This window comes from Anabrus simplex, chromosome 5 (assembly GCF_040414725.1).
Source record: "Anabrus simplex isolate iqAnaSimp1 chromosome 5, ASM4041472v1, whole genome shotgun sequence".
Taxonomy (NCBI): domain Eukaryota; kingdom Metazoa; phylum Arthropoda; class Insecta; order Orthoptera; family Tettigoniidae; genus Anabrus; species Anabrus simplex.
In genome coordinates this window covers 56,370,161-57,314,958 of record NC_090269.1, presented here as the reverse complement: position 1 = coordinate 57,314,958, position 944,798 = coordinate 56,370,161, and the positions used below count along the sequence as shown (strand labels likewise).

Here is a 944,798-nt window from a genome sequence, read left to right as displayed (position 1 = left end):
ACATCGCCCACTTTGTGGAATCATCGCCATTCATGGAGAAAGGGTGATATAACGAAGTGTACTATCACAATGTAGGATATATTACCTAGCCGATTAAACTTGCGTCCAGAAGCTCCATATATCCTTGATTCAACCAATAACCTGTGCCCTGCTGTGTACAATCATCTTTGTTTGTCTAAACTACAAAAAAGGGCATTCATGATGATCATAAACAACCCAGAGCCTCATTTTGACGTCATATACGGTGACTGTAACATTCTCCCAGTCCAATTTGCATGCCCGTTGCACTCGTTCCATGTCGTTTATGCTAATGGCCCCTGGCTAGAAGAAGGCGATCCGTTAGATGTGGGCTACCATGACCCATAAATGTGACCACGACAAACATTCTTGAATAGCGTTGCATTTGTTGACCTGTAAAATTCTCGGAACAAGAGCTAACAGACCTTCCTGCTACCAAAAGTGTCTTTAATCAACAAATATTTTCATTTATATTACATTTATACATAAAAGCCCACAAATACCGCATCTGTGTTACCACTAGATGTACACTTTACAGCTTTGAAGCGAATAGCCCCTAGTATTGTCAACGGTCCTTATGTACAAATTTTCCCGAGTGATGTTCAAGAATTCAAGGTGATTAGCGTACTGATGATAAAGAGGAGTTATGACTAAAATTTTGGGCAATTTGCGTCCCAGAGATCGAATTTTCATTTTTCGGCTTGAAAAATTCTTCACCTCATTCTCTTCCAAAATGTTTAATTACTTACACCCTACTACCAGTTTTGAAGTCGGGCTGAGTGGCTCAGACGGTTGAGGCGCTGGCTTTCTAACCCCAACTTGGCAGGTTCGATCCTGGCTCAGTCCGGTGGTATTTGAAGGTGCTCAAATACGACAGCCTCATGTCGGTAGATTTACTGGCACGTAAAAGAACTCCTGCGGGACTAAATTCCGGCACCTCGGCGTCTCCGAAGACCGTAAAAGTAGTTAGTGGGACGTAAATCCAATAACATTGTACCATTTTTGAAACTCTTACGCCATTTTAATAACAAAGCAGTCGTGCGTTTAGAGGGCAAATCCAAACCTTCAATTCCTGTTTTCTCAATTTTATATTTTTCAGCATTTTGCCATGTACAAAATGCTCCTTGCACAATATTTTCTCACATATTCCGGTGAAACTTACAGTAAATCTTTCAGTATGTATAGGAACTAAAGTTACTATGCCTTTTCACGTTCAAGTGAATAATACTACCTTCTTTTGCTCTGAAATTCCAGTGAAATCGATTGTTACAAAATTTCTAATTTAGAGAAATTTGAACATTTCTACCTTCTGCATTTCATTCCTGGAAACAAAACTTAGTTTAACCGTTAATATGTGTTATAAGCCAGCTGTCCAAACTTCAGTTTTAAAATTTAAAAATATGACGCAAGGAACATTTTCTCTGCTACATAGTAAAATACAAACAAAATCGACTGATGAAAAACTTATATACCAATATTCTCAAAGCTTTGAGAGACATTTCGTCATAAGATTATGTTTTAGTGGTTGAAATTTGATTGTAACAGGTAGAAAACAGGAATTTGTAAATTTCGGCCATGATTCACCTTAATTGATGCCGAACCGCAAATTGTCCCAACACCCCACATATATGTAAATACACTTTGTAACTCTCTGTAATAAACATCATTTTCAGTGTTTCGGCCATGATTCACCTTAATTCAACGATTCCCTTTCATCCATGATTCCCCTTAATTTAACGATTCCAGAGAAATTTGAAGTACTTAATTAGTTCTACGGCTAGTATGCGAAGTTCAGTTGAAGGGTTAATTCCAAGAAAAAGACGAGCCCAAAAAAGTAAAATGTTCAGAAAGGTAAAAGAATAGTATAGCTTCATTTGTATTAAATGAAATAAAAATTGCTTGTAGAACTATTATTGTCTCGTTAAGAGCCTTGCATTTTCATACAAAATAAATATATTTTAAGAGGAATTTTGAGAAAAAACTGAACTTGGCTGGTTTTTGCCGAAATCTTAGTTAAATGAAAAACAACTTTAATCCTCAAATATGATTATTTGTTACGTAAATTGTGTCAAATTTTAACCGTTATCAATATCAGCAATTTCCTCTGTAGGTTGATCTTCTATGTGCGATTCCAGTTGCTCTAATAAAGACGAATAGCATTGGCGAGTTCAGGGCCCTTAAGGTATTGTATGAGGCTCAACAATTGTTTTTTTTTCTTAGCAGGCTGCAATCCAGGTGGAGCCAATATTGATCTTATTGAAGCACTGGGACTTCTTGCTACTACACAAGTGGAAAAACTTGGTTGAACATGGAATGAAACAATAATGCACATAAATATTGAAATATAAGTATCAGCAATATTAACAATAAATAATATTATCTGCAATCTTCACCAATTGTTCACTTTCGAACAATTTTTCCAACATGATTTACATGCCCTTCATCTCGTACTTTTTCATCCCTTATAACACTTTTTTTTTTTTTGCCTGGCTTCCTTTTAAGATGTGGAGGGCCACATATCAGGAATAGTATAATCCATTGTTTAATGACGTGGATGCGAATACTAAGCAAAGCAGCAGGAACAACGTACACAGTTTTAACGCAGTGGTGCAGGTGTTTAGGCCACACTAACATGCAAAAGAGTAGATATTGGACTGCCTAAAACCCTTATATTATGTGTAGAAATACAGTGAGAAATTAAGAAATTATCTGTAGAAAATCTAGAGCTCACGTTCTGACCATGTTTATTTAGGTTTCCAACCACGTTGACGTATCCTTGTCCAAATGTCCTTCGTTCTCTTAATGCCCTCTGACTAGGAAAGTCGTTTCGCTGGTGTGACCTCATCTTCAGGTACCCTCCAATCCTGGAGGTTTTGTTTAAAGATGCGTCTATCTAGGACAGGGCCTCTCAAACGCCCAAAATCTCACGCGTGCAGAACGAGGCGCAAGAGCTCCGTGCACTGTGCATCGGTACCGCTCGGTGCCGCTCGGTATGGCTCGGATCAACGCTTCGTCTCTGGGCTACTCGGCTATGCTCGGCTCTACTCGGCTATACTCGGCTCAACTCAGCCCGGATTGTGAGCGCTACGGCGCAAGTGGGGGAGAGGGAGACAGGCGGAGCGAGCGAGACAGGCGTGAGGAAAGAGAGAGTAAGCGCTATTGCTCCAAATCGAGGAGTGGGGGGTCTGCACTCTGGTCAACCAAGCCAAGTCGTCTTTTGCACCGTGCACAGTGCATGCACCACACGCATGCACCCTGAGAGGCCCTGATCTAGGACATTTTGTTCCGTTATCCCGCTCAGCCTCAAATCATCATCCACTCCTTGGTGCCGTCTGGGTTTACCTTTGAGATTTTAAACTTGTGCTAGGATCTGTTTCGTCAGCCTGATGTCAGACATACGGAATACATGACCGAAGAAAGTCGGCTTTCTTTTCCTCATGGCGTCCGTTACTTTGCCCAACTTGCTACGCACTTCTTAATTTCTTATGAGCTTCCATGTTCCTTCCTTTCTAACGGGTCCTAAGATCTTCCTCCCTATCCTTCGTTCTAGTTTCTCCAGTTCTCGTTTTGAGGTTTTATTTCTCAAGCTCGGTGTTTCTGATGCATTTGAAACTTCTGATCTTACAACTGTCTGGTAGCGACGGATTTCACCTCGCCATGATAATGCTCTCTTATTGTATATCTCAGGAGTTTTCATGCAGATATTCTGCAGTCATTTTCATTAATTTTGCCTCCACACCCTGTTTTTCATTGTTCTTCATATCTAGCCCCTCACCTAAATATTTGAAATGTCAACTTGTATTTATATTGACTGTGTAACAAATAAATACATCGTAAAAGTTTATCAATATAAAACTCATCACATGCATAGGTATCTATAACCCATATCCAGGACAAAACTTTCAGCAAGGAAATAAAATGTTCAATGTGTCTGTTGTCGGCTTCTTCAGAATAACATACAGTAGTTACGTCCTGATGAATGTGTGTTACATATTGCTGAACATGTTTAAGAGCGCGATTCTCAAAGTTGAAAACATCCTACGCATATGAGCTACGAATTATAGGTAAACAAGTATAATAAAGTATGAGAATATATTCTTTATTTATTCCTAAAAGTTACAATCCTTTCCTTAGTCATCGTTATCCGGTCGATTAGATTATCAGTTTGCCTTTGTCAGCCACTACGAGCGCTAATAAGAATCAATGCAGAGTTTCACATAAGCCCTTATAAATACATTCAGTGTGGACATTTTTCAAAACATGAAAAAATGCCTAAGGTTATTGAACCAAGGAACACATTATAGAAAGAATTATGTAGATAAGTTAATTTGGCTAGGTAAGGTAAGGGTGTATTCTGCCCGAAGGCAGGTCCGAAGCCGACCCCCTGGTGTAGGAGTAGCGTGATTGCCTCTTACCCGGAGGCCCCGGGTTCGATTCCCGGCCAGGTCAGGGATTTTTACCTGGACCTGAGGGCTGGTTCGAGGTCCACTCAGCCTACGTGATAAGAATTGAGGAGCTATCTGACGGTGAGATAGCGGCCCCGGTCTAGAAAGCCAAGAATAACGGCCGAGAGGATTCGTCGTGCTGACCACACGACACCTCGTAATCTGCAGGCCTTCGGGCTGAGCAGCGGTCGCTTGGTAGGCCAAGGCCTTTCAAGGGCTGTAGTGCCATGCGGTTTGGTTTGGTTCGGTTTTGGCAGGTCCCAAACTCCGCAGAGGTGTGCCTGAGCCGGAGTTTACGTGCGCTAGGGTGGCCAGTTCCTTTCCGCTCCTCCATTCCCTTACTCCCCCCCCCCCAACAGCGCGTGGCAACCCATCCAACTCCTGACCACGCCCAATGTTGCTTAACTTTGGAGATCTCACGGGATCCGGTGTTTCAACACGGCTATTTGGCTAGGATTCGAATCAAAAATAAAACGAGTAAAGAAACAAGCGATTTTAGGATGTTTTTCCAGAACTGCATTTAGGATGGAAGTAATTTCCGAAATTTTGGGGTTTTAGTTTGACAGAGATATGCAAGACTCACAATTTGAAAACTTTCCAGGCCCTTTAGCCCGTAGTGTGGGGGCCCCTACTTTGTATGCTAAGAAATATTTTCAACATTATAAACCACTGCGGCCGCCTGTGTGGTGTAGTGGTTAGCGTGATTAGCTGCCACCCCCGAAGGTCCGGGTTCGATTCCCGGCTCTGCCACGAAATTTGAAAAAAAGTGGTACGAGGGCTGGAACGGGGTCCACTCAGCCTCGGGAGGTCAACTGAGTAGAGGTGGGTTCGATTCTCACCTCCGCCATCCTCGAAGTGGTTTTCCGTGGTTTCCCACTTCACCTCCAGGCGAATGCCGGGATGGTCCCTAACTTAAGGCCACGGCCGCTTCCTTCCCTCATCCTTGCCTATCCCTTCCAATCTTCCCATCCCCCTACAAGGCCCCCGTTCAACATAGCAGGTGCGGCCGCCTGGGCGAGGTACTGGTCATACTCCCCAGTTGTATCCCACGACCAAGAGTCTGAAGCTCCAGTACACTGCCCTTGAGGCGGTAGAGGTGGGATCCCTCGCTGAGTCCGAGGGAAAAACCGAACCTGGAGGGTAAACAAATGATGATGATGATGATGATGATAAACCACTGCACTAGGAGCGAAGAAATGAAAGTGAAAATATTCTGGTGAGAGACAACTGTTGATTGGTTAATGTTCCTAATATTCTTATACCGGATTGGTTATTGGAGCCATGAGCTAAATAGTCCAAGAAATACCACAGCATTCTGAAAAGAATGTATCTTTTGCGTGTTGTCGGCTGCCGATTGGCCCCATTTATATTATTCTCCCACTTTTATATGGATAGTTCTGTAGAAGTACCATTTGTAAATCTCGACCTCCTGATGTAGAATGAACGCATGTCCTTCCGAGAAAATCAAATGCATCTTTAACTTCTCAGTTAGCAATCTTACTCAGTAGTAGGCTAGTGTTCAAATCATTTTCTCGGAAGCCATGAAGATCACCATTGTTCCAATAAGTTAACACGTAGCACCAATGAACAAGTGTCCGGCTACTTCGCTGAATGGTCAGAGTAGTGTTCTTCGGTTCAGAGCGCCGTGGGTTTGATTCCCAACCGGGTCGGAGATTTGAATTCACTTGGTTCGGGGCTGGGTGCTACATCGCTGCAACTCACACGCCACACACAACACTATACTCCACTGCAATAACGCACAGTATCCTACACAGGGCAGATGCCACTTATCCTCGTCGTAGTGGCTCCCTTACAAGGATGCACCAGGCTAGAAATAGCTACACGAAATTGCTATTATTAGTGCAACACAATTCACACCCGCAACACCACAGGTGTGCAAAAAGCAGTAGAAGAACAAGAGGAGTAAAATATAGTCCAAGAGTTTCATAGAAATGATCAAATAATGTAAACAATAGCTGTATTGTACCCAACTTTCATACTTATAAAAAGAATACAGTTGAAGACTTATTACTGAAACAACGTAGCCAGGGAACAATAGCTAAGCCTATTCGATATGAGTTTTCAAATATTTAGGAATTTTTGCTCTCTTACTACAAGTAATTTTATTTTCACAGTGGGTTTACTACCAATGCCAAAGTCAGCAAGGATGGAAAGAACCTGTTGAGAGGAGAACTTATTTTCCATACTTTATAGAAATATCAAAATCTAACATTGAAACATTGATTCTAGTAGAAACAATTCAAAAGATTTTCTGGCAAGAATAATCTGAAACAATGTAGTATGTAGTATATTTAAAATACAATGATAAATTATGTAAAAATACGCTCCAGTTTTCTTCAAACCTGTAAAAATATGGGTTATAACCGGAAATATCGATAATTATTACAGAAATTAAAGTTTTTTAAATCACTCCGAATACCCTAATTCGTACATGTATGACAAAATTGTGAACTGTAACAAGAAAATAAATATGCATTTAGAAATAAATACCAGCCCTAATTATGACATGAAGAAGAGACCTTCCTAGCGTTTGGCAACACTCTGAACATTTTGCGTCAGTGACATCTAGCGGGGAACCGCTGAACTCCGTACTAATACCAGTATTCATAGTTACTGTATATTATTCAGCCCGTTAATAGGCTTCCTCTTTGTACGTCTACCTCAAAACCACCTAGACGCTTTTGATTGAACTTTTAGGGGAGTAATGTTTTCTTTTGAAGTTGGTGGTCCTCCTATGCTCCGTAAGTTGTGACTACCTGCGACCAATCAGCAGCCAGCACGCCGTAAATAAATGTATTCCACAGTCGTCTTCTAAGGTCTAACTGATTCCTGTCTGCTAAAGTACGTCGGTAGATGCAGAGTGGGTTGTTGTCCCATATGCTCTGTACTCTGACCGGCCAACCGAGCAGAGGAAAGTTGGCCACGGCTCTGCCGTGGCTCTACGCCTCTGCATTCGGGAGACGGGCCTGGGGCACAGTGCCGGACTTCACGCCTGGTTCCACCCGTCGACTGTCCTGAGAATGGTTTTTCGTGGTTTTCCATTCTCCTGCACTAAGGCGAATGCCGAGACAGTTCGTAGTATAGGCCGCGGCCGCCTACCCCCTCACCTTCTCCACACATCTCCTTGACCGTAAAAAATCTCCCGGCCTGAGAGACCCTTCAGGGGAGGAATGAAAACGTTTAGTAGTACAGTATGCCGGCCCCGTGGTGTAGGGGTAGCGTGCCTGCCTCTTACCCGGAGGCTCCGGGTTCGATTCCCGGCCAGGTCAGGGATTTTTACCTGGACCTGAGGGCTGGTTCGAGGTCCACTCAGCCTACGTGATTAGAATTGAGGAGCTATCTGACAGTGAGATGGCGGCCCCGGTCTAGAAAGCCAAGAATAACGGCCGAGAGGATTCGTTGTGCTGACCACACGACACCTCGTAATCTGCAGGCCTTCCGGCTGAGCAGCGGTCGTTTGGTAGGCCAAGGCCCTTGAAGGGCTGTAGTGCCATGGGGTTTGGTTTGGTTTGGTTTTAGTAGTACAGTAGTATAGCTGCTAAAGTACATCCACCGTCACGTCACACGCCTCAAGATTTTTTCGTCTGGGTGGCTCTCACCTCATCAGCACCTCAGCCGGCCCAAGAACAATCAACAGGCAGACGCCTCTCCGCTCCAACATGGGTACCTGCCTCATTACGGGCGTGGACATCACTCTCCCGGAATGCACTATTCTCACTGAACTTCGCAAGTCTGGTTCCCCAGTCCAAAATGTTGTCCGGCTCCGGGAACGATCCACTGCTAAAATTTCCACGCAGGTCCTGGCCTATCTACGAGATCCCGATACAACGACAGCCCTCGTAACCAGCGGCGCCATAATCCAGGGCAAACTTCGTGAAGTGGTACCTACTCCGCACTACATCGCACAGCAGCTGCTCTATCATCCTTACACCTTTCCCACTGTTCACGCACATCCATCTCGCACACCCCAGCAGTCCCCACAGCCCCCCATCTCCATTTCGTCTACATCCACCAATACCACTACTATTACCTCACAACTTCGACCCACACTCCCTTCTATAATTCCACCCTTACTACCACGCCTAGCCACCCTTCACCCATGATGTCAGCACCCATCACCTTCACCTCCCTAACTGCCAATCTTCCTAGTTCCCAGCAACCCCCCAACAATCACATCGAGGTCAATACCTCTGCACAGCCTGCTTCTCACAGGACGACCGCCGCTGCAACACCAGCTCCTCAGCCTCCATCTCCGAGCTGTGTTCTTCGAGGCATCGACCCTACCATCACGGAACAGGACATATTGGGGGAACTCCACATGCTAGGCGTCCCGGCACTTCCAGTGTTCCGTATATACAACAAAAGTGATCCAACGTTCATGGTACGCCTCCAACTCCCGTCAGATGAAGACGTCCACCAACTAATCACCTCTGGCGTCCGCCTCCGTCACCGGCACTACCGCGTAGAACATTCTCTCTCCCCACCCCGTACTGTGTGTTCCACTCCCATCAATTCTCCTCGTCGCCCCCGACCGCACCCGCCACCCAGCCCACCCCCGCAAATGGCTTACCAACCTGCTCCCCAACCCACATTTTTTCCGCCACCCCTCCAGATACTAGACCTTCTTCGCCTTCTCGCTACCTCCATTACCAACATCACAACCACCCTCTACTACCTCATATTACAACGTTACCCTCGTGCTCCTTACTAAAGCTTTCAACCGAACCGCAAACTGTCCCAACACCCCACATATATGTAAATACACTTTGTAACTCTCTGTAATAAACATCATTTTCAGTGTTGCGCGCCCGAGATACGCAAATCAATTTCTCGTAATTCTCAACAAAGGGAGACTAGCAGGGGTTTGCTATGGTGGGTGCGCTGCGGGCTTCCTCGGTGGGTCTCCTTGTGCGGTTGCGGCTGCCTCTGCGCCAAATTCTACAACTCCTTTATTTACGTATGTACGACACATACCTCTATATTTTTTTTTTCGCTTCTACAACATCCTAATTCACTGGCTGAAGAGCTGCTTTGTTCAGCTGGCGGCCCGCCGTCCCCTTACGGGGCGCAATGAAATAACCGACTTGATGATGATGATGATGATGATGATGATGATGATGATGATGATGCTAAAGTACAGACATGTCTTGGGGCCATGGCAAAGTAAACTGATAGGGTGTTGCAACATAATATACCTATAAAAGTCTGTTGGCAGACGGAGATCCTTCTAGTTGAGCTATCATGCATAGTTTACGGTAGGAACTTCTAATTTTGCTCTTTTAATTTTTTATTACGGTGGATTCTTCTCCAGTTATCTTATTTGATCAAAACAAATATAGGCCAACTTTTGCCAATAGACTTTTAAAGGAAACACAAGTGTGAACCTTAGTTTCCTTTTATCAAATTTTATTTACTGCTAGTGGTAGTCTTTTTTATTTAACGGTTTCTAGTATTTTTCTATTGTAACTTTCTCTCTCCCGCCTAGTCGCAGTTTAGCATGGGATTATCCACCGCGTCATCGGGCAAATGCGCCGCATTAGATTTTGTAAACATGAAATTTCTCGGGGAACGTGAGTGATATTTCCAACATCCCTATTCTCTTTGTAGTACCAGCGTCTTCCAAATTTAGTTTTCTGCGTTGTCCCTGAATCGAATTTATTATGGTCTGTTTGTAATACGAGCTCTACTCCTTTTTATACTTCGTATATCGGGAATCTCTCCCCCTTTTTAATGTGGAGTTACAATAATCTTTATTATATTTTTGAAAGGTAATGAGCTTTGACACTGTGCTCGATCTGTACCTGAAAGCAACAAGGCCACCCTTATTATTCTGTTGAAAATTGGGAACCATAATTGTTCATTGGAACATTCTACTGCTGTAAGAACATTAAGCCTGTTATTCATTGTAACGATTTATTATTATTGTTATTTGCTCGCAATTATTTTTGTCAAATTATAACGTCATTGCGCCTAGAAATACTGTTCTATTGAATGACAATGTTGAGGGGAGAAATACTGACGCGCAGCTCATGTTAAAGCACTAATTCTGAAGGTATACCCTATAGGTGTAAACAGTATATGTACTATATTTATACTTATTCCGTTATTAGTTTGTGTTTCATTTTAGTATTTTATTTTATTTAAATTTATTTTATTTGAATATAGATAAACAAAATGCAGGGAAAACTGCAATCAAATTGCCATTACTGGCGTCTATTTGTACTTAAGATTTAATGTGCTGTTCACACTTATTCCCACAACTCATCTCTTACCAAACATATATATTTCATGCCTTACTTTCCATGATTTTCCTTTGATATGTCAGTTGCTTTAGCTGGTGTCAGTTTATGACTAGATTTATTTCTTTTGTAGATACTAATTCTTAATTTATTTTATGTTTCTGTATTGCTACTTTTATTTTATTAATGTTTAGATATTGAGTATTTTAGGTCATAAGTCCACTTCGAACTTGAAAAGGTAATAATGTGCGGGAATTTCCGTTTGCTGCTTTACTTCTTAATAATATTTTATATTTTTATTTTTAGATATTAAGTTCTTTCTGACATTTGTTATTTTTTATAATGAATGTATAGTGACTAAGCCACCTGAAATTGGATAAGCATTTCTGTTGGTGGTATGAAATAAATAAATAAATAAATAAATAAATAAATAAATGAAATAAATATATAAATAAATGTATCAGAACGGAAATTCGTTGACATGATTCATGCAATACTGAACCTTCAGAACATTTCTGGGCAGAGTTCTAAACTGAAATATTATCAAATAGCGGTTTTTCTAGGCGCAACGACGATAAATTAATCTGTGGTATCTACACGACGCCACAGAAGATGACTACCGCAGCAGTAGTCGAAACGTCTGGGAGAAGCGAGAGGAGTGGACCACGGCATAATAGCCCGGAAGATTTTTATTATATTGACACCGGCCGTGAAAGCCTTCATACTTTAATAATTTCATATTATTGTTAAATTGTTGATAATGTAGAGAAAGACAAGAAAAAAGGGAATAAAGATTAAGATAATAGATTCTATTTTCTATTGCATGTATGCTCTTTTGTCTTATTACCTCGTCCAGCCCTGAGGTCCTGCCGTTTCTTATACCCACACCCTCTTGATAATAATAATATTGTCTTTATGTTCTATTTACTACTTTTGCGGTTTCCGGATACACCGAGGTGCCAGAATTTTGTCCTGTAGTTCTTTCACATACCTATCTACTGTACATGAGACTAACGTATACAGTACTACATTTGAATACCTTCAGTATTGACCAGTACTGCGCCCACTTCTTCATGCACCGAGCTCGATAGCTGCAGTCGCTTAAGTGCGGCCAGTGTCCAGTATTCGGGAGATAGTAGGTTCGAACCTCACTGTCGGCAGCCCTGAAAATGGTTTTCCGTGGTTTCCAATTTTCACACCAGGCTGTACCTTAATTAAGGCCACGGTCGCTTCCGTCCCACTCCTAGCCCTTCCCTGTCCCATCGTCGCCATAAGACCTATCTGTGTCGGTGCGACGTAAAACAACTAGCAAAAAAAAACTTCTTCATGCACCATTTTCATGTTAGTTCTCTTTATTAAGTGCACTGTATTCATTTTGAAGTGAAATTGAAATCTTCCTAGTTCTCTCTTTTCACCGCCAGTTCAAGTAGTATAATTACAAAATAACACTGTGGTCTTGATGTTGAGGTCATATCTTCTTTAACTAAAGTGAACAGCGTAAAGCCTGTAGCGTACTTACTGCTTGGTATTCTGGTACAATTCTGTCTCCCTTCCTTGCTCTGTTTACAAGATTAAAACACAAAAGCAACGCAATAACTAGCAAACAACGGCATTATCGTGCAAGAAGAGACAATTTACAGCAGGTCTTAACATCGTGTGCAACATTAAGCCACTTAGTTTTAATATCCGTACAGAGCTGGACACAAGAAACTGATACAGGGCTGTGGCACTGGAAAGATTGTTTTCAGACTAACCTTGAGTTAATAATAATTCACAAACACAATACTTAAAAATAAATTTGTGAAATCTATATATATATAAGCAAGTCGGACTGGAGCGATGTATATATAAATATTTAAAAATGAAAAAAGACGTGAATTAATGAGGCACTTCCAGAAATCTCAGAAATTTGAAACTTGGTACGGGGGAAACTGATGACCCCAGGATCCCTAGAAAATTCGGAAATTCTCAAAATTCCCTGAAGGGGGCACGCTGGGGGGACTCAAATTTTGGGCTCAGCATAAGAACACAGTCGTATAGTACATCCAAAACGATAACCTATAGGTTTCGTGGGCTTAAAAATTTTCGGGAATTTCCTCATTTTTATCCCCCATCCCCCCTAATCAAGATGGCGGCACAACCTGTCAGACGAGGTAGACAATTGAAATTTGGTGAAATTATAGCTTTTGGTCCCTAACTGACGGGAAAATTCCAATATGTTCAAATTCTTCATTTTTACCCCCAAATATATCGAAATATGGAGGCAATTTTAATGACTGTGCAGACATTCCTTTTGAGCTATTTTTTGGCTAAACGGTAAGTCGTATCACAAAACGGAAGGCACAATGTCGCTTCAGTTTGGAGTGATCTACAACTTTGCTCCTGTGACATTTTGTCGTATCTCTCTCCCTTATACGTTAAATTTGGCCGTATTTCTGGATTGTTCGTAAATTTGGTGAATTTTACAAGTATATTTCATTGTTTGACACACTTATAAGAATGATAGGATCATCACGTTGGGTGCGCACAAGGGCACAATTAAGGGACATATGTGTACCAAATTTCATGATTCTAGCTTATACATAAGTAGGCAAAAAGTAATGTAAAATGTTAAAAATGCACCCAAATTTCACCCTATTCAAAATTTGAACTCAATTTACCCCCTTAATATGGGAGATACGAGGATATGGTTTAAAAACAAACATGTAGAGCGATGAATGAGGCGTCTGATGGCGCAAACCGTTTCCTAATATCATAAACCGTTTAGGAGATATGAAATTCGAAGTGGAAGTCTGCACTTTTCAACGTGCTCATGCTTATCCGTCATCTATATATATAAAAGCAAGTCGGGCTGGAGCGATGTATATATAAATATTTAAAAATGAAAAAAGACGTGAATTCATGAGGCACTTCCAGAAATCTCAGAAATTTGAAACTTGGTACGGGGGAAACTGATGACCCTAAGATATGGCCAGAAAGTTCGTCTTATCGTACAATCCGTTTTTCGATTTGATGTACCGTTTAGCAGGAGTTATTCTGTAAATGATGGTTAACATCCTTATACTTCCGTATGACGACTATATTCTTTCATTGACGTCGATTTGTAGCAATCTAGAAAGGGTTTGTCTGCCATTGGTATTAAATACATTGCAAATCGATAGTGACTGTCAGAAGGAGGACTTCTGCTATTGTTTTCAGTCCTCCCCACATCGACTTTGACAGGCAATAAGAATGGGATCGTCCTACATCTCTTGTGCACTATTTTAATGCATAATTCCCTTCTTGATTCGACTAGCAGAACTCTAGGGAGCGTGTCTTCCATTATAAATAAATTGACCCATCTAAAATGTGACTGACGATAGGCATAGTGGCCTGCTATTATAATGGAATCTCACCCACTCGGTGTGACTGGCAGGAAGCTGACTGGCATTAGAAAATGCGTCTGCCATTATAAAGATAAGAACGCAACTCACTTTTGACTGGCAGTAAGGAAGGTCCTTGCAAATATAATAAAAGTTCCTCAACTGTAATCTATCTGGAAGTAGGAAATGGGGTCTGCCATTGTAATGAAACCTCCCCAAATCGATTTTGGCCGCGCACTAGGCAATGGGGTCTGCCGTTAAATGAAAATTACTTTCTTCGTTGTGAATTGCAGTAAACAAGTGGACTTGCCGTTATCATCGCAATTCCGCAAATCACACTTTCATTGGAAACAACGTCTGTGGTTTTCACAATACTGATTCTCGGATAAAGCAAGACAAACCCAATTTAAAAATCTTATTCACTTAATGTGCACTAATTTACTTCGATATCCGTATACAATGTAGAGTACCGTAGCGAAGCACGGGTACATTTGCTAGTATGTGTATAGTTTTAAGCTGAATTTAAGTTTACGTAAACAAAATCTACAGCTCTAGCCTTCAGGCAAGCAACTCAATGTTGAAAATATCCTAGGGATATGAGCTACGAATTTTAGGTAAATAAAATAAAATAAAGTATGAGAATATATTATTTATTTATTCCTAAAAATTACAATCCTTTTCTTAATTCATCGTTATCCGGTCGCTTAGATTAGCAGTTTGTCTTTTTCTACCATTACGAGCGCTAATGTGAGTCATTGCTTTGTTTCACTTAAACACCACTAGGAGCGCTAATGAGAGTCATTGCTTTATTTCACTTAAGCACCACTACGAGCGCTAATGTGAGTCATTGCTTTGTTTCACTTAAGCATCACTACGAGCGCTAATGTGAATCATTGCTTTGTTTCACTTAAGCACCACTACGAGCGTTAATGTGAGTCATTGCTTTGTTGTTTTGTATTGTTGGATGCGCTTGAGAACGGTTGGCTGTTGAGAGAGCTCTTACATTATTGTAGTGATAAAGTAGTGAAAACCTACTGAAATAGCTGAATTTTGTGTATATCTGATTCATTTAGTGCTGTTTATATAGTGGTTTTTAGTGCTTGTTGGTAGAAATTGGGAGTAGTGATATTTATTTAAATTTTGTAACAAGTAATTCACTTGGTCTTCAGTAAATTACGTTTTTCTAGGTTAAGTAGGCTAGCTAGGTGTACCTTGTTTCGAATTTAGGTTTAGGTAATAATATTAATTTTCAAAATATTTGTAAATATCTGTAGGTTCGTTGGTTATACTTACAAAGGCAGATTATCATAAGGAATAGTACCGTACCGGCAACTTCTGCAGCAACTTCTATGGTATTTCGTATAGATATCCGTTCAAACTATCGCGAAGGTAATAATTTACTACATAAAAAACACGATACGCCTGTAAACTTCCATTTAAAAAGAAGTTAAAGAGATTACACGGTAATAGTTAACAGTCGTATTGTTATTGATTATTGTCGCTCCTCATATTCAAATATTGCATTGTTGGTTACAGTCGTGAACAATCAATCAATCAATACTGATCTGCATTTAAGGCAGTCGCCCAGGTGGCAGATTCCCTATCTGTTGCTTTCCTAGCCTTTTCCTAAATGATTTCAAAGAAATTGGAAATTTATTGAACGTCTCCCTTGGTAAATTATTCCAATCCCTAACTCCCCTTCCTATAAATGAATATTTGCCCCAGTTTGTCCTCTTGAATTCCAACTTTATCTTCATATTGTGATCTTTCCTACTTTTATAAACGCCATTCAAACTTATTCGTCTACTAATGTCATTCCACGCCAACTCTCCGCTGACAGCTCGGAACATACCACTTAGTCGAGCAGCTCTTCTTCTTTCTCTCAGTTCTTCCCAACCCAAACATTGCAACATTTTTGTAACGCTACTCTTTTGTCGGAAATCACCCTGAACAAATCGAACACAAAGGGTCTAGTGTAGTCAAGTAAATATAAATAAAAATCAGCTGACCTTGTTTTCCATTCATTTGTACTTCTGAGTAGGTAATTAAAGTATCCGTAATTTATATTTCGCTCCCTCGATCTTTCAGTATTTATGAGCGGTTAGCTAATAATAATAAAGTTCATATATCCCAGTAATTGCAGTTCAAGTCCCTGGAGTAGTAGTAGTATTGATAGAAATATTTGAGAAATTACTGTAGACAACCTCGTATTTTTCAGTAGGTCTAATTAAGGACACTTATTCTCCGTCCCGTGGAGTAGGGACCAGCTGTAATAATCACATAACCACATTTCAGTAGAATTGTAGTGAAGATAAGGTATAATATATTAGATAGTATCTTGCCAGTTATATTCGTGTTTTTCTTCGTGCACGGCAATCCTTTCGATACTTAAGCATTTAACCAAACGCAGTGTAGTGTAGTGTAGATACATTATAGTATAGATACAGTACATTTAGATAGTGCCGTATCTTGCCCGCTATATTCGTGTGTTACTTTTCGTGTGTGTCTATTAGACCGTAATACTAATAATAATTTGCCTAAGCATTTAGCTTCGTTGGTAATCTTTGAGTACAGTAGTTCTTGTAAATTTCATTTCTGTTGTGCTTACCCCTAGTTTAGTGACATACGGTACGGTACCGGTATCGTAATTAGGATACGTCTGAAAGTAGTTTAAAATTACTGTAGTGTACTGTACAGTATTATACGAGTAATATCCTATTAGAATTTAGTGTGATGATTTTATTATTGTAAAATATTTGTGCAGTATTGGTGTAGTAGAGGTATCCGTAGAAACTCTTACTAAATAGGCTTAATTGCAGTTTGGAATTGTGTAGTTCTTGTGTAGACTATTACTTTCGATATTCAGTAATTAACAGAAGTTTTTATCCTGTCAGAGGTTGTAGGATTAAAAAAATAGAGCACGACTAAGTAGTATTGTAGTGTAGTCGTATATTAATTACCTTATTGTTGTGTACTATCCCAGACAATGTGTCCCTCCGTTCATTTATTTTTTGCAAATAAGTTATTTTATTTTTAATTTCATTTTTCTCCCCGTAAAGAATGGCTAAGGAGCGTGAGTGTACTTACTGTGGGTGTGGCGAGGCATTGAAGGGTATGAGGGAGGAGTTGGAAAGTTTGAGGGAGATAATTAGGATTCTCACAGAAGACGGGAAGGAAGATAGGACTCCCTCAAACAATGTACAGGTTACAGTAGGTGTACAAGAGGGAGGGGAAGGAAAGGGAGGAGTTGTAGAAGACAGGTGGTCTAATGTTATAAGGGGAAGGAGATTGCAGGCTAAGGGCTCTATTCAGGATCAGAATTCAGGACAGGTGTCTGTGCGAAATCGGTACGAGTCACTCCAGGTAGAACAACAGAGGGAAGATGAGGGACAGGGAACTGTTGCTGGGATGCGTGGAAGTAGGAGGAAGGGAAAAGGTAGGAAAGGGAAATGTAGAGTAGAGGATAGGAAAAGACAGGTGGAACAGGGTCATGGGAAGGAGAAAAGGGAGGAGGAAGTGGCTTCTGCAGCTATCAGGAAAGATAGGGCTGACCAGGAGGGGAGGGGATCAAACGAGGTGGGTAGGGTTGAGGCTCTGGTCATGGGGGATTCAATCGTTAGACACGTGGGGAAAGTGTGTGGAGGAAAGGGTACCAGGGTAGAGTGTTATCCAGGAATTAGGTTGAGGCAGATGTTGAGGAAAGTAGAAGAGAGGGAGGAGGGGAAGGAGAAGGTGGTAGTATTTCACGTTGGTACCAACAACGTAAGGCAAGCTGATATAAGTACCAACATAGTTGGAGATGTGTGGGATCTGGTAAATGCAGCACGGGTGAAGTTTAAGAAAGCGGAGATTGTTATTAGTGGAATACTGTGTAGAAGGGATACTGACTGGAGGGTGATTGGGGATTTAAATGAGACTATGGAGTGGGTATGTGGGAAACTGGGAGTGAAATTCCTAGATCCTAATGGGTGGGTAGGAGATAGGGATCTGCGCTCAGATGGCCTTCATTTAAACAGCAGTGGTACGTATAAGTTAGGAAATTTGTTTGGAAGGGTAATAGGGAGGTACATTCAGGGAAACGGGATGGCCTAGGGAGCGGCGATAAGGGAACAGGGAACTGGAAATCAAGTAGGGATGACATAAAATTGTTAGTGTGGAACTGTAGAAGTATTGTAAGGGAAGGAATAGAATTAATTTAATAGATATATATTTACCAGATATTGTAATAGGAATTGAATCATGGCTGAGAAATTATATAATGGATGCAGAAATTTTCTCACGGCACTGGAGTGTGTATCGTAGAGATAGGATAGGAAGGGTGGGAGGGGGAGTGTTCATTCTCGTGAAAGAAGAATTTGTAAGCTACGAAAAAGTTAAAGATGTGACACATGAAATTCTAGGTGTAAGGCTCATTTCTAAAGATAATAGGCAACTTGATATATTTGGAGTTTACAGATCGTGAAAGGGTAGCACTGACGCGGATTCGGAATTATTTGATAGGATAGTCAGCTATGTGGGAAACGACATGGAAAGAAATGTGATTGTAGCGGGAGATCTGAATTTGCCAGATGTCAATTGGGAAGGAAATGCGAACGACAGGAAGCATGACCAACAAATGGCAAATAAGTTAATATGGGAAGGACAGCTGATTCAGAAAGTGATGGAACCAACCAGAGGGAAAAATATCCTGGATGTCGTGCTGATAAAACCAGATGAGCTCTATATGGAAACTGAAGTAATAGATGGTATTAGTGATCATGAAGCTGTTTTGTGGTAGTTAAAAATAAATGCGATAGAAAGGAAGGTCTTAAAAGTAGGACTGTTAGGCAGTACCATATGGCTGATAAAGCAGGCATGAGGCAGTTTCTAAAAGGTAACTATGATCGGTGGAAAACGGTAAATAAAAATGTAAACAGACTCTGGGATGGGTTTAAAGAAATTGTTGAGAAATGCGAAAACAGGTTCATACCATTAAAAGTGGTAAGGAATGGTAAAGACCCACCTTATAATAATTGAGAAATAAAGAGACTAAGAAGGAGGTGCGTACTGGAAAGAAATATAGAAATGGCTGTGGAAGTAAGGAGAAATTGAAGGAACTTACTAGAAAATTGAATCTAGCTAAGAAGGCAGCTAAGGATAACATGATGGCAAGCATAATTGGCAGTCATACAAATTTTAGTGAAAAATGGAAGGGTATGTATAGGTATTTTAAGGCATAAACAGGTTCCAAGAAGGACATTCCAGGAATAATTAATGAACAAGGAGAGTGTGTATGTGAGGATCTTCAAAAGGCAGAAGTATTCAGTCAGCAGTATGTAAAGATTGTTGGTTACAAGGATAATGTCGAGATAGAGGAGGAGACTAAGGCCAAAGAAGTAATAAAATTTACATATGATAACAATGACATTTACAATAAGATACAAAAGTTGAAAACAAGAAAAGCGGCTGGAATTGATCAGATTTTTGGGGATATACTAAAGACAATGGGTTGGGATATAATACCATATCTGAAGTACTTATTTGATTATTGTTTGGTCGGAGGAGCAATACCAGATGAATGGAGAGTTGCTATAGTAGCCCCTGTGTATAAAGGAAAGGGTGATAGACATAAAGCTGAAAATTACAGGCCAGTAAGTTTTACATGCATTGTATGTAAGCTTTGGGAAGGCATTCTTTCTGATTATACAGTACTAGACATGTTTGTGAAATTAATAACTGGTTCGATAGAAGGCAATTCGGTTTTAGGAAAGGTTATTCCACTGAAGCTCAACTTGTAGGATTCCAGCAAGATATAGCAGATATCTTGGATTCTGGAGGTCAAATGGACTGTATCACGATTGACTTGTCTAAAGCATTTGATAGGGTGGATCATGGGAGACTACTGGCAAAAATGAGTGCAATCGGACTAGACAAAAGAGTGACTGAATGGGTTGCTATATTTCTAGAAAATAGATGTCAGAGAATTAGAGTAGGTGAAGCTTTATCTGACCCTGTAACAATTAAGAGGGGAATTCCTCAAGGCAGTATTATCGGACCTTTATGTTTTCTTATATATATAAATGATATGAGTAAAGGAGTGGAATCGGAGGTAAGGCTTTTTGCGGATGATGTTATTCTCTATAGAGTGATAAATAAGTTACAAGATTGTGAGCAACTGCAATGTGACCTCGAAAATGTTGTGAGATGGACAGCAGGCAATGGTATGTTGATAAACGGGGTTAAAAGTCAGGTTGTGAGTTTCATAAATAGGAAAAGTCCTCTCAGTTTTAATTACTGCGTTGATGGGGTGAAAGTTCCTTTTGGGGATCATTGTAAGTATCTAGGTGTTAATATAAGGAAAGATCTTCATTGGGATAATCACATAAATGGGATTGTAAATAAAGGGTACAGCTCTCTGCACATGGTTATGAGAGTGTTTAGGGGTTGTAGTAAGGACGTAAAGGAGAGGGCCTATTTCTGGTAAGACCCCAACTAGAGTATGGTTCCAGTGTATGGGACCCTCACCAGGATTACCTGATTCAAGAACTGGAAAAAATCCAAAGAAAAGCTGCTCGATTTGTTCTGGGTGATTTCCGACAAAAGAGTAGCGTTACAAAAATGATGCCTTGTTTGGGTTGGGAAGAACTGAGAGAAAGGAGAAGAGCTGCTCGACTAAGTGGTATGTTCCGAGCTGTCAGATGGCGTGGAATGACATTAGTAGACGATTAAGTTTGAGTGGCGTCTTTAAAAGTAGGAAAGATCACAATATGAAGATAAAGTTGGAATTCAAGAGGACAAACTGGGGCAAATATTCATTTATAGGAAGGGGAGTTAGGGATTGGAATAACTTACCAAGGGAGATGTTCAATAAATTTCCAATTTCTTTGAAATCATTTAGGAAAAGGCTAGGAAAACAACAGATAAGGAATCTGCCACCTGGGCGACTGCCCTAACTGCAGATCAGTATTGATTGATTGATTCACTTAAGCACCACTACGAGCGCTAATGTGAGTCGATGCAGAGTTTCACTTAAGGACCACTACGAACGCTAATGAGAGTCATTGCTTTGTTTCACTTAAGGACCACTACGAACGCTAATGAGAGTCATTGCTTTGTTTCACTTAAGGACCACTACGAGCGCTAATGAGAGTCATTGCTTTGTTTCACTTAAGGACCACTACGAACGCTAATGAGAGTCATTGCTTTGTTTCACGTAAGGACCACTACGAACGCTAATGAGTGTCATTGCTTTGTTTCACTTAAGGACCACTACGAACGCTAATGAGAGTCATTGCTTTGTTTCACTTAAGGACCACTACGAGCGCTAATGTGAGTCATTGCTTTGTTTCACTTAAGGACCACTACGAGCGCTAATGTGAGTCATTGCTTTGTTTCACTTAAGGACCACTACGAACGCTAATGTGAGTCATTGCTTTGTTTCACTTAAGGACCACTACGAACGCTAATGAGAGTCATTGCTTTGTTTCACTTAAGGACCACTACGAACGCTAATGAGAGTCATTGCTTTGTTTCACTTAAGGACCACTACGAACGCTAATGAGAGTCATTGCTTTGTTTCACTTGAGGACCACTAAGAGCGCTAATGTGAGTCGATGCAGAGTTTCACTTAATTAAGCACTTATAACTACATTCGGTGTGGATATTTTCAAATATAAAAAAATGGCTGAGGTTATCGAACTAAGGAACGCATTTTAGAAAGAATAATGTAAATAAGTTGATTTGGCTAGGATATCAATCAAAAAGGAAACAAGCGATTTTAGGCGGTTCTTCCGGAACTGCATTTAGACCGGAAGTGATTTTCGAAATTTCTTTGTTTAGTTTGATAGAGATACCCAAGACTCACAATTTGGAACCTTTCCCGGCCCTTTTTCCCCTCAACTTTCGGCACAATTGATGAAATTGCTTAATTTTACGTTTTTCGTCCCCCTGCTTTGTCTGCTAAGATTTGTTTCCAACATTAACAGTTTAAAAAAAAAATTAAAAATTATTTGCCGAATCTATTGACAGTATCTGAGCAGAAAGAATAAAATTTGGGAAGTGTTTCTGGATACCTTTACCAGCGCAGGACAATTCAGTGAGTTGTGACGTTTATTTGGGTATGTCAGGCAAGACTTCATGCTACAGTGGTGTCAGTTAAGTCAAGGATGTCTGTAGTTCGAGCGTGGAGTTCTAGACAACATTAACAGTATCGTAGCATTTATACTTATTAATACTGCTAATGGCTGGTTGCACTAACACATCAAAGGTTTTCGGCGACGCAGAGACGAGAAAGGGCTAGGCTGTGGCCTTAATTAAGGAACATTTGCCTGATATAAAAGTGATATTCAGAACTGCCGACGGTGACATTCGAATCTACCATTTGCTGGGGCTGTACCTTAATTAAGGCCACGGCCGCTTCCTTGAAACTCCTATGCCTTTTTTATCCCATCGTAACCATAAGACCTATCTGTGTCGGTGCGACGTAAAGCAAATAGCAAAGAAAAAGAATCCACCATCTCCCTAATCCAAGCTCACGCTGCGTGACCCGAACCACACAGCCAACTCGCCAATTTGCTCGATACTCAAAGTTTTTTAGGTTTTGCTGTACGTCACAGCAGCACAGATAGGTCTTATGGCAACGATGGGGTAGGAAAAGGCTCGGAGTGGGAAGGAAGCGAGCCCAGTCTTAATTAAGGTGTGACTATTATACAATAATGGAGGTTTTAATACAGTCCTCCTGTTCAATACAATGCCATCTCTTTTATGAGGGAGTCAAATTTTCATTAATTGACCGTACATGTTTCGACCCTTGGATTTGACTTTTGAAAATACAAATGTTACAGTCAATCATGTGCTTAACAAAAGCTTTAGGACATATTACATTAAGTTTTACAGAGAAATCTTTAATATTAAAAATTCTATCCCATAGCTCAAGGCTATCAGGATCAAAAGTTTATACATAGTGTTGCCGTAAGTCTATTTAAATCTAGAAACAAATTTAGAGTTCAGTTAAAATGATTTTAGAGTACGTGTTCTATAGTTCAATAATCTGTTGTACGAAACACAGTACACCATTTTGTTGTTGTTGTTGTAAGGGTTTCGAATATTAAAATATTGCATAGTTCAAGGTCATCAGGAGTAAGATTTGTGCACCGTGTTGGGATATCAAGACAAGAGATCATATCTCAAATATCACTTGAGTTTACAGTGGTCGCACCGCCGCAACCATCGCCTGCCATCCTTCAACTGAACGCCATCCTGCTGCTCGCTGCGTCATAGCAACGTCACCACCACGTCTCCTTCTCGAAGGAACTTAGTAGGCCTATTTAAATTCTTCTAGTGCCTTCCACGCTCGCACTACATAATCTCAGGCCACTCCATCCGCAAATTAGTCCAGTTTAGACTGCGGTGTGGCGTGGAGGGCAGCCAGCTACCTTGCGTGTGTGTACACGCCATTTGTTTCCATCTTCTCTACGCTTCGAGACAAAATATGTGAGCAAAGGCATTTATGCTTGTGACTATGTGTTCGGACCTTCACTCCCACTATTAGTAAAATGTTTTCATTCCTCCTCTGAGGGGGAAGACGGGCCTCTTAGACGGTGACGCCGTCTCTCAGGCCGGGAGATATGTTACAGTGAAGGAGATTCTCGGAGAAGGTGAGGGGGGTGGCGGCCGTGGCCTATACTAGTAACTGCCCCAGCATTTGCCTTAGTACAGGAGACCGAGCTCGATAGCTGCAGTCGCTTAAGTGCGGCCAGTATACAGTATTCGGGAGATAGTGGGTTCGAGCCCCACTGTCGGCAGCCTGAAGATAGTTTTCCGTGGTTTCCCATTTTCACACCAGGCAAATGGTGGGACTGTACCTTAATTAAGCCCACGGTCGCTTCCTTCCCAGTCCTAGCCCTTTCCTGTACCATCGTTGCCATAAGACCTATCTGTGTCAATGCGACATAAAGCCAATAGCAAAGAAGTACAGGAGAATTGAAAACCACGGGAAACCATTCTCAGGACAGCCGACGGTTAGTGCCAGCCATGAGGTCCAGCCAGGTCCCGTCTCCCGAATGCAGAGGCGTAGAACCACGGTAGAGCCTTGGCCACCCCTCCTCTGCTCGGTTGGCCGGTCAGAGTGCAGAGCTGTTGGACCACGACCAGCCGTGGCCACTTATGGGCCGAGACCCACTCTGGATCTACCGACTTAAACTCCCACTGCCCTTCAGGCTGTAAGTTTCCTTAAACTTGCTGACTAACTTTTGAAACATATATAAAACAGCATTTTACTTGAAAATCTGAATATATGCATTTAAAATGGAAATTATGAAAATTAACATTCATTAAATAAAATACACACTCGTCGAACCTTGTACTCACACTTACTTGTTACCTGCTTACTTACACATACGTTATTTGAAGGGCGCCAGCTGTCACTCAGTACAGCAATAATAGAATGAGACTCTTGACTATCTCTAGGGTGTGGGGTAATAAGCTTACTTTTGACAACATACCATATAAGTTCTGGGAAAAGGAGATTGGCGTTCGGTTTCCCCATTAATTTTGAGGTTAAGATATTTTACTTTCATTGAAATAAAACTCTGAATTCGTTTGATAGAACAATATATATTCTTTAAATAATATATCAAAAAATAGTGAGTCTTGTTGCGATAAAACAGCTGAGAATATGAAATTATGACATTGCAACTGAAAGAAACTAGGCATGAATTTGAATTCTTCTTGACCGGACATTTAACAATTTATACGAAATATTTCCCTCACTGAATCACTTGACTGTACCTTCAACACTTTTAGTGTAATTACGACGTATTCCTTTGCTCTGGTGTTTACTGTAGATGTGTCACGCCTAACTTGGTGATACATCCTTGTGACTGCTTCTTCTCCATATCATCTGACTTCTTTGTAAGTCAATATGGTATTACCTCTTGGTAGGTCCAGGGTTGCCCTCTCTGACTTCATGGTAAGCCCTTGCGTCCGTGTCTTCCACTAAGTGAAGGACCAACCATTTGGTCTCACTCTCAATGACCAATAATTAATGGCTCACTGAGTCTTCACCATCTCTCGTTCACACTCGTTCTCTGACCAACTAAGGCCTCTTGATCTAGTAGACTTCTTCACTGTACTGCATCCGTATAACTAATGACTGACGCTACAATATGCACCCACCTTATATAGACGTTGGTTGACACCGCTACGTAATCTCCAGAAATAACAATGACATACTCCCACAACGCGGCAAATATTACACACAGTGGTGAAATAGCCCGGAGGCGGCTGACTGTCTGAGCGCATATTCTAAATAAATACGATGACATAGCCATGGAGTGGCGATGACTTGGCAGAATCGCCAGTAGTATAGCAATATAACAACGTCACTTCCAATCTCTGATATATACAACAATTCTCACTGTACAGGTATTGAGTGTTATTCTACATATACGTATATATGCATACATCTAAGTACAATCTTGCAAGCAACAGGCAATTGCAAAATCGAATTGAATAAAACGGATAATTACAATAATAGTAACAATATCACAGATAACATAATAATACGGACATAATAATAATAATAATAATAATAATAATAATAATAATAATAATAATAATAATAATAAAATACAGATAAAATCATACAATAATAAAAATACAGATATCATCTTGTAACGGGATTTGAACCGTTTCAAGGCTTTATAACCTTGGCTGGCTTCGAACTCTTTAAGCCATCGGGCAGTAGTGGGCCATCTGCGAGTGTGATGTTGGGTTTTCCCCCGATCATACAACTATAAATTTGGAGCCTGGCGATGACATGTTGTTGAAAACTTCGAGAATCACTTTCTTCACATATACTACGTGTATGATAATTCCAGCACTTTGTAGTTATCCTCTCCATAATTGAGAGTTTACTTTGAAGGCCGCTACCCTCCCATCTCGTACCCAGCTTGCGTTCCCTTACCGTTACATTCACATGGTTCTGTTCTTTAAATTGTTTACGACGTATCAGCCCTTGATACTTGGACTCTGATAAGAGCAATTACATGTAAAGTTTATTGTTCTGTCACCTTCCAGACTTTTTTCACATTAGTGTTGTATGTGGCTGGTTCAAGTTAACTTTATGTCACTTGCAGTTGATTTTAATGTGGTTGTCGTTACAATCTGATTCTTAAATTCTTTGGGCCTCTTTGCTATTTGTATTTATTTGTTGGCTCAAAAATAAACACTTTTATTCACCCTGTTAAATCATTATTTATATTCGCCGCTTTGTGTGATTTCTGTACCTACCACGGATACCTCTGAATCCCCAGCCGGTTAAAATAATCGAGTCGCTCGAGAACCACCTCCGTCTTATAGTATTTCTCGGCCACCACCTCGCCTAAATTTCTCCCCCCACAAATATAATGCGTGTGGGTCGGCGGACCATCTTAGGAATAAGTGTCCTGTATTAAAAACTAATGGACCTAGAAATGGAGCATCGTCTTCCCAAGGATGTTTCAAATGCTGGTCGTTCACATACCTCGCTAAAACTGTAACTCATCAAATGGAACACCTACATGCTCTACTTCTAGTTCTATCTCTGATAACCCGAGCACAGGAAATGACTAGCGTGCACGGCTGAGTCGCCACTATCAGCTTCTCGAGTCCTAGCCCAGTTTAAGTATGGCATCGAAGTTTCTGAGAAGGGAAGGCACTCTAAAATATCTTTTGAAGGCCCTAAAGAATGTCTCAAAATTGCCTCTGAGACTCCAGGATTTGTGCCCTTCCTCAAAATTGAAATAAATAATGAACCGGTCAAGGCCATTTTAGATTCAGAAAGTGTTGGCTCCATTATTTCTGAAGAATGGTATTCCAAATTTAAAGTTTGTTGTATATTTTCTGAATATATTTTTTCTTCTGTAAAATGTGTTTCGGCTAATTCTTCTCCTCTGGAAATTCTAGGATTTATCCGGGCTAAATTCGCATTTCTAAATTTACATGGAAGTTTAAGTTGTTTGCGGCTAAAAACTTGTCATGTCCTGTGATATTAGGGGAAGATTCATGTCAAACTCCGGTCTTGCACTCGATCTTCAAATTTGAGAATAATTTTCATATACCTCTTTTGAAATGTAATTCGGTATCGTCTTCTATGATTTCCCCTACCCAGACCTTAGACATCTACCTGAAGATCAGGCTGGTCACATTCGTAAATTATGTCAGTCATTTTACAATGTGGTGCAACTGATTTAATTCAATACAAGACCGTGGTTACGGGTTCGGTTCCTGTAAGTTTTCCTCCATACGGGCTATCTCCACCTGAAATGAATTCCCTCAAGAAAACCGTAGACCAAATGCTGAGGAATGGTATCATTCGACCCTCCAAGTCGGCGTATTGTTCATCCATTTTTCTATTACCGAAACTTCAGGACGCCTTCAGGCCAGTAATTGATTATAGGGTGTTAAATCGTAAGATTTTTCATAATCAGTACCTCTACCCGACTTCCATTCATGTTTTTCTTGGTTTCGTAAGGCTAAGCTCTTCACCAACCTCGATATTAATCAAGCCTATAACCAGATACCTCTGGCGGAAGAATCGTAATATCTGACTGATTTCGCTACCGATTGGAATTTGTATTAATACAATCGCGTACCTTTCGTGCTTCTCACAGGCGCGACCGTTCCTACTAGGTTGCTAGATAGGGTCTCCCCCGATATTAAATTTCAATATCTCTACCATTATCGAGATGATGTTGTTATTTTCTTTGAGACCTTTGAAAGAACACTAAGCTCATCTCGAGGAAGTTCTGAAACGCAGTCGTAAAGCCGGATTGACGGTCAAGTTGTCAAAGGTAACTTTTGATAAACCATCTATATCCTTCATTCGATCATTCCAGAACGCATGCAATTCGTAACTCTAAGCCTCCCAAAGATGTTAAAGGGGTTGCTAGATTCATCAGCATGGTGATTTTCTTTAGGAAGTTCATCCCGAACTTTGCTAATAGGGCGGCACTCCTAAACCACCGCCGTAGGAAAAGTATCAAGTTTGAATGGGGGCCATCGCAGCAAGCTCCGTTTGAGGATTTGAAATAAACTCTCTGTAACGCCCCAGTCTTGGCAATGCCTAATTTCTCCAAGAAGTTGATTATACAGACTGAAGCCTCGTCATCTGCGGTCGCTGCGGTTCTACTTCAGGAATCTGAACTCGGGAGGCCGCCAATTGCCTATGCATCCAGATCCTTGTTACCTCAAGAAGCCAAATACTCTATATACCAGCTAAAATGGACTGGCCATCCTATTTGCTTTGGAAAAATTCCGCCTTTACCTTTAGCATGTTAAATTTGAATTAGAGACCAACAATCAGGCTCTCATCTGGGTTTTGGCTAGGCCCCGTTGTACCGGGCGAATCGCCCGTTGGGTGACTCGAATTTCAGCTTTTCAGTTTGACGTGCAACACATTCGAGGATCCGAAAATGTGGTCGAAGATAGATTAAGCTGAATGTTTTCTGGCGATTTTGATTCTGTTGACCCTGGGGAAAGTCCTTGAGCTTATATTTCAATCCTCCTAGTGTAAGCGCCATTTTGACTGATGCCCCTATGCCATTCCATAACATAGCAAAATATGAACGTGAAGATCCGGTGCTGGTTCCTGTTATGGAAATCCTTTCTTCTGAGGAACATGTTTTCCCTTATCTTTTGAGGATTGGGATTCTCTGTTGCCCTTCGAGGCATGATCAGAAGATAAAAATTGAGGTTCAAGCTCTTGTAGTGCCTGTGATTTTCAAGTATTACCATGAGACTCCATTAGGGGGACATCTGGGCACCTTCCAAACTAGAGAGCAGATAAGGGAAATGTTTATTTGGAAAAGTATGGACAGCAAGATTAGGCAACTGGTTAAAGCATGTAAGTCTTGTTTGATTAGCAAGCCCACGTTGTCTACTAAGGTTTTGCTATTGTCATCATACCAAACATCTCGCCCTATGGAGCGATGGTACATAGAATACGTCGGACCATTCCCTCAGTTAGAGGGAATGGGAATAAATTCATTATTGTGTGTGTGGACGGTTTCATACGGTTCTCTTGGCTGTTTCTAACTAGACTTGCCACTGCTCAGTCCACTATTTCTTGTCTCAATACTATTTTTGCATCTTTTGGACCTTGTCAATATATATTGTTTCTGATAACGCTAATTTATTTCGCCTCTAATTTATTTCGTAAGTTATGTTTCGATCTCTCTATCTCATATGTCACGACGTTGCATACTACCCACAGCAGTCTCTAGCTGAGTGGGTTAATCGCAATCTTCGATCAGTCCTGATTGCTTTTCACAACGAAGATCATTCTCGTTGGGACACTTCCTTACTCTGGTTATCATTAGCACTTTACTCGGCCGTCCAAGAGTCACACAAGTTCTTTCCCACATCTCTTACGTTTAAGTTTCTACCCAACACTCCCTTGTCCAATTTGTTTTCAATAAATAAACTTTTACCAGAGACAATAGGCTCAGATAACATCCGGGATCTGTGGAGAATAGCCAAAAATAATCTTAAATCCTCTCATGAGAAAGTAAAAAAGAGGTAAGATCATGGGCGGAGATCCACAAATTTAAAAGTTGGAGATCAGGCCATGGTTAAAAATTGTGTTCGAGCAAGCTAGCTTGCCCCCAGATTTCATGGATCTTGTGTTATCTTAGATATTCTTACCCCCCTCTCACCATCTTGGTGAGTAATCCTGAAACAGAAAAAAAATTTCGTGTTCATTTGTCTCAAGTAAATCCTGTGTGAACACTGTTGTTTTTCCTTATAGGCAATGAAGTGATGGCGTTGCCGATTTAATTATATTTCTTTCCTTAGCATCTTATAAGTTTAAGTTTTAGGTAATCAAGTTTAAATAAGGAGGCCTTCTGCACCTGTAGCTGGTGAAAATTTGTAGGTATTTGAGTTATACTTAATTTCCACTTTTTAATCCTTTTGTGAAAACCTTCCCTTCGATAATTTATTTACTTTTCTGCCATTACCGCCCGAGCCTCCAAAACTGAGTCAGTCATTCCGTGCATTCGTCTTACAAAACCGCCAACCTTAACAGATCCACATGCAACACTGTCTATAAGCCAGTTGCTGTCGCCCAGAGATTCGATTGTTACAGTGCCCTACATTCACCTTAGGCCACGTCGTGTCAAATGGCGAGGGATGCTGGCGCCGTGAATGGACCCGCCTCGTTCCGGCCAAGTCCTTTCGTATACGGCCGACTTGGAGACTGTCATCATGGGAGTAGCTTGGAAGCTGAACCCCAACCGCTCACTCTATCATTGGGTGAAAATATCCTACTTGGTCGTTGGCGACCATCAACTTGGCTGCTCCTCTCAATTACGGGAGAATGGTATCTTAGGGTATTTGGGGCGTCCGCGGGACCCCATCCGTCAACTTCGTACGCAACTGACCGGACTTCTACGACTTTTTAGATAATATCAGGATTTCTTTACTTCAAGAACCAATTAGAACAGACTCTTTATCAAGATATTTTCCTACTTGTATATATATTTTCAAAAATGTAAGTGTTCTTACATGCAAGATTTCAAAACAGTTCAAACTGTGGTGAAACCTTAGGGGGTGGATGTCTGTCCTGTGGGTACACCTTCTCCGTCCCATTGAACTGCGGGCCGTCAAGAAGGCCATCTGTGCTATGAATCTTGAACTAATGTAATACAAGATATTTGGACCTTCAACCATTCTATGTCTCTACCTTCGGCCTAGGTGTCCCCTCTGGCGGGATTAAGGACAATTAATTCTTGAGGGAATTTCAATTTTCAAAATTTGTTAACCGTAGTTTTTCATATTGTTTTAGTATGTCAAAGTTGTCAACACTCCTTCGGTTTCTTTCTTTCTTAGGTATTAACCAATCAGGAATGTTTGAAATATTGTTCTAGACAGTTAAAATTAAGGGTTTGTACGGGTATCCAGCCTATCTGTGAAGAGTTCTGGAAACTTCCCCTTTGAGATGCTATAAAAGCTGGGCGCTTCGGGGCCGTATTGTCATCTTCGTCGCACCGGTCTAATGAGTGTGGCGTGTTATTCGGGGGCAGGGGCTGCCTATCGATACTTCTTTTTCTTAATGTAAAGTCCTAAACTCATAGTTTAAATATAAATTTGCGACAAGTCTGAGGACTCTGTTCAAATCCCTGCTGGGAAACCTGTAATTTACGGGGGGAAAAGCGTTCACCCTCAGTTGATTCCTATTCAACTTGGTATGGGGTGACTAAAATTTTCTAAGCCTCCAAATTCTTCACACGATTTCGACATTTCATATTTCTCGTTTAGTCACCCCTCTGTGATATTGGCTTTGCCTCTGCAACTTCGGGCCATAAGCTCCTTGAGGATGGTAAGAGTTTTTCTAAAGGAAGTGCATTGTTTCCCCTCCTAGCTTTTGTTCATGGCCGATCATGTTGAATCTTTTATTTTTACATTAAGGCTATTTACTATGGGCACTCATTGCCCCCGTTTGAATTGGAATTAGACGAATGTGTAAAAGTTCAGCCGGAGTGAAGTTAATCAGGCATACTTTTGTAAGAAGCTTGTTCGTCTGAGAGGCTGGACGGTAGTAACTTTTGGAGCTCAGTCTTCGAGAATGTAAATGAGTGGATCAAACATGCTCTTGTAAAAGTTTACCTGTTTAGAGCTATAATGCGCATCCCTTGTAAATTATTCTGTAGATAATTTTCTCTATTGTACCTTCTTTTTGGACTTATAGCCCGTTGTTGCCATCAGAACTGACGAGCTATTTAATTGTTATTTATTCGAAATCACACTTTAAAGTCAAAAAATAAAAGAGCGAGAGATATAAAATTTCAAAATTTAGTGCTTTAGCTTACGCTCTTGTCATTTTCCTGTCCACCCATTCACCACGGCAACTTCTTACACCTCTCTGTTCCACGATATTTCCGTATCAGTTATTATAATTAATCTATTCGCAACAGGTACATTTGGTGCCATTGCATTTGGTCGCAGAGCGTATCAATTCTTCTTTATTGTTACTTTCACCGTCTCAATTGATATCTGTTACCTTACGCGATGCCTGGCTTACTCAAGAGTGGCGAATGCTCGTTTCTACGGAGCTAGCTCTTTCTTTGGATGTAGCTTTCCAAAACTCAGAACTGCTTTCATTTCTCCTAGGTTCATGACTGTCCTCATACAGTCATAACACCAGTAGGGTGTTTTAGAATGTCGCAGAAGTCCTGGAGACATATTCGACTCTGTAGCTGACGTAGATTTTCAAGAGCATTAGGGACTTAGAGGTCCGGTAACTTCTGACCCATCCCATTACGTCAACTTGCAATTTTCATGGATGTAACTGTACGGTAGAAAGTTCAAACATGTCTCATTTTCAGCTGGTGGCAATACTAGCCCGAAAATTTATTATCAACCCCAACCCTACAATTTGGAAAGTTAATGTCGAAAATGTTCATTAACTTGATCTAAAGTATGTTTCGAAGAGTTTTCTCTCATAACTTCTTCCGGTAGTGCATTATTTTCATTTGCACTGCTTAATTCCTCACAGCTCAAAAATTACTATCTAATATATTCGTCAATGGGTAGTACAAATGTTATTAAAAGTTCAAATCGTTCATGTACAACCATAGCAAGTTTATATAAACTATGCGAAAAATATGAAGGTTCGTGGACACAGACATACACAAGAACACGAACTATTCATATTAGTCTTATTTTTTGCTTATAAAATTATGAAAGTAAACAGACAAGGACTTCTGAGCATACAATTTTCATATCCAATTTTGATCCTTGAGTTCTGATCTGTCGTCGATAATTACAAAAGAGAAATACAGCGTATGATAAACCATTTAAAGAATTATGAGTGGTCACTTAACTTCAAAGAAGCTTGTCAATAGATAAGATGCAGTACGTGATATTCCACGAACTCCGAGGTGGACAATGGACTTGCAGTACACTGGATATATTGACTTCCTTATGGAGCTGTAAAATGCAGCTGAGAAAAACTTTCAATAAGATTCCTTTCCGCCCTTGTGTCTTCTTCACTGTCTACAGTCTAGATAAATTATTGCAAGAGCTCTTCTTATTTGGTGGATGAATTTATTAAATGTTTTAACAAGTAAAATAGCACTTCTGTCGACCCAGAGTAATAAATTATATTCTAACACCCTTTGCAGCGGTAACGTTGGGTTTTATGAGTTCTGTGTGCTCCAGAACTAACACAAAATCTCTCAGAATAAGTTATCTGAAGTATATTTGAGTTGACGAATACTCATAGGATAGTTTGTGTTGTGGAGATAAATCAAAACATGCCATATGACTGTGACAATATGATAGTAGACACAGAATAAATCTACCGTGATTTAATAAAAAAATGTAGAACTTATGGAATACATACACAAATTATGTAACGTTCAAACTAAACGTACACATGGAATTGAAGCCTGCCTTCAAAGAACGTTGTATATCAGTATTTGGACAAGTTGATATTTTCATGGATTAATCATGTAGGCCCTATATCATCTAAGGAATAATTTGGCACCAGAAGGTTACTCTATATTCTAACAAATGAGAGAGAAGTTTTTGTTTGAAAATTGGCTTTTATGGAAGAACGTTTTACATCAACATTCATGACCGACGTCTGTAATCTGAGTGCGTCACCTTCATCGATGTTGACACTGAATAAAAGCAGCAAACGAAAGATTAATCAGCTTAACTGGAAGGAAAACGTACACAAACGATTGAGGGATAGTGAAAGAACCTTTACATCCACATCAGGGCGTGTAGTAGAAGAAAATCAACGTCCAATGCAGGTAAGGCAAGAAGGTTCTATATCACGTAGCTGGTTGTTTAGGTAATACATTCGCGTAACGTGCTTTTCATAACAATATATTAGATAATATGTTTACTATTCAACAAAATAGTTTATTACTAAAATATTTGTTTCCTTTTAAGCTAGGGTGTTTTAAAGGAGCCAAATGACAAGCAATTCTGTATGGACTTGCCAATTATAAGACCTGGAGAGTAATGTTTGCAGGTATTATGGTAATTGCATGTTTGAAGTTTATTATCTGTGATAGTTAAGAGAGATGGGATGCAGGTGTGTTGTCTCAACAAAGTACATATTTATTTTAACTTGCATAGTGTACAAATGACTTCTGTTTTTGTAGGATATATTAGATTGCTAAAATACATCACAGCTTTCCAACTGTGATAAAAGGACCATTATGCCTATATTTCAAGGCTATTTGATTTACAACAGTATACCATGTTTATTCCTTGATGCTGTATTTTTTGATAAAACAATGCATGTCCCGATTTCTCCTGTATTTAAAACACCAAAGTACTACAGAACTCATGATGTAATATACAACGTTCTAACTATCTGGTGATATATAACATTCTAACTATATGGTGATATACAACGTTCTAACTATCTGGTGATATACAACTTTCTTCCATGGAGTTTGTCCTTTTCTGACTGTAATCCTTTTAAGATACCGTTTACAGACAAACATATTATATAACTAAGAAGGAGAATGTAAGTTCTACTTACAGAAAGAATGAAACCCAGACCTCCATTATATAAAGAACTTCCTGGATTTATTTTTTTATTCGTGTAAAGTTGCCAAATGTAATAGAGTATACACCTTTCTTTGAGAGCAGGCTTCAATTGACCTGACCTGACATGTTATAAATTAAATATTTTATAATATTTAAGTTCATCAGTCTGCCGAAACTAATTTTGAGTGGGAAATTTATATAAACTACCCTCATTAAAACATATGGTAACAGTATTATACCTGAAAATGAAATAACTTAATTAAAATGAAATGACATCTTCGTCCTTAAAAGAACATCATCAGATTCTATCAAATCACTCTCAAGTAATTAGAAAAGTGTAAACGGTTATCGTTAATTATGTTTAAATACTTATGAACTTTTTGGGTTGGAGAGTAAACAGGACTTCATTAAGATAAATTCCAGATTCAAGTTCATAAGTATTTAAACAGAAACAAGCATAAATGTTTATTTTTTCTAAATACTTGAAAGTGATTTGATAGAATCTGATGATGTTCTAATTAAATTGGTCATTTTTAGGTATAATACTGTCACCATATGTTTTCTTGCAGGTAGTTTATAAATGTATTAATAAAAATTAGTTTCGGCAGTCTTTATAAGACGAAACTGAAAAGAAATGGCTTGAGGTATTACAAAAAATCAAATATTCTAAATATTCCCCACTTTCGGCCTCTGCTCGTCTTCACAATCAGTTTCGAACTAACAGACAGACACACAGTCACAATTGGAGCATTGTGAACTGCTACATCATTCACAGCAGTCGAATTCACCAAAGACTTGAAGTATCTCTCCACTGGGTTTAAGTCAGGAGAACCTCGGGGCCAAGAAATCAATATGCTTCTTATTCAACATTATCATGAAAGAAACTTTAAGGACACTTATCAAATACCGCTACTTATGATTGGAATAGCGGGAATCATTTGTATAGGTTGAAGACGTTTGTTGAATAAAATCAATTTAACCACGACATGGTTTCACCTGTAGGCTAATAAATGTAATAAGTATTTCGAATTTCAGTTCTGACAATTAAGACACTTGGAGTTCAATATACTATAATACAGTAACGAAAAGGTTCAGTACCAGCAGGTTTTTCGGCGTTGTCATCTAGGCACGATTTCACTGTCATTTGTTTCTTTCTCGCGGACTTCTCGCAGTCGCGTGATCGAGCGGTACACAAGGCTGCTAACTTTTTAACTTGCGAACTAGTTGTACATTGTTAGGTGAAAGCATGCCGGCTAGTGACAAAGCCATTGGTCTGGATTGATTAGGTCCGGCTAGTGAAAAAAGCATTGTTCTGGATTGGTTAGGTTTGTTTAGTGACAAAACCATTGGTGTGGATCGGTTAGGTCCGGCTAGTGACAAAACCATGGGTCTGAATTTGTTAGGCCCGGCTAGCGACCATACCATTGGTCTGGATTGGTTAGATCCGTTTAGTGCCAAAGCCATTGGACTGTGATGAAGCAAAGGAGATCTGGAGGCGTAAGCCCTAGGTTAGGGTCGCCAAGTGGCTTTATAGGTTCCATTTAGTAGCGTTTTCATTGTTCGCGGGTTGGTTACAGAATGCAATTGTCTTGATTGCTGGGAATGACGTCATATCCGATTTTTTATCACATCCAATGGAAATGATAGTGCGTGCTTCAGCAATGGAGAATGGCAGGTGCTAAATCAAATGAGGTTTTAATTTGGATGTACTTCTGGGGGCTGGTGGGTGCTTTCCTGGCTGTCGCAGTGAACACATCTCTCCTCTACAAGGTATTCCACATATGATTTGTATTATATGAAATCCAATACCATGCTATAAAATTTAGGCTGCACTTACTGAATTTCTGCCATACACTAGAAGCGGATAAATCAGCAATTGTGCATTTCAGGACCTCATATTGTTGTAACACTGCTTTCTTTCCTCTATATGCGGATTAATTTTCTGAAGATTTGCCCAGGTGCTCCTTATACCCTGCGGAAGATATCGTCGCATTCCTCTTTAAAAGGCGGTTGGTCAGCCGTGAGCACTGCGCTCACATGAAGGACACATCAATGAAACAGGCTGTCTGAAGGATCCGCTGTTGGTCTCTCACAATATGTTCGTTAGTTCAACATACAGCAAAGGTAAGGTGGGAAATGGGTTTTGTATCTTAGCTCAACAACTAGCGAATCCACAGACATTTCAAAACAAATATGAGAGTAGCGCTCGCGTCGTGACCAGTGAAGGATTAACAAGACCTGTGTACACTTACATCCACCAGACTCCCAACTCCAGATTCCAGGTTTGAATCCCGGTTATTTCTGGTGGAATGTTCGCTAGGACCACCATGTGGCAGCAAGATATAAATAGACAATAGAGCGGTGAGTTTCCGATCCCAAGTTTCTGGATTCAATCTGGAATCTATCTCATGGATTTTGAAAGTGCTCAAATACTCCAGCCTCGTGTCAATTGATTCAATGGAACATAAAAGAACTCCTGCCGAACAAAATTCTGGAACCTCGGCGTCTCCGAAATCTGTAATAAGAGTTAGTGGGACGTAGAACAATTTACATTCTTGCTGATGGTCATTTTGAAAAGATTATCTCTACTACCGCATGGAATAGACCTATGGATGCCTGCCCATTTCTTTATGTTATCCAATAGTCTTTCCTTTTATCCCATTCCTTAGATGTTCCCTTGCGAAATCAGTTGCAATGGATAGTAATTGTTTCCTATCAACGTGCCGGAAAATGAAGTTCCAAGACCAAGAAGGAGTTTAGCCAGATAAACAAAATTCGGGAGGCATGTTTGCACATTTGAAAGATAACACCTATTCAAACTATTCGACGAAGAGTGGTGCTAGTTGCGCCACTATGACCTTGTAAAGTTAGTCACCGTCTGGTGTTGACGTTGTGAGGTATGTATGAAACAAACGTGCCTTTAAGGAGACGAAGAAGGCAGTACCAGTAGCTTACCGAATTTGAATGAGGCCATGTAATAGGGCTACGAGCAGGCTGATGTTCTTTCCGCGATATTGCAGAAAGACTTGGCAGGGATGCACCCACCATTCATCAGTGTTGGCAGCAATAGTCACGGGAAGACACTGTCTCAAGAAGACCGGGGTCCGGCCACACACGGGGCACTACGGAGATTGAAGACCGTCGTATTGACCGCATGGCTATCGTGGATCGTACTGCATCTGTAGCAGCCAATACAGCTTCAGTTGGCACCAGAGTGACACAGCTAACTGTAGCAAATAGATTACTTGAGGGACAGCTCGGAGCCAGATATCCAATAACGTTCATTCCACTAACTCTAAATCACTGCCATCTGTGACTTCGGTGACAAGGTAGAGCTCATTGGATGGTGAATGGAGATCTGTTGCGTTCTTAGATGAGAGCCGTTTCTGTCTTGGTGCATGTGATGGCCGCAGGTGTTGTGAAGAAGACCAGGTGAGCGCTCGGAATCAAGCTGTATGCGTTGTCGACACACCGGACCTACACCAGGAGTTACGATCTAGAGACCGATTTCCATTGATAGCAGGAGCACTCCCGTCGTTATCACAAGAACCTTGACAGTGGATTTGTACGTCAGACTGGTGATCGAACTCTTTATCCTGTCATTCATTCGAAGTATTCAAGGGGATATTTTGCAACAGGATACCGCTCGTCCTCATACCGCTGCTGTCACTCAGTGTGTTGTACAGAGTGTCAACCAGTTACCCTGGCCTGCGAGATCGCCAGATATTTCACCCACTTGGCGCGTATGGGACATCCAATACAAGCATTAATCGTTGCTGATTTGACTGACCTACTGCAACAGGTGCTAAACTCCATCCCACAGAATGATATACGGCACCTGTACAATATAATGCATAGACGTTTGCATTCTTGGATTCAAAATCATGATGACTGCAGCGATTATTGGTGCACCACCATTCCACATGCCTTCTCGCGCATACTTGAATCTGTGACCTGCATTCCACTAAACTAATATTTTCTTGGTAATGCGATTTCATTTTCCGGTAGTGTATTTGATAAAAGAATATTTTGTAAATTTCGGTTTGCTCTCGCTCTCTTCAGGACGTTTGAATTTGTATGATTCTAAGTTCAAAGTTTACAGTACTTCTGTGGATCAACACTTTACATTGGCTTCAGGCTGCTTCACTGAGCTGGTATTCAAAATCCATGTATCCTCACGATATAATAATATTAAGCAGCAATAACCCTCACGATTTAATGCCGTAATTTGAGATCCAGCTTGTCATTGCATAAGAGAGTTCATTCGGTTAAATACAAAGAAAGATTCAAGATATATACACCTCAAAAATGTTGGTATACCGCTAAAATGAATTTTCTGAGATATCCCATGGCGCATTGACATAGGTGCGTTATTCGATAGACTATCACAACCCTGAAATTCGACAATGTTTACTGCGGGCAAGCTTTCTGCTTGCATACTAGTCATGAGAACTTACCCAGGGTGCTATAGCGAAAGGTGCATTTCCCAATATCAGCAAACGCTACAGTCAGTTTGTATTCAGCCTTGCAATGACATGCCACGTAGACAAATACAGACGTATGACAGAATTCAGATATAGGCTTTAATTTCAGCAGGCCATACAGAGCAAGATGTTGTCGATCGGTTAAATGCCACACAAAGCAGAGTATCTAAGATGTGGAGAAAGTACAGAGAGACGGGAAATGTGGATGATAGGCCTCGTTCTGGCTGACCTCATGTTACATTACCAGCCCATGATTGTTATCTCCAAGTGTCGACTCGCTGGCGTTCAACATAAACTGCCGGGGCTTTTAGGAATGACCTCTCCAGAGTAACAGGGATTTGTATCGCAGACCAAAAAGTACGCAGAAGACTGCATGAGGTTGGTCTTCATTCCACAAGGCCAACAGGAACCTTTGCACTGAACCAACGGAACCGAGCTATCGAAGGAACTAGGCACTTGCTCATTAACATTGGACCACTGCAGAATGGGTTAATGTCAAGTTCACCGATGAAACCAGGATTGGTTTGAGATCTGATATCCGACGTACAAGAATGTGGAGAACATCTGGACAACGTCATCGATACAGACATGTCCAGGAAGTCCATCCATACGCTGGCGGAAGTGTTCTGTTCTGAACAGGAATAATGCTGGAAAGGCAGACACCTCTCATTCCCATCCAGGGTGCACTGAATGGCCCCCGTGAAGTGCTACAACCATTTGAGTGGCCCTTCCGAACTGCAGTCGGCGATCATTTCATCCTAGCAGATGACAATGCAAACACTCGCCATCATGGGACAGTGTTGCGGTATCTCCAAGGACAAAACATCTGTCGAACGGATTGACCTGCACAGTCCCCAGACATGAATGAAATTGAGCATGCATGGGACATGCTGAAAGTGTCCATTTTAGAGCGTCCACACCCATCGGACAACCTTCAGGAAATTGCTGAAGCTGTAGCAGAGAAGGGGGACTGTTTGCCACATGACAAACTTGATGACCTCATATGAAGCATGCAACACAGGGTGGAAGAGCTCATCCATATTCAGGGTGATCATACCCTTTACTTAAGACTGCCAGCACCGTCCGATTGAAGAGTGTGTTGTCGTCTGAACTTAATTTCGAAAAATGTCTTTTGTTTTGCTTGTTCCGTAAATATTGTTCGAAATGTTTGATTAGGAGGTAAATATGCTTAATGTGTTAAATATTAATTGTAAAACTACCAAATGGTTGACTGTAAGAATCCAATACAGTCGTACGCATGTTATTCCAAACTTTTGATGAGCAGTGTATTTGGAAATTCACCAACGACCAAGATTGAATTCATTATAACTTACCACTCCTTTCATGCGTTGGTATAGAATAAAACATTGTAATATATTGTCTAAAACAAACAACAATAATGAAGACAAGTTCCCTACCATCTCATCAAATTTCTATATATTTCACAACAGATCTATGTATCTGAAATTGTTCTTCTCCATTGTCTAGGGTCATTAAATACTCCACGATGGTTTTGCTGTGGGAATACACACGTGTTTTACATTATCTGTAAACTTAGGTCATATAGCTGTGAGCTTGCATTAGAAAGATAGTGGGTTCAAACCCTGCTGTCGGCAGCCCTACAGGTGGTTTTCAGTAGTTTATCATTTTCACACCAGGTAAATGCTGGGGCTGTACCTTAATCAAGGCCACGATCGATTTCTTGCGATTTCTAGCCCTTTCCTGACTCATCGTCACCATAAGACCTATCCGTATCCATGAATATAAATTAAATTATAAATAAACTAAGTCCAAACTGTCAGGTTTCTGGGCGAAAAAATACATACATACTGTATAATACAACATTAGAGACTATTAAGTCTTTCAGCGTTCAGTCTGCAAGCCTCTGTGAATGTACTCTTCGTCCCACAACCCTCTATTTGTAACTAGGTCTGTGACCTCATTTAGTTCTAAATCTCTTATCTTCAAATCGTTAGAAACTGAGTCTAACCATCGTTGTTTTGGTCTCCCTCCACTCCTCTTACTCCTAACAGAGTCCACTATTCTCCTAGGTAACCTATCCTCCTCCGACTCACATGACCTCACCACCGAAGCCGGTTTATACGTACAGCTTCATCCATCGAGTTCATTTCTAACTTAAACTTTATTTCCTCATTCCGAGTACCATCCTGCCATTGTTCCCACCTGTTCGTACCAGAAATCATTCTGGCGACTTTCATGTCTGTTACTTCTAGCTTATGAATAAGACATTCTGAGTCCACCCAGCTTTCACGCCCATAAAGCGAAGTTGGTCTGAAAACAGGCCGATGTAAAGATAATTTAGTCTGGCAGCTGACTTCCTTCTTACGGAATACTGTACATCGCAACTGCGATATCACTGCATTAGCTTTACTGCACTTTGAATCAATATCACTTACCATACTACCATCCTACGAGAACACACATCCTAAATACTTGAAATTATCTACCTGTTCCAGCTTTGTATTCCCAACCTGACATTCATTTCTCTTGGATTTCTTATATACTGACATCAATTTATTCTTAGAAAGGTTAATTTCCATACCATACTCATTGCACTTATTTTGAAGACAAAATTGAGAAAAATATGTGTCATAAATGTATTGTATTATCCGTTAGTTGTGATTCTTGACACAAGGAACGTGTAAAATTTTTACTTCCTCTTTGGCTCTTTGGAAATTATTTTGAATGGTTTTAATGGTGATGACAGCACCTAATTGCTCCTTTACATTCCTTTATGTCTCTTCAGCCGGTTTCCAGCCCCTTAAATGATGTGTAAGAAGTTTTTCTTTTGTCAGCAACTTTCTTAGCAGTTTTTGAATACAACACTTTAAATACTCAATTCTTCCAAGGAATGAAATGTAAAATACCCTTTCAAATACTTTAAATGAGCCTCTTTCACAGTAATTACGAATGAAAAGCACGCGCTCTTCGATTGTGTGTATTTTGTTCACAAGATATTCGCGTCTGTGTTGCCGAGATAAGAAAATGAAATCCACAGGAAACGTCCCAACTCATCGCAAGTGTTAGATATTGTTTTGAGTTGGTGAAGGTGTGTGTGTGTGTGTGTGTGTGTGTGTGTGTGTGTGTGTGTGTGTGTGTGTGTGTGTGTGTGTGCAAATTTACAAGACAAACTATGTGTCAATTGCAATTTAATTGACAAAAGCTTGGGTCCTCAAGCGAGAGAATCACCCTGTGTGTCTCCATGTTATCTCATGATAATGTTGGGTGCATAATAGGAAACTGAGTTTGCATGCCAGTTTACGTACAACATATAGACAACAGGTAATCAATGTACTAAATCCATCTGAAACGAAACAACATGAACCTAATGCCTAAATTACACGATGCCAATCGGCTTGCCATTGGCGTTGCAAGTCGCTAGTAGCCAGCGATAGATATCTTTTAAAGAATGAGTTCTGGTCTCTGGACAAGCCAGTATATCAATAGTTGTCCAGGCCAGTAGTTGAATGTTTGAATTGATTGGTAAATGGCGTCCCCATAACGCAGATTCAGAAGCCCACGCCTCGTGTACACATCCCTTTACACTCATAAAATTATTTCAAGACGTTGTAGATGGTACCACACACTGCAGGAATTACATTAGGAGACACGATAAAACGCTGATAATTTGAAAAGTGGTTCCTAAAGCCATAAGAGATAGTGTAATCTCTAACTTGAGTCTCGCTGGCAGTGCATACGCATCACATTATGAACCGGTGTCGTGAAACGCAGTAGTTCCACAAATTTGGATAGTATAAGCCTTATCAAAGCTTGATATTCCTAAGAATCTTCATGAAATTGCAGAAGCTTCCAGAGTGTTTTCCGCATCTAGTCTCGGACCTATATTCGTCCTTTTCTCCTTCTCAGCTCGATGACAAATGCCAATAACTTCGTCACTCAACACCAAAGCAAAGTACTTTACTGTTTTTCAAATTAAAAAGGTTTCTCCTTCAGTCATATCGACCGACTCGTCCACCTGCGACTGTCTTTGCTATCGCTGGCACCATGTAAACGCCGGAAGAAAATCTGATTGTCTATACAGTCGCTGGACGCTAGTCATATACCCAGCTACTGTGCAACTGGCATACCAGTCACGGAAACTGTGTAATTTATGCTTAAGTTACATTTGAACCTTAACACGGTTGTACCCGTAATGTTGTTTTACACTATAAAAAATCATAGTTTCCTTTGCCAACTTGGACTGTATAAACCTGGTCATTAATGGCGTGTGAGCTCCGAAGAGGACTAGTGCAGGTCTTTCGAGGTGACGACGTATAGGCGACATGCGAGTCTACGAGAAAGGAGTCCTACCTACGATGAATTCTAATGATGAAGACGGCATACACGCCCAGTCCCCAAGCCATCGAAATTAATCAATGAAGGTTAAAATACCCGATCCGGCCGGGAATCGAACCCGAGACCTACTGGACCAAAAGCCTGCGCGTTAAACATTTAAACCTACGGCCACTGAATTAGGCAGGTGAAAAAAACTGTGCTGTTGTCGATATGAGAACGTCGAAGCGGCAGATGGTCGAGAGTCGCTTCCTCCGAGCACGGACTGGCAACGCTGATCTTGCAGTGCTGTGTAGTCGAAGCCGGCCCGCTCCAGGTCCACGTATTCTTCAAAGTAGCTCTATTTTCTACATTACGCAGTTCAATATATAGTATTAAAGTATTGAAAGTTATATTGCAAACCATAAACAAATATCAAAATATTTTAGTAAATCTGATACAGATTAATACGTAATCCAAAAGTGCTGTACTTACCGTGTATGTCCTGCGCTGGCGCGTGCGACCCGGACGACCTCAGCCAGGGACTTTTATATAGCCACTTTCCAAGCCATTTTCCAGAAAAATTAGAAGACCAATGGACACGTGTTTCAGATAAACAATTTAAGTTAGACTATTTTGTACATTTTTCCGCACACATTTTATTGGCTGAAGAAACAAAAATGTGACCGCTTACTGAAAATTTCAATACACAATTTTACGGATTTAAATTTACTTGTTCAGGTTTTTATTCTTAATACTTATTTAATTGCTTTATATGGAAGATCAGCAGTCTTCATGAAGTTTGTAGTATAATTTGTTTTGCAACATTGGAGGAGGTAACATCAGGAGCTTGGAAGAAACGCACTCTGAAATGATCTATTCAGTTGCAACATTGGCTACAGCGTAATTTCTCTGACCGTCTAATTTGGTGGCCATGACTATAGCCATGGAGCCGGACATAAACCTCTTAAGTACTGTATATCCCCCAACACGGGCACGGATGTATCATTCGATGAAAACCATTCCACCCTTATTGTTTAGTTCTTCTCTAAAATCGAATTTCCCTTCGTATTATCATTATCACTGCAGGCATTCAGTCACTGGCAAGTACCATGAAGTCTTCTGAATACATCAAGATAATCTATTATGAATTCTTAGATAGCTGAAGAAACTAATTGAAAAAAATTCCAAAAGGTACCTAGTCCAAAAATAAAATTTTTCAGGAGGGAATAACGCTCAGAGTATAAGCTTTTAATTGAAAATTTATTTTAGCATTTTTGTTACGTTCATATAGAACAAATTAATTCTTGTAGAAATTGTTTCTGTTAAAACGTTTGTAGTTTAAAAATTATTCAAGAAAAAATATTTATTTGGTACTTTTTGGCACTTAGGTCCACTTTCTTCAACAAATGTTAAGTGTTAGTACTGCTGTTAAGGAAACTTAACACATAATTTAACATAATGGCCGTCTCAACAAGAATTGTTAACTCTAATAAATTGTTATTACTTGTGTTAAATTAACATGGCAGCAGCGCTGTGTTAAACCTCTTAACAGGTGTTAAAATTTCAAAATGTTCGCACGTAGAAGACGTAAGTTTGAAGCTTTACTGCTGTACGAAAACTAAAAGAAAGTTTTCTAGAGAGATACCTAATTACCGAAGCCGTAATGAACAATATACTAGAAGAAATTGAAAATAGGTTAGAGTGTCCCACAATTTGAAACTCATCAGTTTTTCCAGTGAAGCAGTTGCTTGTAGTTCTTAGATATTATGCTTCAGTCACTTTTCATGAAATTGTAGGCGACTATGTTCATGAGTATAAGACAGAAATGTGTAGAATTCTGCAAAGAATTCCTGCTGTTATTGCAGCATTAACAAGGCATCACATTATTTTTCCCGCAGTAAAATAATGCCCGGAAATAATTCAATTCATCAATTATCGCATTTCCCCGATGATATAGGAGCCTTAGATTGCACTCGAATAAGAATATATTGAATGTTGTGATATAACAGTGCGTTCTTTCATTCTTCAACACACTTGCATACTTCCAAATTAAATCTATAAAAACATTTGTCTCGCATTCATCATAATAACGCTTTTGTTGCCTCTTACTTGACATGTTTACGTCTTAGTGGTCTCCGCTAATCATAACCTATAATAATGTCGCATGTGTGACAAAATACTATTTCAACACACAAGCGGTTTATGTAAAAGAAAAAAAGACACTCAGCGCCGAACGCGTTCAGAAATCTCACGGAACGTGTTAATTTGTCTTAAACAACTGTTTCGCAATAAATGTTGGAAGTGAGTTCATGAAACACGGTAATTTAACCGAAGTGTTAAATTAATAACAATTGTTAGTTAACATTTGTTATGTAAAATTAAACACAGAGATGAAGACACCAGGCCTTAAAATCTTAAACACTTCTACCTGAAAGCATAAAATCCACTGCAGTCATCAGAAAACTGACTGTATTTAAATGCAGGGTGGTCGGAAAGAACTTGAACCGGGTATATGAGTTTAGAGGGTTGGTCATAGTGATAAGTGATAAGTAATTTGAAAAAATATGTCGATATCTCGAGCTGTTGTCATTCTATCAACTGCTGAAGTTAGCCAATCACTTTGCTACGCGGGCGATTTCTAACTGGCTTTGGGAGATAGTGTTGCTAAATCTGCATGTGGGTTATGACCGGCTTGAGAGCGCCAATAGAAGAAATAAACTTCTCCAGGGGAGGGAGTTGAACAAGGACCTCCATTCTGATAGGCTCGGCCCACAGCAAGCACGCTACAGTGGCACTGGCTGAAACTCACCGTGTGCTAGTGTTTGATGCTCATTTCTCGGCATGGCTCTCAAGCTCGACCAAGCCACACAGCACCGCCTTGTATAGCCTATTTGAATTCTCCTGCGAAGCGATCTGATTGGCTAAATTCAGCAGCTGATAAAATGCCAATGGAGCGAGATACCGATGTATTTTTTCAAATTATTTATCAATTATGATCGACGCTGCTAAAGGCTGTTAGAACGTATAATTTTGCCCAATTTCAATTTTCCAGCTCGTGTGGCAGATTGTGAGGCAATCTTAATTTAGGGCGAGGGGGGTATAAAATTTAGGACTTTAAGGAAACTATAGCTAGAAAATATGCATATGCTCATTATTACCCCTTAAACGGAAAGCTGTACGAAAATTTCACCAAAATAGTCAATGCACGGACACACGATTTGATTTATATAGATAGATAAGGAATCTGCTTCACGAACAATACCTTTTGGGCTATGTCCGCTGGACTTAGCCTGCAAAACCGACCTTTCATGATATCTCCCTTATTAATACTCCTGTCGAAAAAATGCACATGTGGAAAAATGTTTTAGAAATGCATTTGCACCAAGTTTGGTCGATTTCCAGTCAGGTTGGTGTTGTACTGTATATATTGTGGGAGAGTAAAATCACCATTTCAGTTGCCTATAAACCCCCAGTCCATCCGGAAATTTGAAATGGTATTGACCTTAAAACCTACCTATGGACATATGGATGTTAAATATACAATTTGATTCAAATATCTTAAGTAATTTTCAAGCTATAAGAAATACGATTTACAGTCACCCGCTCTTGAGTTAAGTCCGGTGGGACTTGCACCGAAAAACGGTCCGTTAATGATATCTCCCTTAATAATCCTCGTATCAAAATTATGCACATGACAAAAAATGTTTAGAAATTAATTTCCATTAAGGCAGGTAGATTTTCATGAAGTTTGGATGTCTACATTTTGTGGGAGTGAAAAATCACGGCTTCAGTTTCGTATAAACCCCCAGTCAGTTCGGGGATTTTGAAACAATATTTGCCCTAAAACCTACCCAAGGACAGGTGTCTTCTATATATTAAGTTTGGTGGAAATATATCCAGTAGTTCTCAAGTTATAGACAAACAAACAGACAAACAGACACCAAAGCTGAAAGGTATGCAATGGGCATTGTTACACCTGAAACGGATAACTGTACGGAAATCTCGCCAAAATAGCCAATGTACAGACACAAGATAGTTACGATTTTATTTATATAGATAGATAGATTGTATCATTGATCACAAGTAATATACCGTACCAGTAGCTTCTGTTAGTTATTAACTTCTGAGCAAATGCAACGTTATTTCTAATGCCCATAGATGCACCAATAAAAATCACATTATGATATCACGGATAATCTTCCTACTATGAACGATAATAGCAAGCCATACATGTTGAATGGGGTGAGGGTGCAATTTTAGGATAGTATTTTCGTATTTTCATTTCGTTAAAATCAATTACATAATATACAATATATTGCATCTGGGAGATGAGTACCTAAGTACTTATAGAGTGGTACAAACCTTATTTGAAGGACTTTTCAGCGACTGTCTGCATGAATTACACGGCTTTTTATACACATGCACTAACCACAACAAAGCGCGCGCGGGCACTGGGCCGTGGTAAACTGTTTTATCACTAGGGTGCATTTCATTAGTTTTCCGCCGTATTATTAGTCAGACGGTACTGTCACTGCGGCTACGTAGTCAGCCATTTTAGAACAACGATTACATCACTTTCGTAACGTCTTTGTTCAAGCAGAAGACAGATATTTGAGGGGGTGATAAATTATCATACCAGTAACCGATAAAGGAAGAGACAAAGCTTCAGGTGCACACGTAAACCCTGAGCCCTGTTTCATAAAACTAACTAATAATATTATCTAATAATATTATCTAATAATATTAGAACTCGTGAAAATAATTATACATACATACATACATACATACATTATCATTATAGATTGTTATGCCTTTCAGCGTTCAGTCTGCAAGCCTCTGAGAATTTACTAAACGTCGCCACAATCCTCGATTTGCAACTAGTGTTGTGGCCTCATTTAGTTCTATACCTCTTATCTTTAAATCGTTAGAAACCGAGTCTAACCATCGTCGTCTTGGTCTCCCTCTACTTCTCTTACCCTCCATAAGAGGGTCCATTATTCTCCTAGGTAACCTATCCTCCTCCATTCGCCTCACATGACCCCACCACCGAAGCCAGTTTATGCGTACAGCTTCATCCATCGAGTTCATTCCTAAATTAGCCTTTATCTCCTCATTCCGAGTACCCTCTTGCCATTGTTCCACCTGTTTGTACCAACAATCATTCTTGCTACTTTCATGTCAGTTACTTCTAACTTATGAATAAGATATTCTGAGTCCACCCAGCTTTCGCGCCCGTGAAGCAAAGTTGGTCTGAAAATAGACCGATGTAAAGATAGTTTCGTCTGGGAGCTGACTTCCTTCTTACAGAATACTGCTGATCGCAACTGTGAGCTCACTGCATTAGCTTAACTACACCTTGATTCAATCTCACTTACTATATTACCATCCTGGGAGAACACACAACCTAAATACTTGAAAGTATCGACCTGTTCTAGCTTTGTACCACCAATCTGACATTCAGTTCTGTTGAATTTCTTACCTACTGACATCAATTTAGTCTTCGAGAGGCTAATTTTCATACCATACTCATTGCACCTATTTTCAAGTTCCAAGATATTAGACTGCAGGCTTTCGGCACAATCTGACATTAAGACCAAGTCGTCAGCATAGGCTAAACTGCTTACTACATTTCCACCTAACTGAATCCCTCCCTGCCATTTTATACCCTTCAGCAGATGATCCATGTAAACTACGAACAGCAAAGGTGAAAGATTACAGCCTTGTCTAACTCCTGTAAGTACCCTGAACCAAGAACTCATTCTACCATCAATTCTCACTGAAGCCCAATTGTCAACATAAACGCCTTTGATTGAATTTAATGTTCTACCTTTAATTCCATAATCCGCCAGTATGGCGAACATCTTTTCCCTCGGTACCCTGTCATATGCTTTCTCTAGATCTACGAAACAAACATACTTTCCTATTCCTCTCCTAGCATTTTCCAATTACCTGGCGCATACTGAAAATCTGATCCTGACAGCCTCTCTGTGGTCTGAAACCACACTGGTTTTCATCCAACTTTCTCTCAACGACTGATCGCACCCCCCCTTCCAACATGCCAGTGAATACTTTGCCTGGTATACTAATCAATGAGATACCTCGATAGTTGTTGCAATCCTTCCTGTTCCCTTGCTTATAGATAGGTGCAATTACTGCTTTTGTCCAATCTGAAGGTACCTTACCAACACTCCATGCTAATTTTACTACTCTATGAAGCCATTTCATCCCTGCCTTGCCACTATACTTCACCATTTCAGGTCTAATTTCATCTATTCCTGCTGCCTTATTACAATGGAGTTTATTTACTATCCTTTCCAATTCCTCAAGCATAATTTCACCAACATCATTTTCCTCCTCCCCATGAGCTTGGCTGTTTGCAACACCACCATGATGATTTCCTTTTACATTGAGAAGATGTTCAAAATATTCCTTCCACCTCCGCAGTGATTCCCTGGGATCTATTATGAGTTCACCTGAATTACTCAAAACACTGTTCATTTCCTTTTTCCCTCCCTTCCTCAAGATTCTTTATTACTGTACAGAAAGGTTTCCCTGCGCTTGACCTTGCCTTTCCAGGTTATTACCAAAATCTTCCCATGACTTCTTTTTGGATTCAACAACTATTTGTTTCGCTATGTTTCTTTCATCTACGTTCAAATACCTGTCTGCCTCGGCCTTTGTTTGGAGCCATTTCTGATAAGCCTTCTTTTCACGTTTACAGGCTGCTCTCACTTCATCATTCCACCAAGATGTTCGCCTTTTCCCATCTTTACACACAGTTGTTCCTAGGCATTCCCTTTCTGTTTCTACTACAGCATTCCTGTATGCCACCCATTCACTTTCTATGTCCTGAACCTGCTTACTGTCTACTGTTCGAAACTTGTCAATAATCATATCCATGTACTTCTGTCTAATTTCCTCATCTTGGAGATTTTCTACCCTTATTCGTTTGCAGACAGATTTCACTTTCTCTGTCCTAGGCCTAGAGATACTTAGTTCACTACAGATCAGATAGTGGTCTGTAACATCGAAACATCCGCGAAAAACTCGTACATTCCTAACAGATTTCCTGAATTCAAAGTCTGTTAAGATATAGTCTATTATGGATCTGGTACCCCTAGCCTCCCATGTGTAGCGGTGAATAGCCTTATGCTTGAAGAATGTACTCGTAACAGCTAAACCCATACTAGCACAGAAGTCCAGCAAACGCTTCCCATTCCCATTAGCTTCCATATCTTCCCCACATTTACCAATCACCCTTTCGTATCCTTCAGTTCTATTCCCAACTCTCGCATTGAAATCGCCCATTAGCACTATTCTATCCTTGCTGTTGACCCTGACCACGATGTCACTCAATGCTTCATAAAACTTGTCAACTTCATCCTCAACTGCACCCTCACATGGTGAATACACGGACACAATTCTTGTCCTAATTCCACCCACTAACAAATCTACCCACATCATTCGCTCATTTACGTGCCTAACAGAAACTATGTTGCGTACAATGGTATTCCTGATAAAGAGCCCTACCCCAGACTCTGCCCTTCCCTTTCTAACACCCGTCAAGTACATCTTACAATCTCCTATCTCTTCCTCATTATCTCCCCTTACCCGAATATCACTTACTCCTAGCAGATCCAGATGCATCCTCTTTGCTGACTCAGCCAGTTCTACCTTCTTTCTTCCATAATCCCCCATTAATATTGATAGCTCCCCATCGAATTCCATTTCGTTCGCCATGTTGTTTCCAAGGAGTCCCTCGCCTGTCAAATGGGAGTGAGACTCCATTACTCCCATAGGTCCGAGGCTTGCTTAAAGTGTTCTGAGCTCGGTAAATTCATGAAGCAGGATGCTGCCCTACTTGCACATAGTCCAAGTGAAGATCTCTCCTCTAACGGGTTATGGACCACCGGTGAATTGTTTAGTCCTAGCCACCTGAGCACAAGGAGGGCTACGACTCAGAATATGTCCGAGATGTCCACTCCCATTCCATAGCAACTGGTATCCCGACTCTCAGGACCACTTACTAGGCCACTCAGCCGTTGCCCATGGTTCACGAACTAGGACGTGACTACAGTAACCCACAAACAAATTCTGTTGCATAAAGCTTTACACATGACTAATAAAATATCTTCACTCATAATATTAGTTCATTAACCAGTTGATACAAATGATGATTAGAATAGGTTTGTTGCATATGTTCTTGGTTTGCGTTTGTTCCGAGCAGTAGGCTAGTGCTTGACTACAAACGGCTATTGATCCATATATGTTCGATACGCTCACTTGATATTTTTGTTTTCGTGACTGGTTCATGTGAGAATGGGTAAAGGAAGTGAAAATAATGTGAGAGAAGAAAGTTTCATTGCGGGAAGTTCTTGACTTAAAGCGTCAACTATTCGCAGCCTATTGCACGCTCTAAAACCCTTCTTGATCTCTTTACATTTTTATTTGATGTGTTTTAAAAATCTCTATTGAGATGGACTAACATGAGCCTCTGAGCGAAACTGCACCAGGGAAAGTTCTCCAACCATTAGACATCTTGTTGTTCAAGTCACCGTAGCATGGCTGACACTATTAGGCCAATTCGCACAAATATTGTAGAATATTAAATTTGGTTCACATAGGAACATTACGTTTAAGGAATGTTTCCCATACCAATCAACAAATGCTGGTCCACAGTATACACTTATCAAAAACACAATGATATTGTGTATCACTACCAATCCGTTGAGTGCAATCTGAAGCTGCTGTTCTGAGGATAATGCTTCATTCCTTGCAGTGGGACATTCTAAGATATTACCAGTTCTATATAGCAAATACTCAAAAGTTCTGTAATCTATTCTAAATCTCTCATTGTATTCATATTTTGTTACATACCAGTACGGGTTGTGTTTGGCCTAAAATTTACTGGACGGCGAATATTGGAACCTTTCCCACCGTCCCCCATGACTCATGGGACCATGTGACAACAAACCAACCCTTTCGGGTCACGAACACATGGGACCATGCTCCACGGAAGTCGATAGTCAAGGGACCTATTCGGCCTGTGCCGATTTACCCTCATTGGGATTGTATCGTTAATCCACTCACATGAGAAGTTATCGGCCATACAGCACAGCCAGGTCAAAGCTACTCTCCCGTTCCTGAGGTCTGAACACGGACTCCTCAGGGTCGAAGACCGTTCGCGGCATGTAGAAACTATCAAACTTAAACTATCTTAAAGGCCTACAATGAACGGAAGAGGTTTTTGGTTGCTTGTTTTTCGGTAGAAATAGGCACAAATAAGTTTTTACCATTTTACTAAGGCGCTCGTTGAAATCTATACAAACACTATGACATCCTTGGTAAACTAATATAAATTGACAAATTGAATACAATTACTTGGCAACGGTAAAATCCGTGCTACCATCCATCAGCTAACTTCATCCACATTCCATTAGAATATCTATGTGGATGACCACTGTTCCTAATAATATTTCAGATGAAAGAAAACTTCCATCCGAACCAACAATCTGATGGATACCTAATTTGACATAAAACAAAAAAATACACATCCCCGGGGGATGACCGTACTCGTAGACATACTACGTTTCTACCTCTGGTTTTTGTTGTCTACCACCCGTTGAACATTAAAACTGTTGAGTGTTACACAAAAATTAAAAAATAACAAATATTACCTATTTACAGTTACAATTACGAACCATTTTCCTCCAAATGCCAGTATCCCCTGGGACCGAATCCCACATCACTAAGTTAAAATTTACTTACACTAACCCAGTTACACCCCAGAGTGGTCGTTTATCTTACATCTACCGCCACCAAATATCTATACATGAATAAAATTATCCTGGAGAAATAATCATATGCTTTACTTAAACCATGGAAAGGAAAAATGAGGTTACGCGTCTCCATGAATTAGAAGAAAAATGAAATAAAAATCAAACGAACACTGGCTTGACAACGAACTCGTCACTTACAACAACTATCAGTGAAATTTCACGAAGTCTAAATTCGGGCAGAAAAGTACTTAACACAAAACAAGATTACACCCTGAAAAGGAACATATATTATACACCAACACAAAAATATAAATGGCTGTATTTCATCTCGTAGAATCCGCTACTTGTGTGAGCAGCCGTCCTGTCTATGTGCAATCGAGGTTCGAACTGGAGACTATGTTCGTCTCCAACAAAGATCCTGCAATCAAACCCTAATTTACCCTACTTATATGAACACTGTCATACAACGAAAACATCTGCATTGCTTCGTGGTCCATGGCTTACGGCATATGTGGTAATTACAGAACTCTACTGTCATTATTTCTCAAAGGAAAGGCAGACTGTTAGCACGACCAACTCCTTCGCTTGTGCAGGGACCTACCCTCACAAGTCTCTCCCCTCCTCCTCGCTCGTAAATTACAGCGGTCATCCTTTCCACTGTCTGGAAGTTAAAGACACCAACCAACCTGCTTACCCTAGGACATTGTGTCTATACAATTTAATTCATTAGAAACTGGCGCAATCTATTCATTGCTCAAGCCAGCCCACATACTTTCAATACACGAGAATTATTTCTCAAATTCAACCGTTAACTCACATCAAATTCTCTCATATCTCTGGAGGTCTGGGGTTCAACTCGTATCTTCTCTCCCTCCTAATATTCACCACACGTCAGCCACCGACCACAGCAATGTTCCCAGTTCTCTGCCTTCTGAGGCGAGATTGTGTACCTGACATACTCTACCCTGTCGCTCGAGATATATCGGTATAAAATCACCGATCAAATTACTTTAAGAAAATAATAATAATAATAATAATAATAATAATAATAATAATAATCCTCTAACTTGTTGCTCGAAATATATCGGTATAAAATCACCGATCAATTTACATAAATAATAATAATAATAATAATATTCAGACATGATCAAACTCAACTAATAAATCTCTACTTTATTAGCCAAACTAATGTGTAGGGGGGCCGGGTTCGAACCTCCGCACATATCTTCTCGAACATCTTCAGTTACAGCCAAACTTATACGGTAGCATGCAAAACGAACTACTGTTTCTACCTTTATGAATTGAGTGCTGTCACTATTCCACATTAATTTCTGTATAGGCACATGTTAATGATCCTGTCACCTGCTAATCCCTGCTCGTCTTATGCAGTCACGTAGATGAGATCTACGGCATTAACCTGCTCAATTTTCTACTTATTTTCCCCCTCAAATCTTTCTCAGCACTCATAACAAAAATATATAGTATAGCATGCACATGCAGGCTCTAAAAGGGGTCCCAAACTCCATACATCCTTCCTAGTTCACTCCCTTCCCATGTCTACTTAAATAAATCAAATTGAACAAGGGGTCTTCCGACCACTCCGGGTTACTTAACCTATCAATTTACATCATCATTAACCCTATCTTTACATTAACTCTATCTACAAGGGGAAATACTAACATTGGAAGAAAAATAGCTCGGTACTCAACAGTTTTGGTGCATCTTGGCCCGTCCGGAATTCCGGGGGCCTGCCATCGGTGCTCACTCCATGTCGCTGGCACGTGCAGTCCTGAGTTCTAGGAGTTCGATGACATTGCTGGAGTAATCCATCTTCCTGGTAAACAGATCACTGAAATTATATTTTCACAATCTTGCTCACTTGTTGATCACTCGACACCATCAAACTTCCCCTCTATCGTTCTATGACCGATGCAAGTTACGTGATGCTAATTATTATGAATACCTCAGCTAGTCTATTTCATTTAAATTAGGCGAGTTTAACATTCAACGATCTCCTCATTCCCAAATATATCACCTCCTACTTCCGTGATATAAATCAACCGTTCTTCTCCTAATTTTTTGTCTAGATCGTTCAGATCCTGTACTTATCACTCCCCGTTACTTAGTGTGATAATTTGATCCTGAAATCCTGTTCTCAATTTTACATGGATTTATTTTATAGTATTTCTTCATACGACGACTGTTTTTCTTTTGAAGCAGAGTTTCCCAAATCCCAGAATTATACTCCTCGAAAAATGAGCTCCCTCACTGCTACAGACATCAACCTCGCGATAAGCGTTCTCCGTCCGGAGTTTGAACCCCACGGCGTACTCAACTTTACACAGTCACAACCATCGACAGAATTACAAGTATTTAGAGTTTACTTCGCGATCGGATGTCGCACAAATATCTTTGTCATACAGTTACATTTCCTACCATCACTGCACACTGGAAAAGATCTTTAGAACTTCACTCGCGTTTTCTTGTGTCAGTTATTCAGACAAAGAAGAGGTAATTACCGCTCGTGAACCGACCGTTGTTCTACCTCTGAAGCTCGTTCTAGACTAATGACTCCCCCAAGGATGTGCAACAACTTATAGCAAAGCCGGGAATAGGGGTGGCTAGCGGACCTTGCCCCCACTCTTATTTTGACCTCTCCTGGATAAACCAGCCTGTTGAAATCAGCAATACGCTAGATCGTGTGACTAGGTTACGCACAAGTGCGCTATGCCATGCGGAGTTGATTATGTTCGGCGGATCTGCAGTAATTAATTAATAAGATCGGAGGGGAAATGGTGAATCCCCAAAGACATCTGGCTTCACCCGCCGCGTCAGTACGCCGAGTTGGTTACGTAAGCTGTTCTTAAGTGCCTTTACCTTGGAGAATATCTTCTACAATAACTCCTGATTTTAAATTTTTGTCAATATTCTTTCTACCGCTCTGACGGATGCATTGTTGTTAACCAAGCCTTATTTACGCCGAAAATACATTAAAATTGGCCCGATCGCTTTGGCATCGCTGTACGCTGGCATTTGTTTTCAATATGGAGTCGCTAAAATAGTGTTCTTCTGCTGCTCCTTCTATGACGTGTGCCTAGTTCGGGGGTTCTTTAAGCCACCCAGTGGGTGTGTAAGGCGCCGCTCTGGCGGGCGTCCTATTGCACAATCTGATGCTTCTCCCAACATCCACACAAAGAAAGCTTGCTGCCTGCTTCTTTACCAAGCATATCATTTGAAATAAATATTAATTGTGCCGATACGGTCACAATATCTACACCCGCTTCTCATTTCTGTTTGTATATGAGTCGACCATTTCGCTGATCTTCACAATTTTATGCCAAATATTAAAAAATAACTCACTTTAGTTTCACTAATAATATGGATTATGAGCCAAAGTACACTCATGGAAACAATCCCAATAATATAAGTAACTTTTATTAGTCATGTTGGCTATGGATCAATTTACTAATATCATTAGGAATATCTACTAATAATTTTGACTAATAAATGTGTTACTAATATTTGTATCCAATAACCCTATGAAACATATTACTAATAATATAAGTGAAAATGTTTCATGAAACAGGGTTTGTTCACAAAATATTAAGGTTAGGACCTGTCAAGATGGCAGCAGTGAGGTTAGTGACGTTCTCTTGTCCAAAAAATTGAGGTTATGGTCCGTCAAGATGACAGCTGATGACAGCTGTCAAAATCACGTGGCTTTCTTTACTAACAATAGCACGTGCTCGTAACGTCGCTGTCATGTGGCCAGGGTCAATGAGCTTTTGCCGGGGTAAATGAACTCGGGTGCTGACTCAGCAGAAAAAATGTCTTATCTCCGGCTCATAAACTTGTCCCTTCAATCTCACGGGTATCTTTTGGTTCCATAGCACTCCTGAAACCACTTTCCATTTTCTCTAGTCAGCCTGAATCCGGCTGTTTATTTATTTATTTCGCTATATTTTCCCTCTCTTCAAGAAGTTCTTCTCTGAAAACTAATTTCTCTTTACCTAAATATTGTATCGTAGCTCATTCATCCTACTGCAAAGCATAAATCAGTCTTTCCTTCATCTGGCGTTACTAATGGTTTCATATGTGGATAATTATTATCCTCAACACACTGGAAATACGCCAAATGAGAATGTGACAATAAGGCTGCAACGACATTTGTATTACAGTGCAATATGATTTTCTTGTAAAATAAATGAGATCGTAAGATCGTAATTCCCACACATACTGGTTCATTTGAATTATACTCTGCGGTGTGCAACAAATATTGAATAATATAATAATTTCGTGCGGTCTGGTGCAGACCTTCCACGGCAGACCTACCGGCAAGGGCGGGCGGCATCTGCCGTGTATAGGAAACTGCGTGTTGTTGTAGTGGAGGATAGTGTTGTGAGTGGTGTGCGAATTGCTGGGATGTTGGAGGCAGCACAAACATCCAATGCGGCCCCAATGCGGGGGAATTAACCACATTCCCGGCCGGGAATCGAACCCGGAAACCTCTGAACGGAAGGTGAGTGTTTAAAGTGTTCTCTGACTTTCGGTAAGGGCTAGATCGAGTTTGTTATTTTATGATCTTCCTCAGCCTCTTTATATACAACTTGCTTTACGTCACATCGACACAGACAATGGAATAGGAAAGGCCTAGGAATGGGAAGGAAGCAGCCGTGGCCTTAATTAAGGTACAGTCACAGCATTAGCCTGGTGTGAAATTTGGAAACCACGGAAAACCATCTTCAGGGCTGCCAACAGTGGAGTTCGAACCCACTATTTCACCGCACGGCCAACTCGCTGCTTGCTCTGTCCCATCTCCAGCTTTTACAATATGAAGTGGTTGAGGTGACACCATTCAGCAATATTCGTTGGATCAGTCCGACAAGTTTTCTGGTTTTTCAGTTAAATATTAGTTCTAATATTTTTCGTTTGGCCCCCTATTTATCTTCTGTGTGGGTTATTTTGGGGCATCTCAGTTCTTGTCTGATAAATTACAAGAGTCAAGCCACATAAAGGTTTAAAAAATCTGCATGGAGAGTTACTTTCCCAAAATAATATATTGTAATTATTGCTAATTAGTAGTAAGGATTAGTAGTAAAGATTTCAGGGTAGGTGACCGGTCACGTTTATGAGTGTGATTTAGTTTGAATCTTATTAAGTACTTTCGCTAATTTATTGGAGCACAACTCGTTTATTAATTTATTTTCTACCTTTTGAGTTACCCTAATTGATTTGACACCTCAGTGATTAATTTATTTCCTACCCTTTGAGTTATATTAATCGATTTATCATGTATGAATTAAAGTTACCTTGTGTTACAAGAATGATGTTGATTTCATTTCTTTGAATCAATTCAGCACTGTCACTGTTTCTTTTTCTTAATTTTGTCTACGGCCTTGAGCTTACTTATCCCGCTTCCCAAGGTATGTGTTTGTTTCTCTCCCATTTGCCTGTCATTGTGATGTGTGGTAATTATTTTCCCTTGCATTCTTATGTTTTTCCTTCGTGTTAGCTTTAACTCCCTTCGAGGGCTAACACACTACCAACCTTCTTGCCTGGTGGATTCCCATTGGGTGTGTAAGGTGAAGGCTCACCTTCCTAGGGGTTACAGGTTCGCCCTGTGGACGGTGAGAAATTCATTCATGCGTACAGTTACGTCGCGCATTCCTATCTACGAAATGTCACTGTAAAATTTGTCACAAATGGAACATAATAATTTCCTTTACACAGTTGAAGTCTAAAATCTGCGGTAAATTAAGAAATATTTCAGTTTTGGAGAATATTATGTATACCTACTTTACTACTTTACAAGTACTTTTGGTGCTACGCTCACAGTAACACACGTATGTCTTTTGTTTGTCTTACACTTTCTACAATTTCGTGTGTGATGTCTGTGTTCACTGAAGATCTTTGCTTTCGTTTCATTGCTTCAGTTGTCAATGAATTTCCTGAATTGTATCGCGATATGCAAGATTTAATAGGCGACAAAAATCTATGGCCAATGTACATAAGAAGAATTCTGTGGACTAGTGATTTATTGGTCCAGGGATCATACTATTTTCGTTCGAACAAAAATGAAATATATATATTGGTCCAGGGATCGTGCTATTTTTCTTTCAACAAAAATATTTTTTGTGGTACTTACGATATTTCTCTGTAATGTGCAGCCCCAAGTTGTTGAATGCGTCCTTAGTTGTTTTTCCGTAGAGTTCCAGCCACATCACTATAACATGGTCATTTGCCTCATTGAAGAAAGAAATAACATCGTGAATGCTGTTGACCTCCATTTTACTGTTTGAACTGGCCGCTCTAGTCATATGGACAAAGATAATGAGAATCCACAGACATAGCACTCCCATTCCTCGGTGCTAGCCCTGAACCTCAAGAAATTAACAAAAGACGGCACCAGCAGCGGAATACGACATAAAGGAGTCGTGTCTACAGGCCTTAAGTATGTATTCATATTTCTCTAATAACGACGGTATTTCTTAATTTACCGCAGATTTCTCACTTCATTTAAGTAAAAGCAATTATTATGTGCCATTTGTGTCAAATTTTACAGTGACAATTCGTAGATAGGAATGCGCGACGTAACCCATGCGCACTACTCTGTATTCATGCATTACAATCAACATTCTCTACGGCTTGACATTATATTCCACCCCATGTATGTCTCTAATTTCATCCCTTGACTCACATAACATTTAAATCTTGACTTCCCTGTATTTACATTTAAAACTTATCTCAAGTGGTTCTCACGCCTTTAAACTAAACCTCCCATCATAACACAAGATAAAATTAAATGAAACGAAATCACCCAATTTCCCTTCTTTTAATCCCTATCATTAATTGTACCGTAAAACTACGGTTTTCCAAATCTCTGTAATAATAAAAATCCTACTGTCTACCATTTACAAAAGAAAACGTTCCCTCTAAAACATATACGTGAGTTTTTACATGCTAAGAACCGGTTCTACTCATCCTTCGACCATCATCTCTCCTCCATCGTAAGGTATCAATCCGTACTGATTCTACTCCATCATGACGCCATCGCTGGTTCCCCTTGAACCAACTGCTCCTTGGATGCTGGGCTGGACCATGACGTCTCCCGGTCAGGATACGGAATTCTGCTACTGCTGTGGTCCGTCGGTGATTTGACCGGACTCGTACAGGTTGCACGAATTACCTGGTGACCTCATGACTGTCTGTAACGTCACTCGGATCTTAATTATTTAACATTTGACTTAATAACGTGTTAGTCGTTATGACTGGCTATCGTGATATATTCTATCTTTTAGGATTGTGATTTTTTTCACTACTTCCCACTGTCTTTCTAATGATTATTTTCACTCGCGAATACCGTTCCGCGGATGTCCGTCAGAAACTCTCGCACTTTAATTTCGTTTATCTAATGCGACGGTCTTCGGTACTCGGACGCACACGTATTATGCCTTGCTCATGTCAATCATACTGATGACATATCCTCTACACCTGTTTACTGCTACGAATACCCCCAGGCTACACCGTGTCCCTTCTGAATTATCTTCTTACGAGCTGTGTGAATACCTTAATTTTGTCTTCATAACTGATTCCCGAATTATTTATTTATTTATTTATCGTATGATGAATCTATGTACACACATGTATACAGTTCAGGATAAATGTGCGTAGTCACAAGTCCGTACAATACTATAACTCTAGGTCTAGCATTTTGACCCAATCAACTGCTTCATCCGATGTGCGGTGAATGTCCATCAGCGTTCCTTTGAAAGCTCGAATTGGGCAGTCAGCAACAATGTGGTGGATTGACTGAGAAGATGCACCACAGTCACAATCTGCGGACCAAGTCCAACCCCATTTGCACAACAGATAACCACATCTGCCTTGTCCAGTTCTTATCCGATTGATGATTCTCCACTGTCGTCTTGGAAGATCAAATCCTTGTACTCGTTTGGAAGGATTCTCAACAGATGTTTATTCACTACTGAAGACTGATCCCACTGGGCTTTCCATGAACTGTTAACATGAAAAGAGGTTCTTTCAAGATCCATTGCTGTACGCCAGGGTGGTTTCCTTGATTTCAGTCGTTGATGTTCAGTGTGCGTAATATCTTGATGGATGGGTAGTTGGGGGTTCTGCTGAATGTTCTTCCAAACCTTTAGCTTCTGATCGTCTTACGAACTACAGTTACAGAGTAGGGGGAAAATTCCAGGCTTTAAATTGGTAGCGTCTAACTATAATCAAAATTATGGCCTTGCAACTTATGTCAGGAATGATATAACAAATTCCCGAATGACTCCGTACATCATAAAATAATACAAAGTCTGCTTCTGAAAATAATTTCGAGAATGAGTTCAGAATTCGACTGAGTCAGTAAATGTCTCTGCGAACGTTACGCATGCACGAATTAACACTGCAACTATCAAGAAGTGAAAATCAGAATTCCAATGCAACTACTTTCAGATTGCCAGTACGAATACGAATGGAATGCCCCAGAATACCAGGATTCTGTCTTTTAAAAACTCTCTCCGTTGTTGTTTCCATGTGTTCCATTTGTTGTGTCCTCTAATCGCATCCACTCTGGTTCCTTTGATCCCATCTCATTGGTTGGTTAGTCTGGCGATGGTATCTCCATTATTCTCAAGCCCAACTCTTAATATTCTTTCCGCTGTACCATGTATCTCCAATCCCGTCGTATTTTTATCGCCTCGGCTCCGTCATGGTGTGAGGGTATCGAATGGCTTATTTTTTCGCATAGTGCCGTTTTACGATCTTTCTTCCTGCCTATCTTCATTTTCTCAAAGAAACCCTTCCTGGCACTACACTCCTTTCAAGACATCTCCTTTTCTCGGCTGCAAAGGTTTTCTACCGGATTTCTAAAACATTTTCTCCTTGGGTCGAGCACACTCTCCCATTTCAATTGTCTCTGCGCTTTTGAAAAGAGCGCTCTCCGGACCGTTAAGTTTTACAGCCACATTTTCAATGCCTGACAAAGCCTCAACCCTCTATCGTTGCCCCTTCTGGTCTGGCCTTCCTAATTCCCTGGGTTTCAGTACTTCAATTGCATCAAATATACTTTACAATTATTCTAGTCCAATTACTCAGTATATTTTTTATGAGCGTGCCAGCACTGGCTCAATCTAAAAATAAATCCAGTTATTCTTCTGATATACTCACACTTATTTCACGAAAAGCTAAGGTATAACATTATCTCAAATTTCAAGATACCTTTCGTAAAGCAAGGCCCAAACACAGTTACTGGCACTAAGAGAAATACTACATTTATATTCCGTGGATGTACATAATTCTACCGCCTCGACATTACCTAGGAAACTGAATGTAGGCTTCTTGCAAATTAATTGCATATACTATCATAGTTCTTCGGTTTAATAGCCGGTAGATTGAATCACACACCTTTACAAGAATGAGTAGCTAGACAATAATTTCAACACTATTACGACCAGTCAAGCCAAGCGATGGATTTGAGTAGCTGGACATTTGAGTAATATACCACAATGGAAATGGAAGACAGCACCACTTGAGATATACGATTTTGACCTAAACATAAATGTAGTTATTCTGATTTATCCACACTTATTTTACGAAAAGCTGACAGAACGGTATATCAAAGTTCAAAATACCAGTCGTAATGCAAGGCCCAAATACAGTACAGTTATTGTCACCATCACAAACACAGCAATAGCAAGGCTATCTCCGTATAGACCATGAAGGCCCATGGAAAAGTAGAAGGTAAAGGCTTCCAATATTCTTAATTTCGGCACTGGCGGTCTCTGTCCCGAGGAGTACCGTTGTCTGGCTGGAAGTGAAAGAATTCTTTGTAAATTTCTCGGCATTCTGAACCCACGTCTTTCCAGGCGAACCAACCTACAACGTAGCCAGGCAGTCCCTGCAGAATGAAAAATAGCACAGGTCATTAGAAATATAAATATATAGCTGAGGACCAAAGTTGTCTCGGACGCCTGATATGAAACAACAAATTCAGCAACAGCAACAACAACTATTTGATATTACTACTACTACTACTACTACTACTACTACTAATAATAATAATAATAATAATAATAATAATAATAATAATAATAATAATAATGGCAACTGTAAGGCCTTTGCCTAGTGATAGGCAATACCTTAAACGTCTGAATACGGTGAATTCTTGTGGAGATAAGCTGAAATTCCAGAAAACTACATAATTTTGAAGATTGTTAACAGATGTCACTCCTTTAGTTTGGGGTGCCACCTAGGGATTGGAATGGATTCTCTTTAGTAGAGAATTGTAATAGTTGTGGGTTGGCACTCTCTGGGTTACTACTGGCAGCAGGCGAGCTGGGGCAACATCTAAGGTAGGTGGCTATCTTATCCTGACATGTGAATTTACTTGAGTGTGGCGATGGGAAGATACCGCCACTCCACTCTAGCATGTAACATAAGATTGTGCCGCAGATATTTTATTTTAATGTAGGATTTTCTAAATTACTTTTGTAATATGTAGGTTTCTAGGTTTTCTTGCTACGAATGTAATCATCCAAGCAGGTATCATGTCTTAAGGAAGGACGAGTGTGAACCTTCCTTTCCCTTATTCGTTTTTGAGCTCTCTTGAACCAAGTTTTCCCAATTTGTTATTAGCTTTTTCAGTTTTTATTTTCCCATTGCTTGGTTACAAGCTAGAATAGATTATTCACTGCGTCTCCGCGCCTTCTGCCCCATTAGGTTTTGTTGTGATCATGTCAAGGGATTACTTGAGTGGGTTCAGTATCCCGTACCCTTGTGTTTGGCCTATTTTCCATTGAACTCTACCTTTCATTATAGCTAGGGCCTATAGTATGAACTTCTCCTACTGTTTCTTCTAGATACTTCTTATCCAAGTTTTGATTCTGTTGCTTCCCTGCAAAATAAGGGCAGAAAGCGTCAAAGGTGTATAAGCTTTAAAGGTTTACCTTTTCCCTCTAGAAATTCATTAAGAATGTGCCTTGGTGTTTATACAAGGCCCCTAGGGTCTTGATGGTTGGGAGTTGGATCTCTCTGATGAGTGTAAATTTAACTGTATCTATCAATTGGAAGCCTACTCTTCCAGGTTGTGCAATATACCAAGGATTTGTCTTACAGTGGTAAAGGTTCATAACTCTTGAGAATTGAGAGATCATTCTCCGCGGTTATTAATAAAGTTCTAAAGCTTGAATTGTAAAATGTTTTGTAACTTTTCGTTGTTAAAATCGTTCTAGATATTTATTACTAATACCCGTTGTTATCTATTGTTAATGATTATTGTTATTATTGTTACGGGGTATCTGTGGAACAGCAGAGGTGAAAGAAGGTGCGGGCTGGAATGGATCTAACTACAAGTTCGAAAGATGAATTAAAATTTCAACAAAGGTTATATTTTAAAAACTTAACAGTGGTGACATAGAATTTGAAAACTTAACAAGTCAACAACAATCCAAAATCAGGTACAAAGAAATCACAATATTTTGGGGGTTATTACAAGATCTGGGCTTCGAGCCCCAAGTATAATTTCTGAGCTCTCGGCTCACAACAACAAAATACTAAAGGGCAGAACACCCTTAATTACATGGAGCATTAGCTCCCAACCTTACATCTCAAGCCTCTCTAAGGCCTTTTTACCACAACACTATAACGAGCTGTCCCGCTCTCTATCTGTCAAGCCTATTAAAGGCATACCCTACCTTACAAATCAATTGCCGCTACCGCACCAAATGAAACAGGGGTATTAGTACCCAATCTACTGGACCTCGGCCGAAAAAGAACAGGATAATTAAATGGCCCAAAATACAAAATGACTGGAGGCGTAGCTTGCACTCCTACATTACACTATTAAAACCTACTCGGCTCTAGGCAGCTTACACAAGGGCTAATCCCATACCAGGGAGGTGACTCGTATAAGAAAACTGTATTACATTAAGAAAGAAGAAAATCGGTTATGAAAACGTAGTCACCTCAAAACAATATGAGTGGGAGCTCGAAAGGGTTACGCACTCTCTATCCCAATTTGTAGTTAAAGAGACGGAATTTTTACCAAATGTCTTTACATTTTAAAGGTAGGTTACATGAGAAAAGTTTCGAACCTGCCCCGTGGGTTAAACTGCTGAGCTAGCAAGGAATAAAGTTATTAAACGGCCATTACCTTGTTGATGAACTGCTGCCCGAGAAAAGAGGCGCTTCCCGCCCCCTGCTACATATTCACACACTAAGCAAGATGTCGATGGAGTGGCAACGAGCCATTAACCTCAGCAGTTTTATACCCACAAGGAAGCTTCGAGACCTTTCATAAAATAAAAGCGCCACACCCCCTCCCTTTATTCGCTAACATCAAAAGTTACACACAACATGAACAAGAAACCTAGGATTGGAGGAAAATTAATTTAGAAAATTCGGGATTGGCTGAATTCAAAACTGGCGGAAACAGAGATCAATATTGCCAATCCAAAAAAATGAAAGAAAGAAATGTAACAAAGAACAAACTTATGGATACAAAATTTCTTCAAAAAACAGTCCCTTAACTTCGCACCAGAGTGCACAATCGTAGTCTTCTCTCTGTAGAGACATCTAGAAGAGAATGTCCACACTTCTTGATACAGGGCAAAACAAACACAAATCGAAATAGACACCGTTCAGAACACTTCAAAATTACAGAATTTACAGTGGTGACATCTTCTGGGCAACTGTAGAGTTGCTTCAGTTATTAAAGTTCAGGGTTTCTCCTGTAGGGGATTACCTGTAGGCGCACAATTTAAATTTGCGGGGTCGGGGTGTACCAACCGGTACAGTTATTATTATTGTTATGTTTATTGTTGAAAAAGAAACGAAGAAAAGAAAAGGAGACGTTTAGGAAATACATTCAATTTTTTTTCTCTTGTGGAAATTTTATCCACGGTTCTAGGCCCTGCCGTTTCTTCCCCTCTCCCGCCCTTGTGGGGAAATGATATTATTATTATTATTATTATTATTATTATTATTATTATTATTATTATTATTATTATTATTATTATTATTATTATTATATTCGTACGAAATATTTGACCTAGACTATTGTGAAAATTCAACAGTTTGCATGAGTTTACTACGTACAAAGTAGAAAAAATATTAGGATTTTGTTATGTGCCTCCCTTTCCTGAACAGATACTGTATATGCTGACTTTGGTGTGCGTGAGGACAGTGAGAAAATCTGTGAAATACAACCATGTATTGTAATTACGTAATGAGAACGCATGGCCCACAGGTGTGCACACATTGCAGAATGGCTGCAACGTAGAGATAAGCCAAAGTACTGGGCTGCACCACAGCACAAATTGCGATGTGCCTTGCACAAACTAACAACAACCGGGTATGTATGAATTCTTTCAACAGGGTAGTCAGATATTACTACATCCCGATAAAATCAATGTACATTCACGTTTGTTGTATTTTACCAGTTCCAACAAAAACACTTTTAATTTTGTTTGCAATAGTCAGTATGACCGATTGGCCATGTCAGTCCTTCAACACGTAATAAAATCCCAACTTTTTTCTAGCGGTTGTGCAATTTAAATAACTTTAAAAGATAATAGTTATATATTTTTAAGGGGGAGACCTAGCTTAACACGGGGGAAAATAGGCCAATATTCATTCGATTGTTTTATATGCTACAAACGTTGTTGACAATTGCTGCACATATCCCAGTATTGCCATGCTTCAGAACAATCAGAAGCAACTTCAATAATGTCAAAATTCTAATTGTAACATTTTCAAATAAAATGTTCAAAATTTCCCGCCTTTTTAACAATATATCACGGTTTCCTTCATAACCCTCTTACTGATTCACGGATAATTATGAATTTTTCAGAGTTTCCTTCCATAGTGTTGTACTACAATATGTACCTCGTTCAGATCAATAGGATTTAAATTAGATTTTATATAACATTTTTATTTTAAAAACTATAAATATTTTCTGGTGCTCGGAATAAAAACGTGACAAAAAATCCAAATCACAGTCTATGTTAATGATTGAGGTTCATTTTGTACCTGGAGTTTTGATAAATACTTTAAGAAAGGCAAAATACGAAAATTCTTATAAACTTGGAATTTGTAAGGGAAACAGTGATATATTGTTAAAAAAGGCGGGATATTTTGAACATTTTATTTTAAAATATTAAAATTATTAAAATTCTGACATTATTAAAGTTGCTTCTGGTTGCCAGGAAGCATGAAAATACTGGGATATGTGCAGCAATTGTCAACAACAATTGTAGCATATTTAACAATCGAATGATTATTAACCTATTTTTTTCCTTTGTTAAGCTGGGTCTCCCCCTTAAAACTTAAAATTCATAACACTGATGTCTATATAACTGTAGATGACAGGCATAAAAAACAGAAACGGATGTGAGACTTGACATAAATGATACGTAAATAGCAAGCATCTTATGTTATTTTATGCAACTTATGTTGCGCACCGCCGCCCTGCTTTAAGCGTGTATACAATGTTATATGAAATCATACATTATGAAAGATGCTGTAAATGTCGTCCTTCCTGGGTTATACAAGCAATGTATCTAGTAACCACATTCTGGTTGACGCAAGAGAGTTCTGCCACTGTAATGTTTCTGACTTCATTCGTAATGTTTCCTTTCAGTTCCTCCAATGTGTGAGGATTTGTTCGATACATTTTTTCTTTCAGTTTACCCCACAAGTACACACTGGTGGATCTGGAGAACGAGGGGGGAAATAGACTAGCACTGATCACTCTGTCTGCAAACACTTCCGAGATTGTAAGAAGGGTATCTTCTGCTGTATGAGCAGGAGCTGAATCTTATTGAAACTACCCGCGCAATTTTTCTTCTTCCGTTAACTGATGGAAAAACGGCGTAAAAATCTCATCCTGGTACCTCTCTGGTTTTACTGTCGTCTCAAAAAAAATAGGCCCTATTATTCATCTTGCACTAACAGCACACCAAACACCAATCTTCCTATCATAATAAGGGAATTCATAAACACCATTAGGATTTTCTACACAACAATAGCGAGAGTTATGACTGTTCATGTGACCATTAAGATGAAACCAGAAACTTTACATACGAAAATACGATGTTGCAATGATAACTACCTCACCATGTTAACAGCTGAGATTTATACTGGTGACTCATGCTTGCCAGGTCGAACACGTGCAGGCTGCTTGCAAGGTCAAGAACTAAGCGCGCGTCTCCCATACTGCAACTGCCGTAGCGCAGAGTACAAACACATGCGTTCGGTCTGGACCTATATGAGAAACCTTGTATATCGGCAAAGACATGGGTAACTTGTTAAGGTAGCGTGTGGTCTTCGTGGTCAGTATCGTTGAATAACGATGACGATGCTGTAGCGAATTTTTGTTACAGTTCATATTAAAAGAATAGTAAAAACTGAAAGACGGAAAATTACGTTTATAATAAGGTTATAATGATGCTGTCACGGTCCGTAATAATAGACATGATTGTTACGGGCTTTTCCGTGGGTCAGACGGGGAAAGAACCGTTGGTCGAACACTGGACAAAAGCACACTAAGAAAATTTAAAGTTGGAATGGATTTTCAATCCGCCTCTGTGGTGTAGTGGTTAGCGTGATTAGCTGCCACCCCGGAGGCCCGGGTTCGATTCCCGGCTCTGCCACGAAATTTGAAAAGTGGTACGAGGGCTGGAACGGGGTTCAATCAGCCTCGGGAGGTCAACTGAGTAGAGGTGGGTTCGATTCCCACCTCAGCCATCCTGGAAGTGGTTTTCCGTGGTTTCCCACTTCTCCTCCAGGCGAATGCCGGGATGGTACCTAACTTAAGGCCACGGCCGCTTCCTTCCCTCTTCCTTGCCTATCCCTTCCAATCTTCCCATCCCTCCACAAGGCCCCTGTTCAGCATAGCAGGTGCGGCCGCCTGGGCGAGGTACTGGTCATTCTCCCCAGTTGTATCCCCCGACCAAGAGTCTGAAGCTCCAGGACACTGCCCTTGAGGCGGTAGAGGTGGGATCCCTCGCTGAGTCCGAGGGAGAAACCGAACCTGGAGGGTAAACAGATGATGATGATGATGATGATGATGATGATGATGATGATGATGATGATGGATTTGCAAGTTTCCCTTTCCTTTGACTTCCTAATGTCTTTGAAGCAATACCAATTTTAAAAACAATAACAACAATTAGAATTTAGGAGGGTATTTACAGAATCATAAATTATGTACAGGAAGAAGGAGCTCCCAATTTACCACACAAGACTTAAAGTTTTACAAGTATATTGAGTCTTTTGTATGAGATCAATAAGACTTTAGCCTTTACAAATGATGTTACCCCCCCCCCCAGGAGGAATATCGAACCTTACATTGTTGAAATAGATAAATAAGCTGTAGCTAGTCCGGCACCGCGGTGTAGGGGGCAACGCGTCCGCCTGTCATCCGGCGACCCCGGGTTCAATTCCCGGCTGGCTCAGGGGTTTTTAATTATAAATGATTAATATCCCTGGACTGAGGACTGGGTGGTTGTGTCGTCCTTAATGTTTCTTTCCTCACATTCAACACTCTACACTTCCGCAATTACAATTACACGCAGGTTCATATCATATGGTGCAAGTTGGGGCAAGAGATGTCTATAGGTTGACACCTCGAACAAATAGCACTTTTTTAAAGCTGGGGCTTCCAGAACAAAGTTACCCCCAACTTCAATAGTTACATGTCATAATGGTCTCGAACCCTGAACTTTTCAATGTAATTTTGTTTAATGGTCGCCCAGATTCAGAATACAATTCAGAAAAACCTTTTGAAAAGCTTAACAATTTTCATATTACACACGCTGCCCTTACTCATTAGGGGAGCAACACACAAACAGCGGATCGAAACATCCAGAAATCACTCTAGCCGAAACTCAAACTATTCGGCCAAGAAAAGGACCAACAAATGTTTATTGAAAGGCCGAGTAAAATATCAAAGGAATGCTGAACACCTCAAGCAATTCCGTGACATGACTTGTCATAAAACCTAATGGGACAGATGGCCTGGTAATACATAGGATAAATCATACTACGTGGTGATTGAGACAGAAAGATGTGAAAAGCCGAAACGCATGATAGAAAATTTAGAGTTAAAAAAGCTTAGTCACCAGAAAGAGAAGTGAATAAGGGAAACGAGGGTACACACTCGTACATCCATAACACAGTTGCTACTTTCCAGTTGACTGTTGAAGGGAGCAGACGTGTTTGTGCAGTGATAGTTATTTCCTTATCAGCTTGGCGAGCAGCAATTGAGACATGGGCAAGCAGGTAGGGGGTTGCGGAGTGCGTGCTGGAATGCTGACCTGCAGCAGGCACTCATTACTATACTACTTGTTATAGGAGGCTTTGAGTTAATCCCGGGCCCTGTTCGTGCAGCTTCAGAAGAGGTGGTGAACGTGAACGTGAAGTGTATGGATATATGAGGAACCCAGTATCTGGTGCTAAGTTTGATACGTATGGAATGTGGTATCATTTCAAGTGTGGTAAGCTACAGGCCATGGACAGTGATAAGAAAAGGATGGCATGTAGCAACTGTTTTATTACTGGGAATGTGACTAGCGACAAAGCAAAAATTGACCAACTTCAGCGGGAATTAAACGGAGCAAATCTCATAATAGCGGAGCTACAAAACCATTTACAGGCAGTTTATATGAGAAATGTAGGCACCCATTCACCTGTAGAGAATATTAAACCGGTAAATTGTATGGTGATATGCGATTCTACCGTACGGTATATAGCACAGGAAAATAGGTCAGTGAAAGTGGTGTGCCTACCGTGAATTTGAGTGGAACAGTTGAACAAGAAAATAGCGGATGAATGCGGCGTGAATGAGGAAGTAGTAATTCTCCATGTAGTAACTAATGATTTAAAAAGGCAACGGACTGAATACATAATGGGAGACATTTACGATCTAGTAAACTCGGCTAAGAAAAGGTTCTCGAAGGCATATGGTGTAATTAATGGTATACTGTCCGGCTCCATAGCTGAATGGTTAGCGTGCTGGCCTTTGGCCACAGGGGTCCCGGGTTCGATTCCCGGCAGGGTCGTGAATTTTAACTATCGTTGGTTAATTTCGCTGGCACGAGGGCTGGGTGTATGTGTCGTCTTCATCATCATTTCATCTTCATCACGACGCGCAGGTCGCCTACGGGAGTCAAATCAAAAGACCTGCACCTGGCGAGCCGAACGTGTCCTCGGACACTCCCGGCACTAAAAGCCATACGCCATTTCAATGGTATACTAAGGAGACCAGAAGTATTATGGAAGAAGATTGGCCGGTTGAATGAAGAGTTTCAGTGGGTGGCCGAAAGTTCCGGATCACTCTTTGTACACGGCAACAGTTGGATTGACAACAGGGGCTTGAGCAGAGATGGGTTTCACCTGAACCAGCGAGGAGTGGTGAGACTAGGTGAACTCTGTTTTAGGGTTACCGAGTCTCTTTTCAACCAACCGGATGACGGCGCAGAGTGGGCAGTCGAATGACGATCCATGACGGGAGCAGATTCGATGTAGCTACAGCGACAACGGGACCACCTACAGGATATTGTAAGAGGCAGTGATACCGGATCAGGTAAATTTCTTAGATTGTTGCAGGTAAACTACTGAAGTATTGGTAATAAAACCGAAAAATTCGAAAACTTAGTTGATGCGAATGACCCAGATAAAATTCTGGGAACGGAAAGTTGGTTATGGGATAATATATATAATTCAGAAATATTCAGGTCAAAATTTCTAACGTTTAGACGGGTTAGACGGTCTAAAGGAGGGGTAATTTTAATTTATGTTAGGTCAGAGCTAAGCAGTACGTTAAAATGGGTTCTCTATGACTGCGATATAATTGGGGTGGAGGTAAATAATGCACCCAATAAACAAAATATAGTTATTATTAGAGCATATTGCCCGCTGAGATCACTCAGTCGTCTTTCAGAACAGACATGTGCTACGGGAAAAGAATTATAATTGCAGGGGGTCTAAATCTACCGTCAGTAAACTGGGCTGGGAACTAAGGGGGGCCTATCACAGGAAGCAGTTACCTTGTTGGTGCGGAATAATGACTCTTCTCAAGTCGTTACAAGGAACACATGCAAACGAGCACTTTTAAATGTTTTTCTAGTCAGACCGGAAGACATAGTTATATCTTGTGACGTAATTCAGAGGATTAGTGACGACAGTGCAGTGGCACTCATCTCCCTTGGGGAACTTGTAATACAAGCCATGTGCAAATTTCTAAGATTATTCGGTGCTACGCGAGGAGAGACTCCGTAGGTTGTAGGTTTTCAAAACTATTCGAGATTGTGCTATACTAATTGGTTAAAGGAGGGCAAGGGGATGGACGACATTTAGCAGAGTTTCGAAACCATTTTAAACACTGGACTGAATAAATTCGTTCCCAAAAATATAATTAGGGAAAATTCAGATCCGCCGTACTGCACCGCGACTATTAGGAAGCTTAAACGTAAGACTAGGAGAGCGTTCAACAGAATAAATAATAATGATGCGCGCAAAGCGGAATAGAGAAGTTTGGTGAAGCATTTGCTAGCAGAAAAGAAAGTGGCTGAAGAGAAATATCTTGACAATAACCTAAATGAAAATCGAAATTCCTGGAAGCCTTTCTTTAAAAATATATACGAAGAGTGAAGAGAGAAAGCAAGTCGATTCCTTCTCTTTGTATAGGAGAGGATTTATTACTGCGGAAAGGTTTTTAATCCGGCGGCACCTTTCTTCGGGGACAATTTTCAGAAAACGAATAATGATTTCCAAATTAAATCATTATTGCGTAAAGGTGTTTACAAACTCAGAAAAAATAAATCTTGTAGGCCAGATTCTATTTCCGGTGGAGTTGAAGCGATCCTACCGTACTTAATAAGAATCGTTAATATAGCACTGAACAATACGAAGTTTCCTGAGAATTGGCAATCGGCCATTGTGGTTCCTATTCACAAAAGGAGTGACAAGATCGTCTTGAATAGTCACAGACCGGTAATTTTGGCGTCAATCGTATGCAAAAAGTTGGAGCAATTAATAGTAGGTTATTCGAGGCTAAAATGGAAATAGTACAGTATTTACGGGGCAGCATTGTTTTAGGGAAGGCTTCTTCTGCGAAAGCCAGCTCTGTTCCTTATATCAAGATATATCGGTTAAGCTCGACAATGGGTCAAATATTAATGCAGTAGTAATTGGTTTTGCTAAGGCATTCGATCTTGTGCCACATAACATCCTCCTTAACAAATTAGCGCGTACGCACATTTACATCAGAGTGGTGAAATAGATACGAGAACTCCTCAATGGAAGATCTCAGAGGATGCGCGTGGGTGAAACGTTATCTTCTCCAATAAACGTTACGTCAGAGTAGCGTTATTGGGCCAATTCTTTTCATACTTTTCATGAATGATATGTCCGATTCGATAAAATGGAGGTGCTCCTCTTTGCTGATGATTGCGTCATATACCGGGGAATAAAGACAGAGGAGGACGAACTACTGCTTCAGCAGCATTTAGATGCGGTTGAAAAATCAAGGAAATCAATGAAAATATACCACGGAAGAGGCAAGAGAATGGTTCGGTAAAAAAAAAAAGAAAGGAAAGAGGGATTATGAACTTGGGAGGGGGGTAGGAGAGTTGTTAAAGTTGATAGTTGTAAGTATTTAGGTGTTACTATTAGAAAAGACTTAAACTGGTCAGAGCAAGTGGGAAATGTAGTTAAGAAATCCTGGAGATCGTTACATTTTCTTATGCAGAATCTCAAGAAAACTAATTCTGGTGCCGAAAGTATATAAAAGTGTGGTAGGCCGATTCTTGATCCGCGTGCTGGGATCTGTGCAGGGTAGGTGTAATGAATTCCCCAGAAAAAGTTCAAAGACGAGCAATGCGTTTCGTAAACGGGAATAGGAGGAATACCATTAATTGTGAAAGTTTTGAATCTAGAAGAACTAGAGCTCGCCTGTGTGGCCTTTAATAGGTTGGAACCTCCCCCGAAATATCAAGAAATGTTCACAAGCACAAAATAATGGCCAGAAACCAGCAAGTTTTCCTTCGTAAACAAGACCATAAGGGATTGGAATAAATTTCCTGTAGCACTCTTTGATATATTCCCTTCCGGTATCAATCGTTTAAGAATATCATTAGTGCTAGAATAAAGTGAAAAGTAAAAGTTGTAAATGACGGACACTGAATTTGTGATTTTCTGCTGGATTTCGAATGTTAAACTAGTAGTATTTCTTGTAATATTTTCTTTCTATGGAATTACTTGTTGTTGCGGTTGTTGTTGTTGTTGTTGTTGTTGGGTAATTATATTTTTAACTTTACTTTTTTATCACTTGTAATGTTAATCTAGTAGTTAAGCCCAACCTATAGTATTGTAAGTTGTAGTGTTAAGCACTGGAAATACTTAAATTGTGTGTGAATTTGTATTGATGATGCTGTACTTATAATGTTAAACTAGTAGTAATATTTTCTTTCCATGAAATTATTTATTGTACTATTGTTGCTGTTGTTGTTGGGTAATTATGTTTTAACTTTATTATTACACTACTGTAAGTGACGATTACCACCGGGATATTTCCCAATTGCGATGTACTCGTTAATAATAATAATAATAATAATAATAATAATAATAATAATAATAATAATAATAATAATAATAATAATCCCCATGAAGGGTTTACACCATATCCGTAGAAAAAATTGAAAAACAGCATGATAAGACCTAACTGAAAATGAGAAAAATCCTACATTAAAATCTAGGTAAACACAGCATGGCCTAACAGTTATGTGTCAGAGGTCAAAACTGGTATCATCCCTTCACCACGACAAATGTCATATATTAGGAAAATTTCTGCCTAAGTTACCGCCGCTACTTCCCTAGCCTCATCCACCTTCTCCCAGGAGGAGACCTCACTTTATGTTGCACTCTCCAGGTTCTAAACAATTCAGGTAAACGAAAGATTGCAAATATTGTTCTTGATTTTGTACTTCAAACTGGTTCAGTAAACTAGAAAATGAAACTCAGGAAAGTAAGGAATCTCAAGTTACCTAATTGCAACAGTCAAGTTTTAGGGAGGAAGGAGGTCTGAGATTGCTCTTGGTAAACTGTCAGAGTGTAGTACATAAACAATTAAAAATCGGTACGTTGATGGAATCTTATAATACTGATGTGGTGATAGGAGTGCAATCGTGGTTGAGAGATGGGGTGGGTAATAGCGAAGTATTTCCAGAAGGGTATACAGTCTATCGTACAGACCGAGGAGATAAAATGGGAGGGGGGGGTGTTTATTCTGGTGAAGGAAACTTATTGCTCACATGAATTGTTTACTGATGAAAGGGATGAAATATTAGGGATAAAGTTAGTTTGTGGTAATATGAAGAAGGTAGGAATTATAGGAACATATAGGCCTGGAAGAGAGGAAAGAGACATGGAAATATTTGAGAAAATAATAGAGTATACTCATAAAAGCAATAATAATGATATGGTAATAATTGGAGGAGATTTTAACTTGCCTGAAGTTGAATGTAATGGAGCTGCAAGTGAAGCCCATGAACAGAAACTGGCAAGTAAGTTAATTTAGGAGGGGGGGATTTACACAAGTAGTACAAGAACCAACTCGTCTCAATAACTCACTAGATGTATTCTCGGTTAAACCATGGAAACTTGTTGATAAAACTGAGGTAATTGAAGGAATAGGTGACCATAAGGCTGTAATAATGGATGTAGGACTGGTACCAAAAAAGCTTAATATAAGGGTCACACTATTTTATGTTACGAATTTCATCCTTGGTCCGTATTGAATGGAGATTAACAAACAATAAAGTAGAGTGCAATAGATCCACATTTTCAATACAAAATATGCTGCTAATTTAAAATTACAACATTACTTTATTTGGTACAGGTTTCAGCGTCTCAGACGTCATCATCAGCCAAAATTGGGCAGGTAAATTAGCAGCATATTTCGTATTGAAGAGGTGGATCTACTGCACTCTACTTTATTGTTTGTTAGGGTCACATAAAGCAATAAATTGTACATAAAATCTAAAGTTGATAAATTTGGGACATATCTTAAATCGCAATTCAGTTGTTGGATAAGTGAAAGGAATAATGAGGATACACTTTGGACAAATTTTAAAGGAATCGTTTGGGAAGGAGAGAAGAGATTTGTACCTGTTAAGAAAGGTAAAATGACCTCAGACCCTGTTTATTATACAAGGGAAAGGAGAAAATTAAAAAGAAAATGTAGAATAGTAAACAAGAAAATCAAAGAGGGTAGAATATAGAAACTAGAAAACAGCTAATGAGGGAACTTAATAGAGTGAAAAAGGAAGCAAAATGGAATACTTCAAGAGGGTAATGGCCTCAAAAGTAAATGGAAAAATCTGTATTCATATAATAGGAATCTAAAAGGAAAAGGAATCCAAATTCTCACAATGGTGGGAGAAGGGGGTAAACACTTTTTAACAGATATTGACAAAGCAAATCTATTTAGTAGGGAATTCAGAGATTCAGTAGAAGATTGTCAGGAGTTAGAAACCTAAACAGAAGATAGAGATGGAGAGAGACATCAGGAAACAAGAAGCTTCTCATTCACAAATGAGGATATTTTCAAAGAAATTCAACTACTTCAGCAAGGAAAAGCAGCAGGAAGTGATCAAATTACTGGAGAGGTATTAAAGACAATGGAGTGGTACATAGTACCTTATTTAAAACTTACCTTTGACTATGTCATAAATAATAGTGTAATACCAAAGGAATAGAAGGAATCTATAATAATACCAATTTATAAAGGAAAGGGTGATAAAAGGAAACCTGAGAACTACAGACCAATCAGCCTGACGAGTGTAGTTTGTAAACTACTGGAGAGTTTAATGGCAAAGTACAGCAGAGGGGTATCTGATGATAAAAATTGGTTCAAGAGGAGCCAGTATGGATTTAGAAAGAAAATTTCTCGTGAAGCACAACTGGTGGGATTTCAGCAGGATTTACCAGATCAGCTGGATTCAGGAGGCCAGTGAGATTGTATCATTCCAAAGCCTTTGACAGAGTGGAACATGGAATATTATTAAAGAAATTGGATGGAATAGGGCTGGGCATAATGGTTATACCTAGGATACGGGCATTTCTAAATTGAAGGCTTCAGAAAGTCAAACTAGGAAATAATGTATCACAGGAAGAGAATGAAAGGGAATTGCACAGGGTAGTATAATCCGTCCATTACCTTTCTTAATATACGCAAACGATTTAGGGAACAATATAACATCAAAAATAATACTGTATGCAGATGACATAATTGTTTGTAGGGAAATAAAGAACATTGAGAATTGTTTAGAATTACGAAGGGACTTTGACAGTATCCAACAATGGGTTGAAGAGAATAATTTGAAGGTTAATGGAGGCAAATCAACTGTTACAACATTTACAAACAGGAGCTTTAAAACTGAATTTAAATATATTTTGGATGAGGTAATTATCCCAAAAGATGGCAAGTGCAAATACTTAGGTGTGAGATTCGAAAGTAATTTGCACTGGAAGGGTCATGTTGATGACATTGTTGGGAAACCATACAGGTCGTTACATGTCATAATGAGGCTACTGCCCGGCTCCATGGCTAAATGGTTAGCGTACTGGCCTTTGGTCACAGGGGTCCCGGGTTCGATTCCTGGCAGGGTCGGAAATTTTAACCATAGTTGGTTAACTTCGCTGGCACGAGGGCTGGGTGTATGTGTCGTCTTTATCATCATTCCATCCCCATCACAACGCGCAGGTCGCCTACGGGAGTCAAATCGAAATACCTGCATCTGGTGAGCCGAACTTGCCCTCGGACACTCCCGACACTAAAAGCCATACGCCATTTCATTTCATGAGGCTACTTAAAGGTTGCAACAAAGAATTGAAAGAGAAAAGTTACTTAAGTATTGTTCGTCCATTATTGGGATATGCAAACAGTGTTTGGGATCCTCACCAGGAATACCTAATAAAAGAAATAGATGGCGTGAAGAGGAAAGCAGCAATATTTGTTACAGAGGATTTCAGGAGAAAAAGTAGTGTATCAGAAATGTTAGAGAAACTTGGGTGTGAAACTTTATGTAAGAGAAGGGAGAAAACTAGACTTATAGGAGTATATAGAGCCTATACAGGAGAGGAAGCACGGAGAAAAATCCGTGAGAGGCTTCAGTTGGAAAATAAATATATCGGCAGGGCTGACCACAAATGTAAAATTAGAAGGGATTTTAGCAGAAGCGATTGGGGTACATTTTCATTCATTGGGAAGGGCGTGGAGGGGTGGAACAGTTTACCAGGGGTAGTGTTTGATCCTGTTCCAAAATCTTTACCGATATTCAAGAAGAGAATAAACAGCAACAGAGAAAGGAAATGAAATATTAGAGGGCATTCGACCAGTGCAGGTTATTGTAAATAAAAGAATTTGGGAATAAATTGAGGCGTCTAGTATCAAAACCGGCCAAGTCACAAAATTTACGAAAATGAGTTAAGGTTATAAATTTGAAGTAGAAGTATAGCACTATCAGGTGAAACAAGAATATGCTTTAAAATCGTCCATGTCTTCATGTTATAGAGCACTGAATTCTCGGTCGTGCAACAGAATCGGCCAAGTCATGCAGCCAGTGAATTCAAAACCGGCCAAGTCAAGGAACGAGCGACAATCTTTATGATGCAGCATTATTATCTGGAATCTTGTGTTGTTACATTAAGCAACAATGTGATAATATCAGTAGGCAAAATCGTTCCTTGTAATGTATATTCTTTGAAGTCATAATATTTTGCTTTTGTTCGTTTGCAACACTGATTTACGTATTGGCGGGCTTCCTACCGTCATTGGCGCCAAAGCAATCCCATTTCCGGTGTGCTCGTATTTTGTCATTATTGTATGCTGTAACGTGGATATTGTTCCGAGTGGTGAACTGAAAGATTTACTTTCATACCTTGTTAAATTTTACAAAATTGCAACAAAAACGGCCAAGTCAAAATTTAAATTAACAAAAAAGATGGGTTAACTATGAGCTAGATTTCTCAAAACAGCGGAACTTAAATATTAAACCATTAAGGATATAATTGTGAAAAAAAGTATTTTCTGACCATCATTGCTTTGTCTCTACAGGTTTTTTGTCCGAATTGAAAAATATGCCTTGAGTGACTTGGCCGGTTTTGATACTAGACGCCTCAATTAATACCATCCCCTGGTCTATGGAGACTGGACAGCCAAAGTAGGGGTGAAGTACGGTGGGGACCGCTACGATAGCTGTGAAGGCCCTTCAGGAACTCTGAAAAGCAGTGGCAAAAGGGGCTCTGCTTAAGGCGCAGCAAGTCGTTATGCTACTTGGTTCAAAAATGGGCAAAAAATATAAAGAAAGAAAGAAAGAAAGAAAGAAAGAAAGAAAGAAAGAAAGAAATGCAATGTAAATTTTAATTTTTATAGCAGTTGTACAGTATTATTTGAAGTAATTCCACATACCATTTGCCACTCATGTAGACACCTCATTTGTAGATAAATTGATTTTGATTTGATTTTGATTTGATCCTATCATGCCAGTCATATTAGGTTCAAACTCACAGTATATAAAGGGACAGGCTGGGTGCTGATTGGTAGAAAATGGCGTAACCAGTCACTAGACTCATTGGTTGAAAATGACGTAGACAGGAAATAAGCTGTTTAGTTGATAATGATATCACAACACGGAAGTAGCACCATAGAAACAAAAGACACTCCACCTGTATGGCCACCCCAATACAGAAACAACTCCCAACTAAGCAAACACAACAGTGATGAAATCTTATAATAAACCAGTAAATTAAGTGGAGGTAGTTGATTTCATCTTGTCGCCGAGAGATTTCATCACTTGCAGGCGTTAGAAGGATTGCCTACAACTAGGGAGTGGCCTTACTACTGTTACAACGATAATGTACCTCTTGCCGTGTCAAGAAAATACGGTGAAATCTTTACGTTTCGCAGAGACTTTGCTCTGCGTCTTCAGAAGAAAATCTCGTCTGTTCATGAGGAAGACTTCCGTACGGTAATAACGAAGATTTTGAATTTGAGAATACTTTACCGGTAGTCTATGGTACTCTCGTTCGTCACCAGATGGCTCACTATGCACTAGCCTTCCGACTGGGAAGTGACGACGCCATCTTAGCTCTAGTTAAAATGTTTCTCGTTCAATACCTATGTGCGTTGCGAAATAAACAGCAAAGTCATCAATGACTCAAGAACGAATGTGGTTGGAGAAGTGCACAAATAAGAAAAATACCGGGCGAGTTGGCCGTGCGCGTAGAGGCGCGCGGCTGTGAGATTGCATCCGGGAGATAGTAGGTACGAATCCCACTATCGGCAGCCCTGAAAATGGTTTTCCGCGGTTTCCCATTTTCACACCAGGGGCTGTACCTTAATTAAGGCCACGGCCGCTTCCTTCCAACTCTTAGGCCTTTCCTATCCTATCGTCGCCATAAGACATATTTGTGTCGGTGCGACGTAAAGCCCCTAGCAAAAAAATAAGAAAAATAAAGCTCATTTTATTTTATACCTCTAATATTGTGTATTTCCTTCATCATTATTACTGATGCCTTATAAATGATAAAGTTTAATTTTTTAATGGTGTGTGGCTTCAGGAGAGGCCTGGTGCTGGTCTGATGCTTGTTGTTTTAAGGGGCCTAACATCGAAGGTCATCGGCCCGATGCTGGTATTTTGAGTTGATACCGAATACGCGACCTGCAAGTCTATGAGTATTGGGCCCTACCTAAGATGAATTGTAGTGTTGAAGACGGCACAAACACCCAAACCTCGAGTCATAGAAATTAACTAATGAAAGTTAAAGTCCAGGACCCGCCCGAGAATTAAGCCTTGGACCCCATGGACCAAGCCAGCATGCTAACCATTTAGCCATGAAGCCGGACAATGATGAAGTGGTACTATACTTTTTCATCAACTCCATTAATCTGTCCCTCATGAAAAAACATCCACAACCTGTTTCCAGTCATTCGACCGGGTCAGGAAAGGAACGAATGAAGTGGCAAGGATAGGAATTGTGCAGCTGCCGAACCCTGTCGCACTTATTAATGACTTAGAGATGAAATGAAATGATTTTGGAGAGTGTTACTGGAATGAAAGATGACAGGGGAAAACCGGAGTACCCCGAGAAAACCTGTCCCGCCTCCTCTTTGTCCAGCACAAATCTCACATGGAGTGGCCGGTATTTGAACCACGGAACCCAGTAGTGGTGAGAGACCAGCGCGCTGCCGCCTGAACCACGGAGGCTCTGCCAAATCTTTTTCTCATAAAAGGATAAATTAGGCTACTTGTTCTTCTCCGCGCCACATTCCTCCCGTAGCCCACAGTTTGAGAAACACAGTGCTACGGCGAGGAATGTTCACCCCACCAATTGATGTCTGCAGATGACACTAGAACATGCTGTTCGTGTAATTTGCCAGCTGTTGTCACTTGATATGGCTATTACACGGAAACTCCTCCCCTCCTGCAGGCCTCTCATACAAAGCCAGATTCAACCATGGACACTACAGACAACGGCTGCTGACCACAGAATTACAGTACTGCTCTCACGCTGTGGATGTCGCAGAGAGATATCTCGTGGAACAAACTGAATAGTTCACCACCAGGGTTCTCCAACATTATCACAGTGCTTATTAAAAATGTGATTGACATGATGTAGCTCACGTTTCGAGTAGCAATGCTCTTACAAACAGAGGATCAGACTTTCAGAACACAGACTTACTTCACACACGTGTAGAACAATTAACTGCTCTGGCATACATTGCGCCTCTCAAGCTTTTTCCTAGAAAGTCAGGCGAGAAGTTACAAAAACGAGTAATTACCTTTTAATTAAATTTGTCTTTAAATCGCATGCTTACTTACTACTTACTGGTTGTCGCTACAGACCTTGTAGGTCCTTGGCCTCCTTTATCACCTGCCTCTCTCTCGGTCCTCAGCTTTTCTTCTCCAACATTTAACTCATTTTTCTTCTCTTTAGCCGTTTCTCTCGCCAGTTCGTAACCAAGGTTTCCAGTCCTGCTTTATTCATTCTTAAGGTATCCGTAACAGTTGTTCTTTTACGAGGTAGGGGAGTTAACCCTACGCTCAACCCCCAACCTGAAGGACCAGGGTATCACTCTTAGTCTGGATCAGCACCTTAGACCTGTGCGGCTTGGGTGGCCCTACCAGGAGCAGATGCTCCCGCCGGCATAGCTCTAAGGATCATTTGACCACGCAAGGCTCCAATAAACACCCGGCAAAATATACTTTGCCTTCGTCATGGTGGTGATACCTTCGGGAGGTTTTAAATTACGTGTCTTTCGTAATATTTTGTAATACCTGAGATTTATTTTATAATGAATAATGGAAAATTAGGTACAATATAACACAGATTTCTTCTTTTATCTACTGCTTCCATTAGATTCAAAAATCATAATAATTAATTAATGTTATTGCCTTTATGTCCCACTAACTACTTTTTCGGTTTTAGGAGATGCCAATGTGCTGGAATTTTGTCCCGCAGGAGTTCTTTTGTGTGCCGGTAAATCTACCTACACGAGGCGGATGTATCTGAGCACCTTTAAATACCACCGGACTGAGCCAGAATCGAACCTGCCAAGTTGGGGTCAGAAGGCCAGTGCCTCAACCGTCTGAGCCACTCAGCCCGGCGATTCAAAAATCAAAATTACCTTTTATATAATAAATAATGATTAAAATAAGTTGTGCTTATGCTTTCATTAATCGCTAGAAGTGCTTGATTAAAACATTTTATTATACATGATGTATGATATTCATTACACAAACCATTAAGAGATCAATTACAACGGCATACCCTGCATCTAAAAAATGCAGTCTTACTCACACGGACACGGAATTTTCAATTCTTTTACAAAGAAATGCACTTCATTTACATTCAAGAAAACTTCCCTGTTGTCAGATAATTTCGACGCAAACTATGCGTATTTCATTATATTTGAAAATATTGGCCCAGACAAGTGACGATGTAAAATTGAATGGAGTTTATTAGCATCATGGTTAGTGTGCTGGTATTTTGTCACACGGGTTCTGGGTTCTATTCCCTGCAGGATAGCAAATTTTAACCTTCATTGGTTAATTTCTCTGGCACGGGGGTTGGGTGTATATGTCATCTTCATCATCATTTCATCCTAAGCACGACGCGAAGGTCGCCTACGGGAGTCAAATCAAAAACCTACACCTGGGGAGCCGAACATGTCTTCGGACACTCCTGGCAATAAAAGCCATACGCTATTTCATTTCAGTTATAATGCATCACATGGCTGTCATATAAGTAGCAAGAATTATTGCTAGTACTAAAGATAGGAACGATGGCAGAAGGCATTCCCAATGAAGACATAAAGGCTAATTTAGGAATGAACTTGACGAATTAAGCTGTGTGTATGCCTTGGTAAGGCAACTTGAGTGAACAGATGACGACAGGGCAATAATGGACTCGTCTATGGAAGGTATAGAAGCAGAGGGAAGCCTAGGGGATGATACATAGATAGCTAGATAAATAGATACAATTTATATTTAAAGAAAGGTAAGAGGTGCAGCAGCAGTAAAATCCAATCAATTAATTAATTAATTAATTAATTAAAATAATTAATTTAATTAATTAATCCATCAATCAGTCATAATCGACCTGTATTTAGCTCTGTCGCCCATATGGCAGATTTCCTATCAATTCTTTACCTAATCTTTTCTTAACTGATTTCAAAGGACTTGGAAATCATCGAACATTTCCCTTGATAATTTTTCTACTCCCTAATTCCTCTTCCACAAATGAATATTTGTCCCAGTCTTTCCTCTTCAATTTCAACTTTACCTTCATATTAGAATCTTTCCTACATTTGAAAGCTCCACTCAAGCTTATTTGTGTATATATGTCATTCCACGCCATCTCTCCAATTACAGCTCAGAACATACCGCTTAGTTGAGAAGATATTCTCCTTAAGCCCAAGTTTTCCCACAAGTTACAAAAATAGGTAGTTATGGAGGAGCTTATTCTTGAAGCAACCTGCGGAAGACGGGAACAAATGCAGCCAGTAGAGATAAATTAGGTTTCTTTTTCTTTTTTTTTCTAGTGGCTTTACGTCGCACCGACGCAGATAGGTTTTATGGCGAAGATGGGATAGGAAAGGTCTAGGAGTTGGAAGAAAGCGGCCTTGGCCTTAATTAAGGTACAACCCTCAGCATTTGCCTGGTGTGAAAATGGAAACCACGGAAAACCATCTTCAGGGCTGCCGACAGTGGGATTCGAACCCACTATCTCCCAGATGCAAGCTAACAGCTGCGCGCCCCTAACCGCACGGCCAACTCGCCCGTACAATAATTTCACTACCGTGCGCTGCTTCCTTCCTTAACAATGTACAACTTGCTGCAAGGTACTATTAGGTAGATTTTTATATTTCTTCTCGTCCTTTTCTCCTCGTATGTATCTTTGTTGTGTATGTATAACAACATTTCAAACAGGTTGTAACAAGTGGGAGAGGAATGGGGGTGGGGGGGTGGGGGAAATTCGCAATGAAGGTATAAAGGCTAAAAATAGTCATATTGTCCTAGGTTTGTCCCTCTCTGTGGTGTAGTGGTTAGTCTGATTAGCTGCCACCCCCGGCGGCCCGGGTTCGATTCCCAGCTCTGCCACGAAATTTGAAAAGTGGTACGAGGGCTGGAACGGGGTCCACTCAGCCTCGGGAGGTCAACTGAGTAGAGGTTGGTTCGATTCCCACCTCAGCCATCCTGGACGTGGTTTTCCGTGGCTTCCCACTTTTCCTCCGGGCAAATGCCGGATGGTACCTAACTTAAGGCCACAGCCGCTTCCTTTCCTCTTCCTTGTCTATCCCTTCCAATCTTCCCATCTCCCGCAAGGCTCCTGTTCAGCACAGCAAGTGAGGCCGCCTGGGCGAGTTACTGGTCATCCAGTTGTATCCCCTGACCCAGAGTCGGAAGCTCTAGGACACTGCCCTTGAGGCGGTAGAGGTGGGATCCCTCGCTGAGTCCGAGGGAAAAACCTACTCTGGAAGGTAAACAGATAAAGAAGAAGAAGACTAGGTTTGATATGAAACTTATCAATATCCCCAAAATGTCCAGCTCAACGCCACAGTTCCCAGTGAGTGCCTTCGCTTTCATTTTGTTTGGTGAATTAGTTAGTTGTAATTGTCAGTACATTTTAATGAGTCGATTTTTATTTTATTGTCAGTGAATATCATGGCTTTTAGCGAGATATTTTCCTTCAAAACGAATGCATAAATTTATTTAAGTGGTTTCAGATTTGCCAGTTACTACTCTTCTTGACTATTCGAACATTCTTCATCCAGTTTAAATTTGAACTGTTGAGAAAATTTAATTTCCAAAAATATAACTACACCTGAACCAACTTCGATGTCACTCTTGCTTCCATCCGTGAATACTTGAAGGATTTAATTTTCAGATTTATTGAATTTATTGATTGCGATGTATTCTGCTGAATGTCATTTGTGTTCAGTTCCCATTCCAAAGTCTATCAGTTGTTTCGTCGCATTTATTTCAAAGCCTTGTATGATTTCGCCGTCTTTTCTGCTTTAAAACAATAGTTTGCAGTCCCTTCACGATACACAGTGCTTCGTTAGATACAGTCCGGAAACCCTTCGCGACTTTGATGTTAATAAATCCCTGAGCTCTTACATAAATTTTTCTGATACATTCCTGTCCCATTTATTTATCCGTATGGATGCTCCATAGAGCAGCAGAGGTAGTATTGGTCTTTTATCTACAGTATTACCGTAAGAGACTCATTTTAAAGCTCCCAACATACAAGAATTTTTGATGATTATATAATCTCGGGAATAGAATTAGCTTTTGGGTGGTTAGACCGTGTGCGTTTGCAGGGTTCCGCCCAAACGTGCCATTTGGGCTCATCAGTTGGATTGGCACGCCCCTCCGAGACTCTGCTCAGCAGTGGCAGACCAATTTGATTGCTTGACAAATTTTCATTCCCCACCCTGAAGGGGTGGAGCGGGCCACCTAGAAGGTTACGCCCTCTCTCTGGCCAAGAGATGCGGGGGGGTTGGGGAGATGTGTGGGAGGAAGGAGTTGGGGAAAGGATGTGAGAAATGAAGATGAAAGGGGAATGTATGGCCATTGGGCTAAGTTTTATTGAATTTCATGACTGATTACAATATTGTTTAGACAAAGGTACATAGTTAAATATATAGAAGTAGATAAATAAATTCAACACGCGTATAATTTTTCAGTAGTAACTTTTTCCTCTACTTTTCTTAATTATAATCCTACGTCTGACATACATGACTAATATTAGATTATGAATACATGTACAGGAAAGGTAATTGCGTGGTTCTGAGTGCATATACACCCCTATTTTATTCTTGATTTGGTTGTCCTTAGTGCATGGCAATATAACATGGAAATATATGTTATTGGATATATGTCTGAGGCTGAAAGTACCATGAAAAGGGCTATACAAGAGTTTCTAAATGTGTAAAGTTGAAATGTGTATTTAAACCGGAATGTGTTGTGAGGAAGTGTAAACTGGGCGTCCGATTTGCTACAGCCTGGAGATGGTTGAGAACTAGCGATCTATTGTGTGGGTGAATATTGAGCAATGAAACTATTACAAATCTGACCAGATCTTCAATTGTAGGATGGGAAAAGAGTGTACGAGTTGGCGTGGTTGGTGGGTCGATAGTGCGAACAGGGGCTATTAATTCAGGGTGGTTTGGGAGAGGTGCGGAACGGCCTCTACACCGGCGAGAATAAACTGCATGGTTGCCACCGCAGGTGTTACACCGGGGGGTTTGAATGGTGTTGGGGCACTTATTGGTAATGTTGGGTGCAATGCCCGCAGATGGGATGGTTTGCTTTGCTCTGGCCTGTTGTGTGTGTTGATTATAACGGAGACATTTTTCACATCTGAGAGACTATGGAGGTGGAGCGCTGGAGGGCTCGACTTTATGATGATGGCGATGGATTGAGACACCATTGGCAAGTAGTCTGTCCACGTCGGCAGGTGTTGGTAGGACGATCCGCACCGTGAATTTTGGCCCCGCCGTATTCCTGATGCGGAAGGCCCTCAGAGCTGGTATTCCCTCCGCGCTGAGCTCGGTGACAATCGTTTCTTCTGCGAGTGAAGGATTCTCACCACGGATGATAAAGGTTAGCTGATTATAACAGATTGGTGGATGTGGGGGTTGAATGGGTGGTGATGGAAGGGGTTGAAGAGTGGCGTTTGATCCGAAGGGGGTTAATCCGATTTGGGTGGCGAATTGATTATCTGCAGTGTCTCCGTTGATTCGGATGATTATTCCTTTTGATGTCTTCTGGATATCGGCGACGTCGTCTCGGCGCAGGTTGTAGTGGAGAAGCGTGGAGAAAATGTCTTGGGGTGACTGAAGTTCTAGGGGAAGGATTGGAGAGGAGAAATTCATGTGTTCCAGAAGGGGTTGGCTTGAGAAAACGAAGGTGGGTGATGGGTCGTCTAGTGTCGGAAATGGAGGAATATTCAAGTCGGAAACTGGTGGTGGTAGTGGTGGGGGTAGTAGTGGTAGATGGCGGAGAGTGCTGTACTCTGGTGTCCATGGGAAGATATGTTTCGTATGCTGTGGCCAAATCCTGTGCTGGCGCTGGTGCTGAATCCACTGCCAGGCGACGTGGTGCTCGTTCCTCTCTGTGGGCTGGACGAGTGACCCTCCTCGTAGATGGTGCTCGTGAGGTGTAGGGATGTTGAGCTGACGTCACAGGTAGAAAGCGGGCTTCGTAATTCGGAGCTGCATGGCTGGACATCAGTGCTGTGTGGAAATCAACGGCGGCGGTGTCTGCAGCGAATGGTCCGAAGGTGGCAGTGGAGGTAGTGGTGGTGCTTGTAGTAGCAGTAGTAGTGGCAGGAAAATGTGGCGTGTATGGGTACATGGTTGTTGAGTCAAGTCCCAAGAGAGATGTAAAGAATGCCGCGAATGCGAATCGACGCTGGAATATAAGCTGATCCACCTGCAGTGCGATAAAGCACGTCCCGAGGTGACACCTCACTGATTAGCTTTCGTCCACCTGGCTAGTCCACAATTCTCAAGAGGCAATAAACCTCCGTGGCTGCTTGAAGTGTTGCAAACAGACGGACCGCGAAGGATCGCAGACCAGCTGCGTGGTCCACCGTGTCAGCAAGTAGGGATTGCTGACCTGCTAAAGGAGAAGTGAATTCTCCGTTTTACAAAAAGATCTACTCCCCATGGAGATACAATTCCAAAAATAGCTTTCGCGACTGCAGATCTTGAAATCTGGGGAATAGAACCAGCTCTTGGATGGTTGGGCCGTGTGCGTTTGCAGAGTTTCGCCCAGACGTGACATTTGGGCTCATTAGCTGGATTGGCACGCCCATCCAAGACTCTGCTTAGCAGTGATTTTGACAATATGTGAAATAATCCTACATTTCACTGCTACGCGATACGTAAGGTTAACCTTACATTTGGTCATTACCCCTGTATATTTTATCCTGTCGTCTTGCTTCAAGGTGATGTTAGATGTTTATACATATTTTTGCTTCTCGTCGTGTTCTCCTCCTGTGTATGTTTGTGTGTATGTATAATAAAATTTCAGAAGGGTTGTAACAGGGTGGGGGCAATCTCAATAAAGGTATAAGGACTAAAAATATTCCTAGTGCCTTAGGTTTAATATGAAACATCAATTTTCCCAAAATTCTACATACAAAGTGGTAATACCTCAAACAATCAACAACTTCCAGCAATTTATTTCACTCATATAACATGCCTTGAAGTAACTGGCAACTGATCGTACATATGAACACATTTAAACGGAAATTTTAAGTTACAGTCCGAGAATACACAAACTATGAATTAAGATGAGTCATTCTATTTAAGTGGGCTTGAACATTGAAGTACATTATATACCAAACTCCATATTATTAATTTTGCCTCTTTTTCTGGCTGTGGAATCCCTATAGCTTAGAAGTGTGAGTTATATTGGGATGGATTACGTCTACCCTTCTTCTGTTAATGTGAATTTAAAAAGTATAGTTTTAATTGCTACCGGGACAGTTCCAAATAAATGGAGAAGAGATTTAACTTTGATTCAGCATGTGACGTGATATAAAATTCAGAGGAATGCTTTTAAATTCCTGCAAGTCAAGTCGTAAATGAATTTTTCTCGTCAAGTACAGTTACAAAGAGACTTTCGGGAAAGCGGAATAAATGGGTAAATGTAATTCATGAACAAAAATAAAATTCTAGCGAAGAGAAACGATGTCTTTGCCGTATTCAGCCAGATGTCGGTCACGAGACGTAGTCAAAGCCTAGCCTCATTCCGTATTCCGAGACGGAGCTTAGTTTCCAATTTCACTGCCTGCCTTTCGTTGCTTCTTCAATCAAGAACTGCTGGTAGTTAGTTTTCTTCTACTCTCTCTCCATTACATTCAACTTCCTCCCTTCTCCTTTCAGAATGATTGATGAAATCATGTCTTAATAATCTAATAAAAATGTGTACTTTAACTTATTATATTGCATAAGTTGGAAATGTTTGACGATCTAACGGCCAAACAACTAGACTATAAGTGTATACAGTATTTAATATATAAAACTGGAAGCTTAGCCGAAGTGTAAAAGATTCCTCGTCATTTTCCTGGTTGGTAACTTTTCCGAAACCTAATATCACGAATATCCATATCACGGACCCAGTTTTCCCGATTTTAATACCCCGAAGGGAAGAACATAAAACATATTTTAGTTACTGGTTTGTAATTGTATTACTTTGAATATTTGGGGTGATGGGATACATGTCCAAAGAAAGAAATGTTACAGGCCAAAATGTTTCACGATTCTTAAGGAAAACATTTAGACCAGTGGTTCGCAACCTTTGAGGGCTTGCGCCCACTTTTCATCCGTAAATTATTTCCCGCCCCCTAATGAATTAATAATTTTTTAAAGTTCAGATTTTCTGTTAGGGTTAATATCTTTTAAAATGTTTTATGGTGATATTATTATTATTATTATTATTATTATTATTATTATTATTATTATTATTATTATTATTATTATTATTATTGTGAGTGCTTAATACATGATATTACATATTTTATGTAATAATTATAATGCAATCACTTTATGAAGAAAGTCATGTATAACATAAGTAATAATAGAACAAGAGAATAAAAGAAATGACAGTAAATATATTGCGGAGGATTCTGCACTCACTGCAATTAACATTTTATACTGCATCATTTGATTTGATTATGTAAGAAAAATTAAAAATGTAATTAATTAAAAATTAATTAAATTAATGATTAATGAGAGGATTGGCACTGTTTTTCTTTCACAAGTTTTTTTAATGTTTCGTTCCAACTGTGACAGCGCACACCTCAGATCACTTTCAACATCTAGCCGTGCACGACATTTTGATTCGATGTAAGCTGGCGTAGATAACTCAGATTCACATAGATATGTTGATGAAAATTGCACAATAAAATTTGAAAACAAAATAGAAATGTTAAAATTATTTCCTAATAATTTGCCATACATTCATATTTAACGGTTGGTTTATTTCCATTTTTCCACTTTGTTACTACATTTCTTATAGACGTAGAAAAAAGTGTATGTAAAAATTAAACTTCAATCCTTTTTACTATAATTCATGATAAAATTCTTGTAATTTTATGTTTTTTTTACGCAGTCATTACACAATTCAGAAACACGAATTCCTTGTTCCAACGTTATCATGAAGTATAATAATTTCAGTGAAAAACAGTTTTTCTACCTGTACGATTTGACGGTGACGAAGGTAACGTGTTGGAGTAGATTATTTTCTTTGTCACAACTTTTTACTGTTTAGCGAATTCGTGTGTGATTTTCACTACTCACCACGCCTTTCCTGAAATTCTCCAACGCCTCCCCACGGGGCGCGCTCCCCACGTTGGGAACCGTTGTTTTAGACAGAAGTCACAGCTAAAGAGTAAAGTTGCGCTGAGATTGCTCGCAAGTATTCCGACAAGTAGCCCTTACCCTTATGTATGCCGTAATTTTGCACAATACCGTATCCTTTATTCTTGTTTGAAATGTTAGTCTTATTATTTTTTGTTTTGTTTTTTAGTAGTATTGAGACTGATTTTATTTCTTCAGCGTGTACAGTCCAAACACGTCCTTCCAGAAGGATTCTTTCTAGACTTGTAATCCATCCAAAAGTAATTGAGATGTATTTCTGCCGGATTCTACTATTTCGGGTTCTGGCAATTCGAGTCTATGAAAAAATTGCCCATTGATATCTAAGCAACACGGTAACGTGTGTACATTTTTCGCAATTCGTTGCAATTTTTAGGTATGGCATTAGCTGCAGACATGACAAAAAAGAGCCTTGACGTGGGAATACTTCAAATTGAACGCATTCGGGAATGACGCTTTTGGGAACTGGAAGTTTGTGAAAAGGGTAATTTCTGAAATAAACTTCTGAAAAATGAACAAGAATGATAGTAAGAATTGCGAAGATAAACAGAACAGGCGAGGAAGACATAGATGAAGTAAAGAATCTAGAAAAGAACAGAAAGTATGAAATGATATATAGGTTAGCTGTCCTAGTCTTTGAAGCAAAGAAAAGAAGGATAAGTATGCGAATATAAGGAAGTGATGGTACATTGGTTTATAAACCTAAAGAAGTGTTGAGAAGGTGGCAAGAATATGTAGAGTGCGCTTGCTTGGCTCACCCGGAAGGAAGTCCATTTGATTTCCAGTCAGGCGCTCGATACATTTGGGAACATTACTTCCATTTCTGGTCAGGCACATGACTTTGATCCTACATCAGAAATTAGTAACAGATAAGGAAAAGCAGAGGGCTTAGATCTAACCTCTCGATCCCACTTGGTGGCGAGGTTAGTAAATCATCCAATCCTCTTATGGACTTCATGACCTGTACAGAGATGGTTTCGTTTTACTCAACAGTAGGTGGTTTGGTTTATATTCGAGCGATTTTAAAGGGTTTCCAATTTATAAGCTACCCAGCCGCCGCCACCATCGATCGTGTTCTGTTGGATCCTCAGCACTATAGACTCTTGCCCGACATCGATGTTTTCATTTGAAACCAACTCCATCAGCGGACAGGCATATGAATTGTGTCCCATTTCTCCATGCAACCTTTCCATGGAATAGACCGTCCAGAGTGCACGGACGACAAAGTTGGAGACGTCTCTTCAACATTCCAAATGCACAGAGGTCCATTTGACTGGCATAAGGGCTCTTCAGAGGAATGTCTTGAAAGGCAATTACGCCAATTCCTAACGTCCATTCCATTACCTGGTAGAAATGCAGAGATGTTCTGGTAATATGACTACAGGCCTTGTTCATATTCCTCCGCACCTAGTTTGAGTCCACTCCACGCAATGGTGGAATATCTCTCCGATATGCGCCATAAAGTATTCCTGGAAGCATCTTGCATTCACTATCAACTTATCCACATAACTGAATCCAGCGACAACCATAAACCTACGTAGGAAACTAGTCCAGCAGTGTCGAACAAAGCTACTACGCCTCTTGGCACCGATGTCACGTATGCGATTGCCGAATTGTGATCACTACCAGTGAGTTGGACGTATGCTTCATCCACTGCGACGACTGCCTTCCATTTTGACCCGGGCACGGGTTTTCATACAGTTTCCTGCACTTCGTCTTAAGTTCTGCAATGTGACGTGGTGAAAGGTGGTGTTCGCGGGCCTTGCGTACACACCTCAGCTTGAGGCGCATTCGGATGATAGTGTTCACGGTTGAAGGTGCAAAGTGATATACCTAGGCCACATCACGTTGGTTCAGTGGATTTCTGGACACGCCAATCGGCGAATCCCCGAAGCGCTATGGGTGACACTTTCTTTGTGCGTTTAGTTGACGAATGTTTCGCCAAGGGCTCCTGTTGTGTCTGACGGGTCACAGTAGCTTGAACCGTAGTCACCCCGTGTGTTAAGCCGTTTTCCCGACACTGTTTCACTGTGCGTGTGTGCGAAAAATGAAAACTGAGTAGGGCCATAGCATACCGTTCCCAATAACGGCTGATTTAGGCACCATTTCACGACACTCACACACCTCAGGTCAGATACATCACTGCTAACGACAGCAGACTCGCAGTTCCAACGATACTAGCGTTACGGAATAAGTCGGATATCTACCGAGTGACGTCCTGTACTCAAAGTTCAAAATGTTATGTCCATTTGATAATCAAACCGAACGTGTGCAATTTTTACAGTATATGTGTATATTTGTTGTATGTCGCACCGACACATATAGGTGTTATGGCGACGATGGTATAGGTTAGGACTAGGAGTGAGAAGGGAGCGGCCGTGGCCTTAAGATATGAAAATGAGAAACCACGAAAAACCATATTCAGGGCAGTCGACAGTGGGGTTGGAACCTACTATCTCCCGGATGAAAACTAATAGCTGAGCACTCCTAACCGCACGGCCAACTCGCCCGGTGTGTGCAAAATTTATTCCTCTCCTGGTGAATCTTGTGATAAAAGTGATCAGGCAAACCAGATGACTATTTCTACTCGTAAAATTCTGTGATAACGTCCGGTTCCACGGCTAAATGGGTAGCGTACTGGCCTTTGGTCACAGGGGTGCCGGATTCGATTGCCGGTAGGGTCGAGAATTTTAACCATCATTGTTTAATTCCGTTGGCATGGGGCTGGGTGTAAGTATCGTCTTCATCATCATTTCATCCTCATCACGATGCGCAGGTCACCTACGAAATAAACGAAAGGGAAGCTACGCCTACAGTGATTACACAATCTAATCACAGTAACGGAGAAACAAATATAGAGAATGTGAATAATGGAGGCCCTGCTATCATTAATATAATTAAAACATACGATGACAGGCCAAAGCATTTTAATAACACGGCGAACATCTCACCTAAACGATTTCTTAGGGAGATGGAGGATTATTTTAAAGAACATAACGTTCCCGAAGAGAAAAGACTAAAGGTTGTAGAGAGCGATTTAGATTCAAATCGTAGCCTGTGGTTCCAAGCATTTAAGTATACATTCCACGAGTATAACGATTTTAAGACGGCTTTCTTACGGAGATTTTGGAATTCAGAGCTGCAGCAAAACCTCCGTCTAGAACTCTATTTGATAAAATACGCGTCAAATAGTCAAACTAGGTACAGTGACTATTTTGCCTATCAGTTCAATCGTTTCCAAGATCTAGATTCACCACCTAGCGAGCTAGAAACCATTAAAACAATACAGCGACAATTCCCACCGGAAATTCAAAAATTGTTAGCTGCTGCCAACATAGAAACTGCAGTGAAGATGGAAGATACTCTTAGGCAGATAGACATGACCACAGTACCACACACTAGTAGGATAATTCGGAATGTAAATGGTGAGGAAACCATTAATAAACTAATTCAAGAGGACATGAGCAAAAATATATCCGATGAACAAAAGAAAATAAGTAGGAAAAGGGAATGGAACAATCGAGAAGATAGATGGAGAGAAGAAGAGAGATGCAATTGCAGGAAGAATTCCTATAACCATGAAGCATATACCGGAAATAGAAGACAGATCATATATGCAGTACAGAAGTCAGTGTAGAGAAGGAAGAGGAAGATATAATCCTAGAAGAAGAACGGAGTACGAAAGAAGAAATGATAGGGATAGTCGAGACAAAGAGTATTACAATAGAAGGTACATTCAAGAGTGAAGAGAAGCTCGAGATGACAATGATAAATGGGAAAGAGCAATACGAGATCAGGACGTTAATGCAGATGTAGAGGGGCTGAAAGTTTCGGGTTGCAGATGTACAAGAGAAGGAAGCAAGAGGAGCAAAGACTCAATCCGAACATTAAAGAGTTCGAATGTAGAAGAGAAGAAGAGAGGATTACAAGCAAAAACAAAAAAAAACAAAAAACCGCCAATTTCCGGATAGATGGAGAGATAAAAAAAGGTTGAGGATGCAGAAAACCACACAATTCTCAGTTATCTAATTGCACAGGAAGATTCGTGGGAAATAGATTCAGAAGAATTAATGAAAGATTTGTCGGCAGATTCCAGGAGGAGAAAATATAGTTTACCCATCAAAGTGGCAAGAGTCGGTGGGTTAAGGGTACACTGTCTTGTAGATTCAGGTGCCAGCATCAGCGTATTATCCAAAGAATTATTCCAAGATATGAATAGAAACATGAAATTGTTGATAATACCCGTATCAAAGGTCAAAATACGCGGGATAACACCAGATAAAACAGTGTAGTGTGATATCCAAACATACCTCGAGATCAGTATTGGGAAAATGAACTTTGAACACCCATTTACTGTTACGAATAAGATCAAGTATAATATAATACTGCGAATAGATTTTTTATGACAGCGACTGGAATGACGATAGATATGGAGAAGCAGGAAGTGAGATTCCCTATGTATGGCAAGGACACAGGAAATGGCCAAGAAGAAATTAAAATAAATGAGGATGTTTACATAGCTAATGACATGAAAATAGAGGAAGAAGAAGTAGGTACTCAGTCGAGAATACACCACGAAATTGAGACGGAAGAGAAGGAGATAGGTATGATACAGGAAGAAATACTGAATGGTATCGAGAGAGTCATGGCCATAGAAGAGGAAAACGAGACACCAAACATTGCAGAGGCGATTGCTAATGCCAAAATTTTGCCAACGGAGAAATCGAAACTACACGAAATCTTGCAGAAATACTCCGATGTATTCAGAAACAAGCCTGGACAGATACCGAGCATGGTACACCATAATGTACGCCCAACAAGACCATGGGACGCAGTAGATGAGTCACACATCGATCAGAGATTAAGTCAAGATGAGATCAACCAGCTGGTTAGAGAGAGGATGTACAGACAGTCTTAATGAAGGCTAAGAAGAGTTCAACACAAGCGATTCCACCTTAAGCTGAAGGAAGGTGATCTCATATTAATTAAAAAACCAATAGTTTCCAGAGTATCGGCCAAGATTTTCTCAAAATTCACGCATTTATTCGACGGACCGTTTGTGATAAACAAATCATTTAACAATAATGCCTATGAAGTCAGAGACATGGATGACAATGCCTCTAACATGAAAATGTATTTCAAGGAATAGTGAAAGAGAATGTAGCCAAACGTCCCAGATAAACAAAGAAATATGAACAGGCACTACCTATGGAATGAACGTGACATTATATCGAAAGGAGAAAGAAAACACGCGACCTGGACGCGGGAACGGCGCAATATGGAACTAAACGAGACCACAGAGCTAGTTGCAAATAATGGCTTGTTGAAGCACTTCTTTCTTTCTTTCTTTCTTTCTTTCTTTCTTTCTTTTATTCTTTACTTACATTTGTGGCGAAGTTAGGGCTCATGGCCCACACTTACATTTAACCACTTTCAATAATAACGCTGGATTGTAGAACAATAATTAATTTCAAGGATATTGAAAAATGAAAGTAAGACATAGTAATTAGTTAATTCACAGAGGCTTCTAGAATGAACAGTGAATGACACAACAGTCTACGCCTTGTTTTTCTTGGCGGCTGTAAAAGTTTTCTCTTATATTAAACGAATGTTTAAATAACGTGAAATGTTAACTACTTACAGTTACAAGGTGAGAATAAAAACTGATCTATAAAATTATGTTGACAACAAAACAGTATAAGACCATTTTACAATAATAATATTAATTTTCTTCTTCTACCTCTGTTCCCACACCTGTGGGGTCACGGGTGCTAACTGTGTCGCACATGAGGATTTGACTCTGTTTTACGACCGGATGCCCTACCCGACGCCAACATTACATGGAAGGATGTAATCACAATTGCGTGTTTCTGTGGTGCTTGGTAGTGTAGTGTGTTGTATGAATATGAAGAATAAAGCGTTGGAACAAACACAAACACCCAGTCTCCGAGCCAGAAGAATTAATCGAACACAATTAAAATCTCCGACCTGGCCTGGAATCGAACCCGGGACCCTCTGAACCGAAGGCCTCAATGCTGACCATTCATCCAATGAGTCGGACAATAATAATAATAATAATAATAATAATAATAATAATAATAATAATAATAATAATAATAATAATAAAGACATTACAACTCTGTTACCAAACCTGAAGCACTATAGGGTTAGGAAACATTGAACATTGGAGGCAGAAAACTTACTGAAGACGTACAGAAACAGGAGAGGAAAAAATTGAGGAAAATCTCTTGTCCAGTCTACTCAGAGGGAATCCGGATGAAACGCAAATCTCGGGAGTTTTATCAACATTCTGAAAAGATCACCGAGTCCATCAGTAAAAGGCGCTTAAAGTTCTATGGTCACATTCTCAGAATGAACAATGATAGGCTCACCAAGAGGATTCTCAACCTTATTCTCTTCATGAAAGTCAAGAACAACGGGCTTAGTGAAATATAAAAACTTAAGGAAATTCGCATCCCACAGGAAATTACGTAAGATTGACTCCAATTCAAAAAACGAAGAATGGAGGAAAATTTTCGGTGCCCAGATAAGAGATTTTCGGAGGAGAAAACATCAACATCTGCTAAATAAGTTCTGATGATGATGATGTTTGTTGTTTAAAGGGGCATAACATCTGAGGTCATCGGCCCTAAATAAGTTCTATCGCGCTGTAAAAAAATATATATATCCTGACTCTGTCCGGTGGTGTTTTAAGGTGCTCGAGTAAGCCAGCCTTGTTTTGGAACATTGATCGATTCATTCATTTACATCGATGTGAAATAAGCCAATGGCACTTCCCGTAATGATAGCCAATATTGAAGGTATGGAAGAAGATTATAACGACGGATTGTACTCGTAATATTATATAACGTATTATTTCAATCAATTACTGGAAATTACTCGAATGCTCTTCACTCTAGCAGAAAGAAAGAACTCTAGACATAGATCCTACATTTTAATCTAATGAAAGCCCGGAATTTTCTTTTTAAAAAATTAGATGTGATAGAATGCCACCTCAAAAAATTCTTTCCTGGATTTTAATTACCTAATACAAAAAAGCAAAGTCATCTCCGTACAGGCCATGAAGGTCCTTGGAGTGGTGGAAGGTAAAGGCTTCCACTATTCGTAACTTCGGCACTTGATGGGGTAGAGTGATTAGCTCTACGCCCGGCCGCCTTTGCCCCCAGGAATTAAGCTGGTACTCATTTTTGGTGTAGGCTGAGTGAACCTCAGGGCCATGTGCACCTCTGGAAGTGGAAATCTCGTTTATTAAATTTTACGACTTCCTGACGGGGATTCGAACCCACGTCCTTCCGGGCGAACCGAGCACGTCTTTACCGCCTCGGCCAGACAGCCCCTAATTACCTGATACAGCCATGGAAATATATTACGATGGGATTATTAGATCATGCAGTTTTGTTTATCGTTTCTGATCAGCCTCGAATAGAGCCAGTGACCCTGGTGTTACGCCACTTTAAACATCTTTCACCGCCTATTTAACATCGCAGTAAGCTACGTTGGTTTTTGATAGAAAAGGGCTAGGTTTGTGAAGTAAGTGGTCATGGCCTTTATTAAGGCTCGTGTGAAAGTGGGAAACTGCAGAATGCGATCCTTAGAACTACCAACAGTATGATTCGAACTGAAAGTCCCCCGAATACAAGATTTTTACTTGTTTATTGTTATCACAGAAACGAAATGAAGTGACGTATGGTTTTTAGTGCCGCGAGTGTCCGAGGACATGTTCGGCTCGCCAGATGCAGGGTCTGCAGTGGCGTTCTACATTATACCTTTTCGATATAACAGACTGTCATGTACAGGTATATTTCACAGTCTCCTGCTTGTACAAAACATAATATCCATCCCCCTGGCTCTCTGATGTCAGATTCAGTGAGGCCATCTTTATTTTTCATTAGCTTCTGCGTCCAACTCAGGTATCGCTGCAGTTACCGATATGGATTACCAGACATTCGCTTGACACGTGAGTCCCCCTAGCTTTCATTCCTGTACAGTGAAGTCGATGTGAAAACAGAACCTTGTAAAGATAGTTCCGTCTGATAACTTCTTCCTTGCTAAATACCGTTGATCGCAACTGCGAACTCACTGCTTTAGCTTTCCTGTACCATGATTAAGTTTCACTTAATGTAATACCATCCGGGGAGAAATCACATCCTAGATACTTGATATGATCCGTCTGTTCCAACTTGTTTTTCCCTCCTTGAAATTCAATCTTCATAGGTTTCTTTCCACTGACATCACTTTAGTCTTAAAAAAGCTATTATTTTTTTGTCGCAGTCCCTGCAACTCTTTTCAAGCGCCAGGATATTAGACAGCAGGCTTTCAGCACTGTTTGCTATTAATATCAAGTGGTTCATATAGGCCAAACTGCTTACTACACTTCCAGATAACTGAATCCTTCCCATCCATTTTATGTCTTTCAGTGAATGATCCATGTATACTATGAACAACAAAGGTGAATTATTACAGCGTGAACATCCGTAACGATTTTGAACCAAGAACTCGTTCTATCATCAATTGTTTTATGTTTAGAATTTGCTTTACGTCGCACCGTCACAGATAGGTCTTACGGCGACGATGGGATAGGGTAGGCCTGGAAGTGAGAAGGAAGCTACCGTGGCCTTGACCAAGGTACAACACAGGCATTTGCCTGTTGTGAAAATGGGAAACCACGGAATACCATCTTCAGGACTGCCGGCAGTGGTGTTCAAACTCACTATCTTCCGAATGTAAGATGATAGCTACATGACCCAAACCGCGCGACCACTTGCTCGGTACCATCAATTATTACTACGGCCTGATTATCAATGTAAATGCCTTTGATTGTCTGTCATAACCTACCCGTAATCCCATAATAATCCCACAATCCTCCTGTACGGCTAAATTTCCTTCCCGTGATACTCTGCCATATACTTTCTCTAGATCTGCGAAACGTAAACATAACTGACTATTCCTTAAAAAGCATGTTTCACTTATTTGACGTATACTGAAATTCTGGTTCTGTGAACTTCTCTGTGGTCTGACACAACACTGGTTTTCAAATAAATAAATAAATAAATAAATAAATAAATAAATAAATAAATAAATAAATAAATAAATAAATAAATAAAAAATCCACAATCTGTTTCCAGTCATTCGAGCGGGTCAGGGATGGATTGAAGGAAGCCCCATCTAGCGGCGAGGATAGGAATTGTGCCGGCTGCCGAAGCCTGTCGCACTCCTCTGGGGCAATGATTAAGGACTGACAGACGAAATTAAATGATATTGGAGAGTGTTACTGGAATGAAAGATGCAAGGGAAAACCGGAGTACCCGGAGAGAAACCTGCCCCGCCTCCGCTTTGTCCAGCACAAATCTCACTTGGAGTGACCGGACATTTTCAAATAAATAAATAAATAAATAAATAAATAAATAAATAAATAAATAAATAAATAAGCGTTCGCATTTATACGATATGCAAAGAAAAGTCTTGTTCCGTATTTATTGAAATTGCGTATTATATGAGCAAATAAGAGTGGTCTCTTTGTTTGTAACTCTCTCAAGTTAAAATATGTGCTCTGAATGACCATAATGGGTATCACTTCTAGAACTGGCTCGTATGTATGAATATCTTTTAATTTTAAAGCGTACCTTGTCTTTGAGGTTAGTACTTAGCAAGTAGTGGTTGTGGAGATTGCTTTTGAAGTGTCCGCTACGTGAAAGGAGAGAAAAAGCAAGCCTTGGCCTCCACATTCATCTAATTAAAGAACCACTCCTCGCGTTTCTATTTATATTGGGCACGTGGGGCCTTGAAAGCTTATAAATCTAAAGAGATATATGAGAGATATTACAGCACAGAATACATATTCCATGTTATGACATCAAGGGAAGTTCTGATGAAATTGTGTGTTTGAACAAGTTATGAAGTAACAGCCAAAGGAAGGCCCTCAGATATCACATTTCCCATCGGAACGGTGAAGCACTTAGAGGAGGAGACTTGAATGTTCCTTTGCTACAACGTTTACTTCCGCTACAAAACACATGACCATGATTCTGAAGTGAAGACAAATTTTCGGACCGTTGGTTGAAAGAGGTTCCTTAGAGACTCCACGGAATGATCACCTAGTACCTGGAATATTCGGATGCTCCCAAGAACAGGAACTGACACCACCGGACCTGAAGTTCAGTCTTGCTTTATTTCCATTTACCTGAGTCAGGCTTCTGCCCAGCTCCTTCGCTAAATGGTCAGAGGGCCGTGGGTTTCGTTTTCGGCCGGACCGTGGATTTTAACTGCGATTGGTTAATTCCTCTGGTTCTGGGACTGTGTGTTTATGTTCGTCTCAATCTACATACAACACACCACACTACTAACCACCTCGGGAACACGCAATAGCGAATACATCTCTGCGCATAAGGCTATCATCAGAAAGTGCTTCCGATTGTAAAATAGAGCCAAATCAAGATCAAGTGCCTACCTCACTAAATTGAGATGAAAGCTAGAAATAAGAAGATTCGAGCCAAGCTTTTTACTCTCATCTCTCCTATCCGACTTCCCTTGGTCAAATATTGTTCTTTTCCAGACCGAATGGTTTTAAGATTGAGAAGCCTAGGGATTATTTCGTTTCGTCGCCCTTAATGGACCTTCCTTTTCTTTTTGCCGATACGTCCTCTCTTCGAACGGTCATTCCTCTTTCTCTTCTGATAAGAAGGTGGTTATCTAGCTGTACCTATTAACCCTTAACATAATCACGAGCGAAGTGGCTATGCGGCGGTCACTACCTGCACAGTCCGAGTTGTTTCTCATTCTACCGTCACCGAAAACCTTCAGGTGAGCGAAGTTGATCCATTAACAAACACGGGCATGCTGCGTCGGAGGCGTGGCTGCAAGGTTTATAGCTTACTAGCTGGTGTACAAGTGCTTCACTACGGAATTCTACATTGTGTTCAGAATTCTAGATGAAGTTATGTACACGTCGTGAATAAGATTTTATTAAAATGCATAATAACACAAGTATTTTAAAATTAAATTTTAGGTGTCTTTCCCTGAACTACCATTTCATCCAGGGTGAATAAAATTCTTTATAGCTAAGACTGTAGTTTCTTATTCCCCGAATTGGACAGCCCAAGTAGGGGACTGCCTGTAGGGGTGAAGTACAGTGGGGACTTCGAGGGCCCTGGGACCGCTACGGTAGCTGTGAAGGCCCTTCAGGAACTCTGAAAAGTAGTGGCAAAAGGGGCTCTGGTTAATACGCAGCAGGTCGTTATGCTACTTAGGTTCCAAGATGGGTAAAATATAAATATGTAAATAAATTCAATGTTAATTTTAATCTTATACCAGTTGTATAGTATTATTAGAAGTAATTTCACATACCGTACTGTACATGAGTTGACTATGTTTGTAAGATATTATAAGTAGAATTTTGTAAACAATATAAATTTATTAATGATGATGTGTGTGTTTAATAGAAAAAATTATTCGCGTAAATTGTATAATATTGTATTCTAGGAAAATTTTCTTCGTCTCCTGTTAATTTAAAATTTAGTGTTTGACAATAATGTATTTTAGTGTACCATTTGCCACCGAGGTAGACACCTCATTTGCAAATAAAGAGATTTTGATTTGATTTGAATTTACTCACCGATTTTCATTAAATTATTGTCACTCATTTTCTTGTATCTCCGAACTGATATGGACTTAGCATCAAAAATCATGAATATCTCCGTTATCATAGCCGGTACGGTAAAAATGTATGACATGAATGATCGTAAATTTAATTTTATATAACTTAAGTCACGTGGTATTTATCGATAGGACCACTAATAACATACATATTTGAGAATTACATTTTAGGCCTTCCCCTAAACTACCATTTTATTCAGCGCGAATAAAATTATTTATATCCTAGATTGCAGTGCCTCATTTTCCAACTTTACATACCGACTTTCATCAAATCCTCCTCAGCCATTTTCTCGTGACGCGTGTACATACATACAGACAGACAGACAGACAGAAACGACGGATAATTAAAAAGTGCATTTCCTTGTTACTGTGGACATGACCGAAACACAATCATTTTTAAATTCTGAGCAATGTACAAACAAAACTCTTATTATATAACTTCCGGGAGGAACCGAATTTGGTTTTGCAACAATATGGAAGTTTCAAGTTCTTCCTGTCGCACACCACTCAGCCGTAACCAAAAACCATTGTCCATTGTCCAGAAACACAACACAAAGTGTTTAGTGGCAGCTTGCCAAATCGTGTCAAACTCGGCCACCTGACGCGGCTCCTCCAGTGGGTCCTGGTCATCCTACACGAGCTGCAGGGGGTCAGCGACGAAGTGCGAGAGGTCCCGAGAGACTGCTTCGTCATGTACAGCCGACTGGCAGAAGTTCTGGGCTATACGCAAAGCTTCATTTTCTTGCATTGCTGGTAATTTCTGGGACGTTCGTTTGCACTTCTTGGGCTTGATAACATTGTTAATAGTATTTGTTACCGCGATTTCGTGGCGCAGAGACGAATAGAAAGCGCCTGGGTTGAATGGCTGAACGGGGAGTCACTTAGAGCAAACATTTACTTTAACAACATTTGGAAATGTTATTTTCTTTCTTAAAATTCAGAGGGAGAAATGTAATGATATAACAAAGAATAATTGAAATATAGCTTGGGCATATTTTCATAACAACCAGCTCGTCAGCTCCAACAATGCATTGGACTTAGAAGTCCTTAATTAGGTACAAAATTAATTGAGAGAACTCCCAGTCGTTAACTTACATATGAAAGAGCCTAATTGCTCCTAACAGGTACAACATTATGAAAGAGCATAGTTGTTCCGAGCAGGTACAATGTTATAGAAGTCTCAGCTCCAAAAATACAATAGAGGCTAGCCTTCATCAAGCAATCAGTTGCTGCTTACAATCTCAAGTACACTCGGTAACCCCTAGGGTGACCCCACGTCAAAGTGTTCATACATCGGTTGCCCCATGGTAGGCGTATCTATTACAAAGTTATCACAAACTAATCATTAGTTTAAGTACTGTTCCCAAACGGAACCAAAACGTAGACACGGTTACCCTAAGAACTATAAACAATAAACAGGGGCATAATTACCCATACTACAAGGCTTTAAGAATAAAAAGAGAACGTTATACACAACAGACCATTGACAAAAGTTCGCGTTCACTGACATGGATTGGCATAGACAAGGCGCGCGGTTTAAGTAGACGAGGAAAGTGCACCCCTGGTTCCGAACATTCTGGAAGAGATGAAAACATACGTGGGATTAAGGCCTTATGATTCAGAGTCTAATCTCATGCGAACACGGGTGTCTGAAGTTGGGGGGGGGGAGTTTTATGAATCGAGACAAGATTTCCAAAATTAAGAAGCTGAAAAGTTGAAGGGGAGAGATCCAAGGTTTACCACTCGTGCTCCCTTACATCAAATGCTTTCCCAGTAGATAGTATAAATAGAGTCCGAAGACTGCGCAGAAATTCCTACATTTTAGCCCGAAGGAAAAGATTACACATTAGATATTAAGAAAACTGCTGAAACATTCCCCTTGAACTACCCGCAAGCACAATCACATGTTTAGGTAAATTCTGTCATTATCTTATAGCGCTGGATCTTCTTCAAGCCGGCCGCACCCCTGCCTCCTGCATCTCTGACCTCCGTCAAATCGCACTCTCAATATCCGGAGCAACTTAGACAAGACGGCCCTAAAGTGCTCTCCTTAAATAGTTCCTTGGGGGTAAGTCCCAGATTAAATTAAAATACAAAGCGCTAATAGGCTAAATTTCCATACACTCAACCGGGTTTGTTACAAACATGTGATAGACAGATTACATTCGGGGAGGAACCAAGTGAAGTGTTGACACCTTCGGTACATAAAAATCCATTTTCAGAACTACAACCTCAAAATATCTTCAGCAATTATTTTGTATTTAGCCATTATATGTCACTAGAAAATATATGGCAGAGCCATCTAACCACCGAAGAAGAAATTTTTTGAAAGATTTTAAAAGTTCGCGTTCACTGACATAGATTGCCATAGACAAGGCGCGCGGTTTAAGTAGGCGAGGAAAGTGCACCCCTGGTACACTTTAGATCGAGAGTTGACTCTAGGTGGGCGAAATTCAGTTTTTCCGTTGATCTGAAGTATAGGCTATGCATGTCAACTAATTATCCCCATTTATCCGGGCTTGGGACCGGCAACAGCAACTAATGAGCTACTCAATTCACCCAGTAGCTACTACAGGCGACCTACAGTTATTAATTTCTTTCTTGATCTGTTTACCCTCCAGGGTCGGCTTTTCCCTCGGACTCAGCAAGGGATCCCACCTCTACCGCCTCAAGGGCAGTGTCCTGGAGCGTGAAGCATTGGGTCGGGGATACACCTGGGGAGGATGACCAGTACCTCGCCCAGGCGGCCTCACCTGCTATGCTGAACAAGGGCCCTGCGGGGGATGGGAAGATAGGAAGGGACAGACAAGGAAGAGGGAAGGAAGCGACCGTGGCCTTAAGTTAGGTACCATCCCGGCATTTGCCTGGAGGAGAAGTAGGAACCCACTAAAAACCACTTCCAGGATGGCTGAGGTGGGAATCAAACCCACCTCTACTCAGTTGACCTCCCGAGGCTGAGTGAATCCCGTTCCAGCCCTAGTACCACTTTTCAAATTTCGTGGCAGAGCTGGGAATCGAACCCGGGCCTCCTGGGGTGGTAGCTAATCACACTAACCACTACACCACAGAGACGGCCTAGTTATTAATTTAATTACAATAAATTAAGTGCCATGTTGTTGGACGTGAAGAACTGATTGTATTATTATTAATACTATTATTTTCCTCTGACAGACCGATAGAGGGATCTAACGTTGTGATAAAATAAGGTGAATGTATTTGAATTTACAGACTTAAGTACCACTTAAAGCTGAAGTATTTCTCATCATTGACTTAGGAAGGGTGTATGTTAGTTAGTCTAGTATTGTGGACTGACTATGTCTGTACATTAGTTTTACTGGGGTCTGAGCGCTGCCTCCGTTCAGTATTACGGAAATGCTGCTGAACTCGCTGTATCTCTGCAGATATTATAGCGTATGTCCCTGCGGCTTCTTTGAGGAAACTGAGCCTCATATTATCCTATTAGCTGCAACATTTCCCTAGCGTCCTGCACGACAAGACTCAATACAACAGATTTCCGCCCTTCCCAGACGGTTCACCCATCCTTTAACACACAGGATTAAATTCTGTGTGTAGAGAAACACCGTATATTTAGTGCATGTAACAAGGATGATATTGCAATTATTCCTCCGCTCTTTCAGATGCCTTTTTTCTTAAACTGGTATTCTAGCTGTTCTTGTGTACGAAGTTATCATGCACTGAATAGGTATAACCTCCATAAGCCGCCAGCGCCAGAATAACTTTCGTAACAATGATCAGCAATCTCCCTGTGTAAGTTATTTTAATACATTCATAACATACTCCTCCTGTCGAAATGGATTTGTGCCAATCAAAACGAAAATAGCTATCATATTTATCTAGATCATACGACCCTCGTGAGCTCGGGAGAGCTCAAGCACTCTCCGTCATTGTCTATAACCAGCAGGTGTCCGTATACTAGAAGGTAGATGCAGGGTTTGGAAAAATTGTGTCAATACAGCTTCATCTAATGAAATGTTCTCTATTTAATTTTAATGCATGGATAAGTCGTCAGAGCACTTGCTCCAATTTTTGCAGGTAATCTAATTGTTTAAAGACGGATATTGTCATAAAAGATAATGGCTCCTCTCAAAATCTGTATGTAACTTTTGGTGTCATGTCATGCTGCAGTCGTGTTACTGTTTCTGCGTGCCGTACGGCTCGATTTTGTGATTATAATAATTCCTTCCGACCTCTTTTCAACTCTTATACAATATATGAGCAAATATAAGTCACTGATCTCTCGTGTTAAAAAGAACAAATCTGTGAGTAAGGGTATTCAGCCAAATTACCCACAGATATTGAATATCGAATCTGCACAATAATCAATCTGCTGTGATAAGAATCGAGGGTTTTGAAAAAGAAGCAGCAATCCGGAAAGGAGTGAGGCAAGGCTGCAGTTTGTACCCCTCCTTTTCAATGTGTATATTGAACAGGAAAACAAAGAGGAATTTGGAAAAAGAATCACAATCCAGGGAGGGAAAATCAAAACCCTGAGATTTTCCGATGATGTTATTTTATCTGAAACCGCACAAGATCTGGAGAAATTGCTGAATGGTATGTACATAGTCTTGGGGATGGAGTACAAGATGAAAATAAATGCGTCCAAAAAATTAATGGAGTGCAGTCGAAGTAAGTCAGGATATCCAGAAAATATTAGATTAGGAAATGAAGTCTTAAAAGAAGTAGGTGACCGGGCGAGTTTGCCGTGCTGTTAGGGGCGCGCAGCTGTGTGCTTCCATCCAGGAGAAAGTGGGTTCGAATCCCATTGTTGGCAGCCCTGAAGATGGTTTTCCATATTTTCCCATTTTCGCACCAGGCAAATGTTGGGGCTGTAACTTAATTAAGGCCACGGCCGCTTCCTTCTCACTCCTAGCCCTCTCTTGTCGCATCGTCGCCGTAAGACCTATCGTGTCAGTCCGACATAAAATAAATTTTTAAACAGAAGTATATGAATATTGTTACTTGGGTAGTAAAATAACTATCGATGCCAGAAGTAATGAGGAAATAAAACTCAGACTGGCACAAGCAAAGAAGGCCTTTCTTAAGAAAAGAAATTTGCTAACTTCGAGCATTCAATTTACTATAAAGTTTTTTTCCTTACCTATTTTGCAAGTTGCTGAGAATCTACCGGACCGATGTTAAAATTTATTTCGCCATTTGAAAGATAATATCATTCTGGGTAACATAGGCTATGCATCATCCCGGAATGTCAAAGGGTTCCCGCCAGAACCGTGATTTAAGCGGGCAATGACAGCAATAATGAATCTCGAAGTTTGTATGTTTTTATATATATAGATTTGAAATTGCGCACAAATGTGCAAGTACAAATTATGGAATTCAGTCTTTACTGTAATCGACTATCGAGTATCTCTTCTCGCAAACAGTTGTATGATACTTGTCACAGTATTTTCAACATAATACACACACGCACTCAATATTTGGCTCATGAAATTTGTACACAATTTTTGACGAAAGCCATGGATTGCGTGTCTTGTCAAAAAGGATCTTAATGGTTGGTTTTCGCTCGTCCAGGCGGCCTCACCTGCTATGACGAACAGGGGCCTTTTGAGGGGTTGGGAAGATCGGAAAGAATGGACAAGGGGGATGGAAGGAAGCGGCCGAGGCATTAAGTTAGGTACCATCCCGGCATTTGCCTGGAGGAGAAGTGGGAAACCATAGAAAACAACTTCGAGGATGGCTAAGGTGGGAATCGAACCCCCTCTACTGAGCCCTTGTACCACTTTTCAAATTTCGTGGGAGAGCCGGGAATTGAACCTGGGCCTCCGAGGATAACATCTTATCACACTAACCAAGGATAAAGTATGCTCCAAAACACAGCAAAACTTTTTACTCGAAAACTATTAAAGATATACGAAGAATATTCATACTTTTGTCTGGAAAATCGAATTTCAGGTGTACTTGGTGCACTCCATTGCTTGATAGGACTAACTGATTAGGCAGCGTAATCAGTTTTAAGCAGGTGCGGCTTCATGATACGATCTGCAGAGCTGCAGAAACACCAGAATGAAAGAAATGATATACAGCTACTAGCGATCCCATCCTTCATATTGGTGTTGTTATCGAGCCAAAGATCGATACTCAATCAGATACCGGTGATCTGGAAACCCTGTTTAGATCTGTGAACGACAGAACATTAGGAAAGGACACTTAACTACAGCTTTCTCCGACAGGAGGCTAAGAGTCGCTCATAATGTTCTGTATGAACTGCACGCCTTGCAGCACGGCTGGCCTATTCACGTGTATTGGAGGAGCTGTGTCGCTTAGACCATAGAGTTAGTAAATACTACACTAGTGGTAGCACCGGCGCCACCGTCTGAGAGAGAATCACAGTAGTGAGCGGAGCAGCTTGAAATCTTAGCTGTTTGGCATAAAGCTCGTTCCGCTGTTCTCATACAGAACTTTTAACAGTGTGTTTTAAAATGGTTTAAAATTCTTGCATATCAACATTCTGATATACAGCATAGTCTACTTGTGATGCTACTGTCCAGTCGAAAGAAATCCCAAAAAGCTTAACTACAGGAGAAATGATGCCTTTGCTGACGAGATGTAGTGTTTACAGTGCATTATGTCTTCTAGTATGGGCTATATCAAATTTGTTACTTTCATTGACCTGTCTCAGTCTCATCCTTGGCTTTGACTATATGAAAGTGACTGAGGTATGAGTGATGCTAGTAATACCAATCCTTATGCAGCCAGTCCCTGTTATGAATGGTGTGAAAATATCGCTCATAGGGTCGGTTGGTGCATGCATTTCAGTGGGCTTGGTAGACTGATATGTAATAGCAACTGCTGGCTCGGTGAGGAAAGCAACGGGAAACTACCTCACTCCTCATTGCCCTAGTACGCCTCTTCAGTGACGCCCAGGCTGTTTATGACAGCTGTTGGCGGAGCTGCAGAGGATTAAACCAGCCTTCGGGCTGAATACCCAACATACATACACAGGAGAAATGCGTGATAAAAAGGACAGTGTTCATTTGCGATTAAATCACACAAAATATATTTACTGTTCATGTTAAGTCTTCAAATAACGTACTTTAAGATTAGGGGTACGTATATTTCTCTATATTTTGTGTAAATTGCCAGGACTTTAGGCATAATTTTATCCAATGGACGAAAACATTCTCTCTCGTCCCAAATGGGCAAGTGTTTAGGCCTAAAAGCCTTGGCGAGAAGACAAATGATTGCCATCGCTGTTTTTTAAACACATATTTTACTAACTCTATGGCTGAGAAGTCCCAGTTCTTGGAATCGTTGACACTTCCTCCCCAAACGCGGCTGTAAATCTTGGACTATTACCCTCTTTGCTTTGGGACGACTTGTCTTGCTGGATATTAAAGGAACGATCTGTCTTGATGATTTGTATTGAAATGTTACCACTCCGGGTTGGCACCTTGCTGTCAGATAACGTTGTGGCCGAGAATTATTTCAAGGGTTTAAACTGACCTTCTTTCGACAAAGGTTTTAATACATAGTGTTTCACTCTTTGTAATACAGCTGGCAAGATGAGACAAGCCGTAAAATAAATTGCATCAGTAACTGAATGAACATTCTACAGGTAGTCTAATCATAAATATGTTTCTCCGTAATCGTAGTGAATTCGGAGTTAGGTAATAATGGAATTGATAACAGGAACGTTATTGTTATTACCATTAGATGATGCCCCCGCTCCCCGCTCCATTAAGAAAGCCGGTTCCCAAAGATGTATTCAGGTCTCGGAACCTTTATAAATAAGAGTGTGTCGATATTAGATCAAGGCCTCTTTTTTGTAACATTTTAACTTCTTTTTTTTTTTTTTTTTTTTGTTGTACAAGTCAGTTTTTTATATCTATGTCACTCGAAATCGTGGTCTTACGAATTGAGATGTATGTTTACCTGTGTTTTTTCTGTATATTTTCGGGAACTTCGAAGCTGACAGGACATTTCTGCAGGGTTGGAGGACATATGTACACGAGCTCAGTTGGCCCCTCCCGTATGCAATAAGAATTTAGATTTGTCTATTATAATGGACTTGGCGTCACAGAACAGAACCACCGGGCGAGTTGGCCGTGCACGTAGAGGCGCGCGGCTGTGAGCTTGCATCCGGGAGATAGTAGGTTCGAATCCCACTATCGGCAGCCCTGAAGATGGTTTTCCGTGGTTTCCCATTTTCACACCAGGCAAATGCTGGGGCTGTACCTTAATTAAGGCCACGGCCGCCTCCTTCCAACTCCTAGGCCTTTCCTATCCCATCGTCGCCATAAGACCTATCTGTGTCGGTGCGACGTAAAGCCCCTAGCAAAAAAAAAAAAACAGAACAGAACCACCAACATAATTCAGTACAAGCCGCCACTGGTTTCAAGGATCCCGAATGTGAGTCTTCCTCTGACTTATTTGAAATTTTGTTCGCTGCATAGCCCACTTAAAAGATAGTAAGTAGCCTGTGTGTTAACCAGAAGTATCAGCCATAAGCTCGCCAAATTTGACCTCCATCAGTCAAGTTAACTGTCTTCGAAACTCTAGTAACCTATACAGTTAAAATAGAACAGGCAAGAGAACAATTCTATTTAAAAGATCTACGGCTGAACCTACCACTACCTACTACTAATTTTGCAACTGAAGTGATCCAGGGAAGAAAACAAAAACGTGCAGAAATACCTCAAGAATTCTACGCTACTGACGCAATGATTGACAGGACGAGGCCCTTGTTCATCATAGCAGGAGAGGCCACCTGGTCCTCCTTGCCAGTTGTATCCCCCGACCCAAAATCTCATGCTCCAAGACACTGCCCTTGAGGCGGTAGAGGTGGGATCCATCACTGAGTCCGAGGGAAAACCAAGCCTGAAGGGTAAATGGATTAGAAAGAAAGCTTTATCCTTGGTCTCTTTGTCTTGGTTTTGTGACCAGAAGTAGGCAAGTGAGCCTGTCATTAAAAATAATATGAATATACCCCAACTCGAATCTGACTGGTAGCAGGCGAGTGGCCTGACATTATAATGAAAACTCCCCAACTCGATTGTGACCGGTAGTAGGCAAGGTATCCTACCGATATAATTTGAATTCCCACACGCGGACATCACCCGAGGAAGAGAGTATGGCGACCACCCTGTTGTGTTTCTAGGGTAAGGCACAGGGCCATGCAATTTGATTAAATCTTACAGCGTGTAGTCTTCTTCTTCTTCTCATTGGATGTCGGCTGTCATCAGGGCGATCTGGTTCTTGTTCTCAGCAACTTGGAAAAGAGTGGAGGTACCAAGCCGATACCATTCTCGTAGATTCCGTAGCCAAGATATTTTCCTTCTTCCCCTACTTCTCCTTCCTTCAATTTTATCTTATATGATAAGCTGAAGAAGTCTATATTTATCATTTCGAAGTATATGGCCAAAGTACTCAAGTTTCGTCTTTTTTATGTTCTGCATTATCTCTAGCCCTTTGTTCAGGCGTTGGAGTACTTCAGTGTTACGTATTCTGTCAACCCATGATATTCTGAGCAGGCGTTGGTATCACCACTTCTCAAAGGATCGAAGTGTTTAGGCGGTGTTCTCTGTTAGGGTCAAGGTCCCGCCACCATAAAATAAGACTGAAAGTACACAACACCGAAATAAATGGAGATTCAGAGTGATAATAAAGTCCCTGTTAGGTAGAAGTTTGCTCATTCCTTTGAATGCAGTCCTTGCCTGTTCAGTGCGGGACTTAATTTCAAAAGCATTGTTCCGGCAGTGACCAAGTATGCTGCCTAGATACTCAAAGCGTTGGGCTTGATTCAGTGACGTGCCAGCTATTGTCAAGCTAACAGGTTGAATGACATGTTTGTTTATGACCATTACTTTGGAATTTTTCGTGTTTAAACGCAGACCTACCGCAGCACTGTGTTCGACCACATAGTTTAGTAATGTCTCCAGATCTTCAGCACTTGTTGCAAGTACAGTATCATCTACACATCGCAGATTATTTATTCTGATCCCATTAACAACGATGCCCTCCGTTTTCCTTCTAGTGCTTCATATAAAATTCTGTATACAGTGTAGAATTTCGTAGCGAAACATGGGCACGTCAGCTAGTGTATACTAATATAATAAAGAGAAATGGCGAATGTTGTAAGTTTGTTCATATCTGGAGGGTAATCTCAGAAACTACTGTACCGATTCTTAAAAAAAATTCACTAATAGAAAGATACATTATCCCTGAGTGCTGTAGGCTATATTTTTTCTAAACAATTCGAGGGAAGGCGACGGGGGAAGATATAAAAATAATAGGCTAATATAGGCGAAATTTTAAGCCCCTTGACGCAAAGAACAAAACTCGGTAAAACCTACGCGCCCGAAAACCACCTTTTAAGGCCCTAAAACCAATCGTTATGGATATATTGGCACCACACTACCCCTGCTCTAGGAATCGGATAAAGAAATGAACAGCCGTAAGCATGGCAAGGTCAGGTCCAGATTCTACAGCAGCGGGATTACGCATGTACGTCTGGGCATAGCTGCCAACGAAAACTGGTACACATAATCCCTGAGAGACATTGGCTGTATTTTATTTTCAAAACAGTTCGAGAGAGGAGGCGACGAGGCGAGATATAAAAATAATTGGCCAATACAGGCGAAATGTCGAATTTGTTGTACAAGGACGAGACAAAGCTCATTTTAAGCCCCTTGACTCAAGAATAAAACCCGATAAGCACTACGGGCCCGAAAACCATGTTTTAAGGCCCTAAAACCAACCGTTATGGAGATATTGACACTACACTACTCCTGCTCTAGGAATCGGATAAAGAAATGAACTGCCGTAAGCATGGCAACATCAGGTCCAGGATTCTGCAGCAGCGAGATTATGGCATGTACGCTTGGGCATAGCTGCCAGCCGAAATTGGTACACATAATCTCTGAGCATATCTCACAAAACTTAACATGTTGCAGACGTGAAGTGGTATTTACAATATCTTTTAAAAATAAAGAAACATGTATTATTTTGTTTCCTGAAAAATCACTTGTGAGGATAGGGAAAAAGGACTGAAAAGTAGGTTGGCGTGAATTTTTAAGATGAGCATATCTACAATACATCTCAAACTGAAATGATTATAGATGTGAAAATTGGTATTTTTATATATAAAAAATAAATTAACAGGTATCATTTTGTTTTTGGAAAAACAACTTAACGTGGGGGTAAAGGAGACTGAAAAGGGGGTTGAATTACTTTTATTAGGATACTGATATTTCAAGAACTGAAGATCTTACAGACGAAAAAATTGGTATTTGGAGTCTCCTTGAAAAAGAAAGAAATACGTATCTTTTTGTTTTCGTAAAATCCACTTAATGGGGGGATTGAAAGGATTGAAACATTAGTTGAATTATTTTGTATGACGATACTTATATCTTAAAAATAACTAAATATGTTACAGACCTGAAAATGGGTATTTGGAATCTCCTTTAAAAATTAAATAAACACGCATTTCTGGGGGGGGGTATCAACTTCGAGGAGGGCGGTGAGAAATAGGAGTTGAATTATTTTCATGAGGATGCAAATATCTTTAAAACTGAAGGTGTTACAGTCGTGATAATTGGTATTTGGAAGCTCATTTATAAATAAAGAAACGCCTCTTTTTTTTCCGGAAAATTCACTTAGGTGGGAGCGGAGGAAGGGCTGATACAGGGGTTGAATTCTTTTTCTGTGGATAATTATATCTCAAAACCTGAAGATGGTACAGGTGTGTAAGTAGGTAATTAGTATCTCCTTTAAAAATAAGGATTTTTTTTTACTTGAGAGAAGACGTTCTCATGTGTACAGTTCTATGTCGCATGGTCATCATAGCCCCAAAAGGCAATACCATAAACGTGGTTTACAAAGAGTTTCTGGGGTAAATGAAGCTCAATTTTTCGGTTAGTTTTTATACTTTAGGGATTTTCGGATAAAGTCTTAGTACGATGCCGGGGAGCGATTACTTTTGTACTAGGAGGTACACCTCTACGTCAAACCAATAATACAACAAGTTAGTACTTTAATCAGAAGACGTCACCACCGAAATATTATGTACTTTTGTTATTTTGCAGTTGCCTAACCTGAGTGAATTTATCCTTGTTTTGTTTGACATTCATCAAGAAGTTTGGACATTTTTTCACAGAGGACACCACTAAAATCTATGATCATGCACCCTGGTGCGAGGAGTAAGAACTTATAATTAAAAGAAGTTTTGTATCCGTAAGTTTTTTTTTTTTTTTACTGATTCATGTCCATTTATTTTTGGGTTCGCAAGTTTTCCCTTTTATTTCCGTTAGTTTTGAATCTAGCCAATCCCTAATTTCTGTAATTAATTTTCTACCAATCACAGTCTCCTTCTTCAATTTTGAGTGTAACTTTTAAAGTGACCAATAAACGTGAGAGGGTGTGGATAGTTTAATCTTGAATGATCTCGAACTTTCCCCGAAGGTTTATAAACTGCGGATTTTCTCGTTTCTGGGCCACTTGATCGTCATCTTATTGAGTGTGTGTGTCATCAGTCCGCAGTACATCGACAAGGTAATGGCCACTTAACATCTTTCTTTCTTGCTACCTCCGCAGTTTAACCCGAGGGAAAGGTTCGAATCTTTAACTATGTAACCAACTTTTCTAAACTGTAAATCTTCTTTCGGTTAATGTAAAAACTTCACAAAATCTTTTACTGTAAATTGGGGATAGAGAGTGAAGTACCCTCTCGAGCTCCCCTTCATCTTGGTTTGAGGTGCCACGTTTTTGTAACCTTTTGTTTTTGCAATGTATTAAAGTGATTTCCATGCGTGCTACCTCAGTAGGTTGGGAATAGCTCCTGTTTTATCGGCCAAGCGCCCTATAGGTTTTTAAATTTTTGGAGCTCAGTCTTTGCCTCCATTCAAATTGTACTCGGGCCGTTTATTTAACCTGTTCTTTTTCTCTAAGGCCCTGTAGGTTGGGTACTAGATACCTCTGTGTAATAATATTTATATTTGTAAGTAGTGTCTTGTAAGGCCAGAGATTATCTGATTTTCATGCAATGTTGCCTTGAGTAGGCTTGAGAAACTGAGAGCCTGTTAGCTCTTTTCGGCTTTTGATAATTGTAAAGTGTGCCTCCTGAAGGCTAGATGTCGTGATTTAGGAAGCAAGTGCTCTTGAATTAGGGGATTTCTGCCCCTCATTAAAAAATACCTCTTCCTTTGGTAAAATTGTAAAACTAGGGGCTTAAAGCCCAAAGAGTTAAGGTTCCGAATCTTGGACCTTTTTCTCAATCTTCTTCAATGATTATTACTTGTACCTGCAATATTGTCATAAAATCTTGTCATGTGTGAAAATATAACCTTCAGTTTAAGTTTTAAATTCAATTCTTGACATTGTAGTTAGACCCATTCACCCCGGCACCTTCTCACCTCTGTGTTCCACAGATACCCGGGAACAACTTTCATCAAATTACGAAATCCACGCGAGAGAAGCCGCGGGTAACTGCTAGTACAATATAAAATGGTTGCTACTTCGTATAAGAAATGGAAATTTAAATTTAAAGATAAGCTCGATGTATCAATAAATATTACTTAGATATCCGGATCCATGGCTAAATGAATAGCATACTGACCTTTGGTCTCAGGGGTCCTGGTTTCGATTTCCGGTTAGATCAGGGATATTAAACTTAATTTTTTTTAAGTCCTCTGGGTCAGGAGGTGGGTGCTTTTGCCGTACTGAACATTCGAATTTCATCTTAGGTTGGGCCTCACCGTCACAAACGTGCAGGTCGCCTATAGGGAATCAAAGCGAAAGACCTACACCAGGTCTCGGGAAGCCATGCGCCATTATTATTATTATTATTATTATTATTATTATTATTATTATTATTATTATTATTATTATTATTATTATTATTATTATTATTATTATTATTATTATTATTATTATTATTATCTACTGAATCTCCATTTGGCCGACTGAGCACTGTTGCTGGTTAAGGTCTTGCTTACTGTGCCATTTATATGAGTCTTTAGATATGAGAAATCCGAATCAATTAGTATTAATTAGAATGTTAAAGAATTGCATTTGAACGCTTAGGCGTCTACTAAGCTCGCTGTTAGCTGAAGAATGTTTTAGCCTCCTTACGCACGCTCTGGAATATTGCAAATTAACTGCCGTGTCTGGGGGTCCTAGCTCCCTCCAGTGGCTCATGAATGATGAGACTTCGGGAATTATTCACGTAAATGATCATTCCCATGCTTAAACACTGTAGGTTAGCAAATACAAAACACGACTCAACAGAACCATTATAGAACTGTCACCACGTCTCTTCGGAGGTAAATATTGGAGTTCATCAAACTAGAACAAGACTTGAAGTACGTCTCCCGGGAATAAGGGTAAACATGCCAATGTATTACTAGTTGCTATGGAAACCCGAGAGTGGGCTTCAGTTATATAGAGTAGAGATATCTGTTGCAAAATACCAGATCAATAACCTGCACAAACCTTGAACAAATAGTGCAATATTTTATCAGCACGCCTACAATTGGACTTTCCGCACCAGTTATTATACTGGTAACATATGTGAAATTTCAAGTGTAATAGTGACTGAAGTATGTATACTTTACAGGCTGTTCTGATGAATGTTTCATTATTTATAAAGAAGGTATAATGCATCAAAAAAGGCATAAAAGTCCTGAAAACACGGGTCCTAAAACTAATATATTCTGAGAAATATGCAAATGCTTACCAGGACTGTAACAGCAGTATATCTTCCACTCTGAGCTCTTTGGAAGAAAACAAACGAAGAAAGAGAATCAGCCGTTTGTCACTATGTCTTACGCAATATACTTTTCAGTTTGCATCAATAGACCGCTTAAGTAGACGGCAATACGCAGAATTCGTAAGATAAACTATTCCTTACTGCCATGTTGCCAACGGTCGTAGCCGTGTTGAACACCGGATCCCTCGAGATCTCCGAAGTTAAGCAACATTGGGCGTGGTCAGGAGTTGGATGGGTTGCCACGCGCTGTTGGTGGGGGTAAGGGAATGGAGGAGCGGAAAGGAACTGGCCACCCTACCGCACGTAAACTCCGGCTCAGGAACACCTCTGCGGAGGTTCGGACCTGCCTTCGGGCAGAATAGCCCTTACCTACTGCCGTATTACTGTACCAGTCGGGTAAGTTATTTTCGTATCTGTTAAATCGGGACATGTTTTGTTGTAACAGTAATAGTGTATTGTTGTTTTTCCCTGTTTAATAATTTATTTAACTATAGTTTGTTTTTCTTTGGCCTTACAGCATACAAACACATAATGGAATCCTATTATTCCACACAAAAATGGCAGATGTGATTGTCTGCTATGGGCAAAGAAGTGGAAGTAACTTGCAGGCACGCAACTTTTACATTGAAAAACTCCAGCACGCAGGGAATCATCTGTTAAGATCTTCAGCGACTTGGGGAAACGAGATCCCTAACACCACGAGTTGTAGGTATTTGCAGACCTCGAACAGTTCACACGTCTAATATGGAACTCTAGGAGACAATTCTGTGTTCTATCCCCAGTGTAGGTGAATGGCACAGTAAAAAATTGAAATATGCAGATAACACGGTTATATTTGCAACAAGTGCCGCTGAACTGTGTAGAAAATACTGTGTACCTGCAGGCCTGTATCTAAATACAAAAAAGACCAAGCGTCATTTCACCAGCCAACCTAACATTCACATGTACAACATTAGAGAAAGTTTATAACTTCAGATATCTTGGCTATTTATCTAATCACAAGTGGGACAATTCAATGTAATCTCGGATTGAACAGGCAAAAAATAATGAAAAAAATCCTCTGCAGTAGGTAATTTAACATAAGTCTTCGTCCCCGTATTATTGGGTGCTACGTATTATCAGTACTGTTATCTGTCTCTGAGGTCTGGACATTAATAGCCAGTTCTAGAAAAAAATTACACTCTTTTGAAACATTCTTCTATAGATATCTATTAAAATTATTATGGGTGGATAAAGCGCGCAACACCGAAGTGCTTGAACGACTTCTTTCTTCTTTCTTAGTCCGTTTACCGTACAAGGTTGGTTTTTCCCACGGACTCAGGGAAATATCCCACCTCTACCGCCTCAAGGGCAGTGTTCTGCGTGTGAGACTTTGGGTCAGGGATACAACTGGGAGGAGGAGCAGTACCTCTCCAAGGTGTCCCCACCTGCTTTGTTGAACAGAAGCTTTGTGGCGGATGGGAAGATTGGAAGGGATGGAGAAGGAAGAAGGAAGGAAGCGACCGTGGCCTTAAGTTAGGTACCATCCCGGTATTTGCTTGAAGGAGAAATGAGAAACCACGAAAAACCACTTTAAGGATGGCTGAGATGGTAATCGAACCCCACCCTACTCAACTGACTTCCCGAGGCTGAGCATTACTTTCTCTCGTTAGGTGTTTTTTTAAACCAAGACTGCTGGGCTGCGACCATTGGAATGTAAGTCTTGAGTGCATTTTGAATGAAAGGTTGTGAAATCTTTCTATTAAATAAATATAAACTTTGCCGGCTGTTGAAACTCATCTTCAGGGTCGTTGCCTTGTGACAAGGAGATCTGAATCACTTGATACCTAAAAAATTAATATTGGAAAAGGAGTCCATCTGGTAATTTCCCCCACCCATAGAAATTAAACAGAATATATATTAATCTCATACAATATACTTAGTCAATTAAACCTGTATTTACCTAGAAATCCGAGCAGAGCTCGTCGTGATACACCCTTGAACATATATAACAAAATAAAGAGAATATTGATATAAATAATAAATGTCTTAATTTATGAAATAACTCTCTCTCAATAACTGGTACTCAGTTTATTCCGCAACGCAAAATATTCACACGCAGTCATGACTCATTTTTCAAGAATGGACTCCACTTTGCTGATGGCGTTGGTATAGTTTGAAAAGGCCCAACACGTTACCTTACGTAGACTCTCCGTAGAATTATATATGGCTAACATTCATAACCATAGAATGTTGTTACACTCCAGCATCTTTCTCCCTGGTTCCTTCAACAGCAGATCTCGAACTCCCAACATGGCATGGGACATCTTCCTCACAACTCGTACAAAACACCTCTCAGATTACCACCAGTATCACTTCTGCACACTGCAAGCTGCAACTTCCAACTGCCGACGCGTGCTTGCACCACACTAGCCCAAGCCAACACAACAGCATCTTAAAATAGCCCAGTTCCTGGAATTTTCCACCTCAGCTCCGTCAACACGAAAACCCCCGCTCGGAGACTCGTCACGTACACAACCGGGAGATAAACTGAGTGATCGAAACACACTAGTCCCAAATAAAATATAGAGAGTATCCATAATAACGAGAGTTCCAAAAAGAGGTACTAAGCCGCGACGGCTAAATACACACATAAATGAAATATACACATGAATAAATAATAATAATAATAATAATAATAATAATAATAATAATAATAATGACAATAATAATAATAATAATAATAATAATAATAATAATAATAATATCTGACCGGGGTTTGTCAGGTTACAATACTCCCCCTTTGTTTTCCAACAGATGCAAATGTTGGCAAAACAACACAAATCAGGTGGCTGATGGCCCAAGGACAGCTCCTCAAACTACCCATCAAATATACAATATACAACATTAGGGATCCCGATGGTATCTCCTCAAATTGAACACATTATAAGTTCCAATACATTTCCTATTAGCATCAATTAAGGAATATGCACACCTCCCTATCCTTCTCGCAACAATAAAAGGACCCTTAAACAATTGAAAAAACTTAGACATGGTCTTATCCTCAGCGTTAGATGGGTGAGGCACTCGCAACAATACTTCATCTCCTACCTCTAAACTATCAGAGCACCTATTCTGAACTATCCTCGCACGTTTCTGACCAGACTTAACCAGCTTCTCCCTAGCAAGCTGTACAAATAGATCCTGAGGAACCTCCTCCACGCTCTCCAACCTCAATAGGAACAATAACCTGACTACGAATACGATTACTCTTAGCACCAGCTGCTGTGATAATAAATGTGTTCCTCACAGGAATCTCCTCAATAATCTCACCTCTGCGACGAGCTTCCTCACAAAATTTAAAATTTACACAAGACTTATGACTCCCCGAGTCTACAAGCAATTTCTCCTTCACACCCCATATGGTAGCCTCCATAGCTGGGTTGATCAATAATTCAGACGAACCACCTTCCTTAGCACTATCCTGGTCACACAACAAATCCTTACCAACATCAATCTCAAAAGCCTCCCTGATAACATGGATTTGCAGATCAAGTGGGGATCTCCTAACGGACCTATTTAGGACATCCCGTTGGAGTTTAAATTCTGATTCTGCTGATTACCACTATTATTACCTCTCTCATCCCTTCTCCCCCTATCATTCAAATCCCTAGACTGATTACTAGAATTAAAATTCCTACTATCTTGATTCCTGAAATTAATCCTGGTTTCTTCCTGCCTATTCCCATTACCCTGATCCCTTCTGCTATAGTCATTCCCATTCCTACGATTACTTTCAAATGCTACTCCTCTCCTGTGATTATTTTCCCCCACACTCCTATGTCCTACCTGCCTACCCAAAGAATCGAAACGTTGCAACAGCCCTTCCATTCCCTTAATGGTCTTAACCTGCTGGATGCACATGGCCAACTGAATATCTTCATTAAAATGTCTAGCCATCCTCCTAACAATATCCTGCTCTGGCAAACTCTCTTCTAAGTTCTGACTAATAGCCACGTGCACAAGAAAATACTCCGTACGAGAAATACCCTCATTACCCTTATACTTCCCAGCCATAATCCTATCTCTTTCCCTACCCTGAATCTCCTCATCCCAAAACTTATCCATAAACAACTCCCTGAATCCTCTTAAACCCTTAATCTGACCTCTATAAACATCATACCAACTCCTAGCTTCACCCGTAAACGCACTTGCTAACATATCATCTACCAAGTCCCACTCTAACACACCTTCTTCCAAGCTCCTAGTAAAACGTTTCTCCACTACCTTGAGAAATTCCAGAGGGTTAAACTGCTTACCATTAAACTTAGGCAGCTCAATTTCCTTAATAATATGCCTTTGTATGCTAGAACTCTGAACATCACCTGAGGACCTGACTGATTGAATCTTTTCGTCAACCCTCTGTAATACATCTGCCTTCCATACATCAATATGACTAGCGTTCTCTCTGACCTGATGTTCAATTACACCTTGTTTACTTATCACATTGTGAATACTGTTAAAGTTTTATCCTGACATTTAGAATTATTTTCAACAAGTTTAGCTTCAAGATTATTAGCAACGTTACAAATTACTCGGTTAAATTCACTTTTATTTGATTCAGATATACCCCTAATTTCTTCAATTTGCCTATCATGCTCAGACAATTTACCATTAATTTCTACACATTGATAGTTTAATTCCTTCCTCATCTCCATAATACCTGAATCGACTTTCTCACTTAACCTCTTTACTTGATTATCCATCCTATCACTAATTTCCTGAACTTGTTTTTCAATTTTAGCAACATTAATTTCCATTTTCTGATTATTATCCTCAAGTTTACTTTCAAGTTTCTGTGTTAACTCATCATTCTGCTCTCTAAGTTTACTTTCAAGTTTATTAGTAAATTCACTCAAAATATGAACTAATTGGTCTAGCTGCTGGTCACTATTATCGCTACTCTGCTCCGATAGAGATGATGAAGCATTGTCCCCGGTTACCATCGAATCTAACACAACATTTAAATTATTATCGCCCATTGTGGCTTCACTCTCTGAATTAATCATGTCAACGGTATATTTTGCTCCCCCTGTACTACAATTAATATGCACTTTCCTTTCCACACTCCTATTTCTTAATTTTAACAGATTAATATTTTCTCTCGTCCAACTCATCACCTTGCGTTTCCCACATACGCAAAATTTCCACAAGACATATTATACACTCCACAGCGAACAAGAAATCTCCACAACAACTGTACATATCATGAAATTTGAGAGCAACTATACCATTTCTGTGTGCATACCCTATCGTGACTCAGATCAGTCTTGCCCCACGTTGCTAGCGACATTGAAATCTTTCTATTAAATAAATATAAACTTTGCCGGCTGTTGAAACTCATCTTCAGGGTCGTTGCCTTGTGACAAGGAGATCTGAATCACTTGATACCTAAAAAATTAATATTGGAAAAGGAGTCCATCTGGTAATTTCCCCCACCCATAGAAATTAAACAGAATATATATTAATCTCATACAATATACTTAGTCAATTAAACCTGTATTTACCTAGAAATCCGAGCAGAGCTCGTCGTGATACACCCTTGAACATATATAACAAAATAAAGAGAATATTGATATAAATAATAAATGTCTTAATTTATGAAATAACTCTCTCTCAATAACTGGTACTCAGTTTATTCCGCAACGCAAAATATTCACACGCAGTCATGACTCATTTTTCAAGAATGGACTCCACTTTGCTGATGGCGTTGGTATAGTTTGAAAAGGCCCAACACGTTACCTTACGTAGACTCTCCGTAGAATTATATATGGCTAACATCCATAACCATAGAATGTTGTTACACTCCAGCATCTTTCTCCCTGGTTCCTTCAACAGCAGATCTCGAACTCCCAACATGGCATGGGACATCTTCCTCACAACTCGTACAAAACACCTCTCAGATTACCACCAGTATCACTTCTGCACACTGCAAGCTGCAACTTCCAACTGCCGACGCGTGCTTGCACCACACTAGCCCAAGCCAACACAACAGCATCTTAAAATAGCCCAGTTCCTGGAATTTTCCACCTCAGCTCCGTCAACACGTAAACCCCCGCTCGGAGACTCGTCACGTACACAACCGGGAGATAAACTGAGTGATCGAAACACACTAGTCCCAAATAAAATATAGAGAGTATCCATAATAACGAGAGTTCCAAAAAGAGGTACTAAGCCGCGACGGCTAAATACACACATAAATGAAATATACACATGAATAAATAATAATAATAATAATAATAATAATAATAATAATAATAATAATAATGACAATAATAATAATAATAATAATAATATCTGACCGGGGTTTGTCAGGTTACAGTTGATGATTGCGGCAGTGAATGGCGTGTGAATGGACAAGTGATTGTGATATGTGTGTGTGTCGGGCTCGTGGCCCAGTGTGCTCCTTTGTACTAACTGTCAGAGTAATTCTTATTTTAACTTTGATTTCGGTTAGGTCAGTAGTATGCACTTTTTGCTTTGTTAATTTTCAGTCTATTTAACAGAATTCACGTTGTAATTGACCGATGAGAGCAAGAGGGGAAAGATTCCACTTGATCCTACTTTCGGGAAATCGAGTCAAACTTCATAGCAACCTAACTAAAAGGTGGATGAAAACAATTACAGTTACAAACTTATTCATTATAACTACGTGGTTTCCCACTTTCACACCAGGCGAATGCTGGGGCTATACCTTAATTAAGGCTACGGCCGCTTCCTTCCCATTCTATCCCTTTCCTGTCCCATCGTCGCCATAAGATCTATCTGTATCGGTGCGACGTAAAGCAACTTGCAAGAAAAGAGTAAATTAGTAAGGATAATACACAAACAATGTTTTCACTGTTAATTACAAGGGTTTTTGTTTTAAAAACACAAAAATGGGTTATACAAGTTACAGATATATTTACATTTCATAAAATAAACTAATTCTTCACCTTTTAGTCTTTGCAGAGTTTCTTAGTCCTTACCGTCATAATCATCAGTCCGACTAGTGATAGCTAGTGATGGGCAGTCTGAGACGGGATCTCGAGATTTCTCGAGACTAGCGCAGGCACTGTTTCTCACGAGAAATTTCGAGAGATCTCGAGAGCGTTGTCCCCGCATTGTGTGGCGAGCAGCGTGTCATAGGCCTACAAGTAGACGGAGCTGAATGTTGTTTGTGCCGAGTATGCGAATAGCCAACCACGGGCCTTCTCCATTCCGTAAATACGTGTCAACAAGCGACTAGGGCGTTCATTTCATTCATTTCTACCGAGGTCTATTTTGACGCAGTATAACAGTTATTAAGGATAGGCATTCTGGCATTGTATGCAGTGATAAGTAAACGAATGAGTAGGCTAAGTACAGAAACTGATGGCTACTGCAGGTACACCTACCCGGATCCTTGAGGCGTGCATTATTCGAACTCGAGACGGGGCAAGATGCGCCTTGCTGCATATGCAACCACCATAACCCATGAGTGGAGCGTGTAACCTAAAATGCCAGGTTTGCTCCAGTTCTTTCGACAGGGTAGTGATGGGCAATGCTCGTGAGATATTTACCGGGTTACTGGCGCATGTTGATTGGTGAAATGTTTTTCGTTTTCATATCAAGAGACGCGTTTTAAAATGAAGAATAGCATGACTATTTCAGCTCATTTTGTCAAAAAAAATAGTTGAATCTTTCCCTTCCTGGTTTCACCGATTCAATTACTGTTCTTGAAGTAAGCTCCAGTGGGAGAATTTTCTTATGGAACATCATAAAAGATATTTATATTTATGAGACATACGGTACTTATCTTCCGAACCCAATGGAGTTACATTGGTGTTATTACTCTCATGTGTCATGTGATTCAGCAGTTTACTGTAATTTGTTCTGTAACTACGTTTGAGCTTTGTAACGTTTCGTTGTTTGGTTTGTGTAAATGTCTGATTAATTACATATGATAAACACTCTTATGGTTGTACCATATTTTCGATCCACCTTGCTTCCTCTCTGGTTATTTACCTTTCCCTAAGCACTAATGCTAGTACTTTCTCACACACCATGGCTATCCCCTGAACGGTGAGCTCTGCTTCTGTGGCAATAATCGGAAGCTAAATGCCGTTACTAAGACAGACTGATTTCCATTATCCCGACTTCTTGAACACCTGATCTGAAGCTCAGTGGTTCTCAATCTTGGACCTGAAGTCGGGATATTGGCATATGGCACAGCGCTCGGAGGACAAGGAAAAGACGGCGTTCACTATCAGCCAAAATCTGTGACAGTTCACCGTTATGCCCTTCGCACTGTGTAACGAACCCGCGACTTTTGAGCGAACAAATCGAGCCCGTAGTGAGAGGTCTTACACACGACGCCTGTCTGTTCTACCTGGATAACATCATCGTGGTAGGACGCATGTTCAACGTGCACCTGGGAAACCTCCGGATAGTGTTCCAGGGAACACGGATGCTCACCTGAAACTGGATCCCTGGAAGTATCAATTATTCCAGCAGGAGATACGTTCTCTGGACACATTGATTTAGTCGAGGACATGAGTCCTTCGAAGGATAAAACGCGTACTAGGCAGCAGATAAGCACTTTAAAGAGTTGTTTTCAAAGTTTAGTTATACAGTAAAACTTGCTCTAAGCGGAGTCTCAAAGGACCTTTATTTTTTTCGAATTAGACCAAGTTTCCGCATTGTACAAAACATCGGGTTTCTTTGCTTAAAACACCAATCACCACCACCACTACACAAAACATGATATATTATACAGTAATTTTAAATATTATTTAGAGCTTACCTGTATCTGCCAACGCGTTGCGCTCAGCTTTCCAGATTGATGTACGTAATACTGTGATATAATGATTTGTTCTGATTTGTTAATTATTATTACATACAGTATGATACACAGTACATTATTTTGGCACTATCACAACACTATATTACACTATTTAACAGCACTGGATATACGCTCCTTAAACCTATTTCCATCACAGCTCTCTATACAGTACTTCCCAACACTAAGCTTTCTTCTACAGATCAAACAAAGAAGTCTGTTTCCTCTTCTTCCTAATCAAGTCTTTCTGAATGCAGTCCTGAGCTGAGTACATTAGTTTAAGAAGCATAAAATAGTTAGATGTAGTAGCAAATCTTTCTTTATGGCACAAATGCAAATTCGTGGGTTCGAATCTTGTTTTGATCTTCATCTTCTTGCTTGTCTTCTTCTTCCGCCTCCTCATCTTCCACAGCCTTTATCACTGCTACAAGGGTTGTAGCTGATTCGAAATTGTGATGTGTCTTCATTTCTTCATCACTTCGAATAAAGTTCCCTGGTTCGCGGTGAATCTTTCTTGCTTGATACAAGCTGGATCTATTGCCGATACGTTTCCGAGCGCTTCGTTCATTCCATCATCTGTAGCACTGTACCTGTTTATCTTCGAAGACGGATTACTGGCCTTTCCCTCACAGAAATTCCTGAAGTTTCCCAGTGAATAAACAGAAAGGTAGGTGGTCTGATGGCAGGGATGCCCAACATGTGGTTCAGTTTGTCCATATATTGACACTGATCGTACCAGCACCAGGAGTGCACAAATATTGTACGTAGGACTACATCAGTTCGTAATATTTTCCGCATTATACAATAAGATTTTAAAATATCTTTCATTATTCGTTTACGTTTCCTCGTTGAGGATATTTCGCATTATACAAAATCCACTGTTTCAGCCCTTCAGGCAAGCAAATGTTGAAAATGTTAAGCTACAGGATATATTCTTTATTTATTCCTAAAATTACAGTCCTTGCCTTAATCATCGTTATGCGGTCGATTAGATTAGCAGTTTTCCCTCATCTACCACTACGAGCGCTAATGTACGTCGTGCAGAGTTTCACTTTAGCCCTTATAACTACATTCGGTGTGGACTTCTTCAAAAATCAAAAAACGCCTGAGGGTGTTCAACCAAGGAACACATTACAGAAAGAATTATGTAAATAAGTTAATTTGGCTAGAATTTGAATAAAAAAGAAAACGAGTAAAGAAACAAGTGATTTAGGCCATTTTTTCGAAACTGCATTTCGGCCGGAAGTGATTTTCGAAATTTGTTTTTTTAGTTTGATATAGCTGTCAAAGACTCAAAATTTGAAACCTTTCTGCACCCCTTAGATCATCCAATTTCGGCACAATTGAGGAAACTGCTTAATTTTACGTTTTTCATAGTATGGGGGCCCCTACTTTGCTAAGAAATATTTTCAACATTAACAGAGTACAAACAATGTAACGCCATAAGCTTCGCCAAGACCAAGGAAAAGTTCCGTAGTGGACAAGTTCCGCTTTCAGTAAGTTTTACTCTATTTTAATATAAACTAGCTAAAATACCTGTTCTCCTTAGGGATTCATTCGCAAGGATCAAGGTGGTTAAATTAAGTTGTCCCACAAGTATATGAGTGTCTTACAACACGCTCTTGTAGACAATATTTAAGACCTTCTCATCGCTACATAAATATATAGGTTATGCGCCTTCGACAGCACGCCGCATAAAGCTGACCATTAATTAAGTTCTTGTGTTCTAGATAATGGTGAAAAATCAAATATGAATCCTAAACCTACACAATATTAAAACGATAGAAACACGGTGTAGGTTATTCATTAGTGAAGACTAAAACAGCCAAACATGAATTTTCTCTAAAACTACTAGAATTACAAAGAAATGCATATGACTGCTTGTAGGAAATTGAATTTCCCATTTTCAGACCAGACAAATGCTGGGGCTGTACCTTAATTAAGGCCACTATCGCCTCACTCCCATTCCCAGCCGTATCGTCTCCGTAAGAGCTATTTGTGTCGGTGCGGCGTAGAAAAAGTATTACGTTTAAACTGAACGAAAAAGTACAAATACTATCGGAAACCAAGCTGGAGTGCGAGTTGTACCACAGGATATGAATGACAATTCCAGCGCCTTGGAAAATATATAGAAAAGAAACAAGAAAAATAAAATAATAATAATATTATTATTTTATTATTAACTAATACATCTCAACTGGGAAATATCCAGGTGACAATGGTCATGTACAGTAGTGTGATAATAAAGTAAAATTAAAACAAAATTACGCAGCAACAACAACAACAACTACTACTACAACAACAACAACAAGAGTACAACAAGCAAATCCATGGAAAGAAAATATTAAGAGAATTACTACTAGTTTAACATTCTAAATCCAGACGAAACTCACAAATTCAGTGTTCGTCATTTACAACTTTTATTTTCACTTCAAATTAGCACTAGTTTTGATACCGGAAGGTAATCTGTCAAAGACTGCTTCAGGTAATTTATTCCAATACCTTATGGTCCTGTTTACGAAGGAAAACTTGCCCACATGCGTATTTTGGTTTCTGGCCATAATTTTAAGCTTGTGAACAAGTTATTGACCCATATGACGGCTATTTTCTTCAATTTTCTTTACGTCGCACCGACACAGAGAGGTTTTATGGCGACGATGGGATAGGAAAGTCCTAGGAGTGGGAAGGGAGCAACCGTGGCCTTAATTAAGGTACAGCTCCAGCATTTGCCTGGTGTGAAAACCATCATCAGGGCTGCCGACAGTGTGATTAGAACCCACTACCTCTCGGATGCAAGCTCACAGCTGCGCGCCCTTAACCGCATGGACAACTCGCCCGATATATTAGGAATCATAAGTCTTCTAATGCTTACAGTACGATAGAACCTCTCATTATAAAAACTACTGAGGCTGCCAGTGCAACAACTTCACAATTCTGACTTTATAAAGTAGTGGATTATGCATTAGTCTTTTACTTTTATTTGGTCACTCCATTCTCGACGTTCACAATACGTCGATACTGGAAGCAGGTCGATGTATGAAGATTTTCCAATGTGTTGTATGTGGATGAATAATACATGAAGTCGATCAGACGGAGGACGCCATCTGACTTCCAAATTATTAGAGTTTAACCACAGTCTGAGGACTGAGGGCAAATTCTGAATGCACCCCACCGCTGTCTCCATATCGATATTCCGAGTCCGTCTGGGCCCTTTGAGAGATTATGTGAACGTCCATCTAAAGCTTAGAACAGATGAACCCGAATTATATCTACATACAAATTGTATCCTCTATTGCTACGTACGGAGTACCTGGGTCTAGATGGAATATTTAAGAAAATCTTCCGAACTTTGTGTTTGCGTTTGATACTTGTGAAGCAAGAAAATCACTGTTGTTATTTCATGTGCGAGAACGGCTTATAACAAGAGCTCGGAAGTTATTCAGCCTTGTAGACACGAAATAGTCATGCAAATGCGCTTAAAATTACCGAAAAGTATCCACGGTAATATTAACGCACTTATTGCACAGAAAAACTAATAGACAAATTAAAATGTATTCTTATCTGTTAGGTGCATCCTTGGCTCAGGCGGCAGCGCGCCGGCCTCTCACCGCTGGGTTCCGTGTTTCAAATCCCGGTCACTCCATGTGAGATTTGTGCTGGACAAAGCGGAGGTGGGCCGGTTTCTTCCCCTGGTGCTTCGGTTTTCCCTGTCGTCTTTCATTCCAGCAGCACTCTCCAATATAATTTCATCTGTCAGTCATTTATCATTGCCCCAGAGGAATGCGACAGGCTTCGGCAGCCGGCATAATGCCTATCCTCGCCGCCAGATGGGGGATTCATTCATTCCATTCCTGACCGGGTCGAATGGCTGGAAACAGGCTGTAGATTTTCATTTTCATTTCTTATCTCTTGACACATTTTATTTAGCATTACGTGCACAAAATATAACAAGAATACGAACTGGAAACTGAGTGTTTCACTTGGCACACTTTACGTGGCATTAAATGCACAATATGTAAAAAGAATTTTGTAAAGGCCATCTGAAGTTAGGGAATGTCTCGCTTCAGTTACTTGCAAAATCATTATTCTAGGTCACACAGTTCTACGAGTGTATTTCTACTTTGAAACGTTCCTGGTAAGTACGTTCTCAGGAAGTGGAAAATTCTTCCCTTCCAACACTACGTCAATTATAGTTTGTAAAGCACAGAGTCTCGCATTCTTATCAAATATAATACTTCATTAAATAAAATAAGAAAAATCAAAGTTTTGTCCAGCGATAGTCTGCTAATTCTCGCAGTAGACGGTAGAACCTCTCAACATAGAAACTACTGAGGCCGCTGGTGCAACGACTTCATAATTCTGACTTTATAAAGTAGCGTGCTTTTTACACCATTCCTGTTACCAGCATCTTCCTTGGCTTCCAGAATGTTGGCAAGAGTATCAGCAAAGGCTGAGCGAGATGTTTCATGCTTTCTTTATGATGGTCGGAAGGAAACTGAAATAGATTTCAGTAATTAGTAGTTCCTCTGCAGTCCTTGTCAGCTCTACACAAGCTTCGCCTTCTTTATGAAGCAACCTCACATTTACCATCATCTTAAATAGTAAAGAAAGGACGCTAGGACGCAATAAACATGAAAGAAAAGAAAGTGGGAACGTTACATCACAATACAGTGCATAGCTTTTTGTAAACAGGAAAATGAGTGCCTTCTTTATGTACAAAGATTAAATACAAAAACAAATTCCTGTGTTAAAACAAGCAATTTATTTCCTCGTATGTGAATAATATTTTGACCAGAAATATTTCATCATACTTCATAATGTATAAAGTTAAAAAATCATGAATCTATTGGAAAATGTATTAAGATTGAATGTTCAGTGCAGAACATAGTGAGTGTACGTTTTTCTTCTTACTTTTTAAATTATGAAGATAGAATTTTTACAGTAAAATTAATTAATGCACTTAAAACATGCCTCCATCTATCCGAGTGCCCTCCAACCCCACCTCCGAGTGTTAATTACATCAGAAGGAAAAGGAACGCCTTCCATCATTTCCTTGCGTATCGAAATTCTTTGAAGAGCGTTGAAAAATTACCTTCAACTCAGCTAATGACTTCATTTACATTCTGACTAAGTTTCCTCAGTCTCTCTATGCTACGTGTATGCAGAACAAGACACATACTCCACGATAGTAATCAAACCTTTAGTTTTGTAAATGCCGTTATCATACCGATTTGAGTATCAGTTGGGTGCTACGTAATCGAGACGGCAATTCAGCTGGAATAGCATGAGTTCGATTCTCCGCTAGGACGTCGAGAACTCAGAACTAGACTTTCACTTGGCTCTGTGATTCACTCGGCGTACATCAAAAACGAGATCAGAAGTTTCTTCTCGCGGTGAGGGCTTGCCACTTTATCCCACTTGGTGCTGAGGTTACGGGCAACAGAAGCATTTACCTTCCTCTCCTTCAAAGGGTGAAAGCTGGTGTCAGCACATATCCTGCTCTTGTCAAGTAACATCAAGGGGTTTGGCAATGGCTTAACATCTCCTTTTGACGGACCAATCAACATCAACAGCGTTATATGACCTCACTCCGTATGAACTCTGTGCAGAGGCTTTCAGCCCGCAATATCGTGATTAGAAAATGTACACAACCATCTCTTCTAATCTCCCAGCCAACATTTCCACCAACAGGACCTTAACTGGCTAGCCATTGTATCAGATCATATAGACCAAGTGGACATTATTTTAATTAATAACACTTTCAATTCGCCAACGGTTGTAGCCGTGTTTAAACACCGGATCCCATGAGATCTCCGAAGTTAAGCAACATTGGGCGTGGTCATGATTTGGATGGGTTGCCACGCACTGTTGGTGGGAGGGTAAGGTAATGGAGGAGCGGACAGGAACTGGCCATCCTACCGTACGTAAACTCCGGCTCAAGCACACCTCTGCGGAGGTTCGGACCTGCCTTCGGGTAGAATACACCCTTACCTTACCCTTACCCTTACTTTCAATTCCTGTAGACAAAATTCAATTTCAATAACGTTTAATCTCTTCAACTTTGTGAATTATCTGTATATTAAAAGAGTTTACTAAAAACACCTTTGGCAAATCCGTCCGTTGCTTCATGTTTGTGTTGTTCTTTCCAGGAATTACCTGTCGGTGAATCATGAGACATTGATAGGTCTCTAAGTTCAGCCAACTTTGTTTAATCATAAAGTGAAATAATGAAATGACCACTCCAATAATTGCAGGCAAAATCTTACACTAACCCGCAATACATTCTGTACTTAGCACGTTGCTAAGCGACTAACACTTTCATTAATTTTCTGATATATGGATTTCATACTTGGCAATGTCATTGCATGCAGCTATGTTTGATTACTACCCGCGCGCGGCTGTGAGCTTGTATCCGGGAGATAGTAGGTTCGAATCCCACTATCGGCAGCCCTGAAGATGGTTTTCCGTGGTTTCCCATTTTCACACCAGGCAAATGCTGGGGCTGTACGTTAATTAAGGCCACGGCCGCTTCCTTCCAACTCCTAGGCCTTTCCTATCCCATCGTCGCCATAAGACCTATCTGTGTTGGAGCGACGTAAAGCCCCTAGCAAAAAAAATGATTACTACCTGTCAAGCCAGAGAGTATACACTTCCTCTGATACAGAAGAATACTATTCCTTGCTAAATACTCGTTTATTCTCTAACCCTTCCCAGTAAAGGATGGCAGAGCGTTCCTAATGACTTACATGTTGCTAAGAGAAAAAAGTCTACGTACAAACAGACCCTATCAAGACATACGCCTTAGACATTATCTGGGAACACCTATGTACGCTAGAAAGAGTGAAGGGCATGTGTCTTAAAAAATAGTCCTTCGAGACTAACCTATGAGCTCACAAGACAACCGTTTTATATAGAAAAACTGTGATTAAAATTACCATTGCCTGCCACGACACTTCAAGAACTACCATTTATGTAAACACTCAGTCAAGAGGCTGTTCAATCGCAATGGCATGTAAACTATTAATATATTATTTCAAATTCAATTCAGTTCCACGTCGACAATCTCGTCCACAGATATCCATACGCCATTTTCTCCAACATTTAATGGCAATGCCCCAATGACCTGAAAGAATGTCGAACCGACTATAATTCAAAATGTACCCTTCAAATTAGGATTCATACGGTTACCTTTCATATGAAACACATCATTTCTTCTTACAGAAATATAAATACGACTGAAATATAATAATAATAATAATAATAATAATAATAATAATAATAATAATAATAATAATAATAATAATAATAATAACGTTCATGTCAAGAAAGATCTTAAAGAACTGGGCCTACAGGCATAAGATGCACAAGACCGAAATCTTTTCAGAGCAGCCATCAAGACTTTTGGTACTTTTCGGGATTAAAAAAAACGGGCAACTGTGCGAAATGGACAGAAGAACGTCGTGCTAAACACAGTGAGCTAATGAAGACGATGTGGATCAAGCGAAAAATGAACAAATGCCAGAATGTAAAGTGAGGCTTATCGTAGTGCATAGTTGGCCGATTAACGAATTTGAATGAATGAATGAATGAATGAATGAATGAATGAATCATATCACCAAAATTGAAATAGTCCTTCAGTTTTTCTACAATAAAAAGTTTCAGTCTACGCGCAATTAATAACTTCTGAACTCTAAATAATACTGGGCTTGGAATTGAAGTAAGGAAGGAAGTTAAGGATTTTTCATCGATTTAAATGTGTCAACTCCAGCAGTAGCTGTTCAATAATATCACGAAATGTGAAGTTGCCTGTTACTGACAGGTTCTCTAGATGCTTTATCAGCTACATTCATATGACCGACATCTGCGTCTGAGCGTGCAAGATTTCTTACACCCGGTACCATTCGACTGAAGCTTTCCTTTGCATTTTGTTACATTAGGCAACGAGTTACCTATCTAAACCTCTTCCCCAATTTCTTCACTTTTTAAGAAGTGAATACGTGAGTCGTTCGTTTTAGAAAAACCATTTTCGTAACTAATTATTAAATTAGTACTAGGCAACAGATTTTTATAACAATACTTTTTTCGATAGAGAGAATTAGATATTGTCAGTCTATACAATAGTGGGACGTAAAAACAATAACATTATTATTATTATTATTATTATTATTATTATTATTATTATTATTATTATTATTATTATTATTATTGTTACGGAGTTATCTGTGGAAGGCAGAGGTGAAAGAAGGTGCGGGGTGGAATGGGTCTAACTACAAAACCGAGAAACGAATTAAAATTTCATTAAAGGTTATATTTTCAACACAGCCAAACTTAACAGATTTGATATAGAATTTGAACATACAACAAATAACAACAAGTTAACAAATCAGGTACAAAACTAGTAAATCCAAGATTTAGAGATATTTTAACGATCTGGGCTTCGAGCCCCACCTTTTACAATTCCTGAGCTCTCAGCTCACAACCACCTATTACCAAAGGGCAGAAATCCCCTTATTGTATGGAGCACTTGCTCCCACCTTTTAACCTCAAGCCTCCCAGAGGCACTTTTCAAACACAAGAAAGAGCTGACCCGCTCTCAATCTTTCAAGCCTATTAAAGGCAATAAAAAGCTTTACAATCACTTGCCATCGAGGCGCAACTTACACGAATTAAACATGGGTATCTCGTACCCAGCCTACCGGGGCTTAAAAGAAAAATAATAGGTTAATGAAATGGCCCAAAATATCAATATGAATGGAGGCGTTGCTTGCACTCCTACATGCAACTTGTTAGAACCTAAGGGGCACTAGGCCGATTACACAGGGGCTATTCCCACACTAGGGAGGTGACTCTTATAAGAAAAATAATTTAACACATTAATGAAGAGAAGAAAATCGGTTATGAAAACGTAGTCACCTCAAATCCAAATTGAAGGGGAGCTAGAGAGGGTAAAGCACTCTCTATCCCCGATTTACAGTTACAGTAGTAAGAAAATTTTACATAAGCCGACACTAAGTTACATTTTTAGACAGGCAGGTTACATTGAAAAGGTTTCGGACCTTCTCCGAGGGTTAAACTGCTGAGCTAGCAAGAAATAAACATGTTAAACGGCCATTACCTTTGTTGAAGAGCTGCTGCCCGAAAGGAAAGGCGCTACCCGCCCACTGCTATACTTCCATACACTAAGCTAGATGTTGTTGAAGTGGCGAAGAGCCGTGAAAATCAGCAGTTTTATACCCTCATGGAAGATTCGAGACCTTTCATGAATAATTACGACACACCCACAGGCGTTTATTGCCTGACTAAAATTTACACATCAAAATTAGAGAAGAAAGACACGATTGGCTGAAAATTAATGACAGATATTATTGATTGGCTAACTTCAAAACTGGCGGAAAGAAAGATTTATATTGCCAGCCCCCAAATGAAATAACGAAATTTAGTAAAGAACAAACTTATGAATACAAAATTTCTTCAAATAAAGTTCGCACCAGGGTGCATGGTCATAGTTTTGTAGAGACATCTATCAGAGAATGTCCACACTACTTGATAATTAGTAAACAAAAGCAGTTCGAAATTAACACAGTGACATCTTCTGAGAAACTGTTGAGATAATTCAGTTTTTAAAGTTCCGAGTTTCTGCTGTAGGGGAGTACTTTAAAGCGGAAAATTCAAAAGTGCGGCGTAGAGGTGTACCAACCGGTACAATTATTATTATTATTATTATTATTATTATTATTATTATTATTATTATTATTATTATTATCATTATTATTATTACGTAAATTAACTTATTCACTATTTGAAAGTGAGGAGATTTATAGGTTTATAGCATATTTCGTATGTGTAGACTTTTGTGGAGTTCGTTTTACTTTGCTTGTACTAAGTTCTGCTTCGTGGTGTTGACATGTAATATGTAATTATCCTCAGTACGGACTACAGACTACTGCAAGAAGACAATATATTACAAATGTAGTAGTAGTAGGCCCCCTGTGGGTGGGGGTGGTAGAATAACACCCACGGTATCCCCTGCCTGTCGTAAGAGGCGACTAATAGGGGCCCAAGAGGTTCTGAACTTTAGAGTGTGGATTGGCGACTACGGGGCCCTTAGCTGAGTCCTGGAATTACTCCACTTATTTGTGCCAGGCTCCACACTTTCATCGATCCTATCCGACCTCCCTTGGTCAACTGATATTATTTTCCGACCCCGACGGTATCAGAGCACTCGAGGCCTAGGGCGTCCTTCATTTTCACGACCTTCGTGGCCCTTGTCTTTCTTTGGCCGGTTCCCTCAGTTTTCGAAGTGTCGCATCCCTTCCATTTCTTTCTCTCTGATTACTGTTATATAGAGGATGGTTTCCCAGTTGTACTCCCACCACCATCAGCAGTAAACCAAGGTGGTAAAGGTAAGCTGGATTATCCTGGAGGACGTGCGTTCCATTCCCCGTCACGAGATAGAATGATTTTCACTTCTAGATAGCCACATGATCCTGAAGTTCACTTATCCTACCCAGAAATCAGTACCAAGGAAATTCCTTCCTGTTAAAATTCCTCAATTCTGTCATAGCCCTTGGACCGCCAGCGTATATTATGACTCCGAAAATACAAGCACCCATCATGTTTCACAGGAATCTGCCCCTTCCGAAACTCTGCATTGCCACTAGGTTACAACTAACTGCTTTACACAGACATGTGGACGAGGCAGTTATATTCACTGGCTGTACAAAGGAAAGTCGGTATTCAAACCAAGAATTCCGCTGATTCCTACGAACTATCCATTCCAGTTCAAGAGTTTGCAGTTCCCCGTCAGTCCATCAGCCACAGGATCAGACATTGAAAGTTTCAGGACTTGGCCTCAAGTCGAGCTGCATTTCATACGGTCAACTGTACGTCGCATGCTTCCGTGTTAGTAGCAGTAAATCGCTCTTCATTTGTGCTTACGGTAACATAACGATGCACGTGGTGTACAAAGAATCATTAGATTAAATGGCTGGCTCCAAGTATGAGAGACGATCAAAAAGTTTCCGTTCGAAGGCCGCACAGTCCTGAATGGGGATGCCAATGAGGCACTCAACCCACCGACGCCCCAGGTTGAAAATCCCCGTGCGGTAAAACACCGTGCCCTGCTGCGTGAAGAAGTCCGTAACAGCCTGTTGCAAATCCTCAGCTGACAGAAAGCGTCACCCCTTCAGGGCCCTTCTGAGGGGACCGAAGGCGTGATAATCGCATGGGGAGAAATTAGGACTATAGGCCTCATCCACCGCCCGCTCGTTGTTGTCCGTAATGGATGAGGCTGGCTTCCCAGATGGACCAGCGTCTTGTGTCGAAACGCGACCCACACGGAACTTGGTGCACCATTCCACAACGGTGGTTTTCAACAGACATGCTGCCCCACGGGCAGTCTTCATTCTCCGATGGATGGCCACCAGTGTTTGTCCTTCAGTAGCCAAGAACAGATTAACAGCACGTTGGTCCTGTTTGGACGCACTTGGTAATAACATCGCCATAGTTCACGCACACACCTCGGCACGACACGACTTCCACACTAATACCTGCATATCCGTGCTTATACACCCGCATCGGAGTCGTGCTACGTTGCATGTCCGCTGCGGTGACGCCCTTAAATGGAATCTTTTTGATCACGCCTTAGGTCTCGGTCTCATATGTAAACGCCTAAAAATTCATTATGCCAGCAACGCAGAAGTTACGTATCCTTTGTGAGTATCATCCTCATACGTGACATTGTTTCAGGCTGTGATTTGCAAGAATAATAGGTGATAACCATGTTGCCTTTACTTTCGACAGTAGGTAACAAAAAAATAACATTCGCCTTAGTGTAGTGTACCTTCATTGTGATGAACCCGTCCAGACAGGTGGGTACAGCTAGTACACGCAAGCACAGAAATGGTGTCCCGATATAAACAAAGCATGGCGTCCCCCCATCTCCTCACTTAACGCATTGCTGCAGGTAGACAGCCTTCTACAAGAATGTTGTGATTGAAATGGACACAGTGGTGGATGTATAGCAATACACTCACTGTGCCTTCAACACTGCCCACTTACTCCCTTCCCCTTCCTTTCAGTACTAGAGTGGGGCAGTGTTGATTGTTTATGTCGGGACACCATTTCTGTGCACGCGTGTACAAGATAATTTTGCTGTCTAACAGATTGTATGCTAGAACTTTATTGGAAATATATAACAATACATATACAAGTATCTATATAAATAAAATTGTTTCTGTTTGTCTGTTTGTCTGTCTGTTTGTCTGTTCCACCATCACGTCGAAACGGCTGGATAGATCTCAACCAAACTTCATATTTAGAGTATACTGACCCCGGGGAAGGTTTCGATATGCATATCATTTTTAAATCTTTGAAAAGACGGGGGTTTTATAGGAAAAACGGTTTTCCTCCATTTTCTCTTATACTATTATAGGCAAAATATCGAATTTGTCGTATAAGGACGAGACAAAGCTCAATTTAATCCTCTTGACGCAAAGAACAAAACTCGGTAAGCCCTACGGGCCCGAAAACCATGTTTTAAGACCCTAAAACCAACCGTTACGGAGATATTGGCACCACACTACCCCTGCTCTAGGAATCGGATAAAGAAATGAACTGCCGTAACCATGGCAACGTCAGCTCCAGGATTCTAGAGCAGTGAGATTATGCATGTACGTTTGGGCATAGCTGTCAACCAAAATAGGTACAAATAAGACTTAATATCTGGGAAAAAAATATACTGTTGTGTAAGGCACTCATAGGAGTCCTTTGGGCGGGGATGGAAAGGGGGTGAAGAACGAGTGTAAAAATCTATCTATATAAATGAAATTGTTTCTGTTTGTCTGTTTGTCTGTTCCACCATCACGTCGAAACGGCTGGATAGATCTCAACCAAACTTCATATTTAGGGTATACTCATCCCGGAGAAGGTTTTGATATGCATATCATTTTAAAATCCTTGAATAGACAGGGGGTTTATAGGAAAACCAGAATGGTTTTTCCACCATCACGTCGAAACGGCTGGATAGATCTCAACCAAACTTCATATTTAGAGGATACTCATCGCGGGGAAGTTTTCCATATGCATATCATTTTAAAATATTTGAATATATGGGGGGTTTATAGGAAAATCAGAATGGTTTTTCCACCATCACGTCGAAACGGCTGGATGGATCTCAACCAAACATTGTATTTAGAGTATACTAATCCCGGGGAAGGTTTTGATATGCATATCATTTTAAAATCCTTGAATAGACGGGGGGTTTATAGGAAAACCAGAGTGGTTTTCCCACCATCACGTCGAAACGGCTGGATAGATCTCAACCAAACTTCATATTTAGAGGATACTCATCGCGGGGAAGTTTTCCATATGCATATCATTTTAAAATATTTGAATATATGGGGGGTTTATAGGAAAATCAGAATGGTTTTTCCACCATCACGTCGAAACGGCTGGATGGATCTCAACCAAACATTGTATTTAGAGTATACTAATCCCGGGGAAGGTTTAGATATGCATATCATTTTAAAATATTTGAATATATGGGGGGTTTATAGGAAAATCAGAATGGTTTTTCCACCATCACGTCGAAACGGCTGGATGGATCTCAACCAAACATTGTATTTAGAGTATACTAATCCCGGGGAAGGTTTAGATATGCATATAATTTTAAAATCTTTGAATAGACGGGGTGTTTATAGGAAAACCACAGTGGTTTTCCTCTATTTTCTCTTATACTATTGATTTTCTGTAAACTTCGTTTACCGTACGTGAAACGTCTCTTCATTATAAACAACTTTCGTTATGTTCATAATTTACCTTACTCTTCACATGACGGAGAAATTTACAATTTTCTGCTGGTATCATGCTCTGCATTTAGTGACCGACAGACCGACAACGAACCTACAGGTTACCATGGCAACGTCTCTGACTGCATGCCAGTAGGGAAGTAACGTATTGCCATTTTCCTCATCATGCTTTTAAATTCGTGGTTGTTCCTTGGGTAGATGGCAAGAGAGGCATCAATCGGCTCATCTGCGGGATATTGGCGGAATATCGTTGGAGGTTATAACCGCCCTCGAATAGATTAAGTAATAACACCATTAGTCATCTTCATATTTGTTTACCTAAGAATCACTGAACCTAAATTTCTCCTCTGTTAGCGCTTTATTATATCCATAACTCACGGCATTTATTTATTTGTCGTTATCCGGCTGTCCTCAGTTATAATCCATTTTCTATTAGTTTCAACATTCTTAACTGTATTATTTTCTTCCTTAATTACGCCGTATGTACGTGAATGCTAGAAACTACTGGATGCATTTCCACCAAGATTCGTATTTAGAATACACCTGTCCTTGATAGGTTTCAGGGCAAATATTGTTTCTAAATCCCTGAACTAACTGGGGGTTTATACGAAACCGAAACAGTGATTTTGCACTTCCAAAAAATATACACAACAAAAGTTTATGGAAGTCTACCTACCTTGGTAGAAATTAATGTCTAAACCTTTTTTTCTCATGTGCATCATTTCGATACGAGGATCAATAAGGGAGATATCATTAAAGGACCGTTTTTCTGTACAAGTCCCATCGGACTTAACTCACGAGCGGGTGCGTGTAAAGCGTATTCCTTACAACTTGAAAACTACTGAAGACATTCGAAACAAAATTTATATTTAGCATCCACCTGTCCAAAGGTAGGTTTTAAACGTAAATAACATTTCATGTTCCGGAATGGACTGGCGGTTTATAAGGAACCGAAATGGTGATTTTACTCTTCCACAATATATACAGAACAAGACCAACCTGACTGGAAATCGACCAAACCTGATGGAATTCCACCTCTAAACCTTTTTTTTTCATGTGCATTTTTTCGTCAGGAGGATTAATAAGGGAGATATCATGAATGGTCACTTTTGCAGGTTAAGTCCAGCGGACATAGCCCAAAAGGTGTTTTACATGGAGCAGATTCCTTATCTATATAAATCAAATCGTAACGACTGTGTACCTCTACACTGACTATTTTGGCGAAATTTTCGTACAGCTTTCCGTTTAAGGGGTAATAATAACAATCTCCATAATTTTTGATTTCCTGAAAGTCCTAATTTTTACCCGCCTCGCCCAAAATCCACATTGTGGCATAATCTGCCAGAAGAATAAGAAGATAATTGAAATTTGACAAAATTATACGTTTTAGCCTGTAACGAATGAAAAATCCTATATCATTAAATTTTTCATTTTTTATCCCCGAAGAATATCGAAATATGCAGGCAATTTTAATGATGGTGCAGACCTTCGGAAATTCCTATCACGTAACGGATTGCACAATCTCCGTTCAATTTGGAATGATCTACAACCTTGGTCTTATGACTTTATGCCGTATCTGTATCCCTTTTACGTTTGATTTTTCTCTATTAATCGATGTTAAGTCAATTTGGAATTTTCACATGCATTATTCATACTTTCAATTACTTATATGAAATACAGAATCATCAAACTCTTCACGAAAATTGGCCCACTCAGTAGCCATATGTGAGCCAAATGCTACGTATGTAGCTGTCACATTATTATCCGAAAAGTAATGTAATGTGAGATGATCTTACAAAACCTTTACCCTGTTCCACGTTTCTAAATCTGACCCAAGAATAGATGACATATCATTGGACCAGCCATTTAGGCCACTAAATCCGGCGTGTCTTATGGTATAATCCTTTGTCGATATGACGTACGTTTAGTAGCAGTTAATCTGTAAATGAAGGTCTTCAATATTGTAAACACGCATATACTTTCGTATGTCGATCTATATATATTCACTGATGTCGATTTAGCGATCGAGAAAGGGTCGGTCTGCTATTGTAATCACTACTCCCCACACCGACTTTGACTGGCAGTAGGAAAGGGTTCCTTCTCCAACTCCTGTGTAACTGTCATTAGTAAGGAAGGCCTACAATTGTAATGAATAGTTCCCTTCTCGATTTGACTTGCAGAAGGTAAGTGAGCATGCAGTTTTGTTTAAAACTCCCCTACCCGATTGTGTTTGGCAGTAGGCAAGGGTGCCCGCCATTATAAAGAAATGTACTCATCTAAAATGTGACTGGCATTAGGCATAGTGGCCTGCTATTTTGATGGAAACTCACCAACTTGGTGTGACTGGCAGTACGCTGGCTGGCAGTAGGAAAAGGGGCCTGTCATTATAATGATAACTGCACAACTCAATTTCGAGTGATAGTAGGGTAATTGCCTGCCATTATAATAAAAACTGTAATCTGTCTGGAGGTAGGAAAGGGGGGCTGCCATTTTAACGAAAACTCCCCAAATCGATTCTGTCCGCATAGTAGGCAATGGGGCCTGCAATTATAATGTAAACTTCCCAACCTGATTGTGAATGCCAGTAGGCAAGTGAGCCTGCCGTTATATCACAAATCCGTAACAAACACTTTACATTGGAAACGTACGGGGACCTCCCCATGCTCTTTCTCGGATAACGCTAAGAGACATGCAATTTTAAAACTATCTTATTTACTGCATGTACACTATTTACTTCGATATTCGAATACAATGTAGAATACCGTAGCGAAGCACGGGTACATTCGCTAGTCATAAATACAATTTGTCTTTGACGTTCCCATTAGGCCTCACCTTCTATTACACTGACTGACAGAGCAAATGCAACACCAAGAAGGAGTGGTCAGAACTTTATGCCAATTGCAGGGTAGACTGACGTCACTGAGGTATGCTCATGATGTGAAATGCGCCGCTGCGCTGCGCACGTAGCGAACGATAAATGGGACACGGCGTTGGCGAATGGCCCACTTCGTACCGTGATTTCTCAGCCGACAGTCATTGTAGAACGTGTTGTCGTGTGCCACAGGACACGTGTATAGCTAAGAATGCCAGGCCGCCGTCAACGGAGGCATTTCCAGCAGACAGACGACTTTACGAGGGGTATGGTGATCGGGCTGAGAAGGGCAGGTTGGTCGCTTCGTCAAATCGCAGCCGATACCCATAGGGATGTGTCCACGGTGCAGCGCCTGTGGCGAAGATGGTTGGTTGGCGCAGGGACATGTGGCACGTGCGAGGGGTCCAGGCGCAGCCCGAGTGACGTCAGCACGCGAGGATCGGCGCATCCGCCGCCAAGCGGTGGCAGCCCCGCGCGCCACGTCAACCGCCATTCTTCAGCATGTGCAAGACACCCTGGCTGTTCCAATATCGACCAGAACAATTTCCCGTCGATTGGTTGAAGGAGGCCTGCACTCCCGGCGTCCGCTCAGAAGACTACCATTGACTCCACAGCATAGACGTGCACGCCTGGCATGGTGCCGGGCTAGAGCGACCTGGATGAGGGAATGGCGGAACGTCGTGTTCTCCGATGAGTCACGCTTCTGTTCTGTCAGTGATAGTCACCGCAGACGAGTGTGGCGTCGGCGTGGAGAAAGGTCAAATCCGGCAGTAACTGTGGAGCGCCCTACCGCTAGACAACGCGGCATCATGGTGTGGGGCGCTATTGCGTATGATTCCAACTCACCTCTAGTGCGTATTCAAGGCACGTTAAATGCCCACCGCTACGTGCAGCAGGTGCTGCGGCCGGTGGCACTCCCGTACCTTCAGGGGCTGCCCAATGCTCTGTTTCAGCAGGATAATGCCCGCCCACACACTGCTCGCATCTCCCAACAGGCTCTACGAGGTGTACAGATGCTTCCGTGGCCAGCGTACTCTCCGGATCTCTCACCAATCGAACACGTGTGGGATCTCATTGGACGCCGTTTGCAAACTCTGCCCCAGCCTCGTACGGACGACCAACTGTGGCAAATGGTTGACAGAGAATGGAGAACCATCCCTCAGGACACCATCCGCACTCTTATTGACTCTGTACCTCGACGTGTTTCTGCGTGCATCGCCGCTCGCGGTGGTCCTACATCCTACTGAGTCGATGCCGTGCGCATTGTGTAACCTGCATATCGGTTTGAAATAAACATCAATTATTCGTCCGTGCCGTCTCTGTTTTTTCCCCAACTTTCATCCCTTTCGAACCACTCCTTCTTGGTGTTGCATTTGCTCTGTCAGTCAGTGTAAATAAAACGCTTCCTAGATCTGATCGCAGAGCCACGGGCTGGAGGTTTTGAAGTGAGAAGCCAAAATCGTCTTTCTCTCACACATTGCAATTTGAAAATAGACGGGAAATATTCAAATAATAATTTTTTCAGAAGGAAGAAAGTAATAGTATCTGTTGACATTTTCTACTATCTTGTTTCTCACCATATTTTATTACTGTACTTATTAGAGGAAGCTGCGACCATTTGCGAGAACACTAAATGAAGAGAAAGAAAGATAAACTTCTGTGGAATGAGAGAGGTAAGCAAGGAAGGGGAATGCGTATTTTAAGGCATCGATTTTCCGAAGCGGTCGGATATTGTCTTTTGTTTTGCCTTTTCTTCTCGTCTGCAGTGAGATAAAGGGGAGGGGGCGAGGAGGGATATTGTCCGTGGAGGGATCGAGACGAGGCTCATGGGAAACGTTTAACCTAACTTAGCCACCTGAGAACGGAGTTTTAAATTGCTTACAAGTCAATTTACGGATGCACTAGTGTGTGTAAAACTGTTAAGGAAATGATACCGTAACCTCAAGAAAATACTTAGCAGAACACAAATTTAGTGTAGAAACAAAAGGTTTGGAACCTTTAAACAGAAGAAATGAGGCACATCAAGTGAACTATTACTACTACTACTACTACTGCCACTACTACTACCATCGATAATCTACACGTAATAGTATAACTTTAAATCTGTGATAGTTATATTGATGAAATAAATGTGTAAGTCATCCAGCCTAATATTCTACTAGTCGAGCATGAATCCAGTTTCGTCGCAAAGGATGACGGGGTGCGGGTTCTCCTTCGAAATGGAAGGCATGCTACTGAAGAAATTATGTGTACATGAGAAAAATATTTTAGAAATATATTTCTATTAAGGATGATTATGGATATTTCATGGAAGAGTAAAATCACTGTTTCGGTCTTCCTATAAACCCCCAGTCCTTTCAGGGATTTTAAGTTTGAACATCAACATTTATATTTAGATAGTTGGACTATATATGAAGTTTGATTGAAATCTATCCAGTAGTTTTCCAGTTATAAGAAATCAGCTCTACGCGCACCCGCTGCTGGGCTATGTCCGCTAGGACTTCGACTGTAAAACATTCCGTTAATAATATATCCCTCCTTTGTCCTCCTATCAAACTCAAAAACATGGGGTGCTCACCTGTGCTAACCAATGAAGAGGAAGAGACGTTAGCAGTGTGGATAATATCCTCCCCTAAGGCGGGACTCTTGGTTAGTAGGGAGGATCTTCTGGATGACGTCCAGAAACTATTGAAAGACTTGTACAGAAAGAGTGATTTTGAAAATTATAGGCCTGCGACGTCCATGGTATGAAACTTTCTTGAAAATAAATACCAGTATTTCTACGAGTGCCCAGAACCTAACGATCAAAAAAACCTTTTTGACAAGGGAAAGTTTATAAAAATGGTTCTCCGACGTATTTGATCACTTGGGAGAAAGTGGTGTGGAAATAATTTTATTGGAGCCAAACCTAGTACACACGGCAGATGAGGTTGCCGCCTTTGTAAATCCTCATGGAAATAAAGTGGTTGGTCTGAACAGAACGAAAAGGTTTTTTTAACAAATTAATCCGAATGAAAAGGAGTGTATAACTGTACTCAGTACTACAAACTCTCATGGACAGTTCTTGTACTGTTCATCTATGAATGAATCCCCCAGGAATTGGTCAGCAGAGTCCTGGGAAGCTGGGGTTTAGGTAAATATGAAAATGACTGCATGATAGGAGCTATTTTCTTGGAATGATATGTTCCACCCTTGGTTGGCAGAAAATAACATTCCGCGACCGGTAGTTCTGTTCGTGGACAGGCACGTATCACACCTGACTCTTCTTTAATACCGTCACTGCCGTACGAGGAACTTTTCACTTCAGGTACTGGCATCCTTAATTCGCTTCAAACATACGCCATCTGTAGGGAGGCAAGATCACTTTTGGGGGTCAAAAAGGAGTTCTTCTTAAATCTGTTTTTCTCCAGGAGTAAGTGAATCATGAAAAGGCCAGTTTCATTCTAATAAATGCCTTCCTTTCACCCTACTATCTCATTATCATTAGATATAACAGTACTTTGTGTCAACTCTTTGTCCGAAATTTTCTGGGGGGTTTTTCACAAAATTGAAGACTGAAACAGAAAATAACTGCATTTTTGCATTATGCGGAAAAAATACATTCAGAAACCTCCGTTAGTTTCAGGAAAGTAAAACCGTGTATCGTAGTGTCATATTTTTTCGGTAATGGTAAAAGGAAAAGACAGAGACATGTCCGTGATCGCTTCAGGCAGAATAGGAGGTAAATATCTCCACTAATAACCTCAGCACTGAGTGGGACAGAGTAGTTTATCCTGTGCCTGGGCGTATTTCTTCGAATCATGAACCTGTTACTTACCTCTCTGGTGTCTTGCTCCGTGACTAAATGGTTAGCGTGCTAGCCATTGGCTCAGGAGGCCACGGGTCCCATTCCCGGCTTGATCGGGGATTTTAGCCTTAATTGTTTAATTTCAACGGCTGGATGGCCGGGTGCGTGTGACGTCTTCATCATTAGAACTCATCCCAGATAGGGCTCCATCTTCACAGGCGCGCGGGACGCCTATACGGTGTCAACTCCAAGGAGCTGCATCAGGCCTCTTCGGAGGCCACACACCAAAAAAATTCTTTGGTGTGGCTGACTGACTGTCCTTTTAAAGCTGAAGGCAATGTGAATAGGAGAACGCTGCTGCATGCTAAATGAACCCAGGCCCATATTACTCTCCATATGAGGAACTATCGTTTCTACATTTCCTCGACTTCCTGTCTGAAGGTGTAATTGAGGCACTAGCCTGGGATTCACAACGAGCGGGTGCGGAATAATCGGAAAAAGTGAGTCTTGGGCTGGAAGTCAATAGCTTCCGAGGCCAGGGACTTACGTCATCCTCAATTTTAATCTCAGCACGCGAGGGTATAGAGGTAAAATTTCGGGAGTTCGAACACTTACACGGCGTGATATTTGCACGGAGTGACACTTGCACGGAGCCCTTCACTCTGCCTAACAGTACTTGATGAGTCAGAAGTAGGATGGTGATATTTGCACGGAGTGACACTTGCACGGAGCCCTTCACTCTGTCTAACAGTACTTGGAGAGTCAGAAGTATTATGATGACATTTGCACGGGGTGACGCTTGCACGGAACCCTTCACTCTATCTAACAGTACTTGGAGAGTCAGGAGTAGGATGGTGACATTTGTACGGAGTGACACTTACACGGAGCCCTTCACTCTATCTAACAGTACTTGGTGAGTCAGAAGTAGGATGGTGACTGTTACCGTGGTTTAGTGGATCAGCAGAGGTGAAAGAAGGTGTCGGGGTGAATGGGTCTAACTACCAAAATCAAAGTTAATTTAAAACTGTAACAAGGTTATATTTTTCTCTTTTTTTTTTTTACAAGAAACAATGCAATAGGTACAAGTAGCAAAAATTAACTCTTGGAAAGATAAGATTGGTGGTGTAAACAGAACTTTGGGCTTCAAGCCCTCTCTACATTTTTTGAGCTCTCAGCTCACAAACACATATTTACCAAAGGGCAGAAAACCCCTAATACCTGGAGCACTTGCTTCCAACTTTGAACCTTAAGCCTCCCAGAGGCACTATTACACACTGGAAAAGAGCTAACACGCCCTCAGTTTTTCACGCCTATTCAAGGCAATATCAGATTTTACCATTAATTGCCATCAAGGCACGACTTACAACAATGACACGGGGGTATCTTGTACCCAATCTACTGGGCCTTAGCAGGAAAAGAACAGGTTAAGTAAATGGCCCGGAATACCAAAAAGAATGGAGGCGTATACTTGCACTCCTAAATACACATTTTAAAACCTAAAAGGCAGATGGCCGATGAAGCAGGGGCTATTCCCAGACTATGGAGGTGACTCGTATAATGAATAAATTTAACCCATTAAGGAAGAGTAGAAAATCAGTTACCAAAACGTAGTCACCTCAAATCAAAATGAAGGGGAGCTCGAGAGGGTACAGCACTCTCTATCCCCGATTTACAGTTACAAATATATGAAGTTTTTACATAAGCCGGCACAAATTTACATTTTTAGAAAGGTAGGTTACATAGTAAATTTTTCGGACTTTTCCCGCGGGTTAAACTGCTGAGCTAGCGAGAAATAAAGATGTTAAGCAGCCATTATCTTACTGAAGAATTGCTGCCTGAAGAAAGAGGCACCTCCCGCCTCCTGCTACACATCCATACACAGGGTTAGATATTAAACATGTGGCCGAGAGACAAGAAAATCAGCAGGTTTTATACCCTCGGGGAAGGTTCGAGACCTTTCATGATTGATCAAGACACACCCACGGAGTTTTATTGGTTAACATCAAAAGATACACACAAAATTGAAGAAGAAATACGGGATTAGCTGAAAATTAATTACAGAAATTATTGATTGGTTAACTTAGAAACTGACGGAAGGAAAAGATAAATATTGCCAACCCAAGAATGAATGAACAAAATTTAGTAAAGTAAAAAATCTTATGAATACAAAATTTCTTCAAATAAAGTTCCTTCAGTCCGCACCAGAGTGCATGATCATAGTTTTTCTGTAGAGACATCTATGAGAGAATGTCCATACTTCTTGATAAATACTAAACAAAAACAAGTCGAAATGCACACAGTGACATCTTCAGAGGAAAAATTTAAGTTGGTCTAGTTCCAAGTTCAGTGTTTCTCCAGTAGAGGAGTTCTAATTGGAGCAAGATTTAAACGTGCGGCGTAGAGGTGTACCACCCGGTACAGTGACATTTGTACGGAGTGACACTTACACGGAGCCCTTCACTCTATCTAACAGTACTTGGACAGTCAGGAGTAGTCTGATGACATTTTCACGGAGTGACGCTTGCACGGAGCCCTTCACTCTATCTAACAGTACTTGGAGAGTCAGAAATAGGATGGTGACATTTGCACGAAGTGACGCTTGCACGGAGCCCTTCACTCTGCCTAACAGTACTTGGTGAATCAGAAGTAGAATGGTGATATTTGCACGGAGTGACACTTGCACGAAGCCCTTCACTCTATCTAACAGTACTTGGAGAGTCAGAAATAGGATGGTGACATTTACACGAAGTGACGCTTGCACGGAGCCTTTCACTCTATCTAACAGTACTTGGGCAGTCAGGAGTATTATGATGACATTTTCACGGAGTGATGCTTGCACGGAGCCCTTCACTCTATCTAACAGTACTTGGAGAGTCAGAAATAGGATGGTGACATTTGCACGAAGTGACGCTTGCACGGAGCCCTTCACTCTGCCTAACAGTACTTGGTAAATCAGAAGTAGAATGGTGATATTTGCACGGAGTGACACTTGCACGAAGCCCTTCACTCTATCTAACAGTACTTGGAGAGTCAGAAATAGGATGGTGACATTTGCACGAAGTGACGCTTGCACGGAGCCCTTCACTCTATCTAACAGTACTTGGTGAGTCAGAAGTGGGATGGTGACATTTACACAGAATGACACTTTCATGGAGCCCTTCACTCTGTCTTACAGTACTTGGTGAATCAGAAGTAGAATGGTGACATTTGCACGGAGTGAGACTTGCACGGAGCCCTTCACTCTATCTAACAGTACTTGGTAAGTCAGAAGTTGAATCGTAACATTTGCACGGAGTGACACTTGCACTGAGCCCTTCACTCTATCTAACAATACTTGGTGAGTCAGAAGTAGGATCGTGACATTTGCACGAAGTGACACTTGCATTGAGCTCTTCACTCTATCTAACAGTACTTGGTGAGTCAGAAGTAGGATGGTGACATTTGCACGGAGTGACACTTGCACGGAGCCCTTCACTCTGCCTAACAGTACTTGGTGAATCAGAAGTAGAATGGTGATATTTGCACGGAGTGACACTTGCACGAAGCCCTTCACTCTATCTAACAGTACTTGGAGTGTCAGAAATAGGATGGTGACATTTGCACGAAGTGACGCTTGCACGGAACCCTTCACTCTATCTAACAGTACTTGGTGAGTCAGAAGTAGGATCGTGACATTTGCACGAAGTGACACTTGCACTGAGCTCTTCACTCTATCTAACAGTACTTGGTGAGTCAGAAGTAGGATGGTGACATTTGCACGGAGTGACACTTGCACGGAGCCCTTCACTCTATCTAACAGTACTTGGCGTGTCAGAAATAGGATGGTGACATTTGCACGAAGTGACGCTTGCACGGAGCCCTTCACTCTGTCTTACAGTACTTGGAGAGTCAGGAGTAGGATGGTGACATTTACACAGAGTGACACTTGCACAGAGCTCTTCACTCTATCTAACAGTACTTGGTGAGTCAGAAGTAGGATGGTGACATTTGCACGGAGTGACACTTGCACGGAGCCATTCATTCTGCCTAACAGTACTTGGTGAGTCAGAAGTAGGATGGTGACATTTGCACGGGGTAACATTTGTACGGAGCCCTTCTCTCTATCTAACAGTATTTGGTGAGTAGGAAGTAGGACAGTGATAGTTTCACGGAGTGGCACTTGCACGGAGCCCGTCAGTCTATCTAACAGTACTTGGAGAGTCAGAAGTAGGATGGTGACATTTGCACGGAGTGGCACTTGCACGGAGCCCTCCACTCTATCTAACAGTACTTGGTGAATCAGAAGTAGAATGGTGACACTTGCACGGAGTGAGACTTGCACGGAGCCCTTCACTCTATCTAACAGTACTTGGTAAGTAAGAAGTTGAATCGTAACATTTGCACGGAGTGACACTTGCACTGAGCTCTTCACTCTGTCTGACAGTACTTGGAGAGTCAGAAGTAGGATGGTGACATTTGCACGAAGTGACACTTGCACGGAGCCATTCATTCTGCCTAACAGTACTTGGTGAGTCAGAAGTAGGATCGTGACATTTGCACGAAGTGACACTTGCACAGAGCTCTTCACTCTATCTAACAGTACTTGGTGAGTCAGAAGTAGGATGGTGACATTTGCACGGAGTGACACTTGCACGGAGCCATTCATTCTGCCTAACAGTACTTGGTGAGTCAGAAGTAGGATGGTGACATTTGCACGGAGTGACACTTGCACGGAGCCTCGATTTTCATATACTCCGGTATTAATAGACACGCGTAGTGCTTCTCATAGCCTCGATTGAAGAGTTGGCCTACCTACTCGTTGTAAATTGTTGAAATCATACCATTTGTTTCCCTCGCCTTTTTTTTTTTTTTTTTGCTACACTTTTTCTCACTTCATTCGCCGCTTCATCCGGATTGTAAACATGACTTGACTCGCATAAAACTATAACACTTTTTTGTTATTCTTCCTTTACAACCGGGCTGAGTGGCTGACACGGCTGACTTTCTGAGCCCAAGTTGGCAGGTTCGTTCCTGGCTCAAACCAGTGATACTTGAAGATGCTAAAGTACCTTAGTCCCATGTAGGTAGGTTGAAGGGCATGTAAAAGAACCGCTATGGGAGAAAATTTCAGCACCTCAGCGTCTCCGAAAACCGTAAAAATAATTAGTTGGACGTAAACCAATATTGTTATTATTATTATTATTATTATTATTATTATTATTCCGCTACATTTACTTTTCTTGAAATCTACGCGGTAATACGTTGGTTGATCCTGATTGGTATAGTCCACAATGTACTGATGCCCACTGTAAAACAACAAAGGCTTCCTCTTGGTGGTCTTCGTTAACTCCATAGCTGTAGAACAATTGTCACCAGTTCAACATCTAACACTAGTTGCCATTAGGTATCAACTGTAGCAATGAAATCTAAAGGCTTCCGCCTATCTATCTGTCTATCGCATGAGTATTCCCCTCTTCTGCTTCTGCTTTCCAACTTTTCTTGGGCCTCCGTGCGAGTGTCACTCACTGATGACATACGTACGCTTAGAAATTTCCAGGAATGTCTGGTGTTCCGTGCAAATGTCAACACATTCCATTTCCGTCCAAGTGTATCCCCGTGCAGGTGTCACAACTTTAAATTTCGTCCCAAATATTCACTAATATTCCTCTATATTTAAAACTTAATACACAGCTATTTTTGCATGTTAGTCTCCAAGCACAAAGAGCTTGGTCTTTTTAGAGTGACGTGGGAAGATCATCTTCAGAAATTTAGAACATGTAACGTTCTTTGCAGAGCCAAGAACATTTATACTTAAAAAATACGCGACCTGACGAATGAAACTACACACTGTTTACAGGTTCTTCACGTTACCGGTGTGAATCGAGAACTGGCATCGCGGTGCTCTTTACCCCAGAAAGCGATCGGTGTGGAGATTTATAAAGAATATTCTTCTGCCAACAACTGGATTCATCATCATCAAGGACTCGCATGCAGTCAGTGGCGAGATTCGTTCAAAATGGCAATAAATGTTTCTGCTGTACGATTATTTCGTGCAGAACCCAGGACGGTTACCTCTGTCGCAGATGCTCAGGGGAGAAAGAAATACTGTCACATGTTTTGAATTCATGCTCCTATGATGAAGTACTGAGGAGGAATTCACATCACAATAAAGCAAGACCTTTGAATACAGAAGAGCTCTGAAAGAAAAACTTTATATGCATAAAAAAGTTCACGGTATACCCTCGCTGGCAGTACGCGGTAAGTCGACATGATAACCTACAGAAATAACAAGGAAGGATTCACTATCGATTCCACCGTGCGATTCGAGCACCATACGGGGCAGTCGGGGTAAGTACATCTCGAGAAGTAGACAATCTACGATCGGACAATGCCTTTCTATCAACAGAAGTACCAGCCTGCCAATATTAAAATGATCGGATGGTTGGAGCACGTGATATCGTCCCAGACTTCTTTACAAAATTCGGGGAAGAGTTTCAGCTGCCTGTGAAAAGCGTCGATAAAATTGTCGTTGCTTCAATTCGAAAAACTGAGAACAAGCTCATATCTCATTTGTACGGACCTGCTTGATTTCATGATATAAACATACCATTTTTTCTTAAAACATATATATGTAATGTATTATTTTGTCAGTTGAGCAACCCGTTCATGCGGAAATTTGTTGACATCGACAATAAATTATTATTTTTTACGAAGATCGTTTCATAGGTAATGTCCACAATGTCAACTACATCATATCGTCCAATAATGCTGCAATACGGGAAATTCGTGATGCTCATTGGAAAACCGATGCAATACGCGTCCCAGTAAGTAAGTAAGTAAGTAAGTAAGTAAGTAAGTAAGTAAGTAAGTAAGTAGACTAAGTAAACTCGTGTCATCATCCTGTGGTAGTGTAGCTCTTTTCAGGCACACATCCAATGTAGTTGAGCTGGATGTACCATTTTAACCACTTGCCAGTCCGACTCGTTGGCTGAACAGTCAGCGTACTGGCCTTCGGTTCAGAGGGTCCCGGGTTCGATTCCCGGCCGGGTCGGGGATTTCGACCTTAATTTGTTAATTCCAATGGCACGGGGGTGGGTGCATGTGTTGTCTTCATCATCATTTCATCCTCATCACGACGTGCAGGTCGCCTGCGGGTGTAAAATAGAAAGACCTGCACCTGGCGAGCCGAACCCGTTCTGGGATATCCCGGCACTAAAAGCCATACGACATTTCATTTCACCACTTGTCAGCCCTCCTGGCATTCCTAAATTTCTGACGGAACGTGGAATCGAACCCGATCCCCCGAGGATGGAAGCTAATAGTGCTAACCGTTACGCTACAGAAGCGAACTGCGGTTCAGTGTTAGTATAAAATGGAATCAGCGCATATGTGCTTAACGGAAAGGGGACAATCGAAAGATACGCATATCGGACGTTGAGTTGTAGCATTTCATTATGTAGCAACTGAACAAAAGCGTGCATTACAAACAGTAAACGCTCTTCAGAATACTCCCTGAGGGCGTCAACACATTGTCACCAACGACAGGGAAGGCAGTGAATACCACTTGTGGTGTTGCTTGCGTCAGTGTATACGACCTGTCACCTGCCATAGCGAACCTCTCCGTAAAGTGGATTTCATGCTACGGGTTCTTCGGTTTCGGAATGAGATCAGAGTCGCATGGGCTGAGATCTAGTGAACAGGGAGTGTTTCCTAATACTTCCTACCTCTGCCGCTGTATAAGGTCCCTGTCGGGAACCGCAGTATGGGCTGTGGCGACATCATGGATGAGTATGACATTGTCGAGCACTGCCAGGCATATCTGCTGAAGTGTACTACGCAAATGGCCATGCAGAAATGTAAGGTAGCACTGGGCATTGATAATGTGGTCTTCATAAACTGGATGACAGTCAAGAACATCTTGGATATCATACGACAAAATGAGCATAGCCTTCTTAGGCATAGATTCCTTCGCACCTCGCTTCGTCGTGGTTAACCTAGAAAACGTCATTATTTAGTTCTCGTGCATGCGCTCAGACCGAGGTTACTTACATGAATTAGAGTAATGTGACTGAGCACGTCGTTCCCTTCACGCTGAAATCGCTCCAGGTGAATACGAAAGATCTCGTATCGTGTCCACTTCTACACCTTCGTTAACTGACATGGCACCCACTTTGAACTTCTTGCACACGTGCAGGTCCTGTTGAAAATTGCGGAACACTGTCGACCCAGGCATACTCGTGTGTGTAAATAACTCCTGCACAGTCCATCGTCAGTGTTATGTTAAGCACTGTCCGTTAACGGCCACGATACGTCGCTATGGACGGACACGAGACGTTCACTGTTCATCTGGTCCTCAGTTGCTACGCGCCCACGTTGGAAGGCCGCCACCCATCGTGCAACAGTTCGATATGCCAACGCCCTACAACTCCTTGTAGCTGTGCACGATACTGGCCGGCATTTATGCCCAGAGAACTGCCGTTTTCACGTATAACTGCTGCTCCAGTTTACTTACATCTATGTTGAAACACACTGGCTGTGTCTGATGCTGGTACCAAGTCACTCGTGCCCACAGACGCGTTCTGTTGCTGTCCATCGGTAGCGTGTGCCACAGGGTTTCCAACGTAATGCGGGCCTTACCGTGCTGCCACTTCTTCAGACGGTGTAACACCATTTTGCCATGACTGATGAAACAACCTACTTTACGGCAATGTAGAAACTAGGTTCACATAGTACTCATCAGCAGGTTTGCCACTCATGAAAAGCAGAACACCATGAAAGAATCATAAAAAACACCTGCTTTTCTTTACAATATATATTCTTTGCGGTGGCGCTGATGTAGATACAGGATTAACAATCCACTGTGCTTTATATGAAATGTTCACGATAAGCGATGCATCCCTCTCCGGCATCTGAATTCTTATTCCGATTAATTTTCCTTACACAACTAGTTCTTCAAGACTATTTTCTCTCGTAAATCCATGTCCAAAGAACTGTAGGCTTCTCTGTCAAACAAAGTTGCAAAGTCGATTCGGGATACCAAGCTCTTCGATTATGGAGCAGTTTTCTCCATCCAAGGTACACGTAACATCCTCCGCTAGCACCAAAGTTCAAATGCAACGATGCGCTTTTTGTCCTTGGCCTTCACTGCGCATGATTCACAGCCATATAATAAAATGCTAAGACACAAACCAGACGTTTCTTTGTGTTTTTCATGATTGCTCGGTCACGCCAGATCATTCGGACCTTATTCACAGCAATTGTTCAAGAACAATTCTTCTTCTGATCTCTTTCTCGCATCTGCCAGTGTTGTTCAGCAAGGAACCAAGATAAACAAGTTCATTAACTACATCTGGGCCTAGAACACGACCACTAAATTGTAGCTTCTTTTCTCTATCAACAACCATCACCTTGGTTTTGCTGCGATGCACGTCCAATCCAAGCTGAAGACTTTCATTTTCTACCCGCTACAACCTACACCCTACACCCTAATCTGCCGAGCAAGGGAGGTTTGTGAGGAGGATAAATTAAACGGTGAACTTGAGTTCCTAACGTGAACACTTCTGAGCAATGGCTACTCAAGGAAACAGATTGACGAAGTGCTACATCCTAAGCCAAAAAACAGATTGTCACCTGATTCTCGTCCTTTGAGTCTGGCCTTCTTGCCATACGTACAATCTGTCACGGATAGGATTGGCAATATTCTCAGAAAGCACAATTTCAAGACCCTTTTTAAGCCTAATATCATCATAGGCGATTGTTTGCGATCTGTCAAAGATCCTATTGGTTTAAACTGCACTGGAATATGTATGATTCCTTGCTTTTGTGGATCGGTTTATTTTGTCCAAATATGTAGGAAGGTAGCAACAAGGGTTAAATAACATCGCAGGCACTTACGTCTTTGCGAGCTAGAGAAGTCTGCTGTGGCAGAACATGCCATACATAATGACCATCAAATAACTTTTTTATGCAACTTCTGTCATTTATACAGTAAAGAGAAATATGTTATTCCTAGAATCATTCGCGAGGCGATAGAAATTGCTAAACGCCCGAATAATTTTAACAAAGGTGACGGCTATATACTGAGTAGATCATGGCTACCCTCCATAGTTAACTTGCAACATCTTTCTCCGTGATTCTGGAGGCCCTGGAACGAACTATATTTCTAACAGGGTCTCTCTATCTTGAGTCTGGTTACTATGGAGTGACAGGTGCCATTATGCTTTGTTACTGCTCTGAAGACGATCCTGATCGCAGGATAATTAATATTACACGACCTAATATCCCCAAATATATATCATAATGTCATCTTCACTGCTTGCCAATAGAATAGCATCCTCAGCAAAATGCAGATTCTGTAACATCCTTCCTCCAACTGACACCCAATCATGCCAACTGTCCAGAGCCCTTCGCATAATGTATTCTTCGTTTATGTTGAACTGGTGGAACAGAACACAACCTTTTCTCCCTACTTTTGACACTCTGAAGGCCTCCGATAAGTCAAACCAGCCAAATGTACTTAATTAAGACCACAGCCGCTTCGTTCCCAATCCTAGCCCTGTCCTATTCCATCGTCGTCATAAGACCTGTGTGATTCGGTGCGATGTAAACCCGATAGCAAATTTCTTAACTGCTGCTACGCTAAGCCTGTGTCGAATATGTCCGTTTGCACGTGGTCATAATGAGTCAGCTACGCATGCCCATCTGAGCATTTTGATCTCCCTGGTATGAAGGATCTGCTCGTATCTCCTAGTCACTGGACGACATTCTACAACATAAAGGGTTGCCGGGTTCACTACTATCTTCCCCTGCATGTGGTGGCGATAAAATAACACCCACTGTGTACCCTACTTGTCGTAAAAGGCGACTAAAAGGGGCCCTAGGGGCTCTTAACTTGGGGAACGTGGTTTGGTGACCACGGGGTGCTTAGCTGAGTCCTGGCATTGCTTCCATTTACTTGTGCCAGGCTTCTCACTTTCATCTATCCCATTCCGACCTCACGTGGTCAACTATTGTCTTTTTCCGAACCCGACGGTATTAGGTTTTCGAGGTCTAGGGAATCTTCCATTTTCACGCCCTCGGTGGCCCTTATCTTTCTTTGACTCATACCTTTATTTTTTGAAGTGTCGGATCCTTTCCATTTTTCCCTCTGGTTAGTGTTATAGAGGATAGTTGCCTAGTTGTACTTCCTCTTAAGACAATAATCACCACCACCACCACCGCTGCACTACGGTCCTATAATCTTTGACTTGAAATGTTCAGTCATCCTTCGATCATAGAGGACGTCGATGACTTGTCTCTATTTGAACTATTCTATAGATTTTCAGCGATGTTGTCATTGTCTGAAGTGAACACTGACACAAGGTATTTAATGTGCATAGTCGTCTGCAATTCCCGATTGTCAACGATGATTTCGCCGTTGATTCGGGGGCTATATTCAAGGCTCTCAATCTTTTGGAGGTTGATATGGCGAAGGACGAGCCAGGAATCGATCCAGGGGCCTCCAGTATGAGGCAGAGACACTACCCGTACATCTCAGGACTGGCAATCCTTGTTCAGCAAGGAGCCAAGATAAACTGCAGGAAATTCTAATCAGAAGATTTCGTAGCACGCCGTTCTCAGTCAGGGTTTATTCAACAAAACGACAAGTCAATAAAAATGTTATTACCTCGTTATAGAGCCGAAAATATTACTACTAAGAAGCTCCCTTAGAACTATGAGAACAAACCTGATTTTACTCACCTATTCATAGCTTCGCTTCAATACGTTCTTTGCGATGCAGTTTATATTCATGACTTAATAACGCTATGCGTTTAACATCCATTTAACTGCTGATAGTCTTTAAGAAGCGCTTGAATACTGCCTTGAAGGGTTTACAGCCATTCCCAGCGCCAGCCTTATGCGGAGAGATATATTTATTACTGCGTTCTTTATGGTGGTTGGTAGTGTGGTGTGCTATATGTAGAATAAATGTGTACTAATACGAACACGAATACCTTGTGCCCGAGCTAGAGCAATTAATAATACGCAACTAACATCCCCGATCTGGTCGGGAGTCGAACCCGGAGCCTTCTGAGCCGAAGGCCATGACCCCTACAATTCCGTCAAGAAGCCGGACCATCAGATATTGCATCAATATACTCCATCCATCCATTATCTAAAGGCTAAGCCTTGTCGCTGCAGCCACATCCCACGATCTTCAGCAGTCCTTTTCATCGTGACACAGGAAGCAAAACCCAGCTGAGTGATTATGTTCCTAAGGTATGAGAGATAAGGTCTTCTTCTCAACTTCTTCCCTAGGACTTTTCCTTCAAAGACATTCTGGAGAAAGATGTCATGTCGTAGGACGTGTCCAAGAAATTTAGCTTTCCTCCGCTCTATTGAATAAATTAAGGTCCGTTTCTCAGCTACGTCATTCAAGATTTGGATATTAGTCTTTTTTTCTGTCCAACTCTTCCCTGTCAGTCTTCTCCAGAACCACATTTCCTCAGCTTCTAGTATTGATTGTGCTTGTTTTCCCAGGTCTCACACCCGTAAGTTAGCACACTCCAAACAAAGGTTTTAACAAATTTCTTCCTGGTTTCAATTCCTATGTGCTTATTTAACAATAGATTTTTCCTGCTTTGAAACACTTGTTTTGCCATAGCAATTCTTCTTTTGACTTCTTTAAGACACTGATTATCATTGGTAATAACACTATCCAGATAACAAAATTCTTTAACCTAATCTATTTTTTTCACAGCCTAATTTAATGTTTGTTTTCAATTCAGTCTTCTTCTTTTGAACGATCATCATTTTCGTTTTCTTTGTGTTTATTTTTAGCTTGAACTTCTCTAACGTGTTGTTTAGTATACCGAGCATCCTAGTCATTTTGTGCTCTGAATCAGCTATTAATGCAATATCATCTGCAAAGCGAATACTATGAATTTGTATATTATGTAAAGTAGTAAATCACTTTTAGTACATATTCGCGTTACCATTATTACTGTCACACCTATGCATGTGTCCCGCACACAACCGGCCTGACGGTAAAATACAATGAATGGAGCTTTGGCAGGGATTTCAGTGATAACTCATCTGAAATGGTGAGCTGGGATGTGGGGTTAAAGGAAGGACACTCAGAGTTTGTTAAATGCTCTTACAGTAGACAGCTGAACAAATAATTTCCCATCTTATTAAGTTATGATTTTCATAGTTCAGATAAACTTAATGACAATTTAGGTGTCTATCGGAAAGCAGTAAAATTAACGGCATTGATTTTCATAAGTTAAAACATGATTAACTGCTTACGAAATATAGCCCATTTGAAAATATTGTGTAGGAAGAAAATTCCGTAAATATTTCAATATATATTTAATATGGAATAGGTTCAATTCATATTCTGCGATAAACTATGAGAGAAAAATGTGAGGATATGTTAACAGATGTGGATAATGATAATGATGAGTAATTTATTTCAATTTTTCCCCGATCTGACTAATTTTTCAGATCGTAAGTAAATTATTTTATTAGTGATCATATAAATCTGTCAGAGAGAGAGAAAATTTGAATACATTTTGTTTTGTTTTTACCATTTGGGAGCAATCAATCAAAGTCGGTTTAGTTTCTTAAAACTATATCAGTTTCCTGTCCTATAAAGTGTTAAACAGGATTTTATTATACTTTTAAGTCGCACCGACAATGGGAAAGGAGAGTGGGAAGGAAACGGTCGTGGCCTTAATTAAGGTACAACCCCAGAATTTGCCTGGTGTGAAAATTGGAAACCACGGAAAACTATCTTCCGGGCTGCCGACAGTAGGATTCGAACCCACCATCTCCCGAATGCAAGCTCACAGCTACGCGACCCTAACCGCACGGCCAAATCGCTCAGTAAATGAAGGGATCTTAAAGATTATTATTATATCAGCATCTTCTTCCATATAATCTTATCTCCTTCCCTCTTTGTTTTATTTTATATTATTTCTATAAAATACAACCAATGCATTCTTGCTAAACTATAAAAGTAGGGATAATTCTCAAACATCAAAAATTAAGTTCCCAGAAGTGAACTATAATTTCACCGACTGAGAATATATCTTCAAGAATGGAAAGTATTCAAGTTCTTCGGTCTTTTTCAATCGTTAAATTACCAGTGTTCCACCACCCCCACCCCGAGAGTGGCATTCTGAGGGATGAGTCCGCCCCCATGCTGGGGTGAAACACTGCTAATTTCACGACTGAATACACGTGAAGTACGAACTCATTTCCAATAGAAATCGGTAATTCAGACTGTCGAGGAGGAGATGCTTTGCTGGTGTGGACATGCAGGTAGAATGGGAGATGAAAGGAAACGGAGGATAATGATAGAGACAAGACCGGAGGGAAGAAGAAGAACAAGAAGAAGAAGATGACGCACAAGGCTGGAGTGGGAGGAATATGTGGCTAGATCTGGAAGAACATTACCAGAGTTTCGTCACCTTGCTCAGGATAGGAAAGCATATGTACAGAGGCTGAAGGACGCAGAGGTGTACAGATTCCGCTTTCAACTTGCCCATAATTGCCTGGAGAGCAGGCAAGCAAGCTGCTCACATGTAAACTACATTACAGGCTGCAGCACTCCTGCCGAGGTCATGTTCAGCCCAACTTAGGCAGGCAACTTGGCTTTCTTTCTTTCTTTCTTTCTTTCTTTCTTTCTTTCTTGTTCCTACTGTGCTACAAAACGATGCACTAACGAGGGAAACCCGTCAAGTGTAACAACCCAATTTGCCAGAAATTTCGCTCAGCGAAATAAGCGAACTCATATTTTGGGTTATCTGCAGACACTCGAACATTTCCGAGAAAAAGACAAATTTTCTGACGTGCTTTACGTGCCTATTAGCGCGAAGTAAATTCAACCGACACGGTGGGACAGTGGCTATCGTCGCGACCTCGCACTTTTGCGCCACGTGTTTAAATCCCAATGAATTGTCTTTCTGGGTTTTTTATGTCATCATCATCATCATCATCATCACCTGTTTACCCTTCAGGTTCGGTTTTTCCCTCGGACTTAGCGAGGGATCCCACCTCTACCGCCTCAAGGGCAGTGTCCTGGAGCTTCAGACTCTTGGTCGGGGGATACAACTGGGGAGTATGACCAGTACCTCGCCCAGGAGGCCTCACCTGCTATGCTGAACAGGGGCCTTGTGGAGGGATGGGAAGATTGGAAGGGATAGGCAAGGAAGAGGGAAGGAAGCGGCCGTGGCCTTAAGTTAGGTACCATCCCGGCATTCGCCTGGAGGAGAAGTGGGAAACCACGGAAAACCACTTCCAGGATGGCTGAGGTGGGAATCGAACCCACCTCTACTCAGTTGACCTCCCGAGGCTGAGTGGACCCCGTTCCAGCCCTCGTACCACTTTTCTAATTTCGTGGCAGAGCCGGGAATCGAACCCGGGCCTCCGGGGGTGGCAGCTAATCACGCTAACCACTACACTACAGAGGCGGACGTTTTTTATGTTTCATTCATTTACTTTTGCCCATTGATGATTTCTACACCAATGATTTTGTTCAACAAATGTTGAAATATCGTCGTCCTTTTTCGTCTATTAATGTTCTGTCTGGTAAATAAATGTTCTCTTCTTCTTCTACCGCCTTATCCCACATTTTGAGGGGTCGCGAGCGCAATCTGTATTGCACATGTGAATTTGGTCCTGTTCTACGGCCGGATGCCCTTCCTAACGCAACCCTGTCTGGAGGAATGTAATCACTATTGCATGTTTCTGTAGTGGTTGTTAGTGTAGTGTTTTGTATGAATATGAAGATGACAGTGTTGGGACAAACACAAATACCCAGTCCCCGAGCCAGAAGATTCAATCACACGTGATTAAAATACCGACCCCGCCGGGAATCGAACCCGAGACCCTCTGAACCGAAGGCCGCAACGCTGACCATTCAGCCAAATAGTTTAACTGGTAACTGAATTTTAAACCATCAATTGCGTTACGTGAATGATGTTGATCCACGAAATATCACTGTAATAAGTTATTTGTCACAAATGGAAAATAGTAATTGTTTTTACTCAAATAAAGTCTCAAATCGGAGGTTGATTAAGAAATAATACGAAATATTTCGTTTTAGAGAATACATACTTTACTGCCTTACAACTATTTCTGCTACGTCGCAGCGCTTCCGTAAATGTTTTGTTTGTGTAACACTGTCGTGTGTGATGTCTTTTCACACTGAAGTTCTTTGGTGTCATTTCATTGATTTTTCTCATTCGATGTAATTTGATGGGCTGTAACTTATGTGCCCTAACTGATTCATTAAACGACTTGTTGGTCCAGGAATCATGCTATTTTCCTTTAAATATATATACAGTATATATGTATTTGTCCAGGGATCATGCTATTTTTTTTCAACAAAATACCCTCACTCCCATTCATCGGTGCCAGCCCTGGACCTCAAGGAAAACAAAAGCAGCGGGATGCAACATAATGGAGTCCTGTTTACAGGCAGTAATTACGTATTTAATTCTTGCTAGTTACGACGATATTTCTTAATCAACCTCCGATTTGAGACTTTATTTGAGTAAAATCAATTAGTATCTTCCATTTGTGACAAATATTACAATGATATTTCGTGGATCAACATCTTTCACATAACCCATCATTGCTCTACAATCATTGCAAAACAAGGATATCATGACTTGACGCGATGTAATAAAAATCCGCGCGTTGATTCATAATCAGTATTGCAAGCATCAGGTTTCGGAAAACTTTGCGTTATGCGTCGTTTGTCGCAAACGTATTGCCAACGGGAAATCTTCAGTAATGTTAACGACGTTTCTTTCCCGAGTGACATTACCACCCAGAAATGTGGTAAACCTGCCTTCACGCAATGCTCGTGTTGAACAAAATTCCTATGTTTCAAATGTTTCTACGATCGGTATCATCCAAGGGAATGCACCGTATCTCCCTGAAGCGTCAATATAAGAATGAACTTACAAAACATTTTAATCTTGTAAAATGCCATCATCATCATCATCTACTAAAAGCAATGCCTTGTCTCTGTAGCCACATCTGACGATCTCCTGCTAGCCTCTTCATGTTGCTATATGAACCACATACCAGTTCACCGACGGAATATGACATCCTTGGTCGTCCCCTGGTTTGGAGAAGAGTCATGTCTCAGTACGTGTCCAAGGAACTTTGTTTTACTCTTCTTTATGCATGTACATACATACATACATACATACATACATACATACATACATACATACATACATACATACATACATACATACATAAAAATTAATAAATTCTTCTTCTTAACCTGTTTACCATCCAGGGTCGGTTTTTCCCTCGGACTCAGCGAGGGATACCACCTCTACCGCCTCAAGAGCAGTGTCCTGGAGCTCCAGACTGTGGGTCGTGGTATACAACTGGGAAGGATGACCAGTACCTCGCCCAGGTGGCCTCACCTGCTATGCTGAACAGGGGCGCTGCGGGGGGATGGGAAGATTGGAAGGGATAGACAGGAAGAGGGAGGGAAACGGCCGTGGCCCTAAGTTAGGTACCATCCCGGCATTTTCCTGGAGGAGAAGTGGGAAACCAAGGAAAACCACTTCCAGGATGGCTGAAGTGGGAATCGAACCCACCTCTACTCAGTTGACCTCCCGAGGCTGAGTGGACCCATTTCCAGTCCTCGCACCACTTTTCAAATTTCGTCGCAGAGTCGGAAATCGAACCCGGGCCTCCGGGGGTGGCAGCTAATCACATTAACCACTACACCACAGAGGCGGACTATAATAAATACATAACACTTATTATGAAATCCAGATGTTATTTTACAATCAACATAACGCCCTTGAATGAAAACCTACAACCTGTTTTCCAGTCGTTGACCGGGTCAGAGATGGAATGTATGAAACCCCCATCTTATGGCGAGGATAGGAATTGTGCCGGCTGCCGAAGCCTGTCGCACTACTCTGGGGCAATGATTAATGACTGACAGATAAAATGAAATGATATTGGAAAGTATTGCAGGAATAAAAAATAACAGGGAAAACCGTAGTAGCCGGAGAAAAACCTGTCCCCCCTCCGCTTTGCCCAGCACAAACCTCACATGGAGTGACCGGGATTTGAACCACGGAACCCAGCGGTCGAGAGGCCAACGCGCTGCCACCTGAGCCACGGAGGCGACATAACGCCCTTGTATCCACTAAATTGATAAGAAACATTCGTGTACCAATCGTCAACGAAATGAACCTAAAAAGAAAAAAATCATCAGGATTTGAACACGGAGCGCAAAAGCGCGAAGCCGCGGCAATAGCCACTGCGCCACCGTACCAGTTGAACTCACGACGCTCTAAGCACGTCAGAAACTCCGACCGTCATTTTGTTGATAAAACGGTCGAGTGTCTGCGGATAAGACGAAACATGTGCTCGCTTATTTCTGCACATCTTTCGCTGAGAGAATTTTCTGGGAAATCGGATTGTTACACTCGGCGAGTTCCTCTCGTAAATCCGTATTCACTTCATCCTCAAGATCAAAAAATTATCAATAACTTAACTAGTTCGCCTCTGTGGTGTAGTGATTAGTGTGATTGTCTGCAACCCCGAAGGCCCGGGTTCGATTCCCGGCTCTGCCACGAAATTTGAAAAGTGGTACGAGGGCTGGAACGGGGTCCACTCAGCCTTGGGAGGTCAACTGAGTAGAGATGAGTTCCATTCCCACCTCAGCCATCCTCGAAGTAGTTTTCCGTGGTTTTCCACCTCTCCTCCAGGCAAATGCCGGGATGGTAACTACAGTAACTTAAGGCCACAGCCGCTCCTTCCCTCTTCCTTGTCTGTCCCTTCGAATCTTCCCCCTCCCCCCGCAAGTCCCCTGTTCAGCATAGGGGTGAGACCGCCTGGACGAGGTATTTGTCCTCCTCCCCAGTTGTATACCCCGACCCAAAGTCTCACATTCCACGACACTGCCCGTGAGGCGGTAGAGGTGGGATCCCTCGCTAAGTCCGAGGGAAAACCAACCCTGATGAGTAAAGAGATTAAGAAAGAAAGAAAGAAAGAAAGAAAGAACTTAACTAAATAAAAAATAAAATAAATCTAGTTTCTTTAAACATATTAAGGACCGGACAAATTGGATACGCGGTATGGGCTACGTAATTGTGAGCTTGTATACGGGAGAAAATAATTTCGAATCCCACAGCCGACAGAGATAGGTCTGATGGCGGCTATGGGATAGGAAAGGCCTAGGAGTGGGAAGAAGCGTTCGTGGCCTCAATCAAGGTACAGCCTGGTGTAAAATGCGAAACCACGGAAAACCATCTTCAAGTCTGCCAACAATGGGTTCGAACCCACAATCTCCGAGATGCAAGCTCACAGCTGCGCGCCCCTAACCGAACGGCCAACTCGCCCGTTGCATCATCCCTCAACAAGCTCCAAAGACTGTGCTAAAGCAAAGGTGGTGAAATTCAGAAAGGGAGGAAAATTGCGGACTACCGAAGTGTTCAGTTGTGACTGTGAACAACTTAACACTATACTTTTCTTTTTTTTCTCTTTCTTTCTTTCTTTCTTTTTTTCTTTCTTTCTTAATCCGTTTACCCTCCAGGGCTTGTTTTGTCCTCGGACACAGTGAGGGATCCCACCTCTACCACCTCAAGGGCAGTGTCCTGGAGCGTGAGACTTCGGGCCGGGAGACACAACTGGCTAGGAAGACCAGTTCCTCACCTAGGTGGCCTGCTATGTAAAACAGGGGCCTTATGGGAGGGGGATAGGAAGATTGGAAGGGATAGGCAAGGAAGAAGGAGAAGAAGAAAATAAGATCTCATGTTTCTCTGCCATTAGCGCTTTAGGATTTTACTTCATTTTGTAAGCCTACTACACGCCGTGCAAACATCTCAAGAAGAAGAGATGCAAGATCAAGTAGAAGATTTTTACGCTTCTTTGCTATCGAAACAAGTTACGTTTGTTCATAGAAACGCTACTGCAGAAGCACGTATTACATCAATATAAGTCCGTACACACATCTACTGTCTGCATGCAGGCTCAAAGTTCACAACAATCCTCTGTTACCCCATGTAGACGTAAGATACTGTGAAGATCCCAAACTACTCGTAAAACGTTCGCAACTGCTAAGAGTCTATCAAGATGCTGGTTACACATAGTATAAAGCAGATATATTTGAAATAGAGCAAGAATTACGTTGTGCAAGTATTATTGAATAATAGCTCTTCCAAAGTGAATACCTTACCTGTAAGCTCTCTCTGGACAGCACAACAGCCTAAACACCTTCCTACATTCCCAGCCCTCACCCTCACACTGACCTAAGTCATCCTTCTAAAGCATATAGTGGATCAAGTAGCTATACTGGTACAGACTCTTTTCCAACATTCTCCCTCAGGGTGTTAACTCCGCCTCTAGCTGTACAGCCGGCCTCAAGCCCAAATAAAGGAGGAGAGACATCCTAAATACTAGAAAAACGTAAACCCTTTTGCCCTTTAGCCCTTTTACCATTTAGTCATTTAGCCCTTTTGCCCATTCGCCATTTAGCCATCTTGCCCTTTTGCTATTCAGTCATTTTGCCCTTTTGCCATTTGGTCCCTTTTGCCCTTTTAGCCATTTAGTCCGTTTACACTTTCGCATTTAGCTCTTTTATCCTGTATGCGGTCACGCCCTCGCAGAGGGAGTAGAGTACTTGCTACACTTCTGTAATGTAGGCTTACAACCTCTGTTGCTGTGTTAATCGAGGTTCCTTATCTAACATCCCGGTTGGCTTGTAACCCTCACATCCGAGGCTATAACAAGAGACGTCATATGATATCTTGTAGGGCAATTTTTCAATGCAAACATTGTAGAAGAGAATTGAAGAACGCTTACAATGCTCAACGTTACGAAGCCGCGTGTAATGTAGCTTCATCGAGAATAAAATATAAAGAGTTCAACCGTATTCAAACAAATACTGGTTTATTTTTAAAAGTACACCTCTGCGAGAGATTTTTAATTCTCCCTTGTTGTCTAGGCCTGCTACAAGTTCTGTTACTAAGCACACATTTCGAGATAAAGAGAAGCAAGATGATGATGATGATGATGATGATGGTGATGATGGATGATGATAATAATAGTGATAATAAAAAGAAGGAGAAGAAGAAATTAATATCTCAATGTTTCCCTGCCATTAGAGCTTTATGATTTTACTTCATTTTCTAAGCCTACTACACGTTCTATCGCCGTGCAAACATCTCAAGAAGAAGAGATGCAAGATCAAGTAGAAAAAGTTTTCAACGCTTCTTTGCTATCGAAACAAGTTAAGTTTGTACCTAGAAACGCTACTGCAGAAGCACGTATTACATCAATATAAGTCCGTACACATCAACTGACGGCATGCAGGCTCAAAGTTCACAACAAGCCACTGTTACCCCATGTAGACGTAAGATACTGTAAAGATCCAACCTACTCGTAAAAGGTTTTCAACTGCTAAGAGTCTATCAAGATGCTCGTTACACAGAGTATAAAGCAGATATCTTTGAAATAGAGCAAGAATTACGTCGTGCATGTATTATTGAGTAATAGCTCTTCAAAGTGATGACAATACATATTATCTCTCTCTCGACAGCACAACAGCCTAAACACCTTCCTACATTCCCAGCCCTAACCCTCACCTAAGTCATCCTCCTGTAACTTATAGTGGATCAAGAAGCTATATTGGTACAGACTCTTTTCCAACAATCTCTCTTCCTTAGGGTGTTAACTCCGCCTCTAGCTGTAAAGCCGGTCTCAAGCCCGGAGAAAGGAGGAGAGACATCCTAAATACTAGAAAAAGGTGAACGCATTTGTCCTTTAGCCCTTTTGCCATTTAGTCCTTTGGCCCTTTTGCCCTTTAGTTCTTTAGCCCTTTAGCCTTGTTGCCATTTAGCCCTTTATCCCTTTTTCCATTTAGCACTTTAGCCCTTTCGCCCATTTTCCATTTAGCACTTTAGCCGTTTTGCCTTTTAGCCGTTTTTCCCTTTTGCCAATTAGTACTCTTTCCCTTTTGCTATTTGGCCCTTTAGCTCTTTTAGCCATTTAGTCCTTTTACCCTTTCTCCATTTAGCTCTTTTGTCCCTTATGCGGTCGCGCCCTTGCAGAGGGAGTAGAGTAATTGCTACACTTCTGTAAGACAGGCTTACCATCTCTGCTGTGTTAATGGCGGTTTCTACCTTCTAACAGCCCGGTTGGCTTGTAACGCTAACACCTGCATACCTCCAAGCTTTAACTAGTAGATGTTAAAGGCCTCACAGAGCGAGAGAGTACTGGCTAGACCTCGGTAACCGAGCTCGATAGCTGCAGTCTCTTAAGTGCGGCCAATATCCAGTACTCAGGAGATCGTGGGTTCGAATCCCACTGTCGGCAGCCCTGAAGATGGTTTTCCGTGGTTTCCCATTTTCACACCAGGCAATTGCTGGGGCTGTACCTTAATTAAGGCCATGGCCTCTCCCTTCCCACTCCAGCCCTTTCCTGTCCCATCGTCGTCATAAGACCTATCTGTCTCGGTGTGACGTAAAACAACACACCTCGATAAGACGACATTACGACCCTCGCTGTGATGTTAATGGCGGTTTCTACCTTCTAACATCCCGGTTGGCTTGTAACCCTAACACCTACATACCTCCAAGCTTTGATCGGCTATCTTTCCTCGAGAGCCTTAGTGCAGCTCACCCGGTTTTGTCCCATCACAGCCCATGTATACGCAAGAGCCGCTGCACTGGACTGAAGTTAGGAAGGGCATCCAGTTAGGAGGATGAAAGCCCGCATTAGCCCAATACGCTAAAAAACCAAGCAGAGCTCTCCCCAAGTTAGTGCCATAAAAGCCCATGTATCACCACTAGCTCCTGTGCTAGGCTAAAGTTATGAAGAACAGCTGGTTAGAAGAATGAGCGATAGCCCAACTCCTTAACGTTAGTCTAATATAACCAATGTACAGCGGCTATGTTGCCTAGTAGCCACTGCCTCAGTTCCCAAAAGTTAGGCGATAAAACTAATGGGCCACAAGTTACAAGTTAAGCCCCTGAGGTAGCTCTCTAGAGTTTGGTCCATGAGAATACAGTATATCAGCCATCTTGCATAATAGCCCTTGCCTCAGTTTCCGAAAGTTAGGCTCGTAAAGCTAATAGGTCGTAAGTTACTAGTTGTGAGCTCTGAGGCAGCCCTCTAGTTAGGTCTATACGAATTAAGTACAGCAGCCATCTTGCACAACAACCCTTGCGTCAGTTCTCGAATGTCAGGCTGATAAATCTAGTAGGTCATAAGTTACAAGTTGTGAGCCCCTGAGGCGGCCCTCTAGTTAGGTCTATACGAATAGACTATAGCAGCCATCTTGCATAGCAGCCCTTGCCTCAGTTCCCAAAAGTTAGGTGATAAAACTAATGGGCCATAAGTTACAAGTTTAAGCCCCTGATGTTGCTCTCTAGAGTTCGGTCCATGGGAATACAGTATATCAGCCATCTTACATAGTAGCCCTTGCCTCAGTTCCCGAAAGTTAGGAACAAATAGGTCGTACGTTACAAATTGTGAGCCCTGAGCCATACCTCTAGTTAGATCTATATGAACAGAGTATAGCAGCCATCTTGCATAGCAGCCCTTGCCTCAATTCTCGAATGTCAGGCTCATAAAACTAATAGGTCATAAGTTACAAGTTGTGAGCCCCTGAGGTAGCCCTCTAGTTAGGTCTATACGAATAAAGTATAGCAGCCATCTTGCATAGCAGCCCTTGCCTCATATTCTCGAATGTCAGGCTGATAAAACTAATAGGTCATAAGTTACAAGTTGTGAGCCCCTGAGGCAGCTCTCTAGTTAGGTCTAAACGAATAGAGCATTTCATCCATCTTGCATAGCAGCCCTTGGCTCAATGCCTAGACTCAGCTAAAGACCCCGAGTTCAGTAACCCATGCTCCCTCAAGTCAGGTGTCCGTTTTAGTAGCGTCTTTCGACAATATTCTATAAGATGACGATATCCTATTGTCCCAGGGTATCAGAGGTCGTAGCGCGTGGTTAGAGGTGAATTGCGCCTGGCTGCCATTTTGCCCACTTGCCCCTGCGCCAGCTCCCCAGAGTTAGTCCCATAAGAACCCGTGTATAGCCGCCATCTTGAGCATAAGCACCTGCGCCAGGTCTCTCTTATTATAACTACAGTACTTCCCGAATACTGAATACCGACCGCACTTGGCAACTGCAGCTATCGAGCTCGGTAATGTTAATGCTATGTTAGTTATTGTTATCTTGCATTTACTTCCTATTAACCTGGTGAATCTAAAGTATTGCCTGGCTGGAAAATAAATGTGTCCGTGTAAAATTTACGGGACGAGGATAAAGCATGTTTGAATCTTCACATGTGCGTATTCAGAGATTCTGTGCTTGCTATTAATACTGTACCGGAAGGTACACCCCAGCTACGGACATTCAGAAGAAGCGCCTTAATGAACTCTATCTATCCAACAAAACGTGAAACTGCTACTGCAGGAAGTTGGGACAATAATCAGAACATGTCACTACTGAATAATTGAGAAGTTTGTAATTTCTAAGTTTCCTAAACTGATGGGATTTATTTTGTTTTGTTTTGGTGTACTTCAAGAAGTTTAAACTTTCCTCCATAGATGTCATTACAAAAACTCTGGTCATGCACTCTGGTGCAAGGTGGAAGAACTTGTAATTTAAAGAAGTTTTGTGTTTCTAGGTTTTCATAACTGAATCAATGTTCATTTATTTTTAAGTTGGCAACATTTCTTTTTCATTCCGCCAGTTTTGAACCTGGCCAATTAGAAATTTCTGCAATTATTTTACAGCCTATCACAGACTTCTTGTCGCTTTCTGAATTGTCCAAGAAAAATTGAGAGGGTGTGTCCGGATTAGTCCAGAATCCTCTCGAACCTTCCCTTCAGGTATATAGGTTGCGGCCTTCCAAGTTTCCTTGTCCTTTGATCGCCAAATTTCTAAGAATGTGTGTTAAGACAGGAGGTGGGGCGCCTCATACTTCGCCAGGCAGTTCAGCAGCCCAGGTAATAACCATCAGTTTTATCTTTTTGTAGCTACCTCCGCCGACTTACACGAGGGGAAGGTTCAAATTTCTAACTATGTAACCACCTTTTTCTAAAATGTAAATTTTCTTCCGGCTAATGTAAAGTTTCATAAAGTCTTAAACTGTAAATCTGGGATAGAGAGTGTGTTACCCTCTCGAGTTCCCCTTCAACTTGGTTTGAGGTGACTACGATTTTGTAACTTTCTTTCTTTCTTGTAATGCATTAAATTAATCTTCATTCGAGTCACCTCAGTAGCTTGGGATTAGCCCCTGTATCATCGGGCCGAGAGCCCAATACGGGTTTTAATTTCCTAGGAGTGAAAGTGTACGCCTCCATTCAATTCGTGTTCGGGCCATTAATTTTACCTGCTTTTGTTCTTGTTGCTTTTTTTTTTACGAAGGCTCAGTAGGTTGGGTACTAAATACCCCTGTGTAAAAGAAAATGTAAATTGTAAATTGTGCTTCGAGAGGCCAGAGATTGTAAAATTCTGTGTAATGTTGTCTTAAGCGGGCTGTTAAAATGTGGTTAATGTTGGAGCGCATGTAAGCTCTTTTCTAAGTTTTCTGTAATAGTGAGGAGTGCCTCTGGAAGGCCAAAGTGTAACTTTGGAAGCAAAGTGCTCTTGAATTGGGGTATTTCTGCTCTTGCCTAAATGATACCTCATTTAGGAAGTTGTAAATTTGTAAACTATTGGCTTGAAGCCCAAAATTGTTATTAAAATTCTGAATCTTGGATTTTCCAATTCTTGAAATTGTCACTGTACCTGTATCCTCATTATTTCACTGAGTGACAAATTTGTGATTTAAAGAGAAATATAAACTTTGTTAAAGTTTTAAATTAATTTTTGATGTTGTAGTTAGACCCATTCTATCCAGCACCTTCTTTCACCTCTGCGATCCACCAAAACACGGTAACAAATACATTATAGTAAGTTATTTTGATGATGCTATAATTTACACTGAATTGGTGATAGCTTACGCGTCTGCTGAATCTTTGACTGCTGCAAATAAATTAATTTGTCTTTCTAACAGGAAAACTAATCTCTGGTGTGGTCACGTTCGTTCGTTTGTTTGTTTGTTTGTTTGTTTGTTTGTTTGTTTGTTTGTTTGTTTGTTTGTTTGTTTGTTTGTTTGTTTGTTTGTTTGTTTGTTTGTTTGTTTGTTTGTTTGTTTGTTTGTTTGTTTGTCTGTCTGTCTGTCTGTCTGTCCAACCCTTGTCTCGTTTCTCTACGGAGTTGGGTGTGAGGTGAGATGAATCTGTCGTGGTGGGTTTTTATTACCGGAGGCCCTTCCTGACGTCAACCTCATCAGAGGAGTTAATGACATGAAATGAATGGCGCGATATATGATAGTAGGAAGGGAGAGGGTGAAACCCGGTGCAGGCACATAGCCTACTCCTGTCGAATAGCACCAAGGGGATTGCTCAAGACTTAACGTCTTCATCCGACGGACGAATCACCATCAACAGCGTATATGCCGTCACTCCATATGAGCACTGCGGAGTGGTTTGGAATTTAATCCAGGCTTTTGGCACACAATTAGAAATTGTATACCATCACTTCCCCTACCGTGCCGGCCAACATTCTGATGGTGATTTTTTTGGCCCAACGGGACTCGAACCGGCTAACCATGATGTTAGACTGTTTAGACTTCAATGCCTTAACGATCATGGCCACCAAGCGGGCTCTGCTGTGGTCACGTATAAGGAATAATGTTTGATAAATTCAGAACAGCCAGCACTGAAATTGAATTTGTTTGGTAACGCTACTTCGCATTTGAAAGGGTAACCAAAATTTATAACGGTCCTTTTCAGGGTCAAGAAATACTTTTCAGGTAGTTAAATCCTAGCCCTGCCCTATCCCATCGTCGCCAAAAGACCTGTATGTGTCGGTGCGACGTAAAACTTTGTTTATGTAACTTATATAACTGTTAGGTTCTTCAATCTGCCGAAACTATTTTTTATTTTTATTTTTATTTTTTTTTGCTAGTTGTTGTACGTTGCACCGACACAGATAGGTCTTACGGCGACGATGGGACAGGAAAGGGCTAGGAGTGGGAAGGAAGCGGCCTTAATTAAATGGGAAACCAAAGAAATGGGAAACTACGCGAAAAAGAAAACATAGTAACAGTGTTATAATTGAAAGAGAAACAATTAAATTAGAATGACCGGGCGAGTTGGCCATGCGGTTAGGGGCGCGAAACTGTAAGCTTGCATCCGGGAGATAGTGGGTTCGAACTCCACTGTCGGAAGCCCTGAAGATGGTTTTCCGTGGTTTCGCATTTTCACACCAGGAAAACGTTGGAGTTGTGCCTTAATTAAGGCCACGGTCGCTTCCTTCCCATTCTTAGTCCTTACTTTCCCATCGTCGCCATAAGACCTATCTGTGTCGGTGCGACGTAAAGCAAGTTGTAAAAAAGAAACCTAGGATGGCGTTTCGTTCTTAAATGAACATCATCAGATTCTATCAAATCACGTTCGAATATTCATGTTTATTTCTGTTTAAATACTTAGAAACTTGAAATCTGTAACTTACCTTAATGAAGTCCTGCTTTGTCTCGACTTCAGCATACAGCAAACACTTGCTTGTACGAAAGCGTGACGGACAAAGGAATATTGACATCCCACAATTCAAGAACCACTTGTAGCTCATGCCCATGCAAGGGACAACTCCTAAAACAGACTTAGACATTCCCGAGAGGTAACACGACCGTACCATACTTCAAACATACTTTATGTTTACTAGGGCGTGTCGAGAATAATTGAGGCCTTTCTGGCAAACTCACATTAAGATCTTGCTTTTAATATGAAACAAATCTGTGGCAGCCACACACATTCCCGCAGGTTTTCCTTGCTTTCTTTTTTTGAGTTCGCCCGTCTTTCCCGTATGAAATAACGATACAATGTGTCTAGCGCACAGAGTTAGGGCAGACACAGACCCCACTCCGCCATGCTGTCCCTGCTCCCTACACCTCTTCATTTGATTTGCTCAGGTTTAAACATAAATCTAGTTTAATCGTTGCCTCACTTTCTTTATCTTAATTTCTAAACTATCCCATTTATACAAGATTAAAATCTCAAGGTCCCAGCCCCGTGGTGTAGGGGTAGTATGCTTGCCTCTTATCTGGAGGCACAGGGTTTGATTCCCGGTCAGGTCAGGGATTTTAACCTAAATATGAGATCTGGTTCGAGGTCCACTTAGCCACAATTGAGTTATCCGACGGTGATATGCGGCCTCGGTCTAGAAAGCCAAAAAAAAAAGCTGAGAGGATTGGTCGCGCTGACAACGCGTCACCTCATATCTGCAGGGCTTGGTAGTCAAGGCCGATCGGGGCTGTTGTGTCATGGGTTTGGCTTTGTTTGGTTTGTTTTGATACCTCAATAAATAAATAAATAAATAAATAAATAAATAAATAAATAAATAAATAAATAAATAATAAAGAAAATTAGGTAGATGAACTGATGTTCAGTTTGTCCAACACAAAAATCTTTCAAATGTATTGTGTTTCCTCGAAACAAGTCTTTCTGGCTCAATTTAAAATTTTGGAATCACGTATTTGTCTTCCTTGTTGAATTTTTAGCAATAATATGTTGACAATATGTTACTAAAGTCGTATGAAAGGTCGTTAGTTCGTCAAAATAGAGACTCGAAAGGAAACATCCACTAAGATAATTTTCAGATACATTTCGTTGGAGTCTGGTCTCCTTATGGTTAGGGATATTTCCACTTATATGTACTTTATGTGTTCTTTCACTTTCCACTTTCTTCTTGGCAATATTGTCGCAGCTGCTTCTCAGAGAAAGTTTAATTGGTTTTCTCTTTTCTCCTCCACCTCACCAGTCCCGGTGCCTTACAAGACTTCAGTCCCAGTCGGCTCCAAGTTTCGGAGAAACACAAAACAGTTACGAATAAAATTAATGAGACAGTTTTCTATCAGTAAAAATTTTCCCCGGCCTTGTGTAGAAGCTGGATAAGCAGCTTCAGGCTCGGCTGGCCCGGGCTTATTTCTCAACTCTGACATGGAATTTGAACAAGGAGGATAATAGACAAGTGAAATTGCAACCATTCTCCGAAGTAACTTGAGTGTAGGATGGTGAACGAGTACTATGCCGAACTACAGTTTGAATGTGTCTATTATACAAGCGTTTTCAGAAAGAAATTTCCCACGGACGAGGTATAAATGGACGTGACTGTGGGATCTTGGGAAAAGGGGGAAAATAGAACGTCTGAAAACCGTAGGATAATTGTGTAAACAACTGCTAAGTCCCCAGTTAGAGTATGGTTTCAGTCTATATCACCCTAACCAGGATTACTTGACTCGAGAATTTGAAAAACCCAAAGGAAAGCAGTACAATTTGTTCTAGGCGATTTCCGACAAAAGAATGGTCTTAGGAAAATGTTGCAAAGTTCGGGTTGGGAAGACTTTACAGTAAAGAGACGAGTTGTTCAACTAAGCGGTATGTTCAAAGCTGTCAGCGGAGAGATGGCGTGGAATGATATTAGTAGATGAGAATGTTTAAAAGTAGCAAAGATATGAAGGTAAAGTTGGAATTCTGCTATTGGCTTTACGTCGCACCGACACAGATAACTTATGTCTTATGGCGACGATGGGACAGGAAAGGGCTAGGACTGGGAAGGAAGCGGCCGTGGCCTTAATTAAAGTACAGCCCCAGCATTTGCCTGGTGTCAAAATGGGAAACCACGGAAAACCATCTTCAGGGCTGCCGACAGTGGGGTTCGAACCTACTGTCTCGCGAATACTGGATACTTTAGTTGGAATTCAAAAGGACAAATTGAGACAAATATTCATTTGTAGGGAGAGGAATTAGGGAATGGAATAATTTATGAAGGGAGATGTTCGATAAATTTCCAATTTATGTGAATTTTTTTTTAAAAAGACTGGGTAAAAGCGTGATAGAGAATTTGACATCTGGGTGACAGCACTAAATGCAGATGATTGATTGATTGATTGATTGATTGATTGATTGATTGATTGATTGATTGATTGATTGATTGATTGATTGATTGATTGATTGATTGATTGATTGATTGATTGATTGATTGATTGATTGATTGATTGATTGATTGATTGATTGATTGATTGATTGATTGATTGATTGATTGATTGATTGATTGATTGATTGATTGATTGATTGATTGATTGTGCTCTTAGTTTTTCGTTCCACGTCTTAACCTGTTCTTGAATCTGTTGACGCTCCTCAGCACCAGGAGGACATTGTCAGCATACAGGAGTGACCATGGGGGGGGGGGGGTGACTGTATATCGGAGGTGACTGTGTCCATACACAAAATGAATAGAAGCGGTGATAGGGCCGGTTCCTGGTAGATACCAACACGAATGTGGAAAGACGGTGAAATTCCAGCAGGGCACCGGACGGCGCTGGTAGAACTTTGATAGAGCAAATTCATCCAACGGACATACTCCTCAGGGACGTCATGTGATCTAAGCGCATGCCTAATCACTCCGTGAGGAACGCGGTCAAAGGCCTTTTCCATATCCTGGAAGGCAATGTGGAGTGGCCTGTTGTTCTTTTCTCGGTATCTTTCCATAAGTAACCGAACTGCATAAATGGAATCAATCGTACCACATCCTTTCACAAATCCACGCTGGTTCGGAGTGACGTTGACAATACTCCGTAGGCGCTGATCTATGTTGCGTTCGAAGAGCTTCATGGCATAACATAGTAGGCGAATAGGCCGATGGTTTGCACAATTATTGACGTCGCCCTTGCCCTTCCGAATAGGCACAGTAATACTTGTTGACCAAGACGATGGTAGCACTACTTCTATGATAAAATGGTTGCAATCAGTTGTCCGAGCATTTTCCATGTCGTCAGACCCAGTGGCCTTTCCAGGTTTCATTTTCTTTATGAGTTCTGAAATTCCGAAGAAGTTCTAAGTGAGACAGGTCCTGAGATTAGTGTATAGCTACAGTGTAAATTGATGAATAATGTCGCACAAGGTCTTGGCTAATAAATGACAAGTTCTTTCTGTCCTTCCAAATTGTAGAAATCATTGAGTGTCATACTCCCAATTCCATCGCGATGTTTGTTTCTCCATTTTGTAATCGCCAAATTATGTGTGACTTTTCTTCGATGTTTTCCTCTCACGACATCTCCACTGCGATGCTTGCCTTGAATATTTAACAGACAGACTGATCTGAAATCTACGATCTACAATCTACTGAAAACAAGAGTTTGAAAATAAGCTTTACATTGTCGTCAGCAACCCCCAAATGGGCAACAAACAAAAATCAACATTGGGTGTTATTTTCGATACATTTAAGCGAAAATGTGATTTTAAAAAGTCCGCCGTTTTATACGATATGTCGTAATAACCGATGTCGCAATAAACGGTGTCCCCTATAGTTCGTGTTGACGAGGAGAAGGAGGCTGTCTATCATCCATGCATACCTCACCTCAGTGAGAGATATAACCTGAACACTAAGACGTGAACGTTAAAGGGTCTTCTCTTGGGAGCTCGGGGAATGGTTTTCAATCATGTGGTGGTAACCATACTGAACGAACTCGGCGTCACTGAAAATGAAATAGATCCTGTATGTATGTATGTATGTATGTATGTATGTATGTATGTTCAGTCCTCAGCCCTAAAGCTGGTTGGATCCAACTCCACCATTAGCTGTCATAGATGACCTAGGCATCTCTGAAGAGGCGTACTAGGGAAATGAGGAGTGAAGTAGTTTCCCGTTGCTTTCCTCACCGAGCCAGGAGTTGCTATTACATATCAGTCTGCCAAGCCCACTGAAATGCATGCACCAACTGACCCCATGAGCAACATTTTCACACCATTCATAGCAGGGACTGGCTGCATAAGGAATGGCATTACTAGCATCGCTCATACCTCAGTCACTTTCATATTGTCAAAGCCAAGGATAAGACAGATCAAAGAAAGTTACAAAATTGCTCCAGCCTATACTTTTTTTTTTTTTTGCTATTTTGCTTTACGTCGTACCGACACAGATATGTCTTATGGCGATGATGGGATAGGAAAGGCCTAGGATGGGAAGGAAGCGGTCGTGGCCTTAATTAAAGTACAGCCCCAGCATTTGCCTGGTGTGAAAATGGTAAACCACGGAAAACCACATTCAGGGCTGCCAACAGTGGGGTTCGAACCCACTATCTCCCGATTACTGGATACTGGCCACACTTAAGCGACTGCAGCTATCGAGCTCGGTCTAGCCTATACCAGAAGACACTGCAAACACTTGGTCCTGCCAGCAAAGGTATGAAATAGATTATATTTCTAGAAAGAATCTGTCAATAGATTGTAAAAGGATAGTGTAATTGTAAGTATTTCAAATCTTTGTATGTGTGCCAGTTTTCTTCTGGTCCATTGCCATGTGGTCATCCAGAATAACCAACAGATATTCTTATTAGAAATATATTATTATTATTATTATTATTATTATTATTATTATTATTATTATTATTGTTGTTGTTGTTGTTGTTGTTGATGTTGTCGTTGTTGTTGTTGTTGTTGTTGTTGTTGTTGTTGTTGTTGTTGTTGTTGTTGTTGTTGTTGTTGTTGTTCCGGAAGGTACACCTCAAATCCGCTCATTTAAAAGAAGCGCCTTAAGGAACGCTATCTCTCTAACAAAACGAACAGCTACGGCAAGAAGTGGGGACATTGACCAGAAGATGTCACCAGTGAATTATTGAATAATGTGTTATTTTGAAGTTGCCTAAACTGACTGGACTTATTTGGTTTGGTTTACGTCAAGAAGTTTAAACTTTTCTCCATAGATGGCATTATAAAAAACTGAGGTAATACACTCTGATGCATGGTAAAAGAATTAATGATTTAAAGAAGTTTTGTGTTATTATGTTTTCTCAACTAAATTAACTTTCATTTATTTTGTTATTTCAAGGTTTGCATAACTTCTTTCTCATTCCGCCAGTTTTTGAATCTGGCCAATCACTAATTTTCTGTAAATATTTTTCTGCCAATCACTGGCTTCTTGTAGGTTTTTGGTTTACCCAATAAAAATGAGAGGGTGTGTCCGGATTAGTCCAGAACCCTCTCGAACAATCCCCTCGGGTATATAAGCTGCGTCCTTTCAGGCTACCTTGTCTTATTGATCGTCGTCTTACTGAGTGTGTGTTAAGACAGGAGGCGGAGCGCCTCATTCTTCGCCAGGCAGTTCAACAGCCAAGGTAATGGCCACCAGTCTTATTTTTCTGTAGCTACCTCCGCAGACTTACACGAGGGGAAGGTTCAAATTTCTAATTATGTAACCACCCGTTTTCTAAAATATAAACTTTATTCCGGCTAATGTAAAATTTCATAAAGTCTCAACCTGTAAATCGGCGATAGAGTGTGCGTTACCCTCTCGAGTTCCCTTTCAATTTAGTTCGAGGTGACTATGATTTTGTAACTGTTTCTCTTTTCAGTAAAGCGTTAAATTAACCTTCATTCTAGTCACCTCAGTAACCTCTGCATCATCGGGCCGAGAGCCCAATTAGGGTTTTTAATTTTCTACGAGTGCAAGTGTACGCCTCCACTCGTTTTGTGTTCGGGCCAGTAATTTAACCTGTTCTTCTTTCCACAAGGCCCAGTAGTTTGGGTAATAGATACCCCTGTGTAAAAATTGTAACTTGTTGGTTGGGCCTAGAGAGGCCGGAAACTGTAAGGTTTTGTGTAATGTTGCCTTGAGTAGGCTGTAAGAAATTGGGAGCGCAATCTCCTTAGTTATAGTTGGAGATCATGTAAGCTCTTTTCTGAGATTGCTGTAATATTGAGGGGTGCCTCTGGAAGGCTGTAAAAATTGTATCGGTTGGAGCAAAGTGCTCTTGAATTGGGAGATTTCTCTCCTCGTCTAACAGCAATATTTGCGATGTGGTAAAACTTGTAAATTTGGAGCTGGAAGCTCAGCATTGGGAATTTCCAAACTGCGATTTGTACCTGTAACCTTGTTATTTCACAAAGTGAAAAATTTGTTAAGTTTGTGATTTGAAAAGAAATATAACCTTTATTTTAAAGTTTTAATTTAATTTTTGATATGGTAGATAGACGCATTCAGGCCCCTTCTTTCACCTCTCTGTGATCCACAAAAACCCGGTAACTTCTTCTTCTTCTTCTTCTTCTTCTTCTTCTTCTTCTTCTTCTTCTTCTTCTTCTTCTTCTTCTTCTTCTTGCGTTCCAGCCTTCTGAGGACCACGTTACAATTTCAGTTGTTCCTCCTTAGTTGTTCTTTCCTTTTCTTCCAGTATTCTTTCATTGTTTCACTGTGTTTCTTTTTCCTGTCTTCAGTCCACTTTGTGCCTGTTTTCTGTTCCTTCCTCCCTTGGAATTTGTAAGACTTTCTTCCTAAAAATCTTTCTTTCCAATAATTCTTCTTCTCGTATGTTGTTCCTTTCCAGGTCTTTCTTGACTTCTTGAATCCAGGTGGTAGTTGATTTCTTTTCCCAAAGGTACTTGAAGATTCGTTTAGTTAGCCTACTGTCATCCATTCTGTAAATGTGTCCAAGAAATAGCAATCACCTTTTTCTTATTGTTTGTGATATGTTTTTTACGTTCTGGTAAATTTCATTGTTACTTCTTAATTTCCAAAACTCTGCAATTCTTAGAGGACCTAATATTTTCCTTATAATTCTTCTTTCTAATATTTCTAATTTATCAAGCTTGTAGTTCAGTGCTAGACATTCGCTGGCATAAAGGCATTCTGGTTTCACTAATGTGTTGTAGTGCTTTATTTTAAGTTTTCTTGATAAGCACTTTTTGTTGTAAGTATTCCTAGTTATACCGTACGCTCTTTCCATCTTTTGTATCCTCTCCTCTATAGCAGATTTTTCTAAACCATTTTCTTGAATTGTCTCACCCAAATATTTGAATTTCTTTACCTTTTCTATCTGACCAATATCCGTTACTAAAAACTTTGGGGCACTTTTTATATTCGTCAAAAATATTGTTTTCTAGGCAGAGATTCTCAAGCCTGTCATGTTGGCTGTCTTTTCAAGGAGATTGACTCGCATTGCAGCATCTGCAAAGCTTTCTGAAAGTATGGCAAAGTCATCTGCAAATGCTAGGCAATTTATTGCAACACCTTTGTTCTTCCCCAGCATGAGTGGCAATATTTTAGATTCTTTCAGTTTTTCATTTTCCGGTAACTATTATTATTATTATTATTATTATTATTATTATTATTATTATTATTATTATTATTATTATTATTAATTATTAATTAATAATAATTTGTGGAGCTGCTATAATTTTGCACTTCTTGTCTAAAATGTTTTTAGGTCTCTTCCCTAACAACATCAATTCAGTCGTGAAAATACGTTACCAGAATTCCTAGTGAATACAAACTTCAATCAGTCAATCAATACTGATCTGCATTTAGGGCAGTCGCCCAGGTGGAAGATTCCCTATCTGTTGTTTTCCTAGCCTTTTCCTAAATGATTTCAAAGAAATTGGAAATTTATTGAACATCTCTCTTGGTAAGAACGGTTGGCTGTTGAAAGAGCTCTTGCATTATTGTAGTGATAAAGTAGTGAAAACCTATTGAAATAGCTAAATTTTGTGTATATCTGATTCATTTAGTGCTGTTTATATAGTGGTGTTTAGTGCTTGTTGGTAGAAATTGGGAGTAGTGACATTTATTTAAATTTTGTAACAAGTAATTCAGTTGGTCTTCAGTAAATTACGTTTTCTAGGTTAAGTAGGCTAGCTAGGTGTACCTTGTTTCGATTTTAGGTTTAGGAAATACTTTAGGTAATAATATTAACTTTAAAAATATTTGTAAATATCTGTAGGTTCGTTGGTTATACTTACAAAGGTAGGTTATCATAAGGAATAGTACCGTAACCTCTGCAGCAACTTCTCCGGTATTTCGTATAGATATCCGTTCAAACTATCGCGAAGGTAATAATTTACTACATTAAAAAAAACCACGATACGCCTGTAAACCTCCATTTAAAAAGAAGTTAAAGAGATTACACGGTAATAGTTAACAGTCGTTGTATTGTTATTGATTATTGTCGGTCCTCATATTCAAATATTGCATTGTTGGCTAAGTTGTGAACAAAGGTTGTAGTGTAGTCAAGTAAATATAAATAAAAATCAGCTGATCTTGTATTCCATTCATTGGTAACTTCTAAGTAGGTAGTTAAAGTATCCGTAATTTATATTTCGCTCCCTCGATCTTTCAGTATTTATGAGCGGTTAGCTAATAATAATAATAAAGTTCATATATCCCAGTAATTGCAGTTCAAGTCCCTGGAGTAGTAGTAGTAGTAGTAGTAGTAGAAGTAGTAGTAGTAGTAGTTTTGATAGAAATATTTGAGAAATTACTGTAGACAACCTCGTATTTTTCAGTAGGCCTACTTAAGGACACTTATTCTCCGTCCCGTGGAGTAGGGAAAATAATAGTAATCCACCAGCTGTAATAATCACATAACCACATTTCAGTAGAATTGTAGTGAAGATAAGGTATAATATATTAGATAGTATCTTGCCAGTTATATTCGTGTTTTTCTTCGTGTACGGCAATCTTTTCGATACTTAAGCATTTAACCAAACGCAGGGTAGTGTAATGTAGATACATTGTAGTATAGATACAGTACATTTAGATAGTGCCGTATCTTGCCTGCTATATTCGTGTGTTATTTTTCGTGTGTATCTATTAGACCGTAATACTAATTATAATTTGTCTAAGCATTTAGCTTCGTTGGTAATCTTTGAGTACAGTAGTTCTTGCAAATTTCATTTCTGTTGTGCTTAGTTTAGTGACATACGGTACGGTTCCGTAATTAGGATACGTCTGAAAGTAGTTTAACATTACTGTAGTGTACTGTACAGTAGTATACGAGTAATATCCTATTAGAATTTAGTGTGATTATTTTATTATTGTAAAATATTTGTGTAGTACTGGTGTAGTAGAGGTATCCGTAGAAACTCGTACTAAAATACTGTTGTTGTTGTAATTAGAATAGGCTTAATTGCAGTTTGGAATTGTGTAGTTCTTGTGTAGGCTATTACTTTCTATATTCAGTAATTAACAGCAGTTTTTATCCTGCCAGGGGTTGTAGGATAAAAAAATAGAGCACGACTAACTCTTATTGTAGTGTAGTCGTATATTAATTACCTAATTGTTGTGTACTATCCCAGACAATATATCCCTCCGTTCATTTATTTTTTGCAAATAAGTTATTTTGTTTTTAATTTCATTTTTCCCCCCGTAAAGGATGGCTAAGGAGCGCGAGTGTAGTTTCTGTGGGTGTGGCGAGGCATTGAGGGGTATGAGGGAGGAGTTGGAAAGTTTGAGGGAGATAATTAGGATTCTCACAGAAGACAGGAAGGAAGATAGGACTCCCTCAAACAACGTACAGGTTACAGTAGGTGTACAAGAGGGAGGGGAAGGAAAGGGAGGAGTTGTAGAAGACAGGTGGTCTAATGTTCTAAGGGGAAGGAGATTGCAGGCTAAGAGCTCTATTCAGGATCAGAATTCAGGACAGGTGTCTGTGCAAAATCGGTACGAGTCACTCCAGGTAGAACAACAGAGGGAAGATGAGGGACAGGGAACTGTTGCTGAGATGTGTGGGAGTAGGAGGAAGGGAAAAGGTAGGAAAGGAAAATGTAGAGTAGATGATAGGAAAAGACAGGTGGAACAGGGTCATGGGAAGGAGAAAAGGGAGGAGGAAGTAGCTTCTGCAGTTATCAGGAAAGATAGGGCTGACCAGGAGGGGAGGGGATCAAACGAGGTGGGTAGGGTTGAGGCTCTGGTCATGGGAGATTCCATCGTTAGACACGCGGGGAAAGTGTGTGGAGGAAAGGGTACCAGGGTAGAGTGTTATCCAGGAATTAGGTTGAGGCAGATGTTGAGGAAAGTAGAAGAGAGGGAGGAGGGGAAGGAGAAGGTGGTAGTGTTTCACGTTGGTACCAACAACGTAAGGCAAGCTGATATAAGTACCAACATAGTTGGAGATGTGTGGGATCTGGTAAATGCAGCACGGGTGAAGTTTAAGAAAGCGGAGATTGTTATTAGTGGAATACTGTGTAGAAGGGATGTTTGTGAAATTAATAACTGGTTCGATAGAAGGCAGTTCGGTTTTAGGAAAGGTTATTCCACTGAAGCTCAACTTGTAGGATTCCAGCAAGATATAGCAGATATCTTGGATTCAGGAGGTCAAATCGACTGTATCGCGATTGACCTGTCTAAAGCATTTGATAGGGTGGATCATGGGAGACTACTGGCAAAAATGAGTGCAATTGGACTAGACAAAAGAGTGACTGAATGGGTTGCTATATTTCTAGAAAATAGATCTCAGAGAATTAGAGTAAGTGAAGCTTTATCTGACCCTGTAATAATTAAGAGGGGAATTCCTCAAGGCAGTATTATCGGACCTTTATGTTTTCTTATATATATAAATGATATGAGTAAAGGAGTGGAATCGGAGGTAAGGCTTTTTGCGGATGATGTTATTCTCTATAGAGTGATAAATAAGTTACAAGATTGTGAGCAACTGCAACGTGACCTCGAAAATGTTGTGAGATGGACAGCAGGCAATGGTATGTTGATAAACGGGGTTAAAAGTCAGGTTGTGAGTTTTACAAGTAGGAAAAGTCCTCTCAGTTTTAATTACTGCGTTGATGTGGTGAAAGTTCCTTTTGGGGATCATTGTAAGTATCTAGGTGTTAATATAAGGAAAGATCTTCATTGGGGTAATCACATAAATGGGATTGTAAATAAAGGGTACAGATCTCTGCACATGATTATGAGGGTGTTTAAGGGTTGTAGTAAGGATGTAAAGGAGAGGGCATATAAGTCTCTGGTAAGACCCCAACTAGAGTATAGTTCCAGTGTATGGGACCCTCACCAGGATTACCTGATTCAAGAACTGGAAAAAATCCAAAGAAAAGCAGCTCGATTTGTTCTGGGCGATTTCCGACAAAAGAGTAGCGTTACAAAAATGTTGCAATGTTTGGGTTGGGATGAATTGAGAGAAAGAAGAAGAGCTGCTCGACTAAGTGGTATGTTCCGGGCTGTCAGCGGAGAGATGGCGTGGAATGACATTAGTAGACGAATAAGTTTGAATGGCGTTTATAAAAGTAGGAAAGATCACAATATGAAGATAAAGTTGGAATTCAAGAGGACAAACTGGGGCAAATATTCATTTATAGGAAGGGGAGTTAGGGATTGGAATAACTTACCAAGAGAGATGTTCAATAAATTTCCAATTTCTTTGAAATCATTTAGGAAAAGGCTAGGAAAACAACAAATAGGGAATCTGCCACCTGGGCGACTGCCCTAAATGCAGATCAGTATTGATTGATTGATTGATTGATTGATTGATTGATTGATTGATTGATTGATTGATTGATTGATTGATTGATTGATTGATTGATTGATTGATTGATTGATTGATTGATTGATTGATTGATTGATTGATTGATTGATTGATTGATTGATTGATTGATTGATTGATTGATTGATTGATTGATTGATTGATTGATTGATTGATTGATTGATTGATTGATTGATTGATTGATTGATTGATTGATTGATTGATTGATTGATTGATTGATTGATTGATTGATTGATTGATTGATTGATTGATTGATTGTAAGTTATTCCAATCCCTAACTCCCCTTCCTATAAATGAATATTTTCCCCAGTTTGTCCTCTTGAATTCCAACTTTATCTTCATATTGTGATCTTTCCTACTTTTATAAACGCCATTCAAACTTATTCGTCTACTAATGTCATTCCACGCCATCTCTCCGCTGACAGCCCGGATTATACCACTTAGTCGAGCAGCTCTTCTTCTTTTTCTCAATTCTTCCCAACCCAAACATTGCAACATTTTTGTAACGCTACTCTTTTGTCGGAAATCACCCAGAACAAATCGAGCTGCTTTTCTTTGGATTTTTTCCAGTTCTTGAATCAGGTAATCCTGGTGAGGGTCCCATACACTGGAACCGTACTCTAGTTGGGGTCTTACCAGAGACTTATATGCCCTCTCCTTTACATCCTTACTACAACTCCTAAACACCCTCATAACCATGTGCAGAGATCTGTACCCTTTATTTACAATCCCATTTATGTGATTACCCCAATGAAGTTCTTTCCTTATATTAACACCTAGATACTTACAATGATCCCCGAAAGGAACTTTCACCCCATCAACGCAGTAATTAAAACTGAGAGGACTTTTCCTACTTGTAAAACTCACAACCTGACTTTTAACCCCGTTTATCAACATACTATTGCCTGCTGTCCATCTCACAACATTTTCGAGGTCACGTTGCAGTTGCTCACAATCTTGTAACTTATTTATCACTCTATAGAGAATAACATCATCCGCAAAAAGCCTTACCTCCGATTCCACTCCTTTACTCATATCATTTATATATATAAGAAAACATAAAGGTCCGATAATACTTCCTTGAGGAATTCCCCTCTTAATTATTACAGGGTCAGATAAAGCTTCACTTACTCTAATTCTCTGAGATCTATTTTCTAGAAATATAGCAACCCATTCAGTCACTCTTTTGTCTAGTTTGTTTCTCCAAGAGAATCATTCACACTCCAACAAAGCAACACAAACACAGCGGTGAAGCACGTAGGTACCAAGCAGGATCTAATCCCGAGAGAAGGTGTTCAGCTGAATGAATTGGAAGAATAAGCTTAGCGCACTTGACAGCGTGAACGAAAGGCTTTAAGTGCAAAACAAATCTATTACAGGAAATTCCTTCGATACAGCTGACAGCGTCCCGCCTTAGCTCGACTGGTGGTAATCCTGCAGTAATTTCACAATCTATTCCCTCTTATTCCTAAATCTCCTATACAAGTCCATAGGAAGAGACGAATTCAGAAGTGAGACACAGACTGATGAACCTCGCTTGGAAGCCTCAATATTCCTTGACGTCTGCGTATGTTGAAAGTTCATACTGATAGAACTAATGACATATCCTTCAAAGTTGATGTTATTGTGAAATTAAGAGCAAGATTAGATACGAACGACCGCAAATGAGTATATAAAGACACTCTATTTCTCCTTTCTTACGACATTCCTTTTACTTCCCAAAGTAAAGCAAAACTACCTTCATACAGTCCACTGAAGGCCCTTTGTGGTGTAGAAGGTAAAGGTTTCCACTATACGTAACATCGGATCATACTAAGTGGTAATAAGAATAATAATAATGTTATTGGCTTTACGTCCCACTAACTACTTTTACGGTCTTCGGAAACGCCGAGGTGCCGGAATTTAGTCCCGCAGGAGTTCTTTTACGTGCCAGTAAATCTACCGACACGAGGCTGTCGTATTTGAGCACCTTCAAATACCACCGGACTGAGCCAGGATCGAACCTGCCAAGTTGGTGTTAGAAGGCCAGCGCCTTAACCGTCTGAGCCACTCAGCCCGGCATACTAAGTGGTATAGAGTGATTAGTACAATGGCCGGCGGTCTTTACCCCCGGAATTCACCTCGGAACACGTTTTGGTGTAGGCTGAGTGAACCTCAGCTTCTCCGCAAGTGGAAATCTCGTTTCAAAATTTGTCTACTTCCTGGGTCAACCGAGCACGTCTTGACTAAGCAGTTCTTCTCACTTAAACATTTATTTGATTACTAGCTGTGGACATTTGCCGATGACGTGTTCTCAGGATTAACGTATAACAGTATTGTTTAGCGCAAGTGCGTCAGAATTAACCCCTATGGGTGGAGGCGGTAACACCCACTGTATCCCTTGCCTGTCGTAAGAGGCAACTAGAAGGGCCCCAGAGACTCTAAACTTGGGAGTCTGGGTTGGCGAACACGGAGCCCTTAGCTGAATCCTGGCATTGCTTCCACTTACTCCTGCCAGGCTCCTCACCTTCATCTATCCTATCCGACCTCCCATGGTCAACGCTTGTTCTTTGCCGACTCCGACGCTATTAGAGTATTCGAGGTCTAGGGCATATTTCATTTCTACGCCCTTCATGGACCTTGTCTTTCTTTTTTCCGATACCTTCATTTTTCGAAATGTCGGCCCATTTCTTCCCCCTGATTAGTGTTAATAGAAGATGGTTGCCTAGATGTACTTCCTCTTAAAATAATAACCACCACCACCACCACCACACTATGCTCTTATAAATTTTTGACATCTTCCCTGGAGGCAACGACGAACTTGGTTGGTTAAAACTAAAACAACGCCGTAACCTTCATGCCTTATGTCTTCTCCACCTTATTTTCAGTTTAACTGGTTGTCATACAAACACAATTTTGGAGCCTCCTCAAAAACAGACAAACTCTTATCTATACCATCCCACCATACAACATGATTCACAAAGTCTTTTGTTGTTTCTACAACACGACAGTGGAATAAGCTACCTAGCTCTATCAGGGAAGCCATCCCTGCCAGTTTCAGAAAACAGTGCCACCAATATCTTCTCAACAATCACTGAAGTTCCTAAATAGTAAATTGTTAGCAATAGCAATTCTAAGCAGTTATTTGATTATATGGATCTACTATGCAGTAAGGATTCAGTTGCATACATGAATATTTTTGTAGATGTTTTATTGCTCCGTGATAATTGTATTTATCATCACCGTCTATCACCTCAATACTTTTCTTTTGTCTGCAACTTGCTTTACGTCGCACCGACACAGATAGGTCTTATGGCGACGATGGGATAGGAAAGGTCTGGGAATAGGAAGGAAGCGGCATTTGCCTGGTGTGAAAATGGGAAACCACGGAACCACGGCAAACCATCTTCAGGGCTGCCGACAGTGGGGCTCGAACCCACTATCTCCCGATTAGTGGATACTGGCAAACTTAAACGACTGCAGCTATCGAGCTCGGTACCTCAATGCTTAATCTGTATTGGCATTCAATTAAGTTAATAGTTGTAGGTACATTTTATTTAATATTATTGTATATACATTATATCTCATAATCTGATTAGATGGTAGAGGAAGCCAAACGACCCTAATCTTGCCAGAAAAAAAAGAAATATAATATATTTACAGTAATCTCTTGGCAATATTATAATGTGGTAAATTAATTTCCCAGAGAGTTCTAATGATGCCTAATCCCCTTCAATTTCCTGGCACGTACACATGTCATTGACAAAGTCGTGTGCTAAGCTTAAAATTTATTTAACTGACGACCTAATTAGTTTGTCCATATCATCTAAACATTATTTGGAATCTCCCCAATAGTTATTTTCTATTTTGTTAATGATACTTGGCCAAATAAACTTATGTATAATGTTCAGTTTTTTTATCAAATTGTAGTAGAGTAAAAAAATTAATCGTGGCTTAAATTGTGAATAATGCCTCACTTATGAAAAATAATTTCATGGGAGAAATTTACGCCCAGGTATTTGATAACCTTGCCGTCTTCCAAGGATGCAATGGAATTTCCATAAGGTAAGGTGAGAAAACCTCTGCACATTGTACGCCACTGTCAGCATCACTTTCACCTGCCCTGAATCCTGACGCAGATTTTCTGACCGGGGTGATGATAGATGACCACGACCCCATTTCCAAACACTTCCACCTAATGTTCTGCACGACAATGCCCACAGCCACATTGCTGCTCCTGTGAGGGAATTAATGGCGCAGCGGAGATGGGAAGTCTTGAAGCATCCACCCTGTTCACCGAATAGATATGTTTTAGTTATGTTCCATACATGAGACGCAATGCTTGCATTGGCAAAGACAAGGTATATCTTCTTCGCAATGCACAACTGCGATCAAGGTGTCCTGCAACACTGCTGTGGTGTGATCCGTTTCAGGAAAAACATTGAACACTAATTTCTGCTCTTTCACAGGGTGTGAAGAGGTTGAAACGCAGAACCATGTCCTGGGTTACTGTCTTAAAGGCGAACAGACGATGAACACTCGACATCACATGGTTTGGTCTCCTATCGCAATCAACTTTAGAAAAGGAGACACTGGAAATCTATGAAGAGGTTCATTGTTTGGTGGAAGATGGCAGCAATAAACAAGTGGGTATCCTAATCATTAATAGGCATCTAAAGAAAACTGTTATTCTCGATCCAAGCACACGGTTTCAAGAGAACCTTCAGAAGGCTATAGAGGTTGATGATGAGAAGCGGGCCAGTAATCCCCCCATGCATTCCTCACTTGAGTGAGAGATATACTGTAAGGCAAATTATTATACATGAGAGGTGAGGACATGTGTATTTTGTATTATTACTAGCTGAAGATAACCCGCTTCGCTGGGTTTTATTGTTCATCCGCGTTCTCTCTATATACGGTAATACTGAAGGCGTGCAAAGACCACAACTTTTGTGTTCCTTCTTTTATTTTTTTCAGGGTGCATGAATATCTTACATTCTAAGTCATTTCATAAAAATACATTCTTATACACTACATTTGATGTCTTGTTTTCTTGCGCATGCACAAACAGATTTCCTGCTTGTCCGATACAGGAGAAAGCAACGTAGAACTGATCATGTGGGAAACAGGAATCCTTCAAATTAACTCCGCAATTGTAGAAAGTTTGACCCTGAGCCTTATTGATATAGTCATAATATAAGCGAATCTAACTGGAAATTGTAATCGTTTGAAACAAAATGACAAATCGTTTGAGATCATTGAAATTCTTGGAATGAAAACCGAGTTTCCTTAGGATTACTGCCTCAATGATATCTGGTTCAGTAAGTATCTGCTTTATATTCAAGAATTAAAGAAAATACTCTCAGATACACTCAAGCAGCAAACTATTATGATTCTGAGATCACCATACTATTCTGAGATACCCTTCTGAGATGTTATAAAAACCAAGGAATAAAATTACAGCCTTCTAGAGTACATTCCCACTCTGATCCTTCCAGTAGGCCTACATTCTCACTCAAATTAAAACATTCAATGACGAAGTCAGCCACTTTCAAGCCCCACATCTACCACACCACCACAGCTACAGACACGCAATCACTACAGTGTACGAAGGAAGAATAAAGGCTAATACCACACATTGACACCTGTGGTCTGCAATAGGTAGTTGTGGCTGCAAGGTGAGATATATGGACACTTCAACACCCACATCTCCAACACCACCACACCTATCAACACCCACCCACCATAGTGTACGATTGGAGACTCGAGGCTAATACCACACAAAATCACCAATGGTCTACGGTGGGTATTTATGGATGCAAGGTGAAACATACGAAAGAATACGTCTATTTGTATATATAGTCGACCATTTTGAACCCCCACATCTACCACACCACCACAGATATCAACACGCAACAACTATAGTTCACGATGGGAGACTCGGGGCTACTACCGCACATAAACACCAGTGGTATGCGGTGGATAGTTGTGACTGCAAGGTTAAACATATGAACACACACGTCTATTTTTATATGTAGTTGTCCACTTTCAACCCCCATTCTACCACGCCACCACAGCTACCGACACGCAAACACCATAGTGCACGATGGGTAACTCGAGGCTACCATCACACACAAACACCAGTGGTCTGCGATAGGTAGTTTTGGCTGCAATGTAAAATATACGGACACACACGTCTATTTATATATATGGAGAGAGAGAGAGATTTGTTATATTTTCCATCATGAGCGTGTGCCCTTCATAAGCAATGAATCAGAAAAAGACGGAAATGCAAATAAAACTGACCTTATGTTAATAGTGAAATATCTCGGGTGTTGGTCTCCATACCACATACAGGGCCTGTCATATAAACTCAGACCGAACGCACAGTGTTTGTACTCTGGGCTACGGCAGCTGCCTCAGCCAAACTTATGTCGCGCGGCCGCCCTGCTTTAAGCGTGTATGCAGTCTTATAAGAAATCTTACTTTATAAATGATGGTGGAAGTGTTGTCCTTCCTGGTTTATACAGACATTGTATCTGGTAACCACATTTTGGCTAACGTCGGTGAGTTCTGCCACTGTAAAGTTTCTGATTTCATTCGTAATATTTTCTTTCTGTTTCTCCAATGTGTGAGGATTTGTTCATTACACTTTTTCTCTCAGTTTACCCCACAAGTAAACATCACACACTCCTTGATCTGGAGAACGACGGGGAAATAGACCAGCACTGATCACTCTGTCTGCAAACACTTCCAAGATTGTAAGAAGGGAATCTTCTGCTGTATGAGCAGAGCTGAACCTTGTTGAAACCACCCACGCAATTTTTCTTCTTCCTTTAACTGAAGGAAGAAGGGCGTCAAAATGTCATCTTGGTACCTCTCTGCATTTACTGTCGTCTGAAAAAAACAGGCCCAATTATTCGTCTTGCACTCACAGCACACCAAACACCAACCTTTGTACCATAATGAGGGACTTCATAAACACCATTAGGATTTTCTGCACAGCAATAGTGAGTGTTATGACTGTTCACACGACCATTATAATGAAATCATAACTTTTACATACGAAAATACGGTGTTGCAATGATAACCGTCTCACCATGTTAACAGCTGAGATTCAGACTGGCGACACATGCTTGCAAGGTCGAACACGTGCAGGCTGCTTGCAAGGTCAAGAACTATGCGCGCGCCTCCCATACTGCAGCTGCCGTAGCACAGAGTACAAACACCGTGCGTTCGGTCTGGGTTTATATGACAGACCCTGTAGTTATACACCTCAACTCTTACTCCAGCGATTCTCCGCTCTTGGTTTATCGCTTTCATGTTTTGAAGCGCAGGGTGGAGATGTGAATCTCGCGCCGTACATTGTGTCTCTTCGTTCTATTAAAGCTTTGAAAAGTGGAGTAAGTTGTGATTTCTCTCTGGATATTTTCCAAGAGGAGAAGATTAATCTCTAGCGCACAGCTGATAACAAAATTTTTTTAACTAGGCCTATGCAAGTTCTTGAAAGTTAATGTATTCAATCACAGACAGCAATAAGCAGAGATGTTTGGAGGAAGTGATCCATAGTCGGTGTCAGGAGCGTTAAGATGCACGGTAGATCCTGACACATCACGCGAGATCACTGACAGCTGAAGATAAACTACGCTGTGTCTACCTGTACCTCGTGTCACTCCATGGCTAAGTGTGTAGTCCTGTACTGATCAATCATATCTCAAGAATAACTGCTATGTCTCTCCCGGTACTCTCTGTGTGTGGGGGGGGGGGGCGGTAGAAAAACACCCACGTTATCCCCTGCCTGCAGCTCTTGTTCTTTTCCGACTCCGACGGTATTAGGTTGCGAGGCCTAGGGAGTCTATCATTTTCACGCACTTTGTGGGCCTTGTCTTCCTTTTGACAGATACCTTCATGTTTCGAAGTGTCGGAACCCTTCCATTTTTTCTCTCTGATGAAATGGCGTATGGCTTTTAGTGCCGGGAGTGTCCGAGGACATGTTCGGCTCGCCAGGTGCAGGTCTTTTGATTTGGGCGACCTGCGCATCGTGATGAAGATGAAATGATGATGAAGACGACACATACACCCAGCCCTCGTGCCAGCGAAATTAACCAATTATGGTTAAAATTCCCGACCCTATCGGGAATCGAACCCGGAACCCCTGTGACCAAAGGCCAACACGCTAACCATTAGCCATGGAGCCGGACTTCTCTCTGATTAGTGTTATATAAATGGTTGCCTAGTTGCAATTCATCTTAAATAATCACCACCAACAGTCCCCTACCTGTCGTAAGAGGCGACTAAGGGGCTCCGAACTTTTCAGCATGTGTTGGTGACTGTGGTGCCCTTATTTGAGTCCTGGCATTGCTTCCACTTACTCACTTTTATCTATCCTATCCGACCTCATTTTGTCAACTCTTGTTCTTTCCTGACCCCGACGGTATTAGGTATCGAGGCCCAGGGAGTCTTTCTTTGGCCGATATCTTCATTTTCCGAACTATCTCTTTCATTTTTCTCTTAGATTAGTGTTATATAGAGGATGGTTGCCTAGTTGTATTTTTCTCTTAAAACAATAATCACCACCACCACCTTTCCTAGAACTGAAGAGAAATTAAAAATCAACATGTACTTCACTGTTTTCTGCAGGAAAGTACAAAGAAAATTCCAGAAAGAAAGTGTTCCTAAACTTTTTTTTTTTTTTCAAGTCGGTCGGGGACCACTGTTTTGCTACGTCTTAGTTCGGGTTTGGGATCTACAACCCTCATGCCTTTCCTCATATTATCCATCCACCACTTCAGTGGCCTACCACGGAATCGACATCCTCCTGGGTCAAGATGGAATGCTGTTTTGGCCACAGAACTGCATTCCCTTATGACGTGGCCATATAACCGAAATAGGGCTGCCGTCCGCAATTGGGGCTACACCAAATCTCTAAAGAATTTCTAATTGTGTAAGCGGGTATGATCATTAAGATACCTAGTCAAGAAACTAAAGTATTTCGAATTATTTAAGTGAGTATGAACATGAATATGCCTAGTCATGAAACTAAAGTATTCATAATTATTTAATCAAAAATGAGTATGAACATGCCTAGTCAAGTATTCATAATTATTAATAATATTTAATCAAATATGAGTATGAACATGCCTAGTCAAAAATCTAAAGTAGGCTATTCCCATTTATTTAAACGAGTATTAGTATAAAGATGCCTTGTCAAGAAACTGAAGTGTAGCTATTGAAGTAAGCATGAACATAAGATATCTAGTCAAGAAATATTAAAGAAATTACGGACAGTCCCGGTTTTGACGTCGCAAAAACTCGGTTTCCGTAAGTTCAAAATCCAACTCTTAACATGAAGTCAAAATTATTGTGATGCTTGAAAAGGGGTGCAAACAGCCTCGACTAACGCATCTGAGAAGGGAAGTAGGTTGAAATTCCAGCCTTGGACAAGCTAGAAGCGTTTTTATGTGGTTTGCACATTACTCCAAGCGAATAACGAGGTATTATTGAGTACACTATTTGAAGTAAAAACGATTGGGTACTATGTCAAAATATATTTGGTAACGTCGATAATTAGGTTTTTTTTGCTAGGGGCTTTACGTCGCACCGACACAGATAGGTCTTATGGCGACGATGGGATAGGAAAGGCCTAGGAGTTGGATGGAAGCGGCCGTGGCCTTAATTAAGGTACAGCCCCAGCATTTGCCTGGAGTGAAAATGGGAAACCACGGAAAACCATTTTCAGGGCTGCCGATAGTGGGATTCGAACCTACTATCTCCCGGATGCAAGCTCACAGCCGCGCGCCTCTACGCGCACGGCCAACTCGCCCGGTAATTAGTGTAATAACATCGATTGAAGATATCTAAACAATAGTAAAGTTCCGTGCGATACGTGTATCAAGGCACTTCCATCATTCATCGTGAGATGTATGAGAACAATCGTCAGAAAAGTGATGTAATGAGCAATCCTAAAATTATGTTCCTGTAACTGTTAAACATGCAGAGTGATTTGGGTCATTTGTTAGTGTCTACATTGCGATAAATATCTATTTAAGCGCATAAAACTTTATTTAAATGTATAAATTATGTTTTATTTTACTTCTTGGTTCGATGTATCTCTTTGGTCGGCAGAGAGTAAAAGGCTACGTATGATCGTCGGAACAGACAGCAGAGGATGTGAAACTCTTTGTGTTCTACTACATCGAATCGGTATGTAGACCAGAGGTCACATGTCCAAACATATGGCAACTTCCTGTGAGGGTTAAAGAAGTCGTAATGCCGCGCTACGTTTTCTTTTATTCTTCGGCGGTGTTGGAAGGTGGTTATATTTTATAAAGAGTGACGAGATGTTGGTACACTGCCATCTATCATATTATCGTTGGAGACCTTAATAAAGGCCAGTTATAGCCCTTTCCCATCCTCCTGTCGCCGAAAACCTTTTGATGTGTTAGTGCGACGTTAAACCAGTAGCAAAAAGAAGTCCTGGAAGATATGAGCAAAACCTTCAGGGACAAATTCAGGAAAATTCTGCAAAGGAACTCTGGTCGGAAAGATGTAAAATGAATAACTGATGTTTTCTGTGGAACTTCTTCAGCTACTACATTAGAGCTGTCACCAGTGGAAATGGTGGAATTTAAACATTGTTTGAGCACATCAGCCAACGGCCGTAGCCGTGTTGAAACACCGGATCCCGTGAAATCTCCGAAGTTAAGCAACATTGGGCGTGGTCAGGAGTTGGATGGGTTGCCACGCGGGGGGGGGGGGCAAGGGAATGGAGGAGCGGAAAGGAACTGGCCACCCTACCGCACGTAAACTCCGGCTCAGGAACACCTCTGCGGAGGTTCGGACCTGCCTTCGGGCACATCATATGAGACGTTCTCTCCATTTAAATATATCCTGACTGAAATGAGGCATAAATTTCCTCTCAGAAAACCTTTTAAAAATAAATTGTAGCCAGCGGTAATGTAACTGGTAGCTGCAGGTGGCCGGATCCATGATTTACCTCAAAATCTTTTTTTTTTTTTTTTTTTTTTTTTTTTTGCCTGCATTTTCACGATCAAGCCTTTCTTGTACACTGTGAGACATGTATACATATTGATAATGTCATTTATTTATTTATTTTATTTATTTATTTATTTATTTATTTATTTATTTATTTATTTATTTATTTATTTATTTATTTATTTATTTATTTATTTATTTATTTATTTATTTATTTATTACATAAATGTCTGCATAAACGAAGATAAATGTTAAGACCGATTCTGTTGTTTTTTTTTCCTCAGTAAAGCAATCTAGCTCTTATCATAGAATGATGTAGCCTGGAATTAAATTTCCTATTGCAGATCGAGTGCATTCCAGTGTAGTTCTATAATTTGTCCGCTCAAGCGGAGGCTGACCTGTTAAAACTTTCTCTGCAAACTTCGTCAACCACTCACATGGCCTTGTCACATACAACTTTCACAACTCTCCGTGCCCTGGAAATTGGAAGGAGACCGAGGAGAAACTTCTTTTAAGAATAGCCATCAATAGTTGGACAGAAGTGTATTTTGGAGATTAAAATTATTGAGTCTATTAAATTACTATCTGAAGTAATGAAAGATACCTTATTCAGAAGTATCGATAAAGTTCGTGTTAATGCTGTGTGTTGAACATCCCTCCACCTCCTGTCTGGCTTAAAATACGTTGAGACGTCGGAATGTTTCCAGTACTTCGTCGAGACAGTAAATATATTCACACTGGTCAGCCGTACTTAAGCACTCCGAAATGAATACCAACTATTGCCAGGATTCTTCTCAACAACGCAAGACGAGCTGACAAACAAATACGCTAACAGTTTATTACTAATTGACAAATTGCCACTGAGATTAATACTCCGCTTTATGCAGCAATTACACTGAATACAATGCGCAATGATAAAGAGAAATAAGCTAAAATAAAAAATAAAAAAATCCACTGTTAAAAATTAACATTTCATTCTAAAGGAATGCTGGAAGTAAAAAGAGCACTATTTCTTCCCACACAACCACCCAATTAAATATAAATCAATATAAAATCAACAATTGCCAGCAAGTAGAAAGCAGTTTTAATTTTAGCCTGCCATTCTTCATAACAAGCCGATTTATGGCTATGATCATCCAGTAATGAGAAATTGTTGTTTCAAAAAATTTACAGTAACTTTTTTCCACAAATATCATATGGAATAAAAGCTAGGTATACAGATTAAAGCTAAGTTAAGACATATTAAAGTTTGGTAACGATCAGATCAATAATTTTGAAGTTATGAATTTCCAAAATGAGCACTCCGTTGGAATTGGAAACAATACCGGCACTTTTTTTATTCAACCTGCGTTAAAATGTTAACACTGTACGGTAAAAATGTCTACTCCACATTATTGAACGTAGAATAAAGTAAGCTGCATTTTGGTGTAGCTTGTTTCTATGTGAGACAACGTTTTATTAACGTATTAACTTGGGTGTCTATACTTTTTTCCACAACAGTAAGTGATAAATCTAAGGTTGTAATAAACTGGGTTGAAAAATTACACATAGAAATGAAGCGTCAGACGTAGACAGCTCTTCAGGTTCAAATATCGAAGGTTTAAAATGCTATCTCCTTTCAGACTGTTGCCGGGTTTTCGTGGGGGACAGAGGTGAAAGGAGGTGCGGGTATGAATGGGTCAATATAAGACAGTCAGAAGATTAATTTAAAAATTTAAAATAAGAGCTATATTTCTTCCTCTGCTATTTTTTGTTTCTTTTCAGATATTAAAGTTTAAGAAACAATTCGCTAAGCGAAAACAAGATTTCAGGTACAATAATGAGATATACAAGTAATACAATAAATAAAAAGAGCCCTTTTGCTCCAGGAAAATTACGTTGTATCTAGGAGACTACTCTCCAATCATTACACCTTTCCAGCCTTCCAAAGGCACCGTCCAATATTTACATTAACACCTCTACATTAATAGAAAGAGCATCTATGCTCTATACATTTTACACTTAGGAACCTATTTCCACAAACGTCCGGGCCTATCAAAGGCACAACCTACGTTTTACAAATTCAAGCAGTAGTCACTGTCTTATATGTTCAACAGTCTAACATCTTTACACAAAAGGAATGATATACAGTTTAACAGGCGCATCGAGTACCCATTCTACCAGGACTTTGTGAAAAACAACAGGTTAATTTACTGGCCCAACAATCAAAATGGTGAGGAGGCGGACACTCGTGCTCCTTGAAAATTGAAATGAAAAGTTTAAACACCTATTTGGGCTTATGGCCCGAAGTTACAGAGCCAAATCAAACCCCATGGCACTACAGCCCTTGAAGAACCTTGGCCTACCAAGCGACCGCTGCTCAGCCCGAAGGCCTGCAGATTACGAGGTGTCGTGTGGTCAGCACGACGAATCCTCTCGGCCGTTATTCTTGGCTTTCTAGACCGGGGCCACTGTCTCACCGTCAGATAGCTCCTCAATTCTAACAACGTAGACTGAGTGGACCTCGAACCAACCCTCAGCTCCAGGTTAAAATCCCTGACCTGGCCGGGAATCAAAACCGGGGCCTCCGGGTAAGAGGCAGGCACGCTAAACCTACACCACGGAGCCGGCTCGAAGTTACAGAAGCTAAGCCTATACTACTGAGGTAACTAGATGGAGAGAATATTTAAGTTACAAAGATCACATACTGAAAAATGTAACAAAATCATAGTCACCTCAAAATCAAGTTGATAGGGAACACACTCCCTGATTTCGGTTAAGTTCCTTTGGATTGTTTAGAATTTAAATTAGAAGTTTGAAAGTTATGTTAAGAGATTGAAATTCACATTTAAAGTTGAAATTTACATTTTAAAAAATTAAAGGGTTACATTATTAAAGATTGGAAACTTTCCCCTCGAGCTAGCTTTCAAAGACTATCACCAAGACTGCCATTACCTTGAGCTGACGGACTTCTCGACGATGGCTGAGGCACCGCCGCCTCCTTTATAAACACACACTCTGTAGACTGGGACGATCAATAAGACAATCTGGTCTGAAAATGTGCCAGCTTTTATACCCGAGTGGAAAGTTCCAGAAAACACTGGGCTAAGGCCCGACACACGCCCCAATCTTGATTGGGTAATTAAATAAATACAAGACACAGTTGATTGGCTGAAAAATAAATATACAATATTTTCTATTGGCCAACATCTTAAGTTGGCGGGAAGAGATAGAAGTGTTGTAAACTTGAACACACCAAAAACAAAGAATAATCAATTCAGTTTAGTAAACCTTAAAATATTAAATTACTTTACAATTTTAGTACTAAATCTTCACACCAGAGGGCATAACATAAGTTTGTAGTAGAGACATCTGTAGGGAAATATCCAAACTTCTTGTAATAGTTGTTGCGCGTTTTAGCTTGTAGATGGCATTCTCCAAGGCGTTTCCTTTCATTGAACGGGGCGGGTGTACCTTCCGGTACACAGACATTATATAGTTTTAGATTAACATACTTTAAAAAAGGAATTCCGTGTTTGTTAAAAAAATTACTTGCAGAATTTAGAATGAAATAATTTTTCCACCTAGAATGAATTCAGCGAACCCGCAATGGACATCCTGAAGAAGGAAATTAGTACAACTGGAATTACATTTGGCTTTAACCAGGCTAGGATTACAGAAATTGGAATTCGGAAACCTCACCTCAGTTGGCCTAGTATAGCACAATAGTCATCTCCAGGTTCTTAGGTGTACAGAATCGTTGCAATACATCGATATACTTCTCCCGACATCAATGGAAAGAGTTCATACGTGAAGAGAAACACTCACATCAAAATGTTCTCCTTTCAGTATTTCACTTATCTTGCACATAATTTGATACCCATGCTTTTTAGCACTAGTTTCACTTTTCATTTCATTTCATTTCATTTCACTTCATTTTCACTTTCTCTCATTTCAGATATGGTTCAAATACATGTATTTACTAGAAAAATGTTAAAGAGGTGATGGATAAACTAATGATGATTTGAATTGAGAATGGGCAATAAAATGTAGTCGTTAGGGTGCCCTGAAAATGGTTTTCCGTGGTTTCCCATTTTCACACCAGGCAAATGCTGGGGCTGTACCTTAATTAAGGCCACGGCCGTTTCCTTCCCACTCCTAGCCCTTTCCCGTCCCATCGTCGCCATAAGACCTATCTGTGTCGGTGCGACGCAAAGCAACAAGCAAAAAAAAAATGTTGTCGAAATAAGGTTAACTTGAAAACAAAGCCGTAAGACCAAAAAAGGCTTTTAAAAAGGGCCAATAAGGCAAAATACGCCAGAAAAGGCAGAAAAGGACGAATAAAACCCACTATTTTCTGTCCTGCTGGCCAGGGCAGTTGTTGTACACCACGTAGAGAACGTTGCGTCGCTGCAGTTATATGTGGACGTGCATTGTTCTGGTGAAAAAGCACGCCACCTTCCTGGCAGTAGCACGGGGACAACTACCTGTGCAATGTATCGGGCACTGGTTGCGTTGCCCTGCAGAAACACCAACTATGACTGTGAGTTGTAATTGATGGCCCCTCACATCATGAAGCATGGGGTGGAACATGGGTGCCGTGAGCGAATGCGCTCTGAAATAAACCGTTCACCAAGACAGAACCTACTCTCGTTACTGAAGACAACAGAGCGCCATTCCCCTCTCCAGTCGACTCTTTCACGACACCATGCTTGGCGGTGTCGTGGTGTCAGTGGTATCCTGGCCAGAGGCCCGCGTGATTGTAATCCTACTGCAAGCAGACGGATCCCAATAGTCCTTGGTGACACAGCAGGTGCAATATGTGACCAGATTTCGTCCCTGGATGATGTTTGGTCGGCCACTGCTGGTCGCAAAATGCATCGATCTTGACGTACCCCTGTACCACGCGGACGTCCGAAGCCTCAAATTTCCACAGACCACTGCGGAAAGTAGTGACACACCACCGATACATTGTACCGAACATGTGCAGCAATCCATCAATACGTCCATCCAGCTTCCCGCAAGCCCACAATGCGACCCCATTCAAACGGCTGCAGTTCTTCAACAGGAGCACGTCCTTGTCGTCGGGGCATGTTTGTACCCTAGAATGAATGTTGCAAACACTGTTCACCTCTAACCTCAGCACACTTACTGCCTGCAGAGTCAAAACAGAGTGCGCGTGGAGAGGCCTCCTGAGCGCCATCTGATCGCCGATGCCCGTGACAAACGAATCACTAACACGATAACCCCTCAGTATGCACATATATTATACTCCGGTCCCACTGAACACAGTCCTTGAGGATGTTGCATTTATTTTTAAATTATTTCTGGAAGTGTAGGTTAGAAGGCAAACTTACTGAAGTTATTAACAAGTATACTCTAGCCCGGACAAGAGTCCTGCTATGAATTTGCACAAACTTTAGGGGCCCGGACTATTAGAACCCCTAGAAGTTATGTTACTCTCGCTACAAAACGGAATAGTAGGCTAAACGACACATCCTACTGGCCCAATTAGCTTGCATTCTAACCTATTACGGCCTAAACATCCGAGCTCTACTTATTACACATCGATGATAACAGTTCACGTAATAGGACCAATTTTCACTACTGCTTTTAAAACACTGAACGAATTACTAAGCTAGGGCGCTTTCAACCGCTTGCTACACGGTCGTCCTCAATAACTGATTCTCGGAAAAAATCACTGGCATATGTGTTATGCTTGTGGTTTAAGCACAGTGTTTCTCAACCGCCGGGCCGCAATCCGGTACCGGGCCCAGGCATCAATTATACCGGGCCGCGAGATATTTCTCGGAATTCGTTATTTTACTTGTATAGGCATTTCTCATTAACAAATATTTTATAGTGGAAAGATTCTTCGGATTGTGCCGAAAAGTGCAAACCCAAGTCATCTCTAAACTCATAATTGTAAAATCAATCAATCAATACTGATCTGCATTTAGGGCAGTCGCCCAGGTGGTAGATTCCCTATCTGTTGCTTTCCTAGCCTTTTCCGAAATGATTTCAAAGAAATTGGAAATTTATTGAACATCTCCCTTGGTACGTTATTCCAATCCCTAACTCCCCTTCCTATAAATGAATATTTGCCCCAGTTTGTCCTCTTGAATTCCAACTTTATCTTCATATCGTGATCTTTCCTACTTTTATAAACGCCATTCAAACTTATTCGTCTACTAATGTCATTCCACGCCATCTCTCCGCTGACAGCTCGGAACATACCACTTAGTCGAGCAGCTCTTCTTCTTACTCTCAATTCTTCCCAACCCAAACATTGCAACATTTTTGTAACGCTACTCTTTTGTCGGAAATCACCCAGAACAAATCGAGCTGCTTTTCTTTGGATTTTTTCCAGTTCTTGAATCAGGTAATCCTGGTGAGGGTCCCATACACTGGAACCATACTCTAGTTGGGGTCTTACCAGAGACTTATATGCACTCTCCTTTACATCCTTACTACAACCCCTAAACACCCTCATAACCATGTGTAGAGATCGGTACCCTTTATTTACAATCCCATTTATGTGATTACCCCAGTGAAGATCTTTCCTTATATTAACACCTAGATACTTACAATGATCCCCAAAAGGAACTTTCACCCCATCAACGCAGTAATTCAAACTGAGAGGACTTTTCCTATTTGTGAAACTCACAACCTGACTTTTAGCCCCATTTATCAACATACCATTGCCTGCTGTCCATCTCACAACATTTTCGAGGTCACGTTGCAGTTGCTCACAATCTTGTAACTTATTTATCACTCTATAAAGAATAACATCATCCGCAAAAAGCCTTACCTCCGATTCCACTCCTTTACTCATATCATTTATATATATAAGAAAACATAAAGGTCCGATAACACTGCCCTGAGGAACACCCCTCTCAACTATTACAGGGTCAGACAAAGCTTCACCTACTCTAACTCTCTGAGATCTATTTTCTAGAAATATAGCAACCCATTCAGTCACTCTTTTGTCTAGTCCAATTGCACTCATTTTTGCCAGTAGTCTCCCATGATCCACCCTATCAAATGCTTTAGACATGTCAATCGCGATACAGTCCATTTGACCTCCAGAATCCAAGATATCTGCTATACCTTGCTGGAATCCTACAAGTTGAGCTTCAGTGGAATAACCTTTCCTAAAACCGAATTGCCTTCTATCGAACCAGTTATTAATTTCACAAACATGTCTAATATAATCAGAAAGAATGCCTTCCCAAAGCTTACATACAATGCATGTCAAACTTACTGGCCTGTAATTTTCAGCTTTATGTCTATCACCCTTTCCTTTATACACAGGGGCTACTATAGCAACTCTCCATTCATCTGGTATAGCTCCTCCGACCAAACAATAATCAAATAAGTGCTTCAGATATGGTACTACATTCCAACCCATTGTCTTTAGTATATCCCCAGAAATCTGATCAATTCCAGCTGCTTTTCTAGTTTTCAACTTTTGTATCTTATTGTAAATGTCATTGTTATCGTATGTAAATTTTATTACTTCTTTGGGCTTAGTCTCTTCCTCTATCTCGACATTATCCTTGTAACCAACAATCTTTACATACTACTGACTGAATACTTCTGCCTTTTGAAGATCCTCACATACACACTCCCCTTGTTCATTAATTATTCCTGGAATGTCCTTCTTGGAACCTGTTTCTGCCTTAAAATACCTATACATACCCTTCCATTTTTCACTAAAATTTGTATGACTGCCAATTATGCTTGCCATCATGTTATCCTTAGCTGCCTTCTTTGCTAGATTCAATTTTCTAGTAAGTTCCTTCAATTTCTCCTTACTTCCACAGCCATTTCTAACTCTCTTTCCAGTCTGCACCTCCTTCTTAGTCTCTTTATTTCTCTATTATAATAAGGTGGGTCTTTACCATTCCTTACCACCCTTAAAGGTACAAACCTGTTTTCGCATTCCTCAACAATTTCTTTAAACCCATCCCAGAGTCTGTTTACATTTTTATTTACCGTTTTCCACCGATCATAGTTACTTTTTAGAAACTGCCTCATACCTGCTTTATCAGCCATATGGTACTGCCTAACAGTCCTACTTTTAAGACCTTCCTTTCTAACGCATTTATTTTTAAATACCACAAAAACAGCTTCATGATCACTAATACCATCTATTACTTCAGTTTCCCTATAGAGCTCATCTGGTTTTATCAGCACAACATCCAGGATATTTTTCCCTCTGGTTGGTTCCATCACTTTCTGAATCAGCTGTCCTTCCCATATTAACTTATTTGCCATTTGTTGGTCATGCTTCCTGTCGTTCGCATTTCCTTCCCAATTTACATCTGGCAAATTCAGATCTCCCGCTACAATCACATTTCTTTCCATGTCGTTTCCCACATAGCTGACTATCCTATCAAATAATTCCGAATTCGCATCAGTGCTACCCTTTTCCGATCTGTACACTCCAAATATATCAAGTTGCCTATTATCTTTAGAAATGAGCCTTACACCTAGAATTTCATGTGTCTCATCTTTAACTTTTTCGTAGCTTACAAATTCTTCTTTCACCAGAATGAAAACTCCCCCTCCCACCTTTCCTATCCTATCTCTACGATACACACTCTAGTGTCGTGAGAAAATTTCTGCATCCATTATATCATTTCTCAGCCATGATTCAACTCCTATTACAATATCTGGTAAATATATATCTATTAAATTACTTAATTCTATTCCTTTCTTTACAATACTTCTACAGTTCAACACTAACAATTTTACGTCATCCCTACTTGATTTCCAGTTCCCTGTTCCCTTATCACCGCTCCCTAGGCCATCCCGTTTCCCTGAATGTACCTCCCTATTACCCTTCCAAACAAATTTCCTAACTTATACGTACCACTGCGGTTTAAGTGAAGGCCATCCGAGCGTAGATCCCTATCTTCTATCCACCCATTAGGATCTAGAAATTTCACTCCCAGTTTCCCACATACCCACTCCATAGTCTCATTTAAATCTCCAATCACCCTCCAGTTAGTATCCCTCCTACACAGTATTCCACTAATAACAATCTCCGCTTTCTTAAACTTCACCCGTGCTGCATTTACCAGATCCCACACATCTCCAACTATGTTGGTACTTATATCAGCTTGCCTTACGTTGTTGGTACCAACGTGAAACACTACCACCTTCTCCTTCCCCTCCTCCCTCTCTTCTACTTTCCTCAACATCTGCCTCAACCTAATTCCTGGATAACATTCTACCCTGGTTCCCTTTCCTCCACACACTTTCCCCACGTGTCTAACGATGGAATCCCCCATGACCAGAGCCTCAACCCTACCCACCTCATTTGATCCCCTCCCCTCCTGGTCAGCCCTATCTTTCCTGATAGCTGCAGAAGCTACTTCCTCCTCCCTTTTCTCCTTCCCATGACCCTGTTCCACCTGTCTTTTCCTATCCTCTACTCTACATTTCCCTTTCCTACCTTTTCCCTTCCTCCTACTTCCATGCATCTCAGCAACAGTTCCCTGTCCCTCATCTTCCCCCTGTTGTTCTACCTGGAGTGACTCGTACCGATTTCGCACAGACACCTGTCCTGAATTCTGATCCTGAATAGCGCCCTTGGCCTGCAATCTCCTTCCCCTTAGAACATTAGACCACCTGTCTTCCACAACTCCTCCCTTTCCTTCCCCTCCCTCTTGTACACCTACTGTAACCTGTACATTGTTTGAGGGAGTCCTATCTTCCTTCCTGTCTTCTGTGAGAATCCTAATTATCTCCCTCAAACTTGCCAACTGCTCCCTCATACCCCTCAATGCCTCACCACACCCACAATAAGTACACTCGCGCTCCTTAGCCATTCTTTACGGGGGGAAAATTATAAATTAAAAAAATAAAGTAACTTATTTGCAAAAAAATAAATGAACGGAGGGATATATTGTCTGGGATAGTACACAACAATAAGGTAATTAATATACGACTACACTACAATACTACTTCGTCGTGCTCTATTTTTTTTTTCAACAACCCCTAACAGGATAAAAACTGCTGTTAATTACTGAATATCGAAAGTAATACACAAGAACTACACAATTCCAAACTGCAATTAAGCCTATCCTAATTTCAACAATATTTTAGTAAGAGTTTCTACGGATACCTCTACTACACCAGTACTACACAAATATTTTACAATAATAAAATAAGCACACTAAATTCTAATAGGATATTACTCGTATACTACTGTACAGTACACTACAGTAATTTTTAAACTACTTTGAGACGTATCCTAATTACGATACCGGTACCGTACCGTATGTCACTACTAAGCACAACAGAAATGAAATTTGCAAGAACTACTGTACTCAAAGATTACCAACGAAGCTAAATGCTTAGACAATTATTAGTATTAGGGTCTAATAGATACACACGAAAGATAACACACGAAAGTAGTATAATGGGAGAGTTCTGCCGCCTCCTCCTCCTCGCGCGGCGCGGGAAATTTGAATTCTGGCGGGAAATTTGAATTTTGGCGGGAAATTTGAATTTTGGCGCGAGATTTGAATTTGTAAACAAAGCCACGTGCTTTTTGACAGCTGTCATCGACAACAACGCATCGCTAACCTCACTGCTGCCATCTTGACGGGCCTAAACCTCAGTAGTGCCAACTTAACCTAACTAGCGTGAGGTAAACAAAGCCACGTGTTTTTTGACAGCCACGTGCTTTTTGACAGACAACAACGCATCGCTAACCTCAGTACTGCCATCTTGACGGGCCTAAACCTCAGGATTGCCAACTTAACCTAACTAGCGGGAGGTAAACAAATCCACGTGTTTTTTGACAGCCACGTGCTTTTTTGACAGCTGTCATCCGCCATCTTTAAACCACAGAGCACTGTGCTGCCCTCTTTATCGTAATAGATGTAAAATTCGTCACCTGTCATCGGCAGTGCTGCCATCTTGGCGGGCCTAAACCTTAGTGCTACCAACTTAACCTAACTAGCGCGTGGTAAACAAAGCCACGTGCTTTTTGACAGCCACGTGCTTTTTTGACAGCTGTCATCCGCCATCTTTAAACCACAGAGCACTGTGCTGCCCTCTTTATCGTAGTAGATGTAACATTCGTCACCTGTCATCGGCAGTGCTGCCATCTTGGCGGGCCTAAACCTTAGTGCTACCAACTTAACCTCACTAGCGTGAGATAAACAAATCCACGTGCTTTTTTGACAGCTGTCATCCGCCATCTTGAATCAATAGAGCACAGTGCTGCCCTCTTTAGCTACTTACCTTTGAAATGTGGTGGCGGATAATTTGAAAAATGCTTTTTGACAGCAGCCATCTTTAATCTAGAGAGCACCGTGCTGCCCTCTTTAGCTAGATACCTTTGAAATGTGTTGGCAGGCAATTCCACATGACAGCAGCCATCTTTAATCAAGAGAGCGCCGTGCTGCCCTCTATATGGTGGCGGCAAATTCTACATGCTCTTGTTTGGAAACAAACTCACGCGCTTTTTTGACAGCCGTCATCCGCCATCTTTAATCAACAGAGCACAGTGCTGCACTCTTTAGCTAGATACCTTTGAAATGTGGTGGCGGCAATCTGAAAAATTCTATGTGCTCTTGTTTGGAAACAAAGCCACGTGCTTTTTTGACAGCTGTCATCCGCCATCTTTAATCAATAGAGCACTGTGCTGCTATCATGCGGACAATTTCATCAGCTGTCATCCGCCATCTTTAATCCACAGAACACCGTGCTGCCCTCTTTATGACATGTAGTAGCGGGCAATTTGAAAAGTTCTGTTACCTGTCATCCGCCATCTTTAATCAAGAGCGCACCGTGCTGCCATCTTTAGCTAGATACCTTTGAAATGTGGTGGCGGCAAATTGAAAAATTCCACGTGCTCCTGTTTAGTAAACAAACTCACGCGCTTTTTTGTCAGCTGTCATCCGCCATCTTACATCGCAAACCTCAGTGCTACACTCTTTAGGTACATACCTTTGAAATATGGTGGTGGATAATTTAAAAAGAAAAATTCTACAGCAGCCATCTCTCGACGCTAATTGCACAAGATGGTGGCTATACATGACTCCTTAAAGGTGCTTGTGCAAGATGGCCGCTATACATAGGTTCTTATGAGACTCCCTTGGGATGCTTGCGCAAGATGGCGGTTATACATGGCTCCTTATGAGATGCCCTAGGGATGCTTGCGCAAGATGGCGGTTGCTCTTATGAGGCGACTTAAGGGTCCTTGCACAAGATGGCTAGAGACGCCCTAAGGATGCTTGCGCAAGATGGCGGACACAAGATGGCGGCTATACACGTCTCCTTATGAGACGCCTTAAGGGTGCTTGCGCAAGATGGCTGCTGCTCTTATGAAGAAAGCTAGCTTAGAGGCTAACGCGTCGTGCTAGTTCGATTCATTAAATTTGGGGCTTAAATGCAAAATGTTAAATATCTCGAAAGCGGTGCATCGTAGAGCAAAACGGACAAAAAAAATTCTGCCCAGTACCTCGGTTCGCAGTACGAGGAACAAGAAAAACATAGTCTAATGATGAGATCAACGGTTCGGTTCCTACTTAGGCCCTTTGGCATTCGCTCTGTTTTAGCTTGTATTGAAGCAAGTATTCGTAACATGATCAGGTTTAGCTATGGTAGAGAGTATAACGTGCCGTGCAGGTTCGATTCATTAAATTTGGGGCTTAAATGCAAAATGTTAAATATCTCGAAAACGGTGCATCGTAGAGCAAAACCTGATACCTAGGTTTGCAGTATCAGAAACAAGAAAAAACATAGTCTAATGATGAGATCGACGGTTCGATCCCTACTTAGGCCCTTTGGCATTGGCAGCTATCTAATTCTACAAGATGGGGGCTATACATAGCTTCTTATGAGGCAGCTTAAGAGCGCTTGCACAAGATGGCTGCTGCTCTTATGAGACGCCCTAGGGGTGCTTGCGCAAGGTAGCAGCGACAAGACGGTGACTATACACAGCTCCTTATGATACGGTCTAGAGGTGCTCACACAAGATGGTGGCTGCTCTGATGAAGAAAGCTAGCTTTGCATCGTGCAGGTATCTTTACAGCACTAAACCTCGTACCTTTGAAATGTAATTTGAAAAATTCTACGTGCTTTTTCTTAACAGCAGCTATCTTTAAACAATAGCGGCTATACATAAGCTGTTAAGGCCTCCTCTTATGTCAAGGCATAAACCTGCATCGGGATAGCTAGAGTAAGCACGTGCTGCAGTGATGACGTCATTATGCATGTTTAGACTTGCAAATCACTAAAGAAACATAACAAGACTAGAATCGAACACTGCACTCTATGCTGTTAACTTTATCATGTGATCGGAACATTGAATGAAGTGTTTAGAACACTAAATAAGTGATCAAGACTAAAACAAAACACTGTACTCGATACAACATGTCAGGGGATACCTTTGTTCTAAGAAGATTACATTACCGCACATTCCTTGTAGGGCTAGAGAGGCAAGATCATGATTATGATAATAAGGATAATGATGTTCATCAAAACAGTAGTAAAGAGAAAGTAGAAGAAGAAAATCTGAATGTTTCATTGCCATTACAGCTTGATGATTTTACTTCATTTCCTAAGCCTACTACACGTTCTGTCGCAGTACAAACATCTCAAGAAGAGATGCAAGGTAAAGAAGAAGGAAATTTCAACGCTTCGTCGCTATCGAAACAAGTTAAGTTTGTACCTAGAAACGCTACTGCTGAAGCACGTATTATATCAAAACAAGTCCCTACACATCAACTGTCTGCATATAGACTCAAAGTTCACAACGAGCCTCTGTTACCCTATGTAGATATAAGCTACTGTAAAGACCCCAACGTACTGGTAAAACGTTTACAACTGCCAAGAGCCTATCATGATGCTGGTTACACACAGTACCAAGAAGATATTTTGGAAATAGAGTATGAATTACGTCGTGTTGGTATTATTAAGTAAGCGCTTACCCTCACCTAAGGCATCCATCTGTAGTATATAGTCGATCGAGTAGCTATATTCGTATAGATTATTTCCCAACATTCTCCCTTCCTTAGGGTGTTAACTCCGCCTCTAGTTGTAGAGCCGGTCTCAAGCCCGGATAAAGAGAGGAGAGGCACCCTAGCCCTTTAGCCCTTTAGCCCATTAGCCCTTTAGCCCTTTAGCCCATTAGCCCTTTTGCCCTTTTGCCCATTAGCAATTTAGCCTATTAGCCCTACAAGGAATGTGCGGTAATGTAATCTTCTTAGAACAAAGGTATCCCCTGACATGTTGTATCGAGTACAGTGTTCTGTTTTAGTCTTGATCACTTATTTAGTGTTCTAAACACTTCATTCAATGTTCCGATCACATGATAAAGTTAACAGCATAGAGTGCAGTGTTCGATTCTAGTCTTGTTATGTTTCTTTAGTGATTTGCAAGTCTAAACATGCATAATGACGTCATCACTGCAGCACGTGCTTACTCTAGCTATCCCGATGCAGGTTTATGCCTTGACATAAGAGGAGGCCTTAACAGCTTATGTATAGCCGCTATTGTTTAAAGATAGCTGCTGTTAAGAAAAAGCACGTAGAATTTTTCAAATTACATTTCAAAGGTATGAGATTTAGTGCTGTAAAGATACCTGCACGATGCAAAGCTAGCTTTCTTCATCAGAGCAGCCACCATCTTGTGTGAGCACCTCTAGACCGTATCATAAGGAGCTGTGTATAGTCACCGTCTTGTCGCTGCTACCTTGCGCAAGCACCCCTAGGGCGTCTCATAAGAGCAGCAGCCATCTTGTGCAAGCGCTCTTAAGCTGCCTCATAAGAAGCTATGTATAGCCCCCATCTTGTAGAATTAGATAGCTGCCAATGCCAAAGGGCCTAAGTAGGGATCGAACCGTCGATCTCATCATTAGACTATGCTTTTTCTTGTTCCTGATACTGCAAACCTAGGTATCAGGTTTTGCTCTACGATGCACCGTTTTCGAGATATTTAACATTTTGCATTTAAGCCCCAAATTTAATGAATCGAACCTGCACGGCACGTTATACTCTCTACCATAGCTAAACCTGATCATGTTACGAATACTTGCTTCAATACAAGCTAAAACAGAGCGAATGCCAAAGGGCCTAAGTAGGAACCGAACCGTTGATCTCATCATTAGACTATGTTTTTCTTGTTCCTCGTACTGCGAACCGAGGTACTGTGCAGAAATTTTTTTGTCCGTTTTGCTCTACGATGCACCGCTTTCGAGATAATTAACATTTTGCATTTAAGCCCCAAATTTAATGAATCGAACTAGCACGACGCGTTAGCCTCTAAGCTAGCTTTCTTCATAAGAGCAGCAGCCATCTTGCGCAAGCACCCTTAAGGCGTCTCATAAGGAGACGTGTATAGCCGCCATCTTGTGTCCGCCATCTTGCGCAAGCATCCTTAGGGCGTCTCCAGCCATCTTGTGCAAGGACCCATAAGTCGCCTCATAAGAGCAACCGCCATCTTGCGCAAGCATCCCTAGGGCATCTCATAAGGAGCCATGTATAACCGCCATCTTGCGCAAGCATCCCAAGGGAGTCTCATAAGAACCTATGTATAGCGGCCATCTTGCACAAGCACCTTTAAGGAGTTATGTATAGCCACCATCTTGTGCAATTAGCGTCGAGAGATGGCTGCTGTAGAATTTTTCTTTTTAAATTATCCACCACCATATTTCAAAGGTATGTACCTAAAGAGTGTAGCACTGAGGTTTGCGATGTAAGATGGCGGATGACAGCTGACAAAAAAGCGCGTGAGTTTGTTTACTAAACAGGAGCACGTGGAATTTTTCAATTTGCCGCCACCACATTTCAAAGGTATCTAGCTAAAGATGGCAGCACGGTGCGCTCTTGATTAAAGATGGCGGATGACAGGTAACAGAACTTTTCAAATTGCCCGCTACTACATGTCATAAAGAGGGCAGCACGGTGTTCTGTGGATTAAAGATGGCGGATGACAGCTGATGAAATTGTCCGCATGATAGCAGCACAGTGCTCTATTGATTAAAGATGGCGGATGACAGCTGTCAAAAAAGCACGTGGCTTTGTTTCCAAACAAGAGCACATAGAATTTTTCAGATTGCCGCCACCACATTTCAAAGGTATCTAGCTAAAGAGTGCAGCACTGTGCTCTGTTGATTAAAGATGGCGGATGACGGCTGTCAAAAAAGCGCGTGAGCTTGTTTCCAAACAAGAGCATGTAGAATTTGCCGCCACCATATAGAGGGCAGCACGGTGCTCTCTTGATTAAAGATGGCTGCTGTCATGTGGAATTGCCTGCCAACACATTTCAAAGGTATCTAGCTAAAGAGGGCAGCACGGTGCTCTCTAGATTAAAGATGGCTGCTGTCAAAAAGCATTTTTCAAATTATCCGCCACCACATTTCAAAGGTAAGTAGCTAAAGAGGGCAGCACTGTGCTCTATAGATTCAAGATGGCGGATGACAGCTGTCAAAAAAGCACGTGGATTTGTTTATCTCACGCTAGTGAGGTTAAGTTGGTAGCACTAAGGTTTAGGCCCGTCAAGATGGCAGCACTGCCGATGACAGGTGACGAATGTTACATCTACTACGATAAAGAGGGCAGCACAGTGCTCTGTGGTTTAAAGATGGCGGATGACAGCTGTCAAAAAAGCACGTGGCTGTCAAAAAGCACGTGGCTTTGTTTACCACGCACTAGTTAGGTTAAGTTGGTAGCACTAAGGTTTAGGCCCGCCAAGATGGCAGCACTGCCGATGACAGGTGACGAATTTTACATCTATTACGATAAAGAGGGCAGCACAGTGCTCTGTGGTTTAAAGATGGCGGATGACAGCTGTCAAAAAAGCACGTGGCTTTGTTTATCTCGCGCTAGTTAGGTTAGGTTGGTACTACTGAGGTTTAGGCCCGTCAAGATGGCAGTACTGAGGTTAGCGATGCGTTGTTGTCTGTCAAAAAGCACGTGGCTGTCAAAAAACACGTGGATTTGTTTACCTCCCGCTAGTTAGGTTACGTTGGCACTACTGAGGTTTAGGCCCGTCAAGATGGCAGTACTGAGGTTAGCGATGCGTTGTTGTCTGTCAAAAAGCACGTGGCTGTCAAAAAACACGTGGCTTTGTTTACCTCACGCTAGTTAGGTTAAGTTGGCACTACTGAGGTTTAGGCCTGTCAAGATGGCAGCAGTGAGGTTAGCGATGCGTTGTTGTCGATGACAGCTGTCAAAAAGCACGTGGCTTTGTTTACAAATTCAAATCTCGCGCCAAAATTCAAATCTCCCGCCAAAATTCAAATTTCCCGCCAAAATTCAAATTTCCCGCCAGAATTCAAATTTCCCGCGCCGCGCGAGGAGGAGGAGGCGGCAGAACTCTCCCATTATACTACTCACGAATATAGCAAGCAAGATACGGCACTATCTAAATGTACCGTACTGTATCTATACTACAATGTATCTACACTACACTATACTGCGTTTGGTTAAATGCTTAAGTATCAAGAGGATTGCCGTACACGAAGAAAAACACGAATATAACTGGCAAGATACTATCTAATATATTATACCTTATCTTCACTACAATTCTACTGAAATGTGGTTATGTGATTATTACAGCTGGTGGATTACTATTATTTTCCCTACTCCACGGGACGCAGAAAAAGAAAGTGTCCTTAATTAGGCCTACTGAAAAATACGAGGTTGTCTACAATAATTTCTCAAATATTTCTGTCAAAACTACTGCTACTATTACTCCAGGGACTTGAACTGCAATTACTGGGATATATGAACTTTATTATTATTACCTAACGGCTCATAAATACTGAAAGATCGAGGGAGCGAAATATAAATTACGGATACTAACTACCTACTCAGAAGTACAAATGAATGGAATACAAGGTCAGCTGGTTTTTATTTACTTGGCTACACTACACCCTTTGTTCACGACTGTAGCCAACAATGCAATATTTGAATATGAGGAGCGACAATAATCAATAATAATACGACTGTTAACTATTACCGTGTAATCTCTTTAACTTATTTTTAAATGGAAGTTTACAGGCGTATCGTGTTTTTTAATGTAGTAAATCTAACCAAATAACATCTGTGTAAAAAATGTGAATGACCAAACCACATACCGCGAATTTTCCGACGCAGAAATATTTCCAACATTCGGAAAAAAGAATTCCGTTGTTTATCAGCAGTCATAAAAATTACCTATAGGTCCATTCTCCCATTAACGTTTTTTCAACCCGAAAACATTGCAAAAATGAAATGGCGTATGGCTTTTAGTGCCGGAAGTGTCCGAGGACAAATTCGGCTCGCCAGTTGCGGGTCTTTTGATTTAACGCCCGTAGGCCACCTGGGCGTCGTGATGAGGATGAAATGGTGATGAAGACGACACATGTACCCAGCCCCCGTGCTGGCGAAATTAACCAATGTTGGTTAAAATTCCCAACCCTGTCGGGAATTGAACCGGGGATCCCTGTGACCAAAGGCCAGCACGCTAACCGTTTAGGCATGGAGCCGGTTCCGAAAACATTAAAATCAGTTTAATAGTAGACTGATCCCTCTCTAAAAGTACTGGAGAGCCTAGGAAATGCCTAATGATCCTAGACTCGTAGAAGGGAAAATCCTGACATTCATCTCTCCGAGGTAGAGAGGGAGCAACGTTTTCTGGAGCAGCAAGCGGCTAACGGATGCAGGAACCGAGAATCTCCCGGGATAAGGAGATACTCTTTTACCAAAAAGCAACAACCTCCTCAGGGGTTGGATGAGCGGGTAGAAGGAAGAGCACTCTCTTTCATGTGGGATGAGAAATTATCCCAAAATGCGGATGAGCGACAGGTTGGCCAACGGCATGAGGATGCAGAAAGCAACGAGCAACTACTGCATTAAAGATCTTCGGATACCCTCTAGAAACACACCATGGTTGTGTTCAAAACAAATGTTTCCGGAGATAGTCCCCATTCGGATCTCCGCTGGGGGGGGGCAGTTTTGAACAAAGGTATGGTTGAGAAGATTTCTGTCGGTGAGAGTATTAAGATATGTATATAGAATGTACGGACACGGGCACGAGCAGGAAAAGTTAACAATGCAATCCAGGAAATGAAAAGTATGGGGGTTAATATCATGGGTGTGAGTGAAATGCGATGGCCGGGATCAGGTTATTGAAACGTTGATGAACACCGAGTGTATTATTCCGGAACATCTGATGTACAGCTCCACTTTGGTGTGGAGCTTATAGTATCTAAATCAGTTGCAGTGTGTGTTACTAATTTTGTTCCAATCTCAGAGAGACTCATGTTAGTTCAACGCCAAAATTGAGAGAGGTTCTGAAGGTGCCTTCATAGGCTCATATGGTCTTGGTGAAAGAAATGAAAGAGGGGAACGGCTTAGTACATTTGTTGGAGAACATGGATTTGTGATAACAAATACATTATTTACCCTTGTACCCAAACATCTGTATACCTGGAAGTCTCCGAGAGACTCGCCTGGACATATTGTTAGAAACCAGATTGACTATATCCTGGTAAACCAAAGATACAGAAACAATTATACTTCAGTGAAAACATACCCTGGCGCTGATATTTACTCATCTCATAATCCTTTAGTTGTTGTTTTTAAAATTAGGTTGAAGAAAACTTTAAAGAAAGTGATTACGAAATATGATTTACGAGAACTTAAACAACCCTCCACTAGAAATCAAGGTGAACTACAACTAAATAACGTACTAAGCACTGTACCTAATAATTCGTGCACTGAAGTGAAAATTGAAAAATTAAAATACGCAACGAAATTAATTAAAGATAATCATCTGCGAACAAATTTTGTCAAAAAGGAGACCTAGATGATTGATGAGATCCTTAAATTAATGGAGCGTAGGAGGATACCAAATCGTAACACTGATGAACATAAAAACACTAATAAAGAGAACAAGAATAAAATAATAGTAGCTAAAGGAAACGAAATGAAGGAAAAGTGTGCTGAAATAGAAGCGTTACAACTAAAACCTGACATCGTAAAACATCGTAAAATTAGGGAGCTGACAGGAAAATTCAAAACAAGGACAGCAAACAAGCTAGTAGACAGTGAAGGAAAAGTCATAGTCAACTTAGAAGAAATTAAACATACATAGAAGGGATATATAGAACAACTGTTTCTGAACAACCGACCAGAATCTCCACAGCTAAACTGTGAAACAGGACCAAGTATTCTAGTACAGGAAGTACGAACAGCAATAAAGGTAATTAAAGATGGCAAAGCCTCAGGCCCAGACAACATCAATGCAGAATGTTCTAAAATTTTTAATGAGGACAATGTGAAGTGGCTGACCGTAGTGTTCAGTGACATCTACGATTCTGGGAACATTCCTTATGTGTGGCTAAACTCAGAATTTATTGCATTACCTAAAACAACCGGTGCTAAGTTATGTGGCGATTTCAGGATGGTAAGCATTATGAGCAGTCCCTTTAGCGTCTGTTAGTTTCTTATCGTGTAGTCAAATACTCAATGATTTTAACTGTATTATTATTATTATTATTATTATTATTATTATTATTATTATTATTATTATTTTAATTGTATAATTACACCTTACTTCTTTTTAATTGTAATAACTCTAATATTGTTCCTCTGATGAAAGTTTTATTGCATAGTATTGCGCGCGGCAAGCGGGTGAACTATACCTCAGTGTCCATGACCTTGGCAAATATATATATAATCTGCGCACTTTTTCGCGATAGATTTACGCCCTAGTGCTGAATCAGTCGACTACGGTTATCTTCGAGATACACAAACTAAGAATCGCTTATCATCGCTGTGCGACATCTGGCGTACACTTTAAGTACTCGTACTGTTGTTTACACAACAAAGCCAAACTATAGAATTCATGCTAGGAACACGTTTCGCATCGGGAAATGTTATATAGTATTATATATTGTGTGTGTGACACAGTTGTTGGCGTAAGATATAAAGGTTTAGACAATTCACATTGATCGATCATATTATCGATTCAATTCAGATTTCATTTCCATTCAATTGGCAGTGTTACCGGAACCGGCAGTGCTCCCTTCTTACTCCTCAACAGAGTACAAAAATCTATCACTAAAAAGTGCGCGTACATACGCCTGCTACCCTTCCTCGCAGCACAGGCAAAGTCTCCACTATTTGCTGTGGCGTTATACAAATTCGTTAGCCGGAACGAACGGTATTTTGTGCGTATTTCCGCTAATAATTTTGTTAATAATTAAAGAAAATAAAGGAAAGAATTTGCTGATAAGACAACAGGGTTGTACAAATTGTTTTTTAAATAATTCCTAGTTTCCGCTGACTAAAATGGAACAAAAATGTAATATTTTCTCCAGAAAGTGTGAGGGCTCCACACACACACACACACACACACACACACACACACACACACACACACACACACCGTGCCCGTAATCGCCGCTACTGCTGTCCACGATGTATTCACGACAGCTAACCTCCAATTGAGCACGCAAGTCAACACAGCGCCATCTTATCACAGAGTATGAGTGAGATGTCATATTTAGCACAAATTTTCCCTTATTTTGAAGCACTATTTCATGAAAATTACCTTTTAGATTTTCAATTTATTTTTATTTTGTAATCGTAAGTTAAATACTCTCGACGATATACGCGCTTTATCCAAACACTAAAAGCGTCTTAATTTTTTTTTTCATGTACCCGTTGTCAAGGAACGTAAGTCTACCTTAAAATGAGAGAGCAAGTTCATATCGACAATTGTAAATGCTCTTCCGTGTAGCGTGAGTGTCTGTAGTAGATTACAGGAGTGAAGAGGTTCATTTCAATACTTTTCGTAAAGAAATGAGCTTGCGTTCTTATAGCAATGTATATAATATTATGCTACTGACAAATATATATATACCGGGCGAGTTTGGCCGTGCGCGTAGAGGCGCGCGGCTGTGAGCTTGCATCCGGGAGATCGTGGGTTCGAGCCCCACTGTCGGCAGCCCTGAAAATGGTTTTCCGTGGTTTCCCATTTTCACACCAGGCAAATGCTGGGGCTGTACCTTAATTAAGGCCACGGCCGCTTCCTTCCAACTCCTAGGCCTTTCCCATCCCTTCGTCGCCATAAGACCTATCTGTGTCGGTGCGACGTAAAGCAAGTAGCAAAATATATATATATATACTCCAGATAACGAAGACTGATTGCCTTCCGTTACGTTACCATGCTTTGCTGTGACCTAGACGAAGCGTCAGTCAAAGACAGTGGAAACTCATTTAAAATACGGTACCATTTATACCTAGACTACTACGAGGGGCGAACGCAAGATCTCACACAAGTCTGCACACCCGACAGGAGCTCACAAAACTTCAATGGGCTGTTCTTCCTCATCCACCCTACAGCCCGGATGTCGTGCCTTCTGACTTCCATCTGTTTGGCCCAATGAAGGATGCATTCCACGAGAAGTACTACATGGATGATGGGGAAGTTATCGATGCCGCGTGACGTTACCGACATCGACCAGGCATACATGCCCTCACATTACGGTTGCATAAGGCCGTAGAATTGAACGGAGATTATGTTGAAACCTAGGGTATTGTAACAAAAGGATTGGGAATAACGGGGTGTATTTGAATCTTCAATAAAACTAACCGGCTTGTAGAAGGAAAATTGGTTGCATTGTATATTGAGCTCCCTTCATATATATAGAAGCCAGTATTCTAACACACGGTAATAACGTAAGGAAAACAAATGGTGACATATTTCCCTATAGGAAAATCAAATTATCATAAATAAGTCATATGTCTCTCGGTCGTGGTTGCTAATTTCAGATGACTGCCAGTACGGTTACTAGGTAACATTGTCTGACCATCCATCCATACGTTACATCACAGCCTGCACGTGTGTTAGGTTACACTTCTGCCACATATTTTGTTACATGACACTACAGTATTTCATTACACAAATTTTTGGCTGACAGATTTTTTTAAAGATTTCATTGTTCCGTATTGAAAGTATTAACGTTAAAAATTGAATAATTGAAAAAGAGGTTCAACCTATTCAATACATAAGAGAAAGAAATGTAGTGATTACATTCTTATTTAATAGTAATTATAAATGGGACCGGTTTCGACCCTAGTCCAGGTCATCGTCAGCCGTTCAAAACATAAAAAACATGAAAAACAATGCATATGAAAAAGAAAAAGATTAAGTGAACTCTGGATCGGTATAAGATGAAATATAAGTTGATGATGGGGGTAGAAATTGTGAGTCACTTAAAAGAAAAACAGTACGTAATATTATGAATGGTAGTACGGCACACGCAATGATAGATAAAGTCTCACAATGTTTATGAATAGTGGAGAACGGTCAAATGGGTCAGTTTTTACACACCGTCAGGTACAAAGTCACAACACTATCGAACAACATATGAAGATCCATAAATATGTTGAAGTCGAAGACGAATAGATTTATAGAAGCAAACTGCCAGCTCCCGGTGATCAGCGCGGCACACTCAAGGTCATGCGCTGTGGTCTCGAACGCCAAAGTAGAATGGAGAATATCCTGAAGATCCGGTATTTGCCTCGGCTGCGGGAAGTTAAGTACGTATATATAGAAATATACAACGCAATTCAGTATAATTGAATGAGTAATTGTGCTCCTGCTGAGTTCTTAACGTACTTAACTGACCCATTCTACTTTGGCGTTCGAGACCACAGCGCATGACCTTGAGTGTGCCGCGCTGATCACCGGGAGCTGGCAGTTTGCTTCTATAAATCTATTCGTCTTCGACTTCAACATATTTATGGATCTTCATATGTTGTTCGATAGTGTTGTGACTTTGTACCTGACGGTGTGTAAAAACTGACCCATTTGACCGTTCTCCACTATTCATAAACATTGTGAGACTTTATCTATCATTGCGTGTGCCGTACTACCATTCATAATATTACGTACTGTTTTTCTTTTAAGTGACACACAATTTCTACCCCCATCATCAATTTATATTTCATCTTATACCGATCCAGAGTTCACTTAATCTTTTTCTTTTTCATATGCATTGTTTTTCATGTTTTTTTATGTTTTGAACGGCTGACGATGACCTGGATTAGGGTCGAAACCGGTCCCATTTCTAATTACTATTAAATAAGAATGTAATCACTACATTTCTTTCTCTTATGTATTGAATAGGTTGAACCTCTTTTTCAATTATTCAATTTTTGACGTTGACAGATTTATGTCAAAAGATGACCAAGATTTAGTATGGTTGCCATGGTTACCACGATGTCGCTTTTCAGTCCACCGTAATTGCAGATAGACCCCCGAATAAAAACATGTTATCCATGTTAATAATCACACCGCTACCACTTACTGTATCTATATTATCTTATAATACTGTACGCTCCTCGTCTTGCCTAGTACGCCTCATTTTGGTGCTGCCATTGGTTTTTGTGGTTTCCTTATAACCGCATAACTTTTGGTGGTGCTATTTGAGGATCCAACCAGCCTCTGGGCTGATGACCTAACAGACAGACAGAATACTGTACGTCATTTTCAAGCCAAACGTCGTCTCCATTTTCCAGTGTGGCTTTCTTGAATGCAGAATTTGTCCGCATCTTGCTTGCTGTATTCCGTTAGCTATCCCTCGTTGATGTTCCCTCACATTTCCCTCTAAAACGCGGAATATTACTTCAAATATTACTTCCCTCCCTGTCTTGTCGTTTGCCACATCTGCCCTGCGTTTTGCTTGGCTTAGGAACACGTTGCGCTCGCTTATGAGGAGTAATTCTAAGTTATTGTTATATTCCCTTTAAATGAAGGAACTTGCTCTGGACCGATCTACCACGCAAGAGTCAGTTCGTTAAAACCAATATTAGTAATAAAATATGGAGAAAATCGTGCTGAAAGAAAGGACAAATTTAAGAACGATCATAAGACCAAGATTTCAGGATAATAATATACATCAATAATGAAACACTCTACAAGAAAATTGAAAAACCCTCAGATACTATGCGAAAAATGAAGGATAAATTTCTAGGTCATCTTCTCAGAATGAACTCTAATAGATTAACCGAACAAATTTTTTGACATCTTCCGTAACCGCAAACAAAAACCCAACTGCCTTAAAGAAACTGAAAAAGACTTAACTTAGTAAAATTAAAACTTACAGAAAATTCACTATTCGATCGAAAAGTTAAAATAATAACTAAATATAAGGTTCCAAGACAAATCTATATTAAAAGCCAACCCTATTATTTCGTAAGACGAGAGGAAACGAAAATCTTTTTTTTTTTGTTGTGCTATTTTGCTTTACGTCGCACCGACACAGATAGGCGACGATGAGAGAGGAAAGGCCTAGGAAGTGGAAGGAAGCGGCCGTGGCCTTAATTAAGGTACAGCCCCGGCATTTGCCTGGTGTGAAAATGGGAAACCACGGAAAACCATCTTCAGGGCTGCCGACATGGGGCTCGAACCCACTATCTCCCGATTACTGGATACTGGCCGCACTTAAGCGACTGCAGCTATCCAGCTCGGTGAAACGAAAATCAGAAAGAATGAAGAAATACTGGGCACTAAGAAAAGAACAACACACAGAGAAATGATTGATTCAACGAACTCCAAAGAGGATGAAACGAAAGAAGAAATATGGCGAATATGTTTTAGAAGGCGATAACTACCAAAATAATTTCGACAAAAGGATCACTATATAAAAATTAACACGGAATCAGCTTATTATTATTATTATTATTATTATTATTATTATTATTATTATTATTATTATTATTATTATTATTATTATTGTAAAATTTTATGCCAAAGAACTAACTTAGAAGTACAACAAATATTTAACTTGTTTTGCGGCACGGATATATATATATAAGTGATGGGTGCAATGCCCATTTGCTGGCGGACGGTGTCGCTTGTGACATGATGCAGAAGTCTGATGGCCATCGACTAATGGAGCATACACATTTCCATGGTGTGTAATCGGCGCTCTGTAGCTTTGTCGGCTGATCGGCATTCAGTATCGTATAAAGTAACAGGACGTACTATCATGCGGTATATTTAGAACTTCAGATGTAGTGGCATCCTTCTGTCAGAGTACGCCTGTGACTTCCCACCATCTCATCCATGCTGCCTTTATCCTACTTCGCACTTCATCACGTATCCCATCAGTCTGTAGGCGACATCTTAGATAGCTGGAGCTTACGGTATTCGTTAAGATAACTCCATAACTTGAACTGAGCCGTTGCTTGGAATGGTTCCCAGGTATTGCGTCTTCTTTTTGTTCAGCCTAAGGCCGTATTGTGAGAGACGGCTGTTCCAATCTTCAACTCGACGTTGCAATCCACTTCTGGTGGTATTTGCAAGTACGACAACATTTGCATATAAGAGAGTCCAAGAGACACACCTCTGCAGGTCCCGTGTAACTGTGTCCATGATAAGAACAAAGAGTAATGGGGACAATGTGGAGGATTGATTTACACGGACTTTCGCTGGGAAATATCACGGAAGAAACTGCCCGAAGCATCACTTGCACAAGCAATGTGTGCCCATTTCAAGCACCACCTACACCTTATCTAGGTTTCTCCCTGTCGATCGTACGAGAAAAGGCCTGCACAATAGGCACTCCGCAACTTCATTACCCTCACTTTCTTTTCCCCACTCGTCTTCCGACTCCGGAGGCACAATGTCGTAATCTTCTTCGGGTGATGAAAATTTAACCGCATGCTGTTTTGTCCATTTCTTTGCTTTTGTTCTTGTTGTTAATGGCTGCATTTAATTTCGTTTCCATGAAGTTAGTTAGTTTTAAAGCTCTTTTGGCTTGTGACAGGGTGGTGATGGAATTCATTGATTTCTGCAGCATGAGTTGGGATTTTGTATGGCGAGATGGTAATCTCATAAGATGTTCTGGCTCCGGAAGAAATTCTTTCTTTCTTTCTTTCTTTCTTTCTTTCTTTCTTTCTTTCAAGTTGAGAGGGAATACGAGAGGGTATCGCACTCTTTTTGGCTAGTTTGAAATTTACATTAGAAACAGAAATTTATATTTTTTGGAAATTTAAGGTTACATAATTGAGGATTGGAAACCTTCCCCCTCGAGCTAGCTTTCAAAGGCTATTACATATTTAAAAGGTGGCTGACATTACCTTAATCAGCTGGAAAACTCAATGATGAGCGAGAAGCCTCCGTCTCCTCTATTAGCACACACTCAGTAGACTGGACGATCAAGACGAGGTCACGCAGTCGTCACAAAAATCTTCATTGTGTGCAACAGGAGGCGAATTGGACGGTAATTTTCACATTCTTCTGGGTCACTTTCTTGCTTAAAAATGGGCACAGTGACGCTTGTTGCTCAATCACCAGGAACAGAGCCAGAGTGAACTATAGCACTGAAAACATTGGCCAGCCAGTTGATCGTGGATTCTTTTAATTCCTACAGCTTCCAGAAGTCTGCTGGATGATCACCTGGTCCTTGTGCTGTTTGGTTCTTCATACTTCTGATGGTGTTGGTGACTTCCTCTGGTGTGATGTGTGAAATTGGATCTGTTGTTGGATTACTTTCTGGAATAGGAGGATGTGGGGACTCAGTGTTGGAAATCTCTTCAAAGTGTTGTTGTCAACGTTTGAGGATGTCCTGTTTGTCCTGTAATCGCTCACCATCTTTGCCTTTTATGCACACATAGTCCTCGATATCCTGTGCTGACTTTGTTCTAGCTTTGGTCAGTTGGAAGATAGTTTTCTCTCCTTCCTTTGAGTCCAGTGTTACATACAGGTCATTATAGTGACTGCGCCCAGCTTCAGCGACAGCTTTCTTAGCCTCACATTTGACTATGACATATCTTTCCCTGCTCTCTGGAGTTTTTTGTGAAACTTTCAATACGGTCCTCCTCTGCGAACCATGTGACCTTGCCACGGTAAGGAGGCTTGCGTGTCCCAATGATGCAGATAGCCGAGCCGCAGGTGCAACCATATCGGATGGGTATCTGTTGAGAGACCAAACTAACGAATGGTTCATCGAAGGGGGGGTAGCAGCCTTTCGGTAGTTGCAAGGGCGGCAGCCTAGACGATTGACTGATACGGCCTTGTAATAATACTCAACATGGCTTAGCTGTGTTGATACTGCTACACGGCTGAAAGCAACGGGAAACTACAGCCGTAACTGCCTCCCGAGGACATGCAGCTCTCTCTGTATGAATGATGTACTGATGATAAAGGGGCGTTAAGATTTTTTTCATCTCCTCATCCTGCTTCTCCACATCCTGAGATGTTTGCACGGTGACAAAATATGTAGCAGGCTTTGATGATGAGGTGGAATTAAAAAGCTATTATAGAGGTGTGTCGAGCTATGTTTTCAAAAAGAAATCTGTATATGCTCGAACATGTTTGGGCTCTTTCAATGTACATCGAATATTGTTCAGTGCATTGATGTTGTGTTGCATAATCCCCTTGCTTGATTTCAATGAAGCGTGTCCTGAACACCATGAACGATCTTCGAGTGATGTAAAACTACTATAGTCTACTAGAGAAGTTTCTAAAATGGGTGTTAAATGCATAGCATGACTTAATAGGTCATGAATATGAACTGCATCGCTAAGAACATAATTAAAGCGAAGCTATCTATAGTAAGTAAAATCAGGTATGTTCTCATAGTTCTAAGGGAGCTTCTTAGTAATAATCCTTGTGGCTCTATAACGAGGTTACAAAATTTGTATCGACTTGTCGTTTTGTTGAATAAACTCTTACTAAGAATGTAGTGCTAGGAAATATTCCGACTAGCATTTCCCACAGTATGTACATCCATATATGAGGATTGCCAGCTCAGGGGTGTAGGGTAGTGTCTCTGCCATACACTGGAGGCCCCAGGATTGATTCCTGATTGTCCATGGCCATCTTAACTACCAAAAGATTGGGAAGGAAGTGACCATGGCCTCAATTAAATCCTAAGTACATTTTGGATGCTACAAGGCTGCCAACAGTGAGGTTCGAATCCGCCCATCTTCCGAATGCAAGTGATAGCTACGCGGCTCAAACCGCACAGCCAACTCTCTCTATAATAAGTAAGAAAGTGAGAGAGGTTAAACTCCGGTGGTACCACCAAGCTTTCAGAAGCAATGACAGCTGCGGCAGATGCAGCCCTCCATTTTGACTCAGAATGGTACACTGGCCATGTGGAAGGCCTGTGAAGCGCTGGATATGTAACACCAGGGAGGATAAGATTAGTAAAGGCAAGGCCAGTTCAAACACAATGGGAGCTGAATCAGCATTTTCCCACGATTTTGGTGGGCGATTTGAGTTTTGCTGAATCAGCTGTTTTGCCGGATGCAGGCAAGGTCAGTGACCTGGAGGTCCTAGGATTTCTCGCCGCATGGCTTGGTAACCATCAAGGTCCACGGCAGCCACAGGCCCTGAATAACTGGATTGACATGGAACAAGCTATTGACTTATGCATGACACCCCGTCCTGTCCCCCTCGAATAAAAAGTAAAAAATTACATCATGTCATTCCACTCAGATCGAGAGGAGTGACCACTGCTGGACTCTCCAGCGGTCCACCACCATCGAGCATCAAGCCTGAGGAGAACAGCTTAGAAGATCCGCTATTTTTTGGTGGACCAAGGAGACGGTCCATGGGCGAGGCCCTCTCTCCTCCAAATTTTGGTGGACTGAGGGCGGCGGTCGAGACAGGGGAGAGTCCATTCCCCCAAACTAGGTCACTAATATGACCAATGGGGCTCCTCCAGGTGGTTAGGTTAGGTTGTGACGTCATGATGTCATGACCTTGCTGACATCTGCACCACACAAAAAATGCTGACTCAGCAGGAAACGAGCAGTGGTGTACATGGACTTGGGCGTACAACCTGCCTAACCCTACTACCTACACAGGTGCCTTATGGTATCCTGCAACACATTCGGATGGATAATGCAACTGCGCTTCTGGATCCGGTACATTCGTACACTAGCAAAGTTGACACTTATGTTGCCTCATAACTGCTTGATCAGCGATATCTCTAGTGACCAGGCAGACCAACAAAGTGTGTTTCAAACTGATGAATGTATTCCTGAGAAACCCTTGTCATGTGAGGTTGAGCATTACCTTAGTACCAATTTTAGTTTTCATAGCTTCATCCGGATCTCATTCTTCTGTTATCCAGCACCTTAGGAATTTGAAATGTAACACCCTATTAATGGCATTTGCATCTGATGTGATAATAGCATAAATTTTGTTTTCAGAAATTTTATATTAAGACCAAACTCACCACTTATTTCATTTTGCCTGTGGACCTACAAACCTGGAAGCTATCTTGAACATATTATTGAGAATACGCCTTCCCTACTAGGACTCAAAATAATCAGAGGAGCATGAAGTTCTCAAGAAAAGTTGGCAGATTTCCCCAGAATCTCCACAATCCACACAGGTGTAGGCTGGAGATAATTCCATGCCATCCAGCTCCATAGTTGGCACGCTAGCTATTGGTCCAAGGGGTCCCAGGTTTGATTCCCGGCTGGAATAGGTATATTAAACTTAATTCTGATTACTCTGGGGCTGGGTGTGTCTGTACAATTTTCAACATTAAAATCATCACACTTAGGGCTCTATCCTCACAAATGTGCAGGCTATAGGTGTCTATACGAAGGACCTGCACCAGGCCTCTCCTGAGGCTACATGCCATTATTATTATTTCATGCCACCAAGTAGCTTGGTAAACCTTTTTGAGGTGGAAAAAGATGGTGATCAAGTGCTCCTTCCATAGCAATGCCGTCTGATGGTGCTCTACAGTCTGACCAGTTGATCGGTGGCAGAACGATGAGAGTGAAAACCACATTGGTAGGTAGTCAGCAAACCCTTCTCGCATGAGACCCATACAAGTCACCATTTGTTAGGCATATTGGCCTATAGCTATCCAGAAGCCCTGTATCTTTAGCTAGCTTGGGAATTGGTATCACAATTCCCTCACGCCACTGAGATAGAAACTCTGTTTTGCTCCATATTCTATTGAATAGGTTGAAGCTATCACTGAGACATTGATCACACCAAACGCTGGAGCATTTGATTATGGATTTTGTCTGGTCCAGTAACTGTCTCCCTGCACAGGTGAGTGCAATCCGCAAAAGGCACATTATAGGAATTCGAAGCATTAGAGGCACAAGAGAAATGTTGAGTTTCTGCCTCACTCTTCATTGAAAGCAAAGCAGGATTATATCTTCCAGAGCTGGAGATATCTGCAAAATGTGATCTGCAATGACGTAAAGAATCACAGCTGCATGTGTATTAATGGAGATTCCTGGTACTGTCAGGCTATTGTAGACTCCGATGATACAATGGATTTTATCTTTAGTTGTCATGACGGAGTACGTGCTGTTATGGAAGATGCATACTTTTCCTAAGTAGCTTTCTCACTCTCGCAAATCAAAAGCAGGCCTTGGCATGCAGCTGATTGATGTAACATGATGGCCACCGAAGGATTCTGGCGATAATGCTTAAAAGACAACCAGTGATCACGTATGGCTGTTGCAATTTTGTCGGTCTACCATAGGACCTGTTTCTGGCAAGGATGCCGGAAGACAAAGGTATTGTTTCCTCCGTAACAACCAAAATTTCAATTGTCAGATTTAAATATGATTGTCAACAGACATCAGCACCACAGTGGCAATCACTGTGTGTTACAAAAACTCCGGTCAACTTGCCCAACAAAGTAGGCAATGCTTCAGTAATTCAGACTGTCTTTGATTCAAAAGCCTTATAATTATGGGAAAATGATCACTGCCACAGAAGTTATCATTAGAGATGGGAAATATAGACACAAATAGGTTCAAATGCAAATGTATTTGAACAAGGCGCAAGTATAATCTAGCCGCTCTATAGTTATGCCGGTGAGTTGCATAAATTTTAGAGGTTCTGACTGTTCAAATCACTAATATTTATCCAAATCTCACTGCAGAACTACTGTGCGGGTAGAAGACACTTGTGCCTTGTACATTTGCACTCTAAGGTATTCATGCCTATTATTCCTGTCTCTAGTCATCATGTACTTACCACCGTAAGGGAGAAAACTAGTGCACAGCTGAATAAGATGACATCCAAGTGTGAGAATTCCTCATGTGTGCTACTGAAGTGAGTAGGCTACCCTGCATTGATCACACAAAGAACAAACTAGTTGATCAAACACTCGATAATCACCCACCTAACACAGGAAAACAGAGAGACTGTAATCCAGTAGAATTACTGGCAACAGAGTACATAATGCTATTCCGTTCAGCTGAGTATGTAGCAGCACTTCTTCATCGAAGATGTCAGGAAAGGTCAGGGTACAAACAACCATAGCTGCCCTGACATCCACAGTTAGTCGGTCCTTGGAATAAAAATGGTATCCTCTCATGGTCATGTAGTGGCCAGGTCTCAGATGCAATTTCTGTAGCAGTTTCCTCCTTAGCCCACATGATTTTGCGGGTTCCGTTTTAATATTTTCCCAGCAAAACCAGCTCTTTTTTCCATGGCAGTATGGCTTGCAATGATTGTGCGAGTTCCACTTGTCATACCATAACTGTTTTTGTTGCTCTTCTTGGCCATTGGAGAGCAGGAGAAGCCATGAAACTTTTACCAAGGATAGTAGCCATGTGCTCGGAGAGTAAGTAAATTATTTTATATTTATTTTAATAAGATAGTATCCATTTTTATATTTATCCTCTTTTATAAATTACCTAGATTTATGACTATGTAATTGAGATTCACTTTTATTTAACAGGTGTCACAATATACTCCTGAATTTATAGTAGCACGATCATGCTAGTTAGGTTTATTGTAAGTCCGGCCCCGCGGTGTAGGGGGCAACGTGTCCGCCTGTCACCCAGCGGGTCAGAGGTTTTTAATTGCAGTGATTAATATCCCTGGCCTGGGGACTGGGTGTTTGTGACGTCTTTAATCTTCCTTTCCTAATACACAACATTCCACAACACCACCATTCCAATTACATGGAGGCTCATATAATATGGTGCCAGTAGGGGCAAAAGATCCACATGGGTTGACGCCCCGAACAAATAGCATTTTATAAAAAATAAAAATAATAATAAACAGGTTTATTGTAAGGTCATGGCAAATTCTATTGCCAATACAGCTGTTAATATTGTTGCTTCAAAAAGACTATTGTTAATATTAAATGCTACTTGTGAGTTAATGCCAGCCCCACGGTGTAGGGGTAGCGTGCCTGCCTCTTAACCAGAGGCCCCGGGTTCGATTCCCGCCCAGGCCAGGGATTTTTACCTGGATCTGAAGGCTGGTTCGAGGTCCACTCAGCCTACATGGTTACAATTGAGGAGCTATCTGACGGTGAGATGGTGACCCCGGCCTAGAAAACCAAGAATAACAGCCAAGATGATCCGTCCTGCTGACCACATGACACCTCATAATCGGCAGGCAGCAGTTGCTTAGTAGGCCATGACCCTTCGGGGCTGTTGCGCCATGGGGGACGGTGTGAGTTAATATATGATTTATTATAATTACGGTATGTCTGTAGAGCTAACTGAGGATAAATTACTTCAACTACTGGACGAGTCTGACATTGTTGAGCTGTCCAGTGACCAAGATGAATTAGTGCCCACATTCTCACTCTCCAATTCAGTACACAATGATGACACATTAGATTATGATGTTGGCTAGTTTACAGGGAAGAGTGCAGAGCTAACAAAATGGCAGGGGCCGATGACCTTAGATATTAGGCCCCTTTAAACAATAACCATCATCATCAACATCATCATCAACAAAATGGCAAAGAAAAGGATGTATGATCTATTACAATTTACAATTGCCATTGCAGAGGCAATACAACTCCAGATAGAAAGAGGCAACAAGAAGAGGAGGAGAAGGAGGAGGAGAAAGAAGAAGTGTTGCCTCCTAAGAAGAAGGCAAGGATATACACACCATCACCAAAATCAGTGGCTGACAAGCGCTATGATGGGTATGAACACTGGCCATTAGTTAGCGACATTGTCTCACCAAGATGTTGCCAGCTGGAAATATGTAAAAGTTGCACAAAAAACGTTCATCAAGTGTGACCAGTACCTTTGCTTGTCTAAGGACAAACAATGTTTTGGACTTTATCATGTAAAGTAGGTTGAATCTGAGCAGTGCCTTTGCTTGTACAAAAACAGACTGTTTCATACTTCAACATGTAAAGTAGATTTTTGTGCTTTTTTATGATAAAAATGTGCATTCTAAGAAATGTTTTCAATTTAAATCATACTATGTCACTGACTGATTTATTGTTTAAACCTTAATGAATGTGATTGTACCTGTGTAATGTATAACATTTATTTTACTTGAAGTTGAACAGTGTTAAACTGTCAAAAATGTAAGTCAGGTTCAGAACTATTTAACCCTAACCCACACAATCGTGCTAGTGCTTTTTTGAGAAGGTGATCATTATATTTTTTTTTGTTATTTTTCTCTAAAACTAGATCCCAAACATCCTTGAAGACCTTAGTAAAATTATTAACTCTCTTGATGCCAGGCGGTAGTGCAAGCACCCACCCTTTAAATTGCCAGAGCCGATCTGGTCGGCCTTTAACAATTCAGTCGGAAGTTGCCAGAGCTGATTACATCAGCTGGCTTAAAATTCTGTGATATATATAATTTTGAGGCAACCTATAGTGACGTGCATACTTTTGTCACAACCTGTAGTAAAGGGGTTACACGTTATTGTGTGCCTGGCCTTGCTTTGGCAGTTCTAAGAGGGTGTTATACCTTTCACAAGAGTTGTTTCCTGTGTTTACAAATACTGCTAACCAGTCAGTAAGAGATTGCTCCTTACAGTGAGTGGATTTGTGTCTGCAAAATGGCAAGTTGTTCACGTGATACTTTTTCAGCAGGTATTGATGACAATAAATTAATGCAGTATTTGGAACAATGCGAAGTTAACCCGGATGATTTATCAGATAGCGATAGGGAATTTAGTTCAGAAAGTAGCGACGAAATTATACCGGACACGTCCGCGGAATCACTGCAGCTAAAGAAGAGACGTTTAATTGTATCTAACGGTATTAAAGCTACTCTGAATATGGTGGTAGATGAAACTAGTGATAACGAATATGATGATGATGTCTCTGGAGAACATTTTGTAGAAATTTGTCCCAATGAACCCGACAACATTCCTCAACCTCCTGTCTCCTTAAAGGAACTTCTTGGACCTAAACATGCCCCACAGTCTGATTCTCCGCCCATATTATACTTCAATTTACTTTTCACTTACTTTCTGCTAAACCTTATACTCACATATAGTCCTCTATCATTACATAAATGCCGGTCTCCGCGAGCCAAGAGTAGCGTGCCTGCCTCTCACCCGGAGGACATGAGTTTGATTCCTGCCCAGGTCAAGAATTTTCGCCTGGTCCTGAGGGTTGGTTCAAGGTTCACTCAATCTAAGTGACCCTAAGTGATTGAAATTTAGAGATATCTGAGGGTGAGAGGGCGACCCCGGTCTGGAAAAACAAGAATAATGACTGAGAGGATTCGTCTCACTGACCATGCCTCACCTCGTAAACTGCAGGTATCTGAACTGAGCAGCAGTCGCTTGGTAGGCCAAAGCAAATCAGGGCTTTAGCACCATAGATTTCTTAATTTCGTACATTCTGTTGTATTGTAAAATTATTTTTCTAATAGATACTTCAACCGAAAACGAGAAAATAATTTTTCTGAAAACAAAAACTATAATATCAACTATTATTTTTTACTTATTTAATAATTGAGAATTATTTTAATACTGTGTTGTCCGCATATAGAAAATTTCTTGTCAGTATTTGCCAAATATCGATACATATACGCAAATTTTATCAGTGAGTAAAATTGTCTTGTTTTTACTAGTGACATATGTTTGAATTTTTTTTTTCTCGTTCAAATTAGTTATTCTATACAATTGTATTTAGAAATACATTATACATAATTACGTATATTCTTTATTATTGTAAATTATTTTTTTCAAAGTAGATATTCAGAGAGAAAATGCAAAAATGTTTTTCTCTTCCTAAAAATAAACATTATCAACAACTATAAATCAACAATAAAATGTTTTTGACTCTTTATATCACCCTAACCCAGTTTTTTATTCTATGTAGTTGATATGTAGAAAATTCCATGCCGGTATTTGCTATACACCGGTAGATAGACGCGAATTTTAAAATACATGTATTTCCACTGAAAACGGACTGGCACTTTATAGTAGTAGAGTGGAGGCGGAGCTCTGGCCTCTTCCAGCTGATAAGGAGCGGTCGACCACATCGGCTCTTGGCTCCAAGAGGGTTAAATAATTTAAAAAATTCTCATGGAAGGGGGTAAACAGGCAATGGTGGCCGCAAGGAAGGGTGTCACTTTACTGATCACTGATAACTTTTTCAGTTCCACCGCAATAGTGCTATTGTGAGGTTCAAAGGAATGATGAAATTAGAACACTTGCTTATCCTATTTTCATTGACCTCTCTACCATCTCTCGCCATTCTTGTCACTGTCACCATCTATGTTTATTATTGGCCCTGCTTGTATTCTCCTCAGCAAAGGGAGACAGAATGTTGAGCTCTCGGTAGATGATGAGTTCACTGATTGGGAACAGTGAACCTTCTTCCTGGGAGAACTAGGTTCCCCAGAAAGGGATCAATCAAGATGGCATCAAGACCTCTTGCTTTTGCTAACCATTGGTTAATCTTTTGAGGAGAGCTAGCAGATAGTTTGCCAGGGTTCATTGGGGTTGCAGTGGCTTCTGATTGGGTTCGAGAAGACTGTGTAAGGGAGTGCTGAGGTTTCCCTTCCCCTCCTTTTTGTTCAGAACTTTGGTAGGAGGGTTGGAAGAAGATTATGCAGCCCTAGTTGGAAAGGTCCTTTCCCACCCTGGTGAGAGGGGGCTTCCCAGACGAACGTGCCGAGAAAGAATTCTTCCCTAATGACTTCGGCAAAAACACACTTGCTAATGAATTCTGTACATTCTGGACTTGATTTTGATCCATCAGTCACTACTGATCTGCATTTAGGACAGTTGCCCAGGTGGCAGATTCCCTATATGTTGTTTTCCTAGCCTTTTCTTAAATGATTTCAAAGAAATTGGAAATTTATTGAACATCCCCTTGGTAAGTTATTCCAATCCCTAACTCCCCTTCCTATAAACAAATATTTTCCCCAATTTGTTCTCTTAACTTCCAACTTTATCTTCATATTGTGATCTTTCCTACTTTTAAAGATGTCACTCAAACTTATTCGTCTACTAATGTCATTCCACGTCATATCTCCAATGACAGCTCGGAACATACCACTTAGCCAAGCAGCTTGTCTCCTTTCTCCTCAGCTCAAATTTTTGCAACATTTTTGTAACACTACTCTTTTGCCATAAATTACCCAAATAAATCAAGCTTCATTTCTTTTGATTTTTTCCAGTTCTTGAAACAAGTAATCCCGGTGAGGGTCCCATACACAGGAACCATACTCTAGTTGGCGTCTTACAAGAGACTTACATGCCCTCTCCTTTACATCCTTACTACAACACCTAAATAGCCTTATAACCATGTCCAGAGATCTGTACACTTTATATACAATTTTGTTTATGTGATTACTCCAATGAAGATCTCTCCTTATATTAACACCTAGGTACTTACAGTGATCCCCATAAGGAACTTTCACCCCATCAATGCAGTAATTAAAACTGAGAGGACTTTTCCTATTTGTGAAACTCAAACCTGACTTTTAACCCCGTTTATCATCATACCATTGTCTACTGTCCATCTCACAACATTATGGAGGTCATTTTGCAGTTTCTCACAATCTTGCAACTTATTGTATATTGGCAGGACTGATCCTGGCTCAGTCCGTTGGTATTTGTATGTTCTCAAATATGTTGGCCTCATGTCGGTAGATTTACTGGCACATAAAAGAACTCGTGCGGGACTAAATTCCGGCCCCTCGGCAGCTTTGAAAACCGTAAAAGTAGTTAGTGGGACGTAAAGCCAACAACATAATTATTGATTATATCCTTGGAAACAGACTGACTGTGGTAGATCTTGGTCCGGCAACCAGCTACAGGAAATAGAGTTTGGCTCTTTGTCTGTAGGCTGGTTCGGTCTTACTGAATGGTTATCTTGTGGTGCAGAAGCTACAAAACTTGCAAGTGTTATCTGCACTTTCGCTGCCTTCTCAGCAAACCAAATAGAGAATTCCAGAAGAGCCACCGATGTAAACTTCCTTTGAGCCTCTGTATAGTAAAGTTTGTCCAAAGTCTTCATCGCTTGGATAGTCCTTGAAGCAAGAAGTATCTTCACCTGTGCAGTTCATGCACATATGTGGTCAGTAGTGTAGCTAGGTCGACCGATGAGGGGGGGGTGTTATGGTTATAAAATGATGATAGAACATAATGAAGAGAGAGAGAGAGAGTGTGTGTGTGCGCATGGCATCCGTAAGTATCATTGTAAGTACACTGATATACTGATTGCAGTACCGATAAACTACAAAATCTTATTTTAAAATACAGAACAAAGACAATATGATCGAAGTCAACAGTTTTACAGTGAATGGTATGTTCAGATTGCAATCTAAAATCCAATTTTGGAGGCTTCTTAGAAAGTATATTCAAGAGATCATTTGGTTTTATAATTATGTCTCTGTGAATGTTCAAAACAGTCAATCGATTGAGTTGACTTTTACTTGTTTATTGTCACTTTCTGTTTATTTTCCTTTGTAAAATTTCCATGGGAGGGTTCTAATCCCCAGTAACCACTCCCTCCCTTGGCTACGCCCCTGTATGTGGTAGTGTACATTCTATACGGCACATTCCCCTTTTCCACATGTCCCACATGTTTCTGACAATGAACAGAGATATGCTCAAATCTCTGGCAAATTACAACATTTCTTAGGAGCTGGTATATACGGCAACACACCAAAACTTTGATCCGTTCAGGCAGTGTCTGTAAGTCAAAAGTAGGAATGAAAACACCTATGTCGTGAAGATTGCCACTGACATGTCCCTTTAGCCACTTAACATCAGATCCCCCCCATGCATCTATTTTTTTTAATATTTTGGAATGTTTAGACCCAGATTTCATTAATGTTATTGAAATATGTTAAAGTTTAAATTGAGCACCACAAAACAAATTAAGTAGATGTCTTTCAATACATTATGGTAGAAAAATGTATATTGCAATCTGCGCCTAAGGCTAAAATGTTTTTATACTAATATGAAACAAAATAAAACAAAAATGCATGATTTCACAAATGTTACAATTTCAGAATAAATGAAAGTAGGTTGAGGTTCTAATATCTGATGTCTGAACAAAGACAAGTGAGTGATTGCCAGAAGTAATTAGCTCACTGCTGGGATGGGTTTTTCAGGATTATTACTGTCTCTACCTGGGAGACCGGGTTGCTGAGTACAGCGGTTGGGGTAAAAGGTGCAGTGAGGTCTATGACCTTCATTCTATACAAAGGGTATTCCACTTGTATTATAATGCAGACATGATACCGAGCAAGAAGTTTTGTGAACACTAGTTCACATTCGGTAAGTTAAAGATGATTTTGCACAGCTACCACTGCCGTCAAACCGTCGAAATGTGACTGAAATATGACGTTCCTATGAAAATAATTCAAAATAAGACTTATGACAAAAAATAGCCAAAATTTGTATTTAAATGACAAATGAAAATCACTTAATTGAGGCGATAATCACCTGATTTGCACCAAAATCCAATCAGGCAAGAAAATACAGACAAAGAAAAAATATGACATTTTCTAAACATCCAAGCCCTACGTTTTATCATTAAAATCACACATACATATACCATCAGCCTAGCCAATACTTAAAATTATATATTAAATGTTTATTTCCACATTACATCACATACATGTTTCAGGAGCATTAATTCTCTCTTCTTCAGCAGTTATACAAATTGCCCAAAAATCTTAGACCTATTATCTATAACATTATATTATACACCATCATATAGTTAACCCTGACAGTAACACCATACGACTTTCTGACGTGTCGTGCGAATGAACGCCATCTAGCGCTCAAACGTAGGGGAGAGTTATCCCCTCCACCACCACTATTCCTCGTTCATTCAGTCTGGTGAGAGATCCCGTCGGTGCTGCTTGCCTGTCTGTCATGCGCGGTGAGTTATGTTTCCTTTCTTAAAACCTAGTGCGCCAAAATGACGTGTGGTGTAATTTTAACGTAAATATTCACACGTCTTTCTTATGTAGGGTGTAACTTACATGCAGTGATCTCCCACGTCATTTTGATGTACGGTGTTGTTGTGTGTTTCTATGCACGCACGTCAGGTATGCAGGAATAAAAAGAAGTTAGAAATATTAGGTATTAGACCACTTCTTTTTATTTCTGTATTTAGTGCATTCTCATCATTGTAATGTTAGATTATTTCTGTGTCTTTACTATCCTATCTCTCTCTCTCCTACCTTACATGCTTCCTTCTACCACGCGTTGTTGGCTTCAATATCCTATCCCCATTCTCAACTCTGTTTCTTTCTTTTCCGTTTTTTCCCTTTAGGTATTTTATTTGACAAACCATCTAATGGTTTCATTATTTTTCATTTGTAGATAACAATGGACAATAAATGGAAAATTACTACTGAGGAAGAAATTGCAGCTGAGCTGGAAAAAGGTCTTTCTCCTTCAGATATTGAAGACGATATAATTTCTTCAGAAGATGAAGACGCATCACAAGAACCAGCTGATTTTGAGGTGGAGACAGATGACTCTGACAACTCTTTGGATGACCCTGACTACGAGCCCAGAGATGAAGACCTCATTGATGAGGATGAACTTCTTGCAAGAAACATTAGGAGATTTCTACAAGATATGGAACTGGATGCTCCTGGTAGTTCCAAGGGTGGTAGACCAAGTAAGAAGAGAGCATCTGGACCATCTACAACTAAGCAAAGCGTTCGTCCTGAGGAACTGTCTGCAAACCAAGAAGTGAATGGCACACCATCACCTAAAATTACATTTTCGGGTACCAAAGTTCTTGGAAAAGATGGAACTAAATGGAGCACTAAACCACTAACTTCATCAAACACAAAAACCCGCTATAAAAACCTCGTAAATCTGCGTGTTAAAACTATGTGTAACGCTGCTGATGCGAAAGAGCCTATCGAATGTTTTAGAGCCTTCATTTCTTCTGACATTATTCAGACAATCTTACAACACACCATTGAAGAGATGACTGCTGTTAGAAACAGTGAATCTAACAAGTATTCCAACGAAGGGCCCTTCACAGATATTGTGAGAGAGGAACTGGAAGCATTTATTGGCTTGCTCATTTTGTCTGGTGCTACCAAAAATAACCACCTACCAGTTACTGCCCTCTACGACTCATCATTGTGTGGTAACAGGTATCAAGGAACACTATCATTGAATCGATTCCGATTCCTTAGCAGCTGCCTAAGATTTGATTCAAAGGATACACGACAAGAGAGACTGAAGAACAATAAATTCGCTCATATATCTGAAATTTGGGACGTTTTAAATGAAAACTGCAAGAATAATTATCAGCTGAGTTCATATCTGGCTATTGACGAATAGTTGGTTGGTTTTAGGGGTAAATGTGGTTTTAGAATGTACATTCCCAGCAAAACAAACAAATATGGCCTCAAAATCATTATCCTATGTGATCAGAGCATTAAATACATGGTGAATGCAGTTCCATATCTGGGAAAAGGTTCAACCCCACCTGGCATTCCAGCCGCTACATACTTCACTTTCTCGTTGAGCCCATCAAAGGATCCAAACGAAACATCACAGGGGACAACTGGTTTACGAGTGTTCCATTAGCTGAAGAACTTCTCCATGACTACAAGTTGAGTTACTTAGGCACCATCAAGAAAACCAAACCCCAGCTTCCTGTTGAATTCGGGGATGTGAAGTTTCAGAAACGGGAAGTTGGATCATCCTTGTTTATCCACAAGGAAAATATGACGGCAGTTTCGTATAAACCAAAAGCTAACAAACTTGTTACTTTGATCTCAACCATGCACGATGATGACGCTGTCAATCCGTCGAACAGAAAGCCAGAGATGATTTTGAATTATAACGACACTAAAGGTCCTGTAGATTCCTTCGATCAAATGTGTCAGCTGACGAACACGGGGCGCAAAACAAAGCGTTGGCCCATGTGTATATTTTATAACATGTTGAATATAGTATGCATCAATGGATATGTTGTGTACCTCTATAATTTTTTCAAAGGAGGAGGAAACAGGAAACCTATGTCCCGATTTCAATTCATGGTTAGGCTTTCTGAACAGCTTGTTGCTCCTTGGTTGGCAACAAGATTGGAGAAACCAATCCCTAATCACCTTTGGGAGATAATCAGCAAGCGTCTTGGTATCAGAGAAAACCAGGCAGGTCAGAAGTCTGCCAACAAGGCCTGTGAAATGAGGAAGTACTGCAGCCTCTGTCCTTGGAAGATAAAGAGGATGACAAAAGTAAGATGCGCGATTTGCGAACGTGCGATTTGTGGCGAGCATCAGAAGAAAATTTGCCCAAATTTTGAAGGCCAGCGAGATTAGTGGACGATAAACAGTGCTGAGCACAGTGAAACATGCCTAATTATTATGCCATAATTAGAAACTTGTGTTTAGTTAATTTTCTGCTCTTGTGCTTCAGTTTCTGAAATTCTGTGTTGTATTTGTGTATGTACTGATAGTGTTTGAATCCTGATTCCTTTTTGAGTATTTGTATATGGATATTCACCTTCAATGGACTCAAATTTGCTTGTACCATGGACACGCTATTTTAATATTTTGTGTTTTTTCTCGTTTTATTGTAGTCACTTCTTACAACGAAAGTTCTTAAATTGTTCAATATCAAATGTTAATATAGATATTTGTATGCTAGCTGAAACAATTCTTTTATATTTTTAGTCCTTCCATTTTCTTGTAAGTTAAAATGATCGAATTCAATAAAACTTGCAATTGGTGCGAACTATTTCTAGAGCATAACGCCCACCAAAACGTAACTTTAAATAATAGGCTTTGAGTGACACGTCTCCAAGAAGTGTGGTGTAACTAAAGCGATATTTATAGACGTGTTACTGTCAGGGTTAAAAATCTACTTATAACCTGTAAAGCAACTCTTTCTAACATGTCCTAGTTAAACTACAATCTCTGTTAATAATGAAGCAATACACTTTCTTCTACTTACAATCCAACCTTGTCAAAATAACAACTTTTCCTCACTGTGCTAAAATAAGTGTCTATTTCACCCAAAACCTATTAAAACCTTCCACTCAGAGTTTGCATCTTCTACCAAATGCAGCTTCATCCTCTGCTATCAACTGTCCTTGAGCCAACACCAACTAGATATGTGTCTATCCTATCACCATTAAAATGTCTGGCTCCATGGCTAAATGGTTAGCATGCTGGCCTTTGGTCACAGGGGTCCCGAGTTCGATTCCTGGCAGGGTCGGGAATTTTAACAATTGGCTAATTTCGCTGGCATGGGGGCTGGGTGTATGTGTCGTCTTTATCGTCATTTCATCCTCATCACGACACGCAGGTCACCTACGGGTGTCAAATCAAAAGACCTGCATCTGGCGAGCCAAACTTGTCCCCGGACACTCCCGGCACTATTTTTTTTTTTTTTTTTAACCATTAAAATGTCAGTTAGCTGTACACATGTAAACACAATTGACCTTGCTTTCTGTTATTGTTGTAGGGCAACATGCAAGCCAGTTAAACAATCTCCAAACCGGATCATTACTCTTATCTCATTCCCTCAATGGAAAATTTAGTCATCTGTCTATTCACTGTCAGCTGTTCAAAACACATTTTAAATTTTAAGTTGCTCTCTCTTCGACTTCCGTTATGCTAGTATCACATTAAAAACATGATATCATGAAGGTAGTGGCATTTCATAAATTTTGGCAGCGTATGTGTGGAGTATCTGCTGAGCACTTTTTTGGCAAATATGGAACTCCCGATTCAGTGAGTGGGCTGGGAATCAGGCTAGTACAGAAAGTTCCAATTGCCAGCCTAACTCCACTATTGTCTCGTTGCTGAATCATAAGCCACAGTACCATAGATACTCCCACACTGCTAGGTAGTGTCACAAGCCATTTCTTGGTCAAAAAGTACAGTGACCAAGTGCTTCTTCTGAAGAAAGGCCTCCTGAATGGCGCTTTACAGTCAAACCAGGTGATTGCTGGTAGACCGATGGGATCGAGAAACCACACTGGTAATTCGTCAGAAGACTTCTCTCTTCCAAGGCCCATACAAGTTTTTGTTTCACTATCACATCAAAAAACAGAGACCATTTGTAAGGCATGTTGGTCTATAACTATCCATGAGATTTGGACCTTTACCTAGTGATGGTGATGGTGATGGTGATGGTGATGGTGATGGTGATGGTGATGGTGATGGTGATGGTGATGGTGATGGTGATGGTGATGATTATTATTTTAACAGGAAATACAACTGAGCAACAATCCTCTCTTAACACTAATCGGAGGGGAAAATGGCAGAGGTCCATCACTTTGAAAAATGAAGGTATCAGCAAAAGAAAGGGAGGGGCCACAAAAGGCGTGAAAGTGAAAGGACTCCCTAGGCCTCGAAACCTAATACTGTCGGAGCCAGAAAAGAACAAGAATTGGCCAAGGGAGGTTGGATAAGAAATTTGAAAGTGAGGAGCCTAATACAAGTAAGTGGAAGTAATGACTCAGCCAAGGGAACCAAGGTCACCAAGAATATGGTAGAGTTTTGTCCACATTTATTGCAATGAAGGGGTATGTGCCTTAATGGAAGACACATACTTTATCCAGTTAGCTCTTACTCTCTCTCAAATCAAATCAAAAAACAGGCTTTAGCGCATAGATGCCTAAATGCAATATGATTGGCCATCGAAGGATTCCGATGTTAATGCCTAAATGCCCACTGAAATCACCTATGGCTGTGGCAATTTCATTGGTCCACCATGGGACCTGCTTCAGCAAGGGATACAAGAGGAGGAAGGTATTGTTTCCTCTGCAGCAGCTAGAATTCCAGTTGTAATGGAACAAACAAGGTTGTCAGCAGACCCCAGCACCTCATCAGCCACCAGTACACACTTTGAACATTTCAGCCAATTTGCCCGACGAAGTAGCCAGAGCTTTGGTAGTCCAGACTGCCTTTGATTCAATTGTGTGAGAAGTCTCATGAAATGGTCACTATCATTGAGCTTATTGTATACTTGCCAATGTAACAGGGAAATTAGCACACAGCTGCACAATGTGCTAAACACACAAAGATCGAACTGGTTGATCAATCACTCAAGAATCCTCTCCCCCTAGAGCAGAAAGACACAGGTCTCTAGAGGGTATTATGAGCATTCATGTCCTCCAGCAAAAGAAATGGATGAGGCAACTGCGTGATCAGATCTTGCAACTCATGTACGTGAAGATCATAGTCCGTTGGAAAGTACACATTGCATACTGTTGTGATGATAGCCAACAAAGTGTGAACTGCAACTGCATGCAACTGAGTTTGTGGTAGCACTCCTTCACTGAAATCAGTGGTATGGACCAGGATACAAATCCCCCAGTTGCCCCATAATCCACAGCTACTCAGTTCTTGGAATAAAGGCAGCATCCCCTCACAGTCAGTGTTCAGGTCTCAAACGAGATTCCAGTAGACAGTCTATGTTGGCTCTATAGATGGAAATCAATTCACGTAACTCAGTTAGGCAACCAGTATAACTTTTGCAGTTCCACTACTATAGTGCCATTGCGTGGATCGACAGATGATGAAATCGGGACAATTGCTTGTTGTCCTTTCGTCCAGCAATTTGCTATTTTCCGCCATTGTCGTGAGAGTCACCATCCACATTTACTATTGTCTCTGCCTCCATTTTGTTATCATTAGAGGAAGATGTGGATGCTGAGCATCATATAGATGATGTGTTTGCTAATCATGAATGATGGGCCTTCTTCCTGGGAGAACTATGTTCCCCAGAAATGGACTGAGCAAGAGGGCACTGGGGCCTCTCGCTCTTGTCCATCATTTGTGTCTTCTTTGGATGAGCGCTGGCAGTAGGTGTGCCACGCTTCTTTGGGGATGTGGTGATCACTGATCAGGTTGAAGAAGGTTTCTTCTCCAACAGTGTAAGTGCTTAGGCTTCTCCTCCTTTTCAGTTTGGGGTTTGCTAGGAGGAATTGAGTGTTTATTTTCCAGCCCTAGTTGGACAAGTCTATCTGTCTACACTGGTGGGGGAGGACTTCCCAGCCGAAGGAAAGAACCCTTTCCAGATGACATCAGCAATAACGCACTAATTGGTTTCCCAGGAGGAGGTACTGGTAACTTCTTGGGACCTATATTGTCCTTAATTTCATTTTGTTGGTGGCTACTTATGATTATCAGTGCTTGCTTTGTATTGGTATTAGCTAGAAAACTCTCTGGTCAAATCCGCACTTTTGTGACCTTTGCAGCAAAACAGAGCAGCCGTGGAGTTGAACTTCCTCCAGGCGTCTTGATAATACAGCTTATTTATAGTTTTGATCTCTTGGATCATCTTCTTCTCTCTGAATGTGGAACAATCCTCAGACATTGGAGCAACCACGCCTAGACAGCAAGTTAATGCACACATACTTGCATTTATCCACATATCACATGGGTCAATGAAACCTGACAACGCATTCAGGTGCGGCCAAATTTCTGGCCATTTTAACACCTCATAGCACCTGGTATGTACAAGCTAAGAGAAATAAACGGTACATTGTGACCTTTATACATTCAGGCAGTGACTGAGCATCAAAGGTCAAGATGATAGCAACCGTATTGAGCAGCTTATCATCGAAATACCTCTTTAACCTCTCACAACAGTTCACACCCCGTCATGCAAGGTGCCTGATCATGTCATAATAGGAAACCGTAACCAAATCCCTGTGGAAAATAACTCCTTTGCAGGAGTTCAGGGCACTGTGCTTCTCAATCGTGACTAGCATTTTCCGACAATGTTGGCTTCAAGTAGCCGTCTAGACTGCTCATCCATATATATCTTGATCAGTACAGATCCTTATTGGATATTATCAATTTCCCACCTAACTCATTCCTGATTGCCAGTGTTTCAACCCAGTATGCTAAGTTGGGCTCATCAGTTGTTAAATAGCATACCTACCAAGACACATGGCTAGTGCATACCGTGGAGGGCAAACAAAACAAACAAACAAACAAACAAACAAACAAACAAACAAAGAGTTATTTCATTCCCACCTCCGATACTATGGAGGCGGGCAGGCCACTAGCTAAACATGTAGCCTTTGGGCCAGTGAATTGAATTTAATGTTTAATTGAAGAAAGCATGTCATTGGAAGTATATATTGTATATACATATAAGGAGGGGAAGGAGTGGCACAGAAGTCACCGCAGCCTGCAATGGGCACCCCAGAGCAGACCCGCCCCACACCCGCCATAGTTGGCCCCTGCTAGTCCCCTATTTATTGATCTTCAAAGACAATACATTTTCATAGACATGTACAACAGGCTATATTTAATATACAAAATGATACAAGTATAGATATTGGCAATAAATAAGGTGTTTAAGTTCATTGTTTTGGTATTGTTTTAAATATCATTCACTAATCACTTGTTCTTAAGGGTGGGTATTGACAACAAAATGTTTGGTGCTTTTGGACAGAAAAATCACTGAACATAAAATTGCAAAGAGTATTGGACACCTTTATACAATATAAAATGCATATAGTTGTTGCGACGAAAGTGACAATACTGGGGCCCGTAATGCGACACCAAACAACATCATCATCCTAAACCATCTCCAGTTTCCCGGGTGTGGTATATAAGCCTCCCCCATCTCATCCTGTCCTTGTACTGTTCCTCCTCCACCAACTTGTCCCAATCATGACCTCTCAGCAGCAGTACATCGTTCTTAACTAAATCTATCCATTTCCTTCGTGGCCTTCCCACAGGTCATCTTCCTTCTACTTTTCTGTCAGATTCCTTCCTTGCAGTTCTGTTAACTGGCATCCTCTTCATGTAACCAAACCATTTCAATCTTGATATCTGAATCTTACTGAGGAGAGAATCATCTATTCCTACTTCTTCTCTAATTTTCTCATTCCTAATCTTGTCTTTCCTGGTTTTCTGAATCATAGTGCGTAGGAATTTCATTTCAGCTGCCTGGAGTTTGGAATTTTCTCTATTGCTCATTGTTGTGGTTTTGAGACTGTATGTAAGAATTGATGTACCATATAATAGGACTTGTACAATGTCTTTTTTTTTTTTTTTTTTCCATAGGTATTTGCTCATCCCACAGCAGGTGTCATACCTGGTGGTAAAATTGTGTTGCCTTATTGATTCGACTGTTCACCTCATGTTTTGCTAGGTTGTCATTTGATAGAACACTACCCAAGTATTTGAAAACTGGAATGCTGTCCACTTGGGCTTCATTTAACATGCCTATTGGTTCTGCTCCTTCCCCATACACTTCCTTCACCACTGTCTTGGTCTTACTGATGTTTAAACCATATTTCTTTAACTCCTCATTCCAGCTTTGCATTCTCTCTCCAAATTCCTCTTCTGAGTCATTCCAGATTGCAACATCATCTGCAAATGTGAAGGCTTTGATATCTCCATGTTCTTTCCTTTTAATAGATTTCATTACTACATCCATCACAATAATAAATAGAAATGGCTGTCCTGCTGCACTCCTCTCTTTGTTTCAAACCAGTCTGACAAACCACCTCCTGCTTGAAAACAACTAAACAACTTCTATTCCCACTATACAACATTTTCACTTTGTCTATGAGGCTGTTTCACACTTGAAGTTTTTTCATGCATGGCTAAATTTTTTCCCTTGGTACACTGTCGTAGGCTTTCTCATTGTCCAAACATATTAGAAATAAAGGCTTGTCTTCTCCCAGTATTTTTCCATTAGCATCGTAATTGCAAATATAAGGTCTGTAGTTGACCTTCCTGGTCTGAAACCATACTGCTCTTCTTCCAAAATTGGTTCAATAATATCTCTGATTCTGGTCTCTATTCTTTTTTCCAATATTTTCAGAACATGGGACAGTAGTGTAATATCACGATAATTAGTACATTTTCATCGGTTTCCTTTCTTGAACAGAGGTACAATGATGCCCATCTTCCAGTCCTCAGGAATAGTATTTTCCTCCCATATCTTGTTGAGCAGTCTGTATTTAATTCCTGGAATTCCCGCCACTTTCAGCATATCTGCACTTAGTTCATCTATGCACACTGTCTTTCCTTTCTTCATGCTCTTGAGCGCATTTTCAACCTCAAGCCATGTAATTGGTGGTTCAGTTGACTTGGCTCTCCTCTATCCGTTGTTGTGTTTTCTGTATCTCCATTCAGCAAGTTTTCAAAATAGATCTTGAGTTCCTGTTTAATTTCTCCCTCTTCTTGTGCCCGATTTCCATCATCACGTTCTATTGCTTTTATGGTGTCGTGATCCCTTTGCTTGATTTTCACTACTCTGTATAGCAATTTCATATTTCCTCTACTGTCCTCTTCCAGTTTGTCTGCAAACTCATTCCATTTCTTCTCTTTTTCTTCCCTTACAATGTTCTTTACAGCAAGTTTCTTGTTCCTCTATACTCCTTGGAGTCTTTGTATTCCTTGTTCATTGCGTTCTTGTCCCTGTTTTTGTTTTTCTTTGTCCAGTGCCTTCTTTATATGGTTTCTTTCTTTCACCGCAGTTTTCACTCTATCATTCCACCGTGGTGTCTCCTTTTTTCTTTTGATGGAACTTGTAACTCCACATAGATTTTTGGCTTCTTCCACAAAGGTGTGTTTGAAAGCTTTCCACTCTTCATTAACGTTGGTTACTTCACCCTTCGGCAGACTCTGTTGAATCTTTAGTTTGTATTCTTCCTTTATTTGGACTTCTTGCAACTTCCAAGTTTTAACCCTTAGTTTTTCATAATAATTTTCTGCGTTTCATCCGGCTCCATGGCTAAATGGTTAGCATACTGGCCTTATATTACGGTATTTTAATTTTTCAATATTTTGTGTAAAAATGTACTAAGTGTTTTCACACGGTAATATTGAGGTTGCTTCTTCCTAATAGCAAAGCTCTGGTTTTCATTTATACACTAACTTTTACCTGAATATTTTAGGCAGTTTACTAACAATCTCTGCCTGGAAATAAATATTTCTGTATATGTAAACTGTACTGTAGATTCACAAAGTTTACATATACCGGTACTTAAATAATTTACAATGGAATAAATTATAATACTCACGAAATTGTCTGTTATGTTGGTTAGCGCTTTCGAGGGATCAAGTTTATATGGCCTACCTACAATTTATAAGTGACACACATATTATATTACACTACAATATGTGTAATATTTACAGTAACTACAGTCTTCACAGTGTTATGTCTTTTACAGCTGTTCATTATGATACACACAGAAGCAGATCATATTATGTAACCTGTCTCGGCTTCACATAATTTATATGATTACATTCCAAAACGCAATTGTTTTCTTGGTATGTGAACTTGCCACCCTAGCCACCCTTTCCATAGCAGGAGGTTCTAATCAATTGATACTTTGCCATCAGGGGTATAAGCTTCCAAAAATTTTGCTAACAGGTGGTCGAATACTGGATTTATCTTGTATATTTAGGGAGGAAGTTGTCCAGTATTCACCTCATTGTCAGAGATATGTAAAAAGCTGTGGAGGGAATTTTTTTTTTTTTTTGATTCGTTGTGCCCAACTTTCTGCGTGTTTCTGTCCAGCCTGTATTTTTTCTTGTTGGTTTCTCTGAAATGTTATGTTTGTTTACTAAGCTTCTAAATTTCATTCTATCTTGAATGGTTTCATCCTCAATACACATTTCTTGTAGATCTTCATGAATTTCTGCTAACCAGGGTTAGAGCTAGATTTAGAATTTTCTTTGTCAGCCTGTTGTTATCTATTCTGTGTAAGTGTCCATAGAATTTTAGTTGTCTCTTTCTAATGGTATCTGTGACTTTTTCTGTGAATTGAAAAATTTCGAGTGGTTTCTTTTTCATCCAAATTCCATTTTCGAACTTTGGTCCTAGGATTTTTCTGAGAATTTTCCTCTCTTGTTTCTCAATGCTTTTCATTTGTGACCTGCCGCCAATGATCAGTGTTTCAGATGCATAAAGTACCTCTCATTTGATCATTGTATTGTAGTGTCGTAATTTTGCATTTTTTGATATACCGTACATCTTTTGTTGTATATGTTCCATGTGATTTTGTAAGCCCTTTGCAGTTTAGCAGTTCTTTGTTAGCTTCCTGATTTAACCTTGCTGGCTGAATAATTTCACCTAGATACTTGAATTTGTCTACTTGGGAAATTATTCCACATTTGGTGATTAATGGTTGATTGTCGAAAACATCTTGAGGCAACCTCTGAGGCTCAATACCTTAGTTGTAACTATGAGATTGACAAAGATCAATCTCCCCATTATCGTCAACTTACTACCATGATGGCAACGTCAGTTAATGATACTACTACCCCAGGCCCTAGTATTCATACTATGTTTTCTCAGTCATCGGATTCTGGGGGACCGAGAACATCATGCAGGAATGTATCAGAGGGAATTAATATTATTATTATTATTATTACGGAGTTTCTGTAGAGCAGAAAGAGGTGAAAGAAGGTGCTGGGTGGAATGGGTCTATCTACTGTATCAAAGATTAAGTTAAAACTTTTCACTTAGTGAAATAACATGGTTACAGGTACAAATAGCAATCTTGAAACAAGAACTGGAAAACCCAAGATTAGAGAATTTAACAGATTTGGGCTTCAAGCCCGTAATTTCTAATTTTACAATATTGCCAATTAGTGTTTATATAGACAAAGAGAAATCTCCCAAAACAAGAGCACTTTTGCTCCAACTGATACAAATTTACAACCTTCCAGAGGCACCCCTCAATATTACAGTTGAATTGGAAATCACAGAAAAGAGCTTACATGCTCTCCCACTTTAACCAAGGAGACTGTGCTCCTAATTTCTTACAGCCCACTTAAGGCAACATTACACCAAAAATTCTTACAAATTTCTGGCATCCCTAGAAAATGAAATATAAAACCCTAATTGGGCTCTCGGCCCGATGATGCAGAGGCTAATCCCAAGCTACTGAGGTGATTAGAATGAAAGTTACTTAAATGGTTTACAGAAAAGGGAAACAGTTACAAAAACGTAGTCCCCTCGAACTAAGTTGAAGAGGAACTCGAGAGGGTAGCGCACTCTCTATCCCTGATTTACAGGTTAAGATTATATGAAATTTTACATTAGCCAAAAGAAAGTTTACATTTTAGAAAACAGGAGGTTACATAGTTAGAACTTAGAACCTTCCCCTCGTGTAAGTCTGCGGAGGTAGCTACCTGGGCTGATGAACTGCCTGGCGAAGAATGAGGTGCCCTGCCTCCTGTCTTAACACACACACTCTCACAAATTTGGTGATCCAAAGACAAGGTAACCTGAAAGGCCGCAGCTTATATACGCGAGGGGGCGGTTCGAGAGGGTTCTGGACTAAATCCGGACACACCCTCTCATTTTCATTGGCAAATTCAAGGTACAAGAAAAGTGTGATTGATTGAAAAATAATTACAGATAATTCCTGATTGACCAGATTCAAAAACTGGCGGAATGAGAAAGAAGTGTTGCAAACCTTGTAATAACAAAATAAATGAAAGTTAATTTAGTTGAGAAACCTTAATAACACAAAACTTCCTTAATTCATTAATTATTTTACCTTGCACCAGAGTGCGTTACCTCAGTGTTTGTAATGACATCTATGGCGAACAGTTAAAACTTCTTGACGTACCGTATGTCAAAACAAAACCAATAAATATAGACAGTTTAGGCAACTTTACAATAACACAAATACTCCATAATTCAATGGTGACATCTTCTGGTCAATGTCCCAACTTCATATCGTAGCTGTTTCACGTTTTATTAGAGAGATAGCGTTCCTTAAGGCGCTTCTTTTAAATGTGCAGAGTTGAGGTGTACCTCCCGGAACAATTATTATTATTATTATTATTATTATTATTATTATTATTATTATTATTATTATTATTATTATTATTATTATTATTATTATTATTATTATTATTATTATTATTATTATTATTATTATTATTACATCGTTATGCCGTACTCAGGAGCACGGTTGAACTTGCTTAGCTGATGTGTTGGCCTTCTTTTCCTCCCAAATTCTCTTCATCCTCTCGCTGAGCTTCTTCCTTCGTTCTTCTGTCCAAGTTATAGTAGCTCTGGTTTTGGGTTTGTCTTCAAAGTGGTGATTGTCGATTTTGGTTCTGAATTTACATCTGTCCTGTGCAATGTCTTCTGAGATGTTGATTTCCTGGAGATCTGTTTCAATTTCACGAAGCCAGCTGTTCTTGGTTTTAGACGAAAGGGCCAGGTTGAAAATTCTTTTAGTTAGCCTGTTAGTGTTCATTCTGATAATGTGTCCATAAAATTTCAATCGTCTTTTTCGAAAAGTGTGAGAAATTCTTTCAGAATGACAATATATCTCCTGGGATGATTTTTTCTCCATATTCCATCTATACAAACTGCGCCAAAAAAATTTCGTAAAATTTTCCTTTCTTGTTTCTCAATGTCTTTGGTTAAAGATCCACCACCAATGATTAAGGTTTCTGAGGCATATAACGCTTCAGGTTTGATCACTGTATTATAGTGTCTAAGTTTTGTATTCCAAGATATTGATTTTTTATTATACCTGTTCCAAGTGATCCTGTATGCTTTCTGTAATTTGGACATTCTTTCTTTATTTGCTTCGCGGTTTAAACCAGAGGGCTGAATAATTTCTCCCAAATATTTAAATTGGTTCACTTGAACAATTTTGCCAAATTTAGTTATCATAGGTTGTCCATCTAAGTATCGTGAGGCTCCTTCCATGTACTGAGTTTTCTCATATGAAATCTGAAGTTCCGTTTTGATGACAATTTCATTATTATTATTATTATTATTATTATTATTATTATTATTATTATTATTATTATTATTATTATTATTATTATTATTATTATTATTAATGCTAGATTTGGTACAGAAGTAGGGAACTGATGGAAGCCTCTTCAGATATTGTTTTGAAAAATTCATTTATTGTTTTAAAAATTATTTATGTTGTATAAGATATTGTGTTTGGACCTGTGAAAACACAATTATGATTTGAACTTTAAAGAATAACTATTTTGAAAATATCTTTGTTGCTCAAAGTATTATTATTGCCGGTAATATGTGAAATATTTTGTATAAGGTATCTGCGAGTTTTAATGTTTTACTTGTGAAAAAAGCAGTACTTACACGTGCCGTTTTTGTGGCAAAATTGGTGTTGCGAGAAAGGAATATCTCGAACATTAAACAGCGGAAATGTAGAGACCTTTAATTAACTGTGTTTTAAAATTCAAAAAAATTGATCACAAAAATTATTATTGTTATCATTATTTCATTTACGTAATCGAACAGTAACAAGGTTACAATTATTATTATTATTATTATTATTATTATTATTATTATTATTATTATTATTATTATTATTATTATTATTATTATTATTATTATTATTATTAACATGTCCGGCTCAATGCTAAATTGTTAGCGTGCTGGTCTTTGGTCCAGTGAGTTACGGGTTCGAACCCGGATGGGTCGGGGATTTTAATCCTCATTGGTTAATTTCTATGGCTCGAGGGCAATGCGGCGTCAACTCGAAGGACCTTCATCAGACCTCTTCGGAGACCACACATTATTATTCTTTTTTATACGTTACGTCCAACTAAGGAGCGCGTGTGAACTTATTTAGCACAACGTTTCTTCTTATCTTCCCAAAATCTCTTCATCCTTTCGCTGTGCTTCTTTTTGCGTTCTTCCATCCGTCCTGTAGCTTGTCTTTTGGGTTGATCAGCAAATTTGTGTTTGTTTATGAGGTTTCTGAATATTTTTTTCTGTCTTGCAAGATTTCTTCATTAATACCAATTTCCTGAAGATCTTTGCTTATTTCTATAAAGCCAGTTGTGATTTTTTCGAGATAATGCGAGATGTAGTATTTTCTTTCTTAGCCTATTGTTATCCATCCTGATCAGGCTCGAGAATTTTAATCTTTTTTAATGGTATAGGTAATTTTTCTGTTACTTGATAGATTTTCTGTGATTTCCTTTTCATCCAAATAACATTTTCACATTTAAGTCACAGAATTTTCCTCTCTTGGTTTTCGATGTTTTTTATTTGTGATCTCCCCCCCCCCCCAGTTATCAGCGTTTTTCATCTGGTTTGACAACTGTGCTGTAGTGTCGTAATATTGCATTTTGGGATATATATGCTTTTTATAATCTTGCAATTCTTTCTTTGTTTGTTTGCTGATGTATCCCATTTTGTTGTATAATTTCGCCTAGATATTTGAATTTATCTACTTGGAAGATTTTCCCAAATCTAGTGATTAAAGGATGGTTGTTAAACCTGATTTTGTACCTTCCACATACTTTGTCTTTTCATATGAAATCTGCAGACCTGTATTTCTTGTTTGTTGTTGGGCAGGACTGCCAAGTCAGTCTGCAAAGGTGAGGCAATCAAGGTGAATTTTATTTTTGAGAAGTCTACAAATATTGATCCCTTTAGTTTCATTTTTCTATTCTCGAACCACTTTTTCCAGAACCAGATTGACTAGTAGTGGTGATAATCCATCACCTTGTCTGACCCGTTTAGTAATTTCGAATGGCTATGAAATTTCTCCGAAAATTTAACTTTCGCTGTTGTGCCTGTTAAAGTATGCTTGATCAATTCCCTTGTTTTTCTGTTGACTTGAAATTCCTCATGTATGTTGAATAGAGTCTGTCGGTCTATTGAATCATCAGCTTTTTTGAAGTCAACAAAGGTAATTATTGTTTGTTTTCTTTTACGAATTTTTGAAACAGTTATTAGGTTTAAGATTTGTTCTGGGCATGATTTTCCTTTTCGAAACCCTGCCTGATATTCTCCAATGAGGTGATCGGTTTGTTTTTCTAATCTATTCAAGAGGGCTTTGGAGAAATGTTGTAGACGACTGATAGTAAGGGAATCCCTCTGAAATTGTTTATATCTGATTTATCCCCTTTCTTGAGGAGTGGGTGAATTAGTGCACATTTCCAGTCTTCTGGAATTTTCTCAGTATTCCAAATGCTCTGTATCATTTCTTGAATTGCGTAAGCCATTTTCTCACCACCTGTTTTCAAGATTTCACCAATTATCCCATCTCCGCCTGATGCTGTATTATCTTTCAATTCTTGAATTATTTGGTTGATTTCTTCTATAGTAGGAGGTTCGGTGTCTGGATTTGGTATAGGTTTCTCAAAGGTTAATTGGCTTTGTTGTCTTTTGCAATTTAATAGAATTTTAAAGTAGTCTGTAAGAATTTTGCAGTTTTCTCTGTTATTTGTTTTTAATGATCCGTTTGGACGTTTGAAGCAAAGACTGGGCACTTGGTAATTTTGGAGTTCTTCTTTAAAATTCCTGTAGTATTTCTGAAGTTGTTTTTTCTTTCTTTTAAGTCTTGGTTTATTTCCTTCAGGCGGGTTTGGTCTTGTTTACGTTTTTCTGCTCTAATAATTTTCGATGTTTCCTTCTGTACCTCAAGGAATTCTTGCCATTTGATTTCAGATTTATGAGAGTTCCATATTCGTCATGTTTTAATTCTTAGTTCTATTGGTTTGTCACATGGGTCATTCCACCATCTGTGTTTCCGCTTTCTAGGCGGAGTGCCAGTTTTCAGGGATGCCTTGAATACCGTATTTTTAGATTACGGTATTCCAGTCTGAGGGAATCTTTGATGGCAAATTTACAAAGGAACTATCGGAATTTAATTTGAAAATTCTGGGTCAATTGTTGGCGTTTTCAGTGTTTTCATTTTGGACCTGTTAGGCGGAAACTTCACTTTTACTATGTACAAGTAATGGTTTGAATCTATAATGCCTTTTTTGACTTTAACATTCATGACTTCTTTTTGGTTTTTCCTGGTGATGGCTACATGATCAATTTGAAATTAGCCTAGATATTGCCTGCGGGATTATTCTAACAAGTTGAAGATAGTGGGGATCGATCGAAATCAGTCTCAGGGATACAACTAAGGTATTGAGCCTTAAGGACGGTCTCCACTGATTAACATTTAACACCAACATGTTAAATTTAACATGTTACAATTGACATGTATATTGTGATTGTGTCTTCCAATTGAATTTGCATGTTAACTCAGAATGTTGAGGTTAACACTTTTAACATGTTGGCGTGTTTTCCGCTCCAAGTGGAAAACATGTCAAGTCAATTCGTTGTTCGTGAGATGTTGGCACAGCTTCGGCAACTTCCTTGCCGTTTCCATGTCAACATATAGCCAGACGACGCAAACGACGTGCTTCTCGTGAAGCAAGATTATAGTTACAACACTCCGCAACACTCATTCTCTTTGTTATAAGCTACAAATACAGTACCGGTACCGGTACGCGCACGTGTGTCGTTCTCTCTGCACTATACTAAAATTTATAGTCAGAAATGCAGTGGAGCAAGATTATTTTGGACTAAATTAATGAAATAGTAGAAAGGTCTTTTTTGTGGGATGTCTCATCAAAGAAATACAGAGATAAAACGAACAAAGCCGACAGTTTCCAGGAACTCTAAATTATCTATAATTATTCCTGCAAGTGCATAAAAAACTAGCGTCCCTCCGCTCCCTGTAGAGTGGAGTATTGCAAAAAAGAAAATCAGAAAAAGTCGGAAGTCGGGGGGCGGGAGCGGACGAAGTTTATACTTCAAAGAGGTTTGCTTTTGAAGCAATGAGCAGGATGAGGGGACACAATGTATCTAATAACTGCATTTCTAAATCATAACAAGAAGCAACAGTGGTAATAACAAAGGCCAAATCCTCTTCATCTGAGTCCATTTTCCTTGTTTGAAAATACTAGACACCACCTAAATGTATTACCGCAAATTGATATGATGAACTACCTATATATAAACAAAGAAAGTCAAGTTTAACATGTTTATTAAGTGTGGACACAATGTTAAATGAAACAGTATTCAACATTTAACATTTAACATGTTGATGGTGTCACCAGTTAACATTCAACACTTTTAACATTTAACATGTTGTTGTTAAATGTTAATCAGTGGAGACCGGCCTTTAGAGGTTGCCTCAATATGTTTCCTGGCTTTTATTTCACGGCTTTAAGCCAACCCTCATCCTTTACCCGGGCTTGGGACCAGCAACAGCAACCACTAAGCTACTCAATCCACTCAGTGGCAACTGCTGGCAGGATTATTATTATTCTTTCTGGGTAGGGCCAAAAAGTGTGTTGACATTAGTTTTAGCTTGAAGATTTTGCAAAAGTCCATTCTCCATTTCTGTTTGTTCTGTTATGTGCTGGACGTAATGATAATGTATTTCTAATTCTCTCTTTATTGCAACAGGATTTACAAGCATTAAAAGCGGAGAATGATATTTTAAAGGAGAAGGTACGTTTACTGGAATCGAAAGTACCGGTACCAGTAAACACTCTGAACACAGGTGGATCCGTGAATTCTAGCGCGTGGTGTCAAGTTGCTTCAGATTCTAGGAGGAAAAGTGTACAGTTAAATAAGGACAACTTTGTAATTGACACCAAAGATAGATTTTCAGCCCTGAAGGAAGTAAGCGATACGCAAGGTATCCGTATGGGAAGCAGTCAAACGTATAGCGCAAAATCCGTTACGAGAAGCGGCAAAGTTAGGTCTAAAATCCCACACAGTGCACCGGCGAAAGTGTCGAACATTCTTATATTTGGTGATAGCCGGGCGAGGGGAATTGCGGAGAAAATGATCAATGAAGATATTGCAGCATCGGCTGTCATCTATCCTGGGGCCCCAATGAAGAAGGTATTGGAAAACACGGAGCAGGCGACAAGAAATCTCGGAAGACGTGATGCAGTAGTGATCATCGGCGGGACGAACGACGTAGCTCACAACGGCGCTAACAATGTCATTTCTGAACTTAAATGTACACTAGGTAAGCTGACTCATACTAACATCTTTGTAGTGAACGTGCCCCACAAGCATGATTTGATTAGAGACTCGTGTGTGAACATTGAAGTGGACAAAGTTAATACAGATATGGTTAAAATTTGTAAACATTTTCGTAATACACAGGTAATTGATAGCAGCAGTTTCGAGAGCACTGTTACAAAAAGCATGGCCTTCATCTAAATAAATCAGGTAAACGAAAGATAGCAAATATTGTTCTAGATTTTATTAATCATAAGATATGTACTGTAAAAAAAGGCAACTCCCTTGAGTTATAACACTGACCAGGAAAACTAGTAGAAAGAGCCAGCTGTACTTCAAGCTGGCTCAGCCAACTAGAAAATGAAACTCAGGAAAGTAAAGAATTTCAAGTTAGGCTACCCAATTGCAACAGTCAAGTTTTAGGGAGGAAGGGGGTCTGAGATTGCTCTTGGTAAACTGTCAGAGTGTAGTAAATAAACAATTAAAATTCGGTACATTGATGGAATCTTATGAGACTGATGTGGTGATAGGAGTGGAATCGTGGTTGAGAGAAGGGGTGGGTAATAGAGAAGTATTTCCAGAAGAGTACACAGTCTATCGTAGAGACCGAGGAGATAAATAGGGAGGGGGGTGTTTATTCTGGTGAAGGAAACTTATTGTTCACGTGAATGGTTTACCGATGAAAGGGATGGACTATTAGGGATAAGATCAATTTGTGATAATATGAAGGAGGTGGGAATTATAGGAACATACAGGCCTGGAAGAGAGGAAAGAGACATGGAAATATTTGAGAAAATAATAGATTATATTCATAAAAACAATAATAATGATGTGGTAATAATTGGGGAGATCTAAACTTGCCTGAAGTTGAATGGATTGGAGCTGCAAGTGAAGCCCATGAACAGAAACTGGAAAATAAGTTAATTTGGGAGGGAGGATTTACACAAGTAGTACAAGAACCGACTCGTCTCAATCGTATTCTTGGTTAAACCATGGGAAATTGTTGATAAAACTGAGGTAATTGAAGGAATAGGTGACCATAAGGCTGTAATAATGGATGTAGGACTGGTACCAAAGAAGGCTTAATAAGAGGGTCACACAAGACAAGAAACTGTACAGAAAAACTAAAGTTGATGAATTTGGGACTTACCTTAAATCACAATTCAGTTGTTGGATAAGTGAAGGGAGTAATGTGGATACGCTTTTGGCTACATTCAAAGGAATCATTTGGGAAGGAGAGAAGAGATTTGTACCTGTTAAGAAGGGTAAAATGATCTCAGACCCTGTTTATTATACAAGGGAAATAAGAAAATTAAAAAGAAAATGTAGAATAGTAAAGAGGAAAATCAAAGAAGGCAGGGAGAGTAGAGAAAGTAGAAAAGAGCTAATGAGGGAACTGAATAGAGTGAAAAAGGAAGCAAAAGAGAATTATACGAATGGCATTCTTCAAGAGAGTAATGACCACAAAGGGAAATGGACAAAGCTGTATTCATATATCAGGAATCAAAAAGGAAAAGGAATCCAAATTCCTACAATGGTGGGAGAAGGGGGTGAACACTATTTAACAGATACTGAGAAAGCAAACCTCTTTAGTAGGGAATTCAGAGATTCAGTAGATGATTGTCAGGAGTTGGAAACCGAAACAGAAGATACAGAGGGAAACAAGAAGCTTCTCATTCACAAATGAAAATATTTTCAGAGAAATCCAACTGCTTCAGCTAGAAAAAGCAGCAGGAAGTGATCAAATTACTGGGGAGGTGTTAAAGACAATAGAGTGGTACATAGTGCCTTATTTAAAATTTATCTTTGACTATGTCATAAATAACAGTGTAATACCAAAGAAATGGAAGGAATCTATAATAATACCAATTTATAAAGGAAAGGGTGATAAAAAGGAAACCAGAGAACTACAGACCAATCAGCCTGACCAGTATAGATTGTAAAATACTGGAGAGTTTAATATCAAAGCACATCAGAGGGATATGTGATGATAAAAATTGGTTCATGAGGAGCCAATATGGATTTAGAAAGAAATTTTCTTGTGAGGCACAAATGGTGAGATTTCAGCAGGACATATCAGATCAATTGGATTAAGGAGGCCAGTTAGATTGCATAGCCATAGATCTTTCCAAAGCCTTTGATAGAGTGGAACATGGAATATTATTAAAGAAATTGGAGGGGATAGGATTGGACGTAAGGGTTACACGTTGGGTAAAAGCATTTCTAAATTCAAGGGTTCAGAAAGTCAAAGTAGGAATTAAAGTATCGCAGGAAGAGAAAGTTTGGAAGGGAATTGCACAGGGTAGTATAATCGGTCCGTTACTTTTCTTAATATACGTAAATGATTTAGGGAATTATATAACATCAAAAATAAGATTGTATGCAGATGCCATAATTGTTTATAGCGAAATAAATACCATTGAGGATTGTTCAGAATTACAAAGGGACCTTGAGGGTATCCAAGAATGGGTTGAAGAGAATAACATGAAGGTTAATGGAGGCAAATCAACTGTTACAACATTCACAAACAGGAGTTTTAAAACTGAATATACTTTGGATGGGGTAGTTATCCCAAAAGATGGCAAGTGCAAATTGAAAGTAATTTGCACTGGAAGGATCATGTGGATGACATTGTTGGGAAAGCATATAGATCGTTACATATCATAATGAGGCTACTTAAAGGATGCAACAAAGAATTAAAAGAGAAAAGTTACTTAAGTTTGGTTCGTCCATTATTGGAATATGCAAACAGTGTATGGGATCTTCACCAAGAATACCTAATAAAAGAAATAGATAGTGTGCAGAGGAAAGCAGCAAGATTTGTAACAGGAGATTTCAGGAGAAATAATAGTGTATCAGAAATGTTAAAGGAACTAGGGTGGGAAACTTTAAGTAAGAGAAGGGAGAAAACTAGACTTATAGGATTATATAGAGCCTACACAAGAGAAGCAGCATGGAGAGATATCCGTGAGAGGCTTCAGTTGGAAAATAATTATATCGGCAGGACTGACCACAAATATAAAATTAGAAGGAATTTTAGCAGAAGCGATTGGGGTAAATTTTCATTCATTGGGAAGGGTGTGAAGGAGTGGAACAGTTTACCAGGGGTAGTGTTTGATCCTTTTCCAAAATCTGTACAGATATTCAAAAATAGAATAAACAGCAACAGAGAAAATAAATGTAATATTAAAGGGCATTCGACCAGTGCAGGTTAATGTAAATAAAAAATGTGTGTGAATAAATTAATTCCATCCCCTCTTCTAAGGAGTTTGGACAGCCAAAGTAGGGGACTGCCTGTTGAGGTGAAGTACAATAGGGAGTTCGAGGGCCCTGGGACCGCTACGGTAGCTGTGAAGGCCCTTCAAAAACTCTGAAAAGTGGTGGCAAAAGGGTCTCTGCTTAAGACGCAACAGGTCGTTATGCTACTTAGGTTGCGGAATGGGTAAAGAAAATAAAAAGTAAATAAATGCAATGTAAATTTTAATCTTATACCAGTTGTACAGTATCATTTGAAGTAATTCCACATACTGTATATCAGTTGACTATATTTGTAAGTAGTACAGGAGATATTATAAGTAGAATTTTGTAAACAATGTAAGTTTATTAAAGATGAACTGTGTGTTTAATAAAAAAAATTGTTAGTTTAAATTATATAATATTGTATTATAGGAAAATTTTATTATCTTGTTAATTTAATATTTAGTGCTTGACTATAATGTATTTTAGTGTTTAGTGTACCATTTGCCACCGAGGTAGACACCTCATTTGCAAATAAAGAGATTTTGATTTGATTTTTTGATATAATCCTACAATGCTTCTAAATTTCTTCTCTTTACCAATTTGTGCATTGAAACCTCCTAACAGTATTTTGAAATGGTGTTTTGGTATCTTATTTGAAACTTCCTCCAGCAGTTCCCAGAATTTATCTACCTTACGTGGATCTTTCCAAATGTGATTGTTTGTGGGAGCATGGGCATTGATTAATGGGTACGCTTTGTTTCTCGATTTGATCGAAGGGAGTGATGTTTCAAAAGGAGACGTGAAATTGAATACTCAATTGGCAAGGCTTTTCTTGACTGCGAAGGCTGTGGCAAACCGCAATGGAGTTTTGGGGAAGGATATTGCTGGCTTCCCTTTATAAATTCCGTAGTTCCCTGATTCCATGTGATTTTCGACCGCATATCGAGTTTCTTGTATTGCAAGAATTTGAATGTCAAATTTGTCGAGTATGTCTGTTAGTTGTTTTAATTTTTCACTTGTAAGTAATGTGTTGATGTTTAAAGTAGCTATGAAGTGTTTTCGCTTCGGTGGAAGAGATTTGGGAAGCTCTGATTCAATCCCGCATGCTGTTCTCGGTCCCCCAGAATTCGATACCGAGAGAAACTAGTACTTGTACTAGCGCCTGCAGTAATTGTTTTGTCAGCTGACATTTCCATCATACTAACAAGTTGAAGATAGTGGGGAGATCGATCGAAGTCGGTCTCAGGGATGCAACTAAGGTATTGAGTTTCGGAGGTTGCCTCAAGATGTTTCCTGGCTTTTATTTTACGGCTTTAAGCCAACCCTCCTCCTTTAACCGGGCTTAGGCAACAGCAACCAATGAGCTACTCAATCCACCCAGTGGCAACTGCAGATAATATTATTATTATTATTATTATTATTATTATTATTATTATTATTATTATTATTATTATTATTATTATTATTATACGTTTCGTTGGAGCCATCTAGGACCACGTTAAGTATTGTTATATTTGGGAGTTTTCTTCGCTTTCTTTTGAGCCCAGAATCCCCTCATTCTCTGTGAGTGGGCCAGCTTGCATTTCTCTGTCCAGGTGGTACTTTTGTCTTCTTTTTGGTTGCTTGTCTCGGTTTAGCCCATTCGTCAGTATCTTTTTGCGGAAGAGATCTCTATTGAAGGCGTCTACGGTTTATATATGCAGCATTCGGAGGTCTTCTTTGGTGTTCGTAAACCAGGCCATTATGTTTTTGGGTTTGGAGTCAAAAAAAGTGAAAGATCTGTTTAGTCAGCTTTTTGCGTTCATTTGTTTGAGATGACTATAACATCATGTCCGTCTCTTACGATTTTTTTCTGTAATTTCCTCTATTTTACTGTACACTTTGTTGAATTTTTTAAATAATGGGTGCCATTCTTGTAATTGGATCTGATGATTCTTCTGGTGATTTTGCGCTCTTTTTTTCTCCAGTTCTTCGAGGAGTCCTTTATTAGCATTTAGGGATAGGGTTTCGGCTGCATACATAACTACTGACTTCAGAACAGTTTCATAATTATGTAGCTTAGTACTTTGAGAAAAAAAATATGTTGTAGATTGAGCGTGACATTTGATAGACTATTTCAAGTTTGTGTACGGTACTTGTTCCGTAAGTGCTTCTTTGTTCAGTCTGTTTTTCATTTACGATCTCATCCAGACACTTAATTTTTTCTACTCGGTTGATCTTCCCGTATTATGTCTGGAGTTTTGCTGGAGCATATTTGATGTTAGTCATTACTTCAGTTTTTTCAAAAGATATCTGCGATTTCTTTTAGATGGTCTATTTACATCCTAGCAGTTTCTACATCATTGGACAGAATGGCGATGTCATCAGCAAACGCTAGACAGTTGATCATGATCCCCTTAGATTTTGTTCCCATTCTCAGAGGACTATAATCAGCTTATAATAATTTTGTTCGCCAGGTCCTAATGATCTTTTCGAGCACGCAGTTAAAAAGCATCAGACAGAGCCCACCTTGTCTGACTCCTGTTTTGACCTCGAAGGAATCTGATATGATAGGCATCCTAGGAACTTTGGAATTTGTGTCATTCAGGGTGGCTCTATTTAATGCCAGCAGTTTCAGGTCAACCCCAAATTTGTTTAGAATATTTAGCAGATCCTCGCAGTCGATCGAATCGTGGGGCTTCGTAATGTCCACTGAGACTGACCTGTACTGTTTGGACCTGAGATGATAATGCCTATTTGATGCTCAACTTGGCTTATAATAATTATTATTATTATTGTTTCCGACTCGATGTCTGAATGGTCAGCATACTGGCCTTCGGTTCACAGGGTCCCGGGTTTGATTCCCGGGCGGGTCGGAGATTTTAACCATAATTGTTTAATTTCACTAGTCCAAGGGCTGGGGGTATGGATGTATGCTTTGTCTTCATCATCATTTCATCCTCATCCTCCTAGGAGGCGCTGGCCAGACCTTGAATAACCATGAACCACGCTCGGATTGCGTATGCAGACTCTGTGACCAACACTGCGAGAAACATCATGCCTTACAATGCAAGCTTGCAATGAATAATGGATATGACCAGAGCCATCTACAGTTAAAGCCGGAAGGTACGCTTGGCAACGCTGTATCTATCTGTCAAGCGGAGGCCGAGAGAAAAGGGGGCGTGTCCGACTTTGAATTGACTTCAATGATATTCAGCGCACTTAGACCAACATGGTGGTTATAAAAATATACACACTGTGAAAAATGACACTAAGAAACACACGCATCATGAAATGCACTCAGTAAAGTTAGAAATACACATTTTACATGCATAAAAACAAAACCCTTTAAAGAACAGTACTCACAAGCTGAATATTTATGGAGTGTTGACAGCTTCCTTCGTTTACTGATTTTATCATCACTGCTGGCATAACTCTTGTTCTTAATCTGCTTTCTATAATTATTCAACATGACGTTGCAAAATGTGGACAATAAACAGTCTATTAGACTATTATTGTCATGCCCACAGTTACCCTGTTCCAACCAGAACTGTTGATTTTCATCTCTCCCTAAAGCAGCTCTGGATAGAGGGAAGATAACTTCTTTGTGATTTCCACAATCCAGGTAGTCTTCCTTGTAGTCTTCAGACAGCAACAAGGTAAACATTCCTGTCACTGTTACAAAGACACACACAACACAATCTGATGGCACCACTAACCCACCTCTCTGAAGTTCTTCAAAATAGGGGCCATCTGTTTCATTGCACTGCAGGAGACCTAAACATGTGTCACAGCTTATACTTTTGGATATTGCCCTTACTGCATACCCAGAAATGTATATTACACCTGACATCTCAAAATGCCCATCAGAAATGTCACATGATAAAAGTGAGTCGAACTTTTTTATCACTGCCATATTTAGCCTAATATCATCTGTCTTGGTGGAATGAGACATTTCTAACTGGCTACAGTCAAACTGCACTTTTCCATACCTAGATGAGTGCAAGCCCAGAACACTCTTAATCCTAATTTTCTTCTCACTTTCTATAACTTGAAGTGCAGTAACATTGTAGTTACATTCACTAAGCTGTCTGTACTGACCAAACCTTCTTACCAGATTGTCACTCTGAAACTTCCCTAACAGTAAATAATTTGGTTTCACAGCTTCAAATGAAAATTGGATAATTTTTAACAGGACAGTTGTGGTATGTGTTGTATGTCCGGCGCTCTCTTCTCGCTCCGCCAGCCAGCTGCACGCGCGCCTGTGTATCATTCTGCTAGCTTCGACGCGCAGCCCTCAGTGCGCGTGCCTGACCATCGAGTGTACTATAAATAGGAGCTCCCTGCCTGATCACTTGCCCACTTGCCCCGGTGTCCAGCTCCAGAATACACCCTACGTCGAGCACGGAGGCTACTCCTCTTGAAAATGTGCTTCGACCAGGTGGACTGAATTTCTGGCAGTACGAGGTTTCACCTCTGGTCACCGCTCCCTTACCTGTTTCCGCTGCCTATGTTCCGTAATTCTTTTACAAGCCATTTTCATTCCCTAACTTATGCAAGCTCCCTTAGTTTCGCTAGGTGGAATTTCTTCAATCAATTGAACTTGCTTTTTAGGAATTCAGGCACTTCAACAAACAAGGACTCTCATGAACATTTATGTTAGTGTGCCAGATAGTTTTCGACTATCAACGTGTCAATTCACAAAGACTATCTTTTCAAGATAGAAGTGTATATAAAGACTGCAAACCTGTACATATTGTATAAAGACAGACTTTTCTCAAGATTCAATATTCCTTTTTGCTTCAAAATAAATTTCAGTTATTTGTGTAAATATCATAAAGTGAAGCAATAAAAGTTGTGTTTTGTAAACTTCAACCTTGGTTACAACAGTATGTACCAAAGCTCTTGAAGTGTCAGTTGTTAAGTGACCATAAACCAAATTTAAATCATCCCAACTGCTTACCCACTCACAGAAATGTTGAAGAAATTGAATGTGGTCATCATCTAGTTCAGTAAAAGGCATTTGATTGTGGTCCCTCTTGCAAATTCCTTTAGTTAGACTTTTGACGTTTACAATACGCCACCACTTAGTAACAATTTCTAAAAAAAATTGCAGTGGCATTAGAATCTAGTTGACTGGTTTTTAAAGCAGCTATGGTGGTGTCATGGAACAGATCACCAACAAGTAACACTTTCTGCCTATCAAGATTTTTGGGATACACCGTTTTATAATTAAGTTTAAAAGCTGTAGCAATCAGGTTGGATGCATGACTGTGGTACACATAAAGGTTCCTTAAATCATTAAAGCACGCCTTACGGATAATCTGATCTACTTCAAAATCAGGGAAAATAAAAGTTTTGTCTCTGTCTTTCTGATTCAGCCAGTTATTCCTGATGTTCTTAAATATATGTACAGGATCAAACATGAGAAATATCTGTAAATTCTTGTGTTGGGGATTTGGTACACAATATGGACTTTGACTTCCTAACAATGAACACATACTGCTAAACATATTCTTATTTATCCTATTGTTGTCGAATTGTTCCCTTAAGAAAACAAGGTTAGATGAGAAGTCTGTGCTTTCACTGCTAACCTCACAAAACAAAACTCTATGAGCTTGTCAAGCATTTTAAGTACATTACTTTGTACACATTCAACACTAACACTACTAGCAGTGGCTCCTGTATAATTTAGTAAATATTCATTTAGCTGAGACCACTTGGAGATTTTACCATCAGCTAAACATTTAATTTCTTTGACTGACACCTGATAACTATTAACATATACAGTCACATGCATATACTGGTGAATTTTTAGTAAATTACTTACATTTGGCAAATCATCCAGATTTAATCTGTATATGCAAAGAAATTCATTACAGATACTGATCTGCCATACTGACATGTCAATTTTGGTATGAAGAAGGGATCTTAAATGATTTAAGTCAGCTATTAAGTCATCTTGAAGCTTTGATTCCTCCAAATCTGTTTTCCTCTTGTTTTCCCTACTCTTAATTTCCAGTCTCCTATCTTCAGGATCTTTTCTTTTTACACTCTTTGATGACAAATATTTGGACCAATTTGGGAAAATAGTTGGACATGCATTAGGAAGAAGTTCATTAGGTTTAGGTGGTTGTACAGTTATATTGCCTTTACTATCACAAAACTTTTCCCCTTTTGAAAAACTATCATCTGTGAAATGTTTTATACACACGACTGAATCCTTCCCAGGTTCCCAATTATCCCGCTTAACTTGACGAATCCATTTTTGTTTTAATTCCTCATCAGAAGGAAACCTAAATGAGGTAACATAACCATCCTTTTTGATGTCATAGTTGCTACGACACATAGGAACACAACGTTTTCTGGGCATCTGCAAATACACGAAACGTGTTATTAATAACCCAAATTCGGGCATGCCTTCACGTATTTCGATAATAAGTTCTACGTATGTCACTCAGTCACCTACCTTGTTACATATACTTAACATATCCATGAAAAATACAAATAAACACAACGTGAAGTTCACTACACATCAACATACACAGATAGCTCCCGCGCTTTCGCCTCCGCCTCCGCTGGACGTTGCCAAACTTACATGACTCCGGCTTGTAAAATATAGACGGCTCTGGATATGACAATTAAAAGTGCAAACGAACTTGGTACAATAAGTGGAAAGATATTTTATTTACTTCTTATATGGCCATTATCCTCCTGCTTCCACTGGTGTTTTATAGTCTTTCCACCTTGATTGATTTTTCCAAACCTACATTGAAGAGCTATAAGCGTGTGAAAGCGTGTGTTGTGTAAATTGTTGTTTTGCCGTATCGCGAGTGAATTCCCTTTAAGGGAGGATTTTGGACTGGGCTTAATGTGTAAGTGCCCATAACCATCAAGATAGAAGAAACATTTACTCCCTGGCCTGGCAGTAAGTCAGCATTACCAACCCTATGACGCTCATATTCACGTTTCAGACCATCGTGTATGTTTACCTTATTCTCTTTGTGTTTACCGTGTTTTACACTTTGTCTGCATGTTTGTCTGTTTGAGGTTAAGTTAGGACCTTGTGCACCATTCACGCCCTTTGGTATTGTGATTTATTGAATAATTGTTGACCAGATGGTAATGAATCCCGGGAAGTTGATATAACCAATAATATAAACGTAATTAACTCATAATAATGAATAATATTCTACGATTTCGTCGCATGTTACCCACTGTACAATGTATGTCTTTCATTTTTCAACGGGTAACTGAATCAGAATTAAGACTCAGTTTTTATAAAACGGCATATGTGAATGAATCTTATTATCCTAGCAGACGTGTGTTTTCTACTCATTGTAGAGATACAGGCAATACAGAATCTGAAGTCAGTGATTGTGAACCTGTGCCAAATACGGAACAAATAGACTTAAACACCGTTACTAATGGGGATCCAGAGCTGGAAAAGAGATTGAAGGTGTTATTTCTGGAAGTGGAAGTGATGCGGCAAGAGGGGGATAAGGTTCCTGCTAACTTAAATATTAATCACTGGAAGGAACTTATCAACATGGCAACCAGATCAATGAGAAGAAAATATTTGACATTTCTGTGGAAAAATGAAGTGAAGAAGGCAAATGAGCAGAAAAAGAAAGAAGAGAAGAAAAAAATCAGGGAGGAGGAGTTGAATGTGCTGAAACAGATTGATGATGGACATATTCAGTATGGTTTGTCTCGGAATTCTATTTTTATGCGTGTGTATGACTCGACAATAACGCAGTTTGATAACAGTAGACTTATTCAGGCTATGCAGTTTGGTCAGAAACTTGTTGTAGACTGTGGTTATGATATGCATATGACTTCTCGAGAGTGTATGAATTGTGCTAAACAACTAATGCTCCTGTTTGCAGAAAACCGTTTTCATCGGGACCCATTTAATCTATATTTCTGCAACATCGACCGTAATGGTCATACAATGAAAGAATTACATAAATATATCAATACTCTTTATGATGACCATTTCCCTCTTAACATAACCGAGAAAAGTTACTTAGATCTTTTCCCAAAAGAGAATCTTGTGTATTTGACACCTCATTGTCGAGAAGAGATGCTTACATTTGATCATGATGCTGTGTATATTATTGGAGGTATAGTAGATAAGGTTAATAAAGAACCATTATCCTTAGCTAAAGCAAAAAAGGAAGGACTGCGCATGGCAAAATTGCCTTTGGATCGTTATCTGACGTGGGGCTCAGGAAGTGGTAAGTCTTTGACTCTAAATCAGATGATTCAAATCCTTCTTGACTTGCGGTTCACTGGAGATTGGAAAATAGCTCTTAAGCATGTTCCTCGCAGGAAAATAACCCAGGATGATGGGAAGTTTTATGGACAGTTTAACAAAAAGGGACTTTCAAGAAATAAAGTTTTTTCGAAGTACAGGACAGCATCATTTAATTGAACGTGTGTGTTTATTTACCATATTTTCTGTTATAACCATAGAAAACTTTTAATTAGCCTATTGACAATTTGCTAGGTTGCTGATGTTGGAATTAATTGAATAACTTCTGTCTTATTTGCATATTTGTTGAGAATACAGTCACCTGTGATTACAGCACAGTTTAATATCATACTGTGCTCCCAGCCTCCTCTTACCTTTTAAAGTGATACGCTTAATTTTTATTCGTATTGAACTGAGATTTCAAAGTTTTAACAAGTTCTAAGGTTCACCTTATTCAATACTCAATTTGTTGTATCGATGTAAATTACAACATATAATGTTTAATCAGAGCTAGTTTCGACGCTATACTGCGTCATCATCAGCTGAACAGAGGCATGGAAAATTGGCAGCCATATAAACATTATCAACATTAACATTATCACAAGTTAAAATCTTATAATAATAGGCCTACAATTAAAATGAATATATATTTACACATAAAGTATTTTCCTGTCTGTATTATTATAAGATTTTAACTTGTGATAATGTTAATAATATTTTATTATTATTATTAGAAAAGCGCACGAATGTGCATTACAAAGATCATTGACCGTTTTAGTCTTTGCTATAGTCGCATAGAGATTTGTTGTTGTTTTTACATCTTGTGATGTGATACATGTCACAGAACTGATCACACAGATTTTTCATTTGGGTCGTGATAAGACATATTTTTACATATTTTATGGTGGTACCCGTGTACTGCTAGTTTTATTATCACATGTCTTAGCTTCTGGTTGGCGTTCGTCCAATTTCGATCCAACATGGCATCTGTGCTGTAGAACTCTAGCGGAATTTCTTCTCTCTTCTTGATTGCCAATTTTCCATGTCTCTGTTCAACTGATGATGACGCAGTATAGCCTCGAAACTAGTTCTTATTAAACATTTTATGTTGTAATTTACATCGATACAACAAATTGTTTAGTACTGAATAAGGTGGACCTTAGAACTTGTTAAAACTTTGTCCCCTTACCTTGCCATTGTTTTTCACCTATCTTAACTTGTTTCTGGTTAAGTTCATGAACAAAGAAAATATATTGTAAAACTTATTGCTGTTAACAACCATTTTGAGTGCAAAAGAATTTATGCAATAAATACACTAAAATTAGGCTATCATGAATTTTGTTGTAGGTGACTATAATTATAAGGGCTAGGAACATGTATAGTACGCGAACCTTGTCTTGAGCCCTGAGTTCCATAGTGCTGAATGGGAACTAGGGCTCAAGAAAAGGTTCGCGTACTATAGGTAATCAATCAAGAAATGTATTATTATGGTAATGTTCTATAACTATGATTGTTAGGGTCAAAATTCCCTTTTATTCACAGGTGCAGTTTTGAAAGTTGGCTTCGTGGTTTGGGTCATACAGCTGTAAACTTTTATTCAGAAGGTACTGGATTTGAACCCCATTGTCAACTGCCCTGAAGATGGTTTTCTGTAGTTTCCCATTTTCACACCAGGTTGATGTTGGGTTGTACCTTAATTAAGACTACAGATGTTTCCTTCCTAATCCTAGCCCTATCCTATCCCATTATTGCTGAAAGATCTGTCTGAGTTGGTGCAATATAAAACCAATAGCAAAGGGAAGTTTGAAAAAAAAACTGGAAACTCTGTCCTTTGTGTACTTTACCATCTGTAGCCATGTGCAAATCTGCCAACTCCATAAAATAATCCACCAAAAATTGAGAAGGATCGTGTTATAAATTATATAGTAGGTCAGGGTTTCCCAAAGTTTTTGTCTCGCAGGCATGCCCAAGGACCCCTCAGCCACAGAACATAATAGGCCTACTGCATTTAGTAAACAAAAAAGCAGAATTTTATAATATCATGTTTGATATTATTCATATAATTTAGGACTAATATTTACTTAAGAAAATATATATAGTTAAACCACCAAATCAGAACACACAGGCCTATTACATACTAAAAAGATTATTAATGGAATAAATGTGAACATGTTTCAGCTCTCAGTAATCACATAAATGGGATTGTAAATAAAGGGTATAGATCTCTGCATGTGGTTTTGAGAGTGTTTAGGGGTTGTAGTAAGGATGTAAAGGAGAGGGCATATGAGTCTCTGATAAGACCCCAACTAGAGTATACTTCCAGTGTATGGGACCCTCACCAGGATTACTTGATTCAAGTACTGGGAAAAATCCAAAGAAAAGCAGCTTGATTTATTCTGGTTGATTTCCGACAAAAGAGTAGCATTACAAAAATGTTGCAAAGTTTGGGCTGGGAAGACTTGGGAGAAAGGAGACGAGCTGTCAATGGAGAGATGACATAGTAGACATATGAGTTTGAGTGGCGTTTTTAAAAGTAGGAAAGATCACAATATGAAGATAGAGTTGGAATTCAAGGGGACAAATTGCAGCAAATATTTGTTTATAGAAAGGGGAGTTAGGGACTGGAAATCTGCCTCTTGGGCAACTACTGTAAATGCAGATCAGTAGTGATTGTAGAGATCATTAGCACAAACACGTAAATAGGATTAATTTACGTCCCACTAACTACTTTTATGGTTTTCGGAGATGCCGAGGTGGCGGAATTTAATCTTGTAACTTATTTATTACTCCAGACAGAATAACATAATCTGTAAAAAGCCTTTTCTCTGGTTCCACTTTTTTACTCATATCTGTATATATAAAATAAGAGTTTTGTCTGTACATTGCTCAGAATTTAACACGTTGACTGCCAGGACACATAGCAAGAAATGTCCCGGTGGCCAAAGCATTTTTTCTTTCATGCATGTAGTAAATAAGCAGTAAAGCAAAAATCGAAGTGATATTTCACTTAAGTGTTCAACTTACGTACGAAATACAATAAATATTCCCAGCACCCCGAGGTACCGCCGTGGCCCCTCAGGAAAGTTCACTGCATGGTTTTGCCTAGACGGCCAGAGCGGTACAGTCTAGCGGTACTAGAAGCTTGCATTGCTTGATAGTACACATAGATAACAGAGCGTGCCACGATTTGTTCGTTAGCACTTAGGACTACAATTGCAAGGCACTCATTGTTTTACAGTAGGGTGTGTGTGAAATACTTGCGAGATATTTCTAAGTTATTTTACCAGAGAACGGAGAGGTTAGTTATAGAAATGAAACCGTTTTCTTCTCGAACTCGGAAGATAATGACGCTAGCTCTTCAGTATGAGTAGTGTATATGTCATACTGATCGATTACGTTTTGCAACACAAAAATCTCTTCACCTAATTAAATTTGAAATATATTCATTTCGTATTTACTCCTTGCCAAATGCTCAATGGTAATGTAAAATGTTGCTATGGTGTCAATGAATGTTGTCAATTTAGAAAATGCAAATAAGCTCCTGTTTACGCTATATTCATTGCGATATGCGAAGAAATTAGCTGAGGTATGGGTGCAAAAATTTGGAAGGGATCAGTGTGGCCTATTGATTAGGTAGGCATAAGCTTGGGGTGAAAATGGAAAATCACAGAAAAGCATAACCAGGTTTCCCGACAATAGGATTCCAACCCAATCTCCAAAATCTTCAGCTCGCCAGTTAGCTAACCCAGCACAGCTAAGCGCATGGCTAAACTGATTGGACAAATACTCACATATTGCCAATAAAAGGAGGTTGGATTAATAAAAAATATATTTTGGAAACCAAGCACGCCAGGATTTGCTCCGAGGCCATAGCGGTATGCTAGCATAGCGAATTCAACAGCTCAGCGGTCCACCGGCCCAGCAGGGAAAGTCATATAGCAACACCTGTCAGCGGTACTTTGTACCGCCGTGGCCTCATGAGACACTCACTCTGCGGTACAGTGTACCGCTTTGGCAGCCAACGTGTTAAAAAAAAATGGTACTGCTGTATTGGACGTGTCCACAGTAACAAGGAAATGCACTTTTTAATTTTCCATCATTTCTGGCTGCATGTACTGTATGTACAAGCCTCCGTGGCTCAGGTGGCAGTGCACCGGCCTCTCACCACTGGGTTCTGTGGTTTCAAATCCCGGTCACTCCATGTGTGATTTGTGCTGGACAAAGCGGAGGTGGGACAGGTTTTTCTCCGGGTACTCCAGATTTCCCTGCCATATTTCATTCCAGCAACACACTCCGATATTTCATTTCATATGTCATTCATTGATCATTGCCCCAAAGGCATGTGACAGGCTTCAGCAGCCGGCACAATTCCTATCTTCGCCACTAGATGGGGGCTTCATTCATTCCATTCCTGACCCGATCGAATGACTGTAAACCATAGATTTTCATTTTCATGTACTGTATGTACGCGCATCACGAGAAACAGCTGAAGAGAATGTAATAATGATCGGTATGTAAAGTTGGGGAATGAAGCTCTAAAATCTAGGCTATAAATAATTTTATTCACGCTGAGTGAAATGGTAGTTTAGGGGAAGGTCTAAAATTTAATACTCAGATATCTATGTTATTAGTGGTCCTATCAATAAATAGTACATAACTAAAGTTATATAGAATTATCCGATCATTTATGTCCTATTCATTTTTCCCGTTCCGGCTATGATAACGGAGATATTCGTGAAATTCAATTTTTGTTGCCAAGTCCATATCAACACCAAACCACGAGAAAATGGGTGAACGGAATTTAATGAAAATTGATATGTAAAGTCAGGGAATAAGGCACTGCAGTGGAGGCTATAAATACTTTTATTCACGCTGGATGAAATGGTAGCTTAGGTAATTTTATTTTTAAATACTTGTATTACTGGTCCTATCGAAAGGTACTACATAATGGAAAGATGTAGAGAATACAATTTCAGATCATATATGTCATATAGGCAACAGTTTTTTCATACCGACTATGATCACAGACATGTAAATACTCTCATATTTAGGCCCGTATTGAAATTTGTTGTAAAATAATAAAAATATTTGTTTTCCACCTATTCAATGCATAAAATGTTTTTGTTGCTAGGATTTTATCCTTGACATAATACTACAGTTGGGACATGTTTCCCTCGTGTGCCGAGCATCCTCAGCCATTACATTGTCTCAAGGTTAAGTTATAATCTTGATGTACTTATAATTAATCATAATTATAGTCTTAACACTAATTAGATAAAAACATTTTGCTGAAATGCAGTTATGATATACAATATATAAATTGACAGTTTAGGTATGATTAAAATAACAGTGCCGAAGTTAGAGTAAAAGACTTGATTCATTAACACTGGTGTCTAAAACTCAATGGTAACATGACACAATGAGATTCTGGCTAAAAATTACATTAGTCTATATTCTTGATTAAAATTACAATATTGAGTGAACAACTGTGTGTACTAGTAGTCTTGATTAATAATTAAGTACAATTAATTATAAGTACATCAAGATTATAACTTAACCTTGAGACATTGTAAACCGAGCTCGATAGCTGTAGTCGCTTAAGTGCGGGCAGTATCCAGTAATCGGGAGATAGTGGGTTCGAGCCCCACTGTCGGCAGCCCTGAAGATGGTTTTCCGTGGTTTCCCATTTTCACACCAGGCAAATGCCGGGGCTGTACCTTAATTAAGGCCACGGCCGCTTCCTTCCACTTCCTAGGCCTTTCCTATCCCATCGTCGCCAAAGACCTATCTGTGTCGGTGCGACGTAAAACAAATAGCAAAAAAAAAAAAGAGAGACATTGTAATGGCTGAGGATGCTCGGTAGACAAGCGAAACATTTCCCAACTGTAGGATTATGTCAAGGATAAAATCCTAACAAGAAAAACATTTTATGTATTGAATAGATAGAAAACAAATAAATATTTGTATTATTTTACATGATCACAGAGTCGGCAGAAAACTAAATGTGAAGCCCTACAATATCGAAAGCTTATAAAACTGATCAATAATACCATTACATTCACATTGTTGTGATGTGTTTTACATCTTCTGCTGCCACTCATCTCCGATAGATAGGATTACTGCTGCGTCCCGAGTAAAACAGCATGCTTGAATATTGGCGGAAAGTAGCTGGGGAGTTGGATAACTTTGCACCTTCTATCATTGTCCCATCAATGATGAGTACTACAGCTAGCTATAGCAAGGAAAATTGTAAATATGACCAACAAAATGAGAAAAAGTCGTGATGTAATGCAATTAAAGGAGGAAAATGGACTTTTTACATAGGATGGCCTAATATCACAGTCAAAAGAAAACTAGATGTGAAGGCCTACACTAACAGAATCTGATTCTTGGCTTTCTTTTATACCGGAAGGATCAAGATCATCGATAATACAAAACAATATTAAACTGCAAGCGGCCACAGAGAGCAGGGAAGCCAGTTCGTGACCACAAAGCGCTGACAGGGAGAGGCATGTCCTCTTAGGCACCTCAGAATCAGGAGAACAGTGTGAGGAGTGGACAAAAAATATAATCATGCACATGCTGAGTAATTATCCCGTCATTAGGTGTTCTGGTCTCATTGCCTACACAAAAGGAAATCAATTAGACCGGGCGAGTTGGCCGTGCGCGTAGAGGCGCGCGGCTGTGAGCTTGCATCTGGAAGATAGTAGGTTCGAATCCAACTATCGGCAGCCCTGAAGATGGTTTTCCGTGGTTTCCCATTTTCACACCAGGCAAATGCTGGGGCTGTACCTTAATTAAGGCCACGGCCGCTTCCTTCCAACTCCTAGGCCTTTCCTATCTCATCGTCGCCATAAGACCTATCGTGTCGGTGCGACGTAAAGCCCCTAGAAAAAAAAAAAAAAGAAATCAATTAGTGGTGGGTGATGGAAAGTGGAGTTGGACATGGTCAGTGGATCAGCTAAAGGAGATGGACAGCAGCACCAAGAGGACGATGGCCGAGGAAGAATGCGAACGTAGCGGACTGCTGAGCTCAGCGAGACATACTGAACCCTTTCTGGCCGTGGATATGAAGCCATGGTGAAAGCAAAGTTCAAGTATCCATGACAACAGATGTAGCAACGCCCAGGGCCTGTGCAGGATTCGTACGCACACTTCTCTGCACCCTTGATCTTGACAACTGGATTTCCTGGGTTTACAAGTTCGAGGTCCTCATCTTCATCCTTGTCTTCTTCTTCTTCTTCTTCTTCTGGATCCAAATCGCCTCCATCTGGTTTATCTTCTGGAAGTCGCCTTGGTTTTATCACATATAATAATTTTCACGGCCACCTGTTCGAATTGAAATGTCTATGATATGTGAATCGTGGCTTCTGAAGTTATACCATACACCAAGTTTGACCTAATCTAATCCATCTCTCTTCTGAATTTACTTCGATGTCTTCTTATTCTTTGGGTATTATGGTCTTCATTGGTCATGTGACTTCCAGGTCTCTTGCATTTAATTGTATACTATTTACAATGAATTATAACTAAGATGAATTTCATTTACATATTGTACAGTTTATGCTAGACCACTGCTCACTATTGGTCTCGCTCGTCTTCTGTTCGTCCTCAGTAATAATATTCAATAACATGGGATTTAATTGACTACCCCTGGCTCCAGTTCTCTGAGCATAAAATTCAAAGCTTTTCTTTTCTTCCTCTTTCTGCCAGATTTCCCACAATGGTATCGGTATTCCCTGTTCCGTGATCTGTTCTTATGTCCTGCATGCTGTACTGGTAGCCATCTCATTTCTCTTCCTAAAGTCGCCTCTCTCTTCTTTGCTGTCTCGGTTTCCCATTCGACCCTCGGTGCGGTCTGGAATGACATCCTATCATCGTACATTGCGTACCTTTCTTCTTTTTCTTCTTTCGGCTAGCATTCTTATACGAGGTAGACTGCTTTGAGTGCGCCTTAGACTCTGTGCTAATTTGCTGTCTGCAGTGTTTAGGTTGACTTCCTTCATTCGCTGAATCAACCATGTCAGTCTCTTCGATAATCTTCCTCTTCAAAAGGACTACACCGAACGTCTGCTCACGCCTCTCTGGGATACGCTCAGCTCCCTTGAACTTGTCCTGCCTGACCTCTCCAGTTCCTGGATGGATGTCTTCCTGACTAGTCTCGTCCTGACTGCTTCTCATTTCTATCATGCGATGCCTGACTTATTCTGGAATATACAGTCTCCATCTTCTTTCCTTGTGTTGTCACTCGACTGTCAATCTCGATGATATCATCCGTGAATTTAGCTTCAACCTCTTTGAGACGCTCAACTACCTCACTGACTGTATCTTCCAATTTATCACTTCGTTCAAATACCTGTCTAACCTCCTGAAGTTCTCCTTGCAGTCATCCTGCACCTTTCTTATCTGATCTGATAAGTCAGCATATTGTTGTTGCATGAATTTCTGATTCTCCTCACAGTTCCTATCCACCCTCGCGTTCAATTGCTCCCATGATCCTTATTCATCATCATCTTCAATTCCTCCAACTGTTTATCTCTGTCCTCGCGATACCTATTCACCATCGCCTTCCTGTCCTCATGAACCTTATCTGTTTGCACCTTCATCACCTCACGATTCTTCTCCATTTCCGCCTTCATCACCTCAACCAGCATAGTTCTCTTGGCTTCCATATCCATTGCAATTGTAGAATAAACTGGGCCCCCTTTAACTCGAACTCAGCACTAAAATCATCTCGTCAAATATATAAACATGCATAAATTTACCAAAATTTTAAATCCAGCTTCGGAAATTTCTCTATATTATTATATCAAAAAACTTTAAAGCCTGAAAACAGCTTTGCTATTGAAGCTGGCTATTATTGTAATCTATTTCACCAAGGACATACCTAATTTTAACCCGTGATCTGAAAATTTTGAAATTTATTATTATTATAGCCTCTTAATTAAATTATTAAAATACCAGCTGTATACACAGATTCATTGGGGTTGAATTTTTATGCCAGCACAATATTGATTAATGCCAGTAAGTTAAGTCATCCTTCCAGCGTTAAGGTTGATACAACAAGAACAAAGGTTAATATCATCTCAAACTATCTGCATGAACCTAGTTGACTGCCATTTTGAAAAGATACCCCCACGAATGTCCAAAATGTCTTTAAATTTTCTAGTATTGTAATTGAGATTAATTTCAACCAGACCTCGCGACTAGTAACCAAGAATAAATCTGCCTGAAGGGTCTAAATGTTCATCCTTCACCTCATCATTGGGAAACTCATTTGGCTGTTTCCCAGGATATAACTATATCCTAAATTAATTGGGTAAGTCTTCTAACTTGAGTGACCGTCACGGCTATTGTCCACTTACCTGGACCTGCAACTGTATTTCATTTGCCTTCACTACATATTAAAAGTTAAATTAAATACGTCGTTCATTCAAAAATACTGGTCCAATTATTAGCGTCCCATAATATGAGCTAAAGTAGCGCTCCTTTAATATTTGGCCAGTCCTAAAATTCCAATATGGCATTGCCATTATTTTGCGCCCATATTGCAAATGTCAAAGAATAGAAAGTGCTGAAAATGCATGTGAAAATCCTACGAAAATGCCTGTAAAATTGCCGAACACGCTGGGCGCCATTATGAACCCTTTTTGGCCTGGGATACAAAGCCACGGTAAAAACAAAGTTCAAGTATCCATGACAACAGATGTGGCAACGCCCAGGGCCTGTGCAGGATTCAAACGCACACTTCTCCGCACCCTTGATCTTGACAACTGGATATCCTGGGGTGGTTTGTCCGAATCTAGAAATTTATATCTAGCTTACAGGCTTAAGGGTGTGCAGGAAATTCAGGACACACTATTCTACGGCAAATGAAATTCTTCCAATTGGAACAAACTAAAATTTAATGTCCTTGGCAAAATAAAAATAATACTTTGAGATAAGATAATATACATGTTTACATAAGTCTCATACCACAGATTACATGTAACTCCGAAATTCATAAATTATCAAAAAATAATAATTTACCGGACGAGATGATTGTTAGACATATTTATTCAGATAAATGCATCCCCAATATAGTATCTAATAATTACTGTAATTACAAATGCATCAGCGAAACCTACATGACATTCCCCTCGACACTGGGAACCAAGTTACAACTAAACAAGAAAAACACTTGAAACTGGTTGAGTGGTCAATGCCCCTCCTTTACCGTTAATAAACAAAACAAAAAACGAAATGAAATTACATACATAATAGAGTTGCCCACTACTCGAGATAGAGAAATACGAACCCAGCATCATTACGTGAGTAAAGTCAAAATTTACTCAGAACACACAATCAAATCACTTGCATAAGCAGTCAAGAGACACAAAGAAAAACAATTAAAAAATACAAATTCAATCACTGGCTGTATGTATATATCTGTCCAGGTCAAAGAAACCTGGGCGACTTCATGTTGGTTGTGCTGGGATTCCAATTATGGTATCGTAGTGGGTTGCTGAAAGAAAAACCCTATCTATTTTATTTGCGAAAAGGGTTCCTATCACCTAAATTAATCAATTAATTACCTGGGCCTGTGGCCGAACAATTTCTTTGTATACGTAACAAACATAACGCATTTACAACTCCCTTGTAATAGAGAATAGGACTTTGGCCTTTTACCGTAATACTGATCTCCCCTCAGCCATTCATTTTAAAGCGACAGCCGAAACAGATGGGAAACCATGCCCACCTGTCTTCTTTCGCTCACAAGTTCCCTTTTACAATCTCAACTCTGCAAGACCTCACACAATACTCTATTCTCATTCTATTGAAAACAAATCACATACTTTTAAACTTCTCATATAAATAACCGCAGCAATACAAATCACAACTTTAAATAACTAGATCATTAACAGGGATCTTCCCACTGTTTAATTCATACTGACACAGACTCAAGAAATACAGATCGGGTTTCGCGACCTGAGCACGCCGAAGAGCCGCAAAGAAACAACGTTCTTAAACTCAATGATCAGTCACATAAGAAATATTATATACTTCTTTAAAATGCAGGGGAATAGAGGAATTAATATAAAATGCTTCCTTACAGAAATCCCTATCTAAATAGAGATTGTAAATTCGAATCCCAGCGTCATTCATAATACATCATTACAGCATACCTGTATCCAAGGACCTTATGCTACAAATCTACTACTAATTTGATATTTAAAAGAAAATGTATCAAGTGCATTCCTACTTCAAAAGAAAAATACATGCATTAATTATACTCTATTTAGATGCAGTGACTATAGGCCTGCTATATATTCCATCACCTTAATCTTTAACCTAATGCACTCACAAAGTAAATTTTAAAGTGTCTATTCTAAAAATAATAAAAACTGTACATCTAACCCACTCCCAAAATGAATAACACGATCACTGTAACCCAATGATTAAAGTGGATTAATTACACTTATTCCCCCATGATTTCTAGCAAATCAACAACATTAACTCACTCAACAAGCTTCCTACGCTAAGCCCTTAAATATAATTGTTTTTTAAGTACATCCTAATCTACTATTTACCAATTTACAAGCTTCGCATTCATAATTACTGATAATTGAATGATGCACTTATCCTAATACTTCCATGGTGCCTTCCGTTCGAGCCTTGGGTAGGCCCATGCTGGGAGACTTCAGACCTCCATATCAGCAACGATCATCATTGGTATACCAAGGGTCCAGAGCTGGGTAGCTGTTTCTTGGAACTTGGTTGATATCTCGTTCTCCACTGAAGACACTGTTACACCAACACAGAATATTATCCACTTGTTAACTTAATGTTACAGTCACCCTTTATAGTGATCTCAGGGCTACCATCATTCACAGAAGTTATGCCCCATTATCTATTAAACAATAATCACAATCCGTTTTAAATGTCATAGAAATTATTCCATATTTGTTCGCTCTCAAACACATACATTTGTGAACTGTTTTCTGAATACAAGCTTATATCTTTCAAATCATCCCTGCACAAAGGAACTAATTCTGACGTGGAGCAAGCTCCGAGGCTATTTCCCGACTGAAGTGGGGTGCGCTTCCAGATGGTCTATTTATTAACACTAGCACAAGATGGCTGACCCGAGACTCCTCCCAGAGAGAATATCAATCTGTTCCATTGATACTGCAAATATCAGTGAAGTAGTGCGCTCGAGAGGTAGCTAAACGTATTCCATGAATCTTGATTGTATGCGGAAACGAATCCGATCTTAAACTTTCTTGCAATATCCATATCATCATCCCTGCCTTTTAAGCAATTACGGGATTCCCCGTGACAGGCCATGTGCTCCGTGTATTGCGTGGGGACACTTTCTTTATGTGATAGAGTCACTACTGCGTAATTTAAATTCCACGGTATATTTAGCATACCCCTTTCGGACAATCTCTTTACATAGTTCCGCAGATGCATGTGGTGTCATTTTTACTCCTAATCATAGTATAATTTGAGGTTCAGATTTAATCTCGCCCCAACTTTTCGTCCCGTTAGGCTGTCTCTCCATGTAAAATTTGTGTGCGGAATGTTGGCTATATGCGATTTTCACCCCCACGGTATTATCACGCGGTATGCGATCGAGACCTGCCCTCTTCTGTTCCCGTCACACAGTTATCTCTATTGCACTCGCTCCTTGGATGGAACTTCCCATGGTTTTCAGTGCTCACACATTTCCCCTCTCGGATCCACGCGCGCCAAATACAGAACATGTTTAATAAAATTTTGAATGTATGTGCCTGGATCACTAATTCATGGCTCTGATACGGCACAATACGTCGAACGAGGTAGTGAATCAAACTGCTGAGTCAGACGACACCAACAGGAAGAACAGCTGTGTCGACCTTCAGCGGGAGGAGAGGACAGAGACTGGAAGTAAGGCCGCATCACCCAAACGTAGATGGATGAGCTTGAGGGACTTTTAGCCAAAGAAAGGTAATTTAAATGAAGTTTGTGACAGGGAAAGAGTGAGTGCACTAGCGGAGAGTTCTAGTGAACTAGGAGTAATCAGGGTTACGAGGAGTAAGACTGGCACTCAGAGTGAAATGCAGGGGAGAACACTATAACTACAACTCAAAATAGCGTGTGTGAATATCAAAGGTTTTACCACTAAATTAGGGAATAAATCTTTTAGAGAATTGATGGGAGGCTTACAGGTACTTGCTTGAGTAGAAAGCTGGATGGCTCCGGGAAGTAAAATAGAAGTAGAATAATTTACAGTCCATTCCGAGGAAAAACAAAAGAGGGTTCGAAGAGGTACATGTCCTGATGGTATAATGACTTTAGTGAGGGAGGAGGAAAATGAAAAAAAAATAGAACACATTGAATCGGGAATAAGGAAATGATTTGGTTAAAAACAATATTTTCTGAAGAGAGTGAGCAAGATTTGTGCATTGGGTTTGTTTACAACCTGCCTGAAGCCTCTCCATTTGCTAAAAACAAAAAACTTTATTGATGAGTTAGCACTGGAAATTAATGGGGTACAAAATCGTTTTGAGGATGTAGGCATTGTATTGATGGGAGGCTTCAATGCGAGGGTTGCTGCGGATCAGAGGCCGTTGTATGACAAAGATGCAGAGGAAATATATATTCATATGAGAGTAAGTCAAGATAAGGGATTTAATAAAAATGGTGAAAAATTATTAGAGTTGTATGGTATTGAAGAACTATATATTTTAAATGGGTGGTGGTGGGGTGATGAAATGGGGAACCTGACATGTATAATAGAGACAGGGGGCAGTGTGATTGATATAGCAGTATGTTCATGGAATGCGTTGCCTATGGTTAAGGGTATAAAGGTCTAGGAAGGGGGAGAGTCACACCATTTACCAATTATTATCAGAATATACTAGTGTCCAAAAGTTAAGCATAAGTTACGAGTAAGTAGGGCAACAGGAAATAGACCGCAAATCGCACGCCGTATGCACCTACCAACCTTACGTGTTCGCTCTGTATAGGAAAGAAGTGTTCCCTGCTTTGACTAGCGTCATAACCGCAAGGTAAACACAGCCAGTGCCAGCGCTCCATATTCCTTCAGTCGTGTTTGCCCTGTTATAATGTGTGGAGTGTAGCCTCGTGGTGAACCTGACTACATAATAGCACGACGACTCCACTTGAACCCTGTTTTGCAGGGTAGGATACTCGGCCGCCTGGAAGCAGGCCAGACACAGACCGAAGTCGCCGTATCCTTGAATGTGCCACAAAGTGTCATTTCCAGGCTTTCGAAATACAGGAGATGTTAGTCATAGGCCAGTACCAGGTCAACCAAGCAGCCCCACAGCAGGACCAATGTCTGGTCTTAACCGCCCGACGAAATCGGAGTGCACCTGCAAGACAATTGTTAGCAGAGCTTGCAGCCGTTTCCTGGCAAACTGTGTACTGGAGGCTCAGAACAGCAGGGCTATTTGCCCGACATCCAGCAGTGTGCGTCCCGCTCACTCCAGCACAGAGACGGGCCCGTTTACTGTGGAGCCATCAACATCAAAACTGGACCATGGATGAATGGAGGCATGTGCTCTTCACAGATGAATCCCACTTCAGTTTGCAGAACAATTAAAAGAAATAAGTTTCATAATGATAGATCCGTATTGAACTGTGATTACAATAGAGTAAAATAATATATTATTATTGGTCCACCTTTTCAATACAAAATGAAAATTACATAGGGACTAGTTTCGACCTAGTAATAGGTCATCATCAGCCTGAAGTAAATTAAAGCGTAAATATCGAAGGAAACATAAACAATGTAAACACAAGTACAGTCTTTTTAAAGGTACATACCATGTGGGAAATTGAGTAGAGATATATTAAAAATAATAACTCTTCCAATTGACGAAGCACTGAGCGGAAGTTATGTAAAGTTCGGTGCGCCGTATATTATAAAAGTCCTCTGTGCACTAAATGATGTAATAAAGAAGAATAGTAGGTTGAATGCTGGCTTCTTCTTAGCTGTTGTATATTCGAAGAAGATTACGTCGTATTTTATAAGGTATTGATAGACGTCAAAATATATGGATGTTGGAAAGGCTCTTCAGTTTTTTGGAACAAGGCAATTGTTGCGCGTGGAGGCTTAGGAAACCAGAGAAGCGCTATATTATGTTAAAAAATAGAGATCCTTAAAAAAGTCCCGTGCGTCGTATAAATTGTGGAAATGGAAATCGAAAAAACTTGGTTCTTAAGCGATAATGTTGTTCATTCAGAGATCAATTGAAAATAAAGAATCGTAACATTGTCTTCTCAAGATGTTTATAAACTAGAATTAATAGACGATGCGAAGTAGGATACTAGGAGAAAGCTCTTCTGCTTCTGGAATCTTGAAGGACGATGGATGTTTCACGAGGTGGAATAACATATATGGAGTTAAATAAACGTGGATATAAATTCGCAGTTCAATGCGGACCATAAATTTGATTCTGAATAAAAGACAGTAGGAATTTTTTTAAAAATATGTCAAAAGGAAAATTTAAGCGTGATGTGATGAGCTGAAGAGAGAAACGGAGGTAGGAAAGGATCAAAGGAAATTTTTAGGAGGTGAGGGAAGAAAAATAAAGGTAGGAGAAGAATATATATATATATATATATTTTTTTTTTTAAATATAAGCTGAAGAGAAAAACGGAGGTAGGTAAGGATCAAAGGAAAATTTTTGAGGAGGTGAAGGAAGGAAAATAAAGGTCTGAGAATTTTTTTCTTTTTCTTTTTCGATTTCCATTTCCACAATTTATACGACGCACAGGACTTTTTTAAGGATCTCTATTTTTTAACATAATATAGCACTTCTCTGGTTTCCTAAGCCTCCACGCGCAACAATTGCCTTGTTCTAAAAAACTGAAGAACCTTTCCAACATCCATGTATTTTGACGTCTATCAATACCTTATAAAATATGACGTAATCTTCTTCGAATATACAACAGCTAAGAAGAAGCCAGCATTCAACCTACTATTCTTCTTTATTACATCATTTAGTGCACAGTGGACTTTTATAATATACGGCGCACCGAACTTTACATAACTTCCGCTCAGTGCTTCGTCAATTGGAAGAGTTATTATTTTTAATATATCTCTACTCAATTTCCCACATGGTATGTACCTTTAAAAAGACTGTACTTGTGTTTACATTGTTTATGTTTCCTTCGATATTTACGCTTTAATTTACTTCAGGCTGATGATGACCTATTACTAGGTCGAAACTAGTCCCTATGTAATTTTCATTTTGTATTGAAAAGGTGGACCAATAATAATATATTATTTTACTCGATTGTAATCACAGTTCAATACGGATCTATCATTATGAAACTTATTTCTTTTAATTACTTAGCCAACCAGGCAAAACGTAAAGCCTATTTATACTTAGGTTTAAAAGTTAAAATAGCCAAATTAGGCAAGGATATCGAGTTTCTTAAACAATGTATTACGTATAATTTGACACCTAATTTTCTCAAAGGCAACTTAAAAAGATTTCGACCTTCACCTCACATTGCTAAGACCCAAATTAAAATGAACAAAATTTGGCTAAAAGAAGAAATTAAATTCCTATACAAGAAAAAATCTTTCTTAAATCATAGATTATATGAAACTCACCTCGTAGCTGCAAATTCACTTTCAAGTGTTCAATGGAATTTATTTCAATCTCTAATTGATAATAGACTTTTCAACATATTAGCTAAGAAACAGAAAACCTTGGATAAGAAACTTAGTATACTAAAAGGTTCTAAATCTAATAACACCCTTGCTGCTAATAATAGAAATTCCTCTAGCACAACGATTCAATTTCATCCACCAATTATTAATTTATCCAATGTTCCTCTGAATGATGACGATAATTCAATTTTAGCCAAAGGTCCTAATCACAATTGGCCTAATCTTAATAAACTTGACACCTCTACTACTATGATCTTAGAATCTGAACTAGCCATCAGTAAATTACCTCTCGAAAAACAGGATGAAGTTAGGTTCGAAGTTAAACGTAAAATTAATGACATTCTTAACTCAAGTATGAACCCCAACATCCCTATCAACATTAAAGAATCATTCATTGATCAAAAGTGATTACGCGCTCTCAAAAAGAAGATTTCTGATAATAATCTTATTGTCACTAAGGCCGATAAGGGCAATACCACTGTTATAATGGAAAGAAACAATTATATTAATACGACTAAAGAATTCTTTTCTGATAGTTCGTTCACTGTTGTTAAAAAAGACCCTACTCAAAAAATCCAACGCCTTCTTAAACAAACTCTTAAAAATACTTCATTCCTTTTAACTGAACAAGAACAAACTAAATTTATTAGCATGAATCCAAGTCTTCCAACCGCTAAAGCCCTTCCTAAGATACACAAACCCGGCATCCCTATCCGCCCGATCATCAATTACAGACCAAGTCCTCTTTATAATGCTTCTCAATTCATTCAAAAGTTTCTAAGAAGATATTATCATTTTTTGTCTAAAAAATCTATTAAAAATACTACAGAGTTGATTGAGAATCTTAATAACTTTCATATCCAACCTAACCATTCCTTCACTCTTTTGACGTTGTTAATATGTATCCTAGTATTCAAACCTCTAAATTATACCCTATAATTGAAAACAATTTAGGCAAATACAGCCACCTAAGTGCTTTAGAAATACAAGACTTTATGTCTATCCTGAAATTGGTTTTAAACAATAACTATTTCACTTTCGACGGTATTATCTACCAGCAGGAAGGTTTGGCCATGGGATCGCCGGCTTCGGGCATCTTAGCTGAAATCTACTTAGATTTTTTAGAACATACTAAAATTGATAATAATAATAATAATAATAATAATAACTTCATTAATATTCTTTTTTGGGCTAGATATGTTGATGATACTTTGGTAATTCTAGATGAAAGCACAACAGACGCAGCTTCCACTCTTATCAACCTTAATAATATCGACCCACACATAAAATTTACGCTCGAATCTGAATCTGAACAAAGAATAAATTTTTTAGAGTTAACCATCATTAGGCAACTATATTCCTTAAAATTCAACATCTTCAGAAAGCCTACCCAAACATCTTCCACTATTCATCAAGTTTCCTCTCATCCACAAATCCATAAAAGAGCGGCTTATAATAGTATGGTTCATCGAGCCTATACGGTCCCAATGTCTGAATGTGATCTTAAAAAAGAATTGAACAATATCCGTATGATCGCTAAACTCAATGGTTACAATAGTTCTTTCATTGAAAGTATGATCAATAAATACAAACATCGTCCTATAACCACTCTGAAAAAAAGAAAAACCAAAAATTTCTTCATTTTCTACCTTCACGTTCAATAAAGATATTTACAAGGTCACTAACGTTTTTAAAAAACATGATGTTAAAATCTCCTTCAGAACCAACAATAATAACGCTAATGTCTTACACAACTCATCATCTATTAATAGAACTGATCCTTTTTCAAAATCTGGTGTATATAGGTACAAATGCAACAGCTGCAATTCTTCTTATATCGGACAAACAGGAAGAAGCCTTAAAATACGATACCTTGAACATGTCAATGCCCAAAAACACAATAAATTTTCTGCAGTTGGTCAATACATGAATGATTATAATCATAAATTTACTGACATTAAGCAAGATATGACAATTCTCAAAATTATGAATAAAGGACCCCTCCTTAACATAACAGTGAATTGCTTTATAAATTTAGACCAATATTTCAATCCCAATTTCAATCTCAATGACATTTCCAAAAAATCAAACATTCTTTTTGACCTGCTAATTCAACTTTTCAGACAATCAAAATCTAATATTAAAGGTCCGATTGTTCATTCTATTTTTAGTACTTTTCTTAATCATTCTTCCATATTCCCACATCCCTCAGCCCCACCTTAAAAAAAAAACTTCTACCTTTTTCTTCCTTCACATCCTCAAAAAAATTCCTTTGATCCTTACCTACCTCCATTTCTCTCTTCAGCTTATATATAAAAAAAAAATTACTTCTCATACCTCTATTTTTCTTCCTTCACCTCCTCAAAAATTTTCCTTTGATCCTTACCTACCTCCGTTTCTCTCTTCAGCTTATATATATATATATATATATATTTTTAAAAATTTTTTAAAAATTCTCATACCTTTATTTTCCTTCCTTCACCTCCTCAAAAATTTTCCTTTGATCCTTACCTACCTCCGTTTCTCTCTTCAGCTTATATTTTTAAAAAATGACCTTTATTTTTCTTCCCTCACCTCCTCAAAATTTCCTTTGATCCTTTCCTACCTCCGTTTCTCTCTTCAGCTCATCACATCACGCTTAAATTTTCCTTTTGACATATTTTTAAAAAAATTCCTACTGTCTTTTAATCAGAATCAAATTTATGGTCCGCATTGAACTGCGAATTTATATTCACCTTTATTTAACTCCATATATGTTATTCCACCTCGTGAAACATCCATCGTCCTTCAAGATTCCAGAAGCAGAAGAGCTTTCTCCTAGTATCCTACTTCGCATCGTCTGTTAATTCTAGTTTATAAACATCTTGAGAAGACAATGTTACGATTCTTTATTTTCAATTGATCTCTGAATGAACAACATTATCGCTTAAGAACCAAGTTTTTTCGATTTCCATTTCCACAATTTATACGACACACAGGACTTTTTTAAGGATCTCTATTTTTTAACATAATATAGCGCTTCTCTGGTTTCCTAAGCCTCCACGCGCAACAATTGCCTTGTTCCAAAAAACTGAAGAGCCTTTCCAACATCCATGAATTTTGACTTCTATCAATACCTTATAAAATACGACGTAATCTTCTTCGAATATACAACAGCTAAGAAGAAGCCAGCATTCAACCTACTATTCTTCTTTATTACATCATTTAGTGCACAGTGGACTTTTATAATATACGGCGCACCGAACTTTACATAACTTCCGCTCAGTGCTTCGTCAATTGGAAGAGTTATTATTTTTAATATATCTCTACTCAATTTCCCACATGGTATGTACCTTTAAAAAGACTGTACTTGTGTTTACATTGTTTATGTTTTCTTCGATATTTACGCTTTAATTTACTTCAGGCTGATGATGACCTATTACTAGGTCGAAACTAGTCCCTATGTAATTTTCATTTTGTATTGAAAAGGTGGACCAATAATAATATATTATTTTACTCTATTGCAGAACAATTCCCGTTGCACATTAATCTGGAGAGAACCGGGTAGCCGATACAACCACAGGAACATTGTGGAACGGGACCAGTATGGTGGTGGTTTCATTATGGTATGGGACAGCATCATGTTGAATGGCCGTACGGACCTGCACACTGTTAACACTCGGAGATACAGGAATGAGGTACCGAGACCACATGTTTGACTCTTCAGAGGTGTGGTTGGTCCAGACTTCCTCTTAATGGAAGATAATGCCCGACCACACCGTGCTGCTCTGGTGGATGAATTTCTGGCTGGGGAAGACATTCTTTGCACGGATTGGCCAGTGAGGTCTGCAGATCTGAATCCTATAGAACATGCCTGGGATGCATTGGGAAGGCGAATTGCATCTCGTCAGCCTCCACCAAGGACCCTCCAAGACCTTCGTATTGCCCTTTCAGAGGAATGGGATCTACTGCAACAAGAGCTCTTGGACCATCTGATAGAGAGTATGCCACGTCGCTGCGAAGCATGTGTGGCCGTTAGAAGTTACCATACACCCTATTAACAGCATATTTTGTTGTGGAAGGCATTGCCAAGTTTTGTTAGTTGTTGTCAAATGGGTACCTTAGCTATCAGAACCTTTCTGAGATTGTTTTTTTGGACAAGTTGTATGATATATGGTGTGTGAGTCAACTTCCGTTTGTTCAGCAATCCGTCTGACATTCCTGTCAGACGGTATGGCCTCGTTTAGTGATTATGCTTAACTTTTGGACACTAGTGTAGAATATATAGAGAGTAATACTTTAACAAATTGTATGAGAAATTGTAAAGAAAGACCAATTGCAAAATACAGGTGGAAGGAGGAGCTAGGGAAAGAATTTATGAATTATTATGAAGGAGAAACATGTAAAATAGTGAAAATTGTAATAGACATAATAATTGAGGATAATCAAACATGTGGGGCAGTAAAATGACTAGAATTCCCATTAAAGTGGCAGGAGAGAAGATGCAGGTCAAGGAGGTGAAGAGGAAAATGGAGAAGGGATGGTACAATCATGACTGCAGACATAAAAATTTTTAAGTAATGAAAGCACTAAAGGCGTACAAGAAACGGGGGAGACAATCAGAGAATGGAATTCTGCACTAAGGGGAAAGAATATAGAGAACTAGCTGTACTACCCGGCGTAGCCCGGTTGGTTTAGCACGTTTACTTTTAAGATTAGTATCACCAGTTAGTTATGTTAAAGCGAATTTTTATAGAATTCCTTTCTGAGATATGGATTTTTACCATCTATTATATAGTTTCAGAGTTACTTAGATGTGTTTGATTTCAAGTTTTAAATTATTTCATTTTTTAATAAAATTTGGTCCTTGTGGAGCTCGAATTTATTGGGAAGTATTTGATCCTTTCAAAAAGAAAATAAGTGATAACTTCATGTATTTATCTGTAACGGTATAGATATGATCTATACGATTTCAACTGTCATTGAGACTCTCACCAATCAGCCTTCAGACCCCAAATGCAGTGGATTCAACACTAATCTCGGTCATTTGAGACTATTTACTACAAAACCCCTTTCAGTGTCCCGTCCCAATGCAGGCTGAACGTCGACTTAAACGATATTCAGAGGGTCACAACGATGAATTCAACATTAATATCGGTAATTTTCTATTATTTTTAAATAATGGAAAATGTCATGCCCTTCCATTCCCCACACCCAGTGGGGATTGGTGTTTCATTTCCATAGTATTTTTTTTCCAGATGGTAAGTCATATATGTACCAAGTTTTGTTGAGAGCTATTTTGGAATATACCCACATTCATATATCACAGTTATTTTTACATTTATTTTCACCCCTTCTCAACCTCCATACCAATTGCGCTGAAGTATGACTTATCCATCCAGGGTGTCACAGTTCAACTCAGTGAACTCGTAAACATTAATATCAGTCATTTTTGTTTATTTTTATATTTCACCACCTCCACGAGGAGTGCTACTGATGTTTTATCCAATAGTATTTTTTTTTTCAGACAGTCATGTGTGTTCCAATTTTTTATGAGGGCTTTGTTGGAAGAAACACACACACAACGACGTCCAAAGTATCAATTTTCGCCTCACTATCCCAAAATATTTTCGATTATTTTTACATATCAGCCCTTCCCACCCCACCCCTAGGTGTGGTAGGTCTACCATACCTGTTCGCAGTTTGTCTCATGACAGTAAGTCATAAGTGTACCAAGTTTGGCTGAAATCTCTCCTATAGTCCAGAAAAGTATGGATTCAACACTAATATCGGTAGTTTTTAGTTATAATTATATTTCGCCCCCTTCCCTAGGGCTTCTAGGGGTGTCTTGCCCCCGCAGTATTTTTTTATAGATAGTAGATAATATCTGTACCAAGTTTAATTGACACCTGTGCTGGAACATACATACAAACACCCAAAATCTCAGTCATTTGCACATTTTCTTTCCTTCACCCCTTCTCACAACCCTGTTGATTGGGGCTCAACTTGGACTTAACGACATCCAGTGTGTCACTATTCATTTCAGCGATCCTGAAAAGTATGGATTCGACTTTATTTTTGATTAATTTCATGTCTCACTCACTCCCCCCCCAAAGGGTGCTGAACTCACTTCAATAGGGAACACTACGAAATTCTTATCTCTTAATGATGAACATGGACTTTTAAAAAATCCGGAGTGTCACTATACATCTCAGTGACCCCGAAATCTATAGATTCGTCACTATTTCCGATTAATTTTATATCTCATTCCCCCTCGCCCTCCACCCCAAAGGATGATGAACTTTGAATTTTAAAAGTTCTGAAGTGCCACTATTCATCTCAGCGACCCCAAAAACTACGGATTCGACTTATATTTTCTATTATTAGGATTATTATATCTCATTCCCGCCTCGTCCCCCCCACTAAGGGTGCTGAATATGAACTTTTAAAAATCCGGAGTGTCACTATACATCTCAGCGACCCCGAAAACTATGGATTCGATACTATTTCCAATTATACTATTTCCCCTCATCTCTCACCCTAAAGGGTGATGAACTTGGACTTTAAAAAATTCCGGAGTGTCACTATTCATCTCAGCGACTTCGAAAACTATGGATTCGACTTCTATTTTCTATTATTATATATCTCACTCCCGCCTCGCCCTCCCCCCTAAGGGTGCTGAATATGGACATTAAAATATCCGGAGTGCCTCTATTTATCGAAGCGACACCGAAAACTATGGATTCGATACTATTTCCGATTATTTTTATATCTCACTCTCTCCTTGTCCTCCACCCCAAAGGGTGATGAACTTGGACTTTAAACAATTCGGAGCGTCACTATAAATTTCAGCGACCCCAAAAAATTGTGGATTTGGCACTATTACTGATTATTTTTATATCTAGCTCTCCCCTCGTCCCCTACCCGAAAGGACTTTTTAAAATAATCGCGGGTGTTACTATTCATCTCAGCGACCTCAAAAGCTATGGATTCATCACTATTTCCAATTATTTTTATATCTCATTCCTCCTCGCCCCCCACCCCAAAGGGTGATGAACTTGGACTTTCAAAAATCCGGAGTGTCACTATTCATCTCAGCGACCCCGAAACTATGGATTCGACTTCTATTATTAATATTTTTATATCTCACTCCGTTTCGCCCTCTCCACCACAAAGGGTGCTGAATATGGACTTCAAAAAATTCCAAGTGCCACTATTCATCTCAGCGATCCCGAAAACTATGGATTCAACACTATTTCCAATTATTTTTATATATCATTCCCCCCTCGTCCCCACCACCGCAAACGTTGATGAACTTGGACTTCAACAAATTCCGGAGTATCACTATTCATCTCAGTCACCCTGAAAATGATGGATTCGGCTCTATTTTCTATTATTATTATGATTATTATTATTATTATTATTATTATTATTATTATTATTATTATTATTATTATTATATCTCACTGCCCCCTTGCTCCCACCCTAAAGGGGGCTGAAATTGGACTTTAAAAATCTGGAGCTGCAGTGACCCCGAAAACTATGAATTCAACACTATTTTCGATTATTTTTGTAACTCAGCCCCCAAGCGCCCCCCACCCCCGCTCCTCCCTTAAGGGTGCTTGTGGTGTCTTTCCCCCATGGGGTTTGTTTCCTGAGTCATAAGTGTACCAAGTTTGATTGAAATCGCTCAAGTGGTTTAGGAGGAGATGCAATACATACATACCCACCTATAGACCTATAGATTACATAGAATCGCCTTTGCTCGTTGGGAACCCCCAGTTGCTCTTCGTTAGGAGGGAGGTGTTAACTCTTGTCATTCCATTGTTGATATTCTATATTTTTAACAGTTTCTTAAATATTTTACATGTCTAATACACAGCTGCATTATTCAAAATGGGCAGACCTATCAATGTTGGTACTATGACATTGAAGTACATTTCGATCACGGCATGTTGGATTGCTATTTCAAAATAATAGGCGTAAGTATGCACCTCCTATCAAGAAAGGTACTTTGTAAATCATTGCGGCGTGTTTTCATCCTCATATATACAGCAAATATTATCCTCATCACGACATGCAGGTTGCCTACGGGCGTCAAATCAAAAGACCTGCACCTGGCGAGCCGAACATGTTCTCGGGCACTCCCGGCACTAAAAGCCATACGCCATTTCATTTACTGGACTATCATGATATAGCATAAGCTGCTGTTGCCTAGCGACAATCTGTCCATCAAGTCGATCCAGTCTTGGTGCGGCTTTGCAATTTAACAAAATTACATAAAATTACTCATAATAATAAAACTACCTTACCAATTTTGTTCAAACCACTTCATAATCCCTTTCAGATGTTTTTTTTTTTTGCTAGGGGTTTTACGTCGCACCGACACAGATAGGTCTTATGGCGACGATGGGATAGGAAAGGCCTAGGAGTTGGAAGGAAGCGGCCGTGGCCTTAATTAAGGTACAGCCCCAGCATTTGCCTGGTGTGAAAATGGGAAACCACGGAAAACCATCTTCAGGGCTGCCGATAGTGGGATTCGAACCTACTATCTCCCGGATGCAAGCTCACGGCCGCGCGCCCATTTCAGATGAAATAAGAACAAACTGTGAAAATTTCAACGAAATCGATCCAGTAGTTTTTGAGTCTACTAACGTCAAATACACCAACATCCAATTTTATATATATATAGATTATTGTATATGGCAAAATTAGCAGCAAAAGTTGGACTACAAATCTCATTTTAAAAGACAGAAATGATGCCATCCTTCAAGGTTGAAACACCAACTATCACAATGAATAATAAATTAAGACTGTAAATAAACTCAAGTATCTTGGGGAGATTATTACTTGGAATTTAAACAAGAAAGTATCAGTAGAAAATAGAACAACTAAATTGAAACAAGCACAGTGTATCACTTGCCAACGTACAAGACGAAATCTCTCTCGATAAATGCAAAATTCAAACACTACAACTCCCTTATTAAAACAAGCTACCAATGCTAGTGAAACACTAATCAATTTGAACACCAAATCAACAACAGATACATTACAGAAGACAGAAAGAAGAATCCTTAGAACAATCATAAACAAAAAACACCAAGTAGATGGACAATGGCGATTATTATAATACCTAATGAAGTTGAATAGCAGGAAACTGAGTCAATAATAGACACAATGCGGAAAAGGAGGGTTGCATTTTTCTGCCACATATCAAGACTACCAGAAACCAGGGTACTGAAACACCTTTTCAACTACTTTTGGAAAAGTAAAACCAAGAATAATTGGTTCAAAGAAGTCCAAGATGATTTAGATGAGTTAGGCTTGACAATGCAGCAAATTGGAGACCGAGAAGAGAAGAGGATCCTGAGAAACAGAGACCTTAAATTTAAACTAAAAACTTTTACACACAAACAGTACACCATAACTGACGAAGAAAGGGCAGCCAGGTCAGAAAGAATGAAGAAGTCGTAGGAGCAGAAGAAACATAAGCCAAATTTCTAGTTAATACTCTGAAGTCTTAAATGTATATGGATTGATTAAAGTGCTCCAATAATTAATAATTAATAATGACATCATGACCACGAACCTACTACACTGGCATAGCAGGGGGGTGGGGGGGGAGGTGATACTCCCACGTGGCGCGTCCCAGGTGGCGGGTAGCGGGTCCAAGCTGGCTTGCCGGCGGACTTGAGAGAAATAAAATACCTATCACGGACTAAACACACAACCCCCTGTGGGTGGGGGATGCAAACGAAGAATACACCCATGGTATCTCCTGACTGTTGTCCGGGGCAACCAAGGGATGATTGTATTAGAACCATGAAACCACTTGTGATTAGTACCACCAGGCGGGGAACACCATGGGTTGCTTTTACTTGCGTGTAGTACCACTATGTTAGGTGCAAAATAGGTTTGTGGTTAGTAGCAACAGAGTGAGTTGCCTGCTTTTACAGTACCTGTGATTAGTATCACTTTAGTAGCGACACCATGGTTCTGGCTTGCCTATGATTAGTACCCACAATATGAGGAACACCAAGGGATAGTGCGAGTCCCTGTGGTTAGTACACGTATGTGATGAACACCATAGGTTTGTGTTGCCTGTAGATGGTGCCGCAATGTGCAAAACACCATAGGTCTGTATTACATGTGCAAATTTCATTTTCTGTGAGTAGTACCATAATATGTGGAATACCGTGAGTACGCTACCTTTGATTAGTACCACAACATGACAAATAAGCGATAAGTACCATTATGAGGAGCCGATGACTTGGATTTTGGACTCCTTTAGACCACAAGCATCATCGATTCAGTATTATGCGATAGAATCAGTCCCTTGGTCAGTAGTGCTATTGTTTTACGTTAGTTTCTTTGAATGTGAGGCAGTGCGGGTCGGATCCACTGATTGTTTTAAGTTCATATCCATCCATTCATTCTTCATCCTTATGTTTTGAATTCTGGTCAGTGGAGGATTTTCGACTTTTAATTTGTCATTACCTTTCATCTCATTTCGTACCATTAGGGTCCAGTGAACTAGATGTTAGGCCCCTTTAAACAACAAGCATCATCATCATCATCATAAACAGAAGTACAGTTAGGTGGATATGTGGCAAGCAGGAAGCTGCTTAGCAAACTGAAATAAGTCGTACTGACTGGGTGGAGTACAGATGTACAATATTATAGGTTAGGATCCACCTTTCAATACTCCGTAATAAGATGGTAAAAAGTAGTTACAACCTGTTTAATGGGACCGGTTTCGACACATTTTAAGTGTCATCATCAGCCAATTTGCGAAGATCTTAAAACAACTAGCACATTGAATACAGGCAAAAAATTAACATTGTATCATAACGTAGCAATTCAGTAAATGTTCAAAACACAATAATCACAGTCAAGAGAGTAAACAGAACATCACTATCTTGCGCCGAAAACAAATATAGCTGAAGTTCATAAGCAGGTCAAATATTCGCTTATGTAAAGTCGTTGCTAGGCAGGTCTTGTAGGCATTTGTTTCTCCGGCCGAAGAGCAAAAGGTGACGTGAATGAAGACCTAGGAAAACAGTGTAGGATTTAATTTCGTCAAATTTCAAAGTGGATATATAGGGTTTATAAAATAATTTAAAACGTTAAAAAAGAATAAAGCCAAATAAAAAATATATTTAAAAAATAGGAAGAAATAATGAAAGAAATACGAGGTTCAACTCGAAACAACTTGCCGTAGTAATTGATAAAGAAATGATAAATAGAGAAAGGGGGGGGACGTTAATTAGAGGGTGGTGATGGTGGTGGTGGTGGTGGTGGTGGTGGTGGTGGTGGTGGTGGTGGTTATTGTTATTAGAGGAAATACAATTGGGCAACAATCCTTAATATAATACTAATTCGAAGAAAAAAGAAAAAGAACCGACACTTCGAAAAATGAAGATATCGGTTAAAGGAAGACAAGGGCCACGAAGGGCGTGAAAATGAAAGACTCCCTAGCCCTCGCAAACCTAATAGCATCGGGGTCGGAAAAGAACAAGAATTGACCAAGGGAGGTCGGACAGGATAGATGAAAGTGAGGAGCCTGGCACAAGTAAGTGGAAGCAATGCCAGGACTCAGCTAAGGGCCCCGTGGTCGCCAACCCACGCTCTGAAGTTCAGAGCCCCTGGGTTGGCGACCACGGGGCCCTTAGCTGAGTCCTGGCATTGCTTCCACTTACTTGTGCCAGGCTCCTCACTTTCATCTATCCTGTCCGACCTCCCTTGGTCAATTCTTGTTCTTTTCCGACCCCGATGCTATTAGGTTTGCGAGGGCTAGGGAGTCTTTCATTTTCACGCCCTTCGTGGCCCTTGTCTTCCTTTAACCGATATCTTCATTTTTCGAAGTGTCGGTTCTTTTTCTTTTTTCTTCGAATTAGTATTATATTAAGGATTGTTGCCCAATTGTATTTCCTCTAATAACAATAACCACCACCACCACCACCACCACCACCACCACCACCACCACCACCACCATCACCACCCTCTAATTAACGTCCCTCCCCCTTTCTCTATTTATCATTTCTTTATCAATTACTACGGCAAGTTGTTTCGAGTTGAACCTCGTATTTCTTTCATTATTTCTTCCTATTTTTTAAATATATTTTTTATTTGGCTTTATTCTTTTTTAACGTTTTAAATTATTTTATAAAACCTATATATCCACTTTGAAATTTGACGAAATTAAATCCTACACTGTTTTCCTAGGTCTTCATTCACGTCACCTTTTGCTCTTCGGCCGGAGAAACAAATGCCTACAAGACCTGCCTAGCAACGACTTTACATAAGCGAATATTTGACCTGCTTATGAACTTCAGCTATATTTGTTTTCGGCGCAAGATAGTGATGTTCTGTTTACTCTCTTGACTGTGATTATTGTGTTTTGAACATTTACTGAATTGCTACGTTATGATACAATGTTAATTTTTTGCCTGTATTCAATGTGCTAGTTGTTTTAAGATCTTCGCAAATTGGCTGATGATGACACTTAAAATGTGTTGAAACCGGTCCCATTAAACAGGTTGTAACTACTTTTTACCATCTTATTACGGAGTATTGAAAGGTGGATCCTAACCTATAATATTGTACATCTTATTTCTCTATTCAATACGGAACAATAATGAAGTTTTTAACTTTAAATGGGTGGAGTACTATAAGAAATTATTAGTAGGTGAAGACAGATGGAGACCGAAAATAGAAGGGAGTGGACTATCAGGAGGATTGGGATGTACTGTGCCTTCGTTAGATGAGGAAATATCGGTAGAAGAAGTAAGAGAGGTCTCAGAGAAAGCTAAGAAAGGGAAAGCAGGAGCCATTTCAGGGGTATCAAATGAATTTTGGAAACAAGTGGCAAAGTACAGACATATGGTAGAAAGCAGTTAAATTATTTAATAAAATATTTGAAGCAGAAGAATTTCCAAAATCTTGGCAAGAGGAAGTGATTTGCTCAATTTATAAAAAGAAAGGAATGAAATCAATCCCAAATAGTTATAAAGATACTTTAAGTAAAATATACACAGGGTTGCTGGCAAAAAGGATTATGAAATGGGCAGAGGGGGCTCGATATTGGAGAGACTCCAGTCGGACTTCACAGAAGGGATGAGAACATCTGACAATATATATGTGGTGAGAACAATAATAGATAAATTTGTAAACAAAAAAAAAAGAAGATAAAATTGTACATCACTGCTATTGACTTGGAAAAAGCATTTGATTCTGTGAGTAGAGGGGCTGTTGTGGCAAAGATGGGAAGAACAGGGATGACACACAAAATGATCAGAGTGGTGAAAAGCATATACTCGGAAGTTAGGTGCTCAATAAAAGTTAAGGAGGGTAAAGCAATTGGAGATACTCTCTAAAGTAGGGCTGAAACAGGGTTGTAAGTTGTCCCCTGTACTGTTTTTACTCTTCACAAATGATATATTTCAATCGAAAGGCTTTACATAGGGTTTTACCCAAGTCTTGAGAATCAGGATATTACAGGTCTCAGTTTTGCTGATGACATTCTCCTACTCACGCTGATTCCTGCAAGTATGCAGAGTAGTATTAATGAAGTGATAAATTACTGCAAAGATTGAAATTTAAAAATTAATACACAGAAAACAAAGGTAATGGTGTGTAAAAACAAGGCTATAAATAGTTATAAAGATACTTTAAGTAAAATATACACAGGGTTGCTGGCAAAAAGGATTATGAAATGGGCAGAGGGGGCTCGATATTGGAGAGACTCCAGTCGGATTTCACAGAATGGTGGATGGGTGAGGCAAAATTAGAAGCTGTTAAGAAAATAAAGTACGTGGGTATGATAATAAGTGGAAATGGGAAATGGTCAGAATAAATAAAAAGAGCAGAACTGAAGGGTATGGGTTCACTGTCAGCTATTAACATGTTAGACAAAAAGATGCCAAACACTGATTACAGGGTGCATAAAAATGTATTTAATGCAGTAGTTAAATCAAAGGTATTGTATGGAGCAGAGATCTGAGGAGTTGATGAAAACATTTCTATACTTGAGGTAATCACAGGTAAATTTGCCAAATTAATAATGGGACTACCCAATTGTACAACCAATTGTGGTGTAAGAATGATGTGCAATGATATAAGCCTACAGGGAGACTGAAGTTGAGAGCAGGAGGCAAAGTGTTACAGATACCCTACCAACACCAAATGAAATATCAGAACCAAGGATACTGGGTGGATGGTGTGAGAAATATTTTGGAAATGGCAGGAATGGGGTACTACTGGGAAAGCGATTGCCTAGAGCAGCAAAGAATATCTATAAAAAAAAAAAAAAAAAAATAGTCCTAAGAGTTAAGGACATTGAAAAACAACAAATCAAACTCAAGCTAGCAACGGAAGTGGACTGCTGAGTGGAGTGTGCAGAGTAATGGTTGGTGTGGAACAATACCGAGCACGATAGGGAGGTGGCAATGGCGATTGAAGATGAAAACAAATGAGAAAAGGGAGTACAAGAGTGATTTATGGAAGACAGGAGAGATGGTGCTGGTGGCTGTGTTGGTAACAATGATGTTAGTTATTGGGGGCATGGAACTTAACCCCGGCCCGAATTCTAGAGGCAATATGAGCTGGGACGATACAGAGGCTATTAAGGGAATAGTGAGAGAGGTCATGAAGGATGGTTGTACAACAGACCAACTAAAGGAGATGTTCCAGAACCTGTCAAAGAAATTTGAAGAGTTGGAGAAATGGATAAAGGAGAAAACAGGAGAGGCAAAAGCTAAGATGGGATGTAATGAGGCAGAAATTGTGAAACTGAAAGAGAAAGTCAAAAATCTGAAAGAAGAGTTGACGAAATTGAAGAAAGTAGAGGCGAACAGTTGTCAGGAACGTATGAAGAAATGTATATTCACATATGGTATGAAGGAAGATGTAAAAGAGGCTAAAGTAGATCTCATATATAAGGTGGTCAAAGTAATTCAGAATAAGATGAAGATCAACTTTAGCGAAGTGCATATTTACGACGTTGAAAGGGTTGGAAAAGTGAGAGGGAATAGGCCAATCAGATTGAAGTTGCTATCAACTTTGATGGCGGAAATCATTGTGAGGGATGCGGACAATTTGCAAGGAAAAAAGTGCGTGAGAAGAGATATGCGGAGTGAAGGCAGTAAGTGCACAAATACTTTAAGGAGATGGAGGGCAAGACATTAAGGTCTTAGAGAGGATATCAGGGGCCAACAGTTGATAGTATTTAATGGGAAGTGGTTGAGACACTGGCCGGTGGCAAAGATGCAAATGATCGATGACAAGCTAAAGCGAGAATAAATTGTGGAATCAAGTCAAGACAACAGGCAGGCAGCAGAAAAAAAGCAGCACGGGACAACGAAGCAAGTAAGAAATGCATGCCAGAGGTCAGTGTACCAAGCAGTCCAATGAGCAGTTCAGGAACAGAAGTGGGGAGTCCGCAAGTGCTGATAGAAGATGACTCACAAGAACCGGAAGGCTCAAACGTAAGTAGGCAAGTGCATAATAAAGAACAAGGAGCACTGAGGAAATAAGACGGCGAGACGCCCTCAATTAAGGGGAAAGTTTGAGTCTAAAAGACTTATGGGATAAGAAAAGTAAAGTTGTGGAGGAGAAGGAAGACAAGTTGCACTCCAAAGTACAAAAAAATAAGGATTAGAAATAGAAGAGGATAGGGACATAATACCCACCTACCTACAACCTGTTTTCCAGTCATTGACCAGGTCAGGGATGTAAGGAATGAATCATATATAGGCTATTAGTACGATGGGGTCGCCACTTCCAAAGTGATTTGTTAAAGACTGATAGATGCTATGAAATGAGAATGGAGAGTGTTCTTGGAATGAAAGATGACAGGGAAAACCAGAGTACCTGGAGAAAAACCTGTCCCGCCTCTGCTTTGTCCAGCACAAATCTCACATGAAGTGACCGGGATTTGTACCAGGATATCCAGCGGTGATAGGCCGACGCACTGCTGTCTGAGCGACGGAGGCTCTGGGCCATAATAATGAGAAGTAAAAATAAGGGGGGAAATTGGGAGGGACAGGAGGGTAGGTCATACATAGACTGGAAGATAGGGTTTGTAAATATTGAAGGGTTATTAAATAAGCTAGGTAATGAGGTAGTAGAACATGGCTTGAATTCAGGAAGGAGATAAAACGGAAAGGGTATGAGGTAAAGTATAAATCCAGAAGCAGAAAGTGTGGAAAGGGGAGAATTCCAGAAGGAATAGTGTTATTGATAAAAGAACAGATTAGTGAGCTAGTAGAGGATATTGAAAATCAGATGGAGGAAGTAATCTGGGTCAGGCTTAGTAGGGGGAAGGTACAAGGGAAGGAAAAGAAGATATGTCTGGCTTTTGCATATTGTGGTATGGTGGTAAGGAATGATAAGAATCCACTATATTATAACAGAGAAGTAAAGAGACTAAGAAGGAGGTGCAGCTTGGTATGAAATAGAGTTAGAAATGGTTATGGAAGTAAGGAGAAATTGAAGGAACTTACTAGGAAATTGAATCTAGCAAAGAAGTTGGCTAAGGATAACAGGGTGGCAAGCATAATTGGTGGTCATTCAAATTTTAGTGAAAAATGGAAGGGTATGTATAGGTACTTAAAAGCAGAAACAGGTTCAAAGAAGGACATTCCAGGAATCATTAATGAACAATGGGAGTGTGCATGCGAGGATCTTCAAAAGGCAGAAGTATTCAGTCAGCAGTATGTAAAGATTGTTGGTTACAAGGATAATGTCCAGATAGGGGAGGTGAGTAATACTAAAGAAGTATTGAAATGTATCTATGATAACAATGACATTTACAGTAAGATACAAAAGTTGAAAACTAGAAAAGCAATTGGAATTGATAAGATTTCTGGGGATATACTAAAGCCAATGGGTTGGGATATAATACTTATTTGATCATTGTTCGGTTGAAGTAGCTATACCAAATGAATGGAGAGTTGCTATAGTAGCCCCTGTGTATAAAGGAAAGGGTGATACACATAAAGCTGAAAATTACAGGCCAGTCAGTTTGACATGCATTGTATGTAATCTTTGGGAAAGCATTCTTTCTGATTATATTAGACATGTTTGCAAAATTAATAACTGGTTTGACAGAAGGCAGTTTGGGTTTAGGAAAGGTTATTCCACTGAAGCTCAGCTTGTAGGATTTCAGCAAGATATAGCAGATATTCTGGATTCAGGAGGCCAAATGGACTGTATTGCAATTGACCTATCTAAGGCATTTGATAGGGTAGATCATAGAAGACTATTGGCAAAAATGAGTGCTATTGGACTAGAAAAAAGAGTGACTGAATGGGTGGCTATATTTCTAGAAAATAGAACTCAGAGAATTAGAGTAGGCGAAGCTTTATCTGACCCTGTAATAATTAAGAGGGGAATTCCTCAAGGCAGTATTATTGGACTTTTATGTTTTCTTATATATATCAATGATATGTGTAAAGAAGTGGAATCAGAGATAAGGCTGTTTGCAGATGATGTTATTCTGTACAGAGTAATAAATAGGTTACAAGATTGTGAGCGGCTGCAGGGTGACCTCAATAGTGTTATGAGATGGACGGTGGGCAATGGTATGATGATAAACGGGGTTAAAAATCAGGTTGTGAGTTTCACAAATAGGAAAAGTCCTCTCAGTTTTAATTATTGCATTGATGGGGTGAAAGTTCCTTTTGGGGATCATTCTATAAACATTTTAATCCAACAAAAGTTAATGGCTTATTGACGCAAACAAAATCAACTCCTCCCCTTACTTCTGCTAGACAATCCCCTCCACAATCTACTGCAGCTATCAATGCACCGCCTACCTTAACTTCCCCTTCCCACTCCCCGCCAAAACGGTAATCTCATCCACACTCACTCATATACTACAAGAAGTGCAAACAGAACAACAAGTAGTTCTCAAATATGCAGCAGAAAGAAAAGTAAGTGACAATTCTTCCAATAAGAAGTTATACAGAAATACCAACAAGCCATTATGGAACGTACAAGAACATTTTAAATCCAATATCACATTAGAAAGTGTTTCATCAACAAGTTTGTTCACGAACAATATTATCCTATTGACAATATAAAATTTATGCCAATACATTTGTATAAATGTTAGTCCAGCAACGAGAACAAGTCAAATGTCCATAATATAGACAATTATCAACTGCAGAAAATTGTCAATATACTTTACGAAGTTTTAACGACAATCATACAAGTTAAGCAACATGAATCAATACAATTAGCCAGATCTCAAAAGTTTTTTATTTTTTATTTAATTTTTATTTTTTAAACAATTTAAAAGATGTTCACCAGATGAGTTTCGTCAATAAAATGTTAGACTTAGATAGATTTTAAACAAGAAGTTTTAACTTAAAGACATAATTTTATTGTTGTGTGACTTTTAAAATGTTATAAGATTTGTCAATTAGTTTTATAGGAATAATCTTGATCCAAAAGAATTGTTTCATGATCTTATACAACATTAAGTGAATGATAGTTGGCTGATGATGCTCACGAGAAAGGAGTGAAACATGTACCATATAAACATCTTAATAAATATGTAAGTTTGTACTATGTTTTCATTGTATTGAATAGGTGGTAATTAACAAAATTATAAGAATTTGTATCACAAGTAGATCTTCAATTCGGACAAAGAAGATGAAATTTATAACCTGCAATGTAATGGCCAACCAGGCTAATAATATTAAGAACAGATTCATTAATCTTAAGGTTAAGATTAGTAAAATCGCGAAAGACATATGGTTTTTAAAAGAATGCTTAAAATCCAAACTAGTACCAAAGTTTTTGAAATCTGTACAAAGACGAAACTTATCTATGCCAAATTTAGTAGACACTCAAAACAAAGTAAACAATTCTGGCTAATGAGCGAGATAAAAACACATTACAGAAAAAAGTTGTTTTTAAACTTACAACTTTATCATACACACTTAGAAATCTCTGAGCTTTTAACCCTGTTAGTATGGCAATCAGTACAACAATTTACTAATGAGAAACTCATTGGTATATTAGAAAAGAAACAAAAAACTCTAGAAAACAAAATATCACATTTAAGAGAGAACAAAACAAAATCCGAAAAACGTAATACAAGAATAAAACAAACTAATTCAAACCTTAAAAACATCCCAACCACTGTAAATTTATCAGATATCACCTTTACGGATAGTGAAATGAGCTTACTGAATAAAGGATCAAAATTTAATTGGCCTAACCATCATCAAATAGAAAATGTAATAACCACTGTAGCTGAAGTAGAATCTAATATAGGGAAATTGCCTTTAGAATCGCAAAATGATACAAGATTCGAGGTTAAAAAGAAACTTCCAACTTTAGTAAAAGAAATAAATAACAACTTAAATCTCGACCTCACTAAACAAATCAAAGAATTAAAGACTAAAATCAACGAAAGCAATATTATAATAACCAAAGCTGATAAAGGGGAAACTGCAGTTATTTTAAATAAGTATGATTACATTAAGAAAACAGAAGAATTTTTTTTTCAAATGGGGCCTATTCGATAATACAGAAAGATCCTACAGTCAAAATTCAACGGAATCTAAAGAAATCGGTTAAAAATTCATCTTTCCTTTTTAATGAACTAGAGTGTCAGAAGCTGATAAATATGAATCCCAAGATACCGACAGCCAGAGCCATGCCCAAAGTCCATAAAGCTAATATACCTATGCGACCTATAATCAACTGCATGAATAGCCCAACGTATGAGACTTCTAAATTTATACATCATTTTTTTTAAAAGCACTATAAATTTCTGTGATAAGCTCTCTATAGAGAATAACATCATATGCAAAAAGCCTTACCTCTTATCCCACTCCTTTACTCATATTATTTATATATATAAGAAAACATAAAGGTCCGATAATACTGCCTTAAGGAATTCCCCTCTTAATTATTACAGGGTCAGATAAAGCTCCACCTACTCTAATTCTCTGAGATCTATTTTCTAGAAATATAGCAACCCATTCAGTCACTCTTTTGTCTAGTCTTATTGCACTCATTTTGCCAGTAGTCTCCCATGATCCACCCTATCAAATGCTTTAGACAGGTCAATCGCGATACAGTCCATTTGACCTCCTGAATTCAAGATATCTGCTATATCTTGCTGGAATCCTACAAGTTGAGCTTCAGTGGAATAACCTTTCCTAAAACCGAACTGCCTTCTATCGAACCAGTTATAATTTCACAAACATGTCTAATATAATCAGAAAGAATGCCTTCCCAAAGCCTACATACAATGCATGTCAAACTTACTGGCCTGTAATTTTCAGCTTTATGTGTATCACCCTTTCCTTTAAACACAGGGGCTACTATAGCAACTCTCCATTCATCTGGTATAGCTCCTCCGACCAAACAATAATCAAATAAGTACTTCAGATATGGTACTATATCCCAACCCATTGTCTTTAGTACATCCCCAGAAATCTTATCAATTCCAGCCACTTTTCTAGTTTTCAACTTTTGTATCTTACTGTAAATGTCATTGTTATCATAGATACATTTCAATACTTCTTTAGTATTACTCACCTCCCCTATCTGGACATTATCCTTGTAACCAACAATCTTTACATACTGCTGACTGAATACTTCTGCCTTTTGAAGATCCTCACATACACACTCTCCTTGTACATTAATTATTCCTGGAATGTCCTTCTTGGAACCTCTTTCTGCCTTAAAATACCTATACATACCCTTCCATTTTTTACTGAAATTTGTATGACTGCCAATTATGCTTGCCATCATGTTATCCTTAGCTGCCTTCTTGGCTATATTCAATTTTCTGGTAAGTTCCTTCAATTTCTCCTTACTTCCACAGCCATTTCTAACTCTATTTCTTTCTAGTCTGCACCTCCTTCTTAGTCTCTTTATTTCTCTGTTATAATAAGATGGGTCTTTACCATTCCTTACCTCCCTTAAAGGTACAAACCTGTTTTTGCATTCCTCAACAATTTCTTTAAACCCATCTCAGAGTCTGTTTACATTTTTATTGACCGTTTTCCACCGATCATAGTTACTTTTTAGAAACTGCCTCATGCCTGCTTTATCAGCAATATGGTACTGCCTAGTAGTCCTACTTGTAAGACCTTCCTTTCTATCACATTCATTTTTAACTACGAAAAAACAGCTTCGTGATCACTAATACCATCTATTACTTCAGTTTCTCTATAGAGTTCATCTGGTTTTATTAGCACCACATCCAGGATATTTTTCCCTCTGGTTGCTTGCATCACTTTCTGAATCAGCTGTCCTTCCCATATTAACTTATTTGCCATTTGTTGGTCATGCTTCCTGTCGTTCGCATTTCCTTCCTAATCGACATCTGGTAAATTCAGGTCTCCCGCTACAATTGCATTTCTTTCCTTGTCGTTTCCTACATAGCTGATTATCTTATCAAATAATTCTGAATCCGTGTCAGTGCTACCCTTTCCCGGTCTGTACACTCCAAATATATCAAGTTGCCTATTATCTTTAGAAATGAGCCTTACACCTAGAATTTCATGTGTCTCATCTTTAACTTTTTCGTAGGTTACAAATTCTTCTTTCACCAGATTGAATACTCTCCCTCCCACCATTCCTATCCTATATCTATGATACACACTCCAGTTCCATGAGAAAATTTCTGCATCCATTATATCATTTCTCAGCCATGATTCAACTCCTATTACAATATCTGGTAAATATATATCTATTAAATTACTCAATTCTATTCCTTTCTTTACAATACTTCTGCAGTACAACACTAACAATTTTACGTCATCCCTACTTGATTTCCAGTTCCCTGTTCCCTTATCAGCGCTCCCTAGGCCACCCCATTTCTCCTTTCTAACTTGAGTACTCTACCTATTGCGCTGTGTTTCTTGTTTTGAATAATGTTTCACATGCATATATAATTTGTGGCAGGGTGACTGGTTTTGTTGTGTTTGAATTTGGTTGCTACTGAGAGACACATTTTATTATACGTATTCTTGGTAACATGCTCTGCTGTAACCAATTCATCTATTCTATTTTGCCATGCTGGTTTCTTGTTCAGGTTATATGTGATTATTTCACCTAAATGTTTATATTTTTCTACAATTTTTATTTCTTGGTCTCCCAGCTTAATTTTGTTTGCAAGCTGAAGTTGAGTTAGAATAATTTCTGTTTGTTTTTTTTAAATGATTTCTTCAAAGCAATATTTTGAGCTATTTCCTGTAAAGATTTTAATTGTTGTTTTGTTTCCTGAATATCATTGGCCAGAAGAGCTAGAGCATCAGCAAATCCCAGACAGTTCAAGTTTATGTTACGTTCTGGGTCTCAATTTTTATATATTTTGAGTTGTTCTTGTACTATTCCCTCATAACATACTCTAGTGCACAGTTAAAAAGAAAAAGATGACAATCCGTCACTCTGTCTTAAATGAGTTGTTATGAAGAATGGTTCAGAAAGTTCTCCTCTGAACTTAATTTTAGAAATTGTATTAGTTAGATTAAGTTCAATCAACTTGATTAGCTTTGGGTGAAGTCCAAAATGTCTTAAAATTTTTAATAACGATGGTCTGTGGGTGGAGTCGTAAGGTTTCTTGAAATCTATAAATGTTATTGAAAGGGGCTTGTTTTGTTTTCTCTAATATGCCATGATTAGCTTCAAAGTTGTTATTTGTTCAAAGCAGCTTCTCCAAGGTCTTAAGCCTCCCTGGTATTCACGTAACTCTTGATCAAGTTATTCTTTCATCCGATTTTATAGTATCTTAGAGAAAATCTTATACGTGCAGTCAAGAATGGAAATCTATAGTTATCTGGATTACTTCTTTCACCTTTCTTATGAATTGGATTAATTATATTTGTTGTCCATTGTTCTGGGAAATTTTTCTGATAACCAAATCTTATGTAATATCATATGGAGGAATGTCTGAGTCACACCGCTGGCATATTTCCACATCTCAGCAAAACCTTGGTCTTCTCCACACACTTTGTAGTTCTTCATTTTGTTAAGCACTGTTTCAACTTCTTTTGCTCTAGGTGGGTTGTTATTTTCTGGTTTAGTTTTCATCGGGGTATGTGTATCAATTAATAAGAGCTTTTCAGGTTCATCACTGTTCAAGAGCTTGTTAAATGCTTCCACCATGATTTCTGTGTTTTCCTTATTGTTATGCGCTATTTTTCCATGTTTATTTTTCAACAATAATGTGGGGAGGGGTGGTATTTTTGCAATTGTTTACCAAAGGCTTTGTAATAATCTCTAGAATTGGTTTTGTAATAATTTTCTTCAATAAAGTTTAGTAAATTTTTTGATATTATCTCTTAATTCTTCTAATAGTTTGGGTGAATTCTTTTCTGACATTCTTGAGGTTAATAGCGTTTTCTTCTGTTTTGTAGGCTTGAAGTTTCAACCAAGCTTGATGTCTTTCTTTATGCATTCTATCACAATCAGAGGTCCACTAGGCATGTCTTTTCTTTGGATTTAATGAAGATAGATCTTCTGTATTCTGTTTAAGAATTTGTATTAGGTCATCTAAATTGTCTGTTAGTCTTGTAGTTCCTGTTCTTTGCCGATATTGGGCATCGTGGATTAACTGACGAGTGTCGTATGTCCTTTTCCCTCAAACTCTATTTTGTCTTTTTCTTCTTAATGGAGTAAATTTAATCCTGATTTTAATTAAGTAATGATCTGAACCAGCGTCCATTCCTCTTAGACTTTTGACATTGTGGATTTCCTTGTGAAAGAATTTGTCCATGCATACGTGATCTAGCTACCATTCCCCTTTTGTTCAATCAGGATGTTTCTAAGTTTCAAGTTTGTGTGGTTTTCTTTTGAAATATATAGATCTGGAGAAGAGTCCATGGATTCTACAAATTTCTATGAGTCTTTGGCCATTTCTGTTAGTATACAGTATTTATGAGGAGCCCACTTTCCTACTACATCTGGATACTTTTTTTCCTTACCCAGTAGAGTGTTAAAAGTCCCCTATAAGGATCTCAATGTTATTCATATTTATTTTATTCATTGTCTGATCAAGGAGATCCCAGAAATTATGAACTTCTTGCAGAGTTTTTGTTCGGAAATTTTTTACACTGTTAGGGGCTTGGGCGTTTATGATGGCGTAAAGTTTGTTTGTGGTTTATGACATTAAAATTGTAATTCTCTATGAGATGGTTTTAAAATCAATTACGGAATCTAGTATTTTCAAGTTTACTATAAATCCTGTACCAAACTGGGGCAGCATTTCACAACCCTTTGGCTTGGCTTCCCATTGTACACTATATAACTTTGAGATTCAAACGGATCTTCAGTTAAATTTCTCATTTCTTGGAGCTCTAACAGAAGAATATTTTGCCTATGTAATTCATCTGTGAAGTTCTTGAGCTTTCCGGTTTTCAGTAAGGAGTTTATATTATGCGTTGCAATGAAGTTCTTATGCTTATGTTTGATTCTATGTTTGTATCTTTGGTTATATGTATTATTGAGTGTTCAAATTCATTCTTGTCTTTTACGTGACTACCCACCAAATCCGATGTCATCTGACATACCTGATCAAAGGTTATCAGCCTTAAGTAGAGCAAGCTCTGATTTACAACTACGGTTGTTAGCCGCAGAAGATATTTATTCAGCCGCCACTAACATGTGAAACAGATGCTGTTGGGGTACCCCCACTAACATGTGGAACCATTGTGCTCTTTATTGCTTCAAGATGTTTATTTTCTGGCCGTAGTTTTTCGGCTTAAAGCCAACCCTCCTCTTTTTTTCCAGGCTTGGGACTAGCAACAGCAACTACTGAGCTACTCAATCTACCCAGCAGATACTGCACATTTTAATAGAAAATTAATTTATTCTGATGGAGGCATCTGTAATGAATCATCGCACATACACAAATTCAAAATGATGATATGTAAGGCACGGAAATAACAGTAAACAAAGGACGGACCGGTATTGTCCAGAATAATATTCTTAAAGGATGTAAAACACATCCTTCTCAAGTTCTCTGGGTATTGGTTAGAGCAAGCCGTAGGTTGCAGAGTGCACAAAAGCTTGGGCAAAGCTCGAACTCTGATGTCATCTGTTTGAGCAGCTCGAGCCGGGCTCAAGTACATCACTACTGACAAAGAATCTGTTTTGGAGGAATGTGCCAATGAGCTTTTCGAGATGAATCTTTTGTAAATTGGTAGACCTTTTCCAGAATATTTTTTCTGGGCAAGAATTTTTTCCATATTTTCTTGAATGTTGGTCACCTTTAATGACTGAATGTGTCATATATCATGGTTAAATCAATGAAGGCTATCTTGGTAATAAACCTCCCTCTCCGTATTGAAGTTCAAAACTTGGCTGCTACATGATTTTCCTGGTCTAAAACATGCATGTTTCTTGATGATATTGTTGTCAAATACAGATGTGCAGTTGGACATCAAAGAACAACTTGCCCTAGAGTTAGACTTCCCTTACCCAGAGGCCACTGAACCGACTGAGATTAGGAGGTCTCAAGATTGATGGTTATGAATTTCATGTTTTTGGTCCGTATTGAACTGAGAATAATATATAAGTAATAATAATAATATTAATGTAAATGTTTCCACCTTTTCAATACAATATATTCACAAAATTACAAAATTATACGGTACTAGTTTCGACCCATCCAGGGGTCATCATCAGCCGTATTGGAGCAAAGATTTCACCACAAATGATCTTTGCTCCAATACGGCTGATGATGACCCCTGGATGGGTCGAAACTAGTACCGTATAATTTTGTAATTTTGTGAATATATTGTATTGAAAAGGTGGAAACATTTACATTATTATTATTATTACTTATATATTATTAGGTCTCAAGATGTAAAACTAACCTTCAGAAATGGGGACTGCCACCTGTGGAATCCAAAGCACTCTATGAATAAGGTGATATCCACAATCCGGCACATCTCTTCTGCAACAGACTAGATGAACTTCTCACTCGATAGTCTCAAGACTGACAGCCAATCTCGAGAAATTCGTTAAACCTCTCGAGTCGAAGGAAATAGCACTGCGCTCTCTGTGCGTGTGCAAACCACATATTATGAACATTTTTCTTGTGAAGCGTAGAAAGCCCCCCACTTCAAAAAATGGTTAAAAGTATACTTTCATCGACCAGTAATACAAACACAATATAATACATTCAAAGAACAAAGTAGTGACTGGATGCAGTGCTATGCTAAGTCCAAGAAAGTGAGAAAAAAAATAAAAAGTACTGTATATTGGGTCTTCTTTGTTAATATTAACATAACTGCTTATTTGTAAAAAGAAATAAAATAGAACAAAACCCAGCTTAGGAATTCTTCAGAAAGAGAGAAAATGTATTTGCATTTAAATAAAAATAGAGTATTTTTATTCTTTTCAATTATGCTTTCTCTTTAACAAATGTATTAACCTGTAAAATTATTACTTATTTTCAAAAAAGTAACGAAGAAGGATAGAATGGAATTTAAGCTATAAACGCATCCTGCGAGGTAGAAGAGCAACTAACTGATGTTCGACTGCCCTGAAATGTTCATAAGCAAATCACGCCTGATGTATTTTTGCTTTCGAAACTAATACACTGTAAACAATACAATGCACTTATTTTCTGGGACATATATGAAATACTCCCATGCTTGTAATTTTCTTTGGGTAGCAATCAATGTGCGCTAAAAATATTTCATTAAATTATGAGCAGAAGGGTGCAGATCTTTCCCATCCACTGTAAATCGGAGGTTCAGGCTCATATGGAATGACATATCATGTTATCTGCCTCATGCACTGACTGGAGTAAATCAGACCTTGCACTACCTTTTTGCTCGCTTGCTCATATAACTCTGATATGAACTGAGGGGCAAACCACCTCCTGACTCATCTGGTCAACTGTGACGTCATAGAATGTTATTGCTCTCCATGTACCACGTGGCGTAGTAAGTGTACTTACAATTCTGGAGACTCTCATGTGTTGTGTAATTAAGACACCGAGAAGTTCTCAAGCTTCTTGAGACATCCACTCTCGTTTCCCAATCCGAAGTTGAACCCTGCACTGTTTGAGAACTCTTTGAAGCCAATGACAAAGCCATTGTGGATGCTGAATTTTGGAAAAACCTGACTTGACCTGGACACGGAAAGAAAATATCAAAGAAGTAGCACCAAGTTCCATCTGTAATGATCTCATACAAGAAAGTTGGGTCACTATTTTTTTTTTTTTCAATGAACATGCAGATATATGTATCTGTTCTTCCTCTTCAGAGATTAAGTGATGAGGGACCAGGTGCTCACACATGCAAAAAATGTTAAAATCCTGTCAGTATGTGCTAGCAAAAGATGGCAATGGATGAAGCAGTTATATCAAGAACATAGTAAGTGAATGCGGACATGATACTTAGGAATGAGCCAAACTAGGATGATATGTTAAGCAGGTGGTTACCAATTCCAGAGTTGTAGTAGAATAATGTTCTAAATGGTTTGATGATGATTCTGGTGAACACACTGTGCCACACAATTAACAATTTCATGCTTCCATACAGTCGCACATCAACAAGGGCACTTATTATCAGCAATGAATTTTTGGCCCTCTTTAAAATGACCATCCAATGATCTCAATATCATAGTGTCACTGTGTACGATCATTAGCATAGTGGAAGTTTTTGTAGGTCTTATTCCCCAAACACTTCCGAAATTAAAGATTTGCAAACCTCAGTTTCTTACTTTGTATCACAAACACAACAATATAAGAACATGTTTATGAGGATGCTCTTCTAATTATGGAAGGGAGCAATGGTATGATGCATTTCAGACTCCATTATTTTAACCATATGCTTGTGACTAGCTGGAAGCATGCAGTTTCCCAACTTTCAGATCCTATTTCAACATCATTTTGATCTTAAACAGTTGTTGATTCTGGGGCAAAATTTACCTAATATATAGCAATTGGAATCTAGCAATAAAACAACACCTCTTGAAGAAATTTAAAGGATGAACAGATTTCTCCTTATTCTACACTTTCTATTCAACTGAAGATCTCTCAAGAATGACCCCTTTCAATGAAAGCTGATGTCTCCACCCACTATTGAAGCTGAGAAGCAGAACAAGCTCATGTGAGACTGAGAATTGTATCTGGAAGAACCCAAACTGATGAGGACAAAGACAACGTCAACTCCGTACAGGCCATGAAGGCCCTTGGAGGAGTGGAAGGTAAAGGCTTCCACCGTTGTTAACCGCGGCATGTGATGGGGTAGAGTGGTTAGCTCTACGACCGGCCGCCTTTGCCCCCAGGAATTAACCTGGTACTGTTTTGGTGTAAGCTGAGTGAACCTCAGGGCCATATGCACCTCCGGAAGTGGAAATCTCGTTTCTTAAATTTTACAACTTCCTGATGGGGATTCGAACCCATGTCCTTACGAGTGAAGCGAGTACGCCTTTACCTCCTCGGCCAGGCATCCCCTAAACTGATGAGGAGAAAACCAATCTATTGCAGAGAGAGTGTGTGTGTGGCTGTTGAATTTGTCTTTGTCCTTTTGTAGATTATCTTTGTCTCCCCTTTTTGTAGTTTCTTCTACTCATATTGACACTTCTGTAAGCTAAAACCTAGCCTTTGTAACTTTATAAATATTTGTTGCATATTTGTTTACTTTAAAAGTTTTATTCTCTCATTAGGAATATCTGATCTAATTTTGTCAGATACGAGGGCCATTTCAAAACTTCTGCAGTGTGCTTGCGTGTCCGTTACAGTATCCTGCTCCATGGCTAAATGGTTAGCATGCTGGCCTTTGGTCACAGGGGTCCCAGGTTCGATTCCCGGCAAGGTCGGGAATTTTAACCATCATTGGTTAATTTCTCTGGCACGGGGGCTGGGTGTATGAATCGTCTTCATAATCATTTCATCCTCATCATGACGCGCAGGTCGCCTACGGAGTCATATTGAAAGACCTGCACCTGGCGAGCCGAACATATCCTCAGACACTCCCGGCACTAAAAGTCATACGCCATTTCATTTAATTTCCGTTAGAGTGGAATGATTCCCGCGCATGAAACATCAGTTGTGAGCCAGACTTTCAGCTACCACCACATGTTTTCAGTTGTTATGATAATTGTGGTTTGAGTGAGAAACTGTGATTTCAATTGGAGGGAGAAAATAACTTAGGTCAAATCTCACATAGTGAACAGTGCTCTTACGTCAAAATTGAAAGTTTGCAGGGAAAAAACACCTACCGAAATTCACAATGCTCTAGTTAAAGTTTGTAGGGATAGTGTACTGGATCGAAGCACAGTGTCACGGTGGGCTTCCCGTTTCTTTGAATGCCGTACAAGTACTAAAGACAACCCAAGGAATTGGCAGACGGTAACTGCAACAGACTACACTTCCATTGTCATTATTGACACTTTCCAAGATCGACGCAAAACATGAAGAAATCGCAAATGAAGCCAACATGTCTGTCTCTTCAGTGTTCGGAATCATAACTAAGGAACTACAGCAAAGTCTCTCCAAAATGGGTACCTCATCATCTGAGTGAAGAGCAAACAGCTACTTACTTACTTACTTACTTACTCGATGGCTGTACGGTCCTCTAAGGACCTTGGCCTCCTTGACCACAGCTCTCCAGTCGTCCCGGTCTTCAGCACGCCTACGCCACCTCCTGACTCCAACGGTCCTCAGATCAGTCTCCACATCCTCCAGCCATCTCATCCGGGGCCGACCTCTCCATCTCCTGCCCCCAGGGTGTCCTGTCAGTGCTTTCCTTGGAAGTCTTCCCTCCTCCATCCATTGTACATGCCCTAGCCATCCAATTCGTCTCATTTTGATTGATGTCACCAAGTCCGGCTCCTTATACAATAATCTTATTTCTTCATTTGTTCTGATTCTCCATAAATCTCCCTCCTTCACCGGTCCAAATATCTTCCTCAGTACTTTCCTTTCCCACACATTTAATCTCCTCTCTGTGGCCTCAGCCAATACCCATGCCTCACTCCCATACATAAGCACTGGTTTAATTATTGTTTTGTAGAGTGTCAGTTTTAATTTCCTGCTTAAGTTTTTACTTCTCAGAAGGGGATACAGTGCCCTGTAGGATCTGTTGGCAGCCTTAATTCGATTTACAATATCTGTCTCAATTTTATTTTCTGATGTTATTACTGAGCCAAGATATGTGAAGCTATTTACTGCTTCAAAGGTGTAACCATCCACTTGGAGTTTTTCAGTGTTTCTTCCATTTCTCTCCGTTACCATATATTTAGATTTAGCCTCACTTATCTCCAAGCCCAAGGACCCAGCCGCATCTTTCAGCTCCCTCAAGGCAGTTGTAAGAGCCTCGTTACTTCTAGCAGATATCACCACATCATCTGCATAAGCCAAAATTTGGATCAGTCTATTGTAAATATTACCACCCGGATTAGTAGTTACTGATCTTACAACGTTCTCCAACACTAGATTAAATAACACTGGTGATAAGGGGTCTCCCTGCCTTAGGCCTTCTTCGGTTCTGAAAGATCTTGACAGACTTCCCTGCATTTTTACCTGACTTCTGCTGTTCTCCAGGGTCATCTTAGTCAATTTTATTAACTTCTGTGGGAATTTAAACTCCTTCATTGTTTCCCACAATGTCGATCTCTTAACTTTGTCATAGGCTTGTTTAAAATCTATAAAAAGATGCCCTAGTCGAACGTTGTATTCATATGCCTTTTCCAGAGTCATTCTCATGGTGAAAATATGGTCCATCGTCGATCTTCCAGGTCTGAAACCAGCTTGGTACTCCCCTATAATTCTTTCTGCTCTACTACTAACTCTCTTTGTTATGGCTGTAGATAGGATTTTGTATACTATACTCAGTAAGGATATACCTTGATAATTCTTGCATTGCATGCATGACCCCTTCTTATGTATAGGACATATATTTGCTAGTGTCCAATCCTCCGGCATTGTACCAGTTTCCCATACCTTTTTTTATTATCTCGTGTATTTTCTTCACCAACACTTCTCCATGTTTTACCATTTCTGCTGTTATGAGGTCATTCCCTGGGGCTTTACTGCTCTTCAATTGTTTTATAATATCTCTTATTTCTTCAATCGATGGTGATCCTATATCGTCTTCATCCTCATCTCCATTCTCCTCATCCCTCTCTTCCTCCTCACACTCATCTCCATATTCGCCCTCCTCATCTCTCTCTGAAGTTTCCATACGGTCTGATCGTTCTTTCTCTTCATTTATTGGTCTGACAGAAAGTAATGTTTCAAAATGTTTTGCCCATTTTTCCAGAATTCGTTCTTTCCCAACAATGAGTCTATCAGTCTCATCCTTAAGCATATTCACTCTTGGTTGATATCCCTTCTTTACTTGTCCAACCCCATGGAAGAATTTTCTGCCTTGTTTGTTTTCAAAATTCTTCTGCATTTAATCCACTCTCTCCCTTTCTTCTATTCTTTTCTTGTTCCTTATCAGTGTCTTTGCTATTCTCTGTTTCTATTTAAAAACTGCCATATTATTTCGAGTGGGTCTCTGTAGCATTCTTTGTCGGGCAAGATTTCTCTCTTCCAGAACCTTATCCACTTCTTCGTCATACCATTTATTTCTACTCTGTTTCCTTCTCTCTCCAAGTACTTCCTGCGCCATTGTATTTATTGCTAGCTTGGTTTCCTCCCACATTGTGTTGATGTCCAACTCTCCGTTTCTGCCCATCTGTAGCTTTCTTTGCAGCCGGTCTCTATACTCTTCCTCCTTCTTCTCATCCCTTAACAGTTCTACATTATAGATCTTGCTCTGCCCAGCTCTGTCCCTGGGTTTAATTGCCAGTCTTTCTCGAAACTTGATCCTCACCAGTATGTGATCTGAATCACTGTCTGCACCACGCATGCTTCTCACATCCATTATATTGGAGGCATGTCGCGCATCTATCAGCACATGGTCTATCTGGTTCTTTGTCAGACCGTCCGGTGATATCCATGTCTCTTTATGGATCTCCTCATGGGGAAAACATGTGCTCTTAATCACCAGCTCCTTGCTAAAGGCAAAGTCAATCAATTTCCACCCGTTTTCATTTGATTCTTGCTGTTTACTATAATATCCTGCCACTGGGTGGTTTTTCTTTCTCTTTGCCTACTTTGGCATTATAATCCCCTAGGACAACTTTAACATCATACTTGGGCAACTTGTCATATACTTGCTCCATTTTTCCCCCTGTGGGTGAGGGCGGTAGAATAACACCCACAGTATCCCCTGCCTGTCGTAAGAGGCGACTAAAAGGAGCCCCAGGGGCTCTGAACTTTGGAGCATGGGTTGGCGACCACGGGGCCCACAGCTGAGTCCTGGCATTGCTTCCACTTACTTGTGCCAGGCTCCTCACTTTCATCTATCCTATCCGACCTCCCTTGGTCAACTCTTGTTCTTTTCTGACCCCGACGCTATTAGGTTTGCAAGGGCTAGGGAGTCTTTCATTTTCATGCCCTTCGTGGCCCTTGCCTTTCTTTGGCCGATACCTTCATTTTTCGAAGTGTCGGACCCCTTACATTTTTTCTCTCTGATTAGTGTTATATAGAGGATGGTTGCCTAGTTGTACTTCCTCTTAAAACAATAATCACCACCACCATCACCGCTCCGTTTTTTCATAGAAATGTTCTTTCTCTTCCTCATCGGCATCCTCTGTTGGGGCATGGACACTAATTAGTGATATGTTGGCAAATCTCCCTCTCAATCTTAACTGGCATAGTCTGGGGCTTATTGCTTCGTATTCAATCACATTATGACTGACCGATTTCTTGACCATAAACCCTGATCCTATTCTATTTTCTTCCTCCCCACTATTGAACAAAATATAGTGCTGTAGATCTGTCACCTCGATTGTCTTCCATCTTATCTCCTGTAATGCTGCCACATCTATCTGATATTTAAGTAATTCCTCCTCCAATTTTCTACTAGCCCCGGTCTGAAAGATACTTCTCACATTCCATGTTCCAATATATCCGTATCGTTGCCATTTAGCACGCTTTAGTTGTCGTATGTTTGGGACCGTTCAGTTATCTTGATTTGGTTTCTGAACAATATGTAGTTTTGTGGTAGTGGAGTTGTTAACCCCATGTACCAACCCCCAACCTGGAGGACCAGGGTATCACTCTTAGTCTGGATCATCACCTTAGACCTGTCTGGCTTGGGTGGCCCTACCAGGAGCATATGCTCCCGCCGGCATAGCTCTAAGGGTCATTTGACCACGCAAGCCTCCAAAACACCTGGCAAAATGTATTTTGCCTTCGTCAAGGTGGTGATACCATCGGGAGGGCAAACAGCTACTAACCAGATGAAAATCACACAATTGCTTCAATGCTACGAGACAGAGGAAGATGAAACATGGATTCGAGATTTTGAGCCAGAATTGAATTCTCAGTCCTCCCAGTAGAAACATCCCAACTCTCTTCCGGAAAAAAAAGCAAAGAAAACAAAAAGCCATCACCAAGAGTCCAAACAAAGTCAAGTTGATGATTATGGCTTATGACAAGAATGGAGTGATAGCAACAGATAGAGTGCCCCTGGAAACCACTGTAACAGGGCGATACTACATGGACGTTCCTGTGAAATGTTTTGTGGCCAAAGATTCACCAAAGAAGGTCCAACACTTTCGCAGCTGGATTGCTCAACCTGCATGATAACACACGACCGCATACTGACGTACTAGTACACAGAGTTGTGGAGAATTATGGATGGGAAATTGTTCCCCATCCACCCTACAGTCCTAACATGAGCCCACCAAACTTTGATTTCTTTCCAAAACTCAAGAAACCAACCCAAGGGAAACATTTTCAAACCATTCAGAAGTCTTCCGATGCAGTGACCGGAGTAATCAGACAGATCAACAGAGATGGCGTCCTAAAGGGAATACAATACTTGCCGAAACGCTGTTATTGATAAGAATGGAGATTACATTAAAGACCTGTAATTATTTGTGAAATAAAATTTTTGAACCATAATTTTACAGAGTACAGAATTTTTGAAGTGACCTTCATAATAATAGACTTCCTCACTTCTTCAGCATTTTTTACAATAAAGGAGAAATTATACTGTGTACTTAATAATGGAGTTTATGTGAATGAAGATGATGCTATGATATAGACTTACTGGTACTAAAGAGAGATACAGTGAAATCTCGATACAATGATATCTTGCAGGTTATAAATTTCATTTTTGTCCGTCTTGAAGATCTACTTGTGATACAAATTCTTATAATTTTTGTATTGAATAGGTGGTATTAAACAAAATTATAAGAATTTGTATCACAATGATTCCTTGCGGACGCAAAAAAAATATTGCTGTAGAGGAGTTATCGTTATAAAGAGAATTTGTAATAACACCTTCTCGTGTCAATTGTTGAACAGATCAAAACCCAGAAATTGAATTACATAAATTACCTACCTCATGGTACCATTTAATTTAATTATTACAAATGCAGTGTATACGATTTGCGAGAACAGAAACACAGAAAGAAATATGAAATTACAGTATTGTACCTTACCTATGTTCAGCAGAGTACAGTCATGTTGACAAAGTGCAGTAATTACATTTTCGTACACTTGCAGCATCTATTATTCACACTATGCAGCACTTCACTATTGTAAACTACTTCACTTAAAGAAATCTGAAATGGTAGTATTTTTTGACAGTTTTCTTTACACAAAGTGAAACACACAAAGACCTGATCGCGTCGAGGTTCACTAAGTGATTTTCTGGAACACATGGAACACTTGATAGAAAATTCTGCAGCGCTTCACAAGATGCAATAGCTTCTGGAAGAGTAAGCAATGGTTTGTTACATTGCTTCTTCTCCTTCATATACCGCCTGGATTCCCTGAATTTCCTCCACAATTGTTTCATCTGTGAGTTCAGAGAACACAAGGATTTTGTCATCAACCGAAAGGTATTCTTCCGCTGCTGGAACATTCTCATCCTCACCAAGCTGTTTGCCGTAGTTAGGAAGAACAATACCCAGTACTTTCACACTCACGTCATACTCAAAATCAATAAGATAGAGTTTGAGGGATGTTCCACCATTCAACACATTGTAAACTATATTAAATTCTAAGAAGACTGGTTTCGACTCCCTTGGAGTCATCATCAGTTCCTGTTGAAAATTAAATCAAGGGGAATCTGATAACAAATCATCGTAATAAAAAATTTAAAGGTGATTGCCTGGAAAATACATCAATGGGTTGCAAGACATTACTTTGAAATGCAACACATACATGGCAAGCAGCACTTGGAACTTAAAAAGTTCCTAGTTCTGGCCTAAACTGTCCTGCGTTCATGGAACAAGTAACACAGGAAACACATGCACTGTTGAACACTTGACATGGACGCTTATAGTGATATGAAACCTTGGCTCTCTAAGAGCGTTCCTGGACTTGACAGTTCTGTTTCTAACTGGATAAAATACACACACCTTGAAACAAATGTACAAAGACATGGCTCTGGTCTAGACTGTCGCGCGTTCATATCCTACGATAACCTACGATACTCAAAATCGTCAAAGTCAACCTCTTCTTCAAGTGAAAATCCTGCCTTTCTCCAACAATTCCTCACGGTCTCTGGTTTCACTAGTTGCCAGCTTGCAGCTATCATGTCATATGCTTGTTTTATATTAAGCTGTTGCGCATTTGACAGATATCTTTCTAAGTTTGTGATAATCCTCTCGACCAAGTTGGTTCTGTAGTACCCTTTAAGACACTTTATTATTCCCATATTTAAAGGTTGCAGGATTGAGGTACAATTTGCCGAGAATTAGAAGATCTCCACATGTTGCAGGACCGGTAGTTGCTTACGAGCTGCACAATTATCCATGATGAGTGCGATGTTCCTTTTCTTCTTCTTCATTTCAGCATGCAGTTTCAGAAGCCACTCTGAGAACATAGTAGCGGTCATCCATGCCCTCTTGTTTGCATTGTAGTCAACTAAAATTTGAAATGAGAAAACTCATATTGAGGCACAGTGTACAGTACAGTGCACATAAAAAAAATAAAAAATAAAAATAAAAAAACCCCAGAAAATTTGACAGATGTAATTTTGCAAAGAGTGATTTTAAGATGACTTTCCTGGCAAACTTTTAACAATTTTGAAGCATCTAGGCTTAAGACTTCTTTCTGTTATGAATGAGCAGAGCTTGTGCATTCCTGTCTGGTTCACACACAGGAGAGCAGTTAAACGGTGCTTGGATTTTTTGCCTCCACTGCATTTCTCTCCTTTCAAAGACAAGGTTTTCTCAGGGAGAAGTTGATAGAAAATTCCAGTCTCGTCAGCATTATAGATATCTCCTGGTGTGTATTTCTGTGCTATTTCTTTCATAGCATTACTTCACCAATGATTAGCGTCACCTGTCGCAGAAGACTTCTCTTCTCCTTGAATTGATTTAAAAGTTATACCATGACGATCTCTAAACCTGATAAGCCACCCATTGCTGGCTCTAAAGTCGTCTACACCCAGCAGGTTAGCAAACTTTCTAGCTTGGGCACTAAGTAGCGGCCCGTTAATTGGAATATTGAGTGCTCTTTTCTCACTGAACCACTTCAACGTTGCAGCATCAACGTCGCTGTACGTCGCACTTTTTATGCACCTTCTTCCAGAATTTACAGCATTTGATTTTAACGCTTCCTCGATCTCTTTCATTTTCTTCCAAAATGTAGCCACTGTCGATTGCAAAAGAGTGTGTTTTCTTGCTACGTCTGTTTGTTTCATTCCTCCATCTATTTTGTTAATTTCTGCTGTAGACTTATTTGTTTCCGGGAACGTGGAGCCATGCTGTAAAGAATGCAGTAATGTACGTACAATACAGAAAAGAGCACTTCAAAACACCTGTGCTACCTCCCCAGGGCAAAACACGACTGCGGCAATGACAAGTCGCTGGAATGTACAACGTGTCAAAATAATGTACAGTTCTGTACACTAATGGGAGCGTTATGGTTTCTAACAGCTATTCCACAGCTACTGTATTATTGTTTAAATCCTAAAGGAATGCATTCCTTCTAGACCTTCTTGGAATTCTATACCTGATGAATTCCTAGAGTTGCACAATAAACCTACCCTCAGATAAGCAGCTACCGTATAGTATACAGTAATTACTTGCTACCTTTGCTTACGCAACTGAAAAGTTCATTCTTCATTACACAGTTAGAGATGGTCCTGATAATTTTTGTGCTTAAATCATTGTAGTACAGAGGGGATGTTCGTCGGAGGGAACTGAAAAAAGTAGAGAGATTTTTCGATATAGAGAGTATGGTTGCATCGAGAAAAAAATAACATTATGTCAATGGGTTTTATGCCGGGACCACAATATTTTATCGTTATAGAGGGGATGATCGTTGTATCGATAATTGTTCTACGAGATTTCACTGTAGTTAACATTTTAAAATCCTGCTTTGAAAGTAATAAATGGGTGGTACTATTACACTGAATGTCCAACCCTTGTCCTGTTTCTATATAGGGTTAGGTATGAAGTGAGATGAATCTTCATAACAAGTTTTTACGATTGGATGCCTTTCCTGGTGTCTATATCATCAGAGGTGTTAATGAGATGAAATGAATGATGTGATATATGATGTTAGGAAGGGAGAGAGTGAATTCTGATAGTGGTGTTTGAACCCACTATTGCCCGAATGCAAGCGCACAGCTCCACGACCCTAACCGCGCGGCCAACTCACTCGGTCTCTCTTACACTCCTGAACTTCTGTAACACAAAATGAAATTTTCTTACTATACTGAAAAATAAACTTTCCCTCAGACAGGAACTTCTATAGACTAAGAAGGGAATGGGATTTAAAACACATGACAACCATATATTATTGTACAGTTAATTTATTTTTCTTGACATACACCCTTATTGCACTAGTAATTTAAGTTTTGCTACATAGCAGAAATATGAAAGATTTTTACAAGTGACTAGAATAAACACAATAGCATAATGCTTCTAATACAAGAGTCATGGAATAAGATATTAGAAGAAATGTTTTATTTTAAATACAGTTTCAAAAGATGGTTTGAATTTTAGAAACATCAGTAACAAAAATTAGATCAATTATTTAACCCAATGGAAGAGATACTGAACAACAAAAAAAGGTATTAACAGTCATTTTCCTCTCAAATTTCACAAGAGTTTCTTTATTAAAATGCTCTTACTAGCACAGAAGACTGGAAATTTTATGTTTTGTCTTCAAAAAGAAGATTTTAAAACTGGAGAACGTGGACAAATACACACCATACACACAGACAGGAACATAAATACAGGTTTTCAGATATTTTTCATGTGTATTTTTCACACTTCTACTTACAAAGCTCTGAAGAAGTTAATGGTATTAATACAGAAAATGTAAAAAAGAAATAGTTTATGAAGACAACTTCTTAGGGAAGTTAAAACATGCTTTCCTTCCACATTCTAAGGACACATTTAATCATTTCTTTCCATACATTGTCATTTAAAATGTAAATAAGTAGTTGACAGTGAAGAACAGTAACTACAATAGAAAACAAAATTATGCTCTGCTTGTGAAAGATTAACAGAATATTGTACGGCTAAGGACACATCTATGTGGTCTACAGGAGTTGATGGTACTAATAAAATAGCCTAATGCATCTGCTGTGGATACTTTTAAATGTTCCAACTTGCCTACATTTGTGTGTGCCTATTATTATCAGTCAAATTCATTTTGAGGCATTGTAAGCTCTTGATGTGGTTTCAGTATGGATTTTCTACACAGTATTCCATTATTAAAATATAATTTTTAGAATTTTAAAGCATTTTCAGTTCACAATGTAAGGGATAAATTGTTGTCAGCTGTTCTAATACAAATGCAAACTGAAGAACACTTTTTTTTTTTTTAGATGACAGGCACTATCATAATATAAGGTTCATCTTCATTAGTCCGCTTAACTTTACTGAAATTTGCAAAATAACATAGGGCCTAGGTCATTATCTAATTTAATCGGTTCCAAAAATACAAAATACTCTGAAAATACAACATATAACAAATAGGAGGATCAGGTAACGAATATTCATTATTCTTGTCATTGCGAAGTAATGAGGCAATATTTGGTGACAAATCAATCTATATGTGTGACCATGTGCTTATTCAGCCTTTTATTACATATAAGCCATCTCGTACCTTGAAAGTAATTTAAGCTTATAGTGTTATTTGGCCCCCTCTCTATTTCATGGATAATTCAATGCCCTGACAATCATCCAGTATCTGAAGTGCAAGGTGATGAATCATTGTTACTGTTTCCATTAGGACTATCAGTAGAGGAACTGTTGCCACGCTTCAAAGGCCGACTAATGCCTCCTGAATCACCAGAACATGGATCAGGATCACCTAAATATGATTTAAAATATCATTAATATCAAAATAATGTTAAAGAAATTTGACAATAATGGTACTTGTAAATTATGATAGAATTAATGCAAAACAGAGCCCATGTACTTTTATCTTGCCAATTTGTGATATATTAAGCCATTTCTTTTCAGTTTTGACTCAGTTACTTTATAACTGTTAGGTTCTTCAGTCTGCCGAAACTAATTTTTGAATAAATAAATGTTCAACTTTAAATAACAACTTAATTTATACAATTTAATTATACCTGAAAAAGAAACAACTTAAAATTAAGTTTTTTTAGGTATACAGTAGAATCTCGTTTATCTGAAATAAAGGGGGCGGAGCCACTTCGGTTGACACGTTTTTTCGGATGACACATGGTAAATATTTTCAGATGTTAAATGTCGAAATAAAAATGCATAAAATCTGTTAAGCAAAGGTGGATACTGTATATTAACATTAAAATGTTTACATAATGTCACTCATTGTATAAAATCAGTGATTTTCTTCTGAATTTTCTTGGTGCAGCGTTGCTGTGCAGCTATGTCGTGCCACCGTTTAATCAACAATATATCAGCTGGTGTAGATTCATTGCATTGTTCAACAAAGCGCAAAGCAATCTGAAATAATGAAACATTTTTTTGTTACTACTGAACTGAATACTGTATACAGTAAATTTATTACATTTCTGTAATTAAAGCGTGTGGTACTGTATTTTAATAACAATTCGAGATCAATCTTCCCCCAAATGCATTGAATCCATCATCTGCTGTAACTCGGTTCTCAGAACTGCTATTGTCAAGGTCGGAGTCGTCTGCATAATCTTCACGACGAATAATACAGTAATAATAATAATAATAATAATAATAATAATAATAATAATAATAATAATAATAATAATTCCTGCTTGTTCAAGAAAAAATGTATCATGGAATGAACTAGAGGGTAAGAAACTGGTTTGTTTTATGCTACATGTACATTCTGGAATAAGTCATAATATTAAAATACGGTTTGTGTAGTAGCTCTCAGCACATATAGTAAGAGAATTACTAATATCAATGGCTAAGAACGAGACAGTAAAATCAAAATACTAAAATACAATTTTGCCAGAGCATTTGGGTAAGTCGGGTTTCGGTTAAGCAAAGTTCGGTTAAGCGGGGTTCTACTGTACTTCTTTTACCATATGTTTTCTTTTCCAGGTAGTTTTTCAATTTATTTATTCAAAAATTAGTTTCAACAGACAGAAGAACCTAACACTTATTTATAAATTACCTTGCTGATGCATACAGTTTTCTTTCTTGTGGCAGAAAATACATTACCATCAATCAAAAGAAACAAAAGATAAAGAGAAAAACAATTGAATGTTACCATTTCACCACCTGACAATAAAGTATAAGCTCTGAAACACATTATGGAATACAACTTAATAAAAACTGTGACTGCTAACAGCAATAATTATTTCAAATCAACCTAAGATTTATTTTTACATGTAGTTCAATTATCGCTTACCCAGATCAGCAACTGAAGAGCATTCTCCACTCTTCTGCAATCCCATTTTTACCAGATCTGGCTGTGTGATACTGGTTGGAGGTTTTGAATCCATTTTATCTTTCTCTGCACTAAATTCCTCTTCTGATTTACTTACTCTGATTTTCTGCTCTTCTGCAGCTGTAAAAGTATCATTTAAAATTCACCAAGTTCTTCATTCACATGATAATTAACAAACAGTAAAAACCAAAGAATTACTTCTTTTAAGAACTAAGCATAAATATGAGTGCAGTGATGTTATAATGACGATGATGAAGATGATAATACTGGCAACAATGGTACTGATTGTGGCAGTGGGAAGGTGCAGCATTTTAATTTGACTGTTTAAAAAACTCATTCATTTGGTTGTATCAGAATTATCATTTAATGTGGATTTTGAAATTTGCATCTTTGGTCAAATCATTTTGTAACATACTATACTAACATGTGCAGTCCTGGAAATGTGTTTCCTATTTGACAAAACTTAACTTTTCCAGAACATTTTATTCTCACAGCGTCAGCAAGAAAGAAGAGAAATTTATTTGGTCAAAATAAAAATGTTTTCTGTGGGTAAAGTAAGGTCCTGAGGATTAACTCTGCTTTCTGATTGGTTTCCTTTGGTGCTTACACCATTTCCTGTTTCTCGATCTCGGTGGGAGCGAAGAAATGTCTGTTGTCTTTACTGGTTGACCGAGTTAGCGAGTGGACATGCTCTCACCGAGCTCCCACGTTCATGGAATCAGGCTATCTTAGGGTAAGCAGTCCTTTTTCTTTCATGTTTGGCTGTAATATCTCTTAAATTTTAAATGTAAAACCTTCTTAATTATGCAGGAGTTTTCCCACGGATCTTATGTTTATCACTAAATTTTTAATTTCCTGAGGTAGTTCTGCAACTATGGTAGGGATGTGGCGACCCCATCGCCCAGTGGATAACCACTGCAATTAGCCTCCCGAGTATTGGCGGGTAAACCATAAATCTTACTTGACGTGAGGAAATGCATGTCAGGCACCGACCAACTAGTGCATAACAAAATATTAACACAAAGATCCATGATAGCCCTAGCAAGCCAGCGTATTAACATTGCCTTCAACAATCAAATGAGCCTTGGATCGAATGTAAAACCAATACCAAACGTGACAAAGCTTTTGTGCACATCTGTCAAGTATGATGGCCAAAATGGCTCCGATGATAGACAAATCTGTTCAAAGAAAAATGTTAGAATTGAGACTATTAATGTAGTATCCTTAGATGCAAGAATTCAAGAAATCACACGGATAATGACAGAGAGAAACATACCGGTAATGGGACTAAGTGAAATAAGAAAATAAGGGAGTGGTAGTAAGGTGCTGGAGAGGGGATATAAAATGCGGTGATCAGGAAGAGACGAAAGAAGAAATGGTGTTGCAATAATAGTGACTAAAGAACTGGTCAACAAAGTACTCAATGTGGATTATGTTTGTGACAGAATAATTAAAGTTCAGTTAATGATGGAAGGAAATATCCTTGATATAATCCAGGTTTATGTTCCTCAAATAGGTTATGAAATAGATGAAAAGGAAGAGTTTATTACTAAACTGGAGGATGCTGTAACATCTAACAAGACTGTGATTATAGGAGACTTCAATGCTAGAGTTGGTAATGATAGACGAGGATATGAAACAGTTCTAGGAAGCTACGGAGATCACAGAAATGATGAAGGGGAGATGTTATTAGACATGTCTGAGAAATAAATGGATCATTGATAATGGACGGTATAAGAAAATAGATAGTCACAAGTTCACCAGATACAGTTGGAACTTGCAAGAGAAATCCATAATTGATTATATAATAATAACAGAAAAAAATCAGAAGATGCTTGACAGACGTGAAAGTGATACCAAGCATTAATCTTAACGGTGACCACAGACTATTGGTGGGGACATTGATAAAATTCAGAAGGGGTAAATATGGGGGGAAAAGACAGGCAAAAATCAAATGCTGGAAACTAAAAGATAAGAGAAAACCAAGAGATATATCGGGAAAAGATTAAAACCCAACTTCCTAAAGATGAGAGGAAGATGTTGAGGAAGAATGGAAAAGGTTCAAACAGGCTTTAGTCAAAGCAGCAGAAGAAACCTGTGGAAGGACATCAACAAAAGTCAGACACAAAGAAACTTCATGTTGTAATGAGAGAATTGCAGATGTAGTCAAGAAGAAGAATAATGCATGGAGAGAATGGTTCAGAAATACATAGCTGCCAACTTTTAGAAATCAAAAATAGGAAGATTTTTTAATTCTTGTATTTCATCATATATATTGCGCAAAGGTCTAAGTGAAAAATAAGACAGGATGAAAGGCATGCATACTTACAGTTACAATGTGATTTGATCATTAAAGTTAAAATTTTAAACTAAAAAACATTAAAATGGTTACAAGAAAATGTACCCTAAAACCAAACCAAACCAAACCCCATGGCACTACAGCCCTTGAAGGGCCTTGGCCTACCAAGCGATCGCTGCTCAGCCCGAAGGCCTGCAGATTACGAGGTGTTGTGTGGTCTGCACAACGAATCCTCTCGGCCGTTATTCCTGGCTTTCTAGACCGGGAGCGCTATCTCACCGTCAGATAGCTCCTCAATTCTAATCACGTAGGCTGAGTGGACCTCGAACCAGCCCTCAGGTCCAGGTAAAAATCCCTGAGCTGGCCGGGAATCGAACCCAGGTCCTCCGGGTAAGAGGCAGGCACGCTACCCCTACACCATGGGGCCGGCGAAAATGTACCTCAATCACTCTAATTTATGACACATTCATACGAATAATAATAATAATAATAATAATAATAATAATAATAATAATAATAATAATAATACAGTCGAACCTCCATATTTCACTATTCTAGAAATTAGGTTAAACGAATTTCTCGATTTCTCGAAGCAAACATTTCCTCCCTTGAAGCAAAAAATACTATGTAACTCGAATTTTGTGCAACATCAACTGCGGTTTGTGAGAAACAGTTGACAAGTAAAGAAAGGGTTCCGGTGAAGCTGAAAACTAATATGATGGGAACCGGAAAACTCGAACTTCTAGTGATCGCCAAAGCCTCGCCGTTTCTCGGGTGTCAATTAATTACCGGTCACATACGAAATCAATCCCAGAAGTCGCGGATGACAAGCTCCATTTACGAAACTCGCCTGCGTGATATTGACGAAGTTTCAACGTGTAAGGAGGAAAGGTTAACCGCAATAAACAGAAGAGACTAACGGATATTTCCCAAACGTGTTAACGGAGCTATGTTTCTTATTTCACTACTGTATGTACTGTATGTACTGTATCCTGTCTTCTAAAAACTTACTATAATAAGGGTTATAATTAAAGTGATGCTGTAAAAGAGTTTCTTTGTATATTTTTAAGTACCTGCACCGTTAAACATAACGTATTCAGTAAAAGCCCGTAGATACATTTGATTGAATTATGTGCTATACATGCTCAAAAACGGTATTCTCGAAATTTCGATAACTCGAAATGAAATGTATCTCCCGAGGTGATTCGCATAATAGTTTCTTTTATTAGACTGTAAAATGAACGATAATGTAATTTTATAGGTATCTCCGAACACTTGGTGATAACGTTTGTTATGTTTTGTAGCCATAACGTGAAGAGAAAATACCAGAAACTGTCACCAACACAACTCCCTGAAATACATTCAACTCATTAAAATTATTAAGTAAGAATAAACAAACATGCAGTGAAGTACCGATACGCGAAACTAGCATGTACAAGACAGATCGGCATGCTCATATATTATTAACATACAACTTTGACACGGAGAAAAGCATATAACCGCTAGAAAAAACACGTGGCATACAATTCCAACGAAATTACGCACAGAAACGATGTTAATAGTGTGCGAACCACACGATAAGAAACTCATTCTTTCGTCCCGATTAACTGAGTTGCTAGTGCTCGCTAGCCTCTCTTGCTTGTAGGACGATTGCCGTCCCGAATCCCCAGCCGTAAAGCACACATGCTGCTGTAGAGAGCTGGAAACACGATACACGAACGCGACGGACTCACAAAATAAAGCATCAAAATGCTTGAAAATTAGGTTGGGCAAATTACACAAGCACATAAGAATGTATCCTTTATCCTAGGGAAAGAGTATTGACTGTACTGGAGGTTATATTGGTCAAAAATAGGAAGAATTAAAAATAAATCGGAAAATTGGAAGACGAGTTAAAAAACGGAAAGTTTCCGGGTAAAACGGAAGGGTTGGCAGGTATGGAAATAGAACGGAACATAATAGAGACAAACGGAAATGACTAAGCAGGGCAGCAAGGAAAATGATAGCATTGGCTAAAAAGATATCCTGGGAAAAATTTACAAAAGAGACAGAAGAGGAATTATAAGAATGACAAGAAAATATTGTATCACATATTAGGTAACAGAAGGAAGCAAAAAAAAAAAGTAAATACATCAAAAGTCATCAACAAAGATGGAAAGCCTGTGTGGGAAGAAAAAGAAGTTTTGAAGGTATGGAAAAAATACTTCTAAAATCTATATGAAGGACAAAATGAAACAAAGGAACCCAAAGAAATAGATGAAGATAAAATAAATATCACCATTACAGTGGAAGGGAGGAATAAACGGATCAGATGAAATAGGAAGAGAAGATCTACAAATGTCGGATGTAGAAAAAGCTGTATTAGAAATGAATAATGGCAAAACTCCTGGAATAGAGGACATCGCAGTAGAAATTATTAAAGCTGCAGGACCTATTGGAATGCAGTGGCTGTATGAAATAATGAGGATAGTATGGACTGACAGAGAGATTCCTGATGATTGGGCAAGGGCAATTATTGTACCTATTTTTAAAACAGGTAAATAAGGCACCTTGTGAGAACTACAGAGGAATATCATTACTGTGTCACTGCATGAAGATTTATGAAAAGATAATCTTAGAAAAAAATCAAGAGCAAGATAGATTCACAAGTAAGAGAGGAACAACAAGGATTTAGACCTGGAAGATCAACACTGATGCCATTTCAGCTAGACAAGTAATAGAAAAGAAATGGGAATTTGGGAAAGACATCACAGTTGCATTCGTAGATACATAAAAGGCTTATGACACAGTTAGAAGAGAAGAGAGACAGAAAAAGCTGAATAGAATGGAATTGTCAAGAGAAATGCAATTCAGAATTAGAAACATGTATAACAAATGTCTCAACTGTGTTATAATAGATGGCAAAAAATTAGAATGGTTTAGAACAATGAAATGAAATGTACTTTCAACAGTGATCTTTAATATAGTGATGGACAACATTATGAGGAAAGTTCGCCAAGGGTCAACAGCAAATGATATAAAAGTCATAGCATATGCAGATGATGTAATGATATGGGAAGAAAATGAACAAAAATTGGAAGAACAACTAAATACCTAGCAGAGGGCAATTGAAGAAGCAGGCATGGAAATAAGTTTAACGAAAAGTGAGGTAATAAAAATCAGTAGAGAAAACATAAAAATGAAGGATGTTAAGAGTAATGGAAAAATTCTTAAAGAAGTAGATGCTTTTAATTACCTGGGAAGTAAGCTAACTTGGGAAGGAAACATCAAGGAAGAAATTTTGGAGAGGATAGGAAATTGCTCAAAATGTTATTACTGTGTATCTGACATAATTAGAAATTGGAAAGTACCTACCAAAGCAAAAATCATGATATATAATTTGTATTATTTGCCAATATTCACCTATGGATCAGAATGTTGGACTTGGACAAAAAAAGAGCTGAGTAGATTACAAGTGACAGACATGCACTTTCAGCGAGGGATCTTGGGTAAAACAAGAAGGGACAAGATAAGAAATGAAACCATGCGAAACACGCTACAGATCAACCCTCTAAAAAAAAATTTGAAGAGAAATAGGCTGAAATGGTTCATCAAAAGAATGGGACAAGAAAGATTACCAAGAAGAGCTCTGGAATGGACAGAATCTGGAAGAAGACCAATTGGAAGACCACGAACAAGATGGGGGGATCAGGTGGAGGATGACGTAAATCGAAGAGGACTACAGTGGCAGACAGTGATGAGTGATAGAATGTGGGGGGGGGGGGAAAGAAGATTGGAAGAGGCTCTGTGAATGACTTGTATAAGCAGAAACGTATCAGGAAAAAGTAGTTCTGCAACTAACCTCACTTACTACTTTGTTGGAGGCAAAACGCTTTTTAGCCTTCTTTTTTGACCCCCTGTGGGTGGGGGCGGTAGATTAACACCCATGGTATTCGTCTGTCATAAGAGGCAACTAAAAGGGGCACCAGGGGCTCTTAACTTGGGAGCGTGGGTTGGAGACTATGGCACCCGTAGCTGAGTCCCGGCATTGCTTCCACTTACTTAAGCCAGGCTCCTCACTTTCATCTATCCTATCCAACCCATCTTGGTCAACTCTTATTCTTTTCCGACCCAGATGGTATTAGAACACTCGAGGCCTGGGAAATCTTTAATTTTCATGCCCTTCGTGGCCCTTGTCTTTCTTTGGCCAATACCTTCATTTTTTGATGTGTCAGATTCCTTCCATTTTTCTCTCTGATTAGTGTTATATAGGATGGTTGTCCAGTTGTACTTCCTCTTAAAACAATAATCACCACCACCAAACACACCACCTTTTTTGTTTTAAATTTTAATTTATCCACTGGGTTTGCTGTCCATTAATTCTTTTTCACCTTACAGATGTACTGGAAATTCATTCTAACATTCATCTCCTGAAGTGTTTTAGTTGATGATGCATCATTGTTTTCTTTCACAGCTTTGTTTGTGTAAATTTTTTGTCACCACTGAATTGTGTAGAATTATGAGACTACCATTCAGTGTCATAGACGTGAATTATCTGAATAGGTTCTGACATGTTTTCTTTCAGTGCCAAGGCTGGCACCGCAAGTGACACAAACTTGCCATGCACGAGGAGACGTCCTAACATATTTTCTCTCTATTGGAACTTATTCTTCCCTCAGCAAGGTAGATTTCCGTGAGTCTCCCATTAGAACAATATCAGGACCGTGGCAAGTTTGCTTTCACCTTACACTTCAGAATTCAATCTCATCCAAACTACTCATCAAGATTAGTAAAAGCTTCTTACACAAAAACGGCATCATTATTATAATACACTTAAGAAAATGGAAATTGCAACACTATGAAGGCATTGGTCGTTTGTGTTGATTTTCAAGATATGGAACGATGCCATGTAGGTATGTAAACGATCAAAGTTTCAGACCCATTGGGTTGTTGCTACAGGTCTCCCCACATGATTGGTAGCGGAGGAATCAACTCCAGTATATGGACTCTGGTGTAACGTAGTTGACTTGCAGTCTGTGCAGTGAAGTGTTCCCCGTCAAACATGCCTCGACGACAGAGAAGAGCACGCTATCAACAACTGTCGCCGTTTGAGAGGGCTCGGATAATTGGGCTGTGTGAGGCTGGATTATCGCTAAGGACTGTCGCTGCACGTGTTGGCCGACAGGCATCTATGGTACAACGTGTATGGCAACAGTGGTCAAATGAAGGTACCCACACTCGTAGACCTGGCACAGGCCCAGCGCGACGGACAACTGTGAGAGAGGATCGGCACATCATTCGGACGGCCCGGATGGAACTCCATGCAACAGCAGCGCAAATTCGAGCAGCTGTGGCACCCCACGTTACACAACAAACAGTTGGTAATCGCCTGCGTGCAGCTGGCTTACGAGCCCATGTCCCTACAGAAGGTGTTCCACTGACCCCACAACAGCGACGTGTAAGGCTGGCCTGGTGTCGAGAAAGATTGACGTGGGTCGACGAATGGTATAGGGTCGTCTTTAGTGATGAATCGCGCTTCTGTCTTGCCCGCAGTGATCGCTGGAATCATGTGCGCCAACGTACAGGGGAGAGGGGCCGCCCAGATCTTATTATCGAGAGGCACATATGGCTAACACCAAGCATTATGGTCTGGAGAGCTACTGGCTTTAATGTGAAATCACAATTAGTGCTTGTTGAGGGCACTATGACTGCTTGACAGTACGTTGATAGGGTACTCAATCCAGTGGTTGTCCCTATGATGGTGAACATTGCTAATGGGATGTTTCAGCAGGACAATGCCCGGGTTCACACTGCATGCATCTTCAGAGAAGCTCTCCACGACATCAAAACCTTAGAATGGCCCACCAGATCCCCGGATCTCAGTCCTATTGAGCATGTGTGGGACATGGTGGGTCGACAACTGGCCAACTGTCCTCAGCCACCCACAACTCTGGAACAACTGACCCGTGCAGTGCAGCAAGCATGGGCCACAATTCCTTAGGAAGCGCTCCAGGACCTTATTGACTCCATGCCTCGACGAATTCATCAATGTATTGCAGCTCGTGGTGGGCACATCCTGTATTGATTGTTGTCCAAACTTGCGGTCAGAGAGACCTGAAAGTGTAATCATCGAATCACAACCGAACACTCGTCCTGCATGTTCAATTGCAGCAATGTAGCACCACTCCTTCTGGGTGTTGCAATTTCCATTTTCTTCAGTGTATAATACTTTGAATGACTATTATATCAGCATACCAATATATTTTATCACAAATTTAAAGCTTAATTATCATAATTCTCCAAGGCCATCCTATATTTTACATGTAAATATGCTGACAAACAATAAGAAGTTAATTAACATTTAGACTATTTTAAATAGATCATGAATCCATGTGAATGATTATAAATATAACTTGTAGGGGGTTTCAATTATACATAGTGTTATGTGATCTTTGATTATACATAGGACATTGACCAAGAAGATAAAATAGGGTTATGAATTAAATACATTTTAAGAGGTTAAAAAAAAAAAAAGTGAAGCATTGAACTTTATTGAATAGGTTGTCAGACAACATGTAGCTTAAACAACATCCAAATTATTTTTAACTTAAATCTGAATCTTGTGAATTTTCATAAATATATTTATGTGATGTTTTCTTTTGTATTGAATCATGGTTCATGTTTGTGGGTTACTGTAGTCACGTCCTAGTTCGTGAACCATGGCTAACGGCTGAGTGGCCTAGTAAGTGTCCTGAGAGTCGGGATACCAGTTGCTATGGAATGGGAGTGGGCACCTCGGACATATTCTGAGTCGTGGCCCTCCTTGTGCTCAGGCGGCTAGGACTATACAATTCACCGGTGGTCCATAACCCGTTAGAGGAGAGATCCTCACTTGGACTATGTGCAAGTAGGGCAGCATCCTGCTTCATGAATTTACCGAGCTCAGAACACTTTAAGCAAGCCTCGGACCTATGGGAGTAATGGAGTCCCACTCAAATTTGACAGGCGAGGGACTCCTTGGAAACAACTTGGCGAACGAAATGGAATTCGATGGGGAGCTATCAATATTAATGGGGCTTATGGAAGAAAGAAGGTAGAACTGGCTGAGTCAGCAAAGAGGATGCACCTGGATGTGCTAGGAGTAAGTGATATTCAGGTAAGGGGAGATAATGAGGAAGAGATAGGGGATTATAAAGTGTACTTGACGGGTGTTAGAAAGGGAAGGGCAGAGTCTGGGGTAGGGCTCTTTACCAGGAATACCATTGCACGCAACATTGTTTCTGTTAGGCACGTAAATGAGCGAATGATGTGGGTAGATTTGTCAGTGGGAGGAATTAGGACAAGAATTGTGTCCATGTATTCACCAGGTGAGGGTGCAGATGAGGATGAAGTTGACAAGTTTTATGAAGCATTGAGTGACATCGTGGTCAGGGTCAACAGCAAGGATAGAATAGTGTTAATGGGCGATTTCAATGCGAGAGTTGGTAATAGAACTGAAGGATACGAAAGGGTGATTGGTAAATGTGGGGAAGATATGGAAGCTAATGGGAATGGGAAGTGTTTGCTGGACTTCTGTGCTAGTATGGGTTTAGCTGTTACGAATACATTCTTCAAGCATAAGGCTATTCACCGCTACACATGGGAGGCTAGGGGTACCAGATCCATAATAGACTATATCTTAACAGATTTTGAATTCAGGAAATCAGTTAGGAACGCACGCGTTTTTCGGGGATTTTTCGATGATACAGACCACTATCTGATCTGTAGTGAACTAAGTATCTCTAGGCCTAGGGTTGAGAAAGTGAATTCTGTCTGCAAACGAATAAGGGTAGAAAATCTCCAGGACGAGGAAATTAGACAGAAGTACATGGATATGATTAGTGAGAAGTTTCGAACAGTAGACAGTAAGCAGGTTCAGGATATAGAAAGTGAATGGGTGGCATACAGGGATGCTGTAATAGAAACAGCAAGGGAATGCCTAGGAACAACTCAGGCGAACGTCTTGGTGGAATGATGAAGTGAGAGCAGCCTGTAAACGTAAAAAGAAGGCTTATCAGAAATGGCTCCAAACAAGGGCCGAGGCAGACAGGGATTTGTACGTAGATGAAAGAAACAGAGCGAAACAAATAGTTGTTGAATCCAAAAAGAAGTCATGGGAAGATTTTGGTAATAACCTGGAAAGGCTAGGTCAAGCAGCAGGGAAACCTTTCTGGACAGTAATAAAGGAAGGGAGGGAAAAAGGAAATGAACAGTGTTTTGAGTAATTCAGGTGAACTCATAATAGATCCCAGGGAATCACTGGAGAGGTGGAGGGAATATTTTGAACATCTTCTCAATGTAAAAGGAAATCATCATGGTGGTGTTGCAAACAGGCAAGCTCATGGGGAGGAGGAGAATTATGTTGGTGAAATTATGCTTGAGGAAGTCATAAGGCAGCAGGAATAGATGAAATTAGACCTGAAATGGTGAAGTATAGTGGGAAGGCAGGGATGAAATGGCTTCATAGAGTAGTAAAATTAGCATGGAGTGTTGGTAAGGTACCTTCAGATTGAACAAAAGCAGTAATTGCACCTATCTATAAGCAAGGGAACAGGAAGGATTGCAACAACTATCGAGGTATCTCACTGATTAGTATACCAGGCAAAGTATTCACTGGCATCTTGGAAGGGAGGGTGCGATCAGTCTTTGAGAAGAAGTTGGATGAAAATAAGTGTGGTTTCAGACCACAGAGAGGCTGTCAGGATCAGATTTTCAGTATGCGCCAGGTAACTGAAAAATGCTACGAGAGGAATAGGCAGTTGTGTTTATGTTTCGTAGATCTAGAAAAAGCATATGACAGGGTACCAAGGGAAAAGATGTTTGTCATACTGGGGGACTACGGAATTAAAGGTAGATTATTAAAATCAATCAAAAGCATTTATGTTGACAATTGGGCTTCAGTGAGAATTGATGGTAGAATGAGTTCTTGGTTCAGGGTACTTACAGGGGTTAGACAAGGCTGTAATCTTTCACCTTTGCTGTTCGTAGTTTACATGGATCATCTGCTGAAAGGTATAAAATGGCAGGGAGGGATTCAGTTAGGTGGAAATGTAGTAAGCAGTTTGGCCTATGCTAACGACTTGGTTTTAATGGCAGACTGTGCCGAAAGCCTGCAGTCTAATATCTTGGAACTTGAAAATAGGTGCAATGAGTATGGTATGAAAATTAGCCTCTCAAAGATTAAATTGATGTCAGCAGGTAAGAAATTCAACAGAATTGAATGTCAAATTGGTGATACAAAGCTGGAACAGGTTAGATAATTTCAAGTATTTAGGTTGTGTGTTCTCCCAGGCTGATAAAATAGTAGGTGAGATTGAATCAAGGTGTAGTAAAGCTAATGCAGTGAATTCGCAGTTGCGATCAGCAGTATTCTGTAAGAAGGAAGTCAGCTCCCAGACGAAACTATCTTTACATCGGTCTGTTTTCAGACCAACTTTGCTTTACGGGAGTGAAAGCTGGGTGGACTCAGGATATCTTATTCATAAGTTAGACGTAACAGACATGAAAGTAGCAAGAATGATTGTTGGTACAAATAGGTGGGAACAATGGCAGGAGGGTACTCGGAATGAGGAGATAAGGGCTAATTTAGGAATGAACTCGATGGATGAAGCTGTACGCATAAACCGGCTTCGGTGGTGGGGTCATGTGAGGCGAATGGAGGAGGATAGGTTACCTAGGAGAATAATGGACTCTGTTATGGAGGGTAAGAGAAGTAGAGGGAGACCAAGACGACGATGGTTAGACTCGGTTTCTAACGATTTAAAGATAAGAGGCATAGAACTAAATGAGGCCACAACACTAGTTGCAAATTGAGGATTGTGGCGACGTTTAGTAAATTCTCAGAGGCTTGCAGACTGAATGCTGAAAGGCATAACAGTCTATAATGATAATGTATGTATGTATGTATGTATGTATGTATGTATGTATATATGTAAATGTAATCTTTATTCTATAGGACACTGACCAAGAAGACAAAATAGTGCTACACTATATACAGAAATTTTAATAAGTTTCAACACAAGCTATCCAATGAGCAATTTAAAGACTGCTTCAAGAATTTTCAAATAATTTCTAAAATTTTCTCCAAGTTAGTTAAAAATTGACAAAAATGTATTTTTTAATCCACATTATAGTCTGTAAGAGAAAATCGGGACCCGATGAATTTATGATTTTGGGTCGAGGTTTAGGCTGATGATGCCCACAACTAAGGGTGAAACATGTCCCCATTTGATTGTAATGTGTAAGTCATAAGCATTCAGACGAATGTAATGTATTGAATAGATTGATCATTTTAATAAACTTGATTGTTTTAAGATGGTACACACTCCAGTTCCATGAGAAAATTTCTACATCCATTATGTCATTTCTCAGCCATGATTCTACTCCTATTACAATATCTGATAAGTATGTAGCCTATCTATTTGAGCGATCTGCATACGCAGAAATGTATCAGGAAGAAGAAGAGATAAATATCTATTAAATTACTTAATTCTATTCCTTTCTTATAATACTTCTACTGTTCAACACTAACATTTTTATGTCATTCCCACTTGATTTCCAGATCCCTGTACCACTATCACTACTCCCTAGACTACCCCGTTTCCCTATATGTACCTCCCTATAACCCCCTAATAAAATTTTCTAATTTACATGTACCATTGCGGTTTAAGTGATGGCCACCTGAGCGCAGATCCCTATCTCCTACCCATCCATTAGGATCTAGAAATCTCACTCCCAGTTTCCCACATACCCACTCCACACATCTCAGCAACAGTTCCCCATTCCACATCTTCCATCTGTTGTTCTACCTGGAGCAACTCGTACCGATTTCTCACAGACACCTGTCCTGAATTCTGATCCTGAATAGAGCCCTTAGGCCCGGTTTCATCAACACATGTTAGTGCTTAACAAGGTGTTAAATCATTTTAACATACGATTTAAGAAAATTTGCGTTTCATCAACAAATGTTAACATTAACAAATGTTAAACTGCGTATTAAAGTTAACATCAGCCATTTCCAATGTTAAATGGCTAACATTAGCATTTAGCAACCTGTTCCAAAATGGCTGCTGTGAATCTCGCTTTCGAGGCGGAATTGCTCTATTTAGATCTTTTACAAAACAATCCTGATCGAAGAAGAGTTCAGCGACGTAATGACTTTAAAAATTTGACGGATCCGAAATTTCTTCATAGATACAGGTTATCGAAAACAGTGTTGCTAAGGTTGTTGACGAAATTCAAGTGAGGTTAGAATATCCTACGAAGAGAAACTTACCTCTTTCTCCAATGTTGCAGGTACTGATAATATTACGAGTTTTTGCTACTGGTTACTTTCACATAATGGCCGGAGACAATGCTGGAATTTCTAAAGCCACTGTTAATAGAGTTGTTTGTCGAGTGTCTGCAGCAATAGCATCCATGAGAAGGAGGTGTTTAACATTCCTTTTAGTAGAAGAGCGTCAGCAAATTATCCGCGACTTCTATGAAATAAGCCGTTTTCCTGGTGTTTGTTCTACGTGCAATAGATTGCACACATGTAAGAATCCAATCACCTGGAGGCAATTGGGCCGAAATATATCGTAATCGGAAGGGATATTTCTCTGTTAATGTTCAGGTGATTAATGAGCCTAACCTCCAAATCAGGGATATACTTGCTAGGTGGTCTGGTTCTGCGCACGACAATACAATATTTAATAACTTCCATATCGGAGCACAGTTTGAAGAGGGACAATTGACGAAGTGATTTTGTTAGGTGACAGCAGATACCCGCTAAAAAAGTATCTGTTTACCCCATTGAAACCCTCGCGGACTTTTCCCGCGCCTCGTCCTTTTCTTTTATCGTCAAGCCATCTGTGCGCTTGCACTCAATAACTTATATATATATTTACTAACTAATTCGATTAACAACTCTTTTTCGAAGGAGGAAAAATTAGAACTACGATTCCGTTTCACTTCACGCGCCATATTTTACAGCTGTGCTCAAACAAAAGCGCATCGGAGCGCGCTGTAAAACAGCATGTTCGTACCACTGCCTCCTTGATTCGCACCAGTTCGCAATATTGGGAGAGTTAACAGTCGATTAGTTAACATTTCACAAGAAAAGGTTGATGAAACGCAAGAAACCTAACAAGATGTTAAATTTCTAACTCCGAATTAACTAACTACTTGTTAGTATATATTTAACATGTGTTGATGAAACCGGGCCTTAGCCTGCAATATCCTTCCCCTTAAAACGTTACACCACCTGTCTTCTACAATTCCCCCCTTTCCTTCTCATCTCTCATTTACACCTACTGTACCCTGTACACTGCTTGAGGGAGGCCTACTTTCCTTCCTGTCCTCTGAGAGATAATTATATAAGCAACATTGTACAACTGTACGGAATTAAAAATTATCATGAAATTTTCACAAAATTACTGCCATGTTTTTAACCATAAACACTTTATTTTATACTGTTTGAGTTATCAGTCCATAGACTGATTTGATGCAGCTCTCCATGCCACCCTATCCTGTGCTAAACGTTTCATTTCTACATAACTGCTGCATCCTACATCTGCTTGTCATATTCATACCTTGATCTAACCCTACAGTTCTTACCCCCTACACTTCCCTCAAAAACAAACTGCAAACTGTCTTAACATGATGTGTCCTATCATTCTATCTCTTCTTCTCGTCAAATTTAGCCACAACGATCTCCTCTCACCAATCCGATTCAGTATCTCTTCATCCGGGATTCGATCTATCCATCTCACCTTCAGCATTCTTCTGTAACACCACATTTCAAAAGTTTCTATTCTCTTTCTTTCTGAGTGAGTTATCGTCCATGTTTCACTTCCATACAATGCCATGCTACAAACGAAAATCTTAAAAAACATTTTTTTCTAATTTCTACATCAATGTTTAAAATGAGCAAATTTCTTTTCTTAAGAAAGGTCTTCCTTGCTTGTGCTAGCCTGCATTTTATGTCCTCCTTACTTCTGCCACCATTAGTTATTTTACTACCCAAGTAACAATATTCATCCACTTCCTTTAAGACTTCATTTCCTAATTTAATATTTCCTGCATCACCTGACTTCATACGACTGCACTCCATTATTTTTGTTTTGGACTTATTTATTTTCATCTTATACTCCTCACCCAAGACTCCATCCATACCATTCAACAACTTCTCCAGATCTTCTGCAGTCTCAGATCTAATAATAATATCATCAGCAAATCTCAGGGATTTGATGTCCTCTCCTTGGATTGTGATTCCCTTTCAAAATTCTTCTTTGATTTCCTTTACTGCCTGTTCTATATAAACACTGAAAAGGAGTGGGGACAAACTGCAACCTTGCCTCACCCCTTTCTGGATTGCTGCTTCCTTTTCCATAGCCCTCGATTCTTATCACTTCAGACTGATTTTTATATAGATTGTAGATAATTTTTCTTTCTCGGTACCTGATCCCGATCACCTTCAGAATCTCAAATAGCTTGGTCCAATCAACATTTTCAACTGCCTTTTCTAGATCTACGAACACCATGTATGTGGGCTTACTCTTCTTAATTCGATCCTCTACGATCAGACAAAGTCAGGATATTTTATATATTTATTACAAATTTAAAAAAAAATGAACACATACCAAAAAATCTTGCCCCAGCTATATGGTGATGGCATCACTACTGCCTCTAGTGTCTGCCATCATGCACTGCTGAAGTGGAATGGTTTGTGTTGTGATTTACTAGGTTCAGAGTTATCCTCAGGCTCTGAAGTCCTTAATCATTCCTTGAATGATATTTCTACACTATCAAAGTGTTGCTAAAAAATTTGTAATCCTCTGTTTCACCATTGCAGTGAGTTATGTTTTCAGATCAATCTCTCTTATGTCAGACTCATTTGTAAATGAAGAACAAGAACTCGTTTGTTTAAGAAATCCAAACAATTCTCGGCATCCGTTGCCAGCAGTACATTTCAAAGACATCATCAATACATCTCAAGTCACCTTTTTTTGAGTAACCAGTATTCAGATGTATATAGAGAAATAGTAAACAATAGAGTATTAACAAGATGCATCTTAGTATCTAATCTGAGTTTATGACTCTTCCAGATTTTACTTAAATGTGCCAGAGCAGTTTTTGCCATTCCAGCTCTCACTTAATCTCTTCAGTGCACTCATCAATATTTTGTTATCAATGAAAAACTACTCAGTCCATTACTTGAAGGTTGATCAAAATTAAAATGGAATGTTATGTTAAAGCAGATATTTTGTGCACTTCACAACCAAAATGTTATCTCTTTCTTCTTCTTCTTCTTCATTTAATCAATCAATCAATCAATCAATCAATCAATCAATCAATCAATCAATCAATCATTGTCATCCCATGGATCATGCATCTCCATTCAGCTCTATTCCGAACAGCTTCTTTTAATCTGGCGATCACCGTGGCAGTAATCCTTTGACACTATATAACCAACGGGATCATGGCTTTCAGTTCCTCTTTTACCACCCACCATTCCGGACATCCCTTTCCAGAGAGGTACTTCTCATCATGTGGCCAAAGTACGACAGATTTTGCCTCACTATACTCCCTTCCAAGGAGATTTTAGGATGAACTGGTCCAAGATTTCCTTACTTCTAATTCTGGATGTCCACAGTACTCTCTGTAGATGCTGTCAGCATAAAAAGAAAGTACAGATGCTTGGAGCCTTCTCCTGTCAGCTTTCTTCAAGGTCAATGTTTGGCAGCCATTAGTGGCTATACAGCAAACGACAACAATGACCAGTCTGTATTTGGTTTTCTTACTGATGTCCCTGCTTTTCTAGATCTTTTTCAAGCTTAAACAAGCAATCTTGATGAACATATCTAAGAAAATCATTTGAAATATTGGGATCTTCACAGTCTATTTTCACTCCAGTACAGTGATGTATACATTTTAAATGTTTTCATGTGGTCAATATATTTGATGCAACAGTTATTACCAATAGCTTTCTTATATACTGTTTACATAACCTGCTGGTAAAAGCAAGTTTTAAAAGTGAGTGTACAATGAAACTTTTATTGGAAATTTTTTTTTTTGCTAGTTGCTTTACGTCGCACCGACACAGACAGGTCTTATGGCGACGATGGGACAAGGAAGGGCAAGGAGTGGGAAGGAAGCGGCCATGGCCTTAATTAAGGTACAGCCCCAGCATTTGCCTGGTGTGAAAATGGGAAAACACGGAAAACCATTTTCAGGGCTGCCGACAGTGGGGTTCGAACCTACTATCTCCCGAATACTGGATACTGGCCGCACTTAAGCGACTGCAGCTATCGAGCTCGGTATTGGAAATGTATTCTTAATCATATTCTCTTTTAGCTTACCTGCAAATGCTTCAGGGTACTGGTTGGCAAGCTTAGTTTTTAAAACTCTCATTCTCTTAAAAATGTTTTCCAGATCTTTCTTCATTTCTAACAGGAGTTGAGTGTGTTTCTTAAACTCTGTTCCAGCAGATTTGAGTCGATTCACTGATAAGGCATTGCAATTCGTCAGCATTTCATTGGTCTTCTCAAATCTTTGTAACCTGTAATGATAACACCTTGTATGAAATATTTTGAGACACAATAATTTGTACACTGAAGAAAATCAACTAGGCTATTACATGGTGAAAATCAGAGTTATACACTACAGTTCATTCTTTAAATTTTTTTTTTTTCCATCACTAATGTACTATTTGTTTTAATAAATTATGTGATCTGCAAGCAGACATTCTGGTTATCTGAGCAAAAATAAATTCTTAAAATTGTTTGTTAGCAAGAACTTCAAAGATAAGCCTTTATAATAATAATAATATGGCCTGGCCTACCATGTACAGGTATTTGATGCCATTTACACTGCCTGTGGGTCAATTTTGATGTTCCATTTTATTCTACTGCATGGTAGAATAAACTGGATCTCTCTTGGGCAATCTATATCTGGGTTTTAATAAATTTTGTTGGGTTAAACGCCAAATATATCACCAGAGATCTTTTACATGCCATTCATACAACACAGAGTGCCAAATGTACCCCTCCGTCCTTCAAAAATCTGACAACTTCTGCTGGGTTTGAACCTATGATCTTGGGATCCACAGGCTGACAAACTACTACTGATCCATAGAGGGAGCATTTGTGATAAAACAATATTAAACATTACAATAGTTCCATATACTTACTCTAGAATAAGTATGGTGGACCCTAAGAGCTAGTTCAAAAATTTCCTCCCTTTCTTATTAAGGCTAGACCAAGCATGAAGCATGTTAAAAGTCTCTTTGAACCTAGTTACAGAAGACACTGGACAGCCCATGCACTGGGCTGTTTGGGAGGACTTTCCTTTCACACCAATCATGTAACAGAAAAATGTTACACATTATACATGATCTGAGTTCAGACCGGCGTAAGCCAGGTCAGCTTCTGTTCTTATAGTTGTAGGATGTTTTAGTACGAAAGGATCAAATATCTAAAATAATTTTTAAGATGATGAATTTTTTTTTTTGGTAGGGGCTTTATGTCGCACCGATACTGATAGATCTTATGGCGACGACGGGATAGGATAGGCCTAGGAGTTGGAAGGAAGCGGCCGCAGTCTTAATTAAAGTACAGCCCAGCATTTGCCTGGTGTGAAAATGGGAAACCACGGAAAATCATCTTCAGGGCAAGATGATAAATATTCATACTACTTTGGCAGAGAAGTGTTTGGCTTTATTAATATGAATGATTTATCCTTTTATGACAATATACTGTGTTCCTTCTTCACTAATTTTCAGTGATGATTCTGGATGATGACAACCTAACCAAATGGCACGTCTGCTAATTTTCAGTGATGATTCTGGATGATGACAACCTAACCAAATGGCACGTCTGATTTAAACAGTATTAAGGTTGGGCAAATGACAGTTTACCTCTCTGTGATATGAGCTTCATAAAATATAACACAATCTTCTGAGAAGTCCTACTAAATTCCAATAAATATCTCTCGACTCCTATAAATTCTTTTATACAAATTGAAATATGGCTTTACCTGTATAATATTAGGACAGTAAAATAGACATTCAACTACCTAATTACCAATGAGCACCTTCAAATTTATTTTCTAATGATAACAAAACAGAATTCTACACATACCAATTGCTAATACAGTAGAACCTCATCAATCTGGACCCCATTAGTCCAGACTTTTACACTTAATCCAGACAGCTGTTTAATAATAATAATAATAATAATAATAATAATAATAATAATAATAATAATACATAAATGCAATTACAGTATAAAGCTGAGATACAAGAGCAAATTTGTAAACTAAGCAGAGGAGGAGATCGTTGAAAGTGTGATCGCTGCAGAAGGCTCTGAAATGGATGAATATGACCAGGATGAAGCAGGTGATACTATTAACCATAAGCCAAAACTTAGTGAAATTAAAGGCCATCCAAACCTTGCCATTAAATATGTTGAAGATAACAATGATGAAAACATATCTGCACATTACGAACATTTGAGGCATCTGCAAAAGTTACAACAGAAGATCAGCAGTTTCTCCAAACACGTAAGCATGTCAAGTGTCGTCAATGAATCTGTGCCTTGATTGCTATGATCTAATTCTGTACTGCACTAGTTACAGTATTCTGTATTTTGTAGAGCCTAATACTGTATTGCATTATATCTTGTATACTAAACAACATTTGTATTTTTAAATTTAAAATACTGTACTTTTTCTTTTTACTGAACAGAGTGTTTAAATAAGTACCTTGGTTAATTTCATAAGTTATTTTGTTTAATCCACACTCATTAATAAGGATAACCTAGAGCCCCAATTAGTCTGGATCAAAAAGATTCTGCTGTATTTAGCTGCCACAAGTGGGGTTGACAATCCCATTAATTTGTCCCCTACACCAACTGTCACCACTACCATTACTGCGAAACGAATATCACAGAGACCACTTAGTGTTAAACTGTGGCTATGAACTTTGAAGATGAAATATATTTTTTTGTTCTTATTACTGATAAGTGAAAGAAGAGGTCAACAAGCAGAACTCTTGCTTTGGATTATCTACAAGGAAATATATTAACATTTTAAAAGCCATAACATAAGTCAAGCATTCAACTTGTTGACTTTCCAAATTCAAAAAAGCTACAGTGGCAACATATAATTAGATTAAGCATTCAGTGTTGAATTTCAAAGTACATAAAAGCTACAGTGACAAAGCAAAAGTCTCCTACACATTTGCAGATAAACTGTGTGTCAAAATTGCTGTGCAGGCAGCCCTAATATTGTTAACAATAGTGCCCCCAAGTTAATTTTTATTAGATATCAGCAAAATCCTATAAAATAGACAGAATTAGCATTATATATTTTTACAATGAGATAGGAGTATCGTATTGAGATTCTGTCTGCACAGGAGTGTTACCATGGCTCCGAATAAGTGATTATCAGAGGCCAAGTCAGGGTGGTAATGTGGATTTTGCAGCCCCAAAACCCCCAGCTTGGCAATAACAGCAGATGTCTCATAACTTGCATAGGGGTGACCACTGTCACATTGCAGGTGAATGCCTTTTGCCCATTTCCCTGGTCGCTTCTTTTGAATAGGGTTGCTACAGAGATGTGTGATGCTGTTGATAGGAGTCTCTGCTTCCAGCAGTCAGGATGATACCCTCCATGTCCTAAAACACTGCTGCCACTTGAGGGCACTTTTATATTGGTGCTTGTGTACAAAGCAATCTCATCTCTTCATCTCTGAATGTGATGAATTTGTTGTTGAGGATGACCTGCTTACTTGTGTGACAGTTCAAGTTCCTTCTGGAACTGGTCCTCTTCTCTGTTGATGTATGGCCACTTGTCTAGTCTTCAACCCAGTTGTACAGGGTGTTTTGAACTTGTGTGTTTCAATTCATGTTCCTACCATTCTATACACAACTTGTCACTTATTTGTTCCTGTCCATTACTTATTTCAACCCAAAAAAACCAAACCAAACCCCATGGCACAACAGCCCCGAAGGACCATGGCCTACCAAGCAACAGCTGCTCAGCCTGAAGGCCTGCAGGTGATGAGGTGTCGTGTCGTCAGCACGACGGATCCTCTCGGCCGTTATTCTTGGCTTTCTTGACAGGGGCTGCCATCTCACCATCAGATAGCTCCTCAATTGTAATCACATAGGCTGAGTGGACCTCGAACCAGCCTTCAGATGCAGGTAAAAAATCCCTGACCTGGCCGGGAACTGAACTCGGGGCCTCCGGGCAAGAGGCAGGCACGCTACTCCTACACCGACTTATTTCAACCCAGTGGGTTCTTTTTCTCCTAGTGTGTTTGTCCTATGTTTCTATTCTCTTACCACCTCTTTATCTTTTTGTCTCTTCTTCTTTCCTGTGTTTTTCCAGCTTTATGGTGGTGGTGATTACTGTTTAAAGAGGAAGTACAACTGGGCACCTATCCTCTTTTAACACTAATTAGAGGAAAAATTGGAAGAGGTCTAACTCTCCACAGAATGAAGGTACCAGCAAAATAAAGTCAAGGGGATGAAAATGAAAGACCACCTAGATCTTGCATACTGTTGGAGTCAGAAGAGAATAAGAGTTCACTAAGGGAGGTCATATTGAAAGACAAAAGTGAAGAGACGGGAACAAATAAGTGGAAGCAATGCCAGGCTCAGCAAGGGACATGTGTTCGCCAACCTACGCTCCCAAGTGAAGAGATCCTGATCTCCCTTTTAGTTGACCCTTGTGACAGTAGGGGATAACATGGATGTAGAATATAGCCTCCCAGGGGCAATTGCTGGCTTTCTGCTTAACCCACACCAAGACTGAAGATGTGTCAAGAGAGCCCCTTGATGAGTGCTGAATAAGCTTGGAAGCAGATACATGCTTGTCTTTTTGTATATTGCTCAGTCTTCCAATACTAAACTTTCATTGTGTTTATCCTATTATGTGTTCATACCTCTTTTACAAATGAATTTGTTATAGTTTATGAGTTTGCCATGATTTTATTTTGATCTCTAACAACCAATATGTAATTTACATTCCCTCTATGTTTTAGGTACTCCTTGTAACAATAGCAACCTGCAAATCCTGTGGGAAGATTTTCCCAGTTCTAACTGAAATTAGGTGTTTTTTATAGGCCATATTTTCTTCATTTCCTGAGTGCTGGCCTATCATGTTCCACATGTTGTTCCTTGAAATTTCTTGGAACTTCTTTTCATATTAATGAAGAAGTTCCTAAAATTCACAGCTTTTAGTTGGTGTAAATGTATCTTCTTTTCTAATGTTACAACATTATCATAGTTGCACAGTTGACATCAAACTCCTGCGTAATAATAGGCACTGCCAATAGAACTAGCTAGTTCAGTGTTGCCTTCACAGGACATTGTATACACAGAGGCTTATACCATTCAGAAACAAGCATACATACATCTCATGTACAAACTTGCAGAGTATAATGCGGTTAGAGAAGGATGATTTCTGAATCGTCATCTGCCAAACAGGAATACGCTTCAGAGAATAGACTAGTGGCTGGCAGATACTGGCTCATTCATGAAACGATGATTGCATGCTTGACCCTGCTGAACTCACTCTGTGGCTTTGGAGGAGTGTCTTCTCAGTCCCATCGTGGAGCATCCTAGTGACGCATCTGGCAGATAGCAGCAACAGACGGTGTGACACAGTACACTACTGAATGTAAAAATATTTTATGAAAACAACAGCTTTTGTCGTATCACCTTCAGAGACTACTGAGACTGACTTCCTACCTCACTTGGAGTGTTGTACATGGTTTCTGCAGGTGTATGGTTATGATCAGTACTTTTTAGCATCCGAGTTGTTTACTAATAAGGCAGGCTTCACATGGGATGGTATGCTCAATTTTCACAATACATATCACTGAGTTGATGAGAATCCACGCCATTGTGCAATTGCGCCATCAGCAACAATTCAGTATCAATGACAGGGCAGGAATAGTTGGTGACTATTTAATTAAGCTGTACATGCTAGCTACATGATTTATGGGAGCATCTCAAGACCAGTTTATCCAAGACCCATCAAGGATATTGTAGTGCTTCACCAACATGTGAAAAAAAGGTTGCCATCAAATACGTGCAATGCCTGTTTGAATATTTCAGTCAAAGACGTGGGATGTTGAGGCGTTCATTCAAGCACAACATGGACATTTGTGCACTTGTAGAGCGACGTACCTGCCGGTACACAAACATAGCTACAGCTATCTAGTATCAAACATTTCATTTTTAGGTTCCGTATTGAATCAAGATTTACATTCAAAATTGTTAGGTATGGGGATCACCTATTCAATACAAGAAATAGTGATAATTATAAAGTCATCACATATTCATTTTATTTGGGACCGGTACAAGAAATAGTGATCAATATATTGCCGAAACCGGTCCCAGATAAAATGAATATGTGATAACTTTATAATTATCACTATTTCTTGTACTGAATACGTGGATCCCCATACCTAACAATTTTGAATGTATAGCTACAGCTACTCAAAATGGGATCTGCCAGGTCGAGCTATTATAAATGTACCATGAACACAAGGACCGTTCTTCAATCTGCTTTGCACATCCCTCTTCCCACTTCCTTTATTGGTAGCCTGGCTTAGCTTCCTCGTATATCGTACCAGTTAACAAGATCGTTGAGCAATACATAAATGTTAAATAAAATATGCCTTAAATGTCAGTTTAAAAGTATTCTGTAATCACAGTAGGCCTACTAAACAACTTGTGACACTAAAGAAGTGGAGCTCTTGATTCTTACACCATTATGTTCACAGATACTGGGGTTCCACAAAATTAACAGCAGCTCCTTAAAAATCCAAGGTATCAACAAGAAAGGTTTCATAACATTTATAAATGCTATATATGGTATTACTTCATCTATGCCGGCCCCTGTCCACCGCACAGAACCACACATTATCACAAGTGGGCGGCCTCTGTGAATAGCATGGACCTAGCGCTGCACTTTTAAGTGATGGATCTTAAAATTTCCTCTGCCCTGGGCAACAGCAGCCATTTAATCTTCCTATGTCAGCAAGAGATTCAAATTTGGTGATAGTAGCTCTAGTTCTTTCTTTATATCTCTCTACCAAATTTCAGGTTTGTTCATAACAGATAAAAGAATATGCTCTCTTTTGTCTCAATATCAAAACATTACTTTAATTAACTTGATTAATATAAATTTAGCTTAATGCTGAAGTTCATATATTGCAAAAATAGACCAGGCGGTTCTTCATACACTCTTAGCTACAAACATCCATTGTGACAAACACTGTATCAATGCATATTCATAATCAAACTGTTAATACGCAGTACATACACAATTGCCCTACCACTTTGAAACTTCTCGACAGCACCTGAATTCGCAAGTGTCTCCAATGACGGAACCGATGTCACCTCAATTCGCAAGTGTCTCCAACGACGGAACCGATGTTTATTATCAGGCCTTGAGATTTGAGATAGACGAATGAGCAGCAGCCACGCTTACCCCTTGCACCTCTTACCCTGCATCCATGCGACTTCTCGTCAGATGACCATAGTATTCAGTATCGAAGTTGGGCTCACATTCCTTCTGCGCCGAGATTAAGTATTGCTCAGAATACATTCCTTCCTCACAGAAGTTTAGAAACAACTGACCTCTTTCATCCCATTCATACCAAACTCCTCCTGCCCTCTGCGTATGCTAGATGATGTGCTAGGCAGTTGGTTCTGCGCAGATCATTTTGTGTGTGGTATCATAATGCCAATATTTCCAGTACAACTATGGAATGTCAGTAAATTATAAACAATCAACAATGGAACATATGCTTCATAAGGACATTTGGTGTTGTTTTGAGGCATAGTATCCATGCTCTTATTACTTCCCACATATCTGGGAACTTCCTATAGATTTTATGAACAATACCAATGCTGATCATCAAGATTTGTAACTCAATAACCAATAACGAGAACTTAAGGAGAAAATTACCACAGGGACATACCCTAAAATCCTAATGGAAAACGATTGCCAAGTAAAATATGACAGAAACAAAACTGATTCCGAAATCTTCGTAATCAACTCGCCTATGGTAACATCTGATAAACCAGAGGGAAGGATCAACAGGGCGAATGAACGAACGGAAGCAAGGAAGGAAGCACCAAAAGCCCCCGGTTCAAAGCCCTCTGAAGGAGAATATACCAGAAGAGATTCAGGCCCTGCAACCCCTGCTCATTCTTCACCCAGAAGAGGACCCAATCAGGCAAGATCAACAAATGACAACGAGCACATTTAGACAGAAGCTGTAAGGAGGTATGCACCAACAACCTCAGGCTCAAAGGCCCAATCATCAAGCAACCTCAAAGCCGGATCAAGAAATGCCTCGCTATACATGGGGAAACTGCATGAAACAACAACCACAGAAGATATAACACGACATATGAAAGACGAAGGAATCCAAGGATGCATAACGTGCAAAGAGTTGACAACACTGGGTCGCAATAAAGCTTTCCTGATTGGAATAGACTTTCAGGAAAAGGAAAAAACTTATGAACTGTCCTTCTGGCCGAAAGATGTCACAGTGCGAAGATATCGATTTCGCCCCTCACAACATCACGGCGTCTCGCTCAACAGAGGATACTAAAATGGGTACCAGACAAAAGCTGACCATCCTACTATGGAACATCGAAGGATTGAAAAGCATAGCAAAGATCTCTACTAGTTAAGTACTTTTCACAAGTGATATAGTTATCCTAACAGAAACCTTTTTAACTGAACCCATGGACGTTCCGGGCTACTACGGAGTGCACACTCTGGCAACCCAAAAGCAGGAAGGCCGACCCTCAGGGGGTGTATCCTGTCTTTATAACAATGAAATGGGCAAAGTAATGAAAACACACACAGAAGACAACATGGTTATTTTCTTCACAACAAATATCACAATCGCAGGACTTTACAAACAGCCACAATCATCAACAGAAGATGCGCTTGAGTCAGTTGCCTGAGCAGTCTCTCGAATCAAATCTGAAGAAAATGTTATAATTGCTGGGGATCTAAACTGCAGGCTAGACAAGCCAGACCATAAAAGCGAGTTAATCTTCAATCTAATGACAGAAGAGAATTTCAAACTAGTAAACAGCAAAGACCTTCTAACGTACTTTGCGCACAACGGTGCAAGTGCCATAGATCTAGTGTTTATCAAGGGAAGATCACTAAGCTCTATATCACAAGGTGGAGTCTGGTCGTCGGCCAACACACCACTCAGGAAGCACATTCCCATTAAGATATACACTGAAATCAAATCAACAGTAAAGAAAACACAAAACACCAACACAACACCCACAATGGCGAGAAAAATAACTGAAAACAGGACGGAGAACTTACGGAAGGGTGCGGAGGAAGCGATGCACCACCTTAAAAGCAACAACCTCGATCTGGCTGTGAAAACCATATAAGACAGCATTAGGTCAGTCACTGTCCCCTATAAGAAAAGAAATGCGAAGCCATGGTTTGACAGGGAATGCTATGAACTAAGACGTATAACACTGCAAGGACATTAAAGAATACTCAATGAAACGAAAAAAGTACAAACTCATTCTAAAAGATAAAAAACGACATCATCAGGAACAAGAAGCGGAACAATATTACCCAAAGGGGCGAACAGAGATCCATTCGTTGTCTTAAAACGGAACAAAGTCCAGCAAACCACGACAATACAAATGGACGTGTGAGAAAACCATTTCAATAACATCCTCAACCTGAAGTGCACCACTCCAACCACAAGTGTATCAACACGAACAGGAAGTCAACCAAAGTTGCACCCAATCCCAATAACGACTCATGAGGTGAAACAAACCATATCAAAAACCAAAAGCAGGAAAGCTGCTGGTCCTGATGGGATCTACAATGAACTTATCAAGGCTACTGAAGACATACTCCTAGAAGTGTGGACTAAGTTATTTAACGCGTGTCTAGACAGCGCACAAATATCTGAATCTTGGAGGAGGTCCACGATAAAAGTAATCTATAAAGGAAAAGGAGACAACATGGACCCAAACTCATTTAGAGGCATCGCCCTAGAAAACAATGCTTTCAAGATCTTTATGAGAATAATCACAGACCGATTAGTGAGGGAAACGGACCATCTCCTCCCTGAACGTCAGTATGGCTTCAGAAAACATCGCTCGACACTGCAGGCAATAACGAACCTAATAACCTAATAAGTGAAATAGAACAGGCCTTAAGATTTCCAAACGGAAAATACTACGCAGTATTCATCGACTACACAAAAGCCTTTGACACCCTAAACAGAAAAGTAGTGATTGAGAAACTAGCACAAATTATTGGAGAAACACACAGCATTACAGTCCTTCTGAAGAACATCCGAGAATACAACATAGTTAACATAAGTAATGGCATCTCTCTTTCCCAAGATATTTACCAGATCAATGGAGTAATGCAGGGTGACCCAATTAGTCCAATACTATTCAACATTGCAACTGCAGACATATCGAAAATAGTAGAATTCAGTGAAACAGTATCACAACACATTTATGCTGACGACATGGTAATTGGGTCATCCAACTTGGAAGACCTTCAGGAAGCAGTGAACAAGCTGGAAACATGGGCAGAAGAAAATGATCTGCAGATAAACGAATCTAAGACAGTAATGATGATCTTCAGAAAAGGAGAAAGAGCTGCAGCAAGGGACAAAATTAAATTTCAGAACAAAGACCTAAACATAATGAATTCCGTCAAATACCTTGGAATAATCTTACAAACGACAATCAACTCCTACAGAATGTACATAAAAGAAAGGGCAATAAACAACCATCAAAGCGATATATAGAATTAAAGACCTCCAAAAAAAATTTCTTTAAAAACAGCAATAGAGCTATTTCATGCTGCAATAAGCCCAATTGCCACCTATGGCATCAAAATTATTTGGGAAAAGTTGTCTATGGCTGACTTTAGGGCTCTAGAGAAACTAAAAGCCAGATTTCTAAGGCAAGTATTAGGTGTGCCTACAAACACAAAGTCCAGATTAGTGTACGAACTTTGTAAAGAGCCGTTCTATAACAAGGATCTAAGAATCAATCTAGTTCTGCCATTCACAAGACAAAGCGCAAAAATAATTGAAGAGAGAAGAATGAAACGAGCCCAAATTCTATGCCACCGACGCCATGCTGGAGCGAAAATGGACAGAAGCGAACTACGAACAGCGACATGTGGTTACAAGGATGGCAGTCCATGGCTACCACTATAAGCTATGTGCGACTAAGCGATTCCATGAGGTGAACGACGTGTGTGTGCGCTCTTTATGTGAGGAAGTGTGTGATCGCTACCACATACTTAAGTGCAAAAAAGAACAAGATCAATCAACGAATACAGTAAAGACAATTAACTATTAAACTCTTTGCACATTTGAGCGCATTTCACTTATTATTATTAATAACCAGTATAATACACAAGGTTGGTGTTCCTAGCTCCTAATATCAAGTACTTCTTAGTATGTGAAATAGTGATAGACAAAGCATAAACCTTGGAATATATCTATAGAAGTTAAATAATTAAATTCACTGTCCATTGAGAAGTTGGAATATACTGCACTTAAGTGTCAGATATAACTGGTCTACATTTCATTGTGACAAATCATCATTATGGAATGGCACAGAAGACTAAAAAAAGGGAATTATTAATAAAAGACATTTAATGACAAATATTTTAATTCCCTGTGTGACAGAGAAATCGTAAAATGACAAAACAAAGAATTTATTACATGCAAGTTCACTGGATGGACAGTGAAAACACTAAATTACTTATGTGTTCCACTTATACTGAATTCAACACTCAACAGAGATCTTGGGGAGTATACAGAAGTAACATTTATAGAAGTATGAAAGTGATCAACTTTCTACTACTGAATTGGTAAATTCAAGACACAGTTTAATAGTTAAATTTCAAGAAGTACAGTACTGAAGCACCTCTCCCAGTATATAATAAGTTAGTATTAATTAAAATTCGATATCATTGCCAGGAAAACCTCTGAAACATGCATTATTGGTCTGTAAACAATCTTCATTGGCTTCATCAGGTGGAACATCAACATCCAATTTGTAAATGTTGTTTTATACACGATAAATCTGGATTATCTCATCTCACTGCCCATATACAAAAGTTAACAATATTCTAAAAATATTTTTATTTTATTCCCCCAGCCCCTAAATCTGCCTTACATCGCGCTAACACAGGTAGGTCTTAGGGCGATTATGGAATAGGAAAGGACTAGGAGTGGAAAGGAAGCGACCATGGCCTTAATTAAGGTACAGCCCCAGCATCTGCCTGGTGTGAAAATGGGAAACCATGGAAAACCATCTTCAGGGCTGCTGACAGTGGGGTTTGGACTCTCTATCTCCCAACTAACAACTATGTGACCCAAACCACACACCCATGCCATGCTGGAATATACCTGACGAAGCAAAATACACGAAGTACAGAATTATAGTTTGCTTCATACATGAAACCACGTGTTCAGTCCATAAATTTAGCTGTTCCGGTTCACTTGTTAAACAAGGCTTTAAAAGTTGACCTGAGAAAAATGGAAAAAAAAAATCTTTGTACACTGATATATTAAAACGTCTGTTATATACAAATGGCACAGTTTTTTTAGGGTATCATGATGTGCTGACCAAAAGAACTGCAATGTCGGAATAAACTTAGGACTGAGAAAGAGCGTGACATTTGAAATCCGAATTAATTCATGGTTGGGACAATGGAACACATGTTGACTTTCAGCTCGGGTGTAGAATGGAAAAGGTTAGCAATACTGAAACCACATATTCAGTCTATAAATTTAGCTGTTCCTGTTCACTTTTTAATTGCAGCTTTAAAATGCTGACCTGAGCTAAATGACAAGAAAATCTGAGTACTACATAGTTGTGGGCAAAGGAATAATAACATAACTTACAGGACAAATGCCTATCTCTTATTATAGGCAATTTCAGATTCAAAAGAGTGGAGTAGTTTCAATTAGTAGGAAAATATTAGGAAATTAAAATGAGAATCCAAAACATTGATAAGGCATTTAATTCTCTGTTATGATCTCAGTTTCTTACAAGACACACAGAACTAAAGATTAACAACATAAATGACATGCCAAATTTTAATTTATGAAGGAAGAACATAACTATAATCAGAAAAGAACATTTTACACGTTTTTGAAAATGCATTTTACTGTACGATTAGTAGGGTATACTGTACTCTAATATGTGATAAAAGTACAAGGAACACAAACTCTCTTACAAAAAAGTCTCCAGTGGGTTGTACATTTTAAGAGTGGGAGAAGAGACCTCATAATGCACCAGAAAGAACATAACTAGCTATGGAAAAGATCAATAGTGAAGAACTGGCAGGGAATTTTACAAGACAAAATAAATGGTGGCATACAGTGTGATCGATAAGGGTTTGTATGTCCCAAAGAAATCTGCATAGAGAGGTAGTATATACTTCTGTTATAGTACTTTTTAAATTTACTCTGTTACCTGATGAAGTGCATTAGGATCAATTATGTAAGTGATTTTGTCAGTTTGTGGAAATATCACACTAAATATAACTTACTAGAGTAGAAGGAATACTGGAAAGAAAATTGAACTATAAATTATCACAGTATTCCAAAGAAGATGTGGGATGTTTGTGATTTTTTGCACAACTGTATATAAATAACAGAAAACTTTCCAACAAGAGTACAGAACAGAAGATCTAGGTAAGAGTTATTTTAAAAATGTTCACTTTAATTTTCTAGTAGGCTGGGCCATTACTGATATATCCACTATGGAAAACTTTTTGAAAGTTTTCACCAACAAAAGTACAAATACAGTAAAACCCCGGTCAATCAAAATTCAGATTATCCAATATTCCTCCAAAATTGCAAAAAAAAACACCATGTTCTGTAATGCATGGAAATAATCACAGTATACAGTATTTAATGCCTTACTTTCTTTAAATGTGAAAATTATAAGCAACCGTTGTACCAGCTATAGCATACTGTATATTGTACATTAAAACCTTTCTTTTTAAAGGAAGACAGGAACTATAGTATGTGTATGTGTTATTTTAGGATGCCCTAAGATTTGTTGAAAAATGTAGTGAGTCAATGCCGACTGACATCCTTTGAATGAAACTATGGTGGGACATTGCTGCTCAAAAACACTAGGAGGGACGCAAGACTAAGTTTCAATGAGTAATTCATACTAAGTACTGTATATAGTGATGTACTGTAATTCTAAAAAATGACATTTTAAATTTAATAAAGGATATAAGAATAGCCTATAAAGAGAGATTTGAATTTGTTTGGCCTTCAAAACATCTCAGAATTACATACTGTAATTAGATTTAAAAACAGTAATAATGTTCATGGCTTAACCTCCTCCTACTTGTCGTAAAAGGCAACTAAAAGGCACCCCAGGAGCTCTCAACTAGCAAGCGTGGGTTGGTGACCACCGGGCCCTTTAGCCGAGTCCTGACATTGCTTCCACTCAATTGTGCCACGATCCTCACTTTCATCTATCCTATCCGACCTCCCTTGGTCAACTCTTGTTCTTTTCTGTCTTCAATTGTATTAGAGGATTTGAGGCCTAGGGAGTCTTTCATTTTCACACCCTTTGTGGCCCTCGTCTTTCTTTGGCTGATATCTTCATTTTTGAAGTATCGGACCCCTTCAATTTCCTTCCCTCTGATTAGTGTTATATAGAGGATGGTTGCCTTGTTGTACTTCCTCTTAAAACAATAATCACCACCACTCATGGCTCAAGCGAAAAATAGTTATCCGAAACAGACTCCCCAAGGGTGTAATGTAATTTTTGTTTTTGCTGGTGGTTTAATGATGCACTAACATATTGAAGGTTTTTGATGATGTAAGGATGGGAAAGTAACACGACTGGGATGATAGTGGCCTTGCCCTTAAGGTACAGCTCCAGCATTTGTCTGGTGTAAAAATGAGAAATCACGGAAAACCATCTTCAGGGCTGCCGATGGTGGGATTCAAACGCACCATCTCCTGAATGCAAGCTAATAATAATTTTATCCTGGGACGTTCTTCACTTGCCAGAAAAATGGGGATAGTTTGTTATTTCAAGACTTGTGGCACCTATCAAAATACTGGCCCTAATAATTACAATAACAAGGGTTTCCCTGGTACAGACAAGTGTGGGGCAGTGGTAAATAATCCGACTCTATAAAGGGGCCAACGAATTTGGGTGCTGGTTCCCCAGTGGAGGAAATACAAAGAAGCACACATCAATTTGTTCTGGGTGATTTCCAACAAAAGAGTAGAGTTACAAAAATGTTGCAAAGTTTGGCTGGGAAGACTTGGGAGAAAAGAGACTAGCTGCTTGACTAAGTGGTATGTTCCGAGTTGTCCATAGAGATGGCGTGGAATGACATTATTAAACGAATTTGAGTGGTATTTTTAAAAGTAGGAAAGATCACAATATGAAGATAAAGTTGGAATTCAAGAGGATAAATTGAGGCAAATATTCGTACATAGGAAGGGGAGTTAGGGATTGGAACAATTTACCAAGGGAGATGTTAAAAAAATTTCCAATTACTTTGCAATCATTAAAGAAAAGGCTAGGAAAATAACAGATAAGTAATCTGGCACCTGGGTGACAGCCTTAAATGCAGATCAGTAAAGAAAGAACATGATTTGAACTTGAAATGCCACTGAAATCCAGCAGGCAGAGTCTGTTCTCCAATTTGGGGCGAACTCATTGGAACCTGGCAGTTGGGTACAACATGCCTTTGGGTGTGGCAAGCCCATCGTAATAATAGTCTTTATGAATGATCAAAGCAGGTCAGAACAAAGACTGAAGGAGTTCCCCAGAAGTGATGCACATCTCTTGTGTTTCCAGGAAGATTTGAGATGTGAATGGAGGTCAATGATCCACAGCCTGACCCAGGAGCTCCCTGGACAATGGTGACTAAATAAGAAGTAGTATACATACTAAAACAGCCACCAAAACAACGATGATTATAAGATATCTTTCAATATATTCAATTACACCATACAGGGGGTGGCCAACAATATTTTAATTAATTTTTTGCTACTGATTTACGACACACTGACACAGACACATTTCATGGCATCAAAGGGGTAGGACAAGCCTAAGACTTTGAAGGAAGTAACCATAGCCTTAATTAAGGTACAAACCTAGCATTTGCCTGGTGTGAAAATTGGAAACCAAGGAAAACCTTCTTTAGGACTGCTAACAGTTGGGTTAAAACCCACCATCTCTTGAATGCAAGATCACTGTAAGGCCTTAAAGCTAATAGAAAATAACATAACAACAACACTATTTTTATTGAAGCATGCTCTATATCTTTACTCTTTGACATGTGTACACCAGAGTGGCCGTTCATGGTTTCCACCATAGATTCTGCATCCTAAGAGGATATCACCAGCCATCAACCCATTGTTTGTGTACTCTCTGTGGTCAGATATGCATATTTTGTCTTGTCAGGCTAGAACCAATTGTTGGTGATAAACATTTTGAATGATCTGTAATATCTTCATACACAGTGCATTTCATAAATATTTAGAATTTGTATGTTTGACAAAGAAGCCATTCCTATGGCAGATGGCTTCTAAGAACAAAGTAGAGTAAAATTATGAATACCGGTACTGACTGACCAATATACGCATACAGAAAATTAGGATTGTTAATGTTAATGGTTTAAAACAAAAAATCTATGACCTATCTCAAAAGTCTCAAGTTGTAGACAGGAAAACTATGTCGTGGAAATGCAACAAGATTTGAGCAATTATACAGAGAGTTATAGGATTACTCAAGCTGATAGTTACAGCCCAGTTAAGCCATGAATATAAGAATAAATTGACAAGATCTGGAACCAAGATGACCATTTGTTTGAATACACAACTGATTAGGGAAGAAACAAGTTTGCATAACCTTCTGACTACAGTAGATAATAGTGCATTTTTTGTAGAACAAAACTTAATGAAAATACACACACATAAAAGTGCATTTAAAGTAATTTCCAAGAAAGGATTTAGGATCCCTCCTTGAGCACAACCACAGAAGCTACAATGACTGTTAAATGCAGTATATTGGAGGGCAATACATTAAAGACAAAATTTAATTTGACATCTTTTATTCGATCAAAGGCAAGATTTCAACAGAAGTACATTCTTGTCTTTCATATGAAACTAGTTCTTCCCCAGAACTTGAATAAATATAGAACATGATTAATATTACAGTAATGCATAATCCATTAAATAATTAATATGGTTTGCAACAGAACACAAGGTAAAATTTTCCTCAGAACAAACAACACTGTCTTTCAAAACTTAACCAGCTTTGACATTCTAAAGCATTCTGGATTTACATATTGTATCTTGGACCATGGAAGTCTCAATAAAAGAACAGTTCATTTTAGCTGATAAACTGACACTGTAAGGCAAATACATTTGCCCGATTTAAAATTTACTTCAGCACAGATAAACCAGCAAAAATAAACTTCAGTGTGGAGGCTCATTTGAAGCCTTATACACTTTTACGTCTCTCTTCTGAAAGGTTTCTTTTCACATAACAGCTCTCTTTATTTAAGATAGAATCCACGTTATATGGAGATAAATTTTCACTCACACTTTTCGCACTGTTTTTTTCTTAACAAGGTATGTTTGAACAATAATAATATTAAAGTTTTCATATCTCCAAAGAGAGAAAACAGAGGGATGTTGGGTGTAATAAATTTTTCTATTGGTTTTACACTGCAATGACTAGGGTAGGTCTTACGGAGATGATTGGATGAGATACATCTAGGACTGGGAAGGATTTGACTGCGATCTGTGGTGTGAATATGGAAAACCAGAGAAAACCATCTTCAAACCTATCGACAGTGGGGTTCAAGCCAACTATTTTTTGAATGCAAGCTCATGGCTACACGTTTCAAACTGTGCAGCCAACTCGCTTGGTATGACCAAATTTAAAGAAGGGTCCTATGTAGATATGAAAAATAGGATATATCAACATCGGTCCAACAGTGCTTATTTCCTGATTTACCTAACACTCAATGCCATTAAGAATGTTGTTATTTGCTGGAATTATGACACACTCAGCTGGCATCCTAAAATCAAATGTTGAATACAGTCCTCGCATAAAATTCTCATCAAATTCAGAGCATGCTCTGACATTACAAACATAGCTCCTCAATTCCCTACCAGAATTGCAGCAACACTGTACTCTTCAGTCAAGACTGTTTCACATAGATACCACATTGGTCTTTTAAATTTAATTCAAGAAAATAAATGTAATGGCGGACTCTAAAATCTAACCCGCCAAGTAGACAACTCTGAAAATGAGTATTTTCACACCTATACATTGCACGAATAAGCTAGTCCCTCTATGATCAACACCCTTCAGAAAACCAGCATTCCTGACATCAAACCATATCAATGTCAGTAAACATTAACAGAGAAAAAAAAAACAACCCACCTTTCTAAGTCTACAAAAATTCAGAATATAAACAAGATCTGAAGACAGAAGGGCTGGAATGAAAAAGTTAATAAATTGAGGCAAAACATTTGATAACTATTCAAACATGAATAATGAGAAAACATATGTGTTAAAAAAAATGACAACCTAAACAAAATCCACTGTAATGAATGCATTTCAGAACGATATAAAACAGACTAAAAGAAAATAATTGCATCTTCACCCAGACAAAAAAAAAAGGAAAATTGATAATAAGAACCTCAAACTTGCTGCAGCAAATTCTCTTCTCAAAATACACAAGGATTCTTTCACTGTTTGACCAATAATAAATTTAAGGAAAGTCTTCAATTACAATCTCAGCAATCCTAAACCCCTTAGGAAAGAAAATCCCAAGGATGATAGGTCAGTAAATCCACTGACATACAAATATTTAGGTTGAATGAGTGCCTAGGAATGCAATTTTGTTTTCACTTTTTGTTAACAATACCAAAAGTACATTGAAAATGTTTATTGCCTGAAGTACCAAAAACAAAACTATGACTTCTTCAATTATACTACAACACTTTCTTAACATAATTTACTGCAATCCAAAGATTTAGCCATGGGATCAGGTATAGTTGAAAATATATTTTAGACCAACGTAGAAAACAACGTTCTATGAACATTAACGAGTTAAAGAGTTATTACTACAATATATATGTACATGACATAATATATTTCTCTGTCATAAAAATCAAAACAGTCTAGATGCACTCAATTCTTTACATAATCTGATGTAATTCTCAACGGAATCTGAAACTAATGGATAATTAATTTTTCTGGACGGCAGCATAACCGTAAATAATGAGTATGTTTCATAAGCTCTATGCAGGAAAACCATTCAAATGCCACTAACGATAGACAACAAATCAATTCCATATCACACAAACAAGCTGTTCCAACAAATCTGATAGACTAAAAAGTGAGACAGAAACAATAGATTTTGCTAGTGGCTTTACGTCGCACTGACACAGATAGGTCTTATGGCGATGATGGGATAGGAAAGAACTAGGAGTTGGAAGAAAGCGGCCGTGGCCTTGATTAAGGTACAGCCCCAGCATTTGCTTGGTGTGAAAATGGGAAACCACGAAAAACCATCTTCAGGGCTACCGACAGTGGGATTCGAACCCACTATCTCCCGAATGCAAGATCACATTGCAAGAGACTATCCTCATTTTTTCCGTATTGAAAGTCTGTTAAAAGGAGAACAATAAAACTTTGATTTCCACCTATTCAATACATTAAAAGCAATTATAAAATTAGGATCTCATCCTTATTTTATTGCTTAATTGTTAAAACATAGGACATGTTTCATTCATATTTTGAACATCTTTAGCTATAAATATTCTTACAAGGTTAAATTGGTAACATTGTTCTAGAACTTACACTTATGGTTTGCCGTTAACAAACTTATCCACAATAAACTTTAAAAACCTCTTAAATATAAAGCGTTTATATATTACGTCGTCTTATTGAAAATAATATGTCTATTTGTTGAGTTTGAAACTTTAAAACCTTATTCTAATATTTAAAATACAATACCATTAGTTAGTCTCTGTATAAATACATTTACAATCTGTTAAATTGCTGAATGTCTTAAAATTATTTGTTGTATACACATTAAAACATTTTGTTACAACTGGCATAAACTTTTTCACATGTTGTACCATATAGAAATGAAATCTTAATACACTCTTCAAAACACCTGACTTTAGGCATGAATATTATTCTTTTCGTCCATAAAATGACAAAACTGATGTGCACTGTTGATTATAGGTTATGAATTTTGTCCTACTTTAAATATTTAACATCAATTTTTTTTTTTTTCCCTTTTCGAATTCACGAATTGCTTGTAGTCTTAACCAGTGTAGGGCAATCCTACAGACGTGAGCAAGGACTCAGTCAAATGGTGACAGTCAAGATTTGGTGATATGCAAGCGGTAATTTCATCCAAATTTACGTAAGTACGTCTGTTGACATAACCCTTCTACTCCTGCCTGCATTTACGCTTGGATGAACTACCAAGATGTCTCTTTGAAAACTGCACTGTAACATATTTATTTATATCAAATATAACACAATATTTGCACTAGGTACATAGAACACAGGAGTGCAATAAAATACGGTCAGCACTGAGTATTCTGCATCCATACATATTATGATAACCTGCACAGATTTGTAAGCAATAATAGATTTTAAAAATACTACATTTCAAGAATACAATTAAACCTTGAAATATCCAAGGGGCCACAGAAAATCACCTGGCAGTGAAAAACCCTACTTTCCTCATTTTTATGCCAGAAAAAAATCATCTTTATGCAGTTTACTCTGGTCTCGGTAAGCCCACTGGGCTTTTGCAATGCAATTCACGGAGGTTATGAGGCTCACCCTCTGTAGTTTAATGAGCTATGGGTATAGTATTTACAAGTTTAACTTTTTAAGTAGTTTGGTTTGTAGATAGAATGTCTTTCAATAAAATTATTTAAAATTACTATTTTAATCATAACACTAATTCTGATGCAAAAATTGATATTGTTTGTCCATACAAGGGAGACACTAAACTGCAGTTGCATGTCTTTCAAGAAGCAAAATACATTTATCAAGGCCTCTTGATAACTATTCATGCTAACAGAAAAAGAGTGGCATGTTCAACCATACTGATAAATTAGTCTTAAATAAAAGTTAATATTCTTACAGCCAATCAATACTATTTAATAATTATTTTTAAGCATACACGTTTCACTTTGATGAAAGGCTTCTTCAGTGCGTAATTATTTTGAGCAACACCATAAACAGCTAAATGTTAAAACAGCTTACACTCAGCATAGTTCAAACATGTATAAAAACAGAGCACATTCTAATTAAAATTGAAATTAAATTTACAGTGAGAATCTGTTAAGTTATTAAATCAAACTAAAATTGAAATTAAACTTTAAAAAAAAAATAGGAAACTGAAAGATTATAACACTATTTTCAAGGTCTTGCACCTATCACCATTTAACAAATTATAATTCTTCTTCTGTTCCTGTTTCCAGTCCTCTTCCAAGTTGCAATACAAATCAAGGACCTCCATCATTTCTTGTCCCTCCAGCATTATTTTCCTACTCGCAATATTTCTTCTGTCTTTCCTAATCCCTTCTTTGTGGATCAGTGTTGGCCTACAGATCACAAGTTCAAACCCAGCAGAGGTAGTTGGATTTTTTCAAAGGGCAGAAAAAGAAGTAATTTGACACTCCATGTCATACGGAGCCAGCGTGTAGAAGATATCTGGCGACACATTTGGTGTTTACACGAGAAAATTCATTAAAACTCAGCCATAAGCACCCAAGAGAGTTTCAGTTTACTCTGCCATCTAGTAAAAGGAATGTTGAAAATGACAAGCAGGCAGCCAGATGGCATCAAAACATGCCTGCAAATGTAATCTGAGACCATACGATGATGTTGATGATTCCTCTCTTCCTTGTACTCTCCTGTACCGTATCCATCCACTTTCTGGTTGAGGCCTTCCTTGTGGTCAACTTTCCTGTTGGTTTCTCTGTAAAAAATTTCTTTGGAACTCGGTCCCCTAAAGGATCAACAGCTTTGAACGGATACAATCTCTTAAGTGGGGTGATAGTCTCATAAGGTAAGTATCAGGTAAGACAGGTTGAAACCTACCTTAAAATTGTTTTGACACAATCGTACTGTAAGAGGATAGTGTGCGGAGAACGGCCTCCAGATTTAACTGCAGGGCTCCAAAATTGTATACCGAATCCTGGTATGCAAGCATGATGGGTGGTGCAGCTGGACATCCCTGAGCCAGCTCGGAGTTGTGGTGTGGCGTGCATGCAGTCTCTCGATCACTCTGAAGCTGTACTGCTTCACTCACTAAAGTATAGCAGAAATGACTGGTATAAACTGCATGATGATAACACAAGTTTTTTTGTACACCAAGCACAACAAATTAGAACTTCACTGTCGCACTGTTATTCACACGTTTCTTTCTTCTTTTCCAAACAATATTTAGCGGGCACTATGAACTTGGAAGGTTGCTCTCTTGTATAATTAATGGCATACAATGAATATTTTATCATATTCTAAAATTGTGGAGATGAAAATTGAAATGTATGAAGGTCTCCAGAGTAAGGATTGTGTGTTTAACATCATTATGAGAGGTTAGAATTTCTGTTAATCAGTGGTAAAATGCTTTCCACTGCCGGAAGAATTTGTCTAACAGTTGAATTATGTTGGTGGTACCTGGAGGAAACCGAAGCAGTTCAACTGTTTTGCGTGGAGGGATGTCTTCATGACAAGTTGTATCACTGTATGTGGTCCACAAATCGAAAAGCAGGGCACAGCTGTCTTCAGAGAATGGAAAGAAGGTTTCTCTAAACCATATTTTCAGTTCTGTTTTCCTCACCTTTCCTGATTTTGTGGCAATGACAACGATGTTATCTGCTTTAAACTTAATTTTTTTTAAACCAGAGAAGTGAAGGTTCCGGTCGGTTCCTGCAGTACGATAAATAATTTAGGGAACAAAGAACCGTCCATACTGATTGTTGGTATTATGGTGTATGAATGTCTAAATGATTGGCTATCGTATTCGTGTGTTTCTCACCTACAAAACATAAAGAGTCCTTTTCGATCGCACTTCACGCTCGAACCTGCTTTGATCAGTGTTGTAAAAGAGGACGAGGTGTAATGGAGAATCATTCTCGAGCTGTCTCCAGAAATTCTTCTGCAGCCTTATTCTTTTGATTTTCGTCCTGAACATGCGAACGGGATACAAATTTCGTAATTTTCCTACTCCCAATTGTATTGTTTCTTAAAACTGCCGATCCAGGTATGAGAGATGGAGAAATTACTTTTTTCGATAGATAGTTCACGTGCAACTTGCAAAGCTCACAGACATAGACATAAATCTTCATCACTTACATTTTGCCTTCCCCTTCTACCCTCCTCGAAACGGAAATAGAGTTTTTCATACATATTTTTTAAAATGTTCAATCGGACTTTCCGACATACCTGTATTTGATATAGATGTTGATTCCCATAGGGAATCTGAAATATTTGTCCCAAATGAGTAAATTTATAATACCAATATAAATGGTCCGTTATTGGACATTATAAATTTTCCAGCTAAATCATTCCTGGTTGCCAGCGTTTCGCCCTCATTCGGGATAAATATTTCAGATTCCCTATGGGAATCAACATCTATATCATCTGATGGCCAAGCAAGCATCAATTTTTGGTAAAGAGACAAAGTCATTCATAGTGCATTTACATTGCCGGTGGCTCCAAGTAGCCTACGCACTGGCCACCACGGTATGCACTAGCCAGCATCTTGGTAGGTGTGCTAGGTACCAACTGATGAGTGCAACCTAGCACACACAAAAATTAGTCCGGGAGATAGTGGGTTCGAATCCCACTGTCAGCAGCCCTGAAGATGGTTTTCCATGGTTTCCCATTTCCACACCAGACTAATGCTGGAGCTGTACCTTAATTAAGGCCACGGCCGGTTCCTTCCCACTCCTATCGTCGCCATAAGACCTGTGTCGGTGCGACGTAAAGCCACTAGCAAAAAAAAGAAAATGTTCGTGTGCATGCATGTGTTTTATTAAGCACTGAGCCAGTAGTTTCAAATTTATTCATAATTACATTAATCTGTGCTCATGAAGGTGGCACTTTACCAGGAAATTGCTGAACAAATGTATCGCACCCACGTGGAGCAGACTCATACTTAAAATAACTTTTACATACAAAAATACGGTGTTGCAATGATAACTGTCTCACTATGTTAACAGTTGAGATTCAAACTGGCTATCGATGCTAGGTCAAACACGCACACGCTCCTTGCAAGGTCAAGAACTGTGTGTGCACCTTCCATACAGCTGTTTAGGTCTCCGAGAGTAGAAACACCGCTGGACGGTCTGGGTTTATAAGAGAGATGCTGTATGTGGTGGGGTACAGTGGGGAACAGAACGTGCTAACAGGTTACACGAGGCAGGACTGCAGCTGGCTGCAAGTGCTGACAAGTACCAGTTCACTAAATCGTAACTGATGCTTTTGCAAAAAGTTGTAACGGTGGCCTCTGCCGTCACACAATTGCACAGTTACCGTGGCCCATCTCTATCATCGTTATCATCACAACATATGCAAGCCGAAGTCTTAGCATGATTCATAACCCAGATGTACACATGAATTCTGTGACCAGTATCATGCAGTAAGTCGTAAAAAACGTGCAAGTTCCATCATGGACTTCTGCATTAACTGAAACTATTTAGTTCTAAATTAAGCACAATATGGGTGCATACATCATTCTCCTTTCCCCTTATTCAGCTCCTGCCAGGTCGGGGCATTTACGGCACTTTTCCACCTTCCTTTCTCCTTCCAACATTTTGTCCCAGTTAGGTGTCTTCTTCTTCTTGCAGTCCTCTTTACTGAATCACTCCACCTTGTTCCAGGTTTCCCTCTAGCTCTTTCCCTCAAACTCTCCATCATCTGTTTTGGTATTCCTTTCTCCTCCATTCTCTTTACATCCACATTTACGTGTCCAAACCATCTTTATTCCTATTAATTCTCTCATTTAGGTTTCCCATTCTGACTTCCTTTCTCAATGTCTGTCTTTGTCTTTCCTATCATACTTCTTTAGGTATTTCATTACGCTGGCCTGAATTCTACACACTTCTCTACCTGTCACTGTCCAGGTTTCAGCCGCATAAGTCAATATGGGTGCATAATACGTTTTGTACATTATCTCTTTACACTTCCTTGGTACTTCCCTATTCCAGACAAGGTTTCTTACACTCGGTAGAACGCATTGCTCTGTTGCGCCCTCTTGCTAATCTCCATGTCCAGCCTTGTATTCTGCATTAATTCACTCCCTAGGCATTTGAAACAATTTCAAGGTTTTGACCAGCAATTTTTACAAATAAAATTGTGAAAATCAATGTGTGCATTATCATTTAATAATATTAAATATAGATTACCAGTTCCTCCTTCAGCACCTTGGCATCTTTAAAAACAGTTCAACTAACTTATGGTATAGAGGTTATTTGGGACAAGTTGACAAAGAACGATCCTAGGACATTGGAAAGGGTCAAGGCTTGCTATCTGAAGACAACGTTGGGCGTATCTAAATACACAAGATCAAGGCTCTTCTACGAACTCGCTGGAGAACATTTTTTAATCGAGACGCTGAGACTAAAGTTTATCCTACCTCAACTGACAGCTGGAAGAGGCTAATGGAGGGGAGGCAAGAGAAGAAGAAAGAAATCTGGTTAGAGTTTTACTCCACTGAGGCCATGGTGAACAAGACTTGGGTGGATACAAACCAGGCGCTGCAACACTTTGTGACCTCAATGGCTGTAAATGGATTCCATCACAGGGTTTGCAATTTGAAGTCTTTCCACGACCCAAGCAACATGTGCTTGTGTGAACTCTCCGATAATCACTGCGATTATTATCACGTTAACTGCAAAAAAACTAAGTCACTCATTGATTTCTGTACGTCTGATTGTCTTTAATAAATGCACAATTTGTGCTCTATAATAATAAAAACAGTTCAATTAGCAAATTAGTGGGATGTACAATCAGTAGATCAAAAAGAAAACATTCTCAAGATACAAGATGTACAAGGAAGTGATCCACTGCAGCTTAATACAACAATTAATAACAAAGTCTCGCATCTCTCATGCATGCATGATTTTTTCTAAGGGTCAACTTTCTTCCAACTAGCTACTTCAGTTCTCATAAGTTAAACTATATGTTACTTTCATCCTAGCTTACTGTATCTTTTCTATCCTCACACCTTCATTCTTTTGAGGTACAGAGATACCCTTTACCATGGCAAGATTTAGTTACTGCCTTCTGAATATTAATCAAATAAAACACTTATGTTACAAGTATGCCAGGGGTTTGTAATACTCTCTTCTACTTTGGTAAATGTTCCAAACGTATAACATTCTGGTTATCAAATATCTACCCCCAAAAAAATAACAAAATGAAGGAAGTAAAACATTAGCAAGGCTTCATACCAGTGTAAAGTGTTGAAATTTCAACTGTACCTAAAACAAACAGAGAATTTACCCAAACTGCAGAAGCAATTTTCTGTTACAATATAGGATTATCCGCAATACATTTCTTGATAGGATTTAAAACAAACTTTCTACAGAAAACTAAACCAATCCGTGGTCGATACAAAAGCCTAATATTCTAACTTCTTGTACTTCACTTTACATTTACAACACAAGTAAGTATAATATGAAATTTAAACAACAATCACCACCACAAGGAAAAACTATCATCAAGCTTTCATATCATTATGAAGTGCTCATTAAAAATTTTTGCTGTATTGACCAGTTTTACTGATGAATTTCATAATGTCAGCACAGAATGTATCCAGATATAGTAACAGTAGCAGGTACACCCTCGTTTGTCACAATATAGCTTATAGCCTAACATCCAATAAAGATTATAAGATATAAGAAGGAACAAAAAGCACATTAAATGTATGAAGTCCTTTAACAAAACTGTCAAGTATCAAAAGATTAACAACAATACACAAAATCACACATCTTAGACCTACTGTCATAATGTTTGATGATGATGCTTGTTTTATAGTGCAGGAAATGATACTGTACAGTGGTATGCTATTGAGAGTAAAAAATAATAGGATAAGAAATGAACCTGTTCTATCTTGTTACACTGCTGCATAATTCATAAAAAAATTCTTGACCGGATTCAGGGCATGTGTGAATTGTAGACCTAAACTTCGAAGCATTACAACTGGAGTGACCTCTGAACTATATAGTTTCTGGAGTCCATCTACAGCAAGCATAATTGGAACATTGTGCCTCTGTCTAAGCGTCTCATACTGATGAAGATGTGACAAACTCCCAAGAGCTTTGCCCTCGCCAACAGCTTCACTAAGCATTTCTGATAAACAACATATATCTCCAAAACCCAAATTAACTCCTTGGCCTGCTAGCGGGTGAATTCGATGGGCTGCATCTCCAACTAGTGCTACTCCTTTTGCCACATAACATGTAGAATGACCAAATCCTAAAGGAAATGCAGCTCTACTTCCTTCAATTACACCAGTAACACTGGGTGGAAGTTGACGAACTGCATTTGAGACAAGAAGAATGCTCCCCAAAATAGAATCAAGAAAACGAGTTGAAGCATCTACTGCTTTAATTCGTGGGTACTGTTTCCATAAAGCTTCATTAAGTGCATCTACAAAGCATTCCTCAGAAAGTTTCAATAAGTTTTGGGCTTGCTCATTAGGTATTGACCACACTAATGAACTTAACTCATCAGTCAAGGGTAATAAAGCTACAGGACCCGTGGGCAAAAATCGTTGCCATGCTACCACATTCTCCGTTGGTTCAAATAGACGAACTGTAGCTACTATTCCCATCTGATTGTAGTTCCATGATAAATACTGTACTCCCATTGCCTTGCGAACTTGTGAATTGGCACCATCAGCCCCAATCACTAAACTGCAAGCAAATTTAGAACCATTCTCCAACTCTAAGTATACTAATTCATCATTTTCAACAGATGTAGAGTTTTTTCCAGGAAGTTGATAGTTCTTCACTCTTGCTTTGTGAAGCACGGTAACATTTTTAGCAGACTCCAACACTGTATTAACAGCTGCTAGAAGCACATCATTTTCTACAATAAATGCAACATCTTGTATCATATTGTCGTGATAAAATGTTATCATTGAATCTGATAATGCCTCCCACACCTGCATCTTCTTTACAGGCTTATATCTAGCTTCAACAATGTGTTTCCATGCTCCAATTGAAACCAAGAGATCCTTAGTTTTTTTATTGAGCGCAGAGACCCTGTTGCTGTATTGAAGCTGCAAGGACCATTCTCGCTCCGGTGCTCCTTCTAGCAGTAGTATTTTCTTGTTGGCAAGTTTAGAATTGTGAGCCAACTTGCAAGCCAGAGTTGTTCCAACCATCCCACCACCTGCAATTATGATATCATAAAATGATACTTTTCCTGTAGTTTCCGCATGTAGTTTTCGCTGAAAAGCAACGGAATAACGCCAAAAATGAAGGGCACTTCCATGACGAAGAATACCTAATGGCCTCATTGTGTTGGAAATCAATGTAGCCTAACTGACAGACACCTTCCAGAGGTTAAGAAAAATAAATACCACACTATACAAGACGTCTTATATCAGTACAATCGGTTCGGAGGCACCCCAAAATGCAACCACTACGATTACAATTGATGGGAAAATCAACACTACACATCGTTTACTAACATTTGCTTTTGAGCCCGAATCATGGCCTCTACATCCTGCTGGTCAACGATGCCTGCCAGTCCTTGTATAAATACTTCAGGGGCGGTATAGTTTTGGAAACATTCAATACTACCAAGATCGCTTTCAGGTGTATTCTCCGCCGCCATAGTTTATCCACAGACCACAGAACACTTTATAATAGTTTTAATACAAACACACAAATAACGTTAAGATGAAGGATTCGAATTCCCTAAAACAATTACAATGGTAAGATACCACCAATTTGGTATGCTCAGCATGCCTCAAGCATACCAAAAATAACAATTATTTCATGAGCTTCAAATTGTAGCTTTATTCGCAAAAGATACCACACACAGATTTCGTACTTTCGTCCGTTTTCGTCGTATAGTGATACACTTAGCACTATCTAACGAGATCGCATGGAACAATTTATGATCTGTATTTCCCGCCTCGTTAATTCAATGTGATCCCGCGTGAATCATTCATGGACTGAATCACTGGAAAGTTGATTCCGGAAATTAAATTGATTTCTAGCTAATTAATTTATGGTGATGAGTTTCAGACACTTGCATCGTACATGTAGCTCTCTTCTTTAGTCTCGAAGTATACGATCACCTGAGAAATTTAATTAATTTCTGAATGATACCGAGGTCATTTAAAGATCTTCAATAATTATCCCGTAAATTAGTTCGAGCGCTGTCGAATTCGACAAAAGAAGCATTGACATTTTCTTCTATATGCTGCCTTGCAGCCCTGCTTCGCGTTCCCGTGCCAGGCATCAGCCCGTCGGGCTATGCTCAATGAAGTACGCCCACTCTGTGCGAAAGAGGATGGATTCTCAATGGTTGGATGTGTACAGTGCGTAGGATAATTCGTGTGATGGAGGTGTTAATCCTCAATTAATACTTTCGAACATGGGTCTTCAATAACATGGGGACGGTGTGACAATTGAGGATATGCCCTCTAGCGAAAACAACTGTACGAACAATCAGGAGTTGGTTAAAGTGACTTGAAGGGTAGGGAACAAAATGGCTTCCGGGGAAAGCATTGACGGTATTGAAGTGGCAGAAACTTCATTTAATATTAAGAACAGTGAAGATCACAAAGGAGAGACAGAAGATGGAAAGGATGAGGATGGTAATATTTTTATAACTCAATATATCATTCGCCCAACTTCTTAAGTTAGGGAACATGTCTGAAGGCGTGACATAAAATGACATTTGAATGCACATCAACTTAAGAATTTTAAGTCTTCAATAAAATTATGTATTATTTAGTTGGTGTTGATACTGCAGCATTTCCTAAATTATGTATGCTTCATTTGATTACGTTTCCTCCTGCTGACCTTGTGTTTCTTTTCTAGGAAACAAGATTCGTCTTGTCGTTTAAAGGGATATTTCATCTTAGTTCTGTCCAATATATCGGTCCGTTTTTGGTAGTTTAGTGACGTTCAAAATGTTTATACTTATTTTGAAACAAGTATTACCATCTCTACCTGTAGTTTTATTTTTATGATAAAGCTGTGGTTATTTAAATGGAATTATAAACTGTTTTAAAAACAAAAAAAAAAAAAATCAATCGGAAGTTAAAGTGACATATCCTAGATAGGTTATGTATGAACTAGATATATCGATGGCTTTCTTTAAAAACCTCGTAACTCCGAATACTCTTCCTATCCATTATATTCCTTAAGAAAGGTGACGCCTCCCAGTCCCATATTTATATGCAGTCCAAAAGAATAATTTTCGTTATGGTCATTTTCCTCTGCCAATTTGTAAAGGAAAATGAACCTTAAATACATTATACTGTAGGAGTGTGTAAATTTGCCATGCAATCAACATCCCCACAATACGGTACGGTAAGGTCCATTTTCCTTTAGGCATTAGCAAAGGAAAATGAACACAGTGAAAATTATTCTGATGGACTGCATACAAATATATGACCTGATGGACTGCATACAAATATATGACCGGGAGGCGTGACCAGTCTTAAGGAATGTAATGGATAGGAAGAACATTTGGACATACGAGGTTTTAAAAGAAAGCCATCGATAGTATACATTTTTTCTTATTTCTTAGGAAACTTATCAAACGACATTGATTATGGCTCACAGTAAGTTATGTTACAAAATCGTCAGTGTTTCAGACTTTACTCTAGCATACTTTGGTGAAAAAATATCACATGGGATGTTGGCAAAATCAGCACCAGACTTTTGACATGAAAAGCTCGAATTTCTGTGTTCATTGCCAACATTATGGATAAAAACTGTTTTGTAGAATTTGGGCGTAGATATTACTAAAAAATTGCATTGTTTCTGTGGGTTTTTTGTGTATTTCATACTATTCCAACCATCTTATACGCCAGGTTGTTCTGGTAATTATTTGTAGACTGTATTCTGTTTTTGTGTCGGTTCTCTTGAATACTGTTTCATACTTCTATATGAAGTTTTTTAGCAGTTTTTGTCTAGGAAGTTTGTGGATAGGCTATATCATAACTACTTGCAGACTTTATGACTGTGTGTAGCTCACATTATCATCCCCTTATTAATTGCAAGCAGGCCATCAGCCCGCCTGGTGGCCATGATCGTTAAGGTGTTTAGTCTGTATGGTCTGACACTGGTTAGCCAGTGCAAGTCCCGTTGGTTGGAAAAAGAAAAGTCACCAACAGAATGTTGGCCAGCAGGGTAGGAGAGGTGGTGATATATAATTTATAATCGCTAGATTACTTGCCAAAAGTCTGAATTCAGTTCCAAACCTCTTCGCAGTGTTCATGTGGAGTGAGGCATATGACACTGTTGATGGTGATTTGTCCATCGGATAGATACATTGAGCCATGAGTAGACCACTTGGTGCTAATAAACAGGAGTAGCCTATGTGCCGGCACAAGGTTTCACCCTCTCCTTTTGGGTCTGGTACATATTCGCGTTATCTCCAATTTGGGTCTCAGAAATTTTTTAACCTAAATGGCTAATTCTACCATGTCCAAAAAAGAGACTATATAGTATCCTTTTTAGTGTTCTATATGGCAGGTAATAGTACAAAAACCTAGTATTTTCGTACCTCTACTCCTTCCTTGTACTCTAATGAACATATCTAATAGCATATCACAGCGCCTACAAGTGAAATGGAGATGGCATGAATGTGTACCGTAACCCTCCTTTTTTACTATCATATATCATGTCATTCATTTTAACTCCTCTGATGAGCCTTACATCAGGGAGGGCATCCAGTTGTAAATTGTAGATTCTTCTCACTTATACCAGACCTTGTAGAAAAACGAGACAAGGGTTGGACATACATGCAATATGCCTTATACATTACTTCTTTAGTTAGCATTGATAGGCTGTTTGTTTTCAGTGGTCAGTGTGCGTGATGAAATGAGCAGTCACTGTCATATAGTGTAAATGTTTCTTTATGATAGCTTCCGCACTACTAATATAACACTTGATACTAGTTATTATACCTGTCTTTGGTGGGTTAATTTTTGTACAATGTGCAAAAAGTATATCTTTTATCATTCCTGTAGGAATATGCTGTCCAGCAGAGGTGAGTTGCTACAGAAGAGACAGACTACATGTTAATTGACAATAGTCAGTATACTGCTATTGTTGATCAGATTTTGGTGCTATTCGACAGGTATAGGCTATGTGGTAACACTGGGTTTCATTCCCTCTCTACACCATCTCTCACCCAGATGCACAGGTTGCCATGGGAGTCGCATCGAAAGACCTGCTCCAATTTCTATAGAACACTTTCCCGCCTTGTCAGTATTTTACATATTTTATTATATTTAATTACCGTACATGTTTCGAGAGCTAACTACTCTCTTCTTCAGCGGTGCCAAAACATCAAAACTAAATCTTTGGACTTGATACATTTGTACAAAGTTATCAACAGAACAAGAAGGGTCAGGGGAAAAAAGCAGGAGAGTCAATATTTGTACAACTTGAGAAAAAGCAACTTTTGTGCTTGACTTCCCTAGTTCTTTCCCCTAACAGCGAAACTTTGAATGCTAATTTCTCCTGACTCGCCTGCTTTTTTTTTCATTTCGGACCTCTCAAAAGATGCACATGATCACTCTGAAGCGGACTGTAACAATATCTCAATTTCGATGAAAAAGTGACTTACCTGGATTTTTCCCCCGACCCTTCAATTATATATAAATCTTGAAATTGTTAAAATATTTCTTTGTGTTTCAACTTTTACCTACTTACTATGTCATCCATTACAAACTTTAAAATAGAAAATTTCAAGTCATAAATTAATAAAACCTATTGAATTAGTCACTATATGCTAAAATTTAAAATCTGCTCTGCTCTTGGAACTTACGACCTTATTTACATTACATACATACATACATACATACATACATAATCATTATAGACTGTTATGCCTTTCAACATTCAGTCTGCAAGCCTCTGTGAATTTACTAAACGTCGCCACAATCCTCGATTTGCAACTAGTGTTGTGGCCTCATTTAGTTCTATACCTCTTATCTTTAAATCGTTAGAAACCGAGTCTAGCCATCGTCGTCTTGGTCTCCCTCTACTTCTCTTACCCTCCATAGCATAGTCCATTATTCTCCTAGGTAACCTATCCTCCTCCATTCGCCTCACATGACCCCACCACCGAAGCCGGTTTATGCGTACAGCTTCATCCATCGAGTTCATTCCTAAATTAGCCTTTATCTCCTCATTCCGAGCACCCTCCTGCCATTGTTCCCACCTGTTTGTACCAGCAATCATTCTTGCTACTTTCATGTCTCTTACTTCTAACTTATGTATAAGATATCCTGAGTCCACTCAGCTTTCGCTCCCGTAAAGCAAAGTTGGTCTGAAAACAGACCGATGTAAAGATAGTTTCGTCTGGGAGCTGACTTCCTTCTTACAGAATACTGTTGATCACAGCTGCGAGCTCACTGCATTAGCTTTACGACACCTTGATTCAATCTCACTTACTATATTACCATCCTGGGAGAACGCACAACCTAAATACTTGAAATTATCGACCTGTTCTAGCTTTGTACCACCAATCTGACATTCAATTCTGTTGAATTTCTTACCTACTGACATCAATTTAGTCTTCGACAGGCTAATTTTCATACCATACTCATTGCACCTATTTTCAAGTTCCACGATATTAGACTGTAGGCTTTCGGCACAATCTGCCATTAAGACCAAGTCGTCAGCATAGGCCAGACTGCTTACTACATTTCCACCTAACTGAATCCCTCCCTGCCATTTTATACCTTTCAGCAGATGATCCATGTAAACTACAAACAGCAAAGGTGAAATATTACAGCCTTGTCTAACCCCTGTAAGTACCCTGAAGCAAGAACTCGTTCTACCATCAATTCTCACCGAAGCCCAATTGTCAACATTAATGCCTTTGATTGCTTTTAATAATCTGCCTTTAATTCCATAGTCCCCCACTATGGCGAACATCTTTTCCCTCGGTACCCAGTCATATGCTTTATCTAGATCTACGAAACATAAACACAACTGCCTATTCCGCTCGTAGCATTTTTCAATTACCTGGCGCATACTAAAAATCTGATCCAGACAGCCTCTCTGTGGTCTGAAACCACACTGGTTTTCATCCAGCTTACTCTCGACGACTGATCGCACCCTCCCTTCCAGGATGCCAGTGAATACTTTGCCTGGTATACTAATCAGTGAGATACCCCGATAGTTGTTGCAATCCTTCGTGTTCCCTTGCTTATAGATAGGTGGGATTACTGCTTTTGCCCAATCTGAAGGTACCTTACGAACACTCCATGCTAATTTTACTACTCTATGAAGCCATTTCATCCCTGCCTTCCCACTATACTTCACCATTTCAGGTCTAATTTCATCTACTCCTGCTGCCGTATGACAATGGAGTTTATTTACCATCCTTTCCACTTCCTCAAGCATAATTTCACCAACATCATTTTCCTCCTCCCCATGAGCTTGGCTGTTTGCAACACCACCAGGATGATTTCCTTTTACATTGAGAAGATGTTCAAAATATTCCCTCCACCTCTCCAGTGATTCCCTGGGATCTGTTATGAGTTCACCTGAATTACTCAAAACACTGTTCATTTCATTTTTCCCTCCCTTCCTAAGATTCTTTATTACTGTCCAGAAAGGTTTCCCTGCTGCTTGACCTAGCCTTTCCAGGTTGTTACCAAAATCTTCCCATGACTTCTTTTTGGATTCAACAACTATTTGTTTCGCTCCGTTTCTTTCATCTACATACAACTCCCTGTCTGCCTCGGCCCTTGTTTGGAGCCATTTGTGATAAGCCTTCTTTTTACTTTTACAAGCTGCTCTCACTTCATAATTCCACCAAGATGTTTGCCTTTTACCATCTTTACACACAGTTGTTCCTAGACATTCTCTTGCTGTTTCTACTACAGCATCCCTGTATGTCACTCATTCACTTTCTATATCCTGAACCTGCTTACTGTCTACTGTTCGAAACTTCTCACTAATCATATCCGTGTACTTCTGTCTAATTTCCTCATCCTGGAGATTTTCTACCCTTATTCGTTTGCAGACAGATTTCACTTTCTCTACCTTAGGCCTAGAGATACTTAGTTCACTACAGATCAGATAGTGGTCTGTATCATTGAAAAATCCCCGGAAAACTCGTACATTCCTAACAGATTTCCTGAATTCGAAGTCGGTTAAGATATAGTCTATTATGGATCTGGTACCCCTAGCCTCCCATGTGTAGCGGTGAATAGCCTTATGCTTGAAGAATGTATTCGTAACAGCTAAACCCGTACTCGCACAGAAGTCCAGCAAATGCTTCCCATTCCCATTAGCTTCCATATCTTCCCCACATTTACTAATCACCCTTTCGTATCCTTGAGTTCTATTCCCAACTCTTGCATTGAAATCGCCCATTAGCACTATTCTATCCTTGCTGTTGACCCTGACCACGATGTCACTTAATGCTTCATGAAACTTGTCAACTTCATTCTTATCTGAACCCTCACATGGTGAATACACGGACGCCATTCTTGTCCTAATTCCTCCCAGTGACAAATGTACCCACATCATTTGCTCATTTACGTGCCTAACAGAAACTATGTTGCATGCAATGGTATTCCTGATAAAGAGCCCTACCCCAGACTCTGCCCTTCCCTTTCTAACACCCGTCAAGTACACTTTATAATCTCCTATCTCTTCCTCATTATCTCCCCTTACCCGAATATCACTTACTCCTAGCACATCCAGATGCATCCTCTTTGCTGACTTAGCCAGTTCTACCTTCTTTCTTCCATAAGCCCCATTAATATTGATAGCTCCCCATCGAATTCCATTTCGTTCGCCAAGTTGTTTCCAAGGAGTCCCTCGCCTGTCAAATTTGAATGGGACTCCAATACTCCCATAGGTCCGAGGCTTGCTTAAAGTGTTCTGAGCTCGGTAAATTCATGAAGCAGGATGCTGCCCTACTTGCACATAGTCCAAGTAAGGATCTCTCCTCTAACGGGTTATGGACCACCGGTGAATTGTATAGTCCTAGCCGCCTGAGCACAAGGAGGGCCATGACGCAGAATATGTCAGAGATGCCCACTCCCATTCCGTAGCAACTGGTATCCCGACTCTCAGGACCACTTACTAGGCCACTCAGCCGTTGCCCATGGTTCACGAACTAGGACGTGACTACAGTAACCCACAAACATGAACCAATTACAACCAAGAATAATACTATTGAAAAATTTGAGCTTATAAAACTGAAAATGGTTTATTTATATCATTATGTATTAGAAAGGCACCTGTTTGTGGTGAAAATGTTTGCCTAATTTTGTCGTTTTCAAAAAATTTCAGTATTTGCTATTTTTTATTTTGTCAACAGTTCTTTGAACTGCATTCACACAAATGCACAGTCTGTCCCAGCCCATATTGAAGAGCTTAAAGCCCTACTTCAAGACAGCAACCTGCATCTTGCTGGAGTGAGTGAAGCATGGTTCAGGAAACCCATGCTTAGTAGCATGGTAGATATAAACGGATATCATCTATACAGGCATGACAGAGATGACAGGAGAGGAGGAGGAGGAGTAGCTTTATGCTGTAGAGACGATACCCGTTGTAAAATAGTTTACACTTCTGGCCACTCTGCTGAGCCGAAACCTAAGTTCATGTTTGTGGAGGCAAGTAAAGGTATTAATTGGTGTTGTCTACAGGCCCCCCTGAGTAGGGCATATGACTGACTTTGAAGACATTCTATATCGACTATTACTGAATTATGAACACGTATTAATATCGGAGACTTCAATACTAACAGCAGACAAGTGAAATGAAGCAATTGCTAAACATATTCCAGTCGTGTAACATGACAGTGTAACAACCGACTAACCACCTCCTCATCTCATACCCTTCTTGATTTAATGGTTACGAATAACTTTCATAAAATTTTGCTTCATGGTCAGATTCCTGTTCCATGCATTTCTAAGCATAACTTGATATACCTGTCGTATTCTCTTAAAGTACCAATATATAAAACTAAATATCACTTATAGAGATTTAAACATATAAATATGAATGACTTTAGACTGGATACTTGCAATTCTCCTTGGGAGGACATAATTAACATAGATGATGTTGATATGAAACTACAAAAGTTCTATTCCCTCTTACTTTTTCTCCTCATTAAGCATGCTCCGAAATGTAGAGTTAAAGTATCTAGACCTCCCTTACCATGGCTAACTGATGACGTCAAACGCATGATGTCGCATCGAGATTCATTACATTGGCTATATAGACAAACCAACTCTCCTGATGTTCTTGAACAGTATTGGTCTCTGCGCAACAGAATTAAAGTATTGATCCGAAATAAGAAATTCTCTCACTACCTACAGCTAGCCAATAATAATATGAATGCACGAAGCACGTGGCGAGAGCTTTGCTCCATGGGAATAGGGAAACTTGTACCTGACCATTGTAACCCAGATATCACTTGATGACTTAAATAAACACTTCTCTGACGTTACTTCTCTGATGTTAAGCACCAACCACAGATTATAACTCATACAATTAACACATTACTGACTAAACCGCCATCAAATAGACCAATGTTCAAATTCATTACTGTTAATGAAACTGAGGTGAAGCGTGAACTGCTTTTGGTCAAGCCAAATGCCACTGGAGTTGATGATCTCCCCATCATCATTAAACGCATTCTAGATATTATTTGCCCAGTAATTACTCACATATATCATTTCTGCTCCAGTTCTGGAACATATCCAAGGATATGGAAAGATGCAATCATAATTCCGGTACCAAAAATGTCTCCAGCTATTTCCCTATCAGATTATCGACATGTGTGTATACTTTCATCTCTCTCCAAACCCTTTGAATGGATAATCCATCGGCAACTAAGGAGGTATCTTAATAAATATTCTTTGTTTGACCCATTACAGTCAGGCTTAAAAATGGGACACGGCACGACTACTGCCCTATTGAAGGTTACATATGACATTAGATACGCAATGAGTGAACAGAAGATCACATTACTTACTCTTCTTGATTTTAGCAGTGCATTCGACATATTCGGCATATTGCTAGCCAAATTAAAATCCCTTCATCTAAATCAGACTGCTTTACAACTCTTTAGCTCTTACCTCACAAACCGCAGACCAGTCGTTATAAAGAATAAGACTTCTCAATGGGCAATGAAACACGCAGGAGTACCCCAAGGCTCTGTACTTGGGCCATTGCTTTTTATTTTATACATAAACGACATAGCACCTCGACTGAAATATTGTAATTATCATATATATGCGGATGACCTCCAAATATATTATCACACAAATTTGGGAGATATTCGTCTAGCAACTGATAGAATGAATGCTGGCTTACAAAATATATCATTATATGCTTGTAAAAACTCTATATTAATAAATCCCTCCAAGACAAAAGCTATTATAGTTGGACAATTGAAACTAATAAACATGACAAAGTCTTTAGACATCCCTTCACTCACTCTATCTGGTACCAAAATTCTGTGTGGAAGCTCGGTAAATAATCTAGGTGTTGTTACAAGTGAAAACCTAAATTGGAATGAACACGTCACACGTACCTGTAACGGTATATGCCTCACTCCATCCTCTGAAATACCAACATAACATTTTACCGCTAAATATGAAAGTCAGGCTTATAAAAACATTAGTTCTCCCTTTGTTCTACTATTGTGATGCTGTATTCATAGATGCAACGAAAGAACAAATTAGAAAATACAAAGCACCATGAATTCCTGCATCAGATTTATATTTTCGTTACGCTACGACACTCATGTCACACCTTATTACAAGCAACTTTCCCTCCTGAAAATTTGAAGAACTCTGAAATCTTCATGTAGCCCTGTTGGTGTACAGATCACTAATTGAGAGAACTCCCCTGTACCTGTCATCAAACTTAACATACCTTTCCTCTTTTCACCCGCATAGTACACGCTCTGTTACTACACTTGCCATTCCCTTTAGCAGGTCAGCTGCCTATAATCGCTCGTTTATTGCGACAGGAAGTAGATTACGGAACTCTGTTCCAAATAACATCCGAAGTAGAAACTCACTAAAGTCTTTCAAGTCTTCCTACAGAAGGTTATCTCTTAGATGCATAAGCCCATGGTGTGAATCTTGATGAGTGAATGGTGGTGTATGGATGTGTGTATAATTTAGTTAATTTTTCTTTAATTTAATTTAATTTAAACTTATTTATCATTGAATTTCATTTAGTAGTTTGACAAATGATATGCTCATATTGGTATAATTATGATGATGTATTTATTTTGAATTTATGATACAAATTAGTTTCTTTTCAAATATTTAATATTCTCTACGGTTTTTCTGTACAATGACGTTAAGTGTAAGAGAGGACCGTGAGTCCTAACTTCACCACTATTAAAGACAAAGAAATAAAAAATTAAAAAAAAAAAATTATTACTTTTCAGCAATAAAAGCAAAATAAAATATAGTAGCATATTTGCAATACATCATCATATTTTATTTTAACTTATGTGCAAGAAACATGAGAGTTGTGCTTCTGCTGAAAACACACATTATGTATTTTTCATGCCAGGGATAGGAGTATAAATCAAAAGTAGCTGCATTTCAGGACATAAGTTTGAAGTTAAAAAATAGAAAAAGAGTGTGTGTTAATTGTAGAGGGTTTGAAAGGAATAGGCCTACATCAACATATATAGGAAAATTGTATTTTCATTTTTTAGTAATAGTTTTCTTCTGCTAATGGTTGAAAATGAAATCCGTAACTTGTACTATGAAGGTCCAACATATGCCTTTTCCCAATATAATAAAAAAGAAAAGAAATATCAGTGGCAGTTGTATGAAAGGTTAAGTCCAAGAGCCAGTAACTAACTCTATAGACTGTAAAGAGAGTTGCTATGGAGGTCATTCAGGCAATGTATTACAGGTTTTGTACATCTGTCAGTATTTTTTGAAAATTTAACCTGTTACTTGGCTTACTTTTATCCTGGAAGGAAGAAATCAAATCATGATCAGCAATAATACAAAACAGTAGGAAACTCCAAAGGGCCACAGAGTATAAGGACATCACACAGTGGGCCAGAATCCCAAAAAGCTGTCAAAATATAAAGAATTGTTTAATTTGTACCGAAGTTGGTATTCAAAGGTTATCGAAATTGCTGATTAAGAATATGGTATCAAAAAGTGGAAAAAGAAAAAAAAAACAATAGTAGATCCAAGATGGCTGGCAAATATTGATGTAATTTTATTCATAAGGTAATTTTTTGGGAATTTTTGAGGTTGCTGATGAAGATTATGAATTCAAAAATAAAAAGCAAAAAGGTGGATCCAAGATGGCAGACAAATTGATGAGTCTTTTTATTTATTTAAAAGTCAATATTTAGGGGTGGTTGTAAAAATTTGAGTTCAAAAAATGGAAAGTTCGAAGAAAGGACCAAATAGAGGATAGAAGATGGTATAAAATATTACAAAAATAATTTTATATGTCAGTTACAGTTATTCATTGATTAAATTGTAACTGTAATTAGAAGTTGTTGTTGTTTTTCTTCTTTTCATCTTCATCATCTTCTTTTTCTTCTTCTACTCCGTCTTCCTTGTATTTTATCGCCTTGGATGGACTTGACAGTGAAACGTCTTTCACAATCTTTACAGCGTCTGAGTGCTCCGATGATCAAAGACTCATTTGTGCAGTGAAAGATACTTCAGCAGGACTGAACTTTGCACAAATCTCCTCAGTTCTTCTTCTTTTGAATGTATACGATAATGTTTCAAAATTTCCGTCAAGTCGACGTGTTGATTTATTCACAGTTGCAGGTTTCGCATCAATTGGAAAATATACTATTGTATTTAACCAGCTTTCGTTCTTCTTGAAAATACAATGGTTAATAATGTTGTCGTTGATCTGCGTCCTCATATTTGCTTCTTAACTCTGTCAACAAAATCAAAATGGTAGGACTCATATCATCGGGAATTGTGATTGCATGTCCACTCTTTGCTGTCAACGACTTTTCCAAATGTTCTATGAAAACTTGCAAATCGTTTGACAAATATTCCTTCATTATTAGAAATATCTCTTTTCTTGAAAATCTGTTCATGAAACCTGGTGGATCAGATGAACATGATTTTTTTTAAAAAAATTCTATGTTATACTTCTTATTTGTTGATAATTTATTTCTTTACCTATATATTAAAAAAATGATGAAAACTAAAGTCAGTCAGTCCAGTCATTCTATCCGGTCGATTTCCTTCATTCTTTTCTTAACTGAAAGGTATTCATGCACAGATTTGTCATCAGATACTATAAATCACTTAACTTCTGCTTTCCTCAAATTATTTGATTTTTTCAATTTTTTGTCTCCTTGAAGCAATTATAGCTTTGGCTCTATTTTTGAGGTACGGAGTTCGTTTTGGCCTAAGAACACTCAGTAGATCAAGCTCTTTCATTTCAGCTCTTAATTATTCCAATTGGTTGATTCTGAGGAAAGTTATGAGTGCACATTCAATTTGACGTCTCATTTCTTCAACATTTTTTTCCTCATTGAAGCAATCATATTTTTCGTTCTAATTGAGGTACGCGGTCTGTTTTGGTCTAAAGACACTCAGTAGATCAAGCGCTTTCTTTTGAGGTAATAACTACTTAAATTGGTAGATTCTGAGAAAAGTTATGAGTACATTTGTCTCCATGACGAAGATCTTTGATGGACTTTTTAACAGTTCGGCGCGTAGTGTTGTTCCAAGGAACGTTTAATTCAATTTCTTTGTGTGATGAATTTTCAAGTGTTTTGTTGACATAATATTACATTCTATTACCTTCCATTACCACAGCAGATAATGTGCTTTATTTTATTAACTCGAAACTTTGCAAATACATCCATGAGGATAGTAACGAACACCACCATACTTTGTACATTGCGGGTGGAGCCAGCGACAAACTGCTAGTTTAGTATTTACTTAATATTTAAGTTACAAAATTTATTTATATATGAAATTTTAAATTTTAATTACCAGTTCATTATTCACTTATTTATGATTTAATACTTCTTAGGCATAATTAATTTTTTTTGGGGTCATTTTTCAAGAGTCTCAATAACGACATTTTGCAAGTGTTGCTTAAAATGTGGCCCAAAACCGGAGTTGGCCGTGTGGTTAGTGGCGCGTGGCTGTGAGCTTGCATCCAGGAGGTAGTGGGTTCGAATCCCACAGTCGGCAGCCCTGAAGATGATTTTCCATGGTTTTCCATTTTCACACCAGGCAAATGCTGGGGCTGTACCTTAATTAAGGCCACGGCCGCTTACTTCCAACTCCTAGGCCTTTCCTATCCCATCGTCGCCATAAGACCTATCTGTGTCGGTGCGATGTAAAACCACTAGAAAAAAAAAAAAAGAAACGGAGTTGGTACTAGTAGGTGGATTTGAAGGTTAATTTACAATGGTAATAATACGTAGTTACGGACACAGTGCAAAAGAAAGCGGAAGTTATAGAATTCATAACTTACCTGTATGTTTTAAGCACATTTTACAATTTTCTTGTGCATTTTCCAGGATTAAATTAATTAAAAAATGTGTAATTCATGATTTAATAATGATATAAATGTTTTTTAATTAGTACGTACTGCCTGGAACACCTTCCATATTGAAAATATTTGCTTCACTTACATAGAACACAAATATTTATCTTTAACGACAAGACTATTTTGTAGCCTGGCCGGCTGCACGCGCTGCTAACGATGAATTGCCGTGTTTGACCTGAAATATAACGGATGAAATGAACAGCTGATCGTCCGCACAACTGGCTTTCAGTAGTTCCAACATTACTGCAGCCAACCTGATAGTCCAAAATTCCCATCTATATCTTTTTTTTTTTTTCTGGCCACATTTTCAAGATTCTGGCTCACTGTGCGTCATGACAAGCTGCTGACAGGGAGACGCATGCCTGCACATGTGCCTCAGAATGTGGGGAACAAAAATATAATCGAGCACTTTTTCTTTCTCTTTTCCCTTTATGCCCTCGCAGGTGTCGGGTCCTTCAGCCACTTCCCATATGAAGTCTGGTCGAGTGCCAGTCTTCTCAGTTCTGCTGGAGTCTTTCCCCTCTTTCATGCCAGGTCAAAGACATAGGTGTCCCACTCCAGCCTCGGTTGTCCTGTCCCTCTTTTTCCCTCTGGTCTTGCTTGGAATATTTGTTTAGGCTTCCTTTCCTCTTCCATCCTCACCAGGTGCCGCCACCAGCCAAGTTCCTTTCAATTAAACTGATCAGTGGTTCTTGGTTAAGACACTCTTCACTTGTCCTAGTATTTCTAACCATATCTCTCCTTGTCCTTCGAACTGTTTTACGCAAATACTTCATTTCTGTGGCAGTGAGTCTGCTCTCTAGATTACTCTGCAGTGTCCAGCTTTCAGATCCGTACGTCAGCACTGGAAGATATACTGATTTGTATATTCTCATTTTTGTTTTCCTGGTAACTTATCTCTTTTCTATGATGGTATTATTAATATTATAATATAGATTGTTAGCTTTATGGATTCTGTGATTTATTTCAGAATCCACTTTCCCATCTGCTGTTATGATGCTGTCTAAATATTCAAACTGCTGAACCTGTTCTAAAATCTCATTCTGCCACTCCATGTTAAGGTCTTTTTTGTTCTTCCCTTCTTTCCTAGTAAGATGCATAACTTCACTTTTACTAACATTAACTTCCATTCCCCTGTCTTGGAGTGCGTACCCCCATTCTATCACTGCCCTCTGTAATTTATCTGTTGCCAAAAGTGCAATATCATCTGCGTATACTAGTGCCTGTATCCACACTGGTCTCATCGTGAAATTTCCAACTTTGCATTTACTTGTTTTCCTCTTGCATTGTTTAATAACTTGATCCATGAATATTATAAAGAGTAGAGGACTAAGCCCGTCACCTTGGTTGACACCTCTTTCCATAGTAAATTCCTTTGAGGTTTGACCATTTATTCTCACTATACCTCTAACCCTCCTGTATATACTTTTAATCTGTAAAGCCATCCATAGCTCTTCTCTTGGTACTCTGCTAAATGCCGACTTCAAATCGATAAATGCTGCTAATAGTTCTCCTTCCCGATTTAAAATCTTTTCTGCTGCATTTCTCGAACAGAAGATCCAATCTTGTGTTTGCCGATGGTGTCTAAATCCTGTCTGTTCTTCTTCCAGTTCTTTCTCCACTTGCTCTCTAAGTCTCTTCTCTATTATAGTTGAATATAACTTCTGGAGAACTGATGCTAAGCATATTGCTCTGTAATTATGACAGTCAGTTGAGCTTCCCTTCTTGTGAATGGGAACTATGATGTTCCGCTCCCAATCTTCTGGTATTTTCTCAGAGTCCCAAACTAATTTGAAGAGATCCCAGATCCATTTCTCTAGTTCTCTTCTTCCGAATTTCACAAACTCCGGGTGAATATTATTTCAGCCTGCTCCTTTACCTGTTTTGATTGCCTTAATTGCCTCATGCACTTCCTTCAAACTAATACCTTCTTCCTTTTCCCTCTCTCCACTGTTATCCTCTACCATTGGTGTCATGCCCACCATTTTATTGCTTTCCCTAAAGGTTTCTGAGCAATATTCACTCCACACTTCCAGGATGTCATTTATGTTGGTTTTTGGTCTGTTATTTTTATCCTTAATGTTTCTGATTTTCTTTCCCCTCTTTTCCTTCAGGCTTTTCACCACATGCCAGAACTTTCTTTGATTCTCCTTATAATTTTCTTCTGTTTCCCTTCCGAACTGTTTCCAGGATTCCTTTTTAGCTTTCTTGAAGTCTCTCCCTGCTGCATTTCTTAGTTGTATATTCCTTTGTCTTCTTCACTCTTGGATTTCATATTTCTTTTCCATGTTTTCTTCTTGGCTGCAACCTCTTCCTTTACTGTTTCGCTCTACTACCTTGTGTGTATCCTATTTACTTTGACTCTGCTGATTCTGCACACCTCTGTAGCTACCTGGTTAATCGTCTCTTTCATCACCTTCCATTTGTCTTCCATGTTCCACATACATGATTTTGCTCCTTGTGTATGAGTTTTTTGCTTAACTTATTCTCATATTCCCATCGCTTGGAGGTATTCTCTAAGGCGGATACTTTCACTTTGACATAATTCATTTTTGTTGATTCTCGTATACATCTGAACCGGGTTTCCATTACCAATAAACGATGTTCATTGTTGAGTTCCGGACTGCGGAATACCCCCACATCCATTACATCATAGTGGGTATCCTTTGTGTACACATAGTAGTCTATTGTACTACGTACATTTCTGCTTATTGCCTCCAAGGTAATTTGGTGGATCTGTTTATGAGGGAAGAAAGAATTCCCTATTCGCATTTCATTATCTATGCAGAACTCAAGTATTCTCTTCCCATTGCTGTTCGGACTTCTCTCTGCCCCATACCTTCCCAAGCCTCCAACTCTAGCATTCCAGTCCCCCATTATTATCACTGATTCTATGGTATTTCTAGCTTTGTCCAATGTCCTCTGGAGGGTAGAGTAAAATATCTTCTTTTCTATCTAATCACTATCTTCAGTAGGAGCATATATTTGTTTGAGAGCAACTTTTCGGTTATTTTCCAGATCCAGATCTAATCTCATTATCCTTGGGCTCACTGCCTTCCAATCCACCACTTTATTACCTAATTGCTCACTTGTGATAATTCCAACTCCTTCTTTAGCTCTACTTCTCTTACCTACTTCTGAATATCTCAGAACATATCCCTGGTCCAGTTCCATCTCCCCTGTTCCCTTTTTCTTCACTTCGCTGATCCCGAGAATTTTGAGTTTGTACTTCATCTTCTCCACCACTTCCACTTCCTTGCCTGTCAGAGAGGTAATATTCCAGGTTCCGATTCTCACATTCTGTTTCTTGCCAATTCGTTGGCTTGTGATCCGTCCAGCTTCGAATCTAATATTTCTCTTAACTGTTTTGAAATTCACTCCACATGGGTAATTAACCCTGTGATGGAGCTAGGACAGTGAGAAAGCTGCTCCCTTAAAGCCTCTGTCCTTGCTTGATTTTCTTTCTGGTTTACTCCCATAGCCTTTGGGTCAAAACCCCATCCACAAGGCAGTGGATTGCCTCAGTTGATCCACGGGTGATTCAGTGATATTGTGAAGTATGACTCATACATGAATACTTGTAGAACTGTAATAGTGAGGAGGACATTAAGAGATATTACGAGAGAGAGCCATGGATCTTTTCATTCTCTTCATTGTACAGTCTATCCACACGGGTTGTTTCAAATGGTACAGTCTGTTATGACGATACGTGAACAGTTTTTCGGCACAAATTAAAGTTTTCTAGGCTTTAATAATACTCAAAATAGTCAGCGTGTTGCAACCTACACTCATGATATTCAAAGTTGAAACAGTCCAAGACCATTACAATGTAAAGTAGCCGTGCTAACTTCAAGTTTGTTATGGTTATTCACACGAAAATTAAGATATTTATCAAGTTCAAATATTGGTGAAATATTACAAGTCTTATGACATTGATGTTATACACACGTTAATTTCCTAAGTTTGAATGTCTTATGAATTGCAAGTCCCACAATTTATAAGTTACTCACTGGTATTCACAGAAACTAAATGCCAACTTGCCGTCGAAATTATCTAAGTATTACGATGTCCAGCGGTATGAATACCAAGTTCGACTCGTCGCGTGCAGCATGACATGCGAGCCAGCTGTATAGAATGCGAACTGAATTGCTACGGTTTGGTCTGCTACTTATATTCCGTACGAACCAAGGCTGCTTGCCATGTCACTGGGGGAAGCGTGATTCCTTTCTCGCCTATATCTCTTGAATGCCGTGATGGATTATTATTGACATTTATGTTTACGTTCAGAGCATGAGCTACACGATGATGCATGTCTCATTTCCATAACTTTATCGGCTAAAATGTTAGACATTTCCCTTCCAGAGAAAGGCATGCAACATCTGGCAGTGACGTCATCTGCAGGTTCCTTGCTCGTGACGTATCCAGCTCGCCACGAGGAACTTCGTATTGCACTCGCACAAGATGTCGGGCACACGAACATATATTTCTGCTGTCCCTTTTCCATATATTCCGGCAATTTTAAAATAATGTAGCAGGCTGGAACAGTTCCTGGTACCATACATACATACATACATACATACATTATCATTAAAGACTGTTACCTTTCAGCGTTCAGTCTGCAAGCCTCTGTGAATTTACTAAACGTTGCCACAATCCTCTATAAGCATCTAGTGCTGTGGCCTCATTTAGTTCTATACCTCTTATCTTTAAATCGTTAGAAACTGAGTCTAACCATTGTTGTCTTGGTCTCCCTCTACTTCTCTTACCCTCCACAAGGGAGCCCATTATTCACCTAGGTAACCTATCTTCCTCCATCCGCCTCACATGACCCCACCACCGAAGCCGGTTTATGCATACAGCTTCATCCATTGAGCTCATTCCTAAATTAGCCTTTATCTCCTCATTCTGAGTACCCTCCTGCCATTGTTCCCACCTGTTTGTAGCAACAATCATTCTCACTACATTCATGTCTGTTACTTCTGACTTATGAATAAGATATCCTGAGTCCACCCAGCTTTCGCTCCCGTAAAGCAAAGTTGGTCTGAAAACAGACCGATGTAAAGATAGTTTAGTCTGGGAGCTGACTACCTTCTTACTGAACACTGTTGATCGCAACTGCGAGCTCACTGCATTAGCTTCACTACACCTTGATTCAATCTCATTTACTATATTACCATCCTGGGAGAACACACAACCTAAATACTTGAAACTATCGACCTGTTCTAGCTTTGTATCACCAATCTGACATTCAGTTCTGTTGAATTTCTTACCTGCTGACATCAATTTAGTCTTTGACAGGCTAATTTTCATACCATACTCATTGCACCTATTTTCAAGTTCCAAGATATTAGACTGCAGGCTTTCAGCACAATCTCCCATTAAGACCAAGTCGTCAGCATAGGCCAGACTGCTTACTACATTTCCACCTAACTGAATCCCTCCTTGTCATTTTATATCTTTCAGCAGATGATCCATGTAAACTACGAACAGCAAAGATGAAAGATTACAGCCTTGTCTAACTCCTGTAAGTACCCTGAACCAAGAACTCATTCTACCTTCAATTCTCACCAAAGCTCAATTGCCAACATAAATGCCTTTGATTGATTTTAATAATCTACCTTTATTTACATAGTCCCCCAGTATGGCGAACATCTTTTTCCTCGGTACCCTGTCATATGCTTTTTCTAGATCTACGAAACATAAACACAACTGCCTATTCCTCTCGTAGCATTTTTCAGTTACCTGGCGCATACTGAAAATCTGATCCTGACAGCCTCTCTGTGGTCTGAAACCACACTTATTTTCATCCAACTTCTTCTCAAAGACTGATCGCACCCTCCCTTCCAAGATGCCAGTGACTACCTTGCCTGGTACACTAATCAATGAGATACCTCAATACATACATGCCAACTTTTCCAATGTAGGCGGGAGACTCCTGATTTTTGACAGTTTTACTCGCCTCCCGGTTATTCTATTATTTCTCCTGATATTAGCTTATTTTTTGGCGAATTTAAAAAAAAATTGTTTTCAAATCCCGCCATTTCACCTTTGTACGCCAGTGGCCAGAAGTCCTTCGCTTATTGGCCGCTTCATTGACGTTTATAAATACAAGAAATGTGTTTTTTGAAATCTGTATATCGCGACGCGTATACCGATTGTGTGCTCTCGTGTGCTAAGTTCATATTCGTTCACGTCAGTCTAGTCGATTGTAGAGACTAGTCGCTAAATTTGGAGTCCTTTTTAGTAATTTAGTGGCAGAATTTCAAAGATAGTGACGAGTGACTTTTCTAGTGATTTTAGGAGCCATTTGGAGACATTTATGGCGAATTTTAATTTATTACTTGATAAAAATAGCATTGCGCTTTGCATAATCTCGTGGGCGCATTATGTAATATATTAATCTGTGCATTTGTTACGTAATGGCAGCTAAGTGTATGACTGTTTCGCATGTGTGGAGCATGAGTACATACTATATTCGGAAGATTTATCAGAGAGCGATCATCTCGCTCGCATACTTTCTGCGAGGGAATAGAGATGTTCATTTTAGCCTTGTAGCCTCTTATAGCAACAGTCGGATTTTGAGACAATAAGTGTTATATATATCCTGTATTGTGCAAGACATGTAGAATAAGCAGTTTGACCAATTGTATCTCCTGATTTTTCCTGATTTTCATATCTAAATCTCCTGATTTTTGATTTTGCAAAGTTGGCAGGTATGTCGATAGTTGTTGCAATCCTTCCTGTTCCCTTGCTTATAGATAGGTGCAATTACTGCTTTTGTCCAATCTGAAGGTACCTTACAAACACTCTGTGCTAATCTTAGTATTCTATGATGCCATTTCATCCCTGCCTTCCCACTATACTACACCATTTCTGGTCTAATTTAATCTATTTCTGTTTATTCACCATCCTTTCCATTTCCTCAAGCGTAATTTCATCAACATCATTTTCCTCCTCCCCATGAGCTTGGCTGTTCGCAACACCACCAGGATGATTTCCTTTTACATTGTGAAGATGTTCAAAATATTCCCTCTACCTATCCAGTGATTCCCTGGGATCTATTATGAGTTCACCTGAATTACTCAAAACATTGTTCACTTCCTTTTTCCTTCCCTTCCTAAGATTCTTTATTACTGTCCCAAAAGGTTTCCCTGCTGCTTGACCTAGCCTTAGGTTATTACCAAAATCTTCCCACGACTTCTTTTTGGATTCAACAACTATTTGTTTCGCTCTGTTTCTTTCATTTACGTACGGATCTCTGTCTGCCTCGGCCCTTGTTTGGAGCCATTTCTGATAAGCCTTCTTTTTACGTTTACAGGCTGCTCTCACTTCATCATTCCACCAAGACGTTCGCCTTTTCCCATCTTTACACACAGTTGTCCCTAGGCATTCCCTTGCTGTTTCTACTACAGCATTCCTGTATGCCACCCATTCTCTTTCTATATCCTGAACCTGCTTACTGTCTGCAGTTCGAAAATTCTCACTAATCACATCCATGTACAGTACTTCTGTCGAATTTCCTCCTCCTGGAGATTTTCTACCTTTATTCGTTTGCAGACAGATTTCACTTTCTCTACCCTAGGCCTGGAGATACTTAGTTCACTACAGATCAGATAGTGGTCTGTATCATTGAAAAATCCCCGGAAAACTTGTACATTCCTAACAGATTTCCTGAATTCGAAGTCGGTTAAGATATAGTCTATTATGGATCTGGTATTCCTAGCCTCCCATGTGTAGTGGTGAATAGCCTTATGCTTGAAGAATGTATTCGTAACAGCTAGACCCATACTAGCAAAGAAGTCCAGCAAATGCTTCCCATTCCTCTTAGCTTCAATATCTTCCCCACATTTACCAATCACCCTTTCATATCCTTCAGTTCTATTTCCAACTCTCGCATTGTTTTTTAAAAATATTGATGCATTATTATTTTTTACTTATTGTATGGCTTTTAGTGCTAGCTGTGCCAGAGGACATGTTCGGCTCGCCTGTTTCAGGTCTTTATTTGATGCCCATGAGCAACCTGTGGGTCTGGATGTGTGATGATGGTAATGAGTTAGGGAGAGGGTGGAACCTGGTGTCGGCATGTAGTTTGCTCGAAGTTTTATGTCATCCAACAGGCGAATCACCATCAACAGCGTCATAAGCCCTCACTCCATATGAACATTGCAGAGAGGTTTGGAATTCAATCCAGTCTTTTGGTACGCATTCTAGTGATTAGAAATTGTATACCATCACCTCTCCTACCCTACAGGCAAAGGTGGTTTTTACTAATGAAACAACTTCTGAAACATTCTGATGGTGAAATTCTTTCAACCAACAGGACTCGAACTAGCTAACCACTGTCAGACCATTGATGCCTTAACGATCATGGTCACCAGGCAGGCTTATATTGGAGCAAAATCAGAATATGAAAAAAGAAAATAGTCCTATACAATAACTTGCCATGTTCATTGTATAGGCTGTGCTGTTGAAGGAAATAATGCAATATACCCAAACACTTCATTCTGTCATTTGTGTTCCATAACATAAATGTGAAATTATTTACTAAAATATCTTTCAGCATGTATAATCTTGGTTGGACCCCCAAATACATTAGAGGTACTTAGGCAGACTGGGCATCTCAGCTTAACATTTGCAGGCAGTCCAAGGGTACACAAATTCCTTATTTTCCAGAAAAAAGAAGAATAGAAAAATGAAATAGAATGGCGTATGGCTTTTTGTGCCGGAATTCCCAGGACGGGTTTGGCTCACCAGGTGCTGGTCTTTTGATTTGACGCCCGTAGGCAACCTGTGCATCGTGATGAGGATGAAAGGATGATGAAGACAACACATACACCCAACCCCCGTGCCGGGGAAATTAACCAATGATGGTTAAAATTCCGAGCCTGCCGGGAATCGAACCCGGGACCCCTGTGACCAAAGGCAAGCGTGCTAACCATTTAGCCATGGAGAATACAAAAACATAAAGATAAACTTGTATTTAAAAATCTGTTTCACATTTGTAGCGCATTTTAGCCCAGCCTTGTGGAAAAACTGGACTAGGGTTAGACATACAGTATAAATTGTGCATTTTGAGTAAATTTTGCACTTTATTCCATTTTTAGAATGCATGAAAATGTGTTTTGCAGGTTTTGACAAATGAAAATACAAGCCTGTAAAGCATTTTGTATAATAATGCAATTGTAAAAACTCACCACCCATACTCGTAGTATAAAGCACTAGCATTTTGTGAATGGTCTCAATTCAGATAGCATACAGGTGGAATTTATTCTATAAAAGTGTATATTTAAAGTGAGCAAGTTGGCCATGCCGTACAGGTTCTATAACTGTGATCTTGCTCTTGGGGGATGCTGAGTTTAAATCCCACCTCCTACAGTCCTGGTTGTGATTTACCATAGTTTCCCATTATCACATCAGGCAAATATTGGTAAATCACCTTAATTGAGGTCATGGCTGCTACTTTCCCATGCCATCCCATGTTTGCTGGAAACCCATATAAGTTAGTGTGACATTAAACTACCAGAAAGAGAATCCAACTGAAATGTTGGCAGTAAGTGTTGAACTTAGTGTTCCTCTACCAGGAACCAGTTTCAGATAGTAACCATATTCATGACTAAGTCTCTACAAAATAGTTTGCTCACTGAAAATGGTGTAAAATCTGTGTGATTAATTATGCATTAAAAACAAATTTTAGTACATGTATCTAAATGAGATATATCTGTTTCAGATAAGGAGAAGACTGGAAATATACCACCACCATTGGATGTAAGTATTAATCTCGTATTTGTACATTTTGCTTATATTCTTAATCTTTTGGCTACCTTTGGTCAAAGAAAATCAATTCTAAATATTTCTTATTAATCTAATCTGAGGACATGGCCATTACATAGGAGGATTGAAGGACTGGTAAGAACAAAATAACTGCAAAAAATGGCTTACTGGGTATTGCTGTTTAATTTTATTTATTGCATTATGGTAGATTTTGTGAATTTCCTGGCCAAGTCTATCTAAAAAAAATATATATTTGGGTGTGGAATACTTTAAGTGTGAATATGAACTGTAAATCTCCCGACTAGTGGGGAGACCTTTGTAAATGCTGCTGTTGAATAAATATTTAAGAATTTTATCAAAATAGAGTTATAGATATACAGGAGAGGACTTGTCTTATTTGAAAACTGGAAACTATCTACCCATTCACATTAGTTTGTTAGAAATGAAATCTAGACCATTTCTATACATTTCACTTGAAAAACACAATACATCACTAACATCAGTGAATCTCCTTGTACACTGCATCTGGAGCAAGGAACGATCAAGAAAACCAACAGGTTTAAGTTCCTGGGACAGTGGCTGGAACCCAATCTCTCCAAAGGAGTAGCGTTATCAACTTGGGTTAATAAGCTAGAACTGGCATACCAACTGACCAAGAACGCCTACCAGTGTCTCTCCCGTAACACTAAAATGAACCACTACCAGAAAGCCATCTGGCTTGAGGCTTTATCTTCTTTAGAATATCTAATATTCAACAGGAAGGGACTCGCAGACAAGCTCGAAATCCAGGAGATAAAAATATTGAGGTGGATATTAGGGCCAGCCAAGGAAAGAAACGTAGAAAAGGCAATCCATCCAAGTGATAAATATCATTATGGTTCCGTATTGAAGATACTATACTTGCAGGATGCTAATTATTATTTAACCACCTATTCAGTACATTACAACACAAAGATGAATGTAACTCTTTGTAATTTAAACATTGATTTATGAATATCTGATCCGTTAATAACGATTATATTTTATGCAATTAGGAATCGATCATTGTTGTCTTAAGAATGTGAGACATGTTTCGCCCTTCATAGAAGGCATCATCAGTCACCTTGGGAACAAGAGCAGCGTATTAGTCTGGGTTCCAGCTTCCCTAGATTCCTGGTTGCTACCAGAACCAATGGGCACGACTTCAAGCTGGTTAAATTCATTCTTTTCAGTCGACACATTGAAAGTGTATACGGCGAACTTGAGAACCTTAAGAAAATGCACAATGGTGGTTTGCTTCTAAAGATGAGCACTGTGCTCCAAGCAGATTGGTTGCTTAAGTGCGAGCACGTTGGCGACATCCCCGCCAAAGTGGAAGAGCACAAATCCTTGAATCTGGTTTGTGGAGTTATTTTCCACCATGATCTCATTCTGAACACTGACGATGAATTGATGGAAGACATGAAGCACCGTGGCTTGACCCAACCCGGCGTATCACAAGCAAAGTCAACGGTGAAGACGTTGCCACGGGTGCGTTCATAGTCTCCTTCAAATTGTCAGTGTTGCCAGAGAAAGTCAAGGTAACAACCTATCGTTGCGATGTGAGGCCGTACATCCCGCCTCCTATGCGATGTTATCAATGCCAGCGATAGTCAAGGTAACAACCTATCGTTGCGATGTGAGGCCGTTCATCCCGCCTCCTATGCGATGCTATCAATGCCAGAGATTCGGACACATGGTATCTCATTATTCGAATCGGTCTGTGTGTCGTACATGAGGAAGAGTAGCTCACGGCACGGAGGAGTGCACAACTCCGTACAAGTGCACTAACTGCTGTGGTCTTCATTCTCCTCGAGATCGGACCTGTCCGACTTATCTGAGTGAGAAGAAGATCCAGGTGATCAAGACTCTGGATGGTCTTTCCTACCAGGAAGCGTGCCTTAAGTTTAATTCTCTGAATGCACTCGTCAAGACGCTGGACTTCAGCATGATATCACAGTCTCTCCCAGGTTCCTCATTTTCAACCGGAGCACCTCTCCAGAAGATCGCTGCGCCCAAGGCAGCAGTTGCTCCTGTGAGCAATGCCGTAAAGAGAACGAGCTCGAAGGCGGGTCCATCCCGGCCTTCGACCACCAATAAGCCTATGCCGGCTAAGAAACCTACACCGGCACAGCAGGGAAAGAAGACAATGTCTCCTTCCCTCCCAAGGTCAGCGGATGCCGTGCCTAAGCCAGCGGAGGCGGCATTGTCGACCAAGGCTGGGAAATCACCTCCCAGCCCGTCTAAACAAGAATCGATGGTGGGGAAGAAAAGCGCCCTTACCAGGCGTTCTTCCACTTCTCCTACAAATGGGGCCTCGCCCTCCACCCGGAAGGTCTGATTCTGCGCCAGGGGGTTTTCCTCCTGGAAAACCTGCGCGCGCTCCTCTCGTAGGAAGAAACCCCGCCCTCGGACTACGTCGAAGGAATTCAATGCATGCATCACCTCGTCTGGTGATGCACATAGAGCATTTATCTCCATCTTCGGATGGGGATGTGAGTGTAGGTTAGGTAGCATTACGCTGCTTCTAACCTAAACCTCAGAAGTCCACACCCACACTATGGCACTGTTACAGTGGAATTGTAACGGTTATGACAGGCATCTTGCTGAGCTACGTCAGCTCATAAGTGAGTACGCAGCGAGTATAGTCTGTATTCAGGAGAAAAACTTCAGACCAGGTCATCATACGGTTTTGAGAAATTTTCGACTATACTCAACAGAACGACATTATGATCGCCGGGCGCTGGAGGCAGTAGCTGTTCGCGTTCCGCTGCCTGTCATAGCAACAGTGTGTAATGTTTATTTTCCACCAGGCCAGCCTCTTAAATATAAATGATGTCACTGATCTTATAGATCAGCTTCCACCTTTCTTCCTCTTATTGGGCAATTTTAACACCCATCACCCCATATGAAGTTCTTGAGATGCCTTGCCCCTGGGGAAGAGAGCTGGAAACATTAGTAACAGAGCTGGATTTATGTATTTTGAAAACAGGGAAACCAACTCACTTTAGTGTATGTTACGGCACATATTCTCGCATAGACGTAAGTCTATGCAGTCGAACGTTGGTTCCGCTGTTCTGGTGGAGTACACACGATGGATGATCTCTGTGACAGTGACCATTTTCCCATCATCCTTACTTTGTTGAAACACAAATCCGTCGAAGCTCCCCCTCGATGGATTCTTAAACATGCTGATTGGCCAAAGTACACATCACTAGCTGTCTTTAATGACTATATCAGGCGGAAAGTTGGCAAGGAAATAACTTGCATCACCCGAGTTATTCCTGCTGCTGCTGAGGACTCCATCCCGTCCTTCTCGAGAACTCCTCGCCGAAAACTCGTTCCTTGGTGGAATTAAGAAATTGCAGCAGCGATCGTGCCCATAAACGTTATCGTAGGCAGCCTACTTGGTAACATTTAAGAAACTCCGCGCTAAGGAGCGAGTTCTTATTCGCCGAAGTAAGAAGGCTTCGTGGGAGAGATATGTGTCTATGACATCACTCCATCTCAAGTGTGGACTAAACTTCGACGTATTTCGGGTATCCAAGGACCATCTTCTGTACCGGGAATTTTCATTGCTGGCAGCGTCATCACTGAACCCCTCTCGATTGCTCTTAAAGTTGAAAATCAAGAATTAAAAGAAAGACTGCGATCGCTAGAATTTGAAACTGGCCATTCTTCGAGTGATATACCAGTACCAGTAACAAACTCGAGCACGTGGTGTCAGGTAGTTCGTGGATGGCCAGCTAAGAAGAAATCTAGAACTGAATTTTCGGAAATAAACATCAGAAATAGGTTTTCTGCCCTAAATAATTTAATTCTGGAAGAAAGTGATCGCGCGTGTGAAACCAAATCATCGCGATCCGCTGCGGTTGCCGTGCCGAGTTTAAAATTTAGGCCTAGAATTCAGATTCAAGACCCAGTTAGGCCTAAATCAGCGAAGGTAGCTGTGTTTGGTGTTAGCCAAGGAAGGGGAATTGCGGGAGTGATTAACGACGAGAATATAGCAGCAACCGGAGAAATATATCCAGGAGCTTCTATAAGCAGTGTTCTGGAAAACGTAGAAGCAGCAACTAGGAACTTCGGGAGCGGTGATGCAGTGCTTATCATCGGTGGGACGAACGACGTAGCTCACGACGACGCCAAGAAAGTAAGATCACAACTTAAACATACACTAGGGAAGCTGACCCACACTAACGTCTTTGTAGTGAATGTGTCCCACAGGCATGATTTGAGTAGACTCGTGTGTGAACATTGAAGTGGACAAGGTCAATACAGATATTGTTAAAATTTGTAAACATTTTCGGAATACTCAGGTTATTGAATGCAGCAGTTTTGAGAGATACTGTTATACAAAACATGGTCTCCATCTAAACAATTCAGGTAAACGAAAGATAGCAAATATTGTTCTAGATTTTATTAATCTTAAGATATGTACTGTAAAACAGTTAACTCCCTTGAGTTATAATACTGACCAGGAAAACTAGTAGATAGAGCCAGCTGTACTTCAAGCTGGCTCAGTCAACTAGAAAAAGAAACTCAGGATAGTAAGGAATTTCAAGTTACCCAATTGCAACACTCAAGTTTTAGGGAGGAAGGGGGTCTGAGATTGCTCTTGGTAAACTGTCAAAGTGTAGTAAATAAACAATTAAAATTCGATACATTGATGGACTCTTATGAGACTGATGTGGTGATAGGAGTGGAATCGTGGTTGAAAGAAGGGGTGGGTAATAGAGAAGTATTTCCAGAAGGGTACACAGTGTATCGTAGAGACCGAGGAGATAAAGGGGGGGGGGGGGGTTATTCTGGTGAAGGAAACTTCCTGTTCACATGAATGGTTTACCGATGAAAGGGATGAAATATTAGGGATAAAATTAGTTTGTGATAATATGAAGGAGGTGGGAATTATAGGAACATACAGGCCTGGAAGAGAGGAAAGAGACATGGAAATCTTTGAGAAAATAATAGATTATACTCATAAAAACAATAATAATGATATGGTAATAATTGGGGAAGATCTAAATTTGCCTGAAGTTGAATGGAATGGAGCTGCAAGTGAAGGCCATGAACAGAAACTGGCAAATAAGTTAATTTGGGAGGGAGGATTTACACAAGTAGTACAAGAACAACTCGTCTCAATAACTTACTAGATGTATTCTTGGTTAAACCATGGGAAATTGTTGATAAAACTGAGGTAATTGAAGGAATAGGAGACCATAAGGCTGTAATAATGGATGTAGGACTCGTACCAAAAAGGCTTAATAAGAGGGTTACACAAGACAAGAAATTGTACAGAAAAACTAAAGTTGATGATTTTGGGACTTACCTTAAATCACAATTCAGTTGTTGGATAAGTGAAGGGATACACTTTGGGCTAAATTTAAAGGAATCATCTGGCTTGGAGAGAAGAGATTTGTACCTGTTAAGAAGGGTAAAATGACCTCAGACCCTGTTTATTATACAAGGGAAATAAGAAAATTAAAAAGAAAATGTAGAATAGTAAACAGGAAAATCAAAGAGGGTAGGGAGAGTAGAGAAACTAGAAAACAGCTAATGAGGGAACTGAATAGAGTGAAAAAGGAAGCAAAAGAGAATTATATGAATGGCATACTTCAAGAGGGTAATGACCACAAAGGGAAATGGAAAAAGCTGTATTCATATATCAGGAATCAAAAAGGAAAAGGAATCCAAATTCCTGCAATGGTGGGAGAAGGGGGTGAACACTATTTAACAGATACTGAGAAAGCAAACCTATTTAGTAGGGAATTCACAGATTCAGTAGATGATTGTCAAGAGTTGGAAACAGAAACAGAAGATAGAGAGGGAGAGAGACAGAGGGAAACAAGAAGCTTCTCATTCACAAATGAAGATATTTTCAGAGAAATCCAACTGCTTCAGCAAGGAAATGGAAGGAATCTATAATAATATCAATTTATAAAGGAAAGGGTGATAAAAGGAAACCAGAGAACTACAGACCAATCAGCGTGACCAGTATAGTTTGTAAAATACTGGAGAGTTTAATATTGAAGTACATCAGAGGGATATGTGATGATAAAAATTGGTTCATGAGGAGCCAGTATGGATTTAGAAACAAATTTTCTTGTGAGGCACAACTGGTGGGATTTCAGCAGGACATATCAGATCACTTGGATTCAGGAGGTCAGTTAGATTGCATAGCCATAGATCTTTCCAAAGCCTTTGATAGAGTGGAACATGGAATATTATTAAAGAAATTGGAGGAAATAGGATTGGACGTAAGGGTTACACGTTGGATAAAAACATTTCTAAATTCAAGGGTTCAGAAAGTCAAAGTAGGAAATAATGTATCTCAGGAAGAGAAAGTTTGGAAGGGAATTGCACAGGGTAGTATAACCGGTCCGTTACTTTTCTTGATATACGCAAATGATTTAGGGAACAATATAACATCAAAAATAAGATTGTATGCAGATGACATAATTGTTTATAGGGAAATAAATAACATTGAGGATTGTTCAGAATTACAAAGGGACCTTGAAAGTATCCAACAATGGGTTGAAGAAAATAATATGAAGGTTAATGGAGGCGAATCAACTGTTACAACTTTTGCAAACAGGAGCTTTAAAACTGAATTTGAATATACTTTGGATGAGGTATTTATCCCAAAAGATGGCAAGTGCAAATACTTAGGTGTGAGATTTGAAAGTAATTTGCACTGGAAGGGTCATGTTGATGACATTGTTGGGAAAGCATACAGATCGTTACATGTCATAATGAGGCTACTTAAAGGATGCAACAAGAATTAAAAGAAAAAAGTTACTTGAGTATGGTTCGTCCATTATTGGAATATGCAAACAGTGTTTGGGATCCTCACCAAGAATACCTAATAAAAGAAATCGATACTGTGCAGAGGAAAGCAACAAGATTTGTAACAGGGGATTTCAGGAGAAAGAGTAGTGTATCAGAAATGTTAAAGGAACTTGGGTGGGTAACTTTAATTAAGAGAAGGGAGAAAACTAGACTTATAGGATTATATAGAGCCTATACAAGAGAAGAAGCATGGGGAGATATCCGTGAGAGGCTTCAGTTGGAAAATAATTATATCGGCAGGACTGACCACAAATACAAAATTAGAAGGAATTTTAGCAGAAGTGATTGGGGTAAATTTTCATTCATTGGGAAGGGTGTGAAGGAGTGGAACAGTTTACCAGGGGTAATGTTTGATCCTTTTCCAAAATCTGTACAGATATTCAAGAAGAGAATAAACAGCAACAGAGAAAATAAATGAAGTGTTAGAGGGCATTCGACCAGTGCAGGTTATTGTAAATAAAAAAATGTGTGTGAATAAATTAATTCCATCCCCTGGTCTAAGGAGTTTGGACAGCCAAAGTAGGGGACTGCCTGTAGGGGTGAAGTACAATGGGGACTTCGAGGGCCCTGGGACTGCTTCGGTAGCTGTGAAGGCCCTTCAGGAACTCTGAAAAGTGGTGGCAAAAGGAGCTCTGGTTAAGACGCAGCAGGTCGTTATGCTACTTAGGTTCCAGAACGGGTAAAAAAAAAAAAAAAAAAGTAAATAAGTAAATAAATGCAATGTAAATATTAATCTTATACCAGTTGTGTAGTATCATTTGAAGTAATTCCACATACTGTATATCAGTTGACTATATTTGTAAATAGTACAGGAGATATTATAAGTAGAATTTTGTAAACAATATAAATTTATTAAGGATGAGCTGTGTGTTTAATAGAAAACATTGTTAGCATAAATTGTATAATGTTGTATTATAGGAAAATTTTCTTCTCTTGTTAATTTAATATTTAGTGCTTGACAATAATGTATTTTAGTGTACCATTTGCCACCGAGGTAGACACCTCATTTGCAAATAAAGAGATTTTGATTTGATTTGATTTGATCTAGCTAGTCATTTCGCGGATGTATCTGGCTCTGGGATTACCATCGTGATTTCCTCGCTCTGAAGCGGAAGGCAGAACGTCATCACCTTAGTTTTGCCACTCAAGCTTCAGAGGACTACATCGTGCCCTTTACGGAGTGGGAACTCCGCAGCGGCTTAGAGCTTTGCAAGGACACGTCTCCTGCACCAGACAACATCCATACCCAGATGTTGAAACACCTTAGTGATGATAGTCTACTATATCTCCTTCGTGTGTTCAACCGAATCTGGATAGAGGGTGATTTTCAGTCTCATTTGCGAGATGGCATAGTCATTCCTGTCCTCAAGCCTGACAAAGATCCTAAGTATGCAGGAAGTTACAGACCGATTTGTCTTACAAACTGCCTGGCTATTTGAGTGGATGGTAAATCGCCGACTTGTGTGGTGTCCGTCGGAACAAGGACTCTTGTCCGAGTACCAGTGTGGATTTCAAGCTGCTCGATCGACCACTGACCACTTGTATAATAACGCTACCAATACTGTCGGGGCGACAACATGGATAATATATTAGTTTGATATGCCACAATGAAATAAAATGTACCAATATTGATAAGATAACGTTAGGCAATCAAACGTGGTTAATAATATATAATAAGAAGTAGGCTATGATGAGGAAAATTGTGCAGTAAGGAAGGAACTAGGCCCAAAAGTAGATCACCAGAATAACAGTGCAAAATAATATATAAATATATTTTAGCAACCATAAGTTAACAACCAGATAAAAATTTGGAAATGGAAGAAAAATCTGAAAAAAAAAAAAAAAAAAGATGTGCCACATTTACAAAAGTATACAATATGCATCGAAACCAGAACCCTGAAAAGAAAAGGGACGCATGGGAAGGGAAAGGGGACTAGGATGAGAAGGGATCTTCTTCACCGGGTAATTGAATAGTTTAGCAGTAGATCATAAATGAGAACTGAAGAAGCTTTCTTTTTGCAAATAGTCCGTAGTGCAGTTCATAAGTAGAAAAAGTCTATGTGAAAGTTTTTAAAGCGAAGCATTGCCACTCGACTGAATAAAGTATTTATAACAGGCAAATGCCAGAATGAAGGTAAAGTCCAAATGTAAACAAATGCGTTATAAGCCTTGCTCACAGAGTTGTAGCAGATAATGTCCAGCTGAAGTTGACATAATAACACAACACACAGTAGTTAGCGTGTGTAATCCACCACTCCGCCACGTAAGCCCGACTCAGCGATGGATGGGTGGAAAGGGCAATTTAAAGAGGAAAGGAAGTTTCCAGAAACGAAGCAAAGGCTATACACACTAGCGAGTTCTAGAAAGGAGGTCACGTGGTGCACAGTACACAAGCACGGCAAAGTGTAGCACAGCTGACGTAATCAGTCGAGTTGACAGTAGATGAGCAGTGTACATCATGCGGCGAGCGTGGAGTAGAAGCAAGCAGTGCCAAACAAGGTAGGGAAACGTAGAGTATATGCGGAGATCGTAATACTTGGTACGCCTGGAGAGCTCTATCCAGGATGCGTTTTTCCGCAAACTGCATTTGGTAGCTGTTTTCTTTGCCTTAGAGAAGGCCTACGACACCGCATGGTGATATTGTATCCTTTCAGTCCTGCATCAGTGGAGCAAATACCCATGAAAACAAAAATGAGATTGTACAAGTCCTATTATACACCAATTCTTACATACAGTCTCAAAACCACAACACTGACCAATAGAGATAATTCCAAACTTCAGGCAGCTGAAATGAATTCCTACGCACTATGATCCAGAAAACCAGGAAAGACAAGATTAGAAATGAGAAAATTAGAGAAGTAGGAATAGATGATTCTCTCCTCAATAAGATTCAGATATCAACAAGACTGAAGTGGTTTGTTCACATGAAGAGGATGCCAGTAAACAGAACTGCAAGAAAGGAATTTGACAGAAAAGTAGAAGGAAGACGACCCGTGGGAAGGCCACGGAGGAAATGGATAGGTTTAGTTAAAAACGATGTACTGCTGAGAGGTCTTGATTGGGACAAGTTGGTGGAGGAAGAATGGTACAAGGACAGGGTGAAATGGAAGAGGCTCATATACCACACCCGGGAAACTGGAGATGGTTTAGGATGATGATGATGATGATGATCAGTGGAGATTCCGAGGTAATTTGCCGGTATTTATTGGGAATTTTTTGTCGCTCCGTCTATTCCGTGTCCGAGTAGGGAGGATATATTCGCAGTACCACGTTCAGGAAAAAGGAGTCCCACAGGGATCGGTTCTTACCGTCACTCAGTTCGCGATTGCCATAAACGGTATTGTTGCTGCTTCTGGTTCAGCAGTAATACAGTCGCTATATGTTGACGATTTTGCTCTGTACTATAGTTCGCGTAATATGGCAGTCGCAGAGCGACAATTACAGCAAGCTATTAGGAGAGTGGAGCAGTGGACCTTAGAACATGGCCTTCGGTTTTCCACTGCAAAGACTGTTGTCCACTTTTGTCGTCAACGTACACTTCACCCTCCTCCTGAACTTTATCTAGGAAATGTCGTTTTGCCCGTAGTTGTCACTTACCGATTTCTTGGGCTCCTTTTCGATAGTAGATTATCGTGGGAGTCACACGTGCGGCAGTTAAAAGTGCAGTGCACTAAGAAGCTGAATATCATGAAGTTTCTTAGCGGCACTAATCGGGTTGCTGACCGCACGGTGCTCCTACTATTCTATAGGGCACATGTTTTATTCCGGCTAGACTACGGCAGTGCAGCATATGGCTCAGTAAGACCATGCTTCCTTGCGAAGCTGAACAGCATCCACCACAGCAGGGTTAGGTTGGTGACGGGAGCTTTTCGTGCAAGCCCCGTTGCTAGCCTGCTCGCTGAGTCAGGTGTGCTGCCGTTACACCTGAAGCGCCAGCAAATGCTTCTTCCGTATGCTCCAAATTTGCAACAGATGCCACTTCATCCAAGCTATCCTTGGATATTCAACAGTGGCAACCATTTGCTGTACGCTGCTTGCCCTCGAGCAACGCGGCCGGTTGGAATATGCTTGGATAGCAGTCACAGTTGTTTCACGTATCTTCGATTCCTTGTCTTGTCAGACAACCAAGTGGGGTACCTCCGTGGGTAGTACAACGACCTATAATAATCCTGGATCTGCACACTGGCCCAAAGGTAAACACGGACCCTTCGATTTATCGGAGGCTCTTTCTGTCCGTTGTTGGCCGGTATCCAGGCTCAGTCATCGTTTACACGGATGGCTCGAGAACAGACACTAAAGTGGGCTCTGCGTTCATTGTCAACCCTGATAGGTTTCTTTTTGCTCTCCTGGAAACCTGTAGTGTGTACACAGCAGAGCTCTATGCTATCCGTGAAGCTCTGCGGTACGCACTGTTCGATGAGCGCCGACACTTTCTTGTGTGTACTGACTCCTTGAGTTCGCTGCAGTCTATTGATACCTGTTTCCCTCGGCACCCTTTGGTGCAGTGGATCCAGGACCTGCTGGCCGGGTGTTTGGATGCCGGCACCAGAATCATGTTTCTGTGGCTCCCAAGCCACATGGGTGTAGAGGGAAACGAGTTAGCAAATAAGGCGACCAAGGAGGCAGTTACACTGCCCCCGTTGCCGTACAAGGTTCAAGCAAGTGATATTCGCTCTCAGCTGAGACATCTGGTTATGTCCCATTGGGAGATGGAGTGGCAGGCCACTGCTCTTCCAAATAAGGTGAGAGTGATAAAAGGTACAACAAAGGTATGGAGAACTTCCCTTCGGGCTTTGCGGAGGGAAGCAGTGGTATTATGTCATCCTCGGATCGGCCTGACTCACTCCCATCTATTGAAAGGAGAATCCCCTCCGGCGTGTACTTGCGGCGATCATCTTACCGTGGTACACATCCTTACGGAGTGCGTGGACCTGGTCTATCTGCGCCGTAGTCTAAAACTCCCATGTACCATCTCCATCGTCCTGCAAGATGACGAGCAATCAGCAGACTTCGTCATCCACTTTGTGAGGGATAGTGGTCTTTATCGTGTGTAACGATGTCCTTTGTCCTAGTGTATTTGTGTTAATTGCGCTTTTATCCCATTGACTTCATTTTACTTTGCGTTGCGTATTTTATTGTGTGTTTTTAACGTCTAACGTAAATTATATATATCTGTACTTCCAGGCAATGCCTTATTGCTTTGTTTCCTGTATTTTCTCTTATTTTATTAGAAAATAAGGCATTGTGAATTAGATCCACTGATTGCTTTAATTTCATACTCATTTTTCTTCATCACCATTTTTTAAAAAACTCACTGGATACATTTTAAAATTTTAACTATCATATATCATATTGTCCATCTCGTTCCATTAGGGGCCGATGTCCTTCGATGTTAGGCCCCTTAAAACAACAAGCATCATCATCAGACCACTGATACTAAGCACCATAGCCTATATGTCCCTTATACAACTAGTAATCAACAGCCAACGGCTGATGTTGTTACACACATTAATACCGAATATTGTATTCTTTTCCTTAGACTAATCCTATTGTAAAAATGTTAATATTAGATCTTAGTAATTATACTTTAATTTTAAATCAGGAATCAGGTGCCTGATTTAATCTTGAGGACTACGAACCTACTACACTGGCGTGGCAGGGGGAGAGGTGATATCCCATGTGGCGTGTCCCAGGTGGCGGATAGGGGGGTCCTAACCGGCTTGCCGACAGACTTGAGGGAATTAAAATACCTCTCGCGGACCAAACACACACCCCTGTGGGTGGGGGACGCAGACAAAGAATTCACCCACAGTATCTCCTGCCTGTCATAAGAGGTGACTAAAAGGGGCGACCAAGGGATGATCCAGTTAGAACCATGAGACTATTTGTGATTAGTACCATCATGCAGGGAACACCATGGGTTGCATTTACTTGCGCGTAGTACCACTATGTTAGGTACACAGTAGGTTTGTTATTAGTAGGGACAGCGTGTGAATCAGGAGGTGGATCCTACAGTACCTGTGATCCGTTCCCCTATATGAGCGACACCATGGCTCTGGCTTACCTATGCTCAGTTCCCACTATGTGAGGAATTCCACGGGATAGTACGAGTCCCTGTGGTTAGTCCACTTACATGAGAAACGCCATATGTTTGCGTTGCCTGTAAATAGTACCGCAATGTGCGAAACACCATAGGTCTGTGTTACATGTGCGCATTACAGCCTGTGAATAGTACCATAATGTGTGGAATACCGCAAGTCTCCGCTACTTTTGATTAGTACCGCAACATTACACACAGCATGGTTCTACTTTCCTAGCGATAAATACCATTATGAGGGGCCGATTACCTGGATTTTGGACCTGATTCGACTGTAAAAATAATCGATTCAGCATCATGCTATAGAAGCAGTCCCTTGGTCAGTAATACTATTGTTTTGTGCCAGCTTCTGTGCATGTGAGGCACTGTGGGTCGGATCCACTGATCGTTTTAAATTCATATCAGTCCATCCATTCATTCTTCGTCCTCATGCTTTGTATTCTAGTCAGTGAAGGATTTTGGACTTTTAAGTTGTCACTTCATTTTGTCTCATTTCGTACCATTAGGGGCCGATGACCTCGATGTTAGGCCCCTTTAAACAACAAAGATCAATCATCAATCAATAATCTTGAGGAGGTACAGTGACTGATAATGCCTTCTATGAAAGGCAAAACATGTCTCACATTCTTAAGACAACAATGATTAATTTTTAATTGCATTGTAATGTATTGAATAGGTGGTTAAATAATTAATTAGCATCCTACAAAAGCCGAGGTTAGGCAACACCGTTTGAAGTAAGAAAATGGAAATGTTTGCCACAAGCCTCTGGAGTGATGCTATTACAGTTTTTAAGAATGAAATTGAATATGCGTGGTCAGGCTATTGGAATTAGAAAATACATGCTAAAGAGTAAGCCGTTGCTTGGAAAACATCCGCGAAAATGTTTAAACATTTTAATGTGTTTTTGTGCGAGTTTGGTATCTTTCCCGACTTTTATGGAAAATCAAGTATGACGTTAAAAGAACAACCTTAAACCAAAGCGGTTTTTGCATTCACTGACTAAAATCTGTCAAAATGAAGCACAAACCGTAACTACAGTACAGTGTGTAGGGTAGATATCTCCTTGTTTTATTTCTGTCACTGTGTAAATAATGTTTAATGGTACAATTTATGTTGATACAGGCCAAGATCTCTGGAAAAGGTGTGCTTTCTACTGAAACCTTGATTTTAGGTAAACCTCCATTTAAGGTTAAAATAAAGTCAGGTCCCTGTAAAAACGTTAAATAGGGGTTCTACTGTATATGGATATCTTCTGAGTGCACTGTGTATTGGTTCGTAGATGAAGAAACAGATTCTAGAACCTTAAGTTCGGCTGCATTGCTGGCACATCAGAACTGTCAAAGCTCCTTGTTGTAGTAGTAGGCCCTACATGATGGTCTGTCTTCTGTGAGCTTCTTGTTCTGATCACTTTTATGAGACTCGTGCCTTTGTTGCTGTTCAAAATGTTGTGGACCCTTGTGAACAGTGTGTTGCCATGTTGTCCAAGTGGTCACTATGTCCTCCCAGTTGCTGATGTCATTTTGGCTTATCTTCTAATTAACTTCGGAGTGTCCCTGTATCACTTTTGATATCCTACCTGATTATGTTGTCCATTTTATTAAGAATACAGCACTTGCTTTGGAATGTGTGTTAGGCATGTGGGCTGTGTGGCCAATCTGTCAAAATTGATGTTTGATAATCATTACCTCAATATCTGTGGAATTGGCACATTTCAAGACATGGATGTTCGTTTGATATTTCTGCTATTTTACTCCAAGTATTCTTTTAAGAGAACACTGTTGGTATTTTTCTAAACATTTTAAGTCTCTAGTTAACCCTGACAGTAACACGTCTATAAATATCGCTTTAGTTACACCACACGTTTCGAAGACGTGTCACTCAAAGCCTATTATTTAAAGTTACATTAAAGTTATAGATGGAATGAATAAGGAATAGAGGTGGTGGAGGGGATAACTTTCCCCTCCTTAAGAGGAATAGATGGCATTCATTCGCACAACACGTCAGAAAAACGTATGGTGTTACTGTCAGGGTTAAAGTCTCGCATCCATAAGTAAGTGTCGGTTTTACTAGGGCAATGTATGTGTAGCTTGGTCTGTACACTGAGGGTCATGGTTGTCAAAGACCCTCTTAAAGAGACTACTGAAAGCCACACCAGCACATCTGAGACAATACTGTATTTCAGTATCTGTGTTAGTATTTATTAAATAGGGAATTTTTATATATGAGTAGGACGTATTGTACACTACCAGTTAATGTTCTGTAGACCAATTATTTGTGTGGGGAGTTAGGCCAGGAAAGAGAACAAAACCCACACTTGTTAAATTTGTTAGTACATGAATACATTGGAAACAATCACTCATTGCCAACGATGAGGAAGACTGTGAAAATTATAAACTGCACCATTCCTCATAAGACTTGCAATCTCATGCTACACTAAATTGGCATTTTCTTCACTTGTACAGAGGCATTACCCATGCAGTGTTGCTTTCAATTTGGGAGTTGAATTATCAACTGAAATACCCACTACTTGGGTGTTTGAATTCTTCCCACCTCCAGCACTGTAAATGGTTCTTGATCGAAAGGGGTTTGACATAATATGCTTACGATTTTGTGTGTTTTTTATATTTTAAATTCCACCTTTTCAATACAATTGATTTTATATTGTTAGAAATTCATATTGCTACAACATAATTTTATAGGGACTAGTTTCACTTGGTTTCAAGCATCCTCAGCCTTTGTAATCATCTCAAGGTTAAGATCTGTCATTGTTAATTTGCTTTGACAAATTTGTGCTAATTATAATTCTAAAATTAAGTAGTAAAATACATAAACATAGGAATTTGTGAACACATTGATAGTTTAACAATATGAATGACAATACTAAAATTGGAATATCCATTAATTCTAAAGACATTGATGTCCAAAACACAGTAATATTTTCATAATGACAAAAATTTGACTAAATTTGTTTTCAAAATTCTAATTTATTAAAAACAATTGTGAATTGATCTGTTATGCTGGAGATTTTACACCATGTCTGACGGTCCTTACAACATCGCACGCAGCTCTGTATTGACCACAGAGGTCGTCAGTTCGAGCAGGTGCTATGTTAAACGTTGAACGACGTAACTGAAATCCTGTCACATGTTTACTAGCCTCTCCCAACCCAGCTCCATACCATACCCGTGGCCCTTTTCAGATCCAAACAAACAAATCAGTCTGCGGAAACTATTAAGTATGCAACTTTGTCACATCCCAGGTACTGGCTAAAAAAAAAAACTAAAAAAAAACAATCCTTTCTAACAGTCGAGCACTGTTCGCTTTCAGATCTCCGACAGCACCCCTGCGAAGTGAGCTATTGTGGGGCTTGACATGCAGCGGGCAGTTCTTAGTCTACATAGAACCTGTTACTGGTCTGTTTGTACACCTCCTGTTATAAGGTACATGTTCTTTGTATCTGTGCTAGTTTTACAGGTTCATTCGGGGTACTCATAATGAATTAATAGTGGCGCTCAGTATTCCTGCTGTTTTCTAGCACATATCCACACATCTGATATCTTTATATATTGCCCTGGGTTAGGAAGAGGGACCGATGTATTTCAGAATTGTAGTAAATATGGCAAGTTGCATAAAACTGGATCGCAAGGGGTGGGTGAACCACCCAATATATATTCACATGACTGGATGAGCCACCATCAAGTAGAGTCGCCTACAATAGTACTTTTTTCCCCCTCATACTGACACATCTTGATTATAATCTCCATGATCAGATTTTCACTGTATCCATCTGCAACTTACGTCTATAATAAACATAGTTAAAACCTAAACTGTACGGATCTTATTTCCCTACTTTTCCAACAGGTTATTGGCCTAGTTGCAGACCACTGATGTCACGTCTCCAAAACCTCAAAGACTGGAGTTGCATCAACAACACTGAACAACTCTTCAAGTTGGCTAAAGAAAGGGGTGCTTTCTCCAGGGTGATCACTATAGGGGGAAATGCGTCCGCCTGTCACCGGGCGGCCCCGGGTTCGATTCCCGGCTGGGTCAGAGGTTTTTCATTGTAATGATTAATTCCCCTAGCCTGGGGACTCGATGTTTGTGTCGTCCTTAACAGGAATGTTCCTCACATTCAACACATTACACTTCCGCCATTACATAATACACACAGTTTCCACACATATTGTGCCAGTAGGGGCTAAAGATCTATATAGGTCGATGCCCTGAACAAATAGCATTAAAAAAAAAAAAAATCTTGGGGACCAGATATGACTCTTGCAGGAGGATAAGAAGAAGAATAGGCCCATAATGCATGTTTGGAAAATGATTGAATGTGTGGTGATAAAAATACATTGAAAATTAGACTTGTAGAAATATTGCCACGCACGGTTGACAAGGTTGAATTATACGTTACACCAAGTGTCTTCTACAACAAAATTAGTGTGTGAAGATGACCACTTCAAGTATGTTGTACATCAAGAAATTGTCAAAGGATAATTTTAACACAGAAAATTCACATGCAGGTTATGTTAGTAAAAAATCGTATATGGGCTTACGTAGGTGGAACAAGGGTTAAGCCAGAACCTTTAGCTGGTAACGCAGCATTTTCAGAATGAGAAGAACATGACAGTCAGGCAATCTTATCTTGGCGATTCTACCTTCGGAATTGAATCAAATAAAAGTGTGTGTCACTTCGCGCAAATTGTGGCTAATACTAGAGTCGATTTACGAATCGAAGGGGCCTCTGCGAAAGGCAACATTTTAAAAGCAGGTCATGCTTCAAAGAATGAGTGAAGATGGAGACATATGTGATCATGTATGGAGATTTTTTTATGCTGTTGACAAATTGAATGATATGGATATGGGAGTCAGTGATGATTTATTGTCCATACTACTTCTGTATAGCTGACCAGTCAGTTTTTAACAATTTCAATGCATGATAGAGACTCGCGATGAACTTCCAAAGTCTGAGGTATTATGCATAAAAATTGTTGTAAAAAGTGATGCGAGGAACAGTGACTGAAACAGCGTAATGCAAAAGGCTATGACTGCCAAACAAAAATACAAGATCAGGAATTATAAAAAGCCCAGACGCAGAATGAATAAAGGGGAGAAAAAGGAGGATCCACATTTCTTCATTACTATCATTGTAACCCAGCGAGTTGGCCATGCCATTAGGGGCGTGCAGCTGTTAGCTTGCTTCCGGGAGATAGTGGGTTCGAACCTCACTGTCGGCAGCCCCGATGATGGTTCTCCATGGTTTCCCATTTTCACACCAGGAAAATGCTGGGGCTGTACCTTAATAAAGGTCATGGCTGCTTCCTTCCAACTCCTAGGCCTTTACTATTCCATCGTCGCCGTAAGACGTAAAGTAAGTTGCAACAACTATCATTGTAAAAAGGTGTCATAAGGACAAGGAGTGCATATTGAATAAAAATGATCATGGCAGTGCTCATAAGGCTGAAGGGAGTACCTCGCTACATATTACATCAGAATTGAACTTGTGCCAGTTCGCAACGGACCGCGATGCTGGTAAAATGTGGTGCCTCAACAGCAATTGCACATCACATGTGTGTGAAAATCTGGACTATTTTTTTTGCTAGTTTCTAATGATTTAAAATTAGCAAACAGGTCCACGACAAGAATAAGTGCAAAAGATGTTGCGACAATGGCAGTGAGCTTTGATGGTCATGATAAATGTTTTAATCTATATGCTGAATATTTTAGCTTCTAAATTGATGTTTTGGTCACTTTTGGCTCTATCTGGTGGTTGTGTGCAGAAACACAGGCATCCAACCAATCCAGAGTTGTCATCCATATCAATTTATATTGGTTGAATGCGATCTCGAAACCTTATTGCCAATAGGAAACATGCATAATTTTCAAATATATATTTTTTTTAAAAGTACACCAATGAAATAGTACGTAAACGTATTACATTGTGGTAAGTTGCCTTGTTTTCTACCATTAAAAAAAATATTTAATAGTGCCTTTCCGCAAGGCGAGTGAAATGGCCTCTGACGTAAGCGGCGCGCTGTGACGTCACGATCCAGTACCGCACGCAGCTCTACCAGCCGTTGTGCATCAGCCGTTGCTAAAAGCCGATTGTTTATTATTCATGATTGCATATAACTTCGAAATGACAGAAGAAAGGTTCAAAACAGCACAGTCAGACAATCTACCATGCGCAGATGTCATCATTCTTGAAAAATAGTGACTTTTGTGGCCGCAGAAATTCGCGGATAAAAAGCAAGTTTGTAAGTGGCGTCTTTTACATACATGCAATATACTGTAACCCATATATTAGGATAACAATGAACCTGGATAGATATCACATCACTTTCAACATTTCCTTCTAGACTGATTCCCATATTAAAGAATAACATTACATTTTCGGGCTTTCAGCGTTAGTAAAGTAAGAAATCGGATTTCAACACTAACATAAACATGTAGGTAGCATTATAGTACTAGTCCGCCTCTGTGGTGTAATGGTTAATGTGATTAGCTGCCACTCCCGGAGGCCCGGTTTCGATTCCCGGCTCTGCCATGAAAGTTGAAAACAAATAGTAGGAGGGCTGGAACGGGGTCTGCTCAGCCTCGGGAGGTCAACTGAGTAGAGGGGGTTTCGAATCCCACCTCAGCCATCCTCGAAGTGGTTTTCGTATTTTCCCACTTCTCCTCCAGGCACCCAAGGCCACGGCCGTTTCCTTCCCTCTTCCTTGTCTATCCCTTCCGATCCTCCCATCCTCCAACAAGGGCCCTGTTGAGCATAGCAGGCGAGGCCGCCTGGGCGAGGTAATGGCCCTCCTCACCAGTTTCATCACCAGACCCAAAGTGTCACGTTCCAGGACACTGCCCTTGAAGCGGTAGAGGTGAAATCTCTCGCCGAGTCCGAGAGAAAACCAACCCTGAAGGATGAACTGATTAAGAAAGAAAGAAAGAAAGAAAGAAAGAAAGAAAGAAAGAAAGAAAGAAAGAAAGAAAGAAGGAAGGAAGGAAAGATAGAAAGAACATAGTACTATAGGGCTATAATCTATCATTCCCAAAAAAATATACATTTATGGTTGGGACAGCTGGCCTACTGAGAAGTGCTAGCATTAGGGGCCTAGGAAAATAGGAACAAGCCCAGAGAGGAAGCTAGGTGGACCGAGGTAACGGAGCTGTAAATCCATCCGTCTTTTATTCACTGACAACACATATGTACAACATTATAACTGAAGCACTCTTTCAAAAGTAAACCAATAAACTCCTATTGGCCTCTTACATACAAGAGAGAACAGAAGATCCATTTTCCCCAGAAAATATAATGGAAACAAGTAGTACTAGAAAGTAATACTAAACGTTAACATTAAAGAAAAAGAAACAGCCTTCAACTGGCCATAGGCCCCTGGACTACGAACCCGGCCCATCCAAACAGCACAGCACACACAGAAGCACAACTCAGATCTACTTACACACCCATTCGCGGCCACAAGCATTAACCTCTCACTCAATACACACACATTCAACATTCACTCACAACTTACGCTCCGATGTTCGCAGCCCAGAATCCTTGGGTTCGAAAGGAACCTCCCAGTAGTTGCTCAAGAGAGCGACAAATAATTAGTGAGAATCTAACGCTGGATACAACCAGCCACCAAGACTACGTTGAGAAGGGAAGGGGAAGGGACAGGAGGGGGAACAACCAATGTAGAAACAATACACTTGACTCACAGTGCAGGCGCACTTCAAGTGTCTGTAAGAGTCTTGTGAGAGAGCGTAATAGAAGTTTCTCGTAACGCAATTTCTTAAATACATGAAAATATCTCTGATACTACCCACTTCCGGGGCCCATGAAAGAGAAACATTAAATATCTTTGTGGAGGGAAAAAGTTAAGCATGATAAAGATGACTTCATCTAGTTTTCACAAGTCGGGCTGAGTGGTTCAGACAGTTGAGGTGCTGGCCTTCTGACCCCAACTTGGCAGGTTCGATCCTGGTTCAGTCCGGTGGTAGTTGAAGGTGCTCAAATACGTCAGCCTCGTGTTGGTAGATTTACTGGCACGTAAAAGAACTCCTGCAGGACTAAATTCCTGCACATCGCCATCTCCGAAAACCGTAGAAGTAGTTAGCAGGGCGTAAAGCCAATAACATTAATTACATTTGGCTTTTAACAAGCTGAGTATATCAGGCAAGAAAAGTGTCCTGGTGACATTTTAGTCGTTCAATACAGGAATGTCTTTGGGTGCTGTGACTTTTACTTTTTTTTTTTGCTATTTGCTTTACGTCGCATGTCACATATAGGTCTTATGGCGACGATGGGACAGGAAAGGCCAAGGAATGGGAACGAAGCGGCCTTGGCCTTAGGTACAGCCTCAGCATCTGCCTGGTGTGAAAATGGGAAACCACGGAAAACCATCTTCAGGGCTGCCGGCAGTGGGGTTCGAAACCCACTACCTCCCGGATGCGAGCTCACAGCTGCGCGCTCCTAACCGCACGGCCAACTCGCCCGGTATTTTTACCCTTCGGTTTATTGACTTGGCTTGTATAACCTAAAACTTAGGCAAAGTTGGATGATATTTTAAACACCAACATCACTATTTTCACCTGTGTGCAATTATGTTATTTATATCATTAATATTATGATTATTATAATTGAGCATTGTTAACTTATAAGACCCCAACAGACAAGCATTGGTTTTTGTGTAGTTATACATTTGTTAAATTCACTTTATTTCATTTCATGATGTACATGCCTATTTTTTGTTATATTATAGAGTATTTAGATATAGCCTAAATTTCTTTACAAATTAAGCTCTTCAATAAAGACATAAATAACTGTCGCATGCCAAGATAAAAGGGTGGAATTAGAGGTGTCAAAATGGTTCATAACCCCTTTGATTTATTATCTTGACTTGGATCGCCCAAAACATAGGTTAGGTTTGGAGAATACTTTAATAAACGGCATTAATTAATGCACTGTTTATTACTTTCATATTCCAAGATGTAATTGAAGAATTTAAATAAAGCATCATACATTAAAATTTAAAGTTTTACCACTAGAACAGCTGACATGGAAAAGTGATTGAAAATTCAAACAAATTCATCTTACGTTAAAATCTTCAAAAAAATAAACTGTAGACTTCTCCGATATATCACCAGCATTTCTCCGGCTCGCCAAAATCCATTTCTCCCTAGTTTTAGTGTCTTTGGAACATTTATAAACAATTTGTTTGGGATGGTATGCGATGTGCTATTGCACATCGGAACTCTACACCATTTATAAGTTTTCTGCCTCATTGTCTGCGCAGGATTCATTTTAAGTCTAAAATATACCACTCAGATTATTATCCAATGTATAGACCTCGAATTTAACTATACCAGACACTAACATAAAGTAGAAATACGCGAAGTGTATCCTGCTTCTCACAGCACACTATGTGTTATTTCGTTTGCTAATTCAGTCAACCTGTACGATGACATCAGGCCAACGAGATCGCGTACTTGCGTCACGTGATAGTTTTGTGCATTGATTTAGATTTTTATCATGTTTGGAGTTATTATTTGTACATTCTGATCACATTTTTGAATTCTGCATGAAATTTTGAATCAGATTAGCATATTTTTAATTAAAACCCTGGATCATGCATGTTCCCTATTGTATTGTGGACATTCAGGATGTGGTTAAGCTATCCCACTCGGCATCTATGGTATTTGGTACGGTTTGTGATCTTTTGAATTTTCTTCAATAATTTTGTGGCGTACCAACAATCGAACACCTCGACAGCAAAACAAGTGACGGCACAACACCGTAACCATACAATTTCGATTGCCAGCACAACCACAAGAAAGCCTAGAGACCATCCCAGTGCGACATCACGCCAACTACTTAGGATAGGTCCTGACCTAAGCACAAGGAGTCTAGGAAGCGATGGGAATCTGGGAAAACCAAGGTCAAAGTGACCAACAGGGGAGCGGATCTAGGACAATACAAGGACGAAAACAATTCATGAGAAAACCCGTAAAAACCATAAATAGTTTAAACCTCATTAAAAAATTTGATGAAGAATGAAATTAAATTCAGAGAGAAACACAAATTGATAAAATGGAATAATTTCATTAACTGAAGAAATCAAACTGAAATTAATCTTAAATTAATCTTAAATAGTCTTTAACAGGATACTCTGTTAAAATATGAATAACTTGTACATAAATGAAAACCTTTAGAGTAAATAAGAGCATCTTGTGTATGTATTACAAGTAAATTTAAATCATGGTTCTTGATGAACGTCATCAAAACTACATTTACACTATTAAATATTTTACACTCTAACTGCAGTTCATTTTAAACCAACCTTTTTAATTGAACATTAATATATGACCACACCTGTTGAGAGTTCTCAATAACTACGGTGAAATAGAATGGGGTCCTTATAGTATACCTAAATTTTCTACTAGAAGATTGAAGTGCCTAATAAATTACAACTCCTGTTTAAAAATAGGTCACACCATACAAAATTAAGAAAAATTAAAAACAGAAGGGGAACATCCCAAACAATCAATTTAAAACACCTTGAATGGTAGAAGGAAAAAGAGGAAACATAAAATGTTTGCAAAATTACCACCATCACAAATAAAAGCTGAAAAAATATTGCAGAGATCATATTTCTTAAATTTCTCAGTAAAGGTTATTCAATATGAGGTACTTGGAAACACTATCAGCATCAATCAATGACTAGATGTATACACAACTCAAGCGTCTAATCAACAATGCTTTTCGGAAGACAATGACAAACTCATAAGGGTGACACAACACTTATCAATACTCATCATCTTGCCCAAACAATCGTATTACCGTTATAAAATGATGCAGCAACAATGACAACGATAGAATTTACGAGAAAATGAACAAACCCATTACGTTTAAGAGAATAAAGCCCCAAAAGAATGAAAAGCACCCTCTAAAAACTGTGAAAGTACTTAGTGGGACGTAAAGCAAATAACATTATTATTATTATTATTATAAATAGCACCTTCAATAGTCTGTTGAAAATGAGTTTGGCTATATAACAATGAAATTATGTTAAGTTGTGCACAATATTATTTTTCAAATTTTAATAATAATTGTGATATTAGATACTAGCTGCACTTGGAATAGTCTTTTAAGTTATAATACTAGGCAACATCAGCCAATTTCGGTGACCACACTTCATAGAATGTCACTTGGGAATTTTGAAAGAAACACTTTTAATTCAAATCACATGGTGATATTTGCCTTAGTTGAAGAATAAATTAAATCATAATAGTTTTCCACACCGATAAAATTGAGTATTAAATAGCAGAGTTTTAAATAACAGGCCCCAAAGCCTGTTCAGCCCCATAACTGGGGCAGTAAGTAGTCATTTTGTCTAGCTGGAATGGCTAGACAGAGTGTCACCCCAAACACAGCCATACTTGACGGTAGCCTGACCGCAAGCGCACTTGAATAGTTGACAATACAAGGCAGAGTCACGGAATAACAAGCAGTAGAAATTACGCCCTGTTGTCCAGTCAAGAGTTCAGAGGTACATCAATTATCCAGTTATAGCCAATAGCCGCCTTACAGTTCATGATGCATTGTTAAATTATACATTTTAAATTGTGAGAATAAATCCTCACGTACTAAAATGTCATAGTTCGTAATAATTATAACAATGTTCCTTAAATAGAATCACCACAGTTTGTGTTTTTTCATACTGTTATTTCTAGTCTTTATCTCTCTAGTATAGTACGGTATAGCATAATTTACCGTTTACCGTAGCATAAGTCAGTTCTATAGTTTTTAAGTGCAGCTGTAATTTTATATGTATCCGTGTGTGTTGGTTAGTTTGTCTACGTATTCCATATCTCAGTGTAGTTCGGGAAAGATAAGTAGCAAGAAATTGACTCTGAGATCAGTGGAGTGTTCCCTTTGTAGGCCATAACCTCCTTTCTGTGCCATCTATTAGCTGTCGGTTATTTATTTCCTCATTCTCTTTTATTCTTAATAATCTATTCTTGTTTTAGTGTCATATGTTGGCAAGATTTTACAGTATTACATTTTACGCGGGCTATGTGCTGCGGTTGTATTGCATCAGCTGTTCTCGCAGCAGTAGAGCGCTGGCAACATAGGTAAGACAATGCTCACGTATGTTGCGAACTGTTATTTTAGAAGCAAAGCTGTGCATAGCCTATGTAATACGTTACATATTTCTGATCTGCGTACTAATCTATTGTCAGTGGGGAAGATCATAGAAAAAAATGGACACCGCGTAGTGTTTGGAACATTCGCTTGAAATATAGGCGTGAATGATAGTGCCCTATTCATTGCACATTGAAAAGACTGGCTTTATTACATTACTGTGTCATATACTGAACAAGGAAAAATTGCCCGAACTGAAGGTAGTGCGAAAAAGGTTTATTATGGACTGGCACAATCGCTTGGGATATCTCAATATAACGGATCTATGTGAAGCAGTGAAGAATAAAAGGAATTGGTCATTGACACTGAAGAGGATTTTGAATGTGAGTTCTGTCTCCAAGGAAAGATGATTCATACCCTCATTCAAAGAAATCTGATAAGAAAATGGCACCGGGGAACATTTGTGACCCTATGAGAGTTTCCTCAAATAGAAATGTGATTTACTTAGACACATTCGTTGATGTGACTGGATGGTATGAAGTGAAATTTCTTCAAATGAGGTAGTTAAAGAATTTCATAACTTACAAAAAAACAAAAAGGTGAAAATTTTACAATCTGATAACGGTAGGGAATCTATTACAGAACTATTTAAAATAGTTTTACTTGAGTCTGATAACCTTCACAAAGATGTGAATAGTATCGATCTCTATCCTCTCCTAGCATGTAGAAGCTGTGAAACTTCTAGTTGTCCTTTTGGTCTCCTACCAGCAACTTCTAGCGTGTAACCTGTCTTCGTGATAGTATCAGCGTCTGCCCTTAGTACACATCCATACTATCTCTGGAGATCAGACGCTATTTGATGATTGTGGGCATTTCCTCCAGGTCATCCTAAGTGTTAAGGATAATGCCTTCATACACATGCAGTATCAATTTAATGTGACCCAGCCCATTCATTTTCTATGTACACCTGCATGAGGTAGATTTGAAGACCCATTAAGCACACAATGTAATACTAGTGTATGAATTCTGAATCTCTGACCAACATGTTAAAATTCAATACTGTGACCGGGATTTGAACCATGGTATCCAGCGGTGAGAGGCTGGCACACTGCCATCTGAGCCACGGAGGCTTCTTTCAGATGACAGTACGGTAGATTTTTTATTTGAGATTATCTTTCATCCTCTGGTCACAAGTGAAGCTAAAGGTTTCCACCTAGTCAATAGTATGTATTGTCACCGTATAAAAGTTACATATATTTGATGAAACTAGTTTCAGACTTGTTAGAGACCATCATCAGCCAAAATCAATAAAAGTTAAGGCAAGACATGAATTATAGACAAAATTTAGGAAGCAAGTGCGTATTGTTGAAATTCAGTGCGAGACAAGTAAAGATCTGGATTTCATTTCCTAGGTTCTACTATAGCTCCTTTAGCATACAATGATTTCTGAGAAAATAGTCGCAACATAATGTTGTGCTTCAGAGCAGATGACTTCATCTCTGCTGAAATGGCAACCAAGGATTCCACTTCCAGCTGTTTTGACACTTGTAAATAGTGTGGGTATTGGGCTGAATGCTCAGAGCAAAATAACATCTCAGTTGACAACCACTAGTGAAATCCTACACTTGTATATCATAGTCGATGTACTATTGTCCCTTCTTCCTAAAGCTTAATTTCACTACCACCTTGTTTCAAAACTATATCAGAATTATTTCCTTTTACATTGAGTAGATTTTCAAAATATTTCATCTGTCCAGTGATTACGTATGATCTAGAATGAGCTCATTGGATTTACCCAAAATGTTATTCATTTCCGTTTCCATTTCCTCTTTTAAAACTGGTCTGAAACAAAATGTTCAAATGGTAGAGAGAACTAATGAAAGTTCATTAACAAAGATATTTCTTATAAATCAGTTTCATTCATGTTATCTATTTATCTATTTTCGATGAAAGATTTTATCTCTTCATCTCTTCATCTCTTCAAGAAATAAGTGCTGTAAACCTTATACTGATCAGTCAGCATCGAGTGAATTATCCCTAGAGCTTCCATTTTTCTTTTCTGTATTGAGGAAATGAAAAGGCTTATTTTAAAAGGAATTACAAAAATAACATGTGTTTCATTTAAATACTTTGAAATTTAAGGCCACTTTCTTTTCATCTTTATATTTTTTTCTTATTTGTTAGTAATCCACCAGATTGTTTAAATGTATAAAGGATAACATTTATTTTATAGGATCATCATAAAAAGTATTTTAATGTTCATACAAAAGAAGCTTCCAGTATTTATCTTTGTTTTGCTGTTACTTATATCAAAAACCATACTGAATTATTAGTTGGAAACTGTTACCTCTACTACAGTGGTAACACCAAACAAGGCACAAACAGAGTTAAAAGGGGAAGGTAAGAGCAAACTATACAATATAAGAAAACACTACACACTCGGAAAAACAGTAGCTGGCATTACTCGTATCTCCAACAAAACATGTACGAAATATCAGTAGGGCCAACTAGTGAACAACAAACTGGGAAGTTGAAAAGGCTGGGAACCTACCAAAGGCATGGACATGGCTTAGATAGCGGATTCCGAAATCAATCACCGTGATCCTTAGTTTTTAACAATATTATTTACAAGATAATTTTACAAATACATTCCAAGTTATGAGCTATAAGTTCAGTGATATACATAGATTATTCGTAGCAGTGTAAATTCAAATTTCAAATCAACTGTACATCCAGTTATCAATGCAGTAGTACAATGCAATTTACAGGTTATCCAAAATCTAGCGTACCTCAAGTGATACAGAACTACCAGAGGCAACCCCCAAGGGAAATAATGTTAAACTACAATATACATATTTTAGTGAAACAAGAAATGGGAATGCCTCAGAAATGAACACGTAAGTCCAGCTGAAAAACTAAGGCGTCATAAGTAACTAATTTGGTGAATCTAGGCGAGGTTAGGGCAGACTCCTGTATGAAAAGCAAATCGGAACATTACGGAAATTTTAGCAGGAAAGGAATTCAAGAATGCTTACCCGAGGAGTGTGCCATCCCGGAAACCGGGATGCGTCAACCAGATAGGCTGCTCGCAGACAGATAAACCGAGACCGACAGAATTCAGGATAGAGAATTCATTCGAACACTGCCTCGCTCACTATATATAGGAATTACTGGCCTTGGAGGCAGCCAGTCAGCGTGCATGAGTTCCCTATCGCCACCTAGACTCACCAATCACAACCTTACTTTCGATCGCGAACTTTGACTAACATTCTAGAATAGACAGAACACACTTTCTAGAACACAAACCAACAAAGTAACACACCCTGTACAAAAGTTATGTAACTTTCTGGATCTTTCCAGGAACTATAGACAGAATTCTACTATTTACAAATGCCTATGTTACAACATCATACAGTACAGGTTAGGTCAATAAAAATAAAACAACATATCTTATTTTTCAAACAAGGTCTTCAAAAAAATACATTCCACTCGCATTACACAGTTCATCTGTAACAGAAACTATACTCTGCATGGCTTTACTTCTAAATTGACATTTCGCAAAACAAATGAGCATCGCCTTACCTCTGTTACCAGCGCGCCATCGTAGCGAGAACAGCTGACTCAATACGACCGCAGTAAACAGCCCTCGTAAAATGTAATACCATACTAAGAAAAGCTAATGAATCTGGATTGAAAACAAATTCAGAAAACAACACTTTCTAGCAACATCTGACAGTAAAAAGAGAATATATTAAGAATAAAAAAGAATGAGGGAATAACTCATTACTCATCGTTAATGACTGGCACAGGAAGGAGTTTATGGCCTACGAAGGGAACACTTCACTGATCTCAGAGTCCTTTCTTGCCACTTGTCTTTTCCGAATCACACTGAGACGTGCTAAAAGTACACTAACCAATACACGGATGTAAATAAAACTACAGCTATATTCTCATACACTGAACTATTAAACCTGTATTGTACTATATTAGAAAGATAAAGACTAATATGAAAAAGACAAATTACTGGAGAAAAAAATCAAAAGATCGTGAACCGTACCGAATACCATATACGCTGAGTGAGATACGTTAACCACGTGGTGAATGTAAATTTAGAATTGGCAACTAGGATTTCAGACAGGACTCTGCCGATATGAATGGCAGTTTGGGATTGGTTAAATGTCTGTGTTTCAGTGCGTAAGCACCAGACAGACATCAGAACGTCAATTTGGAATTAAAGTCGTGCGGAGTATAAACACTACATTTGTTAGCCTTAGTATAATGTCAGATAATGTTTGAAGGGGATGTGCTGGTGTTCAGTACAAAATACTGAATTTCTTCTCTGAGTAGAATATCAACATTAAGAATTCTTTGTTGTGATTTCATAGTTTTGAATATTTTGATGGTAATTGGTAATAAATACATTCTATGCAATTAAGCAACTTGTCATCTTAGTTTTCTTCCCCTTTTTTAATATAAATTTTGATTTCCCATGCACCAAAAGCTTGCTGTTTCAGTTTTTACAAAATTAGCAGTTGATCACATGACTTGAAGTTAATAACTGTCTAGCATCCGTACATGTGTACCAGTTTTCAATAAAACCAATGATATAAACTTGTAAAACCATCACAAAAGTATCTGCTTCAAAGAAGCAGTTTGATTTGCACTTATTCAAGATGGAGGAAATGTTCATCATTATTTGTACAAAGAAATGCTTATCCTTCATTATTGTCATGTGATCTTTGTAAACTATCCTAGACAAAATCTCTTTCCTTTCATTTTTATTTTGCACAGAATAAGTTATCTTACTTTTCCTTTTCTTTTCATTATTCAGTAAAGAATGGCTAAGGAGTGCAAGTGTAGGAACTGTGGGTGTGGCCAGGCATTAAAGAGTATGAGGGAGGAGTTGGGGAGTTTGAGGGAGATAATTAGGATTCTCTCAGAGGACAGAAGGAAAGTAGGACTCCCTGAGACAATGTACCGGTACAGGATGCAGTAAAAGAGAGATGGGAAGGAAAGGGGGGAATTGTAGAAGACAGGTGATGTAATGTTTTAAGGGGAAGGAGATTGCAGGCTAAGGGCTCCGTTCAGTATCAGAATTCACGACAGGTGTCTGTGAGAAATTGGTATGAGTCACTGCAGGTAGAACAACCAAGGGAAGATGAGGAACAGGGAATTGTTGCTGAGAAGTGTGGAAGTAGGAGAAAGGGAAAAGGTAGGAAAGGGAGATCTAGAGTAGTGGATAGGAAAAGACAGGTGGGACAGGGTCATGGGATGGAGAAAAGGGAGGAGGAAGTAGCTTCTGCAGCCATCAGGAAAGATAGGACTGACCAGGAGGGGGAGGGGATTAAATGAGGTGGGTAAGGTTGAGGCTCTGATCATGGGGAATTCCATTTTTAGACATGTCGGGAAAGTGTGTGGAGGAAAGGGTACCAGAGTAGAGTGTTAATCCAGGAATTAGGTTAAGGCAGATGTTGAGGAAAGTAGAAGAGGAGGAGGAGGGAAAGGAGAAGGTGGTAGTGTTTCACGTTGGTACTAATAATGTAAGACAAGCAGGTATAAGTACCAACATAGTTGGGGAAGAGTGAGACCTGGTAAATGTAGCACGGGTGAAATTTAAGGAAGCGGAGATTTTTATCAGTGGAATACTGTGTAGGAGGGATACTGACTGGAAGGTGATTGGGGATTTAACCCTTTCCGGGTCACGGCGCAATATATTGCGTCTCACGGGAAGTGCCCCAACAGTTACGGCGCAATATATTGCGCGTCGAACTTTCGAGCATCATATCTTCGCTTCTCTTTGACATTCAGCAATGATTGAAGAATTTGTCGTATCTGCCATCTATCGGCTACCTTACGGAAGCTTGCGCTAATTTGTATTCTCTTTGGGAGCACTGTTAACTTAAATTTTTCATGTGAATGTCTACCACACTTGCTAGTCAATGCGATCTGATAAACATGGCTGCTCGCAGGCATGCGGAAGTTTTGAAAGGTGATGAAAAAGTATTTGAAATATTAATGAATGATTAAAGTGAGGGTTCAGATTTGTGTTAACATTATTTAGAATGTGTTGACGATATTGTACCCGAAGTTTCAACTGTTGACGTTGAAGGTGTAAGTGACAATGGTGAAGAATTATAACAAGCTTCCTCGAAGAGGCAGAAACGAAATGTATCAAATGATCATTGGGTCTGGGGAAAAGAAACGGGTAATAATAAATTTTTACCTACTGATTTTGGCTATAAGCCTGATCTTACTGGAATCCAGGACCAATATTTGGCTGAAAACTCTCCAGAACTAGACATTTTCAAATTTTTTCCGCATACTTCAGTGAAAAAATTAGTCATAGAAACGAATTTGTATCACTCGCAATACGTAGAGAAAAATTAGGTCATTTATTCCACATCCCGAGCATCAAAATGGACTGATATTACTGTCGAAGAAATGTATTTAGTTTTAGCAATATGTATTAAGGGTCATGTAAACAAACATAGCTTAGAAGAATATTGGTTAGTACCCAGCCCCTTGCTTTGAGGAATATCACACAAAAAAACTTTTAAGCAGGCTAATTGTGTGATATTGTTGGTTTTTCATTTCATTCATCTCTATTTTATCTATTTTTGTGAATATAATGTCCAATGAGTGTGTTTTGCTATTTATAGAGAGATTTATTTATGTGCCTGTAAAAACCTAAATTGTGGGGTATGTGAGCGTTTAGAAAACCTGACCTTGAAAGGGTTAAATAAGACTATGGAGTGGCTATGCCTTTGCTGGTGGGACCTAGTGTTTACAGTGCACTATGTCTTCTGGTATGGGCTAGAGCAATCTTGTTACTTTCATTGATCTGTCTCAGCTTTATCCTTGGCTTTGTCAAAATGAAAGTGACTGAGGTATGAGTGATGCTAGTAATGCCATTCCTTCTGCAGCTAGTCCCTGCTATGAATGGTGTGAAAATATTGTTCATAGGGTCAGTTGGTGCGTGCATTTCAGTGGGCTTGGCAGAATGATATGTAATAGCAACTTCTGGCTCAGTGAGGAAAGCAACGGGAAACTACCTCACTCCTCATTTCCCTAGTACGCCTCTTCAGTGATGCCTAGGCCGTCTATGACAGCTGATGGCGGAGCTGTTGAGGATCCAGCCAGCCTTCTGGCTGAGGACTAAACATACACAACATGGAGTGGCTATATGGGAAACTGGGAGTGAGATTTCTAGATCCTAATGGGTGGGTAAGAGACAGGGATCTGCGCTCAGATGGCCTTCAATTAAACCGCAGTGGTACATATAACTTAGGAAATTTGTTTAGAAGGGTTATAGGAAGGTACAATCAGGGAAATGGGGTGGCCAAGGGAGTGGTGATAAGGGAACAGGGAACTGGAAACTGGAAATCAAGTAGGCATGACATAAAAATGTTAGTGCTCAACTGTAGAAGTATTGTAAAGAAAGGAACAGAATTAATTTAATAGAAATATACTCACCAAACATTGGAATAGGAGTTGAATCATGGCTGAGAAATGATATAATGGATGCAGAAATTTTCTCACGGAACTGGAGTGTGTATCGTAGAGATAAGATAGGAATGGTAGGAGGGGGAGTGTTCATTCTTGTGAATGAAGAATTTGTAAGCTATGAAAAAGTTAAAGATGAGAAACATGAAATTTTAGGTGTAAGGCTCATCTCTAAATTTTGAAATAGAAAGCTTGGAACTGAGGAGGCAAAAGGATGACTTGAAGTATCAGTACAAGACTGTGAATTCTGTTATTGAGAACCCTGACTTTTTATGCCTCTTGAGCTTCCACGTGCCCCGCTTTAATGCGCGGGCAAATGTAACTTTTCATAACAAAAAAGTCAGAACAACCGCTCACAAAAATTCCCCACTCTACAGGCTATGCAATGTCCACAACAGTGCAGTTCAGAAAAATAATTCCTTAGACCTCTGTGTACCTCTAGACCTGTTTTTACAACAATTCAACATCTCTGCAAAAACTCTCTAATTTGTAATGATGATTTGAACCACAAAATGTATTATAAACATTGTACATTAAGCTCTATCCCATAAATGTAATTATAAGTGTTAGAACTAGAAGAAAATAATAGTTTAGATATGAAATTATGATTTTTATTTTTTATTTATTTTACTCTTTCATGTAAAGATTAAATTAGATTAGATGTAAACTACTGTTCCTTTCTCATTGTAAATATAATATTAGAATAATAGGCAACCGATGTCTTTGGAGTGTACAGACCGGGAAAGGGTAGCGCAGATGCTGATTAGAATTATTTGATAAGATAATCAGCTATGTGCGAAACAATAAGGAAAGGAACGTGATTGTAGTGGGTGATCTCAATTTACCAAATGTAAATTGGGAAGGTAATGCGAATGACAAGAAGCATGACCAACAAATGGCAAATAAGTTAATATGGGAAGGGCATCTGATTCAGAAAGTAATGGAACCAAATAGAGTGAAGAAAATTCTGGATGTGGTGCTGGTAAAACCAGATGGGCTCTATAGAGAAGCCGAAGTAATAGATGGTATTAGTGATCACGAAGCTGTTTTTGTGGTAGTTGAAAATAAATGTGAAAGAAAGGAAGGTATTAAAATGACTATTTTAGATATGAAATTGATTTTTATCTACTTGTTTCTTGTAAGGATTAGATAAGTAATATTATTTCTTTCTCAACGTAAATGTAATATTAGAATAGTTTAGATATTAAGTTATTAGACTGATTGAAACATTTAAAAAAACACGTGTAAACATCTGCCACTGTAATTGGGATTAGAAATCCTGTAGTGCGCAGTAAATAAATAAATAAATATAAATAAATAAATAAATAAATAATAGGCAACCAATGTCTTTGGAGTGTACAGACCGGGAAAGGGTAGCGCAGATGCTGATTAGAATTATTTGATAAGATAATCAGCTATGTGCGAAACAATAAGGAAAGGAACGTGATTGTAGTGGGTGATCTCAATTTACCAAATGTAAATTGGGAAGGTAATGCGAATGACAGGAAGCATGACCAACAAATGGCAAATAAGTTAATATGGGAAGGGCATCTGATTCAGAAAGTAATGGAACCAAATAGAGTGAAGAAAATTCTGGATGTGGTGCTGGTAAAACCAGATGGGCTCTATAGAGAAGCCGAAGTAATAGATGGTATTAGTGATCACGAAGCTGTTTTTGTGGTAGTTGAAAATAAATGTGAAAGAAAGGAAGGTATTAAAATGAGGACTATTAGGCAGTACCATATGGCTGATAAAACAGGCATGAGGGAATTTTTAAAAATAACGATTATCGATGGAAAACGGTAAATAAAAACGTAAACCGATTCTGGGATGGGTTTAAAGCAATTGTTGAGGAATTTGAAAATAGGTTTGTACAGTACCTTTAAAGTTGGTAAGGAATGGTAAAGATCCACTATATTAAAATAGAGAAGTAAAGAGACTAAGAAGGAAGTGCAGGTTGAAAAGAAATAGTTAGAAATGGTTGTGGAAGTAAGGGGAAATTGAAGGAACTTACTAGGAAATTGAATCAAGCAAAGAAGTCAGCGAAGAATAACATGATTGGCAGTCATACAAATTTTAGTTAAAAATGGTAGAGTATGTATAGGTACTGTTCCAAGAAGGTTTCGGGGGATGTACCAAAGATCTTCAAGTTTTAAACTTATATTTATATAAATTTATATAAGCATATAAGTATTCTCATTCAGTTCAATAAAATTTTATGTATTGATCATTTTTATAATATTTCATAAGTTTTCTTTATTCAGGTGATATGGTGTATTAGGACACAATACTTCTTTGAATCGTAAAAGCAAAAGATTGTTATATTGTTTTATTCTTTGAACTGACCACTAATGAAGGGAATGATTGACTTCCTGAAACATGTATAGTTAAATAGTTTTCTTTCATTAATAAGTGTATTGACAAGGCGGATTCAAATAAAACTATTTTAAATAATTCTGTAATACATTCAGACTAGTCAATACAGATCAAACAACCATATTAACCAATCATGGTTAAGTTTCATCAACAGTCATCAAATAAGTACGCAAAATTACCAACACGCAACAATTAATACTGTGAGATAATCCAAAGATCAAGAAGTACCAAATAAATAAAAGGGAAACACAGCCCTCAACACAACTTACCTTCATCTCATCACATGAAGCTACCTACAAGGATTAAAATTGAACTGCTAGAAAAGCAACAAACTCTCAGCACTTACAATCCCAAAGTGTTGTAACTCTGTCTATGCAATGCACCAAAAACAAATACAAATAGAAATGATATATCTACATATATCCAACAAATGACATGGATGAACAGAGATGACAAGGCTTGGTAACAATAATTCTAGAACATTTTAGCACTCAGCCAATAGTCCCCATAATTGTTTTGGTTGAGCAAATTCAATGTAGAAAACATGACCCAACCCAGAAACTGATAAAAAACTGAAATGAGTCTAAACTATAAGCTTAAATGACCTGTGACAAACTAGAAGACCCCACAATCAATTAGCATGAATCCGTATTAGGAAACTGACAGGGCATGCTCTAAGACAGGGATGGCGAACCTATGCCACGTGTGTCACTAGGTGACACGCGAACATGATTTCGGTGGCACACCACATGCACATGTTAACGTTTCTATGTACGTCTTGTACTATAGACTATACATATCTCATTCATGGTATATTTACAGTGTTGCAGGTTTAAGAAATATATACCGAAAATCTAAATCCTAGTTTCATTCGGACGTGCATTATGGCAACACTTCAACACTGATATGTCTGGAAGTCAAGTGAGATAAATGTCAGATGCGTCCGACGAAGCATTCGCTCACCCACATCAGCCAATTAGCGAAGTTTGGCTTGTGCATGGTTGCCAGCATTGCCTAATTATTCGTAGTGTGTAAATGTTTATTGTTTCGAATTTTGTATGACAAATAGTTGCCAAGAGATTATCTCAACTTCGAGATTTGGAGAAACTATCGCACTTTATTTCAAAACCTCACATTGCACAAATGAGTGCTATTACGGCCAATTTTTTTGAGTGATTAGATATTGATAGTTTAGAAACGCAGTTGACTGAATTTCAAGAAAGCAGTACATCGGTGGACAAATTCCTACAACTTGGTGAAGAATTGGTGAAAATCGAGTGTGCTGTTGATGATGAATATTCTTTCCAAAAGCCAGAGAACTTAATACTTGAACAGCGGAACAGCCTCCCACAGATGTATTCGGATATGAATAAACTTGCTACAGCGTTAGTTACTTTGTTTGGTTCATCATAGGCCTGCAAACAGCTATTTTATACAATGAACGTGTGAAGTCAACTGTTAGAAACCGTCTTAGTTCAGACTAAGTGCTTCTTGTGTGTTATCGAAGACAACAAGTTACGACCTTAAGATAAATGACATGGCTACTTCGATACAGCGACAAGTTTCACACTAAAGTTGAGAAAGACATTTCACTTAAAGTCCTTCGGCAATATTAATATTTTTGATTTCTATATTCAATAACACTCAATGACAAAGTGTGTTACAATGGGCGCTTATTATATTTAAATAAAAATAATGTTAGGTATTCTTATAACTTACATATTAAAAATGTATTTTTGCGGTATTGGCAAAATACGACCACGGAAAATGCAAAGAAATGTATTATTTTACGGTATATGTGTAATAACATGTTATGAAACATAATTTGGAATTAGGGGTGGAAGTCAGTGGTGGGTTGGGGGTTGGTTGTAACCATTCCAAAGGAAAATAACAAGTGGCACAATATACAGTTGAGAAAAATAAACCAGACATAAAATGGCACACTAGTTGGAAAAGGTTCGCCATCCCTGCTCTAAGAGGTCCCATTCTCAACCAGAATCGAACCAAGAACAATTTCCAAAAACCAAATAAAACTTGTGTAACAGAACGTTATAGCAAGTCATACGGTGGATAACAGAGTTGAAAAGATGAACAAAATGCAACGCATTCAAATATTTGAATCAACACAGTACGTACCTGATTGTTGTAGCATTGGATGTCAACATTACTACAGTATCACAGTGTGTGTGAGTTAGATACAACACTTGAATTAACACCAAATAAAAACATGTTTGATGATAGAGAGCCAAATTTAGAAGACCTGCGGGATACATTACTGGCACTCTAACCAAAAAATTTTACATGGAAAATTTTCTTTGCATAACTTTTTTTCACATTATAAAGGAGACATTCCAAAATTCAACCAACTGATTAATAAATAAAGACAATAAAAAATTCTCATACCAGCATAACAGCAGACTTTAGAATTACATTTCCTGGGCTCAAGAGAACCTTCACAACCCATCAAAGGCTCGTGCAAACCTAAGGTAATAACCTCGACCCATAATATGGTGCTGATTGTTTTAAATATCTCCCTATGGGCCTGCTCATGAGAAATTAAACCTTCAGCACAGTCTATCTCAGCATCTCATAATCTTTCCTAAGTTAAGGAATTCCAGGATGTAATAAAAATAACAACAGATGGCAAGATATAAATGAACATTGATGACAAAGCTTGACAATTAATTGAGGCACCTCCTTCCATTGTCACCGTAACCAATAACCTACGATACAGATGATCACTGCTGAGTTAAAGACAGTCAAAAACTTGATATGTAATTTGGAAAATAAACAAAAAGCATTGTATGAAAAACAATTTAACAAATAGATGATAAAATAAAATACCAGGGCATATTAGCCGTACAGTACCTAGCTAAAAACAGATCATAAACAGATCACATAATGGAGTGTGGTCATAATCTCATTCTGCTTCTGTTGATATGTTAAGAGCTTCATACCAGAAGATACACACTCCAAAAATGTTAATAATAATAATAATAATAAAGAGGTAGTAGAACAAACAGGCTAGTGGATATCCTTTGAAAAGACGGAAGTAATCAAACATCAAAGACAACGCAACCCAATTGAACGTCAAATATGGAACAATAAACAGTGTGCAAATAGAACAACTTGATAACATAGCAAGAAAAGTTGGATTGCAAATTTCATATGAAAAAACAGAAATAATGCCAGTCTTCCCTGTTACAGCACCAACCATTACCTTAGCCAATACCAAACAAATTAAAATTGTGAATAAGTTTAAATATCTTGGTGAAATTATAACTTGAAACACCAATGAAAAATCATCAATAGAAAGCAGAACATTTAAGTTAAAAAAAGCACAACGAATTACATGGCCAACGTACAAGAAAAAATCTTTTTCAATAAATGCTAAACTTCAACATTACTGTTCCGTCATTAAACCTGAAGCGACTTATGCTTGTAAAACACTATTTAAATTGAACACCAAAGCAACAACTGATACACTGCAAAAGGTTGACAGAAGGATACTCAGAACAACCATTAATAAAAAACATCAGGTGGATGGACAATGGAGATTATTGCCTAATGCAGTGGTTTATAGGGAAAGTCAATCTATTATAGATACGATGAGAAAAAGAAGAATTGCCTTTTTCTGTCATCTTTCTAGATTAAATGATAATAGGATAATAAAACAACTATTTAATTACTTTTGGAAAAGTAAAACAAAAAATAATTGGTTTAAAGAAGTTCAGAATGATTTAGAAGAGCTGAATATTACAATGAAGCAAATTGAAAATAGAGAAGAAAAAAGGATTCTCAAGAACAAACAAATAAGATTGTCATTAAAAACTGTACAACACAAACAATATGTCATATCTGATGAAGAAAGGGCAGCCAGGTCAGCCAGAATGAAGAGGTTTTGGGAAAGGAAGAAGATGATGCAAGCTAAATCTTCAGTTAATTCTTTGTTAACGTAAATGTATTTGGGTTTGATTTAAGTGCTCCAATGTGGGCGTAAACTATGTAAATAATAAATAATAAACAGTGTGCATTAGTTTAAATACCCTAGTGAGTGGATCCAATCAAACAAACTAGATACAGAGGCCTTAGCAGCCAGAACAAAGAAAGAAAATGGAGACACCACTGTCATCGAGCTGGTATCTCTCCATGCATCAGAATGCCTCATCCTCTGAGGAAGGTGCGCTTGCTAAGTTAGAGCAAAAAGGGAGAAAGATTCTGCACAACATACTTGGCCCAAACTACAAAAACAGGATCTACGTAAGAAAATGCAGACAATAAATCTACTCTTAAGATAGTGAGGATCACAGACACAATGCGCAAATGCAGAGCTTGCTTCTGCGGTTATTTATGACAGATGGTCGACTCAATGGACAAAGCACATTTTTAGCAATTTTGATTCAAAACCAAAAACAACAATTCCTTGGTACAAGAAAGACCTTGAAGAAATGGGCCTATGACCAGATGACATGCACGAACAATACTCCTTCAGAACAAGGATGGTGTCATTTAGAATTGTCCGGGATGAAAAATGGACGACTGGTGCAAAGTGGTTGGATGAATGCCGTGCTTGACACAGCAAGCAAATGAAAACCTACTGGATCAGTCGAAAATTGAATAAACGCCAGAATGTATAATGAAGCTTATAGTCCCAAGTTGGCCAATTAACTAATAATAAATAATCATAATCTCTCTCATCTTCAGTTGTCTCATCTTTTGCCGTCCTTAGCCAGACATGCTGCACCTAAGATGTTCAACCCAGTTATACTCGTGAAATGTTTGACCATCGAGTGGGAACGCTTCTATGATCTCTCCTGCCGGAAACATATCCAAGAATTATCAGTTCTTCTATGCTATCATTCCCACATTGCATAGTGTATCCAAAGAATTGTAAACTCTTTGTTTACATATTGATGATAATCTGATCTGAGGTTGAGCTGCTTTATAATGGAATCATTGGTGTGAAATGCTGTCCAAGTTATGTGTAACATTCTCCGCCAGCACCACATTTCAGAAGAATAGATTTTCTTCAGGTCTGAAGCATGAAGAGTCTACATCTTTGCTCCATAGAGGAAAACTGAAAATACCGGGGTGGATACTACTCTCATTTTCAGTGAAATGAAATAGTGTATGGCTTTTAGTGCCGGGAGTGTCCGAGGACAAGTTCGGCTTGCCGGATGCAGGTCTTTTTATTTGACGACTGTAGGTGACCTGCGGGTCATAATGAAGATGAAATGATGATGAAGATGGCACATACACCCAGCCCGTGCCAGCGAAATTAACAAATTATGGTTAAAATTCCTGACCCTGCTGGGAATTAAACCCGGGACCCCTTTGACCAAAGGCCAGCAAGCTAACCATTTAGCCATGGAGTCTGACCATTTTCAGTGGTAATGAGATAACGATCCTTCCAAAATGGGACAAATTCGTCTTTACATTTTTGGCCATACCTGTTCTTCTCTTAATCTTAGGAGCGCAGCTATCTGAACTGGAAATGACTGAACCAAGGTATAGCATTTCTGAAATGTTCTCCAATTCCTTGAAGAGGTCTGTGCCAGCTAATTTTGTAATTCTTTGTTTTGTTCATGTTAATTTGTTGTCCCATTTGAACACTGACATTTATGACACAAGAAATAAGATGAGCCCTGTCATTTCCTTTTCATCACTATCACTGATTGCAGTATTGTCTGCATAATGGAGGATGGATATTTTCTTACCACAAACAGGAAATCTGTCGTCGCTTTCCTCAAGTTCAGCTCTCATTATGTACACACCATAGATACTTAAGAGCTCAGGTGGCAATAGACAGCCTTGACAGACATCTTTTGGGATTTTGAAATTCCCATACAGATTGTAATTTATTTTAACCATAGCTGAATTGCTTCATACAAATTCCTTATCAGCCAAACCAGATGTGCAGGAACACCCATTAAAAAAAAAAACAGAAACAAAAAACAAACCTTGCCACATTTTCTCCCATTAAACACAGTCAAAGGCCTTCCGGTAGTCTAAAAACAGATGACAGAGGATGTTGAATTTCTCTGCTTTTTTCTATCAACTGACTAAATATATATAGCAGGATCTTACTTGCATGCAAAATGAGGTTTAAGATTCTGTAATTGTCATGTTTGGCTGTGGAACCCTTCTTGTGCAGAGGATGAAATTGGATGCAACACATTCAGCTGGCCAAATGATATGTCTCCAAATAATAATAATAATAATAATAATAATAATAATAATAATAATAATAATAATAATAATAAATGAAATGAAATGGTGTATGGCTTTTAGTGCCGGGAGTGTTCGAGGACAAGTTTGGCTCACCAGATCCAGGTCTTTTTATTTGAAGAGCGTAGGTGACCGTGTCGTGATGAAGATGAAATGATGATTAAGATGACACATACACCCAGCCTGTGCCAGCAAAATTAACAAGTTATGGTGAAAATTATGGCTTATATTTGAATGCCTCGCATTTGCAGATGATATAGTCTTTTTTGCAGAGAATTTGCAAATTGCAACTCAGCAGATTGAAGTCTTCAAAGAAACAGCGGACAAAACAGGATTGCAAGTATCTTTTGAGAAGACAGAGTACATGAACATAAATACCACTGACCAAACCTGGACAATGAGGATGAAGTATGGTGACATCAAAAGAACTACAAAATTCAAGTACCTAGGAGAGTTCTTGACTCAAACATGAACGAGAAAGCAGCAATTCAAGAACGTGCAAGAAAGATGGAAACTGCATTTATATTATGGCAAAACACCTACAAATCTAAGTCACTTTCGTACTAGGCCAAATTCAAGCACTACAGCACGATAGTCAAACCTAAATGTTTATACGCAGCTGAGACAAAAGCCACAAAGGGATTCTCAGATTTGGAAAAGAAGGAAAGGAGGTTCCTTAGAAAGATTCTTTGACCCAGAAAATCATCAGTCAAGTTTACATTTTACATGAGACCAAACCTAGAACTATACCAACAATTTGAAAACACCACCACCACAATGAAAAAGAATAGATTGGCGTTCTATGGACATATTAAAAGGATGGGATCAGAGAGACTCGCCAACAGAATCCTCACCTTCCAAGTCCCATGGGTAAAAGAAGTCCACCGAGATTTAGAAAAAATGTGGAATCATGGGAGAAGATATAACAAACAGAAAAATCTTCAGGCAGAGAGTTGCGGAGGTGAAGGACCTAGCTGATGAGAAAACAAGGAAGAATAGAGTATTCTCGGCAGAAGAACGAGCATGTGCAAGCCAACGGATGAAGGAATACTTACATGTTATATGACATGTTATATGTTATATAACATGTAATATGACAGCCAACCAGGCAAGATGTAGATTAAATAAGTTTCTCAATCTGAAAATGAAGATTTGTAAGTTAGTAAAGGATATAGTCTTTCTTAAACAATGTCTGAGACTAAAACTAGTACCTAGCCCAAGCCATAATATAACCCAAAGTAAGGTAAATGAATTATGGCTTAAAAATGAAATCAAGGCATATTACAGGAAGAAATCCAAATTGAACTTGCAATTATATAACGTTCACTTGGTGGTGACACAGGATTTAGCCCCATTAGAATGGCAGTCATTTTATCAACACATGGAACACAAACTAACATTCGCACTTAGTAAGAAACAAGATGCATTGAATAAGAAATTCTATCATTTGATAGACACACATATACGTCACAGTAAACAAACGATGCAAGAACAAATTAAAGGCCCATCGGACACTGTTACTCCCACAGTAGTTAACTTGACCAAGATACAATTTGCGGAAGGAGAGAATGAGCTACTTAAAAGGGGTCCAAAAAACAATTGGCCTAATAAAGATAGAGAAATAGACTTCATTAATACTAGCAGAAGCGGAAGCGAACATATCAAAACTCCCACGTGATATACAAGACGAAGTAAGATTGGAGTTAAAAAAGAGATTGCCCAGATTAGCTAAAGAGATTTATACCAATTTTGATCCTAAACAACAGAAAACATGAAATTGAAAATTGAAGATAACAATATTACAGTAACCAAGGCTGACAAAGGGGGTGCAATCGTTTTGATAGATAAGGATACATATATTAAAAAAACTGAAGATTTTTTGATGATAATAATAAATACACAGTAATGACTAAAGATCCATTAGCTAAAGTTCAACGCAACTTAAAGGCCTTACTTAAAAAATCCACATCTCTTTTTATCGAACAACAACAACTAAAACTTGTCAATATGAATCCTAGGCTCCCAGAAACTAGAGCTTTGCCCAAAATACATAAAAAAAGATGTTCCGATTCATCCGATAATCAATTGCCGAAATTCTCCCACGTATAATTGAATTTTCTAGATGTAACTGTTAATCATAAGTATAACACTTTTGATTTCCAAATATTTGGAAAACTGATACAATCATCTAAAACTATAAACAATTTTTCATTACACCCGAATTCACATAGACAAGCATCTTTTCACAGTCTAATTTACAGAGTACTTAGAATCTGTCTATCTCCCAAGAATTTGAAGAAAGAATTTAATTATATTAGGTACCTTGCTAAACAGAATGGTTTCAAAATAGAAATGATCAATAAATTGATCAATAAAATTAAGATAAAGTTATCCACGAATCTGATACCAGGAAAAACAAAAAACAGTATGCTACATTTACTTTTAATAATCCAGCTATACACCAGACTACTAACATATTCAAGAAACATAATTTTAATATAGCTTTTAGAACTACTAATACTAACCAATCCATATTCTTTAATCGTAAAAAAGTTAATTATGACAGAAATCGTTATTTGGGATCTGGAGTATACAGACTCAAATGTACACAGTGTAATTTTTTATATGTTGGGCAGACTGGGAGAAGCTTCATGACAAGATACATGGAACATGCTTAACGCGGAAAAACATAGGAAATACTCAGCAATGAGTTTGCATATGAGGGAAACTGGTCACCGATTTGAATCCATAGAGAAAGATCTAGCGATAATTAAAAACATAGAAAAAGGGAGAATGCTGAATGAACTAGAAAGTTTGTATATGTATTTAGACCAGACATATAATAAGGAACAGAATCTTAATGGCATCACGGACAGTAAAAGATTTTACATGAATTAACGCCAAAATTATTAAAGATAGCTCAAATAAATTTAGGATACCTAATATATTTCATTCTTCATACTCTAGTGCTCCACCCATACCTACGGATATTAGGCCTACTTCCAGCAAAACAGATAACTCCACCCCTTTGTCAGCCTCGTCTCAGTTGACTCCACCCATCCTCTCCTCCCTTCCACGCTCCCACGTTCCCCCATTCCTTCTCCTCTGAGTTCACTACCGCCTCTGCAGCACAGTTATAATACGAGACTCAGAGACAACAGAAGGGTGGCTACCAATGCAACAGTAGATGACAAATGACAGCTTTCAACAAACATGTAAGTCATCATCTGTTCCTAACAACGTACAGTGGAACCTTGGATTGCGAGCATAATTCGTTCCGGCAACATGCTTGTAATCCAAAGCGCTCATATATCAAAGCAAGTTTTCCCATAAGAAACAACTGAAATGCGGATGATTTGTCCACAACACAAAAATATTTATTCGCATACCATTTCTGAAACAACATATAATGTAAAACAAATTAAAGTGCACTTTTTCTTACAACAGAATCATTGTTGGTGTGAGGGTGACAAGAGATGACATGAGAAGAGTTACTGTGTAGCACAGATTTCACTAACGGAATCACTGCTATCTGTTGGCTCACTGGAAATGTTTTCTTTTCGCGCAACTTTAACGAGGAACCTGTCCAATGACTGTTGCTTTTGTCTCTTTTTGAGGATTTCACGAAAATGTGACATTGCATTGTCATTGAACTGATTCATCGCTCGTACTGCTACTGCCTTATTCGGGTGGTGTTTTTCTACAAAATTTGCACCATTTCCTACATTTTGCACTTCTCCCAAATCTCAGTTGAAGTGAGAGATTCCATTGACTTTTTCTCCTTCTCTTTTCCGGACGAGATCTCCTCCATAACCTCTTCCTGCTGTTCGTGATGCAGATCCACGAGTTTGTTGGTGGACAGTTCCTGGCTATGTTCTTCCACCAGCTCTCGAATGTCCACGTCATTCACCTCCAACCTCCAACACAGTTTCATCGACAAATGTTGGCTCATTTTCACCAGTAATCCCCTCAAAGTTCCGTCCAAAAACATAGTCAGGCCACAGCTTTCCACAAGCCGAAGTGAGAGCTCTCTGGGTGACTCAATCCCAGGCTTTATTGATGATCTTCTGGCAGTTCACGATGGGGAAATGATTTCTCCCAAACTCTTGGAGGGTAAGGTTTGTTCCTTTGGTCACTTCGAAGCATCGCTGAAATAGTGCTTTGGTGTATAGCTTCTTGAAGTTCGAAATGACTTTCTGATCCATAGGCTGGAGTAGTGGAGTAGTGTTGGGAGGAAGGAAGTTAACCTGGAGGATGAGCAGGAGCATTGTCCATAACCAGCAAGACTTTGAGCGGCAGATTATTTTCTGAAAGGTATTTCTTCACCACAGGACCAAAGACCTCGTTCATCCATTCAACAAAGGCACAGTGGAGGGGAAAACCTAGGCACACGTGGCGCTCGTATTGCGGAACGTCACTCACTTATCAAGTTACAATTTATTTAAAATGTTTGCTCGTCCTGCAAAACACTCGTAGACCAAGTTACTCGCATTCTGAGGTTTCACTGTAAACAGAATTCTCTCCTTGCGTTCAACTTCTTAATCCTTCCTTTCCTTCTCTTACAGAGAATGTTTTCCAGTATCTACTGACATTTCCTGACAAGGTCTCAGACAATAATATTGCCTACCGTTGCTAAGGGCCCCTTCTGCAATAATTCAACTGATGCTTCAGTTTCACCTTATGCTTAAGATTTCATCAGCGCCCTTGAACATGTTGTATTTATGACATTCATTTTTGTGCTTGTGTTTCACGCCCTCATGTCGTTGGCATTATGTCATTGTTACTTTGGTATTCCACTAACAATTTTAAATGAACCATTTTAATTAGAATTTTTAACGAAATAAGTTTTAGTCTCTGACAAAATAGTTTATGGTTTAATCATTGACAGTGTTTCCATTAACATATTTGTATAATGTATCATTTTTCACATTTATGTACTGAATTTTAGTAACTGGCTAAACTTTTAGCTTCCATATTAATATAAGGTGTACTTTTGAAGATTGTTTTTAGGCTGAAGATGCCCTAAATTGAGGGCGAAACATGTCCCATTTAACTGATAGTCTGTTTATGTAACAACCACTATAAGTGGAAATTAAAGTATTGAATAGGTGGATTAAAGAACACCTTATTATTTATTGATCTGAAGGAATACTGGCAAAAGAGGAAGGAGAAAGAACTTGAGAAAGCAATGGAAGTTGTGTAATCCCAGCCCATAGATGGCTGAAATGAAAAGAAGAATAATAATCAAGAGCCTGCAAACAAACAAAAAATGGTACAATTGACAGAGTCCCTTACTTTAAATACCTCGGAGAATTTATTGAACCGACAGGCCTTGAAAAGATCTAACAACAAACTCTTCTCCAAAAAATTAAAAGAGCATTAGCGTTAGTTCAAAACTTCTACAATAAAAAAATCCATGTCAAGACATACAAAAATTTGGCATTACAACACAGTCACAGTCACAACAGAGGCACTCAACAGAAAGCAAGAACTTGAAGAAATCAATAAAAAGAAGAGAGGAAGATCATTAGGAAAATCTTAGGAGCAAGATACACCCAAGAAAGTCACAGGTTACAATCAATCAAAACAGAAAAATTCTCAAACATCAAAATTGACATTAGGAAAAGACAAATGAAATTCTTTGGCCATCTGACTAGATTACCAGAAAATCGATTGACAGAAGGGATAATAGATTATGTAACCTCGCTTAAGAACTCAATACCTGGCTTAATGAACTTCGAAAGGACCCCCAAAATGCAAACAAAAGTTCAACAGACATCCTAGAGAGGGATATCTTTTGACACAAAGTAAGCAACTGGGAAATTACATCAGAGCAATCACAACAGAAACAATACATTCCAAAGTGGTCGGCAGAACGTAAACAATCCTTCTCGGAAAGGATGAAAACCCATTGGAAAAACAAGAACGTCTTCCAATATTGGGAGAATTTGCTAATAATAATAATAATAATAATAATAATAATAATAATAATAATAATAATAATAATAATCATCATCATCATCCAAAATTACACCATGTGATGGTGTGAATTACGTAGTAATGTTCTTCCGTCACAGAATCCTTAAGACATCCACGGTGATTTGTTCTCGGTGCAGTGTCTGCATCGGGTAACATCTAAGTATCTGCCTGGAATGGTCTGGACAGCCTCCACATTTGTAATTATTTTTAGATAGGTGATCCATTCAGATATGCATAATCCAGCTTTGTTAAAAGCCATTTGTTAGTCAGGTACACCTGCAAAGACAATACGTTTACCTCGTCCAGCTAATATCTTCCAAGTTTCAAATTTGCGAGTTCTTAGATCTGTACAAAACGTCTTAAATTATATTTTTGACGGGACTTCAGGTTGCAGAAGATTGAAATGTTTACATGAAGCTTGGAGTTATTCATGAAGGGGCTGTGTGACATTGATGTAATGATTTATTTGCTTTAATTAAGGAAATACATATGTTACAATGTTGTAAAAAAGGCTTTTCATGTTGTTAGTGTTCATTCAAGGCCTGTTGTATTCTTGTTACAATACAGCATACTATTGGAAATATCTGTAGGCAAAAATAACATTTCCTTGACAGAGCTTCAAATTAATATATCATCCTCCAAGAACAGTTGTGACAGTTGTAGTAGTGTCATTTGCAAAGAATGTACAAGTTTTTGTCATAAATATTGATTAAAAAAAAAAAAAAAAAAATCTGATCATGGCCTGACATTGGAGAAGACACTAAAACCTCCCAGTCTTTTCAAAGTTTCATTATTATTTTACCCTGATTAAATATTATGTCATAACTGAAAGTACAGTAACTTCCAGATATTTTGTGGTTTCATCAGGTTTAATTGCTTTAACTGAAGATTTGGAATCTAGCTTTCTCTGAGTCTTCCTTTATTAATGTTAATCATTGATGATTTTACAATATTTAATTCTAGGCCAACTTTATACAATTGAAATGTGGCCATCCTGACCAATTCTTGAGCATCTCAAAGTTATTTAGAAATGATTTCTATGTCATCCAGAGCTGAAATGGTTATATTGTCAATTTCCTGTGTTACTTGGAAACCATATTTATTCAAGCTCTGACAGTTCTTTTAAGATAAAATATATTGACTTATAAAACAGGCGATCCCTGGAAAACTCCTTTACTAAAGTTGTAGATAATTGACTGTTTACGTGGATCCTGGTAGAATTACTTCTTGCTGGGTTCATATTGAATTCACAAAGGCATATAGAGGCTGAGAATCAAGACAATCCTATAGATTGTTAATGACCCAAATTATACAATGATTGTGATACATCTAACATCATTAATGTAAGGGTTCTACCTCCCAACTTTGCTTTCCTCAAACATCCACCAATTAATGATGCATTTAAATATGTTCCAGGTTTACTTAGAAATCCTCTTTGATTTTCGTTGAGTAAACTATATTGCCTTAATGTGGAATCTATCACCCTTTCCAGAAGGTGATGATTAACTGCATATTGAGATAGGCCTCCAATTCATTGGGTCATTTTGATCTCCTTTTCCTCTGTATAGCCTGCACGGTAAGAATAGTGCGTGCTTCTCTGAAAGCCTCTGGAACGATATTTTATGAATGTAATCAGCAACAACGGGAGAATTACCTCAGAATAATTGGGGAGTTTTAAAATTCTTACTTGGTTTCGAATCGCACCATTAATAGCCCTGAATGTGGTTTTCCTTGGTTTCCCATTTTCACACCAGGTAAATACTGGGGCTGCACCTTGATAAAGGCTACAGCCTCTTATTTCCGAGCCATAGGCCTTTCCCATCCTTATGTCACCAAAAGACTTGTTCGTTAGTGTGTCGTTAAACCACTAAAAGAAAGAAAAAGGTTCTTACTAATACGTTGTCAGGTCTAGGGGATGTATCTGATCACATGCTTCATAACAGTTGTTCAGTATCCCTCATTGAAAGCTGAAACATGTGATCTATATCTGCTTATTGAGAAATAGACTGAGAAGAATCATAATATTCAAGTACTGAACTGTTCTCACTACACCATGTCTGTTTAATCTGTTTAATACTTACTGAGCATGCTTATTATACAGTTTGGGTCACGTAGTTGTCAGCTATCATTCAAGAGATTGTGGGTTCGTACTACACAGTCGGCAGACCTGACGATGCTTTTCTGTGATTTCCAATTTTTGCACTGGGCATATGCTGAGGATATAACCTTAAGTCCATGGTCACTCCTTCCCACTCCTATCCTATCATCGCCATAAGACCTATCTGTGTCAGTGAGACATAATGCAGTATGTAACAACAACAAGAACAACAACAAGAAGTTAAAATGTTATTCACACATCTTTTACATTAATTGTGATCTTCATATTGATTGAGATCATAATTATACTTTTTCTGTGTGTTTTTTCCTGTCCCCCTGAATGTCTTTCTGGGTTACTATTTTGAACAAACCTATCATTAGCTACATGAATTTTCCTTACATTTTAATACATATTTTACTGCTGAATGTTTAAGCTCTGTTAATGAATTCTTCCTTTACCAATATGAATAATCTTGCTTCCTTTCGAATCTATCCGGTTTCTACAATAAACACTCCTGTTCCAGGACAAAATTTCTGTATTCATGAAAGAAATGACATGTGGCCTCTGGAGAGGCCTGGTCCAGGTCTTTGGAGTTGATTCTTGACAGGAGACCGTTGTGTCTGTGAGAAAGGGATGAATTCTAATGCTAAAGAAAAAAAACACACACACCAAAGCATTGGAATTAACCAATGAAGGTTAAAATCTCTGACCCGGCCGAGAATTGAACCTGGGACCCCTTGGACCAAAGTACAACACACTAACTGTTTAATAATAATAATAATAATAATAATAATAATAATAATAATAATAATAATAATAATAATAATAATAATGCTACTTGCTTTACGTCCCACTAACTACTTTTACGTTTTTCGAAGACGCCGAGGTGCCGGAATTTTGTCCCGCAGGAGTTCTTTTACGTGCCAGTAAATCTACCGACACGAGGCTGACATATTTGAGCACCTTCAAATATCACCGGACTGAGCCAGGATCGAACCTGCCAAGTTGGGGTCAGAAGGCCAGCGCCTCAACCGTCTGAGCCACTTAGCCCGGTCACTAACTGTTTAGCCGTACAGCCAGACTATCTGTAATATCATTTCTCAGCCATAATTTAACTGCTATTGCAGTAACTATTATATTTCTTAATTATATTCCTTTCCTTGAAATACTTATTGGTTCAGACCACAATCCTCTTATTGCGAATATGAAACTTGGGTGACCATAAAGAAGTTGGTGGAACAAGTACATTGACATTGGAATGCTCAGAAATTAAAAAAAAAAAAAATGAAGTCAGCTATGTGATAATTTTTAGATAATGGACTATCACAAGGATCCATCTATTCCTTGAAATAGTTTTTAGAAGAGATCCAGATACTGTTTGAAGCTATCCGAAAGATGCAGGGGAAAGAAAGGATCACAGACCATTACTTTAGATCTAATGAGATGGATAAGGCTAATTAAGAATAACGAATATGGAGAACTTCAGAAAGGAATCCTCATCCTCCTCTTCCTTTGCTTATATCCAGGCCCTGACAGGTTGGGGTATTTATGGCACTTCTCCTCTTTGTTGAATTGATCCACCTTGTTTTAGGTCTTCCTCATTCTCTCTTTCCCTCAAACTTCATCTCTGTCTGTTTTGGTGTTCTCTTCTTCTCTATCCTCTTTACATGTCCAAACCATCTTAGTTTATTCCTTTAGTTCTCTCATTTAGGTTTTCTATTCAGACTTTTCTAATGTCTTTGTTTCTCGCTCTGTCTTTTCCTTGTCTTTCCCATCATACTTCTTAGGTATCTCATATTGCTGGCTTTAATTCTATTCTCCTTCCTTACTTATCATTATCCAGGTCACAGCTGCATATTATGGGTTCATAATACAGTACATTTTGTACATCTCTTTACACTTCCTTGGTACTTCCTTATTCCAGACAAGGTTTCTTATACTCTGGTAGAATGCATTGCTTTGTTGCACTCCCTTGCTAATCTCAATGTCCAGCCTTGTATTTTGCATTAATTCACTCCCTAGATATTCCAAACTGTCCACAATTTCAAGGCTTTGACCACCAGTTTTCACAATGCCTTTCCCTTGTCTTTCTCCTCTTGATATCACTATGGTTTTGCTGCTTTCTGTGCTGATTTTCAATCCATACATTTTAATTTTCTCGTTCAGTGCATTAAAGTCTCCTTTTACTTATTTGCTGTTCGTTCCCCCAAAAAAAGAATGAGAGCCAGAATGAAGCTAGTTCAATAGTACTGGATAACTGAAGGATGTGGTGAACTGAATGAGAAGCAGGATTTCCTCAGTATCCTTAAGAAAGTTAAAGAAGTTATTGTAATTACAAGTAATCATGAAAACAAATATGGCTTCCGAATGAGATAGCTAAATCAAATTCAGGAAACTCAATCATAAAAAATTATCAGTATTTCGCCCCAGTGCGGCATGGGCTTATCAGTTGGATACCGTACCTTCCCAAGACACTGGCCGGGAGGGCATATATAGCAAGTGGAGATGAAATTCTCTCCTAGTACGTTGGCACTGAATTGTGCTTATCACATGTGTAGTTTGCAGTGGTGTCGCTACCGGCGTATTAATACTTGAGACAATTAAAAACACAATACTGGAGTTCATTGATAAAAAGTTTGTGAATTCACCACAAGATGGCAAAATATATAGGCCTATCACTTTGATTGATGAAAAGTTTGTAAATTCACCACAAGATGGCTAAATTATAATATTAAGATTAAATACACTAAAGATGATAACTTCACATTTGAGCTGCTTGCGGGGCATCCACGCAACAATCTCGTTGAGAAGAATGTAAAGTGTGTAGGTGAAAAGTAGCTGCATCAAATATGGTATCTTCTTGTCAAATAAATTTAGATTTCCTCTAATGTTCATATCATATATATATAAAGTAATAAATGGCTTAAAAAGGTATTTTACAATAAAATAGAATGGAGTATGAAGTTAAAGAATGTGATTGGAGGAAGGGGATGAGGGAAAGTTGAATATTTAATATGTAGGGGATATAAAAATGGTCATAGATTGGATATTTTTGTTTTGAAGTTTTATTGGGAAACTATATCAGAAAGGTGTTAATTTTGCCTGAGATTTCATTTAGATTAGATTTAGATTAAGGGTTGGATTTTGGTTTTGGTCAGTGTCTATTAATAAGTTTTTGTAAATATTGTGCAGTATTTATTAAGTCACTAATTTATTTAAATGATATAATATTAACATTGCTTTTGAAACAAACTATAATAATTCCCACTTATTTTTCAACACCCATACCATCAACACTTCAAATAAATTTTATATTTGGGAATTTACAAACTTACCTGTAGAGATTGCAATGCCAGTTACACAGACCAGACAGGTAGAAACTTTCCAACAAGATACTTAAAATATTTTTGTGCCTCTAAATATAATAAATATTTAGCTATGAGCACATACATGATCGATTATGGACATTCTTTTTCTATAATAGATAAAGATATGGAAACTCTTTATTGCGGTCACAAAGGCAAATTACTCAATATTTATGAAAACTTATTGACATTGACCAAAAGCAAAACCCAACTCTTAATTTAAATGAAATCTCAGATAAAAGTAACACCATTCTTGATATATTTTTCCAGTACAACTTCAAACCAAAAATATCCAATCCATAACCATTTTTGTATCCCCTACCTATCAAATATTCAACCTTTCCTCACCCTCTTCCTCCAGTCACATTCTTTAATTTCATATTCCATTCTATTTTATTATAAATACTTTTAAACCATTTATTATTTGTTATAAATTTAAATGATATGATGAACATTTGAGGAAATCTAAATTTATTTGACAAGAGGATACCACATTTGATGCAGCTACTTTTCACCTATGCACTTTGCATTCTTCTCGACAAGATTATTGCATGGATTATTGCAGCTCAAGTATGAAGTTATCATCTTTAGTATATTTAATCGTAATGTTATATATTTAGCCATCTTGTGGTGAATTTATGAATGTTTGATCAATGAACTCCAATATTTTGTTTTGAATTGTCTTAAGTATCAGTACTTCATTGATGATATTTATTTCAAATGTATTTATGTTAAAATCATTTCATACATCTATATTCTAATGTGCTTTTAATCTTATTTAATTGCTTGTATGCTGATGGTGGCTCCAAGAGCCAAAACATGTCCACTTTTGTTCCATAAATAATATTTTTAGATTATAATATCGTGTTTGGATTAGGTGGTGAAATAATATTTTATGTTTTCCCCCAAGTTATTGGAATTCATAGAAGAAATATACTTATGATTGTGTTGGATACATCTGACAAACCTATCTTAGATGAAGAAGAAATGACTAATACATGAAAATCATACTTAGATCTTATTCAGTATCCTCAGATGCGAAGTGGAATTTAGTACAGTAAATAAAGAAGGATGCGTTTTAATATCAGAGTATTACATACACTGTCATTGGCAGAGCTTGTTACTGAAGACTATATAGACAGGATAGTTACATTGTTCAACATTATGAGCCAGTATCATTCTGTGTTGTTGGTTGAAACCTATTATACTGAAGACCGACCATTACAAATGTGATTACTGATTAGTCCGCCTTGTATTCCACAAGTTAAAGATAGTACATACCCATATATAGAAAAATATGAAAATGATGTTGATCAATTATTAGATTGGATTTAGAAGTAGGTATAGGGTGCGAGTGGCTTCAGGTCTCCAAGTTTGCCTTCAGAGATAGGTTTTCCATATTTCCACAAAGGTACTAATGCCTGATGAAAGGGAACTGTAGTGTCCTGTGGTCGTCCCAGCCTGGACTTATTTAGATTTACTTCCTGAGATTCACCATCAAATTTAGTTTTGATGTACATAGTGAATGGCTGCTATTACAAGAGCTGGATCTTTTAGTTATAGCCGGTTTATCCTGCAACCATGGACATCCGTTTTCCGATTCACAATCATTTTTTCAGAACTGAAGAACAGCGTATTTTCCATCTGGTGAACAACAATGGTGTTTTTCCGTCTGCAGTTTCTCATTATGTTTACATAGTGTGGAGTGTATAAACGGTGACAAAATTTGAGGGCATGCTCAATATCTGCAAAGTCACTGTTTCATTATTCTGATCTGGAAATCACTTATTTGGCACTTATTACCTAGCATAACATGTTAAAACACTGTTACAGTGAAGCCTTCACATCTTCAAATAAATATATCAATACAGAAATATTGCTTTCATTGCACACTGCTGTATTTGATACTGTACAACAATCTCGTTTTGGTACTAACCTTAGAAAGTCTTTCTAGAGAATGATTCTCTGACATAACCTTTTTAGCAAGCTGCATTAGTAGCATTGTCCTTCTCCTTACTTTCGGAAGTAGGTACGTGATACATCGCTGAACTTTGTCATTTGATAAACCACTCATTGTATCACCACGTCAATAACTTAGCACTATCGAAAACGTGGGCTCCCTCCCTGTCATCCGTAACGCAATGTAAGGAATGTGGCACTTGGTCTAATGATAAAAACTGGAATGTCGCAAGTCTACTGATGCGGTTTACAGTTTAACCGATTCCCGCAATGTTGCTTAGGTTTTCAGTTAACTGACAGGTGATGCCGTCTTGTAACGCAGCAGGGAATTTATTATCAGCAGTTCAAGCTTTCCTCTGCTAGATAGTGCTAAAATGAAAGTTAAATAAAAGGTTGAATAAAAATAAAACCTGAAACTGCCAAAGAATGTTTTTGGCCATGCGGTTAGGGTCGCGCAGCTGTGAGCTTGCATCCAGGAGATAGTGGTTTCGAATTCCACTGTCGGCAGCCCTGAAGATGGTTTTCCATGGTTTCCCATTTTCATACCAGTCATGCTGGGGCGGTACCTTAATTAAGGCCACGGCCATTTCCTTCCCACTCATATGCCTTTCCTGTCCCATTGTCGCCATAAGACCTATCTGTGTTGGTGCGATGTAAAGCAAAAAAAAAAAAGAATGTTTATGTATGGCCAGAGCTATTATATGGAGCAGAGCCCATAAGAGACAACCCATGAAACACCTTGAAGCACTTCAAATGTGGTTACGTAGAAGATTGCTCCAGATCTCTCAGGTGACATAGTTACTAAGAAGAAAGTACAGTACCAAGTGATCTCATGCAGAAAGCTGCTAACAACTTTTGAATGCAGAAAAATATTTTGGACATGTTCAGAGGACAAAAAGGCATCCTGTTGTTATCCTTCAAGTGAGCAGAATTTCAGCATTGTTAAAGATAGGCATGCAATAATGAGGAGTGGTAGTAGTGGTTGACAATGTAATATTGTGTTCAGCCACACAGCTTGGGTCATGTAGCTATCAGCTTGCTTTCGGGAGATAGTGGGTTCAAACCCCACTGTTGGTAGCCCTGAAGATGGTTTTCCATGGTTTCCCATTTTCACTCCAGGCAGATGCTGGGCTGAACCTTAATTAAGGCCACGGCCGCTTCCTTCCCATTCTTGGGCATTTCCTATCCAATCGTCGTCATAAGACCTATTTGTGTCAGTGCGATGTAAAGCAGAAGTATCCAGAAGTTCATGATTCTTGTGTAAGTTATCTGATTTACCGAATGAATCCTGGCTACCCTCTTTCTTGTTATACAGAACTTATCCTTTGGTATTTCTGGTTATGCTTTTTGTCAAACATCTACCTCGGTCCCTAAATTTTGCATGACTATTTCTCAGATTGTTTTGAAATTTTCTGCATACTTCATGAGCAGAGTAATGAATTATGAATCTCTCTTTCAACTTATATTTTGCTTATGTTATAGCATGCACATTGCACAAATGGATGACAAAGACTGATGTACCTATAAATCAGCAAGACATTGTTTGGATCACAAACACTTAGAGACTGGTTGAACAATTTATCTGTGGTTACTTCCAGTTCCTATAGCCACAGCTGGATTGCTTTAGCTGCAAAGGAAATCAAACATGCTGTAGAAGTTCAAAATTTTTATTGTAGATGTTAGAACTTGCCTTGCAATTTATTCTGAGTTATGTGTTTATTCTGTAATTTGTTTTTATGATGTCCCTATTATTCAGATTTTTCTTCCCCTCCATGAATTCCCTGTTTGATTTTATGCTTCCACTTTAAAGATCTTTTATTCCTGTCCTTAATATCCTTTAAAATTCTTTCAGACTCCCTGAACCTTGAGTTTGTGGTGCCTACTTCATTACTAGAGGAACTGCTTCTGGATGCTGTAGAAGATTTAAATTTATTGAACTGTTATTACAATTATTCATGATTCTGATGGAGAGCATATAATGGAAGGAGAAAGAAATGTAAATATAGCACGTGATAGTGAGCGGAAACCGAATGGTGTTTCAGAAACGGAAAGATCAGCCGATGTTACACAAAGTACAAAGAATGAAAAATCCAGTTCAACTCCTCTATCTGATATATTGATGGATGAATCCTCTGATATGTGTAAAATAGATCATGTTGGTATACACCTACCAAATAAACCTCCCAGTGTATTGGCTTCTCATAAAAAATTAGAGAACATTGAATATAATGAAATTATTTTACCATATGCCCAAACAAGTTCAGCTGCAGAAACATCATCTGGTAGAACTGATAATTCTACTTTTTTATTCAATCCAGCCATGACGGTCAAGCATGAAAGAAAATTTTCATTTGACTCTTTGTATGATCATGGCAGTATAAAGCTTCCTAATTCATTGTCATTAGATTCTTTGATGGATTCTACTGTGATTGATTCTGTTAGAAGCATATCTAAAGATTCTCTAGAAGAACTTCACTCTCAGTCTTTTGTCAAGGCAATATCATTGGATTCATTGCGAGATACTCTTCCTGCTGAACTCCCAAAGACACTTCTGCAATCTGATAATCTGGAGCTAACAACTGAAGACCTTGAGAAAAAAACTAAAGAGAATGCAGGTGAAGACTCTGATCAGTTATCACCTGATGCTTTGGAGGAGCAACATGAAATACCTGTTCCCGTACACAACGCAGTAAGTGATGTTGCTTCAACTTCCCAAGTTTCTGTATCACATTCTGTTACAGAGTCTTTCATTAATGTGTTATGTGATGCAGGTCTCAATAAACCCTCCTCTCACACACTTTCCCCAGGGACTGTGGGTGATGTAGTTAGTGTCCAATGTATGTACAGTATGCCATGTTCTAATGTTCCTAAGGCATCTGGCATAAAATATTCGAAGAAAAGATATTCTTTGCAAGATATTTCAACCATCTATAGTCTGGAGGGTACCATCAGTGAATCAATACATGGTGCTGATTTGGATAGTGGTGATGATTTTGATGATGCCAAGAATTTGATGCAAGCATACCTGCAAGTTATAAGTCATAAATCAGGTGATAATTTTGTTCAGAAGACTTCAAGAAGTTTGAAGCCAAGTGAAATTAAGGTTGATCCTGCTCGTAAAATACTCGAAGATTGCATAGCATATGGACCAAATGCAGAATATTTCCTGGAATCTTCTAGAATTTGGGAAGATAATACCTCTGCATCTACTCCACTATTTCCAAGTGCAACTGGAGATTCATCTCTGAGGGCTTCCGTGCCATTGGCTATCAGTCTTGCTCAGGCTGTACTTCAAGGTTGGCTCCGCTTTCAGACTCGTCAAGTAGGTTTTTCATTTCAGATTACTTTTATTGTTGTGTAGAATTTCGTTGTATTTGTATTCAATGTGTCTTGCTCAACAGCAGGAAAAAGAGTTGGATGTTTTGTAGATCGTTTAGCTAATTGTAGTTTATGTATACTGAGTAGTATTGAAATGTTTGGCCTAATATCTAATACCTGGCTATTTTGTTTGTGTTTCAATAAGAATTTGTGAAGAAATTGCACATTTCTTAGCAAAAATTCTCATCATGGTGAGAAACATTATCTGATATGCAGATAAGGCAGTAATGTTCACACTTCGTCATTCTAATCACGCTTAAAAACAGCCAGAATTCCTTTAGACATGCCAAGTTACAGATAACTATTTTACATTTTAAATGTATGTTGTACCCTATAGAGTTAGATCAGTTTTGGCTAGAATACCTACTGTAAATCACACCATCATAAGTCTCCAATGTATTAACTCAAGATTGGTATGAAATAGTGGTGGATGGTGATTTTTGTTTTAAGAGGAAATAGTGTACAAGTGGAATATAATGATTTGGTAGTTTAAGTTAGGTTATAAGGTGGAGAGATTCTGCAGCAAAAGGAGTGTTCCTGAGATAGGATATTTTCTGTTTTTGTTGATTTAATTAATAGTATAGTAGGCATAGGGATGTGGCGACCCCATCGCCCAGTGGGAAACCACTGCAATCAGCTACCCGAGTATTGGCAGGAAAACCATATCGTTTGCGGGGTATGGAGGAAAGCGTACTCCCAGTCCTGAACAACTAGGATGAAATAAGGCAGAAAGGCTTCCCATAAAATCATCCTTCATCTCTCATCTTCACCTTTCTAAATAACATTTAGAATTGTAACTTTAGGATTTATCCTCATCTCAAGGTGACACCTTAGACAGTTGACCATGAAAAGTCTTTTGAAGAAGAATTCCACCGACTGCAATCATATATTGCAGAAAAGACAGCATTCGGATGTGGTTGTATGTCATTCGGAAGATTATTATGGATCGGAGCATCTGACAACTCAACAGCCAGCATCTATACAAAAACTTCAAAGAATTAAACCTAAACAAAGCTCTTTCTTTTCGACACACAATGTTCACTCTTTGTGCCAAATTGGAAAATTAAACATCGTCACTGACATCATGGATAAACATAAAATTCTAATCATGGCCCTTCAAGAAATAAGGAATAGTGATCAAGACTCAATAGAATCACAAGGGTACCGACTGTATAAAGGAATCCCTAGATTACTAGTGATAAAAAACTGTCTGCAGTTTGGTAATGGATTTCTAATAAATCTCATAAAACCCATAAAATCATCAGACAAACCAAACGCAAACATCTTAAAAATACCTTGCAAAAGATAGAAGAGAGTTTTAACAAAAAAATAACAAGATTATTATAAAACCTTTGACAAATACCTTGAAAAATATGAGCCCCCAATATTAATGCTGAGAGATAAATCAGGAAGGTTTGCCCAGTAAACAGAAAAATGCAGAGATCCTCGCAGAGACATTCAACAAACTTTTAAATTGCGATGACCCACTGGAAACGTTGGAAGTAAATACTGACACACCTATTTTAACCACCCCAGATCTAATAGATCCTCCACCTATCAATGAGGCAGAATTCACAAGTAAGGAGGTAAAAAACGATAAGGCATGTAGTGAAGACCTAGTCTTTGCAGAAATCTGGAAAAAACTCAGGGAAACCATCAATCATAAATCTGCATCAGCATCTAGTCAAAATGTGGATCACAGAGAAAATCCCAGAACATTGTATCTCAGGTGTAATCCATTATTCAAAAAAGGAGATAAAACTAATAAAGACAATTACAGAATAATAACCCTTTTGGACTGCATTTACAAAATTTTCTCCCGCATAATTTACAATAGGATAAAAACATTCTGGAACCACAATGTGGAGAATACCGAGGAGGATTTTGCCCATATAGAAGTTGCCCAGAGCAAATTCTCAGCCTGAAACTAAGAATGGAATATTACAAATACAGAAATAACCATCTGTTTATTTTATTTTACTCATAGATTTCAAAAAGGCTTATGATAGTATACAAAGACCCACTCTTTTAAAAATCCTCAGTTCTTATGGCCTTTATACTGAATTAACAAAAATTATTGAACCTGACTTTAACCAAGACAATTTCAAAGGTAAAGTTCAGGGGAGAAGTGCCAATTGCCTTTACAATGAATACAAGCCTCAGACAAGGTGACAGATTATCCTCACTGCTTTTCATTGTAGCTCTAGATTACATCATGAAAATTTGGCAAAAAGAAAACCCAGCTGAAATCAAAATTGGAGCAAACTGCCTACAGTTTTTAGTCCTTGACATGGAAGAAGTCCATGCTCAGATCACCAGTCCCCCTTTGGATGGGGGATGCAGATGAAGAATACACCCACGATATCCCCTGCCTGTCGTAAGAGGCAACTAAAAGAGGCCCAAGGGGCTCTCAACTTGGGAGTGTGGGTTAGCGTCCACGGGGCCCTTAGCTGAGATCTGGCATTGCTTCCACTTACTTGTGCCAGGTTCCTCACTTTCATCCATCCCGTCCGACCTCCCTTGGTCAACTCTTGTTTTTTTACAACCCCAGCAGTATTAGAGCATTCGAGGCCTAGGGAATCTTTCATTTTCATGCTCTTCGTGGCTCTTGCCTTTCTTCATCTGTTACTTCATTTTTCGAAGTGACGGATCCCTTCTTCCTTTTTCTCTGTCTACCCCCTGTGGGTGGGGGATGCAGACGAAGAATATACCCACGGTATCCCTTGCCTGTCATGAGAGGCAACTAAAAGGGGCGACCAAGGGATGATTTTATTAGAACCATGAAACTACTTCTGATTAGTACCATCACGCGGGGAACACCATGGGTTTCCAGTACCTGTGAGTCGTACCCTTGTGAGCAACACAACGGGTCTGGGCGTTGCCTGTGATTAGTACCACTATATGAGTGACACTGTGGGTCTGCATTGCCTGTGCTTAGTACCCACTATGTGAGGAACACCATGGTAATACCGGCGCCCGTGATTAGTACACCTAGGTGAGGAACACCATCGGTTTGCGTTGCCTATGTGTGGCGCCATTATGTGAGAAACACCATAGGTCTGCGTTACCTGTACGACATCCAATACTTGTGAGTAGTACCATCATGTGTGGAACACTGTGAGTCTACGCTACTTTTGATTAGTACCCCAACAAGACGAATACCATGGTTCTCCTTTACTAGCGATAAGTACCATTATGCAGGGCCGTTGACCTGTATTTTGGACCCCTTTAGACAACAAGCATCCTCGATTCACGGTTGTGCTTTAGAAGTGGTCTCTTGGTCAGTAATACTATTTTTTGGGTAGGATCCACAGATTGTTTTAAATTCATATCCATCCATTCATTCTTCATGCTCGTCGCCATAAGACCTATCTGTGTCGGTGCGACGCAAAGCCCCTAGCAAAAAAAAAAAAACAACATTCCTCATGCCATCTTTTATTTTGGTCAGTGGATGATTTAAAACTTTTCATTTGTCACTTCATTTCGTACAATCAGGGGCTGATGACCTATATATTAGGCCCCTTAAAACAACAAGCATCATCATCCATTCATTCTTCATCCTCACGTTTTTTATTTTGGTCAGTGGAGGATTATGGATTTTTAATTGCCTTTACATTTTGCCTCATTTCGTGCCATTAGGTCCCGATGACCTAGATGTTAGGTCCCTTTAAGCAACAAGCATCATCATCATCATCATCAGATCACCAGTCTCCAGAAAACTGCATTAAAAATAGGATTACAAGTATTGTTTGAGAAAACTGAGATCATGCCAATGAAACCCCTTGACATAAATGAAGTTGTCATAAATGATCAGAAAATGAACATCGTCCTACAATTTAAATCATCATCAATGTCCCGCTCCAGTTGCCCGGGTGTGGTTAACAAGCCTCCTCCACTCCTTTCCGTCCTTCCACTTTTCCTGCTCCATTACTTCTGCCACATCCAATCCAGCTTCTCTAATGTCCGTCCAAATCTGATCCATCCACATTCTTCTCGGTCTTCCAGCTGGTCTCTTTCCCTTAACTTCTCTTTCCAATTCTCTTCTTGCTACCCGTTCCTTTCCCATTCTTTTTACATGTCCGAACCATCTCAGTGTTGCTTTTTGTATCTTCTGTACTAATGGTTCTATATTGAGCTCTTCTCTGATTTTAATATTTTGAATTCTATCTCTCCTTGTCTTTTTAACCGATGTTCTTAAAAATTTCATTTCTACTGCTTGGATCTTACTATCTTGTCTCTTAATAGTTACTAGCATTTCTAGTCTGTATGTTACAATTGATATGAAATACTGTTTATATAATCTTAATTTCGTTCTCTTGGGTACTTTCACATTCCATAAAAGCTCTCTGACTTGATGATAAAATGTTGTATGTTTACTTAGTCTGTTATTAATTTCAGGGTTGATTTCATTACTTCCATTAATAATGCTACCCAGATATGTAAACTGTTCTACATTCTTTAACAGTCTTTGTTCACTTGGCTTCTCTTTTTCTCTTTTCCACAGTGCATGACTACAGTTTTCTTTTTTCTAATTACCATCCCAAACTCCTTCGGATTTTCATTCCAAACGCCCAGTCTCCTTTGTACTTCCTTTTTTCCCTTTCCCCAAATCACCACATCATCTGCAGATACCAAAGCATTCACTTCATCACTACTGATACTCTGTTTTACACGTTTTATGATTTTATCAATATAATAAACAATAATGGGGGGCCGATGACCTTCGATGTTAGGCCCCTTAAAACAACAAGCATCATCCCATCAAACAATAATGGTGACAGTGTACTTCCTTGCTTGAGACTTTTTATTTTTATTTTTATAAAATGTTTCCGAGTCACCACTCCCCGCTTGTACACTGCTTTTACTCTCTTGATACAACATTTTTATCTTGTTAATTAATGATTTTTGGTACATTCCTTTTCAGTAGTCATTCCCATACATGTTTTCTCTTAACTGTATCATAAGCTTTTTCCAAATTCAAACATACGAAGATTTCCTTGTTCCTTTCCAGATGTTTTTCCATTATTGTTCGCACTGTAAATATCAAGTCTATTGTTGATCTATTTGGTCTAAAGCCATATTGTTCTTCCTCTAACTGTGTTTCTATTATATCCCTAAGTCTTTTTTTTTTTTCTGTGACTTTCTTCATTATTTTTAGCCCATGTGATAATAGGGTTATACCTCTATAATTTTCACATTTCTTCTTATTTCCTTTTTTGAACAGTGGTACAATGTTTCCTTGTTGCCAACCTTCAGGTATCCTTTCATCCTTCCATATGGCATTGAGGGCTTGGTATAGCCACTGTAGTCGTCCAATGCTTCCTGCTGCCTTAGTCATATCGGCATTGAATTAGTCTTTTCCACTTTTCCACCTTTGGTCATTGCTTTCACTGCCCTTTCAAGTTCCAACCATGTTATCGGGTTCTCTTCTTTTTCTCCATCTTTTATTTCCATTTTCTTATCTGAGCAGTCATCCGAGCAGTCATCCTCATTATAAAGTGTTTCAAAATAATTTGCCATCACCATCTGGAAAACCTTTTTGTCATGTGCTATTGATCCATCTTCTCTCTCTAATGCCTTGATATTTTTCTTGATTTATTCTTTTCGATTTTATTACTCTGTATTATAGTTTCTGATTTCCTCGACCATCTTGCTCAATTTTGTTGGTAAACTCTCCCCGACATTTCTCGTTTTCTTCCTTGATACTCCTCTTTACGTGTAGTTTCAATCTTTCGTATTCCACATGTAACGTTTCTATCTTATTCTCACCCCTCTGATATGTTTTTTGCTTTTCATTATCCATTTCATTCTTCACCTTGTTCCTTTCTTTCATTTCTTTTCTATTTTGTCTGTCCATCACCGTGTCTCCTTTCCCTTAAACTTTGCTTTTGTTTTTCCTCATACGTCAATTGCTGCTTCCACATATGTCTGTCTTAAATTGTCCCACTCTTCTTCTCTACTTCGTATTTCCATGTTAGGCAACTTCCTTTTTATACAATCTTGGAATGCCATTCTCTTATCCTTCTCCTTCAATTCCCAAATCCTGATCTTCGGTTTTTTCTTCAATACAATTTTAGGGATTTTAACTTATTTTAATTTCACAATTAATAATCTCTGATCACCCTCCATACTTTCACTGGGGATTATCTTCGTATTCATGACTTATCTTTCCCATTCTCGGTCTGTTATAAAATTGATGAGTGTTCCATACTGTCCATCCCAACTATATCGGCTGATCTTATGGCTATCCCTCTTCATAAACCATGTGTTCTTTATTATCAGGTTATTTCTGTTACAAAAGTCCAACAGTTTCTCTCCATCTTCATTTCTGTCGCCATACCCATGTGGGCCCAGAACATACTCATATCCCATTCTATCAGTTCCCACATGAGCATTCAGATCTCCCATTATCATGATCCCATCTCCAACAATATGGGTTTCCAGTTCATTGAGGAACTCTTTTTTTTCTTCCATGCTAAATCCTGTCTGTGGAGCATACACCTGTACTATTTGTGATTTGTATTTGTGATTCTTAAGAAGGGTGGTAATTTTAATCTTGTTCTCTGCATCTGTAATTTTGAGTCCAACTGTTTACAGATCCTCTTGAATTTCTTCATGGATGGTTCATGGTTCATGTTTGTGGGTTACTGTAGTCACGTCCTAATTCGTGAACCATGGGCAACGGCTGAGTGGCCTAGTAAGTGGTCTTGAGAGTCGGGATACCAGTTGCTATGGAATGGGAGTGGGCATCTCGGACATATTCTGAGTCATGGCCCTCCATGTACTCAGGCGGCTAGGATTATACAATTGACCAGTGGTCCATAACCCGCTAGAGGAGAGATCCTCACTTGGACTATGTGCAAGTGGGGTGGCATCCTGCTTCATGAATTTACCGAGCTCAGAACATTTAATCAAGCCTCGGACCTATGGGAGTAATGGGAGTCCCACTCACATTTGATAGGCGAGGGACTCCTTGGAAACAACTTAGTGAACGAAATGGAATTCGATGGGGAGCTATCAATATTAATGGGGCTTATGGGAGAGAAGAAGGTAGAACTGGCTGAGTCAGCAAAGAGGATGCATCTGGATGTGCTAGGAGCAAGTGATATTCGGGTAAGGGGAGATAATGAGGAAGATATAGGAGATTATAAAGTGTTATTGACGGGTGTTAGAAAGGGAAGGGCAGAGTCTGGGGTAGGGCTCTTTATCAGTAATATCATTGCACGCAACATTGTTTCTGTTAGGCACGTAAATGAGCGAATGATGTGGGTAGATTTGTCAGTTGGAGGAATTAGGACAAGAATTGTGTCCGTGTATTCACCATGTGAGGGTTCAGATGAGGATGTTGACAAGTTTTATGAAGCATTGAGTGACATCGTGGTCAGGGTCAACAGCGAGGATAGAACAGTGCTAATGGGCGATTTGAATGCGAGACTTGAGAATAGAACTGAACGATACGAAAGGGTGATTGGTAAATGTGGGGAAGATACATACATACTTACTTACTTACTTACTTACTTACTTCCTCTTCATGGATTAGGCTAATAGCCTGTTCCGACCTCAGATTTCATTCCATCTCTTCATAGGACGACCAATATCTCTTCTTCCTGTAGGATGGTATTCCAGGGCAAGTTTTGGGATTCTGTCGTTATCCATCCTCAGAACGTGGTTTTTCCAATTTATCCTGTTTTGGAATATTCTTTCATTCATTGAGAATATATTTAATTTTTGTCTTATCTCTTCATTTCGTATTTTATCTTTTAGGGAGTATCCTTTCACTGATCTTAGGAATCTCATTTCAGATGATTGTATTTTATTCCTATAGCTTATTTTATCTACCCATGTCTCACTTCCATATAGCAAAGTTGGTACAACCATAGTCTTATAGAATTTAAGTTGAGTATCTTCTCTTACTTTTCCTTTCAGTGTTCAGCGAATTGTCCCACACATATATTGAAATCGATGAAGCTTCTTCTTCACCTCGTCATCATCATTAAAAGATATTTCACAACCAAGGTACTTAGAATTTGTGACTTGTTCTACTGGTTGATTGTCGATTACTATCTTCGCTCTGATAGGATATTTCCCTTGCCATGCCATAACTTTGGTTTTTGTTCTGGATAGCCGAAGATTATAACTTTTACAAATGGTGTTTAGCTGATGTATTGATTTCTGGAGTTTATCTTCATCATCCTGCAGGACAAATTGATCATCTGCGAAGAGCATAGTATTTATGTATGTGTTTGTGTTCAATTTTATTCCAGAGTGCACAATTTGTTTCCAATTTCTGATTACTTCATCTATATATATATTGAATAGTGTTGGAGAGAGGCTGCATCCCTGACGTACACCTTGATTAATTAATATTTCTTCCGTTAGTTTGTATCCTAAATCTAACACAATTCTCGTCCTTTTGTACAGACTTTGGATAACTTGAATAAGATGTTTAGGGTATCCATTTTTTACCATTATATTCCATAACTGTTCTCTATCTACCCTATCAAAAGCCTTTTCATAGTCGACAAAAGCGACATAAGTATTCAAGTTAAATTCTCTTCTCTTCTCCAGTATCTGTTTGAGGCTAAATATATTATCTGTACAGGATCTGCCCTTCCTAAATCCACATTGTTCTTCCAATAAGAGATTGTGTGCAATGATTTTAAGTCTATTATTTATTATTTTAGCATATATTTTATAGCCAACATTTAATAAACTTACTCCTCGATAGTTACTGCAAAAACTTCGATTTCCTTTCTTGAAAAGTGATATTATTTTAGCTTTTCTCCATTCTTCAGGTATACTTCTTCTTTTCCAACAAAGATTAATTAAATGTAACATTCTAAATTTAAGAATGATCCCACCATATTTGAACAACTCCATATTTATGTTGTCTAACCCTGGTGCTTTTCTATTTTTGAAAGATTACAGAACAGTATTAAGTTCTTCTATATCTATTAGGTCAATTCCTTCAATGTCGATATCTATATCTTGATTTTCCTGACTCTCTCCATACTCTCCGTTATACCACAATTCTTTGTAGTGTTGTATCCACGATTCTTCTTTGATTACATTTATGTTAGCAGTTTCTCTTTCATCACTGTTGAGGTGCTTCATTAACTTATATGCCATCTCTTGCCTACCATGGATATCATCCTCTATTGAGTTTATTAACCTATCCCATGATTCTTGCTTTAGTTTTCTCGTTAGTGACTTGACCTTGTTCCTGCTGTTTTTATATTCTTTCTCATTTTGTGGGGTTCGATGCTGTATCATTTTCAGGTATAATATTTGTTTTTGCTTGACAGCTTCTGAAATTTCTTTATTCCATATTTTAAGCCCAGTTTTTCTCCTAAATTTCTTCTTCACTCCAATGGCTTCATCTGCTGCCCGCTGAATTGCTGAGGTTATGATTTCCCATTCTTTGTTAATATCAGTACTTGTCGGAATCTGACCTAAATACTGTTGCAGCCGATTTTGATATAAGTATTTTATTCCATCATCCTGTAGTAAATATACCTTATAGATCTCTTGGTTTCTGTGTATATTTCTATTCAGCCTTTTCCTCCATTTAGCAAGAATTCTGATTTTTGCAATGACCAGATAATGATCTGTATATAAATCACTTCCTCTATGTACTCTGACATCTGTTACATCTGGGCCTAACTTTTTATTGACCATTATATAGTCAATAATTGATCGCTGTCTTCTTGCAGTCCATGTGAATTTATGTATATCTTTCTTCTCAAAGAAGGTGTTAGTAATTTTTAATTGATTATAGGATGAAAATTCTATCAATAATTTACTATTTTCATTCAAAGTTGGTTCACCTTTATTTCCCACTATTTCTGCAATTGGTTTGTTTCCTACTCGAGCATTGAGATCACCAGCCAGAACAACAAAGTCACTTTTACATATGTTATCCAACACTGATTGAAGAACTTCATAAAACTGTTCAGATTCTTCCTGTTTGTTTTCTTCAGGAGCATACACGGCTACCAAGGTTAATTTCCCTCTCTCTACCTTCAACCTCAACACCAAAATCCTTTCATTTATAACGGTGTAGCTTTCTATTTTGTTTTTTCACTTCCTGTCTATTAATATTGCGACTCCTGCTGCAGCTCTTTTATCCTGTGTAACTCTGTTATAAATCATAGTGTATTTATCAATTTCTTTTGTACCTTGTAATTTCTTTTTTGTCTCGGTAATTACAGCAACATTGATTTCTTTCCTAGCCAGCTCTCTGTCCAGTTCTTCTTCTTTTCCTTTTATGCCTCTCACGTTCCAAGTTCCCAACTTTAATGTATCTCTAATTCCAAATCGTTTGGCCTTTTATCTTGCCTTTGTCGTCATCATAGAATCCGTCCGGTTATTCATCTGAGATTTATGAGTGAGGTAAGTTTTTAAGTGGAAGAGTTACCAGCCCTTCGCACAACCCCCAACCTGGAGGACCAGGGACTCTTCTGTAGGGGTTACCATACCTTAGCCGAGGGACCCAGTTTTAAGGCGCCAGGTACTCGCCCTCACCCATCCCCATGAGGGGTAGGATTTGCTGGTTACATTGACAGATGGACTGTCAACTAAAGCATTTCTTGAGTTTTAATGGCAGCACTTACTCGACATCAGTGCAACCCCCAAGACTCAACAACCAGCCATTGACCCTCCTCCTTTACCAGGCTTGGGACCAGCACTAGGAAATCTGAGTCATTCCTAGTGGCGGAGTTATGTGGGGAAGATATGGAAGCTAATGGGAATGGGAAGCGTTTGCTGGACTTCTGTGCAAGTATGGGGTTAGCTGTCAGAAATACATTCTTCAAGCATAAGGCTATTTACTGCTACACATGGGAGGCTAGGGGTACCAGATCCATAACAGACTATATCTTAACAGACTTTGAATTCAGGAATCTGTTAGGAATGCACAAGTTTTTCGCAGATTTTTCGATGATACAGACCACTATCTGATCTATAGTGAACTAAGTATCTCTAGGCCTAGGGTAGAGAAAGTGAAATCTGTCTGCAAATGAATACGGGTATAAAATCTTGAGGACGAAGAAATTAGACAGAAGTACATGGATATGATTAGTGAAAAGTTTCGAACAGTAGACAGTAAGCAAGTTCAGGATATAGAAAGAGAATGGGTGGCATACAGGGATGCTGTAGTAGTAACTTTGCCCGAAGCCATTTACGCTTGCGAAACTTCGTTCCAAATTAAAAATGACAGAAGAACTGATCAGCTCCTCAAAACTGAAAGAAGAATTATTGGAAATTGCATAAATAAAAAGTACTAGGTTGAAGGAGCCTGGAGAATCCTCCCCAGTGAAACTGTCCTTCGAGAGATTGACCCAGTTACCAGCATGATGAAGAAGAAAAGAATCTCTTATTTCTTTCACTACTTAGGATTACCAGAAAACAGGATTTTACGACAACTAGTGATGAGAAATCTGGCAAAGAAGACAGGTGGCATTGGATCCAAGAAATTCAATAGGATCTCAAAACAGTTGGACTCAAAATTACAGATTTAGAGAACAATAATAAAATTACCACCCTTCTTAAGAATCACGAATTTTTAACTGAAGTGATACACAGAAGGCCTGTAGAGATTTCAGATGAATTAAGAACACTGCGATCAGAATGAATGAAGTCGTACTGGGCAGATAAGAAGAACCAAACAGTACAACCTTCAAAGAAAAAGTGTACATGGAATACTCAAATGGTTCAAGGTGGCCAATAAAATTAATAGTAATAAGTAGTATAGTAGCTAAAATTTAATGTTTGTCAGTATACTAGAATTTATCTTACTAGCAGAGCATACCTGTCATTGATTGTATAATATACATATAAAACTATAAAGTCCACCTTAGTCAATAAACGGTGTATTATGATTATTCTGATGTAACAGACCATATACAGTATATAACCACTGTCATATGACCACATGTATGTATGTTCAGTCCGTCAGCGATGCCGCTGTTGGGATCCTCGACAGCTCTGCCATCAGCTGTCATAGATGGCCTAGGCGTCACTGAAGAGGCGTACTAGGGAAATGAGGAGTGAGGTAGTTTCCCGGTGCTTTCCTCACCGAGCCAGAGTTGCTATTATATATCAGTCTGCCAAGCCCACTGAAATGCATACACCAACCGACCCTATGAGCAACATTTTCACACCATTCATAGCAGGGAGTGGCTGCATAAGGATTGGCATTGGATATGGATTGCTCATACCTCAGTTACTTTCATATTGTCAAAGCCAAGGATAAGACAGAGACAGATCTATGAAAGTAACAAAATTGCTCTAGCCTATACCAGAAGACATAGTGCACTGTAAACACTGAGTCCTGCCAGCAAAGGCATAAAATTTGTATGACCACCAATTATGCGTGCCATCATGTTATCCGTAGCCGACTTCTTTGCTAGATTCAATTTCTTAGTAAGTTCCTTCAATTTCTCCTTACGTCCATAACCATTTCCAACTGTTATTTCGTTCCAACCTGCACCTCCTTAGTCTCTGTACTTCTTTGTTATAATATAGTGGACCTTTACCATTCCTTACCACCTTTGTTTCTGTACCTTTTGTTTGTTCTTGGTACAGTATTGCTTATTCTATCTTGGTCTCTGTCTCGGGCGCTTGCTTGCCTGTGAGGCAGCCATGATTGTTTCCTTTTATTCTGTCAGGCTATATCCATGCCTGTATTTTTTCCTTTTGATTTAATTCATTTTTTTGGTCCAGAGACATTTCTCTCTCTGGCAGGCTATTATGTAACGTTTTGGTTTTACCCTTATTCCCCCTCCATTATGCATGGAGCCTTTTTTCGGATGAGCTATGACTATTGTTGTGTGGATAATGAGTGCAAAGAGGAATATGCTGTGAATGAAGTAAATCTCGTAAAAAGAACGACCTAGTTGGGCCGTGTGAGCTGTATAATTACCTGGACATGATGTAACGTGGTTACTTTTGAGGCAACAAGTTTGTGGCAATATTTATTTCTATCTTGGAGTGTAAAAACGCCGCACTCGCGCTATAATGTTCAGACGTCCATTGAACGAGGTATGCTTATGATACAATCTTTTGCCCTTTTTTTAATGTTTTTGACATCACAATTTTACCTTTCTTTTTCAATCTTATTTTATCAATAAACCTCCATTTAAATTTTATTTGGATTTTATTGCTGTATTTTAGACTGATATCCTTATTCATCAATAATATGAGGATCATTTCCAGCTCAAGGCTGTTCTCTGCTAGACTTCTCTAGTCGCGGTTCAGGCCTCGTTTTACCCTACGTGCGCATGATTTTACGTCTTAGAATATTGCTAGTGAAGGGGAGCATTGCATGGGTAAGGTTATGTTAATTTGCATAGCTCTAAACATTATCCCAGAAATGCGACAGAGAAGTCACCATACATCATTTCTCATGTGAAGACTGGGTTAGGGAATTTTCATTGTAATACCAGGCTCTATTGCCTACTATCAGTCACAAAGAAGTTAGTCAGTTTACATTGTAATGGCAGACACTCACTCTCCACCTGCCTTTTTACATCTTCAGAAAGACTGATTTTCCCCAACTGAAATTAACATAATTGATTGCAATGATGTCGGTAGGAATGTCACAATTATAAGCAATGTTAAAATATGAAATACTTGATCAAATGAAAAGAACGCTCATTTTCTCACTTTTAACGAACCGTACTACACTGCCGATCTAACAGTCCAAATTTCCAGAGCTGGAATGACCAGGCCGCAGACTGCCATGAACACTTCTCTGCCATTATTCCGTTAAGTGTGCACACTGCTCATTCCAATCAACGAATAGCTGGAATACTATGATAAACCGGTGTGTTACATACCAGTAGTATCAGAAAATGTATGAACCAGAGAAAACTCATGTTAAAGAAGAAAGTTGTCTAATTCCCCACCTACTTCCAACCAGTGTTCAGGCAGGCTGTTATACTGGGTACACAGCAGTCATCCCACCCATTGGAGATGAGTAGCAGCAGAAGAGAGAGATTATCACAACAAACAGTGGTCAATGTAATGTTATTGTTAATCAATTTCATGAGCTTTCGATATTGTTGGCCTTCAAATTTAGTTCTCTACCAAATCTGTGATAAAATTGCCTTCCCCTAAACTACCATATCATCCAATGTGAATAAAATTATTTATAGCCTAGACTGTAGTACCTTATTCCCTGACTTTACATATTGATTTTCATTAAATTCTGTTTACCCATTTTATTGTGGCTTGGCGTTGATATAGACTCGGCAACAAAAATCCATATTCATGAATATCTCTTGTTATCATAGCTGGTATGATAAAAATGTATTATATAAATTATTGGAAATTTAATTCTTTATAACTTTCATTATGCAGTATTTATCGATAGGACCACTAATAACATAAATATTTTAGAATTAAATTTTAGGCCTTCCCCAAAACTATGATTTCACTCAGTGTGAATAAAATCATTTATAGCCTAGATTGTAGTGGCTCATCCCCAGACTTCAGCTGCCGATTTTCATTAAATTATCTTCAGCCATTTTCTCGTGATGCGCGTACAGACAGACAGACAGACAGTTAGACAGAAATGACAGAAAATTAAAAAGTGCATTTCCTTGTTAGTGTAGACATAAACCGATACAGAAATACCATTCTTTTTCAATTTTGAGCCTCGTACAGACAAAACTCTTATTTTATGTATATAGATATACAAAAATAGAACCAAATCTTCATGAGTAAAAAACAAAGAAGGAATATTACTGGTAGACAACGATAAGATATGTGCTCGATGGAAAGAACACATAGAAGAACTGTACGATGATAAGGACTTCAAGAATGATAATGAAGACATCAATGACTGTGGAAGAGAAATGCAAAGTCCTCCAATCATGAGACATGAATTTGAACATGCCCTTCAGAGTCTGAAAGAAGGAAAAGCAACCAGTGTAGATGACATCCCAGCAGAATTACTGAAAAATTTAGGTATCAACATGAAAGACCAATTATTCAGAGTAAGAAATGAATGCTACGAAAGAGGAATCTTGCCAGAAGACTACACACAATGCAGAACCATTACCATACCTAAAATAGGAAGGGCAGTGGACTGCACCAATTATAGAACACTATCAATATTAACACATGCCTCCAAGATACACATTAACATAGTTAAGAACAGAATAAAAGGAAAAGTAGATAAGTATGTTGGAGAAGACCAATTTGGATTTAGAGAAGGCAAAGGAACAAGAGAAGCAATTCTGGCCTTACGCATGTTATTGGAGAGAAGGATGGAATTAAATAGAACAACTACCTTACCTTCATTGACTTAGAAAAAGCTTTTGACAATGTGAACTGGGAACTGCTGTTTAGAACTATGAGGAAAATAGGACTGGACTGGAAGGATAGAAGAATGATTAATCAACTCTATCTGAACCAAAGCACAAAAATAATCATCAGTCAGGTAGAAGAAAAGGCCAGGATTAGGAAAGGAGTTAGACAAGGTTGTCCCCTATCACTGTATTTATTTAATACTAGCTGATGTACCCATGCTTCGCTACGGGATTCTCAGAAAGACTGACTTTGTGGTTTTCTTAACCTGAAATCAACATAGGTCATTACAAAAACGTAAGTATGAATGTAGCGATTAAAAGCAATGCTATCATATAAAATACTCGATGAAATGGAAAGCCGCACGTTTTATCACTTTTAATGAACAGTGCTGCGGTTAGATTGCGGTGCCAATCTAACAGTCCAAAGTTCCAGAGCTGGGATGACCAGGCCGCAGATTGCCATGAACACTCATCTGCCATTATTCCGCTAAATATGCACACTGTTCACTCCAATCAGTGCCTCAGAGTAGGGATTGAATAGCCCGAATGCTATGATGATCCAGTGTGTTACGTACCAGTAGTATCAGAAAATTTATAAACCAGGGGATTGTCATGCTAAAGAAGAAAGTTATCTAACTCCCCAGCTACTTCCTATCAATATTCAGGCAGGCTGTTACACTCTGTACGACTGGGCGAGTTGACCGTGTGGTTAGCGGTGCGCAGCTGTGAGCTTGCATCTGAGAGATAGTGGATTCGAACACCATTGTCGGCAGCGCTGATGATGGTATTCGTGGTTTCCCACTTTCACACCAGCCAAATGCTGGGCCTGTACCTTAATTAAGGCCTAAGGCACTCCGAGCCCTTTCCTATCCCATCGTCGTCATAAAACCTATCTATGTCGGTGCGACGTAAATCAAATAAAAAATACTCTGTACGCAGCAGTAATCCTATCTACCGGAGATGAAGGGCAACAGATGACACAAAGCACATCACGACAAACAAAAGTCAATGTAATGTTATTGTTGATCAATGCTATGAGCTTTCTATATTGTAGGCCTTCACATTTAGTTTTCTTTCGACTCTGTGATTTGTAAAATATTTTATACCATAAACTGTAGTTTCTTATTCTCCGACTTTACATACCGATTTTCATTAAACACTGTTTACCTATTTCTGGTTACTCGGCGCTGATATGGACTAAGTAACAAAAATTCAAAATCATGAATATCTTTGTCATCATAGCCAGTACGGTAACAATGTATAAGACATGAATAATAGGAAATTTAATACTATATAACCCTAGTTATGTAGCATTCATCGATTACACCTCTTAATAAGAAATATTTGAGAATTACAGTTTAGGCATTCCCCTAAACTAGCATTTCACTCAGCGTGAATAAAATAATTTACAGCCTAGACTATAGCGACTTACTTCCTGACTTTGAATACCGATTTTCATCAAGATAGGACTACTAATACAACAATATTTGAGATTTATATTTTAGGCCTTCCCCTAAACTACCATTTTTCTCAGCATGAATACAATTATTGATAGCCTAGATTGTAGCAACTTATTCCCCAACTTTGCATTTTCTTTAAAATACGACCACTAATAACAAATAGTTGAGAATTCAATTTTAGGCCTTCCCCTAAACTACCATTTCACTCAGTGCGAATAACATTATTGATAGCCTAGATTATAGCGACCTATTCCCTGACTTTGCATACCAATTTTCGTGAAGATACGACCACTAATAAAATAAATATTTGACAATTAAATTTTAGGCCACCCCCTAAACTACCATTTTTCTCAGCGTGTATAGCCTATATTGTAGCGAATTATTTCCCATCTTTGTCTAGCGATTTTCATTAAGACACGACCACTAATAACATAAATATTTGAGAATTAAATTTCAGGCCTTCCCCTAAACTACCATTTCACTCAGCATGATTAAAATAATTTATAGCCTAGATTGTAGCGGTTCATCACCCGACTTTACATTCCGATTTTCATTAAATTCTCTTCAGCCGTTTTCTCGTGATGCGTGTACAGACAGACAGACAGACAGACAGACAGACAGACATTACGGAAAAGTAAAAAATGCATTTTCTTGTTACTGTGAACATGACCGATACAGAAATACCATTCTTTTCAAATTCTGAGCAATGTACAGACAAAACTCTTATTTTATATATATAGATGTTCATTGAGGAAGCTATTCAGATCATGAAGGAGAAGACAAAGGGAATAAAAGTCAATTGTGAAAGGATACGTTGTATTAGATTTGCAGATGACATCGTATTAATTGCAGACTCAGAAAAAAAAAAAAATGAATAGAATGCTGAAAGTCCTCTCAGGCACTCTTAAACTATGGAAATTAAAAGTAAACAAATGGAAAGCGAAAGTAATGGTAGTGTGGAAAAATATGGAAGAAATTAAAACCAATATAAAAATTGATGTCAGAATTGATCAGGTGAAACAATTCTGTTATCTTGGTGGTATGATAACAGAGGATAATAGATGCTTCCTGGAAGTAAAGAGAAGAATAGCATTGGCAAAACAGGCATTTATGAGTAAGAAACACATTTTAACCAGCACACACATGAATATAGATGTCAGAAAATCCTTTGCAAAATCATTTGTATAGAGTACACTTTAGTATGGAAGTGAGAGTTGGACTCTGGATAAATTAGAAAGGAATCGACTTGAAGCTGCTGAAATGTGGATATGGCAGAAAATGACCAGAACGAGCTGGAGGGAAAGAAAAACCATCCTGAAAGTCTTAAGGGAAGTTAAAGAAGAGAGAAGATTTTTAAATGAAATGGAAAAGAGGAAGTTAAAATTTATTGGACATGTCATCAGACACAATACTTTCATCACTAACATACTTGAAGGGAAAGTGGTAGGAAAGAAAGGGAGAGGAAGACCTAGGATGAAGTATTTGGACATCAAGAAGAGGTTAGGTTGTGACAATTACATGGAACTGAAACATACAGCCAATGAAAGAAAAGAGTGGTTGCATCGACAAGGCATTAGCCTTTAGAATATTGATTGATTGATTGATTGATTGATTGATTGATTGATTGATTGATTGATTGATTGATTGATTGATTGATTGATATCAAATGCTTTTTAACATTATAACACTTCAAGGCTGAAGAATGACCACAGGGGCCAAAACATGTACCTTTTATGGCTTAGTTTCTTGAAGTTTAAGACATGCGGGGTATTGACTAAGGTGGACCTTATAGTTGTATATCTTCTTACACAGCCAATACAGAACAACACTAAACATGAGATTCTGATACTGCGACTTCTGTTTGTACACATCATTTACTTATAAGCGGTCGTTTCTAAATAGCTAGTAATGAAATTATTTTAGTTTATCAGTCCACTTTACTGGGCATTCTCAAGTGCTGTGTAAGACGGGGAGAAGAGATACTTTGCCCACGATGTGTTCACCAGGGTTCTTTTACATGCTGATATACACAACATTCCTCCATACCTGGCTTCATTCCTATCAATTGGGATGGTGTGGTATTGTCCACCGAGCAGATTATTAAGGTACTAAATCATTGGTTTCAAGCTGCAACAACTCTTCACACTCTGGTATCCAATCTGTGAATTACCAGAAACAACCAAGAACCAAGTGAATAGAGCTTTACTGGCAGGTGCCTTAACATGAAAAGGCATAATTTCTTAGAGAACCATTACAGTTACAAAGAAAATGGATATGACTTTATAGAAAACTGAATTTTAAGTCCACATTCTGGGCTTTATGTTGGTTTCTAGAAGATCAAACATGCACAAATTCAGCAAACACATGATCCTACTTATTAATGGCTACAGTTTGGAAACAATTAATTATTGAAAAATTAGAATAGACCTGTATTAGATTTGAATATCTGAGATGCATCCATTCCGAATTTCAGCTAAATTGGTCATACAGTTTTGGTGTGCTTAAGCAAGAAAGAAATGGATACCATCTCATTTTAAACTATTATGTTATTTGTTTAAAAATACACTGTCTGACAAAAAAATGTTAAGCACCCAGAAGGAGTGGTCCAATATTATCCCATTTTGGTATACATGCATACCATTGATGTGTGTGTAAATGATTAAATTTAAAAGGATCTGCAATGTGTAAAACGCCCACCAGAGTGCATTCGTGATGGCACCGTCCTGTTGTTAAGTTATTACCAGTCAACTGCTGTGAGTCAGACATTTAAGCAGGATCTGCAGAGACGACTACGTACAGTACTTAGGACCCACAATGCCTCGCAAACGCATTAGACAACCTGTCCACCAATTGACAGCATTTGACAGAGGCCGCATTGTGGGACTGCATGAGGCTAGTTGGTCGTATCGTGCAAATAGGTACATGAGGGCACCCATCCACGTCGTACAGGTTCGGGTCGGCCAAGAAACACCACCTCGAGGGTGGACCGTCGTATGGTGCGCCAAGCATTGTGGGATCCCGTAACTTCGACACTCACCATCCGCAAACACGTACTGGAGATTCTACGATGTCTTGTGAGTTCCCGCACAGTGTCTTGACGACTTGCATCCGCTGGATTGGGGTCCTACCGCTGCATGCGTCAGTCGCCATTGACACCAGAACACCAACGCCTGCGTTTGGAATGATGCCTTGCCCGGGAGGCATGGACAGAGGACGACTGGTGTCGCATCATGTTCAGCGATGAGTCCTGCTTCTCCATAACGTTCATTGACCATCGTGTGCGGGTTTGACGGCATCGAGGGCAGAAGGCAGATCCTGCCCCTATTGTGGAAAGACGCTCGGGCACCATGGTGTGGGGAGCCATACGATATGCATTCAGGTCACCTCCTAATAGTGCTTCGACATACTTCAACGGCACGGCAAATCATCACAGACATTCTGTGTCTGCACGTCCTACCCCTTATGTCACAGCAACCTGGGACAGTGTTCCAACAAGATAATGCATGTCCACACACAGAACGTGTGTTTATGGACTGCCTGGAGCATGTTGAGATCCTCCCGTGGCCTGCAAGGTACACGGACCTCTCCTTCATTGAACACATGTGGGATGTCATTAGAAGGGGTCAACTCCGTCCCAGTACTAACCTGCAGGATCTGAAGGGACAGCTACAACAACTGTGGACGAACTTGCCTCAGGAGAGGATCCAAAGGCTGTTTGACACCATTCCGAACCGCATAAGGGCATGCGTTAAGGCCGGAGTCTAAATTCTGCCCAGTAGTTTTGACATGATGACATTTTGCAAGAAAGAAAGACAGACATCGTTTCATATTTATTATATAGATAACATTTTACTGTTATTAAATGTTCATAAAAATATAGAAGATAAACATGATATGTAGATGAATTATTCAATGATTTGTAGACATGATGAAATACAGAATCCAGATTTATATGGAAACTTTTCTTCTTGCCTTTCAAATAATTGTTAGAACTTTCTCCCAAATGTATCATTAAGAAGATGCTGTACCTCCACTCAGTTTTTGTGTTATTTATAACTTTAGAGGAAAGAAAATAGGGGATAAGAAAACAGCCTTTCAGTTAACTAAAGATTCAGAACATAAGTGATAACAATTCTATCAACCTGTCCAAAGAAACTGAAGATTGAAGAAGTTGGTAGTTGAAGAAGAAACAGGTCATGTTCTCTAAATGAAACTCGAGGCTGCAGGAAAGAAATTGTGGCAACAGAGCACATCCTGTAAGTAGTTAGTGCCAGCAACAGAGTGTAGGAAGCAAAATTTTCGGTACATAAAATTCATAAGCAATTTATTAATGACCTTAAAGAGCTTTTTAAGACTTAAAGGACCTGACGGACAAAATGCATCAACTGGTTTAATACATATTTGAGACTTTCACTGTAGGTATCTGAAGAAAAAAGAAATTAAAAAAAAAAAAAAAAAAACATATTTTTGCATCAGAAGCTTGATTGCATTGTTCCTTATGTGCTTGCCTCCTTTGATCAAGGTAAGAGGGTGGAATCACAGCATAGTTGGTTGGCTTTAAAGTGTGTTAAAAGTGAGGGACCTCTATTGGTAGATTTACCGGCACATTAGAAAACACCTTTCGATGACAAAGTTCCAGAACTCTCAAGTCTGTTTAAACTGATAATGAAATGTATTTAATACACAGCATTAACTGATTTTAGTTCATTTAGGTACCGTACTTGCAAGTTTTTGTGACCAGCAGTAGAATTGTTGCATGGCAAACTACGTCTCTCCTTATCTTGCCTAGTATGCCTCATTTTGGCATCACCATCGGGTATTGTGGTTTCACTATAACTGCATAAACGTTGCTGGTTCCATTTGAGGATCCAACGAGCCTTTGGGCTGATGACCTAACAGAATATAGTGACTGTTCTTTGTCGTATCAAACCTACTTGAGATTATGTAGTTGCTGCAAGCATGGGGAATTTATTAAAATTATAAGTTCGGGAGATTGTGGATTCAAACTACACTGTCGGCATCTCTGACGATGGTTCTCCATGGTTTCACACCAGGCAAATGCTGGGAATGTAACTTAGTTAATGCTATGGCTGCTTCCTGACCACTCCTAGCCTTCCTACCCCATAGTCACTGTAAGACCTATCTTGTGTCGGTGCAACATAAAGCAAATTGAAAAAAAAAAAAAAAATTAAATGAGTAATTGGCATGATCTCTTGAAATTTGAGTTAGTAAGAGTCTCATAAAAATTACTAAGATTGTCAATTAAAAGAACGGGTTGGTTGAGAATTTTGACACCACTGATAGCTTGTTATACAAGGGAAAACAAGTCATGCAAGACTTATCAGATGGCTGTTCCTGTCTAATGCTTTCTTTGAAATCTCTGCTTTTGAATAATGATACCGTATAATAAACAGGAAATCGATTTCTATGTAAATACCTATCTCTGTACGAAACTAAAATTAATTATATTTCTGATTATCTTTACAAATCATGACATATGGATTTGAAAAATGCAGTGTTTATTTTCCATATTTTGGAGTTCAGCACATATATTCCATATTCTTAGTCATTAAAATCAGTATAGTCCATATTTGGGCTAATAAGTATTAAATTAAGACTGTGTCTGCCCTGTAATTTCATAACTCAGAAAATCTCATTCATCAACAGTGTGCCAGTGGTTTCCCGATTATTTTTTAATTTGGGCATTCCCTTTCATTGACTCATACCTCCATCTATTTCACTACCTGTCATTCACAGTTTAACAGTGAGATGGGTCATACGTACCACTATGTCTACAAGTACAGTGTGTTCAGTTTTATATTGATACTCGTTGAAGACATCAACATTGTTAAAATATGACTGAAATAGCAGAGTCAACCAGTTTAAAATTAAAAATGTATGTATCAGAATTTAAATTCAAATATTTGCCTCTATTGCTAGTATCATGAACACTGTCATATTCCATGAAGTCAGTCTTTTTTACTCCCTGCCTTATCAAATCAAATCAAAATCTCTTTATTTGCAAATGAGGTGTCTACCTCAGTGGCAAATGGTACACTAAAATATATTATTGTCAAGAACTAAATATTAAATTAACAAGAGAAGAAAATTTTCCCAAAATACAATATTATACAATTTACGCTAACAATTTTTTCTATTAAACACACAGCTCATCCTTAATAAATTTATATTGTTTACAAAATTCTACTTATTATATCTCCTGTACTACTTACAAATATAGTCAACTGATATACAGTACATGGAATTACTTCAAATGATACTATACAACTGGTATAAGATTAAAATTTACATTGCATTTATTTACTTTTTTTTTTTAACCATTCTGGAGATGTGTGGAAGTAGGAGGAAGGGAACAGGTAGGAAAGGGAAATGTAGAGTATAGGATAGGAAAAGACAGGTGGAACAGGGTCATAGGAGGGAGAAAAGGGAGGACGAAGTAGCTTCTGCAGCTATCAGGAAAGATAGGGCTAACCAGGTGGGGAGGGGGTCAAAGGAGGTGGGTAGGGTTGAGGCTCTGGTCATGGGGGATTCCATCGTTAGACATGTGGGGAAAGTGTTTGGAGGAAAAGGAACCAGGGTTGAGTGTTATCCAGGAATTAGGTTGAGGCAGATGCTGAGAAAACTAGAGAAGAAGGGGAAGGAGAAGGTGGTAGTGTTTCACGTTGGTACCAACAACGTAAGGCATGCTAATATAAGTACCAACATAGTTGAGGATGTGTGGGATCTGGTAAATGCAGCATGGGTGAAGTTTAAGAGAGCAAAGATTGTTATCAGTGGAATACTGTGTAGGAGGGTTACTGACTGGAAGGTGATTGGGGATTTAAATGAGACTATGGAGTGGGTATGTGGGAAACTGGGAGTGTTTAGACCCTAATGGATGGGTAGGAGATAGGGATCTGCGCTCAGATGGCCTTCACTTAAACCGGAGTGGTACGTATAAGTTAGGAAATTTGTTTAGGAGGGTAATAGGGAGGTACATTCAGGGAAACGGGGTTGTCTAGGGAGCGGTGATGAGGGAACAGAGATTTGGAAGTCAAGTAGGGATGACATAAAAATGTTAGTGTTGAACTGTAGAAGTATTGTAAGGAAAGGAATAGAATTAAGTAATTTAATAGATATATATTTACCAGATATGGGGGAGTTGAATCATGGCTGAGAAATGATATAATGGATGCAGAAATTTTCTCACGGAACTGGAGTGTGTATCACAGAGATAGGATAGGAATGGTGGGAGGGGGAGTATTCATTCATTCTGGTGAAAGAAGAATTTGTAAGCTATGAAAAAGTTAAAGATGAGAAACCTGAAATTCAAGGTGTAAGGCTCATTTCTAAAGATAATAGGCAACTTGATGTCTTTGGTGTGTACAGACCGGGAAAGGGTAGCGCTGACACGGATTCAGAATTATTTGATAATCAGCTATGTGGAGAAACGACATGGAAAGGAATGTGATTGTAGTGGGAGATCTTAATTTACCAAATGTCAATTGGGAAGGAAATGCAAACGACAGAAAGCATGACCAACAAAAGGCAAATCCGCTAATATGGGAAGGACAGCTGATTCAGAAAGTGACGGAACCAGCTAGAGGGAAAAATATTCTGGACGTGGTGCTGATAAAACCAGATGAGCTCTATAAAGAAACCGAAGTAATAGATGGTATTAGTGATCACGAAGCTGTTTTTGTCATAGTTAAAAATAAATGTGATAGAAAGGAAGGTTTTAAAAGTAGGACTGTTAGGCAATACCATATGGTTGATAAAGCAGGCATGAGGCAGTTAAAAAAAAGTAATTATGATCGGTGGAAAACGGTAGATAAGAATGTAAACAGACTCTGGGATGGGTTTAAAGAAATTGTTGAGGAATGTGAAAACAGGTTTGTACCTTTAAAGGTGGTAAGGAATGATAAAGACCCACCTTATTATAATAGAGAAATAGAGAGACTAAGAAGCAAGTGCGAATTGGAAAGAAATAGTTAGAAATGGCTGTGGAAGTAAGGAGGAATTAAGGGAACCTACTAAGAAATTGAATCTAGCAAAGAAGTCGGCTAAGGATAACATGATGGCAAGCATAATTGGCAATCATGCAAATTTTAGTGAAAAATGGAAGGGTATGTATAGGTGCTCTAAGGCAGAAACAGGTTCCAAGGAGGACATTCCAGGAATAATTAATGAACACGTCCACACCATATTTTGTATTGTTGTACAAGTCTACTGTTTCGAGAATCCTTTTGGAATTAGATTGAAGTTCAACTTCTGAGTACAAAGTACTGTATAGAAGGACATTCTTATTTCGTTTACCTACTAAACTGTAAGTGTGTCATTGGAATGTTTCAGGAGAGTTGAGTCGTAAAGACTAGCTTTCATTGGCTTCACAGCGGTACGGATTTCTCTCCTTGAGCATCTAATGGATCCAGCAATACTTGTACCATTACTTTTCAAATTCTTACCAAGTTTCACTGTTGTAAAAAGTTGTCTGCAGTCACGTTTCGCCCTTCTTTCGAAATGGCTCCATCAACTTCATTACTACACTTTCGGAAAGAATCTTGTCCCGTGGTCTGAGGTTGTCTTTTTCTAAGTAAGGAAACCTATTGCACAGAAACTTTGAGTCCCTGTCCACAAGAAGCCAAAACTTGGTTCCAAATTTATCTGGTTTGTTGGTTATGTGCTGTAAGAATGGACACCTTGTTTTGCTTGGAAAAAGCTGCTCATCAGCAGTCAGATTTTCACCTGATATATGTCAGTTGACAATTTTCAATGAGTTTGTTCCATACTTTGATACTAATACAAATTTATCAGTCTTCAAATGTTCTGATCTTGTAGTTCTGATGTCGAAACTCTAAAAATCTTTGGATTTCTTGAAAACAGTTCCTCTGCATTGTTTCACTGAAGAATGGTGGCCCCCCAGTTCATCAAGTTAAGTGTTACTGGCTCCAAGAACACCATGAGTATACACTAAGGCAATGAATGCCTCCAGTTTTTCTGAACTTACACTCCACAATTCATCACCTAGAACACGTTTTGCTTCCGTTTACATACAGTGTTTGATGTGTTTCAATGTAGATTCATCAATAAAAAGATGCCATGCACTCGCTACACTGTCGTCAGAAACATACCGCTTTGAATATGGAGTAGGTCCTGAATTTTCTTTCAACATGTTGTGACAGGCCATCCTGCCAGGTGTAGTCTTCCCAAACTCTCCTACAGTCCACTCCGTGATGCCATCTGTACCAAGTAGTGTATTACATGGTCCTAGGAGGCTTGTGTTGATGGGTCCCCTCTTATTTCCAGCTTTTCGTATAACATTTTCTGCTGCTGTAATAGAACAATAATTGATAACTTTCATTTCTCGGCCTATACCAGGCATAATTGCAGTCTAAATGCTGAATTTCAATACCAAAAATTGAAATGTTGACATCAAGATAATGTATATTATTATAACTCACCTGCTTGAACAATTTGGTTTTCAGCATCCTGAATCACTGCTTTCAAAATGGACACTCGGTTGGTAGTAATCTTCGTCTGAGGCTTCTTCTCATAGGTCCTCTACATCTGGGTCACATTCAACTTAAGACATATCATCTGGAATGTCATGCAGTAGAGTGAGCAATTTTTCATCGGTAAGGGACGGTGGTCTACAAGCCATGTTGTGTGACAAGCTGACGAAGCCGTGGAGCCAGACTGCCGAGAGAGATTAGTGGACAGTTGTCCCAAGGTCGTGATTGGCTCATGGAGAGAGGAGGGGTGAGGGATACCTTGAAGGGGATTGTGACAGCGGAGGAATGTTCGCTACTTTCAGAGGAGAGTGACCCATCAGCTCTCGTAGCCACCTTTCGATAAATGAATAAAGAAGAGAATGAACAATGGCCATACATAGAGTATCAGAGATTCATTGTTGTGCCTATATTATTGCAGGGAGAATAATTATAAACAAATTTTATCTCAACCAGAGGAATAAGCACATGTTCTAACACATTTTATTATGATAATCAATACAGCGGTCAAAATGACCGCTCTAGTGGTTCTAGTGTTAACTTGAACAGGACCTATCACTATGCCTTTAACCCCCTCAAACCTAACCGGCAATGCAGCACACCTAGACTCGAAGGTGATTATAGGGAGCCTTCCGGAGTTCCACGGGCGACTGGATGAGAACCCGACTAGCTTCTTCGAGAGATCAGTCAGTCTGTTAGGAAGGACTAATCTACCAGAGGACATCTTCGTGGAACTCATCACACCACAATTAAAGGGGCAAGCTGCTACTTTGTGGAATAACTTGAAGGGTCTAAATTTAAACTGGACGGACTTCAAGAGGGAATTCCTCACCAGGTTTAATTCCGAAGGGGTGAAGAGCTTCGTGAAAAGGAAGCTACTGACTTAGGCACAACCCACTGGCATAAGAACTAGCACCTTCGTCCTACAGAAGTACAAACTCTTCAAGCGTCTGCACCCGGAAGGAAGTGAAAACGAGGTCTTACCAGACATCACAGAGGTACTCCACGATAAGATTCGACCCCTAGTGAAAGTATCACAACCGAGATCCTTTGATGATCTACGCAGAATCATGGCCCAGCTGGAGGAGGAACACAAGAGCAAAGCTACGGAAGAGACCGCGCAGTTAGGGAGTGCTACCAGTGTGGAAGAGCGGGACACCTGAAGAAACAGTTCCCAGCCTTGACGTCGGAGAAACCAGGTCCGGCCCATTCTGGATTAAGGGGGGATGGGACCGGGAACAGAAATGCGTCTCAAGACCTGACGGATAAGCAACCCTAGTCAAGTAGGAGAGGGATTGGTCAGATAGTGAGTAGAATACGTGAACCCCGCCCAGCTATCATCTTAAGGACTGGCAGTGAGAATTTTTCAGCTATACTCGACAGCCAAGCAGGCCATTCATTTGTCAATGGGATTGTCGCCAGATTACTACCGCCTATGAAGTCTCACCATCTCAAAAGTGTAGTGGGAACAGCAGACAGGGTAACCTATTCCATTCAAGGACAGACTAACCTAACCTCTAAATGCATGAACATGCCTATTGTAGTTGACATTGCATTGATTCAGAACCTGATACCTGACATCATATTAGGTCACGACTTTCGTGGTGGAATACAAGGTGATCCTAGACTATGCAGCTCATGAAGTCTTTTTGGGAAAAGACAGACATCTGAGGAGGGTCACCTGGCATGATGGAAATATCAGGACTCGCACGGATAGGGAAGTCGACGTAGATTTGAGAGATATCCGGTTAACACATCTTCGACTGCCTGAAAAAGAGGAGCTGAGACACTTTCCGGAAGTCATCACCAATAAAATAGGACGGACTACCAAGGTTCCGCACATCATTGAATGCAGGGCTTTCTCACCCATCAAGCAACGTCCATTTCCAATCAACCCGGATAAGCGCAACTTCATCTTCCAGAAGATTCAAGAGTTGGAAGGGCAAGGTTTCATCGAACCCTCTACATCCTGTTGGTTTCACCTATCGTCCTACCGAAGAAGAAGATTGGGGAGTATCGACTATGTGTGGACTTCTGCAGGTTGAGTGAGAAGACTGTTAGTGATGGTTACCCCATGCCTGACCTGAAAGACTTGTTGAAACAAGTAAGTGTAGGGTTTTCGGATCTCATCTCCGGATACTGGCAACTGGAGGGCGAGGATAGTTCTAGACCATTGACTGCCTTCATGACACTGATAGGCTTGTACCAGTTTGCAATAATGCCTTTTGGATTGAAGAATGCTCCTACCACCTTCATGTTACTGACGGATAAGGTATTATCAGGATATGTTGCGAGTACATATAATTTAATCTTTTTTGCCAAGTATATCTCTACAGCATTTTAATTCACAGCAAGAATTTTCAAGAACACCTTGTACACATGAGGAAAGTACTGGAACGACTGAAGATTCGTGGACTGATTTGCCAACTGGAGAAGTGCCACTTCGCCCAATCCCGTGTAGAATATCTTGGTCATGTCCTAACATCTGAAGGCTTAGAAAGGCAACCAGAGAAGACTCGAGCTATCGAATAAGCTGAATGCTCGCGGACCAAGCGACAAGTACGTCTGGCTTCAGCTGCTGGTAGCTGGTCGTTTGCATTTATCTTCTTATACTCTCGGAGTAAGGTGTGTTTGCGTTTGAGTTCCGCTGATGGAATGTGACTCGGTGCTGGTAACCAGCTGAATGTTACAGATAGGAAGAGCAGGACCTGTTGCCTGGCTGGCCAGGTCACCAGACTTAACTCCATTAGACGTCTTCCTGTGGGACCAGCCCGATGATCTTGAAAACCTTAGAAATCTCATTATGGTGCCTTGCAGGTCTGTTAAATTTACCATGCTGCAACGTGCCAGAATGTCTGTTCAGCGACATGCGCGAATGTACATTAATAAAGAAGGTCATCAATTTGAGCGCTTTGTTAGTGAACTGGTGTTCAGGTTCTTGGATTCCTACTAACTGATCATTACATACTCGGTTCAGAAAGTTTCCAGAATTTATTGATAACACAAAACAATATACATACAAACACTATTGCACAGCATCCCCTTTAATATAGTTTCCTTCTGGAACTCCACACTTTTGCCAACGTATGTAAAGTATGAGTTCAGGCGACAACAGTTTTGGAACCAAATTCCGGAAAACGTGATACATGTTTAGATGTTTGTGAAGAATTTCATGGACACTTCCCACTGAAATTCCGACCTCTGTTGCTATCTGTCCTACACTTTTCCGTCCATTGTTCCTCACAGAATTACACATGCTGCACATTTTCTTCATTTGTTGCATTTGACGGACGGCCACTGGGTGAGTCATCTTTGATGCTAGCATGCCCATCAGAAAAACGTTTGTGCCACAAGTAAACCTGGTATTCATTGCTTCTTTGCCATAAGCTGCTTCAAGCAATCTCTACAGGAGATTTGTGCAACAACACACTAAACTTGATATTTGAGCATTGTTCTGCAGCCATCACTATTAAATGTGACGAATAAACATTCACACAGAACAACACTTCGCTATAATGCAACAGCAACAATCACTATGGTCACAATGATCGCAGGAACTTAACGGCGATGACATGATTGTTGACAACAAAAGTATTCTATGATATGTATAAATACATACATGTTGAGGTACCATTCTGGGAACTTTTTGAACCTAGTAGTATGTCGTCATCAAGTCTTACTTATCAAACAATCCTATGCAGACCCACATAAATACTGTCACCATGGATTCAAACATTCATTGCCCACAGATTTCTTACCTGGTGGGTTATTGGCACATTCTGTTTGGGCCAAATGTACGTTTCAGCATGAAGTGTTGAGTGAAGTAGGAGATTGTCATGTGTGAATGAACATAGGATCCAACATGGCATTGTGTAGCTGAAGTTTTCCCATAATTAATTTGCCGTTTATATTTCTGATATCTTGATTTGTTGTTATTTTTAGGGACTCTATGTTTAACATGGGAAGTAAAATATTTTAGTGCAGAATTATGATCTCCTACATATATTTTTCACATCTGAAAACATTTCTCAGAAGTGAAAAATGCATACAAGAAAGGCACCAGATGTCTACAGCATTGCATTATTTTAAATTTTCCTCTATTTCTTTTAATTTCTAGTTCTTAATATGTATTGTATACATACATAAATGTGTGAACTAAATTTTGTTCAGATTGAGCACTATTTACAACTTTTCTTAGTTTGTTTCATTTTGGTTGGCAGTCCTGCAGAAATGAATGCTATCTCCCATGTCCTCACTTTCCCATGAAGCCAACACTCAACAAAACTTGCATGTACAGTATATCTAAATTATCTTTCCTTATTTCCCTGTCACTCCTCATTCTCCTAGTATGCCTCTTTAGTGACACCTAGGCTATATATGACAGCGGAGTTGTGGAGGATCAAACCAGCTTTTGGGCTGAATACTTAAAAATTCAATTGTTACTGTTTATGTAAATGAAGCATATTTCTTACAGATGGCTGCAGCAGCTGCCCAGAACTCTTCTGGGCCCAAGACGCCTACAGGCATCAGCCGCCATAAATCAGAGCGGGAACGAAAGATTGGGCACAGGCGAGTTGGTGTTGGTGGTGAAATCACGTATAAAAAGGTTAGTACCAGTCGGTATATTTTTATTCTTCTGAAAGGAAATATTTGTGTGGTTAATATATACATTTTTAATTTTGTTAAAACTCACTTTGATCTTAAGTTCTATTAAAACATCATACTAATACTGACAGCTAGCAATATCAGACGTGGGATTGGCAGTTGCTTTGGCAACCCGTACATGTTTCCCAGTGTAACCCGTCCCAGATAATTGTGCACCTTCCTTTCCCTTTGACCTGCCTCTGTTTTCTCTTTTCATTTATATGCTTTGTGTGTACTTTAACCTGTGAAGTAAATATTTTCAGATTGAGCACTTTTTACGTCATAATTTGTTTACATGTTATAATTCTCATATTTAGGTCCGTATTGAAATGTACAATGAAGTCAAATAAATAAACGTTAATATTTATTTGACTTCATTACATAATTTATTGTCGAAAGGACAGCAGCAGCTTGAAAGATATTACCAGTAGCAGTGGTTAGAAAGGAAGGAAGGAAGGAAGGAAGGAAGGAAGGAAGGAAAGAAAGAAAGAAAGAAAGAAAGAAAGAAAGAAAGAAAGAAAGAAAGAAAGAACTTTGTGAAAAGCAAACAGAAGTAAGGGGAAGAGAGGTTGTTGCTGGACCATCACATACATGGTGGAAGTGAATGGATTTTGGGGTTGATGTTGCCAGTACATGCATAGTGTTAACGCATATGACCAACAGTGGCTCCTTCCCACTGAGAATAATTGTTTTGTGTGCTTTTAAAATAAGTACCTAATATGATCTCATTACAGTATTTTTTTTTAAGTGTGTGAAATATTATGTTCCACTATTACCTTTTATTTAGTGCAGTGTAAATTTGAGTGTAGTACAGCGTGGAAAAATTTTGCACATAACCTATGGTTATTATTGAACTATGTCACAACCAATACGAGGTGTCGATAGGCATAAGTGAAGGCAACTGAGAATTCATTCTCAAAAAGAAAAATGGAGAAGTAGCTTTGTTATATTTGATCATGCTCACAATATAATTTCACAATGTAATTTACACATTATGCAAATATTTTGAAGCTGCAAAAGGAAGTAGAGGGCCAGTAATAGACTTGAATAAAGTTGTAGAAAGAACAGCAGCAGCTTTAAATATATTACCAGTAACAGTGATTAGAAGAAGGAAGGAAAAGAAAGAAAGAAAGAAAAAAGAAAGAAAGAAAGAAAGAAAGAAAGAAGGGGAAGAGAGATTGCTGTTGGACATACAGAACTAAAAGCAGCAGCCCAGACTCAGCATTATGCTAAATGGTTGATCAATTTGGATAATTTTTAGTTAGGCACAAATCAGTGGAATGTGTATGCATAATATTATGAAAGGAAAGAACATTCAACTCTCTGAAAGTTACATATTAGTCAAGGAGATGGTAATTTGTTTAATGGCAGCAAGTCATGCCTCCGAATGTTACTTCTTGAATTTAATTTTCAGTTCAAGAAGTATTCAAACAAACTCCTGATGGAGACACCAAATATTGAGGTGAAGGCTGTTAGAAATGCTATTACAAATGTATTGTGTGACTCAATAAAACTCTTGTAAATGTTTGCTACACTTTAACTAAAGGGTAGAGAGAGAAACAGTGCAAGGCACGATTCAAGCTCCTTTGGTTAGAGGGAAGTAGACTTATTGTCCTAACTTCCTGGGATTTTATGCCAAACAGTTTCCTCATGTTCTGTGATAAATGGGGCTATGAGGAAATTAATGCTGCTTGCTTAGGAACTGGTTTGAAAACTGACTCCTTTTGAACATTGCCCTGAAATCCAGCATCACTACGATTATTGCTCTATATCATTCTGCGATGATGGACCATGCAGCCCAGAAAAACTGAAATGCTGACTTGGGTGAAGAAATGTCTGGCTTCAGTAAAGGGACACATCACCATTGAACCTGGTATTTTGAAGTCTGAGGTAATTGAATTGGTGGCCACTTACAAACCAAAGCCAGTTTGTCGTTGGTGAAATGACTAAAATGATTGGTCACCATGTTACACTCGTATTGTGTCCTTTTCAACCCCATTGATAATATGGACCCAATAACAACAGTGGGTTATGGTAGTTTTGAAGAAATGGTCACATCACTCAGTTTTTGTTCCAGCTTCAGTTCCCAAGTAGAAGGTGGCATTTCTTTAGAAGTGCTTCCTCTGGCTTCGTAACATGAGTCATTTTCTACAGTGATGATAAATTTTGGTTTGGTTTATTTTTAGTAGAGCAACTGGCATAATTCTTTACGTCCTGTAAAAAAAAAAAAAAAAAAGACATCTCTTTCAAGTCGGTATCAGTATTGCTAATTCATATGTAACTAACAAGGGTTTCTTGTGCTCATCATCATAATGTTAAAAGTGCTTTTTATTTTAAATTATCATCATTGTCATCATCATCATCATCTTGTGGTGTAGGATACTGGAGTCAAGTCCTAGTTGTGAACCATGGACAATGGCTGAGAAGCATAGTAAGTGGTCCTGAGAGTTCAGATACCAGTGATTGAGGAATACGAGTGGGTATCTCGGGCATATAGTTGAATCATTGCTGTCCGTGTGTCAAACTGTTATGATTATCCTTTCAACTATGGTCCCTATACTCTTACAGGGGAAATTCTCATTTGGATTACATGTATGTAAGGCTAGCACCTAACTTCAAAGAAATTTACTGAGCCTGCACAGAATGTTCTTAGCCTCAGAGCTATGGGAGTTATGGGCATCCACTTCCATGTGATAGGCTGAGACCCCTTGGAAACAACTTGATGAATAAAAAGGAATTCACTGGAGGTACAGTAAAACCTGCCTGTAGTGCAACCTTCATGAACGGGAAAATTGTCCATATCAGAAAACTTTCTCTGTCCTGTGAATAATGGTTTAATGTTAATGTAAATTTAGCTGTATTTAGCGTAACCTGCTTGACGCAGGAACAAAAGGATACTCTGCTATTACAACCGAAAAAGTATGTAAATTTCCTTCCTAACCCTTTTCAGTACTTCTTCTTCCTCTTTGTATCTGTTTACCCTCCAGGGTCGGTTTTTCCCTCGGACTCAGCGAAGGATCCCACCTCTACCGCCTCAAGGGCAGTGTCCTGGAGCTCCAGACTCTGGGTCGGGGGATACAGCTGGGGAGGATGACCAGTATCTCGCCCAGGCGGCCTCACCTGCAATGCTGAACAGGGGCCTTGCGGGGCGGATGGGGAGATTGGAAGTGATAGACAAGGAAGAGGGAAGGAAAGGGCCATGGCCTTAAGTTAGGTACCATCCCGGCATTTGCCTGGAGGAGAAGTGGGAAAGCACGGAAAACCACTTCCAGGATGGCTGAGGTGGGAATCAAACCCACCTCTACTCAGTTGACCTCCCAAGGCTGAGTGGATCCCGTTCCAGCCCTCATACCACTTTTCAAATTTTGTGCCAGAGCCGGGAATTGAACCCAGGCCTCCGGGGGTGGCAGCTAATCACACAAACCATTACACCACGGAGGCGGATCCTTTTCAGTACAGTGGTGGAAATTGGTGTAAAGGCGTGTGGGGGGAGAAAAGTTTATTTACTTATTTAGTATTGCATGCATTTTTCTCATATAGTTTACAATCAAAGCATACAAAATACATTCTCATTTTACCTTTAGCGTTAGTACTTAAATAAATAAAAGAACGACGATCTAGGGGTTGAAGTTAGTATAAAGGCAGATCCACTGTTTGGCTTGTATCATTGATAAATATAAACAGTTATAGCATGGAAGTGTGTCTGCAAACTTCGTACAGTTTACATGTACAGCACTTGTAATAATGCCGCTCGGAAAGCCTCTCTCAGGTGAAGAGCAAGCAAGTATTAAGGCTTACAAAGAAGAGGGCCTGTGTAATCACCAAATTACTAAGAAAATTGGGCATTCATGTTATGTTATTGATAATTTTGTCAAATTGGGTGCACAGTATAGACAAAATAGCAAATATGGTCGGACAAGAAAATTGTAAGCATTGGAGAAGCGTTTGATTCTCTGTAAGGCAAAAGTCAACAGCTTGTGTTCCTCTCAAATTGTGACTGATTTGCAGTTACCAGTCACTTCTAGTTGCATTAGACAAATCCTGGCTGATGATGTGAATCTTTCATTCGAGAAACTGCTCTATAACCCACCTTCAAACATTGCTCATAAGGAGGCTAGATTGAAGTTTAAGGAAGAACATGTGTCGTGGACCTTAGAATGGAAGAAAAAAATATTCAGTGATTAGAAGAAGTTTAATTTGGATGGGGCAGATGGTTTTCAGTATTACTGTCATGGTCTCCATAAAGAACAAGTTCAGAGGAGTAGAAATTTTGGCGGTGGCAGCGTTTTGATCTGGGCAGCATTATGTGCTAAAGGCACTTCTGTAATAGCTTGGCTGCACCCGAAAATGAAATCTGATGATAAATACAGAAATGCTGGAGTTCGAATTGGTTTGTATGCATGAGGAATTTTATTTTGATAATTTAATTTTCCAGCAAGATAATGCTGCGATTCACAGATCTGCCAAATCAAAGAAGTGGTTTCAAGATAAAGGAATTACTCTTGTGAGCTGGTCATCAAGAATTCCAGATTTAAATCCAATAAAGAATTTATGGGGAATCATAGCAAGATGTTTGTATTACAATGGACAGCAGTTTGTGACTGTGGCTGAGCTACAGTTAATTATGTCTAGGTCTGCCTTAATACCAATATAAATGGTCTGTTATTGGACATTTTAAATTTTCCAGCTAACTCATTCCTGGTTGCCAGCGTTTCGCCCCCGTGTGCTAGGCTGGGCTCATCAGTTGGTACCTAGCACACCCACCAAGACAGCTTGTCAATACAATTCAAAAATGTATTATATATCTAAATCATCAAATACATATATCCAAACACACATACATGTTTCGAGAATATAAAATTCTCTTCTGCTTATGGATAAAATCACATGCATTTGGAGACCTTATTTAAAATTATTTTATGTCGTAACAGATTACGGACAAAATGACAATACAACATTAAAAGTTCAAACATGAAAATCTTTAATGATATGTCCAAATTCTATAAAACATTTGTATGTGGTATGTTAAAATTGAGCTAGTTGACTGTTGATCTAATGTATTTTGGTGTGGCTTTATATATGGTCTTTCATAGTCCCACCGCCCTTCTTGGGTCTCAAGTTGCTATGCTTAGTGTTGACACAGTCTGCTTATTTAACACAATATCTTAACAGAAATTAATTCTATTATTTGTAGATCAAGCCTGCCAGGTTAAATTGGACTTTTTCATTTGTCTTTAAGAAAAATAAAAACTAAAATACAATGGTTCTAAAGGCAACGTGATGAAATGAGAAGCCAACGTTGAAATTAAAAGGACTTACTTTAGATGCAAAGGCCTTGCAGGTGTGTGGGCACTATGAGCTCATTCGGCAGACTGTATAGCTGGTGGGTTGAACATTTGTAGGGGTGAAGTGGGAGGAGTCTGCAGCATAGAAGGGAAGTTGACCTTTACCGCCCATTTGCGCTTTTCTTAACCCATCCACTTGCCTTATAAACATCAGTTCTGGACCTTTAAATTACCATTTAAATGCTGGTGTTTATAAGGTCCATGGAAGACTGTGCTTAAATGATATCACTGCAACTACTGGCTCAAATGTCGTCAAACTTTCATAGAAAAACTCAAAAATTATTATTTCAATGGAATGTGCTACATTACAGTGATAAATATGAACTATGCACTATAAAGTCACCTAGCAATTCTTACGGTGCGTCGGAACATTTATGTTCGTAATATTTACATCTGCTTCTTCAGTCGTATTACTATCACTAATTTGACTAAGCACAGATAACGTATCCACATCACTACATTCACAAGAAGAACTTTCAGATATATTCTAATCTTCTTCACAATCACTATTCAGTAAAATATCCACGACTTCTCTCTTGGTAATAGCCTCGCGCATGCTCATCTTTACTCACTGAATACCCATGACATCAGCTCAATGCTATCTTTAATTTATGTGGTTAATCCCCTAAACATGGCACAAATATAGCTGAAGAGACTTCCTTCAGATATAAAGAATGATTGTGATGCCATCTGTTAAGTTTTTAATGTACTACCTTCCCATTACCATCAATAAAGCAGGATGCTTCATTACCCCGTCGATTTGACAGTTAAGTAAGCCAGGCACAGGCTCGCGCATCCCGTCGATTCGGCGGTTAGGTGAGCCGGTGGGTGAATTGTCCCCCTTCTTGTTGTCTTTTCCCTTTCTTTCTCTTTCTAGAATATTGGATTGCTAGTTTAAATAACTGATTATCATCTGCCATGTGTTTGTTTAGACTAATTTCCTTGTCATGTTTCTGTAATTTATACATTTCTAATTTCTTGAGAATGTTCATCTGCTTATCCTTATTTAAAGGGTGTAGCAGAACCATATCACTTTCAATGTTCGTGAACTGGTGATTGTTATCATGCACATGTTCACATATGGCAGAGTATGTGGCATATTTTCTTACATTGACATGCTCTTTGTAGCGTACTGCTACGCTTCTACCTGACTGCCCCTCATACTGTTTTTCGCACTTTTGGCATTTCAACCTATATACTCCCGATTTACTATAATTACTGCTTGTGTTCACACTGTTAGAATTGAGCAGGATTTTATTATTATTGTTGTTATTAGTCCTAAAAGACACATTAATATTATGTTTTGCAGACAGTTTGGCCAGACTGTATGATTGTCTATTGATATAATTAAAAGTCTCAAATTTCTTCTTTTCTTTCTTGTTTACAAAGAAAGTTTTAGGTTTATTCATGATCTTACTATTGATCCTATTTACATAATTTTTGGAGTAACCATTTCTTTTGGCATTGTCATATATGATATTCATCTCTTTATTGAATTCATTTTTCTCTAATTGTATGTTAACAGCTTATTCTCAAGTGTGAACGTTAATAAATTAATAAATTTGTTAATTTCCACCTTGCTTAAAGGACTGTGTGTGTAAAATTTATTTGGGGCCGATGATCTCGATGTTAGGCCCCTTTAAACAACAAGCATCATCATCATCATCATCATCAAATTTTATTTGACTACATTAATTGTTTCACTGATCAGAAGTTTGAATACATATCCTTGACATCGAAACTATGGATAGTATTGTCCTTAGATATTGTCATGTTGCAAAGACTAGTTTTTGCATTAAATACATTAGGTCAACGGTCAACCCTCAATTTTAACATACCACATACAAATGTTGTATAGAATTTGGACATAACATGAAAGATTTTCATGTTTGAACTTTTAATGTTGTTGTATTCAAAGTTAAAAACTTCATAGTTGTTCAGTATTGAATTGAGAATCACAAGGGTAAATTGAATTTAAGGGTTCCACCTTTTCAGTACAATACAATTCTGTTACACGTTAAGCTTCACGGCACGCTGTGAAAGGCCTCACGTTCCGCATCAGACTGAGAAACCTTGGTCCTGCACACTAACATAGGACCCACATGTTATACAGCTGTCCACCTTTTGACATGGCGCTACAACATAGGCAACAACAGTACAAAAGTTCCATCCCTCTTTGAGACTAATTTTACCATGTCACAGCGAGTCAACCATAAAAATTTTAATATGTTTATCAAGTTTTAAACTCAGATTCAATCATAAACTCAACATTAGAATGAGTTATTTCTACACCTACATCAAGATTACACAAGACTATTACGTCGCTAACGCATTGTAAACACGTCTACCTATTTTAGATATAATTTGTACTTTTAAGTTTGAACTTTCATTACATGAGTTGTTTCAATGTGTGTACATTGTTGGATGTACTGTATATATATATTTTTGTCCTCTCACTTGGTTTATGTGATAGGCTGATGATGACACTAAAAAACGTATCGAAACCAGTACCACAGTATAAACATGCTGTAACATAATCCTGTTCAACAGAATTGTATTGAAAAGCTGGAACCCTTAAATTCAATTTACCTTTGTGTTATTGTATTGTGATGTTATCCGTAATCTGTTAGGACATACAATAATTTTAAATAAGGGCTTCAAATGCATGTGATTTTATCCATAAACTGAAGAAGCGAATTTTATATTCTCGAAACATGTACTTGTGTGTGTATGTATATGTATTTGATGGTTTAGATATATAATACATTTTTGAATTGTATTGACAAAGCAGACCTAGACATAATTAAATGTAGTAATTAAGTCAATACGGACCATTGGTGGCCATCATGGTCAAGCTAATAGATATAGTGGCTGAGCTGAAAACTCCAATTCGATTGGAGTGGACTTCAATCTCAGAAGAAGTGATCACTGCTCTTAAACAATCAGTGCCCAGGAGGATTTTTGTAGTTATTAAGAACAATGGAGGTTCAACTAAATACTTGGTCATTGCTGTGATATGTTTACTGTTTAAGTTATGTGCCTTTATATCAATTCCCACATAGGATATGTTTTTTATTCTTCAAATACAAATGCTAAACATAAAATGAGAATTTATTTTGTATGCTTTGATTGTAAACTGCACAGGAAAAAAATGTATGCAGTACTAAATAAGTAATTAAACTTTTTTTCCCCACATAAAACTACGTGCTTTTATACTGCCTTTATACTAATTTCCACCACTGTACGTGTGTATTCCGAATGGATCTAACATGACTGAGATAGCATTCAGCCAGGAAATGTCTGTCTCTGATCTCGATGTTGTAATTTGGATCACAGAAGCAGTGAAAGGAGTGTCGCCAAATAAGAGGCATTTGACAAGAGTACTAAGGGAAAGGACGTTAACTATACTGAGGGATTATGGGATTAGCTTTTTCTATTATTATTATTATTATTATTATTATTATTATTATTGGCAATCAAAGGTATGAACCTAGGTGTGTTGACAATATAGCTGTAGTAAGATTTAATGGCAGAATGAGTTATTGTTTCAGATCGAGGAAGTGTGAATGCTTTCACAAAGCCAAGTTTGTCTCGCACCCTGACGAAGGAACCGTAATAAACTAAAACACTTATGTACTACAACAAACTCTCGAACAGTGTAATAATGTGCTACAACACTCTCTCGAACATTGTAATTATGGTGATGTCAGTGCAAAAGATTACATGGCCTCTGATCTAGAAGTTGAGACAGAGACAGTATTAGAAAACAGAAATTGATGGTTATTATGACGAGAACACCGACAATTATATTAGACATGTTTGCAAAATCATTAAGTGATTCGATAGAAAGCAGTTTGGGTTTAGCAAAGGTTATACCACTGCAGCATTCCAGCAAGATATAGCAGATACCATGGATTCAGGGTGTCAGATGGACTATATCACGATTGACCTATCTAAGGCATTTAATAGAGTAGATCTTGGGAGATTAAGCGGCAAAAATGAGTGCAATTGGCCTAGACAAAGTAGTGAATGAATGGTTGGCTATATTTCTAGAAAATAGAACTCAGAGAATTAAAGTAGGTGAAGCATTATCCTGTAAGCGTTAAGAGGAGAATTCCTCAAGGCAGTATTATTGGACCTTTGTTTTCTTTTATATATATATATATATGATATCAGTAAAGAACTGGAATCAGAGGTAAGACTTTTTGGAGACGATGTTATACTGTATAGAGTAATAAATAAGTTACAAGTTACATTCTGTAACCAAGATTTTTGTTTTGTTTAGATATTAGGAAAAAGAGGTCAAATGATATATAATTGTGCAAGATTAAAAGCAGTGTCCATTATAATGAAAAGCATGCTGCTTATCCAATATGTCCAATCATTGAATTATGATTTGGCATGGTCTTCTATTTAAATGTGCTATTCTACCTTTGAAAACATTCCAATATTTGTCCAGAGATTGACTGATGAAAGCTTTGTTTCAAGAGCTAGCTGGAACCTGGTCAGTGCCCAAGCAATAGAAATGACCTTTGAGAATTCAGTTGGTAATTACCACTGAGCTTCTACAGTAGAATATTAATACTAAATGTTTTACTAGCACACTCAGGATTCCTGTGCATGGATGTTGCTTTCCATAGCTAATGATGCAGAGTGGCTGAGGTTGGTTTTGGGATCTCTCCTCTGTGCCCCGTGTTACTAGCTGTCAGAACGAGCATGTTGTTTTAATGGAACTAATAAAACAAGCAATAAGTATATTAAATTTGATTTTGTGGTGGTACTGTTATGATACTGTGTTCATGTTAAGTTTGTTGCTATACATTTTCTTTTTCCTACTCTGCAACAGATCCAGACTTCACAGATTATGGGCTCCATACAACTGGGAATCCAGCATGCGGTGGGTGGATTGGCATCAAAGCCAGAGAGAGACCTGCTCATGCAGGACTTCATGACAGTGGAGACCACCAACTTTCCATCGGAAGGTTCTAACCATACACCTGCGCATCACTATTCGGAGTTTAGGTTCCGAACTTATGCACCTATTGCATTTCGATACTTCCGGGACTTGTTTGGCATACAGCCTGATGATTTTTTAGTGAGTTTTTTTGCTAACCTGTTTCGTTTAATATGCTCATCCCAGTATAATGTATTCATGAGAGGATATGCGTTATTCTGTTGTGCAGTTTCCACTGAAGATTGACCTTTAGAACGACTTTGTTGGGGAAAAGGTTTATCTTGAATGGTACTTAACTAAAATTGTGTAGTTGGAGTACAGTGTGATGCTAGTGTTTGTATTCATAGGTAATATACAGCCAATATTTATTTAAAATGTCTTATAGTTAAAAATAATGAGAATAAGAAGCTAGACTGACTTAAAGGACAGAAACTGTAATTTACTAGTTTAGTAGTTGGTACCACTTTTTATCTGTAGAATGGTTGACTTTTCTCCTCCATGCACTGAGTATGTATGAAGCCTGCTCAAAAAGTAATAAAACTTTGAATGTGCCGTCCAAAACCAAAGCCTTTTTTCCAAAGTAACTAGCCATTTGCCACACATATTTGAAATAGTTATTACTCAGTAGCTGTTAGTTTGTGAGTTGAGTATGTGTTGCAATTGTTGAGATGTCTGAATATTACAAGCAGCATATCGACATTCTCTTCTGTTTCATACTGGGGTAGTTGTTGATAGTTTATGGTGATCAGACCACAAGTTGTACGTAGACTGGCAAACGATCCTAGGGTTTGAAGGACCATCAACAGTCAAGACATGTTCAGGACAGTCTTTTATATCATGTGACATTGCTCACGTTGCGCAAGTTCATGAAGTCTTCATTCTAATCATTGTTTAGCAGTTTGGGAAGTAGCAGAAGAATGGAACAGCTCTAAAGGATGGCTTCATGCAATTATCATTAAAAAAAAACGATGAATGTATTGGAACACTTCAGAAATTGTTCAATGACTCCTGACCATTTCCAGCTGTCAGAAACTTTTGTATCTTGCTAATGAAGATAAACTGGTGATGAAACTTAGGTTTATGGATACAAGATTGAAATGAAAATACAATCCTCTTAACTTGTGAAGAAGCAGCTGCTGGAGTATCCATCATAGCAATGGTATCAATCAATCAGTCAATCAATCAATCACTACTGATCTGCATTTAGGGCAGTCGCCCAGGTGGCAGATTCCCTATCTGTTGTTTTCCTAGCCTTTTCATAAATAATTGCAAAGGAATTGGAAATTTATTGAACATCTCCCTTTGGGAAGTTTTTTCAATCCCTAACTCCCCTTCCTATAAACGAGTATTTGCCCCAGTTTGTCCTCTTGAATTCCAACTATCTTCATATTGTGATCTTTCCTACTTTTAAAGACATCACTCAAACTTATTCGTCTACTGATGTCATTCCACAACATCTTTACAGTGACAGCTCGGAACATACCACTTACTACATGTGATAAAATTCATTTTTGGGTTCGTATTGAAAGTATTTGTATTAAATAACACTGGTATGTTTTTATTGTTCACCCACCTATTCGATACAATACAATCTTAAAAATTAGGACTTTGTTCTTATCAAAATTGTTAACATAAAATTAATACATTGGTTGGTACATGTTTTGCCTATCAATGGTAGGCATCATCACCCATATTTTTTACCTTAGGAATAGATCAGGTACCTGATCGGAAATGACTTATGAATACTGTTAAAAATTATGTCTTGTAAAATGGATTAGAGATTGTTAAACAACTATTACAATATAAAATGTAGTATACTATTACTTAACAATATATTTGTTAATATTTGAGTCTAAACACATGACAATTATTGGAGGATTATGACTTAGGTGGTTGGTTCTTGATATTAAAAGATATTTAACGTCAAAAATTTCATTATTGGCCTGTATTGAAACGAGATTTACAGTCAAAGATAAGGGTAGAATTTTCCACCTGTTCAATACTATAAAAAATGTGAAATAATTAAAATATCACATTTTTATTGTCATTTTTAGGTACTGGTTTCGGCATTGTATATGCCATCATCAGCCTAGAATAAAGTAACAAGGACATTCAGCTAGTTACATAGGAATATTTATAATATATGTATGTACAAACATAAACCTTCGAAAATACCTTGTAATTTACAATTGCGTTATATCATAAAACATTTGAATAGTTGAAAAACAAATGCCTCCTAAATACCTCCTTATAAAGTTGTAACTGTGCATAAAATTAACAGTAGCACCAAGTTTCATATAAAATCTCCTTTTTAAATTATATCTAAAGAGCTGTTAAAAATAGACTACTGACCTTGGAACAATATATAAAACTTTTTAAACATTCTGTCATAAGAGATCTTAGCAAGAATACACTATCAGCTAATTTTGTTCTAGAGTATTGATATACAATATAAATGGGTAGAAGACCATTTTATTGCCCAATTTTTGTATTAAAAAAAAAAAAACCAGTTGCTCATGGATTATGATCAATAAGCCATCATATATTGGTTGGATTGTTTAGTGTCGAATTAAAAACTTTCACAGCATATATCTTGCATGGATTTTACTGAAATAGCTTGACTTAGTAGTGTGTACAATAGTTTTAAACCTATATTTCAGTATTATATTCAATAATGTGAGGTAAACTTGAGGCCGTAAGCTGACAGGCGAGATTTTGTGAAAAACAATGTTTTCAGGTGGATAAACGTAGCTCTGGAAAGATCTAGAATCAAACGTACCTAAAAGAAAAATTTTGAACTTTGTTAGTATGACGAAAACAGGGGGCAAGAAAAGTTCTAGGCATATATAAGATAGAAACTCACCTCAAGCACCACGTTCACAAGCGAGGAGTTAAATAGGAACTGCCGAGCAGAGTGTCGGGCAACAAGCCGCGAGCTTCAGCGGTGAATCGGCGCATGCCCGATAGGGGGAGGGGATGTCGCCAAAACAGGCGAGCACAGGTCGGGGGGGCGTGGATTCCGGTAGAGGTAATATGCCAGCGTGTTGCATACTGTTTTATATGTTGGTTGATCTTTTGGAATTTTAAGATTGTTAATAACTGAAATAAGTATATCAAATAGGATAGATCATTAAGATTAAAATTAGAGTTGTAGTATTGGTCCAAAAGAATGAAACATTGCTCTGTTAGGTCTAAAAGAACACCTTTATTCATTATTTCGACAATGTCTATTTCATTGTTGATGCCGTAGAAGCTGTGTTTGTAATCATGTGTATGCTGTCCTATTGCTGAGAATCTTTTGTATTTAATAGCATTAACGTGTTCGTTATATCTGATTTTGAAGGATCTCCCTCTTTGCCCAATATATACACTGGAACAGTCGTTGCAGTGAAATCTGTAAATGCCTGACTTATCGAAAGGGTTGGAAATGTTAACACGGCTAGAGTTATGGAAAGTATAAAGATTTCTGTTGTTGGTTTTAAAGGCGATTTTAGTATTTTTCGTTTTGAATATGTTGTTTACTCGGTAAATGTCAGGGTTAAATGTAAAGGTTGCATATGTTTCTGATTTTGTTTTTTCTTTCTGTAAAGAGGTTCTGGATCGGTGTTTAAACTTATGTATTATACATTCTATAAAACTATGATTTAAACCATTATGAAGTTCAGTACAACGTATAGTATTGAGTTCTTTGTTTAGATCTGCTTTTGACATGGGTACATTGTAGGCACGGTGTACTAAGCTGTTATAGGTGGCACGCTTATGGCTAGGGGGATGTAAGGAATCTTGTTGGATGGTTATAGCTGTATGCGTTGGTTTCCTGTAGATTTTATATTTAAAAGCTAATGGAAGTCTGGTAATAGTCAAGTCTAAAAAATTGAGGGCCTTTTTAACTTTGGATTCTGTAGTGAACTTAATATCCGTATCACTGTCATTGAGGTGTGCTAGGGTGGTAGATGCATCGGTGATACGTTGATCCTTGATAATGAACGTATCGTCTACGAACCTAGACCACAAGATTATGTTGTTAAATTTCTTGTCTTTTTCTATTTTAGTGTACTCTAAGAAATCAAGATATGTATCGGCTAGAATATCGGATGCCATGAACCCATGGTTAGTCTGTCCTCTTTGTATATTACCTTATCGAACATGAAATAATTGCTGCTAGTTACAAGTTCCAAAATGGGCATAAAGTCCGCTATTTCAAATTGACTAAGCTGGCTATTAGAACGTAGGTTTTTTAAAATAATTGGTATAACCTTTTCCGGTTTAATATTTGTATACATGCTGGTGATGTCGAAAGAATGCATTGTATGATATGGTTGTAATTTAAAGTTGTCCAGTCGTTGGATTAAATCAAGGGTGTTCTTAATGGATTTGTTTGCCTGAAAAGTGTAATGCTTACTCAGAAACTGTTGAATAAATAGAGCTGTTTTATAAAGTGGATTCGGTCTGAAATTTACTATAGGGCGTAGAGGGACTCCATCTTTATGGATTTTAGGTTGCGCTTTAACAGTCGGCAGGCCAAGGTTCATATTAATCAGTTTGTTCTTTTCACTATCCGTTACTAAAAAATTTGTTCTTAATAAAAGGCGGGTGGAATTTGGATAAGTGTTGGGTTCGTGCATTATGTGAATTTCTGAGCGGCTTGTTGTCTGCATTGGCTTTATTGAAAAGAACTTGAAATTTATTGTCTAAGGTGCGTTGCTTCTGAGAGAGAACGGTGGTTAACCTGTCTTGAACTTTATCTTGAAAGATATTCCATCGTGCCGTTGACAACTTCGTGGTGACTTCGAGATGGGTTTCATACAGGCATTGATTAAGAAATTATTTTGCTTACGTAAAAAAGTAAGCTAATTTTGGAGTCAAAGTTCGTTAGTTTTAGGATGTACTTTTCTTTGATGCGGTAAAACGTTCCGTTTATTGTTTTTGAAACAATTTGGAGTCAAATTATTTATGATGCACTTCTTAATAAATTTGATGTCCTTGCCCAACCTTCCTATCTTGACACGTAAGCTCATATAAAGATGAGCTTTATTCTTTGCCTGGTCTTATTTAACGTCAAAAATTTCATTATTGGCCCCTATTGAATGAGATTTACAGTCAAGGAAAAGGGTAGGATTTTCCACCTGTTGAATACTATAAAAAATGTGAAATAATTAAAACGTCACATTTTTATTGTTATTTTTAGGTACCGGTTTTGGCATTGTATATGCCATCATCAGTCTAGGATGAAGTAACAGGGACATTCAGCTAGTTACATAGGAATATTTATAATGTATGTACAGTATGTACAAACATGAACCTTCTAAAATACCTTATAATTTACAATTGCATTATATCATAAAACATTTGGATAGTTGAAAAATAAATACCTCCTTATAAAGTTCTAGAAAAGACATAAAATGTTCTATATACATTTCTGTACATTTCTATCTCCTGGCGTAGTTAGATGCTTGTAACTGTGCATAAATTTAACAGTAGCACCAAGTTTGATATAAAATCTCCTTTTTAAATTATATCTAAAGAGCTGTTAAAAATAGACTACTGACCTGACAATCCAACCAATATATGATTGCTCATTGATCATAATCCATCAGGAACTGTTTTTTTACAAAAATTGGGTAATAAAATTGTCTTCACCGAGCTTGATAGCTGAAGTCACTTAGTGCAGCCAGTATCTAGTATTCGGGAGATAGTAGGTTCTGAATCCCACTGTCGGCAGCCCTGAAAATGGTTTTCCATGGTTTCCCATTTTCACACCAGGCAAATGCTGGGGCTGTACCTTAATTAAGGCCACGGCCGCTTCCTTCTCACTCCTAGCCCTTCCCTGTCCCATCGGCGCCATAAGACCTATCTGTGTCGGTGTGACGTAAAGCAACTAGGAAAAAAAAAAAAAAAAAAAAAAAATGGTCTTCTACCCATTTATCAATACTCTAGAACAAAATTAGCTGATAGTGTATTCTTGCTAAGATCTCTCATGACAGAATGTTTACAAAGTTTTATATATTGTTCCAAGGTCAGTAGTCTATTTTTAACAGCTCTTTAAATATAATTTAAAAAGGAGATTTTATATGAAACTTGGTGCTACTGTTAATTTTATGCACAGTTACAAGCATTTAACTACGCCAGGTGATAGAAATGTACAGAACTGTATATGGAACATTTTATGTCTTTTCTAGAACTTTATAAGGAGGTATTTGGGAGGTATTTGTTTTTCAGCTATCCAAATGTTTTATGATTTAACGCAATTGTAAATTACAAGGTATTTTAGAAGGTTTATGTTTGTACATACATATATTATAAATATTCCTATGTAACTAGCTGAATGTCCTTGTTACTTCATCCTAGGCTGATGATGGCATATACAATGCCAAAACCAGTACCTAAAAATGACAGTAAAAATGTGACGTTTTAATTATTTCACATTTTTTTATAGTATCGAACAGGGGGAAAATCCTACCCTTATCTTTGACTGTAAATTAAAAGATATTACAATAAAGATGAAAACCAGAAAGCACATTCTGTTTAATTGTCAAATGGCGTGTTTAAAACTTGAGGAAAGTTGAGAATTGGTAATGGCCATTGGTTCTTGAAGTTAATAGTATTTTCATTTATATGCTTATAAATTGTGAAGAATTTTCATAACTTATAATTTGGAGGATCCAGAAGAATGACTGGACCTAAGTGGGCAGGATGTTTCTCATGAAGGGCTTCCAATACAGATGCTTCAGGCGTGGTGATATTGTCATCAGAAATAAGCAACCAAACTGCTCCACGAATGTCACAGACGGCAAGTTTCTTCTCCATGCTCTTGAAATTGACTGAACTGAGAAAAGAGTGAGACTTCTGATCATGTACAGAAGGGCAGTGTATTGCATCACGGCGGACCTCATTCCAACATCGAACTCCCAGTTTAACCCACAATGTAAGGTTGGGTACTTTATCTGATTTCTGAGAAACGCGGAGAGCAGCAAAAGGAAAAAGATCAGTCCAGGCACTAGTATCATTGGTATCCACCACACGGCAAACAACTTTACACAAGGCGTCGGCTACAGTTGAGCAAGCACCTCTAGGCACACGGCGCAGAACAGGGATGCCAGATTTTAATTTAACAAGAACCGGAACAATTTTTGATAGTGACAAATTCTTCAGTTCCGTACTGTTAATAGGTTTACATCTCAAGAAGCCGTGTCGATTATCCTCCTTGATGTGGGGTGGCTCAGAATTTCCTCTTTAGTACATGAATATGTAACTTACTGATATGGATCGCAAAACCTCTGGAACCTAGAAAGAATTTACAGCAATGAAGACAAGGTGTTTATACATCTTGACAAATTACTAACACAACTTGTATCCTTGACAAGCCCTGCTGAAGCAACTTCATTGTCCTTCATGTTAAAACTGTAATCAGATTCTCCTTGTGATGTTCTCATGGTCTTGAAATTCGGCACTGTGTGTGAAGTTATTCTGACACAGCGCTATTAGTATGCTAAAGGAGAAATAAAATGGTGTGTCATGGATTGTGCAAGAGATAATTGTGATTAGTGCTATGTATGAAAGCCGGTAACATTCAGTAGTTTGAGATTTTGCCCACTAGCTGATGCTATTTTGTTTAGTATTTCTCTTCTCTTAGGAGTGCAGTTTTGTAGATGATTATCTTCAAAGTCAGAGAAAAACAAAATTGCTGCACTTCAAGCTACGAAACAATTAAGAAGAAATTAACAGAAATCTCGTCACTGATGGCACAGGTAATGTAGATAATATTATTACATACGAAAAACTCACTTATACACCAGGAAATGTTAAATGCCTCTAAGAGAGCAACCATTGGTTAAGTAGGTCGTGTATCAGAGTAGTAATATAAATTATAACATGCCATGCTCACTGCCTTGTAATTATACTTAATTTATTCATTGTGAGCTCTGTACCCAGTTTACCCCCAAGTGATGCAGTTCTTACAGAAATAAAAGACAATGGCTCCAATAGGAATATTCAGTTTTTAACTCAGTCATCCCTAAGTGTTTTTTAAATATTTCACAGAAAATGAGGCTGCCCTGTGCTTGAATGAGTCATTTTCATTTAGTGAGGAAGGAGTTATGAAAGGTTTTAACTTTTGCCTTCAGTTTCATACTCTATATGAATGAGTCGGTGAGAGATGTTATAATTAAGGGAATGACTCCATGATTCGAATGACTGAATGATTCAAACCCACTGTCTACCAAATGCAAGCTCACAGCTATGCAACCCTAACCGTATGGCCAACTCGCTTGGTGCCCAACTTGCTAACAAGACTGCTACACTCGGCTTCTTTTCCTGCTACACATTCGGCATGTGATTTTCACTCTAGAGGCCCATCAACACTCCCCTCTCCTCTGTGGCCTCAAGTTACTGTGCATCATCTTGTTGAGTTCCTGCTATATCTCCTGACCAGTAATTGACATACTTTAATAGCTCACAACGATCAGTTTTGCTCATCACTATTGTCGCTTGTAGCCATGCACATTTTTTCCTGTTGTGATATTGATTCTTTGCCGCCGCCACCGCCACCATAATTCATTGTTGAGCTCATTACTGAGCATCATAACCCAGTTAATAGTTAGAGAGTGGTCCTTTACCTCTTTCTCTGACCTCCCTGTGTCACTGATTGTCGATCCAAGGTATACAAAATCGTTCACTACCTCCATATCTCTCAACCGGCCTGTGAGCTGAACGTGAATTGCTTGGTATATATTATGTTGCCATAATTCTCATTCCAATACATCTAGGCACCTCAATTGCAAAACTGATTACTACAGTAGACAGACTGAACTAAACTGTTTAATGTCATGAGTCTATCATTGATTGATTGTTCTATTATATATAGAATTGCGGCTGCTGCTAATGACATACTGCCCTCCTTTTCCATCTTGCCTAACCAAAAATATATCCGTGATGGATCAACAAGAGCTTTTAAGCATTATCGTCAATGGTCTATTGTTGCCAACCATGATGCCTTCAAGGCCTGGTGTTTGATTGAAGAGAGTGATATAACTACTAGGGAGGAGTATGCATCAACAATGCCAACTCAAATATGGTTGACACTATGCCTCATCTTCAGAGTCTTATCAGCAGCAACAATAGTTTTCATTACTAGAGATTTTGTAAACAGTCCTTCAGTCATTGCTGATCATATTCCAGATATTTTGAGGATGGTTGTTGTATTGTGCCTTCTCTTAAAAAGTAATCACTATCACTACCATTCCAGATATTTCTTGCTCTAGGAGATATGACCAGGATTCCTCGCTGAAAATCACAAAGTAGTGACCTGCTATCTGTCCTTTGTCGCTGCTTCCTCTTATATAAACTTTTTCAGTCTGTCGAACACATACTACAAATTTAAGATCATTGATAAGCTGTTAAGCATTATTGTCAACATAAAAGTTAAGGCAAGACATGAATTATTCTGTAGGTTAAATTTATGAAGCAAGCCTGTGTTGTTGAAATTCATTGCAAGACAGGTAAAGATTTGGATGTTAAACACTCATCACAATCTCATATCTTGTGTAAGTTTCAGTTTTCTCCCAATTTGGAGAATACACTTCACAGAAGACGAGGAGAAACACTTAAAATATTAGCACTTGAAGAATCTTCTAGAATTCATTTCAGCTGAAACAAGTATGAACAGAATGATGTTGATGGGAAAATGTTGAGATTTTGTCTGATGACTGTCTCTATCAAGACCGAAACTAGTTTCATTAAATATATGTAACTTTGTTAAGGTTACAATAAATAGTATTGAATAGGTGGAAACCTTGAGCTTTTGTTTTACATTATATTGCTCTACAGTACAGAATAATATGAAATTTATTGCCTATGAGAACAGGATTATGCCAACCGGGCTTCCGGTGGTGTTGATATTTTTATTCGTTCTGACACCTACAGCGAAGGGGTTTCATTAAGAACCCAGCTGTAGGCAGTAGCGGTATATGTTTCATTGCCTATCTTAACTACGATTTGTAATGTTTATTTTCCACCAGGCCAGCCTTTTAATATAAACGATTAATTGATGTTACAGCTCAGCTCCCACCTCTTTTCCTTTTATTGAGCGATTTTAATGCCCATTACCCACTATGAGGATCTGAAATGCCTTGTCCCTGAGGAAAGGAGTTGGAACAGTTAATATGAGAGCTGGATTTATGCATTTTGAGTACAGGGGAACCAACACCTCATTTCAGCATAGCTCACAGTACCTTCTTCCACATTGATACTAGTCTGTGCAGCCAAGCGCTCGTTCCCCTGCTTTGGTGGTATGACAGCGATGACCTCTGCAGCAGTGACCATTTTTCTGTTATTGTTGCTTTGTTGAAACAGAAATACATTAAGGCTCCTTCCTGATGGAGTCTCAAATGTGCTGATTGGCCAAAGTTCACATCACTAGCTGTCTTTAACAACTTGAATAGTCAGAGCATAGATAACAATATAACTTACATCAGACAAGTTATTCTTTCTGTTGCTGAGGAGTCCATTCCATGTTTTTCTGGGGGTCCTCAACAAAAAAATCTTGTTCCTCGGTGGAACGAAGAAATTGCAGCAGCTATAAAAAAGCAATGTTGCGCCCATAAATGCTATTGTGGACAGTCTACTGTGACGAGCTTGGTAACATTTTAAAAGCTCTGTGCATGCTAACGTGCGGGTTCTTATTTGACAGAGTAAGAAAACTTCGTGGGAAAGATATGTGTCATCGATGCCATCACATACACAATCATCTCGGATATGGACTAAACTTCAATGTATTTCGGGAATACAAGGCCATCCTCAGTACCAGGAATTTACATTGCAGGCAGTATTGTCACTGATCCACCCAAGGTTGCTAACCATCTACCAAGTCATTTTGCAAACGTGTCTGGTTCCGGGAATTACCATCCTGATTTCATGGTTCTGAAGTGGGAGTCACAACGTTTTCATCTTAGTTTTGCCACTCAAGCTTCAGAGGACTATATCATGCCCTTCGTGGAGTGGGAACTCCTCATCGCCTTTGCACTTTGGAGGGATATGGCTCCTGGAACAGATAATGTCCATAACCAGCGAGGATAGCCTCTTGTATCTTCTTGGGGATTTCAACTGAATCTGGATAGAGGGTGAGTTTCTGTCACACTGGCGAGTGGAAATAGTAATTCCTGTCCTGAAGTCTGACAAAATTCCTAAGTATGCAGAAGGTTACAGACCTATTTGTCTCACTAACTGTCTGTGTAAACTATTTGAGAGGATGTTGAATGCTGACTTCTGTGGTGATTTGAGAAAAGAGGGCCTTTGTCCGAGTACCAGTGTGGTTTTTGAGCTGCCCGCTGACCACTTGGTACACCTGGAGAGTTCTATCCAGGACACATTTCTCCAAACCAGAATATGGTGGCTATTTTCTTTAATTTAGACAAGGCCTATGACACAACATGGCAATATGGAATCTTGTCAGTCCTGGATCAATGGATATTCCAAGGTAACTTGCCGGCTTTTATTACGAATGTTTTGTCCCTCCATCTATTCTGTGTCAGAGTAGGGAGGGCATATTTGCAATATCATGTTCAAGAACATGGAGTCTCATAAGGATCAGTTCTCAGTGTCACTCCGTTTGCGATTGCCATAAATGTTGTTGTTGCTGCTGGTTTAGCAGTAATAGCGTTGCTATATGTAGATGATTTTGCTATGCATTATAGCTCACAAAGTATGGCAGTCACAGAGTGACAATTAAAGCAAGCTCATAGGAGAGTGGAACAGTGGATCGTAGAACATTGCTTTTGGTTTCCAGCTGCAAAGACTTCTGCTGGAAGTGCACACTTCACCTCCATTCTGTGCTTTTATTCGGAGGGCAGTCGTTGCTCTTCCTTAAGTTGACACATACAGATTTCTTGGTCTCCTTTTCAATATTAAATTCTCGTGGGGGACACGTGCATCAGTTAATAGTGAAATGTGCTAAGTAACTAAATATTTTGAAGTTTTTTAGCAGCACTACTTGGGGGGGGGGGGGGGGATCGCACGGTGCTTCTACGATATTGTAAGGCACATATTTTATCCAGGTTAGACTTCAGCGGTGCAGCATATTGATGTATTCACAAAGATGCACACAAAATGCTATCAGTTGCATACATTAATTTATTTTCAACTTCACATTAAACACACACATCAACAAACCACCAGTTTTAACAACTGCCTATCACGAAGCACAAGGAGACTGCCGTCTGGAAACAGTTGACTGCTGACTGTCACTTAGCATGTCTGCATAAACACAACACAGGAACAACTCCTGTTAAACAATAACTCAACTCTACCATCGAGACTGTCTCTTCATATAGTTTGCCTGGCCAGGTTTCTAGAAGGATATGTCACAACATATCTTTTAGTAAATTCTAGAGTGCCTAATAACATGGTTTTAGAATGCTCTTTACATTATAACTATCTAATATCAGAGATACGTTATTCTGGATGTTAGTGTGTTGCACAATATTACTGTGGATTATACATTGTACATACAGCTAATAATAAATTATATACTATTAATTATAGGTTCTTACATTAACTAAACTCATATACACTGACTGACAGAGCAAATGCAACACCAAGAAGGAGTGGTTCGAAAGGGATGAAAGTTGGGGAAAAAACAGAGACGGCACGGACGAATAATTGATGTTTATTTCAAACCGATATGCAGGTTACACAATGCGCACGGCATCGACTCAGTAGGATGTAGGACCACCGCGAGTGGCGATGCACGCAGAAACACGTCGAGGTACAGAGTCAATAAGAGTGCGGATGGTGTCCTGAGGGATGGTTCTCCATTCTCTGTCAACCATTTGCCACAGTTGGTCGTCCGTACGAGGCTGGGGCAGAGTTTTCAAACGGCGTCCAATGAGATCCCACACGTGTTCGATTGGTGAGAAATCCGGAGAGTACGCTGTCCACGGAAGCATCTGTACACCTCGTAGAGCCTGTTGGGAGATGCGAGCAGTGTGTGGGCGGGCATTATCCTGCTGAAACAGAGCATTGGGCAGCTCCTGAAGATACGGGAGTGCCACCGGCCGCAGCACATGCTGCACGTAGCGGTGGGCATTTAACGTGCTTTGAATACGCACTAGAGGTGACGTGGAATCATACGCAATAGTGCCCCAAACCATGATGCCGCGTTGTCTAGCAGTAGGGCGCTCCACAGTTACTGCCGGATTTGACCTTTCTCCACGCCGACGCCACACTCGTCTGCGGTGACTATCACTGACAGAACAGAAGCGTGACTCATCGGAGAACACGACGTTCCGCCATTCCCTCATCCAAGTCGCTCTAGCCCGGCACCATGCCAGGCGTGCACGTCTTTGCTGTGGAGTCAATGGTAGTCTTCTGAGCGGACGCCGGGAGTGCAGGCCTCCTTCAACCAATCGACGGGAAATTGTTCTGGTCGATATTGGAACAGCCAGGGTGTCTTGCACATGCTGAAGAATGGCGGTTGACGTGGCGTGCGGGGCTGCCACCGCTTGGCGGCGGATGCGCCGATCCTCGCGTGCTGACGTCACTCGGGCTGCGCCTGGACCCCTCGCACGTGCCACATGTCTCTGCGCCAACCATCTTCGCCACAGGCGCTGCACCGTGGACACATCCCTATGGGTATCGGCTGTGATTTGACTAAGCGACCAACCTGCCCTTCTCAGCCCGATCACCATACCCCTCGTAAAGTCGTCTGTCTGCTGGAAATGCCTCCGTTGACGGCGGCCTGGCATTCTTAGCTATACACGTGTCCTGTGGCACACGACAACACGTTCTACGATGACTGTCGGCTGAGAAATCACGGTACGAAGTGGGCCATTCGCCAACGCCGTGTCCCATTTATTGTTCGCTACGTGCGCAGCACAGCGGCGCATTTCACATCATGAGCATACCTCAGTGACGTCAGTCTACCCTGCAATTGGCATAAAGTTCTTACCACTCCTTCTTGGTATTGCATTTGCTCTGTCAGTAAGTGTATATATATGTACAGCACGTTTCATGACATAACCTCACAAATAATGCGATCGTCCGACTACGTAAATAATAATAATAATAATAATAATAATAATAATAATAATAATAATAATAATCATAATAATTAAAATACCTGGAGGACCAACTGAAGTCGGCCGAACAGGACTTCCGCAACTACAACACCAGAGATTTTTACAGCATCTTCCACAACAGATTAAATGGGTACACGCCCAAGAACCTCTGCTTCAGAAAACAAAACAGAAAATTGGCACTCACAGATGACAAAAACACCAAGGAACTCGCCAGATACTTAGAGTCACTACTTAACTGCCCAGAACCAATGGAAAGGTTTACACTTAAACCCCACCCAAACCCAAACCCAGCCCAGACTCATCCCCACCTACACAAGAGGAAGTACACCAACACATATGACGACTGAAAAACAACAAGGCATCCGGAGACTACGGCATCGTAGCAGAGCTTCTTAAACATCTAGGAAAGAATTCTCTCCAAGAACTCACACAAATCATACAAGAAATTTGGACAAACGCCCTCCTCATTCCACTTCACAAAAAATGTGACCAAACAGATGTGAACAATTACAGGGGAATTTCCCTGGTGCAAGTCGCATACAAAATCCTCTCCGCAGTCCTCCAAAGAACACACGAACAACTAGAACCACTCATAGGCGAATACCAAGTGGGCTTCAGGCCCCACAGATCCTGTGCAGAACAGATACTCAACCTGAAAACCATCTTGAAACTACGACATACAAGAAGACAACCCACAATCTGCACCTTCGTTGACTTCCAGAAAGCATACGACTCCATTGACCGGCAATCCCTCTTCCAAACACTGAGTGAATACGGACTGGACAACAAGACTCAAAAAATCATCAGACTAACTCTCACCAACACAACCTCCCAAGTAAAATTCATGGGAAATATATCTGAAAAATTTCAGATAAAAACCGGTGTCCGACAAGGAGATGGACTTTCCCCACTACTCTTTAACATAGCCCTGGACAAAATCATGAGAGAATGGGAACAAGCTCTAAAAGCTCAAGGAAATTGGCAACCATTAAGTATGACAAGAAAACATGTAAAAATCTCCTGTCTCGCTTTCACAGATCTCGCGATCCTCGCAATAAACAAACAACAGGCAATCAGCCAAGTCGAAACCCTCAAGAAATACTCAGAAAAATTCGGCCTACAAATCTCCTTCTCGAAAACCAAGGTCATGTGTAACCACTGCAGCCTCCAGAATATGAACACGAAATTTGGCACAATCGAAAAAGTAACCGAGTTCCGATATCTCGGAGAAATTATAGTACCAGCAGGAAAAGAACAGAAGGCCCTCGAGGTCCGCATCCAGAAAATGAAGAGAGCCCTCGGCCGAACGCAAAACATTTACAACAAAAAATGCCTTTCAATCTTCACCAAAATTTGACATTACAATACTGTGATCAAACCTGAAATACTATATGCGAGTGAAACACTGGATCTCCACAGGAAAACAGTACTCGAAGACATCCTGAAAGAGGAATGTGAAATCATCAGAAAAATTCTCGGCTCAAAATTTACTGATGAAGGATATAGACTGCAATCGCGTACAAAAACCGAGCAGCTCTCAAACCTTGCGGCCGACATCAGAAAAAGACTCCTGAAATTTTACGGACACATCAGATGCCTTCCAGAAAACAGACTATCAAGAATCTTATTTGAGGCAACAGAAAACATCAAAACAAATAGGTGGACAACAGAAATCCGCCAAGACCTGGAAAAATCAGGAATCGAAGTGGCCGACATCGCTGACCGAACCTGCTACAGAACGAAAATCAACAAGTGGGAAGTAGTCAGGAAAAAACCACAAGAAGAAGACAGGAGCTAAGTGGACAGAAGAACGAAGAACCACGATGAGAGAAAAATTGAAGGCTGCCTGGCAAAGAAGGAAATGCACAACTTCTAGGTGAGCTTTGCGTGATCAGTTTTCTGGTCTTTTTCACATCTAATAATAATAATAATAATAATAATAATAATAATAATTTGAGCTTGATACTGCATTATTTACCCATGGGTTAAGGAATATTGTTTTCAAGTTATATCCGTCTATTACACTTGCGTCAATATGGATCAGCAAGGCAAAGCGTCCTTGTGAAACTGAATAGTATCCACCACAGCAGAGTTAGGTTGGCAATGGGAGCTTTCTGTACTAACCCCATCGCTAGCCTGCTTGCAGAATCTGGTGTGCCGCCTTTACAGCTGAGACGCCAACAAATGCTATTATCCTATGCTGCAGATTTGTGACAGATGCCACTTCACCCAAGCTATCCCTGCATATTCCATAAAGCAAACCGTCAGCTGTATGCTGCTTATCCACGAGCACACAGCCAGTTGTATATGCTTGGATAGCTTTTACAGATAGTTTCATCTACCTTCAGTTCCTTGTCTTGTTAGACGACTAAGGTACCTCTGTGATTAATTCGACCTGAAATCATCCTGGACGTGCATACTGGCCCTAAGGTAAACATGCACCCCCCCCCATTTATCGGAGTCTTTTCCTGTCGGTTGTTGGCCGGTATCTGGGTTCAGTAGTTATTTACATGGATGGTTCAAAGGCATGTAGGCTGTGCATAAAGTAGCTGATAATGGGAGGTTTCTTTTTTCTCTACTGGAAACACGCAGCGTGTACTCAGCAGAGCTCTATGCTATCCTTGAAGCTCTGCAGTAGCCTTCGCGCTGCCCAATGAATGCTGGCACTTTGTGCTGTATACTAACTCTGTGAGCATGTTTCAATCTGACGATGCATATTTCCCTTGGCACCCTCTGTTGCAGGGGATCCAGGACCTGCTGGATGGGTGTGTGAGTTCTAGCATCAGAATCACATTTTTGTGACGCCCAAGCCATATGGCTGTAATATTTGTTCTCAGCTGAGACATTTAGTAATGTCTCATTGGGAGCTAAGTGCCAGACCACTGCTCTTTCATATAAGCTGAGAATGATTAAAGGAACTATTAAAGGATGGAAGACTTACCTTCAAGTTTCTTGGAGAGAAGCAGTGGTATTACATCATCTTCGGATCAGCCGTTGTGTAGTGACACACTCCTACTTACTGAAGGGAGAGGTCCCCCCATTGTGTACTTACGGTGGTCATCTGACCACAGTACACATCCTTACAGAGTGCGTGGGCCTGGCCTATCTGCGCTGTAGTCTAAAACTTCTGAGTACTATCTCCCTCATTCTAAGAGATGGCGAGCAGTCAAGAGTTACTGTTTTATGAGGGGTAGTGGCCTGTTTTATCGTGTTTAAAAGTGAATTTGATATTTGTTTTTAATTTTTATGTTATTGTTAACTAGTTTTGTATTCTATTGACTCTGTTTTAGCCTGTCTTTGTATATTTTAATTTTTTAAACATAATTTGCATGAAATATATTTGACTTCAAAGGCAATGCATTATGTCATTACATTTTAATTTATTTTAAAATTCAATTTTACAAGTAAATAAGGCATTGCAAATGAGATCCACTGATTATTCTAAATTCATATTCATTTTTCATAATCATTTTTTAAATTCTAGTCAGTGGATAAATTGTAATTTTCATTACTATTAGTTTCATCTCTCACCATTAGGGGCCATGACTTAGATGTTGTGCCCATTTTAAACAAGCATCATCATCGTTGCTTCTATGAGTCTTGGTGGTGAGAGAATTCTCAGCAATGTGGTTCCCACCCTCATTAAACTGATCCAATTGTAGAGTGCTATTTAGGAAATATTTCTTTGAAAGAATTCCCAGACATTAGGTTTTACAATTTAGAGGAGAGCCCATGGAATTACCTCTATGTGGGTAGGACGTTACAACTTTCTACACCGGGTGAGTTAGCCATGTGGTTAGCAGCGCGCAGCTGTGAGCTTGCATTTGGGAGATAGTGGGTTTGAACCCCACTGTCAACTGCCCTGAAGATGGTTTTCTGTGATTTTCTATTTTCACACCAGGCAAGTGCTAGGGCTGTATATTGCTTAAGGTCACAGCTTCCTTCCCACTCCTAGGCCTTTCCTGTTCCATCATCACCGTAAGACCTATCTGTGTCAGTGTGGCATAAAGCAAATTGAAAAAAAAAAAACCCCACTTTCTACATTAAATATTCAACACAAGCTATTTATATGCATATTGCATAGCTTCTCAGCTCACACTAGGTGGGACCGTGAGGTATTTTGCATACTTTCATAGAGAATTTTATGTCCCTCTGACTGTTTTGAATCATATTGAGGAGGGTGTATTCTCATACATGCTTCATAAAAATAGTATTGCTGTCAGAATCTGTAGTGAGTGTTAGTGTTTGCTGTTGCTTATCATTGGGTCTGTTGGTAATTTTACTCTGCATTTCAGCTCTGGAAGGATGACAGTTGCTGCAAGACGGCTGCAGTAAACAGTTCAAGTTTTCATGTGGGCTGAACAACATAGTTATGTTTTCAAACCTTCACTATGAACATAGGCTTGAAAATTGCCTAATAGACTGGTTGCAATATGCATAGATAGCTTGTGTTGAATATTGAATGTAGAAAGTTGTCTTATCCTGCTCATAGTGAGGGAATTGCACGTTGTAAGTTTCTCAGGTGGAGCATTGATAACCTTCGAGGCTATGCAGAGCAGTTCTATTGTTCTGGGAATTGGAGTGAGTGACTAGTTAACCAGTTGTCATGGTAATAAAAATCTGTAGTATGGAAGTCCTCTTTCCAGTCTTAATACAGGAAGACAGTAGTTTCTTGTGAGGTCATAGTAGTTCATGGAATCTTCTAAAGAGAGATTGTTCTGTTTCTAGCTGTGGAGTAAAATTTACTGCCAGGAACATTAAATCTCATTCTAGTTGACGAAGCTGCTTTTGCTAATGTCATTTGCTTTAAGAGTGACAGTGAGCCTTTTGGGTACTTTAAATTAAGAGCTAGTTTTCACACAGGGAATGTGTCTTTTCATTTGATGTGCAATTTGTTGTTTTGGCTTTTTGTAAGTTTTTTTCTTTTCTAAAAAAGCCAGTGATTAAATTTTAATATGAAAAATGTTTAAATGAACATACTAATTCTTAATCTTTTTAACCCTTCTGAGGGGAAGATACTAGGCTATTTAAAGATATGGTGTAATTTTATTATGCAAACATCATTATAGTTTTAACATTTTATAAAAGTAATAAAATTAAGTTAAAATAGATGATAATAATAATAATAGCTTATTAGAAACACACATTGCATCTCTTGCAGGTATTTTTATAGTTATTTTCAATAGTTCCAAGTGGTATATTTATATGCATATTTCAAATATAATATTATTGTATTCCCTGCTCCATTGGTAACAATTGTCATCAAAAGTCTTTTTTTAGTGATGAAGTTAGATCTGGAAACTGAACTATAAAGGTAAATGTAATTCTCCCTCATGTTACTCTTATGATGTAGCAGTTAATATTGAATTTTTCCTGTTCAACAGATTTCTATGTGCAGTGCCCCTCTGAGAGAATTGTCAAATCCTGGTGCCAGTGGAAGTATATTTTACCTAACAGAAGATGATGAATTCATCATCAAAACTGTACAGCATAAAGAGGGAGAATTCTTACAGAAACTGCTTCCTGGTTATTATATGGTAAGAAATATTTATTGTTGAAACATGTTTAATTTTCTTCTGTTAAGATTACAGCAGGATTGAAAGTATAACATTCCAGCTATATGTAATAACTATAGAAGGGAGGAAGGAACAGTAAAATGTGAACTTCATTGAAAATTCAGCTTTAATATTGAATTGTTTATCCTGCTGTGTGGAGGTAGAGTTTTGTTAAATTTTCCTAGATTACATGAGGCCAGGCAGTGTGATTTTATCTATATTACCGTATTTCACCACGTAATCACCACATCCTTCATTATCAATACAAAAATTAGATTTTAAAATTTCATTGCATAACTGTCACATGTTCAAATTTTGTTCTTCAACCCACTTAAAAGGTAAACAGAAGTGCAATGTAAATCGCGTATGAAAGTGCAATTTAAATACATGTATGGTGTATGGGGTATTAAACAACACAGTCACATTTGCAAGATGTTGGTACCACTTTTGCCAAATACATTGCCATGGGCAATGCGGAAACTACCTCTGAGGACCGGGATCCCGCCATGTTGATGAGCTGTGATCATGTGACATCATCAGATGAAACTGCTGTTCCAGCTCAATAAGTGCGGGCCGTGAAAGCATCAATGGCAACAGAATAGTTTGTGTTTTTAGCTTGTCTTTTAATTTCTGCCAGTACTTGCTTTTAATCTGTGAAGCACAATAATCTGAAAAAAATATACAAACTGTTAACTTTCAGTTCTGGCTTTTCTGTTTGAAATGTCCATGTTGACTGCTTTGAATGCCTTAAGTCATCATTTACTACTACATAAAATTCTGTCATAGTTTGCAACAACAAGCAGCAGTTGAAAACTGTTATCAGCAGTTGTAGCCAATGGACACTTTGTAGGGCCTATTTCATCTGGTAATATTAATCTGTAATTTTCAGTACAATCTTCCTGAATTATTGCTTCACATTTTGTTAGATTACTTTTTTTTTTTTCAAAATACTGGGTTTGTTCATTCTTCACAAATGCATATCTTTTAGAGCTTGGAAGAATACTGTTTATTTTTGTCTCAACGTCCTCAAGTGATATTTTGTTCTCTTTTACTTGTAGCCTTCACACTTTTTTCCACTCTTTCCATTTTACCTAGGGGCCGATGACCTTAATGTTAGGCCCCTTTAAACAACAAGCATCATCATCACCATTTTACCTGCTGAGGAAAATAGCAGTCAGTTTTCAGTAGGACATTGTCATGATAACCTGTTTCACAGTGATGTGACTTACAACATTCACATCTTTTCATCAGTGTTGTGAGTCAGTGAAATACTGGAATGTCAGAAATATTTAATTCCCATGTTGTATGCAGATGTGCACATTTTGTGAAGGGTATTACTAACAGGCATGACATGTTTTGCACATAACTGATGGAATTTGAATAGAGAGATCTTAATTTTAGATTCATTCATAAAAAGTTTATGCCCCTGGATTAATCGTGATTAAAAACTGCTTTTGTTTCTGAATTAGAGTGCTTGCGGATGCATATGAATCCGCTCCCTTCTCAGGAGTCTTATTTTTGTTACTCAGATCCCTTTTTTCAAGAGCTTTCTTTTTACACCATTTTTATACCCTGAAGCATGTCATTTCCCTTTTTGATATGAATATGTCTTACGGCTCCAGGGTTATCCGAAAATTTGTGTAACTCGATCAAATGTGTGACAGAAGTTACGTTACATTAGTCATTACCATAGACGTTAGTCACCAAAGATGCTGTGGATTTGGATAAATAGTGTGTGTTGAAGTAGAAAGTGTACCATCAGTGATGTCACGTTAGTCATTACCGTAAGCCTTGGTCGGCAAAGATGCTCTGTGAAATGATGCAAATAAATCATTCGTTATCAGTATTTGAGTTTCATTTATTGAAAGACATGTTCATCATCATTAGCTTTTTGCAAAGAGAAAATATTTTTTGTTTTTTCCTTCATAACAATTTCTTATTTTATGAAGATTTCACCTCTTCTTGCCTTTTCATGCAATTTCTCTCTCTTTCCTAAATAATTCTTTTCACTTTTCAGGATTTTCAGTGTTAATTTTCTCCTGAAATTAAGCAACTCTAACAGCAGAAGTTTTCTTCTAAGATTGTCACCCCAGAGGTTGGCAGCAATTCTGTAAGAGTCACCAATCTCTTAAGCTCCATGTAGGATTGGCAGCCTCGGTCCTCCATTATTTGCCTGATGTAGTTCAATCTAGACATACCTCTATAATTTCTTCCCTCCACAGAACCCTCAGAAGTCATGGCTAGTAGATTTCCATACCTAATTGTGTGTCCAATCCATATGTTCTTCATTTCCCTTGTGTACTGTGTCAAGCATGGTGTCTCCTATTCTTCTCAGTACTTCTTGGTTGCTAACTCTGTCCAGTATTTCTTGAGTATTCTTCTGTAACACCATAACTCTGATGCTTCGATCCTTCTTTTGCCTGTTGCACCTAGTGTCCAGATCTCACTTCCATAGTGGAACATGCTCCACATGTATCTTGTACAGTTGTCTTCTTAGTCTCAAGTTATTGTTGTTAGAAGTGAATAGCTTAACTTTCTTATTGAAGGCTGTCTTTCCATTGGTTAATTCTACTATTTGGATCTCTTTTACTTCTACTATCAACCGTTGTTTTGCTTCCTAATTAAGTAAACTCTTCTATGTCTTTGTTTCTCATGCAAATTTATTCAGCTTTGATATGGTTGCCTGCTTACCACAAGTATCCTTCTCTTGTCCGTATAAATTTACGATATTGTACCCAATTAGAAAGCTACTATCGATTACTTCCAACATTGTATTCAGTTCCTCCTTGCCTGCTGCTACTACAGCGGTATCACCAGCAAACTAAAGCACATCCATTTTCTCCCCTTGGATCTAAAATTTCCTCTTCTTTGCCATAGTTTATCTCTTATTTCATCTCGAGCAAGTGCTAGCTTGTGACCCATTGAAGAATACTGGTGAGAGGGCACGTCCCTGTCTTATACCTTGTTTGATGTTTGCTTCATGGTCATGCCCGCCACATCTTATCATAGCCACTTCTTCTCTGTAGAGACTCCAGACGACTTGTCTGTCCTTGAACATTACTCCTGCTACTCTTAGCATTTGAAACATCTGGCACCACTCAACCTTGTCAAATGCTTTTTGTAGGTCAACAAATGCAAAGTATGTGACCTTGCCCTTCTTTAGATCCCATTATTCTGCAAGCAGATATAATTAATTTTTGATATCTTATTAAAAATGAAATAAGGTACTATGAAAGTAAACATAAATCTGCACTATAAAAGTTATTTAAGGCTTCCTTCTGGAAAAATTGTAAGTTATTCTTTAAAGGAATAGATGATTTGGAACTTTAATAATGATAAAAGTACAGAGTCAAGTCCACTTTGTGTTCAGCTTTGTACAGTCAGCTGGGGGGTATGTTTTACAATATGGCCTGTAGTTTCCACTCATTGCATCAGTTGCTCTCACTATCCTCTCTCCCTTCTCTTTCCCCCTCGTGACTTGCATACAGCACTATAAAATTATGAGCAACCCCTGTGGGCGGGGGACGCAGATGAAGAATACACCCACGGTATCCCCTGCCTGTCGTAAGAGGCGACTAAAAGGGGCGACCAAGGAATGATTGTATTAGAACCATGAACCTACTTGGTAATTATTACCATCAGGCGGGGAACACCATGGGTCGCCTTTACTTCAATCATTCAATACTGATCTGCATTTAGGGCAGTCGCCCAGGTGGCAGATTCCCTATCTGTTGCTTTCCTAGCCTTTTCCGAAATGATTTCAAAGAAATTGGAAATTTATTGAACATCTCCCTTGGTAAGTTATTCCAATCCCTAACTCCCCTTCCTATAAATGAATATTTGCCACAGTTTGTCCTCTTGAATTCCAACTTTTATCTTCATATTGTGATCTTTCCTACTTTTATAAACGCCTTTCAAACTTATTCGTCTACTAATGTCATTCCACGCCATCTCTCCGCTGACAGCTCGGAACATACCACTTAGTCGAGCAGCTTTTCTTCTTTCTCTCAATTCTTCCCAACCCAAACTTTGCAACATATTTGTAACGCTACTCTTTTGTCGGAAATCACTCAGAACAAATCGAGCTGCTTTTCCTTGGATTTTTTCCAGTTCTTGAATCAGGTAATCCTGGTGAGGGTCCCATACACTGGAACCATACTCTAGTTGGGGTCTTACCAGAGACTTATATGCCCTCTCCTTTACATCCTTACTGCAACCCCTAAACACCCTCATAACCATGTGCAGAGATCGGTACCCTTTATTTACAATCCCATTTATGTGATTACCCCAATGAAGATCTTTCCTTATGTTAACACCTAGATACTTACAATGATCCCCAAAAGGAACTTTCACCCCATCAACGCAGTAATTAAAACTGAGAGGACTTTTCCTATTTGTGAAACTCACAACCTGACTTTTAACCCCGTTTATCAACATACCATTGCCTGCTGTCCATCTCACAACATTTTCGAGATCACGTTGCAGTTGCTCACAATCTTGTAACTTATTTATCACTCTATAGAGAATAACATCATCCACAAAAAGCCTTACCTCCGATTCCACTCCTTTACTCATATCATTTATATATATAAGAAAACATAAAGGTCCGATAACACTGCCCTGAGGAACTCCCCTCTCAACTATTACAGGGTCAGACAAAACTTCACCTACTCTAACTCTCTGAGATCTATTTTCTAGAAATATAGCCACCCATTCAGTCACTCTTTTGTCTAGTCCAATTGCACTCATTTTTGCCAGGAGTCTCCCATGATCCACCCTATCAAATGCTTTAGACAGGTCAATCGCTATACAGTCCATTTGACCTCCAGAATCCAAGATATCTGCTATATCTTGCTGGAATCCTACAAGTTGAGCTTCAGTGGAATAACCTTTCCTAAAACCGAATTGCCTTCTATCAAACCAGTTATTAATTTCACAAACATGTCTAATATAATCAGAAAGAATGCCTTCCCAAAGCTTACATACAATGCATGTCAAACTTACTGGCCTGTAATTTTCAGCTTTATGTCTATCACCCTTTCCTTTATACACAGGGGCTACTATAGCAACTCTCCATTCATCTGGTATAGCTCCTCCGACCAAACAATAATCAAATAAATACTTCAGATATGGTACTATATCCCAACCCTTTGTCTTTAGTATATCCCCAGAAATCTGATCAATTCCAGCCGCTTTTCTAGTTTTCAACTTTTGTATCTTATTGTAAATGTCATTGTTATCATATGTAAATTTTATTACTTCTTTGGCCTTAGTCTTCTCCTCTATCTTGACATTATCCTTGAAACCAACAATCTTTACATACTGCTGACCGAATACTTCTGCCTTTTGAAGATCTTCACATACACACTCCCCTTGTTCATTAATTATTCCTGGAATGTCCTTCTTGGAACCTGTTTCTGCCTTAAAATACCTATACATACCCTTCCATTTTTCACTAAAATTTGTATGACTGCCAATTATGCTTGCCATCATGTTATCCTTAGCTGCCTTCTTTGCTAGATTCAATTTTCTAGTAAGTTCCTTCAATTTCTCCTTACTTCCACAGCCATTTCTAACTCTATTTCTTTCCAGTCTGCACCTCCTTCTTAGTCTCTTTATTTCTCTATTATAATAGGGTGGGTCTTTACCATTCCTTACCACCCTTAAAGGTACAAACCTGTTTTCGCATTCCTCAACAATTTCTTTAAACCCATCCCAGAGTCTGTTTACATTTTTATTTACCGTTTTCCACCGATCATAGTTACTTTTTAGAAACTGCCTCATGCATGCTCTATCAGCCATATGGTACTGCCTAACAGTCCTACTTTTAAGACCTTCCTTTCTATCACATTTATTTTTAACTACCATAAAAACAGCTTCATAATCACTAATACCATCTATTACTTCAGTTTCCCTATAGAGCTCATCTGGTTTTATCAGCACCACATCCAGGATATTTTTCCCTCTGGTTGGTTCCATCACTTTGTGAATCAGCTGTCCTTCCCATATTAACTTATTTGCCATTTGTTGGTCATGCTTCCTGTCGTTCGCATTTCCTTCCCAATTGACATCTGGCAAATTCAGATCTCCCGCTACAATCACCTTTCTTTCCATGTCGTTTCCCACATAGCTGACTATCCTATCAAATAATTCCGAATCCGCGTCAGTGCTACCCTTTCCCGATCTGTACACTCCAAATATATCAAGTTGCCTATTATCTTTAGAAATGAGCCTTACACCTAGAATTTCATGTGTCTCATCTTTAACTTTTTCATAGCTTTACAAATTCTTCTTTCACCAGAATGAACACTCCCCCTCCCACCATTCCTATCCTATCTCTACGATACACACTCCAGTGCCATGAGAAAATTTCTGCATCCGTTATATCATTTCTCAGCCATGATTCAACTCCTATTACAATACCTGGTAAATATATATCTATTAAATTACTTAATTCTATTCCTTTCTTTACAATACTTCTACAGTTCAACACTAACAATTTTATGTCATCCGTACTTGATTTCCAATTCCCTGTTCCCTTATCACCGTTCCCTAGGCCATCCTGTTTCCCTGAATGTACCTCCCTATTACCCTTCCAAACAAATTTCCTAACTTATATGTACCACTTGTGAGTAGTACCACTATGTTAAGTACACAATAGGTTTGTGAATGGTAGCAACAGAAGGTGAGTCTGTAAGGGTTTTCCAGTACCCGTGATTAGCACCATTGTGATAAACACCACAGGTCTGGGCGTTGCCTACGATTAGTATAACTATATCAGAGACACCGTTGGTCTGAGTTGCCTGTGATTAGTACCCACTATGTGAGGAACACCACGGGAATACTGGTGCCCATGATTAATACATCTAGATGGGTTTGCATTGCCTATGAGTGGCACCATTATTTAACATCATAGGTCTGCATTACCTGTGTGAAGTACAATGCTTACGAATAGTACCATAATGTGTGGAACACCATGAGTCTACACTACTTTTGATAATTACCATAACATGACAAATACCATGGTTCTACTTTAGTAGCAATAAGTACCATTATGAGGGTCCGTTGACCTGGATTTTGGACCCCCTTAGACAACAAGCATTCTTGATTCAGGATTGTGCTTTAGAAGCAGTCCCTTGGTCAGTTTATGATAGTTTCTTGGTCGGATCCACTGATTGTTTTTATTTCATATCCATCCATTCTTCTTCGTCACGTTTTTTAGTCTGCTCAGTAGATGATTTTGAACTTATAAATTGTCATTACATTTCGTCTCATTTCGTACCATTAGGGGCCAATGACCTAGATCTTAGACGCCTTTAAACAACAAGCAGCATCATCATCATCAGTTATAAGCACATGGCATGCTCCAACGTAGCACAGCTACTATAACAACTCAAGGTTCCAATCCCAGCGTGGACTTTTCCCACCACCAAATGAATACACCGTGGTAACACCAGGCAATGAGCTCACCAAGTTTGGCCGAGCTAGCTTTCATGCTAAATGCTATACTCAGTTTTGACATTGCACATTATTCATACATATCAAAAGAGCAAGTGCTAGCTTATGACCAGCATGGCAATTTTGGCATTCTTGAGGCAGCAATTCAGTGTGGCTTTTTGCTTAAGGCTGCACAGAGATGAATATAGCAGTGTTGGTTGTCAGATGACATAGGACGTTTACCGGGCAAGGATTTAAAGCAAGTTTCTACTAGGGAAGATGAGAACAGGTTAGTTGAAACTTCACCAGAGAACCTGTTCTTAAACTTTGTAGAGCTCATGCAGGTGACCAGTTTTTCTGAATGTCCATTCATGGCCTGTAAACGATTACGAGAAGACAGACTCCACTGCAGAAAAGCCTCCACCAAAGAGTCTCTCCCCGATAAAGTTGGAAAATGGCTCAACGAATAGTTTGCCGCAGAAGACAAGCAGTTTTTCTCTTCGATGCACCTTTGCCATGATGGAGTTAAATCGTAATATGGGTCATGTGATTTTCTCTGACGAGACTTCTTTCAGTTCGGTGGAGGCCGAGATGCTTCATATTTACAGGCCACGGGGAGCCCATTATGGACAAAACGTATATAGCAGTATGTTCATGCAGTGGCCGCATGTCTGTGTCGTGTTTGAGGTGGGTATTGTCTGAGCTGGAGTGCTTCATTGGATAGACGACCATCCCACATCGGACTAATACATGGACATTCTGCAGAATATTATGGTTCCAAGTGTGTGTGTGTGCGTGTGCGTGCGCGCATGCGCGCTTGACAACTCCCCAATCCAAACAAGCAGCCATGTTCATGGCTGGTTTTAGAGCAGGTCTCCATTGAACTGCTAAATTGGGCCCCTCGGGCTCCAGACTTACAACACCATAGAACATGTGTGGAGAAGGAGGGAATGCCATGTTAGTGTATGCATAAGTTTTTGCCATTTTTTGTGGTAAAAAAACTCATAATTTTCAAGGAAAATTAATTTTTTGTTTATTCAAAATGTTGGCCATCGTCTTCTACACACTTTGCCCATCTTTCAGGTAGGTTATGAATACCATGCCAGAGAAACTGGTTGTCTTTTGTGGCAAACCATTCGTTAAGCCATTTTCCAACTTCCTCAAAATTGCTGAAGTGCTGCTCTGCGAGCACGTACACTATTGATGCGAAGAGGTGATAGTCAGATGGCACCAGGTCGGGGGAGTACGGCGGGTAAGGAAGGATGTCCCATCCAAGCAATTTCATGGTGTCTTTCACTGGTTTTGCTGTGTGAGACGGCGCATTGTCGTGTAACAAAATCACTTTCCCATGTCTTCTGGCCCATTCCGGTCGTCTTTCGGTCAATGCGCGATTTAAATTAATCATTTGTTGGTGATAGTGTTGTGCATTAACGGTTTTACCGTGCTTCAAGAATTCATAATACACAATACCGCTCTGGTCCCACCAGACACAAAGCATGGTCTTCCTGCCGAAGCAATTTGGCCTTGTGTTGAAGCACTGACTTCCCCAGGTAACAGCCATGATTTTCTCTGCTTCGGGTTTTCAAAATAAATCCATTTTTCGTCACCCGTCACTATTCGGTACAGAAATGATTTTTTTTTCATGGTGTTGAAGCAGGTGGAATTACTCAATACAGTATGTTGGTTGGTTGTCGGCAATCAACATCAAACAGCAGTCCCACACAGAACCACACACAAGCCGGCCGGGCAAGAGAGAGAGATAAACAGGGCAGAGAAAATATTTCGTACATCAATAATATATGGATCGCACGAATTGTCCGGCTACATAACCAACATATTGAGTAATTCCACTTAAAAACCAAGCCCTGTTTAACCACACACATACGTATTCAAGCTTCCAACTTGAGATGACAGACTTAATTTCAAGATTTAATGCTGATTTTAGAACACTGTGATCATCATATTAATTTTTATTTTGAGTATCAAAACTCAATGGGATTTTCATCATTTAGTAATTGGTCTTAAAATAATTTTTAACACCATGAACTGTTTTTAAAACTATGTTTACACGTGACAGATTGAGTCATCTTGACTCTTAAACATTTTAAGGATAAGTCATTGTTTTATAGTGTTAAGAATATCATGTGTTTATCATAATATTTTAGGCTGAAGGTGTCTCACAAGGAAGACACAAAACATGTCCCTTTTGAAAATAAAGTAAAACGGAATAACATTGTACTGTATTGTAAAGGTGGGGTCACCGAGCTCGATAGCTGCAGTTGCTTAAGTGCGGCCAGTATCCAGTAATCGGGAGATAGTGGGTTCGAACCCCAGTGTCGGCAGCCCTGAAGATGGTTTTCTGTGGTTTCCCATTTTCACACCAGGCAAATGCTAGGCTGTGCCTTAATTAAGGCCACGGTCGCTTCCTTCCCATTCCTAGGCCTTTCCCATCCCATCGTCGCCATAAGACATGTGTCAGTGTGACGTAAAGCAAAAAAAAAAAAAAAAAAAAAGTGGGGTCACTCAATTATCAAGACCTTGTAACTTGTTGAGGCTGACAATGTAGATTAATTATTAAATTTATTTCTTGTGGTTTGATTGGAATGGTTGTAAATGTATGGTTTGTCTTTTGCACAAGAAAAAGTTTGCAATGAAAAAATTAGACACATTTAAACGCACACCATCTCGAATATCAAGTAATCCGTAGCAACAGTAACAATATAGTAAACCAGTAGCAACTACAAAGGATGTATCGATACTTGTTACTGTTATCACATAGATAACATTTATGTCACATTCACATCAGAAAGAACCATTCACAATTTGAGTTTTCCTGCATTGATGTTTTAAACCTTAAATTTGAACATGACTTCTCTGTCCTTCATTTTTCATCTTTGCCAATAAATACTACATGCACTCTAAAAATACTACACATTGCCATCTGCATCACACACATGTTGTGGAAATAATTGCTATCTTTTGTGGAAAGTGTGTTGTGTGGTCAGCATAACTGAGTCTGCAACCATTGCACTCTGTTTACTTGTTTATTGCATACTGCACTCCATTCAGTTTAAAATGTTACTAAGACAGTTTTTATTGAAAATTAAATGCATCCATTAAGTAGGATTTTTTCTTCCAATTTTGTAAGGGATAGATTATGGTGCATCCATTATGCAGTGGCATCCATTATGTGTATAAATATGGTGTTTGTAATGACATCATAGAATTAAACAAACACCATATAGTTAAATAAATACACTCATGTTCATAAAAAGCAGAACACCTTGAAAGACTAGAGATAGGAAGTACATATTCATAGGACATGTTCATTAGTATGTTCTGCGGAAACCATTAGCATTTCAATCACCTAGGTTCATCTTCATGTGTCCCGTTGCCTAGTAGGCACTGGGTCCTCCATGGGCACTGATAACTTGTTCCATGCGTGATGGTATCGACACGTATAAGGTGCGAATGGTGTCCTGGGTTATAGCTATCCATGCTGCATTCACCTGGTTCCACAGTTCATCTTTGGTGGTTGGCATTGGGTCACAGCGCCGCACCATCATTTCACTGTATCCCACACATTTTCGATTGGCGACAAGTCCGATGATTGGGCAGGCCAGGGCAACAGTCTGATATCCTGTGACAACAAGAAGGCATGTGTTCGTGCAGCAACATGTGGTCGCTTATTGTTTTGCTGAAGTATAGCGTTTGGTTTGTTGTGCAGAAAGGGTATGGCTACGGATCGCAGGATGTCATTCACATAGGTCAAACTGATCACAAGCACGTACCAACTGTGATATGTGGTTGTACCCAATAGCACCCCACACCATAAGGCAGGACCTCTCAAATGCCCAAAATCTCGCGCGCTCAAACCGAGGCGCAGAGGTTCTGTGCATTGGCTCGGTTCGGACCAGCGTTTTGTCTCGGGGCAACTCTGCTACGCTCAGCTAAGCTCGGCTCAACTCGGCTCGGATGGTGGAGCACTGCAGAGCAAGTGAGGAAGGGGGAGACAGGCAGAGCGAATGAGATAGGTGTAGGGACAGAGAGGGGCGGTGCTTTTGCGTAAAATCCAGAAGTGGGGGTCTGCACTCTGGTCAACCTAGCGAAGTGGTCTTTTACACCTTGCGCCGTGCAATGCACCGGGGCATGCACTCTGGGAGGCCCTGCCATAAGACCTTGAGTTGGCGCTGTATGTCTTGTGCTAATGCAGTCAGTGTGCTGCCTCCTCCCCCCCCCCCCCCCCCCCCGTCTCCAGTGAACCAAAATGCGGGCAGCCATCATTTTCAAACAAACAGAACCTGGATTCGTCCTAAAACACTATCTGCTGCCATTCTCGTCCCCAGTGACGTTCCATACACCATTGCAGTCTAACATGTTTATGCACATTAATCAAAGGTAGGCGGAGAAGTGGACGACGCGCCGGTAACCCAGACCATCATAAACGGCAACGGACTGTCACTCCTGATAGTATACAATGTGTTACACTGTTCCACTGTTGCACTATAGCCAAGGAGGATGTAGATCTGCCCTGTAGTGCCATGCGGATGAGGTGTCTATCTTCTCGGGGGGTGGTTTGAGTGGTGCGACCAGAGCCTTCTCATTGTGTTCTACAGCCTGATGAACCATTCTGTACACACCCGCTACACTGCCGGCACACTTTGTCCCACACGACCAGCAATTTTTCAGATGGATGTATCATGTTCTCTCATGCCTATAATGCGCCCTCTTTCATACTGACTAATTTGACGGTACAGTTCTCGCATACATCTGCAAGGCATCCTGCGTGAAATTTATTTAATGCTCAAACTTGAGTGTACATTTCTCTATTAATTAGTGTTTGAGAGTTCCATTGCAATCCTAAGGGTTAAGGTATCTATTGTCAATGTTGTGTTCATATTTATTGTTCTCATTTTCCTTGTGTATATTTATAATGATCTCTGTTTGCAGAATCTGAACCAGAATCCGCGCACACTGTTGCCAAAGTTCTTTGGCCTATATTGTTACCAATGTAACTCAAAGAACGTCCGGTTGGTAGCTATGAATAATTTGCTACCATCTTCAGTGAAGCTGCATCAAAAATATGATCTCAAGGGTTCAACATATAAACGTAAAGTGAGTGGTGATATACTGCATTATCATTTTTCTTGTATTGTATGGTCTGTATCCAGTGTTTTCTTAGCCTTCCCAGATGTCCTTCTCTTCTGGCATAAGTCAGAGAGAATTTATTTAGGTATCCAGCTATAGTTCATCTTATCATTGTTCTCTGGCCTGGCTTTGTCATATATATGGGCTTGTGCCATACTTTGTTCTTTAGACAGTATTGAAAAGAAACAGGTTTTTATAACTTTTTAAAACATTTTTTTGTTTAAACCACTTTTTTCATTGATATTATATGGTAGAAAAAGCTTTTCTTTTCTTGTTAATATACAGTACCGGTCAGAAGTTTAGGACCACGTAAAGAAATTACAAAATGTCATCTAGAACCTATAATTGTGCCACGAGACCTCTGTAATTTTCTTTCTGAGCTCTCACATCTAGAAGGATATATGTCGCCTGATTTCATTGAGTTAGTCCAAATACTATGTAAGTTACGAATTTTTAACTCTTGGAAGGTCACACGAAAAGATCAAAATATTTTGATAATATAATATATATAATATAATATATATAATATAATATATATAATATAATATATTGAGCCCTGACAGCAATCCCTGTGACCATTTTGCACATCTTAATTCTGTATCTCAGTGTTGGGTTATGCCGCGGCAAAGCAAAGCAGTCGGAGATCCATGAAGCCTCCACTCTAGGGACGTGCAAGTCCGACGAGTCGGGTCACAGGTTTATATAGTGGACTGTTATCAGTGTGGTTTAAACGTAGAAAGTAATCGTCATTTTCTGCCTAAAAATTACATGAATATTCCGCAACAGAATGTTAAGAGATCTAGGATATTGGCATATTCATCAAGATACGTTGACTATCATTTCATTTTATCCTAAATTAAATAACTATCCTAGTATTCCTACGCTACATCAAATGAGAACTCTGTAAAAATGTTTCATTTATGGAAGGATTTTCCGTTTAATGACTTCAAATAACTTCGAATGTCAATTACATTATGAGCAAATTATTAGCAACACAAACGGATATAGAAAGGAAAAAAAATAAATGTTACGTTAAAATTGAAATAAACACCTAACTTCATGCTCTTGTTACAAAGAAATTATAACATCGTCAATCAAGAGAAAATCGAAAAACAAAAAAGACAAAGTGTCCCTCTGCTGAAGGCTTACAGTGAAAGATCTATTATCCATCACGCATTTCGAAATAAATAACTAGGAATTATAGAATCGGCCACTTCAGAATGCTGTTCCTACTCAAATCTCTAATAATATACCGTCATTCTAATTTAAATCATCGCATTATTTATTGGTAAACTGTCTACCTAGCAACTTGAAAACACCGTTATTCTAAATTCATAAAATCATCATAAATGCAAGAGAAATGTTTGAAAGACACAGGATCGTAACATAATATGTCATCCATCAAAATCATGCATTTAAAAGACAGACTCGATCCTCTCGAACATTCATCGAAGACTGCACCTAGATAAAGGACATCAATAGACATTGCAGCATCTACAATAACCTTCTCTAACTACGTTGATTCTGCACCTCCGGATTCCACTGCGACGTTTGGCCTGAAATAACTACATCAGCACTAGGCATCAACTCAAACGATCTACAAAATATCCAACTAGCAAAGAAATGATTTACTTACCATAGGAGATCATATTTCCTTTACGACATGACCCAATATCTTTACGTTACCGATTATTTTGCGAAGATCCTAAACATCCCTTTAATATCGTGCGCTCTGGTCAATCTTGTATTTAAATAGGATAAATGTGACGACCATCTATTAGTGTTCGTGAGTGCAAAATCCTATAACATTATTCTAAAATACGGCCTCGTGCCTAAATAAATCATTCATCACAACAACATTCAAAATTCACGCATGACCAACACAATTCCTAACGCCAATGCCATCATCAGGACCTTCACATTACATCATCATAAAATACGCAATCCTAATGACACGTCTATAACCATCCACATCTCTCTATCCATGTACATATTTTCAAAGATCCTACCGTATCAAACACCTTATCACGTCGCACAAATCGTCATGCACAGCGAATTCACAATACCTAGGAATAATCTATTCAGGCAATTACGTCAAAACTATTAAATACGTTGCCGCATTAACACCATATCACCACAATAATATCACACTTCCATTATCAAACACTGTATTTCTGCACAAGCACATAATATTTGAAGACCACAGAATCGCACGTCGCAAATACAAAGCTCCTCCGGGGTATTTTGAGCCATGAATTAGGTTAACGTTCATCACAGTAACACCATTACGGTACCAATAACATCGATGCCGAAAATCATTCCGTAAAACCTTGCTAGCAAACATTAAAAGAAATCTTACACGACCCATCGCATATTATCACAACGTAGATTGACTCACCGCACTAAACGCAACGATCATAATTAATACAACGCCATGATTAACAAATAACGGTCGCCTTCAAGTTGAAAATTATACATGTCAAATCGACATTAAAATAAATACTACTCTACATCTAAAATAAGCAACTACATGGCGGAATTTATAGACGATATTCAAGTACTCATCCTGGGTTGTTGCTCCACGACGGTGTCACCTTCCGTGTTCAGCTCTCACTTATTAACATTATCCATTAGTGTCCATCACATTCCTGGCCAGATCCTTCGAGGTCCCTTTATTTTAGTTGTTCATGTTAATACGTGCAGTCATCTCATATGTATAACCAATAACTGACGGTTCCATGTTACCTGAAACTCAGAGATATCAATTAGGACAGGGTCATACACCTTGATACAATTTTACAGTTCAATTAATACACTTGCCTTTGCTCTTTCGATAACAAGATATCTTGTTTTACAATATGTGTTTATAATATGCCAATATCACGCTAATATATCTCTTCAACACAATCTTTTCCCCACGAATTTTTGCTTCCGATCCTCCTAAGATACAGATTGAGAGTCAACTTCCTCAGAGACAAAACAAATTCTACAACAACATAATAATCGCAGACGGTTTGCTTTTTAGAATTCTTCTATGCTTCTAGCTCCCATATGTTCTTGACAATTGGAAACATTTGACACATAATGCGTAACGATCTCGTATAAATCAGCTGTACTAGCAAAGGAACTTATTTAATAATTGCTGCCTTGTATTTAGGTTAGTAATCGACTGTTTCATTCTTCATCTCGATCGTCGAATCGTGCGAGACTAGATGTACAAGGTATGGCCCTCTCATATAAACTTATTATTCACACATTTCATGGCCCTCAGTAACATTCTGTCATTGATATTCTGCCGTTCATGCATTTCAGAAACTTTACTTGAGGAATGTGTATTATTCATTTAATCCTGTCCTATGTTCCACGATGTTTAATTGTCTACCAATATTTCCAAGGCACCACGGGGTTTAGAGCTTGTTATCAATCCGCCGATATCTTCAATTCAGCGATGCCGTTCACATAATTAGACAAGTCAACTGAACTCAAATTCACCTGGAGGTGTGATAACCGAACATAAGATTTCATTGACATTATTTCTCAACATAAACTTCCAATGTGTTCACCAATCTCATCCTGACATACATTGGAAGGTTATAATATTTTGATAATGTACTGTACACTCTAATTGGTTGCAAGTATCACCACCAAGATTTTTTTGTATAAATATAATAATTCCGAAAATATGCGGCACCTCTTTTTTTTTTTTTCTAACCAGGGCCAAATGGTTGATTTTTCTTTGCCTTTGTCATGTATGGCCCAGGGTCTCAGGACGAACTATTGGCGTCAAATTTATCTGCCCTGATAGTTTCATTTGCACTCTGCGGATGGCATCCAAGAACACATTCCTGATGACGATAGCCCACACTGAGACGTTTGACAAGAACAAGGAAAAAATGACCATTTTAGACTGATTTGAAACAAACAAACAAAAAAAAGCACGAAAGTCGGTGCTGCATTTTTTTGGAATTTTTCTATTTATACAAAACTAACCCTCAACTATTGCTAGATCTATAGAAGAATCTTGGTAGCGATACTTGAAACCAATTAGAGTATATAGTTTATAATATTTCAAAAAATGTTTTCTTTCTGATGTGACCTTCCAACAGTTAAAAATGTATAATTTATACAATACTTGGCGTAAATCACTGAAATCAGGCGACGTATACCATATTAGATGTGAGAGCTCAGGGGAAAAAAAAAAAAAAAAAAAAAACAGAGGTCTAGTAGCATAATTTTAGGTTCTATATGGAACTTCATTATTTTTTAATGTGGTCCTAATCTTTTGACTGGTACTGTACAGTACTTGATCATAGCTGCTGCTCCCTCTCTAGGACTCACTCAGCTATCTTTCTTCAGAGGGCAACACACTTAGGGTAGTATCACAAGGCCACACCTAGGTAATGGAACTGTGCTTGGACCAGGGACTTAGCAAAAGTTCTTTGGCCTTAACTATAATCATAGCAGCAGAGGTTATGTATAAGCAACATGGGATCTTGAAATTATAAATAGAAACTGGAAGCTCAGGCAACTGCAGACTAATAAATCAGTGTATTCTTTAAGTTTAGGAGTGTTTTAATAATGGTGAAGGACCTACCGCTTCATTTGGTCACCCCCTGTGGGTGGGGGACGCAGATGAAGAATAAACCCACGGTATCCCCTGCCTGTCGTAAGAGGCGACTAAAAGGGGCAACCAAGGGATGATTGTATTAGAACCATGAAACTACTTGTGATTAGTACCACCATGCAGGGTACACCATGAGTCGCTTATACTTGCGCGTAGTAGTACTATATTAGGTACCAAATAGGTTTGTGATTAGTAGCAATAGTGTGTGTTACCAGCTTCTACAGTACCTGTGATTAGTATCACTTTAGGAGCGGCACCATGGTTCTGGCTTGCCTGTGATTAGTACCCAGTATATGAGGAACACCACGGGATAGTGTGGGTCCCTGTGGTTAGTACACGTATGTGATGAACACCGTAGGTTTGCGTTGCCTGTAAATGGTGCCGCAATGTGCGAAACACCATAGGTCTGTATTCCATGTGCGAATTTCATTACCTGCGAGTAGTACCATACTGTGTGGAATACCGCAAGTCTACGCTACTTTTGATTAGTACCGCAACATGACAAATACCATGGTTCTACTTTCCTAGCGATAAGTACCATTTTCAGGGGCTGATGATTTGGATTTAGGACCCCTTTAGACTAAAAGCATCATGGATTCAGTATTATACAATAGACGCAGTCCCTTGATCAGTAATACTATTGTTTCACGTCAGTTTCTGTGAATAAAAGACATTGCGGGTCGGATCCACTGATTGTTTTAAATTCATATACAACCATTCATTCTTCGTCCTCACGTTTTAAAATTCTGGTCAGTGGAGGATTTTGGACTTTTAATTTGTCATTCCATTTTGTTTCATTTCGTACCATTAGGGGCCGATGACTTACGTGATAGACCCCTTTAAACAAGCATCATCATCATCATCATTATCTTCATTTGGTCATCTTTGGACTGGATGTCAGTGCGCTGCCAGTGATATATAGGTCAGTGAGACAGATCACATTTCGGCTTATCTTTTATTTCCTGTTTCTAATTGTAAGCACTATGGATGAAACTCAGCATAAATTGTCAGTTAAGCAAAGAGGTTTGGCCAAGGCCAGCTTAAAACTAATTGTGAACTTCGTTAAATCATTCTAAGACAGTCAAGATCTAGAGCACATTTGTAACCTTCTAGATCAAATGAGAGATAGATGGCAAAAGTATGACAAATTTTAGCCTGAGCTTGAACTATACGATGGCATACATCATGGCACAGACAGGGATGATTTTGAAAATTCTTTCTATGAACTTACGATTAAGATGACTGCACTTTTAAGGTTGGCATCATCTACTCTGTTCCCATTTCAAGTACAGACAGTCATTTGGCACCTGCTTCTGCTGCTTGTAGCAACAATGGTGTATGCTTGGCTACTATCAATCTCTCCTGCTTTGACGGTGACTGATTTCTGCTGAGATCAAAAGTTCCTCCCTCCATCCTCTTCACCGTTGTCTTCAGCATTGTCATACCTGACAGGGGGAGGAGCAACAAATATGTCAATGGTGCCTGATGATAGAATTTTGTCATCATTATTTTTCCTAGAGTTCTAAGAGAATTCAGAGAGTCTTGTCAGCATTTTGAATTTTGTAAAGTAAAGAGATATATAAGCGAGTCCAATACTTGATCATTTGCAATTACAGTGTATGAGTGTATGCAAATAACCTCAGCCTTTGTGGGCGAGGTTAACTTCCGAAAGTAACCAGGGGGGGACCTGACCCCTACAGAGCGCGTCCCCAGGTGGCGGATTGGGGGCCCCTACAGTATGTAGGGCTGGTTGAAATACCCAATACAACCCATAGACCAACAGGTAGCCCAATTCCTGGGGCTTCAAAACGCTGGGGCACCCTCTCTCCAGGAGTCATAAATGTGGAGGGCCCCTGCCCTGGGCTGTGGGTGAAGTCCTCAACAGCATCTATGGTGGAGAAGATGAACTTCGGTACGGTGGAGATGGCGGAAGGGGCAAACCCATACCGTCTGTACTCCAGAGGAGCGGCTACGAAAGGCGCCTGTCTCCATGTTAGGGACGGCCTAAATTTGAACCTGGCAGTAGGTATAAAATGCCTTTGGGTGTGGCGAGCCCATCGTAACAATAGCCTATATGGATAAAGCAAATATGGTGCCTCGGAAAAGGTTAGCGCACCCCCCTGCTAAAAGCGACGCGCAGCTCTTTGGGTGCTGAGAGAACTGTCAGAAGTGGATAACCAGCACCAAACTACATTAAGATTGCGACAGTAAATGTCCTGACACTGACGGGAAAGACAGAAGAACTGGTGGACTTCATGAAAGAAAAAGATATAGCCATGCTTGGACTGTGTGAGACCAAGAAGAGGGGTATGGGAGAGATTCCTCTGAAGGAATGATACAGGCTGTATTACAGCAGAGGACCTGAAGCAAAAATTGGAGTGGCCATCATATTTAGAAAAGAAATCCAAGAATATGTCGAGTCTATAAAATGTGTCAGTGATAGGATGATAGTGATGAGACTCCAGTTTGAAAATGGCATGAAAGATCTATTCCAGTTGTATGCCCTACAAACAGGTTGGTCTAAGTGAAATCAAATGGAAAAGCTGAAACACGAGAGTGGTAAAGGATAGATATAAATTATTTTGGAGTGGGAATAAATCAGTAGCAAGGAATGGCGTAGGTTTTGTCTTCTCTAAAATCATCAGTGGTATATCTCAGATGACACGTTCATCAATTGGAGACTAATCAAAGCCAAAGTGTGTCTAAAATGAGAAACGTTAACTGTAGTTCAAGTCTATGCTCCCCAACAGGGTTGTAGCAAAGAAGGAAAAACAGCCTTAGAAAAACTGGAAGATATCATCAATGAAGAGAACCTGAAAACTGGAAGGTATCATTGATGAAGAGAACCTGATAATAATTGGGTATTTCAGTGTGCGGGTAGGGACTGATAGGACAGGTTATGAAAGAATCTGTAATATTATAAATTATATATGAATAAATAACTGAAATAATTAAGGTAATTGAAATGAAATAAATTAATAAAAATAATTAATCGAAATGTTCGTAATATGGGCGCCAGAGTTTACCAGAATGGATCCCTCAAATTTTAATAAAGCATGATAATTATCTCTCCCAGGGTGTTTACATAAAGCTTCGCACCGGTACATCTGCTTCAAGCCTTACCTAACCTTCTGATAACGACTAAATAGGTAGGAACTGCACCTAGGTTCATCAGTAACTCCACTGATTGTAAAATAACTAACTATATACTAAATAACATCCATGCATGAGCACCTCATCAACACAAATAACATCCGTGCATGAGCACCTCATCAGCACACCAAAATATACATAAAATACACACACAAAATACTGCTGGAAAACTCCATATTTACTACAACAACAACAAAAACTATGGGAAACCATAAACGAGGACCAAGCTACCATTTGCAGTCAGTCCGTTGAAAAAGCACATCTATGTATATAAATACCCTTGCTGTCTCTGTGTATCAACACAACTTGGTTTCTCACACTTGGTTTAAAGATACTTTCACTCGAGCAACACACGCTTGTTTTCCAGGCCATAATTTGTGAAAAGTGAGATACAATACCCCATAGCTTTCACCAACATACAAGACACCAAGCCGCCACAAGTGATATAATACCATGTGCCTAAGCTCTCCACAGTTTCGTAGGTCAGTACCACACATCACATTCCACAAAATTTCACGTCAACCACGTTCTACAAAAGTTTTAAGGCAAATCATCCTTCACCATGAATAGACCTCAGCTCCCTCCCCCCAAATGATATTTGTTTGTGGCGTTGACCTCTGGCGATCTTTTGCCACTACTGTCACTATACGAGAGAAACCTGCGTGTAAGTGGAATTGCGGAAGTGTAGTGTGTTGAATGTGAGAAAAGGAACTTCAAGGACAATGCGAACACCCAGTCCCCAGGACAAGGATATTAATTGTTTACAATTAAACACCCCTGGTCTGGCCGGGAATCACACCTGGGGTCGCCGGATGACAAGCGGACACGTTGCCCCCTACACCGCGGGGCTGGACTCAGCTTCCCCCTACTCTCACATGATGCATCGAGATTGATCTTGGCCATCCAATCATGAGGGAAAGATCCTCTTGGCATACCAAGATCACCCCCCAAACCTCTTCCGGGTTCCAGGACAATAACAACAAGGCCACCTCATCGGACTCTGGGCTATCTACATGATTTGCGCAATCTGCTTGTACAAAACAAATTATTCATATCACATACTGAGCCCTTCCAACTTAAAATATTAAGAATAAATATACAAATGAAATAATAATCATAATAATGATAATAATAATAATAATAATAATAATAATAATAATAATAATAATAATAATAATAATAACAATAATATATCTTCTAAATACAGTGCGAGGGTGTGATGTACACTGACTGACAGAGCAAATGCAACACCAAGAAGGAGTGGTCAGAACTTTATGCCAATTGCAGGGTAGACTGATGTCACTGAGGTATGCTCATGATGTGAAATGCGCTGCTGTGCTGCGCACGTAGCGAACGATAAATGGGACACGGCGTTGGCGAATGGCCCTCTTCGTACCGTGATTTCTCAGCCGACAGTCATTGTAGAACGTGTTTTCGTGTGCCACAGGACATGTGTATAGCTAAGAATGCCAGGCCGCCGTCAACGGAGGCATTTCCAGCAGACAGACGACTTTACGAGGAGTATGGTGATCGGGCTGAGAAGGGCAGGTTGGTCGCTTCGTCAAATCGCAGCCGATACCCATAGGGATGTGTCCACGGTGCAGCGCCTGTGGCGAAGATGGTTGGCGCAGGGACATGTGGCACGTGCGAGGGGTCCAGGCGCAGCCCGAGTGACGTCAGCACGCGAGGATCGGCGCATCCGCCGCCAAGCGGTGGCAGCCCCGCACGCCACGTCAACCGCCATTCTTCAGCATGTGCAAGACACCCTGGCTGTTCCAATATCGACCAGAACAATTTCCCGTCGATTGGTTGAAGGAGGCCTGCACTCCCGGCGTCCGCTCAGAAGACTACCATTGACTCCACAGCATAGACGTGCACACCTGGCATGGTGCCGGGCTAGAGCGACTTGGATGAGGGAATGGCGGAACGTCGTGTTCTCCGATGAGTCACGCTTCTGTTCTGTCAGTGATAGTCACCGCAGACGAGTGTGGCGTCGGCGTGGAGAAAGGTCAAATCCGGCAGTAACTGTGGAGCGCCCTACCGCTAGACAACGCGGCATCATGGTTTGGGGCGCTATTGCGTATGATTCCACGTCACCTCTAGTGCGTATTCAAGGCACGTTAAATGCCCACCGCTACGTGCAGCATGTGCTGCGGCCGGTGGCACTCCCGTACCTTCAGGGGCTGCCCAATGCTCTGTTTCAGCAGGATAATGCCCGCCCACACACTGCTCGCATCTCCCAACAGGCTCTACGAGGTGTACAGATGCTTCCGTGGCCAGCGTACTCTCCGGATCTCTCACCAATCGAGCACGTGTGGGATCTCATTGAACGCCGTTTGCAAACTCTGCCCCAGCCTCGTACGGACGACCAACTGTGGCAAATGATTGACAGAGAATGGAGAACCATCCCTCAGGACACCATCCGCACTCTTATTGACTCTGTACCTCGACGTGTTTCTGCGTGCATCGCCGCTCGCGGGGGTCCTACATCCTACTGAGTCGATGCCGTACGCATTGTGTAACCTGCATATCGGTTTGAAATAAACATCAATTATTCGTCCGTGCCATCTCTGTTTTTTCCCCAACTTTCATCCCTTTCGAACCACTCCTTCTTGGTGTTGCATTTGCTCTGTCAGTCAGTGTATGTACTATCACATAATGCCCCCCTGGTGAATCGATATCACATATTATGATTCACCACAAAACAGAACTTCATAAATAATCCTAGAATGATACAACTGAACACGAAAATTACTGTGATAATTGCATCTACTTCATTGTATTCGCACATGTAAAAATACAATTTCTCCAAACAATAACAATAATATGGATGTATACAAAAAGCTCTAATTGTTTCATACATCCTTGAACACAATCTCTTCTTACTACTGAACACTAGCTCAGAATTGATAATATGAAGGTGGATCAAATGTAAACAGGATTTTTGTTCCTGAACATCAACAGTTGGTGGGACTAGCTCTGCGCTTCTGCTATTCTTAGGCGGGACTATTTGGAGTAGGGAGAGCGTGCTGTTAGATATTTCCTGCCATTTCATCAGTAACTCTCATAGTGTTGGTGCAACTGGTGCACCCCTCCACTGTGCAACGCATAATTATAACATTTTTTGCTCATGAAGGAATTACAGTGGTGGAAATTTGCCAGAGATTGACTGCACAGTTTGGTGATCAAACATTGTCAAGGATGCATGTGTTTGCCTGGCATGAAAAGTTCAAGGAATGACGAGAACATGTGGAAAATCAGCAACACGATCGCTGTTGTCGGACCAGCATTACCGATGAAAACATTTGTGCAGTTGAAGACATTATTGATGACAATTGACGGGCGATAGTATCAAAAATTGCAGAACAAATCTGAATGAGTTACAGGAACTCAAGCAATCATCACAAACAGTCTACAGTTTCGTAAAGTGTGTTCCAGATGGGTACCTCGCCTTTTGACCGAAAATCTGAAGTTGAGACATTTGGAGGTCTGTCAGAGGCTTACAGCAAGGTTTGCAGAAGATCGTGATGCATTTTTGAGTCGGATCGTCACATGCGACAAATCATGGGTCCACCACTATACTCCCAAATCCAAACAAGCCAGGAAGGAGCGGCATAGGAAAGGGGAGACAGCACCAGTAAAAGACAAGGCTCGACTGTCAGCTGGCAAGGTTCTTGCAACCGTTTTATTAATCGGCAAGGCATTTTGCTGATTGATTTGATTTGATTTGATTTGATTTGATTTGATTTGATTTGATTTGATTTGATTTGATTTGATTTGATTTGATTTGATTTGATTTGTTTATTTATCATCAACAGAGTTATTGATTCTCCAATTACATATGATATAATACATTCAAATAATAACAATATTAACAGAACTTACTACTACCACTAATTATAAATAAGCAATATATAATATATTGTACCAGTAAAAGAGCCCGACTCTCAGATTAAATTTTAAAGTAGCATGAAATAGAGTTCTCAGGGCAAAAAACTGGATTAATTGTAGCTAGGGCTCGGTACAGGAGGTAGGGTCCTATCTACAGAAAAACTTTGACTCTGATTGTATAAGTGTTTATTCAAATAAGTCATGAATTTGCACATCACCTCTAAGTAGGAATGGACTGTCTTCCTCGTATTCCAATAGTATGGCTCGGGTTCTCCAGCTCACCAAGCCAAGCTGGTTGAAGCACGTTCCAGAAGACTCCAGGGATTCCAGGGACTCCAGATACTCCAGACAGAGGCAGCTGGACTGTCTGGATTGACGGCAAGTAGAGATGTCTCGAACTCTGAGGCCCGGGTTGAACCCCGATGATCCAGGCGATGTTGTAGATAGTCATGTACTACCTCAGCCCAATGAGACTGAGAGGATTGATGTTCCCAAGGTCACTAGTAGCACTGAGTCCATGAAAACCTTGGATGATTAACTTATAAGCAGAATTCTTGATAATTGTACATCAAGACTTCCAACACTCCTAAAATGATATGAGTGGTATTAATAATTTTAGAGTTCATCACTAGGAAAATCTTCGTCTCTGAATAACGTTTGGCAACGAAAAATACAAGTCCCTTCTTGTGAAATTATAGTTAAGCTCAAAGTTCATTACTGGCGAAGGTGGAAGTCTTTGCCTAAACTCGAACAAAAAAACACAAGTCCATTCACTTGGAAGTCTGAATATATTTAAAGTTAATCACTGGTGAAATTCATAAAGTCTTTGAGTGACCACTGACGGAAACACAAGTTCATTCACATAAATAAATTCACAGACGAAATTTATAAGTCTTTAAAACCAATACTGGCAAATGTACAAGTCTTTGAGTAAATGCAAGTGAAATCCTAACTTTGTTCAAAGCCGTTGGAAAGTTAAAGTTCATCACTAGCAATGTTAATCAATCACTGTCTATTAGAAGAATGAGTTCCTCAACAGTTGCAAATATTCCACGTAAATAACACAAGTCCATTTTACGAACACTTAGAAAATTTCCAATCTCGAATACTCGTAAATAATACAAGTCCATTCAGTGAACACTTAGAAAAATTCCAGCTTCGAAGATGCGTAAATAATACATGTCCATTTAGTGAACACTTAGAAAAATTCCAGCTTCGAAGACACGTAAATAATACAAGTCCATTCAGTGAACACTTAGAAAAATTCCAGCTTCGAAGACGCGTAAATAATACAAGTCCATTTAGTGAACACTTAGAAAAATTCCAGCTTCGAAGATACGTAAACCATTTAGTGAACACTTAGAAAAATTCCAGCTTCGAAGACACGTAAATAATACAAGTCCATTTAGTGAACACTTAGAAAAATTCCAGCTTCGAACCCATGTAAATAATACAAGTCCATTCAGTGAACACTTAGAAGAATACGGGTCTCAAACCCATGTAAATAATACAAGTCCATTCAGTGAACACTTAGAAAAGTTTCAACTTCGAAGACACGTAAATAATACAAGTCCAAACACTTAGAAAAGTTTCAACTTCGAAGACATGTAAATAATACAAGTCCATTCAGTGAACACTTACAAGAATTCGGGTCTCGAACCCATGTAAATAATACAAGTCCATTTCCTGAACACTTGTAAAATATTCTAAGTTCAATTACGAAGACTTAGAAAAATTTCTACCACACTCAAAGTCTTATGAGTCCACTTTATAAAACTTGGAAGAATCGTCCTCCCACACTTGTATAATGACAGAGTTCCACGATGATAGTAGCAGCAAGTGTGTCCCCGCTGACTACTCAGGTGAGACTGTGTGAATAGGCTATAGTAGGTCCCCTTTTTATTCAATCCGGGATGTCTACGTCATAATACGGTTTGATTGAATATCTCCTGAATCCCTCGATGGATTTTCTTGAAACTCGAGCATTGGGACGTTTAGGTGATCCCAAACAAGATGACATATCGCTCGATTCGCTAGCATCATTATTATAGAAATTTCAAAATTTTTTCAATCGAACTCTCTAGAACAAGTGACGTGGAATCCAGAAAATACCAGTCAAGGCTGGCAACACGTGTTGAGACGAGCGGGCGGTCTAGCTAGCCCCTGTGGCTACGTCACAGCTCGCAGTTGTCACACACTCGCTAGCTGGTCCTCGCTGCTGGTAAACAAACCAGGCGCGCTCGGAACATTACGCGTGGTAAATAAACGTAACATATACTCAAAAAATACTTATGTACAGGTCGTAACCGGTACAATATACATATTTACAAAACACATTAGGAAGGAAAAAAGACATGTTTTGAAGTGACCGAAGGAAGGAAGTATAACTCAGTTACTAAATGGGCAGAACAAGATACAAGGAACACTCTGTCTATGAAGTGTCCATAAGATGTCTGCGAATTTCACTAGCTGACGAGTGAAATATATCCGCTATCCCGCCAATTTCGTTCAGAGATCTTAGGGCCTGCATAAACCAAGAGTTCCTGTGTGATTCCGTTCTGCACCTGGGTAAGTGAAAGGTGACAGCCTGTCGGGTATTGCGGGAAGGAACATGAATTGGTAGCAACTGGAGTAAATTGGGACAGTCAAGGAAATTACCGATACATTTGTGTATGAGACGTGCGTTGACATACCTGCGCCTAGTCCTAAGCGACTCAATACACATATTTGTACAAAACAAATCATAATCTGTCGATGACAGCTTGATACCCAAACACTTTTTACTAATCCATTTTGAGAATCTGATCTGTACTCGCTCTAAGGCATTAACTAAGTATTGCTGTGAGGGGATCCACACTTCAGAGCAGTACTCTAGACTAGATCGTATAAGCGAAAAATACAGGGTTTTCAATGGGACAACAGATTTAAAACTCTTGCAATTTCTTTTGAGGAAGCTTAACGTTTTAAATGCCTTGTTAACGATATTTAACACATGCTCATTGACAGACAGACCATTTTGATTACTAAAAATAATACCAAGATCGTTAATTTTATTAACACGCTTCACTTCTTGATTCCCTACATTATAATTGAATACATTAACTTGCATTTTTCTCATGAAGGATATCGCACTGCACTTTGAAATATTTAGGGTTAAATGCCAGTTTTTGCACCAATCACTAATATTATTTATATCAGACTGTAACAATTCGCAATCACTCATCTTTTCGATTACCCTGTAGATTTTAAGGTCATCAGCATAGAGCAGGTAGTTGCTCGAATGGATTTGTGATGGCAGATCATTAATAAATAGAAGGAAACATAAAGGTCCCAGTAGTGAACCTTGTGGGATGCCAGACGTAGGCTGATAAGGGCGAGAAATGATACCCTCGTATTTTACTGTGTACCTTCTTTCGTTAAGATAGCATTTAAACCATTCAAGCAAGCTTCCATGAATGCCATATGCTGACAACTTAGTCAGAAGAGCATTATGCTGCACTGAGTCGAAAGCCTTGGAAAAGTCCGTGTACACGGCATCAACCTGCTTGCAATTGTCCAGAGCGCTAGATATGAAGTGGGAGTACACAGCAAGATTGGTGGTAGTTGAGCGTTTCTGGACAAACCCATGCTGGTTAATATTAATTAAACCACTGACTGCACTGTACACGGCTTTGTATACGACTCTTTCCGCTACTTTGGATATGAGTGAAAGAACTACTACTGGTCTGTAATTGACAAATAAAGATCTGTCACCTTTCTTAAATACTGGAATAGCGTAGCCTTTCTTCCATTCCGACGGGAAATTGCCTGTACGAAGAGACCAGTTGATTATCGTAGCTAGTGGGGTTGCCAGCTCCTCAGCACACTCGTGTAACACGATTCCTGGAATTTGATCTGGACCACAAGACTTCTTCGTATCCATCGACTTCAAGATGTTGCAGACTTCCGATGCCGAAGTTACTACTGATGATAAATTAATTTCCCCTAATTGTTCGGTGTGAGAATTACAGGGAACAGAATTTCTTTCAGTGAGCTAATTTCCTTGTCTTCATTAATCATCATAGATTGTAGCCGCCTAGATTTTGATTTGCAATTAATAAATTTCCAAAATCTTTGTGGGTGTCTGATAATATCTTCCTCAACAGACCCGACATAATCCCTGTACTTTCTCCGCTGCATTTGTTTGTATTCCTTTCTTAGCGCCGCGAATTTGATGTAATCTGAAGGAAGTGAAGACTTTGCAGCTCGTTTCCTTGCTCTTTCCTTTGCCCGCATTTTTTCTGTAAGTTCGGAATCATACCAAGAGGGAAGACGCCTGGTCTTCATTATGCGGGAAGGTACGGTGTCCTGAAGAGCGCTGTGCAGTAAGTCATAAAACAAGTCAACTGCGGCATCAAGAGATGGGCAGGATTCGAGCAAGTTACACGGACAACGGGATAAGATATTTCGTAGATGGGGAAAGTCTGCTTTTGTCCAAACGAATAATGATTTTGTAGTCTGTGGTAAACGAGGAACACGGGAAATATGAAGTCTGAGCTCGAGCGCAGAATGATCTGATTGTACTAACTGTTCTGTTGCTTCACACAGGGTATTATTAGTGACTTTTTCAGACATGAAAGCAAGGTCCAGGAAGTTATTTCCTCGTGTTGGAAAACCGCAAACTTGGCGAAGGTTAAATTCGTTAGTGATCTCTAAAAGAAAGCAGGCTTCCTCGTTGACATGGGCGAGAATAGGATTAATAGATCCCGAATCGTCTGACGCCCAGGCTAATTGGCTTATATTGAAATCTCCGCACACAATAATAGTGTCATTTTGTTTTGCTATGTGATTGATTCGAGCCAGGGTTTCTCGGAAGTCTGCGAGCCGTACTTTCACCTCGTCCGGGGGCAGGTAACAGCAGACTATGTATAGCGCTCGGCCAGGGGATAGCGTGGCTTTCACAACAACACATTCCCAGTTTCCCGTTAAGTCAGGTCGTTGCACTGGACCGTACGCAGAGTTGACTGCTATTAAAACTCCTCCTCCCTTCTTCTTACTAGTAATGATATTTTGCCTATGTTGGCGGAAAATAACATAATTGTCATTCAGTATTTCACTATTGTTGATTGAAGAGCCGAGCCAGGACTCCGCCAAACACACACAGTCGTAATGCATGTCACTCAGAGCGACATTAAAGTCCACGAGTGATTTCTTAAGACTACAGACATTCTGGTAGTAGATGCTAAGGCTGGTATTTACCTCCGGTCCTGGGTTCAGCTGGACATCGCCGGCAACTGCTAGTAGTAGATCACTCAGCGTCAGGATGGATGTGTCACTGGCCGAAGGTTTGTGCTTTACACGCTGACTGGACACCATTCTCTGCTGCTTGCCGTTAATACACAACACGTGGGCACTTATTTGCAGCTTATTATTGGAGAGTATATCTTCCCAACAAGTTACACCGCACTTAACATCAAAGTATACGCTAGTCGGTTCAATTTCATTCACACGTAACCGCGATAAAAGCACTTGGACCACAAGAAACACGCTTATTATCAGGAACACACTTACAACACGCCTGCAACCGTCCGCCATCTTGCTGCTGTTGAACAAGGCAAGGGTTGCATATCGCCGTAAAAGACGAGACCAACCAATTCGACAAGTCATCCTCCGCCACGACAATGTGCAGCCTCATACTGCAGCTCTGTCTCCAAGTTACAGGAAATGCACTGAACTACACTTGATCATCCTCCTTACAGCCCGAACTTATCGCCCTGCTATTTCCATTTGTTCAGATCGCTTAAAGAAGCTCTAGGAGGACCCCACAAAGAAGAAGAAGAAGAAGAAGAAGAAGAAGACGAAGACGAAGACGAAGACGAAGACGAAGACGAAGACGAAGACGAAGACGAAGAAGAAGAAGAAGAAGAAGAAGAAGAAGAAGAAGAAGAAGAAGAAGAAGAAGAAGAAGTCGCCCAGGTGGCAGATTCCCTATTTATTGTTTTCCAAGAGGATACAGATATTGATTCCCACAGGAAACTTGAAATATTGGTCCTGAATGAGTAAATAACAATTTTTGCAGTAAACTCATTCTTCATTACATATAAAATAAAATACAAAGTTTGTACCATACAGTAATTGCAATGTTCATAAATACATTACAGTATATTAACAAGGTACTAGTTTCGACCCTATATGGGTCATCTTCAGCCTAACTAAGATACTTATGGATATGCCGAAGTCGTAAGACAGAATTACATTGTGGAAATGAGATTTAAAAGAATGAACTGTATGTGATGTGGCGATGTACATATAAAATGGTGGATTGAAGAACTGTTGTAGATGAAATAATGTTGTGCTTATCAGTAACAAATAAAATTTTAGGATTTACATCAAATACAATTAGACTGTAAGAACAGTTATCGTACAATTATTACAGTAATGATTGAAATATGCCCTTGTTGGTGAATACTCTAAAATTATATTTTAAAAACGTAAAATACTGGTTGTATGCAAAGTTCAAATGCTTCTATTGAGTTCTAGAATTCCGAGTGCATCTTCAGGTGGAGAATTAAAAGTTGAACATTGGCGCAGAGGGTATCTGTCTTGCTTGAGGTCCAATATATCTAATACAGAAGTTAAATGTATATAAAACCATACAACATTCTTGTAATATAATGAAATCTTGCTGTACTGTGAGGAATATTCCCAATTCAAGTTCGAACCAATAGAACCTGATGATGAAAAAGTTAAAATTAACGCGAGATATTTTTAAAGGACGGGAATGGCGAAGAACGAGAAGATAAAACGAGTACTCGCTTTGCGCGCAATGTGAACAACCTTACCGGTGGAGTGCAACTAAGAGAATGAGAATGGCATGGAATAGGAGGGGAAGAAGTTAGTGAAGGGAGGAGCAATCCAGCGAGTGACGTGCGAAGGGAGGGGCGGGGAAATGGGAAGTGGTTTAAGGCGGGGCCGGCGGGTGGGAAAATGGTGGTGATTGTATTGGCGGAGGACCTTGAATTGACTTAAAGAAAGATTTTTGGTCTGCTAACTTGTTTTTTTCTGAAATCGGTAATAAATCAATCAAATAAAATATTAGACTTTTCTGTTATTTCGTTGAGGTTGTAGTTAGCATTAAAGTACTGATCCAGTTGTATATAAAAATTCTCGATTATATTAAGCAGAGGGCCCTTGTTAACTATTTCAAGAATGTCCATGTCTAGTTCAATGTTCGTGAATTTACGATTGTAATTGACCATATGTTGGCCAATAGCTGAAAATTCATTATATTTGTCTGTGTTGATGTGTTCCAAATATCTTATATTAAAGCTTCTACCAATTTGCCCTACATTAAGAAATATTAGTGCAGGAGTTGCATTTAAGCCTGTAAACACCTGATTTTGCGTACTTGTTGACCTTGTTGATGTGTGACGTGTTATGTAGAATGTGTGTACTGTTATTATTGGTTTTGAATGCTATTTTTACGCCTTTTTTCTTGAAAATATTAGTGATCTTATGAATCTCGTTATTAAAAGTGAAAGTAGAAAAGGATTTGTATTTAGGTAGTTCTTTTTTAAGTGTTGTTTTGGGACGAAATTTATGTTTATTGATAATACTTTCTATGAAGTGGCTACCGAAGCCGCTGAATTTTGCTATACCACGAATAGTATTCAATTCAATGGAAATATCTTGCAATTACTGTATGGTATTGAGTAGGTGGAACAAAATACAGTAGAGTCTCGATTATCCGACTTAAACGGGACCTGGAGTACGTCGGATCACCGAAAATGTCGGATAATACGGAGTAACTTTGAAAATTAACTAAAACAAACAGGAAGGCTATACTGTATTACGTACTATGTTTTATGGGATTCTATTTATTGACTTATTAATTCAATTGTACACTAGATGCAGTACTCTTTTCTCACTACGCCTGTAGACATGTGCAGACGTCTTGGCTTGGGCTGCAAGAGTTTTGATGTCAGCATCTTGAAATTCAGCCCAGTCTCATCACAATTAAAAATCTGATCACCGGATAATCCTTCAGCAAGAATTATTTCTTGAAATTGTCTTTTAAATTTCACAACCTCATCGGATTTAGCTGACAGTTTTTCTCCACAGATATTAAGCTTCCCAATGCCGTACCGTATTTTCAACCGATCAAACCACCCAGCACTGGCAGTAAAATTAGGGTCCCTTATTAAACTCCTTCTGGATATACACCACAATTTCTTGCAGAATGGGGCCAGATATTGACAAGCCCTTTTCCTGGTTTTTAGTGAACCAAAGAAATAGTGCTTCACTTACTTTTTCGTACTCACATTTTTCATTGTTTTTTTTCTAATTTTCAGTGCATCACTTGTTGCTCTGGTAGAGCACCACTTTTCAATTTATTCCCTCGTATGTTTCCAGTCTCCCATTTTAACACGTCCAACACCATAATCTGAAGCCATTTCTTGAAGCGTTTCCCCTTTGTCCAGTCTCTTTAACCCACTCTACTTGTCTTCCACAGAAACAATCACTTTCTTACGTTTACTCGCCATACTCACAGAGGATTTGAAAACTATAACATCCGCACCCAACCAATACTACATTGAACAATCCTACCGCATGACTGCCAGGGCTTGTCCCACAGTCGCACCCTCCATACCCCGTGTCACAGAATTACATCCACCTAAAGTTCAAATTAAGACTAACAGTGTCGGATAACACGGAGTGTCGGATAAGCGAAGGTCGGTTGAGCGAGACTCTACTGTATCTTGCAATTACTGTATGGTATTGAGTAGGTGGAACAAACTTTGTATTTTATTTTATATGTAATCTTAATTCAATATCGAACCAATAATGAAGTTTATAACCTTGAATCATTCTTGATTGCCAGCGTTTCATCCCAGTACGCGAATTTGGGCTCATCAGTAGGTAGGTTTGCTAGTTACCAGCTGATTATCCCACATTGTTACACTGGGGCAAAACGCTGGCAACCAAGAATGATTTTACTGGAATATTTATAATTTCCAGTAACGGACGATTTATATTGGAATTTTGATTGTGCAAAGAATGAAGAGATACGAACAAACCTAGGATTAACTGAATCTATGGAGGAAAGACTAAGATTATCCAGACTTACAGTATTTGGGGATGTTAAAAGAAGGAATACAACAAAAATACCACGTGCTTATACGGAAAGATGACTGACATACAGAAGACCTGTTGGAAGACCAAGAAAAAGATGGATAGATCAACTTTGGGAAGATGTGGAGAGCAGAGGATGGAGTTCGGAATTTGTCATAAACAACAAAATGTTTTTGGATACACAGCTTTGGAGAATGTTCATTTATGACCAACCTACCCAGCATGCTGGAAGGGTTGTTCAATTAAATATGGTGCCACCGAGGTTAGTTGACAATTTTCTTATTACGGCCTCCAGTGCAAAGTTAAATAATATGAGTGATAGCAAATATTGTTGCGTAAGATCTTGATTGATCTGGGAAGAATATCTGCCATACTGTGTGTTTGGTCCGCGAGAGCTGTTTTATTTCGCTCAAGTCCCCCGGCTAGCCGGTTAGGACTCCCCCCTATCCACCATCTGAGCATCTGAGATGCATCACATGGGAGTATCACCTTCTCCCTCTGCTACAACAGTGTAGTAGGTTCGTGGATCTGTGAACCTACTGTTGAATATTTCAAAGAAAATTATCACCTTTCAGATATATCAGTTGCTGGTTTGATGATCGGAGTGAGAGGCACCAACCTGAAATGTTTTGTAGACTTCTGTAAGCAGTTTGGACTTTCCGAAACCTTCATCACTACCATGGCAATTAGTGCCCTGAAAGATTCAATCTCCACTTTCAGGAACCATGCATATGGAGTTTAAAAATATATCTCTTGTCTTTCTTTCGAACTATGATTATTTATCTATAAAGTATAGGTTAACCCTGGAGATGCTGTTGGAAGAATTTAAAATCTAACTAAAAGCCAAACACTGCTTGATCACTGCCTTTGTTAACATACTTGCAGATATACTTTATTGACTTCACAAAATTATGTAATACTATGTTATTGTGGGCATTGAAGGTTCAGGACAAGACAGGATTATACGGCACCACCCACTGATTATCAAGATCCACGCCATTTATATTAACTGTAAATCTGCCATCAGAATGAGGTCATCTGCAGTTGTGGAGGTAGCCATCACCTGCAGTTTGAGTATCCTTGGTTAGTGGACGTGGGTATCTCTTGCAACAAGAGCTGCCAATCATATATGGGTGAACCTTTGTTCAGATTTCCACACGGCCCATGAATCATCATAGACCTTATGATTTCATGAAGGACTGGATCAAATTCTGCATCAGAAATCTTGGTGCATAAGATACTGTCGATTAGGGCAGGCAGGATTCTGTCTTGAAGCCACAATAAGATAAGGGTGTGAGGCAAACCACACTTCTGCCACTCCGCGGTATACATGTAACACATACTTAGGCCTAGAAATAGATCCTTTAGTCAAGAGATGTATCATCTTCTTTTACTTCTATATGAAAAACCTGGGCAGTAATGTCATGTCTGTCTTGGGTTTTTTATGTGACATTTAATCTCATGTATCTTAGTCCACTTTGGATTACATGTAAATGTGATGAACAGATCAGGACGACCATACTGATGTACATTTCTTAGAGGATCCTGAGCCTGTTTATGCATGTAATGAGATCCACCAGTAAAACTTGAAGATAACACAACCATCTTGCCGAGATCAGGAACTTGCCCATCTGCTTTGCACGTGGCTTCCCACAGGTGTACGTAATTTTCATATCGCATTTTACTTTGGTTGTGTCTAATGAAATTCCATCTATTTCTGTCTTGGCGACCTTGGAGATGTAGAACAAGGTGCATCGATTCAATAAAGAGGAGTGCAAGAAGAAGAAACCTGGACTTGGACAAAATAATGGAAGAGGAATGGTGGAAGGAGAGCGGAAGGTGAAGTGCCATAAATGCCCAGAAGGCATGTACGGTGATGGTGGTGGTGATGATGATGATGATGATGATGATGATTATGATGATTCATGTCTTAACTATTTCCTTAAAGTGAATGATGAAAAGGTTATATATGGATAAATGTTTTTGAAAAATGAAAAATATCTTTGTATTAGTTTATTGTACCTGATTTAATGATCACAATAATTCTGCTATTTTTATATTATATGAAGTCCCCTAAACCAATAAATGTCCATACATTGTATTGTATGTAATAACAATGTGGTAGTAATCTGTAACCAGTTGCTATTTTATTAGTTTTTTAATCCAAGAAAGAAACCTGTCCATTTTGGTGTGTGGAGAAAGTTATCACTAGGTTCTTTTGAATGGGCATTGATTGACTCCAAATACCGTGAGGTAGTTCTGGAGTTCTCACTAGCAACTATTCATACTGGTAAAAATTCTCTGTGCTGATTTCCTTTACATTCAGCTGTGTGCTTATGAATTTGTTTTTTTACACTTCCATAAGTTTTGAAGGCTTTCCTTACTGGAATGTACATTTTTAGGCTTCAAAATCAGAGCGACAGAAGAATTCACCTACATATAAAGATCTGGACTTCATGGAACATCATCCAGAAGGCATAGGTCTTGAGGCTGACACTTATTCTGCCCTTGTGAAGACAATTCAGCGAGACTGTAGGGTAAGTAAATAACATTGTGGAATTACTTTTAAGTTATGAGAAAGTACATTAAGAAAATGAAGTTCACTTTCTAAACCCTGCTACTCTTAAGTACTTTAAGAACTTGCGTGAACATAATCTCTTGGTAAATGTTTCTTTCTTGTATTCCTCCATCTCTTTTATTCCTGTTGTGGGAATGACTTCTTAGAGTATTCAACACCTCAAAAAAAAAAAAAAAAGCGTGGGGCTTGTATTATTTCTGCCAATGAAAAAATAGACTGAACTAGAAGGACCGATACTCCATTACCATAAGCAGAAATATCTGGTAATTATATGGGGAGGTAGTTGATGATACAGATGAGTAACACTTGCTCTTTATTTATAAAACGTGTAATTCTATACTCAGAGTCAACTCAAGTCCTAAGCGGTCTCTTTGATGTTTATAGGTTATTTAAAAGGTGCTTACATTACCTGCCAGGTTCAGGACGAGAACCTTGATAGAGAAGGGGAAAGAGGGGTAGTGCTCACATGCCGAAGGATAATTTCCTCATTTCTTCAGTTGACGAACAGTTTAACATCAAAGAGACTCCTTAAGACTTGAGTTGATGCCGACTATATAAGAACAATTGCTTCTGATATGAGAGAATCGGCTATCTAAGAAATTTTCTAGGGAACGTTTGGATGAATTTTATCAGTATTCATAACATATCCTGTGGGGAGGCTTTTCTTGTGTTCCAAGTCGGTGCTTTCCATCTTAACACAAAGGCTGCTAAGTATTGCCATATCGCTTGGGAAGTAATCTCCCTGTAACACTGAGCAACGTCAAAGTACTTGGGAGTGAGTTTGGACCGCACTTTCACCTATAAGAAGCACTGCTCCAACATCAAGCAAAAGGTGCAAGCTCAGAACATTGTGGTGCATAAACTGACAGGCATCACATAGGGAGCACAGCCACGTACAATTAGAGATTGAAGGAGTTTACTAGGGAATTGAATTTAGTGAAAAAAATCTGCTAAGGATAACGTGATGGCAAACATAATAGGCAGCCATATGAATTTCAGGGAGCAATGGCAGGATATGTATAGATACTTCCCAAGACAAAAACAGGTTCCAGGAAAGACATTCCAAGGATTATTAATGAACAAGGAGAGAGTATATGTGAGGGCTTACAGAAGGCAGAAGAATTCAGTCAGCAGTATGTAAAGATGGTTGGAGATAATGTCCAGATAGAGGAGGCAACTATTACTGGTGAATTACTGAAATTTATCTATGATGATAGTTGACCGTAATCCAAAAAAAGGAAGAAAACTTTGATAGGGCATAATGTAAGACATAATACTTTACGAGTAGCAATGGAAGGTGATAAAAGGAAAATGAGGAAGGGGAAGGAGGCGATGTCAGTTATTAGACAGCATTAGAAAAAGAAAGGAAGTTTATGCAGAAGTGAAGAAAAGGGCACAAGATCGAGAGGTATGGAGGTCACAGCCATAATTGGACTTGCTGGATGGCTGAACAACCAATGATGATGATGATCTATGATGATAAAGACATTTTCCAAAAAGATACAAAAGTTGACTTATTTGATTACTGTTTGCATGAAAGAGCAATACCAAATGAATGAGGAGTTGCAATAGTAGCCCCAGTGTACAAGAGAATGGGCGACAAACATAAAGCTGATAATTACAGGCCAGTCAGCTTGACATGTGTTGTTTGTAAGCTCTGGAAAAGCATTATTTCTGATTATATTAGACATGTTTGCAAAGTTACTAACTGGTTTGATAGAAGGCAGTTTGAGTTTAAGAAAAGCTGTTCCAGCGAAGGTCTACTTGTAGGATTCCAGCAAGTAATAGCAGATATTTTAGATTCAGGAGGTTAAGGCCCGGTTGTATAAAGACATCTGACTGGAGATCAATTAAGAACTTAGTTCTGAAAATGAACTGAGATTACGACTTCATCGCGTTGTATAAAACTGAACTCGGTTTACACATGTGTAGTTCAAATGTAATCGGAGTTCAAAAAATTGGACGTGGCAACACCGCAAAACAAATGAAATACGAAATAGCTCGGCCCGTTGGATAATACTTAAATAGTGGGATTGACCTGGCCGTGACTGTCAACAAATGAAATACGAAATTGCCGTGACTGTCGAAGATGAATAAGAAGAAGAAGATAATATTGTAATCGTGCGAAGTAAACATGGAAGGAACTTCACACAGAAAGAAAAGGGCGATCTGGTGGATATTGTACTATCAAGGTACAAACATATAATATAAAATAAAAGAACCTATATGGTGACATCAAAGTTAAAAGAGAAAGCCGTTGACTTGTCAATGTTAAAGAGCTCTCCAACAACCATTTGAAAACTTACTGTAGCATAAAACCTAAGTGTTGTTAGGAACATACACATGGGTGACAGGGGATAATTTATTTGACTAGGTTTTTGTAGTGTGTCCCTTAACTTTAGTTCCAGTCGTTCCACAACATGTTTCGATAAACGAAATCTTATTTTGAACATTTCACACAATTCAATAATCGGATTCCGTCTGTGCCGAAAGACGCGAGGAGCTCGTTGTAAAATCAACTCTTCATCAGACGAAAAGTCGGAATAATCTGACATCCCTGCTAAAGAAAATATATATGCTTTGTTTTGTAAACTTGAAACATAATAGAAAACTAAGTAAGAACATGTTGGTATAACAGTAGGCTATTGTTTATATGATATTCACATAACCTCACTTCTGAAAAAATCGAGCGATCTTTAGCATTATTTAACTACTAGCATTCAATATATTTATAACACACCTCGATATTATTAAGCTACGGTATTCTTACGCATATACGATACAAGGAAACACTTCTCAAGTCTTCAGGTCTAGTTCAATGTTTAATATGAATGATAATGATCTAAGTTCAAGGAGATTAACCGACAAATATTCGTCAGTCAAATCTGAACTTAGATCAAGACGAGATGATCTTCGGTTAGCGTTTATACAACGGAAAATTGAAGTTCAACTTGACTGGCAGCCATTTTTCCTCTTTAAACTCAGATCAAAAGTTTTATACAGCCGGGCCTAAATAGACTACAACGCTAACCAAGACTTTTGATAGGGTAGATAATGAGAGATTGCTGACGAATACAAGGGCATCAGACTAGACAAAAGAGTTGTTGGATGGGTAGCCAAAAAATAGAACTCAGAGAATCAGAATAGGTGAAATGTTATCTGATCCTGTAATGATATGGAGGGGGGCCCTGCAGGGCAGTATTATTGGACCTTTGTTTTCTTTTTATATATATATAAATTATGAGTAAAGAACTGGAATCGCATATAAGGCTATTTGCAAATATTTTATACTGTATAGAATAATAAATGAGTTGCAGGTTTGTAAGCGACTGCAGAGGGACCTAAACAGTGTTGTGAGATGGACGGCAGACAGTTGTATGATGGTAAATGTGATGAAAAATCAAGTTGTGAGTTTCACCAAAAGGAAAAGTCCTTTCAGTTTTAATTACTGTGTTGATGGAGGTGATAGTTCCTCATGAGGAACACTGTGTAAATACTTAGATGTTAATATATGATCTTCATTGGGGTAATTGTATTAACGAGGTTGTTAGGAAAGTTTATAGATCTCTTTACAAGGTTATGAGAATATTTAGGGGTTGTAGCAAGGATGAAAAGAGAGGGCATATAGGTCTCTGGTAAGACCCCGATTAGAATATGGTTCCAGTGTATGGGACCCACACCAAGACTACTTGATACAAGAACTGGGAAAGATCCAAAGGAAAGCAGCACAATTTTTTCTGGGTGATTTCCGACAAAGAAATAGTTTTATGAAAATTTTGCAAACTTTGGCTGGGGAGATTTGGAAGTAAGGAGACGAGACCCTCTACTATGTGGTATGTTTCAAACTATCGGTGGAGATATGGCATGGAATGACATTAGTAGACAAATAAGCTTGAGCGAAGCTTTTAAAAGGTCTTAATATGAAAGTAAAGTTGGAATTCAAGAGGACAAATTGGATCAAATATCCATTTATAGGATGAGGAGTAAGGGATTGGAGTAAATTATCAAGGGAAATTTTCGATAATTTTCCAAGTTATTTAAAAACATTTAAGAAAAAGCTAAGTAAACAAATGATAAGGAATCTGCCACCTGGGCAACAGTCCTAAATGCAGATCATTGACCATTTATTTATTTATTTATTTATTTATTTTTTTTTTTTTTTTTTTTTTTAATGTTGCTGACGTCCGTTTAACCTTCTAATCACACTGCACGTGTCCACCGGGTGGTGCTAAGTGAGCATCAAAATACTGGCAACCAGACAATCCTCGAGATCTCTTGGTAAATATCACATCACATATCAGAACTTGAAGAGCCTCCATGGCTCAGGCAGCCGCACACCAACCTCTCACCACTGGGTTCCGTGGTTCAAATCCCGGTCACTCCATGTGAGATTTGTGCTGAACAAAGCGGAGGAGGGACAGGTTTTTCTCCACGTACTCCGGTTTTCCCTGTCATAATTCTTTCCAGCAACACTCTCCAATATCATTTCATTTCATCTGTCATTCATTAATGATTGCCCCAGAGGAGTGTGACAGGCTTCAGCAGCTGGCACCATTCCTATCCTTGCCGCTAGATGGGGGCTTCATTCATTCCATTCCTGACCCGGTAGAATGACTGGAAACAGGCTGTGGAGCTTCATTTCATATCAGAACTTGATTGATTGATTGATTGATTGATTGATTGATTGATTGATTGATTGATTGATTGATTGATTGATTGATTGATTGATTGATTGATTGATATCTTCTCTTACACTCTGCTATTCTATTGCTGAGTATGCTTGCGCAGTATGATATAGATTTAGCCATACAAGACAGATGATTGTTGCATTTAATGAGACCTGTCGCATCATCACAGGCTGCCTGTGGGTGATTTTCGACCTTCGGATAGACTACACTGCCATGTTGGAATTGCACTTCCTGACATTAGTCAGGAGATAGTGTCAAAGAGCAAGTAGAAAAAAACTGTAGCATCTGAAGCTCACCCTCTACATGGTCACCAGCCTGCATGACCATGTCCAGCTTCTGGAGAAAGTTTCCTCAGAACAGAGGCTCTTGGGAGGACAGCATACCAAGTCCGACTTGTAAGTGGTGAGGGAGACTTGATAGTTTTGGAGAATATATGACACAACATGAGGAATTTCCTCCTGGTCATACAGTACGTTGTTTGACATGAAAAACATTCAAGAAATTGTGCTCATGTGTTACAAGATGCAAATCTAACCTGTTAAAGTGTGCTTTTCAAATAGACTCAACGTTATGTGAATGTGGGTCAAAACAAACTGTGTCCAACAACATGCACTATGGAAGATGTTATGAATTTAACACCTGACACCCTGAAAGTTGCTCATTTCTGGTTGGCAGCTATATAAGATTGTTCATCCACCATATTTGTCATTCTTGTTAGATTCCTTCCATCAGGATCAAACACCTCTGAAGGAAGGCCTCATATTAAGCAGTCAGTTCACCAATGCAGCTAAATAATCTTTTAATGCTTTCGGATATAAACAACGCTTACGTGTTTAGGGAACTTTTAATCTTCGCTGTCCAGTAATCTTGCAATATTAAATGGGCTACGAGTCGAGAACTACTGAAGATAAAGTTATGGGAATTTTACTAGTCCCCTCGTGAAACTGTTCTCTATATTTGTAGCTTTCCATTCTTCTTATTATATCATTAACTAGATGTAATATCGTTGATGGGACAACCACTTAGTGTGACATGTTCGTCCACCCCTTGTATTGTTCCCCAGATTCTGAAGCACATAAATGGGCATGGCTCTTCCAGTCAGCAGCTTGTCTTGACGTACCTTGCTCCTTTAAAAAATAAAAATTATTATTATTACTGATCTTGATTTAATCCCTTCCTTCCAGTGTAAAAGAAAGCCAAGTATCAGGTTATAAAAAAACTGACAGGTGTACAAAGCCTTTAAAACGGGGCTGGAACGATCTCCACAGCAACTCTCTTCACAGTCTATAGAGCTAATTACTGGCTCTTGGAAAACTTTCACACGACAGCCACAGACATTTCCCTTATTTTTCACTTTCGGAAAAGGGTATAGAACAAAAGTTCACCGTGAGCTCTTTTTGTATAAGACTAATCGTAAGAGATTAATGAGTCCTCTTAATACTGCTACTCTCCTATGTACTAATCAAATAATATGTAGTTTGGTGCACTTTCTGGATATCCTTGAACTCAAGTACCCAGTGTAAATAAATTTCCTAAAGCTGTTTTACTCTGATGTTCTCACGAACATCCAAACAGACAGACTGAACCCACTTTCGGCTTTTGTTTACCTAATCCAAGATAGAATCAAAGTACATACTGTTCGTCATTCTTCATCCATTCCGTAACTTTGATTTCACCAGCTTCTTTACACTCGGGTATCTGCGAGATTAGTGCCCGGGTGCACCATACTCGGTAAATATCAGGCGTTCTGAAACGGTGGTAAAACTCTTACTGTGGTATTGTCATTAACCTGTTGCACCACTTCTAATCTGCGGTTTCCTGATGCTTGTTTTTCTTGCTATTATTCCCCATGGAAGTAATTCAAAGCAGTATACAGAAGTCAATTGTCTGTAATTTATCCAGAAGGCAGTGAGTGATATTTTCAACAATCACGCGTCTCTAATTTATCCAGTTCCCAGTTGTTTACGTTTTATCGTGGAATCGTCAGCTGTCTTTTTAGGATGAATATTATTTAAATTATTTTACACTGGTATAAAAAAAAGTATTATCATTTTTCTCCTTGCCAGCATCATTGCAGTCATTTTTATCATATCTTCTATTACTGCCCTTTATTTCTAAGACAATATGGAAAAGCTGATATGGAAAATGAAGGGCAAATGAGAACTCCAAATTTGAGTGCATTTGAAACTGAAATGCTCACCGACTTAGATTACTTCTTGGCGAAACGAGATTATTTCTATTGGAAACTCGAATTGGTCACATATTAATTGTTACAAGGACGCCGCAGTCTCTCTCTCTCTCTCTCAGTAGATCTCAGTAGAGGGGCGGCACTGTATGATGACATATCGGGAATAAGCAGGGAATGAAATACTCTAGTAAACTTATTTTAAATTTAATTGCCGGTAACATAAAATAACGCTCGGATTTAACGGAGCCTCAAACTTGCAAGACTCTACTGTATGTAACTACACATTTTCCAATACTCTTCTAGCAGTGGGAAAAGAATTGAACTAATTACGAAAACTGGGGGATTACTGCACCATTTACGAGGACCAGAATGCAGAAATGAAAACTGCTGAAAAGCAGATCCAGTCCTCCAGAAGTAGAACTTCCCAAAACTCTAGTGAAATGCCAGAAGGCCTATCTTGTCATTAAACGAAAACAGCAGATAAATTTTTGTACAGTTAATCATCATTTTTTTCATACATGGTGAACACCACATGACATTCAGGATTGAAAAACAGAAGTATTCCCATAAGAGCACCATCTGCATATTCTGCAGGTAAGTTTTAACAGAAAGAGCAATCTTTCACCCAGGTTGCTGTGTGTAATTAAGGTGAATTTTTTTAAAGAGAAATATTTACTGTACAATATGTTGTTTTATTTTGCCGGCTAGGAAAATGACGGGACTTTCTATACTGCAAGGTGCTGGGAAAGAGTATGTCTATAAAAGGCCATAGTCTAATTGGAAAAATCAACAGACCAGAAAGCTATTCACCCTTGTGCAGGTTATTGTGAACAGAACAGTTTCATTAAAAAATTGCATTAATTACCAAACCACTACAATTGTAATTAAACCAACCCTCCTCAATACTTTGTATGTCTTCCTTTAGCCTTAGAAAGCATCTCTACCATTTTAGGGTACCCATTGCCATTTCTTAATGGATGCAGTACTTTTGCATCCATCTCTTGGCACTGACCAGAGCAAAGTGTAGTTTCCACTGAAATCCTGGTCTCATCCATCTCAATGACAACATGGAAGCTTCTGGGTTATGGTTGGTGCTGAGTAATGTTAGAGCATGACTAGTGTATCTGAGTGTTATGAAGGGTGTTCTCTATAGGGTCAGTTGTACTTCAATGGCACTTTCTGGCACAGTGAAAAAAGCAATAGCAAACTTTTTTCTTTTTTTGCTACTGGCTTTACGTTGCACTGACACAGATAGGTCTTATAGCGTTGATGGGATAGGAAAGTGTTAGGAGTTGGAAGGAAGCGGCATTGGCCTTAATTAAGATACAGCCCCAGCATTTTCCAGGTGTGAAAATGGGAAACCACCGAAAAACCATCTTCAGGGCTACCGACAGTGGGATTTGAACCCACTATCTCCCGGATGCAAGCTCACAGCTGCACGCTCCTAACCGCACCGCCAACTCACCCGGTCAATAGCAAACTACCTCACTCCTCATCTTGCCTAGTTTGCCTCATTTTGGTGCTGCCATTGATTTTTGTAGTTTCCCTATAACCTCATGACCTTTGGTGGTGCTCTTTGAGGATCCAGCCAGTCTCTGGGCTAATCACCTAACGGACAGACCCTTTTAGACATTGAGACCACCAGCACTTTGCACTTTCCTTCAAAGTCTTTGTGTCATGTTACCATACATTAACTAGGCTGCTAAGTAGTTTTTCTTTGGTCTTTCATACCAGGAAGCACGCCTTAAGTTCAATTCTATCAGTGTTCCCGCCAAGACGTTAGACTACACGAAGATGGCACAGAGTCTTCCAGGTTCGTCCTTTATATCTTCGACACCTGTTGCAAGCAATTGCTGCGCCCATCCTTGCGTATTATGCCCCACAAGATTTCCATCAGGTTCGTGTCAAGGGAGTTTCCCAGCCAGTCTAATACTTGAATCCCAGATTCCTTGATAAATTATATCACCTTCCTGGAAACATTACAGCTGGCACAGTCCTTCAGGACATCATTTCTGCAGCTCTGGCAATGCTTTCCTCTGCAATGTTTCTATATACTGTATTTATCACTGTTCATAATCTCTTGGCAAGGGAACAAGGTGCCATATAAGGAAAACATCTGGCAGAGCATTTTCTTGTCTGGATGTGTTACTTTCTGATTTGTGTCTGGGGAAGAGCTTATAATTGTTGGCTGTACTCTGATACCATACACAAAAAATGAGATTCGTCGGAGAAAGGAACCTTTCACCAGTCCTGGACAGTCCATTTTCTATAATTAGTTGCCCACTCCAATAGCTTTTAAGTAATTTTTGGTGTCAAGTGTTTTTGTTTTTAAATACAGTTCTTCTAGATTTCCAGACTGCCTGTAAAAGCCTTCTTTGCACTGTGGAACTGTTTTAATACCAGCTGCAGCAAGGTCCTTCTGCAAGTCAGATCTGTTTTTCCTGGAATCAATCTTGCTTTTCTGATAAGATATTCATTGTCTCTCATACTAGTGGCTCTCTTTCTTTCACAGTACCCTTCCCAGTTAGCACAAACAGAGCCAGTCTCCATCTTCATTTAAAATATTTTGTTGACACCAAGTGTAACATAGAGCCAAGAATCCTAACTTCACCACTTTATACAGACACAAATAAATAAGTCATCATCATCATCATCATCATCAACCAACTCCAGTTTCCCAGGTGTGGTATACGAGCCCCTTGCATTTTGTTCTGTCCATGAACCATTCTTCATTCACAATCCGCTCCCAATCCTGACCTCTCTCCTCCACATCCTTCTTCACCAAGTCTGTCCACTTTTCTCTAGGTCTGCTCTCTGGACTCTTTCCCCTGATTTCTCTTTCATACTCCTTTCTTGCAGATCTGTTGGCACTCATTCTTTTCACATGACCAAACCACTGTACCTTAATTAAGGCCTTGTTCGCTTCCTTCCCACTCCTAGCCCTTTTCTATCCCGTCGTCACCATAAGTCCTATCTGTGTCGGTGCGACGTAAAGCAAATTAAAATTTTTTTTAAAAAAAATCAAGATTAGGGTAAAATTCCACACTTGCTTGGACATGTATGGGATGATATTGATCTCTATTGTAGTTGAATAAAAATGTGAAAAGCAGGTTGGCCTTAATTCTTGTACATGTTAACCCTTAGCCCTCTTTTTCTTCTGAACACTGCTGCCTCTCCAGCTCCATTTAAGAATCTGCTTCCAGAGGGATAACAGAGAGCACAAACATACTGACAGCATATTTATAAAAATCAGCTAAAGCAAACACAAATTAAATATAATACAAGTACAATACAGTATTCAGGTGGAATTTTCAGCATTTTCAAACCTAACATTATCTCAGTCACTTTTTGTCTGTAATAGTGCATTGTGTGAAACTTCCCAAAACACTCACCGGGATGTAATCCAGGCTTTTTTCTGCAGGTATTGCTGAAAAAACCACTCTTGCATTGTAATTTAGGCTTAATGTTCATTGCCATATTTAGGATTACGCCTAAAAATGCTTTGAATTCAGGAAAAGTAACATCTATCCACGACCCCCTAATAGACTCACGTGTGAGAGGCCTAAACTTTTGAATGTTTACACTAGCATACCGGTTAGTCTCGCGCACAATTTCCGACAATAACTTGTCAGTCAAAGGTAATAATTGGAAAAAGTCAAATTCATTCAACCATGCGGTTGTTTATAACCTGACATACCTATGAATGAGCTTTTGAAATCCGAGTCAGTGTCGCGGTATTTCCTCCATCCGTCAGAAGCGGTACCAGCATTGCCATTCATCATCATTTTCTCATTATTCGGAATTTTATCACTCAACTCACCAACACTATCTCATTCCGCAATATCAACGTTACTTTCACCTAAAAGTCTGGTGATTTCTTTCTCACGCTGCTCGAACGTCCCCATGTTGCTGAGCAATGTTTGTTTACAAACTCACATGGTCTGCAAAGAATCTGCACAAACCCTGATTTCAGAGAGATTATAGCTATACATGATTTCAAATTTTAGTCGAAGGTTTGCAGTACCTTACTGTCCATGTAATTCATGCACGCGTAACCCGACAAAGGAGTTATATACGGAAGAATGTCATGTCGGGCATTGCCCGACATAGGACCTATTCAGGATATTCTCGTTGTCGGGCATGGCCCGCCACGCGAGTGCTAAGGGTTAAACTTTCATATTATCAAGAAAATATAGTTCCTTTGTTGTGTGGTTTATAATACAGTTTTCCAATCCTGATTAATAGTAGTTTATCAGATGTTTTTAAATAAAGATTAAAATTTGCTATTTTATGGGAACCTGTTGCTGTTCAAGATTGGCATTGGGAATTTTCTTACAGTGCTGGCCAAATACATTGACAATATTTCCTTTAACAAAGTTTAAAAATTGTTATTAATCCATAGTCTCTTTCTTTCAGGCATACCTAATGACATCCATTATGTGCTGTTCTGCAGTTGCATTGACGTTAAGAGTTTTGTTAAATGAAATAAATCATTCTGTATACATTGTACATATTAGTAATACACCATACATGCTGTAATAAAGCAGAATTTCATTAAATAGTATATTTATAAATCTGCTGTTTTTATTTTTCATCTCTTTTGTGTAACAGATTTATACACTATGGCAGATAGGAGAAAGTAACAAAGGTGCATTATCTGCCATATATCTGTTGTTACAAAGGAAAGATATCAAGTTAGATAGCTTTTCTATTACAGTGGAAATTAAAAGTAAAGTACGGCATCTGCGAATCTATAAACCCAACATTCGACAAGTCCATTCACTATCTTGTTTTACTCAATATAAACATAATTCCATGTGTTCAGTTTTTTTTTGTTTTGGTTTCAGAGTTTCACATAACAGTATTTCTTATGAAATATCAACCAAGTGAAACTATTTGCATGGAATGCACCTGGTTCAAATGATCATGCTAATTAATGTTTGTTTTTTCATTAATACTTATGCTGGTGGCAGTGATTGAGCTTATAGCCTAGCTTCCTTTACCCAATATCATGGGCTCAGTTCTTAGCAATGAAGGCAATTTTTTGATGATAGAAAAATTCATAACATACGGTACTCAATTGTGCTGTTCAATGTTGTGGTATACAGTTAAAAAAAAAAATGTCCTTTGAACAATGTTATAAAAGTTTTAGAAATCCAAGTAGTAGTATAATATTCAGGAAGAAAGAAATTCGGCTTCTTGATTTTGTTACTTTCCATCCTTGCCTTTGTTGAATTACATATTGAGGAACGAAGTAAGGAATGCCTATGCCACTGAACATCATTGTTGATATAATCTTGATGCAGTGCATTATTCTTGTACATTGTGAGAATGGTCTTTAATGGCACCAAATATCAGGCTGAGGGATGTTGATACCTTACTCGGTTGTCTGTATGAACTTGAATATCATATCATCCGAGTGAAGAATAAACCACCTCTTCTTCTTTCTCCATATATCTGTGTAGTAGTTGGAAACCACCTCATCCATCCTGTCCTTTCCTTCCATGTGCTTCATCATATTCTGCAAAAACGGTGGAGTGGGGCTGAATGACTCGGCTGGTTAGAACACTGGCTTTCTGAGTCTAAGTTGACAGGTTCAATCCTAGCTCAGTCCAATAATATTTGAAGTTGCTCAAATATGTCAGCCTCCTGTCAGTAAATTTACTAGCATGTAAAAGATCTCCAGTGAGACAAAATTATAGTTCCTCAGTGCCTCCAAAAACTGTAAAAATGTAGTTTAGTGGGATGTAAAACCAATGTCATTATTATTATTAAAAACAGCTGGTTGTCTTGCATACACCCGTTTCTTCTATATTTGGCAAAGTAAATTTGAAATTTTACATAGTTGTTGGTCGTGTGATGGTAACTCTCGGGATTTACATGAGATCTGATCCACAAGGACAATTTCATTTCAAAATCCCACATGCATTGATTGATATTTGAACTACGATGACCTTGATGAGAAGCTAGTGACAATCACACCTGAGCTATCATGCCCTCAGTCAGTTTGGAAGTACTGCAGAATGTTACATGCAGGTTTTTTACTGTGATAGTATCATTGACTGAAATTTTAATAGTTGAGTTGCAACTTAGGAATTAGAAAGAGTACATATTTAGGCTACCAGCAGACATGAAATAGTTCTGTAAATACTAGATGTAAATTTTTAAAATCTAAAGGAGAGATGTGTAATAATATCCTTTTTATTTCTTGTCTTATAGCATGTGTAACATTTTACGGTCAAGAGATCTTGCTAAAACCTTGTATTTATCCTTGCGGTGTTGTCACTGTAATGTTATTTAACTAACATGTATACCGGTATTTCATTACCCTGTTTATTTCATATCAATCTGTTGTGTAGGAAATGTATATTTTAACTTTCTGTCCTGTCCATCTGTTGATTATATGAATTTATATTTGTGAACAGAGTTTAAATGAAACTTTTCATCCTTGCCACTCTGAATAATATAGCTTTGGGCTAACTCATGATTGGTTGTGTTTATCCCCTCTCCTGGCATTCACAAACATGAGCAGGTAAACAGAACAAAAGAAAATTGAGGTCCCATCACCCAGATACTGGTTATCACAATTCCGTAAGTGACATGAGGGAGACTGAGAAATAATATGATCATTTCTTAAGGTTAATATTTGGTAAAGGCTACTACATGTAACTGCCTTATGATGAAGAAACAAGGAGGTTCAGCGAGCTAAGCTCAGCTTTTTAAGTAATATTTTTGTTGGTCTCAATATACAATTAAATATCAAACGGTGAGACAAGATTGAAAAATGACCACAAAATAAAAATAAAAAGCTAAAGCTAAAACAGCTAAAAAAGTTAAAACATCCTAGAAAAGATGAGAATTTGGGGTACAGAACCCCTTAAATTAAGATCAAACCATGTTGCATCTGTACAGGAAGATATCGACACAAATTCTAATGGCTGCTAACAAAATGCCAGGTCACATCACGTAGACCTTCTTGACAATGCCATGAGAGGGTATAAATACAACCAGTCGTGAGTTATTCCAAAGCCATGTTACACAGAACAAGTATGAAAATCTCATTTCCCCTCAGTTCACATAAATATACACAGAACAAGTATGAAAATCTCATTTCCCCTCAGTTCACATAAATATACATATCATAAAGAGCTAATTAACAAATGGATATGGCAAGAAATTCAAATATACATATAGTACATGACAGTGTGACACATAATAGGGTAAGGGTGTATTCTGCCCGAAGGCAGGTCCGAACCTCTGCAGAGGTGTGCCTGAGCCGGAGTTTACATATGGTAGGGTGGCCAGTTCCTTTCTGCTCCTCAATTCCCTTACCCCTACCAACAGCGCATGGCAACCCATCCAAATCTTGACCACGCCCAATGCTGCTTAACTTTGGAGATCTCACGGGATCCAGTGTTTCAACACGGCTACGGCCGTTGGCATAAATATGGTAATGAAAGATATTATATGTCAGTTACATAATGTGTTGTTACATGTTGGAAACTATCCAGTATTCATTACAGTGTATGCAAAACATAAGTGCAGATTCTGCTACTATGTCTATATGAATGAAAATAATAAAACACTTACGGAAGGGCACTGCCATTGCCGATCTTGCACAATTTTGCGCTGCAAAAGATGTTGCAAATCGAGAACTCGACCATTACACAACAAACAGCTTGTGCTGCTGCATATATGCCAAAGATAATAATGCAAGAAACAGTATATTTAAAAAGATGCAACATTTGATGTGATACATGTCAGCTGTGAGTTGAAATGCATTACTACATGAGTTACCAGGTACCATACTGTTGAAATTAAAGAGATAGGCAGATAAAAGCTGCATCAGGTCATATAGGTAATTCTTACTCTTTATAGAGATCAACATAAGAAGTTGCATAGCCTTGTATTCATTCACTAAGCTTGTGTTAGAGACCAGTAGGTATACTTATTCATGACTGGGCTATCAAAGGACTGCTTCAGGAATGAGGTCTGCATGCTCATTGGTCTGATGTCCGGCTATATGGTTAGCATGCTAGTCTTTGGTCCGAGAGGTCCTGGGTTTGATTCCCAGCCGGGTTGTGGATTTTAAATTTCATTAGTTACTTCCTCTGGCTCAGGGGCTGGGTGTTTTCGCTGTCTTCAACATTAGAATTAATCTTCACAGATGCACAGGTCACCTATGGTGTCAGTTCAGAATTTAATGTTACTCAAAGAATTTAAAGGTTTGCAACACCTGTTGTCCATCGAATGGTTAGTTGGTTTGCGATACGACGTGCAACCAAGAGAGAAAAAGAATAAGGCTGTTGGTGTTATATTTAACCTTCTTTGGGTAACTGGTGTTAGAATTTGTCAAACTTACCCCGAATATCCAACACAAATATCATTAGCCTTAACATACAAGTCACAACTAGAAATTTCTAGTTCAAACACGATGCTACAGTGTAAGAAGACAGTTCACATTCTGTGTTCCAAGTTATGGGAACACAAAAAAGAACAAAGACATATTTTTCTAGTCATCAATTATAACATGTTTTTAGAAATATTTCCTAGCCATAAGTTTTAACCAAAATAGACATAGCTAAGTTCTTAACCTCCCTCCCCACCCCCACCCCCTCGACCCTTCCTACGTTTTTAAAGATCTAACCTAAAAGAGTTTTTAATATGTTAGAGACTGTTTTAAGATTCATATGGAATTACATGTGCCTGTACTTTTATGAATTTCTACCTAAACCAAAAAATGTTGCTGATGTTGTTTAGTCATTCTAAACGAAACATGTACTACTTGTAAATTAAATTTGCCAAAGGCAAAATAAAAAGTATCGATTAGGTGTAACAATTTCTCTGCTTGATTTGTTGACATACCACTTAGTTGAGCAGTTCGTCTCCTTTCTCACAAGTCTTCCCAGCCCAAACTTTGCAACATTTTCGTAAGGCTATAATTTGGTCAGAAATCACCCAGAACCAATTGAGCTGCTTTTCTTTGGAATTTTTTCCTGTTTTTGAATCAAGTAATCCTGGTGAGGGTTCTTATACTCTGTAATACATGTATGTTACCAGTTCATGTTTCATTTCTCTTGAACTATCATCAGCTGGCTGGTCATTAAATTGACAAAAGACATTCTAAAAATTACTAGTTGGGGGTCTTACCAGAGACTTATAAAATCTCTCCCTTACATCCTTAGTACAACCCCTAAATACCCTCATAACCATGTGCAGAAATCTATATCCTTTGTTTACAATCCTATTTATATGATCACCGCAATGAAGATCTTTCCTTATATTAACACCTAGGTACTTACAGTGATCCTGATAAGGAACTTTCACTCCACCAACGCAGTAATTATAACTGAGAGGACGTCTTTTCCTATTTGTGAAACTCATAACCTGACTTTTAACCCCTTTTATCATCATACTATTGTGTGCTGTCCATCTCACAACATTGTTGAGGTCTTGTTTTTGCTGTTGCTTTACTTGTCTGTCATTGCTTTATATTAATAATCTGTAGAAATGTACATAAGATCCTTAAATTTAATAATAATAAAATAATAATAATAATAATAATAATAATAATAATAAAATTGCATACCGCTATATGCAATTATATTATTATTATTTTATTCATATTCTACGTTTCAAGTTATGGGAACACAAAAAAGAACAAAGACATTTTCTAGCCATCAATTATAACATGTTTTTAGAAATATTTCCTAGCCATAAGTTTTAACCAAAATAGACATAGCTAAGTTCTTAACCTCCCTCCCCACCCCACCCCCTCAACCCTTCCCACATTTTTAAAGATCTAACCTTTCCCTTTCTGTAATCTGGGACATCAGATGTTGGTTGGTTAAAAACTTTGTACTTTCACATTGCTTGGTGTTATAATGGTTGGATGGCCATAGAGAGTGTATGGTAGTACTAACTTTTTAAAACAATAATGTTAGTAAGAGATTTCCCATATTTAAAAATATAAGTTGAAAAGGTAGCAAAAACATGAAACTTTCCCACTTTTACTTTTATTTCCTAATATATTAAGGGTTCCAAATCCAGTGAATGTCTGACAGAATCAGATTGAAAACCAAATTCATACAATACTTTGCATACATCCATCATATCACTAATCATTTGATTTTTTGTTATTTAGAATAATGATGCTACTTGCATACTCAGTATTTTTAAAGTAATGCTTATTTTATAATAACCATTATGCTAAGTAGTCCAACTGGTATTGAACAACAGTATAATACAATTTACCAATTAGTGTTCATGGAGTTCTTAATGCAGTGTCACTAATCCAGAGAAAGACGACTTCTTGATGTCTCTGAAAGAGGAGGTAGATAGGAAGTAATTAAGATTGTGCCATGTAAATCAGACTTTTTGATTTGGAAGGGAAGTAACCTATCCTAGGTGGCTCAAGTTGCTTGTTTACATTCATACCAGTTGATGGTTCCTGAAGATGAATTGTTTGTAACAAAAGAACGTTATAATCAGGTCATCAGAAGTTATAATGTATAGTTTCATACAGAAGGACAATGAATTCTCAAACCCAAAGAAGAATGAAAACTAGAAGGCTTCTTTTGATAAATTTTGTTGTAATTAACGAAACCAACAGGTGGTGGTGGTGGTGGTGGTGGTGGTGGTAGTAGTAGTAGTAGTAGTAGTAGTAGTAGTAGTCTCTTCTGTACAGTACTTACTACAAAAGCTTGCTTTCACACTTAGTCACTGTTATATGTCAGTTCAGTAATAGATCTGTATAAACAATTTTTCATTAGTTTCATGTAGGGGTTAGAATTTTTTTTGTTCATCACCACCTTGTGTTTATGAAACTTGATGATTCTCAGTTTATTGTACTGTGTAAAGAATTGATTGTGTTTATTCAGGTAATTTACTTGAATACATGCTTCAGAAATTGCCCCAAGTAATTTTGAGAAGTCCCTTGAGTAGATGATTACAATTAGAATAGTCACTATAAGCTACTGTAGCATGGGATCAGATCTCTCAGCAGTGACTTCCTAATATGTTTTGCTGTGAAGATGGGTGATTTTTTTCCTGGCTTGTATTCACGGTCTGCACTACAGCAAAATCCCAAAAGATTATGTTATTATTATTATTATTATTATTATTATTATTATTATTATTATTATTATTATTATTATTCAGCCAATCATTTTCTGGCCATCTTCTTTGATAGGTTTTCTATCTGAAATTGAAAATGAAAACCTACAACCTGTTTTCCAGTCATTGACTGGGTCAGGGATGGAATGAATGAAGCAGATATAGGCTATTAGTATGATGGGGTCACCACTCCCAAAGTGATGTATTAATGACTGATAGATGCTATGAAATGAGAATAGAGTGTGTTGCTGGAATGAAAGATGACAGGGAAAACCGGAGTACCCGGAGAAAAACCTGTCCTGCCACCGCTTTGTCCAGCACAAATCTCACATGGAGTGACTGGGATTTGAACCACAGTATCCAGCGGTGAGAGGCCGACGCGCTGCTGTCTGAGCCACGGAGGCTCTACCTATCTGAGATTATCATGTCTAATTAAAAAATAGCAAAAAATGACTCTTAAAAAAAGAAATAGAGGCAAGCTTTGTTTAGTGACATGGCTTTAGGACTGATGTGAATATATCGTCACGCGTTGTTTAGGGGTATGCACTTGCGTCCTTAGTTCAAAGAATACTCTAGAGATAATCATACAGAGTAGCAGTGTGTTTTACCTCATCTGTTTGCTGTTTAATTCTGTGTCTGTCGATGTTGGCCCTTTGTGCTGCGGTAAGTTGGGTATTGTTGGATTCATCTATACAATATCTATTTGTGGAGATCACTTCTCTAGATTTCTGCTTGTACTTCTTGGCCAAATACTTTGTTGTGTATTTTCCTGAAATTTTTCATTTATACTTCTCAAATTTTGTGTATCATCTTGCTTTTTTTTTTTTTTTTTTTTTTTTTTTTTTTTTTTTTTTTTTTTTTTTTTTTTTTTTTGTCCAGCTCCATGTCTAAATGGTTAGCATGCTAGCCTTTGGCCACGGGGATCCCGGGTTCGATTCCTGGCAGGGTCAGCAATTTTAACCATCATTGGTTAATTTTGCTGGCACGGGGGGGGGGGGGGGGGCGTATGTGTTGTCCTCATCATCATTTCATCCTCATCACGACCAAGAAAACATAAAGGTCCAATTCCCTCTAGGAATTCCCCTCTTAATGATTACAGGATCAAATAATGCTTCACCTACTCTAATTCCCTGAGTTCTATTTTCTAGAAATAACAGTAAATAGATGTACAGTGACCACATTCAGATATTCCTAATCCATTAAGTGTTAAACACAGATCTCCCTTTAATGTATCACAACAGTGTTATAGAGGTTCTGCTCTTTTTCTGGTCTTTCAGAAACCAACCACTCAGCATGAAAGTGATGAGAGCGATCTGTAAAAGGTTTGTTCCTTGACAGCAGCAGCTGTAGCAGTAAGATTAAACTTCCAGTATTTACAGCAAGTTTGATTTACTAACTGACTTTTAATGATCTTGACAAGATGACCATGAAATCTGTCCAGTAGCATGGCCATCTTCCATAATAATACTCCACGATGCCAACCCTGCACTATTCGAATCCAGTGCTCTATTGTAGGTTACACACCATAAACCTCATGATGATTTTTCTGTATTGGCTTACAAATACTCATAAGAGAAAATAAATATATTGTTTCACCTTTCAGTACACTTTTACAAACAATTATTATTGACACATAGTGGAAAGACATTTATTTCACCAGTTCATGTTTCAGTTCTCTTGAACCAGTTGGCTGGATCCATTTGGCTGAAGATGACCCAGTGTATATGGGGCCAAAACTAGTCCCAATTATATGACACTATACAAGCTAATGGTATTGAATCAGTGGACCCTTCTGTACCCTCTGATAGTGATCAATTGTCAATACGGACCATAATGAAACTCACAACTTATGACTTCTGGAGATATGTCTGCACAATATGGCGACAAAATTCTAATGTGACAAGTCATATCCACACCTCCTTACAAGGAACCATGAATTCTGAATGGAAATGTCGAGGAGCCATGTGAACAACCACCACCACCACCACCATTTTGCTGAAGCGTTAATGGGTTAATGAATGTTAAAAGGTAAAATACGGTATATGCCTGATGTTTGAAAACGCTGTATGGGTTATTTTTCATAGTATGTACATGTTAAAGGATGGACAGTGCAATAAGAGAGAATAGCAAAACGATACAAGGATGTTCTGTAGACCAATATGAAGAGGCGCCGAATTCACCTTCGGAACCGGGAGGATGTAGTGTCCGATCGATTGAAGTAGCAATAAATTTTTCCCGAGGGCCCATGACATATTGAACAACTAAAATGAACTGAGAATGCATCACTTGCATTGGATGATGTGTATTAGGCATGTGGGTGATGTGACTGACTCATCAAAATTGACGTTTGATAATCAGTGCTTCAGTGTTCATGGTATTGGCCTGTTCCATTGCTTCTTTTTTTGCTTTACGTCGCACCGACACAGGTAGGTCTTATGGCAACGATGGGACAGGAAAGGGCTAGGAGTGGGAAGGAAGCGGCCGTAGCCTTAATTAAGGTACAGCCCCAGCATTTGCTTGGTGTGAAAATGGGAAACCACGGAAAACCATTTTCAGGGCTGCCGATAGTGGGGTTCGAACCTACTATCTCCCGAATACTAGATACTGGCCGCACTTAAGCGACTGCAGCTATCGAGCTCGGTCCATTGCTTGTCTGCCAATTTACTCTTTCTTTAAAGTATCTCCTGGAAAGTACACCATGCTGCTAATTGGATTGTGGTTTACATAGGTCATTTTCCTAATATTATGGAACCTGTCGGTGCAGTTAAAATTTTCATGTGGTCTGAGGACTTGCAACAATTCCAGTACACAGATAATTATGGTAATGATGATTCGAAGAGTTACAAACCTGTTACTCAAGCTAACCCATTTAAAGGTGGACCCATTGATAGAAATGAATGTATTATCCACTATCAAAGCATTTAGGCACAGCTTAGAGAAAACTTATCTTTAAAAATTACCTGGTGGTAAAGACAAACTTACCAAATCAAAGATTTTTAAAAATTTTAAAAAAATTAAAAAAATAAAAATTATTTTGAATTGCACTTACAGAAAATGCCAAAAAAATAAAGTGCTCTATGGGCCACAGTGTACAATCTTGCTGCAAGAAAAGCTTTTCTTACTGGAAGTTAAACAAAAGCCTTGATACCTTCTATTATGCTTGCCAGATATTTGCATAGATTCGGTTCAGTATTATTCTGAGGCATTCAGTGCACCATTTGACTACATTGTTCCAAAACTGCTCATGTTGAACTAAACATAGAAATTAGCAGTGGCAGATTTTGTGTGCCATTTCATTTGTAGAAGACAGATAAAGCTGCAGATAATGAGGAGGCTGAACATATCTCCCAGGAAGTTTATGGAAGACCTCGTAAAATGTTTGGACCTACTTTGCATTTCATCCTGTATCGGAAAGTAGTCTCCAGAAGAATGAAAGAAAGAAGGAAATAGAAAGTGGTACCTGAAAAGCTCCAAGAAAATATGCCAAGGAAGGAGTTAGTTATAAACTTGGAAGTTTTTGAAGAAATCCTAGCTGTCGTGTAAGTGAAGGTGTTCTGATATTCTTGAAAATAATTTACTGATGATGGGTTTGAATCCCACTGTCGGCAACCCTGAAGATGGGTTTCCGTGGCATCCCATTTTCACACTAGGTTAATGATGGGGCTGTACCATAAGGCCACGGCTGCTTCCTTCCCACTCCTACTTCTTTCCTGTCCCATTGTCACCGTAAGACTTATCTGTGTTGGTGAGACATACAGCCAATTTAAAATATATATATATATTAAGTGGCAAAGTGAAGGCCCTCTCTTACATTTAACCACGTCTTTGGTTATAGACTAGATTGTCTGTTCTTACTTACAAATTAATAATGTGATGAATGTTGATTGATGATGGTGGGAGAAGAGGTTTTAATGCTCAGTCTGCTGTGAAGAAAAAGGGGAATATGATAAAATGTCGACTAACTTAATCCTGTACGTAATTAGATGACTATGGGTATTAACATTTTTAAAAAATTTTCGTAGGTAATTAATAACATAAGCATCATTGGTTCTAGAGTTACATGTAGATTAGCAATCTATGAGACTTCATGCATTGTAATACAAGTATAAATTAGTGGAAATACTTACACTAACTACTTTGTCATTAATTCTCACTTTTACCCATGCATTCACACAAGCTGACTATGCAAGTGGAAGGAAATTTCGGCGTGGGGCCTTCAGAAGAGGCTAATGTCATGTAGTTTCTAACTCTCAGTGGGAGAAAAATCCATAGCCTAGCACCAGACACAAGGAATGAACGGCTGCACAGTGATGTATGATTTATAGGTATAAACTGTACGAAAAGTTGGATCAAGTGTAACGCTGATAGTGGAGTAGTGTAGCTAAGATCGAAGGAAAGATGCTGCAGTGCTGCTTCATTCAAAAGTTGGGAAATGAGTGTAGCGGTGTTGAAATACCTCATTTGCTTAATTTTTAACCAGCCAAGTGTTTTGTAATAGTGGGTAATACGAGTTATAAACTTTACTGAACAAATAAAACAGATGCAATAGTTCATTTGCCTTCTGGAATTTCTTTGCTTGTTTCTCAGCAACATCAACTGATACAACATCACATTAGTTGAGTATAGGTAACACAAGCATATGAATTAATTTTATTTTCATATTGTGTGGAAGTAGTGACTGGTGAATTTTGAGTGGACAAAGCAAAGTCTATGCTTTCCCGCAAATATCTGTTATTTGTTCATTCCAGTCTAAGGTTTCATCTATAATGACCCTGATACTTTTCAGACTTTTTTAGTGGTATTAACACACTATTGATCATCAATGAGGTTTACTTAAAATATTGATGCAGTGTGTAGTCATAGATTTAGTTCAATTGTCAGGCAAGGGCAGGCTGGCTGGAAGAACTTCACTCTTCTCTTAGGTGCATGTTTGTCATAAAGCCAATGGATAATAGAATTAAATAGTTGTACTTTCTTGTCTGTATTATCCATCAGAATTACCAGTACATTGTCTCGTTCATTGTTTAAAGTGTTATGTTTCAGTTGCTGCCATTCATCATTTTTTAAATCTCTGTATGTTGCGTGGAAATGCGTAATAAGCTAAGTAAATAAGGTCATATGCAGAAATGTCAGGGCCGGGTATTTGGCTATGTTTGAGGATTTTTTTGTAAACAAATGTTGGCCCTTTAGTTGGTGTCTATAGTTGAAGTACGAACAGGATTGGTTGGTTCAAGAGGCAACACATTCATGACACAGGACTTGAAAATGTTTATTTATTTTACTTTATCAGGGGTCAGCGTTAATAAGTAAATGCCAGGCTTCATGGCTCAGACATTTGAGGCGCTGGCCTTCTGACCCCAGCTTGGCAGATTTGATCCTTACTCAGTCCGATGGTATTTAAAGGTGCTCAAATACGTCAGCTTCATGTCAGTAGAATTTCTGGCACATAAAAGACTGCCTGTGGGATTAAATTCTGGCATCTCAGCTTCTCCGAAAACCGTCAAAAAGTAGTCATTGGAACATAGAAACAATAAAATTAGTAGGCAAATGTTGAAGTCACCCAAAACAAGTTTGTATTCGTAAAATAGTGTAAGTCTCATTAGGCTGTCTTCTAGACCTACCATGCTTCCTGCCCCTGCCTGACGTAGTCTGTATACTACTGCAATGGGAACTTTGACATGTTAACAACAATCTTGATGAACCTGAATTCACTGGCAGAATGTACAGGTGAGGCTGACATATGTTTAATCTTGCTCTTTAAATCAGACGTACAAAACAAAACTACTCCATCATTGATTACAGTAACCCTCCAATGCTACCATGCTAGATGAGGTGGACTTTTGCAAGCAACTTACAGCAGTAAGATGTATAATTCCTTTCAAAAATATTTTTTCAGCTCTTCTAGGTGAGAGACACATTCATAGGGCACAACATAGCATCCAAGGAAAAGCTTTGAGTTCATTCTCTAGTATTCTATGAGTAGAACTTGCAGTAAGGACAGTGGCATGAGGCAAGAGTAATGTTACTGGGTTAGGCGAGGAGGAGGAGGAGGAGGGAGTTGGTCTGTTATTTTCTGGACTTGGGTCACCATTTGAAGGAGAGGAAAGTAACTGACTTTCCTACCTCAAGCATAGTGTGAGAGAAAATAGCATGTTGCTTGCCTGGACTTCCCGATACGCAACTGCCAGCTGATTCATACAAACATACCATCTCGTGCACACTTAAACTTAATACACACAATGGCGTCTGACATTTCTTAGAGGGAGGTCCGTTTACTGCCTGCCATGGCGGGATAAAGGGAGTGGGCGTATAGTAGCTATGGAAACGAGGGTGGGGCGACTGCGGTTGCTGTGGAGATAAATCATCTGGCCAGCTCGTCTTGCTGGGAGTTGCCAAACCTCTCACTTCACTTTTGAGTTAGATCTTGTCGCAAGCAGTTCAGTGTGAGTGGCATTCTATTTGCAATCACTGTAAAATTATCAGCAGCCTGTCAGGGTTTTCCAACGTCAATGCAGCAAGGGGACTGCTAATTAGGGCGTACTCCACACAACTGTGTGATAAGGATTCTCCCAATCCGTACCCTCTCTCTTGAACATTTTTTTGAGGTATACAGAGTCTATACTTTTTAACATACTGTAATTATTCCACCTGTAGACATCCATCGTTGACGTAGCTTTTGTTGTTATGCTATCTGCGTGCTTACTTACGACATGCAGGTCAACGAGACGAAGAAAGGCAAGCCTTATGCTTTATATAATGGATACTCTTACAGAAATTTACGGAAAAGTCAGAAGATTTAGTGACATGGGTTTGTTTTGCCGCTGGATTTACATCGCAGCGACACAGATGGGTGTTACGGTGACAATGGGACAGGAAAGGGCTTGGAGTGGGAAGGGAACAGCCGTGGCTTTAATTAAGGTACAGACCCAGCATTTGCTTGTTGTGAAAATAGGAAACCTTGGAAAACCATCTTCGGAGCTACCGACAGTGGGATTTTAATCCACTATTTTCCGATTGAAATATAATCTTTTTACGCTATCATTATAGAATTATCATTTTTTCAACTTATTTTAATCTACACATTTTCTTAACATTAAATTCTGGAATCTTGTAGATCTAATCAGAGCGTACAGACAAAAATTATAATTTTATTTATATAGGTGAAAGTAGGCTGAGTGGCCGTGCATTTTAATGCGCTACGGCTATGGAGCCAATCTCTCTGCATTCGGGGAACGCGTGGGTTCAGATCTCACCGTTGGCTGCTCTCAGAATAGTTTTCGGTGGTTTAATATTTTCACTTCGAGGCAAATGCCGGTATGGTTCCTATCCATAGGCCAGAGCTGAGTCCTCGCATCCCTTACCCAATTTCATTCACCATAACACATTTCGTCTTCATTAGCTCCTCAACTGAGGTTGGTACCGGGAAGGGCATCTGGCCGTAGAAACATGCTGTATAAATTAACCTCATCTCATCCCGACCCGGTATCAAGAAACGAGACTGAGGGGTAGACATACAGACAGACAGACAGACAGACAGACAGAGGAAAGTAGGTTAATTATATTTTGAGCAGCTGCTTACTTAATGTCTCAGTATGAATATTTGAACAGTTTGAGCATTATGTAAGCATTAATTTAATATTAATATTGTCCCCTATTGTACTATATAAGAAAGTGTAAGTTAACTGTTAAGTATGAGATGAGCTACATTTGCCTCCAGGGTAGTACTGTCGAAGAAGTTAAGTGTTACAGCAAAATCGTTTGTTTTGAAATCGGAAAGTGCAAAATTCAACAGTTTCAATACGCCCATCTTTTGTCCTACTTCTTAAGACTCATTTAACTGACTTCACACCCACAACCATCTGGTAACTCTAAATAAAAGGTTTATTTGAGTCCCGTTAATAAGCACATCAGACTCAAACAGTAAATATAAGTAATTTAATGAGTTTCAACATACGATTCATAAGAATCCCAGTTTTGCCTGTTACTTGAGGGATGTCTTCCTGTACCAGTCCTTCAGTAAGGAATTCCCTCACAGCAACCTGACTGTTTGTATGTCACTGATAAGAGTGATCGCAAATGGGATGACACTGCCTGGGCAGGTAGTCTACAACAGATCACAGCGGTCAGAATGAACGAGGGAACAAGTGAGCCGGAAGCGAGGGGTAAGAGAAAGGAATGCTGGAATGGGCAACATCGTGAAATGGCACATGCAATGCTCCTCCCTCCAACCGTAGGTGTCAGATACCAACTTTGGTTATTAGAGGTATAGTTCAGCAGTGACTTAATATTTACCTCGCACCACTGGATTACAGCATTCAGTTCTGTATATGTGGTTAGATAATTCTTGTTGTCAACTGTACGTATAATTATTCATCTTGTCGTTGGTGTAGGTGTTCTGCCTGTCAGAACATTCTCTAGCATAGTTGTTATGTCCTTTTTTTTTTGTGGCAATCAATGATTCAGTGATGATAGCTTAGTCCCTTTCAGCTTTCTTTTCACAATCCAGACTAGGTCACGGTGGTGGTATCTAATGGTTAATTATTGGTTCCGCATTGAATCGAGATTCACAAACACCTCGTTGTATAAAACATACACAGATGTAGGCCTAATACGAATACCAGTTCACGTTTGTATAAACATTTTAGCCATAATATGAATAATTTTGTAAATTATTGGTATATTTTACTAGAGATGTAAAATTTTGATGTATTTCTTACGTCTTTGTTTTCTTTTCTTGGCTGATGACGACATACAATTTTGTCGAAACTGGTCCCATATGACTAAATAAATGAAATGTGAAGTTTTAACAGACTTAATAGGATCTATCACATAATTTTCTTCATCTAATGGTTAACCTGTTACCGGCAACCTCAGCATTATTAGTAGATCTGTGTTGGCGGCCTAATCTGTGACAGTAGTCTATACTATCTGCATTGAACTCTACACAGAGCCGGTTCTTTATTGCGGCCAGAGCCTTTTGCTATAAGTTTTCGCCTGGGTTTTCACTCACGCTGTGAAGTAGCAGGCGGTTTCACCTACTGTACAGTGATGCCTTGTTTAATTGGGCGACCAATTTAAATGAAATTTCTTTTAATGTCACGTAATTCTACAGAGAGAGGATCTCAGATCTCAGAGCTGAGCCCAGACACCACATTATGCAGGTTGGCAGCACTGTTGGTACAGTAATCTCTCAAATTCGACATAATGTGGGCTGAGAGATCGAGTAAAAATATTAAGTTTATATGATTCTCATTTTATGGTATATTAAAATACTGAAAGCTTTTTCACTTATAGAGGCCATTACAAGTGATGAAATTCATTCTTCAGGTTCCATATTGACTATGATCAGAAGAATCTGTGTGTCTACCTATTCACTACATATATAACAATCTGTTAGATTATTTTACATAATTGTGTTACATGTTTCGGTTCCTTGAGCCATATAACTTCACAATTATTGACCAAGATGTAAAACAGAAGGGAGAATTTTTAGTTCACCTACAGTATGTTACATAGTTGTATTTGCCCCCCTCCCTCCCCCGAGAGAAATGCTGCCAGTACTCACCATGTACGTGCTATTACAGCAACTTCCACACTTTGAACATGAACTCCAATAAACCCTCGTTGCCACCATCCACTTCTTTCTCTTGCAGAAGGTTTTATTATATATATATATATATATTGTACCCTACAGGGCACATCGACTCTGCAGGATCATACCTACCTGCTCACCTGTTCTTACATACGGGCACCAGCTCAGCTGCAGTCGGCAGAAGTGGTCGACAACTGGGTTCTTATGACGAGTGGATCATGGGGAACTCATATAATAACATTAAACTACGAAATGAGGAACACTTTCACTGCGATCAGAATTTTTGAGCATAAGTTTGTATTCACAACTCAAATTATTTACAATGATTGCACCTGGAGTGCCCAAATAAATGCCCCAATGGCTCACATCTACAGTTTAAAAGGAAACAAAGAAATTACAATCTGGATGATGACGTTATGCTGAGGTTTGTCGATCTGTGAACCAGGAAAGAACGGATGTGTCCCCCACATGGAAACAGCATCATTACGCCTACGGCATAAAAATGACATGATGGTAGAATTCAGGATATCCGCAGAAATTAGCGCTATTATGAAAGTTTCCTCCCATATCGGGATATTTATATACACAAAAATAGCAGCGCAATAAGTATAAAAGTAACCTCAGATAACCTACTCTACCACCCTGTATTACATATTTACCTGGACGTGAACCCAGGTCCACCAAGCAGAACTTTGTGTCAACAGGGCAATCATAACAGTTGCATAGTGCCAAGATCACATTAGTAAAATACGCAACCCTAAGAATGCGAATCAAACAAGAAAGGAAAAGGAGGTAAAATGGTTCAAATAAATGACGCACTGTGTTTGCAAAATGCTTCTCTGCCAAAGGAGAATGACCTACCTCCAGAGCGATTTAAAAATGGCCGAGCTCACACCAACACAGAGCAGGCGAACATTGACCCGAGTCTGGTCTGGAGCCTCCCCCTACATCAAAAAAACTTGTAAACAAACTACCGCTAGACCTCGTACCCTACATTCTTTCACAAAGGGACTTTCAAGCTTCTACTCATAGCAGCAAATGGCCACAAAATAAGTGAGGAAAGACACATCTCACATTATGCAGCTGACTTCAATTAACCACCCACACGGGTCGCAGTTGAATCACATAAAGTGTTCTACCATACTATCACATCAAACCATCACCGTCAATATGCGGCGCGTCAACAGTAACCTTGGGGGTCAGAGGTTCAAACCCAACGTTTGACAGAGTAGCACAGAGTCGAATAGCGTTAAAACCTGCGCCTCCGCTATAGTTTACGCCCGTCTAAGGCACGTAAATAGAGCCACGTATCTAAATAAATACCTTCAGCATGCATGCCTTACATTACGCAGGTATGTCTGCCCTTCCCCCTGGGATATAATGGGAATTACACATGGTGATTCTAATCCTACAAGGAAAATGTATTTAACGACTGACCCAAAGGAAAATATCCGGTCTATCGTAATCAAACAATACGTATCAACTAGGCACACTACCTCTTGCCGCGTTAACAAAATTACATCATTGTCTGCTTTACATTTTTAAAAAAATCTATCTACCCTTACCCTTTAGATATATCAAAACAATCTTAATATGCAGCCTGATGGGCCACAATCAAATCCTATATTAATATTTACAAGTTTAATTCTACTATCTCTTTTTTTTTTTTTTTTTTTTTTTGCTAGGGGCTTTACGTCGCACCGACACAGATAGGTCTTATGGCGACGATGGGATGGGAAAGGCCTGGGAGTTGGAAGGAAGCGGCCGTGGCCTTAATTAAGGTACAGCCCCAGCTCTACTATCTCTGCGTGACTCCCTAATTCTATTACATGTCTAGAAAATCATGGTCCACTTATCTCGTTACGGTGACCTTCTCTTCTCCCCCTCCGGGTAGGCTATAGTGATTTAGCCCATCATGGTGGAGGTCTCGTCCAGGGTCGATTCTTGGAGACCGGTCTTCCCGTCCCGCTGGTTCATGGTGCTGTCGTCTTCTTGAGGGATGCCTCGTTCAAGGTAGCGTCTTCGAAGCCACGTTCAGAAGTTCTTGCACCTCACTTCCCTCGGAATACGTCTCGACCTCTTACTACAATGAAATGTTTACTTTAAACACAACACATCATTCTGGACTTTCGTTTATGTTGAGTTAGCATACAGCTCTAACACTTTGCAATATCACAACTCCTTGTCCTCAATTCTTGTATAACCGAATACTCTCTAACTTGTGCACTATGCCATAAACTATTTTCAGCCCTAGAAAACTATCTACTCAGTTATTGTGTTTTCATGCTCGCATAATTCGGATTCACAAGTCTATCAGAGGATGGATACAGACCTCCTTAGCCTGTTGTCCACACTTCCTCGGCACCTCGGGAGCTTCGCCCCTACCGCTACTTATCGGAGTCTATAAGTACGGCGTTCCTTTGTTGTCGATACAATTAGCCACATGCGACCTCACTGATAGGTATCTGAATATTGTCACATCTAAGAATCTACCACCTGTAACTCTGTAGATCATCGATTCACTGGATCAAAGTTACCGCACTGCAATAACTACTGACTGTCTTTGTTCTGAACAAAAGGTTTCTGGCGCAGTCTAGGCAGACGCGCGCCGCGTACTGGCAGCAGTATGATCGTCGACTGGATGCCCCTTTCCATAACTCTCAGCTCTTATAGGAGGCAACATACCAAAGGACGCCCGGGGATCCACTAAGAAACAACTTGAGTCTGGAATGCGGCCACTACAGATCTTTGCACGGTGGTTCTGCTTGCTGCGCGTTTATTGATCTCATTATATATTAATAAACCTTGAGGTATCTATGGCTTCGTAAAATTCTGGCAATTATTTCCATCTTTTTATTTTCCTGAGAAACCTTCAATTATACAAATTAGGGCTCTATTCCCGTAGTGTGGTGACCCTGTCTGCTCTCGCTTAAAATTCTGTTAGGTTGGCGCTGGGACTTCCCATAACAAAATCTTATCTCTCTTTCTCTCTTCCACATATACTCTTTCTCACTCGTACACAACCACACTCTGCCTGGGGAATTACCTTCTAGATTACCGCGCTCTGTATAGCATCACGCCCTCACAAGCGGCGTCCTACTGCGCAATATTTTTACTGCGTTAAATTTCCATTCTCGCAATTAAATAGAATGGTACAATATATGAAAGTGTCTAACGATGTGGAGTAGATTTGACAATTTCTACTACTTCAGTGTTCCTTATTTTACTCATACTGAGCAAGGCTGCGCGGTTTGGGTCATGTAGCTATTTGGGAGACAGTGGGCTCGAACCCTACTGTCGGCAGCTCTGGAGATTGTTTCCCATTTTCACAGCGTCCCTATAAAACCTATCGGTGTCGGTGTGATGTAAATCAAATGTAAAAGTAAAAAAATAATATATAAAAAAACTCATTTACATAAAGTAAATACTAATTTTGAATAATTATCACACTGATTTAACGTTCAGTAGATATATTCAAAATTCACATGAACACCTGAATATTGCAGGGTGGATATAGAATGGTAGTCGGACATGGAAACAATCAGGAAGTGAACAACTTTGTTTTTTTCCGGCTACGATACCAACCCATGAAGCCTATGAATCATGTAAGGATAGTACCAACTTGCGAGAATTAAAACCGAAAATTCAGTTCGTGAACTCGGTACCATCTGCTGAAATATTTCCTGCCGGTTTTTAAAAACATGGGGAAGAAAGGTGCTGGGACTGCATACCATTGCATACCGGCAGAAAGAAAAGCACTTGTTATACATATTAAAATTATTTTGTTCTATTTAAAATAGCATCCTTTATTGAATAGGTGTACATACTAACTTCATACACCAGGACTCCATCTCTGATCTCTTCTTTTTTACAGCAATATACTGTTTTTCATCCACTTCTAAGGCCATAGTATTTTATTTTTATTTTTCTGTTTATCCAGTCTATCACATCCAGTTTCATTTCCATAGTACCATTGTTTTGTTTTCTGTTTCCTCTTCTTCTCACTTGACATTTTTTTAAAACAAGACAGCACTCAACTTGAAAAATTTCCGTTCACTGAATTACATAGAAATGACAAGTCCAATTCTTGGAAAGTTTAACAGAAAGAAATTCATGCAGGTATTGCATGACATTCAATCTTTAAATTCATGTTGCAGTGGAAAGCCCACCCCATACAACAACGTGCAAAAATAGAAAGGAATGCAGTAACTGATTAGTACCAGTAATTGACACGAGCTGCCCCACCTTCAAAAGCTTCTACCTGGTGGTAGGTAGGAATTTCCCTGCACAAGTCGCTTGTCCCAGAATGTTGTTACATATTACAGTATGTTCCAAAAATTACTACTCCTAGTCATACAATTCGGCCAGTTTAAGTACAGAAATAAAATAATAAGACTGATATTTTTAAGACTACTGTAGTACCAGTTATGGCTTCTTCCAAGTGAACTTGGAATTGTGACATTTGCTTTTCAAACTCCAAAATCCTGTTTTTTACTGCCTTTAAGGCCATAATTGTTAAATGACACTTTAACAGTAAAATAATAACACTTGCAGTTAGCAAACAAAGCTTATCTTGCTGTCGCAACAGGTGGATTGCAGAGCACTTTCACCCATGTCTGAGTATGCCTGCTGCCTGCCGTACATTTTCACCAATATTTTCTAGCATCAGTAAGCTCCTTAAGACTAGCACGTGGGGTTGGACACTTAAAAATTGCCACTTTCACCATGTTCCATGCTTGCTCAATTGCATTTATGTCTTGGGACTATGCAGGCCAGTCTTGAAGATACTGATATGCTGCAATAGTATGATGCACATTTTATATTAAAATCTTTCTGAAGGAGATGGCCTACATCAAGTCCATAGGCACTAACCATATCTTTAGGATCTCGTGAATGTATCGTAAATTACTAGAGTGCCATAGGTGGGAATGAGAGTAGTTCATTGTATATTATTCAAACTCAGAACATGACACTTCCACTAGCAAATGTTTTAAATAGGGCTATATTACTGGTTTCATCGCGAGTTCCCTCATACTGTCGTACTTCTGGTGTCAGGGCTTAAACTAATTTCAGTCTCATCACTGGACAGTATATTCTTTCATTCTTGAATGGTCCAGTGTGGATGAGCAAAAGACCCCTATTCTCTCAATGAGGTTGGTTCTCTTTGCACAGTTCAAAATGTCCAATAGGCCTTCTGCTGTAGATACCAATGCCAGCATAGCGTGATAACAGGACAGTGACCACTCCAAGGCCTGTTGTTCACATTGTCCATCTGTCTGTTTCATCCACACTCTTCACACATAACTTTGAGTGACTAGACAGTCAGTAGCATCTTGAGTCGTAGGTTTTGCCAAAGTAGAGCTCTCGTGTGTTGGTGTGGTTGTTTTTTATTTTTATTTCCGTCTTTTCATCTTTTAGCTTGTGTGATTAATGTGAATACTTTTAAAATCTTGTATCATACTAAACGGCTCAGATGGTTATGGTGCTGGTCTTCTGACTACAGTACAACTTGGCAGGTTCGATCCTGACTCAGTCCAGTGGTATTTGAAAGTGCTAAAATACTGTACGTCAGCACCTTGTCAGTAGATTTACTGGCACATAAAAGAACTCCTGTGGGAATAAATTCTGGCACCTCGGCGTCTCCGAAAACCGCAAAAGTAATTAGTGGGATGTAAAGCAAATATCATCATCATCGCCAAAATGTTACATAAACAAAAATAACCGTAAACAATATTTAATTTTGTTCCTTGTTCTTGTATTGTACAAATTAACAGGTGGTTATCAGGGGAGGGACGTGAAACTAAAAATCCAAGCAGTTCCGAAAACAGTTAGTAGATGTTAGGGCAACAGTGGAGTCAACACTGGAGTAGAGTGTGTCTGTTCCAGAGGTAGCAGTCTCAACTGTTTGCAATTCAGTTTGCAACCCATCCCTAGTTACTCTTTATATGGGCCGATCAGAATTTTATGGCATTGGAGCTATGATAGACCGGACTTGGATTATGGCCAATTTCGAAATGGGACATATCTTTATGAGGATGGTGGTGCATGGATTCCATCACCTCGTCTGTAAAACCACATCATTTCACGAATGAAACGCGGCGTGTGAAAGTCAACTTTGTGGAAAGGGTTGTGAAAGCTATTGTCTGGAATTATGTATTAAAAGATCAAAATCAATAAGAGAGTATCCAAATCAAACGAACTAAAAGTGTAATTATGTATTATACTAATCTTCTCTCTTACTTTGTTTGGCTGTTTGGCTGCATTAAAGTTATACATATATGTATGGGCCAATGGGAGGTTCTAGCAGTTTTCACTTCCACATTATTCTGTTCTTACTCCATTGTAATCAGCTTCCAGCTGCTTCTGGGTGATTCTTTATCGCGAGCCTGAACAATTCACCAATGCTATTGTCCAACTCGTTGGCTGAATGGTCAGCGTACTCGCCTTCGGTTCAGAGGATCCTGGGCTCAATTCCTGGCCGGGTCGGGGAATTTAACCTTCATTGGTTAATTCCAGTGGCCCGGGGGCTGGGTGTTTGTGCTGTCCCCAACATCTCTGCAACTCGCACACCACACACAACACTATCCTCCACTACAATAACACGAGTTACCTACACATGGCAGATGCCGCCCACCCTCATCGGACTGCCTTACAAGGGCTGCACTCGGCTAGAAATAGCCACACAAAATTATTATTACCAATGCTATTGTTTTGCTTGCTACTGGCGTACCCACATTGCTGCCACTCCGCTGACCTTGTCTTCTCTTGCCAACATTCCTGCAATCTTAGCCTTCATCGGTATAATAATAATGTAATTTCTTACTGTACAGTTGCTAAAGCTATTAGAATTTTGTCCCACTGGAATTCTTTAATTTTAAGCTGCAGCCTTTGTCAACGGAGGATAAAGTAAGAATAACGGAAACTGTTGTTGAACAGTAGATACTGTGGTGAACCCTCGTTTCCAGCCTGCCATCACAGCAACCAACTGATTGCACCCTTGGGATTAGCTCTAATTTATCTGCCAAGATTGTCAATAGTTTTGTTTGCTAATATGCAAATGTGCTAGATATCGATCTGTCGCCAGATTTTGTGTGGAATCTTGAGTAACTTTTTCTCATTGTTTCCTTTCTGGAGATTGACTAGTAACAGTACTTCATGAAATAGGTGTCATTTTAGCAGCAGCACTGCATTAAAAAAGAAAACTTATATTCATTCAATGGTTAGTGATTTAACTTATAGTGATGCTCTTAGTGTTGGGTTTTATCTGTTGTTACTTTATTCTTAGTTATATGAATCTTTTCTGTTCCAAGGCACATTGCAGGGACTCATAACAGCAGGTGTTCCCTGTATTAGGGTTGTTAGCCCTACGTAAATTCCCTGACAGAAAAACTTAGCATTCTTTATACAGAAGAATCGGAGTCAAACTTTGTACTTCTCAGCTTGTGCTCAAGTCTTTTGTTAAAAATCAATTAGTTTCTTACCTTACTCATTAATATGTCTGCTAATACACACTTTGCTATGAACACATCGAGTTCTGTTATGTCAGAAAAGTGACAAGCACCGAGCTCGATAGCTGCAGTCACTTAAGCGCGGCCAGTATCCAGTATTCGGGAGATAGTAGGTTCGAATCCCACTGTCGGCAGCCCTGAAAATGGTTTTCCGTGGTTTCCCATTTTCACACCAGGCAAATGCTGGGGCTGTACCTTAATTAAGGCCACGGCCGCTTCCTTCCCACTCGTCCCATCGTCACCGTAAGACCTATCTGTGTCGGTGCGACGTAAAATAACTAGCAAAAAAATAGTGACGAGCAGTGTTTAAAGCGATCTGTGAATGTTATACCTTTTAAATTTGTTCTGAAAGCAGAGAAATCTGCTCTTTTATTGGCAAAGTATAGATAAACCTCTGTGTATTAATTAGCCCGAAAATCTCGAAGATAATACTGTACGTACCTGTGTATAGCTTGTCATCGCATATATCATGCACCCTAATTTTCAAAATGGAATTGAGGGAGGAAAATTATCCCCTGTTTATATTTCGCATTGATTTTCCCGCTTATCGGTATAAATACAAAAAAGGTACATCCTGCGGCGTGTTTGCCTGCTCTCAGCTCAAGATTTATCTGTGTCTCATAATCCTACCCTTATCTTAGTTGCAGTAGCTCTCTCCCCTTGTTTGGTGAAAGGCAGGTGGGTAATTCCGAATACTACAGTATCCTTGGCTAATTAGCTGGATGGAATGCGAACTGTTGCACTGGCTGCTATTTGAGTTTACCAGTGTACGGTATGTGTGAGACACAAGATAGAATCCAGTGTATTATGCCACCATAATTTGCTTTCCAGTATGACTTCATTTATAGGTGAATTATGGAGAATCATTCAAGTTTTTACGGCAAGTTTTTAAATTCGATGATTCAATTTGTGGAGAAACATGCTAATCATGCTGTGGGCCGAGAATTTGTGACAGAGTTTAATGTAACTACTTTAATATTCATTGAGCAGTTTCAAGTAGACCTGTGATTGTGATTGACATGATTGTAAATCGATAAAAATGGGTGTATATCATGATAAGATGTTTGAAATAGGCATAATATATTTCTTCTTTTTCTGTGGAGTGAAATTGAAGCAGAAATGGTAGGAGAGCATTTTTGCCTATGAATGGAATCCTACAAACTTTAATACTTTTGTTAGTATTCAATAACATGTTATGGAACATAATACTCTAGTGTCCAAAAGTTAAGCATAATCACTAAACGAGGCCATACCACCTGATAGGAATGTTAGATGGATTTCTAACAAATGGAAGCTGACTCACACACCATATATCACACAATTTGTCCAAAAAAACAGTGTCAGAAAGGTTCTGATAGCTAAGGTACACCTTTGACAACTAACAAAACTTCTCAGTCTTCCACAACAAAATATGCTGTTAATAGGGTGTATGGTTACCCCTAACAGCCACACATGCTTTGCAGCGACATGGCATGCTCTCTATCAGATGGTCCAAGAGCTCTTGTGGCAGTTGATCCCATTTCTCCGAAAGGGTAATGCAAAGGTCTTGGAGAGTCCTTGGTGAAGGATGACGGGATGCAGTTCGCCTCCCCAATGCATCTCAGGCATGTTCTATAGGATTCAGATCAGCAGACCTCACTGGCCAGTCCATGGGATGAATGTCTTCCCCAGCCAGAAATTAATCCACCAGAACAGCGCGGTGTGCTCGGGAAGTCTGGACCAACCGCACCTCTGAAGAGTCGAAGATGTGCAGGTCCATACGGCCATTCAAAATGATGCCGCTCCATACCATGACGCCACCACCACCATACTGGTCCTGTTGTATGATGTTCCTGTGGTTGTATCGGCTACGTGATTCTCTCCAGAGTAATGTGCGATGGGAATCGTTCTGCAAACTGAAGCAGGATTCGTCTGTGAAGAGCACATGCCTCCATTCATTCATGGTCCAGTTTCGATGTTGACGCCTCCACAATAAATGGGCCCGTCTCTGTGCTGTAGTGAGCTGGATGCACGCCGCTGGACATCGGCCAAACAGCCCTGCTGTTCTGAGCTTCCGGTACACAGTTTGCCGGGAAACAGCAACCTCTGAGACGGCTGCAAGCTCCGCTGACAATTGTCTTGCAGGTGCACTCTGATTTCGTCGGATGGTTAAGGCGAGATATCAGTCCTGCTGTGGGGTGGTTACCCTTAGTCGACCTGGTACTGGCCTACAACTAACATTTCCTGTGTCTCGAAATCATCTCCAAAGCCTGGAAATGACACTTTGTGGTACATTCAAGGATATGGCAACTTCGGTCTGTGTCTGGCCTGCTTCCAGGAGGCTGAGTATTCTGCCTTGCAAAACGGGGTCCAAATGGCGTCGTGCCATTATGATGTCACGTTCACCCCGAGGCTACACTCCGCACACTAAGACAGGCCAAACACGACTGAGGGAATATGGGGCGCAGGCACTGGCTGTGTTTACCTCGCGGTTACGCCGCTAGTCAAAGCAGGGAACACTAGTTTCCTATACAGAGTGAACATGTAAGGTTGGTAGGTGCATATGTCGTGCGATTTGTGGTCTGTTTCCTGTTGCCCTGCTTACACGTAACTTATGCTTAACTTTTGGACACTAGTGTAAAATGTAATCCATTATGCAAAATTGTGAGACATTATTACTTTTAAAAATGCCCATTTTCATTGTAATCAAGTTCGGTTTTCTAAATTCCTGCATACAGGAATTCCTGCATTGTTAAGCTCGAATTTTCAGAAACAAGTATGAGATATACACGAGTAAATATGATATGTGCCTGTCATTCAGTCGTTCTTGTACTTGGTGTCTTAAAAATTCTCAGCCAGGAAGTGAATAACCCCCAACCAGGATGATCCAGGTTATGATTAGAAATCTTAATTATGTTGTGTAATTTGATGATGTATGCCCTTGTTTTAAGACATTAACGTAAATGGCTTTGATCATAGCTCCTGTTAAAGTATTTGTTTTCTAAGTTCAGAGAGCCAAAAATATGATTGATCTTGGGACTCAAACCAGAGTCCTTTTTTCCCCAGATGTGTACTTTAACTGATTCCACAGGATGGTCAAGACACAAATGATACTCTTGATGTTGCATTGGCTTTCTTTGAAGACATTTATGAAGAAAGGACTGGAAATGATACCTTAAGAAGACCTGCATTCAGCAGGAGGTCCCAATACTTGGAAGCAGGCAGCAACTTGGTCTTGGTTCTATTTCTGCAGAAATAAATGTTGGATAGTAAACGCATGTACCTATACAAGAAGAGGTCAACTCCCTAACTGCCACAACGGCTACCACACAGTACATGAAATGCCAGTGCTCCCTGCTCCCAAAACTGCAACCAAAGCTCAGTAGCCATGAAAACAACAGTTTGCTAGATATTCATTCATTTTGATTTTTGTTGCTAAGTCCATGTCAACGCCGGACCACGAGAAAATGGGTGTACAGAATCTAATGAAAATCAGTATGTAAAGTCTGGAACTGAGATACTATAGTCTAGGCTATAAATAATTTTATTCATGCCGGATGAAATGGTAGTTTAGGGGAAGGTGGCTAAAATAATTTTTTTTAAATACATGTGTTATTGGTCCTATCGAAAAGTACTTCATAACAAAAGTTATAGAGAATACAAGTTCTGATCATTTATATCTTATACAGTTTTGCCATACCGACTATGATAATATTAATGAATGTGGATTTTTGTTGCTTAGTCCATATCAACGCCAAATATTGCTAACATGGAAATATTGTTTGTGTTAACTGGCAATGGTTTTTGTCATGATTGTCTTAAGGTGTAAAACAGTGTGGTCATCAGTCCATATCAACAAGGATAATTGTGAAGATGATTATAAAAAGTGAGAAAAAAATTAGTAAAGGAACAATCGTTTGAAGAATCGTTTGAAGAATAAGACAAAGGGAGTTATGAAAGAAGGAACAATTCCCTTTACATTAGATGCCCTAATATCACAAAGTTGGAAGAAAACTAAATGTGAAGGCGTACCATATGGAAAGCTCATAAAACTGATGAACAATAACATTACATTGGCCATTGTTGTGATGTGCTTTGTTTCTTCTGGTGCCACTCATCTTTGATAGATGGGATTACTGCTGTGTCCCGAGTAAACCAGCATGTCTGAATACTGACGGAAAGTAGCTGGGGAGTTCGATAATTTTGCACATGCTATATGATTGTCCCGTCAACGACTGGTACAACTAGTCTCTCAATACAGTATCCTGAGTCCACCCAGCTTTCACTCTCATATTGTAAAGTGTGTCTGAAAACAGACTGATGTAAAGGTAGTTTTACTTTCTTCTTCTTCTTCTTCTTCTTCTTCTTCTTCATACAGAATACTGTTTGTCCCAACTGCACATGATAGGTGAGGCCATTTAGAATTATTATTCCTTTTATTTTTGTCTTCAAGAAATTGTGGAAGAAAGATCTTTGCATGCTGTTTGCCAATAAACTTCCCTTTGAAATTGATGTGATCGGATTACTGCAAAATTGTTGTACCGAATAAGAATTTCAATGAAGTTCTATTCTCTTTGCACACTTTTTCTCCATCCTGAATCTTTGTATTCATTGCAATAACTACCTTTGTAATTATCAGCTTTATCATGTTATAGTAAATTATTAATTTTCTTATCACTGACAAGATATGTCTGTTGTGCTGTTGACTGTATTAGAATAATATGTAAACTTGTTGTTGGAAATTTCCTCTATTTGAATTATACTGTACATTAAATTACTCATTCAGTCAGTAAACATATGAATACATTTTTTTTGTGAGAGCTGAAGAATTTATGTGTATTGAATACATGCTATGTTCCAGGTCCTGGAAAGTTTCAAAATTATGGATTACAGTTTATTGGTGGGGATTCATAATTTGGATCAAGCAACACGGGAAAAGGTGGTGAGTAATGTTTTTCTCTGTTTTCCTTTTACAATGTTTATTAGTCTTTGAGAAATGACTGTTAAACATCTATTCATTGGGTTTGGATATTTCCCAGTGAAATTTATTATGGACTAAGTGCAGATCTGCCAATTAAACCATGCATGCATGCTATAGTATTTGTCAATAGTGAACAGGGAAGTCAGTGTTCAGTGGTTCCCAGATCACCAATCTTTATTTGAAGCGCTGCAGCATCTGTCACTTTAGTAACTCCAGATAATTACTATTGCACATACTGCTAAGCATAATGAATGTGACTGAAATAAAACAGAAGCAACAAGTTAGAAGTAAGTCAGGGTTCATCCAAGATTTTGGATTTTTCACATCACTTCTCAATCTTATTTCATAATTCAGTGAGCTCCTCTGACTGGTGTTCTAGATACCTCAGTGCCTGTAAGAGTATCATCACTCATTCACTCACTCTGTAGGCTTCTGAGGGACATGAAGTTCCCGTGCCGATCTCACAGTCCTCTTCCATCCTTTTCGATCTTGAGCCCGCTCTTCCCAGTTACCGATTTGGAGGGCCCGGCATACCTTGATCTCCTTCTTCCAGGTGCTTCGGGGTCTTCCTGAAGATCTTTTTCCGTTAAGAGATCCCTTGGTGCTCATCATCTGTTTAAAATTACATCAGGTTGGTTTTGAATTAATTCCTCATCAATTCTTTCATGAAAAGACATAAAAATCTTTATTTAGTGATGAAATGTTCTTAATTAGTTCTTATTCTTATTCTCCTTCTTCTTCTTCTTCACATCCTTTTTAAAAATTTTCTTGGGGATGGCACTTCTGTGGATTTAGTGCAGTTTTTAAGGCCAGATACTCTTCCTGAGGCCAACCCAATATGGAGGGATGTAATCACTATTGCACGTTTCAGTGGTTGTTGGTAGTGTGGTGTGTTATGTGTAAATGAAGGGAAGTGTATTGAGAGGAACACAATTAACCATACCAGTTGAAATCTCTGAACCAAAGACGAGTACACTGATCATTCAGCCAAGGAGCTGGATATTTTTCACAATAGAAATTTTCAGTTTTTATTTACCTATATACATATCAACAAAATAAACATAGCATTGTCTTCAATGGTATCTTACTGTTGCAATAGGTGACAGTCTTCTATCACAGCAGTCCGCTTTTTCTCATCATTTATTCCCTTTAATATTTCAAGTATTTGCTACAAGGACATGCCCTGTAGTTGAAGAAACATTTTATGCATTAGATAAATTATTGCAATCTGATTTTTGTCATTCATGTCTGAACCAGGCAGCACGGGAAGCAGCCTCGGTGAGTGGTATTCATTCAACAGCATTTGGTGTTACTTTGGTGTTTGTTGCTAGTTGTTGATAGTGTTCATATTGTCATAAGTCATAAGGAAACAATAACTTTGTCTGCTTTTGTAATTCCCATTTTATATTTTCCCGAAAAGGAAACTGTTGGCCTATCATAATGATATCATCTTTTGTATGCTGAACTGTGTGGTTGAACTGTATACATTTCATATCAGTTTTATCATTTTTCATATATGCCTTGACCAGGCAGCACGACAAAAGTTGGTGAGTCGGATTACATGATATGTAGTGTTTAAAGTAGGATAGAAATATTTTAATTATGAAATACCTAATTTATTCTAGTATGAACTTACGAATTTTCAAAAGAGATTTAGAATAATATGAGTGTTTTTTTTTTTTTTTTTTTTCTGCTCTCTTGGATCAGTCTTTTTCAGTAGAATTTCACTTAGATATCATTTGAATATTTGTAGCACCTTCATGTGTACTAAATATCTTTCTAAAGTATCAGATATCTTCTTAATACCTCTTTAGAAATCATAGATATCTCTATTCACTTCCTTACAGTAGTTCTTCACTTAGTTCTCTCTCCATGTAAATAAGGATGTTTTTGCAGACATTTATTTTCCATTAATTTTGGGATGTCACCAGTTCCTTAAAAGTATGATGAGGCTAATCTTCACACCTTACTTGTTTGCAAAATAAAGTACTCGTGAATGTTTGAAACAATATTTATCTCTGTGTGTGTGTTTTTTTTTTCCCCCCCTAATGGCTAAGCACTTGGATACAAGTCCATCGGCCATGATGGGTGGTTTGCAATCTTAATTTATTTATGTGCACCATCTTTGGTCTGAGGTAAAGATCATTGCATGATTGGGTGTGTTTCTTTGTCAAGTGTGATGACTGCATGTTATATCATAAACAATGAATTTCATGCTGATCCATATTGAAAAGCAATTACAAGTAGGAAAACAAATGCTAAATGGTTCCACGTATTCAATACTTTTATTATGTAAGAATTACATTAATTCAGTTTGGGGCTAGTTTCAGTCCCTGAGGACCATCTTTAGCCGAATGTTATAATTATAGTTCAGTTCTTATCACTTTCGACTTGACATTTGAGCGCTGCCTTTTGGCGGAGGCTAAGTGAATTAATAAACAGCCATTCATAGGTAGCCGATTGCTGTGATAGTGCACGTTAGACTCTGGTTCCAGTTACCAGTGTTGTTGTTCTGTTGTTTACTATAACCACGTGCTATAAACTGAGTATTGTATTGTGCTCATTTCTTTCCGTGGTCTTTGTCAGTTCACTCGGTCATTCTTGACAAAGCACCAACACTATCGGCTGGAAATAATAAGTTAGTTGAGCAGTTGGAGGGGCACAATATTTCGGTTTGCGGTAACATAAAGGAGGGAACTCGTGCACCTTGTGAAACAAAAAGCCCTAGTACCCAGTTTACGTGATGGATGAAATAGCCAGGAGATTGAAACCTCAACAGGTGATGACTATGCCAATAGTGACTCAGAAATAAGTGGTGTATTCCCCTTGTAGGATTTTTTTTCCTTCCTAAGGAGAAATTGAATCTATCACCAACGCGAGCTCTCGTAGATATTGAGTAGAGATTTCACATTTCCACGTTTTGATGTGAATTCACCGCCACTGCGTCATTTTCTATTTCCTTTGTCAGGCATGTTTGTACCAAGCATTCTAGAATGTTCAACAATGTATATTGTTTTTCTTTTAAGTTCATATGATTAAGAATGTTGGATGATGAACATCAAAATATTATGGTGTGTCATTAGTTTTCTTGGTACCAATCTCGTTAAAAGATATTGAGTAGGTGCAGATGCTACCTCTTTGTAGTTTTGTTGTTGGACATGCAGTGATATAATACTGTTGACTGATCGAATGTGTAGAGCCAAAGCGTACCGCAAGAATACTGTGAACATTTTATCGTATTTTAGTGTATTATATGATACTAATGTTTATTACATCCATATCATAAAATGTTCCAGAATGCTTAGTATAAACATACCAATGAATGTATATAACGATTCACAAATATGAACTGAATTTCAAAAGTGTACCTCAAGAATGCCATAAACATTTTACGTGTAGAAATTCTATTTTACCAAATTATCTATTACTCACGAACAGTACACTAGAATTTTATGTAACATATACATGTCATAGAATATTGACGCTTGTTTTTAAACCAGAAGACACATCATATCATTGTATATTTTATATATTGTATATTTTAACATTATCACTTACATCATGTGACACTCTTCATTAGATTTAGTTATGTTTTTATAACATTATATATTAACTTTAGATCTCATGACCAGCTGAGGATGACCTCTGTGAAGGTCGAAACCGGTACTGCTTAGTAATAAGATATAATAAAGTATTGATAAGGTGGACGGTACCCATTCTTTGTGATTGTAAAAACAAGTAGAGCGTTGGTATCGCTGTCAAATGAAGGCACTGACCACGACCGTTGCCAAGGTCTCCATCCATATTGTAGTCCAACCATAGCTCTCCTACAGACTCAGCACAGCCCACCAGCTTAGTGAACTGGCCCAAGACAGGTGAAGGTTTATTGGCTCAATACTGCAGACTGCCACCATCAGAACTACCTTCCTGTTCCACCATCAGACATTAGTGGCCAATAGGTGCGTTGCCGGCTCCAACCAGATACCCCAGGTTGAACAGAGTCGGTAGTATTGCAGTCACTGGAACACAAACAAACGCAGCAGAAACTTGGAACTGAAGAAATAAGGCCACTGGCCTGAACTATCGAAGACTTAAAATTGAGTTTCAAGGGTGGTTTTTTTTTGTTTAACAATAACAAGACTCCTTAGGGAGTTTCCCTCTCAGAGTTCTGGGATACCCCAGCCTCCTTGGCAAGTGTTATTTCAGAATTGAAAATAATTTAAAAGATTAAAAGGAAATCTTCCAGAGTTTACCCTAGTACCAAAAACATTACAAAATCCCTAATTATGCATATGAATAAAATTTTAATGTTAGCCAAAAATACATTACATTAAGTTATACCTAACATGGTGACAGCGACCATGCTCATTACAATTAATATTCTTAAATAACCTACAAAATTGCCAAAGTATCTGGCCGGATGTTTACCCCAAAAACAAAATTTTATTCATAACTAAATCCCTTATAACTACTAAATTAAGTTACCGTGTGCATTCTTAATCACCCAACATTAAGAAAAGAACCAAACAGGTAAAAGGAAGAATTTAGAATGTTGCAAGGGAACACAAAACAAAGGAATAAGTACTAAATTACATTAGCTTGCAACCACCTTCAATGAATTGAGGTTAGTAAGTCACTATTCATTTACCATATCATATACTCATAACATGTTTGCATTGATAAACTCGCATTACGTATTATGTACGTGTCACACAAGTCAAATTAAGGCGCAATTAGGCCAGGAATACCAAATTAAAATCACATTACTTTACCAAGAGGAACTCAAAAATGAAAAACAAAAGCAATGCAAGAGTGCGCATGCAGACATCCAACTCACTGATGTAAGAAATAAAAAGGTACAAGTACAACCTTCATACTAGAGATTACCAGATAACCACATGACACACAAGACTACCAAGCTGATCTGTCCTCCGACATACACACAGGCAACATCAAACCACCAAAACAAGTGTGACGATCCCTGAATCAGCATAACCAACCAATGGTAAAAGGCACGAACGATCTCAGTACTGACCCCACCACACATTATTACCAAATATAGTTCACACATACACACACAAAAACACCCGTGCGATGACACATCAAGAAAAATAAAAATTCAGAACATGACCTCAAGTACACTTTAACTTATCACACGACAATGAGAATCTTAGGGCCAATATCGTGCTCCCAAAAGAGGAATAGCCTCTCAGCACCTTAAGCCCTAAGTCTCAGTACAAACACATATATGCCTACCCAAGGCGCCCAAGACAAACACACGAAAATGGTAGGACAGATACAACATGGCTACCCAATTTCGAACCTTACTCAGTTTACAGAATCCCATACTTCTACAAATTGAGTACATACATTTTTTTTTTTTTTTTTGCTTGGGGCTTTACGTCGCACCGACACAGATAGGTCTTATGGCGACGATGGGATAGGAAAGGCCTAGGAGTTGGGAGGAAGTGGCCGTGGCCTTAATTAAGGTACAGCCCCAGCATTTGCCTGGTGTGAAAATTGGAAACCACGGAAAACCATTTTCAGGGCTGCCGATAGTGGGATTCGAACCTACTATCTCCCGGATGCAAGCTCACAGCCGCGCGCCTCTACGCGCACGGCCAACTCGCCCGGTGTACGTAAATTTTGAAGACATGAACCCGTAATGCAAGAAACTTTTAACACCAATAAAATTGAACACGACAAAACAAGCAGAAAAATTAACTGACTGGTTTAGCTAAATCGCGATACCTTCAGAATTTCACCAGTGACAAATTTAAAATAACAGAAAGGAAAATCTTGACAACCTGCAGACCTATTATGAATTTAACAATTTATAGCTCAGCATAAGGACACCAAAATGAACATTTGCAGAAAATCTTCCTAGAATTCATTCTTACAATCACAAGGGACATCGTTCTCCATCCAGGCACCTAATACCAAGAAAACGATTACGAGGAATCTCATACCAGATACACTAGATTTCGAACATGTCACAAGCACAAGTGCAGATCCGTAACCCATCAAATTTGCCCAAAATGAGCCTCAGTGAACAGCTGGTCTATTAATTTAAAATAACAGAAAGGAAAATCTTGACAACCTGCAGACCTACTATGAATTTAACAACTTATAGCTCAGCATAAGGACACCAAAATGAACATTTGCAGAAAATCTTCCTAGAATTCATTCTTACAATCACAAGGGACATCGTTCTCCATCCAGGCACCTAATACCAAGAAAACGATTACGAGGAATCTCATACCAGATACACTAGATTTCGAACATGTCACAAGCACAAGTGCAGATCCGTAACCCATCAAATTTGCCCAAAATGAGCCTCAGTGAACAGCTGGTCTATTAATATGGTGACACGTTTCATCCTATAAGACTATCACAGTCAAAGTAGTACCCTTCCTAGGAAGTATAGGAACACACAGGTTAATAAATATACGTGACCAGGAAACAGACACTTACACGATGGAAAAGCACAAGACAAACTAGGAAACTTTCGAAATTTAGCAGCTGGTCTGGAACTCGTCCCCGAAATAGTCCCATACCTATTCAGAAACAAACCCAGATCCAGCAAAAGACCAAAAACAACACAACGTGACCGGAAATTTAAATCTATACCGATCTAAAATACGACGTAAAAGTTAATTTTAGAAGGTCTCACACGAAGAATTGCACCAAATATACCACACCAGACAACAAGAAACCAAATTTAGAAAATAATTTGCCGAAACACGAGATTTACGAACAGAAAAACACTTGAAGATATAGATGAAAAATTACAAACCTTAACTTCAAAATTGTTGGTGAAAATTTACCAAAAGAAAAATTACAGAAAAACTAAGGAAACACCATGCTAAAATTTAACCAGAACACAATGATCACTCTGACATTTCACACCTGATTCACACTACAATTTATGTAGTCTGGAAAAAGAAAATGGAAGATTACGACACGAGAACCTTTTATAAGATTGAAACTGAGCGCTTATAATCTCGGAGTAAGTCGAGCAATCATCTATTTTCAACACGTACGCAACTCAGCTGTTCGGGAGATAACATTAGGTCATGCACGGAAGTACAGTACATAGCATAAATTAATGACATAGCTTAAAGCAACAAGTAATCCCACAAATGTTACTGTCAAAACACACGTATCGCAAAAAAAACTTGACATAATCAAACATATTGAAATTTATCAAAGAAGACTTTCGGAAAGCGAACACAGCACACGAAATGTGAAGATATCACTTTTCTACAAACACGTGGTCAAGCAAAACCTTGCCACACGAGAAAACTTAAAATTTATGGGGGGGAAAAAAAAAAAAAAAAAACTTGTTACAAATAGTGATGCTCCATTTCCTCCAACCGTTAATTAACACAGCAACACAAACAGCACAGCGCTGAACGAAAAACACCTGGTGCGTAAAATTCACGTAAGAATCATGAAAAACAAGAACTGGGAATTAAGAATACACATGTAACCTTATAACCTATATTCAAACTTAAGATTTAAAATTAATTTTAGAAAAGTTAGCCGAGAATGATCATTGTAAGCCCTTTATCCTTCCATAGCCACGCTCTGCTACCAATGTTACGGTCAGCTCGAGACTACATGTACACAATAACAAATTAAAAATAATAATAATAATAATAATAATAATAATAATAATAATAATAATAAAAATAAATGTTAATAAAATGTGAATGAGGAAATAGTAAATAATATAGACACTTAATAATATGACTAAGGAAATAGAAAATGACGCAGTGGTGGTGAATTCACATCAAAACGTGGAAACGTGACAAATATCCATCAATACACAGTATTAAATCAAATACAGGGAACACTTACAGGCCTAAAAATGACAACTAAGAGAGAAGAGTGGAAGGTACCGGAAGCCCTACGAGTTCTATGGGAACGTTTGGCATTATGGGGGAGAAAAGACTTACAAGAAACACCCTCTAGCTCAACTATATTAAAAATAACAAACGAAAAATTACCAAAACAAAGTTAAATCACAAAGAAGGTGATACTTAACGCTTTTGACAAACTGATACAATTACGAATCCAAAAACACAAATGAATGGATTGTTGAATTTAAAAAAAAAAAGTGAAAGACTTGAAATTATAAACAGCGGGAATCTAGGGCAATCTCGGACACGTTAAATTTAAAACTTTAAAAATGACATTAAGCAAGGAAACACCGAAAAATAAAATTAATTAAATTAAATTAAACGAAACCAGAAAACATTGAGAATAACATTGAAATAACACTTACCGCGGAAAGGCAAGATTTCGCAAGGGAAGCCCTCGAGCTTGCGCTCGCTAGGGTAGTCGGATATAAATGACGTCGAGCTCACGCATGATTTTTCCGAATCCAGCCAAAAGTCCTGAAATGGCCCGATCACAACCGACCAATGGGAAATAATTTCCACTAGATTCCCTATATTTTCACCAATAGGAAATCTCGTTATTCTAGCAAATGAAATTGCATGACCATATGTGGTCATATTAAGATAGTTAGCAACTTCTCGAGATTTCCTATTGCAACACCTATTTCAACAGCAATAACCGCACATGCGGTATAGGCTGTTTTGAATTAAAGCACCTTTACATTTCCACTTCAAGTTAAAACGTCCCAAGTGTCTTTTTGCATGTTTGCTGACATTAATTAAATTACCAATTACAGAAAATTTACATACAAAAAAAACACAACAATTCTCATATCTTGCAATGTTCATTTAAAGTTCCATATTAACTTGATGTTTCCCTAAAAAAAAAGTTATTACAATTTCAAAAATATTCCAGCATTTCACCACATATTGCATTATACATTTCCGTTCATGTTGTGTATTGGAATTCAGCTGTTTGTACTCGTAACAGTTTGGCACCAATATCTGATTTCTGGTCGAGACTCATAGAAACGGAAGTATAGATAAGTCATATAACCATTGCAAAAAATGTGCATAAGAGTTAAAATGAACTATGCTAGAATACGTCTTCAGATATTAACGTATAAAAATTCTTAGGGTTGAATCATTTTAAAAATGACACTCCTGAACATACGGAACAAAATCATATAATAAAAATTAAGCCTAAAACATGTTTTATTTTTTTATCATGCACAACTTATCTCTATCATTTTTAAAATGAATCATCCGTGTGCTGTTACTTTAATCCTATAATTTTGATAGAACTGAAATGAACTTTTCACTCCATTTGGATAACATGAAAATGCATTAAGATTCAACATTTGTTACATGAACCTGTACCGTATGTTCAGAAATATCATTTCAAATGTTTCACGTCAAATCTCCTGTACAAGTCAGTCTTTGATGATGTACTCTAATCTTGTTAATTGTTAAGTATCGGGCAAGTTGGCCGTGTGGTTAGGGGCACGCAGCTGTGAGCTTTCATCCAGGAGATAGTGGGTTCGAACTCCACTGTGGGCAGCCCTTAAGATGGTTTTCCGTGGTTTCCCATTTTCACACCAGGTAAATGCTGGGGCTGTACCTTAATTAAGGCCACGGCCACTTCCTTTCCACTCCTAGACCTTTCCTATCCCATCATCACCATAAGACCCGTCTGTGTCGGTGAGACATAAAGCAAATTTAAAAAAAAATGATTAACCTCAAGAAATAAAACTTTTAACATTGCGTTAGATTTGAAATTAACTTGTCACTCCATTTGAATAATTACAAACATGTTTTAAGGTTAATTTCTATTGGTGTTCAGCAGTGTCATTTTTAAAATGTTTCAACCCAAAGATTTTTTATATGTTAATGTTTTATATGTTAATATAAGTTATGTTAATGCATTCTGCATTTTTATAGCAATGGTTATATGGCGTGTCTAGTTATAACGTTCGGCTGGCGACTGTCTTCAGAGACTGAAACTAGTCCTGAACTGAATTAATGTAATTCTTACATTATAAAATTATTTAACAGGTGGAACCATGTAGCATTTGCTTTCCCATTTGCATGTTATATGTTGTGTAGTGTGTGTGATTATGATATTGAGGTGGGGAGAGAGTAAAACCCAGTGTCAGCACATAGCCCACTCCTGTCAAACAACACCTTGGGATCTGCTCAATGCTTTATGTCCACATTCGATGGCCAAATCACATCAACAGCATCCTCTACGCTCGTGCTACACGAGCACTGTGGAGAGGTTTGGAATTGAATTCAGACTTTTGGCATGCAATCTAGTGACTGGCCAAAATTCTGATGGTGACCTTCTTCCCCTCCCCCACTTACTGGTGACTTGAACCTACTAACCATTGTATCAGTCCGTAAATAAAGACTTTAACGATCATGGCCACTAGGCAGGCTACAATAATTTTTGGATTGATGTGTTCATGGCCCATAATTGTAGGCACAATAATAAGCTATTGGGCTTTTACCATGTTGGAAAACAAGTGAAATTCTTTACATTTTGCAAAAAACTTTGCATTTTCAGAAGAAAATCTTGTCTGTTCTTGAGCAAGATTTCTCTAATAATGGTTTGAATTTAAGAATGCTTTACTGTTGGTCTATTGTAAGTGGTACTTTAGTTTGTCACCAGATGGTTCACTGTACGCTAGCCTTCCGAGTGAGAGGTGATGATACCATCTTAGCTCCAAATTCAGACATTTCTTATTCCATCGTATGTGCGTTGCAGAGTACAGTAGAAAGCAAGGTCATCAGACAAATTGGTGACAAATGTGGTAGAAGAAATAAAATAAAGTGCAATAAAAGACTGACAGGAAAGAAGAATAGAATAAAGCTGTAGATGGAAAGAAAAGTGTGTAGCAGAAAAAAACAAGTAAAATGAGTATGAGTCATACTACAACAAGGTTGGGATGAGAACTACCTATGTAAATCTTTAATGGCTGGCAATCACGTATTACTTAATTGATAGCCATGTCCCTGTTGTCCCTGTTGAAATTGTTAGAAATTTTACATATTTTCACAGCTTCTCGAATATTCTTAGACCTGTAGTGTTTAGTGTGGGTAAGAGGTCAGACATCTTGGAACACGACATCATGACCTGTTGATAGGGCGTACTCAGCTGTTGCCAACTTGTCTGGCTTATTGAAACGGATATTTTGTTGGTGTTCCTTGTTATGAGTACCAATGGACTGGCATTTTTGACCAGTCTTGCCGGAAGTACAGGGAATTTTGTACATCGCAGGGTGTAATAATGAGTACAATTTGTTCTTGCTTTTAACTAAACTGTGAGCATTTTTTGTGATGGTTCCAAACACGGTTTTTATATTGTGCTTATGGAGGACCTTGGCAATTCAATCTGTGGTATTGTGGGTGAAAGGAAGGCAGGCAGTTCCCTTCACTTCATTCTATGAGTTTTGCTTTTTCGTCCCTCTGGGAAGCAGGGCTCTACGAATCTTTGTCATTTTAACCATTACCCTTGAATGTGACTTTGAGTGTGTCCATCTCCACCTGGATATTTGATGGCTAACAAATTTGTTTCACCTTGGTAGTGATTGTCATGAGACTGCCCTTTTTTTTATGCTGGATGGTGGTGAGAATCTGCATGAAGATAGAGATTTGTGTGGGTAGCCTTATCATAGACAGTGTGCCATAAGAAACTGTGCATTTTTTTCCCTAGAACATCCAAGAAAGGAAGGCATCCGTCCAACTCCATCTGCATAGTGAATTCAATTGAAGGATGCTGCTGATTTACGTGGTTTAGAAATAAGTAAAGTTTCTCAGGACCTCCTATCCTGACCACAAATGTTTCGTCAACATACTTCCACCAAATAATCGCTCTGTTCGTGGATTTCTTTCTCCCTATCTTTGCTGAGTTTAGAAACCTTCCTAAAAGTATCCTCCCCATAGAGGTTTCTAATATTTAAATTGATGCTGCTCGATTGACTCAGTCAAGTCTCTCATTGAGCATCTGTTTCCTGAGGATATTACTTCGCTATGTCACCACTGAACATGTTTGTATATTCCGGGCTTGTAGGCCTTGGTCTAGGTGCATATTATGGTCCCGACCACAGTCTAATATTCACAGTCGCGAAGCTTGGCTCATTTTTTTCATCCATGCAACTTCAGTGCTCCGCGTGGCCAGCAAGTTTCTGCTCTACTGAGATGTGTAAGTTGTGTATAATTTGCAAGGTTAGTGTGAGGTAGTTCCATTACAAGCGATTCATTTTCTGTTAATTTAAGATGGTGTTCATGAAAGGAGATGTGTGTAGCGCCGTAAACTGCTCCAGTAAAAAGAAGATGACACCAGAGCTATCATTTTTTAGGTTTCCTAAAAATGCTGAAATTTTAAGGCAAGGCTACCGTTTACATTTTCGCATAATAGACCAATATTGTGAAGATGTATAAATATAAGTTCAAATAAGTAGGTTTTTGGTTTGTCAATTATACAGAAGTATAACTCATTGGGTGAAATCCACCAAATTATGAAATTAAATAACATTTTATCCCAATCTTTTCCTCTTACACGTAGCAATATTTTAATTTTCAGGTGTAGAAAATGGCTTGTAAATAGTAAGAGGGCTGATTTAATGCAGAAAGATGTGAACTGTTTGTACATTAAAGTAAAGTTATGCTCGAATCATTTTGAAGACAGCTCGTTTATGTCAGTCGAGAAGAAGAAATTAGTGTGGAATGGAGTTCTAACTGTATTTGACATTCCAAATAAACCTCCATGGATTTCCTTAAAGTGAACATTATTGATTAGAGATGATGAACCCATGTCGAAGAAGAAATTTTCTTGTAGGCAGTCAAGAGGCGTTGAGAGAACAGAACCTGTTATTAGGACAGAGACTGCTTCAGACATCATACCATCTGTATCACGCAATCCAGTGGAAGTGTCAGTGGCAGAAGAAATTCATAAATTGAATGAAATTATGGATAGCCTGAAGAAGAAGTGGAAATATAAGTCAACTGAAGTGGTTCGTTTGCAAGTGTAGGAAGCTAAAGAGGTGAACATGCAAATGTCAAGGTAGAAAGCATAAGGTAGCTAGGAAAAGTGTTCTCTTGGACAGAGAAAAACTGAAATTTATAGGTTCTAAATACCTGACGAAGGAGGCACTTAATGTATTGTTACATCAAATTAGGGAAACCACTAAAAAATAAGTTAGAGTTAGATGGAATGAGAAAATTAAGTTACTCACTCTAAACTTACTATACTGTAGTCCGCAAGGCTGCTGATTTCTGTCATTACTTTGACCTCCCCTCAGTACGAACACTGCAGAAATACATGGAGGGTGTTTGGATTAAATGTGTATTAATTGAAGGTATTTTCCAACTACTAAAAGAAAAAGTAAAATCTTTTTCAGAACATGAAAGATTAGTGAATATTCAATGGTTTAAATGCCATTAATGTGCATCATGGTATATGATCCTGCTAATTTATTTATTTATTTATTTATTTATTTATTTATATATTTTTTTAAATATATATACATCGAGTTGAGCCTCCATGGACTGCGTGGTAACTACCAAATTCATTTCAGTGTCTAGGTCTTGTTCTTGTTCCGGCTTTGATTTCCTACCAGTATCTTCTGAGCCCAGCCGATGAGTGCCTGTTTATGCTCTTCAGACAAAGGTCCTTTCCGTCTTCTGGAAGTTGGTGCCATTTGGAAACCTTGATAGTTGTTCACCAATCTTCTGAATGCGTTCCTGTCATGAATTTCTTGGTTTGAAATACCAACTGCCTCAGATCTTTTTCGCATTCCTGGAATCATCTCAGCCTTGTTGCCTTAGATCGAATAAAATTCCATATTATTTTTGTTAGTCGAGCTAATTTATTTATTTGGGAAACCAAAACAGTGAGAAGCCAAATTACAGAGTTCCGCAATGAAAAATACATTTACAATGGAGTAGCACAGTGCAAACATTAAAAAATTAATGGAAGAACATTGAGGAAAAACATCAAATGATAAATATAGAGGAAGAAATTAAAAACTAACAAAATAACTGTAGAGACACAACGTTCAACAACAAAACATAATGGCAAAAGAAACAAGGGAAATTACAGATTGAACATAAAAACTAAGAGAAGAGCTTACAACTAAGCACAGTAAGATAAATACAGATATAACACATAAGTAATGGTATAATACAGTAAAAAATAAATATTACATTATGTACAAAAGAGGGGACAGCAATGAGAAGAGAAAAAAGGAATATGAAGAAAATGAACTAGGTTAAGTTAAGGAAGAATCGATTAAAGGAGGCATATGAAGATAAAAACGTCCAAGTTCCTGTCAGAAGATAAAGAGTTGAGGAGGGTTGGTATGTGGATAAATAAAGTTCTTTGAACGAGAAAGAGGCGGGAATACAGAATATGAAGGGGCGGATTAACACTTCATTACATGCATAATAATTGTATCGCGGTTACACGTGTGGCGGAGATTTCCTCATCATGCACAAATAAGTGAATAAATTGTGTCTCTTTTGTTCTATTGAAGAAGAAAGGGCCTAAAAATCTTCCTCACAGTATGTTGTTTACTTAAAGTTATTTAATTTTTGTTATGACCTAAATTAAAATAAACGAGATGGGGAAGTAATATTCCCTCACTCATATTCCTGATTTTTTTATACGTCCTAACATGCATAGGCGGAGATTCCCTGCAGTGTTCATTTTAAAACATCTTTGTATTTTTGTAGTTTTTTAATGTATAATAAACACTGCAGTAAAATTCACATCAATAAAGAACAAGTAAAATAGTAACAATAGTAAAAAATAGTAAAAGTAAAATACAAAAAAGCGAAAATAATTAGAGATATGTCACCATCTAACCCAGCTAGCATGTCCCTGATGCGTTGTTCTTCCGTTTCAAAATCCATCCTATGCTCTAAAACGTACCATTCCTAAAATGGAATATAAAAAGAACAATGAGTAATAGGTGACCGTATAACATGAACAACACCAACAAAAGTCAAGAACATAACTTACAATAGTCACACATGGTCACATGCATAGGCAGGAACTCGCCGCCCGTGAGAAGAATAACAAATGTCTACTCGTGTACACGCCTTGGCAGCGACTAGCAATGACTCCACTCTGCGCCAACGATGTCCTGGAGAACAAACCTTCATGCATCTCAATAAATTTCAAAATTCACAAAAACGTTCAAACAGCGGGCAATCCCCGCCCTGCGTCTAACGGAGTGATAATCCTGGTTTTGCAAGTTGAAACATGTAGGGAAAAGGATGCAGGTTCAGGAGAATGAAATAAACCATTAACAGCATTATAAAGGGATCTAAGGTCGGCTACTTTCCTGCAACTAGATAACTGGCAAAGGTTTAACTTATCCAGTATCTGATTACTGCTCAAGTTTCGACAATCAGATAATCTGACTCTAACAATGGCACAGAAGAATGACTGCACACGGTCATTGTGATTCAGATTAGTGGGTGAAGAGGTAGACCAAATGGGAGACGCAAATTCAATAATCGGTAGGATGCAAGATGCATGTTAGGCTCGGAGGGCGTGGATATCGGTGATGTCAGAAATCTATACAACAAACCGAGAAGTGACATTGCTCGTGAGGTTATCTTTTGTATATGGGGACAAATAACAATTTACTGTCAAGCAACACTCCTAAGTCATTTTGTTCTGTTAGAGTTGGGAACAGGTTACCGAGGAGGGAGTATTTACTATGAATAGGGGATTTACGAAGCGTGATCAAAATAGAAGAACGGTTGGTAGGATTAGGCTTAAGACACCATGTAGAGCACCATTCAGAGAGTGAGTTAAGCCCACTCTGTAAGCCATTTACGTCTGACAAAGAATCGATTTGTTTGAATATTTTACAGTCATCTGCGAATAGTAGAATTTTACAAGAAATTGAGGAGATAGTATTGATGAGATCTTCCATAAATAGGACAGTAAGAAGGGGACCTAGGACACTACCCTGCGGGACCCCAGAATGTACCATAACGAGTCGAACTGAACCCATCAAGAACCACACGCTGAGTTCTGGTAATGAGGAAGCTCTTCAGGAGAGTTAGGGAGTGAATATGGATATTAAAACGTTCTGAGAGTGTATAGGAAAGATGTGCGTGGTCTTAACCAAAACCCCATGGCAGTACAGCCCTTGAAGGGCCTTGGCCTACCAGGCGACCGCTGCTCAGCCTGAAGACCTGCAGATTATGAGGTGTCGTGTGGTCAGCACGACGAATATTCTCGGCCGTTATTCTTGGCTTTCTAGACTGGGGCCGCCATCTCACCGTCAGATAGCTCCTCAGTTCTAATCACGTAGGCTGAGTGGACCTCGAACCAGCCCTCAGGTCCAGGTAAAAATCCCTGACCTGGCCGGGAATCGAACTCGGGGCCTCCGGGTAAGAGGCAGGCACGCTACCCCTACACCACGGGGCCGGCACGATGTGCGTGGTCTACAGTATCAAATGTCTTTGCAATATCAATGTAACACATGTCCAGCTGAGAACTGGCATAAGAGCAGACGTTGCACAATGGACAAGAACAGCCAGATTAGTTGGGCAAGAGCTAACAGGAAGAAAAGACAGTATCATAGGGTTTGAAGATTTAGGTGATGAACGTACACCAAAAGTTGCAAATAGTGCATTTGTTATGTTGATAAATAAGTTTTTTAGCAAGTTCAGGCAGCCGTTATTATATTGTCTTACTCAGGATGGAATAAGTGCCAAGCATTTGAAAACTTATTTTTTACTGTTGTAGATAAACTAAACGAAATAGGATTGATTGTTATGACTTGTGTATGTGATCAAGGCCCTAATTTTATGGAGTGGAGAAAGTATTTGGGCATTACTGAGTCAAAGCCATACATAACAGTTGGTGATAACCATTCTTATTTCTTTTATGAGACACCTCATTTAACAAAAAGTGTTAGGAACAATTTGTTTAAATATAATGTGGTGTACAGCTTAGAAAGTGGTAAAGTAGGAACTGCATCTTGGCAATATGTTAAAGACTTGTATGAGTGACACTAAAAGAAAATGTAAACTTGCACCAAAGCTTACAAAAAAAATATGTAAAGCTGCCACCTTTTTAAAAAATGAAAGTTAGTACTGTGATAACATGCTTGCCCCGGGATGGACTTCAACACGAGCCCTGTACACTCGGGATCTTAAAGGGTTCTTCTCATTATGGGGCTACTTCAGAGAACCGCGACGCCACAGCTAGCTAGTGTGGTTTGTTGGTGCATAATTATAATGGTTCGCATCCCCGATCTTGTATGGTGGTGAACTACATCGATTACACGATGTAGAGTTGGGAATCCTATTGGGCGACCAAGATTTCAGATCTAAAATATGAAGTATTAATTCAATTACACGAATTGCTTATGTTGTACAGCTTCAAGTCCATCGATATCCTGTTGATATTCCCTATTATCGTAGATCATATGATGCTCGCATCGAAGTTGATCGTATTACTAACGTTGGTATTACTTTATGATTTATCATGAACATGAGGTTGGAACTAATTCACAAATATAATTGCTTACAGCTAAATAATAATGAAGAGAACTGAGATGTGGATTGGATCATGTTTATTCAAGATATAACTCCTAACTAGATTAAGACGAAACCAAAGCGTGCGTTAACATCCCAAACATATATCTATTGCAATCACAACCAATCGTTTATCTAAATTTGACTCAATGTAATGCAGTAATAGCATTGCGTAATTTTCATATTTCAAAATCTAATCGTGGATACGAACACCAGTTCACAATAATGATTAATGTTATCCCAGAGATTGACAAATATTATGAGATCTCATTGAAAATAATCTGCCTGAGTGAAATAACCTACGTGATAATACACATTACCAGTTGCGTTGTCGTTGATACATATGTGTCAGACTCGATACTATACATGTCGTACATATAAAGAATTTTTACATTTATTTTCATTGGTTTGATCCAGATAATAATGCTTTTTCATGGATCGACTGAAATAAAATTGTGTTAAATGATAACGTCTACATCCTAAGTAAACCATGCTGTCCTGAAGATGCTCACATCAACGCGAAAATAAACGCACAACAGTCCTCACACATACCTTCGACGATCTCTCTAACCTAACAAACAATGGATGATGTGGAAGATGAAATGACATGACACAATATCAACACAGCATAATCACATTCAAATAGCAAAGTCAAAACATCACATGATATCTAATCTACGTACAAATAAACTACTATATCCAGGAAATGCTACTCTTAACCTATACAAGATATCATGGTACACATCCTCGTAGTTATGTGTGTGGTGAATTTCATAAATGTTGCAAGTACACCGCTTCAAAAACCAGTTGTAAAGCATGAACATACGTGGTCTGGAACTCCAATACGGCAATCATGATGCTGTGATAACAAATCATACCATAATAGTCGACGCAGCTTCGTAGTTAATAATCATCACCATCATAACCCCAATATAAACACCTGCATATGTGACATATATATATCTGTTAAGCCGTGTGACCTCTAAAAGTATACACCTCACACATGAATGGTTAGCGCTTCGTGATGGATTATTTAGTGAACTATCAGCACATCTCAAATGAATTCTGTTAATCTCTATACATAGCACATTTCAACACAAAGACAAGTTATATACACTCAAACTAGCAACAAGTTTCGGTCACATCTCACAGTATTACTAAGCACTGACTTATCATCTATCACGACAAATATCAGCATCACTGTCACTTAATATTCACTTGGCATGCACATTATCCCCTATATATTCATATAACGTCATTTCATATATTCATTATCACTCATATTCACATTAAGTACATTACTTACCAGCATATTATTTTCTTATAATACCACGATGCATATTATCTTCTCATAATATCACGATATGCCATTATTGCTTAATTATCATTATAAACCATGCCGTGATTAATATTCAACTGATAATTCAACATTCGATTCCCGATGTTCACTTACAACATCACACGCAACAAGCCACATCACCATTACCAGTGTGTAGCTAGCATTTTCTTCACAATACAGATATGCATAAATTGTACACCAACACGTCGCATATGCTCGCGTAGCATCAATAACCAAGCTGCCGTTATGATACAAATTGAAATGAAAAACATCGAAGTCGACTCGCTTGAATAAACAATCACACACGCACATATTACCATGTAGGTTCCAATATCTCATCGTCAAACGCATATATAGATCGCCAAATGCCAAAATAATTTAATATACCCAATTGCTTATTGTGTGCTTACCCCCACGTTTCAACAAACTACCTCAGGACATCAATTATCATTACAAAATCACATCTTAATACTAAGAAATGAAATAAAATCTACCAAGAAAAAGCATTATAATAATCTGGTGGTTTACTGTCTTGCAGACTAGGGTATGGGGATGCGCATGGTCCAGGAAATCCTCCCCGTAACCACGCCATTGCCACGGCTGGAGCCCGCTTTCACATCTTAGCCTTGCATATTGTTAAAGAAATAAATCTTCCAAACTGTCATATTACTCTTAAGCAGATCAGACCTGAAACAATCTAGTATTAGATCAACAAGTTCACACAACACCATTATTATGCTCAGCAATAATATATACTCCTTGCTGTAAATAATGAAATGTCGTATAGCTTTTAGTGCCGGGATATCCCAGGACAGGTTTGACGCCTGTAGGCGACCTGCACGTCATGATGAGGATGAAATGATGATGATGACAACACATACACCCAGCTCCTGTGCCATTGGAATTAACCAATTAAGCTTGCTGTAAATAACTCTTTACAAGATACCAAGTTGAAATCCTTATATGTGTCATTGATTTTATGTAATGGCTTGGCTTTCATACAACTTCCAATATTTACTCAATATTTCTCAGTTATGATACGGTTTTAAGATACCCGACGTGTATTACAATTCCTTTCCAATATTCTGACAATATACACTTGATTTTCTACAAATACTTTCGTAAAATCTTAAATCAACAACCACCATTTCAAGCTTCACACACACCGACAACAAGCCAACAACGACAGTGATCTGCATTCCGCCTTCTCATTATAACAAAGACTTGAAACAGAAGTAGTATAACTTAGATGTAACATTTCATTTCAAAGAGCATATCATAGGTGTCATAGGTGTCGCCACCACCACACTTACAAATTATCGACCTTTTATCTTGCACATTACTAAACTGTTTGCTTTCCCTTTGGTTTCGTCTCATACAATACATGTTATAAACTACATACAATTAACCTTATGTGCCTAGTATTTTACATCCTCATGCTTAAAAATGAATATAAAGTCCATTCCTTAACTTTCACTTTCTTGCATGTGCCAAATGTGTAGATGAACACATGTCCTGACCGTTCCAGCACCATGTTCTCGGGTCTCGAGTCCTGCGTCGGCACTCGTGCCGTCGCCCTCGTTCCACATGGAAACGGCACAGTACTGCTTGATGGTTATGAATTTCATGTTTTTGGTCCGTATTGAACAATATATAAGTAATAATAATAATAACTTAAATGTTTCCACCTTTTCAATACAATATATTCACAAGATTACAAAATTATACGGTACTAGTTTCGACCCATCTAGGGGTCATCATCAGCCGTATTGGAGCAAAGATCATTTGTCTTAGGATTTCGCCACAAATGATCTTTGCTCCAATACGGCTGATGATGACCCCTAGATGGGTCGAAACTAGTACCGTATAATTTTGTAATCTTGTGAATATATTGTATTGAAAAGGTGGAAACATTTAAGTTATTATTATTATTACAGTACTGCTTGTCGTGTGCTAAGCCACTCTGTGGCAACAGCAATTGAAACACTTGGCAGGTAGCTGTATGCATCCAGCAGCCTTGCCTACTGCAGAGTTTTGCCAGAAGTTGAATATTTATTTGATATTTTTAATTGTGATAGTCTTAAAGGTCCAGTTAAGTCGAGAAATGCCATTATATGTCATTCTGAGCATTTTGAAGTGCTTCCTGGTCTTAGAGAATTTGTAGAATCTTGGAGATTTGTGGGTGTGTACAATAAAGATGTAACAAATAGGATGAAGTGTATACAGGAGTTGAGAATGAATACTGTTGCATTAGGGATGTTGAAAAATGAATTGTTGGATAATGATAATAGATATCTATTAATGCAAAAAATAAACCAGGATCGCCTGGAACATTTCTTCTCTCTAATAAGGCAGAAAGGAGGGTTTTGCTCCAATCCATCTCCAAAGCAATTCATTTCTGCATTTAACAGTGCTACATTCAGTCAACTATTTAATAACACTTCAAAAGAGAGTAGCAACTGTGAGGTTTTCAGTTGGGACCAATTAATGTTGGACATAAAAAGTGCTCATGAACTTCAATGGTCAACATTATTAAATAGTGTTAATGTTCAATCATTTACTGATGCTCCGAATGTCGAATCGTCAAAAGATTTTGGTGAGTTAAATAGCATGAAATATGTGTTCGGTTACTTCATAAAATAATTTCTCTCTCTTCACGATTGTAATACATGCAGACAGTTTCTAGAAGATAAGACAGATTCTCTAGATCAGTGGTTCCCAACATTTGCCAGCTGACGCCCCCCTTTTCAGATACGGGTGGTCATTGCCCCCACCCCCGTCGCTTCTATAACCTCTCCGATGTACTGACGTGGAGGATATAGACCTAACCTAATGACACTACATAATGAATTATTCCATTATTCAATGATTTATGAAAAAATAATATGAAGTATGCGCTTTATATCTATGACATACTAACTTCATTTCAGCACAGTACAAAGAACACACTTTTACAATAAATCCTTCAATTAGTCAACAAATGTCAGTGAGAGCATTGACACTGTTTTCTCTTGGTAAGATTCGGTATGTTTGGTTTGATATTTGACAGAGCACAGCGGAGATCACTTGCAACATCAAGCCGACAGCGCTGCTTTGTTTTTATGACACTCAGCGTTGAAAATCATGACTCGCATAAATATGTCGTTGAAACTGGGACAATGACACGCAATGTTACTTTGGCTATTTCAGGATACACTGCAAGACAGTTTACCCAAAAGTCACCCAGTCCTAATATTTTGTAATCATCTTTTAGCTTTGAATCACACTTCAAAACTATGGCCTCTTCGTAAAGTTGTGCTGGCAGTGCTTCAATGTCAATGGCAAACGGATTTCTTGTTAACATCCAGAACCATTCATCTGATGAGATATCAGGAAAGTAGAAATTGAATTCTTGTGCCATGCAATCCAAATGTGACTGAATTTGCACCTTAAGTTTATTACAATCACGTTCATTTTCCGGCAAAATTTCATTAAGGCGGTGAAAGGCTGAGAAGTTGTTCAACTGAAGCCGGCGTTTCCATAACTGTATTTTTTCCAGGAAAGCTCTGATAGCATCATAAGCAAGCATAATATTTGAGTTTTTGCCTTGGAGCTTTAAGTTCAAACTGGTCAAAGCTTCAAAAAAATCGCAAAGATATGCCAATGAGACAGTAAAATTGGTATCAGTAAACACTTCATACAGATCGTTCTTACCTTCACCAAGAAGAAAAATTTCAACTTCAGACTTTAATTCGAACAGCCGAGCCAACATGTTCCCTTTTGATAGCCAGCAAAACTCGTGTGGAAAAGGAGAGTTTTGTGATCGACTTGAAGGTCAACACAAAGGGCTTCAAACAATCTTGTCTGTAAAGAACTTTTCACAATTCTTATAGCAACTTTTAGAGTGTTATTACATTCTTGGGGCCTGTGAATTATACAGTGGGTTCTCACGATGTTTGGATTTTTATCTTTGGCCAATTTGAGAAACCCAGAACGTGACCCGATCATAGCAGGTGCACCATCCGTACATACACCCACTACATTTTCCCAGGTAAGTCCATGTTCTTGGAAAAAACTGTCGATGGCAGAAAACACATCACAAGTTTTCCAAGTTGTGTTCAAACATTGGGAGAATAACATTTCTTCTCTTAAAATTCCACTGTCGACAAATCGACAATATACAATCGGTTGACAACAATGGGCCACATCGGTTGTTTCATCACACTGAATTGAAAACACTGGAGATGCTTTCACCTTCTCCATAATTGCATTTTAATGTCTTCTTGACAGTTCTTGAAGTCTGCACTTCACTGTGTTATCGGAAAGAGAAATTTTAGACAATTTCTGCCGACTCCCTTCACCAAAAACTATATTTGCAGCTAATAACATACACAGCTTTACTAATGTTTCCCCAGTTGTGTGTGCTTTTTTGTCTTTGGCAATCAGAAGAGCTAGTTTATATGATGTTTCCACTGCTTTCTCATTTTCTTGGTTTAAAGTACCCAATTAATCTAATTTCGTACGTTTTAGTGAGTTGAGTTTAGTTGCAAAAACTTCTGTGGGTTTGTATTTTAAGCCTGAATGATTCATGTTTAACTAAATGTCTCTCCAAACGCACGGGCCTCATCGCTTCGTTACTCAGAACACAGTGGCAGATTACGAATTGAGGCTGTTGTATTCCGTTCCGTTCAACGACTGTGAAGCCATATTCAATGTTGTCATCATTGTACAGTCTCTTATTGGACATCGTTTTCAATTTTTTTTAAGTCACAATATTAAATAACACAATTCACACAGTCGCACTGTTACAGCGAAGAATACACAACACTCACAATAAACAACTTGACAGACACGTCCACTGCGAAAGTATACTAGGCACAGAATCAACAGTCGAAGGGCCTGGCCACTGATGGTCTATCGGCAATGTGTTGTCACGGCCATTACTGCGCCATCTCTGATGGGACAGTAGTACTGTACAGCTCTCGCCAATTTGACTGCAAGGGAAGAATAAGAATGTGTAGGGGTGGGAACAGAGCATTCAAGGGCGAGTTACCCACAAAACGAGTCTAAATGCCGCAGGGTACGAGAGGAGGAGGAACTTTCACTACATTTGTTGCTTCTGAAACTCCGATTTTCTTTGTTCTTCAGAGTTAATGTCGACTCCTGGCTGTAGTAACTTATTGCCAATTAAGATCTTTGGTGAGAAAATGTCACTGTTTCATTAATTGCTGTGGTTAAACATTAATTAGTTGTAGCCCAAAATACCAGTAGGCCTACATAGAATTTCACGCTATCCGTGAAAGCCTAACATGTTATATTAAATAAATTTATTATAATTTAGCCTACTATTATTGCCTTATCTCCTGTTGTTCTCGCTACTAGATCAATTTGATATAATACCAACATTTATACGATTACCTCCTTCATGTAATATATTTTGTTTATGAGAAAAACCTTGTACAGTATATAACAATAATACTGGAAAACGAAAACAACTACTACATCGTTGATGAGTTGAAACATGTCGCGTATGGTCATAGTTTACTTTCACGCAAGTAGGTCCACAAAGTGTGCAATTAAACGTGCGTTGAGTGCTCTTGTTCCCGCACCTGCTCTCAGGCTACATTTTGCTCCTCACATCATAGCAAATTCCTTATTTCACCTCCAACCTCGCGGCTCCGCAGAGGTTTGTGCTGACAGTTGGCAATTGCCAGTGCTTTTGAACGACTGACTTGGCGCGACAATCACTTGGTGAGATTCGAAAAAGTTTATTACACAAAATTGTAATATCTGAGTTAAAATCACTTCACGCCCCCCTAGGGGTCGTGCCCCCCAGGTTGGGAACCCCTGCTCTAGATGATAGTGTTTAGATTTATTGTTATTTCACGAATAATTAACATAATAGTGCTTTTGGTGGCCTAACTGTGTGTAACGATGTGTTATATTCGTTTTTAGGAAAGTGTGACCACAGGCTTTCCTGTATGTTTGAGGAGAATGCTCACAAGCTTCTGTGTGGTACACTGTTCGTTAACTCCCTAATGGAAATACCTAATTTTCCATTGGAATGCTGTGAAGGTACTAAGCTGTTGTTATTGAAGTTATTTGTGAAACTAAGATTATATTATATCATCAAATTTTGCAATGAAAGTTTTCAGTGCAATAGATAAAACACAAAGTACCTAAAATTCAGTCATTTAGGTTGCTGAGATTTTAAACAAATTCAGTTCAATAAGAGGTCTTTGAAAATGGCTAACCTTAACAATGCTTTCCATGCTGTAGCAATAAATAGTCTAGTCTATCAGTGTGTTTTGTAAAATTTACTATTAATATAATTGCTCACGTGGTTGCAATATTTATAATTTACTTGGAAAGGTACTATCAGTTGTTGGGTAGAGAACAGTACTGGCTTTCTGGCCGCTGCGAGCGCTGGCATTGTTCTGTTTGTCAACAGGATGTCATTTCATCGTTAAGGAGCTTCACGACTGTGTGTATTAGACTGTGGTCCCGACATTTCACTGAAGACTGTGTTCCAGTTCTTAAGGAGTTCTGAATAACTTCAATGGCTACGACGCTCTCACTGAAATGGAATGGTGTCAAAATTCCACTTCAATATACAGTGCAGGCTGTGGTCTGCAGTGTTAATAGGCAGTTGCTGATCGGCTGTTCTTTGGTCAATGATAGTGCAGGCTACTGTGCACTGTTCACCTATTAGTCCACCATGGTGGAGGGGCAGTCGCTGATTGGCTGTTCTTTGTCCAACGATTGAAGAGATGTTGAGCCCGGCGTTGGTCGACCTGCCTTGGCGGAGACAGGCATCTGATCACCTGTTGCTTCTTGCGGGCTGCCTTGGCCACCGTACTCTCCAGGTTTTAAGTTTTTCATGACTGGAAACCAGGCTTTGTTTACCTGTTCGGATTCCTCCTTATGATTGAAGCTGTTGGTGTGCTTCAGGATTTCCTTTGTAGTGGGGCATGGCAAGTCACAATAGTTGACAGTACTTTGGTGTTGCTCTACTGTATGTCGTGGCCTGCTAGCAGAGAGTGTTCAGTGACTGGTGACCTTTCTGCTTGTCCCAGCTGGCTGTGCTAGTTGTGCTCCTTCAGTTGGGTGCGATGTTGCGTTTCATAGTACATATGTACACCTGGCCGCAGCAGCACGGGATATTGTGGACACCCTCTATGATTAGAGGATGGCAGTTGTCTTTAGCAGACCTTAACAGTTCCTGGATTTTCTTTGTTGGCCTGTATATGGTTTTTGCTCCATAGGACTCCAGTAGCCTCCCTATCCTGTCGATTATCTTCCCAGTGTACGGCAGAAAGGCTTTAGCTACTCGCTGCTCTTCTTCTTTCTCCTTGGTTGTTGCATGTCTGGTATGGAGAGCTCACCATATACGAAGGTGGATCAAATATAAATGGAAATTTGAATGTATCGCTGCTGTTAGTAATAACTCTGAGGTGGGGCTCCGCCAGGATGTTCGTGGGTGTGTCTGGAGAAGGGATTTGCGCGCGCCAACGACGGTGGAGAGCTGGGATGCCTCAGTACACCATGAGTGAGCAAGAGGTGCACACGTCTGTTGTGCAACGCATCATTACCAAATTTCTCACAAAAGAGGGCACCAAACCTTTCAAAATTTCAAGATGGTTCCACACACAGTTTGGGTAAGAAACAATTTCACAAACTCGAGTGTATGAGTGGGCTAAAAAATTTGTGGTAGGAAGAGAAGCTGGCAAAAATGAACCTCATGAAAGGAGACCACGGACAAGCATCACTGCAGACAACATTGTTGCCATTCGTGACATTATTGGTGAAGATTGGTGAATAAAAATTTTGCAAATTGTTTTAGTCATAGGAATAAGTTATGGAAGTGTTCAAACCATCATCCGAGATGAACTCCATTTCAGAAAATTGTCTGCTCAGTGGATTTCTCGTCTCCTCAACCGGGAACAAAAGAACTTGACGTCAGGAAGTTTTTCAGAGACTCCAGTGTCGCTACGAGGAGGAAGGAGAGGATTTGCGTCATTTTGTGACTTGTGATAAAACTTGGGTGCATCATTATACCCCAAAGTCAAAGCAAGCAAGCAAGCATGAATTGGTGGCGAAGCGATAAAGCAGGTCCAGTCAAGGCCAGTACACGCCCATCTGCTGGAAAGGTGCTTGCAACAGTTTTCTGGGACTCCGTGGGTGTTTTACCGGTGGATTTTCTTCACAAAGAAAGGACAATTAATGCGGCCTATTACTGTCGCCTTTTGGATGAAGCAAAAGCTGTGTATCGCAACAAGCGACGCCACCAACCGATCCGAAACGTCATTCTTCTCCATGACAATGCAAGACTGCATACTGCTGCTTTAACACAGAAAAACTGGAGGAAATTCACTGGACACCTCTGGAACACGCTCCATACAGTCCCAATTTATCGCCCTGCAACTTTTTTTTTTTTTGGACTACTCAAAAAAGACCTAGGACGACAGCGGTTCGATGATGATGCAAGTGTAGAAGATTTTGTGTGCAACTGGCTCCACACACGTCTCTCTTCTTTCTATCAGGAGGGCATCGGAAACTTACCAATCCGGTGAATAAAATGTGTATCGAAGGCAGGATACTATGTAGAAAAGTGAGCTCTATATGTGTATTTTTTTAGTTGATGCAGTAAATTTAAAATAATTCCCATTTAGATCCACCCTCATATCTTTATGGCTGTACCCATTTATATGTAGGACCATATTGAGGTGACTTAGCTTATCTTTTAAGTGCTGATGATGACAAATTCTTCTTGCACAGTTAGGTAGCATTTTTATCACTTTGTATTTTTGTCGTCACGGTTGGTGGTTAGACTTTTTTTGCAGATAGTGGTCTGTACTGGTCGGCTTGCAGCACACGGAGTCTCCCAAGATTACATTAGCCATCACCATTACCAGAACTTCAAGGAAAGAGATTTTTCCTTCACACTCTGTCTCCACAGTGAACTGAATATTGGTATTAATGCTAGTCCGATTCTTTCTTCTTTTCACTCAAGTGTTTTCAACCTCGTTGTAGTATGTCTTTCTCTCCCCCTCTCCTTACTGATTTTTCTCACCTTTCCTGCTACACACTTTTCTTTCCATCTACAGCTCTATTCCATTCTTTTATCCTGTCTTCTGTTGTACTTTATTTTTACATTTTATTTATTTATTTATTTATTTATTTATTTATTTATTCTAACCACATTCATCACTGATTTGTCTGATGATCTTTGTTTTTACTTCGCAATGTATGTCCGATGGAACAAGAAACATCTTAATTGGAGCTAAGATGGTGTCATCACCTCCCACTCAGAAGACTAGCACACAGTGAGCCATTTGGTGACAAACAACAGTACCACTTACAATAGACAAACCGTTAAGCATTCAATTAAATCCAAACCTTCATTATTAGAGAGGTCTTGCTGTGAACTGACGAGATTTTCTTCTGAAAATGAGGAGCAAAATTTTCTGCAAATCGTAAAGAATTTCACCTTGTTTTCTGACATGGCAAAGGTCCTAGCTGATTATTATGTCTAGAATATTTTTATTCTTGTTAATTTTTATCCTATTGCACTAAACTTGGATTATGGTCCAACTTGTTTGTATTGAACATTTTCCCCATACATTTATTACAGGCTGCTTGAGTGCTGAATGGCACAATACTTAGGAAGGTCTGTGATTGAGGATTGTTGGTAATAATTAGAGGTGGGAATTTTGGCTGCAAACTTTTTGTTAAAAAGGTGCAAAAGAAAAGCTTTAATTTAATCCAAAAAGGTGCAGATTTTAAATGTAGACAATCATACAAACATCACCAAAACCAATTTTACATTATATATAAGGATACAAAATTCACTCATGTTATCATGTATTAAAAAAAAACTGCCTAAAATAAGTCATAGAATACAATGTTATTAAAATCACATGTCCATAAAACAGTCAAAATATTTAACATTTCGGTGTTATTTTCAGTGAGGTTGCATCTCTGGTCACTAAGTTAATGCTTATACATAGAAAAGGAATGGTCAACATCAACCATATTTTGTTTGCAGTCAATATTAAATGCCTGTTTGTTACAACATCCTTAACATCAGGGCTTTTGGCTTAGCTCTGTTCTGGTATCTGCTTTGCAATACCCTCTGGCATTTCCTTCAAATCCATCACAACAGTCAATTTAAGAAATTTCATATAGCCTTAAAATGGTTACAAATAAACACTGCAGCCATTACTCAAGGACCACATCTAGTAAGAATTCAGGAAGTTGGAAGATGATGTCCTGTATTTTCAACATACATTTGTTTCCTAGCAAAAGCCTTTCATAATTACCTCTTAATGCAAGACAGCAGTATTTTCATACGAATATTCATTTAGTGCTTCACAAACTCGAAGCAATTCATGTGCAGTGCGGTTGCATGCTTTAGATTACAGAACATACAGTATGTTTCAAGTTGGCAAATGCCGATAACTTATAAAATGCTTGGTCCGTGAGTACTAGCCACACACAGTTATATTGTATTCCTTCAGGTCACAATGCAGTCAATACATGCATCATTAAAACTTTGGATCACACTGGCATTGTTGGTTGAATTCAGAAAGTGCATTTTCAACAGCATGGGTTTCACTTGCTGTACATTCATGTCTAAAGTATATCTGTTTTGCTTGTCACTGGTTTCTTCAAGTAGAAAATATATTGGATTTTCATCTATTTCTTACCTGACATGTTGTCATTTTTCTTCGTACAGAGGCTGAAGATATGATTTTCATAAGGTGCTTTCATCTGAAAGAAAAGAAAAAGTGCGACTGAATGGGTGGCTATATTTCAGAGAATTAAAGTAGGCGAAGCTTTATCTGACCCTGTAATAATTAAGAGGGGAATTCCTCAAGGAAGTATTATTGGACTTCTATGTTTTCTTATATATATATATCGATGATATGTATAAAGAAGTGGAATCAGAGATAAGGCTGCTTGCATATGATGTTATTCTCTACAGAGTAATAAATAAGTTACAAAATTGTGAGCAACTGCAAAATGACCTCAATAATGTTGTGAGATGGACAGTAGACAATGGTATGATGATAAACGGGGTTAAAAGTCAGGTTGCGAGTTTCACAGATAGGGAATGTCCTCTCAGTTTTAATTACTGCATTAATGGGGTGAAAGTGTCTTTTGGGGATCATTGTAAGTACCTAGGTCTTAATATAAGGAAAGATCTTCATTGGGGTAATCACATAAATATGATTGTAAATAAAGGGTACAGATCTCTGTACATGGTTGTGAGATTATTTAGGGGTTGTAGTAAGGATGTAAAGGAGAGGGCATATAAGTCTCTGGTAAGACCCCAACTAGAGTATGGTTCCAGTGTATGGGACCGTCACCAGGATTACTTAATTCAAGAACTGGAAAAAATCCAAAGAAAAGCAGCTCGATTTGTTCTGGATGATTTCCAACAAAAGCGTAGTGTTACAAACATGTTGCAAAGTTTGGGCTAGGAAGACTTGGGAGAAAGGAGATGAGCTGCTCGACTAAGTGGTATGTTTATCAAGAGTATTACAAAGATGTTTATTAAGACCACCTTTTCAATACAAGTTCTTGTAGTTAAGATTTACATAATTTTATAAGTCTTATTCGGTACATGTTTTGCCCTCCTTCAGAGGCATCTTCAGCCTTGACTCAAATTAAAATCGTTGGTCAGGATCCTGAACAAACCTTATATGTTAACAAAGATTTAAAATTTTTAATATTTCGTACTTGTATAATACCTCAAAATTGACACAATAAAAACATCCAAACTTGTGGTATGTTCCGAGCTGTCAGTAGAGAGATGGCGTGGAATGACATCAGTAGACAAATAAGTTTGAGTGATGTCTTTAAAAGTAGGAAAGATCACAATATGAATATTCAAGAGGACAAATTGGGGCGAATATTCATTTATAGGAAGGGGAGTTAGGGATTGGAATTACTTACCAAGGGAGATGTTCAATAAATTTCCAGTTTCTTTCCAACCATTTGAAAGAAGGCTAGGGGAACAACAGATAGGGAATCTGCCACCTGGGCGACTGCCCTAAATGCAGATCAGTAGTGATTGATTGATATTTCTGCAAATACATTTACATAGTAGGATGGTTAAGCTTGGAAAGAGGAATAGGCTACAACACAACACAAATGTCTTTGCTGTTTCAGTATTAAAAAAAAAAAAAAAAAGCCATTACCTCGCCAATGAATTGTTGTTGCGTTGCACACTTACTACATTGTAGTTCCTTACTCTTCACATGTTTTGTGCTAGCTAACATACTTTATGGGCAATACTTTGGCACTGCATATGCATATCATTGTGTGCAGTCATAGTTTACTTAAGTTCACTATGTAGTGTGGTAGGATTGACAGAGCAAACTGATCAAGGTGAGAAAGCTTGCATCAAAATAAGCATAATTAAGATACGTTTGTCACCTCGGTTAAACTGGGCACGTGAACATTTTAGTATTTAAGTCATAGTAATATGTTATTTATGTGCGAACACGTATGCTTCAACTGCTCACCTCCTGTCTACGTATAATGTCAATTTAATTTGTGATCATGTCAGCTCACGTCCCTTAAACAAATGTTCTAGGACTGTGCTTCACACTTTGCAATATCAGAGTATGTATTGGTCGTACCTATATGACCCCTATCTCCAGTTCTTACTTCCTACGACATTCCCTTTCACATTGTACCATTTATGCTCGGTCCATTTCGACCACGCTCTATATGCGTAAGTTGAGACTGCTATGAACTGAATATACAAATATCTTCCACAAGTTTTTAGGTCACCAAAATAGTTAGCTAAGAAGAATGGATGTAAGCAAATGGTCTGTCTAGGAATTTACATCACATTCCTAATTAAAATTTTTTTCAGGTGAAGTGCATAAAGTTTTTCTTTATACAGTATATACAGTATATTTTGAACAATACTGTTCAACTTGGTTCAGGATGAAGTGGTGAAACAATGGAGACAGTGAATAAAACCATGGGTATCAAAGGTGTACAGATTAGATACAACACGAAACACAATGCCACAGTGGACTGCTTGGTCTTCGCAAATGATATAGCATTGCTGCTTGAGCAGAAAGAAGATGCAAAGATGGTGCTAGCAAACCTAGCCGAGACTGCAACGAAGGTTGGCCTGACGATAGCATACAAGAAGACCAAGATACTGAATGCAAAGACCAACTGGAAGGTTGGAGATCAAATAGTAGAGAGAGTCGACAGTTTCCAGTACCTAGGTGAGAATATAACAGGCACACTACAGAATAATAAGAGTGCAGGTGACAAAGCACAACTCCTACAGAAACTACGATTCACAACCAAGACAACTTATGGGAAGAAGAATCTATCCAGGAACGCCAAACTTCGACACTATACGATGACCATCCGTAACGTTGCATTGTACACTACTGAGACAGTGATACTGGGCAAAAAAGCTTGTATTCAATTGGAAAAAGGGGAAAGAAAGATCCTGAGAGACATAATGGGTACCAAAAAGCAGGGTGAAATTCTGAAACAGCGCTGTTTTTCAATTGTTCATATGATACTGTGGTGAAAGCGTATCATGAGTGGACAAATAACATCATTATAAATAACCAGTGTGGAAACTGCAAAGTACTAAGTGTCAGTGGTTAAGAGATGAATATCAGTTACCTAAGAACCATCCAACACTTTGCATTGGAATAGCTCACTGTCATTATGATCCAGGGGGCTACCAGGCACATATTTAACACAACAATTCAGCTGGTGATAATAGTAATGTGACTCACCTGTGTATTACTTCTTAGTACGTTTCTCTACTAGGATCTTAGAACCTGTAGATTGTGAATTCAGACATATGAGAACCCTGGAGAATGCCTGCTGCAAGTGGTAGGCCTAATTACTGTAAGTGTTAACAGAAGAAATATTTTAAAGTTAGTAATTTAGAGTAAAGATATATCTTTATTCAGTAGCATAATTTTTACCTGTACATGGGGAAGCTAGTGGAGACTGAAAATTTTATATTTCAACTACTGGGTGACCGATAGAGTTGTACGTTTCTGGTGTTGCAAACAATCCTTGGCGTGAGGTGTATGTGTAAAACATTACATTAGTTCTATCTATCAAGCAAAGAACCTCCTTTCCTGTTTCAGGTTTATAGAGATGAGTAGTGGTTTGATTAGATGGTCATGTTTAATGTAGCACAATTCTTCCTGTAAGATGTTTTTCAGAATATGTGTAAAATACATGAGCATAATTTACCATTTTTAGGTAACTTTTGTTTTTCAGACCCTGATGTGATTGTTCCAAGGTTGTGGAATATTTCAAGTTTCTGTGAGAGTTATTTTATTGCACTCCAGGAAAAGCGGTCTGTAATGGGTAGTATGCGGAGGTTGGACACGGCGGACAGTACAGAAGATGAGGGCAGTGGTCCAACCCCTGCCGACGGTGACCGTGAGCGAGGTGCTACAGCCTTGAATCGTTCTAGATCCATCAACCGACAGCGATTAGTTGCACACTCTACTGCAATGGAGAGCATCCAAGCTGAGAGTGAGCCAATTGATGAAGAGGAGGATGTCCCGTGAGTGCCAGTCAGTTGATACAAAATGTTTTCATCCTCGAGTAGCAGACAAGTTATCTGCTGCTTTATATTTTCACATATTTGCATATTGCAAATTAGTTTTATTATAAACCTTCTGTTAACACTTTCTTTAAAAAAAATAAATGAAAGCTTTTTGGAGTAAGTGTAATGGAGGGAACTCCTGGGTCAGGCAGTGGATTGACCTCTATTTCATGCTCTTTGTAATACGGTTTTCACCTCCACTTGTCTGCTATGTCTGTTATACATTTTTCCTGTATTATTTGAAATGTGAAACCTGCAGATATTAATTTTTAAAAAATTCTCATATTTCTTGAAAGGAATCTTATTCACTAATAGTTATAAATTTCATTTTGGTCCGTATTGAAGTGGGATTACAGTAAAATAAAGGTTTTCAGAGGTCCACCTTTTCAATACAATAATGTTTTATTGTGAACCAATCATGTCATAAGGGTACTAGTTTCGGCATCTGTAATGTGCCATCAGCCCTAGATGCAAATTGAACAATTATATACACATACCTAAAACAACCTAAAACACATTACTAGCATCTAACATGGTACGTGAAATGAGTTAAAATTAGGGTACAATTTGAAATGCTGTGGTATAAAATTCTTGGTGTAGCTACCTACCTAAGTTTCGACCCGAAATTTCACCAATACAATTTAGCTTTATTTTCACCAATAGAATTACAGCACCATATATGGTAATGTGGGAAATATATTCTAGAGGTTTCGATTGTGAAACTCGACGATTTCATGATCAAAGCCTCCACATGGCAACTACAGGGTGATACAAAAAATGGGTTACAACAAACATATTACTGGAGATCTCCAGTATCAATGTCTTCCAACACTCATAATGATTATTAAATATTAACAGTTCACAGTCTTTCCTGTAAGTCCTAAAAATTCTTTAAATCCACAAATTTCACAAAAATTAAAACACTTAGAAATTTACATGAATTTACACCAACAAAAAAAAAAAAATTCAATTGACTTCTTCAAAAATATCAGTTCCTTAGTTTCTTTCAATGACGGTTTCATGACAAATCCAGAATTAAATGATTCCACCGACTCTATCAACTCACCACTGGCAACAGATTCAACAGGTGGATGAAACTCCTGTGATGAGATGTTGACCCATTCTGTTTGGATATTTACCCACAGTGGCTTCCTTCTATTTGTAAGTGCAGAATCTGGGGTGTAAGTGGAGCTCTCCACCATGTCATGTAAATACTTGAAGGGGTTCTTATGAGGCAAATGGCTTGGCCACAGCAGGTGTTGAAACACTCCAGAATGCTTCTCGAACTAATTTTAGAAAATGTTGGCCCAGTGACATGGTGCTAACACACCTGCTGATATATCCCATTGTTGTGCGAGTAAATGAAGTGCGTGAAGGGCTGCAAGTGGTCATCAAACAGTTCAACATAGCAGTGAGTGGTCAATGCCCTATTCAGGTGGACCAGGGGATCCAGCACATGCCACACCTGCACAACCTCACATCATTACAGAGCCACCATCAGCCTGTATGGTGCTTTGTTGACAACTGGGGTCTATAACTTCATGGGGCCTGCACTACATCTGAACACTACCATCATTTTGAAATGACTGGAACCATGACTCATCGGACCACACCGCATGTTGCTAGTCTTACATAAAATCAGCTTCATGGTCCGTATCGCACTTCAATAGATTCACAATGAAGTATTTATTTATTTTCCACCTAGTCGATACAATGATTGCTTAAGGCAATTTTTAATGGTCAAAAGTGTAACACTTCCTCTAAAGCATTACTTTGTCAATTTTATATATTTTTCATCTAAACAGTGTTATGTGGCTGAAGATGTTGATAATATACGAAACATGTACCACTTTTGACCATTAAAAATTGCCTTAAGCAATCATTGTATCGACTAGGTGGAAAATAAATAAATACTTCATTGTGAATCTGTTGCTAGTCTCTCAGGGTCCAACTAGTAACGTCGTGTGCCAAGGTGAGATTCTGTGCCTGGTGTCATGGTGTTAGCAAGGGCATTGTGGTAAGTCTTCTGCTCCTTTATCCCATTGATGCTGAAGAATCCTGCACTGACCTACTTGATGTGTATCTCGTGTACATCCTGCATTGAATGTGGATGTGATTTGAACCGGTGTGTCTCGTCTGTCACCACACACAATTCTAACCAGACAGCTCTGATCATAGTCATTAAGCACCTGTGGTCAGCCACTGTGATATCCACTGTGGGACGCAGTGCCTTCCATGAGGTATTTCCGATGTACGCATAAGTTCAGGCAGCCCTACATTTCAGTGTCAACTCAATTGTGTGTCCCATTTGTAACCTGATAATTCACGTCGTCTTACCATGACCAGCACAGATAGTGTTGACACTCACTCTTGAGACGTCAGATTACGACTGATATGGGCCTGGTCACTTCTAAGACATCATGGCATGGTGCCACCACCAACTGTTCCCTTAATTTACAGCTATCCCATGACTTTTGACACAACAGCAAACTTTTAAATTTATTATTTTAAAAAAAATTGAAATGTTCTCCGGTTATACAAACTCTCACCTCTTCAGTTCATAATTGTGTGCTGATTACAGTTCCAAATTTAGAAGGCTGAGGTTTTTCCATTTGTCCTGTAATTGGCTGGGACACAAGAATATTTTGAGAACCTTCCTCAGATGACATTTGACTATGAAACGTATTGCTCTTGTTGCCCCATTAACAAAAGATTGATGACCTTCTCTCATTGCCACAAGAACTTATTCCCTGGAGATTTCCGGGTTCTTTTCAACAGGTCGTTAGTACTTTACTTTTTAAGTTAAAAAGATATATATTTTGTAATATAACTGTTAGGTTCTTCAGTCTGTCAAAACTAATTTCTGAATAAATAAATTTAGAAACTACCTGGAAAAGAAAACTTATACCTGAAAAACAAACAAATTGTTGGTATAATTTTATTATATGTTTTCTCTTACAGATAGTTTCTAAATTTAGTCATAAATTAATTTCGACACTGTGAAGAACCGAACAGTTATAAATTAACTAAGTCAAAATTGAAAAGAAATGGCTTCAAATATTACAAATTCACTTTTAAGTGTAAAACAGGGCTACAAGCCCTCCTTATCTTGATGCCTGCTAAAGGTGAAAATGAATATTTAAAAAAAGCCTTCAACTTTTCTTGTGTTTCTGCCGGATAGATAACACTCAGCCTTTAAAGATGATTAGCCACTGATTATCCAGAAAAATGCAAGCAGGATTTTCCGTCATAAATTGTCTGATTTTGTGTACATATGACTCTCCAATCTTTTTCTCCTTTATTTTGATCCCTGAAATTCTCATCCAGTACATCAAGACTCTCCTCCACCATCTTGTTAAAGGCTCCTCCAGCATCTACTTCACTGGGCGAGTTGGCCGTGCGGTTAGAGGTGTGCAGCTGTGAGCTTGCATCTGGGAGATCGTGGGTTCGAACCCCAGTGTCGGCAGCCCTGAAGATGGTATTCTGCGGTTTCCCATTTTCACACCAGACAAGGCTGTACCTTAATTCAGGCCACGGCCGCTTCCTTCCCATTCTGAGGCCTTTCCTATCCCATCATCGCCATAAGACCTATCTGTGTCGGTGCGACATAAAGCAAAAAAAAAAAAATCTACTTCTAGGCATTCTTTAAGTACTGGAGCTTTGGTGGATCTGTAACAATTTATGTGGAACTGGTTTCCAAGCTAGTAGTCAACTGAGGCATTAGTAGTCAAGATAATGATTATAGAAAGGAAGCTTGAACATATGATATCTAAGAATAGTCAGTGGTAATGTTATGAAGGTGCACTTGAGAATTCTAGACCCAAGTTACAGGTATCTTCAAGCCACTAAAGTGTTCCTTTCTATGAATTCTGCTGTGTAGGGACAGGGATAGGAGTCAGTTTAGCCTTGAAACCTCCTCATATGAAATGCAGGCATGAAGTAAAGTGTGCTTCATGGAGACATCAGCTTCATTCATTGGTGGCAACCTATTGTTTATCACCACAGCAACAGGTTTTACTTCATATGCCCAGCACTGGTTGTTACAGGCACCTTCAGTAGGCTTGAAGTGTCACTACAACCATGTAAAATTTAAGTTTAAACAGAATTAGTAACAAATGCCATGATGCGGTAGAAGTCAATTTCTATATCCTGTAAAGCCTGTGCAGTGGTTCAGATACAGCTTCGACCACTTACTACATCAAATGACTTAACTGCATTCACATTCTACTGCTGACACCGGGAGTGTATCACGATTGAAATCAAGACAACGGATCTTTATCTGTCCTTCTTGTCCATTGTCTCATCTGACATGATCCAGACTCTTTGTCCTTCACATATATCAAGGCTACAATAGTTTCTTCTTTCATGGATTTCTTCAAGAGAGACAAATACTGTCTTGGGAAAACAACTCTCCCTGGCAGGTTTCCATTATCACCAGTAACTTAAGGTGATGAAATCAAGTTTGATATCCTAATAAAGCCAAAGAAAGGCATGTATATAACCTCTTCATTTTAGGTTATATAGTTACAGTTACTGTATATAGTACAAACAGTGGACACAGCACAAAGGTGTAGCAGGTTGTTGGGCAAGCCCGAGTTCGACAATTAAGAACAGGTAAGGAGAGCAAGAATAATAATGAAACAGTTGTTATAGGTGGTATACATAGTGGAATATCAAATCATAAGCCAAGAGGGTTCCGTGAATGTAGAGAGTGGGAACAATAAATGTAGTTAAATTAAAGGAAATGTTAGTTTCAATAATAACAGTTACGTTTACTCCCAATAAATATACTGTATACATTTCTGACCAGTGGAAGATACAACTAACTATAGCAGGAATAATTTGCAATGTGACTTTAAGATAAATTACACAAAAATGTTCGCTCAAGATGATTAGGTGATTAAAAAAAAAAGAGGGTGGTGAAGAGAACTTGAAGAAAGCAGTTGACCTAGGCCATACATATATGTACATTTCTGCCAGAAATTTTACAAACACTATTGTGCCAGGGGACTATATTTGAACAATAAATAAGTGCAATTTTAGGCAAGAAAATAAGCTAATTTAACATGGTCAGCAATCAAATTCACTGAAAATTCCTAAACCATGAAGTAGAGGCTGAAATTGATAAGTTCTTATACAAATTATCCTAAGGATCTGTACACTCTGAATGATACAAAAAAATTTAGCAAGGTATAAGATAGGGTGGGTAATGGAGGAGGAAGTTAGGAAACGGAGACACGACCAGAAAATTTTGTTGTTAGATGCACGAAGCAATGAGTCTGAAACACATAAGGATTTCCATAATACATTAAAGGTTAGAACAGTTTGGATGCTCATTATTTTGTTAGGGGTACAAACAGACAGAAGGAGCAGCAATGGGTTCACCTCTGTCACCAGTGGCTGCTAATATTTTTATGGAACACTTCAAGTCTGCTGCATTAACTACAGCACCATTGAAATCTAAGTGCTTCTATCGTTACGTGGATGACACATTTTTGGTCTGGCCACATGGAAGGGAAACATTAAACGAATTTTTGGAGCACCTAAATTCCATTAACAGTAAGATCAACTTCACGATGGAAGTAGAAAATTAAGGTAAATTACCTTTTCTTGATGTGCTAGTATACGAGAAGAATGATGGTACACTAGGCCATGCAATGTATAAGAAACCTACACATTCTGAAAGATACCTTCGTAAGTCCTCACATCACCACCCCTGCCAAAAAGCAGCTCTCCTTGGAATGTTATTTACTAGGGTGGATAACGTTGCAGACACTGATAACCGCTCAAGAGAACTAACAACATGCTTGAAGAGAAAGGCTATACATCAGGAGACATAGCATGAGCTGTGAAAATCAAGGAGGCTAACAGGGATAATACCAACCAGGACTACAGTAAAAAGAAGAAAGTATTCCTTCCATACGTGACAGGTATAACTGACAGAATAGGGCGCATTCGTAGGAACTACAATATAATTCCAGTTTTCACCACAGACCGGAAGATCAAATCCCTGTTTCGACCATTCAAAGAAAAAACCCATCTTGAAACACCGGGCAAGTATGAAGTTCCATGTGGTTGTGGTTGCTCATATATTGGCATGATGAAAAGGCTTATTAGCACCAGGGTGAAAGAACACATCAGGTCGGTAAAGAATGTCACTCTTTCTTCCTCCACGGAGAATGCCATATGCCTGTCTGCCATAGCTGAACATTTCTACAATACAGACTATGAAATCCTCTTTGACCAGGCAAAGGTCACCGCGCCTGTAAAAGACTTCTATGCTCGACTGGTAAGAGAAGCTATAGAGAGAGAGCTGCACCCAAATAACATCAACAGGGAAGACGGCTTCAAGCTATCAAATACATGGAGACTTGTACTGCAGAAATACATGCATAACACCACCATGGAACAGTGGGATGTACTCATGAAACTGTCGACAGAGGGCGGTGAATCACGGCATGACGATTCTTGATTCCAATTAGTGGGGTAGGCCATGGATAGTACCATCATGACTTCCACGTTCCTTTGAATTTCTTTGCTCACTGTCAGAAGCAGAACTTACCATGCCCTGATGAAGGCCAATGCAATTTGGCTGAAAGCTCGCCTTCATTAAATAAATATAGTGGGGCTTTAATCCAGTATTTATTTATTTCCTTAAGTTTCTCTCCATCTTCATTTCTATCGCCATACCCATGTGGGCTCAGAACATTCTCATATCCCATTCCGTCAGTTCCCGAATGGGCATTCTTATCTCCCATTATCATGATCCCATCTCCAACAATATATTGTGCCCTATAATGCCTTCGTCAACGTCAAGCCAATGCTGAAATCTGACCAAGTACAATACACTCACCACCAGGTGAATCACTTTGGCACATAGCTTACCTTGCTCAATAATCCTCTTCATCCGCTCCGGCGTAACAGCAATCTTCAGGGGGTATCGGGTAAGAAAAGGGTCAACGTAATAAAATAAATTAAATGAAGAGGAATAAAAATGAGCAGGTCATGAACAAATCTAACCAAAATAAACAACGGTTGAGCTGCATCTTCGATTTAACAAACTGGTTTATTACAATCTAAAATTCTGATAATGAACAAATATCCAATGAAGTTTACATAACTGACATAATTGTCATAAACAAATCTAAATGATTTCTTGACATAAAAGGGTATCTCGATTGAAGTTACAGACCTTGTGGAGAAGATGTCCTGCATTACGGGAACATCTGACACTGCAACAGGCAGCATAATGGTTACGTCAAATAAAATGAATTGAATCATAAATCTGCTCATAGGCAACTCATATCTACAAAGAACATAATCTATTTCTAACGTGAATCTATGCCTCAGTGCTCATAATTACCCTACAAGTTCTAAACAAGCATCCAATATACACTCTACTGGCTGGTAATCGATCGCGAGACTTTCCCAGGTACAACAACCATATGACATCAAATAAAATAAGAACATATTTACATCATGCAGATACATATGCATAGTTGTGTGCCTCTTGGAATGACACCGACAATTGTGTGTAAAATTTCGGCTTCCGGACCATAGTATAAAAAGGTCACTGCACTCCCGTCTTCTTGACAGATAAACGCACTGTTTCTACCTTCAGACTTTCGTGTCGTGACGTCAGAAACTACCCACATTGGCCCTTCAACACCTCAGCTTCTTGTATAAACTGAGCAGCCAGGCCTCTCTACCATAAATATCTCCCTCAGCTGACAGCAAGTAAACAGAGACAAGGGGCGACTCTCCCCTCTTTCTGGCCCATAAATCTACCATACGTATTGCCCTCATTATAATATAATTACTACAGGCCATTTTATTCCTTAGAGTTCAAATTCAACTCTCTAGTGCAGATAAAACTCAAATACAACTGGCCCATTCATTATTTATCATTGGTGCTCTCAGCGGCACATTCATATACATACCCTGGCCTTCTTATCAGCACTCACATTCACAAATTACTATGTAACCATTATTTCTCGTGCTATTTAGGGCCTCAACTCAATACTCTGGGCATAATAACATTATTCCGCATTTCTTATGGACTTCCTACAACCTGACTTGCTCAGCTTAATACGCCAATCCGAGTGCATTCAAGAGATATAGAAGATCTTAGGCTTCACTCAACAAATAACATTACAGGCTACCCTGCTCGTGCACTTTGCTAGTACCTAAACTGCTTGTCTGGGTTACACTCGTATGAGACCGCATAGGTCCCGGTAAATGAAAATACACAAGCTCAATTTCCCTACCTTGAACATAATATCTCTGCAATAATGACACTAACGAAACAAATGAGAATAACAACATGCAAATATTAACTGTCTAACTAAGCTTGAGTCCTGGGCATAAATTCTATTTACACAGGCATTCATATCCCAACCTATTTACATATTGGTGGAAGGCCAAATTTATCTACTATTGACCTAACCATTATCATACTGCTGCATGCTTAAACAATGGAATTATCTGACCTGTGTCTGATGATATAACTGAACAGTTCCCCTGTGGACATTGCAAATTTAAGCCATCATGTTGACGTTAGAAGCTGGTGACAGCACTCATGGTTCAATGACTGGTGACATCCTGGTCGGTTGTGATGTTCTCTGCAACTTGTTCAGGTGACTTGATTATCGCCTCCTCGATATCATGATGATTGGACGTTGCTGATGGTCCACGTTCGCACCTCGATGCCGTGAAGAATGCTCGGCAGCTTCGATCCCAATTACCGCTTCAGCGTGATGGATGAGCAGTGTCCAGTCCACACGTGATGTAGGAGAAACTGTAAGGAAAATCAGATTAAAATGTGACCTCAGTTCGATGCCTATATCTCCCCTCTAACCTTTTATTATAATCCCGTAATATCAGGTCACGTTCTGAGCATTCTCCTTGTAAGACAGTTACTCAATTCTGATCCGCAATTTACTTTACTCTTGACCGCTCTTTCTACTGACCGAATTGAATTAATATCAATCTTCTGGGCCTACACTAGTATGTGCCATTCGTTTAGCCTCATATTATGCGATTTGACTATGCGTGAACACCATTACTTTCAGCGGAATATTCTCACAGGAAAGCAGGTCAACACTTGCTGCACAAAGTTCTGATCTCTATTACAAATGGTTGTTACTTACAGTACATGTCCCAAGTATAAGGTGAACTCTGACTGCGTTGCTTGTAGAAAAAGGTGGTCTTCTCTTCGCTGAGTAGCGGCGTGACAGACACCTACGTGACAGCAATACACACAGTGAAATTACTCTTGCGCTCTCGGCAGTCGTATATATTAGCGATATCGTCCCACGCTACCAAGCTCTACGTGTGTGGGCTTCATGCGCGCGCCCGCAGAGTGGAAAATTTCTCGCGCGGTATACATATTAAATACTCATACCTTTATTGTGATTACAACTAGTACCATACAGCATATAAAAATTTTCAGAAAAATATCCTGATTGCAGTTCTTGCATCCAATCCTCTGCATTCCTCTTGTAGTCGAAGATATTGAGTAAATTCTTTTCCCTCCAACATAAACCTCCCCGCGATTTCTCACGCAGCCGCTTGCGTCCCACGCTGCAAGTGAAGAGGTTCGCTGAGGTAATAAATTTTAATGAGCATCTAGAAACTTCAGCTCGCTTCTGACGCTAAGTTCTCTCGAAAAGCGCGCAATCTCAGATACTATTGCACAATAAGATGCCACCCAAGGCCCTTTCTTTGTGGTCTCATACGATTCCCATAATTATTATGATATCAACATTCTTTGACCATGAACAGAATGGTTCAATGTGTTTCCAGTTCATTGAGGAAATCTTCTTTTTCTTCCACGCTACATCCTGTCTGTGGAGCATACACCTGTACTATCTTCAGTAGTTCCTTGTTTACATGTATGTGCATTAATGTAATTCTTTCATTTACATACACAACTTCAGTTATTGGTTCAGCATTCTGATTCAGTATAAATCCCACTTCATTTCTTTTCTCTTTACTGTTACCCATCCAGTACAAGATGTACCCCTTTCTTAGTTTCTTCATTCCTTTCCCTTTCACTTCACTTAATCCCAGGATGTCGAGTTTTTGTCTCTCCATTAGGTCATTCAATTCATTTTCCTTCCCATTCATTGTTAAAATATTTATTGTTCCAAATCAGGTTTTGTTCTCTGATCTAACACTTGCACGAACATCAGCATTACCATCATACCGTGCAATTGTAACCAGAGACCTGTCAATTCCATTTCCATTTTTAAACTTCCATCCGAGGCTTGTATTATAGTTAAAAGCAAGTACAAATTTACATCTGCTGACCTGCTGAGCCTAATGCATCTGAGGATTTTCTTTTGGGGTTTACTCCCTTAGCCTTTGAAGATCCCTCTTCTCATCACAAGGCAGTGGTTTCCTCTTCTAATTTTCCCCATTTTCCCCATCCACCATCTTCGCCATTCCGAAGGTCTCCTTCTCTGCCTGAGATGCTGTAACTCTGGGCATAGGTTCTATGTTATACCCCGTGAGACTGGGTTCCTACCTGAACATAGCTCTCCTTCACACCGGCCTACTGATTAATCACATATAGATACTCCTCTTCATTAAGCAGTTAGATTGTGTGTTAGATATTTTATTGAATGATATGAAAATCAGTTTCGTTTTAAGTTTCCCTCCTGCAACAATCGATTTTTAAAGGCTTACTTCAGCATCCTCTCCTTTGCCATTCTCATTATGAGTTGAGGTAATCTTAATTCGGCTTCCTCAGTTGTGATACAATTCCTTTAGTTGTGTTTTACGATTTTGCATTTCCCAAACTGTGTTGAATTTGGCCTGTGTCTTCACTGATCTTCCCCTATTGCCTTCTGAGGAACTTCATTTCCGTTACTTAATTCGTTGAGTCCCAGCCCATTCTTCACTCCTCGGTTCCTGAACTCCAGACTTTTTATTACTAGAGTATTTCAGGTCACTTTGTACACTTTTTTGTAAACATAACTAAAGCCATTACCATATTCTGAAAGTAAGAGGACCAGCAATGTTTTAAAAAGTAAGAATTAAGTATCAACACCAGTATTTTATATATTCTAAGTTTGTTAGAAAACATGTCAGGTTATATGAAGAATCCTAACCCCATAGTAAGCATAATTGGAATTTCTGATTTCTATGGCATTCTTAGTTTGTTTTAATTTAAACAACTTGTGGCATTCATGGCCTGTCTATGAATAAAACTGGTGAATAACATGAGAATACCTGCAAAAAAATTTTTTCAATTTTGTCAAGATGGTATCAGGAGAACTTGATGTGCAATACCGTATATCATGTATTTCCTAATAATTCTCTTAACTAGTCAACAGATGATGACACAAATGACCAGCTTTAAAGAAAAAATGGAGAGAACATACCTGTGATAACCCAAGCACGAGTTCTGGTCATTCACCTGACCTTACAACACAGGAAATGTGACCCGACCTGTACTCGGACATAGGACATGCAAGCATTTTTGCAGCTCCAGTGTAGATCTGGTGTAGGCTTCTATGTGCAAAGGCAAATGAGCTGGAAATGTGATTCTTCTAGGAACTTGGATCGTCCAAATCGTTACCTCTAGATTGTTCAGTGGACAGCTATTCTACATCAGGGAGCTGAATGTAATTTGCTTTCTTCAGCCATCCTATCAGAACTAGTAGGGGTTTCAGGTGATTTTCCCTGTAACATTTTCAGCTTTCTCAGCTTTGGTTTTACTTTGTATTTCAAAGTCGGTGTCTAGGTTGCCTAACCAGTTTGTCAGTATTGGTACAGTTATATGTCCCATTCCATTATCTTGGTGCATTGGCCAGTGGCTTCTCACCAAGTAGCCATAGTTTAAATGTCAATCAATGCATGTGTTGTTTCTGAAATTAATGTCATGTTCCTGTGGTTTGCGTTCCATTTAAATTTGCTTGCTTGCTTTTTCTTCTCCCATGCTAAGTCTCCAGCACAATAATAGAACCTTATTGCTTGTTCTGTTAAATTATCTATCCAATCTTCTCTTGTGTGACATCACTTTCAACTAGTATTTACAATTTTCACTCTCCTTAATGTGTTCTTAAATCATACCTCTGCTATTTCCTTTTATAAGAACCCTAGACTTGCTGTTTGGTTGTCTGATCTTTATATCATGTTTTTTATTCAAGATTCTATTTACAATGAAACATCTTTAAGCCAACCAGATGATAAATACTGTAACTAAAAATCAGTCTTTTAGAGGGATGATCTTTTTTAACACTACAGGTGCCGATGCTATATTCTGTAGTGCCATGCGTTAATGCTGAAACTGTAGTGGTTTAGAAAATCTATAATAATAAAAGGAAGTGTTTGTCTTTGTGTCTGTCTGTGCGCGATGCCCAGCAAAATCTACAGCACGCAGAGAACTGAAATTTTGAACATACATAGATGGAAGGGGGTCCGAATGCACTTCGAAGCTGGAATTTTTATTTTTGCTTTCGTTGCTGCGTTATGAACAAAAAACCATCGGAAAACGTGTATTGGGATATGACAATCCAATGTGCTGTCACCAAGATTAAATGCATAGTCACTGTCGCTAGGCAACGTACATAAGATAGGTAGAGAACACAATTCAAGGAGCCATTTTACATCCAAGGTGTAGGAAGCCGTTTTTGGTCTTACATGGTGTGAGGGCATATGACGCTGTTGATGGTATTCGTCCGTCGGATCGGGACATAAAGTCTTGAGTTATTCAAGAGGAGTTGGCCATGGCCATGTGCCGGCGCCGGGTTTCATCTTCTTCATTCTTACTATCATATATCATGTCATTAATTTCATCTCGTTAACTCATCTGATTAGGTTGACATCATAAAAGTCATCCAGTCCTAAAAACTTGCTACGAAGATTAATCTCACTTCATACCGAACCCTGTAGTGGAAGGGGACAAGGGTTAGACACGTATACATCTGTCTGTCTGTGTTCATGTGTGCGATGCCCAGCCATATCAATGGCAAACAAAGATATAAAATGTTTGTCAAAGGAGGGCACAGGTTTTCACCTAAGATGCATGGTTGTGTCTAAGAGCAATTCTTGCACCAAGACATGAAGCTGTCAACGTCATCAACAAGCAACACTCACAAGAATTATCTGGTTTTCTATAAATTGAAAAGTCTATCGACACAACGTATGTATGTAATGTATGTATGTATGTATGTATGTATGTATGTATGTATGTATGTATGTATGTTTAGTCATCAGCCCAAAGGCTGGTTGGATCCTCAACAGTTCCACCATGAGCTGTCATAGATGGCCTAGGCATCACTGAAGAGGCATACTAGGGAAATGAGGAGTGAGGTAGTTTACCGTTGCTTTCCTCACCGAGCCAGAAGTTGCTATTACATATCAGTCTGCCAAGCCCACTGAAATGCATACACCAACCGACCCTATGATCAACATTTTCACACCATTCCTAGCAGGGACTGGCTGCGTAAGGAATGGCATTACTAGCATTGCTCATACCTCAGTCACTTTCATTTTGTCAAAGCCAAGGATAAGACAGAGACAGATCAATGAAAGTAACAACATTGCTCTAGCCCATACCAGAAGACATAGTGCACTGTAAACACTAGGTCCCGCCAGCAAAGGCATGTCGACACAACATGTTATACATATGAGGCTGTCAACTACACGACAAACGCAGGCAAAGCTGTGGGCACATGCTAGTATTTTATAAAATTGGTAGATATTATCAGAAACAAACATTTTATGCACCATTTTGATCAGAAAGAGTTATTTCACGATAAAAATACATAAAATAGATGAAAATATGAGAACTAAATATCCTTTATAGAAAGCCAATTTTTTGTTGGTTTGAATTTTTGTTATTTTGAAATCACAAAATGAAATTGCACAAAAAAAGGTCATCATAACAAAAATAAAAAAGAAACACAGTATACAGAATGTTCCCTATTACAATGCTGAAATAACCCCAAAAGTTTCGAGAAAATCTGTATGTAATAAGCACACCTAGACAACTTTGTCACAATAGGGGAAAAAGAAAACATTCACATTTTTGGACATGATACTGGATAGGCTTTTGGGCGTATGCCGTGTCAAGAAAATAAGGTGAAATTCTTTAAGAAGCCTTTCTCGTAGTCAGTCGAGATTTTCTTCTGATGACGCAGAGCACAGTTCTCTGCGAAACATAAAGGATTTCACCTTATTTTCTTGACACAGCATAAGCCCAAAAGCCTATACAGTATCATGTCTATAAGTACGGGCCGTGAAAGCATCAATGGCAACATTCACATTTTTCTTGCAGCTTATTCCGATTCTACTTCTTCTTCCTGGGCTTTCTTCCTTTTGTGTCACCTTGCTCTGAAGGAGTGCTGTAATTGATCCCAGCATATTTCATGGACTCCCACATTACATCCTAAATACCAGTGTCTGGATAGCCCTCGCTTTTCTGCTGTCGTTGCACATACAGTGCACTTCCTCAGTTGTCTGCAATCGTATCGTCATCTGACAAACTATCCAAACTTCCTCCAGCTTTGCCTGGATTTTCAGTGTCCTCAGAAACATTTTCACTGTAGATTTCACAAAAGTCACTACCCTCATCAAAAGCTTGTAAAATATCCAATTCAGTTAGCAATGTTTTTGATTTCGATGCTGCCATGTTTATTTACAACAGTCACATAACAGCTACTAGATGCAAGATTTGTATAGACATGAAACTCCAACAAATACTACCAAAAGCGACAATAGTGGTGATAAATGTAAACTATTGACATTCAAGTCGATGTAGTAGGAATGTTTCACCAACAGATGACATAACAGTCAAGAAAACACACATTTACTGAGGATCTCAAAAAGCTATCCTGGCACCACAGGAAGGTGCACTGAACCACTTTTAGCTATCCTTGACACTTCTTGGGTTAAAGGGAATATCAAACTGCTGCTGCTGCTGCTGCTGCTGCTGTATTCCACCAACTGCTTGCAAGAGCTTATTATTTTAACCATAATGGTTTGATTTATTTGGATCCATATTGACTTTAAACTAATCAGCAACTACTTAAAATTGTAGTCCACCTAGTCGATACATATTACAATCTTTTATTAGCTAATCGCTGTACATGTTTCGAGAACTCATAATTATGTTTCTTTGATGGCTGTATAATCTGCCAAACATTCCCAGGACTTGTGAACATCACTATTTTATCTTGCCTTACAAATAAACTACAAATTATTTGCCATTCTATATAAAATATTATGGCAATGTTGGTCACTGTTGTCACAGTTTTTTTCAGAAAGATAACCATCAAAACTTTTATAATGTTCAGTTTTTCGACACAGCTAATATTAACAGAGAAATTTGGCATTTCTCGTTTTTGTCTCCTATTGCTAAGCCATTGTATACTAATCAGATAATACATGGCCTAGTCCACACTTCAGATATCGCTGGGTGTAAAAAACAAGTTTTATGAAATTTTGTGTTTGTATTCTCATGACTTTCTCACAAACGAACCCAGACTGACAGACAGATAAAAATTGAACTGAACTCCTTTTGACTTTTATGTACCTAATCTGAGATAAAACTGAAGGATGAAGCAAACATTTGAAGTGTTCAGACAAAATTATAATTTTGTTTATATAGATAATGCTGAAATTATGCTTGAGGAAGTGGAAAGGATGGTAAATAAACTCCATTGTCATAAAGCAGCAGGAATAGATGAAATTAAACCTGAAATGGTGAAGTATAGTGGGAAGGCAGGGATGAAATGTCTTCATAGAGTTGTAAGATTAGCATGGAGTGTTGGTAAGGTACCTTTAGATTGTACAAAACAGTAATTGCACCTATCTATAAGCAAGGGAACAGGAAGGATTGCAACAACTATCGAGGTATCTCATTGATTAGTATACCAGGCAAAGTATTCACTGACATCTCGGAAGAGAGGGTGCGGTCAGTCATTGAGAGGAAGTTGGATGAAAACCAGTGTGGTTTCAAACCACAGAGGGGCTGGTATTGAAAAATGGTACAAGAGGAATAGGCAGTTGTGTTTGTTTTGTAGATGTAGAGAAAGCATATGACAGAATACCGAGGGAAAAGATGTTCGCATACTAGGGGACTATGGAATTAAAGGTAGATTACTAAAATCAATCAAAGGCATTTATGTTGACAGTTGGGCTTCAGTGAGAATTGATGGCAGAATGAGTTTTTGGTTCAGGGTACTTACAGGGGTTAGACAAGGCTGTAATCTTTCACCTTTGCTGTTCGTAGTTTACATGGATCATCTGCTGAAAGGTATAAAATGGCAGGGAGGGATTCAGTTAGGTGGAAATGTAGTAAACAGTCTGGCCTATGCTGACGACTTGGTCTTAATGGCAGAGTGTGCTGAAAGCCTGCGGTCTAATATCTTGGAACTTGAAAATAGGTGCAATGAGTATGGTATGAAAATTAGCCTTTCAAAGACTAAATTGATGTCAGTAGGTAAGAAATTCAACAGAATTGAATGTCAGATTGGTGATACAAAGCTAGAACAGGTCGATAATTTCAAGTATTTAGGTTGTGTGTTCTCCCAGGATGGTAATATAGTAAATGAGATTGAATCAAGGTGTAGTAAAGCTAATGCAGTGAGCTCGCAGTTGCGATCAACAGTATTCTGTAAGAAGGAAGTCAGCCCAGACAAAACTATCTTTACATCAATCTGTTTTCAGACCAACTTTGCTTTACGGGAGCAAAAGCTGGGTGGGCTCAGGATATCTTATTCATAAGTTAGAAGTAACAGACATGAAAGTAGCGAGAATGATTGCTGGTACAAACAGGTGGGAACAATGGCAGGAGTGTACTCAGAATGAGGAGATAAAGGTTAATTTAGGATTGAACTCGATGGATGAAGCTGTACGCATAAACCGGCTTCGGTGGTGGGGTCGTGAGGCGAATGGAGGAGGATAGGTTACCTAGGAGAATAATGGACTCGGTCATGGAGGGTAAGAGAAGTAGAGGGAAACCAAGATGATGATGGTTAAACTCAGTTTCTAACGTTTTAAAGATAAGAGGTATAGAAATAAATGATACCACAGCATTAGTTGCAAATAGAAGATTGTGGTGACGTTTAGTAAATTCACAGAGGCTTGCAGACTGAATGCTGAAAGGCATAACAGTCTATAATGATAATGTATGCAATGTATGATTGCAGATAACAAGGTGAATGATGAGCTTAAAATTTGCTGTTAAGCCCAACTTAATTTTCAATAACACTCATAATTTTGGTGCAAAGCTATTTTCCTCTTACATTTCATTGCTAATCTTATATTGCAGAAAGTCTGGTGAGCAGAATAAAGTTCTTATTCTAAATTTTAAAAAATATCAAAGAAAATCATTGTTTTGTCATTTCCACATTCCCAGTCTTGTATAATTTGTTGTGAAGGGAAGATACGATAATGCTTCTAAAACTATAACACTGTTCTTCAACTTCTGTTTGTCTTTTCCCTTATTCAATTATTTAGTCTGTCTCAAATCTTGGCTGCGTAAAGATTAAGTTTAATACCTATGTGGCTCGCATACGTCTTTTCTGTCTTTTCACTCGTCATGCAGTCAAGGCTATCATAATTCAGAATGTGAGAACTGGTAATTTGTTATAGTTAAAGCCATTTCTTTTCAGTTTTGATCTAATCTATAACTGTTAGGTCCTTATATCTGTTGAAACTAATTTATGATTAAATAAAATTTCAGAAAAAGAAACGGTTTAATTAAAAATAGAATAACATGTTTTGTTCTTGTAAGAATATCATCAGATTATATCAAATCACAGTTTTAAATACTTAAAAAATATTTATTATAGACATAAAGAAAGTTACTGATAGACTAGCCTTCTGGTTCAATGCCAGTGACAGCGCTTTGCACTATGTCGCATTCCTAGGTGGACCTTTGAATAGAGGAGAATCACACGAGGAGTACTTCATATATAAATTACTAGATAAAATACCCATTCTTTGTATGGATTTATGATCAAGAAGTAAAAAGATTAATGATGAGAAATGTGAATTATAAACTCACTAAATAGGTATCCTAAACCTACCTACACAATATTAAAAAGATAGAAACACGTAATATAATAATATAATATAATATAAAGACAATAATAAATGAAAATGGCAGAATAAATAAACTAAGGCTGACATGAGTTCTCAAATATGGATAAGTATGCGCAGCACTCTTAACAGTACAGTGTAGTCTCCAAAAGCTTTCTACAGAATAGCATGCTCATTCTTCAGTTGGCTTGTTAACAAACAAACAAACAAACAAACAAATGACGACTTTAGACGAATGATGATGAACATGGTTTCACATGGCATGTACTACTAGGGATGGGACAAACTGTTACTTTCCAGTATTCCAGTATCATATTCCTGTGTATCCGTTACAGTGTAGTATTACTTCAGCAGTCACAGGAAGACAGTTAAAGGGAGGAAAGTAAATAAATCAAATTACAAGGTACCTTAAACGCTATACACACCATAATCATGTAATGAAACTGCGGCGAAAACAGCATAAGTAAATATCAGTGAGGGCAACTTGACGGTAACGAACAAGGAACGTGGAACGGTACTGGGAACCTGCCGAGGGCATGGAGATGTCTAGGTTGCAGTTTTCGGAAACATCAACGGTGATCTTTGATTTTCCAAAATATTATTTACAAAATGGACCTTACAAAATGAATTACAAACAAGTTCAGCAATGCGGAAAATACCGATACACAGTTTGTAAAGTACAAATTACATGTTCTTTGAGACAAACAAATTAGATGTTCCTTGAGAAGAGCATCCTATAAGTTCAAAGAGTCAAGCGAATACCGCACATCTAATTACAAACCAACTCGTACAATACAATTTTGAAGGTAAGAAGAAACACAATATGCTATTACAATTTAGATTGAAGTTAAATGTACCTTTCCAAAACATCAGTTTAATAGAGTGGCGATTAGGGCAATCTCCTGTGTGATACTTTAACGAAAACTAGATGCAAATTAAAACAGGACTGAAAACAACCGTTCTTACCCTAAGGCCGCCCATCCTGAAAGCGAGGTGTCGCCCACGACGTCAAAACTCCGGCAGACCAGAGACAGACAGGCTTAAGACAGACCCCGAAATGCTGCCTAGCTCTCTTTAAAAAGGAAACCCTGGCCTTGGAGTAGCCAATCAGAACGCAGGAGCTTGCCCGGATTCACCAATCACAAATCTTTCTTCTGTCACGATGTTTAAACCACTTTCTCAAACACATACGATCGTGAATCTTCCATTTCCAGAATAGTAAGAACGTATTTCTAGAATGCATAACTAACAAAGGCCAACACACCCTGTTCTAAAATCCCACGTCACAAACTTTCTGGACTGTTCCAGTTAATATAGAGATGTAATCTACTAGTTACAACTGACATATGTTAGAAAAATCTTTTTTACACTGTACAGGTTAGGTAGCTGAATGGAATACAAATAAAACATTCTGGCACGATGCTCCATATCATACAGTAAGTACTACTTAAAAAGATTTACAAATAAAATCTTCTACAAACACTTTCCACCTCCAAGAGATTCTACACCTGTGTCATCTTCCTCCCCCCCCCCCCCCCCCCTGAAGCTGCGAGCTTCTGCACTCAAGTGGAGATGTGACGATGGATGGTGAGGGGACCCGAGCCCTAGTGAAGGCACACCCGGCCGGGTGAGAGCCCGTGCTCGGCGGCCTATGAAATTTTAGTTGGTGGCCAGTCGGCCGGCCAACGGAGCAAAGCAAGTCTGTGTCCCGCAGGCTGCACTCGATCGTGGCGGGCTACGACGCTCGGTTTCGGCTCTCGAGTCAGCCAGCTCCCTGGTTGATCCTGCCAGTAGTCATATGCTTGTCTCAAAGACTAAGCCATGCATGTCTCAGTGCAAGCCAAATTAAGGTGAAACCGTGAATGGCTCATTAAATCAGTTATGGTTCCTTAGATCGTACCACTTTACTTGGATAACTGTGGTGCTCGACCATTAACATCATACTACTGGTTTGGGGGGGGGGGGGGGCGATCACTTCAGGAAACTCGCTCGCCATAGTACAGATTAATAAAGATACATGACAGTCGCCTCACTAACAACCATGATTATCTTTAAGTTGAACTTCCAACAATAAACAAAAACAAACTGTCAAAACACCAAAGGTCCTTTCAGTAGCCTGGAGTTTACGATTTACCTATACAGTAAGTACCACATAAATGTCCACGTGGATAATCATACTACATTTCAAAATGCCTTTCGAACCTTGTAAATTTCTTCGACTATTTCAGCTCTAAATGGAATAATATCAATAAGTTAATTTATTGAATTTACCACCTAATCAATACGGATCAAGAATGATATTTATCACATGTAATATTTCAACTCTGTCCACAGAAAGGATGTACACTCATTTCTTCTGCCCATTGTCGGTAATCCAGAACCTTTTCGCTTTCTTGTAAGACAGCATTCAAGGCCTCCTTTTTAGCAAGGTTACGGACTAAGTCTATGTTGCACCACTTTTCACACCAATCATAGGATCGAAGTTGCACAGCTAGGCCACAGGTTCTTGCTTATGATGTGGCTGCCGACACGGCCGTTTGCCAGCAGCCTCCATTCAAGTTCAGTCCAAACCAGATAGCTAGGTATGTTGCAGTCCAGCCATATCTTGCACTAAATAAGCAGATGGGTGAGACACCGTCCAGTCAGACTCCCTCCATTAGGACATTTTCTCACAGGATTGTGGTGCCAGATGGTAGCGCCCAAGGTATACGGTGTGCCTCCCAACTTGGCACTTTAGGTTGCCGTCAGAAGAGGTTGGTCACTGCAGCCACTGTAACATAAATCAACCTGCAGCAGACAGGGGAATACTAGAGGCAAAACTATGCTGCTGGGCTCTAAGATCTTGGAGAAAAACAGCTTTCAAGGAGGGTTAGAGGTCTTTCTTTTAATTCACTGAGATGCATAGAGTCACCCAATGGGTGGCTCAATGAGTATGCAGTAGGGGCCCCCCTCGCACACCAGGGACATAAGGCACCTAGCCCCGGGGTAAGCACTATCTATAATCCATACATTTGACAAGTTTATGGTGGGGGTGAAAGGAAACTACAGAAGTTTACCCTAAACCTGAAAAGTTAGGGGAATAAATTCCAATCAGTGACCCTAAACAAAAACCTTCCTAAAGTATTTACCTACACAATTACTTAGAACTAAACTCTTACAAATACCTTATCATTACCTTACAACTGAAATCTTACAAATAGCTTACAAGAAATTTATCATTACCTTACAGCTAAAATATTACAAATAGCTTACAACTAAATCTACATGGTCACCAACAATGGTATTTACCCCTCCCTACACAACTTAAGGTACCTTCACCTGGGAGAGGTGGACTGTGCTGATCCTTTTCCTTTCGGGATCGCTCACCAATAATGACACCGGGGTAAGGAACTATAAGATGGTGCAGAGACCTCTAAATCTGGGGGCCAACTTACTGATAACATGGCCCGCAGCATTACTGATGGGGTGCGTTTTAATAAACACCTGGTCACCCACAGACAGATCGTGCGGCCTTCACGCGTGGTTGTAATTACGCTGGGCCTTAGCGTAATAAACCTTCAAGTTCTTCTGTGCACAATGCCAATTAGCTCGGATCTTTTCTGGGCTTGCATCGTCGGGCAGAAGATCATTAATTGACCACAGATTAGATAGTGGAGAATTTGGAGTAAAGGCCATTAACGAAGCAGGGGTTTGCTTGTGGCTTTAATTTACAACAGTGTTAAATGCAAACGACAACCGATTTAGTGATGAATCCCACTTGGAGTGGTCAGTGGAGTGATAAGCGATGAGGACAGTTCACAGGTTACAATATACTCTCTCAGCATAATTTGGCCTCGGGTAATACGGGGTAGTGTTTACATGAGCAATGGAAAGATCAAAGCAGAAATTCCAGAACTAAACGGAAGTAAAGGCTCTTGCATTATCACTCACCAGAAATTGACAGGGTCCAAAAGAAGCAAATATCTGTTTCAAGCACGAGATGGTGGTGTTTGCGTTAGCCATACGAGTGGGGAACAGCCACGTAAAACGTGAAAAGACGTCAACACACACAAGAATGAAATGATGGCCATTCCGTGATCTCTGGAAAGGACCGATGTAGTCAATGAACAATCTCTCCATTGGACGAGAAGCTTGCTCAGAAGACAAGAGACCTAGACATGTATTCAGGGCAAGTTTACTGATGTTACAAGTCTTGCAGGATTTGACAAGGGTACGGATCTCACTATCCATGGATTTCCAAATGAAGTGCTTACGAATTTTCTCTCTCGTTTTGAAAATGCCCAGATGACCCCCCACTGGGGATTCATGAAAATACTATACCGGAACCAGGTTAGTTGGGACTACAATTTTGGGGTCTCTGCGACTGCAAGCAGGACAACACAATACACCATTCTTAAAGACATAAGGCTTAACATGTTCACTGTCGATAATAGCTTTTAACTCAGCGTCGTCCTCCTGATGTTTGGTTATATCTTTAAAAAGGAAGAGAGAGTCAGTGAGAACTCCACAAAGGCTGATACTTGTTCAGGAGGAGGGTTTGCAGGCTCTGATTGAGGGTCAGAGCTGCCAGGATAGAACATCCTACTGAGGCCATCAGCCACAACGTTTTGAGCTCTAAATTGGAAGGCTGAGATGCGCACTGCCCAATGTCCAAGACAACCGGTCCTTCGCGGCTTGGCCAGTACTCAACTCAACACCTGATTATCAGTCTCAAGATCGAAAAGGAGATGTTCCATATACATTCTGAAGTGGTCTAAAGAGAAGACAACAGCTAAGGCTTCCAACTCATAAATGGAATAATTTCGTTCAGCAGGATTAAGGGCACGAGAAACATAAGAAATAGGACGACGCCCCTCTTGAAATTCCTGAAGGAGAACACCGGATATGCCTGAGGAAGAGGCGTCAGTCTGAAGGATGAAGCATTTAGAAAAGTCTGGCATAGCCTGTACAGGAACGTTACATAAGGCGGACTTCAAGTCCCTGAAGGCTTCACGTTGGGCATCACCCCACACAAATTTGGCATCCCTTCTTCTCAAGGCATTTAATGGTGCTGCCCATTCAGCACAATTGGGAATGAATTTATGAAAACAGTTAACCATGCCAATGAATCTGGCTGCAGCCTTGACGTCCTTTGGCGTGGGAAAATTCTGGATGGCGGAAGTACGAGACTTATCGATTGAGACACCCTTCCCTGACACAATATGGCCTAAGAAGGACATCTGGGTTTGTGCGAAAGAAACCTTGGTGGCCTTGAGGGTTAGACCTGCTTTACGTAGTCTTTCAAGCACTTCGTTGAGATGGACAAGATGTTCTTCGACGGTTTCGCTGAAGATTACTGAATCGTCAAGGTAATTATAAACGAACTTGAACTTAATATCAGATAACACATAATCCAGTAACCGAGTAAGGACTGCAGCTCTCGTTGCCAGTCCAAATGGGACGTGCTCAAATTCATGTAGGTTCCAATCGATCGCAAAAGCTGTGAGGTGCTTGGATTCCTCGGCAAGAGGTATCTGGTAATATGCCTGATTTAAATCGAAGGTGGTAAAAATTTTGGCATTAGCAAGACAAGAAAAACAAGTGCAAATCACGAAGGGGAACAGCTTGGAGGACCACCTTACGGTTCAGTATCCGATAGTCAACTACAGAACGATAACCACCTTGCGGTTTAGGGACCAGAAACATGGGAGAAGAATGGGCCGACTTAGAAGGGCGTATCACTCCGTCAGTGAGCATTTGGTCAACAATAGCCTTAATGACCTTCATTTTAGGTGGTGACAGCTGATACCGAGGAGAGCGGACAGCTATGTTATCCGTGACTTCGATTTAGTACTCTAAAATAAGACATTGCTGACACCTAACTTGCTTTGCTTTTGGACTACTATGCTGTATGTTAATTAAAACTGAGTAGCATCAGGGTGTCTTATAACTCGGAAGTAACTGCCATGAAGGTAGTGAGAATGATTGCTGATACAAACAGATGGGAACAAAGATGGAAAAGTAATCCGAATGAAAAGTGAAGGCGTAGGAATTAACTTAAAGAATGCAAGTATGTGTGTAAAACCAACTTCAGTAGTGGGGTCGTGTGAGGCACATAGACGAGGATAGGTTATCTATTAGAATAATGGACTCAGTCACGATGGTAAGATAAGTAGAGAGAGAGGGAGAGATCATGACTATGGTTAGGTATGATTTTTTATGTTTTAAATTTCCGAGTTGTAGAAGTAAATGAGGCCGCAGAGCTGTTTGCAAATACAGGATTGTAGATGCTGTTAGGTTTACACAGAGGCTTGAAGACTGAAGGCTTAAAGTCATAAGAGTCTACAATGATGTATGTATGATGTACATAAAATATTCTTCTGAAGTATTGCATTATGTTAAAAGTTCAGCTCAAAATGCTCATGCATATGGTCTTCTCCCAGAGACACAACTCTTAAGCTGGAAGAGAGGTTTTTCCCCTTAACACATATACCACATATATCTTTTTCTCTGAATACTTTTTAATTTTTGAACAGGCATTATGTGTTAGCAGGTTTAATTCCTATATCTTTTATGATTTTCTAGGCCGGGTGGTATTCCAGCTCGAAATTCAAGAGGTGAGCGCTTGTTGTTGTTTGTGGGCATCATCGACATCCTACAGAGTTATAGACTGAAGAAGAAGTTGGAACATACCTGGAAGGCTATGATTCATGATGGAGTGAGTTAGAATTTTTGCTTAATACACTTTTGGCAGATCATATTGTCATCCTTGTCGTTTACATGAATTTTAAAGTTATTTTGAGTGATTTTGAATTTTTTTATATTTATGCAATAATCCATGTCAGATCATTTGGAACATTCTCAGACTGTCCAGAGTATTGTAAAACCTACATAAACAATCTGAAATCTTCTGGAATATTGTAGAACAATTTGAAATTTAGCAGATTGTTCAAGAGTTTTCCTCCAGAAAGATGCTGAGTAGACTTTTGTTAACCTTATGCATGGGGAGTTAGGGGTAGTGATACCGAGGTAATAAGAAGTGGATACTCGTTCATCACAATTTTGCAGTCTGTAATCTTATGATGATGTGGCGTATGAATCAAATCTTAAGCCCTGCTGATCTAAGGAAACCAATTCATGTTAAAGTTGTTCATCATGTAGGATTAGCGTGGAGTCCCCTGCCTTTCAACTGGGTGATGTACTATGAAACTCATGACTTCCAGATACCGACACCCTGGTGGCTTCTTCTTCCTGGATCCAACAGTTGTTTCCAATTTGTGCAGTTTTAGAACACTGGATAGTCTTTTATTTATTTGGGAAACCAAAACAGCGAGAAGCCAAATTACAGAATTCCGCAATGAAAAATATATTTACAATGGAGTAGCACAAGACAAACATAAAAAAAATAAGTGGAAGAACAATGAGGGAAAAACATATAATGATAACAATAGAAGAAAAAATTAAAAACTAAGAAAATAAATGTAAACACACAATAATTAACAACAAAACATAAAGGCAAAAGAAACGAGGAAAATTTAAGATTGAACGTAAAATGAAGAGAAGAACTTATAGCTAGGCTTAGTAAGGTAAATACAGATATAACACATAAGTAATGGTATAGTACAGTAAAAAAATAAATATATATTACATTATGTAAAAAAGAGGGGCAGCACTGAGAAAAGAGAAAAGGAATATGAAGAAAATTAACTAGGTTAAGGAAGAATCGATTAAAGGGGGCATGCGAAGGAAAACGAAGGAAAAACTTCCAAGTTCCTGTTAGAAGATAAAGATTTAAGGGGGTTGGTATGCAGATAAATAAACTTCTTTGAACGAGAGAGAGGTGGGAATACGGAATATGAAGCGGCGGATTAATCCTGGTTTTGAGAGTTGAAACGTAAGGAAAAAAAGAATGCAGGTTCAGGAGAATGAAATGAGCAGTTAACAGCGTTACATAGGAATCTAAGGTCGGTTACTTTCCTGCGACTAGATAACGGGCAAAGGTTTAACTTATCCAGTATCTAATTACTGCTCAAGTTTCGACAATCAGATACTCTGGCTCTAACAGTGACACAGAAGAATGACTGCACATGGTCAATGTGATTCAGATTAGTGGGTGAAAAGGTAGACCAAATGGGAGATGCAAATTCAATAATCGCTAGGATGCAAGATACATAGTAGGCTCGGAGGGCGTGGATATTGGTGATGTCGGAAAATCTATACAACAAACTGACAAGTGACATTGCTCGTGAGGTTATCTTTTGTATATGGGGGGCAAATAACAATTTACTGTCAAACAACACTCCTAAGTCATTTTGTTCTGTTAGAGTTGGGAACGGATTACCAAGGAGGGAGTATTTACTATGAATAGAGGATTTACGAAGCGCGATCAAAATAGAGGAACACTTGGTAGGATTAGGCTTAAGACGCCATTTGGAGCACCATTCAGAGAGTGAGTTAAGTCCACTCTGTAAGGAGTTTATGTCTGATAGAGAATCAATTTGTTTGAAATTTTACAGTCATCTGCAAATAGTAGAATTTCACAAGAAACGGAGGATATAGTATTAATTAATTGATTTACTTAATCGTATGGTGATTATAACTACAAATTTATAAGTCCAGGTCCAAGTGTTTCAGCCACTCTACAGCACTTTCTGAAAGATGAAACAGGTCGCTGGGGCTTCCGGAGTAGACATGAAGAGGACAGCGCAGGATGACATTGTCCATGGTCTGCTCCTCTTCACTGCATTCACACATTGGAGAATCCATCCAACCACACTTATGGCGTAAGAAATTGCAGCATCCATGCTCAGTTCTCAGTCTGTTGAGGCGACACCATAGTTTTCTTGGGAGGTCGAATCCCTTCATTTTCTGGGTTGGATTTAGGTCATGAGCATTTGTTCCAGATGTTGAAATTGACCACTCATCCCGCCAGCTCTCATTTAGATTAAAATTATCCCTCAAGAGTTGGCCGGTGAGTATACTTGCTGGCCTCCTAGATCTAAGTCGTCGTGGCGATGGGTAACAAAATTCCTGGTGAACTGGTAATGAAGAAGATGACCAGATCTTTGCTTCTCTCAGCAGAGCTTCCTTTCTCCTCAGGTGGGGTGGTGGGATATAACTAAGTACGGGTAACCAGTGGCGAGGTGTTAACTTTACAGTACCAGTTATGCAGCATATGGTATCATTCAGCTTAGTATCCGCTTTATGCACATGTGCACTTTCCAGCCATACCAGGGCACAGTATTCCGCTGCAGATTAGACAAGACTTATACCCGTTAAACATAAGCAGTCAGCCGAGGCTCCCCAGGAACTGCCACAAAGCTTGTGCAGGATGTTATTCCTTGTAGCACTTTTGTGAGAGAGCTTGGTGAAATGTTCTTTGTCCAGTATGACTCCTAGATATTTCAGGAACGGGTTGTACTTTAGTTTTTCACCAAGGAATAAAACAGATGGCTCGTAGTTTGCAAGTCAGTTGCTGAGATGAAAACATGAAACCTCAGTCTTAGAAGCACTTGGGATCAAACGCCAAGACTTGAAGAATGTTGCCATTTTGACCAAGTCTGCTGAAAGAATGCCTTCTCCTTCCTCAAAATTTCTGCTTTGAGCTACCAGTGCAATGATGTCTGCATGGATGAACTTAGTAGCTGTGGTTGATAGTAAGTCATGGATGTAGAGATTGAAGAGAACACTGCCCTGTGGGACGCCAGAATGTACCATAACAAGAGTCGAACTGAACCCATCAAGAACCACACGCTGAGTTCTGGTATTGAGGAAGCTCTACAGGAGAGTTAGGAAGTGACCATGGATATTAAAACATTCTGAGAGTTTATAGGAAAAAAGTGCATGGTCTACAGACTCAAAAGCCAACAGGATCTCTCCTTGGAGTATTAGGACTTTGCGGTCTTGGGTTTTTGTCAGTTATAGTCATTCACCAACCTCCAAATTGGAGAAAACCAAAACAAAATGCAGTGACGTTAAAATACATTCATTTGCATAGTCAGCCATTAAACATCACTAACGAATTATGTACATTCGCATAGCCCGTTGTTAACATTCCAGAGCAATGAGCTGACTATTTCCAAATAGACTGTAAACAAACGATATTTATTTTAGAAAATACAGTATTTACATTCTTCTTAGGACATCATCTCCCTATGAAGGTTAACGATCCAATTGATAATGATAACTCTCGAAACAGTGGCTTGAAAGATTTTGATGGAAGTTCGTCCATACGATCGGCGGAGAAGTTCATATCGTTATTATTTTATTTTACATTTATATAGTTTTTACATATATAAAATATTTTGTAATAACTGACACAATAAGGAAAAATGTGACCCTTAATGTTTAAGCTTTTAGAAAAGCTAGTTTTCTGTATAAAAAGTACAGTAAGCAAGTGAATTAATTTTCTCTGGGCATAAAGAGTTGCGCAGTGACTGTATTGCATACTATCAAAAAAACTTCTCTCTCAACTAGCAGGCAAAGCTGGACGAGAATATATTTTAGCTGGTGGAACTAACATGAAGTTGGACTTCTTGTGCATCTTCCGCCATTCAAGGGGATCTAAATTGTACTCAATCTCAGGTTCAGACTGGTAAATGCCATTCGATTTCTCTCTGGGAGTAGCAGATGATAATATCTCTGTTCGAATCTATATCGCCTGACTGCTCATGGACCTGGTTTTCATTGTATTTATGCAAACTGTAGAAACTTCTAGCACCTTCTGACAAACATATTATCGGACCACAACTACTTTGCCTTCTCTGGCGTGCAGGGAATCAAAAGATGCAGCAACTTGCTGTGGGAGCACTGACTCAGGTGTTTAATTTACAATGTTTTGATACCTAGACGTAAGGGACATTGATATAGGGGCTTAAAAAGCTGCTGCTGATTCACTATCCAGTAAAATCATATGGAAGTGATTGTCATGAAGACCTCTCTCTGCTCACTGGGTGGACAGCTGAAATTATGGGTGCAGCTTTCAAGGGCTTCAGAAGAGAAATTTGTTCTTCTGGCTGGGACCAGTCATGTTCAACAGACCTCACGCTTGACTGCGGTGATGTGATGGTACTTGTGTTTGCTTCTCTGCCGGGATGATGCTGATTTGACTATGAATGCATAGAAAAGTATATATTGGCAAGTTGGGGGCGAGAGAGGTTATGTCACACGCAGCACTCATCAAATTCGAAGATACTGGAACATTCGAGGCGTGAGGCAAGCAGATAGCAATGACGTCAGTGGAGACTTGACGTATGACCACGAGGGTCAGTGATAGATCATTGCAAGTGACTAATCTCATGTTTTAATCCGTATTGAAATGTAAATGTATTGAACAGGTGGATTAGAATAAAAACTTTGTTATTACAAGTGATAGATCAGCCGGTGAAGAAGGAAAGTGGTGATCACCAATAGTGCTCAACATGAGGTGATGCGAAGAAAGTACGACGATAATTGGCGGACATGGTGTTCCCATTACAGTATCCGCCCACTGCCAGAAAAAAATCCCAAAGGATTTTTTTTAGCTTAGTCCAGAAGAGATGGCTTATTCGATGAGTAAAGAAGGATCCTCAGGACAAGACCAGTCTTGAAAATATGGAGAGTGGGAACGCCCTCCGAAGATAATTCTAAAAGCTGCAGGATGCTACGCCAATAGCAGGAAAAGATTGGGGTGACGTATCTACAACATAAATCGGAAAAAATGTAGGTGTTTCCAGACAGTATTTGAGCAATAATAGAAAGTATAATTTGGGAATCAAAAGGTTAAGATACAATATATACATAACACCACAAAGAAGTGAGGAGTAGGGGGGAAATGACATGGGGGAGGTGGAGTAATAACAATAATAAACAAAAAAGATGGTTGGAAAAGTTGAATATTACTCCCTTACAGTATAGCTCTAAGGCTTGCTAGGGAGAACGTGTTTAACTGTTGAAGAGAGACACGAAATAATGTAGTGATACCATGAGGAAAGTGAAACAGTTAATCAACCTCGATATGGGAGAAAAAATTGAACGGATTTATAATTCATAAAAATTGGATCGCTAGAAAGGGGGGGGGGGCACAGTATGCACAAATATATAGAACACAAGGATATTTGTCAATAAAAAAATCAGGAAACTTCAGTAGTGTGTAGACAGAATGAACCAAATTGGAGGTTAGGTGTATATATATTAGCACGTGGGAAGATAAGAATGAGATCTATGGGAAAGATTACAAGAAGAATATTGGTCATCAAGAGAAAAGAGTACAGAATTTTAGAAAAAGGAATATAACGGCCATGAAAAGAATCATAGTATAGGGTAGCACATCGAGTGAAAGAAGAAAATTACAAGAAGACAAAAGAACGAGTAGGTCAACATTGAGTCGAAGTTTCAATTCATACTATACACTAAATCTTATCCTAAATTCTTATTCACCGGATGAGTTGGCCGTGCGGTAAGGGGCGCGCAGCTGTGAGCTAGCATCCGAGAGATAGTGGGTTCGAACCCCACTGTCGGCAACCCTGAAGATGGTTTCCCATTTTCACACCAAGCAAATGCTGGGGCTGTACCTTAATTAAGGCCAAGGCCGCTTCCTTCCCAGTCCTAGACCTTTCCTATCCCATCGTCGCCATAAGACATATCTGAGTCGGTGCGACGTAAAGCAAGTAGGAAAAAAAAATCTTGTTTACTACACAAATCATCAGCATCAATACCGCATCATCACAAAATACCCTGAAAATATCGTATATGTGTAACATTACTATCACTAAATACCCTAGAAATCTCGCGTAAGCTAACACGGCAACATATGTGGCCAAGATTAAAACTTTGAGTCAAAATCTATTACTCAAGCAGAAACAACATGAAAATACTGTTATTAGAAAATCGACTATAGCGAGAATTTTGAGAATGATCACACAACGAATAAATCGAAAAGTGGAGGTATATGCTACACTATCGATACGGCATAGGAAGCATGACATAGAAGAGTCATACATAAAATAGGTACAAATTACGATGATATAACCCGCTTGAGAAAATATTGGGAAAGAAAATAGAAAAGTGATAGATTACTTGGTCTGCTACCAATTGTGGCATAATTGGGTTACAGTTTAATAAGAAAATAATAAGAAAAGAGCTCAGCGAGAATAGTGACACAGTGGATTAGCAGTGGAAGCATAATAACAAAACATTCACCAAACGCTGGGCAACTAGAAGAGTACCATGGATGGCACAGATAGAAATTATAAGGAAATAAGAGGGTTTCCAAGAATATTTAAAAAAAAAATCATTTTAACAAATGGATGTATTGACACACACGCAAAGTACAAATCGTTATATTTTTTATCAAGACAAACGACAGAAAAACGTTTACAAAATTACAGATAAAGCGTGGCAGTATTGCATTGGTTACATATTATCTGAGTGAGATTTTGTCAAGTACAGACTGGAATACATAGAAATAATCTTTCCCAAACAAGTTTAAAAAAAAAAAAAAAAAAAATAGAGAATATTACATTTTAAGGAAACACAGGTGAACAATAGAATAGGACACTGCTAGGTTAAAATGACATAGAAACTCCAGAATATTCTCAAATGATATTTTTAAATCCAATTCAATGGCATAGGCTAACTGGAAAACACACAGTGGACAAAGTGTGATTAAGAGAATACAGTAGAAATCTGCTATAGTGAGTACGGCATATAACGATAACTCCGTTTTCAAAATTCCTATATTAAACTGTGTATCATCCTTCGATTACAGCAAGAACCTTATCACTGGCGCATCCGTTGTTACAAGCGATTAAGCACGCGATTTTTCCGTTACCGAAATTTATGCACCCCAGCGATGATATTGTATGCGATCGATTACCTTCGGCATCGTTTCCTCGCTATGTGCACTAGCGATTTCTCTCGTCGACATTCGAAGGCGATGTTGGAGTTGATTAGTAATACCCATCGACTGCTGCTCTCTAAAGAAAATTCGAAATGAAAGAGTATAACATGTTTTCGTAATAAATCCGTAAATAACGTGGCCGATAGCAGTTGTTAACTCGTAAAAATAAAGACTGAATAAACGATATCTTAATTTTAGTGTTATATACGAAAATTACCTAAGAATGTCATATACCTCAAGATATGGCAGAGTACATCACTGATTTCAGAGGATATTTCATATCTTCTCGCGTCTAGTTACGGCTATTTACATGTAAATTTTTCGCGAGGAGCTTATTTCTCTACATGCATTTCAAATATGTTTTCATGATAGGCTACATATACTGTTAGGTTAGGTGACACTGTTTGAAGAAGAAAGCTGAGGTGTTTGCCACCGACATCTCTGGAGTGATACCGTATTTCTCCGAATCCAAGACTTTTTTTTCTCTCAGAATCTCATGCAAAAACTCAAGGGTTGTTGCATTCGCGGCCTAACAGTAACTTAATGGATACCACTGGCAACTACCGCGGTAACCACGCTGCTTTTTTTCACACGCGCACAGAAGTCGTTGACAGTTACCGACCGCCTCTTTACTACACATCCCTACCGGCTGTACAGTGTACAGTGCCTGTATGCTTCTCAAATCTGCAGAATGGCATCAAAACATGCGACCCTTCGAATTCTTAGAAAAGCCATGGGTACTCAGTGGCAGAGTCATAACGCATCTATTGTACTTGACGCTTGGTAAAATTAAGGTTTATAGACAGCAGGAATATTTTCGTGATGGATGGTCGTATTGTAAAGATACGTGGAAAAGGTATTGCCGGCAAATTTTAAACGAGTTCTAGTCGATATTATGATGCCAATTTTAAGTTAATGTTTATTAAACACTCGGAAATGTAGAATAATTGTGCAGCCACAATAAAATACGGCATAGGCCTAACTAAAGCAAATATTTGGCGTTAGCGTAAAGACAGAGAGCTAAAAAAATGCGTACTGTACAAAAAATGCATTCAGTGGTCCGCAACAAGGACGCTTTAAAGAAGTCGATGATGAAATTGTGAGGTATGTGAGCGAAAAACGCAAGGGCGGTTGGCCATACCGTGGCGCAATAAACTCATTCGTTGACTCTCAGCATTCGCGATTAGGCCTATACATCGCTAGCCGTTGAATTTGGCCGCACCTGACGAGCGAGACGTGCGTTTAGCGGTAGCCGGTTATATCGGGCGCTGCGTAAAAGTAACAGTTTTATATACAGCAAGAATAATTTCCTGATGGATCGTTGTATTGTAGAGACGCGTGGAATAGGTATTGCTGGAAAATTTTCAACGAGTTCTCTTCGGTATTATGATGCCAATGTTAAGTTAATGGTCCTTACACCCGCGGAAATAAAGAATAATTGTGCAGCCGCGAAGAAAAATGAAATACAGCGGGACGAAAGTCAATGTTTGGCGTCTAAAAATACTCTAAAAATGCGTAGGCCTGTATGATTTTACAAACTTCTTTTTGAGCCTGATTTAAATTTTTTGAAGGAAAAAGTGGGGTTCATCTTGGATTCGGAGAAATATGGAACTATATTTTGTTCAGAATGAAATTAAACATACACTTTCACGTAGTATCGGTTTGTGATACATAACAAACAAGTAAGCCGTAGTGTTGATATCATCTTCGGAAACGAAAGTTTTGAACAAACTGATTGCCGTTTCATACCGATTTTAAAGTGCATGAAGGGTTTTCCGACTTTTATACAAAAATCGGATATAACGACAGTTCGTTATAGCGAGTAAATTTTTCGCTGTTATGAATTTTCGCTATAACGGACTTCTACTGTACTTGAAAACAGTCCACAAATATGAAGGATGACCATTCTACAATCTTTAACGAAACAACCCATCTTCACAGTAAACAGCCTTGAAGTACAAGAAGTATTGACTAAAACTATGTCCGGTTTCTCAAAAACCACAAGATTGGAAGAGCATAATAAGTTACATGAATTAAGAATCCATTGGCTACGATATTGATTCCAAGATCGAGTTCAGACACTCGATAAGCTTAGACATCAGAATCTGATGGTGCATGCTGGTATGGAGAAGTCTTAAACTAGATTAAACATTTACAGCAACATCATAAAGACAATATTCTCCCGGTGTATCTCTCCCCAACAGTCGAAACATGTCTCGATGAGAAGGTCGTATGAGGCAGTATATATTGGCAAGTTGGAGGGGGGAGGTTATGTCACACACAGCACACAACAAATTTGAAGATACTGGAACATTTGAGGCATAAGGCAAGCTGATAGCAGTGACGTCAGCAGAGACTTGATGTATGACCATGAGGTACAGTGATAGATCAGCCAGCGGAGAAGGAAGGTGGTGATCACCGATGGTGTTCAACATGTGGTGATGAGAAGAAAGTACGACAATTATTGGCGGACATTGTGAGTCCATTACAACAACGGAGTTCTCCCTACATGTCATACTGGCTATAGGAAACTTTACTGTATCTGTTGATTTGTCTCTTGTATGTTCATTTCAATTTCTTAAACCTGAAAAGGGATATAGATTGAGAAAGGGAATATGTGTCTTATTTACATTTACTTACATGTACCTATTATGATTCTTACACTTAAATCCCCAGGCACCTGGAAGAGTTGACTAAATCTTTCTTTCTTTCTTTTTCATGAGTATTCTTGAGCTGTGACATTTTCTATCCATCTATTGTACTTTATTTATTTAGTACCTCGGTTCTTTGCAGCTGTAATACATTACTCCCAGTAGCCACTGTAGAAAAAAAGGATTTCCAGGCAATAATGCATTTTTTTAAGGTTCTGAATTGGTATTATGAGTAATCAAGCTGGAAAATAATAGCATTTCTTAACTTTGCAGTACATATCTTTGTGGCAAAATTGGTTTGTGCTTGGCCTTCAGTTCCCAAAATAGCGAGTTCCATCTTAACTAAGGGCGATAGTGTTTAAATGTGTAACAACTGTCTGTTACTGGCTTCCAGCACATTCAAGAACTCCTCAGGACAAAATTTTAACACCCTAGTAGTAGTAATTACTATTAATTTAGTAGCATACAAGTTTCTATCTTCTTGCCTGTATTGAAACTGTTATTTTGATTCACAGGATACTGTATCAGTTCACCGACCTGGTTTCTATGCTCAAAGGTTCCAAGAGTTTATGGCGAAAAAGGTCTTCAAGAAGATACCATCACGTAAGTATGGAATGTTTTCGTGTGAATTTTGTATTATAATTTTACTCACAAAGATTTCACCATTTGATTAACATTGCCAAGCCTGCCTTTGCTAGCCGAAGAGTTTCCCCTTTCCTTGGTAGAATTTAAAAATATATTCAATTTGACTAGTTCAAAATCATTTAAATATTTTATTCATGTGCAGGAAACTTATTACAGAATGGCCTTTATTCCTAAGTGAGTGTTCATTTAAAAAATTAAGGTTTCATTGTATCATTGTTGTGGGTTATGGCAGAGGTTTATGAATTCTCTTGATCGTAATAGAAATTACAAGATATCAGTATCTTGTATTTATAAGGTAACTTTGTCCATACTGGTATTGCAAGTAAAATCCAACATTGAATTTCTTTTCCTTTCATCACACATTGTACTTGTTGAAAGTCCTGGCAACTTCTATCATTGTATTCAAGTTTTTTGTTTTACCTGTACTTTAACGTGAATCGTATACTTTTGTACTCAGTTGTAAGTAAGAGCAAATGCTTCTCTCTCTCTCCCCTTAGCATTTTTTATTGCAGCTGTCTGTTAATTCAGTTGCTGTCCAAACTAGCAAATCCAGTAGGTAGTTCAGCAGTGAAAGATTATTTCAGTTTTGTCTCTAACCTGCTTTTGCACAAATAATAAGGCTGCAGTTCAGTACAACTATTTGCATTAGATATATCTCTTTCCCTTTAGACGGCCATTATTCTAAAGTTCCGCTGTTCTGTATGATTGTATTTTTTTTTTTTTTTTCTGTTAATTATATTAGTTTTGAAGCTATTTACATTTTTGTGTTCCTTGCAAATCATATTTACAATGTAGTAATTGGAATAAAGAGAAAATCCTTTTCATTTTAGTGAATAAGTTCGTCCTAGAATAATTTCAAGGAAGTAGCTTAGTGACAGAGATTCAGTATTTTTAATTAGCACTGTTTTGAAAAATGTAATGTTTAGAATTTAAAATATTATTCATAATTGTAGTTTTTAAGTTATATGCATCTGTAGAGAGGAAGCTGGGAAAGAGGCTAGGAACACACATGAAATATAAATAAAATACTGTGTGAATATTGGGAAGCAATCAAAACATAGTCTCCCCCTCTAAATCTCATTTTGATAAGTGAGCAATATCATCCTTTTGTTACTGGGAATTTTGAGAAGTCATAGTTTGGATTCCACATAAAGTTGTAGTCCTGTGCCAATTATCATGATATCAGCTGTTGTATAAACCTACAGATTTGCTTGCTTTCTATTCTCAGCACACTCTGACTAGATCTTCTTCCCAACTTCATAATGACAAGTATCAATGCTAGTTGAGAGAGATTTGTTGAAACGAAGCTTCAGATTTTTGTAGGAAATATAGGCTAGAGGGAAAGCTAAATGCAGGAAAGGGTGGTATAAAAAGAGAAACCGTATCTATAAATGATATAAGCCTTAAGAAAGAGGACAAATACAGGAGAAAAGAAAAACCCTACATGTTTTAATATATACTTATGTGTAGTAGTTTTTAATTTAGTGGCCATGATCCTAAAAACACTCTTGTCAAGAAAAAAGCGTGTTCAGCAGGAGACATTATTTGTTTACAAGTTATGAAAACTTCATATCTTACATCAAGAAAACTTTGTCACCATTTTTAATTAATTCAGTGTATCCATCCAGATTTAACATTTAATGTTGAGAATTTTTGCAATCATTCTTGAAACTTTTGCAGAAGTCCTTCATTTTAATGGAATAAAACTACATGTTTGTTATGCCACTATGTTTTATATTTTATAATTTTATCTTTGTTAGATAATTCTCATTTTTGTATCTTCAGCAGTTTTCCTGACCTGGCTCCTTTACACTTTTTATTGCTTCCTGGACCTGTGCCAGTACTTGACACCACTATAGGGGCTACAGTTTCGTAGGTTTGACGCCTTTCCTCACAATTCCATGCATTTCATCCGTTTTGTGTCCTGTTCATCCACATAGATTTGAAAAACAGTTAGCTTTAGAGATGGGCCACGGTAACTGTGAAACTCGTGACCGTTATTGTGCAAGGGAGACAGTTGTCAGAAGAAAGAGAGAAATTCTATTCATGTATGGAATAGCCACACACCTCTGGCTGCAATCGTTTCTACTTCAGTATGTCTCTTAAGTGATCACTCTGCTGGCTTCTGTCATCATTCACATCTCACAGCATAACTTTATTCCAGGAATAGCTGACCCATGCTTCGCTACGGGATTCTCTGAAAGACTGACTTCGTGGCTTTCCTAACTGAAGTCAACATAGGTCATTACAAAAACGTCAGTAGGAAAGTAGCGATTAAAAGCAATGTTATCATATAAAATACTCTTATCAAATGAAAACCGCACATTTTCTCACTTTTAAAAAGTAGTACTACGGTGCCAATCTAACAGTCCAAAATTCCAGAGCTGGAATGACCAGGCCGCAGACAGCCGTGACCACTCCTCTGCCATTATTCCGCTAAATATACACACTGCTCATTCCAATCAGTGCCTCAGAGTAGGGATTGAACAGCTCGAATGCTATGATGAACCAGAGGGAAATTTGATTGATCCACCTTTTTTCAATACACAATATGTTGTTAATATCACAACATTTTTATTCAGTACCGGTTTCCGTGTCTGTGGACACCATCATCAGCCGAAACAGGTCGTATGAACAAAGATAAACAAGTATGTAGTACAAATAATAGATGATGAACCAGTGCTTTACGTACCAGTAGTATCAGAAAATTTAGGAACCAGAGGAGTGGCATGCTAATGATGAAAGTTATCTAACTCCCCAGCCACTTCCCGCCAATATTCAGGCAGACTGTTACACTCGGTACGACCAGGCGTGTTGGCCGTGTGGTTAGTGGTGTGCAGCTGTGAGCTTGCATCCGGGAGATAGTGAATTTGAACCCAACTGTCGGCAGCCCTGAAGATGTTATTGTGCGGTTTCCCATTTTCACATCAGGCAAATGCTGGGGCTATACCTTAATTAAGGCCTAGGCCTCTTCCTTCACACTCCTAGCCTTTTCCTATCCCATCGTTGCCATAAGACCTGTGTCGGTGCGACGTAAGGCAAATTTTAAAAAATACTCGATATGCAGCAGAAATCCTATCTATTGGAGATGAATGGCAACATAAGACACAAAGCACATCACAACAAACAATGGTCAAAGTAATGTCATTGTTGATAAATTTTATGAGCTTTCTATATTGTAGGCCTTCAAATTTAGTTCTCTTTCAACTCGGCGATATTAGGGCGTCTTATCGAATTATTTATAGCGTAGACTGTAGTTACTTATTCTCCGATTTTACATACCGATTTTCATTATATCCTGTTTACCCATTTTCTTGTTACTTGGCGCTCATATGGACTTGGTAACAAAAATCCAAATTCATGAATATCTCTGTGATCATAGCTGGTACGATAACAATGTATAATACATAAATGATCAGAAATTTAATACTACATAACTTTAGTTAGGTGTGTAGTATTTATTGTTACGACCTCTATCAACATAATTATTTGGGAATTAAATTTTAGGCCTTCCCCTCAACTACCATTTCACTCAGCATGAATAAAATTACTTATGACCTAAATTATAGCGACTTATTCTCCGATTTTGCATATCGATTTTCATTAAATTCGCTTCAGCCGTTTTCTCGTGATGTGTGTATACATACATACATACATACAGAAATTACGGAAAAGTATTTCCTTCTTACTGTGGACATGACTGATACAGAAGTACCATCCTTTTAAAATTCTGAGCAATGTACAGACAAAACTCTTATTTTATATAATTATACAGTTGAGCCAGCGCTTGTTCACAGCAAATGACTTCACTGTGCCTGGTAATTTTAGCTTTGTTGAAGGTACTTGTTTCCCAAGGAGATGGCGACATGAAAATTGTTCATCCTGCCTTACTGATAATAAATAGTTAATTTTTAGCCAAAAGAAAAATAGGTAAGTTGTATATCGTATTTACATAATTTTAAATACACCTCTTTATAGCCAACCTGTGCAAGCAATGAAGTTCTTCTCTTTTTATGTTTCGATAAGTGATAGTGTGAGAAGTAAAGTCCTTTGGTGTAGATTTAGTGACTGCTATATTAGTTATATTTATGACAATGCCATCTGTTTGAAACCTTTACTACGGTGGTTACACAAAACAAGTAATAAACACAATAAAGGAGGGAAGTAAGAGCACTTACACACTATCAGAAAACACTATACACTCGGAGAAACATCAGCTGGCCTACGCGGATCTCAGCCAACCAAAACATAATATGAAATATCAGTAGGGCCAACTAGTGGATAATAAACCAGGAAAGTGGAAACAGGCAGGACCTACCGAGGGCATGGACATGGCTTGGATTGCAGATTCTGAAATTAATCGCATGATACTTAAATTTGAAAAATATTACAGTAGAAGTCCGCTATAGCGAGTACGGCATATAACGAGAACTCCGTTATAGCGACGACTTTTTTCGGTCCCTTCAAAATTCCTATATTAAACTGTGTATCGTCCTTCGGTTACACCGAGAACCCTATCACTGACGCATCCGTTATTACGAGCGATTAAGCGCGCGTGATTTTTTCCGTTACCAATATTTATGCACCCCAACGATGATATTGCATGCGATCGATTACCTTCGGCATCGTTTCCTCGCTATGTGCACTAGCGATTTCTCTCGTCGACATTCGAAGGCGATGTCGGAGTCGATTAATAATATCCGTCGACAGCTGTTCCGTAAAGAAAATTCGAAATGAAAGAGAGCATATTTTCGTAATAAATGCGTAAATAACGTGTCCGATAACGGTTGTTAACTCATTAAAAATTAAGGCTGACTAAACGACCGCTTAATTTTGAGGCTAAATACTGCAATTAAGAATGGGATACACCTCGAGATATGGCAGAGTGCTTAATTGATTTCATAGGTTAGTTTGTATTTTGTCGCGTCTGGTTAAATTACGGAAAGGCTATTATGAAAATTTATAGCGAGAAAGGTATAATTTCTCTAGCGGCGCTTGAAGTGTGTTTTCATCGTACGTAGGATACGTGACGCTGTTTGAATAAGAAAACTGAAACGTTTGCAACAAAATGTGATCGATCATCTTCGGTACGGTACAGTTTTCTCACTTTGTGCATTTGCGAGCTCTCTCGTTGACATTCAAAGGCGATGCTGGAGTTGATTAGTAATACCCATCGACCGCTGTTCTCTAAAGAAAATTCGAAATGAAAGAGTGTAACACGTTTTCATAATAAATGCGTAAATAACGTGGCCGATAGCAGTTGTTAACTCGTAAAAATAAAGACTGAATAAACGATATCTTAATTTTAGTGTTATATACAGAAATTACGTAAGAATGTCATACACCTCAAGATATGGCAGAGTACATCACTGATTTCAGAGGATATTTCATATCTTCTCGCATCTAGTTACGGCTATTTACATGTAAATTTTTCGCGATGAGGTTATTTCTCTACATGCGTTTCAAATATGTTTTCATGGTAGGCTACATATACGGTTAGGTTAGGTGACGCTGTTTGAAGAAGAAATCTGAGGTGTTTGCCACAGAAATCTCTGGAGTGATACCGTATTTCTCTGAATCCAAGACTTTTTTATTTTTCGCAGAATCTCATGCAAAAACTCAAGGGTTGTTGCATTCGCGCCCTAACAGTGAGTTAATGGATATCACTGGCAACTACCGCGGTAACCACGCTGCTTCTTTTCACACGCGCACAGAACTCATTGACAATAAACGACCGCCTCTTTACTACACATCGCTACCGGTTGTACGGTGTACAGTACCTGTGTGTTTCTCAAATCTGCAGAATGGCATCAAAACAAGCGACCCTTCGAATTCTTAGAAAAGCCATGGCTACTCAGTGGCAGAGTCATAACGCGTCTATTGTACTTGACGCTTAGCAAAATTAAGGTTTATAGACAGTAGGAATATTTTCGTGATGGATGGTCGCATTGTAAAGATACGTGGAAAAGGTATTGCCGGCAAATTTTCAGCGGGTTCTAGTCGATATTTTGATGCCAATTTTAAGTTAATGTTTATTAAACACTCGGAAATGTAGAATAATTGTGCATCCGCATGAAAATACGACATAGGCCTAACTAAAGCCAATATTTGGCGTTAGCTTGAAGACAAAGAGCTAAAAAAAAAATGCGTACTGTACAAAAAAATGCATTCAGTGGTCCACAACAAGGACGCTTTAAAGAAGTCGATGATGAAATTGTGAGGTATGTGCACGAAAAACGCAAGGGCGGTTGGCCATACCGTGGCGCAATAAACTCGTTCGTTGACTTTCAACTTTCGCGATTATTCCTATACATCGCTAGCCGCTGAATTTGGCCGAACCCGACAAGCGGGACGTGCGTGTAGCGGTAGCCGGTTATATCTGACGCTGCGTTAAAATAACAGTTTTATAGACAGCAAGAATAATTTCCTCGTGGATCGTTGTATTGTAGAGACGCATGGAATAGGTATTGCCGGCAAATTTTCAACGAGTTCTCTTCGGTATTATGATGCCAATGTTAAGTTAATGGTCCCTTAACCCGCGGAAATAAAAAATAATTGTGCAGCCGCATTAAAAAATGAAATACGGCGTGACGAAAGTAAATGTTCGGCGTCTAAAAATAGTCTAAAAATGCGTAGGCCTGTATGATTTTACAAACATCTTTTTGAACCTGATTAAAAGTTTTTGAAGGAAAAAGTGGGGTTCATCTTGGATTCGGAGAAATACGGAACTATATTTTTTTCAGAATGAAATTAAACATACACTTTTACGTTGTATCGGATTACGAAAAATAACAAACAAGTAAGCCGTAATGTGGATATCATCTGCGGAAACGCAAGTTTTGAACAAACTGATTGCCGTTTCATACTGATTTTAAAGTGCATGAAGGGTTTTCCGACTTTTATGCAAAATTCTGATATAACGACAATCCGTTATAGCGAGTGAATTTTTCGCTGTTGTGATTTCTCGCTATAACGGACTTCTACTGTATTTACAAGTGAAATTTTACAAATACATTCCGAACAAAATCCACCAAATTACAACTTACGAAACTATAACCTCCGTAATACACATATCTTAGCAGTTCTTTGATAATGGGCTTCACTACGAGTTTCAAACCAAACTATACAACTAGTTACAGATCCAGTAGTACAATGCAAGTTAGTAGGTTAAACCCAATTACAATTCACGGTGAATTGAACGCATTCTCATAAACTCGTACATCAAGTGACACTGAACTACCAGAGGCAAACCCCAAGGTAAATGTATTAATTTACAATCTACACTTTTTGTGAAATAAGAAAAGGGAATGCCTCGAACACAAACAGGTAAGCCCAGCTGAAAAGCTAGGTCGTCTAAATAATTAATTTGGCGAATCTAGGTTAGGCTAGGGCAGACTTCTATTCGAAATTGCAAACGAACATTACGGAAATTTTAACCTGAACGGAAGGTAAGAGTGCTTTCCCGAGGATGCGCCATTTCGGAAGCGAGGCGTTGCACATGACACAGACCAACACAGACTAAAGGCAGATCAGGCCAAGACAAGACCGAATAATTACGATCGCTGCCTCGCTTACTATATATAGGAAAACTCTGGCTTGGAGTAGCCAATTAGAATGTATGAGTCCGCCCATCCCCTCCTAGGTTCACCAATCACAATTCCTACTCCCGTCATGAACTTTAACTAACATTCTCGAAGAGACACGTTCGCGAATCTTCCATTTCCAGAATAGTAAGAAATTCCAGAATAGTAAGGAAATTCCTTCTAGAAAACATAACCCACAAAAGGCACACACCGTGTTCAACAATTTTCTAGATACTTCCAGGAAGTACAGAATAGAAATCTACCATTTACAATTACATATGTTACAAATATTACACAGTACAGGTTAGGTCATTACAAATAAAACGTTATATTATACTTTACAGATAAAGTCTTCAAAAACACTTTCCACTTCCACAATATTGTTCACCTGTGACATGTTAACTCAAAAGTAAAAGAACAAGATGATGCTTGCACAAGAGAGGAGATAATATATAAAGTGATGAAGTTCATGGAAAAAAGAGAGGTCTTCTTTGACCTCACTATATCACTGCAGTCAGCTCTAGCGAGAATTTCAGAAACAACGGGAGTGTCTTAAACGCATTGTCAGTAAAACTAAGTGTGAAGGCACTGATGTTGAAAATAACAAGCCTGATTGTATAACATTAAAACTGGCAGACGCACTATTTCTGAGTTTATGTATAAATTTTAGAAACTTGTTACGTCTGATACTTGGCACAGATTATGTTGTGTTTGGTTATTCATATTTTGTACTAGATTTTCTCTATCAAGCCATGAACAATGAACTAATGCCAGACTGTCTTAGAATTAGGTCGGTTCTTGACCTGTTTGATTGTAATGGTGATGACGATTACATTTTATTCGGTATTAATTTTTGTGTGTATTAATTAGTGATTTGTTACAATCATTATTTATTGTTTATTCATTTATTAACGTTTTTGCTGCAGAATCCTCTCACACACAATATCCCTTGGCTGAGTAATTAAATGTTTTCAAAATATGTGAGAGAGGACTTACAAAATTCATTCCCTGCACTGGCTAACTATTCCGTAGTCCCTGGTTGCTGGTATGATATTTCTACAATATTTTGCAAAATTTTTGAAATTTTGAAAAAAAAAGTACTTTTTAGAAACAATTTTAGAAAATTGCATTACACAATGCATTAGAGAGTACTTAAAAAAAAAAAAAAAAATCATTCCTTGCACTGGCAAACCATTCTGTAGTCCCTGGTGGTATGTTATTCCTATGATATTATGAAAAAAACTATCTTTAGAAACAATGATTTTACACAATTACAAGTTCAAATAGCAAATAAGTGGCAACTATTGGCAGCCATATGTGGTAGAGGTCTCTGGGAAATTGGCTGATGATGACGCCAGCACAGCGTCGAAACTAGTCCCAAGTGCAAATACATGTTATAAATAAACTATAACATTTTTGTATTGAAAAGGTGGACCCTTTCTAGTTTTTCCTATCTTCTATGCAAGGTAAGACAGCATCCTGTTGGGAGCGCTGACATGTACTGGCTCACTGAAATTTTTACTGTTGTTTCTGCGATCATTTGTAATGGTGGCCTCTGACGTCACACAGTTGCAGTTAACTGTAACCCATCTCTTCCATTTGCTACAGCTGGGCTAGGTACAATAGATCACCAAGAAAAGCAGCTTTCAGTTCGTTAATAGCTGAGCTTGTGTAACACCATCTTGTATGGAAGGAAATAACTATGCTGCTTTCACCTGAAGTATTGGCTCCTGTTTATTGATCCATTCAGAGATTGACGTTGTTAATATGACAGTAAAAGCTGAGTCTTCTCATGAATAACCCTAAATTTTATTGCTCTCCTATGGGCAGTATCAAGTGGCAGCTTAGAAATAATGTGGTATGTATAGAATATGAAACTGGGAATGTGCACTGAGTAAGCTCCAGTAATGACTGCATTGAGACCAAATTCATGTTTACCGGGCGAGTTAGCCGTGCGCATAGAGGTGCGTGGCTGTGAGCTTGCATCCGGGAGATAGTAGGTTCGAATCCCACTATCGGCAGCCCTGAAGATGGTTTTCCGTGGTTTCCCATTTTCACACCAGGCAAATGCTGGGGCTGTACCTTAATTAAGGCCACGGCCGCTTCCTTCCAACTCCTAGGCCTTGCCTATCCCATCGTCGCCATAAGACCTATCTGTGTCGGTGCGACGTAAAGCCCCTAGCAAAAAAAAAAAAATCATGTTTAAAGGAATAAAACTGACTGGATCCTTCAAACCAAGGACATTGATCTTAGATCATGAGACTGGGACATCACTAACAAATTTAGAACAGGCTGCTGATTGTTACTTAAGATAGGTGATGAAGTGTGAAGTAGGTTAAAGGCAGCATGGATGAGATGGAGGGAAGTCACAAGCGTACTCTGCGATAGAAGGGTGCCACTACATCTGAAGTTCTAAATATACTGCATAGTAGTACGTTCTGTTGCTTTATACGGTGCTGAATGTTGACCAGCTGACAAAACTACAGTGTGCCAATTATACAACATGGAAATGTGTATGTTCCGTTGGTTGATGGGCATCACACTCCTGCATCATGTCAGAAACGACACCGTTCACCAACGAATGGGCATCACACTCATTACTGAGAAGGCACAGAAAAAGCATCTCCAATGGTATGGTCACATCTTGTGTGGCGCACCTGGAATAGTTGTCAATTTTACCCACTCCTTCAAAATTAATGGACAATGTCCAAGGCGGCGCTGGCATGACACAGTAAATGCTGATATGAAAACTTTCAACTTACGGCGTAAGATGCCCAAGATCGTGCAAACTGGAGAGTCAAGATTAAAACAGGAGACCCTACGGTGAATCATATTTTGATGTTGATGGAAACTGTGCTTAAGTAGAACCTCCAGGTATGAGAGCACTGTAACTGTTCAACCCCTCATCAAAACAGTTGGGGAGATGAAAGTTATTATCTTGGGACACATGAATATCAAATAAACTATTTGTGGCTTGCCCGCAAATTGCCACGCAAATAGAAACAATTAACATTCCATGGTTTTCCATTTTTCTATGTGATGTTTGGGCGCCAGGGTTACAGTTTTAAACAAAACTGTAAACCAAAATTTATATTACTAGCATAGAGACTTATACTTAAATCACAGGGGTAGGATTTTAAATAATTAACCATTAAGTATCGCTTAAGAAAGAAAATTAACGCAATATAAAATACAAATGAATTTATTATACAAAAAAAATGAGATGAATCGGAAAAGTTTCCTTAAAGCGTGGAGGAATTTATAATTTACTTTACTGAATTTAATATTGCTTGCTTTATCTAATTGAAGCTCACCAATTGCAGCTTCCGTTGAAGTCATCTGGTTTCCGTGGTTACTTGTTCTCTTCTTCTCGATGTAGAATTTGCTCTATGGACATCCTTCCTTCCTTCTCTGATATGGTACAGGCTATCTGGACTAGCACTCCCTATTTGCCTAGTCTTTAAATTAGACATTGGCCCTATACTTGTAAAAACTGATCAGCGTTGATCGTAAGAGGAGAAAATTCAGAGATATGAATTTTTCCATATTAGTAGAAATCTCAGTCGAACTGAGCTATACTATTTATACGGTACAGACTTGTACCAAATTTCGTAGACTTCAACTAAACATAGTTCTTCATCCAGAATATTTACTGAAAATAACACAAGCCGTAAGCTTGTTTCGTCTCACTCAGATCCGATAACATTACCGCACCTAAGTACTGTATCGAAGTGACCACACACTGTTTCAAAAATCAAATCACGTCGTTCAAAGTAGATGTTCACAGTAGAAGTAGTAGTGATGGAGTATCCGTAAGTATCTCGCTCCGCACTTGATAATATCACCGGGCTCCCCCACTCTAGGTAACAGCTACATCTCAGATCTCTATATAACGAGACATCTGATTCGTAGATCGCATTATCATCTCCCCTTCTCTTCTTCCTTGTCGAGTCCAGTAGGCGTGGTGATGATGTACTCTGACCAGCTTGCAAGCCTCGCGCGCGGGTCGCTGTTTACTGCCTTCGCTAAACCCATGAGTCACGCAAAATCCCAGCTTCAAGAATAACCCTCCGTATACACAAATATGAGATGAAATTAAAACAACTATGTCTCAACATATTGACCGTATTTACAACATAATGAATTCCTATCCTACATAATATAATAATTTAAATAATAAAACGATGTTATCATATATACAATATGATTCCCAAAGGCCTTGATTACAAATGATTGACGTTGAATAAATATGTTATTACGAATAATTGCCGATGGCGGATAAACTTGATATCAAATTATATCGCGTAAAATGATATTATATTAAATTAGTAGGGCTGGAGAAGTCTGGACAGTTACAGCACCAAGCATTGTAAAAGAAGTAGTACAAAAATCTCTAGCTAAACTGAAGAATAATAAAGCACCTGAGCCTGACCATGTTACTGCTGAAGTGTTCGAAGTCTTAGGAGAGCTAATTGTGGATATCTGAAAGGAAATATGTCATACAATATAGAACTCTCGTTCTGATGGTGAACTGGATCATGTTACTATTCCTTTTCATAAAAAAGGGTAAGTGCAGACCTGTGAAAATCATAGAACAGTTTGATTGGTACCGTACTATATGCTTGTAAGATCTTGCTTTCTTCATAAGTGTCAAAATGCCGTGGTACATATATTGAGAAAGACCTCCTGAGCAGGCTGGTTTTGTGCAGAATAAAGGACCACATTAGCAAATCTTTGATATCAGGCAGCTGGTCAAGAAATACAGAGAATTTAATGCTCCTCATGCACTGTTTCCTTGACAAATGCAAGGCATTTGATTGTGTTGGATGGAAAAAACTTTGGATTGTTCTAGAAGAGATAGAAATTACTGCCTGCCTTACCAAGTTCATCAGAAATATAGTGTATATACTGTCCGACTCATTGGCTGAACGGTCAGCGTACTGGCCTTCAGCTCAGAGGATCCCAGGTTTGATTCCCGGCCGGGTCGGGGATTTTAACCTTAATTGGTTAATTCCAATGGCATGGGGGCTGGGTGTATGTGGTGTCTTCATCATCATTTCATCCTCATCACGACGCGCAGGTCGCCTATGGGTGTCAAATAGAAAGACCTGCATCTGGCGAGCCAAATCCGTCCTGGGATATCCCGGCACTAAAAGCCATACGACATTTCATTTCATAGTGTATATACTGATAGAGATGCAGTAACACAATCTAGGACCCCTCTAAATCTTATAAAGGAGGTAAAGGAGTTAGGCTCTGTTCAACATTTTTTAGGGAATTCATCATCAGGAGAGTTGGATGAAGTCATGTTGGTGTCCGATGAATCAGAAATGTATGATTTGCAGATGATACGACCCTCTGTGTAGAATCAAAGCTTAAATAGAAGAACTGTTAGGGAGAGTTGAATGTAAGAGTATTTTGACGTAACTGTTAAGATGATCATTTTGTCAATAGATCAAGACAAATAGCTTTCACAAACATTCTTGTTCTCTTCGTGTGATAAGAAGGTGAATAAATTTGACTTGGGTTGTGTGGTTTGAGACGATGGCAATTGAAGTAGAGAACTTTTCTTGGAGGAAACTCAGTACCCAAGATCACTGTCGTCTGGAAAATTTGTGCTATAAGTAAGGCACCTGTTCGAGATTGCTGAAAGCTCTAGTGTTTGCAGTTTTACTTTGTTATTGAAATATTGATGCCATTTGAGATATGAACATATAAGAAGAATTTTAAAAATATGGATGGAGAAGAAAGTGAACAACTCAGTGTGAAATGAACTTAAAGTACAAATAATGCTATCTTCCATATGTTATAAAAATATTCATTTCTATAAAGTTAGGGCAAGAAATAATAGAACAGGTGGATGCTTTCAAATACTTGGGAAGTGTAATAACATAGGATATGAGGTGCATTCGACAGGTGAAAACTTGTATTGCGATTGCGAAGGAAGCATTTAATAAGAAGAGCAGACTTTTTTGTGGGGGCATGGATAGAGACTTGAGGAAGCGATTCGTGAAGTGCTTTGTATGGAGCGTGCCACTGTATGGTGCTGAGACTTGGACATTGAGAAAAGAAGACTGGAAGCATTTGAGATGTTGATTTGGAGGAGAATGGAAAGTATACAATGGATAGAAAAAGTAAAGAATGAAAAAGTCTTGAGAAGAGTTGGGGAAGAGAGAAATATATTAAAAGTAATCAAGAAGAGAAAGCACAATTGGATTTGTCATTGATGAGGAGAGATTGCTTGCTTATAGATGCTATAGAAGGAACGGTAAATGGAAAAAGACAAAGAGGACGGAGAAGATATCAAATGCTGCACAGTATCAGGATAGAATACAAGTATGAGGAAACAAAGAGAGTGGCAAGAGAAAGGATTGCGTGGAGAGCTGCCATGTGAAGACCTGCCGTATGGCAGAACGATGATGATGATGATGATGATGATGATGATGGAGTATATTGTAAATCAACCAGAAAAAGTTTAAGGACAAAAAAGTCACGGCAGATTCGCAAGGTGATGGAAAGACCAGAAGACAAAATGAACTAGACTCTAGGCTCTACATAAATTCAAAATTCTACCTTAAAAACCTACATTTAAACTTATAAAAATTTATTAATTTCTCCCTGACTAATCTATAAAACAACATATTCAGTACAATGGAGTCGCAGTTGAATGTGTCAGATGAAGGGTCACCAATTTCCAACTCTGAAATAGGGAACAGTAATGGTGATTCATGGAGAACGTCTTCAGAAGTTTCAAGGTTTGTATGTAATTAATTACCTGTAGACATTATTCCGCCCATTGACATCCATTCACGATTCCGTACAGATCTGAATAATAGATTGAAACAGATTATTTAGACACGGAAAAGTGAGCAGTGTTCATTGGAGAGAAACTTGATCATCCTTGCCATGTGAAGTGTTAGATTATGACCAGAAAACTGTGTACGCAGCCGAATGCTCACTTCATGAAATTAATGTTAACAAGATTGGGATTTTTCGAACTTTTTTCTTGTTGGAGCCTGCCAGGTACAAGTTTATTGAGGCCTGTTGAATCATTGAGACAAGTTCATGGATCATGCTATCACGGGATAGTGAGCCATATTGTTATAACTGCAAGGCAATATTAAAATGACCAACCATGTTGTGATGATATTCAAGATGATTTCCTCAGTGAGTGAGTGAAGTGATGTACAGTATTATCTAGGATATGAAAGATGTTATCTATCAGGAAATTTAGAACCTCTAAAGATCATCAAACTAACCACTGCATCCTGTTAGACGTAAACCAAAAATCTGAATTTCTAAAGTAATGTTGAATAAAATAGCTATTTGTTTTCAAATATCATGTATGCTATAGCTGTGCCTTAATTAAGGCCGCTTCCTTCCCACTGTTAGCCTTTTCCTATCCTATTATCGCCATAAGACCTATCTATGTCAGTGCAACATGAAGCAAATTGTAAAAATAAATCTCATGTTCTGTCATTTTGAAGACAAGATTGAAGCAAAATGTAACCTACCACATCAAACATAGAGCACAGCTGTCACACTTCCTGATATACATTTATTCCAGTTGATGATGAAATCAAATGGAGGCAAATCAACTGTTACAACATTTACAAACAGGAGCTTTAAAACTGAATTTGAATATACTTTAGATGAGGTAGTTATCCCAAAAGATGGCAAATCCAAATACCTAGATGTGAGATTTGAAAGTAATTTGCACTGGAAGGGTCATGTTGATGACATTGTTGGGAAAGCATACAGATCGTTACATGTCATAATGAGACTATTTAAAGGATGCAACAAAGAATTAAAAGAAAAAAGTTACTTAAGTATGGTTCGTCCATTATTGGAATTGAAAACAGTGTTTGGGATCCTCACCAAGAACACCTAATAAAAGAACTAGATGGTGTGCAGAGGAAAGCAGCAAGATTTGTAACAGGGGATTTCAGGAGAAAGAGTAGTGTATCAGAAATGTTAAAGGAACTTGGGTGGGTAACTTTAAGAGAAAGGAGAAAACTAGACTTATAGAATTATATAGAGCCTATGCAGGAGATGAAGCATGGAGAGAAATCCATGAGAGGCTTCAGTTGGAAAATAATTGTATCGGCAGAACTGACCACAGGTACAAAATTAGAAGGAATTTTAGCAGAAGTGATTGGGGTAAATTTTCATTCATTGGGAAGGGTGTGAAGGAGTGTAACAGTTTACCAGTGGTAGTATTTGATCCTTTTCCAAAATCTGTACATATATTCAAGAAGAGAATAAACAGCAACAGAGGAAATAAATGAAATGTTAGAGGGCATTCGACCAGTGCAGGATATTGTAAATAAAAAATGTATGTGATTAAATTAATTCCATACCCTGGTCTATGGAGTTTGGACAGCCCAAGTAGGGGACTGCCTGTAGGGATGAAGTACAGTGGGGACTTCGAGGGCCCTGGGACCGCTACGGTAGCTGTGAAGGCCCTTCAGGAACTCTGAAAAGTGGTGGCAATAGGGGCTCTGGTTAAGACGCAGCAGGTCGTTACGCTACTTAGGTTCCAAAATGGGTAAAACATAAATATGTAAATAAATGCAATGTTAATTTTAATCTTATACCAGTTGTATAGTGTTATTAGAAGTAATTTCACATACTGTATATGAGTTGACTATGTTTGTAAGTACAGGAGATATTATAAGTAGAGTTTTGTAAACAAGATCATGTGTAATGGTGCTGCGTCATTTGTCGGCTTATACAGAAGAACTGTACTTCTTTTATGGCTTCCGAGGAATAATAGTGGTTCTACTTGTGGTGTTACAAATGAGTTAGTATTATCTTGTGATTCTGTTGTTATATAACAGGGTTTTTGGTTAATATTTAAAATGAATTTCATGCCGTAAATGTCCGCCATATTGGTAAATACGACAATTATTCCATAGATAACACGATCTAGAGGTCACTTCATATATCTAGTGAACATTTTTTATATAACTGCACTCATTTTGTTTCCTTTGTCATCAATTCCATAGAAACCACGAATAAGATATGCAATATTCCTTTTACTATCAGCGTTGCCAAGGCCACACTGCCGGCCACTATATTGTCAGCCATTTTTAAGCCTGGCAATGTGACGCATATGTAATGGACAGCATAATGCATTATTACCTGGTCAGCTCACGTGGGGGTTTAGTTCCGAACTGAGTACGAACTAAGCATAACCCTGCGTGAGACACTGGGATGGGGCCCTCAACCCCGACACGGCGCGTCCCAATGGCTAATAGGGGAAGTCTCCTGTAGATATACAGGACAAGTGTGAATAAGACGTAGTCAAATAAGCACTCGCGGATCAACTGAGGAAACTAGAACTGTGGTCAACGGCTTCGATGGCAGAAGAGGACATATGTCTCAATGGCTGAGAGGGCGGAAGAACCAAAAATAAAATCCACCTCGCGTCTGACTCGGATCGAGCGGTGAAGTGGTCAGCGTCTGTTTACCTAGTAGGTACGGCTGTATAGTTACGTTCCAGGAACTAGCAATCCCTGGTCCTAATTTCCCAGTGGAAACACTGGATCAATCTTTGATTACAAGCTATGATGATTCGTGAGAGTAAAATCAGCATTACCCCAGGTGGTAACCAATCCACCCGTCATGAGACGGCTACTGGGTATTCGGATTCTGGGGAACCCAGGCAATCACGAACGCAGAGAAAGTCGGAGTTCTCTGGCAAACTAACATCCAAAACCTTCACATACATTGGCATGTTCAATGTAAATACCTTAATCCAACCTGGTAAATTGCACAATCTTGCAACAGAACTAGATCAACAGAAAATTCAGATACTTGCCCTGCAGGAAACGAGATTCACTGATGAGGACACAGCTGATTATGGAAACTACCGTATCTTCAAGAGTAAAACGGAGCGGAGAGTTGGTAAGGGAACTCCCTTACTAGGAATGGCCTTCATGGTACATAAAAGTATTGTAGACTCAATAAAAGAAGTTACTCCCATAGGTAACCAGTTCATGACAATGCGAATCCAATGTGCTAACAAGAAATATACAATAGTGAATGTACATGCACCCACTAACGCGGAATATAAAAAAGAACCGCAAAAAACTGATGCATTCTGGGCTAAACTTGAGAAAATCATAGCGAAGATTCCAAAAGAGGATACAAAAATTTTGCTGGGCGACTTTAACGCACAAATTGGTAAAGAAAAAGAACATCAGAAAACTGTTGGCAAATTCCCTGCTCACAAATTCACTAACAAAAACGGGTTGAGACTCGTTGAACTGTGTCAACAAAACAATCTTAAAATCATGTCAACTTCTCTGAGAAAATCTCCACGGAAACAGAAGACCTGGAGGTCTCCCGTTCCAGGGATCGGTGAATTTCAAATCGATCACATTGCCATCTCTCATCCCATGCAGAGAGAGGTACACGATGTACAGGTACGCCGAGGAGCAAACGTCGATTCCGATCACTACCTAGTGAGAATAAAAGTAAAATTCACCCCGAAGAAAATTCATCATAAGAGGTCACAAATACCAAAGTTTGATACGACACAGATTGGAAATACTAATCTGCAAGAAGTGTGGGAAAGGGAACATGCAGGCACCTGGGAGAAATTCCGCAACAAAATCATCCAGAAAGCTCGAGAGCAAATTCCCCTGAAAAAGAATACTAAACACCCTTGGTGGAATTCTGAATGTGAACGTGCCTTGAAGGAACGAAAAGAAGCATTCCAGAAATACAACAGCAAGAAATCACCAGAAAACCAAACATATTTCAATGAAACTAGAAAACGAGTAGCCAAAATCATCAGGCAGGTCAAGAGAAAACACTTGAAGCAACAACTGGACTCGATTGAAGACAACTTTCGTAACTACAATGTACGAGATTTCTACAGGGAATTCGGAGGACAAGTCCGTGGGTATGCTCCTCAAAACCTGGCTTTCAAAAGATCAGATGGAAAACTTGCATTCAGTAATCAAGATAATTGTCAGGAATTAGCACTTTACTTCGCTGATCTCCTCAACTGTCCAGAGCCCCTCACAAGATTCCCTCAAGAACCCCCAAGTCACACTTTCCCAGAATCTCCACCACCGACAGAGGAAGAAATCCGCGGCCACATCCTCAAACTTAAAAACAATAGGACCTCCGGAGAAGATGGCATCATTGCGGAACTTCTGAAAAATCTTGGACCTAACTCCCTCAAGGAGCTCACTCAAATCATCACAGATATCTGGCAATCGGAAGAATTACCTCAGGACTGGAAATGCGCCCTCATCCACCCATTACACAAAAAGGGAGATAAGACCGACGTAAACAATTACAGGGGCATTTCTCTTCTCCAAGTGACTTACAAAATTCTTTCAGCTTGCCTTTTGAAGAGAACGCAAGAACAACTTGAACAAAGTATTGGCGAATATCAAGCAGGCTTCCGCCCTGGTCGCTCGTGTGCAGAACAAATATTCAACTTGAAGGCAACACTTAAATACAAAGCACTGAGGAACAAACCGGTCATCTGCATTTTTGTTGACTTCAGGAAAGCGTATGACTCGGTTGATCGACAGTCTCTCTTCGTTATTCTTGAGGAACTGGGGCTTGATTCCAAGACCCTCAACCTCATCAAGGCAACACTCACTGACACTATCTCCAAAGTTAAATTCATGGGGGAGATCTCTGAACCATTCCCGATTAAAACTGGCGTCCGACAAGGTGACGGCTTATCTCCGCTTCTTTTCAACCTCGTCCTAGACAAAGTCATCCGCGAGTGGGAAAAGGTATTGAAAGACATGGGATACTGGCACCCCATACGACTAGGACGACCCAAAGACGGTATTGAGATATCATGCCTCGCTTTTGCAGATGACCTGGCCATACTTACAGATGCTGTATTCACAGCCGTTAAACAAATTGAAACCCTTAGCGAATGTGCTGGAAAGGTTGGCCTGCAAATTTCCTTTGAAAAGACCAAGTTCTTCTGCTCAAAACTTGACATCCAAACTTTGAACACGACACATGGGCAAATCAACCGAGTACCACACTTCAAGTACTTGGGAGAAATACTTGAACCAACGGGAGGCGAGAAGGTTGCCCAGAAAATTCGCCTACAAAAATTTCGGAAAGCCTACGGTAGGGTTCACAACATATACAATAAAAAGTGCTTGTCCCGCCTTGCAAAGATCAGACACTATAATACAGTAATAAAGCCCGAAGTATTATATGCCAGTGAGACCCTTACACTAAACGGGAAAGGTGACCTAGAAAATATTTTAAAAGAAGAAAGGAGAATCCTGAGGAAAATTCTCGGTCCCCGAAAAACAGAAGATGGATATAGACTGAGGTTACGCAGAGAGACAGAAGAGCATTCCAACATTGCAGCAGACATCCGCAAAAGACGTCTGAAATTCTATGGGCACGTCCACAGATTGCCGGCAAGTAGACTGACACACAAGATTCTCACCTACATAGAACATCTAAAAAATATTCCATGGGTACTAGAAGTGAAGAAGGATCTGGAAAAAGCCCAGATAAACCCAAATGACACCGCGGACAGAAACCTTTATAGGAAAAAAATTAATGGGTGGAAAGTGCAACCAGAGAACGAAGTGAAAAAGAAGACTGGAGCAAAGTGGACAGAAGAACGAAAAAGGATCCACGGAGAAAGGATGAGAGCTGTTTGGCAACTCAGAAAACAGAATCGTTAGAGCTTTGCGTGATCCATTGGGTCCATACGCACATAATAATAATAATAATAATAAACTTATTAAGGATGATGGGTGTGTTTAATAGAAAAATTCTTAGCGTAAATTGTATAATATTGTATTGTAGGAAAATTTTCTTCGTCTCTTGTTAATTTAAAATTTAGTGCTTGACAATAATGTATTTTAGTGTACCATTTGCCACCGAGGTAGACACCTCATTTGCAAATAAAGAGATTTTGATTTGATTTGAAGCAATAAGTTCTGTTGTAAATTACATTTTGCACAGATGAAAATTTGAATTGTTTCGAGTGATGTAAATTTCATACCAGCACAGTATACAGGCCCTATTTATTAGTGGAGAAAAGGTTTCATGCGCATTAGATGACTATTTGAGGAAAGTAGGCTAGTGTTCTGTAACTTCGAAGCCCACATGGTGGCAAAGATTGTTAAAGTGTCAAGTCTAAATAATCTGACACTGTGGTTAGCTGGTTTGAGTCCTGTTGGTTGAAAAAAATGTCACAATCAGAAAGTTGGCCGGCAGAGTAGGAGAGGTGGTGGTACACAATTTCTAATCACTAGATTGCATGCCAAAAGCCTGGATTAAATTCCAAACCTCTCCACAGTGTTCACATGGAGTGAGGGCATATGACGCTGTTGGGTGATTCGTTCATTGGATGGGGACATTAAGCCTTGAGCAGATGCCTTGATGCTATTTGACAGGAGTAGGCTATGTGCTGGCACCAGGTTTCACCCTCTCCCTTCCCTCATGTTGTTCATTTTGTGTCATTAACTTCTCCAGTGACGTTGACATCAGGAAGGGCATCCAGTTATATACACTCACTACAAAGATTCATCTCACTTCATAGCCGATCCTGTTCAGAATCGGTACAGAATTGGACATACTGTGTTCTATAACTTAGAACTCATTCCATTCAATGGTGATATGTTCCCTGTATCTGTAATTTGTACAGAAATAAATAGGTATTGCTTTTGAATGACTCTTTTACATGCAACATGTAATCATCAGGGTGGCAAAATCTTGCAGATTATTAAAAACTACTCATAACCACACAAGCTGATTAAAGCAAGTTCCCATCAACTATAAATCCAATTCAAAAAATACTGCTCTCATAGATGTTCAAATTAAAATCCATGCTTGGCTGGCTAGCTTTGTATCCATTAGTATCAGTGAACTGCTTTCAACTTGCATAATCAATATAGTTAAGTAAACTATCCATGTTATTATTAAACACACTTGGCTATTCCTCTAAGAGTCAATATTCTTTTTACCATCAAAATTCCTCATTAAAGTGCAAATCCTGCACTATGGGGTTTTACTTATGACCGCTTCAGTGTAAGTCAGGTTTGAGATAGGATATGAATGGGAATGATGTACAGTGAAATTCTGCTAATGTGTTGGCCAGGATATTACATTCTTTATGTTACTTCATTTCTGAAGGTTACAGTAAAGTTATTTAGTGTATTGCAGACTTGGCCAATGTTAAATGTGACACATTTCTACTATTTTGGTCTATTTAAAGATTTTAAAATTGTTACATTGATATCTGCATGCTTTGATCTACCTTGTTTGTCTCTCTTGCATGGTGAATTGCTTCTTTCCATTGTATCTATATTGAATGATTTTATATATTAAAAAAAATACATACAGGGACTTTTACTGAAGTGTGCATTTATAGTGAAATGTTTAATTAGGATATCATAATTTAATGAATATAATTTATAAACTTTAAGCATATTTAGTTTTCTCTCAGAATGCTTATAGTGACTTTTTGTAAGTGATACTCAGTGAACAGGGCAGAGCTTCAAATTATGCATAACAGAATTTGTTGTAGATTTTTGTGTCTTGATTATTTGAATTTGAAATATTATTTGTCTAGTAATATTGAGATAAGAATAGTTTCTTTTGGCATAATATTTTTCTCTCTATCATAGAACATTATCTGGTGTTAATTTTTTTTAAAGCTTTAAAGGACAAATGTGTTGAATGGTGTCTATGATGGCCATAGTCAGGATAGCTCATATGAAGAAAGGAAGAGTAGGAAGAAAAGGTGTATTGAATGAATTATTTATTAATGTTTCATATTTAAATGCAACTTAAATTTTTTCAGTCTGTTGAACACACAAGTTAAATATTACACTATAACTTACCTGTAAAAATCACATTATTAAACAAGGAATAAAAATACACATTGTTAAACAAAGAATGGTATATTTTGTTCTTAAAAGAACATCATCAGATCCTACTAGGTCACGTTCAATATTTGGAAATATTTATGTTTACTTCTGTCCAACACCTATGAATTTAAAATTTGGAACTTATCTTAATTAAGTCCTGCCTTGTTTCAACTGCAGTTAGCATTCATACATGTATCAGACTGCTGTCACATTAAATCCTGGTTGCACTGATATGGCAGATTATTATTTTCATCATCATCATCATCATCACCACCACTTGGGGGTGTGCTTGGCATAGTGGCATTGAATCCCGGATGCGCTCATGTAGCATTGTAGAGTTGTAGAAAATTATTTCTAACATGGAAATAAATCATTTCCAGACTTGTGTCCATATAACATTATTATTATTATTATTATTATTATTATTATTATTATTATTATTATTATTATTATTATTATTATTATTATTATTATTATTATTATTATTATTCTGTGGTTTCCCATTTTCACACCAGGCAAATGCTGGAGCCGTTCCTTAATTAAGACCACGGCTGCTTCCTTCACACTCCTAGCCCTTTCCTATCCCATCGTAGCCATAAGACCTATCCGGATCGGTGCGACGTGAAAGCAGATTGTGTCTCTTCTTCTTCTTCTTCTTCTTCTTCTTCTTCTTCTTCTTCTTCTTCTTCTGCTGAGAGTGTGGAATGTGTCATGAAGATTTGGCTATTGCATTTCGTCTTATTATGGCTCCTATCATAACTTTGAGTCAGAGTTTTATTGGAATTTCTTTGTCTTTAGCCGGGCTGAGTGGCTCAGACGGTTGAGGCGCTGGCCTTCTGACCCGAACTTGGCAGGTTCGATCCTGGCTCAGTCCAGTGGTATTTGAAGGTGCTCAAATACGACAGCCTCGTGTCGGTAGATTTACTGGCACGTAAAAGAACTCCTGCAGGACTAAATTCTGGCACCTCGGCGTCTCCGTAAACCGTAAAAGAGTAGTTAGTGGGACGTAAAACAAATAACATTATTATTATTCTTTGTCTTTACAAAGATGCTGTTATTTGGCTCTTTGTGTCGTTTAATCAGTTATTCAATTTCCATTTGTATTTTACTTCATTGGAAATATTTAGTGGAACACAAGAGAGTTTTGCTATTCTGTAAACAGATTTTAACTATTTCCCATTTATTGAACCTTTGCGTTATTTTTCGAGGAACTCTTTAAGGCGTCGATTTGGGTGGAAAGAGTGTATGAACTCAAGCAGCTTCTCGATAGTGAAGCAGCATATTTTCACCGAAAACACCACAGTTATGGAATATTTGACTTATTCTTCTTCTTCTATTATTATTATTATTATTATTATTATTATTATTATTATTATTATTATTTATTTATTTATTTCCTGGCTGAGTGACTCAGGGTGTTGAGGTGCTGGCCTTCTTACCCCAACTTGGCAGGTTCAATCCTGGCTTTGTCTGATGGTATTTGAAGGTGCTCAAATACATCAACATCGTGTCAGCTGATTTACTGACATATAAAAGAACTGCAGGACAAAATTCCAATAAGTCCAAAAACCGATAAAATAGTTAATGGAACGTAAATCAAATAACATTATTGTTGTTGTTATTATTGTTGTTATTGTTGTTATTATTATTATTATTATTATTATTATTATTATTATTATTATTATTATTATTATTATTATTATTATTATTATTATTATTATTATTATTATTATTATTATTATTATTATTATTATAGGATGGTAAATAAACTCCATTGTCATAAGGCAGCAGGAACAGATGAAATTAGACCTGAAATGGTGAAGTATAGTGGGAAGGCAAGGATGAAATGACTTCATAGAGTAGTAAAATCAGCGTAGAGTTTTGGTAAGGTACCTTCAGATTGGACAAAAGCAGTAATTGCACCCTATCTATAAGCAAGGGAACAGGAAGGATTGCAACAACTATCGAGGTATCTCATTGATCAGTATACCAGGCAAAGTATTCACTGGCATCTTGGAAGGGAGGGTGCGATCAGTCGTTGAGAGGAAGTTGGATGAAAACCTGTGTGGTTTCAGACCACAGAGAGGCTGTCAGGATCAGATTTTCAGTATGCGACAGGTAATTGAAATATGCTACGAGAGGAATAGGCAGTTGTGTTTATGTTTCGTAGATCTAGAGAAAGCATATGACAGGGTACCGAGGGAAAAGATGTTCACTATACTGGGGGACTATGGAATTAAAGGTAGATTATTCAACTCAATCAAAGGCATTTATGTTGACAATTGGGCCTCAGTGAGAATTGATGGTAGAATGAGTTCTTGGTTCAAGGTACTTACAGGGGTTAGACAAGGCTGTAATATTTTACCTTTGCTTTTCGTAGTTTACATGGATCATCTGCTGAAAGGTATAAAGTGGCAAGGAGGGATTCAGTTAGGTGGAAATGTAGTAAGCAGTTTGGCCTTTGCTGACTACTTGGTCTTAATGGCAGACTGTGCCGAAAGCCTGTAGTCTAATATCTTGGAACTTGAAAATAGGTGCAATGAGTATGGTATGAAAATTAGCCTCTCGAAGACTAAATTTATGTCAGTAGGTAAGAAATTCAACAGAATTGAATGTCAGATTGGTGATACAAAGCTAGAACAGGTCGATAATTTCAAGTATTTAGGTTGTGTGTTCTCCCAGGATGGTAATATAGTAAGTGAGATTGAATCAAGGTGTAGTAAAGCTAATGCAGTGAGCTTGCAGTTGCGATCAGCAGTATTCTGTAAGAAGGAAGTCATCCCCAGACGAAACTATCTTTACATCTGTCTGTTTTCGGACCAACTTTGCTTTATGGGAGCAAAAGCTGGGTGGACTGAGGATATCTTATTTGTAAGTTAGAAGTAAGAGACATGAAAGTAGCGAAAATGATTGCTGGTACAAACAGGTGGGAACAATGGCAGGAGGGTACTCGGAATGAGGAGATAAAGGCTAATTTAGGAATGAACTTGATGGATGAAGCTGTACGCATAAACCGGCTTCGGTGGTGGGGTCATGTGAGGTGAATTGAGGAAGATAGGTTACCTAGGAGAATAATGGACTCTGGTATGGAGGGTGAGAGAAGTAGAGGGAAAATTGTGATCTATGGTCGGATAGTATCCTGAGTGGGTTTCCAAACTCAGGCACATACTTGTCAATTATCCGATTGACACATCCTCTCCCCGTGGCTTTTCTCAGGGGGTGCAACTTTACGTACTTGCTGAAGGCATATAATATGACAAATATGAACTGGTGTCCATACCGAGCAGACACTAACGGTCCGTACAGATCTATGCATACAAGCTCTCCAGGTGCCTGCATCAAAACTACCTGTCTAGGACCCTCTAAATGCCTGTTGGGGGGCCTGACAGAAGTCACAAGTCGCTAGAATTTTCCTAACGTCCATTCCCGTGTTCTTCCAGATGAAAATTGTACTGAAGAGAACATAAAACCTTGTCCGGACTGAAATGACACAACTCCTTGTGATAAAACCAAATAATGTCTTCTTGCAAAGACCTGGGTACTATCACACACCACACATCGTTATAACACTTCTTAGCCAGTAAATCGCCTTGTAATGAGTACCATGTAATACCCTTCTGAATCTGAATGTCAGGCTCACACTAGCCTCCAATTCAATTATCTGAATGAGCTGAGCCTCCTTTCTCTGTTCCACATTAATCTTACGCAAACGTAACTTCTCCTTACGGTCATAAAATTTTGCAGTACGTACTGAAATGCCTTCTGACTGTTTGGCGACAATGTCTTCACGAGATTCCAAATCTGATCCATCCACCTTCTTGGTCTTCCAACTGGTATTTTTCCCTTCTTGCTACCTGTTCCTTTCCCATTATTTTTACATCTCCGAACCATCTCAGTCTTGCTCTCCATATCTTCTGTACTAACGGTTCTATATTTAGCTCTTCTGTGATGTTAATATTTTACTTTACTTAGTCTGTTATTAATTTCAGGGTTGATTTCATTACTACCATTAATAATGCTACCCAGATATGTAAACTGTTCTACATTCTCTAACTGTTCTCTGTCTATGTTCATTTGGCTTCTCTTTTCTTCAGTGTATGACTACAGTTTTCTTTTTACTAATTACCATTCCAAACTCCTTCAGATTTTCATTCAAAACGTCCAGTCTCCTCTGTACTTCCTTTTCTCCCTTTCCCGAAATCACCACATCATCTGCAAATACCAAAGCATTCACTTCATCACTACTGACTCTGTTTTACACGTTTTATGATTTCATCCATCAATATAATAAACAATAATGGCAACAGTTCACTTCCTTGCTTGAGACCTTTCTTTGTATAAAATGTTTCAGAGTCACCACTCACCACTTGCACACTGCTTTTACTCTCATGATACAACATTTTTATCTTGTTAATTAATGATTTTGGTACATTCCTTTTCAGTAGGCATTCCCATATATGTTTTCTTTTAACTGTATCATAAGCTTTCTCCAAATCCAAAAATACGAAGATGATTTCCTTGTTCCTTTCCAGATGTTCTTCCATTATTGTTCGCACTGTAAATATAAAGCCTATTGTTGATCTATTCGATCTAAAGCCATATTGTTCTTCCTCTAACTGTGTTTCTATTACATCCCTCAATCTTTTGTCGGTGACTTTCTCCATTATTTGGGGCCGATGACTGTAGATGTTAGGCCCCTTTTAACAACAAGCATCAAGCATCGTCAGCAAGTTTCTCCATTATTTTTAGCCCATGTGATAATAGGGTTATACATCCATAATTTTCACATTTCTTCCTATTTCCTTTTTTGAACAATGGTACAATGCTTCCTTGTTGCCAATCTTCAGGTATGCTTTCATCCTTCCATATGGCATTGAGGGCTCGGTGTAAGCCACTGTAGTCCACTGCTTCCTGCTGCCTTAATCATATCAGCATTGAATTGATCTTTTCCACTTGCTTTACCTTTGGTCATTGCTTTCACTGCCCTTTCAATTTGCAACCATGTTATCGGGTTCTCTTCTTTTTCTCCATCTATTATTTCATTTTCTTATCTCCTTCCTCTGAGCAGTCATCCTCATTGTGGAGTTTTTCAAAATACTTTGCCTCTGAAGACCCTTTTCGTCACGTAGTATGGATCCATCTTCTCTCTCTAATGCCTTGAATTTTTTCTTGATTTATTCTTTTCGATTTTATTACTCTGCATAATAGTTTCTGATTTCCTTGACTATCTTGTTCAATTTTGTTGCTAAACTTTCACCAACATTTCTCCTTTTATTCCTTGATATATCTCTGGTAGTTTCAATCTTTTGCATTCCACATGTAACGTTTCTATTTTATTCTCATCCCTCTAATACATTTTTTACTTTTCCTTATCCATTTCTTTCTTCACCTTGTTCCTTTCTGTAATTTCTTTTTTTAAAATTTTGTCTGTTCACCATCATGTCCCCTTTCCCTTAACCTTTGCTTTTCTTTTTCCGCATACCTCAATTGCTGCTTTCACAAATGTCTGTCTTAAATTGTCCCACTCTTCTTTTCCACTTCATATTTCCGTGTTAGGCAACTTCCTTTTTATCCAATCTTGGAATGCCATTCTTTTATCCTTCTCCAATTCCCAAATCCTAATCTTTGGTTTCTTCACAGTACAATTTTAGGGATTTTAACTTGTTTTAATTTCACAATTAATAATCTATGATCACCCTCCGTACCTTCACTGGGGATTATCTTCGTATTCATGACGTATCTTCCTCATTCTCGGCCTGTTATTATAAAATCAATTAGTTTCTGATTTCCTCGACTATCTTGCTCAATTTTGTTGGTAAACTCTCCCCGACATTTCTCCTTTTCTTCCTTGATACTCCTCTTTACGTGTAGTTTCAATCTTTCGTATTCCACATGTAACGTTTCTATCTTATTCTCACCCCTCTGATATGTTTTTTGCTTTTCATTATCCATTTCATTCTTCACCTTGTTCCTTTCTTTCATTTCTTTTCTATTTTGTCTGTCCATCACCGTGTCTCCTTTCCCTTAACCTTAGCTTTTGTTTTTCCTCATACGTCAATTGCTGCTTCCACATATGTCTGTCTTAAATTGTCCCACTCTTCTTCTCCACTTCATATTTCCATGTTAGGCAACTTCCTTTTTATACAATCTTGGAATGCCATTCTTTTATCCTCCTCCTTCAATTCATTCATTCATTCATTTATTTAGCTTCCATAGACTGTACAATTACATATTTTGAAATATGCCAACAGTATAGGAGTTGTCAAGTGATTTCCTAATACTAACAATAATATATGCACAACAATGAACATTTTGAAAAAGAAGAACAGAAACACCACATACCTCAATGTTAGGACAGCACATCTTAATTTTTTTAAATAATATTAATAACCAATATTTACAAGACAAAATAAAAATATATTGGTGTGGTGTTAATAATGTGAACATAGTCAGTGTGACATTAACATATTTTTAAGGCTATATACTAGATTACAAGTTAATAAGTAGTAGCATCATTACCAGCACTTCATCATGTAGTCTTCTGTACTGTAGAAGCAGCTACTCAGCAGGAGATTTTTTAAAGCTGTGGTAAATGAACTGACGGGACTAATATCTTTAATCGTATTTGGAAGCTTATCATACAATCTGATTCCAACAGAGTCTACATGTCTCAAGGCAATGGTTTTACTCTTGTGTTCGATAAAAATATTATTTCTTGTTCACGTCTGGTAATTGTGATTGTCAAAATTCTTTTGAAGTGATCAATATTTTTTTTCACGTGTAGAATGCATTGCATGACGTATATACTTGGTACTGGGAGTATCCTTAGTCTCTTAAATAATGGTCTGCAATGATCTAACCTGTTACGTCTCAATATAATTCTGATAGCTCGTTTCTGTATTCGAAAAATAACATCAAGATTTGATTTGTAACAGCCCCAGAGACCAATAACATAAGTGATGACTGAATGGAAATATCCAAAATATGCCATTCTAACATATTCTTCACTACAACTATTAGACAAAATCCTTAAGGCAAAACAAACAGAACTCAGAGACTTCCCTATTTTTTTAATATGACATTCCCATCTTAATTTTTCATCTATATGGACACCTAAAAATTTTGTGGTCAACATATTTTCAATTGCATTTGCATTTAATATAAGGTTGTGTTTTTTTGCAGTTTTGTCATGGTAGTTAGATGCCTTGAATTCCATGTATTGGGTCTTTTTAAAGTTCAATGTTAATTTGTTTTTCCTGAACCATGATTCTAACCTAGACAGGACTGTATTTGCTGTAGTTTCTATAGACGTAGGGTCAGGATTATTAATAATTATGTTTGTATCATCAGCATACAGAACTGCTGTTTCTACTTGATTATTGTGAGGAAGATCATTCACATAGATCAAGAAAGGAACAGGCCCCAAAATACTACCCTGCGGAATACCTAAGTCTATGCTTTTTACCTGAGAGTGATATGTCTGTCTCATTATGCCCTTTACTGTTACAATGTGTAATTTCAACAAACTGGGATCGTTTATTCAGGTATGATCTAAACCAGTCATTAACAATTCCTCTAACTCCAATCTGATATAATTTGTGCAACAATATTTCATGATCAACAGTATCAAATGCCTTTGAAAGGTCAAGAAATAGTCCTATCACAGTTTCATCATTGTCAAGAGCATTTACGACCAACTGTGTAAAATGTGATAAAGCAGACAAAGTACTTCTGCCAGCTCTGAACCCATGTTGTGCATTATTTAACAAGTTATATTTGATTAAAAATTTAGTAAGCCGATCTTTCATAGCACATTCAAATATTTTTGAAATAAAAGTAAGTATTGATATTGGTCTGTAGTTATGTAAATCGTGTAAGTTTCCACTTTTAAAGACTGGGATAACTTTAGCTATTTTTAGGAGATTAGGAAACTGACCACTAGAAAATGATTCATTGATGAGATAAGTTAAAGGCTGTACCAGATAGGGAGCACATTTTTTAATGAGTTTTGTGGGAACTTCATCTACACCTGTGGAAGTTTTGTTCTTCAAAGATTGTATGATTTTAAAAACTTCCAGTTCTGTTACTGGAGTTAACTGCATAGAGTTTTGCACAAAGGTTGGGAGTTCTGGTAATACATCTGATTTATTTGCATTTTCAAGTTTGTATGGTAGGGATAGAAAGAAATCATTTATATAATTAGCCAAATGATGAGGGTCATTCATTTGTATTCTCTTATCATTTTTTATGGCAGCAACTTTATTTCCAACTGCATGTCTGTTGGTTTCTCCCTTGATTACCTTCCATATGGTTCGTGATTTATTGCACGAGTCTTTAACTTTCCTGTTATTGTGCATTATCTTAGCCATCCTAAGAACTCTTCGATAGACTGATTTGTAGTTTTTAACATACTTACAAAAAACCTGGTCACAACTCTGCTGTGCTAATCTACTTAGTAATTTACATTTTTGACTTGAGATCCATATACCCTTCGTGATCCATGGCTTTTTTGAAGATTCATTAATTACTGCAAGTTTTTGTGGAAAATGTAATTCAAATTCCATTAAAAAAATGCTTAAAAAGGTTCTATATTTTTGGTCAATGCTATGACTGAATGTTATTGGAGTCCAGGTCTGAAGTTTAAGGCTTTCAATGAAACTGCCACATGCAGCTGCAGAGAAAGAACGAGTTAATTGTGCTTGCTTTATTTTGGTTGAATGCTTGCTAGCATTCTCAAATTCTAGTTGTAAAATTTGAGCATGATGATCTGATAATCCAAAATTTATATTGGATGCTTGCATTTTAGAACAATGGAAATTAATACAAATGTTGTCTATCGTTGTAGCTGAGGTGGCAGTTACCCGAGTGGGTGTAAAAATTAAGTGTTTTAGATTACAGCTTTGAAGAACATGCAGTAGTTGTGATGTTGATGGAAGGTTTTCTTCAGCAAAATCTATGTTAAAATCACCACAAAGTATTACTTCTGCGTTGCTATTCCTATCGAAAATGTTATGAAGGACTTGATCTAATTTTTCTAAGAAAATCTCCACATCAGCATCTGGTGAACGGTACACGGTTAACAGAATTACCCTTTTACCATAGGGAAGCTTAAATTCCACTGAAGTTAGTTCAAAATCTAATTCAGAATTATGCACTTCAAGATCCTTCCTTTCTTTACATTCAATTCCTGACTTAGCAAAAATACAAACTCCCCCATGCTCTTTATTCACCCGACTGTAATTACTTGCCAGATAATAACCTTCAATATTAATGAGTTCAAGTTCATCATTATTACACCAATGTTCTTCCAAACAGATAAACATAACATCTTGTATTGAACTTAAAATTACTTGTAATTCTAAAATTTTATTTTTAAGACATTGAATGTTCTGATGAAATATTTTGAACCGCCTATTCCTACCCTCCAAGTCATTACCGGTATTTAATTCTGGACCCACATTTTCGATTGAAATGTTCTTGGGTCCAGAATCTAACACACGTTTCCCGGACTAGGTAGTTCTAGGACAGTCTTTTCCTGATCTTTACTTGTAATGATGTTACTTATTAACTTGCTTACATATTGCTTCCCAAGTCCATTCAAGTGCATGCCATTCCTCGTATGAGATGTTCGGTTTAATTTACTAATGTCTAACAGTGTATCATTTTTGAAATGACTACATATTTGCCACATTTTTTAATGAGTTTTGTGGGAACTTCATCTACACCTGTGGAAGTTTTGTTCTTTAAAGATTGTATGATTTTAAAAACTTCCAGTTCTGTTACTGGAGTTAACTGCATAGAGTTTTGCACAAAGGTTGGGAGTTCCCAAATCCTGATCTTCGGTTTTTTCTTCAATACAATTTTAGGGATTTTAACTTATTTTAATTTCACAATTAATAATCTCTGATCACCCTCCATACTTTCACTGGGGATTATCTTCGTATTCATGACTTATCTTTCCCATTCTCGGTCTGTTATAAAATTGATGAGTGTTCCATACTGTCCATCCCAACTATATTGGCTTATCTTATGGCTATTCTGCTTCATAAACCCTGCGTTCTTTATTATCAGGTTATTTCTGATACAAAAGTCTAACAATTTCTCTCCATCTTCATTTCTATCACCATACCCATGTGGGCCCAGAACATTCTCATATCCCATTCTATCAGTTCCCACATGAGCATTCAGATCTTCCATTATCATGATCCCATCTCCAACAATATGTGTTTCCAGTTCATTGAGGAACTCTCTTTTCTAGTGTTTATGGATATCTTTCTTATGGCTGAAGAAACTAGGTCTGCAGAAATATCTATAACATTATCAACATCTTCATTGCTTGTCATATCATACATTTCTCTCAAGTGAGAATTAGCGGTCCCAAATTTATTTTTGAAGTGTTCTTCGACAAGATCCTTTCTTATTTTAAGATTGCATGTTTTAGTTCTGCGTAAAATTTTCCTGACTGCCTTCCTTCATTGTTAAAAGTACTGAAATTGTGAGAGTTCATGATCAAATTTTTCCCTCCATCTTCGACGGTTGTTTTTGGGAGCTCTTTGCGGATTACTGCTAGTTTTATATTGGTGATTTTTATTTTTATTTAAACCCTTGTTTTCAAGCTTCAGTATATTTACTTACTCCATTCTTCTAATAACATTAATAATAGTATTATTCACTCATGACTTTGTTTACATATTTAATGGACTCTGTTTTTTATATACATAACTCTTCTAATAACATTTATGCTTGAAAAAATTAATCTTGTATCTAAGTCTTGCTTATATTACAGTAGTATTATTGCCATATTAATACTTAGTATAAATTAAAATTGTAACTATCTGTTTCACACATTAAATATTATTATTATTATTATTATTATTATTATTATTATTATTATTATTATTATACATAAAATCGCATCAACCTCAACAGAGTCGAGTCCGGATATCAGTAAAATACCACCAAATGAAACCTATTTCCACTGTGTCATCCTCCCTCTTACGTTGTGACCATAGTTCGGGCATATGATACAGACTATTTAAGAAATTTTTACATATAATCGTGTCATTACAGGCCGTGTACATATTTGGATTTGTTACTATAGTTATGAATCTTAGATCAAGCTCTTGAATCTTAAGAATATTTACATTGTACTATATTCGTGTCATTGTTAGGTTTTATATACCATATACATTTATCTATCTACCCACTTTGCAGTTATCATCAAAGCCTTAATGGCTGTATTGTGTAATTTTGTCTGTCTGTCTTTTGCTATAAAGGCCACTACATCCTGTTACGGAGGTTACGAGGTAATCATTGATGCTTTCTTGCTCTGTTTTTTGTGCTTTCTTTTCATTTCTTGCTATTGCTCGTTGCACTGTGGCCTGATTAGGAGATCCATTAGGAAATGCTGCTTGTGACTTCTGGCCTTTGTAAGCTTACACATTAATTTTCTTGTTCACTTTGCCAATAATATTTTGCACAAGACATATTACACTGCAAATAGAGAAGAGATTAAAGGTGCACATCTGCTAGGTTAGCACTGTAACAAAAATTATAATATTTCCACAGTGTTGTCCTCTCTCTCTTACTTTGTCGTCATGGTGTAGGGTATGTAATAGAGACTATTTAAGAAATTGTTACACATAATTGTGTCATTACAGACTGTATACATATATATTAGGGTGGTCCTTATTCTTCATCTTCTGATCCTCTTTGCGTTCACCCCTGAGTTTGTTTCCTTCGGTTATGAGAAGAATTTTAAAACCTATTTGTTGAAATCAAAGTTGAGGAATCAATTTTTTATTTTTTTTAAATTTTAAAATGATATTTATTCGTGGCGTCGACCTATGAAGATCTTTTGCCACTACTTTCACCATTTGAGAGGAACCTGCGTGTAGGTGGAATTGCGGAAGTGTAGAGTCTTGAATGTGAGGCAAGGAACGTTAAGGACGTCATAAACACCCAGTCCCCAGGCCAGGGATATTAATCAATTACAATTTAAAAACCCTGACCCGGCCGGGAATTGTACCCAGGGCCGCTGGGTGACAGGTGGACGCGTTACTCCCTACACGGCAGGGCCGGACTGAGGAACCCATACTGCAGTGGCCGGGAATTTACATCATGTTGCATCGTGTTGGCTTATTCCTGCATATGCGTGTGTCAGCTGCTGTCTACTTTCAGTTGAGCGTCAACTTCCAACAGTTAATGTTGTGAATGTTTATCATCATCATGACAAGTAGTTTAAGAAGTAGTGACACAGTTATTTATTTACTTTTTGAAGTTAAACACCAGATCATTGGATATATCCATCTAATCAACAAGTTTTGTCAGTCTTATTTTATAACATACGTGAGGAAAAATTTATTATCAGTTTAGTCACACGTGAATGTGTAATATTTTGGGAGAAGGGTAGGATTCCTACAAGAGCTTGATCTCACGGTACCAAATAAAAAATAAAAAAAAATTAATTACAGACCTCGCAAGAAAGTCCCCATACTCATAGAAACAAGAGTGTAAGTTTGTTGCAAATCTAAATAATCTCTTCGATGTTGTCCATGCTAATGCTTTGAACATGATAAAAATAGAAGAGGATAAACTTGTTTTGTTAACATCAAAGAGAGCCCTGGCCTTCAGGTTGTCTGGGAGGGGTCGACTGGAAGTTACAGCAAAGGAGGAAAGGGCAAGGATTTGAGTTATGAACGAGGAGGAAAAGAAGGGTGATAATAGCTCACAGTTTCTGAAGATTACTACTGATTCATCTGACAAATCAATTGAAGTAAGTGATTCCGATGGTAATCCTGTTTTTATAGAACACTCTACGAGTTCAGCTTGAATTTCTGGTTATGACATCATAACTAGTAGCCGTTTTAGACAGACGCCAGTTAAGTCAGAGAGATGCTGTGTTCATCCTTGAAGTATAGCTAAAGGCTTGGGACTTAATGTTGATGAAATAGTTCTTAATCTTGGTTCAGTTCAAAGATATTGAGAACAATTCAGAAACAGACAGGAAATATAAAATATTTGTTTAAAGAGAATAAACCAACTTTTGTGACTTCACTAGGACAGTAAGCTGGTAGCCGCATGAATGTCGCAGATTCAAGAACTGAAAGACTACCAATCATCATTACTGAATTCTAGTGGCAAAGAACAACCATAGGCAGTTTAGAATGCTATAAAAATTTGGGGACTGGACAAGAAAGTTGAAATTCTTTGTTACAACACCACTGCATCCAACACAGGTAATTTCAGTGGAGCCATTACTTTGCTGCTACAGTTAGCAGGTAGAGAGATGTTGTACCCTTTCCGTCGTCGCATGTACAAGTTAGTGTTGCAGAGTGTGTTTGAAAATGAATTACCCCAAATGGTATTAGTCTCAATGTAACATTTTTCATAAAACATACAGAAAAAGGCGAATGCCATGGAAAAAGCAAATTATGAAGATGGGTAGGAAAATGTGAGCCTTCCACTGGTGTTGAAATTGAAGAAGCACTCATCTTTTTTCAAAAACTACTAAAAGAAGAACTGGAAAATGATTACCATTACCTCATAGAATTGTGCATATATTTTTGGGGTTGAATCTAAAAGTAAAACTGCCTGGAGTTTTGCATCATGCAAGATAGATGGCCAAAGGAATTTATTCATTGAAACTATCTCTCATTGTTAGCAAATTGGATTGTCTAAAGAACATTTGTTGTTTGTGGTAGAAGTGTATGCAAAGTGGTGGTTTCTGAGTTCTTCAGCAATTGGAGCACCTTACAATGACTTGTGCTTTTTAAAGAATTTAAACCAGTATGAAAAAGTAAATGCAAGGGTGTCTTAAATTGCTCTAAAGAAGTTCTGCCAGCATGTATATTATTTCAATGTAGGGAATTGTATGGTGTCACTGTTTGGTGAAAAGGTTACTAATGATACAAAAACATGTATGGTTAGAAATCTGAAGCGGAGAAACCTTTGACACCCTGCCTGGTACACAATAATGTGTAACCAACATGATGGCTACGCTATTCCTATATTTGCTGGTTGGGTGGTAGGTTCAGTAAAGAGTAGGCAGGAGAAGGGTACACAAACAACAGCATAAAGTAGCACCAAATGAAACAATTTAAATGGAACACATACCTAGAGAAATTCCTACTCCAAAAAATGCCTATGAGGAAAACCAGCTGTAGAAAATTGAGTCCAATTGTATAGTTATAAATATATTAGGTTCATTGTATTTCAAGTTATTTGAAATTAAGTTCACCAAAGAAAATTTAGTAACAGTATATTGGGTAGTATAATTAAATTATGTTTGCTTCTGATTTGCTAAAAAAACTTTGGAATGAAAATGCAGAAGAAAACTTCAGGAAGCAGTAAGTTGCAAGAACTGTGATTAGAGAAGTTTTGTGGTCAGGTAGTCTGTGGTCCAATGAGTCTGTGAAGTATTGTAGTCTCAACGGCTGTATGCATGATCTTTTCCATGAAAAATTCTAGTACCCGGTGAGTTGGCCATGCGGTTATGGACGCACAGCTGTGAGCTTGCATCCAGGATATAGTGGGTTCGAGCCCCACTATTGGCAGTCCTGAAGATGGTTTTCCTTGGTTTCCCGTTTTCTCACCAGTCAAATGCTGGGGCTGTACCTTAATTAAGACCACAGCTGTTTCCTTTCCACTCCTTTCCTATCCCATCATTGCAATAAGACCTATATGTGTCAGTGCGACAAAAGCCAATTCTAAAAATTTTTTTTTAATTTAAAAAAGGATTCCAGTGAATGGTCAGCTTGAGGACAGGCTTGACTGCTTTTGGCAGCACCTTGATATCTTTGTAGAAGCTGTTGTGTCAGGAAGAAGCTCATTGTAAAGCATTTGTAGAGAGGAATCTTTGCGTTCATCTTGGTGAAGAGCGAGAAGCGCATCAAAGCTGACTAGTTGGTCATCAGCTTCTAGGCAGAAATCTGTCAGATTCTTTCTTTTACTTGAATCCCTGGTGTTCAAATGTGTGTGACTGATGTGAGACAACAGTAAAGTTGACATATTTCACGCCACTGTAGTGAATAGTGCTCTAAGATAAGCTTCAGAGGTTCCAGTGTTATATGTCCTCCGTCTTGCATCTGTCCTTCATGTCACCTGCTATCAGGAAGGTCTTAATAAGATTCCTGGTTTCCAGAAGAATTTGGAGGATCTTGATACGTATTAGATCCAATAACTCTAAAATCTTGGTAGTATGTGTAACCATGATGACTGTGGCATTCCCTCATCAGGAGAGTGATGATGCTTTAATTCCAGTTCAGATTATACATAACGCCAAGCAGCAAATTTCCTCAGCCTGTTCCTGGTGGTAATGGTTAATATGAAGGTAGATCAAATATAAATGGGAATTTGAATGTACCACTGCTGTTAGTAATAATTCTGAGGCAGGGCTTTGCCCGGATGTTGATGAGGGTGTCTGAAGAAGGGATTTGTGCGCACAAAGGACGGTGGAGATAGTGGCTTCATCATGCCATGAATGAACAAGAGGTGCACACGTCTGTTGCGCAACGCATCATTATCAAATTTCTCACAAAAGAGGGCACCAAACCTTCCAAAATTTTGAGACGGCTCCGCGCACAGTCTGAGGAAGAAACACTTTTGCAGACTTGAGTGTATGAGTGGGCTAAACAATTTGTGGCAGGAAGAGAAGCTGCGGAAAATGAACCTCATGAATGAAGACCGCTGACAAGCATCACTGCAGACAACATTGTTGCCATTCGTAACATTATTGGTGAAATTCAGCGAATAAAAATTTTGCAAATTGTCTTGGCCCAAGAAGTAAGTTACAGAAGTATTCAAACCATTATCGAGATGAACTCCATTTCAGAAAATTGTCTGCCAGTTAGGTCAGTCATCTCCCCAACCAGGAATAAAAAACATTACGCCAGGAAGTTTGTTAGAGACTCCTGCGTCGTTATGAGGAGGAAGGAGAGGATTTCTTATGTCGTATTGTGATGTGATGAAAATTGGGTGGATTATTACACCCTAGAGTTAAAGTAAGCAAGCCTTGAGTGGCGGCGAAGAGACAAAGCAGGTCCGGTCAAGGCTAAAACACGCCCATTTGCTGGAAAGGTGCTGTTTACCATTTTCTGGGACTCCACGGGCGATTTGCTGGTGGATTTTCTTCACAAACAAAGAACAATTAATGCAGCCTATTACTGGCGCCTTTTGTATGAAGCAAAAGCTGCGTATCGCAACAAGCAACGCCGGCAACCGATCCAAAACGTCATTCTTCTCCATGGCAATGCAAGGCCGCATACTGCCGCTTTAACGCAGGAAAAACTAGTGGAAATTCACTGGACACCTCTGGAACACCCTCTGTACGGTCCAGATTTATCGCCCTGCAACTACCATTTGTTTGGACCACTCAAACAATACGTAAAAGGACAGTGGTTCGATGATGATGCAAGCGTAGATGAGTTTGTGAGCAACTGGCTCCGCACACGTCCCTCTTCTTTCTATCAGGACGGCATCAGAAACTTACCAATCCGGTGAAGAAAATGTGTGTCAAAGGCAGGAGACTATGAAAAAAAAAAGTGATCTCTACATGTGTATTTTTTTCTTTTGGTTGATACAATAAATTAAAAAAATGAAGTTCCATTTATATTTGATCTACCCTCGTAGCTTCTTCAATATTTGTGACAATATCGTTTACCAGGATCAGAGGAGATATAACTGCAAAAATATTCGCTTTACTCGGTAGTAGTTCCCATCTTTCATAACCTTTAGTTGGACAGGCTGTCAGTTGTCCAGGAGCTGCCCAGTGCTTGGGCAGATCAAGTGTTAAACCTTGTTGACTGTGTCCCTCAACTGTTCACGTTACACTCAACTATTGCCTGTTTGCTATGCCCTGCCATCCATGTCAGCGTGTGCAACATTCCTCTAGAACACTTGAGAAGCTTCCCTGTCTACGACACTCCAGGACTTATGTCACAAGCCTTATATAAACACTGATTTACTCTCCACCAGTGTCTCATTCATGATTATGTAAGTCACCAGCAAGGCAGCTGAGCAGTGGGGGTAAGTGTTTTTTTGTATTCCTTGAAATGGGTACAGCAGACGTCTTAGAGGGGTAATGTCCGCTCTCGGGCGAGAAGAGGTATTGCGGTGATTTGACGTGGAGATGAGATGGTAGGGGCTGTGAACAATAAAAGGAATTGTCCTGGCACATGCTGTAATGAAGAGAGTGGGAAACCACAGAAAACCTTTCTCAGGATAGCCAACAGTGGGACCAACCCACTGCTTCCGAAAATCCAGAGCTCTCTTTCAAACTGTACCTGCTCAGTATTATTTCCTTTATCATACCTCAGCTTTATATTGCACCCATTGTTCTTAATCTACAAGTGTTGCTTCTGATAAAATTATGAACTTGTGTTCTTCCGGAAGTATGAGGAAGGTGTGCGTGTGATTATCATTGTCGAACCAGTCTCCACTATAGCAATTTATATATAATTGCAGAATCTTGTAAATATTCCCATAATATTCTAAACTGTTCATTTTTGTGGAGCTGCACTTCTCTTAGCATGAGCTGCTCCACTGTTATACTGGTGTTTTTATTTTCTGCCTGTACTTTGACACGAGGATTGTCTTCCTTATTGAACTTTGAGAAACTTATTTCTGATTTTTTTCCTTATGTTCCACCTTGAACTTATCTTATTTGGCATTGTAATACCAATAGATATTTGTTCATGCTGCCTTAAAAATCTTAACAGTTCTCCTTATTCATATAAGTAATTTTACTCCTTTTGAAAATATAAACATCTAATTAGGAGTCCTGGTTTGTTTTTAGTTTTTTACCTGAGGACTTAGGCCTAATATCTTTAGGTTTTTACTCCCACCCTTTTTTGCTCTTTCTTGCTGAACTATTTTGTTACTTTTCATTCTTATTTATCTGTAGTACCTTGTCAACTTGTTTGCAAATATTAATCAAACTTTATCACAACAGTCATCATTTAGAATATATGTGCAAGAAAGAGCAGCTGCTGCAATAAAAGAAAAATATAGCATCAAGCATCTTAAACAACTTTCATCTCAAATCAGAATACCCTTTTCCAAACTATATAATGCCGATAGTTACCTATGGACTTAGCATAATATGGGATACTCTTACAGTTATCGACCTATTAACACTAGAAAAAATTAAGGCCCCCCTTTATGAAAAAAATATTGGGAATAGGAATAATAGCTCCATCATGACTGTCTTACGTTAACATTGAGGAAAAGTTTTCATGGAAGATACGAGGTAATAGTGGCATCTTCCAAATATAAAGGCATATTAAAAAAAAAAACCTCTCAAATATTACTTGAAGAAAGGAACGCCGTTTGGAGCAAGTTTTATATAACAGATGCCATACTGATGTGTCTGACCGGCCTAGTCCACTATGGTAATATAGTAGACTGAACAGTCTGCGACTCTGCGCCAAGTATCAGGCAGTGAGAAATAACTCAACCCCCTAAGAGGACCAACAGGTTTGGGCGGATGATTTCTCTTAGGTAAGGGTGATGGCCTCTCAGTGTAGGTAATGATACTGGAACCCATCAAGCAGCGTCTGTCCGCAGGTTAGGGGCAGCCACAGAGGCATCTGTATTCCATGTTAGTAGCGGCCTCATCACTGCTGGCAACAGCTCTAAAATGCCTTTGAGACTGGCAAGCTTATCGTAATAAAAGCCTAAAAGTAGAGCAAATATGGTGTGGTCTCGGAAAATGCTAGGGGATCCCCTGCAGACAACGCACAGTTCTTGTGGTACTGGGGGAACCGTGGAAAGTGGGTGACCAGTATCATAATATATCCGAATCGGGACAGTCAACATCCTAGCCTGGCAGACAAGACCGAAGAGCCGATATAGTTCATGAAAGAGAAGGACATGGCTATCCTTGGTCTTAGTAGTGAAACAAAATGGAGAGGATGAGGCGAAGGAAGACTGAAAGAAGGATACAAGCTTTTCTTACAGTGGAGAACAGGATTCGGTAAATGGAGTAGGAATTATCATTAGAAAGGATGTCCTGAAATATGTGGAGGAGGTGAAGAAGATCGACAGAATGATCGTAGCAAGGATATAATTCGAGGCAGGAACACGAGATCTGTTGAAGTATATGCTTCACAAACTCGAAATAAAGAAGGGAATACAGAACAGTTCCTTGAAGAAGTGCTGAAGTACATTGAAGACAAGGAAGTAAGTAATTATAATGGGAGATCTGAATGCACGAGTGGGAAGAGTTATAGGGCCATTTGGATATGGCAACATGAATCAAAAAGGGGATATTTTAATGGACTTTCGCCAGAGGAACCAATTAATAATAGGGAACACCTGGTTCAGGAAGGAATATAGCCAGAAGATTACCAGGTATGGATGGGGGAATGAAGAATAAAAACATTGATTGAATACATATTAGTGGATAAAGGACATGGAAAGATCTTAATGGATGTTACAGCTACACCTGAGGAAGCCTTTGGGCGGTGACCATAGAGCAGTGATGGCAAAGTTGAAAGTAGGCTAGGTCAAAAATCTACAAGAAAAAAGGAAAGATGGGGGTCTGGAGATTGAAGGAAGTGGAGGTTCAGGAAGAGTTTAGGACAAAATTATGAAAACTAATACATACTAATAAATGAACAGGAATGTAATAATTTTAAGAGTGCTTTTGTAAGGTGTGCAGAGAAAACATGCAGCAGAAAATCAGGAAAGGAGAGAGAGAGAGAGAGAGAGAGAACATGGTGAAATGATGATTAAAGGAAAAGAAGAAAACTTGGAAGGAATGGAAAACACAAAGACTGAAGGGAGTAAAGCAAGATACATAGAAGCAAAAGTAGTAGCCGAAGAAAAGTTGAGAAACATTCGTAGGAAGTAAAGGAAGATTTGAACTGTGGGGAAAAAATTGTTTTGAATTATAGGAAACCGTAGGAAAGAAGTGGTGAACACGTAGTTTGTGAAAAATAAAGGAGTAATTCTAATAAAACTAGAAGAGATAAATGGAAAGAATATTTCGGTGAACTGCTAACCATGAGAAACAAGACGTGCAGGTGGTATTCAGGCAGCAGGAATAGAAGAAGTAACTGAGAAGGAATCGGACATTACAATGACAGAGGTGGAATGGGCAGTCAGAAAGTTGCAGATGGGAAAAAACATGGGAATAGATGAAGTGGCCATAGAAATGATCAAGGCTGTAGGACCAGCGGGACTCCACTTTTCTTATAGAATACTCAAATGTATATGGAGAGAGAAAAAAGTGCCCAAGAATTGGGAAAAGTGGGTTATAATGCCAATATTCAAGAAAGGAAATAAGATGTGTGGTAACTACCAAGGAATTACCATTATCTCCCATGTTGCAAAGATAATGGAAAGGATATTGGAAAGAAGAATTAGGGAAAAGGTGGAAAGTCAATTGCAAGAGGAACAATTTGGATTCAGAAGTGGAAGGTCAAAACAGTGGAACCCATTGTCATTCTGAGACAGATCATGGAAAGGAGCTGGGAATATGGGAAGGATATAGTAATGACTTTTGTAGACTTACAAAAGTCGTAGGACAGCATCACTAGAACAAAAGTTTGGGAAAGTCTCGACACACAGGGTCATTAGCAAGGCACTAATAACAATGATAAAAGCAAAATATATATGGTACCGGTATCAATCAATCACTGCTGATCTGCATTTAGGGCAGTCGCCCAGGTGGCATATTCCATATCTCTTGTTTTCATAGCCTTTGCTTAAATGATTTCGAAGAAATTGGAAAACATCTCCCATCTGTGTGAAGACAACTGTGGGTAGATCAATAGATGAAAATGGTTTGGAATTCACAATTGGCTAAAATAAGGAAGTGTGCTGTCACCTTTATTGTTCATAATGGTGATCGATGACATCATAAAGGCAGCAAGGAAAGATTACAGAGGGGAAAAATGTAATGATGTAATATGGGGCGAAGATGAGGAGGAGGTACAACGACAACTGAATGCCCACTGAATAGAAGGATTGAACAATGGTGATCGAGGATCAGCGTGGAGAAAAGCAAGACAATGGTGATAAGTAGAGGATGTAAAAAAGGAAAAGGAGCTATCAAAATTGGAGACAAGAAACTGGAAATAGTAGAACACTTCGAATACTTGTGAAGTAAACTGGCAGAAAATGGAAGACTGGATATGGAAATTAGTAGAAGTATACAACTGGGGAGTGCATTTTACCACCATTTACAGAGATTGTGGAATAAAGATCTACCAAGGAGGTAATGTACATCTGCAGCAGAAACCTGGGCAGTAACTCAGAAAAGTGAGAACATATGTAGAATTATAGAGTTCAGTTCATGTTTCACAGCTTCAACAACTGAAAGAATTTTCTCAATAAAACCGTTAGTCTGCTCAAAAGTCTTGGCTTAAATTGTATTTAATAATCACTAACTATAATTTCACGTGTACAGTGAAGAATTTTATATCATAATTTTGGAAGGGAGCAGGGTGTTGTGAGGTACACACACAAATGTATGCGTTAAAATGAAAATTTCATGATAAAAGAAAATTACAATCCTACATCCCAACAATTTTCTTTTATCAAAGTAGAGTTAAACATACAAAACTGTAAGTGGTTTCTTTCTCTGTTTTAAATTTTCTGATGTGAAATGTTTACAGTAGTGATGGGCAATCTGAGACAGGGTCCCGAGATTTCTCTAGACTAGTGCAGGCACTGTTCCTCGCGAGAAATTTCAAGAGCTCTTTTGAGCATTGTCCCCGCATTGTGTGGCGAGCAGCGTATCATAGGCCTACAGGTAGTTGGAGCTGAATGTTGTTTGTGTCGAGTATGTGAATAGCCAACCATGGGCCTTCTCCACTCCATAAATGCGTGTCAACAAGCGACTAGGGCGTTAATTTCTTTCATTTCTACTGAGGTCTATTTTGACACAGTATAACATTTATAAAAGATACGCACTTTGGTGTTGTATACAGCGGTAAGTACATGAATGAGTAGGCTAAGTACAGAAACGGACTGCTACTGTAGGTGTACATCATTATCTGACCCCACATTCAATATCCATTTGACCAGTGCTTGTGTTTACCGATATTTTGGTGACGAAGGAAATAATTCCTAGTATTGTTATAGAGTATTCACACCATAATTAGGTACTTCGGTGTGTGATGGTGCAATGTGTAACTGTGTATAATTGTACGTGGCAACTGTAAGACTATGTCCAAAGCGCTACATAAGTCGTTAATGTAGATTATTTTGAAGAGATGCCACATAGCACAGCTGGCTGTGTTGTTTATTCAAAAAAAGTAAAATACTGCAGCAGAAATACTTCTGAGATGATCCAGTACTTAAAAACACACAATATTGATGAAAGGGAATCATCACAGAGAACATCTCCAGCCTGGCCTGCATCACAAGAAGCTACCCTGTCGACAACAATTGCAAGGTATCCAGGTAGGTGTAACATCCTGTCTGCAGTTATTCACAAATTATGCAAGGTTATTCAGCTAATATGTTCACCTCATATAACTCGTGAACTGTTTAAGATACTGACATTGTTTTTTTTTTGTTTGTTTTTTTTTACTTTTGTTAATGGTATTAAGGGGCTTGTGGTTGAACATGCAGTACTTATGCTCGTAGTTACTGGGATGTCGCACAGATCGCAGCACCGGAGAATCAGTCTCAAGAGCATTGCCCATCACCACCCTGTTGAAAGAATTGGAGCAAACTCTGGCATTTTAGATTACACGTTCCACTCATGCGTGGTTGCATATGCCACAAGGCACATCTTGCCCAGTCTCAAGTTCGAATAATGCACGCCTTTAGTATCCAGATAGGTGTACATCCTATGTACAGTTATTCACAAATTATGCAGGGTTATTCAGCTAAGTTATCTACCTCAAATAATTCCTGAACAATTTAAGATACTGATATTCTGTTTTCATTTTCATTGATGGAATTAACACTTTCAACACTGCCTGTACGGGATACGGCCGCACTGCTTTTCTGGCTGTGTACGGCGTCCATATCCCATATGGACGTGATTTTTTGCGCATGTTTATTTGCAGCTGCACATATCCCATCCGGTTCCCGTCTTTTGCTTGTACATAGTAGTTTATCTAGTGTCCACTAGAATGCAGCAGTAATCGTGAAGTTCAAACGGAAACAATAAGAAGGGTGATTTCTTCTTGCCATGACGTACCGAAGTGCTCGATGTACCGGGTGCTGAGCGCGCCAAATCAGTCACGCTGTCAGCTGGGTTACTGTACAAACATGTCCTCATGCCAACTCAATGGTAGTGATATCTTGGATATTTTGTTGGGAGTAGCGGGTTCAGAAATAGATGAAAGTGATTAATACTCTGCTTAAGAGCCAGATAACATATCAAGTGATAGTTCGGGCTCGATTTTTATTTGTTATGTCACTTTTGAATGCAAGTTTTTAGCTGCTTTATTTTACTCCGAATGTAAATGATAGAAGTACTTCTCTCCAGAAATTTTGGCTTTTTTTTTTTTTTTTTTTTTTTTTTTAGAGGAAGAGATGCAGGCTAACTGCAAAAAAGAAAGTAGATGATGACCCAAGGAGTACAAGGTTGGACTGTGCATAGCCCAATGTTTTCAGGGCTACTGTACCAAAACAAACTATTCCTAAATAGATAATTTTTTTATTTCAAACATACTTGTGTTTATTTGAGGGTTAAGTAGCCACATTAAATCATTCATTTTTATTATTTGAGCAGATTATTGGTATAACTTGAATGTAAAAATGTTTTTTCCAAACATTTTATATCCTTTTCATAAGACTAGTATAATTAAATTACATTAGATATGTACTTCCTGATTAACATCTTCATTTTGGTTGGCAAAAGACCCAGTTTACTTCCAGTGCCCACAAATATGATAGTGTTGAAAGTGTAAAGGGATTTATAGAAGAACATGTAGAACTTTTCCAGGCTTTTGACAAAATTTATCGGCACACACATTTCCATATGAGGACGTTATTTCATGCAATAACTGCTGATGATATACTATAAAACTTACGATTATAGTTACTGAGTCGTCACACAGATTGCAGCACAAGGGAATTGGTCTTGAGATTCTCGCAAGAGTCTCAAGATTTGTGACGTCAGTCTCGAGAGTATCGAGTGAGAGCATTGCTCATAACTACTTCACAGTATTTGAAGCAATAAGATTTTATTTATTTTTTGTTATAAGATTAAGCCTTAAGATTATTTGCCTCATTCTTGCTAGAACATAAGATGAATAATGGCATTTTGTCCTGCCTCCTTCTTCTTCTTCTCCTCCTCCTCCTCCTCCTCCTCCTCCTTAAATCTAGTCAATTTCTTTCTTTTAAAACCATGTAGGTTCTATACATATAGGACTCGGCAACAGATTGTTATCTGATTCGGTTTTAGAACCTCTTATGCCCAACATTGTACAGTATGATCTAGTTCTCTATGGCATACAGCTTTATCTATTACACATTTTTAATTTCTGGCCTCGTAGGTTACTGTCAGGTGGTTATAAACTGCAAAAGCCAATCAGTTTGTTGCCATTGGAAGTACATATTGTATTTTTTCTCCGAATGTGCCATTTTATTCCAACTGCTAAGACTGTCATCGCTGTGGTATCTGTTGTGGTGTATGATTTATAATAGGACTAGGGTGTTGAAAGAAATAAGTTTAGGCTATGTGCTGGGTACTAACCCAATCTTTGCTTTGAGTTGTAGTCGAGAAATATTTCTCATCATCATTATCATTTCCCTTTATCCAGCTGTTGCCGGGTAGGGGCAAATATGGTTCCTCTCCACTTTCTTTGGTCTTTCCACCACTCCTCCTCCAACACTGTGTCCCAGTCCAGGTTTCTTTCTATACTACTGCATTGGATTGTGTCCTTTCATGTCGATCGTGGTCGTCCACGGCCTCCTTCCTTGCCTTTGCATTTCCATCTCCCTTTTTTTTTTTTGGCATTATTTCATCACTTATTCGCTTTATGTGCCCAAACCATCTTAGTCAGCTCTTCTCTATTTTATCATTCATTTTTTCCACTCCAATTTCTTCCTGGATTTTCTCATTCCTTATTTTGTCTCTTCTACTCTTCTGTATCAGACTCATCAAGAACATTTCGGCTGCTTGTATTCGACTCTCATCTTTCTTTGTCGTTGTCCAAGTTTCTGCTCCGTAAGTTGTTATGGGTACATAATACATCTTGTACATAGTTTCCTTTGCTTCCGTTGGCACATCTTTGTCCCATGACATGTTTCTTACACTAAGATAGAAACAACTTCCAGCTTTCATCCTTTTGCTAATCGCAGCATCCAGTCGAGCATTCCCCAATAATTCATAACCCAGGTATTTGAAAGTCTCCACTACTTCCAGGGGCTTGTCTGCAAGTCTAATCTGACCTTTCCCTTCTTTCTCCCCTCTCGTCATAAGAGTTTTACTCTTTTCTGCAGTTATTTTCAATCCACATTCTTCGATCTTCCCATTCATCACATCCAACTGTTCTTGAATATTCATGTCATCTTCTCAAATCACAATATCATCTGAAAAAAACATGATATTCATTTCTCTTCCTCCATATGTTGCTTTTGCTATTCTCATGATGTCATCCATTATTATTGTAAACAGGATTGGCAAAAGAACAGTTCCCTGTCCCAGCCCACGAGTGATTTTGAACCAACTTGTCCTTCCAACTTGTGTTTGCACGCAACTACAACATTCCTTGTACATTGCCATGATCATTTTTATTAATACCTGTCCAATTCCTCTTTGCACCGGACTGTCTCAAACTTAAGTCCTAGGGACACTGTCATTATGCCTTTTCAATTTCAATGAATGTCATCACCATATTCCCATACTCCCATTGCTTTTCCATTAGTTGTCTCCTAATGAAAATGGGCTCTTTTGTTTACCTTCCACTTCTGAAACCAAACTGATTTTCCTGTATCTAATTTTCAACCCTCAACCTTATCCTACTTTCCAGTATCCTCTCCATTATCTATTTCTATAATAGTTAAAAGTGAGATGTTTATCCCTCTTGGTTTTGTAACATATGTTGACCCCATATCAATCTCTAAATCCCACTGATGAGTTGGGAGTTGATCCCAAAGTAACCAGATGGGAGGTTACTAAGCTAACTTCAGGGCCACTACTGTTGTGATATATATTGAGTATGAAATATCGTATTACTGTCAAAATTTATATTGAAGTATTACAGAGATCAAGTTCTACTGAGCCTTCATTGATCAACCATGTATATCCATAGACATAGTTCCCTATATTTTTTTGTAAGTTAATAGACCATTACAGCTATTTAAAAAATATTGTATTCACATTGGGTCTTGTAATGTTATTTTTATCTATTGTAATACTGTCTTCTAAATTTATCTGGCTAGAACATGTTCTTGGTTACATTGTTGAACAAATGCTGTTTAGTTATGGATTTATATTTTTATAAACTGGATGTGTATGAAAGTCTATAGTACTCCTTAACTAGAGCAGTACTGATAGTTATGACATCATATTCTGGATTTAATGAGACCATTTTCATTATTTCATATACACAAACATTGTGTTTGTTCGTTGTATTCTTTTATTCTGATAAACATGAATTAGTGACAAGAGAGAAAAAGTATTATGCTTGCATCTTTTGTTATTGATAACACATAGTGAGTGCTCTGCCCTGTTCGGAATTATTATTGAGAGGCGTAACAGTGTATGTGAGAGAAAGCAATTTTCTTGGTCTGTTCGATTTTAAACTGTTTTATTACTTTGTAATGAATGATTTATGCTGGCAACCTATGAAACTAGACTACATTCTTATGTGGAGATACTAATAAGGTTCTTGTAAAACATTTCAAATTCAGTTCCTTCCTTTTAAAATCTCCTAATTACAGTCCTAATCTTATCATAGTCTTCAATTGGTTCTGGAGTAGAAATTGAGAGGGGATGATATTTGGAGAATGTTTGGGGGTGCCAAGAGTTTAGCAGCTCCCATTATATTTGAATTATTGCTTTAATGGTGTTCTATGCTTTAATTTTTTATTCATCTGTATAAATTGCAGGATTTTGTATGTGTATTTTTCCACCACTACATTTGTACTAAATGCCCACTGATAAATTATAATTTGATACAATTAATATTAAAGTATCCATTATCCTGAGTTCAAGGAAGTTAACCATCAATGTTTCAATAATATTGAAAATTAATTTTAAATACTGTATTCACATTGGGTCTTGTAGCGATTTTTTTTCTTCCTAATACTATCTTATACAGTATCTGAGTAGAATAAGATGGTTCAAGTAGGTAGAAGGAAAACACACTGACACAAAACTTATGGGTTTATTTTTCTCCTCCTTAGTATATATCTCTTTTGTCATGAAGAGTTATTAGGTAGATTTTCACTTTTATAAAATTTTATTGAATTCATTTGCTACAAATGTTACTTATAAAGCAGAGATTACTCCTTGTTATTCGCTCTACAATTTTTTAAGATTGAACTTCGTTATGTCCTTTTAGTGTGGCAAAGAAGGTAAAATCAAAATGTCTTGGTTGTTATTTATGTAAAAACAAAGATAACCATATTTCTTAGTATTTCTGAATGTAAATTTTTGACACTAAATTTGTAACAAACCTGTCAAAGTAGTGCCTGAATTTATTTTTTTATTTTTTTTTTTTTTTTTTTTTTTTTTTTTTTTTTTTTTTTTTTTTTTTTTTTTAAGGTTTCGTAAATTAGGATATTTTGTAAGATAGTACTGTTCGTTAAGTTTTTCAGCCCCAATACCAACCTTCCTTTTTAAATTTCTTCTCACTCTCCTTCCTTCCTTCCTTCCTTCCTTCCTTCCTTCCTTCATTCCTTCCTGTTATTCACTTAATTTTATTGTTTTTTAGTTTCATATACATCGCACTATACAGGTTCAACAAGACCAATTTTGATTCATTTTGCTAGCATCTTGTGTACATTTGAAGAGTATAATACGTGTGTGCTGAATAAAAGAAGACATATGTCATAATTACAACGGAACTGATCCACAAGTTTATTTGGTATGAGAATACACTTGTGCTAGATAGTAGTAGTGAATTCATAAGCTGAGCTAATTGACTAGTATGATCATTTTTTAAAAATAATTATTAAGTGCTTACAGAGTGGGGAATTTGAGATTTTTTGTTTTGTACTCTGTTGTTCACATTATTTTCCATCTTATTTTGATATTAGGGAGTCGTATTACATTTATGAAGACCGTATTTGCTTGCTAAGTTACCACAATTTTCAAAATGATCCCTTGTTAATTAACTGTTACCTTTGAATTTGAAATTACTCTATTAGTTGAGATCTCAATCTGAGATGACAGTGATATGTCAGTTAAGTTTTTCATGCTTTCAATCCTTCAGTGCTTTTTATGATTGTTTTGACTTCAAGTGGTGAACTCTACATTTTGGAAAATTGTGATACATTTTACATTAAACTTGATACTAGGGTATTGGTAAACAGATTTCCTTTTATTTTTGTGCGTACCTATATACTTACATATAATAAAATGCAGACAACCGCTCTTAGTGGAATATTTGTTGTTGTTTTTTTTACCTTCTTGTCTTCAAAATTATTCATCTGTTCAGTGCTCATTGTTTTCTTTTTTTAATCTCATTTTATTAATGCTAATGGCACATAGCCTCTTTTATTTCATGATAACATTGTTATTGCAAGACAAGACATCAACATTAATTTAGATTCTGAATTACAGTTAATGCCTATAATAGTGCACGAATTGCCTCTGGATTTGGGGTTACTGGCATCTCCCCTCCCCTCCCATTTTAATGTGTAACATTAATATATTCATTCCGGACAGTCTCACTCAATAACATGCTGCTGAAATAGTTTGAAAACTATGGTAAAATAATAAAATTTTTCCTTAAAAACTCCTTTAGCTTCCCACTGATACACACGACAGTATAATACACTAATAGTATAATACATACATATTCACAGATTCTTCAAAGGTCTGTGGTTGTTTTGATCACAACAGAAAGTTGTTTTCAGCCATTTAAATGTTTTAGAATTACGCTAATGAACAGGAACCCCAATATAGTAGAAATTAGGGACCTCCCTCATATGAACATTTGTCTCCAAAAATTTCGTAACACTCCCTGTGTGGGGGGATGCAGATGAAGAATACACCCACGGTATCCCCTGTCTGCCGTAAGAGGCGACTAAAAGGGGTGACCAAGGGATGATCGAATTAGAACCATAAGACTACTTGTAATTAGTACCATCACGCGGGAAACACCATAGGTCGCCTTTACTTGTGAGTCGTACCACTGTGTTATGTACATAATAGGTTTGTGATTAGTAGCAACAGAGTATGAATCAGGATGGGGTTTACAGTACCCATGATTAGTACGACTACATGCAGAATACCACAGACTTACGTTGCCTGTAATTAGTACCATTATGTGAGAAACACCACGGTAGGGCGTTGCCTGTGGTTAGTTCTACTATATGAGTGACACAGTAGGACAGTGTTGCCTATGATTAGTACCCACTATGTGAGGAACACCATGGAACAGTATGAGTCCCTGTTATTAGTACACTTACGTGAGGAACGCTATAGGTTTACGTTGCCTGTAAGTGTCACCGCAATGTGAGAAACACCATAGGTCTGCGTTACATGTGCATATTACATTACCTGTGAGTAGTACCATAATGTGTGGAATACTGAGAGTCTGTGCTACTTTTGATTAGTATCACAACATGACAAATACCATGGTTCTACTTTACTAGCAACAAGTATCATAATGAGGGGCTGATGACTTGGTGTTTGGACCCCTTTGGACAACACGCATTATCGATTCAGGATTGTGCTTTAGAAGCATTCCCTTGGTCAGTAATACTATTGTTTTACGATAGTTTCTGGGAATGTGGGACATTGTGAATCAGATCCACTGATTATTTTAAATTCATATTCACCCATTCATTCTTCGTCATCACATTTTAAATTCTGGTCATTGAATGATTTTGGACTTTTAAATTGTCATTACTTTTTGTCTCATTTTGTACCATTATGGTCCAGTGACCTAGATGTTAGACCCCTTAAAACCACAAGCATCATCATCATCATCATCATATTTCATAACATACGTATTAACATTAACAGGGTGTATAAGATACGTATTTGAGGACAATTTAGAGGTAGTGCCAAAACAACCTCATTGGACGGCAATGAAGTGTGTTCGTGCAAAAACCTGGTACACAGAAGCAGTACTGGAGTACAGATTTATACTATGTAACCACCTTTTGCAAACAACTTCAGTGTGGGACTGGAACCAGTGACGTACACAAACTGCACGATCCTTATTGATGTTGGAATATACTGTTGCAGCAAGGTCAGCTTTTAGGGAATGTCATATTTGTGGGAATGTTGATTGGTTGTCGGATCAGCAATGGTGCTACATATAATCATCTAGAGGATTTAGGACCTGTGAGTTAGGTGGACAAATGTTTGGTGTGATGTTTGATTGTGCAGATTGATTGCTGTAGCTTTATGCAAAGATGAAGAGTCTTGCTGAAACACACGTGGTCTTCCACTGCATATGATGTTTATCCAGGCTTCACAACTGTTTCCAGCACCTCAGTGTAGCCAGCAGTGTGGACCTGAAGGCCCTGTGAAGAGAAATAATTTGGCATGAAATGTCCTTTGTTACTCATTACACACAAAACCAATACTGTTGCAGAAAACTTACTGTGTACAACATGGAGGACTTCAGCAGGATTCCCGTATAACTACCTGCCATTTGATAGAAAATATTTTCATTTTGTGTGTGCTCAACGTTTCTACTGAATGAACTGTGCTGTCCTTATGGCAGGGTTGCAGCTTATCGTTCTTGTTTTCATAATCTATATGAACACATTTATGAAAGACTGGAGATTTCATCCTCATAGCAGTCTCACCATAAATAACTGGTTACAACATGATACTGTTATAATAGGCTGATGATTAGGTACTATTTCTCGGTTCAGAGGATGACGTACAATGCCCTGTGCACCATCTTAATACAATAGCTGCTAAATATATGAAAATATCAGTTTGAAAACAATAAAATCACTTTCAAAGGCAAAGAACCTGTTCTCTGAAACATTGTACGTAGTAATGAGCCAAAAGGCCAAACTAATTCCTTCAAACATCTCAGGTACAGCATATCATTTGACAGCAATACAGATATTGATGACAGCACTGTAAAATTGAACAAAACCATGGTTACTAAGAATTAAATAACAAAAGCATGTAGTCCAGAGAAACCCGAGACTACACATTTACAAAACGCTAGCAAGATCATTTCTCTGTTAGTGAATCATAGAGACAATCTAGAAAAGAGACTAAACCCAAACAAGCGCTGCCGATATTTCGTGAGATGTACAGAACAGCACACACAGTGCGACCACAAGAGGAATGAGGAAGTGCTGAGGGAACTGAAAGTAGTAGCTGTGTTAAAATGGCTTGGGACATACTGGAAGAATTGAAAGGATCATGTCAAGAGACTGGGAAGGGAATTTTTTTTTTTTTTGCTAGGGGCTTTACGCCGCACCGACACAGATAGGGAAGGGAAAGAATCCCAACACAAATCTTATGATACCAGCCCATAGGAAGTTACTTTATTGGATGCCCAGCTAAGAAATCGAATAAGACCACAACACATCACTAGGTCTAATACTTATTTGGATGATAATTATGAAATTCACGTCCTTTTGTTTTTAACACATGGATGACTGGCCCTGAGAAGCCTCGTAGTATGCTCGCCAGCGGTAGGTGACGGGCCCCGAGAAACCTTGGTTTTATTCACAACATCATTTTCGTTTTCCCTGTGACATCTCTTGACCATATATTGAACCATTTCGAACTTGCACATTGGGTAGAATAAATCACAGATCACAGCCTTCTTTTATTCTTTCAGTTATTTTAGAAACATCAACTTTCTTTCTGCTAGTTCAGTCAATGATAAGATGGAGCGTTCGCATAATACAGTGTTACAAGATATTAGAATCATTCCGAATTGACGGTTTTCACTTTACAATAGCGAAAAATGAGAGTATCCTCCTATTCAATACATCATATATTCCGTCATTAGACGGAGCAAACAAATTCAAACATGTTTCAGCTCGCTTGAGCCATCTTCAGTGAAAAAATTAGGGGGGTTGGAATAATTTACATAATATAAGTTGAAAAAATGCTAAAAAACATAACGAAAGAGCAAATGAAAAAACAAACAAAAGAGAGCCTAGACGGAAACAAAATTAGCACAAATATACAATATTTACATCAATATGCAGAGCAAAAAACAACTTATTGCGACAAAATTCAGTGAAACAGATGTTAATTTAAAATAATAATTTAAACTAAAAACTGCGTTAACCTAAGAAACAAGGGAATGAGAAAACAAATTATGCAGATGGAAATGAATAATGGTAGCACATGATGAGGTTGTGGACCTCATAGTTTACAAATTATTGGTTTAGTAAAAATGACAAAACAGTTTGAAATTGCTGTCAAAATCATCCTAGTAGAAACCCATCACATCGAATTGGTCAGGAGGAGAGCGGGAGCAAACATTTTTGAGAAACCAAGCCTGATATAACCTGCAGGCGAAAAGCCTGTGACAAGGAGAAAAAAAAAAAACCAATGAAATTTAAGGCTTTAGAAATAGCAGCATTCTCAATATCTTCCCAATCTAGCGGTCCCATTCTTCATTATTGTTTCATAATGTTGGCTGGTGTCTTGCCTTATTATAAAGGGGTCGGAAGGGCCGCGTATAAAAATTGAGAAGCTGTGTTAGGTAGAAGACAGATGCATAGTAAACTGTAAGTAATCTAGTGGAAACCGTCGATGTTCTAATGGTGTGCAGTAGGTGGTTGTCCTCTCTAATGGCCTGGCCTTCTCAAAGTAACGGTCTCGTTCGCGTGAACCATTAGAGAGGACAACCACCTACTGCACACCATTAGAACTTCATTGACGATTTCCACTAGATTACTTACAGTTTACTATGCATCTGTCTTCTACTTAACACAGCTTCTCAATTTTTATACGCAGCCCTTCCGACCCCAAGTCAAGACACCAGCCAACATTATGAAACAATAATGAAGAAAGGGACCGCTAGATTGAGAAGATATTGAGAATGCTGCTATTTCTAAAGCCTTAAATTTCATTGGTTTTTTTTTTTTCTCCTTGTCACAGGCTTTTCGCCTGCAGGTTATATCAGGCTTGGTTTCTCAAAAATGTTTGCTCCCGCTCTCCTCCTGACCAATTCGATGTGATGGGTTTCTACTAGGATGATTTTGACAGCAATTTCAAACTGTTTTGTCATTTTTACTAAACCAATAATTTGTAAACTATGAGGTCCACAACCTCATCATGTGCTACCATTATTCATTTCCATCTGCATAATTTGTTTTCTCATTCCCTTGTTTCTTAGGTTAACGCAGTTTTTAGTTTCAATTATTATTTTAAATTAACACCTGTTTCACTGAATTTTGTCGCAATAAGTTGTTTTTTGCTCTGCATATTGATGTAAATATTGTATATTTGTGCTAATTTTGTTTCCGTCTAGGCTCTCTTTTGTTTGTATTTTCATTCGCTCTTTCGTTATGTTTTTTAGCATTTTTTCAACTTATATTATGTAAATTATTCCAACCCCCCTAATTTTTTCACTGAAGATGGCTCAAGCGAGCCGAAACATGTTTGAATTTGTTTGCTCCGTCTAATGACGGAATATATGATGTATTGAATAGGAGGATACTCTCATTTTTCGCCATTGTAAAGTAATACAGTGTTAGTTGACGACGATATTTTAGAAGAATCGTATGCCGATGATCGTTCAAATGGATATAGTGATTGTGAATTAGTGGACACCGAATGTGAAAGTGATAGTGGAAGTGATATTCAAGCCCCTACACTCCATAATTTACATAGTGTGCTCATTTATTCAAGTGATTCTGATGACAATGATGTAAACTTTGATGATTTATTAGGAATTGACTCTGAAGATGGGTTTGTAAATACAGATCCAGAGAGTTATTTACAACTTTAAAGATAAAATCTTGACTAGTTTAATGTTTATGTACAGTTTTATAATCATGTGCACTCTGGTATGCTCAGTAAAATGTCTGGTCCACAGAGTATGTGACAGGCTCAATATTCTGGTCATTCTGAGTTCTGTGCAGTCTGCACCTGGGTAAATTGATCTGATGTAAATGATGTGAATGTATGTTCTTCCAATAGGTTAAATAATCGTGTACGCGTGAAGCAAAGGTATGTTTTTGCCATGAATTGTCCAGAATTGTCCAGTCAGTTATTGACCTTATGCTGTCAGAAGGTGTTATTGGGGCTGATATTTACCATCGTATGAAGAATGCGTATCTGAATGAATGTGTATCATATTGTGCAGTGTTTAGATTGTACAGGGAATTTCATCATGGATGAGTAACGATGTGCCAAAACCAAGTTAGACATACTAAGCTGCTTAGTGGGGAAAAGAAAAATACAATCAAGGGTGCCAGTTCGTAAACAATGGTGTGTCCAAGACTGTTGGATTCCACCTTCAACCACGGATGTTGTTTGCTCGGTGTATCCATCATCAAATGGACTGCTGGGACACTTGCTTGAACCAACAAGGCGGCTGTATTTAGGCAGATATATCGCTCTTACATCTCTCTTTACTTCCTGTATGTTAACATATTCCAAACAATAAACCATTACTGAAACCAACAAAAGTCTTGGTTTCATTTGAACAATTCTTATAATTTTCAAGTTCTGATGAATACCTTTTTAATACTTTTTTGATCTTATACTAATTTATAGACTTTTTTTTTATTTGAATGGAAGGACACATCTACTGTATCTCTCCCCCTATCCCAGTTTTAAGCACATATGTTTGGAATGCTTTGTATATCTGTCATCCTCTAATAAGAGGAAGCTGAAATCCATTTGCTGTTATCAATTGAAAGCAGACATCATAGCATTCAAGAAAATATTAAAACTTTGCCTTGGTCAACTCTCTTCTAGATTTCTCCCCTGTATTATTCAATCTTTCTATTGCCTACTATCAGAACTTATGGATGGAAAAGTTAGTGAAGCGTTAGGTTACCAACAGTTGCCCGATGTTCAGAACGTTTCACCTATGGTGTTTGCAGGCAATGTTATGTTAGTAGTAAAAGATGAAATAACTGTACAGTCACTCCTGAATATTGCTGTAAATAGTTTATTATTCATGGGACTTGCCATTAATCATTCAAAGTGCAAAATTATAAACATTAAAGGAGAAAGTCTCAGCCAAAAAATTACATTACAATTGGAGGCACCACCCTCAATTGTTAAAACAAAAATGATAAAGAATTTAGAAAAGATTGTAATTCCTTTAGTCTCAGTGTTACTGAAACCAGACCAAAAGATTAATATAATTAATCATTACATCTGGCAGGCTTATCTACCCTCTCCAGAGCATCTTATTCGACAAAATTTCATCTCGGTATTTTGTAAGTGTTGATAAAAGCTTGTGATCTGTAGTGAACGAGATCATTGGGTCACCAACACGATTATCTGACTGATTTGATGTATGCTCTGAGCAATGTCCAAGGGCTAGGTCTAAATGAAACAGAATGGGAAAAGGTGTATTCAGCAATTCAGCATATCTCAGAGGTTGCTTAGGATTTATGATGAAGATTTGGCTGTACTGTATATAGAGAACTTCGCACAGAAAAAGTGCATATCATACAACATCTAAATATTCCATGCAATGAAGACAGTGTATAAAATCTGGGGTATTTGCTTCGGATTGAAGTGAGAAATGATCATATGAAGCAAGTTGGAAACTTCCTGGAAACTTCCTTCACAAAGGAAAGGGAGTTGAAGTTTATCAACAACATATGAAAACCAACACTTGCATAAAGACGCAAAACAGAAGGTCATGCTCTGAATGGACAAATGGTATAAAAAAGTCTTGCAATATCTTGGCACTTGGCCTAAGAGCTGTGCTTAGAAGAAACCAGCATACGACTTCATGAAGAAGGCACGGGTGTGACGAACCAGGGACCATGGGCCATATTCTTGGACAGTGTTACGAAGGGAAATTATTGAGAAATTCAAAATTGCACCACAAAGTATGATGATCAGTAGTCCCATCATTAAGTAAACTACAGTGGGAAATTTAGAATTGGTCCATTGTATTGCCAAGATGGTGGCAACTGCTGAGCTGATACTGTCTGCATCAGTAAAAAAAGAGAAAAAATATTTATTCTTAGACCCTGTGGTGTGAATGGAGCAAGACAACCAACAGGCAGTTTGCATTAATGAAGAGGAGAGTATTTACCGAGCATGCATGCCTCTCCTGAGTGAAAGGTATAAACCTACCCGCAAATACATAGGTGGTGAAAGATCTTTTCTTTGGTACTAGAGGATCTATTTTCAGATACATGGTGGCAACATGAAAGGAATATTACTGAAAACCAAATCTGAAACTACTTCTGACACAACTAGTACAATACAATCTCTTCTCAAAAAATACCACAACAGGATGTAAATAGAATTTATTGCAGCCAGTGGCCATATGTTTCAAGAAATATAGAATTAATAGCTAGTCACATAATTCTTTCAAGGACTTCCTCTTCGGGCACTCATCGAGATGGTATCGATCACAACTATTATCACAGAGAGAGCATGCACAGTTCATGGTAGGTGTGTGAAACTTTGTTGTGCGGCAGACTTTATGGTGAAAACCATGTACCGCAAATCTAGTAACATGATGACGTAACTCTTATTTGGAAACTGACCACTCTCTCCTGATCATAGCATCAGTAGAGTAAAAGTCACTCCAAATCTCTGCTTTCTTCCGATAATGCTCTTGCAGTAGTTCCTGATAAAGGCGTCATAAATGGTAGTGACAGGCTGAATCTCGGGTGTTCCAAGAACATTGGTTCTTGACAAAATTCATACACCAGTTTGGATGGTGTCCACTTAGAGACACAAAGCACCCTTTCTGGAAATGAGTCCACAGACACCATAATCAACTTCCCTCTTTTAAACCGGAGAACCTCATGAATATCATTTTGTAAACACTGAATTGCACGAATAGTCAATCGACCATTTCTGAAGCCAAATTGCTCCTCAGGAAGGAAATTTTCTGATAGTTTTTAGCCTTTCTGTTATAAGTTTGGTTAATAGTTTCAAAAGAGTACATTCCAAGGTGATAACCCCGTAAGCATTAGGATCACAAGGATCGCCTTTCCCTTTGTACAAGAGCCTTAGAGTGGAGATTCTCCAAATAATCCCGAATACAACCCTGTCATACGCATTCATTGAACAGAAGTATCCCGATTCCAGAAGAAGATGAGCCGCACTCTTTATGTGTTCATTGTAAATGTTAGCTGGTGTGCAAGCTTTGTTCAAATTCAGCTTCTACTTCGTCTTATGTGAATAGGAGAGAGTTAGCAGGTCTTGTATCATTAAATCGAAGGACCTTGGGAGAAGTGTTCAACCCAAATTTCCATTGGAATGTCACGAGGGAATTTTGGTATTCTGTGTGTGAGTACACTGTATGGTTGACTTTTAGCCTTTTCAATTTGTTCCTTACCTATGTTCTCATAGTACTCTGCCTTTTTTGAGTTTAATGATGGTTCATGCTGTGGGTTACTGTAGTCACGTCCTAGTTCGTGAACCATGGGCAACGGCTGAGTGGCCTAGTAAGTGGTCCTGAGAGTCAGGATACCAGTTGCTATGGAATGGGAGTGGGCATCTCGGACATATTCTGAGTCATGGCCCTCCTTGTGCTCAGGCGGCTAGGACTATACAATTCACCGTTGGTACATAACCCGTTAGAGGAGAGATCCTCACTTGGAGTATGTGCAAGTAGGGTAGCATCCTGCTTCATGAATTTTCCAAGCTCAGAACATTTTAAGCAAGCCTCGGACCTATGGAAGTAACGGAGTCCCACTCCCATTTGACAGGCGAGGGACTCCTTGGAAACAACTTGGCGAACGAAATGGAATTCGATGGGGAGCTATCGATATTAATGGGGCTTATGGAAGAAAGAAAGTAGAACTGGCTGAGTCAGCAAAGAGGATGCATTTGGATGTGCTAGGAGTAAGTGATATTCGGGTAAGGGGAGATAACGAGGAAGAGATAGGAGATTATAAAGTGTACTTGATGGGTGTTAGAAAGGGAAGGGCAGAGTATGGGGTAGGGATGTTTATCAGGAATACCATTGCACACAACATAGTTTCTATTAGGCACGTAAATGTGCGAATGATGTGGGTAGATTTGTCAGTTGGAGGAATTAGGATGAGAATTGTCTGTGTTTTCACCATGTGAGGGTGCAGATGAGGATGAAGTTGACAAGTTTTATGAAGCATTGAGAGATATCGTGGTCAGGGTCAACAGCAAGGATAGAATAGTGCTAATGGGCGATTTCAATGCAAGAGTTGGGAATAGAAGTGAAGGATACGAAAGGGTGATTGGTAAATGTGGGGAAAATATGGAAGCTAATGGGAATGGGAAGCATTTGCTGGACTTCTGTGCTTAGTATGGTTTAGCTGTTATGAATACATTCTTCAAGCATAAGGCTATTCACCGCTACACATGGGAGGCTAGGGGTACCAGATCCATAATAGACTATATCTTAACCGACTTTGAATTCAGGAAATCTGTTAGGAATGTACGAGTTTTCCAGGGATTTTTCGATGATACAGACCACTATCTGATCTGTAGTGAACTACTGTAAGTATCGCTAGGCCTAGGGTAGAGAAAGTGAAATCTGTCTCCAAACGAATAAGGGTAAAAAATCTCCAGAACGAGGAAATTAGACAGAAGTACATGGATATGATTAGTGAGAAGTTTCGAACAGGAGACAGTAAGCAGGTTCAACATATAGAAAGAGAATGGGTGGCATACAGAGATGCTGTAGTAGAAACAGTAAAGGAATGCCTAGGAACAACTGTGTGTAAAGATGGGAAAAGGTGAACGTCTTTGATGAAGTGAGAGCAGCTTCTAAACGTAAAAAGAAGTCTTATCAGAAATGGCTCCAAACAAGGGCCGAGGCAGACAGGGATTTGTATGTAGGTGAAAGAAACAGAGCAAAACAAATAGTTGTTGAATCCAAAAAGAAGTCATGGGAAGATTTTGGTAATAACCTGGAAAGGCTAGGTCAAGCAGCCAAGAAACCTTTCTGGACAGTAATAAAGAATCTTAGGAAGGGAGGAAAAAGGAAATGAACAGTGTTTTGAGTAATTCAGGTGAACTCATACTAGATGGAGAGGTGTAGGGATTATTTTGAACATCTTCTCAACGTAAAAGGAAATCATCCTGGTGGTGTTGCAAACAGCCAAGCTCATGGGGAGGAGGAATATGATGTTGGTGAAATTACGCTTCAGGAAGTGGAAAGGATTGTAAATAAACTCCATTGTCATAAAGCAGCAGGAATACATGAAATTAGACCTGAAATGGTGAAGTATAGTGGGAAGGCAGGGATGAAATGGCTTCATGGAGTAGTAAGATTAGCATGGAGTGTTGGTAAGTTACCTTCAGATTGAACAAAAGCAGTAGCTGCACCTATCTATAAGCAAGGGAACAGGAAGGATTGCAACAACTATCGAGGTATCTCATTAATTAGTATACTAGGCAAAGTATTCACTGGCATCTTGGAAGGGAGGGTGCGATCAGTAGTTGAGAGGAAGTTGGATGAAAATCAGTGTGGTTTCAGATCACAGAGGGGTTGTCAGGATCAGATTTTCAGTATGCGACAGGTAATTGAAATATGCTACGAGAGGAATAGGCAGTTGTTTGTTTCGTAGATCTAGAGAAAGCATATGACAGGGTACCGAGGGAAAAGATGTTTACTATACTGGGGGACTATGGAATTAAAGGTAGATTATTGAAATCAATCAAAGGCATTTGTGTTGACAATTGGGCTTCAGTGAGAATTGATGGTAGAATGAGTTCTTGGTTCAGGGTACTTACAGGGGTTAGACAAGGCTGTAATATTTCACCTTTGCTGTTTGTAGTTTACATGGATCATCTGCTGAAAGGTATAAATTGGCAGGGAGGGATTCAGATAGGCAGAAATGTAGTAAGCAGTCTGGCCTATGCTGACGATGTGGTCTTAATGGCAGATTGTGCTGAAAGCCTGCATTCTAATATCTTGGAACTTGAAAATAGGTGCAATGAGTATGGTATGAAAATTAGCCTCTCGAAGACTAAATTGATGTCAGTAGGTAAGAAATTAAACAGAATTGTATGTCAGATTGGTGATACAAAGCTAGAACAGGTATATAATTTCAAGTATTTAGGTTGTGTGTTCTCCCAGGATGGTAATATAGTAAGTGAGATTGAATCAAGGTGTAGTAAAGCTAATGCAGTGAGTTCGCAGTTGCAATCAACAGTATTCTGTAAGAAGGAAGTCAGCTCCCAGACGAAACTATCTTTACATCGGTCTGTTTTCAGACCAACTTTGCTTTACGGGAGCGAAAGCTGGGTGGACTGAGGATATCTTATTCATAAGTTAGAAGTAACAGACATGAAAGTAGCAAGAGTGATTGCTGGTACAAACAGGTGGGAACAATGACAGGAGGGTGCTCAGAATGAGGAGATAAAGGCTAATTTAGGAATGAACTCAATGGATGAAGCTGTACGTATAAACCGGCTTCGGTGGTGGGGTCATATGAGGCGAATGGAGGAGGATAGGTTACCTAGGAGAATAATTGACTCTGTTATGGAGGGTAAAAGAAGTAGAGGGAGACCAAGACGACGATGGTTAGACTCAGTTTCTAGCGATTTAAAGATAAGAGGTATAGAACTAAATGCGGCCGCAGCATTAGTTGCAAATAGAGGATTGTGGCAACGTTTAGTGAATTCACAGAGGCTTGCAGACTGAACGCTGAAAGGCATAACAGTCTTTAATGATAATGTATGTATGTATGAGGTATTTATATTCCTTTTGTCTCTCAGCATAATCATGAAGTGTAACATCTGTTAGGGAATATCTGACAACATGAAGATAGTGTAAGACCTCCTGCCGAGTTCTGTAGCAGGTAGTATCGAACCATAGCTTTGCCTTCCAGTCAGTCTTAACTATCGTTGCATTGTGAATAATTGTCTCCATATATTTGTGTCGCTATATTAATCTGACCATCTCGTAATAGATTGTTGATTAAAATGACACCCTCTTTATCTGAATTCATGAGGTCCGTATCCAACACCCTGGATCTGGAGGTTATCTTACGAGGGGTGATGTGTTTCTGATAAAGTAGAAAGGTTGTTGCCACTGGTAGATGTTTACTCTCAATTCTGTTGAGGATCGTCTGATTGACAGACTGAACAGAGTGTAGGTTGGACAACACCAGGTCTATTGTGCTGCTTCGGTTTGTAATGGGTCAGAGAAGTAATAATAATGTTAATTTTATTTGCTTTATGTCCCACTAACTACTTTCATGGTTTTTGGAGATGCCGAGGTGCCAGAATTTAGTCCCACAGGAGTTCTTTTACATGTCATTAAATCTACCGACACGAGGCTGATGTATTTGAGCACCTTCAAATACCACCAGACTGAGCCAGGATTGAACCTGCCAAATTGGGGTCAGAAGGCCAGCGCCTCAACTGTCTGAGCCACTCAGCCCGGTGATCATAGAAGTAGGAGAGGATCTGAAGGAAATAGGCCTTACAACAGAAGACACTACAAATAAGATAAAATAGAATACAAAACTCAAGAATACAAATCTACGCTTTACCCTCACACGAAACAAACCCACAACAGGCACATTTTCAACCAAGGAAAGGGCACGAAGATCAGAGCGTCTGAAGAAGTACTGGGAGGACTACAAAGCCTGAACAATCCCTTCAAAGAGACTTCAATGATGGACTGACTAAAGTGAACCTATGGAGTCATAAAAGAAGAAGAATATATAAAAATATTTTTAAACTCTCAATTCACTTATTACATAACTGTTTGTATGGCAAATTCTAGTGTAAATTCTTATAAAAATTTCTAGCCATTAATTGTAAATCATGAATGTAGTTTTCTTTCTCGACCTTTGTGGTCACCTTAAATGCTACGCAGATGTTTTGTTTAAAAATGAAGCAAGCTTTTTAAGTAAGTACTGTTTTTAAATATGGCCACTGTAGCGCTTTGGTCGTACATGGTACAAACGAATCGGTGATGAGCTCCTCTTTGCAGCAAAATTTCAGAGCATGGCATTATACAGAAGTGAAACATGGACAGTGTTATATAGAAGTGAAACATGGACAGTGACAGGTACATAAGAAAAGAGAATTAAAATCTTTAAAATGTAAAGAAGAATATTGTTGATGAAGTGGATAGATTCGATCATGATTGAAGGAACGCTATATCAAGGTAGGGAGATAAGAATGATTTTGAAAAATTTGTCCATGAGAAGAATAACAGATTGAAAGCGCACGTCTTAAAAGACCCAGATCTTGCGTGGTTGAGTTCTGAAGGAGGTGTAGTGGGGGTAAGAATGATGCCAAGACATGAATATGGCAATCATAGTAAAATCTACTATATCTAGAGGTGAAGAAGTTGACAGAAGTTAGGATGACATGAAATCCTGCATTAAACCAGTCTATAGACTGTTAACTCAAACAAGAATGTATCTTTTTCAAAATTTAGTTGGTATGAAGATAGATTGGATTAATTGGTTTGCATGTTTGTCTTTATGAAAGACAATATTATTTACTTGCTGAGGATAAGGTTGTCTTTGCACTTGCAGGGTTGTTGTTCCTGGTGTAACAGGAACTAAAATCACCGGAAATGTTATGTCTATCTCTAAAATTCAACAAATTGCAAGCACCTTTAAAGTAAAGTGGATTTCTGCTATACCGGTAGTTAAAGATTAAACCTGTATCTGAAGGCTGCAGGACATTTTTATGCTTACAACATATCTTATCACTGATATTTTCTAGCTAATATGAACTATCCTATTGTGTTAAATCTTTAGTGTTCTTTCTTGTGGCGTATTGTTATATATTATAAAATCCTCTTTTAGATGATGCTTTGTGTGTTTAATCAATAGGAACAGATATAGAAAATTTCAAGTTTCCATAAATTATCATCCTGTCACCTAAAGAACTTTGGATCACAAATAGTCTTTGCTTTGCTAGATGGCAAGCTCCTAGAAGAGTAAAGCATTCTTTGTGTATTGTAGTTTCTCATATTTAAATAAACTGATGTTTTTTATTGCTAGGGAGACGGGTATAGTTTCAAAAGTCTTTATTCTTTGCCATGTACAGTTCTTCCATCAATCCTTACTTCTAGTTCCTGGCTGCCAAAACCATGTAGTTTTAGAAATAATTTCAATATGATACCTTTTTCCTAGTATTATATCCAGTTTTGATATTATCTTTCTCTACTTCTTATTATTTTCTCTTTTTCTCTGTCTGTGTCTTTGTGCCCTGTGCTGATCCGTGCGTAATATTCGCACCTCTCCTTTGAAATCTCCAGTGGACTTGCCGGAAATAAAAGGCAATCATCGCAAGTTCCGCACCCTGGTTACCAGCTATATAGGTACGCTACTTATATGCTCTGTCGTCTTTGAATTTTGGTTGTTTTCTAACCCTACACAGCAATACTCCACCTTCTTTACTAGCTTGGGAATTATTGTCTTGAATATGTTTTTATTTCATAGCATGTGATTTTTCCCCACTCATTTGTCTTTTATCCTTCACTAAATGTGCTTGAATTATAGTTGTTGTATTCAGTGTTTGTTCTACCAGAAAGGTCTGTTTGGTGTTGAATTTCTTTTTGCTTCCTCACAAATTGCAGGTGGTTTGTAATCCTTGTTTTCTTTGTATATACAAGGAGGTGGTTACACAATTTTCATTGATAAATTGGTTGAAGCTATGCTTTAAACTAACTGTTGGCTTTCAGTATAACTTCATTCACATTTTGCAGATGAATATTTCATAGTTTTCTGTATGACTCATAAAATGTGTGTTCAAAATATGCTTGCAAAGTTTGTCATTCTGTTAAGTGCTTGTATAGGTATAGGGTATTATTAGAACACTCAAGTTAGGATAAAAAGTAGTTTCAAGATTTTGCTGTTTAAGTGTATTGCTCTTGTAAGATCTTTTTATTCTTCCTAGTTTGTAACATTCATTTGAAGTTTTATCATGGGCTTTGGATCACTCTTGCCATTGTGGATAGCCCCAAATATGAACATGTGGGTTAGCCTTTGTTCATGTGTTGCATATGTACCATACATATGTAAAGGAAGTGATCTAGCTCTGAAATCTTTAAAAACTGGGCATCTTGCTTATGAAATACGTTGTGTTTCTTCTCAAAATGTCCTTTTCTTGGGTAGAAAGTAGATTGCTAAATATAAATATCTTGTAACAGGAATTATGAAGTCATTTGTTACTGTGTGTTGTTGGATGGCTTCTTATTAACTTCTGCAGTTTGCAAACCACTAAATATTTATTTGTGTTAAGCATAGTATGCTTTTGTAAGAGCAGGTGTTCTTAATGATTCCTTTGTTTTCAGAAAGAGGTAATGGATGAGTTGATGAAATGAATTGCTGGCCAGATTGCCCTCTTTTTGTTTCATTAATTTCTTAATAGATTTTGAAAAGTTGGAATCGTTTAGAATAACTGCAGTATGTGTATTTTGCAACATTGTCATGTGTCTGTCACATTGTTACGTTCCATTTTAGCACCTAGTGTAGTATGGTGGTGGTGGTATTAGTGTTATGCATATTTAACCTGTGGTGGTAGTATATGTTTCATTTATGGTAGTACTAGTGGTGGTTGTTGTGCATATTTAATCAGTGGTGGTAGTATATGTTTCAGTTAGAATGAGTTATTTAATTGAAAGGAAAGACTTTATTTCTTTCTTTCTTAGTTTCATTCTTTCTTTTCTTTTTTTCTGGAAGTTAAGACTTTTTTGTGTGTGTGCATGTAATGAGGATCCTTTCTCATAGTTTTGCGTGACTTACAAGTTTCATTCTTGTATTAAGCTATCTTACTTTACTGCATGTTTCTTATCAAACTTTAAGAAGGATAAAAGATGAAGAAAAGCTAACTTATTAAGGCAAGTATATGATAGAAACACACTCTCCAGTATCTACGTCTCTTCAAGATGAACAAATAACATTGACTTGTGTTGTTACTGATCTGGAAGGTCTTGCTCCTCTTTATATCTATCGCATCCTTGCCTTGATATATAGCTGTTCTGCATTGTTGTTATATCTGCTGCTTATTTTAGGTGTACCTTCTGAAACAGTAGTAATTTTGTGTGAATGGCTGGAATTGAACTTTACTAAGAATATGTGTTATGTAATTTATAGCTTGTGTATCTAGATGTTCTTTTTTAAACAGAAACTTGCAAGTACTGTAGTGGATTAAATGTAGGCTAATATAATCCTGATGTTATAATTTGATATTTCAGTGCTATCATGGAGAATAAATTTGTGTTTACTAGATCTGTTTAAAAGGTAAAGGGGCAATTATCTTTCTGTGTTCTTTCTCTCTATCTTTCTTTCTAGATTCACTTATACAGTAGTTACATGATTTTCTTATTTTGCCTTAATAATAAATGTTCTTTCAGGAGTTTATTGAGAAATGTAACTGTTATTTTATTAGGATATTGCATTATATATTGTGCATTTCCAAGTTAAACTTGTCTCTTAGCCCTGGAAATTGAGTGCCATCCTATCATTTACTTGGAGTAAGTAAAGTATTTACCCAGGTCAAACCAAAGAGTGATGTCCCCAGTGTCCCCAGAAGTTTGTTACATTGTTAATGGAGTGGATGTAACTCATGGGGACCACTATAAATTCTTAGGTGTTAATATAAGGAAAGATCTACATTGGGGTAATCACATTAACAAGATTGTAAATAAAGGTTACAGAACTCTTCATATGGTTATGATAGTATTTAGGGGGTTAGAGCAAAGATGTGATGTAGAAGACCAGCATGATTTGTTCGGGGTGGGTGATTTCTGACAAGAGAGTAGTGTCATGAAAATGTTGCAAATTTTGGGCCAGGAAGACTTGATAGTAAGGAGGCACGCTGCACGACTAAGTGGTATTTTCCATCCTGTCAACGGAGAGATGGCATGGAATGACCTTAGTAGTCAAATAAGCTTTAATGAAGTTTTTAAAAGTATGAAAGATCACAATATGAAGATAAATTTGTAATAGAATATAATAAATTGGGACCGAGCGAGTTGGCCATGCAGTTAGGGGCACGCAGCTGTGAGCTTGCGTTCGGGAGATACTGGGTTCGAACCCCGCTGTTTGCAGTCTTGAAGATGGCTTTCTGTGGTTTCCCATTTACACACCGTGCAAATGCTTGGGCTATACCTTAATTAAGGCCACGGTCACTTCCTTCCTACTCTTAGCCCTTTCCTATCCCATCGTCGCCATATGTGTCAGTGCGGCGTAAAGAAACTTCTAAAAACAGGTTAAATTGGGGGAAATATTCTAATTAGAGATTGAAGGGAGATGTTTGATAAATGACCCAGTTCTTTGAAATGATTTAAGAGGAGACTAGGTAAATAACTGATAAGGAATCTCGCCACCTGGGTGACAGCCCTAAATGCAGATCAGTAATTGACTGACTGGCTGACTGGCTGGCCGGCTGACCGACCGACCAACTAAGTACAAGCCATTGTTGAGGGTTTAACACTGTTTGGCCTCATATGAAAATGGGAAACCATGGAAAACCATCTTCAGGGCTGCTGACAGTGGGGTTCAAACCCACCATCTCCTAAATGCAATCTTATAGCTACTAGCCTTTATCTCACAACTACTCTCTTAGTGCACTTTGATACCTCAGTTTAAATATCCTGGAAATGCTTTTAGATTTCATCTTAATTAGTCATGAAACTAAAATACATTTTTAAAGAATAGGCTCTAAACTTTTGTTATAGTAAATTGGATCAATAAAAGAAAGAAAGAGAGAAAGAAAACAAACAAACAAACAAACAAACAAACAAAGAAGTATGCAATGGAGGAGAGAAATATAGAATAACACATACTCAGTTGACTTATGACAACTAAAAGAAAGAAAAGAAAAAAATGTTTATGCCATAGATCCCGCCTTCCCAGTCTAGTCTCTTACAGATAGGGCTTCCAATAAACACATCACAGCTGTACAGATTATCAAATGACATTGCAGGTACTTAATACATGGAGCTTTTCACCTCAGTATTCCTGGTCCCTAAACTGAGAAGGTGGTGTCTACGAGGATAAAAAGTTGTAACTAAACATAATCAGTTTCCATTTGTAAGAGTTTCCAGTCTTGAATTAGCTGCCTATGTGGAGCAGTGCTAAAGTATCAAATTTGTAATCCCAAGATCTCCGATTTGATCTGGTTTAGTTAGTCAGTTACTGAAGGGTAGGCAAATATCTTGGCATGCTGTCACAATTGCAGACATGTTGAAGACTTGGGTGGCACAATGAACTACTATTTCTTCTCCTTTTTCTACTGCTTTTCCCACACGTGTGGGGTCGTTGGTGCGAATTGTGTTGCCGATGTGAATTTGGCCCTATTTACAGCCTGATGCCCTTCTTTACGCCAACCCTGTGTGAAGGAATGTAATCACTCTTGCGTGTTCTATGGAGGTTGGTAGTCTGGTGTGTTGTCTGAATATGAAGAGGAAAAGCCAGAAGAATTAGTCAGATGCTGTTATAATCCTCGACCCATCGGGAATTGAACCCAGTACGCTCTGAACCAAAGACCTCAACACTGGCCATTCAACCAAGGAATTGGACGGTGGCACAATTAATATGTATCTAAAATTAACTACTCAGAAATAATCCTTGCTGAGAGTCTTGGCTATTGCAGTTTAAGCTATGTAGCTCTTAGCATGTATTCAGCAGATAGTGGTTTCAAAACCCACTGTGACAGCCATGAAGATTGTTTCCCAGTTTCACAAGAGTCAAATGCTTGGGCTGTATCTTAACTAAGGCTGTGGTGTCACTTCCTTTCTAGTCCTAACTCTGTCCTATCCTATCTTTGCCATAAGAGAGTCAGTGTGATGTGAAACCAGTAGAGAATATTGAAATTGTTACTCATGCTGCCTAAATGGTACCGCTTCTTACAGTCTGCTACACAAATTATTAACTGTATTTTTCACTTATTGATAAATGTTGTGTGCATCTTCAGTTGTCTGAGTATTGAGTATTGTTTATAAAGATGTTCTGTAATTTTACAATACTCTTTTCTGCCTCTCCTGTCAATAACAGTATCCATGCTGGATTATTGCAAATGAAGCTCCCTCTATGGGTCAGTGGTACTACGTTGGCCTCTGGACATGTATTCATCTCCCAAAGTTATTATGCTCAAGTGGCCAAAATTTGTATGAATACATACAAGGGATGTAAATAAAGTAGTGGCAACGTAGTCAAAACACTGGCAGGAGATCAGGCATGTGCAAATACGATGTGGGAGCTGTCAGGTGGCACTGTTGTCGATGTGTGGTGTGCATTTGACGGACATCCATTTGGGAGTGTTGTTGCTGTGTGACATTAAAGTGAAGAATGTTGATTTCTCTGCTCTAAAGCATGTTTTCAAAAGGTGATCAGTGTTCATGGATTAAAATCAAGGTTGCCCATGGCAAAAAAGCATCAGAATGTTACCGAGGATTACGTGAAGCCTGTGGTGAGAATGCATTACCGTATAGGATGGTTGCCCGATGGGTCAAGGCGTTTCATGTGAGTCGGAATGAGACTGCAGATTTGCACCACATAGATCGGCCGTCCATTCCTCAAGATCAGATAGACATCGTGAGTGGTCTCGTTTCAGTAGACCATTGAAGGACTGTATGGGAATTATCCATAGAGGTTGGTCTTAGTCATTAAACGGTGTGGCACATACTGACGAAATGTCTTAACATGAAGAAAATTGCGTCCTGTTGAGTTCATCAACTCGCCGACATACAGAAATGGCTCCAGTATGTACTGGCTGGCATCCACCTGGACAGATACCACAATGAAGGAGATGTATTTCTGCAGCATATTGTTGCCATTGATGAGGCGTGAGCACGAGCCTACGAGCCTTAATTAAAGTATCAGTCGAATGAATGGTGGCACCCAGATTCGCCACGTCCACAGAAATTTCAACAGAACCTTTCTTGTTCTCTTCATCGGTGACCATACATTCCACCAAATAATTTTTGGACTTGATATCTAACCTCCTCATAATATACTTTGTGTTATGATTGAAATACACGAAATGTCATCTACATAAAATATTTAAAATTACCTTATTTTAAATAAGTTATAACTAAAATACAAAACATGTCAACTAAATAAAATATTTAAAATTACATAAAAACAAACAAATATGTTAATAAAATAAGTTTTAAATAAAAATACCAGACTTGCCAACTAATGAAATATTTAAAATGACATAAAAACTATACGTTTTTGTAAAATAAGCATACCTTTCGTAAAATACTAACGATGTCACAAATACCTGAAGTTTGTGTCTACAATTTATATTTTTGTTTCAGCTCCTTCTGTTTGTATATTCCTTCTGAATGACTAATCTCTTCATGGTTGGCCGGGCTGAGTAGCTCAGACGGTTGAGGCGCTGGCCCTCTGACCCCAACTTGGCAGGTTCGATCCTGGCTCAGTCCGGTGGTATTTGAAGGTGCTCAAATACGTCAGCCTCGTGTCGGTAGATTTACTGGCACGTAAAAGAACTCCTGTGGGACAAAATTCCGGCACCTCGGCGTCTCCGAAAACTGAAAAAGTAGTTAGTGGAACGTAAAGCAAATAACATTATTATTATTATTATTATTATTATTATTATTATTATTATTATTATTATTATTATTATTATCATCATCATCATCATCATCATCATCATCATCTTCATGGTCAGGTGTGATTTAGCTTTCTGCACACTATAAAACAAAAATAAATCCAAGTGTTGTATGCCAGAACCAAGAAAAAGATCTTTTAATTAAAGATAATGTTGAATTAATAAAAGACTTGCTTATGAAGGCCGCTTGTACACTTATTAATTCATGAATAGATATGGCTGACCTTGACTCATGATTGTATATCGGTATCTTTTTAGAAACAAACGAACCGGGCGAGTTGCCCGTGCAGTTAGGGGCGCGCATTTATGACCTTGCATTCAGGAGATAGGGGGTTCGAACCCCACTGTTGGCAGCCCTGAAGATGGTTTTCTGTGGTTTCCCATTTTCACACCAGGCAAATGCTGGGGTTGAACCTTAATCAAGTCCACGGCTGCTTCCTTCCCATTCCTAGGCCTTTCCTATCCCATCGTCGCCATAAGACCTATCTGTGTCGGTGCGACGTAAAGCAAATAGGAAAAAAAACATGCGAGCCAATTTTTAACTTATTCTTCTGTCCTATAAATTTAAAAAAGTCAGACCCACGATATGTTGGACTTACCTTGTGGCCATACCGGGCAACGTATCAACATCAGCAAACTTGTATTTTAAAAAAAATGGTTTTTATGTAACTTTAAGTATTTTATAGTTGACAAGTTTTGTATTTAAATTATGTAACTTATTTAGAGTAAGGTCATTTTAAATATTTTACGTGAATGACATTTTTCTTGTATTTCAATCATAACTCAATTAGAGTAGCCTACATTGTGAGAAGGTTAGATATCAAAATTATTTGGTGGAATATTTGGTCGCTGATGAAAAGAACCAGAGGGATTCTCGAAACATGTACAGTATTTTATTGATATGGATTGAATAACTTTCTATAGTATTGACAAGGCAGACTTAGATTTTTAACATTGACTTTCAGTGGTGTATTGGCTCTGTGGTTCGGATCATGTAGCTGTGAGCTTATATGTGGGAGATTGTGAGTTCAAACCCCACCATTGGCAGCCCTGAAAGTTTGTTTTCCATGGTTTTCCATTTTCACACTAGACAGATTTTGGGACTATGCTTCCTTCCTGGACCTGTCCTATCTCATTGTTACCATTGGACCTCTCGAGTGAGTGTGATGTAAAACAAATAGGAAAAACCCTGTTCATTTAGGTACTGCTTAATATCATTCTGGTTACAACTGTGTCTAAGGATATTTGCGCATGTAAAGTTGGATATCTTTTGCTTGGCAAATGGATGAAGTAATACCGTTTCATGTTGTAAAAGAAATTTAGTTGCATTTTTCTGTCCTATTAGCTTAAGATTAATTAATTACTGATATTTAATTAGTTTTGTTTCGGATAATATCAACCTTACAGGAAGTATTTACATGTATCTTCCATGACTTAAAATATGCCCTCAGTGGCTTAAGGCAGCTATGGTTCAAATTCTGGTCCAAACTTGCTTGACTCCTTGCTTTATCTGTTACAAGGAGACTGCTTATGCTGTTTTAAAAGTAAAATGAAGCCATCTCCATACAGGCAACAAAGACCCTTGGAGGAGTGAAAGGCTTCCACTATCCGTAATACCAGAACCAAATGTGTTTGAGTGGTTAGATGTGTGCTGGGCTAGATTTGTCCCTAAGAATCAACTAGATAATCATCTTTCATATAGACAAAGTGAACCTCAGGGCCATGTAGAAAGTTATACATAAGTAGAAAGAAATCTTGTTTCTAAATACTTGACTTCCTGACTAGGAATCAAACCCACATCTTTCCAGTGAACTGAACATACTTTTAAATCAGGTAGGCAGCCCGTCCCTATGTAGTCCTTAGACGTTGAATTATAAGTTTAAAGCCAGGTTCACACAGAGTCATGAACTGGCTGAGAGCACTACTTGTTTTGAGCCTACGCTATGACTTGCTTATCAACACAGGTAATCATAACCTTCTCCAGTTCACACGGAACAAGTTGTCTCGTTGGTCATACGTTTCTTGCTCGTTGTTCAATCATGGCAGAACGTGAAGCTGCAAAAGTTGTTTGTGAACTGTTAATAGGGAGGAGTTTCCCCTGCCAACCAAAAAACACTCTCTTTAGAACAACATAAACAAAAACATTAATAGAAGGCTTTAATACTAAATATCAAATATTTCATCGTTTTACCACAACAGTGTCAAGGTCATAAGAACTTTTAACTTCAAATTAAAAGAAGAAGAAGAAGAAGAAGAAGAAGAAGAAACCATAAACATTAAGAACAAGCAAAATACTAGCGATAAAAATGTTTAATGACTTTCAAAGTGTGTTTTTTTACTGTCTGTGTCAATTTTAGATATTTTTAGCTAAAAATGTCTCATAAGATGACATAGTCCTTAATTAGTATATGTATATAATGTATATTATGTATATAATGTATATGTAGGGAAAAATAAAATATTGAAAGGTAGAAACTCTCTCTGAGTGAAATTTGAGTGAGGGTCAGTACGGGTCCATACAATTAATTTCATAAACTACACTATTAATGCACAAGTTGAGAAATCATTTGAAAAACTCAAACAAAAAGCAGGCATGTGTGGCTTTGTGACTGGGTTACTCTGTGCCACCAATAGTATTTGCAGTGAATAATCCTTGGAAAAACAAAATGGCTACAGAAACTTTTTTTAGGATGGAGCCAAATCTGTTTTGGTTTTTTCTCAATGAAGTTAAAGCAATGATTCAGAAAAAAGACACTGAACATGAGAAAGGCAGTTCTGTCAGAGTCAACTTCATGAAGAAGAAATTTTAAAAGTTTTGTCTGTTCCTTTTCATTCGATGACCTTCCTTCCGGAAGGTTATCAATATCAGAAAATTTTGTTTCTTCTAACAACTTTGAACTTCTGAATCTAGGTTTGCTTGAAAACCATGAGACCTTAGGTTTTATATGGCAGAGGCTCTGGATTTCTTTGAGTTCTCAATATTTTTCTAAATTTCCTGATAATAGGAAGATTTTTTGCAACTTTATGAATCCCGAAACAAATTTGTTCATTTCACTGCATAATGCTTCATTCCTTACAACTCCATTCTTTCATTTCGTAATTTATTTTCCACAAACATTCCTTTTCGCAATACAAGTCGACAAACTTCATCACCTGTGCACTACTCGTTTTATACACTGACCCATTGGGCACAAATATGACTGAAGCGGTCATGCTCATTACAACCAATCGGAGATCTCACAACCCACCTTTTTGAGGACTCACACAACCCCTTCTCCAACTACCAATAGTTCCCACAAGGTAATGATCACGACCTGCTGGCTGATGAGTAGTGCTTTCGCCCTGTTCATGACTCTGTGTGAACCCGGCTTAAGACTTTTTAAACAGATCTGGTATGATAAGGCTCATTCTCTTTTCCAATCTCCCCGTATTTATCAGTAATGCAATACTATTCATGTATCATGTTATAAATATTTAAGAAACGTTTTCTTTGGGTCACTGTTTGTCTAAATTTGTCCTAAAAGTGCTAGTTGGCATTTCTTGTTCAGTACAACTCCATGTGTTTTTATAAATATTACTTGTATGATTTATTTCCACATTTAATGTTTGATAGAATGTGTTTTCTTAGTTGTGTGATTCTCATCTAGATTGAGTAGTCTTTATTGGTAACTGATCTTGCAATACAAATATGTTGCATTGCTTTGTATATTGTATAGAAATGTTAACATAATTGCTGTATATAACTTATTGAGTTTTAATGTTAACTTATAAATGTGTATGTGCATTTACACTTCGTTGTTTGATGTATTGGGTAAATAGGTTATGCTTATTAACTACTGAGAGTATTACATGTCTTGTTTCAGATCTTTCAGCTGTTGACTCCAGACTTTATTTATTTCTATGTTAATCTCTGTTTTTGTGTTGTTTTCATGTAATTTTGAATATATGTATGCATCCCCACTGTAGTAGAAGAATTTATAACAAAATTGTTGTAGCCTGATTGTCTTCCTGGAGAATGTTGGATCTGAGCTTGCTTACACATTCACTCCACCTTTAACCCGAACTGTTATAGGAGGTCTCTCATTTAATTTGAAGAACAAAGAATAAATGGCTTTCTTTACTTACATGACCATTTTACCATCATATTATAATGTGAAAGATGTGAACAAACGGTGAGATTAACATATTATATTAGGTACACTAACACTCGCACACATCCACTTCTCTTACCTTTCTTTCACCATTGCCTCTAACGAAATAAATGACATATTTTTCAGTCAGTATCTCTTGTAGATGGTTTTTTAATATCTGTAAAATTACAGGCATTCTTTAATTAACTCATTTCCTAATTTACTTTAGGTTGCATGGTGAGATAAATATCCAAAGGAAGAGCTTTGATTTTAAGCCCTAGATATATTCCCCTGCAGGGTGTAAAACTTTGTGGGGAGAGGGAAACACACACAACTCTTATGGCATATTTATTTGTGTAAAGTGAAATATATAACAATTTATTGTTCAAATATATGGCACCTGATTAATGAACACTATTGTTTACCCATATTAGTTATTTACAAACTAAATATCCTCATTTTGCAAATCAAAGTACTGAAGATTCTTTATTAAAAGAAAACTTCCTACAGTACTTTGCTGTCATACTTTCCCAAAATAATTCATCAACATAATTTTGTATTTAGTAGATATGTTATGTGTATACCCCCTTACTGTGTGCCCTTAAGTTGTAAGATATCTATATTTTTTCTGACAGTGGAGTATTTCAGATTATTTGGTGTTGTTAATAATTTTCTTAGTTGTTTGTTCATAGTTCTATGGTGTGCAAGATTGACTCATCTCTTGTTTTTTAACCTAGATGCTCATTGATTTACTTACTCATCATAACTTCTGATTTTTTAATATTCCTTTCCCTCTTGTTTTATTATCCTCTAGCCTATTCGTAATGTTATTAATTTTTGTACTATATTAAGGATCGTTCAGGGAAGGAATTTGAAAATTAGATTTGGTAGTTTGTAACTTAAAAAAAAAAAAATGTCTTCATATTATTAATATTGGATTCCGAAAGAGAGTAAAATGGAACTTCTGAACGGGTGACCATACACCCAATAGCATTGCTTTAATGCAGACAACTATATCTTTTCTCAGCACATTACAGTATCATAGCCTTATGGGTGTTGAGGCCTGCATTTGATTTATCATTAAAATTTTAAAGGTGCACTACTTTATATTAGATTTGCTGCTACAGTCATTAGAGTTGTTATGAAAATCCAATTCTGCAAATGTTACAGGCTGTTCGTGTTTTTTTCTCCTTAAGTATACTAGAAAATCCACAATCTTCTTGGGTTATGGACTTTTAGCATGCGTAGGCTATATATTAAGCAATTTTCAGAAGTTATGTTCCTTAGCTTTTCAGCTCTATATAATCTTCCTTCAACTCAAAGTGAGTTGTACTCCATTCAATAATGGATAGCCATCTTATTGTGCTACAGCTAGCAAGCTCCACAGAAAACTAAAGACAGTCCTTAAAACCGGTCTCAAGAAGAATAGGTTATCAAGTGCTCTGCAAATTACTTGAAAAAGAAGTCTTATTTTCAGTGAATTTATATTTGCCAATATATCCTCTGCCTGGTACACTAGTCTTATGTAAGCATATTGAAACTTGCTTTCCACCTTAAATACACTTTTTTTTTTTTTTTTTTAAATAAGGTAACATTTGATAAAGATGGTAACTGTTTATCTGCACTTCACACTTTCGACAATATTCGGTATGAATAATAATTTGAGGGGGGAGGGGAGAAAAGACTTTGTGCTAAATTATTTTTTCTTGTGCTTTTCCTTCAATCTCACATTTAGTATTACCAGTGTAGGATCATTTTTACTAGTGTCAGTAGTGTGCTTTGGAAAGTCAGAGGCTTTGCTACCCTGTGTGAGTAACTTCAAAAGGTTTTCTGAATGTTGGTTTGCTATTGATCTGTTAAATCATGGTGATAAGCTTTCACCTTCAATAAGTATCGTCTGTTAGGAGCAGTATTAGCCAAAAGAAGCAGGCCAGTGAACTCTGGGTTTAGTCAATAAGCAAATAACATCCAGTAACTTAGCAATAAAACATTCAGTTGGCTTGCTCAGCTGGATATAACCGTGCATGTTAGTTGGGTGAATTAACCGTCCTAGGGGGTTACTGTTCATCAATAATAAAACAATTGTCATATTGATGCTTAAAAACACATTTCAACTTATAAGTTACAACTTATACAAAGCTTCCCAGAGAGTCGTCATTTCACTTGTTGTTACACCATTATTAAATAAACCGAGCTCGATAGCTGCAGTCGCTTAAGTGCGGTCAGTATCCAGTATTCGGGAGATGGTAGGTTCGAACCCCACTGTCGACAGCCCTGAAAATGGTTTTCCATGGTTTCCCATTTTCACACCAGGCAAATGCTGGGGCTGCACCTTAATTAAGGCCACGGCCGCTTCCTTCCCACTCCTAGCCCTTCCCTATCCCATCATCGCCATAAGACCTATCTGTGTCGGTGCGACGTATAACAACTAGCAAAAAAAAAAACATAAGGAAAGTTGTTTATATGTAAGAGACGTTTCACATACGGTCCACGGAGTTTACAGAAAATCAGTCGTATAAGAGAAAACCATTCTGGTTTTCCTATAAACCTTATAAACCCACCGTCTATTCAAGGATTTTAAAATGATATGCATATCGAAACCTTCCTCGGGATGAGTATACTCTAAATATGAAGTTTGGTTGAGATCTATCCAGCCATTTTGCCGTGATGGTTGAACAAACAGACACGAAAAATAAAAACCACCGATTCGGTCTTGAGTTGACCTAAAATGGATAAATATCTGAAAAATTGGCAAAACAAACTAAATTACAGACAGTGGACCCCCTACAACTTTATTTTTATAGATAGATGCCGAGCACAAGGCAATCTTCCCGTTGTGACAGCTATCTCTAATACCAATAAAATAGGTCCATTATTGGACATTATAAATTTTCAGGCTAACTCATTCCTGCTGCCAGCGTTTTGCCCCTTGTTTGGTCTCCTCAGTTTGTTCCCTAAGGGAATCTATATCCATATAATCCAATAGCCTTGCAAGCTTCAACTTTTGTAGCTTCAAATAGCCTATGCAGTGGCCTCCACAGGTATGCACTAGCCAGTCTTGGTAGGTGTGCTGTTTACCAACTGACAAGCCCAAATTAGCACATTGGAGCAAAATGCTGGCAACAGGAATGAGTTAGCCTGAAAATGTATAATGTCCAATAACGGACCCATATTGGTATGGTATTACAAATTTACCCATTTGGGACAAATAATTCAGGTTTCCTAAGGGAATCTATATCCATGTCAGCTATCTCTAATTCAATTGTTCATGAGTGTATGTTTACTTGGTTATATTATTATTACTAGCTGATGTACCCGTGCTTCGCTACGGGATTCTCAGAAAGACTGTCTTTGTTGTTTTCCTACCTGAAGTCGTCAGAAGGAATTTAGTGATTCAAAGCGATGTTATATAAAATACTTGATCAAATTAATAAACCGCACATTTTCTCACTTTTAACGAACAGTACTACGGTGCCGATCTAACAGTCCAAATTTGCAGTGCTGCAATGACTGGACTGCAGACAGCCCTGAACACTTCTCTGCCTTTATTCCATTAAATATGCACACTGCTCATTCCAATCAGTGCCTCAGAGTAGGAATTGAATAGCTCGAATGCTATGATGAACCAGTTTGTTACGTATCAATAGTATCAGAAATTTATCTAACTCCCCAGCTACTTCCCGCCAATTTTCAGGCAGTCTGTTATACTCGGTACGGCCGGCTGAGTTGGCTGTGCAGTTAGGGGCGGATAACTGTGCGCTTGGATTCGGGAGGTAATGGGTTCGAACTCCACTGTCAACAGCCCTGAAGATGGTTTTCTGTGGTCTCCAGTTTTCACACCAGGAAAATGCTACGTAATTAACGTAGGGGCAGCTTCCTTCCCACTCCTAGCCCTTTCGTATCCCATCGTCGCCATGAGTTCTATCTGTGTCGGCGTGACGTAGAGCAAATTTTTTAAAAAACTCGGTATACAGCAGTAATCCCATCTATCGGAGATGAATGGCAACAGAGACACAAAGCAAATCACAACAAATAATGGTCAATGTAATGTTATTGTTGTTCAATGTTATGAGCTTTCTGTATTGTAGGCCTTCACATTCAGTTTTCTTTCGACTCTCTAATATAAGGCCGTCTTATGAAATGAATTAGAGCGTAGACTGTAGTTCCTCATTCCCCGACTTTAAATACCGATTTTCATTAAATTCTGTTTACCCATTTTCTCGTGACGGCGCTGATATGATCTTAGCAACAAAAATCCATATTCATGAATATCTCCGTTAACATAGACGGTACGGTCAAAATGTATAAGACATACATGATCGGAAATTTAATACTATGTAACTTTATTTATATAGTAATTGTCAATAAGACCACTAATAACACAAATATTCTAGAATTAATTTTGGACCTTCCCCTAAACTACCATTTCGCTCAGCGTGAATAAAGTTATTTATGGCCTAGATTGTAGCGACTTATTCCCGGACTTTACATACCGATTTTCATTAAATTATCTTCAGCCATTTTCTTGCGATGCGTGTACATACACACATACATACATACACACATACATACATACATACATACATACATACATACATACAGACAGACAGACAGAAATTACGGAAAATAAAAAATGCATTTCCTTGTTACTATGGACATGACTGATACAGAAATACCATTCTTTTTAAATTTTGAGCAATGTACAGACAGAACTCTTATTTTATATATATAAATATTATTATTATTATTATTATTATTATTATTATTATTATTATTATTATTATTATTATTATTATTATTATTATTATAAAATAAGAGAAGATATGTCCCTCATTCAGAGGTTTCTTCACAACCACTCACCTGGAATCCTTGCCTTTTCTCATCTTCAGTAGCCAATTTCACCAGTTCCATACTCTTGTAAGATAAATCGACATTTTTGTTTTGTATCTCTAAACCAGACATTACCAAAAATATAAGTACGGTATCCTTATCTAATTATCTTAGAGGTGAAGCTTCCATGGTGTGAAGAATTATTTTGTTTAATTTCCGGGTTGAACGTGTTGTAGTTGTCTGTACATCACGTACAGTTTGCCGACGTTTCGAATACATTGCAGTATTCTTTGTCGAGGCGACTGAAATACCCCTACTCGATCCGAGGTAATCAGTCTCCCAGGCAGCAATTTACACTTCTAGAGTGGCCCTGACCTTGGCCTTTCTGGCTCACGTAAGCCCTGGCTGTCTCGTGAACATTCTGAAAGGTATGTGTCACAGCCAGGTAGTGGGGGCTTGCCCGCGCTCTTGTGTAATGGGGTTTCGGCCCATGTGTTTATGTTGTGGTCTGTATGTCGTTAGCTATGAATGATAGGCATCCAAGAATTACTGATTTTATATCCTTCTTCTAAATGTATCTTGTTCGGATGTTTCTTGATTTCGATAGCCTCGCAGATTTTCCTTTTCAGATTCCAAGTTAAATTTGTCACGTAACACTGAGCGCACCACCAGAGATCTTGAGCATGCAACCAACAACGGCATGAGTGCCTAGATTCTTTTCAAAAATTAACAGTATCAATCAAGATTGAACCTGCAAACTTGGGACCATGAGTCAGACACACACCACCAATCCACCAAGTCATCAGCTGTAAGGTAACGTTCTGGGTTCAGCGAGTTTGTAAATCAAAGTTCATACTACAATAAGTAATGTTGTGTATATCTAGCTGCTGTGAGGAGAGGAGAGGACAAATCAGGAGTGATAGATTTAAAACTACAGTTGTTTCAAAAAAATTGTTTGTGTGTATCATAAACTTCTTTTGATATATTAAACTTGGAAAATCAAGTTTATAATGTATGTTGAGTCTTCAACCCAAAGGCTGATTCGAGCCCCAACAAATCCACCACTAGCAGTCATAGAAAGATTAGATCTCACTGAAGAAGCATACTAGGGAAATTTAACATATACATAGTCATCTTTATTGGTGTAGTTAAGGCCGTTAGGCCTTCTCTCACACTAAACCAATCTTTCATGTTGCTTTCCTCACTGAGCCAAAACGTCCTGTTCCATATCACTCTGCCAAGCACACTGAAATACACACACCAACTGACTCTATTAGCAACACTTTCACATCATTTCACAGGGATGGGCTGCATAAAAAACTGGGGTACCAGTCACTTTCGTGTTGGCAAAGCCAGGGATCAGACTGGGACTGAAAAGAAAGTAACAGAGTGCATATTTAGCAACATCGCCTCACAAATCCTATTTGAATGCATCCACAAGTGATCTGATTGGCTAGCTTCAGCAGCTGATAAACTAACAACGGCGCAAGAGATCGAATTTTTTTTCAAATTATTAATCAGTATGACCAATCCCCTAACGCTCATATACCCGGTTCACGTTTCTGATTGCCCTGTATTTTGGTTATGTGTGTTAGAATGCATTACATGCTTACTATCTGACTTGGCATGAGATAATTGGAAATGTTGAGGTGTATAACTTGTAGAACTTTGAAATCTAATTGGTCATTATGACCATCATCACCAGTATGAAGACGGGTACCGTATTTTAGTAATAAGTGTTGAGAAATCACTTTGTTTTGTGTTTCAGACCAGTAGCATAAGTTATTGAATTTGTTTCTTAATTCTTCACCATTTGATAAATCTGCGTATGTTTCAAATTCAGATTAATAGATCTACTCTGTCATGTTTCTATTATAGTGTCCCTTCACTTATCATTGAAAAAGGATGCTGTACCTTGGATCTCTATCATAGATTGAGAAATTATGGTCATAGCTTTTTGTTAATACAAACAGTAGTAAATTTTGTATATCTTCTTGTTGTTTGGGTTGTGTGATTACAGTGTTGCCTTGGGGTTGTTCTAAACATATGAACAGAGTTGACTAACCTATCTTGTTTTCCCAAAACATTTTAGCCATGTCCAGAATGTATCATCAGATGCAGGTTACCGTCTGTATTGTGTTCTTAGCACACTGTTTATTAAATAAATCTTGAACTGTTCACTCCAACATTGTTCTTGTTTGAAATGCTTGTTTATTTTCTAGTCTCTTATGTCTTGAATTGTTAATACTTCCTTAAAATCATAGTTTTAGAAATGCTTGCTACATCTTTTCAACACTTACATATCCTGTCTGTCATGTAGATTTACATATTCTTGTGTTGTTTAGGAAATTTCTTTCTTCACTTACAAGTGAACATACTGTTTTCTTAATATGCATGCCTCTTTTTCTTTTGATGTTGAATAATAAATATTACCTTAATCCCATGCTTGTATACAATCATATTATTAACCATTCTGGAACACTGTAGATGGTATATATAGTGCACAATTTTTTCATTAATATGAGTTGTTCTTGTTTTTTATTAAGCATCCAACTGCATAACTTCATAGGTTAGGCTTCTTTGCTGACTGTGTTGAGACTGAATCTTAGCACAATCTTGTGACATTCAAGAGTGCTTAAATGCTATTTTTAACTAATGTAAATAATGAAATTCTTGTGTGTTATGTACAGTTAAACTTGTCTTAAGCAGTCACTGGTCATTCTTTGATAAAATGGCTGTTAGAACAGTTGGCTGCTATATTAAGGATATGTTATATTGGAATGAGAGAATAAATATTATACTGTATATTGACAACTGCATGAAAAATAACACACACACACACGCACACACACACACACACACACACACACAACCCCCTTGCTGGAAATAGTCCTATTAAAGAGCCCAGTCTCTTCAAAATTGCAAATGTCCTGAGGTTCATATCCTGACAGGAATTATGGTAATCTACCGTTTCATTCATCAGCATCATTCACCAAAATGTTACCTCCTTCACCAGAAATTTTTTGAAGTGTAACATTATATCTTTTCATCTCTTTTGCTTTCCGCTGTGCTTTTTTTCTGCAACATTGGTCCTCAAACCGTCAGCTTCTTGGTACATGCACACTAACACCCCTCGTAAACAAAATAATTTAATTCTCTCCATACTGTACTTTTGATTCTCACCTCCTTTTCACTTCCTGACATATCTCTCATTGCTCTTTTAAAATGCATTATTTGTTTTTAAGAATGCTATTCACCTGAGTTCTACCACATTTGAAAATTGAAATGTTTCTTTTGCATTGATCATGAAGTCTATCACCTCAATGTTATCAAGTTCGTATTCATGTCAGTAGAAGGGAATAGTTGGCTCATAAATGCTCTTATTTTCCTCATGTACTTCACTGAGTTGGTTAACGTGAGATTCAAAGGAAACAATAGGATCAGTAATGAAGAAAATCCTCAGCCTGTGTCCAGTCATTCGACTGAAATGAATGGAGCCCACATCTAGCGGCAAGGATAGGAATTGTGCCAGCTGCCAAAGCCTGTTGCATTCCTCTGGGGCAGTGATTAATGGCTGACATATGAAATGAAATGATATTGGAGTGTGTTGCTGGAATGAAAGATGGTGGGGAAATTATAATTATTTTGGCATATTAGATCGTGTAATATTAATTATCAGATGACGCGTTTCGATCCTGCGACCAGGATCGTCTTCAGAACAGTAACAAAGCATAATGGCAACTGTCACTCCATAGTAACCAGACTCAAGGTAGAGAGACCCTGTTAGAAATTAGTTCACTCCAGGGCCTCCAGAGTCACGGAGAAAGATGTTGAGTTAACTATGGAGGGTAGCCATGATCTACTCAGTATATAACCGTCACCTTTGTTAAAATGATTCGGGTGTTTAGCAATTTCTATCGTCTCACGAATGATTGTAGGAATAAAATGTTTCTCTTTATAAATGACAGAAGTTGCATCAAAAATTATTGGATGGTCATTATGTATGGCATGTTCTGCCACAGCTGACTTCTCTGGCTGGCAAAGATGCAAGTGCCTGCAATGTTCTTTAACACTTGTTACTACCTTCGTACATGTTTGGCCAACATAAACTGATCCACAGGAGCAAGGAATCGTATATATTCCAGCACAGTTTAAACCAATAGGATCTTTGACAGATCGCAATTGCCTATGATGATGTTAGGCTTAAAAATGGTCTTGATATTGTGCTTTCTGAGAATATTCCCAATCCTATCTGTGACAGATTGTACGTATGGCAAGAAGGCCAGACTCAAAGGACGAGAATCGCGTGACAATCTGTCTTCTGGCCTAGGATGTAGCACTTTGTCAATCTGTTTCCTTGAGTAGCCATTGCTGAGAAATGTTCTGGTTAGAAAATCAAGTTCACCGTTTAATTTATCCTCCTCACAAACCTACGAGCGATGCAACTTTGTATCGGATGGCATTAACTAAGTTGCAAGGTTTCACCTTAGGGACATTATCCCAGGACATGAGAAGGGGTTTCTGTCTTGTTGTGGCAATGCTGGCAATAGTTATTGTCCTGGGACCTGGCTGGCATGGCTTGAATAGCTGAAATATTAGTGTTCATCTTTAGAGCATCGAATGTAATCTAATCTAATCTTCAACAGTACTCAAATGACTATTCACCATTATGTATTTACCCTTCAAGCAGCAATTCATTACCAATATATATACCCTGGAATGCATTTGCCTTATATCCTAAGAATTTTATATCTTTATATTGCATAAAGCACTAAGTAACGATGAGAACATTCTGGTTCTGCAGCCAGAATATTGAAAATTGTTCTAAATACAGGAATACCTTCAACTGAGAAAACTAAACAAGAATTTCAGTATAACTAGTAATATGTAAAACACAGTCGTATCTGAAGTGCAGCACACAAGTATTAAGTATACCATAGACTTAAAAGTAGTCCTAGTGTATAAGACATTTAAATGATAAAAACTCTCAGTATGATTGATAATATTGGTTTTTGTTTCACCCAAAATATAAAATTTACCAGATGTGCTATTCAGTTTGAAATTTCAGTTATTTTATATCAAAGATTAGGTAATATATATATATATATATATATATATATATATATATATATATAAAATACTGAAGTACTGATCTTTCACATCATTTTACAGGATTTATCCCAATGTAACATTTTAAAGCTTTTGAATGTGTTTAGCTGCCAAGAGAATATTAGCTTCATCCTTATTCTCTGTTAAGTTGTTATGTATTCATTAAACATAGAATTGTTTTTGTTGTTGACAGCATTGAAACATTCACCATCTAAACGAAAGAGCATCTCACGACCCCTTCGCTCATTAGATATAGAGGCTTCGGATATTGGTGGTAAGTAATTCATGTATTATTAGTATATGTGTGATGTAGGCCAGTTCAAGGATAATTCGACTTATCTTTCATGTGATACAATTCCTCATTAGTTTCTTTCTTTCTTTCTTTCTTTCTTTCTTTCTTTCTTTCTTTCTTTCTTTCTTTCTTTCTTTGTTTCTTTCTAAGTCTAGCTGAAAGCAGAGAGTTTCAATTAGCAAAGTCAACTTTTACTGGAAGAGAGATTTCATCTTTGATAATCTTTAGTAATAGATGTTGGTAACTTAATACTAGGTGTCTTGACTGACTCCTGGGAAATATATTAAAATAAATAACATTCAGTAAATAAACACGTTTATACAGTGCTTTAGATATTAGTCTCTGGAGTAACTTTGGCTAACGGTGATACTGCGTATGTTGGCAACACTCCAGCTGAGCCACGCAGAATACTATACTGTCAATGTGAGGTCGGAGGAGAAAGTCAGTAGACTGCAAGTTTTAAGATGCGTACTACAGGTGTTAGTGGAGTGGGTTTCCTGGAAAGGTGACAAATATGCAGATGCAGTGAAAATATGATTTCACAAATGGTTTCCGACTCGGTTCTACCGCGTCATCATACTGTGCGAGATTTAATAAGTATATTTCGTAGTTGCGGTGCCATATTCAGTGGCAGATCACCAGTTTTAACGTAGGAAAAACTTTTGGGCATTTCCAAAAGGCTCCTTGGAAGTCTGTTTAAATCCATGCAAAAATTTGCACATTAGAGTGGCATATCTTATCTTCACAGCACATAAAGCAGCAAGAAAGAAGCTAAATCTTCCTCTATAAATTTTCTCTCGAATTATAGTACAGACCACAGCTGTACTGCTTGCTGCGAAGAGTCATTTCTAACATACTGTAGATTGGACTTGCTGTTAGTGTGTTCCAAAGTTAAATCATCAAACATAATTGAGACTTGCTTTAAGATGATGTAACAGTGTTCAAATTACTGTAACGCTGCTTTATAAAAGTCTTGCTGCGAGGCTGAGTGGCTCAGACAGTTGAGGTGCTGGCCTTCTGGCCCCAACTTGGCAGGTTCAATCGTGGCTCAGTCTGGTGGTATTTGAAGGTGCTCAAATACGTCAGTCTTGTGTCGGTAGATTTACTAGCACGTAAAAGAAATCCTCCAGGACAAAATTTTGGCACCTCGGTCTCCAAAAACTGAAAAGTTGTTAGTGGGATGTGAAAACATTATTATTATTATTATTATTATTATTATTATTATTATTATTATTATTATTTCATAGCTGTTTATGGAGGTATTGCATTTTGATATATTTATTAAACTAGCTGTTGTAACCATCATTGATGAGTTAGTTTTTAGAATTTGGCAGCTGTAATGCCATCTAGTGGAGATGACTGGCAACAGATGGGACAGAACAGAGTTACTGTTGATAAGTTTTAGGAGTTCAGGAAATTGTAGGCCATCATATATGAAAGCATTCGAGTTCTACAATTCTGACCCCTGTTTTATTATGATTCTATTTATCCTCATTCTTTGAATGATTGTTCCGTCACGTTGTTCTACTCATTTTGGTAGTCACTTTATTATTTTCCTGATCAATAGGGACTAATAAGCGCTGTTTTTCTGCTTATAAAAATCACCCTCCACCCTCATTGCCAGCTGATTTGTTATGACTACAACAATATTTTCAAGTGATGCTCGTATTTGGTGAACTTTTTACAATTGACAAATTTCATTGTCTTGGTGAAAACCTAAATTTGTGATAATCTCCATTTTTATTGCTCGTGCGATAAAATAGTGTTGGACATGAAAGCCTGAAAAATATATTAACAATTATTGTTAATATGTATTGCTAGGACTCATTTTTTCAAACATATTTGTATGTATGCGTTATATTTTGCCCAAGTTTTGTCATGTACAGTTTTCCTGTGCATCTACGGTAATAATGACAGAATTTTGACATTTCCTATTTGGTCTCCTCTGTATTGCTAACCAGTGCACAATAATAAAATAATATTTAGTCTAGTGCACACCCCGATATTACTGTACTTACATACCGAGTTTTGTAGTGATAGTACCATTTAGCGGAGATGAGTGGCAGCTGACGAGAGAGAGCGTACATCTCCTTTTATAATATTCACTGTAATGTTATTGTTGATCAGTTTTATGGACTTATTCATTGTAGGTCAAGGATGTCACACGTCAATGTACCGAGCACTGAAATTCTAAATCTGTGTAAATAAAATTGTAATGACCCTGTGTCTGTACATTGACTATTTTGGCAAAATTTTCATTCAGTTATCCACTTTCGGTGTAATAATGACCATCTGCATATTTTTTTAGCTTTTGTGTCTGTTTGTCTGAGTTCTTATAACTTGAAAACTACTGGATATATTTCTACCAAACTTCATATTTAAAATCCATCTGTCCTTGGGTAGGTTTTAGGACCCATATTGTTTCTAAATCCCTGAACTGACTGGGAGTTTATATGAAACCAAAACATTGACTTTGCACTTCCACAAAATATACACAACCAAACTTAATGGAAATAAATTTCTAAAACATTTTTCGCATGTGCATCATTTTGATACAAGGATTAAGAAGGGTGATGTCATTAACAGACCGTTTTCAACTCTAAGTACGAGCGGACTTGGCCTAAAAGCGGTCATATTTACCATCCCCCTGTCCGAAGGTAGATTTCAAGGTCCATAGCATTTCAAATAACTGGAGTGGACTGAGGGTTTATAGGAAACCGAAACAGTGATTTTACTCTCCCACAAAATATACTGGGCCGATGACTTGAGATGTTAGGCCCCTTTAAACAACAAGCAAAAAGCAAAATATACCAGACCAATCAATCAAGCAAGCAAGCAACCTCAATGGAAATCCATTTCTAAAACTGTTTTCTCATGTGCATCATTTTGATATGAGAAGTTTATGAAAAACTGAATAATCTCAAATATCTCCTATTATTATTATTATTATTATTATTATTATTATTATTATTATTATTATTATTATTATTATTATTATTATTATTATTACTATTACTGTTACTATTATTCGTAAACTAAAAGTGCACAAAACATGAAAGATAGGAAATTTATTTCTTTACACAACTTTTCTTCTTGTTTCCTTTTATGTTCTTTCCAGTATTCCTTCATCATTACAGTATGCTTTATTCTCCTCTCCTCAAACCACTTTGGACTGGGTTTCGTTATCATTCTTCCTTGGAATCCTTCATTCTTCAGACTTTATTTTTAAAAATCTCTCTCTTTATAGTTTCCTCTTCTTTTATTTTATTTCTTTCTAAATCTTTCTTGACCTCTTGTATCCAGCTCGCTGTTGAGTTTTTCTGCCAAAGATATTTGAATATATGTTTTGTCAATCTGTTATCATCCTTTCTATAGATATGTATATAAAAAATAGCAATATCCTTTTTCTTATTGTTTCAGTTATATTTTCTATGTTCTGGTATATTTCCTTGTTACTTCATATTTTCCATTGTTCTGTTGTTTTCATTTGTCCTAAGATTTTCTCATGATTCTTCTTTCTAGTACTTCCAGTTTATCTCAACTGTACTTTCACTTGTGTAAGGATATTCTGGTTTCACCACTGTATTGTAGTGCCTCATTTTAAGATTTTTGGATAACCATTTCTTGTTGTAAAAATTCTTAGTGATGCCATATGCTCTTCCCATCTTGTGAAACCTTTCTTCTACAGCAGATTTTCTAAACCATTTTCTTGAATTATTTCTCTCAGGTATTTGAATTTCTGTACTTTCTCTATTCGACTAATTTGTGTTGTCAACATTTTTTTATAATGTACGGTTTTCCAATACAGCTAATATTATGGGAGTAATTAGACATTTCCTGTTTTGGTCCCCTTAACATTCCTACACCACTGTGTAGTAATATAATAATTTTATAGCCTAGAACACACTGTGGATATCCCTAAACCTAAATACCAAGTTTCAAATTCTGTCACGTAGTTTTCTTAGGAAACAAACAACCACACAGACAAAACCTGAACTGAACATATTTTTGACCTTTGTACCCCTGATTCAAGATAAATACAAAGTACTAGGCCAAAATTTGGAAGTGTAGATTTTAATTATATATATATATCTTTTTTAAATATAGATTTCTTCCTGCAATATTTGTTGGCTGCTACAAGGAGAAAGAGTACTATGGCATACTAGATTATTAAATTAACTTACTATCATGATCATGAATCGGTAGACACTATTACCAGTATATATAGGCCCACAGCAGTGGAATACACTTATTTGCAAAAAAAAATTGTGCACCATGACCAAACCACTCGAGTACAATGGAGAGTGCATCATAGGTTGACATTTGTCCCGTTTGTGTTTAATGCTGATTACCTGTTCAGAATTACCACTACAACGTGTCCCTCCATTTATGTAGGTAAAGGCCTTGGTAGCAGTGTGAGTCACAGAGCTAAGTTGAGTGAACATGCAGCATGCCTTGATGGCACATCTGATAAGCCTTTGAGCAGCTAGATGAGTTTGAGAGAAGCTGCATCATTGCATTAAGAGATGCATGTTGGACATTCGGGCACATTGCTTACCATTTGAACCGTTTTGACTGCACTGTCTATTGTTGTTGTTGATGATGCTGTGGGAATGTGAAGGTACACACATGTCGAGAAGGCTCAGGTCGACCCCGACGGACCACCGATGAGGAGGATCACTCCATTGTGCAACAGGCTGTTAGCACTCCACAGACGCCACACCATCCAGAGAAAGTCATGGCAACTGGGGATACACCTGTGTCCACCAGTACCATATTCAAATGGGCAGCAGAACAGGATCTGTCATTGTGGTGTCTTTATGATGTTAGGACCTATAAGCATTGCTGAGCATGTTTGAACTTTTGCCAGGAACGAGCAGCAAGGCTGCTTGTGGACTGGTGACGAGTTGTGCCCAGTGACAAATCACAGTTCTTTCTGGAAACAGATGACTGCCGAATTAGAGTATGGGAGATGTCCTGGCCAGCACTGTGATCCACATTTTATTACAGAGCAGCGCACCGCCCCAACGAGAGGTGTCATGGTGTGAGGTTGTATTTTTTAACATTCTTGCTCCCTACTGGTAGTGACTGAAGTAACCCTAACAGCACAGCAGTACGTCCAGGAAATTCTGTAACCATGTGTGCTTCCCTTCCTGGCACAGATCAATAACCCAATTTCCAGTAGAATAATGCTCACCTTACAAAGCACAGATATCTCTGATCTGCCTTCATGATGTTGGCATGCTTCCTTGGCCAGTAAGATCTCCAAACTTCTCACCCAGCTAGAAGGGTTGGGACCAGATTGGATGGCAACTATTGCAGATTAGGAGGGTCAATTGCACCAGCTGTTTTATGTTAGGTACATAACGTTAATGTCGCTGCATGCAACAAAATGACAGTCTTACCTCGAATGAGAGGCATTTTATCGAGAAAGAACTGAACATACAAAGTTTTACCTGACTAAAATCGTATCTGTATTTGGAAATGCCTTCAACGAAGCATCCTTGATCACAATTTATTAGTTGTCACTCCCCAGTTTCAGCCATAAGAATTCCACCTTGTGCTTATGGACGGATGGACAGACAGACAGTGCCAATTTCAGTCTTCTAAACGTTGTTTTCTTATTTTAACTGTCAAAGGCAACAGAACTTAGAGATGGTAGTTCGAACTCACACCGATAGATGAAACTGTGCATGACAGTGTGGCGAATATGGCAATCACTTCACTGAAAGAAACATATTTTTCTTGTAAAGTTGAGATCTGTATCTGGTTCCAATTTCAGCTGTTCAAATGTTCTCGTTTTTCTCAGTATTGCTGTGGAAAGCAGAATGAAATAGGGATTATCTTAGTTTTTCTAGGGTATTGTATTAAATGTAACAGTGAATTTTGATATGAATATAACTAGAAGAGGAAGATATTCTGAGTCATTACAGGCATTCAGAATGAACTTCCTTACACATAACCTCTGCAAAACTGGTATTCTGCTTTTTGTGTGAGCCTTCATAGTGCATTAGTGAATAACTGAATAATTGCTTTCTAATTTTCCTTTCATGCATATCAGTGTGCATCTCTTAATACTATTGTTACATTTTACACTAAAAAGATCACTTTGCTCTAACATTTTGGTTTAGAGGGAATGTGTTGTGTTATTTTATGTCTTGGGATGTGTGATGGAGTTACTGTTATGGTCAAAGTTTGCATTGTGTAACTTGAGTTTTGTATGTATGTGTGTGCAGCACCTGTGCACACGGCGGCTGCCCCAGTGGGCCCGCCGAGCAGCAAACCTGGTAAGTGTTATGGCTGTTGCATGGTTAAATCTGAATTAAGTCAAATGCTTGTTGGTTGGGTAACGTTTGCAATTGTGTGAATCTTTTTCCCCCCTACAGCTACAAAAGCTACACTCAGATTCTCTCTGTATGTCTATAATTTCTTTCATGATATAGGCTTATCTATTTACCTTTGCACTAAGTGAAAAGAGAGATAGTTTTTAAGGACAGAATTTTTGAGAACAAGTACAATGAACTAAAAATTAAAGGTATTTTTCCACTGTGGTAATGCTCATTACAATTTGGTTTTGTGATATCAGGAATCTCTTGGGATGGGGCCTGCAGCTAGGTGAGAAGACCAGCGTATTGTTCTTGAGAGATATCATGATTGTCATCAGGAAAAATGAAGTGTACATAGATAAAACTAAGGAACAATGTTAGGTTTTTGTCCACCCAATCAATACCCATCACTTTACAAGTGAACTATTGAATTTAAAATATATTTAAAATATTAGGGACGTTTCATCTCTGTTTGAGACTTCATCAGCCATAAATCACGTGGTAGATTACAAAACTCAAAATTCAGAAATTTAAAAAATTAAGAACCCAAATGCCTTTTTAAGGACTGTTTGAGTAATACAAATGATACAAATATATATACATTATTTATACAAAATTGACCTCACTTCTTGCAAAAAAATTTGTCTTCAATGTTAAAAAGTGGAAAATAACTTGAAACTGACAAGCCTGCTATAACCTTTCGTACGGAATCCATGTTCATTGTTGCTCACCGTATTTAAAACTGTTTAAAATGTGTTTAACTGTTGAAAAAACATAGAACAAATATACACATAACTTATTTAATGAGATAGTATAACACATCTTGCAAATGATCTTTCAGCAAAGTTAAATATGAACGACTTTACTTGAAAAACGTTGCAAGCATTGTTGGAATCTGGTAGTTTCAGTGAGTTGACTGGGGAGATCGAAATTCTGGCCTCGGAAAAGGATTGGTTCTAAATCCAAATCAGAACATTTAAAAGCATTAACTTGTAGAATTTTGTTGCAAATTTAGCTATTCCGGTAGAAAAAAACTGAAGCCTTGTGAGACCACCTGTCATATGGCAAAGAACAGCACTGCATGACCACCATATTCATTGCTTATATCTTAAGATTAACCCATTTTGAAAAAAACAAGGTCTAGAAAGAGATATAAAAATTAATGGATTTAAAACCATCAGATATCTAAGAAAGATTCTGCCACAAATGTATGACGTAAAACTTCCTGTAAATGACACTCCCTATAGCTGGTTTAGACTTAGCCTCGCTCTGACTTGCTTCTCGCTACGCTACTGAGTGTGTTGTAGTTGTGTTTTCTTTCACCCAGCGAACTTGCCTAGTGGCGGTAGGGGTGGGGGAACAATGCTATTAGTGGGGGAAGGGGAAATAGGTCTGCCTGTAGTAGGAGCGGGAGGGCAGGAAGTTTGAATTAAAGGAGATGACTTCAAATTATTAATTTTCCGTGACGATAGAAGCGATATTTGTTCATATAACGGATTTTTGTTCTCTTGTACGTCATTTAAATTTTTGTTTGCGTTAATACAAATGTATGTAATTATTTTCGTAATTGCTCATCAGGTTCCCTACTGTTTTTGCAAATGGTCAAGTCTTTATTTATGTCAGTATATTGGTGACCAGTATCCCCCATATGGACACTCCTTGCAGAATACTTCTTGTGTCTGTTGGCATTGACGTGTTTGAGATATCTAGTTTGAAAACTCCTACCTGTTTGCCCCACAAACGTGACGAAGCATTGATCGCACTTAAATTTATAGATTCCTGAATCTAAGAAATCCTCTTTATTGTGATTAACACTATTATGGTTATAAAATATTTATTTTTTATTTTTTTGCTAGTGTTTTTACATCGCACCGGCACAGATAGGTCTTATGGCGATAATGGTATAGGAAAGGCCTAGGATTGGAAGGAAGCGGCCGTGGCCTTATTTAAGTTACAGCCCTAGCATTTGTCTGGTGTGAAAATGGGAAACTACGGAAAACCATCTTCAGGGCTGCCAACAGTGGGATTCGAACCCACTATCTTCCGGATGCAAGCTCACAGCCGCGCGCCTCTAACTGCACGGTCAATTCGCCCGGTGGTTATAAAATATATGACCATTGTTGTTTTTAGTAAAAAATGAGACTTAGCAGTCGTGTTTCTTAAATAATTTTGTGATTTGAAAAATCTCTGAGTTAGTGAAAGTGAAATTCGTGTATTTTGAACTCTTGGGATTTTCTTGTGTTAATCTTTTGTTATTCTTTCTTTTTACTTATTGATGGTATTAACACTGAACCCATTCATAATAGCTATCTTCTGTATGTATCGTAATTCTTTTTCTCTCTCTGTATGAGATAAAGTTAAATTGAAGGTTCGAGGAGGCCCGAGGATCGATTCCCGGCCAGGTCAGAGATTTTTACCTGGACCTGAGGGCTGGTTCGAGGTCCACTCAGCCTACGTGATTAGAACTGAGGAGCTATCTGACGGTGAGATAGCCGTCCCGGTCTCGAAAGCTAAGAATGACGGCTGAGGTGATTCGTCGTGCTGACCACGCGACACCTTATAATCTGCAGGCCTTCGGGTTGAGCAGCCGTCGCTTGGTAGGCCAAGGCCCTTCAAGGGCTGTAGTTCCTTAGGGTTTTGAGGGGTTCGATAAACCATACTGAAATAGGCAGCCCTCTTATGACTCCCAGAATGTAAAGAATCATTTTTAATGGTCACAGGAGTAAACAAATCCTTTCTGTATACTTTATAAGAGAACTTGCCAGGTTCCTTCTTAATAGTTACATCTGAGAAATTCAGAGCATTGTCTTTCTTGTTTTCAAGAGTGAATTTTATTCATTCATCTAATGAATTTAAAAAGTGTAGGATATTGTTACTACAGGGTCCGCCAGAAAAATGTATACACTCTTTACGGAACAAAAACTATTTATTGTGTGTTTTTTTACATTTAATTTTTGATTACACATGTACACTGACTGACAGAGCAAATGCAACACCAAGGAGGAGTGGTTCGAAAGGGATGAAAGTTGAGGAAAAAACAGAGTCGGCACGGAAGAATAATTGATGTTTATTTCAAACCGATATGCAGGTTACACAATGCGCACGGCATCGACTCAGTAGGATGTAGGACCACCGCGAGCGGCGATGCACGCAGAAACACGTCGAGGTACAGAGTCAATAAGAGTGCGGATGGTGTCCTGAGGGATGGTTCTCCATTCTCTGTCAACCATTTGCCACAGTTGGTCGTCCGTACGAGGCTGGGGCAGAGTTTGCAAGCGGCGTCCAATGAGATCCCACACGTGTTCGATTGGTGAGAGATCCGGAGAGTACGCTGGCCACGGAAGCATCTGTACACCTCGTAGAGCCTGTTGGGAGATGCGAGCAGTGTGTGGGCGGGCATTATCCTGCTGAAACAGAGCATTGGGCAGCCCCTGAAGGTACGGGAGTGCCACCGGCCGCAGCACATGCTGTACGTAGCGGTGGGCATTTAACGTGCCTTGAATACGCACTAGAGGTGACGTGGAATCACACGCAGTAGCGCCCCAAACCATGATGCCGCGTTGTCTAGCGGTAGGGCGCTCCACTGTTACTGCCGGATTTGACCTTTCTCCACGCCGACGCCACACTCGTCTGCGGTGACTATCACTGACAGAACAGAAGCGTGACTCATCGGAGAACACGACGTTCCGCCATTCCCTCATCCAAGTCGCTCTAGCCCGGCACCATGCCAGGCGTGCACGTCTATGCTGTGGAGTCAATGGTAGTCTTCTGAGCGGACGCCGGGAGTGCAGGCCTCCTTCAACCAATCGACGGGAAATTGTTCTGGTCGATATTGGAACAGCCAGGGTGTCTTGCACATGCTGAAGAATGGCGGTTGACGTGGTGTGCGGGGCTGCCACCGCTTGGCGGCGGATGCGCCGATCCTCGCGTGCTGACGTCACTCGGGCTGCGCCTGGACCCCTCGCACGTGCCACATGTCCCTGCGCCAACCATCTTCACCACAGGCGCTGCACCGTGGACACATCCCTATGGGTATCGGCTGCGATTTGACGAAGCGACCAACCTGCCCTTCTCAGCCCGATCATCATACCCCTCGTAAAGTCGTCTGTCTGCTGGAAATGCCTCCGTTGACGGCGGCCTGGCATTCTTAGCTATACACGTGTCCTGTAGCACACAACAACACGTTCTACAATGACTGTCGACTGAGAAATCACGGTACGAAGTGGGCCATTCGCCAACGCCATGTCCCATTTATCGTTCGCTACATGCGCAGCACAGCGGCGCATTTCACATCATGAGCATACCTCAGTGACGTCAGTCTACCCTGCAATTGGCATAAAGTTCTGACCACTCCTTCTTGGTGTTGCATTTGCTCTGTCAATCAGTGTATTACTGTCTTCAGTTAAACATACGGTTACATGAGATATTCAAAATGTTCACCGTTGGCTGCCAGACACACAGCAGAATGACGAGCGGTCGCAGCAACTATATCCGTCAATGTTTGAATGGGATCTCTGCACATGCCGCTGTAATCTCCTGGCAAAGCTTACGTCGATAGACTTGATTTATCACAGTTCCCCACAAGTATAAATCCATAGGGGTAAGATCTGGCGACCGTGGGGGAACTCAATGGGCCCTCGTCGTCCAATCCAATGTCCCGGCAGACTGTCATCCAGGAAAGCTTGTACTGCTACATGGTAGTGTGGTGGCACCCCATCCTGTTGGTAGAAGACTTCATCATCGGCTCCATAAAGCGCACGTACAGCTGGTAAAATTAATGTGCGTAACATTTCCAAGTACACTGCTCCAGTGACAGTACCATCAAAGAAAAAGGGTCCTAGTAAGCCCCTCGACGACAGTCCACACCAGACATTATGCCTTGGTAGATTGACCGCCTTGTCCACATGAACATGCAAATTGTCCGGAGCCCAGTAGACACAGTTATGTCGATTCACTGTTCCATTAAGTTTAAACTGGACTTCATCAAATCACACTAACTTCGTCAGAAATTGTTCATCTTGTGTTACCATTTGCTGATACCATTCGCAAAATTGCATTCGACGATCGGGATCATCCTCATTAAACGCATGCAGTAATCGTGGGATGTAAACTTTCCACTTAGCTGTTTTAAAAATTCGTCGTTCACTTGTACTGTTAATCCCCACTTCCCGTGCACAAGACTTCTGAGGAGAATTAGCAAAACTTTCCAACACGTGAGCCGACGAAGCAGGACTGGTAGCGGTGCGTGTTCTTCCCGATCTTCCTTTGTGAATATCACAAATCGTTCTGTGCGTCTCAAACTTCCCAGTAATGCGTTTAATTGTAAGGAAGGTGGGGGGTTCTGTTTCAAACTCCCTCCTCCACTGACGTTGCACTTCAACGTCATCATCAAACCTGATAAACCACTTCAGAATGTACTTTCCGAACGTCGAGCGTGCTCCAGCCATTTAGTTTTCTCATTACCGTGATGCAAGTACCGACATCTGTTGAGCAAAAGACCATACTATAACAATTAAAAACAATGATAACAGTTGACAATGTCCATATCCCGAAATCATCCAACAAAGAGTGTATACATTTTTCTGGCAGACTCTGTACTGTTATAATGCTTATCTATTATAACAAAGGTATCGTCCACGAATCGTGTCCAAAAATCCAAACCAGGAATATGTCCTATTATTTTGGGGTGTTCTAGATGATCTAAATAAATATTGGCTAATATACCCGAGGTAGGAGCTACCATTAGTAAACCGTTTTGACTATAAATAGTGTTGTTGAACATAAAATAGTTGTTTTTTGTGAAGAACTCTAGAATTTTCATGAATTGATCAATCTGTAATTTCCCTAGACGGCCTTGACTGGTTAAATTCGTTCTAATAATGTCTATTGTTTTATTGACCGGGATATTAGCATACATATTAGTTATGTCAAACAAACATACAGTAAGTAATGATGGAGCTGAACCTTGAAACTTCCTGAACTTTTACAAAAATCTACTGATTTTCTTATTATAGAGTAATCGTTGAACTTTATTAGAAAGAAACCTGTGTATAAATTTTGAGATTTTATATGTTGGGCTGTTCTTGCAGTTAATGATACATTCTAACAGGTATTTCCACTTTGTGGATTTTAGGCAACGCTCTTGTCATAGGTAACCTGGGGTTCATATTTATCATCTTCTGAATTTCGTCTTCATCGAGGATAAATGTGGAATTTTTCAATAAAGATTTTTAAAAATTTTGTATCCTTGCTGTGGGGTCTTTATTGACTCTGGAAAGCGACTCGTCAGAGAAAAACCTTTCTGTTTTTTTTTTTTTTTTTTTTTTTTTTTTTTTTTTTTTTTTTTTTTTTTTTTTTTTTTTTTTCAATGTAATCTTTTCTATCCAATATGACCGTACAATTACCTTTATCTTAGTCACAAAAATGCTATTGTCTTTTACTTTAATCCTAAGATCCCTGTTACATTTGACTTTGTCAAACGGAATATTGGTTTTAAGCCGACTAACTAACTGAGGGAGTCTTTTCTTCGTTTTGTACCTAAGATTGTCTTAGAATCTACAGGGAGTTTTTTGATGTTAGATTCTGCTTTGGTGAGTCGTTATGATATCATCTTTGTTAAAACTTGGCCAATTAAATTTAGGTCCTCTATTAAAGTATCTAATTCTTGGTCTGTGAAATGGATTCTAGGAAAGTTTTTCACCAAATTGACTGAACTTAACTTGTCTTGTGCTGTTAAATTATTTACTCAGGATTTTCTATTATTAATGTTATTGTTAAGAACCACCCTATCATAATTTTCCCTTCTTAAATTCTCTAGTTTCTTGTCCTGTGTGACCCGTTTCTTACTTAAGATGCATTCCATTTTATTTGCGACATGACATTAGAATAAATTCCATTCTAGAGGGACCAGCCATAGGTGGGCCTCAAGGTGAGCTAAATACAACTTTTCATTTAAAAAGGATTTCTTTCTGTAAAGAAATTTAATCTCTTTCCTTAACCATAAGTGGTTGACCTTGTTTTGAATCAAAAAGTTAAACTGAGATGATCTATTTTTTCTTTGGGAAGGTTTTAAGAATTTGGGAATTACTTTGCTTGCTAGATATTCTTTTAAAAATGCTATGTGTTTTGAAATTTTTGCTAATCTGATTTTGAGATTCATGAACTTGTTTAAAACTTTCTTAGCCTGGTTGGCTTCATTGGTACAATTTACGAACTTCATCATATAGACCCGTATTGATACAGTTAAAACTATGAAACAATGTTAGGTTTTGGGCCACCCAGTCAATACACATCACTTCACAAGTGAACTATTTAATTAAAAACATATTAAAAATATTAGGGACATGTTTTGTCTCCATTTGAGACTTCATCAGCCATAAATCACATGGTACATTACAAAACTCGAAATTCAGAAATTGAAAAAAATTGAAGAACCCAGATGCCTTTTAAAGGACTATTTGAGAAAACTCCACGTTTATCCTCAATGAAGGCAAAATTCTGAAGATGATAAATATGAACCCCAGGTTACCTACGGCAAGAGCGTTGCATAAAATCCACAAAGTGGGAATCCCTGTTAGACCTATCATTAACTGCAAGAACAGCCCAACATATAAAATCTGAAAATTTATACACAGGTTTCTTTCTAACAACTATAAGTTCCACAATAACTCAATAATAAGAAATTTGGTAGATTTTTGTAAAAGTTTAGAGGAAGTTTCAAGCTTCAGCCCCATCGTTACTTATGTTCGTTTGATATAATTAATATGTATACTAATATCCCGGTCAATAAAACTATAGATATTATTAGAACAAATTTAACCAGTCAAGGCCGTCTAGGGAAATTAAGATTGATCAATTCATGAAAATCTAGAGTTTGTCACAAAAAACAACTATTTTACGTTCACCAACACTATTTATAGTCAAGAGGGTTTACCAATGGAAGCTCCTGTCTCGGCTATATTAGCCAATACTTTTAGACCATCTAGAGCACTGCAAAATAATAGGACATATTCCTGGTTTGGATTTTTGGACACAATTCGTGGACGATACCTTTTATTAGATAAGCGTTATAACAATAGTAACAATATCTTACAGTTTTTAAATTCATTAGATGAAAGAATAAAATTCACTCTTGAAAACGAGAAAGACAATGCTTTCTCATATAAAGTATGCAGAAAGGATACGTTTACTCCTGTGACCATTAAAAATGATTCTTTACATCCTGGGAGTCATAAGAGGGCTGCCTCTTTCAGTATGGTTTATCAAGCCTTCAATTTACCTTTATCTCACACAGAAAGAGAAAAAGAATTACAACACATACAGAAAATAGCTATTATGAATGGGTTCAGTGTTAATACCATCAATAATATTATAAATAAAAAGAAAGAATAACATAAGATTAACACCAGAAAATCCCAACAGTTCAAAATACGTAAATTTCACTTTCACTAACACAGGGATTTTTCAAATCACAAAATTATTTAACTCATTGGGCCCGAGCCACGGAACCGTTCCGTGCTTCGTCTCGGTGGACCAAACGCTGGACCACGGAACTGTTCCGTTGTCTCATTTTACTACGTAATTCTACTTTTCTTCAAGAGATGGCAGAGTGAGTTGCATTTGTGATTTGTGTAGGGACTCTTTCTTTGCAATGTTATATGCTCTTTGGTAATATATATCGATAGTGTGCTTGGTAATATTAGTTTGAAGTGGGCTATCTCAACCTTTGAGATTCGCTTGTAAACAAGATGGCTGCCAGTATAGAACTGATATTTACAGATATATAACCCCTTTTAGGAAGTAATGATGATTAGGAATGTAATTTTTTCAGTGAAATTAGTAGTAATATTAGTACTAGTGTGAGCAATGCTCCTGAATAACAAATAGATGTGGAAATCGAAGAGAAAGTGCAAAGAGAAAACTGGGTTACAGCTCAGCAGGCGGACTGAGTAGGCCTACGTTCCCTAATGCTAATAAAATAAAGTGTTTTACTGTATTCCTTGTTCCGCAGTTTGTGGTATGGAAGCCTTTTGTGTTCATGTATATTTAAATCTTTAATGGTCTTGTAACTAAGAAATTTCTCATGATATGAAGCGACACTATATTTCCTCCAAAATAATCCCAGCGCCAATGCAGTTTCAATCCAACAAATATGCAGGGCTCAATGGGTTAAGAAACACAACTGTCAAGTCTCATTTTCGACTGAAAACAACAATGGTCATATATTTTATAACCATAATAGTTTTAATCACAATAAAGAGGATTTCTTAGATTCAGGAATCTATAAACTTAAGTGCGATCAATGCTTCATCACGTACGTGGGGCAAAGAGGTAGGAGTTTTCAAACTGGATATCTCAAACACATCAATGCCAACAGACGCAAGAAGTATTCTGCAATGAGTGTGCATATGGGGGATACTGGTCACCAATATACTGACATAAATAAAGACTTGACCATTTAAAAAAAAAAAAAAAGTAAGCAAAGGGAACCTGATGAGCAATTACGAAAATATTTACATAGGTTTGGACCAGAGTATTAACGCAAACAAAACTTTAAATAATCTACAAGAGAACAAAAATCCGTTATATGAACAAATGACATCGCTTCTATCGTCGCAGAAAATTAATATTTTTAAGTCATCTCCTCTAATTCAAACTTCCCGCCCTCCGGCTCCTACTACAGGCTGAACTGTTTCCCATTCCCCCACTAATAGCATTGTCCGTCGTCGTCCCCCCCCCCCCCCATACCACCACTAGGCAAGTTTGCTGGGTGAAAGAGAACACAACTACAACATATGCAGTAGCATAGCGAGAAGCAAGTCAGAGCAAGGCTCAGTCTAAACCAGCTATAGGGAGTGTCATTTACGGTAAGCTTTTACGTCATACATTCATGACAGAATCTCTGTTCTTAGATATCTGAGGGTTTTAAGCCCATTAATTTTTATCTCTCTTTCTTTCCAGACCTTGTCTTTTTCAAAATTGATTATTCTTACGATATAAGCCATGAATATGGTGGTCATGCAGTGCTGGTCTTTGCCATATGACAGGCGGTCTCACAAGGCTTCAGATTTCTTCTACCAGAATAGCTAAATTTACAAGAAAATTCTACAAGTTAATGCTTTTAAATGTTCTGATTTAGATTTAGTACCAATCCTTTTCCGAGGCCAGAATTTCAATCTCCCCAGTCAACACACTGAAACTACCAGATTCCAACAAATCTTGCAATGTTTTTCAAGTAGGATCATTCATATTTAACTTTGCTGAAAGGTCATTTGCAAGATGTGTTATACTGTGTCATTAAATATGCGTATATTTGTTCTCCTATGTTTTCTCAACAGTTAAATACATTTTAAACAGTTTTAAATATGGTCAGCAACAATGGACATTGATTCCATAGGAGAGGTTATAGCAGACTTGTCAGTTTCAAGTTATTTTCCATTTTTTTTACATTGAAAACAAGTTTTGCAAGAAGTGAGGTCAATTTCTTGTAAATAATGTATATATATCTCTTTTGTATTTCTCAAATGGTCCTTAAAAAGGCATTTGGGTTCTTCCATTTTTTTCCAATTTCTGATTTTTGAGTTTTGTAATCTACCACGTGATTTATGGCTGATGAAGTCTCAAATATAGACGAAGCATGTCCCTAATATTTTTAATTAAATAGTTCACTTGTAAAGTGATGGGTATTGATTGGGTGGACCAAAATCTAACATTGTTTCTTAATTTTAACTGTATCAATACGGATCTATATGATGAAGTTAGTAAATTGTTCGCATAGATATCGGGAGTTGTGAATTTGATCCATTCAAGGCTATAAACAAAAATTGTTTAATAGTCAGTTGTTGAAGGCTGTTGTCCAAAATTATCTGTAAATCAAATATTACAGTACTAGCTGGCATTAAAAAAGACGTGGAAGAAATTCTAGATACTTTCTCAACCATTCTGAAAGAATTCCAGTTAAATGATCCTTTGGGGTCCAGTATTGAACTCAGTCTGACTTTGCTTATACGCAGTTCAGGTCTTACATCAGACCCACTCTGACATACCTTCAAAAGGAGATTTCTGTGGCTTGGTTTTAAAAAGGCGAATGTCATTTTTTATCGAAATTGAGTTATTAAGTGATGCAAACGCGTTTTATCCTGGCTTGCAACATGTTAAAAGGGCCAATGTCTCTGTTAAGTACTAAACGAACAGTTAACGATTAATTAAATAAGCCCTTGCCAGTAATGTTAGATTACCAATAAAGATTAGAGAACCAAGCTCGATAGATGCAGTCGCTTAAGTGCGGCCAGTATCCAGTATTCGGGAGATAGTAGGTTCGAACACCACTGTCGGCAGCCCTGAAAATGGTTTTCTGTGGTTTCCCATTTTCACACCAGGCAAATGCTGGGGCTGTACCTTAATTGAGGCCACGGCCGCTTCCTTCCCACTCTTAGCCCTTTCCTGTCCCATCGTCGCCGTAAGACCCATCTGTGTCGGTGCGACGTAAAACAACTAGCAAAAAAAAAACTTAAGAGACCTGGCAATTTTTAAAGAATACGATAGAAAAAATTAGTGTTTAATAAGGTGACTTCCACAAAGAAAGTATAAAGGTATTTAAAGTTAGTTGTTGAAAACAATAATTGGAAAACTAAGCAAAACTTCAAATGCTCATAGTTCAAAAACAGGTTTTTTGACATTGGCCCTTTTAGAACCAAGCCACAGATTTGTCGTAAATGTGTGGGGGAAATGGTGGACGTGATATACCTAGTATTCAGTATAGTTATTCCTCTGTTCATTTGTTTTTTAAGAAGTGTTTTTTCTGAAAATAAAGCATCAATGGAATAATAGCTATGTACTTTAGCACATGGCATCTAACAGTCGTGGTATAACCTGACAATATTTAGGATCAGTTATGTAATAGTAGCACATCTGATATTGATTCTTCATCTCAAAGGAAAGCTATACGTCATTAATTGCTGAGAGGACGAGAAAACAAAGGATTGTACTGTATGTTCATACAGGAAAATGAAGAGTGGTAGACATTGTTTTTCTGTGGAAACTGTCCAACAAACCCAGGATTCCATTCTAACAGATGTTTCCAGAAGTACCAAATGATGGAAAGATGTTGGTATGAATATTGTTGATCGATTGACAATAAAAATATAAAAATTCTCCAGATTGTTATTCATTTAAAACAATATATATTTCTTTCCATATTCTTTTGATTTTAAATTGGACCTGCAGGGAGTATGTGTGGAAATATAACTGGACTCCAAACGTCAAGGGACACCTTATTACAACAAATCAGAGGAGAAAAACTAAACTTTAGACATCTATCCACATTTTGCAACCATGCCCGTCTTTGTACAGCTGACACGTAGTCCATGCCGTTCCAAGGCTGATACTCACTGGTTGAAGATTTGCTATGCACTCACTGACTATTGTCGCGGCCACCAAATTAGGCGGGTGAGGAAAACTCCGCTGTCATCAGATATGGGAATGGCGAAGCGACAGATGGTCGAGATTACAAGTTGTCCATTTCATGACCGTATCGATGTTTAATCAAGAAGTAAGTATAAATAACCACCTAATCGATACTTTATTAATGCCTCAGGCAAAATTGAATAAAATTAAAACTTACAGGACATGTTTCGACCACTTAGTGGTCCTCTTCAGCTGTATAAATAAAGAACTGAAAAGAAAAACATTGACAATAAGCACAAATAAAAGTTCTTTGGAGACTCCTTTGATAAAAATGGAGGTCGTCAGAATAGGTCATCTTGCCTTTCGTTCTTGTTTGGAAAAGATGTTTATTCTGCGCTGTCTAGAAGGTCTGTCTTTGAGCGCGACCTGGTGAAGTAACGATGTGATACAGTTTGACAGTTCATGGAAAGCTCTGGAGAGAAGGGAAGTAGAGTTTCATCGTCATCTAAAATAACATGTGAGGGAGGAGTTTCTGTTTCTGAAACAGACTAGACGAACAAGAGATATAATCAAACACGACATCGCAGAAGCACAGCCCAATCTCCCTCCTCCCTCACATGTTATTTTAGATGACGATGAAACTCTACTTCCCTTCTCTCCAGAGCTTTCCATGAACTGTCAAACTGTATCACATCGTTACTTCACCAGGTCGCGCTCAAAGACAGACCCTCTAGACAGCGCAGAATAAACATCTTTTCCAAACAAGAACGAAAGGCAAGATGACCTATTCTGACGACCTCCATTTTTATCAAAGGAGTCTCCAAAGAACTTTTATTTGTGCTTATTGTCAATGTTTTTCTTTTCAGTTCTTTATTTATACAGCTGAAGAGGACCACTAAGTGGTCGAAACATGTCCTGTAAGTTTTAATTTTATTCAATTTTGCCTGAGGCATTAATAAAGTATCGATTAGGTGGTTATTTATACTTACTTCTAGATGGTCGAGAGTCGCTTACCTCCGAGCACGGATTGGCAACGCTGACCGTGCAGTGCTGTCTAGTTTAAGCCCATCCGCCCGAGACCACCTTAACCCGAGTCATTCCGTCATGCAACTGTTGAGCTCACACCGTAGATGCTGTTACAAATGGACAGTGAATGTATTCACCCTGGTGTTTCTTCGGGTCTATCATCTGAAGAGGACGAAGTAAGTGCAAGAAACGAACAAGAAACTCTTCTGAAGCATTGTCAGTTGGAAGGGCTTAAGAAGAAGGATTTAGCCAGCCACACAAAATCCATAATAGTGAATGTATTGGAATACGTGCAGAAGTTGGCCGAATAAAATATTTTGCAGACTGTGAACATCGGGAAATGCCAAGAATTGACTGCAACAGTGTGTAATGTTAGCCTTTGTTCAGTCCAGAGATGTGTTAATGAAGCGAAATATTCACCCAAACAAAAGGTACTTTCATCTCCAATGAAAAACTTGATGAATAAGCTCCCTCTTGGGGCCATGAGCTAGTAAGGTTGCCACCCTACCACTGCCAATACAACCCAAATTGAATTGATTTGTGCTCAAGTCAAGAGAGAAGTGGCAGAGACATTCAAAATAAAGGTCGTAGAAAAACTCACTTCAGAAGCCATCGACCATGTGACTGCTGCAGACTGAGAAAAGTGCTTCAATCGCCCGGAAAATCTTCAAGCAGACGATTGGGCCGAGGAAACAGTTAGGGACGAAAGAATGGAGCCATTCGTCATCAGTGTAAATGACGACTCGACAGACAGTGAGATGAGTGATGACATTGGCTAAGAAATCTTAGACTGCCTTGTAGCTAGAAACCGATTCTTAATTCATTGTAAAATAATGTAAACCTATTCTTTAAAGTAGTTATTTTTCTTTATTACTCAGTCCAATATACAGTATTCAAATATTTAAAGTTATAATGTAAAAAACTGATACAGAATGATATGTAATCCGAAAGTATTTACGGCGTTCTGCAACCTGTGCTGGCGCGCGCGCCCCGAACTGTCTCAGCTAAGTGACGTTTACATGATCGCTTTCCGAGCTATTTTCCAGGAAAACTACAAGACTCACGGAAATATGTTTCATATACAAAATATAAGCCAGGCATTTTTTTTACATTTTCCCCGCAGACAAAATTTTATTGACTGAAGAAATAAAAACGTGGCCGCTCACTGAAATTTTCAATACATGATTCTGCGGATTTAAATGTACTCTTTCAAGATTTTATTTTAAATAATTATTTAAAGTGGTTTATATGAAAAATAGTTATACCACTGAAATCAGCTGTCTTTTCTGAAGCTTGCAGTATAATTTGTTTTGAAACATTTTATGAAGTAACATCAGGAGCTTGAGAGAACAATCTGCCTCACGCTCTGAAATTGTGTGTTCAGTTAGACATTTCTTCGCCAGTTGCTACATAACCTTGGCAACAGCGTAATTTCTCTGATCCGCCTAATTTGGTGGCCGTGACATTAAGATAATGTTGTACTCATACAGCAGTTACCAGGGCATCAGAATCTGGATGTCGAGAGTTACGTGGTCCATCACCAATTGAAAAGTAGGGGATCACCTCCGGTCCTAAATGAAGTTTGACCTTAACATGAAATGGTTTGCTTAGACCAACAGGGGTTTTTATTTGAGCGGTGTTATTGTGATACATATCTTAAACAATAGTAATATGTATAAGCCTCGGGAATCTCCTGATGTCATAAGGTTTGACTGCCACACAAGCTTTTCAGGTACTCTGTTGAATGCCTTTTTCCAGGTCTTTGAAAAATAAAATACAGATTTTCTCTGCTGAATTGGATAGTAAGTAAGTAATTAAATGAATTAAGTTTCATAATGATAGATCCGTATTGAACTGTGATTACAATATAGATAGATAGATAGATAGATAAGAAATGGGTGAGCCCTGTTTTCGCAGAGCTCCACACGTAGGTCTATGAAGACCCTTTGTGCCCCTTGAACGGGTTTGCCTAGTCCAGACCTAGTGCTCCTATAAAGGATACCAGTGTCCGGATTTTGGCGTTCCTGATATCCTCCAGGCTCACAAAATGTGAGCCCAGGTATCGATGTCTAGTGCCTGCAAAAGCCTCGCACTGACATAACACATGCGCGGAGGTCTCCTCCTCCTTACCGCATCTTCTACACATCGGATCCTGGGTGATTTTCATGATGTGTAGGTGTCTCTGTAAGGTATTGTGGCCTGTTAACAGTCCAACTACCATTCTCATTCTGGTCCTATTCAAATTCATTAGGACCTTTTTATAGCTTTGACTAGGCCCTTTGATAAGTTCACGTGCCTGTCTTGCTATGGTTAACCTCTTCCAAATATCTAGGTGAGACTGGTTTATCCATTGGGATATTGCCAGTCTCACACTTCGGAGTGACACTCCCAGGAAGGGCTCTGGTCCTGTGAAGGAACCCATTGAGCCCTGTTTCGCTAGTTTGTCAGCTTCTTCATTTCCACTGATTCCTGTGTGCCCAGGAACCCATAATAAGGTAACTGAGCTAAGCTCACACAGCTGATCTAACATCCTTTGGCATTCCCAAACCAGTTTTGATGTTGTTTTAACTGCACATAGTGCTTTTAACGCTGCCTGGCTATCACTACATATAGTGATGTGTCTTCTGTGTCCAGGCATTTTCCATATATTTAAAGCACAGGCTAGTATTGCGTATACTTCAGCCTGGAAAACAGTAGCATATTTACCCATAGGAAGGGAGAGCCTTGTCTTAGGCCCCCAGACCCCGGCGCCTGTGCCCGCCTCCGTCCGCGAGCCATCTGTGTACCATGTACAGCCCCCAGACTTAAGACGGGCCCCAGCGTCCGCGGCCCACTCCTCCCTTGTGGGTATCACCACTGTGAATTTATAATTCAAATTAAAGCTAGGCTTCATCAGATCCCCGATCATCATTGTCATAGGGCAAGTCTGGTGAAGCCTTGTAAGAATAGAGGCATGACCTCTATTCGGGTTTTTGAAGGACCATCCTCCGAGTGACCAAAGGCGATAGGCACTCATTCCCGCTATTACCTTAACATATAAATGTAAGGGGGGAAAACCTAGGATGGCCTCCATTGCACATAATGGTGTAGTATCCAGTGCCCCTGTTATTCCTAGACACGCAAGTCTTTGGACACTGTTTAACTTGGTGCTCACAGTTCTACTCTCTGAGCCTGGCCACCAGACTATAGATGCATAGGTGATCGTGGGCCGTACAATGGAGATATAGAGCCACTGGACCACCCTAGGTCTTAGGCCCCAAGTCTTCCCGACGGCCCTGCGACAGGCCCACATAATCTTGCGAGCCTTATCCACCTTATGATCTATATGTTTCTTCCAACTCAGTCTTGCCTCAAGGATTACCCCTAGGTACTTAACCGAGGTTGTCTTAACTAATTTTTGTCCGAATAGGAAAGGCTCTGACAGTCCGTCTAGCCTCCTCCTCCTGGTAAATACCACGAGCTCCGTCTTATCGGGATTAACCGACAAGTCTGTCTCGTGACACCATCTTTCCACCCTACGTAGAGAGCTCTGTACGAGTTCGGAAACCGTACTGGGGAAATTTCCTACCGCCATCAGGCTTATGTCGTCTGCATAGCCTTGGGCGTATATTCCTCCAACATTTAACCTGGTAAGTAGTTCATCCACTACCAGACACCATAATGTTGGTGATAATACTCCTCCCTGTGGACACCCCCTGTCTATATTAGCTCTCAACATTACAGCGTTGAGAGTAAACAGAACTTGACGGCCCTGCAGTGAGGCCATAATCCATTTTATGAGCATACTGCTCACTCCTCTTCTCTCTAGACTACGTTCTATGGAGCCCAAAGATGTATAGTTAAAGGCCCCTTCTATATCTAGGAATACAACCATAGCAAGTTGTTGCTGATCCAAGGCACTCTCCAGCCTAGAAACCAGCTGGTGTAGTGCCGTCTCAACCGACTTCCCTGGTTGATATGCATGTTGATGAGAATGCAGGGGAAAGTCTCTTAATACTTTCTCCCTGATATGTCTATCCACCAGTCTTTCCAAGGTCTTAAGTAGAAAAGACGTTAGACTAATGGGTCTATAATCCTTAGGTCTAGTATATGAAGACCTTCCGGGTTTAGGTATAAATACCACCTTCGCCTGACGCCACAAGGAGTACACGTACCCCATAGTGAGACAGGCTCTAAAGATTCTGACCAGGTATGGTATAAGGACCCCCCCCGCCTCCTGAAGAAGCGCCGGGAAGATCCCATCCACACCTGGGCTTTTGTAAGGGGCAAAGGATTCTAATGCCCACTTAACCCTTCTTGGGGTAACAATCTCTGCGGCTTCCCTCCAGCCACTTTTATCGGGTCTGAAGGATCCGCTCGATTCTACCTCACTATTCGTGATTACCGAACCTGGAAAGTGGGCATCAAGCAGTAAGCTCAGGGTCTCCCCCTCTGTGGATGTGTATCCACCAGAAGGAGTCTCCAATGAGCCCAGCCTTGCCCTTCTATCCAAGGTTAAAATTTTATGAAGCCTTGCCGCTTCATGTTGACTTTCAATGGAGTCACAAAATTGTCTCCAAGATTTCCTAGAAGCCTTCTTGACTTCTGACTTGTACCTTCTTTGAGATTCTTTGTAAGAATCTAGGCTTTCTTGATCCTGAAGTTCCCTGTATTTATTCCAGAGCCTTCGTGTATTTCTCCTCAGGTGTTCAAGATAACTATTCCACTTGAAGCTTCCTGTTACTCTTTTTGCCTTAACAATAGGGCAGTTTAATTCATAAGAGGTAACCAGTGTCCGTGTGAGGAAACTCACACTGAGCTCCAGCTCCTCTTTGTTTTTAATTATATTTGAGGGTCCTCCCTCCAGTCCCCTCCTCACGTCCTCCCTAAAAGATATCCAATCGGTTCGTCTAGGGTTTCTGTAAGACGGGATCTCGATGGAGCCCTCTATATAAAACACAATGTGTCTATGATCTGACAAGGAAGGCTCCAGAGAGACCTTCCAGTCTTTAAATTCCTGCATGATTCCCATGGAACCCAGGGTAAGATCTATGATCCCTTCGCTCCTATTATTAATGAAGGTAGGGGTATCACCAATATTCATGATCTCAAGATCAGTTGTACATAGAAATTCTATGAGGTGCTCTCCCCTTCGGTTTGTATTTTTACTTCCCCAAATGCTATGATGAGCATTGGCATCACATCCTACTACGAGGTTTAATCCTTGTTTCCTACAGTATATCACCAGTCTCTTGAACTCCTCCGGCGGGGGTGGAGATTCAGAGTCTCCTGGGAAATATGCAGAACAGACAACCAAGTCTCTTGGCTGTCCGCCCTCTTCATATCTCATTAGGACTGCTACTAGGTCTCTAGTAATGAAACCCGGTATAGCCCAAGCGTTATGATCCTTAACTAGTATACATGCTCTAGGCTTCTCCTCTGCTATTCCACTGAATAGAGTGAAACCTGCACAATTTAGTCCCATGATATGTCCCTGTCTAAGCCAGGGTTCTTGTATCAGGGCGACCGAAAACCCGCCTTTCTGGATACTTCTATTAAGTACCCTAGAGGCCGCTATACAATGTTGTATATTTGCTTGTATGAAAGTAATCATTCTTTACTTTCATAGAATACTTTACCTTATGCGGTCTCCGGAACTTGCAGCTCCGTCTCCCGCGATGGATCCTGGGGTTTGGCTGGCCCCGGTTCCTGTCCGGGCTCCAGCTCTTCGCCCCTGCTGGTCTCGGTTTTATCTGTGGTGGGGTTGGTCCTCTGCTTGTCACGCTTGCCCTCCACTAATGTGAAGGTAGCCACATGCACCCCGCAGAAGATCTTCTTCCCCACCACTTTCTCCACATCCCTGGAGTCCATGCTGACCACAAGGCGGACGCCTCTCTTCTCCTCCTTGCGGTCGTAGACCCTCCAGCTGGCGGGATTTAAGCCATGGTTCTGGCGTGCCATTCTTCCCAAAAGGACGTTATTGTCCTTTGGTTGTCCTGGTATCCAGACCATGACTCTCTTGTAGGAAAGGAGTTTGTCCATGCCCACAATTGTGAGCCTGGCTCCTTCCCACGGTTGTATATCTGTAACAAGGCTAGAAAGCCATGCTACAGTTTCATTGTTCTCCGCTATGATGACGGCCGCACCCCTTGACAGATAGCAGTCCAGGAACTGAGGCTTAATGGGCCCCTGCTCCGGAAGCTCGTCTATCAGATTGGTGATAGCCTCTTCCACAGCTTCCACCTGTTTCTCGGATAGCTGCTGGTCAGGATATCCCACAGGTACTATGGCCATCCTGATCCCAGCTTTAGCTATCCTGGCGTACTCCACTTTGGGTCTCTTGCGGGTCTGCCGATCTTCTTCTGGGGTTGCCCCCGACAGAAGTCGTTTCCCCGCTGGCATCTTAGTGGGTGGGGTCCTCTGTGCCCTAGGAGCAGAGCCCTTTTCAGGGTCCCGCCTCTTGTGCCCATTGGATCCCTCCACTGTTGTCGCTGTTGTGGTAGTAGAAGTCCCCTCAGCCCCAGGAGTTAGGCCTTCTTTGGCCTGCTCCCGGGCCTTTAAGGCCTTCTTGTACCTCCTCTTTTCAGCGCCAGAGCGCTGTTTCTTCTTCTTCTTCACCTGCAGATTGCCCACCTCTTGAGTGAGCCCTCTAACTGTTGAAGTCGTACTGTCCGAGGGTATCTCCGAAGAGTCCCCTTCGGTTGTTGTTGTGCTGGTATTTCTCTCGGAGGCCCCAGAAGAGCTCTCCGGTTTATGGGTGGCTACGGAACTCATGTAGGTCCCACGAGTAGCTAGGGAAATATATGTCCGCCCAGGCAGAGCCCCGCATACCTGGGTAAGGCTACTTACTTCGAGAGGTCGCCAAGTATCTCGAAGGCTCCGTTCAAGACACATCTCCCATGTGCCATGCACCCCATCGGCACGGGTCGCGTTACACCTTAGGGTTGGGCGGTGCTTTAGCTTCCTCCTCCTTGTATGCCGAATGGTTACCCAATAGGGCTCCATTCGGCATCGCAAGAAAGGAGCTACTAGTCCCCCTCACCGCGAAGAGGATCTTCAATTGAAGAGGGTAACCAAGGTTAGCCCCCTACAATTGTAGAAGCACACACGAGGGGGGATTACAATATAGTAAATTAACGTATTATTAGGGTCCATCTTTTCAATACAAAATGTAAAGAGTTTAAATTACATAAATGATTAGGGACTAGTTTCAACTTAGTACTAGGTCATTGTCAGCCTAAAGTAAAATTAAAACACAAATACCGAAGAAATTAAACAGTGTAAAGACACATAAGGTCTCGTAAAATTACATACCACGTGAGATATTGTGCAGTACTATGTTAAAAAACTCTATGAAAGAGATTCATAAAAAGCCCAGTGCTCATTAAAAAGATGTTATAAATAGGAATCCTTGAGTTGCTGGATAAGGAGATTAGAATATGCTGGCTCCTTTAAGATGTTGGTATCCAATTGAAGAACCACTGAGCCAAAGTCACGTCGTTTATTTACGATTAAAGTCCAGTGCGCCGTATAGCATTAAAAAGTTGTTAGGGATGGAAATTTTTCAGTTGTGGATCAAGGAATTCAAATATGCTGGCTTCTTAAATGTGCTGCTGTATATTCAAACAACAACTGAGATGGTTACGTCGTTTTTTAAGATATTCATAGACGTAAAAACACATGGATGCTCGAAAGGCTCTTCAGTTTTTTGGAACTTGAAGGAAGATAATTGTTGCGTTTAAGAAACCAGAGATGCGCTACATTATGTTAAAAAATAGAGATCCTTAAAAAGGCCCAATGCGCCGTATAAAAGTAGTAAGTTGTAAAAGTAATCCTTAAGTTGTTGGTCATGGAAATCGAAAAAGGTTGGTTTCCAAGTGATGCTGCTGTTTATTCAGAGTTCAATTGAAATTAGAGTAACATTGTCTTCTCAAGATGTTTATAAAGTTGAAATAAATGTCGATGCGAAGTAAAATGCTAGAAGAAAGTTCTTCTGTTTCTGGAATCTTGAAGGACGATGGGTGTTACGTGAGGAGGATTAACATATATGGAGTTAAATAAAGGTGGATAGAAATTAGCAGTTCAATGTGGACCATACATTTGACTCTGAATAAATGACAGCAAGGAAAGAAAGAAAGAAAGAAATTTGGTCAGGTGGAAGAAAATATTTAAATAAAATATGCCATAAGGGAATTAATACGTGTTGTATTAAGCTGAAGAGAGAAATGGGGGTAGGTGAGGTTCAAAGGAAATCTTGAGGAGGTGAAGGGAAAAAAGAAAAACAGAAGGAAAAAAAGGGGGAGGAGGGGGGAGAGGTTATTAAGGCGGGGCTGAGGGCTGTGGGAATATGGAAGATTGTTTAAGAAAAGTACTATAAATAGAATGAAAAATTGGACCTTTGATTTTGATTGTCTGAAAAGCTGAATACAATCATTCATGTGTTGACCAACTGCTGAAAATTTATTGTATTTTAGGGCATTGACATGTTCCAAGTATTGTATTTTAAAGCTTCTTCCTGTTTGTCCAATATAAGAAAAATTGCAGCTGTTGCATTTTACCCTATATACACCGGATTTTGAAAAGCAGTCAGTTCTATTAACAGATGATGAGTTGTGTAAGACTGTAGCGTTATTATTGTTGGTTCTGAAGGAGATTTTAACATCATGTTTTTTAAAAACGTTAGTGACCTTATAAATATCTTTATTGAACGTAAAGGTAGAAAATAAAGAAACTTTTGGTTTTTCTTTTTTCAGAGTGGTTATAGGACGATGTTTGTATTTATTGATAATACCTTCAATGAAAGAACTATTGTATTCATTACGTTTAGCAATCATACAGATGTTGTTCAATACTTTTTTAAGATCACTTTCGGTCATTGGGACAGTATAGGCTCGATGAACCATACTATTATGAGCTGCTCTTTTATGGATTTGTGGATGAGAGGAATCTTGACGAATAGTGGAAGATGTTTGGGTAGGCTTTCTGAAGATATTGAATTTTAAGGAATATGGTTGCCTAATGATGGTCAAGTCTAAAAAATTTATTCTTTGTTCAGATTCAGATTCAAGCGTAAATTTTATGTGCGGGTCAATATTATTAAGGTTGACAAGAGTGGAAACAGTGTCTGTTGTGCTTTCCTCTAGGATTACTAAAGTATCTCTAGCCCAAAAAATATATATTATATTATATTATATTATATTATATTATATTATATTATATTATATTATATTATATTATATTATATTATATTATATTATATTATATTATATTCCTATCTATAACATCTTTTTAATGTGCACTGGACTTTTTATTAATCTCTTTCATAGAGTTATTTTTTAACATAGTGCTGCACAATATCTCACATGGTATGTAATTTTACGAGACCTTATGTGTCTTTACATTGTTTAATTTTGCTTTAGGCTGACGATGACCTAGTACTAGGTCGAAACTAGTCCATAATCATTTATGTAATTTAAACTCTTTATATTTTGTATTGAAAAGGTGGACCCTAATAATACATTAATTTACCCTATTGTAGTAAGCAAGTATGCATGACAATATTCAATTTTATTTATAGATTAAACTACTTCTTCACGTTTATCCTGCTATTGTAGAGTGCGCTTGATGGATCAAGGAACACCATTTCCCGTGATCAGAAACGTCATTACGCTGTAGGTGAATGCTTTTATGTCAGCGTAATGGCATCCTGGTATCGTTGTCTTGGCCTTCCAATTGGTCAAGTGGTAGGTGGTAGGTAGTATTGGCGACAGTGTGAGGTGCTGCGCACAGGATGTGGCCATACCATTGGGGACGTCTCTGACGCATTTCCTCATTTACTAGGGCGATGCCAATCTTCCTCCAAATAGAGTCATTTGTAGTGTTGTCAGGGCGAGTGATTTACATCGACTAACGCAACATAACAGCTCCATAACGTGAAGTTGGTGCTCTACTCATCTCATAACTGGCCAGCACTCAGCTCATACCACACAGTTGGTGTTTTTCATGTCTCGTAACTGACCACCACTCATCTCCATAGAAAGCGACTGGACGGACAACTGTACGGTATATTTTCGACTTCAGGCGTATCAGCATTCTCTTGTCACAGAGCACTCCCATTACCTACTTCCATCGCATCCATCCAGCATTTATCTTTGCTTGCACTTCAGCGTTAATGTTGGTGTTACTACTTAGATGAGATCCTAGGTAACGGAAAGTATCGGTCTTCAGTAGGTTTTCACCATTGATTTCAATATTACCATCACTCTGGTTTGACAGGTATTCTGTGTTCTTGATGTTAAGATGAAGACCAAATCTGCTGAGGGTATCATGCCAGGTTTGGACCTGGTGTTGCAGATCATGCTTGCTGATACTGGCAAGCATAATATCATCCACATAAAGCAAATTCTATGGAACTTTGCGCTTGCATAGCATTCTTCGAGTATCGATTGTCTGGTAAGCAAAGAATATGGCTGGCTAGATGCATTCAAAGTTCTGCCACAATAATGTAATTTCCTGCAGCCATTTTGTCACAAAATTTCCTCATGGAAGACTCTGTTGTACCAAGTGATGCCAAAAATTTTGGGTAAACAATGTAGGTGGAATACGTTATGTTTCCATGCTGTCTGCATCGTAATTTTCCACGTTTCACTTGTATAGATCGCTGTTGGCATAACAAGTGTTTTATAAAGTTAGAGTTTCATCTCTTTATCAACCGTTGAAGTGGACCAGGTGGGTCACAAGCACTGGAAGGTTTTTAAGGCTTTGCCAATTCTGCAGCGGACATCTAAACTGTCATCTTGCAATAAAATGCTACCAAGGTAAGCGAATTGTTTCACTTGTTCAATTGGCTGCTGCCTGATGGTGATCGATCCGATAGTAGTGTGATTATCAGTGAATATGGTAGGTTTTTGCTTTATCAACACTAATATATAGTTCAACTTCTCTAGCTGCAGTGTCTAAACTGTTAGTTATGTCTTTTAGAGAGGTACTGGTTTTTACCAGCAATGGGACATCGTCAGCAAAATAGAGGTCAGTGAGCTGCATGTGGTCATCCCATGAAATTCCATTGTTTGGTCCTTTTGGCACTTTACATAAAATCAATGGTGAGGAGAAAGAGAAAGGGTGATAAAATACAGCCCTGTCTGACACTTGTATTTATGGTGAACAAGTCCCTTGTCCCACTTTTCGTCCTCACACAACAGTTGCTGTTATGATAAAGGCTTTTGATGATGTTTATAAATATCTCTGAGGTACGATAGTTTCTTATGATCTTCCACAAGAAGTCCCGATGTATACTATCAAAAGCTTTCTTGAAATTGATAAAATTGAGTGCAACTTGTTTTTTGGAACTCGATACAATGCTCAGTAATGTTGTGCAGCATGAAGATTTGGTCGGGACATGGGTGACCATGACGGAGCCTAGCCCGTTCCCCTTGCAACAGTTTATCAACTGCTTTTTCCAAACACTACAGAAGAACAATCAAGAACATTTTACCACGTACCGAAAGAAGCGTGATTCCCCATCAGTTATTGCAGTCACTGAGATTGCCTTTCTCGGTGATCTTTACAAAAACACCTTTCCACCTATTGTCAGGTACGTATTTTGTGCACCAGCACTCATTTAACAATCTAGTTACCTGTACTACCAGACCTTTTCCACCAGCCTTTAGGAATTCTGCTGGAATCTACTCAATGCCGGCAGTTTTATTGTCCTTCAAGGTTTTTGTAACCGTTACTACAGCGGTTACACTAAACAAAAACTAAACACAGTAAAGGGAGGAAAGTAAGTGCAATTACACAGTACCAAAAAATACTACATACTCAGTGAAACATCAGTTGAAACTACGTGTATCTCCGCAGATAACAACTTTAGTAAATATCAGTAGGGCCAACTAGATGGCAATAAACCAGGAAGGTGGGAAGGGGCTGGAACCTACCGAGGGCATGGACATGGCTTCGCTTGCAGTTTCAGAAATAATCAACCGTGATCCTTAATTTTGAAAAATATTATTTACAAATGGACTTTACAAATGAATTCCGAACAATTTCAGTCATGCGAAAGGTACCGACACACAACTTGTGAATTACGAACTACATGTCAGTGGGTAGGGTCTGACACATCCCATTCTGATGAGTCTAATGTCAGACCTAAGACGAAACGCTGATTAATAGAGCAAACGCCTGAAAATCCTTACATCTCTTATGTTTTGACACATGTTCTGTGATACACACAACTATTCGACGTTCTTTGATAATGGCTTCCTATAAGTTCAAAGGTTCAACCAAACTATACATCTAGTTACGAATCCAGTTGTACAATGCAATTTAGTAGGTAAGAAGAAACGTAATACGCTATTACAATTTACAGTGAAGTTAAACATACTTTTCAAACTCTAGCGTACATCAAGTGACACCGAACTACCAGAGGCAAAACCCCAAGGAAAATATATTAAACTACAATTTACATATTGAGCGAAACAAGAAACGGGGAATGCCTCGAAAACAAACAGGCAAGCCCAGCTGAAAAGCTAAGGCATCATAAATAATTAAGTGGCGAATCTAGGCGAGGTTAGGGCAGACTCCTATATGAAAAAGCAAGCGAACATTACAGGAAATTCAAGCTGGAACGGAAATCGAGAGTGCTTACCCACAAGGTGGCCCATACCGGTAGCGAGACGACGTCAAAACTTCGGACAACCAGATAGACTGCTGACAGACCACAGGCAGACCACGAATGCTGCCTCGCTCTTTATAAGGGAAACCCTGGCCCTGGAGTAGCCAATCAGAACGCATGATTTCGCCTATCGCCACCCAGGTTCACCAATCACAACTCTTACTTCAGTCGCGAACTTTAAATACTTTCTCGAATACACACGATCGCGAATCTTCCATTTCCAGAACAGTCAGAAAATACTTTCTAAAATACATAACCAACAAAAGGCAACACACCCTGTTCAAAAATTCATGTAACAACTTTCTGGATACTTCTAGTAAATATAGAACTGAAATCTACTATTTACAAATACCATATGTTATCATATATTACACTGTACAGATTAGGTCGTTACAAATAGAACATCAATCAATCAATACTGATCTGCATTTAGGGCAGTCGCCCAGGTGGCAGATTCCCTATCTGTTGCTTTCCTAGCCTTTTCCTAAATGATTTCAAAGAAATTGGAAATTTATTGAACATCTCCCTTGGTAAGTTATTCCAATCCCTAACTCCCCTTCCTATAAATGAATATTTGCCCCAGTTTGTCCTCTTGAATTCCAACTTTATCTTCATATCGTGATCTTTCCTACTTTTATAAACGCCATTCAAACCTATTCGTCTACTAATGTCACTCCACGCCATCTCTCCGCTGACAGCTCGGAATCAACATCTATAATACCAATATAATGGTCCGTTATTGGACATTATAAATTTTCCAGCTAACTCATTCTTGGTTGCCTGCGTTTCGCCCTCGTGTGCTAAGCTAGGCTCGTCAGTTGGGACTTAGCACACCACCCAAGACGCAAGGCTAGTGCATACTGTGGAGGCCACTGCATAGGCTATTTGAAGCCACCAGCAGTGCCAATGCACTGTGCATTTCCACCCTATCAAATGCTTTAGACATGTCAATCGCGATACAGTCCATTTGACCTCCTGAATCCAGGATATCTGCTATATCTTGCTGGAATCCTACAAGTTGAGCTTCAGTGGAATAACCTTTCCTAAAACCGAATTGCCTTCTATCGAACCAGTTATTAATTTCACAAACATGTCTAATATAATCAGAAAGAATGCCTTCCCAAAGCTTACATACAATGCATGTCAAACTTACTGGTCTGTAATTTTCAGCTTTATGTCTATCACCCTTTCCTTTATACACTGGGGCTACTATAGCAACTCTCCATTCATCTGGTATAGCTCCTTCGACCAAACAATAATCAAATAAGTACTTCAGATATGGTACTACATTCCAACCCATTGTCTTTAGTATATCCCCAGAAATCTGATCAATTCCAGCCGCTTTTCTAGTTTTCAACTTTTGTATCTTATTGTAAATGTCATTGTTATCATATGTAAATTTTATTACTTCTTTGGCCTTAGTCTCTTCCTCTATCTCGACATTATCCTTGTAACCAACAATCTTTACATACTGCTGACTGAATACTTCTGCCTTTTGAAGATCCTCACATACACACTCCCCTTGTTCATTAATTATTCCTGGAATGTCCTTCTTGGAACCTGTTTCTGCCTTAAAATACGTATACATACCCTTCCATTTTTCACTAAAATTTGTATGACTGCCAATTATGCTTGCCATCATGTTATCCTTAGCTGCCTTCTTTGCTAGATTCAATTTTCTAGTAAGTTCCTTCAATTTCTCCTTACTTCCACAGCCATTTCTAACTCTATTTCTTTCCAGTCTGCACCTCTTTCTTAGTCTCTTCATTTCTCTATTATAATAAGGTGGGTCTTTACCATTCCTTACCACCCTTAAAGGTACAAACCTGTTTTTGCATTCCTCAACAATTTCTTTAAACCCATCCCAGAGTCTGTTTACATTTTTATTTACCGTTTTCCACCGATCATAGTTACTTTTTAGAAACTGCCTCATACCTGCTTTATCAGCCATATGGTACTGCCTAACAGTCCTACTTTTAAGACCTTCCTTTCTATCGCATTTATTTTTAACTACTACAAAAACAGCTTCATGATCACTAATACCATCTATTACTTCAGTTTCCCTATAGAGCTCATCTGGTTTTATCAGCACCACATCCAGGATATTTTTCCCTCTGGTTGGTTCCATCACTTTCTGAATCAGCTGTCCTTCCCATATTAACTTATTTGCCATTTGTTGGTCATGCTTCCTGTCGTTCGCATTTCCTTCCCAATTTACATCTGGCAAATTCAGATCTCCCGCTACAATCACATTTCTTTCCATGTCGTTTCCCAGATAGTTGACTATCCTATCAAATAATTCCGAATCCGTATCAGTGCTACCCTTTCCCGATCTGTACACTCCAAATATATCAAGTTGCCTATTATCTTTAGAAATGAGCCTTACACCTAGAATTTCATGTGTCTCATCTTTAACTTTTTCGTAGGTTACAAATTCTTCTTTCACCAGAATAAAAACTCCCCCTCCCACCTTTCCTATCCTATCTCTACGATACACACTCCAGTGCCGTGAGAAAATTTCTGCATCCATTATATCATTTCTCAGCCATGATTCAACTCCTATTACAATATCTGGTAAATATATATCTATTAAATTACTTAATTCTATTCCTTTCTTTACAATACTTCTACAGTTCAGCACTAACAATTTTATGTCATCCCTACTTGATCACCACACTTCAGATCATACAGTAAGTACTACGGAAGGTTTACAAACAAGTTCTTCAATAAACACTTTCCACTTCCAATACATTCTACACCTGTGACAGTTTTGATCGCACGCCTGCCTTCATTGGTTTCAATCGTTCCCAACTCAGTATTTCAATGTAGCAGCAGTATTGGCAGCGTTGAAGTCATAGCTCATACCTGGGACTGATTTTACCTTGAAACACTGCACCCACCTTGCCTCCTGTTCTTCTTTGGCATAAAGGATTTTGCTGTCCTTGTCTTTAACCCACTCAACTCATTTGATGTGACTTTCTTGCGAGCGTTGGCTAGGCCTTCAACTCAAAAAGACAAGACATTTACACACCGAGTTGTATGTATTAGCTTATATTTTGATCACCCCTGCAGGGGTTTCCTTTCACGAACTTTTATGAACAGAACAGGAATGTGGCTTGTTTACAGCTTTCCTTCTAAAAACTTCTACTGTAATTTATTGCCCAGTTGTAGCCACTGGAAACACGAACATTTCATCAGGTGTCAGTCAGTCTCCTAGCCATGGCTCCATGCGTAGTAAAGGCATTGTAAGCAATCCCATTGCTGAGTTAATAGAAAGTGTTTTAGACAGTGATTTGGACGACAGTGATGGTGATTATGATAATACTGAAGAAGAGATTTTAAGTGAAAGTGACAGTTCATTTGATATGAATGACTGTGAAATTCCACTGGGTGTGGTTTAGTAATCACCTTATAGGCTCTCCAGGGGTATCAGGGGAACTGAGAGACAAATATGTAGATAATTCTGTTGTGTCTGTATTTTTGGAGCTTATGGACCCATTGTTTTCCCACAGTGTGCAGGAAACAAATATTTATGCTACAGAACAATTATCGGACCTAGATAGGAAAGAAAGAACATACGATGGCAAGTGGTTTGAAACTGATGAGGATGAAATTAAGGTCTACTTTGCCTTCTGTATTCTGATATCCCAGGTTTGTAAGCCTTGCATCCAATTTTATTGAAGCAAAGGTAAATGTATTGGGACCTCAAAAAAAAAACCTGACGTACCTGTACATATACTCGAATGTTTTGAGATTTACAACACAAAATCTTCATTCTGACATCATTATTGGTTGAATACAATTATTTTGAATGCATCACTGACAGCTGTACTTGAAAATTCTGGCTGCTGTTCCATTTAGGGCATTTATTTCATGGCGGTGCACAGTAGTTCTGACCAGTTGGCTTACTTGAGTTGAGGGCAATTTAAATCTTATTTCTAATCGAGTGTGCAGGACCATTAAACCTGAAGCGATTGGGTTAGTGGAAACATGTGAGCTGCTTCTTTGATCAGTGAATTCACAAACAATATGATATAGCAACTTGGTGTCATTCTGATCTGTTGCCTCTTGCTTCTTGGCCTCCTTGTGTTCTAGCTATTCTCTGTCGTTGGTCCAGCAGCTCCTCTTGACCTGGCGGTCCAAGCGACAGTATTCATTTACTGCTACTGTTCATTCGAGTAATGTCTTTGCTTGATCCCTCTGACATTTCACAGTCCATTGAAGGATAAGAATTTCATTTTTGGTCCGTATTGAACTGAGATTACAATTAAATTAATAATATATATTATGGTTCCACCTATTCAATACAATAACACTTAGTAATGCGAGGTTACATCACAAGTCGATGATACATGGTAGCGGTTTCGACCCCAGATCTGGGTCATCATCAGCTGATCGTTCAAAAGGTATATGATAAAAGCAATTCACAGAAGAATGAATTTTTTCAAGGCGAAAGTTTGTGTGCCATAAATTCTACCGGCAGGACCATAAAGAAGGTGCGAGCGAAAGGTTCTGGACTATCAAACATAGGGTAACAACCCAGAGGTTATAATACTTGATAGACGTGGTTTAACAGCTTGACTAGAGTATTTATTTAACAACTTGGCAAACATGAAACATCTATAGAAAGTTTTAAACACTAACATAGCTAAGAAGGGGGGTGGGGTTGACCCATATTCGTAAATAACTTAAAAGGTACCAGCCCCACCTGAAATCAATCGTACAATGATCTCCTCCTTTAGGGAGTACTAGCTCCGCATACACTTGCTGATTTAGTACCAGTTAATTCCAGAACACTAAGTAACAAGGCCGGACTCATAGTTTATTAGTAAACCTCCTGATTGAGTTATATATAATATATACAAGTGTTCAATATCAGGGCTAAGAAGCCCAAGGACTTTGAATACAAGTACATCACCATACAAGACGCGAAACTCGGGAAGGCTCTGGTACCTTACATTTCCTTTCATTGAACAAATTTAATAATGTCTACCATGACTATAAGAAAATGACATTCTTAAGAGAGCTCAACCGCCCATCATTACCAGATAAAGCCAAAACAGACCAGATAAATTTAAGTGAGAATCGCACATGATTTCAGAACATGTTTCTTAAATATTAGCTTAAAAGTAACCCTGCTGAAGTAATCACTCGTAACAATAATGAGCCAGATAAGCGGCTTATATACAGATTGCCTGGTTCCTCCCTTCCCCCTCGCAACATTTCAAGACGCTTAGAATCTTACCTCCCATGCCCACTTAGGGTCCTTGGGTTTATGGAGCGAGCGACCCGCTCAAGCTACAGAACAAGAGTCCCCAGCACACCGGCTAGGTGAGCTAGGCCTATGTCATGCACGCCGGCTCTCATTCGACAACCAGGAGAGCAGGGGCACAAGCGCAGGGGTATGAAGGAAGCAAAGAGCGAGACCGACAGTGGGGCGGGGTGCTCCAGGGCGGAAGCTTTCCTTACCCTGGAGCCATAATTTATGGTCAGGAAAAGAACATTTATTAATACGCGCCCGAAGGTGTAACACAACAGGAAGACCAAAATTAAACAATAATAATTACAAGGCGAGCTAGGAAGCTCGCAAGTATACATACATCAAAGGTATGAGGGGGGGGAGATAAAATTCATGCCTCAGTTCGTGTGGAGCTATATAATACTTGAGTATAGCTCTACACGAACTTTCGTCTTGAAAAAATTCATTCATCTGTACATTGCTTCTATCTTATACCTTTTGAACGATCAGCTGATAATGACCCAGATCTGGGGTCGAAACCGGTACCATGTATGATCGACTTGTAATGTAACTTCGCATTACTATGTGTTATTGTATTGAATAGGTGGAACTATAATATATATTATTAATTTAATTGTAATTTCACAGTCCTGCGATCGTCAATGAGTTTCCAAATGCCATCTTTATTAATTGGTCACTCCCTGTTTGTGCCTCGTGTTCCAACAACCCCTTCGTCTGCGCTGTCAGCAGTTGCTCATTCAAAGTGCATCCATTGACTTTGTGTCCACATCATCCTGCAGAGGTGGCTGAAAACAGTTGATTAGTTTGAGTTGGAACTGCACAACAATGGCAGTGACCTTCATTTTTCCCAACGGCGAAGAGGAGTACTGTTTGGCATCGTTGTAACTTCTTCAGCCTGCGGTGAATTGTAGTCTTAAGTAGATAGTGGCTTAAGTGCATATCTGCTTCTCGGTAGTACACACATCTATACTCCGTACGGCTCTACTTCTAAATTGACGTTTTACCAGATTTTGGCTCTGTCTGGCGGTTATGCGCTGAAGTATAGACATCCAACCAATCCCAAGCTGCCATTCATATCGATTTATATCAGCAGAGCACGATGTCGAAACGTAGTTGCCAACTCTAATGTTTACATTCACCACGTGGTTAACCTATCTCGCTCAGCATGTATGATATTCAATACGGTTCACAATCTTTTGCATTTTCCTTCTATATTTAGTGTGTTTTTCATATTGTTGGAGGGTTCCAGTGACTCTGAGATCAGTAGTGTGTTCCCTTTGTAGGCCATAATCTCCTTTCTGTGCCAGCCATTAGCCGTTAGTGATGTGTTATTTCCTCATTCTCTTTTATTGTTAATAATGTATTCTCTTTTAGTGCCAGATATTGTTAGAAAGTGTAGTTCTTGTGAATTTGTTTTCAATCCATATTCATTCGTTTTTCTGAGTACTGTATTACAATTTAAAAGGGCTGTTTACCGCTGTCATATTGCATCAGCTGTTTTCACGGCAGTAGAGCGCTGGCAAGAGAGGAAAGACGATGCTCATTTGTTTTGCGAAACTTCAATTTAGAAGTAAGGCCGTGCGGAATATAGCAATGCAGAACAGCAACTCTTACTCGCACACATTAAAATCAGTTTCATTTCTAGTCGAACCATTGAGCGAGTGCTGTGTTGTTTTGTGAATGCGCTTATGCACAAAGTAGGTATTCCCAACACTTAAACTGTTCATGCCACAGAATAAGATCAAGCATTTGTTTTCACTGCTAAACCATATGACCTAATAACGATATGTTGAAAGTCATGTCTGTTTCCATTGATCTTGGTGTTCAGGTCCCCAACAATTAATTTCATATCACGTGTGGGGATTTTGTTGAAGGTCTCCTGAAGCTGATCATAGAAAGAATCTTTATCAGCATCTTCGGTTTCCTCTGTTGATGCGTAGACCTGAACAATGGTGAAATTCGCATGGCATTATTGGAAACAGGCAGTGATGATATGATCATTAAGTCTTCCATCCAATCAATCGGGATCAATCCAACACTAAGAATGTGCTGGCTGTTGTGTCCAGAGTTTATAACGACTTTCTTATCTATAACCAGTTGATCTCGGCCAGTCCATCTCATTTCGCTGCTGTGGTAGCTGTCGAATTCACATAGAACTTGCGCAAACTTACCAACCTGTGGTAGGGGTCGGATGTTGTATGTTCCAGTTCTGTGGTGGTTTCGGCGGTTAACGTCAAATTCTGCATAGGGCATGAATACACCGGTTGTCTTGAGATTGGCAAACAATCTTTGGCTACTTCTTGCTGTTTCCATAGCAGTGAGAGTTCTTACAAGATGGAGGTGCTAATTCTACACCCAACCATCCTCCTTTAATCGGACACGGAAACAAGAACTCCAAGTAATAGTATAATATTTCAACACAACACTGAAAAACAGCTAAAACTTATATTATGTTAAAAAGTAAATAACTGAGTCAAATAAAGGTTATGGGGTACTAAGTGTTTGGAAAATATATAACACATCTGTACATTTACTAGGTTAGGTCAATCAAAAACCTATTATTTTCACATAGTTCGACAAATTACTTTGCTTGCTAGTCACTACACACCTGCCAAACATTTTCATGGAATCGTACAAGACACATTTCAGTAGGATTGACATCAGCAATGGATTCCAGTTATTAATAAATATTTATCCCTACACAGTAACTGTAGGTAGGCAAGTAAACATCAATGCAAGTCTTAATAGCAACAGATTTCAGTTTTCAAACACTAAGAAAACAATAGAATTCAGAACAAAACAAACACATTCGCACACAACTGAAAAAGTCCTATAAATTACAGCAAACCAAAAATTACAAATAGCAAAGTTCAAAGACATACGAGATAGATATGAGAAGTAAAATATCGTGTAACTGAGGGTAGGTCAGGAAAGGTGTCATGGACTTGTTCCATACTATTATTCCTGAACTGTCAGTATAGCCCTCTCAAGATATGAGCCAAACGAAAATGACTTGACTTCACTGATGAAGGGAATGCATATTGTTCCTGAAACACTTATGATAGAATAAATAATTTCTATCATTAAAAGTGTATTGACAAGGTGGACCCAACATAAACTATTTTAAATAGTTTCTTAAATAGATTTAGACAAGTCAATTCGGGATCAAATAAAATACCAATTATGGTTAAGTTTATCAAAAGTAAAATATTGCCATAATACTTTAATCTTTTTCCAATTTATACTTGTGTTTTTAAGTTGTGTAAATTGCTTGAACTTGCATGCCACAGGACCATTTTGACTTGTAAAGAAGGCATACATGATTATGACATATAACTTCATTTTCATTTGACTCATATCTTGAGAGGGCTACACTGACAGAGTTCAGGAATAATAGTATGGAACAAGTCCATGACACCTTTCCTGACCTACACTCAGTTACACTATATAGACATTGCAATACTGCTGCTTATCGCTGATTCTTCGTTCATTCACGTAGGGAATGTCCCCAAATCTAATGTAATTTCTTATACTGTGATCATATCGTACATGCTTGCCCGTATGGAATCCTTTGTGACTGTTAATAATTGCACAAGTTTAATTGCTTCCAAAACTTAACAGCGTCCTGCATGTCCATTGTCATTGTGGCTTTAATTTCTAGATTTTACCCCTTATTAGCCTTAGAGTTGGTTTTAACTTGTATTACCTGCACCTTTTATTCATTGGGAATTCTTACCTATAACAAGAACATGAGAGAACTCAATTTTGTGCATTGTACTTTATTCACTTCATGAGAAGTAATTGTCCAGTAAGGAATATGTACTACTGTACTGGCTTTCTCTGACTTTTATTACCCTATAATCTCTGGAAGAAAGTCACTTAAATGTAATCTATTCATCCAGTGGGGATCTTCTTTAGGCACCAGTCAGCTTGCCTGATGTGCACATTTATTAATTTTAAGTTGAATGTTCACATTGTCAATGTTCAGCAGTATTATGAAATATAGCTTTCAGAGTATAAAAATCAATTTTATCCAAATATGTATTAAATAAGAAGTAGTAGTATGGTATGTTAGGTTCTGCTTGTATTTATTTGGGAGTGAATTTTTTTGTTGCTTACTTTTGCATGTGTATGTGACTTGTGAATCACCACATGACCCGCTGCGCGGAGAGCAACCCAAAGTCGGTAATGGGGATTTTACAGCAGAGCTGAACAAAAGTGTCTTTGGTGAAAAAATTGCATTTGTATGTTTTGACATCTTGTGCTACCTATGAGTTTTCTTAAAAAACTAAGGTATGCAGTCCACGCCAGTTGGTAAGAAAATTAGTGAAAGCTGTAATTGCATTTTTCTCAAAATACAGTTTTCTTAATAGCAACAGTCAATAATTAATATCTTGAGAAGCATTACCCCTAGAAGCATGACCTCTCTTTTTAAGTGCTCATTACCTTATGCCAATTTTAGAACCACAAAAAATCTCAAAAATGAAAATTGATTTTAGATCCCTTTCTGCGCAACGGATCACATACATGTACTGTTGCTTATTATCTAAAGTGTGTGGTGATTTAGTAACTTATTTTTAAATTATTCACAGTTACTATTTTAGCAAATATTTTAATGAATTTATATTCCATAGAATAGAATAGTTTTATCAATTCAACAAAGATTATCGGAGATTTGTAGAATGCTTTATATTCATTCATATCTCAATCTAAATTTGCAATAAACTAAAAACAAAATATGTTGAGGTTCAAAAACCCATCATTACAACATATCACAAAATAGTTCCTTAAACAATTAAGGTATATCCTTCATGAATGTAGGTAGAATATACTGTAGGATTATGCTTGTGCGAGCATGGTTTAAAACAAGAATCATTGTGATGACTTGAGGATGTAGAAACCTTTATGGTAACATTAAAGAATAATTTAAGATGATCCTAGTGAGACACCTTTTGAAAATGGGCACCATTTTGAATGTGATTTATTAATAAAACATTTACTGTAGCTCACTGAAATTTGATCTGACTTAAAACAAGTTATGTTCTATTCTAAAATATTGTTTTACAAGTCATTTGTGGTAGGGGTCCCATTGTCATGTTATAAATTACATGCTATGGGCAGTGGTTGGGTGACCTGGACATTGGTCCTAAGAATCGAGGTAGCCATTTAGTATGAAATAGGAGTGGACCTTTTGGATATACTCAAATTTGTTGGCTCTCTTGAGCTTGGGTAGCTGGGACTATCCAATCCGTTGATGGTCCTTAAACAACCAGAGTGAAAATATCTCTGCCAATTGTGTAAAAGTGAAGTGAGCAACCTGCTTCAGAGACCTTTGCTGAGCATGGTCACAATGATTTCAGTAAGTCTCAGACCTGTGGGAGAGACTGAGTTGAACTACTACGGGTAAAAATCTTTCGAGTTGATACCCATAGGTGACCTGCACCTCACTGAGGATGAGGTCCTACCAAGGATGAATTCTGATGTTGGAGGCGGCACACATACCCAGCCCCTGAGCCAGAACAAATAACTAATGAAGCTTAAAATCCCCAACCTGGCCAGGAATCAAACCCGGGACCCCTTGGGCCAAAGGCCAATATGCTAACCAATTAGCCACAGAGCTGGCTTATTACAGAGTTGAGAACTCTTTCTACACCTGTAGTTCTACTATTTTAATGAAGGAATGGAAATGTATTTGCTCTGAATCTAGGATGTCAGTGTAAGTTCTCCCATGATCGTCGTAGAGACAAATACAGTACTGTGTTCTCTTGTTCATTTTGTGAAGCATTTCTGGTATCAGTACTCAAAATATGACGAGAACATCAATTTCCTTTAAATTATCATTAGAAGAATATCAGCACTGTTGCATATTGAAGCATCATGACACTTTTTGTTTGTTTGTTTGTTTGTTTGTTTGTTTGTTTGTTTGTTTGTTTGTTTGTTTGTTTGTTTGTTTGTTTGTTTGTTTGTTTGTTTGTTTGGTAGATTTAACATTACAAGTTAATTTGTTTTAAACATGCACATGAAAAATCATCGATGACTTGCATCATCGGCACAGAAGAATGATATAATATCTTAGGTGCCGGTAGACACATGTGCATCATTGATGTGTGTATGTGATTTGATACAGCATATTTACATTGCATTGTAACAAATTATGTCACATTGTTATGTAATAACAATTCACAGCATGAATATCTTTCAGTAACAGTCTTTTGATGCAGTAGACAATATTATTGTAGTCATTCGCATCATGTATAACACTAGTGGTAAATTTTTCTGGGAAATGAGCCCAGTAATAAAGAGTCATTTCCTTTCCCATTTTTGTGACACATTTTACATCTCTTCCTCATTGATTTATCTTTCTGTGTTGGATTTTGAAGGACCAGTGGAATTGTCATTACCACTTTCATCAATTAGTTGTTTTGGCACTGCTGAAGAAGAGAGTAGTTAGCTCTCGAAACATGTACAGTAATTAAGTATAATAAAATATGTAAAGTATTGACAAGGCAGGAAAGTTTTCTATAGAAATTTGGTCTTAATAATGGCAGACTTTGTGGAAAGGCTGCAATCTAATATCCTGGAACTTGAACATAGATGCAGTGAGTTTGATACGAAAATGTAAGTAGGAAAAACCTAAGAGAATTGCATGTCAGATTGTGAATACAAAACTGGAACAGGTAGATCAATTCAAGTGTCTGACGAGAAGTTGAGGCAGCTTGTAGGTATGGTGCGAGTAACAGATACTACACTAAGCTGCAAACATTAGTCATGATAAACAGTGCAGTTCTCGGAAAGAGATGCATGTACATAATTAAACTGTTCATCATGCAGTAACTAAAGAGCAATTGCACTACCAATTTGAAATTTCTCCATTCACTTCACCTGACCTCACCACTGAATCCAGTTCATGCGCACAGCCTCATCAACAGATTTAATTCCTAACTTAGACTTTATCTCCTCATACTGATTACCCTCCTTCCATTGCTCCCACCTGTTTTTCTCCCTATTTTCATACCTGTTGCTTCTAACTTATGAATAAGATATCTTGAGTCTACCCAGCATTTACTCCCGTACATCAAATTTGGTCTGAAAACAGACTGGTGTAAAGATAGTTTCGTCTAGGTGCTGACTTCTTTCTTGCAGAATACTGTTGATTACAACTGCGAACTCACTGCATTAGCTTTGTTGAACCTTGATTCAGTCTCACTATTTTACCATCTTGGGAGAACACACATCCCAAATACTTGAAATGATCCACCTGTTACAGCTTTGTATTCCCAACCTGATATCCAGTTCTCATAAATTTCTTACCTACTGACATCACTTTAATCTTGGAAGGACCGGGCGAGTTGGCCGTGCGGTTAGGGGCGCGCGGCTGTGAGCTTGCATCCAGGAGATAGTGGATTCAAATCCCACTATCGGCAGCCCTGAAGATGGTTTTCTGTAGTTTTCCATTTTCACACCAGGCAAATGCTAAGACTGTACCTTAATTAAGGCCATGGCCGCTTCCTTCCAACTCCTAGGCCTTTCCTATCCCATCGTCGCCATAAGACCTATTTCTGTACATGCTTTCATTCCTGGAGCAGTATTATAGCATTTCCATAATTACTTATAAATTGTCTGCATCTTTTGTGTGTGTGTCTGATATGTGTCTGATATCCCTAGAATAGTGTTGATTTATCTTTGCATGATGCTAACCTTCCCTGCATCATATAGTCCACAAATATGGCATGTTCCAATTTTAATGGTCTTCCAAATTTTTATTCCAATCACATAGTTTCCATATGACTTGTTTTTAATACCATCATGGTCAGTAGCCTATTTTACACTTCCAGGCCTGATATTGTACTTAAGCAACATAAATTGTCAGTCAGATCACATGGCCTCACAATATCCTGTGTATTCATAATCCATAACTGATCTTGGGGAGACTTAAAAATGCAGTGAAACCCTGCTTCAATCTGTGCTGGATCATACTCCTGTAAATATTGTGTGTTACTTCCCTTACTGATAGTTTGTTTCATCCTGTTTAGCATAGAATATGACCTCATTTTCTGGTTAAAGCATAGGCCTGAATCATGCCTAGTTCATAGGGCTTGCTTTTATTTCCGAGGCCATTTTTTGTCTCGTGCAAAGTTTAAAACATTTTGGATGGTTTTGTTCAGATTTATAATTAAGAATAAAATAGACCCCATCTTTCATGTGCGTATCTGATATCTGTATGATAGTGTAGATTTACCTTTCCATGATGCTAATCTTCCTTGCATCATTCAGTCCACTAACTGTAAGCGAAATATGTTACGGGGATTGAGAGCGACTTTCACACTATAGTTGAGGATAAGGGTGTAGTGCTTGACTAATATATTGTTATATATGCAAGAGAAGAATACAATGTTAAAATGTCCTCTAGTTTCTCACTCACATGGGATGATTTCAGTCATTTAATACAGAAATTAAGATAAGTGAGTAGTATGAAGAACTACTCCAACTATTGTGACAATCACAGAAAGAGAGTCATTATACAAAGACTGTCCTGCTAATCTGTCTTCTAGTTACCTTTTTTTTTATATGTTTGTACAATTATATAGTGTCAGGGAGTTACAAGTTACAAAGGACTAATGTCATGCTCAAAGAGTTTGAATCAGATTAGTCAGTTTGTTGTACATTTGATTTTTATGTTTTTCCGTTTCGTATCTATGATTATTAGCAGTGGGATACACATTTGTATGTAGAATATGAACAAATGAAATGTAACTTTCGTTCAGAAAATCTTAGTCATAGACCAGGATTTGAATCATCATCAGGCAGCTTTTAATAGTTCGTTATTTATATGCATGTAGAACACAAACGTACCCTAGTTTGAAAAGAATTTTGAGGAAGCTCTCTAATATTTGAAAATAAATTCCACTGAATGAATGTTTGGCTGTAGTTCCTCCTTTGTAACAAGACAAAGGTAAGTAAATGTTTAGATTTCCATTAAACGAGAAATGATTGTGGTCTAGAAGAATATAACTGAAATATCTCATGTAGGCTGTATAACACTTTGGAGGAATCCTTTATTGTATGTTGCTTTATTGTTTCCTTTGTTTTATAATTTGTTTGTAAACATTATCTTGTGATCTAGTTTATGTTATAAAATTACATTGTTTGGATTAAAGACTCAAAAATTACATTTTGTCAGGTGAGTTTTTGCTGATTAATGTATTTCCTTTATAAAGAACAAAATGACTGACAAAAGCTTTTGCATGAATGATGATGATATTCATTACTCAGATGGGTTTTATATTTATGGTCAATTTTTATGAAAACTACATATTACAAATATATTTAGAGCAATACTTGTCACTCAGTGTTGGTCCAGTACTGTTTATATGGTTGAAAAAAAGATGGAGCAGAAGAATCATTACAGTATTGATAATATCAAATTTCCAGTATTATCAAAAGTGTAATCATTTTTTCTACTGTTGGTGTTGGTAATTGAACCTTATATTTGTCATCTGTTCTTTGATAGCTGTATTTAAGAATTAAGAGTTCAGTTTTTTTATGATTATGATAAATGTGGAGGTTTGGGATCAGTCCTGTAGATGTATTTTGTGGACTCAGTGTGAAACTTCAGTTTTCCAAGTGTCTGGCCATATAGCCTCTTGCTCTGGAACTTAACCTGACTTGCTATGGCTTTCCTGGGCTCTTGAGCATGGAGAAAAATGTAAGGTATTCATGGCACTAAAGACATTCTCATCTTTATTTCTCTCATGATGCAATTCCCTGTTGCCTTTAGAGATAGGTAAAATGCCTTGATGTTTTGTTGCAGTATTTGGTATATTGCCTTTTTTCACTTTTCCTAGTAAGGGGAAAGTAACAATAAAATTATCATTGTGTATAGAAAATACACTAAACAAAGAAGTTGTTAGCAATTGTGGCTTCTTCATATTTAATTTAGTTTATAAGAATGCAAGTATCAAAACAGGCAGGCAGTATTGTAGGTGGAAATGCAACACTTCCATTGTTCTTTTCAGTGACATCTGAAAAGTGCTATTGATAAAAGTTACACCATTCATTCTTACTTTGCTGCTGAAGATAATGTACAGTAAATGTGCTAAAGAACATAATTGTGTTCAAGGATTGTAGTACACAATTAGAAACCTGAAAGATTGATTATTGCAATAAATAAAAGTCCTAAATCATTTACTTTGTGACTTAATGCTTCAACCTTTGTAAACAGTGTGATAACCCTAGGGGAACACATATGAAATAGTACAACAGATGCTTGGTGTGGAATGGATATTTTAAATTGTGTGTTCTGAAAATAAGTGCACCAGAAAACAGTCATTATGTCAACAATTGAGTATTATAAGAAAACACTTGAGAGCACACAACCTGATGACGACAATTCATAGAAAGTAAATTGATTCTGGCATCTCTGCGAATGGGTCCACCCCAATGGTAGAGACGGAACCTCCATCTTAGACAGATGTGCCAAACTCAGCTCAGCATACCAACTGTCACAAAACCATTACAACAAGAAGTGCATTTCGAAGAACGCCAAAATATTTCATTACAAAACTGTTGTCAAACCTCAGTTCTTATATGCTGTAGAGACCTTTCTGATGAACAGGAAAGGCACCATGGAAAACCTAGAAAAAGTCTAAAGACGTATCCTCCAGAAAATTCATGGGCTAAGAGAGCTCTCGGATGGAACCTACGGACTGAAACCGAACTCTGAACTATACCAACAGTTAGAAACGGCTAACACTGGCATGTGACATAGGCGGCTGAAGTTTTACGGGCACCTTCTGAGAATGGACAACACCAGGCTTACAAAGAAGATGACCTCACTCATCAAAAACTAAAAGACTTTGCTCCCGTTGGAATTTCTGTGTGCTGATGTCTCAGACCCTCCTAAATTTTATTAAATGGTAAACTCGTGGTCTCCTCTACCAAAGCTTGCTAAATCTCATAAACATCTTTCACAGGAAAGAAAGGAAAAACTAATTGCAGGACTCGAGAGGTATTGGGAATGAAAGTGAGCATCCAAAACGAACTAGTCATAAGCACTCCCTAGTGGGCTTAAATCACTTACAATAATCCAGCACTAACCAAGTGCTGTATGATAACTGTTTTATTCCCATAATACCTACTTATGAACTTAAAACATGTACTGTCTGGTAGTAGAGCAGTATTAAACTGGAAAGTGCAGAGAAGGAAGTCCAGCAATTTGGGACAGAATTAAAAGAGCAAAATTCAAGAAAATACAAAAACTGAGAAAGCACTGATAAGATCAGAGTTTCACGGTTTGGTATGTTAAAGAATAATGCTTAAAAAATTATTCAAGCGAGTTACATTTCTGATAATATTGGGTCAGCGAGCAAGAACTCACTGTGATCTCTCTTCCTGTGAACATTTCCAAGGATGATCAGGATGAAGATTTTCTAAGCTGTCTTTTCCACAACACGCCAAAGAACTGTGAAACTCTTTGTTCGCCCATTGATCTTAACCTGGTTGTCAGGTCAAGCTTTTTAACAATGTACTCATTATTTGAAATGCTGTCCAAGGCATACGTAACATGCCAGTTTCATCTTTCAAGAGAATCATTTTTCTTCAGGTCTGAGCTACCTGAATTGAGTATGAATAAACCAAGGCATAGCATTTCTGAGACTATTTCAAATTCCTTGAAGATATCTGTGTTGGCTAATTTCCAGTCATCATTTTGGTCACATTCATGTTAATCTGCAGTCCCATTCAATCAGTCACATTGTGATCAGCTGTCATTTCCACATTACCATCTCATTCAGTGGTGATGAGTGCAATATCTCCTGTATAGAATATATTGGATATCTAGGAGTGGTGGCCTTCTGAGCTCAAGTTCTCAGTTTCAATCCCCCCTCAATTCTGTGGAAAATGAAGGTGCTCAAATAGCCCTGCCTAATGTCAGTAGATTTACTGACACCAAAAGCCAACACCTGCAGAACAGAATTCTGGCACCTAAGAAGCATCAAAATTTTTAAAATAGTTTATGGGATATAAATCCAATAACATGAATGTTTATTCCATGTTTTCCTTCTATGAAGAGATTTATGTTAAAGTATGAAGCAACTTAACTTTCATTACTAATGAAGAAAATTCAGATCATTACACACAGAAGTTTTTGAATATATGAGTTGCCTATGGACAACAAAGGCTGTAATAATAATTTTCCTGCAAGTTTATTATCCCTGCTGTTATGATAACATTGCTTTCATCTGCTGTATCAAATGGCACATTTTAGAAGTACAGTAATATGATTATGGGTACAATATTCAGAAAATATCTGATAATTAAAATAGAGCAAGTAAATTAACATTGGCAAACTCTAAAGCCTAACCCTTTAAGGAGCTCTTACATCTGCTGTAATGTCTTCATGTTGCTTACCTAATAGAATGTTCCCTATAATGTAACTTGTGGAAAGGAACAAACCAAGAAAAGAGAAAAGAAAATGATAAGATGCGTGCAGGTTGTAAAATACCAGGAGTACAGGGCAAATACAGGAGGAGAAAAGGATGCCAACAGGTTAATACCAGTAATCCGTGGCTAACTAGTTAAATGCTGGCTTTTGTACCAAGGGTCCCGGGATCGATCACTGACCTCGTTGGGGCTGTTAACACTTCCTTTGGCTCAGGAACTGGGTGTGTGTGCCGTCTTCGGCCTTAAATTTCATCTTGGGTAGGACCCCACCCTCTCGAATATGCAGTTCGCCCATGGACATTAACTGTAGTTGATTAATCTCATATTCGCTGTTCCGTATTGACACCAGTATCGTACAATAATCAGGTTATTACATGACATCGGCATTAACTCAAAAGACCTACATCAGGTCTCTCCAAAGGCCATATGTGATTATTATTATGATTATTATTATTATTATTATTATTATTATTATTATTATTATTATTATTGTTGTTGTTGTTGTTGTTGTTACCCGTGAAGCAGAAAGAGGTTAAAGAAGTTGCTGGGGTGAATGGGTCTATTTACAATATAAAAATTGAATTTTAAAAATTTAACAAAGGTTATATTTCTCTTTAAATCGCAAATACAGGTACAATGACAATTTCAAAAATTGGAAAATTCCAAATTCAGAATCTTAACAATTCTGGGCTTCAAGCCCGTAGGTTACACATTTACAATTTGAAGTGGTATTATTTAGGTAAGGGTAGAAAACCCGTAATTTCAGAGCTCTTGCTCCCCAAAATTACAATATCTAGCTTTCCAAAGGCAGCCTTCACTATTACAAAACTTTGAAAAGAGCTTACATGCCCTTGATTCCTTACAGCACACTCAGGACATCACCACATCACAATCTAGCCTCAAAAGGCACAAATTACAAATGGGAATAATCTTACACAGGGGTATCTAGTACCCAACCTACTGGGCCTTTGCAAAAAAGAACAGGTTAAATAAATGGCCCGAACACAAACAGAATGAAGGCATACACTGTGCTCACAGATAATGAAAAATTAAAATCTACAGGGCTCTCGACCGATGAAACTGGGGCTTATTCCCAAACTACTGAGGTGGCTCGAATGGAAATAACATTAATACGTTACAGAAACGAAAGGTTGCGAAAACATAGCCACCTCAAACCAAGATGAAGGGGAGCTCAAGAGGGTCCCTCACTCTCTATCCCCAATTTACAATTAAAGATTTTATGAAGTTTTTACATTAGCCGAAAGAAAAGTTACATTTTAGAAAAGTATTGTTACATAATTAAAGATTCGGACCTTCCTTCTGATTAATTAGCGGATACAGCAAGAAAGATAGAATTTATGTGGCCATTACCTTGTAGATGTTCTGCTGGCCTTAACAGACACACTTATAAAGACGGCGATCAATTGACAAGGGAACATGAAAAGCCGCAGTTTATATGCCCTGAGGGAAGGTTCGAGAGGATTCTGGGCTGATCCATACACACCCTCTCAATTTTATTGGTTAGCTCAAAAGTTACACTTAAAATCGAACAAGAAGCTTGTGATAGGTTGAAAATTAATTACAGAAATTGTTCATTAGCCAGATTCAAAACTGGCAGAAAGAAAAAGAAGTGTTGCCAACCCAAAAATAAATGAACATAGATTCAGGTATGGAAAACCTAGGAATATGAAACTTCTTTAAGTTATACGTTCTTCCACCTTGCACCAGAGTGCATGATCAGAGATTTTTGGTAGTGACGTCTGTGGAAAAATGTCCAAACTTCTTGATGTATAGCAAACAAAACAAGGAGAAATTCAATCAGCTTAGGAAACTTCACAACAACACAATTACTTAATATTTCAGTGGTGACATCTTCTGATTAAAGTTCCAAGTTCGTGTTGTATCAGTTTCACCTTTTCATCGATAGAGGAGTTTATTAAGGCGCTTATTTGAATGAGCGTAGTTGAGGTGTACCTTCTGGTATTATTATTATTATTATTATTATTATTATTATTATTATTATTATTATTATTATTATTATTATTATTATTATTATTGGAAAGTAACTTTCAAATAATAATTTAAGTCTTATATAAAAATAGGAACATGAATAGGATACCTAATAATATGTTACGTTCCTTGTTCATTTGCCACGGGATGAAAATTAAAGAACAAGTTTCTGTCATAGTTGCATATCATTTCATTATAACTATCTGCCTGATGTAGATGGTTGCATTCTATGCTCAAGACTGAGAGATTGATTCATGGCAAAGTCCTTAAATGCAGAAGATCCATATCAATATATTTATTTGCACATTTAAGAACCTCTTTTCAGGGCATTATTCTGATACTCTTACATCTCTTTAAGTTCAGTTAGAATTATGAGGATATTTTATGTTGATCACATAGCATTATGCATTGTTATCATCGTCATTCATTACATTATTATTCAAAGGGATGTTCTGTACACCATCTCTAACTCAAAACAATTTTAGGAAAAGTATTTATAAATCTTTTTCAGGGTATAAAAGCAAAGGAAAGAGCTCGATAGCAATCTCAACCAATTTAGTATGAATCTAAATATGTGAAGTAAAATATCACTAAATTAAGCTGCCATATGTATAATTTTAATGTTGAACAAAATCAGTAATTTGAGCATTGGCAACTGGGATCATCATTGAGGACTAAGACCTGTGGTTGCTTGTAGTTAATGTGATGGCATGTGCCATTGGCCCTTGCAAACCTCTTTAAACTGACACATACCATTGGTCTTTCTCTTGCTCATGATTCTCACACTTGTGTGTCTTTTCTCTCTCTCTTTCTCTTTCTCTCTTTCTATGTTTCCTTTTCCATATTGCTGCTCCAGGGAGCCCTCCGGGGGCAGGTGTGGCAGTTCCTTCCACCACCTCATCCCAAGCCACATCCCCACCTCTGCCAGGCCCTTCGCCCCCTTCATATCCTGCTGTTCTTAAGGATCGTCCCCCAAGCTTTGGAAAGGCCCAGGCGTCCGGTGGGCCGACTATTGTACCTCCTGTGGGGGCTGTGTCCAGCAGCGGCAAGGTTCCACCTCCAGTGCCACCCAGAGGCTCTCCACTGAGCAAGAGAGGTGGGCGCAGCCAACATTACCACACATATCACTCCTTCCACCATCGCACACTTCTGCGGAGTTCTCAACATCCTCCAACAACTGCTACCATTATTGTTACCTGTGCCCAACAGTCCTTCCCTTCCTCTAATATATATGTACAAAATTCCAATTTACCTCTTCCTCCATCATCTACTGTGACTGTAAACTCATTTTCACGGTCCTCCATAGCTTCCAGCCTTCTTGTTTCTAACAGTTCCAGTGTGCTTGAGTATACCTCAGCTGTTTGCATGCTACACCCTCCACCTCCTTCATACACATCTTCTCTTCATACAATGGCCTCAAGTGAAATTGTAAAGAGCAAAGTTAATCGAGAAGAAGTTACAAAGAAGCATATAGAAGAATATGTACACTATGAATCAGATGACCTTGTCTAGGATTTATATGACTTATTAGGTCCTATTATGCTCATATCTAACATTAAATCTCTTTGCAAAGTATTTTGCTGCCTATATATGGATATATTCAAATTTGTGAATTAACATTTAAAATATTCTAAAAAGCTGCTAATTTTATAAAACTGCAGCAATATTTGCTCACATACCTAAGTTATATTTGGCTACCTCAGATGTCACCTTTCTTGGAGAGACCTCAATCTTTCAAGTTTGAGATCATTGTATGGGGATCCATCTTTTGAGAAAGATGTCTTTTATTATAGTCCTGATTTTTCCCTTTTGTATTGCTTTATATTTTGCTCTATATATGTGGAATTTCCCGCATGTTCCGGTCATTGTGAATTGATGGCCATCCAACTCCTACATTACAGAAACGACCAACTGTGGAATTTTAAGAGACTTGTTGTTCAATAATTTACCGCTGTTATATATACTTCCTTTTTTCATTAGTAATGGTTGTTATCTCTCTCATTTATTCTGAAATGTAAAGTATTTATGTTCATATTTTAGTTGTATTTTTAATATTTTTATCAAATTATACACAAGTACAGAAAGTTATTAAAATATTGTGTCATTATTAGAATGATTGTTCTTGCATCAATATACAGGATGTATATCCTACCCAGAAAGTTCATATTTTTTAACTCGTTTTCAGATTTAATTTTACTTCTTCCTATTTTTGAACATTATAACCTTCAGTACGGTCAGTACTCTTCCCCTAGGATAAATTCTTATGTGCTTGTGTAATTTACGCAACCTCGTTTTCAAGCGTATTTATTTGATGCTTTATTTGGCAAGTGTATAGCCCGTCCGCCTTCGTGTATCGTGTTTCCCTCTCACTATAGCAGTGTGTTTGCCTACAGCTGGGAATTCAGAACGGCAATCGTCCTACAAGCGAGGGAGGCCACAGACTCCATTTTTAATTGGGACAAAAGAATGAGTTTGTTATTGTGTCGTCCGCATGCTGTTTAACATCGTTCTGTGCGTAGTTTCATTGGAGGTGTAGGCCACGTGTTTTATCTTGCGGTTCTGTGCTGCTTTTCTCCTTGTCAAAGTTGTAATAATGTATGAGACATATTGATCTGTTTTGTATGTGGTAGTTTTGCGTATTTCAGTGCATTAATGTTCATTCTTATTTCATAATTTTTATTGACTTGAATGTATTTCAGAGAGTTGTGTCGTTGACAGTTTCTGGTATTTTCTCTTCACGTTATGGCAACAAAACATAAACATTATCTTCAAGTGTTCAAAGATACCTATAAAATTGAATTTCCATTCATGTTACAGTGTAATAAAGAAAACTATTATGCATTTTATTCTGTATGTTGGTGTGATATATTATTATTCATATGTATGTGTCTTAAATGAGAATGATTAGGTACAATTTCTTGTAAGCATTTTTATGTTCTCTTCGTTTAAGATTTTCAATTTAATGGTCAAGTCACATTGTAACTGTAAATATGTATGCCTTATATCTTGTCCATTTTTTATCGAGACCATGGCGCAATGTACGTGATGAAGTACAAGAATTAAAAAATCTTCCTATTTTTGATTTCTAAAAGTTGGCAGGTATGAGGATGTAACAATAATGTGCAGCCAAGCTTTCAGGTCATATTCTTACGTGTAGAACATGTAGAAAATAAATATTGGTATGGATCCGGAAATGCTTTATTTCCATGTTAGAACTCATTTTTTACAACTATATAGTATATTATTCATGGGAAATGCACAGGAACAGAATGTACTCGCATACCACATGAAACTCTTTCTTACATGAAATGTTGTCCATTAGCATTGATACATCTCTCATCATATTGACATCAGCGCATCGGGGATTCGTTGTGATGGAGCATTTTCAGACCCGTGTTCATATAACTTTTTTTCCCTTCTACGTGTGAGGAATATGTCCTGAAAGTTTGGCCTGCCTCATTGTTACACCGTATATAAATGTACTTATTTATTTAATCATGTCAGAAACATACATTATACTTACAATAATAATAACAGGACAATAACAAATCTGCTACTATAATCATTAAGCACTTCTGATGATGGCAGGTAACGATGTGATTTAAGCTCTCCATAAGTACAAAATTAATTAAATGTGGTGTGACCAGTAAGCGGCTAATTTACATGCTTCCTTGGTAGCGTCCATCACATTCTGGAGAGAGCAAGTATTTGGCCACAAGTTACGAACAAGGAGATGGCTCATTGTCTCTTCTTCACCATATTCACATAGAGTGGAATCACAGACAAAACCCCACTTTCTCATGTTGGTCTTTGTTCTTCCAACTCCTGAACGCAACCTGTTGAGCGTCTTCCATGTTGACCAGCTTTCCTCGTGGCCTGGAGGAAGTCTTTCGGAAGGCGTCATCCATCCTGCAAGGTGGCTGGATCTGGAACGCCATGAATTCACTCCGAAGTTCAATAGTCATTCAGTGAGGCTTTCAGTTGTATGGAGAAAGCTTTTCCTTGATTTGAGCCGTTGGGTTGCTGGATGGTACCCATGTAAAGTATGGTTCGTCGGGTTCAGTGCTTTAGATTTCTCCAGTCTGGATGCACACTCACGGCAGATATCTGGAGGTGGGATACCTGCTAGACAATAAACTTTATCAAGTGGTGTAGATCTCAAACATCCTGTAATCAGTCTGCATGTTTCATTTAAGGTGACATCCACTTGATTAGCATGACTAGATCTACACCAGACAGGGCAGGCGTATTCTGCTGCTGAATAACAGAGGGCTATTGCTGATGTTCTTAAAAGGAGAGGATGCGTCCCCCAGGTTGAACCCAATAATTTCCGGATAATGTTGTTCCTTGCAAATATCTTCCTTTTGGTATTCAGACAGTGTGTTCTATAGGTTAGTGCTCGGTTAAGAGTTACTCCTAGATATTTGGGAGTGAAGCAGTGTTCTAATATTTTACCTTCCCAATTCACTTGCAATTTTCTCGCTGTCTGTCGATTTTTTAGGTGGAAGGCACAGACTTGTGTTTTTGATGGGTTTGATTTTAGTTGGTTCTCTTGGTAATAACTATTTAGAATTTGTAGAGCATGGGAGAGCTTCTCTTCAACTAGTTCAAACATTTCCTCTTGAGCTGCCAGAGCGACATCGTCTGCATAAATAAAGCTCTTACGGGGCGAGTTGGCCGTGCGCGTAGAGGCGCGCGGCTCTGAGCTTGCATCTGGGAGATAGTAGGTTCGAATCCCACTATCGGCAGCCCTGAAGATGGTTTTCCGTGGTTTCCCATTTTCACACCAGGCAAATGCTGGGGCTGTACCTTAATTAAGGCCACGGCCGCTTCCTTCCAACTCCTAGGCCTTGCCTATCCCATCGTCGCCATAAGACCTATCTGTGTTGGTGCGACGTAAAGCCCCTAGCAAAAAATAAAATAAAGCTCTTTGTCCCTTGTGGGCGAGGCTGATCATTGGTGTAGATGTTGAAAAGTATAGGTGCCAGCACACTCCCTTGTGGAAGGCCATTCTTTAAGGTCCTTCATCTACTCCTCTGGCCTTGGAATTCAACAAAAAAAATCTTCTGTTCTGTAGAAAGCACTCAATCATTTGGGTGAGTTTATAGTCCTTAGTTGTACTGTGCATTTTACGAAGCAGTATATGGTGATTAACTGTATCGTAGGCTGATGTCAAGTCAACAATAACTGCTCCAGTGACTTTGTTGTTTTCATAGCCGTCTTCTATATATTGTGTGAGGTGCAGTATTTGGGAAGTACAACTTTTCCCTGGTTGAAAGCCGGCTTGTTCTGGTATGGTATCAGATAGTCTGTCCAGAATCATTCTTTCTAAGATTTTGTATAAATGGCACAACAAAGAGATTGGTCGGTAGTTCTTCGGATCACCTGCGTTCTTGCCAGGTTTGAGTATTGCTATAACTCTTGCTTTTCTCCACAGTTTAGGAATTTTGCAATATTTGATGCAGTTTTTGAACAAGTCCAAGAGCCATTGCTTACTGACAGGACCAAATCTTTTGAGTTGCTCAATACAAATGTCATCAAGGCCTTACCATTTTTGCATTTTTTTTTTTTTTCAGCGCTCTATGTAGATCTTCCATAGCAAACCGGTTAGAGAGAATGCTGTTTTCCTGATTAGTCGGCTTTTCTTTTTGTTTTGATCCTCTCCCAGCTTTATTTGATTTGCTGCTCTCTACGAGCTGACTAGCTATTTGATTTGCAGAAACGTTGCTATGTACTAAGGTCTTATTTGTATCATTACTGAGGTGCCTAAGTAACCTCCACGCGTTGTAACTGTTTCTTCCCATATCCAGCTCTTCCATTAATTTTAATCCATTGGTAACGTTTGGATTCTGAAATGGAGGAAATAACACGCTGTCCGCTGTGGATAGTTTCGTCACTGAAAGGATCTTTTTTGAAAAGGTCTTTATATTCTTTCAGCAAAGTGGATGTTTCAGAGGTAAGACCTTGAATGTAACTGGTCCTACATTCTCTAGGAATAGCTTTTCTGGAGCAATACTGGACGACTTCCAAGAACTCTTCATATGCCTCTGGAACGGGATCAATTGTTGTAATCCTCTCATCAAGCATTGTGGTAATCCTCTGCCAGTCCGCCTTCTTGAAATTGTACCTTTGCCTGAAGTGCACGGTGTGTGGCCGGATTGCTGATACCAACTGACACATAATTGGGCGGTGTTGTGTGTTAGGAATCGGTGTACAAATTAACTTTATGCTTTAATTAGCTAATTTCTCGCTCACAAAAATAAGATCAGGGTTGTATCCACGTTGCCATCTACCACTATTAAAAGATGGAGGAAGTTTATTATCATGGATCAAGGATAGTCGATGCAGTTCTGCCCACTCTAGTATGGCATCTCCATTTGAATCATCTTGAGAATATTCTCAAACAGTGCTATGACTATTGAAATCACCAACAATAACAGATGGTTTCTGACTGCTGAAATTAGCAGGAGGATTAAATGAGAATACCTCATTGGGAGGTTTGTAGACAGAGGAAATTACAAGGTTATTAATTTCTACAGTAATTATTTCAACGTTATTTTGTTCTGTGATGGAAGTCGTAAGAATCTTAAGATCTTGTTTGTCAAAGATGGCACTACCATACTGGCCGTGAGGTCTTTCGGCCACTAATTTCATTCCTCGGATCTTAAGGCGCCGTTGATGAATGCCCCTATGTGTTTCCTGAACACATAATAAATCACATTTGTGGGTGTAACAAAGGTTGTGTAATAGTTCTTCTTTACACATTGATAATCCTTCTATGTTTACAGAAATAATTGTAATGATTGGCTCTGATGCGAGCCCTTCCCGATTGTTGGAAAACATCTTACTCATCTTGTATGAATTGTATTGTTTCTGGAATGCTGACGTTCAGTTAGGTAACGGAAATTAAATTTCCGACTACTTATGCAGGGGCACAGCTTCACCCCCTATAAATGTACTGCTTATTTCCTACACATATTTTGATTCCTGAAATTTTTTATAATACTAGAATTGAAATCAGAATACATTCAGTGCAAATCCATAACTGTGCTACCTGATAAGAAATAGGAAGTTACGGGCATTAATATATATTTTCCTTCATTTTCATAGTGACAGCTTGACATGGACAAGGTGTAGATGGGTGGAAGCATTTTCTTCAGCTTACATTTACATTCTTTAAAATTAAAAAAACACCTTTATTTTTGTACAGTAACTTTCCTAAACTTGAAGAATTTCCCATTTATTTAATTTATAAAATGTTTGTACCATGCAGATATTCCTACCAAATTCTCTGGCCCTGTAAAATTATCTAAATTTTGTAGAAAGAAAAGTTGAGTATTCAGCCTGAAGACTGGTTTGATCCTCAACAGCCCTGCCATCAGCTGTCACAGAGATGGCCTAGGCATCACTGAAGAAGCGCACTAGGGAAATAAGAAATGAGGTAGTTTCCCATTGCTTTTCTCATCGTGCCAAAAGTTGCTATTACCTATTTCTGCCAAGCTCACTGAAATGTATGCACCAAGCGACCCTGTGAAAGACATTTCCACACCATTCATAACAGGGGCTGGGTGCATAAGGCATGGCATTACTGACATCGCTCATACCAAAGTTAGTTTCATATTGTCAAAATCAGGGATGAGACTGAGAGAGGTCAAGGAAAGTAGCAAATTTGATCTTGCCCATACAAGAAGACATAATGCATTGTAAACACTAGGTCTTGTTGGTAGAGGCATGTACTAGCTACGCATCTTGGTAAGTGAGCAAGTTACCAACTGATGAGCCCAAATTGGCACAATGAGTTTGCTGGAAAGTTTATTCCATTTATATAAGACTTGTAGATTGTTTAAACAAAAATGGAAGAAATTTGTTGTTTAGGTTTTGTTAGTATTATTGTATGCAGATAATATGCCGTATTCATTCTGAATCATTAAATGTTGTGTAACAGACTGATGAGATCGCTTGGTGCAGTGTCTATTTGTTTTATGATTTTTATAATCATGTATATCCTACAGTATTCTTGCACAAATGATTCAGTTTTGATCCCTCTTTTTTATGGTGGAAGGGTTGCTTGTGAGTATTTAGCAATGGAATATTCTGCAAAATTCAAGTTATTTATAATTTTTCCTTTAAATCTCTAAATGAATGTTATAAAACACATGTGGACAATGTGACTTAAAACAGTTTCTCTCAAGTTGATCCCATGAATTATGCTTACAATTAGATAGTTACATTGATTAGTTTTATATATGTACAGTCTCATGAATCCAAAACATCAACTTTAATTTGACAAAATAATCACAAATTCATACCAGTATGTTAATTATAAATTTTGTGCCAGTTGGTCAGTGCACATTTTGCAGTATATTATTTTAATTATTATAATATCAAACTTTAATGCCATGGAAAGAAAAGGTGTGAAATTTTAATTAATCACCACTGATTCATACAAATTATTTTTATTATGAAGATATCATGTAGCCTAGAGATAAGCAGGGAGTTGGATGTGCTATCATATCTTGTAATTGCTTGATAGCAGTGCATTTTTTCTTTTGAGTTTATTTTTGTTCCCCTGTGCATGTTCCTACGTACGTTGCCATAGTGTTGCTTGCACATGTTTCATGTCATTCACAAGTAGTACTTTCTACTTATGTTCTAACTTTTGTGAGAAATTGTGAAGTTAAATTAAGTTCATATGCTATTGAATGTGCGTGCCTATACCATGATGTTCTAATTCTCAAGATGTTGAATAATATGAAGTTTATTTGTTATATCAGGAAACATCCTTATGGTGAGCCTGTACTTAGGTGTAATGCTTCTTAATATATAGAGTTTGAGGTTAACATGCAGTGGATTATATTCTGCATTGTCATTATAGTGAAATTAAAATATTTATTATTATTATTATTATTATTATTATTATTATTATTATTAATATTATTATTAATATTATTATTATTATTATTATTATTATTATTATTATTATTATTATTATTATTATTATTATTATCTTATCAGATTCTGATTTTATCTTCAGTTCTCCCATAATTCTTAGTATTTTTAACATTTTATTACAATGCTCCTTTATGGTTCATGCATCCACTTAATCCAAATTTATATGAAAATGTATCTTGGTTTTGAAATTATTTATTTTCTTTTAAGCAAAATGTGTTCTCATTAGATATGGCTGAAGTGTACATATTAATTTATTTATTATTTTTTTAAATTGTTTGAAGAATATTAATTCATTTTGTATGGAGAAGCATGTAAACCAAAGTTTTTATTATGTTCTCTTTTGGACAATGCAGAGTATACAGTGAAACTTGGACTCTTCTGTAACATGTATACTGCTAGTAACGACTGATGCCTTACATTATAACTGCAAGAAATGTTAATTTAACTATTGAGCAGCTATTCAGTAAAAATGATATACAGCTAATCATTCTTGTCATCACCATCTGCTTGCATCTTAATATAGAAACCCTAGAAAGCTGAATAGTCTATGTAGGAATTTATCAGTGAACTAACGTTGCATGTACCAGTATTTCTTCACATATTCAACTTCTTATCAATAACCTGTCAGTTTCATAAGAAGTACGTATATTGTTTCTTGCAATGATACCTGCGCTGTTTTTACCTTAAAAATGAGACATTCATTCAATCAGAATTCTTTTCTTAAATTTCTGTTAAATTTCACATCACAATCTTAGTAGTAGCACCTTGCATTAGCTGTTGAATTGTTGGGTTGATTATGTAAAACTGCTCAAGAATGTGGCATTAAATACAAGTTTCACTGGGCATGGGTTATTGCACCCCATGTGTATTTTATATACTAACAAGAGTTCTTTTATTTCCTTGTAATAGCTTTAACATCTTTGAGAAAACCTTATGTGAGTAATATATTGTTTTTCCCATTCTTTCCCAAAGTGTTTAATCAAAAGCAGCAGTCTGTTTCATTCCTGTTATGAGTGAAATAATTTGGAAATTCTGAGACAAGACTTCCTGTTATGTGACCCAAAAAGATATTGGAATCACAACTGTGCTGTGAAACTGCACATTGCAAATTCATTGATGCCTGTAGAGAAATGGATACATTTCATGGCTAAATTCAGGTGTCTATATTTTTACAAATTAGGTATATTTACCTTGTAACCTACATCCTTTTTTTGCCACACTGAAAAGTGGAGAATAATCTTTAATCTGAACATAATTTGAATAAGTAAGCCTGTGATATACGGTACTCATGAAATTAAGCCACTTTCACACAGTTTGTGTGTGATAACTTGATGAGAAGAAATATCCTAGTAGGTTGGAGGATATCCCAGAAAACTGTTTTTCTAATGCTTTGTTTATGTTTTTTATCATTGAAAGTTTTGTATGCCAATACGACGACAAAATTATGCTATTTACTCTAGGAAATGTATTTTCATGTTACACTTGTTACAAAGGAGCAAATAAAACTAATCTTTTATTTCCAGACAATGTAGAGTACTTCATCAGTCACACATTTTCTGATGAATTATTTTCTCCTTTTCATGTGGTTGTAGAGTAACATTGTATTTCATTTCTCACCAATTTGAAATTTTAAAAAAAAATCTTTATTCAACCTATCCCAGCTATTTCTGGGTTCGCTGGAGCCACCTAGACGTATTCTGGTTTTTGGCCAAGGGTTTAAGCCCTTCCTGATGCCACATGAATCTTGAGATGAAAATCTCGACCCAGAATCGACCGATTTCGAATATCAGCTTGAATTTGAAATATATTCTTGAGAATAAATGTTGGTAATTGTTTTGAAATATTTCCCTTAATAGCAATAAGAATTTTAAAATATGTTTACATAACCACAGAGACGGAGGGAGGAGGGTGATTTTTGTTTTAAGAGGAAGTACAACTAGGTAATCATCCTCTCTGAACAAATTAAGTGGAAAATAAATTTAAGCTAAAACAAAATTATTTATTCAGCAAAGGAATTTAGAAACAAAGTACAAAATAAAACAAAAAGTATTGAATTAAACCGAAAAAACTAACTAATCAAAAGTGAACGCGCGCTCCCTAAGTAACAGAACACTTCCAATTTATATACCCTTGATTAATCCACTCTCACACATAAAGCGGATGACGAGATCAGCAGTAGTCGTGTCATCGGCTAATATGTGTTCGAGGGGCCTGCATACTTAAGTGCATTGTTAGCTGTCACTTTATAGCTATTGTCATATAAAATTATCCGTGTCGGTAGATTTACTGGCACGTAAAAGAACTCCTGTGGGACTAAATTCCGGCACCTCGGCGCCTCCGAAGACCTTAAAAAAAGTAGTTAGTGGGACGTAAAGCAAATAACATTATTTATTATTATATAAAATTTTCTACTTGTGATGTAGTATTTCCTGTTATTTTGTTGAGTCCTTATATTCATTGTAGTGGATACTGTTATGATTATTCTGCATCTGGACACACATCAAATATCAGTGTTAACAATTTCATGCAGAAGCACTTCTCCAAGGATGATAAATTTAGTCAATAATTAGCTTGATAAATAAAAATTAAAAGTGGAAAAAAAAAATGCATTCATTTTTGTCTAGTGCTCCATTAGCCGCACACAACCTCTGAAATTGAGGGCGGAGTTTTCTTATTGCCACGCATGCATAATTAACGTCGTGTGCCTCTCCCCTCTGATATGCCTACTGCAGTGTGGGTGTACCGCACCAATAGAGTGAGATCCCTCATCAGCTTAGTATGTACAGCCTAATTTAAAATAAATCTGTGCGATTGGTTGCACCCATTCTCATTTGTGTGCAGTTTTCTGCATGTAGGACTATGACTGGTGGCCAAAAATTCATCTTGATGACGATGAATATCATAGTGCTGCTGGTAGATGAAGATCTTGATGAAGACCTTCAATATTGTGATGAGGAGTGTGACATAAATGGAGAGGACAGGACTGGGGGCAGAGAACTCTCATACTGATCAAAGTGATGAAGAAACAGTTTGAGTAGCACCATCAAAGAAACTGTTTGCTATAGGAAAGGACAAGAACGCAGCTTGGAATATGCAACCAAATCCCCATAGAAAAGCTCGACCTCACCGCCAGATCAGGCATTTTCGAACAGTTTTGGGGGCTGCGAGACTGGCAAATAAACAAATAGAACTATGAGATTGCTTTTTCACACAAGAAATGTTGCAGATGAATGAGTTACATACCATTATTATGTCCATAAAAGATAAATTCAAAGGTGAAAGAGATGCAGACTTTTAAATGCTCTCCATCCCACCCCAATCATTAACGAAAGATAGTATGGCAATTCCAGGTTTGGTTTAGGAGGGATTTCTCCTTTAACCTTCCAATGGAGAGCTATTAGGAGACTGAAATAGACAGTGAGAGACACACACACAAGCACTCATTCCCGAGGCGAAGGGAATCTACCATTCGAAGTATAAATCCCTTGACCCAGCTGGGAATCAAACCTGGGACTCTTGTGTACGAAGGCATGCTAACCATTTCTTCAGTATCTGAGGCAACCTCAAACTTGGGTCTACTTGCAGTAGAAAGGATTTTTGAGTAGAAATTTGAGAATGAAGAGGCCATGGCCTTTAAAGAATGTACCGATTCAGTATTTGCCTGGAGGTGAAACAGAAAACCATTTCGAGAACGGCTCGTGGGATTTGAACCGAGGGTATGTCCAAAATCCAAATGAGTTGCTTGCTGCCCTACCTCAGAGCTAATCCGGTGGGTTGCTGAAGATTATAATTATATATATATATATATTCGTTTACGACCATTAGAGACCACTTTAGGTAACAATTACATGTTTCTGGAAGTCTTCCTCACAGCCCAGAACTTTAGCATCCTTTCTCTGGCAGCCTGTCTTCTTTCTTCCGTCCACCCACGGTTAAGTTTTGGTTCGTCATGGAATCCCTGAAATCTTGATTAATTAATTTCATTATGTTCCGTATTGATATCTACCATATATCATAGAAAGAAAGAGAGTTCCATCTAACCAATACTTATTTATTTTTAAAAATTTTAAAAACAGAACCAGTTTCGACTCCTCATAGAGTCATCTTCAGCTGTCATACATTCACATTAGACTGCACATTCTCAATAGTAATACCTTGCCAAATTTAAAACAATGTTGTTTTCAATGACATTCATGTTTTCGAGTGGTCATTCTGTTCGTATATTTAAATTTGTTTGAAGACAAATAATAAAAAGATAACTGTCAAGGTGTCACCTGTGCGGGACTAGGTCCCGAATTACAACTCTGGATGTGATCCAGAGATATGGTGATAACATTTTCAAGAAAGCTTACGATTGCATCCATAAAGAATCTCTGTTTAAAATTTTAAGACACCTTGGACTACACCCCAAATTAATAAACATGATAAAATTGACTCTCACCAACACCAAATCAAAAGTGAAATTTAGGGGTGAAACATCAGAGACATTTGAAATTAAAACTGGACTACGGCAGGGAGATGGGCTCTCACCACTATTATTTAACTGTGCTCTAGAAATGGTAATGAGGGAATGGTTTAGGAAATGTCCCCCCAAAATAAAGATTGGCTGAAAAATCAAAACAAATTGCCTGGGTTTTGCTGACGATTTAACATTACTAGCAGTGGACATATAAGAAGCAAAAACCCAGATATCAGAACTTCAAAACATTGCAAATAAAATTAGCCTCAAAATATCATTTGAAAAAACATAAATTATGCCCCAAAAACCAACACAGCTAAAAGAAGTCACCATAAATGGTAATAAAATCAAAATAGTAACTCAATTTAAATATCTTGGAGAAGTAATAACACATAACCTAAATGAAAAAATCTCAATCCAAATAAGAACAAATAGATTAACTAAAGCACAAAAATTAACATGGGATATCTACAAAAAGAAATGTCTATCATTAAATACAAAAATAAAACACTACAACACAGTTATAAAACTGTAAACTACATATGCAGCAGAAACACTTTTTCACCTGAATAAACAATCAAAGACTGACAGACTTCAGAAAATTGAAAGGAGAATTGGAAGAACCTGCATCAACAAGAAAAAAAAAAAAATACCAGAAAGATGGACAGTGGCAGGTAATGCCAAACAAAGTCGTGTACAAAGAGCTAGAACCCATTACAGATACTATGCGTAAGAGGAGACTGGGATTCTTTGGTCATATCATGAGGATGCAGGATTCGAGACTTCTGAAACAACTAGTACAACACAATCTCGTCTCAAAAAATACCACAACAGGATGTAAATGGATCAGAGAAGTAAGGGTGGATCTGAAGGAAATAGGCCTTACAACAGAAGACACCACAAATAAGATAAAATTGAATACAAAACTCAAGAATACAAACCTCCGCTTTACCCTTACACAAAACAAACCAACAACGCGCACATTTTCAACTGAGGAAAGGGCACGAAGATCGGAGCATCTGAAGAAGTACTGGGAGGACCGCAAAGCCCGAACAATCCCTTCAAAGAGACCTGAACGACAGACTGACTAAAGTGATCCTATGTGGTCATAAAAGAAGAAGAAGATAACTATTTGAAACACATTAAAAGTTTACATTATCTGGTAAAACACATTGTTATGTACATTTGTACTATTACCTTTCAAGTTATATAGATAAAACAAGTTCTTAAATCAATTCGTCAGATATAAAAAGGTAATATGCTTGAATACAGCTGTATAAGCTTTTATTAATACCTGATGAATTGATTTAAGAACTTGTTTTATCTGTATAACTTGAAAGGTGATAGTACAAATGTACATAACAATGTGTTTTACCAGATAATGTAAACTTTTAATGTGTTTCAAATAGTTATCTTTTTATTAATAGTCTTCAAACAAATTTAAATACATGAACAGGATGACCACTCGAAAACATGAATGTCATTCAGTACAAAATTGTTTTAAATTTGGCAAGGTATTACTATTGACAATGTGTAGTCTAATGTAAATGTATGACAGCTGAAGATGACTCTATGAGGAGTCAAAACCGGTTCTGTTTTTTTTTTTTTTTTTTAATTAATAAATAAGTATTGATTAGGTGGAACTCTCTTTCTTTCTATGATATCCCTGAAATCTGTCGATCACTGACCTAAACTGTGTTCGGTTTGAGATGTCTTGTGAATTTAGTCCCACCTGTTTGAGATCCTTTCTCACCTCCCTGAACCATTTGTCAGACACTTTAGGTCTGCTGTCTAGTATTGTGAAAATCCTTTTCGTTAGTCTCTTCTCATCCATTCTAAATAAATGCCCATAGAATTTAAGTCTCCATTTTCTCATGGACTCAGCCTTTCATTGTCTCGGTAAAGTTATTCCCTTCCTCGCAGCCTATACTGTCTATCCACAATCTTTGGACCCATTATTTTGCGAAGGATCTTTCTTTCGAATTTTTCAGCTTCTCTCAGTCCCGCTTTTCCTGTCATTTGGAGGCATTCACTAGCATACAGACATTCCGTTTTAATCACTGTATTGTAGTGCCTTAGTTTAGCTCGTCTGGAGATGGTTTTCTTCTTTTATATAGGATATGTCCTATGAAAAGCCGCAGCCATTTCCTCCTGTCTAGTGTTGTTTGCTTCTCTTTCATCAGTTTTCAGTTGCACTATTTCACCCAAGTACTTAAAGCTATCAACTCATTCTATTTTACCGTGTTCTGTCTTCAGGTACCGAGGGGCTATTTCGATGTTTGTTATATATTTAGTTTTTTCGAAAGAAATCTGTAGTCCTGCCTTTTCTGCTTGTAGTTTTAGTACATTCAGCTGTTCTATTGCTGTGTCAGTATTCCTAGATAGCAGCGCAACGTCATCAGCAAAGGCAAGGCAATTAATCATGACACCACTTTTTGACCCCCCAATGTATACTTGGTTAAGTAAACCTTTTCTGTCCAGTTCTTTTTCCCATTCCCGGATAATCTTCTCCAACACACAGTTGAAAAGAATTGGTGACAATCCATCACCCTGTCTGACTCCTGTTTTAATATCAAACTGCTTGGAGTTCTCTCCCATGAACTTAACTTTCGAATGTGTCTCAGTTAAAGTCTGCTTAATAATTGCTGTTGTTTTGGCGTCAATTCCAAATTCCACTAATATATTGAATAGCACTTCCCTGTCGACTGAATCATACGCCTTTTTGAAGTGTACAAAAACGACTACCAGATCCTTTGAGAGATGATTCTCTAGTACACGTTTCAGACTCCAGATTTGATCAGCGCATGATCTTCCCTTCCTAAATTCTGCTTGATACTCGCCTAGTTGGTGATCCACTTGTTCCACAAGTCTCCTCTGTAGTGCTTTAGAGAGTGTCTTATATGTTACAGGTGTGATGGAAATACCGTGGTAGTTGTTAGGATCTGCCCTATCACCTTTCTTGTGTAGAGGATGTATGATAGCATTTTTCCAGTCTTTAGGGATTACCTCCATTTCCCATATCTTTTCCATTTCTCACCTTAAAATTGTTATTGTGATTTCTCCACCACTTTTCAGCATCTCTGCTGTGACAGAGTCTTCCCCTGCAGCTTGTTGTTGTTTAAGTCTGTAATTATTTCACAGAATTCTTTTTCGTCAGGGGGTATTGCATTTTCATTCCATTGCTTTGGATCCTCTTTTGGCCATTTATTTTTAGGTTTTTCATAGTTCAACAATTTCTCAAAATATGTAGCTAATATCTCACAATTTTCATTGTTATTCACAGCCAATTTTCCATCTTCCCTTCGAAATCCCATGGTAGATGGTTGATATCCATGTATGTGCTCTTTAAAGGTCCTATAAAAGTTCCTAGTATTGTTCTTCTTAAATTCTGTGTCAATACTTCGGATTTTGTCAGATATTTGATTCCTTTTGGCTTGCCAGAGGGTCTTTGCTGTCTGTTTGCGTACCTCTTTGTATGTCTCAAATTTATCTTCTTTTTTATCTGCGTACCATGCTTTATAGGCTGCAGCTCTCCTATCAATTGCTACATCACAGTCTGTAGTCCACCATCGGAGTCTGCGAGTTCGTTGCAATGGTGCAACATCCTTAGCTATATTAGCCATATTCTCTCGAATATCCTCACAAGTCTCCATTTTTTTTCTCCCGCATACGTCTTTGAAAGTTGTTTCTGTTTTCTTGAAGTTTTTCATGGTTTTTCTTTTATTGACACATTCGGAGAGAGTCTCTTCTTGTTTAACGGTAACGGCTTGAATTTTATGCGGGTCAAGAAGTGATCAGGGTCAAGATTGGCTCCTTTCCGTACTACCACATTTATAATTTCTTTAGTGTTTCTCCTTGAAATTGCAACAGGGTCCAGTTGATATTCACCTAGGTCTTTCCATAGAGCGCACCACGTTTTCTTTTTCCTTGACAGTCTTTTGAAGTATGTGGACATTAATTTAAGATCAAATGTCTCACATAAGTCAATAAGTCTCTTCCCATTCGTATTTGTTCTTTTGTGAGCTGGATAACCACCTACTATTTTTCAGAACTAACGTTCTTTCCCGACCTGCGCGTTGAAATCACCCATCAGAATTTTGACATGATTGCTTGGCGTCTTTAGCAATTCATTCTCCAATTGATCCCAGAATATTTTCACCTTATTATTAGGTTTTTTTCTGTTGTCTTCATTTATGGGGGCATGTGCATTGAATAATGTATATCTCTTGTTTGCACATTTCAGTGTTAGAGTGGAGAGTCTATCAGAAGGAGAAGAGAAGTCCGTTACGGAGTCAATAACTCTTTTGTTTACACAAAATGCTGTGCCAAGTTGCTGCAGATTTCTTCCAATTTTTCGTCTAGGTTTACCCTTAAAAATTCTATAATTTTCTGAATCAAACATAATAATATCAGTAAAACGTGTCTCTTGCACTGCTAGTATTAGGATATTCTGATTTTCCATTCTATCCAAAGTCCGTTTTAATTTCCCCGTCCTAAGTAGAGTCTGTATGTTGATAGTTCCAAAATAGTGATGTTTCTTTGTCCTTAGATTTTGTTTTAGGTTAGTCGTGTTTGTCGTTAGTCTGGCTACCAGATGGCTCCGACTCCATCTTGCATGTTGGTACAAGCTCCCCAGAATCCAAAGGCTTGTTTGCACCGTCTGATGGGACGGTGGATTTCCATTGCAGGGTACCACTTGGGGTAGTTTTCCTTGAAAGTGTTTCCATCATGCATAATGTTACCGCATGGTCATGTTTGGTGGGACAGATTACTCTGTCCATGGTTAGAACTACGGTTGTTAGCCGTAGAGCCAGTTCTTCCACCCTCTCAGCCGTTGGGAAATATCCTCTGCCGCCATCGAGACCATTGACTGCAGTCTTTTTTGCCTCAGTTGATCCGCGGGTGTTTATTTGGCTAAGCTTTATTCACACCTGTTTTGCATATCTACAGGAACATTCCCTATCAGCCATATGGGACGCGCCATGTCGGAGTTGAGGCCCCCGCACCCCAGATTATAATAATAATAATAATAATAATAATAATAATAATAATAATAATAATAATAATAATTTCCTCTTAATTACCTACAAGATCCTTTCAAAACTATTAAAACTAGGGCAAAAGAACAACTAGATCCACAACTGGGAGAATACTGAGGAGGGTTCAGGAAACAATTCTCTTGTATCAAGCAAATTATGAATTTGTCCTTTCATATCTAAAGTTCAGGAACAAGAAATTATTACTTCAATTTTGGTTTTTAGAGATAATTTCCACCTTCCAATACTTTTTAATTTCTATTCTATAATTACATAAACTTAGCTTAACATCTATTGTAGACTTAGCTTAACATCTAATTACTACATATTTTGTCTCAATCTATGAGACATTTTCAGCTAAAACAGTGTGCATCCAAAAACTGACACAGACGATACCTTTTAATTTTTGTTCTGCTTCTTAATATTTTGATACAAAGATACAAATCACATCACTGCAAACCTTTTGATGAACAATCATTGTGCATTTTTCCTTCTAATTCTTTAGGGATAATGGCAAGGAAAATGCCAAATATCTTCAAGAAATTCCTTGAAAATCTCGTAAAACTGTACATCTTTCAAATCTCACAACTAATAAGAGAGAAGGTATGGGCAACTGTTCTATTCAGGAACTGTATAATCTGGCTTAACTTAATTTTATATCAATAGAAATGCTGCACAATATGTGTTAACTTTTTTACTATTGTAGTGTGACCTTTATACTATTTATTGGACTGCTGCTTTTGACTAGACAGAGCATGCCATTCCACAATACCTGTCCTAAAGCTGTTCTAAAATAAGCTTGAAAGCTTAGTAATAGTTTGTACCCCTTCTTCCCATACGTGTGCGTGTCTGGTTCAGGAGGATTTGTGAGCAGCCATTCTCCCCTGCCCTGCTCTTCCACCCCTCCCCCTGCCTTCGAGGACGCCCTCCGTGGAGACTTGGTGGTAGAAACTGCGCCACTTCGCCATCGACTTGGTCCCGTGCATGCCACAGCTCATCATGTTGCGCGAAACTACAGGGAGACATCAGAAACAGTTAGGTGAGTAATCTCATTTGTATATACAGTGTATGTATGTATGTATATATATATTTGAAGATGCATCTCTTCCCAAATTGGCCATTTGTCTAAAGTATTTGTCTGGGAGGTCTCTGCTTCATCAGAACAATTGTGACAATTAGTGGCTAGGTAAACTGGAATGATTTGTTTGTCATTATTATTATTGTTGTTGTTGTTGTTAGCAAATTCTCCCAGTATTGGAAGACGTTTATCAAATAACTCAATCAATTCTTCTGTAGGTTCTTCTTGTTGTTCCAATAGGCTTTTATCCTTTCCGAAAAGGCATGTTTACGTTTATTATTATTATTATTATTATTATTATTATTATTATTATTATTATTATTATTATTATTACTAGGAATATTCTTTTTATTATTATAGTAGATTGAATTTAAGCATATTTCTGTTGATTGTTTAATTGATACATAAATCATAGCTTTTGTATAATAGTTACACTGGGTTCGGTGTAAGTAAAAGAATACATTATAAATCCTGTAGAGGCACCTCTGCTTCCCTGTCAGGCATTCTCTTCACTATGTTGTTGCAAGATATCTACTGAAATGCACTGCCATTCTTCTTCCATTATCCCCTGTGGATGGGGGATGCACATGAAAAATTACACACACTGTATCCCCTGCCCGTCATATGAAGAGGCTAAAAGGGGTGACCAAGGGATGATGGAATTAGAACCATGTGACTACTTGTGATTAGTACCATTACGTGAGCAACACCATGGGTCGACTTTACTTGCGATTAGTACCACTATATGCGGAACAACGGAGTCTGCGGTACCTTATATTAGTACCTTTGTGTGAGAAACACTACGGATCTGGGCGTGCCTGTGATTAGTACCACTATATGAGCAACACCGTTGATCTTAATTGCCTACGATTAGTACCACTGTGTGAGGCACACCATAGGTCTGCGTTACCTGTGGGTAGTATATTACCTGTGATTAGGACCACTATGTGAGAAACGCCGTGAGTCTACATTAATTGTGATTAATACCGCTACACGAGGAACACCATGGTTCTACTGTACCAGCGATTACTACTATTATGAGGGGCTGGTGACCTGGATTTTGGACCCCTTCAGACAACAGGCGTCATCGATTTAGGATTTTGCTTTGGAAGCAGTCTCTTGTTCAGTTTATACCATTGTTTTAAGTTATTTTATGGGAACTTTGAACATGGCGGTCAGATCTAGTGATTGTAAGTTCATAAGCATAGTTCTTCATCGTCGTCTTTTTTTTAAATTCTAGGCAGTGTATGTATTTTGGTATTATTTTAACTTTCAATATTGTAAGTTCGATCTGCTGATTACCAGGCGAGTTGGCCGTGCGGTTAGGGGCGCGCAGCTATTAGCTTGCATCTGGGAGATAGTGGGTTTGAACCCCACCGTCAGCAGCCCTGAAGATGGTTTTCCATGGTTTCCCATTTTCACACTAGGCAAATGCTAGGGTTGTACCTTAATTAAGGCCACTGCTGCTTCCCTCCCACTCCTGGGCCTTTCCCATTGTCACCATAAGACCTAGCTGTGTCATTGTGACGTAAAACAGATTGTAATTATATTAATAATAGATCTGCTGATTATTTTATATTCATTCATTTCTTCATTCTTCATTATCATGGTTTGAATTCTGGTCAGTGGATGAATTTTGGAATTTTAATTGTCATTACATTCCATCTCATCTCGTATTACTGAGGGCTGGTAGCCTTGATGTTAGGCTCTTATAAACAAGCTGCTGCTGCTTCTTCTTCTTCACCTTCTTCTTCTTCTTCTTCTTCTTCACCTTCTTCTTCTTCTTCTTCTTCTTCTTCTTCTTCTTCTTCTTCTTCTTCTTCTTCTTCTTCTTCTTCTTCTTCTTCTTCCATTGGGCAAGGGACATTGACTGCATCTTCTGAGACCTCATCCACCAATCCAATTCATCCCCAAAATGTTAGATGGGATTGAAATCTGGATTCTGCGCTGACCAGTCCAATTGGTGAACTCTCTGCATACCTGTGCACCATATACTTGGTATTACCTTAAGAATAATAGGTGTCAACTATATGAAAGAAGCACAATGTTGGGAACATTTGATTGGCTAGAATTGTACAATACAATTGAATTCATGCTGCCACGAATAACAACCAGTGGTTCCACACCATGGACAAGAAATACTCTCATGCCATCATGCCACAACCAACAGATATCATGGTGGACACAATACATGCTTCACCCATAGACGGCCATTCTAAACAGCATGAAGCTCGACTCTTTACTCCATGGTCATTGTCCAGTTGCAATATTCCGAATGTCATTTGAGATGCTGAATTTTATTCAATTTTGTGATAAACAGCTTATGTACTGCTGCTCCTGCAGAATGTTAGAGTTGGTGTACCTTAGTTCATAGTGTTGCGAGCGAGACGGATACTTCTTTCTATTGGCAGTTGTTGGCTGTTCTGTTGGCAGTTGTTGGCTGTGGCCTGTTTTTGACAATTTCATGTCTCTGTTTCTGTGATCTCTGTTGGCCAGAATTCTGTTGGACCACCCACTGAAGTGGCAACTTACAGTTACAACCTTATCAAAATATAACAGCTCTGCAAAACACACACACGCACACACACACGCACGCACGCACATGCACCTTTTCAACTGGTTCTTTAGCTTGCCAAAATATCTTTTAGGCTGCACAAGTCGCATGATTTACCACATACCTACATTCATGGGCATCCAGTTACTTTTGGTTGATACTGTACATTACCTAAGTGTTACGTTGCATTGATATTGTTTAATTCGAGGCTAGTGATACATGAATGTGCTTATTTGGGGCAGTTGAATGTACGTTTACTTTGCACTTATGTGTGTAATATAGCTCACAGTACAAACCAAGATCATCTTGTTCACTGTACATAGTTGATAGAACAAACAAAAAGGAGATTAGCTTTCCCATAAATTTGCTACTATATTTTTTTGTTTTAGGCCCCCTCTGAAACCCCTCCTCGTGCTGAATTGTTTTGAATAACTTAGAGCTAAGATCCTACTCACCCTAAAACATAAATACCAAGTTTCGTGAAAAATCCCTTTATCCATTCGACCTTGATGTTGTAACAAACAAAATTCTTCTGAACCCAACATAGATTATTATTTGTCCTATCTGGTATAAAAACCAAGTATCAGGTTAATATTCAGAAAATATCGACAGAAAGTCAATTATATATAGCTCGCCCAAGATTAGGAAAAAGCAAGCAAACTTGTAGAATTATGTGATAGTTCGTATGATTACACCCATGAAACCTCCAATTTCCACTAAATCCAAACCACAGGGATGTGACTTCTCATTTCAAAACTCCTACATATGTTGGTCAGATTGAAACCTCTACTGCTTTGGCGAGAAGAAAGTGCCATTGTCACTCAGCTATCACAACCTTCAAGATTAGGAAATTTACTTATAGTCATTGGTTTTAGTGAACTCACTTATAATGAACTTTCGGGTATCATTGGTCTCAATTCACTTCCATTAGTATGTACACTACAGTAACATTTCTCCAGAAGATCACCACTTAAAGCCAATCACCCCTATTTCCAACCACTTCTATCCAGCTTGGAATGATATTCTCACAAGACCAATGTATTTTCTCCCTTTTTAAGACAACTGTATCTTTTCCCAACTGACAGCCACTAATTTTAGACTTAAAATGTCTTATGTAGCTTCTTGAAGATTACCCTATTTGGCTCACAACTCCTAGTTACAAACCACTTGTATACCATCAATTTTATTTTCACAGAAATGTGGGAACTGTGTGCACAAGTACACGATGATGACAATGATTTTTCATGCACCACCCTGTAATTCCACTTATTCATCCAAACAATACTGTACTTTCACCCCCTCGTCTGTTGTATACAAACTGCCTGTGATTTATGTTAAACCTGTAGCTGTAGGTCATTGACCATTAATTATGAGCCACCTGCTCTTCTCTTGCAAGGGTGTGGGAGTAGGTAATAAGTTACTGTACTTAGTGTTAAAATCTTAAGAAATGCACTAGTGATTGTTCTGTGTTCAAAGTGAGGAGCAAGTCATCAGGTCAAAGAGAAAAATGTGCGTTCCTTCTCTAGAAGAAAGAACTTCTGTGATGAAAGAAAGTGAAAAAGCACTGTTGCAACATGATTTAGTGAATCAGTTTAATTGTGGGAAAAGACAAATTAAAAACACAGTTGCAAATCATGACTGTTACTTGAAGGAATGGGAGAAAAATACAAATGAAAAAGGACAATGAAAAGCTGTTGGCAACCATGTGAAGCTGTAACTGACACTGTATTTGAGTGGTTTAACTACACTTGTGCCAAGGGATATCAATAATGGAATATGTGAGGAAGGAGAATTCTTGAAGTACTGTTCCTGTACAAATACTTTAGATTACATCCAGTATATAAGAAAATAAAGTTATAAATACTGTACCATATTGTTAAGTACTGTTCAGTCGTTTACTTGTAATTATGTGCAATGCTTGTGTTTACATTAAGACCATCATAATACCATAACTACAACATATTACTATACACATTATACTGTCGTTAGTAGTAATGCCATCAGCTTCCATTCAGGAGATAGTGGGTTCGAACCCCACTGGGGGGGGGGGCAGCCCTGAAGATGGTTTTCCATGGATTCTCATTTTCACACCAGAAAAATGCTTGGGGCTGTACTTTAATTAAAGCCACAGTCGCTTCCCCCTTTCCCTATCCCATCATTGCCATAAGATCTTTCAGTGTTGGTGTGACATAAAGCACATTGAAAAAGTGGTAATAGGTTGACATTTTCCTTTAAGATCACCCCTATAAAAGACCAATTTTGTGGACATTTTCATCTTATCAGCATAAAGGGTTTCATTGTATATAATTTGTTGATATTCAGCTCTTTACTTCGGTTATACTGCTGTCGTAAGCCTAAACAGCGTAACTCAAGAGCTTCAAACTGTTCATAAATTACAAACTACATCACTGTATAAAATCAAGGCTTATTGCTTTTATGTTATGCATTGATTAGTGGCATAGCATGGTTTTCTGCTTAGGAAAAGCTGTCAACTAAAATATGTGCGATTTGCTTACAGTACAACCATCCTAAATGAATACAGTCATGCTTTACATTATTAATGGAATCACTGTGAAAGCACTTTATCAGAATATTGCTTACCTTACTTCTTGTAGACTAGATCAGTTGTTTTGGTTGTTCGTGGAAAATACATCAATGACATCATCCTCGAACGTTGATTTTGCCTACACCTGCTGGAGGAGTGATTTCTCAATGTTCAACAGAGCAAGAGATGAAAGTCTGTCTTGACTCTGTGTATTGTGTAAATAGTTCTCAATTCTCTTATTCTCAGATTCTCATTACCAATACTGCATCATAAGTGGCACTAAAAATCCCAGAAAAAGGAGAACAACAACTAGGAGAAATCATAACATTAAAGCAAAACAAAGCAAAGAAAGATTTTGTTTCTTGTAGACAACTGCCCAGCTCATCCTCAGGTTGAAACCTCAAGAATATCAAGTTGGTGTTAAAACAATTAAAAATGTATTTTCAAGTCATTCCAAAAGTAGCTTACAAATGCAAGGAACATGACCTTGCAGTTTATTTTACCTCGGTTCAGCATGTTAAGTACTACAGAAAGTTCTGGTTGGAATATGTATCTTAACATTCCTTTTCTCTCATATTCTCTGGTTTGGTGATTTTGCCATGTTTTTAATATTTCTGATTTTATCGCTTATGTATTATGTTTGTGTGTTTATTTCTCAGTGTCTCAGATGTAAGACTGGAATCACGCACAGACAACAAGTCGTCTCTCAGTGTAGAGTCAAGTTCTTCAACGTCAGGTTTTGGCTCGGGTCCAACAGGCCGAAACCTAACATGGACACCACCTGCATCAGTAGAGGGTAGTACTCCAACATGGACAGAAGGCACTCCCTCATTTACAGAGTCATCAAGTAGTGGAGATATAGGTTAGTATGTTGTAACAGCAACACTGAAAGAAAATATTAATTCAGGAATTTAATTTATATAATTAGCAAGGAATACATCTAAATTAGGAGCAACTTAAAATACATAAATCTAGAACATGTCCTGAAAACAATAAACATTCTGTATTTATAATAGACGCATGCCTTAAGTATTTACTTAATGCTGCTTGATATAGAGACAGAAATATGCTAACAGACCTTGAAATTGGCCCTTAGTTGTTTTATAAATGGAGGCATAAAAGAAACTGAAATGATTAATATTTTGTTTTCATGAAGAAGGTGTAAATATAATTGGCCTCTGAAGTTTAAATTTTTATTGGTTTTGTGATCAACAGTATATTTAGTTCAGACATTACAGCAGTTAACTGAAAATATATATATATGTTAGTACTATTTAGAACATGCTACATCAGCTGAATTGCTGTAGATGCTATTCTTCCCCATGTGTTTTCATTACTCATATGAAGTTTGGTACGGTAACAGAATTCCACCTGGACCACAGAAACATGTTCCTCATCACCATGATACTCTTTGCCTTTATCTTTGTAAACACTTTCTCTTATCCTCCATGATATTAATATCTCAGAGAGGTTTTAAATTTAGTGAAAATTTCCAGTCTTTTACATTTTTCAATAAATAATTTGTGTTGATTGTAGAATAGATACCTGGTAACATGTTTGCTCTGCTGTGGCCTAATTAGGTGCAGAATCCTGATACAATATTGATTCCGCAGATGGAAAGAGGTCTCTTTAAGAGATGAATAGCTGTGCTATCTGGATAGATATTCATAGCTTCCTGGTACTGCTATATGTTGAATCTTGAGTGTGATTGAACTTCCGTACTGTATTTTGTAAGAGCATGATTAGGTTCTGAACAGGAAAAAGTAGTGGCAACATCCTTTGTTTAAACAATGCAGAATTTACATCTGGACTACTTGAACCCAATGACATGGTACATTATCCTGTTGGCACATCCAATTTTGAGGGTTGAAAATTACTGGAAGACTGCAAATAGCCTCCGTATACTGTAGCACAGTATCACTAGGTAGTGATATATTTACAAGGACCAGGAAAACAACCCATACTTCATGAACATACTCCTCATTTGATTAGGACCATCACCAGCCTAGCTGAATGGTCAGCATAGTCTCCTTCGATTCAGAGGGCCCTGGGTTCGATTCCTGACCAAGTCAGTGATTTTAACCTTAAACGGTTTTTTCCCGTGGCTCGGGGACTGGATGTTTGTGCTGTCCCCAACATACCAGCAACTCAACACCACATACAGTACTATCCTCCACTACAAAAACACACAGTTCCCATACACAACAGATGCCGCCCATCCACATTGGAGAGTCTGCCATACAAGGGCTGCATCAGGCGAGCCAAACATGTCCTCGCACACTTCCGGCACTAAAAGCCATACAACAAATAAATAATGGTGTGGTTTTTTTTCAGTACTGGGTTTCAATACTACATCAGTTTGGCACAACTGGTACTGTGATTGAATCAATCAGTAAATCACCATTGATCTGCATTAGGGCTGTTGCCCATCTGGCAGATATTAGTTATTTTACCTAGTCTTTTCTTAAATGATTTCAAATTAGTTGGAAAATTATCAAACTTCTCCCATGATAAACTATTCCAGTCCTTAATTCCTGTTTGTATAAACAAATATTTGCCACACTTTCTCCTCTTGAATTCGAACTTTACCTTCATTTTATGATTTTTCCTACTTGAAAGCTCTACTGAACCTTATTCATCTACTAATGTCATTCCAAGCCATCTCTCCACTGACAGCTCAAAATATTCCTCAGACCTATGGGAGCAACGGAGTACCACTTCCATTTTCATAGGCAATGGATTCCTTGGAAACAACTTTGCGAAAAAATGAAATTCGATGGGGACATCTCAATATTAACGGGGCTTATGGAAGAAAGTACAACTAGTTAAGTCAGCAAAGAGGATGCGTCCGGATGGTTAGGAGTTCAGAATATTTGGGTAAGGGGAGATAACAAGGAAGAAAGAGGAGATTATAAAATATTCTTAACAGGTGTTCAAAATTCCATTCTTATTCATCCGAGGCAAATTATAAAAAGACACATTACATGATTGTACAGAAACCGAATCATGAGGAGGTTGACAGATTGCCTTTGAAGATTGGGAAATATATATTTAAAAGAATAGAGGAGTTTAAATTCCTTGGCGTATTAATCGATGAGCAAAACCGAAGGCAACAGGAACACCAAGCTAGAATTAAGAATGCTAATGAGACATTTTACACTATGAGCCCTATATTAGGCTCCAAGTTTTTAACGAGGAATGCATAAATGATTATCTACAATACTATCATTCGACCACTACTTCTATATGGTTCCGAGACATGGAGTACAATCAAAAAAGAGCAGCAGCAGTTACAAGTCTTTGAGAATAAAATTTATAGAAAAATATTTGGCCCATGGTTTGATCCTATCTCTCAAAGCTGGCAGAAAAGATCTAATTATGAGATTTACACCCTCTCTCAACAACAATGGCTGTCATAGAATGCAACAGACTGTGCTGGGCTGGACATGTACTGAGAATGCAGGAAAACAGAGCACAAGTAGATCTATACAAGGGATCTCTTACTGGGAGAAGACCTTCAGGAAGACCCCGAAGCACCTGGAAGAAGGAGATCAACAGAGAATGTCGGACCCTCCAAATCGATAACTGGGAAGAGCAGGCTCAAGATCGAAAAGGATGGACGAGGATTGAGAGATCGGCACGGGAAGTTCACGTCCCTCAGAAGCCTAGTGAGTGAGTGAGTGAGTGGTGGCAAAAAGGGAAGGGCAGAGTACGGGGTAGGAATTATCATCAAGAATAGTACTGCATGCAACATAGTTTATAATAGGCATGTTAATGAGCAAATGATATGAACAGAATTAATTAGCTATTGGAGGAATTAGGACAAGAAATGTCTAGTGTGTATTCAGCATGTGAGGGTGCAGATGATGATGATGATGATGATGATGAAGTTGACAAGTTTTATGAAGCACTGAGTGACATCATAGTCAGGGTCAACAGCAAGGACAGGATAGTGCTAATGGACTATTTCAGTGCAAAAGTTGGAAATAGAACTGAAGGATACCAAAAGGTAAATGTGGGCAAGATTTGGAAGCTAATAGGAATGGGAAGATCTATAACAGCTCTACTTTTTATGTAATATTTTTCTTGAACCTTATAAAGTCAAAGCATTCAGCAAGATATTTTGTTTTTCCGTTGTTTCCCATTTTCACACCAGGCAAATGCTGGGGCTGCTCCTTAATTAAGGCCAGGGACGCTTTCTTTCCACTCCTAGTCCTTTCCTATCCCATTGTCGCCATAAAACCTATCTGTGTCAGTACTACGTAAAGTAACTTGTAAAGATATTTTGTGAACCCTTTTGCTGATGTTATAAGTATAATAAATCTTACTTTTTCATTCTTTTGGAAAGTAAATTCATTGTATTTGAATATTTCTTTGAAAAGATTGATATAAGAACATGTGAACGATTATTTATTTAGTTTTGTATCGAGTGGTATGATGGACAGTCATATGTATGCATTCATTTTGAAGGAATTGGTTGCCCTATGTTTGATGATAATTAATTTATTTATTTATTTATTTATTTATTTATTTATTTATTTATTTATTTATTTATTTATTTATTTATTTATTTATTTATTTATTTATTTATTTATTTATTTATTTATTTTATTTATTTATTTATTTACCAACTAGAAAAATACAGTTCTTGATTTCTTTGTTGTTCCTTGGTTGAGAGCTTTGACTTTATATTATTTACTCCCCGTATGTGTTGTCCTCGTAGTGTAGGGAGAAGCTTGGTCCTGTTAGTATGTGATAGTTTAGTGTTTCTGTCAGCACTTGCATTCTCAGCCAGGCCAGGCCAATCCACACAGTAATACCCGACTGTGTTTGCACATGCAGTTGACGCGGATTGATCCATCCCTCAGGTCCCTCCACTCCGATGAGAAGCTTGAACCTGCGATGTAGCAGTGAAGGGCCCAAATCTGCCTCAAATGAAGGTTCACTTGACTGCCTCGACTCAGAAATGGTGAGTTAAACATCTGCCAACTTCTCTCATTTGCACATACCTTTTTGTAGTGGCAGATTGTTGAATGTATCTTGCAGTGGCTTTGCTTTGTGTGTTGCAGCCATTGAATGCTTTATGAGAAAGTCACTCTAAATTAAATAAGCAATCCATGATGTTATGCAGACAAAAGCATTTAAAACTATGATGGCATTTTATATTGTAAAGTAATTTTATTTTTATTTTAATTTTTTAGCCAACATAGGGCTACTTAGTCAGGTTTATGAAGGTTTTTCTTCTTTTTGTAAGCCCAATACTGTTTCATCCTTTCTGAATGTAATTTTCTTTCTGCTTCTGGAATCACTATTGTAAAGTAATATAACAATATTATTATTATTATTATTATTATTATTATTATTATTACCTGAATGTTGTGCTACCTATTGTTTATTTAGGAGTATAATCATTTGACCATGAATGATGTATGGAGCATTTTAAAATTTATATATCCGTGAATGGTTGGATAACTAAATTATGTGTTTAATATAGATCAATTTGAAGTGGCTAAGAGTCAGAACTGTTCTAGTCATTTGATGATTGGATGGAACATGAAATGTAAGGAAGAATTGTTCAGATGGATGTGATGCCTGTATTTTCTAATATGTTTCTTAAAACCTAGGATGTTTAATGTATGTACTTAATGGCCAGAGCCCTAGTGTACTCACTCTGCTCGCTGTACACAGAGGCTTGGCGGCGGGTGATGCTCTTTTATTTTTAGTTCACAAGATTGCCGATACGAGCGCCTTTGCGATCTGTGAACTGTTGCCAACTGTTAAGGAAATGTCCAATGAAATGTGATTAACTTTTTCTTGCCGTGCAGGCAGTATGCGCCGCAGCGATAGTTATGAGCCTCTCGAAGGGAGTGTGGCCCCCGAAGGGTGCCGCTGTTCTTATCACAGAGCTTGGCCTCGATTTGCAAAGATAGGTTACTGCTACTAAATTACATTTTTTTCTTGCTCAGCCTTTTGCCATGTTTTTATTTTGTGCAGGTTGGTAACGGAAGCAGCGAGTTAGGAATTCTGGGAATGATGTCATGTCGGCCAGTGGCTGTGCTCATAGCTGGCTGGCTAATGGTCAGTGGCGCGTGAAATCTTTAATTAGGTTATAAAAGTAAACATACCTTTTTTTGGGTGGGCTGGGTGGGTCCCTGGCATTGGTAATGAACACATCTCTCTTCTACAAGGATTTTAAGGTATGATTCATATAATGTAGTGTCTTATAAGCTGGAGTGAGTACACTAGGATTATATCATGTAATGCTGCTGGGTGATGTCCCTTAGAGCTTGTATTATTTAACTTGCCACCTTCGAGTGTACGATGACTTGCTTTCCACTTCCCAGATTGAAATGAAGTCCCTAAAGAATCTAAAATATATATAGGAGTATGCAAATGTGAAAATGTCACTCAAAGAGGTAGACTGAAATAAACCTTTATAGAAAGAGTGTAAAATACCATAATACATTTAATGTACTTCCTTCATTTTTAATTCATTCCATCCATAATTTTGTTGGAAACTTTTTCTCTGAAATGATGTACTGTATGTTACTCTCTTATTCATCTGCCAGCCCAAGAATAAAATAAATATAGTGGTTTTTCTGTTCACATAATTATTCATATAATTGGAGGGTGATACTCCAATGTAAAGGTTTAATCTGCGATACCGTTGCTTTCAGTAAAGTTATTTAAGAGCGTTTTGGTTGTTTCAAGAAAGCCCTTTGTGTAGACCTGGGTGTTACAGTGTAGTTAGGTGGTGGTCATAGTGTCATCTATCCATGGGTTGTAAGTTGGCTCAGATCACATGGTCGCCCATCCCTTTATCCTGGTACTTTTCATCCTACCCTTGGAAGATCATAGAATTATGCTGATTGATTGATTGATTGATTGATTGATTGATTGATTGATTGATTGATTGATTGATTGATTGATTGATTGATTGATTGTCATTGAGATCATATGTACTATCTGCCATATTTCACAGATCATCTAAGTAGATGATTGCATGATATTAACTTCATTTCATATTGACAGTCTCAATAGTACAATATAAATGTCTAATCGAATCCTCCTATTCAATACATTGTAATACAAAGGTAATCTCAAAAATAAGATCTCCTGTTTTTTTTTTTTTTAATATAAATATATAGACCTGTTTATTTCTACAGTGGTTTACATCATTTTACAGCTTGAACATGTAGCTATTTTTCTACATGATCACCATTTCAGTTGATGCATTTCTGGAGACGCTGTGACAGTTTTTGTATGCCCATGTCATACCAGCTCGTCGCCATGCTGTTCAGGAAGTTCTGAGTGGTGCTTCGGGAAACCTTAGGAACCAAAGTGCAAAGATCATCCAGGATGATCTGCCGATCTTCATGCATGATTTGCTCAACCTTCAGAACTGTCTCGATGGAAATTGACGGTCTCCCACTCCTTTGTTCGTTCGTCATGAATTTCAGTCCGACCGGCTGCAAACTCTCTACACCACTTACGAACATTTTTGACATCCATGCACGACTCGCCATGCACTTCCGTCAATTGGCGATGGATTTCAATCGGTTCAGTACCTTTTGCATTCAAAAACCAAATAACTTTGCACTTGACGTTATCATCCAATGGGAGCTCCATTCTCACCAGCTGCCAAGCCAAAACTGAGTGTCTCAGTGTGGCTTGCGCATGTTTATATGCGTGTGCGGGAAACACTCTTCACAGTATTGTGACCAACATACATAACGAACAAAGTTATGTATTTTTTTTTAAATAGGAGTCCTTATTTTTGGGATTACCCTTGTATATTTCATCTAAAAAGATTTGGTTTTTACATTACCATATTTGTTTTGGCCGCATATATTGAGTCATCTTCAGTGGATTTAAATCTTATAGATGAAGTATATTATAATGTATTGAATAAGAGGATTCAATGAGACTATTATATTGTACAGTAAACCCCTCAGCAACAGGTAACATTTGAGTAGTGCTTTACCCAGCGGATGGAGGTGATTCAGAAGTGAGCAATAAGAAAATGCAGCAGTCTCCTTAAAAATTCACTGTTACAACAGTTTAGCTCAGATTTAGTTTCAAATGAGTACAGTATAGACTCAAAAGAATGTACTTAACATTCATTAACATTATATTTACCTGGTAGTGTAGTAGTGGAGAAGAGACCTTCCACATTTTGTATGGAATGAAAGTGTCATTCTTGTTTTCGCCGGGATTGTTTCACAATGCAATGAAAACTAGAGTATTTATTTGTGTTTATTAAGTGGTGAAGTTAGAGATCTTTGCCCTCTCTTACACTTAACCACATACAATTTTTTTGACTTTTACAGCATTAATTTAAAATATTGTGGTAATCAGTTACAGTTGATGAGATAAGTAAGTCAGATAAGGAATAACAATAATACAATTAAGAGTAATAGTTGCCTCAGGTACATTGAACAGAAGAACCAGGGACAATAGTTCAAAGATTTGTTTAGCACAAATCTCAGGTAAATGGAACAATTAGTTCATAAGAAAGAGGGTGTAAACTTTGGCATCTATTGTTGTCGAGTACTAGGCCGCATGCACCATGCCCTCCCATTCCTTATGTTATGCATCCACTCTCGCTTTCCTTAGTTTGATCTGGTGTAGTGCTGTTATCGTCTGATTTATTAAATCTTAATTACTTCTCTTTCATTCAAACTGCACCGTGCCATGCTTCTGCGCCACACAATATCGTATTTCAAAGTGGCAGCGAGTCAAGTAATTACGAGTTTCAAGGCGTTAAAAGAATTATAGAAATTCTCGCCAGATTATGTAAACATTTATATCAGTGAAGGGATGGCGATTTATACTACATAAGGAAACTTCCTGTGATGAAACATACATCCGCTAGAATGATGCAGAAATTTGAGATTATATGCTCTCAAGTGGAAAGAGGTTAGACCATATCAAACACTTTAGAAAGAAAAAAAAAGAAACACTGATTTGGGCTGATTCATACAGACAAGGAAGGCAGTGATCTTCACCTTCAAAGATACACCATTTCTATCTCGACAACCTTAAAACTTTACAAGCTAGAACAAAATGAAATTAGCCTGCAGGGGTGTATACCACTCATGGAGGTCAGCATGGTGTGAAGAAAAGGAGGTCTATACGACGTAAGGAGGTCAGCATCAAGGGATTAAGTAGATGATACTAATTTCTACATATCGCTAGTGCTTAAACGAACAAATTACAATACACTCTGTGAATTTATGCTTTATATTGATAAATTTATAGGAATACAGAGAATTGATTATGTTATATAAACGCCCTGAAGATGGTTTTCCGTGGTTTCCCATTTTCATACAAGGTGAATGCTAGGGCTGTACCTTAAATAAGGCCATGGCTGCTTCTTTCAAACTCGTAGCCCTTTCCTGTCCCATCATCACCATAAAACCTATCTGTGTCGGTGCAATGTAAAGCCAATTGTAAGAAATGAAAAAAACAGTTATGTAAACCTTACATTTTACTTACTGCACTGAGTGAGTTGGCTATGCAGTTTGGATCATATAGCTGTTGGATTTTATTTGGAAAATAGGAGTTTCGAATCTCAATGTCGGCAATCCTGAAGATTGTTTTGCATGGTTTCCTATTTTCATACCAGACAAAATGCTGGAGCTTTATCTTAGGTAGGGTCTTGGTTGCTTCCCTGCCCCCTCCTTCCTTATCCTATCATCACCAAAAGGCTTATCTTTGTTGGTGCAACATAAAACAGTTATCAAAAAGAAAAAAATCTTCGAAGACATTTTTCATTGCATATCAGAAATACTACTGCTGAGGTACAAATTCCAAAGCATCCTAATGATGTCATGTAAAGCAGTGTCTTTTGACATGAATTCATCTACACCAAATTGGGCCAACATATTTCTGTGTGGGAAGGAAGCAAACAAAATGTACGAATAAAAGCCGCAGGAGGAGGATAAGAACATATACAAAGGATAAACACTGTGACTGATCAGAACGGAAAGAGTGTGGAACGGAAATGAGAGATGAGAACAGGCGTTAAAACAAAACGGTTAGGACAAGCTCCACTTCATCGTACATTGGTATCTTCACAAAGTTTGGCTTTCTCCTCTTGCCGCCTCTCTACATCTGACCCATTTCTTCTCAACCCTCATATACTTGCTTCTGCTTCCCAATAATCATCAACTCTCAGTAAGGATAGTGGGGGGTATTCTTGGAAAATCTCCATGATCTGGAACTGATCGAGGAGAGAGCCACTGTACAGTACATCAAGATAAACACTGTGACTGATGAGAATGAAAAGAGTGAGGAACGGAAGTGAGAGATGAATTTGCCCTTTTATTTTTTTATTTCCATGTCTTCATCTCTGCTTTCACCTCTTCTTTTTTGTTTGTTACTCTAAAGTATCATTGTGTTTGTCCTGGTGTGTATATTTCCCTTTTCTTTTCTAGCTCTTTAATCTCTAATTTATATTTCTCACTAGAGTAACATTAAGCCTAGAATGCTAATTGAACCAACAGCAATGAGAGAAACCTTATTCATGGTATGAAGGTAATGGTAGTCAAAAGAATTAAAACTTCAATTAAGATTAGTATTTTATTGTTGTCAGGTTTACTTTGTTATAAACAATTAATTTAATTATAACATTATTGCTGTTTCTCCCAAGTAAGAATGTCACCTGGGATCTATCTATCTATAACATATTGAACAGAATTCACTATAATGAAAGTTTATCATCCTGTATACAAGTTATAAATTTGCTGTCTGATTAGACAGTACCTATAACAATGATAATTTAGAATAAAGGGACAGTTGAAAAATACAAACTAATTCAAAATCTACTTTCAATGGCAACACGAATTGAAATTTTTAAATGTTGAAGATATAAAAAATCAAAACAGGGCAGTATGTCAAATCAGTCGGCGAACAACACAGTTTAATGTGGAGTCGGAATAAAATCCTTATTGATTTATTCAGATCAAAGGGATTCAGGAAAATTAAAGCAATACTGTATATGCATATTTTAGGAATATTTAAAGCAGAGCTCTGGGAAAGTGGAAGTAAGATCTTGATCCCATCTTTTATAAAGTAGCAGAGAGTATGGATATCTATTTTAATGTGTATGACATTGGAAATATTTCCCAGATTCTCTTAAATAAAAATGAAATCCCACTCATCATTGTAAAATTAGAACCTCTCCCCAAAAAGACTGAATTTCTCAATCAATATAAAAATGCTGAATCATAAGCTCACCAGACAAAAAATGAGTCACCCCTAGAGAAATCATTAATACCATGTAACTCTGCACCTAGACTTGATTACTACCTGGATTTGGTTAGGAAGTACAGCCACAAGGTTGTGCAGGTGTGTTGTATCCAGGTTAAGCCACTCGCTGAGGATTTGATCACGTAATTCCACCAAATTGCGGGATGCTGATGTCGGCATTTTACCCGCTGTTCCAATATGTCCCACAGATTTTCAGTGGGGTTCAAGTCGGGTGATTTTGCAGGCCAGTTGAGATGTAATAGGGTGGGGGAGTGTCACATATGCATCCAGCCCGATTAACTTTGCTGTTGTCATTTTGAAAATTGTGATATCAGTAACATACTCATCATGCAGATGTTGACTGAAAGTCAATGCCTAATCATCCAGAATGTTTAAATAAACATGCTGGTTCATGTTAGTGGTCACCTCGGTGAGCAGGCCCAATGCATGATATGAAAAACACCCCCCCAAACATCACAGACCCACCTCAGGCTTGAACCTGACCTTGCACACATCTAGGATGAAATGCTTTGTTTGGCCTTCTGTACACTCGACGACTTTGTTGCTTGGAGAACGTTCTCAGTACAGAGGAAAATACTGGGTGACACCGAGCGTTGATGGGTTAAGAGACTTCCTACAGAATTCATGCTGGAAGTAACATCTATAGCGTCATTTAAATCTCGCACCAAACCTATTGCACATCCATCTGGGTTCCTCATGTTATGTTGTTGTGGTGGTATCTGAACGTGTTTTGAAGCAAGAATTTTCTTTTGAAAAACACTTAGCATTGTAACAATATTTAAATTTGTTCCTGTAGTTTAATTTATTTTCAGTTCAGGTGATTATCATGTAATAAAATAATTGATTTAATTTACTTCATGTTAATTTTCACTCATAAGTTATCTGAAATATGTTAAATTCTGACAGCGACTGGTGAAAGGAGCTACTGTATGTTACTTCTTAAAAATAATTATTTCTCTAAACCCTCATTACAGTAGAACCTTGATATTTCAAAATCAGTTAATTCAAATCTCACCTAATTCAAAGAAGCTCTCGTTCCTGGAAACATGAAGTATGGTTTTGCATGTTATTTAAATTGTTTATTTTGAAATACGGATAATTTGTAATTCAAAGAACAATGTCGGTCCCATTACCAAAATTCAGACTTTTAACTCAAAACTACCTTTACATTTTAAAAGGTAGTACCCATTTCACAGAGTAATTTAAATTCAAAATTTCTCCGCGTCATGAAAGAACGCATCTTCCGGAACGTGCAGGGGTAGCTTTCCACACTTTCACTCACTTCAGTGTGTCCACAGTGTGCTTCATCTTTGATAAGTTTGAGTGAAATCGTAATTTTTTTGTATTCAGAGTTTTAAGGATCGCCACAATATCACGTAGTAGGCAATGTATGGAGAAGCAGAATCCGGGAATACTGGCGATACTGCAGTTGGCGAAAAGGCGTACCTCATACAAGCAGTTCATACGCACTGAACAATATTGTCAATGCCGATGAAACTGCATTGATTTATATTTAATGCCAAGCCAAAACAGACCTATGGTTTTAAAGCAGAGAAGTCCCATCTGGGAAATCTTACAAGGGTAGGGGTCACTGTACTGTGTTGCAATGCACACGGAAGCGAGAGACTTCCTTCCCTCGTCATATGAAAGTTCGATAAGCCACGATGTTTTAAGGGCGTCGGGCACTTTTCGTGCAAGTACAAAACATTTAAAAATTCAAACAGTACAGTAATCCAAGAGATAAAGCATTTGCACAGGGGAGCCAACATAATTTGTCCTCGTCTTTGAATCATGTGTTTTATTCTTTCGTTGCATGATGTTATGTTTGCCAGTGTTTTATCCAAGTGCATTATTTGAATAATGTAAATGAATCTTGTTGGATACATTTAGGAAATAGCGTTTTCCACAGTATTTGAAAGGTTTAAACTGAGAATCAAAGTGATTGCTTGCATTAATGGCTCTTGGAATACTTTGTGATGCAGCAAGGTTTGGCATTTCTGAATAATGAAAGAAGTGCCATTGCGGGAAATCATACTCAAATAGAGTCACTGTACTGTGTTGTAATGCAGACGGAAGCGAGAGACTTTCTCCCCTTATCATACAAAAGTTCGATAAGCCACAATGTTTTAATGGCATCAGGTACTTTCTGTGCAAGTACAAGACTTCTAAAATGCATACAGTACAGTAATCCAGTGAAAAAAGCACTTGCACAGGTGAGCCAGTATAGATTTCTCCTCGTCTTAGAATCATCTTTTTTTCTTTTTTTGCATTGCGTGAAGTTATGTTTTTGCCTGTGAGTTATCCAAGTGCATTATTTTAATACTGTGAATGTACCTTGTTGGATGGATACACTTTGGAAATATTTTTTCCATGGCATTTGTAAGGTTTAAACCACGAATCAAGGTTAATTGCATGCAGTAACAGGTCGTATAATATTTTGTGACACTGCAAGGATTGGCATTTCTGAATTACGAGTTGACGGTTAATTTGAAATCAAGTAATTCGAAGTCCGATTTTTGCGTCCCAACTACCTTGAATTAACAATGTTTTACTGTGCATACATTGGTTCTCTGTAGTGCATAATAAGTGTGAAAGGCAATATAACAAATGGGGACAAAATTAACTTGTTCAGCACAGTATTTTATTCACAATTTAGTTTTTTGTTTTCTCCTGAAAAACGTAGAAAAAATAGCTTGGTTCCTTTCTCCGTTGACCTATTCAATTATGGTCTTGGAGTTGGAGCTTACACAATCTGTTGGTGGTCCACTACTACTACTACTGCTGCTGCTGCTGCTGCTTGTGTTAGATGGGAAGTTGTTTGTTTTTTGGTCCTTTTCATGAAGAAAAAATGTTTTTCGCAGAATGCAACCCCTTGAATGGATGAGGGAATGCGATAACATAGCAGCCGCTTGGTTGGATAATTCCGAGTATCCTCTTGAGTTCAAAATGCTTCCCATTTGACACATATTATACTACTACATTCTTCAGCCTGGTTATTCCATGTATATTGTGTACAAATCACCAATGTTACAACTACTCTGCATAGTCAATTCTAGTTGCATGGGAAGACTGACTCTTGGATCGAGTAGGAGTACACACTGCCTTCAGCTGGAATCAAACCTGCTTTCTTGGAACAATAGGTCAACAGTTATCTGAGTGATAGTTTGAGGTACAGAGATGTGAGAAAGGGTCATGTAGTAGTGCAAGAGCAATATTTGAAGAGGACGAGAAATACAAGAACTGTATTATACAGAAGGCCTGATTCACTGACACATCAAGTTGATGGAACAATAGTAGTAATATTGTACGTCAGCTACTGACTCCAGGCATTTTGATTTGATGTGATATAGGTTGCCTTTGCATCAGTTTCGATGTTCTTGTTTTACTCTGCCAGAAACTGGATTGCCTTTGGCCAATCTATGGCTGAGTTTTAATTAATTTTGTTTGATAAACACCAGATGTGTCACCAGAGATCTTTTACATGCCGACATCATGCTACGTGGAGTGTTGAATGGACATTTTTTCTTTTCTTCAAAAATCCATCTACCTCTGCTGGGTTTGAATCTACAAATTTGGGATCTGGAAGCCAACACACTACAACTTATACACAGTGGAAGTTGGTTGGATGATGAAATGAAATGTCGTATGGCTTTTAGTGCCGGGATATCCCAGGACGGGTTCGGCTCGCCAGGTGCAGGTCTTTCTATTTGACGCCTGTAGGCGACCTGCGTGTCGTGATGAGGATGAAATGATGATGAAGACAACACATACACCCAGCCCCCGGGCCATTGGAATAAACCAGTTAAGGTTAAAATCCCCGACCCGGCTGGGAATCGAACCCGGGACCCTCTGAACCGAAGGCCAGTACGCTGACCGTTCAGCCAACGAGTCGGACGGTTGGATGATGAGAGATATATACACTATAAAATGGCAAGGTTTTCAGAAGTTGTTTGGCTCTAAAAATGTCTATATTTGATACACTTACCCTCCTTATTCTTCTTGCAACTGAGAACTGCAAATAAGTCAGAGTATAGGAGGTATAACAGTTATTTATGAATCTGGATTCTTCTTTTCACAATCACTATCATAATTGAATGGTTAACTTCATTCTATATTATGTCTGGGTATCGGGCGGATAGTCGCTAACTTGAGTGAAGTTTTCTTTAATTTTCTCTCAAATTGGTGATAATTGGTTTGGCTGAGATTTACTGCAGTGACAGTGGGCACTTAACTACAACTAATGATAATATAACATATTTCTCTTCTAGATCAGCACATCAGGAAATGGTGTTGCAGTCCTAAAACTTGACCTTATAATAATTGGTTAAATACACTGTTGTAGAGCAGAAATTATTATGAAAAATATCACAACAAAATTTGCAAAATCAATTGATTTTCTGTCAGATAATAAAGTAGAAAAGAGATAATTAGTAAATTGTTTGTGGCTTATTGTTAAGATAGATAAATACATAAAATTACTGTTATGAACTAAAGTGAATACGGTTTGAATTCACAAAGTAGTGAAATAACACCATTTTAAATGTTATGTACAAGATAAAAGTGCATATTGTATCTCTTTACCCACACTAAGAGGCTTCAAGCAGTGTCTGATCCCCCCGGTTAGAGGTTGCTGGTTATTAATGCAGGGGAAGACAACAGAACTATAAGCACTCAAAAGAAAGCCCACAGGACTATAAGCACTCAAAAGAAAGCCCACAGGATTACAACATGTAACGTAAAAAAACTGGGAACTGCAGGTGATGGAAAGAGAATACCATTGACTCAAGATTGTGATCATTGGTTTGGCTGAGATTTACTGCAGTGACAGTGGGCATGTAATTACAACTAATGGTGATATATTTCTCTGGTAGATCAGCACATCAAGAAATAGGGTTCCCATGTCATGTCCCCAGAATTGGAATGACACTATTCAAGTACTAGCTCATCAGTGACAATATTATTTCTATTATGATTCAACACTAAATTCATCATCATCATCATCATTTCCCTTTATCCAGCTGTAGCCAGGTAGGGGCAAATATGGTTCCTCTCCACTTTCTTCGGTCTTTCCACCACTCCTTCTCCAACACTGTGTCCCAGTCCAGGTTTCTTTCTATAATGCTGCGTTGGATGGTATCCTTCCATCTCAATCGTGGTCGTCCACGGCCTCTCCTTCCTTGGATTTGCATTTCCATCACCCTTTTTGGCATTCTTTCGTCGCTCATTCGCTTTATGTGCCCAAACCATCTTAGTCGGCTCTTCTCTATTCTATCATTCATTTTTTCCACTCCAATTTCTTCCCGGATTTTCTCATTCCTTATTTTGTCTCGTCTACTCTTCTGTATCATACTCCTCAAGAATTTCATTTCGGCTCCCTGTATTCGACTCTCATCCTTCTTTGTCATTGTCCAAGTTTCTGCTCCGTTAGTTGTTATGGGTATGTAATACATCTTGTACATAGTATCCTTTGCTTCCATTGGCACATCTTTGTCCCATAACATATTTCTTACACTATGATAGAAACAACTTCCAGCTTGAATCCTTTTACTAATCTCGGCATCCAGTCGAGCATTCTCCATTAATTCACTCCCCAGGTATTTAAACGTTTCCACTACACTAAATTATGCAGGTTAAATATAGTCCAAATTTATGCACCAACATAAGCAGCAGATGATTATGATGATGATGAAAATGAATACTTTTATAAATGTTTGAAATTCTACCAAAGAAAGAAGTTTCCATATTTCCTTATTTACCATTACATAGCCATCTTGCCAAGGTTGGGAAGGATAACTCCTCAACAGATTGTGCTGTAGGTTGGGCACAAGAAATAAATGTGGAGAAGGCTAATTCAGTTCAGGAAATGAGTTTGTTGTTACTATTACATGTTTTTATTACTTATTACAGAAGATTTTATATTTGGATCTTACTCTGAAACAGCTGTCATAATCAGAAAAAATTTTCTCTAAGAGAGATCATTTGTTAGAGATATTGGGACATTTCCTGAAACCGATTGTGAAAGCAACCATCAGCTTCCAAAGTTTGAGGTAAAAATTAAAATCTAAGTGAAAAAAGCATGTTCATAAAAATAAAGTTGAAGGGAACAGAAGAATTCAAACATTTTGGTAATAAAGTTTCAACACTACCGGACAGGAAGTAAAAGTACTGAACAGAATTGGGATCAGTTTAAAAGAAGGATCCTGAAGTAGTTGGAGAACGTTCCAATGTGAAGCAGAAATACCCCTGGCTTATGGGAAAAACCACCCAAGTCATTGAAGAAAGAAGAATGTTGAAGATGAAAAATTTGTTAACTACGCTGTAGTACAGAGTTATCTGCTCTGAAACAAACAGGAAACAGATGGATAATAATAATTCCATTAATGAAGCCTGTGTTAGAATGAAGAAATTTAATGATTGCTGAGATCAGATGCATGCTTGAGAAATGATCCTGGAATAACAGCAACAAATTGAGAACAGAGTTAATCATTGCAGAAGATACATTTGCAGGTTGTGTCTTGACTCTGTTGGAAAAACCATCTGGACTTTATTGTATTACTGCTGAAATGCTCAAAGCCTGTGGAAAGCTGGTGTAGATATTGTGCATGAAATGTGTAACAGCGTATGGAACACTGGAGGTTGGATAGAGGACTGGGCTACATCGATTATTATTTTGTTTCATAAAAAGAACAAGGCATAGTGCCGTATGAATGATAGACCAATTCTGTTGATATTTACACTGACTTAGCAAATGTCATGGGATAGTCACCTAATAGCGTGTGGGGCCTCCTCTCGCCCTGCGAACTGCAGGGAGACGCCGTGGAAGTGAGTCGACAAGTCTCTGGTAGTCCTCTGGACGCAGCGGACACCAAATCATTTGCAGAGCAGCCGCCAGTGCTGGTCTGTTCGTGGGGGCAGGATCCATGGCACGGAGCCTGCGTTCGACATCCCCGATATGCTCTATAGGGTTCATATCGGGGCTCCTGGGTGGAAATGGCAGTCGTTGGATCTCCGCTGCATGTTCCTGGAACCATTCCCGGGCGACGTGGGAGCGATGTGGCGGCGCGTTATCATCTTGAAAAACCGCAGAACCGTCTGGCGCTGGAAGACCAAACGTGGATGGAGATGGTCTCCGAGCAGCTCAACATACCGCGTACCATTCAAAGTCTCTTCCAGAACAACTAGGGGTCCCATTCAATACCAGAAAAATGCACCCCAGACCATAACAGAGACACCAGCGCCCTGGACCACACCTTCGAGGCAGGCGGGATCAATCGCTTCATGTAGTCTGCGCCATACACGGTGCCTCCCATCAGCATGGTGCAGTTGAAATCGTGATTTGTCCAACCATATCACATTACGCCATTGTTCCAGTGTCCGTCCCTAGTGACTGGCGACAAATGCGCGTCGTCGTGCCCGATGACATTGGGTTAACAGTGGCACCCGTGTGCGGCGCCGGCTTCCATACCCCATAGAACCCATGTTCCTACAGATTGTCCATTGGGAGACGTGTCTAGCACGGCCTGTGTTGAATTGAGCCATGATTTGTCGCACGGTTGCCCGTCTGTTACTATTGACAATCCGTCTCAGATGTCGCCGGACACGGTCATCGAGGATGGCTGGACGCCCGGTCATTCGTCTGTTGTGGACAGTGACTCCTGCATTCAACCATTCACGGTTGGACACGGTTGATCCTGTGAATATGCTTACAATATTGTGATATTTTTATATCCCACCTTTTCAATACAATTGGTTTTATGTTGTTAGATCATAATGCTACAACACTGCTTTATAGGGCCATGTTTCGCTTGAATTTCAAGTATCTTCAGCCTATATAATCATCTCAAGGTTAAGACCTCTCGTATTTGATTAGTTTTGACAAATTTGTGCTTAATTATAATTCTAACAATAAAGTAATAAAATATATAAACATAGGAATTTATGAACACATTAATAGTTTAACAGTATGAATGACTATATTAAAATTGGAATAATCGTTAATTCTAAAGATATTGACATCCAAAAAAACACTGTCTTCAAATGTTGAAAATTTGGCTAAAATTGTTTTCTCAAAGTTCTAGTTTATTAAAAACAATTGTAATTTGACTTCTATGTTAAAACTTGAGTCGTAATTATAGTTAATTGGTGTCTTAAGATTAAAATCTTGGATCCATTTGAAATTCAGCTTCTTGTTTTAATTTTGAGGCTTGCTACTGTAATTTAATAGGTTTGGACAGTGAAATGTTGAATTAGTTTCATTGAACTAGTCTTGTTTTTATGATCAGATTTTCCGTTGGTAGTAGTTTCTATTTATGAGGTATTTAGTCAAAAGGGACGTCAATCCAAAATCTTGAGGAGTTGATTTGTTTCTTTCATAATATTTGAATGATGGTGCGTCCCTTTGACTGCTACTACGAAACCTTGTAGACTTTGTTACATTACGGTCACTGAAAGTTTGTATTGTATTGAAAAGGTGGGATATAAAAAATCACAATATTGTAAGCATATTATAGCAAATTCAAAAGTCACTGTAATGTAACAAAGTCCACAAGGTTTCGTAGTAGCAGTCAAAGGGACGCACCATCATTCAAATATTATGAAAGAAACAAATCAACTCCTCAAGATTTTGGATTGACGTCCCTTTTGACTAAATACTTCATAAATACAAACTACTACCAACGGAAAATCTGATCGTAAAAACAAGACTAGTTTGATGAAACTAACTAATTCAACATTTTACTGTCCAAAACTATTAAATTACAGTAGCAAGCCTCAAAATTAAAACAAGAAGCTGAATTCCAAATGGATCCAAGATTTTAATCTTAAGACACCAATAAGTTTTAACTACAATTACGACTCAAGTTTTAACATAGAAGTCAAATTACAATTGTTTTTAATAAACTAGAACTTTGAGAAAAAAAATTTAGCCAAATTTTCAACATTTGAAGACACTGTCTTTTGGATGTCAATATCTTTAGAATTAACGATTATTCCAATTTTAGTATAGTCATTCATATTGTTAAACTATTAATGTGTTCATAAATTCCTATGTTTATATATTTTATTACTTTATTGTTAGAATTATAATTAAGCACAAATTTGTCAAAACTAATCAAATACGAGAAGTCTTAACCTTGAGATGATTATATAGGTTGAGGATGCTTGAAATTCAAGCAAAACATGTCCCTATAAAGCAGTGTTGTAGCATTATGATCTAACAACATAAAACCAATTGTATTGAAAAGGTGGGATATAAAAAATCACAATATTGTAAGCATATTATACCAAATTCAAATACGGGTCTAATCATAAGGTTGGTTACATGTAATGATCCTGTGAAGCCGAATTCCCGCACCACTTCCAAAATTGCACTTCCCATCCATCGGGCACCGACCACCATATCCCGTTCGAACGGTGTCGGCTCACGACGATGTTCCATGTTGCACCTGTTGCATGCACAGCCACTGCTCACAAGGTCTCCTATACAACTGCCGCAAGCACAGGGGGAATGTGGTGCTCAGACAACACATCTGCGCATCAGTGCTCCGCTATCCCATGACATTTGCTCAGTCAGTGTAGATTGATGCTTTGACAGCCCAGAATAATAGACATGATCTTCTTTTAGGTTGATGAAAGAGAGAAACTGCAGGGAAACTGTACATTCCCCAAAGATTTTGCTCTGTTTCCTTGAAAGTTAGCCACAGCTGTTCTAATTATTAGCAGCTTAGCGGAGTCTATGCAAAATGTTAAGTTTCCTTGCAGTCTCTCTTTCACACAGCATAAATATCATAGATGACACTTGTAGCATGCTAAATATTTTGAAGTCTGAAGTACTATCTAGATAGAGAAATACTACTTGCATCAGCGGCAATATGAAGAACAAAGGAACATGTGAACAAAACCACAATATCAGGCAGCTACTGAATATACATGAAATTTTGTGCAGCTGAATTGTTTACAGTGGCAAAGTAATTATGGATAGATAGCATTTGGAAATTATTTTTTGGGAGAGGGCTTGAAATTATTCTACTGCCCAGAATGTGCAAAATTAAACTCTAAGCAAAGATTTTGTTTAATGTTATCCTTCAGAATGACCTAAGATTTTATCTTGTGACTCTTTGGTAAATAGATCTGTGTGAAAAACTGCAATATGACCCCCTGTGGGTGGGGGATGCAGATGAATACACCCACGGTATCCCATGCCTGTCGTAAGAGGCAACTAAAAGAGTCAAGCAAGGGATGATCAAATTAGAACCATGAGCCTACTAGTAATTAGTACCACCACACGGGGAACACCATGAGTCGCTTCTACTTGCGCGTAGTACCACTATGTTAGGTACAAAATAGGATTGTGATTAGTAGCAACAGAGTGCTCCGCCGGCTTTTACAGTACCTGTGATTAGTAGTAAGCGACACCATGGTTCTGGATTGCCTATGATTAGTACCCACTATATGAGGAACACCACGGGATAGTACATATCCCTGTGATTAATACACTTATGTGATGAATACCATAGGTTTGCTTGCCTGTAAATGGTGCCGCAATGTGCAAAACACCATATGTCTGTGTTACATGTGCGAATTTCATTACCTTTGAGTAGTACCATAATGTGTGGAATACCGCGAGTCTACGCTACTTTTGATTAGTACCGCAACATGACAAATACCATGGTTCTACTTTCCTAGCAATAAGTACCATTATGAGAGGCCAGTGACTTGGATTTTGGACCCCTTTAGACTACAAGTATCATCGATTCAGTATTGTGCTATAGAAGCAGTGCCTTGGTCAGTAATACTATTGTTTTACGTCAGTTTCTGTGAATGTGAGGCATTGCGAGTCAGATCCACTGATTGTTTTAAATTCATATCCATCCATTCATTCTCCGTCCTCACGTTTTGAATTCTGGTCAGTGGAGGATTTTTGGACTTTTAATTTGTCATTACATTTCGTCTCACTTCGTACCATTAGGGGCTGATGACCTAGATGTTAGACCCCTCTAAACAAGAATCATCATCATCAAACTGCAATATGTTCATTATGGCTGCTCGTCCACTGGAAGCGACTACACGCGATTATGAGACGAGGCGACTACAGGCGACTTTGATTCATACAATTACACGTGACTGGGGTCGTTCACTGCAGGCGACTTCACATGGCTGTCAGTTGGCATCTGTACTCTGTAAGGTCTGCGTGTGTTTCCGTAGTAGATGTTGTCAAATTATTAAACGTATTAAATATTCTGTGAGATGGATGATGAGGATGTAGTTTACATTCTGGAGAGTCCCTACCTGACGAGGCGTTGTAGGAAATAACGCAAAAGAAGACATTGATGCTGGGTGAACCCAATTCTAGCTAAAGGAAGCCAATGGGAGAATTCCATCATCTGCACAATGATGTGGACAAAGACTCCCAGAAGTTCTTTGATTATTATCGGATCTATCCAGAAATGTTTCACTATATTTTGAATGCAATAGAGCCAAAAATACACAAAACGTCAAACTTCAGGGAGAAAATAACACCTCTGGAATGTTTAACTGTGACTCTAAGTTAAATGATATGAACAGTTATTAAAAAGTGTTCATATTTGTTTATTTTAATTTTATTTTTATTATTTAATTTATATTTATTAAAGAATAAATATCGAATTAAGTATGCAATTTACCAGTGTAACATACAAAAATGAGAGAAAAGCACACAATCCGTAAGAAAAAAGAAAAAAGGATTAAGCAGAAATATAAAACCTTTAAATCTAATTTGAAAAGTCTCTAAATGTTGTTTTCAATCATGCTCTCTTAGGTACTGTTTTCACTTACATTTGTTTTTTTTTTTTTTTTTTTCCTTTTCATTTTATATTACAACAGGAACTGCATATGTTCCCGTATTGAAATTATAAAAATAATATATTACAAATAATAATAAAGTTATTTGTTTTATGTACCGCTAACTACATTTTTATGGTTTTTGGAAACACGGAGGTACGGGGATTTTGTCCTGCACAAGTTCTTTTACGAGCCAGTAAATCTACCAACATGAGGCTGATGTATTTGAGCACCTTGAAATATCACAGGACTGAGCCAGGATCGAACCTGTCAAGTTGGGCTCAGAAGGCCAGCGCTCTACCGATTGAGCTACTCATTCTGGCATATAAATAAATAAATAAATAAATAAACAAATAATAATTTAATAAGAGTACTTACCATTATCACAACCAACTTCCTCTGCAACCTTCGTCCATAGTTTGCGTTGTATATCTCGAGAATGATAGTGTTTATCTTTCATATTTCTTAGTGGTGTTATTTCACAAACCGCACTTATCAACTTTTCACTATCTACATCCATGACAAATGTTGTAATGATAAAAATAATGTTGCATGTGATGACGTCAGACAACCGTATGTTCACAGGAACCATAGAGTACAGGCAACCACACGCGGCAAATCCCATTTTAGTGGGTTCTGTCGCTTGTCGCCTGTTGTTGCCTATAATCGCTACTCGAGGTCGCTTGCAGTGGACGCAGTTCCATTACTATCTTCGCTTTGGGATCAGTCACGCTAGTACGCACGTAGTCGCTTGATCTCGTAATTGCGCGTAGTCGCTTCCAGTGGACGAGCAGCCTAGTTTGATGAACTTTACAATATATAGTACATTCTGAAAAAAATCTGTTTGGAAGTGCTTCTGTAATTGGACATGATATTTTTAAACATGTTTGTTGGTAGAATCTGAAAGGGACTGTTAAAAAATGTTATTATTTATTATTGTTATTATTATTATTAAGAACGGCTGGAAGATTAATGAAACAAATTATTTACATGGCACAAAATCAAAGAAAGCAATATAAACCTTTTAGCAGTGTTGTAGAGAATAGAATGAGTGAAAATTCTAAGATTGATTGATTGATTGATTGATTGATTGATTGATTGATTGATTGATTGATTGATTGATTGATTGATTGATTGATTGATTGATTGATTGATTGATTGATTGATTGATTGATTGATTGATTGATTGATTGATTGATAAAGGAATGAACATTCTGGTAACCATCCCTATGATTAAAGTTCTTAATCTGAAGAAAGCTCTTAAAGAGAAGACAAATTTGAAAAAATGAAAGTAGACTGGCACAAGTTAGTTAAATTAATTCCAGGCTCAAGCTGATCTTGGGGTGGTCACAATACATGTTTCACGGTTCTTCCCCAGGGTGACAATTTGGTGAAAGAAGAGGTATAACATATTTTAAGTAAACATAAATTCTTTGATCTGGCAGTGCGTTGTGTGAGTTACAAATATACTGGTCGATTTGTTCCAACATGTTGCTGTTTCCCTTAAAACTTTACTGCAACTACCATTCTCTCTTTAAATTGTTGTTATTGCAAGTCTGTCCTATGTAGCTTCCAGCTTCATGCTTGTAGTTTTTGTATTTTTGTGATTTGCCAAGGCTAACACATTTCTGCTTATTAACTCTGTTATATATTTCAGTAGTGTTATTAACAAAAGTTTTAATAATGTGTAATATCACATTAGGTATGTAGTACTAACATGCATTCTTCTTCTTGTTTCTACTCTGTGCAAGCAGCCTGATGAGATGGTGTTCTACTCCATCTGTGGACCACATTAGGGGTATACTCTAGGTAAATGACCATTTTCAGGCACCACAAGGCTGGTCCTGAGAGCAGTGACTTTATTTGTCTTCAAAATAATTGAAGTCATTAGAAGATTAATTTGCTGTTAGATAAATAGTACTTGAGCACCTTATAACTTGTACAACAGCATTAGTATTCACTTCAAACCTATGAACAGGAATTGTCATTCCTTGTTTGTATTTTGACTGTTGGGCAACTTCTTTGGATTCTGTACATAATACCTCAGATTGTTTGTGAAATGTGTACATACTTACCTTCAACGGTTCCAAGAAAGTGTCCTTCACAGATTATGAGGAACTTCTCAGTATTACATAATGTATATATAAATATATATATATTTGTGTTTTGTGAATAGGCCATTTTGTTTGAAATATCTTTGGATGTCAATTGAGTGTTCTGATTTAACCTCTGCTCTCGGACCAGCAAACCTTCTGAGGCAGGATAAGCGCCTTTCCTGTTTTATAAATGGTGAATGATGTGTTTTTCTTCTCTTACTCTCTTTCTATCTCTCTTCCCTTCATTCTGTAAATAAAATAGTATCATATTGTCTGTTGAAGTTGGGAAGTAATTGCTGTAGAAAATGTTTTTACATGATGTACTAATTTGCAGAAAAAGTAATCTGAGTTCTTTTCCTCCACAAATAATTGTTCTGGTTCTCTTGTATTTTATGTGTGTGCTTTGAGAGAGGGATACATGTTAATCTATGAAATAATGTAAACAAAATATTCTATATATCATGCGAATGTATCTTGAGTGTACTTGTATTTAGACATTTCTAAGAGCTATATTCAAGGATAAAATTTTGGAAGGATTTAAAACATTGCTAGGTAAAAAAATGTATTCTTCTTTTTATTATTATTTCCTAATCAAAATGTTACATGAAGTTGATTTAAGGAGTAGTTACGTGGTCTTCTTTTCTTCCAAAATTACTTCCTAACCGCAGTGAATCAGTGCTTGTATGTGTTCAGATACTTGCATGCATATAATTAGGACAGAATATTTGTTTCTCGATAATGCAGCACTCTGTATTTTCACTTTGAGCTTTCCCTCTTTCCTTCTTTTTGTATGAACTCTGTGTGCTGAAATATAATGGCTTTGGTCTTGTGATAGTTTTAAGTTCAGATATCGGTTTCACCTGGAAATATTGAAGGTTTCTCAATTTCTGAGTTATTTTTATTTTCCTCTTTTACTGTATTAACATTTATATGTACTAGAAAGTCATTAAACATAATGCTTTTGAACTGGGTGTGTGGTTCTTGGTTAGGATACCGAAATGATGTGGTACCATGCAGTGCTTACCAGAGCTTTTGGATAAATTATCATTTTAATTTTTATTTCAATCGCAGTAATACTAAAATATAAACCTTGTGATAACGGAAGTTTCTACTTCTATAGGGTGCAAAAAAAACTTTGTTTTGTAAATTACAGGAGTGTTAGTGTATACAAATACATGTGTTGTGAACATAGGAACCATAGGTCTGCGATGATTTGTTTCACCTGCCTACCTCCCACACACTCGAATGTAAACATGCCACATTGTTTTTGCTGAGTTGTTGTCCGCACAACTACCTTCCTTGTATCTTCCTTGTGTTATAGTAATGTAATTTTCCAAAGAATAAACGAATCATTGTTGCGTCAATGGTGAATTTAACCACCAAGTTGGAGGGAGACATTTTGAATATGTGCTCCAAGATACTGTATGTTTATCCCTTTTCATTGCCTGCAGCTAAAATGTAAACAGAGCAAACATTGTAGCAAGTTGACACTCGAGTGCCTGGAAGATTGGTAGCTAATCTTAAATCTTTAAGCGTGTGTAGCACCAAAACTGATCACCACAGACCTATATACATTTCCATTTATTTAGGAACAACCTCCTGTATTTACAGGCTGCCACTAAGAACAAGGTAAAACATATCAAATTTTTCTGTACAGTTCTTTTAATTGAAGAAAACTCTAAATTATAAAGAAACAGTATAATTAGTGCAGCATTTCAGAGCTGTAGAGGTGGTGTCTCAGGATCTTGATGGAGCCTCGGAGGACGAGAGTTACAATTTCGGTGATAAGCTTCAATGTAATTTAGAAGCGCTTCCACGTGGCGACAAAGTGACAAGGTACAGTACCACGAGCTCCAGCCATTATTCCTATTATTTTGATTTCCTGACGGTGGTATTTAGATTTGTAGTAAGGGATAGTGGGTTTGTATACTGTATTTCAATCTTTTCTAGATTGACCCCTTCTGGCTGAATGCTACAATGCTTGAACCTGACAGTCAGATCTAAAGGAATCCTTGAGAACTGTTGTCTTTAAAGGCTATGATGTCAATTCTCCCCCAACTACCGTTTATGACCAGTCCGTGTACCTCCTCATGTACATTGAATCCCTTCTTTCTCAGTTCTTTGGCAACGAAGGATCTGATCTGGTGGTGCCGCGTGTTTCTTAGGTGTTCCCCATGTCTGCAGAATCCCAGGACATTTTCTCTCCGTTGCAATGCCGACAGAGGTTGTTGTCCAGGGATATGCCTGGCATCAAGCGGACCTCAAAAACATTAGCAGTCACCTTTATAGCCTCTCTCCACTCATTACCAGATAGTCCGGTATGATCTCGCACCCAAGAGTTTGCTGGTGTGTGCTCTTTGTAAAGTTGTACTCCGAGTCCTTTTTGCGGTAGTGAACACCAGGAGATGAATTCATGTTCTCATAGCTCTTGACGGATCTTCCTATTATCGTACAGTTTAGGTTCTTGTATTTGAACCCACTAACACACTTTAATTCAGGAAACAATGTTTTTCTGCACCCTATGTTTAACATATATCACAAGAAAGTGTGATTAGATATGTCAAATTTAATATTTCCTTACAGATAAGTACTGTCACTGTTAATGTCTTATTTACAGTGTAGAATAGGATTCTACATATTGTACATTGTAAATAAGACATTAACAGTGAGAATATGTAGAATCGGTGTGACAGGTTTCGACAGCTGGCACAATTCCTATCCTCTCCGCTAGATGGGGCCTTCATTCATTCCATTCCTGACCCGGTCAAATGAATGGAAACAGGCTGTAGATTTTCAATATGTGGAATCATATAAAACAGTCAATAAAACTGCCAGCATTGCACTACACACTCTGGAACAGCACCCCTCCATTGTTAAGTGGTGGTGATAATGTAATTGTGCGGGCCATGCGATCTCAAGGGGTTGATCTTTCACGAAAAGAATTATTACTATGTACATTTGCTGTGAACTACGTAAGTTATAACATACAGCTTAATTTAGTCATACCTGACTCTCATGATTTTTCCATGCGATGTTGGGGTATGTCCTCAAGTCTTGGGTGATTTTATAGACTGTATTTTTAGTAGGCTACTACAGTCTCTTTCTTGAACTCCAGCTACCATACTTTATACCCATTTTCCTCATCAAGATCAAAGAGTTGTGAGCATGGTTTCTGTGATCCATGAGATTTTCTGGGCCCTTACTAAAATTGTTTTCAAACAGGAAATTTACCCACTGTGGGTGGGGGCCGCAGACGTAGAATACATCCATGGTATCCCTTGCCTGTGGTATGAGGCGACTAAAAGGGGCGACCAAGGGATGATTGTATTAGAACCATGAAACTACTTGTGATTAGTACCACCACGCGGGGAACACCATGGGTCACTTTTACTTGCGTGTAGTACCACTGTGTTAGGTACCCAATAGGTTTGTGATTAGTAGCATGCAGGAGCACTGTGCGGTCAGCCCTCTACTTAGAGTGCACTGTCGGCTTTTACAGTACCTGTGATTAGTACCACTATATGAGCAACACCATGGTTCTGGCTTGCCTATGATTAGTACGGTACCCACTATACGAGTCCCTGTGGTTAGTACACTTATGTGATGAACACCATAGGTTTGCGTTGCCTGTAAATGGCGCCGCAATGTGCGAAACTTACATGTGCAAATTTCATTACCTGTAAGTAGTACCATAATGTGTGGAATACCGCGAGTCTACGCTACTTTTGATTTAGTACCATTATGAGGGGCCAGTAACTTGAATTTTGGACCGCTTTAGACTGCAAGCATCATCGATTCAGTATTGTGCTTTAAAAGCAGGCCCTTGGTCAGTGATACTATTGTTTTACATCAGTTTTTGTGAATGTGAGGCAGTGCGGGTCGAATCCACTGATTGTTTTAAGTTCATATCCATCCATTCATTCTTCGTCCTCACGTTTTGAATTACAGTCAGTGGAGAACTTTTAATTTGTCATTCCATTTCGTCTCATTTCGTACCATTAGGGGCCGATGGCCTAGATGTTAGGCCCGTTTAAACAACAAGCATCATCAAAAGGAAATTTTGCATATATGCAAACAATGTGTGGGTGACGAAGATCCTTTTGGCATCATCACTTTTAACCTGGATGGGAGTCCTGCCGAGGGCTGTATTTTCATCCATACAATTCATACCACCCACATACAATTGTACTGATTGAACAGATTTGGATGTTGGATTGGGACTTTCCTTCTTTTCAACCTCACTGTTTCTATTTGGACATACATTGTATACTGTGACAATTGTTAGGTTGTATGCCTGGACAGCTGCTCTATCAACCAGCTTGTGACAACTAGCCCTCCTTTTCTGTGAGAAAATTTTGATCTTCCTTCGTTATCTCAGTTGAAAAGGTCCTTTAGAACTTTTTTTTTGAATGGCCTCTGTGCAGTTATACTTTCCATGACACAGATGGTTAATCAAGTCGTATCTTGTCAAAGGATTTTGGAATTATAAAGTTTCTTGTATAACAAGTGGCTTGGCCATCTGTAGATACCACGTGCTTTTGCACTTTCATGCTGTGTTTGGTAAATTTTTAAAATCAACCAATTACCCATCTACTTTGTTTCAAGCACCATGTCCCATTTTCACATCAGGCAAATGCTAGGGCTGTACCTTAATTAGGGCTACGGTCACTTCCTTCCCGATCCTAGTCCTTTCCTATAACATCGTCACTGTAGGACCTCTAACTGTGTCAGTGCAACGTAAAGCAAATTGAAAAAAAAAAGAATTTTTCAGAATATGGCTTATTTATAAATTTTTCTTTGAAAACCATTCAAATCATAATTCAGTATTCTATTTCATAAAGAGGGCTAATCTGCAACATAAAAAAATGATGTATTAAAAACTATGACTTCTGTCTTCATCACCCACACATTGTTTGCATTTCCTGTTTGAAAACAATTTCAGTAGTGGCCCAGAAAATATGTTCATTTTGTTAACTTCAGAATTCCCTTCACCTTCTGTAGAATCTTCATCTGTATGTACCCTACATTACCCTTGGGTGATTTTATGAATACAGCGACAGTATTCTTCTGGCCAGCCCCACGGTGTAAGAGTAGTGTGCCTGCCTCTTACCCAGAGACCCCGGGTTCAATTTTCGGCCAGGTCAGGGATTTTTACTTGGGGTTGAGGGCTGGTTCAAGGTCCACTCAGCCTACGTGATTACTATTGAGGAGCTATCCGACGGTGAGATGGCAGAATCAGTCTAGAAAGCCAAGAATAACAGCCGAGAGGATTCGTCGTGCTGACCATGACACCTCGTAATCTGCAGGTCTTTCGGCTGAGCTGCGGTCAGATTAGAACTTAGTACACACAGTTATTATAAGAGACATGTAATTGCATGTGAATGTATATTTGTCAGCGAAATTTGAAGTAAACTGCCCCAAAACACAATTATAACCCATATAGATAATTTTCTTGTAAATGTTTGCAAGTACAGATAGAAAAGAACTGAAAGCTATGGTTGCAACCATATAGTACCACCACATTTAATGTCAAAGTTAACTCAAAATTCCAAGCTGAAGAAATGAAGTTCCTACGCACCATAATAAAGATCAGGAACAAGAAAGTTCAAGAGGAGGTGGGAACAGAAGACTCCCTACTACAAAGGACCCAGAAAGCAAGACTGAAGTGTTTTGGCCATGTAAAAAGAATGAGTGCAAGCAGGACTGCAAGAAGTAAAAGGAAAGAAGGTTACAAGAGAACAGTGGTTCATGAACAAAGGTGGAGAGGGGCTTATGCACCACACCCAGGCAACTGGAGATGTTCGATGATGATGATGATGATGATGATGGCTGTTCTTGTATACAGATGGTGCAATTCGGAATTGCTGTCTTTCCACACTCCAGTAATCTTGGCTGGAGTACAGTAGAAAGCTGGTGGTATTTCATTCTTTTTCCTCGTATTCTCCTCAACGAGTTTCTGAATTTATTCTGTATGGTGGAGGTTGTGGAATGACATCAGCTCTTCAATCAGTGAGGGAGTTCCAGTTACTAAATACGATGATGTGAATTTCAAAACTCAGAAGATATCTTCGGTTTAAAAAGTGCACAGGCAGTTTGCAGTGATAATTGATCAAGTTTCTCAATAGCCCATATGGCTTTTGAGACTGTTATCGCTGCTGTTATGTGAATTTTTAATCTTTACCATTTTTATGGGCCGATTGATCCTTATTGATAAAATACAATAATCTATGTTATAGGCCTATGGGTCCACCGAGTCAATACTTATTTGTGACAACAAATTGTTATCTACATTTTATTTAGTTCAGTACATGTTTCGGGATTCTATTTTAATCCCTTCATCAGCTTTCTTACAAAATACTTTTACCACATTAAAACCTTTCATTCTATTGCTATTATGTTTCGTAAAATAATTGAAATACATGACCTTTAAAATATTGGTATTTCAATTATTTTAATTATTTTAGGAAACATAATAGCAATAGAATGAAAGGTTTTAATATGCTAAGAGTATTTTGTAAGAAAGCTGATGAAGGGATTAGAATAGAATCCCAAGACATGTAGGCCTACTGAACTAAATAAAATGTAGATAACAATTTGTTGTCACAAATAAGTATCGACTAGGTGGACCCACATAACATAGATTACTGCTTTTATGCGGTGAGTAAATGATTTGCCTGTCACTTTGAGGGTAACCTCTAGCTACATATTTGAAATTATTTACTGTCCTTTATTGGCTAGATATCTGCCCTTCCTGAATTTAGTGGTTTTTGTTTTCGCTTTATTTATAGTTAGCTTCTTCCTTCTGGCCCAGATTTCCATTTTATCTATCGCCTCCTGAAGGTTGTCTTTCTTTTCAGACAACCTTATTATATCATTTGCATACAGATTTACCTTCATGTCACCTGCTTTGACTTCCTCCACCACATATGGGCTGAGAGGGTCTCGATGAAGTACCCAATTCGTCTGGGAAATTTACTCCAATTAAGCCAGTCCGTCATGTACTTTGATGTAGTTAATTTGTAATATCTCCTGAATAAGACTCAAGTAGTAATCATCTTGACCCAGAACCTTCAATATTTTTTGTAAGAGTATTCCCTTTTCAGTGCTGTCAAATGCTTTGTTGAAGTCTGTGAAAACTGCATAAGCTCGTCCCTTGATCTTCTGTATTGCTGCATGGATATATGGTAGTACTGATTCTACTTCTTGTGAGGTTGAGCATTCTAGAGTAAAGCCATATTGTTCTTCTGGGATGTGGTCTAAAAGCTGTTGGAAAATTATATCCAGTAAAATGTATGACATATTATTTTGGCATTGAAATCGCCCTCCAGGGATTCACTGTACTAAATTTTCTGCCAACTTGCTGCATCATAGAGTGCTCCATAAGTTATCTGCTTCATCACGATGTGCCACTACACACCAAAAGTATACTGAAGTTATTCTAAAGTTAATTTGCTGAATCTGCTAATTGTTTGCTGAAACATGGACTCTCTTAAAATGTCTACACTGCCTAATATCCTGGAATACTATCAAAGCTTGTTAGTTGACACTGGCCATGAAAGCCTGCACCTGTATAATTCCAATGATCTCCATATCTACTTACTCTGATCATTTGTACTTTACGGAACTAGGACTATATAATAAATGTCTCCTGTGGAGCAACCTTATACCACAGTGCACCTTATTCTTTTGAAAGAATGACTGTGGTTAAGGTTGATGGTTGCAATTGTTCTTCTGATCCAAGCTATATGAAAATAAACCCATAATCTGAGCCTACTCTTTCAAACTTCCCCTCCAAGTTACATTTCTCTTTGTGGTCATAAAAATTAATAACATTACTTTAAAAGAACAAACATTACGTTTGCCCATAATAGAGGCTGCATTATTAAATGAGATTCATTTTTTACATTTAACAGATCCTGCATACTTCGTTACGTGTATGGTATGTTCATTACTTAAAAGAGTATGTAAAGGAAGTCTGCAGTTTACTTCCACTCTTTTTTTATGTACAGTATATGCAGTCTATGGCATGCAAGTAATTTAAAAATATGGTCCACAAACCTTTGTTCACCATACAGGTTGATTCTTTTGAGAGAATTCTCTTGTATGTTTGTCTAGTTGTTGGTTCATTGGCTTCCATAATCTGTATGTTTTATACTGAAACAATTATCAGTAAAAAAATATTTTAAACTCATGGGAAACATCTATGAATTATTTAATTGTAATGCATAGTTTTATAGTAAAATTGCTCATAATATTTGTAAATTGTCTTGTAATATGTGGATGACATAAATAATTATTACTTTACTGTTAAGTCAAAATTTTATTTATGATCAACATTTTTATATCCATTGAAGAATTGCATTATTACGGTAATTAAAAGTGTGTTCTAAGATGGTTGTTTAGCATTCTTGGTAGTATTTGTAATAGATGTTATGGGGCCATATCAGCATTTTGTTTGTGGCCCTAGAATGATAGGATTCTTTTCTCTTTTTAAGAAAAAAAAGCACAATATTTCAGTGGTAGTTGTGGTTTCTGTTCTGTTAGATGCATGAGGAGAAATGCAGAGCATGTAAACTTCGTGCATTTTGTTAAAAATTCAGTATTACAGAATGAACTTTTCATGAGGAACATTGCATTTGTTACCTACCTAATAATAAAAAGTTACTTTGTTCTTTTAAATTAACTGAGTCATTTTGTCTTTCTGCAGAATTTTAGATTGGAGAGTTCTGTTTTCTTTTTTTATGCCAATATCTTTACATCTGTTTTCTTGTGTAAGAAAATCAATTTTATATACTGATGATTTAAATATTTTTGTGAATAGTACAGGTAAGACACAAATTGTATATAACATGAAAAATATAGTAGCTTGTAAATAACTACTTATTTATGTGTTTTGATAGTATTTGTGCTGATGTTGTTTGTGATTTGTCTAAAACCTTCCCTGGCCAGCAGTGATTCTCATTTCCATTAATCAGAATCCTTCTAATGAACATGAAGAAAGAGGCGAGGAGCATGATAATACTGTAGAAGAGGAATAAATATTTGTGACCAGACCCTCTTTACTTCTCTGAGAGTATGGTGTTCTCTAATATACTCTGGTTATATTATGAAAACACTCAGAATTGAAGTAATTTTGTGATATTAAAAAAACATACCAGGTGAATCAGCTGCCCCTACCAACATTGTTTTATGCAAACTGCAGTTTTACATTTATCATGAAAACATGTCGCTCCAGTACAGTAAATACAGTAAAACAGATATCTTTATATTTATGCCATATTATTATTATATAATAGAAACTACAAGTACGCTCTCTAAATGATCTAATTTGTAAATGAAATGTCTGTGAAACACAAAGTGGACATTCCGACCGTGTTAAAATTATCACATTATCTACACGCATTGTGCCGTAGTGCGGTATAGCATAGATGGTAAGAGCAAGCCAAATACTACAATGGTGCGCCATTCTTGCATGTAATAAGTGTGAGTTCGGGACAGGGATACTCTTATTTTTTATTTATTTAATTTTTACCATATCTTAATGTACATGAAATTTCTTCTATGCACATTTTCAGTGAATGAAAGTGTACACGGCCATAAAAGAAGGAGCAATATGTTATCAGGGTTCCACGAAGACAGGATAGATAGAGGAAGTGACCTAAACTGCACTAATAAAGATTAGATATGTTGGCAAGTGCTCAAATTAATGACCTGCTTGGTTTATGCACATCTGGGGCACACCACTGAATGGATATTCTTGAGTGCACTGTAGTATGGTTGGTGTTAGTGACCTGTAGGTTTCAGCGATAAGTTGTCGAAGGCACTTGGGATTTTCTAGCTCATGGGTGTAAACTGTTTGTTTCAAATGCCCTCATAGGAAGAAGTTTTAAGGCATTTAATCCAGTGACCTGGCAGACCAAGAGACAGGTCCTCCTCTTCGTACCCATTTCTCTCGATGTGTCGCATTCAGATGGTTACGGATGGCTAACCTTCAATCTGGTAGAGCTCAGTCCTGTTGAAACCACATCGTTAAATGTTCTCCAAGTGGCACATCCTCCAAGAGAATTGGGAGTTCATGGCGTAGAAAGTGCAGATAGCACTTGCCTGTTAAATGGCCCTCTAGGAAATATGCACACCATACATTCACTCTCCATTGCATTTGATAGCTTGCATGCTGCACCCTGTGGGGATTGTCAGCATTCAAGTAGGGCATGTTGTCGTGTTTGACTACCATTATTGTGGAATTGCGACTTTCCCAAGAATAGGATTTTCAATAGGAATACTGCATCTTGTGCCAGAGTTCCTAAGTGCCACTGATGGAAATCATTTGAGCTTTGAAATCATGTTCATGGAGCTCCTAATTTAATTGTAGATGATATTTATGCATATGAAATATTCGTAGTACAAAAGCCTGACTGATGTTCACCTGTTGTGCAGTGGCCCATGTACTTATATGTGATTTGTGGGCTGTGTCCGGAATATGCTCCTAATTATCTCCACAGACATTACAGTCTTCTCTTCGACAAGTGGAATCAACTGAAGTACCCCTATTGTTTGTAAATGCCTTAATGCTGAGGAAATTCTTTGCAATTGAATGTCTCCTGTCTGGATACTTTTCCTGATGCATTGAATTCTGTCTTGGTTCCCCGTAGATAAGGAGCATGTCAACGTATTCACCCATAGAATACAAGGCGAATGACTGAAGCAACTTCATTCTGACCATATAGCAGTGCATTGTGTGCAGTGTACAGAAACAATAATAGTGGCATTTTTACTGCATGCGTGTGGCACACACTGGACTGTGTTTAAGCATTGAAGCTTTATATCAGTATTTTAAAAAATTACAACGTAAGATTCAAGCTGTCAGTACCTGTCGTCATCATCATTTTCATTTCCCCTTGTCTAGCTCCTGCCAGGTCAGGGTGTTGATGGCACTTCTCCACCATTGCTTCTCCTTTCATCACTCCTCTTCAGTAATTGTATTCCAGTCCAGTCTTCTTTTTTCTTATGCGGTTCTTGACAGAATCCATCCATCTTGCTGTAGGTTTCCCTCTTGCCCTCTTTCCTTTTATCTTAGCCTCCAACACTTGTTTTGGTATCCTTCCTGCCTGCATCCTCATAACATGTCCAAACCATCTCAATTTATTCTTCTCCATCCTATCACTCAGTTTTTCTACCCTTATCTCTTTTCTGACCTTAACATTTCTTACACTGTCTCTCCTTATCTTCCCTACCATACTCCTCAGGAACTTCATCTCACTGGCGTGAATTTTATTCTCATTTCTTGCTGTCAAAGTCCAAATCCCTGATGCATATGTTAATATACGGGTACATTATCTCTGTACATTTCATAGGAACTCCACACCAGGTTCCTTACATTCTGGTAGAATGTATTTCCCGCTTGTACGCTTCTGCTGATCGCCTTATCCAACCTTGCATCATACATTATTTCTCTTCCCAAATATTTGAGCATTCAACAACCTCAAGGTTTTGTCCCCTGATACTAACGATTCCTTTTCCTTTTCTTTCTCCTCTTGTCATCACCACTGTTTTGCTCTTCTCCATACTGATTTTCGTACCATATTTCTCAATATTGTCATTTAAAGCCTCTATTTGGATTTGCACTTCTGCATTGTTGACTCTCCAGATCACTGTCCTGCATTATTGACTCTCCAGATCACTGTCATCTGCAAACAACGTTATTTTTATATCCCCTCCATGTCTTGCCTTTGTTTCCTTTATAATTTCATCCATAACCATTATAAACATAAGGGGAGACAATACACTTCCCTGTCTTCATCCACTTTGATTTCTAAACCAAAATGTTATCTCCTCTGGAGTCTGGACAGAACTGGAACAATTCTTAGACATTGCTTTCACTAGTTCCCTTGATTGCCTTCCACATCCATTTCTTTCCAGGGTTTCTCACACCTTTTCTCTATTAACACTATTGTATGCCTTCTCTATATCAAGGAATACCATCACCAGATCTTTTCCATATTACCACTGTTTTTCCATCAGTAATATCATGGTAAGTATAGGATCTATCTTTGACCTGCCCTGTCAAAATCCACACTGCTCTTTCTCTCATCCGCCTTTTCGTTATTCTCTCCAATATTTTGGCTACTTGTGACAGTAGTGTAATTCATCAATAATTGTCACATACCTTCCTGTCATCTTTCTTAAATACTGGTATTTTTACACCTTTACACAAATTATCAGGTAGCCTACTTACTTTTTCCTCCATACACACCTTAGCAGCCTATACTAACCATTGTAAACCAATAGGTCCTGCTGCTTTTATCATTTCCACACACATTTTATCCATCCTTGCTGCTTTCCCTGTTTTCATTTGTTTAATAGCCGTTTCCACCTCTGCCATTGCAATATCATTCTCCATTTCTGGATCATCCTCATTTACCACTCCACCCTCTTCTGCATCATTTCTCGCATTCAGGAGTTTATCGAAATAATCTTTCCACCTCTGGGTCTGTTATTTCATTTCCACTCTCTTCCTTCACTTGTTTTGTATAAATTTTTCCTTTTCTCTTATTTTTTATCGATCCGTACAACATCCTTTTTCTGCAATTTACATCCTTTTCCAACTCTCCTGTGAATCTCTCCCAACATTTTTTCTTTTCCTCATTGACCACTTTTTTACACTTACTTTTAATTTCCGTGTACTTAATCTTACTTCCTTCTTATCTATCTGTATTCCATTCTTGCAATGCTTTCGTCTTTTGTTTATTAACCTCCTTCACCTTTTCGTTTCACCAATTTCCATCTTTTATTTTCTTCTGTTTTATTTCTTTTACTCTCACAATTTTACCTATTTTCAATTTTGCTACCACTGCTCTGCCCATCAAACACCTCTCCTGATCGTGCTGTTACATCCTTTAACTGTTTATGGTTTATTTTGTCAATCAAAAAATAATCAATAACTGTTTTTGTCCTTCTTTCACCCCAGCCATATCTAATGATCTTTCTGTTTTTCTTCCTTCTAAACTAAGTGTTACCACAATAATTCCATTTCTCTCACAAAAATCAAGCGACATATTTCTCTCACTGTTTCTTTTTCCATATCCAAATGGACCAATCACTTCTTCTTTACCAATTCTGTCATTTCCAACCTGCGCATTGAGATCTCCCATGACTATCACTTCTACATCGGTGAATACTTCCTTGAGTGTCTCCAAGAATTCCTCTATATTTTTCTCACAGTTTTTAGTTTGGGGTGCATAAACTTGAATGAAATATTTCACTCCTTCTTCCATCCTCAGTTGCACTCTTAATTATTCTATGGTCTACCTACCCTATCCACTATGTTTCATTAATTGGTAGGCTAGTGTTTGACCATATGCACTATGCCGCAGAATTGAGTGAGACTTCTACGAAGGAAGTTCAGTATATAATGTATATAATGCAGTGCCTTTTTTTTTCTTTTCTAAAAGCAGGTTTGTTTTATTGAGGATTCAAATACAGTGTGTTATTCCCCAACTCTTTTGCTACAATACCGTATTTTTTAACATAATCTCCATTCAATGGTACGGCCTTACACCACCAAAATGTGAGGGCCTGTATGCCTGCATGGTACCACTCAACTGATCGATGTCGGAGCCAACGTCGTGCTGCATCGATAACTTCCCCATCATCCACGTAGTGCTTCCCGCGGAGTGCATCCTTCATTGGGCCAGACAGATGGAAGTCAGGAGGTGTGAGATCCAGGCTGTAGGGTGAGTGAGGAAGAACAGTCCACTGAAGTTTTGTGAGCTCCTGTCGGTGATGTGATGATGAAACACGCCTCACCCAATGACTCGCCTTGCTTTTGTCCGCTGCCAAGTCTCCGTAGACATTCTGCAAGTGCCTATGAATATCTGTGATGCCCTGGTTTTCCACCAAAAGAAACTCAATAACTTCTCTCTGTTTGGTACGCACCTCCGTTACAAACACCATTTTGAAGGCTAGTTATAGTGCTGCCACCTGTCAAAAATTAATGAAACTCTACAAGACAAAGCAGGAATATTCAGTCCCAAACAAAATTCTGATTTTTTAAAACCTAATTTGGCTGAGAAATAAAATATGTTGCATTATATATTGATCGCCTCTTGTATTAACAATGCCTTAGAGCACGTTACTCCTCCAGTTCGCTGTTTCATACCTTCCCCACATCACTGTATCGTAGTTAATTTTACAATTTGCAATTTGCTATACCTGGTCACTTGGCACAAATCTTAACATAGTTACATGGTAGACTGATGTACAATAATGATTGAAAGATGTCATATTTTTTGAACAGTCTATAGTCACATGACAGGAACAATAATAGTGTTCAGAATAATTTGCAGGATGTGCTTACAGTGCATAAGTACTATGCAGGATGCTAGCAGATAAATATTGACCTCACGATGATCTCACACGTTTGTTGGTCTCAGAACAAAATATTGGTAGGGACAGCTGATTCACCTGGTATAATCCAAATGGTCTAAATGTGATTTTTTTAAAAATATTAATCCATCATTGTGTTTCTCTTTTCTTTTTATTAAATTAAAACACTCGTTCATATTGGGCAATGTTAGAAAATATTAATATCCTTGTTTTCTCCAATGTGATTAAATATTTTGAGCCAGAAAGGTACCTCTTCATCTAGTAATTACAACAAAAGAAGTATAACGTATCTGCTAAAATTAATCTTAATGTATACTTTATCATATTTTTCTGAAAAGCACTCAATACAGCTGGCAGTCTTCCTGGAATAAAATCAATATTTTAAGTCCTTTCAACCCATTTGTAAAATAGATTATTTTAGTAGCCACTCTTACGTGCTACTACACTTCACAATGCACTGATCAATTTTTCAGTACTGTATCATGATTCTTTTTAAAAACTTCAGTCTCCTGCAAAAATGAATATCATTTATATGCTTTATTTTATACTACACACTTATTTCAATTATCAGTTCTTTTTCTTTTCAAAAACTAACATCAGTTTACTCAACTGTTCATACATTGTACATATTTTATCATCAGTATTTTTATCTGTTTTCCTCTAAATAAAGATGTTAATATTTTGAGTTTTAAAATATGATTTCACTCTTTATCTTGAAAAGAAAGCTATAACATCAAATTTCAAAAAGAATTTAAAAAAAAAATGAAAAACAAGAGTGTAAGAGGGGTAAGGTATATAGATAGCCTAAGATCAGTGCAGTTACAATTTATATATTGCAGAATCTGGCTATTAGCTGTTGCAATAAGGAAGTACTAAATCTCCAGCATGAGTCTTGAGTCTTGTACAGTCCACATATAGCAGTACTGTCATGTTCAGCTTATTCTCTTGTTTGTTTAATGGAAGTAATTGTCAAATCAAGTGTGCCCTTCCTCCCCCCCTCCCCAATTTAGAGAGGAGTTGATCCTTTCTTGGCCTATTGGAAGAAAATAGATGTAGTATTTTCTATGCCTTTATATATCTGTTAGTATAGTTATATATTACAGTGTATATTTATGAACATTTACATCGGTATGAATATACATTGTCAAGCTGCTTGCATTTACAGAAATGAATTGCATAATAGATATTTTGTTCTAAGATATTATATTTTTATCAAGTAATGTGACAAAAATGGTATAATCAGCTGTATTATTTTTTACCAGCAGTAATATCCTTTTGATAGGGAATCACTGCTTGCATATTTTTTCATAGTCTTTGCTTTGCTTTGTTTTGTAGATTTAAAAAACATTAATGTAATTAATGTTTTGAACTCTATAAATACATTCAGGTTGTTAAAAATGCATATTATTCCTAGCATGCTTTGTGGCTATGTCAATTTGCAGTGCCTTCATGCACAAGTTGACTCATTTCAAATTTGAAAACATTAAATAAAATATTGTGTTGGAATTATAAGGAAATGGCAATGTATGTTTCACATAATTTTTGGTAACTTCTCAACAATCGTGACAGATACTAAAAATAAGGAAAAACAGTTTTCTCTTTTAATATTATCACATGCATACACTTGTTTCTGAGATTCTGAATATGTTTGAAGAATATTCCTTATGATACTCCTTTACATCCTCAAAATTACAGAAAAGTATTTCATTCTCAGTGTTTATTATTCTTTGTATGAGATTGTCTTGCCCAACATTTTGTTCTTATATCAGGCAGTATAGATTTAATTGAAGGTGTATACAACAGTCTCTTGTTTCAGCATAGGCACACAAAAATATAGTGGCCACTTTGATTACTTCATACAAAATTAAAATTGTTAGCCACAAGTTAAACAAAAAACATGTTGATATTGACATTCATAATTGGGAAGCAACTGAGCTGGACTAAAAAAGAGGTTGTTGATGGATGAATAAGAAGTATCTGGTTATTAAATGAAATGAGCAGCAGAAGGAATAGATTAGACTAAATTTCAAGGTCACAGGCTCTGCCAAGGGAGAAACTCAATTAAGATACTTACATTCCTTAAAATTACAAGATGAGAAAATAAATGAGCATTGGAATCATTACTTGCATATGATTCTTACATTTATGAAGAAATCTATCCCTTGTGTTTATTATATTTGATGATGAACCAAAGAAATGGAAATGTAAAGTTTCCTTTTAATCAAATGTTCAGCAGGGATTATTTTTGGATAAGTCCAACCTTCCTTTCACACAAATACAAAGAAATTCAACAGGTAAGTTCAGTATAGTTCGTACCTTTTGTATTATAGATGATTGATATCGAGAGAACAAGTATTTTAAGAGCAAATCTGAAGCAGACTTAAGACATTAGACTTCCTCGCTTCATTCAGTTCCATTTGAAATATTGTCACATGGGATCATTTTGTGCCTATTAAGGGACTTTATCTGCTACGACAGGTACTGCCCAGCCAGATAGCTTGCAGGTACTAGACTGCTATGTGGCTAGTGTGATGACATCCTGAGCCATATTGCTTGGCCGTAACAACCATATACATTTAAAATTCCGTTGAATTTGTATAATACAAATGTTCGAACCACAACAGCCATACTCTAGTATACAGATAAGCAAACCTAATATACCAACTGCTATCTTGCTTTACACATTCAATGCTGAAGATTGGAAACTAGAATTGATCAACTCTTAAGGAATGTTTGTGTCGTATGTAGGTTACTTTGTAGATGATGATGAAGCACCAAATTTGATCTGCTGTGGTAGTTCCTTATAAAGAGTGTAAAAGCATTATTTGTAGAAAATTTCTGAATATACTGTAAGTGGTGTAGTTTCACCCTCAGCAAACAGTCCACAGTTGCAAATTAAGATTCTGCCAACTGCAGAGTAACAGCATAACGTCTTGTTAAAAGACTTGAAAATAGAAGAAAATGTAGAACTGTAGCTGCAAAAAAAAAAAAAAAAAGTCTGCATTAGGGCTTTGAGAGAGAGTGAGTGATCTATGTACAGGACGATTTCTGTAAAGTGCAAGTCCGGTTCCATGGCTAAATGGTTTGTGTGTTGTCCTTTGGTCACAGGGGTTCCGGGGTCGATTCTCGGCAGGGTCAGGAATTTTAACCATAATTGGTTCAGTTTGCTGGCACAGAGGCTGGGTGTATGTATCGTCTTCATCATCATTTCATCCTCATCATGACGCACAGGTCGCCCGCAGGTGTCAAATCCAAAGACCTGCATCCGGTGAGCCGAACTTGTCCTCGGACACTCCCGGCACTAAAAGCCATATGCCATTTCATTTCATTTCATTTCATTTCATTTCATTTTGTAAAGTGTGTAACAGACAAAGTTGAAATATAGATACAGTAATATATTCCTAGATGCTAGAAGGACTATTTCCTGAATATTTATTGAGTGATAAGAGCTTTACAATTTATTAATGCCATATTCGTTCTGTATTGACTTTGAATAGTAACGTAATTGTTCCTTTATATGGAATGTTATATATTTTCTATTTAAAGGAATAATTATTTTATTTGATAAGAACCTTCATATGGCAAGCTCTGGTTCAAACAATAACAAGATAATCTTGTGTAGCAGTCATTAGAAATTACAGTAGGTGCCAACTTAAACATATTGAAGGGGTTTTTGGCAGGCAAGTCCGTACACTTACTTAAGTTCAAAACTGTCCCTTTCAGCACACATTAAAATAATTTAATCCATAACTAGTTTTTGGAATCTTAGTTCCATCATCAGTGGATCATTAAAATTAAAACATTAAAATTTACATAATTGTGTCATCTTGATTTTAAAATGAAGAGGAGAGTTATACTGTAACAAAGATACAAAAACAAATAAGGCAAGTTAACATAACAGAAACTTTTAAACCTAACGAATGTAGTTAAAATCGTACCTTATAATGATAGGAATGACCGAACATACCGTCTCAGCTGTTACATGAATACTGAGCAACCCTCACGGTGCTAACAAGTAAGTATCATGCGATATTGCATCATCTCAAGGTTGTTGACATGTTGTCCGCAGCAGTTTCACTTAAAATTTTATCTGGGTCATTTTTCTGTGCTAAGTATATTTTGATGTTCTCATGAATGTTTAATTCTAAACCATGATTGCCTTTGTAGATTAACTCCATATCTTTTGCCATGCTATGAAAGTTGCTATTATTGCTGTCTGTTCTGCAAAAGCAGAATATTTGTTATATTGCATTGCTTTAAAATGTTGTTGATAATGCTGAGCAAATGTTCGGCCAGTCCATCTTATGTAAAACATCTTAAAATCTTTGCAAGTTAACCTTTACACTCTCGAGTTGTTGTAGGGATCATTTTTATGAACAATTTTTAATTCTACTAATATTTATTATTTTTAATGATGATTATGGGGCAAAGTCAATTTCCTATCCACTTTCGTAGACTTGGTTTTCAGTTGCAAGCCATCATCCACGTAATCTTAATCTTCTTCTTCTTCTCTTTTGAGACCACATTGGATCACTTTTGGTTTGGTTTGTCAATTTCTTGATAGGAACTGTCCGAACCTTGCGGTCCTCCCAGAACTTCTTCATACGTGTTTATATTCTTGCCCTTTTTTTTTTTTTTTTTGTAGAAAATATTCCAGTAGGGATTTTCTTCTTTGTGAATGTAAAGTGGAAAGTCGTATTTTTAAATATTGTGTTTACCTTTTTCTTATCCATAGTGTCATCCGGTGTAAGGCTAATTTCTTTCAAATCCTCCCTGATTTATTTTATCCATCTGCATCCAGTTATGGTATTTTTTGAAGCACGATTGTACTGCAGTAGCTGCTTCAGAAGTCGCGAATCTGGCATTCTCAGGATGTGGCCAAAAGTACCCTAGTCCTTTCTTGCACATGGTATCTGTAATGGGTTATAATTTCTGATATACAACATTGTTAGGTACTATTCGCCATTGCCCATCTTTTTGATAGCTTTTATTGATACAAGTTCTTCCAATTCGTTTGGATTGTTCATTTAGATGGAATAATGTTTCTGAGGCATATGTGGCTTCTGGCTTTATGACTGTATTGTAATGTTTGATTTTTGTATTAATGGATAAATATCTCTGTTTTGTAAGGTTTTTCATTTAAATTATTTGTTATTAACTCACATAGATATTTGAATTGTGTTTGGAGCATCATTTCTGTTTTCTCAAATTATGTTTTAAGGCCAATTCTATTTGCAATGTTGTGAAGCTCTAATATTTGAGTTTTTGCTTCATCTAAATCTGTGGCTAGTAATGCTATGTCATTTGCAAAACCAAGGCAATTTGTTTGGATTTTCCTACCTTTTTTAATATTGGGAGGGCATTTCCTAAACCATTCTCACATTACCATTTCTAGTGCACATAATTAAATGGTAATGGTGAAAAGCCATCACCCTGCTGTAACACAGTAGTTACTTCAAATGGGTCTGATAATTCGCCTCTGAACTTCACTTTTGATTTGGTCTCTGTAAGAGTTAATTTTATCATATTTACTACTAATTTAGGATGTAATCCTATGTGTCATAAAATTTTTAATAAGGAGATCCCGTAAATACTATCATAGGCCTTCTTGAAGTTGATAAATGTTATCTCTATTTCTTTCTCTGTTGTAATCCATTATCAGTTTAAGGCTCATAATTTGGTCAGGGCAACTCCTCCAAGGCCTGAAACCTTCTTGATATTCTCTTAGTTCATTGTCGAGTTGTAATTAAATTGTATTGAGAATAATTCTAGAGAACATTTTATAAGTAATATCCAGGACTGAAGTTACTCAGTAGTTATTAGGGTCTGTTTTGTCCCCTTTTTTATGTAATGGATGGATGTTGGCTGTTATCCAATGTTCTGAGAATTTTTCTGTAATCCAGATCTTGACTAGTTGTTCATGAAGGGCAGTTATAGCTGAACTTCCAGCATATTTCCAAATTTCTGCAAAGGTCTGATCTTCTCCAGGTGCTTTAAAATTCTTCATGTCATTCAGTGTGTAAATTTCCTATACTGTAGGAGGGTTTATATTCTCTATTCATTCAGTGTGTAAATTTCCTATACTGTAGGAGGGTTTATATTCTCTGTTGGGGTTGTTATTGGTATATTTTCATCTAAGTGAAGGAATTCTGTTTGTTCTTCACAATTAGGAGCAATTTGAAATATTAGCCAGGATTTGTGCATTGTCGTGATTGTTGTGGGCTAATTCACCATTTCCATCTTGTAACAATAAGGTTGGAGCTTCACGCGTAGTCAAATGTTTTTTTTTAAATTTTGTAATAATTCTGTGAATGTGATATTTTGAATTCTCTTTCAGTTGAGTTCAGAGTTTTTTTTTAGATACTGTCTTTTTATTCTTAAGGTTTTAGTTGTATCTTTCTGTTGTTTAATTAAATTTTGAAAAGATGCTTCAGATTTTTGGCACTGGTATAATAACCACGCTTTGTGTCATTTCTCAATCATATTATCACATTCGTTATTCCACCAATGATGTTTTTAAGGAGGCTTTAATGGGGCCAATTCTTCTGCAGTTTGCTGAAGGCTATTAACTAGGTCATCTGTGTTATCTGTGATTTTAATTTTTTCTGTTACTTTTTGATAATTTTCATTTTTAATTAGCAGTGTAGGATCTATTTTCCTTTTGGGTTTATAGGCTTGTTGTTTTAGTCTCCTTTGGGGGGGGGGGGGTAATTTAATTTTAATTTTAAATAGGCCTACACAATGATCTGAGCCTGTGTGTGTTCCTTGAAGAACCCTGACATTATAAATTTCTTTGTGATATAATTTATCTGTAAATACACGATCTAATTGTCATTTACCTTTAGTGTAATCGGGATGCTTCTATGTGTTGAGTTTTTGTGGTTTTCTCTTAAAATATGTAAATTTTGATATTAGGCCATGATTCCTGTGAAGATCAATTAGTTTTTGACCATTTTTGTTTGTTCTCTTCTTAGTTGGGCATTAAAATCCCCAATTAATATTTTAGCATGGTTTTTAGGAATGTTATTTAGGATATCATCGAATAGATCCCAAAGTTTCCTATCTCTACACGGTCTCTAAAAGAGTTACCCTTATCCTTGGTAGGAGCATGTGCATTAGTTATGGTGTACATTTTATTAGCTGTCTTTATCGTAAGTGTGGAGATCCTTGAGTAGTGAGATTTAAACTTTTGTATAGAGTTTATTATTTTAAGGCTAACCAAAAAGCCTGTTCCAAACTGGGGAATAGTTTTTGTCACTCTCTTTCCTGGTATACCATTGTAGAGTCTGTACCCTTGAGATTCCAGACCGGGTGAGTTGGCCATGCGGTAAGGGGCGTGCAGCTGAGAGCTCGCATCCGGGAGATAGTGGGTTCGAATCCCATTGTCGGCAGCCCTGAAGATGGTTATCCATGGTTTCCCATTTTCACACCAGGCAAATGCGGGGGTTGTACCATAATTAAGGCCACGGCCACTTCTTTCCTATTCCTAGGTCTTTCCTATCCCATTGTTGCCGTAAGACCTATCTGTAATACCAATATAAATGGTCCGTTATTGGACATTATAAATTTTCCAGCTAACTCATTCTTGGTTGCCAGCGTTTCGCCCTCGTGTGCTAGGGTGGGCTCATCAGTTGGTACCTAGCACACCTACCAATACGCTGGCTAGTGCATACCGTGGAGGCCACTGCGTAGGCTAACTGGAGCCACCGGCAGTGCCAATGCACTAAGAGACTTTGTCTCATCAGCAAAAATTGATGCCTGCTTGGCCATCAGATGATATAGATGTTGATTCCCATAGGGAATCTGAAATATTTGTCCTGAATGAGTAAATTTATAATACCAATATAAATGGTCCGTTATTGGACATTATAAATTTTCCAGCTAACTCATTCTTGGTTGCCAGCGTTTCGCCCTCGTGTGCTAGGGTGGGCTCATCAGTTGGTACCTAGCACACCTACCAATACGCTGGCTAGTGCATACCGTGGAGGCCACTGCGTAGGCTAACTGGAGCCACCGGCAGTGCCAATGCACTAAGAGACTTTGTCTCATCAGCAAAAATTGATGCCTGCTTGGCCATCAGATGATATAGATGTTGATTCCCATAGGGAATCTGAAATATTTGTCCTGAATGAGTAAATTTATAATACCAATATAAATGGTCCGTTATTGGACATTATAAATTTTCCAGCTAACTCATTCTTGGTTGCCAGCGTTTCGCCCTCGTGTGCTAGGGTGGGCTCATCAGTTGGTACCTAGCACACCTACCAATACGCTGGCTAGTGCATACCGTGGAGGCCACTGCGTAGGCTAACTGGAGCCACCGGCAGTGCCAATGCACTAAGAGACTTTGTCTCATCAGCAAAAATTGATGCCTGCTTGGCCATCAGATGATATAGATGTTGATTCCCATAGGGAATCTGAAATATTTGTCCTGAATGAGTAAATTTATAATACCAATATAAATGGTCCGTTATTGGACATTATAAATTTTCCAGCTAACTCATTCTTGGTTGCCAGCGTTTCGCCCTCGTGTGCTAGGGTGGGCTCATCAGTTGGTACCTAGCACACCTACCAATACGCTGGCTAGTGCATACCGTGGAGGCCACTGCGTAGGCTAACTGGAGCCACCGGCAGTGCCAATGCACTAAGAGACTTTGTCTCATCAGCAAAAATTGATGCCTGCTTGGCCATCAGATGATATAGATGTTGATTCCCATAGGGAATCTGAAATATTTGTCCTGAATGAGTAAATTTATAATACCAATATAAATGGTCCGTTATTGGACATTATAAATTTTCCAGCTAACTCATTCTTGGTTGCCAGCGTTTCGCCCTCGTGTGCTAGGGTGGGCTCATCAGTTGGTACCTAGCACACCTACCAATACGCTGGCTAGTGCATACCGTGGAGGCCACTGCGTAGGCTAACTGGAGCCACCGGCAGTGCCAATGCACTAAGAGACTTTGTCTCATCAGCAAAAATTGATGCCTGCTTGGCCATCAGATGATATAGATGTTGATTCCCATAGGGAATCTGAAATATTTGTCCTGAATGAGTAAATTTATAATACCAATATAAATGGTCCGTTATTGGACATTATAAATTTTCCAGCTAACTCATTCTTGGTTGCCAGCGTTTCGCCCTCGTGTGCTAGGGTGGGCTCATCAGTTGGTACCTAGCACACCTACCAATACGCTGGCTAGTGCATACCGTGGAGGCCACTGCGTAGGCTAACTGGAGCCACCGGCAGTGCCAATGCACTAAGAGACTTTGTCTCATCAGCAAAAATTGATGCCTGCTTGGCCATCAGATGATATAGATGTTGATTCCCATAGGGAATCTGAAATATTTGTCCTGAATGAGTAAATTTATAATACCAATATAAATGGTCCGTTATTGGACATTATAAATTTTCCAGCTAACTCATTCTTGGTTGCCAGCGTTTCGCCCTCGTGTGCTAGGGTGGGCTCATCAGTTGGTACCTAGCACACCTACCAATACGCTGGCTAGTGCATACCGTGGAGGCCACTGCGTAGGCTAACTGGAGCCACCGGCAGTGCCAATGCACTAAGAGACTTTGTCTCATCAGCAAAAATTGATGCCTGCTTGGCCATCAGATGATATAGATGTTGATTCCCATAGGGAATCTGAAATATTTGTCCTGAATGAGTAAATTTATAATACCAATATAAATGGTCCGTTATTGGACATTATAAATTTTCCAGCTAACTCATTCTTGGTTGCCAGCGTTTCGCCCTCGTGTGCTAGGGTGGGCTCATCAGTTGGTACCTAGCACACCTACCAATACGCTGGCTAGTGCATACCGTGGAGGCCACTGCGTAGGCTAACTGGAGCCACCGGCAGTGCCAATGCACTAAGAGACTTTGTCTCATCAGCAAAAATTGATGCCTGCTTGGCCATCAGATGATATAGATGTTGATTCCCATAGGGAATCTGAAATATTTGTCCTGAATGAGTAAATTTATAATACCAATATAAATGGTCCGTTATTGGACATTATAAATTTTCCAGCTAACTCATTCTTGGTTGCCAGCGTTTCGCCCTCGTGTGCTAGGGTGGGCTCATCAGTTGGTACCTAGCACACCTACCAATACGCTGGCTAGTGCATACCGTGGAGGCCACTGCGTAGGCTAACTGGAGCCACCGGCAGTGCCAATGCACTAAGAGACTTTGTCTCATCAGCAAAAATTGATGCCTGCTTGGCCATCAGATGATATAGATGTTGATTCCCATAGGGAATCTGAAATATTTGTCCTGAATGAGTAAATTTATAATACCAATATAAATGGTCCGTTATTGGACATTATAAATTTTCCAGCTAACGCTGGCAACCAAGAATGAGTTAGCTGGAAAATTTATAATGTCCAATAACGGACCATTTATATTGGTATTATAAATTTACTCATTCAGGACAAATATTTCAGATTCCCTATGGGAATCAACATCTATATCATCTGATGGCCAAGCAGGCATCAATTTTTGCTGATGAGACAAAGTCTCTTAGTGCATTGGCACTGCCGGTGGCTCCAGTTAGCCTACGCAGTGGCCTCCACGGTATGCACTAGCCAGCGTATTGGTAGGTGTGCTAGGTACCAACTGATGAGCCCACCCTAGCACACGAGGGCGAAACGCTGGCAACCAAGAATGAGTTAGCTGGAAAATTTATAATGTCCAATAACGGACCATTTATATTGGTATTATAAATTTACTCATTCAGGACAAATATTTCAGATTCCCTATGGGAATCAACATCTATATCATCTGATGGCCAAGCAGGCATCAATTTTTGCTGATGAGACAAAGTCTCTTAGTGCATTGGCACTGCCGGTGGCTCCAGTTAGCCTACGCAGTGGCCTCCACGGTATGCACTAGCCAGCGTATTGGTAGGTGTGCTAGGTACCAACTGATGAGCCCACCCTAGCACACGAGGGCGAAACGCTGGCAACCAAGAATGAGTTAGCTGGAAAATTTATAATGTCCAATAACGGACCATTTATATTGGTATTATAAATTTACTCATTCAGGACAAATATTTCAGATTCCCTATGGGAATCAACATCTATATCATCTGATGGCCAAGCAGGCATCAATTTTTGCTGATGAGACAAAGTCTCTTAGTGCATTGGCACTGCCGGTGGCTCCAGTTAGCCTACGCAGTGGCCTCCACGGTATGCACTAGCCAGCGTATTGGTAGGTGTGCTAGGTACCAACTGATGAGCCCACCCTAGCACACGAGGGCGAAACGCTGGCAACCAAGAATGAGTTAGCTGGAAAATTTATAATGTCCAATAACGGACCATTTATATTGGTATTATAAATTTACTCATTCAGGACAAATATTTCAGATTCCCTATGGGAATCAACATCTATATCATCTGATGGCCAAGCAGGCATCAATTTTTGCTGATGAGACAAAGTCTCTTAGTGCATTGGCACTGCCGGTGGCTCCAGTTAGCCTACGCAGTGGCCTCCACGGTATGCACTAGCCAGCGTATTGGTAGGTGTGCTAGGTACCAACTGATGAGCCCACCCTAGCACACGAGGGCGAAACGCTGGCAACCAAGAATGAGTTAGCTGGAAAATTTATAATGTCCAATAACGGACCATTTATATTGGTATTATAAATTTACTCATTCAGGACAAATATTTCAGATTCCCTATGGGAATCAACATCTATATCATCTGATGGCCAAGCAGGCATCAATTTTTGCTGATGAGACAAAGTCTCTTAGTGCATTGGCACTGCCGGTGGCTCCAGTTAGCCTACGCAGTGGCCTCCACGGTATGCACTAGCCAGCGTATTGGTAGGTGTGCTAGGTACCAACTGATGAGCCCACCCTAGCACACGAGGGCGAAACGCTGGCAACCAAGAATGAGTTAGCTGGAAAATTTATAATGTCCAATAACGGACCATTTATATTGGTATTATAAATTTACTCATTCAGGACAAATATTTCAGATTCCCTATGGGAATCAACATCTATATCATCTGATGGCCAAGCAGGCATCAATTTTTGCTGATGAGACAAAGTCTCTTAGTGCATTGGCACTGCCGGTGGCTCCAGTTAGCCTACGCAGTGGCCTCCACGGTATGCACTAGCCAGCGTATTGGTAGGTGTGCTAGGTACCAACTGATGAGCCCACCCTAGCACACGAGGGCGAAACGCTGGCAACCAAGAATGAGTTAGCTGGAAAATTTATAATGTCCAATAACGGACCATTTATATTGGTATTATAAATTTACTCATTCAGGACAAATATTACAGATTCCCTATGGGAATCAACATCTATATCATCTGATGGCCAAGCAGGCATCAATTTTTGCTGATGAGACAAAGTCTCTTAGTGCATTGGCACTGCCGGTGGCTCCAGTTAGCCTACGCAGTGGCCTCCACGGTATGCACTAGCCAGCGTATTGGTAGGTGTGCTAGGTACCAACTGATGAGCCCACCCTAGCACACGAGGGCGAAACGCTGGCAACCAAGAATGAGTTAGCTGGAAAATTTAAAAAAAAAAAAAAAAAAAAAAAAATGTATAATGTCCAATAACGGACCATTTATATTGGTATTATAAATTTACTCATTCAGGACAAATATTTCAGATTCCCTATGGGAATCAACATCTATATCATCTGATGGCCAAGCAGGCATCAATTTTTGCTGATGAGACAAAGTCTCTTAGTGCATTGGCACTGCCGGTGGCTCCAGTTAGCCTACGCAGTGGCCTCCACGGTATGCACTAGCCAGCGTATTGGTAGGTGTGCTAGGTACCAACTGATGAGCCCATCCTAGCACACGAGGGCGAAACGCTGGCAACCAAGAATGAGTTAGCTGGAAAATTTATAATGTCCAATAACGGACCATTTATATTGGTATTATAAATTTACTCATTCAGGACAAATATTTCAGATTCCCTATGGGAATCAACATCTATATCATCTGATGGCCAAGCAGGCATCAATTTTTGCTGATGAGACAAAGTCTCTTAGTGCATTGGCACTGCCGGTGGCTCCAGTTAGCCTACGCAGTGGCCTCCACGGTATGCACTAGCCAGCGTATTGGTAGGTGTGCTAGGTACCAACTGATGAGCCCACCCTAGCACACGAGGGCGAAACGCTGGCAACCAAGAATGAGTTAGCTGGAAAATTTATAATGTCCAATAACGGACCATTTATATTGGTATTATAAATTTACTCATTCAGGACAAATATTTCAGATTCCCTATGGGAATCAACATCTATATCAGACCTATCTGTGTCGGTGCAATGTAAAGCAAATAGAAAAAAAATATTCCAGTGCGTCCTGATCAATGTTTCTAATTTCCTGTAATCCCATAATGAGAATCTTGTGCTGGTCCATTATGTCAGTTATCACTTTTAGTTTGCCAATTTGTAGAAATAAATTTACATTGTGTGTTGTAAAATATGACATGGTTTTGTTTAAATTACTGACTTAGGTTCAGTAGTCTTGTCTGTATGTGGGCATTTCAATGCCTCCGACTGCATTGTATCTTCCCGGTGACAGCCCACCGTATTAGAGTATTGCCTTCTGTGACCATTTGGTTCAGACGATGGAATATTCCTTTGAAGACTTTCAATAGTTGATTGTCGAGGTATCACCTGTAGTGGGACTAGGCCCCAAGTTACAACTCTGGATGTGATCCAGTGAGGTGATAATGATTTACAAGTTGGTGATTAATGAAGTTGTGAGAAAATTACAGCTAAGGTATTGAGCCTTAGAGGTTACCTCAAGATGTTCTCTGGCTATCATTTTATGGCATTGTGCCAACCCTTCTCCTTTCTCGGGGGTTGGGACCGGCAACGGTAACTACTGGGCTACTCACTCCACCCAGTGGGTACTGCAGGCAGAGTTACATAATCTTATTAATAGCAAACACACAAATAAACTGACAAGGAATACAGTTTCTCCCATTTATTTGAATTGCGTTATGATTAATACACATTGCACCACGTTATTGCATTATGTTGGTATAATATATAGACTTGTGTGCTCATAAATAAAATTCAGTTCAAATTTTTACAGTGAAAGTAGACTCCTTTCATCTCAGGTTGAGCTGAAAGCTTATCTATTTTTATTTTTTCTTGAACTTTGCATTGTCTTGCTGGAGTTTTGGTAATTGCTCTCGACTCAATTATGACTTTGCTCCAGTTACTAATGAGAATTTTTTGCCTTTTAACTAAATTTTTATCCATTTTTGATATGCAGGCACCGAGTATGAATGGCTTAGTTCTTTACTATGTCAACAGTACCTACATGGTGTGTCTAAAGATTCTGGTGAATGCTATCATGAAACAACCAACAAATCAGAAGATACAAAGAAATTTCCTTCATTGACCTTCAAAATAATCCCCTTTTGCTACAACATACATTTGGCAACATTCATACAGCTTCTGGAAACCGTCAATAAAGGCCTCTTTAGGAATATATTGCAGAACAGCTGCCATACAATCTTAGACAGCTGCCACGTCGGAGATCAACAATGTTTTGACCTTGGACTTTCACAGGAGAGACTTTTTTTTAGTCACGAGAACTCCGTGAACACCATCCCATTGGATTCCAGATCAAACTGGTTGCACTAGGTCTCATCCACCAATCAATCGATCAATCAGTCGGGCACCGCTGATCTGCATTTAGGGCAGTCGCACAGATGGTGGATTCCTTATCAGTCTTTTATTTGGTCTGTTATTTAAAAATTTCACAGAAATTGGAAATTTATTGAATATCTACCTTAAATTATTCCCCTTCCTATAAATGAATATTTTCCCCAATTTGTCCTCGTGAATTCCAACTTATCTTCATACTGTGATCTTGCCTACTCTTAAAAACACCACTCAACCTTATTCGTCTCCTGATGTCATTACAAGCCACCTTTCCATTGACAGCTCGGAACATACTGCTTAGTCAAGCAGCTTGTCTCCTTACTTCCAAGTCTTCCCAGCCCAAGTTTGCAACATTTTCATATTACTGGATTTCTCTAAACTTTAACAACCGGCACCTCAAACGGATGCCTAGAAATGAGTGGTATGGGAAGAGGAGAAAGTATAGTGGTCAGTTTTATTTCTGCAGTGTTTATTTGTTTCAAGTTTGCTGCTCAAGTAGTAGCGCAGTATGAAAAAAGACAACAAGATATCACAACGCAGCGTGTCACTCCATGCGTACCTGACAAGCAACTATCAGCAGCATTCTCAGGTTTTCATTGGATACCACACAGCGCTTACTGGTGCAACTTGAGTCAAAGAATATTTCTCGCTAGTCTACTGAAGTTGTTGTTAGTGTGACATAAGGCAAAGAACATCAAAGCTGCGCTGCATGTTCACGTTTAGAGAAGTCCAGTAATACACTACTCATTTGTCAGAAATCAACTATAATAAATCGTGCTGCTTTTCTTTAGATTTTTTCCAATTTTCAAAAAAAGTAATTCTGGTGTGAGTTCCATACACTGGAACCATGCTCTAACTGTGGTCTTACCAGTGACTTGTATGTTCTCTACTTTTACTACAACCCCTAAATACCCTCATAAGCATATGAACAGATCTGTAACCTTTATTTACAATCCTGTTTATGTGATTACCCTAATAAAGATCTTTCCTTATATTATTAACACATAGGTACTTACAGCAATCCCCAGAAGTAACTTTCACCCCATCAACACAATGATTAAAATTGAGAGGACTTTTCCCTTGGTGAAACACACAAACTGACTTTTCACCCTGTTTACCATCATACTATCCATTGTCTGCTGTCCATCTCACAACACTGTCTTTTTGGTGATTCTCAGGTTGATAAGCATAGTTGATATGATGCGTAATAGCAGACAGTTACCAGAGGCAGTCAAAGTCCACATTGTCCTCATCTAATTTGAAATCATTAAGCTCAGAAAATTCCCTTGGAATTGTTTTCTTCTTTCTTAGAATTTATAGTTATCATTTCAAAATATAGCCTACAATAGGGAAAAGCATAAATTGGATGAAGCCCCCCCCCCCCTTTTTTTTATTTTTTTTTTTAATACTAAACATGGTAAATCGTTGGTTCTGGAACCTTTTTTAAAAATCTTAGGCAGGTATGATTTACTGTGCTTTTATAACTTTATTTTCATAGAAATCATTGCAAGAATATTTTGAAATTAAACAAACCTTTCCAAAAAATAGATCCATGATATATCATATTTACTAGTGTATCCACGTATATTTTCCCTCCGTATTGCATCTTGAGATAATATGGAACATGTTATAGGTGATAATATAGTTTTGGCTGATCATATTGGTAAACATATTCAACTGTTAAATAATTAGTATTATACCGGAGAATGTACATTGTCAAATACCACATACGCAAACTTTTCACTTTTCTTCCCAAGACATTAGAATATTCAGTTTATCAAAAGCAGACTTCAACTCGACTCCTAATATTAAATTTTGACAATAAACTCATCTCACACTTGTGCTTTCATTCATGTGCAACAGTGTGATTTGCATCAATGTGGAAGCATTTTCATCCACTTCGTAGTATTTTGATGAAGGCTAAATACAGCAGTCACATTGCATTTCACTTTTCCTTCCAATTCCTTTCTATACACAGTTGTTTCTGTAATATCAAAATAATGAGAAATTATAAGATTTTGGCATTTAAATTACTATATTCAGCTTGACAGATTTAATGTTATTTTTCTACATACTTTACTATTGCTCCATTCATAGCTATAACAAGCAGTGCTTATTCTTACTGTGCAGATGGATCTGTCAGGAATAGCAAATTTTAAAACTGTATGTTATGACCTTGTCGTTGAGATCACAAAGCTGAAAGCGCTTGCTTTTGTGGGCAAAGCAGAATTGCTTAGTGCTTCTGTGTCACACTCATCGCTGATATTACAAAATGTTATCATATAATTTTGTGGTAAGACATCACTGTAAATAACACATTACATAAGCAATATAATATTTTATTGTGCTTTTTCACTAAATGCTCATCACCAAGGGAAGATGTGTGGAATAATGAGTGATAGCCTCTCCACCACACTTCCTGACAGTCTTATTACTACAAATTAACTAGATGTTTGAATGAGTAATAAATTTAAGTGGTCAATTATCTCATTTAGTTTTCTTGTCTTATTTGTGCCTTAAAATTTTAAGTGTTGCAGAAAAATATACTAGAGAGTGTAGGCCGTAAGAGTAAATTTTGTTCGGAAGTATAAGATTTTGGCATCTTACATCTGTACTCAGCTTGCTAAGTACTCATTTGCTTTCATCAGCAACTACTTCATTATATTTTATAGCACTCTAGAAGTTTACATGTACAAGTAAAAGATTTTTGAAGTAAAAAAATAATAATAATTTTTTTAAAAATTATTTACTGTAGCAGGAAAATTAGAAATTGGAATGAAATTGAGAGATTCAGGAACTTCTCAGTGGCAAAATTATTAAATTGTTTTCAATGCTCTGTGGTTTGTGACTGACAAAATGATATGAAAAAAAATGACAAAATAGAATATATTCTTATGAAGAAGTATTGCAGACTTAAAGACAACAACAAGCTTTGTATATTCAAGTGCTTCTGTAATTATACAGGAGCACTAGTATACCCTAGCAAGTATGGTATACTATATCTTCTTCATTACCTTTATCTGGTCAGAATTTAATAGCAGTGTGTGAACACTTTTTTTAGAAATGTGTGTATGTTGTGGTATTTATTAGATTATATTTTATATCAGTATGCTGAAACTTTTATTCCCGAAAGAATTTACTTGCATATTTTAGCACTGTCTGCATAATGTCACTAATAGTTCACATTCGTGTAATATTATTTAAATAGAAATTTTGATTGCAAGAAACTTTTGTTGGCACACCTGTTTCAGGGACCAATGTACACACACGTCGCCAGAACCTATCGTGTGTATCAACATTACAACCTAGCTCAGCACATCATACCAGTGGTACATCGGGATAATTAGGATGTGAAAGAGTCTTGATTAAAACCTCATATCATCATTTCTGAAGTGGAACCATTTATATCACCATTGTGTAATATGAAACAGACTTCACTGATCATTTTTTTAGTGTATGTATTTATTCTTTTGGAGTCTTGAACAAGTTAAGCCAGATTCACTTGTTACAAAATCATTGTCTCTTGTCAGCTGCTGCTCTATACATACTTCACTCAGGTCCTCTTTTTGGTGTATAAAGCAGTTACTTAGTTACTTGACTGTTAGGTATAACAGATCAGTAATATGTTCCTGGATGAGAGACTCTGTGTCACAGTATCTTTGTAAATCACACCATTTGCTGAGTACTAATACCTTTCAACAGATATTTCTTCCTCAAATGAGCAAAATAAATTGAATGTTCTATATGAGGTTGTTTAACTTTTGGATTATACTATGCTGCTGACGGTTCCACCGGGCTTTTTGTAAACTTATTTACTTATGTATTGTCATATTAATATAGAGATATCAGTGAGTAGGGTCATTGGCTTCCTTTCATATTCCTTCTTTATCACTTGTTCAAAAAGCAAACTACATTGGTTTAATACCTTTTAATAGGCTTGTGTGTACAATGCCACTGATATCAATCATCATTTTATTAGATAAATAAAAAATAAATTTAGAATGAAATTCACACACAGATGCATTAAAAACCACATGGGTAATTTCTTGGATGTAGTAGACATCAAGTGTTCTGTTTAACTAAACATAGTTTTACAGAATAAATTGTTGGACATGATAATGTTTTGGGTTTTTGCCATGTCAAAGGAAACAAAGAGACCTCTTTTCTTAGACTATAAATTACTTAGAAATATTCATTATGACTTTGGATACAATTTGAAGAGATCTCTTTGTTTCCTTTGATACAGTAAAAACCAAAAAGGTTATCATGTCTGTCAGTACAGACCATGAAAACATCATTTTACAGAATAAATTGTGTTTACAAGAGCCACTGCAACTTGCTTATTCAAACATTGGTGTGCTAAACTGCTGACTATTTCTGGAATATCATCTCCTTCAGCAATTACAGACATGTGAGATGCTTCCCACTATTACTATGCTTGATTATGGTAATACAGTAACTTTGTTTTGCAGTAGTGGATTGTGGAAGTGGCAGGGAACATACAAGTTTTAATGATTGCTTGACTGTGAGTTGAAACGCTCAGCTGTAGAATGGGTCTTGAAATCATTTATGTTGAAATTGGATGGTATTGGAACTTTCAGAGTCAAGTTAGAGTTAATCACAAAATACGGTAGTGTTCTAATTCAAAACAGGAAAATCCACTTTTGAAAGCCGAGAGTAATTGTTGGCTGTTATGTTACTTGCATTGGTGCCTCTCATGGCCTCGTTAAATAACAGTGTTTGTGGTCGGAGAGGAAAAATGAAAACTAAAAATCAAGACAGCCTTGAAAGAGATTGGTCAGCCAGATAAACCTGGTCGAGGAAGAAAAAGGGGCAACTGAACTTCATTTACAAATCAAGAAAATGTGCCTTTTAACAGGCATAAGTAACAGTTTTGCCTTTGCTGGCAGGACCTAGTGTTACAGTGCACTATGTCTTCTGGTATGGGCTAGAGTAATTTTGTTACTTTCATTGATCTGTCTCTGTCTTATACTTGAAAGTGACTGAGGTATGAGCGATGCCAGTAATGCCGTTCCTTCTGCAGCCAGTCCTTGCTATGAATGGTGTGAAAATATTGCTCATAGGGTCAGTTGGTGCATGCATTTCAGTGGGCTTGGCAGGCTGATATGTAATAGCAACTTCTGGCTCGGTGAGGAAAGCAACGGGTAACTACCTCACTCCTCATTTCCCTAGTACGCCTCTTCAGTGATGCCTAGGCCATCTATGACAGCTGACGGCGGAGCTGTTGAGGATCCAACCAGCCTTAGGGCTGAAGACTGAACATACACAAGTAATACTTCCTGTAATGTACTTAGAACATTGGAAACTTAAGTATTTTGATGATGTGATATTTAACTCCTTTGCATATCAAATCTCTTTTATGCATATTATATATTACAAGACAGATAAATCTCTTGAATTTTCTACTTCATAAAACAGACTATAAATGACTTCGAAATATTCATTATGACTTTGGATACAATTTGCGTACCGGTAGCTTCCTTGGTAAATGAGCACTTTTGAAACTTGATAGAGTTGGCTTGATTTCCCCGACCAGGAACCAAAAAGGAATGCAGTCAACGTGGTAATGTCCATGATGCTGAAAAGGAGACTTTTGAAATTTACTACTATTCATTTTGTTATTAAATATTGTATCACTTTTGGTTTGCAATTTCTGCTGCTTATAAGGTAACTTATACCTTTCTGCAACCTTTTGCATCTAAATTCTAACACGCAGCACAGATGTTCGCACAGTTTTCTTCACTTTCAGAGTGAAGCCACGTGGAAACAATTCATATTAACCCAGGTTATCCTAACGTCCTGTGAAAAGGACGAGTGACATTCATAATAATCTTGAGACATATTTCCCGAGTTTTGGCAGCATTTGATGTTTAAATGTAGAAAGTATGTTTGCTTCAACAACATAACTGTCATTGGCAATGTCATGTGTGCTGCTTGAGGAAAACTGCTGTGAATTTCATTGTAAAAAAACAATTCACGATTATCTGGGTGCATGACCTTGCACTGTTACCAATTAGATCTGTTGTACTTCCCACATAGGGAGAGGGCAAAATCTGGTGTCAGCATATAGCCTACTCCTGTCAAATGACACCAGAGGGTCTGTTCAAGGCTTAATATCTCCATCCGACAGACAAATGAGCATCAACAGTGGCATATACCTTTGCTACATATGAGCACTGCGGAGAGATTTGGAATTGAAATCAGACTTCAGGCACACAGTCTATTGATTAAGAATTGCATACCATCACCTCTCGTAACCTGCCAGTCAAAATTCTGATGGTGGTTTTTTTCTCCACCAACGGGACTCAAGCCGGCTAACCTCTGTGTTACACCCTAGAGACTTGACATCTTAACAATCGTGCCCACCGTAGTTGTTGATCGTTTTACTCGCAGATTGTGTAGCTGTAAATTTACATCCAGGGGTGACGAGTTTGAATCCCAATGTCTGCAACCCTTAAGATAATTTTCTGTTCTGAGGCTGTATCTTGAAAATGTGACCCTGACCCGTACCTTCCGAGTTCTAATCTTTTCCTACAATATGGTTGTTGTAAACCTTCATAATAATACATGGCACAAATATAATTATAATTTTCGATGACTTCTTCAGCTTAATAATCAATGTAGTTATCTTAAGGAGGTGGTGGACTTTGCAGGGATACTTGAACATTAGAAACTGCCTAAAATAATGCTAAAAATTGCTAATTATTTCCAATTAAGTTTGCTGGTAATCTTAAGTTCCTCTCTTAGTTTTTGGTTAGTGTTTTTCTGAGAATGTGGCGTATTGGATGGCTTTGCTCCTACACTACTGTACATGTATATAACAGGAAAATGTTACATTTTATTTTGAAAGAAAAATTATAATTTCATACTAACGTTTTTTAAGTACATAAAATATCAATGCTGACCATTAAAAAAAAAAAGACACTGACATAACTAGCTACAGGAAACTTGGACTTGCTTTTCCCATAAAACAATTGTTACAGTCACCAGAATAGGAAATAATGTAGCTCAGTTAACAGACACAAAGTGAATCAAAAAGTAAGAGCAGCAATATCACAAGATAAAATTGAGACAAAACTTCTTACGTAAACAATGATTTATTTAGCATAATGATGAATACAATATGTACAACCAACTCAAGTTCACAACTGAAGTTCCATATCGAAGTTGGAGAGGGAGGGAAGAGCTTCACTTGAAACATGGTGGAAGTCCTCTTTAGAGGTTCTGTAAACACATAAGTACATTAAGGAATCAATTTATAAAGAACTTTTGTTAATGTAAAAAGTGATTGTTTTAAGTGTTGCAATGGCAGGGGGTCGGGGGGACGGCATTAATAATAATAATAATAATAATAATAATAATAATAATAATAATAATAATAATAAACACATTTTAAATGCCCAGGTGTCCATTTAAATACAATTTATGGGGGGGGATGTAAAATGAAAATCCACAATTTCAACCGGTTCAGAAATGGAATGAATGATGTCCCCATCTAATGGCGAGGATAGGAATTGTGCCAGCTGCCGAAGCCTGTCACACTCCCCTGGTGCAATGCTTAATGACTGACAGATTAAATGATATTGGAATGAAAGGTGACAGGGGAAACCAGAATACCCTGTTTCACCTCCACTTTGTCCAGCACAAATCTTATATAGAGTGACCAGGTAACCATGGAACTTAGCGGTGAGAGGCCAGCGTGCTGATAAAGGTCAACTGACAGAGGAGAATATCACCATAACTGATTACTGTGAAATGAAATCACAGTGCTATAGAAGTGTGATTCACTACTTATGGCAAACTTCATAAATACACATAAATTTGATCCACAAGTCGTACCTGATAAGAAGTAAAACAAGATTGACGCCCTTGTTAGCTCATCATTGTTGCAATTTGATCAGAAGTGTTCAATTTTAAACACCGTATTTACGCGAAAAATCCCCGCACCCTAACTTTAGGAAGGCTGATTTTGAAAAAAAAAAATTATAACATTGACTCGAATAAAACCCGCACCGCAATTTCATGCCTCAATTTTAAAAAAAATATATATATATATATGCGGGTATTATTTGCGTAAATATGGTAATTCAATATCACCTACTCTTATTTATCCACTCCAGGTTACTCTCATAAACAAGATTCCTCAAGCATATTTGATACACTTGAATAAAATATTAAAGAGTGGAGCTTAAGAAATATTACAACTACCAGCAGACATTCCAGATCACATGGTTTATACCAAAAGGAAGTATTAAGGTCTTGGTTTGTTTCACACTTCTTGAGAAGCCAAACTGCAGCATATTAACATTTGTAATCATGGCTACATGAATGCAACTAGAAATTTGGAACAAGAATATATTACTTGTTTGCAAGATCTAAGTGTAGAGATGACTGATCAAGCAATTTTAAAAAGTAACAATCTTCCCAATGTAGCAAAGGTCTGGCAGATACTACAAGACAGAGAAGTTCAGTCACGGATGAAGCTGCCACACAAAGGAAAGGGTGTTGGGCTGTTCCAGGAATACATGCCAGGGAACAACTGAATAAGACATCACTGAGGTTTATCCTGTGCGGAATGAAGAAAGACCATCATTGAATATTTGCACCGTTTCTTCAGTGCCGGAAAGGTCCCAGGACAGCACCATCTGTAGCCATTACAACAGAGGGCGTGAAACCCTTGCCCATGTCGTGGATGCCTGTCCTCACAGCGAGGTATTGAGATATTCCTGCCATCATTCTATACAGTACATGATAGCGAACTCTCTGAGAGATCACTGTTTCACAGTACACAAAGAGGTTTGTGGCCTGACTAGTGATGGGAGTAACAGGTGTATTAACACAATAGTCTTTCAACCAACTAGCAAGCAAAGACTAATCTTTGATCCCATAATACACTTCGAGTTGCACATTGACCAGCCTGAAGAGGTGGATGCCGAGAAGTCGGCGATTTACCAGCCAACCATAAACTATTACCTATAAAAGCAAATATCATCCAGACATCATCTCCATCCATGGACTCATGATTGGTGCTCGAAGCACAACCCTTAAATTTCTCATACAGCTATGGGATTCTCTTGGTCTCAACCGGACACAACTTCATGACATCACTATCGCTGCAATGTGAAGTTCAATATCCATACTCTACAATCATTTATATTGCATTTGATGAACTATACATCATACTATATTTCGTAATTTATTTCTGAACCTCGTGTTTTGTGTTCTCTTTTCTATGTGAAACATACTGACAAATTCACCAATGTCTTTCATGACATGCAATATTTGCCCTTGTGGCAAGCCCCCTCATGGGAGAAGTTGTATAAATTAATTAATTGATATAATTGTATTGTAACATTTTGTGGTCAACATAGGACCACTCCAGTTAATAATAATAGAGCAATAGAAAACCAATTGTAACAATCAGAATTTTTAAGACACAATGGATTTCTGCCAATACCAGCTGAACTGCGGCACAAAGATACTTGTACTAGCTTCTTTAACTGCAGTCGTGGTTTCTTCGGTCATTTCTCATGCTAGGAGATTTTAGGTGTACATCACTTCTAGGGAACACCCTAATCTTTTAAATTACTCTCTCATGATTTGTCGTTGCATGTTTGATTTTGGAGCAAAGTTTTACGACTGTATGCTCTTGTTGATGCCAACCCTCGCTGGAATCTAAAAGCTGGTTGTAATCTGCTGACCTGACACCCTCCCAAGAGGGGGCTCCTCTGCTTCAAGCCATTGGTCCTCTCAGGGTGTCAGGTTATTTCCCAATGCTTGGCCTTAATTTGCTGGCTGTATGATCTACTCCATCACTGTAGCACAGGGTCACCTGACCAGACATGGGTGGTAGTTTTAACAGGCTGCTATGATTTTTATTCATTCTCATTTGCTGCATCTTTCCCTCCCCAACATATTTTTCATCGGAGGTCCTTCAGTTAATCTTTTAGCGGGGTTTGCGACCTTGATTTTAGTTCTAATTAAATTTAATTAACACATGGAAAACTTCTGCATTGTTGAGGTAATCAATTTTAAACGGAATATTTTTTAAATATTTATATATGAAATTTTATCTTTGCTTATATTTTGTTGAATAATTCAGGATTCTTGGTACAGATGATATGCTTGATTTATTGGTATACAAGACAATCTCATTATTTCAGTTTTATGTCATTTTGTTAAAATGTTAATATTATACTGTAAATCAGAACTAAAACACAACAGTACATGATTGTTTATAAAATATGTAAATTCCTTTGTATTAATGATTCTCCTTTCCAATAAAAGAATTGTAGATATTTATTTATAACAACTTGTATAGTTCTGGACTTGTTTAGGCATATTTGTTTCAAAGAAGTCGTAAAGGATCTCTCCACCCCCACCCTGGCTGTCTTGACATATAATGGCAATGAACAAAAACACCAGTTGCTGTCGACCCTCATTAGTGAGGTGTGCAAGTGTATCAGTATCATTTCAGAGTTTAAAATTTAGTTGCTGTGTAGATGTGAAGTCATAAATACTTTGTGTGGCCATGCAATTTTGAAACATAGTAATTGCAGGAGTATTTAGTAAATAACGGCAATTACAGTATATACAATGCATATATAACCTTCTAAGAAAACCGTGGCAACTTTTGTAAATTTTGCATTTTTGACACATGTTGAGGGACATGGTTTCTTGTGAAAGTCAATAAGGATAGGCAACCTGGGGGATGAGATGACTTTGTCTTAACATGTCTGGGACTATATACTGCACGTTTTATGTTGCTATTTTGATGTTTAGTAGATGAGGTACTCTGTTGCATACTTTTTGGTTTTCATCATAATGTAGATTGATATAGATGACATATATGTAAAATAAGATTGAAGCAAGAAAAAAGTCCCAGAAATGTTTTTGCTTTTGTAAATCTCTAATACTTTCACAGTCTGTACATCTCATGTTAAAGTATATTTTTACCAAGCTTGAGCATACAATTAAGTTTTAGAAAGCATATGACTCTTAGTTAAGGCAAAATATGCAGTGCTTTGAAAAGAAATGTTTGCAAAGCAGTTCCCTATTAAAAATATCCTTTTGTTCTTAGTTGTTGGTTTTCTTGAAACACTAGAAAATTATACATATTAAACTGATTTAGATTGAAATATAATAGCATACTGGGATGTCTCCTTGGGAAGACTAAAAATTAAAATACTTTTCTTTTTTCGTTAGTAAACAATGAATTATTCCACTGTTGTTTATTCATTTTATGCCAGCAATTTTCGTCATTGTATGTTAAAGAGAATTTGCATGCATTCATTTAAGCAAAACTGTTCTCATTGTTTTTTCCTGTAACCGTTCCTCATATTAAATTACTTTTCTGAATGTCAGGTTAGATGAGAGATATATGTGGATATAGTATATTAGCACTTTTAAAATGAGTGGTATCCAGTATACTCAGCAGCACTTGACAGTTGACAGTAAAATGAATGTAATGTTGAAACTGAGTGTGTATGAAATATTTATTGATATTTAAGCTGAACACAAATTAGTTGTATAATTTGTGATAAGATTGTCATTTATACATGTGTAAATTTTAGCCTTGGTATATGTTTGATGAGAGCAACATTTTTGTTGTTGTTTTAGATGGGTTTTTCTACAGTGTAGGGAAAATAACAGTATCAGAAAGACAAGGTAGGATACATATTGTCCAAATGAACTGCTGAAATTGTTAAATGAATTTTTAATTTGATCACTTGTCATCAGATGTCATTATAACTATTGCCATTTCTAAAAAATATTGGTCTCTGACATTCGTTTCTACCTATAATTTGTGCACATTTTTTAAGTGGTATTGTTTCATTTTTCTTTTCTTCTGTTTTGTTTTTAACCCAAAGATATGATAAATTAAAAATATTTCTTTGTAAATTCAGAAGTTCATAAAATCTACAAGATTGTCAAGTCTTTCTAATACTAAGGATTATCAGTAACAGTAGGAGAAAGCATCTCTTCCCATCTACTTAATATATGAAGCTTACATTAATTTAAAAGGTTTCTTTAGTACTGTTTGTTGAAGCATTTAGAACAGTTGGAAAGTGTGTTCCTTAATTAATGAATTAATCTGAAATAAAGACATACAAATTGCTGCAACTTGTGTACTTTGGTAGTATGTAGGACCTCTGTCTGTTAGCACTCAGCTACTCAGGCTAGTGCAATGGATGATCAGTAAATTCACACCACCATCTTCACATATTGGATGAACAATGCATTTTGTCCATACATAGACACAGGTTACTTTCTCTATGCCCTCAGCTCATAAGTATGGAATGACTACATCCATCTCCTCCCTTGACATATCATTCAGAATCATCACCATTTCCCCACCATCTCTGCAGCTAAGTGCCTTGGGATTGACTAGTGCAGTTATATCCTATCTGGCAGTGGGACTACATACATGCTGGTACACAAACTATAATGAGCTGGATGTCTTTGTCTCCACAATATGAAGTAAGAAAGCTTATTTTCTGACTTGCTTACATGTATTCTTTTTTAGTGATTGGTATTCACTGATTCATTGTATTTTGACAGCCTGAACTTCATATACAGTGGCTAGAAATCTGGAAAAGATCTTGATCTGTTTTTCTTCCTGTATCTTTGTACTGTGATAAATATTCAAAATACCCAGACCAAGATCTCATCCATATTGTAACTGTTAGGCTGTGGAGATTCCTAATGACAACTAATTATTGTCTTTTAAAATGCTTTTATTTTTTTAACTTCTTATAATACATTTTTTCCTCTATAATCTACATGCTCGGTTTTAATTGACAGGTTTTCTTAAAAAGAAGTCTTTGTTAGTATCTAGATGAAAGAAAGAACTGAAATGATATCAGAAAAATTATGACTTTCCAGTACTCACATTTATACTTCTGCCACAGTTAATGATGTCATAATTAATGTTACATTGGAACTGACTATATTACATGCATTAAATGTATGACAAAGAATTGTATGTATTACACAAACTCTTGCTAATGCATTCCAAACAAAACTAAATGCCAGCATGCATTTTAAGGACAATAAGGTGTCATTGGGTATATACAGATGTTGGCGAGTAATAAAATTGTTATGAACCATTTCAAAAGATATTGATAATAATGAAGCTTATTGCCTGTTTCTGTTTCCATTTCCATAGAACATATTTAATGCTCTGTTGCATAGAGATAATATGTAAAAGTTCTAAATGGTGTCAGTGTAAAAAAACATAATCTCGGGGACAAATAAAGACATTACATGTGGATCAATCCATCAGGTTGCTCAGATTATTTGCTGCACATAGAAATCCTTTGTCTTGTTTTGGTATTGTATGCTAATGAAGGTGGAGGGCAATTGCATGAATCAATTATTTGGTTAGTTATTAGTGGCATGCTTGTGGCCTGTGTAGTAAGCAAGGAAAAATTGGTTTTTAATCTTAAATATGTATACAATGGCAATATGCATTGTAATACTGATTAAATTACTTATTTCATATATTACTTCCTCTTAACCCCCTGTGGGTGGGGGATGCAGATGAAGAATACACCCACAGTATCCCCTGCCTGTCGTACAAGGCGACTAAACGGGGCAACCAAGGGATGATTGTATTAGAACCATGAAACTACTTGTGATTAGTACTATCACGCGGGGAACACAATGGGTCGCCTTTACTTGCGAGTAGTACCACTATATTAGGTACACAGTAGGTTTGTGATTAGTAGCAACAGAGGGTGAATCAGTATGGGTAGATGAGCTGCTCGACTGAGTTGTATGTTCTGAGCTGACAGTGGAGAGATGGCATGGAATGACAGTAGACGAATAAGTTTGAGTGGTGTCTTTAAAAGTAGGAAAGATCACAATATGAAGATAAAGTTGGAATTCAAGAGTACAAATTGGGGCAAATATTCGTATATAGGAAGGGGAGTTAAGGATTGGAATAACTTACCAAGGGAGATGTTCAGTAAATTTCCAATTTCTTTGAAATCATTCAAGAAAAGGCTAAAAAAACAACAGATAGGAAATCTGCTACCTGAGCGACTGCCCTAAATGCAGATCAGTAGTGACTGATTATCCGTGATTTGTACCATTGTGAGAAACACCACGGGTCTGGGCGTTGCCTGTGATTAGTACCCACTATGTGAGGAACACCATGGGAATACAGCGCCCGTGATTAGTACACCTGGGTGAGGAACACCATGGGTTTGCATTGCCTATGAGTGGCACCATTATGTGAGAAACACCATAGGTATGCCTTCCCTGTGCGACGTACAATATTGTGAGTAGTATCATAATGTGTGGAACACCTGAGTCTACGCTACTTTTGATTAGTACTGCAACATGACAAATACCATGGTTCTGCTTTACTACCAATAAGTACCATTATGAGGGGCCGTTGACCTGGATTTTGGACCCCTTTAGTCAACAAGCACCCTCGATTTACGATTGTGCTTTAGAAGCAGTCTCTTGGTCAGTAATACTATTGTTTATGATAGTTTCTGGGAAGGTGGGGCATTGTGGGTCGATTGTTTTAAATTCATAAACATCCATTCATTCTTCATCATTACATTTTTTATTCTGTTTAGTGGATGATTTTGAACTTTTAAATTGTCATTACATTGAGTCTCATTTGGTACTATTAGGGGTCGATAACCTATAAGTTAGGCCCCTTTAAACAACAAGCATCATCATCATCAACTTCCTCTTAAAACAAAAATCACCACCATCCTAATTCATAATATAATAAATCTTAAGTGACTCTGAAATAACTTTGCATGTGACAAGTTACAGCATGCATTCTCTTCATATTTTAGTCTCGTAAACCATAGGGCAGCGCACGATCACTAATGGATATGCTTGGATTAGTCTTTCTTTCTTTCTTGCGAACCGGCCAAACTTAGGACCATGCCAATGCTACTTCACTTCCTTCTAATCATCCCTTCTTCCTTCCTCTTTCTCCACAGTGCCTTCATTCTTTCAGAATGTTGCGCTCTTTTCTCTTCAGTCCATCTTCCCCCTCTGCGCTCTTTCTTTTCTTCAACCAGAACTTTTATGTTGGAAAGTCTTTTCCTGAATTGGTCTTTATGACGACATTCTTCATCTGCAATTCTTCCTTCATCTGCTTGGCATATCCCCCCTGGCTCTTCAAGTAGTATATTTTATTAAAAATGTGTTTATTTAACCTTGCTGGATCCATTCTGACCCTGTGTCCATAGAATCACAGCCGTCTTTTCCTTATTGTTGTTTCCAGGTCTTCTGTTCTTTTGTATATCTCCTTATTTGATCTTAATCTGTAGTTTCCCTCTACCATCCTTGGGCCGTAAATCCTCCTCAACATTCTCCTTTCAATTGTTAGTAGTTTTTCCAGGTTCGTTAGTGTTGCTGTTTCCCCCCCATACAGAATCACTGGTTTTACCACAGCATCATAATGTCTTAGTTTCGCATTGACGGAAAGATTCTTTTTGTTGTAAATGGCTTTGGTGGCAATGTTTAGCCTTTCCAACTTAAGTCTGCTATTTCTGACTATTGCTCTGTGGGTATCATTCATTTATTTTGAATTGGCTTGCATGCTTTACTTAAAATTATTCTTCAGCGCATAATGCCGTCCATAGCGTGAATGGGGTGAGTATGAGATGTGTACAAGAAAACTTTTATATTTTCCATGAATGTAGCATGAATTCTTCAAGATACTGAAGGGGTAGACAAAGTAGTAATTACTTGGTAAAGGTATAGAACAATATTGTAATCCTTATTTAATGCAAAGTTGTACCTCTTTATCATATGCTTATAATAATAATAATAATAATAATAATAATAATAATAATAATAATAATAATGTTATTTGCTTTACATCCCACTAACTACTTTTATGGTTTTCGAAGACACTGAGGTGCCAGAATTTAGTCCCACAGAAGTTCTTTTGCCATTAAATCTACTGACACAAGGCTGACGTATTTGAGCACCTTCAAATACCACTGGACTGATACAGGATCAAACCTGCCAAGTTGGGATTAGAAGGCCAACGCCTCAACCATCTGAGCCATTCAGCCTGACTGTGCTTATTGTGCAGTACTCATAGTTATATTAAAAATGGTGATGAAGCTGGTATGTCTACATGGTGATAGACGTAAGAAAAAATTACAATCAAATCCAAATTAAAATTTCATAAAATTACTAGCTGCAAGCTTAATCGAAATACAGCGAGTTGGCTATGCAGTTAGGGTTGCATAGCTGTGAGCTTGCATTCAGGAGATGATGAATTCGAATCCCACCATCGGCAGCCCTAAAGATGGTTTTCCATGGTTTCCCATTTTCACACCAGGCAGATGTCAGAGCTGTACCTTAATTAAGGCCACGGTTAATACCTTTCCACTGAGGCTGTACCTCCAATTAAGGCCACAGCTGCTTCCTTCCCACTCCTAGGCCTTTCCTCTCCCATCGTCGCCATAAGACCTATCTGTGTCGGTGCGACATAAAGCCCCTAGCAAAATAATAATAATAATGAGCTCATGTGAATCCATCCTCCAACCCCGCGGAAACGCTTTATTCCATGTCCTATCAGTGTGATGTTCTCGAAAATGTACCGAAATAATACCGGTAGACATTCATCTCAATTTGTAAGACCCCAATTTCGAGGGACATCGACAATATAAATAACTGACTTGTACAAAAGGCAACAATTAAAAAGTTACAAAAAATAAAGCCCCTCTTCCGCTTATTGAAAAAAAAATTGTTGACCTATCCACACATTCATATTTACAAAGGTTCCGAGACCTGCATACATCTTTGGCAGCCGACTTTCTTAATGGAGGGGGAACATCATCTGATGGTACTAGCGTTTCTGTTTTCATTTTCATGACTACCTAACTCGGAAGAATTCACTACCATTACAGAGAAACAGTCATGATTACTTGTAGGCCTAAGAACTCGCTCATTCGCTTCGTACGAGAGAGAATGTTTTCGGTCGTTGGATAAGATTTTGCTGAAGTCCTGGTCATTTACACCAAAGAGAAAAATATACATACCCCCAATCATAAGGTACGTTGTTTGAAGACTTAATATGGACAGCAAATTGATTTTGTGTTACTTAATCACAACCATCCTCTTTTATCATGCATTTATCCTGTATTTAAGCTATTTGGGCTTTCTTTCTACTGAACAGAAGCATCATAACTATACTGTAGTATCTGAGAATGTTGACATGTAAGAATTTTAAACCATATTAATATCCACACAGTTTTATAAGTTCTCTATTTTCACTGATGAGTACAATGGAGGGAGCTTTCCCCAAACAGCTGTGATTTCAACATGCTCGCTCGCTGCAGCGACTCTCTCACAGTTGGTCGCGCTGTCTAGTGTATAATTTACTAACTCTATGGTCACGGGAATAGGTCAGACGTACTGCAAGACGTGCAGTTCATACAGACCCTTATGGGCTATCCTTAGCCACCTGTCGGAAGAAAGCTTGTAGTTAAGTGTGCTCTCCTAATGTTCTGTCGTTCACAGATCTAAACAGGGTTGCCAGATCACCAGCAGCTGCATGGGAATCGATCTCTGGCTCGATATAAACACTCAATATGAAGGACAGGATCGCTAATCGCTATATATTACTGTATATCTTTCATTGTGATGGTTCTGCAGCTCTGCAGATCGTATTATGGAGACGCGCCTGATTCATATATATAACTGTCACTACTTATTCCCAACCAGCGGGCGTATAGCTGGTTGCATTTTAAGGAACTCTACCCGATATATCTGTATTAAAATGACATGAAAGTAAACAGAAAAAACGCTAAACAAGCAAATAAATCCATTATTAATAATCCTAACATTTTCTCTCTATCCCATCTATCTACAATATATTTACACATCACCTGGGCTATATCATGCACTCCAGCCCTGGCCACGTATTTAACGTTAAATAAACTGGAACAATACTCACACCATCTAGCTGACAATTAACCCAAACATATTGAAAATTTCCATATCTTAATATATTAGTCTTTCCGGAAACATGCTTAAAATGGAAATCTTACTCATCCTTTGTAGTTAGTCGTCCTTGACCACGGATTACATATCCGCATTGTGGCGGGTGCTTAGCTCATTGTGACAATAGTGAGCGAAGGTTGAATGGTCTTGGCGTCGATTCCACATACAGCCATTGTCTCTTCTTCATGTTCCTAGAACTCTGCAGAAATGCTATGGATTAGGACCTCTTTCTTCACCGCTTTGCATGCACGAGTGCACAATGTTGAATCTAATGCTAGGCCACAATTGGCTTGGCCTACGTGTAAGTAATTAGTCTCGATTCGAGCGTCACTCGATTAAGGGTCTGAGCCCAATCAATATTAGTCTTTTTTAGTGGCTCCGAATAAGCGAAACGCACACGACAGACTCATAACTCGCGATCGCGTACCGACTTAAGATACCGGGTACAGTTTGACTTATACTTTTACTTCACTTGCAGATCTCGAGCTGTTATTAATCACAGATTAATGATGTTATTAGATCTGCACGGTACCAAGCAGCAATTGGTATTTCAAAGTATTTGAAATCAAACTAAGATAGAAGTAACTATCCTTTGAAAGTACTGCTAGAGATAAGCACATAGCATGTAACTGTTTTTGATCTATACAAAGAAAAAATCACCTCTGACACACAACGTGCAGTTCACTGAAAATACTTCTGGTGAATGGGGCCGCTTCCCCTACCACGGGCGTTTAAAAAGACGCGCAGTCCTTTTGTGACCTCAAGTGAATCCCAGGGTAACAAGCGATGACTCGTAAAGGCTCTCCTTCAGCCAACGACTTTACGTTCAAATAAGTTTTAATACCAGAGCGCTCAAGTATGCAACATTTTCACACAGAAGTGAGTGATAAATCTACTTCCAAGTTTTCATTAATTCAGACCTGTGGAATTTTAGGTATTTTAAAAATACCTTCCCAATCCTATCCCTTTCCCATCTTCCCATCACCGAAAACCTTTGATGTGTTAGTGCAACGATAAATCACTAGGGAAAAAACTTGATTACACAGCTTTATGTCACAGTAATGTAAAGAATATAATCACATCTACTCAGTATTTTGTACATCACTGATTGTAGCTCTCAACAGCTTACTATTGTTTATGTCGTCAAAGAAATCATTGCATGAATGTGTTGAGTAAATCAATGAAATTAGCAATTCAGTTTTTATGAATCATTTATTAGGCATTAAATATCAAGAAGTGAAATAGCCTTCATTGTCATACATAAATATATACAAATTAAATGTATTAGAAAAGATCTGTCAAGATGCCCTCTCATTGAGTGTTGACACCCGCCCACTTGATGAAGCTGGAAAGCACAAACGAGCTAGTTAGGGGCTGAGAAGAGATGCATCTAGAAGAGCGGGAGTTAATGAGACGAGAGCCGATCTATTCGTAGATGGCAGTATATGAAAATGTGGGGATTATCCTTGTCTTTTTGTATTTTCATGTTCGTCCTCGTCTCCTCCTGTTGCTCTGTCTTACTGCACAGACATGCCATTATGTTTGTTTCATTTTGTGTTCCTTTTTTTGTTTGTCCTATTTATCCTTATATATATAGGTATTCTCCATATAAACTAAATATACTCCAGTAAGAAGTACATAGGCCGACATATGCGCAAGTGTGTTGTCTGCGCACCACACACCCCCTGTGCCAGCGGCAGTTGTATAGGAGACCTTTTGAGCAGTGGCTGTGCATGTGAGAGGTGTAACATGGAACGTCGTCATGAGCTGACACCGTTCGAACGGGGTATAGTAGTCGGTGCCCGGCGGATGAGAAGTGCGATTTCGGAAGTGGTGCAGGAATTCGGCTTCACGTGATCAACCATGTCCAGGGTGTATTGTGAATGGTTGAATGCGGGTGTCACCGTCCATAACAGATGAATAACCGGCCGTCCAGCCACCCTCGATGACCGTGAACGGCAACATCTGAGACGGATTGTCAATAGTGACAGACGGGCAACCGTGCAACAAATCACGGCTCAATTCAACACAGGCCGTGCTAGACACGTCTCCCAGTGGACAATCTGTAGGAACATGGGTTCTATGGGGTATGGGAGCTGGCGCCGCACACTGTTAACCCAACATCATCGGGCACGACGACGCGCATTTGTCGCCAGTCACCAGGGATGGACACTGGAACGATGGCGTAACGTGATATGGTCGGACGAATCACGATTTCAACTGCACCGTGCTGATGGAAGGCACCGTGTATGCGCAGACCACATGAAGCAATGGATTCCGCCTGCCTCGAAGATGTGGTCCAGGGTGCTGGTATCTCTGTTATGGTCTGGGGTGCATTTTCCTGGTATGAAATGGCCCCCCTAGTTTTCTGGAAGAGAGTTTGAATGGTACGTGGTATGTTGAGCTGCTCGGAGACCATCTCCACCCATTTTTGGCCTTCCAGCGCCCAGACGGTTCTGCGGCGTTTCAAGATGATAACGCCGCGCCACATCGCTTCCACGTCACCCGGGAATGGTTCCAGAAACATGCAGCGGAGGTCAAATGACTGCCATGGCCACCCAGGAGCCCCAATATGAACCCTATCGAGCACATCAGGGATGTTCTGGAACGCAGGCTCCGTGCCATGGATCCTGCACCCACGAACAGACCAGCATTGGCGGCCGCTCCGCAAATGATTGAGTGTCAGCTGCGTCCAGAGGACTACCAGGGACTTGTCGACTCACTTCCATGGCGTATCACTGCAGTTCGCAGGGCGAGAGGAGGCCCCACATACTATTAAGTGACTATCCCATGACATTTGCTAAGTCAGTGTATATTGCATGCAATATCAATACTAGCTGATTTACCTGTGTTTGCTACAGAATTCTACATTGTATACAGAATTTAGGTGAAGTAGTCTACATGTTGTAAGTAAGTTTTTATAAATTGCATAGCTTTTACCAATGCCCTAGACACGACATGGAGGTCGCCGTACATCGTTTTTCTTATGAAGAAATAATAATAATGTTGTTTGCTTTACGTCCCACTAACTACTTTTACAGTTTCAGGAGATGTCAATGTGCTAGAATTTATTCCCACAAGAGTTCTTTTGCATGTCAGTAAATCTATTGGCACGAGGCTGATGTATTTGTACGCTTTCAAATACCACCAGACTAAGTCAGGATTGAACGTGCCAAGTTGGAGTCAGAAGGCCAGCGCCTCAATCTTTTGAGCCACTCAATCTGGCTTTTCACATAAGACCGGGTTATGGAGTTTTCATTGTAATGGCAGGTCCCCTTTCCTACTGCGAGTCACAGTTGTATTGGGGAGATTCCCCTGTGTGTACTGCCAGACATAATCGAGTTGGGCAGTTTTCATTTAATCAGTCACCAATGATCTGCATTTAGGGTTGTGGCCCAGGTGGCAGATTTCGTACCAATTGTTTACCTAGCTTTTCCTTAATCGTTTTCAAAGAACTTTGAAATTTATCAAACGTTTCCCTTTATAATTTATTCCAATCCGTTACCCCTTGTCCTATAAATGAATATTTGCCCCAATTTGACCTTTTGAATTCCAACCTTAACTATCTTTGAAAGTTCCGCTCAAGGTTATTCGTCTACTAAGGTTCCATGCCAACTCTCCACTGAGATCTCGAAACATACCATATAGTTGTGCATCTTGTCTCCTTACTCCCAAGTCTTTCCAGCCCGAAGTTTGCAACATTTTCATAACAATACTCCTTTGTTGGAAATCACCCGGAACAAATCGTTCTGCTTTCCTTCAGATCTCTTCCAATTCTCGTGTCAAGTAGTCCTGGTGTGGGACCGACGCACTGAAGCCATACTCTAATTGGGGTCTTACCAGAAACTTACACGCCCTCTCTTGTACATCTTTACTACAACCCCTAAATCCTCTTATAATCATGTGAAGAGATCTGTAACCTTGTTTATTAACTTTGTTTATATGATTACCCCAATGAAGATCATTCCTTACATAAACATATAGGTGCTTACAGTGTTCCCTATGAGGTACTATCACCCCATCAACATTGTAATTAAATCTGAGAGGACTTTTCCTGTTGGTGAAACTTACAACTCGACTTTTCATCCCATTTACTATCATACCATTAACTGCTGTCCATCTCCCAACATTGTGTAAATCCCCATGCAGTCAACATAATCCTACAACTCATTTATTACTCTATAGAGTATAAAATCATCTGCATATAGCCTTATCTGTGATTCCATTTCTTTACTCATCTCATTATATAAGAAAACATAAAGGTCTAATAATACTGCCCTGCGGGAACCTCCACTTAATCATTACAGGATCAGATAACACTTCACCTACTCTTTCTTTGAGTTCCATTTTCTCAAAATTTAGCCACTCATTCAACCACTATTTTGTCTACTCCAATAGCCATCACTTTTGTCAGTAATCTCCCATGGTCTACCCTCTCAAAAGCCTTGGATAGGTCCTTTTGACTGAATTCAAAATATCTGCTATGTCTTGCTGGAATCCTACAAGTTGAGCTCCACTGGAATAACCTTTCCGAAACCGGAACTGCCTTCTATCGAACCAGTTAGTAATTTCACAAACATGTCTAATATAATCAGAGAGAATGCTTTCCCATAGCTTACAAACAACATGTCAAGCTGGCTGGCCTATAATTATCTGCTTTATATTTTTCACCCTTTCCCTTATACACTGGGGGTACTATAGCAATTCTCCACGTATTTGTTATCACTCCTTCATGCAAATGGTAATCAAATAAGTATTTCAGATATGGCACTATATGTTAAAATCTCGGGAATAGAACCAGTTGGTTCTATTCCCGAGATTTTAAGATCTGCAGCCGTGAAAGCCATTTTTGAAATGGCACTGATCTGCAGCCGTGAAAGCCATTTTTGAAATGGCACTATATCCCAACCCATAGCCTTTAATATATCCCCAGAAATCTTATCAATCCCAGGTGCTGGCTAGCAGACACTCACTCTTTACTTGTCTTTTTATATCCACAGAAAGACTGTGTCTGTGTTTTTCTGAAAGTCGTGCAGGATCTGCCAATGGACAGAAAACCAACATGACAGCAATATTAATGCATTAAAGCAGTTTTTAATACATATCTGCATAAGCACAGTTAAAAATGATTAATGTTTTATTATTAGTGTATATATATATATGAGATAGCCTGCCTGGTGGCCATGATCGTTGAGGCGTCAAGTCTATATTTTTTGACATCATGGTTAGCCAGTTCGAGTCCCATTGGTCGAAAAAATTCATCATCAGAATGTTGGCTGGCAGGAGAGATAGTGTTATACAATTTCTAATCACTAGATTGCTTGCCAAAAGCATGGATTCAGTTTTAAACCTCTCCATAGTATTCATATGGATTGAGGGCACATGATACTGTTGATAGTGATTTTTTTTTTTGTTGAATGGAGACATTAAGCATTGAGCAGACCCCTTGGTGCTCTTCAACAGGAATACTGTAGGCTATGTGCCGGCACTGGGTTTCACTCTCTCCCTTCCTACTATCGTATATCACATCATTCATTTCATCTTATTAACTCCTCTGCTGAGGTTGACATCAGGAATGGCATGCAGTCGTAAAAAGTTGCTACGAGAATTCACCTCAATTGATATCCAACCCCGTAGAGAAACAGGGCAAGAGCTGTATATACATACATATGGGATAATTGGCCTGCGTATAGGTGTCATGTGCACGAGTTCCCTAAAGAACAGTACGTTTCCAAGACTACATCTCTTCTTCTTCCTAGCGTTTTCCCGCTGGTGCAGGGTCTGCTGTTCTAATCTTAGCTCACCATTTTGCACGGTCTTGGGCATCACGTGGCCTTAAGTCCAGAGTCTTCTTATCAGCATTCACTGTGTCATGCCAGCGCTGCTTTGGAAGTCCGCCTGGTCGTTGGCCATTAATTTCAAAGGTGTGGGTGAAATTGGCAACAGTTCCAGGGACAGCACGGAGGACATGACCATACCATTGGAGATGTTTTTCCCATTCCTTCTCGGTGATGGGTGCAATGCCCATTTGCTGGCGGACGGTGTCGTTTTTTACATGACGCAGGAGTGTGATCCCATCGACCAATGGAGTATACATGTTTCCATGGTGTGTAATATCTGCTCTGTAGCTTTGTCAGCTGGTTGACATTCAACACCGTATAAAGCAACAGAACATACTATCATGTAGTATATTTTGGACCTCAGATCTAGTGGCATCCTTCTGTCGCAGAGTATGCCTGTGACTTCCCTCCATCTCACCCATGCTGCCTTCATCATACTTCGCACTTCAGAATGTATTCCACTATCATTCTGTAGGCGAGACCCTAGATACCTAAAGCTTACGGTCTTGGTTAAGGTCTCTCCATCTACTTGAATTGAGCCATTGTTTGGGATGGTTTCCAGGTATTCGGTCTTCTTTTTGTTCATTCTTAGACCGTATTGTGAGGGGCGGCTGTTCCAATCTTCAACTTGCCGCTTAGGGACCGATGACCTTCGATGTTAGGCCCCTTAAAACAACAAGCATCATCATCATCATCATCATCATCATCATCAACTTGACTCTGCAATCCACTTCTGGTGGTATCAGCAAGTGCGACATCATCTGCATATAAGAGTGTCCAAGGACCACTCCTCTGCAGGTCCTGTGTAATTGTGTCCATGACAAGAACAAAGAGCAATGGGGATAATACGGAGCCTTAGCGTACACCGACTTTCACTGGGAAGCTCTTCGAGATGCCGACAGCGCAGCGTACACGACGTGTGGTGTTCGTGTAAAGCATTTTGATCCAATTGATAAGCATTTATGGTACACCGTCACAAAATGCTTACCAGATCACACGCTGCAATAGCTGTGGCTATTGTTTCTTTCAGTTTTTTTCAATTAGTATTCTGGCAACAAAGATGGTGTCGGTTGTTCCAGCACCCTTGACAAAGCCGTATTGGTTGGTACTACTGACGAAGTCACGTAGTCTTCAATCAAGGATTCTTTCAAAAATCTTCATTGTGTGTGACAGCAGGCAAATTGGATCGTAATTTGCACATTCTGCAAGGTCACTTTTATGCTTAAAGATGGGCACAGTGATGCTTGTAGCCCAACCACTGGGAACAGAGCCAGAGTCAACTATGGCATTGAAAATGTTGGTCAGCCAGTTGATCGTGGGTTTTTTAAATTCCTGCAACTTCCAGAAGTCTGCCCGAAGATCATCTGGTCCTGGCACTTTTTGGTTCTTCATACACCTGATGGCGTTGGTGACTTCCTCTGGTGTGATGAATGAGATAGGATCTGCTGTTAGATTAGTTTCTGGAAGAGAAGGATGTAGGAACTCGGTGTTGGAAATCTCTTCAAAGTGCTGTTGCCAGTTTTTGAGGATATCCTGCTTGTCTGGTAATCGCTGACCATCTTTGCCTTTTATGCACACATAGTGCTCAATATCCTGTGCTAACTTTGTTCTAGCTTTGGTCAGCCAGAAGATAGTTTTCTCTCCTTCCTTTGAGTCCATTGTTGCATACAGGTCATTATAGTGACTGCGCCTAGCTTCAGCGACAGCTTTCTTAGCCTCACGTTTGGCTATGACATATCTTTCCCTGTTCTCTGGAGTCTCTTGTAGAAACCATTTTCTATATGCCTTCTTCTTTTCATGCACCTTTTCTTGGACTTGGACCGTACATAACCTTGTTTGCTTGTCAGTTCGGTGGGAACTAGGTTTTGTTGTACACAAGGTTGCTGTGACTGTTGCAGTGACAGATTTGCAGAATGTAGTCCATGTGTTGTCAACCACATTCAGGTCCATGAGAGGAAAATTTACACTGCCTGCTAGGGTCTCCGTTTAGTCTTTAAGCTTCCACCTCTTGATCTTTTTGGGGGCATTTATCCCTCCACCTCTATGATGTTTACAGATCGAGAAGTCTGCCGCAAACAGGTTATGTTGAGGGGCTACACAGTCAGATGGTATGACCTTCACATCAGATACTAGTCTGAAATCACAGCATCGAACAAGGATAAAATCAGTTTGGCTTCTATACTTATCACTAGTGTAGGTGATAAGATGGTTGATGTGCTTTCTGAAAAATGTGTCACCAATAACCAAGTCATTTGCCTCAGCAAAATCCAAAACTTTAGTTCCATCATCATTTTGGATACCGTAGCCATTACCACCATGACAACTATAACCATCCTTGGTGTGACCAACATGCCCATTAAGATCACCACAGAGAAGTAGAAACTCATCTTGAGGACACACTGAAATATTGCCTCTTGGAGCTCCTGCCAAAACTATTCCTTTTCTACGTCACCACAGCGAGATTGTGGCACATATGAAGAGGAGACATGAAGTTGAGAAAATAGTGTCGATTGTAATTGACATAAGGCGGTCTCAATAGTGCTGAACCTCAGCAACTCGATCTCGCAGGTTGGCACAGATGATGATGGCAACACCATTTTTGTTGGATGTACCATGGTAGGTCAGTTTGTAGCCATCTCTGATGTCAGAAGATTTCTGGCTTTTCCATCGTGTTTCTTGCGCACAATCAATGTCCACTTTCCATTCTTTCAGCATCACTGCTAGTTCATGACTGCGTCCAGTAAGAGTCCCAGTGTTGAGCGTGGCGATGCGTAAATGTTGTTTGCATTGGGCTAGCTTCATTAGCTGGTTCCGGCCTTGAATCAGTAGCCCTTGTTCATTTGTCGCGGTAGTCAGGCAAGGCCGAGGTTCGTCCCTTCTGGGGGACATCCTACCATTATCCGACAAAATTGATATAGACACGTTTCATGGTTTGTGACGGAGTTAATCAACCGGCTCGTCACCACAACCTGGCATCAGGCATTTTAGAGCTACTGCCAGCAGGAATTTTGGCCGCCCCTAACATGGAGAACAGACGCCTTTCATAGTTGCTCATATTCATATTTTTGGATTTGGAAAAAGCTTACGATACAGTTAAGAGAAAATATGTATGGGAATGCCTTCGGAAAAGGAATGTACCAAAATCATTAATTAACAAGATAAAAATGTTGTATTATGAGAGTAAAAGCAGTGTGCAAGTAGGGAGTGGTGACTCTGAAACATTTTATACAAAAAAAGGTCTCAGGCAAGGAAGTGCACTGTCGCCATTATTGTTTATTATATTGATGGATGAAATCATAAAAAAATCATAAAACGTGTAAAACAGAATATCAGTAGTGATGAAGTGAATGCTTTGGTATTTACAGACGATGTGGTGATTTGGGGAAAGGGAGAAAAGGAAGTACAAATGAGACTGGACATTTGGAATGATAATCTGAAAGAGTTTGGAATGGTAATTAGTAAAAAGAAAACTGTAGTCATGCACTGTGGAAAAGAGAAAAAGAGAAGCCAAGTGAACATAGATGAAGAACGGTTAGAGAATGTAGAACAGTTTACATATCTGGGTAGCATTATTAATGGAAGTAATGAAATCAACCCTGAAATTGATAACAAAGTAAAGGTACAACATTTTATTGTCAAGTCAGAGACTTTTTTTTTTTGCTAGGGGCTTTACGTCGCGCCGACACAGATAGGTCTTATGGCGACGATGGGATAGGAAAGGCCTAGGAGTTGGATGGAAGCGGCCGTGGCCTTAATTAAGGTACAGCCCCAGCATTTGCCTGGTGTGAAAATGGGAAACTACGGAAAACCATTTTCAGGGCTGCCGATAGTGGGATTCGAACCTACTATCTACCTATACCTATTCCCAAGAAAGCCGGTGCTGACAGGTGTGAAAACTACCGCACCATTAGTTTAGTATCTCATGCCTGCAAAATTTTAACACATATTATTTACAGAAGAATGGAAAAACAAGTTGAAGCTGAGTTGGAAGAAGATCAATTTGGCTTCAGAAGAAATGTAGGAACACGTGAAGCAATCCTGACTTTAGTCTGATCTTAGAGGATCGAATCAAGAAGGACAAGCCCACGTACATGGCATTCGTAGATCTAGAAAAGGCATTCGATAATGTTGATTGGACCAAGCTATTTATGATTCTGAAGATGATGGGGATCAGATACCGAGAACGAAGAATTATGTACAATCTGTATAAAAATCAGTCTGCAGTGATAAGAATCGAGGGCTTTGAAAAAGAAGCAGCAATCCAGAAAGGAGTGAGGCAAGGCTGCAGTTTGTCCCCTCTCCTTTTCAATGTTTACATAGAACAGGCAGTAAGGGAAATCAAAGAGAAATTTGGAAAGGGAATCACAGTCCAAGGAGAAGAAATCAAAACCTTGAGATTTGCCGATGATATTGTTATTTTATCTGAGACTGCAGAAGATCTCGAGAAGTTGCTGAATGGTATGGATGAAGTCTTGGGTAAGGAGTACAAGATGAAAATAAATAAGTCCAAAACAAAAGTAATGGAGTGCAGTCGAACGAAGGCAGGTGATGCGGGAAATATTAGATTAGGAAATGAAGTCTTAAAGGAAGTAGATGAATATTGTTACTTGGGTAGTAAAATAACTAACGATGGCAGAAGTAAGGAGGACATAAAATGCAGACTAGCACAAGCAAGGAAGAGCTTTCTTAAGAAAAGAAATTTGCTCACTTCAAACATTGATATCGGAATTAGAAAGATGTTTCTGAAGACGTTCGTGTGGAGCGTGGCATTGTATGGAAGTGAAACATGGACAATAACTGGCTCAGAAAGAAAGAGAATAGAAGCTTTTGAAATGTGGTGTTACAGAAGAATGCTGAAGGTGAGATGGATAGATCGAATCACGAATGAAGAGATACTGAATCGAATTGGTGAGAGGAGATCTATTTGGCTAAATTTGACGAGAAGAGGAGTTAGAATGATAGGACACATCTTAAGACACCCAGGACTTGTTCAGTTGGTTTTTGAAGGAAGTGTAGGGGGTAAGAACGGTAGGGGTAGGCCAAAGTATGAATATGACAAGCAGATTAGAGCAGACGTAGGATGCTATAGTTACGTAGAAATGAAAAGGTTAGCACATGATAGGGTGGCATGGAGAGCTGCATCAAACCAGTCTATGGACTGATGACTCAAACAACAACAACATCTCCCGGATGCAAGCTCACAGCCGCACGCCTCTACGCGCACGGCCAACTCGCCCGGTACAGTCTTTTATAGGATGACAAAGTACCCAAGAGAATGAAATTAACATTGTATAAACAGTATTTAATACCAATTGTAACATACGGACTAGAAACGCTGGTAACTAATAAGAGACAAGATAGTAAGATCCAAGCAGTAGAAATGAAATTTTTAAGAACATCAGTTAAAAAGACAAGACGAGATAGAATTCAAAATCTTAAAATCAGAGAAGAGCTAAATATAGAACCGTTAGTACAGAAAGTACAGAAGATACAGAAAGCAAGACTGAGATGGTTCAATATCTGATCAATTGATTGACAATAAAGGAGCTATCGCGAGATTAGTAAGTGCTATCATAATGTGTCGCGATGGCAACTTTAGCGGTAGAGTTACACGGAAATACGTTGCAATTGCGACGTTTACCAGTTGTAGGGTTAAATACCTAGGTGAAATAATTCAGATAATGGACTTGATAAGGAAGCAAACAGACAAAGAGCAAGAAAACTTGAACTAGCATACCAACTGACTAAAAATACCTACAATAAGAATTTCTCAACCAAAACTAAAATCAAACACAGCAGGACAGTAATCAAACCAGAGTGTGTATGCCACAGAATGCAAGTTCTCTATAGAAGAGATAGAGAAAAAAGAAAGGTAAATATTGGGGAAAATCCAGGTCCATTGAAAACTGAGAAATGAGAGTTTAGACATAGGAGGAATAAAGTTCTATACATGAACGAAGAGAATGAAAGGATGTCAGACAAGATGAGAAAGAGGAGAATTACGTTTTAGGTTATATAATGAGGATGGATAACAGCAGATTGACAAAATGAGTGTTTACCCATATGTATGAAAGTAAGAATGGCAACCAGTGAATCAAAGGAGTAAGAAAGGATATGACAGAGAGTGGAATAACAGAAGATATAATACAAGACAAAACAACTTCCAGAATACTGATACAAAATTTCAGAGGTTTCAAGGAGAAGTGAAAAGGTAATAACATCTGGACCCAAGAGAGGAGTAAACAGCAAAGTGAAAGGATGAAGAACTATTCAAAGTCAAGAAAAGAAGGGTAAAGATGAATGCACATGGTTACTTTCCATGGTCCTCAGATGTCCAAAATCAAAAGGAACAATAATATATCCTACCTGTTATCTATTGGAACTGAGTTGATGACCCAGATGTTAGGCCCCTTAAAACAAATTATCAGCATGATCTGTATAGACCATAGAACATTTTAGAATCTAATACTTTGTTTACTGGTCTGTTATGGAAATCAGAGTGAAGTTGAGAAATTAATAAATTTGTGGATTAGAACCAACTTCACTTACGATGGTTAGAAATGGTGTGCTTCATGCTCTGATATGTTTTTCTGTGCCTTGATTTGAAATTTTGACTAGTTTGTCACAAATTCTAGTTTGTTAATCACTGCAGGTAAGTAAGTATACATATCTGTATGGGAGATGTTGGGGATGTTGTTTCTTGGTTGAATTTTATTAAGCGTTCTGTCCTTTATTTTAATTTCCTAATTGAGTAAGAGAGTGCATGTGTTCCCCGCCTTCCCTCCCCTTCCCCCTTGTTTTTATGGGGTGTATTGTATTTCTTGTTCTTTATTTTGTGAAAGATATTGTTCATGAGTGCAGTGGGTGTGTGGTTGTAACTGTTGGTTACTACCAGTTTCCCTTATCTGGTTCTACATTATGGAGTGGTGTGTTGGATCTCTGAAAGATGAATCAGAATGTTGATTGCTTGTGTAGTTTTGGGTAGTTTGGAGTGATGTGGATCTAAGTATCTTAGTGGGCTTTCTGTATATCTTGGATTTATATTTCTCATACACAGAATGGATCAGAGCTCTCAAATATGTGACAGATTTTGCATTCACCAGCAGCTCACTGGATGCAGGACACAAATTAATGGACAACAATACAAACATGACACTTCTTGATATGAGCTGTACAGGACATGTTCTTGATACAGTACTTTAGAACAGTATAAAGTATTGTCAGTTGCTGAGGGTTGCTTTGCTGAAAATACTTCACTAAAATCATTCGTTATCGTTACAAGACAGCAGTTTCTCTGCAGATGGTCTTTTTCAGACGACATAGGCTGAAAGATATCATATCTATTATTCTGGGCTGGGCTGAGTGGCTTAGGTGGTATTTTTGATACAGGGGAGCCATGTACAATTTCTTTACGAATTTGTTTTTTTTTTTTTTATGTCGCACCGACACAGATAGGTCTTACAGCAACAATGACATAGGAAAGGGCGAGGAGTGGGAAGGAAGTGTCCGTGGCCTTAATTAAGGTACAGCTGCAGCATTTGCATGGTGTGAAAATGGGAAACCAGGGAAAACCATCTTCAGAGCTGCCGACGGTGAGGTTCGAACCAACTATCTCCCAAATGCAAGCTCACAGCTGTGCAACCCTATCCACACAGCCAACTTGCTCAGTGAATTTGGTTTAAATGCTTTAGCTGATCTAACCTTGTACTGTGACAACCAAAGTGTACTGAGAACCCTATGTCCCACAAGTAAGCATATTGAAATTAACACCATTTTGATAGAGAGCTAAAGAAGAGGTCATTAACTGTAAATTGCATAAAATACACTACATCCAAGAATCAAGTGGCACTTTTCCATATAAAGACCCGACAAAATCACGATATTGCTGGTCTAAGTGAAATTAACTGAACCTTACTCGAGGGAAAGTGTTAATGTGAACTAATATTTGTATGTTTGAAATGTTCTGGACTGTTCTAAATGTTTCAGTTCATGCCATCTTGTTCTATGTGTGCGGTGCATGGTCAGTCTGATGCTCTGTCTCGTCTGAGAAATATGTTGCCATTCGTGTATTCATTGCCTCAATATATTTGTTCTAAAATGTATTCAGTTTGTATCTTTCTTGAGTGAAGTCCAAGTGGTGAATATCATACATTACATTCAGCTAACCCAAGATAACGTGGAAAATTGGGCATTTTTTGTAATTCAGTCCATAAGTGATAATATCATAGCACACACGAGTGGTGTCTTATTATTACAATGGAGTCCCTTAAATAACGTTTTTGCAATGTTTTTTATGAAGGTCTTCGACATTTCAAACCGTTTGCAGGAGTTTCCAAAGATATGTGGAAGGGTCCATCTGGCACCAGTCATCAAACCAAATATTGTAATGGTTTTCTCTTTATAATGTTCTACTATTGGCTCATGTTTTGAGTCTCTGCTCTTTATCAACTTTTTTAGGTTGGCTCTCATATCCAATGATAAGGTCTATGATGTATCCTTGAGATGAGTTTGGTTTAAAGACAATGATGTCACTGCCTATTAGATTCCTCACTGGAGAGACTGTGTACTTCTCGAAAGGTGGTGTATCCCTTTTTCTTTCAAGGCATTAGCAATCACTGTTGACCTGGCTCGATGATGAGAGTTTTGTAGTAGGCTCCCAGGACATGATAGTGAGTATTGAGCTCTCTTGACAATGCCAACATATTGTGACAGTATCCACCAGGCCAATTCTGAGCCAAGTATAGCGAGCTGCTCTGGCCTCACCCACAAGAAAGCGACGTCACAACTGGGCTATTGGGTGCTGCCTATATGTCTACTCAGGAAGCAGGAACTTGTAGTAGGATGTGTCGGTCTCTCTGGGAAACGATTGGGAGCTGAAAGTTTTCTGGTGGGCTATCCAGCTTTCAGACTTTTCAGAAACCATTGGCCTCCCTGTTTAAAGTAGGCCTGATCGGTGGAGTGCTGAATGCAGACAGTTCAGTCTGAGAGTGAGTACAGGCTGTGGACAGTGACAGCTCAAGTTGAGGTTCAGCCTGAGTTGAGGAGGCAGTGTGTGTGTCAGTCTTTGTGAGTGTTCTGTCCAGGAACAGAATGTTTGATCTGTCTATCTGTCTTCGGAGGAGGTCTCTCAGTCCAGTTGCTGTGAAGGAGCAGCGCGGGAGAATTCAGTGAGGGTTCGGCAAGGGATAGTGAATGAAGATTGTTGGAGTGAATGAACATATACGTCACTTGGGGATTGTGAGACTGTTGTGCACTGACTGTGAGCTGAGTAGCTGCAATAGCGATCGTGAGAATAAGTGTGAACTGATTTAGACTGTCAGTTGTGGAAGAGTGAGTGTGATTTGTGTTAGTCTATAAGCGATAGTGGGACTGAACAGTGGGAAGAGAGAGACAGACCATGAATGAATGTAATTGAATGTACTGTGTAGTCTTAAGTTGTGTATGTAAGAAGTAGTATTGGTTAATAAATCTTAGAGAAGACACTACCACTTGTGTGTTTATTTACCTACTAGCCACCTACATGTAACACCCTGGGATCTGCCTGGCATGGTCCATACAGCTGACACATTTGTGAACATCTTAATGTCTTCTCTCCTTTCGATACAGATTAGACCCTTGTGCTCGTAGACCCATCTTTTTGCTGTAGTGTATTGTTTATAGAGTCACTCCTTTTCCCAGATATTCTTTCATACTCCAACTTTAGGTCTGTTTCTGAGTTGTCATGCCTTGCATGTGTCAGTCAAACCTCCCCTGCTTAAAACCAAATCAAGTTTTGTTAACTTCTGTGACTGAATACTGGATCAGAAAAATTGCCATGCGGAACACAGAATGAGATTTTGTGATTTCTACAATATCTTACATGAGTTAATGTGCTACAGGTGCACCTCCCATTCGGCACAAAATAGTCATAAACCTTTGAATATCATATCAGCAAACACCAGATCATTAGGAATATCTTGGTAGCAGTTCCTTTAATGATCTTCTGAATATGGACACTAGCATCAGTCATAAACTTCTGTGGGCTGGGCTTAGTAGCTCAGGCAGTAGAGCACTGGCCTTCTGAGCCCAACTTAGCAGGTTCCATCGTGGTACAGTCTGGTGGTATTTTAAGGTGCTCAAATATGTCAGCCTCGTACAGTAGATTTTCTAGCACATAAAAGAACTCCTGCAGGACAAAATTCCAGCACCTCAGCATCTCATAAAAACCATAAAAGAGTAGTTTGTGGGAAGTAAGACCAATAATTGTTGTTCGGGGTCACTAGTCCATAGACTGGTTTGATATAGCTCTCCATGCCACCCTATTCTGTACTAATCTTTTCATTTCTACATAACTGTCCATATGTTCTAACTGGTTGTCATATTCATACCTTGGTCTACCCCTACTGTTCGTACTCCCTACACTTCCCTCAAAAACCAACTGTATTGTGTAAGTCCTGTGTGTCTTAACATGTGTCCTATCATTCTTTCTCTTTTGCTCAGATTTAGCCAAATCGGTCTCTTCTCACCAATTTGATTCAGTATTTCTTCATTTGTGATTCGATCTGTCCATCACACCTTCAACATTCATTTGTAAAACCACATTTCAAAACCTTCATGTTCTCTTTCTTTCCGAGCTAGTTATTGTCCATTTTTCACTTCCATACAATCCCACGCTCAGATAAATGTCTTTAAAAAATCTTTCTAATTTCCATATCATGCTCGAAGTGAGCAAATTCTTTACCTTAAGAAGCCTTCCTTGCTTGTGCTAGTCTGCATTTTATATCCTCTTTACTTCTGCCATTGTTAGTTATTTTACTGCCCAAGTAACAATATTCATCTACTTCCTTTAAGGCTTCATATCCTAATTAATATTTCTTACATCACCTGATTTCGTTTGACTGCACTTCATTACTTTCGTTTTGGACTTATTTATTTTCATCATGTACTCCTTTTCCGAGACTCTGTCCATAGCGTTCAGCAATTTCTCCAGATCTTCTCCGCACTCAGATAAAATAACAATATCACTGATAAATCTAAAGAGTTTTTATTTCCTCTCCTTGGATTGTGATTCCTTTTCCAAATTTCTCTTTGATTTCCTTCAGTACCTGTTCTGTATAAAGATTGAGAAGGAGAGGGGACAAACTAAAGCCTTACCTCACTCCTTTCAGGATTGCTGCTGCTTTTTTAAGCCCTTGATTCTTAACCAAAGCCTTACCTTACTCCTTTCGGGATTGCTGCTGCTTTTTTAAGCCCTTGATTCTTATCACTGCAGACTAATTTTTGTGCAGATTGTAGATAATTCTTCTTTCTCGGTATCTGATCCGATCACCTTCAGAATCTCGAATGCCTTGGTCCAGTCAACATTGTAGAATGCCTTTTCTAGATCTACGAATGCCATGTACATGGGCTTGTCTTCGTAAGTTGATCTCCTGAGATCAGACATAAAGCCAAACTGATCTTCTCCCAGCTCAGCTTCAACTTGTCTTTCCATTCTTCTGTAAATAATACCTGTTAAAATTCTTCAGACCTGAGATACTAAACTAATGGTGTGGTAGTTTCCATGCTTGTCAGCACCTGATTTCTTGGGAATAGGTATAACAACCTTCTGCTTAAAATCAAATGGCACTTCTGTATCATATATTTTACACACTAAATGGAATAACCTTGTCATGCTGTTTTCTCTGAAGGCAGTCAGTAATACCAAGAGTATGTCATCAATTCCAGGTGTCATGATTCTATTTAGGTCTCTCAAGGCTCCTTTGAATTTGAACCTCAAAATTGGGTTTCCCATTTAACCAGTATCAATCAGTATCAACAGCCTTTTCTTGTTCTAGAACCTTATCATCTATTTCTTTCCCTTGATACAATTGTTGTATATATTCCTGCCATCTTTCCGCCTTGTCTTCTTTTCAGCTCTTAATATTCATACACCTAATTTTCTTTTTCCAAAGATTTCCTTGATTTTCTTGTATGCAGCATTTACCTTTCCTATGACCATACAACCTTCAGTATCCTTACACTTCTCCTTCAACTATTCTTCCTCAGCTTGTGAGGTACCCATTCTGCCCACAGATGTGCGACAAAATTATGACGTGGCAAGTCACCTTCATACTAATATAAATCAAATCAAAATTTCTTTATTTGCAAATGAGGTGTCTACCTCGGTGGCAAATGGTACGCTAAAATACATTATTGTCAAGCACTAAATATTAAAATAACAAGAGAAGAAAATTTTCCTATAATACAATATTATACAATTTACGCTAACAATTTTTTCTACACCAGCTCATCCTTAATAAATTTATATTATTTACAAAATTCTACTTATATCATCTCGTGTACACTTACAAATATAGTGAACTGATAGACAGTATGTGGAATTACTTCAAATGATACTATACAACTGGTATAAGATTAAACTTTACATTGCTTTTTTTTTTAACCCATTCTGGAACCTAAGTAGCATAACAACCTTCTGTGTCTTAACCAGGGCCCCTTTTGCCACCACTTTCCAGAGTTCCTAAAGGGCCTTCACAGCTACCGTAGTGGTCCCAGGGCCCTCGAAGTCCCCACTGTACTTCACCCCTACAAGCAGTCCCCTACTTTGGCTGTCCAAACTCCTTAGACCAAGGGATGGAATTAATTTATTCACACACCTTTTTTTGCACTGGTTGAATGCCCTCTAACAATTCATTTATTTTCTCTGTTGCTGTTTATTCTCTTCTTGAATATCTGTACAGATTTTGGAAAAGGATCAAACATTACCCCTGGTAAACTGTTCCACTCCTTTACACCTTTCCCAATGAATGAATATTTACCCCAATCGCTTCTGCTAAAATTCCTTCTAATTTTATATTTGTGGTCTGTCCTGCCGATATAATTATTTTCCAACTGAAGCCTCTCACGGATATCTCCCCATGCTTCTTCTCTTGTATAGGCTCTATATAATCCTATAAGTCTAGTTTTCTCCCTTCTCTTACTTAAAGTTTCCCACCCAAGTTCCTTTAACATTTCTTATACACTACTCTTTCTCCTGAAATCCCCTGTTACAAACCTTGCTGCTTTCCTCTACACACTATCTATTTCTTTTATTAGGTATTCTTGGTGAGGATCCCAAACACTGTTTGCGTATTCCAATAATGGACGAACCATACTTAAGTAACTTTTTTCTTTTAATTCTTTATTGCATCCTTTAAGTAGCCTCATTATGACATGTAACGATCTGTATGCTTTCCTAACAATGTCATCAACATGACCCTTCCAGTGCAAATTACTTTCAAATCTCACACCTAAGTATTGGCACTTGCCATCTTTTGGGATAACTACCTCATCCAAAGTATATTCAAATTCAGTTTTAAAGCTCCTGTTTGTAAAAGTTGTAACAGTTGATTTGCCTCCATTAACCTTCATATTATTTTCTTCAACCCATTGTTGGATACTTTCAAGGTCCCTTTGTAATTCTGAACAATCCTCAATGTTACTTATTTCCCTAAAAACAATTATGTCATCTACATACAATCTTATTTTTGATGTTATATTGTTCCCTAAAACATTTGCGTATATTAAGAAAAGTAACGGACCAATTATACTACCCTGTGCAATTCCCTTCCAAACTTTCTCTTCCTGCGATACATTATTTCCTAATTTGACTTTCTGAACCCTTGAATTTAGGAATGTTCTTATCCAACGTATAACCCTTAGTGTTTCTCCATAAACAATATCCTATGGGCGGCAACCTTCAAGCTTATGGCTTGAAAACGATAGTTGATAATGAATAATAATAACAACACTTAATGAGACTCTAAAAACTCCCAGGGGTGGGGTGACGGAACACTGTCCATTAAGTACTCTAACTTGGACGTTAAGGATCAATAATAATAATTTCAGAAAATACAAATTAAAACAGCTATTTATTAGGATGAAAAACGTGACATAACGGCGTATTAACGAAATCTGAACTCATGGAAGCAAAAGAAAAATTGAATGAAATAAACTCTAAGAACATGAATTGTAACGCGTAGACTTGCAGTAATTTATGCCATTAGCTCACCATTTGTAGACCCTTATCTTGTAGTAGTTGATGATTAATGGATCTCTCGTACAGGCGGCGTCATCTCTTGTTGTGGATTCCAGTCCTACTTCTGCTTTGTGCATAGTACACTAGTTGTACTATGACTTTCCTGCCTTTAACAGTTCCTACTGTACTCCTTACATAAAGTCATAATGAGTCCTAATTTTAATAACAAAACCACCATGGGTTACATTCATGGAGAGAATACACTGGTATTCTTCCATATTATGGAAATGTAGCGTAACTAAATTCATAACAAAATCTCTCCTGCCGTATACCAGTCAAAACCAGTCTCCCGTTGACTTTACCTCTTGTCATTGAGATTACAGGACCCAATGAGAGTAACTTTTGAGTAGTACGCTACTCAGATGTGAAGTGAACAAAGTTAAGATCTTCTCCAATGTCAAGACGTACAGCCCTCCTCCGATGATAGATTAGATATAGAATCGTCGTAAGAGTGTCCTTCCAAGTGTCTCTCCAGCTCTTGTCAGTGAGTATATAGCCTACAAAATCTCCCTCCATCAACCATATCACATGGTCCAGTAAGATTTGAGGTCTTAGCCCTTCGCCTATGTATTGCTGTGAATCCATCATGTTGCTTCATTACATCCATTCACATAGGTTGAACTTTCCCGCGGAAACAAAGCGTCAGGTAGCGAACTTCGAAAAATAGGCGTTTACCAGGTTTCAACTGTCTCCTCAGAGTTTGGGAGGGGTACGGTATCTCGTAAGTTTGATGACGTACATTTCCTAGTAATGGGCTGAAATTAGCCTACTGACTCCAGTCACCTCACTATGGCTATTGGAAAATTTACTGCACGCTATTAATACGAATATGTTGAAATACTTTACACAATAAGTTGTTCGTTCAGAATACTTTATAGCCGCGATACAAAGAAATGAAATGATGATGTGAAATGGATGATTAAAACCCTATATATACATATTAATTTAAAAATGACCTACCAGTGATTAAATATATACATCTTATCAATTAATTATACTACAGTTCAATAATTTAATACATGCCGTGATGTCCCAAACATCACATTCGCCCCTCTGACCCCGAAACAAGTAGCACTTACGTTGAGGGCTCACACCTATACTTTGCCACTTACGTTTCACTTGCTTTTAAAGCAGCTTTACATTCACTCATTATACAACATAACAATATTTTACAAAATTACATCTTGGTTTCTTCTACGACCAACAATTTGTCATCTTGATGATTCCACCTACAATTTAATTACAATAAAATATATTTAAGACTTCAAAATTTCCTAAAAAGAAAACACAATATTATAACTTAGCGAGTTTCTGATGTCTCACTTTCTCAAATGTTCATCTTCTCTTGCTGATTTCATGAATCCAGTGCATGCAACACTTGACAATTCAGTTTAGATCTGTACAATATTAACACAAACAAAATGTATCATAGTACTCTTTCAAGTGTTTTATACGTTCTTGCTGTATGACTATCACTTCACACATGCTAACACAGTCTTCAGGATGACTTCATATAGTCTACAGATGTTACTCTGCAATATTAATGATCCTCGTTATATTTAAATTAAATACTAGATTACCAGTACATGGCATTACATAAAGAGAACAGACGTAACCTTGGTAATGAACGTGTGTCGATCGTATACACACACACACCATGTAGACAGCGAAACAAAAGTTGGGAAACTCCACGGCACCGGACTCCCCACGACAGGTACATTATATAAGAGATAAGAGTGGCTTGGCCTACAGACCTATATTCCAACTCTACGGAAAATCCACCGGACTTGTAATATATTTACGTAAACTCCTAATGTTGTACGATCCCAGTAAAATGCAATCGCTGTCAGATAATTTATAAGTACAAGGTCCTAGTTTCTTATGTATACTATAAGGTCCTTGATATAAAACTCCAGCCAGATCATCAATATAAACCATGGCAAAATCCCCTTTGTCATCACCTAATGCAATATTTAATGCTCTAATCAAAGCTGCAGAACTTGTCTTCGTCCTGTAGGGAACCGCTGAAACTGATACAAGCTGTACTTATGACTAAGTGCTGTAAGAGGCCTGTCCTCTACTCTCAAACAAATCTGCCAAAAAATACTTCTTAAATCAACAGATGAAAACCATTTTTTACCCTGAAAACCCTGAATTAACTCTTCAATTGTATGCGATTTTAACTGGTCAGCACAAATACGTCTATTCATATCTCTCACGTCAATACACAGTCTAACGCTTCCATCAGTCTTAGGCACAATGATTAAAGAATTTAAATACTGGCTATTAGACTCTTCAATAATCCCATCGGCTAACATCGCTTGTATCTGATCGTCAACTGCCTTGGCATATTTGTGTGGTATAGCATACCATGGCCTGCTGAAAGGACTGTCATCCAGCACTGAAAAAGAATGTTCATAAACGTATTCTACCGGGTTTCTTAGAGAAAATCTCAGCATGTTCACATAACACTGCCAACAATTCATCCCTCTGGACTTCCTCTAATTTACTGTTACTCGCAGCTTCAAATAAGGCATCCTTCTGATCCCCTTTCAACCACAACTGGCATAAATTAAACCCCTCACTGGGTTTCTCCTCATATCTAGAAACCTCAATAACATTCCACATAGCACAAACATTCGTTTTCCTCTGAATTTCATTTTTCAGTTCGAGTTTGACATACTTATTATCCCACTTCAGATTTATCATTGCTGCTTTGTAATCTAACTGGGCTGATTTCAAAATCAATCAGTCACATCCCAAGATGAAATCAAATACCAGGTGAGGAATAACCAAACATACCTGTACTGAAATTAAACCTTCTATACAAATCGGCTCCACGACTTGTTTGCAGATTTGTTTCGACTTTTTACCAACAGCTGTAATAATGAATGTTGACTTAACAGGCATCTCTTCCATCTTAATACCCTGTTTAACTAAAGAATCATATCATTCTGAGCTAATACATGATTTTTGACTTCCTGTATCAATTAACGCATTAACATACGCCTGCTCTATTAACCAGCATTTCGTCTTAGGTCCGACACCAGACTCGTCAGAGTGGGATGTGTCAGACCCTACCCACCGATGCCCGCGGGCATTAATTCCATTGTGGAGTTTTATCTCCCGTATGCAGTTATCAGACTGTGCCACATAAGAGGCTTCTGATAAGTTCACCTGCATGCACCCCGGCATCGGTGGGTAGGGTCTGACACATCCCACTCTGACGAGTCTGGTGTCGGACCTAAGACGAAATGCTGGTTAATAGAGCAAACGCCTGAAAAGCCAACATCTAATTTTTGATCTGATTTTTGATATGCTCTATTGGTGGAAAAATATCTAATTCCCTCCATGGGAATTTAGAATTACCATTAACATACGCCCCCCAAACTTCTAATTGAACCACAGGATTAACTACTTCATCACCCGAATCTAAATAATTATGATCTCGTTCACACATAAGATCTTCCTTAACATCTAGGTCATATGGCAATAGTTTCATAACACATTTTCTAACTACTTCCTTGTAAGGCTGGAATTCTGACCCTTCATTACAGCCTACATTTAGTTTAAAGGTTGCGATCGTGTACCTACACTTGGCTCATTAATAACTTGTCCTCTGACTTATTGGGCATTTCCCGTTCTATTTTCAGGTGCATCACCCCTACCGTCATTCCATGGCTGTAACTGATTATGATTCTCGTAGTTTTGCTGTCTCCTATTGTCCCTTGGTTTGCTGTGAGGAACAAAATTATGTGAGTTTCCTGTTCTATGCCCAACCGTGCATCAAAACTCCCTAGTAACTGCTCCATTTCTTGAATAGTTTTAATACTTTGCATACACGCTGCTTCGCGTACCCTGTCCGGGAAATGTCGTAACAGTAATCTGACTACATCTGAATCAGCCGTGATTCCGTCTAAGTTCTGACAAATCTTAACATGTGACAGGAAATACTGTCATAGAAACGCCTTCGTTATGTTTGAACTTCCCAAATACTACCCTTTCTCTTTCACGGCTTTGAACGTGTTTGTTCCGGTATTTGTCTGTGAACTTCGTCTTAAATTCCTTCAGACTTTTCGTGTTGCTTTTATAGACTGAAAACCAGGCACGCGTCTCTTCCACAAAAGCATTATCAGTAATGTCGATCGCCTCTTCCCAGTCCATAAAACCCTCCTCAATCTGTTTTTCCAAACCGTTTTTCTACTATCTTAAGAAATTCAAGTGGGTTGGTGACCTTGATGAGATTGATATAGTGTGATACAGTTTTCTACATAAAGTCAGTGCTTTTCACTCGCTAGTGACCACCTTTGCTATGGAGCAATTACAACAGCAGCTAAAGCAATTACAAGAGCAAAATCATCTGCCACAAATGCAACTTCAACAGCAAACACTGCAATCACTACCCTCACAGGTTAGCACTGTAGTGATTTTTTTTTGGAATTAAATTACCTGTTTTCTGGCCAAACAAGCAGGCGCTATGGTTCGCTCAGGCGGAAGCGCAGTTCAATGTATCTGGCATCACGCAAGATTCAACAAAATGCACGTACGTTGTTTACCAGCTAGAGTCGCTATTGCAAGAGACTATCCTCATTTTTCCGTATTGAAAGTCTGTTAAAGGAGAACAATAAAACTTTGATTTCCACATATAGGTCGCTATGCCGTGAAAGTCGAAGATAATATTATCAAGCCTCTGGCGCAAAATGCATACGCGTATTTGCGTACCAAACTCATTCGGCGTCTTTCCCTATCAGAAGAGCAACGCGTTTGTCAACTGCTCATGGAGGAGCAGCTCGGTGATCGAAAGCCATCCCAGTTCTTACGATACCTTAGGTCTCTCGAGGGCAGCACACAAGTACAAGACAACTCCTAAGACAGTTATGGATATAGCGCCTGCCATCACAAGTACAGGCCATTTTACAAACACAGAGTGAGATGTGCTAGATAAGGTTGCCGTCCTGGCCAACAAAATTCTTGAGGTATCACCTGTGTTACTTCCCCCCCACTGTTCACGCCGTAAGTACACCACTAGTTAGTGTGAGCCAGAGGATAGATGAACTCTCACACCATACGGCAGCACTGCAAACTTCCTTCCGTGCACACTCTTGTTCCCAGGATCAGCCAAGCCATCCTAGCAACAGCCGCAGATCTTCTCCAACAGCCGGTGCACTAGGTGTCTGCTGGTACCATCACCGCTTCCGCGAAAAGGCATAGAAATGTGAATCACCTTGTAGCTTCCCGTCCAACTCCAGTGGCAACCAGTGACGGCGGTAAATGGTTGCCCAACAGATGGAAACCGCCTCTTTATCATGGATAAGAGCAGTAAACATCAACTTCTGAGCAACACTGGGTCGGATTTGTGTTCTTTCTTGCATAAATTCCTGAAGGGGCGTCGCCATCAGACCAGTTATGAACTCGCAGCTGCCAATAATTCCACAATCCACACATACGGGACTCTGCACTTGAAACTGAACCTCGGACTTCGACATGAACTTTTATGGAAATTTGTTATTGCTGACGTCGCACTTCCCATCATAGGATCAGATCTCCTTGCCTATTACCATCATCTGCCAGACTGTCGTAACAAACGCTTGGTCAACAGCATCACAGGCTTATCAGTGAACATCCTAAGTGCTAACTCTCTACAGCCCAGTGTGAAGGCTCTCAACATACAGAATACGTTTCACGAAATTTTAAAGGAAATTCTGACCTCACTCATCCATCTGGAGCCTTGCGAGAAGTATGCCATTCTATGGTACATTTCATTCGCACTACACCAGGACCAACTGTCTCCTGCTGAGCTCGTCTTGTGCCGGATTGTCTCCAGATCACTAAGAAGGAATTTAATGCCATACTTCTGGAAGGTACTGCACGACGCTCTGAGGGTCCATGGTCGTCACCGCTCCATTTGGTACCAAAGAAGGACGAAGGCTGGCGGCCCTGCAGAGATTATCATGCCTTAAACTCACAGACCATTCCTGACAAGTATCCACCTTGGCATCTCCATGATTTCAGCCATCAGCTCCGCGGATGCACTATTTTCTCCCTTATCGACCTAGTGAAGGCCTGCACCCAGATTCCCGTGAACCCAAGTGACATTCCAAAGACCGCAATCAAAACATCCTTTGGACTCTTTGAGTTTCCTTTGATGACCTTCGGACTATGCAATGCTGGTCAAACCTTTCAGAGATTCATAGACGAAGTGTGCATAAAGAAGATCTTGGCGCTTCCTCAGCAGAGCTGGTCTACAGAGAACCAATTTGACTTCCAGGAGAAAAAATTATCTGTGCCACGACAGACAACCGCATCAAGGACACTTCAAACTTTGCAGTCAGACTCCGGTAACAAATGATTCGACTGCGTCCTTTGCCAGCATCCCAACGTGATCTACACTCCACCTTCATCTTCAGGGACTTGAACACTTGTACTCATGTCTACCTACGTAATAACACGGTCCGCGGAGCCCCACATCCGCCATACACTGGCTCACGTCGAGTGTTAGATCGAAGTTGCCTAGTGTGTCGAGGTCCAGCTGCTGCCCTCTAGGTTCCTGTGGCGGAGGGATGACGTGGTTTCGCCACAAAGTGTTCCATACACATCTTTGCAATTATTGAAGAGAGCGGCCCCTTTTGTCTGTTCGTAGGACTCTCGCTTGGAACTTGCCAGCACATTCTCTCTCAGTGGCCGGGCTGAGTGGCTCAGATGGTTAAGGCGCTGGCCTTCTAACCCCAACTTGGCAAGTTCGATCCTGGCTCAGGCCGGTGGTATTTGAAGGTGCTCAAATATGACAGCCTCGTGTCGGTAGATTTACTGGCACGTAAAAGAACTGCGGGACTAAATTCCGGCACCTTGGCATCTCCGAAGACCGTAAAAGTAGTTAGTGGGACGTAAAGCAAATAACATTATTATTATTATTATTATTATTATTATTATTATTATTATTACTCTCTCACCGACGGACCACATTAGACAGCATCAGCAACACAATCTCAGCATATACTGGAATTAGCTACTGCCAAATAAAACAAGAAATTTGACTGCCTCCTACAAAAAACAGAAACCGAAACCACCTGAAGCACAACAGAAGCATTTAATAAAATCACGGAACCTACTACTTTGGTCTTGAGAAAAGGACTTAACTACACAATAGCACCTAATAAGATACGTTTGGTTGTAGCATCATATACAACCATTAGCCCAGCTCAAGGGAGACAAGGCTACATTCCCTGTCCTCCACTTGAGTAATTCTTGCCTGGCGTGTCCATGTTGCAGGGGTGGGCATCCTACACTCCAGCCTGTACCATGGGGTATATCATGGAACCCGTGCCCAGAGTTACAGGTGAAGACCTCAACTGCAACGAAGGCAGAGATGATGATTCGGTACGGCAGAGCTGGTGGAAGAGGCAACCCTTCCTCTGGGGTAGTACAGATGGAATCCTCTTTATGTTAGGCCCAGCGAGACAGTAAAGAAGTAATTGTTTGATTGCTTTCAATATATGGACAAGCCTCGGATTGAACATACTGGATAAACTCCACTTCTGGCACTTCAGGCTGATGACCCTAAGATGGCTGATGCTTATTCTGAAAATGCAAGGAGATATACCAATCAAAGACATAACAACCGGAATAGACCTTACCAAGAAACCAAACTGGGAGTAGGAACCCTGAATATAATTACACTGACCAACAAGTGTGAAGAGATAGTCGACTTGTTGGAAAGGAGAAAGGTTCATATATTAGGAATGAGTGAGACAGAATGGAAGGAGATGAAATCAAAGAAACTGAGGGAAGATAACAAGCTGTACTAGCATGGTAACAAGAAGGAAACAAAGAATGGAGTTAGATTTGTGCTACATAAAGATATTGAAGCCATAAAAGATATCACATATATAAATGAAAGAATGATCAAAGCCAGAGTAAAACTTGGCAGTAACAGTCTCATAATAATCCAAGTATGCAGGCTGTTTTTTTTTTTTTTTCAAGTTCCAATAGGCCATAAATAATAGACATATTGAGATAACAAGATGATTTTATTACCAAAAGATTTGTACATTCTTACTTATTTTTCTACATAGTCACCATGAAGGTTGAGGCATTTGTCATAATGAGAGACCAGCCTTCCTATACCCTCTGCAAAGAAGTCTGCCGCCAGTGAGCTCAGGTAGGTCCGTACTGCGTCTTGAAGCTCTTCGTTGGTAGCAAAGCGTTTTACACCTAGCCACGCCTTCATTTCTCGAAAGAGGTGATATTCACTGGGTGCTAGGTCAGGACTCTAAGGTGGGTGGTCAAAGACTTCCCACTTGAACTTTTGGAGTAGTTCTTTTGTCACATTTGCACTATGCGGTTGTGCATTGTCATGGATCAGAACCACGCCAGATGAGAGCATGCCTCTTTGTTTTGAATCGCTCTCCGGAGGCGACGTAGGGTCTCATAGTAGACTTCCTTTGTTATTGTTGTTCCCTGTTCCATGAAATCAACAAGAAGCACGCCTTTTTCGTCCCAAAACATCGTAGCCATTGTTTTCCTCTTGGTCAAACTCTGTTTGAATTTTTTTTGGTTTGCTGGGGGAGTGCATGTGCATCCATTGCTTTGACTGTTCTTTGGTCTCTGGATTGTCATACAGGACCCAAGTCTCATCTCCAGTAACCGTAGTATTTAAGAAACTGTTTCCCTCATTGTTATACCGCGTGAGAAACGTTAGGGCTGACGCCATTCACTTCATTTTGTGGCTCTCGCTCAATATTTTTGGGACCCAACGGGCACACAGTTTGCGGTATCCTAGCTCGGTGGTCAAAATTTTGTACAAGGAAGACCGTGAAATGTCTGGAAATTTTGTGGGAAATTCACTAATCTTGTGTCTCCCGGATCACTTGGTTAACTCGGTCAACCAAACTTGCAGTAGCGACCAACTTGTGTCCTTGACCACCTTTGTCATGGATGTCTGTTTGACCTTCAGCAAATTTCCTACACCATTTTCTCACAGCACTGTCACTCATACAGTGTTCACCGTACACTTTACTCATCCTGCAATGAATTTCAGCAGCACTGCATCCTTCAGCTTGAAGGAAATGAATCACACTTCGCAACTCACAATTGGCGGGAGCATCGATCGTAGCAGCCATCGTTATTCGCCCGTAGCTCGGCGACGACTGAGGGAGTGGAGCCAGCACTAGCGGCAGTGCAGAGAGAGAGCAGCACAATTGTAAAACGCGCAGACCCGCTTCCGGCCATTACTCAATTTACTTTTAGAAACAAACGGAACTTTAAAAAAAAAAAAGCCCTCGTATATACTCGGCAGACAGGATGTAATGCTGATGAAAAGCAAGAGTTCCTTGAGAATTTGGAGGACCATGTACAAGAGGATAATATTATGATAATAGGCGATCTAAATGCCCAAATTGGAGTAGATGTAAGATGTAAGATGAAGAGGTAATGGGATCCTTTGGATATGGGGGAAAGAATGCTGAAGGCAAGAATGTCATACATTTCTGTGCCAGTAATAACATGATAATAAAAAACACTTTCTTCAAGAAACGAGACAGCCATAATATAACCAGATACAGCTGAGATGGAAGAACTCAAACATTCATGTGTTATGTAATAACAGATAGAAAAAGTGGAGAAGGCGTGAGAGATGTAAAAGTTATTCCCAGTGAATGTTTAGATAGCGATCTCAGGCTTATCAGTGAATGGACACTGTCCCCCACCTCATAACACACAGACTAAGGGACAAAGGAAGTATTCACAGCGGGAGGTTCGTAAGGACTTCCGGGGAGTGGTAATTGGTTTACAGCTTCACATTTTGTCTGAAAAGAATTTCAAGAAAATACTATTCAAGATACTGAAAATGAGTCAGCAAATATTTAAGTTTCTCTGACTAAATTAAAAGTGTTTTTAATCGATTTAGGGATAAAATATAGCAATTATAGGAATATAGGCAAAAATAGGCTCTAATGCCAATTTAGGCATTTTTAGGCACTATAGGACCACTGTTTCTAACCTTATAAATACATCATCATCATCAGTTTTCCACTCCAGTTGCCCGGGTGTGGTTTACGAGGACTCTCCACTTCTGTCTGTCCATGTACCACTCTTCTCTCAAGACGACATCCCAGCTGACTCCTCTTGTTCCTATGTCCTCTTTCACTTGGTCCAGCCCTCTCTTCCTTGGTCTTCCTACCGGTCGTTTTCTGGCCACGACTGTGTGTAGCCATTGTTTTGCTGTCCTTCCATCGTCCAATCGTTTGACATGGCCAAACCATTTCAAACGGGCCCTTGTCACTTTTTCATTCAGAGAGGGGTACACACCAGCTTCCTCCCTTATTCTTTCATTCCTTACCCTGTCCCTTTTTGTCTTCTGTACCATAGTACGTAGGAACTTCATTTCTGCGGCTTGTAGTTTGCTATCCACTTGTTGGGTTGTTGTGCAGGTTTCTAGGCCATATGTTAGTATGGGGGTGAAGTATGATTGGAATAGAATCTGCTTTGATCTTAAGGGAACTTGTTCGTTCCAGAGGAGGTTCCGAACTTGATGGTAAAACTGAGCTGACTTTTGAATGCGGTTGTTAATCTCATGCTGTATTCTGTTATCACTTGAAATGATGCACCCAAGATATTTATATTGGTCTACTGTTTCCAGCTGTGTACCTTCCAGCATTATTTTTCCTTTCTTCTTCTGCCTGTTGACAGACATAGTAACAGTTTTCGATTTATTTATTGTTAATCCGTGAGATTTCAAATGTTCATTCCAGGTGTTCAGCCTCTCTTGGACTTCCTTCTCTGTATTTCCCCAAATTACCACATCATATGCAAATGCATTGATGTCCATATTGTTCTGCTTAATTTCTTTCATGACTTCATCCATGACAGTGATAAAAAGTAAGGGTGAAAGGGTACTGCCTTGTTGCACTCCTTTAGTGGTTTGGAACCAATCAGAATTACAGTTTCCTATCTCTACGCAACTGCAGCAGTCTTTATAAAGCATTTTAACTTTCTGGATAAGACCTTTGGGTACATTTTTCTTTCTTAAGCATTCCCATATAGTCTTCCTTGGAACACTATCAAATGCTTTTTCGAGATCCAAAAACACTAGTGTTAAGTCTTTGCCCTTCTCCCAATGCTTTTCTAACAGTATTCTAAGTGCAAATATGAGATGAAATGTGTAAATACACCTTCATTTTAAGTTATCTCTTAAGGAACAAAATAGGTTTTTGCCTAAAATCCGAGGTCTACTCATAACATCGCATACTCTCTCTTTGAAATACTTTATTACCCTGCCATGAAATCTGTAGTCGCTATAAGTATTCAATAACAAACACTTAATCATAATTCTACATGTGATTTTGAGGTATACGGTCTCTTAGGGTGATACACTTATAATAAATATATACAACAGTAGACAATACAACGCTAAAATGTCTCTGAATGGAGTAATAAAGCATACAATACGTACAATACAATCATAAAATAAACCTATTTGCAATAAGACCTATAATACATTGCATGGTAGAACGTTGTCCTGTAAAAGAAACATCAGTACATAACACTCTTGAGACCATTAAGTCAGCACAATTTTGGGTTTTCACCCAGGACCCGACCCTCGACTTGTGATCAAACCGGTACTCCTTTGACCGGAGTTATGGCTGAAAATCCCTCTCTATGATCTAATTCATAAATAGTTCAGGGTGAAAAATCAATTGTCAAATCCCTGCTACTTTATTTCCAATGATATAGGATTAGTTTATTTGAAATTAATTTTTGAGTTCCATACGGTCCAGACAGGTAATGGAAACTCCACATTTTGCCAGCTCCCCAAAAGGGTCTGCGCTTCCCCTCGCTATGCCATTGTCATAAATCTTTCACTAGCCGAGCAGGTCTTCCTTCGAGCGGCCTACAGTCGGTTGGGCTCTCCTCCAAGCAAACGATTTAATCCACGTCTCACTTTGGGAATTATATCATGGATGTCAGTCACATAATCAGTCGGATAACAATCTCACGTATACTGGCATAAATATCAACTGGCCATACCATTCATTATCTCTCGTAATCACTGCCCATCATTTCATCCATCCGATCACACACTGGAATTCCAGTGTTTGCTGCTGCCATCGATGCCTTCCATTCTTAGCAGGTGAGATGGGGACCTCTCTAACAATGGGAGCTAAGTCTTCATCCTTGCAGAAGAAAAAAGAAGAAAAAACCTAATAGCATGAACCTATGAAACTACACTAAACAATACAGCAATTTAACAGCTATATAATGGCAAGCCACAATAACCCCTACAACAGTCACCTAGTGATGCCCATCTTAGTTCAGCAGTCGTTTATAGTTACTTGGCTCCATATAAATATCTTAGAAATAGTCCCGTAGTTCATACTTCCATTAAATATTAGCGTTATCTTACAGTACTACATGTACTGCATTGTCATGATAAGCCACATTGTCACATGCTATAATATGGCATGCCACATAACAACATTTTGTTGATACTTACCTCTGATGTTGATGAGATATCACATGGATTTAGCTGATAATCCACATCTACAACACTGTTATCACACGAGGATTCACTTTCAAAACAATCGGCTTCCGTCTTGGTTCCAAAATGCATTTTTTCATCGAAACAACAGCTCACACTGTTTCCTCTGCAAGATGCCATCTTGCTGCGGCTTACCATACTAAAGCACAAAAATGACGTGCTGTGCCTTGGTGCAATACATAACAACAGAGCGTGTGCTGCCATCTCTTGGTTTCTTCAAATACCACTCCTCCAGTGGCTTGCCATCCTCTAGCAGATACGAAATGCGTACAAATCTCAATATTGCTCAATGTGTGGCTTACCATTATCTATCCCCAAGCGCCTCAATTAATTTTTGAAGATTCTGTTCGAAGGGAATCCTATTCTAATGAATACCGCAAACGTGCTCTTGCTAAACATTTTAACCCCAGTCTGCTCTTCATTCTCTCTTCACACCAGATGTGATCTTAACGTTAAGAGGGGTGTGCTTATGTTCATGCATACTTAATTATTGAGTTTTAACACATGTCCAGTCCTGAAAGGTTAAATATTTCTTGCTTAACCGTCTCATCTCTGGAGATGATACTTCTGAACTACTGGAAATGAGAAACTTACTATAACATGGTTCTTTTCAAGAAGATATTTGAATACGTTCCTGTACTCTACTGTTCACTCTGACTTTGTTCCTCCAACATTTAAGTGCCCTGTACTTAGAATCAGGAAACAAGGAAAGTACCAAGATCTTTTTGGAATTTGAAACGAAATTCTTAGTTAGAAACATTTACAGGCAAGTTAACAAAGTGACCATGACAATAATACAGTCTGTTTAAAATCCCTTCAGCTGTTCTAGATTTTAAGAGACTCTGTATTGCCAGAAGTTTGGCTGTAAAATGGCTTTTTGACATGTCAATAAATTTACCAGTATATTAATACATAAGCCACCTCATTGGAGATCTCTTATATTTGGCCTGCGCATGTAATAGCGCCCTGTCTGTTAGGTAACTAATCCATAAAACCAATTTTTTCTCGAATGCCTTTATTTTAGGCATAGATATCAAGGATAATTAAATAAAAAACCACCTATTCAATACTAACGGAACAATAATGAGAGTTGTTACTTGTAATGCCTTTATTTTGTTAGACATCAAGAACAGATAATAATTTTTCCTGTACATACTGTACATACATCTTCATTATAGACCGCTATGCCTTTCAGTGATCAGTCTGCAAGCCTCTGTGAATTTACTAAGTGCCTCCACAATCCTCCACTTGTAACTAGATCTGTGGTCTCGTTAATTCCATATCTCTTATCTTTAAATCATTAGACACTGAGTCTAACCATTGTCATCTTGGTCTCCCTTTTTTTTGTCTTGCCTTCCATGACAAAGTCCATTATTCTCCTAGATAACGTATCATTTTCAGTTCACCTCATATAGCCCCACCACCGAAGCCGGTTTATGCATACAGTTTCATACATTAAATTCATTCCCAATTTAGCCTTTACCACCTCATTCCGTGAGGATGGTTGCCCAGTTGTACTTCCTCTTAAAACAATAATCACCACCACCACCACCACCTCATTCCGTGTACCCTCTTGCCATTGTGCCCATGTATTTGTAACTGATAATTCTTGCTACTTTCATGTCTCTTACTTCCAACTTATGAATAAGGTATTCTGAGTCCACCCAGCTTTTGCTCTTGTACAGCAAAGTTGATCTAAAAACAGATTAGTATAAAGCTAATTTTGTCCAGGGGCTGACTTATTTCTTATAGAATACTGTTGATAGCAACTACAAGCTCACTGCATTAGATTTTCTGCACTTTGATTCAATCTCATTTATTATACTACCATCCTGGAAGAACACACCTTGAATACTTGAAATGATCTGCCTGCTCCAGCCCTGTATTTCCAAACTGACATTCGGTTGTGTTAAGTTTCTTACCTACTGATCATCACTTTAGTCTTGGAAAGGCTCATTTTCATATCATACTCATTGGACCTGTTTTCAAGTTCCAAGATATTTCAACACAGTCTGCCTTTAAGACCAAGTCATCAGCATAGGCCAAACTGCTTACTACATTTCCACCTAACTAAAACCCTCCCTGCCATTTTATACCTTTCAGTCAGTGATCCACATAAACTATGAACAGCAAAGGTGAAAGATTACAGCCTTTTCTAACCCCTGTAATTACCTTGAACCAAGAACTCATTCTACCGTCAGTTCTCACTGAAGTCCAAAAATTCAACGTAAATGCCTTTGATGGCTTTTAATAATCTACCCTTAATCTCATAATCCTTCAGTACGGCTAACTTATTTCTCTTGGTACTCAGTTATATGCCTTCTCTAGATGTACGAAATATAAACATATATAACTGTCTATTCCTCTCGTAGTATTTTTCAATTATCTGGTACATACTGAAAATATGATATCCTGAACCTGCTTGCTGTCTATTGTTTGGAACGTTTCACTAATTATTTCCATGTACTTCTCTCTAATTTCCTCCTCGTGGAGATTCTCTACCCTTCTTCGTCTGCAGACAGATTTTACTTTTTCTAATCTAAGATCTAGAAATACTTAGTTCACTACAGATTAGATAGTTTACATTGATGCTTTTTTGGCCCGTACTTGTACTTTTGGGCTTATGTTGTGTCAAGAAAACAAGGTGAAACTCTTTACGTTTTGCAGAGTACGTTGCTCTGCGTCTTCAGAAGAAAATCTCAACTGTTCCTGAGGAAGTCTTCTACAATAATGAGGGTTTGAATTTAACATTGTTTTACCATTGGAACTGTAGTGGTACGCTCGTTCGTAATCAAGTGGCTTGCTGTATGCTGGCACAGCACTCCAAGCGGGAGCTGATGACAACATTAAGCCCCAATTAAGATGCTCATCACACCAAGTATGCATGAGAAGTAACAGAGAGGGCATCAGATGAATCAGGGATGAATGTGGTAAAAGAAATAAATAGAAACATAAAATAAAATGCAACGAAATACACCAGGATAGAATAGAACAGAGCTAAAGAATGAAATGAAAGTATGTGGAGAAAACCAGAGGATGGTGGGAGAGCGGAGGGGGGCATAACTGATGTATGAATTTGGAAAACACATAAACAAAATAACAATATAGAAAGGACAAGGAAGATAACTATATACGTAAATCCTTAATGGCCGGCAACCATGTATTACTTAATTGATAGCTAGTGTCCCTGTTGAACTTGTTAGAATTTTTACGTATTTCCACAGCTTCCCATATAATCCTAGACCTGTAGTGTTTAGTGTGGGTACAAGCTCGAACATCTGGGAACACGACATCGTGACCCGACGATAGGGCATGCTCAGCTGTTGCTGACTTCTCTGGCTGGTTGAGACGGATATTTTTTTGGTGTTCCTTGATGCAAGTCCCAATGGAATGAGCTGCAACATACAAACTAAGGATTACTGAACTAAACCCTAGGCACCGATTACAGTAATGCAAAACATATTACCTGTGGGCTCTAGAACAGTGGATGAGCATCATGTGAAGTGATGGATCACACTATATGTTGTGGCAGACCAATGGACATATATAGACCTGGGGAATGCAAGGTGAGTGTTTCTTACAAGACTGAATTGTTTCCCCAGTGCAATTTGGCAGAAGAGGCATTATGGTGTGGGTGTATTTTGCACGGTCTCGTTTTAGTTCCTTGAGCTATGAAGACTTCTAAAACTTCATGGAAAATCTTCCTAGAAGGTGAAATGGGAAGGGAAGAGAAGGGAAAACCTGCATTGTATTGACACCATAATAAGTCCAGTCATTAATGGCCTGCTGCATAGGACTATGGTTGAATATCTTCTCCCATTTCCTTGTACCCTAAATAGGCTTTACTCTGATATATGTCACTCTCCATTATGATTTCTTCCCCTCTTCCTCCGATTTTGCATCACTGCTTGGGCACAGTTTTATTTAAGGATTTGATCAATTATAACAACGGGGATGCATACTACCTTACAAAAACATATGAACCCACTATGGAGTGTGGGTCTTCAAATGATGTACCATCCCTCTTATGAGAAAGGCTAAAGACCTGCTGATTGCTTACATAAACATGCAATGCGATCTGTAATATATTTTATCATCCTAATACTGGTCCAAAAGCAAGAATTCCATAGTTATTGGAGGATGGATTGGGTAAATGTGTGCTATAGAAAGAACTTGGACAAGTTGTACACCTAAAATAAAACAGGTATTACACATAATATATGAGGGTTGGAGAAGCAACAGATCCAAGAGATAGAAATCAGTCAGGATAGAGAAAAGTAGAGAGCACTCATTTATTGTACTGGAATTGGTTTATGACAATAATGATAATGATGGGGTTGTGTGTATATTTCATTTCACAACCACCTTCAACTGACAAAATTGCAGATTTATCTGAAATAGAATTACTAAATACTGTTGATGTCAAATATTTTGCCTCTTAAGCATATGCAACAAAAGAATAAGTCCCAGAATCAGTAATCTAGGGGAAAGACAAGGACAAATGTGAAAACACAAAAGGACAAGTGCATCGTCATTGCATCGTCCTACATAGGAGGCTTGCAGTGGTGTCTCAATAGCACACTCCACCAGCATCTTGGAAAAGTGTGGCAATCCAACTGACAAGCCCACTGACACACTGGGGCAAAATGCTGGTAATTTTACAATTCAAATGGTCTAAAAAGCTTGAATCTTCTTAACATTATTATTACTCTCCTTGCAATTTTTCCTACAACGGTCATAACAGACCTTGCACCACCTGGACGGAGTTGCCTAGCTTGCTGTTGGTGTTATCATGATAGGAATGTGTCCACATTGTTTGCCCTGTAATGTTTGTGGTGTAGTTCCTGTAATGGGTCAGCCACTGGTCGAGTTATGAGACAGAACAATGCTTTCCAAAATTTTCCCTGCAACATTGACCCTGTAATTAGAAAAGCTAACTTCCATTTTGCCAGGATTCAGTATGTGGTGAAGAACACTAGCATTGCATGTCAAGCAAAAAGAAATATATTTTCTTGTACTCTTTGACATATCGTCACATTAGTGGGTAGGATCTTGTGAATCATTGCCTCCCATTCGGAAAACTGTAGTCCACAGTCGCACTGTGTTAGGCATAGCAAGTCAGCAGAAGAGGAAAAAATAGGAATTGCTTTCAACAATATTAGAACAAGCTTCAGAATGAGGCTCATTCATTCCCACACCCGGCCTGTTGCAGTGGAGAATCGATGACGATAATAATAGTAATAATCAGTGTCTTGGAACTGATGGATCAGCGCCTTCCAGCTGATGAGCCCACTGCTACACTGGAGCAAAACGCTGGTAATTTCACGATTGAAAAAGCCTAAAGACTAATGACTATTCATAGCCTGGTGTTGTCCCTCTAAGACAGACCCTCGGACGAGGGTGGGCGGCATCTACTATGTATGGCAAACTGCCTGGAATTGTGTTGGAGGATAGTGTTGTGTGTAGTGTATGAGTTGCAGGAATATTGAGGACAGCACAAACACTTGATCCCCGAGCCAAGAGAATTAACCATTTAAGATTAAAATACCCGACCCAGACAAGAATTACATTTTACAAAAAATTAGTTTATTATCCACCTTATCAATACAGTTTACTCTCAATCAGTACTAGTTTTGACCTACATAGCGGTCATCCTCAGCTATTAATCATAAAATTAGAACTAGGATATAGTGACGCCATAAACGAAAAAGGTGGGGGGGGGGGGTTAAACCTCCTGAGTACAAATACAAACACATAAAATACACTAATGATTAATAGCTGAGGATGATGACTACGTACGGTCAAAACTAGTACTGTTTGAGAGTAAACTGTATTGATTAGGTGGATAAAAAACTAAAGTTTTCATAAAAAGTAAGTCCTATCCATCAATACGGGTCCAGTCATGAAATATATTGCTTATTCCAGCCGGGAGTTGTATGCGGGGCTCTAAGAACCAAAGGTCACTACGTTGACCATTCAACCAAGGAGCCGGACATCGATGATGATGTCTTTGTTTCATTTAAATTGCAGTACATTTTAAAGACTTGGATTAAATAAATGGTTGTTCAAAATATTTATGTTCAGTAAAACCTCATACATTTGCAAAATATAGTCATTGCATACTTGTTAACATTCCTTATGTGACAGCAAAGAATTAATTAGATTTTTCATATTTAGTACATCATTGTTGTATCATCTCACTTTCAAATTCCCAATAGACTAATGCCATTAAAATGAACTGCAATGAGATAGCAGTCCGAAGCGTTCCCGGTAATAGCCAAGAAAACCGTTGCCGTCAGTGAAACGAGATAGAAACCCTCTCTCATGTTCTTGGTTTCTGCTCGAAATTGAGAAATAACAGGCAGCATAGAGTCAGGAGCAGTATTGCAGAACTTCTCAAAAAATCTGGCAGATTTGAAGTCTTTGAAGAAGTGCACCGTATCTCTAGTGATGGATCCAGTAAATGTGCAGACATTGTCGTGATTGACAGCAAGAGAAACATTGGCGTTGTTATTGATCCAACAATAAGGTTTGAGAGTAACAGTTCACAGGCCAAAGAAGTTGATTCTGAAAAGAAGAGACACTACGAACCTGTTTTAAGTACTTTGAAGAAAAGTATCGCATACCCGCCAGTTGCTGGGAAGTGATTGGGTTACTCTTCGGTGCGCGAGGATCTGTCACAAAATTTTCAGTGAATTTCTTCCTTCGTTTTGGTATTCCTGTTTCATATCTAAAAGATATTTGTTTAGATGTTTTACGAGATTCATTAGCAATGGTAAATCATCATTTGTACGGTATGTGTAAGGAAAAATAAAGATTTCCTGATCGGGGATAGCTGTAGGCCTACAACAGGGAAAATCAAAATTAGTGCAAAAATTATTATCTATTTGATGCTGTTACCGTACGGTACCCCTTGTTCTAGAGCAGCTATCCCTTGTGGATTCTCCCTCTCTCTCATGAAGTCAAAATTTTCAGATTATTATTATTATTATTATTATTATTATTATTATTATTATTATTATGCTGTATTTATAAAATGTCACTTTCTTTTTTTTTCAGACACATCTGTGATGAATGTGGGCCTTGAATGAAACTACAGTGAAGAAATCTTGTGGATGTCAATATGCGTTATGGTCCATGCTTCGTTTTAGCAGCATGTAATTTACTGTTGGTTCAAAGTACATCATATTATAATACAAGGAGGCTGTTTCTACTTTCTACAAGTCTATTTGGGTGGTGAACAGTAAAGTATGTGAACCTTTGTTTTTCCGGAGAGATATGTGATGGAGACTAGTTAAGTCATTCAAATGCAGTGGTACTGCATTTATGATATTCTTAATGTAGATTATGTATTTTTGCATTCCTGCCAAATTTAGGAGAAGGACAGATGAAATCAAATAGTTACTTAGACAAGACCCTGTTGTGTAAAGAATACTGTTTGTTTTCTGAATATCTGTTTTAAATCTTGTCTAAGTTTATTGCTATGCTGTTGTATTTGCTTTCCTTCTAAATAACTTCAATATGTAATTATTCTTAAATTTCCCAGTATTCTGCAAAAAAAAAAAAAAAAAGCTTTTTTTTTTTGTATTAGAGAGTTGGTAACATGTTCATCTATCTGCATTTCCTGCAAAAATTATAGAATTTGCAGACACGAAAGAGGAAGTAGACTGATAAATTGTGTAACTCTTATCAAAACTTATATAAGGAACTAAAAGTATTGACAACTTATTAAAATAATGTGTCCATTTCCTAGTCAGTTTTAGGAATTATATTACTTTAAAAGCTTCTGTAAAGACAATATGAGTCAGTATTTGTTGTTGTTGTTATGCAATATCTTTTTAATATATTTATATGTTCCTTCTTTTGATCTTTATATTTGAGGTAAGTTTGCTTGCCAGTTGGTTATTTATGTTAGAAAGTGTGTGTACGTATGATTATTATTTGGAAGTGTGTAAATATTGATGAAGATCAAGGCAAAGATTTGACAGATCAGCTTAAACTCAGTACTTTTCTTTTTAATGTTGATGCTCTTTGTATTATTTACATTACCCAGTTGATACATAACTACTTGATCACTCATGATCCAAATGAAATCAAAGTGCATTTGTTGGAATTATTATTTAATGAGTCAAATTCTGTGTTAAATACTACCCAAGATTTTTTGAACTTTTCTCCCACAATTTCCTATTATTGTTTTTCTTTTCTTCTTTATAATGCACATTATTATTATTATTATTATTATTATTATTATTATTATTATTATTATTATTATTATTATTATTATTATTATTACAATAACTTCTGCCATAAGGAGGTTGCCACAAGGAAATAATATACTAAAAATAAACAAAAAATGTATAAATTAAAAAAATTAAAAGTGTAGATATAAATTCTTCAAGAGTACAAAAGGTTCAAAATATGGCTAGTGAGCTTCCTATTGTGGTGGTAAGTGATGTCATCAAGTCATGTCCAGCACAAGAGACTATCCTCCGCATATATATCATTACCATATCCAAGAGAAATAGTGTACTACCCGACTATCCCTTATTACCTCAAAAAATACAAGCTCACGGGGATTGAAGTTACTGAACTCATGGTTGGCTCAAGGGAGACCTTAACATCTTACTTTAAGAAGTTGGATATCCCTAACAGTATTATGAGGAATGTAGACTTGCAGCTCTTAAAGGTTCTATTACAATACTCATATACTACTTACATCAACAGTGGTTTCTTCCATTGCAAAATACAAGAGGCAACACAATATTGAGTGACCACCAACCTGCAATCTTCCTGGCTATATCCCAGTTGGGTTGGCAATAATGTGGATTAAGTCTAGTTCTATCGCTGGATGCCTTTCCTGACAGCAACCCTATGTGGAGGGATGTATTCACTGTTGCTTGTTTCTGTAGTAGTTTTTCGCTACGGGCTTTACGTCTCACCGACGCAGATAGGTCTTATGGAGACGATGGGATAGGAAAGGCCTAGGAGTTGGAAGGAAGCGGTCATGGTCTTAATTAAGGTACAGCCCAGCATTTGCCTGGTGTGAATATGGGAAACCACGGAAAACCATCTTCAGGGCTGCCGACAGTGGGATTCGAACTCCCTATCTCCCAGATGCGAGCTCACAGCCGTGCACCTCTACGTACGCGTACGGCCAACTCGCCCGGTCTGTAGCGTTTAGTACTGTACTTTATGTGCTGTGTTTAAATGAATATGTGTATTTATACAAATAAGAACACCCAGGAATTAACCAGATGTGACTAAAATCCCTGACTCAACCAGTAATCGAACCTAGGGTCCTCTGAACTGAAGACCATTATGCTGAGCATTCAGCCAAGAAGCCAGATAATCAGCAACCTCCATTGATGAATATAAATGTGATTCTTTGTGCAGTTTTAGCTCTTTCTGTTAAAAGGACAGATTTGTGGATGTACTTTAAAATGATAATATTTCTTTTGTATTTACATTACACTTTGTCCAGTTCAGCACTCCATAATTATCGGAGATAAATAAAATAGCACCAAAAAAATGGGTATTGTGCCATGAGCACTAACTATGGGACCATGGACAGAAATAATGTCTAGATAATATTTGTTATTACAGTAGAATATGATAGGTTAATAAATCAGTCTCTTCCTGACGTGTACTTCTGTTTAGTCTATGTTGTGAGTGTTGAAGTGAATCATACAGCCTAAAGTGATTCCTTATTTTGTGCTTGATTGTAAGTGTATCATGTTAGTATCGATTATTTCCATCAGTAGCCAGACCAGAGACTTTGATGTGTACTATGAAGCTCTAATCTCTCAGAGAGTTCACAATCAGGTTCCATATTGTATGATGGTGGTACTGGTAATTCCATAGCACCTCCCTGTGGAGATGGCATCCAGGAAATAGTGTAAGTGTTTATGCTCTTTGTGGCAGCACTAACTGAGGGTATTGTCCTGAGACCTGCCTGACACAGATCAGATAGAACAAACGTTTGCCTTCATCTTTAGGTTTTCTCTCTATTCTGCACAGGATAGTCATTTGTGGTCTTTTATCCATTTGCTTGTATTCCTGGAGGATTCAACACATTTTCTTTTGGGAAGTTATCTCATTATCAAGTGTAATTCTATGTTGGACATAGGTTTTGTGGGATCTTTTGCATATTTAGAAGATAGATTTCTTTGGTTACAACCTGGTCGTACATGTCCATAACGAGTCTTACATTCTCAAAAGACTTTTCATTTTAAATTATAGTTTCAGTTTTTTCACTAGAGGTCCATAGAATTTCTGCATTGTTTCTGTGATCTTTTCAGTGTACTTCTAGAGTTCCTCATTTTCTTCCATGTCCCATAGTAGTTTTCTGTTGTCTGAATTTTCCTTAGGATTTTCCTTTTCTTTTTCTCTAGTTCTTACAGTTCTATTTTCATATTCATTATGAGACACTCTGAGCCATGCAGTCAGTGGTGCAGTGATGGGAGGGGCTAAAAGGGACTTAAGCTCCTCCCATTGGTAGGTGTTTTCCTTTTTACGAACTAACATTAACGGCTTTCAAGATATATATACTGTGGACAGATTCCTTTCTAAATAGCATGTCAGAAAACTTTATGAACCATAAAAGACATTTTGAAGAACTTTCTGTCATTTTTAGCTGTAGAGGAACCTGACAAATAGCAATGCAGAAAGTTAATTGAGCTGGCAAAATGTTACCAGGATGATCTTGATCACTACAGTAAAACTATGCTTCAGGCTGAATTTGAACTGTGCACTTGAATTCAAAAGGAAGAAACCTTCCTAAATGGTTGTAAACTCCATGAATTTCTCAATGTGTACAAGTTGCTGACAATCTTTTGCATGTTGCCTACTCCTTAGCGCACTACAGAATGCTCCTCATCAGTGCTTCATCAAATCAAGATGTATGTAAAAAATGTATAATGGAGTAGATAGGGTCCACTTATTCAATATAAATTTTAATGACAAATATATTTTATATTTTCATTATCTTGGGACTAGCTTCGAGGTCATCCTCAGCCATTTACATATACAAATTGGTGAAAATCAATAAAATAGTGAGCACTAAGAAAGTACAAAAACAGATAAAATATGCATGAACACAGCCATGTTGAAAATTCATAAAATCTTCATGGAATCTTTGAATCACTGGTTATGACGATGTAATGTCTTTTTAAAGGCCTTGAAGAATGTCAATATAATATGTATGTTGAGATGATTAAAAATATTCTTTAGAATTAGCTGAATGGTACAATCTCAGATGGTGAGTGTAATAATAACAATCAGTCAATTCCTTAAGCTTGAAGAGGCTTGTGTGTTAAATAGCTTGACAACATTCGTTTTAAAACATCAGAAATCATAAATATAGCTTTATTCATTTCCTCAGACAGCCAGCTTATTTGATTGCATATGATATGTAGTACTTCTGACATATTAGAATTATAGCCCTCCCCAGATAAAAATTATGGTTGCATTATTGTAGTCATTATTCATATCCACAAAGTTTTGTTTTCCGCTAGATTCCCTTTAAACAATTTGCTAGTGTGTTTAAAACCAAAATATGTATTGCTGCTGAGTTAAGTCCTAATAATTCTGGAATATAAGTTTACTCATCTTTTAGTTTAGCCCAACAAAAAATTAATTCCAATTTTATGATTTACAGTTTACTGTATATGACTGGATCTCTTCCAGAATATTTACATACCAACTGATACACCTTAAGAAGATTACTAGTAGAATATTCTCCTCAAATATCTTATTATTAAAACAGCACTTCAATATTGTTTATTATGAAAACTTTGTAATAGTGTTGTTAAGAGTGTGGCAAGTTATTGCAATTATAATATTTTGCAAGTATGTTGCATATTATCACTTGGCTGTATTTCTGAAATAAGACAGAAATTTCACACAAGCAACAAAGGACCCGACATACATACATTATCATTATAGACTGTTATGCCTTTCAGCGTTCAGTCTGCAAGCCTCTGTGAATTTACTAAACGTCGCCACAATCCTCGATTTGTAACTGGTGTTGTGGCCTCACTTAGTTCTATACCTCTTATCTTTAAATCGCTAGAAACCGAGTCTAACCATCGTCATCTTGGTCTCTCTCTACTTCTCTTACCCTCCATAGCAGAGTCCATTATTCTCCTAGGTAACCTATCCTCCTCCATTCGCCTCACATGACCCCACCACCGAAGCCGGTTTATGCGTACAGCTTCATCCATCGAGTTCATTCCTAAATTAGCCTTTATCTCCTCATTCCGAGTACCCTCCTGCCATTGTTCACACCTGTTTTTACCAACATTCATTCTTGCTACTTTCATGTCTGTTACTTCTAACTTATGAATAAGATATCCTCCTGAGTCCACCCAGCTTTTGCTCCTGTAAAGCAAAGTTGGTCTGAAAATAGACTGAAGTAAAGATAGTTTCATCTGGGAGCTGACTTCCTTCTTACTGAATACTGATGATCGCAACTGCGAGCTCACTGCATTAGCTTTACTACACCTTGATTCAATCTCACTTACTGTATTACCATCCTGGGAGAACACACAACCTAAATACTTGAAATTATCGACCTGTTCTAGCTTTGTATCACCAATCTGACATTCAATTCTGTTGAATTTCTTACCTACTGACATCAATTTAGTCTTCGAGAGGCTAATTTTCATACCATACTCATTGCACCTATTTTCAAGTTCCAAGATATTAGACTGCAGGCTTTCGGCACAGTCTGCCATTAAAACCAAGTCATCAGTATAGGCCAAACTGCTTACTATATTTCCACCTAACTGAATCCCTCCCTGCCATTTTATACCTTTCAGCAGATGATCCATGTAAACTACGAACAGCAAAGGTGAAATATTACAGCCTTGTCTAACACCTGTAAGTACCCTGAACCAAGAACTCATTCTACCATCAAATTCTCACTGAAGCCCAATTGTCAACATAAATGTCTTTGATTGATTTTAATAATCTACCTTTAATTCCATGGTCCCCCAGTATAGTGAACATCTTTTCCCTCAGTACCCTATCATATGCTTTCTCTAGATCTTCGAAACATAAACACAATTGCCTATTCCTCTCATAGCATTTTTCAATTACCTGGCGTATACTGAAAATCTGATCCTGACAGCCTCTCTGTGGTCTGAAACCACACTGGTTTTCATCCAACTTTCTCTCAACGACTGATCGCACGCACCCTCCCTTCCAAGATGCCAGTGAATACTTTGCCTGGTATACTAATCAATGAGATACCTCGATAGTTGTTGCAATCCTTCCTGTTCCCTTGCTTATAGATAGGTGCAATTAATGCTTTTGTCCAATGTGAAGGTACCTTACCAACACTCCACACTAATTTTTCTACTCTATGAAGCCATTTCATCCCTGCCTTCCCACTATACTTCACCACTTCAGGTCTAATTTCATCTATTCCTGCTGTCTTATGACAATGGAGTTTATTTACCATCCTTTCCACTTCCTCAAGCATAGCCAACATCATTTTCCTCCTCCCCATGAGCTTGGCTGTTTGCAACACCACCCAGATGATTTCCTTGTATATTGAGAAGATGTTCTATATATTCCCTCCACCTCTCCAGTGATTCCCTGGGATCTATTATGAGTTCACCTGAATTACTCAAAACACTGTTCATTTTCTTTTTCCCTCCTTTCCTAAGATTCTTTATTACTGTCCAGAAAGGTTTCCCTGCTGCTTGACCTAGTTTTTCCAGGTTATTTCCAAAATCTTCCCATGATTTTTTGGATTCAACAACTATTTGTTTCGCTTTCCTTCATCTACGTACAAATCCCTGTCTGCCTCGGCCCTTGTTTGGAGCCATATCTGATAAGACTTCTTTTTACGTTTACAGGCTGCTCTCACTTCATCATTCCACCAAGATGTTCGCCTTTTCCCATCTTTACACACAGTTGTTCCTAGGCATTCCCTTGCTGTTTCTACTACAGCGTCCCTGTATGCCACCCATTCACTTTCTATATCCTGAACCTGCTGACTGTCTACTGTTCGAAACTTCTCACTAATCATATCCATGTACTTCTGTCTAATTTCCTCGTCCTGGAGATTTTCTACCCTTATTCGTTTCGAGACAGATTTCACTTTCTCTACCCTAGGCCTAGAGATACTTAGTTCACTACAGATCAGATAGTGGTCTGTATCATAAAGAAATCCCCGACAAACTCGTACATTCCTAACAGGTTTCCTGAATTCAAAGTCTGTTAAGATATAGTCTATTATGGATCTGGTACCCCTAGCCTCCCATGTGTAGCGGTGAATAGCCTTATGCTTGAAGAATGTATTCGTAACAGCTAAACCCATACTAGCACAGAAGTCCAGCAAACACTTCCCATTCCCAATAGCTTCCATATCTTCCCCACATTTACCAAACACCCTTTCGTATCCTTCAGTTCTATTCCCAACTCTCGCATTGAAATCGCCCATGAGCACTATTCTATCCTTGCTGTTGACCCTGACCACGATGTCACTCAATGCTTCATAAAACTTGTCAACTTCATCCTCATCTGCACCCTCACATGGCGAATACACGGACACAATTCTTGTCCTAATTCCTCCAGCTGACAAATCTACCCACATCATTCGCTCATTTACGTGCCTAACAGAAATTATGTTGCGTGCAATGGTATTCCTCATAAAGAGCCCTACCCCAGACTCTGCCCTTCCCTTTCTAACATCCGTCAAGTACACTTTATAATCTCCTATCTCTTCCTCGTTATCTCCCCTTACCCGAATATCACTTACTTCTAGCACATCCAGATGCATCCTCTTTGCTGACTCAGCTAGTTCTACCTTCTTTCTTCGATAAGCCCCATTAATATTGATAGCTCCCCATCGAATTCCATTTCATTCGCCAAGTTGTTTCCAAGGAGTCCCTCGCCTGTCAAATGGGAGTGGGACTCCATTACTCCCATAGGTCCGAGGCTTGCTTAAAATGTTCTGAGCTTGGTAAATTCATGAAGCAGGATGCTACCCTACTTGCACATAGTCCAAGTGAGGATCTCTCCTTTAACGGGTTATGGACCACCGGTGAATAATATAGTCCTAGCCGCCTGAGCACAAGGAGGGCCATGACTCAGAATATGTCCGAGATGCCAACTCCCATTCCATAGCAACTGGTATCCCGACTCTCAGGACCACTTACTAGGCCACTCAGCCGTTGCCCCCATGGTTCACGAACTAGGACGTGACTACAGTAACCCACAAACATGAACCATTGTAAATGTTAAGATGAGGACTCCAAATTATGGAATTACATTACACAGTGAGAATATCTGGACTAAGAACCAGATGAGTGGTGTTTTTCCTATTGGAGTCTTTGCCACATGTTGCGAAGTTCAGTGGTGATGATAAACTATTTTAAGAAGTTTGGTACTTACCAACGTTATGTTCACACTTTTTTTTTTTTTAAGCTCTCTGAGAAACTATACATCACTTGCTATAGTTCACATGGTGTTATGTTGTATGAATATTTTAAGTTCTGTTTGGTTTCTTATACTGAACATTTTCCATAACCTGAAATATATTATAAAGAACTTTAACATACATAGATGTTATATAACCTCAAATGTTTACATACTATCAAAGGGTAGAGAAGGCTCTGCCTATTCAATACCATTAGTTTCCATATTGTCTTATAAAACTGGGACTAGTTTCAAGCCCATATATATTGGGTCATCTTCAGCCACGCTCCAATTGGAAGACATATCCACACATATAACCAATAATAAATTAAACAATCTGGTATGTCACAATTTACAATCTTAATTTAAAACATTGATGAAGTCCAAATAACATATCCAAACTTGAAACCAAATGACATATCAAAACTGCTGTGGTTGATGCCGAACTATGTCGTTGATCTGGGAGTTGGCATCCCTTTATAGACAAGCAACTTGATTTATAATGCTTGTTTGTTCAATAGTGATATGGGTAATGACTTGTATGTAGCTTGAAGGGGAACATTCGTAACTTGAACAGGTATTCCTTTTCATTAGATGTAGTGATCTGTTGTATAATTTGGTCTGAATTGAATGTCCCTATGTTCTTTTTAAGTTGCGTGCACCTGGTACGGACACCTGTATTTGGTTGCTGTAGGAGCGACGACATAGTTTGGCATCAAGCACAGCCACTTTGATGTGTCATTTGGTTTCAATTTCGGATGTGTTATTCGGACTTCATCAATGTTTTAAATTAAGATTGTAAATTGTGACATACCAGATTGTTTAATTTATTATTGGATGTATGTGTGCATATGTCTACAAATTGGAGAGTGGCTGAAGATGACTGTATATATATGGAATCGAAACTAGTCCCAGTTTTATAAGTCAAAATACAAGCTAATGGTATTGAATAGGTGGACCCTTCTGCACCCTTTGAAAGTGATCAATTATCAATACGGACCATATTGAAATTCATAACTTATGATCAAACATTTACACTCGGGAATCTTTTTAAACTCATATTTGTAATACCAATATAATGGTCTGTTATTGGACATTATAAATTTTCCAGCTAACTCATTCTTGGTTGCCTGCATTTCGCTCTCGTGTGCTAAGTTGGGCTCATCAGTTGGTACTTAGCACACCTACCAAGATGCAAGGCTAGTGCATACCGTGGAGGCCACTGCATAGGCTACTTGAAGCCACCAACAGTGCCAATGCACAATGGGAGACTATGTCTCACTTCCAAAAATTGATGCCTGCCTGGCCATCATATGATATAGATGTTGATTCCCATAGGGAACATGAAATATTTGTCCTGAATGAGTAAATTTATAATACCAATATAATGGTCCGTTATTGGACATTATAAATTTTCCAGCTAACTCATTCTTGGTTGCCTGCGTTTCACCCTCGTGTGCTAAGTTGGCTTATCAGTTGGTACTTAGCACACCTACCAAGTACCGTGGAGGCCACTGCATAGGCTACGGTTATGCACTAGCCTTGCGTCTTGGTAGGTGTGCTAAGTTCCAACTGATGAGCCCAACTTAGCACACAAGGGTGAAACGCAGGCAACCAAGAATGAGTTAGCTGGAAAATTTATAATGTCCAATAACGGACCATTATATTGGTATTATAAATTTACTCATTCAGGACAAATATTTCATGTTCCCTATGGGAATCAACATCTATATCAAACTCATATTTGGACTTGACAGGGTGACTCAGAGGTGCCAACTGTTACGGATTATCCGTAATTATTACGGATTTCCCCTGATGATTACGGAATTACAGTCCAAGGGTAAATTATTACGGAAAAGCAATATTACAACGAAAATATAATTTCTACGGAAAAAATAAGGAAACGAGGAAAATTGAATCCTTTTGAGCATTAGTACTCGACTCTCTTCATTTCAATGTTTGTGAGTTGACAACGATACTTATTCGATTGTCACTTCTTTTTGCTACCCGTGAGCATCGTGAAATTCATTGTGAATGAAGGAACTCTACTCTGCTATTCACTAAAAAATGTAATCTTGTATTATTGCAGTATTACGTGTACCTGGCATTAAGTCTCCAACTTAAAAAGTTTTCAGTGTTAATAGGAAAAAGCAGAATGACTTCAGGCCTACAATAATCACATCTACACTGGAATCGCTTATTGTTCATAAGGTTAAAATGTCCTCACAGGGGGAAGGATGCTACGAGAAAAATCCCACACAAAAGCACCTGCTGCGTGGCGAAACAAGTTACAAAGAATGTTTTATGACAGAACTAACTGGTAATGTACACATTTATTGTGTAATAGGATATATCTTAGAATAGATTGTTGTTGGGAAGGGCAAAGAGGGTGTCATTATCCAGAAGGGATGAGAGTGCTTTGGATTTGACTCAAACATTTTTCGGGGGGGGAATTACGGAAACTCATTTCAAAGGTTGGCACCTCTGGTGACTAAATTATTACTTAAGAATTATAAGTAAACATACATTGTGCAGTAGTAAACATATACTAGACCATAATATACTTTATATTGAGCAAGTAGCAGTTTGGGTCACATAGCTATCAGGCAGCTTGCATTCAGGAGATGGTGGGTTCAAACCCCACTGTTGGCAGCCCTGAAGATGGTTTTCTGTGGTTTCCCATTTTCACACCAGGCTGTACCTTAATTAAGGGCCACAGTCGCTTCCTTCCGACTCCTAGCCCTTTCCTATCCCATTGTCGCCCTAAGACCTATCTGTGTCAATGCGACATAAAGCATATTGTAAATAATAATAATAATAATAATAATAATAATAATAGGGTACGATTGGCTTGGCTGCCAATTTTGTATTCCTATCTG

At 38.8% G+C, this 944,798-nt stretch overlaps 4 protein-coding genes across 9 annotated transcripts; 2 read left to right on the top strand and 2 right to left on the bottom strand.

The window, feature by feature from the left end:
- Positions 1 to 266,339: 266,339 nt before the first annotated feature.
- Positions 266,340 to 267,909, top strand: rswl (roswell). The gene has a single exon (XM_067147967.2). The coding sequence runs from the start codon at positions 266,499 to 266,501 to the stop codon at positions 267,753 to 267,755; it is 1,257 nt and encodes a 418-aa protein (XP_067004068.1). The 5' UTR covers positions 266,340 to 266,498; the 3' UTR covers positions 267,756 to 267,909.
- Positions 267,910 to 322,028: 54,119 nt separating this feature from the next.
- On the bottom strand, positions 322,029 to 371,564 carry LOC136873745 (kxDL motif-containing protein CG10681). 2 transcript variants are annotated; one of them, XM_067146923.2, is made up of 5 exons: positions 371,208 to 371,334; positions 364,601 to 364,810; positions 342,764 to 342,963; positions 325,067 to 325,225; positions 322,029 to 323,557 (listed from the first exon to the last, which is right to left on the bottom strand). In XM_067146923.2, exons 2-5 carry the CDS (start codon positions 364,768 to 364,770, stop codon positions 323,424 to 323,426), a joined length of 663 nt encoding a protein of 220 aa, XP_067003024.1. In that variant the 5' UTR covers positions 364,771 to 364,810; positions 371,208 to 371,334; the 3' UTR covers positions 322,029 to 323,423. The 2 variants fall into 2 exon arrangements, with proteins under 2 accessions (XP_067003024.1, XP_067003025.1); XM_067146924.2 differs by lacking the exon at positions 364,601 to 364,810 and having other exon boundaries at positions 371,208 to 371,564.
- On the bottom strand, positions 364,826 to 371,193 carry Coq6 (ubiquinone biosynthesis protein COQ6, mitochondrial). Its single transcript, XM_067146916.2, has one exon. The coding sequence runs from the start codon at positions 371,031 to 371,033 to the stop codon at positions 369,624 to 369,626; it is 1,410 nt and encodes a 469-aa protein (XP_067003017.2). The 5' UTR covers positions 371,034 to 371,193; the 3' UTR covers positions 364,826 to 369,623.
- A 262-nt stretch (positions 371,565 to 371,826) lies between the features above and the next one.
- LOC136873739 (phosphatidylinositol 4-phosphate 5-kinase type-1 alpha) lies at positions 371,827 to 933,705 on the top strand. Of its 5 annotated transcripts, none has more exons than XM_067146914.2 (17): positions 371,827 to 372,344; positions 394,997 to 395,034; positions 483,784 to 483,915; positions 494,145 to 494,393; positions 513,709 to 513,861; positions 526,267 to 526,431; positions 549,646 to 549,780; positions 589,753 to 589,833; positions 623,016 to 623,236; positions 647,900 to 648,032; positions 658,360 to 658,447; positions 724,406 to 724,468; positions 744,994 to 745,074; positions 816,518 to 816,698; positions 822,496 to 822,698; positions 826,705 to 826,805; positions 933,553 to 933,705. In XM_067146914.2, exons 1-17 carry the CDS (start codon positions 372,236 to 372,238, stop codon positions 933,562 to 933,564), a joined length of 2,145 nt encoding a protein of 714 aa, XP_067003015.2. In that variant the 5' UTR covers positions 371,827 to 372,235; the 3' UTR covers positions 933,565 to 933,705. The 5 variants fall into 5 exon arrangements, with proteins under 5 accessions (XP_067003015.2, XP_067003011.2, XP_067003013.2 ...); XM_067146910.2 differs by lacking the exon at positions 933,553 to 933,705 and adding an exon at positions 879,299 to 889,352; XM_067146912.2 differs by lacking the exon at positions 933,553 to 933,705 and adding an exon at positions 846,682 to 847,873.
- Positions 933,706 to 944,798: the final 11,093 nt, after the last annotated feature.

Bases quoted from the DNA above. Each gene is read 5' to 3' on its own strand.
- rswl (XM_067147967.2), top strand. From the start codon at position 266,499: ATGAATAATATTCTACGATTTCGTCGCATGTTACCCACTGTACAATGT.
- LOC136873745 (XM_067146923.2), bottom strand. From the start codon at position 364,770: ATGCACGCCACACCACAACTCCGAGCTGGCTCAGGGATGTCCAGCTGC. The intron at 342,964-364,600 runs GTAGGTTTCAAC...TTATCATTACAG, and splicing joins TGTGTCAAAACAATTTTAAG to GTTACAAAGATTTGAGAAGA. The intron at 325,226-342,763 runs GTAAGCTAAAAG...ATACTTTTACAG, and splicing joins GTACCCTGAAGCATTTGCAG to CTGCAGAAGAGCAGAAAATC.
- Coq6 (XM_067146916.2), bottom strand. From the start codon at position 371,033: ATGAGGCCATTAGGTATTCTTCGTCATGGAAGTGCCCTTCATTTTTGG.
- LOC136873739 (XM_067146910.2), top strand. From the start codon at position 372,236: ATGGCTTCCGGGGAAAGCATTGACGGTATTGAAGTGGCAGAAACTTCA. The intron at 494,394-513,708 runs GTGAGTTTTTTT...CCTGTTCAACAG, and splicing joins TACAGCCTGATGATTTTTTA to ATTTCTATGTGCAGTGCCCC. The intron at 513,862-526,266 runs GTAAGAAATATT...CTCTGTTTGCAG, and splicing joins TGCTTCCTGGTTATTATATG to AATCTGAACCAGAATCCGCG.